Source organism: Triturus cristatus, chromosome 6 (genome assembly GCF_964204655.1).
Source record: "Triturus cristatus chromosome 6, aTriCri1.1, whole genome shotgun sequence".
Classification (NCBI taxonomy): Eukaryota; Metazoa; Chordata; class Amphibia; order Caudata; family Salamandridae; genus Triturus; species Triturus cristatus.
Window position 1 is genome coordinate 283,486,791 of NC_140589.1, and position 1,153,433 is coordinate 284,640,223.

Consider the following 1,153,433-nt stretch of genomic DNA (forward strand, 5'->3'; position numbering starts at 1 on the left):
CGCCAGCGGCTCTAGAACCAACGCAAACAACAAGGGTGATAATGGGCAGCCCTGCCTTGTACCTTTCCCCAGGGTGAATTCTGTCGATATGTGACCATTAGCGACTACGTGCTCCACCGGATCCGTATTGAGTAAACGTATCCATGAGGAGAACTTCGACCCGAACCCCAAATGTTGAAGAACCGCGAAGAGGAAGGCCCACTCCACCGAATCAAATGCCATCCGCGCATCCAAGGATAGGACCGCAGCGTCTTCCTGAATAGTGTGTTTCCGACCTATTACGCTCTGGAGGCGTCTAAGATTCAGGGCTGTGTTCCTACCAGGCATAAAGCCAGATTGGTCCGGGTGTATCAATGTACGGAGATGGGGAGTAAGTCTGAGTGCCAGTGTTTTAGCTAAGATTTTCCCTTCGGCATTGATTAAGGAGATAGGGCGATAGGACTTGCAGTCCTCTGCCGATTTCCCAGGCTTATGGATGGCTACAATGGTTGCTAGCTGCTGGTTTCTAGGGAGTGTCTCTATTTCGCGACTGGCTTTGAACATTTGTAGCAAATATGGGGCTATCTTGTCCGCCATGTGTTTATATAATTCCATCGGGATTCCATTAGGACCCGTGGCTTTTTGAGTTCATCGATTGTAATGTCTGCTTCTAGAGTTTCGGCATCTTGAGGCGTGAGCCGAGTCATATGAATATCATGAAGGAATGTGAGCGCTTCTCGTACAGTGGTGTTATTTGTGGAAGTGCATACTTGCTCATAGTGTCGTGACAGTGTGTCAACTATGTGTTGCGGGTCGGACGTGAGTGCACCGTCTTCAGTTCTAATCTGCACTATCAATCTACGCGCCCGTTCTTTCTTTTCGAGCCAGGCCAGGAGTTTACCTGCTTTGTCTCCTGACTCATAGATCCGATGTTGGACCGCCTGCAAACGAGAGTGAGCGGCAGCCTCGAGGTGTTCTTTATAATCTTGTGTTTTAACGCGTAGGGCATGCATTGTCTCATCCGTGGGGGAGGCTGCATGTTGGGATTCTAGGTGTTGTACCTCCTGCTCCAAGGTCTCTATTTCTTTCTGTTGTTCCCGTTTGTGTCCCTCTATCAGAGAAATAGCGTGGCCTCTTAAAACTGGTTTGTAAGCTTCCCACAGCGTTAGAGAAGAGGAGACTGATGCTTCTTTTTCTAGTAAGTATTGTGTGGTGATCGTAGTTAAGGATTTCATGATCTTTGAGTTCAGGAGGAACCCTGGATAGATGGGGTATATGCGTCTCTGGGTAGCGCAGTGTGTACGAAGCTCTGTCTTCACCGGGGAGTAGTCAGAGATCCCTCTGGGTAAGTGTGTGGTCATTCCCATCTTTCCTATATCGTCCATGGCTACAAGTATGTAATCTATGCGGGAGAGGCTATTGTGCATTCCCGAATGAAATGCATACTGTCTCCCCCTCGGGTTTTGAAGCCTCCATGTGTCCAATAAACCATGTGTCTCCAAGAAATCAGCCAGTGGGGAACTGGTGCGATGTTGCGGTCGGCTAGGTGTGCGGTCCAGTGCGTCATTCACAGTCATATTAAAGTCCCCTCCTATTACTAAGTCACCGTCAGGTAGGGTGAGGAGGAATTTGCCCAAATCTTGAAAGGCGGGGGAGTGCAAAGCCGGGGGGATATAAACAGATACTACGTTATACATTCGACCCTCCCATTGAAACGATAAGGCCGCGAATCGACCTTGGTCATCCTTAAAGGTGCGATGAACAATGAGGGGGAATTTTTTTCGCACTAAAATCCCTACTCCTCGGGAGCCCGTGGTAAATTCCGAATGGGCCATTAATTGGAACCCCCACCGGTCAAGGGCTTTGCATGTGGAGCCCATCAGATGTGTCTCCTGGAGCAATACCACCGCCGGGGAACTACGTTTTAAATATTGGAGCACCAACCCTCCTTTTATCTTATCTCCTAGACCATTACCATTCCAGGAGATGATCGATAATGTTGGCGTTCTGGTGTGGTGTGGCAGTGGATCAGTTGATGCCATTGAGGACATCAGGTCACGTGACATGCCCAACATCAAAGGATACGAGGAACCCATTACTACAGTGACTGTACATTGTTATTTGCAGATCAGGAACTAATAAAACATCAACAGTCAAAACTTCCCCATGCAGTACTTCACCCCAATCTGGTCGGACTATCTTTATACATAGAATATGACAGTTTACGTCTATATAGGGGGTTGTTGCGGGACTAGTCCCTGTAAGGTCCTGTAAACTCCCTACCCACCCCTCCCCCCAACCCCAAACAATGCTCCCCCCCTCCCTGCCTAGTAGGTTTAGAACTACCCACCACCCCAACAGCAGAGTGCTTACAAACCCCAAGATCAAACCCATTAACTGTGAGGTCACGTGGTGCTAGCGCCCAGAAGTCTCCTCTTCCTGGACCCACGGCAGTCTCAAGGTACATTGAGGGATAGAATAGTTCTGAAAGTTCTATTGTTCAGTGGCATCTTGTCAGCGCTACTTTAGGCAGGCATGGAGAGTCCCTATGTGGTCTTTCCAACTGGAATTCCCAATCCCTATCTCCACCCGTCCCACATAATAGCAATAAGAAGATGGTTACCGACCAGCGCAGTCATGTAGTCCTTCATTTTCCGGCACTTGCAGTGTCGCTGCCAGAACTGGCAGAACGGGTGCCTCTGGGTCGTGATGGTGAGCGATGCCCACCCCTGCGCCTGCGTGAGGAATCTTTATGGTGATATTCAGCGGTCCGACGTTTCAACTCCTCCCTGCTGCGCTGCGATGTGAGTGGACCCTGCTCCAGCCATCGTTGTGCCTCCTCAGGCGCCGTGAAAAACCATGACTTCTCTCCGTCGATGACCTTCAGCTTGGCAGGGAAGAACATCATGTACTTAATGCCCTTGTCTCGGAGAGCCCGTTTGATGCCTTTGAAAGAGCGTCTTTCTCGTTGCACCTTCAAGGTGAAGTCCGGAAAGAATCGGATCGTTGCATTGTCATACTTAAGGTCTCCAGCTACTCTCGCGGCGTGCAGGATCGCATCTTGGTCACGAAAGTTCAGGATGCGCGCTATGATGGTACGCGGTGGCGCCCCAGGCTTTGGCTTCGGGACCGGGGCTCTGTGTGCTCTTTCAATGGAGAATTATTGGGAGAGTCTTTTGGGCTTTAGATGATTTAGGATTAGGTATTCGAGGAAGAGGTCCACACTGGGTCCCTCCGTCCCTTCCGGCACTCCCACTACCCGTATGTTGTTGCGAAGGGCCCTTCCTTCCTGATCGTCCAGGCGAAGCGCCATCTCTTTATGGTGGTGAATTAATTGTTGGACCTTTTCTTCCAATTTACGTGTCACAGTCTGGAGCTCTTCGACATTCCCCTCCGTAGCTGTGACCCTATCGGAGGTCTTCCTCATGTCTGCTCTCACGAGATTCATCTCTATTGTGACCTTATCGATTTTTGTCTCCAGGTTAACGCCGACTCTCTGTATCGCTGCCATAATTGATGCAAGAGACGGTTCTCCATTTGTTCAATCCGCCGCCGCAGGCTGGCGAGGGATCGCATATTTGTCCATCTTGTTGAGTTGGACAGTCGCTGCAGCGCCTTTAGGTTTCGTCATAGTGCTCTGTAGCCGCACCCTAAGCGATATGACACCGTCAGGGAGAGTCCCAATATATTGAATCGTGGAAAGTGCGGTCTTGGAAGTAGGTGCGGGCAGTAGGTGTCGCTTAATGTCAGTCCGAGGCAGTCCAGGCCGCAGAGGCGGTCGCCCGCCGGTCCAGACTCCCCCGCAGCACCGACCGGCTACCACTGGGTCACGATTGATTCTAGTTCACACCCCCGCAGTCTCCCAATTTAGAAGCCGCTTTAGGGGCAAAGGGCCAGGATGACCCACAGGCTGTATGGTGGGGTCTCATTTGTGGCCTCGCACTGTGTTCAGCCCCGTCCCACCCGATCCTCATGCAGTGCCAGTGAAGGGAGGTGGGAAGTGCGAGGATACACGCCGGGAGTCTTCCTGCCGCACGTCTTCACCCTCCTGGGGGTTGCACTCCTCCTCACAAGCCCAGGCGCCAGCGGCCGCACTCCGATGGTGACTTCCCCAAGTGGCCACAGAGTTGCCCGTTGCCTTGCCCCCTTGCCGCTGCGATGTGCCACAAATGATGCCGCCAGTGAATGCTGCAGGCAGGCCTCAGGAGAGGGGAGCCGGGCATCAAGCTTCCAGTTAACAGGGGGGAAGGGAGGGGGGGGGGGGAAAAGGTCTCCCGCTGCCGCCCCAGGTCCCACCTTGAAGGAGGTCCGTGGTTGCTGCAGATAGACGGCGCTCCTAGGGGGGTCGTCAGTACCTGGCGCGCAGTCAAGAGAGGGAAGGCGCGCAGCCGCGGACCTCTCGCAGTCGTAGGTCCCGGCCCTGGGTTTCGCTGCGGGTCTCCGGATTACGAGACTCCGCCCTCCCATGAAGCGGCCGACCCGCCGCTTTCGATTTCAGCACCCCTCTGATAATGAAGCTGTAGCGGGAGGCAGGATCCCAAAAAGCGATCCCAGGCCCGCTCCATTTCCGCCGGTGCCGCCTGCGTGCTTATAATGCCCTCAAGATGCTGGATTTATGATCGGATTTTGCCGGTTATGCCGCAGGCCCCGACGGAGCTCCGGAGCTGCGCCGCCATTGCAGTCGGCTCCAAGCCACGCCCCCTGTTTTTAGTTCTTGGCATCTTTGGTTCTTTGATTTGAAACATAAATTAGTTTAAAAACATAAATTAGTGTATGTGACTGGTAGAAAGAGTGAGTGATACAAAAGGGATCCCTTCTTGTTTTTATCCTCTCCAATACAGCCACTTGCATTGCTTGCTTCTGCCAGAGCTCCCAACACTCAGCTCCAGAAGGTATGAGAAGCTGGATAGTTCTGAAGTGGTCTCTAGAGATCGTCGTCACATGGGCCGGCCACGTGCATCCCAAATTTGTATTATCAGTCGTACACCATAAATAGATCAGCACTTTATTTACTATAATGCACAATAGGACATTCAGCTGCTCTTGAGACCAGACTGCAACTTACTCCTCCAGAATGTTCCCAACCAAATACACAACTCATCACACCCATGGACCCCGGCATCACTGCATCTGTTATACTAATGCAATGTATGGTTCTCCAAGTTCCTTATTATATGTGTCTTTCCTTCTCACCTTCCTATCCAACCCACTTTCCTCTCATCTCTTTCACCCATTTAATGCTCTTGTCACTATCCTCTTCCCCATTCAGCGTCTTCCCCTTCTGCTGTCTCTCACACATCTTCATATTCCTCTTTTAACATTATTTACTTCTTCCATTCTGTCACTTGTTCCTGCTTCTCCCTAGTCTTTATCCCCTTCTTTTCTTTCATTCCTTTCTCTTCTTTAATATTGTTTTATCTTCTAGTTCCTCTGTACCCCTCCATCTAAAAGTAAACACAGCCAAGCCCGTCAAGCACAGTCTACAAGAAAAAGGAACTAGAACAGGCAGCTCAGGCCTGTAGCCAGTAATATATATTTTGGGGGGTCAGGCCCCCAGTATTGATACAACATAAAGTAAGTGGGGTGTTTACATGAGGAAAATATTTGAGAAACTGCTACAATATACTGTGGTTCTAAACTACACAAGTAATTTTCTTTTCTCCTCAAGTAAAAGAAACAGAAATGAGACAATTACATGTCAATTTGAACGCTGTTATGGCAATGTGTGCTTCATATACTGGGACACTGTAAATATAAGCATTGAGGCAATATTTGGTACGTCGCGGGTAACTCTTCTACCTGAGGCTTGAGCCTGTGACATCAGGAACCATAGAGTAACAGGTAAAATAACATACAGCAACTTGTATGTAAGTCAATGTTACTCATTTTATTGGCCTAGAAATGTGGCAGACTGAGTAAAACCACTTTGATTTGAACCTGGCAAATGGATCAGTCTATATATCTGAGAAACAGACAGTGGCAGCTGGTGTTCTTTCTAAGTAGTGTTGCATAAATAACAGCCTTGAATCGAAATGACTAAGTGAGCCAGGCTTCTTTTGAGGGGGATGATGGTGCGGGAAGGGAGATTTAATTTTAAGAATGATATGGACAAATGATGCATTTAACAGCACAGTTTTTCATATTACCCTCCCCACTAGTTTTGAGGTTCCACTTCCCCAAGAAATCTTTGAGACACCTGTAGCAAAATAGTATTTTTTCAGAAAAATCTCCCTAAATTGCTTTTTGCCTTGTGGGCAGTTAATAAAACGTCTTACTATGAAATACCAAATGCCTTTTTTCCATTTTTCAATATGTATGCATCATCTATCCTCATCAAGGGTCAAATTCACAAAGGTACATTTGGTCATACTCTTAAGTTTACTGTCAAAGGATTCCTGGCAAGTGTAAGCTTATTTATGGGGTAGCCTTAGACTGCATTTGAAATAATATCCTATCAAGTTTTATGAATATAGATCATAAAATGCCTCCAGACAAGCCTTGAAATTACATTCAAAGCAATATATACCGTCTGTTAGTAAGGAACCAAAATGAACACTAAGCCTTCCAAACTGTGCATGAAGTATCTCTTCAATATCAGTTAGAGTGTTATGGTGGGTCAAAAGGATGGACTTGATTGTGGCCCCCAACAACCACCAGTGGCTAAGATTAACTCAAGCATCCATCACCTTGTAGTTTGTGCAGTTGGTGCTCTAAGGGCAAGCAGTATGCTCAGTTGTTCATTTGCTCACTGTGCCACAGAATTCAAATTGCTCCCAGAAGAGGCCCAAATAGGGAAAAACTGGTCTGTTGTTGCTTGTCTTCTCTCTGGAGGGGGGCATTGCCTGGCAGTTCGGGGTCGACTTTTCCCATGAGGAGCAGGGAGATTATTGATTTGCATATGGTGAGCCTCTGTCTAGAGTGGTTTAAACAACGATAGAATACGACGTGTGATCCCAAGTGATTTCCATTGGCTAAGATCAATTGCATCATTCTATCCATCACCTTGTTGTTTGGTATTTCCGCTGACAACAGAAGAGGAAAGAGATCACATGAGGAATTTGTCTAGGCAAGAAGTGGTGCATGCACCTCTTATTACTCTTGCACCTCTGCTGAGGTTTTCTTTTCTCCATGATGTTATATTCCTAGGTTAGGCCCATGTAGCGCAGCAGCTTATTTCTAACATTGTCCTATTTTTCAGCATTGCCCTTTTGCACATAGTTGCATACACAACAATATTGGATTAGTTTCCCCATAACTAAACTTGTTGTCACATCTAGCTTTCCACAACATTATCACAATGCCCTGAACATCACGTACAAAGTCTCTTCTCCCACTATGTACACGTCATCTCTATCATCAGCCACAGGGCGGCAGGGCTATCTACATATCCATAACATCACTAATATATACGCACATCACAAGGCTGCTTTCTATTATAAAAGATGTTCATTCAAAAAAAGGGGGAGGTAGAGGTCAGGACTCAGCCTCCTATGCGTACTGTAGTAACCATAGAGAGTCCATCCGTTTGATTGTACAATCTTTCTACTTGTTATGTTCAATAGAAAACAGAAAGGTTTCTTAAAATAACCCTCATCCACCAGGGGTTCCCCTTAGTGGTATTCATCATAGGGTTCTTCCCGTCCCGCTGTGGAATGGAGAGTGCTATGACTGACGAATATGTGGGAGCACTCTGATCATATAGTTGAAGTATGGAGAGGTATAAGAGTGGGAGTGCCTTATCTAGTGAGAAAAAAGGATTAAAAATATCTGGCTAACTGTGTTGGAAGGCATCATCTCCTCCGACTATAGGCAAATGGAAGGCCGAACTAGATAAGTGTATGGGAGCTGAAATTTCTGTCTTTGAGGTTCGGGGCTGCCCCCGGAAACACCGTAAGATATGGACACGATGGGCGACATATCGTGGAATTGACTGCCCCCGTGCCTGAGGAGGACACATAAGGGATACCCTTTGCTCCCTGCCCGGCATCACCCCAAACTATGTTGTTTGCTTGTATTACCATCTTATAGGGAGGAATATTGGGAATCTGTTGAATCATGTGCTGTATCTTGGGATTTGACCACTGTCTGCATATTGTATTTATTTTTGGTTTACCTGCATGTTTGGCAGGGCCTGTTTATTCTCATGGAAATGGTTATTGCTGCATATACTGTCCAAATGATCATATGTGCCACTGTGGGGCTGCTGCCCGATATACTGCAAAATGACCAAATAAAATTTGTTGTTAAAAAAAAAAAAATACCTGGCTAAGTAGGGAAAATTATTTGTTCTTACCTCTAGCTCGTATGGTTAAAAATGAGGAATGAATGAAAAACGTACAAATATGTGCATGTATTTCATAGGTGTACAACTTTCAAGCCCAAGGCTTTTCGTCAGGACCACGTGATGATTCCTTTTGCCAGTCCTATTGTGAATCGACTCTGATGCGAGTGTTCTTTAGTTTTGTCAAAGAATAAAAAATATATATACAATACCAAATTGGTAATGTTTCCTTTAGATATGTAGTAAGTCAAACTCTGGCCTCATGAGCTCAGATGGCGGAAGGGACACTTTTAGTCAAACTTCCTTCAAAGCTACTCCCTTGCCTATGGAGACAGCCTGCCTGCAGCTCAGATGAAGCATTAGAGTCGATTCACAATAGGACTGGCAAAAGGGATCATCACTTGGTCCCGACGAAATGCCTTGTGGTACAGCGTATGTAGGTTTATGAAATACATGCACATAATCGCATGTTTTTCATTCTTTCCTGCATTTTTAACCATACCAGCTAGAGGTAAGAATAAATAATTTTCCCTATGAGCCAGGAATGTGTAATCCTTTTTTCTTACTAGATAAGACCCTCCCACTCCTATATCTCCCAATTCCTCAACAAGAACTCGGTAACAACAGCCTGCCATCAACTCTGTTTGACCTCACGCGGAAAAGCAGGGAGAAGACTGAATAAGAAACAGCACACACGAGGATTTTAAGTGTGTGCTCAGAATAGCACCAGTGCAGTGTTCTGGGAGTAAGCTACAGTAAAAGATTCTCTAACAAGTGTTTTAAGAATTATACGCAAGATTAAGTGATTTGTCCAGAATCGAAGGATGGTGGGCTGACGCCGAGACTCAAAGCTTGTTCCTTGGTGCCAAAGTCTCCAGTTTTGGCTGTAACGCCACATCCTGGGTAGAGGGAGGGCTGGCAGGATGAAAGCCACTTTAAAGCTCACCTAGTTATAGGCTCGAGGTTCCAACAGGTCCTCGAGTTAACCCAGAATCAGGCTTGAGCTCGCATTGGCTCGCACAGTTCTATGGACAGGCAACTCAAAGTTTTTTTCTAACAGAACCCAAAACTAGCCACGTTTTTACGGGAGGTGGTGTGGCTTAGGGGCTATCGCTGCTGAAAATGTAACATAGGGGATCACATTTGAATACCAATTTACGTTGACCATCGTTTGAATATCAGCAAATCTCCCTGTGCAGAAACAAAACGCGTTAACACTGTCTGTGTTTCTTAGCAAAAGCTCTTATGTTCTTGGGCATGGTTTGCGCTATGTAAAAGTGCCAAAAGTAAAATCTGAATACTGCTTGTCACTCAAGCCTTAATCCCACCTGCCAATAAAAAAATAAGCATTAATTTTTGATGTCATTAAAAATACCTATCTAGTGGCTGAATTGCAGTGTGAAATGGAAAAATCTGGATCAATCCCAGTTTGACCAAACTGTGTGCTCCTAGACAAATACCGAAACTAATTTTTTGGTCTCATATAGACGGCGCATGCACTGTCTCGAAGAGACGTGTTGTGTTCAATCAGTGGGCTCACAGCCATGAGTAGGCTATCCATTTGCTCACTCCTTTGTCATTCTAATAGCCTTTGTCCTCATTTGCCCACGGCATGCATGCGTCATGCCTCTTCTTGTGTTTAGCCCTCTCCCAGAGCATTGGCCAAGTATTTGTGTCTATCTGCAACTCTTGCTTTCGCACCTACATTTTTCTTCACGTTTGAGAACTCCACTCGCTCCATTCCCTGTCGACCTTCTCCCCTCCCACTCGCCCCACCGCAACCCCAGCAAGATCGCCCTGACATCCAAATGCCGCTTTATTTATTTCACTGGTGTGTTTATGGGCCATATGCATCAACACATTTTCCCATAGACACAGAATGGGCAAAACCCTTTGATGCATCTGGCCCTATGTTTTTTAGTTTAAGCACTCTAAAGTGGCCGCCATATGCTTAGGAATTTTATAATACTTTTAGCCATTGTTGATCCATCTATAATAATAATCTAGTCAACATATAGAGTACACATGACCCCGACTCACCTCTTAATTCACTAACATCATTCTCGCCAGGGCAGGGACTCACTTTTATTAAATACTTCCCAAACAATCCGATGTAGCAAGTTGAAAGGCTTCCGCGTAATAGAGAAATGCACTTTTTGGGATTTTTAAAGACACCATATCATATTCTAACATGGTCTTTGTTGCTTGAATATTTGAGATGCAACATATTTTCAAGGCTCAGCTTGTGCACAGACTCAGCTACCCCTGTTAATGTGTTGTCTCACCCACCTCTATTCTAGGTCTGCAGCATGCCCCCTATACTGTTTATATGTCATGTCTACCCAGTGCCCCTTTCCTCTCCGTTTCCATCTCACGGACTAGGCAAAAGCTGCAGCCATTGCACAATTATTATTGGCTGTGACAGAAGTCTGCTTATGGCATGAATGAATGAATGAAAGAGATTTATAGAGTGCAACAAATGCCAAAAGGTGTCCAGGTGTAATAGCAAAATAGTGTCCGGAAGAAGAGAAATAAAAGAAGCTAGCTAGTGGCCGTTAAGAAGTGAGCAGCCAGGTCTTTAAAGCCATACGGAATAAGGTGTGGGATTGAAGGCTAGAAATTGATGGGGGAAGAGAGTGCCACAACGTGGGTGCCGCCACTGAAAAGGTTCTGCCTCCCCATCTTAATCTCTTGTATCTATGTGTCATTAGAAGATATTTTCCTGAAGACCGAAGCTGTCTGGAGGGTGGGGGGGAGGGGTATAGCAGTGAAATAGACCCCATAGTAGTTGAGGGCCTCTGTTGTTAAGGGCATTGTTGCCCAAGTAGACAGCCTTAAAAGTAATTCGCTTGGTAACAGGAAGCCAATGAAGTTTACGAATCCCTTAAGAGACAGACTGAAATTTAGGGACATAAAGAAATAGTCCAGCAGCTGCATTCTGGAGTAGCTGCAGTTTTGCAAGGACTATCTTGTCAATGTCCAGATAAAGAGTATTACAAAAATCAAGTCTGAACATAGCAAGCATTGTCTACAGTAGAGATTGCGTGTTTGCTGCAGAGTTTGTGAGTGGGGTGTGTATGGCCAGTCAGGACACCTTTCAAGCAGAAGACCGTACATGTGTGTTTTTAATGTGCTTGTTTGTCTACAGGTTGAAAATGTGTGCATGAGAAAAGGTAGAACTGTCTTTGCCTGTATAAGGCTTGTCTACAGTGGGTGAGCGCCTATCTTAGCATATGTTAGTGGCGATTCTTGCCTCTCCTCTCCGTTAAAAGATCTTTAGCTCATCAGCTCAAACGGTGCTCCTGTTGAAGTCATTCTGCTACACTTGTCACTCCCTAATCCGATGGTGCTTCAGGCTGGGATTAACAAACCTGATTGCAATGTCAACCATTGGTTTGTGTGTGCAACTGCAGTCTTCAGGCCGGTGGAAGTTACGGGGGAGGAGAAAAGATGCACACTTGGCAGCACTCCAGTAAGTGATATTGCAGACAAAACTGTGCCCTACTACAGCCAAAGTGGCCCAAGCCATTCTGTAAGCCCAAGGGAAACTGGATGTTCAACAGTTGCAGTTGGGATCCGGGGAACACTTGCCAAGAAAAACGCGATCATAGCACAGTACTGACCCAAATGTTGTCAGAAAGGTCTGAGTCCCTCTTTGATTTCTACCTGAACTCCGAGAACCGTGGTCAGATATGCCTGGAAATCCAAATGGATTATCAGTATGCCACTGATTCTCTTTCATTGCCCATCCCTTTATAAAATTGTTCTTTCCTACATTGTATCACCTGCATACCATCACCACCCCTCATTTTGACAAAGCTCAGGAATTCTTGGGATTTTCTTTTTCTTTTTTGTCTTGCGTCAATGCCAGATTAGTTTTTATGCATATGTAATTGCTAGAGTACCCATGGTGTGGAATTACAAGGACCGAAAAAGTCATGAGGACCAACCCACACTTCCTGTTAAAGGACATATCACATTTTCATATAAGTCAAACAGTCAAAATACTGAGTTTCTTTCAAGAACTAAAGACTCAGGATACTGCATACACTGGACGCCCGTAGTGCGATAATCTACCACCTAGAGAGAAGAAAACCAATTGGTAAAGGGAAACCGTCCTTTGCATCATTGGCAGACAGTAACACATGGAAATGTGTCACCAAGAACACCCTTGCAAGATGGACAGCTCAAACAATTCAAGTCTCATAAACAAGCTGGCATATAGCCAGTAACTAAACCAAGGGCGCGCTCGACAAGGAAGAATGGAGCTACATTAGCCTTACTGGCATATGTTTATTTGAACAACATATGTCTGGCAGCCACATGGCCTTCACTATATACGTTCACAAAACACTACTCAATCGACATCCAGATTAAAAAAAACAGGAAGCACAAGTGAGGCAAAGAGTACTGAAGCATTTATTTGAAACCTCAACCTCCTCTCCAACCCAGCCACCACAGTGGAGAAACTTACAAAACCGATACACTGCATATGAATCCAGAAAAGATTCACTGCAAAACTAAAAGGTTACTTACCAGTAGGAGCAGTTTTGCAGCTTGAAGAATTTTCTGAATTCACAGTCGACAACCCGCCTCCACAGGAAAATAGGCAAGACAAATTAAACAAAGGCATAAATGAGGCACAAATAAGAAGTAAACCTGTGTAACATGGAATGGACAGTCACCAGGAAAAAGAATCTGAAGATGGCAACGATGTGAAGAGGCATATGGGATGGGAGTCTGACGTCAGGAGAAGGCTAAACCAAGCCCCAAATGGTGAGGACAGTCTACACCCGCGGTATTCATATTACGCCCCGGCAGGCCTTCATTGGCAGCCCGCTGCACTTGCCTTGCCTTGCCGTGTCTAGTGAGGCCAGCACTAAACTCAGAAGATGACCGCAGGAGCATACGTAGTAATTAAGTATTAAATAGGTTTTCTCTACGTATGCCATCTTCTGTGTTTGCTACCCGCCTCTGTGACCTCACAGCACCCTCGGAAAGCTTCCCAAAAGGCCCTTTAAAAGTCAGCTGTAAGCGCTTTCACAGCTGACTTTTAAAGAGCCTTTTAGGAAGCTTCCTGTTTGGACAGAGAGAGATAGAGGCAGAAGAGGCAGAGGCAGAAGAGGCAGGGACAGATAGAGGCAGAGATGTATATAGAGACAGATTGGGACAAAGACAGACAGACAAATAGAGACAGATAGAGACAGAGACAGAGACAGAGACAGAGACAGAGACAGAGACAGAGAGAGAGAGAGAGAGAGAGAGAGAGAGAGAGAGAGAGAGAGAGAGAGAGAGAGAGAGAGAGAGAGAGAGAGAGAGAGAGAGAGAGAGAGAGAGAGAGAGAGATGGATAGAGGCCGACAGATAGAGGAGACAGATTGAAATAGAGACAGAAAGAGACAGACCGATAGAGACAGACAGAGACGGAGACAGATAGAGCGAGAGAGAGAAAGATAGAGATATATAGAGAGATATAAAGATAGAGATAGAGAGATAGATAGATGTGTGTATGCCGGGTCTGGTGGCTCATTGGACAAATGGGTCTGCTGCAGGGTCCTGTATTTAACCCCATGGTCACAGTTCTTTTTTTTTTTTTTTTTTTTTTGCACTAGCCCCGCACCCACTAACCCTGCCCCCACCGGTGAGGCCCTCAGCCAAAACCACACTGTAAATATGGCCCCCGAGAGAAAGTTTGTGAGTACACATGGTCTACACCCACAACAACAAAAAAGAGATACTACAATAGGAAAGTTCTGAACCCACCCACCGGACGGCGGATTAATGGACAGCATGTGAATCCAGAAAATTCTTCAAGCTGCAAAACTACTGGTAAGTAACCATTTTGTTGCCTGTGATCAAGGCTATAAGTTTAGTATTGTCTGGATAGGCTGTAAAGGCATTTGCATCAGATGAACCAGAGGGGTCCTCTAGGTGTGCAACAGTGTAGGTTTCAGGAAGGATCCCCAAGGGACCCCATAGTGGAGATGATAGGTCAGAGGTGTGAAAGGGTGTAAGGAAATGTCCTGCTTTTGGCCAGCTAGAACAGTTGGAAAGCATTTAAAAGCATTGTTACAGATCCCCAGATCAAAGGGTCGGTCTAGAAAAATACGGTGTTAAGACTCTATTGCAGAGGTCTTCAAACATTTTGATGACGAGATGCCCTTGTCAAAACTTTTTAAGCAGGACCCCCTCCAGACAAAAGAATCTAGAACCTGGTTTTGCTCATCATCGACAACTATAGACAACTATAAACGCCCTTAATTCCCACAGAAAATACTTCTTACAGTGGGGAAATAATATTTAACAGTGTTAAGAAAACCAAAAGTCAGTGAGCGTGAGGGCATGGTCAAAGGTGTAGCTAAAACAAAGGGCCTCATTTATGAGGAACTGGAGTAGGGCAGCACCGCAAGTCATGCTGTGCTGCGCTGCCCTACGCTAATGTGAAAGGGCAGGAATACACTGTATTTATGAAATACGGTGCATTCCTGTCCTTTACCCCTGCGTTGGTGCAAAAATTGGTGCTTAACACCAACTTAGGCAAGATTGTTTTTGTGCAGGAAGGGGCAACTTCCTTCACAAAAACAATCCCGAGAGGCGTTTTCCTTTTTCTATGTGAGATGCAGAATGCAGCTCACACGAAAAGAGGAAAAAATTAGGAGAAATAAAAACATTTGTCCTTGTTACACCTCCGCTGGGGTGGCGTAAGGTTTTGGCGCTGCCCCAGGTTTATGTGATTTTGTAAACCTGGGCAGCATCAAAAGCCATAGGTGTTGCGTGGGAACCCCACAAAACGCCCATAGAACGCCTCCTTGACATAGAATAGGGCAGGGCAGGGCAGTGGCTTGCGCTGCTTTGTCTTACTCAATCAAAAAAAGTGATGCTCTGTTATGAATAAGTCCCAAAATATTCTGTACGTTTTTTTTAGGTCTTTCACCATCTGGTTGCTACAAATAAAATAATAGGGGGCTTAACTTTAAAAATTTTTAAAGAAGTGGGAAATGCACTGTCGTACTTTATGAAACCTCTATTAGTTGATGCACTGCAGAGGTCTGTGAGTAACCAGAGAGCCACAGAATTAAATCTTGGGTTGTGCAGTGAATAGTGACTTGTGTATTTTTAGTGCTACAAGGTCACAGCTTTTGACAGAAAGAACTGTGAATATGTCAGTCATTATTTTATACTTGCATTACATACAGTATGATAGACTCCTACAAAATTTGCTAATAGTTTTATGAGAAAATGGTGCTTCCAAAATGTAGATTTTAGTAATACCTGAGCATATGTAATGCATTTTTTTTTTACATAACTGTCGCTTCCACTCCACTTTAGGGGTACTAAGGGCTGTGATGGAGCAAGGACTCGTATAAAAGAGACTTGTTCGTAAGCAATCCTCTCATATAAAACCCGTAACAACTTACTAATAATGTATTGTGTAAAATTAATATGCATTTTCATCACATATTTATAAAGGGGAAGCTTGCCTATGTGTTATACTAACCAATAACCCGAGTAAAATCCAAAATGGCTGCTAAAAGAGCAGGAAATCCTCCTGCGCATGCGCCAGCTGCCTCTACGTAAAATGATGCTTTAACGCTTTGGAGGGAAAACTTTGCTCATGCGCAAATGCAAATAATATGGCCGCTTGAAAACTCACATGCTAGGCATCTGCTGATGCTAGAAACTAAAACAAATTTTCACTAATTTCTAAAGTATTAAGATTATTTTTAAGTAAATGGGATTAGAGTAGTGATAGGTGGTATAAAGTGAAAACATTTATTTTTTAAACTATTCAATTTTCTCGACTTTTCTAATAGTTCTTAGAGGGACCGTGGCCTGTATCCCATGTGACCTGCCACGCACGCGCCGTATAGATGAAATCCAAGTCACCCTGCCATCCTTGGATGTCCTCCAGAGGAGAAGCGGCAACATACCCTGGGAACTGACTGCAAAAAGGAAAAGCACGTAACAAATTGTATTCTTTATATTGATAAAATTGTGGACATGGGTGGTAATAAGGATTTTGTGAATAAGTAATAAGGGGTGGGAATATTAAATAAAGAACTATAGAAGTTTTATGAACAGCTAGCATGGTGTGATGATCATATGCCTTTTGCCTGCCCAATCAGAAGTAGAGTTTCCCTAAAGTTGAAACATTAGTGGGTGGTACACGAGCAAAGTAAAGATATAATTGGGCTAGTTTAGTTAGTCAGAAAAGCAGAGATGCTGATGCTGTAGCTAAGCTCACCTTACAAGAAGATGCTGAGAGACTGAGATGTTGTCTGTGAGCTGATCGAATGCTGAAGGAGATTTGCTGACTTGGAATTTCGAGCTATTTAATTAGAAGATCGCTGAAGAATCAAGAAGGGAATTAGGCTATTAGAAGAAGATCGCGGAAGAATCGAGGAGGAAGATAGTGTCAGAGAGGGGTGCGACGCTGGCACCGCATCTAGAAGAGGTCATCTATCCTGTCACAAGTCCTGTCATGAAGCCTGTTCCAAGACCTGTCCTGAGGCCCTTTGTCTTCTGATCCTGGATTAGGAGACCCTCCCAGCTCCTTTGTTAAGGGGGTTGGTTTCCACACCATCCTAAGTAAATATAATTCTGTGTAGTGTGTCATTGTGCTGCTCTCTCTATCCTCTTTTTCTCAGAACACTGTTGTTGTAATGTTCTTTTATAAGGGTGACTTTTGATTAGTAATTGATTATCCTCCCAGAGAATACGGAGTTTGTACTGTATTCACTCACATGATTTTACTAGATCAAATTTAAAACTTTTGTTGAGTCTGTGGTTATTTAAATGAACAAAATAAGGGATATGAATTGCATATTAAATCATCAAACAAAATCTAACTAAAATGATCTATTGACCTCAGGAGAGAATTATGATCAGTGAAAATTTCAGTTGGGAAAATAGGTAAATTTATCTTAAAGCATTTTTTTTCTTAAACTTGACCAAGCCTAAGTGTGTGTGTGAGAATGAAAGTTTATGGGCCCAAATGAATGTATTGATTGAGTGATTATCAGAGGTTGGTATCTAACCGCACGCTCCATCAGCTGTGTAAATACAATTAAAAGCATGCACTTCACAGCTCAGTTGTTAACTCTTTGCACTGCCTCTCAGAAAAACTCAAATCTTTGTCATCACAAAGCTTAGAGTGATTTGATCAACGGTTACCAAGCACCTTTTACACTTGCAAATTAACTAATAGAGCACATTTGTATTTCATTCAGGCAAGCAGGCACTCCGGTACGAGCTTTTCACAGCACTGGAGACTCAATTAATGAAACTTCAGCTGAAGCATTTTAACTATCGAAATTAGCAGTCCTTGGACGGTTGCCTTTTTCCAGATCGAAAACAAACGTTTTGGATTCCAGGCACAAGTGAGGCTGGGGAATGCACCCCCCCCCCTTCCCAGAACTCCACGCCACCCCTGGGGATCGCGCCCTACATATTGAAGACCTCTGCTCTATTAAAGGCTGCATATGGGTATCTGAAATCAATGCAGCTGAGCCACCGTTATGCAGAATGGAATGTAGATGTTCGGTGACAGCCACTAAGTCTGTTTCAGTGCTACAGGAGGGTCTAAATCCGGAGTGAGAATAGTCCACCAAGTGTTTGGCTTTAAGGTAGTCTGACAACTTAGCGAATAACATTTGTTCTACGATCTTGGAGATAGCCGGAAGCAACAAAATTGGTCTACAGTTGAATAAGACCAAAGGGTCCGCAGATAGTTTTCTTGAGCAAAGGAACAAATAATACTAGCTCGATCCGAGCTAGTAGAAACTGTACCAGAAGCAAGAGATTGAACAGCTGGCCGAGAAAAGGACTGTGTGTCTTGACCTAGCTTTAAGATATGTGGTGTACAAGGGCCATTCACTGAACCTGAGGAACAAACAAAAAGGTTTGCCTAAATATCATCTAGGACAGCAGGCTCAAGTGCTCAAGACAGGGACTTGGCAAAGAGCTTGGAAGGGGAGGGGCGAAGAGGTAGTTACTATAATTACTCTAAAGGTAGTTGTTTTTTTCTGAAAAACTACTAAATTATCACAGTTACTGCAAATGACAGGCCTCCTGTTGAAGAAGAGGTTTTACAATAGAAAGTATTTATTTACCACAATGACTCGATGCTGTCAATTAAAGTGGTGCAGGCCTTTATATGTATCTATTTAGGAGCATGCCATGTCCACTTTAAAATTCATAGTAAACTTGCAAAACATCAGTCTGGGCTTTTCCAGGAAAAGGGTTGTCAGGTAGTTACAGATCAGAAAGCACAAAGACTTAACCATTGCAGGTAACTGGTCTAGTTCTTCATCAGAATCATATCAGACTAGATAGTTAAAATCGTAGATATTCAAGAATCTGTTCAGCATGATGATCTTGTGCACTTTTTGTAGTCTTGTTTACTTGATCCTCTTGTAGAAGGCTAGCTCAGTATATAGTGTCCACCTACGGTGAGGCACTGTGCACTGAGCCCAAGTAACCTTTAGTGATAGTGTTTAGGTCCCTGAAAACCACAGCTCTCAAGACGTAGATGTGGAGAGCAGCTAAGGCTTATCCAGTAGGGTGTAAAGCAATTGCTTGTACCACTTTGGTCGGTCAGTAACCTTTTTCCACACAAAGAAAGAACCACACCAGGTGAGTAGAAAAATACTTTATATTTATTATTACACACCAACTTGGTATACCTCCTACCTGGAAGGTATCAATTACACACGAGAAATACTTCGAAACGAGGTAAGTAGTGTAGAAAAACACATAGGGCCCCACTGGAGGGACAAAACCATATACTAAAATAGTGGAATGTGTAATAGGTACCAAAACAGTACCAGTACCCAAGGTTGGAGGACCGCAGGGTAAGCAAGGAACCACTCAAGGCGAGTAGCTAGGGGCACCCAGGTGCAAAGTGGTTACACCTGGTCAAACGTCGATAGGACAACACATGTAAGTCACGGTTTGGAGTTTTAGGACCCTTCCCAACGGACCCTGAAGGAACCACTTGGAGGAAGGAAGGTTAGAGAGTCACCCCACCTGTCGATATCCAGGAGAGACGGAAACCTGCACCAGGGAGCCCGGGTGCATAATGGTGAAGTGATGTTAGAAACCTCCATAGACGCCAATGGAGGGTCGTGGAAGTTCTGCAGCTACAGCGTCTCGTGGACCAGGATGAAGAATACAGACGAGAAGAACCTGAAAGCAGAGGGGACAGACTCCAAACCACCCAGAGGTAACCAAGAGGCACAGGAGGACGATATCAGCCCTGATTGAAGTTTCTTGCTGAGGTGCACTGAGAAGAAAACAGCAGATCTGAAGACCAGACGGCAATGTTATAGATGACCAGGAGCCTCTCACGAGCTGTCCCACGTCGGTTGAGGAGTGCAGGACGGTCTGGGCCGGCAGGACCACCAACAAGCCTTAGCAACTGAAAACAATGGTTTGCGGGTGAAAATGCAGGCCAGCAAGGTATGAGGGACTAACGCAGCAAGGGTGAGTCAGGACCAGCCAGAAGAAATCTGTGAAGCACCCCCGAGGACCCTCTGGCAGCAGACACAGGCGTCGCAAGGAAGCCGCAGCAGCAAACATGAGAAGAAGCCCTACGAGGCAAGAGATGCAGGCAGGACGCCGTGGTTGGTGCTGTGCAGTGCTAGAGGCAGGGGCTGCTTGGAGATTGAAGATCTTCCATGGAGACAGCCAACAAGCCTTGGCAACGACAAACACAGGGAGGCAGTCACCGTTGGCTAGAGAGGGACTAGAGTCTCCCAACTTGTAGGGAAGATTTGTCGGGCCTCTGGGGAACCAACAAACCACCACCTGTACTGCAGAGCCAGGGGATGTCCGTGGGACAACAGGAAACCGATTGTCGACATTTAGTTGCCTGCGGATGCAGGGAAGTGACTCCTTCACTTCAAGGGAGATTCCTTCAGGCTGAGTCCTTGGTGACTTAGTGGATGCATGTCCACAGAGATGTAGATCTTTGGAAAAGCACAGGGACAAAGATGCAACAGGATTCTTCCTACAGGGAACAGTCTTGTCATTGGTCCTGAATTGAAGAACAGCAGAGTTCCAGTGTCCACCAGCAGAAGAGTCTTTGAACAAGCTTCAGAAGCCAAGCAGTCTGCTCCAGAAGTTGTTGTCGGGACAAATCTAAGGGCATATGCTCAGGGGAGCACCTCTTCTGTGGCAACCCACCTATCAGAGGGGAGTCAGGGATGCTAATCAAGATGTCCTAGCCAGTCCGATGCTACCAAGGGCCAAGATTCAACATTGCAGAATCAAGTGGCCACCTGGAGGAGCTCTGGGGCACATCCCTTGGGAGGAGCTGGACAGTGGGTGGTTACTCCCCTGTCCTTTGTGTAGCTTTGTGCCAGAGCGGGAGCCAACAGCTCCTGAACTGGGTAAAACTGGTTTATGCATGGAGGGCACCAAATATGCCATTCAATGCAGTCCTGTGGCGCTCAGAAGCGCTACACAGGTAGGTATTGGGGGTCCTCTAAGGAGCCCGTCAGTACATGGTACCATGTAACTATCACTGGAATCAGTGTTGTTGCATGATTCCAACACGTTGGATACCAAACATGACCAGGTTCGGGCAGCCATTATGTAGCTAGACATCTTGACTTTCTAGTGTCCATTACGTACCTTACACAACCCAGAAAATTGAGTATGGTGTTTGTTGGGGTACCTCTGCTCAAGCAGGGGCTCCCACACACTTAGAACCATGCACCCTGTTCTTGGGTTGAAGGGCTTCCCTAAGGGGTGACTTACAGGTTTTAAGTGCAATGACCAGGATATAAGGGAAACCTTATATCTGAAGTGAAGGGTGCATGCACCCTGTCACGCAGACTGCAATGGCAGCTCTGCAGACACAGTTTGCATGGGTTCTTATGGGTGGCACAATACATGTTGCAGCCCATGGGATACCCCTGGTGTACCAATGCCCTGGGTACCTCAGTACCATATACCAGGGACTTACAATAGTACCCCAGTATGCTAATTGTGCAGTGAACGAAGAACTTACCAGTAAATTTAGAAGAGATCGCACAGTCACTGGGGTCCTGATCAGCTGAATCCCAATAAACAACTGTCAAAACACACTGACACCAGGTAAGAAGTGAGGGTATCTATGCCAGAAAGATCCTACTTTCCTACACCTCTCACTGAAGAATGCCTAATGACCATTAAGGTGAAGCTTTAAGCACACTGGTAAGGTCAGGTGTTAGTGACACAACAGTCAGCCCCTGCAGTGATCAAATAAATCAGATAACTTACTCAAATTCATCATGAATAAAATAAATACATTCAACAAAGGAACATCTACTCCAGATTGGCACCTCGCCTCAAAATCCCAACATACAAGAGAAAAAAAACATAGGTGGCACATCTTTCTCTGTTCAAGCAGTAATGGAATACATTACCCTCAAACATAAGATCCACAGATTAATATCTTATTTTCATAAGACTGCTCTAGAGTTGGCTCTATCCTACATACCCACCATACTCAAACACAAATGTACAGTATATCCCTGTGTATATTGATATTTAATTTTATTATATGTATGTATCTATATATATGTATTTCTTGATATAAATATGTACTTATGTATCTCTGTATTACTTTACTCCCACTGTAAAAAAAAAAACTTTGTCTCTGATGCACTCCCCTACATTTCACCTTATACCTCTCTCAATATATGCTCTACCTCCACTCTCTGACTCATACCATCTACTATGATCTCCAAAATAACCCTTTCTAGACTCTGCCCCTCAATTATAATCTATATTAATACACCACTAATCCTTTTTGGGTTCCGGAGAAGCGTGCTACTAGCCAAAAAACACTTTGGCGCCTCGTCTAGGGTAGTAAGCGCTATATAAATACAATTACAGTACTTCAGCAGGAAGAACAAGATGAAAGAGTGGACAAAGCAAGAGGCCAGAAAACAGAAATAGGAGCGGTACTAGGATAAAAACGCAAAGAGTAGAGTAAATAACCAAGATCAGCCAAAATGTTAAAGAAATAAGTCTGTAGGCAAGGGACCCAGAGCTGGGTAAAAGGCAGAAAAGAATTAACATTATTTCTAAATTGCAAAAAGTTTAATTGTATGTTGTGTGTTATAAATGTGATTAAGGTGCTACATGAATGTGACTTCAAGATTTATAGGTGTAATTTGTTGTTCAATAATTGAACCAACTTCAGAGCTACTGGTTTAGGTTTTACTCCCAGCCCCAAAACTGTAAATATATTTACTGGAGGGATCCACTTTTTTCCTACAAGTCACCGATTTCAGTTCTACTGAGATAGTTAAGAGGTTTCAATACAAAATACAGAGATTGTAATTTAAGGGTTCCTAGGTTCCAATGATCTTCCTGTATGTGTAGGTTAATGCACCTTCTGCATGGATCTGTGTTGCATTTGTATAATAAGCCCCAATCCTTATAATTTCCTAAATAAAAAATATACTGAAAAGTACTCCTAAATTGCACCAATTACGCTCTCAAGATGTCACAACTATCATAAAAGAGCTATGAACGGGTCTCTATTGGTTCAGCTAAGATTTTGGTAGTAAGAAGCGCAAGTGGATTATTCTAAAGGCCATGAAGATCCCCGTTTCATTCTGCCCTTTGGACGAGCAGTTTTTTAAAATAACTCCACACTCTTGTCCAGTATAGACCTACTGCTTCCTAAATGTATTGTAATTGCATTTGTATAGCGCTTACTACTCCTGACGAGGCGTCAAAGCGCTTTTTCGGCGAGTAGCACGCTACTCCAGGACCCATAGAGGATTAGAGTTAAATTAGTATAGTGAAACATGCAAGTAAATTTTAAGTGGTGAATAGGTTAGTCAGTTATTAGGATTCGGAAGGATAGAAGAGGAGAAAAGGTTTGTATTTATATAGCGCTTGTTACCCCTGATGGGTGTTGAAGCGCTTTTCTGGCGAGTAGCACACTACTCCGGAACCCATAAAGGGTTAGTGTTGAAAATTAATATAGCGAAATATGAAGTAATTTGAGTGGTGGATATGTTATTCAGTTATTTGGATAGAGATGGGTAGGTGGCAGGATAGAAGCCGGAAAGACGTTCGTATTTATATAGCGCTTGCTACCCCTGATGGGGTTTTGAAGTGCTTTTTTGGCGAGTAGCATGCTACTCTGGAACCCATAGGATTAGTGTTGAATTAGTATGGTCAAACATTAAATTAATTTGAGTGGTGGATATGTTAGTCAGTTATTTGGATTGAGAAGGGTTGGGGAGGGGTGGAAAAGGGAAAAAGGTTTGCATCTATATAGCGCTTGTAACCCTGATGGGGTGTTGAAAAGCGTTATTGGCGAGTAGCACGCTACTCCGGAACCCTTAAAGGATTAGTGGTGAATTAGTATAGTGGAATACGGAATTTGAGAAGTGAACAGATTAGCCTGTTATTTTGATTGAAAAGGATAGTGGAGGGATAGAAGAGCGAAGGATTTTTTATTTTTTTTTATTAATTTTTTTTTTTTTTTTTTTAAGGTCATAGCAGTAGATGGAGGCTTTTGGATGCGAGTAAAAAGGGGTTTTTGGAGGGGAAGATTCAGAGGGAAGAGTTTAGAAAGGTTTGTTTCCTGTCAGCAGAATAGAAGCATCCCCGGTACAGCAACCATGTAGACCAGTGTTTAAATTGCATGTGCTTATTTGAGCAGTTTTATATGGCGCGAACTTGCACCTGGGGTACTGGAGCGCTCTACATGAGCACCAGTGCCACGACACAATGTCATGTTGATGTTTTTTTAGGTATTGGACAGAGATCGGGGCTCGCACTGGTTCCCCTGTTCCAAAGACGGCAGTTCTGGCCGTAAAGCCAAGCCGAAAGGGAGCTGTTCAGTCAGTCATAGTTTCCCCTGGGGCGTTACGCAGAATGTGATCCATGTACGCCCGGGTGAGCAAGCAACAGAGCAAAGCGTGAGAAACGAAGCCCTGGCACCAGCACATAAGCATTATTTATACAATGTCAATAAGCGCCAAAGCTGCAACCTGTGTGACATTCACGTGACGGAGTGAGCCCCAGGAACGTATAAAGCGTCCAGACCCGACCCCAAAGGAGCCGCGAAAATGGATGTAACTATAGCTCGCTCCGATCTTTCTTGGCCCGCTTCGCTCCATGCTGCACCATTCTGATCCAAGAGGTAGCATCCAAATCTGGATACCCTGCCGTGAAAGACCCTGGTTGCCAACAACTGGCGCGCAACTAACTAACCTCACGTGTACCTGAACCACGCAGCTCGGCTTCGGCTAGCCGGCGCTACAAATAACGCGCGGAGCCACTCGCCGACAGCCGGAGTAAGAACTGCTGCGGACATGAGCGCATGCTAATAAGATCGCGGCCAATCAGCAGTTTCAAATCCTGTGCGGCGTATTGCGATTGGCTAAGGTGAGTGAAATGCTCAAATCCTAGGATAGTTCTCATATCGTCAGTACCGCCCCCTCCAAGAAGGTCTAGCAGAATATGATCAAACATGGGATTGGTTGTTAATCGACCCAGAAGTGGTAAAGTTATTGAACGAATGATATCCGTTGAATGATCAGCTGGGTTTACCGGTAATAGACTGAGTTTACAGATGATCTGTGTAAGTAGGTATATTTAGTTTTTACGTTGCGATTAGTGCCTATGCTAAGTGACAATTAAGTAAAAGTTTTCATTCTGTTATTACCCAGTTAGACGAGTTTAGAAGCCTGGACCTCAGCCCTAATTTTGCATAAAAACGCACTACAATTTAGCCAAGGAGTGTTACCGTCTACCTATCTTCTTTAGAGGGCGCTGCTGATTGCGTAGTTGTATTTTAAAGGTTGTTAGTAGCAGCAGCGTATTTCAATACGTTCAGTACAATTGTCTTGCTCAGTTTAGAAACCACAGTATTTCTCCAAGCAGTAAATAAAGCATTTTTTGTGTAACTGGTAAATGGTGTGATACAATCACTAAAGATTATGTTCAGAACTAGTATAACGGCGCACTGCATAGATTACCAAAAAACCATGGGTGTTTTGAGTGGTTAGCTTTAAAAGTGGAGGCGAGCAGGGCAGTCCAATTATTATCACTGACCTTCTGGGATTTAGCACAAAAGGACCCTGCGTGCCTCCCTAGATACAGTTATATTGTATATTAACACCACTGAAAATGGAATGAAACGTGTGTCCAGGTTACAGTATGTCAAAGGGTAATTCAGCTGACTGAGTACTGCTAGAAAGTTTAACTTCTGCATTGAATTTACTGCAAGTTCAGCCAAAGGAGGAAACCGCACATTCTTTCATTTCTATAGGGTTTTTATAGTTCTGTAACAAAATTGCTTACTCGAGTGGGAGAGACTCGTATGTGACTACTGTTTCAGGGCTATCATTAAGCCTGCATTGTAACCATAAGGAGGTGTCAAATTTGTGGCCCGAGTTATGTCATTGATGTGGCGTTAGGTTTATGAATATTGCACCTCAAGAATTTCTGTTTAATATTGCACCTCAAGTATTTCTGTTTTTTGAGGTTTGGTAACTGGTCTAACAACAGCTATTCTCAGCTGCATAAGAAGTCATAACTGTTGTTATGTTTGTTTTTCGTCTTTACATAGTTTTGCAATGCATTGGCCATCAGGGAAATGTTTAATGTTCAGTGGGTGAAATAAATATATTTATTAGTCAAGTTTTGGGCAGGTCTTCAAGCTGCAGAAGAGGGTTTTGACGGCTCCTGTGAACTCGGAGAAGGATGAGTTGTTAATAAATTACATTTATAAGGCATTCATCAAAACTCGACTGCAGCATGAAGGGTCTGAAATCAATAAGAGGTGGACACGGTTCGGATGCAATCTGTCAGTTTGTATTGTTAGGTATCTGTATCTGGTACGGAAACTCATGAAATAAACATTTGATACTAAACGGAGAAAAGTTTAGGGCAATAATTGTGTGTATATATTGCACTTACGTGGAGCTTGAAGCGCTTTTCGGCAAGTAGCACGCTACTCCGAGACCCACAAGTGTATTAGTGGTCGGTTAGTAGAGGGAAATATAAATTATTATTGGGAGTGGTAAACATGTGAGTCTGTTAGTTGGATGAATAGGATAAAGGATGGATAGAGGAGGGAAGAGTTTAGAAAGGATTATTTGGGAGTTAATTCATAGTAGTAAAAGGTTTGGGATGAGTCGGAGAGTGGAGGTAGGGAATATTTTGTTGTGTGGAGTGGGTAGAAAATATATAAATGGGTAGATACATAAGCGGTATAAATGCATAGATATTTTAACATGGTATTCAGATGGAAAATAATAAGTAAATATAAAATTGTACTAGATAAAGCCCCATATGGACATGCATGGATACATTTTTACAAACACAGGCTTTCAATTTTTGCTGTAAATTATGTTATTTGTTTTTTATTTTATTGATTATCATTTAAAAAAAAATAATTACATTTTCCTTCCCCACCAGGTATGTTTGGTTAGTTCCCCAAATATTTTTTGGTCTACTTCAATGGGGGAGTGATTCGTTATATACCTCTGACTGTGTGAAACAATATATCATGTCGCTGTGCCAAGCCTCTAAGGTCGAAACAAGGCCCCTGTCCCATCGCATCGCCACTCACCATTTTGCCAATAATAGCCCAATGGCAATCAACTTGCGATTCGCTTTGTCTACTTTCTTATTATAACCCAATCGGGCCATGAAGGGGTCCATCTCCAGTGTAGTGTCTGTTATGTTTCCTAATTCTAGTATGACCGCCCTCCAAAACGCAAACCCACTCAGGCAGTACCAGGCAACATGTATAGAACCAGCCTCCCATTCCAAACATCTGTCACATGCTGCTATGTCCTGTAACCCATATCTGTATAGTCTCTCCGGGGAATAATATACCTGGTTAATATATTTGAACTGGATAATTCTATGTCTCTCTCTCATTTTACGATATAGCCCTGATCATGGCTCAACAATACCTCCAGCACTCATCATCTATGACAGTGCCTAGTTCCCTCTGACATTCTTGTCTCGCCTTCATCATGGATGGTCTACGGACTCCTTGTGGAAAGGCGTAGAGTTTTGTGATTAGTTTAGTGCGTACCTTTTCCCTTATCATGGATGAGAGTGCTGGCAGGTTTGGGGGTTCTAGCATGTCTCCCAGGAGATCACGTAACATGTGCCTAACTCTAAAATGATGAAAGCGGGCCATAGTTGTCGGAGACTCCGACTCGCTCCTAAGTGTTTCCCAACTCTTCACAGCCCCATCTCTAAATAGGTCTCCCATTTTGGTGATCCCTAGTGACCTAAGGGCCCTCACAACTCTATTTTCTCTCCCAATTTTGAACCATAAGCACCAATCCACTAACGTACAGTGAATACAGTACTGAGCCAGCCTGTTTTTCCAATAGATTCCACAAAACGTATTTTCAACAAGGATGTGACCGTGTTCTCCACTAGGACTCGAGCCACTGGTTCTGTGTATAGTATTTCAACTAGCCGCTGAAAGACCTCACCTACTCATATACGGCGGAGTACTGGTGGCAGAAATGCCCATTCGACCCAGTCGAACGCTTTTTCGGCATCAAGGAAAACTACAGCGGCCCTCCCCTCTGGAACTGTTTGCTGTATTGCGCCAAAGAGGGTGCAGAGGTTAGAAGTAATGTTGTGCCCGGGACAAATCCAGATTGCTCTGGCCGTTTCACTCCTGGTAATAGAGGAGCTTGCCTATTCGCTAATATCTTAGTGTACAGTTTGGTATCCACGTTTAACAGGGAGAGGGGTCTGTAGGAGGAGCATTCACTGGGAATCTTGCCTGGCTTAATTAAGGTGATAATCATAGCCTCATGCTTGGAGGGAGGCATGACACCGGTTTGCACCATTTCCTCGAACAATGTGATCAAGCGCTGTAGGAGAAGATCCTGGTAAGCCTTGTAAAAGGCCACCGTAAGCCCATAGTTTCCCTGTACTTTACCGGCCTGCATGCTCATGATGGCTTCCTGTATTTCTGACGAGTGTAACGGTGCCATCAATTGTTTTCTGTGGTGAGCCATGTCATAGCTATATGCTCCAACTAGTCGATCATAGTTTCCTTATCTGGGACAATACGTTTGTGATATAGGTCCGCATAATATCTGCGAAACATATCTGCTATGCTATCTTCGTCATATAACTTTCGCCCCTCCTCGTCTAGAAGTGCCCCAATCCCCCCTGCTTCATGCTTGGGATGCATGAGAGCCGCCAGGGTTGCACCTGGTCATTCCCCCTCACATATAGCCTAGCTGTGGTATATTAGCACATGTGTACAACTTAACTGTTGGTGGTGTGATATTCTACCAAATTAGCCTTAAACTCACCCAGTACATTCCTGTGCGTTGGTGTCTCGATTCTAAGTCTGCCAACTCCTTCTCCAGGAGCGGGAGCCTACCTCTCGGAGATTTCAGCACTCCTAAGTGCTTGACGATTGTGACACCTCTGGTGTAAACTTTAAATGTTTCCCATACCGTAGCAAAGCTCTCCACTGACCCCACATTATCAGTAAAGAAGTCTTCTATGGACTGAGCTAACTCTGCTTTAAAAACCAGGGCTAATAGAGAGTAAGAGGGGGATCGCCATGTGAACGCGTCTGCCCTCCAGCCCTGAAGCTCCAAATCAAGCAGTATGGGCAATTGATCAGAGTAAGTGCGTGGTAGAGGTTTGCAGTGCAGGACCCGTGACGCTAAGCCCTTGAACAACAGCCAGTAGTCAATACCTGTGTATGTGTGTGTGTCATGCACAGCGGAGTAATGTGTGAATCCAGTACCTTGGGGCTTTTGATATCTCCATAGATCAACTAGATTGAGTAGGTCCCCAATGTCACAAAGTGCACATGTGGCTTCAGAGGGACGACGGGGGAGGCCCTTGGAACGATCAAATGCGGGATTCAGTACACAGTTGAAATATCCTCCCCAGATTTGTGGCAGATTGTCCTACTGTAAAAAGCGTGCGCTAAGTATATGATAAAACTGTGGGTCATCGTAATTCGGGCCTCACACCCCTACAAGCACTACTTCGAGTGGTCTTTGCGGCAGGGGGCCACCACATACCTGCCTCCTGGAGCAATGCAAACCTCCTATAACTGTATCTTGGATCGGCAGTCCCCCCATATCAGAACTCCACGGGCATGCAAGGTGAATCCTGCAGCACAGTAATGGCTTTGCAGGCACTGTGGTGTCAGTGTGCTGCTATTGTGTGCTAGGTGTGTCTCCTGGAGGATTTCCACTTGCACTGCATGCCTTTTGAGATATGCTACCACTTTATGAAATTTTCTCTGGTCATTAAGTCCTCTTACATTCCATGTAAGAAATCACATCTGTGTATTAGCCAGTTGTGTCCCTGCCTGGTATTTTGATCTTCAACCCTCAGCCGCTGCATAACCCAAACCACCAATAAGCATTCGGTGGCAAACACATGGGGGTGGATGTCACCCACTGTTATGTACTCTGAGTTTCTAACCGTATGTGTAGCAGCAATTATCACATTTTGTCTCATTTATCCCCCTACGATTTACATGCTGTGTGAGCGTTCTTTAATGTCTTAACAGAGGTAAGGAACCTGCCGTGACGTAGATCGGAAACGGTCTTGCCAGTAATGCGGGTGTAAAGTCCTTATGCTGCGTTGGCTCCCCTGCTCATCACAAAGATATTATGGAAAATGTTATCCACAGCAGATCTCACTCCATGACACACCAAACATTACCTCTCTCAGAAGTGATATCACAAGTTAGGCTCCCTCCACTCCTTGTCCTTTAATATTCCAACAACATAGTTAACTATCTACTGCTCTTCTGAGTCCTGAATAGCTTCTTCTTCGCTCGGGGTGTGTCGGTGGGATTTTTGCTGAGTTCCAGTGTTCTCTCTCTGTTTGAGGAAATGCGAGACCTGCCTGGGATCTGTGAAATAATATGCGTTCCCTTCTGCCATCACCCATAGCTTGGCAGGGTGTAACCTACTATATTCCAGCTGGAGCTCGCGTAGTTGTCTCTTGGCTGGCAGGAAGAGCCTTCGTGCTTCTTGGACTGGTTGGGTAAAATCTGGGTATAGAGATATCTTGAAACCCTTTTAGCATAGTGTTTTCAGTTCTATCGCTTTGAGCAATGCGGCATCACAGTCTCTGTAGTTTGAGTCACGCTATAATTGGACATGGGATTGCACCTGGAATTGGTCTTGGCGCCAGAGAGTGATGAACACGCTCCACAACAAATATCTCAGAGAAAGTGTCATTCCCCAGAAGTATGGTGAGGAGGTTCTCCACGTATTTTCCCAGGTTTTCTATGTTGGTGGATTCCGCCACTCCCGCTATTCAGATGTTGTTACTTCTTGAGCACGCTTTGAGGTCCTCCGTCTTCAGTTGTAGAATGTGAAGTAGCTTGTCCACATTTTTGGATTTTGCAGCTTCCTCATTTAGCACATGTGCCGTATCCAAGTCCCTTCTCTACTGGGCCCAGCCTCTGTGTGCTTATCCTGGCGCTCCGTCATCTGATCCATCCGAAACGTGAGCGCATCAATCTTACCATCTATTTTCGTTGGGCTTCACTGCATAGTGGTTAGTTTTTGTTTCAGTTCCATATCCGTTGATGGGTTTGCAGCTTCTGACCCCGATTCCGCCGAATTCGTATCAAGCTCTCTGCCTGGGGTCCTGCGGACCTCGAACTGCAGCTAGTCTGATTTGCCCATATTGGGTAACTGTAGTGGGGAAGCAGTTCAAAACAAATCAAAACTTTCTTTATTCGGCCTTCCGAAGACAGGTCATAAAAGATACAGATAAAAATACAATGGTAAGACATCTCATAAAAGTTCCATCATTATAAAATTCAGCAAAAACAAAAATGATCACAGGAATTTAATCACGGCTAAAGTGACAGTGCATGTAAGGTGTCTGGGCAAGGAGCATCAGTATAATTTTAACAATCGGTTAACAATAAAATCGGATATATAATAAATATGGGCTAAAAAAACACTCAGATCCCATCATCAACTCGACCTATTCATTTAAAACCCCGTTAAGATCAACCTAAATTCGTTCTATGGTGCATAATGTACTGTAAAAAATTGGAAACAATATAGACCAGCCCCGCCCCCTCCAATAACTGTAAAAAAAGGAAAGCTGGACGACAAGTGCGAAAACCCATGCGTTTTAGTAAAGGGATAAGTAGTTTTTTTCGTTGATCCATATAATATTTACAGAAGAGGGTGGTATGGATTGTGGACTGGGTAGAAATCCCGTCGCAGGGACAGGGAGGTAATGTTTTGGCCCAATTATTTCTCAACGGGAAAACGAATAAACGGTGGAAAAAATTCAGCCTAAACCTGACCAAAAGAAACAGTTCATAAGCAGTAATGCTATAAGTTAGGTAAGGCTGTATCCCAAAACCCGTCTGAACAGTCAAACTATGTCTAACTGATTGCTTCATGACCTCTGAGGTGAGTCGCAGGTCTTCGAGGTGGTTAAGACAGAGTTTATAAAAGACCTTCCTCGGTATGTCCTGAATCAAGGTGGGATCATAGTAATATTTTACTAGCCCTAGGTCGCTTAAAAAACTTTTAACATAAACTAACCACCTAGATCTGGGTGCGTTTTCCAGAGCTTTACAGTCTTGGATAATTGTTTGAGTAAAGACTGTTTTTTCCGACGACCAAATTCGGTGCCACATACGGAAGACCCAATTCCAGGTGGCAAGAAAAGTTTGCAGCAGTGCTTGGTAGTGCAAGAAGGTACCTCAAAAAAGAGTTCTCTACCCCCTGAATGGGATCCACGGCTACGTGGCCCCATAGACCCGCTCCATACAGAGCCACTGAAATACATTTGGCTTTGTAAATTTTAACCATTTCCACGGGAGCTTTTGTTCCTAGTTTCCTGGAAAAATTTACAAGGGCGGTGGTAGTTCTCATAAATTGAAGTTTCCTGACATCGACTGCCGGTTTCCAGCTTAGTTTTTGGTCAATCATGACACCTAAGTAAGGATATTTATCTGTGATCGCCAGTTTTTCGTTATTCTAATAAATAGCTCTAGTTTTATTTTTTTTGCCAACCCCAGCCTTCATAACGAAAGTTTTTCCAATGTTGACCTTGAGATCCAGATTGGTCATAATAGATACATACCTGCTTAAGCCCCTCTGTAGTTCGTTTGGGGTGCGGGCCAATATCACCGCGTCGTCTGCGTACAGAAGAGCCGGTATCAGACGGTTGCCTACCATAGGAAGGTCCTGGGCCCCCCTCAACATCTCCCTCTCCAGTCCGTTGGTGTAAAGGGTGAAGAGAAAGGGAGCCAGGACACAACCTTGCCTGAAGCCCCTCTCCACTCCGAACGACGCAGTGAGTTCTCCACTGGTCCCAAACCTCACCCTGGCGGTCGCATCAGCGTATAGTTCCCTCACAAAGGTAACTACACTCCGCTCCACCCCCAACTTTGGAGATCATTTCCGGCAACACAGAGAAGCTCTAGATCATTGTAGAGCGTAGCGCGCTCACTAGGAGCATTACTGCATATTTTAAAGTTCCCGTTTTGCTCTTTAATTTAAAATTGGTTTATCATTGTACCTTGATTTTATCTGTTATTTCACCGTCACCTGCCACATACTTGCATTTAAAAAACCTGAAAGCACCGCGTTTGGAGCGGGCCCCTTTCCCCATTTGCATTGTACTGCACTGCCAGAACGGCGGACATATTGGGTGAGGGCTGAGGATCGGTGCGGTCTAGTCGTCACAAGGACGCTAGACCGGTACTTAAGCCGGTCATGCTGACGCGCAGCGGGTACGCGCGGCCGGTTCGCCGGAGCATCGCTGGAGTCACGCCAGAGTCCAGCCCGTCTGCGCCCGTCCGCGCACGGACGGGCCCGGAGGCTCGGACATCTGGCTACAGGATTACCTACTCCTCAGAGGAGTTGCGCAGTCTGGATAAAGGTGAGAGGTGTCCGGACTGCGTAACCCTAATGACTATTAAGAATCATGCTATATCTCGCCCTCATAAGGTTACCCCCTCAGGCCGGCACTCTATATTGAGGATTGCTAGTTTAAATACTAGATCACTTCATTGTCATCATGTCGAAGTATATAACTTACTCCAGGACAATGACATTGATGTCCTGACCCTCTCAGAGACCTGGTTGGACGATAACTCGATGCCTGACATCATTGCCGCTCTCCCAGGGGGCTATGATGCCATATGGCAGAACCGACCGGGAGGTGCTCGGGGGGGAGGGGTAGCAATCCTCTTTATAAAGAGCCTATCCGTTGAGAGACTGTTATCTGAATCAGTGGACTTAGCTGACTTGCTTGGGGTAAAGATAACAACGAATAATGTCTGCTGGGTGGTTTTGTCAGTCTACCGCCCACCAAAATCTACCCCACTCTTTTATGAGCTCTTTGGACCTATTATGTCGGACCTGCGTACCCGATACACGAAAATCTTGGTGACAGGAGATTTTAATCTGCACTGGGATAACCCCCATTGGGACTTAGCCACTCGTCAATTGGATACCATAATGACTGCCCTGAGTTTTATACAACTTGTGGATGCTCCCACACATATTAAAGGCCATGTTCTTGACCTTGTGTGGACGACAGACACAAATGTCACTCTTAAAGATGTTACACAATGTATATGGTCTGACCACCATCTAGTGTCTTGCATGATACCTATCGATGGCCATATACATAACACATCGCTGGAAACCAGGAGAACCCGTAAATGGGCTGAGGTTGATTTAATAGCTCTTGTCTAAGGTGCTATCGCCAATGAATCAGTCCTCAGACCTGGAATGTAGCCTGGACCGAGAATACACAGATCTAACACAGAGCCTGGCTCAGGCTATTGACCAGATAGCGCCAGTAAAATCACAGTTGATAAGGGGACTTGGTAAGGGGGCCCCCTGGTTTACGCCATCATTAAGGGAGCATAAAAGAAAGCTCAGAGCCTTGGAAAGAGGTTGGAGGAAAACCAAGCAAGACACAGCTAGGAATCTCTATAAAGCCTCCCTCAATCTATATAAAAAGCTCATTGTCCTAGCTAAAGCGGAATATTATGAGTCCCGCCTGAGTAAGGCAGTCAATATCCAGAAAGAGACGTTTAAAATTCTGTCAGAGTTAAGTAAAAAACCTGAAAATTCTAAGTCCCTTATAAATTGTAACTCCTTTCAGGTGTACTTTTTAGAAAAAGTGAAGGCCATTATCACGGAAATAAAGAGTGGGTTGGCAAATGGAACTGCCATAACTTCGGCCCAGTATAATCCAGTTGATTGTACTATTACAGCATTTCCAGAGCTGGATGAGCTGAGTCTGGAGAAACTGATGGGAAAAATCAAATCTGGCTCTCCAGAAGATCCGTGCCCACCCAGCGTTTTTCGTGCAGCTCGTCCCTTATTGGAGAAATGTATTATTTCCCTCCTGAATAGATCTCTGGAAACAGGGTATCTACCGGTGGAATTCAAGGAGGCACGTGTAAGACCTCTACTGAAGAAAACCGGTGCAGATCCTGCAGTGTTAAAGAACTACAGGCCTATTTCCCAATTGCCTTTCCTCTCTAAAATACTGGAACAACATGTATTAAAATCCCTGTCCCTGTATCTGGAGTCTCACCATTTACTCCATGAGCGGCAGGCAGGTTTCCGAGCTCATCACAGCACCGAGTTGGTGATGCTCTCGGTGCTGGATGAATTAAGCGGCATGGCTGAGTGTAAGAAACCGAGCGCCCTGATTTTGTTAGATCTATCAGCGGCGTTCGATACGGTCAGTCATGCCTTACTCTTGGAGAGATTGAATGACTTTGGGATCAAAGGCCTGGCCTTTAAGTGGCTGCAATCCTTCCTCTCGGGAAGAACACAAAGGATACAACTGGGGGATCAAACATCTGAGGTGGGGACCTTGGAATGTGGGGTGCCACAGGGCTCAGCCCTGTCCCCACTGCTATTTAATCTCTACTTACAACCTCTGATTGCATCACTGGCCAGCAGGGGCTGTAGAGTCTTTAACTATGCGGACGATACACAGCTGCTGCTGAGTGTTGACAATTCAAGGACCGCGCAACTCAATGCTCAAACATCTTGAGGTACACTGTACAATGGATGACTGGAAATCTATTGAAGATTAATCCAGATAAGACCGAGGTATTGGTGATCTCATCCAATGCCTCACCTTGGAGTGACCTCTACTGGCCAGCGGAGTTGGGCCCTGCTCCAAAACCAAGTTTGAATGTAAAAAGTTTGGGGATCAAACTGGATTGTGACCTATCAATGTCCAGTCAAATTTCCTCTGTGGTGGGTAGGTGTACAAATATCATCCGACAGTTGCGGAAGCTAACCCCTGTCCTCTCCCAATCAATGATGCGCTCAATTGTAGCAGCAACCGTCATCTCAAGGATAGGCTACGGAAACGCTCTCTATCTGGGCCTACCTAAAACTCTCACTAACAGACTGCAGGTCGTGATGAATGATGCTGCACGACTAATTTTTAGACTCCCAAGGAGAACTAAGGCCTCTCCTTTGCTCCACAGTCTGCACTGGCTCCCCATCAAAGAGCGAGTGGAATTTAAGAACTTATGCACGGCTCATAAGGCAATTTACGGTCAGGCACCAGCTTACATCACAGATCGTTTGGAGGTGTATAGCCCAGTGAGAACACTTAGATCCTCAGATTCTCAGTTATTGGCTTGCCCCCGTTACAAACTTGTAACTAAGGGAGGAAGAGCCTTCTCTGTATTAGTTCCTCAGCTATGGAACACGCTGCCTGAGGTGCTGCGCAGGGAGGGGAACCTCCTGCGGTTTAGAAGGATACTAAAAACACTGCTGTTTAAAAGAACCCTGGGTGTAAATTAGACCAGGAAGTGCTTTTCATTCTGTGTTTGCCTAGTTTTAGTGTTGTTACAACCGATTTCCGAGCGCCTAGAGACCTGTAGGTGATTGGGCGCGATATAAATCTAATATAACAATAACAATAACTCTGACAAGATGGACCAGAGTTTAGAGTGGCTGACAGTCAAATGCGGCCGACAGGTCGACGTAGACCATGTAGAGAGCTCCAGCCTTAATATTTACGTATTTGTCAATCAGAAGTGATAGATTTAAGGCTTGGTCAATGGTCCCCAGACCCTCACGGAACCCATATTGTAAATCGGATAAGATGGTACTATCCTCCGCCCACTCCTGCAAACTGCTAAGAATTATCCGGCCCATCATTTTCCCCAAGGAGTCCAATAGGGAGATAGGGCGGTAGCAGGACACTGAGCTTCTGTCCCCTTTCTTAAAAATCGGGACCAGTATAGATTTTTTCCAGGATTCCGGAAGTCCCACGATGCACAATGCATTAAGGACCCTGGTCAAAAGAGGGATCCAAAGATCAGTATGAATTTTAAAGTCTATTAGGACCCCGTCGGGGCCCGGGGCCTTCCCTTTCTTACTTAAAGCCCGAGTGACCTGATCTAATGAAATGGTCAGGTCAATAGGAAATGGGGAAGACTGTTGATAGTGAAAGTCGTTATCAATATTGTTAGTTGATGATGGGTCATTCATAAAAATGTTTGAAAAATGCTCTACCCAGTCTTTTTCATCGATAGCGACCTCTATCTTGGGAAAGCCACCGTTATTAATCAAAAAAGGTGATTTTACCACTTTCCAGAATGCGGCACTCTGTTTATAAAGACAACTCTCATGCAATTGGTCCCAGAGTTGTTGTTTTAACTCCAGTTTTCTTTCTTTTATAGCAGAGTTATATGCCCTCCTCAGTTTGGAGATCTCGACGGGGACCCTGACTGGCTTGCGTAAAGCAGATTTTAATTTAGAATATGCTGCTGTGCACCTGTGGTTAAACCAGCCCTGTCTATTCCTTGAAGTATTATTCTTTTTTACCGTTAAAACTTTATTTATGGCCTGAATCACAGTGCCAAAATTGATGGTAACATCGACATCTGTAGTAGCCAAGTCTAGACATTTCAGGATGGGCGGGAATACATCGGTTACCACGGTATTAACAGTTTCCATGGGATCGACTAGAGCCCAGTTGAGAGAGTAGCCATTAAATCTGTTTAGTACGAAGTTATTTTGGTCCAACAAACTAGGGATATTAGGGTTGGGCCTATAGGAGAGATGAATAGTGATGCTCAGAGGATAATTATCACTCAATACAATCTGGTGTAAGTGGAAAGCACTGTCTCTTTTATTGCTCCATTTGAGATCAAAATGAAATCAATGGTGGAGTGAAAACCTCTCCCATGAAAGGTAGGGGCCAACACCATGTTTGGATTGACCAAATTATTGGTGATTCCTAGATCTAACTTGAACGTAATTTCATTTAAGGTGCTACCTAAACTCGTGTGGCTAAAATGAAGAATAGGATTATCTGTCTCGTCATTTAGGCCACATAAAAGTTGATTAGATTCACAACAAGGAGTCTGATTGAAATCACCGCCCCATATAATAGTTACCTCCCTAGCTGATTTCCTCATGATAGAAGATATTAAGGAGCAAATGGAAATAACTACTTCCACTGCTTCTGACTCGGGAAGATTATTATAATAATTTACCAGCAGGAAAGAATCCTTCGAGTTTATACAAAAGCTAAGTAGCTGAAAATTAGGGTCTAGTTTTATGACCCTCATCTCGTCCATCTTAATCAAGTTTGATATATAGGTAGTTAGATCTCCCTTGGCCCTACCAGACTTGGAGGGTTGGGCAGGTGAAAAATACGTTCTGTAGCCATCGAGATGGATCGCTGTTGTCAGCCATGTCTCCTGTAAACACAGAATATAAAAATTTGAAATAAAATTAATCCAAACATCATTCCCTAGTTTGGAGCGTTGTCCAGCTACGTTCCAAAATACGACAACTATTTTTGGCTTGGTAATCTCTCGGTTATGGCCAGTTGAAGTGTTTAATGAAGGGAGCGAGACTTCCAGCACTTCATCCGTCGGTTGAGGGACAGGGCTTTGTGCCAGTTATTGTGCGTTCATATTATGAACTATAGCGGGATTTAGACGAGGGGACAGAAGATCGCTATTCACTGGTACCCTGAATCCACACTGTTGAGGGACCCAATTATTTTCCCCACTAGGGAGTCAATCTACGTCCTCCAATCCTCGAAGGGATGAAAAACGGTTGGAAATAGGAATATTGAAATTGAAGCCCCGGGGGGCGTGGTCTGGCCACGCAGGAAGATGGCCGCCTGAAGAGTGAGCTCCGTCACGGGATGGACCCTTAACGGAAATTTCCTACCTCACATCGGCTTTGGAGTCTTCTTCTTGTGCCCTGCGACAGCCGGAAGGTGGTGGGCACGATTTGGGCGTGTTTTTCGACGATGTGACGGCGAAGTTTCCCTGGTGTTGACTGCCTCGATGACAGGGTTGTGTGGAGCTGCGTGTCCGGCGGGGCCTGTCTGACGTATCTACTCAGGCTGCCTCTTCTTCCTCCTCAAGCCGCGCCTCTGTTACGAAGAACGCCTGCCCCCATGAAGCCGCGCCTCTGTTGCTGCTGAAAAGCGCTTGCTTCCTCATGGGGCCGCGCCTTCGTTGCTGACGACGGGCGCCCGCCTCCTCATGAGGCCGCGCCTTCGCTGCTCCTGACGAGTATCTACCTCCTCATGAAGCCGCGCCTTTCTCAACTTGCCTGCTGTAATGTTTCTTTTCAGGAATGTCGCCTGACAGGAGTTAGGATTTTTGACGTGTCGACGCTCAGCTACTGGTAGGATTACTTCCTTCTATAATCCTGTTGTGGCACTTATGTCACTCACCTCATCCAGTCAATGAGCGTATTATCAGGTCAGCAATTAATTTGCGATTCATCACGCTAAACTGTTCTTCCAAGCTGAACTTCTTTGCTACAGTTACAGTTTCGCGCCTTTCTGACTTTTGGTTACAGCCGACGCTTCATGGCTTCCTTTAGCGCAGTCTGTATGTCTCGCACAAGAGTGCTTTTTTCCAATGCCATTATAGTGCCCATGTCAACTCCTTTAGTTAGGCTGTGCTTTTTCTGCTTTGACTATGATTACTTTACATTCTACAGCCTTGTTCATCTTGCTGTGCATGTAGCTGTGCTTATTATTATTACCATAAACGCGCATATGATGTTTCATTTTATCTTACCTCTATTTACATGCCTTTGAATATAGCGGCAGTTGTTATCATATTTACAAGTGTAAGTAGTGGGGGTCATTAAGCAATGATGTACTTTTACATTTTACTGTTTAGAAATGCGTTATAAGCTCCTTTTAGCTTATTAATGTCATACATATACAGTTACTAAGTGTTTCTTTTGCATGTCTTGGTATTTTTCTGCAACTACATATAAGCATTCCTCAACAGCAAGACGGCTTTACGTACTTTCAAAGTTTTTATCAAACATTCTCCTCAAATGTCTGCATCTAAGCAAGGAAACAAGGCTTCTAAACCACTTCTTTTTGCAGAAGCCCTCAAGCAGTCCACCAATATGCCAACAAAAGGCAATGCCTCCTCTCCTTCCGCTTCACCTCAGGCTTCGGTCTCTAATGGTGGGCAGGCGTCGGCGGCAGCTTTGCAACGTATCCTGCACGAAATTTCCGAGGTTAGTCGTCGATTAGATGACATGCACCTTACAATTACATCACTAGCCGAGGAGACTAAATCAATTAAGACAGAAATTACCAACTTTCATACGCAGTTTGAATCCCTTGATTCTAGAGTTCTGGCAGTGGAGAATCGATTGGAATCTCTTCCAAATCAAGACCGGGACCTTTTACTCTTCCATAGTAAACTCATTGATTTGGAAGACAGAAGTAGGAGAGACAACATCCGTTTTTTTGGCTTTCCAGAGCGCATTGAAGGGCAGAGTTCCAGTGCGTTTCTGTGTCGTATACTCCCAAAGTTAACTGGTATTTCTTTCAATCCACCTCTGGAGATACAACGGGCTCATAGAATTGGTCCTCCACGTGATGATCCTGCCGCACGCCCACGACCGATTATTGCCTGTCTTCTTCGTCATGAACAAACAAGACAAATATTATCTGCGGCTCGGCTTCAAGGCTCCTTTTCTTTTGAAGGTCATCGCATTTTTATGGCAGCTGATTTCTCCAAGGAAACTAATGAGCGGCGGAAAGCCTTTCTCTCCATGCGACCTCAACTACGTCAATTAGGTATCAAATATGGCCTATTTGACCCAGCACGCTTTCGCGTTACCAAAGATGGAGTTTCTAAGGACTTTTTTGACCCCGAGCATCTTCAGCAATTCCTGGACCGTCTTCATCCTCAAGAAATGGAGGTTCTCACAACACCCTCACAGCAAGTTCAGCCCCATTCATCCTCTAAGTCTTCCACTACATTGTCAGATCGCAACAGGCGCCCTCCTAGCAGCCCCCGACCTCGGGGTAGGGATCTTGAACGTCTTCATCGCTCACAAGAAGATAGGAAATCTGCAATACAATCGGTTTCGGTTGCTACGTTTTCACAAGATCTGCAGAGAGACAAGTCACGTTCTCCTCTTAAAACTCCTTCGGATGCGGACTGAATAATTCTCTCACTCATGGAAGTTGTTGTCCCTAATACTATTGGCAGTTAACTATAGACTCTCTTTTCTTGAGAGTCTTATTTTTATTGTTAATTATTTACCACATTTTTCACATGTTTTGCTGTTCTTATATTATCAGCTTGTCCTTTTTTACCTCTTTCTTCCTAGCTTTCTACCTTATTTCTTTTCTCCTTCAGTCTGCTTACTGTTATTTCTCTGCCTAATAATATCACTCTTTCTTCTTCTTATATTCATTGCTTTTCCTGTTACAATTTATTGCTTAAATATTTCTTAATAATTTTGCATTTACTTGGGCACCTTGGCGTCTAATGGTTTAATTACAGTTTTATTATTCTACTTGCACGATTGCATGTTGGTCTATGTTTATCTATACACGCATTGTATGCTTTATGATATTAGGTTACTTTACATTTAATTATTACTAGACTCCCCCCTCGAAGCAATACTGCTTCTTAATCTCTATTTTGCTCTTTCTACCTTTTTATCGTACCTAGGTTCTTTTTCACAATGCTTTTCTGGGCTTTCCTTCTATATCATTACTACTCTCCTAATCTTTTCTCTTTTCTGTGGGGTCTTTTCCCCGTGGCGGTGCTCTAGTGCGCCCAGACCCGCGGGTAACAGTCTACGGTCTCTTGATCTCTTTTTGCTTTTACTCAATATTTTATAGTTTTCCTTATTATTGTATCACCTCTCTAAATTTCATCTTCCCTTTTTCTTCTTTCATTATTCTTCTTATCGCTTCTTTCATGTATTCCATTTAAATCAAAGTTTCGTTTCCATTCATTTTATTTTTGTTTCCCCTTCTTTTTGTCATTTCTTTTCTTTTTCCTTTGTTTGGTTCAGCACGTTGTTTTGTGCTTCATTCTCCTGTTTCTGATATTTGCGTTGTTCTAATATGGCAAAAACACACTCTCTTAATGCAATTACTTGGAATGTACATGGTCTCACCCATTACATAAAACGGAAGAAGGTTCTCTCCTACCTTCAGACTAAGCATGTAGATGTAGCCTTGCTTCAGGAGACACATTTGGATGCTCTAGAATCAGACAAACTTTGTAGAGACTGGGTGGGTAAGGTTATACATAGCAGCATTCAACAAGATGAATCCACGGACGCAGGTCCCCTTCGCAAGTGTGGAGTTGCAATTCTTCTTCGCAAGTCCCTTCCGGTCACTGTCTCTAAAACATGGTCAGATGTAAATGGCCGCTACGTTTTTGCTAAACTTAAAATTGGTGATTCTCACGTCTGTGTAGGGTCTGTATATGCCCCTACGGGTACCAAGAAAACATTCTTTCTTCAATTATCCCGCTTGTTGCTCGAAATTAATGCATCGCAATATTTGATTGGTGGAGACTGGAATGTGACGCAAGATTCTATTCTAGATAAAACTGGTCCATTAGATAGGGGCAATGCGTCAGATAGAGCTTTGCTAGGTGACATTATCTCAGATATCGGGTTGGTTGACCATTGGCGTATCAGTCACCCAACGGATAAGGAATATACTTTCTTTTCGTCGACTCATGGTACGTTTTCTCGTCTTGACTACTTCCTCATCTCACAGAACGCAGTTAAGTTGGTCACGGATTCCTGCATTCTGGAAGCGGCATTGTCTGACCACTCTCCGGTTCTCCTTTCCCTAGAACTGGGACTTTCTAGTCCTGGACGTAAGCCCTGGCGAATGAACATTCAGCGCCACAGAACTCCTGTTGGTAAATCCCAACTGCAGTCACACCTTCAAACTTATCTTTCTAATAATCAGGGATCCGTGACCTCCAGCAGGACTCTTTGGGCTGCAGCTAAGGCTACTTTAAGGGGACAATTAATGCGTGATGCAGCACTCGCTAATAAGCAAAATGCGAGGAAACAAGTGGAGCTCGAACATGACATACAAACCTATTCTCGCCTATATATCACTTCTCCGTCCTTACAAAATCGTAAACTGCTCGAACAAGCCCGAATGGCCTTAAACAGTCTTTTTACATCTAAGGCAGAATACGCCTTACAGAAAATGAAAGGTCGACACTACGAGCAAGGAGAAAAGGCGGGAAGGTTATTAGCCGCACAGTTGCGTCAAAGGGAGGCATCTATGGCCATCCCGGCCATCAGATCTGCGCAAGGACACTTGTGCACAAAACCTCAAGACATTGTCAATGAGTTCGCCTCCTTTTATGAATCCCTCTATACTTCTGATAATCGAGTGGATTCGGATAAGATGACGGCATTTCTTGCGAAGGTGCATCTCCCTTCTCTTTCAGCAGATGGTAAGGCCATCCTTGAGGGTGAAATAACTAGGGATGAGGTTTCCAGTGCGATTGCTGCCCTGCCCTATCACAAGGCCCCTGGTGAGGATGGGTTTCCTCCTGAATTCTATCGTTGGGCAGGTCTCAATATTATTGACACTCTACATGCCGCATTCCAGGAGGCGGATGCTGCATCTTCATTGGGTCCCCTTTCTAACAAAGCTATTATTGTCGTGCTACCAAAGCCAGGCAAAGATCCCCAGCTTTGCAGTAGTTATCGTCCCATTTCCCTGTTGAACTCTGATATTAAAATCCTGGCTAGTATCCTTGCGTCTCGTTTGCGTAAAGTCTTGCCTTCTTTGATACACCATTCCCAAGTAGGCTTTGTACCGGGACGCTCTTCCCGGAATCATTTGCGTTCTCTGGCCCATGCACTGTGGTCAGCTCAACATCTCACAGATGATGCGTTAGCCCTCTCACTTGACGCAGAAAAAGCGTTTGATCGCATCGAATGGAATTATCTTTTCATGGTCATGGAAAAATTTGGCTTAGGTACAAAATTTATTGATAAAGTACGTTTACTTTACAATCATCCTTCTGCTCAAGTGAATTGTGGTGGATTTCTATCTGATACCTTTACAATTAAGAGAGGGACACGCCAAGGCTGTCCACTATCCCCCCTTCTGTTTCTTTTGGCTATGGAACCTTTAGCTGCTACCATCCGTCAATCTGATGAAGTTTCTGGTATTCCCCTCCCTATTGGACATTCCAAAATATACCTGTACGCTGATGATATTTTACTCACTCTTACTCGTCTTCCTCGGTCGATCCCCTCTCTTCTTCAAATTATTAATGATTTCTCTTCCTTTTCAGGTTATAAGATTAATTGGGACAAAAGTGAGGCTTTACCTATTTCTAACGGTACCACAAAAGCAGCCATCTTTGGTTTTCCTTTTCATTGGCAGTCCTCACGCCTCAAATACTTGGGTGTCCTAGTTAATAAAGGGTTACAAGATATGGTTACAGATAATTTGTCTCCTCTTATCTCCCAAATGCGTCGGGATTTTGATAAATGGAAGGCTTTGGGTCTTTCTCTCTGGGGTAGGGCTCAGGCTGTTAAAATGGTTACTCTTCCGAGATTTATTTACATTATGGGCATGCTTCCCCTACAGATTCCCTTATCCTTACTCCGGTCAGTAGACGCCCAGATTAAAACCTTCATTTGGGGTACTGCTAAGCCGCGTATTGCCATAACCAAGTTGAAGGCTCATCAGTTATCAGGCGGCATTGGTCTTCCATCCATTGAACACTACTCTTTGGCGTTACATATTTCCCAACTCTCATATTTTTTACCTGGTATTAAAGACTTGCCACAATGGGTCCAAATAGAACGACATCTTCTATCCTCGGAATCGAATCTTACTCCTTTGTATGGTAGTGGCACTAGTCGTCTTGACCCGAAAAATCCGATACTATCTGCCATGCATAAATCCTGGCAGAGAAGTCATAGGTTGCTAGGTTCGAATCCAAGAATCCACATCAAGGCCCCCCTATGGAATAATTCGGGCATTCGTATCAATGGTCGTATGTTATCCTGGCCTGATTGGCGTGCTGCAGGTATCCTCTATCCGGATGAGCTTCTACATGATGGGGATTTTAAGCCATTCTCTCAGCTAAGGGTAGAATTTGATCTTCCCCTACATCATTCTTCTAAATACCTTCAGCTCCAGCAATGTCTGAAGACCCATATGGGGTCACCGCCATGGCTACTACAAGACTCCCCTATTTTATCCTATTTGCACGTCTGGGGGAAATTTAAAGGTGTTACCTCCGGTATATACAAAATTTTATCGTCCCATCTTTTCTCTAAATCTCTTTCACACGATCTTCAGCGTAAATGGCAAGCTCGCCTCTCAATTTCCTTTTCCGACACCGAATGGGATTTGATTCTAGAGAATTTGAACAAGGGAGCTCGTGAATCAAGGCTCAAATTTTGTCTTTTCAAAATACTACACGATTGGCATTGGTCTCCAGTCAAATTGCACAAAGCTGGTCTTCTTTCCCATTCTAACTGCTGGAGATGTACCAATTCAGGTTGCGATATTACTCATATCATTTGTGAATGCCCTAGTATCCAATCTTATTGGGCTTACATTGGTACTACTTTGAATTCCACTATGCCCCTAAAATTGCCACTTACACCAACTAACATTCTCCTGCATGACTTACGCCACTCCCCAAAGCTCTCGAAACCACAACTCCGTCTTTTTCATACCTCACTTGCTACTGCTAAAATATGTATCCTGCGTCATTGGAAATCATCTTTGCCTCCCTCTCAGGAAGATTGGTTGGTAGCGATGATTCAGACTGCCTCACATGAACGCACTATCTATAACCTTCAGGATCAAGTTGACACCTTTCTCCGAATTTGGTCTCCATTTCTTAAATCAAATACAGCTAGTTCCCCTGCTTCTACTTCTACCCAAACACATTAATCAGCTTTTACCCTCTCTTGTCCTTTGTTTATTTCTTTTCTTTTCTTTGCCTTCTGTATCCTCTGCTTTATTCGTTGTAGTGTTCTTCTGTCTTTATCTAATTACTTTCTCTTTGTTCTATCTATTTATATTTCCCGCATTTCCATCGTCTAAGCTTTTTCCCTTTTCCTCTCCTTATAGGTTATGTCTTTATAATGTATCATCCTATGCCTTGACATCATTATTACTTCAATTAGTATTTATCTATTTAAATGCATATTTATATCTTATTTATATCTTATTTATATCATATTTATTCATATGTATCTTTCAGCATTGTTTCTTTCAACATGGATCTATTTTCTCTTCATTTTCTGTTGTTTATGCTTTGATGTATTTGTTTTATAAAAATTCAATAAAAAATTTCAACACACAAAAAAAAAGAAATGCTCTCAAATACTAACAATGAAAAAAAAAAAAAAAAAAAAAAAAATTGAAGCCCCCAAGTTGGCGCCGAGGATAGCTTCTGGGCTGTGTTGTGTTCCTAAATAGTGTCTGGGGTAGAAATAAATCCGGTCATAAATTCTGATGACACTCTGTTCTTGCCCTTGAAACCAATTTATTATGTGCCTTGTGGCCCTGCGATCTCTAAAATTAACAATAATCACATCCTCTTGAATTTCCTTCGGCCGGGATCCAACACAGCCGAGTCTGCGTACGTTTAAGATTTCACCATCAATGTTAGGGGGTAAGGGTCTGTTCTGTCCCCAACCAATGTACAACCTTATTCTTAAGGTCGTAGTATCCCTCTTTTTTCCCTGTTTCTAGTGTTGGGACTCCTGCCAAGACCACAACATATGGGGCCGCCTCCGGGGGCAGATCTATGTGTTGCCTGTTTGCGCCGTCAGACTTTCCTGGCACAATGGCAGCAAATTCATTGCGTTTTTGGAAATCAGGCCCATGGGTTTGGGGGTTGGCATTTGTCTGCCCACATTCTGGCTCAGTGTCGTCCTTCTGTTGGGGAAATTAATTTTTTGAACTCAATAGGGGCAATAGGGTTTTATCGACCTCTGATTTAGACTGTCTATCTTCTATCAATAAAGATGGTTTTACTTGAATAGGGCAATTTAAGTGTGTCGCTCTATTAAACAATAGCTCTTTTATTTGATCGATGTTACTTGAGATCAACTTCTCCAGTGACCCAAGTTGTTTAGACATTCCCTTCATTCTTTCGAAAAGTGGAAGTAAAAGTGATCTAACAAGTATCTCCAGACGTCCCGTTAACTCATTAATTAATGGGTCAAAATAATGAAGGTCCAGATGAGTTTCAGGGCCCTGTGATTTTGGAACAACTGGAGAAACAAGAATCTCTGTATTTTTCGCTGGATTACTCTTGTTGTTACGAAGTGTGTAGTTTTTATTATGTTTCTTCCCTCCCCTCTTCCTTTTTTTTGGTGGAGGGCCTGCGGTGGTAGATCCCCTCCCCTTCTTTACCTGGGCAGTTACAGCAACGTCCCTAGGTGTCTGTGACTCTGGAGATATAAAGTCAGAGGAAGTATCAGAAGATAAATTCGGAACAAGCGCTGTTAAGGGAGTATGGGATTTTGGCAGGAGATTGCACTCTCGCATAGGTAGAGAAATTCTGACATCACTCAGAGAATTATTCACTAAACAGGACAATGGTGGTGCTGGCCCTTGTAATAAAATTATCCAGTGTTCCTCGCACTGACCCTCCTAATAGTGAAGTTCTACTTTTAGGAGTACGGGACGACATATTTAAGATTGAGTGTTTAGGCAGCACTAGGTAGCGTAAATAACATGCAGATATAACAGTCGCGGGAATATTAGGAGCATTAAGGAACACAACAGTCACAGATAGGTCTTACGTGAATCGTCCCGATTGGCAAACCAAAGAGTAGGGGCCCAGCCCTGCCTCCTCCTGCCCCGGACGGCCACAGACGGCCCGCCCTTTGCCCGGGCTTAGCCCGGCGTTGCCCGCGCGCTGTCCCGCGACGCGGGTGGACTGCTATGATTGATTTAAAGCGCCTCCAGGCGCGTAGGCTGCGTGGTCTAGTTCCGCCCTCTAGCACTGGGGAGCCTGGGAGGTGAAGTCCCTCCGCTCTGCAGCCGCGGTGTACTGGCGGTGCGGCGGCGGGAGGGAACGAAGAGAACTGCAGCCAGGGCGGGCACGGGATAAAGCTCGTAAGTACAAGGTCCAGAAATGCAGGCTGGCGTTGTTCCCCGCTCCACCGGAGGACTGCTATGATTTACAGCGCCTCCAGGCGCGTAGGCTACGTGGTCTAGTTCCGCCCTCTAGCGCTGGGGAGCCTGGGAGGTGAAGTCTCTCCGCTCTGCGGCCGCGGTGTTCTGGCAGTGCGGCGGCGGGAGGGAACGAAGAGAACTGCAGCCAGGGCGGGCACGGGATAAAGCTCGTAAGTACAAGGTCCAGAAATGCAGGCTGGCTGGGAAGCAGTTTGTTTGACTTAGTGCACACCTTTGTGTATCACCCCTCTGGCCCAGTCTCCCCTTGCTCCACGAATCCTGCGTGAGGGGAAGCAGCACAGTGACCCTTTGTGTATTTCATGGCCCCCTGAATACACTTACACCATATGGGGTGGAGTCATCAAAATCTGTCACGCGGAGATACAGGCGGTGAAGCCAGGGTCCATCCAGTAATCCTTCATGTGCCCCAGTGTCTATGGGGTCGCAGAGCCCTCTAGCTCAACTGCAGGCTGGAGGGGACCATTAGGCAATTTGTGTCCGAGCGACCTCCGGGCACACGCAGGCCTCCCCACCTCAGTTCTTGTGCCACAGTGATCAGTGCTCCCTCTAGTCGCATGCACACGACTATCCGCTCAGAGGGACACCAGGGGTTGACCAATGTGCCCTCAATCTGTTTGGCCACCCTCGGATATTTTGCACGCTGGCATCTCCTCACCACAGGCGGCAGTGCACGTCCCAGTGCCCAAATGCGGTCCAGTGAAGTTCTGCTGTTACGGCCCTCTCTTCAGGACTACGTTCCATCTGTTCTGGTTGCCATAGTCAGTACAGCTTCCACCCTCGAGGGCTGCCACCGCCCCGTAGCACAGTCTGCGGATGCGACCGAGACTGCACCCCCCCACACCCTCCCCCCTGCCCGGCTTCCACGAGATGCACTCATTGAACAAAGGGGAGGGCTGGTGCAGCAGCCGCTCTCTGCTGAATCCTGGGACCTTCTCCGACGGCCCGCCGAATGGCCTCCACAATCACCGTCTCTTGTTAGTGTGGTTGTTGAGCACTGCATTCGCTGCTGCCGGCACACGGGCCTCACCCCTGTCGGATCTTGCGTGGCTTTCTACCTAGATCGAAGCCGTTTTTTGGGGCATCTGACAGGTATACCTCTTCAGTAGGGGATGGCAGGCAGTCGGTGTGCTTTAGGCATCCCCCTTCTTTTTTTTTTTTTTTTTTTTTTTTTTTTTGTTTTTTAGCACGATGATTCTGGATTATAGGCTGGGTCGTCAGAGGCTCGGTTTTCCACGGTTGTCTTGGAGCCAGGCAAGCTCCGCCACTACATTTTGAATTTGTTTTATTCTTTTCATAGTTGATAGAATTGATCCATGGTAGATACCATTGGCGCAATCAAGTTTAGACAGTACAAGAGAGATAGTAGTTTGGACCTTCTGTGTAAATCCTAGGTGGAGGAAGATGCATTACAGAGTTCTCATAGTAATGAAGCTTGATATTGCTACCTTATCCTCTTGGGTATTCAATAATAACTTGGAATCCATGGTAATTTCAAGGTTTCTTACTTCCATGGCTACTTTAGGAGGTGGTCCCAGATCGTCATGCCAGGAGAAGCGTGGGTCTTAATTTTTCCGATCGCCACAAAAGAGTGTTTCAGTTTTGGACTCATTCATTTTGAGATAGCTTCATGTCATCCACTGATCAACTGCTCGGATGCGACTGAAGATTTTTGAGTTACCAATGCCTTTGGGGCTTTCCAGTTAAAGAACTATTTGTGTGTCATCCGTGTAGTTACTGCAGGTGAGCTGAAATCCATTGATCTTTGCCAGTAATTGTATTTGCATTTATATAGCGCTTACTACCCCGGGCGAGGCTTTGAAGCGATTTTCCAGTGAGTAGCACCTTCATGTAGATGTTGAAAAGCATGGGTGAGATGACGGATCCTTGAAGGACCTATGTTTTTTGATATAGGGTTTGATGAGAAAGGAGGAGTATAGATGACATTTGTTCTGTTTTGGAAGTAGGATGTGTTCCAGTCGAGAGCAGTCCTCGCTATGCAGGCTTCTCAGAGTCTTTGAATTAGTGGCATGATCAACTGTGTCAAAGGCAGCTCAAAACTCCAAGAGAAGTAGTGCAGTGACCCTGTTGTGGTCTACTGTGTTTTTAAGGTCCTCCTGGATGGAGATGAGAGCAGATTCTGTGCCTCTCCCTGGACGGAATCCTGTTTAGAAGTCGAAAAGTATGGTGTTACCTTCAATAAATTGAGACAACTGGGTAAATGCTGCCCTTTCTATTAGTTTACAGAGGGATGGTCTGTTTGCAATAGGTCTGTTGTTGTTTGGGTCTTGAGGGTACAGGTTTGTATTAGTTAATAATGGACGTATGTATGTCTTTTTTTAAGCCTTCGTCAAAATCGATTGTTGATTGTTCTGACTGAGGTGGCAGCAGAGGTTGTTAAAAGGATGTTCTTGCGGATTTATGGCAGACAAGAGTTAGAGGGGCAGCTGACTGGCCGGCTTGTTTTGAAAAGATCCATAAAATCAGTTTTTGTTAGTTGTTTGAAGAATGCAGGGGCTGGATTAAACTACCCTTGAGGGGGATTGTTGGAAAAGGGTTGTTGGTGGTGGTTTTCATTTGGTTTAAATAGGAAGCCATGGTGGTCCCTTTTTTTTTCTTCTTTTTTTTGGGGTTGTGTAATGATTTGACAGTTTGTCAGTACATTTTAGGGAAATCAGATGATTTTCATTTGTTCGGTGAGAATTTCATAAACGAACTTCGGAAACCTAAAGTTATGTGCAGGCAAAGTTTGTCTTGAGTGCTGTTTGTTTTGAGCCAGATGTGTTTGTTGCAGCTTTGCAATTTGTTGTTTTATCTTTTTAGATTTCTCCTGCACAACACGTGCTGTGGTTGCGAAATTTCTTGTAGAGAAAAAAAATCTTAAAACAGGGTTTGAGACCCTTAATTACTGTTACTCACAATTGGATGGTTCAGACGTCACTCTAATTTCCTTGCTTTTGATTGGTCAGGGCTTCCCAGCTTCACTTTGGTTTCCTAGCGCGTCCTGTGTTTCTTCAGTCCGTGGTTCATTGACCAAGTGTGGCTTCTAGCATCCTTCCACTGGTCCCGCCCTCCTGGACATACCTTTAAAAAAAAAAAAAAAAGGATGATCTGGCACTCCATAAAAGTGCATCTGTTTGTAGACCTTTTGCCGTGAGACCCAGTGCACCGGCTCTCATTCAGAGCGCACTCCATGTAATGCTGTACCGACTCATAAAGGAGCTTGCTCTTCTTGATTGTGGGGGTGGCACCTCTGAGGAGACGGCTCTCTTCTTGTTGCGGTGCGGGCCTTCATCTCAACAAAGCCCTTGTCTCGCTGCACTGCCTTGTCCCGTCCCAATGTGTGGAGAGAAGAATTCTCATTAGCTGTTCCTGTTCCTTGTTCTTTACAATAATGCAAAGAAAAAAATACTTTTAGAGAATGTTTCAAAGAGCTTTAATTGTGTTTTTGAGTGCAAGCAACTCCGAGTGCCATGCTGTGAGAGAAACACCTGGAGAGTTGTAGCAATAGGAACTGTTTTTTAAGTACCCAGCCCCCCGCACATTAGCTCACCTTTCTAGCCAGCCATGTATCAATCCCTGACAAAGACTTTCTTTCTTTCTTAGACAGACTTGCACTCCGTCGAGCACATGTGAACAAAAGTTCACTGTTGTATACACAGTGTGTGTTAAGTGTCTTTAATTTCCTGGTGAGCCCCATCCCGGGCAGCGTGCCTAGGGTCGTTGCTCCTACATGCAATACTACCTTTAAGCCTGAGGCCTTCCCCACACTGTAGCCACCTAGCCCCTACTATGGTCTATGGCACACTGCAATTCCAGTGAACCTTGGGGCTTACAGCAAAACAGCCAGCTAGATAGGGGTATGTAGCAGATCCGGGAACGTGGGCCCAGCAGCACACAGCTTTTAAACCATACCTTGGGGCCTGCACTTAAGTGTAGCATGTCGCCCCTACCTTCTAGCCCCGAGACTTGCATTAGATGGTGTTGCTATCTAGCCCTATAATGTTTAGCACTACCTCTGAACTTTTGAGCCACTGGCAAATGGCAGTGCCAGTCTAGGGTGGACTATGCCTCTGCCTTGCCATTGAACTGCCATGTTATAATAACTGCTCCAAGAGGCTCGGTTTCTGAACAAAGAAACATCGAGTCTTTGGCGCAGACACTTGCTCTATCCATCTTACTTTTTCAGCAGATCCTGCGTGGGTACTGTAGCCAGCCTGCCCTCCATCGCAGTCGTTCTGAACTTTTGATTTACCCCATTCCAGAGCGACCTCAAGTAACCACTAAGCGCTATTTGACTTTAAGCACTACTTTTCGATTTAATCTTCAGAAATTCAAAACTCCAGTTGTACATATTGGATCTTTGTTTTGGTTTTGTTTTATCCATAAAATTATTCTCTATTTTCCTCAACTTGTGTTAACTATTTTTGTGTTTGTAGGATTTGGTTCTAAAGTATTAGGGGAAGTGTATATTGAAGAGGAACGAGGGTGGTGATGGTGGTAATGCGTGTTGTAGGAGAGTGCATGTGGTTTGTGAGAAGAGATGAACAGGGCTTATGAATGTATGTAGTGGCTTTTTCTAGCATGACTAGGTAGTGTTTGGGGTAGAAAGTAAGGAATGTTTGTTTTTGGTAAAAAGAGCAGGGTATGTTGGAGGATGATATAAGAGAGGGTGGAGTGAAGAGTTGCTGGTGCTGGAATGGGGTCTGTTAGGAGTAAGGTGAGGGTAGAGCTGTTTATATGAAAAATGAGTGTGCTTCAGGGGATTAAGGTTATGTATAATTTTTTGTTGTTGTTGTGATGGTGATGTGTGTATGTTCATGGTATAGGGCAGAGTAGTCGTTTGTGTGAGAGTAAAGGGGCCATTTTGTGGCTGTAGGTTTAGGAGGGTACCTAAGTTTGTTTTGTGGTGTTTGAGAGATTGAATTGTGGAATGAGTGTTTTATTGTCAATGAGTAGTGTGCATTTGCTAAGAATATTTTTGTATGTGTAATGATTTTTTTTTTTGAAAATTCTTTTTATTGGCATTTAGTTATATAAACTTACGTTTATCACGTTTCACATAAATGGCTGCAACATGTACGTAGCGGGATAGACCATTATTGAGTGCAAGATTACATTTACATCGTGGTTGGTGTGAGTGTGGTCTGCTGTATAGCAGGTCTGTGCCAGTGAAAGAAAAACTAGGGGGGAGAACTGAACTGGGGAGTGCCATGGGGTGCTTAGTGTTGGAGTGAGGCGTATACTATGATTCCGTTATTGCCTACTCCATCATGCAGCAACTATTCACCTAGAAAGGAGTATGTATGCGGGCTGATATGGATTGCTGTGGAGCGTTCCCACTGGGGGGAGCCAGACCCGATGCATCCGAGGGGATCGCGGAGGGTTGTGGAGGGGGGTCTCCTATCTCGGGAGCCTGTGCGGTGCGAGTTGGTGTGGTGCTGGGGGCATGTAAGTCAATGACTGGGGCCTCTGGAGTTTGGGACTGCCTAAATTGGTGCAGCAGGAGCGCCCATTCTAGGGAAATTGGGACCTTACGTATACCTTTGGCTTCCTCCTCCCTGATTGCGTCTTCCTCGGCCGCCGCCCATTTGAGAACCGCCCCCACCCATGCCGCGATCGGGGGACCTGATGGGGCCTGCCAGTGCATGGCTATACAGAGTTTGGCCAGTAGGTGTGCTAGGAAAACAAAGCGCATTGGTATTTTGTGTCGTTTCCTCCCTCCCAGAATACCGAGTGCACAGCCCTCCCAAGTAGTTAGATGGGGCAGTCCGGTGAGATCCCTGAGCGTCGTGTGGATAAATGACCAGTAGGTCTGAATGCCTGGGCAGGTCCAGAACATGTGTGAGAAGGCTGAGTCTCCTGCCTGACAGCGAGGGCAAAGGAAGGTCGTGTCGGGGGAAAAAACGTTGAAGGTGCGCAGGCGTTAGGTATGCCCTATGTAGGATATGAAATTGTATATTCTCGAACCGAGCGTTCCTGGAAACTTTTTTGGGGAACTCTTATCGCTCTGCCCCACTCGTTATCATGAAACGATCGTCCTGCTTCCTCCTCCCAGAGCACCCGGAGAGATCCCAGCAGTGGGGGTGCCAATTCCCTGATTGATTTGTATAGCCATGTGGTGAGATGGCGACCCGATCCCATTCGCAAGATTGAATGTAGAACAGGGTGAGTGGGAGGTTCCCCTAGTGCGAGATCGGAGTATGGTCGGTAGCAGCCAAGGAGTTGTCGGTGAATCAGGAACTGCCCGGGGGGTAAGTCATATTCGCCCAGAAGCTGTCGGTATGGCCAGTGCTGTCCCCCTTCAAACACTGCCTCCGCCTTGGTAATGTCTCTAGACGTCCATTCCTGAAGCATGGCAGGAGTAAAGAACCCCCTATGTCTGGGCCAGCCGACTAGTGGCAGTAATGGTGTGTATGGGGGGCGCTCTGTCGCCATGCGGTGTATACGAAAATTGGCTGACCGGGTTCGCACGGAGGAAGGAGGATCTCTGCTGTTGAACTGCTCGGGCATAATCTGGGAAGATCATAATTTGGTTGTTTTCCACCCGTAGTGGTGCTGCCGCCCTCGCTGCCCGAAGCACCGCGTCCCGATCCCAAAAGTGCAAGAACTTAGCCAGGAGCGGCCGGGGCGTCGCACCGGGTGGGGGTCTCTGGGCCGGTACTCTGTGAGCCCGCTCTATAGAGAAAAAGGCTGTGCGATCTGTGGACGGAGTGAAAGATTTCAGCCAGGTGTCCATATAGTCTATAGGATTTCCTTTCTCGATGCCCTCCGGTAGTCCCAGCACTCGGATGTTGTAGCGTCTTGAGCGCCCTTCCAGATCGTTTGCGCGTTCCTCCACCGCGGTTAGACGGTTGAGGACTCCCTGGAGTGTCGCCTGATGATCTTTCATCATTGGTTGTATTTCTTCCAACGCCCGCTCCTCCGTGCGAACCCGGTCAGCCAATTTTCGGTGGTCATCCCGGAGAAGGTTGACATCTGTCGCCAGGGTGCCGAGGCGCTCCTCCATAGAAAGACGGGATAATTCGATGGCGGCCAGGACCTTATCCAGCTTATCCGATATTGCTGTGTCCGTGAGGGACGCTGTACCGGGGGTCCAAGACGAGGCCTTCGGCATGTTCTCCGGGGCTGTCTCCGGGACCGTGTTGTGTTGCGCATGTCGTGATTTCCCCATCTTGACTTCACGTGCGGCGCACGGGCCGGCGCCGTCAGTCAGATCTCAGGAGCCCACGGTGGCGCCAGGGGTCCGCGGAGGGTGCGGCGGTAGAGGGCGACGAAAGATCGGCGCTGGAGGGCAGCAACCCGGGCCGGTATTCTGGGTCTCCTTCCGCAGGCAGGGCACAGAGTCCCCGATGTCAGGCCCCAGGGGCCATCCGCGCGACGCCTCCGGTGTCCGAGCCCCCGCTCCAAGCTCCCGTCTGTCTCTGAAGCCGTGGGCGGGAACTCACTTGCAGCGCCCGCGAAGTCCGAGGCCGCACCCCACCGGGTGTAAATGTGATCTTCTCTGCGGCCGTCTAGGTCAGGTCTCCGCCAGAGGCACCCGACAGAGGCGAGACCCCTCCAGCCCCCTGGGGTGCAGACGACAAGTCCCGGTTGTATGTGGCGGGGAAGTGCTGGTGTGCGCCCTCTGTGCCTGGTGTCTGGGGCGTCTCTTTCAGGGTGTGGGGCGCACTGTCACCCAGCACCAGTGCAACCCTTCCCTCTGACACTCCTCGGCCACTGCGGCCTCCCAGATGCACCCAGGGGCCCTCTGGCAGTTAACTGCGGGCATACAACAAGCGGGGCAGGCTTGAGCGCTTCAACCCCCCTCCGGGGCGCCGTCGAGAAGGTCGTTTCTGTGCTTGCCCCAAGTGTAAAGGCTTCACCAGTGGTGTAGAAAGTGGCCCGATGTCTGTTCGGCGGCCATTTTAAAGTCAGGCAGGCCCCACGAGGGAAGGTCGATATACCCCTGGGGCACGTTGGTCTTGCCGGGTCCCAGCGCTCCTTCATGGCCCCTCTGGGAGTAGACGTACCTTGGGCAATCGTCAGTGGCGTCTAGATCCCACTCCGGCGTGAGGTAGGCACTCTGCGCGCAAAATGGCGGGTCCGATCACGGCGGCGATGTCCCCCCTCCTCGCGGCGTCCCGCTGCAATGGCCCCTGGTCCGCCTTCAGCCGCTTCGAATCTGGCAGCGATGTAGGGACAGCGCAGTGTATCGCTGTCCCCAGCGTCTCTCCCCGCGCCTTCCCCGTCTCATTCACGGGGGTTGCGGCGCCATCTTGGGTCCCGGGCTGCGACGGCGTCTATCCCTCCCGGGTATCTCTGCATTTCTGTGGTTCAGGACGTTGTCGGGCTGCTTGCTGCATCTCACCACCTCATAGGTGCTTTCCGGTGCCCTTCGAGCCACCGAGCACCCGCTGCAACGCTCCGTAGCTTGGCAAAGAAGCGCCCGGTCGCGGAGCCTCAGCGATGCACGGCCGCCATCGTGGCTTGCTTAGCCTCGCCCCCATTTTTGTATATGTAATGATGATGTGGATGGGTTATGGTGGTGGCTGGTAAATGGAGAAAAGATGTCAACCTGACAAATTCCCAGGATCAATTTGTAGCTCCAAATGTCCACTTCTCAATAGCCTCAATTCTGATTGCTATAACATCTTCAGGTGATTATTTGAGGGAAGGGAAGGAAGGGAACAGCAGGGGGGGGGGGGGGAGACCTGCAAGAGAAAAACACTATTTCTAGTTATACAACAAATACTGTATCATTGTACTATACGCTGTACCTTAAAAGTAAAATTCAAATCCAGCCTTTAGGGTTTGCAGGAGGGGAGGTATTATGGGCTTTCCCAGATTCTATGATTCTTTTCTGTACTAATACAATATTAGGGGAATGATGTTATTATCTTATCTATCACTATTGATGAGTGGCAAACACCAGAAGCGATTATAATGGATACCCTCCAGACCTTCCATAGAATATGACACACCTAACGTCATAGGGGAAGAGTATACCAGGAACTCTAATGTAGGAACCCTGTTAAAACGGCTTAGTATAAATGAATTGTCCACTCCAACTGATACCAGCTTATTTGACTAGCGCATTAAAGTCTTAAACTGGGTCAATCCACTTGTCAGTAATGCTTAGCCTTCTCCATATATGCATGTCTAACTCATTTCAGCTCTTCGTCGTCCGTAGTGCATATTCATGATCAAAGCACGCTGAACACAAAGTCAAACATAAATGTGAATCCGTAGTTCTTCAGGAAACTGTGTATACCACACAGTTCAGCCAGTTCCTCTGGGAATTCAGAGGCAGTACAGACTGCCTGAGGACATCTTTAATGCAAGTGAACTCCCACTCCCTGAAGCACGAGTCTGTCAATAAAACTGGACTCACCAATGGAAGAGAAATCAGCTCCACGATGAATATGCACAATTAATGAAGGCGTCTCATAAAGTAAGGGAAGGACACCCTACGAATAACACACTTGTATCCTAAACAAAATTGTGGTGAAAAACGATAGCGGTGCTAGTGGACCGATACCACAACGGCCGTGTGACATGCAGGACTCTAACTTCAGTAAGCTGATATGAACAAGAATAATCAGCAGCGTGCAGTTGGACGGAAGCACTTTTCAATTGTCCGGCTCCGCCCCTCTGTGCCGTGATATTTTCATTAGTGCATGCAGGCGCGTGCGCAGATTCATGGGGGTTGTGGTCTATGCAGGATTTACAATGCCCTCGTTCTATTCATAAAGCACTGCTCTTCCATTCAGGTCTCACTCAGTGCCCCCATAGTTTTAACTACTCAGCCAAGTAATGAAACAATATTTGTTGGTTTGCAGGACTGGCTTTCCCATCCTGTCTTACATGCCTCATTGTTTCTGTATATTCCTTACTCATGGCTCCTGAATGCATGGTTTGTGTCTTCCTGACAGTGTTTACTGTTCATTCATGCGTTACCATTTTGCCAGATGTGTCAAAAGGGCAGCATTTCTGTCCCTAAGCCCAACTCCCTTGTTCTCTGCACCCTCTCCTTCGTTAGCTGAGACACTTAGAGTGTTTATAAACTGAGAAAAATCCTAACTTTAAGACTTTCGGTGTTCACAGAAGGCATATAGGAGTCCTTAAGTTAGGACTCCTAACTTCTGTGAATACCGAAATGGTAGTAAGTTTAGGATTTTGTCTTAAGTTAGTTCTGTGAATCGGGCCCTCCATGTAAAGATAAGAAAAAACCTGACCTACATAAGATAACCTAAGGAACACTTTGAGGTGCCCAAAGCAAACTTCTTTGAAGGTCATGTCACTGTTGCATCACACGTTCTGATAATTTTGAAGGCAATAGATACGTTGACATGACGTTCTGAAGTAGCCCACAAAATACAGGGTAACTTGAAAAGCTTAAACATTAAAGAGAGTGGGAAAGAATAGATCAGCATTGCTCATAATAGTATGGCGTTCTCCCAAAAATGGTAAAAAATTCTCTTGGATATGGTGTGTTCTGGAGTACCTTACTTTGAGGTGTGTCAAATTCACATGACCCCTCCCTCACCAGGAAATGCCATGAGTATTCTTTATGCTTTTGATTTTGTTAACTATTTGCAGGAAATGGAGAAAAAGCATTGGCAAAGCTAATAGTTCTGGATTTATGTACTAACACAGGCTTGCAGAAGTATGCGTCTGTGTGTGTGTTATGTGTTCGCATCAATGAGCTGACGGAGGGAGAGGAAAGAAGATTTAAAATGGTCTCCCAATCATTGTAATATGTTCACTCTGTTGAAGGCAGAAAGATACACCCAAAGAATAAATAGCATTGGGGAGAAAGAAATACTCTTTGACTAAGCCAAGATGTGATTGACAATGTCTCAAGTAAATGGTTGAATGAGGCTGGTTTAGGAAACAAAACAGCAGTTGAAAGTGATGATGCAAAGCCCACAGTATGTATTTTGGAAACGGTAGGTGTTTTAAACCGCTGCACTGTCAAACCAATATCCACAAAGTCTCCATGAACAAGAGCTAATACTAGGTATATAGAGCTTGTTGTGCAGGTCTTCAGTAATGAACCTCAGCTGCTACCTTTCTGTGTGTTTCCTGGCTCTATTTCTGGACTTTTGTTTTCTGTTACCTTGATAACCCTGATTTTGTATTTTTTTTAAATTGCTCTTTCTTCTCTTCTTAAGATTTAGGATCAATGAAAAGAAAAGATTCCAGCCCTGTGGTAGGAGTGGGGCAGCAAAAGCGACCTCGACAAGGCGCTCTAGATTCTGATGATGGTGCTGAAGAAGATGCTAGGCAGTCTCAAAACTATTTTGATGCCAGCCTTAATCACTCGCACTCGGTATGTTTTTTTCCCTTTTTAATTTGTATAATGTCATACAGAATCGAGCAAAGTAGTCCATAATCTTCACGTTCTTTATGACTACAAAGGGGTTTTAACTGTAATCTGAGCCATACAAGAGAGACATTGATGAAATTGGCGAATTCTGTTCAAATTCTCATTTGTTGACGTGATTAATTGGACTGTTTATGTTGCAGTCTCAAGGATGCAGTGTATTGCGATCTGTTTTTGGACTCGCACATGCAACCTAATTGTGCTTTGTAGGGTTCTGATTCATGGGTGAGGGTTGTGCCGGTACTGTTGGATCCTTTGCAGGCATTGTTCCTCATCAACCGCATCTGGATTTAGGCACGCCTGCATCAACTTCTCACTTTTACATCTATGTGTATACATTCTGAAGGAATAGCATTCTGGTGAATTTTGAAGCTTTAATTATGACGAGTGCTGATATATATATATATTTTTTTTTCTGCTTCTGTTTGTGTATCTAGTTTTCCTGGTAGAAATTCGTATTCCCTGTCCCATGAATAGCATATCAACTGAATAAATGTAGCATAAAAAAGAACAATTGACAAGACTAGTTGCCCTGTATTACATTTTATTATCTATCTGGGATTGGTTTAAGTTTTGAGTGATAAAATATATGCCAGCATCATAAATAAAGATTTTATTACACTTTCTTAATCCAATACGGATTTAATACCTCGGTTTAATTCCTGTTCTTCTCTCTTAATGCTTCATAACATAGTCTAGTTTTGTCCTATTCAGAGGAGGAGGATCTTCAGAGATGTGTGTAGTGTGAATGTGTCATTTTCTTCTTGTGGTGACTTTATCATACCATAGAGGCAAATATAGTGGTAAAGCTTTATATTTATCAGCATTAAGGTCCTAGATTGTCTAATGGACTTCTGCTACCTCCTGCTTTAGGAAGATTGCCTGTATTCTCTATCCAATCACGAATCTGAATATGGAAGTATACATGGGTCTAAAGCTGAAAATATCTGGGTTTGTGGCAGAGTGAAGGTCTGACATAAAAGGTGAAATTCCCTTTGTGTTAGCATAATAAAGGATTCAGAAGGTGCTACAGCAGCACCGGCCACTAGCCTGGATTCTTTGCTAATAAGGCCCAGTTGCAATGTTATGCTTAAACTTGTTTTTTATTTCTTTAGAGTACTGGTGAAGTTGGGATCATTGAAAGTATCTCACTCAAAAACTTCATGTGCCACTCCATGCTGGGACCATTCCAGTTCGGACCAAATGTCAACTTTGTGGTTGGAAATAATGGAAGTAGGTTCTTGCTTTGTGTTTGTTTCATTCCTATCAGTATAACATTGCATCTAAAGCATGAATGCTGTATATATCCTATTTGAAAAAGGAGTCTTTCAAGAATTCAATGGGTTGCAGGTTTTTTTCCACTTTAGTTATATCACTAATTTATTAGGTATATAAAGGGTAATATGATTGGTAATATGATTGTAAAACATGGTTTGGTGATGTGAATTATTCCCTGGTAGTAATAACATCCAGAGCTTTCAGTTTGCATCAAAGGATTGTCACTGGTATTAAGGTACACTGAAAATGTTTGCCTATGTGTGGGACCTAGGTACATTTTATAAGCGAAACCTGTACATTATATATCCAATTAAACCCATAAGAGGCTAATGGTAGACTGAAAAAAAATTAATGCTTCATTCTAAAATCAAATAAGCGGAGAGGGAAAACTGCACTGGCCTTTTAAGATAACCAGGTTGGCTTTCAGTCCTAGCGAACATGGTTTTGGAAGTTGAAAGTCATAAAAGTTTTCTCCTTCATAAATTATGGTTGCTCATCTCTTGATTTTGAGTTTACCCCCACTATTTTTATGAAACTCCATTTGTGCATTGGTATGCTTTCCTCTTCCATAGTTATGACCATTTTGTTTTTCCAACCAATCTCAATAACTATTTCCCCACAAAATATTTGGCCAGTACCAAATCCCACTATACATAATTCAGTGCCAAATTTGCTGGGGCTTGAATTAAGATTGTAAATGAACCAAGTGTACAATATGTGGCAAGCAAGTTTGGCTGGCATTAAGAATGAAATTCAAGTCACTTTTGTAGGAAGACATTCTTACCTTGTAAAAAAATATGGCAGTTAGCGTCTTGGAATCTATTTTTGCTAAATGTTTATTCTGCCTGTTTTAGACGAACATGTATTTGCCTATTTATTAGAAGCTGGCATTTAGGATCTCACTGGTTAGATGAGTTACAGGGTTTTATATTCTGTTCTCCTCCAAAGCCTCTGTAATGTTTGACACATTACAATATGGATCTCCTTTGAGGAAATATGTTATTGACTTGATGAAACCAGTGATTGAAAGATTTAATGGATTAGCCACAAAGAAATTGGTTCCTCGACTGGTGAAATGTTTCAAGACCTAAAGCAAGAAAACTATTCTGTCTGCATTGTCTTCAGTTACACAAATCAGTCCTCCCTTCTTTATGGATGTCTGTAGGAAAGTGTCCCTTTTTGCATGGTTATCCCCTGCTTTTTGCCTTACAGTTGAGGCATTTTGACTTAATATGCCCTGGGTCTCTGCCAATCAGGTTCCCATGGCCTGTGTTCTTTCCCAAAACTGTACCCCTGTACCCACAATTGTCCCATCTCTGGCCACAGGTCAGCCCTTTGTTACAGATACCATGGATACCAAGTGCACTGTGACCTGAGAAGACCTCTAAGGGTTGCAGCACAAATTGTGCCACCCTTACAGACCCTGCACCTTAACACCCCCACACTGCATTTGCAGACTTCGTGTTTTGGTGCAAAGAAAAGTGAAGACTCAACATGGCACACATCCCAGTGTGCCATGCCTGCAACCCACTGCTTAGGTAAGTCGCCCCTCTAGTAGGGTGCCCTAGACCACAGGCAAGGGTACAGTTGCATGAGCCCTGTACCCCTACAGCGTCAGAGTCCATTCTTAGACATTGTAAGTGCAGTAAGGCCATAAAGAGTGCATGATCTGGGAGTTGGTCATTAAGAACTCCACAGCTCCATAATGGCTTTACTGAAAACTGGGCAGTGTGGTAGCACACTTCTCAGCACATTAAACCCACACTGATACAAGTGTGGGATTTACTGTAAAATCACTCAGAGGGCATAAGAGGCCCCCTGAAAAACAACCAGTCTTGGTGTGGTTCCTGAATGGCGACCCTCCATTTGCTGTCACCAGACATGTTTCTGGGCCCATGGGTAGAGGACCTCTGCTCTCTAGATCCAGAAACAAAGCCCATCCTGGGCAGAGGAGTCATACCTCCTCCCTCAGGATGGGCTGGGTCCATGAAGGGGAAGCTTCAAAGGCCTTCCGCCTTTGGTAGCTGACTCTGCATTTGCTTCCCCCAGCAACTGGCTCCCACTGGTTCTGACCTCCAGTTTGGGCGGGATGATCTGTGGGAAAACCAAGATAGGAGGAGAGGTGTGCCCAGCATTGCCATCCCCACCACTCAGGTGGGGGAGGAGAGGTGAAGCACACATTTCAGTCATCTTGAAGATGAGGAGACGCTGTCAGCCAGAAAGAGGCTCATGCTTCCCTCCCACTGGAGGGTGGCATACTAGGGGGATGTACTCACCCCAAGGATGTGACCTATTGGTCCTGACCTGCAAACTCCTGTAACGCACCTAAATTTAGTATTTAGGGGCGACCGTGAACCTTGCCTCCTCAGAATAGAGAAAAAGAAAGAAGAAGGACCGACGAGCTGTGCTGAAGAAGGAAGAGGAGGACAGCCCTACCTGCCTCTCCCGACTTCGACCTGCACCCAGTGAAAACCCGGCATGTCGAGCAGCCATCCAGAACCCGGAGGACCTGCCCTGCTTTTACCAGAACAACTGTTTCCTGTGAGCTCTGGATTTACACAGCAAAAGACTCCAACACAGAACCTGGATCTAGGCGGCTCTGCGGTTCTGCACTACTCTGCACTGGATGCCAACGGCCCGAGTTTGAGTGGCCCAACACCCCGAGAAAGTCTCCCTAGTGATACTGACCTAGGATCTGGTGATCCTTGACCTATCTCGAGCTTCCAACTGACTCCTGCAACCTCAACCAGAAGGGGACCGGAGCTGGCTAGAAGATCTGAGGCCTAAAGACATCCCTGCACCCGACGTCCCACGGTCTTGGGTGGTCCAACTGACGGTGTCCAGGCATCCCCCAAGAACCCATCTTACCCCTCCTGCCAGTGGTCGTCCTCGGGGAAACCTCCTTGCCAGAGCCTGCAGCTTTTCTTTCGAGACAGAGATCTCCATTGAAACCAACAAGACTCCCGATGTCTTCTTGGCACCCTGCATCCAGCCACCTTTGTGTCGCTGGTGGTGCAGCTCTAATGCAAATAGTTGGCCCCTGTAGTTCTGATCCTAACCCCAGAAGCTTTGCTTCCACAACCGAGTGGCCTGCTCGTAAGCAGCCCTTGACCAAAGGCCCCCTTTAACAATTGGCTAACATTGGGCCCCTGCACTCTGCACCTGGCCGCCCTAGTGGCACTGGTGGTGCAATTTGAGCGCCTCTGTGAACCTTGGGAAACCTTGGTTCTAACCCCAAACAACTATTCTTGCAGGTAGGTTACTTACCTGCAAACCAATAACATTATTTTCTCCCATAGGAAACCACATTATGAGTTTCTCCTCCTAAGATGTGCTGTGTTGAACTGACTTTTTGTATGAAAGCCAAAGTAACTTTCTTTGAACGAAAAACTTGTACTTACCTGTGTTTTGTAAGACCCACGGTGTGATATCTAGGCATATCACACAAGTAGTTAAAGTACCTAAAAAGTAAAGCAAAAGTAATCAAAAGTAATTCGGAACTGTTTTAAAAGCAAATTCAAACCTGTAATGATTCCAATTTCAACCACAATTGGTTTGGGTCAAATTTAAGTAGCCGGTCCACAACAGCTACAAAGCAGAAGTCGGGTACGCAAAGCCATTTGCTTGCTCAATCATGCATAAAATCACATCTCTGATGAGAGAGCAGCCAGAAATACAACCGTCCGGCCACCAATTCTTCTGTTTTAAACAGAGATGCCTGGGACTTGGGGAGGGCTCCAAGTTAAGGACTTACCCGTAACAAACATGGGTTTAATACCTTAAGGAACAATAAGGTCACTTGTTCTGAGCATCATCGAAAATGAAGGCATTCCATCTCCACTCGTTGGCTTATGTCAGCTGCATATCATTCGAACTCTTAGTATTTCATCATAAGCAGGACCATGCTAATGCCCTGTATTACAACTGTCTGTGGTGTGTGCAGTCAAAATACAGGGACTTAGCACAGTCCTGCTTATGATGAAATACTAAGATTTCTAATGATATGCAGCTGACATAAGCCAACGAGTGGAGTTGGAATGCCTACATTTTCACTGATTGCGGTACTTACTACATTGTGACTAATACTTTGGTGAAATTCGGTATTTGGAGATATTCTGACCGCATAGGTTTAAGTAGACTGGCTACTCGGGACGATATTCTTCTTTGGCCATACTACACATTTAGTTTGTTACTCTTTTTCGCACTGAGACATCCTTTTTTGAAGCCTTGAAAAAGTCACATCGGTGACGAAACACGTTCCGGCTGTCGTTTTTCATTACTGAACACTGCTGCCTCAATTGGACTGGAAAATCTGATTCTTTTCAACAACATTGAAACGAATGTACTATGCCCTTATTTGATACTATTGCCAATTCTACTATGCCATATGGAATTGGGTTGGTGCCTATAACACATTGCATCCAAATTGCCCCAATTATGTTCTGGCATTTCATGGGGTCAAAAGAGGAACCTGCATTTAACAAAGCAATAATACAGGATTGTTTAAGCCTTGATCACGTGCACAAAATAGCCTGGCTTATCCATGCTCGAAAGCAGCTTGAACTAATGGGAAGAGCAGACTGTATTTTAAATCCGCAACTTATTGCAGCTATCTCAAAAACTCAGTTAAAACAGAACTCTCTAACTTAAGGGATCAAAGGGACTGTATGGAGTGGGGCAAGAAGAAAGTGGTGGAATATTTACCTCTTGTCACCACTGAAAGAGTAGAACCGTACATTTTTGTTTCCTTACAGTTAATATGAAAGGTTTTATCTTGAACAATTTAAATTCGGTATCGCACATTTTTGGGTTTCTTACCCAAGCAAAGTATATTCTTGCTCCTTGTCCATGTGATAAAAAATGCAGCATATTCAGAGCTGATTTTCTTTCTTTTGTCAGTTATATCCTAAACCATGTAAAGATTCTATTATCCCATTATTGAGGGTACTGAACATTAGAAAATGTAGGCTGGCACTTTACTATCTCCAGCTCCTTAAAAATTAATATATATGTGAAATTATATATACATTTATCGTACTGCTGTGAAAACAAGGAATATTGTAAGTAAATGATTATACTGTATGGCAATTTGAATATGGAATACTGGAGGGAAATTATGATAATATTGCATGGCATCTCTTGATGAAGCCCTTTTTAATCTTTAATATATGCAAGTTATAATTGCCAAATGAAAATTTGAGTGAAGGGCATTTAGATTGTTAGACTGGTACGTACTGGTACCCAAATTCTTCTTTTTATATTCCTATTGAGTTTTGGTATTTATATATTTTGTACTGATCGGCTCAAGCTGTACAAAAAAAGCAATTTACATGAATTTGCTTTCTGTATATTTTAACTGAGACCTATGTATATGTGAGGATGTTATTAAGATTGGATTTTGGTATTCATAATGGAAATTACTATTCATTATTGTACTTGGTTTTAGAAATAAAATATAAGTATAAATAGAAGTATACCTTCTTCAGTTCTTGCTTTTTGTGGCTCTTCAGTCCTTCTTTTGGGTCGGCAGGATCTGATTTCCTGGTGCCAGGGGCTCCCCTAAATACTGAATGTAGAGGCATTAGGGTAGTAGTCAATGAGCTACCTACCCTTGGGGTCACTATGCCGCCTATATGACTACTTCCCGTGGGAAGTTGGTATAAACCTGTCCCGGAGTTCCTAAGTTTGCCATTACCAAGATAGCAGACTCTGAAATGTTGTCTTCACCTCAGGTAGCCCACCTTAGGGGTGGAACTAGTCTGAAGGTGAACACGCCTATCTGACTACTCATTTTGCCACCTTGTCCAGGTGCCAAATAGGCCCTGGCCATGGGGGGCGGCATCCTCTTCAGTGAGGGAAGTCAGATGCACATACCAAAGACGGTGGGGTCTTTGAAGCTCTCTGCCTTGACATGCTAATTTGTAGGTCATCCTGTTGGAGGAGGTGTAACCACCCTCTACCTGAGCAAGCTTTGTTCCTGACCTCCTTAGAGCAAAGTTCCTAACCCTTGGGGGTCAGATATTTGTCTGGGGTGGCAGGCTGGCAAAGACCAGTCCATGAACACACTCGTAATTGGTAGGTTTTCAAGGGGGGACCTATAAGGAGCCTTCTGAGTGCATGTATTAGTAAATCCAACACTAGAATCAGTGTTGGATACCAAACATCTCTGGTTTCAGTGAAGCCATCATGTAGCTTGGGAACTTGTTTTCACCAGTGTCCAGCACATGCACTTAAAACGGCTTCCCTGATCACTTGTACTGTCAGTAGTAGAACTGTCCAGCACAGGGTCATATCTGCTCATTCAGATATGTCTACACATCAAGTATAGTGCACCCTGCTTTAGGGCTGTTTGGGGTGACTTACCTATACTTCATGTGCATGGCCCACAGGGATATATGCCATGTCATGTTGTTCCCTTTTGTCTCCACCAAGACACACAGCCTGCAGTGACAGTCTGTATGTGTTTGGTGACTTAACAGGGAGTGCTAAGTTATTGCCAGTTGGGGAAACGGTTGTCCAATTTGGGAAAGATCTGGCACTGGAGGCCTGGTTAGCAGGAACCCAGTGCATTTCCAGTCAAAATCACATCAAATACCAGGCTAAAAGTGGGGGTGACCGTGTCATAAAGAGAAGCTTTCAGTTGCTTCACTGTATGCTGCTGGCCGCCTTGGTTGTAGGCGACTAGCTGTGTATGTCATCGAACTACTATGGCTTTAATAAACCAAATTGATCCATAAAAAGGTTTCCACTGCTACCACAACCAGTCCTGACTCTCCCTTTCATGGCAGTAGCTGAATGGTGTGGTTTAGCCTCCAGGTGGGCTTTTGTCCATTTTATTTTCCTATAACACCCATATTATGTCATTTATTGTTTACAGTGGCCTCTATTGTAGAATACAGCACAAGTGTATGACTTATTCAGGTAAAAGCCGTTCAGGACTATTGATATCTATTTTGCTTGTGTGCATATTGCCTTAACAATATATTCTTCTATGATGGGAACTGTTTACACAACTTGCACTTTGCATACAAAACACAGAACTAGTCTTAGTGGCCTCTTTGCTGGGCTCCCACATGAACCCGTTGCTTCATATTGGTTGCCATACACTCTTGCCCAGCAGCAGGTTTCCACGCACTATGACACTGATGTTTCAGATCTTTTAGACCATAAAAACGTACAAATATTTACACTATTTTATTTAAATGCTCTTTTTGCAGGCGGTAAGAGTGCGGTTTTGACAGCCTTGATTGTTGGCCTTGGTGGGAAGGCTACAACAACTAACAGAGGTTCCTCCTTGAAAGGATTTGTGAAAGATGGCCAGACGTAAGTGTAATGTCTTGATTTATTCATGTATGGTAGTTGGTAGGGACGTCTGTTATAAGAACAGTACAACAAACATATTTGCTTCCTTTTCTGGGAACTGATTACCTTTTATTCAATGCTTTCCTGGAGAGGTTATTCAAATCTATTAGGCAGAGTATTTCGAGAATGTAAACAATGGCACTTTATTTACATGTTTGCGTGAAATTCTAAGATTTCACTGGCCTTAGAGAACAAAGCATTACACTAGGCTCCCTACACTAGTTGAAGTTAGTTTAAGTCATTGCGAAAGTAAGTACAGAGTGACTCTAGAGCATTCGGGTTGGCTGCTGCGTGTGATTATGAATTGCATGTTTTAACAATGTTTATTTAGGAGTTTTGATGGCATTGTCATCGCCTCGACACTTCAGAATGTTTTGTTGTCCAAGAGCAAATCCATCCAAAATGCTCCAATCTGATGCGAGATGTAACATGCCGGTGGTGCCCTACTTCAACTCACAGTTGATAGTCTGACCATCTACTATCACATTCCCTCCCCTGTCTTTTCACTTTCATTTTGTTACTCTCTCTAATCCTGCAACGTTAGTACTTTTATTTTATTGTCGTCCAAAGTTTGTTACTGCTGGAGGACCATGAGAAAGTTATTTTGTTATCCCTTTTACTGCAACACTAATTCTGCTTCTTCACTTTAGACTTATCAGAGTCATCTGCTTTTAATCATCACCATTTAAAAAAATATATATATATTTTTATTGAAAGTTTTGAATAACGCATACGAATCACAGTGGAGCTTACACAGCAAGCAGGAAGTTCTACAGCGTAGTTAGTTATACGTCACAGTGTGAAGGTCCAGTGCTAAAGAGTGCTACATATCAAGGATATACAGTTGCAGTAGAGGGACCACGGGGAGGGCCTAACATGCTGTTTCACTCGTGACAGTAACATGTGGCAGTAGCTACCCATTTCTGAAGTCCAGAGGCACACTTCACCCAATTTGTGCTCAAACCCATGCAAACTCTAGGGACCTGTCTCTCAAACCCATTTGGTCACTCATGCTTAGACCCCAGACTCAAGATCCCATCCGGTGCCTCAGCATCTGGGGATGCAACCCCTGAGAGTAGTCCATCTTCTAAAATTCACCGTTCTACGTCCACCATAGGGCAAGCCAACAATAGTACATCCCCAGCAGGTAGTATCAACACTTTTCGTATTTCCCTGACCACCTCCTTCCTAATCTCCTCTCTCCCTCATTCCGACCACTTTATTAATTCCAGGCCAAACTGTAAATATTGGGGCCACTGGCTGATTTCCAGCTCATCGTCCATTGTCTGCAGGCTAGAATCAATAGTAGGTCCGAAATCTATTTGTCATCTTCTGAGCCGCGCTACGCTTGTGTAGACGCAGAAAACCTATCTGGGTGGTGAGCTCCATCTCTAGCCGTAGCCCTATGGACAATCCGGAGAACACTGGTCCAGTATGGGATTAATATGTGGCAGGACCATACTATATGCAAAAAAATCCAAGTCATCCACCCCGCACTGACAACAGTTTGACTCTACATCCGTAAATATGGCATGTACTCGCCAGGAGGTAATATATGCCTGGTACATGTAATAGCGCTGAATACGTTTGAAACAAGTGTTCCTAGGCACAATGTAGTAAAAAGTGTCCCGGGGAGGTCATATGTCACTCAGAGGTCCAAGAAGGGACATACCTAGCTCCCCACTAATACATGACCCAATAAAGTGGCCCCTGCTTTTATCCATCTATAAAACCCTGTCCATCCCCCTGGTCTCAGCGCTGGGCAGCCGTTACCGGGAGTTTGCATGTATATGGTATAGTGCTTGTGTTCTCTGCAGTGCCCTAACTCAAACTTTGCGTGTTGTTCTGATCAATACATTTGTACCTCGCTTTAAAGAAGCGGTTGTCAGCTTCATCAGGATGGCAGACAGCACTTCTTTGGAAGGCGAGCCCCTCTCACTAGGGCCCACTCCATCCCATATCGCTGACTTCCAGCGGGCCACCCATTGCAGCTGAGTAATTAGCTCACAATCAGGAGCAGTTAGGCCACCCTCCCTCACTGGCAGGTGCAGTTTCTGGAAAGCCACGTGAGTGCCCCAATACCCAGTTCCCCAAAAAATCTCTGCAGAAGTTACTGGGGAAGAACCGTGAACCGATAAAGCAGCTGTTGCAATACCACCATTTTAGAAACCACTACCGGGCCTCTCAACGAGAGCGCTGTAGCATAGTTCAGAAGTTCACTGAGCGTCGTCGTGTGGTGAAAGCACAGCAAAAATTCCCTTCATATAGGAAATCAGCGGAGCAGTAAATATTGATTCCCAAGTATCGGATGATGGTTGATTCCTAGCATAGCGGTGAGGCAGCCAAGAGAGGTCTACACCTCTCGTCATCACCGCGGACGGGAAAGACACAGGGTTTTTCCCAGTTCACCTCAAGAACAGAGTGGCAGCCAACATCTGTCAGGGTGGTCACCGCTCCCCAAAACATTAGCGTCCTCCCCCTTCATTTATAGGAGCATGTCCTCTGCATACGAGGAGAGAAATAAACAATCGGAAAAAAGTTGTAAACCCTGATGGCACATCCCCCACAAGACAATGCAGGCAAAAGGTTCCATGGTCAGGGCAAACAGTAGCTGGTACAAAGAGCATCCCTAACTGGTGCCCCGTTCTATCTCGCACGCCGCTGAAAGCACCGAGCTGGTGCAATCCCTGGCCAACGGGCTAGTGTAATGGTGCTTCGCCCATTTAATGAAAGGCTCCCCTAATCCCATGCCAAACATGGTGGCATATAAACAATTCCAACGAAGTGAGTCAAATGTTTTCCAGATATCTACAGACATGACCAGAGCAGTCCGTGGTAACTGCTCTTGCTGGTTTAAAGCCAATAACAATTGACAAATGTTAGGCACAGTACTTTGTGTGGAAGTGAAACCGGTTTGGTCAGAGTGAAACAACTAACATATGTGTGGCAGAAGGCGAGTTGCCAGGAATTTGCTTAAAATATTGTTATCCGTGTTGAGCATCGAGAGGGGACGATACGAATCAAGAAGCAGGTCTTTATCCTTTCTAGGAAGGGTTACAATAGAGTCCTTGCGTAGGGAGGAAGGAAGCAGTCCCCACCTCAGTAAAGAGGGTTACAAGTGTACGGACCAGCCCCGTAGCATACATAGCATAAAACTCTATGGGGAGGACATCTTATCCAGGGACCTTTCCCCTGACGTCTCTTTAATTGTACCTGCACTTCTTATTCAGTGTTATCTGCACCCAGTTGCTCTGGTATTGTGGAGTCGAGGGATACCAGTGAGGAATCCAGAACATAGACTAATATATCCGTCTCCCCACACCCACTGGATGCAGAATACAAGTCTCGATAATGGAGGGGGAACTCTGCGTTAATCTCCTGAGCAAAGGCCTCTCGCCCCAAAGGATCCCACACTTGGAGAATGGTGTGTCCCCGATCTTTACTCTGCAGGAGCCACACGGGCATTGTACTGACTTATCCCTCTCTGCGTTAACCCAGGTCGCATAGGCGTGGTAGTAGAATAGCAGCAAACGTTCAACTAAGATGAGTATTTTCTCCTATTCTTCTTCCAGCAATCGCTTGCCTCCTCCCCCGGAGGTTCCCTCTTATTTGCAGGGATGGCCACTTAATACTGCCTACAGTCTCTTAATATCGGAATGCAACTGAGTGCGTACTCCCATCTTATTAGAAAGGCAATAGCCCCACACAACAGCTTTCATAACTTTCATTCCACCCCAATTAACAAGGCAGAGTGTGCATTATTTCACCAGTATTGTGTAACTTGTTCCCCTAATGACACCCGAAAAGCCTGGTCCTCAAGCATTATAGGATTTAGGTGCAAAGTAGGGCCAATTGGTCTACAGGCAGACCATCAGAAAGAGCACAACTCTGGGAGTGTTTGGGTTATGTTTTTGCCAGGTACTCTACACTAAGCACCTTGCTATATGCTGCTTTGCAACTATAGATCCTGTCAAGCCGAACCTCTAGCGGTAGGAATGCACCTGGAATTCTGGTTCCGCACTCTCCAACAATCCATCAGGGCCCACTGCTCGGCCCATGCACAGGCAGCCGCCACTAATCTGCTCGTGGGTGCGGAACTCCGGGGTGGGAGCGATCTATCTAATTGTCTGCCGGTCCCCCCTCTCTTCTTTGTTTTATAGTGATCTATCCAATCCCAGATCCACTGTGCAATTAAAATCTCCCCCACTATCTTTATATATGGTATCCTCAAGAGGAGGAGCGTTGTCAGATTGGTTTGAAAAGCAGGCGGGTCCACATTGGGTGCGTAAATGTTCTGAAGGGTGACATCTCTACTGTCCAGACAGGCCATCACGAATGCAAATTGACCATCTGGGTCAGTAACTGCCCTGTGTAACTAAAAAGGCTCCCAGGTCTAATACAGATAAGGGAACCTCATGAGAAAGCGGAGTAAGTAGTGGCATACAGCTGTCCCCTCTAGCGCCTGAAGAGGGCTCGATCCTTGAGTTCTGTTAAGTGGGTCTCCTGTAGGAACACCGTGTGTAGCCCCCTACACCACATATACAACAACACATAACGTTTAGAAGAGGTGGAAATGCCCAGCACTTTCCATATAAGCAACTTAATCTGGTCCACCTTCAGGAGCCATTCAAAAAAGAACCCAGGAGGACCCTCCCCCATCACTCCCTCTGGTCGTCCTGGGTCACCTCCTCCACTCTCTGCTGAAAACATCCACCACCATGCACCCTGTGCAAAACAATGCAAAATTACAAACAACATGACTAAACCACCCCCACCCCCGACCCCCCAAGGACTGCGATAGAGCGCCATCCTGTCCAAACACCAAAACACACAAGGCCCGTCATGGATCCAACTAAAGTCCAAAGGGGACCAACCAGTTCCATAACAGCGAGACATGAGTAGAGGAATGGAGTTGCCAGCCAGTAGAGTAAAATGGAAAGGATAAAAGAAATGCTGTTCAGCACAGTGCGACTTACCCCATCAGGGCTCGAAAAATCCACTCGCCTGCTCACATTTGCGAGTCCGATTCAGTAAGGACGAGCTATTTTTAGGTTCTACTCTCCCTTTCTGGCGAGTAGGAAGACAAACAGACACTTGACCTCTGCCAAGATAGCAAGATTTAAAGGCATCTTTATTGCTCACAAAGTGAATGAGTAATAAAAATGCTTTTAAATCTTGTTAACTTGTCACATTTGCTCAGCTGTCGGAGTCAGAGGTCAAGTGCATTTCAATTAGGTCGAGTGGATGTTTCACGTTACTAGACCTGCAGGTCTAGTGCAATTTTTATGATTTCTCGAGCCCTGCCCATAACCTCTCCCCCCCACCCCCCCGACCACCTACCCCCAGTCCATACAAATCAAAAAAGGAGAAATTTACTGAATAACCGAGTTGGCAGCCACCACAGGACAAACCATATAATTAACACCATAGTGATAGCTCCAAATAGCCCAGCATCCTAAACAGTTGTCATCCGTGCCTGGGGTAACCCCCAGAAAAGTTTTCTCCAGCCCTTGCACCATGGAGTCCTTGAATTGGAAGCTGCGTTAGAGTGGGTCTGGAATGTGCTCAGCTGAGAGGCCCCTCTAGCTCCCAGAGACACTGCCATCTTATTCGCCTTCGTTTGGTCCATTGCCACCTGGGACTTGGTGGCCTAGACACTCTTCCGCGCTGGGGTCCACAACATCGTGGGCGCAGGGTCCACTGCCGCTGTGATGGTTCTGGTCTGACAGTGCCCTTGTCACATAATTCGAGTTGATACCACCATGTCGCTAGCTCTGTGAAAAAGTGCGCCTGAACATCTGAGCCAGGAACAACAAGGAATAAAGTAAAACCAAGTCCAGCAGTTTCTTATTTACTGTGAGGGAGAACATTCTCTGGGCCTGGACCTGGATGGTGAAGTCTGGGTATAAGGATACGTTGACATTATCCACTGCAACGTGGCCATGTGCTCGGACCTGCTGAAACAAGTGATCTCTGTCTTGGAAATGTAGGAGGTGGTCAATTACCGGGCAAGATGGGGGGCCCAGGTGCGAGGTAACTGCGACGGTACTGGATAAGCTTGTGCTAAAAAACGGATTCTGGACAGTCCTTCCGGGTGACACAACCTCCTACTACCAGACACAACCTCCTACTACCAGTCTTCAGAAAATGCCAGCAAAGAGTCACCCTTGATACCTCACGATACAATGATTTTGTCCGGCAGGCCCAATCTTCCTGGTCAAGTCGAGCAGCCAGGTGCTTCATTTGTGCCTCTAGTATAGTAACACAATGGTCATTGGGCTGAAAAGCCAGTGCTAAGGACTGCACTGTGCCCTCCAAAGCAGTGACCCTCTCAGCTATCTTCTGAACGTCTTCACGGATTAGGCCCAAATCTGTCGCCGTGGAGTTCATCATGCTCTCCAACCTCTCCCCAGATGCATCAATCACAGATCGAAGTTTCTCGCTTTTATTATCAATGTAAGACATGTCGCTGCCACTGAATCCCTGCTTGATCGCCTCCTGGAGAAGCTCGTGGAAGCATCTTCATTAGTCCGCTGGGTGCGCCCCATGTTAGCCCCAAGAACAGTCACAAGAGCGCTGGCACTTAGCATGAAAGGAGGGTCTGGACAGGCAGCATCCTCTTCCCAACCCCCCACAGCAGGGATCCAATGTGGGGAACCCCCCCCTAAAGTTATCCAGTAGCAGTCCGGCAGCACAGAGTCGGGGCTCTAGGATGTAAGAGGGCAAGAACCGGTCGGCGACCACCAGGCCTCAATACTGTAATGTACTGTAGATGTCAGTAATGTGTCAAGGAATGGCACACAAGACCCACTAGTACACAGGGAAAGGGGCGAAGGTGCCACGTGTCCAAGCAGGAGAGCCTTTAACCACCAAAGAAGATGGCGACAGTTCAGGTTCTGAGGGTGGGGGCGGAGAGGTCTCTCACTGCTCCGAGGACATCTAAGCAGCCCCCTCCAATCCAGCGCAAGAATCAGGGCTGGCAGTTGATTAGATCCTTTGCAACTAATGAGGGGTTCTGGGGGACGAAGACTCAATCCTGGCCAGGTCATAGAGCATCTCTATAGTCGGAGGGCTGTTTGAAGCCGTTGCAGCCCTTGCTTGTTTAGAAGTTGCTCCAGCACAAGCGGTTGGGCGAAGCAAGGAGGCGGTTACTGTCAGCAACGTGATGCCACCATCTAAAGGTGTCGCCTGCCCTATTCCACCTCAGAGTTCCAGCTACTGCAAGTCCTCCCAGGGGCACCTACGGGAAGCACCAGTAAGGGAGACGTTTCATAGCGGCTCCTCGACTGTAGTGTGTACACACATAAATTAGAGCCTGTTTGTGAGTTATTAAATGTTAGCTTTGTTCCACGACTCCCCTGAGCCGGTTGACCTCCCTGCTCAGCTCCAACTCCACTTCTTCCTTAAAATACAACATTGCCATTGTTCTGCATTCTACATTCCTTTACAGAACACTGACTCCACTTGCATTAATACATGAGCCAGTCTTGTAATGGTTAAAACAGAACGTATGTCCTCACTAAAATATTACCAAGACATAAATATAAATAAAAACTATCAAACAACTGTACAAAATACTATACCTACAAACTTTTTATAAAATATACAGATGCTTAACCTAAACACACAAAATCTTTGTACTTCTTTGGAAATTTAATTTCTCGTTTTTCTGCCACCATCTTGCTCAGACGAACCTTAATTTTCTCTTATACCACTCTCGAGGTTTTTGCTCACAATCTCTCCAGCATCCTTTCCTTCCCAACCATTGTCTTCACACATATCACTTACTTTTACCGACATGCTCTTATTCCATCTTGAGCCATCCTACAATTCTACATAACTCCTCCCTACTCTCTTGACCACCTTGGGTTCTGAAAATACCTATCTTACTTTTCTTATGCATCCTGGCAATTTAATTCTGACCTTTTGACCACACACCACATCATGCTCCTGAGCTCTGGTCCTCTCATCAAAATACTTTATATAAAAGATTTGCTTTTCACTAACCTTCTTCTGCAATGCCTTCTCATCAACCTCAATACCTCTTGCCTTGTAACCAAAAGCAACAGCCAGTTTCGTTTCCTCTTTCTCAGAAGTTCAAACGGAGATAAACCTGTGATAAATTTTTATACTAGTTCTGTATGCCCATAACATTTTGTTTACATGATTGATAACATTTATCTCATTTGCCACTGCCAATTGAATGCTTTCACAATTCTATTGACCCTTTCAACAAGGCCATTGGCCCTGGGATTGTATACTGCTGGTTTGCAATGACAAATGTTCCTGTGAGACAAATAAGTTTCCACATACAGGGAACAGAATTGTAGACCATTGTCCAATGTCATTTCTTCTGCATAACCCTCTCTAATGAATAATTTCTCTGTGAATTGAATTACATTTTTGCTTGTCACTTCCCTCATGAATTCAGTCTCAAACAACTTCAAATAATAGCCTGCCATGACTACCACAAACCTGTTGCAATGTCCCATAATGTCAAAAGGACCCATTATATCTATGGCAACCCCTTCAACCAGGGACCAGCAGGATAACTAACCGGTTGAAGCGGTTGTGTGTTAGTTTTCACAATGTTGTCACTCTTTCCACATAGAGTACATTCTTTAACTACTTTCTCTACATCCTTGTCCATCCCTGGCCACCAGAACAATTTTCTCAACCCACTCATTGTCTTGTCCCTTCCCAGATGACCCTGGTGGCCACCGTCTACAACTCTTTTCCTCAGTGCCATGGGAGGAATGAGTTTGTCACGTCTCCTGACACCCCATTCATCCACATTCAATTCATCTTTAACTTGTGCATACCCTTTCATGTCCATACCATCAGAAAAGCCTTCCTTAACAGACTTGGCTAGCATTGCCAATTCTTTATATTCCTTAACCTCATCCAACCATTCTTTCATTTTAATCAATTCTTCATCAAAACATTCTAGATATGCAACCCAGCCATATATTTGCAAGTTGTCCCCAGAAAAATTGCCTGCCTCCGCCACAACTTTGTTCCTAGATCGAGCATCAGCTAAAACATTTTTTGATCCTGGAACAAATTGCTTCACAAAATTAAATTCTTCCAGAGTGGCCAACCATCTTGCGATTCTAGGTGACCATATGCCTGGACCCTTTGTTTAAAAAACATTGATCAATGGCTTATGATCTGTTTTGATCACAAAAGGTATGCCCCATAAATAAGTTCTAAAGTGTCTGCCAGCCCAAAAAACAGCTAATGCTTCTCTTTCGATCACTAAGTAGCGTTGTTCCATTTCAGATAATGTGCATGAAGCATAAGCTATTCCAATCTCCTCACCTTCCTGAATTTATGTAAGAACTGCTCCTAACCCATATATACTGGCATCAGTGGAAAGCAGAGTCTTGCAGGACATATCAAAACTACCTAAATGAGGTGCGTTTGCTATTTCCAACTTGATGTTGTCAAATTCCTTACGACAACCTTCACACCACTCAAATTTGGAAGATTTCCTGAGTTAATTCCTCTTTGACTTAGTCTTGTTCGAAAAAATTTCTATACAGTTGGCGTAAAATTCAATTACACCTAAAGAAGACTTCACATTATCCTTTTTGCTAGGTACCATACTATTAACAATACTATCTACCAGTTTATCACAAGGTCTTACCCCATTGACATCAATAGTGTGTCCTAAATAAATCACACTGTTGACCTTAATTTTGCATTTTTCTGCTTTCACTGCGAGACAATTGATTTGCAATTTTTCCAAAACATTCTTCAATTTATCGCAATGAAAGAATCGGGGGTATTGGGGCCCAGCAGTTGCCCTTAGTTCTCCTTCGGTTGAATCTTGTTCCTGTTGCTCTAGACAATGGGAAACCCCTTACCCATTGATTTATAAACAGGTGAGAGAATTTTCTGAGCATCAGCTAAAAATATTAAGTATGAGGAATTAATTCCGATGTGTAAAATCTTCTCTTTATATATCGGACTTCCAAGCCTTGGTTTGTGTTTTTCACAAGTCTTGTTAATACATGCATGTGAACATAGAACAGCCATTTTGCAAAACAGATCAGGTAATACGTGTTTCACCCTTGGCCCGTAAGCCGGGGCATTTTCAAGGCTGAAATATTCCGGAAATATACATTCTTTAAATTTTTTTTAAATAGACAGACCGGTTACACAGTATCATTATCAGACCCACCACAAATGATCACATTTGCCCAAGTGAATGTGAACATAGATATCAAATTTTTCGAATCATCAGAAGCCAAAGAGATCCAAAACTATAATTTCACAAGTTTACAATACCATAAAAAAATCATAAACATAGAGAGAATAATAAACACACCCAATTCCATAAGGGTAATGTAATTGCACCCGGTGACATATGTTCATTAAAACAATATGCTTTTTGCAGGCCGGGCTTAATTTAATTCTGACGCCCTCGTCCTATTGTTTGTGGATGCCTCCTAAAATACTTAGCATTTCACCCTCTGATCATGTATTACTATTATCTTAATTTGTGGTTTTTCTTGGTCTCCTTCCCAGCTTATTATTGGAGCCCGAATAAATTGTTGTCTCATGTAGTGCATGTATTTAATGATCATTATCCTTTCTTTTATAATCAATGTTGTAACTGTATCAGCTATGTTGTTGTCTACTCTTGGTCGTTTTACTACTCAAACACTTAAATCTGGCTGCTGGGCTTCTTCAGTGGCCTTTCCTTACTGTTGGCTTTTGTCAGCGAGGGTCATCTGTTGTGGCTCAAGCAATAATCTTTCTCTCTATAACCTTGTCTAGCTGAATAGTTTTGTGGAACTCATAGTTTTATGGAACTCATAATGTAAAGCAACCTGTAATCCTCAACTGTTTTCTTCTCTAAATCGTTGTTGCTCTTCCAGGTTATTTTTCCTTTTCTTCCTTCATTGCTTCTGACTTTGCTTGACAGGCTATTTCTAAAACTGACAGAATTCGCATTGCATTACATCACCACCTTTGTGTTACTTTTCTAATCCTCCTACACTATTTGACTCAATCTGGTCTCCTAGGCTGATGTTTAATATGTTACTTTTCTCAAGTCTACATTCTCCCCTTTTCCTCCTCTAGTCGTTCTTGGTTACTTCGATCTATTTTCGTTTGATTCCTATCTTCGTGTTCTGTTTAATTCCTCACTTTTGTCGTTTTGCAAACTTCTGATGAATTTGTTAATGTTCTTTCATTCTTTGAGCAACCTTATTTCCCTTCTTCCATACCGATCTAAAATCTACACTTCTAAAAAAGCTTAATGGATTCTCAACTTCCTTGTTTTTCTATAAAGACACCATCTTTGTTTTTTTCCTCGTGTGCAATCCTGTTTCTGCTTCGGTTTACATCTTTTTGCAGTTGACTTGGTGGAGTATCCTACTGTTCTGTACATTGTTTTCTTCAGTGACTTTCCCGCGTTCTGCCTGAGACTAGTTTTAGGTTTAAATCTTTTTTTATTTATTATTCGTAACACACTTGCCCATATGGCTGTCGACTACATGAGGAGCAGCCACTACATGTGAGTTGCCATGAACTCAGAGCGTGCGATCTGTGCATATAGTGGCATAGTAAATTAACAACAAACAACCGTCACAAACCCAACCCCCCTCCCTGATAGAAAAAAGAAACAAAAAAAAGGAGAAAGGACGAAAGAATACCCCCACCCCCCATCCACTATGGCTTAGTTATTGCTGTATTGTTGTGCAGCAGCGTCCTTCAGGCCGGGCCTGCCCGGAAGTTGCACCCTGGCGGGCCGGCCGAAGGAGGTGGAGGTATCTAGGGCATGTTAGCTCTTGGAACTCTTGGGCTAGAAGTGTCAGGAATGGTTGCCCGAGGTCACTAAATGTCGAACCCTTCCCTGCCAAGGTGAGCGAGATTTTCTCCATCCGTTGGAGCCACCCAGTGAGTGTGGGGATGCGTGTAGACCTCCAGTGTATGAGTATGTTTTGAGTGGCCGTGCCCAGTGCAATCGCTATCTGCCGACCTCTCCTAGGCTTCAGGGGGATATGTAAGTGGGTTCGGGATGCCTAGGAGAATACTGGCTGAAGAGGGGTGAAACCCTGAAACCGGTCCTAGGATGCTTGTTTCCAGTCCAGGGAGGACCTGGCTTAGCAGTTCGGGCTGGACTGTACCCATGAGGCACAGGGTCCAGACTGATTTGCATATGGCTGGGATCTAACTGGAACGGCATGGTGAGCAAAAAAACAATGGATTTAGGTCCAGATCTCAGTACTGGGGTGAATGTATGACATTGTTCTGCATTCTGTTCATCAGCTGTTGTTTTTGCAGGACAACATAGGCAGGGAATCTAGGAAGTTCTGTGTCCAGGTGTTTGTCAGTCTCGTCCAATACTTGAGACCAATAGTCTTGTAAGTACTCGCAGTCCCAGAGGAGATGGACTAAAGTTCCCAGCTTCCTGCATCCCCTCAACAATCCGGGTTATGTGTCGGATCGGCCCGGTGAAGGCGTACTGGAGTATAATACCAATATTACACCAGTTTGGTTAGGGTTTCAAGTGAGACCTGTGCGCCTTAAAGCATGGTCCCTCCCACTCTTGAGTGCTGAGATCTCGGCCGAGTTCCTTCTCCCAACGTGCACGATTCCAGCGTGATATGCATGCGTGTATCGTGAGAAGCATTTTGTATGGATCGGAGATGAATTTCTTGTTGGAGGGTCGAGTGATAAGCCATCTCTCGTAGGGGGTAAGGCGTCGTTGCACGTGAGGCTTTACATTCGGATGCTGTGCCCAGTGTCGCACCTGCAGGTAATGTAGCCTTTCGGATTCCGGGAGGCCGGAATCCGCTCGCAGTTGCGTGAAGGAGAGGAAGCCATCTGCATCAAATAATTGACCCAAGGCATGGACTCCTGCAGATCTCCACAGGGGGAAGGATATCTGATCCACCCCAGGGCTAAAGTCTATATTGTGGAGGAGTGGCGTGAGAGGGGAAGGGAAGGTCGTCCAGTCATGTTTCCTGCATGTTTGATCCCATGTGGCTAAGATAGGACGTGTGACATGTGAGAGTTGGGAGTTGTCTGCGGCTTCCTAAGGAAGGGGATCTTCATGAGAGAAGTGGCAGCCATGGCACGATCCTGGAAGAGCCAATGCTTCTCTGATTCAGTGTGGCTCCACTCAACAAGATACCGAAGTTGTGCCGCTTTGTAATCGAGCGTAATATCCGGGACCCCTAGGCCTCCATCATCAGCGGGCAAAGTGCAAACAACTCTCGTCAGTCTCGGTTTACGACCCTCTGAATTGAGAGAGTTCCGATTGTACACGACTCAGCCAGGCATTGGGAGGTTGCAGAGGGAGTTTCTGGAATAAATAAAGAATTTTGGGGAGTATCGTCATTAAAATGGCTGCGATACATCCTAGCCAGGAGATGGTGTAATGTTTCCTGCACTGTAAATCTGAGTGGATTTGGGCATGCAATTTGGCGTAATTGACCGTTGTTACGGCCTGCAGCGTAGGGGCTAAATGGATTACCAGGTACGGGACCGACTCGTCAAACCATTGTATATGGTGGCGGCTCTGGAGAGATGCAGGTGTCTGAGGCGAGAGTGAGAGGTTCAAGGCAGTGGATTTCGTTATATTAACTTTAAACCAAGAGGCCCCTGCGAAAGAGTCTAATTCCCCCAGGAAGGCGCCAAGAGCGGTCGCCGGGTCTGATAAAGTGACAAGGACATAGTCTGCGTACAAACGTATGGTGTGTATGTCGCTCCCAAAGCGGATGCCTGTAATTTGTGCGTGGTCTCGGGCCCTCTGTGCCATCGGTTCCATGTAGAGAGCAAAGAGCAGGGGCGACGGAGGGCACCCCTGCCGGGTGCCCCTATTGATAGGGAAGGGGGTGGAGGTGTGCCTATTGACCCTTACCGAAGCTGTAGGAGAGCAGTAGCAGTTGAGGATATGCGTCCTCATCTTTATGCCTAGGCCTATGCGAATCAATACTTGTTGAAGATATGGCCAGTGTACACGGTCGAATGCCTTTTCGGCATCAATAGTGAGGAGCATATACTCCCCCCCCCCCCCCCCCCCCCCCCCCCCCCTGGATACGTGACGCCTTCTCTATGAGGTGCAGCACACTCTTAGTGTTGTTGCTGGTCTGCCGCTGGGGAACTTGGTCCAGGTCTATCTGCTCTGACATATAGGGTGACAATTGAGCAGCCAGGATCCCCGTGTGCAGCTTCAGGTCGATATTTAGTAAGGAAATAGGCCTATATGCCCCACTGCTAGTCTTGTCCTTCCCGGGTTTAGGGATGACTACGATTGCAGCTTCCAGCATGGACGAGGGGATCACTCCTGATGTTGCAAAGGAGTTAAAAAGCCTGGTCAGTACAGGGGCCAGTGTAGAGCAGAACTGCTTATAAAAAGCTGCAGTGTAGCCATCGGGACCAGGGGATTTGGCTGCTATGACTTCCTCTGGATGTATCTCCCTCTCTGTGTTCGGCCTGTGCAGGGGTCAATGTAGGGAGACGAGCCTGCGCCAAGTATGCATCAATGTCCTCTGGCGCCAAATGTTACTCATCATATAGGTCAGCGTAAAAAATGTGTTGGAAAGTATCGGCGATGGCCGCGTCTTCCATAAGCAAAGACCCGTGGCGGTCCTTGATCTCCCACACACCCTGGCGCTGTTTGACCTCTCTAAGTTTGTGTGCTAGCAGTCTCCCGCATTTGTCCTCTCCCACATAAAAGGAGTGACGCAGTCGTAACACTGCGTATTCCACCTTGTCACTGTCGATGGCGGCCAGGTGTGCCCGCTCCGCGGTCAGTTGGCGCCATATTTGGCGGGCCCCAGTGTGTTGGTGCATGTGTTCCAATTTGCGCACTTTTTGAGTAAGTTCCTCTCTCTTGCGCTTGTGCACCGCGTTGACTGCGGATGAGATGGCTATTATTTCGCCCCTGACGACCGCTTTTAGGGCCTCCTACTGCGTGGACATCTGTGTGTCTGGGTTGTCGTTATGAGCTAAGTAGTCGTCAAGTGTGCGTTGCATTTGGCCAACTACGTCCTCGCGCTGCAGAAGAGGGTCCAGCAGGCGCCAGCACTTGGGGGGTGGTTGAGACGGGGGCAAGGTCAGGGTAGCCATTACTGGTGCATGATCTGACAGTGCTGCTGTGGCAATGTCTACCGCTGTCATGGTGTCGCAGAGCGCTCTAGAACCTAATAAATAGTCCAGTCTGGCATAGGTTTTGTGAGTGTGAGAATAATAAGAGTATTCCCTAAGTCGAGGATGTCTGTGACTCCATAAGTCCACTAGGCCCAGATCTTCAAACCTGCCTAACCCTGTGCAAGAGAGAGCGCCCACCTGACCTGTGCTCTGCGCTGACCTATCCAGGTCGTTGTCAAAGACTAAGTTGAGGTCGCCCCCCCAATAAAAGCTTACGTATGGGCGTGGCCGTGGCTTCACTCAGGGTGCCCTGCAAAAAGCGTTCTTGACCTTCATTGGGTGCGAATATAGACCCTATGACTAGCGTGTCATCGCCTGCTGCGAATTGATAAGTGAGTAGTCTGCCCTTGGTTTCGGCCTCCTTCTGTAACACTTTCCCTCTAAAAGACCGGGAAACCAGAATCGCTACCCCTGCTGTCTTGGGAAGTCCGGAGGAGAAGAGTTGAGTGGGGAAAGCGCAGGACCTAAGCCGGTGTTTGTCTTTGGGGAGTATGTGAGTCTCTTGCAAGAGGCAAATGTCAGCGCTGGTACTTTCTAAGAGGATAGGATTACCCGATGTTTAATTGGATTATTAAGCCCCCTCTCATTTAGCGTGAGGACTTTAAGAGTGTTAGGCGACATCTAAAACTCCGGGCCGGGCCAGGGACGCGCCAAGCGGCGGGAAGAGCTAAACATTGTGGACATCATCCATGGACGTCTGTGGCATTTATTGTGGGGACACAAGCCGCGGGTGGTCGTGAGCTGGGATCCCAGAGAAGAAGGGAAACCGAGAGAGAAAAATAGGACTCGCAAAAGCACGGGCCAGCAGGTGCCTAGGGGGATCTGTGATTGAACCTGCCGCTCGCTTCTGAAGGCAGGGAGGAACTGAGTGTAGCGATCAAAGGGCCTCCAAGCAGAACGCGCAGTGTGATCATGCTGGCATTGCAAAGCCCAGGAGGCTGTGGACAGGGAACCCCAAGTAAGAAGAAAGAAAAGAGAAAGAGAAAAGTACCTCGAAAATGTGGCACACCGGGTGCCTAAACAGGTCTGACGTCCGAAATGCAGTCCGTCTTCCGTGGAAGATCAGGGGTTAGTGTTCACAGGGGTAATAATGTGGCTGGGGGAGACTCTCAACCTCCCCCGCCGACAGCCTAGAATGTAGCCTGCAAGGCAGCAAACAAGTGGCCCAAGTGCCGCTCGCGAGGCCTGCGATTTGGCAAGTACTCAGGGCAGGGCATCCAGCGTGGCCCATCGCTCCTTCCTGATGACCTCAGGGTCCAGCCGATTAGGATGTGGCGTCGCCTCCATCTCGGCTGAGACTCTCCGTTTCAGCGATCCGGGGTGTCGCTACCGTCGCTGTCGTCCGGGATGTCTATGCCCAACAGCCGGCTTGCCTCCGACACAGAGCGCAATTGGTAAAGCTTGCCGTCGTGGCGGAAGATGAGGCGAAATGGGTGACCCCAGGAATAAGTAATGTTGCACTGGCGGAGGGTTGAGGTAATGGGCCGGAATGTCTTGCGTTTCTGAAGCGTAAGTGCGGGGAGATCCTGATAAAGAACGGGGTTCTGGTCCCGAAACGAGATTGGGTGCAAAGCTCTGGCTTTACGGAGGATCTCCTCCTTAGTGCGAAAGTCTTGGACACAGGCTAGGATGTCTGATGGGGAGCAGAGTCCAGAGGGTTGCCCAGAATGTGGTTGAAGAGTTTTTACATACGTGAGAATGTCGCTAGCCTCTGCACCGGATTTGATCCCTCAAATTCGAATGTTATGGCGCCGAGAGCGAATCTCGAGGTCTTCAAGGTGCGACTGCAGATCTACCTGTTGGTCATGGATGCGGAGGACCTCTTGTTGTGGGGAAGCCACTTCTGAGTCTCTATTGTCACTCTTGCCCTCCAATGCTGTGACGCGCTCCCCAATGCTGTCCACATCCTTGCGGACGTCCTGTATTTCCGTGGTGAGATCCCGCTTGAGGGTGTGGAGGTAATCGCGAAGGGCGGAGAAGCGAGACTCCAGGAAAGCCCGGGTCACTGGTTCTTCCGTGGCTGTCGCCATCTGGGAGGAGGCAGCATCCACTGGTAGTGAGGAATTGGCCACCTGTTCGCCCTGGGCGCGGGCGAAGAGCTCCTTAAGGGATCTGTCTTTTTTTCCCCGGGTGGTTGACATACTCCTGCCTTGCGGGGTTGTGGTCCCCTCCGGGGTCCCGTCCCTTTGACGTCGATCTGGAAGATCTCTTGGTGTGCAACCACCCGGATGGTCCGCAGGGTGCCTCAATGTCCGCACACCAGAGCCCCACTGGGCTGATCGGGTGGTAGCTCATTTTGTGGACTCAATGACCCCGAATCCCAGTGTAGGGTCCAAACGTCCTAAAGATGGCAGTCGCTCCTCACCTCGTGATCCGGTGCGGAGCAGGCCAGGCCCCCTGGTGCCTGTGGAGGGTATGCTCGGAACCTCCTTGCGGCCCTCAAACCACCGCGACCCAAAGCCGTAGTGTCCGTCCTAGGGGAGATAGTGTGTCCCCAGCCCAGGTGCAGCTCCAGCGGGAGTATCGCGCAGCGTCGCAGGCGAGGCTGGTGTGCGTTCTGGCCCCCCACCAGGTCCAGGTCTGCAAATTACACCCTGCATGTCGTTCCAAGTGTACTGGGGCCCCTGGAGTCTCTTGCTGTGGAACTTCCAAGTCGGGACCCGGGCCGAGCGGGGTGCCCCTCGGCGTTCCACAAACCGCACCCAGATCTAGCCGGGCCGCCTCTGTGGCTCACCGGGCCCCACCCTCAGCATCCGCCTCTAACGGCGGCAGCGCTCGGTCACCAGGCCCCAACCACCAGCAATTCAAAATGAGGCGCTTCCTACCAGACACCGGCCTCAGCTGCAGGATAGGCGTCCTCTGGGGCCGCTGGCAAGGTGTCACGCCAGTATGGCCCGATGGGGGGGTTCCGTGTTCTCCACCTTTAGGAGCGTCTTGTGCCCTCCACTCCGGCTGTGCTGACCAAGGGGGCTATGCGGGGAGTCTCCTCGGGGCCCCGTGGGGCCGTCGCAGGGGCGGTGCAATGCTTGCCTCCTCTGGCCTGTCCGCTCCGCCGTCCGCGCAGCTGGCGCTTCTTTTGCTCTCGCGGTAAGATGGTCGACCCGTCCGCACTGGGCCGCTCCTCCGATGCGACTCCGACGGGGTCTCTCCCGCAACGTGCCACTGTACACTGCGAGGGGGGGGAACAGGCAGTCCGTCACAGCCAGCCCCCTCTCTCCGCTATCGTAGAAGTCATCTCCACTGGGCGGCGCGGTGTCCACAGCGCCCAGACCCGCGGATCTCCGCTCCGGTCACTGCGATTAGAGGCGGCCGCACCACTCCCAGGCTTCCAATCGTGCGCAAAAGCACCCTCGTGGGGGATCCCAAGGCACGGCGGGTCACTCTGCGACAGGACCTGCACTGCTCCGCTCGTTTAACAGCGTTTGGCGGCCCTGGCCCGGTGCTTTAGCGGGCGGCCAGCCATAGAGACAGGAGAGCACGTCATATCTCGCCGCCATCTTGGCCACGCCCTGAGACTAGTTTTAGTTCTATTTTTGTAACCACGGTTTCTGTATTTCAAAACATTTCCATTCTGCACCTTACCCAATTCACTGTAGCCCTGTATTTCATCCTCTGTTCTTCCCACTTCATTCTTTTAAACTGGTATTATATATATTGTTTTTGCTTTGAGGCCCATTTTTTAGGGTGAGCCAAAAAAACTGTATGTGCTGTCTTTTGTGAGGCATGTTGTGGCTCACCAAGAACATAGAGGAGCTTGGAGCCCACCCATTGCTTGACATTGGTTGACTTTCCTTGTCCCTCTCATTTGTCTGCTTTTTACTTGTGTCCTAGCTTGTCAGTCCTGTGTTTGTTCCTCTCATGGAGCACCGCCTCTTCACAATTTCTTTGATTATTTGGCATCACTTCTTCCACTGCTTTCTTTTCAAGCACTACTTTTTAGGTCTCGCGCCTAGCGTTGCAGTGCATAGCACTGCTAGCGCAGCGAGAGACCTCTTGTAGTGGGTTTGAAAACAGCCCTAGGAATTACACTCGCTCGTGCGTGTGCTTTTCCTTTTGGGCCACGGTATTGGCCTTTGCGTGCGTCTTTTTATCCAAGACAGCACGCAATTGGCCAAAGGAGGGTGCATTGCTCCGCCCATGGCCTATTGGCGTCTGTTACGCGCACCGCTGCCATGTGGTTTCAATTATCGTGCCCAGACACAGGCGCGATAATTGAAACCACATGGCAGCGGTGTGGCGCGTGCGCACCTCTCGTTTTAATTAGTAAAAACGTTCCTTCGATCATTGTACACAATTGTAAATGGGGGCACTACAGGAAACGGCGGCAGTCGTAGATTTTCGTGTAATTGTATGCAGATTTGTAAAAATTGTACCCACGAGAACTCGTAAACCTGCAGATGTAGTTTTACGAATTGTTTTGTGAATTTACCCTCAGTTTTTGGTGATTAGCATGTCCCACGATTGCTTCGTTTCACAGGATGTCACTCGAGGGAATCTGTGACGTGATTGGCGTGTGGGCCACGGGACTCCACATCGAATCCTATCTTTTCGCTGCTTTCTTCGTTTTTAAAATACCGCAATGTTGTGGTGCCTGGCGCCACGACTCCCCAGATCATACACAATTACCCTCTTTAATTGCGTCACCGCTGAGTCATGTCCAAAACGCCGAGGCTTGGAGAGGCGTGACGGGATGACATGGGAGCGCGTGCCGCCAAGTGCGCCTCCTCCTGCCGTTATCCTGGGAAATAACGTTGCGTGCTTGAGTGTGCCCGTCATTTGTTTATCAGGGGCGAGCACGGTGATGTGCACCAGCACCGCACCGTTGAACCCTGTTCCTAGTAAACACAACAAGTAAGAACCTGAAGGGATTACCCGGGCAGTGCCAGTGCAGGCCTTGCTGTCTGGAAATGATTTAGCATTTTCAGTTCCAACTTGGCAGTAAGTGACTAGAAACCCTCTCTTTTGGGTAGAAAGATTAAATGCTTCATTGTGCGTAGTGTGACCGACAGGTGTCGGCTCTAGTTTGATTTGTGAGGGTCTTCCATGGATGGGCGAGGTTAGGTATAAATGGGCAGCTGAGGACTTGTGCTGGTGGACAAGGTGAGGAGTTGACTCTTGTGTTCAGTGTGAGAAATTTGCATGTGTACGCAGTTGGAGTTGCTCGTGATGGTATGTAGTGTGCATTGGAGCTGCCCCTCTTGTTCTAGAAGCTGATACTGATGAGTAACGTAAGGCGCTATACGCGGATGAAAGCCCTGGAAGCAGGCACATGTACGAAGTATGAGGGGCTGGTACTGTGGGCATCATGCCCCTGGCACTGGTTGGCATTTCAGCGCCTTGTAATGATGGGCAGTGAGCAGTTTTCACTGTTTTGGATACTTCAGCCCGAGGCTTTCTATCCAGCCCCTGTCACGAGCTCGAGGTTCACACCCTATATTCTCCCAAGCGCCGAGAAGCAATTAAACTCGCATTATGTTCTCTACAAAAAGCCCGGTGCACTCATCTGTCCCATCACGCCCTGGAAACCTCTCTCATCTTTATTTATCCAGAACTTTCACGCCTCAGTCAACCCGTAGTAGGAAATTTCCATTTTGATGCAGGGGACCTTACCGTTTACATTTCGACACATATTTTAGCACCAATAAAAAGGGAAACTAACCTTGGAAGCTAAAAAAAAAAAAAAAAATATGCAGAGTACCGACTGAAGTATCGCTGGGGAAAAAAATTGGCATTTTAATTGTGTATAATACAAACATTGGAGCAAAATCGCAACCCTGAACCAGATGTTTCTACTTACTCAGGTTGTATTGTGTTCTGTTCCATGTTATGTTCTATGTTGCTGTCCACAAGTGAAATTGTTACGTAAAGTACTAGGGTTAGTATTTCTAGACAGTAGTTTCAATGTAATAATTTTTGTGACCACGCGGTTCTTGTTAGAGCAGAAGTCTAGTATACGTTGTCAGAATAGATAGCAGCATTTGGGGTATTTTAGGCAAAGTGACATTTTTTCACTCAAGTCTTCGGTCAGTGAGTCATTTATGCACAGTGTGAGTCAATGTAGTGAGTGAGGATGACACTGTCCGGGAGGGTTTTGTTAGACGAGTGGACCCGCAGGAAGCGTTTGTTAAAATGTGGCTAAACGTTGCCCTTTAGAGTGCAATTTACAGCCTAAAAATACAGACCTTTTACAGCTAGAAGCATAATTTAACAAGCATTGGCATAGCCAATAGGTCTCGCCTTTGGGACCTTATAAGTATTTAGTTATGCAGCACAATATCCTTGGTCCCAAAGGCGAGACCTTTTGGCTATGCAAGTGCTTGTTGATTTTTTTTTAAGCTCTCTAATGTAGTGCATGTGTTTTCAAACTGTCTCCCTCATGAACCTCAATTCCACGTACCACGTATACTTCATCTTGCTCTCTTTTGTCTGACTGCTTCTCTCTCCCCCCCCTTTCTTTTGCTCTTGCCTTTGATTCCCCCATTGCTTCCCCCACCCGTGTGCCCTCTGTGCGCTTTTCCCCAAACTCCTTGTTGCTTTCTCTCTCAGACCCCCACACTCCCAAGTTGTGTTTGCGCCTCTTCCATGTTGCTACGGATTAACAACTATTGATTTAGTGACTGGTACTTTGTTTTTAGTTCCGCAGATGTTTCCATTACCTTACGAAATCGAGGAGCAGATGCATTTAAACCTGACGTGTATGGGGAGTCTATAATTATACAGCAACATATTACTGTGGAGGGGAATCGTAGTTATAAACTGAAAAGTAAAGCAGGTGAGAAGTCCTTCTTTTTTCATTAACTAATTTATTATTGAATAGTAACGTTTTGGTATCGGAAAGCATGTACAAGGGCATGCAAATTGTGTCCATTAAAGTACCCTGCACGTTTTACTCAATTTCTATCATAGACTTGAACAAATGTGAGTTTGTTTTGTACCATTATAGTTTCCGGATATTTTTTTCTTTTTTAATGACGTAGAAAGGTATTTTTTTTTTAGCACACTGTTCCGTACATTGAGGATATCGGATCCTATGAAATCAACACATAATAATAATCTTATGAAATCAACACACAATAATAATAAGTGGCTAAGCCGATAGTCCTGGCCTTTGACAAAGCTGCAGTACCTCAGGTCCTTACTAGATGTTCCTCTATAGTAAAAAGCAACTGCTTAAAGACTTTAACAAGGCTCCAGTGTCCCAAGACTTTATATGATGTCACAGTCAAGTCCGATCCAACTGCATGAAGTCTTCTCAAAACTGCAGTTCCTGAAATAGTTTGCTAGTCTGTATCAGTTTAGAATCAATTGTTTGAAATGTTGTTTAGAGTTGAGGGGGTGTGGCATCAACATAAAAACGTGCATATACATTTTCTCTTGCTACTCTAATAATTTGTGCTTTTTTTTATACAATAAATTATTATTCCAAAGTGGTTCATGATGATGAGCCAGTCTTGGAACTTTAAATAAATATCTTGGTTACTGTGGACGTCCTGTGCTTACAACCTAGTGTACATAGGTACTAGCAGTCTCTGGTAGATTCAAGTGTTTTCATTTTTTTCTTAAACAGTTGTTTGACATATTTGCCACCAAAGAACAGTTTCTGATACTAAAGTCAGCCTTGGCTGAACTGAGCTGATCCTCAGCTGTGTTAGGAAGCAGAAAAATGTAAATGTCTGTTGAGTATACCAATATGTAAAGACATCTCTCAAAAGGTCTTTTTATTGTTATGTATTTTTACTCAAAATGTTATCTTGAAACTGGCGAGGTATTTACAAACCTGTAGCATTGCATGTTGTTACTAGATGTCCCTTTCAAGTCCGATGCAAAGACTGAAAGTCCTTTCATAAAAGTGCAGAACTTTAAGTGGTTCCTCCTCATGAGTTAAATACAATTGAAGTCTTCACAAAGTTGCAGTACTGTATGTTGTTGCTATATGTTGCTGTTGAGTTAGATGCAAAAGCTTCACATGACCTTCACAAACCTTGACCTGCGGCCTTTGCTATTGTAGGAAGAAGCAAATACGAAGAAGTAATAGCTATGTACTGTTCCATCACTGGGACTTGGGACTTCCCTGAGAATTCCAAGATCAGAAATCCTTGACTAAAGCCTCTACAGTTTTGTGTTGTTTTCTAGCGTAAAATTGAATTTCTCCCATTTGTGTCATATCTTTTGCACTACATGCACAGCTAACTGACCTTTTAGATAAGCAGAAGGGCCGTTTATAGTACAAACTATTAAGATTCCTGCTGTCTTAGATGAGCCTGGAAATTAAATCAAAAAGTACCCAGTCCCTACTTTCTGCTCAAGTTTAGGGCTCATTAGTGGGTCACTTTCTAAGCTATTGGAGTCTCAAATTAGTCTTTATGTAGGAGTATTTTTAAAGATTAAAGACTTAGAAATGAGCTAGATCTATTTGCAGGAATTTGAATCCCTGATCTCCCGCATTGGTAAAGATTAGGCAGATGTCTCCAGATCCCCTTCTCTCTTAAGAAGTTCCTGGATGTCATAAGTATATGTTTAGAAATGAAGACCGCGGGATCGGATGGTTGTGCAGAAGGCTTCCATTCAATTCTAGGGTACACCCCGCACAGGTTTGTGAAACTATTACATGTTTTCTGCCCGATGCCCCTATTTAGGAGTTCTGCTCATACCTTACAAAACACTTCATCAATACGGAATGCAAAGACTGTGCTTAGGCGTTTATGTAACACTACACCAATCGCATGGAGGTCAATAAAGTAAGGATACTACCTGCTACTATTTTATGGTTATTTTGTATACGTAGTGCTTGCTCAATAACTTGGTGGTGCATGCTCCTGAGAGGAGCGATGGTTTTACACACCACTAGGTGCGGCGTTACACTGATTTTGCCTCTGTGGTTAATTTAGACAAAATGTCAGCAAGCGATCTGTGGTCTAATGACCATCTTTGAAAGCAGATTCTTTTGTGCTTAGTCTTTTTGTCACCGTTGTACAAGATTGTAACCAGGGCCACTGTAATGATACAGTGCTACGGCCACGTTTCTTTCCATCTAGCTATGTATTTGCCATATCATCTGCAGATTTCCCCCCAAAAAACCTTCTAGTTTAGATGAATCAAAAATTACAAAAAATGTGGCGACTTGGGTTCTCATTTGGTGGAAGGCCCTTTGCCAAGGTTAACTAGTCATTTTTCGATTTGCTTTTTCTGTATTTAGTTGTTAAACTGGTAGTAATGGGGTGAAATCTTTGCTCAGACAGTATAAGCATTTGTACATAATTTGCCTTTTCTTGCTGCGTAATTTAGGCAACGCTGCCGCATAAGCTGGTGCTACCCTGCCATATAATACTAGTGTCCCTGACTGTAAGCGACCCAATGTTATAATAGCAGAATCTTTTCAAGCAGAAATAACTTGTTAGGCAAATGTAGCAACGCATTTCATAGCTAGCCTCTGGCTCCATCATTTGTGGCACTTGGATTAGACCTGTTTGTAGTCTTGGCCTGAACATCAAGTGGGGAACTACCCAAAAGTGGCAGAGAAGTACCGGTCTCTTCTGCTCCGGAGTTATGAGGACTATTCAGTAGACTGCATGTTTAGAGTGCAGCAGGCAAGAGGGACGGTAACATTGAATCTTGGCCTCCAGATATGTAGGTGCACAACCTTCAGTCATATGAATAAGAGCAGAATGTTGAAGGTCTGCGCTTTGTCTCTGTATAGTAGCTATTGTGTGTCACCAGCTGCAGCCTGCAGTACACTGGCTTCACAGCTCCCATAGAGGGCAGTCTGCAGGGGGGCTATAGAGTTGCAGCTGATTTCCTTTGCTAGCTTGTTCTTGTCCCTTCCCATGCGTTCCAAATTGCATGGGCAAAATGCCATCCCACATGGTGACTGACAGTTGAGGAAGTGAATGGCCATCTTTAGAGACCAGTGATTAACATGTGAATGAAGTTGTGAGACAAAGCACTGGCTAAATTGGGATGATCCACTTGTCCTCTTTGTGTTCATTTTCTTATTTATTTGAGCCGTAGCGGATAGAAGAAGCTGTCTTGGAGCAAGGTCTAAAAATAGAGCTAAGGCATATGGAATTATGAAGCACTTGTTAATGTTAGTGAGGAAAAAAAGGATTAGGACGTGAATTTTCCCAATCAAGTGAATAATGACAGTGAATGCACATACTGTTGTCTGTGACATCAAAATGCAAAGTTATTGTCACAGGTATCTGGGTTTTTTCTGTTAACGTGTTTTGCTTTCTTGTTTTTACTGTAGGGAGTATCATATCTTCCAAAAAAGAAGAACTTATTGCAGTGCTTGATCATTTCAACATTCAGGTGAACATGACTTATGTTTCCTCAGATATATTTCAAAAGAAGCGTACATCTGGAAATCGTAAAACCTGTTTTGTTTACCCAGCGTACATGGCTGTGCATTTGTGACCCAACGGAAATGTAGGAGTATGCAAACTAAGAGGAATATAATAAATACCTGTGAATAGTTGATGATCCTGGTTAGGCAATGTTATGTATAGCTGTGCTGCAACAGGCAAGCATGCCTTAAGGGTTTTTTGTCCCTTCTCATTAAAACATGATGTAATATCTATACTTTTTTAAATTTTTTTATTTACTCTAGCTATCTGTATTCTTCTTACTCTCCTATATATTTTGAGCTAATTTCTTTCTTATTCCTTATGTCTTGTGTCCTGTATCACCTCCCTACTGGTGTGTGTTTTGATATGTAGATGTGCATAATCGTTGAAGTTACATGGTTACTTATTTTTGTTCTATGTAATGATGCTCTGCGTTATTGTGTTTTACTGTAAAGCCCTCTAATACTATTTGGTGTTGAGTGTGCTCTGTAAGAATTTGTAAACAAATATTTTGACTCATCTTCACCTTGCTGTTTCAGTGCCCCTGTAATGTGCTAATGTCACAACAAAATCGTAGTTATCAATGTAGTGTAAAATTGTCCCGTCTTAACTCTTCCTCTTCATGTCCACATTGTCACAATTGTAAGCGTTTTGTAGTAATGGGGAGTATTGGCCCTTATCAGATAGCTTCCTACCTGTTGAGCATAAGTGTTATGCATATAGCTCTGATGGCAAGATTATTTTTTGTAGCACTGTACTCCTAATTAAGACAACCGATACTAAGAAATTTACTATATTCATAAGATTCCTAAGTACCTTCTCAGAAGGTTACAAGAATGCAATAGTAAACAAAGATAAATCATTATTTTTCTTTAACTAGACAAAAAAATGCAAAATTGTGAGTACATATACCTTCTAAACCTCCCTCCAAAAATTAAATATTCCATACTTCCTGAAGTTTTGTAACCGGAGGAAAGCATTTGACTTCTAACATTTGCTCGAGTTCCCATACTGCCTTACTACTCTATTCTGGTACTTCCTGGGTTATTTCCTGCTTGTAGGGATCGAGGGGAACACAACTGACTTAACAATTAACCATACATTTATTTGTCCAGAGATTGTTACCCGCACAAGGAGCCTGCAAAACTTTAAATCTTAAATTTTTAGAGAATTCGGGGTTTTGAAATTTGTAAGCGAAACCCACAATCTATATTTAAGACTTTGTTGAACAATAACTGGACAAAATGTACTACCATCTTGAAGAACAACTCCTCCTTGGAAAGAATAGAGCAAACGCTGTAGGATAATAAAATCCCTTCTCCGGTAAAGTCCATCCTCCCCTATTCTAGTGAGGCACTTAGTTTCCTTCTCGCTGCTTTAGCCGATTTTCCTTCCCTTACAAAATGTGAGATTATAGATTTCTTTTAGTTAAAAAAATGGTTGTTTCAGAAGGTGGGAAGACACTCAAGAGACTAAACCAAAGATACTGCAAAAGGGTAACCATTTTGCTGAGACAAATCTTGTCAACTAGCAAAAGAAAACTGGTGTAACTTTTTTGATACACAAGAAAAATACATTAAAAATGACTAATGCCTGCTTCTGAAGCCATTCTTATTGCTTTAGGGGTGTGAAATAGTCTGAATTGACACACTTGTGGGAGTGTGATGGTTTATAGTTGTGTTGGTACGGTTCTTGGCGGCTCTGGCTGGGGCAGTGAGGTAGTGCAGGCTGCAGTGGCCTTCTGTAAAGGGCCCTAGTACATATTTGTTTTAACAAATTAAGCACTGCCATAGACTCTCCATTGTATTGTAGCATTTATATAGCACTTACTGTGGGGCCCTGAAGCGCTTGCCTACATCGGTAGCACGCTACACCTTGTAGGGCCTGTAGTTAGATAACCGCACCTCGTTGGTCATCATGCATGAAATGGAAACAATTTCCTCATTGGATCAAAACAATGACAACAGCGGGTTGTCTTTGTTTTGATCCAATGAGGGAAGTGTTTCTGTGTCATGCTTTATGACCAAGAGTGCAGTTATCATGTAATGGGACTCAGCGTGTAGCAGATGATGAAGTGTGAGACAGACGTGCAGATTTTTGTTTTTCGGAATGCTGGTAGCTTTGAACAGCTCGGTAGGTCTTATTATATATTCTGCTTAGCTGGTTACTGTCCTGGGTTGTCCAGTCTGAGATTTTGTATATAGTTTTGTTCTTGAACTGGCATGGTTGGCAGGAGAGAGATGCTGGGATGGGTAGATTGTCTTTGTGAGATGTAAAAAGCAACCAGAGTGTATGGATATTTGGGACCTGCAGTGGGGGACTTTATTAAAGTCCTACGAATTGTCCAGTAATGTGTGACAGATTGGCTCTACAGAACTCCTTGCAGAAGTGTCCGATGTGAATTTAGGAAGTTAAAGTAAAGTAAAAGCTGTGTATTATGGTCTTAGTCTTATGTCAGGCCATAACTGTTAAATATGCAAGTACATAAATGGACATGACATAGGTCAACCCTTTTTAGCTTACTTGTATGTCAAAAGCAGTTTGTTGGTTGAGTTGTGTGGTGGTCAATAAACCCACAAGTAATATGAAGCAAGATCTTTATTGGAGCATCCATGCATGATGAGCAAAGCAGAGCAACTGAACTAGAACACTCCTTAGGATTTAGAATGTGCATTGAGGATAAACACAGAGGCACCAATAACATTAAGTGATAAACATCGAGTTAGACTGATGAATATACACACTAATTATAAAGGAACACTTGACAATCTACATTCTAGTCTAACAATCTATGTAAAAACTACTACAAGTTGTTTCCAATTCATGGGCTGTAAGCTGAAGATTGCCCTGGAGGATGCTTTTCTGAGCTCTGTTCTCTGTGTGTATGTGCTGTAGTTATCTAAAAGAGTGATGTTTCAACTAAATTCTAAAGTGTTTATGCTCCTTTGTGCTTCTAATGTTGGCAGTTAGGGAATTCCAGAGCTTGGCGGCATTGTACAGAGAAAGCAGTGCCTCCTACGGATTTCTTCTGGTAGGGTGGTTTAAGTAGTGCAAGCATGGAGCGCAGTGTTCTGTTTGGTTTGTATTGCTTGAATTTACCTCGTAGGTATAGCGACCCTTTTCCTTGGGAGGCTGTGTGGACAATGCAGAGTTGTAGGAAGCTGGCTCTTTAAACAGTGGACCCAAAAGAGATCACATCTATGTACAGGCTTCTACATAACTTCCTTCTTTATATAAAACCAAAAAAAACCACAAATTCATTTTAATTGTCTAAATAATACAGTACAAAATTCTCAAATCTTTTAGGTAAAACTCTATTCCTTTTTTTTAACTACTCCACTGGGTACAGGATGGGACAGATCTAAAGAATATCCAGGTATCCCAACATTTTTATACCTTTATGGTATCACTTGCAAATTCAGGTTTATTGCTACTTTATCAATCTGTGTGAGCTGAAACCTTCACTTTAGCCAATCTGGATAGACTCCACAAAACCCATTACTTGTACATGTCTTTGCTAGTTTCATTATCCTAAAAACTTCAGAATATTTGGAGCACCCCTTTTTCACATAAACCGGTAATTTAACTTCTAGATTGTCACCCACACTCCTGGGTTTTAGTCTATAAACTTTCACATTTGTTACATTTTCCCCTTTGATTTCAGAATTATCATTTACCATTTTATAGACTCTTTTCAGATCTGCCATTTCGTCATTCGCACATAACCAGCTAGGATTCAGTTCTTATCTCGGTCTCCGTCATTTAAGCAAAACAAAAGGTGGAAATTTCGTGGTACAATGCAGCGTACAATGATATGACCAAATTAGTTTTGCTGTATGTTTCTTGACATCAGTGCATGTTTTGAAAGCCAACTGAAGGCCTTCTACAAGGGTTTTATCAAACCTTTTAACTAAACTGTTCATGTTTGGTGAGTATAATGCTGTTAAATATTGAATATTAGCACTCTTCAGAAAAGAGGTAAATGCACTTGAAGTAAACTGTGTGCCATTGTCCGATACAATATAATCCGGAAATCCTTCTCTTCTGAACAAGTCCTGTAAGAATTCAGTGATCATGTCTGAATTTACTTGAGAAACCCATTTCACATCAACCCACTTAGAAAAGTAATCTATTACCACCAGGATGCAGACCATTCCACTTGAGATACTTTCATATGGACCTTTCACATCAATAACATCATTGCCCATATGCGGCCTCCAAAATTGATCTCCCATTTTCTTTATGGTACTGGTTTGACCAAAGTGCCCCAGATGAGCAGTTTAAATCAATTTCTTTCTAATGCTAATATAAATGGTTCACCCTTTAAAATCAAATCATTGGCAAGAGTTAACTCATGTCTGACTTTCCAGTACTCACAAAGCTCTTTAGACACATGTTTCTCCAACGACCAACCTTTGACAATATATTCTTTCAAAATCTTCAGAATTTCAACTTCAGAAATAGGCATTCATCCACTCTTCCTTAAGTTCCACTTGCCCCATAGAAAGTACATCAACTTCAACAGTTGCAATTGCACAATCATCCCAAGGTAACAAGTCACACCTAGATAGCACATTACCAGACAGTGTTGACAATCAATCTGCATGCACATTTTGTACTCCAGGTATATACACCACTATAAAATCATACTCAATCAAATGTGCAATTAATCTTACTAGTCTAGACGATGCCTTTCCTGCTCCATTTTTGTACAACAACAATAGCAAAGGTTTGTGATATGTCCTCAGTTCAAAAGGTTTACCCCACAAGTAGGTTCTTGAAGTTCTCTACCACCCATGCACATCCTAGAGCTTCCTTTTCTACAGTCTAATATCTAGATTCTGTTAACGTGAGTGTCCTAGAAGCACAGGCAATGGTACTTTAATCTCCTCCTTTGATTTGATTCAAAATGACACTGGCATCAACTGTAGTTATATTGGCAGCAGATTGTGAAAATGCAGATAGTGGCTTGCATCCAATAATGGCTTCCTTGACTAATTTGACTGCCAAGGTATATTGATTGTTCCACTGAAACTTAACTCCTTTTTCAATAACAACCTTACTGGAATTACAATTACAGTAAAATTACACACAAACCTGGGATAATACAGAAACAGCCCCAAAAATGATTTAAGCTCATCCTTGTTTTGAGGTTTACCATGTTTCTAATAGTCAAGAAGATTTTTTTTATTTTTTTTTAGAAATGCCTGTACCACTGATTTGATGCCCTAAATACACATTTGCACTTATCATCCTTCCTTTCCGGCAGAACCCAGAGCGTCCGCCTCCCACCTTTCCGCACCAAGACCACCGAGATCATCTGTGGCGTCCCACAGGGATCCTCCCTCAGCCCAACGCTGTTCAATATCTACATGGCTCCTCTCGCCCACGTCGCACGACAACACAACCTCAACATCATCTCCTACGCCGACGACACCCAGCTGATCATATCCCTCACCAAAGACCCCCACTCCGCCAAAGCTAACCTCCACAGAAGAATGAAGGCCGTAGCCGACTGGATGAAGGACAGCAGATTGAAGCTGAACTCCGACAAAACGAAGGTCCTCATTCTCGGACCCACCCCATCAGCCTGGGACAACTCTTGGTGGCCCACATCGCTAGGCACAGCCCCGGAACCCACGGACCACGCACGCAACCTGGGGGTCATCCTCGACTCCACTCTCTCCATGACCAGGCAAGTCAACGCCGTCTCTGCGTCCTGCTTCAACACCCTCCGGATGCTCCACAGGATCTTCAAATGGATCCCCCTCGACACGAGAAAAACCGTTACCCAGGCCCTCATCACCAACAGACTCGACTACGGGAACGCCCTCTACTCAGAAACTACAAACAAGCTCCTGAGATGACTTCAACACATCCAGAACGCCTGGGCCCGACTCATCCTCGACGTCCCCCGCCGCAGCCACATCACACCCCATCTGAGAGGCCTGCACTGGCTCCCCGTCAACAAAAGGATCACCTTCAAACTCCTCATCCACGCACACAAAGCACTGCACAACACCGGATCCTCCTACCTCAACGACCGACTCAGCTTCCACGCCCCCACCCGAAGCCTCCGATCAGCCAACCTCGCCCTCGCCACAGTCTCCCGCATCCGGAAAGCCACCGCCGGCGGCAGATCCTTCTCCTACCTCGCCGCCAGGACCTGGAACACACTCCCCACCATCCTACGACAGACCCAGGACCTGCTGGCCTTCAGAAGGCTCCTCAAGACCTGGCACTTCGACCATTAGAACCCCCCTCCCCAGCGCCTTTACACCCTTTCTGGTGTGTAGTGCGCTTTACAAATTTAATGATTGATTGATTAAGGTGAATTGTCATTCCACTTTCTTCCAAAACAGATAGAACTTTGCTCACTGTCTCACAATGTTTGACAGCATATTCAGAGTATATCAACATTTCTTCCTGGAACACTACCACCCCATCAGGGTTCCCAAAAAGACAATTCATCAGTTTCTCAAACACTGGCGGATGACAACCCGAATGGCATTCTGTCATATTCAAACGTACCTTCAGGTTTTGTGAATGTTGTGATGTTGAAGGAAAGTGGCTTTCCCAAAACTGTACATTTCTTCCCCCAATTGGTACCTCTCTGGCCCCATGGAAGTTTAAAAGGTACTATGGGCACTGTTAACAGGGAAGGCCTCTAAGGGTTGCAGCACATAGTGTCTCACCCTTATAGGTCCTGTACCTTAACACACACACACTGCCATTGCAGGCTGCTTGTTCTGGTGCAGAGAAAAGTGAAGAGCTGACATAGCACACATACCTGTGTGCCATACCTGCACTTCACTGCCTATGGTATAGGTAAGACACCCCTTTCGCTGGGTGCACTAAACACTGGTGAGGGTACAGTTGCATGAGCACTGTACCCCTACAGTGTTTAAGTCCATTCTTAGACATTGTAAGCGCAGTAAAGCCATAAAGAGAATCTGGTCTGGGAGTTTGTTATTACAAACTCCACAGTACCATAATGGCTCTACTGAGTTCTGGGAAGTTTGGTAGCAAACTTCTAAGCATAATAAACCCAAACTGATGCCACTGTGGGATTTATTATGCAATGTACTCAGAGGGCTTCTCAGAGAGAGCCTCTGGTGGGTTCCCTGACTGGTAGACACCAGTCTGCCACCACGAGACACGTTTCTGGGGTGCTGGAGTGGGAGCCTTCGCTCCCCTAGACCCAGAAACCGTCTTTCCTGGGTGGAGGTGTTCACTCCTGCTCCAGGTTAGAAAGAGCTATCTGTGGCAGGGGAGCTTCAAAGGCCTTGGCACCTTTGTAGCACAACTCCCAGCCTCTCCTGCTATCAGGAGCAGGCCCCCTTTCTGTCTCACCTCCTTTTAGGTGGGAGGACAGGCAGGTAAAATTAGAGCTGCCCAGAAGGTGTGCCCACCTCTGCCAACCCCACCCCTCAGGTGGGCAGGCTAAGTGAAGACCACTCTTCAGTGCCCGCCATCTTGCAGATGGCAGGCACTCTCCAATCAGGATAAAGGATTGTTTCCACTCCCCCACGTGGGGTGAGCACACCAAGGGTTTAGTCACCCTAAGGTCAGTAGCCCACTGGTTACTACCTCGAGACCCCTAAAACGCCCCCAAAATTTAGCATGTAGGGGGCAGCCTTAAACCCAGAAGACAAATTCCCACAACCTACGAAGAAGGACAAAAGAAGACACACAGCAGAGGAGACTGCAGAGACGAACTGACTTGGCCCCAGCCCTACCGGCCCGTCTTCATTTTCCAGAAAATATACGCCAGAAGTCACCATGTCCCGCAGCTAGCGACCTCCAGATCCCCTCGGAGGACTAACTGCCTTCAACAAAGACTGGATCTCCTGTGAACAGCAGCTCTATTCAAAAGAATCTCTAAAGAAAGACTCTGAGCCAGCTGAAGACAAAGAAACCTTGCTGCCTACAATCACCACTGCATCCGTCGCCTACGGCCCAAGGGACCCACTGGTCCCAGCGAGGTCTACCAGTACTCCAGAGTCTTGAGTCCACCGTGGGTTGACCCCTGCAGGACTCCGCGACGTTGCCTGCACAGAGACCCCTCCAACCGTGAGTGGCCCAGTAAAGTGAAATCCAACATCAGCTGCCGTGCGCCATGGAGAAGAGGATCTGAGATGCAACTACATCCGAAAGCCCTCCAACTTACCTGCCCAACTGTTGGTTCCTCCCAGAAGATTTCCTGGACCGAGCGTGCAGCTAAAATCCAAAACCGGCTTCTCCCTTTGAAAACAGGGCCCGACCCTAAATCGGCACTCTGCACCCAGCTCCCTGTTTGCCGCTGGGGTGCACCTTGTTTGGTAACTCGGATCCCCCTTTGCCCTGAGCTTAACCCTAGGAGCTTTGCTTCCTCAACCCTGTGGCTTGCCCGAGAGCAGCCCCACGCTGACTGCCTCCTAGCTAAAATTTGGGCTATTCACCCGGCCGCCCTAGTGCTGCTGAGGATGCTTTTTGAGTGTATCCTTGACCCTGGGGGAACCCTTGTTCTAACTCCAGAAACTCAACCCCAAAGACCGATTGTTTACCTGCAAACCCATAACCTAATTCTCAATATGATTGCATTGACTGCACACTTAGAAAAAGTTCTAAGTGTGGAGTTGAGTTTGTATGGAAACCTAAGCAGCTGTGTTTTAATGTGAAACTGTCTTACTTACCTTCGTCTAGGAAATGTCCCAGTGTGATTCCTAGCCATATCACACTGAGTAGAGAAGGTACTCTAAAAAGTACTTTAAAGAGTAATCTGAAAAGTAATCACAAAGTAATTACAATACCTACTGTCTTTAGAAGTTTTTTATAAACCTGTAACAAAGTCATTTTCATCCAGCTTGCTTGTTTTGAACAACCTGTAATGAAAGTACCATTTTACTTACCTGTACCAAGTCCTGCTTGGTACTAAAAATAAAATGCAACTAAAGAAATATATTTTTGATGCAAACAATTGGTCTGAGTTCAGTCTTGAGTGTGTGACATCATTTCTTGCCTGTGTGTACAATAAATGCTTACTACCCTCTGATAAAGCCTTCCTCTCGCCCACACTATCACAAATAGAGTTGGGTATTATCTACATTTACCTCTGTAAGCCTTTGGGGATCCACTGGACTCTGTGCACACTATATCTTACTTTGGTAAAGTATATAAAGAGCCAGCTTCCTACAGATGTGTCTAGAATGTTCTGTCAGTTCGATCTGATGGTACGCTGCCTTCAAATCAATAGTAGTAAAGTATTTAGCACCATCCAATTTCGCAAGCATTTCTTGAACCTTGGGTAAACGGTGACACTCTACCTCAATTTGTTCATTGAAAGATCTCAATTCTGAGTTCCCCATTCTTTTCCAAACTAAAACTATAGGAGAAATCTATTTAGACATCCCCACGACTCAATCACACCTTCTTCACACAATTTTTTGATAATTTCAGATAATTCACGTCTCACCGACAATAGAACATGTCTCAATTTGTGTTTAGGTAGTATGCCATTTTTCTTCAGTTGAATTGTATTGGAAAACCCTTTCACTTTCCCTAGCTCTTTTCTTAATCACACTCTTGTGTTCATTAACCTCTTCAATGCCCATGATGAGCTGGTCTCGTCATGGGCCGCGGTTGCGCTGTGCCCATGACGAGACCAGCTCGTCATAAACCCCGCCCGCTAATGCAACGGCCGGCACAGGGCGGGGAAAGGGGCGGGCACTGAAGGGGTTAAGAATACATTCCAAGTCTTTATCCCCTTCTTTACCACATTGCACCAATAACCAATGATTAATGTGTTTAATAGATAAAAGATACCGAAGCAATAAAATACCCTGACATGTTGATTTCTTCCCTTAAAAACCATACACTTGTACATCATTCAGTTACAAAATTCCGGTTTCCCAAATGTTTTGTTTAAAAAACGAGTCCGAAATAATTATACGGTGATCCAGAATCTGCCATAACCTCTACATATTTTCCAACAATATTGATTGTAAATGACTGTGGTGCATATGGTTCATTGTCAACATCATTAGTTGCGACAGTGTTACATACTACTTAAGCACCCACATTTGCACCCATGTGTCCTTGAATTTTCCCTGTTCTTTCACACACAGCACCATATTTTCAAAAACATTGTCATCCTCCACAATTGTGTCCACACTATTTTCTAGTATAGTACCCACACTATATCAAATGATCCACTTGTTTGCATTTAAAGCATTCTTAACCTCTAGCTGGACAATGTTTAAATTGATAAGTATGTGATTTAGACCCCCGACTTGTACACACAGGCGTGTTAGTTGTTACATTAGGTACATTCTACCTAAACGTTTTCCCTTTTGGCAAAAATAACTTTTTAACCGTCAATGCAGCCACTCCCCCAGGCATACATTTCACATTAATAGAAATAAAAGAGGTAATGGACCTTTCTACACTTTTTGCAGTTTTTATAACTTCATGCAATGTAGGATTACGGTGTTGCAAAAGCTGTTCCTGATCAATTTATCGCTGATATAGGTTTCTACTTGTGCTCCAAACCTGAAATCACCAGCAAGTGTTCTTAAACTAAATACATACGAATCAACCGACTCATCAATTAAATGATGTCGCGTGTAAAAATGAAATCTTTCCAAAACAATGTGTAGTTCTTCTACAAATCTTTTTTTCAAATCTATCTAGTGCTACCGTAATTCCCTGCCTCCATTCCCTGTGGAGTTGGTAAAAGGGGATAGGTGCTTAAAAATATCTTCTGCATTTGTGCCTATCAAATTTAATAGTAAAACTTTTTTCCTCTGGGCATCAAATGCATTATCATTAATCAGACCCTCCAGGATTTCGCAATTTGCAAAAACAAATCACGAAATCGGCACTTTTGTAAAATGGACGCGCTTTTACCAAAAGTGCCTGCGAAATATGTGCCCGCAGCATCCCCATACTGTTTTTAATGCACTTTGACCGCTCTGTCGATCACTTCCTAACACCTCACATAAGGTTAGATGAATGTGCCCCCAGGCCTGCCATAGTAACGTCTCTGGAGTGCCACAGCGAGCGCTTTACAGGTAGATGTGCCACTCTGCAAAGTGCCCCCACACTGATGGAACCAATTAAGCTGCCCACCATGTCTTTGGGTCCTTGGACAGCCCAGGCAAAACACCCGATGTCCAAGGGGGCCTTAGCAGGGTTTCTGAGGAAAACAACCAAACGACTCCTGTTCATGGCCCAAAGAATCTGCCCAGTCAAGCAAGCAAACCAACCTGTGTCTTTGGGATCCTGGACAGACCTTTTTCTCATGCCCTATATTTGATCCCTTCTCCTCATCTGGCCCCCCCTTTTTCTGCATCCTCTGATCAGACACCAACTGTAAAGGGGCCAGTAATCCTTTCCCAATGGCTGTGCGCCCCCTCCCCTCAGTCCCCAACCCCTCAGCCGTCCCCTCACCCAGCCCCATCCTCCACCCTCCTGGTAAAGAAGATGGCGGGGTTTCTAATGGAGCCGGAATATGGGAGTGAGCACCTGTTGCAGCTCCGTAGTCCCACAAAGTCCCACACAGCACTTCATTTCTGACCTGTAGCCAGCCTCATAGAAAGAGAGAACCAGAAAGAGAGAACCGGAGACCGAGAGAGAAGGGAGACAGAGAAACAGAACGAGAGAGACACACAGAGGGAGACGGAGGGACACAGAGACAAAGAGGGACAGAAAAAGAACAAGAGGGGAAGATATAGAGACACAGTGAGAGAGACAGACAGAGAAACATTGAGAGAGACAGATATAGAGAGGAAGAGAGAGAGAGGGGGACAGAGAGAGAAACACAGATAAGAGAGGGAGAGGGAGCCAGAGAGTCAAAGAGAGGGACAGAGAAAGAGCAAGTGGGGGAGATGAAGACAGAGAGAGCATGACCGAGAGAGAAAGGTGGGGGAGAGAGAGAGAGAGAGTGAGAGAGAGAGAGAGAGAGTGAGAGAGAGAGAGAGAGTGAGAGAGAGAGAGTGAGAGAGAGAGAGTGAGAGAGAGAGAGAGAGACAAGAAAGTGAGAGAGAGAGAGACAAGAAAGTGAGAGAGAGAGAGAGACAAGAAAGTGAGAGAGAGAGAGAGAGAGAGACAAGAAAGTGAGAGAGAGAGAGAGACAAGAAAGTGAGAGAGTGAGAGAGAGAGAGAGACAAGAAAGTGAGAGAGAGAGAGAGAGACAAGAAAGTGAGAGAGAGAGAGAGAGAGAGACAAGAAAGTGAGAGAGAGACAAGAAAGTGAGAGAGAGAGAGACAAAGTGAGAGAGAGAGAGAGACAAGAAAGTGAGAGAGAGAGAGAGAGACAAGAAAGTGAGAGAGAGAGAGAGACAAGAAAGTGAGAGAGAGAGAGAGACAAGAAAGTGAGAGAGAGAGAGAGAGAGAGAGAGAGAGAGAGAGAGAGAGAGAGAGAGAGAGAGACAAGAAAGTGAGAGATAGAGAGAGAGCTGCCAGCGGCCTCAGTGCCAAAAGTAAAATAGGAGTACAATCACTGTTTCAAAGCGTTGTGCCTGCAAATCTTTTAAAACATGTTTTTGGGAAGAGGTTTGCTCCCAAACTGTACATGGAGCCCTAGCTACAGCATAGATCAGTCATATTTGCATGCAAAGAAGAGCCTGCCAAAGAAACAGTTTCTTCACCGTCTCCCAAAAGAACAGCAGGCTTCTTCCTTTGCTTTAATCAGGAAGTAGGCGTTTAAATGGTATAAAACATAAAATATACTAAAACTGTTTCCGTTGATTTAAGGCTCAAAGGGAAAGATTACAAGTAAAGTGCCAAAATAAGGTGGAAAAATTTCCATTTTTGTGCCGCAAAATTCTATGTTTGTGCCACACAATTTGCAAATCTATGCCGCAATATCCTGGGGGCTCTGATTAATACCTAATAATTTTTAAAATGACAATCAAGTGTCCCACTTCATTCTAGGTTAATTTGTCCCTTTAAAAAATAGTAATTATGGTATCAGCCAAAGACCAGGAGTACGCGAAAGAAGAAAAAACTGCTAATAAAATAGCGTTAAAATGTAAAATGCAAGTGTTGTAAAGTAATGTCCTCCACACCATAGGTAAATAAGAAGAGTACTTTATTGGAAGCACAGAGAAGCGTTGGCAATCCCCCACACAGATCAGCTTACAGTGGTGTAACGCTCCAGAACACAGTTATGTCACTAAGCATAGCAACATTAGAATGGTACAATAACTCCATACTTAAAGTAACAGGACACATGTCCTGTGACATACCAACTTAAGATTACAACACCTCCTCCTTCCTTTACATAAAAAAAACATGAAGATTAAGATATATACTAAGTAAAAATAAGATCAAAAATAATATAAACACCAAACCTTATCAACATTGTGAATTACTACTCAATCTTTGAATCCTAACACAGATTTACGAATCCCCACATAAATATTCTTGTAAATATCTTGGAGGACATCTTGACCTTTCAGGCCTAATTCTATTGGTGATGTTATCACTACAGTCACTGGGTGTTGTGTCAATACCCCTTCCGCTAGCTTCCCCATCACTCATAAGAAAATGAGGATTAAATCCACCTTCCACACCACTACTACTGATCTCATCTGGTGATTTGCATTTCTTATAAAGCGCCACCCTTCTCAAATTCCAATTTTCACCATTATAAAGGGTAATATGCCTATTATGAACAAATTTCACTTTATATGGTCCACGGAATTTAGTAAATCCAGCACTAATGCGTCCAGGTTTAACCATCACCCAGTCATTAGGTTCTATGTTCATTCTTTGTGTAAGATCTTTGCCTACCCCATCATTGTTACAACTAAGGTTGGCTAAACCCAAACATTCCTTCATCCATGCAGGAATCAACTTGGTACTGGCAGTACGCCCTCTCATGACCACAAATTGAATTTTCCCTGAAGCTGTATTTTCTGTCGTACGGTAAGCCCATACTAAATCATCAACCATTTTTTCTACATCCCTTCTACTTGCTAAAGCCAATTGGATCACTCCTTTTATCATACGATTTGCCCTCTCAACAATACCATTTCCCCGTGGGTTGTATAGAGATGTCCTAGTGTGCACAATCCCACAAGATTCCAAAAATGAAGTCATTTCAGTTGAAATTAGTTGAGTACCATTATCAGTGACTAATTTAACGGGGTAGCCTTCCTCCCTAAAAGTTTGAGATAACACCTTAATAGTACTTTTAGTAGTAATTTCCTTAACAAACCTCATGACTAGCCACTTCGACGTGACATCTACCATGACTATCCCAAACTTTAAATTGCAGTTCATACTAGAAAATGCACCAATAAAATCCAAACAAACAGTGTGCCATGGTAACTCAGGATCTGCAATTTTGCCTAAGTCTAACTGGTTACCCACTTTCAATCTTTTTTCACTCTCAAAACACTCTGCACACGACTCGACCCAATCCGAAATTTCCTTATCCATAACAGGCCACCAAAAGTGCCCCCTTAGCCTCTTCTTTGTAAGAGACTGACCCATGTGGCCCTCATGGGCAAGTTTAAATAAAGCAAATCTCATGTCCAACGGGGGAATAATTTTGTCTTCCTTCATTATGATATTACCCTCACTATCAAGGATAGACAAATCCTCAAGAACTTTTAGAAAAGGTCTTACCGCAATAGGAAGAGTGCTCTCCCTCCTACCCCCTTTCACTATTAAATCTCTCACCATTCTTAAACTTTCATTTTTGGCCATGCTAACACTCCATTGTTTCTTATCGATAGCACCATTGGTCCATTCCACCATTTCAACCATAGTAGCTACTGCACCTTCACATTGGAAGGATTCAACGTTTGACTTATCCACTTCATCCCAAGGTAAAGGTAACCTTGACAAGCCATCAGCTTGGCAATTCCTCCATCCAGCAATGTACTCAGTTCTGTATAAGTACTCTTGTAAACGAGCAGATAATCTGGCTAACCTTGCAGATCCTTTATTTGCACCTCCAGGAGACAAAATCTTAATGAGTGGTTTGTGGTCCGTCTCCAATGTAAACTGAAAACCCCACAAATACATCCTAAAGTACTCAGCTCCCCATGCTGCAGCTAAAGCTTCCTTTTCTATTACAGAATAGTTCCTTTCAGAGCTACTAAGAGACCTTGAAGCAAAAGCAACCGTTTTTTCCCAGAATCATGAACCTGCGCCAAAACTGCACCAATCCCCACCGCACTAGCATCCACTGTTAAGATCGACCTCAATTTGGTATCAAACGGAGTCAGAATCTTAGCATCGCAAATTTCTTTTTTGATCCTCTCAAAAGCTTGTTGTTGGTCATTAGATCACACAAACTTATGACTTTTCCTAAGAAGTATTTTAATTACTTCTGTTGTTCCTGCGAAATTATGCACAAATTTTGCATAGTATTCTATAAGACCTAGGAAAGATCTGAGTTGGTCTTTATCTGAAGGGGCGGGAGCTTTCTTTATTGCCTCCAACAAATCTCTCTTTGGTTTAATCCCACTAGCCGATAATGTATATCCTAAATATTCTACTTCTTCCACTGCAAATTTACATTTGTCTTTTTTTAATGTCAAACCTGCATTGTCCATTTTATTTAAAACTTCCTTCAACACTAAGTTATGGTGTTCTTTTGTATCCCCAAACACTAGCACATCATCCTGGAAGTAGACCACATTTTTTGTACCTTTTTAATACTGATCCCATCATTCTCTGGAACACTCCCGCAGCGGATGCCAAACCAAACGGCATTCTAGGAAACTGGAATATCCCTTCAGTCGTTATGAATGCCGTTAACGGTTTGGACTCCTCATGCAATTTGATTTGATGATATGCGCTGCGTTTATCCAATTTAAAAAAAATACCTCCCTCCTTTTAGAGACAAGATTAATTCGTTTATATTGGGAAGTGGGAAATTATCCACCACAATATTCTGATTAAGGGTGCGCAAGTCCACACAGAACCTGTAACTGCCATCAGGTTTGCTCGTGATCACGACCGGTGAAACCCACCTAGATGTCTCAATTTGTTCTATGATACCCTGCTCAACCATTTCATCAAGCATACGTTTAACTTCTTGTCTGGCAATAATAGGAACTTTTCTCACCCTGTGTTGAATGGGAATTGCATCTGGTTTGAGTAGTATCTTATGAACATACCCTTTAAGTTCTCCAATCCCTTCAGAAAAAAGATTTGTCATACTTTCCACAATTGTTCCTGTAGTGATTTCATCCACAACCATTACTTGTTGTTTCGCCCTGGGGTTTAAGATGATATGCAGGTCATATTGGTGTGCCCAGCCCAGAATTGGTGGGCCGCTACATGCTACATACACTTTGCCTTTCACACACCTTCCCTGAAAAACTATGTCAGTGAACATGTACCCCACAATGTCTATCTTTTCCCCTTGATACCCTCCTGGATTTATATCTTTTGGAAGTAATCTCACTTCTGGCCAATTTTTCTCAAAGACAACTTGAGGAATAATTGTCCAGAATGACCCAGAGTCTACCATTAGTTCAGTGTCCTTTACATTTATTTGAAATATAGCTTTAGGTCTCAACCTTCTCCCAGATGCCATTGTGGAACCATCCTCCTCAACACATAATATCTTATTCAGACCTTTTTCTACACAAGTTGTCACAACGTTATCCCCACTATTTTGTACAACAGCTATCTTGGGTCTACTGTTAGTTTTACACATTTTGTAAAAATGGCCTTTACGTCCACATTTTTTACACACCTTGTCAAGTGCATAGCACCTCTTGTAATCAGCCGTGTGGTATGTGCTTCCACACCTAGTGCACATTTTCTCCTGCACCTTATTATATTCTGAATTCCCTTCAGGATTGTTACCAATCTTTTTAAAGGATATTACCTTCTTCCCACTGGTCTCATTATTCTTGTTACTGCTTATCGCAGCCACATCCTCTTGTACTACATTCGTTGTACCTGTTGTACTCTCTTTTTTTTCCATTTCTTTCATACATGTCTCCGACTGTTCAACCACCTTAGCTATGTCAATGGCATTTCCTAATGTTGGATTCTTCGCCGCCCACAATCGCTCTTGCATTTTTTTGTTGCGACATTGCACAATGAGCTGATCCCTAATCATCTCTTCCCTCATCGCACCAAATTGGCACTTAAGGGATAGTTCATGTAGTCGTGTAACAAACTGATCAATAGTTTCATCGCATCTTTGTGGTTGAGTATAAAACTTATGCCTACACATTACAATATTTATTTCCTTTGCATACTGTTTTCATAGTCTTTCTTTCGCCTCATTATAACATTTGTTAATACTCTACCATAATTGTCTGTTCTAACAGGTAGAAATCTAAAGGCATGCTATCCCTCTTTTCCCAAGGTGCTCAATAATAACGCTTTTTTCCTTTCAGCATTGAAATCCTTACTATCTAGTGCTACAATATAATTTTCAAAAATCTCAATCCATTCATCCCATTCTATAGGGGGGGTCACCCGGTTGCTGTAAGAACAAAGGTGGTGGTATCGCAGTGCTCCCTTCCATGGTCTCAGATTATGGCACGTTGTAAATAGTTTCGTACAGTGGCTTGTTAGAGTATGGTACTGTAATAAACACTATAGAATGATTTCTTAAAATGCAAATAACCTAGATAACCATATATACACTCCTAAGATTCCAGAATTGTACTTGATCACACCCACAATATCTATATATATATGCGTGTATCCTACCAGATTAGTCCAACTAATTAATTTGCTACTGTCCATACACTTGAAATATGCTTTGTACCTGTGAAAACAAACGTTATTGTTATATGTCCTTTTCTCCTCTTTTTATTTTTTTTTAAGTGTATGACCCAACCTGCATGTATTGTCCCGTTCGTCGATAAATGCGAGTGTCACCGAGGAATATTCCCTTCTTTTTTTTTTTTTCGTTAGCGCCGATGATATACTCGTATCCGGTCCTCGTTTTCCAGTTATGGCTGCCAGAACGTCTAAGCGCTTGGAGAATACGCGCGTCAAACTCCGTTCCCTTGGTAACCCACGTACACAAATACGACGGAGAGTACGTGCAGACGCTTGCAGAATGCGTGTTTGCGCGATGACTCAGATCCTTTGACGCGGCACAATCAACGCAGATGCAAAGACGTCATACCATATCGCACATTTCACAGTCTCTTCACCTTCCAGACGGCGTCGTTCAAACGCTTCGCGCGCACTCCCACCGAAGGAGAAGTTTCATCAGCTGAATTCTTGCATGGCTGTCAGTTTGTATATTGGCAGCACAGAGAAGGTCAAATGTGATGATTAGCTTTTCGTTGGATATGTGGGCGATAAAAAGAGCAAAGCCGTCCAAAAGGTATATCATGCCATTGCTAAAAACGAACCACTTTATGGAATCCAAGCTCATTCCACCAGAGTGAAGGAAACCACCTTAGCGCTGGCCAGGGGAGTGTCCATAGCACAGATTTGTTGTGAGAAACACTATTGTTTGGACTCAAAATTGAGAATAGGTGGATATTTTGCTCATTCCTTGCAACGGGATTTCCTCACCTCACCACTCCTTCCTTCCCACCACCTGGAAGGGAGTACTGCTGTGATATCTATTCATGAGGTTAGGAATTGGCAAGTAGAAGTATCCATTCGAAGAAAATGTTACTTACCTTTGGTAGCAAACTTTCCGGTGCATGCGCTATCTGGAAATTCCTTTCTGATACCCTTCCATCACCCCATTTTGAAGGATAGTCACATGCACCTGATGATTAGTATGGTTCCAATTTACTTCTGTTGCACTGTCTAATCTCTGTCCATGTAAGCTGACCTAATTTCTTCCTCTAAGGACTTGGAACAAAAATGGAAGAGGAACTGATGTCCAGGTGCAGTAGTGGTGCTGTATGGCTTCAGTGACATGACATCCATGCTGCACCTGAGATTGAGCCAAACCCAACTACTGGCGCAGGTGAACCATTGCAAAATGTCCAGAGCTGGCCTGGAGCCGTGAGGAAATGCAACTGGTGAGGGTAGATAGAATATCCACCAAAAAGATTTTTTCTGAAGATGAGTAACTTTTCTTTCTTCAACTGCACTTGATGTCTGCACATCTGCTAAGCCGCGATAAACTGTGGATACTGTCCTGCCCACCTCAAGTCACTTCTAGGAATGGTGCCTCTCTTTGGCACCTTCTTAATGAAGAGCTCTTGTTGACCTGGTCAGCACTACCTTAACTGCTGTCTTCCTTACAGAGGTGTCCCTCACAGTGGAGGCCCGAGGAAAGGCAGATCGACCACTCTCAAATGTAGTTTTCTCAGGAGCTCTGTCTCCACACCCCTGGATAGCAGTCTTTGTGTCTTTGCAATGCCTGGGAGCCACAAGCAAACGCACAGTGGCACACATCAGAACACTTAACATTTTTTCATAGTGTTCATTTTTTTCAGGAAGGCTATGGGATTTATAATTTTGTTTTTTACGTGTCCTTTAGAACTTTCTATTGTGCTTTCAATAAATGTACCAATCAAAATAAATGTATATGATGAAAACAAAATGGTTAACCTTCTGTGGTATTGCCAATTACCATCTCTAATCTAGGAAATATTTCTATGTATGCTTATGTAGTCGACATTAATTTGAGCACTGCTAGCCTCGCCTTTTGTCAGCTGCTTGGAGTCCTGTGGATTTCGAGACTGTTTAATGGAACAGTCAGTGGCAAAACAGAAGTAGAAGGATCTGCTTTCACAGTGTAATAAACTGATGATTACCTTTCATGTGTGTCTGGAGTGTTATCTGGTATTGTTTTTGTTCTGGTCTGGCTAGAAGACACTTATTCTTTGGTGTGACTTGGTGTGGATGACACCTCAGAAGCCAACTAATTTAGACCAAGATTATTTTTACAGTCCCTGTGTCTTCTACTAGACTTGGAGGTAGCCAGACTTTTTGTCATGTAGTATTTGGGTTTTTGTCTACGGTTTGCGGTAGATTACAGCACCTCTTCCTCTGGCCGATGGCAACTCAAATTAGCAGTCTTAGAAAAGGTATCCTATCTGTGTCATTATGTTTGGTAGATTGAACTCCTTTTATATGATTTCAGTTTCACTCTTTCACTCTGAAGACTTGCGAGGGCTTACAACGTATGCTATATGAAACACTGAATCTGCGCTCCTCTTTTCACAAAGTAATATGTTTCATAATCTTTTATGTGCTTTAAACCACGTGGCTGGTTGCATATGTAAGTGCAACATAGTTTTACATAATTTACCATTTTTTTGATGATAATTTTTTTTTCTCATATAATTTGTGCTTTAATGCTTTTAAGCTCTCCTTGTGTAAACTTTGACTTAAAAATCTTTAATTTATTCAGGTGGATAATCCGGTGTCAGTTCTAACACAAGAGATGAGTAAACACTTCCTGCAATCAAAAAATGAAGGTGATAAATACAAGGTAGGATGAAGTTTAATTAACAGAGATATGGAATTGTTTTTCAAGTATGCATCGTAAAGGAAAATAAGATGAAGGCCAGATGAAAACAAAAACGTTGACTGTTCACAGGTTTAGCATTTTACTAGAGGTCTATTGTGCATAGAAAAGATGCCAACTCTAATCCCCCTGGCACTAAATATGCCATCAATAGTTATTCTTTTGCAACATCCATTTCTTATTTCCTAAATTTTCACTACTCTAGATCCTATTCAGAGTGCCTTTACTTGAGATTCTCTTCATTCTTTCTAATACAAAACTTTATCCAAGATGTACCTTCCCAATAGGTTTCTCTATTTTGTTTATGGAGCTATGCAGGGGAAATCTAATGTTAAGATCATAAAAATGCCCGCAATGGTGTTTTGGCCAGTCCTTCTCATGGTGATACTTTCTTCTATACAGAAACCAAATTGTTGGATATTAACAAATACCAATATAATATATGTTTAACACTCACACAGAATATATCCATATCACCCAGCCCTTCTGGCTTTAGTTTGCCTGCCTCTGTTCATGCTTTTACATGCTTGTTTCAGTATTCCAAGAGAAAGAATGCAGGAACACAAGGTTTTCGGAGGAACCAGAGTTTCATAAATAAAGGCTGGAGGCCCTGCGTCTTGCCAGCTCGAAGAGTTTTCCGAGAGTTTGGGAAAGAGGGAGGGATGCCAGGAGATTCCATCCACAATAGACACACAATTGATGGACGGAATGCAGAACAAATCAAAACATTCACTCCAGTCAAGAGATGTGGGTTAAATCCATCATGCTTTTGCTCACCATGCCACCCCAGTTTAGACCTGGCCATATGCAAACCAGTCTTGACCCTGTGCCTCTTGGGAACAGTCCAGACCGAACTGCCAAGCCAGGTCCTCCCTGATCCGGAAACAAGCATCCTAGGACCGGTTTCGGGGTTTCACCCCTCTTCAGCCAGGACAGCTTGATTCCAGTGGCACAGTGAGCCCAGGACCCACGTCTGAGCATACCTGGCGCACTTAGGGCGAGAAAGCAAAAGACATACAATTGATGGACGTAATGCAGAACATATCAAAATATTCACCCCCAGTCAAGAGATCTGGGTTAAATCCATCATTCTTTTGCTCACCATGCCAACCCAGTTTAGACCTGTGTTAGAAGGTGGTTCTGACGCTATGGGCCACCCGGATTTTTCGCTTTTTGAGCACCTCATTGTTGAGCTTTTACTGTGGGGGAGCCTCATAAGCTGAGACTCACCCACAGTGAACTTAGGATGGAAGAGACATTCCAGGGAAAGTCAGTGTGTTTTACTGTGTTTTCACTGCCTTATTCCCCTATGGGAATGTGGAGCCAGGGGCTAGATTAACTTCAATTAGGCCTACAGATTCCAGACACGCACTTTAGTCCAATGTAGCAAATGTGAAAATAAGTATTCTGCAGAGTCCAAAGTCATATTTGTACTGCTTTTGGGTCATCCAGAACTGTCATATTTCTCTGAGCCAGCCATGACCAGACCCAGGCTGAGGGCTGACCTCAGCTGGATGGATTGATAACCTTTCTTCCACAAGCTAGGGCCTCCTCTCCACGAAGAGAAGATGGGTGGGGCTGCAGGCCAATCCATCAACTGCTGTCGCTGGGTGCCAGGCACCAGGCTGCACCAAGGAGGGAAGGAGTTGGGTTTCAGAGGCCATGTGGCCAGAGGCACTGGACGACGCCATTTTGAACAAACCCAGAGGCTGGACAAGAAGGAGGGAGCAGGGGCAGGAAAGTGATGTGTCGCTGTTTGATAGGACCAACAGGGAGTTCCTGCCAGCCCCCTACTCAACTTTTAAAAAGTGCTTGCACAGGAAGAGAAGCTCTCTCTGGGGTGTGGTCAGCGGAGGCTGAAGGTGCTGGAGCCTGGCGCAATGGGCAGTTGGAAGGAGAGACCCCCTGACTCCCCCAGGACCCCAAACAGCACCAGAAGAAGAGTCCAGGACCGGTGCGCAGGAGCAGTGGCCTCTGCGCAGGGAGAAGTGAGGCCCCGAAGGAGAGCCGGGCGAAAGGTTGGCGCAGGGAGCCAGTGAAGACCGTTCCCTGCAGAAGGCACCCTCTTGGAGACACGGAGGGCGAAGGAGAGTGCTCTCAGTGGCTGGGGGGCGCCACCAGGAGCAAGAGGACGTGAAAATGGAGGAGATCGGATCCCTGGGGGCTGAGATATGCCCCCCAGAAGGTACACGACCTTTGACCTTTGATGGGACCGACGACGAAGCACGTGGGGCTCCGCTGCCAGTCTGGAAACTGCCCCCGGGGTGGGTCAGGTCCCGGGGGCTGCCCCCCAAGGAAGGAAAGTCCCCGCCGAAAAAGGAGGCGGCGGAGTGCCGTCGCGCCCCCCGTGAAGGTGGCCCTAGGCAGGGGGCCAGGAGCCCACCCTGGCCCCCACCGATGCTGAGTGAGGGGGAGCGCCGTCGCGCCCCCCATCCCCCCCTGAAGATGTTCGGGGGCCCGAGGGTGGAGAAGGCACTCCCCCCCCCCGCAGAACCGCTCCATGGAGGATGCGGCGTGTCTGCCCGCTGGAGCGGGCAGACGAGAAGAGTCGTGCCGGCTCCCGCGGCAGCACGCGAGGGTGCTGGTCGGGCAGGGAGCCGGCGGGGGCAGCCGGGGGTGGGCTCCCCAGGCTGCTCCCCATCTCGGAGGCATGTGGGGGTCCCGGGTGGGACCGGGACCCCGAACATGAAGGCGCGAGGGGCCTGGGTGGGACAGGCCCCCAGAAACAAGGAGTGGCCGGGGGTGGGCTCCCCGAGCCGCCTATCGGCATCTGGGGGTCCGGGCCCCCCACCGAAGGAAGAAGATGCGGCAAAGCCGCCGGCAGCGCTCATCTATTATGCGAAGGAAGGAGCTTGAAGCGCCCCATAATGCCTTGCAAGGCATGGGGAGAACCTCGTTTTTGGCGCTTGGTGGCCCCCAGAGGAGGGGGTCACCCTCATGGGTGAAAGGAAGTGCATGGGGGCTGCAGGAGCACCGCAGCCACCCCCAGCAGAAAGGAGAACAGTCCCCTCATAAGTTTCCCGGGGCATCTGAAATAATAACCCCTCCAGGGCTCAGTCAGCAGTTAACACCTTCTAGGCTGGAACTTATGTTCTACAGCTGAGGGTGTACTACAAAGTGCATCATGGAGTGAAGGGCTGAGTTGGGGGATGTCCGGAGAAGGGCATCCCCTGGAGGTGAAGTGGTGTAACTGCACTGAAATGTATTTACTAATAGTTATTTCTTTCAGAGGGACTGAAGTTCATTTGTTTAATGTGATGTGCTGGCGTAAGGTGATGTCATAAGCCAAGTGGGGTTATGTTGTCAGACAGTCCTGCTAGGGTGTCTGGCTGTGTATGCGTAATCCTGTGATTTCATCTGTGATGCCTTTAGGGGCTGTAATTGTAATGCATTCCAATGATCAACCAAGGTGATGAGTACTGTCACTCTAAAGTGTGCGTAAACATGGATTCTTGCTGATGCGCTTAGGTGAAGACCCCAGACTGCTAGCCCTTAAGATATAGAGGTGCATACTTTATGGTCAGTAGGAGATGCTCAGTCAGGGTCATGTGTCACCAAGGCAGGTTTACCCCTTTTTAATGCTTGTTGAGGTAATGGGGTGGGTCGCCACTGGGATGGTGCCAGTGCGCAGGGCCCTCGCTCCAGGTGATGTTCAACTAACCGCATTGGGGCAAATTGGATGTACATACATGTGAGTGGTGGTACTAGACCCCACCCTCCCTGCGGGGGGGGGGTGGAGATGTTATGCAATGTCACAAAGTAATTCCAACAGCTTATGTATATTTGTAAATTGGTGCATAGTATTGAGTAGTGTGTGTGTTTAATAAATGTACTCTTACTTTTATAAAGCAAAGTACAGACTGGACAATCCATTATTGAGTGTTATTTTTGTGCATCTGCAAATGGCGATTACTAGCCCACACCACCTCCCTTGAGTAAGCCTCAGACTGCTCTGCAACGCTACCCTCTGAGAGTCAGGTGCTACAATTGGGTGTTTGGTTCCCAGTGAAGGACAAATGTAGTCATGTTATTTGTGCAGGCCTCATAGATGCTGCCTCGTTTTCCAACAACCTGGCTATATGCAAACCAGTCGGCAGAACAGAAAAGAGAGAGGGAGAGGTTCACAGAGCAGTCTGCAATGTTCCTCCCTTCCCGCAGCACTGGGGTGACCTTTCTTCTGGCTAGAGAGCAGGGCGATTCTCGATCAGGCCGTCTGATGATAACCCTCTTTGCTGCGTCTGTGAGCTATTCTTTGGTTCACAATTGCAGCTGGAACTGGACTATGCAAGTGGGACGGAGGGAAGGGGAGTGAGTGGGCTGCAAGACCTTCCAGACCCTGCCCTAGAATCTGAGCAGTAGAGACAACTCACCCCTGAATGCAGTTTCATCATCCTTAGCCCCAGGGGTTAGAGTGGAAACCTCCGAGGCTGCATCCACATGTGTGATTATTACATAAAGACATACACTGCAACAGGCAGTCTGCACAGTGCCACACACCAACTAAGAGAGCATGATTTCTTAAAAGAAGGATGCTTTTCAAATGTTTTAAACCTGCAGTCCAAACATTAACTAGTTAGGCTTGTGCTGGCGAACTGCACTGTATTTTAATTGCATTTGTATAGCACTTTACTAGCCATGACGAGGCACAGTTTCTCGATTATTCGAAGACCTGATTAAATAAATCTGTTTTAGAACGTTCATGAAAGAGCAGCTCATAAATGCCCATTGACAAGTGTGGTGCGTACGGCCTTCCTTTCTCTCATGAAGGGTTAACAATAAATTTCAAAGGTAAGAAGACTAAAAGAAAACAAACACTCGAATTGTACGTAGCAAAGAGCAACAACACGACAAATCAATCCAAAACAATTATTGAAGAAGGAAAACAAAATGAGTTTAAATTGTAAATACCAGAAGTTTGATTGGAGCATATATTAAACTTGGTACAGTAATGTCGGCAAAGTGCAGTGCGCAACTCGGGATGCCACATATCACTATATACATTAAATACTGGATTTTCTTTTAACAGTTCTCTCCATTCTAGTAACTGCAGTCTTTACTTTGTTTGACACAATTCGACAAACACTGTGTAACAACTGTTTGCAAAAAAAAAAAAAAATGTCTGGATCCATGTTTTGCAGTGACCATGGATAGCTTTGCCAATCAAACAATGAAGGAATTAACAGAATGACAAAGTTGGACACGTGTGCAGATACCAGAAAGGCCAGTGATGGAATGAGCATGACAGTGCATTGCCTTGTTACAGACAAGGCTTTACTGCAAAGAACAAAAGGTTCGGATGGGCTTGGAAAGTGAGGTCTGCCATCTCCCAGAAGTGATTTTTATAATAAGAGTCCAATGATTGAATGGGCCTGGACAGTAATCCACCTTCTTTTCCAGTACTGAGTGAACATGCTGCCTGAATCTTCCCAGCATCAATTCAATATTAATTTGTCTATACAACTGTCCATTGATCCTTCTATCTGTCCATCAAATCGTACTGGTAATGTGTGCATACCTGTGCGCTGCCAGGCTTTGTAGTGTGTGTGATTTTTATGTGGGTAGGTATGTGTGTCGTTTGCTTGTGTGAGCCTCTAAGTGTTGTCTATATCCACCAATACCTTTGTACCTGTTGGTCTGTATGCTGCGGTTGCAGTACGTTTGTGGATGGTGTAAATATATTTAGTGGTGTCTGCATCAGTATTTGTATAGTGTTGGGTTTTGTTTGCATGGGTGTGGCTAACTGTGTTGCTTATGTCATTGTACATCTATTAGTGTGTCAGTTTAAACATGAATGTTCTGTGTCTCTGGTGTAAGCAGTTAGCACCATACAAAATCAAACCTGTTAGCTTAGCTGATGCTGGCTTAATTAGAAGTTTCAGTTACAGCGGTACCTCAATATTGATACCCTCTTGAGAGGGAGATGGAGTCCCTCCTTTTGTAGGCACCCGGGTTTTAAGTGGGCCGGGTCCAGCCGGTGCTGAGAACCGGTAGCTCTTAAAAGCAGATGCTGAGACGGGTCCCTATCAGGCTCTCCATTTTTGCCCTCACCCTCAGATTGGAAAAGAAAATCTTAACTCTGCAGCAGTGCCACTGTTCAAAGTCTGTGGCGTAATTTCAAAGAGACTCGTTTTAGTTATTTCACAGTCTCATCATTTCAGAACTGAAGCGTTTTCAATATTATATACAACAAAGCCATAGTCGTTGCTTATTTATTTTATGCAACTAACAAACATTGACAAAGCCAATAACCCTGGCTTGCTGTAGCTGTAATGTTACTTGTTGTATTATATATCTGGATGCAATGACAGAAGCCGAACAGCACCAGTGGGGCGGCACTTTATGCTAAGCACAGATTGTTAGCTTATGTGTTTTTAAGTCGCACCCTGAAGTACACCGACCACACCCCTTTGGGCACATCCAACCCCCCCCCCACCCCCCTGTTTTCTCATCCCACTTAAAGACCAGGTAGGCACCTCTTGTTTATCTTGGCTAGAAGAGGCAGCTGCATGTCTTACATGTAGTAAGAGGGAAGGTTATGGCTTGGCAAGTGGGTACGCTTGGAAAGTGGGTACACTTGCCAGGTTGATATGGTAATAAAAACTGAGCGTAGACATTGAAGTGGCAGGTCTGAGACACATTTGAAAAGCGACTTGTGTGGGTGGAACAACCAGTGCTGGAAGACCAGTAGTAGCATTTGATTTACCAGCCCTGGGCACTCACAATGCACTATACTAGGGACCTACTAGGATATCAAATATGCCAATCATGGAAAACCAATTCTAACGCAATTTTACAGTAGGCGTGTTGGGTTTCCCTTCCATTCTCTGGACGTCTGGAATCCCTGTACGTCAAGAGAATGGAAGGAACATTGTGGAGGGGGGTTCTGAGTCAGTTGCAAGGTGTTTATTTGAGTGTTGGATCGCTTATGCTATGTCCTGTTTGTTGGACCTAGAGACCTACGGTAGCTTGGCTCAGGTGGAAAGGCCTCGTTCCAGAGTATCATGTCGTGCTTGCATCACACTCACCTCAGCACTCCAGCGTACCATCACTAAAAACGACGCTACACCAAGGATTTAGAAAAGTTAGAAAAGCTTTATCTTCCCTTTTATCATGTTTCTCTTTTCTTTCCAATGAAACCCATCAGTCTTTATCTAAATCACATTGGGGTCAAAACATTTCATTGTGACTAGATTGGCAGTACATAAATACCTTAGACCTGGTATGAAATCAAGCGCGCAACCTGGTGATTCTGGGGAGCGTCAAACACAGGATAACATATTCAATAGCACTTTTAAAACTTAGCATTGAACTTAGCTCTACACATAGCAATTTCATAGCGCTTTAAAATAGGTCATTGAACATAGCTCTACACATAGCAATTTCATAGCGCTTTAAAATAGGTCATTGAACATAGCTCTACACATAGCAATTTCCTAGCGCTGTAAAATGGGTCATTTCAACAGAGCGTCGCACATAGCCATTTACTAGCGCTTTCACTCGAGCATTTTACCATAGCGCTTCAAATATGGCCCTCAAGCATAGTGCTGTACCCAGGGAATCAATAGCGCTTCAGATCTGGCAGTTCAACATAGAGCACTAAACCTTCTAGTTCACCGCAGTGCTAAACATACTATCCCTGGTGTACCAACTTTGCAGTTCCTTGAGGCGCCCACCGGTAATCCCTCCAGCGCCTTTCTTGGGGGGGGGGGGGGGGGTGTTAACCCGGGTCCCCTCTCCTCGGATCCCGCCGGGCCAGAGACACAGTTAATTAATTCTAATGCGGCCACTGGTCGGTGCGGTGCTGCTCCCGGGCGTTAGGGGGCCCTGCAGGGGGCAAGGGACATGGGTCGGCTTATTCCCTTGACGGTCAGTGGGGGCCCACCCAGCTCACGTAGAACTTCCCCGGGGGAGGGGCGAGTCCAGGGCCTCTCTCCGGCCTTCCGCCCGCCTCCCCCAGGGGTTACCTGGTTCTTCGACCCACGCGGGTCACTGCAGACGGCTCCGGCACTCCGGCTGTGGAAGCGCGCACTCCTGATCCCCTCCCGGCGATGTCCGGGTCGAGGGGGATGGCGCGGGGCTCCCGGACGGGCCAGACGTGGCCGGAAAGCTCCGCAGGGGCTTCTTGTCGGCTTTAGGGGCCCGCGCCTGCAACCGCCAATCACAGCGCGGTCTGCGGGGGCACGGCCCAAAGAACGAATGGCACAGCGGCGGGGCGGCGTTTGGCAGTCCGCCCCCGTCAGGTGACCCGAGTTGCTGGCTTCAGGCCTACGCGGACTTCCTTGAACTCCGGCGGCCCTCTCCTCACGGAGGGCCGCGTCGCTGAGGCTGCGACGGCAGCGGCGGGGCCCCGGTCTTTCCCGCGGGCCCCAAGGATGGCAGGGAACAGGCGACACGGCCCAAGGCTACGGCGGTGAGTTATTCTTTGGGGCAGCCCTGACGGGGGTGGCTCAAATTAAGGGGTGGCCTGCAGTTCGGGGGTGGCGATGTGCTCGGCGCCTAGCGCCCCCTTTTTCCTCACAACGACTTTCCTGGGTTTGTGGCGATGATCACGTTTTACTCAGTCAAGGGAAGTTGACAGTCACTAGATCTGGGTTATTCCAGGGCTCCGGGCAACAGCAGGGATCCTGGCTAGGCGGGGAGCATAAAAGGTTGACGTGATCCCAGGGTCAGAGGCTGAAAGCAGGGCTAGGTCACGAGGTAGGGGGTAGTGTCAACAGAGGGGGGAAGAAAAAAGCAGGCCCTAAGAACAGTCAGTTCCCCCCCTCCCCCTCCAGAGCGCACTTACCTCCCCACTCAGATGCCTTACTCCTGACTACCTCACTTCACACAAAATGGCCGCCGCACCTCACCTCTATATATAGCCTGGGCCCCAACTGTCTAGAGTGGCCTAGAAGGTTCTGGAACTCCTCATGCCAGCCTATGGCCCAGGCTCTGAGGTGACAGTTTAGGCCACCATTTTGTGGAGGAGCTCTCTCTCTCCCTCCATTTTAGGGAAGCACCTTGTGCCACACCATCAATTAGTGATAATAGTGATAATGGGGCGCCCAGAACCTCTAAGTCAACACCAAAAAAAACTAGTGGACAGAAAAATTAGAGGGTAAAGGAAGAAAAATGAGGAGGGGACAGCCAAAGGGCTGGCAGGTCTAACACGCGTCCCCCCGTCCCCCCCCCCCCCAGCTGAAAGTGGGGAGAGCTACCCAATCCCTTGGGAGTTCTCTTCACTAAGGCGGAAATACCTGGAGAGACCGTCAGCATTGGCGTGGTCCACTCCTGGGCGATGTTCCACCCTAAAGTCCATTCCCTGTAGGGAGATGGACCACCTCAACAACTTAGGATTCTCGCCCCTCATTTGCATCAGCCACCTGAGGGGCCGGTGGTCGGTCTGAACCAGGAAGTGCGAGCCAAACAGGTATGGCCGCAACTTCTTCAGAGCCCACACCAACGCAAAAGCCTCCCGCTCGATCGCACTCCACCTCTGTTCCCGGGGGAGTAGTCTCCTGGATAGGAAAACCACAGGTTGGTCCAGACCCTCTTCATTGAGCTGTGACAGCACTGCCCCGATGCCATGCTCCGACGCATCCGTTTGGACGATGAACTCTTTGGAGAAGTCAGGTGCCCTGAGGACAGGCGCCGCACACATTGCTTGTTTTAAGGTGTCAAAGGCTCGTTGACACACCTCGGTCCAGATTACCCGTCGAGGGTGCTTCTTTGATGTAAGCTCAGTCAAGGGAGCCACGATAGTACCATACCCCTTGACGAAGCGTCGGTAGTAACCGGTGAGGCCCAGAAAGGCCCGGACCTCCGTCTGAGTCTTGGGGGGTTCCCAGGCCATGATGGTTTCAATCTTGGCCTGGAGGGGTTGCACCTTGCCCCGACCCACCAAGTGACCGAGGTACACTACCGACCCCTGCCCGATCTGGCACTTGCTGGCCTTGATCGTCAGACCCGCCTGCTGCAGGGCCTGAAGGACAGCCTGAAGGTGACACAAATGGTCCTCCCAGCTGCTGCTGAAGACGGCGATGTCATCCAGGTAAGCAGCCGTGAAAGCCTCCATCCCGGAGAGGACCTGGTTCACCAGCCGCTGAAAAGTGGCAGGGGCGTTCTTGAGCCCAAAGGGCATCACGCAGAACTGGTAGTGACCCTCAGGTGTGGAGAAGGCCGACCTTTCCTTTGCTCCATCTGTCAGGGAGATCTGCCAATACCCGGATGTAAGGTCAAAGGTACTTTAGATATTGGGCAGCTCCCAACCGGTCAATGAGCTCATCCGCCCTCGGGATAGGATGAGCATCGGTCTTCGTCACAGAGTTCAGTCCCCTGTAATCTACACAAAACCTGAGTTCTGGGGTGGTGCCCGGCGGGGCAGCTTTAGGTACCAGTACCACCGGACTGGACCAGGGACTGCTTGAAGGTTCAATTACTCCCAGCTCCAGCATCTTAGTGACTTCACCATGGATGCTAGCCTTCACCTTATCCGACAAGCGGTAGGACTTGGACTTCACAGATGGACTGTCCCCTGTGTTCACATCATGGGTACACAGATGAGTCCTTCCCGGGATAAGTGAGAACAGTGAAGCGTACTGCTCCAGAACCTGGCGGCAGTCTCTCCGCTGTTCGGGAGTTAGAGATGGTGAGAGGATCACTCCCTCTACCGACCCATCCTTCTCTTGGGACGCGAAAAGATCAGGGAGAGGTTCACTTTCCTCTTCCTCTGACCCATCATTCACCATCATCAAAGTGACCTCTGATCTCTCTTGGTGGGGCTTGAGGCGGTTGACATGGAGCACCCGATGGGGCTGCCTGGGGGTCTTAAGATCCACCACATAGGTGACCTTGCCCTTCTTCTCCATCACCTCAAAGGGGCCTGACCAGCGATCCTGGAGGGCGCTAAGCTCTCCAGGCTCCATGACCCACACCTTCTGGCCAGGCTCCAGCTCCACCGGGTGGCATTTTGGTCATACCACTCCTTTATGACCGTCTGGCTGGCTTCTAGGTTTTCGGAAGCTTGCTTCCACAACCTAGCCATTTGGCTACGAAAGGCCAGCATGTAGCTCACCACATCCGGGGGAAGTTTTCTGGGAGTCTTTTCCCATCCATCCTTCACCAGGCTGAGGGGTCCACGAACAGGGTGCCCATACAACAGCTCGAAGGGGCTGAAGCTCACTCCCTTCTGTGGTACCTCCCTGTAGGAGAACAGCAAACAAGGCAGGAGGACGTCCCATTTCCTCCGCAGGCTCTCGGGCAGACTCCTGATCATGCCCTTCAAGGTTTTATTAAACCTCTCCACCAGACCATTGGTCTGAGGGTGATAAGGTGTGGAGAACCGGTAGGTGACTCCACACTCCTTCCACATAGCCCGCAAGTATGCCGACATGAACTTGGCACCTCTGTCAGACACAACTTCCTTGGGGAACCCCATCCGGGTGAAAATCCCCATCGGGGCCCGTGCCACCGCAGGTGCGGTAATGGTCCTCAGAGGAATAGCCTCTGGGTACCGGGTGGCATGATCCACCAGAACCAGGATAAACCTGTGACCGGCAGAAGTTGGTGGATCCAATGGCCCAACAATGTCGATGCCCACCCTTTCAAAGGGGGTGCCAATGACAGGCAGTGGTTCCAGGGGAGCCTTCAGCTTCACCCCTGTTTTCCCACTAGCTTGGCAGGTGACACATGTCCTACAAAAAGTGTCGGACATAATCCTCATCTGAGGCCAGTAGAAGTGAGGGACAAGCCGAGCAAAAGTCTTGTCCTGTCCCAAGTGTCCTGCCACGGGTATCTCGTGAGCCAATTCCAAAAAGAAGGCTCGGTAACGCTGGGGAACCACCAAGGCCCGGGATGATCCATGCACCGGAGCCTTGGGTTCGCTATAAAGGAGACCATCTTCACAATATATGTGGAAGTTCCCTGAGATGTTACCCTGGCGCCGTAAGCCCTCAAGGGTGGGGCACTCCTTCTGGGCCCGACAAAACTCCTCCCTGGTAGGTCCACCCTCCACCTGCCATTCTGCAGGGGTAGGTAAGCCCTCCAGGGAAGTCACATCCCCCTCTGTGGACTCCGGGACCACCTCAGTTTCCCCATCCATCTTACGAGGTGCAGATGCCGGGGCAGGCTTCCCCTGTCCCCGTTTACCCTTTTTGGCAGCTGGTTGGGCCTTTGTCCCAGGCTTCAACCTCTGTGAACTCCCCCTCCGGGCAGTCACGGACCGCTTGTTGGCACAAGTCCACTCGGGCGATCCCAACATCTCCATATGAGCCTTGAACTCGACCTCCTTCCAGGCCGTATGTTCAAGGTAATTTCCCAACAGACAGTCGACCGGCATGGCAGGGCTTACCGCAACTCGAAGAGGACCCGCAACCCCTCCCCACTCAAAGGGAATCTGAGCCACCGGATAGTGACCCTCTCGGTTGTCAGCCATCACAACCGGATGGACTACGTTGGGAACCACCTGCTCTGGGGACACCAGCTGACTCCTTACCATAGTCATGCTGGCTCCTGTGTCCCTCAGAGCCTCCACCCTCTGGGCATTGATGGTGACCCATTGCCTGTACTTGGTAGTATTCGAGGGCACATGGGTCTTAAGAACCATCTCGCAGTCTCCCAGGGACACTAATGTTAGCCCTGCCCACTCACCTCCCTTATCTAAGGGCAACTCCTCCCCGAGCACTGCACTCGCCATCCCAGGGGTCTTTCCTCCAGTGGGAGGGTGTGGTCTCTTGGGACACTTGGTATCCCCCTTGTAGTGCCCAATCTCGCCACACTCATAGCAACGGACAACCCTAGGCTGCTGACCACTGTCAGGATAAGGGGGTTTGTGGGGGCCAACCTTAGGAGGGAATCCTGATCCCTTTCCCTGCGAACTCTTTTGGGGGCCTTTAGGGAACTCCTTCTTTTTGTCTCCCCCATCTTTCTTCTGGGGAGCGCCCTGTCCAGTCCTTTGGGAATCCCCCCCCAGTTCCTTTTGAAGACACCCGGGTACTAGCCCAGATGTCCGCCTCCTCCGCAAGCTTCCTAGGATTAGTGAGCTTGCTGTCCACCAGGTTCTGACGCAGCTCCGGAAAACTTTTCTCGAGGAGGTGCTCCCTCAAAAACAGGTTATACAACCCCTCTTAGTCTTTCACCTCACTGCCCTGCACCCAGTCCTCCAAAGCCTTTTTGGCGTAGTCCAGGAAGTCCACCCAATTCTGTGTGGCCAACTTTTGGCTACCCCGGAATCTCTGCCTGTACTTCTCAGGGGTCAGCCCAAACTTCCTAATCAAGGCGACCCTCATGGTGGGGTAATTGGTCTGCTCCTGTTGTTCTAGGGCTAAAAGGGCATCCCTCCCCACCGGAGGCATGTACCTGTACAGACTACCTCCCCACTGAGCTTCCGGGATCCCATGGGCTCGCAAGGAGAACTCATAGGCAGCCAACCACTTGGCGATGTCGTCCCCAACACCGTAGCTGGCAACTACGTCCTTTGGTAAGTGGGGTCTAGGCTCCCTGGGAACTTCTTTCTGTACGCTGCCACCAACAGGACTACTGGGGGTCCCTAACTGAAGGGCCTTGAGATCCAATTCTTTTAAATGGAGCTCATGAAGGAACCTCCGCTCTTCCCTCTCCTTCTCCAAGCGGGCTAATTCCATCCTGAATTGCCTCTCCTCCCTCCTGTCGGCTAAGTCAGCCGGAGACAGGCTTCCCCCTAAAGCGCTACTACCGGCGCTTGAAGGCGCCCTGGGTCCTGCAACCATGTTGCTGCTCTCAGGGGGAAGAAGTGACTCTGCCCCTTCCGTGGTGTCCGGTCCCGGTCCCTCCTCCTCCCGACCCCGCTAGGGTGGGCCATCACCCAGGCTCTCAAGCTAGTCTGGAGCTCCTCTCTCTTTGCTCCCCGCTTGAAAAATACCCCCCTCTCCTGGCAGAATTCCTTTAGCTGGGTTACAGTGTACTCTTCTAGACTATCCAGCTCAAACTCCATCCTGCCTGGTGGGGCCCTAAACAATGCGGAAAAGAACTCTCAAGGTAAGAAGAACCTTCTTTCAAAAGAAAGCCACACCACAGGACATGGATAATTTCAGAAAATCCAATCAGGGAGACAACCGGGAGAAAACTCCAATAAAAACAAAAATCAGGTGTAGGGTGCGTGGCGCACACTGAATTGCTGATGAGTGGACGCAAGCACAAGCTCAGAATCCCACCGCTGAACACCAACTTGTTGGACCTAGAGACCTACGGTAGCTTGGCTCAGGTGGAAAGGCCTCGTTCCAGAGTATCATGTCGTGCTTGCATCACACTCACCTCAGCACTCCAGCGTACCATCACTAAAAACGATGCTACACCAAGGATTTAGAAAAGTTAGAAAAGCTTTATCTTCCCTTTTATCATGTTTCTCTTTTCTTTCCAATGAAACCCATCAGTCTTTATCTAAATCACATAGGGGTCAAAACATTTCATTGTGACTAGATTGGCAGTACATAAATACCTTAGACCTGGTATGAAATCAAGCGCGCCACCTGGTGATTCTGGGGAGCGTCAAACACAGGATAACATATTCAATAGCACTTTTAAAACTTAGCATTGAACTTAGCTCTACACATAGCAATTTCATAGCGCTTTAAAATAGGTCATTGAACATAGCTCTACACATAGCAATTTCATAGCGCTTTAAAATGGGTCATTGAACATAGCTTTACACATAGCAATTTCATAGCGCTTTAAAATAGGTCATTGAACATAGCTCTACACATAGCAATTTCCTAGCGCTTTAAAATGGGTCATTTCAACAGAGCGTCGCACATAGCCATTTACTAGCACTTCCACTCGAGCATTTTACCATAGCGCTTCAAATATGGACCTCAAGCATGGTGCTGTACCCAGGGAATCAATAGCGCTTCAGATCTGGCAGTTCAACTTAGAGCACGAAACCTTCTCGTTCACGCAGTGCTAAACATACTATCCCTGGTGTACCAACTTTGCAGTTCCTTGAGGCGCCCACCGGTAATCCCTTCAGCGCTTTTCTGGGGGGGGGGGGGGTTGTTAACCCGGGACCCTTCTCCTCGGATCCCGCCGGGCCAGAGACACAGTTAATTAATTCTTATGCGGCCGCTGGTCGGTGCGGTGCCGCTCCCAGGCGTTAGGGGGCCCTGCAGGGGGCAAGGGACATGGGTCGGCTTATTCCCTTGACGGGGTCAGTGGGGGCCCACCCGGCTCATGGAGAACTTCCCCGGGGGAGGGGCGAGTCCAGGGCCTCTCACCGGCCTTCCGCCCGCCTCCCCCAGGGGTTACCTGGTTCTTCAACCCACGCAGGTCACTGCAGACGGCTCAGGCACTCCGTCTGTGAAAGCGCGCACTCCTGATCCCCTCCCGGCGATGTCCGGGTCGAGGGGGATGGCGCGGGGCTCCCGGATGGGCCAGACGTGGCCGGGGAGCTCCGCAGGGACTTCTTGTCGGCTTTAGGGGCCCGCGCCCGCAACCACCAATTACCGTCTGCGGGGGCGCGGCCCAAAGAACGAATGGCACAGCCGCGGGGGCGGCGTTTGGCAGTCCGCCCCCATCAGGTGACCCGAGTTGCTGGCTTCAGGCCTACGCGGCCTTCCTTGAACTCCGGCGGCCCTCTCTTCACGGAGGGCCGCGTCGCTGAGGCTGCGACGGCAGCGGCGGGGCCCCGGCCTTCCCCGCGGGCCCCAAGGATGGCAGGGAACAGGCGACACGGCCCAGGGCTACGGCGGTGAGTTATTCTTTGGGGCAGCCCTGACGGGGGTGGCTCAAATTAAGGGGTGGCCTGCAGTTCGGGGGTGGCGATGTGCTCGGCGCCTAACGCCCCCTTTTTCCTCACAACGACTTTCCTGGGTCTGTGGCGATGATCACGTTTTATTCAGTCAAGGGAAGTTGACAGTCGCTAGATCTGGGTTATTCCAGGGCTCCGGGCAACAGCAGGGATCCTGGCTAGGCGGGGAGCATAAAAGGTTGACGTGATCCCAGGGTCAGAGGCTGAAAGCAGGGCTAGGTCACGAGGTAGAGGGTAGTGTCAACCGAGGGGGGAAGAAAAAAGCAGGCCCTAAGAACAGTCAGTCCCCCCCCCTCCAGCGCACCTACCTCCCCACTCAGGTGCCTTACTCCTGACTAACTCACTTCACACAAAATGGCCGCCGCACCTCACCTCTATATATAGCCTGGGCCCCAACTGTCTAGAGTGGCCCAGAAGGTTCTGGAACTCCTCATGCCAGCCTATGGCCCAGGCTCTGAGGTGACAGTTTAGGCCACCATTTTGTGGAGGAGCTCTCTCTCTCCCTCCATTTTAGGGAAGCACCTTGCGCCACACCATCAATTAGTGATAATGGGGCGCCCAGAACCTCTAAGTCAACACCAAAAAAAACTAGTGGACAGAAAAATTAGAGGGTAAAGGAAGAAAAATGAGGAGGGGACAGCCAAAGGGCTGGCAGGTCTAACACTGTTGACTACTGAAAAAATTCATCTTGTCGTTATCTTACCGGTTTCCTGACTTCCTTTTACTGGCAACGGGCTGCCAGACAACAGGACCTCGCATCTGCCGACGATTCCTCTGTCTACGCTTTGTCCAGTATGTGCTGGGAGCTTCTGACTTTGTTTCAGCCGATTTTGGACTGCATTCCTGCTTGTCGATAAGGCGCATAGGTGGTGCGGCACTCCCAGGATCGCTCTTTTTGTGCCATTCTGCCTGAATCTATTTTGCCTTCCAACCATCATTGCTGCTGGCGCGAGCGGTCCTCTCCTCGCTGCTGTGCGCGAGCACTCCTCTCCTCACACGAGCGTTCTTTCTCCATTCTCCTCAATGCGGTTCACGGTAATCTGCACACCACGTTACGACGCTTACGCTTGACGTCCCGACGTTTATGACCGTGGCCATCTTTAAATCAGGCATTTCTCCATAGCCTGCAACATTTTCTTCAGTCAGGCATACATTCTTCAGTGTCGATCTCAGTGATCTGCACACCTTTTCAAAATTAATCATTTTCAGGCATTATTCCTTGCCCGCAACAATTTAACAATAATTTGGCCACACTTGCAGTGCCAATTTCGATGATCTGCACCATTTCTCTTTTTAGGCATTACAAGTGCTGATCTCGTTGATCCGCACACCAGTCGTTGTAATTCCTCGATCCACACCATTTCTTTAATTAAGCATTACAAGTGCTGATCTCGGTGATCCGCACATCAGTCATTATTATTCCTTCCTTTTATCTAAATATTTTATATCAAACTATAAAAGTGCACAAAATTTTACGATTTTGCAAGACATCATTTTAATTATTTTTCAATGTTAGAATCTATTTCTCCACCAGCACCTTTTATACCCAATCCGGCTTCTCCAGAAATTGACTGGGAAAAATGGAAAGAAGGGTTTGAAGCATATCTTGAAGCTCTTGATGGAGAATCTTTTACTTGTAAAAAGAAATATGCTTTTTTAAGACCTTGTTTAGACACTGAAGTCTGCAATATATTAAAACACATTCCTAAGGAGACTGTCATCGTTGGGAATGGGGAGTGTCTCAACATAGTGGATGAATATGCTATTGCCATCAGAGCATTGAATAATCGTTTCAAAGCTTGCAAACACATTACTTTGGAAAGACATAAGTTCTATAAGAGGGTTCAATTACAAGGTGAATCTGCTTCATCATACATTGGTGCTTTGTGCATTCTTGCTGCTTCTTGTGGATACCTAGCTTTCGAAGAGGATATTATCAAAGACCAGTTCGTTGAAAAAACCAACAACAAAAAGGCTCAAGAAGCACTTCTATCCAAATCTGACTTGACTTTACAAAAGGCTTTAGAAATCGCAACAAGGATTGAAAACACTTCTTCGTACATGAAACAAATGTCTTTATCCGACAGCAATAACCAAAAGGTTTGTGCAGTTAAATCAAAATATAAGAAGTCTAAGGATCTAAAAATTAAACCAGATAAAAAAAGTACCAACACTACGTCAAGCAAAACACTGATGTGTTACAGATGTGGTAGTACTACTCACCTTGCTAATGATATATTGTGCCCTGCCATTGATAAAATATGTGTCAAATGCTCCAAGAAAGGACATTTTGCTGCTGTTTGCTGCTGTTTGTCAATCTAAAATGAACACACCATTCAAGAAAGTACACAGTGTTAATCTTTAGCAGAAGAAAATTGTTCATCTTGCGAAGAAGAAGAAATTCTCACTATTGTGGACATGGACTGTTCCAATGGTATTTGGGGTGTTCCCAAGGTCTGAAGAGACCTCTGTGTACTTTTACAGTGAATGGCGTAAATGTACAAATGTTGGCAGATTCTGTATCTCCATTCACTTTAATACGTGAATCACTCTGGAAAAAGTATTTTCCAGAGCAAACTCTCAATTTGTCTTGTGTATATCCCATTGGTTATGGTGGAAAAATGATTGATGTAATTGGCGAATTTAACGCTGATTTTGTATTTCGGTATAGTAAGTCCAAAGGCGTTGTATATGTGGCAAAGGACGAAGCATATCTCCTCGGGTGGGGAGACCAAGGTAATCTTGGTATCATACTTGATCCAAATATGCACAACAGGTAATGTTGAAGAAAGACTTCTTTTAGGTTCAAAATGTTCAACCAAGTTATTGGGAAGTGTTATATACAGAGGTGTTTACAAAAGACTTGGGTCTTTTCAAAGGTTTCAAACACATGATTAAATTATCTAGTGATGCTCAACCTGTGTCACACAAGGCAAGAAAGGTGCCTCTAGCTCTACAATCTGACTTAAAGAAAGAATTAAGTGCATTGTGTTCATGTGATGTAATCAAATCGATTGAATTCTCTGATTGGATGTCTCTTGTGGTTCTGGCTAAAACTGCCAATGGCAATCTGCGCATGTGTGTGGATTTACGTGATCTAAATAAGAATATATGGATTGATCAGCATCCCCTGCCTAACATCACGCAGATGACATCTACTCTCAAAGGTGCCAAGTTCTTCAGCTTATTAGATATGTCATCTGCATATCAGATCGAATTACATGCTGAATCAAGACACCTTACTGCTTTCATCACTCCGGAGGGCCTTTTCCATTTCAAGCACATGCCTTTTGGTCTGGCCTCTGCGTCTGCAGTCTTTCAGAGTGGTTGAAAGTATGTTTAAAGGCATGCCCGGAGTCGTGGCCTTTCAAGATGATATATTGGTGAAGACCAGAATCCGCATAATAACAGATTGTGCCAAGTCTTATCTTTGTTAAAATTCAAGGGTGTCACCCTTGGCATTGACAAATGTAAACTTAATTGCGCTACTGTGAACTACTTAGGGTACAAGTTATCTGGTGTGCAACCCAAGCACAGCCTGGTTAAGGCTATTGAAGATTTCAGAATTTATTCCCGTTTTATTCCTAATTGTACGTCCAAAACTTTCAACATTAAATCTCTCCTCAAGAAAAATGTTTGTTTCTCTTGGAGTGATGCATGCACTAAGGAATTGAATTTAATCAAGTATGAAGTAGCTCATGCTATTCCCCTTAAAGCATTTGATCCTTGTGACAACACTATAATTATGACTGATGCCAGCCAAAAAAGGTTTAGGTGCAGTTCTTTTGCAGAATAGAGATGGCAAAGATGAAGTGATTGCATTTGCTTCGAGGAGTTTGCATGGAGCTGAACCTTCTTATTCTGTAATTGAGCGTGAAACTCTTGCTTGTTGGTGGGGCATCACTCATTTCAGGCATTATTTGTATGGATCAAATTTCGTGGTACGGATCAACCATAAACCACTTATTGATCTGTTCACTACTAAAGGGGAAGGGAAAGCAACCCCTAGAATTGCAAGATGGCAGTTCTGACATATGGAACACAACTTTAACATTGAATATTTACCAGAGAAAAAGAATGTACTTGCTGATTATCTATCTAGGTTACCGTCTGACAACAACATGTTGGTTGAAACCAAGGATGCTCATGATGATCTAGAATTGGGGTGTTTGTCTTAAGTCACTTTTCAGCAGAGAGGGTGTTCCGGAGGAGCTGCTCACTGATAATGGCCCCCAATTAGTTTCAATTCAATTTGAAGAATTCCTACGTTCTGTTGGTTTTAAACATGTTAAAACCTCACTTTATCATCCAAGAAGGAATGGCCTTGTGGAGCGTTTTAACAGGGTCATTAAACAGAATGTACAATTGGCTAAAGCTAGCGGATTGAATTGCAAAGCAGAAATTGAAAAACTCCTATGGGCTGTTCGCACTACTCCCAATTCTGACACTAATGTGTCTCCATTTGTTTTGTTGAGAGGTTGCATACCTTCCTCTAAACTTTTGAGAAGGTGGATGGGCGATAAAGAGTTTGTTGTGTCCAAGGACAAGATTAATGATATTAGCAGAAAACGTGTTGTTGCACAAAATAAATATGATCAGACACAGTCCAGTCCTGTTCCTAAGCAATTGAATGTTTGTGTGGGGTACATGGTGAGGGTGAATTGTTCTAGGATTTTACCCAAGGGGGAATCCACATTTTCTGTGCTTAAGGTGGTAAAGGTTAATAAAAGCACTGTCAAATTGAATGATGGTAGATGGTGGAACAAAGGGAAGATTGCTGTGTCCAAAACGAGTTTGTGTGTTCAATCTTACAGAAATTTTAACATTGACACTAATTCCCCTTTTCGTTCTCCGTCTTCCAAGACCGTTAAATTACCTTTTAAGTTTCATGATTACATTTTACAATAACTCTTATGATTTATCTACAATGAGATCGTCAAGCTATCTTCCAAGTTTCATGATCATATTTTGTAATAACTTTTATGATTTATCTTCAATGTTAATTTTGTCTTCACTCTGTGTACCTGATTGCTATTTGTTTTTATTTACATTTTCATTGTTAAGGGGAAGGATGTGTTGGGTTACCCTTCCATTCTCTGGACATCTGGAATCCCTGTACGTCAAGAGAATGGAAGGAACATTGTGGAGCGGGGGTTCTGAGTCAGTTGCAAGGTGTTTAAGCGTCGGATCGCTTATGCTATGTCCTGTTGACTACTGAATAAATTAATCTTGAAGTTATCTTACCGGTTTCCTGACTTCCTTACAAGGAGCACTTGAGGTTTAGCACTGAATAGCAGTGAAAAATGCTCGGAGACACTAATCCAGGAAAACAAAGTCCAGCATACCATCAAAACAGGAGGTCAGAAAGCAAACAGACAGGGGAAACAAGCTAAAAGATGCCAGGTCTAACAATGGAGCAGCTGGTGGATGATGTTGCAAGGCATTTTCTTCCTCAACTAGTCCACATTAAGTGAAATTTACTTTATAATGTAAGGAAAATAAGATTTTCAAGAAATACACCCAAATAATCAAGAGTTACTAACTTTTAGTACTGTTAAGTACGCCTGCACTCATACATTTTATTATCTGCCCTACTTGCATCTAATAAAAACAGTAAAAATATCACACAGCAAATTACCTTTCACACATTTTTCTGAAGCACATTGTTTGCTTATTTTTTTTTATTTTTTTATTTATTTTTTTGAAACCGTTTATTACATGTTAAAAAAGGGTTACAAGTATGGGCCTACAACCATCCGGCCGGCCGCTAGAGTGGGAGAAGCACATGACATATCTACAGTAAGAGTCTCTTGGCGGTGCAGATCGGTAAATCAGGAGATATCAATAGCGCAGGCCACACAACTCCAAGCCCACAATACGGTTTCCTTTTTTCAAAACAGCACAACACAAAAAACCACACCCGCAAGGCAACCCGCCATCCAAAGTGACAGCACGTGCTCCTTAAGTGGGGGATCCCAACCAGCAGCCAAACTCGGAAGAGGGGGAATGGGAATAGATCAGGGACAGGGGAACCACACGGCCGTAACGGGGGGAGGGGGTCGGCTAGGGGGACGGAGCTGGTGAGGCAGCCGGTAGCAGTGGCGGCTCACAAATACCCCCGCGATAGGCGTTCCAGGGGCCCCAGATTTTCACCCACGCCCCAGGCTTACCCCTCGCCACATACACTACCTTTTCACGAAACATACACCAATCCATATGTTCTTTCCAGGCCAACACCGCTGGGGGCCACTGGGATCCCCACAATTGAGCAATGTCGCGCTTAGCTATCATGTATCCCAGAGTCACCCACCGCGTCTGCGGGACCGAATAGTCATTTGGTTCCCACACATTCAGCAAGCATCTCCTCGCTTCAGGCAACAGCGCAACACGCGTCACCACACGCAGGACCTCATGCACACCACGCCAGAATCGCTCCACCTGTGGGCATTCCCACAGAATATGCATGAAAGTTGCTAAGGCACCACAGCCACGCTTACACAATCCGTCACCAACAAAGCCCATACGTAGAAGCCTTGGCCCCGTCACGTAAACCCGGTGGAGGATCTTAAGCTGGACGAAGCGAAGGCGAGCCGGGATGGCCACCTCCTTCGGAGAGGCCACCGCGGAGATCCAGTCCTCGTCGTCTAGTTCCAGCCCGTCGGCAACCCAGGCCTCGCGGAGACTAGTCAGCAGGCACGATCTGTCGTTGATCAGTTTTTTATATATAAGGGAGATCGTGCTGTCTGGGACATGGCCATCCAGCACTCTGTCCTCCAGGGGGGAAGACTCCGGAATGGACGCGACATCAGAAAAGACAGAGCCCAGCGCGTGGCGGACTTGTAAGTACCGAAAGTACTCACTGCCTTGCAGCTGAAATTCCGTCCGCAGCGTCTCAAAAGTTTTGAAGCCACCCCTTGTCCAGAGGTCTCCCACTGTGCTGATTCCGATCGTGTCCCACTTCTCGAAGCCCTTCGATGTCCACAGGGAGCCCAACCTCTCAGACGCATATAGCGGTGTCGCCCGGGTCAAACGGTCCTTCCACCCCATCGCTGCATTAGCCGCGTGCCAGACACGCACCATGACACGCGTCGGTCCCGTCAGACGGGAGTCGGGCGCGCCAGAGTAGAGCGCTCGATTGTAGTCGCCACCGGGCAGGAGCATCTTGTCCATTTCAAATGCCGGGTTCAGGGCGGGCCCGTAAAGGCCATGATTAATCGCAGCGAGCTGGGAGGCCCAGTAATACCGTTTAATGTCCGGGAGGGCAACCCCCCCATCGTACCACGGGAGCGTCAGTTTAGCCAGAGCAATACGCGGCCTCCCGTCCCAGAACAGGCGCCGCTGCAGGCTCTCCACCTCACGGAAGTAGCGCGCCGGAACCAAGTCCATAGTGTTCTGAAGCGCATACAGAAAGCGCGGCAAGGACATCATCTTAAACAAGGCCGCTCGGCCAAGCGGCGAAAGCGGAAGACGCCGCCAGCGCGCAACGTCCTCCCGCAAGCGCTGGAGGGGGGGTAGCAAATTCCGCTCGTAGCGGGCCTCCGGGTCTAGGGTAATATATATACCCAGGTACCGGAACCCCTGGGAGGCAATCTGGATCGGGCAGTCCCGTGGTAGGGCCGGAGCCTCCCCGGAGAGCACATACACGCAGGATTTCGCCCAATTGATGACAAGGCCTGAGTTACGACCGAAGGAGCGCAAAACATCAACCAGGACAATCAGCGAGTTACGCGGGGAGGCGAGATACAAGAGGATATCATCGGCGTAGAGGGACACGCGGTCCTCATGCTCGGGGGTCCAGCGGAGACCACGGATAGAGGGGTGCCACCGCAGCCACTCCGCCAAGGGCTCCAAGGCCAATGCAAACAGGAGCGGCGACAAGGGGCAACCCTGGCGCGTGCCCCGCCCCAGCGCGAAGGGGGCCTAAACTCGCCCATTCACCACCACCTGCGCCAATGGGCCCGAATACAACAATTTGACCCAGCTAATGAATCCCGGTCCAAATCCAAATTTCGCCAGCATCGCCCAGATGTATGGCCATTCAAGCGTGTCAAACGCCATGGTGGCGTCTAAGGACGCCAAGATGGCCGGCTCCCGCACAAACGGGACACGCGCGAGCACCCCATGCAAGCGTCGCAGATTAAGAGCCGTGTTGCGATGGGGTATAAAGCCAGATTGGTCTTGGTGGACCAAATCGCCCACCACGCCAACCAGCCGGTTGGCCAGTACCTTGGCGAGGATTTTGGGCTCCGCGTTCAAGAGCGAGATAGGCCTATAGGATGTAACCCGCTCACGGGGTCTCCCCTCCTTGTGGATCACCACGATTGTGGCCAGACGCTGGTCCGGCGGGAGGGAACCCTGCGAGTGGGCCGCCAGGAACATGGCGCGCAGGTGGGGCGCCAGTACATCCGGTCGCAGCTTATAAAGCTCGATGGGGATACCATTGGGGCCCATGGCCTTGCCGGATGCGACCGAGCGAATAGCCAGGGCAATTTCGTCCGAGGTGGGAGGAGCGTCCAGCAAATCCCTGTCCTCCACCGTAAGGGAGGGCAGCGCGATGTCCCGAAGCAGGGCATGAGAATCTTCCTCCGAGCAGGGAGAAACCGGGGAATACACCTCGCAGAAGTAATCCGCGAAGCAGGAGACAATGGCTTCCGGCTCGGTGACAGGCGCACCATCCATCCCCTCAATCAAAGGCACCACACGACTCGCTCTCTCCCTCTTGTCCAACCACGCAATCAATTTACCAGCCTTATCACCCACATCATACAGTCGCCCCTGTTGCTCTCTACTGAGGCCCCTGGCCGCCTCCGTGACGAGGGCCCAATAGGCCGCCTGCTTGAGGTGCAAAACATGCAACTTGGCGTCTGTTACCCCGCTCCCCAGGTCCCCCTCTAGTTCCGCAATTTCGGCCTCCACCCGGGTTACCTCCTCCCGCTCGCGCCTCCGGGCATGGGAGATAAAGGAGAGGGCCTCCCCTCTGAGAACTACCTTAAAAGCCTCCCACAGGGAGATGGCCGAAGGGACAGACCCCACATTCTCATCAAAGTATCTCTGTAAGGATTTGATCAAGTCGGCACGAATAGTGGGGTCACGCAAGTACCAAGCATTGATTGGAGCCACCCTGCCCTCCCCCCTAGGGAAGACATCGAAATGTAACAGTACTGGGGAGTGATCTGAAATGCCCCGCGCCAGATGGCACACCTCTCCCACCCTCCCAGCAGAGGCCGCCGGGACAAGGATATAATCAAGCCGCGAGAGGCTACCATGGGCACCCGAGTGGAAGGTGTATTGCCGCAGCGCGGGATGCTTTAGTCGCCAGCAATCCACCAGGCCCAGAGTATCTAAAAGGCCGGACAGCCAGGCCTGTGCCCGGGGGAGGTCCCTAGGGGGATGGCGATCCATAGACCCAGAAACTACCGCATTAAAGTCCCCCCCAACCACCAGCAGGCCACCCGGGAGGTCCAGGAGGAGGCGCCCCAAGTCCGCAAATGTAGTAGATTGTAACCCAGGCGGGACGTACACTGATATAAAAACAAACACTCTACCCTCCATTCTACCCACCAGAACAGTGTAGCGTCCCCTCTCATCATGGCGCACCTCATCAATCTCCAGCGGGAGCGAGTTCTTAATCATGATACCCACCCCCCGCGAGCCCGAGGTGAAGCCCGAATGGGCCACCAAACGATAGCCTCGCCGATTCATGGCATGAAAGGAGTTACCTATAAGGTGTGTCTCCTGCAGGAAGACAACATCTGGTGAGATACGTTTCAGGTACTGCAGGACCACACCACGCTTAATCCTGTCCCCCAGGCCGTTAACATTCCATGACAACACAGTCAAATCCCTACCCCCCATCATACGTAGAAGCAATCAGTCGTCCCCCACAGAGCATCTCGAGAGCAACAATACAGTAAAGGGCTTGCCTTGCGGTGCAAACAAACAACACACCCCCCCACCCCCCCATCCCAACAGAACTCCCCCCTCCCTGCACCCCTGCATGAGCCCGAACAGCCCCCCCAAAGTGCAGTGTGCCTGTCGCCCCATAGATGAAAAAACTAACTAGTCCCCCAGAGGAGGAGGGAAGCCCCCAACAGACCCCACACGACCTCCATCGGAGGGGAACATAAACGATCAGTAAATGGTAAAGGAATGTTGTCCCGAGCAAGGCCTATTCTTCACCCCTCAGTTCTGATCCGGCGGGCCCTCCCCGCCAACCGCACCCCCCCCACCCCCTCGGCCCCGATCTCCAGGCAGAGTGTCCAACCAGTCCCCAGCCGCCTCGGGTCGGTCAAAAAAGTGCATGCGCCCATCCACCTCCACCCTCAGCTTAGCTGGAAAAAGCATTGAGTACTTAAGGTTCAGGTCCCGTAGGCGACGTTTAACTCCGAGAAAACTCAATCTCTGTTTTTGGACCGCCGGAGTAAAGTCTGGGTAGAAATGCACATCCATGTTATCAAGCTTGACCGGTCCCTGTTGCCTGGAGGTCTGCAGGATAGCGCCTCTGTCCCGAAAATTAAAAAACCGGGCAATGAGAGGCCGCGGCGGGGCACCGGCCTTAGGTCTGCCCCCAGGGACCCGGTGAGCACGTTCCACCGCAAAAAGCTTACTCAGCCCCCGGGGCTGGAGATGTGTAAGGATCAATTCTTCCACAAAAAGATCTGCCGCCTCCGCCTCTCGTCCCTCCGGCACTCCCACAATACGAACGTTATTCCTCCGGGCCCGACCCTCGGAATCCTCCAGTCGCCGGTCCATCAGGGCGCTCGCCTGGCCAAGCCGGCGCACCTCCTTTTGGAGGGCCACCACGTCCGTCGTGAGGCTCGTTGTGGTGTGGGCCAGGGAATCGACCCGGTCGTTGGTTTTGGACAAGTCAGCCCTCACAAGGCTAACATCCACCAGGACCGAGTCTATCTTTTGCGCTAGGGTGTCGAAGCGCTGGTCCACCGAGGCCTTCATCTCTGCGATGGCGCCCATGACGTCCCGGAGAGTCAGATCCACCGGTTGAGCAGATGCCTCCGTCGGGCCCGCCGGGGATGTGCGCGATGTCTCCGGAGATCCCTTCTGGAGGGTGTAGCGGTCCATACTGTTGGATTGAGGCGCCGGGCCGCGGCGGGTCGTCTTCACCTTCGCCCGGTCGCCATCTTGTTTGGTGGACATGCCTGCTCTCCCACCGTCGTGCCAATCTCCTCGAAAGGGCCGATAAACCAGTTCACGGGTTCCGGGGGGGGGGGGAGGGCAACCACTGGGCCGCAGGACGACTCACGGCCGGCGGGTCAGCCGGGCACCTGGACAAGGCCACACCACCACACCCCGCTCCGCAACCCTACCTCGCTTGAGGGCAAGGAGAGCGCAAAAGCGAAAGTGAAAGCACGGGAGACGCGAGTCGCCCAGCCCTGCCCGCCGCTGTTGTTCGCTTTGTCCCCGGGTCGCCCCACTACTCCAATCCGGGGGGCCAGCGCGGAGAAGGCCGCAACCTTCAATCGGTGCTCCCACCGGTGTCCGGGGTCCGATTCGAAAAGGAAAAACGGATGGCGCCTCAGCTCGGGTTCACCGATGCAGTCCCCTCAACAAGGACAGGATATAGCCAGGATTAATTCAGGAGGTCGTGGTGGTCCTCGGGAGCCTCGCACCTACGCGGCCATCTTGGTTGCGCGCTAGGCTCCTCCCCCCATTGTTTGCTTATTTGAATGTTACAGGCAACTCATGTAGTAGCTAAATAGTTTTCACTGTTCAGTAATCCGCCAAAAGGCTCAGCATTCCTGATGCAAATGCAACCAAAATAGTGGACAGAAATCTTTTGTTAATCCCGCTTGAAGTAATGAGAGAGTAATTTTTAAATCATCCTGAAGTCATCAGGAACAATCTCCGCCTAAGAAGTAATCTTAAACTAATTTTCAAATCATCCTCAGCCATCTGAAAGATTCTTATCTTGTGAAGTAATCAAATGGTAATTTTCAAGTCATCCTGAAATCATCAGGCTCAAGTTATTAAACTTTGCAGATGACTTCAAGAACTTGATAACTGATGATGTGAAAGTGACTTCTGCAGTAGTTGGTGATCATCCGATGACTCTGGGATAGCTTCTAAAGTAACCCTGTTTGACCTGGGCCGCATGTCCCCACAGGGCTGTTTTATCCCTCTTAACAGGTCTGTCAAAACACGTGCAACTTTTATTTACAATGTGTCTGGACTGTCTGGTCCAAAGTAAAAAATAAACTTTCTGTGAGGATAAGAATCCTAAAAACTAATAATCAAAGGAAGAGGCGCTGCACCCTGAGCCCACTTAAAAATCGAGCTGAATCTAAGATGGCCGCTGGTATTGGAACTATGGAGCAGCAGGTTAGCGCTCTAGCGTTCCACAGCAATCACGATGATCCAGGTGTTGGATCGTTGCCGCGGCGCACTTGACCGCGATTCTGAGGAGAAGAGGTTGCCTTGTAATACGTCGCGAAGTTTAGTCAGAGAGAATACTAACTTCGTCGCATTACACTGAGGTTTCGAGTATCGTACGGAACTGAGGAGAGAAACGACGAAGTAAGACTGTTCTAAGTTTTATGTTGAGGCAGTTGCAGCGCTATTTCATGTAGCGTTTGTATTACCAGTCATTCAATATTTCAAAGAAGTAAGTCTGCAAGGACTAGCGATTTTTGTGTCGCGCATTCACGCGGCAAGCACGGAAACAGTGCAGTAGATATTTTTTAGCGCGCTTTAGTTAATGTAAAAAATAAGTAATTTTCAGTTGGCTACGAACAGCTTCTGACAACTCAGTGCAGAAGTAAGAGCAGGTTGTACAGAAGATAAACTACATATCCAGATATCACGAGAGACTTCTTTTTGGTGAAGAGTTACATACAAATGAAAACAGGAAAAGAGGAAGAATTGACAGTAGCGAATAATAAGGAAATTACAACACTTGAAGGCAGAATAGAGGTGTGAAATAGAAGATACTTACCATCCCAGAATCCAGTTGTGGCGCTCTTCAGAGACTAGTGGGTGAGGAGTCTGTAAGAGATAAAAGAATAATCAGAAGTAGATTAGAAGAAGAAAAGTAAATTAATACATTTAATTATTTAGTTGCAGCACTACGGAAGAAATCACACAAACAAGACTAGTGAATAGAAGAGAAGCATTGGTCACTTTAGACAGGGTAGGTACACAGGAAAGGAATTCCCAATAACGTAGTACAAGAGGGTATTAGACATAGGAAAATAACTAATGTCAAAAAATTGTCTTTTATTTTTTAGTTTAATTTCACCTGTCCAGCCCACAAGAAGATAGGAAGAAGATAGAAGGGCGTCAACACAGACGAAAGAAGAAGACGTAAAGTGACTGTCTCTTCTCTGTCCCATCCCCTTTGCCCCCCTGGATTTCCTTGGCGTATTCGCTTATTTAAAAGAGAGCGTGGCGCTGGGAGAGCTAGGAGAGGCATTGGGAACTTGCGACATTCTGCTCCCGTGTGTGAGGGACGAGCTCTTGACCTTGACACAATGTTAGACTTTGCGTTTTCGATGTGTGCATTTCTTACGTTTCTTTACTTTGTGTTCTGAAATGTATTTGTAAGTAAATCCAAAAACACTGTAAACAAGTTAGAAAAACTAAAATTCAAATAAGTGTCTTTCAGTTTGCTTACCAGGAATCTTTGCCTTCCTAAATGTACTTGTTTTCACAACAACCATAACAGTTTGTCCTCAGGTAGTGATGTACAGTCGTAATTTTGGTGCAGGTGACCCCCCTGCCTATGTCCCTATGCCACTGCACCTGATGCACTATTGATATCTAAGCCCAGGGAGGGCTGTCCATTTGCTTTGATGCACTACTGCCAGCAAAGCATATTCTGAATGGAGACAGCAGCCAGTGACTGCTGTTCACAATGCATGACCCTTCACACCCAAGCTGGCCCTTTCCAAGGCAGCGCTAAAACACCCATGGGTAATTGAGTGCTATATAAAATATATTAACATAACTATTCCATCCAACTACTCGCCTATCTGGCCATTTAACCACATATTCATGCAACCTACAATCTCATCCATCTACCTGTGCCCTCAGCTACTCAATTATCCATCTACTTACACATTCATCCACCCATTTGGTTTGTCACTCATCTAAACACCTAGCCATTCATCCATCCACCTAGCAAAGCACTTATCTGCTTTGTCACTCATCTTTCCACCTATCAATCCATTCATCAATACACTTGATCATCACTCCATGTGTTGATCAACCTATTCATCCATACACCTAGCCATATACTCACCCATCCACCTACGCATCCAACCATTTACACATCCAACACCTTACATTGGCCACTCATGTCCAGTTTTGTTTACTAGTCAGTTCCGTTTGCCACGTGTCATAGGTTCCCATAATATCTACGTTGCTGACACAATTTCATGTCTGCTACCTGGAAACGTCTTCACAGTTGCCTTACCCAATACTTCTCTTTTTGACGTATGACATTTTGATTGCCACATTTCAGGAATTAATCAAAAGATTTAGAAATGGCAGGCTGTAGAGTCACTTGCACAGTCTGTGACACACGACTCTCAAAAATGCGAGACCTATTGCATTGCAAATGCCTGTTTTATGTAGCAGACATATTTTGGTGTCTCAATGTTTTATTTCTCTTGCCGTATTCAGTTTCATATCCTTCTCTAAAAACGAGAAATAGACGCTAAAATGAGTGTGAAGATGTTGCTAGGAGTATAGTTTGGGAGTATGTCTACTAACATATTTTTAATGCTGTAGTTCAGTACAATTCAGATATGATCAAACATCTATATTCAGCTGAGTGGAGCAGACTCTTCTCAAGCATGCTTCCCAGCAAGGGTGCATTGGCAGCAATAATCACTCTTCTAGTTCCACTGTACTGATAAAAACATAGTTTTGAAAAATATTTTTGTATGGAATTTTGATTACAATGCTTTGCACTTAATGACTAATCGGTGGAAAGTTTTTTTCATAAATTGCTGTAGATTGTCGGAATATAAAGTAATTTGCAGTGACCCCTATGCTTATGCAATTGTTTAAGGATTATTCCACTAGCGTAGTATATTGAGCACCTCCATAATATAGAATGAGAATTATTCTGGAGTTGTTAGATAATGTTGGGTGTTCTGGTCTCCCCCAAGTATTTTTAACAAGTGCAAAAACCACAATCAAGTGTAACTGGAGCAGGTTTCGCTTGGGGAACAAGCGAGTGCCGCAAGGGATAAGAGTTTATCTATTGCCTGCTAAAATAGGTGAGTTGCACTTCTGACCTTTGAACAGAGGTCTTCTCTCAACTCTTACACCAGGGCAGGAAGCGATAACATGCTGTCCACTCATAGTTAAAATTAATATGGCAAAAACGTGGCCTGTAAGATTGTTGTACTAGTTAATGTGTCAATAGGCAAGACATGACTTGTCAGTTGCCTTCATTAGAATTCATATGGGTTTTTTAGTGTTACAAATTGTGTTCTGTCATACCTACAGTGAAAAACGTCAAATAGGTGAGTTTGAGAGGGTGGGAAACACCAAAAAGACAGTTTTCTGCAAGTGTGGCCCTTTCAGAGACCATTTTAATTAAAAAAAACAAAAAAAAACAAAAACAAAAGGGTGGTGTGAACCACATATGTTGATATACCAGAGCTACAAGGAAGATTGGCCTCGGAGACCCTCAACCACACATTCACAGTATGCATATTATCTCCACTCATTTGGCATGGTGTATAGTGTCATGGTTTGGTCTGTTACATAGGTGTTCCGTTCTCCAAGTGACCCACCATCCTCCACGAGGAGGGAGACTGTCTCGATGTTGACAGTAGTGCGAGGTTAAAATGATCTCCTATACTGTACAGAAATGTTTATTGAACCTAGTGGTCAGGTCAACATGTTTCAGCCGAGAATTGCCCCTATGGGTCTTTTGGCCTTTGTCCGGACTGAGGGAGTGGAGTGCCTAAAGTTTTTGAGCTCTCCACACACATTATAGGTAAGTATATTCCCTCTACACGGCGGTGAAGGAGGCACGAATTACGGTGGCGGATAGCGGCCCTAGAAAGCAAGAGTGCATGTGGGCGGCTGTCCTCACTCCCCCTGCCATTTCGAGTTTATAAACTTAATGAACTCTGTTCCTCTCAAAAGGCGAGAGACCTCACTTGAGGCGTTTCTTCCTCTTATTTCCCAAATTGGGAGGAGTAAGGTTTTACAACTGGGAACTACAGTGGTGAGAAGTCCTGAGGAAAGCCGGGTTATTATTTAGTGCTGGCTGAAACATGTCGACATTTATGCAAAGTGGGGGGGGTTGGAATCTTATTATAAGCTCTCCAAACCCATCACCCACGTTTCTTGTTCCTTTTAACTCCATACTGGGCACCTAATATTAAAATTGGATCAAGGTTTTCCCAGTATTGGTTTTTTATCACTGTTTGTCACTGGTTCTGCACTTTCAACTCACTGTTGGTTCCACATTATTTTGTATGTTGTATTTGTCTTTTCCCCCTCCCTTATTGCTCCACCTCCATGCGTTTGGCTGGCGCGGAGGTGTAGTAACAACCCTATGATGAAGCATGACACAGCTTGCTGTGTGTGAGGGCAGTTTTACAAATTTGGTGTATCTCCCACACACTTATTTGTCTCCACACAATCTGTTTTTATCCCTCTTCTTTGTGTGATTTTCAAGTATATTCCCACACCACGTTCTGCTCCTCACTAGTCGTTGTTATAAGCGCAGAATTTGACCCATAACTTTAAAAGGAGTTCAGATTACCCCATGGGATGCAACAGGAATAAGAAAGAATGCTTTAGCCTTGCTTGAAGCGGTCTAACGCAGAAGTGCTCGGTGTCCCTCTCCTTGGGACTATTGCCATCAGGAAGCTGAATTAAACTCTGCTTCATTCTCCCTCCAATCTTCTCTGAGATACAGTTAGAGACCCTTCTTATGTAGCTACTCCTTCTCCGCACAGTTCGGCGCTCAGTAGCTGGCTGGTGGTATCAATTTCCCAGTGTGCAGGACACGATTTTTGCCTTATGCACATTTGACATCACTGAAGCCTCTGTGAACGCATATAAGAGCCAGCTGATTCCTGCCACCTTTTTAGAACTTGGCCAAACCTTCACTGCTACTGAACGTCAGTTTGTCAGGCATACTTCACACCACATGCTCCCACCCAATACCCTGGCTCCCTTGCCCTTATACCCATTTAAATTAGCTGAGCTAACTCCATCATCATAGAGGATAACCTTTTCAAAGTACCTAAAATCTGTTGTAATATTTTGCTGTGTGGACCTAAAGTTATCATTGCTTACTGTTTAGTGGATTGGAATACCCTCCTATACGGTTAACTGAGTTCCAATGCCTGGGGATATGAGATTCCTGCCCGTGTTGTTGTAAACAAAAAAGAGAATTCAACCTAGGCATCACTATCCTATGGAAGTCCTGTTTTATTTAAAATTCAGATGCTGACACAAAGCTAATACCAGGGAACGGTGAAAAGAAGTAAGATTAAATCAATAGTTCATATGGGTCATTGCTGTAGCTGTGTACCTTTAAGTTGTTGGGTTTTTATTGTCCCAAAAGTTCTCCGCATATGGATATAATTGAGAATAGAGATGGTGGTGTTAACTGAAGTGGGATCATCAAGTACCTGTATGTAGGACAGTGCCCCCCTTTAGACATGGTCACCTCCACTTTTTACCTGGTATTCGATGCAGTTTTGACTGGAAGTGCTATCCAGGTCCTCCGTGCCAGATCTCTTTCCCAAAACTGTTCATTTGTTCCCCCCAATTGCCAATACTTTTGGCACCTCTGAAATTCCCTAGTAAACGGTACCTCGGGCACCTAGGACATGGGTACCAAAGAGGGTCTCCTGAGGGCTGCAGCATGTTTTGTGCCACCCTTTAGAGACTCCTCACCTAACTCATGAAGACTGCCATTGCAGGCTGTGTGTCTTAGTGCATCCAAATGTCAAAATAAAACATGGAACGCAGCCCTGTGTGCCATGCCTGCAGACACTGCATAAAGTATATGTATGTCACCCCTAAAGCAGGCCTTACAGCAATAAGGCAGGGTACACTATACTGATTGTGTGAACATATCTGCATGAGCATATATGCCTCTGTGCTAGCCAGTTCAATAACTGGCAGGACAAGTGACCAGGGATGCCATTTGAAGTAACTGTGCTGGACACTGGTGAAAACTGATTTCCTAGCTACATGATGGCTTCACTGAAACCAAAGATGTTTGTTATCAAACCGCTTGTATTAATAAGCCAACTCTGATTCCATTGATGGATTTATTAATACACGCACCTGGCCGCCCCAGTGGCGCCCAAGGTGTCCTGTTGATGCTGCATTGGACTTTGCCCCATGCTCACCTTAAGTCCCAGAGACTGGCCTCGTAAGTCGCTGTAAGGAACTTGCATGCAGTATTTTTTTTTCCTCCATCGGATAACATTGCCGCCTCTGAAAATTGCACTGTGTCGACTCTTGACTGCAAAGTTTTCTATCTCAAAACGTACGTACCTGATCGTATTGATTCTGGTGCATAAATAGATATAAAGATATGTTATTTTTATAAATTGGTGTAGATCTCCTTTTTGAGTCGTGTGTACCATCTATTGACTGTGTGTGTATTGCAGATGTTTAACATTCCTCTGTGGTAAGGATGCTTGATTACACTGCCTCCTAAGAGAGCACCTTGGGATTGCTAGAGCAAACCCCTGTCCAATTATAAGGGATACCTGGATTCTTTGCACAATATGTCTTTTTTGGTATACTATATGAAGTCCGCTTTCTACCCTATAAAAATCATTATATTTGTGGGTCGTTTTAATTTGTTCAGTTTCACAGACATCTGCCATCAACCTTTTGAATGCCTTGCTGAGTCTCACTAAGATTTTTCTTTCTTTGGTTCTAGTTTTTCATGAAAGCGACTCAGCTTGAACAGATGAAAGAGGACTATTCTTACATCATGGATACTAAAGCAAGAACGCATGATCAAATAGAACAAGGAGTGGAGGTGTGTAAGAAACTCGGAAACCAGTTGATTTCTAATTGGTCACTTTAATACTTTCTTCTTTACCATTCATATACCAACTAGATTGGTAGTAGTGGTGACTCTGCTAAATCTCTCAATTATATTATATTTGCCAAAACCCAGTATCTATTTCCTGGTTGTCATTGCTCTTAGAATGGATGTTTCTACTTGGATGCTTGCAAGGAGGAAAATGGCAATTTGATCAGCTTAAACACATTCAGAAGCGGAATTTGTAATATTCTCCCCTCAGCTTCAAGCAATCTTAAAAGGGGAAACATATTTCATTTTTCCTGTATGTCTTACCTTACGCTGGAAACTTTAGACTGGTTCTAAGATCTTCATAGCTGATATAGTAACCTCAATACCACTTTCCGTATGCCCCAGGGTACTGTGGGGAAGGCAGTCACCTTGCTCCAAGGCACTCTCTTCCAGCACAATCACAGTTCAGGTTATTTATGATTGTATCATATATGTTGAACACAATTGTAGAAACTTATGCGCAACAAACTTAATTAACCTTTTAATACTCGCTACTCCGCAAATCAAAACTACAATAGCTTTGGCAACTTTCAGGTCCTACCAATCTTTAGTGTTGGTTAATTGGAAATGCTTTTGACCAAGTTCTCTAGAAGACTTTCGTTGTACAGAATAATCTTATATAATTCCTGATGTGCATTCCTGTTTATGTGGTGATAGGCTGTCTTGCTTCCTGTGATATTGGAGTTGCTCTCGGAATCTGACTTGCGTCCTATCAATTTGTAGGTTTGTATTTACTTTTTTAGTATGATTGACAGGCAACTAAAGTGTTATAAAGTAAACTAAGTAGGTAGTTTTTGAGGACTGGCTCTGCTATTGTTCATAGCATTGGCTGTTAGGATCTCTGAATAAAATGACGCAACCAGGTGTTTTGTGGCAAAGAATTGTGTCTCTGCAAGTTAACAAAGGTTTTCCTCACCTCACGAGCGTCTCTTATTCCTATGAATGAGTAGCACAGCCATGGACAACAAAGCCAAGCATTGGAAAAAGAAACTAGAATGTTCCTTTTGGGGAAGTCCATGTAGGACAGGCCAGTTTTTGTGGGTAAATGGACCATAATGAAACTGGGTAGAAACTTGAAAATAGTAGCCAGAAAAGTGGGTGAGGTGACGGCAAATTATTGAAAAGCAAAAAATGACCCAGGGCTCTTAGACAGAACGCTAAAATAGGCTGCAAGGAAACTGAAAGCTTGTGATATAATAAGAGATGAACACATAATAGGAATTCAGAAATATGAAACAAATCAAGCATGGGCTATGTATATTAAATTAGAATAACCTGAACACTCTGGAGGTCTTTTTATGTGGGGAGGGGTAAAGCCTTTTGGAATTATGGTTTGTTGGTTTGCTCGGTTGGGCAGATTCTCCATTCACTGTGCAAATTTAGCTGCTAGTCAGACCGCTTCTTCTACCCCTTAGTATTGCTGACCGAGATAAAAGGCTGCTTCAGGAAATGTGTGTTTAAGGTTAACACTGTCAGCACAACATTTCTGTCAAGAAATTCTTAGTTTAGCTTCCACAGTAATTAAGTTAAATCAGAAAATATTTTATCATTCAAATACTGCCAAAACAACATCAGTTGGATCAGTCACTGCACAGTAATAGTGTTTCATAGCGTCGTTGCATTCCATATGGCTTCTTCATTCTGCATGGATAGTCAAGGAAAATGAATGAACACTTCCCACAAGTGGTCACTGGAGGATTCTTCCCTCTCCAGTCACACAGTATGACTTCCAGATCTAGGATGCCCCCTTTCTTCAGTCAAGCGAAAGGGTTTTATTAAGAGTCAGTCACCTTGTACATGCAGGCATAGCTCACAGCTTACAGCGTTTCATTGGAAGTGTTTCTGGCTTGTGTCTCCATGTCATAGATAGACTTTTCTGGGCCTTCAAAGTCTGCCTGTGCCAATATATGGTACCTCTCTTCTCAGTTGCCAGTTCAGATCTTGGTGTTGATACCAAAGTCATTGCCTTCAACTGGAAAATTGACAGTGAGTGTAGGTTGGCTTTGTCAGTCGCTTTCCAGTTCCAGCAAAGAATCTTCATCACACCTAATTCCTGATGATTTACAATTTGTCACTTCGTCCGAGGAAGTTCCAGGAAATTGACTAACTCTGATCCCTTTATAGAATAAAAAACATGGGGTGTGGGGCAGTCTTGTTCACCAAGCATGTTTAGTAAAGGGCTGGGGCGTGGGGCAGTCTCGTTCACCAAGCATGTTTGGTAAAGGACTTCCCTTTGTGGTCAGACGTGCAACTGTGTTGTGTCTCTTGGGAGCCTCACAAGTTTGGGCTTAGTGGGTTTTGTTTTGCTGGCTAACAGACACACAACTGCCTAATCTTTTATCTTTGTGTCATGGCTCCTGATTTCCTAGGTTGCAATGCGATACACATTGCTCCCTTGTCTTATCCGGCTGGCTAATGGCAGGCATTTCAGTTCATGCAAAAGGAGTTCTGCTTAGGGTCTTCTTGAGCTTCCTCCTGCAAAGAACAGGCAGCCTCTGCGTCTTCAGCTGACAAATGCTGTACCTTTACATGCACCCATATAATAAGTTGTAGAACTTCTCTTTAGGTTTTAAAGTTACCACATGCACAGAGAAACCAATTAGTGGTTTCTCAATGTGCAGAGTAAAAATACCTCCTTTTTACAGCTAATTAATTTAAAAAAGAAAAGTGTTTTCTCAATACCGAGACCATCATTTGGGAGTATTTTTCTGGGCTACTTAATGAGGTGTAGGCACAGTTGCAACAAGCCCTTGACACCAACAGGGTACTAGAGCTTTGTTACCCAGAGTGAATAAAGATGGAATTAGTAGATCTTAAAAACATGGCTGTAAACCGTAGTCTTGCCCGCATTGGCTCTTTCACTGATTAAAATATTTAAATATCCTCTGTATTCAGAATGGAAAGCAATTGCTTTTGCCCTTCATGACTGGCAAATATATTGCTTGCACTGGAAGCACATACTGAAACGATGCAATATTGACAAACTGTTTCTAGAAAATAGCTGAGGAACGAATTAAGAAGGTTGTTTAATTAGCTGAATGAGAGGCAGTACACTGGTGATAGGTCTTCAAGTTTGTGACAGTTAAATATGGAATGTAAAGTCCTCTAAATGGAAGCTTGACTTTAATCTATCAATAAAGGGATGAAACGTTATGACCTGACCCACAGACCTGTGTCCTCACCGTTGTTGAGACCTTCTCCCAGAGCTACTGTTTTGTCAACAAAGCTCCTGTCCATGGCATGCTCATCAGTGCATCTAGCCAGTATTTTGTCCACAACAGTCCATGTAGGGAACATCCTTGTTGAATTGCTAGTCTACTTTTGTTAAGAAGACTCCAAACTCAGAACATATCTCTTGCTCCTTGTCTTATTATGCACGATGCTAAAGATGTCAGGTGTATTCTGAAGAGTCCATTTATACACAGCAATCTGTTTATTCAATACCTTTCAAAGTAGAAGTACTACTATTAGGTTGTTAGGAGGAGCATTTTTCCAGATGTCAAGAGAAACTTTCACAAGCTCCCACCGTTGTAATGGAATACATTCCAGTACATACACTTCTTGTCCTCAATACAAATAGTGAAAGATTTCAATAAGATATCTTGTACCATTATTAATTGTCCTGGCACTGCTTTTCATTGTGTTCTTTTCATTGTAAAATTAAATATCAGCTTGGATTATGAAATTGATCCTGGTTATTTGTGTAATATTTTGACCGTTCACTGTCTTCCCCACATATACATTTTAATTTGAACATACAAGTGTACTCTTTAATTTACTTAATTGGTGCTACAATGAGAAACACATTTTTTAATGTTGATTCTCAAATTAGTTGCTCTTTATTTACTTACGTTGGTGAATCAGTGTTGTCTACCCCTGTAAGCCTATTTGAAGTCTAATAGATTAGCAATATCTTATCTGGAGGTTTTATATATAGATCAGTAATTCATTTAAACACATACATGCACTACAAGTGAAACTATTCAAAGCTTGTTGACCATTTACATGTTTACTGGGCAGAACAAATGAGTTGTGAAGCTTTTGAAAGATTAAGGTTATTTTAAATGCAATAATGTTTGAGTGTTTCTAAAATATAACATGATGTTTTCTAATCTAGAGGCTACAAGAACTTAGGAAGCATTGTCTAGAGAAAGAAGAACGCTTCAAAAGTATAGCATCTTTGGGAGAAATGAAGACCAAACTTGAAGAACTGAAACATAAAATGGCTTGGGCTGTGGTAATGTTTGGTTTATTTGTTTGATTTCTTCATTTACAGTTGATCAGAAAAAGGTAATGGAAGATTTTTCCCTTAGTGTTCCTTCTTTCAAACCTATTAATAGTTCCATCAAAGTTCCTTTTTGGATTCCATCTATACTTTATCCCACTCTTCAAGTAACTAACTGAAATGCAGTTCAGGATACCAGATACAGATTACTACTAAAATATGCAGTTTTAGAGTAATAAGGCATATTCACAGACCTAACAGTAGCAATTCTTTGCCTCCCTTCTCCCCCCACATAACGCTTACAGGGAGAAAGTAAACGTTTACAGCAACAGCGTCACATTCTCAATATAGTCACTTAAGGTAAATTTACACAAACTCAAACTAAATTGAACCCTTTATCATAGTTGTGTTTAAGCTGAGAATCAGGCTTAGATCTGGCCCTTCTGCACATATTTTGGTTACATTTTCAGTGTAGACAGTTGTGGTAAATTTTCATACACTCAATCTAAATCGAACTCTTTTACATAGCTGTGTTTAGGCTGAAAATCATGCTTACATCTGGCCCTTCTTGACATATATTGGTTAACGCATCGCTGGACTAATCTATGCATTGTAAGACAAATCAATGTTCTAAACAGACATTTGGTTGTAGGTGAATATGCAGCATTGTTTACTGTTGCTTTTATACCCTCGCTTCTCTTTGAATTTGGTCATTGCACACGGAAAGCCTCACATCCCTCTATTCACTCTCCACATTTTCCGGCTTTTCACTGCTGCTATCCCCCCCCCAGCACATTATTTCATTTTTTGTCCATATTTTTAAGTCTGTGTTTTCTTAATATAATGTGGCTTGTTATATTCCCACTTCTCATGGTTCTTCTTTGTTTTGTTAAGACTCTTACAATGTTGATGATTGGATTATTTGAGCTAGTTGGCTAATATCACATTGGTTTGTGAGTTTTCAAGATTTTTATCGTTTGCTTTACACTTTTCAGACATTTAACCCTTCTGTGTACTGATTTCTGTTCTTTTTCACAAATACTTCAGAGGAACGTGCTTAGTCTTAGTGATATGTTAAAATTATTTATTAACTTAGAACATGTTCATTACTTTCAGGCTTGTGGCCAAGGCCTGAAAACAGAAAGACTTAGGAAGAAAGGCAGAGAACCCTATAACTTGGGTCTTGGGGACAGGGTAAATTACAGATTGCGGTCGCGTGAGTTATAGTTGCCAGCACTAACTATAACGGGGCAATTTCACTGGTTTTTTATCAGTAAAATTTCCGCTAACTATAACATGTGTGAAACCTATGGTTTTTTCAGTGAATTTGCAAGGTTTTTTAAATGCTAATTCCTAACTATAACGTGTGTGAAACCTATGGTTTTTTCAGTGAATTTGTACGGTTTTTTAAATGCTAAGTTACTTTACGCCATTCGAGGCGTGCGCGCCCACTTAACGCAGTTCGTTCCGTGCACGGTTTTTATCAACTTTAATAAGCCCTGTACATTTGGTGGCCTTCGGCCACCAAAAGCACAGGGGGTGGGGTCAATGTGGATAGTGTTTTTTTTATTTCGATTTTATAATTTCATGTTGCCAAAATTTAGTTTTTTTTACATATTAATAAGCCCTGTACATTTGGTGGCCTACGGCCACCAAAAGCACAGGGGGTGGGGTAAGTGTGGATAGTGTTTTTTTTTTTTTTTTTTTTTACCGTACGGTAAGCGTACTCGGCGAAATTGCCGAAAAAAAAATAAAACCGTTTTTGCTATTGGGGGATGTTTGGGGACTCCCTCAACATGACTATGTGGGAGGGAGTTGTCAAAACAGCCCCGTAACATGTTTTTGGCCATCTTGTTTGATAAACAACACTCAGTGCGAGAGACAAAATGGCGGCCGCCGCTTCCTGGTTTCGGCCGATTCGAATGTTTACTAAGATCTAAGAGCCAATCAGAATCGCGCTCGCGCACGCCACCGTACGCTTACGGTAAGCGTACGGTAAGCGTACCGTAAGCGGGCTCAGATATATATATTGATTTAAAGGCTATTTTCTCAGAATCTACTGAACAGATTTACACCAAACCTACAAAAGGCACTTCCTTGACCTAGGGACTACCTCTCTGCCAAATTTCTAGTAATTCTGTTCAGCCGTTCGGGCTGTAGCTCGTTCTAAAGGTCCTATGGAAAAATGCATGGGAAAAACGCGTTTTGGGACCCCCCTTTTATCTCAGCCCCCGCTTGACGAATCCCCCCGAGACTTTCAGGGTAGGAGCGGAGCGTAGCGCCCCACCTATTTTGAGAAATTCGCGAGGATTCATCGACCGGCGCCAAAGTTATTCAAAATAGAATGTTGAGGTTTTCCTATGGAAAAGGGGTCCTAACTAACTACCTACTGGCGACCGCCAGTAGGCTATATATATATATATATATATATATATATATATATATATATATATATATATATTTTATTTTTTTTCACTTAAAAAACCATAGGTTTCACACATGTTATAGTTAGCTGGACATTTCCCTCGTAAAAAAACCAATGAAATTCCCCCGTTATAGTTAGTAAAGGGAACTATAACTCGCGCGACCGCAATCCTCTGCTGATGACGTCAGATATTACATCACTGATGACATATGTGTCTTTCTGAAAAAAAAATATTTGTAATATATGTATAGCTAAAGATTAATGGAAGACGACATGGGTAAATAAGTGTCTAAATACAGTGATGTAATATCTGACGTCATCAGCAGAGGATTGCGGTCGCGGGAGTTATAGTTCCCTTTACTAACTATAACGGGGGAATTTCATTGGTTTTTTATGAGGGAAATGTCCAGCTAACTATAACATGTGTGAAACCTATGGTTTTTTAAGTGAATTTGCAAGGTTTTTTAAATGCTAATTCCTAACTATAACGTGTGTGAAACCTATGGTTTTTTCAGTGAATTTGTACGGTTTTTTAAATGCTAAGTTATGTAATTATTATTTAATTATTTTTTTTTTTTTTTAAGGTTCTTCACAGTGCACGCTCTGTGGGCGCGCGGTGCGCTTTGCGGACCGCGCGCCCACGTTACGCCGTTCGCGTAATTTTCACGTTTCTACCGTGAGCGCACGGTAAGCGCACTCCGCGATTTTTCGTAAAAATATTAAAAACATTTATGGCCCTTGGGGGTCCTTTGGGGACCCCCTGACAATGGCTAGGGGGTCAGGAACTGTCCACCCGCCCCCTTTTCATGTTCTCCACCTTTATTTTTCACCTCCCTCGGACTGCGAGAGACAAAATGGCGGCCGACACTTCCTGGTTTCGACTGATTCGAATGTTTACTAAGATCTAACAACCAATCAGAATTGCGCTCGTGCACGGCAGGGTGCGCTTACCGTACGCGCACGGTGCGCGCCTATAGATATATATATATATGCTTTTAAATGCTATTTTCTCAGAAAATACTGAACAGATTTACACCAGACCTGCAAAAGGCACATCCCTGACCTGAGGACTACCTCTCTGCCAAATTTCAAGGTTTTCTGTTCAGCCGTTCGGGCTGTAGCGCGGACTAAAGGTCCTATGGGAAAATGCATGGGGAAAACGCGTTTTGGGACCCCCCCCTTTTTCTCAGCCCCCGCTTGACGAATCCCCCCGAGACTTTCAGGGAAGGAGCGGAGCGGAGCGCCCCACCTATTTTGAAAATTTCGCGAGGATTCGTCAATCGACGCAAAAGTTATTCCAAATAGAATGTTGCGGATTTCCTATGGAAACACGGTCCTAACTATAACTATCTACTGGCGACCGCCAGTAGATAATATATATATATATATATATAGATATATATATATATATCAGCTACAAGGTATAGACAATAATACCAGCACTTACGGGAGCAGTGTGTGTGTTTGTGTGTGTGTGTGTGTGTGTTTCTCTGTCTGTCTGTCTTCCTGTCTGTCTTTCTTCCTGTCTGTCTGTCTGTCTTTCTTCCTGTCTGTCTGTCTTCCTGTCTGTCTGTCTTCCTGTCTGTCTTCCTGTCTGTCTGTCTGTCTGTCTTCCTGTCTGTCTTCCTGTCTGTCTTCCTGTCTGTCTTCCTGTCTGTCTTCCTGTCTGTCTTCCTGTCTGTCTTCCTGTCTGTCTTCCTGTCTGTCTTCCTGTCTGTCTTCCTGTCTGTCTTCCTGTCTGTCTTTCTTCCTGTCTGCCTGTCTGTCTTTCTTCCTGTCTGTCTGTCTTTCTGTCTTTCTGTCTGTCTGTCTTTCTGTCTTTCTGTCTGTCTTCCTGTCTGTCTGTCTTCCTGTCTGTCTGTCTTTCTTCCTGTCTGTCTGTCTTTCTTCCTGTCTGTCTGTCTTTCTTCCTGTCTGTCTGTCTTTCTTCCTGTCTTTCTTTCTTCCTGTCTTTCTTCCTGTCTTTCTTCTACTCGGAAGAAATCCAGGAGATCCCAGATAATATCCAGCGGCACACCAAAGGACCAGCACAATAAAGACATTTTATTGTGTTACACAAACAGAACAACGCGTTTCGGCGAAGCCTTTATGAAGTTGACGACCTGTGCCCAACTTTCCATAGAAATACAGGTCCGTGTTCATAGAAAGTGAAGAAACATTGCACACATTAAGATGATACAAAATAATCATACATTGAAAACCTATAATAGCAATAATTGCCTCGTGAAGGGATTCAATCACATTTCACCTTGGGGAAATATATTAATTCATTGCTTATGAATTTAGAAAAAATATATATGTATATAAATGTCGTAAAATTTGTCAATACGTAATTCAAGCCGACAAAAACATTAATTTCCTTTTCCTTCTTTTTACCGTGATTCAATTCATTAAGGAAATCATTTTATTTATAATAAATTAAGGGAAAATTGCCCTAATACGATAAAAATAATTATAGTAAAATGATAATTCTATTGTAGGTAATGTACCACAACCTATTCGTCAATGCTTGTAACAATTAAGTGCAAGTGCCAAATTATTGCATGATAACATATTACGTATATAAGACAATATATCCGACTTTGTAATATTTCATACTTGCTACCCATATAGGCTAGAAACATTATTATTGGAGCCTTACTTTTCTTAGCTCTCTATTTTTGAATGTAGAATGGCTATAATCATTTTAATTATTCACTTTTTTTTTTTTTAAATAACATTTTATTGAAGTCAAAAGCACAACAAAGCAGCAGTCATGACACTTAATAGGCACCTGTACAAGCGGAATACAGTGTATGGGCATTGGTTACAACAGGCAGTGTATCAATAGCAATCAATTATTCACTTTTTTATGGGATAGAAGGAGTGGGTTGACATCTCCCATATAGGAATAATTCTGTCAGTATATAGACCAATTATTTATTAAATAAATTAGATTTCTTCCACAAGGCTAGGCCTAGCTTAGTGGATTATATCCTCCTAGAATTGGGTTCTGGTGACACCCACATCTACTCCTATCAAATACATTTTTTCGTTATTAGTATATTTGTTCACATATTTGCTATATTCACTATGTGTATTTATTATTAATTTTGTATATTTCTTCTTATTCACCATATCATTAACAGTCATTGACTTATGCCCACGAATATATTCAGTTAGAAAGTACATTGCCAAACTAATGATGCATATCAATACATTTGAATAGGTTTTTGCTAATGAATTACAAAGAGGCTGGAAAAGCAGTAATTGTGAAGTTGAAATAAGTTTTTGTTTAACCTGGGAAATTGCTCAGTATGAAATGTTACAAAGTCTGATATATTGTCTTATATACGTAATATGTTATCATGCAATAATTTGGCACTTGCACTTAATAGTTACAAGCATTGACGATTAGGTTGTGGTACATTACCTACAATAGAATTATCATTTTAGTATAATTATTTTTATCGTATTAGGGCAATTTTCCCTGAATTGATAATAAATAAAATGATTTCCTTAATGAATTGAATCAAGGTAAAAAGAAGGAAAGGGAAATGAATGTTTTTGTTGGCTTGAATTACGTATTAACACATTTTACGACATGTATATACATATATATTTTTCTAAATTCATAAGCAATGAATTAATATATTTCCCCAAGATGAAATGTGATTGAATCCCTTCACGAGGCAATTATTGCTATTATAGGTTTTCAATGTACGATTATTTTGTATTATCTTAACATGTGCAATGTTTCTTCACTTTCTATGAACACTGACCTGTATTTCTATGGAAAGTTGGGCACAGGTCGTCAACTTGATAAAGGCTTTGCCGAAACGTGTTGTTCTGTTTGTGTAACACAATAACATGTCTTTATTGTGCTGGTCCTTTGGTGTGCCGCTGGGTATTATCTGAGATCTTCTGGATTTCATGTGAGTAGAAAACGTGATTAGCGGAGCTGCAACTGCTGCTGGCACCGGCGTTGAGAGGAGGTAGAGCGGGGAACGAACACACACACACACACGCGCATGCATGCATACATGCATACATACCACTCCTCTCCCCTCCCCTCCGGTTTCACTCGTGCAAAACGGGTGAAATTCAGCTGTTATAGTTAGTGAGCTAACTATAACTCGTGCCCCTGCAATGCACTGCTTATGACCTCACATATTGCATCACTCATGACATGGTCCGTGACTGAGTATTTTTAAAAGGGTTGTTATGAGTGTTAAATATATATAAAAAGGTGTATTGGTGAATCAGTGGGTGTAGAAATGCCTGTATGGATCATTATGTGGGTGCATGACTGGCTGTATAAGTGACTGATTAGGTGTCTCAGTGAATGTATGGGTGAGTAACTGGTTGTGTGAATCTGTTTCAGTCTGTCAGTTGATGTCTAAGTGGCTGTATGGGTGTGTGAGTGGATTCCTGAGTGGCTGTATGGGTAACTGATTGGTTGTCTAAGTACTTGTATGGGTGTCTGTGTGGGTGGGTGAGGAGGTGTGTGACTGCCTATGGATGAGTAGGTGAGTCAGTGGCTGTGTGGGTGGGTGTGTGTATGGCTGTGTGGGTAGGTGAGTGAGTCGATGTGTTATTGGTATATGGGTGAGTAACTGGATATGTGAAAGGCAGTATAGGTGAGTGATGGGATAAATTAGTGACTGTGGGTGAGTGAGTGCAATGGAGAGTGGCTGTATGGGCGAGTGTGTGCTTGTATCAGTAACTGTATAGGTGAGTGAGTATGTGTTAGTATCTGTATGAGTAGAAACGTGGATGTGTGTGTAACTGGGTGAGTAAGTAGCTGTGTGATTGACTGGGTGAGTAAGTGGCTGTGTGATTGACTGGGTGAGTGCGTAGGTGTGGGAGTAGCTCTATGGGTGACTGACTGAGTGGCTGTACGGGTGTATGAGTGGATATGTCAGTGGCTGTATGGGTGAGTGAGTGGCTGTGTAAGTACTGTTATGGGAGTGTAAATGGGTTTGCGAATGGTGGTGTGGAAGTTGGAATGGGTGTATGAAAGGTTATAAAGGGGTGTGAGTCGGTGCGTCAGATTCTGTGGATTATGTCATCAGTGATGTCCCTGACCATGCCATGAGTGATGTAATATGTTAGGTCATAATCGGGGCATTGCGGGGGCATGAGTTATAGTTAGCTCACTAACTATAACTGCTACATTTCACTGGTTTTGTACGAGTGAAACCTGAGCTGAACTATAACGTCCCTGTAACCTTTGTTTTTTTCAGTGAATTTCTATGTTTTTTTTAAGTAGTAGTCGCGTTTGCAGAGTGGTGGAGAAAAGTGGCGGTGCCTCAGACAAGCTCTCAGGAATCCTGCTGTGTAGGACTTAAAGAAGGTACCAGGAGGGCTTCTTGACCCCCAAGGTCCCTCTGGAGTAAAGTACAATTAATCCCTCAACTAGTATTGCGCTAGGAGCCACGTTTTCAGAGAGGTGGAGAAAGGAAAGCGTGGCCTCTGAAGGCCTCTTAGCCATCCTCTGTGTGGGACTTATTGGAGGTAACATGAGGGATATTTGGCGTCCAAGGATGCCCTTGGGTCCAACTACCCCTCCTGCTACCTCTAGTAAGTCTCACACAGCAGGATTGCTGAGAGGTTTTCGATGGCCATGCCCATTTCTCCACCACTATGCAAACGCACCTCCTGCAGCACTACTAGTTGGGGGATGAAGTCCCTGCTGGCTCTCCGCCTCCTGCAGAAGCCGGCATTGTTTTTACACTTGGGGAGCTGCTAACATGCAGCTCCCTGTGTGTAAAAGCAATTCTATGTCAGGACCGGAGGCGAGGATTATGCTTTTCTCTCTTCGCTTTTATTAACTAGCAGCCTTTCATAAAAAACATCTTTAAACTTCTTTTCTAAAAGAAAGCATTTAAAGTAAAAGTTTCATGAATCCTTGGAAGAAGATTCCCACCTCAACCAATAGTAGCACATCTGTAGTTCACAGGAGCAACCAATCCGGAGCCCCGATTGCCTGTTATAGTCCTTCGTTGACCGTGATCTTCCTCTTTCTTTGCTACTCGCAGCCTGCAGTTATGTCGAGTTTTTTCCTTCTTTCTGCTGTTAGGTGTATTGTGAATGCCATCGAACTGTTTTGATTGCTTATTGCTACGGATGCCTATGTGTTTTCCTTTTCTCGCAGCAAGCGTTGCTAGAAACGTCTCGGGACGCAGGGGCGTCTTTACGCTTCCTCGCGGCCATCAATTAAAGTGCCGTGGTGCTGTCCGCCTGCCACCAGATAGCACTTTGACTCTGGCAGCTTCACTATCAGGCACGTGTTTCCAGTCGGTTACGAAACTGACAAATTCCAGTGCTCATCGGGTGCTGTGCCTGCCGGAGCCCTGAGTGAGTGAGTGAGAGACACAGAGAGAGAGAGACACAGAGAGAGAGAGACCCCCTTCCAAGAGTCCAGACCCGGCCAGTTTCAGTTTTCTGCGACAGAAGAAGTGTTGATGGACACAGAGGTTCAAGCTCTGTTAAACAAACGAGCTATCCAACCAACTTTAATCCATCTCCACGCATTTGTCAAATATTTTTCATGTGGACAAGGCAGATGGGGTCAATGTCCAGTACTAAATTTGCAGGAATTCAACGAGTGGCTGTTATACAGGCACTTCAAGATGGAGGGTATTTCCCTCCTAAGGGATGTCCTGCGACCATCTGATTGGATGGATCGTCTCGACCTTAATGACGTGTATTGGGTGGTCCCCATTTTGCAACCACACCAGTGTTTCCTTCAGTTCCTTTGGCATCAGCAGGCGTTCGAATTTTCAAGTCTGCCTTTTCGACTGTCCTCCTCTCCTTGGTGCTTCTCCACTGTTCTTAAACCAAGGGTGGAGCACCTTCGAGCGGTCGGCATCCGGCTCATCGTCTACTTAGACAACATGCTCTTCATGGCCCAATGTCCCCAGCAACTGTTGATCCAACTGCAAGCAGCCATAGACCTCATAGAGGGTTTAGGATTTGTAATAAACCAGGAGAAATCCCCTCTGACTCAATCTCAGACCGTGACATTTTTGGGGTTCACGATCAACTCTTTGACTGACACGCTCAGCCTGCCATCACAAAAGTTTGCCAAGATTCAACACTAATTATGACACACTTTAGCAAAGCCTCAGACTTCCCTGCACCATATTGCCCGCCTAGTCGGGCTGCTGTCTTCCTCCATTCAGGCCTTTATGGTGGGGAAGCCGATCTGGCCCATTGCAGTATCAGGCCTTGCAACGTCTGAAAGCATCGCACCTGCGCCAGCTTCTTACGTATTCTCAGAATGTCAACCTTACGGACAAGGTGCGAATCAAAATTTCATGGTGACTCTCTCACATGGAGTCCTGGAATGGGAGGGCAATCTTTTGATCTGCACCGGACCTCATCGTAGAGTCAGACGCCAGCAGATCCAGATGGGGGTGCACGTTGGGGCGAGTTTTCAATGGGGGTGGGGGGGTCATGGTCTCCCCAGAAATAGAAAATGCACATCAGCTGTTTGAAGCTCCTGGCAGTATCATTTGCAGTCCGTTGTTGGATGAGCCCATTCATGTGTATTGCTCAAGATCAACAATGTGTTGGAAATAGGATACATCAACCATCTTGGGGGCACACGGTCCAGAGTACTTTCGGACCTAGCGACCAGTTTTTGATAATATTGCCTAGACAATTAGGTCTCGGTCACAGCGGATTACCTACCGAGCCAGGACTACCAGGTGGTGTATTGGCACTCCCGTTACTTGCGAGACCCCAGCCTCTGGAAACTAGATTCTTTGCTCACTTACAGACCATGTGGGGTCCATTTCCTGTGGATCTGTTTGCATCCCGGCTGGACCACCAGTTCCCCGGTTTTTCAGCAGGAGGCTGGATCCTGTGGCAGCCGCGATGGATGCCTTCTTACAGGATTGGGTGGTTTTGAAGGGATATGCCCCCCCCCCGTTTCCCCCTGCCCCTTTCGCCATGATCGCTAGAGCATTGACCCAGATCCGACGCCAGCAGGCGGAAGTGGTCCTGGTCACTCTGATTTGGAGGTCTTGTGTGGTTTCCGGTTTTACTGGAACTTTACTGGATTTTCCAATACAGCTCCCCCAGTTCTCTCACATCCTTCTCAATCCAGATCGGCTTCCCCACCAGTTAGTACTGAAGGGCTCTCTTCCCTTGATGGCATGGCGGATTACAGGGGACAATGGTTGATTCCAGGGATTTCAAGCCAAGTTGAAGAGCTCCTCTATAAGGCATGGGCAGACAGCATGGTCAAGCGGTACAAATCAGCTTGGACCCGCTGGGCATGTTGGTGTCTGCAAAGGGGTTTGGATCCTGTGGTCGTGGATGTCATTCACCTTTAGAATTTTTTAGCGGAGTTGGCCACTGAAGGGTTGGCGTATAGATCTATCAACACCTTTAGGTCCGCCATTTCTGTGAGTCACTGTACGGTAGACGGCGCGCCGGTGGGGGGGAACACCCTCTTGTTTGTCGACTCCACAGGGGAATTAGACTGTCTATCCCTCCTGCCCCGAGATACTCTGCGCTTTTGGATGACTACCAGGTTCTGAATCTTTTCCTTATTTTGGCAAATGAACAGGTTCCTATCTCAAAAGGAGCTTTCTACTAAAATGGCAAAGCTGTTGTGCTTATTCTCTTGCAGATGACTATCAGATGTCCGAGCCCTGAATATAAAGGGTATGGTCTTTTTCCCCCTCAGGGGTGTCATTCACAGTTTGCAGGAGGACGAAATGCAATACAAGGACTATCCTGTATGTGTGGTTCAATGTCTAAAGGCGTACGAGGATGCTGGACTGTTCCCATGAGGCACAGGGTCAGACTGATTTGCATATGGCCATGTCTGAACTGGGGTGTCGGAGTGAGCTAAAGAATGATGATGGATTAAACCCAGATCAGTTGACTGGGGGTGAGTGCTTGCAATGTTTAACACTCCGTCCATCATCCTCTTTGGTTTTGCTAAAGGCGTACGAGCACAGGTGAGAGACAACTCTATATTGCTCAGAGGAAACCGCATGCAGAAGTGTCCTCTCCCACCATTGCACGATGGGCTATGCAGGAAACAGGTATCGACCTAGCCGCCTTCGGGCCACATTCCACCTGAGTAGCCATGGTTTCTAAGGTATTCTCGCTTGAAGAGAAACTAGAGGAAATTATAAATGCTGCAGATTGGTCCTCAAATTCTACTTCACGAGATTTTACTTCAAGATGGTGCTGGATATGGCTCATTTGGTGGTGAGCAGGCTTTGAACCAACACAATCCTTGCCCCGGTCCTGACATAGAATGAAAATTGTTCCTAACTATCATGTAGGAAAGTTTCAATTCTATTAAGGACACAGAATCGAGGATTATCCCAACCGGCGAGAAGGCGTTCTCTTGTTTTGAATCCCTCCCTAGAGCATAGGCACATGTGTATGCTCTAAGTCTGGATTGTTGATGTTTACAAGCGGATCTTTAAGAATTATGTCTGTACATGCAGTATAGATCCAACCCTAACTCCGATCTTTGATCATAGGGGCAGACGGCACGAAGTTGGCTCAGTGAGAGATAGATGAAGGCCTTACTCGTGTGACAAAAGAGGAAGATCACGGTCAAAGAAGGACTATAACAGGCAATCGGGGCTCCTGATTGGTTGCTCGTTGGACTACATATGTGTTCCTATTGGATGTGGTTAGAGACTTCCTCCAAGGACTCATGGAACTTTTAGTTTAAGCGCTTTCTTTTAGAAAAGAAGTTTAAAGATGATTACTTCGCTCTTTTTTCAAAAAGAAACTAAAGTAGATGTTTTTTATTAAAGGCTGCTTGTTAATAAAAGCGAAGAGAGAAAAGCATAATCCTCGCCTCCGTGTCCTTAATAAAATTAAATCTTTCCTACACGATACAACAGTTTTTATTCTGCACTATTTCTAATAAGTGAGAGCATTTCCTGTAAAGAATTGATACACCTGTTTCCTGGAGGAGCTCCTTTGCTTATGAACGGTTTGCTTTGGTCCCTACTATATAGCTTTTGCAACTGTTTCCTATCCGACGTGAGTGCGAAGGCTTCACTAGTCATTATTACAAAGGTAGCACAACATCCTCCTTTTCTGGTTGGTATGATGTTTCTTGCAATAATTTAAGATTTACAGATCACAGCATATTTGAGTGACAAATATTCAACTCTCTCACCTTTCCTGATGGTTATTTAGATCTACATAATGAATACTATTTCAATCAACCCCCTCTACCGATTTTATGGCATTGCATGTTGCCCCTAGTGCTCCAGCATCCTCTAACTTCATAGTAGGGTAGCATAAGGGCATGCACATAACATTTTGCCATTCACCTGTGCTTCAAATCTGAGCAGTTCTTATAATGGTGTAAGTTTCAGTGTTTCGTAAAACTGTGTTTGCAAGGAAAAACATTTTCTGTCTACTCCAGGGCTCAGAAAAACAACTCCCCCGCTCACATTTGTTAGCCATATTTAAGTAGGACGAGCTATTTTTAGGTCTTACCCGCCCTTTCTGGCGAGTAGGAAGACAAACTGACCTCTGACCTTTGTCTCTGAAAGCTGTGCAAATGTGAAACGATAACAAGATTTAAAGGCACCTTTATTCACAAAGGGAATGAGCAATAAAAATGCCTTTAAATCTTGTTAACTTGTCACATTTGCTCGTCTTTTCAATCCAGAGGTCAAGTGCTTTACAGTTGGGTCGAGTAGATTTTCAAGTTACTAGACCTGCAGATCTAATAACAATTTTATGATTTTTTGAGCCCTGCACTCTGCTAGTTTTTTAAAATTCTTGAAAACTGCATGAATAAATTGTTAGTTATAGTGTTTTGGTGTCATTCCTTGCTTAGGTCAATGAAATTGAAAAGAATATCAAACCTGTTGCAGACTACATTAATGTTGAAGAAGGGCGCACTGTTAAATACAACCAGAAAATAGAAGAATGGCAGGTATGGTTGTAATTCTATTTATAATGACAATTGTGAAAAACCCAGATTCTACTCTGTGAAAACAGGTTTTTCATTCTTCTCCCTCCTCTCCTATTGCTCTTGTCTCCTTTCAACTCTGCTTCACTCTTTCACCTCTGTTTCCTTCTCCCTCTTTTCTCCTCCATCCCCCAGTTTGCAGTCCTTTCACTCCTTTCTCCATCCTAGGCTGGCCCTTTACTGCTTCCATTATTTCCTCTCTTCCCTCTCTTTTCTTTGCCCGACCCCCAGCCGAGAGGAATTGGTGTCCTCACTATGTTATCCGTACATGATCACTTGTTCTGTAATTGCCTGTGCAACATTCCTTTCATGGTATAGCATACATCGCCTAACAAAATTTGTTCTGTGTATATCGTCTTAGCAATATATGACTAACTCAGATGTTTTCTCACAGAGACGTTTGTACACTGATTGCCCACATCCATAACAAGAATTTCTGATCGATACTTCTAACTGCAGATTCCTCACCTCCACGGATTCCAGACTGAAGCCTGAAACTTTTCTTTAGCAGTGCTCCTTGGCTCCGCTAGGTGGCACCTTTTGGCTCTGCATTGTTTCAATACCCCCCGAAAGTACCAGAGCGAAGCTGCATATTAGCTCCACCCCTGCTTGCTGACTTCAACCTTTTCACTCCTGGTGCAGATCTGGAGTTCCTCTCCAAATTTTAACAGTCTTCAGACAGCTTCTAAATCGAATTCCAGTACGCTAGGGAATGATGTCCCCACCTAAAACTATATGTTATCCAGTATTGGGGTATCTTTCATAGATTCACATGCTTGAATCATTCCCCGTCGTTGAAGTGAGAGACCCACAGTAATATAAATAAAGCAGTGGTAGAAAACCTCCATAGACTATAATGGTGATGACCATGCATTTAATAGCCTATCTACCTCCTTTTCTAAAAAGGACCAAAGTTGAGGTAGAACCAATCAGTAACCTGCACCCTCTAAAACATTCCCAAGAGAGGCTGAATCCCTCAGATTTTCACCGCACATCGTGTGTGAAGGGAGTCTCCCTGAGCTCTGCTCAGTTCTTTCATATTTCTCACAGATAAGTTGTATTTCCTTCTGGATATTTATAATGTCTGACAGGAAAGGACGATTTTGCCGTTGTAAGTCCTGTGGGAAGAAGAGAGTTCATGTTGATCCGCACAAGGATTGCATCTATTGCCTCTATCGTCATCATGAGGCAAAACAGTGCAAAATCTGCTGCACTTTCTCATCCAAAACTCTGAGCGATAGAGAAGGCAGACTTCTATTGTAGCTGAAGAAGACGCAGAGAACATCTTCTGATGAGGAGAACAACACTTCATCTAAATCTCATAAGAGACCCAGGACGTCTGAGGGTAAGTCTGAGGAGGTCAAGAAACGCCCTAAAACCTCCTGTCAGACCAAAAAAGCTCATAAAAAGGAGAAAGATTCCAAAGTTTCCTCAGAGCTAGTCATTCTGGAACCTCTAAGACTAACTGGAGTCTGCCACCTCTTCAGGGCCTCCTAGGCATAAATATAGTCACAGATCTCTCTTGGTGTCAGTGTCACCATCGACGCCTGCAACTTCAATGACAACTACTCTCCTGTCGTCGTGACAGTTGACGGCGCGAACTTCATCAATGGCGGTCCTCAACGCCCCAATATTGTCTACTCTTTCATTGCCTTCGACGAAGACCTCCATGCCACTGTTGATGTCTGCAGCGACAACGAGGTCTGTACCACTTCCGCAGAAAAGCACCCCGCCATCGACCGCATCCGCATCGACGACGACATTGTCAACTAAGGTTTTACCGTCAATGAGAAAATCATCTTTGCTGATGGATCTGTTGACGCCAGTTCCGTCGACGAGGTCAACGACGTTGTCGTCGCAGTGAGTCCTGTATTTCAGTTGTGATGGTTCTGAGGCTTCTTCGGCTCCTAACCAGATCACAAATGCAAATCCCACAGTGAAGCCTCCTGATTCAGTGCAATTCACATTGGGGCCGACTGTCTAATACATTTCTGATCTCCTGGGTGATGGTCCCAGACCTTTTGATTTGGCAGATGTATGCCAACATGACTTGTGAAAATGAGATTGGGTGCTATTTGGGAGAGGTGAAGATCAGAGGACTCTGGTTCAATCAGATTGTCATCTCAACATCAGCCTGTTGGAGGTTCGTGCCATCCAGCTAGCTCTGAAAGCGTTCCTGCCACCCATCCGGGGGATACTTGTGTAGGTCTTCTCAGACAACACAGCCTACCCAGGGTACTGCAGCATAGGCCGAGTAGTGTTCTGGATCCTGTGCCAGGAAGCACCGCACCTCTGAATGTGACTAGATCAGCAGAAGATTTTCCTGGTGACCAGCCGCATAGCAGGATTTCTGAACACCGGTGTATACGAACTCCGCTAGCGTTGTTAGGCAGACCATGAATGGCATCTTCATCCCGAATTGGCACAAAGCATCTTCGAACAGTGGGGCATGCTCTTGCTCTGTTCATCACTGCCATGAATGCACAGTGCTAAAATTATTGCATACTGGAGTCCCTCGAGGGATGTCACTGGGAAAAAGTTTCTGCCCGTCCTGGGACATGGTTTCCACCATTGCCTTCCCTGCCTAGAGTTCTGGGGGAATTCTTGACAGGCCATGCCAGTTGTCTTGATAGCCCCTGACTGGGCTACGAGGGTATAGTATTTAGAGATTTCAGGTCTGAGTACTTGCCGTCCTATCTGGCTACCCTTTCAGGAGGACTTCCTATATCGGGAACAAGAAGGGATCCTGCTCCCAAGTATAATCGCCCTACACCTACCAAAATGCAGCTGGACATCCTTCAATAAAATGTATGTATTTTGGATGTGGGGAGAAATTTGTGGCTTGGTGTGAGACCCATTATTTCAGATGTTGTTTTCTTTTTGACACTGTCTCAACACAGCCTTGCAGTTGACTATATGCTAGCCCTTTTGGCCTTTTTATGTTGATCAGATTAGCGATCTCTTGCAAATCACCTGTTAAACATTTCCTGAGGGGGTCTAAGTCGCAATGTTCTTCCAGAACCCTTCATGCTGCAGTGGAACCTCAGTTTAGCCCTCACATTTCCTATGTGCACGCCATTTGAACTGATGCATTATTGCTTCTAATGGCTTCAAAGGATCAAAACAATCTTTCTCATCGCTATCACTTCTATGCACCTGTTAGTGAAGTGCAGCCTTTTTTTCTCCTAGAATCTCTCAAAAGAGGAGAGGCTTCATCCAAAAAGAACCTTGAGCTTTTACATTGATCACACAACAGAACACTGTGTGAACGACCAGCTCTTCTTGGATTTCTCTAGTACCAAAAATGATAAAGCCATGTAAAAGGTTGGTTTTCTTTTTGCAATGGCCAACAAAGAACCCCTTGAAGGCCTGTGGGCCCTTTCTGCCATTATTCAGATTCAGTCTGTTATCTGGAGGTATTCTAAATGTGAGGCATCTGTAGTTAGACAAGAGTATCCACCAGAAAGAGTGTTATCAAAGGTAAGTACCTTCTTCAGGTGCCCTGAACATTCTGGCAGGCACAACAATAATTTCAACAATGTGAGCCGTACAACAAGGTGACCTTTTGAGGTATTTAAAGATCTACAGCCAGACCGTCTCAAGATAGATCGAGGATCATCTGTGTTCAAATAGTGACTCCTTTCTTTTCCCCAGCCCTCTATTCCACAACATCCATCAAGGGATAAGTTAGGTTTTTTTCAACACTAATAGCTGAAAATAACTTCTGGTGAGTAAGTACTCTCAACAGTCGGTGAATTACTGCTTCAAGTGTGAACAGCTGCATCTTTCTCCATCCACCCAAAAAAGATAGACCCAATTGGGGCTATCCTCCTCTACGTTCGGCGGAGGTAGGTGCCTTTAATTGCCAAAAGCAATTTAGAAGAATTTCCAGTCTCGGAACTAGAGAGATAAAAATACTATGTCTATTCCTAAGAAGGATGATTTGCTGAGTCTGATCCTGGGCAGGCCCATACAGTTTGAGTTGACAATATAGGAGGGCAATTTGAATAAATAATATTAGATTTAAAGGATTATTCAAAACCCGGTCATGGGTGTTTGCTCCATTGCTCCCAAGATAAAATTATGGAAGCTAAATCCAAACCCAAGGAAATCTTTCACTTGGTAAAAAAATGCACTAGATTAAACACAGCCATACCCCTGCCAAAAACGCAAGATCAGTGCAACGAGCTAGCGGAATTCTTCCATAATAAAGTTTCCCAGATTTATTCTTCTTTTCCGACAGTAGCTTCAAATTCTGGAGGAGCTGAGCAAACACTCTCGAGACACTCCACTCTCCCAGACCAACCAACTCTTGAACATTTCCCACCTCTAGACCTCGACACCTTGAATAAACTGGCTTGGCAAGTCAAATCTGGCTCTCCACTTGACCCAGCTCCACCGGAGATCATGTTGCGGGCAAGTCAAACCACTCTGCCCGTAATCTTGGATCTATTAAATTCCTCCATCTCATCTTGCATAGTGCCCACTGTATGGAAAAGAGCCATGGTACGGGCACTGTTAAAAAAACCGAATCTTGACCCAGAAGATCACGCCAGTTATCGCCCAATCTCATTGCTCCCTTGGGCAAGTAAGATCTTGGAAAAACACATAAATACCCAGCTAATTCAGTTTCTTGAGAACAACCTGCTATTAGACACGACCCAGACAGGCTTTAGACCCAAGCATGGAACTGAAACAGCGCTGTTGGCAGTCACCGAAGAGTCACGGAGGATACTGGATCAAGGAGGATCAGTGGCAGTGATCCTCCTTGACCTAAGTGCAGCCTTCGACACGGTCAGTTACACCACCTTACTGAACCGTCTCCTCAACATCGGGGTAACAGGCAATGCACTGAGGTGGCTTGATTCTTTCCTGACTAACAGATCTTTCCAGATCTTTGACGGGGACACAGTGTCAGTCAGCAAATCACTGAGTTGCGGGGTTCCGCAGGGCTCCTCCTTGAGCCCTGCGTTGTTCAACATATACATGAGACCACTGGCTGGGGTCGTCGAACCGCACGGTATTAAGATCATATCATACGCAGACGATACCCAGCTAGTGGTTTCATTGACGCAGGAGGGCAACAGGCAAACCCCGCAAGGCCTGATGAAATGTCTAGAGGAGGTTAAAGGGTGGATGACAGCTTCCTCCTTAAAGCTCAACGGGGATAAAACTGAGCTTATGCTCCTGGGCCCAGTGTCGCCAGTGCCATTTATCTCCTTATGGCCTTCCTGCCTGGGCACTCCCCCTACCCCCAAAGAAAGTGTAAAGAGCCTGGGAATTTGGTTGGACAAAAGTCTTACATTTACCCCCCAGGCCACTAAGCTATCTGCCACATGCTTCGGCCTGCTCAGAACACTCAGGAAAGTTTTGCCCCTTTTACCAATGGAGGCCAAACAGGTGGCAGTACAAGGCCTGATACAGTCCCGGCTGGATTTTAATAACGCTCTCTACGTGGGAGCCCCTGAGATGACCCTACGGAAGCTACAGGTGGTGCAGAACTGCGCAGCCCGTACCCTGCTTAAGATCCCACGTACGCAGTCAGCCAGACCTGGACTAAAAAGTCTACACTGGCTGCCGGTGAAGCAGAGAGTGGCTTTTAAGGCATTGTGTATTTCACATCGAGCCTTCTGGAAAACAGGTCCAGCAATAAATGACAACCTAGTCACCCGCTACCACCCAAGCAGAAATCTTCGCTCCACGGAGGCTTTCTTGGCCGTGGTGCCGAAAGTTAAGAGAGCTAGAACTGGAGGCAGGATGTTCACCCTGAACGCCTCTAAACTGTGGAACTCACTTCCTCTACAACTCCGGTCCAACCCTAACTTGCTCTCCTTTCGCAAACAACTGAAGACCCTTCTGTTTGCCAGGTCCAACGAGTCCTAAACTTCTGCTGCACCTCCCAGCCCTGTCTACATGCCTAGCGCTTGGACGCCCGTGGGGCAGCAATCGCGCTATACAAATCGATATACAATACAATATACAATACAAAGGGGTAGGAGTAAGGATGGCCGACCCAGTCAAAGGGCCATGCCTTCACCACAAGGGATGGGGAGGGGAATATCTTATTTCAGCCCCCACCTGGGAGGTAGATTAAGGCGTTTGGGGGAGGTGGAGAAGCCCACTAGATAAGTGACTGCTGTTTTTTAAAGAAATGTTTGTGGGTAGCCCACCCTGGCAATGGGCCGCGCGCCCACCACAAAGTGGGTAATATGTTGTTTCTGTTCTAGTTTACCCTGGAGGTGCCGGAAAACCCACTAGACAACAGGGGTTTCAAAATGGCACCAACAAAAAAAAAAAAAGGATGGGACAGCCCACCCTGCCATTGACCCATACCGTCACCTTGGAATCCTTACGTCTTTAGCTACATTTTGGCTATATTTTTCTCGGTGCCAACCAGGGGAAATGCACAAACTCTTGGTATCTATAGAATTCCTAGGATGTTGGGGGCGGGGGGGAAAGGGGGTGGGAGGGTGAGTCGTACATTTGGTGTGGATTCCTTATTTGGAAAAAAGTTATGAAGGTATAAACATGAAGTACCCCAAATATCAAAAAGGGGCTCAGTATTGGGAGAAGAAAAGCAACAGCAGCGAAGGCGTTAATATTCAATTTGTGTACACCAAATAAGTTGGTTTTCCTTAGTAATGTTATTAATTATCAGATACTTATTCTTAAATGTACTATTCCATTTAAGTTAACCTCATTCTAATCTGGACTTTTAATCAATGTACTTTTATTTAGTGCAAAGTAAATGAAGCAGAAGACAAATTCAGGACTATTCAGAGCCAGTTGGAGAAGATAAGTGAAGAAGCTCAAGAACTGAAACCACTTTTAATTTCGACGAAAGCAGATGTTCAAACAAGGAAGAAGGCATTCAATGAAGCAGAGGTGAGTTAACACTTTGCTGGATTTTTAAGCTCCTCAGATGGTAGGACTCTTAGGTACGGCTGCTTTGCAATTTAAGATACTTCTTATTCCTCCAATTGGAAAAGAACAGCAGACTAAGGATGTGCATCCTAGCAGCATTCTAGATTTACAGCGTTAAAGTAATGGTTAGTGGGTCAATCATATATTACCTTCGTAATCAGCACCAGTCCACTCGATTTGAGTTATCGGCTCTCCTATGCAGTCTAGGACTGTTGCATAGCAATTAACACCATCGCTCGTGTGCTGTTTTTGCTAGTTTGTGCTGTAGATACACATGCTTTGCATACTCCTGCCATCTAGTGTCTGGTCCGGATGTTTGCAAGTTGTTTTTCTTCGAAGAAGTCTTTCCTAGTCATGAGGTTAGGTGGCTCCTCCGTTCGGTGATAGTGCGCATGGTCATCAACTCCATTGTTAGATTGTTTTTTTCCTCCTTCGGGTTCGGACGTGTATTGCTGCACTCCGGTTTGAAACCGTTCTTCGGGTTCCCCTCAATGCGCAATCCTCTCTACCCTCGAGGGTATTGTTTCATATACATTTCCCACTTTTCCGCGTATCGTTTTGGTCAATGGAATCTTCTTTTCGATCGGAAACTGTGTTGAATCAGCTCTCCATCGATGGAACGGACACCGTTTAAATTATGCTCTCAGTGCCACGCAAAGTATCCGCTCACTGACTCACACAAAGTGTGTAACTTGTGCTTGTCTCCGGAGCACAAGGAAGAATACTGCAACGCTTGCAGATCTTTTCGATCGAAGAAAACTCTTCGCAGTCGTCAGGCTCGACATCAGGAGATGCAGCGTCAGAGCATCGAAGACACGCCGGACATCTTTGGTGAAGACTCCGGCAAGAAGATGTTGGTGCATCAGTGGCAGAGGAGGAAGAAGTCTTCTCCGTGCAGAAGACCTGTGCCCCTCCAAATCACCCACATAAATACACAAGGCTTAGGCACCACCTCTGCCTTCTGGCCAAGGTCAGCACCGAGACGATGTGTCCGACGCCACGCCTCCAGGCCCAACTCCCAAGTCAAGCCTTCCAGCTCGGTACTTAGTCAGCAAAAATCCTCGTCAGAACCGAAGCCCTTCGGTTCCAAACAGAAATCCGTCTTGGAACTGAAACCCTCCACGCCGAAAGTGAAACAGCCTTCGGAGCTGAATTCTTCCGTACTGAAAAGCCAGCCCACACCAGTGCTGAAACCGAAAGATGTCCCTTTGGATCTAAATTTAGACATTGTTCCGCTTAAAATGGCAAACAAGACTGTATATTAACCCAGAAACAGATCATATTCATACTAAACTACCTCAGAGACACAAGCTTCCTGAAGAGGACACTCATTTAAGGATTCCTTTAAAAAAGAAGTCTGTTGCTTCTAGTCCTTTTCATCCACCACCACCATCCCCTCAACCACCCCCCACTCCACCTTCAAATCCTCTGCAAATCACACCTCCGGATTCTCCACAATCTCACCATGATGCCGATGATATTGATAATGTGGGTACATATTTACCAGTAGATCCATGGTCTGATTAAACAATTGATCCCCCAGCAACTAATGACCCAGACCTTTACCCTGCCAAGCCATCTCCTCCAGATGACAATGTATCCTTTCAAGAACTCATTACCAGGGCTGCACAAAATATCATGGGGTGGCACTGCACAAAGAATCATTAGAGAAGGATTTTTTGTTCTACACTTTAGGATCCACACATAGGTCATCACAAACACTTCCTGTGCTTAAGGGCATGATGAGGCGCGCTGATTAAATTTATAAAGACCCCGTGCATGCACACATCTTGACTCCTACAGTTGACAAGAAGTATAAGGCCTCCCCAACAGATCCAGTATTTATCAAGGGCTAGTTGCCACTAAATTAGCTTATAGTGTTGTATGCTCGTTAGCGGGCTAATTCCCAAACATCAGGGGAATCTCCTCCACCAGATAAAGAGTCCAAGTTAATAGTCACTTCTGGCAAGTGCGTAGCTGCTCAACATGCCAATCACTGGCGCATTGCAAATATGCAGGGCCTTTTAGCCAGGTATGACAGGGCTCACTGGGATGAAATGAAGAAATTGCTTCAATATCTCCTAGATGAGCATAAAGCAAAAGCCAAGATTTGGTAAATTAGGGAAAGCTTATTTCCAATTCTTCCATAAGGTGTGCTCCAAATGCTGCTGATACTGCAGCCAGAGAGCTCAACACTAGCATTTTCCTTAGGAGACATGCTTTGGAAAGGATCTCCGGGTTTAAGCCTGAGGTCCAACAGTTCATTCTAAACACAGCATTTGATAAGAAACATCTGTTCGAGGCATATGAGCTGCAGATTACACACTGTGCATAGATCGCCATCTGGTGTTGGGCCCGGATGTTTGCAGTTGTTTTTCCTCTTGGAAAGTCTTTGGAAGTCACGAGGTATGTGACTCCTCCTTTGGATCATACTGCGCATGGACTTCGGCTCCATCCTCAGATTGTTTTTTTCTGACTGCTTCCCATACCTCGCTTTCGGGCCCGGTTAAGAAGCCCATCAAGCTCGAGCCAGCCTGTCGTTGGTGCCGAGAAACACTCCTCCGCACCGGCGCCGAAAAAGATGGCCTCCTCCTCCTCCTCCGCGCCGAGCTCCACACCGAAGCACTCGGCTCCGAAGACAAGCACTAGCTCCTCGGTACCGACACCATCCCCGGAGCCGAGCCAAAAATCCAAAGCCCTCGACACCCACACCTCGAAGCCGAAAGTCATCTCGGAGCCGAGGAAACAAACAGTCATTTCTAAGCCACACAGTTCAAAACAACGAACCGATGCCGACTCCAAGACTAAAAAACCTACCGCTCCAACACCTTCGGCGCCGACGGATCGGCCCCTCACAGAGGAACTATTTCGGCCCGATCCACTACAAAAAACACTTGTCAAAGACCCTAAAACTGGACATGTGATGCTCAGCATCAAAATGAGACCGCTGGACAAGCCTGTCTCAGCTCCACCTCCAAAGAGAAGAGACTTTGCTACCTCCTCCTTGCGAATACCTTCACCCCCCTCCTCCACCTCCTCCTCCGCCCCTCCTCCTCATCATTCCCCCACACCCTCTCCGGATGAGGATGATGAAGATGTCTACGATGACACAGGGGACGAACCCCACTCCTACAGGCTCCCCAGACCCATGGGATGACTACAACATTCCAGACTTCCTTAACGTCCCTCAAGACGACCTTTACCCTTCAACACCGTCCCCTCCCCCCCCTCCCCGGAAGACACAATGGGGTTTATCCAACTACTCCATAGGGCTGCACATTATCACGGAGTTGATCTCCATACAGACCCCGTGGAGGAGGACGTCCTCCTAGACACCTTTGACACTACACACAGGGCCACTTCCATTCTGCCCATGCTTAAAGGGGTTATCAAGCACGTGCCGGAGGTCTTTAAAGACCCGGTCAGACCCCACCTACATCAGAGTGCCCGCACCACTAGACTCCCTAGTAGTCTCCACTGCAAGGAAGCGTGCAAACTCCCAGGCATCATGCGACGCACCACCACCTGATAAGGAGTCCAAACTCCTAGATGCCACTGGCAAGCGTACTGCATCCCAGGCTGCCAACATTTGGCGCGTTGCAAACACACAAGCGCTTTTGGCCAGATATGACAGGGCACATTGTGATGAACTGGAAGCCATAATGCAACACCTCCCTGACAAATATAAGAATAGAGCCAACGAGCTAATCCGGGAGGGTAAAACCATTACCAACACCTCCATTCGCTGAGCCCTCGATGTAGCTGACACCACCTCTAGGGCAATTAACACCAGCGTCCTCCTCCGTAGGCATGCCTGGCTACGAATTTCAGGTTTCAAACCCGAGGTGCAGGCTTCCATCTTGAACCACCCCTTTGACCAGGATTATCCGTTTGGCCCAAACGTTGACGTTGCCCTGGAAAAAATGAAAAAAGACACAGATACGGCGAAGTCTATGGGAGCCTTACAGTCGCACCCTCCCAGGCGCTCCTTTCGCCGCTCTTCCTTTCGAAGCACCTCCAGAGGCTACTCCTCCGACAGCGCTTCCACTTCCTATAAAGCCCCTACCCAATCCACCTTCACTAGGGGTTACCAGAGAGGCGGCTACAGGGGTAACAACAATTAAGGCAGAGGCAAAACTAACACCTCCCGCTCTGCCTCCACCCCTGCCCAATGACTCTTTCCCCCCCCCCCCCCCCCCCCCCACTTCCCCCAGACCATCCCACTCCGGTCGGGGCAGACTCCAAAATTTCCTTCCTGTCTGGACTACTATCACCTCAGACAAATGGGTAACACAAATAATTTGGTCAAGCTACTGCCTCAAACTAACGTCTACCCCCCCAAACAATCCACCCAAACAACGCCCAATGTCACAGGAACATTTGTCACTTCTAAAGCAGGAGGTACTCTCCCTCCTACAAAAGAGGGCGATAGAACTAGTTCCTGCCCACCAACAAAATAAGGGAATTTACTCCCTATATTTTCTCATACCAAAAAAAGACGACACTATAAGGCCCATCCTGGACCTCAGACCCCTAAACCACTATATACACTCAGACCATTTCCACATGGTCACACTCCAGCAGGCACTTCCCCCTGCTCTCCCAGAACGACTTCCTTGCCAACCTAGACCTCAAGGACTCCTATTTCCACATTCCTGTTCACAAGCCTCACAGGAAGTTTCTCAGATTTGTAGTGGACGGTCAACACTATCAGTTCAAAGTGCTCCCATTCGGAGTCACCACAGCACCACGGGTGTTTACCAAGTGCCTAGCAGTAGTGGCAGCACACTTGCGAAGACAACACATCCACGTCTTCCCATACCTAGACGACTGGCTCATAAAAGCCAACTCATACGACCAGTGTGTACAACACACTCACGCCACTATCCAACTACTTCACCAACTAGGCTTCACAGTAAACCATTCAAAGTCCCATCTACAACCGTCCCACGTAAAGCAATACCTCGATGCCACCATAGACACCTCAAAAGCACTAGCCTATCCCAGTCCTGCCAGGATAGCAAACATTCAGGATCTACGCGCCAAATTTCACATAGAATACTCTCTTCCAGCTCGAGTGTTCATGCAACTTCTAGGAATGATGGCCTCTTGCATATTCATAGTACCTCACGCAAGACTCTAGATGCGTCCTCTCCAAGAGTGCTTAGCGCACCAATGGAACCAGGCGCAGGGTCAACTGACAGATCTGGTGTTGGTAGACGGTCGTGCCCATCACTCTCTGCAGCGGTGGACCACCAAAAACCTTTCCAAAGGGCGACCGTTCCTGGACCCGGTTCCTCAGATAGTACTGACCGCGGACGCATCGCTCTCCGGCTGGGGAGCTCACCTCCTACATCACACCATGCAGGGCAGGTGGACACCTCAACAAAAGTTACTCCACATCAACCATCTGGAGTTAATAGCCATATTTTTAGCCCTAAAATCTTTTCAAACACAGATTTCAGGCAAGGCAGTCCTAGTCCGCACAGACAACATGACAGCCATGTACTATATACAAAAACAAGGCGGCACACACTCTCCACAGATCTCTCAGCTAGCACAGAGCATATGGAGATGGGCCATACCACTGAAAATCTTTCTCCTAGCCCAACATGTCCCAGGAGTCCAAAACACTATGGCAGATCTGCTCAGGAGACAAACGCAACAACTCCACGAGTGGGAACTCCACCCACAAGTTCTTCACCCGTACTTTCAAATGTGGGGGCATCCACAGATAGACCTCTTCGCCACCCATGAAAACGCCAAATGCCCAAGCTTCGCCGCCAGATATCCACACCCATTGTCCAAAGGCAATGCGATATATGGATGAACTGGTCAGGCAGATTTGCATACGCTTTTCCGCCTCTCCCACTCATTCCATTAGTGGTGCGCAAACTACAACAACACTCCCTCACACTAATCCTAGTAGCTCCAACTTGGGCCAGACAACCGTGGTACACCACACTGCTGGAACTACCTGTAGTACCGCACCAAATGTTACACCTCTCTCCACACCTCTTAACCCAGAACCATGGAGAGATCAGGCACCCGGACCCAGCTCAGCTCAACCTTGCTATCTGGCTCCTGAAATCCTAGAATTTGGTTATCTAAATCTTCCCCCTGACTGCATGAACGTCATTAAAGAAGCTAGGCGACCCACCACTAGAGCGTGCAACGCAGCCAAGTGGAAACGTTTTGTTGTCTATTGTCACAACAATACCATCAATCCCCTAGATGTGTCCATTCAATACATCATAGGCTATTTACTACACCTACAAAGATGCAATCTAGCCTATATGTCCATTAGACTGCACCTTGCAGCCATAGCAGCTTATCTACAAAACGGGCAACATCTATCACTTTTTAGAGTATCTGCCATTAAATCCTTCATGGAAGGCCTCAAAAGAATAATTCCCCCCAGAGTGCGACCCTCACCTGTCTGGAACCTCAATATCGTTCTCACAAGACTAATGGAGCCTCTCTTTGAACCTCCACACAAATGTGAACTTTAATTCGTAACATGGAAAACTGCTTTTCTTGTAGCCATTACTTCCCTCAGAAGGGTCAGTGAGCTACAAGCACTCACCATTCAAGAACCCTTTCTGCAAATGCACCATAACAAGGTTGTTCTCCGCACTAATCCAAAATTCCTCCCTAAAGTCATTTCTCCCTTTCACCTAAACCAATCTGTGGAACTGCCCGTATTCTTCTCACAGCCACAGACCATTGCAGAAAGAGCTCTACACACACTAGATGTCAAACAAGCCTTACTCTACTACATTGAGAGGACACAACCCTTTCGTAAGACCAAACAACTGTTCGTGTCTGTCTCACCACCACACAAAGGAAACCCCATCTCCAAATCTGGGATAGCTAGGTGGATTGTTAAATGCATACAGATTTGCTACCACAAAGCAAAACGCACGCTCACTGTTCCCTCCTAAAGCCCACTCTGCACGTAAAATAGGGACTGTCATGGCATTCTTAGGGAACATCCCCTTAGATGATATCTGCAAAGCAGCTACATGGTCTACACCGCACACTTTCACTAAACACTATTGTGTAGATGTGCAAACTAAACAACAAGCTAGTGTTGGCCAGGCGGGCCTAAAAACACTGTTTCAAACAACTGCAACAGATACTGGTGGTCGCCGCTAGGAGCGAGTACTGCTATGTAATCTATGCACAGTGTGTAATCTGCAGCTCATATGCCTTGAACGGAATATGCTACTTACCAGTATGCATCTGTTCTTGACATGTAGAGCTGCAGATCTACACACGCCCACCCACCTCCCCGGCTACCTTTATCTGTTCCAGTTTATCTTATTTAGATACAGCACACATGGGCATCTTCACTGCTTATTACTACGCTCCATCATTTCCCTGCTGGCGAAAAACAATCTTGAGGATGGAGCCGAAGCCCATGCGCAGTATGATCCAAAGACTTTCCAAGAGGAAAAACAACTGCAAACATCCGGGCCCAACACCAGATGGCGATCTATGCACAGTGTGTAGATCTGCAGCTCTACATGCCAAGAACAGATGCATACCGGTAAGAAACCTATTCCTTTTGGTCCTCATGTCGGCAGGCATTAGAAAAAATGGAAAAGGACACTGAAGTGGCAAAATCCACGAGAGCACTCCAGTTTCCTTTAAACAGAGGCTCCCTTTGTCGTTCCTTTTACCGACCAGGGTACTAAACCACATCCTCAGATCAGAATACCTCCACCTACAAAGGTAATAACCAGTCCTCTCCCTCAAGAGGCTTTTTACGAGGAGGTTATAGAGGGAACAACTCTAAAGGTAGGGTGAAGGTCACACAATTCATAACTCCCCTTCCCCTAATAAGCAGGGACTTACCCACGCTTCACCCCGACTATACAACACCTGTCGGGGGAAGACTTCTACATTTTCTCCCCATTTGGCAATTTATAACAGACAAATGGGTGATTGGAATTATCCAACATGGTTATTGCCTGGAACTTACTAGCAATCCTCCAAACATACCACCTCGCTCTCACAAATTGCCTCCAGAACACCTGCAATTGCTCCAACAGGAAGTACAAACTCTTTTACTTAAGGGAGCTATAGATCCAGTTCCAGTACAGTACCAAGGTTCAGGGGTTTACTCTCTGTATTTTCTGATTTCCAGCAAGGATGGTTCCCGAAGACCTATTCTGGATCTCAGAGAGATAAACCAATATATACTGTCAAAACACTTTCACATGGTGACCCTTCAACAGGTACTTCCGCTTTTTCAGAAGGCAGATTTTATGCCTACTCTAGACTTAAAAGACGCATATTTTCATGTTCCAATTTACCCAGCTCATCGCAAATACCTCAGATTTGTGATAGCAGGCAATATTTACCAATTCAAAGTACTTCCCTTTGGAGTGACTACAGCGCCCAAAGTATTTACCAAATGTCTGGCAGTAGTCGCGGCTCATCTCAGTAGACGGCATATTCATGTCTTTCCCCTATCCAGACAACTGGCTCATCAAAGCGAGCACTTACCAAAACTGTCAACGACGTACTCAAATGACAATAGACCTACTTCATCAACTGGGCTTTAAGGTAAATGCACAAAAATCTCACCTGCATCCTTCGCTGATGCAATCTTATGCAGGAGCCACTCTAGACCGTCAAAGCGCTAGCTTCTCCCAATATAGCCAGAATTCACAACATTCGGTCTGATACTACAGTTTCAGTCCAACTAAGTCTTACCAGCCAGAGTGTTCATGCAAATGCTGGGAATGATGGCGTCTTGCCCCGCAATTAAACCCTATGCAATACTTCTCATGCGTCCCCTACAAGAGTGCTCGGCACGGCAGTGGAATCAGTCTCAGGGTCAATTAACCGATCTAATGTTGGTAGACGGCTATACCCATTGCTCTCTGCAGTGGTGGAACCCACAAAATGTATCAAAAGAAAGGCCTTTCATCGACCGAATTCCACAGATACTGCTCACAGCAGACTCATCTCTTACAGGTTGGAGTGCCCGTCTCCAAGATTACACAAAACAAGGCGTGTGGCGCAACAAGCACAGGAGTCTCCACATAAACTATCTAGATCTTCTAGCAGTTTTTCTAGCGCTCAAAGCTATTCAAACTCACCTAATAGACAAAACTGTCCTAGTCTGAACAGACAACATGACCGCAATGTATTATGTGCAAAAGCAGGGAGGGACGTACTCTCAAGCAATGAAAATCCTAGGGTCTATACAATTACCGGAAGTACCAGTAAGCGAAAGAGCAGAAAAACTAAAAGAAACAAAACAACACAACCTCCAAGTTGTAACCTAAACCGGGGCGGTGATGGTCAACCTGTTTGGTAAGAATTGGCAGACAGAGTGCGTCTAAGGGCAAATCCCTTTTAGGACGTAATCCGTCACTCACCAATGGTGACATGCTTCATCATAGGGACTCTCCTCCCAAAGGAAAATCCTAGTTCCTTTGGGGGCTAAAACCCCCTCACTGTGAGGGAGGAGCTCAGGGATGTTTTGTTTAAAGTGTCAGAGGATCGACTAAATCCACATATGATGAGCCAAGATGTATGAGTGAGGATGCAGCGCAAACAATATAGGAAAATTGGTGAATATGTGAAAACAAGTGATGGTTAAAACTGGCTAGGAGGCATCAAAAATATGCTTTAATCAGGAAATGCCCACTGTCAGGATTAAAAAAGCAGTGAATACACCTACGGTATGGATTTAAACCGCTATGGTGTACATTTAGATGGTCAACATGTTTCAGCCCTAGAAGACCCAAACTGGATCAGGCTTTCGTCAGGACCTTACAAAACAAGCTACTGCAAAAAGTGAAGTGAAAGAAACTGAAAAGGATATGGGGCCAGAACACTGTCAATGGCCTCTCATAACACCTGCTGATACCTGTAATAGAAAGTAGATGACATGCATCAGGTATATGCACAATCGTGTCAGCAATGTGAAAACGCACTGAAAATAATCTGTACAACCAATCTTGATAAAAAAGAAATAAACACCTTACCCGCCAAAGTAGGGTACAGGACCTCACCTCAACCTGGCTACCTCTCAGGAAGGCAGCACCGCTCTACAAAGAATATAATTAAAATTTGTAGAGTGCAAATACAGGTAGGTAAACACTCAAAAGAAATTAAACCTGATCGTACAGTGGTAAAAGTAACCACCTGTATCAATCATGTAAGCTGTGCTTGGAGCTGTTAACAAAGGGAGGGGGGTTCACACACAAAAATATCAGTAGTAAATGACCGTTACAGTGGGTCTGATACGACAATACAAGCAGCAAAAGGCTATTACACAAATAGCCATTTTCCCTCTGTAAAAAATGCACGCTCTCCATAACAACTATATTCATAATAATGGAGAGGAACATAATACAATATTAGTTTTGACTAAAATGGAACTAACCATCGTGTCATCTCATGGTTTATGAAAAAAGGAAGGTGGGACCATATCACTAATGCCTAGCGATAGAACATAGTCTAGTTCCCAAAGATTCCCCAAACCAAGGCGATTATACTGTCGACCTGAAGTGAACGCTACGAGTGGACCAAAGATTACCACCGCGCTCACCTATCCGTCGGTACCACTGGACCCAGAGAGCTTGCTGCCAGAGGTACGTATGCTCCGAAAACCCCGCTCTTAAGTACTCTCTCGATGAGTCAGTAATCCGTGTCCGGTGGTGCTAGAATCGCACATGCTCAATAATTTTAAGCGCTAGTGCGCAAGCGCGAAACTAGAAATACTACACTTAGCGCGTGCGCCGCTTTGGAATGCCCACGAACGCTATCATAGAGGTGCTATGCTGCATTGCAAGTAAGAAAACTGTTCGTCTAACTAGGTAGTTATGACACAGTGTCTCTGCAGTCATAAAGAGAGCACACGTGAAACTACGAAGAACAACCAAGGATTTGGATAGAAATAAACTAATAGAACAGTGGTGTCATATACTATATATTAAAACACTCCCATGCACTCGCTCAGTGATACAGACATAAATGCGAGGAGCGAAAGTCATCAACTAAAGCAAAACCTCCAAAGTAGCAGACAACAAGTCCACTCAACACAATTATTGTACATATATTACTAGAGCCTACCATCTGAAGGGCGCATACTCATATAAGCCCAACACAGTGGCTCTATGATGAACAAACTTGTATCCTACTCAAAAACACACTTTTTTCAAAAAAGGTTTACATGAAGATACAAAGATAGGTAAACCCATGCCGATAGCGTATGTGAATAATGATAACTACTGGAAAGTATCATGTGTTAAGGTATCAACAGCGGGCAAGATGAAAAAAACCTTTGTTATGTATCCCAATTGCTGATAGATGGTATATGAACAAGATTCAGTACAGGGTTAGAACTACTCATAAGGAGACCCAAGGAATATCATCATTGAGGCCAGACTGGTGGGTGTCTAATTTATAAACCCAACGTTGTTCCTTCTTGAATAGAAAAGCGGAAATGTCTGTCATATGTGTGGGAATATATGGGTGTTCTAACACAGTCCATTTAAGGTCTTGAGGAGTGTGGCATGCTGTAACAAAATGTTGGTAGAAACTTTCTTGCTCTTATGTTCCAGGATACGTGTCTTCACTCTCCGTGTCGTCATCCCAACATATCGGAGTGAACAGGGACATGTAATCAGATAGATTAAATTAGTGCTATTGCAGTTTGTATGATCAGTCAGAATCCATGGTCTTGATGTACCAATATCAATCTCAGTGGTATGTGCAGTATGTGCACACGCCGCACAACTACCACAAGGGAAATGACCACGTACAGCTGGTAGACTCCACAGTGTATCCTGATGGTGCATGGCGGTCTCACGCGGACGAGTGTGTATAAGTCTATCTCTGATGTTGATGCTTCGTTTGAAGGCAAAGAGGGGACGTGGTAGGGGTGTAGTACCAATATTTAGTATCTTCCAGTTTTTCAAAATGCATTTCTTGATCTGATTAGAAAAACTACAAAAGGTGTTGACACAAGTTAGTCTGTTAATCGCCTCCTTGGGGCTGCTAGGTTCCAGCAATGCTGCTCTGTTGTTATTTGCCGCACGTTTTAGAGATTGTTTAACCAATTTCTTGGGATAATGTCTGGTGACAAGCTGATTCGACAGTACTTTGGCATGTTCACGGTATTTGTCCATCGTCGAACAGTTCCTCCTAATGCGTAAAAATTGCCCGAAGGGCAAATTTTGACGCAAAGCTTTAGGATGGAAACTGTCGAATAACAAAAGTGAGTTTCTCGCCATGGGTTTCTTATACAGTTTGGTGCCCAAACCTCCATCAACTGAAAAAATCAAGACATCCAGGAAGGGCAAGCCTACTTTGCTAAACTCACAAGTAAACCTCAGGTAGGTATTGCGGGTATTCAACCAACTCTGGAAATCGTTGATGGAAGACATTGACCCTGTCCATATGACAAAGACATCGTCAATATACCGTCTCCAACAACGTATGTGGTGTCTGTAAGGATTGAGAGTGCCCAGAATATGTTCTTGTTCAAAGCTGTGAACATAGAGATTCGCTAGACTTGGGGCGAACACACTGCCCATAGAAGTACCGGACACTTGTAAAAACATCTGCTCCTCAAACCTGAAGAAATTTTCTTTCATGGCAATCCGGGCACAGTTCATGATGAAGGATACTGGAGTGATGGAATCAGGAACCCTCTCCAAAAGCAGGGACTCAATCTTAGATAGGGTCTCATCTTGGGGAATACAAGTGTACAAAGTATTTTTATGCACTACCCAAAGTGCATAAGGCCCAGAGACCCCCTCCGGGACGTCCTATCATCTCCGGTTTGGGGTCTTTACTTGAACCTTTGTCCACTTTTGTGGAGCATTTTTTACATCCTCTTGTCTTGGATATGCCGACTTATCTGAAAGACACTAAAGATATTCTGAATTTGATCGAAACTGTTGATTTCAATGTTGATAGCGAATTCCTGGTCTCTTTTGATGTGGAATCGCTGTACACTTGTACAGCACGTATCCTGGAACATAAGAGTACTGTCCGTTGCAAGAAAGTTTCTACCAAACTAACTCAACATTTTGTTACAGCATGCCACACTCCTCAAGACCTTAAATGGACTGTGTTAGAACACCCATTCATTCCCACACATATGACAGACATTTCCGCTTTTCTATTCAAGAAGGAACAACGGTGGGTTTATAAATTAGACACCCACCAGTCTGGCCTCAATTTATTTATTTATTTATTTATACTCTTGTATAGCGCTGGAAGTCAACCCCCCAAGGGGTATCTCTGCGCTTATGCTTAACCAAGGAGCCAAGATTTTAAATTGAACAGAGAAATGAAAGGGGGAGAAACCTAACAGGCGACAAATAGAAACGTTTTCAGGGACTTCTTGAAGGATTGAAAATTGATTAATATTTTTGAGAGCAGGGGGCAGTGAGTTCCAAAGGATGGGGCCTTTGTAGGACAGGGCTCGCCCTCCCTGCCTAACTTTTTTTATCCTAGGAACCTGGAGTTGTTGCTGACTGCTGGAGCGCAGGGTTCGACTGGGTTTGTAAGGTTTAAATATTTCTTTTAAATATTTAGGTCCATTGCCAAACAGACATCTGTGAATAGTGCAACAGATTTTAAATTTTACACGCTGTCTAATTGGCAACCAGTGGAGTTTTGTCAAGAGGGGGAGTGATGCAGACCTTGGCTGGGCGTTGAGAGCTAGTCTCGCAGCGGTGTTCTGGACCACCTGTAGTCTCTGTAGTTGTTCCTCGTTTGCCGAGACCAACAGGCCATTACAGTAGTCCAGTTTACTTATAACCAAGGCCTGGATGAGAGTCTTCCTATAAGGGTCTGATAGAAATGGGAAGACTCGTCGTAGCAATCCAATGACCTGGAAACAGGAGCCTGCTACTTGATTTGTGTGCTCTTTAAACAGAAGTGATTTGTCTAAGCGCACACCGAGATTTTTGACCATCTGTTTGGGACTTGGGGTTGGTCCTAAATCCGAGGGCTACCAATCCGGGGACCACAAAAGTGTGGCCTCCCCAAACAGCATTACCTCAGTCTTGCCTACATTACACTGGAGGCGATTAGTGGCCATCCAGTAAGAAATTGCCCTCATTCCGTCCGCAAAAGATTTTTGTATTGCGGGCGTCAGGGTTTTAAAGGGGAAAAAAAGCTGGGTGTCGTCAGCGTACGACACCGGGGTGAACCCATGAGATCTTACAATATCCGCCAAGGGGGCCACATACACGTTGGAGTGTAGGGCTTAGGCATGAGCCCTGTGGCACTCCCTTAGTGAGCTCCCTTGAGATAGAATGGTGGGAGCCCAATCTTACCTCTTGTTGGCGATCCGAAAGAAAGCTTTCTAGCCAAGAAAGAGCCACACCTTTATTCCCCTCTCCCTCAGACGATCGAGAAGTATCTTATGAGACACAGTGTCGAAGGCAGCGGAAAGGTCTAACCGCACTAGAATCATTGAGTTTCCTCCATCCAGTGACATCTTGATGTTGTCAGTCACTGAGAGGAGGGCAGATTCTGTGCTGTGATTGGGCCTAAATCCAGATTGAGAGAAGTCTAGGCCCTCCGCTGCCTCGATGTACTTGGACAAGTGAGTGTTTACGTGTCTCTCGGTCATCTTGCTGAGAAGGGGTAGGAGGGAAATGGGTCAGAGATTGGAAAGGTCGGTCCATGGAATTGTAGCGTTCTTTCGGATTGGGTTTACCACTGCTTTTTTCTATTCTGTGGGCACAGATCCTTCCCTAAGAGAATGGTTGATCAGTGTTTGAATATGGGGCCTAAGCAGATTTAGCAGGGAGGCAGTTATTTTTGCTGATAAAAAATCATCTGGAGATCCAGATTTTATATGGCTCATAAGGGAGGTGAGATCTGAGTCGTTGACTGCTGGGAATGTTAGAAGTGTGGTTTTACTCCGTGTGGGTAGGATGGAAGGGAGGAAAGAGTTATAACTATTTTGTTTGGAGACCAATAAAATTTTGTCGTAAATCAGATTGATTTTATTTTCAAAGAACAAGGAGATTTCATCGCATAATTGTTGGGAAAAGTCATCATGGGGGAGTTTGAAGATGGCGGATAAAGAGAAGAAAAAGAAAGAGAGTATCCTAGATCTCTCTAAATACATCGACAAAACTATTCGTGTGAAATTTCAAGGTGGAAGGGAAGCAAGCGGGGTCTTGAAAGGCTTTGACCCTCTGCTTAACCTGGTACTCGATGGCACCATAGAGTATATGAGAGATCCAGATGACCAATACAAATTAACAGAAGACACGCGGCAGCTGGGTCTGGTTGTGTGTCGAGGGACATCTGTGGTTCTGATCTGCCCACAGGACGGCATGGAGGCCATTCCCAACCCCTTTATCCAGCAGCAGGATGGATAGTATTTTCTTTTCATGTGTTCTAGCGACTCATCCGGGACCCATTTGATAAAATAGCCAGAATGGACCGTCTAAAGATTCCATGAGCAAAAAATGTCTTTTGGAATGTTTCAACACAGATAGGATTTTCTTTGGTGAAAAATTGGGAAGGCCATTCTTTTAGGTTTTTTTTTTTAGGGGGTTGCGTTAGCAGAAGAATGCAATTTTCGTATTGCGATTGTTTCTTTGTACAATAAATAGTCTACTTTTGTTGTAGTCATCAGGGCTTTTGCATGCGGTTGGTTTTACAAACTCCTGAAGAATTTTAAATAATTCCTTAGATCGATTTCCTGCTTCTGCGAGTTGTTGAGAGAGGCTATTCCTCCGAGCAATTTTGATGTTTTTGTAATATTTAGTCTGGGCCTCATGATGTGCTTTCTTGTTTTCTTCGGTTCGTGTTTTTCTCCACTTCTTTTCCAACCTCCTACATTTTTGTTTTTCTGTCCTAAGCTCCTCGGTATACCATGTTTCCTGTTTGGTGGCGGGGTATTGGTTGTGTAGTTTTAGAGGTGCTATTTTATCAATTGCTTCTTTAAGGGAATTGTTGAATTTGGTTAAGACGGTCTCTATACTGTCTGTCTCTGTGGGAATGGGCTGCTTCCATTCCTTTTGCAATTCCTCTACGGTGACTTTATGCCACTGTCGACGCCAGACAGGTGGTAGGGAGTATTTATTGGAGAGCTTATCCACCTTAGATATTGAGAATTCCACAATGAGGTGGTCGGACCAAATTATTTGAACCGGGGAAAGACATTGTACCTTGAGGAAATTGGTGAATACCAGATCGAGAAGGTGACCACCTATATTGGTGGGCTCGTGATTTTGCAAAGTCAGACCGAGAGAGGATAATTCAGAAACCAGGGAGATTGTTTCAGGGAGTGCGGGATTATCAACGTGGACATTAAAATCGCCAAGAAGAAGGAACTCTTCTTTTGCTTTAAAATGTGGGGCCAAGAGTTCCAATAATGCAAGGGAGAAACCTGTAAAGGGCCCCGGAGGACAATAGACTAAGGCTCCTTTCCAGAATCTGTTTGTGGCATATTGCATTTTAAAAATTATTATCTCAAAAGAGAGGGCTGTGCTTCTGTTCTAGTGTTGTGATCTTCAGATGTTCTTTATGCATGATGGCTAAGCCACCACCTGTTTTCTCTGGGCGGTCAAAATGGACAAACTTATAACCAAGAGGAACCCCCACAGCATTGGCAGGGACCGTATGAGGTTTCAACCAGGTTTCCGTTAGGAAGCAAAGATCAGGTTGAGTAGTATGTATTGGGTCCCATACCTCAAGTTGATGTCTAGGTAGGGAGCGAACATTTAGGAGAAGACACTTTGTCCGCTTTGTCCCTTTAGGTGGAGTTTGTTCCCATTTATCTAACATCTCAGTGCTGGGTTTTGTCGAAGAGGCTTGGTATTTGCAATATATGCAAGAGAAAGGACCCTCAGGGCATGGCCGGGAGTCTCTGGAGCAGTCTGTGAGAGGGGTTGGTCTGAGGTGTAACAGAGTTTGCGTCGAATACCTGATGTGGGGGGCCCTTGCAGAAGTGATAGGCGTGGGTGTCGGGCCCATGGCCCCTGGTCCCGTCCTGTCTCAGACGGGCAGGACTCTGGTACGACTGGTCCGCAGTACACGTCCTCTGCGCGGAGTCATAGCCGTTCTTTTTAAAGCGCTGCTAGAGCGCGTCACGCGCCTGGCCCACACCCAATATGGCCGCCAAAAACCGGGAACCCAGCCCTCGGCGTCGATACTCGGCCGAGGGCGGTCCGGAGGCAGGGGAGGGGGGAAGGAACACAAAGCGCTTAGAAGCGCTATGGAAGTCTCTAAATCTCTCACGCCTAGTAGTCAAGCGATGAGAGTCACACAAAGTTAAAAATTCAAAGAGAATGCTAAAATGCACAAAGTGAAGGAAAGAGACCTCCCGGCTTCCGCCTCAGGAGGGGAAAGGTTGCTTCTGTTGGTAATCACTGGAGCAGGCACACTATTTCCTTTTTAAAGCGCTGCTAGAGCGCGTCACCCGCCTGGCCCACACCCAATATGGCCGCCAAAAACCGGGAACCCAGCCCTCGGCGTCGATACTCGGCCGAGGGCGGTCCGGAGGCAGGGGAGGGGGGAAGGAACACAAAGCGCTTAGGAGCGCTATGGAAGTCTCTAAATCTCTCACGCCTAGTAGTCAAGCGATAAGAGTCACACAAAGTTAAAAATTCAAAGAGAATGCTAAAATGCACAAAGTGAAGGAAAGAGACCTCCCGGCTTCCGCCTCAGGAGGGGAAAGGTTGCTTCTGTTGGTAATCACTGGAGCAGGCACACTATTTCCTTTTTAAAGCGCTGCTAGAGCGCGTCACCCGCCTGGCCCACACCCAATATGGCCGCCAAAAACCGGGAACCCAGCCCTCGGCGTCGATACTCGGCCGAGGGCGGTCCGGAGGCAGGGGAGGGGGTAAGGAACACAAAGCGCTTAGGAGCGCTATGGAAGTCTCTAAATCTCTCACGCCTAGTAGTCAAGCGATGAGAGTCACACAAAGTTAAAAATTCAAAGAGAATGCTAAAATGCACAAAGTGAAGGAAAGAGACCTCCCGGCTTCCGCCTCAGGAGGGGAAAGGTTGCTTCTGTTGGTAATCACTGGAGCAGGCACACTATTTCCTTTTTAAAGCGCTGCTAGAGCGTGTCACCCGCCTGGCCCACACCCAATACGGCCGCCAAAAACCGGGAACCCAGCCCTCGGCGTCGATACTCGGCCGAGGGCGGTCCGGAGGCAGGGGAGGGGGGAAGGAACACAAAGCGCTTAGGAGCGCTATGAAAGTCTCTAAATCTCTCACGCCTAGTAGTCAAGCGATGAGAGTCACACAAAGTTAAAAATTCAAAGAGAATGCTAAAACGCACAAAGTGAAGGAAAGAGACCTCCCGGCTTCCGCCTCAGGAGGGGAAAGGTTGCTTCTGTTGGTAATGATGATATTCCTTGGGTCTCCTTATGAGTAGTTCTAACCCTGTACTGAATCTTGTTCATATACCATCTATCAGCAATTGGGATACATAACATAAAGGTTTTTTTCATCTTGCCCGCTGTTGATACCTTAACACATGATACTTTCCAGTAGTTATCATTATTCACATACGCTATCGGCATGGGTTTACCTATCTTTGTATCTTCATGTAAACCTTTTTTGAAAAAAGTGTGTTTTTGAGTAGGATACAAGTTTGTTCATCATAGAGCCACTGTGTTGGGCTTATATGAGTATGCGCCCTTCAGATGGTAGGCTCTAGTAATATATGTACAATAATTGTGTTGAGTGGACTTGTTGTCTGCTACTGTGGAGGTTTTGCTTTAGTTGATGACTTTCGCTCCTCGCATTTATGTCTGTATCACTGAGCGAGTGCATGGGAGCGTTTTAATATATAGTATATGACACCACTGTTCTATTAGTTTATTTCTATCCAAATCCTTGGTTGTTCTTCGTAGTTTCACGTGTGCTCTCTTTATGACTGCAGAGACACTGTGTCATAACTACCTAGTTAGACGAACAGTTTTCTTACTTGCAATGCAGCATAGCACCTCTATGATAGCGTTCGTGGGCATTCAGTATTTCTAGTTTCGCGCTTGCGCACTAGCGCTTAAAATTATTGAGCATGCGCGATTCTAGCACCACCGGACACGGATTATTGACTCATCGAGAGAGTACTTAAGAGCGGGGTTTTCGGAGCATACGTACCTCCGGCAGCAGGCTCTCTGGGTCCAGTGGTACCGACGGATAGGTGAGCGCGGTGGTAGTCTTTGGTCCACTCGTAGCGTTCACTTCAGGTCGACAGTATAATCGTCTTTGTTTGGGGAATCTTTGGGAACTAGACTATGTTCTATCGCTAGGCATTAGTGATATGGTCCCACCTTCCTTTTTTCCTTTTTTCAAAAACCATGAGATGACACGATGGTTAGTTCCATTTTAGTCAAAACTAATATTGTATTATGTTCCTCTCCATTATTATGAATATAGTTGTTATGGAGAGCGTGCATTTTTTACAGAGGGAAAATGGCTATTTGTGTAATAGCCTTTTGCTGCTTGTATTGTCGTATCAGACCCACTGTAACGGTCATTTACTACTGATATTTGTGTGTGTGAACCCCTCTCCCTTTGTTAACAGCTCCAAGCACAGCTTACATTATTGATACAGGTGGTTACTTTTACCACTGTACGATCAGGTTTAATTTCATTTGAGTGTTTACCTACCTGTATTTGCACTCTAGAAATTTTAAATATATTCTTTGTAGAGCGGTGCTGCCTTCCTGAGCGGTTGCCAGGTTGAGGTGAGGTCCTGTACCCTACTTTGGCGGGGTAAGGTGTTTATTTCTTTTTTATCAAGATTGGTTGTACAGATTATTTTCAGTGCGTTTTCACATTGCTGACACGATTGTGCGTATACCTGATGCATGTCATCTACTTTCTATTACAGGTATCAGCAGGTGTTATGAGAGGCCATTGACAGTGTTCTGGCCCCATATCCTTTTCAGTTTCTTTCACTTCACTTTTTGCAGTAGCTTGTTTTGTAAGGTCCTGACGGAAGCCTGATCCAGTTTGGGTCTTCTAGGGCTGAAACATGTTGACCATCTAAATTTACACCATAGCGGTTTAAATCCATACCGTAGGTGTATACACTGCTTTTTTAATCCTGACAGTGGGCATTTCCTGATTAAAGCATATTTTTGATGCCTCCTAGCCAGTTTTAACCATCACTTGTTTTCACATATTCACCAATTTTCCTATATTGTTTGCGCTGCGTCCTCACTCATACATCTTGGCTCATCATATGTGGATTTAGTCGATCCTCTGACACTTTAAACAAAACATCCCTGAGCTCCTCCCTCACAGTGAGGGGGTTGTAGCCCCCAAAGGAACTAGGATTTTCCTTTGGGAGGAGAGTCCCTATGATGAAGCATGTCACCATTGGTGAGTGAGGGATTATGTCCTAAAAGGGATTTGCCCTTAGACGCACTCTGTCTGCCAATTCTTACCAAACAGGTTGACCATCACCGCACCGGTTTAGGTTACAACTCGGAGGTGGTGTTGTTTTGTTTCTTTTCGTTTTTCTGCTCTTTCGCTTACTGGTACTTCCGGTAATTGTATAGACCCTAGGATTTTCATTGTTTGATAATACTAGTTGTTTGGTGATATAATCCTTAGTGGTCTTTAAACTCATGCCCTTGGACTCTCCCTTTGAACTGAGTTGTTTGTTAGGGACGTACTCTCTCCAACTGTCACAACTTGCTCAGACCATTTGGAGATGGGCAATCCATCACACAATTTATCTTCTGGCAGAGCACCTCCCAGGAGTAAACCATCAGATTGCCGACCTTCTCAGCAGAAGGAGACCGCAAATTCACAAGTGGGAACTTCATCCCCAAGTTCTCCTTCCATACTTTCAACAATGGGGATTCCCACAAATAGACTTGTTCGCCACAGCCGACAACGCAAAATGCCCAAGCTTCTGCTCCAGGTTCCCACATCCGCTTTCAAAGGGCAATGCCCTGTGGATGAACTGGTCAGGGATATTTGCCTACCCTTTTCCACCTCTCCCACTCATTCCATGTCTGGTTTGGAAGCTCAAGCAAACATCCCTCACACTAATTCTAGTAGCTACCACATGGGCCTGTCAACCATGGTACACCACCCTGTTAGAGCTGTCACTAGTTCAACATCAAAGGCTGCACCTCCCCTCCAGGCTCCTCACAAAGAACCATGGAGAAATCAGGCATCCAAATCCCAAAGACATGACCTTGGCGATCAGGCTCCTGATGTCATACAGTTTGGTTATTTAAATCTACCAACAGACTGTATGAATATTCTAAAAGAAGCAAGAAAGCCTACCACTGGAGCTTGCCATGCAGCAAAGTGGAAAAGATGTGTTGTCTACTGCAATACCAACAAAATCAATCCTCTAGATGCATCTGTACAAAACATTATCTGTTAAAAATTACACTTAGAGCAAACTGGACTAGCTTATACATCTATTCGTTTGCACCTCGCAGCGGTAGCTGCATATTTGCAGAACAGACAACATTTGTCACTCATCAGAGTTCCATTAATCAAAGCTTTGATGGAAGGCTTGAGACAAGTAATACCACCAACCTTGTCTTTACAAGGCTCATGGGTCCACCTTTTGAACCATTGCACAAGTGCCCTTTGCAGTTTCTCTCATGGAAATTAGTTTTCCTCATCGCAATCACATCATTAAGGAGAGTTGGTGAGCTACAGGCATTAACCTTGGAAGAACCCTTCTGTTCGAGGCATATGAGCTGCAGATCACACACTGAGGATAAGATCGCCATCTGGTGTTGGGCTCGGATGATTGCAGGTTGTTGTTGTCTTCGGAGAAGTCTTTGGTCACGAGGTTGGTGACTCCTCCCCTGGACAACAGTGCGCATGGGCATCCACTCCATCGGCAGATTGTTTTTTTTCCGCCATTGGGTTCGGATGAACTTTTTTCCGCTCCAGCAGAAAAACTTCCAGCAATCAATTTAACTCTTTAATCTTCATTTCATCGACGTCGACATCAACTCGGACCGGTTCCGGAAGCGGCTGATGGACAGGACACCCTTCAAAAAATGCCCCCAGTGTGGAGCGAAGTTCCCCCACAGTGACCACCACGAGGTTTGCAACCTCTGCCTGTCGCCGGAACACAACGAGTCCACCTGTCCAGCTTGTTCCGCTTTCCGTTCGAAGAAGACCCTCCGGGACCGAAGAGCTCGACGCCATATTATGGCCAAACCAGCTCCAGAACCGGAGGACATCTTTGCTCAAGATGTTCCCGAAGACGACACCGAAGATCTCGAGATCGTGTCCGAAGCCGACGATTCCGATGACCTCATCACTCCAGGGCAGCGTGTGAGTACCACCCCCCCTGCCCCATCCAAAAAAGCATTGGTCAAGACTCCGCCAGTTGGGCCCAGTCGCGACCGGAAATCCTCTTCAGAAGCCCCGCCCTCGGGTCCGGCTCCGAAGACAACTAAGCCTGTGGGTGGCTCGGGCTCGAGCAAACCTCACCTAATTGTGCCTTTAACACCCTCGGCACCCAAACACCCATTGTCGGCACCGAAACAGGCTCCAAGACCGAAATCTCCTTCGGCACAGAAACGTTCCTCGGCACCGAAGTCTCCACCGGCACCGAAACGTTCTTCAACATCGATGCCTGAAAGTCCATCGGCACCGAAACCTCAGTCGGCACCGAAACCTCAGTCGGCACCGAAACCTCAGTCGGCACCGAAACCTCAGTCGGCACCGAAAAATCAGTCGGCACCGAAAAATCAGTCGGCACCGAAAAATCAGTCGGCACCGAAAAATCAGTCGGCACCGAAAAATCAGTCGGCACCGAAAAATCAGTCGGCACCGAAAAATCAGTCGGCACCGAAAAATCAGTCGGCACCGAAAAATCAGTCGGCACCGAAAAATCAGTCGGCACCGAAAAATCAGTCGACACCGAAAAAATCATCGGAGCCGAAAACTGCGTCCCCGCCGAAACAAGCTCATAAAGACCCGAAGCGGACGTCACAGACACCACCTTCGGAGCCAGATGATCTTTTTCGACCAGATCCTACTCAGAAGCGGATCTATATCAATCCTAAAACGGGACATGTGACTGCCATCCCATATAAAAAGCGGAAGCTGGACACTACACCTCCCCCAGCTCCCATACGGAAAAAGGACTGTGCTACTTCACCACTTCGTCCTTCCTCTCCTGTTTTACCTCCTAACCCGTCCCCCCCTCCTCCTCCTGATTCTCCTTTACCTTTACCTTTACCTTTACCATCTCCCTATCATTCACCTCCTCCACAGGATGATAATGATGACTTAGGGGGAGGGGCGGACCCTGATTTATTTGATGATCCTGTTGACCCAAACGACCCTTTTACGTTCCCAGACCCAGCACCCATGGATGACTGGTCTTATCCTATACCTGACATGCCTGACCCCACTACCTACCCTTCCAAGCCCTCCCCTCCTGATGACCACCTAGGGTACGGCCAACTTATAAATAGGGCAGCAACATTCCACGGCGTTACTATGCACACAGACGCCATTGAAGAGGACTTCCTCCTTGATACCTTTGAGCAGTCACAAAAGACTGTTCACATACTGCCCATGATCAAAGGGGTCATAAAGCATGCTACTGAAGTCTTTAAGGACCCTGTTCGAGCTAGGGTTCTCAACCCACGCATCGAAAAAAAGTACCGACCAGCCCCGCAAGACCCTGCATACATTAAGGCCCAGCTCCCTTTAGACTCCCTAGTCGTATCAAATGCCAGGAAGCGCGCTAACTCACAGACAACTGGAGAAACGCCTCCCCCAGACAAGGAGTCTAAGCTTTTAGAAGCCTCGGGCAAACGGGTCGCCGCGCAGGCGGCTAACCATTGGCGTATTGCGAATACCCAGGCCCTGTTAGCCAGGTATGATAGAGCGCATTATGACCAACTTGAGGACCTTATGCAACATCTGCCTGAACCTTTTAAGTCCCAGGCCTCCGACCTCATCCAAGAAGGCAAATTAATATCTAATGCCTCCATTAAATGCGCCTTAGATGCAGCAGACACTGCTTCTAGAGCGGTCAATACTGGCGTCTTACTCAGACGACATGCCTGGCTCCGTATTTCCGGTTTTAAACCGGAGGTTCAAACCGCAATTCTAGCTCAACCTTTCAACCAAGAGCAGCTATTTGGCCCTGCAGTGGATACTGCATTAGAAAAAATGAAAAAGGATAATGAAACTGCCAAGTCTATGGGAGCACTGCAGTCTCATCAAAACCGGGGTTCCTTTCGTCGCTCCTTTTATAGAGGAGGCTCCAAAAACACATCAACTGAGACCACGTCCACCTTTAAAAATTCTGGACAAACATCCCCTAACAGAGGTTACTTCCGGGGAGGTTATAGGGGAAACAATAACAAAGGTCGAGGACGGGGCAACAACAACAACACCCGCACCTCACCAGCCACCAAACAGTGACTTGCCACCACTCCCCCCAGACCATTCCACTCCGGTCGGGGGGCGACTCCAACAATTCCTGCCTGTCTGGACTTCCATCACCACAGACAGGTGGGTAAGACAAATTATCCAGTCTGGCTACTGCCTCGAACTCATACAATCCCCCCCAAACATACCGCCCAAACAACGTCCAATGTCCTCGCATCATCTCTCTCTCCTCAAACAAGAAGTTCAATCCCTGTTACAAAAACATGCGATAGAACCAGTCCCCCTTCAACATCAGGGAAAAGGGGTATATTCTCTATACTTCCTCATTCCCAAAAAGGACAAAACACTAAGGCCCATACTGGATCTCAGACTACTAAACCAGTATATACATTCGGATCATTTTCACATGACCACTCTCCAACAAGTCCTCCCACTTTTACAACAGGGAGACTTCCTCGCCACATTGGACCTCAAGGACGCATACTTTCACATCCCTATGCATCCCGCTCACAGAAAATATCTACGATTTGTGGTAGATGGGCAACACTATCAATTTACAGTTCTCCCCTTCGGAGTAACAACAGCACCCAGAGTGTTCACCAAGTGCCTAGCAGTCGTGGCAGCGCATCTCAGAAGACAACAGATCCATGTCTTCCCCTATCTGGACGATTGGCTCATAAAAGCCAATACATACCAAAAATGCGTTCTCCACACTCATCGCACGATTCAAACTCTCCACGATTTGGGATTCACTATCAACTACCCCAAATCCCACCTACAACCTTCCCACTTACATCAGTATCTAGGAGCAACCATAGATACATCCAAAGCCATTGCCTATCCCAGCACAGCCAGGATAGCCAGTATACAAAATCTCATCTCTCAATTTCAAACTCATCCATCTCTTCCAGCAAGAGTGTTCATGCAGCTCCTAGGCATGATGGCGTCGTGCATCTCCATAGTCCCACACGCACGACTTCAAATGCGTCCCTTACAAGAATGCTTAGCACAACAGTGGAACCAAGCTCACGGACAACTTACCGATCTGGTGTTGGTGGACAGTCGCTCACTTCGATCACTGAAATGGTGGAACACCATCAACCTGTCCAAAGGGAGACCGTTCTTAGAGCCTCTTCCACAAGTTGTGCTAACTACAGACGCATCTCTCACGGGGTGGGGAGCCCACCTCCTTCACCATACCACTCAGGGCAGATGGACCAGTCAACAAAAACTGCTCCACATCAACCACCTGGAACTCTTAGCAGTGTTCCTAGCACTAAAATCCTTTCAAATTCACCTAAAGAACAAAACTGTCCTCATACGCACAGACAACATGACGACAATGTATTATATACAGAAACAGGGAGGGACACACTCTCTCCAACTGTCCCAACTGGCACAGCAAATCTGGAGATGGGCAATTCCCCAAAACATCTACCTGTTAGCAGAACATCTCCCAGGGATCCACAATCAAGTGGCGACCTCCTAAGTCGCCACACACAACAGATCCACGAATGGGAACTACACCCCAAGGTTCTACTCCCCTTCTTCCAAAAGTGGGGACAACCAGACATAGACCTGTTCGCCACTCCCGAAAACACAAAATGCCCAACCCTCGCCGCCAGGTTTCCACACCCACAGTCGAAGGGCAATGCCCTATGGATGAACTGGTCAGGCAGATTTGCGTACGCCTTTCCGCCTCTCCCACTAGTTCCATTTGTGGTACGCAAACTGAAACAACAGTCACTAACACTAATACTAGTGGCTCCCACTTGGGCACGTCAACCGTGGTTCACCACACTTCTGGAACTATCTTTAGTTCCACATCAAAAGCTACGCCTCTCCCCGGATCTGTTAACCCAGAACCATGGAGAAATCAGACACCCAGATCCTCAAACACTGAACCTAGCGATCTGGCTCCTGAGGTCTTAGAGTTCGGTTACCTCAATCTCCCTCCAGACTGTATGAATATCATAAAAGAAGCCAGACGCCCTACTACTAGAGCGTGTTATGCCGCTAAATGGAAACGATTTGCCATCTACTGCGCTAATAATGACATACATCCATTGGATGCTTCCATCCAAAACATCATTTGCTATCTACTACACTTGCAAAGATGCAATCTAGCGTATTCCTCTATACGATTACACCTAGCAGCCTTGGCAGCCTACTTGCAAAATAGGCAACACCTGTCCCTTTTTAAGGTACCAGCCATCAAAGCGTTTATGGAAGGTCTCAAAAGGATTCTTCCCCCAAGATTGCCACCTGCCCCAGTGTGGAATCTCAATGTGGTTCTAACAAGACTCATGGGCCCCCCATTTGAACCTATGCACAAATGTGAATTGCAATTCCTAACATGGAAGGTAGCCTTCCTTATCGCAATCACTTCCCTGCGCAGAGTAAGTGAAATACAAGCCCTTACACTTGAAGAACCTTTCTTACAACTACACCGTAACAAAGTGGTTCTTAGGACAAACCCTAAATTTCTTCCAAAAGTGATTTCCCCTTTCCACCTTAACCAATCAGTAGAACTACCGGTCTTTTTCCCAAATCCAGACTCGGTAGCTGAAAGGGCCCTACATACCCTAGATGTTAAAAGAGCATTGCTTTATTACATCGACAGAACAAAACCTTTTCGAAAGACAAAACAACTCTTTGTTGCTTTCGCGCCACCACACAAAGGCAACCCGATCTCCAAATCAGGAATAGCCAGGTGGATAGTTAAATGCATCCAAATATGCTACCTCAAGGCTAAACGTACACTCACAGTTCCCCCTAGGGCGCACTCCACGCGTAAAATAGGGGCTTCTATGGCCTTCTTAGGCAATATTCCCTTAGAAGACATTTGCAAGGCAGCCACATGGTCTACCACGCACACCTTCACTAAACACTATTGTGTTGACGTGCAGGCCAAACAACAGGCCTCCGTGGGCCAGGCTGTCCTAAAAACTTTATTTCAAACTGCTGCAACGGATACAGGCGACCACCGCTAAGGGGAGCACTGCTGTATAATCTATCCTCAGTGTGTGATCTGCAGCTCATATGCCTCGAACGGAATATGCTACTTACCAGTATGCATCTGTTCTTGGCATGTAGAGCTGCAGAGTCACACACGCCCGCCCGCCTCCCCGGGACCTGTATCTGTTCCAGCATCCGTCTTACTTAGACATTACACATGGACATCCTTTCTTTCTTTTCTCTATACTCCATCTTTTCCCATCATGGCGAAAAACAATCTGCCGATGGAGTGGATGCCCATGCGCACTGTTGTCCAGGGGAGGAGTCACCAACCTCGTGACCAAAGACTTCTCCGAAGACAACAACAACCTGCAATCATCCGAGCCCAACACCAGATGGCGATCTTATCCTCAGTGTGTGACTCTGCAGCTCTACATGCCAAGAACAGATGCATACTGGTAAGTAGCATATTCCTTCAGCTACACAAAGACAGGGTAGTTCTCCGCACCAACCCAAAATTCCTCCCCAAAGTGGTTTCTCCTTTTCATATAAACCAATCGGTTGAGTTTGTGTTAACCTGATTCTTTAGCAGAACGCGCTCTTCACATGCTTGACGTTAAAAGAGCTTTATTGTACTACATAGATAGGACAAAAGACTTTCACATAACAATTGTTTGTTGCATTTGCTCCACCTCACAAAGGCAATCCCAATTCTTAAACTGGTATTGCAAGATGGATTGTTCAATGGGTTCAAACATGCTTCGCTAAAGCTAAAAGAACTTCATCATACTCCCTACAGCGCATTCCACTCGCAAAATAGGGTTTTCTTTGGCTTTTTCAGGTAACATTCCTCTAGCTGACATATGTAAATCAGCTACATGGTCTACACCACACACATTTACCAAACACTATTGTGTAGATGTTTTAGCACGTCAACAAGCTAATGTAGGCCAAGCAATACTTAAAACACTATTTCAAACAACTACAACATATACAGGTTAGCCATTGCTTTGTAGTCTATGCAAAGCATGTGTATCTACAGCACACATGCCTCGAATGGATAATGTTATGTTCGAGGCATATGAGCTGCAGATCGCACACTTAGAATAGTAGATCGCCATCTGGTGTTGGGCTCGGATGCTTGCAGGTTGTTGATCTCTTCGGAAGAAGTCTTTGGTCACGAGATGGGTGACTCCTCCCTTGGACTACAGTGCGCATGGGCATCCACTCCATCCTCAGATTGTTTTTCTCCGCCATTGGGTTCGGATGTAACTTTTCCAACTCCGGTTGAAAATCTCAAATACAAGCTTTTCGAAGCGAAAAACCTTCTACAACTACATCGAAGCACGTTCACTCGACATCGAATTCATCGGCTCGATTCCGGACGTCGACGCGGGCTGCTGGGCCTATCCACGCCGTGAGGCCTACGGCTCATGGAAAGGACGCCGTTTAAAAAATGCCCCCAGTGTGGAGCAAAATTTCCGCACAGTGACCATCACAAAGTCTGCAACCTGTGCCTATCACCGGAACACGACGAAGCCAGCTGTCCAGCCTGCGCAGCATTTCCATCCAAAAAGACCATTCGGGATCGAAGAGCTCGACGCCATATCATGGCACACAGACCAGCCCCGGAACCAGTAAACATCTTCGATGAGGGTCCCGATGGAACTTCAAATCATCTCAGAAGCAGACTACTCAGACGACCCCATTACTCCGGAGCAACACGTGAGTACCACTGCCCCTGCCCAAACCCCTCCAAAACCAAAGGCATTGGTCAAGACTTCGCCAGCTGGCCTCAGTCGAGACCGAAAACATCCTTCAGAAGCCCCGCCTCCGGGCTCGGCTCCGAAGAAACATAAGCCTTCCGGTGGCTCGGGCCTGAGTAAGCCGCATGCCATTGTACCCCCGGCACCTTCGGCACCGAAGACAAAAGACCTCTTGGCACCGAAATCGGATCCGACATCTTCGGCATCGAAAACATCGAGGCCCATAGATAAACCGGCAGCGAAAGTTCCCAAGCCGAAAGACTCAACTTCGGCACCAAAACCTTCATCGGCACAGAAACCACCGGCTAAGGACTATAACACACCTCCTAAAGCCAAAGACTCCACCGATCAACCAAAACCTCGATCGGAACTGAAAAAATCGGCGCCAAAATCTGTTCCTGAAGCACAAGAACTTTTCCATCCAGATCCAACACAAACAAGCATTTACAATGCAATGGTCTCGGCATTGGTAAAGTTAGAGCTATTGGCATTGCTCATGACATTATTTTTGTGTATGTTTTTGTTTTTAAAACATGTAGAGAAACTGCATTGTTGTTTACAATGTCAATAGCTTAATCAGTGTGTGTGTAGGTGGCTCTGTGTGTGGGTGCAAATGCAATAGGTCTCGCATTTGAGAGTGATTAAGCTATTGACATTGTAAATAACAATGCCATTTCTTTAACCCTTTCGCTGCGGCGGGAATTCCGCCGCAGCGCTGGGGGGTGCGGGGGGGCAGCGCGATGGCGCTGTGCTCATGACGGAGCCGCTCCGTCATGAGCCACGGTTGCGCTGTGCTCATGACGGAACGGTTCCGTCATGACTCCGCCCATTTGCGTTGTCCCCCCGCACAGGCGGGGAAACAGCGCCGCATAGGCGGAGCGGCCGCCAACGGCCGTGACATGACGGAACCGTTCCGTCATGAGCACAGCTCAACCGTGGCTCATGACGGAGCGGCTCCGTCATGAGCGGGGAAGGGGTTAAATGTTTTAAAAACAAAAACATAAACAAAAATAATGTCATGAGCAATGCCAATTTTTCAGCGATTTCTAAGCACTGGACAGAACATGTCACTATTACCAAACGCTACAGAGTATATCCAGCTCTGAAAGAAGGAAGGTTGTCAGCCCTGCCGAGAATTAGACGTGTGCACTGCAGATGAAGTCGGTATCAGCAGCGCGTGTTTCTCGCTCGGCCACCCTGTGAATCTTGGCTGCAGTCCGACATGGTGAAGGGATAAATACCCATCCCTCCATCTTCCCACTAGTCTAGCGTCCTCCCTAGTCTGTACTTAGCACACACAACGCTCCGCAGGTTGGATTGTCCTGTATGGCGGGAGCGCCCACGCAGGCACACGCTGAAGGACCTTTACATAGACGAACGGTATTGGTTAATGCGCCCTCAGTGGCCTGCATTCTGAACTGTCGAGGTCTGGGTTGCTCAAAGGGCTGAAGAACGCATTCTCCAGGCTAGCAGCTGCTTCTTTCCGGCAGAAGTGTTTTTTTAAAATTTTATTTGGACCGGAAAGTCATAACGTTTTGTGAAGTGGGCGTTCCTAGATGCGACTTGAGCGTGCTTTTGCGTTGTGTTCTAAAGTCGTCCATAAAAATGCATAGTAAATGGTACAGAGCACGCACCCGTGGCTGCTTCTCTGAAACTGTATTATCCCCGCTCAGTTAAAGAGGGGCAGACACTGTGCTAAGCTTGGAGAAAGCATTTGTGTTATTTTGACATTCCGTCCTTTTTATGGCGCTGATTTGTCAGCGGTCGATGCAAAGGTAGGCCGGTGTTGACTCTGTGTGAAGGATGTTTGCCTGCGGGGCTGGAGGTGGAGACTGAGCGGGCGCTGGGGGCTGAAGCCCCTTGCAAGGCCTGGTGCTGTGGAATAAGGCACTGTCTCACTGCGCGCCGCCGTCTCTTGTGCTGCGCAAGTGTGTTACAATTGGGTGCAGTCTCGTGTCCCCCTCCGCCCCGTTTGCCATGTGCATGGCTTGTTGCCGTTGGCAACTATCTGTGCAGCTTCTGATAAGGGGCCGCCTGCTTGCAGGGGGTATGTAATGAAAGGTTCGTGCGCCGTGGGAGTGTTCATTGGGGGGGTGGGAAGCAATCCCGTCACTACACTTTAATAAATAGTTCTCATCTCTTTTGGGGAGCGGTGGAGGGGCGCCGGAGGGGCCGGTTTCCACAGCTTTAAAGGAAGATATCCATGTATTAAACACTTCCAGGTTGTTGCCTTTTGCACTGGTTCACCCCCTCCCTTTTCTCTTGTTCTGCCCCCCTGGTTGATTGGTCGTCGCTTTGGCAATCTTCGATGCAGGGACTGGGGCGGTTTACCCGCCCTGGCATGGCTGCTGGATATGGAGGGTAGAGTACTCAATCCCACGTTGCTCTATTGCAGTGGAAGGCCTGCTGGAAGCCGAATTGCATACTGCCCTGTACGTCATCGATGAAAGTTACTGGGCCTACACAGCGCCTATCCTGGACGATATTAGCCATATTAAACTATGACTGATGTATTGCACGAGTGGGGCGCCATTGAAGTCTTGTCTCTACGCTACCTGCCTGGCTGGCCCGTGAAAACTGTGATATACTGCTAGCCATGAGTTTCCTGTCCTGTATGCTGGAGGAGGTCGAGACCTGAGATATGTATGATAAGGGGACGGGGACCCGCGAGGGTGCGGTGGGTCCAGTCCAGTTCATTCCGGCCTATGGCACAATAATTTAACTGTCTCAGCAGGGTTGCCGGGCGGGAGACCTACTGAGGGCTCGACGCCGCTAAGGCGGGAAACTCTGCGGGTAACTGTCTCTATGGGGACTGGTTTATAGGTTCTAGGTAATGTTATTTGTGTTCCCCTATGTGCCTTTGCTCCTGACAATGAGTAGTCACCCGCTGCCGGCCTTTATGGTTGTAGGCGAATAAGCGGTGTATGGACTTTTGCACGACCTTTAAAATCAATAAAAGTTGGTTATAAAAAAAAAAACACTTCCAGGTGTCTGCCTTAAGCCAGGCCGCCCTCTTAGTGACAGTGTCGCACCCTGCCGCCAGGTCTCGGTGCGGGACCGACGGCAAGCCAGTGATGGGTATACCAAGACCAGAGACCCAGGAGCCTTTGATGTAAGGCGAGCTTCCTTGCATCACGCCCTCTCTTATCAATTGGCCCTCACTCACCGTTGGACTTAACGTGATGGGAACATACTTGAACTAGAATTATGAAAACTGTCACACGGTGTTCAGATATAGAAAGTATCTAAGTTAACCCCATGGTCTGCCATGTATTTTCTCTGTTGTGCGACGTATTAATAGAAGAAACCCACTTATGTAAAGCGCTCTGATACCTCCGGGTCAGCCAGCGCTATATAAAACTCAATAAACAAACACTTTCGTGATTTCAATACAAATCGGACTCGATGTAAACAAAAAACATGCAATACATGCTAGGAGCATTATTCTAACAAGGCAGAGCAAAAGGCACACCACCGCCTTTCTCCGAGGCAGAGCAGAAATGCCTCGGAGAAACGCAGCGTCCTTTTCGGATTCGGGGGCGTGTTTTGCTGTTATCTCCTCCAGCCATTGGCTGGAGGAGATAATTAGACTTTCTGCAAAAAACACGCCCCCCGATCCGAAAAGGACGGGGCCTGATCGGAGTGACGGGACCTCTTCTTCAATGGCTGGCCAGCATTGAAGAGGCCAGCCAATGGAGAACAGGGGAGAAGAGGGGCGGGTTCAAGCCCCTCTTCTCCAAAACATTAAATCTCTCGACTTCCGGTTCTGCCTTCGGCAGACCGGATGGTCCCGAGACCTAAAAAGGATCTATATTAATCCAAAGACTGGACATGTCACTGCAGTGCCATGTAAGAAACAGAAACTGGACACAACACCTGCCCCAGTTCCTATAAAAAAGAAGGACTCAGCAACATCACCTATTCCTCCTTCCTCTCCCATACGACCTTCTACCCCACCCCCTCTGCCATCTCCATCACATACAACACCTCCACAGGATGGTGATGATGACCTATGGGGAGGGGGTGATCCTTATAATACTAATGATCCGTTCACGGATCCAGATACCGCACCATTGGATGATTGGGCATACCCTCTACCAGATATGCCTGACCCTACACCATATCCCTCCAAACCATCACCTCCAGATGACCACCTGGGGTTTGGACAACTAGTAAACAGAGCAGCACTTTACCATGGCGTCACCATGCACTCTGATGCACCCGAGGAAGACTTCCTCTTAGACACTTTTGAACAGTCTCAGAAGTCTGTACAAATTTTACCTATGCTTAAAGGGGTGATAAAACACGCCACAGAAGTATTTAAAGACCCCGTCCGTGCCAGGGTGCTTAACCCAAGAATTGAGAAAAAATATAGTCCTGCCCCAGAAGATCCTTGTTACATCAAAGGACAGCTCCCTCTGGATTCTTTGGTCGTTTCCAACGCAAGGAAACGTGCCAACTCCCAAACGACTGGAGATACACCACCCCCTGACAAAGAATCCAAACTATTAGAAGCCTCGGGCAAACGAGTAGCAGCACAAGCTGCTAATCATTGGCGTATTGCCAACACCCGAGCCCTATTAGCACGCTACGATAGGGCTCACTACGATCAGTTGGAGAATCTGCTACAACACCTGCCAGACCAATACAAGACCCAGGCAAATGACCTTATACAAGAGGGAAAACTTATCTCAAATGCGTCAATTAAATGTGCACTTGACGCCGCAGACACCGCCTCTCGAGCAATAAACACAAGTGTACTCCTTAGACGCCATGCCTGGCTACGCATTTCAGGCTTTAAGCCAGAAGTACAAAGTACCATACTTAGCCAACCTTTTAACCAAGAACAGCTGTTTGGGCCAGCAGTTGACACTGCACTTGAAAAAATGAAAAATGACACAGAGACTGCTAAGTCCATGAGAGCATTGCAGTCTCCACAACCACGTGACTCCTTTCGACGCTCCTTCTACAGAGGAGCCTCCAAGAATATTGGAGCAGACACCTTCGATAACGTTCAAAACCTCTACACAAACATCCCCCAGTAGAGGATATTTTAGAGGAGGATATAGAGGAAACAACAACAAGGGATGAGGTCGAGGTATACCAACACTCATACCTCCCCGCCACAAAACAGTGACTTTCCTCCACTCCCCCCAGACCATTCCACTCCAGTCGGGGGAAGACTCAAACAGTTCCTACCTGTCTGGAACTCCATCACAACAGACAAGTGGGTAAGACAAATTATCCAGTATGGTTACTGCCTGGAAGTGACCACTACCCCTCCACACATACCACCCAAGCAGCGTTCCATGTCACCAGACCATCTTACACTCCTCAAACAAGAAGTTCTCTCATTGCTTCAAAACCACGCAATCGAACCAGTTGCCTTACAACATCAGGGTACAGGGGTATACTCACTGTACTTCCTAATCCCCAAAAAGGACGAGACTCTAAGACCAATACTCGACCTCAGACTCCTAAATCTGTACATAAACTCAGATCATTTCCATATGATCACTCTTCAACAAGTGCTCCCACAAGGCGATTTCCTTGACACACTAGATCTCAAGGACGCTTATTTCCACATTCTCATACATCCTGCTCACAGGAAGTACCTAAGGATTGTGGTGGACGGACAACACTATCAGTTTACAGTCCTTCCATTCGGGGTAACAACTGCGCCCAGAGTATTCACCAAATGTCTAGCAGTAGTAGCTGCGCATCTTAGAAGACAATAAATTCATGTGTTCCCGTATCTAGACGACTGGCTAATAAAAGCCAACTCATTCAACAAATGCGTTCTACACACTCACAGAACTATTCAAATCCTACACAACTTGGGATTCACAATAAACTATCCCAAATCTCATCTCCATCCCTCCCACATACATCAATATCTGGGAGCCACCATAAATACCTCCAACGCCCTAGCATATCCCAGCCCAGCCAGGATAGCCAATATACAAGCTCTCATTGCAAAATTTCAAACCCAACACTCTCTTCCAGCAAGAGTGTTCATGCAACTCATAGGCATGATGGCGTCATGCATCTTCATTGTGCCTTATGTAAGACTTCAAATGCGTCCTTTGCGAGAGTGTCTAGCACGTCAGTGGAATCAGGCTCACGGACAACTAACAGATCTGGTGTTGGTGGACAGCCGCTCACATCGCTCTCTAAAATGGTGGAACACAATAAACCTGTCCAAAGGGCGGCCGTTCCTCGATCCTCTTCCACAAATAGTGCTAACAACGGACGCATCACTCACGGGATGGGGAGCCCATCTCCTAGGGCACACCACTCGGGGCAAATGGACCACTCAACAGAAAGTGCTCCATATCAATTACCTGGAACTACTGACAGTATTCCTAGCACTAAAATCATTCCAAATACATCTCCAGAACAAAACTGTCCTCATCCGGACGGACAACATGACAGCCATGTATTATATACAAAAACAAGGAGGCACACATTCTCTCCAGCTAGCACAGAACATTTGGAGATGGGCCATTCCCCAGAACATATACCTGCTTGCAGAACATCTTCCAGGGGTTCACAATCAGATTGACGACCTGATAAGTCGACAGACTCAACAGATCCACGAATGGAAATTACATCCACAAGTCCTACTCCCCTTTTTCCAAAAATGGGGCCATCCAGACATAGATCTGTTTGCCACACACGAAAACGCAAAATGCCTAACCTTCGCCGCCAGGTTTCCCCACCCACAGTCGAAGGGCAATGCGATATGGATTAACTGGTCAGGCAGATTTGCGTACGCTTTTCCGCCTCTCCCACTCATTCCATTCGTGGTACGCAAGCTCAGGCAACAGTCTCTCAAACTGATCCTAGTAGCCCCCACATGGGCACGCCAGCCCTGGTTCACAACACTGCTGGAACTCTCTCTAGTTCCACACCAAAAACTGCATTTCTCCCCGTCCTTAACCCAGAACCATGGAGAAATAAGACACCCAAATCCAGGTCAACTGAATCTAGCGATCTGGCTCCTGAAGTCCTAGAGTTCGGTTACCTCAACCTACCACCAGACTGCATGAATATTATAAAAGAGGCCAGACGACCTACCACTAGAGCCTGCTACGCTGCAAAATGGAAAAGATTTGCCATTTACTGTACTAACAATGATATACGCCCACTGGATGCATCCATACAGAACATCATTTGCTACTTATTACACCTGCAAAGTGTAATTTAGCGTACTCATCCATACGTCTCCACCTAGCAACATTAGCAGCCTACTTGCAAAATCGACAACACTTGTCACTATTTAGAGTACCTGCGATCAAAGCCTTCATGGAAGGCCTTAAGAGGATTATTTCTCCCAGATTACCACCCTCTCCAGGGTGTAATCTAAACATTGTTCTTACAAGGCTCATGGGACCCCCATTTGAACCTCTGCATAAATGCGAACTACAGTTCCTCACATGGAAAGTGGCTTTCCTTATTGCTATCACATCCCTTAGACGGGTAAGTGAGATCCAGGCTTTAACCATACAAGAACCATTCCTACAATTACACCGCAACAAAGTGGTTCTTAGAACAAACCCGAAATTCCTGCCAAAAGTCATATCTCTGTTCCATCTTAACTAATCAGTAGAGCTACCAGTGTTCTTCCCAAATCCGGACTCGGTAGCTGAAAGAGCTCTTCATATCTTAGACGTTAAAAGAGCCCTACTTTACTACATGGACAGGACCAAATCATTCCGCAAAACCAAACAATTGTTTGTTGCTTTCTCTCCACCACATAAAGGCAACCACATTTCCAAATCCGGGATAGCCAGGTGGATAGTTAAATGTATCCATATGCTACCAGACGGGTAAACGCACACTAACAGTTCCCCCTAGAGCGCATTACACACGCAAAATAGGGGCTTCCATGGCATTCTTAGGAAACATTCCCTTAGAAGATATTTGTAAGGCAGTCACATGGTCTACAACACACACCTTCACTAAACATTACTGTGTTGACGTGCAAGCAAAACAACAAGCTTCTGTAGGTCAGGCTGTCCTTAAAACTTTATTCCAAACTGCTGCAACTGATACAGGTGACCACTGCTAGGGGAGACACTGCTATATAGTCTATCCTAAGTGTGTGATCTGCAGCTCATATGCCTCGAACGGAATATGCTACTTACCAGTATGCATCTGTTCTTGGCATGTAGAGCTGCAGAGCCACACACGCCCACCCACCTCCCCGGGACCTGTATCTGTTCCAGCATCGTCTTACTTAGACATTACACATGGACATCTCTCTCTTTTTACAAACTCTCATTTCCCATCATGGCAAAAAACAATCTGAGGATGGAGTGGATGCCCATGCGCACTGTAGTCCAAGGGAGGAGTCACCTATCTCGTGACCAAAGACTTCTTCCGAAGACAACAACAACCTGCAAGCATCCGAGCCCAACACCAGATGGCGATCTAATATCCTAAGTGTGTGGCTCTGCAGCTCTACATGCCAAGAACAGATGCATACTGGTAAGTAGCATATTCCTTACCCAGTCAGCATCTGTTCTTGGCATGCAGAAGCTGTAGATTCACATGCACCCACCTGTCTCCCCGGGTACCTGTAGTTGTTGCAGTTCTTCATTGTACATTCATATACTTGAATATCTCTATACTACACTTAGTTACTCCATTCTCACCCTCATGCGGGAAAACATTCTAACAATGGAGTCAATGACCATTCGCACGATCACCGAAAGGAGGAGTCACCTTACCTCGTGACTAGGAAAGACTTATTCGAAGAAAAACAACTTGCAAACTTCCGAACCTGACACTAGATGGTAGAAGTATGCAAAGCATGTGAATCTACAGCTCTGCATGCAAAGAACAGATGCTTACTGGGTAAGTAACATTATCCTTCCCTGCCCCCACACCTGTGCTGCCAGAAAGATTTCACAGTGACATTTTATCTTTTGCTTGTAAAAGGATTAATTGCTTTTAAGTAGCATGCCAAAGGTCATAAATGTATTTAATGGTACTTTTTAAATCGCAATTTGTTTTTATTTATTATGGTCCCTCACTCGTGAAAGACATTATTGGATAGTCAAAACAGGGGGAAATTAATGCACATTATTTGTGTATATTCCTAAATAAAGCAACAGAATGATGATTTTACTAATCTATTCTGCCAAAAATAGAACCACGCTAGGAGCTGAACTATGGGAACACCATCTATGCCAGGATCACAAAGCAATTCACTAGAAGTCTACAGACCATGCAGAACCCAGCAGCCAGACTCATCCTCAACCTCCCACACAGAACTCATTACACCACACCTCAGGGAATTTCACTGGCTTCCAATACACAAAAGCGCTCAATTCAACTCCTCGCACACACATTCACAGCATTCCACAACCCAGACCCACCTACCTGAACAGTCACATCTCCTTCAACCAACCATCCTGACAGCCTCGCTCTGCTGACTCCTACTCGCAACCATCCCACGCATACACAGAACCAAATCAGGAGGATGAGCGTTCTCTTACACCGCTTCTAAAGCGTGGAACGATCTCCCTCTCCACATTAGAGCTTCCTCCTCCTTTCTTCAATTCCTCAAGAAGCTGATGACCTGCCTTTTCAGTTAACGAACCTATCATGGGTAGGGCTAGGCGCACACACCTACTTGGTGCCAGGATACCCTTGCAGAGGATAGTGCACTTTACAAGTTAACAGACAGACACACACTCACTGTACGCTTTGAATCTGAAAGAAACACGTTAGTTAGATTCCTCACCTTAGAATATCCCCAGGCGTCAGACTGGATCCGGAAGATTTTTCGTCAGCAATACCCCTTGCGCGTCGCTAGGCGTCGTCTGCGGCTCCGCGTCCGTCGTCGGCGTCGTGCGCCGGGATGACGTCGTCGGAGTACTTAGACGCCGCCCTCGCGCGCTGACGTCAGTTCTTCTTTTTTCCGCGCCAGTAAGCGCAGATCCGGGAGAGCTACCCCTTTAGTCAATTTTTGACTAACTTTTTGATCCTGTCTATCGACACCGGTGCCGGTAGGATGCCTGGGTTTAAAGCCTGTACGGACTGTAGCCGATTGATGTCGGTTACGGACCATCACCGCCGGTGCCTGTACTGTTTGGGCCTCGACCACGACGCGGAGTCGTGCTCGGACTGTAAGGCCCTGACCTCGAAGGCTAGACGGGAGCGGTCCCGTAAGCTCCTCGAGATTCGCCACTCGGCTCCGCGCGCCTCTCGATCCCGGTCCAGGAGGAGGTCCAAGGATCGGTCGCGGAGCCGCAGCCGACGTCACCATCGGTCGTCGGGATCAAAGTCTTCGGGTAAGTCGAAGCATTCCAACAAGTCCAAGAGGCGACATCGCTCTTCGGACTCCCCTCGCCGGTCGCGCGACTCGGTCGAGGGTCAGGGTGGTTCCACCCCCGCGGCTCTGTCGGAGCCGCAGGCGCCGCGTCCGTCCCCATACCCTCCGGTCCCTGGGACTAACGCGACGCCGGCGGAAGTCAGTGCCTTCCTCTCGGCCATGAGGAACCTGGCTCCGCCGTCTGCGCCCGCTGGTGCGCCTTCGGGCCCCGCGGACCCGACTGGGCTGCCTTGCCAGCCGGCGGCTCCGGCCCCGGCGCCGTTGACGGCTCCGGCCTCGACGCCGCAAGCGCCCGAGGGACCCGTTCTCGAGTCCCCGTCGACGCCGGTCGACCTCGTCACGCCTCCTCCACCGGCGTCGACTCTGGTTCCACCCCCGACGCCGACCCCGCTCGACGTCGTGCTCCAGTTCAGTCCCGCTCCGGGCCCGGCGCCGGTCCGGCGTCGATGGACGCCGAGATCGGCGCCGCTAGAGACACATTTTGTCTACCGCCCGGCTCCGTTAACTTCTCCTCTACACCAGGAGTCGGATGATGGGGACTACTGGGAGGGATCCGAGGATCCTATGGCCCATCAGGCCCAACTGTCCCAGGACTGGGCAGATGAACTGGGGGAGGCCAGTGGTCTGGATACCTCGCCAGACACTGGATTCATCTCTCCTCCGACTGTGGCTTCGGAGGAGGGTGCTGCTTTCTCCGTGGTGCTGCGCAAGGCGGCCGCAGCCCTTGGGCTCGAGCTACCTGCCGTGGCTGTGAGGACGAACGTCCTCACTGAGGTGCTTCAGTCTGCAGCAAGCTCCACTGAGCCTCTGCTGCCGTTCAATGAGGCCCTCACTGACGTTCTACAGGGCACCTGGTCCAAGCCCTCCACAGTTCCTCCTGTGGACAGGAGCGTTGCCAGGCGCCACCGCCCTGCTCCGGGCGACCCCAGTTTTCTGTCCCAACACCCTACCCCTGAGAGCCTGGTTATCCAGGCCTCCACCTCCCAATCCTCTTTCCCGACCGCCCCGCCGGACCGGGATTCCAAGAGACTGGAGCAGTTTGGCAAGAAACTGTTCTCTTCCCTTAGTTTGGGCCTGCGGTCTTTGAACACCGCTTGTCTCTTGGACCGTTATTCCCACTCTCTGTGGGATGCGGTGGAGGACGCGCTGCCCCTGTGTCCGGAGGAGGTCCAGACACGACTTACCCAGGCTCTGGCCGATGGGAGGGATGCAGCGCGACATGCTATACGTTGTGGGCTTGACACCACGGACTCGCTGGGTAGGGCCATTTCCACCACTGTGGCGCTTCGACGTCACGCCTGGCTGCGGTCCACGTCGTTTTCCGGCGATGTCCAGAGCACTCTCATGGACATGCCGTTTGATGGCACTCGCCTGTTTGGCGAGAAGGCGGACAGTGCGCTGAACCGCTTTAAGGACTCCCGGGCTACGGCCAAGTCCTTGGGCCTCTCGGCCCCGCGGTCGCAATCTTCCGCTTTTCGCCCCTTTCGTGGCCAAGGAAGGGGTGCCTCCTCACGTGCGCCTAGCCACCAGCCGCAGAACCAACCTGCGCGCGGTCGCGGACGTGGTTTCCGCCGAGGCGGATCTGGAGGACGACTAGGTCAGCCCACATCCACCCCGGCAGCATCCGCCTCAAAGCCTTCCTAGTCCGAGCTTTCAGGCCCATTCCACGCCAGTGGGCGGCAGAGTTTGCCATCACCTGCTCCACTGGCGGTCCATCACATCGGACAGGTGGGTGCTGCAAATCGTCCGAAGGGGCTACTCCCTCCCCTTCGAGACGACCCCTCCAGCCATGCCACCGCAGCACCACCGTATCTCGGGGGATCATTTGCATCTTCTCCACGAGGAGGTTTCCGCCCTCTTGGCCAAGGGGGCCGTCGAGCGCGTTCCGAGCCCAGAAGTAGGTCGTGGTTGTTATTCCCACTACTTTCTGGTTCCCAAGAAGGGCAAGGGGGGCCTACGCCCTATCTTGGACCTTCGGAACGTCAATGCCTTCCTCCGGAAGGAACGGTTCAAGATGTTGACTTTGGCTCAGGTTCTAGCTGCCCTAGACCCCGGAGACTGGATGGTAGCGTTGGACTTGCAGGACGCTTATTTCCACATCCCCGTCCTGCCGGCCCACCGGCGTTACCTGCGGTTCACGGTGGGCCAAGAGCACTTTCAGTTTACCGTGCTCCCCTTCGGCCTCACCAGTGCCCCTCGGGTGTTCACGAAAGTGATGGCGGTGGTCGCAGCTCATCTGCGCAGATCAGGGGTTCCAGTCTTCCCCCTATCTCGACGACTGGTTGTTGAAGGCGGGCTCGCCCCAGGCAGTCGTCTCCCACCTCCAGACTGTGGTAAATAATTTAATTACCGGGACTTAATTTGATACAGAAACATAATAGAAATAGCTCAGTAAATAAGAGGCAGAATCCGTGGTATTAGAGGTTCGGAATGGGCTTTATTCCAATGGACGATTTCGAAATCGTGGCCTCCAAGTTCCATCACCACGGAGGTTCAGGAAGTGAAGTACATACATTATTGATAATTAATCACTTTTATACAATAGGCATTACAGTGAGGCAAATGCAAGAGGCGTAACAATTGATAGCAAAGATAACATTTCACATGCGTAGCTGAAGGAGGCGTAATTGGGAGTAACAAGGAAACGTCATTGGTTGTGATGTCACATATGGGTGGACCTATGAAATAATTTCGCAATGTCAGCAGAAATACTTGGCAGAAATGCGCGCACAGCAGCATGACGTATGATTGACGTGCAACTAGGGGGTGAAGGGGACTTGACATTTAGCTCTTCATGTGGCGACAGATGTCTGGAGGGTCAAGTCAACCTAATCCCAAATCATATCTAACATCCTATGTTTAAAGAACTATGTTATCCAAAAGAGAGGTCTCTTAGAGTAGAATCTTATTCTATACTGACTATACTGACTGTTAGTGCGTGTACAAGCGTCTAAGTGTCTACACTAGATGCGAGGGCAGGAATCTTCCATAGTAACAGGGCTATGAATTACTTGCATAAAGACAGAGAAGCCGGGCCTTTGCTCGGTAGCTGGAAGAATGTTTACTTAAACTACTAGACAGGAATGCATTGGGCAGGGAGCGGAGCAGATAATTTCGAAGGTGAAATACAGTTTTTGGCAGGCAACAGGCTGATGTCAGGCTTCGTGAGCCGCGCAGGGAATGAGACAAAGTTCATGGTCACAGATGCAGGCTCAGACTGGAGCTTCAGAGGCAGAAAGCAAGAAAAGCTTGATGACAGAATCAGGGCCTACTTGCCTGGACTGTAAAAATGGCATAAGTGAACCATATAAAGCCGGTGGCCTTTCGTACTTAGGAATGGAATATCCGGCCCATTCATGGCGGATCTGAAAGAGGACATGTTAACGGTGGACGCACATGTATTTGCGTCTTCATAACTGGAACTGGAGGGAACATACATGTACTTGTAGCATGCACATAGAACCGTTGGGGTCCAAGATAGGGGACATAACTGACCAGAAAAATCCATATTTCCACATTCCCTCCTTGTCCCCTACTTGCCCGTCAAGAGATATCAATCTTCATCAATCCATTGATCTGTTCATATAGCATCATTTGTTCTTCTTTTTTCTTCTGGGATCTTGAACGAAAATCTTGATGTGGAATACACGAAGTGGCACACAGACCACAAATCGCTGGTCCACATTGCAGGCATAAGCAGCAACTGAATAGTATAAGAAGGCCAATACCTAGGAATGATAGAACTCTCCATCCCCAGGCTGATAACACGCTCCAAAACCACCCGGACCAAGTCCAAGTGCCTGGATTCTGGTGTATCTGGCTCACAATCTTATGAAGGCGAGTTATAGCTTTATATACAGATGGCGAATTTTCTGGTATGAATACGCAGCAGCTTGATCCGATGACCCTACAAGCTCCGCCCCTATCGGCCAGGATGACGTCAAGGACAAGACGATTTTGAAGCACAACAATCCGCATAGCAGACTGTTCTTCTGTTAAATTGCCTAAGGCGGAAATAGTTTCGTTCACTACTGCTTCAAGGGTTCTAGTTAATCTACGTATCAACTTACTATTAGTAACGGTACCTATATAGGGAAAGAGACCTTTATTGAAATCTGTGTATTTTTCCCATGCTGTTTCAGTGTAATCGACTATTGGGAGATCTCTCCTTTCTCTATTGTGTACTAAATGAGTATTTCTGTGATAATCAGGAGGAGCTAGAAAAACAGGTGGCAAAAGGAATCCAATGTAGCAGGTACCATCCCAATCTAGAGGCAAACGTACATATGCCGTCTGACCACATATGAAATAGGAATGGCGGGAAGCTCTAAATGTAGACTTGCCCTGATCACTAAATTCTATCACAGTGGTGCATCTACTATGGCCCATATGTATGGAACCATTCTTTCTTACACATAATTCACCTTTTACTGGAAATACTGACATGGCGGATAAAATTGGAGTAGCTTCGGATTCGACATTTAGGATCATAAGATTAAGCGTAAAATTACCTAATCCATATACTTCATTTTCTAGATCAGTTCCTGTCCTTTTGGGACGACCCTCCTTGTCGGGGTAGCAGACTTTGAGTAAAACTAAGTTCAGATTTCCCCATACCCAATTGTCTTGATAAACTGCAGAATTTGAATCTAGGGAATTAATTAAACTAAACCATGCTCCACAGGAGCCGTTGTGTGTGAACGGGTATGGAAAGAGAGGTAGAATTCCTTTATAATTCTGATAGGGAGGGAGTCGGCCACATATCCAACAATTTGTAGCATTGTTAACCTGATGGGAATGATGTAACATACTAATAAACGTATTATTGCGCAGCGCAAATCTATAAGACAACTCATGCGGAGGTAATTCACTAAAAGAATGTTCAGCAGTAACATTATAAACATGTCTAGGAATGGGATAATATATGTGCAACAATATACTTGCAGTAATTATTAAAAGACTTAAGAAAAACAAGATTAATAACGTCACTGTGCAATGACTACGCAGTGATTTACAGTATGCATGTCGTTTCAACATTTTTCGGGTGTTTTCTCTATTCAGATCTAAGGGATACATGTCAGGGACAAATTCAACCGCTTCACCTTGAAGAGGACTTAAACAATCAAATTTCCCGACTGGTTAGATCTGAGTTTTAGTTTATATTGTTCGTGACTGCTTGATTCAACAAAAGGAAGTTTTGAGTCAATGGGTGAAGACACACGAGGTGTGGCATTTATATCAGATGGTAGTCCATGAAATTTCTTGATATGACTTGAATGTATCCAGCCTTTTCTGCCCTCGATCTTCACGGCTGTCCTTGTCGTGAGCAGGACCAATTGCGGCGACTTCCACCTAGGATCCAGCTGAGTCTTTCGATCAAAGTTCCTCACTAAAACGAGATCCCCTGGAATTACGTCATGGGGTTTCACCTCAGTGTTGTCAGGAAAGGCTGCAGCTACCTGTGAACGACAAGATTGTAGTGCAGACATCAAGGAAGCCAAGTAATCCGTCAGCATATTACAGTCAACATCAGTTATTTTACGTGGTATAGGCGTCCCCCACATATTTGGTGGTCTACCAAAGATCACTTCATAAGGGGATAGCCCTGTTCGAGAGTGTGCTACCATTCTCATGTAAAAGAGTGCAACTGGTAAAGCTACTACCCAGTCAACACCTTTCTCTCTACATATTTTGGACAATCTGATTTTCAGGGTCTGATTATGTCTTTCCACGAGACCTGCTGCCTCGGGGTGTCGGACACAGTGGAATTTCCACTGATAACCTAACAAAAGTGAAACGTGTTTCATTAGTTCGGATGAGAACGGCTGGCCGTTATCTGAGTAGACAGCACGTGGTAAACCGTATCGTGGGAAGAATTCTCGAACTAACTGTTTGGCAGTAGTCGGGGCAGTGTAATCTGAAACCGGGTATGCCTCTGTCCAACGGGACAGAGCACAGACAACTACGAGAACATATTTGAATCCTCGACATCGTTCCATCTGGATATAATCCATCTGGAGGATTTCAAAAGGGTGATCAGGAGGCTGAAATCCACCCTGTTCTACGGGAATGCTTTTTCCTGGGTTGAACTGGCAACAGATCATACAGGTACGAACTTTTTGTTTAGCTGCTGCTCGTAAATGTTTGTTGACCCAAATGTGTTGAATGCTGTCTAGCATAGCTTTTTCTCCTAGATGTGCTGGACTATGTGTAGTGTTAATAGTGACTTGGACCATTGAATCAGGAAGGAACCACACAGATTTTTCTTTTGTCATCCATCCTTGATCCGTTTGGATCCCTCCTAATTCAGTCCATTTCTTTATTTCGTCTGGAGTAGCATGTGTCTGTATGTCAATTACGTCAAGAGCGGGATCCTTAACCGTCATACAATGTGTTGGCGTCGGGACTATTGTCTTTGTCGTGTCGGATGTTTGAGTTTGAGCAGTCTGTTTAGCTGTTCTGTCAGCTAGATCATTGCCTTGAGAAATGATATCAGTAACTTTCGTATGAGCTTTACATTTCATAATTGATATTGCAGTGGGTAGATGTATTGCATCTAATAAGGCATGAATGAGGGGTCCGTGCTGAATGTGGGCACCGTGAGAAGTTAAATAACCTCTCTCTCGCCACAGCACGCCGAAGTCATGTACAACTCCGAATGCATAACGTGAATCAGTGTATATGTTGACTCTTTTATTTGTGGCTTGAATACAGGCTTGTGTCAGAGCGACGAGCTCTGCGGCTTGAGCGGACAAGGTATTTATGCAGTTTGTTTCAATGATTTCAGTATCTGTTGTGACTGCGTAAGCGGCCACTAATTCTCCTGTACTTGTTCTCATACATGAACCATCTACATACAACGTCAGGTCTGGGTCTGACAATGGAACATCTGTCAAGTCTTGTCTGGGTTTCGTCGTGATTGTAATAACGTCAATACAGTCATGAGCTAGTGGGTCTGTTCCAATTACGGGTAAAAGTGTGGCAGGATTCAATGTGTTACAACGTCTGATTTCTATATGTGGCTGGAACAATGTTAATTCATACCCTGTAAGTCGCGCTATAGTTAAGTGTTGTGTTTGCGTTCGATTCACGAGAACCTCTACTGCATGTGGTACTTGTACTGTCAATGGATGTCCTAACACTATGGCATCGCTTTGTCTGATTGCTAAAGCTGTCGCTGCCACTGATTTCAGGCATGCAGGCAAAGCCTGAGCTACGGGATCTAATGTACTAGAAAAATAAGCACACGGTTTGTGTGATCCTGCTTGTTCCTGTGTGAGTACTGACAAGGCAGTACCTTCGCGTTCTGTAACAAAGAGTGTAAAATGTTTGCTGTAACATGGTGTTGCTAGGACAGGTGCTTGACATAAAGCTTTCTTTAAACTTTCAAAAGCTTGTGTATGTTCCTGAGTCCAAGGGAGAACAGTCGATGTGGCTGCCTCCTGTGTTGTCAATTGAATGAGTGGTTTTGCTAGAAATGCATACTGAGGGATCCACTGCCTACAATATGAAGTGAGGCCTATAAAAGCCCGCACCTCCTTTTGTGTCTTGGGTATTGGCATGTTAGCTATTAACTGAATGCGGTCGGGTGTAAGCTGCCTTCCCTCCTTGGACAGCGAGTGTCCAAGATAAACAACTCGCTGGACACAGAATTGCAGCTTAGAAGGGGACACCTTGTGCCCTTTTTCGGCTAGAAATTGTAAAACTGTCAGTGATGCTTTCTCACATTCAGGTTCGCTTCTAGCGGTGATCAGCAGATCATCGACATATTGAAGCAGGGCAGTGTTTACTGGCATGTGGATACTGTCGAGTTCTCCTTTCAGTGCTTGGCTATAGATGCTGGGGCTTTCTATAAATCCTTGAGGTGCGCGTGAGAATTTAAAGCTACGTCCATTTAAACTAAATCCGAACAAGTATTGGCTTTCCGGATCTATAGGGACGCTGAAAAAGGCATTCTTGAGATCAATTACAGTAAAGAATGTTGCTTCAGAATCAATAGCTGTCAGTAATGACGAGATATCTGGGACCACAGGGAATTGTGGCACAATGCATTTGTTAAATTCGCGCAGATCAATAACCAATCGATATACTGGCGGGGCCTTTGGATCTGTTCGTTTAAGAATCGGAATTATCGGGGAGTTACATACATTGGAGTCTGTTTCCACAACCACTCCTTGGGCAATGAGCTCGTCAATGATTTGTAGCAAAGCCACTACAGCATCTGGTGGTAACTTGTATTGTCGCATTCGTGGTAGTACCACTCCTGCCTTTAGTGTAACTCGATATGGTGTAATATTCATGCAACCAACATCAGTAGGGCCTTGTGCCCATAGATGTGTAGGTAAAGTCTGCAGTCGGGGATCCATGTCTCTAGACACATAGTGACCTTTGAAATCACGTAAAAACAATCTTACTCCTTCCGGAGAACAACATATTATAGCTCCTAGAGCTTTCAGTGTTTTTATACCTAACAAGTTTTCTGGACATGATTTAGTAAGCAATAAATCTGTAGTTCTGGTCAAGGGTCCTATCGTAAGTGGAAGAGGCTGTGATACTTCATTCACAATAGGTTTTCCTGAAAAACCAAGGGAAATATTCTGTGAGCCTGAGAGGGGTGCCCCTGGAACTTCACTACGTTTTATAGTTGTTCGACTTGCCCCTGTATCGAGTAAAAATTTTCTATCTTGGCCTAATAATTCACTATGTACATAAGGTCCTTCTTGGTCTACTGGAACCTCGATAAGGGGTAAGTCAACTTCCCTCTCTAGGCTTGTTCATGCGTATCGTTGATAATCAGGATAATCATACTGTGCGGTCTGGTACAGCTGTCGTGTCGTAGTTTGTGTGGCAGCAACCGGCAGCGCTGGTGCAGCTGGCACAAACTGTATAGACTGTTGCGGAGCTGGCATGGACTGTGCATGCTGCGGGGCTCCCTGTTCATTCTGATCCTGTCTAGGTAGCCGTGGTCTTTCTTTTGTAATACCTGTGGCGATATTACGCTTCAGGACTGGGCAATCGTGTATATAATGACCTGGTTGTTTACAATAGTTGCATGTCCCTTTTACAGGTCCTGCTGAATCACCGGAATGTGTCGTACCCTTTTTATGTCCTTCAGCTGGAACTGTCTGGGAGACTAGCATTTTCATTTTCGTGTCTTTCATGCGTCTTTGTTCATGTTCTTGTTCCTCTCTAATTCTATTGTAATGATACTGTAACATTTGTAACATTTGTGATGGGGTGTTACCTTGCCAGGTACTCTCGAATTTTAATACTCTATTCTTCACTTGGGGTAAGGAATTTTCAACTAATTTTGTCACAAACAGATGTGGGTATGACTCGCTACTTGCTTTTATACCACTATTTATACCAAAACATTTTTCGAATCGGGCATAGAAATCACTAGTGTCTTCATCTTGCTTTTGTTTACAGGCTGAAATTGCACCCCAGTCTTCCTTTTTCGTGGTTAATAAACGTGGCAGTACCTGTACTAGTAAACCTGGTAGTGCTTTAGTTTTGTCCCCAAGTCCCGAACCTGGACCTCGGGCCTTTTCTTCATTTTCTAATGCTGTCCAGTCTATCTTTTGGTCTCCCACCTCCCACTCTTTTTCCTTGAGTTTTTCATAAATGCCAGCAGGCATTAATACCTTTAATATTGTCATAATGTCGGGATAGGTATACTCTCCCATGAGTAACATGTCTTTAATTTCTCGGTGGAAACCCGCTGGGTCTTTGTCATGACTGGGTACCACTTTCTTCATTTCTAACAATTCTATTTTCGATATGGGCGTATATACAAATACACGTCTAAACTGATTGTCCTCGCCCTTTATTGGGTGTACTTCTCGTAAGGGATTCTGTCTGTCCATGTAATACATCGGTCTTTCCTTGATGGGCAGTGAGACATGTTCTGGACATACAAAAAGAATGTACTGCTTTCTTGATTCTAGTATTTCTTTAATTAGCTTAGTACCTGAACCTCTCCACCTATTCGTGAGTAATTCAGTCAATATATCAGGTAAGGGACCAGGATCTGAATGTTGGCTTTTATATAGTATAAGAAGTTGTTGAATCATATAAATCCCAGCTAAACGCTGTTCATCTGGGGTGAGATTCAAAAATGTGTGTGCTACTGTATCATCATCATACTTTCCGGGACTGTCAATCCAATGAACGGCTGACCTGGCTAATTCTTGTTCATCCATAGAATCGAGAAAATGATAACCCCTTCGTTCTCGGAGTAATTTGTCAGCGGCTTGAAACGAATGCTCGGGGGACCTTATATTTATTATAGGTGTTTGGAAATTCCTGTTATTATCTGGACATATCGGACGTATCGGGTCAGAAAAACATCTAGTACTATTACAAGATCTTCCTCTACCTACATAGGCTATGGTTTCTGACTGTCCTGTGGGCAGTCCTGATCCTTCCTCCTCCTCGTTTTGTTCAAACTGGTCTACCGCTAATCTCTCTTCGTGTAGGCGTTCTATTTCTTTACGGATCTTTCTGCACATGGCTATTATACATTTTTGCTTATCATGTCTCCCTTCTGATATATTCTGGCTCCATCTAGTAAGAATTTGCATTACTTCCGGGTCTACCCCCGGTCGGTCTTGATTTCTGATCACACAATTTATGAGGAAACGTAACAGTTCCCCCTGTATCTCCACTTTCTGGTATTCCATAGCTCTGTTAATACATTCAGAATCTCGCCCTGTTTGGACAAAATGATATATATTATCTAGATGCATAGTCATTCCTGGTAACTTCCCTAAATACACCGCGGCTCGTCTGATACGTAATGATGCCATGATCATTTCGTCCTCTTTGCCGGGCACAGGGTCATATCTACAATCTACAAGAAGTTCCTTAAGCGTGCGGGCATTTATGAGTTTGGGGGTACGTGGATGTGCTGATTCCTGAAAGGTAAGTTTATTTACTCTGGGTGGCGTAGAAAAAATATTGGTAGCACCTCCGGTAGCCCCGTCTGGGGTATCGGGCGTGAACGGATTCGTAGAACGTGATACAGCAACTATAGGTGTGGGCACAGCTGTGGAAGCAGCTGTAGGAACAGACGTGGAAACAGATGTGCTTGCCGGAACTTGTGTCAGGATTTGATGCTGTAAGGGTACAGATACAGGGTCTTGGCGTTGAACCTCCCCGGCCGACGGTCTATGTGGGGCGGGGTTAGCATACTCGGGAGCTGCGTCATCTAAATATGAGGAAAGAAAAACATCTTCTGCTGTTCTAGGATGCCCCTTAGGATGTACTTTTATTGGAAATAATGGGGGTGGCAAGTCTTTTGGCATCTCTGGAGTAGCCTTAGATAATCCCTCGGCCAGAAGGGGATACATACCCTTTATAAGGGCATTTCTTTGTCTGTCTACTTGTTCTGATTTAACTCGTGTACCTTCTTCAATTAATAGATTTTCTCGGACTTTATTTGAATTCTCTTTACTCTTCTCTTCCTGTCTACGTGCTTTTTCTGTACGTCTATACGATTCTTTACGCCATAATTCAATGGCGTCTTTCTGTGATTGTCTAGCTTTCTTTTTCCATAATTCTTCCTCTACTTTCACGATGCATTCTGCATCCCAGGTTCCAGCTGCGGGCCACCTCTGACTTTCTGGTAATTCCTTAGTGTAGTCTACCCATAGATCAAGAAATAATATGGCGTCTAGGCCATGTTTATGATACATGAAGTACCCTGGAGTGTCCCTAGGAGGAATGGGAACAGCTTCTTCGAGTACCCCTTTTCTAGTTGTGATCTGTCTTAATTTCGAAAAGAGCGGCATATTGAGAACTGATGTGGCACTTGATTTTGAACAAACTTAATACAATAAAACACGAAAATGAACAGTCATTCATACCACAATATGCAGAACGTATTAAAAACATTTAACATTTAACATTTAACTGAGCAACGATGATGATGACGATCTAAGGAAACTTAATCACTAAACATAATACTCGGCCTTAACTGGATTATTCTGAATTTATATACTTGATATACTAGATATACTGCTAAACAGTACAGATACACTGCTAAAACAGTGCAGACCGGATTTGTGTACCCAAACCCGTCTGGACCGGCACAACTTATGTGCACGCCAGAACGCCTCCCCAGTAATGGTACTCACCGGGTAGCTCGGAACGGAAGGCCTCGGAACGGAACTGAACTGAACTGGACCGGACTGGACTCGACTCGACAACTTCGGACACTTCTGAGCTTCGGAAACCTGGTGGGCCTCTTTATACCTCGGATCTTGCTCTCTCAGCTAGGCTCTGGTCGGGATACTTCGCACTTCTCACCGCCTCGTCTGGGTGTTGATCGCAGCCTCAGTCGCCCCCGCTTGACCGGAGGGAGATACAGAGAATCCTGCTGGTACGCGTTGTTGTCCGTCCAGCTGTGGCAGGAGACCGGGCCTGCAACGCACCGCCGGCGCGTGAGATGAGAAAGTGTCCCTGTTCGGGCGCCATTCATGTGGTAAATAATTTAATTACCGGGACTTAATTTGATACAGAAACATAATAGAAATAGCTCAGTAAATAAGAGGCAGAATCCGTGGTATTAGAGGTTCGGAATGGGCTTTATTCCAATGGACGATTTCGAAATCGTGGCCTCCAAGTTCCATCACCACGGAGGTTCAGGGAGTGAAGTACATACATTATTGATAATTAATCACTTTTATACAATAGGCATTACAGTGAGGCAAATGCAAGAGGCGTAACAATTGATAGCAAAGATAACATTTCACATGCGTAGCTGAAGGAGGCGTAATTGGGAGTAACAAGGAAACGTCATTGGTTGTGATGTCACATATGGGTGGACCTATGAAATAATTTCGCAATGTCAGCAGAAATACTTGGCAGAAATGCGCGCACAGCAGCATGACGTATGATTGACGTGCAACTAGGGGGTGAAGGGGACTTGACATTTAGCTCTTCATGTGGCGACAGATGTCTGGAGGGTCAAGTCAACCTAATCCCAAATCATATCTAACATCCTATGTTTAAAGAACTATGTTATCCAAAAGAGAGGTCTCTTAGAGTAGAATCTTATTCTATACTGACTATACTGACTGTTAGTGCGTGTACAAGCGTCTAAGTGTCTACACTAGATGCGAGGGCAGGAATCTTCCATAGTAACAGGGCTATGAATTACTTGCATAAAGACAGAGAAGCCGGGCCTTTGCTCGGTAGCTGGAAGAATGTTTACTTAAACTACTAGACAGGAATGCATTGGGCAGGGAGCGGAGCAGATAATTTCGAAGGTGAAATACAGTTTTTGGCAGGCAACAGGCTGATGTCAGGCTTCGTGAGCCGCGCAGGGAATGAGACAAAGTTCATGGTCACAGATGCAGGCTCAGACTGGAGCTTCAGAGGCAGAAAGCAAGAAAAGCTTGATGACAGAATCAGGGCCTACTTGCCTGGACTGTAAAAATGGCATAAGTGAACCATATAAAGCCGGTGGCCTTTCGTACTTAGGAATGGAATATCCGGCCCATTCATGGCGGATCTGAAAGAGGACATGTTAACGGTGGACGCACATGTATTTGCGTCTTCATAACTGGAACTGGAGGGAACATACATGTACTTGTAACATGCACATAGAACCGTTGGGGTCCAAGATAGGGGACATAACTGACCAGAAAAATCCATATTTCCACAAGACTACGGCGGATCTCCTGCATTTGCTGGGGTTTTCCATCAACGTGCCGAAGTCGCACCTGAGTCCCTCTCAGAAGCTCCTTTTCATCGGAGCGATTCTCGATTCGGCGCAGTTCCGGGTCTATCCACCGGAACAGCGGGTCCGGGATATACAGGCCCTGATTCCCATCTTTCGGCCTCTATCCTGGGTTTCGGTCAGGCTAGTGTTGCGGCTTCTGGGGCTGATGGCCTCCTGCATCCTACTAGTGCATCACGCCAGGCGGCGCATGCGGGCTCTGCAGTGGGACCTGAAGTTTCAGTGGGCCCAGCATCACGGCAACCTGTCCGACCATGTCTTGATCTCGGAGGGCACTGCACAGCAGTTGCAGTGGTGGCTCACAGACCGCGATTGGGTCATGGGCAGGAGCCTCTCCCTTCCCCAACCGGAGCATGTCGTAGTGACGGATGCGTCCCTCCTGGGATGGGGGGGCCATATGGGAGAGGCGGAGATCAGAGGCCTCTGGTCTCCGGCGGAGTCTCGTCTCCACATCAACCTGTTGGAGTTGAGAGCGATCCGACTTGCACTGAAAGCCTTCCTTCCCTCTGTCAGGGGCAGTGTCGTGCAGGTGTTCACGGACAACACCACCGCCATGTGGTATTGCAACAAACAGGGCGGGGTGGGGTCGTGGGCCCTTTGTCAGGAGGCTCTGCGCCTTTGGACGTGGCTGGAACACCAGGGCATCACCCTAGTGGTTCAACATCTGGCGGGCTCTCTGAACGCCAGAGCGGACGAACTCAGCCGCCGGTGCATGATGGATCACGAATGGCGTCTGAACTCCGAAGTGGCGCAAGGTCTCTTTCAGCAGTGGGGAGAGCCTTGGTTAGATCTATTCGCCACCGAAGAGAACGTGCAATGTCAGCAGTTCTGTGCGTTGGAATTTCCAAGGCGGCACTCGCTCGGCGACGCTTTTCGTCACGAGTGGAGTTGCGGTCTGTTGTACGCCTTTCCGCCTATACCACTTCTGCCCAGAGTGCTGAAGAAGATCAGGCGCGACCGGGCCCAAGTCATCTTGGTGGCTCCGGATTGGGCACGAAGATACTGGTATCCCGAGCTACTCAGTATGTTGACCGATCCCCCGATACGTCTGCCCCTTCGGGAGGATCTTCTGTCGCAGCAGCAGGGGACGGTCCTCCACCCGAACCTGTCCAGCCTCCACCTCCATGCGTGGAGATTGAGCGGCGGCAGTTGATGCCATTTGACTTGCCTCCTGAAGTCTGTGATATCATTCTGGCAGCCAGGCGTCCCTCCACAAAGACGGTATACGCCTGCCGGTGGAACAAATTTGTGGCATGGTGCACAGCAAAGGCTGTGGATCCCCTTTCCGCCCCTCTTTCTGAGGTTCTCCTCTTCCTTCTTTCTCTGGCCCGGCAGGGCTCTGCCCTGGGCACCCTGAAAGGTTATCTTGCTGCCATCTCTGCCTTCTTGCGGCTTCCTGATCAGCCTTCTCTTTTCAAGTCCCCTGTGGTTACACGCTTTCTAAAAGGCATTACTCACACGTTCCCTCCTGTCCCTTTTGTAATGCCTCAGTGGGACTTGAATCTGGTCTTGACATTCCTGATGTGCGCTCCCTTCGAGCCTCTTCACAATTGTCCTCTTCGTCTTCTGACTCTTAAGACTGCTTTTCTGGTAGCCATCACCTCGGCTAGACGGGTGAGTGAGCTCCAGGCTTTGTCTTCAAAGCCTCCTTTTCTGTCTGTTCATCCGGACAAGGTTGTCCTTCGGCCTCGTCCCTCCTTTCTTCCGAAAGTAGTGACTCCATTTCATCTTGGGCAGTCTGTCACCTTGCCCACCTTCTTTCCGCCTCCGCATCCTTCCAAAGAGGAAGAGAGGCTCCACCGTCTGGACCCAAAACGTGCGCTCTCCTTTTATTTGGACCGCACAAAGCAGTTCCGGGTGGACGACCAACTTTTCGTTGGATACGTGGGTGCTAAGAAGGGGAAAGCTGTGCACAAACGGACCATCTCTCGGTGGGTCGTTTTGTGCATCAAAATTTGTTACTCTTTGGCAAAAAAGGACCCTCCTGTTGGGCTGCGCGCCCATTCTACTCGGGCCACAGCGGCTACTACTGCCTTGGGACGGGGAGTCCCTTTGCAGGACATCTGTCAGGCGGCGACGTGGGCTTCGCTACACACGTTTGCCAGGCATTATTGCCTTGACAGCCAAGTCCGGAGGGATGGCTTCTTTGGCCGTTCTGTCCTCCAGGACTTTCTGGTGTGATCTTGGTTCGCAGACCCACCACCGGGGATGGTATTGCTTGGGTATCTATTCTAAGGTGAGGAATCTAACTAACGTGTTTCTTTCAGATGAACAAGTTACTTACCTTCGGTAACGATGTATCTGTAAGAAACATTAGTTAGTTAGATTCCTCACCGACCCACCCATCCTCCCCGTTCTGCGAACTGACATCTAGGGTTAAGGTTATCCTTTTCAGGCCCCTAGATTTTATTTTTGGCACCAGTGTCGGTCTTTGCATGGCTCTGCGTTCCTGGCGCGGAAGGCTATGTACAAGAACTGACGTCAGCGCGCGAGGGCGGCGTCTAAGTACTCCGACGACGTCATCCCGGCGCACGACGCCGACGACGGACGCGGAGCCGCAGACGACGCCTAGCGACGCGCAAGGGGTATTGCTGACGAAAAATCTTCCGGATCCAGTCTGACGCCTGGGGATATTCTAAGGTGAGGAATCTAACTAACTAATGTTTCTTACAGATACATCGTTACCGAAGGCAAGTAACTTGTTCTTCAGGTGTGCCTAATAAAATGTTTACTTGAAAGTAATACAAAAACCGTCGCGCAGTTGCAACACATTAAATTAGTATCTTTTCTCCATAATGGCAATTGCTTTATAAAAATAAATGTCAATGATGCAGGTGAATTTGACCTAGTATAATATATTTAGTTCATCTTCTAGAATGCAGTGGACTAGTACAATTCCTTACTTAATCTACTGAGAAACAAGAGTGCTCTTTAAATGCTTTGAGATGCTTTATCTCTAGAAAAATCTAAATGTAATCTGGACAGAAATCTGATACTTGTGAAACTTTCCCCCAGACTAATTTCCTTTAACTCTTCATTGTGAATGTCAAACTCAATTGACAAATCCAACACGGGAAACGGTTTTCGTAGCAAATCATTGTTTTGCCTAATCACATACATCCTCTCTTTCTATGTTATTGACACTCCTTTCTAATACTTTTCAACAGTTTTTGTCTGCACTGTTTTTATGCTCTCTGACATGGCATACTTCTGTGCTTCCTCTTCCTAGATAGATTGTGGCAAGCATAAAAGGGAGAGAACACACAAATTATGAACTGAAAACATATTGTTATAGTGGTTAATCGTTTAGGAATTACCAATTTGTTGTTGTTGTTTTTTTTCCTCCGTTTCTACCGAGCTTGGAGTTTGATCCCTAAAATTGTCAAGAGTTTTGTCACAGATTTTCACAATTGTATTTATTCCCTTTTGAGATTCATCAGTCTGATGTCGTCAGACTGGAATGCTGTGAGTAAATGGGGTTCTCTTGCCACACTTTTTGTGTGGCTTTTGATGCAACTGTGTAAAGTTCTGGGTCCGTGCTGTTCAGGTTCCCAGTACCAGTGTTCTTTCCCTACAACTGATCCACAATTGTCCCATCGGGCCCCCTGTAAGTTCCTAGTAAAAGGTACATGGGTACCTATGGCATTGGGACTGAAGAGGCTCCCATAGGAACCCCTCTGCTAGGCCAATGCGACTGCTACTGCAGCATGCATGGCCTGGTACAGACAAACCAAAGTCGACATGGCACACTTCCTGGGTACCATGCCAGCCAGCACTGCCTGAAGGTATAGGTAAGTCACCCCTCTAGCAGGCCTTACAGCCCTAATGCACTGTGCACTATACCACAGGTGAGGGCCTATCTGCATGAGTAGTTATGCCCGTACAATACTGAAGTCAATTCTTAAATATTGAAGCAATACAGAGTACATGGGCTGGAGACTCGTCAACTTGAGGTCCCCAATACCATGATGGCTTCACTGAAACCAGGAGTGTTTGGTACCAACAACTCCTTGTAATAAATCCACACTGATTCCAGTGTGAGATTTATTAAACCACGTACTCCGAGGTGGCTCCTGAAAATCTACAGACCCTGGTGTGGTCACTGACTGGCTTTAGGCAGCATGCCACACACAGACAGGTTTCTGGACCCTTGGGTGGAGAGCCTATGGTTCGAGGCATGTGGGCTGCTGAATTCATATCTGTGCATAGATCGCCGCCTAGTGTTGGGTCCGGATGATTGCACATTGTTGTCCTGGAAGAGTCTTCGAAGTATCACGAGATAGGTGGCTCCTCCCCTGGACTACAGTGCGCATGGGCATCCCCTCCATCCCTAGATTGTTTTTTTCCGCCATTGGGTTCGGATGTCCTAATCTTAGCTCTTTAATTTTTTAGGCCTTTACATTCGTCGGTATTGTTTTCGTTCTGCGCCAAGTATATTTGTCGAGGGCGTTCTCGAGTACATCATCGAGGATGGAACCAAAGACATCGAATAGCCCCTTTAAGCGTTGCCCTCTTTGCAACGCTAAGTATGCTCGCTTCGACGTGCACCCGGTGTGCAACAAGTGCCTCTCTCCAAACCACGACGAAGCCACCTGTATGGCGTGTTCCAGGTTTCGATCGAAGAAGACCCTTCGCATTCGTCGAGCAGCTCGGCTTGAGGCGCAGAAAGCGACGCCGAACCCGGACAACATCTTCGGGACGGAAGATGAGGAGGTCGTGGACCTTGAAGTTCGGGGGGAGCTCTCGGATCCGGATTCGGAGCGAGAATCCGACTATGATGCCGAAGACGAGCGTATGCTAGACGAACATGAAGATGGTGTCGTCGAAGAGGTAGGAGACGACGAGGAGGCCCTTGGGGCCGATGAAGATGGCTCAGAAGATGAGCTAGGCCCACATGTCGGTACAGGACCTAACGGGACACTCGATAAGGCTCCGGTCGAGGGATCGCCACAAGGCCTTACCCAAGATCATTCCTCTCGTTCTACAGCCCCGCATAAAGGCCCGGCTACGAACTACCCTAAAGAGCCGTCGGTATCGAAAGCGCCATCATTCGATCTAAAGAAATCGAAACTGAAGGCACAAGCACCTACCTCGAAACCGAAAGTGAAAGAGTCTCTCATCGGCAACAAGGCCTTGAAGCCCTCGGAGCCGAACAAACAAAAGAAGGCCGTCGACGCACGGAGACTTCATGGGGACGTCGAGCCGAAGGAAGCGCCAACAACCAAGGTCAAGGTTGGCGACCCGAAAAAATCGGCGCCGAAGATCGTCGACACAAAACTTCAGAGCGCCTCGCGACGAACAACCCATCCCGGTCCTCGTGTCGAGGACACGGCGTCTGGTTCGGGGTTCGAGGCCACATCCAAAAGGGTATCGACGGAACGTGTCGAGTCGACAACACCGTCTCCCTTCCTCAAGAAGAAGGTGTCGGAGTCGTTACTCCGCATCCACGACACGACTTCCACGCAAGGCGCAAAAGCACCCCCGCAGCCGAAGACGGTCAGCACAGTTCACATCGCGTCGACGCACATAAAATTCAGGCTTCCACCGGCAATACGACCGAAGATGTTCGACGCGAAGAAGGGTCTCGAGCCGCAAAAAGGGGTCGACCCGAAGAAACCTGTCGAAGGACAGAGAGCTGTCGAAGTACCTCAGGAAGATGAGGAGCCAAGACAGTTTATCGACGCAGAGACTGGTAGACTGTCTATATACAAAAGAAAAATACTGCCAGAGAAATCAATGGAGCCATACAAAATTCCATTGAAGAAGAAGAGGACAACGTCACCAGTTCTAGTGGAACATGTTCACTATTATGACCAGGAGCCTCAGTCATTCTCACCCACTCAATTTGATGAGGATGCAGGGGATGCTGGTGATGTTGAGGACACTTATCCTGTGGACACTGACCCTGATGATCAAAACCAACCTTGGGTGGACGATATTGGTACAGGGGACCCACATACTGCTCCAGACACGCAGGCATATGTGGTAAAATCATCTTCTACTGAGGATACTGCTGCTTTCAATGCCTTGATTGAGAGAGCAGCTAAAAATCATGATGTACAGCTCCACACTGATCCTATTGAGGATGATTTTCTGATGGATACCTTCTCTACCTCAGAAAGATCTGTTAAGACTCTGCCCATGCTGAAGGGGGTCCTAAAACCGGCTAATGACATTTTTAAAGAGACCGCGAGGGCGAGAGTACTAAACCCTAGGATTGACAAAAAATATCGGCCAGCTCCTGTGGAACCTACCTACATAAGAGGCCAGTTGCCTTTGGACTCATTGGTGGTGTTGAATGCTCGGAAGAGAGCCAATTCACAGACAACGGGTGATGCTCCTCCCCCTGAGAAGGAGTCTAAGGTCTTGGAAACTTCAGGGAAAAGAGTTGCTGCACAGGCAGCTAACATCTGTAGAATTGCCAACACTCGGGCACTTCTGGCTCGATACGACAGGGCACATTATGATACCCTAGAGACACTACTACAGCACCTCCCAGATCAGTTTAAGGAAGGAGCAGAGTCGCTTATTACAGAAGGGAAGCTCATAAGCAACGCTTCCATTAAGTGCGCTCTTGACGTAGCAGACACTGCAGCTAGGGCTATTAACACCAGCGTCATGTTAAGAAGGCATGCTTGGTTGAGAATCTCAGGATTCAAACCAGAGATACAAACTACAATACTCAATCAACCTGTCAACCCTGACTCCCTATTTGCCCACGAAGTTGACACCACCCTAGAAAAGATCAAAAAAGATATAGAGACTGCAAAGTCTATGGGGGCTCTGCAATCACAGCAGTTTAGGAGTGGGTCCTTTCGTCGCTCTACCAACAGAGGACCATCTAGAGGCCAGAACTCCCAACAGTCGCATTACAATAAACAAGGTACACAGACCACCTATAATAAGAATAACAGAGGTGGATACCGTGGAAACAACGTCAAGGGCAGAGGCAGAGGAAACAACAGCTCCAGGTCCTCTGCCACCAACAAACAGTGACGCCTTGTCACTGCCCCCCGACCACGTAACACCTGTCGGGGGGAGTCTCCAAGAGTACCTGCCGGTCTGGAAGTCCATCACTACAGACAGGTGGGTGAGAGACATTGTCCAGTACGGTTATTGTCGGAGCTCACATCCACTCCACCAAACATACCACCAAGACACCGTCCTATGTCCGCAGAGCACTTGCACTTATTACACCAGGAAGTTCTCAGTATGCTCCAAAAAGGAGCCATAGAACTCGTGCCCGCAGAGGAACAGGGATCAGGAGTGTACTCCCTGTATTTTCTGATCCCCAAGAAGGACAGATCTCTCAGACCCATACTGGACCTCAGACCTCTAAACCGTTACATTCTTTCAGAGCATTTTCACATGCTCACCTTGCAACAGGTGCTGCCGTTACTTAAGCAGGGAGACTTTCTCGCAACACTAGATCTCAAAGATGCGTATTTCCATATACCCATGCACCCATCACACAGAAAATATCTCAGGTTCACTGTTCTCAATCAACATTACCAGTTCAAAGTCCTCCCTTTCGGATTAACAACGGCACCCAGAGTGTTCACCAAGTGCCTGGCAACAGTGGCGGCGCACTTAAGGAGACAGCACATACATGCCTATCCTTATCTGGACGACTGGCTTATCCAGGGAAAGTCGGCCCAGCAGTGTGCCAACCACATAACCCACACCATTCACCTTCTTCACAGCCTTGGGTTCTCCCTGAATTATCCAAAGTCCCACCTTCAACCCACCCACGTACAGTAGTACCTAGGCGCGACCATAGACACTCTGGCAGCCAAGGCACAACCCAATTCAGTGAGGATCAACAGCATGCAGTTGCTCATAAAGTTCAAACCTCAACACTCACTACCGGCACGAGTGTTTATGCAGTTGATAGGCATGATGGCCTCCTGCATCTTCATAGTCCCGCACGCGAGGTTACATATGCGCCCGCTTCAGGAGTGCTTGGCACGTCAGTGGAATCAGGCTCACGGACAATTGAAGGACCTAGTGTTGGTGAGCGGTCGGGCATACAACTCTCTGCATTGGTGGAATCCACAAAACCTTTGCAAGGGCCGACCGTTCCGAGAACCTGTCCCACAAATCATACTGACGGCGGACGCGTCTCTCCAGGGATGGGGAGCTCATGTACTCAATTACACAGTGCAGGGACTATGGACCACACAGCAAAGGAGGATGCACATCAACCTTCTGGAACTCATGGCAATCTTCCTGGCAATGAAGGCGTTCAAAGTACACTTGTGCAACAAAGTCGTGTTGATCCGGACGGACAACATGACCGCCATGTACTACATACAAAAGCAGGGAGGGACACACTCCCCACAGTTGTCTCATCTGGCTCAGAGCATGTGGAAGTGGGCCATTCAGAGGAACATCTTCCTCATGGCGGAACACCTCCCGGGCAAAGACAACCATAATGGCGGATCTGCTCAGCAGACACAGCCACCAAATACACGAGTGGGAGATACATCCGTCAGTACTCCAACCGTACTTCCAATGGTGGGGTCATCCAGAGATAGACCTATTCGCCACAAGGGAAAACACAAAATGCCAAAACTTTGCCGCCAGGTTCCCACATCCACAGTCGCAGGGCAATGTGATATGGATGAACTGGTCAGGCAGATTTGCGTACGCTTTTCCCCCAGCACCATTAATACCGCTGGTGGCACGCAAGCTGAGGCAACACTCCATGACGCTCATCCTGGTTGCTCCAACGTGGGCACGCCAACCATGGTACACCACGTTTCTGGAACTCTCCGTAGTACCACATCAACGACTACGGCTAACACCCACGCTTTTAACGCAGAGCCATGGCGAGATTCAGCACCCAGATCCGCAACAGCTGAACCTGGCGATCTGGCTCCTGAAATCTTAGAATTTGGCTAACTCAACTTGCCTCCAGAATGTATGAATATCATCAAGGAGGCACGGAGACCCACTACTAGAGCCTGCTACGAGGCTAAGTGGAAAAGATTTGTCATTTATTGTAAAAATAATGACATCAATCCGCTGGATGCATCAACGCAAAACATTATCTGTTATCTATTACACTTATACCGATGCAATCTAGCATACAATTCCATCCGTATACATTTAACCGCCCTGGCAGCTTACCTTCAGAACAGGCAGCACCTCTCACTGTTCAAAGTGCCTGCCATCAAAGCTTTCTTGGAGGGACTCAAACGTGTAATTCCTCCGAGACACCCTCCTTCACCAGTCTGGAACCTAAATGTGGTCCTCACCAGACTGATGGGACCACCCTTTGAACCTCTACACTCTTGTGAAATTCAATTTCTAACATGGAAAGTAGCTTTCCTAGTTGCCATTACTTCCCTAAGACGAGTTAGTGAACTTCAGGCACTAACCATTCAAGAGCCATTTATACAGGTTCATGCCAACAGGGTCGTACTACGCACCAACCCTACTTTCATGCCCAAGGTTATCTCGCAGTTCCATATGAACCAATCCATAGAACTACCGGTGTTTTATCCTAATCCTGAAAATGTAGCAGAGAGAATGCTCCACACACTTGATATCAAAAGAGCTCTCCTATACTATATTGACAGAACATAACATTTCAGGAAAACAAAACAACTGTTTGTTGCCTTTTCTCCACAGCACAAAGGCAACCCCATTTCCAAAGCAGGAATAGCTAGGTGGATCGTTAAGTGTATACAGATTTGCTATGAAAAAGCTAAGCGCACACTAACAATTCCTCCAAGAGCCCACTCCACACGGAAGTTAGGGGCCTCCATGGCTTTCCTGGGAAATATTCCTTTAGAGGAGATATGTAGAGCAGCCACATGGTCCACTATACATACATTTACCAAGCACTACTGTGTAGATGTACACTCAAGACAGCAGGCAGCTGTAGGACAGGCTGTTCTCAAAACTCTTTTTCAGACTGCTGCAGCTGGCACGGGAAGCCGCCGCTAAATGGAGGGACTACTATATAATCTATGCACAGATATGAATTCAGCAGCCCACATGCCTCGAACCGAATATGCTACTTACCAGTATGCATCTGTTCTTGGCATGTAGGGCTGCTGACATTCATATCGTCCACCCTCCTCCCCGGCGCCTGTAGCAGCTGCGGCATTCAGTAATTACTAGTTAGCATGGTCATCATTCACTGTATTACACTCCATCTATGCCACAATGGCGAAAAACAATCTAGGGATGGAGGGGATGCCCATGCGCACTGTAGTCCAGGGGAGGAGCCACCTATCTCGTGATACTTCGAAGACTCTTCCAGGACAACAATGTGCAATCATCCGGACCCAACACTAGGCGGCGATCTATGCACAGATATGTATGTCAGCAGCCCTACATGCCAAGAACAGATGCATACTGGTAAGTAGCATATTCGCTCTCTGGGATTAGAAACAATGCACCTCCTGGACGGAGATGTCTTACCTCCTCCCCCAGGATGGGCCCAGTGCTTAAAGGGGAAGCTTCAAAGGCCTGCCGCCTTTGTATTGAGAACCCCCAGCCTCTGCTGCTACCAGCAGATGTCAGACCCCGGTTTACCCCCCACTTAGGCTACGAAAACCGGCGGGAAAACTTAGACTAGGAGGTGTGCCCATGGTTGCCAACTGGACTCCTCAGGTGGAGGAGGCAAAGTTAAGCACACTTTTTAGTCCGATCCATCTTGTAGATGAGGACACTCTTCCAGTCGGGGCTAGGACTATGCCCCCTCCCACTGGAGGGTGGCATACTAGAGGGTGTAAGTGCCCATTGGCCCTACATATTAATCCCTTAAAACGTCCCCTAGATCTAGTATTTAGGAGGCTCTCTCAGAACTCGAAGTTCGTTATCGGTGACCTAAGAAGGACGAAGAAGACTCTGTGCAGCTAAGCACGAAGATGACTACTGACTTGGCCCCAGCCCTACCGGCCTGTCTCCAGCTTCTAAGGCCCTGCGAGAAGACAATTCCTGTCCTGCAGCCAGCGACTTCCAGAAACCTGAGAAAGACTGCGTGAACTTTGACAAAGACCAGAATTCCCGAGAACATCGGTTCTGTCCCCAAGAAACCAACACAAAGGACTCCGGTGCACTGTGGATCTGTGAGTCCTGCCCACTCTCCACCCAACTCCTCCGGCCCATGTCCAGGTGGACCACCGACCCAGGACAGGTTCCCTAGCGATCCTGACATCAAGTCTAGCATTGGCTAACCCCTCCTGGACTCTACGACTACACCTGCAGCCTGAATCGAGAGGTCACCTCTGACCGCTACCGGCTCTGGTAAAAAGAATCTGTCTCCTAAAGGCACCCCTGCATCCGAAGCCTATGGGCCTTGGTGAGCTTAATCAACTGTGCCCATACGACCCCCTATATCTTTAATTGCCTGTGCTGCCGTTGCTCTTCCCCCTGCAACTTCCGGTGGGATGCCTGCAGCATGTTTGTCCGAAGCAAGTTCTGCATTGAAAAGCATTGGGTGCCTGATGCTGAATCTGCACACTTCTCCTAGCCGCCCCTGTGCCTGTGGTGGTGTATGTTTTGTGCTGCTTTGTGCCACTCCCAGTGCTTGATCTGAACCCCAAAGCCTGGCCTCTGCAACCGATCTACATACCTGCAAACAGAGTGACTTTGAGCACTCTCGGTCTTCATTGAAACGCATTGGGCCGAACTCTGATTTTAACCTCTGCACCCGGCCGCCCCTGTGCCGCTGGTGGTGCAGTCTGGTACTCACCTGACCCTTGTCCCTTGCTTGCCTTTGGTCCCGAAGGCTGGAACTGTAAGTTGGGTACTTTCCTATTTAACCGCATTATTGTTTTCCTCCACAAGATAACATTAAACTCTCTGAAAATTGTACGACTTTTGAAACTGAAAAGTATTTTAATTTAAAAACGTACTTACATTATAGTGAAGAACACAAGCAAAGCTTATTTTTATAAAATTGGTATGGATCCCCTTTTTGAGTCGTGTGTCAGTTATTGGTCGTGTGTGCAATAAATGCCTTACACTCTTCTGCGCTAGGCCTAAGGCTGATTGACCACACTACCGCTAATAGAGCGTCTTTGGTTTGCATTGAGTCCTGTACAGTTCTGGGGGAATCTCTGGACTCTGTGCAAGGTATAACCACCTAGTGGTATACGATATACAGAGCCAGCTTCCTTCACATGCTCGTTTTGTGGGTTTTTCCCCCTCAAAAAATGCGGTAGAGACCTTCGAGACTGCTAAGATTTAGGAAAAAGTATACGTTTTAACTCTCCTCATCACAGCTTTTGTGATATGTCAATATGTGTTTTTCAGTCAGATTTACACTTTGCGTCAGTGATGGGACTTGTTTTGGTCACAGCTAATTGATTTTTCATTAGCATTTTGTTTTCAGCTCTCTGAACCTCCTTTAATTTGCTCTGCAGGTACACTTTATTTCACTGTTTACTTCTTCACTCTATTATTCACCATTCACTTTCTTCTTAGGTATTATATAACCGGCACCGCTCTGAGCTGAAACGATTAGAAAGAGACGATGATCAACTTCGCAGACGAATTGAGGAACTGAGAAAAAGGTAACTGTTGTCTATTATGCTGTTTTATAGCGAGGAGTAGAATGCAGGGGTATAGAACATTATTAAAAACGCAATTACATTTTTGTTTTATACATTGTTAATTGAAGAGGCCAACTGAACTCACACTCTGAGTGAGGTGAGCAATGTTTGTTGTGGTACCAACAGCGTATTGAATTTGAGATACCTATGTTTAATGATCATAAACTCAGCAGTCATATAGAATGACAGACATTTAAACTGTAACGTCTGCTTTGAGGCAGTTTGGGGCTGGGCTGTTGCCGCGGAAATAATTCCACAAGTTTTATGCACATGGGGATGAGAGGTAGTTAAATGGCTGAGTTGCCCCTTTGGGACCATTCCAGCTTGCTTTTATTTCTTACATTCGCACTTGGCCACATTGTTTTGTCATTGACATGTTCATCTCCCTGTGTCTTAGTCGCTGTATGAAACAGGCTTTATATTGGTCTGAAGCACTATATAAATTTCTAGAAATCAACGTACTGATTTCCAGTGGCAGTCAATTAATTCAATTTTGGCAGTCTATTTAACAGGCGTGGTGGTCCCAGCTTTTTTTAAAGATAAAAAAAACATATATACTCTAGTGCTAAGATCATGGAGATCACTTTCTCTGAACTACTTCTGCAGTACCAACGATATGGCTCCCATACCCTGGTACCAAGAGACTGGAAAATCTTTGGGGCTCCCCTGTGGGGCTAAACTGCTACAGATGACCACATTGTGGAGGTAAGGGATTAGCAGAAAACGTAGTTCACCACCCCCCAATAGCTAGATGATGCCTTGTCACTTCCAGTGCTCTGGCATCACCAGTCAGAAAATCCCTATGGCATCTTGCTCTTTCGGTCCTGGTTTTCACAGCAGAATGAAGGAGTAAATGAATGATTGAGTAAATAAGATACTTGTATAGCTCACTGCTACTCCTTGGAGTGTTCTGGCACAAAACAAACAATGTCAAAAACTGGAGATCCCTACAGGGGAAGTGTAAGCCTAAACTTTTGTGGCAACATTTAAAAAACATATATAGATTGGTTTAGTTTGAGATTAAAACAGCAGTTATATTCAATATATTTCCTAAAGTATCATTCACAAAATATCTTATCTACTGTTCAACAAACAAATTGAGACTAGGGTGCTACACATAGTGTTGTACCGCAAGTGAAATAGGTGAGTATAAAAGTGCGCAAGTGCTATAAAGAAATCAAATATATACAGGTGACTAATGAGGATAAATGGATAACGTACAACACTTGGTGATGCGGCCCCGCGCGTCGTCCTATCCACCGTTTCCCGGTGTTGGGGCGTCGAGAGTCTAAATGGAGACATACGCGGCGGCTTTGCAGGCCTCACTGGCGTCTCCTTCCCCTCCTGGGGCATCGGCGGATCCCTCGCTCTGCGCAGGGCCCTCTGCGGCGCCGCCAGTGGCTCCGGCACTGACTGGTTCAGGTCCAGGCTTGGAGGATGTGGTACTGTCGGGGTGCGGCTCCTCTGGGGCACCTCCTTCAGGCCACGGCGTCTCTGCCTCGCCGCAAACTCCCGCGGGAGTCCCTGTGGTGTCGCGGGAGGTCGCCGGAGCTCGGGTCGCCTCCCCGAGCTCCTCTCGGTCCTTTGACAGGGTGGTCCTGTCTAAGGTTGAGGTGTTGCCGCTACGGCGTCAGCAGCAGCTGCACCATGCAGAGCCACGGAGGTCGGTGGACCCTCCTCGTCCCGCTCCAAGTCGAGGCTGAGGGGAGACCCCTCATCCCTCTCCGGGCTCCTCTTCCCCCTCCACACAGGTGGCTGCCTCGTCGGAGGGCGAGTCGGAAGTTGAATTGTCCCTGGCACCGCCGCATGGGGTGCCGAGCGATTTTCGCCTCATTCTGGGCCGCAGCTGTCGGAGGGCTTCGTGCCACTCCCCAGGCCCGTCTCGATCCCCCGCGCAGGTGGCTGCCTCGGCGGGGGCGGGTCGGCGCTGCCCCGGAACCTGTGCGGCTCCAGCTCTACTCCGGTCTCCACTCCGGTCCCCGGTGCGGGGTGACTTGGATGTCCCTTTGTATGGCAACGCTGGCTGGTGCTGACGTCCTACCTCAGGCAGCGGATTATACGGCTCCGTGCAGGGGTCGTACCGTGGATTCATCTTCGGACGATCCTTCTTCTCCGGAGGCATGCATATTGGTCTCGTCCTCCCTGGAGACTGGTCTCCGTGTGGTGTCTTTCACTGGCGTCGAAGGGCGGCTCCCTGCCCTTCCTGGGGCAGAGGTGTTCGTCGGAAGAGCGGCAGGTCCCTCATTCTTCGGCTTCTTCTGGCTTCCAGGTCTGGCCCTTGCCCTCCCCGCTTGGCCACGGGGACGGCCGCCTTAGTTTGCAGCCGTTGCCCACGGAGGGGCTGATTTCACCGCGGGGCCCTACGGAGGCGGGTGTGACCTTCGCTCACGCGGTGTCCACGGCTGTGGGCATCCTGCGCATGGGTGATCCAGTGGTTCACTTTCCGGCGGATCATCTATTGGAGGTCCTCCACCAGGGCCCTGGTGGAAGGGAAACCTTACTTCTCTTTGAAGGTTCGCTCCTTTCTTCCCTGACTGGGGCTTGAAAGCGTCCTGCCTAAGGGGACCCGGTGCCTCAGCATCTTCTGCACCGTCACCTCCCGGCGTGTCTTTGCCTTCACCCCTCAGCCGCCAGCCCCCTTTTGCGGACTGCTTTTCCCTCCCTGCCGCCGCTGTTGACTCCGCCGTCCTTAGAGGCCTGCTGGCTAGACTCTTGGGGACGCAACATGTTCGCCTCGACCAGCGCGGCCCTGCGGGACCTTAACACCTTGTGTGTGCTGGTTAGGGCCTCCTCCTGTTTGTGGGACTCGGCGGAGTCTCTGGGATCTGCAGTGTCCCTGGAGTCTGGCCTGGTGGACTTGCGGCATCATGCGTTGGATGGCCGGGAGCCTGTGGCTTTTATTCTCCGCTCCGCTCTGGACATCTCGGAGGTGCTGGGCCGGGCCTTGGCTTCCTCTGTCTCTCTCCGTCGCCATGCTTGGCTTCGGGGCGGAGTATTCCCTGAGAATATTCGGGGGCGTCTCATCGACCTTCCGTTTGATAGCAGCCTGTTCTTCCATGCCCCGGCCGACACCGCCATCCAAAGGCTCTTGGCAGGGCTCCGTCCTCCTCCTCTGCCTTATCCTCCTCCTCCGTCTCCTCCTCAGTGACTTCTGAGTTGGGTTGATCCTGGGCCTTCTTAGGCTGGCTGTTCTGACTGTGCAGTGTGTTTTCTTGCCGTTTACGTCCTTCCTTGGGACTTTGGCATTGTTGGCTGTTGGACGTCCCTTGTGTTGATTGTGTATGGTTCTGCAAGAGTTGTTGCGCAGACTTGGCCCTGAGATTGGGCCTTCTGCTTTGCTTGGGCTGCTTGTCAAGCCTTCAGCGGTGGTGTTTTTTTCCCCGTAGCTCTTTTGTTTTTTCCTCTGCTGCGGAAGTTCTTCCAAAGAGTGTTCCCATGTCTTGGGACTTAACGTACCCTATGTGGTGTAGTGGTAACTGTCATATGGCTTGCGCTCTGCTAGCGGGTTCTGGTCGCCTTCAGGTCCCTGGTCTCCATGGCGTTTAGGTAGGTTGATTTTGCTTCCTGAGGTCGTGTGTGCGGCCACTCGTAGTGGTGGCCTGGGCATCTCCTCCTCTCCCTGCTCCTCTCCTGAGGTCTGGGATGATCCGTCTCCCTTGCCGGGCGTCGCTGTTACATTTTCAATACACTCTTTGCTTTAACTTGTTATTATTTAGTCCTTGTTCTAATTCCGTTAGAACACTGTTTAGAACGTTAGGCTTGCAAGTACTCAGTTGCGCTGTTGTGCTCTGCAGGACGGATATCACTGTTGCTGTGCTGCGATGTATCTACATTAAATTATTTCATCCTTATTTGTTATAATGAATTCTTACAATGGCGACGAGTGGAGGAAAACTACTCACAACAATGAGTAGCAGCACAGATGAGAAATTTTCCTGAACCCTACTATAATCGATTGAAGAATTGGAGTTATTTACTGTTTTAAAAAAAAGAAGAAAAGGTGTGTATGTGGATGCTGACAATACGGCAGTGCCTTCACAACAAGGAAAATTAGAAATCGGAATTTCTCAGGCGAGTGTCTAATTGAATTTTACGGATTTGATTTAAAAAGGAACCAATTTCGAAGTATTGTGTAATCCTTTATACAGGAATAAGACGAGATGTGGTCTTACAGAAGGAACGCATAATGGATTTGTCATTTGATAAAAGTACTGTTGATGTTTTGATACCGGATAAACTGTCTGAATATTAAAGGTAAACATAAGCGCTTACCGTTATACGCGCGCAAACTTCTTTGAAAGTCAGCTGCACCCGATAAATTGCCGCGAGTCAATCTCCATGAGGACAACGTTCGTGTGCCTCCGAACGGAGCTATTCAAGCGCACGGATTTCTGGGTTAACAAAACGGAATTCTGGGATGCACAATGCTTTGTGGGAAGGAATGAGATAAGCACGTAACAACGTGTGGCCATTTTGTTATCCTTGGATACAGTCGTAGCAACCAAAACGCTAGCTGTAAAGGAAACAACCGGTGCAGTTGGAAAACATAATACTATCTTCTGAAGGAGGTTGGAACAAGTAAGTTTATTATTATATTTTTCTATTCGATTGATCCTTATATTGGAGTTTAAAAAAAAAAAAAAAAAGGGAAGGAAAAGTCTCACACATTACATTGGTCACAAAGAAGATACTGTTGTTTGTTTTTGAGCATAGCTATAGAAAATGTGTATAATAAATAAACAAGGTAGTCTTTGAAGTATGGAAAATAGTGTTACCTCCACACACTAAGTTCAGAATTGTTTTTCTTGGTATCAAAACTCAATGTAATTATTACAAAGTAAGTGAAAATAGGATTATTATTTTTTTTAAGCAAAAAAATGCAGTTTGATCCTCCTGCAAAATTTTGACAAAGTAAGGGAGAACCACCATTACCATGGGCAAGATGGAAGGAGGAATTTTTAAACTATATGAAGGCAATAGACAGAGAAAGGATGGGGGCAGAAAGAAAAATAAGCATATTACTGCATTGTCTGGGATTAGAAGGACAGAAGGGTTTTTGGGGCATTGCCGGAGATTACCATTGCGGAGAATGCAGAAGCCACTAACGTGTACAAAGAAGCATTAATGAGAATGGAGAAAAGATTTAAACCTACGAGTAATATAGCACTGAATAGATTTAAATTCTACACAAGGAAACAAGAAGAAGGTGAATCGTTTGATGACTTTCTAACAGCATTACGCTCCCTAAGTTTACATTGTAATTTTGGAAACATTTCAGATGAAATGATAAGGGATCAAATAGTAGTTCATGTTAGATGTAAAAAAACACAGGAACAACTATGGGTGATGGGTGACCCCAAGCTATCAGAAGCCATTTCAACAGCGAAAGCTTTTGAACAAACTGAAAAATGTATGCATACAGTTAAGAACATTAATAATAAAAATGATAAAGCAGAAGAGGTATGCACAATAAAACGTCAAGATGATGAAAAAAATGATTCACAAGGTGTAAGTCAAGTTTTCTCTCGTAATTCAATGTTCAAGGAAACATTTTTTTTTATGGGTAATGAAAAAAAATTGGCTTGCTACAGATGTGGATGTCCAGCAATAAAAAGAGAGTGCAATAACTGCGGTAGAATTTGACATTTTGCAAGTATGTATAGAGATCAAAGGAAAAATGCTACACAATTTCGCCCAAGAATTTCATGCATGCTAGAAGGTTCAGACAAAGAGGTGTGTTCACGAAGAAGGGGAGCTCTCGTGGACAACTCTGGATTTGTGGTGTCTGTGATGGATACCATAGGAAAGGTTGGAGTATCCGATAACGCACAATTTGCTAATCAACCGATGTGCATTGTTCAAGTGGCTAATGTGGATCTTAGTCTCATGGCGGACTGTGGTTCACCATGGACTATTATTTAAAAAAAATATTTTGAAGAAAAACTTAGCGGAAAATTTGACATTAATAAAATTTCACCTTCTGATATAAATCCGTTAAGCTATGATGGCTCACGTATTGACATGGTGGGTTATTTTGAAACGTTATTGTACTGTAAAAAGATGTGCAAACTTATATCTATATGTCGCAGTAAAAGGAATTAATGTTCTGGGTTGGAGGGACCAATGGAAACTTGGTATAATGTTGAATCCTAGACTTAAAGATCCTGTTGCATTAGATGAGTCGGCCTATATTAATCACAGTTCAGTTACAGGTACTGAAGACCTGGAGAATGTGTTGAAAGACTCCTTCAAGGATGTCTTTTCTGACTCTTAGGGAAAACTTAAAGACTACGCTGATCAGATCAAACTCACAAATAATGTTACACCAATAAGACAGAAAATCAGACCAGTACCAATCAATATAAGGGAAGAACTCAAGGAAATGTTAACAGATCTGGTGGAGGAAGGTATCATCGAGCCTATTGAGTCAGCTGGATGGGTTTCACCCATAGTTGTGGTCCGAAAACCTGATAAAAAATTGAGGCTATGTGTGGATTTCAGAGCATTAAATGCCGGCATAATTGTAGACTGTCACCCATTGCCAAACATAAATGAGGTTGTTTCTATGTTGGAAGGCGCAAAAGTTTTTTCAACATTGGATTTAAGATCGGCATACCATCAGGTTCCTTTGACAGAGGATTCAAAAATGTTAACAGCGTTTATAACTCCACAGGGCCTGTATCAATACACTAGAATGCCCTTTGGTTTAGCCTCTGCGGCTTCTGTTTTTCAAAGAATTATGTTCAATATTTTTAGAGACCTGGATAATTTTGTAAAATGCTTCCAGGACGATATTCTGATTTTTTTCAGCAAATGATCAGGATCACCTCAAACATTTGTCTGAAGTATGTGGTAGGTTAAGAGAAAATGGATTGACACTGAAAGCTCATTATAAATGCAAAATGTTTAAAAAGAGTGTAGAATATTTGGGCCATACTCTGACTGGTGATGGCGTTGTACCTAAAAAATCTAACGTGGAAGGTATTTTAAATGCCCCAGCTCCAAAAAACAAAGAGCAATTACTATCCTTTGCGGGCATGTGTGAATATTATTCTAAATTTGTGACCAATTGTTCAGCAAAAATGGAGCCATTGAGAAAATTGTTAAGGCAGAATGCGGTATTTGAATGGTCAGAACTGCAACAACGTGCATTTTACGATATCAAACAGGATATTGTAATTGCACCCACCTTAAGACCGTTTTGTATGAAGAAACACTGCATTATCACTGTAGATGCCAGCCTGTATGGTATAGGGGGAGTGATATCGCAAAAAAGTGGTAATGAAGAGTGGAATGTCTGTTTTGCGTCAAGAACTCTAAATGAGACTGAAAGGCGCTATGCAGTTATAGAAAAAGAGTTACTTGCGTGCGTTTGGGCAATAGAACATTATAGAAATTACATTTGGGGTACCAGTTTCACGCTGAGGACTGATCATAAACACTTAGTTAATATACTTTCACCTGGTGGGGGCTGGAATTCGACCGCAAGAATTGCTAGGTTAACTTCTAGGTTACAGGAATATTGTTTTGTTACAGAATTTGTACCAGGAAAAAAAAATGTTACGGCGGACTTTGTCACGTCATCCATGTGTATCACATGAGAAGGAGGACAATTTAGATATTGTCACCACCATTCAGGATGTCGTTGTTGGAGCTTTTTCAGATATTTCAGAGGAGACATGGAAAGACAGTGAAAAAACTGATTTGTTATGGCAAACTGTCAAAAGGTTTATGGTTGAAGGCTGGCCTAAAAAAAATAATGTTTCTGAAGAACTTATGCCAATTTTTAAGGTTTCAGAAGAGTTAAAGTTGGATGGCGACTTTATTTACAAGGAGGGGAAGTGTACCACCTTTTGGGGTGCGATAGACTATCCTCAAATTGGCTCATAGTTCTCATCCAGGCATGTCTGCAATGAAACGTTTGATAAGAAGTTACTTTTGGTGGCCAGGAATGGATCGGATGGTAGATCATGTAGTTGGGGAATGTGAGAATTGTTGTTCTAGTGATAAGATACTTACGGTTGTTGTACCTCCACTTAAGAATATGGATTGGCCAGAGGAACCTTGGAAGAAATTGGTATTTGATATATCTGGTCCGTTTTTAAACCTACCTTTGGATTCACGCTATGCCTTTGTATTAGTGGATTATCATTCAAAATGGCCAGAGGTCAAGTTGGTTCAGATGGCTACCACTAATAAAGTTTTGGATTTCTTTAAAGAAGTTTTTGCTAGAGAAGGTTGTCCTTCAGAAATTGTTACAGATAATGGGATTCAACTTATTTCTAACGATATGGAAGAATACCTCAAATGTCATGGTATAAAACACATCACCACATCCTTATATTCACCACTCGAGAATGGTCAGGTGGAACGCTTTAATCGTGTTTTGAAGAGCTACATTTCTGAAGTGACTAAGGAGAAAGAGGATTGGAAAAATGTATTAAGGGAAAGATTGTGAATGTATTGAATCACACCACATTCTACCCCAGAGGTTAGTCCATTTCGTCTGCTTAAGGGCAGAGATCCAGCTACTGATATTTGTCATTGGTGGCTTCAAGAAAAATGTAAAAAATAACATAAGGACCGACCATAATAAAATGGATATCAATTCAAAAGTTAAATATAAACAAAAGAAGAACAAATTGTGGTATGACGAGGTGGAACACTGAACAACATAGTTTTAGGGTAGGAGAATGGGTGAGAATTAAAAAACCACGTTTGTTGGGTAAGTGCATGAGTACATTTTCTAGACCCATTAAGATCACTAAAGTCTTTAGAAATTCTCTTATAACACAAGATGGTAAGTTGTGGAACATCAGACGAGTTTCTAAGTGTCCTGAAAATTATAGAGCCAAGATCACATTACCATACACCAACTATGATGATTTGAATGAAGATTTGTTAGTTCCAACCACGTCCCATGATGTTCAAATTAATGGTCATGATTCCACATATGTTTGTAATGATTCTGTTGCCAATAGGGTCAAGGACTCTGCACGTTCAAGATTTGTACCTGCAAAATTCTCAGATTGTTACTTAGATTAGTCGTTACGTTTATTTGTTTAGTTATCTTTATTTAGTTCTTCTTTGTCTTCATTTTATATAAGGGAGATATGTTAAATTTTCAATACACTCCTTGCTTTAACTTGTCATTATTTAGTCCTTGTTCTAATTCCATTAGAACACTGTTTAGAATGTTAGGCTTGCAAGTACTCAGTTGCGCTGTTGTGCTCTGCAGGACAGATCTCACTGTTGCTGTGCTGCGATGTATCTACATTAAATTATGTAATCCTTATTTGCTATAATGAATTCTTACAGTCACCTACTCTGCCTTCCTGGGGCTTCGGGCTGTTCTTCTTGCTTCTGGCTTTGACTGCCGGCGCTGTTCTGGCTGGCAGGCTGCTCTCCATCTGGAGTGGGTTCGCCTTCTTTCCCTAGTTTCCTTGGGTCCTCTAGTCTTTTTCTTCTGCTTTTTCTTCTGCTTTTTCTTCTGCTTTTCCTGTCTTGGCATTGGGCGGAAGCTATGTTGCCTTGTGGGGGAGTGGGGTGCTTCGGCCTCTCAGTCCTTGCCCTTGGTTCCTCTGCTGTGAGTGTACGAGCCTCTGCAGCCTTCTTTCCCTCCTACATCCCCTTTGGGTCGGTGGGGTCCTGCTTGTTGGCGAGGTTCTACCTGGTCCACAGATCTGGTCCCCTGTGGGGACCTCTGCTCTGCATTGACTGGTGGGGTCCTTTCGCAGACCCTCCTTCCCAGGGGGTATTGCTTTGGTATCTATTCTACGTCAAGGAATCTGTGGCTAGTAGTCTCTATCAGATGTACGAGTTACTTGCCTTCGGTAACAATGTATCTGGTAGAGACGATTCTAGCTGCAGATTCCTTCAAGGCCCGCCCTTCCTCCCCTATTCTGCGAGGACCCTTAGGTTGGTCTTCGGTACTCGCCTCCCGGTGGGGGGCTGTGTCTCCTGTGAGTGCATTCCTTGTTCTTGACGGGTGGCTCTGTCTGGGGGCGGTTCATTCCTCCTTTGGTCCTTGGAGGATGGGGTTCCTGTGCCCTGCTGCTCTGGCTACTCCAGGTTTTGGGGGGATTGCGGCACGCCTGATTGTCAACGCCCCTCCAAGGACTGCTTCCCGCCCCTTGCTTTACAAGCTTCATTGGCTCCCTATGCGGGAGCGAGTGAAGTTCACGGTTTGCTGTATTGTACTCAAGGCCTTGGTCAACTCTGGCCCTACTTACCTTGTGGACAAATTCATTCTTTATAAGCCACGGAGGTCTCTCCGTTCTGAATCTAAATTCCTACTTGAGGTACCTAGAATTAAAAGGGGCCGATTGGAGGGGCAAGTCCCTTTCTTATCTGGGCCCCCGCCACTGGAATTCTCTTTCTTTACAGCTGAGGCAGTGTACGGACCATCTCAAGACCTTTCTCTTCTGTTTCTTGTCTATAATGGACTGCCTGCCACAAACCGCCCGTCCCAGCGCAGAGATACCCCTTCAGGGGTCGATTCTGGCGCTCTACGCCAATAAAATAAATAAATTGCTTTATATCCCTGTTCTCCCTCCCCTCACTCCCTTCCTTCCATTCCTATCCTCTGATTAAGAGTCATCTGGCCTTGTCTTGCCCTTGTCCCTTGTGGGTGGTTGCCCTCTAGGTTGCAGTGGCTTGGAGGTTTGTTGTCCCTGTCTGTCTTGGGACTGGTCCCATTCCTTGCTCAGGATGAGAGGGGTGGGCTTCCTCCATGTGCCATGACTTCACGCCTGTTCTTGCCTCCGGGGCACAGGGATGGGAGGTTGTCTGTGCGGGCAGGGTGACTGCTGGTGGTGTTGTTGGTCACCGTTTCTTTCCCATTTTTCTGGACTTCGCACACTGTTTCCATGCTCCCACAGTTTTTTATCTGGTGGTTACGCGTTGTGGTGCAGAAAAGTTCTCCGAAGAAAACTGACATGGGCGCGCCGGGGCGGGTCTTATGTGACCTCGCTGACGTCACGTGCGCGGACAATGCCGGGGCGGAGTCGCGTGATGTCGCCCTGCTCCGGGCGTGCAGGGATTCTGTGGCAAAAAGTTTCCGGATCCAGTCTCATGCCTGGGGATAATTCTACGTGAAGGAATCTGCGGCTAGAATTGTCTCTACCAGATACATCGTTACCGAAGGTAAGTAACTCGTACTTCGAGGCTACAGTAGGGGTTTCCAGTACTGCTAACATCCGACCCCACCACCAGCTCAGCAGGTCTCCCAGCCCTTTTGTTGCCGTGGCTTGCAGAGGCAGAGTCCAGGGCATCCAGGGCAATGGGCAACTCAGGCCCCTGACCCACCAACAGCTGAAGCCGCAAAACCTATTCACTGTGTCCTTTGCTGCATGCAGCAACCCAATTTGGGGCAGGATCTGTCTTTTCCTCCAAGGGTGGCAAGCCTTTACGTTAGACACGTTGGTCCTCCAAATTCTTTCAGGGCTACCTCTTCCTATTTCTTTCCTCCTGGCACACTTTCCATTACCATCAAGGGCAGCTGTCTAGTACCATCTGTCCCTCTTGCAGCTGGAAGTCCTGGGCCTGATGTCCAAAGGAGCCATAGAGAGGGTTCTGGTATCAGATGTACGAGCTGGTTGTAACTCCTACTGCTTTCTGGTGCCGAAGGAGGACAGAGGCCTTCATCTTGTTATAGAGCTCTACACTTTCAACGCCTTTCTCCGGAAGGACAAATTCAAAATACTCATGCTTCCTCAGACCCTGCTTCTCCTACTCCCAGGAAACTGGGTGGTGTCATTGGACCTGCAGGACGCTTATTTTCACAGACGTTACCTGCAGATCATAGTAAGCCAGAGCATTTTCAGTTTACAGTGCTCCCTTTTGGCCTCACCAATGCCCACAGGGGGTGCTCGAAAAAGTAATGGTGGTGTTCGCAGCACACATTTGGAGTTTTAGGGTTACTCGTGTTCCACTGGCTCGATGACTGGTTATTAAAGGTGGATTTGCCCCAGGCAGTCAGCAACACCTCCAGACGATGGCCTAACATTGTTGAGATTCAATATCAAAGTGTTGAAGTCAAACAGGACTCCTTCACAGCGCTCCCATTCATCTGAGACATTCTGGATATGGTATGGTCCCATGCCTTTCCGGGGAGCCAAATGCCCAGGATATTTGGGCTGCGATCCAAATGTTTAAGCCTCTGTCCTCGATCTTAGTGTGGATGACTCTGAGGCTTGTGGGATTGCAAGATGCCAGATGGCATATGTGGGCTCAGCAATGGTACCTAAAGTCCCAGTGGACTTGACACAAGGGGAGTGTGCTGGATTGTATCTGGATTTCTAAGGACATTGCAAAAGAGCTGCAGTGGTGGATGCTGTACTGCAATTGGGTCAGTGACAGACTCCTCTCCATGCCCTACCTGCATTTGACAGCAGTGATGGATGCATCGCTTCTGGGCTGGGGAGGTCATCAGGGAGAGAGGGAGATCTGAGGCCTCTGGTGTGTGTCTGGCTGAAGCTCAGCTCTACATCCGTTTGCTGCCACTGAGGGCGATTCGATTGGTGTTAAAGGCCTTCCTAACCACCATCAGAGGAAACCTAGTGCAGGTGCTCATGTACAACTCTACCACCATGTGGGACTGAAATAAGCAAGGTGGGGTCTTGGGTCTAGTGTCAGGAGACTGTACGCCACTGGAAGCGGCTGAACATCAAAATGATTTTTCTTGTGGGTGAGCCACCTTGCGGGATCTCTAAATGCTAAGGCAGGTAAATACAGCCTCTGTTGCTCAGCGTACCACAACTCTGTTACACCGGGAGGTGCCTTAAGGTAAATTCCATTATTGGGGAAAACCCTGACTCAGTCTTTTTACCACTGCCAAGAACGCACAATTTCTGCTTTTTTGCATGTTGGAGTTCTCAAAGAGGCGCTCTTTTGAAGACTCCTTCCACATGGAGTGGAGCTCAGGACTCCTGTATGCCTTTCTGTCACTGCAGCTCCTACCCCAAGATTTGAAGAAAATGAGGAACAACTGGGCCCAAGTCATTCGAATAGCACCAAATTGGGCCAGGAGCGTGTGCTATCTGGAACTCCTGGGTATAAGCATCTGTGTACACCAGCCATTGAGTCAGATTGGTGGTTTGGTACCGCACCTGCCAGATGGACACACTGCCTTTAATTTGTGTAACTTTTTGTTTGTTTTGTCCCTGGACCAAGAAAGACTTGCTTTATGCACTGTTAAAGGCTACATGTTGACGTTTTTGCTGGTGCTATATCAGTCTTCATTGTTTAAATTAGTCAGTGATGAGATCTGAAAGGTTTGCAAGATTTGTTTCAAAAGAGCCCTTTGGAATGCCAAAATAGGAATTTACTTTGATTTTTACTTTTTTATGTTGACTCCTTTTGAGCTGTTATCCAGTTTTCCATTATTTCTCCTGATCCTCAAATCGGTCTTCTTTATTGTCATAATGTCAGCTTGATATGTGAGCAAGTTTCAGGTTCTCTGTTTAACCTCCTCATAACACGTGTTTCTCGGATAAGCTAGTGCTGAGACCCGAGCTTCTTTGCAAAGGAAAATGGTAACACCGTTTCATGTCATACAGGACATCACCCTTCCAGCACTGTTTTCTCCTCCTCATCCATCAAAAGAGTAAGAGAGAGACTATTGTATGGGCCCCAAGAGAGCACTAATTTTTTACATTGATCACACTAAGAATATCAAGTAGACAATCAGCTCTTTCTGGGGTTTGCTGGTTCAAAGATGGACGAGGTAGTACAATAATCTCTCAATGGATTGTGCTCTGTATGAAGATGTCCTACGCATTGTCTGAGAAGCAGCCTTCGAAAGAACTACTCATTTTACCAGGGACCAATCTATTATCACTGCGTTGGCACGCTGAGTGCCTTTTCTGGAGATTTGTCAGGCAGCTCTGCTGGCGTCTCTACATATGCTTACAACCCACTACTGCTTCGACAATCTGGTCTGTCTAGATGGGCATTTTGCTTGCTTGTAGGAATCTTTGGCATGAGCCTGTTCATCTCCACACACTGCACCTGCAAATCGATCTCCTGATTGATGCTGTAAGAGTGTAGTGCGCACACCTGAAAGGCTGATCTGCGAGGACCCTTCAGACCCCTCTAGAACAAACCCTGCATATAAACATCCTGGATCTCCCGGCAGTCAGAGTGGCCATGAAAGTATTCCTACTACAATTCTTGCACTAAAGAGTGCTGGTAAGAATTAACAATATGACCGCACTTTATTATATGGGAGTTTTGATAGAGATTTCGAACGACAGATTCTCTCTTTTTGACTATTTCCCAAGGTATCAGACTAGATCCAGATAAATCTCAACTAGTACCACTGTGCGATGACCGACTCAATGTTGCTCATTTTCGGCACGCTACCAGCTCCCTCTGGTGCATCTACAGGCCTCCCGGACCTTAGACACCTCCCAACTGGGCTGCTGCAGGCAGGTTCCCCCTCGGAGCCAGTTGGGCTCACTGGGTCTGACAGGTGGCACCATGCAGCTACATTTCGATGTCGCTGTGCTCCGGAAATAACACTCTTGCCCTATTAAGGCACCACCCACATACTCCAGACACTGGGCTGGCTTCTCCTCATGACCCTGCTACAGAGGAAAGTCACTCATTCATGATAGTGGTGTAAAGTGCAGCAGACGTGCTTCACATACAGCTTCCTACTCAGGAGTTCAAAACTAAGGTATTGACCAAAGTACTGCAGAATGGCCATACTAGTTCTGACACCCTTTTTCCCTTTATTGAGGCACAGTACAATACCTTTTCGGGAGCTTGGTCTAAGCCTTGTTCAGGAGCCCCGGCTAACAGTTAGGTCGACATACGTCGCCATTCAACCCCAGGTGACCAGTCTTTCTCACCCAGAACCCGACAGCTGAGAGTCTTGTGTATCACGGCCTCAGCCGGTATGGTGAACCCAAAATTGTTCCCTTCCACGCCAACTGACAAGGAATCGAATAGGTTTGAAACCTTTGAAAAACAAGTTTTTTTTCTCTCCATCAGCCTAGTGTTCAGTGAATGACAGCTGTCTATTTGGCAGCTATACCCATGCCCTTTGGGACTTAGTGGCCAAGTTCGGGCTATTGTCCCTGAGGAGGGCCATGCAATTCTTGTCCAGGCCGTCATGATGCAGCAAAATTCACGATTCATTCTGGATTGGACACTATTTTATCCCTTGGTATAGCCATTGGCACCAATGTGGCCCATAGCAGATCTGCTTCGGTGCAGTTCAATGGCTTTTCAGGCATTGTTCAAGCTAGCATGATGGACATGCAATTCAGCCAGTCCAGACTTTTTGAAGATAGACCAGACTGCTCTCAACCGGTTTAAGCAGAGCGGAGCCACAACGTACTCCCTTCCCCTGTCTGCCCCCTTTCTTCAAACACATCAACAGTTTTGCCCCATCCTTGGCTTCAATAGGGACTTTCAGAACTGTCAACAAATGCAGTCAGTGCTGTAATCCCCTCAGTACTTTGGCAGCTACAGTACCCAATACCCACCGACAACAGGGACAATGGGAACAGCATGCTGTCCAGTCTTCCACTCCCACAGGCTGATACAGCCTCCAGACCTTTTTAGTGCGTGTCCTCTTTGGCACCCATCCACCCTGTTGGAGGCGTGATCTGGCGGCTTTTTCTGTCAGGTAATAACTTCAGATAAGTGGGTCCTGCAATTGTTCATTGGGGTTACACTTTACCGTTCTTTCACACTCTGCCGCACCATCCACTATCCTCAGAATGGCTAGCAGGAGTTAATATGTTCCCTTTGCAGCAGGAAGTGTAGGCTCCTTTGGCCAAAGGAGCCATATGGAAGGTGTCAATGCTACTTCATAGTGCCGATAGAAGATGGAAGGATCCGTCCCATTTTAGACCTTTGGCCTCTAAGTGCCTTCCTGTTGAAGAATAAATTCAAGATGGTCACCCTGACCCTGGAGACTGGATGGTACTGTTAATTTGCAGGACGCTTATTTTCACATCCCCATCTTGCAGGCCCACATGTGCTATTTTCCGTTCAAGGCGGGGCAGTAGCAGTTCCAGTACGCTGTGCTACCCTTGGGCCTCACCAGTGCCCCTTGGTTGTTTGAGAAAATGTTGCCAGTTGTCGGAACACATATTTGGAATTTAGGGGTGCCAGTTTTCCCCTACCTGGACAACTAGCTGCAGAAAGCGGACTCACCCCAGGCAGTCACCACCCACCTCGTGACTACGGTGAACCTTAGAACACTGTTTGGGTTCACTGTAAACTTGCCAAAGTCACACCTGACTCTTTTGCAGATGCTCCTGTTCATCTGAGAAATTCTGGACTGGGAGCAGTTTATTGCCTATCCTCGGTGTCTCACTCTGTTTTGGATTTCAATGAGGATGACTGAGGCTGCTGGGACTGATGACCTCCGGATGGTCAATCATGCCTGATGGCATATATGGACTTTGCAAGTCCCAGTGCCCACAACACAAGGGTGATCTCTCCGATCAGGTCCAGATTTTAGAGGAGACTGCAAAAGACCTGCAGTTGGGTCAGCTGCAGACTCCTCTCTTTTCCATACCCAAAGCTGACAGAGATGACTGATGGATCTCTCTTGAGTTGGGGTGGCCACCTAGGGGAGGTGGAGATCAGTGAGGTATTTGGTCTCTAGCGGAAGCTCAACTCAACATCAGTCTGCTGGTGCTCAGAGCCATTTGTTTGGCGTTAAAAGCCTTCCTTTCATCCATTCGTCAAAGGAAGGCTGGTGCAGGTGCTTATGGACAACATCACCATGTGATATTGCAGCAAGAAGGGCTGGGTGGAGTTGCGTCTCTGTGCATGGTGTATTATGCCCCAATGGGACTTAAATGTGGTTCTTACATTCCTCATATGTGATCCTTTCAAACCTCTGCTTAGATGTCCTCTCCAGCTAATTACCCCCAAGACAGTCTTTCTTTGTCGCTATTGGCACAGCGGGTGAGCGCTACAAACCCTCTGTCAACCAACCATACATCACTATTTACCCAAAAAGAAGGTTCTACGAACCCCAGCCTCCTTTCTTCCAAAGGTAGTGACTCCATTTAATCTAGGACAAACAACTTTCCAGTCTTCTTTGTTCCAGGACAGTTCAGAAAGCAACTGATGTCAACGCATAGATAGGGCCCCGCATGTTCCTTCCAAAGCCGAGCAACATCAGCATGGAACTGCAAAGCACCACTTGTCTGCATATAGGGGTACTGCTTGAGAATTGCCTAGATGTAATCTGTCGCCTGGGGAAATCTTCCAAAGGTGAGGAATCTACTGTTGAAGTGCACCATTTTCCTCCAGATTTTCTTGGTGGGGGGGTGGGAGAACCCCCCCAAACCCACTAGTAGTGGTCAGGCTCGCTCACTACACTCGCTATGCACCGTATAGCGGCTGGTCTGAAAAAAATTGCCAGGGCTGCTTTGGGATTCCAGTCTGGCCCAGCACGCCTCCTGTAACAACTGGCACAAATTCTATACTGGAGGCACTGTTCAGCTCCAGATTCTAAATTAGTTATTGGTCTGAATTCCTCACGTGTACTCCTAACAGGCAGTATGCAAAATCTGGGTAGCTCAGGAGGTAGTTTGAGGTCCCTGAGATGTGCCCTTATGTGGTCATGTTTCAGAATCAAAATTGTGTATCATTCTTGTCGTTTATCAATATAATGTGTATACTTAGTTGACAAATTGAAAATATGTAAGATTTCAAATGTGTTAGTTGAAAGACTAGCAGTCTATTATATAAACCGGTTAGCCTAATTGGGTTTCACCCTTGTAATTTGTGTTTATTTATTTAGTATTATTGTTTTATAATTATCATTTTGAATGTTTCCTCTTAGCCTTGATCAGACCTCGGAACCAGAAAAGATGGAAAGACTAAGAAAGATTTCTCAGTTGAAAGAGCAGCAAAAGATCTTGCTAGATCAAGAAGTCACAACTGTGGAGCAGATGAACCAGTTTCAACAGGCTATATACAAATACAGAGAGGAACACAGCAGACTCAAGTAAACATTTGTTACTTTTTTTTTTAACAAATTATTATACGTGAAATATAAGCAGAGCGATGTGGTATGTGTAAGGCATAGATACGCGCACCTTTTTCTGAACAGGTTTTGCAGATTTCAACATTTAAATGGACTTGAATACTTTTAAACTGAAGAAATGTAGTCTAGCATTGTTTTCAGGTAAACATTCAAAATCACCCTGGCATATGATACCCATTTTTCTCAATTTTTTGATTACCTTTCTCTGTGGTGCCACCACCCTTTCATTTGTTTCATTCATATTCATTGCCTGGTAGCGTATGTTGTAATATCTGTAAAATGTTTGATCATTTGAAATTCTGCTTGTAGCATTTCATAGAAATTCATTATATTTACCAAAATGTTGTTTTTATTTAGCTATCCCAGCATTGTCTCTTTATTGAAATCTTTCTAGTTTGGCTCCATTTTTATGTCTGGTTATAGAAAACTGTAGCTGTTTTGGCAACTTCTGTGATATACACTCAGACACCCACCCCCTTCTACACATATACAGTAGGGGTTTTTGGTCAGCCTTTTCAGCCATTGCCTTATTTGCAGAATTTAGTACTGTGGATCAGGAAAGTAGTCCTTCAGCAAGAGCGTGTTAATGTTATTAGTTTTGTTGTTTATAGTCTTTTCCCATCTTCTTCGCCAGTATTGGATCTTTCATATAGTCACTTGCTTGATTCATTCCCCTTCATCAAAGTGGGAGTCCCACTATATAACTACAAGCAGTGCATAGCCAGGAAGGGGTATAATAATAATAATAATCCTAATTTGTAAAGCGCGAACAATCACACGTAACGGTCTCTAGGCGCTGGGGGCTGTCGGGAAGATTAAGCAAGCTATTGTCCAGAGTCACATGGTGCTGGGCTAATCTTCCTCCGGCACCGGGGATCGAACCGTGATCCCCAGATTCCGAAGTCAGTCGCCCTGGCCGCGGCGCCACACCTCTTGCCTTCAGTATCTTATCTATATCTTTAAAAGATTAACCAAACTCCAGCCGTTCCTGTAGAACACTCCCCTCTGAGGGTTCCTTCCCTCAGATTTTCTACCATGTTGTGTGATGCGTGTTTCCTTGATCTCTACTCTGTTTATCTAAATGTAACTCCTTCAGAGAGTGCCTTTTGGTAATATATGCTCTCTGTCTTCAAAACTAACCTCTATTGAAGAGATCTGACTATTCAGGGTGTCAGTTTTATTTTAAAAACGGGACTATTTAGATCTTGTGGAACATGTGGTAAGAAGAGGCTCCATTCAGAAGATCCTCACAAGGAATGCATTTACTGCCTTTACTCATCCCATAAGGCAAAGGAATGAACAGTTTGTCATACCTTTTTTTTCTAAAACCCAGAAAGATAGGCGGGGGGGGTCTACTACTGTGGCTTCAGAAGTTTAAAGCCAACGACACCCTAGTTTCTGGTGAAGAAAGCGAGTAGTCTTCAAAATCAGGTAAAAAGCCACATAAAAGAGAGAAGTCAGAAGGTCAGCTACATCATGAACCACCTAAAAAGGCTTTAAAAAGACCCATCATATGTCACCAAGAGAGCATTGCTCATCTACTGAGCACTCTCACAAACATAAAAAAGGATGTTTCCTTAGGGAAGTCAAATTCTGAGCCTGCAATACCTTCTTACAAATTGGCTTTATAATTCAAGGAGCCTTCCATTGACGACATTGTCAACAGTTACTTCTACAAGAACCTCAACTACAGCTACGAAACATCCGACTGCAAGTTTGACGATGACACCACCAACTAAGAAAGTTGTTGACTACCACTGTTGATGATGGGAACAATAACACAGTTGCTGGTGAAACCGCTGATTACGTCAGCATTGCCATCGTCAATGCGAAATAAAATACATTCAGAAACAGTACCAAGTATTTCCCCTAGTAAGGTGTCACCGCTTCCATTGTCATTTACTGGATGAAAATGATTCAGATGAGGATGACCGCCCTTATGAGCTGCTTATAGCCCTTCTGAACTAAATGTAAAATATCAGGAAGAGGTGGAAGGTGAGGAATTTTTGAGGACTAATACAATTCTTGTTGAGCAGAACAATATGCTGATAGACCTATTCAGTATATGGACCCATCCCAACCCTATATTCATCAAAAACATCAAGAAGAGATGATGCATGTGTCAAGGGCTTTAAATCATGACTTAAAGCTCATGTTGGATGACTGTTATAAGAGTTTTCTAGGACCTACAAAGTCTGCATCACCTAGACAACTACTGAGGTCTCTGCAATCTCCTTGTGCCCAACCGCCTATGCCTCATAACTTACCAATGGAGCATACACCCAAGAGAACACCAGGGTCAAGCATAGACATCCCACTAGCGGATTTTATGTGCTGTGATGAGGTAAGAGGAGAAGGTGAGTTACTGGACGATTAGGATCTACCTAATGAATGGAATGACTGTATAATTACAGTTATACTGCCACCTGCTCCACAACCTGTGGATTTTTCTACTGACGACTTTGTAGGATTTCACAATCTAATGGAAAGAGCAGCAAACAGATTTGAATTGCCAATGCCTACAAAACATTCAGATTGTTTTTGTATGACTTCAAAGAGCCTTCTGGGAAATCAGTAAGGGCAAGCCCTATTGTAGTTTTCATTTTGGTGGAAAGCGTTAATATCATGAAGAAGCCAGAAACCGCCTTTACTGCCTTTCCCAGACTAGATAAGAAGTATAAAGCACCATAAATTCATGTTTTTGATTGGAGACCTAAAAAAGATTCAGTGGTAAAACAAGCAGCTTGAAGGATCCCTCCACACCTATCCCCCACGTACCCTCAGAGAAACGTTAGGCATTTATAGACCGTGATTTTCCACTTTGTTAGCGACTACGGGTAGGGCAGCCAATTTCTTAGCGATCCTTGGTCGCTATGCCAGACATATGTGGGGAGACATTGCTCAATACTTTAATCATCTACTGGAGGATGCAAAGACTGAAGCAAAAAAGATCTTCCAAGAGGGTGAAATAACTTAATCCGAGATGATGGATGGACATCAATTCTACAGGTCTCCGTCAGTTGGCAGGAGCGGTTGTGCTTTACAGACAGGAGTGGTTGAAAGTCACTTTTAACAGACCTAAAGTCCGAAGTAAGATCCTGGACGTGCTATTTGATGGAGAAGCATTATTTGGCAAACATTTCAGCAATATTAGCCCTTTCAACAGCAATTACTGATCACAGTATCCTTAACAAAAATATAGGCAACCACCACACCAGCCCATACTAAAAAAGCATCTAGTATGGAACAAGGTTGACAAGAAAGGGACACTGGTCGAAGACAGTGACAAATTGGATGTGCTGGTTACTTATTCCCCAATGGCACTCGTAGGTTGAATATGCAGTTATTTAAAACAGTGGAGATTAACAATAACAGACAGTTGGGTTTTGGTTCTAATTGCGTCTGTTTGGAATTCAATCAAAAACTGCCTCATACATCTGCATGGAAAACATCCCTACCTCCTCTCCAACTCCATCAATTATATTAACCATGCTCAGCTAGGGAGCCATAGGGAAAGTACTCCACAGCCAGAAGGGAAGTTTTTTATTTATTTTTTATCTGTGTTCATTCCTAATAAAGAAACAAAATGTGGGAACCAAGGCCAATTTTGGATCTGAAAAGTTAAACAAATACTGTTAGACCTTGCATCTTTTGGTGTGATTTCCCCTGTCTTTTTGCCTTCTGTCCTCCTGTTTCGACTGTGCTGAACTTCTTTTTTGCTAGTTTTAAGGTTCTGTGCACTTTTCACTGCTGACCAGTGCTAAAGTGCATGTGCTCTGTGTCTAAAATGTAATGGCATTTGGTTTCTCCATGATTGGCATATTTGATTTACTGCTAGTACAATGCAGTACATGTGCCCAGGGCCTGTAAATTAAATGCTACTGGTGGGCCTGCAGCACTGGTTGTGCCACTCACATGAGAAGCCCTTCAAACCAGTCTCAGACCAGCCACCTGCCGATCCTGTGTGTGCTGTTTTAAACTGCCATTTCAAACTGGCAAGTTCACCTACTTGCCAGTTCCAAACCTTCCCTTTTAGTACATGTTAGTTACCCCTAAGGTAGGCCCCAGGTAGCCCCATGGGCAGGGTGCAATGTATTTGAAAGGTAGGATATATGCTTTTGAGTTTTACATGTCCCGGTTGTGGAAAAATGCTAAATTCATTTTTCATTACAGCAAGGCCTATCTCTCCCATAGATTAGTATTGGAGCTGCCTTGTAACACTTTACAAGTGTAACTTCCAATTGGGAGAAGATAGAAACCTGGAGTTGGTGTCTCTTGACTTAAAATTTAAATGCACATCTTTTAGTGAAGTTAGTTTATAATTGTAGGTATGAAAATGTCACTTTTAGAAAGTTGGCATTTTCTTACTTTAACTACTCTGTGCCTCTGTGTGTCCTTAGAATAAATATCTGGGTCAGGGTGACAGCTGGGCTTTGTGCATTCTCTCTAGACAGTCGCACACAAAGGGAGCTGAGATGTGTCCTGCATAGCCTGATGGCCCATCACCAGGCTGATGGGTCTTCCTGAGCTATAGTCAGAGGGAGGAGCTGACACTTGCACCTGAATAGGTCTGTGCCTGTCCCCAGACAAAGAACTGCATACCCCCTTGTAGTTTGTCTGGAGACAGGGCCAGGGGGTGCAGGGTCTTGTGCACTAAAACACCTTTCTCTGAAGTCTCTCTTCTTCAAAAGCAAAAATTGGTATAAATACTGGTCCTCAGACACCATATACTCAGAACACTTCTGGACTGAGGACATTCTGCCTGGAAAAAGAGCTGCAGGAGTGTCTGCCACTTTGCTGCTTGCTTTGCTGGCCTGCTGCTTCTTTCCTGGGTTTTAGAGGACTGAACTTTACTCTCTGCATCCTGCATCTGTAAAGGTTCTCCAAGGGCTTGTTTGGGCTTGCCTCCTGTTTGTGAAGTCTCAGGGATTTTAAAGACTTCACCTGCATCTTGCTACCAGCACCTGGGCTCCTCTGCTGTGAGTCCTGCTCTGCCAAGTGGTACCAAATTCAGTCCTGGGCCCTTGGATGTGAGTGTTTTGTGTTGCAACCCAAGAAACCGACTCATCAACTCTAAAGTGTCATTCGAAACCGGTGCGCATCGTTGCCGCCTGCACCGAAGCCGTGGACACAGCTCGCCGAGTGCGCAATGCAACGACCTTGACTTACAACGCAGTTGCAACTTCGCTGACGCAGCGCCTCCGAATCACCGCTGCTACGTCAGTCTCGGACACTGCGTCATCCACGTCTGTGGTGCACCATCCTGACTCCGACGCATTCCCGACCCAGTGTGGCGTCTAACAGACGCATCGCCTACAGCCCAGTTGTTCGGCATTGACACCTCTTCAGCGACACACAGCCCTCATGACATCGACGCATCAACGACTTTGCCTGACTGTGGAACCGATGCATGGCCTACGGCAGCAACGCCTCACCACTGGATTTCAACGCATCGTAGCCACGCAGCGATGCATCTAAGGTACTGTCAGCATATCCGCGTGACTCCTGTATCTAGCTGGCGGTCTGCCACCGCACCCTAGTACGGCGCCTCAGCAACATCGGAATCCAGGACAAGGCGCTGGACTGGATCATCTCCTTCCTCGACGGAAGAACACAGAGAGTCCGCCTACCACCGTACAAGTCAGAGGCCTCCGAAGTCACCTGCGGCGTCCCTCAAGGATCATCTCTGAGCCCCACCCTCTTCAACGTCTACATGAGCCCCCTCGCGGCCATCGTACGCAAACACAACCTCAGCATAATCTCCTACGCCGACGACACCCAACTGATCCTCTCCCTGACCAACGACCCCGCCGCCGCCAGATCCAACCTGCACGAAGGGATGAAAGAGGTAGCCGAGTGGATGACGACCAGCCGCCTGAAACTGAACTCGGACAAGACGGAGGTCCTCATCCTGGGCTCCTCACCCTCCGCCTGGGACGACTCCTGGTGGCCTCCCGCCCTGGGCACCGCACCCAAACCGACAGACCATGCACGCAACCTGGGCTTCCTCCTGGACTCCTCCCTCTCCATGACCAGGCAAGTCAACAACGTCTCCTCGGCGTGCTTCAACATCCTACGCATGCTACGGAAGATCTTCTGGTGGATCCCCACCGAGACCAGGAAGACCGTCACCCAGGCCCTCGTCACCAGCCGACTGGACTACGGCAACGCCCTCTACGCCGGTACCACCGCCAAGCTCCAGAAGAGACTCCAGCGGATCCAGAACGCCTCAGCCAGACTCATCCTCGACATCCCACGAACCAGCCACATCTCCGGACATCTGAGAGACCTTCACTGGCTCCCCGTCAACAAAAGAATCACCTTCCGCCTCCTCACCCACGCACACAAAGCCCTACACGACCAAGGCCCGAGCTACCTCAACAGCCGAGTCAACTTCCACGCTCCCAAACGCCACCTCCGATCAGCCAACCACGCCCTCGCCGCCGTCCCCCGCATCCGAAGAGCGACTACAGGAGGAAGGTCCTTCTCCTACCTGGCCGCCAAGACCTGGAACTCCCTCCCGACCGACCTGCGCCTGACCCAAGACCACCTCTCCTTCAGGAAGAAGCTGAAGACCTGGCTGTTCGAGCAGTAGCGGCACCCCCCCCCCCCCCCCCCCCCTCCCCCCCCCTCCCCAGCGCCTTGGGACCCTACGGGTATGTAGCGCGCTTTACAAGTGTCACTGATTGATTGATTGATCGCGGTCGGACTGAACTTTTGGATTTGTCCTGGTCAAGCGCGACCAGATAGCCTCAGTTGGAGCTATTGACTTCTAAGCACAGCATTTTTATTTCCTCTTGCAAAATTCATATCTTGACTTGTGTAGGTTGGAGTTTTGTTGTTTTGGTCGTGTTTTACTCAGATAAACATTGGCTATTCGTCTAAACGTGTGTGGATTACTTTTGTGGAGTTTTTTCACTGTGTTGCAGTGTTTGTGCACAAATACTTTACACATTGCCTCTTTAGATTAGCTTGACTGCTCTGTGTCAAAATATTAGAGGTTGAGCATAGGTAAACTTTCAGTGTGTACTACACTTACCCTGACTAGGATTATGGTTCCTGCTTGAACAGGGTGCATAACTCTTCCAACCAGAAATCCAATTTCTAACAAATACATAAGAAAGCAAATATTTTATATGGTTCCTCTTCAAGAAATCCTCTGACTTCTTAGACACTGAGACTATCTGTCGTCATTAGATCTCTAGAATGCCTACTTTCGTATCACAAAGCAACGCAAATTCTTAAGGGTAGAGGAGGCTGGCACTTACTATCAATTCACATTTTTCCCTTTTGGCCCCCCATTTTTTACTAAACGCACATTTTTGAAGCTGCCCATTTAAGGCAAGAAGGTCATCAGGTATTCCTGTATGACTAGTTGATAAAGACACCTTGGCAGGCAGCAGTGAAGGGACCCAGTGCCTTTCTGAGTCTATTCAACAAACCAAACTGGTTCTTATTATCAATCCACAAATGTCGGCAATCCGACCATCAAGGACTATAACATTCTTAAGGGCTATTTAGGCACCATACAGGATACGGAATATTTAACACTCGAAAGAAGAAGCAGGCTTAGACTTCTAGCACAAAAGTTATTGATAAGAAAGTTAGTTTCAGTTTGCCTGTTCTGATGGCGACATATAGTTGCAGATTTCTCACTTTTTGAATATTCCTTTGTTATCAGACTGGATCCGCCATGTTTAACTGGTAGCTATTCTAATTCAAACATATGGAAAGATCCAATAGTGGAGAAGAAAATAAGTTACTTATCTGTAACTGTAGTTCTCCGGTATTAACATCTTTCATAGATTTACATGCAACCAACCCTCCTTCTTTGAGAGCTCACCTTGTCTTCTATGGTGCTGTAGATTCACACTAGTGCTTGAAAATCTGAGGGAAGGAAGCCTCTAGGTGGAGTGTTCTACAGGGTTCTGAAACCAGATTGACTAGAGTTTCGTTCTTTTTGAATGATCTAGATGAGATTCTGAAGTGAATGTTTTCAAGTCCTTCTATGCTATGTGTAACACTGTGCTGCTTTCTAGTTCTTCTGTGGAAACCCACTTTGACAACTAGTAAGGATTCAAACATGTGAATCTATGAAGCATGCCAATACTGGAGAACTACAGTTAAAGGTACGCAACGTATTCTATTATGGCACTCTACTTTCATCTCATCCCATCTCATCTCCTCACTCCCTCCTGATGTTTCTGTAGTTGGTGCTTCATGCTATGTAGAGGGTAGGCTAGGGTGAAATTGAGTTATCATTGTTCTAATAGAATCATGATGGTAGCAGTTAGTTTCTATCACAGGAACCCTCTGGCTCCCTAACAACTGCATCATTAATGTTAGCTGCTTTGAATATTAGCGTACGGCTCACTGGTGATTTTCTTTCACTGAAATGTAGATCTTTGACGTTAGGACCGAGTTCTGTCTTTTGATCTTTCACTGCCTACTATATTTGTGAGGGGTGCGCTGCTGTCAATAGTGTGTAATCTTCTGCAGATGTAAATAAACCAAGAAGCTGAAGCTTGAGAGGCAAGTGGAAAGCGTTTTCCTTGTCATAATCCGCCATGCCAAGTAATGATATTCAAAAGTACTTTCACAGGACAAATACAGCTTTGGTACTTTATCGACAATGCAACATGAATTACAAATGGACTAAAGTTTATTTTTTCCGTGAACACTGATAATATCTCTGAAGCTGGGATGATTACTCCTTTTAGATCTCCATTTTAGTTAAATATGCATGCATATCAGAACAAAACATATTTGTGCATTTCATCTAATTAACATTTATCCTGCACAGATCACACTTTATAAGATCATCAGTATAATGACACACTGTCCTTGTTAATATCAAGGTTTAAACAATAAGATGTCCAGTCCTACATCCTTAGGCATGGTCTGTCTGTATATAGTCAACCGTATTACAGATCGCCTAGTTTTATGTGAGGAATGAAGAATTTCCTAGCATTCGTAACAGAAAGTTTGAATTGTATTCAATAGCTATTTTGAAGATATAAACAAAACACTTCCCATAACCCTAAAAAAGAAAAAGTCCATTATCCATTCAGGAGACAGGATATCCCGCATATGCTTCCGTCCGCCTTCATTTGTCCTCTTTCTTCCTTCGACCAAAACCAACAATCAAAAACTGTTTGGATGACTCCAGTCCTGCAGGAATTAATGGATCAAATTCAATCACCAGGATCTCATAGGTGAACCACTAGGCGATAGAATCATCAATAATACAAAACATTAGAAGAGACAGACTGTTGCCTCTACTAAGAACTTTTTTCAATTTTTTTTATTTTTTTAAATTGATTTTCATAGTATAACAACCATAAAATACATCACTGTTAGCATATGGTTACAAAATACAGAACTTTTTTTTTTTGATTTGGATACATCGGAGCAGAGTTTGACAGTGATTGCAGAACACAGTTTATGGCAATAGCATACATTACATAGAGTATCATCACGTGGATCGTTCTTAGTCCTCTTTTCTAGTCATCATATACTCGGCGAATAGAGTCCAAATGTCACGTGGCCTAGATGCATTTGGCAGTTCTTCAGCTTAACATGTAAGTTGACAGTATCAGACCACAGGAGGTAGCCCATAAACCACAGTGAGACTGGGGCGGTACATTATATCTAACAACAATGTCTCAATGTGGGATTCATTGGAAGGACAAGTTATTTCAAAGCGAACCGTATCATAGAGTACTTCTTAGAGGAATGAATCCATACAGGGAAGACACAGGGAGACCAAGGATGAAGGGAAAAATATATTTTAAGAATGGACATATTACGTCATATGTACATATCATATCAGTAAGAAGCACTGCGTGACAATTAGTGGCAATGTAACCAACAGAATACTGTGCACAAGTGCTCGTGGAGTTTGTGACGGCGCAAGTGACACATAAAGTGGTATGTACAGCGGTGAAGAAGGCGCAACAGAAAAAACAATGGTACATTAAATATGCCGGAGTTAGGGCATTTACACAATTAATGTTGGATCTTTCAAGGAACAGTAGAGCAAATGCCCATGGTAAAAAGGCGCCACAAGTAACGCTGTTGAAGTCGACGGCGTTTCGGCCTGTAATACTCTAGGCCATCATCAGGACTGGTTACACATACTTGGGGCAGTGTTGCAAGAAACTGGGGGACAATATCATCCAGCGGGGCACTGCCTCGAGAGAATTGAGGAGGTCCGTGAAAGCTTGATGGAGGGCGGGAGACACAGTCAATAGGAATGATTTGAAGGGCGAGTGAATCACCGGACGGATTGTCCCCCAGTTTCTTGCAACACTGCTTGTTCAGGCAAAGTCAGCCCAGCAATGTGCCAGCCACATGTCCCGCACCATTCACCTTCTTCACAGTCTGGGATTCTCACTAAAATTACCCAAAATCACATCTCCAACCCGCACACGTCCAACAGTACCTAGGTGCGACCATAGACACACTGGCAGCCACAGCTCAGTTCAAACCCCAACGCTCCCTTCCTGCGCGAGTGTTCATGCAGTTGATAGGCATGATGGCCTCCTGCATTTTCATAGTCCCGCACGCGAGACTACATATGCGCCCGCTTCAGGAGTGCTTGGCACGTCAACGGAATCAGGCTCACGGGCAATTAAAAGACCTAGTGTTGGTGAGCGGTCGGGCATACAACTCTCTGCATTGGTGGAATCCACAAAACCTTTGCAAGGGCTGACCGTTCCACGAGCCTGTTCCACAAATAATACTGACAGCGGACGCGTCTCTCCAGGGATGGGGAGCTCATGTACTCAATTACACAGTGCAGGGACTATGGACAATACAACAAAAGAAGATGCACATCAACGTTCTGGAACTGATGGCAATCTTCCTAGCCATGAAGGCATTCAAAGTACACTTGTGCAACAAAGTCGTGTTGCTCCGGACGGACAACATGACTGCCATGTACTACATACAGAAGCAGGGAGGAACGCACTCTCCACAGTTGTCTCATCTGGTTCAGAGCATGTGGAAGTGGGCCATTCAGAGGAACATATTCCTCATGGCGGAACACCTCCCAGGCAAGGACAACCAGATGGCGGATCTGCTCAGCAGACACAGCCACCAGATGCACGAGTGGGAGCTACACCCGTCAGTACTCCAACCGTACTTCCAACAGTGGGGTCATCCAGAGATAGACCTATTCGCCACAAGCGAAAACGCAAAATGCCAAAACTTTGCCGCCAGGTTCCCACATCCACAGTCGCAGGGCAATGCGATATGGATGAACTGGTCCGGCAGATTTGCGTACGCTTTTCCCCCAGCGCTGTTGATACCGCTGGTGGCACGCAAACTGCGACAACACTCACTGACACTCATCCTGGTCGCTCCAACATGGGCACGCCAGCCATGGTACACCACCTTTCTGGAACTTTCCGTGGTGCCGCATCAAAGGCTGCGGATCAAACCCGCGCATTTGACGCAGAGCCATGGACAAATTCAGCACCCAGATCCGCAACAGCTGAACCTGGCGATCTGGCTCCTGAAGTCCTAGAGTTTGGCTACCTAAACCTGCCACCTGACTGTATGGAGATCATTAAGGAAGCTAGGAGACCCACTACCAGAGCTTGCTATGCAGCCAAATGGAAGAGGTTTGTCATTTATTGCAATAACAATGACATTAACCCGCTAGATGCATCCATTCAAAACATAATCTGTTACCTCTTACACCTATACCGATGCAATCTGGCATACACCTCAATACGTATCCATTTAACCGCAATAGCAGCCTATCTCCAAAACAGGCAGCACCTCTCTTTATTCAGAGTGCCTGCCATCAAAGCCTTCTTGGAGGGACTTAAACGAGTAATTCCCCCAAGACACCCACCAGCACCAGTGTGGAACCTCAACTTGGTCCTCACCCGACTGATGGGTCCACCCTTCGAACCTCTCCACTCGTGAGATTCAATTCCTCACCTGGAAAGTGGCTTTTCTAGTAGCAATCACTTCGTTGAGAAGAGTTAGTGAACTCCAGGCACTAACCATTCAAGAGCCATTCATACAGGTTCACGCAAACAGGGTCGTACTACGTACCAACCCCAAATTCATGCCTAAAGTAATATCGCAGTTCCACATGAATCAAACGATTGAACTGCCTGTTTTCTTTCAGAATCCACAAAATGTCGCTGAAAGAATGCTCCATACACTAGACGTCAAAAGAGCCCTCATATACTATATAAACAGAACCAAAAGCTTTAGGAAGACAAAACAACTTTTCGTTGCCTTTTCCCCACAACACAAAGGCAACGCCATCTCCAAAGCAGGTATAGCCAGATGGATCGTTAAATGTATTCAAATTTGCTATCAAAAGGCTAAACGCACATTAACGATTCCCCCACGAGCCCACTCAACACGTAAGTTAGGGGCCTCCATGGCTTTCCTGGGAAACATTCCTTTACATGATATATGTAGAGCAGCCACATGGTCCACTATACATACATTTACCAAACACTATTGTGTAGATGTACACACAAAACAGCAGGCAGCTGTAGGACAGGCTGTTCTCAAAACTCTTTTTCAGACCGCTGCAGCTGGCACTGGTAGCCGCCGCTAATGGGAGGTACTGCTATGTATTCTATGCACAGATATGAATTCAGCAGCCCACATGCCTCGAACTGAATATGCTACTTACCAGTATACATCTGTTCTTGGCATGTAGGGCTGCTGACATTCATATCGCCCACCCTCCTCCCCGGCGCCTGTAGCAGCTGCAGCTCTCAGAATTACTGTATAGCATGGTCATCACTTTCTGTATCTACTCCATCGCTGCCACAATGGCGAAAAACAATCTGAGGATGGATAGGATGCCCATGCGCACTGTGGTCCAGGGGAGGAGTCACCTATCTCAGGATACTTCGAAGACTCTTCCAGGACAACAACGTGCAAACATCCGGACCCAACACTAGGCGGCGATCTATGCACAGATATGAATGTCAGCAGCCCTACATGCCAAGAACAGATGCATACTGGTAAGTAGCATATTCAAAACTTAACTGGGTCCGTTCCCCATTGTAGCGGATATCCCAATTCAACTTGTGTTGTGCAGTCTGTCAAGGATAGCACAACTGATTTACTCCAATTTATTCTGAGGCCTGAGTGCCATTCAAAGCTAATATATTCTCGAATTAGCCGCTCTGGGTATACCGCAGATTCACGCACATATAGCACCATGTCATCGGCGTACATGGGTACTGCCAGGAGTCTCTGGTGGAAACGCAGCACCGCCTGTGCATGTTGCAGCCGTAGCTCGCAGGCCAATGGCTCCAATACCACCGCAAATAATAAAGGCGATAGGGGGCAGCCTTACCCCGTCTGATTCGGAACGTGTCAGACGTCTGGCCATTGACTTGGACACGTGCTACGGGGTCTGTATATAACAGCTTGATCTATTTTGTGTAGATTTAGGGCACCCCCATGCGGTGCAACACTGCAAACATCTATCTCCAGGAGATAGTCAAATGCCTTAGCGGCGTCAAGGAGGACCGCCGGCGGCGGCAAAGTTGGTTCGAGGAGATGTAACACTGCAAATTATGTGCAGTAGACCAAGTCGGGATAAACCCTGACTGATCAGGGAGCACCATGTCGGTTTGCCAGGACCTTTGCTAATATCTTTACATCCATATTCATTAGGGTAAGGGGTCTATATGATTAACAACTATCCGGTGCTTTCCCCGGTTTCAATAGAGCTAAAATCAGCGCTTCACAGAGTGTGTCCGGAAAGCCTTTGTTGCTTATATGCCTAGTCATACATCTCATGAAGGTAAGGTAGCAGTATATAAATGTATTCTTTATAAAATTCCGCCGGCAGTCCATCTGTGTCTATAATTGAAATTGTGGCGGTGTATACGTGGGTACTAACATGTGAAGCAAAACCGGGGAGTGATCTGACAACGTGCGAGGCAAATGCGTATTTGTGGTGATCCAGGAGTTAACATCACCCGTGGTCAGCCAGTAATCAAGGCGTGACCACGACTGATGTACATATGAGTGACATGTACCTTCCAGCACTGCAGGATGTTGCAACCTCCAAGCATCCAATAAATATAGATCTTTCATGCCATCTTTAACAGCTTGGACTGCCTTCTTTACTGTGTGCTCTGCAGCAGTGTGTCGGTCAAGTGCAGGGTCCAATACAACATTAAAATCGCCTGCACAAATAATTGCAGCTGGCGGTAATCTTTGTACTTTATCCCATAACATTTCATAAAATCCAGGGTCATCTATGTTAGGCCCATAGACACTGACAATAGTTAAGTGTACCGCATAATTTCCCCAGCACCACTATATAGTGGCCATGCTCATCCTCCTCTACATGCAAACTTTCACACAAAATATTTTTCTGATTAAGTTCATAACCCCCCTTGCATATAAAGAGTAGGAGGACATCAAACGCACCCCAGCTCATCTATTGCCCACCGCTTTCGCTTTATGTTTAGTAAGGTGAGTCTCCTGCAATAGTGCAACCTGAACATTATGACGGTCTAAGTAGGCTAGTACTTGTCTCGTTTTTTTGGGGTTATTAAGACCTCGGACATTCTATGTTACCCAGGTTATCTTGCCATCTGTCTGCCATGCTCAATGGCACACTCACCACCACATCTGCATCCGTAATGCTTCTAATTGTCTGCAGTACCCTTTGTATTCCGAGTGTTATACTGATGTATCCAGAACAGTCCCCAACAAGTCCCCCCTCCCACTTCAGTATCCCAATTATGCTAAGGATCCCCAAAGAATTTTTTTTAAAAACTAACCGTCCACCCCTCTGTAAGCAGCTAGTCTGCCCACAGTGCATACCCTGATCCATGAACTATGTGGGGTGTACCCTCTTGGAAGTCACCAGTTGCCCACTGACTTCCCTCGATGTAGTAAGGGGGGGACGGGGCATTTCTAATGTATTCTCCCAGCCTGCTTGGTTACCATATGTCTAAAAACAGTACCGACATGTATCCTGCACAACAACATTTCGAACAAAAGGGCAGAACAGTTAACAGCAACTCCCAGTAGTCTTGGGCGGAGGCTCAGTACCCCATCAAGGTGCTTAGCATGTACAGTTTAGCCGCAAAATCAGCTGTGACATTTGTAAATCAACCATGCGATCAGGACATAGCCTTCTAAGGAGTATGTAGGTGGCTCGAGGGCCCGGCGGGTGTAGGTTAATAGTGGACGCACACAATATAGGGTTTTAAACAAATTTATTTTATTGTAGGGATGTTTCTTGTATGAATTATGCTTTAGAAGTCCCAGAGACCTGATGGGATTTGGCACAAGTAACAAAAAGAAGCAGACTAAGTCAAATGAAACACAGTGGCTAAACAATGACTCTGGATCCTCTTCTCCCTTCTCAGGACCGTCCTTAATGCTTGCGTTCAGGTTTTTCTGTCGCTCTTGTGTCCTCCCATGTGCTCCAGAAAGAAGGGAAAAGGGAAGAATTAAAATGCTGGGATTAGCTCAGTCTCCTGCTCTGGGTTTATTGTGGTACCACCACCAAACGTGGTGTAGGGCAAAAGGGAACGGTTTGGTAGGGGGTGCAGGTACTGTGAAGGGAATGGCGAGAGAAAACAACGGGTGTTCTATCTCCCCGTGCCACCCCACCACCCCCACTAGAACGACCCCTTTAGTGCTACTTGCCTTGGGCCACGACCTGGGAGTAGGGCCGTGGTGATGGGACCCGGGGCGTCCTCTCCCTTCTCTGGGCCGCCGGGCTTATACGCGTTGTATGTTATCCCAGGGGTGTTCGGATCTCTGTCGCCTCCTCCGCTGGGCTGCTCTCTTTCGTCACGCTCTCCTCTTCTCGGTTCCTCCTCTTCTTCTTCTCCGTGGTTTCTCGCTCTCATGCCGCCGTCAACCCCCTTCCTTGTGTAAATCTCCGCCTTTTATTTTCGTCCACCCGTGCTGACGTCCTGACGTCGCGTCCCAGCGCCACTAGACCGCTGTGTTCCTCCAGGGTTTTTCCGGCTTCCAAGTCCGTCTTGTCCCACTTCCGGTCTGGTGTGCCTTCGACCTCCTCACAGAGTACCTTTACTATGTTTAACACAGTCATCAGACTCACCTCTTAGGATGCAAGTGCTGTAGTACCTATGTATTCTTGTAAGTAGGCCCATCTTCTCCACATCCTTTTCCATGACGAGCCGTGTTTTTTAGTCTCCTAAAGTATATACAGCCCAACACCCCAGCGGAGCAATACCCCAATCTCCTCACAACATAAACTGTGCTTTTGTTAATTTACCAAGTGTCCGACCTGTAGCAGCTTAAGAAGACAGGGCCACAATCGCATTTACCTGCTTAAGGTTAAGTAAATCTAAACGACAATACCAGTCTGAACAGATGGACAAATTAATGTGTCAGTCTTCATTATCTGCGTCGTCACCAGCTACTCTAGAAGATTCTCGTCGCTCCAGCTGCCGCACAAATTGCTAAGCGTCTCTAGGGGATGTGAAGATTTTGAATTTGCTCCCGTGCTGTATCTTCAGACGCGCTGGGTACAACATTGCGTATTGCATCTTCAGCGCCTGCAGTTTTTTCTTCACTTGTTGAAATTCACGTCACACCTGCTGTACCGCCGTCGTGAAATCCGGAAACGGCGCAACCTCCACCCCCTGGTACGTGGTTGTGCCTTTTTCTCTCGCCAGGCGAAGTGCAACATCCCTGTCCCGATAGTTAAGGAGCCTGGCAATGATAGGACGCGGCAGTGCTCCTGGGATGGGTTTAGGCGCAAGAGAGCGATGTGCTCTTTCTACTACCAGCATGTTCGAAAAATGTTCCGCTCCCAGCTTGGTTTTTAGCATCTCCTCCACGTACAGCTCCATTTTACCTGTATTTGTGGTCTCTGGCACACCTGTAATGCGGAGGTTATTGCGCCGTGACCGGGCCTCCAGGTCCTCGCTCTTAGCTTGGATGACCAATAGTATTTTTTCCATCTGGCCAAAGGAGTCTGTGATGTTCTCCACCTTGTCCTCCATGTTGGAGATGCGTTGCTCCGCCTCTGTTATCCGCATGCCATGCTTGTATATCTTAGCCGTCATATTATCCATGCGCAGATTTAAGTTATCGATTTTGCTGTCGATTGTTTGGAGACTCTGTTGCATAGCAAAACCAAAGGGGATGATGGACGGAGTGTTGAACATTGCAAGCACTCACCCCCAGTCAACTGATCTGGGTTTAATCCATCATCATTCTTTAGCTCACTCCGCCACCCCAGTTCAGACATGGCCATATGCAAATCAGTCTGACCCTGTGCCTCATGGGAACAGTCCAGCCCAGGGGTACTCACAAACTTTCTCTCGGGGGCCAAATTTACAGTGTGGTTTCTGGCTGAGGGCCGCACCGGTGGGGGCGGGGCCAGTGGGGGAGGGGGGAGGGCTAGAACAGAAAAAAAAATCTATGACCATAAGGTTGAACACAGGCCCCTGCAGCGGACGCCTTTGTCCACTGAGCCACCAGACCAGGCATTCACACATATCTATCTATCTATCTATCTATCTATCTATCTATCTATCTATCTATCTATCTATCTATCTATCTATCTATCTATCTATCTATCTATCTATCTATCTATCTATCTATCTATCTATCTATCTATCTATCTATCTATCTATCTATCTATCTATCTATCTATCTATCTCCCTCCCTCTGTCTCTCCCTCCCTCCCTCTGTCTCTCCCTCCCTCCCTCTGTCTCTCCCTCCCTCCCTCTGTCTCTCCCTCCCTCCCTCTGTCTCTCCCTCCCTCCCTCTGTCTCTCCCTCCCTCCCTCTGTCTCTCCCTCCCTCCCTCTGTCTCTCCCTCCCTCCCTCTGTCTCTCCCTCCCTCCCCCTCTGTGTCTCCCTCCCTCCCCCTCTGTGTCTCCCTCCCTCCCCCTCTGTGTCTCCCTCCCTCCCCCTCTGTGTCTCCCTCCCTCCCCCTCTGTGTCTCCCTCCCTCCCCCTCTGTGTCTCCCTCCCTCCCCCTCTGTGTCTCCCTCCCTCCCCCTCTGTGTCTCCCTCCCCCTCTGTGTCTCCCTCCCTCTCTGTCTCCCGCATAGAGAAAGCCCAGTCTATGATGTTGAGGGCTTTGACTAGAATCCTCTTTTTGAGTGGTAGCAAGAGAAGTGTTATATAGGAATAACCCGCACTCCAATTTAAAGCAAAGACTCCATATTAGGAGTCGCAAGCTGTAGGTATTTTGCATTGAGCATAATGTGAACCAATAGAAATGCACCAAACTGCTTTTTAAAATAATATGTTGAGTTTCAAAGTTGAACTTAAAGATGGTGACTACATAAGTGCGCTAATTCAGTTAAAGGTAAGGACGGCACCGGTGCATTTGGGGTCTACTGAGAGGGTACATTTAACCCGTTACCACACGTATGGATTAAATACATCTTAAGGACATGTTGACTATGCATGCTCCAATACAAGGAGGATGAATATCTCTGTAGTCAATCTACATATGAATTAAGTGGGAGCATTCCATATTTGACATATTCAAGCCCTGACAAAGTTCAAGTGAGATACTTTGACTGAAAAACACGTTGGCTGGATGTTTCATGTATTGGGATTTCATAAAAGGATTTCATGTTGAACATGAAAAAAGAGCCAAAATAAAAGGGAATATTCATCATAAACTGCTTTGATCATTCATTTGGATAAGGGCCTCTCGGTGCACCATTCCATTTCAAGTATAATGGTAAGGCCTTGCAATTTTCTTTCCAGCGACCCACAGTGGATGCCAGGTGTGTGGCACCCTAGGCGAATGCACAGTGGTCGAATCAAACAGATCTTCCCATTTTTTAAGTGTTCGAGATCCGTGCAGCACTCTACTTTTGGATATCAGAGTCGCTTCAGCTCGATTGTTTGCTTTCAGTGTTAGACCTGCCCAATATATGATAAATGTTGTAGAATATGTCCTAGTGTATTGGAAACTACTTTCTCATGGACTATATATATATATTTATTGGAAAAAGGGTTTCGCCAGACGCCTGCTCCACAGCTGTAAATCTCCTATTTACTCATAGAAAACCTTGGCAAGTTGAAGCAGGGCTAATACAGATTGGTATACAACGGTTTTCTTCAGCCATTTTGCAGTTATCTTATTAGATGGCCACAAAATGGTCTGTTTGCAATTCGGGGGGGGGTACACAATCAGAGCTATGCAAGGAATGTGTTATTGTTTAATTCAGAACCCTGTTGCTCGTCTGAATAGGTTCTCTCTAGACGCGTGGCAAGCCTTCAGCGCAAGAGCCCGGCGCGATGAGAGGGGAGGCGGGGCGGGGCACAGAGTGGAGAGAGCGCACACAGCCGCCGCACCCAAGTACTTCACGGGTCTTTTAAAGACCATTCACTTGGTAATGAGGCTTTGTTGTATTTCACCTCTTCTTAGTGCCCCTGCATCTCCACTCAATCAGAGTGGAGATGCAGGGGCGCTAAGAAGAGGTGAAGTACAACAAAGCCTTGTAAAAGAATCGCCCGGCCCCCATAGCTCGCAAACGGCGATAACCAAAAAACACAAAGGCATATGATCTCGGCAAGGTCCGCGGGCCGCCAAGGAAGGCTTGCCGGGCCGCTGGCGGCCCGCGGGCCGTACTATGAGTACCCCTGGTCCAGCCCGAACTGCCAAGCCATGTCTTCCCTGGACCGGAAACAAGCATCCTGGGACCGGTTTCTGGCTAATCAGCCGCCATCAGCCAGGCTAGCTTGAAACCAGTGGCAAAGTGAGCAAGGGACCCACTCTGGTGCATAGCCAGCATCATGCGCTCCAATTTGGTACTGCTGCGAGCTTCCAGGTCAGTCTCGGTGTCTGAAGCAGCCGGCATCTACAACTTCTTTAGTCTTTTGGATTCAAAGAAGAGCTTGGTCTGTTGCTGTTTTTCTGTTTTGCCCAACTTCAAACACTAGGGCGTAGCCGATCACAATGCACACCACTATTCCTGGGTGTCAGAAGGGGGGGGGGTGCCCCAACGGTGATCACGCTATCTCCGCAAAGGTTTGGGGTCAAAGATTAGATTGCCGTCTTGCCTGGAACAACGTGCGCACTGTGCGGTAGAGCAGCACTGTCCCACCACTTCGTAGTTTCACAACCTGCCCAGGTGTACTCTGCGCCTCTAGTAGCCACACCCCACTGCGTCTGGAGGCCAGGATCTGCCGCCTTTCGTCAACTGTTCACTGTTTGTTCGCATCTTGATTGTCAACGTGCTCTTCTCGTGTGTATTTTATTCAGATGGCCCATGCAAATCCAGCGTCCCCCACCTTTCGCATCCAGCACCTGTACCAGCTGCAATTTCCAAAGATGTAGTTGCCCCCAGCAGGGCTCGCAGATGCCTGGGCACTCTCTTTCAGCTGCAAGCTGCCCAATTCACCTAGTGTTTGTGGGTTTCGCGCCAATATCACCGTCGCGTAGGCCTGCCAGTGTGATGTCGCAGTTGCAAAATGGCGGTCGCAGTAACTTTGCCGACTTTTCAAATATTAACTCGCAGCTGTCCAGGCTAATGTGCATTGCGTAGTACCCAATTTTGGTATATCCAATGGCGGCGAAATACCCCCAATAGCCGTCCCGCCGTTCAATATTGAAACACGCTGCTGGTATTTTTCACTGGCGGCGGCCTGCAACACCCTTCCACCTCCGATGTGTCTCCTCACCTGGGCGACAGGGACGGGCATCCATCTGAGGGCATTCTTTCACACACGCTGCATCTTAAGTTGGGAATCGGAGCGCGCACGGGGACAAAACCAGTACACCGCTTCACCACCAGTCCACACGCGTCCGGCATAACTGCATCTCCGCCAGGCTTCACAGCAGCCGGTCTCCAACGCTGCTGCAGCGTTCACCGCCGATGTATTTCAGCGATTCCCCCGTAGCGTTATGGTAGCGTGTCTGGGTCAACCTGTCCCAACACCCGGTATAGACGTCCAATTGCTGTTTCAATACCTCCGGCCGTCTCACTGGTATTCAGCATTTCGTGATGGCCGCCATGTTGCCGACAGGTCGATCAGCCTTGATAATTGGGCTTTGTCCAGCAGCAATCGCACCGTCACTCACAGTTTCATGTGCGGTAAGCGCAGAGGTTATAGAATCGCCGTCTATCGTGCTTGGATGGCTGGGAGAAGTGCAGGATTTTAAGCGTATATTGGCCCCGACCAGCAGAGCTGCACTAACGTACAGCCATCTTGCTTCGGGCTCACTAGCGCCCCCCTCCTCTACTAGGAACTTATCCTCATAACAAGCATTTAGCATAGTAGAAAAACATAATAATCTTATAGAGACATCTAGCTGCAGATTCCTTAACTTTTGAAATCTCCCCAGGCGTCAGACAGGATCCGAAAATGTTTCTGCAGTCCCTTTGCGCTCTGGGGGATGGGGCCCTAAGACTCGTTATGAAGTAGACTACAGTTGGGACGTCAGTGGAGTCATACAAATCTCCTCTGGTGCGTTTATGTCAGTTTCTTCTTTTCCGCACTGCAACGCGGATCCGGAGAAGCGGTTCCTCAGGCTGTTTTTTCTGACCTACTTCGACAGTTTTTGTCGGTTGGAACAGTGTGCTTTTTTTTTTCCTTTTCCCCCTCATGTCGTCCGGCCTTCTCTTGTGCTTCTTGTACAAGACAAAAGCTCCCACAGCTGCGTGGCCTAGTCAGCAGTCACCAACCAAGGCTCCCCTGCATAAAATTGGGCCTAACTCACTCTGCACCCGGCAGCACCAGTGCCGCTGAGGGTGTAACAACTGTACCAACCTGACCCTGGGAGACCCCTGAGTCTTTGCCCAGAACCTTAACTCTGCCAGTCGAGTACTTACCCAAAAGCCGATAACTCACTTTTCTCCAGTATTTGGGGTGTCTTTCATAGATTCACATGCCTGAATCATTCCCCGTCGTCGGAGTGGGAGTCCCACGGTACATAGAAAAGCAATATAATTGTTAGTGGTAAGTACTGTTGTGAGTACTTTTCAGGGTCAGTGCTGGGCACCAAGATCCAGCACTGGGATCTCTCCTAATAGCAGGCGAGTATTTCCGTTTTCGTTACTCGGTTGATTTTAGGTGAATATCTTAAGTTTTAGAAACTCCACATTTAGAAGAAATTTCAGAAGAAACCAGTCAATGTTACTCTATGGAAGAAGAACAATAGTTACTTACCTGTAATCTGTGGTTCTCCAGTATTGGTGTCTTTCATAGATTCACATGCCTGAATCATTCCCCGTCGTCGGAGTGGGAGTCCCACGGTACATAGAAAAGCAATAATTATGCATATAACAACCAAAAAACCCTGGTAACCTGAACCAGGAAGTAAAGTAGCCTAAGCTACAAGGAAAAAAACTTCCACAGCTATGACTATCACAGTCATTATATCCAGTCCAAACTGCAGCCAATCAGGCGACAGCACCCACCAGAATGTTCTCCTCAGAGGCTCAGGCTCTCAGATTTTCTCGCACAGGAGTGAAGCAATACATAATAGCCTAAAAAGCCTCTGAGGGGAGGTGGGCGGGTTGCATGTGAATCTATAAAAGACACCAATACTGGAGAACCACAGATTACAGGTAAGTAACTATTGTTCTTCTCCAGTATTTGGGGTGTCTTTCATAGATTCACATGCCTGAATCAGAGTAGATAGCAGTACATAACCTTATGCTCATAAGACGCCACTTTGTATCATAGACCATGTACATTATGAAACAGTATAACCATAGAGAAATACATGTGTGCTTCAACATATGCAGATTTTCTACCGCACGTCATGTGAAGGGAGTCTCCCTGAGCTCTGCTCAGTATTTCAAGTTTTTTCTGCTGTTTCTTCAACTTCTAGGATGTCAACTACAAAAAGATCCCTCTTCAGACCTTATGAGTCCTGCGGGAAGCTTCGGCTTTTTTCTGAAGACCCTCACAAGAAATGTATTTATTGCCTCTATCCTGATCATGAGGTGAAGGAGTGTAAGATATGCCGGACTTTCCCTCAGAAAACCCTCAGGGATAGAGAAGGACGCCTTCTTCTCTGGCTGCAGAGGCTCAAGGATAAAGACGCTCCTTTGTCAGAGATAGAAAGTGCCTCCTCTATCTCTTCCAGGAAAAGGGTGGCTGAAGAAGAGTTTTCTTCTACTGGGGCGAAGGTGTTGAGGAGAGCCCAGTCTGTTAAGGGCCCGGGTCAGTCTTCGTCTTTATCTAGGAAGACGTCTCCACCTTCAGGAACCAAGCCCTCTACGCCCCCGAGGAAATCAGGAAACACTCTACCAGCTAAAAGTTTTCCTGACAGGAATTTACCTCAGGTGAGGTTGCCGCCGTCTATGGCGCCGTCGACGGCAGTGGCGTCGACAGTTGTTATCGTCGACGCGGTTTCAACGTCGACTATCACATTCTCGTCGCCAAGACCTGCAATGATAATGACATCAGCTTCGTCTCCGTCGACGCTGGTCTCGGTGAGTGTTAAACCCATCTCGTTGACGAAGGAGGTGTCATCGCTCGTCTCCGCTCCGTGGACAGTAAGAACCAAGAAAGTCACTCCGTCTACGAGGACTTATCGTCGGCGACTGCTCCGTCGATGAAGATTGTGGTACCGTCGACAGTTGCCCCGTCGACGAAGACTGGCTCGTCGACGAAGATTCATGCGTCGGCGAAGATGGACTCGTCGCCGCCCTCGTCGACGAAAGCATCTTCGGCGCCCTCGTCTACGAAGACGCCCTCGTCGGCGAAGATTGCCTCGTCGTCGCCCTCGTCGACGAAGATTGCCTCGTCGACGGCTACCGTCTCGTCGACGAAAACAGCCTTGTCGTCGAAAATGGCTTCTACGTCAGGAATACCACCGTCGTCGGTTCCATCGACGCGATTGTCACCACCTCCTTTGTCTACCTGCATGGATATGCAGGTATGGACTGCGACTCCGTCGTCTGCCGTATCTGATCAAAGGGCAATGGCGACTACACTTCTTCAGCGCCGAGGATCGTCTTTGGGAGCTATTTCGCCTCTAAAGTTGCTGGCGCAACTTTTACAATCGGAGGAGGATGAGGATGACGACTCCGGAGAGGATGAGAGGTTTCGGACTGCAAGGAGTCCATCGGAACTTCTCATCAAATATCAAGATGATGATGATGACCAGGACGAAGATCCCAATACGGAACCACAGCCGACACCACCTGCACCGGTGCCGTCTGGTCAAATGCCATTAGAACTGCTTGATAATCTGCAGTATATGTTGCAGGATTATTATAGGCGTTTCCCTCCTTCGGAAACGGCGGAATCTCTTCCGTCGACACCTATGCCAAGAGTGCAGTTGTCGTCGTCTTTTCAGTCTCCAAGACCACCTTCTCCGTTGCCATCTCGTCAATCGCAGGTTACTGACGATGAAAGGGAGGAAGGAGAGGTAGATGATCAATCTATTATGTCGGAGTGGGATAATTATCAGGTGCAAACTCCTTCTCCAAGTGCTCCGGCTCCGGTGGACATCGGGAATTTCCATTCACTTATGGAGAGAGCGACCAAGAGATTCCTGATCCCCATGGAAACAAAGGAGGATGACTGCTTCCTGTATGAATTTAAAGACCAACAAAGGAAGCAGGTTCGGGCAATCCCAATCATTGACTTCATTTGGAAGGAGGGATTAAGACTAATGGCTACTCCAAACTCTCTTCCAGCAGTGTTACCACGGCTGGACAAGAAATATAAAGCCCCAAGTAACTCGCCAGCATGCCTTATTGGTCAACCTAAGGCAGACTCTGTTATAGCTCAAGCGGCTCAGAGACGGGCTAGAAATCCATCAACGCCCATATCAGCTCCACCTGATAGAGATGGTAGAAGATTGGACGCAATAGGAAAGAAGGTTTCCACGATGGCAGCAACCACAGTTCGGGCTGCAAACTCCCTGGCTATTTTAGGGAGATACGACCGCCAGATGTGGTCCGACATCTCTCCTTTCCTCGATATGTTACCGGAGCCTTCAAAATCCGAGGCCTTAAAGATCTTGCAGGAAGGGGAGTATGCATCAGCGGAGATCATTGATGCAGCAGTGGATGTGGCATCAACTGGGTTCAGGCAGTTGGCGGGAGCTGCAGTGCTAAGGAGGCAGGGTTGGCTAAAGTCAACATCTTTTCGCCAGGAGGTGCAGTCTAAGATCATAGACATGCCATTTGATGGTGAGTCCTTATTCGGTTCACATGTGGATGAAGCACTACAGGCGATTAAGAAGGATACGGAGACGGCGAGGTCCCTGGGTAGTTTGCAATTCCGGAAGTCTTCCTTCCGTGGGGCCAGAGGACGTGGATACTTCTATAACAGGGGAGGTTATAATCGGCAGCGTTCCTTTCAAACCTCCCAAACTGGCCAAAGATCTCAGAATTATCGCCAGCAATATTACGGACAGCGAAGTCAACCATATTCGCAGTCTCGAAGGAAACAATCCTTTCGTGGACGAAAGTCCAGTAAGAAGCAATGAGTTCTGCCACCTGCCACCATCTCTACCGTTACCACGTACAAAAATTGGAGGTCAAATATCCCACTTCTATTCAAATTGGTCCAAGATTACCACAGACAAGTGGGTGTTAGATATAATATCCAGAGGCCATGCTCTGGAATTCACAAAGATTCCGCCAAATTTTCCTCCCAAAGGTCCACCCCCTGCTCACCTCAAGGAGCTTTTTTCCCAGATAAATATAATGATTCAAAAAGGATCAATCGAAAAAGTCCCTTTCCTGCAGAAAGGAACGGGCTTTTATTCAAGATTTTTCCTCATCCGGAAAAAATCAGGAGAGTGGCGTCCAATTCTCGACCTTCGCGCTCTCAACAAATTTTTAAAGAAAATGTCTTTCCGGATATTAACGCTCCAAGAAATTCTACGGTTGCTTTCGATGGTGGACTACATGGCCACCCTCGACCTACAGGACGCTTATTTTCATGTACCAATCCTACCCAGGCACAGAAAATTTCTACGGTTCAGAGTGGCTGGCAGGGATTTTCAATTCAGAGTCCTCCCATTTGGACTCCGTTCTGCACCCAGAGTCTTCACAAAGGTCATAGCGCCAGTGACTGCGCATCTCCGTCTGCAGGGAGTTCAAATATTTCCGTACCTGGACGACTGCCTTATCAAGGCGAGTTCCGCCAAGGTAGCATCCGAACATGTTCAAAAATGCCTCGTACTCTTTCAGTCCCTGGTTCTTTCCACAAATCTAGAGAAATCACATCTAACTCCTTCGCAAAGAAGAACGTTCCTAGGAGCGACATTGGATACGAATCTGTCCAAGGCCTTTGTGTCAAAAGAAAGGCAAATCAAGATATGCAACCTTGCGCGCTCACTACTATCAAAGAGTGCGTTTCAGTCCGAGTGTGCAAATCCTTCCTAGGGATGATTTCTTCTTGCATTCATCTCATTCCCAACTGCCGATACAGAATGAGACCGTTGCAAGAGGAGCTCAATCTGCAATGGCTTCAGATCACAGGATCATTCGAGGATATCATTCACATCACCTCACGAATGCGGGACGCCTTTCAGTGGTGGGGTCAGAGGAACCACTTGAAAGAGGGCTGTCCATTTCTGGTCGAAATGCCGGATTTCACAATCACCACAGATGCATCCCTCGAGGGTTGGGGAGCGCACCTTCAAGGAATGACAATCAATGGCAGGTGGACTCTAGAACAAAGAAAGTGGCATATCAACCTGCTAGAGCTGCGAGCCATATTCTTGGCTTTAAAGTCCTTCCAAGCCATCCTCAGAGGAGCATGCATACTAGTAAGAACAGACAATACAACAAGTATGCATTACTTGAACGAACAAGGCGGGACGAGGTCAGCTCTCCTATCTCAGCAAGCACAAGAGATTTGGGATTGGGCGATTCGCCACAAGATCAACCTCAAAGCCATTCACGTCCTAGGAATCACGAATGTTCTGGCGGATTCCCTCAGCAGAACCACAACGTCGAATCACGAATGGGAGCTACACCAACCATTCCTAGACTGAGTATTTCACGAATGGGGGCATCCCGATCTAGACCTCTTTGCAACCAGTCAGAACTGCAAATGCCCATTCTTTGCAAGTTGGGTTCCCCACAAAGACTCGCTGGGAAATGCCTTTTCGATGAATTGGTCGCAAATATATGTCTACGCTTTTCCACCGATCCCGTTGGTTCCACGAGTTCTGCGCAAGATCAAACAACAGCCTTGCCGCATGATTTTAATTGCTCCCAAGTGGCCCCGCCAATACTGGTTTACAGAACTTCTCCTCCTCTCGGAGGCCGAGCCCATACAGTTTCGACCAATTCCACATCTTCTGACCCTTCAGAACGGCCAAATTTGTCATCCGGACCCAGCATTGCTGAGATTAGCGGCATAGCTCCTCAACAACTTGAATTTGCACACCTAGATATCCCTCCAGACTGTCAAGAGGTTTTGGCCAATGCTCGAGCACCCGCAACTGTTAAAACTTACAAACTAAAGTGGAAGAGGTTTTGCATGTGGTGTCAATCTGTTAATCTCCATCCTATCCACGCAAGACCAGAACAAATTCTGCCTGTCTTTCTACAGTTGGCGAGGTCCGGTCTTTCCCATTCTACTCTGAAGGTGTTCTTGGCTGCAATTTCAAGGTTTCGGCAGGATGGTATTAACTCTCTCTATTCCAATAGAGTCATCCAACAATTTTTAAAGGGTTATTTAGGATGTTCCCGACTATTCGGCGTCCACCTCCTTCTTGGCACCTTAATATAGTACTTTCACAACTAATGCGGCATCCTTTCAAGCCCATTCACAAGGTGGATCTAAAGTTCCTTTCTTGGAAGGTTGCCTTATTATTGGCTCTAACTTCAACCAGAAGGGTTAGTGACCTCCAAGCGTTCACTTTTCATCCACCCTTTCTGCAATTCACATCTGAGTCTGTGGTGCTGCGCACTAATCCAAAGTTTATGCCAAAGGTTCCGACGGATTTCCATCTTAATGAACCCATAGTTTTGAAAACCTTCTTCCCAAATCTGCTAACAGCTGCAGAAAGGGCCTTGCACTCCCTAGACATCAAAAGGTGTCTAAAGTTTTACTTACAGCGGACAGCATTACTGCGCAAATCGGACCAGCTCTTAGTAGCATATGGTAAACCGCGCCAAGGCCATTCAGTATCAAAGCCAACCATAGCTCTTTGGATCTCGGCTGCAATTTGTTTATGCCATGACCAAGCTGGAAGACCATTGCAAGCGACCCCAAGAGCACACTCTATGAGAGCAATCTCTTCATCTACAGCTCTTTTCGCCGGTGTGCCTCTTCATCAGATCTGTAAAGCGGCAACATGGTCCAGCTGCCATACGTTTGCCAGACACTACTGTTTGGAAGCTGCAAGTGATGCGGATGGATCAGTGGGACAAGCTGTTCTACGCAATCTTTTCAAATAAGGTGAGCCTCTGTTCTCCCTCCTCCACTATGCTTTTATAAGACACTTTTTTCCATACTATTTCTATCTTGAAATTGTTTTGCATATGTTGAAGCACACATGTATTTCTCTATGGTTATACTGTTTCATAATGTATATGGTCTATGATACAAAGTGGCGTCTTATGAGCATAAGGTTATGTACTGCTATCTACTCTGATTCAGGCATGTGAATCTATGAAAGACACCCCAAATACTGGAGAAGAACAATAGTTACTTACCTGTAATCTGTGGTTCTCCAGTATTAGTGTCTTTTATAGATTCACATGCAACCCGCCCACCTCCCCTCAGAGGCTTTTTAGGCTATTATGTATTGCTTCACTCCTGTGCGAGAAAATCTGAGAGCCTGAGCCTCTGAGGAGAACATTCTGGTGGGTGCTGTCGCCTGATTGGCTGCAGTTTGGACTGGATATAATGACTGTAATAGTCATAGCTGTGGAAGTTTTTTTCCTTGTAGCTTAGGCTACTTTACTTCCTGGTTCAGGTTACCAGGGTTTTTTGGTTGTTATATGCATAATTATTGCTTTTCTATGTACCGTGGGACTCCCACTCCGACGACGGGGAATGATTCAGGCATGTGAATCTATGAAAGACACTAATACTGGAGAACCACAGATTACAGGTAAGTAACTATTGTTCTTCTTCCATAGGGTAACATTGACTGGTTTCTTCTGAAATTTCTTTTAAGTGTGGAGTTTCTAAAACTTAAGATATTCACCTAAAATCAACCGAGTAACGAAAACGGAAATACTCACCTGCTATTAGGAGAGATCCCAGTGCTGGATCTTGGTGCCCAGCACTGACCCTGAACAGTACTCACAACAGTACTTACCACTAACCCAATTTTCTTCCATAGGAAATCATTGACTGTTTTTCTGTGAAATTTATTTTAAGTGTCGATTTTTGCAAACTACAAATATTCTTTAAAAATCGTACCAACTGTGACAACGTAATTACTTGCCTGTTTTAGATAGAGGTCCCAGTACTGAGCCTAGGAGCCCAGCCCTGGACTACAAAAGTAACGAGAACATACTTTACCCGTAACTTGAATTTTCTCCCATTAGGAACCATTGACTGTTTTCTATGAAATTTCTTCTAAGTGTCAACTTTTAAAATAGCAAAATATTGCCTAAAAATCAAAGCAGTAACTAAAACGAACTTGTTTCCAAGAACTGTCCCAGGACTGAATCCTGGATCCAGTCCTGGAGTTAGAAAAGTAATCCTGAAAGTAATCTATTGCAAATAACTTAAAACTCACATTGAGCTCAATGTATTATTGTGTTTGAAATTGTGTTGCCTATTGCAACAACCTGTAACTATTACCTACAAAAGTCAATTGCATATTGCAAAAGTATTTAACTAAAGCATCTCATTCTGAGAAGGTATTTTTTATGCCTATTGTATTGTTGGTTCTAAAATAAAACAACCATATATTGTTTTTATATAAACCATTGGCCTAGAGTTCAGTTCTAGAGTGTGTGAGACTATTTGCTGACTGAGTGTGTACAACAAATGCTTTACACTGTCCTCTGATACTGCCTTACTGCTCGACCAAGCTACCACTTTAGAGAGTAAGGTCATATCTAACTTTAACCTCTGCCAAACCTCTGGGGACTGTGGACTCTGTACACACTGTACCTATTTGGGAACAGTATGTTCGAGGCATGTGGGCTGCTGAATTCATATCTGTGCATAGATCGCCGCCTAGTGTTGGGTCCGGATGATTGCACATTGTTGTCCTGGAAGAGTCTTCGAAGTATCACGAGATAGGTGGCTCCTCCCCTGGACTACAGTGCGCATGGGCATCCTCTCCATCCTCAGATTGTTTTTTTCCGCCATTGGGGTCGGATGTGCTTATCTTAGCTCAAGTTAGGAAAACTTTATTTAAGGCCAAAAGCCTTTAGGTATCGTCGGTATTGTTTGCGTTCGGTATCGATACTTTATTATACTTGTTCTCGACTTATTCACCCTTCTCGGACCGAGTTTCGGTCCGAACATCGATCGACGTTCGAGGATGGAATCGAGGACCCCCTTCAAGAGATGTCCTCTATGTCATGCGAAATATCCACACATCGATGTCCATCCGGTGTGTAACAAATGTTTATCACCGGATCATGATGAGACCAGGTGTATGGCCTGCGCCCGGTTCCGGTCAAAGAAGACACTTCGGAATCGACGGGCGGCTAGATTGGAGGCCAAACAATCGGCGCCTAACCCGGTTAACATATTCAGCACAGAGGATGAAGAAGTCGAGAGCGTCGAAGAGATAGACTCGAGCCATGCTTCGGAGCATGAATCCCAATATGACGACGATGATGAGGTGATCTTCGAGGACGAAGACGTCGTCGAAGATGAGGCCCTTGGGGCCGAGGAAGATAGCTCAGGCGAGGAGCTAGGCCAATCCGTCGATGCGGAGGCCGAGGGAGATAGTCTTGATAAGGCTCAGGTCGAGGGATCGCCTGCGGGCCTTACCCAAGATCGGTCGGATCGTTCTACAGCCCCGCCTGAAGGCCCGGCTTCGAACATTTCAAAAGAGCCGGAAATATCAAAAAAGACTGGAGTCGATTCATTGAAATCGAAACCAAAACCAGCACCGGTCAAATCGAAACCGAAAGTGCAACTGGGTCAGGTCGGATCGAAGGTCTCGAAGCCCTCCAATCCGTCGACACAGACGAAGGACTTCGGAGCCGACCAAAGAAAGAAGGACTCCGGTACCGAGAAACCGAAAAAGGACTTCGGCACCGAGAAACAGAAGAAGGCCCTCGGTCCCGAGAAGACGCAACGGCCTATGGCACCGAAGGTTGGGGCACCAACGACCAAGGTCAAGGTGGTCGATCCCACTATGTCAACGCCGAAGAGTGCTGAGACTGCCAAAATATCGTATCAACGGGGCGTCTATCCCAAACTTCGGATCGACAACCCGAAGGCTGGAAGGAAACCGGAGACTGCGTCGAGGCCTGTCTCCAAAGAGCCTATCGGTTCCAAAGCACCATCTGCATTCACGTTGCAACAGGTGTCGCAGTCCCTAAAGCGCATCAGGGAACGGGCCACTCTCGAACCGGAAACGGGTCCCGAACCGCACAAGGTCGCCAAGGCTCACTCGGCGCCGGCACCGATCAAGTTTGGATTGCCACCACCAGGGGCACTGAAGATGTTCGAGCTTAGGAAGAGTATCGAACAACCAAGAACAGTGTCCACGGAAAGAAACGATGTCGAAGACTCACAGGACCAGTTTATCGACGCCGACACTGGTAGGCTGTTGTTCCGCAAGCGGAGAATTGTTCCAGAAAAGGCTTTGGACTCATACAAGATTCCACTGAAGAGGAAAATGGTGTCAGGTTCGACACCAGTGCTTGTAGAACCTTACCACACCTATGATCAGGAACCACCATACTTTTCTCCCACACACTCGGAGCCGGATGCAGGAGAGGGCTATATTTAGGATGATACCACTTATCCTGTGGATAATGACCCTGATGAACAACAGCAAGACCAAGATCAAGCATGGGGAGACCCTAATGACCCAGGAGACCCACAAAATGCTCCTGACACTCATCTTTATAATATCAAACCATCTTCCACCGAGGATACTGCTGCTTTTAACGCCCTCATTGAAAGGGCGGCTGCCAATCACGGAGTGGAACTTCATTCTGACTCTGTGGAGGAGGATTTCTTGGTGGACACGTTCTCAACATCAGAAAGAACGGTCAAGACTCTACCAATGTTAAAAGGGCTTATTAAACATGCTAAGGACATCTTTAAGGAGACAACCAGGGCACGGGTGTTAAACCCGAGAATAGAGAAGAAATACAAACCAGCCCCAGGAGACCCAATGTACATTAAGGGTCAATTGCCGTTGGACTCCATGGTAGTTTCTAATGCTCGCAAGAGAGCTAACTCGCAGACTACAGGTGATGCTCCTCCTTCAGACAAGGAGTCCAAAGTGCTAGAAACATCAGGCAAAAGGATAGCAGCACAAGCAGCAAACATCTGGCGCATTGCCAACACTCAGGCACTCCTGGCCCGATACGACAGGTCACACTACGATACACTAGAAACACTGCTAGAACACCTACCAGATGAATTCAAAGATGGAGCGGAGCTCCTCATCAGAGAGGGGCAACTCATTACAAATGCGTCCATCAAATGCGCACTAGATGCGGCTGACACTGCAGCAAGGGCAATCAACACTAGTGTGATGTTGAGGAGGCACGCATGGCTGAGAATATCAGGTTTCAAACCTGAGATTCAAAATAATATCCTGAATCAACCAGTCAACCCAGACTTTTTATTTGGCCCCGAGGTTGACGCTACTCTGGAAAAGATTAAAAAGGACGCTGAAACTGCGAAATCTATGGGGGCTCTACAGTCGCAGCAGTTTCGGAGTGGCTCCTTTCGTCGCCCCGGGAATAGAGGAGCAGCTAGAGGTCAGGGGTCCCAGCAGCAGTACAGTAAAGGAGGTACCCAGAGTACCTATAATAAAAACAATAGGGGTGGATATCGTGGATCCAGCACCAAAGGCAGAGGACGTGGACACAACACCAGGTCCTCCGCCAATAGCAAACAGTGACTTCTTGTCACTGCCCCCCGCCCACATAACACCGGTCGGGGGGGAGACTCCAACGGTTCCTGCCAGTCTGGAGATCCATCACCACAGACAGGTGTGTCAGAGAAATTGTCCAGTACGGTTATTGTCTGGAATTAACATCCAATCCACCCACCATACCACCGAGACACCGTCCTATGTCCGCAGAGCACTTGACATTATTGCAGCAAAAAGTCCTAAGTATGCTGCAGAAAGACGCTATAGAGCTCGTGCCTGTGGAACAGCGAGGGTCAGGGGTGTACTCTCTGTACTTCTTAATCCCAAAAAAGGACAGGTCTCTCCGACCTATACTGGACCTCAGACCTCTCAACCAATACATTCTGTCAGAGCATTTTCATATGCTCAACCTCCAGCAGGTTCTGCCGTTACTCAGTCAGGGAGACTTCCTAGCAACACTAGATTTGAAGGATGCGTATTTCCACATACCCATACACCCATCACACATAAAATATCTCAGGTTCACTCTTCAGAATCAGCATTATCAGTTCAAAGTACTCCCGTTCGGGGTAACAACGGCGCCCAGAGTCTTTACCAAGTGCCTCGCGACAGTGGCTGCACACTTAAGGAGACAGCACATTCACGTCTTCCCTTACCTGGACGACTGGCTTGTTCAGGCAAAGTCAGCCCAGCAGTGTGCCAGCCACATATCCCACACCATTCACCTTCTTCACAGTCTAGGTTTCTCACTAAATTATCTAAAGTCACATCTTCAACCCGCCCATGTACGGCAGTACCTGGGCGCGACCCTAGACACTCTGGCTGCCAAAGCTCAGCCAAATTTAGCGAGAATCAACAGCATGCAACTTCTGATAAAAAAGTTCAGACCTCAACACTCTCTTCCAGCCCGAGTGTTCATGCAGCTGATAGGCATGATGGCCTCCTGCATCTTCATAGTCCCGCACGCGAGACTACATATGCACCTGCTTCAGGAGTGCTTGGCACGTCAATGGAATCAGACTCAAGGACAGTTGAAAGACTTGGTGTTGGTGAGCGGTCGGGCATACAACTCTCTGCATTGGTGGAATCCACAAAACCTTTGCAAGGGCCGACCGTTCCAAGAGCCTGTTCCACAAATAATACTGACGGCGGACGCGTCTCTCCAGGGATGGGGAGCTCATGTACTCAATTACACAGTGCAGGGACTATGGACCACACAGCAAAGGAGGATGCACATCAACCTTCTGGAACTGATGGCAATCTTCCTGGCAATGAAGGCATTCAAAGTACACCTGTGCAACAAAGTCGTGCTGATCCGGACGGACAACATGACTGCCATGTACTACATACAGAAGCAGGGAGGATCACACTCTCCACAGTTGTCTCATCTGGCTCAGAGCATGTGGAGGTGGGCCATTCAGAGGAACATGTTCCTCATGGCAGAACACCTCCCGGGCAAGGACAACCAATTGGCGGATCTGCTCAGCAGACACAGCCACGAAATGCACGAGTGGGAGCTACATCCATCAGTACTCCAACCGTACTTCCAGCAGTGGGGTCATCCGGAGATAGACCTATTCGCCACAAGGGAAAACGCAAAATGCCAAAGCTTTGCCGCCAGGTTCCCGCATCCACAGTCGCAGGGCAATGCGATATGGATGAACTGGTCAGGCAGATTTGCGTACGCTTTTCCCCCAGCGCCATTAATACCGCTAGTGGCACGCAAACTAAGGCAACACTCAATGACACTCATCCTGGTTGCTCCAATGTGGGCACGCCAGCCATGGTACACCACGTTGCTAGAACTTTCCGTGGTGCCGCATCACAGACTGCGGCTAACACCCAAACTTTTAACACCGAACCATGGCGCAATTCAGCACCCAGATCCGCAACAGCTGAACCTGGCGATCTGGCTCCTGAAGTCTTAGAGTTTGGCTACCTGAACCTACCTCCAGAATGTATGAATATCATCAAGGAGGCCAGAAGACCCACGACCAGAGCTTGCTATGCAGCTAAATGGAAAAGATTTGTCATTTACTGTAAAAAAAATGACATTAATCCGCTGGATGCATCCATTCAGAACATCATCTGTTACCTGTTACACTTATACCGATGCAATCTGGCATACAGCTCCATCCGTATACATCTAACCGCAATAGCAGCCTATCTTTAGAACAGGCAGCACCTCTCTTTATTCAGAGTGCCTGCCATCAAAGCCTTCTTGGAGGGACTCAAAAGAGTGATTCCTCCAACACACCCACCGGCACCGGTGTGGAACCTGAATGTGGTCCTCACCAGATTGATGGGCCCACCTTTTGAACCTCTGCATTCATGTGAGATTCAATTCCTCACCTGGAAAGTAGCTTTCTTAGTGGCAATCACTTCGTTGAGAAGAGTTAGTGAACTCCAGGCACTAACCATTCAAGAGCCATTCATACAAGTTCACGCGAACAGGGTTGTGCTGCGTACCAACCCCACATTCATGCCTAAAGTGATATCGCAGTTCCACATGAATCAGACTATTGAACTGCCTGTTTTCTTTCCAAATCCAGAAAATGTCGCAGAGAGAATGCTCCATACACTAGATGTAAAGAGGGCCCTCATGCACTATATAGACAGGACAAAGGATTTTAGGAAAACAAAACAACTGTTCGTTGCCTTTTCTCCACAACACAAGGGCAGCGCCATTTCCAAAGCAGGGATAGCCAGATGGATCGTTAAATGTATTCAAATTTGCTATGAAAAAGCTAAGCGCACATTAACGATTCCTCCCAGAGCCCACTCAACACGAAAGTTAGGGGCGTCCATGGCTTTCCTAGGGAACATTCCTTTAGAGGAAATATGTAGAGCAGCCACATGGTCCACTATACATACATTTACTAAACACTACTGTGTAGATGTGCATTCAAAACAGCAGGCAGCTGTAGGACAGGCTGTTCACAAGACCCTTTTTCAGACTGCTGCAGCTGGCACGGGCAGCCGCCGCTAATGGAGGGACTGCTATATAATCTATGCACAGATATGAATTCAGCAGTCCACATGCCTCGAACCGAATATGCTACTTACCAGTATGCATCTGTTCTTGGCATGTAGGGCTGCTGACATTCATATCGCCCACCCTCCTCCCCGGCGCCTGTAGCGGCTGCGGCATTCAGTAATTACTAGTTAGCATGGTCATCATTCACTGTATTACACTCCATCTATGCCACAATGGCGAAAAACAATCTAGGGATGGAGGGGATGCCCATGCGCACTGTAGTCCAGGGGAGGAGCCACCTATCTTGTGATACTTCGAAGACTCTTCCAGGACAACAATGTGCAATCATCCGGACCCAACACTAGGCGGCGATCTATGCACAGATATGAATGTCAGCAGCCCTACATGCCAAGAACAGATGCATACTGGTAAGTAGCATATTCGATACAGAGCCACTTTCTCACATCATCTTAAAGACTTGATTCTGCACCACTATGCACCCGACACCCATTGCCCGAGTTCGAGTGACCCAACACCACGAGGAGATCTCCCCAGCGATCCTGACCTAGGATCTGGTGATCCCCAACCTACCTAGAGCTTCAAGCCGATGTCTGCAGCCTCAACCTGAAGGGTCCCGTGACCGGAGCTGGTAAGAAGATCTGACACCAATAGAGACCCCTGCACCCGACACCCCACTGCCTTGGGTGGCCCAACCGACCCTGTCCAGGCATCCGCCAAGAACCCAACTTACCTCTCCTGCCAGTGGTCGCCTTCAGAAAGCCTCCCTGCCCGAGCCTGCATCCTTTTCTTTGAACCGGAGCTCTCCATTGCAAATCACAATGGCCCCTTGTTTTCTTGGCACTCTGCATCCGTCCGCCTCCGTGCCACTGGTGGAGCAGCTCCTGTGCTGATTGTTGGTCCCTGCAGTGCTGAATTTAACCCCATGAATTTGCTCCCACACACCTGTGGCCTGCTCGTAAGCAGCCCCTGACCGATGTCCACCTCAGCTAACATTGGGCCCCCTGCACTCGGCCGCTCTAGTGCCACTGGTGGTGCAATTTGAATGCTTAACTGAACCTTGGTTCTACCCCCCAAAAGCTATTCTTGTAGGTCGTTTACTTACCTGCAAACCGATAACCCTCTTTTCCCCATAGGAACCATTGTTGTACTGTCTTCTTGTATGAAAACCTAAGTAACTTTCTTTAAACTAAAAAGTGTCTTACTTACCTTTGTATTGTAGGATCCATGGTGTTATCTATGCATACCACCCCAAGTAGTCAATGTAATCAAGAGTCATTTCTTTGTATTTTAAACCGTTTTAAAAGCAAATACAAACCTGTAACAATTGCAATTCCATTCCCAACTGTATTTCCTTGTAAAGTGTTGCATCTGAAAGTATATTTTACTTACCTGTGCCAAGTTCTGCTTGGTTCTAGAAATAAAACATAAGTATACTTTTTTTTATATACTTACCTAATTGGTCTGGATTCAGGCTCTGAGTGTGTGCCTTCAGTATTGATTGAGTGAATACAATAAATGCTTAACACACCCCTCTGATAAGCCTAACTGCTCGACCTCACTACCACAAAGAGAGCTGTTAGTGTTTATCTAATTTAGCCTTGGCTATACCTCTGGGGATCCCCTGGACTCTGTGCACACCATACTTTACTTTGGTATAATATATACAGAGCCAGCTTCCTACATGTGGATTTCCGCAAGTAGACCTCTTCGCCACTCATGAAAATTTTAAATGCCAAACTTCACCTCCAGGTTCCCACAGTCCACGAGCAATGCTCTAGCGATGAACTGCTCAGGGATATTTGCAACAAAGGTCGCTCATCTTTAACCTAATGGTTACCACATGGGGCAGACAACCCTTTTCTCTTGTAGGGGATTTCTATTTACAGTTATAAGCACTAACTAGTCCCACCCACGTGTAGGGACTCCAGAGCACTTTTTCACAATATATCTTCTTAAGTGTAGACATTCACCTTTCTTCAGGAAGGACTGCAGAGTCACTCAAAGAAAAATATTATGCAGCATACAGGACTAGGGTACAATGGCCCAATTCTTCATCTTGTACGTACTTAAAAAAGGGGCCTGGACAATTTTATATGTGTATAATTTCATGATGTTTTAATATAACAGCCTAAATCTCTTTCACAAACCCTTTTTTGCTAGAGCATAGAGATGAAGGACAGAGTATTTCCATAGGCTGTCATTATATGAGTTAAAAATAGAGGCTGTGCCTTTAAGAACCCTGGTACCACTAGTATCCCATCATGCTGAGCAGGTGGCAGTTGCGTCAGTCCTTTTTTCCAGCTCTTGCTGACAGTATCCTGGAGCTTTGAGCTCTGCTAATTTTGGAGTTTTTTCCTCAAAATTTCTAAATAAAACTAGTGACCACTATTTCGTTCAACGGTTTTTGTTTCTCCCTGGTTTTGTCTGTTATTTTCTGACAGAAAATCTAGTTTTCTCTCTTTCACAAGTGCCCAGCCTGTGTGAGAAAAAAGGCTAAAACAGACACCCGTGAGGTGTGAATTATTTGCCTACCAGACAGTCATGTTCCTGAATCTTGCCATCACTGCATAAACTTTTCAAAGCGCACCCTAAGGGACAGAGCAAAGATTCGTCTCCATGCTAACGAAGAGTGCAGAAGACAGCAGACGCAGTCTGAAGGTGGGACCTCAGAGAGAGGAGAGGGTCAGTCCTCTACCAGGGCTCTATGTCTGATAAGGCGTGGCAGGAAGAAAACAACAGAAAAACTCCCATCAGTTCCGGGCGACAATGAGGAGAGGTAAGGCCTTGCCTATTCGCCACCTGTCCATGGTTCAGCACAGAGAAAGCACCACAGATTATCGTTGAGGAAAGGAATATCGATGTCGATAACAGCGCCATCGATCCACAGGGCTCGTTTGACGTTTAGGAGCCCATTGACTACAAGGCCATCAAGACTGTCGCTGTCGAGATCCAGATTGACATAGAGGCACCGTTGAAGATAGACATTGAGGCTCTGTCGAAGATCAACCTCGAGGCACACTCCGACGTCGAGACGCTGTGGTCGATCACCATCACAAGCAGGTGAAGTTCGGTCAACATCGAGAACTCTTTCAATGTAATCTAGGGTACAGGACAGGAGGCATGAAAGAAGAGAAGACGTATCTACTCCTCCCCAGATTTTGGAGTGCTCTAAAACTATTCCCCTTCTTCAGGGGTCCAACCATGTTCTCCTGACACCTGCCTCAGTTAAGCCAGCTCCATCCAGGCTTAGAAAGAAATATCACTCTCCGGAGCAATATCCTGTTTTCCTCAGAGGAGATCGAACACCAGATGCAGTGATTGTAGTAGCAGCAAAGAAGCAACATGCCACTACTCCCACTTCTACAGTGCCTCCCGATAAGGAGCCTCGGAAGTTAGACTCAGTGGGTCATAAAAAGTGCAGTACAGCAGCAACCACCATTAAAGCAGCCAGTGCCACTGCTCTTCAAGGCAGACACGACCGGGCACTGTGGGAATCCATGAACCAGTTTGCGGAACTTCACCTAGAGATAAGAGGGAAGAATTCATGGAAATCCTAAATGAAGGATCTGAAAGAGACACGTTAGTGATAGATTCCTTACCTTAGAATATCCCCAGGCGTCAGACTGGATCCGGAAAGCTTTCGTCAGCAGTACCCCTGCGCGTTGATAGGCGTTGTCGTACGGCTTCGCGTGCGTCTCTGGCGGCATATTCGCCGAGATGACGTCACTGGAGCTACTGAGACGCGCGGACGTCAGTTCTTTCTTTTTCCGCACCAGCAAGCGCAGATCTGTAGAGAGAGGTACCCAGTCACTTGTTGACTAAGTATTTGTTTTTATAAATTGTAAGTAAACTTACCCCTGGTGCATAAGGATGCCCGGTTTCAAACTTTGCAAGGCCTGTCCGCGCACGATGTCGCTGACGGACCCGCACTATGAGTGTCTCTTCTGCCTGGGGTGTGACCACGACACCGAGTCGTGTCCCCACTACCGGGCCTTGGCCCCGAAAACGTTGCGGGAGTGGTCCCGAAAGTGGCTGGAGGCCCGGGAGTTGGCCCCACGTCGTTCCCGGTCCCGTTGGAGGTCGAGGGGCCGGTGGCAGAACAAGCACCATCATTCAAAGTCTTCGTACTCGGAGTCAGGTAAGGCGAAGCACAAGAAGTCGAAGCAGCATCGCCGCTCTTCATCCTCCCCTCGCTGGTCGCGGCTGAGGGGGCAGGTGGCACCGCCCCTGCGGCTCCAACGGAGCCTGAGCAGTTACTGTTGGCTTACCCACCTTTCCTGGGTCCATCGGTGACTCCGGACGAATTGCAAGAGTTTGTGTCTGTAATGGGACGATTTTTCGGCCCGTGCGGCCCCCACTGTTCCGCGTTCCTCGCCGTTGCCGGCCCCGATGTAGTCGACGCCCAGAGGCCTCCATGGCTCCGGCTCCCCATTCTTGCCGGTGGACCCCGTACAGACCCTGCTCCCGATGGGGAACTTTTACCCGTTTATTCGCCCAAGTCCTCGTCCACTTGTGGAGTAAGGGGAGGACTGGGAGGGGTTTCAAGACCCTCTCGCAGCACAGTGCGAGTCTGTCTCCGACTGGGATGAGGAGGCGGAGACCGGTGGCCCGGATTACACTCCGGCGCCTGGTTCACCAACCCCTTCAGCTGCTATGGTGGAGAGTGGTACCTTTTCCACGGTGCTATGTAGGGCAGCCGAGGCTCTTGGCCTCGAGCTCCCTACTGTGGCTGTCAGGACCAACCCACTGACTGAAGTGCTTCGGCCAGCCTCTTGTTCTACAGAACTGCTGTTGCCGTTTAATGATGCACTTGCTGATGTGCTTCTGGGCACCTAGCCCCGGCCCAACACAGGGGCTCCTGTGGACAAGGGTGTAGGCTGACGCCATCGCCCGGCCCCGGGTGACCCTGCCTGCCTCACCCAACACCCTACACCTAACCTTGTGACGCCTGTGCTCGTTTCAGCTCTGCGGTAAAAGCGGAAGTGGAACTTTTTCGAGCCAGCGCGGTTAGCATTCTAGTTGCTCTTTACTGCTGCCCATATCTTTCGCGCTGACTGCACGGCCGCGCCGCTGGCGTGCCGAAGGTGCGCCCAAGGCAAGCCCGTCTGTGCCCGTCCGCGCTCGGTCCGGACTTAGGGCATGTCCCCCTTGTTCTACTGCTATAAGCTCAATCAGGTATTCTAGAGAGGCTCTCCTCCGATTAGAAACTAATAGAGGTAATATGTGCTGCCCTAGAATACATCCTGAGACACTTTTAAAAGGAGACTCTGCTCCTTGTGCAAGCTGCTCCGATAAATTCTCGTGTCTTTTCTCTGAAGGTGCGAACCGAAGTAAACCTAGGGTCAAAGACAAGAATGCCACTACACCTATTAAAGCATTGCCTCTTAATGCCAGGTCGCTTATTAAACATAGCGATGAATGTGCATTGTTAATCGAGCAGCATTGTATCAAAATGGCTTTTATCACGGAATCTTGGTCAGATGAAGCGTCTGGCCCTGACCTTATTAAAGCGCTGCCACCAGGATATTTATGTTACACGCAAGATAGACTGGGCAGGAAGGGGGAGGACTGGCAATAATCTATCACAATTCCTTAAAACCCTCATTCTGTCCAGTACTAAACCAGACATGTGAAGCTCTGGCAGTGAACGTTCGTATTTCTCCCCATGACACCTTCCATGCTATTCTTCTATATCGTCCTCCCGGAGCAAGAGGTGCGTTTTTAGATTCAGCAGGCTCGCTCCTTGAAGAAGGACTATGCGCAAACTCTTTTACCATTTTAGGAGACTTTTATTTTTATCTGGAGGATGATCAGGATGTAGATAATGCCAAGCTTCAGGAAATTTTTGGTGGGGGGGACCTCACTCAACTAGTCTCAGTCCCCACACACAAGGCCGGCCACACCCTGGGTGGTATTTTTTCCAATAATCCTTACATTAAGATCATGGTACTACCTATTCCTTGGTCGGACCATGCAGCCGTATTTTTCGAGATTTCTACTACCGGGCCCCCTAAGCCAATAAATGAATTTTTACCTAAAGTTAACATCAGGGCTTGGAAAAATATTAATAGTGAGAATTTCGAAAACCACTTGAAGTCCACTTTGAAGGTCTGGCCTCTATCGGCTGATAAGGCCGCTGTGGTGTACACAGAATGGCTAGCTTCGGCTTGCAATAATGCGGTTCCAATTAAAGTCTGTACCCCTAGGAGAACAACACCTTCTGCTCCTTGGTACAATGAGAGTCTTAAACACAAAAAAATTGAATGTAAACGCTTAGAACGTTTGTGGAGGAAAGACTACACTCCATTCTCCAAAAAAGTGTATAGAGACTGCCTCCACAGTTACAAAAAACTGCTTACGGAAGCTAAAAAGTTGTTCTATGGGGAAAAGATCAGTAATGCAAAATCCTCCATAAAAGAATTATTTAGTACAGTCTTAAAACTTACAACTCCGATTCTGGCTAAATCCAACGGTGACCCGGAATTCTGCGAACTCCTTGCCTCTGCCTTTCAAGAAAAAGTGGGCTCAATCTTTTCTTCATTTAGCAACTCACAGGCAGAAGATTCAATAAAGGATACCTGGGATTGTCCAACAGACACAAAGATATTGCCTTTGTTGAACTATTTTGAGAATATGAGTGTCCAAGATACTATTAAACATTTGCAGGTAATTAAATCCGGCTCTCCTTTAGATCCCTGTCCCACACAAATAGCCAAACTTGTATCCAACACCATTGGAGCTGCTCTCACCCCTGTTTTTAATAGTATATTTAAGTGCGCCTTGTTTCCTAATATCTGGAAAAAAGCCTCAATCCTCCCCCTTCTCAAGAAGGCCAATCTGGATCCTAAAGTGCCGAATAATTATAGGCCCATTTCTCAACTCCCACTACCAGCCAAGCTTATTGAAAGAGAAATGAACAGCCAGCTGAGTGCTTTCATTAAAAATAATGAACTCCTTGATTCTACTCAGTTTGGATTCCGTACTGAACATAGTACGGAGCTTGCGCTGATTAAGTCTACGGAAGAAATTAGAGAAACATTAGATCATGGCGGCTCGGCAATTCTGATCATGCTGGACCTTTCTGCGGCCTTTGACACGGTGCACCATGAAGTGCTGTTGGACCGCTTAAGTAGGAAAGGGGTCACTGGCAAGGCACTTGCCCTTTAAAAATCCTTTCTTTCAGATAGAAATCAAACTGTAGACATTGGCACTGATTGTTCTAAGCCTTTTTCCCTGCCCTGTGGGGTTCCCCAGGGCTCGGCGCTTAGTCCCACGCTATTCAATATATACGTCTCTCCTCTGGCAGCTCTTATTCGCTCCTTCGGTTTCCAACTGACTTCTTATGCTGACGACACCCAAATAGTGTTGTCCATCCAAAAAGGCAAAGAGGCTGAGGCCGGTCGGGATTGTTATAATTGTATGCAATCCATTGCCGGTTGGATGACAGCAAACTGTCTAAAGCTCAATGCTGGGAAAACTGAGGTGATTATTTTTGGTAAACCCTCAAATCTTTGGTCATCTAGTTGGTGGCCTCAATCCTTGAGCTTACTTCCAGTTCCTACTGAGAAGGCAAAAAATCTGGGAGTTATGATAGACTCCAGACTGTCTTTTGCTGATCAAATAAGTAAGGTGGTATCATCCTGCTTTTTTATACTCAGGATTATGAGGAAAATTAAGCGCCTCCTTTTGGATGATAGCCTTAGAACAGTAGTAACGGCTCTTGTTATGTCCCGCCTAGACTACTGTAATGCCTTATATATCAATATTCAAAAAAGGCAGCTCAATCGATTACAGACGGTACAAAATGCTGCTGCCAGAATTCTTCTGGGCATTCCTAAGTTTGTATCCATAAGGAAGGGACTCCGGGACCTTCATTGGTTACCTATGAGACAGCAGATTGAATTCAAGGCCCTCTGCCTTGTTTTTAAAACCCTGGAGGGATGCGGGCCGGCATTTATGAGTAAACACCTTCATTGGCCCTCCGTTCAACCACAGCAAGGCTGGTACAAGTTCAACGAGTTAAAACAGCCAGTTGGGGGGGCAGAAGTTTTTTCTGCTGTGCTGCTAAGCTTTGGAACCGCCTCCCTTCGCAGCTTAGAGAAGCGTCTGACCTCCTGGAGTTCAGAAGGGGCCTCAAAACCTGGCTTTTCTCCTAAACAGTTCCCTTTTTGTTCATGCTTTCATCCTCTCAACCAGTAGGCAATGCAGCGCCAGGACACCCAACGGTAACAGTGCGCTTTACAAGTCTTATTAACATAACCTAACAGAGTTTGGTGGTTCAAGCTTCAACGTCCCCGAGTGAGTTTCTCTCTGCTTCACCAGACAAGGAATCCAAAAAGTTGGAGTAGTTTGGCAAGACGATTTATTCTTCCGCAAGTTCTGGACTGCGGTCTGTGAACACTGCCTGTCTCTTGGGCCGCTATTCCCATTCTGTATGGGATGCGGTTGAACAAGTGCTACCTTAGTGTCCGGAGGGGGCCCGGGCAGTTCTCTCCCAAGCTCTTATGGAGGGATGAGACACGGCCAAATTCACTATACGTTGTGGTCTTGATACCGCAGATTTGCTGGGTAGGGCGATTTCCACAACGGTGGCGCTCTGTCGTCATGCCTGGTTGAGGATGGTTTTTCGGCAGATGTCCAGAATACTTTGATGGACATGCCCTTCGATGGCACTCGCCTCTTTGGTGATCAGGCGGATTTCACATTGGAGCGTTTCAAGGACTCTCGGGCCACGGCCAAGTCCTTAGGCAATTCGACTACACGTACTCCTTCCGCTTCTAACTTTCATTCCTTTTGACGCTCTGGAAAGGCCGTACAAACACGTTCATTTCAGAACAAGCCTGTGCAGCAGCAGTCCCAGCGCAGCCGCAGACGTGGGGCTCGCAGAGGTGGGTCACGGGGCCAGCGTGCGGGTCAGTCCACCAACACCCCTGCTGCCAGTGCCTCCACACCTTCCTAGTCCGGTGTTTCAGGCCCACCAGGTGCCAGTGGGGGCCAGGATTCGTCATCACCTCCTCCACTGGCACACCATTACATCAGAGAGGTGGGTTTTGGAGATTGTTCGTCAGGGCTACCCCCTCCCCTTCGAGTCTACCCCTCCCAGCAATGCCACCGCAGTTCCACCGCATGTCGGGGGATCATTTGGCACTTCTCCAGCAGGAAGTTACGGCCCTTTTGGCCAAGGGGGCCATTGAGCGCGTTCCGACGCCAGAAGTAGGTCGTGGTTGTTACTCCCACTACTACTTGGTTCCTAAGAAGGACAAGGGTCTATGTCCCATCTTAGACCTTCGGAGCGTAAATCGTTTCCTCCGGAAGGAGAAGTTCAAAACGCTCACTCTGGCTCAGGTCTTGTCTGCTCTCGACCCACAAGACTGGATGGTGGCACTGGACCTGCAGGACGCTTATTTTCATATTCCCTTCCTGCCGGCCCATCGGCGTTACCTGCGATTCACGGTGGGCCAGGAACATTTTCAGTTCACCGTGCTCCCCTTTGGCCTTACCAGCGCCCCTCGGGTGTTCACAAAAGTGATGGCGGTGGTCGCAGCTCATCTGTGCAGATCCGGGGTTTCAGTCTTCCTCTATCTCGACGACTGGTTGTTAAAAGCGGGCTCGCTCCACACAGTTGTCTCCCTTCTCCAGACTACGGCCGACCTCCTGCATTTGCTGGGGTTCTCTATCAACGTGCTAAAGTCGCACCTGATTCCCTCCCAGAAGCTCCTCTTCATCGGAGCGGTTCTGGACACGGCGCAGTTTCGGGTTTATCGTCCCGAACAGCGAATCCAGGACATTCGGGCTATGGTTCCGATCTTTCAGCCCTTGTCCTGAGTTTCGGTCAAGACGACTTTGAGGCTGCTGGGACTCATGGCCTCCTGCATCCTGCTGACCAACCATGCCAGGTGGCACATGCGGGCTCTGCAGTGGGACCTGAAGTTCCAGTGGGCGCAGCATCAGGGGAACCTGTCCGACTACGTCCAGATCTCGGAGGGCACTGCACAACAATTGCAGTGGTGGCTCACGAATCAGCATTGGGTCAGCGGCAGATCCCTCTCCCGTCCCCAACCGGAGCACACAGTGGTGACGGATGCGTCCCTCCTGGGATGTGGCGGCCACATGGGAGAGGTGGAGATCAGAGGCCTCTGGTCTCCGGCGGAGTCCCGGCTCCATATAAACTTTCTGGAGCTTCGGGTGATCCTTCTTGCACTAAAGGCATTCCTTCCCTCTGTCAGGGGGAAGGTGGTGCGGGTGGTGACGGACAACACCACCGCCATGTGGTATTGCAACAAACAGGGCAGGGTGGGGTCGTGGACCCTATGTCAGGCATCTCCTTGACGGTTCAACACCTGGCGGGTTCTTTGAATGCCAGGGCGGACGAACCTGGCCGCCAGTGTCTGATGGGTCACGAATGGCGGCGTCGCTCGGAGGTGGTGCAAAGTCTCTTTTAACAGTGGGGAGAGACTTGGTTAGATCTATTCGCCACAGAAGACAACGTGCAATGTCTGCAGTTCTGCGCGCTGGAATTGCCAAGGCGCCACTCGCTCGGCGACGCTTTTTGTCGCGAGTGGAGCTGCATTCTATTGTATGCCTTTCTGCCTATACCTCTTTTACCTAGAGTACTGAAGAAAATCAGGCACGACCGGGCCCAAGTCATCCTTGTGTCTCTGGACTGGGCTCGAAGAGTTTGGTATCCCGAGCAACTCAGTATGAGCCTGGATCCCCCGATCTGACTGCCTCTGCGGGAGGATCTTCTGTCGCAGCAGCAGGGGACGGTTCTCCACCCGAACCTGTCTAGCCTCCACTTACATGCGTGGAGATTGAGCGGCGACCGCTGATTCCATTTGACTTGCCTCCCGAAGTCTGTGATGTCATTCTGGTATCATCAGCATTAATCCTCGAAGGGAAAAAGGGTCTAAGGGAAAAGTTTAATGACCAAAACAACAGTTCAAATCCCCTATCCTAACATATGAAAAACAATAATGAACTGGTGGTCGTGCAAAATGAGGAAATGAATATGAAGAACAGATAAAATATAGAAAGTTGATATAATCAACTATTCTAAGTGTGGTTAATACAGATGGAACATTGAACTCTAGATGCGGATTCCCATCAACTGCCAAAGGAGGCCAGTGTCATCACTTGGTAATCCTTCCTTCTTGTCACTACTCCTCCAGGCCAAGAGGCAGATGTAGTAGGCAAGATCAGAGCAGAGTACAAGTTCAAGAGAGAAATCGACCAAGAGTGGCCATATGTATTCCTGTTGAAGGGTACTGTGTGTAGTAAGTGCAGTGCAAGTGGAAACTTTAAAAAGGGAGTTGGACAGGGAAAACTATGTTTATTAAATATCTCTGTTCCAATCCTATTAAAAAGACATGTAGCGGCAACTTTTAGCAAATAGGTTGCGTCATATAGGGGTCGACTAGTTTCAGCCAGAAGGGAATGTGTTCCCGGCTTTCTTCAGGACCAATACATAATTGCTACTGCAAGTGACAAAGAAAAAAACAAGAAAAAGTGACAAGTTGTCCAACAATACAACCTGGTACCTATCGACCTCACGGCAAGTAGGGTGTATTTCACTCCTTACTTGTGTGAGCGTCAGACCTCACCTCACCCGGTAACAACTCAGGTAATTGAGACCCCGCCCTCTCCGTCGGTGCCTCGGTCCTTCCTGTGTTTGTGGGAGGTGTCATTCTGGTAGCCAGGCGTCCCTCCACTAAATCGGTATACGCCTGCAGGTGTAACAAATTTGTGGCATGGTGCACAGCCAAGACTATGGACACCCTTTCTGAGGTAGTTTTGTTCCTTCTTTCTCTGGCCCGGCAGGGCTCTGCTCTGGGCACTAACAAGGGCTACCTTTCGGCCATTTCAGCCTTTGTGAGGCTTCCAGATCAGCCTTCTCTTTTCAAGTCCCCTGTTGTACAGAGATGCTTAAAAGGCATTACGCATATGTTCCCTCCTGTTCCTTTCATAATGCCTCAGTGGGACTTGAATCTTGTTTTGACTTATCTCATGTGCGCTCCCTTTGAGCCGCTTCACAATTGTCCTTTACGTCTTTTGACTTTGAAAACTGCCTTCCTGGTGGCTATCACCTCTGCCAGGAGAGGGAGGGAGTGAGTGAGCGTCAGGCTCTTTCTTGTAAGCCTCTTTTTCTGTCGGTTCATCCGGACAAGGTTGTGCTTCGTACTCCTCCTTCCTTCTTGCCAAAGGTTGTCACTGCCTTACACATCGGGCAGACTATCACCTTGCCTACTTTCTTTCCGTCTCCCACCCTTCCAGCGAGGAAGAGAGGCTCCACCGTCTGGACCCAAAACGTGCGCTCTCCTTTTACCTGAATCGCATAGAAGCATTCCGGGTGGATGACCAGCTCTTTGTTGGCTACGCAGGCGCCAAGAAATGCTGGGCTGTTCACAAGAGGACTATCTCCCACTGGGGTCATCCTGTATATCAAGGCCTGTTATTCTAAGGCTAAAAAGGAACCTCCGGTGGGGCTGCGTGCCCATTCTACCAGGGCAACAGCTGCTTCTACTGCATTGGAACGTGGTGTCCCCCTGCAGGACATCTGTCAGGCTGCCACGTGGGCTTCGCTGCACACTTTTACAAAGCATTCTTGCCTTGACAGACCGGTCCGGAGAGACGGCTTCTTTGGCCGCTCTGTTCTCCGTGACTTTCTGGTGTAATCTTGTTCGCAGACCCTCCACCGGGGTTGGTATTGCTGGGGTATCTATTCTAAGGTAAGGAATCTATCACTAATGTGTTTCTTTCAGATGCACAAGTTACTACTTGTGTAACGATGTATCTGTAAGAGACATTAGTTAGTGATAGATTCCTTACCGCCCCTACCCATCCTCCCCGTTCTGCGAACTGATTTCTAGGGTTAAAGTCATCCTTTCGGGTCCTAGTTTCTATGCACCAGTGGTCAGTATCTTACATGGCTCTGCATTCCTGTCGCGGAAAGTTGTGTACAGAATTGACGTGTTGCCTCGTCTAAGTAGCTCCAGTGACGTCATCTCGGCGAATACGTCGTCAGGGACGCACACGGCGCCGTACGACGACGCCTATCGATGCGCAGGGGTACTGCTGACGAAAGCTTTCTGGATCCAGTCTGACGTCTGGGGATATTCTAAGGTAAGGAATCTAACACTAACTATTGTCTCTTACAGATATATTGTTACACAAGTAGTAACTTGTGCATTAATGGTATCTAATCAATTTATTAGAGCTACAGCAGACTCGTCCATATTAGTGGCTCATGAGTCCTGCCACGGCGTTGCGCTTAAAAGGCACTCTTGGCTCTGTCTTTCATCCCTCAAACCAGATTCGCAGCAGAGGATATTAAATCTTCCATTATCTGGCACCACTCTATTTGGAAGCCAAAACAACAATGAGATGGCACATATGAAGGAGGAAATAGACACTCTAAAGGCAGTCTGTTTAGAGAGACCCAGGGAGAAAATCTTTCCGACCCTACCAATGCTGTTTCTATTCCCAGAAGCTTAAACCCCACACTGGTAACAGGGGCGCAAGCAAAGCGGTTCAAAACAGCCCAACGTCACTGTCAATCATACAAAATAAAGCAGCCTAGAGGGAGATCTACCCAGCATCCTGCTCAGGGCAAGCAACCATCCAGGTCAAAACCCTGAATCAATACCCCCCCCCCCCCTCCCCCCCTCTGCTGTTACCCACTCCGGCAGAGTGGCAAACCATAACACAAGACGCCTGGGTTCTGAATATTGTTCGCAATGGATATTGTCTGATGTTCACCAGTCTTCCACCGTCCATACCTCCGAAACCATCCAGTTTCCAACTCCCACTTTTGCGATCGGAGGTCAACATCCTCTAACAAAAGCAGTCAGCAAAACGTGTCCCTCACCGACAATGAGGTACAGGCATTTATTCCAGGTACTTTCTCATCAAGAAGAAAGACGAGAACTAATTCAGACCCATTCTCCACCTCAAAACAACGCCAAGTGGGTTCGGTGAGAAAAGTTCCGGATAATGGTATTAAACCAAAGGTATCCCCAAGTACATCAGGGGTATTTGCTCTGTTCGATTGACCTTCAAGACACATACGTTCCTATACCAATTGTCAAAAAGCATTGAAAGTTCTTGGGGTTCGTAGTGGGGCAGAACCATTATCGGTACCATGTGCTTCCATTTGGTTTGAAGTCCGCACCCAGGACATTCTCCAAGTGTATGGCAGTAGTTGCTGCCCATTTCAGGACACACAAAATGTTTGTCTACCCATACCTAAATGATTGGCTAATCAAGGCGTCCATGTCTCAGGACGCTCATCTTCATTACAATTGGACGTGCAATCTCCTATAAAGGTTAGGCCTTCAGGACAACAACAACAAGTCGACCTCTGTCCCAGTACAAAACTTAAATTATCTGAGAGTTTCCATCAACACAACACGGGCAAAAGTGTGTCCTTCAGAGGAGAGATGCTAATCGATTCTTCGGAAGCGTCATGCTCTCATGAAAGCCTCTCATCCAATGGTGAGAACCGTATCCTTCCTCCTCGGCTCGATGGCCTCCTGCATCTTTCTCACATCGAATGCCCGTCTCCACATGCGATCTCTACAGAAATATCTCAAAGACCAATGACCAACTGATAGGCAATTGGGAAGACAGGATTCAACTATCCCTTCATGCGAAGCTGTCCCTGAAATAGTGGTGCTCTCCAACCAACCTACTTCGAGGTACACCATTTAATCCGGAGATCCCTCCTCGAACCATAGTCATGGATGCCTCACTAGTGGGATGGGGAGCACACATGGATCACCTCCAAATCCAGAGCAAGTGGTCATGGAGAGAATCTCTCCTCCAGCTGCGTGCAGTCCATCTGGCGCCGAAGGTGTTTCATCTGTTGTTCACATCCCACTCCCTGCTTGTTCAGACGGAAAATACAACAACCATGTACTACCTCAACAACCATGGAGGGGCGAGGTCCAGGCCCTTGTCACATGAGGCCCAGACAATATGGAAATTGATTTAAGACAGGGACGTCACGATCACGGCAACTCACCTTCCAGGTGTCCAAAATGCTCAAGCAGACTCCCTCAGCAGACTCCTGCAAGAAAACCACGAATGGGTCTTAAACGACGACGTCCAAAACATCTTTCAACGGTGGGGAACTCTGGCCTTCGACTTGTTTGCCACCGCAGAAAACAAAAAATGCAGAAGGTTTGCCTTGAGGTACTTCCAGCCAGGGACACTGGGGAATTCCCTATGGATCAGTTGGTCCGGCAAATTTCTCTATGCTTTTCTGCCGATTCCCCTGTTCCCAACAGTCCTCATCAAGTTGTCCCAATTGAGAGCCCAGATGTTCCTCATAGCTCCAGAGCGGCCCCATCAATTGTGGTTCACGGACCTTCTTCACCAGTCCGTCCATCCATATCTCAAGCTGCCATGAGGACCAGACTTGCTAACGAAGTTCGGAGGCCAGATGGTACACCCCAATCTCTGCTCTTTGCATTTGGCAGCATGGCTCCTGAGATAGTGCAGTACGGACACTTGAATCTGCAGCAAAACTGTATGGACATCCTGAAAGAGGCTAAGTGACATTGAACATGTCCCTTATATGCCTTCAAATGGAAGAGGGTTTGCATGTGGTGTTCCTCTAAGAACATCGACCATATGTCTTGCCAGGAAGATGTCATTCTTCCCTACTTACTCCATTTGGCAAAATCTGGCTTGCAATTCTCTTCTGTTAAGGTTCACCTGGCAACTCCTACTGCCTACAGAAAATGTCATTAACAAACCTCTTTTTTTCAAAATCCCCGTAACCAAGGATTTTCTAGAAAGGTTAAAGAAGGTTTACCCTCCCATCAAGCGTCCTCCTTTGCCCTGCGAGCTTAACATAGTACTTTCATGTCTTATGCAGGACCCCTTTAAAGCTATCCACAAAGTCTCCCTTCAACACCTTTCTTGAAAGACCGCTTTCCTTGTAGCAATAACATCGGCTCACAGGGTTAGCAAGATCCAAGCACTTTGTTCTCACGAACCATACACAGTGTTCCACTCTAGCTAAGTGGTCATTAGAAATCACCCGAAATTGCTCCCCAAAGTTATTTCGGACTTTCATATTAATCAAACCATCATCTTATCAACATTATTTCAGAATCCCTCTACTCCAGCTGAAAGATCTCATCATTCCCAGGATGTGAAGAGAGGTTTGAAATTCTATTTCGATAAGACAAGGGACATCTGAAGATCGAACCAATTGTTTATCAACTATGGTCCAGTCTGTGTGTGTTTAGCCACTTCCAAGCAATCCATCTCCCAATGGATAGTTTCTTGCATCCTTTAGTACTACCAAAAAGCTAACCAGTTACTGTCAGCTCAACCTAAAGCACATTCCACTAGAGGTTAAGTGGCTACTGCTGCTTTATTGAGGAATATCCCTATTCCAGATATTTGCAAATCGGCTACGTGGAGATCTGTCCATACATTTACCAAACATTATTGCCTAGACTCTGATGCTAGAGCAGATGCTCAAGTAGGACAGGCCTCCCTCAGAAATCTATTTGCTTAAATGGTTACCTAAGTTCATTTTCTGTCTTCTCCAACACTGTTAGTAACAATGGGCTTGCTACTCTATTCAGTGCTTATGACTATAAATGGAAATCCCCTACAATAGAAAAATAGTTTCTTACCTGTAACTTGAATTCTCTCGTAGGGGAATTTCCATTTTAGTCATAAGCAATCCTCCCTCCTCACCGGTGGAGTGGATGGAGGTAACCATGAGAGCTAAATATCATCACGCATCACCTCAAAAAGAACTGAAGCAACAGCCACCTGCTCAGCATGATGGGATACTGGTGGTCCCAGGCTTCTTAAAAGCGCAGCCTCTATTATTAACTCCTATAATGAGAGCCTATGGGGCTACTCAGTCCTGCTTTCCTTTCTCTCTATGCTCTATCAAAAAAGGGTTTGTGTATGAGATTTATGCTGTTATATTAAAACGTCCCGAAATTATACCCATATAACTCTCCTGGCCACTTTTTTAAGAACAAGATAAAAAATTGGGCCATTGTAGCTTAGTTCTATAGGTTGCATAATATTTTTCCTTCTTCAGAGACTCTGCAAGTCTTCCTGAAGAAAGGCAAACACCTTCACTTAAGAAGATATATTGTGAAAAAGTGCTCCGGGTCCCAGCACATGGGTGGGACTATTCAGTTCTTATGACTATAATGGAAATTCCCCTATGAGATAACTGGAGTTACAGGTAAGAAACTATTCCTTTTTAACCCTCCTGGAAGTATCTGTCACTACTCACAAGAGGTTTCCCAGCAGGCTGAACCTTCACATGCAGGAACACTGGAGGATCAGATACCTGAACCCCAGGCAACTCAGTCTAGCACTTTGGCACCTGAGGTCTTAGAATTTGATTAATTAAGTCTCCGATAGGAGTATTTAGACATTCTCAAGGAAGCTCACAGACCCACTGCTAGAGCTTGTTGTGCTGTAAAATTGAAACTTTTTGTTCACTACTGCACTACTAAGAACCTTGACAACCTTACTCCAGGGGTTCAAGACATTTGGTGGTGTTTATTCCTCTACGAAAAATCAGGGTTAGCATATGCTCTCATGTGTCTACACCTTGCTGCTATTCCCACATATATGCAAAATAGGGAACATTCATCTCTTTTCAGAATTCCAGTTATTAAGGACTTCTTGAAAGTCTTCAAAAGGGTCCCACATGACTGTCTTTTGAACCTTAATATAGTACTCGCAAGACTCTAGGAAACTCAATTTAAGCTGTTACATTCCTGCCCCTTGCAATTCCTCTCCTGAAAAGTAGCTTTCCTTTAGCTATTTGTGGGAAAGTGGGATATTAGTTGAAGCGGGCAATAGTCCACTACAAGTAATAATATCACTATCCTTGTAAGGTCTAATAAATGTTTCAGTAATTGAAACCTAAGCTAAACTGTTGATAGCTATGGCACAGAGCAGACAGGCTTACAGTAAGGAGAATGTAATACATTTAGATTTAAAAAGTTGAAGGCCCATCAAATTAAAAATCCAACTATAATTTATACAAATAGAGAATAATTAAATGAATAAAATGACACCAAAAGGAGAAAAATCCAATGAGGGGAAACCACAGATATGAATTTTTAAACTGCTGAAAAGAAAATGGCTCCAAAAAGCGATGTGCCAACCGTGGTCATCTTGTGCTTGACTGGTACCTACAGTCGGATACAGAAACCAAGTTTAACCATCTGACTTGGAAGTCAAAAATCCTCAGTGGGGCAATAGGCATTAGGCTGTGAACCAGAGGGGCTCCATGAGGCCGGGTAGGCATATAACGAGGTCCAGAAGAAGCCAACTTTACCAATGAATTGGGATTGTAATCAATATTTTAAAAAGTCCAAGAATTGACTTTTTTGCTGTTTCATAGGCAGATACAACTTTATTTAATTGACCCTGCAAACCTTCTCCAAGTGCATTGCATTAGTTGCAGCCTATCTAAGGAGGAAGCCCACATTTATCGTTGCCTTGACAAAAAAGTGGTCTCTCAGCCAAAAGTAGCACTGGGCACCATCATCACAGCCAAGCTGCTTTCCTAGCTGGGTCTTCAAATCACCATGGACAAATCCATACTGAAGCCAGTGCAGTGTCTTACGTTTCTATGGGCGAAGATGTACACTGTTGGGCCTGGCCCTTTCTATGGGGTCACCCCAGAATTTTACTTTCATCTCCATTCCTTATTTGAATTCATTTTTGTTTACATTTTTTTCCCTGCCTGCAAACCAGTAGCAAAGTTCTTGTACTTGCTCCCTAAAACATGGTAAAATTGGTCTATAGCCGATTGGTACGTTTAATTTACTTGTCAGTCCCATGTATATGGTACTACATGTCCCAGGCCCTGTAAATTGAATGCTACTAGTGGGCTGCAGCACTCGTTGTGCCACCCATTGATTATCCTTTTAAAACAGGTTTCCTGCCTGCCACGTCGAATGGCATTTTAAAACTGCCCTACAGGCTGCAAAGTAAAGCTTTTGCCAGAACTAGATCATCATTTTTAGTACTTGTTAGTCACCCCTGAGGTAGGCCTTAATGTCTCAAAGGGTAGGGTGCACGGTATTTAGAAATTAGAATGTGTGTGGTTAACTTTTTCAACGTCTGGCAGTAAAGGAAAAACACTAAAGTTGTTTTTAACTATTGTAATGCTGTATTTCCCATAAGCCAACTCTGGGTTACCTTATTACACTTTATTAGTGTAATTTAAAATCCTCTTAAGGGTAAAGCCAGGTTTTAAGCTACAATTTTAAAATTGCCACTTTTAAACAGTTTGCTCTTTCTTGCCCAATCCAGCTGTGTCTTTCAGCCAGTGTCCTGGTTCACATGACTTTGAATAGCTCTGGTGTGTGAATTTGTGTATTGCTTCCAGACATGTGAACAAAGAATGCCCATGTGTGAGGGCAGTGGGTTTTCCTAACAGGATGGCTGGGGAGAAGTTGTCTCCTGCCATAATTATGCTTCAAAGGGCTCTGTCTGTAGCACACAGAAAGGGACCTCACCAGGCCTGCCATACCCTTTGTAACTCTAGACAATTTGGAGCCAAACCCAGGGGTAGGGGAAGATCTACGCAGAACCAGGTTTAGGGTAGGTGAGCGAATTTCCCCACACCAAAGCTGACACCAGGTATAAAAATTGAACCTTCAGAACCACTCCTCGACTTGTGTTAGATTCAGAAGGACTGCCCTGCTGACTGAGGAAGAGAAATTACCCCACTGACTGAAGAAGGATTGGACCTATTTACCTTGATTCCAGGCTACCCAGAGTTACTCTAAGGGATAGTTGTCTGACTTCCTTTGTGAGTTACATGGATGCAAGAATCCACATTGCAAATGTCCAGCTGACCAGCACCAACTTGTCATGGCTGAGCTCTGCTCCTAGCCTCTGCTGCCGTGAGTCCTAATCCCAAAGAGGTGACCACCCCTAAGGTCGTGGGCTAGCATCAGTGTAAACTCCTCCTGAAGGAAAGATGAAAATGCTGAACTTTTTGTGCTCCATACAACAACAAAGTGAATTTTTCATGCTGAGAATCAATTGCCTGCAACGACCGCTAACACGAAGCTCCAACGGGACCTGCTGTTCACTCTAGACAGAGACTGACCGCTGCGACCGGCTATGCAAGACCTGCACTTCATGCCGTTAGGACCTGTCCATGATGATCATCCAATGTTAAGGTCCAGCGACAACCAGCTCTTCACGCTACAGCATCGACTGCTAATTGCACCAAAAGTCTCCTCCTCACGGCTCCCTTAGACACAAACTGAACTTTTCATGCTGGATTTGAGAAGTGAACTCTTCAGAGGAACTAACCTGGTTTCTTTATTCGTCTCGCGCTTCATTGTGATCAGTCTGCACTTGTGACTTTCCCCCAGTCTAGTGCGACCAGATTTTTGCGAGTGCCTCTTTCTGCTTCGTGGTTCTATTTGTAACAAAATTGTTTTTTAAAATACCATCTCTGGTTCTACTGATTGTCATAGGTTTATTTTTGTGTCATTTTATTTATTACAAATCACTCTTTATTTCTAAGTTGGTTTGGTACTTTTCTTTTCTTGTGTTTTCATTTTGTTGCTGTTTGTGTGCTGCATAATTGCTTTACGCTTTGCCTGACTGCTTTTGTGCCAAGCTACCAGAGGGTTACGTTCAGATTAATTTAGTGACTTTGTGCTTCACCCTGACAAGGATTGTGATTGTTGCGTGAGCAGGGCATACACCCCTCTCAACCAATAACCCAATTTCTTACAGGCATGTTAAACTAAAAGGTACATCTTTAGAAGGAGGACGTATTATCCATTCAGAAAGAATGCTTGGAAATGAAGCATGCCAACAATCCAACTGCTAGCAAAGTCACCTCGCATTTAGGATGCATGGTATCCTGCACATGTTTAGTATCAAATGTAAGGCTATTCATAAGACCTCAGCCATAGTACCTCGAAAACTGGAAAAATACTCTCTGGTCACAGCGGCTGAACCAAACTCACTGACATGGTGGTGCAAAATTCAAAATCTATTACTTGAAGTTCCATTCTATGCATCTCTATCAAGGTGGGGAGCCCACATGAAAGATCTGAATAGAGAAAGGGAGATGACTTGTATCAGTCTCCTAGCAATGAAAGAGGTGCACTTGGCACTCAAAGTCCCTCTCTGTCCTCAGAGGACCGAAGGATTCCAATAAACAGTGCCACCTCCACGCACTGTACCAACAAACAGGGAGGATCAAGACCATTATCTCTGCAAGCACAACCTTGTCCAGAAGAATATCTCTAGCAGTGAAACGAATGCCAGGGATTCAGAACCGAGAAGCGGATTTTCTCCGCTGACGACATGAGGAAAGCCACAAATGCGTTCTGCATGGTGAACCCATAGAAGACCTTTTTTATGAAAGGTGTACTCACTCCTTAGACCGATCACCATGGCAAAGAACAATTTTACACAGAAACTTCACTTCTAGGGTACCAGAACTGAACTCCGTGTGGAATGCCCCTCTGATCAAGTGGTCAGTGCCATTTTTCAATGCCTTTCCTCAAATCCTATTCCTTTCATCAGTAACTGAAACTATTGAGGTTAAGGACAAAATGATCCTAATTGCACCAGATTGACTGAGACAGTGGTGGTACTTGGACCTTCCACAACTGTCTCTTGCAGCACAGAGAGTTGCCATGCAGACCAAAATATTTGACGAGACATCTGGGCCTAATCCAGACCCCTAGCCTTCAGCCATTGAATTTGGCTGCATGGCTCCTGAGATCAGATAATACAGCCATTTGAGTCTACCTCGTATCGAGATACTAATCGAGGAAAACGCCTGTCCGCAGATCCGGTTATGGATTAAAATCGTAACTGTTCTGCATTTGGTGTCAGAGCGGAGGTGAAGACCCCATTTATGTCAGGATGATGTAATACATTATTGCATCTAGCCAAATCAAAATTACAGTTTTCATCAATAAATGCTCATGTGTCTTCAATAACGGTTTATGGAAAAATTCTGCAGCATTTGTTCTTCTTTAGGATCCCAGTGATTGAAGTCTTTCTGGAAGGTCTAAAGAAGAGTTTTCCACCAGACAAAACCCAAGGACGTTAACAAAACAATTATTTGTGATCTTCCGGCACAGTAGCAAGGTTTGCATTGTTCCAAACAATGTATTGCCAGATGGATAGCATCAAAAGAAATGCTGCAACCACATGCTACATGGAAATCTGTACATACCTCCACTAGACACTATTGTCTGGAGAATAGATATTCAAATAGAAGTTAAAAGTGGACAAGAAATGCTTAGAAATCTTTTTAAGTAAAGTCCTTTTCTATACCGTGGATTTCTAAGGAATGTATCTCCTCTTACTGGCTTACATTTGCATTTAATGCTAATGGATAGCTTGCTACTCTATTCAGACTTTTAGGACTATCAGTGAAGATCCGACAATGCAGAAGAAACAGTAATGTACCTGCAGTCCTGATTCTGCATCATAGGAATATTCATTGAAGTCATAAACGACTTATCCGCCTCTCTGGCTAATTACGTTGGGCTAGTAAAGTTTATCTATATACCCTTTACTCTTGTCCGTTATAAAAAAAACCTAAAAAAACAAGATGTGGGAGTCCATTGCCAGTACAATGTATTGTAGGAAGGGGAGACTCTTTTTTTAGGTCTCGGCTGCGAAGGCTGCGCTTGCGCAGTCTAGCTCCGAGATTTAATGACTTGGAGAAGAGGGGCTTGAACCCGCCCCTCTTCTCCCCTGTTCTCCATTGGCTGGCCTCTTGAATGCTGGCCAGCCATTGGAGAAGAGGTCAGTCATTCCGATCAGGCCCCGTCTTTTTCGGATCGGGGGGCGTGTTTTTTGCAAGAAGTCTCATTCTCTCCTCCAGCCAATGGCTGGAGGAGAGAAAAGACAAACACGCCCCGAATCCGAAAATGCCGCTGCCTTTCTCCGAGGCATTTCTGCTCTGCCTCGGAGAAAGGCGGAGGTGTGCCTTTTGCTCTGCCTTGTTATATTTAACCCGGCAAAATGTTAAACACATGGTTCTCTTAGAAGAAGGAAAAACATTGCAACGCTCTCTATTTTTAACCACATGTGTTAAACAGTTTAATTTACTGGACGCGCTGCATTCTGGCGAGTTTTTGTTGCTGCTAATGTCACTTCGGAACACAGTGTAAACGTCTATATCACATGCGCGGAAGAACAGCCAAACAAGCCGTAACTAGATTAATGGAAAACACCGACGCATTGATTTAATCCAATTTTAAAATGGGAAAAATCACGCCGACGCGGTGTGGGAAACATCTGCTTTTTACATGGACAGTCTGGGTGAACTCTTTTAACACTGATGTTTTTATGTACACCATTTCTGGAAGAGGTGCCAAATTCGAAAATAATTGATTTAAATGAATAGCAGGCGTTCATTGTGGGGGTTCCAACTGCACGGATGGGTTAGCAATTCATTCGTGCCTTGCAAAGTCCTGGCGCCACCACACACCCACCCCCCACTCTTCGACACTTTCCTTGATCCGCTCCCCGCTCCAGCAGGCACCTCCCCCACCCCGGCTCCCACCCGTTCAGCCGTTTCTGATCCAATTCACAACGCTCTCGCAGAGATGTTTAATCTTATTTAAACGCAGCCACGTTTTTCGAAGCGTAGAAATTTAAAATGAAGGGCTGCGATCCCGGGCGCGCGCAATTAAAGTTAACATTTCGCAGAGCGTGGTAAAGGAGCGAGTCAGACTGAGGGGGGAGGGGGGTTAGAGAAGGCCAAGTGTAAAATAAACATTATAATCTGCAAGGAGAAATGTTTGTTTTCTGGGACAATATGGGTTGCGAGAGGCAGAGCTGAGAGCCAGGCATGCGCTTGGAAGCATCAGAAATCCGCACGCACTTTGACCTGCAGGGAAAGCCCTGCCAGGCTGGTGCGCCTACATGACACCCTGTTTTCATATAGCGCTTCATAGACGAGTGGATAATTACTACAGACGTGGTAAATCCTGTTCTCGCACATGCCGGAGCTATGACTTTCCTCTCTCTTTTCGCACCCGTTACATACTCGCTGCTTCCATAAATGTTTCATCCACTTAACATGTTGTTGCAGATAGAGTCACCGACATTCTGTTACATTTCGGGGCAAAACTCGTAACGGGCGTTAGTCCTGGCATCCAATAAATCGAAAAAAACTTGATATTGTAATTTATGGATACAGTTATTAATGTCTCAAACACCGGACCACTCGTAGCGAGGACATTCGTGATTTAAATAGAAGAGGTTTCTATTTTCCAGTATCATGAGCCTCAATTTACAGGACATCGGGATGAAGAAAAGTTGAGTTGGCATTTTTGAGGCGTAAAATCACAAGTTACGCTCACTGAAGATGTCAGCAGCGAGCGTTTAACTCGCATCGCCCTCTTGCAGACTGTAAGCACTGGTGCGGAGCTTGACAAGGCCTGGCCAGCCACATATCTGGGCCTCGGCGTCCAGCAAGAGCAGAGTCCCTACTCGGAGGGGCCCCTCTGACGCCTGGCACGCCAGCCCTTTACCCAGGCAGGAGCCTGTCCGCACCCTGCCCATGCCAGAGCTCCCAGCGCGGCTCCAAAAACAGCAGCAGCCCGGCCAACAAGCATTTACAATGCAACGGTCTCGGCATTGTTAAAGTTAGAGCTATTGGCATTGCTCATGACAATGCCGTTTCTTTAAATGTTTTAAAAACAAAAACATAAACAAAAATAATGTCATGAGCAATGCCAATAGCTCTAACTTTACCAATGCCGAGACCATTGCATTGTAAATGCTTGTTTTTTTTTTCTTCAATCTTAATGTAAACTTATAAGGCCGAATTTTTGCCTTTGTGTACACAATCCTTTTAGGGATTTGCATGTAAGAGTCTGCAGTTCAACTGTAACTAACTAACTGTAACTGAAACATGTTAACTCAGATAGACTTCCATTGTATACAATTATACATTAACTTGTGGAGAGAGACAATTTGCAGTGTTATTTCCTTAAAAGAAAATATCAATCGAATGGTACTCCATGGTCTGTGCGCACAGCGAGGAATTATTCAAGCATTTGACTATCAAGGAAGAGACTCTGATGTAGAACTAAGACTACAGGTACATAACTTTTTCTTGTTTAAAGTAAGTAGGAGTTTTTTTAAATAAAAGAATATGGCAGTATTCTTGAAAGAACGGTCCACCTCTAATTTATTTGCTGTCTTTGTGAACCACATAAGCCCCTTCATCATGCACAGTCCTAAAATATTTTGACTACTTTCAATAGACCATCTTCAATACCTCTGGTAGTGTATAAAGCCACTCAGGCTTTCTACTTTTGGGCATAGAATTCTGAAATAAATTGCCTCTAAAGCTCCCAATGACTGTTTACATTTTAATATTGAAAAGCTTTCAAATTGGCTTTACTTTTTTCAGGAGAGAAGAACATGATGTTAGAGCAACTTTGGACAAGCAGAAAAGGCAGCTCAAAGGCCTGAAGGAAAGCAAAACGGATAGACTAAAACGATTTGGCGAACACATGCCAGCCCTGCTTGCAGCAATTGATGAGGAATACAGACATGGACGGTTCACCAAAAAACCTGTTGGACCCCTAGGTTAGTTGTTCAAGATTCAACTGAATAAGAAGGAATTTGTGTTTACAGTGCAAATCTGCAAAGTTTCAGCAAACATATAGTCTGACAGCTGCTATCAAGTCTTTTAACTTTTATTACTTTGTGGGTCTCAGACTGGAGCTACAGACTTCATTAACAATAATTGTGGCACTCTAATGTCTTATACTCCTGACTGCGTACGCATTGGTTAGCCTTACCTTTTTAAATGCTTCCATAATGTGTCTGTGTACTAAAAACATAAAAAACAACATAAATAATGTGCTGCCATACCTGCAGCAACACCCTAGAACCCGCAAGGTTGCTTTCTGTGCTACCTTGTTGCCTCTGTCCCTTCTGTCATACAATCTTTTTTCAGTAGATTTTAATTAATTTTGAGTTTTCATGTTCATGAACGTGATAAATAAAATTGATTAGATTATCTCAGCACAAAGAGTTTTACGCAAGGAACACCACAATAATGTTTGCATGATTCCACACTTTTAACACTTTTTAGACCATCCCCTTCTTTCACATACAAGCAATTCAGCAGCCATGCTTCAATTCACAATATATTTCCAGTAGTGACCCGCCAGCAATGTAGCTTTCCGCCACATCTTTACAATTTTACCACTAATCTCATATTGCAGAACAGCTTAACATAGCTAAAATGTTTTACCAGACGTTCACAATTGCTTCCACATGCATGAATGAAGTATGCACTTTTCTACTTTCGTACAGTGCTAAGGTGTTCCCCTCTTGGCATAATGCATGTCTGTCAGCCCCAAGAGAGTGTTCCTGCTTCACCGAGAAGGCCTCTTCATTCACTAGAGTCAAATGTGAAGCCCAGTGGTATTTGCTCAGCTCTGGCAGTGCAATGCCTCCATTTTAGATATTGAGAGAGTGCCAACTGCGAAATTCTGAGAGGTCCATTGACCCACAATAACAGACTCATTGTCATTTCATCCTGGAAGTTAGATTCTCTAATCGTCACTACACACTGCCAAAGTGGCCCCTATTGGCCCTGGTTTCTGCCCCCCCCTCACCTCCCCCTATCCTCGTTTCTGTGATATGTATGGAGTCTTAACCTCAACTCCATGTTATTAAACTGAACATAATGTAGATGACAGCAAGTCCTACCTGTTCTATGAAGCTCCTCTCCCCTTGTGGTCTTGTCATAAAATACTTTGTAATAAACGCTTCCACCTACTTTCTTTTTAATCTTTTAGTGGCCTATATAGTCATTGCGAAAACTGTTCTTCAGAGGAGTGACCAAACACAAACTAGACACAAATGTTCTGCCGTTAACGTTTGCCAATTATAAAAAAAAGAAGAATGCGAATAGACGGCTGTAAAAAACATGTCCTGTTTAGCATAAATACCAGTGCTTATACTGCTCCTCCACCCCCCTAAATAAAACAGACACATTGTCATAACTGTACTGTTGAAAAAGTCCTCTGGTACCCAGTAGTTGCAGAAACTAGGGAAGCAAAGTCAGAGTAAGAAAGCCATTTTTCTCCAGTGATTTTACATTTATATGCCTCGCCACACCCAAACTGTAAGTGTGGAAACTCTTGTACTTCCAAGTATTGAAATCCCTCCGTTCTCGTGGAAGATGAAGGCCATTTCGATCTGATCCCAGTGTGAAGCACAGCAGTTGTTTGTGAAAGAGGCCCTTACAGGCAATGGGTATCTCATCTGAGGTTGATCTAGAGAGTCCCATGGGGCTTCCCTCGGAGGAATTTACGTTATTTATGGCTGTTCTGCTGCAGGCAGCAGAGGTCCAAGCCTAATGACTTCACAGAAATCCTGCAGCTGGGCTCCTATACAACTGTGGCATTGTTCCCCTTTAGCAGGGCGTTGATGGACCCCATCTTGGTTGCATGAGGCAAACCAGGTTCTGCTTCAGTAAAATGTATGCAAGAGCCTGGAGGTCTACAAATTAATAGACCTGAAAAGGTGGTCATAGGGGACAAGTATACGGTGAAGGAGAGGTTTTCGCAGTCCGGGATGGGCAGGGCATTGTATGTGCACCTAAATGTGTCTTTTAAGATAATAGCAATGAACCCTTCCCGCTTGTGCTCTTTGTCCTTCCTACATATAAAATATCCTGGGGGAAGTGCTTGAATGACATCAGGCATGAACTATCATATAACTATGTTTCAGTTAAAAACAAGACATCAACTTGTTCTTCTACAATCACTGAGAATAATTTGTGCTTGTGACAGGCAAGGGGTCTACAGTTAATAAGTGCAAAGTTCTACTTTTATAACTGGACCTTTTATCTCTTACTTCTTCAGGTCTAGAAAGTGATCTACATGCAGGGCGACACTCAGCTTCATTGTCTGGCCATACTGGTGGACACAGGGTTTGTACAGTTTTGGGCCTAAGTGCATATAAGGATTGGACAGAGTTACTTACTGTATTTAAGGATTGTCTGGCAGATTCCCTGGTCCCGTTCAGGTGCGGACAAGCACAGACAGGCCAGCGGCACGTCCGCTGTGCATCCACCATTTAAGGCTGTGCTATTGACCACGAGAGTGCTAACCCCCTTAGCAAATCTATGTGCAAAGGTTACTAACCTGCAGCTCTATGGCCCTGCAGCCGATCACTGGTTCAGATTCCCTTAACAGTTCCCTCTGCCCGGTTCAAATCTTCGCCTCAACTTCTGAATTCCCACTGACTAAAAACAGCAATATAAAATGTAATATTCTAAAGGTAAAAAGTGTGCAAAATGTAAGGTATTAAAGCGCGAGCACAGAGCAATGCTTCACTCACCAGTGCGCCCACCTCACATCTGCCATTTAAAGCTGTGCTATTGACCACCAAAGTGCTTAACCCCCTTAGCAACTCTATGGTCAAAGGTAACTAACATGCAGCTCTGTGGCCCTGCAGCGGATCACCTGTTCGGATTCTCTTAACAATTCGCTCTGCCCGGTTCAAATCTTTCCCTCCCAGCTTCTGAATTCCTAAAGAATAAAAACAGCAATATAAAATTTAAAATTCTAAAGGTAAAAAGTGTGCACAATGCAAGGTATTAAAGCGCGAGCACAGAGCAATGCTTCGCTCACTGCTCACACTAGGATTAGGACTTCCAGATACATCGGAATTTATATATCATATTTTGACCTGTCAATACACGAGTAATAGGAAAGATCTGTGCTTTATGGTGGCAAGCTGACATTTCCATTTCAGGGCACTGCTTTAGGATTGGCCTAAAATTCTGCCAAATGTATTTTCCAATTGTATGGATTTTGTAGCAGCCTGTATGCATTGAAGAGGGTGCACAGTATACCCTTGCCTGGAGGGTTAGCTAATCAGAGCAGCACTTGAGAAGGTTTCTGAAATGCTCAGATTGACTGTCAGCATATTTTCATAGCGGAATCTGGCAGTTGGTATCAAAAAGTCAGTACATCATCACTCTATAGATATTGTGTTTCGGTGAGCCAAAGATTCAGATTCAGAAGAAGGAAGAGTATTTCTGTCTCTGGTCAGGCAACAATTTGATTTGTGAAGCCTCTCATTTACCTGCGAAAACGCACATGACAGAAAGATCAAGGTTCTGTTGTGGATCGTGTCTTATTGTTTTCTCCTGTTACCACGGTCTTACCTTTGTTGAGAGCAATCCAGTAGCAGCTTAACTTGCAATGCCGACAGGTACACTAAGATTGGGAGGGCATTATTTTGGTAACACGTAAGATGAAGGAAGCATTCCAGTGATGGAGAAAGAAAGAGAACATTTTCAAAGGACGAAGTTTATTGTCAAACATCCCTCCGTTTCCTTTTTAACGGGCTTCTTGCTTTTTGTATAGGAGAGCACATTTGTAAAACCTGCACATCATTGGTCTGCGAACCAAAATTGAGCTCGGAGCAGCCAGGCTTGCTCTACAAGCCTTTCTACCAAAGGTTTCGCAAGTGAGATACAAGCAGACAGTATACTCGGAATTTATTAGACCCTCAAACTTGAAGGAACCAATGGCCTGTTTTAGATCTAGGCGGACGTGTTACTCTGTCACAACGATGATAAATATCCTGTCTGCTGAAATATGAATCCCATAGGATATAATGGGGTTTATATTTTAGCGGACCGGACATCCGTCGCCGTTGTAGTGGAGTAGCTCGTCCTCCAAGATCTAAATCAGGCCCCAAGTCTTTTTTGCATTCGCAGAAAGTTTGGCTGTGGAAAACTGGACTTAACGTAGATCTCCCAGCAGAACATATTCCCAGAAAACAAAATGAATGATCAGACTCCCTCAGCATGCAGAATTCAGACAACCAACAGTGGGACATAGATGACATGCCATTGGAGTTTTAATTATGTAGAACAGGGAACACCTCTGGATGCCAAATGTCTGTTGGTCACAAGCCGGTTGCCCTGTCCAACATCCAAGGAGACGCTCTCTCAACAATCTGGGGAGGACAGCCTCTTCATACATTCCCACTGAATGCATGACTGTATAGTTTTATTCAGCATCAAAATGCCATAAAACAACATGAAAAAACAACACAAATATAAGACATCATAAATACATTAAAACAAGTACCAAAGTTACAATATAAATCCAAGTGTTGCTGTTTAAATCTCAAATACATCACCCTTATTAAAAACCTGCCCACACAAAAAAAGATTTGCAGATGAAAAACCATTTGTAAATGCAAAAAGGCAGCTCTACAATAACTGAAGTTTCATTTCAGCAACTGTGGCTTCAGGTGTGTAGACCCTGAGAACATACATGGATCAGAAAAGAATATTAAGAGCACTGTGGTCTGTTCAGAGGGATTGTCCACACAGATAAATTAAACAAAATTGGAAAAAGCGACTTTCCTCGTATTGGAACATAAATAGTGCAACACTCCAAGAAAGAAAATAAATTCATTTCATAGACATTTGGAACAAAAGTGAGGTAAAGCTGAATCTGTACACAATTACCGGTTAGCCAATAAGGTCAAACCTATGATTTTTATAATGATTTGTTTTTAGTTTCAATAATGGCATTTGATTAAGAATGTGTTTCTTGATGCTGAATTTATCAGCCTTTTTAATACTGCAAGGACAGTCACACATCTGAATGCCCGGTTTCAGAACAGTTTTAACATACTTGAGCCAAGAAAATGTATGAATAGCCTTTGAACTTAAACAATCATGAATGATTTCTTGTGAAATCTTAGCTGCCTTGCTTGCTTGATTGTTGCAGTCCAAAAAACAAGAGGACCTAATAGTCCCCTAATACCTCAAATACCAGCCCTTTAGGAGACCACAGAAATACATTTAGCAGCATATATGATTTTAGTACATCACAAGAGCTCAATAACATTGTATTGAGCTAAATTCTAAACCCAAATATCTGACAGACTGCATCCTTCTGATATGTGTTAATGTAGCCCATTTTTGGACTTAAGCAAAAACATCCCTAACTAAGAGAAACAGAGAACCTTAGTTAGGACATGGTGCTTAACAAAAGAAAATCCATATTTCCTAGAATTAGACCCCAGAGTCAAACACATGATATAAAAAGATTAATCATAAGATCAATCCTGTCTATGAATTTCTTTAGATAATTGCCCATTCTGGCCATCAGAATGGTATTGTCCACATACAGTAGAATAGAGATCGATCTGAGAGTAAGTCACTGCACATCTTGTTCCATCATCCATTAGCTCGATCTACAGTCCATTGGTTTAGAGCAGGGGATATCCAACCTTTGCTGAAACAAGAGTTACTTATGCTTAATGAAAATCATCACACACTCCTGTTTTGGCCTTCGTTTGACCCTTAGGACCTTATTTTGGCCTTCGTTTGACCCTTTGGACCTTGTCAGATACATAAATAAGACTTATGAATGCAGATCTTACAAGCTACCTAAGCATGTTTGCACAACAACAACTGTAAATTTAAACACTGCTCCTCAAGGCCTAAACCTGGGTGAAACCCATAGTGACCATTAACCCCTTCACTGCTTGGCCTTCCAACCCCCCCCCCCCCTCCCCCGGTGCTAAGCCTTTTTTGGGCTATTTGGGGTAGTGCGCGCTTAGGACCTTTTGACCGCCTAATTTGCGTCCTTTTCTTCCAACATCATAGGGATTGTAAAGGTACCCAGGGTTTGTGGATTTCCCTGGAGGGGTCCCAGAAAGTAGCCAAAATACAGCAACATTTTGTTTTTTTGGGAGAAAAATTGGAAATACGGGCTGCAAATGAAAGCGTCTGGGTTTTTCTCTGCAAATGGTATGAACAAAGGGTTTGTGGGGCCGAAATCACCATTTTCCCAGCCTTTAGGGAATGACAGGCTTTTGTCAGAAAACCAACATTTTTTACAGTTTTGGCATTTTTCTGGGACATAGCCTATTTTTGCTATTTTTTGTGCTTTCAACCTCCTTCCAGTAAATGGTAGAAATTTGCGCGAAAGCAATAATAGATCCTGGAAAGCTATACATTTTAGAAAAGTAGACAACATTCTGAATTCAGCAGGGGGTCATTTGTGTAGACCCATCAAGGTTTCTTTATAGAAACTAACAGTTAAATATAGGAAAAATTGAAAATTAGTTGAAAAAACAGCCTTTTGTGTCAACGTTGTAACCTGTAACTTCTTCTAATTATGACAGCTCTTTGAAAGCAATATACCGTTACATCCGCTGGACCTTCCTGGTTGTGGGGATATATAGGACTTGTAGGTTCACCAAGAACCCGACGAACCCAGAGTCAAAAACTAAGCAGCAATTTGCAATGGTTTTTTATTATGTTTGGGTATATAGCAATTATTGTGGGAAAATGTATACATGGAAAAATCGGTATGAAAGACACCTATGTATTTCTGAAATGGGAACAAATTATAGAGTTTAGAAACAGTACATATTTGCACATTTTCGAAATTGGAAATACTCATACTAGCATGAGAATTATCGGTCATTTTTCAAAATTACTTCTTTTTTTACACAATGTCTTTCATTTGGAAGGCAGGAATGCATCAAAAATCAATAGGTAATAACAGTTACTTTAGAAATCTGAATTACTCTAAGTCTCCCGATAAAAATGGTACCTCACTTGTGTGGGTAGGCATGGTGCCCACGACAGGAAATGGCTCAAAACCCAGCGTGAACACACCACATTTTCACAATGAAAATGTACCCTTTTTTGCGAAGTATCTAGCTGTAGTTTTTTAACACTAGCTCTGCCGGCACCTAGGGAAACCTAGTAAACCTATACATTTTTGAAAACTAGACACCCAGGGGAATCCAGGATGGGGTGACTTGACTGCCTCCCACCAGGTTCTGTTACCCAGAATCCCTTGCAAACCTAAAAAATTGTCAAAGAAACCACATTTTCCCCACATTTCTGTGGTGGAAAATTCTGGAATCTGCATGGATCCACAAATGTCCACCCACCCTGCGTTCCCCAAAGTCTTACGAGAACAATGGTACCTCACTTGTGTGGGTTGGCCTAGTGCCCGCGACAGGAAACTGCGCAAAATGCAATGTGGTCACACCTCAATTTCGCAGTGAAAAATGACCCTTTTTTGGCAAAGTGCCTAGCTGTAGTTTGTGAACCCTAGCTCTGCCGGCACCTAGGGATACCTACCAAACCCACACATTTCTGAAAACTATACACCCAGGGGCTTCCAGAGAGGTATGGCTTGCATGGATCCCCCAACGTTTTCTTACCCAGAATCCCCTGCAACCCTCGATTTTAGCTGAAAAAATCACCTTTGTCACACATTTTTGTGTGGGAAAGTTGTGGCATCACCGGGCTCACACAAATTTCCCACCACCCAGCGTTCCCCAACGTCTCCCGATAAAAATGGTGCCTCACTTGTGTTGGAGGCCCAAGTACCAGCGAAAGGCAAGGGCCCAAAACGTAGTGAGGCGACATCAAAATTGCCTATCTCAAAACCACCTGGTTTTGCAAGGGGGGCACCTGGGTTTTTGGCCCTGTGCTCGGTGGCCATCTAGGGAAACCTACCAAACCCACACATTTCTGAAAACTAGACACCCGGGGGCTTCCAGGGAGGTATGGCTTGCGTGGATCCCCCAACGTTTCCTTACCCAGAATCCCCTGCAAACTTCAATTTTAGCTGACAAAATCACTTTTTTCACACATTTTTGTGTGGGAAAGCTGTGGCATCACCGAGCTCACATAAATTTCCCACCACCCAGCTTTCCCCCAGGTCTCCCGATAAAAATGGTGCCTCACTTGTGTGGGAGGCCCAAGTACTCGCGACAGGAAAGGGCCCAAAACGTAGTGAGGCGACCTCAAAATTGCCTTTCTCAAAACAACCTGGTTTTGCAAGGGGGGGTCAAAAAAGTGAGGGGGGGGGCAGAAAAACATTCCTAACAAAATGGCCTCTCTAGGAAGCGACCCTTGCCCAAGGGGTCGCTTCCATAAAAAACATTTGCCCCCAAAGTAGTCCCTGGTGCCTAGTGGCGTTTTCTGCACCCTGAGGAAATATGAATTTTGTGATCAGTTATGTCCCCTATCGTAGACCCCAACGGCTCCATGTGCATGCTATAAGTACATGTATGTTCCCTCCTATTCCACTTTTGAAGACGCAAATATATGTGTGTCCACCGTCAACATGTCCTCTTTCAGATCCGCCATGAATGGGTCAGATATTCCTTTCCTAAGTATGAAAGGCCACCGACTTTATATGGTTCACTTTCCACATTTTACAGATTCAGGCGAGTAGGCCCGAATTCTGTCATCAAGCCTTTTCCTGCCTTCTGCCTCTGAAAGCTCCAGTCTGAGCCCGCATCTGTGACCATGAACTTTGTCTTACTCCCTGCGCGGCTAACGGTGCCTGATCCAGCCTGTCGCCTGCCAAAAACTGTATTTCACCTTCGAGATTATCTCCTCCGCTCCCCATCCGATGCATTCCTGTCTAGTAGTTTAGGTAAACACTCCTCCAGCTACCGTGCAAAGGGGCCAGGCCTCGCTGTCCTCATGCAAGTAATTCATAGCCCCGTTACCATGGAATATTCCTACCCCCTCGCATCTAGTGTAGACACTTAGACGCTTGTACACGCACTAACAGTCAGTATAGTCAGTATAGAATAAGATTCTATCGTAAGAGACCTCTCTTTTTGGATAACACAGTTCTTTAAACATAGGATATTAGATATGATTTGGAATTAGGTTGACATAACCCCAGACTTCTGTCTCCACATGTAGAGCTAAATGTCAAGTCCCCTTCACCCTCTAGTTGCACGTCAATCACACGTCATGCGGCTGCGTGCGCATCTTTGCCAAACATTTCTGCTGACATTGCAGGATTCTTTTATGGATCCACCCACTTATGACATCATGTTTAGTGACGTTTCTTGAATTACGCCCTCTATTAGCTACGTATGCACCTTTTATCAGCTGTTACGCCTCTTGCATCTGTTTCACTGTAATGTATTTTCTATAAAACTGCCTATCTGTCAATAATATATGCTCCCTTCCTTCCTGAACTTTCGTGGTGATGGAACAGAAGGCCCACAATTCGAATTGTCTTCCTTTGTATAGGAATAAAGCATTTTTAAACCCTCTAATACCACGGATTCTGCCTCTTATATTTACTGAGTTATTCTTGATAGATTTTACCGCATAAAAAATAGTACCGGTAACGAAATATTTACCACAACCCCCTGGGGGCAAAACGGCCAAAGAAACGGGCCGATTTGTCCCCAGGGGGAGCAGAAAAACATTCCTTCAAATTTGTCCCCTCTAGGAAGCGACCCTTGCCCAAGGGGTCGCTTGCAAAAAAAAGACATGCCCCCAAATTAATCACTGGTGCCTAGTGGCATTTTCTGCCACCCCTGGGGGCAAAACGGCTGAAAAAACTGGCTGATTTGCCCACGGGGAGCAGAAAAACATTATAATACACTTGCCCCCTTTAGTAAGCAACCCTTGCTCAAGGGGTCGCTTCCATAAACAAATAATGGCCCCCAAAGTAATCCCTGGTGCCCGCTCCTTTTTAATGTCTATTTGACCCCATTGGCGGAAATTATTGCAAATACTGGGATCAAAATCATATCCTATGCAGATGATACCCAGCTTTAGTTTACTTTTCGGGATGCTCACACCGCCACTTTCGATCCATTAAAAGAATGTTTGAAAAATATTGCGAGCTGGATGGATCAGAATTTTTAAAACTCAATGCTGACAAGACTGAGATCTTGGGTTTTAATCAATCCTGTCCCCTCTCTTCGAGCCTGTGGTGGCCGGATGAATTGGGCTCTGCTCCCCTTCCCAAGGACTCAATTAAGAACCTAGGTGTTAGAGGGGACAAGCATATGTCCTTGTCTACACAGGTTCAAACGATGCCGGCCGCTTGTTTCAGGAAAATTAAAATCATTAAAAAATGTATCAATTATCTACTCGTAAAACGGTGGTTCATGCTCTGATAACTTCCCATTTGGATTACGCCAGTGGGCTGTACCTGGGGCTCTCAATTGGCCTGATGCGTAGACTGCAGACAGTTCAAAATGCGGCAGCTCGGCTGATTTGCGTGGCTCCTCTACGTCATCATATCACCCCATTTCTGCGACAACTTCATTGGTTACCCATTGCCAAACGTATCGAATTCAAGGCTTTGACCTTAGCCTACCGAGCCAGTATAGGTAAAGGCCCATTCTATTTAAGAAAGAGACTTCGTCCCTATCATCAAACCAGATCTCTCCGTTCAAATAATAAGCATCTGCTTGTCATCCCTCGTTTCGTAAAATCTAGAATGGGAGGCAAATACTTTGAGGTGGGAGCTACTCAATATTTGAATAATTTACTGCTTGAGCTTCGCCTGATACAGTCTGATTTGGAGTTCCGCAGGTCCTTAAAAACGTGGTTGTTTAGTCGCTCCGTCTAGATCTTCGCCTTTTTGATTTGCCCTTGTCTACCTCAGCGCCGGGACACCCCTTTTGGGGTAGCTGTGCGCTTAACAAAATTCATTTATTATTATTATTATTGGGCCAGATGCATCAAAGGGTTTTGCCCATTCTGAGTCTATGGGAAAATGTGTTCATGCATATGGCCCATTATTATTATTATAGTGCCGTTTTCTGCCCCTCCCCCCCCCCCGGGGGCAAAACTGCCAACAAAATGTGACGATTTGCCCCCGGGGTTGGCAGAAAAACAAACTAATAATTATTGCCCTTTAGGAAGCGACCCTTGCCCAAGGGGTCGCTTCCATTACACAAAAAAAAATCTCTCGTGCTAGTGGGGGCATTTTTGCTGCACGATCGCGACGCTGTGCGCGATCGTGAAGCAGAAATGCCCTGCAAAGAGACATCCGGGGAGAGTAAAATCTCTTTCCTCTCCCCCGATGCCTCAATGCATACCCTAAACCCCCCCCAGAAATGAGGAAACTTACCTTGTTCCTTGACACTCAGGAAGCAAATGGCTTCCCTAGCGTCTGGGACTTCCTGATGACGTCAGCGTGCGCTGTGCGTGCTGACGTCATGGGATTCCCATGGGGGGGGGGGGGGGTCGGGGTGGCAGCGGAAACTCTTCCGCTGTCATCCCCCTTTGTGGGGGTGAAATTGGACACCCGTGGGGGGAGCGCCAGCACTTCCCCCGTGGGTAGGTCCCATGACGAGCTGGACTCGTCATGAGCACATGTCCACTGTGTGCCATGACGAGTCCAGCTCGTCATGAGCAGGGAAAGGGTTAACATTGATTTCATTAGTTTTTCCCCAATCCCTAGTCATGAGTGTCATCCTAACAACTTTAAGCTGTTAAGTCAATCAAGCAAATGGGGTGAGGTCTCTTGGCATCACTCCTTTGGCCAAAAAAACAAGAAAATAACCTGCCCAAGTATGGTTTACAGGGTCCTTAGTAGGATCCGCTATTAGCGCAAAGCAATCTGGGACAGACAGTTGCAATTAATAAGACATTTAGTTTTTTTGTTTTTTTATAGTAAGAAAGATGTGTAGTACATCATACAGTACATTTTCTAGTGTTTGCTCATCAAATTCAGATAAATAAGACATACAGATAATATGTGACATTTAAATTGTCAAAGCAAATAGTCAACATACAAGATCCCATACACTCAGACAGACTGCCTATAATTCAGTCATACTCATATACATACAATTCACACATACAGAATTAAAATCATTCAACGACAACATCAAGGACAGTCATATGCCACAAGATGATAAGGTGGATAGAACATTCAGGAATTAGTCAGATGCCATAATTCCAGCTGTCCAATACGATGAAACACCAACGCGCGTTTCGGTGTCCAGCCCCAGCCGGGGCCACACTTTCATCAGGGCAAAGAGGGTCTGACAAGTACTGGGATCAACAGACAAGCCTAGACAATAGAAGTCCTAAAATTATCTGTATGTAAGTGTCGCCCCAAGCCAGCATCAGGCTTACCGCCCCCTGTGGGATCTTGCCTGGCTCCCTAAACACACTATGCCACGAAGCACCTATATTGCCACCCCCACCAAGATTGTCCTAGAGATATGGGACAAGGTAGTGACCAAAAGGGGACTCGCCACCTTCCCCTCTCCAAACACCCCAATTGCCTACAACATTGACTTCATGCCTGCTCTTGAGGCACATTTATTGTTCAGCTGGGGTGAGAGTGAATGCCGCACCTTGTGCGACTTGTTTGAGGTCGAGTCAATTAAGATATTTGATCACTGCAAAACAGAATTCCAGATTCCTGAAACAGCTGTTTGCAATGCTGTGAACTATGTCATTGGGCGCTTCACCTCTCCAACATTCAGGGAACGATTTGGCAATACACTCCCTTTGAGGCACTGGTCAGAGCTTATGATGGCACTAGGGGACTGCGATTGCACACTTATCAGGTACATCAACTCTCAGAGCAAGTCAGGATCTACCCATACCAATTGCAATGGCAGGATGACACTGCCAAGGGCATCTCTCAGAAGCAATGGGAATAACTCTGGAGGGACATCCCTAAAGCTTATAGAAACCTAGCACAGAGCGAGACAGCATACAAGCTGATGACTCAGTGATGCTAAACACTGACCTGCCTTCGAGCAGTTTACCCTACCACCTCTGACCTCTGTTGGCAGTGCGGCACGTCGACCGGGGACTTCTTCCACATATGGTGGTCATGCCCCCCTATAGCAACATATGTGAAGGAAGTCCTTGGGCATATCAAAGACATTATAGGCTTTCCACTCCTGGCTTCCTACAACACAGCTGTCCTAGGCATACGCCCGTATAGTTGGAGACAATGACTCCCACTGATTGGTGCCTCATAAGCCATAGGCTAGGCAGTCGCCAAGCAGCTCATAGCACTTCACTGGAAGTAGCCCTATGGCTTAGTGGTTCACACGGCTGTGGCATGTAATGGCCATGAAGCTCCTATCCCACAAGAGAGCACACACTGACATTAAATCTGCCTGTATTTGGCAACCATGGATGGACTGTTTCACTTGCCTGGAACACTCCTGCTTTTTACCTCCCAGGTTCAGAGCGCTTCAACTCTTTACTTCGATACGCATTTGCAAAGTAATCTAGGCCTCGTAGTGGCGACCCTTTAGACCCCCCCCGCACCCAGTATCCCCCCTTCCTCTTACTCTGTCCCCAGTCCCTTCCTCTTTATACAGCATCAGGACACCCCTGCACTCTGGTGGTCTCGTAGTGTCCTTCTCCGACCTTTATTATTTTGTTTACTTGTAACTTTTGTTCCATTGCCAGAGGACACTTGAATACTAGTAATTGTGCTCGATGCATCCTCTTGTTCAATATGCTGTGCCTGGGCGGTACTGGCCGCTCTGTTTACAGTATCCTACTAACTTCTACTGTTGTGTAACTGCAGTCATGGTGATGTGGATGATGCTTTCTTACACTGCTAGTGTCCTATGTTACACAATGTTTTGAACTGAGAAAACTTTCAATGAAAACATTTCTAGCAAAAAAAACCACCCATCTATCTGAGCTAATGTGGGACTCTAGTTTGAAATCTCCGGTGAAATATTGTCCATTTATCACTCTCCAAAATGCTGCTGAAGCACCTAAGCTAGACGCAGAACATACATACCATGGTGAAATCCTTGGTTTTTTTCTTGGTTTTTTTTTCCGTACATAATTTATGGCACTATTTAACATTTGTTTTTAATTGTGATGTTTATATGTATACTTTTATGGTTTGAATCAAAATCGAAATAAAGTCTCTCTATCTATCTACATACCATGTTTTTTCTTTTAAAACAACATTCCTAGTGCTTACCACTGATTTATAATGAACCTGGGCATAATTTAGATCTCCAGGTGATTAACCGAAAACTGCTCTCAATTTTTGACTTGTCCTCATACAATTTGTGTCTAAGCACTTCTACTCTGCCCTAGGAACATGTTAAAAAGGGGAGACCATAGAGCATTATTAGTAGTACTTACCACGGTCTTGGGTTACCCTGACACTAGAATATGCTGAAGGGTCCTGCAAATAAATCACAACATGTGGGATTGCCTGAAGATTGCCTTATACCAAAAGGAATCTGAACATACATGTTTCCAACACAACTGCATACCCTTATCAGTTAGAACTACGATTTGTGACTGTGATTCATTTAAAATGTTTGAGAGCCTGACAAACCTAAAGTCTGAAGACATGCGCATTACGAGCTCTATTAATACTATGCACTACTTCAAATTTACAAATAATTTCCTGCACCAGATTAGAGGCAAATATACAATCTATTGTGCTATTGTAATCTTGTTGGTGAACAAGAGGAAAAACAAAAACTTCATCCAAGTTCTGAAGGTTCTATGTAACTAGAATGTAAAGAAATTTTGACAACGGACGATCTAATCATTTAATTATAGTAGGAACGGACTTCTCAATATGATTGAGCTGTTCAGAGCTAGGTTGTCTGCTCATGATCCCGTCATATTTAATAATAAAACCCTCAACAAACAGAATATTCATTGGTGACACTATCCCTTGCCTGATTCTTTAGGAAACAAAGGTTTACAAGATTTGAGTAATTCAAAGCACAGTTATCATCATAAAGAATAAAAAGTATGAGGGGAGCATCTTTAAAAAAAATATATATATATTTGGATATTAGGCTCACCTGAGTTAACTAGAATAAAATGACAACTTATCAAGTGGATTGCTTTGTCCTGAGTAATAGTTGTAGGCTTATGAGAGAACGCATTGTAACTGATGTTCAGTTCAATTTATGATGGTTATCAAAAACTAATCTGAATTGCACTAATTTGTCGACCAAGAAAGCCATATGCAGATGCCCAATAGCTATTGTTTGTTTGCTTCTACAGTTCTTTCTCCAAATAGATTTACAAATCAAAGGGATCACACAGTCAATCTGTTCAATACCAGTGTGTAAATCATACCTGTGTCTGTATACATCTGCAACAGTTGTGACTAGGTGAATGTTGGTAATGTTCTAAGTAAAAGAATCATTATAAGAGTGTGCAACACAGTTTAAGAACCACTGGTCTTGAACTAGTTAGGCAGCTGCCAGTGTACAATCTGTTGCCACACTCCACTGGTTCTTTTCTCTAAGTGTTGGGCTCTGCCATATGGTAACTTTGCTGCCATCGTATATCCATTCACCCTGGATTTCACTACATCGAATAGTGATGTGCCCATAGCCAGGGCCTTGGTTCAGCGACACCTCTCCCTAGTCCCAGCTGGATGTCCGCGTTCAGAAGGACAGTGATGACCGTCTCCTCCTCATTGTTTCACCTCCATAAAGTGATGGTTCCACACCTTTGGCTTGTCGAGCCAGGTCATAATGCTTCAGCAGCTGAAGCGTAGGAGCAGGGCGGTCATCCTATTAGCTGCAACGCTCCCCCTGGCAATATTTTTGATTTAACAACTTTCTCTATAAATGTTACTTTACCAGTACTTGTGCCTAATTTGTATAGTTAATCGACCCTCTGAAATGGCCAACAGAAGCAATATTTTCTAAGCAATGTTTACTAGCTTAGGCAAACATTTTATTGCAAGTCTTTGTTTACATTTTGTAGGAGCGTGCATCCGACTGAAGGACCCACAGCTCGCTCTTGCTGTTGAATGTTGTTTAAAGAATCTTTTGCAATCCTTTTGTTGCGATAATCACCGAGATGAGAGGATGCTCCAGGTGCTGATGTCAAAATTCTACCAGCAGGGATCAAGACCACAGATTATTGTCAATGAGTTTCGAAAAGAAGTCTACAACACAGAAATCAGGTTGGCCTTCAGTGTCCTGCTGAAGTATTCATTTAACTGAAGGGGGTGTGGCTCATATAACTACTTAGAGTGATACGAGAATGAGCACTAAATTCTCATTCTTTCATCTGGTGGGAAGGTCTAGATTAAATGTACTACAAGAGGTAAAGCATGAGGTTTTGCGAGAGACTGAATCATAAATGCTGTTACATTTTTGTCAGTAAACGTTTTCATTGGCTTATACAGCATTATGTATCTTTCCCAGTTTGTTTTTGGATGCTAGAAACTAGTACGTGGCTTCAAACTGTTATTTCTGCATTTTATTTTTATCTGAATATATCACAGTTGCATGCACATGTTTATATGTTAGCACGCTACCATTAACCCTGGTGCATTTCCATCTACTACAGTTTCACTGGCAAGGCAGTCCTCTGTAGAAAAAAACATTGTTGAGCATAATAAAGTATAAGGAAACTTATCTTTCTTATTTATTAGGATACTTATTTGTGCTTCCCTTTTCGCTGTGAGCTTGCTCAAGCCTATGCCAACAATGTAGGTTTTAAGTTATGCATCGCCTTTTCAGGAGACGATTCTCAGCATCTAATCATCTAATCCTAATGGGCCTGTGCTTCATGCCTTTGGAAAAAGCCATCAGTTCACTATAGTCTGTACTGCGCTTGAAATGGACAACAATCCATCCCTATGTGTTGTCTGTTGTAAAGTGTTTGGTATTCTTGCGGTTTCATGGCACTGAAAACTTAATATCCAATTCGATTGAGGTTCAATAGCTCCGGTACAAAAAAATCTTAAAGTGCTTTACCCTGTGTTCCTTCATTATGGGTAAAAGCTGGCAGATGTTTTTGGAAACGGAATGAAACTGTTTTACCACCTTTCCTATGGCATTTGTGATGTGGTTCACCCGGCTTTCCTCATCCCCTATAATGAACAGACCTAATAAGCAGAGAACTGGTAAAGTTTCACATTAATCAAACCTGGAACCTTGCCATCAACTCTTTACTGCGAATATCCAGGCCAGTCTTCTCCCTGCTATGCAGATTAGAGGAGCCTATGGGGTGCAATATGCAGCCTTATCCAATGCAGAATCCTACTATCACTCTTGATTGGTTTGATCCCATCTCCTGGGAAGGATCTCTTTCAGCGATCCACAGCCTTAAGTCCAGATCTTTGTTCGACCCTGCTGACTTTAGGGGCAGACATCATTAATCCGGTGGCCAATACAATGTTTCTCTGTCATCAGCTATAGTTCCTCCCACCTGGAAGCAGTCAAAAATCCTGCCGCTGTTCAAGAAACCCCAGTCTGACGCTGGTGAAGCATCCAATTTCAGACCTATTTCTTTGCTTCCAGCCCTCTCAAAAGTTGTAGAGAAGCACGTTAACCATCAGCTCTCACAGTTCCTGGAAAGGAAGAATTTATTACATCCAGGCCAATCTGGCTTTCCCCCCAGTTTCAGTACAGAGACTACGCTATTGGAAGTAGAAGATTATATCATGGGTGCCTTAGATGTCTGAGGTAGAACAGTGCTGATTATGTTAGATCTCTCTGCAGCCTTCAACACATACCACACTCTTGGTGCAACTTTATGCTATTGGAATTAAGGGGTCTGCATGGGACTGGTTGGCCTCTTTCCTCGAGGGAAGGGGTCAAGAGGTCTGGTGTCCTCTTTAGGTCTCGCAGACCTAGCGCTGGAGCGGACATGTGGTCTTCACTCTGCGAGGGCTTCTTGGAATCAATACGGTTTCGGAAGGGGACTTGAAGCCCCACCCCTTCTTCCCATTGGCTTGTGTCATAGCTTAGGCTAAACGCTGGCTTTCTATTGTGAAGGAGGATTTTTAGTCTCTCCTTGTTACCGCCCTGTCCACTTTTGGGTCTGCCCACCCGGACTGGATCTTTCACATGCGGCATTACACTGTCTCCTTTAAGTAGTCAGTACGCACTATTTTGGTTGCATACCGCTTTCACTCGAACTTGATCCGAAGGTCATGTCGTGTTCGTTTTTCCCCTCTCTTGCTCTCGGTCAGTACCTCATAAGGAAACATAATTATCGGTCTCCAAAAACGAGCATCCTTCTCAAATTAAGTACTGAATGTAGGTAAACGTCAACTTTTTTTTTTGTGGCAAAGGTATCATTTTGGCAAAGTGGAGTAGATAATTCAGGCACCACTGTGCTTTTTTGTCGCTAGAGGGCGCGCGCCGACCTCGGTGAAAAGGCACACCAGTCCCGCTCTTTGTTCAGAGAACAAACAATGCGTTCTACTGGACCTAGAGGTAGGTAGGTAGGTAGGTAGAGGTGTGTGTGTGTGTGTGTCCGTGTCCGTGCGTGTGTGTCCGTCATTTGGTTTTTCTTTTTATACAGCGCAAACTTTATTTATTTATGCACTTTTAGTAAGAAGAGAATTGCAATAGTCCAACCTGGAAAGAACCAGCGAATGGACCGAGGTTTTTAGGTCTTGCTCCGGGAAGAAGCGTTGAATCCCCCAAAGAAGGCGAAGTTGGTATAGAACATTCTTTGCAATGGAATTGATGTGGGAGAGAAGATTGAGCCTTTTGTTGAGTACGACACCAAGGGATTTTGCGCTGTCAACAACAATAGGTTTACTGTTAAGTAGATTCAGCTGATCCATTCAAGATTGAACAGGAGGAGGAGATAGTGAGGTAGAGAGGAGGAAGAATTCGGTTTTGGAGGGATTTATAATGAGTTGATGAGTTAACATCCAGTAGTGGATAGAGTGGAGAGTAGAGTTGAAAAATCGAGATATCGTGAGTGGAGGACACCTTGAGGTAGATTTGGGTGTCATCCGCGTAGAGATGGTAGAGGATCCCAGATTTACTAAGGAGATTTCCCAATGGTTCCAGATAGAGATTGAACAAAGTGAGTGCAAGGATAGATCCTTGAGGGACGCCTTGACCTACCGCCAATGGAGATGAGAGACTGTTTGCTATTTTGATCATTTGCGATCTGTCTGAGAGAAACCATTTAAGCACTGTGCCTTCCAAACCCATTCTCTTTTGAAGAGTGTTAAGGAGAGTGTTGGGATTGACAGTTGCAAAAACTGCAGAAAGGTCTAGAAGAATCAAGACAAGATTCCCCTGAATTGAGTATGCAAACTCGACTCAAAGGAGCGCATTACACGAGCCCCGGTAACATTACAAAAAGACGAATTCGTTTTTGGTAGGCACTTGGAGAGCAAGTGATGTACCCGACTCGAACCTGGTTCCCCAGCTCCTAAGTCGGATGCTCTGGCCGTTCCGCCACAGGCTGCACGAAAGCCTTGTTTTTGCCTCCATGAAAGGACCAAGGCCTCTCTGGCCCGCCCATCCTCTCTGCAGCTGCCTGGACTTTTTGTTTCATTTCGTTATGTTCCTTGTTGTTCTGAAAGCGAAGCTTGGCGATGAGCCTGGACAGATAACGAGCGAACGTGTGGGCGTGGAAAGAGCTCAGCGGGGTTCGTTATCACAAGGGGTGTGTTCGAGTGTGTGGGCGGGTCTCTCTGTGCCCTACTCGCCAGGAGGGTGGGGTGAGCAGCTGTTCGCTCAGAGGGCCCAGTAGCAAAGCCCCGGGCAGACCCCATGCAGCGCCTAGCCCGGGGCTTACCGCACATGCTGCTGACGCCGAGCGGCCTCTTACTGGGGATGAGTGAGGTGGCTATGTGGCCAGGGGTCGGTGGCGTGCATCACAGGGGTATATATCGCTACCCCCACAGTGGGGAAGGTAGGGTTGGGGCGAGTTTGAACGAAGGACTGTGGTTATTATTAAGGTGCGAGGGTCTGGTGGCCTTGCATTCCCGGGGCATCTTTGATCTTTTTCTCACTTAGGTAGTAGGTGTGGCGTAATGCTACGTCACTTTTTTGCTGTTTAAATGGCGCGAACTGGACGACTGTTTTGGATCGCTTTACATGTGCACCATGTCAAGAATTCCTGTCATGCGAGGGGAGGAAAACGGTAACCAGCGAAAACGGACTACATCTCCCAGGATGCTTAGCGGTTGAGAGGTTATGTAAACAGGAGAGCTGTTACATAACTCAAGGAAAACACGCCCTTATGTAAACAGGAGAGCTGTTACATAACTCAAGGAAAACACGCCCTTATGTAAACAGGAGAGCTGTTACATAACTCAAGGAAAACACGCCCTTATGTAAACAGGAGAGCTGTTACATAACTCAAGGAAAACACGCCCTATAAATGGAGGAACCGGGAGGTACAACGCTGTCGGATATTGTGTTTACACCGACGTACCTGCTTAGTGAAGAGCAGTGTTCCGGAGTGGTGCTCCAGTAAGGCAAGAACGGAGGTAGGTCGAGTCGTTACTCCCTGGGCCGTGTCTTGCCCCATCGTCACCTGTGAAGGACCCGGAAGCTCTACCGGATAACCATTGAGCTTCGCTTTTTGACTCGCCTGAGTCAAAGCGCAGTGGCGCTTTTGCTGGTTGGAGTCGTAACTCCCAGCCCGACCAGAGATACAGGGACTGCCAGCTGTAACGCACACCAGGAGGTGTTTGCCGCGTTACAGACTCGGAAGTCCACGGGATCGATCGAGCGGCTGCTCTCGGTTCAGTCTTCTTTGCTTGTGATTGGGGTATCGGTGACGCATCACCAGGAGGTGACTCCGCGTCCCGGTGCAGTCTGAGGAAGAGGTTGAGCGGCTGCTCCCTTCAGGTAGAGACCCCGGCTGGGTGTTTCCCTGACTCCTCGATTCTCCCCAACACTCTTCGTGCCCCTCACAGCCTACCGATTGGCATTGTCGGCCATTTCATTTCTTCCCTCTGTTGGCATACGCCGGGATCGGCGTATATGCAGAGGACGGTTAGGACCATCCGTGCTGTGGGCTGGTAACGTACTTAGCCTGGAGGATTCCAGTGACTATAACCTTTGTTTATTCCTTGTATTATTTTTGCCTTCATTAAAATAACTAAACCTTCACAAGTGGTTGCGTTCTCATTATCGTGTCTGTTAAACGATCCTGAGACGTTCATTGCGTTACACACCAGTTGCACTCCATACATTGGGCCTTATTCACAACCCTCCTGTGCCGCCGGTGCGACACTTTTAACAAGGTGAAAGTGACGTACCAGAGGCTCAAGGGCTTGTAATTAAGCTCCATTGGTTGTAGGTCCGGGGAGATCAAGCGATCTGCCCAGAATCACAGGATGTAGAGCTGATGCCCAGACTCGAAACCTGTTCCCCAGCATCAAGGGGACACTCTTGCCCATCAGTGTGACTTCGAGCAGGACTGGGTGGACGACTTGGAGGATGCCGGCGACCTCGACGTCTCCTCTGACCCGGGGTTTGCCTCTCCCCCGCCTACCATGGAGGAGGGCGCCTCCTACACAATGTTGCTCCGTCGGGCGGCTGAGGTCCTCAACCTTGATCTCCCTACGGTGGCCCTCAAAACTAATCTCCCCACTGAAGTGCTCCAGACGGCGTCCACTTCGTCGGAGCCCCTGCTCCCATTTAACAACGCCCTCACTGATGTCTTGTTGGGCACTTGGTCGCGGCCAGCCACAGGGGCCCCTGTGGATAAGAATTTCGTCAGGCGTCACCGCCCGGCGCCTGGTGACCCTACTTTTCTGACCACTCATCCTACGCCTGAGAGCCTGGTCATCCAAGCCTCGACGTCAGAGTGCCTTTCCCACGGCTTCGCCGGATAAGGACTCTAAGAAGCTGGAGCAGTTCGCAGTTCGGTAAGAGGTTGTTCTCTTCGGCCAGCGCGGGGCTGCGGTCGGTGAACACCGCCTGCCTATTGGGCCGCTATTCCCACGCGGTGTGGGATACAGTTGCACAGGTGTTGCCTCCGTGTCCTGAAGAGACCCAAGCTGTGCTGTCCCAAGCTGTTGCCGAGGGTAAGGATGCGGCTAAGTTCGCCATTCGGTGTGGTTTGGACACCGCAGACTCACTGGGCGACTGTGGCGCTTCGTCGCCACGCCTGGTTGAGATCTACCGGGTTCTCGCCAGATGTCCAAAGCTCACTCATGGACATGCCCTTTGATGGCACTCGCCTGTTTGGCAATAAGGCCGACAGTGCAGTGGAGCGTTTTAAGGACTCGCCGGCCACGGCCAAGTCCTTAGGTCTTTCCGCAAAAAGCCCGGCCACTCCTGGGTTTCGTTCTATTCGTGGCCACAGCAGAAGTGCACAGGCACGTTCCTTCAAGCAAGCCTGTGCAGAACCAGTCTCAGCGCGGCCGCGACTTCCGCAGGGGTGGGTCTGGGAATCAGCGTGGGGGTCAGTCCACCTCCGCTGCTTCTATCTCCAAACCTTCCTTATCCCTACGCCGGTGGGTGGCAGGGTCCACCACCACCTCCCCAACTGGCACGCTATCACATCGGACACGTGGGTGTAGCAGATCATCCGCAAGGGTTACTCCCTTCCCTTTCAGTCCACCCCTTCAGCCATGCCACCTCGGTACCACCGCATGTCGGGGGAACACTTGGCAACCCTCCAGCAGGAGGTTACGACCCTCTTGGCCAAGGGGGCCGTCGAGTGCGTTCCTGGGCCGGAAGTAGGGAGTGGGTGTTGTTCCCATTACTTTCTGGTCCCCAAGAAGGACAAAGGGGGCCTGCGTCCCATCTTGGACCTCCGGAACGTCAATCGGAAGGAGAAGTTCAAAATGCTGACTCTGGCTCAGGTCTTGGCTGCCCTCGACCCTGGAGACTGGATGGTAGCGTTGGACTTGCAGGACGCATATTTTCACATCCCCGTCCTGCCGGCCCACCGGCGTTAACTACAGTTCAGGGTAGGCCTGGAGCATTTTCAGTTTGTCGTCCTCCCCTTCGGCCTTACCAGCGCCCCTCGGGTGTTCCCGAAAGTGATGGCGCTGGTCGCAGCTCATCTACACAGTTCAGGGGTGTCAGTCTTACCCTACCTCGACGACTGGTTGTAGAAGGCGGGCTCGCCCCAGGCAGTTGTCTCCGACCTTCAGACTACGGCCGACCTCCTGCATTTGCTGGGGTTCTCCATCAACGTCCCGAAGTCTCACCTGATTCCCTCTCAGAAGCTCCCCTTCATCAGAGCGGTTCTGGATTCTACACGGTTTCTGGTTTATCCTCCCGAGCAGCGAGTCTGGGATATTCAGGCTATGATTTCGATCTTTCAGCCTCTATCCGGGGATTGTCAGGATGACCCTCCGGCTCCTGGGCCTGATGGCCTCCTGCTCGTGCAACCTGCCAGATGGCATATGCGGGCTCTGCAGTGGGACCTGAAGTTCCAGTGGGCACAGTACCAGGGCAGCCTGTCCGATCATGTCCAGATCTCAGAGGGCACTGCACGACAATTGCAGTGGTGGCTTACGAATCGCGATTGGGTCAATGGCAGATCCCTCTCCCTTCCCCAACCGGAGCACACAGTGGTGATGGATGTGTCCCTCCTGGGATGGGGTGGCCACTTGGGAGAGGCAGAGATCAGAGGCCTCTGGTCTCAGGCAGAGTCCCGGCTCCATTTCAATCTTTTGGAGCTTCGGGCGATTCGACTTGCACTGAAAGCATTCCTTCCCTCTGTCCGGGGAAGTGTAGGTCAGGTGTTCACGGACAACACCACCGCCATGTGGTATTGCAACAAGCAGGGCGGGGTGGGGTCATGGACCCTATGTCAGGAGGCTCTGCGCCTCTGGATGTGACTGGAACGTCAAGGCATTACCTTGGTGGTTCAACACCTGGCAGGTTCTCTGAACGCCAGGGCGGACGAATTCAGCCGCCGATGCTTGATGGATCACGAATGGCGTCTGCACTCGGACGTGGCGCAAGGTCTCTTTCTGCAGAGGGGAGAGCCTTGGTTAGATCGATTTGCCACCGAAGAGAACGCGCAATGTCATCAGTTCTGCGCGTTGGAATTTCCAAGGCGGCACTCGCTCGGCGACGCTTTTCGTCACGAGTGGAGTTGCGGTCTGTTGTACGCCTTTCTGCTTATACCACTTCTGCCCAGGGTGCTGAAGAAGATTCGGCGCAACCGGGCCCAAGTCATCCTTGTGGCTCTGGATTGGGCACAAAAATACTGGTATCCCGAGCTACTCAGCATGGTGATCGATCCCCCGATCCGTCTGCCGCTTCGGGAGGATCTTCTGTCGCAGCAGCAGGGGACGGTCCACCCGAACCTGTCCCGCCTTCACCTCCATGCGTGGAGATTGAGCGGCGACAGTTGACAGCTTCGATCTTCCTCCCGAAGTCTGTGATGTCATTCTGGCAGCCAGGCGTCCGTCCACTAAGACTGTATACGCCTGCCGGTGGAACAAGTTTGTGGCATGGTGCACAGCAAAGTCTGTGGATCCCCTTTCTGCCCCTCTTTCGGAGGTCCTTCTGTACCTCAGATTCAGATTTTAATGTCTTTATTTCGATAATAAAATCATAAAAGACAGCAGAATTTACACAAACAGTTTGGGCCATGCTTTACAAACGCCATATACTGTCCAGATTACAAATATTTATACACATGATAAAAGCTATAAATTGAAAATAATCCTTGTTAAACATCCCATTTATATTTAGACGATCCGTTTATGTATGCTTTTTAAAAACATAAAATCAATAAATAAAACCATCTTAAAATACTATACAATATCCATCTTTGGATAGGATGTTTTAAGTACGAATCGTATAAGCAATCATTTCTAACTATTTATGGGCTCTAATGATCCAAACCCAGCCAAGGAATTTTGCTGTGCTCACCACAAACAACTCTGAGGTATTGGTCTTCAATGCCCGAATGGCCTCCGCGGACCTACTACAAGTAAGGCGTTGAAACAGAGGTTTTATCCATTTTCTGCGAGGGTCGTGGTACATGGGGCAGGCAAATAAAAGGTGACCCTCTGTCTCCTTATGACCAGGACACCATTGACAGAATTCAGTTACTCCAGTACCCCAATTTTTAGTGAATGTATTCAAGGGCAAAGAACCCACCCGAAACTGATGGTAGAGTTTCTTATCTAGCGGCCTGGTAATGATATCCCAGTAGTTCTCACGGGAGGGATCCAGCTTGTTAGCCAGGAACCTACCTGTTAGACTTGTGGAACCAGAAGCAGACACTAAGGTTTGTCGAACCGAGGCCCAGTACAATGCTTTAAATTCTTGTTTGGAGGGAAACACATTGGTTCCAGGAGACAACCACAGCTGTTCCAAACCCATTTCAACCAAGATGGTTCTAACCGTGCGTAGCCATGGGATTCTCCCGGATCCCTCTATGGACCTAACTTCGACAAGTTCATTAGCAAATAAGGCAAGGTCAGAAGAAGACCAAATCCGTCTCCAAAAGGCAACCAATCTGAACCTCGCCATCTCATTAATTGGATTACAACCTAAGTCCAAACACAGGGGTATAGATGGAGTTGATTGCGGAAGCCCCACTAGATTCCGCAAGAACTTACACTGTGCTTTAAACAGACTAGAAAGATCCATATACGCCCAAAGATCCGCTCCATATAAAATAGCAGCGTTAATCTTTGCGTCATAAATTTTTTGCGCTGGGTGCACACGTTTAGTGATGGATCTCTTTTGTTCCCTAAGGAGACAGCCAGTTAAGCGGGCCAATTTAAGCTGCTGTTCGACTACCTGCTCCTTCCATCGCAGGCGAAAGTCTAGTGTAACCCCTAGGTAGGACATATGATCTACTTGTTCCAAATTAACCCCACCCATCCTTACCGAGCTCCGAACCGAGATGTTCTTAGTAAAAACCATAAACTTAGTTTTGCCCACGTTTACCTTCAAATCATTGATGACACAAAACTCCTCAAAGCGGTTCAGAGCCCGCTGTAAACCGCTTCTGGTCTTAGAGAGGAGCAGAGTGTCGTCAGCGAAGATAAGCATGGGGAACTTCTTCCCAGCCAGGGAGGGAGCGTCAGTTGGGAAGGTCTTGAAAAAGTTTACTACCTGGTCAATAAATAACAGGAAGAGTGTGGGCGCCAGGACACAACCCTGACGAACCCCGCATGTTACTGGGAAGCTGTTCGTCACTTGTCCTTGACCGCCCCACCGAACCCTAGCAAAATTGTCCTCATGCAGTTTAACAATTAAATCCAGAAGTTCCAAGGGCAAACCCAAGTCTCTCAAGACGCACCACAATTTAGCCCTCGGGACCATGTCAAAAGCCGCCTTTAGATCAATAAAAGCGGCGAAAATTTTCCCCCCGCCTAACAGCACCACCTTCCAGTAAATCAGACAAAATCTAAACACCTGGTCGATGGTGCTGATACCGGTTCTAAAGCCTGCTTGCATGGGAGACAAAATGCACTCGGAGACCATCCAACCCTGAACTCTACCTAAAATCATTCGTGCAATGACCTTTTGGAGGGAGTCAATAAGGCTGATCGGGCGATAATTGCCCGGGTTGGACCGATCCCCTTTTTTGTGGATTGGAAGGATCTCAGCCCCCTTCCAGCTCTTTGGGATTCTGGCTCCTTGGGCAATTGCATTAGCTAACCTGGTAATATACGGTACCCAAAGTTCTGGGTTGGATTTAAACAAATCGACAGGGATTAGGCCCATCCCTGGAGCCTTCCCCCGCTCAGTCAAACCCAGAGCTAATTCTGTTTCTTGCTCTGTGAAGAACAGGACCCCACCGTGATCAAACAGTATGTGCTCATAACTTAGCATAGTGGAGGATACCGAGATCTCAGACCTAAATTGGGCAGCATAGAAATCCACCCAAGTTCCGGGGGAGACATGGTTTGTAGGCGTTCGCGAATCTGGGTCCCTGCCCCACTTTACCAGTTCCCAGAATTTAGTCTGGTTATTGGATGTCGATGCATCCAGAAAATCGGACCAATGCCTATCTTCCCACTCTCTTTTAGCATCCCACTGGGTTTTTTTATACTGTACCCTAGCTAACTTGACATCACTCATAATCCGAGACTTGACCGCCTTAACTAATTGGCTATAGGCCTCCCTACATTTCCCGTTGTACCATTTCTGACGGGAACCAAGTTTTTTTGACGGGCCTGCCAAGTATGGACTGGATAAGAGAAATTTAAGCTGTTCAAAACAACATTCGTGGGTCTCGGTTACATGATCGGGGCCAACCCCCTCTGACACAGTGGGCATGAGTTCGTTCACCGTGTAGGTGACCAATTTTTTAATACTTTCAAGGAGGGTGGCATCACCCACTAACCTAGACCATTTCAGCCTTCTTCTGTCATTGGTCAAGGTGAGATCTCCTGTCCTAAGAGTATCTGGATTCCTCAATCTATCAGAGCCCAGAAACCTTAAACTAAGCGACAGGGGGTTGTGGTCGCTTTCTGGGCGGGATACCACTTCCATGTCGATCATATATTGCCAGAGTTCCAACTTTAGCAAAATATAATCTATACGGCTTTTCCTTAAACCATTATCATAGGTGTTGCAGGCACATTGATCTGATAAGGAGCGGCCATTAACTGCCCTTAAGCCCCTGTTCAAACATAGGGCCATCCAATTCAAAGCTGCCTCAGTCCCTTTGGCGATTTTATCAATTGATAGGTCCGGAATGTTCCAGACTGCATCCTCTGAGGACCCCCAACTGTCCCCAACTGCCTGGAGCGGCTCAAAGGTGCAGTTCAAGTCGCCCGCTAGGACAAAGAGATTATCACTTCCTAAACTATCAAGATACCTATCCACTACATCGACAATACCAGGGCAGCGGCCACCAGGTAGGCCTCGTGCATAGATGTTAATAATAATCAGATCCCGATGGGCAGCTTTGCTCAACTTGATACCCAGGAGGTCTTGATGTTCCAGAGAAATTTCAGATAAATGGACTCCCAAGGATTGCTTCACCCAGATCAATAGGCCCCCTGAAGCGCGCCCTTTGCTACCACTGATTGCAGGTTTTGAAAAATTAATGAACCCAACCCTATGTATTGGGACCGTAGCCCAAGTTTCCTGGAGTAATATAATATCAAAGGTATCTATAAATTCCAACCACTCCTCTGAGTGTAGCCGGCCCTTGATCCCAGCCACGTTCCAGGAAGCTACCTTTAAAATATCGTGTGGGGTTGTTACATTACTTTTATATGATTGAATCATTGGCACAGTGGGGGCAGGGATCTCCACTACCTTGACAGGTTCAGCCCGTAACTCTAATCTAAGAGTCATACAAGCACCATCCACCCCCACAATTTCCTCTAAAATATCCTCTGTAGTTGCTTCAACCGACCCCCCCATAAGATTTAACAATGGACCCTCCTCAACAACATGCCCCATAGAAAATTCCACCCTTCCGGGCACAGGTATTACATTCCTGTGACTCTCCACAGTGCTGTACTCCTTGCTTGGTAAATGTAGTCAATCGACAGCCTCAAGGTCAGAAAGGGGGCCGTAACGATTGAAAAGTTGAAGATGTTGGGAGTGATAAGGAGTTCTCACAATCGAACGCCTCCTGTCTAATAATCTCTTGGGATGGGGGCCTGGTGTGAGTTTAGAATTTCTTTCGGGATAAAAATAAGCAAGGTCCAGTGTTTGTACATCCCCCATTCTTGCAAACCTTGCTTCCCTTCGAATGGACTCTACCACCCAGGGATCCTTAAACGATACCAAAATGCAGTCACCCTCTAAATCTTTAGTCCCAAAACCCACCCAATCAACTCTCCTCACTAATAGGATTTCGGTTAAAGTAGATGGCGGGAGAGGGCGGTTTTTATTCAGCCAGAATACTACTTTATTACGTAGGTCCCTGTCTGTCTCTTTAACACCCTCCTTGACGGGTGCTGCCCCAGTTAACACAATGGTATATTCTGTACCTACTATCCTTGGCCCAGTAGGGCTCTGCTCTGGGCCTCTATCAAAGGTTATCTTTCGGCCAGCTCCGTCTTTCTAAGGCTTCCAGTACAGCCTTCACTCTTTAAGTCCCTGGTTGTTAACTGTTTCCTGAAAGGCATTACACACACATTTCCTCCCGTGCCTTTCATAATGTCTCAATGGGACTTAAATGTTGTCTTGACCTTATCTGATGTGCGCTCCTTTTGAGCCCCTTCATAACTGTCCTTTGTCTTCTCACTCTAAAGACGTCTTTCCTGGTAGCTATCACTTCTGCCAGAAGAGTGAGTGAGCTCCAGGCTCTTTCTTCTAAACCTCCTTTCCTTTCTGTTCATCCGGACAAGGTGGTTTTAAGGACCCGTCCTTCTTTCTTGCCAAAGGTTGTCACGCCTTCCACATCGGGCAGACTATCACTTGGCCCACTTTCTTTCCGCCTCCGCATCCTTCGAAAGAGGAAGAGAGGCTCCACCGTCTGGACCCAGAACGTGCACTCTCGTTCTATCTGAAGCACACACAGTTCCGGGTGGATGACCAACGCTTTGTTGGTTACGTGGGCGCCAAGAAAGGTCGGGCCATGCACAAACTAACCATCTCTCGGTGGGTCGTTCTGTGCATCAAAGCGTGTTACTTGTTGGCTAAGAAGGAGCCTCCTGTGGGGCTGCGTGCCCATTCTACCAGGGCAATGGCAGCCACTACTGCCTTGGGACGCGGCGTTCTCTTGCAGGATATTTGTCAGGCAGCTATGTGGGCCTCGCTGCAAATGCTTACCAAGCATTACTGCCTTGACAGTCAAGTCCAGAGAGACTGCTTCTTTGGCTGTTCTGTTCTCTGTGACTTTCTGGTGTAATCTATCTGCAGACCCACCACCGGGGTTGGTATTGCTGGGTTATCTATTCTTAGGTAAGGAATCTATTACTAACGTGTCTCTTTCAGATGCACAAGTTAGTACTTGTGTAACGATATATCTGTAAGGGACATTAGTTAGTGACTGATTCCTTAACGCTCCACCCATCCTCCCCATTCTACGAACTGATTTCTTGGGTTAAGGTCATCCCCTTCAGGGCCCTAGTTTCTTGGCACCAGTGGTCAGTTTCTTACATGGCTCTGCATTCCTGGCGCGGAAAGTCGTGTACAGAACGGACGCGGAACCGCACGACGCCACCATCTGACGCGCAGGGGTACTGCTAGCAAAACTTTCCGGATCCAGTCTGACGCCTGGGGATATTTTAAGGTAAGGAATCTATCACTAACTAATGTCTCTTACAGATATATCGTTACAGAAGTAGTAACTTGTGCATCGTTTTAGTATAGTTAGTTCAGTTAGTCAAATGAAGACAGCTCTCGGAATGCCGTCATCAATTACACTAGAGACCATTACATGGGCAGAAAGGGATAGTCTCTATTACAACCATTGGCACACAAGAAGAGGGTATACTGCTTCATTGCCATGGGGCAAGAGCAGTGCTTTAAATGGGCAAGCACTGAGATCTGCACTTCTTTAATTTGAAGGAATGTATCTTCAACGTCCTTTCGCCTTTTCAATACTTTATATGGGAGAGTACCGGCACATCTCAGTTTGAAGCAGGGTTCTGATAGTGTGAGTACCCCCACTTCTATATTCTTATTTAAAGCACTAGGAGAGAGCTGCTTGATGTACAGCGACATCACCGAGAAAGGGCATTTTTTTGCTCCACTTTAGAATGCTACACCTCGGGAGGCTGAAGGCGGGATGTTCCTCTTTTCGTGGGCAGATGGGGACTTTCCTGACTGATGTAATTTTACCGCAAGGTCTGTAGTGACAAAACACGTGTCACCAGGGGAAATGGCAGTAGCTTCGGAACTAAGGGTAGGCGAGGTGTGCTTTGCATTGTGACAAGGGTAGGGATTTAATTTCCCTTTTAGCATGCTCTCAGCAGCAAAGCAGACTGGTAAAAAAAATGAAATTTATTTTTTATTTGTATTTATTTATGCATTTTCCTACAGCGGGAACATTACACTAGTTCTTCTTCATTCAACTGTTAAGATGCTAAGCAGTGCTTTAAAAGGGTCAGTACTGTTTGGTACTGAGTACCGGCACTTTTTTTATTTTGAGGACAGTACCTGCACTTACCAGAAGCAAGTAGGTACTCTGGGACCGAGTACTCTGATACAGAGTACCTTTACTTCTATTTTTCCAGTTCAGTCACTGATGTGAAGTGTATGTATTTTATTGGGGAAATGGGATTATATTATTTCTGTTACATACAATCTCCCTTTGATATTGCCTCGTAGTGCTAGTTTGCTCAGATACATGAAAAAGTGCCTTTCTTCCAGTTAACCTATGCACACCTCCTGGTATGGCAGAGAGACACTGTGGCATACAAGCATACATGTACGTGTTGAGGTAAAAAATGTGTTTAGTAGTATTTTAAGCTTGCATTGGACATATCTGCTATACTCCTAGGTCAGAGTGTGCATGTGTCCCTTTGCTGAATTTTCTATAACTTGGCAGGCTTCCTTCCTTCCATTCTGCTCTGCATGTAGTTGCCAATGCTTCATTTTCTGTGCGCAAGTATCTGTTTTCTTATGTAACCAGTTATAGTTTCTATTAATTAATAATAAACAACTAGTATTCTTATCAGGATGAGGCTCTATATTTCAGTGCATTCATTGTGCTGGAGTTCTTATTTATAGCAGAGTTCAGAATACATCATTGTAATGATTGTATCTAAGCTTTTTTTCTTACTTTAGCTTCTAAGGAAGCATCTTGGAAATCTCTCTGGCAAATTTACCTCCAAGTATCCACCCAGTTTCTCAAAATGTTCCTGTTAACACATAGGTTAAAGACATTGTCATTTACAATGCCAATAGCTCTAACTAAAACAATTGCGAGACCTATTGCATTTTTAATGCTTGTTTGTTTAGGTTGCGTGATTTGCAAGTGGGAGTGCCTCAGGGCTCGACTTTGAGTCCTACACTATTTAGTATTAATCTCACCGCACTTGCTGTTTTGGCAGAGGCCCTGGGAGCAAAAATAATTTCTTATGCTGATGATACCTACCCAGCTACTGTTTTCCTGGTGCAGGGAAGAAAGTATTCCCTGACAAAAAAATAGCACCTGTCTGACAGCAGTTTTCCAATGGCTGACACTTCACCTGCTCAAATGTAATGCCAAAAAGACGGAACTACTCTTCTTTGGTGTAAAGGTACATGAGCCTTGGCAGTCTTTCTGGCCTGTGGACGCTCTACCTCCACTACGCCAGAGTAGCTTGGCGAAGAATCTAGGCATTAAGTTTGATGGCGGGCTTTCGTTTTTGCCTCTGGTTAATGCAGTGCTGGGAAGTGTTTTGGCCTGTTGCGTATGCTAATAATGTTTTTGCATTTTCTCTTTCTCAGCTCAGAAACTGGTAGTACAGGCCTTAATTACATTGAGGCTTGACTATGGTAATGCTCTGCATCTCAGCCTGCCTGACTATTTGACTAGCAAACTGCAGGTGGTTCAAAACGCTGCAGCTCGTACTGTTTCAGGCCTACCATTGGGAACACCTGTATCCCCACATCTAAGGGCGTTGCACTGGCTCCCTATTTGGAAAAGGATCCTTTTTAGGTCTTGCCTGAGCCAGGCGCATGCGCTGCTCTGCGAGGCTTCTAGTAAGGACTTTCAACTCCGAGCACACGCTCGTGTGTGTGCTTTTTTTTGTTGCTCACACGCTATTGGCCTTTGCGTGCGTCTTTCTAAGAAAGACAGCACGCAATTGGCTAAAGTGGGGTGTTCGGGAGCGAGCAGCAGCGCGCCCGGTGCCAGCTGCATACCTCGCATTCCTTGCAGTGCGCGCGCACCGCGCTTGTTATAAAATGGACGACCTTAATTGCAAAGCACCCCCTCTCTGGGTTTCTTCTGGTTTCACTGCACCACTCTCATCACACATGTCGGTGAGGTCGTTAGTGAGACACGCAATGTAGCTGAAAAACCATTATAGCACTCCAAACAGCATTACCATTTAGTAAACAGTCAATGTCATTATATAAATTGGGTTTGCTGGTTATTTGTGGAGGGCACAGCTCTGGAATTCTCCGGCAGCGCGGCAGCCGCAGGCAACTCTCGCAGAGCACACAAGTACACCCAGCACTTCAGAAAGATGCATTACATAATAAACGACGTGGCAGAAACAGAATATTTAATGAGATTTAATGGGGAGAATGGTGCATAGCTTTCCATTGTTAAAGACGCGGACTTGCTGAACCGACCTGTGCAATTCAAGCCACGCCAAGCTTGACGGCCTGGTGCAGCTGCAAGCGCGCTTGAGTTAGCGTGTGCGCCGGGCTCGCGCCTGGTCCTGCCTGCGGGCGATGATGAAAGATGGCGCCTGCTTCCTTCAGTAAAGGGAGAATCACGCGTGCATGTATTGGTGGGACTGGCACTTATATAAGCTTTTTATTGAAGCTTCTAAGCACTTTTACACTCTTAACAGGGAACCTAAAAATTCTTCACAGGAAACCCCTAAATTATAAATGTAAAGAATAGCCATAACAACCAAGAGGCGGTGAGCATTATATTTTATTAATTTGCTTTACATATATTAGCTTTTTGTTGAACACTAACTTGTTCATTAGCATAAAAGCGCTTTAACAATTTAAAAACTACTAAACACAAGGGGGCGGTCTAATCAGATTAATGGTACTGTGTAAGGTTTTAAATCTATTTGTAAAGATCTTTTACAATGATATGCAAAGCAAATGCTGTTACCAAGTGCTCTACACACAGAGGTCAAACACAGGTGAGTTCAGATGTATGCAAAGCATACCTTTAATGTAATCTTATAGTATATTTATAGTTGTTTCAGACCTGCCAACTAAAAAAATGTCACTGTGTGAGAGATGGGCATGGCCTTGTAGGGAGACGGAGCTACGCACCAAGAACTGCCTTAGTGGCACTTCTACCTCCTCCCACCACTGCCTTAACTTACAGCCCCAAACAAACAAAAGCTTGCCAAGGCTGCCGCTGTGTCCTGGGGTGTCTTTAAAACCCATAATGGACCATGGCTGTTCAAAGATAGAAACCTATTGTGTGCAGCCGTTTCCAGCTCACCTTCCTTGTCGCGGTGAATATCTGAACTTCACCAGGTGAGTTTGTAAAGGCGGACAATATCATGTGCCATCTGCTGCTGCTATGCTAGTTGGCAGGTCTCATGTCTCTATAGAGCAATCTTCACCTCTGGGGAATTTGGTCATGGTCAAGATAAAACAAGCATTGGCATAGCCAATAGGTCTCCCCTTTGGGACCTTAGAAGTGTTTAGCCATGCAACAGTTGATGTTGTTGCACCAAGGATATTATGCTGGATAACTAAACACTTATAAGGTTACAAAGGCGAGACCTATTGGCTATGCCAATGCTTGTTAAGACCTTGTTTTTGGTACATAGGGCCCTTCAACACGCTGGTGCGGGGCACCTCCGAGCTATGATCTGTTTCTATGCTGCATCCAGGTGCCTTCGCTCAGCTAACCTTTTGCTGGCCAACATCCCAAGGATTCGACGGTCTAGAACCGGTAGCAGTTCCTTCCCATTCTTAGGACTGTCAGCATGGAACAAACTCCCTTTGGAGTACGGAAAATTTTATCCACCTCCCAGTTTCGGAATAAATTGAAGACATGGCTTCTTAATCAGGCTTAATGGTTAGGTCCCTCTACCAGTCAACTTGCGAGGTGCATAGCCCCAGGACACTCCCTGGAGTAACAGAGCATTTTACAAAGTCTCTTTACATTACATTACATGCTTCAAGAAGGCAAATCTTGTTTTCTGATGGCCTATTGCAGAGTGATTTAAGGCATTTTGAATGTTACAATTGTTTTAACAAGTATTATGCTAGCCCAAGATAAATTGCTGCTATCCATTCTTGTTCCAACCATGGATCTTGTTGGCATAATATAAACTAATTATAAGGAAGGAATGGCTACATAGATAGTTATTTAGACGTAGACGTACTTCCTGAGGGACACCACTTGATAAGCAGGCTTCACAATATTGTGCCTGCTTGATGTGCACATCTGAATGGTCAGGGGTGCAGGTGAGCTTGCCTTGGGTACCCTCAATACATTGTGCCACCCCTGTGGAGGAGGAAAGACACAACAATAAAGGAGGAAAAACTAACCACATGTAAACATGCATTTTTAGTCCAACTCTAGCTCTGCATCTGGAAATAAAGTTGGAAAAATTAAGCCAAACCTGACGAAATATAAATCATAATAACAAAACAATTAAAATAGTGTGAAATGCTAGGCTCCCACCAGTCTTCGTGTCAGCCATGTTAAAGATTTATTTACAATTATATCAAATCTATATTATTGGGAGACTGGTACATCCCTTCCGAAGAATATGTAAGGTCTTGTTTCTGAGAGCCATTGAATAATTTGCAGCCTGTTGGAGAGCAGATGTATGCAAAAGGGGGACCTGGGAATGGGTTCAATCTTACTCCGCAGGCTTTTGTAGATGTATGAATTAAATAAGTTCAATATTGTTACAGATAGTTTATATGGGCTTGAAAAAAAAATTATTTGTGTAAAGCTTGCCTCAACCTTTGTGTATGATTACAACTTTTAGGCATCCAATTTCCTTTTAAGAACCAGTTTTTACAGTAGATACTGGACAACATTAAATTACAATTGGTACAAACTACATCAGGACTTGTATGAGAAGGCGCTTTGTCTGTTGTTTAATCTGTGTATCCTCTACTGGGTCTCAGACAGATACAATGATATTTTACCAGTAAAAATGTATGCACTGCTGTCTCTCCAAACGTCTATTAATTAGTATTCTAATGTAGGGCGCTTCTGTTGCAGATATTACTGCTATTACAGTTTTGTTCACATATAGCCATGTATCTATGATGCACATTTATATATTCTTGTTTGCTTCGCTTTTCAACTTCTTGGTTTATAGACTATTCATTTTTGGTTTAAAATAATATATTTAGGACAGCCTAATGAAATCACAGCTTTGAATAATTGTTTGTTTAAATCTAACCATATTTTTCTTTTCTGTACGTAGAGCGGCATTTCACCGAGAATTCCCAACTGTGCTTACAGCTCTCGAAATAGATGACCCAGTGGTGGCAAATTCTTTAATTGACATGCGAGGGATTGAGTCAATCTTGTTAATCAAAGTAAGATATAGCTTTGTATTTTGTTATATTAAAAGAAAAGATGCACATTAAACACCTGATTAAATATTTCTATTTTAATGTTCGGAAACCAGTGTTATTGGTGTTTCAGTTTAGTTTGGTCAGTGGGAAGCTTTATCTTTCTAGTTCTACACATGGCCTGAAATCAACAATTGAATTTTTCTGTTTTTAAATATGCAGACCAGCTCATAAAATCTCCTCCTGTGTAACTAAAAGCATCTTCAGGTTTGGATGAGATTTAACTCATTGAGTGCAGAGTGAGCGTAGAGAAGTCTACCACATCAGACTTATGTAAACCTGCCTAATCAGAAACAGTTCCAGGAAAACGTGGAGCCCACCCTCTTTTTTGAGGGACCTTTTTAATTTCTGCCTTAGTCTTTTTACATGAATTGTTTTCATAATTCATAGGAGGTGTTGTGCACGTATAACTAGGTTACCAAGCCTCTATGGGCCTTTCCACCCTGAATGAATGTTGAACCGATTATAATGCACAGATGAACTATCTTTGAATCCTTGGGCACAGTAAGCTGACGGTTCTGAATGCCTATGCAGCAGTACTCCACGGGAATGCTTAAGCTAGCTCTACTTAACCAATGTAAGTTAATGATGGATTAACACTGAATGCCAGAGTAATGATGTCCTGTGTCTTAAGGTGCAACAAATGCAGCAAAGAGAAAAAGATGATGTCAAAGACCATGACTGTTGCATCTGGTGTTTGGGAGTTTGCAGCCTAATTGTAATGCTTTACTTGGAGGGACCGACAAATTTGTGAAACTAACAGTGGATCAAGCCAGTTTGTCTCCTGAGAACCGGTGTGCGTTTGAGAGTAAGAAATGGGATTGTTCTTCCACTCAATAGACTGAGGTTCCTGCTGGAATCCTTTGGTTCGTGTGGAATAAAGAAGTAGAAGAAAATGACGTAGATCTCTAGAAACTGATCCTAGTTTACTAGAGTTTAGCATTCATTGGCAAAAAAAGAGAACAAAAGGTTGGTTTGAGAGTCATTTGATAAATGTCTTTAAAAGAAGGATGTTCTTCGGTACAAGAAGGCAGTTCGCTTTGGTGCAAAACAATTGGGGCTCTGTAAGTGAAGCATCCATCTATTTTCATTCATTTGGTCCATTGTGCCTGTTCAAGAGCATGACTCTAGGTTTACACCACCATATACTATAAGCACTGACGAACTTCTGAACAACTTACCCAAGCCTCCATCTTCTGTGTTAATAGTGATATACATTGCCAAGTTGTTTAATAAGCCTTACTGTATAATTACTTAAACTCTTTACAATCATCAAAAGAAAACCTTGCAGAAATTAACATTGTATAGTATAAAACGTTTCCTGGATAGATTTCATAAGAAAAATGGCAAATTTAGTAGTAAAAAGTCCACAGGGGCAGTAAACGTGCCTTATCTGGTGTATTTTAAATTAAATATGCTTTAGTTGTAAAAGTAAAGTGCTCTATATTAAACAAGCATTTACAATGCAATAGGTCTCGCATTTGCGAGAGGTTAAGCTGTTGGCATTGTAAATGGCAGTGCCTTTTATTTATCAGTTTTACAAAACAACATATAAATAAAAGACTTTGTCATTTACAAATGCCAATAGCGCAAACGTTCTCAAATGCGAGACCTATTGCATTGTAAATGCTTGTTTTTGTGCAGCAGCACCTGCGGTCTCCATTGGTCAGTGAGGGTCACTGTGGATGGGGTATGCTGAAAGGCTAGACTTATCCTCCCGCTGGAACCAGTCCTATGTGTGCCCGGCCATGGGGGCTGTCCAGGGTGAAATGATGACTGCTGGAAACACACCAAACGGTTCAAAGAGAGCGTGGCGTGGGGGGGAGGAGGGAGGAGGGCGTGGGACATGCGGCCAATTACTGGCTTGTAATTGGGGTTAGGGCAGTGCACATAATGCTGCTTATCTTTGTAATTGGAATTAGGGCAGTGCACATACTGCTGCTTATCTTTGTAATTGGAGTTAGGGCAGTGCACATACTGCTGGTTATCTTTCTAAGTGCTGCATACATGTGGTAGTTGGGAGGTGCAGACTGTTCAGTCCGATTGCACATTTTACACCAGGATGCTTTAAAGTCTTGGATCTAATATGATAATGCCCAGCAGCGGGAGAAGAGTGTGCGGTGTTTGCATGCATTAATCTGCTAAAGGTTGTTTATTTGCTGCTGTACATGGACTGTTTGTTTCAGAGTGTTGTGAATTTGACCGGGATTTTTGGTTGAAGACAGCTGTATGTTTGCTGGGAGACCCCAGTACCACTGCAGTCGCCACATTGATAGTTCTTATGTTTCCACCGAGGGTGAAATATGCAGGGCAGGTGCTGCTCTCGCATGGCCGTCTGATCACCCCACATGACCTGAGTGCGGTGTGCCCATGTGTCCGATGTCCACTTTTTCTAGGTATGGTTGGCTCAGGCAGGCAAGGTTTGTAGGCTGCTTATGTGGCGTCAACCTAGCTCCAATCCAAGCATGCGCACAGTAATGGGGTACACAATAAGGGATGGCGTGTACTGGAACCAGGTATTGAAAGCAGGGAGGGATGACGGGTAGGACACAGCACAAGAAGTGTGAAATCGAGAGCAGTGTACAGGGGGCGCAGAAGGCGGGGTCTGTTGCCCAGTGTCATCATAGAAAGGAGGTGAGACTTGAAAAGATGGGCCGATGGCGCGTGCCCTGCAGGTATTCCTGCTTGGGGAATGAACTGTGTACAAGATGTTGGTGTGGCAGATTGGGTCTTCACTGGGTTGTTTCCAGGCACACTGTGAGCATTTCATTGTCTCTGATCCCCCCGAAATCTTGAGGAGGGCGTGGTTTATAGCCTTCCGTCTGAAGATGCTGAGTGAGTGCTGGCATCTTTAGAGGAGAGGGCTTTGCCCCCTCTTTAATGGTGCCACACGCTCTGCTGAAAATACTGCAGGGCTGAGGTACAGACCTTTAAAGAGAGACTGGTCCATACAGAAGTGCGGTCTGATCAGACACACTGTGCTCAAGGGTCACACAAGCCCTCTACCTCTCCTAGTCTCCTGTTTATTTTTGTAAAGTTCTATTTTGTAACATTTCTCTCATGTAACATAACTGGATCTATTGTACAGCGCTACGACACCTTCGGGTAAAGTCCGCGCTATGTAAAAATGCATTAAATACATTTTAAAAAATAGTAAACCGGATTAATCAACAAGAAAAGAAAGAGAAAGGATGAAAGAGAAGTGAAGTGGAGTAAAAAAATTAAAGGAAGAATGGAGCGTGGAATAAGTAATAAATGAAGAGGTGATGGAGGATGTGAGGAATGACGGAAGGAGGTGAAGACGTAATGAGAGTAGGGGCCTGGAATGAGGGAAGCCGAGAAGAAAAGAGGGTGCATATATGGAGGGAAATTTTGTTCTCCAGTATTGGGGTGTCTTTCATAGATTCACATGCTTGAATATTCCCCGTCGTCGGAGTGGGAGTCCCACGGTAAATAATATAGCTATATATATATATATATATATATATATATATATATATATATATATATATATATATATATATATATAAGTAATCATATAAAACAGAGATATAAGTAAGTGATAAACATCAAGAATGTCTCTATATGAAATCTCTATAGAGATACATGGAAAGAGAAAAAAGACATTCACAGTCTATCTCTGTCATTATGTTAGTCCAAACTACGGCCAATCAGGCGTCCGCTCCTCTCTAGAACCTTCTCCTCAGAGCTCCTCACCTCAGATTTTCTACCGCACGTCGTGTGAAAGGGAGTCTCCCTGAGCTCTGCTCAGTTTTGTTCTATTCAACATGTCTTCAAGTAAGAAATCTTTGTTTAGACCTTGTTCTTCTTGTGGAAAGCTACGTTTATTCTCAGAAGATCTACACAGTAAGTGTATTTACTGTCTTTACCCAGACCATGAAGTGGCTAAATGTAAGTTCTGTAGAACTTTTTCTACAAAAACTTTGAAGGACAGGGAAGGCCGTCTCTTGTTGTGGCTACAGAGACTTAAGGATAAAGATGAAGTGGTTTCTGAGGTAGAAAGCCTTACTTCTGGCCGTTCCCACACAGCCTCTAAGCGCAGTAGCATACAAGAATTATCTTCTCCTTTTCTGAAAAAGAAGAAAATGTCTTTGACTATGACATCTGCCACTTCTTCTGCCTTGTCTACTGCTTTGTCGCCCACGAGACATAGTTCTCAGGCTGCTGAGGCTTCCACTTCCCTGTTTTCAGAGAAAAAACTGGCTTCGTCGTCGACGAAGCTTCCGACGACGAGATCTGCAATTTCCTACTCGTCGACGGTGACACTCACGATGACGACAGCATCTACATCTTCGTCGACGGTTCCGTCGACGTTGTCGGCGTCGACGATGTTAATCAGTACCATCAAGACTGTATCCTCTATTGTACCTATTGCATCGTCGTCGACGAAGAAGAAGGAAAAAATCTTGTCGACGAGTACGTCGTGGAGAGACCCGTCGACGAAGAAGGTGCCGTCGACGAAGGTTCCGTCGACGAGGGTTCCGTCGACGAGGGTTCCGTCGACGAGGGTTCCGTCGACGATGGTCCCGTCGACGATGGTCCCGTCGACGCTAATTCCATCAGCTATGGTTACGTCGACGATAGTCCCGTCGACGATGGTTCCTGTCACAAGTCCATCTACAAGGATGTCCGCAGTACCTTCTATATCTCCGGTACCGTCGACGGCAATCTCTTCAGTGCAAATAAAAATTAAGAGGACGACTGCTACTCAGAGGTCCTTAACAGATCAGATTTCATCCACGTCCACAGCACCTACTTCGTCGTTTGCCGCTGCTCCTTTGGTTCCATTGCCACCAAGTTCTCGACCTGATATGTCGGGTGAAGTTATATTGTTGGAGGATTCACATCTTCCTTCTCCATTATTTGCCACGGATTCTGATCAGGATTCAGAAGAAGGTTTACCTGAATCGTTTGGGACGGCCCGCAGTCCCTCAGATTTAATTATAAACTGCCAAGACGATAGTAGTGAGGATGAGAAACAATGTTATCAGCAAGAAGTTCCTACAGAAAGACAAACTGCGACGCTACCACTATCCCTCATAACAAATCTTCAACTCATGTTGGACGATTATAATAGACGTTTTCCGTTATCACTGCAAGAAGCTGTGGTCCCGCCTCTTCCAGTGGTGCCAACAACTATATCGGAACGGGTACCAGCCCCAATTCCATCTGTGGTAACACCTTCACTACCGCTGCAACATTCCTCCACTCGGGCAGTACCTTCTCAGGTCACTGAACAAGAGGAAGAAATTCCTCAAGACAGGGAGGATGGTGAAATTCTCGATTATGGTGGTGATGATGATGATGACGATGATGGTATGACGGAGTGGGATGATTATCATGCTCAAACACCATCTCCCTCGGCAGTGATACCGGGTGACTCACCACCGGTGGATATCGCCAGTTTTCACCAGTTAATGGATAGGGCAGCGCAGAGATTCAAATTGACTACGGAGCATAAGGAGGAGGATTGTTTCCTTTACGATTTCAAAAACCAGCCGTTTAAACAAACACATACAATCCCTATAATCGAATTTATTTGGGAGGAAGGCAAGAAGATTATGAAGACCCCAAATAGTCTTCCGGCACAGGTACCCAGATTGGAAAAAAAGTACAAATCGCCTTCGGGAGGGCCAGCGTGTCTTACTGGCCAAGCAAAGGCAGATTCTGTGGTGACACAGGCCGCGCAACGTCGGGCTAGAAACCCTGCGTCAACGATCACGGCACCACCTGATCGTGATGGACGTCGTTTGGACGCCATAGGGCGGAAATTTTCTTCAATGGCTTCCACCACTGTAAGAGCGGCTAATGCTCTGGCCATTTTAGGCCGCTACGACCGTCAGGTATGGGCGGATATTTCAGCGTTAGTTGACCAACTGCCGGAACCATCGAAGAGTGAGGCCCTAAAGCTACTCCAGGAGGGTGAGAGTACATCTGCGGAGATGATAGACTGTGCAGTTGATATCGCCTGTATGGGATTCCGTCAGCCTGCTGGGGCAGCAGTATTGCGCAGGCAAGGTTGGTTGCGCTCAACATCCTTTCGTCAGGAAGTACAGGCAAAAATATTGGACATGGCATATGATGGAGAGGCTTTGTTTGGAGATCATGTGGATGAAGCTCTCCAATCGATAAAGAAGGATACGGAAACTGCCCGCTCTCTGGGCACGTTACAATTTCGGAAACAGTCCTTTTGGGGTGCACGCGGACGCGGCACCTGTTCTAATTTTCGACGAGGAAACAACCAGTATAGATCATATAGCCAAGGTTCCAACCGTTATTCCTATAACCAACAACAAACCTCTCGACAACAGTCTTCCAAGACTTACAGAGGAAAATCCTCTTATAGGGGTTCTACCCCTAAGAGACAATGACTTGTATCAGTCCCAAAAAAATTGGAGGTCGAATTTCTCTGTACTCTTCTCAATGGTCCTCCATAACAAAGGACCGTTGGGTTTTGGACATTGTAGAAAGAGGTCACACTCTAGAGTGCACCGAATTCCCTCCACCCACACCGCCTACCGGACCACCACCAGCTTATATCAAGGAACTGTTACATCAAGTTCAACTTCTAATAGACAAAGGAGCTATAGAGGTAGTTCCAAGATCTCAAAAAGGGAAAAGGATTTTATTCCCGATTTTTTTCTTATCACCAAGAAAAACGGGGAATGGAGGCCCATTCTAGATCTGAGGGCTCTCAACAGATTTCTCAAGAAACAATCCTTTCGCATGTTGACGCTTGTAGAGATCTTGCGCTTACTCTCACAAGGAGATTTCATGGCAACAATCGATCTCCAAGATGCATATTTTCATATCCCCATACTACGACAACATCGGAAATTCCTTCGTTTTCGAGTGGGTCGGAAGGATTTCCAGTTCAGAGTACTACCATTCGGCTTACGCTCGGCCCCACGTGTGTTTACAAAGGTGCTAGCCCCTGTCGTAGCGTTCCTACGTCTCCAGGGTGTGCAGATCTTCCCATATCTGGACGACTGTCTCCTAAAATCACAATCAGAGGTTCAACTTCGACAGCACACACGTCTTTGCAAGGAGGTGTTTCGCGCCTTAGGGCTCAGCATAAATACCGCGAAGTCTCATCTACAGCCTTCTCATTTCAGGGATTTTCTAGGAGCAACTTTGGAGACAGTGCCAGCCAGGGCACTTCCCTCCCAAGACCGTCTTCAAAGGATTCTCCGTCTGGTAACCCTTATCAGATCAAAAAGATCCGTTTCTGTACGACTGTTGAAGTCATTTCTGGGGATGGCGTCGTCATGCATTGCATTGATCCCTCATTGCAGGTTACGGACACGCCCCATCCAAGAAGAACTGGATGTTCAATGGCGTCAGGTTACGGGTTCTTTCAACGATCTCGTAACCGTCACAGATCGGATGAAGTCGGCACTGAAATGGTGGACACAACCGTTAAACCTAATGAAGGGCATTTCATTTCTGTCAATCATACCAGACATGACAATAACAACAGACGCATCTCTAGAAGGATGGGGTGCTCATTGGGAGGATCTATCAATCAAGGGAAAATGGACAATATGCCAAAAAGCCTGGCACATCAACAGGTTAGAGCTCATGGCTATATTTCTGGCTCTCAAATCCTTTCTTCCTTTAATCCAAGGACAATCAGTCCTCATACAGACAGACAACACAACCTGCATGCACTACGTCAACAAGCAGGGTGGAACAAATTCCCCGAAACTGTCTCGTCTAGCCCAGTCGATCTGGGATTGGTCTCTCAACCATCACATCATGATTGCAGCAGTTCATCTACCAGGGGTATCCAATATCCTAGCAGATTCCCTGAGCAGGTCCTCCTCGTCGACCCACGAATGGGAGTTACATCAGCCGACGCTGGAGATGATATTTCGACGATGGGGACGTCCACAGCTGAATCTCTTTGCCACACCAGAGAACCGCAAATGCCGACACTATGCAAGCTGGCATCCCCACCAAGGATCACGGGGCAATGCCTTTTTGATGAACTGGTGCAATCTGTTTGCCTACGCTTTTCCTCCAATCCCACTCATACCTCGGGTCCTGTGGAAGATGCGGAGGCAACCTTGCCATCTACTTCTAGTAGCTCCCCGGTGGCCTCGGCAAGCATGGTTCTCAGAGTTACTCCTAATGTCTCAATGCAAACCAATCCTTCTACATACTCGTACAGATCTTCTGACAATGAGCAAGGGGAACATTTGTCATCCGAACCCCTCCTCACTAAGCTTATCAGCTTGGAACCTGAGCACTGTGAATTTGCCCATTTAGACATCCCACAGGACTGTGGAGACATCTTGGCTCAGGCGAGGGCTCCTTCTACGGTAAAGACGTACAAATTAAAGTGGAAAAGATTTTGCCACTGGTGTGCAGCCTATGGAGTTCATCCACTTCACTCCACGCCACAACAATTGCTACCTTTCTTTTTGCATTTAGCTAACTCCGGATTGTCTCATGCAACCTTGAGGGTTTTTCTGGCGGCAATCTCCCGTTTCCGTCAAGATGGTTCAACGTCCCTTTGTTCTTCAAGGATTATCCAACAATTCTTCAAAGGGTTATTTCGTAAATTTCCTCCTGTTAGACGCCCACCTCCATTGTGACATCGGAACATCGTATTGGCACAACTGATGAGGCCACCATTTGAACCTATTCACAAGGTCGAGTTGAAGTTTCTAACTTGGAAGGTGGCTCTTCTTCTGGCACTAACGTCTTCACGTCGTGTCAGTGACATTCATGCATTTACCATAAATCCGCCTTTCCTACAGTTCAAACCAGATTCTGTAGTGTTGCGTACAAATCCAACTTTTTTGCCTAAAGTACCTTCAGACTTTCATATTAACGAACCAGTGATTTTGAAAACCTTCTTTGCTAATCCTCAAACTCCTGCGGAGCAGAGATTACATTCCCTGGATGTGAAACGATGTTTAAAGTTCTACATCAGCAGAACAGCTTCTTTACGGAAAACTGATCAACTCTTCATAGCTTATGGGCGCTATCACAAGGGACGTCCAGTGACAAAACCAACTATTGCACGTTGGGTTTCAGCAGCCATCGTCTTCTGCCATCAAAAGGCAAACAAGCCATTGCAGTCACCAGTAAGGGCTCACTCCACTAGAGCGATGCCTTCTTCAACCGCATTATTTGCTGGAGTGCCTTTACATCAGATCTGCAGAGCAGCTACGTGGTCAAGTAGACATACGTTTACAAGGTATTACTGCTTGGCAACTTTAAACGAGGAGGATGCTGCAGTTGGGCAGGCAGTGCTTCGCAATCTTTTTAAATAAGGTGAGCCTCTTCCTTCCCTCCTCCATATTGTTTTCCATTTACTGTTGAGATAATGGTTCATTTACACTTATATAGATATTCAGTGATATCATATATATAAGGATAGTGATTGGCATTAAAACTGTATAGTGCTGTTATAACTATGGAAACAATAATGATTGTTAATGCTGGCTATTCTATATTCAAGCATGTGAATCTATGAAAGACACCCCAATACTGGAGAAGAACAATTGTTACTTACCTGTAAACAGGTGGTTCTCCAGTATTGGTGTCTTTCATAGATTCACATGCGACCCTCCCTCCTCCCTTCAGAGGCTCTCTTCTCCTCATACACTCTAAAGTCACTTTGGTGCAACGAAAATCTGAGGTGAGGAGCTCTGAGGAGAAGGTTCTAGAGAGGAGCTGACGCCTGATTGGCCGTAGTTTGGACTAACATAATGACAGAGATAGACTGCGAATGTCTTTTTTCTCTTTCCATGTATCTCTATGGAGATTTCATATAGAGACATTCTTGATGTTTATCACTTACTTATATCTCTGTTTTATATGATTACTTATGTATATATATATATATATATTATGACTGTATATATTGCTATATTATTTACCGTGGGACTCTCACTCCGACTACGGGGAATAATCAAGCATGTGAATCTATGAAAGACACCAATACTGGAGAACCACCTGTTTACAGGTAAGTAACAATTGTTCATTTATGGAAAGAAACGTGACGAAAATAAAAGCTGATTAATTAAAAAATAAAGAAGGAATGCAGTGGTGGGAGTAAGCAAGGCAATCTTTATCCTGCAGTTAGGAAACCGAGCTGTGAGGAGGAGCACTTGCAGACAGCTCTACAAAAAAACAATCTCTCGGCATGCGTTGGCTGGGGCGGGGGAGCGCATTCCAGGCGGGGGTGCGGACCCTTTGAAGTATGATGCCGAGGCTGTGGCTACACGTGCACGCGCCAGTGGGCTGAAGCGCTTCCCCAAACGGATTGCATGGCGGCACGATGCACGCGATTGTGCGCGTGCTCGCCATGCAATCCACTTTTGGGAGCACTTTGAAATGCCCCTCTTACTAGAGTCTCGCATAGCGATTGCTTAAACGCAATAGCTAGGCGAGACCTAAAAAGGAAAAGAAATCGCCACTAAAATGTCATGCACGGATGCAAAGAGGGTTATAACAAGCAAGTACAGCGTTAGTGAACTACTATTTAAAAGAAATAGCGTCTTAACCAAGTAGCAAATAGCCAGTGGACATTTCTAGCATGTGCTGAGGTCGGATTTTAAGGCTACTATGTAAAATGCCGCATGCTGGTGCCTAAGCCCTAAATAAGTACACCTGGTGATCAAAACTCGAAGTGCCCTGTTGTCTAAATCCTATTAGGCAGTGCTAGAACAGTGGTATAAAGTGCCAGTTGCTAGTGCGATTACATAGTAAGCATGCTTGGCAATCAGCTAGCAAAATGCCCTGTTATCTAATCTTGGTCAAGATATTCTAGGAATCATGGCAAGCAATTACAGCGTTATTGGACTTACTATTAAAAGAAATAGCATCTTAATCAAGCAGAATAAAAGCCAGTGGGTATTTCTAGCATGTTCTGGGCGCAAGAGGTCCGATTCTAAGGCTGTTTTATAAAGTGCCATGTTCAGGAGCTGATGCCCCCAATGAGTGTACTCGGCAAACAGAATGTGAAGTGCCCTGTTATCCAGTCCGGCAATGCTAGAACAGCTGCTATAAAGTGGCACGTGCTAGTGCAATACAAAGAAAGCGTGCTTGGCAATCAGCTGGCGAAATGGCCTGTTATCTAATCTTAGTCAAGATATTCTTGGCACTGCTGTCCCCAGTTCATGGTCCATGTTCTCATGTGACAGTCCCAATTGGTCGGCTGGCATCTCGTAGGAGCCTTCCAGCTTCCGAGATGAATTTGCCAATTGGTGCTAGTTCCTTTGGTACAACTGCAGTGAAGATTTATTTATTATTTATTTTTTATTTGTTTTTGACTGTACAATCATGGTGGCATACACAGCTGCACGCCTACAACCCTGAGGCCGGCTGCTTTGGCACTGATAATCACTACGCATCTCAGCTTATCCCACAACTGCAGTGAAGATTTATGTCAACGCTTCTTTGCATGTTCTTATCCCATTTTGCAGGAAAATTGGCTTCAGGTAAATTCGTCTCTGGGGTCGCAACAGCATACATTGTGCACAGCAGATTAAGAGAGAAATTGGCACAGCCAATACTGGCCATGCCTTGGTGCGGGTTTTTTCCAGCTGGACCTATATTCCAATCTAGGCGTTGTTAATAGCCTGATCAATAGTATGTTTTTTTTGGGGCGCTTGTCTACCCAAGGCTGCCTTCAGACATGCTTGACAAGAGTTGGCTTCATGTAATGTGTCAAGACCCGCTGCTCCTGGAATATTTCGGATTTGTTTTATGTTGTGATCTCTTGAAGCCTGCTTGCCTTGCTCATTTAAAGTTCTCTTTAAATGATCGATTGTTGTATTTGAATCTGTTGTATCGATCGGGACCAGGTTTAGAGTGCCTCTAACGCTACCGAGAAACTTTGACCAGCTGCTTTTTTTTGTCTAGAAATATGATTTTAAGAGCGCCTCGCAACTACTCCGAATTCGCCCTGGTAACTCGGTGATGGAACTGAATTACGTCCTTTTTAGATTCAATGTCCATATTCACCAGGTCAAACTCCAGGCAAATCAGTGTGCTCCAGGTGTTTTTAGGGATGTTAAATATTTTCCTGTATGCTGCTATATAGCAGCACCGTAATGACTCCGTGAAAGGCAAGATGGCTATCGCTTATTGCAGCTGGCAGTTTCGCTCTTATGGCTCTTCAGATGGCCTCTGCTGAGTGGCTTTGTAAGTTATGGTATAGTCTGGATAGAGCATAAGTAATTTTAGCTGTTTTTACTGTCACTTCGACTGTATGATGGTAAGTTTCATCGGACTTAGTTTGGGTGGGAATATATTCGCTTTCAGCAATTCCCCTCCTAGGTCAGCTGTGTATCAATTGAACAAAGTGGGGGCGATGATGCAGCCCTGCTTGAGCCCTAGATTGGTGTAAATGTTTTCCGTTGCAGGGGTTTGCTTTATTTTAGTTCAAACCCAGGTGTTGGTGTACAGCGCTGTAAGTGCCGCCAGGAGTTGCCTGGGCATGCCCCACTCCGCCTTTGTTTTCCAGAGGATATTTCAGTTAATTCCATTGAGCGCTGCACTGTGGTCTATGAAGCAGGCATATAATGGTCTTATTTGGTGGCAGCAAGGCATATATGCGTTTCCGTTCCTCCTCTGTTTGCTTTTGTTTTGGTTTTCAGCTTATTATTTTGTGTTGTCTGCTGGTCTCTTTCCTCTTGCTCTCTGTATGCGTATTTTTCACTCTAACACATAGCAGTTCTGCATGATGGCACTTCCGTTTGCTCGCCATAAACTCTTGGTTCTTGTGAGGTGGGAGCAATCTCCGTCTTGTGGGCATAATTTGCTGATTGCTCAGCTTTTGTATTGTTAGTGCTTCATGGAGATTTTTTACCATTTGCTCCCAATGTTTCTCAACCAGATATGCTTTGCCTCCCATAGTCGGGAAGAAGTAGTCTAATTTCCAACATGAGTACTTGACCATGCAGGCTGGACCCCATTTGACTCTCTTTGTGGGCCGTCATTATTGGAAAGTTAATGGCCAGCCAGCTTGTGGGTCCTATATGTCCTCGCACTCTCGTTAACCACTATTGATAGGGGATGGAGGTCGCTTTCTGTTGACAGTGGCATCGAGGGGTTTTGGCAGTGGTGCTGGGAAACTAGAGCAGGTTGGCTATGCTTCCCTCTTATGGTGCCAAGGAGCTCATATACAAACTAAATTGCCATTTGATGATACAAAGGCATTTAAAACTTACAATAAAGAGTACTGTGCAATACTGTATATCTGCTGTCTAATGATGGCTCAGGATGTTAAAACAGTGGTAACGGATAGATAAGAAACAAAGCTTACTAACTATAGATGAAAAAAATTGACATACTTTCAACCTGTCTTGACCATATGGTTGAATGTGTAGACAAACAGGTTACCAGAATTGGCATGACTGAGCTGAGAAAGAGAGTCATATATTCATAATGACTATACTGCACGGAGTGAGAAGATGCAGGCAATGGAACAATTTCTAAAAATAGTTCAAGCGAAGAATGAAGATTGAAAGGCACTGTCAAAGTGTAACAGTATATGCATGGTAGGCATTCCTGGAACAACAAATAAGGGAAAGATGGTAACAATAGATGTAAAAGTCCTCACTGATCTATTTGAAAGAGCACATTTGTTTAATATGTTTTGTGTCGAGAGGGCATAGAGGTCTCTTATGCTGAGATCACATTAATTCAGCCTATAATAGCCCTTCTATTAAACTATTGAGCTTCGAAATATGATATTGAAGTTGGTCAGGGAAAATCATAAACATAGCATATGAAGGGCCCAAGATCACTGTGTTCCCGGACTTTACAATAGCACTTCAAGAATAACGAAGAGGGTATGCTACACTCAAGGAAAAGCTGCAACAAGTAAGACCCCATGCTATACTTGGCAAGGCTGAAAATAATGATGCAAGGGAAGACACATATGTTGGATTTGACCTAGGCAGACACATTTCTGAAGAAAAGAGAGAATTGACTCTCACTGAGGAGCCTGGAAGGAACAGAACCATAAACATCACAGCTAGTGATAAAGACTAGCTGTACTTGATAATAAATCAATGGTGACTATGATGATCTGACTTATAATTATTAGCTACATTTGTATAGCGCAACCCTTTCCCAAAGGTTTCCTGGTGCTGTACAACTTTACCGCTGCCTCGGGTAAAACAAAACTGACTGAAAGATGCCTTTAGGAGACAATACCATAAAGAGTATGTAGCCAAGTTTTAAACCGTTAACTAAAAGTTAGACGATTATCAGCAGAGCATAATAACACAGGAAGAGAGTTCCGCAACTGTACAGCTTGCACAGAAAAGACCCTACCTCTGATACGAGCCCTCCTGGTTTTAGGCACTATTAGAAGTTTAGTGCCAGACCAATGCAGTATACGGGAAGGCTTGTAATGTTTAAATCTATGCAGGAAAAGCAGCCCATTGGATGCGCAGCTTTATAAACTATGCACAAAGCCTTGAACTTAAACCTGTTTAGAGATAGGCAACCAGTGCAATCTGTCAAGGGCTGCTGATAACGATACATGACAGAGGAAGGATAATGCTAACTTATAATGCTAACTTATCAGTAGCTGTCTAAATGCGGCTCAGCCGCTTAACAAGATCATCAGGTGCACCTAAAAACAGAATTGCAATAATCCAGTTGACTCAAAATAGGTGACTGGATTGCCTGCGGACGGTGTTGATCCGGTAGAAAAGGTAACATTTTTCGAAGTGTCCTGAATAAGGAGAACCTGGAAGAACCTGGAAGAAGAGAGCTTGTTAATCTGGGTAAAAAGAGAAAGATCGGCACCATATAAATCCCCAGATTGGGCACGGCCATGGAGGTAACAGGTTTCTAATTACTGGGTAGCAGCCAGAGATCTATCAGTAAAATGTGGGGAGGTTGACCTGTTAAACCACAAATAATTTTCATCTTTTCCCCCTTCAATTTAAGTGAGTGAGTTCAGTTCCACCCAACAAGAAATGTCCCTTAAGCAGTTGCAGAAGGCTTGTAAGTCCGAGGACAACATTGATCCGTGTAGTTCATGAAATTAATTCTATGACTGAATAGTTCTGCCAGGGCTTTCTGGAGGATGTTAAATAATGTAGGGCTAAAGGAAGAACCTTGAGGAACAGCCTGCCCTACTTTCTTTAACTTGAGATTGAGGGCAGGAGAAGGACTGCGTTCACTAGGAGTTTGTGATAAGACCTTCACCTGTCAAGGGCAACACCCTGGATGACACTCTCCCATAGCCTTGAAATAGGAATGTTATGATTTACTGTGTTAAAGGCAGCAGAAAGGTCAAGCAGTATTAAAGCTATAAAATGGCCATTATCTGAAATGAATCGAAGATAGTTTTGTACACTTACCAAGGCAGATTCCATGCTATGGGCCAGCAAGTTAGACATAAAGCTTAGTAATTCAGATGAATATGTTGAAAGGTCATAATGTATTGTATTAGCTGACACCAAAGCCTGGTGCCACCAGGAATTGGTGGTGGTTGAACTAAAATGATTCATGTTCTGATTGCAAAACTAAGATATACGTTGTAAACACAAGAAGACTTCGCACCATGGCCAGTCAAAGTCAAAAGGAAGGTCTCATTCCCGCTCCTAAGGCCATTCCTGCCGCAATTGGTCATTGCCATTGAAAAAGAAACACAAATAATCCAAGCCGGAAACGTCCCTTTTCAACCACTCTCGAATTCCAGGGAGGGTGCAAGTGTCTCAGCATAACTCCAGGTTTTGCTCCTGATCTCCATCATTGCCTATTTGGGTTCAGCACTGACTCAGGTGCCTGCTCCAGCTCCGTGCAATTCCCTGCTCCGCTGCCGTTCACATTGACACTGAATGAGGATACGCTACCGCTTGTGTTATCTGACTTCAAACTGAATTCACCACAACCTCCACTGCAGTCGCACCAGTTACCGAGCGGTACTTGTTGCCAACCCCTCTGATTCTGATAACTTATTCTTACCACAAGCTAGAGCCCAGACTTTACATAGTATGTTTGACTCAAATTCTGAAAACGACAACTATGATGATAACAATTGTATTGCCCAGTATGAAGAGAACAACTGGTATGAAGAGCTTCACGATACCAGCGGGCTTGACACTTTGACTAGTACATGCCTTGTGTCTGTCTCCCCTGGGCCCTGCTACAGAGGAGCACCTCTTTTGCTGTAGTGACACAAAGGGCAGCTGAATTATTAGATTTAGAAGTAATAACGAATATATGATGTTCCTCGTGTGTCTTCCCTTTGAGCGATGTGCAGCTGCTCATTGCGTCTTCTGACCTTAAAGGCTGTCCTCCTCATTCTGATTACTTCAGCTCGTCGTGTGTGTTAACTCCCGGCTCTATCAGTGCCACTGCCCATGCCTTCTTTTTTCTAGGCAAATTGGTGTTGAAAGCACGGGTGGCCTTTTTGGCGAGAGTCATTACTCCTTTTCATGTTTGGCAGCTGAACACTGTCCCAGTATTCTTTGTCCCGTCTCGCTCTGCGAAACAGTAGGAGAGGCTCTATCCTTTCAACCCAGAAAGAGCTATAAGCTTTTGCTTCTATTGCACCAATCTCCATCAGTGGGAAATCATTATCCTGTGATTTCTGTGATGGGAAGAAAGGAAAGGTTGTGCATAACGAGGGCCTTCGGGCCTACCCAAGCTCCGGTCCTGGCTGATGGAAAGGACTCCATTTAAAAAGTGTCCTCGATGTGGGTCCAAATTTCCCCACACCGATCTCCATGAGCTATGCAACCTCTGCCCTGAACATGAGGCTCAAGACTGTCCGGCGTGCAAATCCTTCCGGTCCAAGAAAACCATTTGAGACCGAAGGGCGAGAAGAACCATGGCACACTCGTCGACAGCGATCCCAGATGACCTCTTCGGAGAAGGCGTAGACGCTCCAGAAGAACAGCGCACAGAGGAGGGCCTAGTCAGCACCTCCGTGGCCGAGGATTCAGATGTCTTGGACATCACCCCGGCACAGAGGGTCGTGAGTACCAACATCCACCCCCACCCCACACCCTCGACGGTATCGAAAAAGTCTTCGGTCACGCCTTCGCCCTCGGGCCAAGGCACGACCAAGGACATTGCTTCCCACACCGCGCCTTCGGGCCTGGTAAAGAAGCCTATCAAGCCTTCCGGCTGCTCAGGCTCGAGCCAGCCTACCGTCGGTGCCGAGAAACACTCCTCCGCACCGACGCCGAAAAAGAAAATGGCCTCCTCCTCGGCACCGAGCTCCACACCGAAACACTCGGCGCCAAAAACAAACACCAGCTCCTCGGTACCGACACCGTCCCTGGAGCCAACCAAAAAACACAAAGCCATCGACACCCACACCTCGAAGCCGAAAGTCATCTCGGAGCCGAGTAAACAACCAGCCATTCCGAAGCCGCACAGTTCAAGACAACAAACTGATGCAGACTCCAAGACAAAAAAACCTACGGCCCGACGCCATCGGCGCCGACGGAGCGGACACTCACTGAAGAACTATTTACGCCTGATCCATTACAAAAAACACTGGTCAAGGACCCTAAGACTGGACATTTGATGCTCAGCATAAAAAACAAAACGCTGGACAAGCCTGCCCCAGCTCCACCTCCAAAGAGGAAAGACTTTGCTACCTCCCCTTTGAGAATACCTTCACCCCTTCCTCCACCGGCTCCTCCACCTCCACCTCCTCCTCCCCACCTCATCATTCCTCCACACCCTCTCCAGATGATGATGATGATGAGGTCTATGATAACACAGGGAACGAGCCTCATGACCAACCTACAGGGGACCCCACTCCTACAGGCTCCACAGCCCCATGGGACGACTATAACATTCCAGACATCCCTAATGTCCCGCAGGATGATCGCTACCCTTCAAGACCATCCCCACCAGAAGACTCAATAGGGTTTAACCAACTACTCCAGAGGGCTGCACACTACCACGGTGTGGAACTCCATACTGACCCCGTGGAGGAGGACTTCCTCCCTAGATACCTTCGACACAACACACAGGGCCACTTCCATCCTCAAAGGCGTTATCAAGCACGCGCCGGAGGTCTTTAAAGACCTGGTCAGAGCCAGGGTCATCAACCCTCTCATCGACAAAAAATATAAGGCCGCCCCTACAGACCCCACCTGCATCAGAGGGCCAGCACCCCTAGATTCCCTAGTAGTGTCCACTGCAAGCAAACGTGCAAACTCGTAGGCATCAGGCGAGGCACCACCACCTGATGAGGAGTCCAAACTCTTGGACGCATCGGGCAAGCGCACTGCATCCCAGGCTGCCAACATATGGCGCATCGTAAACACACAAGCGCTTTTGGCAAGATATGACAGGGCACATTATGATGAATTAGAAGCCATAATGCAACACCTCCCTGATAAATATAAAAATAGAGCCAATGAGCTAATCCAGGAGGGTAAAACCATCACCAACACCTCCATTCGCTGTGCCCTCGATGCAGCTGACACCACCTCTAGGGCAATTAACACCAGCGTCCTCCTCCGTCGGCATGCCTGGCGGTGGATTTCAGGTTTCAAACCAAAGGTGCAAGCTTCCATCCTGAACCACCCCTTTGACCAGGAACATCTGTTCGGCCCAAAAGTTGACGAGGCCCTAGAAAAAATGAAGAAAGATACAGATACGGCGAAGTCTATGGGAGCCTTACAATCACACCCTCCCAGGCGCTCCTTTTGCCGCTCTTCCAGAGGCTACTCCTCTGACACCGCTTCTACTTCCTATAAAGCCCCTACCCAATCCACCTTTACAAGGGGTTGCCAAAGAGGCGGCTACAGGGGCAACAATAATAAAGGCAGAGGCAAGACAAACACCTCCCGCTCTGCCTCCACCCCTGCCCAATGACTTCCCTCCACTCCCCCTAGACCATCCCACTCCGGTCGGGGGCAGACTCCACAATTTCCTTCCTGTCTGGACTACCATCACCTCAGACAAATGGGTAACGCAAATAATTCGGTCAGGCTACTGCCTCGAACTAACATCTACCCCCAAACATTCCACCCAAACACCACCCAATGTCACAGGAACATTTAGCACTACTAAAGCAAGAGGTAATCTCACTCTTACAAAAGAGTGCGATAGAACTAGTTCCTACCAACCAACAAAATATGGGAGTTTTCTCCCTATATTTTCTCATACCAAAAAGGGACGAAACTCTAAGGCTCATCCTAGACCTCAGACCCCTAAATCACTATATACACTCAGACCATTTCCACATGGTCACACTCCAGCAGGTACTTCCACTGCTCTCCCAAAACGACTTCCTGGCCACCTTAGACCTCAAGGACGCCTATTTCCACATTCCTGTTCACAACGCTCACAGGAAGTTTCTCAGATTTGTAGTGGACAGTCAACACTATCAATTCAAGGTGCTCCCCTTCGGAGTCACCACAGCACCACGGGTGTTTACCAAGTGCCTAGCGGTAGTGGCAGCACACCTGTGAAGGCAACACATTCATGTCTTCCCATACCTAGACGACTGTCTCATAAAAGCCAACTCATACAACCAGTGTGTACAACACACTCACGCCACTATCCAACTACTTCACGACCTGGGCTTCACAATGAATCACATGAAGTTGCATCTGCAACCATCCCACGTCAAGCAGTACCTCGGTGCCACCATAGACACCGCAAAAGCGCTAGCCTACCCCTGTCCTGCAAGGATAGCAAGCATTTAGGCTCTCCGTGCCAAATTTCAACCAGAACACACTCTTCCAGCTCGAGTGTTCATGCAACTTATAGGAATGATGGCCTCTTGCATATTCATAGTACCTCACTCAAGACTCCAGATGCGTCCTCTCCAAGAGTGCTTAGCGCGCCAATGGAACCAGGCCCAGGGTCAATTGACAGATCTGGTGTTGGTAAACGGTCGTGCCCATCGCTCTCTGCAGTGGTGGACCACCACAAACCTTTCCAAAAGGCGACCGTTGCTGGAGCCGGTTTCTCAGATAGTACTGACAGCGGACGCATCGCTCTCCGGCTGGGGAGCTCTCCTACTACATTACATCATGCATGGCAGGTGGACACCTCAACAAAAGTTACTCCACATCAACCATCTGGAGTTACTAGCCATATTCTTAGCCCTAAAGGCTTTTCAAACGCATGTCTCAGGCAAGGCCGTCTTAGTCCGCACCGACAACATGACAGCCATGTACTATATACAAAAACAAGGTGGCACACACACTCTCCGCAGCTCTCTCAGCTAGCACAGAGCATATGGAGATGGGCCATACCCACAAAAAAAATTCTCCTAGGCCAACATGTCCCAGGAGTCCAAAACACTATGGCAGATCTGCTGAGCAGATAAACACAACAAATCCACGAGTGGGAACTCCATCCACAAGTTCTTCACCCGTACTTTCAAATGTGGGGGCATCCACAGATGGACCTCTTCGCCACCCACGAAAACGGCAAATGCCCAAGCTTCGCCGCCAGATATCCACACCCATTGTCCAAAGGCAATGCGATATGGATGAACTGGTCAGGCAGATTTGCGTACGCTTTTCCGCCTCTCCCACTCATTCCATTAGTGGTGCGCAAACTACAACAACACTCCCTCACTCTCATCCTAGTAGCTCCAACTTGGGCCAGACAACCGTGGTACACCACACTGATGGAACTATCTGTAGTACCGCACCAAAAGTTACACCTCTCTCCACGCCTCTTAACCCAGAACCATGGAGAAATCCTAGAATTCGGTTATCTAAATCTCTCCTGACTGTATGAACGTCATTAGAGAAGCTAGGCGACCTACCACTAGAGCTTGCTACGCAGCCAAATGGAAACGTTTTGTGGTCTATTGTCACAACAATAACTTCAATACCCTAGATGTGTCCATTCAGCACATCATAGGCTATTTACTACACCTACAGAGATGCAATCTAGCCTACACCTCTATTAAACTGCACCTTGCAGCCATAGCAGCTTATCTACAAAACTGACAACATCTATCACTCTTTAGAGTACCTGCCATAAAAGCCTTCATGGAAGGCCTCAAAAGAATAATTCCCCCCCAGAGTGCCACCCTCACCTGTGTGGAACCTAAACATCGTTCTCATAAGACTAAGGGGGCCTCCCTTTGAACCTCTACACAAATGTGAACTTCAATTCCTAACATGGAAAACTGTTTTTCTTGTAACCATCACTTCCCTCAGAAGGATCAGTGAGATACAAGCACTCACCATTCAAGAACCTTTTCTGCAAATGCACCATAACAAGGTTGTTCTCCGTACTAATCCAAAATTCCTCCCAAAGGTCATTTCTCCTTTTCACCTAAACCAATCTGTACAACGGCCCTATTCTTCTCGCAACCACAGACTGTTGCAGAAAGAGCTCTCCACACATTAGATGTCAAACGAGCCTTACTCTACTACATCGAGAGAACACAACCCTTTCGTAAGACCAAACAACTGTTCATTTCCTTCTCACCACCACATAAAGGCAACCTCATCTCCAACTCTGGGATAGCTAGGTGGATTGTCAAATGCATTCAGATTTGCTAGCACAAAGCAAAACAAACGCTATCTGTTCCCCCTAAAGACCACTCTACATGTAAGATGGGGGCTTCTATGGCATTCTTAGGGAACATTCCCTTAGATGATATATGCAAAGCAGCTACATGGTCAACACCGCACACTTTCACTAAACACTATTGTGTAGATGTGCAAACTAAGCAACAAGCTAGTGTGGGCCAGGCTGTACTCAAAACATTGTTTCAAACCACTGCAACAGATACAGGTGGTCGCCGCTAGGGATGGGTACTGCTATAAAATCTATGCAGTGTGTGTAATCTGCAGCTCATTAGCCTCGAACGGCAAATGCTACTTACCAGTATGCATCTGTTCTTGGCATGTAGAGCTGCAGATCTACACACGCCCACCTGCCTCCCCCGGCTACGTTTATCTGTTCCAGTTTATCTTATTTAGATACAACACACATGGGCATCTTCACTGTTTATTACTACGCTTCATCATTTCCCTGCTGGCGAAAAACAATCTGAGGATGGAGCCGAAGCCCATGTGCAATACGATCCATAGGAGTCACATACCTTATGACTTCCAAAGACTTTCCAAGAGGAAAAACCACTGCAAACATCCGGGCCCAACACCAGATGGCGATCTATGCACAGTGTGTAGATCTGCAGCTCTACATGCCAAGAACAGATGCATACTGGTAAGTAGCATTTTCCTTCCAGAAGGTCTGAGGGCCTATTCCAAGAGGGCCAAGGCTGCCACCACTGCATTGGCATGCAGCATTTCCAAGAGGGCCAAGGCTGCCACCACTGCATTGGCATGCAGCATTTCTGTCCTTGACATCTGTCAGGCTGTGACATGGGTATCACTGCACACTTATGCAAAGCACTGTTAACTTGATAGCCAGGTTCAATGGGTCCTTCTGAAATATGCATCAGAACAGGGTGAGTGTCCTGGGAAGGGGTCGGAGGGGTGAGGGGGAGAGGAGCAGAGGCAGCGGAAAGAAGGGGGTAAGAGGATAAAGGGATGAGGGAGGGGGAGGGGGAGCCACAGCTTTGGGAGGGGGTTCAGAAGGTCCTGGAAGGGCACAAGAAGAGGCAGGGAAAATGGGGGGGGAACATAAGAGTGGGAGGGTAAGGTCATGGAGGAGAGAGGAGGCAGGAGGTCTGGTGGAGGTAGAAGATCGTCAGAGTGCGGGTGTCGGGGATAGGGTGATTCAGGGCCTCCCAAGGTTATGCCAAGTCGCCTGTGGGGTCCGCGAGTATGCTGACCTAGGTACTCGAGTGGGATGCGGGAGGGGCGTAGTAGTGGTGTCTCCGATTTCAGGGATCTACCTGCAGTAAAGGGGCCAATGTCTGCATGAAAACCTCTGCCTAGTCCTGCAAGTTGTAAATACCACTCTCATGCGTCACTGTCTGGATCATTGCCGCTGTCCAGCCTTTCTGAGAAGGACGCACGTGTAATTGCCATTGGTAGAGGATACATGCCGGGGCTAGGGCCATGTGGAGGAGGTGGCGCTGCCTATGGGAAATGTCTGGAGAATCCCCGATGGCATGGAGATGAATTACGAGAGTGAGAGGGAGTCGCAGTAGTTGGGACTCCTTCAAGGTGTCCCCGGCGTACTACCAAAAGGGTCGGACCGAGGGGCAGAGGATGTGAGTGAGATCGCAGTGGGTGTCCCCACATCTCCACCAATTCATATGGGGAAGAAGTCCTGTGCCATTTGTCGAGCGTTTTCAAGAGGCAGAATTTTACATGGGCTTCCCCTGAGCCCCTGTCCAGGGCCTTCAGCTTGTCAGCTCAAGCCTCTCCTTAAGGGCTCTCTGCAGACGGGCCTGACATTTGGTGCCGCATCTGCCTAGAAGAGGTTGGGAAGAGAGGTGGCTCGTGAGTGTCCTGTAGTGTCCCGACATCAATCCCTTGTGACGGCCCCATGTTGTCAGGTAGGTTACCACTCGTAAAGATTATAGGGACCATGGTCATGGACCTAAGCAACGTCTCAGGTAGTCTTGCAATTGCAAGTGGCGCCAGGCTTGCTATGGATGGAGACCAAACTCCTCTCTGACGGTCGAAAGACTTCAGGTCTCCGTTGAGCAATATTTGGTCCAGGGAGTGCATGCCCGTCTCAAACCAGTGGATCCAGCGTAGGGCCTGGCCGTCGATTCGTAAGCTGTTGTTCTCTCACAATGGTGCCTTATATAAGCGCCGAACCACCCCGAGTAGGCGATGAGTGTGTTGCCAGGCCTTTTGCATGGCCTACAGTACGGGATGCATAGGACGTGGTTGGAGGGTGTGGCCTCCCGTAAAGAAGGTTGAGTCTCTTGTCTCTAGAGAGAAGCAATCGTTCTGTGTGGGCCCACTGCGGTGGTTCTGGGGTACCGGGAAGCAAGTATGCTAATTTCGAGAGATGGAGAGCTAGGGCGTAATGCTCCACTGATGGGTGGTCCAGGCTCCACATAAGCATCGCACCATGAGTTTGGACGCAGCCAAGTGGGCCTGCGAAGAGCCCCACACTAAAGTCCGGATTTGGGAATCGATGTGGTGTAAAGTGGTTAGAGGCACCGTTATAGGGAGCATACCTAACGTGTAATTGAAGCGCGGTAACGTGACCATCCTCGCTGCCTGCACTCTGCCCCACATAGAGAACCCCAGGAGGGACCACTTCTCGTAGTCCATTTTCATCTGGGCTAACAGGGGGTCCAAGTTGTCCTTTCCCCTATTCATTAGTATCCCCAGATATTTGAGACACAAGGACTTCCAACAGGAATGGTATTCGTGGATTGCTGTTTTCGCTGTACCGATTGAGAGTGGAAGGGCCTCGCTCTTTTCCCAATTTACTTTGTAGCTAGATAGGGCTGCAAAGCCATCAATAGCTTCAAATAGAGACAGTAGGGAGCGGTAGAGGTCAGTGAGGGTGAGCAGGACATCATCTGTGTAAAGGTAGATTTTGGATAGTCTGCCTGCGAGGGGGACTCCTGTGATGCATGGTGAATGGATGGCTGGTGGAGGCCAGAGGTTGCATGGCCAATAGAAACAGGAGGTGGGAGAGCGGGCAAACATGATGAGGGCCCCCCTGGATCTGGAAGGGGTCTGAAAGGAACCCCCCACAGTTGACCTGGGCCGTAGGACATTCCTACAGGAGCCGTACTTTGGCGATAAACTGGTCTCTCATGTTAAACCTCTTCATGGTGGCAAAGAGGTATCCCCATTCTGTGTGGTCAAACGCTTTTTCGGCATCCAGGGAGAGGGATACCATGTCGACCGGTAAGCCCGTGGCCGCCCAAAAGGGTGTGGGCCAGGGTGCGGAAATGGCTATTAGAGGATTGGCCCGAGTAAAATTTTAATATCACCATTCACAGCAAGCTGGGTCTGTAGCTGATGCACAATAAAGGATCCCTTCCAGGTTTAGGGAGGACTGCGGTCACCGCCTTGTTGGAAAGAAGCCCCAGGGATGCCATCCGCTCTGCCTCCTGGAAGGCAATATGTAGGGAGTCGATGACCTTCTCTCCTGATTATTTATAGAACGCCACAGGAAAGCCATCCTCTCCCGGGGCTTTGTGATAGGGCAGTTTGGAGAAGGCAAACACTATATCATCTTTGCTGATCTGCCCCTCTAGTAACTCCCTACCCTTTTCTGACAGGCGGGGGAGGACCACACTCTCCAAGAAGGTAGCCACCCGTTCCGTGCTAGCCGGGCACCTCTGGGGTGTACAGTGACATATAGATGGATGCAAACTTGTTGACTGTGTCCTGTGGATCGGTGAGAACCTCCCTGCTCGCCGAGTGTATGGCGGGGATTGCCATGACGGCCTCTTGCTGCAGAAGTTAGGCTGCCAGTAGGTGACCCTCTTTCTCACCCTGCTCTTAGTGTTGGCCCTTCAGTCGTTGCTAGGCATATTCCTCTTTGAAGGTGAAGAGCCCATTGAGGGCCATGTGGGCCTGTTCCAAGCGACAGCAGTTGGGTATTTTGGGTTGAGAGATGTAGAGACAGGTGAGGGAGCCTATGTGCCCTTCCAGTTCGGTCCGACGGAAAGTTGCTTGTTTGTTGTTGGACCAAGCAGAATCTCTCATAGCCTCTTATAGTTGCCTTTGCGGCTGTCCACAGGACCCTGTGGGAGTCAATCGAATTTTTGTTGTCCAACATGTATTCGGAAATGTGGGCTTTCAATTGGGTCTGAGGGGTGCAATATCATTGCACGTCCAGGCACCAAGGTTGGCGGCCTGGGGAGGCCAGGCCCATGTCGAGGGATAGTAGGACCGGAGAGTGGTCCGACAGCACCGCTTCCAGTATTTTTGAGATTCTCCAACAAGGGCTTCCATTTTATGGGAGCTGAGAAACAATCCAGTCTAGGTTGTGTGCTGTGAACCAGTGAGAGGAAGGTGTATTCTTTGTCTGACCGGTGGCTGAGACGCCAGTGTTCCACCAGGCCGTGGTCCGAGGCCACATCTGCCAGCAGGGTACTGTCCGCATCATTGCCTTCGTCTAGAGGGCCTGTGTTGTCCAATACAATGTCCTGGGTAAGGTTCCAATCCCCTCCTATGACAAATTGTGATGCCCCGATCTCCACTAGCAGGTAGTTCAGTTGGAGAAAGTGAAGGCTTTTTGCCCCTCTCTGAGCATACACCGATCCTACACAGAGGGACCTGTCTCCCAGCCGCAATTTGGCAAATGTCTATCTACTGCCCGGGTCAGACCGCGTTTTCATAACCGTAACTGGCAGTGATTTCCTGATTTGGATTACCACTTTGCATTTCCTGGGCATCCCTCCCTCGACAGGTGGTGGCACTGAAGCACTGCTTGCTGTGTATTACCCTGTCCACCCAATCGCGGCGCAGCTTGTCAGATTCTAGGCTATCCAGGTACGTTTCCTGTAAGAGAGCCACATCTGTGCTCTTTGACTGGAGGTAAGAGAGCACCTTTTCCCGTTTGATATAGTGTGTGAGGCCATTAACATTCCAAGCTGGACTCGAAAGGGATTGGCGGTGCATGAGCATGGGCCACCATGAGCTCTCAAGGGGTGCGCAGTGGTGCAGAGCAGTGGTGGGGGGCAGGTGGTGAGATACGGACGGTGGGAAGAAGGGGGGACGGAGCAGGGAGGTGTTCTGGGATGCGAAGATGTGTATGAGCAGCGGGACGAAGCAGTCAGTGAGGAGGTTGGAGGTGGTGGGGGTGAAGGTAGAACAGGTAAGAGGATGGGGAGGTGGAGGTGGAGAGAGCAACAGGTGGGTAAAGGAGGAGAAAGTGATGGCAGAAGGGGTAGGGTGCCTTGTGAGTGGGCGGGCAGAGTGGAAGGTGGGGGAGGTAAGGAGGGCGGGCAGTGTTCCGGACACGCAGGAAAGGTGCTCCCGGGAGTGCACCAGCTGATGCGGAGTGACCGCTGAGCACAAAGGAGGTGTGCTGTAGGGGTGGAGTGGGAAGAGTCAGGCGAGCTGCTTCAAGCGAGGTGCCGCACGGGGGACACTGAGCTGTATGCCGCGGGTCTAAGCTTGTGGAGACGGAGGTGCGCTTTGAGTGGGAAACTGATCATAAGTAGTTTGATTTTTCATAAAAAAGAAATCTGACAGATCCTCACAAAGGGTAGCTGATGGGGTAAGTTTATTTTGTAAGGCACTGGGGCTAAGAAAGTCATTTTCAATTTATAAAAGTTCATGTGGTTTATTCCAGGCAGAGGCAATTTTGTCGGAAATAAACTCCTTTGGGACCCTGCAAGACAATCTGTGAAACTTCATCAGGGCACTCTTATACGTAGTTTTTGTCTGTCATATCATTTCCTCCATTTACACTCCAGGCGTTTTCACTGAGACCTTTCCTCTTTTAAAGCAGCCGAAAACCATGCAGCCGATGGTCTTGATCTCCTTGAGGTGGATGTTTTTATAGGGGCAATGAAAACTAGCGCTTCAAATAGCCAACAGTTCACATTTTCTTTATGGGTTTCTCTGAGGGGAAAAAGCTAAATCTGTACTGAAGAGGACCACCTCCAGATGGATTGTTTTATCCATCAAGGTCTGTTATAAGCTAGCTAAGAAACAGCCTCCAGAAGGTCTACAGGTTTATTGCACCAGAGCAAAGGCTGGTACCATTGCTCTAGCGCATGGCGTGCCTGTCTGGAATATCTGCTAGGTGGCTATGTGGGCCTCTGTTTACAAGTTCACAAAGCACTGCTGCATGGATAGCCGAGTTCACCGGGAAGGGCACTTTGCCCATTCTGTCCTACAAGATTTTCTGCTCAGTTATTCCGCAGATCTACCACCTGAGGAGGTACTTCTTTGGTATCTATCACAGGGTGAGCAATCTGCAATTAAAAGTATCCTCAGTAGACAAAGTTTCATACCTTTGGTAATGCTCTTTCTGGTGAATCCTCTATCAAACTTTCTATGGATTGGACTCATTGGTTCATTTTAATAAGATTTTAATTTAGAGATCAGCACACTAGCACAATCCGATATCTAAGGGATTTGCGTTTGACACCATGAACATAGATCAGAAAGAAACAAACAATAGCACACTGGACTTGGTGGTTCTGTAGGGGTTATACAAATCTTCTAGATTCATTTTGGTGCCTGGAGGTGGTCAAAATGTGAATTTGCTGTTAGAGCATCCTCCAGAATGAGCATTGCAGAAGGTAACTGTTTCCTATTATGGTGGCAAGAAGTCTGTCTGCCACTGTAGCCTGATTGTACATTTAAACTGTGACTGTACCAGCATCTTTTTATATTCTTTATAAAATTCCAAAGCGGGCTATCCTCTCCTGATCTTTTTCCTGTGTTTAAAATGGACTACAATGGCAACTGGGTTTGCCCCAGATATAGACAATCAATTTATAGCAGTCTTTGAGGAGAGGACTATCTACGACGTCAATAATCCCTTACATCAGGCAGGTGGTTAGATATATTGGCAATGTCTTCCTCGAATGGCGAGGTACCATTGAACGACTAACCAAATTCCATCAATGATTGAATTCTCAAAGTAATGATCTGCATTTCATACTCTAGTATCACAATCAGTTGGTAATGGCAGTCTATAAATAGCCTATATAGTAAATAAACAGAGTGAAACATGCTCCTCATGTACAGTAGTATTAATCCATGTATGTGGAGGGATAACATTCTATGTGGACAAATTTTACGCAGTCTTCTGGAAAATCTCTTGCAATTCCCTTTAATAAATGGATTTCATCAACATAATGACAGCTTCCAAACTGGTCAACAGAGTCTTACTATTGTGTGGGCTACTAGGATTATGCAGTGTGTGTGGGTGGGGGAGGGTAATTTATGTGCCAAGGTTTATCTAAATTTTGTGGAAATCTGCAAATTATGCAACAAATGTCAAACTCTAAATTTTCTCGCCATTGCATCTTTAAGAGATTCACATACTTGAATTATTCCTCTACGTCTGGCTGGGAACCCCGGGTCATCCATTTTGACATAGCAATATGCTCCCCCTGTTAAATTAACCTTAAAAACCCATAAACTACATGTAGTTTGTCCATCTAATTTAATGCGCCAATGTCTACCAATCAGATGATGATACCCAGAGCTCTAGTTCCTCCAAGAGGCATAACAGCTCAGGGTTTCCTAGATTCTCAAAGCAGTTGGAATAAATCTACATATTTCATAGATTTGTGAGTCGCCGCAGTGGAATGCATCTCTTGGTGTGGTGAAACTAATTTCTTTGCATGCCTTTCATGTATATCTTCCCTTTTGATTATGGTAAACAACATTGGCATACCTACTTTAATGTACATGGCAGCCATTTTAGAAGATTGGGCAAAGACATATATAGTATTGTGGCACTGGAAGAGTTTTAGCTGTTGCCTGTTGAAGAATGTCAAATGTTTTCCAAAGTGGTCACACAAAAGTGAAAGTACAGCGGACAATCAGCAGTTGGAGTGGAAGTTTAAGAAACTATTTGGACACAAGTTTCCAAAAACTGATGTGTGGTGACCCACACAATCCATGCAGACCTACCAGCGCCTTTTGCGAATCAGTGACAGTCACACCTCCGTTCATATAAAGGTATTACTGGAATTTTCTGGCAAACGGTGAAAGGCACACCTAAAAGTTGAAGTAGCTTAGTCTAATGGCACAATGTGGGGCACGCAGCGCTAATATTTTTCTTTTTTGTACAGAACAATAAAACACACTCAAGAGTTTTGTGGTTCTGCATTGGCTTCGTTCCACCCCAGAAGTGATGGAACAGAGCCGCATAGAAGCGCCATGCCTGCATGCTGATGTCTATTTGTGATTGACTTTTTTCACACCCTCTGATGCGGAGCACAAAGAGATGCCTGTACCAGTCTGCAGATATCTAATTTGGGACCTTTTTAGATGTTATAAAGAGACCACTCTGCAGAGGTGGGAGTGCAGAATGGAATCTGTAGAGTATTCACTGGAGGCAACATTACTGAAGGTAAACAACGTATTCTTCTGGTAGCTACTTCAATCAGCAGATTTCTTTATATTTAGAATAAATACCAAAGCAGTACCTTCCAATATTCCAGCAAATATTACAGGACCCAACAGGCGAAAGGCCTTTCCTGGCTGACCTGGCTGTCAAGGCAGTAGTGCTTTTGTGAACTTGTGCACCGAACCCTGTGTTGTGCTTTAACAGATGTCAAGGACATTCACTCCACATGCTAACACAGTGGTGAGCAGCCTAAGCCCTGGTGGAATAGGCTTTTTACCTTCTGGAGGCTACTTTTTGGCCTAAGGCAGCAGACTATCCACCTCAACATAGTTGTTTTCTGTCCAGTCTTTCCTTTCTTTGCCCCTGAGAACCCCAGTAATAGCTGATCGGCCACCTGGTGGTCCTTAGTACGATCAGTGTAAAACCATAAAGCTCTATTGAGGTCAAACTAATAGAGCCTCTCCTCCTTTTTCTAGGAGTGAGGCAGGGCAAAGAACATTGGGAGAGTTGAGTATTGCCCAATGTGGAAAGGAGTCACAACTTTTGGCAGGATGACCGCCTGAATCCTTAAAACCAGTTTATCCAGAAAAAAGGTTGTGTAGGGTGGTACAGTCGATGGAGCCTGGAAGTTACTCAGGCAACAAGCTGAAGTATATTAAGTATAGTTCTTTAAGGTCTGAAGACTCAGTGAGCAGCTGTGCATCGGATCCAAGATCGTAGACATGAGAAACATCAAAACCAAGTTTAGGTCCTACTGTGTAATGAGAAATGGCTTAGAAGTGAACGTGTGTCACACCTTAAGAATATATTAGGTGATTAAAACAAGAATGGTTAGTCCGGCTAATACAAAATAGCCAAAAAGGCTGACAAATAACCTTTAATAGTGCTCACTCAAAGACCCTGGTGGGCCAAGGACAAAACAAACAATAAAACATCTGAAAGTTTGACTTGTAAGGGGTCTATCTTGTGGACTCTACACCAAGCCACAAATGTGTCCCATCTTTGCAGATGGACCAATTGATGACCTCCATAACTTCAGGAGGTAGAACGCAGACAGCTGCTGTCACTCGGTCTCCACGCATGAAGATGTAGTGTGCTCAGTTTCGGGTGCAGACCGCTGGCCTGCTGTTGTGACACAAGATTCTGCTGAAGTGAAAGCCTGGTCGAAGGACAGATGCTCATGGCAGATATTCCGGGTACCACACACTCCTAGCTCAATCTGGAGCCACTAGGATGACTTGGGCTTGGTCGTTCCTGATCTTCTTCAGAACTCGGAGCGGAGGGGTAGAGGCTGGAAGGCGTACAGGAGTTCTGTGTTCCACTCCAGATGCAATGTATTTTCTAGCAAGAGTTTTTGAGAGAACACCATTGCACAAAGTTTTGACAATGTGTGCTCTCTATAAAGGTGAAAAGATCTAGCCAGGGTTCCCCCCACTGTCGTTAGATGCCCTGTGCCACCTCGAGAGATGGAGCGAATTTGTGATCCACCAGGTGCTGCCAGCTGAGCTTGTCCCGGCGTTCAAAGATCCTGCCAGGTTGATCACAATCAAGAAGATTCTGTGACGCTTCAGCCAGCACCTGAGGTGCCGAACTTCTTGGCTCAGGAACCCCTCAGCCCTGCTTATTGAAGTACCTCATGACAGTATTGTTGTCCATGAGAACCTGTGCAAGCCTTCCCATGATGGACAGCAGGAAGGCCTAGATGAATGGCCTGCAACTCCAACAAATTGATATGGAGCTGGGTTTCCAACAGAAATCAGACTCCTTTCATCTCCACACCCCCCAGGTGACCCCCCCAACACAGAAGTGATGCGTTGGTCCATCACCGTCAGCTCTCGGTGGGGAAGGGAGATTGGTCTGCTATTAGTCCAATTGCAGTCAAGCTGCCACTACTGCAGATCTCATGCAGTCTCCTTGAATATCTGGATGGCATCTTAAGGTTTCCTTGCTGTTGGGCCTACAAAGACTTCCGATTCCCCTGCAGAATCCACATATTCCACCTGGCGTAGTCGACAAAAAGAATACCAGAGGCTAACGGTCCAAGAAGGCTCAGAATTTCTCTCGCCGAGATGCAGGACCAAGGTTGAATCCTCAGGATCAAAGCTAAAATGTCCAGGATTCGTTCAGATGGACAAAAGGCCGTGAACTACACCATGTCCAAAACATCTCTTGTAAAAGGAAGCTTCTGCGAAGGAGTCAGATAAAACTTCAGCTCCTTGATCAAGATCCCCAATGATGTCTGGAGGTTCGCCGTCATGTGGATAGGGTCACTAACTAACTAACTGACTGTAGTGAGTGTGTCTTCAACAGACAGTCATGTTAGGGTAAAACAACAGGTTAGCAGTGTGTTCCACTGATGGTGAGCTAAAGTGTCTTGGAGGCTGTTACAGCAGGGTAAGAGGGCTGGGAGGACTTATGCCCATGGTAATTTGCACGTAATCTGCCAGATCTGTATCCCTAGCCACGAAAGGACTTGGTGTCCGCAGTGAGAAGCCTCAGAATTTCTTGGACATGTAAGGAAAATGTTTGTCAGGGACCAAAAGACCCAGAGAACGGGTAGTTGCCCTACTCTACTTAAAGCGTTCTAAGGCAGAATCTGCTTTTTTGCTGAATAGGCATGACCCATTGAAAGGCATATCCATAAGGAAGGCCAGTATGTCTCCTGAGAAACCTGTGGCACACATGGAAATGGAGCACTACACTGCTACCAACCGCTTGCTCTAGATAATCAGCAGAATTGACACGAGTTTGAATCACAGATTTGGCTGCACCATGGCCATCTGGGATTTTCTGAGCCAAAGAGGTCCTATATATTTCCAAACTTCTGGAAAGGTCTCAGTGGCAATTTCCCAGAGGGTGTGCAAATACCCGCCTAATAAACAGCATTGACTGACCTCAGTGCAAGACTAGCTGAGGAAAACATTTGTTTTCCGAACATCTCTGTCCTCTTCGACTCCCTGCCCTGGAGGGTCATAGGGAATGAAATAGGGTTCACCGTGCATGTAGTTTCCTGGGCTACCAGCCTCTCTGCAGTAGGATGCTGTGTAAGGAAATCATGGTCACCCGGAACCAGTCTATGGTGTCTGGTTTATATCAAGTGCCACTAAGATTTCAGTGAGGGCTTCATTAAACTGAAAAAAAGGCTCTGATGAGCCTGGCCAAAGGTTGCATAAAAACTTTTCTGAGCACATTTCGTCTTGAATTCAGCGGAAGGCCATTGTAGGTCCAGGACATGAGCCTCATCAGATACCAACACCAAAAGAGACCCTTTCATGTCAATTGAACCTTGTATTAAGGGGAAGTATCAAGACCACTGACCCCACCCGGTTCTTGAATATTTTGAAATAAGTTGAGCAGCCTTATTTTGAACAAATAAGATTGCATTACCACTGTGCACAATGGAATGTATAATTAAAAATCTGAGTAGAGAATGGTGGTTCTCATTTAGAAACATCAGCAGATTCTTTAGTCATTTTAGATGCCAAAAATAGGCTTTGTCTACTTTTGCTACTTGATAGTTCAGAGAGAGATTTGAATCGATAGTTGTCTCCAAAGTTCTCACTGAATTTGCTTGGATAGGGCATACCCCCATCTCAGAAGCCCAATGAAGCATACTGGAATTGTGAGAGCTGTTCTGGACTAGCAGTTCTGCTTTAGTTGGATTTAGCTTTCAAAAAAGTTGGTTGACATCCAATATCTTGTGTACCTTAAAACATTTGTAGCACCCTGATCGGAAGGGGGGAGTCTCACCTAAGGCTTTTCTCAGTCCAAATACACACTGTGTATCATTTGTGTACTGTAGAAATTAGCTGCCACATGATGAAGGGTTAGTGACAGTGGGTTAATACTAGATATTAAATAACCATGGCGAGAGAATTGAGCCTTGTGGCATGCCGTATGTAAAGATTGTTGGCGTGGCATAAAATTATGGAATTTTTACAGCTTGTGCTCTTTCATTAAGAAAAGATTGGATCCATTTCAGGACAGTGCCGCAGATACCTATTGTCTTTAATCTGGAAATTGGTGTATAGTGTCGAAGGTGGCAGATAGATTGAGAAAGGCAAAGGCCGCAACTTTTTCTGAGATTACCAGGGACAGACATCACTATCACTACACTACATCCAAGTTTCATACCTGCCTTATGGTGATCCAACAGTTTGTTCTCAAGAACTTTTCCAAACACCCCAAGAGTAAGGTCGGTCAATATTTGCTCAGAAGTTTAGGATTTCAATTGGGCTTTTTAAGTCAGTCGTTCTCACAACAGCTTGTTTCCAAGCAGAGGGAACTTTTCTGTTTATCAGGTTGCAACTAAATATAAGGGAGTATGAGAAGGATAGCCTTGAGTATTTTTGCTGGGGCGCCATCATCGGAGTCAGAAGTGGATGATGGAAAAATGTGAGATTGGATAGTATCTTCTGTGAATTTGTAAGGGAGGATGGTGCAGCATGTAGTCTGAGTGCTCGAGTGGTTAAGGAGACAGGTCATCTTCAATATTTTGTGCTGCAATGATTCTCTGTTGGGAGTTTTTTATAGGTTTCCTATACTTTTTGTGGTATGCTGACCTGTTTGGTATGTGATGTTTGTCTGTTTGACAGTTCTTCACCCCCCACAAATGAAGTGTGGTATCAAACCACCCCATTCATTTGTATTGGTTCGTTCCTGTTGTTAGAATGCTACGTTATAAATTGTACTAGGGATTCCAAGAGCGGCAGTTGATGATGGCCTGTTGATGGGGTGCTGAAATAAAAATATCTTCAGCTTATCTGAGCAACCTTTGTGTGTTTAATAGAGGATATTTCAACTATTACACAGTAGGTTTTATTCATGGACTTTGACTCTTGATGCCATCAAGTTTTTTTGACTCTTGATGCCCTCAGGTTTCTGGAAAATTCCAGAGATAAATTCACACTTCCAGTCTTTATGTGCTATTGTTCAGTATTGTAATCAAGTTGTTTTGATGACATCCTAACCTATGAGGTCAAAGGTAGAGTGGTCTGTATATGTCATCAGAACCCTGAACCCCAAGAAGAGATAGGCACATGTACCTATTATGACCATGTTATATACAGGGCCATAGGCATTATGCGATTCTGCTGCTGTGGCGTTTTTTTTGGAATAATTATAGATTTGTAGCATTTGCCACATAATCCATCAATTATTGCATAATCTTCAGATTGTAGCAAAAACAAATTGTTTCTATTCCAAATGATTCAAAAGGTACTAAAGTGCAGCAACACTTGTTGATCCGCAATGAAATGCCCTTTGTAATGCTTAACTGGTTACCTTTCTGTTACTTACTTCTATATTTGAGTGTTCAACGGGTACTAATGAGGTGCACCCAAGGCCCAGACAATGTTCCCAAGTGTGAAAATTGCAAAATAATTAATTAATACTATAACAAAATGTGCTGCATTATGCCGCATAATATGCCTTTCTTGCCACATAAATTTCTCAACCCTGCTGCATAATCTGGCCCTCCCCTGCTGTATGTTTTGAGCGGCCCTGGTTATATTTAATACTTATTTTGCAGTAGTCCTCTTGAAAGACCATTTTTTTGAATGCCACTAACATGGGCATGGATTAGAATTAGAGTATTTGTGGTTTTTTTCCTTTCATGAATAAATTGTGTATAAAACAATTTTGGAGGCTGGTGTATTTATGAACTTCTGTAGTTGTAGCATTTGCCACATAATTGTGGATTTACCAAGTGCTACATCATTTCTATAATTTGTAATTTCACATAAAATGTAGTTTCTAGCTAAAATGTATAAAAATACTGCTAAATAAAGTGACACAAAATTTGCATTTTTTGCAGAATTATTTCGACTATATTGCTGCATTATTTGATCCCCCAAGCCGCATAGTCTTTAGAGCCCCATCAATGATAAACTCTGTAAAATGGTTTAGAGGCTCTCATTATGATGCTGCAATCCATATTTGAGATGCACGATGAAATATTTTCTATACTTCACGGCTCACTGTGAAATCCAGGTCTTTATACCACAATATTATACAAAGCTCTCAAACATGCTACACATATGTCTGTATGATATATATATATATATATATATATATATATATATTAATTAGAAGCAAAAGCGTTTCCCCGTTTCGGGAGCCCCAAGCCCTTCAGGGTGGCCTCACCATGTGAGCACGGAGCAGCCCACGAATCCACACTGGAAGAACAGAGACGTGAGGCCCAATACCTGGAACAACTTTATTTCAAAAGTTTTACAGCAGCGCTTATTTCCTTCTGGTCCAACGTTTCGGCGGGATGCCTTGCTCACGGACAGGAATGTAAGCGCCCAGGTGCGCTTGGTCGTAATTTATTAGCTGCATCACGTGACTGCGGTCATCAGTACTCTCGGTCCCACAATGCACTGTGAAGTAAGTTTGGCAATTTGAAATGGCAGTCCATAAATGTTTGAAACCCCACTGGCGAAATTTTAATCTTCACAGACACTAATGTTGTTTTAGGACTCGTTTTTTGGCAGGCAGGTGAGAAAATGTCCATATTGCAGCAATCTTCACTTGTAACTATGAAAGACTGTTGTTACCAGGCACGATCACGACGAGGGAGAGCTAATTCAGCAAAAAGGACCGGCGCGTGGAAGGGTTTCTGATGGGATTACCTCCCTGTCCGTGAGCAAGGCATCCCGCCGAAACGTTGGACCAGAAGGAAATAAGCGCTGCTGTAAAACTTTTGAAATAAAGTTGTTCCAGGTATATATATATATATATATATATATATATATATATATATATATATATCAAAAGACACTCCGCTGTTGCTTGGCACTTCACTATGTAGAAGAAAGGAGCACGGACCACATCTCAGTGCGTTCAATCTAATTTATTTTCGTGAGGTAAGTCAGCCATAATGCGTTTCAACTCCGTAGAGCCTTGATCACATGATATGCTTAGAAGTCACATGACTGTTTAAATACCATTTTTTTAGTTTTCTATTCTTTTTTCCACCGTGAATATTAAAGTGACAGTGCTCAAAAATAGTTGTATTGCTTGATTGCTCATATGTAGAGTATGATACTTGTCGGTATACATACCATTACATTAATTCCACCTTCAACTTCATTTCATTCACAACATTAAAGGTGTAGGGGAATTTGGCATATGTTCATCTCCATATAATTGTGCAAAGTAGTGCAAATGGTAGGTTCATTTATATAAATACATAAATAAAGTGTGTATATATATATATATATTTTGAAGAAAGGTTACCCCTGGGGTGGAGGGACACTCCAAAATGACAGTTGAGTTCGTATTGAAGCATTTATTGAATGATAAACACAAATACAGAGGGTGCAGATTTTATAATTTTAGAAATATGCACTATTATGGTTGTTTATAACAATCATGGATGTTCTAAGTATTAAGAACAATATGCTTGAGTACTAACCACAATATATGTATTTATAGGTGGTAAACAGAATTTGATAGTATTTTGTTCATGTCTATTATTTACAAATGAAGCACTAGCACTTTAAAAATGGCTCTCACAGAGGAGGAGCTTAGCGCGCATCCAAGATGTTCGCGTGAGCACAGGGCTCCCCGGACCCTCGCCACTCCTCGCAATTTATCCTGATGATAGCCTGATTTCTTGGACGGACTTTCGAAGGTGAACCTAGACTGAGTCCATAACTCTTTGCAGAATTTAAATCGGACTTGGGTGACCAAAATTACAGCACTTTGAACTTTTGAGGGCCACCTTGAGGCCGTGCCGGGGACTTGATGATCTGTGGAGCCGGGACGTAGTTGAACAACAACGGCATTAGGACCTCATCAGCGGCCGTATCCCCACTTTCGGTTTCATTTTCGGTTTCTGGCATGGTCTGATTGAGGGTCTGCTTCGCTCGGCCGGGGACCAATCCAGCCTCCTTCTGGTGTCATCGCTACCTCCTCATTACAGCGTACTGGGTCAAGTCGCAACTCTCTCCGGACCCCACGAGCCAGCTTCTTGGCCAGTCAGCGCCCGACCTGCCGGCGGCCAATTTCACTAGGTCTTGCGGGCCCCTCCGGGGTGCATCTTCCACCATGACTGGCAGGGGTGAACCCGAGAAGCAGAAGACCAAGACGTCTCTTCGTGGGGGACAGTTCCAGAAAAATGTTATGGACCGCTATACTCAAGCCAAAGGATCCCCCGGGCTCTCCAGTAGCACCCCGGAGGACGCCAGAGAAGACCCATCTGCCCCTGTTGACTTGTCCCTGCAGGACATTATGGGCGCCATCACCGGCATGAAGGAGACCATCGGCCAGCAGTATGAGGCCCTGGCTCGTAAAATTGACACGGTCGCCATCGATGTCACTCTAATCAGGGCCGACCTGTCTAAAACTAACGAGAAGGTGAAGTCGTTGGATTTGAAGACCTCCAGCCTCACGGCCGATGTGTCGGAATTTCGAACAGACCTTGGCGCTCTGAAATCGGCCAACGATTTGATGTCCCATCGGCTGGAGGATTTTGAGAACAGGGCAAGACGCAACAATATCCGCGTCATAGGTGTTCCGGAGAATCCCGAGACTCGTGCTGTTGACCTCCTGGTCGAAGATCTAATCCTCACCCATCTTGCCCCTAATGGACTCAGCAAGTTTTTCGCTGTGGAGCGTGCACATCGTGTCCTGGGCGGTAAGCCCAAGCCTGGCGCTCCCTCGAGGCCTTTCATCGCTAAACTTTTTCATTTCAGGGACCGTGATGCGATTTTGCAGGCTTCGAGGGTGCACGGCCCGGTGAAATTTGAAAACTCCTCTGTCAATTTTTTCCCGGACTTCACTCAACTTGTTCAGAGACAGCGGATGGACTTTCAGGGGGTTAAGCGACGTCTCCGGGACCTGGGCTTGAAGTATGCTATGCTTTTCCCTACCCGGCTTGGAGTGGAACATGAGGACCGGACCTTCTTTTTCGAACGACCGGACGCTGTGAGTGACTGGTTGGATTCCCTGCCTGGTCGGGGCGATCGAACGGGGCACCCTGGCGGTGCCGAGGGTGGTGAGCCTCCACAGAAGTGACCTATCGGTCCCTAACCTTGACAATCGGACATTGCTCAGTTGGGTTCTACCTCTTTTGTATATTTTGTCTTATAGTAGTTCGCGTCTGGGTGGCGGGTGGAGACGGGCCTCTCTCCTCCTCCGGGGTCTTTTTGTAGAATGGGATTGTTAGGGCGACAGGCACACTGCATTTTGGGGTGGTTTTATAGTCTGCAGGGGTGCAGGGAGGGGGGAGTTGTAACGGGCTTTGGTTGGGGTGTTTGTGTTCGTGTTTTCTTTTCTCAAGGCGGCATATTGGCTCTTTCTTTGCTTCAGGTGTCCTGCTCTCTGTGGAGAGACTCCTTCTACTTTTGTGGGGATGGGGGGTAGTGGGTTGCGGTTGATATCCTGGAACGTCAATGGATTGGGGGATCGTATCAAACGGGGTGTTGTACTGCAATATCTGCGTCGTTTGACTCCTGATGTTGTAATCCTGCAGGAGACGCATTTGGTCGGTAATGTGTGTCATGCTATGAATAGGTGGGGATACCGCTTGGTTGCGCACTCCGGGTTCACCACTGGTTCCAGAGGGGTTGGTATTCTTGTCCGGTCTTCCCTCCCACTAGAGATTGATAATGTCATCCTTGACGACAGAGGGCGTTATGCCGCCCTAACTGGTAGATGGGAGGGGGTAAGACCCTTTCCTTAGTCACGATATATGTTCCCCCAGGCCTCCAGACCTCCACTTTCTCTGATGTTGGTCGGATGTTGCTGGAACTCCCCGATAGTCTTCTCCTTATCGGTGGGGACCATAACTCTGTGCTATCCGGCGACCTGGATCGTCACCCCCCCCCCAGGGCCCTTCCTGTTTCCCAATCATGGCTTGGTGGATTTTTGGCCACCTTTGGTCTGGTGGATTGCTGGAGGTTAATGCACCCGATGCAATGTCAATACACCTTCCACTCCAGGGCTCATGGGAGTCTCTCCAGGCTTGATTACTTCTTCATGCCCGCGGCACAGTCCACTCACGTTGGGGAGGTTCGACACTTGGGCCGGGGCATTTCAGATCACTCCCCTGTGTGGCTGCTTTTCGACACGGGGACGCAAGCCGCGGGGCGGATCGCCCCTATTAACCCTTGGCATCTGCGCAACTCCAAGACTCGCGACGGCCTCATTAAGTCGCTCGACCACTACTTCCTGGAGAACGAGGGGTCTGTCTTGTCCTCAGTGTCCCTGTGGGAAGCCTTTAAAACTGTTATTCGTGGACAGGCCCTCTCTTTAATAGCTGAGACCAAAAGAAAGCTAGGAATGGGGAGGTCGTGAGGCTGGAGGCTGAAATACTGGAGTTGGAGGCTGAACTAGACTCAGGTGTCACCCAGGATAGGCTCCACGCCCTTAGCTTGAAACAGTTTGAATACAAATCCCTTGTTACTGATGCCGCCAAGACCCTGTACAGGGAACAGCAAGGTAGACTGTATGACGTAGGGGATAAGGCGGGTAAACTGATTGCGTGGCTTGACAAGAAGGAGAGAGTGAACCGTGTGGTCCCTGTGCTTCAGAATTCCGACGGTGTGCGTGTGACTGATCCTGGCGAGATTGTGGAGTGTTTTGCTGACTATTTTCGTTTGGTCTACTCCCCGGTGTCCGATAGAGATGAGGATGACTCTCGTTTCTTGTTGAGGGACATTGCGCTGCCTTGCCTGTCTGAAGTGGATCGAGAGTGTATGGATGCACCATTGTCAGCCGACGAGATTGCTACCGCGATTCGTTCCCTTCGTCCTGGTAAGGCTATGGGCCCCAATGGATTACTCATTGAATTGTACAAATTGCGCCCGGATAAAGTCGCACCGTTTCGCCGTGATATGTTTTTGGAGTTGCGTGAGCTTGGTTCCCTCCCTAGTGACCAGCGTCTGGCCACCATAGTTGTGATTCCTAAGGAGGGCAAGCCTCGTGATCGTTGTGCCTCATACAGGCCCATTTCCCTATTGAATGCTGAACCGAAGATTCTCGCCAAGGTCCTCGCTAATCGCTTACTCGCTGTTATCTGTGACCTGATTCATCCGGATCAATCTGGTTTCATTCCGACCGGAACACTGCTCTCAACCTGCGGCGTTTGCATGGCATTCTCGCCAGGGCGGAGTTTCTTTCCGAGTCGGCCATCTTGGCTTCCTTGGACGCCACGATGGCCTTTGATACGATAGAATGGCCATACCTCTGGGCCACACTGGCGAAGTTCGGTTACGGGGCGGGATTTATTAGTTGGGTGAGACTTTTATATACGGATCCGCTAGCTCAGGTTGTTGTCAATGGGAGGGTGTCCCAGCCCTTCGCTCTCGGGAGGGGCACTAGGCAGGGGTGTCCGTTGTCCCCCCTGCTCTTTGCTCTTGCTCTTGCTCTTGCTCTTGAACCGCTCGCAGCCTGGCTCTGATGGGAACCATCGATAAAGGGCATTCAGTGGGCCCCCGGCTTTGAGGACCGAGTCTCGTTGTACGCCGACTATATTCTTTTGTACCTCACCTCCCCGCGTGAATCCCTTAATGTCCTCTTTGACGTCCTCACTTCTTTCGGTAAAAACTCCGGGCTGATCATTAATTGGTCTAAATCTTGTGTGTATGTTATTTCCGGTGGCCTTCCCCCCTTGCCGAATAGGTTTCCCATTCAAATTTCGCAATCAAGTACTTGGGGGTCTACATATCGTTGGACCCGGCGGTCTGCCATGAGCATAATCTCCTTCCTCCTCTCCGGCGATTGAAGTTGGATGTGGCTCGGTGGCGTAGGTTGCCGCTGTCTCCACTCGGTCGAGCGGCACTTTTTAAAATGATGTCCCTGCCCCGATTTCTCTACGCACTCCAGAACTCCTTTGATATTATTCCGGCAGCCTACTTCCGGGAGGTGGAGGGTTTGCAGAGGAGACTTATTTGGGATGGTCGCGCTCGTATCGCTCTTGCAAAACTGACTCTCCCCTGGTATGACGGGGGGCATTGCGCTCCCGGACATCAGGAGGTACTATTGGGCCTCCCAGCTGTCCGCTATCAACCATGCTACGTATGCACCCGGACCAAATCCGGCTTTCGAGATGGATAAATATCAGTTGCCTGGTGGCAACTTCAACAGATCGCTCTATTCTCGGACGGCGGGGAGGAAACTAACGGGACCCACTAAGATTGCAGTACGTGTGTGGAAGGATGCCAATGTGGCCATGCGTTGGAATGATCGCCTGACACGAGCGACCCCCTTGTTCGCGTCGGACGGCTTGGGATGCCTCTGGACAACGAAAGGTTTGGAGAACTGGGATATGATTGGCATTAGCAGAGTGGGTGATCTCTGGGTGAAAGGTGTGGTCAAATCCTTTGCGGTGCTTCAGAGTGAGTATGAGTTGAGTGAGAGGGAGTTCTTCATATATGCACAGGTTCGCCACGCTTTGCTGTCGGTCTTCGAGGCCGATACCACGGTTCCCGCAGCTTCACCGCTCGAGGACCGTATACTTGATGGTCATCTGCCCGATAGTACGATTTCTTTGATTTATAAGAAATTAATCAACAATCGGGCGGACCTCCTTGTGCATCTTCGGGAGGCCTGGACCGGAGACGGGTTGGAGTTGGACGACGAGGACTGGCAGTCTGCACTGTCCTCCCCGAAAGAGGTCGCCATTCCTGCCCGTCTCGGTCTTGTCCAGCTTAAAATTCTTCATCGTGTTTATGTGACGGGTCCTCGTTTGGTTGTGATGGGTTTTTCTTTGGATTGGCTGTGTAAGCGCGGCTGTGGAATGAGCGCCACCTTCCTTCATATTCTTTGGGAGTGTTGCGAGGTTGCGGCCTATTGGCGCCGTGTGCATGTGGTAATGGAGTGTGTCACTGGGGTCGCTCTGTTGCCTGAGGCTCGTCGATGTTTGCTGAATGTATGGGAGCCGAATGATTACAACGTTGCCCAGGCCCGGTGGGCGGCACTTGGGAACATGATCGCAAAGAGGGATATTGCGCAGCTTTGGGTTACCCGACGGCCTCCCACCGTGTCAGTGTGGAAGGAGAACATGGATTGGTGCATGTTCAGAGAGAAGACGGTATATCTGGTCCGGGGCAAGCCCGGGGCGTGGGGTAGAATTTGGGGTCAGTGCAACGCCTACCGAGGTAACATTTGTATGCCCCCGTTTGTAGATATTTCTGACACTTCTCTGTCCCCCTGATCCTGAGGTTCCCGGAATACTGTACTCTTTATGCTGATCATTCTGACTTCCTCCGCTTACTGGAGGTACCTGGTGGGCTAGTTGGTCCCCAGGGACCCTCAGGATTGAAGAGGAATTAATTCCCCAAGTTAAAACGCGCCACAGGGCGTGTTTGCACACATATCATCTCAGGCCCCGCCCCCTACCTTCACCACTGTGCAAACGCGCCCCGTGGGGTGTTTTAAGTTGGGGAATTAAGTCCCCTTGAATCCTGAGGTCCCCTGGCGGCCAACTAGCCCACCAGGTACCTCCAGTATGCGCCAGGGAGCTGCGTTGCAGAGAGGTGTTTGGAGGCCACACCCCTTTTTACAACACTCTGCAACACAGCTCTGTGGCGCTTAGTGGAGGTACCTGGTGGGCTAGTTGGTACCCATACACCCTCAGGATTGAAGAGGAATGAATTCCCCAACTTAAAACCCGTCACAGGGCGTGTTTGCACAGTATCACCTCAGGCCCCGCCCCCTACCTTCACCACTGTGCAAACGCGCCCCATGGCGCGTTTTAAGTTGGGAGATTAAGTCCCCTTGAATCCTGAGGTCCCCTGGGGTCCAACTAGCCCACCAGGTACCTCCATTAAGCGCCACAGAGCTGCGTTGCAGAGAGGTGTAAAGAGGGGCGTGGCCTCAGAACACCTCTATGCAACACAGCCACCTGGTGCATACTGGAGGTTCCTGGTGGGCTAGTTGGCCCCCAGGGACCCTCAGTATTGAAGGGGAATTCGTTCCCCCTCTGCAAATGCGCCAGGGGGCCCGTTTGCAGAGTGATTAAATGAGGGGGCGTGGCCTCCTCCCCGATCCCGTTTAAAAAAAAAAAAAAATCTTTTTAAGAAGGGGGGAGCTGTGTAGCCCCTCTTCTTTTTCTTATTTTTTGGCCCTGGGGTCCCCATCCCCCAGGGCCTGCCCCTAATTTTTTATTTTATTTTATAACTGTGGAGGGGGGCCGCGTGGCCCCCCTCCCGAGGCCTTAATCTGCCCGGGGCATGGGCCTTTTAAAAAAAATATATATATATATTTTTAGGGAGGGGGGCTGCGTAGCCCCCCTCCTGTGGACACTAAAGGCCCCGGGGACCCCATCCCCCGGGGCAGTTTTCTTTTTTAGGTCTCGCTGAGCCCCAGCGCTTGCGCTGGCTCGGAGAGACATTTTGTAGTTGGGATTTTTAAAGTACTGCATGTGGCCTAAAGCTTGAGTGCACGCGAGCGTGCACGCGCGCAGCCGCCAATCACTGCTGCGCGCGCACCACTCGCGTGCTTGCCACACAGCGCGTCCCGTCCTAGCGATCGCGATCACTTTCGCTTTGATCGCGATCGCTATTACTGTCGCTTTCGCGGCCGTTACTTTCACAGCCGCGCGGCCAATACTTGTTGTACTATTGTCTTTCAGATGAACCTGGTTTTCCTTCGCTATGGCTGGCCACACGCCTAACAATAGTGTTGTGCCCCGTTTCCAGCCGGTAAAAATGATCCTCGGTGCCTCCTACCACGGAGGTTGCATTCTCACAGTCACCGCTATCTGCTCTCGGAGCAAGAAGTCGGCGCCACGCTCAATACCTCTCAAATCACCCATGGTCGGATACAACGTAAGCGCCCGTACGTGGCTTCACAGCGGCGTGCTGCACTCAGTAAAAGCCAACAATACACAAATGTCTGTAAGTAACTTGACGATGCCTGCGGAGGTGCCTCTCGGCAGCTTCCCGTAAGAACGAGTTTTTAAAACAGTTTCCACTAGACGGCGCTAGGTTCCCATATGTTACGAACAGGAAACCGCAGAACACAGAGGCGCAGTAATAAGCCCTGCGTCAATGACTCACTCGGGATGGGGTATGTTACAATAAACACAGGAACGGGTTAGCGCCCCGTTGTTCAGTTCCACTAATTATTTAACATTGTTTTCTTTTCGCCCCGTTGTCTCCGTGTCTTGGGCGATGAGTTTGCATGCGGTAGGCTAACAAGAATTACCCAGGAAGGAATGCTACCGGTATACATCACCAAATAGAGTTACACACATTTAACAGTTAAGTTACCACTTGGATATGTAGCATAGCAGTCACTGTGAATCCTCGCACGCAGCAGGTAAGAGGCTGGGTGGGAATGAAGGGCAGGATGTTCAGTAAAATACCTGCCCACACTGTACGCCATGGGGCCAACAACTGTAGCATTAGTGAAAAAAACATTTACAGAGGCCAATGCACCTTTGAAGATGTCAATTACACTGTTGGGAATATTTCACTTAAATAGTATATTTTTGTTTATTATAGCAGATTGTGCCATGACATAATGGAACAAGTTTACCAACATCCTTGATCCAGAAGAAAACATGTCAGACTTAACTGCTGTACCTCCCCATAGCAATTTGGTTCCAGTTACGCAAAATCTTAATAGTTCTCTGAAAGGCCCAGTTTATTAAACATGGAAATGTGAAATTGTTCCGACGTCAAATGTACTCATTCTCGCTCAAAAAGAGGAATGGATGGATCTTGGAAAAAAAGCTGGCAGGCTTAACACGGTTTTAAACAAAATGTATAACCTCATTGTTTTAATATACTTTGGGTTTGCCTGCAACAGGGCCTTGACAAAATTCTTAAGGAGGATCAAGTCTCCTGTTTTTATGTTGAAGGGTGATTTCATGAGCATGTGTAACTAAATTCTAATTTCAACTGACAGTTTGAGCTACCTCCGGAGAAACAATATGTTTTAACTATTTCACAAGCCTTACAGACACGGCGAACAAAGAAAACCTTCTCTTTTCAAGCTCCGGCAGAAAAAGCACACAGATGTCTGTTAACTGTAGTGACGAGCCGGCCTGGCCCAGCCTCTGAGGGGCCTGCACAACATACCACATCAAGGGAGATTTTGGTTGAAACGAGATACGAAATAACTCCTAAGGGAAGCATTCGTTTCACACCTTTCTCTAAAGGTGGGCCACACTTAATCTTCCACTCCCCGAGTCAGAGGAAGAAACAGACACAGGCATTCGTTGACAGAGTCATATCGCCATTTTCCAGGTCATCCTTCGTGAGCGGAAGTAGTATGCGTTATTCGCCGTGGTCACCTCAGGACTCTTAGACTAGTGACCCTCTCCATTTCAATCCTACTTATGAGTGGATCGGAGCACGTAAAACATAGTGAAACAATTTTAAATGTCCAAAATCAGACGTGGTCTCCGGCCGCACTTCAAGTACCGATGCGCTGGAGGTCTCAAGACGTGCCCGAATTAGAGAAACTGAAAACAAACGTTGTACCGCTGGTATTTAGCCCTGAACAAAATACATATGCTGATTCTCCAAATAAATGTTGGCTTCCTACAGTATAGTCGCTGCTCTGCACCTGGGCTTGCTGGGTAATTCGGGGTTCCCTGAAGGAAGCCCTAGTGGCCATGAAACATAAAATGGTATTCCTGACTCAAGAAAGTCCTGAGGAGATTTGTTATGGGGCTACGAATGAAGGAGCTAGATGCCTTCTATTTTGGCGCTATGTCTAACAGCAAAAATGGTCAGTCAGTAGATGGTACTTGATGTGCTTAATAATGGTGATCAAAAGGATCACTCCTGATTACAGAGAACCGACATTGGTATCTTTTAAAGAACTGAAGGAACTCCTGCTCAACCATTTGGCAAAGGAGCCCTGGACATTTTTGGAAGAATAACAATGAGATTCAAAGTTCAATATAAGAGAGTTAAGCATAAATGACAAGACATTCAAGCATTTGGGGAAAATAAAAATAAGAGGGAGTTTGCTGGTGCAAGTGGGTGGAGTAAGAGAGAAAAGGGGAAACAGAATTTAAAAGTTAAAAATCAAATTGACTTTGAGGTGCACAACTTCCATGATAAGTGCATTCTGCTCCTGCAGTTCGGAACAACTAATACCCAATAAAATGGCAAAACAGACCGTGCGATTTAATAACAAACTGATAAGTAGTCGACAAGCATTTCAGTTTTATGTCAGCATTTCATTTCATACTGCCATGCAGGTCTTCAAAAGGTAACCTCACTAATCGCCTGAATGTCTGAAGGGAGCATAAAAATAGTTTTAGTAGTTTAAAGTTCCCTAATTCTTGGGGGACCTTTTCCATCATTGCCTACTCGGATACAACGGTGGCAGGAACATTTTGCAAAGTGCGCTCATAGTTTTCCAGTGAATACTTGTCAACCCCATGACAAACAGCAGGCCAAATAAAATCAAAGTGGTTGTTTGTTACTTTTCTCACACACTTTCAAACCACAGAAAAGACATGACTTCACAGTAACACCTACTGACCACCCCTTCAGATATTCCACTATCCTCACCCAAAAGGGATTCAACTTTAGTAATAATCAGGTAATATGAACAAATTCAAGTCCTCTACTTCCAAACCCCTACTAGGGCAACCTGCCTCACTACGAAGCTCAACTCTACTGACAATTATTACAATTGTTTATATCCTGTGCCAAACTTCCTAGTGAACTTCACTATTGTCACAACCCCCTAGCACCCAGCCCCTCTGTGTGCCTTCTCCCTCACTAGCCATCACTTCACTCCCAGAGCAGTGTGCGAGCTCGCCCATGCGCTACAGACTCCACTGGGAGGGCACCCTGCCAGATATAGCGCCTACTGCTGCAGGTTACTCGTGCTGAAAGTCCTCATAAACATCTTGCTTAGTGTTTGTACACAATGGGGAGATGGCACACAAAAAACGATGTCTGAATTAATAGGCTTTAAAGTGAATTATTTGTATCTGATTTTGTGATTTGGGCACAGAGAGAGGTTTTGGTTCTGCTTCGCTGCCCGGACAGGATAACATTTTGTTGTGAGGGGGTAGTAGTGTTGCCTAAATGGTGCTGTTTTTGTTCATGCAGTTATTCTGGCTGTACACTCTTGACGCTTCCTAAATCAATAAATGTCCTGTTGCTCCCACACTGACCTAGAATCTGCTTCTCATACAGTCTTTACCGTAGGCTTAACAAAGGCAGACCAATAGGCTTTGTCAATGATTGCTTTAAGCTCTGGTTCGCCAACCTTATCTTTGTCTCTGACCTGCATCCGGTCTGAGCCCTAAATCAATAAAGTGCCCTCAAGTTGACTCCGCAACAGAAATGCCACAAAATTGGGGATGCGGGCTACATTACAACCCTTCCCTGGCTCCATAACCTTCATAATAATGGAAGGGCCGGACACATTGGAGAAAATTACACTTGATGCCAAAGACCTTGTCTCCTAAAGTTGAATTAAGCATACCGCTCAGCCTGTCCATTCAAACACTGATAGCGCCTATATATACAGATTGTAACCAAATGCTGTAGAAGTGCTTTCTCCATGGGAATTTTTTTTTACCAGCACAGAAAATAAGCATTTGCAATGCAATTGGTCTCGCATTTACAAGAGTTTGAACTATTGGCTTTGTAAATGACAATGCCTTTTATTTACGTGTTTTGAAACCCTGCAAGCGGTGCGTAAACACGCACTGTGTACTTATAGTCCTTGCTTACGAGAAGCAAGGCTGGCAGTAAAAGAGTCGTAGTTACTGCCAGCTTTCCTACGACTAAGTACAAAGTGTGTGTTAACGCACCTTTTGCAGGTTTTTAAAACCGATAAATAAAAGGCATTGTCATTTACAATGCCAATACTTCAAACTCTTGCAAATGCGAGACCTATTGCAATGCAAATGCTTGTTTTTTTTAGGAGGGGGGCCGCGTGGCCCCCCTCCCGGGCCACTACTGGCCCCGGGTACCCCATCCCCCGGGGCCTGGCCATCTCGTTGGGAACCGTGGGGGGTCCCAATCCCCCCACGGTTCCATCCGGCTCCCCGCTTCCTGCGGGGGCCAGCATTGCTTTTCCACATGGGGAGCAGCTAACATGCTGCTCCCCATGTGGAAAAGCAATCGTCTTTGCTTCATTGAAGCGAGAGCAGGTTTCCCTGCTCTCGCTTCAATGAAGCAAAGCAGTTTGCAATGACAGGGCGGGAGCCGCGAGGCTCCCGCCCTGTCATTGCAAACAGCAGTGTCCCGGGGGTGGGCATCCCGGGACACTGCAGGAGCCGGCCCTGGGGGGTGGCGGTCCCCAGGGCCATCATTGGCTCCAGGGCGGGGCCGCGTGGCCCCCATCCCACTTAATTGAAAGCCCCGGGGGGTGGTGGTCCCCCGGGGCTTGGGGGTCCGTAAGGGACCCCCTATTTTAAATATTTAGTGCCCCGGGGAGGTGGCGGTTCCTGGGGCATGTGGGGGGGCTCGAGCCCCCCCCACAGGTTTTTTTTTTTTTTTTTTAAACAAACAAGCCCCGGGTGGCGGTCCCCGGGGCTGCGGGCGTCCATGAGCCCCCAGCATACATTAACTTAAAGCCCCGGGGGTGGCGGTCCCCGGGGCTTGGGGGGGGCCTTTGAGCCCCCCCACCCATTTATAATGAAGCCCTGGGGGTGGCGGTCCCCGGGGCAGTGTGGGGGGGATTGGGACCCCCCGCACTTTTTAAAAAAAATTATGCCCCCGGGATTTTACCCCCGGGGGCAAAATGGAATATTCAGCACGGGAGTCCGCGCAGAATTTTTTAAAAATTTTCGGCCGAAATTCGTGCTGGGTTGCGAATCTCGCAGATTTAAAAAAAAAAAAAAAAAAAAATCTTTTTTTGGCCCTGAGCAGGCCTAGGGGGTCAGGGTGTTTCTACCCTGCCCCCTTGTCGCGTTTTTCGCGTTTGTTTTTTAGGTTGGCTGCCAACACTTACTGATCTGGAGTGTTGACAGCCAATTAGAATACAACTCGTGCACGGCAAGGTGCGCGTTGGGTGAGGGGAGGGTGCGCGGATCCTCCGAGGCCATAGATATTACTATCTTTTTACGTCTAATTTTCTCAGGAACTACTGAACGGATTTATACCATCTAAGCAAAAGGCACGAGTCTGAACTGAGGACTACCTCTTTGCCAAATTTGGTGTAATTCCGTTCAGCAGTTCGGGCTGTAGTTGCGTCAACAGGTCATATGGGAAAATGCATGGGAAAAACGCGTTTTGGGACCCCCTTTTTTCTCGGCCCCCGCTTGACGAATCATCATGAAATTTTCAGGATAAGAGCGGACCGGAGCTGGCCACAAGTTTAGAGAATTTTGTGAAGATTCGTCAATCGGCGCCAACGTTATTCCAAATAGAATGTTGCGGATTTCCTATGGAAAATAGGTCCTAACTATATCTACCTACTGGCGACCGCCAGTAGGTAATATATAATATACAACAATGCATATATAGATAAGACATGTTTCATAAAAATACAAATTCTAGTATTTATAAAATCTTTAAAAAGAGACGAGAAAGAATGTTAAAAACAATCATGGTGTTAATACCTAATTGATCCCATTATCTCAATATATGACTCTTAGTTATCACACAACTTAGACCGGTGATGTCTGTACCACAAGGATCATATAAATTAATGTAAAATCCCTGTTTGGACATGAAACCTACTTAGCCAAATTATCTTTTTCAATCTACAATTATATATCTAGACCACCTATTGGGCAGCTAAACAAGCATTTTTGTGCAATTTTGTGCAATATGTGTGCAAATCACCATAACCTTTATTGACAAAAGCCTTTGTCAATGCTTATGAGTATCTAAAAAAATAGGATATCACTTGTTGCTCGTGCCAACTTCTATGTGATGTGAGGTTCTTTTTGGCTGCTCAGTAATCATTTATAGCTCAGATATGCTGCTAGTTTTGTGTCAAAAAGGAAAATTCTTTTTGTAATTAAATACTAGATTGGCTATCGTGAAAAGGTAATGGAAAGAGCGAGGACAGACAGAGGTGGTTATGAGGGTCAGACATCGCAGTTTGATTGGCATTTTACAGATATGTATGCAGATCTTCTGTGATGTTCAGGCGTTAGGATTTTTTTAATCTAATTCTAAAATGTAACGGGTTTCTAGTTGTCTTATTTTTTCTCTGTTACCGTCACGTCTGCTAAATGGAAATGGAAATGACATGGGAACGGAGCCGGAACTGCGTCACTCGACGCCGATTCCGACGCCAATGGGCCCTTTCTACCCCTATTTCCAGCCTCCTTATTTTCAGCCTGTACATCAGCCTGAGGAGGAAGGGGAGGACTGGGAGGGGTCTGAGGACCCTCTCACAGCTCAGTGTGAGTATGACCCAGACTTGGTAGAGGATCTGGGGGATGCCAGCGGTTTTGACACCTTTCCTGACCTTGGCATGCTCACTCCTACCGTGGCCACGGAGGAGGATGCAAGTTATGCAGTGGTGTTGCGTAGGGCGGCGGAGGCCCTCAACCTCCAACTCCCTTCCGTGACCGTCAGGACTAACCTCCTGACAGAAGTGCTTCAGCTGGCGGCTACCTCTGCGGAGCCACTGCTGCCTTTCAATGAGGCACTTTCTGACATTCTTTTGGGCACCTGGTCCAGGCCCAACACAGGGGCTCCTGTGGATAGGAACGTGGCCGGACGCAATCGCCCGGCCCCGGGCGACCCCATTTTCCTCTCTCAACACCCCACCCCTGAGAGCTTGGTTGTCCAAGCCTCATTGTCCCAGAGCGCATTCCCTACCGCACCCACGGATAGGGAATCCAAGAGACTGGAACAATTTGTGAAGAAGATTTATTCTTCCGCCAGTTCAGGGCTGCATTCTGTGAACACCGCATGTCTCTTGGGCCAAATCTCCCACTCTGTGTGGGATACGGTGGCGCAAGTGCTGCCTCAGTGTCCGGAGGAGGCGCGGACAGTGCCCTCAAAGGCTATTGCTGAGGGGAGAGATGTAGCCAAGTTCACAATATGATGTGGCCTTGACACCGCTGACTCGCTGGGCAGAGTGATTTCCACGATGGTGGCGCTCTGCCGCTATGCCTGCGCACTACTGGCTTCTTGGGGGATGTCCAGAACACCCTGATGGACATGCCTTTTGATGGCATTCGCCTTTTTGGCAACAAGGCAGATGCGTTGGAGCGTTTTAAGGACTCACGGGCTACGGCCAAGTCCTTGGGACTGTCGGCCACTCGTCCTCCTCCGCCTTCTGCTTTTTGCTCCTTTCGTGGCCACGGAATGGGCGCCCCAGCACGTTCGCTCCAGAGCCACAGGCCGCAGCAGCAACAGAACCGCGGAGGGGGTTCAGGGGGCCAGCGGGCAGGTCATTTCACTTCCACCCCGGCCACTATTGCCCCAAAACCTTCCTAGTCCGGTCTTTCAGGCCCATCAAATGTCAGTGGGCGGCAGGATTCGCCATCACCTCCCCCACTGGCGCACCATCACTTCGGCCAGGTGGGTTTTAGACATGGTCCGGAGGGGCTACTCCCTCCCCTTCGAGACCACCCCTTCAGCCATGCCACCCCAGTACCACCGCATGTCGGGGGATCACTTGACCCTTCTTTAACAGGAAGTCGTGGCCCTCTTGGCCAAGGGGCCCATCGAGCGCGCTCCTGCGCCAGAAGTAGGACGTGGTTGTTATTCCCACTACTTTCTGGTGCCCAAGAAGAACAAGGGCCTGCATCCTATCTTGGACCTCAGGGATGTCAATCGCTTCCTCCAGAAGGAGAAGTTCATAATGCTAACCCTGGCTCAGGTCTTGTCTGCTCTTGACCCTGGAGACTGGATGGTAGTGTTGGACTTTCAGAACGCATATTTTCGCGTTACCTGCGGTTCACGGTATGCCACAAGCATTTTCAGTTTACTGTGCTCCCCTTTGGACTTACCAGCGCCCCTCAGGTGTTCACGGAAGGGATGGCGGTGGTCGCACCTCATCTGTGCAGATCAGGGGTTCCAGTCTTCCCCTATCTCGACGACTGGTTGTTGAAGGCAAGCTCGCCCGAGGCAGTCGTTTCCCACCTCCAGACTACGCCGACCTCCTGCATTTGCTGGGGTTCTTCATCAATGTGCCGAAGTTGCACCAGATTCCCTCTCAGAAGCTCCTCTTCTGGACACAACGCAGTTTCGGGCCATTCCTCCCGAACGGCGAGTCCAGGATATTCAGGCTATGATTCCGATCTTTTGGCCTCTGTCAGGATGACCCTGAGGCTGCTGGGCCTCATGGCCTCCTGCATCCTGCTGGTCACTCATGCCAGATGGCTTATGCGGGCTCTGCAGTGGGACCTGAAGTTCCAGTGGGCGCAGCATTAGGGGAACCTGTCCAGTTACATCCAGATCTCAGAGGGCACTGCACAGCAGTTGCAGTGGTGGCTCATGAACTGACTCTGGGTCCAGGGCAGATCCCTCTCCCTTCCCCAACCGGAGCACACAGCGGTGACGGACGCGTCCCTCCTGGGATGGGGGGGGCCACATGGGAGAGGCAAAGATCAAAGGCCTCTAGTCTTTGGCGGAGTCCAAGTTCCATATCAACCTTCTGGAGCTTCGGGCGATCCGACTTGCACTTAAGGCATTCCTTCCCTCTGTCAAAGGGAAAGTGGTGCAGGTGTTCACAGACAACACCACCACCATGTGATACTGCAACAAACAGGGCAGGGTGGGGTCGTGGCCCCTATGTCAGGAGGCTCTGCGCCTCTGGACATGGCTGGAACAGCAGGGCATTTCCCTTGTGGTTCAACACCTGGCAGGTTCACTGAACGCCAGGGCGGACAAACTCAGCTGCAGTTGCATGATGGATCACGAATGGCGTCTTCACTCTGACGTGGCGCAACGTCTCTTTCAGCAGCAGGGAGAGCCTTGGTTAGATCTATTCGCCACCGAAGAGAACGCGCAATGTCAGCAGTTCTGCGCGTTTAAATTTCCAAGGCGGCACTCGCTAGGCGACGCTTTTCGTCGCAAGTGGAGTTGCGGTCTGTTGTACGCCTTTCCACCTATACCACTTCTACCCAGAGTGCTGAAGAAGATCAGGCGCGACCTGGCCCAAGTCATTCTTGTGGCTCTGGACTGGGCTCGAAGAGTATGTTATCCCAAGCTACTCAGTATGACCATCGATCCCCCGATCCGACTGCCTCTTCGGGAGGATCTTCTGTCGCAGCAGCAGGGAACGGTCCTCCACCCGAACCTGTCCAGCCTCCACCTCCTTGCGTGGAGATTGAGTGGCGCAAGTTGATTCCCTTTGATTTACCGCCTGCAGTCTGTTGTGTTATTCTGGCAGCCAGGCGTCCCTCCACTAAGTTGGTATATGACTGCAGGTGGAACAAATTTGTGGCATGGTGCACAGCAAAGGCTGTGGATCCCCTTTCTGCCCCTCTTTCAGAAGTTCTTTTGTTTCTTCTTTCTTTGGCCCAACAGGGCTCTGCTCTGGGCACTATCAAGGGCTACCTTTCTGCTATTTCGGCCTTTCTCAGGCTCCCTGATCAGCCCTCTCTTACAAGTCCCATGTTGTAAATAGATTTCTCAAAGGCATTACTCATCTTTTCCTTCCTATTCCTTTCATAATGCCACAGTGGGACTTTAATCTAGTTCTTACATATCTAATGTGTTCTCCCTTTGAGCCTCTGCACAATTGTCCTCTTCGTCTGCTGACCTTGAAGACTGCTTTCCTGGTTGCCATCCCCTCTGCCAGGATAGTGAGTCAGCTCCAGGCTCTTTCTTGTAAACCTCCTTTTCTAACTGTCCATCCGGACAAGGTTGTGCTCAGGACACGTCCATCCTTTCTGCCAAAGGTTGTCACTGCCTTTCACATCGGGCAGACCATTATTTGCTCACCTTCTTTCCGCCTCTGCATCCTTCTAGAGAGGAAGAGAGGCTCCACTGTCTGGACCCAAAACGTGCACTCTCGTTTTACTTGAACCACGCACAAAAGTTTCGGGTGGATGACCAGTCCTTTGTTGGCTACGTTGGCACCAGAAAAGGTCGGGCTGTACACAAGCGGACTATCTCCCGATGGGTCGTCTTGTGTATTAATGCCTGTTATTCTCTGGCTAAAAAGGAAGCTCCGTTGGGGTTGCACGCCCATTCCACCAGGGCGACTGCAGCCACTACAGCATTGGGACGTGGTGTCCCCCTGCAAGACATGTGTCAGGCAGCTACGTGGGCCTCGCTGCACACTTTTACAAAGCATTACTGCTTGGACAGCCAAGTCCAGAGAGACGGCTTCTTTGGCCGTTCCATTCTCCGAGACTTCCTGGTGTGATCTTGGTTCGCAGTCCCACTACCACCGGGGTTGGTATTGCTGGGGTATCTATTCTAAGGTAAGGAATCTATCACTATGTGTTTCTTTCAGATGGACAAGTTACTTACCTTCAGTAACAATATATCTGTAAGAAACATTAGTAGTGATTGATTCATTACCGCCCCACCCATCCTCCCCGTTCTGCGAACTGATTTCTAGGGTTAAGGTCATCCCTTTCAGGGCCCTAGTTTCAAGGCACCAGTGGTCAGTATCTTGCATGGTTCTGGTGCGGAAAGTCGTGTACAGAACTGATGTGAGCCGCGAGGGCGGCGTCTAAGTAGCTGCCGTGACGTCATTTCGACTACCACGATGCCAACGACAGACGTGGAGCTGCACGACGCCACGTTCCGACATGCAGGGGTACTGCTGACAAACTTTCCTCATCCAGTCTGACATCTGGGGGTAATTCTAAGGTAAGGAATCTATCACTACTAATGTTTCTTACAGATATATCGTTACTGAAGGTAAGTAACTTGTTGTTTTCCCTGAAAAATGGAAAAAGACCTCAATTTTTCCACTATTTAAAAAAAAGCCAATGTGGCTAAAGCAGACCCAGGCAACTATCGTCCCATTGCCCGCCTGCCGCTACCGGCAAAAATTCTTGAAAAATACGTTAACCAAGAATTTACTTCTTTTTTCCTTAACAACGACATTCTGGATCCATCTCAATATGGTTTCCGAAGTGGACATAGCACCGAGCTCGCACTGATCACAGCGTCTGAAGAAATCAGGCGCTCTGTAGATAAGGGAGGCAAGGTGGCACTGATTCTGCTGGATCTTTCAGCAGCGTTCGATACGGTGGACCATGCCCTCCTACTACATCGCATTCAAGAAATAGGCATTGCTTGTGCCGCCTTATTGTTCAATTCTTTCCTCTCGGACCGGGAACAATTTGCGGAGATGGACGGTTTCAGCTCTCGGAGCTTCAATCTTCCGTGCAGGGTTCCACAGGGGTCGTCTTTAAGCCCAACTCTTTTTCATCTTTACGTAGTCCCCTTGGCCAGGCTTATCAAATCCTATGGATTTGCTATGGTGTCTTACGCTGATTACACCCAGATTATAGTATCCATCTCTGATGACTCTCGAAACACAATCAATAACTTTCACGCCTGTACGGGACATGCGAGTAGATGGATGTCAGAGAACTGTCTTAAGCTGAACTCAAATAAGATGAAGGTTCTCCTTTTTGGCAGAGAAGTCTCTCCCTGGTCTTCCGACTGGTGGCCTACGGACCTAGGCCCTCACCAGTCGCCAAGGCAAAAAACCTAACTGTCATCTTTGACACCTCCCTGTCCTTTTTTCACCATGTGAATGCAATTACCTCAGCTGCGTGCTACTCTCTGAAGGTCCTGAGGAACATCTTCTCATTTATACCACTGGACCTGCAGAAAACAGTGGTTTCAACCTTAGTCGTATCAAGGCTGGACTATTGTAACGGCCTTTTGATTGGAATTAATAAAGCCCTCCTAGTTAAACTGCAGGTTATACAGAACTCTGCCGCTCGCCTGCTTTTCAGATTGCCGAAATACTCTTCTGCAAAGGCGGCCCTTAATACCCTACCCTGGCTTCCAGTGGAAAAACGGATCAACTTTAATGTACTTTGCATTGCCTTTAGGGCATTGCACAACCAGGGCCCTGCATATCTGATTGACCACTTTCGCCGGTATACACCAACCAGAATGCTGTGGTCCTCCTCACTTAAGTTGGTGGAGGTACCCAAAGTAAGACTGTCTAACTGGGGTGGTAAAAGCTTTTTAAATATCACTACCAGACTGTGGAATCAGATGCCATTCACATTTAAAGAGTCCCAAGAAATCAGTTAAAAAAAAGGATAAAAACAAGAAAAGGGGTCAGAGTAGAAACCCCCTTATCCCCTAGGCCTGTTCAGGTGGTCCCACAAGGACCCCCCGGGCCAAAAAAAGCATTTTCTTTTTTTAAATTGGCCAAATTCACGCTACGTGCGCGATTCCGGTTGATGAAATTTTTAAAAAATCAAGCGCAGACTCCCGCGCTTCATTTGTTTTAAGCCCCCGGGTGGGCCAGGTTCCGGGGTAATTCATAATTATGGTGTGGGGATCCGTGGGGGCCCCACAACTCAGGGGACCGCCACCTACCTGGGGCTTTCAATATAATGTGCTGGGGGGCACGCAGCCCTGGGGACGCCACCTCCCCGGGGCTTTTTGGGAATAATGCGTGGGGGGCTCCTGCTCCCCCACGCTGCCCTGGGGACTACCACCTCCCTGGGGCATTTAATATTTTAGGGTGGGGGCTCGCGCCCCCCAATCCCTGGGGACCACCACTTCCCTGGGGATATATGCTTTGAATGCGGGGGGGGCACGCTCCCCCCGTTCAGCCCCGGGAAGTGACACCTCCACAGGGCTACAATTAAAAACTCTGGGTGGCTCGAGCCCCTCCACACTGCCCCCAGGACCACCACCTCCCCGGGGCACTTATTATCAAAATACCAGGGTCTGTTGCGAACCCCCGCCCCAGGGACCACCACCTCCCGGGGCTGTGCAAATGTAGGGAGGGGGACCGCGCGGCCCCCCTCCTGGAGCCCTAGATGGGCCTGGGGTGCGCCCCCCCCCCCCCGTGGCCAGCTCCTTCAATGTCCTGGGGTGCCCACCCCGGGACATGCCATTTGCAATGACAGGCTTCCGCCCTGTCATTGCAAACTTCTGCTTCTCTTCGTGGAAGCGAGAGCAAAAAACCTGCTCACGCTTCCACGAAGCAAAGCAGTATTGCTTCTGGATAAGGGGAGCTGCATGTTAGCAGCTCCCCTTGTCTAAAAGCAATGCCGGCTCCCGCATGAGGTGGGGAGCTGGCTGGGACCGTTGGGGCATTGGGGCTACCCCTACGGTAACCAACGTAGGGCCAGGCCCTGAGGCATGTGGTCCCCAGGGCCATAATTTGCCTCCGGAGTGGGGTCACGCGCCCCCCCTCCCCCAAATGATAAAATACAAAGCTGGCCTGGCCCCGGGGGATGGGATTCCTGGGGCCATAATTGGCCTCAGGAGGGGCGCCAGGTGCCCCCCTTCAAAATAAAAATAAACTAACCAATTCAAAAATGAAGCCTGGCCAGTACCGGGGGGATGGGGTCCCCGGGGCCATAATTGGCCTCAGGAGGGGCGCCATGTGCCCCCCTTCAAAATTAAAATAAAAAATCAAGGCTACCCGGGGGATGGGGTCCCCGAGGCAATAATTGGCCTCCGGAGGGGGGCCACGCGGTCCCCCTCTAAAATAGAAAATAAAAAGGAAAGGCTGAGAAGGAGGGCCACATGGCCCCCCTTCCTAAAATAAAAAAAAATAATGGAAGCCCCGCAACTGGCGGAAGCCCCTCTCCCCTTCCACTACTAAACTGCAAACGCGACTCCTGGCGTGTTCTATGTTGGGGGATGAAGACCCCTACCCTACTGATGGTCTTTAGGTGCCAACAAGCCCATCTCTTACCTCCAGTAAGCCCCACACAGTGGGATTGCTGAGAGGTTGTCCGAGGCCACGCCCCTTTTTATACCACTCTGCAAACGCGCCTCTTGGCGCACTGCTGGTGAGGTGATGAGGTCCTCCTGTGTCCTGAGGACCTCAGGACTAAAGTGGACTTTGTCCACCGAGCAGGAGTGCGCCAGGAGGCGTGTTTTCAGAGTGGTGTAAAAAGGGGCGTGGCTTGGAGCACTCTCTGCAATCCTGCTGTGTGGGGCTTACTACAGATAACAGGAGGGCTAGTTGACCCCCAGGGACCCTCAGGAGGCAAGGGGACTTCATCCTCCAACCAAGAGCGCATCAGGAGGCCCGTTTGCAGAGTGGTGCAGAAAGGAGGCGTGGACTGTGTTCACCTCTCAGCAATCGCACTATATAGGGCTTACCGGAGATATCAGGTAGACTAGTTGGCCCATATGGACCCCCAGCAGCAAAGGGGACTTCACCCCCCATCCAAGTGTGCGCCGGGGAACGCTTTTGCAGACTGGTGGGCAAAGGGGGCATGGCCTGCTTTGGGAACTTACCAATGCTGCTGTGTGGGACTTACTGGAGGTAATAGTTGGCCAACTACCCCTCCTGTTAACTCCAGTAAGTCCCACCCAGTGGTATTGATAAGACGTCTTCGGAGGCCACGCACCCCTTTCTCCACTTCTATTCAAACGCGCCTCTTGGTACACTATGGGTTGGGGGATGAAGTCCACTTTGCTCCTGAGGGACTTTGGGGGCCAAAAATCCCTCCTGGTACCTCTTGTAAGTCCTACTTAGGAGAATTCCTGAGCGCTGGTTGGAGGGAGTTGGGATTAAGTGTTATGTAGAGTAATTGTGTGGTATGATAGTCTGTGTTGTGGAGTGGTAACCTCCGGTTTAGTCTTCCTCTTTTCCATAGAAGCTAAACTATAAACTCAATGAGACAAAAAAAGAAGGAACCACTGAGGAGCACTTCTGGACCTAGCCAGAGGTATGAGCAGTGCTACTGGAATTATGCATCTGTTTGGCTGCACAGACTTTTGCACAATTATACATTTTCCCTGTTTTCCACATAATCCATCATCTGCGGCTTAGTATGCAGATTTTAACCAAAAAAAACTTGTTTCTAGCTCAAACGGTTCAAACGTTACCAAAAATGCAGCGACAAATGTTACGGCAAGGTGGAAGGCCCTTTGCAAACCTAGAATGGTCACCTGTACTTATTGCTAAATGTGGATATTAAATTGTTACTAATGGTGTGCAAACTACTCTTGCTTCTTTCTGCTCATCTCTTCCACTTTCTGTACCTCTCTTGCCTCTTTCTGCACCTCTCCTGCCTGTTTCTGCACTTTTCTTGCCTCTTTCTGAACCTCTGTTGCTTCTTTCTGCATCTGTTGCTTCTTTCTGCATTCCTTTTGCCTCTTGTAATGAAACGTCTCAGATCTCCCCTGGACCAAGTTATGTACCGTCACTTTCCCAGGGAGAGAATATCAGTTCCAAACTTATGGAATATAACATATACACAGCACTTCCTAAGGTGGGCAAACTTTCAACACTCCCCCAAAGGCAAGGCAAGAAAACAATATCACATGAGTCTCCTCTACACTAAGGTAAACGCACACAACACTTCGCTTGAGCGTGATATACTTTGCACATCACTTGCCAGGAGTAGAACAACTTCCTATAACACAATTACCTACTAGAAGGGAATTCACCCATCCTTCTACAACAGAATACTTGGCCAAGAAGAGTCCACACCTCCTGCTACAAGGAAAAGACGAATTCAAACATATGGAATACATACATTTATTAACACAATACTTCAATCACGGGCAGGCCGAATATATATTGATCATGGCAGACTCTCACATATCAAATAACCGATTGAAATACACAATCAAAGCAAATATATATGTAGAAATATATATGTATGGATATAAGAATCAGAAAATAAAAAGGAAAGAATTCAGAAAAGAATCAAGAGACAGTTAGTAGCAGAGACACCTCACCTAGTGCTCCATCATTTCACCCCACTTCGCTCAAGGGGAGTCCATTGCTTGAACCGGGCGAAAGCTCAGAGGTGACACCAGCCCCTACTCTTCCGTGACAACACGTCTGCTCCACGGCGTGAACTTCCACCAGGCCAGTGTAGGCTCCCCTTTTTAATACAAATTCAAACACAACGAAGCTTCTAGCAAGCCTCGCCCCCTCGTTCTCATGGACCCGTACCAGCCTGCTCCAAGGCCACTACATCGGTTGATCAGGCCTTTGCTATGGCTCCGAGACAGACCATGTACATTCCTCTGATAAGAACCAGTTCTCTCTAGTCAGTAAAGTGTGAAAAACAGGAGAAGAGCAAAACATGCCCTCCCCACCTCTGTAGCTTCGTGCAGGCACAGAAAATAGCTTCAGTCATGAAAATGGAGTTAGTTAAGCCATGCACACAAAGGCCCAAAGCAAGATGGAATCAGAAAAGCAAGGATGACATGAAACCATGTCAAAGGCAATAGTCAGCACTGCCATAAAGCAAGGTAAAGTCAGAAATCAGAATGACATTAGACCAATAGGTCAAAGTCCTAATTCACCTAACCCAAATAACATTATACACTTAATCCCTCAGTATCCAACATTGAGCACATGTGTGCACCATCACCCACAACACTGCACCTCGACATCCCACACCTCCTATTCTTGGCAAGACTATTTTACTAAAAGACAGCAAGATTACAGGACAGAAGAGAAGCAGGCATATGCAAACCCATCCTACATTAAGGCTAGGGTAACAACACACTTAAAATCAGTTAAAATGGTGGTGGTTGAGGGTCATCATAGGGTGTCAGACCACAAAAGTGGCGCATTCATTACATTGCACCCCATGACCCTCGATCATCACCATTCACATATGTCAAAAACAAAACCTCATAAGCACTGCATGTCTCAATTAAAGGCAAAACCATTTAAAACTACATTTCTAAATTGAAAGACACAACTACTAAAAAGCACATGTTGAAACAGCAACTCATGTGTTGAAGTCGCTACACAAATATATAATTCAAAACAAATCATGACTAAAAAGCAACTATGATCGAAATACTACATTGCAAAACTGAAAAACTCATCAAAAGTATATAATAATCACTTTAGAGCAAATAAAGACTGCATTCCCTAAATACATGTAAAAGCAATAACTCAGGTGCATCTAGAAATAGCTCATAGATATCTGGATATATGTTGAATGGATACACATAATAAATGAATCAAGCTTTTGAATGCTCCTAATGCCTCTAATGGTTAAACTGGAAACTCTACTGCCAAACTTATATTGTAGCAACAGCAACAGGTTTTTTCTCTTCAGTCTCTAACTCAGAAAATATCTACTCTAATTGCAGCAAAGCGTCTGTTGGTCTCCATCCCTAAAAACAAAAACAGTCCTTCTGTGTGAAAAAACACACAGCCTTCTCCCATCGCATCTGAACTTCACGTTGATAAAACAGTTCACAGTTCTGGCAAAGCACATCCTGTAGTGCCCTAAAACACAGCCTTCTCCCCTCGCATCTGAACTTCACGTTGATAAAACAGTTCACAGTTCTGGCAAAGCACGTCCTGTAGTTCCCCTCGTTTTTTTTTTTTTTTCGTCACTTGTACACAAGCAGTTCCCCTGTGTGAAAGACACACAGCCTTGTAAAATTTAAGTAAAAATCAAGAATGGTGAGACTCCCAAGAGGTAGGAAATATAGTTGAGTTTATTCCAGTAAAGTGATCCCATCCATCCAGCAGAAGATGTCAGGTGCAACTGACAGGCTGCTGCAGAAGCATCACCACACCAGGTTCTATCACCATGGTATCCCTTTAAATATCAGCAGCATCTCTGTTATAATAAGTACATCTATGAATTAATAAACTTTAATTAACTTCAGGATATTACACACCTTCCTCCTATATATATAAAACTAAACAAAGAAATACAATAAAACAAAATACACCAAAACATATTGCATGAGATAATCCTTAAACCTCAAGGGCAACTTGGAAATTCTCTTGTTTCTGGTATCACCTTCAATTCCACAGTCCACCTTGGGATTAGGTTGAGAAACCACTGACAAGAATTTATCTTTATTGTCATTCAATTTACTATTCTTTATAATCACTACCCTGTTGAGATTCCAAATATGCGAATCCTCAGTTTTGATAGCATTTGTCAATACTTTGATTACCCTGTGAGGTTTTTAAACAAATTGGAAGTTTTCCTACCCTCAGGAGCTCTGATCATCACTAAGTCACCCACTTTGACGGAAGTGACCTTCACAGCTTTTCTCTGGTCATAATTTGTTTTGCGTCCCTTTTATTTTTTCATTTTCTTTGAGCCTCCAATCACTAACAGAACCATTCACGCCTCTTTGAGATTCTGTATCATTAATCCAGAAAGGAGCAACTAAAGTATTAGCACATCTTCCTTTAAGTAACTCAAAAGGAGTGCGACCAGTAATAGCATGGGGTGTTACTCTGTAAATTTCAACCTTCCTGATGACTTCCTTTTTCCAATCTAAATTATTTTATGTAGCTAAATCAATGATCTCCTTTAAAACACGGTTGAAGCGTTCCACCATTCCATTGCTCTCTGGATGATAAAGAGCGCACCTCTTATGTTTAATGGAACACTTCAGAAAGAACTCCTCCATTTCACTGGAGACCAATTGCGAACCATTATCAGTCAATATAGCACCAGGAAGCCCTTCTCTCCCAAAGACCTCCTTAAGGAACTCTATCACATGCATGGTGTCAATGCACTTAGTGATTTTCACTTCTGGCCACCTGGAAAGTAGATCAACCAACACAAAGACATAACTCTCACTACCATTACCGCGGATGGGTCCTAAAATATCAAAAGCTGACTCCTGCCATGGCTTCTTCGGCCTTTCCCTAATTATCATGGGTTGGACCCTAGGCTTCTGACACTTTTCACTCATAAAACAAGGTATGCAATCCCGCACAAGTCGTTCCACCTGCAAGTCCATTCCTGGCCACCAATATGTAAGCCTTAACCTCTCTTTAGTCGTAGACATGCCCAGATGCCCCTCATGTGCCATCTCAAGAAGCCCTTCACAAAGTGAAATTGGTGGAATTAATCTGGTTCCCCTAAAAATAAGGCCTCCACTCTCAGCTAATTCATCCCTTACTAGCCAATACTTTTCACAGTTTCCTTTGACTTTCTTGACCCATCCATTCTTGAGTAAAGAGGTTAACTCAAGAAATTCTTTATCTTTAGCACATTCTTCTCGCCATTTTTTAATGTAACCAAAGGCGAGATGTGCGGCGAATGCTCTACAGTTAGAGTTTACACAGTGACCTTCAAACCATAGAGTAAATGGTAAGAGGTAAATGTGAGTTTAGCTCTTATTTCATTTGACAGTCAAAAAGATAAAGAGTACTCACATAACGTTGAAAGATGCCAGACTTTGGTTATTCCACAATGAAATCAAGTGGATAGATCACAAAATGTAGTTTGATGTTGAGATCACAATCCTGTTGCGTGAGTGCATCCCATCCTCGTCGCCAGTGTAAAATTTAAGTAAAAATCAAGAATGGTGAGACTCCAAGAGGTAGGAAATATAGTTGAGTTTATTCCAGTAAAGTGATCCCATCCATCCAGCAGAAGATGCCAGGTGCAACTGACAGGCTGCTGCAGAAGCATCACCATACCAGGTTCTATCACCATGGTGTCCCTTTAAATATAAGCAGCATCTCTGTTATAAGAAGTACATCTGTGAATTAATAAACTTTAATTAACTTCAGGATATTACAAGCCTTCATGCATGTAAAGTCAATCTCACGTGAAGGAAACAATTCTAATCGCACCACTCTCTGCTGATCCCTCTTCGCTTGGAAAGAAGCAGTCCATCTGTGTAGGACACAGCTCTCCGGCATCTATCTTCATCTGTATCTCCTTGACGAAGGAGGATCCCATCCGGTCCGGACAGCCACAGGACATCAGCCTCCATCAGCCACAGGACATCAGCCGCCATCGTCTGGTCTGGCGATCACTCGAGGCTTGGTGGGGCGGGGGGGGGGGCAAGGGGGGGGAACCCACTCACACGGGGGAAGGGAGTCCCACTCACACGGGGGAAGGGAGTCCCACTCACACGGGGGGACTGGGCGAATCTGAAAAAGAAACAAGCATCACTCTTCTTGCAAAAAAACATTTTCAAAAGCACACTTTTTCCGTCTTGCATTTCTGAAAGTACAATATTTTCATTTTTGTCTACATAGCTCTCCTCTAGCTCTGGGGAATTATCAAAGAATTCTACCAACGCTTTAGCCTCTGCAGTCTTGGTAAAATCTCTCTTTTTCTTTACACAGCAAGAAGGGCTGGGACAGTCTCCTTCTCTCACTGCACCCCTCACAGGTGCTGCCCCCATTCACAAAATCTCTGCGGACACCAACTGGCCCCTTGCCAAACATAACAAGCAGACACTTCTCTGCTGCCTCCAGCTCTCACCTTATCTCCTCCAAGGCCGAAGTGCCCTGCACTCCTGCCAACTTTCATCTGCTCCTATCTGCTCTGCGACTCTCCTCATGGGGGCAAGGAAACCTTCGCTTTTGCAAGCCTCCCAAATATCTATCTCCAAGAAGCTGTCTCGGTCTACTGGGGCGAGGAGCTGGGATGACCCCTCCCGTAGGAATTCCTCCTCAGTCTTCACAGAAAGCTTGAACTCTTCTCAGCGTTGCTGGATGATCTCACTGCAAGCCTCACAAACATCCATCTCAAAGACGCAAGCACTTCACCATCACTAAAATACAGTTTGTGTATTTAATTTCTCCTCCTGCACCAGATTTCTACGTGCACCCACTCCCAGAACAACTCTTTACATGTCTGAGAGGAAAAACAGCTTTAACCTCTCCTGACCTCCAGCAAGACTTCACATTCTTTAATCTGAAAATGCTCCACCATTCTGTCTAACTAATTCAAGCGAATTCTTAACTGTCATTTGGCTACCACCTCATGAAAAAAAAAAAAAAAACTAAACTGCTCTTGACATTCAGGGGCTATTGGTATCAAAAAGAAAAAAGCATTGGCAATATCAAAAGTCACATACCAAGTCCCATGCTACTTCTGTAACAATATCTGGGACAGCATCAGTCAAAGAAGGTATATGTTTGTTCAGTTAATAATAATCAACTGTCATGCGCCAAGAATTATCACATTTGCTCACCAGCTACACAAAATCATTTTAAGCATTAGTGATTGGGGTCACCAAACCTACCTCTATCAAGTCCTGCGCAAACTGCTTTTCTGTCTATATAGGCCATTTAATAACCATTGCAATCTCCCATAGGCAAATCACATTTTCTCTAACTCTGTTCTGTCCAGTATCTTTTGGTGCACAAAAGCACAGAATCATCTGCATTTGTCCAGCATCTGAATTAAAAAGTGGCCTCTTCTTACCCTCCACTTCCCTGTAACTAAAAAGGGCACCTTGCTCTTGAATTAACTCACAAAATACATTTTCATATTTCTGAATTAAACACATATCAGAATTATTGTACACAATCTGCTGCTGTTCACATTCAAAATCATATTGTTGCATTTCTCTTTTGAAGCAAAATATATTGTTCACTGTCATGTCTGATTTATATCCGCAACCGGTGATCGTGAAGTCTAAAACACTGGTCTGTTTGCCTCCCTGCACATTCCTTTCTGGCTGAAAAAACTCCTCAGAAGAATTAATTAAAACCGTCAGTGTAACTTGTAGTCTGACTGCATTCTCTGTTACATTTATCACATCTGAATCATTCTGGCTGGTAAAAGTAAACCGCTTCAGAGCCTGGTACACGTTTAATTCTGTCTTCAAAGATATATTTTCAAACTGGGCATCAACTAGCTCTGTTTTCAACTCACTACGTTCTTTTTGTAAATGCTCACATTTTTTATGCATATTAACCAACACATTTAAAATAACACCGCTGTCTCTCTCTAAAATGTCATTAATCTCCTGCTGATTAACACCCTTCATCGCAACTCCGGAGTCTGTAACCTCGGAGGAGTCCCACGTTTCAGACTTATGCTCTGATATTTTACTTCCACTTTGCAACTGAAAATATTTTATATGCATTCCTTAACAAACACTTGAAAGGGATCCAGCCCTTTCTGCCTAACGTAGCAAGCTATTTATAAGCACTTTTTACAAAACACACCTAAACACACACACACCAATTCTAACTCAGCACAATTAGCTCACTTCACAAGCCAGCACATCATATGGGCTACCCCCATGCAAATCAATCAATTGATATCTAAGAGTCTGCTTTTAATTTCTAGAAAACTTATTTCTTCCCCTTTTCAATCAACGTTCACATCCTGCAACAGACTATGCCAAAATGTAATGAAAGGTCTCAGATCTCCCCTGGGCCAAGGTATGTACCGTCACTTTCCCAGGGAGAGAATATCCGTTCCAAACTTATGGAATATAACATATCCACAGCACTTCCTAAGGTGGGCAAACTTTCAACACTTCCCCAAAGGCAAGGTAAGAAAACAATATCACATGAGTCTCCTCTACACTAAGGTAAACGCACACAACACTTCTCTAGAGCGAGATATACTTTGCACATCACTTGCCGGGAGTAGAACAACTTCCTACAACACAATTACCTACTAGAAGGGAATTCACCCATCCTTCTACAACAGAATACTTGGCCAAGAAGAGTCCACACCTCCTGCTACAAGGAAAAGACGAATTCAAACATATGGAATACATACATTTATTAACACAATACTTCAATCACGGGCAGGCCGAATATATATTGATCATGACAGACTCTCACATATCAAATAACCGATTGAAATACACAATCAAAGCAAATATATATGTTGAAATATATATGTATGGATATAAGAATCAGAAAATAAGGAAAGGAAAGAATCAGTAAAGAATCAAGAGACAGTTAGTAGACACCTCACCTACTGCTCCATCATTTCACCCCACTTCGTTCAAGGAAAGTCCATTGCTTGAACCGGGCGAAAGCTCAGCGGTGACACCAGCCCCTACTCTTCCGTGACAACACGTCTGCTCCACGGCGTGAACTTCCACCAGGCCAGTGTAGGCTCCCCTTTTTAATACAAATTCAAACACAGCGAAGCTTCTAGCAAGCCTCGCCCCATCGTTCTCATGAGAGCACGTACCAGCCTGCTCCAAGGCCTCTGCATCGGTTGATCAGGCCTTTGCTATGGCTCCGAGACAGACCATGTACATTCCTCTTAGAACCAGCTCTCTCTAGTCAGTAAAGTGTGAAAAACAGAAGAAGAGCAAAACCTGCCCTCCCCACCTCTGTAGCTTCGTGCAGGCGCAGAAAATAGCTGCAGTCATGAAATGGAGTTAGTTAAGCCATGCACACAAAGGCCCAAAGCAAGATGGAATCAGAAAAGCAAGGATGACATGAAACCATGTCAAAGGCAATAGTCAGCACTGCCATAAAGCAAGGTAAAGTCAAAAATCAGAATGACATTAGACCACGTCAAAGCCAATAGGTCAAAGTCCTAATTCACCTAACCCAAATAACATTATACACTTAATCCCTCATTATCCAACATTGAGCACATGTGTGCACCATCACCCACAACACTGCACCTCGACATCCCACACCTCCTATTCTTGGCAAGACTATTCTACTAAAAGACAGCAAGATTACAGGACGGAAGAGAAGCAGGCATATGCAAACCCATCCTACATTAAGGCTAGGGTAACATAACACACTTAAAATCATTTAAAATGGTGGTGGTTGAGAGTCATTATAGGGTGTCAGACCACAAAAGTGGCTCATTCACTACACCTCTTTCCGCACATTTATTCCCTCTTTGTGCAACTCTTGCCTCTTTTTACATCTCTCTTGCCTCTTTCTGCACATCTGTTTCTTCTTTCGGCACTTCTCTTGCCTCTTTCTGCACCCCTCTTGCCTCTTTCTGCACTTCTGTTGGTTCTTTTACACTGCTCTTGCTTCCTTCTGCACCCCTCTTGCAAATTTCTGCACCCTCTTGCCTTTTTCTGCACCCCTCTTCCCTTTTTCTGCACCCCTCTTCCCTTTTTCTGCACCTCTTTTGCCTGTTTCAGCAACTTTCTTGCCTCTTTCTGTAGTTCTCTTGCCTCCTTCTGCAACTCTGTTGCTTTTTTCTGCACCTCTCTTACTTCTTTCTGCACCTCTCTTGCTTCTTTCTGCACCCTTGTTCCTTTTTCGCATCCCCCTTGCCTCTTTCTTCAGTACTGCTGCCTCTTTCTGCACTTCTCTTTCGTCTTTCTACACCTCTGTTGCTTCTTTCAGCAATTCTCTTGCTTGTTTCTGCACCCCTCTTGCCTCTTTATGTACCCCTCTTGCCTCTTTCTGCACCCCTCTTTCTGTACCTTTCCTGCCTGTTGCATCTCTCTTGCCTCTTTCTATACCTCTGTTGCTTCTTTCTGCACTTCTCTTGTCTCTTTCTGCACCTGACTTGCTTCTTTCTGCACTTCTCTTGCCTCTTTTTGGACCCCTCTTGCCTCTTTCCGCTTCTCTGTTAGTTCTTTCTGTACTGCTCTTGCTTCTATCTTCTACTCTTGCATATTTCTGCACCCCTTTTGCCTCTTTCTGCTCCTCTGTTGCTTCTTTCTGCACTCCTCTTGCCTCTTTATGCTCCTCTGTTGCTTCTTTCTGCACTTCTCTTCTTTCTACACACCTCTTGCTTATTTCTGCACCTCTTGCCTCTTTTTGCACCTCTGTTGGTTCTTTCTGCGCTGCTCTTGCTTCTTTCTGCACCTCTTATTTCTTTCTGAACTTCTGTTGGTTCTTTCTACACCTCTCTTGCTTCTTTCGGTACCCCACTTGCCCCTTTCTGCACCCCTCTAGCCTCTTTTTGTATCTCTTTGGCTTGTTTCTACACTTCATTTGCCTCTTTCTGCACCCCTCTTTCATCCTTCTGCACCGCTATTGTTTCTTGCACTGCTCTTGCTTCTTTCTGCACCTCTCTTGCAAATGTTTGCACCCCTCTCCTCTCTTTCTCCACCGCTGTTCCGTCTTTCTGCACCTCTTCTGCTTATTTATGAACTTCTCTTGCTTCTTTCTACACCTCTGTTGCTTCTTTATGCACTTCTCTTGCCTCTTTCTGCACCCCTCTCCCTGCACCTCTGTTGCTTCTTTCTGCACTCTTGCCTCTTTCTGCACCCCTCTTGCCTCTTTCTGCACCCCTCTTCCCTCTTTCTGCACCTCTTGCTTCTTTCTACACCTTTCTTGCCTCTTTCTGCACCCTTCTTCCCTCTTTCTGAACCTCTCTTGCTTTTTTCTGCACCTCTCGTCTCTTTCTGCACACACCGGGCTACTTATAAAATGACCTTAGGCTCAGCAATGCACGCAAGTGCAGAAAAGGGCTGCTGGCCTCTAAACTGCCATGCTCTATTATATGCTAGGGACTTAGAGGTAGTTTTAATCCCCCTACCCCATTATGTACTAGGTTCTTACAGGGGAGGTCATGCCAATCACAGGTGTACCCCAACCCATAGTGTACCCTAGTGTATGTAGGTATTTTCAATGTATTCTAAGTGTCTTTCAGCATAGCACTGGCTCAGGGCCTGGTTTGGCAGAGCCCAGGGTCAGTCAGAGTCAGTTACCACCAGTACCAGTCAGCAAAAAGGTGGGGGGTGCCCAGGGCACACAATGACTTTGCATCAAGGCCTCTTCCTGCACCTCTGTTGGTTCTTTCTTCATATCTCTTGCTTCTTTCTGTGCCTTTCTTCCTCTTTCTGCACATTTCCTACCTATGTAGGCATAGTAAGAAATTAGCATTTTAAAAAAACCTTAGAAATTCACTGAAAAAACATAGGTTTCAGGGACCTTATGGTTGGGAATTAGCATTTAAAAAAACCTTAGAAATTCACTGAAAAAACCATAGGATTCAGGGACGTTATAGTTAGAAATTAGCATTTGAAAAACCTTTGAAATTCTCTGAAAAAAACATAGGGTTTAGGGATGTTATAATGAGAAATTAGCATTTAAAAACCTTTGAAATCTACTGAACAAATCATAGGTTTCAGGGACATTATAGTTAGTTGGACATTTAAATCCTGTTACTCATGCCTTTTTATCAAAGAAGCAATTGAGGGCTGTGAATGTGTACGTTTCAGCATTACCGTCAGCACCCATCTGACCTTATCAGGGCTGTTAGTTTATCGCCCTCCGGGGCCTGCCATGAAATTTTAAACTGCCCTACTGGAGTCCATTTGCATGCTTGCCATGGGCACAGCTAATTTGAGCATTCTAGGTGATCTTAATTTGCACTTTGACCTTGTGCAAGACACTGAAATCTGTGGCTTGCTTGCGGACCTGGTCACGTGGCAATTACATCAATTGGTCCCTGGTCCTACTCACTTAGCTGGCCATCTGTTAGACCCTATTTTCTCAAACATTCCGTCTGCAGCGGTGGAGACCCCTAAACCCATTGTTTAGGTCTGACCACTCGTTGGTACCAATGTCCTTCCCTGCCGTTGAGCCCCTTGATAAGGCTACTCAACGGCCCATTTTTAGACGCCCTTGGCGGAAACTAAAGCTGGAGGACTTCCACGCGTTACTCGCTAGAAATCCCCCGGAACCTCACAACGATGCGGATAGGGGCTATAGATCATTTTGCAATTGGATTATCCAAGAGTTGGATTCACTCATTCCAGCTAAATGGTCTAAAGGCCGCACTTCGGATGCCAGCCCATGGTATAATGACTCGCTGACTGCTCTGCTCTGCGGAAAGCGTGTAAGAAATTGGAGCGCGCACGGAGAAAGGATTACGACCCAACGAAAAAAAAAACTGCTATTTGGCCGCGATCAAACACTATCATAGAACCATTTGTATCGTTCAAACGGCTTACTATGCCAACGAAATAAAGCTTAGCCCAAATCCAGCCAAATGCATTTTTAAGATCCTTAAAGACCTTAGGGTAAGGCAAAATTCTGTCTCAGCGATTACAACTGAGCAGCAGTGTGAGGACCTGGCTACTTTCTTTGTTGACAAAGTATGCACCGTCTATCAGTCCTTCCCACAAGGGTCTCTGTCTCCTCGTGGATCTCCGCCACTGCACTCTCTGATAGGTATCCCCAGTATTTCTCAGGAAGAGTTTACCCTGCTGAGTAGAAAAGTTAAATCGGGCTCTCCGGCCGATCCTTTAAAATCTGTCCAGTTTAGGGACTCTCTCTTTTCCTGGCCCCTTTGTGCCAGATAGTTAACACTTCCTTTTCTACAGTAGTGGTCCCTGTGCCGTGGAAACAGGCAAGGGTATCCTCTATACTTAAAAAACCTTCGCTTGACCCGGCAAAACTGGAAAATTTTCGACCAATATCTCTCTTCCCTTGGGTGGCTAAGATTGCAGAGGCGCATGTCAACAACATACTAACAAGATTCCTGAGCACCAATAACATCTTGGATCCATCTCAAAATGGTTTCCGCCCTGGTGACAGCACAGAGACTGCTCTCCTGGCTGTGACAGAACATCTAAGGACCATTCTCGATTCCGGTCATACGGCGGCACTAATCTTGTTGGATCTGAGTGCCGCTTTTGATACGGTTTCGCATGGGATTCTGTTGCAGCGTTTGGAGGACGCTGATGTGGTGGGCCTGGCACTGGAATGGTTCAGATCGTTTCTGACCGAAAGATCCTTCCGAGTGTCGGCCCCCCCGTTTCTCTCTCAGGTCCCACCCATCGACCAGGGGGTGCCTCAGGGCTCTGCATTGAACCCCATACTGTTTAACTTGTATTTTCAGCCTCTTGCTACGGTGGCCGGGCACATGGGCCTCACCATGGTCTCGTATGCTGACGATACGCAGCTGGTGGTGGCCCTCTCAGGTGGTTCCACACTAGCTGTTTCTAGGTTTAAGAGTGGCCTGGCTGCCGTTGCAGAGTGGATGACTATAAATTGCCTCCAGCTGAGCGCTAATAAAACAGAGGTCCTGTTGGTGGGGAAAAACACAAGCCTGTGGAGTGAGCAATGTTGGCCGAACGCTCTTGGGAATACCCCCAACCCCAAATCGGTGGTTAAGAACTTGGGGGTTTGGATTGATTCCACCCTTAGTTTTTAAGACCACACTTAAAAAGTTGCCGGCACTTGCTTTGGCCTCCTTCGGGGTCTTAAGACCCTTTTGAAGTTCTTTGATCCACCTAGGCGTCAGCTGATTGTTCAATCTGCTATTCTATCTAGATTAGATTACGCTAGTTCTCTCCTGTTGGGGGCTAATCAGGCTGAGGTTATGCGGTTGCAGCGTGTTCAGAATGCTGCTGCTAGAGCCTTGTTGTTGGGACTTCCGCGTTTCTGTCCCTCTGCTAGTGCCATCCGGAGGCTTCATTGGCTACCAATGGCTAAGCGAATTCAATTTAAGACGCTTTGTCTATCTTTTTAGATCTTGAAGTGTGCCTCGCCCAGTCTGTTAACTAATTTGTTCACCCCATATGTTCCTACTCGCCAGCTGCGCTCCTCGGGGCAGCATCTGGTTAGAGTTCCCCGTGTGAAGCGCCTTCGGGCCGGGGGTCGTTCCTTTTGCTGCTTGGCAGCCAAGTTATGGAATTCTCTGCCTCTCCAGATCCGCAGAATGGAATGTCTGTTGGACTTCAGGAAAGCTATCAAAACTTTTCTTTTTCCCTCTTCCTAGTCTCTCTTCATCCTTTTATCTGCTCTTTTCGCTCCTGGTTCATAGTTAGTGCGTTTTTCTGATGCTGGCAGCGCCGGGACGCCTCTTTGCTGAGGCAGCTGTGCGCTATATAAATTCAAATAACATAACATTTCACTTGTACAAAACCATGGAAATTCGGCTGTTATAGTTAGTTGAGCTAACAATAACTCGCGCCCCCGCAGCGCACTGCTAACTAGAACGTCCCTTAAACCTGTGGTTTTTTCAGTGAATTTAGTTTCCATAGGAAATCTCAAAATTCTATTTTGAATAACTTTGGCGCCGGTTGACGAATCCTCGCGAAATTTTCAAAACAAATGGGGCGCTCCGTTCAGCTCCTACCCTGAAAGTCTCGGGGTGATTCGTCAAGCGGAGCCCGAGAAAAAGGGGGGGTCCCAAAACGCGTTTTCCCCATGCATTTTTCCATAGGACCTTTAGTCGCAGCTACAGCCCGAACGGCTGAACAGAATTACGTGAAATTTGGCAGAGAGGTAGCCATAAGGTCAAGGAAGTGCCTTTTGCAGGTCTGGTGTAAATCTGTTCAGTATTTCCTGAGAAAATAGCATTTAAAAGCATATCAATATCTATACGCGCGCACCGTGCGCGCACCCTGCCGTGCTCGAGCGCAATTCTGATTGGTTGTTAGATGTCGGTAAACATTCGAATTGATCGAAACCAGGAAGTGTCGGCCGCCATTTTGTCTCTCGCAGTCTGAGGGGGTGAAAAAAAAAGGTGGAGAACGTGAAAAGGGGGCAGAGTGGACAGTTCCTGACCCCCTAGCCTTGGTCAGGGGGTCACAGAAGGACCCCGAAGGGAGAAAAATACAATATATATTTTTTTTTTAAATTGCGAGGTGCGTACTGCGAATCGTGGGTGCTTGGTGCGCGCACGGTGAAAAACCTGGAAAAAAAAAATAGTTAATAAATACATAACTTAGCACTTAAAAAACCGTACAAATTCACTGAAAAAACCATAGGTTTCACACGTTATAGTTACGAATTAGCATTTAAAAAACCTTGCAAATTCACTTAAAAAACCATAGGTTTCACACATGTTATAGTTGGATGGACATTTCACTCGTAAAAAACCAATGAAATTCCCCAGTTATAGTTAGTGCAGGCAACTATAACTCACACGATCGCAATCCTCTGCTGATGACGTCAGATATTACATCACTGATGACATATGTGTCTTTATGAAAAATAAATATTTGTAATATATGTATTCTAATTGGTGGATTCATGTCAGTCAACATTCGAATCGGTCAAAATCAGCAAGTCTTGACCGCCATTTTGTGTGTGACAGTGAAAAAGAAAGGTGGATAACATGAAAGGGGGGCAGGGTACAGAGTTCCTGACCCCCTAGCTTTTGTCAGGGGGTCCCTGAAGGACCATGAAGGGTGAAAAAAACATTATTTTTTTTTAAATCGTGGGGTGCGCGCACGGTGTGCGCACGGTACGCGCACCGTTGCGAGGTGCGCGTACGGCGGAATCATAAAAAAAATAGAATTAAAAATCAAATTTAAGTGTTTAGATGTTAGGTGGCTCTAAAAAGAGCCGTTGTGTTAATTGAGGGACAGAGGAAAAAAAAGACATGGCAAAAATTATAGGGTGCCGCACGTGTGCTGCTGTATCTTGCTCTCTATTAGCGGAATGCTGGTGTCCGCATAAGAGAGAAGAGCATTGCACGCATTGCACCGTATATGCACCGTATATGCACCCTCTTAAACAGAGGGTGTATATCCAGAGGAACCGAAGAAGGTGAAGCTGCCGCCGCAGATGAAGTGCTCGGCTGAGCTGCCGATGATGTGCTCAGCTGAGCTACTGCGGATGTGCTCGGCTGAGCTCCTGGAGGGTTTTCTCTAGCAGCTCGAGCATAAGCCACAGGATGTACATCTCTAACGTGCCTGATCATAGTGAAGATACGAAAAGAGTATTTCTTTTTAGGATCTCCTCTTGATAAGACACGATCACAAAGAGTGCAGGTGACTTTTGGAGCATTCACCTTCTTCTGCCCCTGTGGAAATGTAAAAAATTGCATATAAAAGAGTCTTTCTGTTTCCTCTGTCTCTGTCTCACAAGGGTCTACTGCTCACTCCCAGAAGATGACTGCTGCTCTGCCATTCTCAAGTACTGGAGTACTGGAAAAGCTGCTCAGCTCCTTCTCCCAGAGAATCAGAAGTAATAATGAGGGGAGTGGGTGTGGTGTTGGAAGTTTCTGGAACTGAAACTACTATAAACCAATGAAAAGTGTTGTTTCTAAATCACATGACTTGCCGATGCGCGCACTGTGCGCGCACGGAGCACGCACGCATGCGCGTACAGAGCTCGCGCGCAGGCGCGTACGGGGCACACGCGCGTAAGGAGCACGCACGTACGGAGCACGCACGACGTACGCATGCTCACGTGGAGCACGTACGCATGCGTGCACGGAGTACGTACGCATGCGTGCACCGTGCGCGCACAGACAAAAACCCTCAAAAAAAATACAGATTTTTTTTTAAAGTGTTTATAAGTTTATAGAAGATATTAACTATGCTGTTCAACTCTATCCAAATTAAAAAAAAAACAAAAAAACTGAGGCATTCCATATTACAGGATAAAGTTAATCTATAACTATATATATAGGTAGCTTATTGTAAAATAAATATTTACAAAATATAAAAATACATTCATAAATTAGCATTTAAAAAACCTTGCATATTCACTAAAAAAACCATAGGTTTCACACACGTTATAGTTAGGAATTAGCATTTAAAAAACCTTGCAAATTCACTGAAAAAACCATAGGTTTCACACGTTATAGTTAGCTGTACATTTCACTCGTAAAAAACCAATGAAATTCCCCCGTTATAGTTAATTCAGCTAACTATAACTCACGCGCCCGCAATCCACTGCTGATGACGTCACATATTACATCACTCATGACATGGTCAGTGACATCACTCATGACATCACTGATGACATCTCAAATGACATCACTGATATCACTGATGACGTCATCCATGTGATAAATTACCACATCTTCTCACACCCTAATATAACCTTTGATACACCGACTCAAAAGTTGAGAGTTCCCTTCTCAAAACCATACATACTGCAATACCAATAACTACATAGCCACTTATTAACTCTTAGGTCTACATACACCTCCACTCATTCACCTGTACAGTCACTCATACTTACAGTCACAGCATACAAAACTATCATATGCATTTATACACCTATATAGACACTCACACACTACCAATCATCCATATAGGTACTCTCACACCTACTCAGTCATGCAAATAATCGCACTCCCATTTACTCGCCTTTGTGGTTATACACACTCAAGTTCACTTACTCATAAAAATAGTATCACATTCTTACGCTCTTATAGAATCATTGATGCAAGCACACACTCATCCATACAGTCACTCTCACAATGACACACTATCACATCTACCCACTTATATACTCTTACACGCATATATACTGCCTTTCACATATGTAGTAAGTTACAAATGTACCACTGACATATACATTCTATCCCTAACACACCCATACATACACTCACTCAACCATACAGTCCATCACAGATGCACTCTTAAAACCATGCACCCATAGAATCACCCACTCACACATCTATGCATAGAGTCACACACACCCTACTCACACAAACACTCAGGAACCCATACAGGTACTGAGACAAGCAATCAATAACTCATATAGACACTCATATAGCTATTCACAAAACCATGCAGCCACTTATACACCAACATACAGACATATACAGACATTTACACACTTTAGTCACTAGTCTGCAGAAAGATACATTTAATGACTCACTTATAGAGTCAGTTACGCACCACAGAAAATCATCCATTTACACACTTGTACACCCACTCATTCTTCACCAGGCCTTTCCCTATATATATTAAACATATTAAAATTGTTCAGAAACACATACTCAATGGATGACGTCATCAGTGATGTCATCAGTGATGTCATGAGTGATGTCACTGACCATGTCATGAGTGATGTAATATGTGTCGGTCGCCAGTAGGGAGTTATAGTTAGGACCTATTATCCATAGGAAATACGCCACATTCTATTTGGAATAATTTGGCGCCGGTTGACTAATCTTCGCAAAATTTTCAAAACTGGTGGGGCGCTCCGGTCCTATCCTGAAAGTCTCGGGGTGATTCGTCAAGCGGGGGCTGAGAAAAAAGGGGGGTCCTAAAACGTGTTTTCCCGATGCAATTTTCCATAGGAACAGTTAATCGCAGTTGCAGCCCGAACTGCTGAACGGAATTACACGAAATTTGGCAAAGAGGCCTCCCTTGGTTCACACTCGTACCTTTTGGTTAAATGGTGTCAATCTGTTCAGTAGATGCTGAGAAAATCAAAAGTAAAATCATAGATATATCTGGGCGGAGCCTAACCACACATCTCATCGTGAGATCTGATTGGCTGTCAGCACTTCATCCAAGAAGTGTTGGCAGCCATCTTGGGACAAATATACATGATAGCACCTCATTAAAAAGCATTGCAGTTAATAGAAGGTTTTAAGACTTTAGTTACATTATAAATCATTTGTTGATGGTACCATACTCATTTTAGGAATTGTGGTGTGTTCTGAGGTGATTTTACCATGTGAAAAAGCCTTCTGCTGGAATATCATGAATCATGTTTGAGAGAAAACTATTTTCTCATGCTTTTCCCACAGAGGTTTGGAAGGTGATCTATAAGCTACACTGAGAGCATATTTTCTGTAAATTCACATTGTTTCTCAGTCATGTGAGAATGAAGTCTGACATTCTCAGTAAAACATGTACATCCAACAAGGGCAGAGACTGTCAGTTGATTCCTTTGTGTTCTACTGCAGCTTCCCAGAGTGTTCTAAAGAACAACTAGAGCGCTAACAGTTCTACTTATGACAAACGTATGGCACACCTGAAGCCATCTTGATTGGAATAAAGTGGTAACTCTTAAAACATTTAATTTAAAAAGGAACAACATGAGGGGGTTCATTTTGCTATAGAAATTATGATTAGTGCTGCAGAAAGAAAAAGTAGGGCACATTTTTAGTGACTTCTCAAATCCTCTTCTATTTCATTAAAAAATTCTGACGTGCAGACTGAAACATACACTTTCAATACAGGAGACTGTAGTAAATGAGGAAATTAGGAAACTTCATAACAAGTAAGTCTCCCAAGATGCCCACCAGAGACAAAAGAGCCCAAATGTAGCAAAAATATCACCCAGCTGTAGCCCAAGTATAGTCCAAAGACAGAATGTCCCAGAGTGTTCTAAAGAACAACTAGAGCGCTAACAGTCTTACTTATGACAAAAGTATGGCACACCTGAAGCCATCTTGATTGGAATAAAGTGGTAACACTTAAAACATTTAATTTGCAAAAGAACAAAATGAAGGAGTTCATTTTGCCATAGAAATTATGATTAGTGCTGCTTTGTGTTTACGAAAGAAAAAGTAGGGCACATTTTAAGTGACTTCTCAAATCCTCTTCTATTTCATTCAAAAATTCTGACATGCAGCCTGAAACATGCACTTTCAATACCAGCAGCAGTTTGTCCTGGTGAGCAGTAGCTTTACTACAGTGATCTAATGAGCAACTAGAGTGCTAACATTCAGAATTTATGGCTAATGTGTGGCATATCTGAATGCCTTATTGATGGAACCAAAGTAAACAAGCATTGAAAATGCAATTGGTCTCGCCCTCATTTAAGTTAAAGCAATTCTGTTTGTAATTAGGTGGCTTTTTAGCTTTGCTTTTATTAGTGTTTTTCAAACTTGCGTGTACATAACATGCATATGTATGCATATATGTATATGTATGCATGCATTTATATTTGTATTTATATAGATATGCAGATTATATATATGTTTATGTATGTATATATATATATATATATATATATATATATATATATATATATATACAAATGCATATATATATGTGCATATGTGTGCGTGTAGAGAGAGGTAGAGAGTAGAGGATGAGTAGTAGAGAGTGAGTAGTAGAGTGAGTATTAGAGAGTGGGTAGTAGAGAGTGAGTAGTAGAGAGTGAGTAGCAGAGAGAGAGTGAGTAGTAGAGAGTAGTGGAGAGTGAGTAGTGTAGAGTAGTGGAGAGTGAGTATTAGAGAGCAGTAGATAGCGAGTAGTAGAGAGTGAGTGTCAGAGAGTTGTCAGAGAGTTGTCAGAGAGTGTCAATCAGTCAGAGTGTGAGTCAGTCAGAGTGTGAGTCAGTCAGAGTGTGAGTCAGTCAGAGTGTGAGTCAGTCAGAGTGTGAGTCAGTCAGAGTGTGAGTCAGTCAGAGTGTGAGTCAGTCAGAGTGTGAGTCAGTCAGAGTGTGAGTCAGTCAGAGTGTGAGTCAGTCAGAGTGTGAGTCAGTCAGAGTGTGAGTCAGTCAGAGTGTGAGTGTCAGTCAGTCAGAGTGTGAGTCAGTCAGAGTGTGAGTCAGTCAGAGTGTGAGTCAGTCAGAGTGTGAGTCAGTCAGAGTGTGAGTCAGTCAGTCAGAGTGTGTCAGTCAGTCAGAGTGTGTCAGTCAGTCAGAGTGTGTCAGTCAGTCAGAGTGTGTCAGTCAGTCAGAGTGTGTCAGTCAGTCAGAGTGTGTCAGTCAGTCAGAGTGTCAGTCAGTCAGTCAGAGTGTCAATCAGTCGGTGTCAGTCAGTGTCAATCAGTCGGTGTCAGTCAGTGTCAATCAGTCGGTGTCAGTCAGTGTCAATCAGTCGGTGTCAGTCGGTGTCAGTCAGTCGGTGTCAGTCGGTGTCAGTCAGTCGGTGTCAGTCGGTGTCAGTCAGTCGGTGTCAGTCAGTGTCAGTCAGTCGGTGTCAGTCAGTGTCAGTCAGTGTCAATCAGTCGGTGTCAGCTAGTGTCAATCAGTCGGTGTCAGCTAGTGTCAATCAGTCGGTGTCAGCTAGAGCAGCTCTGCTGACCTGGTTCTCTGGCTCTAAAGCAGCTCTGATGACCTGGTTCTCTGGCTCTAAAGCAGCTCTGCTGACCTGGTTTCTCTGGCTCTACAGCAGCTCTGCTGACCTAGTTCTTAGGCTACAGAGCAACTCTGCTGACCTGGTTCTCTGGCTCTAAAGCAGCTCTGCTGACCTGGTTCTCTGGCTCTAGAGCAGTTCTGCCGACCTGGTTCTCTGCCTCTAGAGCAGCTCTGCCGACCTGGTTCTATGGCTCTAAAGCACGTCTGCCGACCTGGTTCTCTGGCTCTAAAGCAGTTCTGCTGACCTGGTTCTCTCCCTCTAAAACAGCTCTGCTGACCTGGTTTCTCTGGCTCTAGAGCAGCTCTGCTGACCTGGTTCTCGGCCTCTAGAGCAGCTCTGCTGACCTGGGTCTCTGGCTCTAGATCAGCTCTGCTGACCTGGTTCACTGGTTCTAGAGCAGCTCTGCTGACCTGCTTCTTAGGCTCTAGAGCAGCTCTGCTGAACTAGTTCTCTGGCTCTACAACGACTATGCTGACCTGGTTTCTCTGGCTCTACAGCAGCTCTGCTGACCTGGTTCTCTGCCCTCACGATGCAGGCACCCGACTTCGCGAAAATATATTTAAAAATAATATAAGTTTATTATAAGTACAAATATATTATTTTTATGAATATCTTAGATAATCTCTTGCCCTAATATGTATATTAAAGACACATACATATCATTTTGGAACATACATTTTTTTTGCGGGAGTCGCGCACCCAGCGCGCCCCAGCATGTATATGACGTCACGCGGGACCCCCCACCGCGCAAGCATCTCTTACAGTAATGCGCATGTGTCGCGAATGCGTGGGAGCAGGAGTCGCAGACTGGTCGCATACCAATCGCGCACATCTCGTAATATTAAATGTATATGATGTAACTGAAAAACACGCAGCCGTCTCACACCGTACACGGATCCTTCACAACTTTATTAAAATGGCGGCTAGAATCCGCGCACACACTGTGATGTACGCTTTGAGTGCGCGACTCCGAAAAAAAATTGGAAAATAAATTTTTTTTAAAGAAAATATAAATATATTAAAATAAAAAATGAAAACAAAAAAAAATCAATATTTCAGTTTGAATGTTTTTTTAAATTGTTGTTGTTGCAATTTTCAGAAAATTTTTATTTAATGAATAAAATATTTATAAATAAACAGTTAAACTGTAGAAAATCAGTACAAAAAAATAGGTATAACTACTATCGCACTTAAAAATTAGCATTTAAAAAACCTTTGAGATTCACTGAAAAAAACCATAGGTTTCAGAGATGTTATAGTTAGAAATTAGCATTTAAGAAAGCTTTGAAATTCACAGAAAAAACCATAGGTTTCAGAGAGGTTATAGTTAGAAATTAGCATTTAAAAAACCTTAGAAATTCACTGAAAAAAACGTAGGTTTCAAGGGTGTTATAGTTAGCTGGCCATTTCACTCGTACAAAACCATAGAAATTCCTCCGTTATAGTTAGTTCTGCTAACTATAACTCGCGCGCCCGCAATGCACTGCTGCTGATGTCACATATTGCATCATTCATGACATGGTCAGTGACATCACTGATGACATCTCAAATGACATCATTGATGACATCACTGATGACATCATCCACGTGACAATCTGATACACCTCATCTTACACTAGTATAACCGTTCATCACTCACTGTAAAATACCATATTTGAAACCATTGACACACCAATACCAGTTACTACATACCCACTCGCTGATTCCTAAGTCTACACACACAACTCCCCATTCAACAACAGAATCATTTATACATGCAGTCACTAATTAATAGAACACTATCAAATGCACTTATACACATATATAGACATTGACACATCAGCAGCCATCTTAGTCGGTTATGCAGTCATCCTACTCACTCATGAAAAAAATGTATCGCACTTAAATTTACTCACTTACACAATTATCCAACAACACCTCATTTATTCAAACACATAGTAACTCATAGTTAATATGTCAAAAAATCACCATTACAATTATACACTCATTCATATAGTTACTCTCACAATCACTGACTCTTACACATACTTATTTATATACACCAACTCTCACATACAATGCCTTTTTATTTTTTTACTTTGTTGAAGATGTACTACTAAAACATATATTCGCTCACCAACACACAAATAAATACACTGTCAACCAAACAACTGTTTCCACATGCACTCTTAAACCTATACACCTAGTCAATCAACCATTCACACATCTATGCATAGAGTTACACACACCCCATCCAACCACACACAAACTCAGTGTCCCATACAAATACTCACCCAACTAATCAATAACTAATATACACACTCATGTAGTTAGTGACCAACTGATGCAGCATGTTATACAACAACAGAGACAGTGATGCACACATTCACATAGTTTAGTTACTAATCCATGTATTAAGTGAGACCCTTTTAATTACTCACTTAAGCAGACAGTCAGACAGCTACAAAATCATCCATCCAGACAGTAATATATCCACTCAATCTTCAATACAGATTGGTATATATATAATACATATTTAAATTTCAAACTAAATCACATTCACTGAATGATGTCATCAGTGATGTTATTTGAGATGGCATCAGTGATGTCACTGACCATGTCATGAATGATGCAATATGTGACATCATCAGCAGTGCATTGCGGGTGTGCGAGTTATAGTTAGCAGAACTAACTGTAACGGAGGAATTTATATGGTTTTGTACGAGTGAAATGGCCAGTTAACTATAACACCCCTGAAACCTATGTTTTTTTCTGTGAATTTCTAAGGTTTTTTAAATGCTAATTTCTAACTATAACGTCTCTGAAACCTATGTTTTTTCAGTGACTATATATATATATATATATATATATATATAATATATATATGTGTGTGTGTGTTCTCCCTCTTGATAACACAGCTCACTCCATAGAACAGTTAGAGCAGAGCAGGACAGCATTTATTACAGCAAGAGACAGTGCCCATCTGACAAACTGTCATTTTCGCTCTGCTTGAATATATTTGATTTCTGTCTATTTTAAAATTGAGACTTCAGTTTGTTTGATACAAAATTGTCTTTTAATCTTTTAATTCTTTGTATGCTATTTATTTTAGCCCCTAAGTTTACTGCTGCTTGTTTTTATAGAGTTAAACGCAGCGTGTAGCAGGTTCCGTTTCTTGATGCTGACTACAATCATAATACACAGTAGCATTTGTCAAGTAATGGAGGAATTGTGATGCCTTGCTTTCTTGTCTCGCCAGAGTAATGCGGCTGCCCGTGAAGTAATGCAGAAGGGGAATCCGCCGAAAAACTGCAGGGAAGCATTTACTGGGGAAGGTGATCAGGTGTTTGCAAACCGATATTATTCTTCTGACAACAACAGAATAAGGTTTCTAGGTGGAGATGTAGAGGTGGAAATAAGGTTAGTGAAGTTTCTATTCATGCTATTATACTTTTATTTTAGATAGATAAATTTTACTTGCCGGGTCGTTTTCTTATTGAGAAATGTCCAAGTATTTCATTGCAACTGTTATGTAGTTTAAACGCTATTGTTCTGTTGCAAGTACTGACTTGGATGTGGAGCTTTTTATTGGTGACTGCCTTGCACGGTTTTCTATCCCACTGAACTAAGAAATCAACTAAAGTGCGAATGTTTTTACTGTTAAACATTGCATTATAGATGCCGAGTTAACCATTTATCATGAAGTACTGAGTTAAGTCCCACCTTAGAGCACTTACAAACCCTTTTTAATTAATTTGAGCATTCCCTGACACAGTAGTACAATGAACCTTGATTGGCAAAGCCAAAGAGTCTCACTTTTGGACGGCCAGCCCAGAGCTATTGGCTTTTTGCCCATGCTGTTCAGCACTGTAAAAAAAAAAAGCGCAATGAAACATAAGAATGCAAGAGTCCTCATGTATGTACGTGTGTGCCTCATGACACAAGCTTGCATGCATCACCACGCGCGCACAAGTACCGCATGAAGCAGCCATTTTTATAGTTTTTTTTATTTACTGTTCTTATGTAAATATATTATTTAAAACAATGAAAAAGGTGCCTTTTGAAAAAGAGGTGGCCTGGCAGCAAATTAAAGTTGTGCGCCCTTCCAAAAATGTTTAGAAAAAAAAAACATTCTAATAAAAAAAAATAAAAGTGAAGATTGTTAATGGAATGGGTGGGGAAATAATGGAGAAGTTTGTGGCGCAGTCAATCTAGGTTCGAGGAACCTGGGAGTGGGATTGGTGGCTTAAAAACAGATTAGCTAGAGCCACAGGTGGGAAAGAGGGTATTTGAGGGTGGAAATAGCACATAGTGAAGAGTCGAATAATATACTCACTAATATACTCATATGAAGTGGTGATGTCACAGGAGGGAACAGTGTGATGACCTCTTATGAAGAACCTAAGCGCAGTGTTGCCACATGAGGAAACCCAGTGATGATGTCATATGAATAACCAAAATGCAGTGATGGCAGAGAAAGTAAATGACAGTGGTGACGTCACATGATCGATCAGACAAGCGTCTGGTCACATAAGCTAACTGCCAACAAAGAAGAAAAATAACACATAAATTCAATTAATCAACGATTTGTTGAGTGCTGCATATCACCTGTGAGGGTATCCAGGTGCTGTGGGGCTGAGGTGGATGCAGTCCAGAGGTGGAGAGGGAGGCCAGTCCAGGTTTAGTTGGGCAGGTTGGAGAAAGTGCGGCTGCCTCTTCTGCTTTTGTGGAAGCGGGCGTGTGGGTGAGAGAAAGGGAGGCGAAGCGTAGTTGTCTGTCAGGTTGGTGGAAGTTCAGTCTGTGGTTGAGGTAGTCTGGTCCTTTGTTGTGCAGGGCCTTGTATGCGTGGGTCAGCAGTTTGAACTGGCACCTTTTTTGGACGGGGAACCAGTGGAGTATTATTATTATTATTAGTGGAGCACTTTGAGTTGGGGGGGTGATGTGGGCTCTTCTTGGGTAGTCGAGCATGATCCTAGCTGCAGCTTTTTGGATGGTTTGCAGTCTGCTCAGTAGTTGTGAGGTGATCCCCACATAGAAGAAGTTTCCGTACTCCAGGAGGCTGGTGATGAGGGCTCTGGTGACTGTGCGTCTGGCTTTGATGGGAAGCCATTTGAACATTTTTCGGAGGATGAGGAAGCAGCCTGTGGAGGCAGGGTTTATCTGCTTCTTCATGGTGAGCTTGTCATAGAGTATGATGCTGTGGTTTCTGACATGGTTTATGGGAGTGGGTGAGTTGCCCAGTTCCACTGGCCACCAGGACTCATCCATTCGGGAGGCGTTGCTCCTGAAGATTTTTTTGTTTTGTTGGTGTAGAGTTTGAGGCATTTGTTTTGCATCCAGCTGGCTATGCTGTTTATGCACCTGTGGGAATTGGTTTTGGTGTTAGTTTGGGGATAGGGAGAGGATGAGCGGAGTGTCGTCAGCGTATGGTATGATGTTCAACCCATAGGATTTGACCAGCGTGGCCAGAGGAGTCATGCATGTATTGGACATGGTTGGACTCAGTGAGGACCCTTGGGGAATGCTGCAGATGATGTTCTTTGGGCCTGAGGTGTAAGGTGGGAGGTCGACGCTCTGGGTCCTTCCGGTGAGAAAGGAAGCAATCAATTTAAGGACAGTTCCTTGGATCCCTATCTGTTGGAGTCCGTGTAGGAGGGTATAGTGTGACAGTGTCTTAGGCTGCGGAGACGTCGAGGAGGATCAGGGCTGCAGTCTCTCCTTGCTCTAGGAGAGAAATCTCTATACTGGGGGGGCGGGGATGTTGGACATTTTTCCTCATTCTGTCAAATTGTTCTATTTGCATTTCTCGACCTAGGTGGGATGGGTATGCCCATGTGCTCTCCATGCGACTAGTGTCAACCTAGCCTGGCTGATGAGGGGCGATACCCCAAAGCCGGTCCCAGAATGCTTGTTTCTGGTCCAGGGAGGACCTGACCAGGTAGTTCGGGCTAAGACTGTTTCAGACATGCTAACATTTTAAGGCAGGGAAGTGGGAGATTGTAAAATAGAAATTGGGAGAATGTAATTTCCCCATTGACTTCTATTGCAGAAAATGCAATTTCAGGCGGGAGACAGCTAAAATAAAGCAATTCTTTGCTTGAAAAATCGGGATTTTCCCGCCTGAATCGGGTCTATTGGCATGTCTGCTGTTTCATGGGGAGTAGGGTCAAAACTGATTTGCATATGGCTAGATTCAAACTGGAATGACATGGTGAGCAATAAAACGATGGCTTTAGGCCCAGATCTCTGTACTGGTGGTGAATGTTTGACATTGTCAACCTTCTGTCCATCTATTGCTCTTTTTGCAACTTACTAAAAGTACCATTTTCAGAATAGTAACTTAAAATCTGTCTTTACCATTAAAGAGGTTTTTAAATTGCAATTCAAATGAGTGAAGAAATATTTCACGATCTGTTCCTAAACTGAAGTTCTCACTTATTAAGTGTAATAGATAACCCAGTGTTAGTTAATGGGCGAGATAGCCTTTCTACAGTGATCAAGGATGTTAGGAGTTTTTCCACTTTCAGGACATGTAAAACTAGAGTACTATTTTTTAAATACAGAAAGGGGATGGCAGCATTCTGCCTCACATCCCAGCACAGTTCGCCCCTTTGCATTATGGTGACTGCAGTTCACAATTGGCTCTTACTTTAATATTTGTAGTAGTATTTCACCAAAGTTGGCGCAGGTAGTGCTGTTCATCTTTAGACACATGCTACTGGATTTTATCCTTAATCAGTAGAGATCAAAAACAAATTTTATTAGGGGTTGCTAAGAATGCTGCCATAGTCGGCTCGAGTCTTCGCATCTCTCACAGGTGCATCTCCAAAAGCTTGTCAGCTCACTGGCTCAAGGAAGCCTTTTTAAACAGAAGGGAGATGGGTGCACACAGCCTCACATCCCAGCACAGTTCACCCTTTGCATTATGGTGAATGCAGTTCACAATTAGCACTTACTTGAATATTAGTAGTAGTAGTATTATTTCACCAAAGTTGGGGCAGGTAGTGTTGATCATCTTTAAAGACTTGTTTCAGGATTTTATTCTTCTACAGTAGAGAACATAAACAAATTTTATCTGGGTTAATTACACTATTGACTCACAATATCCAATATTTGTCCAAATGAATCAATTGATTGAATCCACCAGTCTGGGTCAAACTCTCTACAGCAGCTCCGGAGTACTGTCGCCACGCCACAGTATCCACACCTCCTCCTTGTGAGGGTTCGCGCCTGCTGCCTGATTCCTGCCTGCCTCTGCGCAGCTTCAGCCTTCAGCTCCAGCCTTCGCCTGGTATCCCCATTTTTGCTTATTTTCACTGCCCCGCTCTTTCACTCTTTGTCCTCTTGAATTTATTTCTACCGGTTTTTCCCACTGCTGCTGCCCCTGCGGTCCCTCCCCCTCGGACAGACTTGCTTCTTCTTCCCAGCCTCTCGTCCCACCCCCTCCCCTATTTAATGGCGGCACCTGCGCAGTCGTGCAGAGGACGCTCGCAGCAGGCTCGCCGCTGGCACGCCGAAGGCCCGCCAAATGCAAGCCCGTCTGCGACCCGAACACGGCCAGCGCCAGGAGCCCTGGATCTACAACCTCCCACCGCTACAATTCCGCCGCCCTCCTCGCACTCAACACCGGAAGGAAAAACTACTGCCAGAGATCGGCGCCTAACACCACCCACGGCCAGTTCTCCTGCCTACGCTGCAGACAATCCTTCACCATCAACAACACCCCCGCCGAACCCATGCCGGAAGCCCGTACCATCAAAGCCCTGACGTACATTCTCCTCAACATGCGCTCCTTACATAGACACATCATAGAGATCTGTAACCTGCTTGACACCCTCTCGCTGGACGTCACCTTCTTCACGGACACCTGGACCAACGCCACTTCCGCCCCCAACATCGCCACCGCCATCCCCGAAGGATACAAGATCCAGACAAAAGACAGCCTTCGCCGCCCAGGAGGAGGACTCGCCATCTCTCAAAAAGGCTCTGTGAGAAGTTGGCCTGGTATATGATGTTCACTAGTTAAAGTGACCACCTTGTACCATGCCAAGCAACCCTTATGGTGTGGTTGTAAGTCAACCTTTTCGGACTAGCTGCCCTAGTGGTAGCGTAGGCTAAGCAGTCTTTGAGGCTAAACTCGTTAAAGCGTGTTAAGCAGGCTGTTTTACCACATGTAACCCCCCTTTATACCAATGAAAGGACACCACACAGATATATATTCTATATATGTATTTATTACTCAAAGTATCCCCTAGACTCTTTATGAGCACAGGAGCACAAATCGTTAAACAAGAAAGTACAATATACAGAAGTTGCACTTTATATGGATAGGCCCTGGTGGCCGATCAAACCATATTCTAAAATAGTGGTATAAGTACCACGAACAGGAAGGGGAAAAGGCCTAGGGCCTCTAGAATCGCTGGGCCTACAAGGAGCTAACTTCAGTTAGTGACCAGGAGGTCCACGGGTCGCGTGTGCAGTGAGGAAAGTTACACGCGGGCTCCCATAGGTTTTCAATTGGTGCGTAAAAGTTCAAAAGTTACTGCAAAAAGGGTCTTCTGGGTGAGCTACGAACTTAAGACTTAAAACACAGACACTAGAGATGTTTCTCTACACTTGGGCACCGGAGTGCCAGCTTTACCTCACCCACAGGAAGCGGGTGCATAGGTCTCGAAGTGCGTCGGGTTTCGTCTATCTGTTCAATGGAGCCTGGTGACAAAGATGCTGCAGGCGGCCGGTCCAGAAGAGATGCGGTGGATCCAAGGGTGGATCGGAGTTGTAGAAGACCTGTAAGCAGAGGGGACAGTGTTCACAGTCACTAGCCAGTGACCAGCGTGGCACCAGGTAGGTACCAGGCGATGTCGGGTGCAAACGGGTGATGAGGTGTAGCTTGTCTCCTCAGCCACGTGGTCCCTGAAGGTCGACGACGTCCAGGAGTCGGTTCACGAGCTGTCCCACGCAGGCTCTCACTGTCGGCTGTGTCGGCGACTCGAAAGAAGCAAACAAGCCTTGGCAAAGGCAGGAGTCGTGGAAAATGAAGAAAGCTGATTGTTCTGACCAGCAAGGTCAGAGGGGCTGCTCCTTTGGAGGGCAGCAGGGGCCAGTCTGGAGCAACCAGACCAGCGTCGTAGTTTTCAAAGTTCGTCGCCAAAATGGTCACTAGCCAACGGGCCAGGGACCGGGCAGGCGCGTCGAGTTGCAAAGTGCAGAGGGGCCCCACGCAGATCGTGGAGATGCTGGAGGGCTCACCTTTGGTGCAGATGCTGCTCGGATGTTGGGCTTCTCAGGACCCAAAGCACAACTTGGAGGGAGCCTCTGTTGTCGCGCTTGCAGCTTGTCGTGGGTCTTTCAAGATGGCTGGCTCCACGTGTCTCGGTGCCTCCACGGGTTCCTTCTTTTCAGGGACTGTGGATCGGGTGGTGAGAGGTCTGGAGGTCCAGGTCTTGTCGGGCTCTGGGCTCGGGCTCCGGCAGGAGGCGGCGGCAAAGCAGACGTCGAGTAGCTGGTTGGTGCTTGCGTTAGCAAGATGGTCACTCCCTGACCATAGGGGAGATTTCCTTCTGTCCTCTGTGCAGCAGAGCGTCGAAGTTCCCGTCTTCTTCTTTGTAGTAAGTTGATTCCAGGATGTCTGAAGTCTTAGGACACAGCTCCTACCTTTAAGCGGATTCTAGGGGCCGGACTACCTGCTAGGTCCCTCCCTAAGGGTGGGACCAGGAAGGGGGGTGGTTACACCCCCAATCCTTTGTCCAGCTCGTCCCAGGTCCGGGGCTGGCGTGCCCCAGGACCGGTTTGAACTGGCATATGCACCGAGGCTCCTTGTGAGCCTCAGGCATGTCTGATTCCATTCAAGCCCTACCTGACCAATACACAAAATCCTGTCTGGGGTGGTGCACGCACCTCCCCTGGCAGGAAACCCTTTGTCCACGTCTCCCAGGCTGGAAGGACTCCCAGCAGCAGGAGGGCAGACTTGTGTCGGTGGTGGCAGCATCCATTTTGTGGAGCTGAGGCTATGTCTGATTTTACCCGGGTTTCAGGATCTGTACATGTCGTGTCCCTCTAGAAGGGTGGAATGCTAACCCCGTCGCCAGAATTGGCGAGGGGTTAGTATTCCAATTCGTATGACACCTTACTCGACATGTTTTGATAAATCCAAACCAAAGATAGCATTTAACCGCGAGGTTCATAATGCACTTAAGAGTATATGGTATGGCGATATCTGGAAACGGTAGAAGGAAGTTGTTCCGACCACTGCAGACAGGCTCAGCTCATGCCAGAGCACCATCTCACATGGAACCAAGCACTCTGCCTTCAGGATTGTTAAGGCCTGCCATAGGAGTGACTTATAGGTTAACATGTGTCCCATTGAAGGCTAGGTATAGGTATACTACACCTAAGTAAGAGGTGGTTACACCAACTTACCCCAGCTGAGTGTTCAGCCAGTTGTGTCAAATTGTTAGGCCAGGCCACGGGTGGCACAATACATGCTTCAGCCCCTGGTAGGCCTTAGATACACCAATGCCCTGGGTACCTAGTGTACACTGGTACAGGGGCTCACAGGGTGATCCAATTCCAATTGGTTATGCACCTAGGGTACATAGTGTCAATTTAGTAGAGAGAACAGCAGGCTGGGGGTCTGATTAGCAGGCCCACAGCCTCAGTATGTCAAAAACCAGTGAAGCAAAAAGCAAAAATTTGGGGTGACCATAGGATAGCAGACCCTACTCTCCTACAGGCTCCCTCCGACTCTCCACCTCCAGCACGAACGACCCCCTCTCCACTGAGCACCTCCACTTCCCGATCCAGACCAGCCCCAGAATAACGCTGCGCGGGACCCTAGCCTACAGACCCCCGGGGTCTCATGCCTCCACCATTGCCGACCTCGTCGCACTCCACGGACTACATCCTCATCGGAGACCTGATCTTCCACCTTGACAACCTCAATGACCCTGACTCCATAACCCTCCTGGAAACCTTGCCAACCTTGGACTAAAGCAGCTCGTCACCACCCCCACCCACAGAGTCGGTCACACCCTCGACCTCATCTTCGCAGGAGGGACAAACATCCACTTCAGCCCCAACACACAGCCCCTCTGGACCGACCACCACTGTGTACACTTCACCTTCAACACCACCACGGCACCCAAGTCCACCTCCCACCCGCCACGAAGGAACTGCAGCAAGGTCACAGAGGAACACCTCAACGCCACCCTCCTCCTCGACCCTCCGCCACGAACGATGCCAACACTACAGCCAAAGAACTACACTGCTGGATCACCAGCTGCGCAGACATGCTCGCACCCCTCCGCCACCCCATCAGACAACGCCCCCTCCGAAGGCCGCATGGTTCACCACCGACCTCCAAGAAGCCAGGTGCTCCTTCAGACGCCTCTAGAAACTCTGGAGGAACAGGAAAACCACAGAAGACCATAACACCTACAGGAACGCCATGACTGAATACCAGCAGCGCATAAGAGACACCAAGAGGACTTTTTATCAAGAACAGAATCAACACCAACGCCAGCAACGTAAAATAACTCTTCAACGTTGTACAGCAATTCACCAAACTCCCAGTGAAGTGACCGAAGTCACACCATTCCAGGACCTCTGCAACAAGCTCAGTTCCTACTTCCACCTGAAAATCTAGGCCCTCTACGATAACTTCAGCAGACAGACTCCAGACATCTCCTTCCTCTCCACCACTGACAAACAGCCCACCATCACCACCTGGAATCCAGCTACCACTGAAGACCCCTCCATGACCATGAAGAATACCCACTCAGGAGTCCCCTTGCACCCCTGCCCACCGCACATCTACCACAGAGCCACCGCTGCCATAGCACCCAAACTATGTAGTACTATTAACGCCTCCTTCAAATCCAGCATCTTCCCCGACGACTGGAAACGGGCAGAGGTCAAGCCCCTCCTCGAGAAACCCTCGGCCGACCCGACGGACTTGAAAAACTACCGGCCCATCTCTCTCCTTCCCTTCGCAGACAAAGTCAGTGAGTGATTTGTAAATGCCCAGCTGACCACCTTCATCGAAGAGAACGCCATCCTCGACCCCTCCCAGGCCAGATTCCGCATCAACCACAGCACCGAGACCGCCCTCCTCGCCACCACCGTGCTGCTCGACCAGGGCCACACTGCGGCCCTCATCCTACTAGACCTCTCTGCAGGCTTCGTCACGTCTCCCACCGCACTCTCTCCGCCAGTCCCCATAACGCTGGCATATGGGGAACCACCCTCGACTGGATCTGCTCCTTCCTCAACAGCAGAACCCAAAGGATCAGACTCCCTCCCTTCCTCTCCCAACCCACAGAGATCAACTGCGGAGTACCCCCTAGGATCCTCGCTCAGCCCCACGCTCTTCAACATCTACATGGCCTCCCTCGCCGCCATCGTTGGACAGCATGAGCTCAGCATAGTTTCCTAATTCGACAACACCCTACTCATCCTCTCCCTCACGAAGAACCCTGAAGACACCAGACTCAGCTTCTAGGACGGAATGAAAGACGTCGCAGCCTGGATGAACAACAGTTATTATTATTATTATTATTAGTCCGATTTGTAACGCGCATGGCTGCCCCAGCAACGGGACGTCCCAGCTCAACTCTGAGAAGACAGAGGTCCTCGTCCTTGGATCCTCCTCATCCGCCTGGTACAACACCTGGTGGCCTTCCGCCCTCGGAAACCCACCCACTCCATCAGACCACACCAGAAACCTCAGCATCATTCTAGACTCCGCCCTCACCATGACTCGCCAGATCAACGCCGTCGCCTACACCTGCTTCAACTCCCTCTGCATCCTCCGCAAGACCTTCAAGTGGATCTCACCCTAATGCAGAAAGACTGTCACCCACGCACTTATAACCAGCAGACTGGACTACGGTAACGCCCTCTATGCCGGAATCAACAAAACCCTGCTACACAAGCTCCAAACCATGCAGAACACCGCAGCCAGTCTCGTCCTCGGAACCCCTCGACACGAGCACATGACCCAGCACCTTCGAGACCTCCACTGGCTTCCCATCGAGAAGAGAGTAACCTTCAAGCTACTCACCCACGCCTACAAATCCCTCCACAACATCGGACCCAAATACCTTAACGAAAGAGTCTCCTTCCACGTACTTAAAAGGAACCTCCGCTCCGCCGACCTCGCCCTAGCAGAGACCTCGCGCATCCGCAAGACCAGAGCAGGCGGACAAGCCTTCTCCTACGTCGCAGCAAAGACCTGGAGCAAGCTCCAAGTCGAAATCGGACGCTCCCCCACTCTGCACACTTTCAGGAAAAGCCTCAAGTCCTGGCTCTTCGACTGATCCGGATTCCACCCCCCCTCCCCCTCACCAGCGCCTTGAGACCCTCACGGGTGAGTAGCGTGCTTTACAAACCCCTGATTGATTGAGCAGTGATGTCACGTAATGCACAAACTCCTTTTTCTTTATTGATGATTGTTTAAAATCATCTCGTCATGTCCGGTCGTAGCCAATGCGTTTCGTCCTTATGGACTTCTTCAGGGCTACAAAACACACATAAAGTACACCAACTTTAAAATTACATACAAATTAGCAAGCACCCATAAGAAATTTAAATTACAAAAATCACCTTCGAATCAGTCAACCCATCAAATTTGCACGAGATAAGGTGGCCCCAATTCACCTCTCTAAACACAAACCATAAGAGTTGCCATTACAAATTAACATATCGCATTTTCTCCCTGTGCAAAAATCAGTTTCAAGTTTCTTGTTTTATATAACCACTACCTGCATTTATACATGTGTATTAACGTAGTTCAGTTGCTTATTATATCCACAATACAACAAGGGACAAATTATGCAGCATACCTTTATATGATCATTTTGCATCAGAAGAATGGAATACTCCATATGATTACACTACCACTGGCGTCACATTGTCCAATTTTCAAGGCTACCCAGTTCCCGGTTTCAAAAGATAACGTGTTTCTTTTTATCGTAAAGAAATATCGTAACCATCACTATACTGTTCTTTATATCACAGAACAATCTTAATTGTACCCAATTGCTATATCCTTAATAGCTGGATATGCTTCGTAAATACCTTTATTGATGACTATGTAAAATGACATTAAAACCCTTGAATTCAATTGCTTCTCTTATGTTTTGATCCGTTATTTAAATCTTCTGTGGTAAATATCCTTTTTACCTTGACTGAATTTCATACGGAATCTAAAATAAAGTAAAATAGCTCAGAATAACAAGAGGCAGAATCCGTGGTATAAGAGATTTTCTGAATGGGCTTTATTCCAAAATGGCCGACTCGAGTGGCGGCCTTCAGGTTCCGTCACCACGAGGGTTCAGGAAGTGAAGTACAACACTTTATTGACAAGAAGTAACTTTTATAGCTCATACATTACAATGAAATGAATGCAAAAGGCGTAACAATTGATAAGAGAGATGACATAGTGGTACGTAATCGAAACTAGGCGTAATAAGGAGCAGAAAGAAACATGATTGGCTCTGATTATCATGCATAGGTGGATCTATAAGATAATACTTAACATAGATGCGCGCGCAACAGCATGACGTGTGATTGACGTGCAACTAGGGGGTGAAGGGGACTTGACATTTAGCTCTACATGTGGAGACGAGAAGTCTGGGGGGTCAAGTCAACCTAATCCCAAATCATATCTAACATCCTATGTTTAGAGAACTATGTTATCCACAAGAAAAGACTCTCGGACAGAATCTATTCTATACTGACTGTGTGTGCGTGTACAAGCGTCTAAGTGTCTATATGAGATGCGAGGGGCAGAAAACTTTCCATGGCAACAGGGCTATGAATTACTTGCAGGAGGACGGAAAGGCCGAGTCCTTTGCTTGTGAGCTTAGAGGAAATGTTTACCTAAATCACCGAACAGGAATGCATCGGCTGAAGAGCAAAGTAGATAATTCGAAGGTGAAATACAGCTTCTTGGCAGGCAGGCAAAACTGGCCGAGGCAGGCACCGTTAGCTGCACAGGGAGTAGGACAAAGTTCATGGATACAGATGCGAGCTCAAGCTGAAGCTGTCAGAGACAGAGAGCAGGGAAGGCTTTAAGGACAGGATCGGGCCTACTTGCCTGAACTGTAAAAATGGAGTAACTTAGCCATATAAAGTCGGTGGCCTTTCATACTTCGGAATCGAATATCCAGCCCATTGATGGCGGATCTGACAGAGAACATGTTGACGGTGGACGCACATATGTTTGCGTTTTGGAAACTGGAACTGGAGGGAACATACATGTACTTGTGACATGCACATAGAACCGTTGGGGTCCAAGATAGGGGACATAACTGATCAGGAAAATCCACACTTCCACATTCCCTCCTTGTCCCCTACTTGCCCTTCAAGAGATATCAATCTTCATCATTCCATCGATTTGCTCATGGAGCATCATTTCTTCTTCCTTCTTCTTCCGGCATTTTGAACGAGAACCTTGATATGGAATGCATGATGTGGCACACAGACCACAAATCGCTGGTCCACATTGCAGGCATAAACAACAACTGAAGAGCATAAGAAGGCCAATACCTAGGAAGGATAGAACTCTCCATCCCCAGGCTGATATCACACTCCAAAACCACCCGGACCACGTCCAAGTGCCTGGATTTTCGTGTATCTGGCTCACAATCTTATGAAGGCGTGTTATAGCTTTATATACAGATGGCGAATTTTCTGGTATGAATATGCAGCAGCTGGATCCGATGACCCTGCAAGCTCCGCCCCTATCGGCCAGGATGACGTCAAGGACAAGACGATTCTGGAGAACAACAATTCTCATTACTGATTGTTCCTCTGTCAGATTGCCTAGGGCAGCTATAGTCTCGTTTACTACAGCTTCGAGAGTCTTGGTTAGTTTACGTATCAGCTTACTATTTGATATTGTACCTATATAGGGAAAGATACCTTTATTGAAATCTACATACTTGTCCCATGCCGTCTCAGTATAATCGACAACTGGGAGATCTCTTCGCTCTCTATTGTGTACTAAATGAACATTCCGATAATAATCAGGTGGAGCTAGGAAAACAGGTGGCAGAAGGAATGCTATGTAACAGGTACCATCCCAATCTAGAGGCAGACGCATATATGCCGTCTGACCACATATAAAGTAAGAATGGCGAGAAGCTCTAAATGAAGATTTACCTTGATCACTATATTCTACTGTAGTAACGCATTGGCTATGGCCCATATGTATGGAACCAACTTTTCTTACACATAATTCACCCTTAACTGAAAATACTGACATAGTGGGCAGAATTAGTTCAACTTCGGATTTGACATTCAGAATCATAAGATTAGGTGTAAAATTACCTAATTTATACACTTCATTTTCTAGATCAGTTCCTGTTCTACTGGGGCGACCCTCCTTATTAGGATGACAGACTTTGAATAAAACTAGATTCAGATTTCCCCATATCCAATGTTGTTGATAAACTGCTGTGTCTGGGTCTATGGAATTTAGTAAACTAAACCATGCTCCACAGGAGCCATTGTGTGTGAACGGATGTGGAAAGAAAGGCAGAACTCCTTTGTTATTCTGATAGGGAGGGAGTCGGCCACACACCCAACAATTGGTGGCATTACTAGTCTGATGGGAATGATGTAACATACTAATGAAAGTGTTATTGCGCAGCGCAAGTCTATAAGATAATTCATGTGGCGGTAGGTCACTAAAAGAATGTTCAGCAGCAACATTATAAACATGTCTAGAAATAGGATGATATATGTGCAAAATCACACTCGTAATAATTATTAAAACACTCAATAAAAACAAAATTAATAATGTCCTCATACAGTAGCTACGCAGTGATTTACAATACGCCTGTCGTTTCAACATTTCTCGGGTATTTTCTCTACTCAGGTCCAAGGGATACATGTCGGAGACAATTCAACCGCTTCACCTTGGAGAGGACTTAAACAATCAAATTGCTCGACTGTTTGGGCCGAAGCTTTAATTTATAGCACTGAGAGTCATTCTGTTCAACAAAAGGAAGTTTTGAATCAGTCTGTGAGGGAGTGCAGGGCACAGTGTCTATATCCGAGGATAGTCCATGAAATTTCTTAATGTGGCTGGAATGTATCCAGCCCTTGCGGCCCTCAACTTTCACGGCTGTTCTTGTGGTCAGCAGGACTAGCTTCGGTGCTTTCCACCTGGGCTCCAACTGGGTCTTCCGATCAAAATTTCTCACAAACACCAGATCCCCCGGAGCAACGTCATGGGGTTTCACCTCAGTGTTGTCAGGAAAAGCTGCAGTTACCTGTGAACGACAAGATTGTAGTGCAGACATCAAGGAAGCCAAGTAATCTGTCAGCATATTACAATTAACATCAGTTATTTTACGTGGTATAGGCGTCCCCCACATATTTGGTGGTCTTCCGAAGATCACCTCATACGGGGATAGCCCTGTTCGAGAGTGTGCTACCATTCTTATGTAAAATAGTGCAACTGGTAATGCTACTATCCAGTCAACACCTTTCTCCTTACATATTTTAGACAATCTGATTTTCAAAATTTGATTATGTCGTTCCACGAGACCTGCTGCCTCGGGGTGTCGGACACAGTGGAATTTCCACTGATATCCCAACAAAAGTGAGACATGTTTCATTAATTCGGATGAGAAAGGCTGGCCGTTATCTGAATATACAACACGTGGTAAACCGTACCGCGGGAAGAATTCTCGAACTAACTGTTTGGCAGTAGTCGGGGCCGTGTAATCTGATACTGGGTACGCCTCAGTCCATCGGGAGAGAGCGCAGACAACTACCAGAACATATTTGAATCCTCGACATCGTTCCATCTGGATATAATCCATTTGGAGCACTTCAAAAGGATGATCAGGAGTCTTGAATCCACCCTGTTCTACGGGAACACTTTTTCCTGGGTTGAACTGACAACATATCATACAGGTACGGACTTTTTGTTTAGCTGCTGCTCGTAAATGTTTGTTGAACCAAATGTGTTGAATGCTATCTAGCATAGCTTTCTCTCCTAAATGCGCTGGGCTGTGAATTGTAGCTATAATGGCCTGGACCATAGAGTCAGGAAGAAACCATACAGATTTCTCCTTCGTCATCCATCCCTGATCTGTCTGGATCCCTCCTAGTTCAGTCCATTTCTTTAATTCCTCTGCAGTAGCATGTGTCTGTATGTCAATTACGTCAAGTGCGGGATCCTTAATTGTCATACACTGTGTTGGTGTCTGAACTATTGGCTTTGTCATGTCTAATGTGCGATTCTGAGCAGTCTGTTTAGCTGTTCTGTCAGCTAAATCATTGCCTTGAGAAATGATATCAGTAACCTTCGTGTGTGCTTTACATTTCATAATCGATATGGCAGTTGGTAGATGTATTGCGTCTAACAAGGCATGAATGAGGGTTCCGTGCTGAATGTGGGCACCATGGGAGGTTAAATAACCTCTCTCTCGCCACAGCACGCCGAAGTCGTGTACAACTCCGAATGCATAACGTGAGTCAGTGTATACATTAACTTTCTTATTTGTGGCTTGAATACAGGCTTGTGTTAGAGCAATAAGTTCTGCTGCTTGGGCTGACAAAGTATCTATACAATTTGTCTCAATAACTTCAGTGTCTGTTGTGACTGCATACGCGGCCACTAAGTCTCCTGTACTTGCTCTCATGCACGATCCATCTACATACAACGTCAGGTCTGGATCTAACAATGGAACGTCTGTCAAGTCTTGTCTAGGTTTCGTCTTTATTTCAATAATTTCAACACAATCATGAGCTAGTGGGTCTGTTCCAATTACAGGTAATAGTGTAGCAGGATTCAATGTATTACACTGTCGGATCTCTATGTGTGGCTGAAACAATGTCAGTTCATAACCGGTAAGTCTTGCTATGGTCAAGTGTTGTGTTTGTGTTCGGTTCACAAGAACTTCTACTGCATGTGGTACTTGTACTGTCAATGGATGTCCTAACACTATGGCATCGCTTTGTCTGATTGCTAAAGCTGTTGCTGCCACTGATTTCAGGCATGCGGGCAAAGCCTGAGCTACGGGATCTAATGTACTGGAAAAATAAGCACATGGCTTGCGTGATCCTGCTTGTTCCTGTGTGAGTACTGACAAAGCAGTACCTTCGCGTTCTGTGACAAAGAGTGTAAAATGTTTGCTATAACATGGTGTTGCTAAAACAGGTGCTTGACATAAAACTTCCTTTAAGCTTTCAAAAGCTTGTGTATGTTCCTGAGTCCAAGGGAGAACAGTCGATGTGGCTGCCTCCTGTGTGGTTAACTGAATGAGTGGTTTTGCTAGAAATGCGTACTGAGGGATCCACTGCCTACAATATGAAGTGAGGCCTATGAAAGCCCGCACCTCCTTTTGTGTCTGGGGTATTGACATGTTAGCAATTAACTGGATGCGATCTGGTGTAAGCTGCCTTCCCTCCTTGGACAGCGAGTGACCAAGATAAATAACTCGCTGGGCACAGAATTGCAGCTTAGAGGGAGACACTTTGTGCCCCTTGTCGGCTAGAAAATGTAAAACTGTCAGAGAAGCCTTTTCACATTCAGGTTCGCTTCTCGCGGTGATCAGCAGATCATCGACATATTGAAGCAGTGCAGTATTGACTGGCATGTGGATACTGTCAAGTTCTCGTTTCAGTGCTTGGCTGTAGATGCTGGGGCTTTCTGTGAATCCTTGGGGAGCGCGTGAGAATTTAAAGCTGCGCCCATTTAAACTGAATCCGAACAAATATTGGCTTTCCGGATCTATTGGGACGCTAAAAAAGGCATTCTTGAGATCAATTACAGTAAAGAATGTTGCTTCGGAATCAATTGCTGTCAATAATGATGATATATCGGGGACCACAGGAAATTGTGGCACAATGCACTTGTTTAGTTCCCGCAAATCAATAACCAATCGGTATACTGGCGGAGCAGTAGGGTCAGTTCGTTTAAGAATCGGAATTATCGGTGAATTACATACATTGGAGTCTGTTTCTACAACTACTCCTTGGGCAATTAACTCATCAAGGATTTTCAGCAAAGCCACTACAGCATCTTGCGGTAACTTGTATTGTCGCATTCGTGGTAATACCACTCCTGCCTTGAGTGTAACTCGGTATGGTGTGATGTTCATGCAACCAACATCAGTAGGGCCTTGTGCCCATAGATGTGCTGGTAAAGTCTGTAGTCGGGGATCCATGTCTCTAGACACATAGTGACCTTTAAAATCACGTAAAAACAACCTTATTCCTCCCGGAGAACAACATATTATGGCTCCTAGGGCTTTCAGAGTTTTAATTCCTAACAAATTTTCTGGGCATGATTTAGTAAGCAATAAATCTGTAGTTCGTGTCAAAGGTCCTATCGTAAGTGGAAGAGGCTGTGATACTTCGTTAACAATAGGTTTTCCTGAAAAACCAAGGGAAACATTTTGAGAGCCTGAGAGGGGTGCCCCTGGAACTTCACTACGTTTTATAGTTGTACGACTTGCCCCTGTATCGAGTAAGAATTTTCTATCTTGACCTAATAATTCACTATGTACATAAGGTCCTTCTTGATCTACAGGAATCTCGATAAGCGGTAAGTCAACTTCCCTCTCTAGGCTGGTTCATGCGTAACGCTGATACTCAGGATATTCATACTGTGCAGTCTGATACATTTGTCGTGTGGTGGTTTGTGTGGCAGTAACAGGCAACGGTGGTGCAGCTGGCACAAACTGTATTGGCTGTTGTGCGGCTGGCATGGCCTGGGAATGTGGCATAGCTCCTTGTTCATTCTGATCTTGTCTGAGTGGCCGTGATCTTTCTTGTGTTTTACCTATGGCGATATTGTGTTTTAAAACTGGACAATCGTGTACGTAATGACCTGGCTTTTTGCAATAATTGCATGTCCCTTTTACCGGTCCTGCTGAATCGGACTGTGTCATACCCTTTTTATGTCCTTCAGCCGGTACTGTCTGAGACACTAGCATTTTCATTTTTGTATCTTTCATACGTCTTTGTTCGTGTTCTTGTTCATCTCTAATTCTATTGTGATGATACTGTAACATTTGTAGCATTTGTGACGGAGTGTTACTTTGCCAGGTACTCTCGAATTTCAATATTCTATTCTTTACTGGAGGTAATGCATTTTCTACTAATTTTGTCACAAATAAATGTGGATACGACTCACTACTTGTTTTTATACCACTATTTATTCCAAAACATTTTTCAAATCGGGCATAATAGTCGCTTGTGTCTTCATCATGCTTTTGTTTACAGGCCGTGATTGCACCCCAATCTTCCTTTTTCGTAGTTAACAAACGTGGCAGTACTTGTACTAGTAAACCTGGTAATGCTTTGACTTTATCCCCGAGCCCTGAACCTGCAGCTCGGGCCTTTTCTTCCGTTTCTAATGCTGTCCAATCTATCTTTTGGTCTCCCACTTCCCACTCTTTTTCTTTCAGTTTTTCATAAATACCAGCAGGTAAGAGCACCTTTAATATCGTCATAATATCAGGATAGGTATACTCTCCCATCAGCAACATGTCCTTAATTTCTCGGTGGAAACCCGCTGGGTCTTTGTCATGACTTGGTACTATTTTCTTCATTTCTAACAATTCAATTTTTGATATGGGTGTGTATACAAATACACGGTGAAACTCATTGTCTTCGCCTTTTATTGGGTGCACTTCTCGTAAGGGATTTTGTCTATCCATATAATACGGCGTTCTTTCTCTGCGGGGCAGCGGGAAAGAATCCGGATTTACAAAAAGGACATACTGTTTACGTGACACTAATATTTCTTTAATCAACTTGTTACTAGAACCTCTCCATCTGTTCGTGAGTAGTTCCGTTAATATATCAGGTAAAGGACCAGGGTCAGCATGTTGGCTTTTATATAATATAAGGAGTTGCTGAATCATATAGATTCCAGCTAAGCGTTGTTCATCTGCACTAAGGTTAAAAAACGTGTGTGCTACGGTCTCATCACCGTATTTTTCAGGACTGTCAATCCAGTGAACGGCTGATCTGGCCAATTCTTGCTCATCCATGGAATCGAGGAGGTGGTAACCCCTTCGTTCTCGTAGTAGTTTATCTGCGGCTTGGAACAGATGTTCAGGAGACTTTAAATTTATTACAGGCGTCGGATACGTTCTGCTATTATTTGGACATACAGAGTGTATGGGATCAGAAAAGCATCTAGTATTATCACAGGATCTTCCTCTGCCTACGTATGCTATGGTTTCTGACTGTCTTGCGGAATTCCCTGATTCGGAGACTTCATCTTGCTCGAACTCGTCTGTTTCCAATCTTTCTTCGTGAATGCGTTCTATTTCTCTACGGATTTTTCGGCACATGGCTATTATACAGTTTTTCTTATCGTGTCTCCCTTCTGATATATTCTGGCTCCATCTTGTAAGAATAAGCATTGTATTCGGGTCTACCCCCGGACGGTCTTGATTTCTGATCACGCAGTTTATGAGGAAACGTAACAGTTCCCCCTGTATCTCTACTTTCTGGAATTCCATAGCTCTGTTAATACATTCTGGGTCTCGCCCTGTTTGGACAAAATGATATATGTTATCTAGATGCGTAGTCATTCCTGGTAACCTCGCTAAATACTCTGCAGCTCGTCTGATACGTAATGATGCCAGGACCATTTCGTCCTCTTTACCGACCACCGGGTCATATCTACAATCTATAAGGAGTTCCTTAAGCGTACGTTCACTTACGAATTTGGGTGTACGTGAATGCGCTGATTCTTGAAAAATAAGTTTATTTATTCTAGGTGGCGTAAAAGTATTGCTTGCACCTCCCGTGGCCCCTTCAGGGGCGTCGGGTGTGAATGGATTCGTCGAACGTGACACAGCAACTATAGGTGTCGATACCACTGTAGAATCGACTGCGGGGACAGATGCGGAAACAGACGTGCTTGCCGGAGCTCGCGTCGGGACTTGCTGTTGCACGGGGACAGATACCTGATCCTGACGTTGAACCCCTCCGCCAGACGGTCTATGTGGTGTGGGGTTAGCATACTCGGGAGCTGCGTCATCTAGATATGAGGAAAGAAAAACATCTTCTGCGGTTCTGGGATGCCCTTTTGGATGTACCTTAATTGGAAATAATGGGGGTGGCAAGTCTTTTGGCATCTCTGGAACAGCCTTAGGTAGTCCTTCGGCTAGGAGGGGATACATACCACTCATAAGAGCGTTTCTTTGTCTATCTACTTGTTCTGATTTTACTCGGATACCTTCCTCAATTAATATATTTTCTTGAACTTCCTTTGAACTCTCTTTACTCCTCTCTTCCTGTCTACGTGCTTTTTCTGTACGTCTATGAGATTCTTTACGCCATAACTCAACAGCGTCTTTCTGTGACTGTCTGACTTTTCTTTTCCATAACTCTTCTTCCACTTTCATGATGCACTCTGCATCCCAGGTTCCCGCTGCGGGCCACCTTTGACTTTCCGGCAATCCCTTGGTATAATCTACCCATAGATCAAGAAACAATATGGCATCTAAGCCATGCTTGTGATACATAAAATGCCCTGGGGTGTCCCTAGGAGGAATAGGAACTGCTTCTTCGAGCACCCCTTTTCTGGTAGTAATCTGTCTTAACTTCGAGAAGAGCGGCATCTCGACAACTGATCTGATACTTACTCTTGAATTCACTTAATACGGAAAACACAATAATGAACGGTGAACAATGAACAATCATTCATACCACAATATGCAAGACATTTGAACACTTTAAACATTTAAACATTAAACATTTTAAAAAATGACCGACGATGATGACAGTCTGCATGACTAATCACCAAGCTGAATTCTTGACAATAACTGAATACTTCGGAATACTTGATATACTGCTAAACAGTACATATACACTGCTAAACAGTGCAGACCGGATTTGTGTACCCAAATCCGTCTTGACCGGCACAACCTATGTGCTGTCAACACGCCTCCCCGGCGATGGTACTCACCGAGTAGCTCCTTGAAACGGAAGGCCTCAGAGAATGAACGGGACTCGATGACTGCGGACAGCGGACCCTCTGGACATCGGGATTTCGAAAACCTGGTGGGCCTCTGTATACCTCGGATCTTGCTCTCTCAGCTAGGCTCTGGTCGGGATACTTCGCACTTCTCACCGCCTCGTCTGGGTTGATCGCAGCCTCAGTCGCCCCCGCTTGACCGGAGGGAGCTTACAGGAAATCCTGCTGGTACGCGTTTATGGTCCGTCCAGCTGTGGCAGGAGACCGGGCCTGCAACGCACCGCCGGCGCGTGAGATGAGAAAGTGTCCCTGTTCGGGCGCCATTATGTGGTAAATATCCTTTTTACCTTGACTGAATTTCATACGGAATCTAAAATAAAGTAAAATAGCTCAGAATAACAAGAGGCAGAATCCGTGGTATAAGAGATTTTCTGAATGGGCTTTATTCCAAAATGGCCGACTCGAGTGGCGGCCTTCAGGTTCCGTCACCACGAGGGTTCAGGAAGTGAAGTACAACACTTTATTGACAAGAAGTAACTTTTATAGCTCATACATTACAATGAAATGAATGCAAAAGGCGTAACAATTGATAAGAGAGATGACATAGTGGTACGTAATCGAAACTAGGCGTAATAAGGAGCAGAAAGAAACATGATTGGCTCTGATTATCATGCATAGGTGGATCTATAAGATAATACTTAACATAGATGCGCGCGCAACAGCATGACGTGTGATTGACGTGCAACTAGGGGGTGAAGGGGACTTGACATTTAGCTCTACATGTGGAGACGAGAAGTCTGGGGGGTCAAGTCAACCTAATCCCAAATCATATCTAACATCCTATGTTTAGAGAACTATGTTATCCACAAGAAAAGACTCTCGGACAGAATCTATTCTATACTGACTGTGTGTGCGTGTACAAGCGTCTAAGTGTCTATATGAGATGCGAGGGGCAGAAAACTTTCCATGGCAACAGGGCTATGAATTACTTGCAGGAGGACGGAAAGGCCGAGTCCTTTGCTTGTGAGCTTAGAGGAAATGTTTACCTAAATCACCGAACAGGAATGCATCGGCTGAAGAGCAAAGTAGATAATTCGAAGGTGAAATACAGCTTCTTGGCAGGCAGGCAAAACTGGCCGAGGCAGGCACCGTTAGCTGCACAGGGAGTAGGACAAAGTTCATGGATACAGATGCGAGCTCAAGCTGAAGCTGTCAGAGACAGAGAGCAGGGAAGGCTTTAAGGACAGGATCGGGCCTACTTGCCTGAACTGTAAAAATGGAGTAACTTAGCCATATAAAGTCGGTGGCCTTTCATACTTCGGAATCGAATATCCAGCCCATTGATGGCGGATCTGACAGAGAACATGTTGACGGTGGACGCACATATGTTTGCGTTTTGGAAACTGGAACTGGAGGGAACATACATGTACTTGTGACATGCACATAGAACCGTTGGGGTCCAAGATAGGGGACATAACTGATCAGGAAAATCCACACTTCCACACTTCCTCAGTTTCGATATCACATTAGGCAGTCCTCCCAATTCTATACGGTAAAACAAACCATTTAAGCCCAATTGTCCACTCTACATCTATATACAACAAAGGAACCATCTAGTTTGCACTTTATAAATTAAGCCCCTGACAGATTCTAAATTCCACTCTGCAATTTGTTGACAATTTTACTTGTCCATTTTATTTGCACCCGCTGCACCTCCAGAACCCGGCCTGAAGCTGGGATGTTACGCCGGCTATCTGTAATACTCAGTTTCGCATACAGAGCCCCCTTCCATATCCTGTTGCTCTGTTACATCCATGCAAGTGCAAAGAATAAAACGTAACTTTTCAGGTGCATCGATTTCCTTAGTAATCATGAGCAACGTACTAAAGCAGATATTAGTTCCATTTGTGTGCATAGATAGAATAAAACAAAACATTTCCCACATACTCCATTCATCAGTTACCACGTTATGTGGCTGACTTGACCCAGAGGTAAATCTTCCCCTGGCACACAAGACTAAATGGCTTCACGCCCACAAGAAAGAATATTTATATCAATTCAAGCAGCTGTTGTACACAAAGATGTATCAGAAACTATGTCTTACATGCTACTAAATTCCATCAGCATGTATTATCGAGAATTAGGGGTTGCTGAGAACGCTGCCACAGTCCTCTCAGGTCTCAGTACCTCTCACACGTGCATTTCCAAAAACTCTTCAGCTCACTGGCTAAAGGGAGCCTTTTTTAAACAGAAGGGGGATGGGAGCACACTGTCTGCCTCCTGCACTGTGGATAATGAAACCTTAGAGTGCCCTGTGGTGAATGCCTTTTGGACATGCTGCTTAAAGTCCCAAACACAACTGAAATGCACAAAAAAGGATCAGCAGCATATGAAAAGTCTTCGCTCAGCCCTAAAAATAAAAAAATAAAAAGCCATGCATTTGTGAGCAGGAGAGTAGTTTTTTCGAGCATTGTTTGTTGTTGATTGTTTTATTTGTTGCAGGCCTTGGTTACTCCTCTTGAACAAGCTCTATTTGTATGGTTTTAATTCACCTTTTATTTTGACACTGGGGTGCTCCTGCTGTTCCTTTTCAGTCATTTTCCTCGTTCCATAGATGAACATTGACACTCCAGGGGAGAGAGGTGGGGATGTTAGACCTGGACTCCATACACACAGAAAAGAGTAGGGGAGAGCATGAAATACAGGTACACCGAAAGAGTGCTGAACTAGAAAGAATTTTTTTTTCCCTGAACAGAAGCTGTGGAAGAATACAAATCATTTAATCAAAAAGATAGTTAAGAGGTTGCACTCCAGAGGAAGAAAACAAACAAAACAAGTAATGGAAGCTGTGAATAAGAAGCAAGCAAAAGGGAGCCAACCAATGGTTAACAATGGGCAGGCTCTAACATTTCAGGCCGCTTTTAGCTAGCCTGAAAATCTCATGCTGTTTAATCAATTACTATTACAGTTTGATCAATTACACTTTTTGGATAAGTGAAACAATTAATAGTTTGCAGGTTGCATTGCACTTTTTGATGTGTGGAAAACAGAATAATATTTCAATGTACCATGAAATCTCTCTCTTGGCAAATAATGCTGTAATTGCAACAAAGACCCAACAAGAACAATATAACTTGATGTCAAGGGGTTAATGGAAACCCATTTATTTCAGTTGATTATATCTAATGAAGGAGCACAACTCACATCAACAGAATTCATGACACAAAACACATCATAATTGTAGGAAATGGGTTCTTGCTATATAATTTCCCTAGATTTTTCATTTTCTGACTACCCAGTTTTGGATTTGCACTGTGAGTGAGCCTCACCAACTGAGTCTCGCTCGCAGTAAATTCTGGAAAATGGACTGTGCTTGCTAACCTCCAGTGTCCGCCTTTTACGATAATGCTAAGGCTGTTGTTGTGCAGCTTGGGTGGGAGGCTGTTGGCTGGTTACACATAAATATGTGAGCAAGCTCTTGTGCACACTTGGGCAGGCAGAGCATATGAGACTACCATCTAACTCAGCCTGGTATCGGCGCTCAGGTAGCCTGAAACATAGGAGACCACAGGGATTGGTTCTGAGCTGGTAAAAGCAGCCTTCTATGTGAGTGGCCGTACATAGTGTACTGATGTAGTGATTACTAAGAAGATGTGTGCTCCCTGCATTATTCGTTAAGGTTCAAATCTGTGCCACCGCACGGTTTCACCATAATTGGGCCTAGAAATACTGTTCAGGTATCAATTTTAGAGTAAACCTTTGGCTTTGCTGTGGAGGGATCAGGGAGTTGTCAATTAAGGGCTGAGGCTCCCAGGGAAGGTCTTTCCATAGGCCACTTCAAATCATAATTTTTAAATGTCCGTAATGCTATGAGGGGGGTTTGGGGCTGGGGTGGAGTGGAGTGATGAGGTGGTGCCATTTGATTGGCAGAGGTGTCCATTTTCCAGAACTTTCTACCCCAGCTTAAAAACCCCAGCACAGGGGTGAGACACTTGACAACTCACTGTACCTCTGAGCGCCGCTGAACTCTCCTCAGCTGGAAGGGCAAGGCATCTGATACCATTGCGTGGATGGACTTAAGGATTCCTATCTTTTTTATTTCTTGTTTGTTGATTTTTTAATTCGGTTTATGACTTATAAATGCCTCTCAACACACACGAAATGACACTACACAAAAAATAATCTGTTTCAAACCATGCACAATCAAATTTCTTCAAATTCTCGGAAAATGCACTGCAATTGTAGTTCAAAACTGCATAGTCCTATCTCGTTTCGGACCAAATTGCCAGTCTTATTTCTTTCCCCAACAGCATTAGCCCATGTGATCTGAGCTGTAGTGTGGTCTGGGCCTAATGTGACTAAAGTGTTCCCACCAAGCTCCCCAAAACATGGCATACGTTCGGGGACAGCCCATTGCCTTATAGAATAATTCCTTTGCAAGTGCGCAATAATCCATTTGTCTCAGCTGCTCGGCAAAAGGGGAGCATCTTCTGACTCCCAGTGAGGGTCTGTTAGACTTGGCCCTTTCTGCATGGCCATTCCCAGAGTTGTTGTCTTCCTCCCCCTATTTTTGCTGAATTTGTTTCTGTTAGCATTATGACTGTGGACTTTACCACTGCTAACCAGTGCTAAAATGCATGTGCTCTCTCCTTAAAACATGGTAGATTTGGCTTATACTCAATTGGCATATTTAATGTACTTGTAAGACTCTAGTAAATTGGCAATACACGTGCCTAGGGCTATAAATTAAATGCTACTATTGGGCTCTCCGCACTGATTGTGCCACCTAAGTAATTAGCACTTTTAAACATGTCTTGGGTCTGCTATTTCATCCTGTGTGTGCAGTTTTAAACTGCCAATTCTAAATCTACCCTTTTAATGCATACAAGTCAACCCTAGGGTAGGCCTGGACAGTCCAGCACTACTGCAAGGCTTACCTCTCCCATACAATAACATTGGAGTTACCTAATTACATTTAATTGGCGGTAATATCTAAATAGGAGCAGGCAACCAGTTCATGTTTGGTGTCTTTGGAATTGCAATGAAAAATCCTCTCATGGTGAAGTCAGATTTTCAATTACAATTTAGAAAATTATAATTTTAGAAATGTGGCATTTTCCTGCTTTAGCAATTTATTGCGTGGAGCCTGTCTCTGGGTCTAATGACTGGGTGTAGCTGACAGTTAAGCTTTGAGTATTCCTCATAGACAGCCACATGCAATAGAGCTTAGGTGTGCCTGGATGGGCTATCACTGGCAGGATGAGAGGGCAGAGCTGGGCACAGCCTCACTTGCACTTAAATAGTCTGTGTCCTGTCTCCATAAATAGGGCTGCATACCCTCTGTAGTTAGTCTGGAGCCAGGACAGGGGAGGAGGCAGGATGTCTGGAGACTTCAGAGGGAAACCTTTAGAAGCTTTTCCAACCTTCTAGAGGAAGGGCACTAGATAATCTGCTGGACTGCTGCCCTGCTGTGCTGACCTACTGCCCTGTTTGTCTGGGCGAGAAGGGCTTGACCTGCATCTGTTGAATCCAGGACCGCAGAGTGACTCCAAGGTACTAGATGGCTGGCCTTCTGACTTGAGCCTCAGGGACAGAAGTCTCCAACAACCTCAACCCCAGCACCTGGACTCTGCCATCTGTGAGGCTACCCTGCTAAGTTGTGCCACCCCAGACCTGGACCCTTGCAAGTGGGCCCAAGTGCTTGCCAGCCTCTGTGGACCCAGCTGAAAGGACATACCTCCTCTGCTGTGCGGCACAACACTAAGCATAATTGACGTATCGCTGCTGCTGCATTGGTCTTTTCCGTCCTAAAGACCTGCATCTCATCTTAGCTCACTGCATCATCTCCTCGACTGTGTAACGCATCCTTGATGCCGTAATTCACATCGTAAACCCTCGTCAACGGTGATGGCGGACCTTGCACTGCAGCCATGCCACATCTCAGAACCGACGCATATCTACGGCTGCTCAACACATCTTCGATGCAGATGCTTGCAATATTCCTCAAACCAGGATTTGAGGTACAGCGGGCCTAAGTGCGTCCCTGTAGCCGACCGGCACTCCATCGCTGTCTGCCTAAACTTGTGACTTTGTCCTGGTCAAGCTTGACCAAATATTCACAGTTGGTGCTGGGGGCTTTTTTCACAAAAATCTTTAAACTTGCATATCTCAGGTTCTACTTTTTGGGCTTTTGTCATTTTTGTCTTGTTTTATTTATTAACAATCACTCTATTTTTAGGTCGAGCCTCTGCAAGACCTGTTGTAATCTCCTCTGTTAGCTTTTGAAACACCCACCAATTGCCACTTGTTGCTATCTGTGGCATTCAGAAATGCTGGCCTGTTAATGGTGTTTGCCTGGATTGGTCCCTCTTCTGTATGTGTCCCCACCCCATGGTGATTTCACTAATGGTTTCTTTTGGTCAACCAACCTTCTTCACATCACTGATGGCCGCTCCTCCCCTCTGATCAGACTCCATTTTCTCCCTTCAGCTCCATAGTACAGAACGAGCTGGAACAGTCTGAGAGTTGTTTGTATTCCTTTCTAGCTATGTGATGCCCACTCCCCACGGTCTGCTTCACTCCCCTTTGCCCGCACTCCCCGACGCATAGCAGCTTCACAGCACTCTCCAATAGTACCTAACAGAGAGCACTGAAGCATTTCAAGTTACCTTATGTTTCCAATTAAAAAAGGAAAGACTACCTGCCTACTCGCCCTTTATTCCGACACCAGTCCTATAATACCAACATGCCCTAGGAATGGGCGACTGTGGCGGGCTATGCGTCTCAAAACAATAGGGCAAGCACTGGCAACTGGAACAATCGGCGACCATGTTCGGAAAGAGAAACTTTTGACTTCTCGCTAGGTCAGGCTACTGTTGCGGCAGCCTTCAAAACTATCTTTATCTTTGGGGTTTCAGAGCGGAGCAGCTGGTTACAAGTTAGGCTCTGAGTCCTGCAATTAGGATTAGAAAAACATGTTTTTGTAGGACAGGTACGTGTAAAATAGAAGTTAAACGTAAACTTTAAAGAAATCAGGAAATGGAGGGACGCACAAACGTCTGCACCCACTAAGAAAACAATTACGAGGATAAAACACATTGCCTGTTTCACATCTCAGTGCTCGTGTCAGTGTTACATTGTCTCTAAAGAAGAGCACTCGCACCTACGATAACATCAAACATCACTCGCCGTGCGCCTTTATTTATTTACATCGCCCATATGCTTGTCTTGGGCTTTTTTACACTTATTTTAATGGAGGTAGGACTTGTTTAACTGGGGGGCAGGCTTTACTTTGGAGGCACGGAACTGTGTGCTCAGACACGGCATGGAGCTTGATTCCAGGCGCAGAAGCATGGTATGGGGGCTGAGTGCAGCACCAATGGCTGCAGAGCAAGGAAATACTTAAACCATTGCTAATGTAATTGTTTAAGTGATTTCACCTGTTAAACATTTAAATACGTGTCTCCTGTTTAACTCATTTATGTGTTTCGCCTCTTGTCGTCCTCTTCAGTTTGCACACACGTGTTGGTCTTGCAGCAAGGAACCCGTAGGTGACTGCATGTGTGTCTGTACTCTACCACTGCAGAAACTTCTACACGCGGCTTCCCTGAGACGCCTAACCTCATTTTAATATGCATGCCAGCGCCGAGCCCAGAGTAATGACTCTGTCACTTATATACGGGACATTTTGAACAATCCAGGGTGATTAACCGATGCAAGCCCCCTGCCACGGATGGTTTTCGATTTAAATTCTACTGCAGATTGTGTGGCAACCGCTTACCCGGCGTTATACAGGGGGTGGGGTGGGAGAGGCTGCTAACTTGTTATTTTGTATCTGAAAGAGACATGATAGTGATAGATTCCTTATCTTAGAATATCCCCAGGCGTCAAACGTTTCCTGCAGCAGCACCTCTGCACGCCGGGGGGCGGCGCCGTCCGGCTCCACCGTGACGTTCCCCGGACATGACGTAAGTAGAGCCCCATATGCCCCTCCTGGCACGCTGACGTCCGTTTTCTTCTTTTCCGCATTCAAGCGTGGATCCTGGATAACCAGCAGTTCCTTGGCCTGGGTTTTAGGTCTCGCCTGGCGAAAGCCGCGCATGCGCTGCTCTCGCCATGGAGAGGACCTTTTGGAATCAATTATCCCAAACGCATGCATGCACGCGTCTGCATGGACAAAGATGGCTGCTCTCGCCATCTGTCCAATGCAGACAGCATGCGCGTGTCCGTACGGACTGTGGACAGTCCGACACCATCTTGTCTAAATAGCGCGTTCACCATGCTGCCGCGCTCAACCCCCTTGCACGTTCTCCATGCTGCTGCGCTCACTCCCCCCCCCCCCCCCACCTTCCCCTCCACCCACTCCCACCACGACGATCTTCGCCTTCCCCAACAGGTAAGTTTCATTAGTGTGTTCAGTGTGCTTTTAATGTAAATATTATTCATGTGTTTCTGTTAGTCGCGTGGTGTCACGCGACTCATAGTCTTGTTGATCTAAGGCATTCCCTGCATTCTCGAGCGTTGCTGCTGACTGTCAAGGTTTCCTTAGTAACGCCACTCCTGGTGTCAACAAGCCTTAATTTTGGCGTCTCCACAGGAATCTTCGGCCTCAAGACTTCACATTATGGTTGGAGGATATAATTTTTCCTTACTTTGTCTGTGGTTTGTGTGGCAGTTTGGTCTCGATCGCCGGCACTTTTAAACTTTGTTTGAAGCCCCCGCACACCGCGCAGCACCAACTGTCACATCATCACTTATCCTAACAAAAGAAAAACAAGCTCTTCAAGCTTAGAAACTTGTTTCGACGGTCACCATGGTAACCACGTTAGAAGCATGTACTGCGGCCATTTTTTTAAGACACAAGTGCTCACATTTTCTCATTCTCAGTTTCACAACACAGGCAATCTCTTCACCGTCTCATCTCATTATCCACGGTTATTTACAAGCAGCGATAGGCACGCTTTGAAGTAGCTTTGCCTATTTTGCTTTTCACAGCGATAGGCACGCTTTGTCTTCCATTTAATCAGCCTCAATCTTCAGCAGCGATAGGCCCCCTTTGCAATTTGCCTTGTCTATTGCGATAGGCATGCTCCTTTTACAAATTATACATAGCCTTTTTCTGGTCACATTTTTCAGCGATAGGCACGCTAAGAACACGTTGCATCTTAATTATCAGCAATTGACATGCTTTATTACATTTATTTTTCTTTGCAAAATTTCATTGTCATACAACGGTTCATTAGAAGATGGCCTCTTCTCAACAATTTCAGACACCACTTCCTTTTTTACAAAATCCCGGAAAACCAGCTCTAAAATGGCATCATTGGTTGAAAGGTTTCGAAAATTATCTTGTTGCGATTGACGCTGTTAAGTATTCTCGTACCCGTAAAATTGCTATCTTGTATGGTTGTTTAGGGTTGGCAGCTCAACAAGTATTCGAAAATCTTCCTGTGATTCCAAATCCCACTGGTTCAGGTGACATTTGGGATGTATATCAAGAAGCCCTTGCACGCCTTAATAAACAGTTTTCTTTTTAAACGGAAGCACAATTTAGAAGAAAGAGTTGAAGACTATATTGCTCAACTTAGAATTTTAGCTTCTACATGTGAGTACGGCGCAAGTACAGATATGTGCATAAGAGATCAATTTATTTTTTTTAGGCTTTGGCCTTCAGGGGCCCAGGCTTACTCTTTGTCGGTAGTGTGAGGTAGAACGTCTATGTGAACATAGACATGTGACTACGCGAATGTATCGCTTAAAATAAATGGACTGTCCATGCATTGTTACTCTTTTAGAAAAAGATATAAGGCTTTTCTTATCATTAGTAAATATGCCATGTAAGTTTAATATGTTCTTTGGGATCAGCACTTATACTTGCCTGCATATCTGCAGATTGTGCACTCTGTTTACATACTAAACCAGTGATTACTTAACATGGGGCTAGGCACACCTAATAGCCTAGGCTGCGCTTTCTTGTAAGAGTACAAGCGAGTGGACAGTTTCCTATTTTACAGTCACTCTATAGGCCATGAAGTAGGAAGGACAGTGGATGCCACAAACAAGCACTGTGCTGATCTCAGCGGCCATGTTCCTGGCGCCCAGAGGAAAGCGCTATGGCCACCAGGTACAGGTGCAAGGCGCTTCTCTCGGTCACCTGAAGAACGTAGTCTGTGACACTTCAGTGCCCAGAAACATACATCTTTTACTCTTATGCGAGGCAGTCTACCCCTTTGTACCTTGAACAGCAGCAGAGTTTATTCTCAGCAACAGGATCTTATAAGCAATTACGCGAGGAACGTAATCCAGAATATTGCACTATTTCTTATGGCAAAATACACCCTTGCATCCAAAATGGACCCAAGGATGCATTTTACACTAAGAAAATAGTGTTAAATGCAATAGCCAGCAGCCACTTGTACTCCCTTAGTTTGTTGTTTGTGTCCTCCGGCAGTAGGATTTTTGCCCCAAATTACTCTTAGCTATGTGAATGCGTGTGGTTGTGGAATTTTGCGCCAGTAGAGTATCGCAAAATTGCCAAAATTACTATGATTACTCCAGCATAATTAAAATTTCACCCAGGCCTACTACAGATCTTACTTCTGGTCTCTCCTTCCTCTACTCTGATGTGCAGAGCTGCAGGAGTAAAAAGGAATGTTGGATAAGCTGGAGAGGTCTGTTTTACCTAGTCCGCATCTAGTGGTTCAACCAAATTAATAGCTTGCATCAAACTTTTGTGAGGAACATATAAGATAAAAGTGTATTTCTTATTTAGTTGGCCATCGCTCCACGGTAACCACTTGGAGATGAAACTCCTGACTTTCCTTGGTGGATTCACTCCACAAACCAGGACATATTGTGAATAGGCAGGGAGCCCACTCATCCCATTGGGGAGTGTCCATGCTGTCAGGCCTCAGCCTTTGCCCACGTGGCAAGGTCATATGAAACCTACTGGATCTGGCTCCGTTTCAATCATGTGCCAAAAAAGGCCCTTCCTCTGAGAGATAATTCAAAGCCAGACACCGCACTGTGCTTTACAAAGAATACAAGTGGGTGGGACAGTCTTCAGTGCAGTGCATGGAGAGATGGAAGATAGCAGATTCTAATAAAAGGAATGCAGACAGATTTGCTGAGCATCGACCCTTACTGGGAGAAATGGGAGGCATCTGTCCTTTCTGGGTATACCTGCAGTTGAGCTCATTTACACCCCAGCGTCTTCATTTTCCTAGCTTTTTCCAGTGTAATTCCTGTGACTTTTCATCTCAAACGGCGAGCCACAAATCCTCTTCAAGTCCACAGAGTCTTTCTTATTTCACTGTATCTTCCTAACTTCTAATTTTTAGGTCTCGCCTGAGCTAGCGCATGTGCTCCTCTGGCAAGACTTTTAGTAAGTGGGCTATAAAAAGCTGACCACACACTTTTTGTGTGGCCTAGAGCGTGCGGTTACGCGCACTGGCACCATCTGGCTTTCCTCTCTCATGGCTCATTCACTCTCGTCGGGCACCCTTACAGCGCGTGATTGCGCTCGCGATCACTTTCACTTTCGCTGCTTAATAAGCCCTTAACCCCACATCGCTTTCACGGCCGCGCAGCCGCGTCACTTTCACGGCTGCGCGGCCAATGCTTGTTAAAATTAGTTCTGAACCGAACATTTACCGCTAATACAAGTCGCAGTAATACTGTAAAGATGTCAATCCAAGGTAAATACAAACTTCATTTCTAGCTGGAACTTTGTATCAGTTGAGAAATGTATACACATCTTCAGAAAGATAAAATTACTTAAACGTTGTTAAGTGACGTGTTCTCACGGATGTTGCCAGAGCATGGAATGTTTTTCCTGCCCCTAATATGGTCGGCGCTTTGGACTGCACCACTCACTTGTGTTGCTGCCAAAATGTAGCAATACGTAGCAAGAGCGTAGCTTTTGCAAACGAAGCCCCCTAGACACACTTAATGTTTTCGTAGAGGATACGTTGTGAACAAGCGTTGACTTGCCAGGCAGAGGTGTTTTTTAATCTACATCTACTCTCCCGGTGTCTGCTCAGTCACCAAATCGCTATTATTGCGTTTTTGTCTCCGGGTTTAAATGTGAACTATTCGTTAGGCAAGCCGCTGTCCAAGTTTCTGGGGTTTTTTTGTTCGGAAAACTACTCATTCCTAGAAACCGCAGCGGACCTTGCACCACTTCCAAAGACCTGCGTGTGAAGTTACATGTACTCTGAGTGTGGTGCACGGCACGTTCAACTGTGTCCTACTTTTTTGTACAACCCAGCGTGTCACCCGTTTGTTTTCTGCTGTGCGGTTTCTGCGTCAAACATGCACAGTGACGCACTTGAATTACTGTTTAGTAACCCTCAGGAAATCTTGGAGAGATGCCGACCTCTTACGGGAATGTTTGCAGGGGATGTTAGAAGACTACTGAAGTGCTAATCGCACATGCTGGGTAAACTAATATTATTGCACGTTGAGACTGGAGGCTTTGCCAGCCACAGGTATCCGTCCCCCCGGTTAGTATTCCTCTCCTTATTTAACTGTCCTATTTAAGGTTCCCCTCTAAGCTGTGTTGGGATGCGATCTCTAGGCAAGCCGGAAGGTTAAAGCGTGTTTACAGACATGGCACCAAGTGTAGGGCAAAAAATTACACCTAACTGTCCTGCCCAGCGCTTAGAAATACACTGCATTGTAGATAAAATAAGTGTGAGTTACCTCATCTGAAAGAAACACGTTAGTTAGATTCCTCACCTTAGAATATCCCCAGGCGTCAGACTGGATCCGGAAGATTTTTCGTCAGCAATACCCCTTGCGCGTCGCTAGGCGTCGTCTGCGGCTCCGCGTCCGTCGTCGGCGTCGTGCGCCGGGATGACGTCGTCGGAGTACTTAGACGCCGCCCTCGCGCGCTGACGTCAGTTCTTCTTTTTTCCGCGCCAGTAAGCGCAGATCCGGGAGAGCTACCCCTTTTAGTCTTTTTTGGCTAAATCTTTTTTGATCATTTTTGATCCTTGTCTGTCGACATCTGGTGCCGGTAGGATGCCTGGGTTCAAGGCTTGTGAGGATTGTCATCGACTGATGTCGGTGACCGATCACCACCGCCGGTGCCTCTACTGCTTAGGCCTCGACCACGACGCGGAGTCGTGCAACGACTGTCAGGCCTTGACTTCGAAGGCTAGGCGGGAGCGGTCCCGCAAGCTTCTCGAGCTTCGCCACTCGGCTCCGCGTCGTGCGCGATCCCGGTCCAGGAGGAGGTCCAAGGATCGCTCGCGGAGCCCTAGCCGACGCCATCGCTCGTCCGGCTCCAAGTCGTCGGGTAAGTCCAAACGCTCCAAGAAGTCCAAGAGGCGACATCGCTCTTCGGACTCCCCTCGCCGGTCGCGCGACTCGGCCGAGGGTCAGGGTGGTTCCACCCCCGCGGCTCCGGCGGAGCCGCAGGTGCCGCGTCCGCCCCCATACCTTCCGGTCCCTGGGGCTGACGCGGCGCCGGCGGAGATCAGTGCCTTCCTCTCGGCCATGAGGAGCCTGGCCCCGCCGTCGACGCCCGCTGGCGCGCCTTCGGGCCCCGCGGACTCGACTGGGCGACCTCTCGTGCCGGCGGCTCCGGCCCCGGCGCCGTCGACGACTCCGGTCTCGACGCCGCAGGTCCCCGCGGGGCCCTTGCCTGGGCCCCAGTCGACGCCGGTTGACCTAGTCACTCCTCCACCGGCGCCGACGCCTGAACCACCGACGCCATCACCGGCGCCGCCGACGGCGACGCCTGTGACGCCGACACCCCGGTTTAGCCCTCATCCGGACCCGACGCCGGCACGGCGTCCGCCGACGCCGCATCCGACGCCGCTTGAGTCCTACCATCTCTACAGTCCGGTTCCGATCATTCCTCCTGTTTATCAGGAATCGGAAGAAGGGGGCGACTGGGAGGGGTTCGAGGACCCTCTGGCTGTTCAGTCACAGCTTTCTCAGGACTGGGCAGATGAACTGGGGGAGGCCAGTGGGCTGGACACCTCGCCAGACACTGGATTCACTTCTCCTCCGACCGTGGCTTCGGAGGAGGGTGCGGCATTTTCTGTGGTGCTGCGCAAGGCGGCTGAGGCCCTTGGGCTCGAGTTGCCTGCCGTGGCTGTGAGGACTAACATCCTCACTGAGGTGCTTCAAACCTCAGCAAGCTCCACTGAGCCTCTGCTGCCGTTCAACGAGGCCCTCACTGACGTTCTGCAGGGCACCTGGTCCAAGCCCTCCACAGTTCCTCCTGTGGACAGGAACGTTGCCAGGCGCCACCGCCCTGCTCCGGGCGACCCCAGTTTCCTGTCCCAACACCCCACCCCCGAGAGTCTGGTTATCCAGGCCTCTACTTCCCAATCCTCCTTCCCGACCGCTCCGCCGGATCGGGATTCCAAGAGACTCGAGCAGTTCGGCAAGAAACTGTTTTCGTCCCTTAGTTTGGGCCTGCGGTCCTTAAATACCGCCTGTCTCTTGGACCGTTATTCCCATTCCCTGTGGGATACGGTGGAGGACGTGCTGCCCCTGTGTCCGGAGGAGGTCCGGACGCGTCTTACCCAGGCTTTGGCCGATGGGAGGGATGCAGCACGGCACGCCATACGATGTGGGCTTGACACCACGGACTCGCTGGGTCGGGCGATTTCCACCACGGTGGCGCTCCGCCGCCACGCCTGGATGCGGTCCACGTCATTTTCCGGGGATGTCCAGACAACCCTCATGGACATGCCCTTTGATGGCACTCGCCTGTTTGGTGAGAAGGCGGACAGTGCGCTGAACCGCTTTAAGGACTCCCGGGCTACGGCCAAGTCCTTGGGCCTCGCGGCTCCGCGGGCGCACACCTCCGCTTTTCGTTCCTTTCGTGGCCAAGGAAGGGGCGCCTCCTCACGTCCGCAAAGCCACCAGCCGCAGAACCAACCTGCGCGCGGTCGCGGACGTGGCTTCCGCCGTGGCGGAAATGGAGGCCGACGTGGTCAGCCCACATCCACCCCGGCAGCATCCGCCTCAAAGCCTTCCTAGTCCGAGCTTTCAGGCCCATACCACGCCAGTGGGCGGCAGAGTTCGCCATCACCTGCTCCACTGGCGGTCCATAACATCGGACAGGTGGGTGCTGCAAATCGTCCGAAGGGGCTACTCCCTCCCCTTCGAGAGGACCCCTCCAGCCATGCCACCGCAGCACCACCGTATCTCGGGGGATCATTTGGATCTTCTCCGCGAGGAAGATTCGGCTCTCTTGGCCAAGGGGGCCGTCGAGCGCGTTCCGAGTCCAGAAGTAGGTCGTGGTTGTTATTCCCACTACTTTCTGGTTCCCAAGAAGGGCAAGGGGGGCCTACGCCCTATCTTGGACCTCCGGAACGTCAATGCCTTCCTCCGAAAGGAAAGGTTCAAGATGCTAACGTTGGCTCAGGTTTTAGCTGCCCTAGACCCTGGAGACTGGATGGTAGCGTTGGACTTGCAGGACGCTTATTTCCACATCCCCGTCCTGCCGGCCCACCGGCGTTACCTGCGGTTCACGGTGGGCCAAGAGCACTTTCAGTTTACCGTGCTCCCCTTCGGCCTCACCAGTGCCCCTCGGGTGTTCACGAAAGTGATGGCGGTGGTCGCAGCTCATCTGCGCAGATCAGGGGTTCCAGTCTTCCCCTATCTCGACGACTGGTTGTTGAAGGCGGGCTCGCCCCAGGCAGTCGTCTCCCACCTCCAGACTACGGCGGATCTCCTGCATTTGCTGGGGTTTTCCATCAACGTGCCGAAGTCACACCTGAGTCCCTCTCAGGAGCTTCTCTTCATCGGAGCGGTTCTCGATTCGGCGCGATTCCGGGTCCATCCACCGGAACAGCGGGTCCGGGATATACGGGCCCTGATTCCCATCTTTCGGCCTCTATCCCGGGTTTCGGTCAGGCTAGTGTTGCGGCTTCTGGGGCTGATGGCCTCCTGCATCCTACTAGTGCATCACGCCAGGCGGCGCATGCGGGCTCTGCAGTGGGACCTGAAGTTTCAGTGGGCCCAGCATCACGGCAACCTGTCCGACCATGTCTTGATCTCGGAGGGCACTGCACAGCAGTTGCAGTGGTGGCTCACGGACCGCGATTGGGTCAAGGGCAAGAGCCTCTCCCTTCCCCAACCGGAGCATGTCGTAGTGACGGATGCGTCCCTCCTGGGATGGGGTGGCCATATGGGAGAGGCGGAGATCAGAGGCCTCTGGTCTCCGGCGGAGTCTCGTCTCCACATCAACCTGTTGGAGTTGAGAGCGATCCGGCTTGCACTGAAAGCCTTCCTTCCCTCTGTCAGGGGAAGTGTCGTGCAGGTGTTCACGGACAACACCACCGCCATGTGGTACTGCAACAAACAGGGCGGGGTGGGGTCGTGGACCCTTTGTCAGGAGGCTCTGCGCCGCTGGACATGGCTGGAACACCAGGGCGTCACCCTGGTGGTTCAACATCTGGCGGGCTCTCTGAACGCCAGAGCAGACGAACTCAGCCGCCGGTGCATGATGGATCACGAATGGCGTCTGAACTCCGAAGTGGCGCAAGGCCTCTTTCAGCAGTGGGGAGAGCCTTGGTTAGATCTATTCGCCACCGAAGAGAACGCGCAATGTCAGCAGTTCTGCGCGTTGGAATTTCCAAGGCGGCACTCGCTCGGCGACGCTTTTCGTCGCGAGTGGAGTTGCGGTCTGTTGTACGCCTTTCCGCCTATACCACTTCTGCCCAGAGTGCTGAAGAAGATCAGGCACGACCGGGCCCAAGTCATCTTGGTGGCTCCGGATTGGGCACGAAGATACTGGTATCCCGAGCTACTCAGTCTGTTGACCGATCCCCCGATACGTCTGCCCCTTCGGGAGGATCTTCTGTCGCAGCAGCAGGGGACGGTCCTCCACCCGAACCTGTCCAGCCTCCACCTCCATGCGTGGAGATTGAGCGGCGGCGGTTGATGCCATTTGACTTGCCTCCTGAAGTCTGTGATATCATTCTGGCAGCCAGGCGTCCCTCCACAAAGTCGGTATACGCCTGCCGGTGGAACAAATTTGTGGCATGGTGCACAGCAAAGGCTGTGGATCCCCTTTCCGCCCCTCTTTCTGAGGTTCTCCTCTTCCTTCTTTCTCTGGCCCGGCAGGGTTCTGCCCTGGGCACCCTGAAAGGTTATCTTGCTGCCATCTCCGCCTTCTTGCGGCTTCCTGATCAGCCTTCTCTTTTCAAGTCCCCTGTGGTTACACGCTTTCTCAAAGGCATTACACACACATTCCCTCCTGTCCCTTTTGTAATGCCTCAGTGGGACTTGAATCTGGTATTGACATTCCTGATGTGCGCTCCCTTCGAGCCTCTTCACAATTGCCCTCTTCGTCTTCTAACTCTAAAGACTGCTTTTCTGGTAGCCATCACCTCGGCTAGACGGGTGAGTGAGCTCCAGGCTTTATCTTCAAAGCCTCCTTTTCTATCTGTTCATCCGGACAAGGTTGTCCTTCGGCCTCGTCCCTCCTTTCTTCCTAAAGTGGTGACTCCATTTCACCTTGGGCAGTCTGTCACCTTGCCCACCTTCTTTCCGCCTCCGCATCCTTCCAAAGAGGAAGAGAGGCTCCACCGTCTGGACCCAAAACGTGCGCTCTCCTTTTATCTGGACCGCACAAAACAGTTCCGGGTGGACGACCAGCTTTTTGTTGGGTACGTGGGCGCTAAGAAGGGGAAAGCTGTGCACAAACGAACCATCTCTCGGTGGGTCGTTTTGTGTATAAAAATTTGCTATTCCTTGGCTAAAAAGGACCCTCCTGTTGGGCTGCGCGCCCATTCTACTCGGGCCACGGCGGCTACTACTGCCTTGGGACGGGGAGTCCCTTTGCAGGACATCTGTCAGGCGGCGACGTGGGCTTCGCTACACACGTTTGCCAGGCATTATTGCCTTGACAGCCAAGTCCGGAGGGATGGCTTCTTTGGCCGTTCTGTCCTCCAGGACTTTCTGGTGTGATCTTGGTTCGCAGACCCACCACCGGGGATGGTATTGCTTGGGTATCTATTCTAAGGTGAGGAATCTAACTAACGTGTTTCTTTCAGATGAACAAGTTACTTACCTTCGGTAACGATGTATCTGTAAGAAACATTAGTTAGTTAGATTCCTCACCGACCCACCCATCCTCCCCGTTCTGCGAACTGACATCTAGGGTTAAGGTTATCCTTTTCAGGCCCCTAGATTTTATTTTTGGCACCAGTGTCGGTCTTTGCATGGCTCTGCGTTCCTGGCGCGGAAGGCTATGTACAAGAACTGACGTCAGCGCGCGAGGGCGGCATCTAAGTACTCCGACGACGTCATCCCGGCGCACGACGCCGACGACGGACGCGGAGCCGCAGACGACGCCTAGCGACGCGCAAGGGGTATTGCTGACGAAAAATCTTCCGGATCCAGTCTGACGCCTGGGGATATTCTAAGGTGAGGAATCTAACTAACTAATGTTTCTTACAGATACATCGTTACCGAAGGTAAGTAACTTGTTCTTTAGTCTCCGTTGCTAGTGAGCGCATTGCCCACCATCTTCCAGAGGCTTCCTTTCATGTCGGAATATCCCAGGGTGCAGTAAATAGTTCCCAGCGCTGCCTTTGTGTAGTGTTGTTTCATCGCAAACAGGTGATGTGAATAACTCGCACCACCTTCTCTCCTTATTACCGCAGTGATTCGCCTTTTGCATTCTTCCAGAATAGCTTGTGCACCTCTGTGTCGCGGCTGGTATGAAGGTGGTACATTCAGCTCAAAATCAGAGCTCACACTGCAGTCTCTTGTAGGGAGCGATGGAATGACGTAATGACGGTGTTTAATATTATTTCACGAGGCTGCACTAGTCCCCTCGTGCACCTCTGTGTGGCAGCTGGTGTGAAGGTGGTACATTGAGCTCAGAATCAGAGCTCGCACTGCTGTCTCTTATAGGGAGCAATGGAATGACTTAGTGACGGTGTTCACTATTATTGCACAAGGCTGCACTAGTCCCCTCGTGCACCTCTGTGTGGCGGCTGGTGTGAAGGTGGTACATTCAGATCAGAATCCGAGCTCACACTGCAGTCTCTTGTAGGTAGCGATGGATTTCTTCTCTAAAAACCCCAGACTCAAAACAGCTCTCCGGCATCCCTCCCACTCCCCATCCACTGCCTCTCGCTCCTTTCTACCTCCTGTCTCTGCGCCTCTCCTGTTATTTCTTAACCTTCGCTTCCTCCCTCATTTCTTCTCCGCCCTCCACTCTCTCTATGCGTTTGCCTTCATCTGCCTCTGGTGATGAGTGAGTCCTGTTATTCGTTCTCTCCCACTCACCGGCGTCGCCCTCTCTTCCTTGGACTCTCCCTTTACACCCTCGCCTCCACCTCCCTGTGTTATTATCATGTCCACCTACACAGTGTGGGGGGGAGGGCTTTCTCATCCTCTCCAGCCTTTGCTCGCTACCTCGCTTCACTCTGTCCTTTCACCCATCAATGCCTCCTCTCTCCCCCCACTTCTCTTTTCTCCGAGTCCACCCGCTCCTCTCTCACCCCTTCCTTTTCTTTTCACACTCCGCTATTCATTCTCCCCTCACCCTCTCTCTCCGACCCCTCCCATCTTCTTTCAAGCCTCCCCTCGATTCTCTTCCCGTTTCAGCCCTCCCCATTCATTTCTCCACATAAGCCGCCCTCTTTCCCCCTCTCACCTTCTCATTGGCTCCTGTCGCTCACCCACTTCTGCCCTGCCCCCACCACCCATTGAATGACACACATGGGGTACACTCCCATCACCTCCCCCTCTTAGGTTTGCCTCCCACTCCGACATCACCACCGAAAGCTAAGCGCACCCACTCCCCCAAACTTACATGGTCCCGTACATGGCATAGCCAATAGGTCTCTCCTTTGGGACCTTATAAGTATTTAGTTATGCATCACAATATCCTTGGTGCTACAACATCAACTGTTGCATGGGTAAACACTTATAGGGTCCCAAAGGCGAGACCTAATGTTTGTTAGGGCTTCTCGACAACGTATGTGTCGGGGGGGTGGGTGGGAGGTGGGTAACGGGGAACAGTGTGCAATGCCTTCCGGCTTTAAGGCTTGTGAAGCCTGTGCACGTCAGATGTCTGGCACTGACCTGCACCTCATATGTATGCGGTGCCTCGGTGTGCACCACAACTCCAAGGACTGTGACGCATGTCAACGGATGAAGCCAAAGTCCTTGAGGGAGCGGCGCATGAAGTTGCTGGCCGCCGGTCCAGCTCCCTCCCGTCGCCGCTCTTCTAGGGATCGGGCTTGTTCCTGAGGTCGCTCCTGCGACCGCCGTGTGCAACCAGGTAAGCGTAAGCACAGGCGTCGCTTACGGAGATCTTCTTCCACCCGTGCCGCTACCGGCCATTCCTCTTGTGATGAGCCGGTTAGAGGCATTCAGTTTCCTCCGTTTCCACCCTTTCCGGGTGTTGGGGCAACACGTGCCCAAATGGAGCCCTATTCTAAGGCACTCCAGTCTTGTTTTCAGTCGCCCCCTCTCCCTGGTGCGTCTTTGGGCCCCACAGAGGTAGCAGGCACTGTGGCCGGGTCATCGTCGGCGGACGTTTCCCGGGACGGCTGTGTGTGCCGATTCTGGAGCAGACGCGACACCGACAAGCCAGGACCCAGAGTACGGCCCTCCCAGTCGTTCAGCGCATAGCCCTGTAGGGCTCCCTGTGCCGGCGTCGGAGATGGCGACGCCAGCCTCTGCGCGGCCCTCTGCACCAGCGACGCTGACCTCGGTGCCGGATACTGCCACAGGCTCGGCGCCGGCAACTTGTACTCTCTCCAGGGAGGTTGTGGGCGTCCTGGCGACTGCACTATGACGCCGATTGACGTCGGTTCTGACCGATAAAAAACAGGGGAATGATTCTGTTAAGGAGTACAGAGGTGGGAATCCTAATACTATATTCAAAACATGATACCTCTGACACCATTGATACCAATCAACTTTTCTACCAGTTGGATTTTTTATTTATCCCCGAGTTGCAGTTAAATACACATCAAGCGTTAATACTGACGGAGATGGGGCAGACCTCTATGGGACAGTTATACCCTCATAAGACATTCATCAACTGAACAGACCCTTCATTGTGTGCCCATCAGATCCCCCTACAATTTTTTGCATACTTACGATTACGTACGGCGGTTAGAGCTTTGTACACTACATTTCATCGAGAAGACCGTCAACAAGCAGATGGCCGCCTTCCTCGAGACAAACGGATCCCTCGACCCCTCACAGTCCGGCTTCCGAGCCAATCACAGCACCGAGACCGCCCTCATCGCCGCCACCGATGACATCCGAGCCCTGATGGACAATGGAGAAACAGCGGCCCTCATCCTCCTAGACCTCTCTGCGGCATTCGACACGGTCTGCCACCGCACCCTAGTACGGCGCCTCAGCAACATCGGAATCCAGGACAAGGCGCTGGACTGGATCATCTCCTTCCTCGACGGAAGAACACAGAGAGTCCGCCTACCACCGTACAAGTCAGAGGCCTCCGAAGTCACCTGCGGCGTCCCTCAAGGATCATCTCTGAGCCCCACCCTCTTCAACGTCTACATGAGCCCCCTCGCGGCCATCGTACGCAAACACAACCTCAGCATAATCTCCTACGCCGACGACACCCAACTGATCCTCTCCCTGACCAACGACCCCGCCGCCGCCAGATCCAACCTGCACGAAGGGATGAAAGAGGTAGCCGAGTGGATGACGACCAGCCGCCTGAAACTGAACTCGGACAAGACGGAGGTCCTCATCCTGGGCTCCTCACCCTCCGCCTGGGACGACTCCTGGTGGCCTCCCGCCCTGGGCACCGCACCCAAACCGACAGACCATGCACGCAACCTGGGCTTCCTCCTGGACTCCTCCCTCTCCATGACCAGGCAAGTCAACAACGTCTCCTCGGCGTGCTTCAACATCCTACGCATGCTACGGAAGATCTTCTGGTGGATCCCCACCGAGACCAGGAAGACCGTCACCCAGGCCCTCGTCACCAGCCGACTGGACTACGGCAACGCCCTCTACGCCGGTACCACCGCCAAGCTCCAGAAGAGACTCCAGCGGATCCAGAACGCCTCAGCCAGACTCATCCTCGACATCCCACGAACCAGCCACATCTCCGGACATCTGAGAGACCTTCACTGGCTCCCCGTCAACAAAAGAATCACCTTCCGCCTCCTCACCCACGCACACAAAGCCCTACACGACCAAGGCCCGAGCTACCTCAACAGCCGAGTCAACTTCCACGCTCCCAAACGCCACCTCCGTTCAGCCAACCACGCCCTCGCCGCCGTCCCCCGCATCCGAAGAGCGACTACAGGAGGAAGGTCCTTCTCCTACCTGGCCGCCAAGACCTGGAACTCCCTCCCTACCGACCTGCGCCTGACCCAAGACCACCTCTCCTTCAGGAAGAAGCTGAAGACCTGGCTGTTCGAGCAGTAGCGGCACCCCCCCCTCCCTCCCCCCCCCCCCCCCAGCGCCTTGAGACCCTACGGGTATGTAGCGCGCTTTACAAGTGTCACTGATTGATTGATTGATTTCCGGAAGAACCTACACAATTGAATACATTACAAATACTCCCAACTGGAAAAACCTGGTGACACGCTTATATAACGCAGCCCAAAAGGAACAGGCTGAGAAATCTACCGCAGCGTTGGGTAGATGGGAAAGGACACTAGGAGACATAACTGATGAACTGGATTTGCGTTATTGTTACACACAACTTACACTCCTCACGTCAAATTGCAACTTGCGTGTCATTCATTTTAAATTCCTCCACCAACTATATTATACACCGGCCAAACTACACAGGCTGGGCCTACGTGAGTCCGATATCTGCCTGAGGTGTGGTGCACCAGGCGCGGACTTCTTACATACCTCATGGTCATGCTCACAACTGCAGACCTATTGGTAGGAAGTCACTGCCACACTATCCGTAATGCTGTCAGAACAGATCCCTAATACCCCCTTGGTATGCATATTGGGCGCTAGGAAACTTAAACATGCTAGACGCAGGAAATTTTTGGCGGTGGCATTGCTGCTTGCAAAAAGGCAGATTGCGATGAAGTGGGGAAGTAAAAGGCCCCCCAGATTTAAGGACTGGGTTACAGACATGACCTATTGTAAGACGACTCTAGAGGCTTATGCAGAGGATATTCCGCAGGCATTGCGGTCCAGAGATTCCTGGGAGCCACTGGTTCAATATTTTCAGGCAGCTCCGGAACCTGAAGCATGATCGGAATCAAGGAGAGACTGACACTTGTGACGTTACGCTTGGGTTACCACACAGGGAACAGATACTACGGAATGCAGGGAATTGGTGGATACTGGGGAGAACAGGGTCATATGTAAGTTGGTATAACATCTGCTGATGCACATACAAAAAATAACTGATATGTATGTGGTGTGAGTTGTGTCCCCGCGTGTTCTGTACTACTGAAAAGTGAAGATTGATAACATTGTGTGATTTGTGCCTACTGTCTGGATACAAAAAAATAAATAAAAATAAAAAATACACATCAAGCGTATTTTTTGTTTTCACCAAGACATGTTGCCCCTGTGCAGGACTTGCTAGAAAAATGGCTTATTACTTAGAACGGTGTATAAAGTATGTACAACTCCTTTCTTAAAAAGTGGTACGGGGACTCCTCTCGTTAAGGTCCTCACAGTACACTAATGTTTTGTAGGCCAATGGGAGGTCGCCTCAAAGTTTTGAACCCAGATTAGAGCCATGCAAGGCTCTAAGTTGTCAAAAGTTCTGGGTGTGAATTTATCCTGGGTTCTTTAGGCTTGCCTCTCAAGATAATATAACCAACGCGTTTCGACCTTCTGCGTGGTGCTTCTTATACCAGAGGTATTCATCAGGGTGGGTATTTTGACAAGGAGGACTGGTGGTACCAAACCTGGTCTTTAGATGGCGTGAAACATCTTGGCTCTACGATGGAAAATGTTCTTTGGACTGAAATTGCTGGCATGTGGCTTCAATCGCGGCCTCTGGGAGAGTCACCCCATTCAAAAACTTCCGCTCGTCCCCAGACTGGGTTCGAGCGGGGCGCGGCAGAGCAGAGTACTTCCCTCGGGCGCTGCCAGTATCTCAGTGAGATACTGGCAGCGCGAGTAAGATAGAGATTTATTGCCTGTCCTATGCTGCCCTGACATACGAGCATCCAAGGGAAGTACGCGTTGCTTATATTAACTTGAGCGGTGAGCCTAAAGAATACCGGATAAATTCACATCCAGAACTTTTGACAACTTAGAGCCCATCTTGCACGGCTCTAATCTGGGTTCAAAACTTTTAGGCGACCTCCCATTGGCCTACAACACATTAGTGTACTGTGAGGACCTTAACGAGAGAAGTCCCCGTACCACTATTTAAGAAAGGAGTAGGACTATTCTTTTCCTGTAAAATTGCACTGTTTTATGTTTGTAAATTGTACAGTTACTTGTTTTGTGTAAATTGTAAAGTCATTTTTCTTGATATATGTACAGATGTAAGTCTCATGTAATTATGGTTTATATGTTTTGAGTATTGATTTTTTTTCTTGTACATACTTTATACACCGTTCTAAGTAATACGCCATTTTTCTAGCAAGTCCTGCACAGGGACAACATGTCTTGGTGAAAACAAAAAATACGTTTGATGTGTATCTAATTGCAACCCAGGGATAAATAAAAAATCCAACTGGTAGAAAAGTAGATTGGTATCAATGGTGTCAGAGGTATCATGTTTTGAGTATAGATCGAAGTCGGTTCCAGCATCGAGCCGGCTTCACTTGGTGGATGATCCCCCCCCCCCTCCCCGACTCCTCGGTCGACTGTAGAACTCCCCCGCGGCGTCCGTTAACGCCGCTGCTCTCATCTACGCCTCCTCCTGTGGCTCCTGAGGACTCCTGTGGCTCCTGAGGATTCTCTGGACTCCCCTGATCAAGGGGCCAGGGTGCAAGTTACTTGTGTAGCCTGGCCTTACGGGCAGTCTCCGCCTTCGCCCCTCCTCATGTCCAGTGGTAGACTTAGCCTTCAACCGTCTCCTGCTGACCATTTTTTATCACCTATTCGAATGGCAACTGAGTCTAGTGCTGCCTTCGCGCGAGCTATTCATGGGGCGGCTGCTGTCCTTTGCCTACAGCCCCCTATGGTGCCTCTACTTTCTGATCCATTATTGGATCTGCTCCATTTTGAGCCTGTTGAAGTGGAACCTTAGCTGCCCTTTGGGGATTCGCTATTTGACACCCTGCGTGGCACTAGGTCCAGACCCTCTTCGGGTGACCCGGTTGATCGGGCTCTTGACCGTAGGCACTGCTCGGCACCAGGTGATCCTCGTTGTCGGTCTCTTCACTCGCCTGCTCAAGGCCTAGTTGTTCAGGCAGCTTTTGATTTGCAGTCTTCACACTCTTTACCTTTGTTACCTCCCACAAGAGAGTCTAGGTGGCTGGATGATTGTGGCCGCAGGCTTTTTGCCTCCGCTAGCGCAGGCCTCCGGGCTTTAAATACAGCCTGTGTGTTTGCGTGTGCATCTGCCGCTCTTTGGAAACAGTTGCTCACCTTCTTCCCTCTATTCCAGAAGGGTCACGTACGGAATTGCTCCGCATTCTTCTGCATAGAAGATGCATGGCACAATTTTCCCTTCGGTCTTCCCTGGATGCAACTGACTGTATGGGATGGGTCCTAGTTCGCGCTGTGGCTTTACGTCGCCATGCTTGGCTGTGCGACAGTCGCTTCCCTGATCATATCCGGGATGCCCTCAGGGATCTTCCGTTCAATGTAGTGGATCTTTTTGGCCGCCATGCAGATTCGGCAGTTTCCTGTATTTTGTCAGGCCTGCGATAACTTTGGTTGCCGTGTTCTTTGCGTTATTTTCCGGGACACGCCCTGATGCACAGGTTGGGTTTAGGGGCTGGTTACTGTTCATGGCTGGTTAGCCATTTCTCAGTTTGTTCGGCGCAGACGGTTAGCTGCTTCCTTTCTTTTCAATCCTCTGACTGTGTTCTTAGCCCAAGAGGCCACCCATACTGGTTTGCCTTACCCTATGTGGGGTATTTGATGGCATTCGGTTCTCCCGTTGTCTTGGTACGCTCCTATGGAGTCTCTGAGCAGAGGTCCTGCTCGAAGTCCCTTGTCTCTGCCTACAGGATTCCTCGTATAACTGCCCTTATTGCATGTTGGCTTGATCTGTCTGTATGGCATCGGGATCTGGCGTGGGTCCCGTGCCGTGTACTGTCTATCTCGCACGTCTGGTGCACTGCCAGGTTGTGGCGGTTCTTTTGCAAACGGCACCCGGTTTGCCGCTATGCGGCCAGTTTCTAATTGACGCTATGCGGCCTGCTTATTGTTGTTACTTCTTGGTGCACCTGCACCTTCTGGGCCTCCAAGCTACTGAGTTAGCAGAGGTTGTCTGTCATACGTGGGGCTGCTTATCCTATAGCAGTATTCTTAATCCCTTCTTTTGGTGGCCGCTTATCCTATAGCAGTGTCTTTAATCCCTGCTTCTTCCGCATGGGGATTTCCAAGCTTTGCTTGGGGTTCTTGCTGTACACTCTCCGAGGGGTGTCTTTTCCATGGTTCTTCGCTCCTTCAATTTGGGGACCTTTACCTCTGGCCTCACTTTTGCCAGAGTTGTGCCTCGTTTTTCTCCCACTCTGTCTTGCGGGGGACTCTTTTTGGGTCATGTTTTCATTGTTTCAACTTTTTCCCTCCTCCTCTGGCTCCCCTCGGCGCTCTTACCCGACGGGTTCGTGCAGGCTCTTTCCTTCATGCAGTGTCCGTAGGTCCTGCCCCGGTCTACCTATTCCGCCAGTTCCTATAGTGTCCAACTGCCTGGTGCCCTTTTTAGGCTGCTGTCTTCTTGCAGTTTGGTGCCTCTGGGCTGCTCTGCTACCCTACACGAAGTCCTTTCATCCTTCGTATGGCTCCTGTGTCCACACAACCTTGTTGGGTTCCTTCCTGTCTTCGCTCTGGTCTGTAACGCCCCACTGCTTGTAATCTGCCTTCACATATTATGGCACCATCGCCTGGTCCTGGTGTGTCTTCTAATTTCCGTGCTACTGGCATCCTGTGCCAGAAATTGGCATTTTTCCACTTATGTCGCTCCTGTCTTACTGGTGCCGATCTCCTTTTCGCTGTTGTGCTCTTTAGGCTGGTATGCGAGGTCTCTGTCCTACCGGCTGCCGTCTCTCACGACTTGGCCGCCATCTGCATCTACAAAACTTGCCATATCTTGGGAATGGTTTCTTCTCCATGCTGGCGCTTTCTGGGTAAGAGGCAACCTATTGCCTCTGCTGTCCCACGTGCAGTTGCGGGTACAAGTTCCTCAGTGTTCTTTCACACAGTTTTCTTGGACGTCCTGTACTTGTTTAGGCTTTTGTCGCCACTTCAGATCCTGGAGCTCTTTCCCACTCTGGGTGGGTTCATCTCCCTCTTTCAAGTCTTTCCCTTTCACTTAGCCTCAACCCACTTTCCATAACCGGGTTCTTTCCTGCTGTTCGTGACATCCTCTATTGTCTTTGCCTCCCACTGCTTCCGCTCCCTTTAGAGCGTCATGCTCTGGTGGTTACCTGCGCTCTGTCGTCCTTATGGTGTTAAGTCACCTTATGGATCGCTAAGTCGTAGACCCACCTCCTCTGTGGGTATGGCTTTGGTATCTATTCTAAGTTAAGGAATCTGCGGCTAGACATCTCTATCAGATTGAACGAGTTACTTACCTTTGGTAACGATGTATCTGGTAGAGACATTGTCTAGCCGCAGATTCCTTAACGCCCACTCGTCTTCCCCGCTCTGCAAGGACCTTTTCAGGTTGGGGCCTTCTATACTCGCCTCCCTTGAGGTGACTTGCCCTTTTAAACAGTTTCACACTCTCTTCACTCTAACACAGACTGCTTCATTCTGTTTCACAAATCCACTCCGCCCCTCCTCAGGAGTAAGCGGTGTGTTCATGCATCATGTGTTCTTCCAAACCATCAGCCTGCATTTTACGGTGTGGCGTCCGTTTCCGGATTTTTTCCACCTTCCCTCTCTCCCCTTCACCATTGCCTCGGGGTCTTTCGCACCCCTGCGCCATTTTACTTCAGATCTGTGGTTCTGTACATTTCTGGGGTTTTTAAATTTGAATTGGGACGTCTCTTTCTGGTGATGTCTTATGGTGGGCTTTCTTTACTCCTCAGTTCCACACGTGTTTAACTTCATGTTTTTCCATTCTGGATGCAGCATTCTAATATCTGCCAGGCCGTTTTCCACATCCTTGTCTTCCTTTTTACATTGATTGCACGTTCACTTTTGCAGGGGGCTTTTCGGAGCTCTGCTCTGTCTCTCCTGTCAATTTCTTCAATTTTTTCATCATATTGCACATTGTTCCCACATTCTCACAGTTTTTTGGTACTGGCTCCGCGTTATAACGCGGAAAAGTTTCTCCAACGAAAACTGACGTCAGCGCGCCGGGAGGGGCATATATGGCTCCACTGACGTAATGTCCGGGGACAACGTCAGGGCGGAGCCGGACGGCGCCACCCCCCAGCGTAAAGAGGTGCTGCTGCAGGAAATGTTTTCCGGATCCAGTCTGATGCCTGGGGATATTCTAAGTTAAGGAATCTGCAGCTAGACAATGTCTCTAGCAGATGCTTTGACTTACCTGTCCCCGATTCTGACGAACGGTGGTGTCGGCCCCGCGACATGTCCCTCGAGCGCCGCGGGACCGCTTGCCGGGCCTCCAACAACTTTCGGGAACGCTCCCGCAAAGCCTTCGGCGCCATGGCCCGACAATCTGGGCACGTCTCGGGGTGATGGGCGTGCCCCAAGCAGAAGAGACACACTTCATGCGGGTCTGCCACCGACATGTTCCGACGACAGTCCCTACAGGACGTAAATACGGGCATCACTACTGCACCAGAAGTCGAGTACTCAACAAAGCAAGAGAAACAAGTCTCAGAAATAAAGTTAAAGAACGAGTTACTTACCTTCGGTAACGATGTGCCATAAGAAGTAAAAAAAAGCGATGTCTTCGTCTACCCCTCACCGGTCGTGGGATGTGGTGGAGGGGGTGGGTGGTCACTCCCCCACGGCTCTGGTGGAGCCTCCGTTGTTGCCTGCGACCTACCCACCTTTCCCAGGTCCGTACGCGACTCTGGAAGAAATACAGGTATTCCTGTCGGCCATGGGCCGTTTATTTGCCCGATCTGGCCCCTCCGGCACGCCTGCGGGCCCCCGTGGACCCGTTGGGTGGTTCTGCTCCCGTGCCGCCACTTTTCGCCCCGGCTATGCGGGCAAGATACCCTGCGGCACTGGGCCCGACGCCAGACACAATGCCGTTGCCTACGGGGCCGGACTACGTAGAGCCTGCATTGGTCTATTATCCTCTGATTCCTATTCCTGGTGGGAAGTTTATTCCCTTTCCCCAGGCCCCTCGTCCTTACCAGCCTCTTAAACTGCTGGTGGACGAAGGGGAGTACTGGGGGGGTCTGAGGACACTCTTGCAGCTCAATGTGAGGATGAACCGGAGTGGGAGGGTGATATGGAAGGTCCAGGCGATCTGAATTTCTCTCCGCACCCTGGTACACTGTCCCCTTCTTCCGCAGCTACGGAGGAGGTTGGGAATTTTTCTGTGGTGAGGGGTAGGGCAGCTGAGGCTCTTAACCTTGAGCTCCCTTCCATGCCTATTAGGACTAATCTCCTGACTGAAGTGATGCAGCCGGCGACCTCCTCGGTGGAGCCGCTGCTGCCCTTTAATCACGTGCTTACAGACATTCTGTTAAGCACCTGGACCAAGCCTAACACAGGGGTTCCTGTGGATAGGAGTGTGGCACGACGCCATCACCCGACCCCAGTTTTCTCACGCAACACCCAATGCCTGAGAGTCTGGTTGTCCAGGCCTCTGCCTTTCCGAGCGCATTCCCTTCCGCACCTCCGGACAAAGAATCTTAAAAACGTGAGCAGTTTGGGAAAAAGATTTTCACCTCTGCCAGTTCTGGGTTGTGAGCGGTGAATACTACATACCTGTTGGGCCACTATTGCTGGTGCTGCCTCAGTGTCCAGTGGAAGCTCGAGTGGTGCTCTCCCAATCCATTACCGAGGGGAGAGATACTGCAAAATTCACTATCAGTTGTGGCCTTGATACAGCCGACACCCTCGGCAGAGCAATTTCCACAACAGTGCCGCTACGCTGTTACGCCTGGCTCAGGACAACTGTCTTCTCCGGGGATGTCCAGAACACTTTGTTGGACATGCCCTTTGATGGCACGTGCCTCTTTGGTGACAAAGCGGATAGCACTTTGGAACGCTTTAAAGACTCCCGGGCTACAGCCCAGTCCTTGGGTCTGGCAATCATGCGCGCTCCCTTGGGGTCTGCCTTTCGCTTCTTTCGAGATCAGGGACGAGGTGCCCAAACACGTTCCTTTCAGAGCCGCCGGCCTGCGCAGCCACAGTCTCAGCGCAGCCGGGGTCGGGGGACCCGTCGAAGTGGGGCACGGTGCCAGCGGACGGGTCAGTCTACCACCGCCCCTACTACCACTGTCTCAAAACCTTCCTAGTCCGGTGTTTCAGGCCCACCAAACACCAGTGGGCGGCAAGATTCGCCTTCACCTCCCCCACTGGCGCACCATTACTTCGGACTGGTGGGTTCTGCAGATAGTCCGAAGGGGCTACTCCCTCCCTTTCGAGACTACCCCTCCAGCCATGCCGCCTCAGTACCACCGCATGTCGGGGATCACTTGGCGCTTCTCCAGGAGGAAGTTGCGGCCCTCTTGGCCAAGGGGGCCATCGAACACGTTCCGACGCCAGAAGTAGGTCGTGGTTGTTACTCCCACTACTTCCTGGTTCCAAAGAAGGACAAGGGCCTGCGTCCTATCTTGGACCTCAGGAACGTCAATCGCTTCCTCCGGAAGGAGAAGTTCCAAGATGCAAACACTTGCTCAGGTCTTGTCTGCCCTAGACCCGCAAGACTGGATGGTAGCGTTGGACTTGCAGGATGCTTATTTTCATATCCCCATCCTGCCGGCCCACCGTCGTTACCTGCGGTTCACGGTAGGCCACGAGCACAGTTCATCGTGCTCCCTTTCGGCCTTACCAGCTCCCCTCGGGTGTTCACGAAAGTGATGGCGGTGGTCGTAGCTCATCTGCGCAGATCTGGGGTCTCAGTCTTCCCCTATCTGTACGACTGGCTGTTGAAGGCGGGCTCGCCCCAGGCAGTCGTCTCCCACCTCCAGACTACGGCCGACCTCCTGCATTCGCTGGGGTTCTCCATCAACGTGCCAAAGTCGCATCTAATTCCCTCTCAGAAGCCCCTCTTCATCGGAACGGTTCTGGACACGGTGCAATTTCGGGTTTATCCTCCCGAACGGCGAGTCCGGGACATTCGGGCTATGATTCAGATCTTTCAGCCCTGGTCCTATATTTCGCTCAAGAAGACCCTGAGACTGCTGGGCCTCATGGCCTCCTGCATCCTGCTGATCAGCCATGCCAGAAGACATATGCGGGCTCTGCAGTGGTACCTAAAGTTCCAGTGGACGCAGCATCAGGGAAACCTGTCTGACTACGTCCAGATCTCAGAGGGCACTGCACAAGGCTTGCAGTGGTGGCTCACGGACCAGCGTTTGGTTCAGTGGCAGATCCCTCTCCCTTCCTCAACCGGAGCACACAGTGGTGACGGACACGTCCCTCCTGGGATGGGGCGGCCACATGGGAGAGGCGGAGATCAGAGGCCTCTGGTCTCCGGCAGAGTCAAAGCTCCATATCAGTCTTTTGGAGCTCAGGGCGATCCTACTTGCACTGAAAGCATTCCTTCCCTCTGTCAAGGAGAGGGTACTGCAGGTGTTCACAGACAACACCACTGCCATGTGGTATTGCAACAAACATGGCGGGGTGGGGTCGTGGACCCTATGTCAAGAGGCTCTGTGCCTCTGGACATGGCTGGAACGTCAAGGCATTTCCTTGATGGTTCAACACCTGGCAGGTTCTTTGAACGCCAGGGCGGACAAACTCAGCCACCGGTGCCTGATGGATAACGAACGGCGTCTTCACTCGGAAGTGGCACAAGGTCTCTTTCAGCAGTGGGGAGAACCTTGGTTAGATCTATTCGCCACTGAAGAGAACGCGCAATGTCAGCAGTGCTGCGCGTTGGAGTTTCCAAGGCGGCACTCGCTCTGTCTGTTGTACGCCTTTCCGCCTATACCACTTCTACCCAGAGTGCTGAAGAAGATCAGATGCGACCGGGCCCAAGTCATTCTTGTGGCACTGGACTGGGCTCGAAGAGTTTGGTAACCCGAACTACTCAGTATGAGCGTGGATCCCCCGATCTGACTGCCTCTTCGGTAAGATCTGGTGCAGCAACAGGGGACGGTCCTCCACCCAAACCTGTCCAGCCTCCACCTCCTTGCGTGAAGATAGAGCGGCGACAGTTGATTCCATTTGACTTGCCTCCTGAGGTCTGTCATGTGATTCTGGCAGCCATGCGTCCCTCAACTAAATCTGTGTACATCTGTCGGTGGAACAAGTTTGTGGCATGGTGCACAGCGAAGGCATTAGATCCCTTTTCTGCCCCTCTTTCTGAGGTCCTATTGTTCCTTCTCTCTTTGGCCCAGCAGGGCTCTGCTCTGGGCACTATCAAGGGCTACCTTTCTGCTCTTTCAGCCTTTCTCAGGCTGCCTGATCAGCCCTCTCTTTTCAAGTCCCCTATTGTCAATAGATTTCTCAAAGGCATTACTCCCCTTTTCCCTCCTATTCCTTTTGTGATTCCTCAGTGGGACTTGAACCGGGTTCTCACATACTTAATATGCGTTCCCTTTGAGCCTCTTCATAACTGTCCTTTGCGGTTATTAACTTTGAAAACTGTCTTCCTGGTGGCCATCACCTCCGCTAGGCGTGTGAGTGAGCTCCAGGCTCTTTCATGTAAACCTCCTTTCCTGGCGATTCATCCGGACAAGGTTGTGCTTCGACCACGTCCCTCCTTTCTGCCAAAAGTAGTCACTGCCTTTCATCTCCGGTAAACTGTCACTCTGTCCACTTTCTTTCCGCCTCCGCACCCTTCAAGAGAGGAAGAGAGGCTCCACCGTCTGGACCCAAAACGTGCTCTTTCATTCTATCTCAACCGCACACAACAGTTCCGCGTGGATGACCAGCTCTTTGTTGGCTACGTGGGCGCCAAGAAAGGCCGAGCTGTGCACAATCGGACTATCTCCCAATGGGTTGTCTTGTGCATTAAAGCCTGTTACTCTGTGGCTAAAAAGGAACCTTCGGTAGGGATGCGCGCCCATTCTACCAGGGCCACAGCAGCTATTACAGCATTGGGATGCGGTGTCCCCCTGCAAGAAATCTGTCAGGCAGCCATGTGGGCCTCGCTGCATACTTTTACTAAGCACTATTGCCTTGACAGTCAAGTCCGGAGAGACGGCTTCTTTGGCTGGTCGGTTCTCCGTGACTTTCTGGTGTGATTTCACTTAACAGACCCTCCACCGGGGTTGGAATTGCTTGGGTATGTATTCTAAGGTAAGGAATCTATCACTAACGTGTCTCTTTCAGATGCACAAGTTACTTACTTGTATAACGATATATCTGTAAGAGACATTAGTTAGTGATAGATTCCTTACCGCCCGTCCATCCTCCCCGTTCTGCGAACTGTTCTCGAGGGTTCAGGGCCCTAGTTCTATTGCACCAGTAGTCGGTCTCTGGCATGGCTCTGCGTTCCTGGCGTGGAAAGTCGTTTACAGAACTGACATCAGCGCACGTGGGCGCGTCTAAGTAGCTCTGATGATGTCATCTTGGCGAATATGACGCCAGCGATGTACGCGGAGCCGCACGACGACACCTAGCGACGCACAGGGGTACTGCTGACGAAAACCTTTCCGGATCCAGTCTTACGCCTGGGGATATTCTAAGGTAAGGAATCTATCACTAACTAATGTCTCTTACAGATATATCGTTACACAAGTAAGTAACTTGTGCGTTGCAGGCGGAGTTACAGGGCGATCCAGAGGCTGAAGGTTACATAGGGGTACCCTCTTCAGGAGCACAACAAGGGAGCAAAGGCCATATATCCCCAGATGGTCCTCGCGTTGGACCCTGGAGGAACGACGGTGCCCGTTAGTCCTACGGGTGGTTATAAACCTGAGCAACTGGGGGCTGCCTGGATACGCTCAGATGGGTGGACTGGTGGTCCACAGGTGGGAAGGGGTATACACCCTCCCCCAGAATTGGTAAGCACCGATTGGTTAGTGCCACGGTGCAATTTGACTCATCAGGTGGGCAGGTAGCAGAGGGACCTATTTCGGTATGCAAAAAAACCTGCAGCAATTTTCTCCACGAAAAAGGGGTCTTGTGTGTTTATTTCATCAGGAGGTTGCTCTATATGTGATGGGGAGTGTGTTGCAGATATTGGCACTCTGCATGTGGTGAAGGACTCTACTCCTTATCCACACACTCGAGCCTGCTCTGTGGTTGAAAGCAGGTTTTGCTTCAACTGCTTGAGGCCCTGTTAGCCATGCTTATCAGCGTGCCATGCGCCTACAGTATTGCAAGTATTTCTGTGGCGCTCTTCTCCCCTTATGGGGCGCTGTAAGATCTGGTTCTGTGAATATTCTGAATGACCTGGCTGGCTGCCCCTCAGCTCCTTGGCCATTGACTTCTCTTGCAGCTGCCTCAGCCAGCACCACTCATTTCAGACGGCTCAGTGCTCACATCAAGAGGCAACATGTTTCACGAAAGGAAATCTGCATACTGTGTTCTTTTACAATTATTGAGAGGGATAAAAGATCAATTGCATTGCAGCATCTGTATAGCGCTTCCTACAGCAATGCACTCCACTTAATTTGTATCTGGTTCCTGGGCTCCCTTTTGGGGTGTACATTTGCAAAGATGTTGTTGGCATATGCCCATTGGATGTTTTGGTTTGTACAAGTGCACAAATGTAGATTAGCATTGTGTGTAAATATTTCCAGGAGTTCTATGCATCAATCTTGATTTCTTTGCTTAATTTCTCCTTCTGTAATCTCTCAATTGTCTGTGTTTTCTACTATGCCAGTCGATTGAGTTCTGATTCAGGTGAAAGGTACATTACCACCCCGTGTACGTTTCTGTCTTACCTCACCCTGTCTGTCCCAGCTTTTCAGTACCATTTCTTTCACTTAATTGCCTCAACTGTACCTTATCTTTTTCTTTCTCCTGCTGCCCATTCTCTCCTCACCACACCTTCTATCCTGGCACTGATGTCTTCATCTGTCAGACCTCTGACCAAGACTCTACTTTCAAATGCCAAGTCTCTTTCCAAACCCTCATTCAGTCCATCCATGCCATGCTGGCAAGGGCTCACTCAGATCTGCAGCTACTCGTTCTTTACATGTATTTCCTGTTGCTAGGTAACAACTAGCTTCGGTTCCACAATGTAGTAAAGTGAATGATGAAAAATTGTCTATAATACTGTTAATGTTTATCGCATGCCAAGTCCAACGAAGATGAACTAGTTTAATTTTGTTTTTGTTTTAAGTGGCCTGGTACAGTCCTTTAGAAAATGAATAACAGATTGGACCCTATTGTGAATTTACAGTGGGCTTAGAGCCCATCCATTGCTTGCCATTGTTTATCTTTATGGTCACTCTCATTAACTTGTGTTTATTCATTGCGTACTCTGGGTTTCCCATCCTCTTATGTGTTTGTCCCTCCTCTGGCGCCTAGCCTCTTTACTTGTGTTGTTGCATTGCTCACTTTTTCATAATTACACTTCGCTTTTTTTAACCACTCCATAAGAGTGCATGTATTTTCCAGCTATCTCCATCATGTATTTCTTTCCTCTTGTTCTGTAACAGCCTGGACTGCATCAGTTTCAGCTTCATAACACTTATAATGTGCAAAAATGGGGAGAGGCAATTTTGGGTCATAAAAATTGTGTTTTTATGAAGTGTTATAGCATGTTATCTATTTACAGCTCCAATAGCTCAAAGTTTCACAAATGCGAGACCGATTGCATTGCAAATGCTTGTTCAAATTGTGTCTGGTGTTTTTCACTTTATTACTGTTTGATGTGTTGCAAAAATACTTTACACATCGCCTCTAAATTAAGCCTAACTGCTCTGTGCCAAGCTACCAGAGGGTTTGCACAGATTGATTTAGGGATGACTTGTGCCTCTCCCTGACGAGGATTGTGGTTGCTGGTTGACAAGGGCTCACACCACAGTCAACTAGCAAGCCCATTTCTTACACAGAGGGTCTCTTTTAATTACAGTGCTTCCAGTACCCACCAACACCTAGCTCTTCCATGCCAGGAATACTGTTAGTATTACCAGTTGTGGGTCCTTGTTTAATGGAAAACTGATCACTGTACCCACCGTCTTTAAGATATGTGACCAATACCCCATAATAATTGGGCATAGCCAAACTACATGGATCAGGGAACCCCGATCTGTTTTACATCGCAGGCAAGTGGAATCTGAGATCCTCCCCATTTCCCACAGTCTACTGGGTGTAAAGTAGACCCTGTGGAAACACTTAAATGGAATGAGGTGTAACCGGGCCAGAATACCAGTTGCCTAGCAGCAAATTTTGCCTCCACCTATTCTTCATCATCTATTCCCCCCCCCCAGATCTCGTTCCCATCGTTCTATCAATACTCTGTAGGGGTCTTGTACATTTATCACCAATGCTTCAACATTCCAGAAACCCTCCTTGTCCTTTCTTTCCCATTGTTGGCATGGATTCAAGCAGGCTTTATTCTCCGATGGAATCCAGCCTGTTGCTTTCTTTTCTAAATTCCTCTTCCTTTTGCTAGTAAGATATTAATATATGATCAGATATCACCCAATTTAGATACCTCTATTCTATCATGCTCAGAAATCGCTTAAATGGGAAACCTCCGTTAGCAATAAGCCCTGCCATAGCATGGTCTCCTTTAATTTTTTTGTCCCAGCCCAACCATTTCAGTGCATGCACTGGCACTCCAAAGGTTCTGCAGTTATCAGCGGTATTATTTGGGGAGCCCCTAACACATAGAATATCGACCATAGCCTGCATTTGTCCAAAGATACAATCTCCCTTCTGAATACCGGGTCCTTTTCTATCCCCCAATATCCAGTCGATGGCCATTCTCAATCGAAGGGAAGCATCTTGGAAGCCCAATAATACAATTTTAAATCCAGGGGCCCTGGCCCACCATCAAACAATTATTGTATACATTTCTGTTGCACAACTCTTAAGAGAGGTCCATTCATATATATACTGCTACTCCGAGCAGACTGCATGGTAGTAAACCAGCTTTGGGGGATTCTATACTGAGAAATTTGTAAATTATATAGCAATTGAAGCAGAGCTATCATTTTAAACATCTTCTTATTTAATGGGAGTTTAATCCAGATGGTCATATGTGTAAGAAAGTGCCCCTTTTTGACATGGTCAACCCCACATTTTGCCTGGTAATTGATGCAATTTGACCGTAGTGCCCTGGGTTCCTGCTAACCAGTGCCAGATCTCTTTCCCTAAAACTGTACAATTGTTCCCCAATTGGAAATACCTTTAGCACCCCTGTTAAGTCCCTAGTAGATACCCCTGGTACCTAGGGCATGGGTATTAAAGAGGGTCCCTAAGGGCTCCAGCATGTCTAGTGCCACCCTAAAAGACCCCTCACCACACTCACCCAAACTGCCATTGCAGGCTGCGTGACTTGGTGCAGACAAAAGTGAATACACAACATGGCACAACTCTTGTGTGCCATGCCTGCAGACACTGCAGGCAATATATGTAAGTCACCCCTACAGCAGACCTTACAGCGTTAAGGCAGGGTGCATTACATTACCTGTGTGGACATATCTGCATGAGCAGGTATGCCCCTGTGATGTCTTAAGTGGATTCCTAGACATTGCAAGTGAACAGGGAATCTATCTTAAGTATATGTACTGGGCACTGATGATCACGAGTTCCCCAGCCACATGATGGCTTCACTGAAACCAGAGGTTTGATATCAAACATCTCGTATTATTAAACCCACACTGATTCCAGTGATGGATCTATTAATACATGCACCCAGAGGGTACCTTCGAGGTACCACCTAAAACCTACTAGCCAACTAGTGTGCTGGCTGACTGGTACAGTCCAGCCTGCCAACACAGACACATTTCTGACCCTGGTGGCTGTAACAGGTAGGTCAGCATGTCCTGGGGTTCATCAAAACACCGGGAGGGAATGGGTAGCAAGCGGGAGGTCCCTGCTGCTTTCTTCGTTTCCTTTGGTTTCTGGAACCGGTGACATCAATTGGTCCACAAATGGTCAATATTAGAAGGAGCGGATTTCCCAAAGAGCATAAGCTCAGTTTTGGATCCATTAAGCTTCAAGAAGGAGCTGCTTATCAAATAGCCAATCGGGATGGTACTGCCACCTACGGGCACGTAAAACAATTCATACTTGACCGCCTTGGGGTCGATGACGAAGCACACCACCTTCGCTTTAGGCAAGAGAGGGGAGTAACTGGGGATACTCCAAAGACTCTTCTATAAAATCAAGGATGCCGCAGACCGGTGGCTTAAGCCTCTGGACTCTACTCGTGAGGAAATTACGGAGAAGATTTATCTAGAGCAATATCTGGAGGCACTCCCATATGGGACACACAGGTGCACTCCTGACACAGGAGCATGCGGTGGAAATGGCCAGCTCCTACGTTAGGGCCCAGAATAGAGGGACTCTCAAAGACCCTGAGAAGAACCCAAGGTTCGTCCAAGCGGGAAAAAACTAAAAGAAAACCGCCAAAACCTTTTATGGGCCGCTAAAACCACGCTTAGGACGTTCAGAGGCTGTTCCTTCTGCTGGTCCTCAATGTTTTGAGTGTGGTTAGTGGAGCCACATCACCAAGTTTTGTAGGAAGCGAAAAGAAAAAGCGGAAGAAGAACCTATGGACGTAAGCTACTTAACTCAGTCCATCCTGTACGCACAGGAAACCGGTCCAGTATATTACGTGAGTGTGATTTTGAATAATCGTCCCATAACCACCCTCTTAGACTCTGGTTGCAAGCACTCGGTAATACAACACAAACTTGTGCCTCCCTCCTCTTTCCTGCCTGGGAAATACGTTTGCATTAGATGTGTGCACGGGGACATTAAGGACTACCCCCTAGCTCCAGCTAGCTCCAGAGCCAACAGGGTCTAGATGTTACTGCTGATGTCGGGGTCTTTCCCCACCTCCCTGAACTGTTAATCATGGGTATAGACAATCCCTGGTTTCCTGATTTAATGTATGGAACACTGAAACACAGTTCAGGCTTTTCCCCTCCCCAGAACAGTCTCCTGACGTCTGAACCCTGGGCTATAGACACCCATTTTAGGACAGCCCAGCTTAAAGTCAGCAGTCTCAGCAATGCCTGGCAAAGCGCCAAGGATTCCCTTCTGCTCCCACAAACGGTGTAACCTTTGCTTTGTAGAGAGTAAGGGGCTTCTGTATTGGATGGGCAAAGAAGGCGTAGAACCCCAACTGCTGGTCCCCACGGCTTTCAGGGACCAGGTTCTATTTTTTGCTCATGCGCACCTCCTTGCAGGGCATTGTGGAGTTGAAAAAACGTCACAGTCCATACTCCTTAGTTTCTTCTGGCCAGGTGTCCACGCACAAGTGAAAAGGTATCGTCAGGAAAGCACAATGTCAGAAGAGGAACCCCTATATCCCACCAAAAGCCCCTTTGAACCCTCTCCCTATAATAGCCACACCTTTTGACAGAGTGGGGATGGACCTTATAGGACCCCTCCCCAAGTCCAGCAGGGGTTATCAATATGTAATCATGATAGTTGATTATTCAACGAGTTATCCCGAAGCCTTGCCTTTACACTCTAACACCACCACTATAGATTTCTAGAGGTGTTCTCCAGCATGGGGTTTCCACGGCACATAATCACAGATCAGGGAACCCCCTTCGTTTCAAGACTTATGAAACAGGCCTGCAAACAACTGACTATCAGACACAGAAAGACATCTGTCTACCATCCCTAGACCAATGATCTGGTGGAAAGGTATAACAGCAATCTCAAACTAACCCTTAAAAAACTCCTTACAGGAGATGGGAAGAACTGGGATCAGCTTCTGCCCTTGGCCCTTTTTGTTCTCAGAAGCCAGGTCCAAAGTAGCTTAGGGGTGTCCCCTTTTGAGTTGCTGTTTGGAAGGAGGCCTCGAACCCTCCTTGAAATTACTAAGGAGAGCTGGGAAAAAGACAGTGCTCAAGAAGCCCATACCTTGCTCGAGTACGCCAACCAGGTCAAAGCCCGCCTCCACAAATTAAGAACCCTCACCCACGACTCTCTGGAGAAAGCCCAGGAAAAACAAAAACAGGGATATGATGAGAGCAAACGGTAAGAGAACTGAAGATAGGGGACTGGGCCTTAATACTGCTTCCTTCGTCCACCCACAAATTAAAGAAAGAGTTGCAAGGCCCTTTTCCAGTGATACATAAAATAGGTAAACCCACTTACTTATTACAACTCACATCAACCAAAACACAGATGTATCATATTAATCTTCTTAAGAAGTGGCTAGGGCTCCCACCACGAAAAGCGCATATGGTCTTCACTGTGGATACCGTGTCTTCCACCTTCGAGTCCACCATAATCAATGACGAATTGGCCCAAGACCACACCGATGGTATTCGTGCCTTGCTCAAATCCTTTCAGGATTTGTTTTCCGACCAACCCGGAAGAACCCACCCAGCAATGCACTCCATCCCTACTCAAGAGGGTGTCACCATAAAACAACGACCATACCGAGTCCCCGAGGCACGACGTCAAGGCCGTTCAGAAAGAGGTAAAACAGATGCTGGAGTCTGGGATAATAGTCTCCTCTCACAGTAATTGGTGCTCACCGACCGTCCTCGTACCGAAACCGGACGGCAGCATCCGGTTCTGTATTGACTTCAGAGCGGTGAACCTCATTTCCAAACAGGATGGCTATCCCCTTCCCAGGGTAGCCGAACTGATAGAACGGCTTGGTGAGGCTTGGTACATCTCTGCCATCGACCTCACCAAGGGCTATTGGCTGATCCCCCTGGACCCCAAGGACCAGGAGTAAACGGCTTTTTCCACTCCCGTTGGTCTATTTCACTTTACCGTCCTGCCCTTTGGTTTACATGGGGCACCAGCCAGTTTTCCGAGACTGATGGACACCCTCCTGGCACAGCATTTGGACTATTCATCGGCCTACTTAGATGACATAGTGGTATATAGCAAGACCTGGGACGAACACCTGAGACACCTAGAGGCCATATTCACAGAGTTCCAATCTGCGCACCTGCATATTAATGCAAAGAAGTCACGTTTTGCCTTCCAGAAGGTTAAATACCTTGGGTATTTGCTTGGGAAGGGCTTAATTGAACCACAAAAAAAAAAGATAAAAGCCATCCAGGAGACGATTTTCCCTATGACCAAACGTGACCTCTGGGCCTTTTTGGGTTTCGTGGGCTATTGCAGGCGTTTCATTCCCCAGTTTGCAGACAAAGCGGCTCCTCTAACTGACCTTTTAAGAAAGTCCACCACCTCCTCACAGTTACGCTCCCCTACAACCCGTGAGCAGGAGGCCTTCCAAACTCTCAAGACAGCCCGGACCACTTCACCAATATTGCAAACACCAGATTTCCGTAAATCATTCATCCTTCAAACAGCTGCCTCTGGGGTGGGTATAGGAGCTGTTTTGTCCCAACATGATAGCGAGGGCCTGGAAAGACCTGTCCTGTATATCAGCTGGAAACTCTTCCCCAGAGAACGGGCCTATCCCACCCTAGAGAAAGAGTGTCTGGCAGTGAAGTGGGGGATAGAAAAGTTGAGGTACTATCTTGACGGCAGGCCCTTTGTTTTATACACCGGCCATGCCCTGCTGACTTGGCTACAGAGGAACAAAGGATGTAACGACCAGGTACTTCAGTGGTTTTTATCCCTGCAACCCTTCCAATTTGAGGTCCGACACCGCAAGGGCACCGAACAAGGTAATGCCGACTTCCTGTCCGATTCCCTATTTCCCCCGATCGGGAAAATCCTGGGGGAAGGGTGTGTCGGGAGGAGCCTGGGGAGCAGCATACAGAACCCCTTGTTCATACCGATATCCTGATAACGCAGGTACGGGACGAGCTCGGTCCCTTTAATAAGCCAGGAAGCCGGCAGGAGGAGGAGTTAGGAGGCATGGCGTCAGCCCTGTGGACCATATCCAGCAGCACTGGCGGATTGAAGGAGGAGGAGCAACCGAGAGACCCGCAGAAGAGCTGAGAGATGTGGCGGGAAAGGAGAAAACTCTGGATCAGCAGCCGGCTGTGAACCGCCTGCCCAGCCGTACACCGGAGGACACCGCAACATCCCGTGAACCAAGAGAAAGCGTCAACAGAGTTTGACACTGCGCTACGACTCGCCACTCTCCAGGAGGAGGGTGGCTGGAACAGGTACGTCAGCGTGTCCTGGGATTCGTTAAAACACCGGGAGGAAACGGGTAGCAAGCGGGAGGTCCCCGCTGCTTTCTTTGCTTCCTTTGGTTTCCACCTGTGTAGCAGGAACGGTGTTTCCCCTCACACTCTGTCTCAACGCCGCCCCCCCCCCCCTCCCCACCTCCCCAGTTTGGTTCTCAATACAGCAGTCCACTGATCTTTGGTTTCTTTTGTTTTGGGTCTTCCTCGTCTTCCGGAGCCAACCTGGAGCCCAGCCTGGAGCTTTGAAACTGGAACCGCCCTCCTTACTGTTCTGGAACCGGTGACATCAAGAAGGATATTCTTTAACCGGACCTTGTCCTTGCGTTGTGTTCTCTTTTAATATTTTTTGAACGGTTCATTGGCAATAAAGCCTCCCATCATATACTTCCTGAGTGCGTGTGCTTCATTGAGGGACAATTCCCCCCCCCAACCCCCAACTCCCCCCCAGTAAGGCATGACCGTGTAAAAAGGAACTGTTAACATTGCTAAATCTGTAAAAAGTCTATTCCGAAAAAGTACTTACCTATTTAAGAAGTTCTTGGTTTAAAAATATATAGAAAAGTACCTGTTATTTTTCTAAATTGGTGTGGATCTCCTTTTTGAGTGGGTGCCAAATTTATTGACTGTGTGAAACAAATGTCTAAAACTCACCTTGGGATTGCTAGAGCAAGCCCCTGTCCACTCATAAGGGATACCTGGACTCTTTACACAGCATACCTAGTTTTGGTATACTATATAAAGAGGTAGCTTCCTGCAATATGGATTTTTACTGTTTTGGGCCATGGGACCTCATTTAAGTTCCAACACTCCAGCTGAGCTCTTGTTATAGTCAGACTCAAATACCAGACGTTCTCCAGCTTAACCTTGATGTTAGGAACATTTGCCATGTCTGTATCCATTCCCCCAACTAGCAGAACCACCGACTGTTTGCACCAGTTTACCCTGAGGCCCCAGCATGAATTTTTTAAATGTGAACAAGTCTAGGGAAAATGAGATCTGGTATTTGTATGAGCAAGAGTATACCATCCACGTATAGGAAACTCCGATCTTCAAGCCCTCCATCCCATACGAGTACCCACACTCTTGCATTTCTACTTATCCTTACCACCAGGGATTCTATTGTCATTGAAGAAAGAATGACAAATGACATCCCTGACAGGTGCCCCTTTCCAACCTGAAAGTTCTGGGCATCATGCTGTTGTGGCCCAAGGAGAACAGTTCTTTAATGCGAATTAAGAAGTAAGGCCTAGTTCTCCAGTACTTGGTAAAGGAATGGCTGCTTCACCGAGTTGAAGGCCTTCTCAAAATCTACTAAAACAAAGGCTGTTGGCTCGTCCATTCTGCTAATTGTGCCACTATTACCTGTAACTGATGAATGCAATGCCTAGATCCTGAGTGGAACAAAAATATGTTTTGGTCCTTTTGTGTCAAAGAGCTTTCCACTTTCATCAGCTAGTTCACAAGTGCTTTTGCCACAATTTTCACCTCCACCTCAATTAAAGCGATCAGCCTGAGTGATACACTTCTGTGGGCGGTTTGTAAGGCTTGTAGAGAACCTTTATAGTGGTGCCACATAGAGCCCTCGCCAGCTCCTTAGTAAGATTCCCCTGAACATAGCTAATAAGTGTGGGATCAAGCGGGAGGCATTGGTTTTTACAAATTGTAATGGGAAGCCATTGGGCCCTGGCACTTCCCCCTGGGCCTTCCATGTATGGCCTCCATCAACTCCTCGTCCAAGAAAAGACGATTAAGCTCTGCTCTGTTGGAGTCCAGTAACATTGGAATGATTAAATCATTGGCAATTAGATGTTAATGTTCTAATCACCCTGGCGGTCTAGATTCATGGAGCAACTCATAATAACTTGCAAACGTTCTGCTATCTCCTGTGATCTGTGCACAAGTTGGCTGTCTGAATCATAGACCTTGGAGACAAACCTAGACTCTAGTTGCTTATTGGCAAGCCAGTAAATCAATTTCCCTCTGTTCTCTTCCTGTTTGTAAATCCTGTGCCGCTTAACTCTCCAGGCAGCCCTTAGAGCATCCATCAAACTTTGTTTCAGGGTTGTTCTGGCTATATCCAGCCTACGCCCAATTTCCTCAGTTGGAAAATGTAAGTATTGCTGTTCTATGTGGGCAATTTTCTGCTCCAAATCGACTGTGCACCTATCTCTATCTTTCTTCCTACCTGAAAGATGTGGGATACTTCTACCTTGTATTATTGACTTCAGTGCCTCCCACAAGACAATGGATAAAATATTGAGAGTTGAATTCAACTACCGGCATTCATCAATCTCAGTTCTCATAAAATCCCCAAACTTATCATCAAGTATCCACCAAGAGTGGAGGCTCAATGGCCACCTATCACCACTTGTGGCCTCCCCAATGCGAGCTCCACAGGGGTAGTGGTCTGAAAGCGCTTGTAGTAGTTTTTGAACTCCAGTGACCACCCTCCAATTTCCGGGCCGAGGCAAAGAAGTAATCCAGACTCAAATTAGATCTGTGGGCTTAAGAATGATAAGTGAAATCTTTTACCTCCGAGTGCCTCACTCTCCAAGCGTCACTAAGGCCCAGTTCGAAGGATGTTAAAGTCAACCACCCACCGTTAATTTACCTTCATGGGCAGCCAAAAGGAACTGAGTAAGACCCGTCAGGGTTGTGTCTAACAAAGAGGGAGGCACATATACACTCATGATAGTCCAAACTTGTTTTTCTATCAACCCAGTGATTCAGATGTATCTGCCTTAGGTGGTGGTCGACACCCTTGATACGGTCAACAGGAATGATCAGTAGAGAATGATTGCCATCCCCTCTACCCTCTTGCAAGTCCCGCATGATAAACCCTGCTGTAAATCCTAGAGAAATTTACAGTTAGTACCCATTAGATATGTTTTCTGATGAGAGAGCTTACGCAGCCAGCTTCTTGACTTCCCTTTTTTAAATTTGTAGATCAGATTGCTAGCAATCCAAGAGATTATTTTAAAAATCTGATTCTTTGCTACCATGCATCATGGTTGGTAGAAATGTCCTGTTCTTTTACCTGTTGACGTGACCTGCCAATGTTGTACATATCTTGCAACAAACTCCCAATCCCCCCAAAAAATCTTCCCACACCACCCTTCCGCACTTGAAGTTTGTCACCCATAGAGCAAAATTAACCAAGAAAGAAACAAAAATAACACTGCAGCTAATGCTAGGGGAGATCGTTCGTCTCCGTGCCAAAGCCTGAATTATTGTATAAGTATCCTGCACATTTCCATCAACTAAGCATAATGTGACGGCCCCAAAGTATTTAATATCGGGCCCTTCCCTCCCTGTCAGGGGCTAGATTGGTTTAAGTCTTGTGAGATAGGTGTTTATCTTCTGCACTGGTATCATCTGTGGAAACGTGTCTGCCCCGATCCACCTTCGCCTTCCGCACAACTTTTCTTAGTCTGTGTCTGGACTGAAGGATTTTGACTCCAACTGGCACCCAGGGGCTGGGAGTGTTTCTCTAGGGCTAGTGGTGCTGACCCTCTTTTACCCTCTGAGGCATAGTAGAGGGATGAACCTGCTTTAGGAGGTCCTTAAGAATTCCCTGGATCTTTTGTGGACTTCTCCTGCAGCTGGGTGACCCCCCACACCCAATCACGAGGTTGGCCACTGACTCCACTGCTGACCCACAGATGCCCTGCAAGATAGCCAAAGGCATGGGGCTTGAGGAGCGCAGCAGGCATGTTACTCTGCTGACAGGCTGCGGAAGGCACGTGTCAGGTGGCTAGACAAAAGAAACATTCAGCGACAGGAGCATTAAAACCACCTCCAAGAAGGAAAGGAAAGTTTAGAGGCCAGGGAGCCTGCCTAAGGTTGCCCTAGGTCTCCCAGGACTTGTATTAATGCTCCGGGCGTCACTTTTCATGTATTAAAGCACTCTTGGAACTTGTGGTTTTGCATAGAGGCTCTGGAGTGTACAGATCCCTGTTGTTTGGTCCTGAAGCTGGAGTGGCAGCAAGGTAAAGAGAGAACAAGCATTGGCAAAGCCAATCGATCTGGTGTTGGCCACCAGCCTTTTGGTTTTTGCAAAACTATATTGTTGGAGAAGCTGCCAGGCCCTCCTAAGTGAAAACAAAACATTGGCTAAATGTTTTGTTGACCTCAAAAAACACCCATTACCATGGTAGTCCCTGGCACTGAAGAAAACAATCTTGTATGAGGATGTGCTCCTTGTGATAGGGCCTTGTGCCTTAACTCACAGTGAAGTCAGCCAGTGGCTGAAGTGGGCTGACCTATTGTCCTGTAATGCATGCTGGTATAGGTGAAAGACAAATGTGAATGACACAACAGACTAATGGATAAAGTCTGGCTGGAACCCCATATAAGTAACTATGTTAGACACAATATTAGTAAAATCAAAAGGTCTTGGCTAACACCAGACCATTAAAAAAAAAAGTCAATCTGTCTGGTATTGGCTGCCAGCCTCTTGCCTTTGCTAATGCATTTTTGTAATGATTTTGTACATCTTTGGTAGAAGCATATAGTGCGACTTGCAAGGACAGATAGATGAAGAGACTTGCAAAGACAGATAGAAAGGCTTGCACAGATAGATTAACAGATAGAGTTGCATGGATAGGTTAATAGAGTTGCAAAGGTAGCTAGAGAAGGTAGCCTAGATAGAAAGCTAGATAGAGTTGCCTAGCTAGCTAGACAGAGGTTCAACTACAGATAGACACAGACAGACAGAGTTGCTGGTAGATAGGCATGCAGATAGGTCGACAGATTGGTTTGCATAGATAGATAGGCAAAGAAATAGATAACAGGTGGGTAGTTAGACAGGTAGATAGAAAAAAGGTAGACAAGGTTGCATAGATTGATAGGCAAAGAGATAGATGCACAGAAGAGTAGAGAGATAGATGGATAGACATGTAGATGAACAGATAGACCGGTAGATAGATGGATAAGTAGATAGATAGTTAGACAGATAGGTATGGTTGCCAAGATAGATAGGTATGTAGCACAGGTAACTGGACTACACAGCTTTAGTTAGTTATATAATAGTTAAATGTCTATATAAGAACACAATACAAGAGCACTGAAAGTCAACTAGAAAGCCAGACAACCTGGACATAGAAACTGAATTGGTTTACAAGCATATCTGTAGGCCTCAATTAAAATACATAACAGCATGACATACAGGAGTGCAGTTATACATGTACCTTACGAATACTGTGAATTATGGTTATGGCTTGCTTGGGAGCCACTTCCCCTCCTGGTGTCGCCAAAGGTATTTCCAATTGTCTGTTTAAAAATATCTGTAAATTAATGCATAGTATTTAGTAGTGTGTGTAGGTAATAAAGTACTTATCCTTTTTTTTTCTTTTTTTTAAGCACTCAATTGCGCAGTGATTCATTGAGTGTTGTTGCTGCATACCCTCGAGCTGGGGGTTACTACCCACACCACCTCCCCTGAGTAGGCCTTGGACTGCTCTGCCTCGCTGCCCTGAAAAAGTCAAGTGCTACAATGAGATAGTTGGTTCCCAGTGATGAAAAAGTTATGGACCTGTTACTTGTGAAGGACTCCTCCTTTGCAACTAAGAGCCCAATTTCTCACAATAGCTATATACTGTCCTCTCCAGCCTGCATTACATTTAACTGCACTTTTCAAAACGGGGAATTCTTGGAAACCTCTACCTCAGCTAATTTATAGACCCTTTCAAATGCATATGTCCACATTTACAAATGTCAGTTGTGATACATATGTGTAGATAATACTTTAATGTTTTAATTTGAATATTGTGGAGTTTGAATCCAGTTTAACATTACTTTTATGTATGTTTTTGTGCAGCCATTTGGAAAATGAAGTTGAAAACAAAATGGCCCAATTATCAACTTTTCAGCAGCGTTTACACTCCATTGAACATGATACACGTCAGAATGAAAATCTCCTAAACAAACATAATGAGACACAAAAACAAATTCAGGTATTAAACGCCTATTTCTGAACCATCATGTATTAATAACAGAACTGTTTCTTAGAGGTTTTGAATATGTGCATTATATTAATATTGTGTCAAATGGTATCCAGATTCTGTTGGAAAATATTGATTTAAATTTCCTAAAGTTAAACTATTGGATTTGCTACTCCTTAGTGGTTTCATTTTTTGTAGAAAGAGACATTGTCCTGTCAGAGAATGTCTAGAATTATAGTTCTCCAATATTGGATCTTTTATATATTTACATGCTTGAATCATTCCCCGTCGTCAGGCTGGGAATCCCTGGTAAATTAAAATAGCAGTGTACAGTGTAAAAATATACAATATCTAGTATATATAACATGCAAAAAGGCCATAGGCCTGAAAAAACACAGTATGTTTAGTAGTACATCCACCTCATTTGGAGGAACCCAAAGCCGCTCACATTTCTACGGGGGCAACTCATCTAGAGTAGCCAACAACTCCTAGAGCATCGCTGCCCAGGCCCGTAAGTCATCTGCCAGTTTATTATCTCTGCTCGTCTTGCGGATGTGGCTGTCCTTAGGATTTGCCCTCTCAGCCATATCTTTCAACCAGTCAGTGATTTTCTGTGCAATCGGTGACAGCCACCCCATAGCAACTCTACGTTTTGCCAATTCCAGCCCCAGGATAAGACATTTACTACTTAACTTCTTCATTTTCCTAATGGGGATATGTCCCAACACACAAGGACACACTTCCCTGGGGATTGTCCACCCCGAGGCCGTGCCCGGTAACGCAGGAACTGTCTGCCAGTATTCATCTATGTTCAGACACCCCCAAATCATATGCAATAAATCCGCTTCCTGTCCTTTGCATCGGTGGCACCTAGAGGAGCACAGCGGGTATATAGCATATAACCTACTGGGGGAAAGGTAAACCTGATGTATCACGTTGTATTGAAGCAGTTTAAACCGCATGTTGGTGGGTGTGGATTGCACACCCTCATGTATTCCCTCCCAACCTTTCGTCAAAAGGGGCGCCTTCAGAATCTCTTGCCATTGTGCTTTACTGAAAGCTTGGCTAGAGAAGCATCCTCCCTCAATGCCCCGTAGATGTGGGAGATCTGCCATCTACCTCCTGCCATAGCTAACAAAGTTTCCACAATGAGAGTGGTCTGTGGGATCTCAGGAAAAGACGGCCAAATTTACCGTGCGGTAGCTGCTATTTTAGCAAATTGAAGGAATTATCCAGTTCCGTGTTGGAACATATTTGTGGGTTCTGCAAGGGTGATAAACCTGTCAATTGGGTATAAATCTCTCAGAATATGACAACCACCAGTCTGCTTATATATGGCACAAAGGGAGCCCTCTTCAGCACTATTTTGACTGTTTACCTCCATGTCCCACACACCTGCTTGACCACATTAGGTAGGGTTGCCAGGGCCCTCACCCTGGTCATCGATAACTCCGGAAGTGGCATTTCAGACGCCTACTTTGTGAGGAGTCCTCCTCATGATGCAGGAAGGAGATGTTTTGACCTCCCTGGAGCTTTGAGATGCTTACTTCCACATATCCATTCATCGAAAACATAGAAAGTACCTCCGATTTTCAGTAGAGGGTCCGCACTATCAGTTCAAGGCACTCCCCTTTGAACTCAAACGAGCCACGAGAATATTCATCAAATGCTTCTCTCCAGCTGCTGCTTTTCTCAGGAGAGGTGGTTATTAGGTGTTTCCATATCTGGACAACTGGTTAGTCATAGCGCCATCGAAAAAAAAAGCAACAGCTTCCATGAATGCTTGCATCAATCTCATCCAGAGATTAGGGTCTCACTTTGAACAGGGAAAAGTTATTGTTTGAACTCCAAACAAAGATCCAATTTCTGGGAGCAATACTTTACACTCATTTCCATCTGAAAAAAGAGTGAGAAAGTTACAGACAATGCCAAGGACTATTGCTGGAAAACAATATATTACAGTAAGGCAGTGCAAGTACATGTTTGTCCCTATAGCATGATGTGTAGGCCTCATTCCATTTTGCAGACTTCATATGAGATCTGTTTGTCAAAAGCTGGATTTTCAATGTAAACAGGCACAAGGCTCATGGGAAGAAATTGTCTGTATCACAAGGCACTTAAAACCAGCTCTAATGTGGTGGAGGATTCCAGCAAACCTAAACGCAGTTCTTTCTTTCCTGTCCATGACACAGGTTATTGTTCACTAAAGATGCATCCATGGATGAATGGGGAGATAGCCTGCAAGAGCTTTCAACCAGAGGTCTTTTGCAAGATGCAGAAAGAAAGCTGCACCTCAATGTGTTGGAACTCCATGCCAAAAGACTAGGTTTACAAGTATTCCTTCCCAAATCAGAACAGACAACACAACATCCATGTTCTAAATAATTGAGCAAGGAGGAACAATGTCATGTATTCCTTGAGAAGAAATACAGCTGCTGTGGAACTGGGCCATTTCTCATAGGATAGACATTGTTGTGGAACATCTGGCAGAACGATCAGACGGATGCGCTCAGCCAGAAAATGACAGATTTTCACGAGTGGGAATTAGAACAGAATTAGAACAGAAACAGGTGGATTACATCTTCAATCAGTGGGGCCACCCAACAATCAATCTGTTAGCCACTCTGAATAACAACAAATGCCCATGCTGCGCAAGCAGGTTTTGGTATCCAGGGATGATGGACAATGCTCTTTTGATCAGTTGGCCCCAGATATTTGCCTACGCTGTTGAAGAAAGAGGAGATAGACCATCGCAATCTGATCCTCGTTGCGGTGGTGTGGCTTCGCCACTACTGGTACAGCGAGCTGCTGTAGTTGGCAGTGCGTGCAGCTATTCCTTTGAAGGTGAATCCTGGGATATTTTGTCCAGACATCAAGGAGAGATCTTTCACCACAATTACGGCATGGTACCCGACTATCTAGATCTTCCACAGGAGTATAAACAGGTTCTAATGCAGGCTCCTGCTTCTGCTACCAATAAGACTTACAATGCTAAGTGGAAACATTTCTGTGTGTGATGCAGGAATAATGGTCATTATTGACTAATAAAGCCTTCTCAGATCCTTGCATATTTGTTAAGTTCGGCCAAAAGTGGTCTCAAATATTCTTCAGGCAGGCTGCAATCATGGAAGACAGCACTACTCTTGACTCTGACATCCTCTAGGAGGGTGGGCGAGATTCAGGAACTCACCATCAGAGAACCCTTTCTCCTGCTCACTAGGGTGAAAGTGATAATAGGAACCAACTCCAAATAAATTTCTGACTTTCATTTGAAAGAGCCTGTAATTCTTACATCTTTCTTTCCCAATCTATCCTTACCAGCAGAAAGATCATTACATTTGTTAGATTTGTGTAGATGTCTCAACTTCGATATAGACAAGGACACATTAGACCAGTTATTTGTATAATTTGCTCAACCACAAAAAAGGTCACGCCCAAACAGGGGATAGCTCGTTGGCTCCAAACCTGTATTGGTTTGTGTCATGCCAAAGTCAAGCTTCCTCTTCAGAGAAGAGCGAGGGCTCATTCCATCAGGGGCATGGCTTCAATTGCATCACTCATTGATGGGGTGCCTTTGAAGGACATCTGCCGTGCAGCCACCTGGAGTAGCAGGCATACGTTCATGAAGCATTATTGCCTAGACCTGGATGCAGAAGCGGATACAGCAGTGGGATAGGCAGTCCTTAAAAAACTCTTTAACTAAAGGTGAGCCTACTTCCCGCTTGGTTGTAATTCATTATATGTAGTGCTTGCTATTTTAATTCAAGCATACAAATATATAATAGATCCAATGTTGGAGAAAAATTAGTTACTTACCTTTAACTCCAGTTCTCTAACATTGGCATCTTTTATATATATATATATTCACATGCGACCCTCCCTCCTTCCAGTCAGAGGTTCATTGAAGTTTATTCTCAGACTTGTGCTTTGAAATCTGAGCTATGATAGCCTCTAGGAGAAATAGGATTTCTTAAGTTTTGGGTTCTTTTGCATGAAGGTAGATGTGTTACTAAACATACTGTGCCGTTTTAGGTCTATGGCCTTTTTGCATTATATACTATATGGTGTACATTTTTACACTGTATACTGCTTTTTTAACCCCTTCGGTGCATCGAACGGCCGGGAGCGGCTGACGCACCAGTGCTCATGTGTGTTGGACGGCTCCCCGCCGTCTGCCCGCATGGCACTGTAAATCCCTCCGGTGCAGGTACCAGAGGGATTTCCTCCCCCCCCCCCCCCCGCCCCCCCCAACAGCCTCGGGACCCGGGGACGGGCTTCCCTAGCTCCCAAGATTGTAAGGGAAGAATCTCCCCCTTCTAATGCTCCCTAGTGGATCCCTGCTGGTGATCGCCCCAGGAGGATGATCGCAAGCGCGGATCTACTACTAGACACCAGTGAGGGGGGTGGGGGAGCAGTCCCTTAGGCAAGGCTCTTGGCTCCCCCCCGAAAATAGTTTGGGGAAAATCAGTCTTTCTGTCCCTCAGAGGGGGTGCAGAAAGCCCACTCGATGCCAAGGATTATTTTTTATATTGTAGTTAGGGGTGGGAACTGGCCGAGATGGGCATCATAATGCCTGCACCCCGGCAGAATTCCCTAGTCTTTCTGCCACCGAGAGCCAGATGGGGGCAGTAGCCCCCAAACTGTCAACCTCCCCCCACCCTCCCCCTGCCCCCTCCCCCCCCACCGTGGGGCAGAAAGCCCACTATATGACAGGGATTATTTTTTATATTGTATTTAGGAGTGGGGGCTGCTTGAGATGCCAATGCCCCAATCCCCCTTGCAAAATTCTAGTCTTTCTGCCCCCCCGGAGGCAGATGGGGGGAGGGGGGGGTCAGAAAGCACACTAGGCAGACTTTTACTTGAGAGACTGGGTGGAATGCTGTGTGGTAGTACATCTGTGCCGTCACGGTGATCCTGTAAAGAAATTAGTGGAAAATGTGTTTTTTTCTTGCTAAATTTGATGTTTGCAGGGGATTCTGGGTAGCAAAACATTGGGGTATCAGATGGCCCTCCCCCCTTCCAAAACCAGGTGTTTTGAGATAGGTAATTTTGATGTCGCCACAATACATTTGGGCCCTTCCCCGTCACGGTTACTTGGCCACCCACACACGTGAGGTACCATTTTTATCGGGACACTATGGGGAATGCGGGGTAGGTGGAAGTTTGTGGATCCACGCAGATTCCAGAACTTTCCATCACAGAAATGTGAGGAAGCTGTGTATGGTTTAACAAAGTTTGAGGTTTGCAAGGGATTCTTGGAAACAGGAACTGGTGAGAGCCACACAAGTCACCCCATCCTGGATTCCCCTGGGTCTGAGTGACATCAAATGGACAAGAGCAAAGCTCTAGTTTTGTGATGCCACTCAGAACTTGATGATGATAAATCATCGCTGTTATTCATTTTTACCCATACATAATTTTATTTCCGATGTATACTTCTAACCACAGTTCCTCACTTTTTTAATATTCCCACGTGACAGACTGGATCCTGAGAATTTTTCAACAACACTCTTGCGTGCCGATGGATGGTGCCATGTGGCTTCACAGTGCCTCTATTCTGCCTCAGAAGTAAAGGAGTGGAACTCCTTAGAAGCACCAACCCTACGTGCTGGTGTTGGTTCCTTTCTTTCTATGCAAAGTAGATCTGGAGCTTTGCCACCTACTTTTTCAGTCTTCCAATGACCTCAAAATCATTACAACAATTGTGTGGTAGGGAAAATGTTGCCACCAAAGAAAACAGGATTTAGACCATGCCAGGACTGCTGGAAGGTGGTGTTGGTCACAGACCTACACAGAGTGTGTTTGTGGTGCTTGGGCTTCTGTCATGACTTAAAGTTATGTGATAAGTGTGCCCTTACGTATTGATCCAGGAAAAAGAGGTGTCTCAACATCACTGAACGCAAGAAGATGTTCCTTTCTAAACACCATGGCCGGACTGGCACCAGGCGTTATCCCGGTAGGCTGGAAGGGTGGGGGTTGGTATTTGAATGGTGGGCGCCGTTTTTGTTACTGGGGGCTAGTTTTGCAGCAGTGCTGTGATATTGACCCCCCTGTAGCAAAAGAAGCAACGGTGCCTCTTACTAGCACCACCACCAACCCCCAACTGAGTTGCCAGGACTGGTTTGTGTTCCCAGTCCGGCCCTGCGAAACACAAATCCTTCTCTGTATCCAAGTTGCAGGGCTGCTGGCGGTATGGGTTGCAAGGCCGTTCGCACAAAAAGTTGAGATCCAGATCGAACGGTCACGAATTCCAAGTTTTAGAAATACCGTAAGAAACCGAAGCAGAACTCTGCCCCATCCTGCCACTTGAAGTCTGGCAAGGCGATCTTACACCTCTGGTGTCACCTGAATCTGACCCAATCCCAGGCTTGCCCTGAATTCCTTGGGCTGTTGTCCAAACCTCAGCAAAAAGCAGCTTTCAAAGAAGTCACGCTGCAGATTTTTCATGTTTTTTGGGTCCATGCAGCCTCCTCATTCCGAACTCCAGATGGCAAATGTGGGTCCGGCAGTGGGACCTCAGAACCCCGTGGGCCCAACATCAGGTCCGCCTCAGCGACTCATTCAGATTTTGGGGGAGACCGATCAGGATCTGCTATTGTGGGTGATGAGTGTCAACCTTTCCAGAGAGAAGTGGAGATCAGAGGCCAAATAAATCTTCTTGCACTTCTGGCAATCCATTTGGGTCAAAAGACCTCCATCCAATCTATCAAGCGGAGGCTGGTGCAGGTAGACATGGACAGCACAACCACCATGTACTACTGCAGCAAGTAGGGCTGAGGGGGGTCATGAATTCTAAATCAGGAGGCCCTACCTCTCTTGAGGAGGGTGGACCAGCAGAACATGTTTCTGGTTAGCACCAACTTGCAGGGTCCCTGAATACCGGAACAAATGAGCTGAGCTGACGTAGGCTGGTGGACGATGAGTGGTGTCTCCATCTGAATAAGGTGAAGGCATCTTCCGCCAGTTGGATACATCCTGGTTAGATCTATTTGCCACAGGTGAACATTTAGTGTCAAGCATTTGCACATTGGAAGTTTCTTCCAGGTCATTCACTAGGAGACTAATTTCTTCTGAAATGAAATACAGAGCTCTTGATGGTGTTTCCACGAATACCTCTCCTTTTGAGTTCTGAGGAAATTCAGAATCGACTGGGCCTTTGACTTCGTAATCGCCCTAGGTTGGCCTGGGAGATTTTGGTATCCAGAGTGCCTGTGAATTTACCCACCGACCTGGATTTTCGAGCATCTGCAACCTACACCTCCATCTGTAAAGATCAAGCGTGGCAGTTGGATGCACGTGACTGGTGACCGAGGTGGTTATGTAAAGCTTGTAGCCAGATGCCCTTCAGCAAGGTGCCTCTCTGCTGGGTGCTAGGAGAAACCTGTTGCCTGGTTTGGTGCTCGGATTACCAACCATTCGTAGGTCAAACTTGCAGATGCGTTAATCTTACACTTTCTATTCACAACTGTCAATAATCAGACGGTATACTGCCAGGTGGAGGAAAGGAGCTCATTTGGAGAACCAAGCACTCGAGTGATAAAAGAGCCAATGATGACACTATTCACATAACTAACAGAGCAGATAATCAAGATATACTGCACAATATGTTTAATGTGAATGAGGGTCTTCACAACACGAGAACCCAAGACCCTGGTAACAACAGGACATGTGATTCATTCTCCTTTGATTTTTGATCATATCCAACGGAAGCCGAATTAATCTCTGCTTCTCCCTCCCTCCTTTGATTAAATGTCTATGTCATGCTAGTAGCTAGATGCCCTTCAGCGAAGTGCATCTATGCTGGGCACTAGGAGAAACCTGTTGCTTGGTTTGGTGCTCGGAATACCAACGCTTCGTAGGCCAACTTGCAGACGCGTTAATCTTTGTTCGTTCATTGGCCCAGCAAGGCTTTGCATTGGGGAAGGTGAAAGGTAGTTTATCTGCACTTTTGGCATTTTTTTTATTCGTTTAACCAACCCTTTCTTTTTAAATGACCAGGTTTGATGCATTTTATTAAAGATTTGACCTGTATGTTTTCCCCCAAAGCTGTTCTTCATGCCACAACGAGACTTAAATCTCGTCTTAACATTTCTCATGTGCATGCTGTTTGAGCTGATGCGCTTCAAATTCAGGACTGTCTTCCTGATTGCTATCATCTCAGTATGCTTTGAGTGAGCTGCAGGTGCTTGTGGTACAACCGCCCTACACCATCTTTTTCCCAGACAAATTGGTGCGGAGGACTTTCCTGGCCTTTTTGCTCCAGATCACTCATCCAAGTACGAAGTAAAGAGGTGGCTCCATCAGCTTTACCCTAAAAGGCCACTATACACTGCACAAATGACCATCGTGGAACAACCAGCTCTTCCATGTTTTTTTTGTTTGTTTGTTTTTTAACAAATAAATGAAAACCAGTGTAGAACTGTACCCTGTCAAGATGGATAATCCTGTGCAGGATAATCTGTTATGCACTGCCCAAGAGACAATCCCCCAAAAGGCCTGCAGCTCATTCCACCAGAGCCACATTTAGCTGGTTTAAAGCATCTACTAGGTTCACAAAGCACTACTGCTTTGTAAGTTCAATGGCAAGGCCACTTCAACGGCTCAATCACTCCCCAGACCCTCTCCACCTTTATAATGTTCTAAAAGTGAGGAATCTGTGGTGAAAAGTATCCATCAGAGCAGCAAGTTACTTACTTTCTGTAACACTCTTTCTGGTGGATGCTCTATCTAATCCTAGATCCTCACTGCTTTACATTCAAAGCAATGAACTCCTCAACATCATAATAAGGTCCCAGTTTAGATTTGACACACTGACCTGCAATTTGTGCTCGGCATCATAGTGTACAAAAGAAGAAATATTTCGAAACTGATGTCCGTGCGCAGAAGTGGCACTAATATGAGACTCTACTCAGGCGCTTCTGTGGCAGTATGGAGTCACCAGACTGTGACATGGCAGCACCTGTCTGTGCGCAGGACCACTGCTGAAAGATTCTACGGATCTAGTCTTGCATCTGGGGTCAGTCTAAAGGTGAGGAAGCTGCAATTTGATGCATTATCTTCCAGAAAGGGCATTTCTGAAGGTAATGTAACTTGGTGATAGAGACTTCTAGCCGCAGATTCCTTACCTTAGAATTATCTGCAAGCGTCAAACTGGAAACAGACATTTTTGATGTGCAGTACCACTGTGTGCCCGCAGGTGGTGTCGTTAGGCTTTGGCGTAAAACCGTATTCGGTACCTATATAGACGTTTGTTCTTTTAGCGCCAGTCAGCGCAGATCTGGAGAGAGCTTCCCCCGTTCACTGTTTGACTGTTTTTTTGGCAAAATTTTTTGAGACTTGTCTCCTAATCTAGTAAGGATGTCAATTAGGAAGACTGGATTCACGCCCTGCGGCACCTGTCACCACATTCACACCTCGTCTGTCTCTGGTGCCCTGAGCGTGACCATGACGCCAAGATCTGCGTCGATTGTCGTGCCGTGCATGCCAAGGCCTTGAGGGAGCTCCTTTCTACTTGATGTGCAACCCTGCGTCAGTCTCGGTCTAGGGAGAGAGTCCCTGGATCAGTCGCGGAGCCATCGATCTTCGTAAGAGTCGTCCAGCTCCGGTAAGTTCCACAAAAAAACAGAAGAGCAAGAAGTCAAAGAGGTATTTGACTTCACCCTGTCCGTCGAAGTCTTCCGACGAGGGAGCGTTGTCACTCTGGGACTGGCTCCACCGTTAAGCCTGTGCCTGGTCCGTCTCCACGCCTCCCCGCATTTCCAGGAGCCAAAACGACCCCCGCCCAACTCTGTATGTATATGCATCTCATATTTGGGCAGCACGTTCCTGCTGGGCTGCCTCTGGGCCCTGGGTGTTCGGGAAGGGCCCCTACTGGTTCACTGCCAGCGGGTCCTTCTTTGGAGCAAGTTGGGCTCTTTGGATCCACAGTTGGATCTGGACTGGTGCCGGTCGTCTCTCTTCATCCTTCCCCGACACCGATCCCACTGGCAGCGCCGTCCCAATTCAAAACCCCCGAATCAGAGCTGGAGGAGCATTGTCCGACACGGACTCCTGCGCCGACTGGAGCAATTCCCTCCAGACTGGAGCCTTATTCCTATGGGCTGGAACTTGGGGAAGATTGGGAGGGGCCACTGGATCCTGAAGAATACCAGTCCTTAGACCTGCATTTGGACTGGTGTGAGGAATAGGCGAATGCCAGTGGACTGAAAATTTCCCCAGATACTGGCTTAGTCTCTCCTCCTACCGTGGCTAGGGAGGAGGGTTCCACATTTACTAGGGTGGTGAGGAGGGTGCCTAAAGTCCTGGACCTTCATCAGCCCTCCATGGCAGTCAAAGCTAAGGTCTTGACGGAGACACTTGAACCAGGAGTCACCCCTTCTGAGCCGCCTCTCCAATTTAATGGAGTCCTCACAGACGTCCTGCTCGAGGCCTAGTTCAAGCCCTGCACAAGGGCTCCTGTGGCCAGGACTATTGCCTGCTGCCATCGCTCCTTCCCTGTTGACCCTTCTTTCCTCACCCAACACTGTACCCTGGAGAGCTTGGTTCACATTGTGCTGTGCTGACAGAAAGGGACTCCCACCAGCCATGTATTGGGAAAAAAATGTTATACAATTGCCAACTTAAAAAATGTAGTTGTCAATCCATGAGCTTGAAAATCATAAGACATTTCTTAATAAAGCCAATGAAATTAATAGAAATAAGTTGTGATTCGGTAACTGATCTTTCAACACAAGTTCAACCCCAAAAAATGACCATCTTGAATGCAGATTCTACACTTACTGACCATATAATATTACTACTCATGATAAAGTCGCATCTTTGTAAAGATGTACTATGTAACCAAGAAACAAAGAATACTCAGACATAATAATTTGCTGTGGGAATATATTTAAGAAATGTTGTGGTTCCTAAATGTTTTGACTGGCCCCAATTTAGTGTTTTGTTTGCTGTTGAAATGAATGGTATTGCACTCCATAGCAGAGTACGCCATCCTTGGACAAAACTGCTGCTAATCATGCCCTTGCAAATCTGTTTTGCTTTTTGTTTCTAGGGGAAATTGTGGGGACACATGCATACTTCATATCTGCATCCCCTTCCACAGGCACAGCACATGGTGCGCCAAGTGTGTGTTAAACCACATTATGTTGCTGACAGTAGAAGGTAGATTATGGTTTTTCATGGACCCACAGAAATGAAAGGGTGACCACTTTCAGAATGCCTCACTGGTGGTGTCTATTTCTAAGCACAGGTTTTGCTGAGACGTCCCAGTCTGCCCTTCTCAGAGGTTGAATTAATTTGGGTGGAAGCTTGGCATAGGATGGGGAGAACCACAACAAGCAGGTTGAAGTGGAGGGTACGTGGGAGGAGCAGAGGAACCAGAGGGATGTAGAAGCAGACCAGGAGAAGGAGGACCAGAAAGACATGGAGAATGGGACCAGCAAAATGGCTAAGACCATCGGAACCAGCTCCAACAGGAGAATGACAAGCAGGAGGAGGAGGAAGACCTGGAGAAAAGCCCGAGCGTCAGTGTGTTTTTTAGGTCGAGCCTAGCATCAGCGCACATGCGCTGCTTGCTCTGCGAGGCATGCAGTAGTTGAGTATGCTATGTAAGCCTCGCCCACTCTCCGCCCATACTTTTCATTGGCTGGTGTGATTTTCCGTGTTAAATGCTGTCTTTTCATTCATTATGAGGCCTGTTAGTCCCTCCTTTTCTGATGGATAAATCTGCCAGTGGATTCCTCACCTTGTGAATATCCCCTGCGCCAGCAACATTCGGAAACTTTTGTAGCAGTCCACGCCGATGAGGTCGAAGACGACGTCACCGAGACACGGCTCCGCACGCGACTCCGCTGACGTCACTGGCTCCATAAGAAGACCTCGTCGGCGTGATGACGTCAGTTCCCTTTTTTCCACGCCGACAACGCCAACGGATTTCGGGAATCGTTACTAGTAGCTTTACTTGTTACTTTGTGTATTTTCTGGATTTATCTGTCTTTCTTCGGGAAGATGTCGACAAGGAAGTCGGGTTTCAAGCCCTGTCGTGAATGTGGCAAGCACATGTCTATTACCGACCCACACGAAGATTGTGTTTGGTGTCTTTCATCCGACCACGATGTGGATGGTTGTTCCAGCTGCCGCAAGATGAGCTCGAAGGCTCTTAAAGAAAGAGAGGCGAAGCTCTTCATCGCTCGGATGAAGAAGAAGGAAAAAAGAGGAAGAAGGAAGTCTGGATCCGGGTCGAGGTCGAGGTCGGCGTCCAAATCGACTTCGGGGCATGCTTCGAGAAGTAAGAAGCATAAGAAGAAGAGGAGGCATTCTTCACATCATCACTCCGATAAAGGTTCGGCTCCGAAGTCGAAGTCGCCTACTCGACGTCAGAGAGAGTCAGTGTCTCCTTCTCCAGTCCCGACTTCACCTCCAGCTCCTTCTTCTCCGGTGACTTCGCCGGCTCCGGCTACATCTCCGGTGCCGGTGTCATCCCCGACGCCGGTTCCATCTCCGGCTCCAGCTTATTCTCCGGCTCCGTCTCCGGCCCCGGTTGAGGATCTTCAAGCTCCGGGTGAGACTGTGACGCCGCTTATTCCACTGTCGGCACCGGCAGGCCCGAGTCTGGTGATGCCTGACCAGTATCCTGCATTCCCTGGTCCAGGTCAGGACCCGACGCATTATCTAAATGCCATGTACGGGGTGTTTTCAAGGGCCATGTATACCTCTGGTGCACCTGTTGGTCCGATGGCTTTTAATTTGGGAGTGCCGCAGGTCTACCCTCAAGCTCCATTCATGCCATTCTTTCCGGCGACGCCGTCTTGGCAGCTACCGGCGCCGAGAACATCGACGCCGCTTCCCTCTTCACCGGCGCCGACTCGACTTCGTTCGACGCCAGCTGCTCCTGCGGATCCGCGTTCGACGCCGGCGCCGTCGGATTTGAACACGGTGCCGCCGACGCCGCTGGTACGGATTCGTTCCAGAAGGGAAGCACAGAGAGTGGTGGATGAGAGAAGATTTCTTTTGGAAGAGGCTGAAGAGGGAGAGTTAGTTGAATCCGATGAGGTGTTTGAAGAGCTAAAGGAGGCAAGTGGGCAGGATTTGTCTCCAGAGTGGGAAATCACTCCACCATCAGATGAGCCCTCTAAAGATGCAGCGCCGTATCATGCGGTCATCAGAAAAGCTGCGGAGTTGTTGGACCTTCAGTTACCAACCACGGAGTTCAGGTCTAACATTCTTACTGAGGTACTGCATTCGCCTACTGCAGTCTCGGAGCCTTTGTTACCCTTTAATGAGGCCATTATGGACCCTGTGCTAGAGGTATGGCGCAAGCCTTTTTCAGCTCCTGCGGTCTCCAGGGCAGTCGCAAGGAGATATAGAGTGGCTCCAGGGGATCCTGAATTTTTTACTTCGCACCCATCGCCTGAGAGCTTGGTAGTTCAGGCGGCTTGTTCGGGAAGATCAAAGGGGGCCTTTCCTCAGGTTCCAGGAGACAGAGAGGCCAAAAAGGTAGACCAATCGGCCAAAAAGGTCTTTTCATCAGCCAGTATGGCTCTTAAGTCGACAAACGCGACGTGTTTGTTGGGGCGCTATATCCACGCGCTCATGGACTCAGCGAAGAAGTTGGCACCAAAGCTGTCGGAGGAGGATAGGGCCGGCTTCAATGAAGTTCTGACTGATGCCCAGGCGGCTGCACGCCAAGTCATTCAAAGTGGACTGGACACAGCAGACTCAGTTGCCAGAGTCATGGGGTCTTCTGTCGCCACCAGGAGGGGTGCATGGCTAAAGTCCTCTGAATTCTTTTCGGATGTGCAGTCGACTTTATTGGACTTGCCTTTTGATGGGTCTGGTTTGTTTGGTAAGAAGGCGGATGCTGCTCTCAAACGCTTCAAGGAGAGTAAGGCTACGGCTAGGTCGCTGGGTCTTCAATCCCAGCCGAGAGGATCTTTCAAAAGATATAGGGGCTTTGGAAGGGCGACTTTTCGCTCTTACAGACCGACCCAGCAACAGCAGCAGCAACAACAGCAAGGTTCGTTGTCGAAGGGATACAGAGGAAGAATCAGGGGTTGCTCCCGTGGCCGTCAACTCTCCTCCTCCTCTTCCTCAGCCCCTCCCACCACCGCAAAGCAGCCCTAGATTCAACATTCCGGATCATGTTGGTCCTGTGGGGGGCCGGCTTACCCATTTTCTGCAAGATTGGGAACCTGTAACTACAGATCTCTGGGTTCTGGATCTTGTAGAAAATGGGTACGCCCTTCCCTTTCGGGAGTTCCCTCCGAATTACCCTCCTTGTCAAGGGGCTTGCTCGGAGGACCACCGTCTTCTCCTTCAGGAGGAAGTCCTGAAGTTGTTTCAAAAAGGTGCGATAGAGGTGGTTCCGGAGCAGGAGAGGGGTCAGGGATGCTACTCCCGGTATTTTCTGATTCCGAAAAAGGACGGCAGATTGCGTCCGATACTGGACCTCAGAATCCTGAACTTTTACTTGAAACAGGAGAAGTTCAAGATGCTCACCCTTGCGCAGGTTCTTCAGGCGCTGAATCAGGAGGACTGGGTGGTGTCGCTCGACTTGCAGGATACGTATTTTCACATCCCCATCCTGAAGTCGCACAGGAAGTATCTCCGGTTTACGGTAGGGTCGCAACATTATCAGTTTGCGGTCCTCCCGTTGGGTCTTACTTCGGCACCTCGAGTCTTCACGAAGGTGATGGCAGTGGTGGCAGCTCATCTCAGAAGGTCGGGGGTCTCGGTTTTCCCTTATTTAGACGACTGGCTGATCAAGGCGGAGTCGTCGGAGAAGGTGCTGCGTCATCTGCAGGATACAACTCGGCTGTTGTACAAATTGGGTTTTTCGATCAACGTGCCCAAATCTCACCTGGTGCCCTCAGCGCAACCTGTTCATAGGTGCGGTACTGGACACTACTGTTTGTCGAGCATTCCCACCTCTTCAAAGGATTCTCGACATACAGGAAATGATTCCTTTGTTTTATAGCGGAGCGGTCGTTCCAGTTCTGAAGGTCCTTCGCTTGCTCGGTCTGTTCGCCTCCTGCATCCTGTTGGTCAACCATGCATGCTGGCACATGAGGGCGCTCCAGTGGTGCCTCCGCAAGCAGTGGTATCAGCACAAAGGGGATCTCAGGGAGTCTGTGAGGATCTCCAGAGAAGCCGCAGCGGATCTATATTGGTGGGGCGTGGAGGGCAATCTGTCCCAAGGAAAGTCCTTCCATCTACCTCCATCGGTGGCCACGGTGATAACGGATGCATCCACTTTAGGGTGGGGTGCTCATCTGGGGGATCTGGAGATCAAGGGTCTTTGGTCTCCAGAGGAAAGGTTGCTTCACATCAACCTTCTGGAGTTACGGGCGATATGTTTGGCGCTCAAGGCCTTCCTCCCTTCCCTTCGCGGTCAGTCTGTTCAAGTCATGACGGACAACACGACCGCGATGTGGTATATAAACAAACAGGGAGGAGTCGGGTCTCTTTGTCTCTGCAGAGAGGCCCTGCGTCTATGGTCCTGGGCTCAGGACCATCAGATTTGTCTGATGGCAAATCATCTGGCCGGGGTTCTGAACGTGCGTGCGGACAGTCTCAGTCGGCAGTTCTCCGCCGACCACGAGTGGAGGCTTCATCCGGAGGTGGTTCGTCACGTCTTCCGGATGTGGTGAACTCCTCGGGTGGACCTGTTCGCCACTCACGAGAATGCTCACTGCCCGTCATTCTGCAGTCTCCAGTATCCGATGCAGGGAGCGTTGGTGGACGCGTTTCAGTTGAGTTGGGGCTCACGACTCCTTTACGCGTTTCCTCCCATACCCTTGATTCCTCGTGTTCTGAGGAAGATTCGCCAAGACCGGGCCCAAGTTATTTTGGTCACCCCAGATTGGCCAAGAAGAGTGTGGTACACAGATCTTCTCCACCTCTCCTCGTGCCCTCCGCTCCGTCTCCCTCTGAGGGCAGATCTCCTCTCGCAGTCGGAGGGGCAGGTTCTACACCCCCACCTCCAGAGCTTACACCTTCATGCCTGGAGATTGAACGGGGCAACCTGAATTCTTTCTCTCTCCCAGCAGATATGGTGGATGTTATTTTATCGGCCAGGCGACACTCCACCAAATCTATATACTCATATAGGTGGTCTAAATTTGTGCTTTGGTGCAGAGAGAGGTCCATTGATCCCTTGAAGGCTCGTTTGTCTAACATTCTACAGTTTGCCCTTTCACTTGCTCAGCAAGGCTTTGCTGTGGCTACTGTGAAAGGATACCTATCGGCTTTGTCGGCTTTTCTTTGTTTGCCGGATCAGCCGTTATTATTCATGTCACCTATTGTTCTTCGTTTTATAAAGGGCCTTACAAACAAGTTTCCTCCAACTCCATTTATTATGCCTCAATGGGACTTAAACCTTGTATTAACTTATCTTATGGGTTCTCCCTTCGAGCCCTTACACAAATGTCCCTTGAGGCTGTTGTCCTTTAAGACGGTATTCCTTATTGCAATCACCTCGGCAAGGAGGGTAAGTGAGCTTCAAGCTCTTAGTTCAAAACCCCCATTCTTGACTGTGCATGCTGAACGAATGGTACTCGGGACCAGGGCTGCGTTTTGCCTAAGGTGGTAACTCCTTTCCATATGGGGCAATCCATTACCCTCCCTACCTTTTATCCTCCCCCTCACCCTTCCAAGGAGGAGGAGAGACTTCACCGCTTGGACCCTAAGAGGGCGGTGAGCTTTTACCTGGACAGAACAAAGGACATCAGCTCTTCGTGGGCTTTGCTGGCTGCAGGAAAGGTCGAGCGGTGCTCAAGCGCACCCTTTCCAGGTGGATTGTCTTGTGCATCAAGATTTGCTACTCCCTGGCTGGTAAGGAACCTCCGGAGGGTTTGAGGGCTCATTCCACTAGTGCAAAGTCTTCCACGTCTGCTTTGTCTAGGGGTGTTCCTGTGGAGGACATTTGTAGGGCGGCAACTTGGGCCTCCCTCCACACCTTCGCAAAACATTATTGCTTAGACACCGAGGTGAGGAGGGACGGACATTTTGCGCGATCCGTCCTTCAGGACTTTCTGGTGTAGAAGGGTGGACACCCTCCTCCGGGAGTGGGGACTGCTGTGGAATCTATTCACAAGGTGAGGAATCCACTGGCAGATGTATCCATCAGAAGAACAAGTTACTTACCTTCGGTAACGCTTTTTCTGGTGGATACAGTATCTGCCTGTGGATTCCTCACTGACCCACCCGCCTCCCCGTTGTCCATCCTTCTATACCTGTAATTCTATGCCTGTAATTCTATTGATGGTGTTTCAAATGTGTTTATTACTGTCAAAGGCATTACGTTATTTCTTGTGCTTTGTTATTTATTGTCCACACTGTGTGTGTTGATCTGCATATTGTGTACTGTGTATACTGTGTATATATATTGCTGTCAGTCCGTCCGTGTGCCTCGAAGGCACGGAAAAAAGGGGCGGAACTAACGTCATCACGCCGACGACGAGGTCTTCTTATGGAGCCGGTGACGTCAGCGGAGTCGCGTGCGGAGCCGTGTCTCTGTGACGTCGTGTTCGACCTCATCGGCATGGACTGCTACAAAAGTTTCCGAATGTTGCTGGCGCAGGGGATATTCACAAGGTCAGGAATCCACAGGCAGCTACTGTATCCACCAGAAAAAGCGTTACCGAAGGTAAGTAACTTGTTCGTTACCGTCCTGTCTCCATTTGGTACCGCCCATGAGGACTCCATTTTTTACTGTGTCCTAACTCGGGAGCTTTTATTACCAGCTCCGAGAACTATTTACTTCATTAAGGGACACAGCACCCACAGGGTGCCAGCTTCGGTAATGGTGGCCACTTCCTAACCTAATTTGCATTTCTTTTTCTGCTTTTGTTTTTTTGAATTTCAAACTTTAATACAGAGCGCCGCGCCCACTTCAGGGACACTGTGCTCAGTTTATTATTATTATTTCTTTAATTTCATACCGAGTGTAGCGCCCGCTTCAGGGACACCGCACTCGTTTTTTTTTTTTAAAGTAATACCAAGCGCAGCAAACACAAGGAGATGATGGACGGAGTACTGAAACTTTTCAGACACTCGCCCCCAGTCACACATCTGGGTTGAATACATCATCATTCTTTAGCTCACTTCGCCACCTCAGTTCAGTCCCAGCTACATTCAAATCAGTCTTGGCCCTGTGCCTCATGGGAACAGTCCAGCCCGAACTGCCAAGCCAGGTCTTCCCTGAACCGGAAACAAGCATCCTGGGACCAGTTTCTGGGTAACACCCTTCATCAGCCAGATCCTAGGATGCTTGTTTCGAGTCCAGAGAGGGCCTGGCCTGGCAGTTCAGGCTGGACTGTTCCCTTTGGGTGCAGGGTCAAGACTGATTTGCATATGGCTGGGTCCAACCTGGAATGGCATGGTGAGCAAAAAAAAGATAGACTTAGGCCCAGATCTCTGTACTGGGATGAATGTTTGACATTGTGGAGAATTCTGTCCATCAATTGTTGTTTTGCATACCAAGCGCAGCGCCCGTTTCAGGGACACCGCGCTCGGTTTATTTTAAAATGATGTTCCTGCTTTGCAACACACTCAAATTGGATGCAGTGTTTAGTGATTGACAGCTACTCAAAAGCAATTGCATGAAAGTGCTCAATTTGTCTCTGGGACCCCTGCAGCATGATGAGACAAGGGTTTACATGCAATCAAACTGGTTTACTACTGCTGCACGCTCTTGCTATATAAACAGCTCATTCCCAAAAGGCTGACAACTGTCATACAGGGATGGAGTCTATCTGCACTTAAAGTGGAAGAAAAAAAAAAAAACATGCCCGGGGTAAATCCAACAGATCCGTTCAATTTAACATTGCCTGCGTCATACTCAAGGAACAGGGGACTTCAAACAGCATCCATTTTCTATCCTTGCCCAGTGAAATGTGGCCACATAAATATGGGGCCATGGCGGGGGTGCGGGCTCCCCTGGCCGCTGTGCTGATTGTGCTGGGCTGCTTGGCGCCTTGTGTGGGCCGCTCCCTGGAGTGGTACACGCGCTGGGGAACACTGCATACACGGACTCGGTCGGTAACCTGACGGTGCTAGGGAGCACAGAGAGCTGCTGCTATGGGGACAGCGCACCCAAGGAGAGCGTGCAAGGCCTGGTGGGGATCATGAGGACCACGCTGGCCCCCGAAGCACACACCGATGCCCTGGAGGGCTGTGCTGCAGACACGGAGTACTATGTGCCAGGGTCGCCGCCTGGCCTCATCCCCCAGGCGAAGGAGAGGAGGGCCTCGCTGGGTCGTGGATTGCGCTGGTGGCCCGAGGGGGCTGCACTTTTAAGGTAAAAGGTCTTCAACGCCACTTGCAGGCACGCCGCCACTGTGGTCATTTACAACGAGCCCAAGGGGGGTAACGCCACCATGTCTCACATAGGTAAGAGTCTTCCGTTGCCCCATCATACACATATAACACCCACACGCAACCCCTTGCCAAACCCATAACCCACATCGCTAAGCGCCGTGTGTAAGAGGCTCACTACTGTCACACTAGGAGTGCTGACTTTTCCCCTCCCCTTTCTACAGACCACCTTCACAGCCCCAGGTACCACCCTATTCTTCATCTAGAACAGGCTCCCAACCAACATAAAATTAGGGACCTGGCAAACTAATCTGGTTCAATAATCTGCCTCCATACCGCCTCCACACACAGACCCCCTGATACCACCATGTTGTATCTCTCTGCATGAGGTTTCCTTTTAAACACAGAGATCTGATACAGACATCAAGCCACTGATTCCTTAACTTAGAATATCCCTAGGGGTCAGACTGGATCTAGAAAACTTTTTTCCCAGCAGTACCTCTGCACGTCAGGGTGCGGAGTCGCTCGGCTCCTTCCTGATGGCGTCCACGGAAGTGACGTCAATGGAGCCATGTAAGACTATCCCAATCCCATCCCCCCCCACCCCCCTAGGCGTGCTTTTCCGCGTCCCAATGCGGATCCGGAGATTAGCGGTTCCTCTGGCCTGTTTTGGTACAGGCCTTCACAACGCCTTTCGCATCTGGAACAGTGTGTCGATGCCTGCGGGTTTCAAATCGTGTGCGTCCTGTTTGCAGCAGCTGTCGGTGACGGATCCACACGAGATCTGTATGTGGTGCTTGGGAGAGCACCACGACTCCGCTTAATGTGACGCCTATCGGCAGCTGAAACCGAAGTCCCTGCGGGAATATTGGATAAAACTGTTGTCTGCCTGGGTGTCCCGGTCAGCGTCCAAGCGGCACAAGCTTCCGTCTCCGGCAGAAGGATCCAAACGGCGCAGTTCTTCCTCCCACGGTGAGGTCTCTGCTCGGGGCAGGTCACGGAGTCGTTCCCGTGGACGTCGTTTGCCTGCCTCAGGTAAGCACCGGAAGAAGTCATGGAGGTCGTCGACCTCGCACAAGCGTGACATCGGGGCCCGCCGCTCCCGGTCTTCACCGCACGCGAGCCCTCAGTAGTCGACACCCACCTATCCATCGTTTCCTGGTGCTGGGGCGATTCAGACCCAAATGGAGGACTATTCCGGGGCTCTGAAGGCCTTCTTTGGGTCACCCCCTCTCCCTGGCGTGCCTTCGGGCCCGACAGTGGGGGTAGGGACTTAGGTCGGGGGTCGCCCTTCGTGCCGACCGAGTGCCTTGACTCTGATTCAGGGGTCTCTGCGACGTCAGCACAAGGCTCAGATGGGCGGCCCATTCTGGTGTCTAGTCCTCTTGACGCGTCATCACATAGTCCTGTGGGACTCCCAACGTCGTCACTGGTTGGGGCTGCAGCTCGTAGTTTTAGTCGACTTAGTTCCTCCCCGCAGGCTCCTGTCTCGGTGGAGGTCGAGTCGACGCCAGGCGGACGACTCCTCTACAGAGGTCGTTGTCGCTGATCCGAAGTCTGTCAACGCCGGTTCCGTCTCCATCTGTTCCTTTGGTGGAGGACGTGACCCCAGTGGATTCACCACCCATGGGGTTTTTTCCATGCTCTACGAAGCAGGAGTCCATGGGGCACTGGCCGGCTCATTTTTCTGCAGGGCTGTTGCCATTGAGTGGACGGATTAGCTGGCAACCGTCCCCAAAGGATGATTTTCTGTCCCCCTCTCGGGTGGCCATGGAGGCTAGCATTGTCTTTGCGAGGGCAGTTACTAGGGCTACACATATCTTAAGAATGCAGCAGCCCTCTATCTCCCTGCCTTCGGATCCTTTGCTCGATCTCCTTCACCAGGGCACGGTGGATGTGGAGCCTCTGCTGCCTTTTGGCAGGTCATTGTATGATGTTCTTCTGGGGACTTGGGTCAGACCCTCATCGGGGGACCCTGTGTCTCGTGCTGTTGCGCATCCCCACCGGCCGGCTCCAGATGACCCTGTCTGTTTGTCCCTTCATCCTAGGGCTCAAGGACTGGTAGTCCAGGCTGCGCTTCCTTCCTCTCCTCTGCCGTTGCTTCCCCCCACTCGGGAGTCTGGGTGGTTGGAGTCATGTGGTTGCAATGTTTTTGCTTCCACCAGCTCCAGTCTTCAGTCCCTCAACACGACCTGCGTGTTTGGTCGGGCTACTTTGGCCCTTTGGGACTCTCTCGAACTACTCTTTCCCTCTTTGTTGGAGGGCCCACGTGCTGACCTGCTCCAACTTGTTTGGGATGGCCGTGACATGGCGCAGTTCTCTATCCGATCGGCAATGGACACCACTGACTCCGTGGGTCGAGCTATGGTCAGCTCCGTCACCCTGCGTGGCTATGCGATGGCAGTTTCCCCAAGAATGTTCTGGAGCGACTCAGGGATTTGCCCTCTGATGGGTCCCTCTTGTTTGATGAGCATGCCAATTCGGCAGTCCGGCGTCTCCTTTCTGGATTTCTGTGACTGCCTGGTTTTTAGTCCGCTATGGTGGATTTGTGTTTTTGTGTGACCGTGTTGTCACTTTGTTTTACTGATTTACGTCTCTGGGTTCCAGGGGTTTCTCCCCAGACAGACTGTATGGCTGTTCGGCCAGGTTTTTCTTTTACTGCAGCTGGGTCGGCTGTTTATATGTTTCTTTTTGACCTCTGCCTATGAGCTAGTCTCAAGAGGTGAGCCTTATTATTACACAGACGGACTGTGCAGCTTTTTCGCAGTCTTCTCCTTTTCTTGTTGCAGCTGGTCAGCTGTTTCTGCTTTTCTTTTACGTACTCCGTCTAAGAGCTTGGCTCCAGAGGTGTCCCTTGCTTTTTTAGGGATGTGCCATACCCTATGTGGGGTACTTGTTGGCTATAGTGTAGCTGCTCTTCCTGACACGGGATGTTTCAATGGCTCCTGCGGAGTCTTCTTCGGCTGCTTCCCTTTTGTCAACGCTCTTCCTGCTGTTGTAGGACATCTACTCTAGTGAGACCCGCAGGGTTGGTGCGGTTCTCTCCTGGGGGTTTTGTGTTGTAGTCTACGGTTGTTCCGTAGCTCTTTTCTGTCCCTGTGGCGAGACTCTGTGTGTACACTCAGGCTATGTTCGCTGTCGCAGGGTGCCAGCGGTGTCTCTCCGCCCCTGTCTTGGCTGCGTTGTACATTCACTTGTTAGTGTGGGGACGTGCTTCAGTCTTCTCTCCTGGGTCAGGTCCTGTGGGGTTTTTGCATCTGGGCGGTGGGGTTTCCACCAGCTATGTCTCTGATGCGTGTTACCTTCAATCTGTTTCTTGGGCACTTCCCTGGCAGGGACTTCAGTCCCTTTGCTTCTTATGCGCAGGAGTTCAGGTCCTTCTGCTCCTGGCCTCTTAAGATGTTTTATGATTCACGCCAGTGGTTCAGGGTGGTCACTCTTTTTCCACAGCTCTGTGTTCCGCTCCAGGTATTTCACTGGTTGTGAGTTACCGATCATAACTAAAGGCACTGTTGCTTTCTTTTGTGTCTGTTATGGTACAAGTATTCTTCTTCAGGATACTCGTTGTCATTATACAGTGTCTGTATGGGACTGTATCTACTCTTTTCTGACATACCTCTGTCTGTGTATTTCTCACTCCTTCCTTATTCGTGTGGTGGTCAGTGTCTCCACCTGTCTCGCGGGGGGCCACGATTCCGTCCCCGTCAGGGGGGGGATGTTATCGCTTTCGGTGTTTTTGACTCTGTTGTGTCCTGCTATGCTTCACACCGGTGCCGTTGGTACCTATTGTGTGACTTCCCTTTCTCTAGGGCGTGCTCTTCGAGTTTCCCCTTGTGTTTTCATTTTCCCTTCATTTGAGATATATGTATATATGTATAAAAATAATATGTCTATATGTATAAATATAATATGTATATATGTATAAATATAATATGTATGTATATATGTATACATATATTATATGTATGTCCACTCGACAGGCTCCCACCATTGAAGATGCCGCACATAGCGTGTTAAAAAGTTTTTTATTGGCAAGGCAGCATTTCACAACAGCTCCGCAGACACAGCTCAAGTCTGCCAACATTCCCCAACGCGTTTCGGGCATCCTCGCCCTTGATCATTACAGGTGCAGTCATGGTGTTCTTTTGTATACCGCCCCATGGGCGTGGCTGCACAGTGCATCATGGTAAATTGAGTCTTTTGTAAATTAAAAGCCATAGTGGATACCGCTGTTAGCACTCCTTCAATTATTTAAGGTCCCAATGGGTTACTGCATACCTCACAGAAAGGTTTGTCCTGCTGTAATTCAACCCTTACCAACAAACACGACATTCCATATGCGCCGTTATTGTAACAGCGCCGGACCTGCTCATCCGCAAGGGGGTATCTTCGCGACCTGGGAAGGCAGCTATATATCCACTCGACAGGCTCACCATAGGGAGGTCGAGGGATCGCTGGCGCAGCCAACACCATCGTTCATCGGAATCGGCGACCGGTAAGTCCAAGCACCATAAAAGGTCGAAGGAGCGGCGGCTTACCCGCATTTTTGGGGAACGTACGTGCCTCCGGAAGAAGTATAGTTACTTCTTTCAGCATTATGAGCCGTTGCTGTTCCATGGGTTCCCTTCTGAGCGCCTTTGGGCCCCGCGGACCCCTTGGGTGGTTCTGTCCCTGTGCCGCCGCCTTTGGCTGCGGTTACGCCGCAAGATACCCTGTGGCGTCGTTGGCTCCAGCCTCGTCGCCATTGGCTCAGACCTCGGCACTGCCGTTGGCTCAGACCTCGGCACTGCCGTTGGCTCAGACCTCGGCACTGCCGTTGGCTCAGGCCTCTGCGCTGCCGTTGGCTCAGGCCTCTGCGCTGCCGTTGGCTCAGGCCTCGGCGCTGCCGTTTGCTCAGGCCTCGGCGCCGTCGTTGGCTCCGGCCTCGGCGCCGCCGTTGGCTCCGGCCTCGGCACAGCCTAAGGTTCCGGCCTCGGCGCAGCCGAAGGTTCCGGCCTCGGCACAGCCGAAGGTTCCGGCCTCGGCGCAGCCGAATGTTCCGGCCTCGGCGCAGCCGTTGGCTCCGGCCTCGGCGCAGCCGTTGGCTCCGGCCACGGCGCAGCCGTTGGCTGCGGCCATGGCGCAGCCGTTGGCTCCGGCCTCGGCGCAGTGGTTGGCTCCGGCCTCGGCGCAGCCGATGGTTCTGGCCTCGGCGCAGCCGAAGGTTCTGGCCTCGGCGCAGCCGATAGTTCCGGCCTCGGCGCCGCCGTTGGCTCCTGCCTCGGTGCCGCCGTTGGCTCCGGCCTCGGTGCCGCCGTTGGCTCTGGCCTCGGTGCCGCCGTTGGCTCTGGCCTCAGAGGCGCCGTTGGCTTTGGCCTCGGCTCAGCCATTGGCTCCGGCTGCGCCACTGCCGTTGGCCTCGGCGCGGCAGTTGGCTCCGGCCTCGGCGCTGCCTTCGGATCCGGCACCGGCTCCGGCCTCGGCGCCGCCTTCTGATCCAGCATCGGCGCTGTCTTCTGATCCGGCATCGGCGCTGTCTTCTGATCCGGCATCGGCGCCACCTTAGGATCTGGCATCGACTTTATATCGGGCCTGCCTCCAATCCCTATTCCTGATCAAAGGGGGGTACTTGGAGGGGTCTGAGGACCTTCTCACAGCTCGCTGTGGGTATGATCTAAACTAGATTGACAATATGGAGAATCCCAGCAAGCTGGAATTCTCTCCACACCCTGATACACTGTTCCCCCTCCTCCGTAGCTCCGGAGTTGGTGGGTACATAATGTGATATGGCGTAGGGGAGGCTCCTAACCTCAAAATCTCTACAGTGCCTATCAGGGCAATCTCCTCACTGCAGTGCTTCTGCAGTGGCCTCCTCTACAGAACCGCTGCTACCCTTCAATAAGGCACTTTAAACGTAACACAGGGGCGCCTGTGCATGCAAGGCATCCCCACTTTCATCGCACAGCACCTGCCACCAGAGTGTCTGGTTGTCCAGGGCTCTGCTTTTCCAAGGGCCTTTTGGACCCTCTATTCCAACTCTGTGCGGGACGCGGTGGCGCAGGTGCTGCCACAGTGTCTAGCTGAGGCTTGGAAGGTGCTCTCCCACGCAATTGCCGAGGGCAAAGATGCAGCGGGATTCCCCGCATCCTCCATACGCGGAGCAATTTGTATAACGGCAGGGTGGGTCCCAGGGGTAGCGGGCAGATCAGTCCACCGCCACCCCTACCACCGCTGCCTCAAGACCTTCCTAGTCAGCTGTTTCAGTCCACTATTTCAGGCCCACCACATGCCAGTGGGCAGCAGGATTTGCGTCACCTCCCCCACTGGCGCCCAATCACTTTGCACTGGTGGGTTCGGCAAACAGTCTGAAGAGGCTACTCCTCCCCTTCAGGACTACTCCTCCTGCTATGCCACGTCAGTACCACCGCTATCAGGGGATCACTTGCCGCTTTGCAAACAGGAAGTTGCGGCACCCTTGGCCTAGGGGGCCATTGAGCGTGTTTTACACCTTTGGAACGTCGATCGTTTCCTAGACTCAAAAAGCGGAGGGTTGTGTTCCACTTGCAGGATGCCTACGTTGCCGGCGGTTCACGGTTGGCCACTAGCCTTTTCAGTTAACCGGGATCCCCTTTGGGCCTTACCAGCGCCCCTCGGGTGTTCACTAAAGTGATGGCGGTGGTCGCAGCTCGTCTGCGCAGATCAGGGGTTTGTCTTCCCCTATCTCGACGACTGGTTGTTGAAGGCGGGCTCGCCCCAGGCAGTCGTCTCCCACCTCTAGACTACGGCCGACCTCCTGCATTTGCTGGGGTTCTCCGCAATCGCATCTGGTTCCCTCTCAGAAGCTGAAACAAAAGTCCTGTGCACACGTTGGATGAGTATTAATAATGTCTATGACAAAACATAGTATTGCTCAAGCATGAATGGAGATAGGATCAAGGTGCAAAGAACAAAGAACAAAAAGCGTTTCTTTTGGGTGAAGTATATTTGAACCTTCATCAGAAGGGAAACATCAAAAGAAGAGACCAGCCGACACGTGTTTCGTCAATCGGGTAGTTACCCGTGACTCTTCAGGACTGGGGATAACAAAATGATATTATATAGTACAAAGAAATTATTGGCAAAAGAATTGATAATACAGGAAGTGTAATGGCGCAGAAAAAACACCTCCATGCGAGTGGAAACCCTATGGTAGAAGGGAAAAGAACATAATAAAAAAACAACATCAATGCAAACAAGTAACTTCCACGCAAATCAGATGATAAAACCTGTGGTGCTGTGAGGGGTCAGGCTCAGAATAGAGTACGCGAGATCAAAAAGTATATATAGTAATATTCAAACATTACATAAGGCGGGTATATACTAATAACTTAGTTAAATCATAAGCAGTAGTTCACAGGTTGGAGTCCATGACAGCGACAATGGTGCGGTGACGTTTGAGTGCGTGCAAAAGGTTTAACAAACGAGCAGTAAATAAATAGTCCTAACCAAAATCCAGCAAAATAAGCTACTGGTGAATTAAAAAGCAAACAGTAATCACAAAACTGCTGAAAAGAAATAAATAGTCTCGACATTCGCGCTGTAGCGGTTTGAGAAAAATGATCAGAAAAAAGATTATCTACATAAGCGAAAATCATTGATTGGGTGGCTTAGAGGCAACCACAGTAAAGGTGTTATACAATGTTCATAATTAGGTCGTTATTTTACAGATTGGTGCAACAAGTGAAGAATGAAGAGAAAAAGAAAGAAAAGCATAGAAAGAGGCGATCCGGTTGCAGAGAAAGGAATGCGCAGAAGAACAAACTTCATAGGGTCAGGCAACAAGATAAAAGAAACTGTAAATACCTGAAATGTACGTAAACGCAAACAATCTGGGGAAAGAGAGGAGAATAAATGAAGAGGACTAGTAATGTGTGCTTGTAAGGAAATAGAGAGAGGGTGGGAGAGTACACTCACCGTGGGACCGGTGATAATTCCAACCCGGCCAGATCGGGTCACAACTGCAATGGGAGAAAGCCAGTAGTGGCAGCAAGGGTACGTGAAAAATGAAGGGAGGACCAACCCGTCACTTCCCTGGATGGCAGCAAACAATAGTGAACGGGCGGGTACAGCCGTCACTCGAGAATCTAATATGAATGGGAGAGGAACAAATGGGGTAAGTGAGTGCAGCAAAATCTATCTTTTAGTCAAAACTAAACTACGGAGCCTCTTAGCAGTGCTTACCTGCATGATCAGGGCGATAAGGAGACGTAACTCTGTCCGGTTGCGGAGGGAGTACGAATAAGCGAGGACTTTTAAAAGAAGCAACGGGGGCGGGAAAGAGGTGAAAATAAACTAGTGCGCTGACCGGAAAGTGGACCGGAAGTGAGTGAAATAAATAGACTGGAGCGCTCATAAAGAAAAAGTCCAGATAAAAGGAAGTGAGAAAAACAGCGCGAATCTTGGGAATAAGAAATATTATTATACCAGGCTATTGGAGAAAGAAGAAAGGAGGATAGTTATTGAGATAAATGGATAGAGAAGAATATATTTGGTGAAGGCGAATTTTTAGATAAAGGAAAAGAAGGCAAAACAATTAATTTCTGAGTCAAGTGAATATAGAGGAGAAAACATATATGTTGGGCGGCCAGTAACAAGTTAGATATATACAAAGTTCTCATAGAGGTCGATGATTAAGAGTAAATTCAGGACACGAGGGACCGTCGAGAATACAAACAAATCACCTGCTAGTTACAGAGAATGAATGCACAAATTGATCGGTGCAGTGACTTTTTTTTGGTTGGTGGGGTGGGGGTTGAGCATGCAAATAGGGCGCATATATTTGAATATAACAATGTGGAGCATCACAATTATGAGTCTGGAAACGAAAAGAAAACATCTGCAAATCGTTCTATCGGTGGAAAGGAGAGATATACACATGGTTTAGTATGGTGACTACTGGGTTGCATGTAGAAAATATACTAAACATAACATCAAAAGGTGTGAATAGAAAGGATGACAGATGTAGATTGGAAGAACCACTAGGATTACGACCCTAGAAAGTACTGGAGCTCGTGATCAGAGTTTTGGCCGTGTTTGACGGAATGAAGGCGCATAATCAAGGTGGCCTCTTGGCGTCTCAATTTGAGTTCCCGATTGCCTCCTCTTATGCTGGCTTCTGTAACATCAATTCCAAAAAATTGGTATCTGTTGTGTGGGCCAAGATGCCATGTGTAAAGCCATAGGAGAACATGCATCCTGCTGGTGGATTGCTCTAGCATGTTCACTTATGCGTTCTTTTAAGGGTCTGATGGTGCTACCTACATATCGACTTTTGCAGGTGCATTCCAAGATGTAGACAAATTTAGTGTTACAAGTAATGTTGTGGTTGATGTTGTAGTTCCTTTTGTTGATACCCGAGAAGTTTCTGGTCCCATGGCATGCCCATTTGAAAACTCCGCAGCAACCGCATTTGAAAAAACCTTTGGTGTGGGGAGTCAGCCATGTGGTAGGCCCAATTTAGGTTTAATGGGAGGTGTATAATGATATAACGTTCAGAGTGGCCATAATCATGCCTGGTTGCCATTGTAGGTCCGCCAGGACACTCAAGATGTGTTTAGTGTCCTGTGAGAATGAAGGAAGATTTTTGACCATGGAGTTAAAATAAAAGGCAACGTATTGGGAAAGTCTCTCAGTGGGTCCCCCAATGCCAGACACGATGGGTCTGCCAGGAGGGAAAGTGGTTTGTTTGTGAATCTTAGGGTGGGTATATAGCCATGGAAAGGTAGGTTTGGATACCTTCATGTAAAGTGCTTCATCCTCGTTAATTAGACCCAGAGATTGCCAGTTTCTAAGATGTTTTTTAATGAGGATGGCGAGGGGTCCCATAGGGTTGTGGTGGATGAGTTTGTAGCATGTGTTGTCCTGGAATTGTGTCAATATTTCATTGTGGTAGTCAGATCTGTTCATGACCACCACGTTTCCACCCTTATCAGCCTCCCTGATGATAATGTCAGGGTCAGAACTCAGGGAGTTGAGGGCTAACCGTTCATTTCTAGAGAGGTTATCCCAATGTTTGTGTTTTTTAGTGATCAGTTTGTTTTCATGCTTATCAATGTCCTCTAAGACTAGGTTGTAGAAGGTATCTACAGGATTGCCACCCGGTAGGGTAGGTGTCCATTTGGACTTGACTTTGAGACCACTAGTGATGGTTTGGTTAGTGTCAACATCCAGATCATGAAGCTCCTCTTCATCGGAGCGGTTCAGGACGCTGCACAGTTTTGGGTCTATCCTCCCAAACAGCGAGTCCGGGACTTTCGGGCTATAATTCCGATCTTTCAACCTTTGTCCTGGGTTTCGGTCAGGAAGACACTGAGGCTGCAGGGCCTCATGGCCTTCTGCATCCTGCTGATCAATCATGTCAGATGGCATATGCGGGCTCTGCAGTGGGACCCGAAGTTCCAGTGGGCACAGCATCAGGGACACCTGTTCGACTATGTCCAGATCTCGGAGGGCACTGCGCTAGACTTGCAGTGGTGGTTCACTGGCCAGCGTTGGTTCAGCGGCAGCTCCCTCTCCCTTCCTCAACCGGAGCACACAGTGGTGACGGACGCGTCCCTCCTGGAATGGGGCGGCCACATGGGAGAGGCAGAGATTAGTGGTCTCTGGTCTGAAGCGGAGTCCAAGCTCCATATCAATCTTTTGGAGCTCAGGGCGATCCTACTTGCACTGAAAGCACTCCTTCCCTCTGTCAAGGGGGAGAGTAGTGCAGGTGTTCACGGACAACACCACCGCCATGTGGTACGCCAACAAGCAGGGCGGGGTTGGGTCGTGGACAGGGCCGGACTGGCTACCGGGCATTCCTTAAAAAACAATGCAAAACAAATGTTTAAATAAGTACACTTTAAAGCTATTTGTTTTGCATTGTTTATATAGAACCGCCGGCAGCTCCCGAGCGAGAAAATCAACCCCTCCGCAGTGAACCTGGACTCCACCCTGCCACCCCAGCGAAAAACGCCCGGTAGCCAGTCCGGTCCTGGTCATGGACCCTCGATCAGGAGGTTCTGCACTTCTGGACATCTCCCGGTGGTTCAACACTTAGCTGGCATCTTCACTCGGAGGTGGTGCAAGGTCTCTTTGAACTGTGGTAAATAAAATTCCTTTACCTGGACTTAATTTGATACAGAAACATAATAAAATAGCTCAGTAAAATGAGAGGCAGAATCCGTGGTATTAGAGGTTCGGAATGGGCTTTATTCCAGTGATCGATTATAATCGGTTGCTCCAAGTTCCATCACCACGGGGGTTCAGGAAGTGAAGTACATACATTATTGACAAGAAGTAACTTTTATAGTACATACATTACAATGAAGCGAATGCAGTAGGCGTAACAATTGATAAGGAAAATGACGATTTATCTGCGTAACCAAAAATGGGTGTAATAAGGAGTAAAAAGGAACGTAATTGGTTATGATGTCACATATAGGTGGATCCATAAGATAATACTTGGCATAGATGCGCGCGCAGCAGCATGACGTGTAATTGACGTGTAACTAGGGGGTGAAGGGGACTTGACATTTAGCTCTACATGTGGAGACAAGAAGTCTGGGGGGTCAAGTCAACCTAATCCCAAATCATATCTAACATCCTATGTTTAAAGAACTATGTTATCCACGAAAGAAGGACTCTCGGACAGAATCTATTCTATACTGACTGTGCGTGCGTGTACAAGCGTCTAAGTGTCTACACTAAATGCGAGGGGGTAGAAATATTCCATGGTAACAGGACTATGAATTACTTGCATAAGGGCAGAGAAGCCGGGCCTTTTGCTTGGTAACTGGAAGAATGTTTACTTAAACTACTAGGCAGGGATGCATCGGCTGAGGGGGAAGCAGATAATTCGAAGGTGAAATACAGTTCTTGGCAGAGAATAGGCTGATGTCAGGCTTCGTGAGCCGCGCAGAGCATGAGACAAAGTTCATGGTCACAGATGCAGGCTCAGACTGGAGCTTTCAGAGGCAGAAGGCAAGAAGAGTTTGATGACAGAATCAGGGCCTACTTGCCTGGACTGTAAAATGGCATAAGTGAACCATATAAAGCCGGTGGCCTTTCGTACTTAGGAATGGAATATCCGGCCTATTCATGGCGGATCTGACAGAGGACATGTTAACGGTGGACGCACATGTATTTGCGTCTCCATAACTGGAACTGGAGGGAACATACATGTACTTGTAACATGCACATCGAACCGTTGGGGTCCAAGATAGGGGACATAACCGACCAGAAAAATCCATATTTCCACATTCCCTCCTTGTCCCCTACTTGCCCGTCAAGAGATATCAATCTTCATCAATCCATTGATCTGTTCATATAGCATCATTTGTTCTTCTTTCTTCTTCCGTGACGAATGAGATCTTGGTGGTGGAATACACGATGTGGCACACAGGCCACAGATCGCTGGTCCACATTGTAGACATAGACAGCAACTGAATAGTATGAGAAGGCCAATACCTAGGAAAGATAGGACCTTCCATCCAAAGGTAGATAATACACTCCAAAACCAACCGGACCAAGTCCAAGTGCCTGGGTTCTGGTGTATCTGGCTTACAATCTTATGAAGGCGAGTTATAGCTTTATATACAGATGGCGAATTTTCTGGTATGAATACGCAGCAGCTTGATCCGATGACCCTACAAGCTCCGCCCCTATCAGCCAGGATGACGTCAAGGACAAGACGATTTTGAAGCACAACAATCCGCATAGCAGACTGCTCTTCTGTTAAATTGCCTAAGGCGGAAATAGTTTCATTCACTACTGCTTCAAGGGTTCTAGTTAATCTACGTATCAGCTTACTATTAGTAACAGTACCTATATAGGGAAAGATGCCTTTATTGAAATCTGTGTATTTTTCCCATGCTGTTTCAGTGTAATCGACAATTGGGAGATCTCTCCGCTCTCTGTTGTGTACTAAATGAACATTTCTATAATAATCAGGAGGAGCTAGGAAAACAGGTGGCAAAAGGAATGCAATGTAGCAGGTACCATCCCAATCTAGAGGTAGACGCATATATGCAGTCTGACCACATATAAAGTAGGAGTGGCGATAAGCTCTAAATGAAGATTTGCCTTGATCACTGAATTCTACTATAGTAGTGCATTTACTATGGCCCATATGTATGGAACCAACCTTTCTTACACACAATTCACCCTTCGCTGGGAATACTGACATGGTGGGTAAGACTAGTTCAACTTCGGATACGACATTTAGAATCATGAGATTAGGTGTAAAATTACCTAATCCATATACTTCATTTTCTAGATCAGTTCCTGTTCTTTTGGGGCGACCCTCCTTGTCAGGGTAGCAGACCTTGAGTAAAACTAGGTTCAGGTTTCCCCATACCCAATGATCTTGGTAAACTGCTGTGTCTGAGTCTATGGAATTGATTAAACTAAACCATGCTCCACAGGAGCCATTATGTGTAAATGGGTGTGGAAAGAATGGCAGGACTCCTTCATAATTCTGATAGGGAGGGAGCCGACCACACACCCAACAATTGGTGGCATTACTAGTCTGATGGGAATGATGTAACATACTAATGAAAGTGTTATTGCGCAGCGCAAGTCTATAAGACAATTCATGCGGCGGTAGGTCACTAAAAGAATGTTCTGCGGTAACATTGTAAACGTTTCTGGCAATAGGGTAATATATGTGCAACAATATACTTGCAGTAATTATTAAAAGACTTAAGGAAAACAAGATTATTAATGTCACTATGCAATGGCTACGCAGTGATTTACAATACGCCTGTCGTTTCAACATTTTCCGCGACTGTCCATGATTCAGGTCTAGAGGATACATGTCAGAGACAAATTCAACCGCTTCACCTTGGAGAGGACTTAAACAATCAAATTGTCTGACGTTCTAGGCCTCAATTTTACTTTATAGAGTTCGGTTTTAGTCTTTTCAACCAAAGGAAGTTTTGAATCAGTCTGTGAGGGAGTGCAGGGCACAATGTCTATATCCGAGGATAGTCCATGAAATTTCTTGATATGACTTGAATGAATCCAGCCCTTGCGGCCCTCGATCTTCACGGCTGTCCTTGTAGTGAGCAGAACCAACTTGGGTGTCTTCCACCTGGGCTCCAGCTGAGTCTTTCGGTCGAAATTTCTCACAAATACGAGATCACCCGGAACTACGTCATGGGGTTTCACCTCAGTGTTGTCGGGAAAGGCTGCAGCTACCTGTGAACGACAAGATTGTAGTGCAGACATCAAGGAAGCCAAGTAATCTGTCAGCATATTACAGTCAACATCAGTTATTTTGCGTGGTATAGGCGTCCCCCACATATTTGGTGGTCTGCCAAAGATCACCTCATACGGGGATAGCCCTGTTCGAGAGTGTGCTACCATTCTCATGTAAAAGAGTGCAACTGGTAACGCTACTATCCAGTCGACACCTTTCTCTCTGCATATTTTGGACAATCTGATTTTCAGTATCTGATTATGTCTTTCTACGAGACCTGCTGCCTCGGGGTGTCGGACACAGTGGAATTTCCACTGATATCCTAACAGAAGTGAAACATGTTTCATTAATTCGGATGAGAACGGCTGGCCGTTATCTGAGTAGACAACACGTGGTAAACCGTATCGTGGGAAGAATTCTCGAACCAACTGTTTGGCAGTAGTCGGGGCAGTGTAATCTGAAACCGGGTATGCCTCCGTCCAACGGGACAGAGCGCAGACAACTACGAGAACATATTTGAATCCTCGACATCGTTCCATCTGGATATAATCCATCTGGAGCACTTCAAAAGGGTGATCAGGAGGATGAAATCCACCCTGTTCTACGGGAACGCTTTTTCCTGGGTTGAACTGGCAACAGATCATACAGGTACGGACTTTTTGTTTGGCTGCTGCTCGTAAATGTTTATTGAACCAAATGTGTTGAATGCTGTCTAGCATAGCCTTTTCTCCTAGATGTGCTGGACTATGTATAGTGTTAATTATAACTTGGACCATTGAATCAGGAAGGAACCATACAGACTTTTCCTTCATCATCCATCCTTGGTCCGTTTGGATCCCTCCTAATTCAGTCCATTTCTTTATTTCGTCTGGTGTAGCATGTGTCTGTATGTCAATTACGTCAAGAGTAGGATCTTTAACTGTCATACACTGTGTCGGTGTCGGGACTATTGTCTTTATCATGTCGGGGGTTTGAGTTTGAGCAGTCTGTTTAGCTGTTCTGTCGGCTAGATCATTGCCTTGGGAAATGATATCAGTAACCTTCGTATGAGCCTTACATTTCATAATTGATATTGCAGTGGGTCGATGTATTGCATCTAATAAGGCATGAATGAGGGGTCCGTGCTGAATGTGGGCACCGTGGGAAGTTAAATAACCTCTCTCTCGCCACAGCACGCCGAAGTCATGTACAACTCCGAATGCATAATCAGTGTATATGTTGACTTTTTTATTCGTGGCTTGAATACAGGCTTGTGTCAGAGCGATGAGCTCTGCGGCTTGAGCTGACAAAGTATTTATACGATTAGTTTCAATGACTTCAGTATCTGTTTGACTGCGTAAGCGGCCACTAACTCTCCTGTACTTGTTCTCATACATGAACCATCTACATACAATGTCAGGTCTGGATCTGACAATGGGACATCGGTTAAGTCTTGTCTGGGTTTTGTCGTTATAGTAATAACTTCAATACATTCATGAGCTAGTGGGTCTGTTCCGGTTACTGGCAAAAGTGTGGCAGGATTCAATGTGTTACAGCGTCTGATTTCTATATGTGGCTGAAACAATGTAAGTTCGTACCCTGTAAGTCGCGCTATAGTCAAGTGTTGTGTTTGCGTTCTATTTACAAGAACCTCTACTGCGTGTGGTACTTGAACTGTCAATGGATGTCCTAACACTATGGCATCGCTTTGTCTGATTGCTAAAGCTGTCGCTGCTACTGATTTTAGGCATGCAGGCAAAGCCTGAGCTACGGGATCTAATGTACTAGAAAAATAAGCACATGGTTTGTGTGCTCCTGCTTGTTCCTGTGTGAGTACTGACAAGGCAGTACCTTCGCGTTCTGTAACAAAGAGTGTAAACTGTTTTCTGTAACATGGCGTTGCTAAAACAGGTGCTTGACATAAAGCTTTCTTTAGGCTTTCAAAAGCTTGTGTATGTTCCTGAGTCCAAGGGAGAACAGTCGATGTGGCTGCCTCCTGTGTGGTTAACTGAATGAGTGGTTTTGCTAGAAATGCGTACTGAGGGATCCACTGCCTACAATATGAAGTGAGGCCTATGAAAGCCCGCACCTCCTTTTGCGTCTTGGGTATTGGCATGTTAGCTATTAACTGAATGCGGTCGGGTGTAAGCTGCCTTCCCTCCTTGGACAGCGAGTGTCCAAGATAAATAACTCGCTGGACACAGAATTGCAGCTTAGAAGGGGACACCTTGTGCCCCTTTTCGGCTAGAAATTGTAAAACTGTCAGTGATGCTTTTTCACATTCCGGTTCGCTTCTCGCGGTGATCAGCAGATCATCGACATATTGAAGCAGAGCAGTGTTAACTGGCATGTGGATACTATCTAGTTCTCGTTTCAGTGCTTGGCTATAGATGCTGGGGCTTTCTGTAAATCCTTGAGGTGCGCGTGTGAATTTAAAGCTACGTCCATTTAAACTAAATCCGAACAAATATTGGCTTTCCGGATCTATTGGGACGCTGAAAAAGGCATTCTTGAGATCAATTACAGTAAAGAATGTTGCTTCGGAATCAATAGCTGTCAGTAATGACGAGATATCTGGGACCACAGGGAATTGTGGCACAATGCATTTGTTTAACTCGCGCAGATCAATAACCAATCGATAGACTGGCGGGGCCTTTGGATCTGTTCGTTTAAGAATCGGAATTATCGGTGAATTACATACATTGGAGTCGGTTTCCACAACCACTCCTTGGGTAATAAGTTCGTCAATGATTTGTAGTAAAGCCACTACAGCATCTGGTGGTAACTTGTATTGTCGCATTCGTGGTAGCACCACTCCTGCCTTTAATGTGACTCGATATGGTGTAATATTCATGCAACCAACATCAGTAGGGCCTTGTGCCCATAGATGTGTAGGTAAAGTCTGCAGTCGGGGATCCATGTCTCTAGACACATAGTGACCTTTAAAATCACGTAAAAACAACCTTACTCCTTCCGGAGAACAACATATTATGGCTCCTAGAGCTTTCAGTGTTTTTATTCCTAACAGATTTTCTGGACATGATTTAGTAAGCAATAAATCTGTAGTTCGGGTCAGAGGTCCTATCGTAAGTGGAAGAGGCTGTGATACTTCATTAACAATAGGTTTTCCTGAAAAACCAAGGGAAATATTCTGTGAGCCTGAGAGGGGTGCCCCTGGAACTTCACTACGTTTTATAGTTGTTCGACTTGCCCCTGTATCGAGTAAAAATTTTCTATCTTGGCCTAATAATTCACTATGTACATAAGGTCCTTCTTGATCTACAGGTATTTCAATAAGGGGTAAGTCAACTTCCCTCTCTAGGCTAGTTCATGCGTATCTCTGATACTCAGGATATTCATACTGTGCGGTCTGATACATTTGTCGTGTTGTTGTCTGTGTGGCAGCAACAGGCAACGGTGGTGCAGCTGGCACAAACTGTATTGGCTGTTGTGCGGCTGGCATGGCCTGTGCATGCTGCGGAGCTCCTTGTTCATTCTGCTCTTGTCTAAATGGCCGTGATCTTTCTTGTGTTTTACCTATGCTGATATTATGTTTCAAAACTGGACAATCGTGTACGTAATGACCTGGCTTTTTACAATAATTGCATGTCCCTTTTACAGGTCCTGCTGAATCACCGGAATGTGTCATACCCTTTTTATGTCCTTCAGCTGGAACTGTCTGGGAAACTAGCATTTTCATTTTCGTGTCTTTCATGCGTCTGTGTTCATGTTCTTGTTCCTCTCTAATTCTATTGTGATGGTACTGTAACATTTGTAACATTTGTGATGGAGTGTTACCTTGCCAGGTACTCTCGAATTTTAATACTCTATTCTTTACTGGGGGCAGGGCATTTTCTACTAATTTTGTTACAAACAGATGTGGGTATGATTCGCTACTTGCTTTTATGCCACTATTTATACCAAAACATTTTTCAAATCGGGCATAGTAATCACTAGTGTCTTCATCTTGCTTCTGTTTACAGGCTGAAATTGTACCCCAATCTTCCTTTTTCGTAGTTAATAAACGTGGCAGTACCTGTACTAATAAACCTGGTAGTGCTTTAGTTTTATCCCCAAGTCCTGCTCCTGCAGTTCGGGCCTTTTCTTCCGCTTCTAACACTGACCATTCTATCTTTTGGTCTCCTACCTCCCACTCTTTTTCCTTGAGTTTCTCATAAATACCAGCAGGCATCAATACCTTTAATATTGTCATAATGTCGGGATAGGTATACTCTCCCATGAGTAACATGTCTTTAATTTCTCGGTGAAAACCCGCTGGATCTTTGTCATGACTGGGTACCACTTTCTTCATTTGTAACAATTCTATTTTTGATATGGGCGTATATACAAATACGCGCTTAAACTCGTTGTCCTCGCCCTTTATTGGGTGCACTTCTCGTAAGGGATTCTGTCTATCCATGTAATACGTGGTTCTTTCCTTGACGGGTAATGAGACACGGTCTGAACATACAAAAAGAATATACTGCTTTCTTGATTCTAGAATTTCTTTAATTAATTTAGTACCTGAACCTCTCCATTTATTCATAAGCAATTCAGTCAATATGTCAGGTAAGGGACCAGGGTCCGAATGCTGACTCCGATATAGTATAATGAGTTGTTGAATCATATAAATCCCAGCTAACCTCTGTTCATCTGGGGTGAGATTCAAAAATGTGCGTGCTACTGTATCATCACTATATTTTCCGGGACTGTCCACCCAATGGACAGCTGCCCTGGCTAAATCTTGTTCATCCATAGAATCGAGAAAATGATAACCCCTTCGTTCTCGGAGTAGTTTGTCGGCGGTTTGGAACGAATGCTCGTTAGACCTTATATTAATTATAGGTATTTGGAAATTCCTGTTATTATCTGGACATATCGGACGTATCGAGTCAGTAAGACATCTATTACTATTACAAGATCTTCCTCTACCTACATAGGCTATGGTGTCCGACTGTCTCGCGGGCAGTCCTGACCCTTCTTCCTCGCTTTGTTCGAACTCGTCTACCTCTAATCTTTCTTCGTGTAGGCGTTCTATTTCTTTACGGATCTTTCGGCACATGGCTATTATACAATTTTTCTTATCATGTCTACCTTCTGATATATTCTGGCTCCATCTGGTAAGAATTTGCATTGCTTCCGGGTTTACCCCCGGTCGGTCTTGATTTCTGATCACACAATTTATGAGGAAACGTAACAGTTCCCCCTGTATCTCTACTTTCTGGTATTCCATAGCTCTGTTAATACATTCTGGATCTCGCCCTGTTTGGACAAAATGATATATTTTATCTAGATGCGCAGTCATTCCTGGTAACTTCCCTAAATACACTGCGGCTCGTCTGATACGCAATGATGCCAGGGTCATTTCGTCCTCTTTACCGGGCACAGGGTCATATCTGCAATCTATAAGAAGTTCCTTCAGCGTACGGGCACTTATGAGTTTGGGTGTACGTGAATGTGCTGACTCTTGAAAAGTAAGTTTATTCATTCTGGGTGGCGTAGAAAAAATGTTACTAGCACCTCCCGTAGCCCCATCTGGGGTGTCGGGTGTGAAAGGATTCGTTGAACGTGACACAGCAACTATAGGTGTGGACACAGCTATAGAAGTAGCTGTAGGAACAGATGCAGAAACAGATGTGCTTGCCGGAACTTGTGACACGATCTGTTGCTGTAGGGATACGGGCACTGGATCTTGGCGTTGAACCTCCCTGATAGGCGGTCTATGTGGGGCAGAATTAGCATACTCTGGAGCTGCGTCATCTAAATATGAAGAAAGAAAAACATCTTCTGCGGTTCTAGGATGCCCCTTAGGATGTACCTTTATTGGGAATAATGGGGGCGGCAAGTCTTTCGGTTTTTCTGGAGTAGCTTTAGGTAATCCTTCGGCCAGAAGGGGATACATACCATTCATAAGGGCATTTCTTTGTCTGTCTACTTGTTCTGATTTCACTCGGATACCTTCCTCAATTGATAGATTTTCTTGAACTTTATTGGAATTCTCTTTACTCCTCTCTTCCTGTCTACGTGCTTTTTCTGTACGTCTATGAGATTCTTTACGCCATAATTCAACGGCATCTTTCTGTGACTGTCTGACTTTCCTTTTCCATAACTCTTCTTCGACTTTCATGATGCACTCTGCATCCCAGGTTCCCGCCGTGGGCCACCTCTGACTTTCTGGTAATTCCTTGGTGTAGTCTACCCATAAATCAAGAAATAATATAGCGTCTAAGCCATGTTTATGATACATAAAGTGCCCTGGAGTGTCCCTAGGAGGAATAGGAACGGCTTCTTCGAGTACCCCTTTTCTTGTAGTGATCTGTCTTAGTTTCGAAAAGAGCGGCATATTGAGAGCTGATCTGATACTTAATCTTGAACACACTTAGTACAAAAGCACAATAATGAACAACCATTCATACCACAATATGCAGGACGTTTAACACATTAAACATTAAACATTTCTTTTTTTTTTTTAACCTTTAAAATAACCGACAATGATGATCGTCTGCATAACTAATCACCAAGCATAATTCTTTGACAATAACTAGATACTTCGGAATACTTGATATACTGCTAAACAGTACAGATACACTGCTAAAACAGTGCAGACCGGATTTGTGTACCCAAACCCGTCTTGACCGGCACAACCTATGTGCACGTCAGAAATGCCTCCCCAGTAATGGTACTCACCGGGTAGCTTCGGAAACGGAAGGCCTCGGTAACTTGAACTTGAACCGGACTGTACTCGACTCGACTCGTCGGAAACTGGGCTTGACTTCGAACTGGTGGGTCTCTGTATACCTCGGATCTTGCTCTCTCAGCTAGGCTCTGGTCGGGATACTTCGCACTTCTCACCGCCTCGTCTGGGTGTTGATCGCAGCCTCAGTCGCCCCCGCTTGACCGGAGGGAGCTACAGGAAATCCTGCTGGTACGCGTTATTGTCCGTCCAGCTGTGGCAGGAGACCGGGCCTGCAACTCACCGCCGGCGCGTGAGATGAGAAAGTGTCCCTGTTCGGGCGCCATTCATGTGGTAAATAAAATTCCTTTACCTGGACTTAATTTGATACAGAAACATAATAAAATAGCTCAGTAAAATGAGAGGCAGAATCCGTGGTATTAGAGGTTCGGAATGGGCTTTATTCCAGTGATCGATTATAATCGGTTGCTCCAAGTTCCATCACCACGGGGGTTCAGGAAGTGAAGTACATACATTATTGACAAGAAGTAACTTTTATAGTACATACATTACAATGAAGCGAATGCAGTAGGCGTAACAATTGATAAGGAAAATGACGATTTATCTGCGTAACCAAAAATGGGTGTAATAAGGAGTAAAAAGGAACGTAATTGGTTATGATGTCACATATAGGTGGATCCATAAGATAATACTTGGCATAGATGCGCGCGCAGCAGCATGACGTGTAATTGACGTGTAACTAGGGGGTGAAGGGGACTTGACATTTAGCTCTACATGTGGAGACAAGAAGTCTGGGGGGTCAAGTCAACCTAATCCCAAATCATATCTAACATCCTATGTTTAAAGAACTATGTTATCCACGAAAGAAGGACTCTCGGACAGAATCTATTCTATACTGACTGTGCGTGCGTGTACAAGCGTCTAAGTGTCTACACTAAATGCGAGGGGGTAGAAATATTCCATGGTAACAGGACTATGAATTACTTGCATAAGGGCAGAGAAGCCGGGCCTTTTGCTTGGTAACTGGAAGAATGTTTACTTAAACTACTAGGCAGGGATGCATCGGCTGAGGGGGAAGCAGATAATTCGAAGGTGAAATACAGTTCTTGGCAGAGAATAGGCTGATGTCAGGCTTCGTGAGCCGCGCAGAGCATGAGACAAAGTTCATGGTCACAGATGCAGGCTCAGACTGGAGCTTTCAGAGGCAGAAGGCAAGAAGAGTTTGATGACAGAATCAGGGCCTACTTGCCTGGACTGTAAAATGGCATAAGTGAACCATATAAAGCCGGTGGCCTTTCGTACTTAGGAATGGAATATCCGGCCTATTCATGGCGGATCTGACAGAGGACATGTTAACGGTGGACGCACATGTATTTGCGTCTCCATAACTGGAACTGGAGGGAACATACATGTACTTGTAACATGCACATCGAACCGTTGGGGTCCAAGATAGGGGACATAACCGACCAGAAAAATCCATATTTCCACAGAACAGTGGGGAGGACCTTGGTTAGATCTATTCGCCGCCGAAGAGACCGCACAATGTTTCGTCGCGTGTGGAGTTGCGGTCTTTTGTACGCCTTTCCGCCTATACACCTTCTACCCAGAGTGCTGCTGAATATCAGACGCGTCTGGGCCCGAGTCATTCTTGTGGCACCACCCTGGGCTCCAGGAGTTTCATATACCGAGCTACTCAGAATGAGCATAGATCCCCTGATACGGCTGCCTCTTCGGGAGGATCTTCTGTCGCAGCAGTAGGGGACGGTTGTCCACCCGAACCTGTCCAGCCTCCACCTCCTTGCTTGGAGCTTGTGTGGCGACAGTTGCTTCCATTTGACTTGTCTCTGGAAGTCTGTGATGTGCTTCTGGCAGCCAGGCGTCCCTCAACTAAGACGGTATACGTCTGCAGGTTGAACACATTTGTTGCATGGTGCACAGCGAAAGCTGTGAATCCCCTTTCTGCCCCTATTTTTGAGGTCCTATTGTTCCTTCTCTTTTTGGCCCAGCAGGGTTCTGCTCTGGGCACTATACAGGGCTACCTTTCTGCTCTTTCAGCCTTTCTCTGGCTGCCTGATCAACCCTCCTATTCCTTTTGTGATTCCTCAGTGGGGAACCTGGGTCTCACGTACTTAATGTGCGCTCCCTTTGAGCCTCTTCATAACTGTCCTTTACGGTTATTAACTTGCAACGCTGTCTTCTTGGTGGCTATCACCTCCGCTGGGCGTGGGAGTGAGCTCCGGGCACTTTCATGTAAGCCTTATTTCCTGGCGGTTCATCCGGACAAGGTTGTGCTTTGGCCACGTCCCTCCTTTCTACCAGCAGTAGTCCCTGCCTTTCATCTGGGGCAAACTGTCACTCTGCCCACTTTCCTGCCTCCGCACCCTTCCAGAAAGGAAGAGAGGCTCCACCATCTAGACTCTAAATGTGCGCTTTCATTCTACCTCCACCGCACACATCCGTTCCAGGTGGATGACCAGCTCTTTGTTGGCTACGTGGGTGCCATGAAAGGCCGGGCTGTGCACAAAAGGACTATCTCCCGCTGGGTTGCCTTGTGTATTCCAGCCTATTTGACTTCGGCTACAAAGGAGCCTCCGGTAGGGTTGCGCGCCCATCCGGTGTCCCACTGCAAAACATCTGTCAGGCTGCCACTTGGACCTCGCTGCACATGTTCACTAAGCACTATTGCCTTGACAGTCAAGTCCGGAGAGACAGCTTCTTTGGCTGTTCGGTTCTCCGTGACTTTCTGGTGTAATCTCACTTTGCAGACCCACCACCGGGGTTGGTATTGCTTGGGTATGTATTCTAAGGTAAGGAATCTATCACTAACGTGTCTCTTTCAGAAGCACAAGTTACTTACTTGTGTAACGATATATCTGTAAGAGACATTAGTTAGTGATAGATTCCTTACCGCCCGCCCATCCTCCCCGTTCTACAAACTGTTCTCTAGGGTTCAGGTCAACCCTTTCAGGGCCCTAGTTTCTATTGCACCAGTATTCGGTCTCTGGCATGGCTCTGCTCTCCAGGCGCGGTAAAGTTGTGTACAGAACTGACGTCAGCACGCGTTGGCACGTCTAAGTAGCTCCGACGTCATCTCGGCGGCTCAGTGGTATCAACGTACGCGGAGCCATACGACAACACCTACTGACGCGCAGGGGTGCTGCTGACGAAAACTTTCCGGATCCAGTCCGACGCCTGGGGAAATTCTAAGGTAAGGAATCTATCACTAACTAATGTCTCTTACAGATATATCGTTACACAAGTAAGTAACTTGTGCATATATATGTATATGTGTGTATATATTATCTACTGGCGGTCGCCAGTAGATAGTTATAGTTAGGACCGTGTTTCCATAGGAAATCCGCAACATTCTATTTTGAATAACTTTGGCGCCGATTGACGAATCCTCGCGAAATTTTCAAAATAGGTGGGGCGCTCCGCTCCGCTCCTTCCCTGAAAGTCTCGGGGGGATTCGTCAAGCGGGGGCTGAGAAAAAGGGGGGGTCCCAAAACGCGTTTTCCCCATGCATTTTTCCATAGGACCTTTAGTCCAAGCTGCAGCCCGAACGGCTGAACAGAATTACTTGAAATTTGGCAGAGTCCTCAGGTCAGAGATGTGCCTTTTGCAGGTCTGGTGTAAATCTGTTCAGTATTTCCTGAGAAAATAGCATTTAAATCAATATATATATCTATAGGCGCGCTCCGAGCGCGTACCGTAAGCTTACCGTACGCGCACGCTGCCGTGCGCCTGCGCGATTCTGATTGGTTGTTAGATCTTAGTAAACATTCGAATCGGTCAAAACCAGGAAGTGTCGGCCGCCATTTTGTCTCTCGCAGTCTGAGGGGGTGAAAAACAAAGGTGGATAACGTGAAAAGGGGGCAGGCTGGACAGTTCCTGACCCCCTAGCCTTGGTCAGGGGGTCCCAGAAGGGTCCGTACGCGCACGGTAGAAACGGAAAAATTCCGCGAACTACGTAAAGTGGGCGCGCGGTGCGCAAAGCGCACCGCGCGCCCACCGCGCGCGCACGGTGAAAAAACTTTAAAAAAATAAATAAATACATAAATTAGCATTTAAAAAACCGTACAAATTCACTGAAAAAACCATAGGTTTCACACACGTTGTAGTTAGGAATTAGCATTTAAAAAAACCTTGCAAATTCACTTAAAAAACCATAGGTTTCACACATGTTATAGTTAGCTGGGCATTTCACTCGTGAAAAACCAATGAAATTCCCCCGTTATAGTTAGGTCAGATAACTATAACTCGCGCGCCCGCAATCCAGTGCTCATGACGTCACATATTACATCACTCATGACATGGTCAGTGGCATTACTCATGACATCACCGATGACATCATCCTTGTGACAGTGGCGGTCGCGCGAGTTATAGTTATCTGACCTAACTATAACGGGGGAATTTCATTGGTTTTTCACGATTGAAATGCCCAGCTAACTATAACATGTGTGAAACCTCTGGTTTTTTAAGTGAAAATATATATATATATATATTCAACCACTCCCGACTCTTGCTGCAGAAATCGGACTCCGACACAAGGGTAAGCTTCACCATCCAGCTCTTAGTTTATTTCATCCGCTTAATATATATATGTATGTGTGTATATGTATGTGTATATATGTGTATATATGTATATATGTATGTGTCTTTGTCTCGGGTATATATATCATGATTTATCCACACAGTGAGAGAATGTGCATGTTAGGTTTTCCTAGCTCTAGTATCGGGGAGTTTCGCCCCGGTCTCCTCTCTCTCTCTCTCTGTCTCTGTCTCTGTCTCTGTCTCTGTCTCTGTCTCTGTCTCTCTCTCTCTCTCTCTCTCACTCACACACACACACATTCTGTGTGTCCCCGGCCTGCCAGTTCCCCTTCGCCGTTTGTACCTCTGGATACGGTTGGTAGGTTGACTACCTGGTGATGCGCCAGCCTCGCTTTGCAGCCTCATGCGTGCTGTTGGTAACCCCATTCCTTGGGCTTTTGTTTAGCTGTAGTGTAATTCTCACAGTACACTCTTGTCTCCTTGTGTGTATCCTATCTTCCACATTTCTGTCTCTCCTGGTGGTCTTGACTAGAGTCACTCTGGCCTGATGGTTAAGGTTTAGACTCTTAGTCTGAAGATTATGTGTTCAATATATCCCTGCATGGTGATATCTGTCCCCTCGCATTTCTCTTTTTGGCATCCTCTGTGGTGTATGTTGAGTGAGTATGCTTTACCGATGGAATACTATCTTGTCCCTTTTCTGGGATTCTGTCTCTGGTGGCTCAGTTACCGTCTTTTTGCTGTAGTTTCTGAATTTTCTTCCATTCTGCACTTCTGTTTCTTTTTCTGTGTCTCTTTTTGTCCCTGTCTGGACGAAGGAGTTCTTGTATCGTCCTCTGACGGATTGTGGTGCCTTTGCCTCCCCTTGTTCATGCTCCCTTACAGGGCTTCATAGGTCTGGTGTCAGCCACGCTGGAACTGCTGTTCCCACCGTGCTTAGTCACTGTTATTAACGAATACATTATTTTGGAACTTGGTGGGTTTCAGTCGCAGACCCTCCTCCAATGGGGTATGGCTATGGTATCCATTCTAAGTGAAGGAATCTGCGGCTAGATGTCTCTATTAGATGAACGAGTTACTTATCTTCAGTAACGATGTATCTGGTAGAGACGCAGTCTAGCCGCAGATTCCTTAACACCCACTTCCTCTTGCTCTCTTCTCTAGTTTGCACACACACCAACTCAGGGATACCTAGCATGGCTGCATGGGTCTTTAGCTCAACCTCAGCCCAGGCTGAGGTTTCCGGGTCATTTCCTAGCAAACATGCAGCTGGTGACTTTTGAGAGACCACTACCTGTTTCAGGCCAGTAACCCCCCCCCCCACCCCCTCCCACACAGGCTAATGTCACCATAGCCATTGGATGATTAGTGGTAACACTGTCAGCATTGGTGACTCAGTAGGTTTTCCCAATCAAGTCTTGCTCAGGGGAAACCAGTGTGTCTTTCACCATAGTAACACTGGCACCTGTATCCATCAGAGCTTCTATCCTAGTTCCATTAACCCAGGGGTATTGTAAATACTTCAAGTTGGGTGGCCACACAGCTGCAGTGGCAAACTCAATTTCCCCTTCTGAAACTAGAACTGCATCAGTGTGCATCCTGATTTGCTCTGGGCACACTGCTGATCCCATCTGTAGACTTGCCACCCCAGGTGTAGCTGTACTGGTTGCCTTAGGGGCTTTGTTGTGGGGGCAAGATTTATCTACAGTTTAGTGTCCCAACTTCTTACAGATGTTACACCAGGCCTTTGTGGGATCAAAGTTCTTCCCCCTATAAGGTTGAGGCGCATAGGGAGCAGTTTGGGACCCACCCTCATGAACAGGTTTTTGGGGCCCTTTGAAGACTCAGACTTTTTATCTTGGGGATTCTTACCACCTTTCCCCTGGGGCGGTTTTGTAACCACCTTCTTCTGTTCACCCCCAGTGGCTGTCCTTGTCACCCTAGTCTTGACCCAGTGGTCTGCCTTCTTTCCCAATTCTTGGGGAGAAATTAGACCTATGTCTACCAAATGCTGATGCAACTTTTCATTTGTGCAATTACTTCGTATATGTTCCTTCATAAAAAAAATTGTAAAGTCCAGAAAAATCATGCACATTATGTCCAGTTAACCAACCATCCAGTGTCTTTACTGAGTAGTCTACAAAATCAATCCAGGACTGGGTCTGGGTTTTGTGAGCCCCCCTGAATTTAATTCTATACTCCTCAGTGGTGAGCCCAAATCCCTCAATCAGAGTCTTCTTCATGAGGTCATAGGACCCTGCATCTGGCCCAGAGTTACCAGAGAACAGTTCCCACAGGAGTGTCCCCCAGAGATGTTTCTTTACTCTTCTCATTTCACAAGCCCTCTCAAAGGCTGTGAACCACTTGGTGATGTCATCACCTTCCTCAAATTTAGAGACCATCCCTTTGGGGATTTTAGGATCAGAAGCTTCCTCCCAATCCTTAGTTTTAGTATTGCTGCCACCATTCATGGGTGCTAAACCCATCTCCTTTCTTTCTTTCTTTCTTTCTTTCTTTCTTTCTTTCTTTCTTTCTTTCTTTCTTTCTTTCTTTCTTTCTTTCTTTCTTTCTTTCTTTCTTTCTTTCTTTCTTTCTTTCTTTCTTTCTTTCTTTCTTTCTTTCTTTCTTTCTCTAGAGCCAAGAGCCTGGACTCCAGATCTAATCTTTTGGCCAGCTTTGCTAAAAAGCTGTCCTCTTCACTGGGGAGTTCCCAGGTGTGTTCTCTGAGACCTGGTCCATCTATGTGGTCTCTAGGTCCCCAGAGGTTTATTGTTGGAGTTAAGGGTATGGGGGCCCTTTCCTCCCTAGGGATGACTGGAGGGGGGTCATTATCCCCCTCATCCTCTTCCCTCTCCTCATCTGTCTGGTCATCACCATGTTCAGATGGGTGGTCCTTTGCATACTCATCCAGGAACTGCTGGAGCCCTTGTTTGGTTGGATGCAGGCCCATTGGTATACATTTTAGTTTGCATAGGGACCTTAATTCCTTGAAAGACCAGTGTAAGTAAGATGTGAGGTCGAGCTCCTCCACCAGGTCCTGCATGGTATTATCTTCACTAATAGCTGGGTTTCTTTTAGACATTCTAACCTGACAGTTATAACCCTCTACCCTTGACTACAGTGACTTTTATTTCTCTAAAATTCTAAGGGTACTTAAGCAAGGCCCTGACAAGACTTTTAGTATTTTGGAACGTCCAATTTAGGTAATCAGAATTCTAAAGGCAATTTTAAGAGCTCTGTCGTGTGATCAGATGGTAACCAAGTGGTCCAACAAATGCTGGTTTGCATCCCACCGCTGATCCACCAATGTAAGAAAGTGGCTCTGTATATACTGCACCGAAGTAAGGTTCAGTGTGCACAGAGTCCTCAGTCCCCAGAGGTTTGGCAGAGGCTAAAGTTAGATATAACCTTACTGTCTAAAGTGGTAGCTTGGTCGAGCAGTAAGGCAGTATCAGAGGACAGTGTCAAGCATTTGTTGTACACACTCAGTCAGCAAATGGTCTCACACACTCAAGAACTGAACTCTAAGCCAATGGTTTGTATATAAAAATATATTGTTGTTTTATTTTAGAACCACAAGTAGGTATCAAAATATACTTTCTCAGAATGAGATGCTTTAGTTAAATACCTTCAATAGGCAATAGACTTTTGAATGCAATAGTTACAGTTGTTGCAATAGGCAACACAATTCAAACACAATTATAACATTGAGCTCAATGGGGATTTTTAAGTAAATGCAATATTAGTTACTTTGCGTATGATTTTCTTACTCAGGGCTGGATCCTGGATTCAGCCCTGGTGCATTTCCTGTAACCAGTTGAAAGAAATCGTTTTTGTTACACAGGCGATTTTTAAGGAATATTTGTAAGTTTCAATAATCGACAGAAGAATTTCTGTCAAAAACCAGGCAATGTTATCCTATAGAGGAAAATCAAGTTATCGGTAAGTACGGTTGTAATTACTTTTCAGGGTCAGTGCTGGGCACCAAGATCCAGCACTGGGATCTCTCTTGATAACAGGTGAGCAATTTCGTTTTCGTTGATCGGTTGATTTTTAGTGAATATTTTAAAGTTTCAAAACTCGACACTTAGAAGAATTTCCAAGTGAAACCAGTCAATGTTACCCTAAGGAGAAAAAGTGAGTTATCGGCTTTCAGGTAAGTACTCGACTGGCAGAGTTAAGGTTCTGGGCATAGACTCAGGGGTCTCCCAGGGCCAGGTAGGCACAGTTGTTACACCCTCAGAGGCACAGGGGCAGCCGGGTGCAGAGAGAGTTAGGCCCAATGTCAGCCTATGGCAGGAAGTGGGCCTTTGGTTGGTGGCTGCTAGCAGGCAGGCCACGCGGCTGTGGGAACTGGGCTCCTGGTCACTTACTCAGGGCAAGTGGGGAAGTAGATTAGGATAGATGTTGCACTCCCAGGGGCACTCGGGCGGCTGGGTGCTTTTGAGCCATCGGGCGCTCAATGGATTTCAATGGAGGAGCTACAAGACGAACAAAGGCTGCAAGCTTCAGGTGCGACCACCACTTCGAGAGGTAAGTTGGGAAGCTGTAGGTTAGGTAGGCACCCAGGTGCTGGGCACAGGGGGCCGCAGGGCGCCGGGTGCAGGGGTGTCTTTTCACGTCGGGAAATCTTACCCTCTGCTGGTCGTGGCTGGAGGGGTCCCTGGTTCTGAGGCTGCAGGCGTCGTCATGAGCGTCGAGGGGGGTCCATGGGTGCTGGATTCTTGGTCACAGTCGCCGGGGGGACGTCCTCAGGGTCTTTGTCCACTCAGGCACAGGCTGGGCTTGGCGGGTGCAGTGTGTGCAGGAGTCGCGGTTCCTGGCTGGCACCAGGGGTTTGTTATTTGCTTTGAGCAGAACCACTGCTCGTGGGAGTCCCAGTCTTTGTAGATGAGCAAGGCAGTCCGGTCCTCCGGGGTTTTTGAGGTTGCTGACCACTGGAGACGCCGGGTTTTAGCAGGAGCAGGTTCGAGGGTCGACAGGCCTGTAGGGCTGGGGCCAAGTCAGTTGGTGTCGTCCTCTTGTTAGCAGCTGCAAGGCGGGTCTTCTTTCTTCTTGTTCTTCTTTCTTGTTTCGGATTCGGGATCTGAGGAAGGAAGGTTCAGGGTGCCCCTAAATACTAACTTTAGGGGCGTTACAGGTAGGTAGAGGTCAGGGACCAATGGGTCCCTTCCCTGGGGTGGGTACACCCCCTATCCTGCCACTTTCCAGTGGGAGGGGGGCAGGAGCCTAGTCCTGATTGGGTAGGGCTCCCCATCCTCAAGATGGCGAAAGCCCGGATTTGTGCTTCACCTCGCCTCCCCCACCCTGAGGGGTGGTGTTGGCAGAGGCTGGCACTCCCCCTTTCCTCACTTCGGTTTTCCCACCGATCTTCCCGCCAGAGTGGGGGTCAGAACCGGTAGAGGCCAGTTGCTGAGTACAGCAAGTGGCCTGGAGAAGCTCACAAAGGTGGCATGCCTTTGAAGCTTCCCCGCCCATCCTGGGGGAGGTGACCTAGCACCTCGCCTAGGACGTGCATTGTTGCAGACCCATGAGAGCAGATGGATCTCTACCCAGGGGTCCAGCAACATGTCTGCTGAGTGGCAGCCTAGGCAGCCTCTCAGTCAGGACGCTGGTTGTTGGTTAGCTTCAGGGGGCATCTCTAAGATGCCCTCTGTCGTGCATTTTACATTAAATCCCACACTGGCATCAGTGTGGGTTTAATGTGCTGAGAAGTTTGATATCAAACTTTTCAGTCTTAAGTGCAGCCATCATGGTGCTGTGGAGTTCGTGATGAGGACCTCCCAGCACCATATACTATTAATGGCAGCACTGCACTTACAGTGCCCAGGAATAGACCTGGGTACTCTAGGGGTACAGGGCTCATGCACCTGTACCCACACCACTGGCATAGGGCACCCAGCTAGAGGGGTGACTGAGGTATGCCAGGGCAGTGTGTATTGTGGGCATGGAACACAGGGATGTGTGCCATGTCGACTCTCTGTTTTGTTCTGCACCATGACACTCTGTCTGCAAAGGCAGTGTGTGTGTGTGTGTCAGGGTACAGGGCCTCTAAGGGTGGCACAATAAGTGCTGCAGCCCTTAGGGGACTTCTCTGGTCACAGGGCCCCGGGTACCTAGGGTACCATTTACCAGGGGCTGACATGTGGCCAGAGATGCCAATTGGGTTTAGGCTTCATGCAGTTTTAGGGAAGGAACACAGTCCCTGGGTACCTGATTGGCAGGAGCCCAGGGCACACTCATTCAAAGTACATCAGCAATTCAGCAAAAAGTGGGGGCATAGCATGCAAGAAAGATGGCACTTTCTCACACCCTCCACCCATTGTCGTTTTGGGGTGGCTGGGTTCTGTGCTTTCAGTGATGCTCCTCCTGGGTTCCTCCAGCGTGGAGTTTCTCACTTTTTCTACCCTCCCTCCACCCTAGTCTGTTTCGGCCCATTTCTTTGGGGGGCTCCTTGTATATGCTACAGTCGTTGGGGTTGAGATTCTGTTTGATTATACTACAGTTCATAGGTCACTGTAGGGGGTGTGGTTAACGTTCTGTGTGGTTGTCCACTTCTGGTCACTTGCAGTGAGTCATGTTGTTCCAATCTTGCGGTCCTTTACAATTCCATCCTGTGGTTAGTCTGTTTTTCATACAGCTCCATCCTGTGGTTCTAAACTTTCCTTCGTCATGCCATTTGTTTCCACTGCCGTTGCCCTTGGGGGAGGGGGGGCACGGCTCTTTGCTTAAATGGGACTTTTGATGGGGCGAGTGCTCCGCCCACTTCAGTCCCTACATGTTTTGAGTACTCTTTCAACATGGTGTTGTTTATCTTTCTATGATTTTTTTATCACTGTTATTTTCAAACGTTTTGCTCTTTTTTGACACACTGTTCTTATACTCTCGCAGTTTTTGTTGTGACTCCGCGTTGTGGCACGGAAAAGTTTCACTGTAGAAAACCGACGTCAGCACGCCGGGGGGAGGGTGGGGGGGTCTTATATGACTCCATTGACGTCACTTCCGTGGACGACGTCAGGATGAAGCTCAGCTACGCCGCCCCCGGCGTGCAGAGGTACTGCTGGGGAAAATGTTTTCCGGATCCAATCTAACGCCTGGGGATATTCTAAGTTACGGAATCTGCGGCTAGACTGTGTCTCTACCAGATACATCGTTACCGAAGGCAAGTAACTTGTTCATCCCCTCAATAAGCAGCCCTCCCCCAGAGTTCCTTCCCCACAGCTTCCTACTGACCCCCTTCTTCAACACACCATCTCCTTAGAGAAGCCACCCCGCATTACTGATATTGGTCTCCGCACTAGAGTAGGCGCGCACACAACCTTTCACACCAAGCTACCCAAAATGACCCACACAATATGCAGGCCATCTCCCCCAACTACCGTCCCGGTCAACACTGCTTATTGCTTTTAAGGAAAAGGCTCCAATACCTTCTCAGGGCCTCTGTGTTTTAATTTCCTACTGCTGACACACTCGTGTTGTTACCAATCTAATACCAGAAGGCATTTAGGACTCAAAAATCAATGTGTCAGTGGAAATAAAAAAGGTGTTAATAATAGTGTTTTTTTTTTATATACTTCATCTTGGGGGAAGGAGGGTTTATAAACCGCTAGTAACATTTGAGACATATTGAAAGCAGGAACATGTAATGCCAAGACTGTTCGATAGGGTTTGCATGGTACAGGAGAGAATTCTGATGTTGCTGAAACACTGTCATTTCATTTTTAGGTCGAGCCTAGCGGCAGTGCGCATGCGCTGCTCGCTCTATGAGACATGCAGTAATTGAGTATGCTGTGCAAGCCTCGCCCACTCTCCACCCATACTTTTTTATTGGCTGGTGTGATTATCCTTGGTTAATGCTGGCTTCCGATTTATTATGAGGATTGTTAGTCCCTCCTTGTTACTGCCATGTCTCCATTTGGTACCGCTCATGAGGACTCGATCTTTTACTGTGTCCTAACTAGGGAGCTTTCATTACCAGTTCAGAGAACTATTTACTTAATTAAGGGACACAGCACGCACGGGGTGCCAGCTTCGGTAATGGCAGCTGCTTCCTAACCTAATTTGCATTTTGTTTTGTGTTTTTTTTATTTTAATTTCAAACTTTAATACAGAGCGTGGCGCCCGCTCCAGGGACACGGCGCTCAGTTGCTTATTATTTTTTCAAATGTAATACCGAGCGCGGCGCCCGTTTCAGGGACACCGAGCTCGGTTTATTTTAAAATGATGTTCCTGCTTTGCAACACACTCAAATTGGATGGAGTTTTTAGTTATTGACAGCATTGACGTCAGCCGGCTGCTCGGTGACCAGCGTGTCTGTGATACCGGCAGCCTCTGCCAGGCTTCCAGTTAGGTCTATTCGCAGTAGTACACGTGTGCAGCTAATTGGCGCCTTCTCTCTCTCCTTCATCAACAATGACAAGAGGATGGCCAGGGGGCTCGTGGTCCCTCTCATGCCTCGACGGCGTAGCTCTGAAGCCGGAGCTCTACGCGGTATTTCTGTAATCGGCCTTGCAGTGCTTTTTCTCTGAGAAGCAAGCCGCTCCTTAAAAGGGATGGCGCGTTTGTGGGTCAGCGGGTCCCCCAGTACTGTAGCGTGGGAGCGCGGCTGGCGATGCGAGGTGACCAGGTTGATTTTATTTTGCCCGTGCTGCCAATCTAACCCCTTCAGAGGCATCAGAAATGTTAATAAAATGTATATAAAAAATTGTGTATGTTTATATCACGGTTCTTAAATATTTTATGTGGGTCCTTTTAGCCCATTTTCTTTCCTCCATAAAAAAACTATTATAATTTGATGGCGCAATTATTATTGCATGAAGCTACCTAAAAGCAATCTCATCAAAGTGACGGGATAAGGGTTTACATGCGATCAAACAGGTTCACTGCTGCCGTGTGCTCTTGCTATTTAAACAGCTCATTCTCAAAAGAGAGATGAGGAGCAGACAACTGTCATAGAGGGATTGAGTCTGTCTGCACTTAAAGTGGAAAATAAAAAAAAACATGCCCGTGGTGAATCCAACAGATCCGTTCAATTTAACATTGTGTGAGTCATACTCAAGGAACAGGGGACTTCAAAAAGCATCAATTTGCTATCCTTGCCCAGTGAAATGTGACTGCATAAATATGGGATCAAGCAGTGTTGAAAGATTAAAGAAACTGCTCCCTGATTAAAAGGTTAACATTATAAGTACAGGGATAACCGTAAAATTGTATGCAATTTCTTTAGTTTCGCCTACATTTCATTTGTATGTAGTTTATTGAATTGCGGCATATGCATTATTAATATGCATTATTAAAAAAATGTCATGCCTGATTTGTTTGAGATGTTTTTAGTGGTTTGCAGGTATGTGTGTCCCTTTTTGCTCCATCCAAAATGCAGAACAAATGTCATTTTCACACAAACCTCGCAATATCGGAAGTAAAAACCACATCAACAGTGTAAACAAGCATTTGCAGTGCAATAGGTCTCGCATTTACACGAGTTTGAGCTATTGGCATTGTAAATGGCAATGCCTTTTATTTATATTTTAAAAACCAAAAGATAAATAAAAGGCATTGTCATTTACAATGCCAATAGCTCAAACTCGTGTAAATGCGAGACCTATTGCATTGCAAATGTTAGGTTTGGGAATGCTTCATATACACTTTACGATCAGAATTTTCATAAAAACGACCAAATGTGGGCCATGTACCCTACAATCTAAGGATTTGTGATTTTCTAATGTCTAGTTTTGGAAATGTAGCACGTTATAGCTCATTTGAATGACATCAGTATTTTTGCAGTTAGTTAGAAGGAATGTGTTTTTATAAGGAGCCTAAGTTAAACAAAAATTGTAAATATAAACGAAAAACTCAAGATAGGATTAGCGTTAGAAATAGCTACTTGTTATCATGCAGTTTGACAACTCCTAAACAATAATGTGAATTCATGTTATTTAACCATATGTTTGATGCAAACTCTTCAAAGGGTGTGAAAGTCTTTTAGGGAAGGCAGGCACAAAATTACGTTTTCTTTGCTTTCTTACCTTAATTTACTGTTTGTTTACTCCTTTCAGATGAAAATTAGAAAAATACGTGCTGCTATCACAGACTTAGAAAATGTTGAAGAACACCATTCCGTGGATATCTCTACATTGGTAGGTTCTTATTTTGTAGTATATCTTGATGTACGTTGGTGTAGTGAACATTAGAAGTTGTAAACAGATGTTTCAGTATATTTTTTTTATTTTGGCACACTGCTTTCTCAACATTTTGGTTGTTTACATTTTTTTCTTTTACCTAAGGTTCGTAATTTTAGAATGTGGTGCTGCTTTTATATTTTATTTCAGGCTCTTTAAAGTTTCACATTTGAATTTGTCGTGTAGCATGAAACCTAGATTTAAATATTTTGGGTATTATTGTTTTATATAGTATATGTTAACGTTTTTTCTTTGTACCACAAATCACAATTACATTTGCTTGTAAACCAGGGCGCACAACTGAGGTGCCTTGAATAACAGTTATTTTTTACACAAATTTTGCACAAAGAGGAAGCTAGTGGAGGCCAGCTCCTCCAGTCTGAAAATTCCTTTTTACTTCCAGCCCCCAGGAGCTAGGACCCAATTCTTCTTCTATTCGCCCTCCAAAAAAAAGAAACCTATAGAAATATTCAAGACAAAAAAGACACAAATTACCAAAAACGTGCATTACATGATTATATAAATCACACTTGATTCAGAAAGTAGTCTGATGATAGGCTGTTGAATGCAGGCTCTCCCGAGGCAGTTGTCAATCACTTCCAGACTACAGCGAACCTAATGTCATCTTTGGGGTTCACTATCAAAGTGGCAAAGCCAAATCTGACTCCTTACCATACGCTCCCCTTCATTGGAGCCACTTGGGATATGGTTCTGTTTTGTGCCTTTCCCGATCTTTCAACCTCGGTCCTGGATTTCAGTGAAGTTGAGTCTGAGGTTGTTTGGACTGATGTTGTTCTGTACCCTGCTGGTCGAGTACGCCAGGTGACCAGGTGACATGTAGGCTCTGCAGTGGGATCTAAAGTCCTACTGGGCCAAATGTCTAGGGGACTTCTCTGACCACGTTCAGATATCAGAGGAGACTGCAAAAGATCTGCAGTGGTGGTTGCTGGACGGCAATAGGTCAGCGGCGGCCCCTCCCCCTTCTCCACCTATAGCAGACAGTGGTGGCCGATGCATCACTTCTGGGTTGGGGCAGCCATCTGGGAGAGGTAGAGATCAGAGGCCTCTGGTCTCTGGTGGAGTCCCAGCTCCACATCAATATCCTATAGCTGAGATGGCACAAGGAAGTTTCTGTGATTTGGGCGAACCTTGGCTCAGGCTATTTGCCACCGCCAAGAACGCCTAATGTCAGCAGTTCTGTGCATTGCAGTTTCCGAGCCATCTCTTGCTAGGAGACACATTCTGCTTCTGGTGGAATTTGGGACTCCTGCATGCCTTTTTGCCGACAACTTCCTGCATGCCATTCCTGCTCCGAGTTCTCAAGAAGATCCGGACTGACTGGACCAAAGTCATCCTCGTTGCTCTGGAATGAGCATGGAGAGTGTGGTATGGGCTTGAGCACATGTCCTCTGATCAGTCTGTACCTCTGGGAGGACCTGCTGTTGCAGCAACAGTTCAAACTTCTGAACCTTGGAACTTTGCAATCTCACCTTTATGCTTGGAGATAGAGCTGTGACAGCTGAATACCTTTGACTTTGCTCTGCAGGTGGTTGATAAAATCTTGGCAGCAAGTCGTCCTTCGTCTAAAAGTGTATACACCTGTCCTTGGGACACATATGTGCTTTGGTGCGGCACAAGCCAGATTGACCTCCTCCAGGCCAAGTTGTCTGATGTTATCTTGTTTGTTCTGTCTGTTGTCCAGCAAGACTTTGCTTTGGGCACAGTTAAGGGTTATCTTTCGGCCTTCTTACCGTTGCCATATCAGCACTTGTTGTTTGTCACTGATTGTAATGCGATTTATGAAAGGGCTGCAACGCATGTTCCCCCACTTCTTCCTCTTTAATTTCTCAATGGGACCTTATCTGGTCTGAATGATTTCCGTTTGAGCCGCTTCACAGGTCTCCTGTACAGCTCCTTACTATTACTACTGTGAGTGAGCTTCAGGCTCTTTGTGTTATTCTACCGACCCCTACCTTCGTCCCAGACAAATTGGTTCAGCGGGCCCAGGTATTTATTTATTTTTTTATTTGAAAAGTTTTATATAGCGCTAGCTAGACCCGAAGGTATCAGAGCGCTTTACATGAGGAAGAATATAGTTTCAAAACATAGTTACAAAGTTACATCAGTTGCTGGAGCATAGTTACATGAGTTACAAAAACATAGCATAAACATAGGAGAGAGAGGGTAGGAAATACAACGGGGAGACTAGGAAAAACAGTGTCCGACGTCCGGCTGGGTAGGCTGTATAGGACAGCTCCACCGGTCATCGGCCAAAGGTTGCTCGGGCACCGCTGTACATACAGAAGGTTCTAGATTCCGCCTAGGGGGGCATCGTCAAAATGTTCTGTCGTGAGCGCCAGACACGGTGTGCGGTGCTGGGTTCTGAGCTGCAGTATGATCACTCCCAATCCTCTGCTGTGTGTGACTCCTTTGTCGCTGTGGTCTCTCTCAGAGGGGTCTCTGAAACTCCAGAGCACAGATGCTGGATGCCTCCCCAACAAGGGGAGAAGGGGAGAGCTTTGGTGAAGGGCCCACTCATGGCGGCCATCTTAGGGACAGTCGGGCTGGTAGAGAAAGACCCTCACTGCAGTAGGGGGAATTGAGAGTTGAGTCGCTGGTACAGAAGCTTGGGAGACTGCTGCCCCAATGCAGCAAATGTTGAAGGTAGCAGGTAGAGACCAGTACATTAACATGTGTTGGGAACCATTTTGATCGTAGCTTTTTCAAAAGCAGTTACACTCGCGGACTAAAATGGGTGAGAGAGGAGATTAAAGTGGGTCAAGGGGCCACAGAGTGAAGAGAGCGCTGTCAAACTTTGGGGTCCGCAATAACACGGGAAACAAATATTGCGTTGAGAAGAAGGTAGATACGGATCGAGGGAAATTCTATCCATCCTGCCAAAATCTCCCATCCTTCCCGCTCTGTGTGTGTACTCTATCAATTAATAAGATCCCAAGTCTAGGATCACCAATTTGCTTTTGTGCCCCTGTATCTAGGGGAGTGGACAATCTTGTAAGCAACTGACGTCAGCACACAGAAGTGGCATCTATATACTCCCCACATGTAATTTCCGGAGCGGAACGGCATCTGTGCTGAGCCGCATGGGGGCTGCAGAGGTACTGCTGAAAAATTTCTGGATCCAGTCTGACACCTGGGAAATATTTTTTTTAAATAGGAATCTGCTGCTATATGGAGTATTTACCTGAAAGAGCTTTATCAAAGGTAAGTAACTTGTTCGTCAAAGCAGAGCACCTCAAAAACCTTAACAGCACAAAAAAATAAAAATTGTGCAACTTACTTTGATGGACACAGAAGATCCTAGCGCATGATTAGTGCCTACGGGGTTCTGTTCTCCGCTAGTTATACCCACTCTACTGTCAACCCTTCATATTCAATACACTGCCTTTTGTCCAACTAATCTGGCACAACCACAGCTTATGTTGCACACTTTTCTCACAGCTTCTCACATCTGGATCAGAAACTAGACAACTGAACTTTCCTCTGTCTTTGCCTATATGTCATGGTAACACAGTGTCACCCACCATGACCAAACTCTTCTTCACCCCTTTTCTTGTTCTACGGATTGTCTGCTTCTTGTTTGGAAAATGACCTAATATATTTCACTATTGAAAATGGTCAGATGAACATTCTTCTGGACATGCTCCTCTCCTCAATTAGGCAATGATACTGCCTTCCTGCCCCCTTACAAACACTGTCCTTTCATCCTGAAGCTCACTCGCACTTTGTGCTGAGGTGATGGAGCGGGATATCTGATGGGGTGGGATATCCCATGTTCCAACAGAAATACGTGAAGAACTCCAACCAGTTAAATCTAGTATATAGTTGCTCATCATATACAAGTATTTAGTGTTTTTGTCATATTGTTGCTCAGTGGAGACATATGTATAATTCCAGCTTCTCCTAAAATAAATAGGATCCACTTGCTAGATACAGGAAAAGCTTCTTCAAATATATCACGTTTACCACTAACCTCCTATTTTGGGTCCCTACAAAACATGCATTACACCACTTTGAGTAATAGTCAAGTAAGACAATAACACATCTTTTGTCAGATGACTGTATTTGGTACCAGCCAAGGAAGTAGACAGCCACTTTACCTCCGCTCTAAGTGTTGCAGTGGATAGTGCTTCCTTGCAAGTGTTTATCACTTCCATTACAGGTCACACACCTCTAATCCAGCGTCATCACATCCCTATCCCTATCCATAGCCATAGCTGGTGGACAAAAATCAACAAATATGTCTGCACCGCTTTGGGGGAAGACTAACTTCTTGCCCCTCAAAATGAAAGGTCCGTCAAAAGATAGCTTTTCAACAAACTTGACATTGCATTCCTTGGGCCAGCCTTAAGTTGCATAATTACTCAAACAAAGGAACCAATAGTCCAGACACAGATCACATTTCCTTTCAGTAGCGCACATTATTCCAGCACAGCCCTCATGCACTATTGCAATCAGGCTATCAACATGGTGCTTGTCCCTACAACCATACTATAATTTTCTCACATTATTCTTCAGGAGGTTTTCATACTTTTTGCCTTTACAATACTGCCTCCTGGTATGTACTTCATGTAGTAAATATATTTTGTTCCCAGTGTGGCTATCTGTTCTAAAGACCTGCTGAATCTTCACCTCTAAGAATACATATCAAATGTTTGACCTGCGCGTTTCTTAAAAGGCCTATCCCCACCCAAAATATTTGCAGCAGTCTCCCACTCTGAAAAACTTCAGAGGCCTTTCCCCAACCAAAAATCTTGAACCTTTATCACCTGCACGTGACATTCTATAGCGTGCACCTATCTAAAAGGGAGCGGAGCACTGTTCAGGATTAAAGACTAGCATTAAAACAGCGAGTGATAGGAGAGAGAGTCCTAATACACACCAGTATTTTAGCCTATCATGGCTTGGCCGAGTGGTTTATGGTGAGAAAGAAACACGGTTCAGTGTGCGACAATCTTATGAGCGCCTCAATACTGATGTAGCGTTTACTTTCTGCTCAAAATAACTGCAATAAATGAGAATTATTGGCAACAGGATATTTCTTTTCAAAGCATGTGTGTCCTAAGCTGATACACATTCTGTACTCATAATAGTTTTTTCAAACACTTGTTTTTTGTGACAATGCCTTGTATACATTTTGGATAAACAGACACTCTCCTCCTTTGTTGGTTTCGTGCCGGGACACTCATGAGTATCCATGCGCGCTATAAATCAAAATAATATAACATAAACTCTGTAAAACCTCGTAGGTGCTCTCCATCAACAATGCCTCATAATTGCGGATTGTTAAATCTTTCTTTTTCTTGTAAGTTTAAGACTTTGTCCAGGGCGCGATTTGGCTCTTCTTCACTTAACATAACATGGATTCTGAATCATAGTTGAATGAACATTCCAAGGTAAACGAGATGAGGATACCAGGATTTTTATTTTAAGCTTAAGTTTAATATAGTATTAAAGAGTAGTAAATGATAAAAATAAATGATTACTCAGATTCTTAATGGTATTGAGACTAGTGTATCATAACTGCTTTGGAAATAGTAATATTGTGTGATAAAACAGCATTGAAATTTCAAGGCGGAGAAAAGAGGGGAGGGAGGAATTCAATCAGTGCAATATACAAAGCTATACAGAAAATATACAATATGTAATAACTGTAGACATATCGTAAACAATTAAACAGTATGTAATATAAGATGCTCTATAAGGAAAGAACAGAGACAGTAATTTTATGGCGGTTTTCGTACTTCAGAAGTAATTAGACCTTGATAGAAGATTAGTAACTGAAATCCACAATACATCTCTCTTTATAACAAAGGACATTGGGCAAACAAAATTAGTGCCCAGTCTGTGATTGAAATATACATCGTACCACCACGACTGAAAGGTGACATCATGAGCATGTTTCTAATTGGATGCTTTTAGGTGGAAAGCTACAATTATTAATAAGTCAATCAATTGTTGGGTTGGGCTAATGTACACCATTCTGGGGCAATACTAACCAGAAAAATATTAGAGACTAAAGGAGTTTATTGACTTTAAAAATCTTGGTAATTTGACACCATACCAGTGTCCAGAATCGATTAATAGGAGGTCTTTCAAATAGCATGTGTTTCACATCTGCATTAGCTTCCATATTGGTCCAACAGGATAAATCAGTATCCTTTGAAAAACAATTCAAATTTTCAGGAGTAATTAATAAATAGTGACAAATGAAGTAAAGAGTCTGTAAAGAATTTGGGGCCCTAGTGGATTTGTGAATTTCAGACCAAACATTTTCCCACTAACTAATAGGCCAACATTTCGATAAATCCAATTCCCATGCTAGTTCATTCTTGGATTTGGGTCTGTCTGTCGCGGAGGAAAGGAGTTTATAAAAAGAGTAGGCCTTAGGATTAGTAGATAATAATGAAAGTAATTTAGTGGAGGTGGGACTATGATTAGTTGGCTGCAACAACGTAGACATGTTAAAGATAAGTAGAGAAGGTCATATTGTTTCAGAGACGAAGAAGGTGTAAGGAGAATTTATCTTGAAGTTGAGAAAAGGATAGGATCTTGTCATTTTCAAAGAGTTGAGATACTAAATGCCTGCCTTTGTCTCTTCACGTTTTCCATAATAAAGGACGATTGTTAATTTGGATGTTACGATTATGCCAAAGAGACTGTTCTGGAAAATTAATAGCAGAGACAGGAGCAGAGGGAAAGAGAGGAGATAAAATATGATATGATAAGTGGAGCAATAGTATGTAATTGGGAGACTTTTGTTTTAAATGATAATAATTCTGTGAAATCAAATGGCCCGGAAGCGGGAATTGTTGAAGTGAAGACTGGGCACTGTGTCCATGAAGTCCTGTGTACGAAGAAGCTCCCCAAGCTCCCCGCTCGGACCAGAGCTCCGCGCGTTAGTGCTATCTTGCAAGGCGCCGAAACTACACTTGGATAAGACGATTTTGAGATGCCCTTTCAGGGGTTGATGCCTCCACCTTCTACATGTTCTTTCTAATCCCTCAGCATTTGATGGTTCTGCAAAACGTGCAAGAATGTATTGCACCAGTGATTCATATCACCCCCAGTTGAACGAGGAGTATTAGGTTTGTCGATCTGTTAAAACTCTGTATTCAGTGCCCTCTTGCCCTCCCACCCAGTATAGATCTTCTGTAGCTGAAAGAGCTAAATCAGAGCTGCACCACTTTGCAAAAATTTTCAAATTCATATGAATGGTGTTTTTTTTTCCAAAGCCACGGAGCAGTTGGACATAGATCAAGTTTTCTTTTTTCTTTATTCATTCTTTTTTTACAAGACAAACAGCCAACGCGTTTCGTCCTTAGACACAGGACTTCTTCAGGGCAAATGTTGAATATATTTAGAACCTTAAGGACTTAATGGTAACCTTGGGCATAAATATAGTTCGGCAGAGGTGATAGTCTCACCCATATGTCGGACTCATTTGTTTGAGCAGGTAGATAATCCAATTGGAAAAAGAGGATAAAAGGTTAAATATCCATCCGTATTCTTGGTGTGTCCTGGAGATGTGCAGCAGAATTCGGAGCACATGTGGTATGATAGCCACAATAGTGTATTATAACTTTATAGTCGGTGCTCCCTAAGACATATCCAAAGCTTGGAAAGGTACTTAATGTGAGAGAGTATCGTGCCGCGTGGTAGATGGCGTTCTCCTGCCGCCCTTGGTCTCTCTCACATTAAGTACCTTTCCAAGCTTTGGATATGTCTTAGGGAGCACCGACTATAAAGTTATAATAATAAGAAACTGATATAAGCATATCAGGTTGGCACCTATATAGGCACTGTGACGTCACTCCTGACTCAGATGATGCAGAAACCAAGCCGATCGACACCACCTTCTGGCGCTCAGAGGTATTGATCAAGAATTTACCTATCCAATCTGATGCTTGGGGGGTTATTCTAAGGTGAGGAATCTGCGGTTAGGTAGAGTCTCTTCCATATAAAGCGTTATTGAAGGTACGTAACTTGTTCTTTTAGTCTGTATGCTGTTTTGTTAAATTTGTACTGGTGGGGAGGAGGTTAAATTGTTGGTGTTTTATCAATCAATCAATCAATCAAACATTTGTAAAGCGCATTACATACCCGCAAGGGTCTCAAGGTGCTGGGGGGGGGGCTGCTACTGATCGAACAGCTAGGTTGAGTGTTCTCCTGAAGGTCAGCAGGTCTTGGGTCTGTCGTAGGCTCAGTGGTAGGGTGTTCCATGTTTTGGCGGCGAGGTGGGAGAAGGATCTCCCGCCGGTGGAAGTTCTTCGAATGTGCAGAACGGTGGCTAGTGAGAGGTCGGCGGAGCGTAGCTAGTGGTTGGGGATGTAGAAGGAGAGACGACTGTTGAGGTAGGCAGGGACTGTCTTGTGGAGTGCCTTGTGTGCGTGGATGAGGAGCTTGAAGGATATCCTCTTGTTGACGGGGAGCCAGTGCAGGTTTCTCAGGTGGGGGGTGATGTGGCCGTGTCATGGTATGTCGAGGATCAGTCTCGCCGGGGCGTTTTGGATGCGTTGTAGTTGTTTGATGAGCTTGGCCGGGGCTCCCGCGTAGAGGGCGTTTCCGTAGTCGAGTCTGCTGCTGACGAGGGCCTGGGTGACTGTCCTGTATCTGTTGGGATCCATTTTTAGATTTTGCAGAGCATGCGGAGGGTGTTGAAGCAGGAGGAGGAGACGGCGTTGACTTGCTTGGTAATTGAGAGCGTTGAGTCTAGGATGATTCCCAGGTTGCGTGCGTGGTCTGTGGGTGTCGGGGCTGTCCCCAGTGCCGCCGGCCACCAGGAGTCGTTCCAGGCTGAAGGGTTGGAGCCGAGGATGAGGACCCTCCGTCTTGTCCGAGTTCAGCTTCAGGCAGCTGGCCCTCATCCAGTCGGCGACGGCCTTCATTCCTTCGTGGAGGTTGGCTCTGGCGGTGATGGGGTCCTTGGTGAGGGATAGGATCAGCTGAGTGTCGTCGGCGTAGGAGATTATGTTGAGGTCGTACTGTCATGGAGATGTGCAACAGAATTCGGAGCACATGTGGTATGATAGCCACAATAGTGTATTATAACTTTATAGTCGGTGCTCCCTAAGACATATCCAAAGCTTGGAAAGGTACTTAATGTGAGAGAGTATCGCGCCGCGTGGTAGTGGGCGTTCTCCTGCCGCCCTTGGTCTCTCTCGCATTAAGTACCTTTCCAAGCTTTGGATATGTTTAAGGGAGCACCGACTATAAAGTTATAATAATAAGAAACTGATATCAGCGTATCAGGTTGGCACCGATATAGGCAATGTGACGTCACTCCTGACTCAGATGATGCAACAACCAAGCCGATCGACACCACCTTCTGGCGCTCAGAGGTATTATTCAAGAATTTCCCTATCCAGTCTGATGCTTGGGGGTTATTCTAAAGTGCGGAATCTGCGGTTAGGTAGAGTCTCTTCCATATAAAGCGTGACTGAAGGTACGTAACTTGTTCTTTTAGTCTGTATGCTGTTCTGTTAAATTTGTACTGGTGGGGAGGAGGTTAAATTGTTGGTGTTTTATGAGCGGACATTCCCGGTTCTGCACTTAGTTTTGGAGAGTCTATCAGGGCTTCCACTGCTGCCATTTTTCCTGATTCAAACTAGAGGCACATTTTTAGAAGACCGTAGTCTAGTTTGCTAGGGGCTTGTCACATGCCCAACTTACATACCCATATAATGAAGGGCGTTGCACAAACACTGTACTGAAGTAAGAACAGAGATTTTGACTTCTGCACGGAATACATAGCTGGTAACTGTGGTATATGGTCCAGTATTACCATTTAGAGGTCTGGTAACATTATGAATCACAAGACTGAATGCCGACTGGTCTATAAATGTCACCAGATTCCTAAGATGTCAATATACAAACATGGTACGCATGTTAGGATTGTGCATTTTCTTTAATTTCATATCAATTTTGGGGTAGATATCTGGAGAAGTTTTATTTTTCTCAAACTTGGTGATTGTAATACCGGACTATACTTTTTTGCTATCTGTATTAAAAAATATATAGTTATTTAAGAATGTAGATTATTTGAAAAAAACACCTCATATAGTCTCTTAGTGTGAACAGCATGAAAAGAAAATTGAGGGTCAGTTCAAAAATATGACTGGAATACATAGAATAAGAGGCACACGTCTTTTTACATGAAATTCACAAGTGATGCTTTTCTCCCGCATGAAACATATTTTCACCCAAATTATTTTACTATAGCATTTATAAGCGAATGCTTTAATAAAGTGATCTTCCTTTCCATTGCATGACCAAATAATTATTTGCTTGTGAATAACATTTGCAGTAACATCTGATGAATTTGTAAACTGTTATTTTATCATGAAACTTATTATTTTATATACTATGGGATCGTTTTTCTATCCATGTGTGAGAAATAGCTGAATTAATACTGTCATATAACGCGCTGCATAATTTCAATTTTCATGCTACATTACCCCTGTTGCAATATTTGGTCCTATGCTGATGCATAATTCTAGTGGCTCTAGCTATAGTATAATCGGGATCCACAGAATGGCATCTCAGTGTGCAGTCATCAAGCTTGGTGTCTCACTGTGCAGTCATCAAGCTTTGGCGCTAATATTGAATTAACTAGCCTATCCAACGCAATGACTTTGATTTCTCAAATTTTAAATGTCGACAGGAGGAAGAAGCACAAGATAACAAGAACAAGATGGAATTTGTTAGGGCTGAAATGGAGCGGGCAAATGAAAAAATGCAGGGCTTGAAACGAGCTCTAGCAGAGTCTGAGCAAAAGTACGAAGACATTAAAGGTAAAATCAACTTAGTAAACGAAGAAGCGGATCCAGTGAAGGTAAGCAACATATCGCTTTGTCAAATTAATGCGGAGTGGTTAGTCTTAAGCAGTGTGTATAAGCAATTTGTTTGTCTTCTCCTTGTCACATTATTGAACATTGTACTTAGAACGTATGTGCTGCCTGCACTGGCAAGGAATTTACAAAGCCACCATCAGTTTTCCTGCAGTATCCTTAGACCTGTCCAAGACCCTTCTAAAAATAATTTTTCGAGTAAATATTCAAAAGAAAAGAACCCTTCTTTGAGTTTAACGATTTGCTCATTATTACTTCCGGATTTTGGAGAGAAATCTGCAATCTCATGACTTTACTGTTATAGAAACGGTCAGTTTTTAAATGGACCCCCCCAAGGACATTTGAAGAAACGTGTAAATATGGTAAGTAACCAGACAAACGTTTTCATCTATCATTTTTAATTAATTGGAATTTTAAAACTGTGGGTAGCTACGCGATTAATTGTTTTTTATTCCAATAATACACATTTGGGCGCACAAATATCAGTACGGTTAGTACCAGCAAGGAACGCATTAATAGTCTGCCATCAATGACATAGTAAGATTGTACCTCATTCTCTAAAAAAAAAAAAAAAAAAAAAAATAGCCAAAAGTAATTTTGCAATTGTGCTCTACATGCCATGTGTAGCTTATTGATTTTAATTGTAGCTCTGGGCACTGCAGATAAAAAATAAAATTGTATTTCTGGCGAATGTGGCTGAATGAGATGGGGAAGCATGTTGCCCTCTGAGTTTGAAGGTCACTGGCACCCAGCCGTGGCTCTTCTTGTTGAGGATATGCTGCAGCTGTGCATTGATTTGCATGTGGTGGCTTCCCATGTGGTTGCCTGTACCCACGTCAGACAATTGCACTTGCCCAATAGAAGGGACTGGGTGCCTTTGGGTCTGTGCACATTAGAGTAATTCTGTGTTCACTTGTACTAAGCTCCATAAAGTGCACTCGCCCACGCAGACCTGCTGTTCACACTTAACTCTGCTGAGCTGCAAACAGTGGTTGTGTAGAAAGCTCGGTCACTGTCTGACCTCTGGTAGGAGCAGCCCAACCCCACATGCAGTGGTGTTGTGTGCACCCGCACACCCACTCACCCCAACTGGACTACAGGCAGCAACCTGCTCCTCCTTGATCTGGGTTGCAGTGGCTCCCCCATCTCCCAGCAGATGCTGAGCTCTAGTCGGCAAATACGCTTCACTGTTGCTCATGCTGTTGAGGCAACAGCTGAGAGTAAAGAAGGCACCTTTGGGCATTATAAGAAGTGTATGGCATGGTACCGTTTGGTGTTGGCAGCAGGAACGGTCAGGTTTTAAAGTGGTCACAAAAAAAGAAACTGCTACAGCAATAAAGCGATCAACGGGTTTCTTCATTTAAGCGCAGCTACTGGTAATCCCTCAGGATCATGTTCCAAGTCATCATTGTTTGCCCACTGTGCCCTTCTAGACAGTCTTTTTTGCCCACTGTGCCCTACTAGACCGAATAATCATATGCAAATCAGTCTTGGTCCTTATCCAACAGTAAAAATCCAGCCCAAACTGCCATGCCAGATCCACTCTACAAGGCAACACAAGACCTGCTTCGGCCCACTTAGGATTCATCTGCGATGTATAGCTGGAGTCCTAGCAGCTAGCAAGGGACTCGTGTCTGTGCATACCCATTGTACTATGAACATTTACTGTAACAAGAGTACGATGAAAGGAACGCTTGAATTGATGTCCGCCATTTCCAATAGTCAGGAGGTGGGGATTTAGAGGGAACTGAGTATGTGAAAGTCGGACACTAAAGGGGGAGCAGTTGGGGTAAAGATGCCAGTTGATGAGAATAAACAGACCACCGTAGGGATCAGTCGAAGACAGAGGGCTTTTATAGAAAGGAGGGTCTGTTAATGAAAGTAATCGGAAAGAAGGTCATATTCCAGGGAAGGGTGTAAGTGATTAGGGCTATTCTCTTAGTCACAATTGTGTTAATTGTCACAATGTCATCACTGGTAATTTTATCCACCACCCACGTTCAGGTAAAACCATCAACCTCAGATACACCGGCACTTGTGACAGTACTAATGTCATTTACACCATCAAATGCCCCTGTGGCCTATTGTATGTCGGTAAAACCTCGCGCAAAGTGAAAGTCAGGATCTCTGAATATAAAAGTTCAATTCGCACTAAAAGCCTCAAATCTCATTTAGCCACACATTGGTTAGAACACCATCACACCATTGCACAATTGAGATACACCATTCTTGAAATCATGCCTTGTAAAACGCAAGTCAACATTGAGAGGCTATTAGCGCAGAGAGAAGTTTGGTGGACCAAGTTCTTGCAAACTTTGTTACCCCATGGGCTCAATGACAAATTAGAATGGCAATGTTTTTTGTAACGCCAAAGTCCGCCAGTTCGTCACATCCCTCCTCCATTCCCTTCAGATTGTACGTCCGTTTCAGTCTGAGCAATTCAACAATTTCTTTCTTTTGATCAGTCACGTCTTTTTCTTTTTATCAGTCACGTCACTTTCACCATTATACATTTCCCTCGTTTTCACGTCTGCTGTTGCCTCACGCGTTTTTTTGATTCTTGTCCGCTTTCCTCACACTGCTCACGTTCGTAGATTTCTACAGATTTCCATTGTCCTTTCCATCATCTCTTCCAATTATACATTTTGAGTCTCCTTCCAGTGCGTTTCTTTTCACCAGTTTGACCTTTTGTCTATTTTCGTTGTTACAGCCTGTCCTGTTTCTTTACTTTCGCATAGGTCCCTCTGTCACTAGTAGCAGTATCCTGCTGTTTTCACTTTTCATAACAATGTCCCTCACGTTCCGTCCTTAATCGATTTCCACTGTCCTCCACATTTTTCTCCAGTCTCCCTCCAGGCGTATTCCTGTTTTTCTACCAGCCTGACCTTGCTCCCACACAGTCTGTCTCCGATTTTCTTCCCTTCATAAATGTTTTAATGCCATCAGTATCACCACATTGTTTTCATTTATGCTTTTCTTTTGGCTACATTTGATTACAAGCTTTTTTCACGTTTTATTACTTTCTTACAAACTTCTGAGCACAGCGTTCATTTGGGTTCCATGGGTAAAATGGTGTTGCACTTTTACACAGTTCTCTCTGTTTTATATTTGTTTTCAATTCCTTCACCAGCTTTTCTCACTACATTGTGAGTACAACCCTGGGTTCGTGTGCAAGTTGGTGCTTCCTTTTTACGTAGTCCTCTTTCGTTCTCCATGTTCACTTAGGGGGATCACGTTATTCCGTGCGTGTCGCTTTTATTCACCAGCATACACGTTAGTGGTTGCTTTTCCCCGTTCTGGCTCGCAGTAGTCACAGTTACCCTGTCTTCCTTAAACGCCTCGTTGGTAAGTCTCTCCCTGTTTCTTCAACTATTTTCGTCCGTTTTTTTCTCAAACACGCTGGCAACTGTTTGTGTTTTTTCTTTTTTTCTCCGCTCCAGCGTCTTCCACGCTTGAAGTACGTGGGTTACTTCTGTTCAGGTACTTTTACCGTTTCTCCTCAGCATGCAGCCTTTGGCAAACACGTCCATTTTATTTCATTTCTCCCGCATTTCTTTACACATTTTTGTTACTTTTTTTAGAGTAGTGGCATCTTCGCCACGCTGGTTCACAGTGTCCTACAATTTCCTGACCAGCAACCTTTGGACATTTTTCTCAGTAAGTCCTTTTCAATACTCTCCATTTCATTTTCTGTAGCCTCCTTGCCTCCCCTTTCTGGGTGTCAACCGTGCGCTTTCTGTGTTCTAGAGTTTTAACTTTGAAGCTTCTTATTTACCTGACTGACACTGCGGACTTCATGTTTAAAGGAAGTGTTTCCTTCGTCTCTTCATTTGCAGTAAGAGTCTATTGAGTTTTTTGGGAGTCATTTTTCTGTGTTTTTCAGAATTTATGCATGCTTGACCATTATTATCGCACGTTAGATATCTTTCACGCGTATTTTTACACAACACCCTCTTTGTCATTGTTGTCACTTTTTGCACTGATGTAACCACTTATGCACTTTCTATCAGTTTGTGTGTGCTCGTTTTTTACACATACGCTTAATGTGTGTTTCCATTCCTTTTCATTTCTATGCACTGTGCATGTTGAATTGTCTTGGTTTGATACAGACCAGCTGTTCCTCTCTGTTGTCCCACCCACGATGCATCTTGTACCGGTGTTTGCAATTTTGACCAAGATATTTTCACATTGTTATTTGTCACAATGAAATTTCTTTTTTCCACAGCTGCCCCTGAAGAAGGGATGTTCTTCATCCCGAAATGCATTGGGCACTCCTTCATGAATTGACGTCTAACTTTATTGCTACTTGTGTAGTTTTCATAATTGAATGTATTCCTATTTTCAATGTTATTTTAACATTGATGCAATGTGCAATTCTTTTGTTCTTTTTGACCGGATTATAAAAATTGTTTGTTTCAAAAACCTTCGGTTTATTGTCTAATAGATTTTTGCTCTTTTGAGTTAATGCTTATGCTGTTCCTTTTCATTATGAGATTATGAATTTGACATATCAGTTCTCTTTAGATTTTCAGCTGTGCACTCAGTACACTGGTGACAGTTCACCAGCATTTCACATGTCATTTTGCGAGTCGGGCTTCCTCGTCTGAGTTGCACGCTTCATGCCTCTAATTGTATAAATTGTTATCTGTTTATCACACAGTTGGTGTGCGCTAACTTACATAAACACGTTCATTATTCTCTAAAGCTCCCAGCTTTTTTTCCTTGATATTTGTTAAACAGGGTTCTAGCTTCTTAGTGGTCACATTCTCTCTTCCTCATCTCTTGCTGTCTCCCTCTCTCTGGTTGACTCTCGGTCGCCCTCTCTTCTGCTTGCTCTTGTTCTCCCTCTTTCTCTCTCTATCCCTCTGCTTCTCTCTGCATCCCCTCTCTCTTCCTTTCTTCATCCACGCTGTAAGATATTGGGTTATTAGTTTGGCGGGGGCGAGTCCCACTCAATGAAAACAGTCCTTGCCAGGGTGAATCACAAAAAGCAACTAAATAAACCTGTGCTTAACTTAAATGCAATGTGTTTAGTATTTGTGTGAGGCTGGCTTAGTATATGGCAGTATGTATTAGTGGTTGGTTCTGTCGAGCAAGGTAGAATTTCTTTAATACCTATATTTGTCCTGATAACTAGGAAAAACCAATCAATGATATATAGTTTCTATTATATACCATACAGACACAAAAACACAGACTGACTCAGTGAACTAAAAAAAAGTGAACTATATATTATTAGTCGTATATCGTATAAAACACAATATATATATGTATGTATATATATATATGTATATATATATATGTTCCACATTGCTTCAGCAATTGAGGCCGCACACCACTGCAGGTTAAAGAACATCTTTATTTCAAAGAAACAGGCAGCTTCTGATCCCGTCTTGGAAACCCTCAGCCTGACGCGTTTCAGAGTCTCTAACTCTTTCTTCAGAGGCCATCAGTGCATTTGTGAGTTTACTTGCAACACTGCAAAGAGTTCTGCATTTTTTTGTTGTCCTCTGCTGCGGAGGTTTCCTCCTAAGAGGTTCCCATGTCTTGGGATATGACATGCCCTATGTGGGGCAGGGTTGGCTGTTATATAGCCCTGGTATGTGCTGTGGAGTTGTGGTCGCCTGCGGGCTTCTGTTCTTCGTGGCGTTCTGGTATGTTGCGGATGCAACCCTCTTCTTCGCCTTTTTGCTTTGCGTGTTTCGCTCTGTGGTGTCCCTGGCGTCTGACGGAGCTTTCCAGTGCCGCCCTCTTGTTCTTTCTGCACCGTTGTGCCTTCTTGGGGCTTTAGTGGGTCTGTCATCCTGCCTTCCCCGCTGCTGCCAGTGGGCCTTGCACTCGGTTCTACCTCCTCTCCCTGTGTGGGGGGGTGGTCCCTGACTTCTGGACTCTCTTGCGGGTGCAGTTTGCCCCTGCGGGGCGTTGGCCAATTCTTCCTGGGTGACCTTGAGTTGCCCTTTTCGGCTTCCGCCTGCGTCTGGCTGCCGACGCCGTCCTGTCTGGGATTGCCTTTGCTCTGCCTCTTCTCTAGGTTGCTGTTCTCCTTTGGTGCTCCTTTCCTTTCCTTGCTTTGGCCTGGGGCGGAGGTTTTGTTGCCTCACATGGGCGTGGGGTGATTGGCCTCTTTGCGCCTTGCCCTGTTTCCTCTGCTGAGTGAGGACACACCATCTTCTTCTTCTCTTCTTTTCCCGCACCCCCTTGGGGTTGGTGGCCTCCTGCTGGCGGGGGTTTCCCTTTGCCTGGGGGTCGGGGCTTCTTGTCCTGTTTTCGGACTCTGCCTCCGTGCGTCCTTCTGTTGTGCTCAGGTGGGTGGGGTCCTCTCGCAGACCCTCCTTCCCCTTGGGTATGGCTATGGTATCTATTCTACGTCAAGGAATCTGCGGCTAGTAGTCTCTATCAGATGTACGAGTTACTTACCTTCGGTAACGATGTCTCTGGTAGAGACGATTCTAGCCGCAGATTCCTTCACGGCCCGCCCTTCCTCCCCGTTCTACGAGGGCTTGTTATTTGGTCTTTTGCACTCGCTTCCCTGTAGGTGGCTGTGTCGTCTATGAGTACATTCTTTCCCTCTTTCTGTCAGGCTGTCCCTTTTCCTCCCCATTGTCACATGAGAGTATAGCTTTGTCGGTACTTCTGGCTCTTTGCGCTCCTGGAGGTTGGGGTCTTTTGGCTGTGCCTCTGCCCTTGTTTCTGATGGTGGTTGTCACACTCTGTGATGGGGATGTCTTGGAGTTTTGTCGTTCCCTGTGTGGCCCCGACTGATTCCCCTTCCTTGTCTTTGGTTGGGGTTGTAATCCTGTTGCATGTTATCGTTACATTTTTACATATGTCCCTTGTCTCCAGGGGGGGCTGTCTCTGTACTGGCAGGGTTGCTGCTCTGTTCTTTATTCTTTCCCTGCCTTTGGATACGGCAGTGCCGAGCACTGCTCTTTATGGTGTTGTCCCTCACCATTCCTTTTTCTGCTCTGTCACACACTCTTCCTATACTCTCACAGTTTTGTCTGCTGGCTCCGCGTTGTGGCGCGGAAAAGTTCTCCAAAGAAAACTAACGTAGGCGCGCCGGGATGGGACTTGTGACCTCGCTGACATCACGTGCGCGGACGACGCCTGGGCGGAGTCGCGTGATGCCGTCCCCCTGGCGCGCAGGGATGCTGGGCAAAAAGGTTTTCCGGGTCCAGTCTCACGCCTGGCGATAATTCTACGTGAAGGAATCTGCGGCTAGAATCGTCTCTACTAGATACATCGTTACCGAAGGTAAGTAACTCGTACATATAGCAAAGGTCTGCTAGCGAATGCATAGTATACCAGTTTAGTCATACTCGCCGGATAGGGGTTCTATAACTGGTGGGGTACAGATGCCTCCCCTGAATGTATTCCATTTACCCCACATCCTATTCCATTTTTTGGGGCACTCCCTGTGAATATATGTGGCTTTTTGGCCGCCATGGCCATGTCCTTGCACCATTCCCCCAGTGTTGGGGCAGTTTGTGCTCCCCAAAGTCTAGCAATTTTTTGTTTCGCCGTTACCATACCTAGTGTGGCCCAGGCTTGGGTCATGTGGTTCAGGTCCGTTGCCTCCCAGATATTGAGGAGGCAGCGTTTAGGGTCCGGTGGTACAGGCGCTCCACTAACCTGGGTGATTGTGCTCATAACTGATGCCCAGTATGGTTTAATTGCCGGGCAGTCCCATAGTGTGTGGTAGTAGGTGCCAATGTTGCCGCATTGTCGTAGGCCGAGTTGGTCGTTGACCTTTCCTATCTTTTATAATGTCACTCTCATGAAGCAAGTCCTATAAAGCATTTACAATAGTATCTGAAAGAAACACGTTAGTTAGATTCCTCACCTTAGAATATCCCCAGGCGTCAGACTGGATCTGGAAGATTTTTCGTCAGCAATACCCCTTGCGCGTCGCTAGGCGTTGTCTGCGGCTCCGCGTCCGTCGTCGGCGTCGTGCGCCGGAATGACGTCGTCGGAGTACTTAGACGCCGCCCTCGCGCGCTGACGTCAGTTCTTCTTTTTTCCGCGCCAGTAAGCGCAGATCCGGGAGAGCTACCCCTTTAGTCAATTTTTGACTAACTTTTTGATCCTTTTTGATCGAGTCTCGACACCGGTGCCGGTAGGATGCCTGGGTTTAAAGCCTGTACTGACTGTAGCCGATTGATGTCGGTTACGGACCATCACCGCCGGTGCCTTTACTGCTTGGGCCTCGATCACGACGCGGAGTCGTGTTCGGACTGCAAGGCCCTGACCTCGAAGGCTAGACGGGAGCGGTCCCGTAAGCTTCTCGAGATTCGCCACTCGGCTCCGCGCGCCTCTCGATCCCGGTCCAGGAGGAGGTCCAAGGATCGGTCACGGAGCCGCAGCCGACGTCACCATCGGTCGTCGGGATCCAAGTCTTCGGGTAAGTCGAAGCATTCCAAGAAGTCCAAGAGGCGACATCGCTCTTCGGACTCCCCTCGCCGGTCGCGCGACTCGGTCGAGGGTCAGGGTGGTTCCACCCCCGCGGCTCCGGCGGAGCCGCAGGCGCCGCGTCCGTCCCCATACCCTCCGGTCCCTGGGACTAACGCGACGCCGGCGGAAGTCAGTGCCTTCCTCTCGGCCATGAGGAACCTGGCTCCGCCGTCGGCGCCCGCTGGCACGCCTTCGGGCCCCGCGGACCCGACTGGGCTGCCTTGCCTGCCGGCGGCTCCGGCCCCGGCGCCGTTGACGGCTCCGGCCTCGACGCCGCAAGCGCCCGAGGGACCCGTTCTCGAGTCCCCGTCGACGCCGGTCAACCTTGTCACTCCTCCTCCACTGGCGTCGACTCCGGTTCCACCCCCGACGCCGACGCCGACTCCGCTCGACGTCGTGCCCCAGTTCAGTCCCGCTCCGGGCCCGGCCGAGATCGACGCCGCTAGAGACACATTTTGTCTACCGCCCGGCTCCGTTACTTTCTCCTCTACACCAGGAGTCGGATGATGGGGACTACTGGGAGGGATCCGAGGATCCTATGGACGCTCAGGCCCAACTGTCCCAGGACTGGGCAGATGAACTGGGGGAGGCCAGTGGTCTGGATACCTCGCCAGACACTGGATTCATCTCTCCTCCGACTGTGGCTTCGGAGGAGGGTGCTGCTTTCTCCGTGGTGCTGCGCAAGGCGGCCGCAGCCCTTGGGCTCGAGCTGCCTGCCGTGGCTGTGAGGACGAACGTCCTCACTGAGGTGCTTCAGTCTGCAGCAAGCTCCACTGAGCCTCTGCTACCATTCAATGAGGCCCTCACTGACGTTCTACAGGGCACCTGGTCCAAGCCCTCCACAGTTCCTCCTGTGGACAGGAACGTTGCCAGGCGCCACCGCCCTGCTCCGGGCGACCCCAGTTTTCTGTCCCAACACCCTACCCCTGAGAGCCTGGTTATCCAGGCCTCCACCTCCCAATCCTCTTTCCCGACCGCCCCGCCGGACCGGGATTCCAAGAGACTGGAGCAGTTTGGCAAGAAACTGTTCTCTTCCCTTAGTTTGGGCCTGCGGTCTTTGAACACCGCTTGTCTCTTGGACCGTTATTCCCACTCTCTGTGGGATGCGGTGGAGGACGCGCTGCCCCTGTGTCCGGAGGAGGTCCAGACACGACTTACCCAGGCTCTGGCCGATGGGAGGGATGCCGCGCGACATGCTATACGTTGTGGGCTTGACACCACGGACTCGCTGGGTAGGGCCATTTCCACCACAGTGGCGCTTCGACGTCACGCCTGGCTGCGGTCCACGTCATTTTCCGGCGATGTCCAGAGCACTCTCATGGACATGCCGTTTGATGGCACTCGCCTGTTTGGCGAGAAGGCGGACAGTGCGCTGAACCGCTTTAAGGACTCCCGGGCTACGGCCAAGTCCTTGGGCCTCTTGGCCCCGCGGTCGCAATCTTCCGCTTTTCGCCCCTTTCGTGGCCAAGGAAGGGGTGCCTCCTCACGTGCGCCTAGCCACCAGCCGCAGAACCAACCTGCGCGCGGTCGCGGACGTGGTTTCCGCCGAGGCGGATCTGGAGGACGACGAGGTCAGCCCACATCCACCCCGCCAGCATCCGCCTCAAAGCCTTCCTAGTCCGAGCTTTCAGGCCCATTCCACGCCAGTGGGCGGCAGAGTTCGCCATCACCTGCTCCACTGGCGGTCCATCACATCGGACAGGTGGGTGCTGCAAATCGTCCGACGGGGCTACTCCCTCCCCTTCGAGACGACCCCTCCAGCCATGCCACCGCAGCACCACCGTATCTCAGGGGATCATTTGCATCTTCTCCACGAGGAAGTTTCCGCCCTCTTGGCCAAGGGGGCCGTCGAGCGCGTTCCGAGTCCAGAAGTAGGTCGTGGTTGTTATTCCCACTACTTTCTGGTTCCCAAGAAGGGCAAAGGGGGCCTACGCCCTATCTTGGACCTTCGGAACGTCAATGCCTTCCTCCGGAAGGAAAGGTTCAAGATGTTGACTTTGGCTCAGGTTCTAGCTGCCCTAGACCCCGGAGACTGGATGGTAGCGTTGGACTTGCAGGACGCATATTTCCACATCCCCGTCCTGCCGGCCCACCGGCGTTACCTGCGGTTCACGGTGGGCCAAGAGCACTTTCAGTTTACCGTGCTCCCCTTCGGCCTCACCAGTGCCCCTCGGGTGTTCACGAAAGTTTTGGCGGTGGTCGCAGCTCATCTGCGCAGATCAGGGGTTCCAGTCTTCCCCTATCTCGACGACTGGTTGTTGAAGGCGGGCTCGCCCCAGGCAGTCGTCTCTCACCTCCAGACTACGGCGGATCTCCTGCATTTGCTGGGGTTTTCCATCAACGTGCCGAAGTCACACCTGAGTCCCTCTCAGAAGCTCCTCTTCATCGGAGCGGTTCTCGATTCGGCGCAGTTCCGGGTCTATCCACCGGAACAGCGGGTCCGGGATATACAGGCCCTGATTCCCATCTTTCGGCCTCTATCCTGGGTTTCGGTCAGGCTAGTGTTGCGGCTTCTGGGGCTGATGGCCTCCTGCATCCTACTAGTGCATCACGCCAGGCGGCGCATGCGGGCTCTGCAGTGGGACCTGAAGTTTCAGTTGGCCCAGCATCACGGCAACCTGTCCGACCATGTCTTGATCTCGGAGGGCACTGCACAGCAGTTGCAGTGGTGGCTCACGGACCGCGATTGGGTCATGGGCAGAAGCCTCTCCCTTCCCCAACCGGAGCATGTCGTAGTGACGGATGCGTCCCTCCTGGGATGGGGTGGCCATATGGGAGAGGCGGAGATCAGAGGCCTCTGGTCTCCGGCGGAGTCTCGTCTCCACATCAACCTGTTGGAGTTGAGAGCGATCCGGCTTGCACTGAAAGCCTTCCTTCCCTCTGTCAGGGGCAGTGTCGTGCAGGTGTTCACGGACAACACCACCGCTATGTGGTATTGCAACAAACAGGGCGGGGTGGGGTCGTGGACCCTTTGTCAGGAGGCTCTGCGCCTCTGGACGTGGCTGGAACACCAGGGCGTCACCCTAGTGGTTCAACATCTGGCGGGCTCTCTGAACGCCAGAGCGGACGAACTCAGCCGCCGGTGCATGATGGATCCCGAATGGCGTCTGAACTCCGAAGTGGCGCAAGGTCTCTTTCAGCAGTGGGGAGAGCCTTGGTTAGATCTATTCGCCACCGAAGAGAACGCGCAATGTCAGCAGTTCTGCGTGTTGGAATTTCCAAGGCGGCACTCGCTCGGCGACGCTTTTCGTCACGAGTGGAGTTGCGGTCTGTTATACGCCTTTCCGCCTATACCACTTCTGCCCAGAGTGCTGAAGAAGATCAGGCACGACCGGGCCCAAGTCATCTTGGTGGCTCCGGATTGGACACGAAGATACTGGTATCCCGAGCTACTCAGTATGTTGACCGATCCCCCGATACGTCTGCCCCTTCGGGAGGATCTTCTGTCGCAGCAGCAGGGGACGGTCCTCCACCCGAACCTGTCCAGCCTCCACCTCCATGCGTGGAGATTGAGCGGCGGCAGTTGATGCCATTTGACTTGCCTCCTGAAGTCTGTGATATCATTCTGGCAGCCAAGCGTCCCTCCACAAAGACGGTATACGCCTGCCGGTGGAACAAATTTGTGGCATGGTGCACAGCAAAGGCTGTGGATCCCCTTTCCGGCCCTCTTTCTGATGTTCTCCTCTTTCTTCTTTCTCTGGCCCGGCAGGGCTCTGCCCTGGGCACCCTGAAAGGTTATCTTGCTGCCATCTCTGCCTTCTTGCGGCTTCCTGATCAGCCTTCTCTTTTCAAGTCCCCTGTGGTTACACGCTTTCTAAAAGGCATTACTCACACGTTCCCTCCTGTCCCTTTTGTAATGCCTCAGTGGGACTTGAATCTGGTCTTGACATTCCTGATGTGCGCTCCCTTCGAGCCTCTCCACAATTGTCCTCTTCGTCTTCTGACTCTTAAGACTGCTTTTCTGGTAGCCATCACCTCGGCTAGACGGGTGAGTGAGCTCCAGGCTTTATCTTCAAAGCCTCCTTTTCTGTCTGTTCATCCGGACAAGGTTGTCCTTCGGCCTCGTCCCTCCTTTCTTCCGAAAGTAGTGACTCCATTTCATCTTGGGCAGTCTGTCACCTTGCCCACCTTCTTTCCGCCTCCGCATCCTTCCAAAGAGGAAGAGAGGCTCCACCGTCTGGACCCAAAACGTGCGCTCTCCTTTTATTTGGACCGCACAAAGCAGTTCCGGGTGGACGACCAACTTTTCGTTGGATACGTGGGTGCTAAGAAGGGGAAAGCTGTGCACAAACGGACCATCTCTCGGTGGGTCGTTTTGTGCATCAAAATTTGTTACTCTTTGGCAAAAAAGGACCCTCCTGTTGGGCTGCGCGCCCATTCTACTCGGGCCACAGCGGCTACTACTGCTTTGGGACGGGGAGTCCCTTTGCAGGACATCTGTCAGGCGGCGACGTGGGCTTCGCTACACACGTTTGCCAGGCATTATTGCCTTGACAGCCAAGTCCGGAGTGATGGCTTCTTTGGCCGTTCTGTCCTCCAGGACTTTCTGGTGTGATCTTGGTTCGCAGACCCACCACCGGGGATGGTATTGCTTGGGTATCTATTCTAAGGTGAGGAATCTAACTAACGTGTTTCTTTCAGATGAACAAGTTACTTACCTTCGGTAACGATGTATCTGTAAGAAACATTAGTTAGTTAGATTCCTCACCGACCCACCCATCCTCCCCGTTCTGCGAACTGACATCTAGGGTTAAGGTTATCCTTTTCAGGCCCCTAGATTTTATTTTTGGCACCAGTGTCGGTCTTTGCATGGCTCTGCGTTCCTGGCGCGGAAGGCTATGTACAAGAACTGACGTCAGCGCGCGAGGGAGGCGTCTAAGTACTCCGACGACGTCATTCCGGCGCACGACGCCGACGACGGATGCGGAGCCGCAGACGACGCCTAGCGACGCGCAAGGGGTATTGCTGACGAAAAATCTTCCGGATCCAGTCTGACGCCTGGGGATATTCTAAGGTGAGGAATCTAACTAACTAATGTTTCTTACAGATACATCGTTACCGAAGGTAAGTAACTTGTTCATTAGGCGCATCCGGGAGGATACCGCTACCTCACTGGGGGACTCAAGCGCTTCTTGTCAGTCAGTGTCGTCCAGGTCGCCCACATTAGCTTGCCAATTTTCCTGTACTGTTTGTGTAGGGTCCGGTTGATTATTAACAATTTTGCGGTACGTTAGGGATATGGCTTTATTTATGAATTCCACGAGGAGCCTGTCCTCCAGTGGGGAGGCCTCCGGAAGAGCAGTGTCAGGCGGAATGACTGCTTCCAGCGCGTGCTTATCCTGCAGATAATGGAACGTTTCTTTGGGCTCCATCTCGTATTGGTCTTGTAATTGGGCAAAGGTAATGACTTTCCCAGTTTTCCAGAGGTCTCCCACCCGTGAAATTTGTATTGCGTCCCACTTTTTAAAGCCCTTGCTCTTACCCAGTTTGCCGGTTTCCCACAGTGGGGTCTGTTGTGTTAATTTATCTTTCCAGCCTAGGTGTCTCAGTACTGCGTACCACAATTGGACGGTATTTGCGGTTGGTCCCATGAGGTCAGATTTCCGCTTGGCATTATAGAGACTGCGATTTATACCTCTTTGTGCCAAGGGCATGTCTATCTAGCCGATAAGCAGGGTCGGTTTGAAGCGAATGGAGCCATTGGTTGATGACAGCTAATTGAGAGGCCCAATAATAGGTCTGGACTTTTGGGAGAGCAATACCACCGTCGTACCAGCATTTAACCAGTTTAGCCGTGGCTATCCTAGTGGGCTTGCCGTCCCAAAGGAGAGTGTTCACCTCTGAGTCTATTGCTCTAAAATATGACGCGGGAACCAGGAAGGGAGTGTTGTGGAGGGCATAGAGAAATCTGGGGAGCGCCATCATTTTAAAGAGGGCTTCCCTTCCCAGCAGGGTGAGGGGCAGTGACTGCCAGTGCTTGACATCTCAGCATAGTCTTTGCATGGGTCCCATCAGATTTTTGTTCATGAAGTCGTCCGGGTCTGGTGTGACGTGAATCCCCAGATACTTGAAACTGTTTGTTACTATAGTGACCTCACAGCCTTTAGGGAGCGCTGGAGGTGTGGGGGGCGCTAAGGATATAGAGTACCGATTTACCCCAATTGATGATGTAGCCAGAGTATTTGCCGTATACTTTGCATATGTTTAGGAGTCAATGCAGAGAACGTTTCGGGGATGCCATGTATAATAGGATATCGTCTGCATATAGGGATATGTGGTCTTCCAATCCCTCTGTCCACCGAAGCCCACGGATAATTGGGTCTTTTCTTATCCAGCCTACTAACGGCTCTAGTATGAAGGCAAAGAGAAGCGGTGAGAGGGGGCAACCTTGCCTTGTTTCACGGCTCATGTGAAATTCATTGGAGGTGTGTCCGTTAGCTACTACATGTGCCAGCGTTTTGGTGTTCCACAGTCGGACCCAGGAGCAGAATTTTGTCCCAAACCCCAGATGTTGAAGGACTGCAAAGAGGAATGGCCATTCAACTGAGTCAGAGGCCATGCGTGCGTCAAGCGACAATATCACGTCTTCCTATTGGATAGTGTGCTTGTGGCACAGGACATTATGTGGGCGTCTGAGATTTAGCGCTGTATTTCTTCCTGGCATGAATCGGGATTGGTCCGGATGTAACAGCTTTGATAGATGGGGCTTAGTCTATAAGCTAGTGTTTTGGCCAGTATCTTGGCCTCCGCGAGATGGAGTGGTAGGAGGCACCGTCTTTGCCGGTTTACCAGGTTTGTAGATGGCTACTATGGTCGCTATTCGCTGGTCCTTGGGGAGTTCTCCACTTCCAGACTGGCCTCGTACATTTTCAATAGGTGGGGGGCAAGTGTGGTGGCTGCTCGCTTGTAGAGTTAAATGGGGATGCCATTGGGGCCTAGGGCTTTACCCGACTGTATATTTCGGACGGCTAGTGTTAATTTGTCTACTGTTAAGTCAGCTTCCAGTAGTTGGGCCTCATCCTGTGTAAGTGTTGGTAATTGTATACCTCCAAGGAATGCTGTTGCATCCTGCAACTCTGTTGTGGTCGCCGGGGAATAAACTAGTTTGTAGTAAAGCCCCAGTGTGTGCACTATTTCTTGCGGGTCTGTTGTAGTGTCCTCATTGTCTAGTCTGAGTTCCTTCACCCATCTGTCCGCTCGTGTGCGTTTGTCTAACCAGGCCAGTAGCTTACCAGCCTTGTCCCGACCTCGTATACTCTGTGGCGGGTGGCTGTAAGCCTGGTTTTGGCATCTTCCCATCAATCCTCTTTGTATTCTTGTTGCCTGACGCGCAGGTTATGTGTGTTTATCTCCCTCCGGTCTTGGGAATGTATTGTCTCTAGTTATCCCACCTCTTGCTCTAGGGCTGCTACTATATTCCCTTTCTCTCTTTTATGACCTGTAATCAGGGATATGGCCGGTCATCGAAGAACGGGTTTATATGCTTCCCATAGAGTCAGTGGGGAGGATACCGAGGGTTCATTTTCAGTAAAGTAGTGTTTCATAGTAGCAAGTAATCCTTTCCAGATCTTGGGGCACTACAAATAGCCAGGATATATCGGGAATATGCGTCGATGGGTCGGGGAATATATAGTATATTGAGTGAAAACAGGGGAGTGATCTGAGATACCCCTAGGTAAGTGGGTTACCTCCCAGAGATTTCCCACACCATCTGCTGAGATGAGCATGTAATCGATTCTAGAGAGATTGTTGTGTGTGCCGGAGTGGTATGTGTATTGACGCGCCTGTGTGGATTTGAAACGCCAAGCATCTACCAGGCCTAGTGTGTCCAGAAAGTCTTAAAGGATAGGATGTGCACGGTGTTGCTTTCTATGGGGCGTTCGGTCCAGAGTGTCATCGAGAATAGTGTTCAAATCGCCTCCTCTTAACAACTCTCCCTCCGGGAGCGCCAGTAGGAATTTGCCCAACGCCAGGAAGGTCAGTGAATGGAGTGAGGGGGGAATATACACCGTGACCAGATTAAGTGTGCCTCCCTCCCGTTGGCACGAGATGGCTGCAAAGCGACCCTGGTCGTCCGTGTAGGTGTGTTTTATGATCGGTGGAAATTGTTTTTTGATTAGAATCCCAACGCCTCGGGACCCAGATGTGAACTCGAAATGGACTGCTAACTGGAACCCCCACCTGTCTTAACGCTTTACATGTCGATCCTATCAAGTGGGTTTCCTGTATCATGGCTACTGCTGGTGCTTTACGTTTGAGATATTGAAGTACAAGCCCTCTTTTTAGCTTGTCCCTCAGTCCATTTACATTCCACGAGATGATAGGTAATTGTGGATTATGCGTAGGGAGCCTCAGGCGGGTAGGAATACTACGGGTATCCTTTGTGGATAATTGTGTCATGGGAGCGGAGTTTGTGGGGAGTCCCTATCGGATAGTGAAGCAGAGGCAACGCTCAGAAACTTGCAAGTCGTGTCAGAAACTAAACGAAATCCAAATAAACTAAGAAAATAAGAACAAACAAACCCTGTTAATTGACCCTCCCTGCATGATGGACTTGAAACTACCCGCCTCCTAAACAATGCAGAGTGCCTAATTCCCATTTCCCGTTACCTTTGTGGGGGAGAACGGCTCCAGTAGCCCTCCCAGTGTAGTATGGGTTAACCACTCCCTATGTACAACGCTAAGTTAGCATAACCTCGTCGGCTGTTAGAAAGCCAGCTTGCCGCTTCTGCTACTTTTGCACGCGACACTGTTGTTACATGTTATTCATTCGAGAACTGCTGACTCGACTTTGCTTCATATGAGAACCGTCTGTTGTTTAACATCCTTAACAGTGAGCAGTGACCTTGGTCTGTACACCGTGTAAAGAACGAGTATGGGTCACTAGACGGTGCAGGTTGTTGTGTTCAGGTTGATCGTACCACTTCTTAGCCATAACATACATACAGCTGCCAATACCTGGAAGACGAGTCCTTTAACCCCTTCGGTGCTCATGACGGAATGGTTCCGTCATGACCCACGGTTGAGCTGTGCTCATGACGGAACCATTCCGTCATGAGCACACCCGCGCAAGATTCCGTCAGCACAGCGGCGGAATCTGCGCAGCATCGAAGGGGTTAATATTGCAAAGCAGCATGTTTTATGTTACATTCTAAACGAAGAGCTGTTGCAGGAGAGAGCCTAGCTGATCCTGTGATGTGATTCCACTAAGCTGATCTATAAGGTATGGGGTCCCCCATGCAAGCCTAAGAGACCTTCTATTAGTCTAATAATAACTTATTAGTTGCTAGAGAAAGGAGGGTGGTCGCTTTCCACTGTCATTATTATTATGATTGCTCCTTTCATTTTCTATGGTATTGTAACAATGCTGATGGTGCTGATCCTAACCATTTGTCTGCTTGTGTTAGCCAAAGTACTGCATCTTAGGACGCGAGGTTTATAAAAGAAACTCTTTAAACTTTACCGTGTCTTTGTTATTCTGTTGTGGACTGATATATAGCTACCAACGGGTATTTCGGATTCCCACCACTCCTGAGAGTAACTAAGTCGCTTGCTCTTGGTTGTCCATACATTGGAACCGCCGAGCTAAATCTCGGATAACAAATGTGACACTAAGCTAGTCGGATAGGGGTTCTTGGTTCTGAGGGGAGTTTCTGGTACACCACAATTCTCTGAGGTCCTGGTTTCCTGCGCATAGTTCTGTGCATAAGCAGAATCCCTGCAACATGGCGCACCTAACGTTTGGTCTTTTGATCTGAAACGCCTTAGTAGTGCTTTTATTAGTCCACAACGCCCTCACTCTAGTTTCCGGACAACGGGAGTGACGGCTTAACCTACCTAGGTTTCGACTAAAGGTTCTTTCAAGCTTGATAATTAAAAAGGTTTTCTTTTTCTGAACCCCAGTGCTACTGTAGAGCTTGTTGTTGTTCTTCTGTGTGTGCCGATGGCGGTCAACGTTGCCGCGCATAGTCGGGTTCCCCTGACCGCACATTTACGGGTCTATGGGGTTCCTGATGACGGGCTGACTGTTATTTTTGTGGTTGGGGCTGATGCGGCGTTCCCATATGAGTTGTTTTACTCGTGGGTGATGTTTGAGGCAGTGGATGCAAACGACAATTTGTTCCTCGAATATACTCGCACAGCGATGCCAGCAGCCTATGCCCCTTATCGGACACTTGAAATTCCTCTCACTGCCTGGCAGCATACTATTTGGTTTAATGGCGCCCTTCCCCATGTGGTAGTACCGGCGAGAATGGGCCCGTTGTCTATTGCAGGGGCCACATGGCCGGTGCTGGCCGGTTATACACCCCATCCCCGCTACATGACTGTGGCGGTGGCGGAGTTACGAGTGCTACACACTGCCCTGATTACGGTCCATAGGGCGTTAGTGCAGTACGTGTCTCGCAACGTACAGGTGGGGGCACCTGCAGTTGAGGGCCACACGACTGACCATCACCCGGTGGTCATCAGTCCTGTTATGGTTAATGCGGTTGTCGGCAAGCGCCCCCAAAATAGGGATGAATTTCCTTACTGGGTTGCTTAAAAATTTGATCAATTAGAAGCCGTGTTTCCACATATTTCTCCTGTGGATAAACACAGGATACTCACTATTACTTTGCCGAAGGACCTGGTCCCGGATATTGTCGACTGTGACAATTGGGGCAAGGTCTTTGCTGCGACCTATGCGAAGTGCTATGGCACTCCGTCTATGTCTGTACTGCCCTCGGTCATCAAGAAGGTCCAAGACAATCATGGTGCAGAGGCAGCAATTGAGTTGGGAATGAGGCTTGTCGACAGCTTCGATGTGGTTTGTTCCATGGTTATGGGCAACCTCAAAGGAGATGCCATGCAATTCCAAGTGTGCAATATGTTGGCACTTGTGGATCCGGGCGACAGGCCAAAGGAATTCGCTAAAATTATAGCGAAAGCCTACAGAATGGTGGGTCGTAGCGCCTTGGGTGTGAAACCCGCCGTGATCATTCCTACTGTGGTGCAGCAGCCTAAAGTGAGTTCGTCTACCAAAGACGAGAAGCCCAACTTTCCAAAACAAAGTTGGCGAGCCAAAAAACAAGGGAAGCAGCAAGAGAAACGGAGGTCTCGTTCTGCGTCGCCGGTGCAGATACAAAGTGAACGCACTTATGATTTGCGCGATCGTTCTAATATTAAGTCACCTGATAGATTTCAGGTTCCTGAACGACGCTCTCCTCGTTCTTCACAGGAAACATCGGCTTTTCAATCCGGTGGCGGAGATCGTGGGAAAGGAAGGGGTGCTCAAGGTCGTGAGCAGCCCCGTCAGACTGACGGTAAAGGCAAGCAGGACGAATCTGCACGTCAAAGACCCCCGTTTCAGAAGAAAAAAGTTGCTGCTCTGACTGCGAGATATGCCTCAGATGGTACGGACACAGCTTCTGAACCAGACATGGGCACTAACGCTGCTAGACAGCGCGGCAGAAGTTACAGTAGTGCGACAAGCGCTGCGTCCATTTCTGGCGGCGACAGCAACTGATACATTTGTAAGTATTGAAACTGCTGATACTCGCGTAGCTCCCCCTGAACGGATGTTTGAAATTGTCCTTTTAATTGAGGGTGACATACAACGTAAAATTAAAGTGGTGTTTTGGGATAATCTTACCTCCACCTATGATATCCTTTTGACGGAGGCAGATTGGCCCCCGGCTTTCGTTTTAGAGGCTCCTAGAGGGGAGGTAGTGATCCTCCCGTCCTTTGGGCACACAGTGCCACTGGAACATTCTAACATGTTAGCCGGGTAGTGGGCGCAGGTGCTCGCACCTGCGTTGTACTGTACTCAGGTGGGCTGGGACAAATTTTCTCCCAATCATACGATTCCGTTGCGGTCGGAACCCCAGCCACAGCCCCAATACCCCATGCGTCGCGAGGATCGGTCTCACGTCGCGTCCATCCTTGAAGGATTGGAATATCAGGGAGTAATTGAAACATGTGTGTCACCCATGAATAATCCTTTAATCTGAAAGAAACACGTTAGTTAGATTCCTCACCTTAGTTCTTCTTTTTTCCGCGCCAGTAAGCGCAGATCCGGGAGAGCTACCCCTTTTAGTCTTTTTTGACTAAATCTTTTTGATCATTTTTGATCCTTGTCTGTCGACATCTGGTGCCGGTAGGATGCCTGGGTTCAAGGCTTGTGAGGATTGTCATAGACTGATGTCGGTGACCGATCACCACCGCCGGTGCCTCTACTGCTTAGGCCTCGACCACGACGCGGAGTCGTGCAACGACTGTCAGGCCTTGACTTCGAAGGCTAGGCGGGAGCGGTCCCGCAAGCTTCTCGAGCTTCGCCACTCGGCTCCGCGTCGTGCGCGATCCCGGTCCAGGAGGAGGTCCAAGGATCGCTCGCGGAGCCCTAGCCGACGCCACCATCGATCGTCGGGCTCCAAGTCGTCGGGTAAGTCCAAACACTCAAAGAAGTCCAAGAGGCGACATCGCTCTTCGGACTCCCCTCGCCGGTCGCGCGACTCGGCCGAGGGTCCAAGTGGTTCCACCCCCGCGGCTCCGGCGGAGCCGCAGGTGCCGCGTCCGCCCCCATACCTTCCGGTCCCTGGGGCTGACGCGGCGCCGGCGGAGATCAGTGCCTTCCTCTCGGCCATGAGGAGCCTGGCCCCGCCGTCGACGCCCGCTGGCGCGCCTTCGGGCCCCGCGGGCTCGACTGGGCGACCTCGCGTGCCGGCGGCTCCGGCCCCGGCGCCGTCGACGACTCCGGTCTCGACGCCGCAGGTCCCCGCGGGGCCCATGCCTGGGCCCCAGTCGACGCCGGTTGACCTTGTCACTCCTCCACCGGCGCCGACGCCTGAACCACCGACGCCGTCACCGGCGCCGCCGACGCCGACGCCTGTGACGCCGACGCCCCAGTTTAGCCCTCATCCGGACCCGACGCCGGCACGGCGTCCGCCGACGCCGCATCCGACGCCGCTAGAGACCTACCATCTCTACAGTCCGGTTCCGATCATTCCTCCTGTTTATCAGGAATCGGAAGAAGGGGGCGACTGGGAGGGGTTCGAGGACCCTCTGGCTGTTCAGTCACAGCTTTCTCAGGACTGGGCAGATGAACTGGGGGAGGCCAGCGGGCTGGACACCTCGCCAGACGCTGGATTCACTTCTCCTCCGACCGTGGCTTCGGAGGAGGGTGCAGCATTTTCTGTGGTGCTGCGCAAGGCGGCTGAGGCCCTTGGGCTCGAGTTGCCTGCCGTGGCTGTGAGGACCAACATCCTCACTGAGGTGCTTCAAACCTCAGCAAGCTCCACTGAGCCTCTGCTGCCGTTTAACGAGGCCCTCACTGACGTTCTGCAGGGCACCTGGTCCAAGCCCTCCACAGTTCCTCCTGTGGATAGGAACGTTGCCAGGCGCCACCGCCCTGCTCCGGGCGACCCCAGCTTCCTGTCCCAACACCCCACCCCCGAGAGTCTGGTTATCCAGGCCTCTACTTCCCAATCCTCCTTCCCGACCGCTCCGCCGGACCGGGATTCCAAGAGACTCGAGCAGTTTGGCAAGAAACTGTTCTCGTCCCTTAGTTTGGGCCTGCGGTCTTTAAATACCGCCTGTCTCTTGGACCGTTATTCCCATTCCCTGTGGGATACGGTGGAGGACGTGCTGCCCCAGTGTCCGGAGGAGGTCCGGACGCGTCTTACCCAGGCTCTGGCCGATGGGAGGGATGCAGCACGGCACGCCATAAGATGTGGGCTTGACACCACGGACTCGCTAGGTCGGGCGATTTCCACCACGGTGGCGCTCCGCCGCCATGCCTGGATGCGGTCCACGTCATTTTCCGGGGATGTCCAGAACACCCTCATGGACATGCCCTTTGATGGCACTCGCCTGTTTGGTGAGAAGGCGGACAGTGCGCTGAACCGCTTTAAGGACTCCCGGGCTACGGCCAAGTCCTTGGGCCTCTCGGCTCCGCGGGCGCACACCTCCGCTTTTCGCCCCTTTCGTGGCCAAGGAAGGGGCGCCTCCTCACGTTCGCAAAGCCACCAGCCGCAGAACCAACCTGCGCGCGGTCGTGGACGTGGCTTCCGCCGTGGCGGAAATGGAGGCCGACGTGGTCAGCCCACATCCACCCCGGCAGCATCCGCCTCAAAGCCTTCCTAGTCCGAGCTTTCAGGCCCATACCACGCCAGTGGGCGGCAGAGTTCGCCATCACCTGCTCCACTGGCGGTCCATAACATCGGACAGGTGGGTGCTGCAAATCGTCCGAAGGGGCTACTCCCTCCCCTTCGAGACGACCCCTCCAGCCATGCCACCGCAGCACCACCGTATCTCGGGGGATCATTTGGATCTTCTCCGCGAGGAAGTTTCGGCTCTCTTGGCCAAGGGGGCCGTCGAGCGCGTTCCGAGTCCAGAAGTAGGTCGTGGTTGTTATTCCCACTACTTTCTGGTTCCCAAGAAGGGCAAGGGGGGCCTGCGCCCTATCTTGGACCTCCGGAACGTCAATGCCTTCCTCCGAAAGGAAAGGTTCAAGATGCTAACGTTGGCTCAGGTTTTAGCTGCCCTAGACCCTGGAGACTGGATGGTAGCGTTGGACTTGCAGGACGCATATTTCCATATCCCCGTCCTGCCGGCCCACCGGCGTTACCTGCGGTTCACGGTGGGCCAAGAGCACTTTCAGTTTACCATGCTCCCCTTCGGCCTCACCAGTGCCCCTCGGGTGTTCACGAAAGTGATGGCGGTGGTCGCAGCTCATCTGCGCAGATCAGGGGTCCCAGTCTTCCCCTATCTCGACGACTGGTTGTTGAAGGCGGGCTCGCCCCAGGCAGTCGTCTCCCACCTCCAGACTACGGCGGATCTCCTGCATTTGCTGGGGTTTTCCATCAACGTGCCGAAGTCGCACTTGAGTCCCTCTCAGAAGCTCCTCTTCATCGGAGCGGTTCTCGATTCGGCGCAGTTCCGGGTCCATCCACCGGAACAGCGGGTCCGGGATATACAGGCCCTGATTCCCATCTTTCGGCCTCTATCCCGGGTTTCGGTCAGGTTAGTGTTGCGGCTTCTGGGGCTGATGGCCTCCTGCATCCTACTAGTGCATCACGCCAGGCGGCGCATGCGGGCTCTGCAGTGGGACCTGAAGTTTCAGTGGGCCCAGCATCACGGCAACCTGTCCGACCATGTCTTGATCTCGGAGGGTACTGCACAGCAGTTGCAGTGGTGGCTCACGGACCGCGAGTGGGTCAAGGGCAAGAGCCTCTCCCTTCCCCAACCGGAGCATGTCGTAGTGACGGATGCGTCCCTCTTGGGATGGGGTGGCCATATGGGAGAGGCGGAGATCAGAGGCCTCTGGTCTCCGGCGGAGTCTCGCCTCCACATCAACCTGTTGGAGTTGAGAGCGATCCGGCTTGCACTGAAAGCCTTCCTTCCCTCTGTCAGGGGAAGTGTCGTGCAGGTGTTCACGGACAACACCACCGCCATGTGGTACTGCAACAAACAGGGCGGGGTGGGGTCGTGGACCCTTTGTCAGGAGGCTCTGCGCCTCTGGACATGGCTGGAACACCAGGGCGTCACCCTGGTGGTTCAACATCTGGCGGGCTCTCTGAACGCCAGAGCAGACGAACTCAGCCGCCGGTGCATGATGGATCACGAATGGCGTCTGAACTCCGAAGTGGTGCAAGGCCTCTTTCAGCAGTGGGGAGAGCCTTGGTTAGATCTATTCGCCACCGAAGAGAACGCGCAATGTCAGCAGTTCTGCGCGTTGGAATTTCCAAGGCGGCACTCGCTCGGCGACGCTTTTCGTCACGAGTGGAGTTGCGGTCTGTTGTACGCCTTTCCGCCTATACCACTTCTGCCCAGAGTGCTGAAGAAGATCAGGCACGACCGGGCCCAAGTCATCTTGGTGGCTCCGGATTGGGCACGAAGATACTGGTATCCCGAGCTACTCAGTCTGTTGACCGATCCCCCGATACGTCTGCCCCTTCGGGAGGATCTTCTGTCGCAGCAGCAGGGGACGGTCCTCCACCCGAACCTGTCCAGCCTCCACCTCCATGCGTGGAGATTGAGCGGCGGCAGTTGATGCCATTTGACTTGCCTCCTGAAGTCTGTGATATCATTCTGGCAGCCAGGCGTCCCTCCACAAAGTCGGTATACGCCTGCCGGTGGAACAAATTTGTGGCATGGTGCACAGCAAAGGCTGTGGATCCCCTTTCCGCCCCTCTTTCTGAGGTTCTCCTCTTCCTTCTTTCTCTGGCCCGGCAGGGCTCTGCCCTGGGCACCCTGAAAGGTTATCTTGCTGCCATCTCCGCCTTCTTGCGGCTTCCTGATCAGCCTTCTCTTTTCAAGTCCCCTGTGGTTACACGCTTTCTCAAAGGCATTACACACACGTTCCCTCCTGTCCCTTTTGTAATGCCTCAGTGGGACTTGAATCTGGTTTTGACATTCCTGATGTGCGCTCCCTTTGAGCCTCTTCACAATTGCCCTCTTCGTCTTCTCACTCTAAAGACTGCTTTTCTGGTAGCCATCACCTCGGCTAGACGGGTGAGTGAGCTCCAGGCTTTATCTTCACAGCCTCCTTTTCTATCTGTTCATCCGGACAAGGTTGTCCTTCGGCCTCGTCCTTCCTTTCTTCCTAAAGTGGTGACTCCATTTCACCTTGGGCAGTCTGTCACCTTGCCCACCTTCTTTCCGCCTCCGCATCCTTCCAAAGAGGAAGAGAGGCTCCACCGTCTGGACCCAAAACGTGCGCTCTCCTTCTATCTGGACCGCACAAAACAGTTCCGGGTGGACGACCAGCTTTTTGTTGGGTACGTGGGCGCTAAGAAGGGGAAAGCTGTGCACAAACGAACCATCTCTCGGTGGGTCGTTTTGTGTATCAAAATCTGCTATTCCTTGGCTAAAAAGGACCCTCCTGTTGGGCTGCGCGCCCATTCTACTCGGGCCACAGCGGCTACTACTGCCTTGGGACGGGGAGTCCCTTTGCAGGACATCTGTCAGGCGGCGACGTGGGCTTCGCTACACACGTTTGCCAGGCATTATTGCCTTGACAGCCAAGTCCGGAGGGATGGCTTCTTTGGCCGTTCTGTCCTCCAGGACTTTCTGGTGTGATCTTGGTTCGCAGACCCACCACCGGGGATGGTATTGCTTGGGTATCTATTCTAAGGTGAGGAATCTAACTAACGTGTTTCTTTCAGATGAACAAGTTACTAACCTTCGGTAACGATGTATCTGTAAGAAACATTAGTTAGTTAGATTCCTCACCGACCCTCCCATCCTCCCCGTTCTGCGAACTGACATCTAGGGTTAAGGTTGTCCTTTCAGGCCCCTAGATTTTATTTTTGGCACCAGTGTCGGTCTTTGCATGGCTCTGCGTTCCTGGCGCGGAAGGCTATGTACAAGAACTGACGTCAGCGCGCGAGGGCGGCGTCTAAGTACTCCGACGACGTCATCCCGGCGCACGACGCCGACGACGGACGCGGAGCCGCAGACGACGCCTAGCGACGCGCAAGGGGTATTGCTGACGAAAAATCTTCCGGATCCAGTCTGACGCCTGGGGATATTCTAAGGTGAGGAATCTAACTAACTAATGTTTCTTACAGATACATCGTTACCGAAGGTTAGTAACTTGTTCTTCACTGTGACGAAGCCTGACGGATCGTACTGCCTAGTTTTGGATTACCGGCACTTAAATTCGCACTGCCGGACATGTGCGGTACAAAATACTCATAGATCTGAAAGAAACACGTTAGTTAGATTCCTCACCTTAGAATATCCCCAGGCGTCAGACTGGATCCGGAAGATTTTTCGTCAGCAATACCCCTTGCGCGTCGCTAGGCGTCGTCTGCGGCTCCGCGTCCGTCGTCGGCGTCGTGCGCCGGGATGACGTCGTCGGAGTACTTAGACGCCGCCCTCGCGCGCTGACGTCAGTTCTTCTTTTTTCCGCGCCAGTAAGCGCAGATCCGGGAGAGCTACCCCTTTTAGTCTTTTTTGACTAAATCTTTTTGATCATTTTTGATCCTTGTCTGTCGACATCTGGTGCCGGTAGGATGCCTGGGTTCAAGGCTTGTGAGGATTGTCATCGACTGATGTCGGTGACCGATCACCACCGCCGGTGCCTCTACTGCTTAGGCCTCGACCACGACGCGGAGTCGTGCAACGACTGTCAGGCCTTGACTTCGAAGGCTAGGCGGGAGCGGTCCCGCAAGCTTCTCGAGCTTCGCCACTCGGCTCCGCGTCGTGCGCGATCCCGGTCCAGGAGGAGGTCCAAGGATCGCTCGCGGAGCCCTAGCCGACGCCACCATCGATCGTCGGGCTCCAAGTCGTCGGGTAAGTCCAAACACTCAAAGAAGTCCAAGAGGCGACATCGCTCTTCGGACTCCCCTCGCCGGTCGCGCGACTCGGCCGAGGGTCCAAGTGGTTCCACCCCCGCGGCTCCGGCGGAGCCGCAGGTGCCGCGTCCGCCCCCATACCTTCCGGTCCCTGGGGCTGACGCGGCGCCGGCGGAGATCAGTGCCTTCCTCTCGGCCATGAGGAGCCTGGCCCCGCCGTCGACGCCCGCTGGCGCGCCTTCGGGCCCCGCGGGCTCGACTGGGCGACCTCGCGTGCCGGCGGCTCCGGCCCCGGCGCCGTCGACGACTCCGGTCTCGACGCCGCAGGTCCCCGCGGGGCCCATGCCTGGGCCCCAGTCGACGCCGGTTGACCTTGTCACTCCTCCACCGGCGCCGACGCCTGAACCACCGACGCCGTCACCGGCGCCGCCGACGCCGACGCCTGTGACGCCGACGCCCCAGTTTAGCCCTCATCCGGACCCGACGCCGGCACGGCGTCCGCCGACGCCGCATCCGACGCCGCTAGAGACCTACCATCTCTACAGTCCGGTTCCGATCATTCCTCCTGTTTATCAGGAATCGGAAGAAGGGGGCGACTGGGAGGGGTTCGAGGACCCTCTGGCTGTTCAGTCACAGCTTTCTCAGGACTGGGCAGATGAACTGGGGGAGGCCAGCGGGCTGGACACCTCGCCAGACGCTGGATTCACTTCTCCTCCGACCGTGGCTTCGGAGGAGGGTGCAGCATTTTCTGTGGTGCTGCGCAAGGCGGCTGAGGCCCTTGGGCTCGAGTTGCCTGCCGTGGCTGTGAGGACCAACATCCTCACTGAGGTGCTTCAAACCTCAGCAAGCTCCACTGAGCCTCTGCTGCCGTTTAACGAGGCCCTCACTGACGTTCTGCAGGGCACCTGGTCCAAGCCCTCCACAGTTCCTCCTGTGGATAGGAACGTTGCCAGGCGCCACCGCCCTGCTCCGGGCGACCCCAGCTTCCTGTCCCAACACCCCACCCCCGAGAGTCTGGTTATCCAGGCCTCTACTTCCCAATCCTCCTTCCCGACCGCTCCGCCGGACCGGGATTCCAAGAGACTCGAGCAGTTTGGCAAGAAACTGTTCTCGTCCCTTAGTTTGGGCCTGCGGTCTTTAAATACCGCCTGTCTCTTGGACCGTTATTCCCATTCCCTGTGGGATACGGTGGAGGACGTGCTGCCCCAGTGTCCGGAGGAGGTCCGGACGCGTCTTACCCAGGCTCTGGCCGATGGGAGGGATGCAGCACGGCACGCCATAAGATGTGGGCTTGACACCACGGACTCGCTAGGTCGGGCGATTTCCACCACGGTGGCGCTCCGCCGCCATGCCTGGATGCGGTCCACGTCATTTTCCGGGGATGTCCAGAACACCCTCATGGACATGCCCTTTGATGGCACTCGCCTGTTTGGTGAGAAGGCGGACAGTGCGCTGAACCGCTTTAAGGACTCCCGGGCTACGGCCAAGTCCTTGGGCCTCTCGGCTCCGCGGGCGCACACCTCCGCTTTTCGCCCCTTTCGTGGCCAAGGAAGGGGCGCCTCCTCACGTTCGCAAAGCCACCAGCCGCAGAACCAACCTGCGCGCGGTCGTGGACGTGGCTTCCGCCGTGGCGGAAATGGAGGCCGACGTGGTCAGCCCACATCCACCCCGGCAGCATCCGCCTCAAAGCCTTCCTAGTCCGAGCTTTCAGGCCCATACCACGCCAGTGGGCGGCAGAGTTCGCCATCACCTGCTCCACTGGCGGTCCATAACATCGGACAGGTGGGTGCTGCAAATCGTCCGAAGGGGCTACTCCCTCCCCTTCGAGACGACCCCTCCAGCCATGCCACCGCAGCACCACCGTATCTCGGGGGATCATTTGGATCTTCTCCGCGAGGAAGTTTCGGCTCTCTTGGCCAAGGGGGCCGTCGAGCGCGTTCCGAGTCCAGAAGTAGGTCGTGGTTGTTATTCCCACTACTTTCTGGTTCCCAAGAAGGGCAAGGGGGGCCTGCGCCCTATCTTGGACCTCCGGAACGTCAATGCCTTCCTCCGAAAGGAAAGGTTCAAGATGCTAACGTTGGCTCAGGTTTTAGCTGCCCTAGACCCTGGAGACTGGATGGTAGCGTTGGACTTGCAGGACGCATATTTCCATATCCCCGTCCTGCCGGCCCACCGGCGTTACCTGCGGTTCACGGTGGGCCAAGAGCACTTTCAGTTTACCGTGCTCCCCTTCGGCCTCACCAGTGCCCCTCGGGTGTTCACGAAAGTGATGGCGGTGGTCGCAGCTCATCTGCGCAGATCAGGGGTCCCAGTCTTCCCCTATCTCGACGACTGGTTGTTGAAGGCGGGCTCGCCCCAGGCAGTCGTCTCCCACCTCCAGACTACGGCGGATCTCCTGCATTTGCTGGGGTTTTCCATCAACGTGCCGAAGTCGCACTTGAGTCCCTCTCAGAAGCTCCTCTTCATCGGAGCGGTTCTCGATTCGGCGCAGTTCCGGGTCCATCCACCGGAACAGCGGGTCCGGGATATACAGGCCCTGATTCCCATCTTTCGGCCTCTATCCCGGGTTTCGGTCAGGTTAGTGTTGCGGCTTCTGGGGCTGATGGCCTCCTGCATCCTACTAGTGCATCACGCCAGGCGGCGCATGCGGGCTCTGCAGTGGGACCTGAAGTTTCAGTGGGCCCAGCATCACGGCAACCTGTCCGACCATGTCTTGATCTCGGAGGGTACTGCACAGCAGTTGCAGTGGTGGCTCACGGACCGCGAGTGGGTCAAGGGCAAGAGCCTCTCCCTTCCCCAACCGGAGCATGTCGTAGTGACGGATGCGTCCCTCTTGGGATGGGGTGGCCATATGGGAGAGGCGGAGATCAGAGGCCTCTGGTCTCCGGCGGAGTCTCGCCTCCACATCAACCTGTTGGAGTTGAGAGCGATCCGGCTTGCACTGAAAGCCTTCCTTCCCTCTGTCAGGGGAAGTGTCGTGCAGGTGTTCACGGACAACACCACCGCCATGTGGTACTGCAACAAACAGGGCGGGGTGGGGTCGTGGACCCTTTGTCAGGAGGCTCTGCGCCTCTGGACATGGCTGGAACACCAGGGCGTCACCCTGGTGGTTCAACATCTGGCGGGCTCTCTGAACGCCAGAGCAGACGAACTCAGCCGCCGGTGCATGATGGATCACGAATGGCGTCTGAACTCCGAAGTGGTGCAAGGCCTCTTTCAGCAGTGGGGAGAGCCTTGGTTAGATCTATTCGCCACCGAAGAGAACGCGCAATGTCAGCAGTTCTGCGCGTTGGAATTTCCAAGGCGGCACTCGCTCGGCGACGCTTTTCGTCACGAGTGGAGTTGCGGTCTGTTGTACGCCTTTCCGCCTATACCACTTCTGCCCAGAGTGCTGAAGAAGATCAGGCACGACCGGGCCCAAGTCATCTTGGTGGCTCCGGATTGGGCACGAAGATACTGGTATCCCGAGCTACTCAGTCTGTTGACCGATCCCCCGATACGTCTGCCCCTTCGGGAGGATCTTCTGTCGCAGCAGCAGGGGACGGTCCTCCACCCGAACCTGTCCAGCCTCCACCTCCATGCGTGGAGATTGAGCGGCGGCAGTTGATGCCATTTGACTTGCCTCCTGAAGTCTGTGATATCATTCTGGCAGCCAGGCGTCCCTCCACAAAGTCGGTATACGCCTGCCGGTGGAACAAATTTGTGGCATGGTGCACAGCAAAGGCTGTGGATCCCCTTTCCGCCCCTCTTTCTGAGGTTCTCCTCTTCCTTCTTTCTCTGGCCCGGCAGGGCTCTGCCCTGGGCACCCTGAAAGGTTATCTTGCTGCCATCTCCGCCTTCTTGCGGCTTCCTGATCAGCCTTCTCTTTTCAAGTCCCCTGTGGTTACACGCTTTCTCAAAGGCATTACACACACGTTCCCTCCTGTCCCTTTTGTAATGCCTCAGTGGGACTTGAATCTGGTTTTGACATTCCTGATGTGCGCTCCCTTTGAGCCTCTTCACAATTGCCCTCTTCGTCTTCTCACTCTAAAGACTGCTTTTCTGGTAGCCATCACCTCGGCTAGACGGGTGAGTGAGCTCCAGGCTTTATCTTCACAGCCTCCTTTTCTATCTGTTCATCCGGACAAGGTTGTCCTTCGGCCTCGTCCCTCCTTTCTTCCTAAAGTGGTGACTCCATTTCACCTTGGGCAGTCTGTCACCTTGCCCACCTTCTTTCCGCCTCCGCATCCTTCCAAAGAGGAAGAGAGGCTCCACCGTCTGGACCCAAAACGTGCGCTCTCCTTCTATCTGGACCGCACAAAACAGTTCCGGGTGGACGACCAGCTTTTTGTTGGGTACGTGGGCGCTAAGAAGGGGAAAGCTGTGCACAAACGAACCATCTCTCGGTGGGTCGTTTTGTGTATCAAAATCTGCTATTCCTTGGCTAAAAAGGACCCTCCTGTTGGGCTGCGCGCCCATTCTACTCGGGCCACAGCGGCTACTACTGCCTTGGGACGGGGAGTCCCTTTGCAGGACATCTGTCAGGCGGCGACGTGGGCTTCGCTACACACGTTTGCCAGGCATTATTGCCTTGACAGCCAAGTCCGGAGGGATGGCTTCTTTGGCCGTTCTGTCCTCCAGGACTTTCTGGTGTGATCTTGGTTCGCAGACCCACCACCGGGGATGGTATTGCTTGGGTATCTATTCTAAGGTGAGGAATCTAACTAACGTGTTTCTTTCAGATGAACAAGTTACTAACCTTCGGTAACGATGTATCTGTAAGAAACATTAGTTAGTTAGATTCCTCACCGACCCTCCCATCCTCCCCGTTCTGCGAACTGACATCTAGGGTTAAGGTTGTCCTTTCAGGCCCCTAGATTTTATTTTTGGCACCAGTGTCGGTCTTTGCATGGCTCTGCGTTCCTGGCGCGGAAGGCTATGTACAAGAACTGACGTCAGCGCGCGAGGGCGGCGTCTAAGTACTCCGACGACGTCATCCCGGCGCACGACGCCGACGACGGACGCGGAGCCGCAGACGACGCCTAGCGACGCGCAAGGGGTATTGCTGACGAAAAATCTTCCGGATCCAGTCTGACGCCTGGGGATATTCTAAGGTGAGGAATCTAACTAACTAATGTTTCTTACAGATACATCGTTACCGAAGGTTAGTAACTTGTTCTTCACTGTGACGAAGCCTGACGGATCGTACTGCCTAGTTTTGGATTACCGGCACTTAAATTCGCACTGCCGGACATGTGCGGTACAAAATACTCATAGATCTGAAAGAAACACGTTAGTTAGATTCCTCACCTTAGAATATCCCCAGGCGTCAGACTGGATCCGGAAGATTTTTCGTCAGCAATACCCCTTGCGCGTCGCTAGGCGTCGTCTGCGGCTCCGCGTCCGTCGTCGGCGTCGTGCGCCGGGATGACGTCGTCGGAGTACTTAGACGCCGCCCTCGCGCGCTGACGTCAGTTCTTCTTTTTTCCGCGCCAGTAAGCGCAGATCCGGGAGAGCTACCCCTTTTAGTCTTTTTTGACTAAATCTTTTTGATCATTTTTGATCCTTGTCTGTCGACATCTGGTGCCGGTAGGATGCCTGGGTTCAAGGCTTGTGAGGATTGTCATCGACTGATGTCGGTGACCGATCACCACCGCCGGTGCCTCTACTGCTTAGGCCTCGACCACGACGCGGAGTCGTGCAACGACTGTCAGGCCTTGACTTCGAAGGCTAGGCGGGAGCGGTCCCGCAAGCTTCTCGAGCTTCGCCACTCGGCTCCGCGTCGTGCGCGATCCCGGTCCAGGAGGAGGTCCAAGGATCGCTCGCGGAGCCCTAGCCGACGCCACCATCGATCGTCGGGCTCCAAGTCGTCGGGTAAGTCCAAACACTCAAAGAAGTCCAAGAGGCGACATCGCTCTTCGGACTCCCCTCGCCGGTTGCGCGACTCGGCCGAGGGTCCAAGTGGTTCCACCCCCGCGGCTCCGGCGGAGCCGCAGGTGCCGCGTCCGCCCCCATACCTTCCGGTCCCTGGGGCTGACGCGGCGCCGGCGGAGATCAGTGCCTTCCTCTCGGCCATGAGGAGCCTGGCCCCGCCGTCGACGCCCGCTGGCGCGCCTTCGGGCCCCGCGGGCTCGACTGGGCGACCTCGCGTGCCGGCGGCTCCGGCCCCGGCGCCGTCGACGACTCCGGTCTCGACGCCGCAGGTCCCCGCGGGGCCCATGCCTGGGCCCCAGTCGACGCCGGTTGACCTTGTCACTCCTCCACCGGCGCCGACGCCTGAACCACCGACGCCGTCACCGGCGCCGCCGACGCCGACGCCTGTGACGCCGACGCCCCAGTTTAGCCCTCATCCGGACCCGACGCCGGCACGGCGTCCGCCGACGCCGCATCCGACGCCGCTAGAGACCTACCATCTCTACAGTCCGGTTCCGATCATTCCTCCTGTTTATCAGGAATCGGAAGAAGGGGGCGACTGGGAGGGGTTCGAGGACCCTCTGGCTGTTCAGTCACAGCTTTCTCAGGACTGGGCAGATGAACTGGGGGAGGCCAGCGGGCTGGACACCTCGCCAGACGCTGGATTCACTTCTCCTCCGACCGTGGCTTCGGAGGAGGGTGCAGCATTTTCTGTGGTGCTGCGCAAGGCGGCTGAGGCCCTTGGGCTCGAGTTGCCTGCCGTGGCTGTGAGGACCAACATCCTCACTGAGGTGCTTCAAACCTCAGCAAGCTCCACTGAGCCTCTGCTGCCGTTTAACGAGGCCCTCACTGACGTTCTGCAGGGCACCTGGTCCAAGCCCTCCACAGTTCCTCCTGTGGATAGGAACGTTGCCAGGCGCCACCGCCCTGCTCCGGGCGACCCCAGCTTCCTGTCCCAACACCCCACCCCCGAGAGTCTGGTTATCCAGGCCTCTACTTCCCAATCCTCCTTCCCGACCGCTCCGCCGGACCGGGATTCCAAGAGACTCGAGCAGTTTGGCAAGAAACTGTTCTCGTCCCTTAGTTTGGGCCTGCGGTCTTTAAATACCGCCTGTCTCTTGGACCGTTATTCCCATTCCCTGTGGGATACGGTGGAGGACGTGCTGCCCCAGTGTCCGGAGGAGGTCCGGACGCGTCTTACCCAGGCTCTGGCCGATGGGAGGGATGCAGCACGGCACGCCATAAGATGTGGGCTTGACACCACGGACTCGCTAGGTCGGGCGATTTCCACCACGGTGGCGCTCCGCCGCCATGCCTGGATGCGGTCCACGTCATTTTCCGGGGATGTCCAGAACACCCTCATGGACATGCCCTTTGATGGCACTCGCCTGTTTGGTGAGAAGGCGGACAGTGCGCTGAACCGCTTTAAGGACTCCCGGGCTACGGCCAAGTCCTTGGGCCTCTCGGCTCCGCGGGCGCACACTTCCGCTTTTCGCCCCTTTCGTGGCCAAGGAAGGGGCGCCTCCTCACGTTCGCAAAGCCACCAGCCGCAGAACCAACCTGCGCGCGGTCGTGGACGTGGCTTCCGCCGTGGCGGAAATGGAGGCCGACGTGGTCAGCCCACATCCACCCCGGCAGCATCCGCCTCAAAGCCTTCCTAGTCCGAGCTTTCAGGCCCATACCACGCCAGTGGGCGGCAGAGTTCGCCATCACCTGCTCCACTGGCGGTCCATAACATCGGACAGGTGGGTGCTGCAAATCGTCCGAAGGGGCTACTCCCTCCCCTTCGAGACGACCCCTCCAGCCATGCCACCGCAGCACCACCGTATCTCGGGGGATCATTTGGATCTTCTCCGCGAGGAAGTTTCGGCTCTCTTGGCCAAGGGGGCCGTCGAGCGCGTTCCGAGTCCAGAAGTAGGTCGTGGTTGTTATTCCCACTACTTTCTGGTTCCCAAGAAGGGCAAGGGGGGCCTGCGCCCTATCTTGGACCTCCGGAACGTCAATGCCTTCCTCCGAAAGGAAAGGTTCAAGATGCTAACGTTGGCTCAGGTTTTAGCTGCCCTAGACCCTGGAGACTGGATGGTAGCGTTGGACTTGCAGGACGCATATTTCCATATCCCCGTCCTGCCGGCCCACCGGCGTTACCTGCGGTTCACGGTGGGCCAAGAGCACTTTCAGTTTACCGTGCTCCCCTTCGGCCTCACCAGTGCCCCTCGGGTGTTCACGAAAGTGATGGCGGTGGTCGCAGCTCATCTGCGCAGATCAGGGGTCCCAGTCTTCCCCTATCTCGACGACTGGTTGTTGAAGGCGGGCTCGCCCCAGGCAGTCGTCTCCCACCTCCAGACTACGGCGGATCTCCTGCATTTGCTGGGGTTTTCCATCAACGTGCCGAAGTCGCACTTGAGTCCCTCTCAGAAGCTCCTCTTCATCGGAGCGGTTCTCGATTCGGCGCAGTTCCGGGTCCATCCACCGGAACAGCGGGTCCGGGATATACAGGCCCTGATTCCCATCTTTCGGCCTCTATCCCGGGTTTCGGTCAGGTTAGTGTTGCGGCTTCTGGGGCTGATGGCCTCCTGCATCCTACTAGTGCATCACGCCAGGCGGCGCATGCGGGCTCTGCAGTGGGACCTGAAGTTTCAGTGGGCCCAGCATCACGGCAACCTGTCCGACCATGTCTTGATCTCGGAGGGTACTGCACAGCAGTTGCAGTGGTGGCTCACGGACCGCGAGTGGGTCAAGGGCAAGAGCCTCTCCCTTCCCCAACCGGAGCATGTCGTAGTGACGGATGCGTCCCTCTTGGGATGGGGTGGCCATATGGGAGAGGCGGAGATCAGAGGCCTCTGGTCTCCGGCGGAGTCTCGCCTCCACATCAACCTGTTGGAGTTGAGAGCGATCCGGCTTGCACTGAAAGCCTTCCTTCCCTCTGTCAGGGGAAGTGTCGTGCAGGTGTTCACGGACAACACCACCGCCATGTGGTACTGCAACAAACAGGGCGGGGTGGGGTCGTGGACCCTTTGTCAGGAGGCTCTGCGCCTCTGGACATGGCTGGAACACCAGGGCGTCACCCTGGTGGTTCAACATCTGGCGGGCTCTCTGAACGCCAGAGCAGACGAACTCAGCCGCCGGTGCATGATGGATCACGAATGGCGTCTGAACTCCGAAGTGGTGCAAGGCCTCTTTCAGCAGTGGGGAGAGCCTTGGTTAGATCTATTCGCCACCGAAGAGAACGCGCAATGTCAGCAGTTCTGCGCGTTGGAATTTCCAAGGCGGCACTCGCTCGGCGACGCTTTTCGTCACGAGTGGAGTTGCGGTCTGTTGTACGCCTTTCCGCCTATACCACTTCTGCCCAGAGTGCTGAAGAAGATCAGGCACGACCGGGCCCAAGTCATCTTGGTGGCTCCGGATTGGGCACGAAGATACTGGTATCCCGAGCTACTCAGTCTGTTGACCGATCCCCCGATACGTCTGCCCCTTCGGGAGGATCTTCTGTCGCAGCAGCAGGGGACGGTCCTCCACCCGAACCTGTCCAGCCTCCACCTCCATGCGTGGAGATTGAGCGGCGGCAGTTGATGCCATTTGACTTGCCTCCTGAAGTCTGTGATATCATTCTGGCAGCCAGGCGTCCCTCCACAAAGTCGGTATACGCCTGCCGGTGGAACAAATTTGTGGCATGGTGCACAGCAAAGGCTGTGGATCCCCTTTCCGCCCCTCTTTCTGAGGTTCTCCTCTTCCTTCTTTCTCTGGCCCGGCAGGGCTCTGCCCTGGGCACCCTGAAAGGTTATCTTGCTGCCATCTCCGCCTTCTTGCGGCTTCCTGATCAGCCTTCTCTTTTCAAGTCCCCTGTGGTTACACGCTTTCTCAAAGGCATTACACACACGTTCCCTCCTGTCCCTTTTGTAATGCCTCAGTGGGACTTGAATCTGGTTTTGACATTCCTGATGTGCGCTCCCTTTGAGCCTCTTCACAATTGCCCTCTTCGTCTTCTCACTCTAAAGACTGCTTTTCTGGTAGCCATCACCTCGGCTAGACGGGTGAGTGAGCTCCAGGCTTTATCTTCACAGCCTCCTTTTCTATCTGTTCATCCGGACAAGGTTGTCCTTCGGCCTCGTCCCTCCTTTCTTCCTAAAGTGGTGACTCCATTTCACCTTGGGCAGTCTGTCACCTTGCCCACCTTCTTTCCGCCTCCGCATCCTTCCAAAGAGGAAGAGAGGCTCCACCGTCTGGACCCAAAACGTGCGCTCTCCTTCTATCTGGACCGCACAAAACAGTTCCGGGTGGACGACCAGCTTTTTGTTGGGTACGTGGGCGCTAAGAAGGGGAAAGCTGTGCACAAACGAACCATCTCTCGGTGGGTCGTTTTGTGTATCAAAATCTGCTATTCCTTGGCTAAAAAGGACCCTCCTGTTGGGCTGCGCGCCCATTCTACTCGGGCCACAGCGGCTACTACTGCCTTGGGACGGGGAGTCCCTTTGCAGGACATCTGTCAGGCGGCGACGTGGGCTTCGCTACACACGTTTGCCAGGCATTATTGCCTTGACAGCCAAGTCCGGAGGGATGGCTTCTTTGGCCGTTCTGTCCTCCAGGACTTTCTGGTGTGATCTTGGTTCGCAGACCCACCACCGGGGATGGTATTGCTTGGGTATCTATTCTAAGGTGAGGAATCTAACTAACGTGTTTCTTTCAGATGAACAAGTTACTAACCTTCGGTAACGATGTATCTGTAAGAAACATTAGTTAGTTAGATTCCTCACCGACCCTCCCATCCTCCCCGTTCTGCGAACTGACATCTAGGGTTAAGGTTGTCCTTTCAGGCCCCTAGATTTTATTTTTGGCACCAGTGTCGGTCTTTGCATGGCTCTGCGTTCCTGGCGCGGAAGGCTATGTACAAGAACTGACGTCAGCGCGCGAGGGCGGCGTCTAAGTACTCCGACGACGTCATCCCGGCGCACGACGCCGACGACGGACGCGGAGCCGCAGACGACGCCTAGCGACGCGCAAGGGGTATTGCTGACGAAAAATCTTCCGGATCCAGTCTGACGCCTGGGGATATTCTAAGGTGAGGAATCTAACTAACTAATGTTTCTTACAGATACATCGTTACCGAAGGTTAGTAACTTGTTCTTCACTGTGACGAAGCCTGACGGATCGTACTGCCTAGTTTTGGATTACCGGCACTTAAATTCGCACTGCCGGACATGTGCGGTACAAAATACTCATAGATCTGAAAGAAACACGTTAGTTAGATTCCTCACCTTAGAATATCCCCAGGCGTCAGACTGGATCCGGAAGATTTTTCGTCAGCAATACCCCTTGCGCGTCGCTAGGCGTCGTCTGCGGCTCCGCGTCCGTCGTCGGCGTCGTGCGCCGGGATGACGTCGTCGGAGTACTTAGACGCCGCCCTCGCGCGCTGACGTCAGTTCTTCTTTTTTCCGCGCCAGTAAGCGCAGATCCGGGAGAGCTACCCCTTTTAGTCTTTTTTGACTAAATCTTTTTGATCATTTTTGATCCTTGTCTGTCGACATCTGGTGCCGGTAGGATGCCTGGGTTCAAGGCTTGTGAGGATTGTCATCGACTGATGTCGGTGACCGATCACCACCGCCGGTGCCTCTACTGCTTAGGCCTCGACCACGACGCGGAGTCGTGCAACGACTGTCAGGCCTTGACTTCGAAGGCTAGGCGGGAGCGGTCCCGCAAGCTTCTCGAGCTTCGCCACTCGGCTCCGCGTCGTGCGCGATCCCGGTCCAGGAGGAGGTCCAAGGATCGCTCGCGGAGCCCTAGCCGACGCCACCATCGATCGTCGGGCTCCAAGTCGTCGGGTAAGTCCAAACACTCAAAGAAGTCCAAGAGGCGACATCGCTCTTCGGACTCCCCTCGCCGGTCGCGCGACTCGGCCGAGGGTCCAAGTGGTTCCACCCCCGCGGCTCCGGCGGAGCCGCAGGTGCCGCGTCCGCCCCCATACCTTCCGGTCCCTGGGGCTGACGCGGCGCCGGCGGAGATCAGTGCCTTCCTCTCGGCCATGAGGAGCCTGGCCCCGCCGTCGACGCCCGCTGGCGCGCCTTCGGGCCCCGCGGGCTCGACTGGGCGACCTCGCGTGCCGGCGGCTCCGGCCCCGGCGCCGTCGACGACTCCGGTCTCGACGCCGCAGGTCCCCGCGGGGCCCATGCCTGGGCCCCAGTCGACGCCGGTTGACCTTGTCACTCCTCCACCGGCGCCGACGCCTGAACCACCGACGCCGTCACCGGCGCCGCCGACGCCGACGCCTGTGACGCCGACGCCCCAGTTTAGCCCTCATCCGGACCCGACGCCGGCACGGCGTCCGCCGACGCCGCATCCGACGCCGCTAGAGACCTACCATCTCTACAGTCCGGTTCCGATCATTCCTCCTGTTTATCAGGAATCGGAAGAAGGGGGCGACTGGGAGGGGTTCGAGGACCCTCTGGCTGTTCAGTCACAGCTTTCTCAGGACTGGGCAGATGAACTGGGGGAGGCCAGCGGGCTGGACACCTCGCCAGACGCTGGATTCACTTCTCCTCCGACCGTGGCTTCGGAGGAGGGTGCAGCATTTTCTGTGGTGCTGCGCAAGGCGGCTGAGGCCCTTGGGCTCGAGTTGCCTGCCGTGGCTGTGAGGACCAACATCCTCACTGAGGTGCTTCAAACCTCAGCAAGCTCCACTGAGCCTCTGCTGCCGTTTAACGAGGCCCTCACTGACGTTCTGCAGGGCACCTGGTCCAAGCCCTCCACAGTTCCTCCTGTGGATAGGAACGTTGCCAGGCGCCACCGCCCTGCTCCGGGCGACCCCAGCTTCCTGTCCCAACACCCCACCCCCGAGAGTCTGGTTATCCAGGCCTCTACTTCCCAATCCTCCTTCCCGACCGCTCCGCCGGACCGGGATTCCAAGAGACTCGAGCAGTTTGGCAAGAAACTGTTCTCGTCCCTTAGTTTGGGCCTGCGGTCTTTAAATACCGCCTGTCTCTTGGACCGTTATTCCCATTCCCTGTGGGATACGGTGGAGGACGTGCTGCCCCAGTGTCCGGAGGAGGTCCGGACGCGTCTTACCCAGGCTCTGGCCGATGGGAGGGATGCAGCACGGCACGCCATAAGATGTGGGCTTGACACCACGGACTCGCTAGGTCGGGCGATTTCCACCACGGTGGCGCTCCGCCGCCATGCCTGGATGCGGTCCACGTCATTTTCCGGGGATGTCCAGAACACCCTCATGGACATGCCCTTTGATGGCACTCGCCTGTTTGGTGAGAAGGCGGACAGTGCGCTGAACCGCTTTAAGGACTCCCGGGCTACGGCCAAGTCCTTGGGCCTCTCGGCTCCGCGGGCGCACACCTTCGCTTTTCGCCCCTTTCGTGGCCAAGGAAGGGGCGCCTCCTCACGTTCGCAAAGCCACCAGCCGCAGAACCAACCTGCGCGCGGTCGTGGACGTGGCTTCCGCCGTGGCGGAAATGGAGGCCGACGTGGTCAGCCCACATCCACCCCGGCAGCATCCGCCTCAAAGCCTTCCTAGTCCGAGCTTTCAGGCCCATACCACGCCAGTGGGCGGCAGAGTTCGCCATCACCTGCTCCACTGGCGGTCCATAACATCGGACAGGTGGGTGCTGCAAATCGTCCGAAGGGGCTACTCCCTCCCCTTCGAGACGACCCCTCCAGCCATGCCACCGCAGCACCACCGTATCTCGGGGGATCATTTGGATCTTCTCCGCGAGGAAGTTTCGGCTCTCTTGGCCAAGGGGGCCGTCGAGCGCGTTCCGAGTCCAGAAGTAGGTCGTGGTTGTTATTCCCACTACTTTCTGGTTCCCAAGAAGGGCAAGGGGGGCCTGCGCCCTATCTTGGACCTCCGGAACGTCAATGCCTTCCTCCGAAAGGAAAGGTTCAAGATGCTAACGTTGGCTCAGGTTTTAGCTGCCCTAGACCCTGGAGACTGGATGGTAGCGTTGGACTTGCAGGACGCATATTTCCATATCCCCGTCCTGCCGGCCCACCGGCGTTACCTGCGGTTCACGGTGGGCCAAGAGCACTTTCAGTTTACCGTGCTCCCCTTCGGCCTCACCAGTGCCCCTCGGGTGTTCACGAAAGTGATGGCGGTGGTCGCAGCTCATCTGCGCAGATCAGGGGTCCCAGTCTTCCCCTATCTCGACGACTGGTTGTTGAAGGCGTGCTCGCCCCAGGCAGTCGTCTCCCACCTCCAGACTACGGCGGATCTCCTGCATTTGCTGGGGTTTTCCATCAACGTGCCGAAGTCGCACTTGAGTCCCTCTCAGAAGCTCCTCTTCATCGGAGCGGTTCTCGATTCGGCGCAGTTCCGGGTCCATCCACCGGAACAGCGGGTCCGGGATATACAGGCCCTGATTCCCATCTTTCGGCCTCTATCCCGGGTTTCGGTCAGGTTAGTGTTGCGGCTTCTGGGGCTGATGGCCTCCTGCATCCTACTAGTGCATCACGCCAGGCGGCGCATGCGGGCTCTGCAGTGGGACCTGAAGTTTCAGTGGGCCCAGCATCACGGCAACCTGTCCGACCATGTCTTGATCTCGGAGGGTACTGCACAGCAGTTGCAGTGGTGGCTCACGGACCGCGAGTGGGTCAAGGGCAAGAGCCTCTCCCTTCCCCAACCGGAGCATGTCGTAGTGACGGATGCGTCCCTCTTGGGATGGGGTGGCCATATGGGAGAGGCGGAGATCAGAGGCCTCTGGTCTCCGGCGGAGTCTCGCCTCCACATCAACCTGTTGGAGTTGAGAGCGATCCGGCTTGCACTGAAAGCCTTCCTTCCCTCTGTCAGGGGAAGTGTCGTGCAGGTGTTCACGGACAACACCACCGCCATGTGGTACTGCAACAAACAGGGCGGGGTGGGGTCGTGGACCCTTTGTCAGGAGGCTCTGCGCCTCTGGACATGGCTGGAACACCAGGGCGTCACCCTGGTGGTTCAACATCTGGCGGGCTCTCTGAACGCCAGAGCAGACGAACTCAGCCGCCGGTGCATGATGGATCACGAATGGCGTCTGAACTCCGAAGTGGTGCAAGGCCTCTTTCAGCAGTGGGGAGAGCCTTGGTTAGATCTATTCGCCACCGAAGAGAACGCGCAATGTCAGCAGTTCTGCGCGTTGGAATTTCCAAGGCGGCACTCGCTCGGCGACGCTTTTCGTCACGAGTGGAGTTGCGGTCTGTTGTACGCCTTTCCGCCTATACCACTTCTGCCCAGAGTGCTGAAGAAGATCAGGCACGACCGGGCCCAAGTCATCTTGGTGGCTCCGGATTGGGCACGAAGATACTGGTATCCCGAGCTACTCAGTCTGTTGACCGATCCCCCGATACGTCTGCCCCTTCGGGAGGATCTTCTGTCGCAGCAGCAGGGGACGGTCCTCCACCCGAACCTGTCCAGCCTCCACCTCCATGCGTGGAGATTGAGCGGCGGCAGTTGATGCCATTTGACTTGCCTCCTGAAGTCTGTGATATCATTCTGGCAGCCAGGCGTCCCTCCACAAAGTCGGTATACGCCTGCCGGTGGAACAAATTTGTGGCATGGTGCACAGCAAAGGCTGTGGATCCCCTTTCCGCCCCTCTTTCTGAGGTTCTCCTCTTCCTTCTTTCTCTGGCCCGGCAGGGCTCTGCCCTGGGCACCCTGAAAGGTTATCTTGCTGCCATCTCCGCCTTCTTGCGGCTTCCTGATCAGCCTTCTCTTTTCAAGTCCCCTGTGGTTACACGCTTTCTCAAAGGCATTACACACACGTTCCCTCCTGTCCCTTTTGTAATGCCTCAGTGGGACTTGAATCTGGTTTTGACATTCCTGATGTGCGCTCCCTTTGAGCCTCTTCACAATTGCCCTCTTCGTCTTCTCACTCTAAAGACTGCTTTTCTGGTAGCCATCACCTCGGCTAGACGGGTGAGTGAGCTCCAGGCTTTATCTTCACAGCCTCCTTTTCTATCTGTTCATCCGGACAAGGTTGTCCTTCGGCCTCGTCCCTCCTTTCTTCCTAAAGTGGTGACTCCATTTCACCTTGGGCAGTCTGTCACCTTGCCCACCTTCTTTCCGCCTCCGCATCCTTCCAAAGAGGAAGAGAGGCTCCACCGTCTGGACCCAAAACGTGCGCTCTCCTTCTATCTGGACCGCACAAAACAGTTCCGGGTGGACGACCAGCTTTTTGTTGGGTACGTGGGCGCTAAGAAGGGGAAAGCTGTGCACAAACGAACCATCTCTCGGTGGGTCGTTTTGTGTATCAAAATCTGCTATTCCTTGGCTAAAAAGGACCCTCCTGTTGGGCTGCGCGCCCATTCTACTCGGGCCACAGCGGCTACTACTGCCTTGGGACGGGGAGTCCCTTTGCAGGACATCTGTCAGGCGGCGACGTGGGCTTCGCTACACACGTTTGCCAGGCATTATTGCCTTGACAGCCAAGTCCGGAGGGATGGCTTCTTTGGCCGTTCTGTCCTCCAGGACTTTCTGGTGTGATCTTGGTTCGCAGACCCACCACCGGGGATGGTATTGCTTGGGTATCTATTCTAAGGTGAGGAATCTAACTAACGTGTTTCTTTCAGATGAACAAGTTACTAACCTTCGGTAACGATGTATCTGTAAGAAACATTAGTTAGTTAGATTCCTCACCGACCCTCCCATCCTCCCCGTTCTGCGAACTGACATCTAGGGTTAAGGTTGTCCTTTCAGGCCCCTAGATTTTATTTTTGGCACCAGTGTCGGTCTTTGCATGGCTCTGCGTTCCTGGCGCGGAAGGCTATGTACAAGAACTGACGTCAGCGCGCGAGGGCGGCGTCTAAGTACTCCGACGACGTCATCCCGGCGCACGACGCCGACGACGGACGCGGAGCCGCAGACGACGCCTAGCGACGCGCAAGGGGTATTGCTGACGAAAAATCTTCCGGATCCAGTCTGACGCCTGGGGATATTCTAAGGTGAGGAATCTAACTAACTAATGTTTCTTACAGATACATCGTTACCGAAGGTTAGTAACTTGTTCTTCACTGTGACGAAGCCTGACGGATCGTACTGCCTAGTTTTGGATTACCGGCACTTAAATTCGCACTGCCGGACATGTGCGGTACAAAATACTCATAGATCTGAAAGAAACACGTTAGTTAGATTCCTCACCTTAGAATATCCCCAGGCGTCAGACTGGATCCGGAAGATTTTTCGTCAGCAATACCCCTTGCGCGTCGCTAGGCGTCGTCTGCGGCTCCGCGTCCGTCGTCGGCGTCGTGCGCCGGGATGACGTCGTCGGAGTACTTAGACGCCGCCCTCGCGCGCTGACGTCAGTTCTTCTTTTTTCCGCGCCAGTAAGCGCAGATCCGGGAGAGCTACCCCTTTTAGTCTTTTTTGACTAAATCTTTTTGATCATTTTTGATCCTTGTCTGTCGACATCTGGTGCCGGTAGGATGCCTGGGTTCAAGGCTTGTGAGGATTGTCATCGACTGATGTCGGTGACCGATCACCACCGCCGGTGCCTCTACTGCTTAGGCCTCGACCACGACGCGGAGTCGTGCAACGACTGTCAGGCCTTGACTTCGAAGGCTAGACGGGAGCGGTCCCGCAAGCTTCTCGAGCTTCGCCACTCGGCTCCGCGTCGTGCGCGATCCCGGTCCAGGAGGAGGTCCAAGGATCGCTCGCGGAGCCCTAGCCGACGCCACCATCGATCGTCGGGCTCCAAGTCGTCGGGTAAGTCCAAACACTCAAAGAAGTCCAAGAGGCGACATCGCTCTTCGGACTCCCCTCGCCGGTCGCGCGACTCGGCCGAGGGTCCAAGTGGTTCCACCCCCGCGGCTCCGGCGGAGCCGCAGGTGCCGCGTCCGCCCCCATACCTTCCGGTCCCTGGGGCTGACGCGGCGCCGGCGGAGATCAGTGCCTTCCTCTCGGCCATGAGGAGCCTGGCCCCGCCGTCGACGCCCGCTGGCGCGCCTTCGGGCCCCGCGGGCTCGACTGGGCGACCTCGCGTGCCGGCGGCTCCGGCCCCGGCGCCGTCGACGACTCCGGTCTCGACGCCGCAGGTCCCCGCGGGGCCCATGCCTGGGCCCCAGTCGACGCCGGTTGACCTTGTCACTCCTCCACCGGCGCCGACGCCTGAACCACCGACGCCGTCACCGGCGCCGCCGACGCCGACGCCTGTGACGCCGACGCCCCAGTTTAGCCCTCATCCGGACCCGACGCCGGCACGGCGTCCGCCGACGCCGCATCCGACGCCGCTAGAGACCTACCATCTCTACAGTCCGGTTCCGATCATTCCTCCTGTTTATCAGGAATCGGAAGAAGGGGGCGACTGGGAGGGGTTCGAGGACCCTCTGGCTGTTCAGTCACAGCTTTCTCAGGACTGGGCAGATGAACTGGGGGAGGCCAGCGGGCTGGACACCTCGCCAGACGCTGGATTCACTTCTCCTCCGACCGTGGCTTCGGAGGAGGGTGCAGCATTTTCTGTGGTGCTGCGCAAGGCGGCTGAGGCCCTTGGGCTCGAGTTGCCTGCCGTGGCTGTGAGGACCAACATCCTCACTGAGGTGCTTCAAACCTCAGCAAGCTCCACTGAGCCTCTGCTGCCGTTTAACGAGGCCCTCACTGACGTTCTGCAGGGCACCTGGTCCAAGCCCTCCACAGTTCCTCCTGTGGATAGGAACGTTGCCAGGCGCCACCGCCCTGCTCCGGGCGACCCCAGCTTCCTGTCCCAACACCCCACCCCCGAGAGTCTGGTTATCCAGGCCTCTACTTCCCAATCCTCCTTCCCGACCGCTCCGCCGGACCGGGATTCCAAGAGACTCGAGCAGTTTGGCAAGAAACTGTTCTCGTCCCTTAGTTTGGGCCTGCGGTCTTTAAATACCGCCTGTCTCTTGGACCGTTATTCCCATTCCCTGTGGGATACGGTGGAGGACGTGCTGCCCCAGTGTCCGGAGGAGGTCCGGACGCGTCTTACCCAGGCTCTGGCCGATGGGAGGGATGCAGCACGGCACGCCATAAGATGTGGGCTTGACACCACGGACTCGCTAGGTCGGGCGATTTCCACCACGGTGGCGCTCCGCCGCCATGCCTGGATGCGGTCCACGTCATTTTCCGGGGATGTCCAGAACACCCTCATGGACATGCCCTTTGATGGCACTCGCCTGTTTGGTGAGAAGGCGGACAGTGCGCTGAACCGCTTTAAGGACTCCCGGGCTACGGCCAAGTCCTTGGGCCTCTCGGCTCCGCGGGCGCACACCTCCGCTTTTCGCCCCTTTCGTGGCCAAGGAAGGGGCGCCTCCTCACGTTCGCAAAGCCACCAGCCGCAGAACCAACCTGCGCGCGGTCGTGGACGTGGCTTCCGCCGTGGCGGAAATGGAGGCCGACGTGGTCAGCCCACATCCACCCCGGCAGCATCCGCCTCAAAGCCTTCCTAGTCCGAGCTTTCAGGCCCATACCACGCCAGTGGGCGGCAGAGTTCGCCATCACCTGCTCCACTGGCGGTCCATAACATCGGACAGGTGGGTGCTGCAAATCGTCCGAAGGGGCTACTCCCTCCCCTTCGAGACGACCCCTCCAGCCATGCCACCGCAGCACCACCGTATCTCGGGGGATCATTTGGATCTTCTCCGCGAGGAAGTTTCGGCTCTCTTGGCCAAGGGGGCCGTCGAGCGCGTTCCGAGTCCAGAAGTAGGTCGTGGTTGTTATTCCCACTACTTTCTGGTTCCCAAGAAGGGCAAGGGGGGCCTGCGCCCTATCTTGGACCTCCGGAACGTCAATGCCTTCCTCCGAAAGGAAAGGTTCAAGATGCTAACGTTGGCTCAGGTTTTAGCTGCCCTAGACCCTGGAGACTGGATGGTAGCGTTGGACTTGCAGGACGCATATTTCCATATCCCCGTCCTGCCGGCCCACCGGCGTTACCTGCGGTTCACGGTGGGCCAAGAGCACTTTCAGTTTACCGTGCTCCCCTTCGGCCTCACCAGTGCCCCTCGGGTGTTCACGAAAGTGATGGCGGTGGTCGCAGCTCATCTGCGCAGATCAGGGGTCCCAGTCTTCCCCTATCTCGACGACTGGTTGTTGAAGGCGGGCTCGCCCCAGGCAGTCGTCTCCCACCTCCAGACTACGGCGGATCTCCTGCATTTGCTGGGGTTTTCCATCAACGTGCCGAAGTCGCACTTGAGTCCCTCTCAGAAGCTCCTCTTCATCGGAGCGGTTCTCGATTCGGCGCAGTTCCGGGTCCATCCACCGGAACAGCGGGTCCGGGATATACAGGCCCTGATTCCCATCTTTCGGCCTCTATCCCGGGTTTCGGTCAGGTTAGTGTTGCGGCTTCTGGGGCTGATGGCCTCCTGCATCCTACTAGTGCATCACGCCAGGCGGCGCATGCGGGCTCTGCAGTGGGACCTGAAGTTTCAGTGGGCCCAGCATCACGGCAACCTGTCCGACCATGTCTTGATCTCGGAGGGTACTGCACAGCAGTTGCAGTGGTGGCTCACGGACCGCGAGTGGGTCAAGGGCAAGAGCCTCTCCCTTCCCCAACCGGAGCATGTCGTAGTGACGGATGCGTCCCTCTTGGGATGGGGTGGCCATATGGGAGAGGCGGAGATCAGAGGCCTCTGGTCTCCGGCGGAGTCTCGCCTCCACATCAACCTGTTGGAGTTGAGAGCGATCCGGCTTGCACTGAAAGCCTTCCTTCCCTCTGTCAGGGGAAGTGTCGTGCAGGTGTTCACGGACAACACCACCGCCATGTGGTACTGCAACAAACAGGGCGGGGTGGGGTCGTGGACCCTTTGTCAGGAGGCTCTGCGCCTCTGGACATGGCTGGAACACCAGGGCGTCACCCTGGTGGTTCAACATCTGGCGGGCTCTCTGAACGCCAGAGCAGACGAACTCAGCCGCCGGTGCATGATGGATCACGAATGGCGTCTGAACTCCGAAGTGGTGCAAGGCCTCTTTCAGCAGTGGGGAGAGCCTTGGTTAGATCTATTCGCCACCGAAGAGAACGCGCAATGTCAGCAGTTCTGCGCGTTGGAATTTCCAAGGCGGCACTCGCTCGGCGACGCTTTTCGTCACGAGTGGAGTTGCGGTCTGTTGTACGCCTTTCCGCCTATACCACTTCTGCCCAGAGTGCTGAAGAAGATCAGGCACGACCGGGCCCAAGTCATCTTGGTGGCTCCGGATTGGGCACGAAGATACTGGTATCCCGAGCTACTCAGTCTGTTGACCGATCCCCCGATACGTCTGCCCCTTCGGGAGGATCTTCTGTCGCAGCAGCAGGGGACGGTCCTCCACCCGAACCTGTCCAGCCTCCACCTCCATGCGTGGAGATTGAGCGGCGGCAGTTGATGCCATTTGACTTGCCTCCTGAAGTCTGTGATATCATTCTGGCAGCCAGGCGTCCCTCCACAAAGTCGGTATACGCCTGCCGGTGGAACAAATTTGTGGCATGGTGCACAGCAAAGGCTGTGGATCCCCTTTCCGCCCCTCTTTCTGAGGTTCTCCTCTTCCTTCTTTCTCTGGCCCGGCAGGGCTCTGCCCTGGGCACCCTGAAAGGTTATCTTGCTGCCATCTCCGCCTTCTTGCGGCTTCCTGATCAGCCTTCTCTTTTCAAGTCCCCTGTGGTTACACGCTTTCTCAAAGGCATTACACACACGTTCCCTCCTGTCCCTTTTGTAATGCCTCAGTGGGACTTGAATCTGGTTTTGACATTCCTGATGTGCGCTCCCTTTGAGCCTCTTCACAATTGCCCTCTTCGTCTTCTCACTCTAAAGACTGCTTTTCTGGTAGCCATCACCTCGGCTAGACGGGTGAGTGAGCTCCAGGCTTTATCTTCACAGCCTCCTTTTCTATCTGTTCATCCGGACAAGGTTGTCCTTCGGCCTCGTCCCTCCTTTCTTCCTAAAGTGGTGACTCCATTTCACCTTGGGCAGTCTGTCACCTTGCCCACCTTCTTTCCGCCTCCGCATCCTTCCAAAGAGGAAGAGAGGCTCCACCGTCTGGACCCAAAACGTGCGCTCTCCTTCTATCTGGACCGCACAAAACAGTTCCGGGTGGACGACCAGCTTTTTGTTGGGTACGTGGGCGCTAAGAAGGGGAAAGCTGTGCACAAACGAACCATCTCTCGGTGGGTCGTTTTGTGTATCAAAATCTGCTATTCCTTGGCTAAAAAGGACCCTCCTGTTGGGCTGCGCGCCCATTCTACTCGGGCCACATGCAGCTACTACTGCCTTGGGACGGGGAGTCCCTTTGCAGGACATCTGTCAGGCGGCGACGTGGGCTTCGCTACACACGTTTGCCAGGCATTATTGCCTTGACAGCCAAGTCCGGAGGGATGGCTTCTTTGGCCGTTCTGTCCTCCAGGACTTTCTGGTGTGATCTTGGTTCGCAGACCCACCACCGGGGATGGTATTGCTTGGGTATCTATTCTAAGGTGAGGAATCTAACTAACGTGTTTCTTTCAGATGAACAAGTTACTAACCTTCGGTAACGATGTATCTGTAAGAAACATTAGTTAGTTAGATTCCTCACCGACCCTCCCATCCTCCCCGTTCTGCGAACTGACATCTAGGGTTAAGGTTGTCCTTTCAGGCCCCTAGATTTTATTTTTGGCACCAGTGTCGGTCTTTGCATGGCTCTGCGTTCCTGGCGCGGAAGGCTATGTACAAGAACTGACGTCAGCGCGCGAGGGCGGCGTCTAAGTACTCCGACGACGTCATCCCGGCGCACGACGCCGACGACGGACGCGGAGCCGCAGACGACGCCTAGCGACGCGCAAGGGGTATTGCTGACGAAAAATCTTCCGGATCCAGTCTGACGCCTGGGGATATTCTAAGGTGAGGAATCTAACTAACTAATGTTTCTTACAGATACATCGTTACCGAAGGTTAGTAACTTGTTCTTCACTGTGACGAAGCCTGACGGATCGTACTGCCTAGTTTTGGATTACCGGCACTTAAATTCGCACTGCCGGACATGTGCGGTACAAAATACTCATAGATCTGAAAGAAACACGTTAGTTAGATTCCTCACCTTAGAATATCCCCAGGCGTCAGACTGGATCCGGAAGATTTTTCGTCAGCAATACCCCTTGCGCGTCGCTAGGCGTCGTCTGCGGCTCCGCGTCCGTCGTCGGCGTCGTGCGCCGGGATGACGTCGTCGGAGTACTTAGACGCCGCCCTCGCGCGCTGACGTCAGTTCTTCTTTTTTCCGCGCCAGTAAGCGCAGATCCGGGAGAGCTACCCCTTTTAGTCTTTTTTGACTAAATCTTTTTGATCATTTTTGATCCTTGTCTGTCGACATCTGGTGCCGGTAGGATGCCTGGGTTCAAGGCTTGTGAGGATTGTCATCGACTGATGTCGGTGACCGATCACCACCGCCGGTGCCTCTACTGCTTAGGCCTCGACCACGACGCGGAGTCGTGCAACGACTGTCAGGCCTTGACTTCGAAGGCTAGGCGGGAGCGGTCCCGCAAGCTTCTCGAGCTTCGCCACTTGGCTCCGCGTCGTGCGCGATCCCGGTCCAGGAGGAGGTCCAAGGATCGCTCGCGGAGCCCTAGCCGACGCCACCATCGATCGTCGGGCTCCAAGTCGTCGGGTAAGTCCAAACACTCAAAGAAGTCCAAGAGGCGACATCGCTCTTCGGACTCCCCTCGCCGGTCGCGCGACTCGGCCGAGGGTCCAAGTGGTTCCACCCCCGCGGCTCCGGCGGAGCCGCAGGTGCCGCGTCCGCCCCCATACCTTCCGGTCCCTGGGGCTGACGCGGCGCCGGCGGAGATCAGTGCCTTCCTCTCGGCCATGAGGAGCCTGGCCCCGCCGTCGACGCCCGCTGGCGCGCCTTCGGGCCCCGCGGGCTCGACTGGGCGACCTCGCGTGCCGGCGGCTCCGGCCCCGGCGCCGTCGACGACTCCGGTCTCGACGCCGCAGGTCCCCGCGGGGCCCATGCCTGGGCCCCAGTCGACGCCGGTTGACCTTGTCACTCCTCCACCGGCGCCGACGCCTGAACCACCGACGCCGTCACCGGCGCCGCCGACGCCGACGCCTGTGACGCCGACGCCCCAGTTTAGCCCTCATCCGGACCCGACGCCGGCACGGCGTCCGCCGACGCCGCATCCGACGCCGCTAGAGACCTACCATCTCTACAGTCCGGTTCCGATCATTCCTCCTGTTTATCAGGAATCGGAAGAAGGGGGCGACTGGGAGGGGTTCGAGGACCCTCTGGCTGTTCAGTCACAGCTTTCTCAGGACTGGGCAGATGAACTGGGGGAGGCCAGCGGGCTGGACACCTCGCCAGACGCTGGATTCACTTCTCCTCCGACCGTGGCTTCGGAGGAGGGTGCAGCATTTTCTGTGGTGCTGCGCAAGGCGGCTGAGGCCCTTGGGCTCGAGTTGCCTGCCGTGGCTGTGAGGACCAACATCCTCACTGAGGTGCTTCAAACCTCAGCAAGCTCCACTGAGCCTCTGCTGCCGTTTAACGAGGCCCTCACTGACGTTCTGCAGGGCACCTGGTCCAAGCCCTCCACAGTTCCTCCTGTGGATAGGAACGTTGCCAGGCGCCACCGCCCTGCTCCGGGCGACCCCAGCTTCCTGTCCCAACACCCCACCCCCGAGAGTCTGGTTATCCAGGCCTCTACTTCCCAATCCTCCTTCCCGACCGCTCCGCCGGACCGGGATTCCAAGAGACTCGAGCAGTTTGGCAAGAAACTGTTCTCGTCCCTTAGTTTGGGCCTGCGGTCTTTAAATACCGCCTGTCTCTTGGACCGTTATTCCCATTCCCTGTGGGATACGGTGGAGGACGTGCTGCCCCAGTGTCCGGAGGAGGTCCGGACGCGTCTTACCCAGGCTCTGGCCGATGGGAGGGATGCAGCACGGCACGCCATAAGATGTGGGCTTGACACCACGGACTCGCTAGGTCGGGCGATTTCCACCACGGTGGCGCTCCGCCGCCATGCCTGGATGCGGTCCACGTCATTTTCCGGGGATGTCCAGAACACCCTCATGGACATGCCCTTTGATGGCACTCGCCTGTTTGGTGAGAAGGCGGACAGTGCGCTGAACCGCTTTAAGGACTCCCGGGCTACGGCCAAGTCCTTGGGCCTCTCGGCTCCGCGGGCGCACACCTCCGCTTTTCGCCCCTTTCGTGGCCAAGGAAGGGGCGCCTCCTCACGTTCGCAAAGCCACCAGCCGCAGAACCAACCTGCGCGCGGTCGTGGACGTGGCTTCCGCCGTGGCGGAAATGGAGGCCGACGTGGTCAGCCCACATCCACCCCGGCAGCATCCGCCTCAAAGCCTTCCTAGTCCGAGCTTTCAGGCCCATACCACGCCAGTGGGCGGCAGAGTTCGCCATCACCTGCTCCACTGGCGGTCCATAACATCGGACAGGTGGGTGCTGCAAATCGTCCGAAGGGGCTACTCCCTCCCCTTCGAGACGACCCCTCCAGCCATGCCACCGCAGCACCACCGTATCTCGGGGGATCATTTGGATCTTCTCCGCGAGGAAGTTTCGGCTCTCTTGGCCAAGGGGGCCGTCGAGCGCGTTCCGAGTCCAGAAGTAGGTCGTGGTTGTTATTCCCACTACTTTCTGGTTCCCAAGAAGGGCAAGGGGGGCCTGCGCCCTATCTTGGACCTCCGGAACGTCAATGCCTTCCTCCGAAAGGAAAGGTTCAAGATGCTAACGTTGGCTCAGGTTTTAGCTGCCCTAGACCCTGGAGACTGGATGGTAGCGTTGGACTTGCAGGACGCATATTTCCATATCCCCGTCCTGCCGGCCCACCGGCGTTACCTGCGGTTCACGGTGGGCCAAGAGCACTTTCAGTTTACCGTGCTCCCCTTCGGCCTCACCAGTGCCCCTCGGGTGTTCACGAAAGTGATGGCGGTGGTCGCAGCTCATCTGCGCAGATCAGGGGTCCCAGTCTTCCCCTATCTCGACGACTGGTTGTTGAAGGCGGGCTCGCCCCAGGCAGTCGTCTCCCACCTCCAGACTACGGCGGATCTCCTGCATTTGCTGGGGTTTTCCATCAACGTGCCGAAGTCGCACTTGAGTCCCTCTCAGAAGCTCCTCTTCATCGGAGCGGTTCTCGATTCGGCGCAGTTCCGGGTCCATCCACCGGAACAGCGGGTCCGGGATATACAGGCCCTGATTCCCATCTTTCGGCCTCTATCCCGGGTTTCGGTCAGGTTAGTGTTGCGGCTTCTGGGGCTGATGGCCTCCTGCATCCTACTAGTGCATCACGCCAGGCGGCGCATGCGGGCTCTGCAGTGGGACCTGAAGTTTCAGTGGGCCCAGCATCACGGCAACCTGTCCGACCATGTCTTGATCTCGGAGGGTACTGCACAGCAGTTGCAGTGGTGGCTCACGGACCGCGAGTGGGTCAAGGGCAAGAGCCTCTCCCTTCCCCAACCGGAGCATGTCGTAGTGACGGATGCGTCCCTCTTGGGATGGGGTGGCCATATGGGAGAGGCGGAGATCAGAGGCCTCTGGTCTCCGGCGGAGTCTCGCCTCCACATCAACCTGTTGGAGTTGAGAGCGATCCGGCTTGCACTGAAAGCCTTCCTTCCCTCTGTCAGGGGAAGTGTCGTGCAGGTGTTCACGGACAACACCACCGCCATGTGGTACTGCAACAAACAGGGCGGGGTGGGGTCGTGGACCCTTTGTCAGGAGGCTCTGCGCCTCTGGACATGGCTGGAACACCAGGGCGTCACCCTGGTGGTTCAACATCTGGCGGGCTCTCTGAACGCCAGAGCAGACGAACTCAGCCGCCGGTGCATGATGGATCACGAATGGCGTCTGAACTCCGAAGTGGTGCAAGGCCTCTTTCAGCAGTGGGGAGAGCCTTGGTTAGATCTATTCGCCACCGAAGAGAACGCGCAATGTCAGCAGTTCTGCGCGTTGGAATTTCCAAGGCGGCACTCGCTCGGCGACGCTTTTCGTCACGAGTGGAGTTGCGGTCTGTTGTACGCCTTTCCGCCTATACCACTTCTGCCCAGAGTGCTGAAGAAGATCAGGCACGACCGGGCCCAAGTCATCTTGGTGGCTCCGGATTGGGCACGAAGATACTGGTATCCCGAGCTACTCAGTCTGTTGACCGATCCCCCGATACGTCTGCCCCTTCGGGAGGATCTTCTGTCGCAGCAGCAGGGGACGGTCCTCCACCCGAACCTGTCCAGCCTCCACCTCCATGCGTGGAGATTGAGCGGCGGCAGTTGATGCCATTTGACTTGCCTCCTGAAGTCTGTGATATCATTCTGGCAGCCAGGCGTCCCTCCACAAAGTCGGTATACACCTGCCGGTGGAACAAATTTGTGGCATGGTGCACAGCAAAGGCTGTGGATCCCCTTTCCGCCCCTCTTTCTGAGGTTCTCCTCTTCCTTCTTTCTCTGGCCCGGCAGGGCTCTGCCCTGGGCACCCTGAAAGGTTATCTTGCTGCCATCTCCGCCTTCTTGCGGCTTCCTGATCAGCCTTCTCTTTTCAAGTCCCCTGTGGTTACACGCTTTCTCAAAGGCATTACACACACGTTCCCTCCTGTCCCTTTTGTAATGCCTCAGTGGGACTTGAATCTGGTTTTGACATTCCTGATGTGCGCTCCCTTTGAGCCTCTTCACAATTGCCCTCTTCGTCTTCTCACTCTAAAGACTGCTTTTCTGGTAGCCATCACCTCGGCTAGACGGGTGAGTGAGCTCCAGGCTTTATCTTCACAGCCTCCTTTTCTATCTGTTCATCCGGACAAGGTTGTCCTTCGGCCTCGTCCCTCCTTTCTTCCTAAAGTGGTGACTCCATTTCACCTTGGGCAGTCTGTCACCTTGCCCACCTTCTTTCCGCCTCCGCATCCTTCCAAAGAGGAAGAGAGGCTCCACCGTCTGGACCCAAAACGTGCGCTCTCCTTCTATCTGGACCGCACAAAACAGTTCCGGGTGGACGACCAGCTTTTTGTTGGGTACGTGGGCGCTAAGAAGGGGAAAGCTGTGCACAAACGAACCATCTCTCGGTGGGTCGTTTTGTGTATCAAAATCTGCTATTCCTTGGCTAAAAAGGACCCTCCTGTTGGGCTGCGCGCCCATTCTACTCGGGCCACAGCGGCTACTACTGCCTTGGGACGGGGAGTCCCTTTGCAGGACATCTGTCAGGCGGCGACGTGGGCTTCGCTACACACGTTTGCCAGGCATTATTGCCTTGACAGCCAAGTCCGGAGGGATGGCTTCTTTGGCCGTTCTGTCCTCCAGGACTTTCTGGTGTGATCTTGGTTCGCAGACCCACCACCGGGGATGGTATTGCTTGGGTATCTATTCTAAGGTGAGGAATCTAACTAACGTGTTTCTTTCAGATGAACAAGTTACTAACCTTCGGTAACGATGTATCTGTAAGAAACATTAGTTAGTTAGATTCCTCACCGACCCTCCCATCCTCCCCGTTCTGCGAACTGACATCTAGGGTTAAGGTTGTCCTTTCAGGCCCCTAGATTTTATTTTTGGCACCAGTGTCGGTCTTTGCATGGCTCTGCGTTCCTGGCGCGGAAGGCTATGTACAAGAACTGACGTCAGCGCGCGAGGGCGGCGTCTAAGTACTCCGACGACGTCATCCCGGCGCACGACGCCGACGACGGACGCGGAGCCGCAGACGACGCCTAGCGACGCGCAAGGGGTATTGCTGACGAAAAATCTTCCGGATCCAGTCTGACGCCTGGGGATATTCTAAGGTGAGGAATCTAACTAACTAATGTTTCTTACAGATACATCGTTACCGAAGGTTAGTAACTTGTTCTTCGGCTCTCGTCGACAGTCTAGTGAGAAAACGGTTTAAAACCACACTTGACATCTCCAATGGCTTTTACAGCCATAATCTGTCCCCTCACAGCTATGAGTGGACGGCGTTTACCTCGGGTGGCAAACAAAAGAAGTTCAAAAGGCTCCCGATGGGCTATAAAAATAGCCCCGGGGTCTTTGCTGCTCGTGTGGTCTCTCTCTTGGAGATGATAGACCCGGAAGCATATTCGTATGTAGATGACATCTACCTAACGGACGACGAGTTGCTTCCACACCTTGCTCGCGTGGATAACATAATAACTGTTTGCTGACTTCGGTTACAAGTTCAACTTTGCGAAGTCCCACATTGCCGAGTTCACAGTGTTGTTCTTGGGGTACGAACTCAATCATGAGGGTCGAGGCTTGGCTCCGCAGTTCCTTGAGAAATGCGCACGCCTTAGTACTCCTACGACACTGAAGAAATTACAATCTTTGCTGGGTTTTCTGAATTTCGGTCGTACCTACATTCCTGATTATGCCCAGCGTATCAAGTCGCTTTATGCCTTGGTACAACCTACTTTTACCAAATCTTGCTGGCTGCCTGAGCATTCGGCTGCATTGCAATCTTTGCAGTCTGATCTTCTTGCTTCCAAATTCTTACAAACTCGAGATAACCACACTAACCTGGTCATTAGAATCGTACCGGGTGCGGTGGGTTTCACATACTTGACGTTCAATGAGGGCGACACCGTCCCCATTGCATACAAATCTCATCTGTACATTTCGGCTGAGCTGCGCTTCTCCGCTGTCGAAAAAGTACTGACAGCAGTTCAGATGGCGATCCTGAAAGAGCAAGCGCTATCACAGGGGAAGTACATGCTGGTGGTAACACCGTACCCTGCCCTTGAGGCGGTCACTAAAGCCAGTGCACCAAATTCTAAGGCTTTGCATCCAAGGTGGATACAATGGGCAATCTCCTTGACCTCGCCTGACGTCACATATATCTTTGACGCAGCGTTACAGACACAGGAGTTCTTGGAGTATGAATTTGTTCATCCGGCTCCTCTGACTTTGCGCCCGCTCGAGGAGTACCATTGTGTCATTTACACTGATGGGTCTGAGCAACCCGCAACTGGATCAAAGCACGCCTATTCAGCGGCCTGCGCAATTGTGGTGGGTACTTTCGTGAACGGTGAGTTCCAGTCTGATGTCGTGCATACGCAGTCATTGGGTGATCGTACCGCGCAGTTAGCAGAACTGAAAGCTCTGGTGCTTGCACTAGAGTTTGCTGATCCTCGAGTCACCACTCTTATAGTGAGTGACTCGTACTATTGTGTTCAATCATACAACGAGAATCTACACTTTTGGAGTCACAATGACTTTAGTGATTCGAAAGGTAGCACAGTAAAGCACAAAACGCTTTGGGTTCGAGTGGCAGAACTTAAAGAAGGTCTGCCCCTCGTGAATGTAATTCACACTCTTGGTCACCAACGAGTTGGCTGACGAGGCAGCAAAAACCGCAGTGGCGACATATTTAGTAGCAGCAGTTACAAGATCCAAACTAGGATTGATGATGACATCTTGGCAGCTATTGCTGCGTCCGAGACAGGGACGGGCTTTCCGAAAGGATTCCCTTCCCGCTACCATTATCGTTTAAGTCCTGATAACTTCCCGTTAGTGAGGATTAACGACGTTGGTGACAGATTGAATTCCAACGCGGACTGCAGACCATCTCTCATTACAGCTGCCCACGAAGGCGTTTCGGCGACTGTATCTCTTTTGCAGCAACGTTACTGGTGGTACGGTTTGTACAAACAAGCGCGAGCTTAGGTCCTTTTATGTGACATTTGTCAACAGATTAAACCTTCTTCTGTCGCGCGTCCACCACAAACGCAGCTGTATATATCTAATCAACCACTTGCGTGTGTTGATTTAGATCACTGCGGTCCTTTTTCCTCTGATACTGCGTACAAGTACATCTTGGTTGCAATGGATTCGTGCACACGTTTTCTGTGGGTGTGGCCGCAAAGGAGTACTGATGCCCGGACGGTCATCAAGGATTTGCGTGTCTTTATTGGGAGTTTTGCATGTGGTACCCTTCATTCTGACCAGGGCCCTGCGTTTGCCTCTAGGGCTTACAAAGAAGCCATGAGAAGTTTGGGTGTCCAAGTCAAATTTTCGTCTCCATACCGGCCTGAGGGCAATAGTGTTGTGGAGCGAATGAACCGTGACCTAAAGCAATCTTTGACAGCAAGGGTTTTAGGTACAGGCCGAAGCTGGCTAACCCACTTGTATGACGTGCAACGTGCACTTAATAATCTCCCTAGAAGGTCTCTGGGTGGGCGGACCCCGTACATGATGCTCTTTGGAGTACGAATGTTTGTTCCGGACCTTGAAGGGCTAGACATGGCGGCGGCTGCCGCGCCTTTTGACCTAGATGATCACTGTGCTGTATTGCAGAATCTTCAAGAAGCCAGAGACACTCTAGCAAAGGAACATGTATCCTCTACATGCGAAGCTGAGCTCCAGATTCCGGTAGTCGGCTGGCTACCTCGAGTTGGTGACCTGGTCCGTGAGAAGGTGCAGAACAAGGAGGAGTTTGGCCCCTCTTATCATGCACCGGTCCCAGTGCTTGGAGTCCAGGGTACACGTACAGTTATTTTACCACCACTTCCTGGTCGCAAGGATAACAGGTACATCTCGATTGACAATGTCAAGCTACAGCGGGTGGCCGATTCTCCATAGTATGACACCTTCAGTTTCTTGCCCTTCCATTCTGCGAAATTCTGTTGTGATGCCGCCCTCAAACATCATGCCTGAGGTTGCCGTTGAGATGCATGCAGTTACTGCTCCTTCTATGCTGCCTACTGCTGGTGGTTTGCCTGATGATCCTGAGTATGCTTATCCTGCAGGTGTCCCGTTGCCTCTGTTACATTTGACAGCGATTAACCAGTCACATTCTTCCTTTGACACTGAATCAATGACTTACACTGCCCCTTCCAAAATTTCTGTATTTTTTGCCTTGTTCAAGAGACATTTTTTGGTGGCACCATGGACTTACATCTGGCTGGTGCTAATATGTATTTTTTTGTTCATGACAATTGGCTTTGTGGTAGTGTTTTTTAAACTTATCAATGGACACTACCTGACTGAAAGATCTACGATTGGATTAATTGATGGACCTTTGGCCCCCCATTCCTCATCACACATTATGAAAAGGGACCAGACTTTTGTGAACATAACTGCCTGGCCTGTGCGTGATGGGATCGCTTGGGATACTGTTAAATTTCAAATTCGTGGACCTACCGAAGTGATTAATGTGCCTAATGTATTTCGTGTTTCTATGGGTGATGTAGTTAAACAGAATATCCAATCTGATGATTGGGATGTACAAGCAATAGAAGCACTATTTTCTGATTTAAAATATTATGCTGCATTTGATGCTGAAGATTTGTATTTAAATTCTGCTAATTATGGTGAACTATTTTGTTATCAGCCTTATGGCACGCATTTCCTACACAGAGCAAATACCTTTTGTAATTTTGTTAATTACACACAATGGGAACACTGTCCGGCCCCTTATCATGGCAGTTCTGCCACATTAGTGAACAAGTTCACTTATTTTTCGGATTTTAGTGTGTCTAAACCGACCTCCTTTTATTTTAAAGTGGCGGCTGAGTCCGCCTCTAAGGTTAGGTTGACACATACCAAATTATTATATTCCAAGTCCTTTATGGACGAATTGGCTATCGGAGGCTATGAGCTATGGAAAGCTACTATCGATCTTAAATCGGTTTGGGGAACTAAACCATGGCAGGTTCGGGGAACAGAAGCTTTGCATCGCGCCTGTCTTATCCCAAACCATATCTTGTTTTTGAATTCATCTATTTTTCAGACAACCTGTTTTGGTTTGGCAACGTCTAAAAAATTGAATTCCCCCACGATCCCTGATCTGGGTGCTTATCCCGGCTGGGGTAATTACACCGATCTTTCCCTTTGTAGGTTGCAGTCCCTCATTTCCAACACCACCTTTAATGTTTCAGCGTTTAATCCTAAGGGGTGGTTGGTATGGCAAACTGGTTCAGATTCCTGTCAACGTCGATTTTTAGCCTTGGCACCTGGGTACACTCAAGTCAGGGTAGATCCTCGTTTTGAATCATCACACACTGTAACTACCTACTCTGTGGGTAAGTTATGCCAGTCGTGGCTGCAACATTCCACATTAACATCTGTTAAACTTCATTTGTCACGTTTAAACGACAAAATTGATCTGAATGATTTTATTAAATGTCCTGCAATGGGCAGGTCCAAAAGATGGGTATATGCTATTTACAACAAAGTTTGGAAAATGTCGCAAATTGAGGCTGCGTCCAGATTACGTGCTATTGACCAGGCCAATATGGAAAAAGTTTTGGCTGTGATTGATAATAGTATAAATACCTTGTCTTCTAGAATTTATACTTTAGATAATATCGTTTCATCTGTCGTAGACATTGTGCAGGATGATTTGTTTGTATTGTATCATGGCCAGAATCAGTTGCGTTCTGTTATGCAGTTTGCATGGACTTTGCAAACGTTAAAGGCAGGGAAGGTCCCATGGGATTACATGAATGTTTCCTCTTTGTTCCTCCCTTTTAATTTAACTGCGAAACAACAGTTTGTCTATGAAAGATGCAACTTATTCATTACTGCACATTGAGAAATTAGAACCATTGCCTTTCTCTATTGCGGAGCTAAATTCAGCCGTGTGGCTTATCCACGGCGTGATCACTTTACCTTTTTCGCTTTTTAAGTTTAGTTCGTGCATGAAACATTATGCTCTTGGCAGATATGAACAACTTGGTAGTGCGTTCCTGCACGAAGTTTGGTCGCTCCCTTTTACATATAGATGCATGCGGGAGGGCACAGAGGTTTATCTGAAGTGTGAGGAATGCACTTCTGCTCCTGATCATTCTGTGGTGTGTAGACACATACAATTACATGGTGCTTGCAATGTACACGCTCCTAATTTGGCTTGCGTCCTGAAAGGTGTACCGGTGCCAGTTATAACCCCATCATTTACACTGCTTGCTAACTGTAGTTATTTGCTTTTAAATAATGAACACTGCTGCGGGATGCAAAAGGGCATACCATACATAGTCACTGTTTCACAGCGTGGTGTTTGCTGTAATAATGTCCTTTTCCCGCCCCCGCATGGCTGGCTCGATGTTTCTTTTTTAAGTTCAAAAGAATTTTATTAGGTAATGAAAAAATGAGAATGCAGTACAAAGTATCCGCTGGGAAGGGGAGAGAGGCAAAAGGGGGAAGGGAGGGGGAGGAATAAGAGTGCGAAATACAAAATGTAAGAGAGAGTGTACAACCAAACAGTAATCATGAACAATTGAAAGAAAGTGAAATAAAAATTACATTAATCATAACCTAGACATCTAAGTGCAAAAAAGTGAAAAACAAGCAATATGTTAGAAAATTATGGACAGAGGAAGGGCATCATGGGGGTTTAGGAACTTCTTGTTGGTCAGGTGATGGACGAGAAAAACGAGCAACACAATTATCTAAGTATAACGTAATGGGGAGCCAGAGCTCCGCACGCTTAGCTGCTACTTGAATAGGAAAAACAAAGGCATTGTCAAGTCTATGATTATAACAAACATTGTACCACCACGCTTTGAAGGAAATATTAGACGTATTTTTCCAATTAACAGTAATCTGTTGAAAAGCAATGGCCAGTAATAAATCAATAATGCGAACATACATATCTACATTATCCCAACTAGGAGATAAACTGCCCAAAAAAAGATGAGTGAGAGAAAAAGGGATAAAGGTATGGAAGATAACATTAATTTGAGCCCACACCTGTAACCAGAAAGCATGCACATGTTTACAAAGGAAAAGCATGTGGAACAAGTTAGCATTAGGAGAGTCACATGACCAACACTTATCTGAGGTATTGGGAAATCGTTTGTGAAGCGTAGCAGGAGTGTGAAGTAGTCTGTTATAAATAAAAAATAAGGATTGTGTCAAGGAAGCCGCTCTAGAAGTTTTACGTAATTTTATCCAAATTTTGTCCCATAGGGATATCGGCCAAGCTATTTCAAGATCGGTTTCCCACTGAGATTCAACCTTGGATTTGGGTCTAAGCAGGTCATGAGCGTGAAGGTGTTTATAAAGAAGAGACGCAGTAGGAGTGGTACGCAGGAGAGAGTGAAGACGAGAGATAGGGGTGTGCGAAACAAGGGAGGGAGAAGAGACCGAGAGTCGCTCATGAACCGCCAGAACCGCAGTCTTGAGTAGGAGATATTTGGGGAAACAAGATAGAGGTAAGTCGAAGGAAGAAAGGAGATCAGGAAAAGAGAGGAAAGTGGAACCAGAAAAGAGCTGCGAGATCCAAATCAATCCTCGAATCCTCCAAGATCTCCAATAAAAGGGCTTAAGGCCAATTAAGAGATGTTTATTATGCCAGATAGTAGAAGAAAGGAAGTCAGCGACGGTGAGAGGGGGACCAGGGGCAGCAGATAATAAGAGCTTGAGAGTATGTTTGTGGATAGAAGTAGGAAGCAAAGAGGGTTTACGAGAAAAAGCCAAATACTCTGCAAAAGAAAACGGAGAAAGAAGAGCGCGCTCAACCTTAATCCATAGAGGGCAAGGGGAAGTGGAATCTTGAAGCCAAAGAGAAGCTTGACGTAATAGAAAGGCCCTTTGGTACGCAGGGAAATCAGGAAAATTAACCCCACCCTCAGAGGCAGGACGTATAAGTCTGGCAAGAGACATCCTAGGTTTTTTGGAGTTCCACAGAAATGAAGATAGCGTTGAGTTGATTTTTGTAAAGAATTTCGTGGGGATAGGTACAGGAATATTGGAAAGTGTATAAAGAACAATAGGGGAAATCATCATTTTAATAGTGTCGTGACGACCCCACCAGGAGAGGTATAAAGGATGCCACCTTGTAGTGAGATCAGCAATCTTTTGCGCACATTTGGACATGCATAAAGAGACAGTAGCTGGAATGGAGGAGGTAACATATAAACCCAGGTATTTAATATGGGAGGGACACCAAGTTAACTGGGAGTCATGAAAGTCTTGTTTGAAAGTGAACTTGGTCAGGGGAAGGATCTCGCATTTGTCATGGTTAAGTTTATATCCAGAGATAGAGGAGTAATTACGGACTTCATTCAGAAAGGAAGGAACAGATTCTGCAGGATTGGAAAGAAAAAGTAAAATGTCATCTGCATAAGCAGCAAGTTTGATGTGAGAATCTGCAATCTGGAAGCCGTGAATGGCAGGATTCTGACGCAACCTAGATAAAAAAGGCTCTAGAGCAAGGTTGAAGAGAAAGGGAGACAGAGGGCAACCCTGGCGAACACCACGACCTAAATCGAGTTGACCGTTTGCAAAGACTGCAGCTCTAGGGTGTGAATATAACAGGGAAACTAAAGAGATAAATCTAGGGCCGAAACCGAACCAAGTGAGGGCATGGAAGAGATAGCGCCATTCAACCCGATCAAACGCCTTTTCAGCGTCAAGGGCGATTGCTGCAAGCGAGTATTGACAACGGGAGGATTTCGACAGGATGTTAAATAAAAGTCTAGTATTATCCGTGATATGCCGACCCTTGACAAATCCAGATTGTTCTTCACCGAGAAGGTCGGGGAGAAGATGATCCAATCGGATCGCCAATGCCTTAGCGAAGAGTTTATAGTCAATATTGACTAAGGATATGGGCCTGTAATTTTTGCTGTGTTTGACATCTTTCCCAGGTTTAGGTATCAAACAGATATGGGCATCGGAAAACGTCCCTGAGGAGGCACCATGAGCAATAAAAATGCGAAGAAGGGAGTGCAGTCGAGGAATCAACAATTTAGAAAAATGAATATAAAATTCGACGGTGAAACCGTCAGGACCGGGAGCTTTGTTGGGTTTAAGGTGTTGTAATGCAGTGAGTAATTCCTTTTGTGTGACGTCGGACTCTAAAGAGGAAAGATCAGGGGGGAAATTAGATGGTGTGTGGATGGTGGAGAAGTAATGTGCAAGGGAGCTGGGAGAGGATTGAGTTTCAGATGTGTACAGAGTTTCATAAAAACGTGAAAATTCAGCAAGAATATCAACATCCGTACGCTTCAAGGCACCTTCGGAGTCATACACAGATTCAATATTTAACTTATTATGCTTAATTTTTAAATAATTAGCTAAAAGCTTTCCTGCTTTGTTCCTACCCCCATAAAACTTAGCAGTAGATTTCAGCAAGTACAGGGAGGCATCCTCCGTGAACTTCTCATTAAATTTCATTTTTGCAGCAACAAGGGCAGTCAAGCTATCAGCAGAGTGAGAGGTGAAATATGCATGTTCCAATTTCTTAATGTCAGAAAGGAGATTTGTGGTGAACCTTCGTGCAGTCTTGCGTTTGTCTGCAACGTAACTGATAATAAAGTCACGTGCAGCTGCTTTAAAAGCGTCCCAAATAATATGATCAGGGAGAGTGGCATCATCATTAATCTGAAAAAATTCATCAAAAAATGAGGTGAAAGTAATCGTAAACTTGGGATCGGCAAGAAGGGAATTGTTAAACCGCCATCTTCTGGGGCCGGTAGGTTTAGGGAATACATCAACACTTGTGAGAACGGGAGCATGATCAGAAAATAAAATGGGGCCTATCTCAGAATGTAAAAGTGATTGGGCAAGATTATGGGAGACAAAGATATAATCGAGTCGTGATTGGGAGTGATGACAGGGAGAGTAAAAAGTGTACTCCCGTAGTTTTGGATTGCACAGGCGCCAAGAGTCTATTAACTTATGCTGCGAAATGGCATGACTGAACAACTTATGAGGTCTGTTAGGAATGTGCGGAGCCTTGGACAACCTGTCAACAAAGGGATCTAGTGGTTGATTAAAATCCCCCGCCAGAACAAAATTGTGATCCATAAATTTGGTTATGAGTGGAGAAAAAACAGCCCAAAAAGAAGGTTCACCCGTGGTTGGGCCGTAGACATTGAGCAAAGAAATTGGAACACCTCTTAGCAATAACTTGGCAAAAGCCCACCGACCAGAAGTATCTGATTCATGGGTAAGAACCTGAAAGGGGAGAGACTTGCGACACAAAATTGCTACTCCATTTCGTTTGCCATCACCCTGAGAGTAAAAAAGTTCACCCACCCAACCACGTTTAAGCTTAACAGATTCAACATCAGTTAAATGCGTTTCCTGGAGAAATGCAATATCAACATTCAATTTAGCTAAGTGTGACAAAATCCGTTGACGCTTGATCGGAGAATTGATACCCTTCACATTCCATGACAATAAATTCAATGACATAACGATAATTTAGCCAAAAAAAGTATGAAAAACAAGATTAAAGAAAGAAAGATTCATGAAAAGGAGTAAGGATAAAAAGAGGAAGATCAATGGAGAAGTGCTAAAGTAAAAGAAAAGGAATAAGTAAGTAAGAACAAGAGCAGTAGTAGGGAAATGAGAATGGAGGGCAGTAGTATTGAAAGTGAAATAGAGAGTTAAAAAAGAAGAAAAGGTTGAAAAACAAATGCATCGAGAAAAACAGGAAATGTGACTCTTACAGAGGCAAAAAATTCCGACTAGAGGTGAGAAGAGAAAATATAGACAAGTAAACAGAGAAAAGAACAAGAAGAAGGGAGAAGGGGAGGAAACGAAGGAAGGAGCAGCGGATGAACAGGGGAGACAAATAAGGAAATAGAGAAGGAACATACCTACAAAGGAAGGGTGCGAGATAGGGTGGAGGAGGGAAGGAGCCAGTTGGATGAGGCGACACACCCAGGAGCAACGAGGCAAGGACCGGGAGACATCATCAGAACACGAAAACAAAATTACCTGTAGGACAAATGGAGAAGAAAGGAATAAGGCGAATTAGGAAAATGCAATAAGACCATAAGAAACATCGAAAGCAACGGACAAACCATTAAGCATATACAGTGAGGACTAGCATAGTGAACATCCGGAGAGTAGGAAAACTCAGATGTAATCACAGCAAGGAAATCAAAAAAAACCAAAAGATCAGTAGTCAACCAGGAGCAGAGGAGGATGGACCGGAGGCATCCATAGCAGATGATCTGTGCGCATTGATGAAGCTTTGCAAGCGCACTGGATCCTCGTAAGTGGTGGTACGATTGTTATAAGTCACTTTGAAGAGACATGGGTGGTAGAGGCCATATCGCGCTCCCATCGCCCGTAGATCATTTCGGAATCCTAGGAAAGCCTTGCGGCGGTTGGCAGTAGCCTTGGCATAATCCTGGGCGAAAAACAGGGACGAACCAGACCAAGTGAGATGTGGAAGGGACTTGGCCGCTGTCAAAACCATCAGGAGATCTGTGTATTCCAGGAAGTAAAGGATGACCCCTCTAGGTTTTTGTGAGGGGGAAGCAGAGGAGGGCGGCCGACCCAGTCGATGGGCACGTTGGATGTTGAGGGGTTTGTCCTGTGGCAAATGCAGGATCTTGGGAAGGAACGTCTTGAAGAAAGCGATTGGGTCAGACCCCTCCGTCCCTTCGACTAGGCCGTAAATACGAAGGTTATTGCGCCTGTTTCTGTTTTCCAACTGCTCCACATGTTGCTGTACGTCCAAAACTTGGGATTTCAAGTTTGAGACAACAGAGGATGTCTTTTGGAATGACTGAACAGAATTTTCGATTGAAGTAAGTCTTGTTTCCATTTGTGACCAGTTGTCTGTAAGGACTTGAAGCTTGAGGTTAGTCTCTTCCATAAAAGGACATAGGGATCTTATTTCTTCTAACAATAATTCCATGGATACTGGCCCCGGATGCTTTGGAGGTGAGAGAGAATTAGACTTGAGCCGTTTCGTATTGGATTTAGAGGTGTCCTGCGTAGATCTGGAAGGATCCATTGGTGTGTCCGAAGCAGATGAGGTAAAAGAGTCCTCCAATTGCGAGAAGGCAGAAAAAACCTTGGAATTCTTCACAATGCGTGGTTTGGTCGAGCGGGGCAAATGCGACATTGGCTTGAGTCTGCCCATGCAACAATCCGTGAGATTAGTAGCCCAGCCAAGTGCAAAGGATCAAAGTGTGGAGAACACCAGACGTGGCACAGCAGACGAATAAGGGTGACTAAGCACAATGTGAGGGAGCAAATCCAACTCCAGACAACTTGAGTGGTGTTATCACCAGGGCGCTATAGAGAGGAGTATATTCTGGTCAATGCTGTCTCGAAGTGGTAGTATACAAGGACCAAACAACTAGTGGAGTTGACCATAAACGACAAAAGACACTGTATGGTTACTTGTACATAGGGTCCATGCGCAGTACCACATAACCTCCTTCTGAGCAGCAATCCTGGTCTAACTTCTGTGAATCCTCCTGAAGGGTTCTGGAGCGACCAAGTAAAACCTTATATGAGTGATTCTTAGCTGCAGAGTGCGATGGGGCTACTTCCTTGAGTTGATGAAAAGACACCAGAGTGTAACTCCCCGCGCGCTCCTAGTGTCAAAAATAAAGACTGGAAGGAGAAAGTGTGTGGTGAAAACAAGCGCGGGTCACAGTCATTTGCAAAATAGCCACCTAAGTAAGATGCACCACAATGTTGTAGATATGACGCGGTCACAGCAGGCAATATCAAAAAGTGTTATAACTGTAATTCAAGTAGAGGGTCCGCAAGGAAACGACTCACTCGAAAATAGTATATAGCACCTGCTGTGTGTCAAAATGTGCAAGCGCCAGTATTTAGTGCCACAACGTCGATAAAGTTGAAAAGTGAAAGTCCTGCACCAACAATTAAATAACAGCGCGACATCAGTAATGTAACGCGCGTCATTCAGGGAGTCTAAAATGGCGGCTGTCACCGTGGAAAAAAAGCCTGTCAGAACTTACAGGCGGCATTTGTAGCGTCGCGGAAAGAAGTGAGGATATCCATCGATGCCACCGAAGTCAGGACAGATTCCGACGCATTCTCAGCTGTGTTCTTCCGTGCTTCGAAAGCTGGAACCGGCTGGTCTCTCGGTGCTGCCTCGGAGCCTCAGTCGGACGCCGCCATCATCCGCGGGCGCCAAGCCACGCCCCCCTGGCTCGATGTTTCTATCTGGCCTTCGATTCCAACGTTGAGCGCAGAGTTCAACCAGATGAGCAGAATAAGGGCTCTTTTGTCTCAAAGGGAGGTCGCTTTGACTTCATCCCGTGAAACCTTTCTTCTTCACGTGGCAAACACCTGCACGGAGGTGCAGGCCCTTTTGAATACTGACCTCCCCTTCCATTTTGGAACATTGATACAGACTATCTTTAATGCCTCGTCTACGACCGGCATAGTTCATTTTTTTAAACTTGTGGGCTCCGGCCTCGTGACCTCCTTTCAAACTATTTTTGGTGTGATTCCCGCATTTTTTCATTATATTTTTTCCAGCGTCTTCGGAGGTCTTCCTTTGCTTTTTTTAAATTTTTTTTATTTTTATTAATGTTCCACAAGCCATACAATTACAGTTGTCAAACCAACATAAAAGCCACAAATAGTTACACATAACTTTCATATATGACAGAGCTAATCATAAATATTTACTCATCAAAATAATCTTTTAGCGGGCGCCAAATAATAAGGCCAAATCGTCTCTTGCGTGGTTTTTTCAGCATATACATACTGGTTTCAAGGTTATACAGATTAAATAGCTTAGAGCGCCACATATCAAAACTCGGTGCTTGTGGTTGCAACCATGCTGTAGCTATTGACAAATGTATCACAGCTGCTATAATAAAAAGAAAAAAAAGAAACTCAAAAAGAGGATGCCCTTGGGTGGTTTCCTCCCCAATACCCAGTAAAATTAAATTTGATGACAATGAAACAGATTTACCAAGTACATAACCCAAAAAGTTTAAAATTTGATTAAAAAAAGGCGTTAAGGAAGGACAAGTATAAAACACATGTACTATATCAGCTTTGCATGCTTTACAGCGAAAGCATTCACCCGAATTTGAATATAGGGAAGAGCTGCCCCATTTCATCATCACCGCAGGTGTGCGGTATAAATTAAAAATAGTTTTGTATAATTGAGTTTTTAGTGACGCAGAGTAGAGAACCATGTGGGCCATTTTGATAGATTCTTGAATGTTAATAGATGTAGATAACAGCCGACAAGACCATTTCTCATTAGTTTTATCAATATCATCTATGCGCTGTGCAATAAGCTCCTTATAAATAATACCGATAGGTGATTGCGATCTAATAACATCAATAATACGGATTGAAGACAGCGACGCGGTATGCTTGTGAAGAAAATCGCGGATCTGTAAATATTTAAAGAATTGGTTGTTAGATAAATCAAATTGCTGTCTAAGTGTATCAAAAGAAAGAAAAACACCCGCGGCAGAAACAAAATCACCCAAGCATGTGATACCTTTAGAATGCCAGCATCGTACCACTGAATCGCAAAAAATAGAAGGTAATAGATAAGGTGCCCTAAGTGGAGTATATATCATAAATTTGGGTATATTGCAGATTTTCCTAACAGATTTCCATACATTGAAAGCAGAGATAATGGTCTTAAACCGGGTGCGCTTGTAATAGCTACCATCAATATTGGAGATCAAACATTTCTTTGCTATCGAGCCAAGCGTAATTTGATAGATTGAAGGTGTTTCGGCCACATTAGACATTTCCTCTCCAGGCAAGAGAATACGCATCCTTAAAAGTAAACATGAAATCTGATAGAGAGCAAAATCCGGAACTCCCCATCCACCACGGGCAGGTGGCAGCGTCATAAAACGTGAAGCTCTGCGAATTCTTCCTGGAGCCCAAAGATATTTCTCACAGACCGATTGTAATTGGCGAATCTGGTATCCAGGAATCAAAAGGGGAACAGCACGAAAAAAGTACAGTACTCTAGGTAATATAATCATTTTGAGAAGATTAGCTCTGCCAACCAGGGCTAGGTGAAGACTCTGCCACGACTCCAGTGCATGTTTGGTTTTATCCAATATATAGATCCAATTAACACTAACCAAATCCTCCAACTTAGGCCTGATCTTGATACCCAAGTATACTACTTCTTCCACAATCCTGCTAACAAAAGCTAGCGTTTGGTCCGTACACAAGCATTGTGTCTTGCTTTATTGAGTTTATACCCAGAGTATCTGCCAAAACATTCCGCTAGTTGTTCTATAGAGGGTAAAGCAGTAGCTAAATCAGACGTAATGACAGCTATATCATCCGCGTAAGCGAGAACGCTGTACTTCGTGCCTTGAGCTATAAAGGGGGGGATTTGTGAGTTAAAATCGAGCATTCTAATGAAAGGATTAATATAAAAAGCAAAAAGAATAGGGGAACAAGGACAGCCTTGCCGGGTCCCTCTACTGATCTGAACCTCCTCCGATTTAAGACCCATAGCACATATCCTTGCAGTAGGGGACCGATAAAAAAATCTGAAGAGCCCGAAGAAAACCTGGGTTAAACCCTAAACGTACCATAACCTCCCATAAAAAACTCCATGACACGCGGTCAAAGGCCTTCTCGGCGTCGAGCAGGACAAGACCCAGAGATCTGGAGTCAACCTGCGCGACGTCGAGAAGTGCAATGACCCTATTAATGTGATCAACCGTCCCCCGTCCTGGCACAAAGCCGTGCTGCTGTGGTGATACCAAACCTGCAACGAGCGGAGTCATACGATTTGCTAACAGTTTAGCATATAATTTACCATCGCAGTTAACCAACGATATCGGGCGATATGACCCTGGTTGATCTGGAGGTTTCCCCTTCTAGTTTTGCACTGCAAAGTAAATTGGGGGAAAAAAGATATTGCATCGATTTCTGTCACAAAACAGCACAAAATGTTATTAAATATACCCCTAAGTAAGGCAAAGCAGTGCTTCGTACTGCTTTACATTAATTTAAAGTAACTAACAAAAAAAAACATTTTATGCCGGTTTATGTCACTTTTGTGATGCAAATACAGCACATAATGTTGGTTAATCTGTCCCCTTGTGCCTATCCTGTAATGGACATTGCCCCCCCCCCCCCCCCCCCCTTTCTGACTTAATCCGGCAGCTCATAATTGGCTCCTTCACTACCCTAGTTAGGGAAAATCATATGTGGTGTCCCCCAAGGGTCTGTTCTAGGTATCTGCACTCGTGTGTCCACAGCAGAAATTGGAGTTTAAAACGTGACACTCAGAAACAGCTCTAGCATAGAAACAGGCTCACCAGTTGCCTGAGGCACATCTGATTATGCATGCGTGACATGCCCCAGTGCCTCCCCGGGACCGTCACGCGATGCTGGTGACTGGAAGTACACACGAGGAGAGGCTGCCATTTACCTGGCCACAAGAATAGGGAGTGGCAGCAACACCCACGCGGAAGGTAAAAATGGCGGCGTCTGGATGGACGTGTATGTCATGAAGCCAATCTATGCAGTAATACAAACCACCAGCCGCCCACTTGTGGTGCACAGAAGATACACCCACTTCTGCATACAGATCACTGAGCGGACACAACAAGGGCACTGATGCATCCCAGTCTTACTGTTGCAATATAGACTACGTCAACACCAAAACAAACCAACACAAACACTCCTAAGAATCAAAACCATCCTACCAGCCTGCCGGATCTAAAAACAGACAGCAGCACCACCCCAGCCCTCAGTAACATGTGCTCGCTTTCGGAGGAGCAAAGTGTCAAGTTTATACAGAAAGTAGAATCTGTGAGTAAGCGAGTGAACTGCCTCCACACTACACACCAGGCTGAATACCCAGGTCCGGCAATGCCAGGCTAGGCCTTTATGGACTGGTCGGTAAGAACAGGGTTCTCCTGTCTGTAGAACGCTCAGGTGTTTTTTTGCACTTTAAAAAAGGCTTATTTACAAGCCCCTTGCGCCGCCTGTACGTCACTTTACCCCATGTTAAAAGTGACACACCAGCGGTGCAAGGGGCTTGTAAATAAGCCGCGATATGTATCACAGTGGCCTCGGAACAGCAGGGGGCATCAATGGCAAACTCCCTAGGCATGAGCAGAATTAGGCATACTGCCCCGCGACAGTACCACAGAACAAGCATTGGCAAGGGTCATCAGGAATCGGAGGGGGAGGGACCGCTGCAAAGCAGGAAGGGTTGGGACGGATAGGGTCGTGGAAGCAGTGCTCTTGTGCAAGGGACAGGGGAGGGGGTGCGGCTTAACAACCAGAGCTGCCAACTTTGAAGCTGGGAAACTGGGTTTGAGTCTGGTGGGAGGCTCTGACGTCCCATGATTCTGGGCAAATCACTTAATCTCCCGGTGCCTAAAATGAATGTGTCTGTGTGTAACACAACTGGATCTCATGTAAAGCACTCTGATACCTTCGGGTCGAGTTCGCTCATTGTAGAACTGTTAGAAGAAAAAAACACTGTGGGGGTGAGGAGGGCATTGCACCGGCCAGGGGGCATTGCACCGTGTGCAGCGCCAAGCGCATCACGGCTCAGGCGTGAAGGTGTGATCCGTGATCTGTATACAGCGCCCATAGCTGTAGTGTTGAGACTGCTTATGTGTGACATTTCCATGTTTTGTGTGTGTCTGTATGCGACAGTCACGTTTTACGAGTGACACTTTAGCACGAGTAGGTGCAAGTAGTTATGCCTATGTAATGAGATACATTTCTGAAATGATTGTGTAAAATGAACAGAACAAGAATAGCTTCACACACGTTTGCTGTGTGCTCATATCCATATGCATATAAAAACCTGCTTCCAGCGCCGCAGCATTATTTAAAAGAACAGCCAGACGTGATGCTGTAACGGGATCTAATAAAAGCCCGGTATATTCTAACTTCAGGTAGATCTGATTGATGAATTACTCATTGAAACTACATCCAGCCAAAACCCACGGAGATCGCTGCTAGCACTTCGCCTCTTCTCCGCCTCAGACAGAGGACCTCTCGCTGGCTGGCACACTGTCATGCGAGAGCACCTGGAGCAACTTGAAGGCAGAAAAGCGATATAAAAGTGGCGCGACATGGCATTTCAGTGCAGTGATGCGGAGATCTGCACTAAAATGCATTTTTCTAAAATATGATACGTGGCACTTGGCAGTGCTAAGTGCAGAGTGCAGTGAAAGTGTGATCATGATCAGTAATCCGCCACAGCACCAAGTGCAGTGAAAGTCTGATCATGTGATCTGCATACAGCGTCGTGTGCGGTGAAAGTATAATGATGTAGTTAATTATCCCTGTAAAGCGCGAGCGGACCGTGTGTTGTACAGTCAAAGTATGATGATTGGTGTGCTCAGTTATCCGGGCTGTCTTTGAAGCTGTGTCTGGCTGGAGGTTCAAGCATCCAGTGATTCGGGGGAAAAAAATCACATTATCTACATAATGTCCATCTGTAACGCAACTGGTACTCTTGTAATGCGCTCTGATATCTTGGGATCGAGTTCCCGCTATGTAAAACAAGCAAAAAACAAGCCCGGCGGAGCGTGGCGCGCGCGCGCGCTTGGGGGCGGGGGAGTGCATTCCAGGCGGGGAGCGGACCCTTTGAAGTGCTCCCAAAAGGCGGATTGCATGGCGGCAGGATGCGCGTGATTGTGCGCGTGCTAGCAATGCAATCCGCTTTTTGGGAGCACTTTTCAAACCCGCTTTCTATAGTCTCGCTTTGCGATCGCTCACGCGATAGCAAGGTCGAGACCTAAAAACGTGCATTTGCGTTTCAAATGTCCAGTCCCACAATTCCAAAGCCCATACATGACAGTAACCCGATTCAAGGCCCCATTCTCCCTTAGCTCAGAATTCTCTGAGATCGAATTGAAACAATCTATGAGAACAAAGTGCATGGTTCTAAGGTGCCTACGTCTGCCATTAGCTGACATTAGAACTGGATGGAAATGGCAAAATCCCAGGTCACTGCAGTGCTGTAGAGGGTGGGGCTATTGTCTGGAATCCCTGCACATGTCAGTTGGACATGGCCGTATCTATTGGAGCTCTCTCGAAGATGTTGCTTTCTGCCACTTGGGCTCCGCACTATTGATGATTCCATCCCAGCATGTGTACTCGGCACCGACACACCATAAAATATACCGGTGTCTTGCAGTAAATGAATTCGATAAATGTGTCCGTGAACTACATGCTGTCGATTGTCTGGAACAGTGAATGATGCACTCTAGGAAATCTGTACATTTGCTTTTAAGACTCCCATGTTGTACAGCGCTTTATAAAGCAATTATAGGCTCTCTGAAAACGCAGGATTGCTGTGTACATGCTCCATTGGTCTGTTCCCTTCGATGACGATCTGTTGTGTCCTGGGCCCTAAGCCCACATGCTGGGTGAAAGAACCACACAGACACAGCAGTGCGACACTGGAACTGGCCACGAGCACGTGCACCCGGGCCCTTCTATTAGCAGGCTCACGTCACTCGTGACACCGGTGAGGGATGCATGTGGGGTGCAAGTGTGCCCACTCCCATTGGGGAGTGGCTATAAACGCTATGCCTGTCGAGACACTAGAACGTGTCTCGCAGGACACAACAACGATCCAATCAACGGAGAGCTTTTCCTGTTAAGTATTTTACTTTTTAAGATTGTCCTTTTAAGACTGCTTAGCTGTTGCAAGCAGCGCGGGTACAGCAGAAGAACAACCTGCTTACTTTTTACTTTCAATCACTTTGCTCTGTAATAGAACTCTTCTGATAACTTTTTACGGGTTATCTACAGAAACACTTCACCTTAGGCAGTTTTTTTTATTCCAGTGAAGTCTTTCTTTCCTATGGGTTATACTTTTATGCAGTAAACATGGCACCCATGAGATGTTTTGTACTGCTGCTTATTGTCTGACAGAGTAGCACGTTTTCACTTTTTGTTTTAGAAACTTTTTGATGACCCTTCATTGTTTAGCATCTAATAAAGCAATTCATCGCTCTTGAGCATGTATATTGTCATTCAGATGCAACTCTACGTATACTCTACGTTGTCGTGACCTATTGTGTACTCTAACCTGGCAAATTTGTGTTCTAGAGAGAGTATTGATAATGTGAACGACGTGTCGTAGCCCAGAATGCGTTTGGAAATGTTTTTTTATTAATCTAACAAAGTTCGATGATAATAACAAATGCAACTGTGAGCTATGAAAAAATATTAAGTTTGGAAGCTTTCTCCAAATTGTTGTTTCTTAGGGAATATTGCCATCATGTGGTTAAAGGTGGAAGTTTTCAGAAGCAGTGAAATATAGAGAATGAAGGTTAAAACAAGTAACATCTGCCAATTTGGACAAGGAGTAATTCGCGTGATTTACTGTAGCCTAAATTACTCAAAATACAAACCCGCCTATTGCTGCTGTCTATTTGTTTTGGGTGCAAAATGAGCCCTTGCGTCATTTTTAGGTCTCGCCTGAGCCAGCGCTTTAGCGCTGCTCTGGCGAGAGCTATAGAAAGCGGGATTTGGAAGTGCAAACGAGTGCATTTCAGGCCGCCAACTACAGTGCATGTGCGCCGGGCGCGCGCACCATTTGGCAGCCTGCTGATCACTTTCGCGGCCGCTTTGATGTTCAGTGAGCCTTGCGGCCACTGAGAACATCAAAGCGGCCGCGAAAGTGCTCACCATATGCCAGCCTTCCCTGTTTGCTCGATCCTTATTCAATTCATGGTTTCCTCCCTAGAATTCTTTCTTTCCTACCTCATTGTCGTCATCTCTCCCATTGCAGCCCCCCCACCTCTTCTTACCTCAGCCTACCACGCCCATACGCACTTCTCTGCATTACCCCAATTATGTTTATTTTCTACTTCTATCTTCCCTCTGTCCTTTCTAAATTTCTTCCCTTCTCTTCTCCCATCTCTTCCTCCTTTTCTCACTCCCTATCTCTTTCTTTCGCATCTTTTTATTTTGCTCAACCCTCGCTCGTTGCCTCTATTTACCTGTCTCTCTGCATCTTCTTACATACATCCGTCTCCTTCTCTCCGTCTCTTTCGCTCTCTACCCTCTTCAAGTATTTACCTCTCTCAATTTCCTTTGCTTTCACCTCACCCTTGCTTAGTCACTTCGATATTTCTTTATGTCTCCGTCCTTCTCCAGACACCCCCCCACACACACACTCTCCGAGCGCTCTCTCTTAACTCTCTATCGCTCGCCCTCCCCTTTCTCCCTCTCTGGTTCGCCTTTATGTCTCCGTCTCAGCACCCTCTCCCCGGGTCGTTTCCCTCTCGCTCTCTCTTACACTCTCTCTCTCTCTTGTTCGCCCTCCCCTTTCTCTCTCTTTCTGTCTCCCCCTTTCTCCACCGCCCCCGCCTCCCATTTCCCCATCCCAGTATATGTTGCAGTGAGGGTGTGGTGGGATCTGATTGGCTTGTAGGGTGCCTTTGGGCAGCCCCACTTTTCTCCCATGCTAGTTGTTCAGCTTCTGCCACTTGTTGTCGTACCTAAGTGTGATTGCGCAGCGGCCCTTTAGCTGTACCCGATACAAAGAGCCACTGCACCCCAGGCACTCTCCGGCAACCCTCTCGCTGTACCCCGATACAAAGAGCCCCTGCACCCCAGGCACTCTCCGGCAACCCTCTCGCTGTACCCCGATACAAAGAGCCCCTGCCCCCGGCAACCCCTCTCTTTGTACCCCGGTACAAAGGGCCCCTCTACCCTGAGCGCTGTCCAGGGCAGCCGCCTGGCTGTACCCAGGTAACAAGCATTGGCATAGCCAGTAGGTCTCGCTTTTGGGACTTTATAAGTATTTAGTTATGCAACTGTTGCATGGCTAAACACTTATAAGGTCCTAAAAGCGAGACCTATTGGCTATGCCAATGCTTGTTTGTTGGAGCAGCTGCTCGGGTTATGTTATATCTATCAATTCTTTGTACATTTTTACCACAGATTGTGCTTTTGCTGTAAATATATACTGCGCATGGCGCGTAATTGCTCAAAGTGGTATAATGGCATAATTTCAGGCGTTCGTGTAACACAAAATTACGCAAATTATGCCGACATAATTCAAGTTTCGCTCAGGCCTACTCAATAGGTCAGCTGTTTGCTATCAAGAAAGATTCAGTAACAAACAGCAAAGGGCATGTTCAGATGTATCCTAGTTGTGAACTCAGGCATGAGAAAACCATCCCTTAAATGAGCCACTCTTCCTGGACTGCATTAAACATTTCTATTTGGAATGTGCTATAATTTCTGTTACATTACTGTGCTTTGAGCAGGGAGCGTTTTAAAGAGGAACAGACTTTCCAAAGTCACTAAAGTTATAATTATATATGAAATCATATATGAAGCCTTCCAGTATGCCCTCAAAGCATGACAGTACGCCCCCCCCCTGCTGAAGTTGTCTTCCCTGGGCCCTTACTATAACTCCAGTTATTATCTTTCACCCGAAAATCATCAAGGAAGCAGTCTCCACCTAACTACCAGAGTGAATCAACAAGAATCACCCCCTACAGGTCTACCAATATGGCTTCAAACTATACTGCAGCTGTAAGTCTGCTGCTCTTCAAGTCACCTGTGCCCTCAGCTGGGCTGGCCTTTGTTGAGCTAGCTCCCCAGGCGAAACCAAATTTGCCACCCTCCCTTTTCTTCCTCCCGTCCTTTTCGAAGCAGTGTGTATAAAAGGATTTTCTATTATAATATAAAATAGTACTGCTGCTGCAATAATCTCTTTCTTCCTGACACCATTGTACCGATTATACCAGTATGACGAAAACAATAACTTTCTTTGGCCTTCAGTGCCCTTGACCTTATCTCCCAGCCTCCTCTTCGCTCCTGCTGTGTGGTCTGAATGGGTGGCCCTTTTGTGTTCACAGGTCAGGTCACACTGATTATCTCAGAGCAGTGACTGACTTGTGAGCACATTTCCCCCTCCTCCCTTCACCTGAAAAACCTACTTGAGTTAGCACTGCCAGTCTGTTTTCCTTGTATCACTCATGAGTGCAGGGAGGTGCCTGGCTCCCATCCGTTTTAATCGTTTGTTGATTTGCTTTCCACATGTTTGTTTTCAGTTCTTATTTTAACTAATTTTATTTCGACAGTGTCTTCTCTCAAAAGAGGCAGTTCTCGTGACAGGCGTATGGTTGCTAGGCCCCGGTTAGTGTTTGAGTTGGCCTGCCCTGTTGTTTTGCCATTGAGCGTGGGTTGGATACATACAGGGACCAGCCTTGGCGCGCACGCACATACCAAGGGCATGTAAGGGCTTGAACGAGATGCGAGGAGCAGAGGAGGCGATGCAGTCTGGGATACTTCTCCAGATACCGGCATGCTTTCTCCCACTACCATGGCTACGAAGGAGGAACCTACTTACGCAATGGTGGTGTGGTGGGTAGCTGAGGTCCTCGACCTTCAGTTGCCCTCGGTGGCAGTCGAGACCAACATCTTGACGAAGGTGCAGCAACCAGGAGTCTCCTCCTCTGAACCCTTACTCCCGTTCAACGAAGTCCTCACCATCGTCCTTCTGGGGACCTGGTCCAAACCCAGCACAGGGACTTCTGTGAATAGGAAAATGCCCGCTGACTCTGCCCCACTCCAGGGGATCCAGAGTTCTTCACCCAACAGCCTACACTGGAGAGCTTGGTGGGCCAAGCCTTGACTACCCATGGCGCGTTTCCTGGCGGTCCCATGGACAGAAAATGCAAGAGGCTGGACAGTTTGTGAAAGAAAATGTTTTCTTACGCCAACCTTGCATTGCAGTCAGTGAACACAGCATGCTTATTGAGCTGCTACTTCCACATGCTGTGGGAAACGGTTGTGTAAGTGCTGCCACAGGTCCCAGAGGAGGACCGGGACATTCTCTCCCAGGCAGTTACAGATGATAAAGACGTAGTGAAGTTCACTGTACACTGTGGCTTGGACACAGCCAACTTGCTGGGCAGAGTTGTTTCATGGACGGTAGCCCTCAGACGCCACACCTGACTGAGAACATCTGGCTTTTCTGGGTATGTACAGGCTTTACTCATGGGCATGCCTATCAATCAATCATATGGATTTGTAGAGTGCGTCTGCATCACCCTTGAGAGTCTTGAGGCGCTGGGAGAACAAGCTGCCTGTTCTCCTATTGGTTGGACATCCAAGTCTTGAGGTCCTTCCTGAACTGCTGGAGTGATGGTGAGTCTCTGAGGTACAGGCGAAGTTTGTGCCAGGACTTAGCTGCCAGGAGGGAGAAGGAGCGGCCTCTGCTGTTCGACCGAAGGATGCAACATGTGGCTGCTAGGAAGAGGGATTCAGAGTGGTGTTTCCTGGTAGATTGGTGGATGTTCATCTAAGTGTTGAGGTACTCCGGTCCTTCGTTGTGTAGTGCCTTGTAAGCGTGGGTGAGCAGCTTGATCTGGCATCTCTTCGTGACTGGTAGCCAGTGGAGTTTCCTGAAGTGTGGGGTGATGTGAGTCCGTCTGGGGAGGTCAAGGATGAGTGTGACTGCAGTGTTCTGGATAGTCTGGAGTTTTGTCATGAGTTGGAAAGTTGTTCCACCATAGAGGGAGTTGCCGTAGTCTAGTCTGTTGGTGACGAGAGCTTGTGTGACTGTTCGCCTGGTGTTGGGTGGGAAACATCTGAAGATCTTCCTGAGCATTCGGACGGTGAGAAAGCAAGAGGAGGAGATGGCGCTGACCTGCTTCTTCATGGAAAGCTGGCTGTGGAGGATGATGCCAAGGTTGCGGGTGGGTTTGGGGGTTTGCACCCATCTCTTCCGAGACCAGACTGGCAGGAAAACTGGAGCGCTTTAAGGACTCACTGGCTAAGGTCAAGTCCTTGGGACTCTTGACTGCCCCACGTCCCCAGTCTGCCTTTCTCTCCTTTCATAACCATGGAAGTGGTTTTTAATCATGCCAACCCTATTCAAGCCATCCAGTCACGCAAGCTTCCCAGTCTGTGTGTGGACGCGGGTGTGGTTCCTATCGACCTCATGGGTGGGGTAGCCAGCAGTCGGGTCTCAACCGCTGCAACCTCCAAACCTTACCAATCTTGTCGCTTTAGATCCTGGGCGTCCAGTTGGTGGCAAGATCCACATTCACCTCTGTAGGAAAGTAGGATCTACTTTTATGGTTACCCCCACTTTTTGCCTGGTGCTATGCTGTTTCTGACTAGGCTGACTGGGATCCTGCTAAGCAGGACCCCAGTCTCTGTGCTTTCTCCCCTAATTTGCAATGGTAAGTACTTGGGTACATCCCTGCACCTTCATCGCTTTCCACGTTGTTTGCAATTGCCAAGGCTTGTTGGTGCTCCCGAAGGACTCCGGTCCAGGGAAGGTTTGGCTAGGCATTTCGGGCTGGACTGTTCCCATGAGGCACAGGGTCAAGACTGATTTGCATATAGCTGTGTCTGAACTGGGGTGGCGAAGTGAGCTAAAGAACGATGATGGATTCAACCCGGATCTGTGACAGGGGGTGACTGTCTGAAAAGTTTCAGCGCACCGTCCATCATCTCCTTGTGTTTGCTTTGTTCGCCCTAAGTTGGCAGGGTATGCCAGAAATGGGTCCATTGCTCACTTTGCCACTGGATTCAAGCTAGCCTGGCTGATGAAGGCTGTTAGCCCGAAACCAGTCCCAGGATGCTTGTTTCTGGTCTAGGTAGGGCATGGATTGGCAGTTCGGGCTGGACTGTTCCCATGAGGCACAGGGTCCAGACTTATTTGCATATAACTGTGTCTGAACTGGGGTGGCGAAGTGAGCTAAAGAATGATGATGGATTCAACCCAGATCTGTGATTGGGGGGGGGGGGGGGGGGGGGAGTGTCTGAAAAGTTTCAGCGCTTTTGCTCGCTTACATAAGAGTGCATCATATACCAAGCCAGCTTCTCACAACCTCCATCACTGGCAGCCCATGACATCGGGCAGGTGGGTTCTGCTGATCTCCCTCCCCTTCGAGACTACCTATTCCTCCATGCAAAAACAACAGTTTTTAAAAAAAACATTTTATTGCATTTCTTATTTTCATTTGCATCACTACAATGTGCACAGCTTGCATCATTTATACATCCAATCCTGTATACATGAGCCCTTTGCAGCTCCCCACTACAATCCAGATATATATAACATCTTAATGCGGCTGTTGCATTGTCTAGTAATTAAACTAAAGGACGGTGAACATTCGTGACAATTATATTTCCGCAATATTATTACTAACTTCCCGAAACTCCCCTATGCAAAAACAACAGTTGATGGACAGAATGCAGAACAATGTCATGCATTCACCCCAGTACAAAGATCTGGGCCTAAATCCATCGTTTTTTTGCTCACCATGCCGTTCCAGTTTGAGCCCAGCCATATGCAAATCAGTCTTAACCCTGTGCCTCATGGGAACAGTCCAGCCCGCACTGCCAAGCCAGGACCTCCCTGTACTGGAAACAAGCATCCTAGGACCGGTTTCGGGGTTTCACCCCTCTTCAGCCAGGATAGCTTGATTCCAGTGGCATGGAGAGCAAGGGACCCACGTCTGGGCATACCCTTACCACTCGGGGGGACAAATGCAAAAACAACAGTTGATGGACAGAATGCAGAACAATGTCATACATTCTCCCCAGTACAGAGATCTGGTCCTAAATCCATCGTTTTTTTGCTCACCATGCCATTCCAGTGTGAACCCAGCCATATGCAAATCAGTCCTGACCCTGTGCCTCATGGGTACCATCCAGCCCGAACTGCCAAGCCAGGTCCTCCTTGGACTGGAAACAAGCATCCTAGGACCGGTTTTGGGGTTTCACCCCTCTTCAGCCAGGATAGCTTGATTCCAGTGGCATTGATTTGCTCATACGCTCCGTCCATCATCCCCTTTGGTATCGCTTTGTTCGCCCTAAGTTGGCAGGGTATGCCCAGACATGGGTCCCTTGCTCACTTTGCCACTGGATTCAAGATAGCCTGGCTGATGGGGGTTATGAACCCGAAACCGGTCCCAGGATGCTTGTTTCCGGTCCAGGGCAGACATGGCTTGACAGTTCAGGCTGGACTATTCCCATGAGGCACGGGGTCAGACTGATTTGCATATGGCCATGTCTGAACTGGGGTGGTGGAGTGAGCTAAAGAATGATGATGGATTAAACTATTCAAGGAAGAAGGGGACCCCTGAGGAGGATTAATAGGCAGATGGCGCAGGGTAAAATTAAGAAACAAGCTATAGAAAAACAGACACCTGCCTATAACATATAAATGGGCCTAGCTGGGCTACAAAGGATATGAAAATAAAGCCAAGGCTGACACTAAGGCCAAATCAAGACATAGCTACAAGAGAGAACTAAATTACAAAATTAGATTCATTTTATTGTGATAATTCAGATATTAAATCACTTTATATCAAGATTCACATAAAGGCTAAATAGATACAAAACATATATATGGGTCCCATATAAAGCAATAAGAACAATCAATCACATAAACATTCATTCAAAATTCAAACACACCATCCTAATTCACATTCACTCATCAGATACAGTACATAAACATACACAGTACTTAAAAGCAAGATATCAAACAGAAAATCAACAAACAGGGAAGATAAAATATCGTAGAGTCTTGTGTTTCCTCCCAGGGGTTGATGGAGGTACAGTCCAAACAAACACGAGGAAATCAACGCCAACACGCGTTTCGGTGTCAAGCCCAAGGGGGCTACACCTTCATCAGGGCAATAGATGAGTAGGTAATGTGGGACCACCAAATACACCTAATGGAAGTAAAGTGTAGAAGAACCACAACTTAGTCAACATGTACTTTGTACAACCTTTAGAATAATATTTACAGCTATATATAGGAACCTGTAAGAGATTATTTGATAAGGTCAAGATATCTTTCAGGAATAACGCCTATGTCAGCCATGGCAAAGTTCAAAATTACTTTTTTAAAGGAAGAGATAACTATTAATGAAGTTTCAAAAGGAAGGAGGAGAGTGCACCAAAAAACACCAAAAAGGTCTTAAATAGATACTCAGACCAAGATCTCAATAGATAAAGAATAAAAACAACTTACCCGTGACACATATATAGTATACAGAGAGAAATAAAAGAAAAGCCAACCAAGGGATATAGATACCTTGAAGGTATATAAATGTCCATTTATGACTTTCAGCAGCACATTTCTAGGCCGTGTTCGGCTCAATAAACAAAATATCTGGAAAAGGGGAAAAAAATGATAAGCTGGGCATGCCCTAAAAAGGGGGCAGGGAAAAAGGATCTATAGATATATTAGGTTACTCTTACCCAAGCGGTTCGAGAACAAACTCCAACTAGTAGGGATCTACTTAGAGGCGACGCAGAGAGGAGAAATTCCTCAAGATTTTAGTGTAGCAATCGAACACATAAGTGAATTCCTTGGCTGATCGCAGATTTCTATATAGAAAGATAAAGGACAAAAAAGAGTACACAAATATGATAGAAGGAGAATAGAAGAATTATATAACTACAAACAAAGGGTGCTTGAAATTAATATATACGGAGAGACAAGGGGGACGGCACACACAGCAGATTATTCAAAATAGGGTAAGCCTGCTACTGCCGGGGTTACAAATAGACAGTGCATGGTCACTCATTGTTTAAATCAGAGTGACCTCCCAGGCTATTTACAAACGGAATGCGTACATGTATGAATAAACCAAAGTCTAGACCAATGTAAAGGGTACAGGTTCTAGAGGTGGCGTTTAAGGAAAAATGTCAGATAAATACCACAACAAGCCGAGGGAAATCATCAAGAAACTTACCCAGGATGATGGAAACACGCATCAACAAGAGATATATTTCAACGATGGATAGCACGCAAAGGGTACCGTTCACCAATCTAAACGGACCAGTCGAGTGCAAAGTATTTAAGTGATTTCACGGAAAAATGCGCGTACAACGTACAAGTAAGGGCAGGACGTAAAGGTCATCAACAAAGGACAACCGCCCAGGCTTCACTACATAGCGGAATGGCGGCCATGTTGGAACAGGAGAGAAACAGTACAGGAAATAGAAGGGCCAATAAGTTGCAGGGTGACCAACAATAGATAATATGACACAACAATCCTGTTTCATAATCTTAAACAAACAGATAAAATCTAGAGATTTTAAATGGTTTCACAAGAAAATGTACGTAAACGCACACTTAAGACCAGAAAATAAAAATAATCAAAAAAGGAGCAACTGCCTAAAATTCAAGCTGAATAGCGGTAGAGCGGCCATGTTGGAACAGGAAAAGGTCAATACACGGAAATAAAAAACAGAAAAGGCCAATGGATTTCAGAGGCCAGAATAACAATAATCTACTAAAGAAATCAACCCAAAGGTTACCAGAGACTAGCTAAATAGAGAAAAACCGAGAACGAGAATTTAAAACCAGGCCGCCTAAGAAGAAGATTAGGTTATTTAGGTTATCGCATTTTCCCAGGGGCACACTTCATTGAGGCCTCTGGCAACAGAGTTCAAAAAATAAATCCAGAAAACCTCTCTTTTTCTTCCAACAGTCGTCGGATCCTGTCCAATGGGTGCTTTCATTATCTCAAGAATGGACCACTTCAAATCGAATTCCGTATGGCTACATTCCACCCAGTGATTAACCAGGGGGGGGCAGAAAGTTTTTTAGTTCGAATATTGGATTTGTGTTCTCCAATCCTGGTTCTGCATTCTCTGCCTGATTCGCCTATGTAACTCAGATTACACGGGCAGAGAATGACATAAATGATATTAGAAGTACGGCAGTTGGTCATTTCGTGCAGTGAAATGGTACGTTTATTGATGTTAATAGTATGACCCACGATGGCATTGGGGCAGGCATGACAGGTGCCGCAACGATGATTACCCAAAATGGGTAGGAGGCCTGTGATGGAGTTTTGATGCAAAGGGGAATTGTTGGCAATTTTTCCTTTGACTAGATAGTTTTAAAGGTTTTTATTTCTCCTGAATGCAAATACAGGTTTGGAGAGTTTTTCATTTCCATCATCAATATTCAGCAAATACCATAGTGAGTTTATGGTTTGTCTGATTTTATGGTTGATGTTAGAGTGTTTAGTCACACATACCAATCGATCCAGCTGTTTTTCCTCTTTAGGTTGGAACATAGAATCTCGGTTATAATACCTGGTCCTTTTTAGGGAACTTTTGATTGAAAATTTATATGTTATAGGCAGGTATCTGTTTTTCTATAGCTTGATGATGGATTAAACCCAGATCAGTTGACTGGGGGTGAGTGTTTGATTTGCTCATACGCTCCGTCCATCATCCTCTTTGGTTTCGCTTTGTTCGCCCTAAATTGGCAGTGTATGCCCTGACGTGGGTCCCTTGCTCACTTTACCACTGGATTCAAGATAGCCTGGCTGATGGGGGTTATGAACCCGAAACCGGTCCCAGGATGCTTGTTTCCGGTCCAGGGAAGACATGGCTTGGCAGTTCGGGCTGGACTGTTCCCATGAGGCACAGGGTCAGACTGATTTGCATATGGCCATGTCTGAACTGGGGTGGTGGAGTGAGCTAAAGAATGATGATGGATTAAACCCAGATCAGTTGACTGGGGGTGAGTGTTTGATTTGCTCATATGCTCCGTCCATCATCCCCTTTGGTATAGTACCTATTCCTCCATGCCTCCAACTTATGACCAGCTGACTGAAGATCATTTGTTCCTGCTCCGCGAGGAAGTCATGGCTATCTTGGCTAAGGGAGCCATAAAGAGAGTTCCAGTGTCGTAGGTAGCCTGCCGTTGCTATTCCTGCTACTTTGTAATCCCTAAGAAGAACAAGGGTCTTCGGCCTAACCTAGATCTCCGAACCCTTAACTACTTCCTCAAGAAGGAGTTCAAGATGCTCACATTGGGTCAGGTCTTGTCTGCCCTCGACCTAGGAGATTGGATAGTAGTTGGACATGCAGGAGGTCTATTTTCACATCCACGTCCTGCTTGCCCATCGGCGATACCTGCGGTTTACGGTGGGCCACAACCATTTTCAGTTCACAGTGCTCCCTTTTGGCCTTACCATTGCCGATCTGGTGTTCACCAAGGTGATAGCGGTGGTTGCACCTTATCTGTGCATGTTAGGGGTGCCAGGCTTCCCGTATCTCGATGACTGCTTAAGGCGGACTAGCCCCAAGCTGTCGTCTCCCACCTCCAGGCTCCGATAAACTTCCTGCTTTCACTGGGGTTCATTATCAACATGCCGAAGTCACACTTGACTCCCTCTCTGATGCTCCCTTTCATCGGAGCTGTTCTGGACACAGTGCAGTTTCGGGCTTATCGTCCAGAGTCCATGATATTCAGTCTATGATACCGATGTTTCAGCCTCTATTGTGGGTTTCAGTGAGACTGAGCCTGCTGGACCTCATGGCCTCCTACTGGTGACGCATGCCAGATGTCATATGCAGGCTCTGCAATAGGACCTGAAGTTCCTGTGGGCGCAGCCCCCCGGGGAGGGGTGGGATCTCGCCGACATGGTCCAGATCTCAGAGGGAACTGCTAAGGACTTGCAGTGGTGGCTAATAAACTACGATTGGGTCAGAGGCAGACCCCTCTCACTTCCCAAACCAGAGCTCACAGTACTTACAAATACGTCACTCCTGGGATGGGGCAGCCATCTCGAAGAGGTGGAGATCAGAGGACTCTGGTCTCCGGCAGAATCCAGACTCCATATCAACATGCTTGGGCTCCATGCGATCCAACTGGCATTGAAAGCCTTTCTACCCTCACTCAAGGGAAGGCTAGTGCAGGTGTTCATGGACTTCTTTCCGTCCATACCACTCCTGCCCAGAGTTCTCAAGAAGATCAGCAACAAGCAGACCGAAGTCTTCCTTGTGGCTCCAGACTGGGCACGGAGAGTCTGGTATCTTGAGCGTCTGAACATGTGTTGATCCTCCGATCAGGCTGCCCCTTTGAGAGGGTCTTCTGTCGCAGGAGAGGGTCCTCCACCCGAACCTGTCAACTCTTCGCCTTCTTGTGTGGAGATTGAGCGGCGGCAGTTCATAGCTTTCAACCTTCCTCCCGAAGTCTGCAATGTTATTCTGGCAGCCAGGCATCTCCAACAATTTATATGATATCGTACAGAAAAGTCAATTGACCCACTTTCTGCCTCCCTTTCTGATATTTTGCTTTTTATTCATACTCTGGCTCAGCAGGGCTCTTCTTTGGCCACTCTGAAGGGTTATCTTTCTGCTCTGTCTGCCTTCCTGTGACTTCCTGACCAACCCTCTTTATTTAAGTCCCCTATTGTAAATAGATTTTTGAAGGGTCATATACATATGCCCCCCCATCTCCTTGTACCTCAAGAGGGACCCTAATTTGGTCCTCACATTCTTTGTGTGCTCCTTTCCAGCCTCTTCACAATTAATCACCTCCGGCTGCTCACCATCAAAACAGCCTTTCTTGTGGCAGTTGCATCGGCCCTCCAAGCCTCCATTCTTATCAGTTTATCAGGACAAACTGGTGCTTCGCACTAAGGCCTCTTTCCTACCGAAAGTGGTGACACCATTTCATGTGGGCCAATCTGTTACCTTGCCCACTTTCTACACTCCTCCACATCCCTCTAAGGAAGAGGAGCAACTCCACCATCTGGACCGAAAAAGAGTGTTGTCGTTCTACCTTGACCACACACAAGTGTTCTGGGTGAACGACCAACTCCTTGTGGGGCATGTTGGTGTGCAGAAAGGTCAGGCGGCGCAGAAATGGACCATCTCTTGATGGGTTCTTCCTTGCATCAAGATCTGCTACACATTGGCAAAGAAGCAGCCCCCTGAAGGCTTAAGGGCTTGTTCCACCAGAGCAAAAGCTGTGACCACTGTGTTGGCACGTGGAGTCTCGGTTCTGGACATCTGCTAGGCAGCAACGTGGGTTTCCCTGCACTCGTTCACCAAGCAGTACTGCCTGGACAGTCAGGTCCACAGGAATACGCATTACACCCATTCGGTACTGCAGGACTTCCTAGTTGAAATTTATCCGCAGACCCATCACTGGGGATGGTATTGCTTGGGTATCTATTCAAAGGTAAGGATTCTGCAGCTAGAAGTCTCGATCAGTTATTTACCTTCGGTAACGTCTTATCTGGTAAAAACAATATCTAGCCACAGATACTTTACTGACCCACCCATCCTCCCTGTTCTGCGGGCAGATGTCTAGGGTCCAGGATGATGCCTTACAGGGTCCTAATTTGGACATACCAGTGTCAGGGCACTTCATGACTCTGCACTTCTGGCGTGGAAAGTCGTGAAAAGTAACTGAATTCAGCGAGCCAAGGTGGCGCCTATATAGCTGACGCAGACGTCACTTTAAGCACGGCCTACGATGCCAGGTGTAGCCGACTAACCCCACCTACCAGCACACAGGGGTACTGCTCACGAAAAATCTTCTGTCTGGGGAAATTCAAAGGTAAGGAATCTGTGGCTTAGATATTGTCTCTACCAGATGAGGCGTTACCGAAAGGAATGAACTTGTTCTTACATTTAAGGGCACACTTGAAGTTGCCTTTTGCAATATAACAAACGTTTAGTTTACCATTTTAACACTGTAACCACACCTACAGTGTTACAGGAAGGCCTGGAAGCCAATTTTCCATGTTTCAATCCCACATGTGGGTGTGAAAAAGTCTACCTGAATCCCACATTGGCTATTTTATTTAAATGCGATTTGAACTTTCCTTGCACAATTTTACAGTGGACTTGCACAAAATTCACATATGCCAGTTCAAGTATCCCAATAAGTTGCCATGCCTTATGGGACAAGCATGTGTAGTTGCAAGTGGGTTTGCGGTATCTCATAGCCCCAGTGTCAAAATGACAGCAATCTAGGTTCTTTAAAAAAATTATTGAAGAGGACGTGTGCAAAAGGCTGGTTCCTACTGCAGACTTTAGATTTCTAGTTGGAAATTAAAGAACAAACGAATTTGCAAAGTATTCCTGTGAGTGCCCATGTAAAGCTTTGCGGACACAACAAATGGTTTTTGAGGTTCAAACTTTGATATTTTTCACTAGAGGTATCTCCGTGCTTGCTGGTTGTTGTAGGGTTTCAGACCGGAAATGATAAGTTCGGGAGTACTGTGTAGAAACGTAGCAGTGATCCTGGTTTGATATCTCCACAAAAAAGACTCGTGCAGTCGTATGTCACCTTTGGCTACTCCTGACATTTTAGCCGGCTACACTGTGAATTCCTGTAATAGGAATAATCATAACGCAAGTCTCAGAAGGCTGTCGACTAAAAAAGTGACTGGCTGAAACCCTCAACATAAGAGATGGTGCCACTTGTAAGCGCCTCAATATGTGTCACAAAGTTAATTTAGGTCATGGGTTTAACTTCAGCAGCCATGTCTAATCCTTAATTATTCTGAGATTAGTCAATGAGTGCCATTTACTTCATCAGTTATAATTGTGCTGTATTGTGCTATGAATTAAAAAAAATCTCCAATAGCCAACACTATACAAAGAACCAAGCTGATATTAAAATAGTGCTCTGCATTATTGTTAAAGGTAACGACGTTTAATGTTGGGCTCTTATTCTTATACTCCATACTCAATCAAATTTGTATTTGTGTGCATATGTATGTGTAAATGAAACAATGGCAGTCTCCACTGTGTATTTATAATTCAGGCGCGTTTTGAATTCGAAAGGCATTTTTGATTTGCCTATCAATTTTTACTCCAGGGACAGATCTGCACTAAATTTGCAGTTGCTTAACGTATACAGATAAGATGTGGCATATCAATTTTCATGCACATCCGAACAATGGACCACAAGTTACCAGGATTAAAAAAGGTGCTTCCCATTTGAGTTTCCATAGGAAATTTTGCTCATGCCTACAACCAAAACCGCTGAATTAATTTACACGAAACCTAAACATGAAAATGGAACTTTACTCGGAAAGAATTCCTGTGTTGGTTTGGAGGTAAATCCAGTCCGTATTTTCTGAGCTGTAAGCGTTTTAAAATGGTTTGGTGGGCTTTATAGGGTTAGCATTTATGTTTATCTCTGGTGTTTGTTTTTGACCAATGTGATTTGCTGGAGAAGGACACTGTAGGTTTCTTTTTCAGTTACCTTTTAAATTGCAAATTTATTCCGAGCCGCAACAATGTTTGCACTGTGCAAAAAAAAAAAATCCACAGCAATGGAGGGCACCATGAAAGGTGGCACCGACTCCAGGGTGATTGCTGGGGATGAACTCAGAGGTATGGAATACTCCAGTATCTCACAAGGAATACATTGCTTGAGGTGGTAAATGTTTTAAAAAATCCTAAAAAAAAACACAACAAATCTTAAAGTTAAGTTATGGTTATCTTTGGTTATAGCACCTAATGCAGTATTAAAAGAAAACTCTGAAATGTACAGTACTGGTATAGTTCCGAATTAAAAACCGAAAACAACTCAAATATGCAATTAATGGTTCTGTACACTCACCAACTGAAGGTTTTTCCGCCTCCAGCATGTTTGGTCCATATGCAAGTGCATGTGTTCCTGTTTGCTTCTGCAAGCCGGAGTTTCAGTTGATTGTATGACTTCTGTGTTTATTGGTCTCCTATATCTTCCTTTTTTGGTCTCGCATACAGAGCGCGCATGCGCTGCATAGGGGGGACCTCTTGGAATCGATCCGCTTTTGTCCCCAAAAACGTGCACGCGTTGCATTGCTTTCAATGGCAACGCGTGCATGTTTGGCGATTCCCTTGCGGGAGCGAGCTTTGGTGCCATGTGTTAGCAATTATTGCTACTGGTGCTGCTCGCTCCCGCAAGGGAAACGCTTTCACTTTTGCCGCCACTTTTTTTTTACTTTCAGCGTGAGGCGCGCGTCGTTGTTTTTCTTCGGGTTTGTTTTTCAGCACCAATACGCCTATGGTACTTTTTGAGCTTAACCATGTCAGACCAACGGCGGCAAACCCGGATAACAAATGTTTGTATAGATAAAAAGCTTATAAAAAAATAAATAAAAAATAAATAAAATAAAAAATAAATTAAAAATAAGCAGTGAAATAAAAATGAAATTGCTGAGTAAAGACCCATATTAGAGCATTGCAAAAGCGACCGGGCTCTAATAGTATAGCAGTACTGAAGCCACTAGCTCCTTTCTAAAGTTATACTGACTTCCAGCTGACCCACCGACAGCAACACTAAACTCTGTCTAGTCAGCGCTTTGGAATGGCAAGGCTATGGCACAAACGCTATACGCGCGTTCAGGGCAACCCCTGAAAACTGTCAGTTCTACACTCGCACAGTACTAGGAGAAATCATCACGTAAGCCCTTGATTCATGCTCTGAGGCGCTTCTAAAGCACCAATATTAGCGGTGAAACATTGTAGCAACATCAGAATTTGAGTCCATAAACCAGCCACATCTTCAATTCGTTCTTACCCTGTTCTGTTCTATGATCAAATCCTTTCTAGATTGACAAGAGCATTTTCTTCCATTTTCCTTTCAGATTTACAAGCTTGAACTGTGGATCGTGAACAGGTGTTTAATATTTTGACAGTGACTGGAGCATATATGCATTTTCCCTCTTTAATTACAGCTGTTTTCGTTAGCTGTATATGATTAAAATAGGCATGCAGAAGGAGTACGCGAACAATCGACGTACTCTTTTTTTCGAAATTGAATGAGAGTTGTCGTGTATGGCCCGAATGTTTTAACAATACTGGTTACCGTGTTGTCTTAGCTGCGCGAATGATTGCAGTGTGTGCAAGATGTCTAGTAATATACCGTGATACTACTAATCACCTGTATTATACGTATTTAACATGCTCACTGACGATCGCCCCACTGTACACCGAGACACCGTACTATTAGAGATGCACAGATTGTGTGGCATAGCTCCGTAGACCGGCTCTCCTAATGCCATCAGTTGAGTTCTTGCTACTGCGTGCCCGCTGGGATCCAATGTTTGCCCCTGTTCGGAGATACAGGAGGCGCCAAGAGAGAGCACTCCAGCCGCGACCTGTTCTACACTGGCTGACTGTATCGCATTAACATATGCACAGCTCCTAGATGTGAAGTTGGGCTCGAGGGGGAGGGGGGACATGCCTTGCTGTACGTGGGCTCTGCAGCCAAGGTTTAAATCCATGCGGCCCGCTCTCCCAGAGCCGGAGTAGACGCGCAAGCTTCTAGGAAGCTCTTGTGGCGCTGCTGTAGCTGGGTGTCGCGCGCTGCTGCCGCCGCCGAAGCCTCAGACGAACCCAGTCCAGAAAGAAGCTGCAAACTAACCCGTTCCTTAGACCGACGGCGTGCGGCTGTTAAATAAAATGTGTCCTTAAAGGGGCACTGGCACCAGTCCTTAGTGTGGATTCTGCCTGAAACTTTTCATTACATAGTGAGTTGTTATACTGTCACCTTAAAAGATTTATGTGGCAATTGTTTTGACACAAAGCTTTCGTTGAATATAGTTTATTTAAGGTGTCTTGCACACACGCATGCGCACTTCGTTATTCCCACGCAGCGAAACTGAAAACCTGGTTTACAGCTGGCAGAGAAAGTGATCAAGAAAAGCTACGAGCTCTCAAAACTGCTCGGCTCTAATACGGCTGTCGCGTATCAAACACGTCTAACAAATACTTGTTTTTTGGGTCGTGGCAACCCAGTGCTGTAAAAAGGGATCCCGTGAATTGATCTTCAAGGTGAGATACAGAAAGGGAGGCGGAACCTGAATATATATATATATATATATATATATATCTGCCTGCCTGCCCGCCCCCAAAAAAATTGGCAAAAAGGGATCATGTGATTGTAACTTGGTGCAGGTTCATTTAATTCGCACAAACCTATTGCATTTTCAGACACCAGCTGCAGCGGCATGTAGGGTTGCCTTGCAGGTTGCATTGGATAGTAGTGGTAACTTAACTCTGGGATCTGTGTGCAGATTGGTTTCACCCATTATAAAATGGTTTTAACGGACCTGCTTTAAAGCACAGTGTGTAAAAGGCAAATTACAGACATGTGCTTTATGTAAGTAGTTTCGTGACATGCTTCTGTTGCAAAAAAATCTGTGTATTACCTGCTGGTTATAAATGACTATTTTTGTAATTCAGGTTAGTGATTTTATGAAGCTGCATCAAGGAGCCGTATGTGCACTGTAAGGCACATTGGGCCCTTCCAGGTGTTTTATCAAACTTTCTTTTTATTCTAAGGTTGCCAAAAAGTATTCATAGGATAGTAATAAACACTTACTAGAAGTGCTATATAATTTGACATTAAGTACTAGTGAAGGCACATACATCAACCATTTTTACAGTGCATCCATATATCTCACATATAGAGCTTGGAAAAGTCTAATTCCGCCCTATAAATGTAAAAAAAAAAAAATCTTCAGCACATGTGGAATGAGACAGTGTTTTTTTTTTCTTTTTCGTTTTCCAATGGCAATGACATCAGGGTAATGGGTTCTCGCTAGCTCACAGCCAGGATGACCAGGCCTGCAGTTCTTGTGACTTGAATAATAATCTTCTCAAACTAACTTTTATGCGCTTGACCCAAGGCGTCACAAATTTCTTGAACCTAGGCAATTATTTTATTTCACCAAGTTGCCTTTTTCACATACGAGAACACCTTCAAATATGTGAGTTCAGCATGTCTGCTGTACAAAAACTTGTTTGATTTGATAAACTAAACTTCTGCTCCATGTATATTAAAAATCTAGTCCACATGTAATGCACACATGACCACAGACTTGATTGAAATGGTCACAAACGTTTCCACTTATAGATAAAGTTGCAAAGCTTACAAACTATAATGTGTCAGCAAGTATTTATTAATTGCACATGACCAAGTAAAGCATTGATTTGTTTTAACCCTATTAAAATCCTTGTTTTCATCTCACTCCAGAAGTACAAAAGGGCTTTCCTAACTACTGAAATGTTTTGAAATATTTGTACAGTTTGTTTACAAGTAGTTTAAATATTTGTTAAGCACAATTATCAGGCAATTTGTAAGAATTAAGAAGGTGACGGTTGACCTCTCTTGGAATACACAGCAAATGTGTCAAGATAAAACAAAGATATAAAGACCTCTTTAATGCTCATTCACTCTCTGCATTAACAGAACATCTGGTCTTTGCCAGCGCCAGATCTCAGGCCCTACAAATTGCTTGCCCTGATAAAATCCAACTTGTCTTAGCCAGTGGATGAGTAGATTTCTTGAGGTCTGATGGTACTCTAACAACGAGTGCTGCTGGTGGCCCTCTAAATGAGGAACCGGTTTGTTCCAGCTGGATCTGAAAATAAGAGACTTCCTCACCCCCTGCAGTTTGCTGCTCTGAAAGCAAACAAAGTGCGGGCGCTGCTGAATATGTCCTGATGTTGGCGAATTACATCAAGACAGGGCGCATTTCATTTGACCCAGTCTGGATCCTGGATCCGGTTCAGTAATAGCTGCCAGATGCAGCTGGGATCCCCTCTTCAGAGCACTGGTGTAATCTATGAGGAGGGTTTTTTTGTGGAAGGGTTGTACGTGTGTATTTCTCTCTGTTGATGCAATCGTTTTCACCTTGCCTACGTTCTTTGAACCAAAAAAAATCTATTTTCGTAGCTGTCATGCAAGCTTCCAGGCTTCCCAAGTCCATGACTGATGATCACATCCAGTTTTTTGTTTTCCTTTGTAATCTGAGATTGTATTATATTCCTGGTATTCTATATAAAAAAAAAGAAATCTGGGCAGCAATACCCAACAAGCATTGGCATAGCCAATAGGTCTCGCCTTTGGGACCTTATAAGTGTTTAGTTATCTAGCACAATATCCTTGGTGCATGGCTAAACACTTATAAGGTCCCAAAGGCGAGACCTATTGGCTATGCCAATGCTTGTTTCCTCTGCATGTGTAATTTGCGATGGGCATCGCACAGCCATAGGAGCCGGATTTTTGGGAATCCACAGGATAAGATTTTTGTTTTGTTATTAATTTATTTAGAGTACTTCACTAGCACAGACATAGCCACGAGGGCAGCAGAGCACCTTGCATGCAACAAAGTGCCCCAGGAACGTTAAAAAATAAAATTAAAAAAACTTGAGGAGTTGGGGAAAGTGAGCTGAAGAATGTTAACCGTGGAGAGAAGTCTAAAAAAAGTGTGTTTTAAAATTGTTTCGGAATGCAGGGAGGTCATAATTTACTAACACAAAAAGATAGGTTTTCTTTCAGGGGAAAGAAACCACCATGAAGGGAGGGGAGACCTTCTCAGCAGTTAGGCAAGATTTGGATATGTTCTCCCAGAACGTGAACTTCAAACCAATAAAGTACCCGTCTGCCAATGCAAAAGAAACCCACAGAACCGAAATAGCGTTGTTGGGTGTCTTGAGATTCAGGGGAGGAAAAAGCTTTTCTTTTTATATACAACTTGTCTCAAGACCACAAATTATGTCGAGTTGCCAGTGTGCAAGGAGTCATATCTGCCTGTAATACAAAAGGGTTCAAACCGTGTAGAGACTTTTGCAAACAGATATCCGTGACAGACCATCATGAAGTGTGTCTTTTGCACCTGGGGTCGGAACATGACTCCAGATCTTGTGATGACTTCTCCCAGATGAACCCAAAGGTCATACTGGACCACAAGCACAAGAAGGCTTTACAATGCAACCGGTCAAAGTCGAAAGGCAGATCATCTTCGCGGTCAAACTCTTCGGGTAAGTCCAAAAAAAGCATAGGAAGTCAAAGTGGGCCTCTACCCCTTACCATCACTCTCAGACCCCAGAGAGGGTACAAGAGTACAAGAGCGTAAGCGTGGCTCCCTGTCTCGCTCCCGATCTCCATCAGACTTGATTCAGAGTTTAGTCCAAGAGCACCCCAAGATTCCGGGTTTGTCGGCGATGTTGCAGCAAATAGATGCCTTCATAGAGGCCATGTTGTGCATATTTAGCACTTTACTGGCTCCCTCTAGCACACCTTCGGGCACCAAAGATTCGCAAGGTTCTCCTGTTAGACTTCCACTGGCGAGTCCTCCCTCTGCTCGGTGTGCATATCTTGAACCTGTATGAGCTTCAGTACCGTCTTCAGTACAGACTTCAGTTCTGGAGTCCCCCCCCCCAGCACATTTCCATTCACCGCTGATGCTGAAGGAGTATTTATAGCCATTGTGCTATTCGACTCGAAGCAGAATACACCTTGACCGAGGCCACACCCATTCCTTACTGGTGCACAAGCAATTCCTTCAAATCTAATACTTTGTGTTTACCGTACCTACCGTACCTGACTTGGACAATGACAGTTTTGATGAAGGGATGATTATAACCCACAATATGATGAGGATAACTGGGGTGAAATGTTGCAAGATGCCAGTAGTCTGGATACTTCTCCACATACCAGACTTATATTATCACCTAGTCCTACTACCGAGAAAAGTGCCTCTTTCGCAGTCGTTATGTGGATGACAGAAGAAATCTTAGACCTACAGCTCCTCACTGTGAAAGTCAAGACTAATGTCATAACTGAGGTACTTAAGCTCGGTGAGCCCTCAACAGAGCCTCTACTGCCATTACAGACACCCTTTTGGGCATTTAGTTTAAGCCATGTTCAGGTCCACCATTTATCAGGCAGGTCACTTGTAGCCATTGTCCTGCCACAGGTATCTCCGTGTTTGTTAAACAACATCCAACACCAGAGGTTGCGGTGGCACTGTCATTCATCAACAAAGTAAAACCTTGTTGCCTTTCCAACTACTGCACCTGATTGTGAGTCAATATGGATAGAGACATTTGGCAAATGGATTTCTACTCTGTGAGCCATGCTCTGAGGTAAGTAAATGTCAGCTGTCTTTTCGGTCGCAACTCTCATGGCCCTTGGGTGGCACAAGTTTTACTAGATGTTCAGATGATCTTGAGGCATCCTATACTCGAGCTTTCCAGGATGTGTGCTGTGCAGCGAAATTAGTGATATATTCTGGCTTGCACACGACCGATTGCTTGGGTAGAGCAATAGGCAACAGTGTGGCACTTCATCGTCAAGCCTGGATGAGGTCTACTGGGCTCTCTGGGGATGTTCAAGCATGCGTGATGGACATGCCATTTGACGATTCTTGCCTTTTTGGTAAAAAACAGACTTAAACAGTTTAAGAAGAGTAGGGGCACAGCAAGTTTTTTTTGGTCTTTCTGCTCCCAGCAGACAATTTCACCAACAATTTTGCATTTTCAATTCACAGTGCTCCCTTTGGGTGTTCATGAACGTGATGGTGGTTACAGCACACCTATCGAGGTTGGGGTTCCAGCCTTTTCCTACCTCAATGACTGACTACTGATGGAGAGCTACCCGAGGCAGTCATGAACCACTTCCAAACAATGATGAACCTCCTAACATCATTAGAGTTCACTATCAATGTGCCAAAGTCCCATATTACTTCTTCTCAGAAGCTCCTGTTCATCGGAGCTATTGCAGATGTGGTACTGTTTCGTGCTTTTCTCCCGGAGCAGAGAGTCCATGACATTCAGGCTAGGATTCTGATGTTTTGGCCTCTTGCATCCTGCTGGCCAACCATTGCAGGTGGCCCATGAGGGCTATGCAGTGACACAGCTTCAGGGGAATCTTTTGTATTGTATCCAGATTTCGGAGGAAACAGAAAAACATCTGCTGTTGTGTCTACTGGACTGTGATTGGGTCAGTGGCAAACCCCTTTCCTTGCCCAACCGAAAGCTGATAGTGGTCATGGACGCATCACTAATTGACTGGGGAGATCATCTGGGAAAGGTGGTGATACAGGGCCTATGGTCTCGGCAGGGACTCAACTCCACATCAGTTTGTTGGAGTTGAGGGGGATTCGCATGGTGTTGTAAGCCTTCCTGACCACCATCAGAGGAGGGCTGGTGCAGTTGCTCACGGACAACACTGCCACGTGGCAACAAAGAGGGCAAGTAGCTTTACTTGTTACAGGACGCCCTGACCTCTTGAAATAGTTGGACCTCCAACAAATTTCTCAAGTGGTAAACTACTTGGCGGGATCTCTAAACACCAGGGTGGACAAACTCAGCCGCCAACGTTTAGCAGAGATTAAATGGCAGTTGCATCTGGAGGTGGCACAGACTGTCTTAAAGCAATGAAAATTACCCTGGTTCGATCTTTTCACCACTGCAGAGTAAGCGCAATGTCAGCAGTTTTGCGCGTGGTAATTTCCAAGGCAGCTCTCTTATGGAGACTCCTTTCATCTGCCTGCCTTCCCACCACTGCCTCTCCTGCTCCGAGTTCTGAATTAGATCAGAATTGATCGCTCTTGAGCCATCTTAGTGGTACTGGATTGGGCCACTATTGTGTGGTACCTGGAACTGTAAGGCATGAGCATTTGCCTTCCAATCTAGCTGCCTCTTTGGAGGATCTTCTGTCACAGAGGCAGGTAGGCTACCGCCCTCAAGTTTGCACAATTTGCTTCTCCATTCTTGAAGTTTGAATGGTGGCAGTTGACCTCTTTCTACCCTGCTCCTTGGGTTGTTCATATTTTCTTGGCAGCGATGCATAATTTTGTGGATTGATGCGGCACCTGACAATTTGACCAATTACAAGCAACATTGTCTGAAGTTTTATTGTTTTGTCCTTGGCTCAGCAAGGACTTGCTCGGGGTATAATTAAGGGTTATTTATCCACTCTTTCAGCTTTTTTTGTGGTTGCCGCATTAGCCCTCATTATTTAAATCACCTGTTGTGAGGAGATTTTGGAAAGGTTTGCAACATTCTGCCATGTTTCTGCTGAAATATGTTGTGATGCCTCAGTGGAACTGAAATTTAGTAGTTACTTTTTTTGTTATACACTCCTTTTCCCCACTGCCCAGTCTTCCCTTGATCATTCTTACACTAAAGACAGTATTTTTCATCACCATAAACATGGCTGGACGTGTAAGCAAGATGCAGGCTTCTTCTCTCATCCCTTCTCGTTCAAGGTTTGTTCCGGATATGTTGGTTTAGTGGACACAAGCAGTCTTTCTACCAGAAGTGGTCACTCAATTTTATGTCATGCAGACTATCACTCGTATAACATTCTGTGCTCTACCTTATTTCCTGAATGAGGAAATAAGACTTCATAGTTCGGACTGTAAGAGGGCACTAAGCTTTTATATTGATCGCACCAAAAACCATTGGATGGACCATCCACTTTGTAGGTGTTTCCAGTTGAAAGAAGGGCAAGGCAGAGCAATAACGGATTGTCTCCCAATGGATTATTCTTTGCATAAAGATCTTCTATGCATTGGCCTAGAAGAATTATCATTTGCGACGCATTTTAAACCTTTAACTTTTAACTTGAATCTTTAAAAACTGCATTAAGTATATTATATTGGGCACTGAAAGCTTACCTGTTCACCTCGGACACCCTTTTGCACCGCATACTCTCTGGTCCACCATGGGTTTTCCCGATTGTTGTGGAGGGAGGAGCGGCTTCAGTAACTTCCGGGCTAGAGGTGAGGTGAGGGGAGGCTGGGTGTCGCTAGTTACCGGTCACCTGATTAGGAGTATAAATCACTATGGCACACACTTCGCACAGCGGACGCACCCAGCGGGCGCGCCAAAGGCAAGCCCGTCTGCACCCGTCCCAGCCCGGCCGGGACCAGGGGCCACAACCCCTACCTCTCTTCCTAAAAACATTAAGACTTCTACTCGGAAATCACTACTAGACCTTTGCCCCAGGCCTAAAGTGAAATGTAGACTCCTAACCCCAGATAATAAAGCCTCTAAATGTCTTTCATGTTGCTTCAACTTTGCTACTCAACCACGGAGGGCACATAGTGATATTACTGTTCGCCCCTTCAAAGCCAATCCACGGCGGCCTTCTTCTGAGAAATCTAAAACGACTCTCTCAGAAGAATTCACCTTTTTCAGCCTAAACTGCAGATCCCTCCCCAAACATAAGGAAGATATACATGACCTGTTAATAAACACAGAGCCCGATGCCGTTTTCCTAACTGAAACATGGCTAAATGAGAGCTCAGGACCGGATATGGCAATTGCCCTACCTCCCAATTACACAATCCTTAGGAAAGACCGTATCAATTAAACCGGAGGAGGAATTGCACTTATTTTTAAAAGCACTTAGACATGTAAATGGGAGGATTTATCCTACATAGGTTGCGAAGCCAGCTCATTTAAACTGTCGCTCACTTCCCAATTTAGTTTCTCTGGGATCTTAATTTATCGACCTCCGGGTCCTGCGGGACCTTGGGCATCGTTACTCCCAGAGTTCATTTCTTCCCTGCTAATGGAAGCTACGAACTTCACCATTTTAGGAGATTTAAATATCCATTTTAATAACCCCATGTGCACTATCAGCTCCACCCTGACTGCTGATTTAGCAGCCATGAATGTATTACTTCACAATTCTGGGCCCACTCACCAGGCAAGACATTTACTCGACCCCATTTTTTCTAATTTATCTAACATCACATGCCAGACAGCCCTCCCTATCACTTGGTCAGATCACTTCCTGGTCGACTTTAGGGTAAAACTGGAAATGCAGGGCAAAAACTCCTCTTCCTTTCCTTCCAAAGCGGGTTTCGGAAATTGGAAAAAGTTAGATTTTGATCAATTCAATCGATATCTTCTAAACAATATCCCTGCTTCCCCCCCCCCCCCCAACAAAGATTGTGGAGGCGGAAAATATTCCTACATGGTTAATGGCCTCAGTTGATGCATGTCTACCAATGTCCAACAAAAAGATGAGCAATCATCGCCCACCTGCCCCATGGTTCTCTGACAAATTAAAAATAGTTAAAACCACATGTAAAGCTCTCGAAAGACGTTGGAGAAAGGACTATGCACCAGAGTCAAAACTCACATGTAAACGGGCAAAAAAGAATTACCATGATCTATGTAAAACTGCGCGTGCGGAGCATGCTAATCACACCATCACTCTAGCTAACAACAATCCTAAAGCCCTATTTAAAGTTGTAAAGGAGTTGTCAGGAGCATCCTGCCAACCCACGCCTCCTGAACTTAATACATCACAATGCGAAAACCTAGCGGAGTATTTCGTTGAAAAAATTGAAAAAAATCGATACAGAATTTAATAATTTGCTTACAAATCTAGAACCGCTTGTAACGCCCATTGAACCCTCATTTAGCAGTACCTTTTCTCCTATGACACAGTCCAGCTGGACAGATGGCAGCCCTTAGATATTGCATCCTTTAATCGCATTCTTGCCGGTCTTAGATCTGGCTCCCCCAAAGACCCACTTCCCATCCCCATTCTTCAAAAATTAGAACTCCCGTTACTTAATGTTATCATGGAACTGCTTAATTAATCACTACGAGAAGCAATAGTACCAGCGGCGTGGAAACACGCCATGGTACTACCCCTACTGAAAAAAGTGAATGCGGATTCAGCGGAACCGTCTAATTTCTGCCCCATTTCCCTACTCCCAGCCTTCTCTAACATTCTGGAGAAACATGTCAACCAGCAGTTGTCTCAGTTTGCTGACTCACAAAAATCCTCCATCCTTCACAATCAGGCGTTAGAGCCGGCTTCTCCACAGAAACCACACTCCTGGGCGTCACAGAAACCCTACACAAGCGCCTGGATATGGGAGAAATGATGGCACTCATACTGCTGGACTTGAGTGCCTCTTTCGACACTGTATCCCATATTTCCCTCTTACAAACTTTATATTCCTGAGGCATTGTCGGAACGGCACTCAAATGGCTGTCCAGTTTTCTGTCGGATAGGACTTTCCAGGTCTTTTCTCCTTCTGCTAGCTCTAAGGTCCATGACTCCCCGTATGGAGTACCGCAGGGATCCATACTTAGCCCGCTGCTCTTCAACATGTATGTTAGCCCTCTGGCCACAATTGCTGAGGAAGCTGGGTTGAGCATCTTCTCATATGCAGATGATACCCAGCTTATCTTCTCCTTGTCCACTAAGGAGACCTCTAATGTGTCATCGCTCCATATAGGTCTACAAAAGATAGCTGGATGGATGCTCGCCAATCGATTAAAACTTAACGGCGGGAAAACTGAGGTTCTTATCCTCGGCAGAAACAAAGACCTTTGGGGTCCCCAACATTGTCCGCCTCATATGGATGACCTCCCTAAACCATCCCAATCAGTGCGTAATCTTGGTATAGTCATTGACGACCAACTCTCTATGAAGCAACAAGCAGTCAAGGTCGCTTCGTTCTGCTTCACCATATTAAGATGGCTGAAAAAAATACTGTGGATGTTGCCAAAGCCCACACAAAGAACTGTCATACAGGCCTTAATTGTATCCAGATTGTATTATGGCAATGTACTTTACTTAGGTGCCATCAAGGAAGTGATCCGTAAGCTGCAAGTCGTCCAAAATTCTGCTGCTAGGTTATTGTGCCAATTACCCAGATTTGCATCCATCTCAGGCACCCTGCGCGAACTCCACTGGCTCAGGGTGGAAAATCGTACAAAATTTAAATCCCTTTGCTATATGCATAGGATAAAATCTGGGACGGCGCCACAGTACCTTAAGTCCCTAGTTCACCCTTACCTTCCTACGCACCTTCTTCGATCATCGTCCCAGGCTAAGTTCCGAGTCCCCCGGATCAAACACGTACGCATGGGCGGTAAATCCTTTGCCTGCCTAGCTCCCGCACTGTGGAACTCTCCCCTCACAACTCCGGCATGAAACGATCTTCCACAAATTCCGTAAAGATCTGAAAACTTGGCTATTCAATCAATAGAGCAGCTTCACCTCCTGCGTGCGTCCGTTGGCGCCGGGAAACCTCCGGGTAGCTCTGTGCTCTATAAATTCAAATTAATAATAATAAGTTGCCTCCCCTTAAGACTTTCTGGCTTATTCCACTAGAGCCAAAGCTGCTACCACTGCATCACAACGTGGAGTTCCTGTCTTGGACTTGTTCAGATTGCTATGTGAGCGTCGGTGCACATGTTCAATCAATAAATCAACGACCACTTACATAGCGCACAGCTACCTCATTCGAGGTGTCCCGGCGCTGAAATAGAACCGGACTAGAAAGACTGAGAAGCTCCAACTACTACACGACCTGCCTAAAGAGCCACGTTTTTAAAGCCTTTCTAAAATCCTGTTCCTTATCTAACATATGCAGGTTGCCGGGCAAGACATTCCAAAGTTAGGCAGTTCTTACTGTGAAGGACCTGCCTCATTGTTGCATTTTTCCAAAACAAGGGATATTGAGGAGACGCTGCTGATAGATCTCAAGGTCTGCTCCTGATGATATTGGCTAAGCCTTGACCTGAGATAGCCTGGGCCTTTGTCATGGAAGGCTCGAAAAGCAAGGGTTAGTGTCTTAAACTCAATCCTCCTGGCCACAGGGAGCCAATGAAGCTCTCTCAAGCAAGGAGAAATGTGTTGGCGGAAAGGGACTTTACGGATTAGCCTAGCAGCCGCATTCTGCACTGACTGAAGCCTGTGGGTTAAATAGCCAGGCAACCGTAGGTTGGCATAATCTAGCTGGGAGGTAACCAATGCATGGACCGTGATCCTGTGGCACTCTTCTCTCAGGAAATGTAGAACTTTCCTGATAGTTCTCATTTTCCCAAAACAGGCCACGGAAATATGCCGGACTTGTTCCGTGAGTGTGAGGTCCTTCTCCCACCACACTCCAAGATTTTTAAATGAGTCATTCGGTGTGAGCGGTGGGTCCAGCTCCCCAGGCCACCAAAAGTACGACGGAGGAGGAGATACTTGATTGAAAAACAAGACCTCAGTTTTGTCTGCATTAAGCTTCAAGCAATTTTCGTTCATCCATCCGGCAATGTCCTTCAGGCATTCCTTAAATTTATAGAAGGCTGAAGAGGAATGTTCTTTAATTGAAAACACCAGCTGAGTGTCATCTGCATTAGACACTACCTTCACCCCTCACATGGAAATGAGAGCCGCCAGCGGGGCAAGGTAGATATTAAACAACCACCAGCTTAAGGCAGAGTCCTCGGGCACTCCGCATGTAAGTTGTTTGACTGGCGATGAGAAAGGGCACAGGAAAACCTGTTGACCACAGTCTTCAAGGAAAGACCTGATCCACTCAAGAGCCAATCCCTGTATGGCATAATATTTTAATCACCAGATAGAATGATATACCGTCTCGAAGGCCGCTGAATGGTCCAGCAGCACAAGCATTGCAGCAGAGCTGACATCCACTGACATTCTCACCGAATCGGCTACTTCTACCAATGCTGTCTCTTTGCTATAACCCGACCGGAAGCCGGACTGGGAGTCGTGAATGAGTCCATTGGCAGCTAGTTGATACTGAGCCAGTTTCTCTAGAATTTGAACTGGTGCAGATAAAAGGGAAATCGGTCTAAAGTTGCTAAGTACTTTGGGGGTCAGCATTGAGTTTCTTTAGCAGTGATAACAGATAGGCCTGTTTCCATGAGGCTGGAAAATTCCTGTCTTCAAAGACGCATTCCAGATTTGGTTAAGAATGGGATTAAGCTGGGAGGCCAAAGATCTGAATGATCAAGCATGACGGGGATCTCCCTGGGAACCCGATGTACATTTTCATGAGATCGACTAGTGTTTCCTCTACTGTTGCAGGGAGAAATTCTGAGAACACATGCGGACCATTATGAGGGACTTTATGGTCCTTGATTCTTAGGGACTCTGCCACTGGCGTGAATGAAGAATACAATTTACGTATTTTATCCTAAATAAATTCTGACAAATTAGAGCACAGGGCTTGGGAGGGGTGGAAATTCTGATCCAACGCTATAGGTTTAGTAAAAGATTTATCGATCCTAAACATTTCTTTAAAATAATTTTCGGCACCCTCAGTACATCTGGCAAGATGTTCCTCCTTCTACATCTTAGAAGTTTGTGGAATTTCTTAAGAGTCTCTTTATAGGCGCTTTTCACAAAGTACTACTTCTTTGACCGTTGGATCTGTTGAGACTGGCATTTTTGCTGCTCGTTCCTACCGGACATTTTGATCTTAGCCAGTTCACAGACCCTCAACCTTGGGAGGTACTGCTATGGTATCTATTCACAAGAAGAGGAATCTGATGTTAGAGGTGGAAGAACAAGTTACTGACCTTTCGTAGCAATCTTTCTGGTGGACACTTTATCTAACTGCAGATTCCTCACCAACCCTCTAGTCTATCTGTTTTTCATCTAAAAATGTCCACCCTAAAATTTGACTCCAGTTCTTGCCAATCTACTGATGGGCTCTGTATCTGAGTGCATGGCAGCCTAAGAGAGCAACTGACATCCACGCAGATTGGTGATGCCACCTGCCGGCACCCAGGAGTAGTGTTCCAAACTTTCCAGATCTTGGCTGACACCCAAGGATATATGCGCAAGGTGAGGAGTCTGTGGTTAGAGTATCCACCAGGAAGATCATTACTGAAGGTAATTAAGTTGTTCTTTTACAAGGTGATGAAGTTGAACGGTAGCGGTTGCTCTGGTATTCTGGAGATGAATTTTCACAGATTTGTACTGAAAGAAATCAAGTAGACCTGTACACATTGATTACGTTTCAGGGCATCAGGATAAGATGTTCTTGTTATATTTATTATGAAATATAAATAATGATGCTGTGATTCATATCCTTTAGCAGTCTTTTTCTGATCAGGTAGATCTGAAAAGAGATGTTAGTTGACAAACAAGGCAGAGCCTCCATTGCAGGTGTCCATATTTATGAAAAACCTACTGTCATCCCTTCGTGATTTGTTTGTGAGTCAGTATTTTCTTTCATGTTTATGATTGTTTTAAAATCACAAGCTGATGTTTATTCTTTTTACCACATAGGATGAACTTGATAAAGTAGACCGGGAAGTTGATAACTGTAAACGCCATAAAAAGCATTATGAAGAAAAGCAGAAGGAACATTTGGACGGTATAAAGAAGCGGAAGGAAGAACTTGCCATAAAGGAAAAACAGTTGCAGGTATTTCATGACTAATACAGTTACTGGCTTTTTCGAGATATGGTTGCTTTTGTGCCTTTTTTAACTTTTAAACTGCAGCTAAATGTCACATAAAACACTATTAAAATCATTGTATTTGTGTTTAACAAATAAAATATCCATGTTTTTCAAGAAAAGCACACAAACTCCTATGTTTAATATAATTTAAGGAAGGAAGAAACAATGAGAATTATTTGCAACCAAATGGTAATTGTACTTGACCTCTATAAGCATATCAAATAATTGCATTGTGTCAGAATACACTTACCTATTTGAAGAAACAGTAATCCTGGAAACAAGAGTGTTGAGTTTGGCGCTAGAAATGTAATGTTTAACTGATAAAGATTGTACCACTTTGAAATTAGAAAGTAACATCCATGGTTGGTTCACTTGACCACCATTTCATCTGTCTAGTATTCAGGCCACTTATTGACTTTCAGGCCTTATGATGTGCTGTTTGGTAGACATCTTAAACACTTTCGGGAAGGTTCAGTTAATAGCTGTAGAAATTAGAATGAGCCATGATGCACTGTGGTTTGTATACATACTCTATGCTAGTCGATGTGTTAGTTCAGTCCGTCCATGTATTCAGTCACTCACATGCCCACTAGCTGCTTTGGATATTACATTTGTTGCAGCTTATCCCAGTTTATAGTTGACACATCTTTGTTTACTAGTTATCAACTTCTAGAACATGCAGTGTATGCCAAGCAACATTGCTGTTCAGAACCTACAGGTGTTTTTCCTGTTGGCATTGGACTTAGTAAAAGTAAATAAACCTTTTATTTTATTAAAAGGTCCTATGGAAAGGTTGTTAAACACTCTCAGGTAAACCACCTCATTAACTTTAGTACCGCATTAGTGATATTCGTGTTGCTAAAAACTGTTTCTGATGGATAATTCTAACAGCTGATTCCTCACCTTAGAACACTCTGCACATGCCAGACTGGATTCAGAAAGCTTCCACTTACAATGCTCCCATGTGCCACTAGGTAGCACTATGTGGCTCCGCCTTGACTCCTTACCACCCGGGAGTGATTGATTGAAGACGCATATAAGCACCACCCCTGCTTTCTGATGTCAGTTCATCTCTTTCTGTGCCATCTGATGTAGATCCGGAGTTCAGCTCCCAATTGCATTGGCCTTCCAACAATTCCTAAAACAGGAAAAATTCCAGTATGTTATGGAATGATGTGTTCTTCAAGTTTCAAATCATGCTGTGACTTTAGAACACCGATGTTGGTCATGGACCAGCATGGGGTGTGTATCTGGTGTTTAGGCGAGTAGCAAAACTCGAAGGCAATCTGAGACCGAGAAACAAACACGTATGTTGCCAAACACAAGAAGTAGGTAGTTCTTCTGCTCTGAGTTAAGGGTCCAGATGCGCTAAAACTTCTGAGGTCACTCCTGCAAGTGGTCAACTTTGCGGTTGAAAACTTCTGGTAAGTTCAAATAATAAACACAAGTAAATGAAGCGGGACTCAACCCCATCCCACCACTCTCTATCTAAAGAGATGGTGCATCAACATCACTACATCGGTCAGTTACCCTCGAGATCCCTTCTTCAGTTGGTCTCGGTGTGAATTTCTTGGGCTATTGTTGACACCACATGCGGATAGAAACCTTAAAGTAGACCATGTTGCAGGTATTTGGCACACATCTGGCCCAAGGTTCTGCAGGGAACTTCAGTCAAATTATCATTGGTGGATCTGTCCTCTGTACTGTCTGACTCCCTTGAATCCATTCCGGGCTCCATTCTGGTTCCAGAGCAGACTTCCAGCCTGGCTCCACGAGCTGCATCGGTCCCTTCTGTGCCGACAACGTACCGAAAATGCTGGTGCAGTGGGAGGATCTAGTGCTGTATCCTATGTCTGACCCTGAACCAACTTCAGCATGATCCCAACAGATGGGATGCTATGTAATTGCTAAAGCACAACGGGTCCCCTTATAGCCTGATTCTAATCCTATACCCCTACTAAAGCGGACGTTCCATCAGAGACTCACTTATTTTTTTAGCTCCGATTCTAACCATAGCTTGCCAGCACCCAGAACATGATGATGGTATGGATGAGAATGATTTAGCCCCTAATTATGATGATAATTTTTACATCGACTTACAAAAGGCCAGGAAGCTTGATACTTTCCCTGATACATGGTTGAACTCGCCAGTTGGACCTCCAATAGAAGAGAGTGCATAATTTACAGAGTTAATTAGCAAAGCAGCTGAAGTCTTGGACCTAAAACTGCCATATATTGAGGTTAAGACAAATGTCCTTATTGCAATCTTACATCTTATTGGCCCATTTATTTTACTTCTAAGTCCACAGTAAAGTAGCGCCACATGTACCCAGGGCTTGTAAATTAAATGCTACTATTGGGCCTGCAGCATTCATTGTCCCACCCACTCAAGTAGCCTTTTTTAAACATGTCTCAGTCCTACCACTGCAGCCACAAGTGCAGTAAGGAACTACCCTTTCTATCTGGCAAAATGAACCTTTTATCAAGCCTAAACATTTATTTTTGATACATACAAGTCACCCTTGAGGTAGACCCTAAAGGCTCATAGGGCAGGGTGCATTGTATTCAGAACGTAGAATGTGTGGGTTTAAGTTTTACATGTCCTGGTAATCAAAAGCACCCAAAGTCGTTTTTTACAATTGCAAGCTTGTTTCAACAAGTCGCTCTCACATCAGCTCCTGAGACCTTCGAATTGCAGGTGGCGAGGACATCACGTGAAATTCAGTCACTGTTGAACACGAATCTCCCACTGCCTTTTGGAGAATTCATTTACCAAACATTTAATGCATCTGATACCGTGAGGGCCTGTCCCATTTATTTTAAACTTGTGGGATCCGGCCTTGTCTCTTTATTTCCGACTATTTTTGGAGTAATCCCAGCATTTATTCATTCTATTTTTTTTCAAGTGCCTTCGTAGGGGTTCCCTTTCTACTGGTTTGCGGAGTACTTGTACTTCTTTTACAACTCCGTAATGGCTGCCCGACCTGTGGTTCTGCCCAGTCGAGACCAATTGCGGCTGTACCGTGAATAGATGCAGCAACATTTTGGTTTAATGCCATTGTCAGCTCTTAGCATCGGCTATAGGCTTACCTTCTGCTACGCCTACTTCAATTGCGTGCAACCGGTGTTCTACTGCCTCGGTGCCCCTTTGAATGGGCCCTGCATATCTGCCTCTCCAATACATCACACGCTGCCCTGGATTATGAACTGTGGATGGATTTGTTGATGGCCCATGACCAGGACTGTTTTGTGGTTGGACCCTTTGTGTATGATCCTACACGTGGACCAACAGCAGACTTGAGTACCTGTGCTTGTGCACAGCGCCTCTTGCATCAAAGTTTCATCGAAGTTAACGCTGGTCGCCCTGAAATGCTCCTGTCTGCTTCTGGTTATGTGGAGCATGTCTGCTTGTTCGACTTGCTTAATTGGATGGCATACCTCTTTACAATGGAGCAAATGGCATTCCACTGTGCACGTAATGTTTTTGATTCCGAGGAGCCTCAGTAGATGAACTCTAGGAAACATTGTAAAGGCCTTTTATACTGTATATAAATATGTACGTTTTTTTAAATTTTATTTTTTTTCCTCGAATTGGCCTTTAAACAACCCGCTTCGGCTCTGCTTACCTTTGAGTTTAGTTTACCTAAGAGCTACTGACCTGGCCAAGGGACGGTTATCACATTGCCCCTGGGGACATTGCTGTCTTCACTAAGTTAGCATGAGCTCTGCAGCCACTACGCGGCTTTGCGCACGTTACTACTTGGCCTTATTTTTGCAAAGACTTTGTTCGTACTTTTCACATAAGAATTGTCTGCTTTGTGAATTCTCTGCCAGTTCCTGGGATTTAGTCCGAACATTGTAAGCAAGGTCGATGAACAATGCCCCTAGTTATTCTGTTCTGGTCAGGCCATAGCAACTAGACAAAACATACCAATGCAGCTGTTGTTTGGAAATCGTACGTTGGTCTTATTGGGATACACTTGGAGAGGGACTTTTCCAGGGAGAAGGGCGAGACAGCATCTGTGATGTAGATCTGCTCTCTGTAGGCTAAGGTATGGGGTCTGCTGACAAAGCCCAGAGATCTTCTAATATATACTAATACTGCCTATTAGCAAGGGGAAGGAGGTTGGGCTCTATTGTCTTTTCGTGATCACTCCATGATATATGGACTAGCTACTATGCTGACGGTATTTGTACTATGCATTTTTCAGCTTGTTGTGGCACGTTTACTGCATGTTGGGGCACGTAAATTAAAATAAATATTTTAAACAGTTTAGTTTCTCTGTCAGACCTTATTGTGGTTAAGTACAAGAGTGCAAGCGAAAGGGTGTGTCTTGTTACCGCGATTCCTGAGAGATCTAGGAGTGTTCTGTATAATCATTTGTTTCTCTGAGTGAGTAGCAGAGCAAGTGAGACACTATAGCTAGTTAGTCCTGGGCTCATGGGTACTAAGGTGGTAGGATGACTCAGTCCCTATGCACTAAGGTCCCATAATCCTACCCATAGTTCTGTTTTAGGGCATAATCCCTGCAACACTGGACCTTAAAAGAGCATGGTCATTCTACCTTGATCGCACAAAACCGTTCTGGGTGGATGACCAACTCTTCATGGGGCCAAGAAATGGAAGGCCATGCAGCAACGTGGGTCTTGCTGCTCACGTTCACCAAACACTGCTGCCTGGACAATCCGGTCCATTGGACAGGCACTTTGCCCAATCTGTCCTGCAGTACTTTTTGGTATGAATGTTTTTTTTGCAGACCTACCTCCTGGGAGGTATTGGTTGATTATCTATTCTAAGGTAAGGAATGTTTGGTAACTCCTTATGTGGTAGCCGCATATTCCTTACCGACCCACCCATCCTCCCTACTCTGCTACCGAATTTCTAGGGACAGATCTTTCCTCTTTTAGGACCCTAGTTTTCTACACGAGTGGTCAGTGTTCTTTGTGACTCTGTGCCCCTGGCGTGGAAAGTTGCGAAAAATTAATATCAGCACACTGGGGTGGAGCATATATAGGCACAGTGCACGTCACTTCTGGCGCTGCCCACTGTGCAGAGCCGAATGATGCCACCTACTGACACAATAGGGGTACAGCTAAAAAAAAAATATCTGGATCCAGTCTGACGCCTCGGGATACTTCTAAGGAAGCTGTGGCTAGATTGTCTCTCTATCAGATAAGGCATTACCGAAAGTAAGTAATTTTGTCTTTGTTTTTTGTTTTTTGTTTTTAGGAAAAGATTGCACAAGCCATGCAAATCTACCCCGAACAGCTGGACGTCCACCGAACTGCAAAGAGCCTTGACACGGAAATTAATCGCCTAAGGGACAAGATCAATTCAGAGCGGGATCGACATGGAAATAGAGAAGAAATTATAAGGTACTTTTGTAGGTCTTTTTGTAGCAAGTTTAACTGTAGGAAAATAAGTTTTCTACCGGGAAATATGTAGCATGTGCGGATTCTTCTTGGGTTTTAGATGGCTGTTTAATGTATGATACATAGACATTTATGAAATACACTTGCAAATTGGAATTGAAAATGGTTATTTAATTTTTAAATAGCAGAATACCATTATTGTCATGCACAGACTGATCTGTGAGGGAGATTTAAAACATTGAGCATTCACTAAAGCCTAATTCCATACCTGGCATCAAATCATCAAATAGATTTTGCCTCGTGTAGGAGAGCAGGACAACTGCATTTTTTTAATGCTTTATTTATTGATTTTTGAGTGAGGAACATACCATCAGTGACCTTGTGTAGAGTAGTTAATAGAAAAAAGGTGCATATATAAACAACACAATACTGGTTTGATTTAGTACAGCGATTCATATCATAAAACCAAGAAGGGCATATCTCAGTTAGAGGTACAACTGAACGGCAGGAAAATGAGGGTTACAGTATCAATAAGCAGTGCAAAGGGGTCTTCATGTGGGGAAAGTAATAGGTGTAGTGAAATGGGAGGGAGGCGACCCTAGGGATTGACTATGACGTCCTGCAGCCAAAAGATAGCTACGGAGAGCCTGCCAAAGTTCTTCGGGCATGAGATGGGGGGGTTGGAGTGTGGCATACATTCACTGATGGTGTCACAAAAGACCAGGCTGTCGAGCCGAGCCTTGGTGGTGGTAGAGTGTCTAGTGCCCCAATGTAGAGCGATTTCACGTTTTTGCCAACAGTAGTGCAATGGTGGGAAAATGCCGCACGGTCATAGGAATGTCTTGCCCATATCCCAGCAGTGCTACCAAAGGATCAGGGGTGAGAACAACATCTGTCATATATGGCCTGGCAATAGGAGGCAATGTGGGTGCATTTCCAGGAAAAATGGTCGAAGTCAGCCACCAGGCTGTGGCACCTAGGACAGGCAGAGGATTTTGGGGGGGTCGAGGCGTGCCAAGAAGCTGGGTGTGACGTACATTCTGTGCAGAAATGTGTAGTACAGAAGTTTGTGATGATTATTGGGTGAGACAAGATGCGTTTGTGCCCAGCAAGCCAACCACACTTTGTCAGTGAGTGAGTGCTCGAAATCAGCCTCCCTGGAGCGGCAGAGCAACTCATCACATGAGGCAAGGAGGGCAGCGCAGGTGTGATAAACTTTGGAAATCAATCGTCGCCCACCATCGTCGGCAATCAAGGAGGTCAAAGGAGAGAAGTTAGTGTGGGCTAGAGGATAGATCGGTATGATGGTTCGAAGTGCAATCTGATGCGCCTCATAATAAAACGGTCCATCTGAGTTGCCGCGGGGAGTCGGTCCTCACCAGTTATGTTTATCATGTGACCTGCAGGCAACAGGTTGCCAAAGGTGTGAAGTGCATGTTGTGTGAGAGTGCGCTGTATTAGTAATTCACCAGAAATTGGCAGCCAGGGGTTGGACTCTAATTGTAACAATGGCAAATAGAGGAGGGTACCTCCAAGAAGTCGTAAGAGCTTCTTCCATACCCAGTTTGTAGTGGAGAGTGGTTGAATGTCCATGAGGTCTAGTGGGAAATCAGAGGTGAGGAGGGAGGCCAGAGGGTTTGGGGCAGCCAGGTTGATGTCCGGCTTCGTGTACGATATACAGGCATCAAGATGAAACCAGTGGTGGATGTATTGGCATTGTGCCGCCAAATAGTAGAATTGCAAGTGGGGAATGCCAACCCCCTCGCCCCCACGCTAATACTAATGTTGCCTAACTAATACGAGGGAGCCGACCAGCCCAGATGAGTTTCAAAAGAAGACTTCGCAGTGTGGCAAAGAACGAGTTGGCACCGGGATGGGTATATTAAGAAATAAATACAAAAAGCGGGGAAGAATGACCATCTTTATTTTAGTAGTGCTGCTGGGCATGGCAAGAGGGAGTATTTGAGAGGTTCATTTATCTATGATATGATTGTCCGGGTGAAGCATGACTCCCAAATATCGTATGGGTCCTGGACACCAGGTTAAGGGGAACTCAATGTGTAAGGGGGTAGTGGAGTCAGTGAGAGGAAACAAGTCAGATTTGGACCAATTAATATCAAAGCGGGTAATTTCGCTGGGAATAGACAGGAGCTTATCAGATAGATGACATACAAATAGCTGAATGTCATCGGCATATAAGAAGAGAAGAAAATTCCAGATTTAAATTGCAGCTCACAGTACATGTTTTTTTCCTGAAGATGTCGGGTCAAGGGGTCCATTGTAATGATGAAAAAGGCGGGGCACAGTAGACAGCTCTGTCTAGTACCTCTTGTTACTGCAAAAGGAGCTGTTAGGGACCTGTTGGCTCTAACCTGGGCCATCGGCTGGGAGCATAGTAACATGATCAAAAAGATAAAATTACATGGCATGCCCAGTGTACATATCGTGCTGCAGCATCAAATGATGGACGGAATGCTGAATGAATCAAACATTCACCCCCAGTCAACAGATCTGGGTTAAATCCATTGTTTTTTTGCTCACTACACCACACCAGTTTGGACCCTGCCATACGCAAATCAGTCTTGACCCTGTTACTCATTAGAACAGTCCAGCCCGAACTGCCAAGCCAGGTCCTCTCTGGAATGGAAACAAGCCTCCTGGGACCGGTACGTTGCGTACATAGCGTAGCATGCAAAAAAGGCCATTCCAGTGAATCGAAGGCCATTTTGGCATCAAGTAAAGCTGTGGCCGCAGGGACGTCAGGGGGAATTCGATTGAGGACTGAAAAACGTGCGTTGATTCAGGGAAAGGTGGGGGACAAATCCCGATAGAACAGCTGAAATAATCTGCTCCATAAGGAGGGAAAGTCGATTCGAGAGGACAGGTTTATACTTAAAAACCCACATACTTTAAGAACAGGAAGAAGATATCGCTGTTTAATAGATTCATAAAATTTTACAAGAAAACCCTATATGAAATAATGTCTGAGGGGAGATTTTGTCACACGGGCAAATTAAAGTAGATGCTCAATCAAACTGACCTAGTGGGAAGCAAAGCTACTAATCGTGCCCAGGTGATATCTGGTCAGAAGCAAATTTTTCCCAACATTTTATGATGATGGCATGATCTTGCATGGTAGTTTCCTCCATCTCCTCACCCTCCATGTTAGCATTGGAGAACATCATACATAGGTTTTCTGCCCCTAAGGCATCCACCTTGACAATTAGTTGAGCGGACTGATAACAGTCTGCTCAGCAAATGGCTTTAGTTAAGTTCTCAATATACTGCAGCTAAGGAATTTTACACCCATGGTCACATGCTAAACAACAGCAGTGACTGCGAGATTGAAGCTACCATGCTGATTTCCACATAAGGAAATCCAAAGGAGCAACTGGCCCGTTTGGTTTGGCCATCTAGATAAGTCCTCATGGATGAAGTTAATTGGGGGCTTGATTGAGGTAGACCTAGCAATCATTTGCAGAAACGATTGCTGTCACTTGTAGCAGTTGCACTAACCCTATACGGCAGCTCCATAGGTCAGGGCGGCAGATATTTGTTTATAAATTTCAAGGATTGATAAAAATATTTTTCTCCAAATTTTCCTTGTCATATCAAAAAGGGCCTGATAGAGTGGGTAAATCGAAGGGATCTGTTTGAAAAACAGGGGTTCCATGGACTGTTGGAGTGAAAGGTAAATCTCAAATAGGGGAAATTATTAATCTTCACGATCTTTTTTCCTATAAAAGAAATAGCTCTAGTATTAGAAGTTTGCGGGGGACTGGTCCTAGAAAATTGCCAGGACTGCTTTGGGTACCAAGTCGGGCCCTGCCGCAGCAGTGCTTCATTCAACTTCCACTCCTTGAATCACATTTGCAGTGGCCTCGCCACCGTCCCAATATGATCTGCCACTAATTTAGAGGCATTTTTGTGGTCTCGGGCACCGGTAGGCAAGAGAATGCCTCAGGATAATGCAGGTGGGCTGGGAGCTACAATTTCACACACAGGGTTGGCCATCTTGCCGCCCACGCCCCAACCATCCTGCAGGACCTTTTGATCTGAATTTACTTTACAAAACATCTACCCGGGGAGGTACTGTTTGATGTTGTTTCTAAGTTTAGGAATCTGTGGTTGGAAATATCGATCAGAAGAACACGTTACTTACCATCAGTAACACACTCAACTGGTGAATACTCTATCCACCCGCACATTCCTCACTGCCCTTATACCTCCCCATTCTACAGAGTGGCCTCCATTTACCATCTAAAAAGATCCCAAGTTGGAGATCAGCACACTGTCACCTACAATTGTTGGGGTGAACTGATGGAGGACATGTAAAGGGAAATCAAGAAATTTAGATCAGCACACAAGGGTGGTGCTTCTAGGCGACTCTACTTCATCCCTGCCCGGCAGTACTGAGCTAGCAGGAACCACGAGGCATCACCTAGCGGCATGTAGGAGCACTGCTAATATAAGTTTCTTGGTCCTGTCTAGTGCCTCAGGAATAGTCCAACATTGAGCAATCTGTGGTTAGATAGAGTACCTACCAGAAAAAGCATCACTGAAAGTAAGTAACTTATTGAACTGGTAAGATGGGTTGACTCATTTTAGCCACTGAGCTATATATATATATATATATATAGTTATACATGTAATATTTAGATATTAAAACCACCTCTGACATCATGTTTATAGAAGAACGTGTTAGACTCAATGCATTCTGTAACACAATAGTGCCAGTTATGAGCGTTTATGATGAGTTGTCAGTACACATCTCCATTTTGTATACGTGAGGAGACCCTATGGTGTAGAGTGATGTATTTATCAATAAACTGTTGACCTTGATGGGACCTTCATTGAGCAGTCTTTAGGTAGAAAACAGTGACACTGTTTTTGCAGCATCATCCTCTTGGAATAAATGATGCATTCCTTTTTCTTGTGATAAATTTTGTCCTGTGTGGATTGAAATCTGTTGAATGAGAGCTATAATTACCTTTGCAAATAATCTCACTGCAGCTTTGAAGTTTACCCCTGACAGTAGCTGCATTAAATCAAAGCTAACAATGCTTCCTTTTCTTCGGCATTCTTGGAGGTGGAAGAGTACGATATATGAATTGGCGTGAAAACTGCTAGTTGTAAATGTTTGCTACAGCTTTGCAATTAAACCAGAATATCTTCTACTGCATATTTCATTTTAAGTACTGTACCATTTTCAGCTTTCCTCCATAGCACGACACAGGATGTGGGCAGATGATGATCCACACCTGATACCATCCACAAATGCCAGCCATGCTCTATAATTTATTGATACTTTTCGCAATAACGTAGCCATCTCCTACCGTGTTCTATTATATAAAGGCTGCTGAGGCTCCCTCAAGTGCTTTGCCATTTTTTGATGTTTGGGCCACTTCACTCTTAAGCCCTAGTATGTTTTTACCAAAACGTATCCAGGCCAAATTTGTATCTTTTTCTGCCTACATGTTGGGGATTCTAAAGATATTCAGGTTTCAGGGACGGCTGGCAGGTAGATATATTGGTGGGGCAGGCAAATGGGTGGTGGGTGGGTGCGTGCATGCAGGCTATGAATAGAAAAAAAGAAAGTCACTTACCTTGATTGCTGCATGTCCGACGTCCTCCTTGCTCCTGTCCCTCATCTCCGAGTGCTCCAGCCATTATCCAATCCTGGCTCTACTCTCATGCTGGTGACCAGCGAGAGAGAAGCGCCAGGAATGAGGGAGAGTGGGCTGGCTGGATGCTCCTTCAGGCCCTGGATGCCTGTGATTGGTCTCTACCCAGCTGTCCAAGACAGCTGGGTAGAGAGCTGCAAAGTGGGCATGTCAGGCTTGATGTCATAAGACAGCTTGCAAATTGACATGTACTTTGGAGTGTCCAGCTAGCTCCGCCAATCAGCAGCAGAGAAGGACATGTACCCATTTCTCCCGGCTGAGGGCAGGCTGGAAGCTGCGGTGCGTCGCATAAAAAATAAAATGGCAATTAAATAATTAAATTGCCCTTTTATTTTCAACGTTTAGTGCGGCTGCAGCAGGCAGAGGGGCAACGCTCCCCCGCCCTGATGCAGAAACTGCTGCTGCCAGGTTTTGAGGATTCTCCTGCGGGAACTGAGAGAATAGTCAAAATGTAGCAAAATATGGGGCTTTTATGAGCAAGGGGAAGAGAGCTGTTCAAGAAAGCATTTTATTTTTCCTAAAATGAAAACAAAGGGTTTACTATTCACTGATCACCATCTTTCGAGCGTTCACAAACAAAGTTTAAAAAAAAATGTTTTCTTACCACAATTGTGACATTTTTGTAAGTGGTATACAAGTTTTCCTATTTTCAGTTGTTTCTACATACTTGCAGTTTGTGGCGGAAACAGATGTGAAACCGTGGGGGGATCCTGGAAAGCAATGCATTACTGAAATTGTTTGTTCAAAAACACGCAGTAACCAGAGCTGCTGCTCACAATTATATTTTTCTGTGTAATGGCAATGCTTCAAATCATATTGTAAAATCTAATGAATGAAAAATGGGGTATGAAGGACACACACATGCATTTTTTTTAATGTGTCCTATAAATCAACTTTAGGAATAGTGGTTAACTCTGAATTTGCGATTACCTACACTATCATGTGATTTAAAGAATGTGTTCTTTCTTGCACACTGGATCCCAATTGGAAGGCAAAAATGGAAAGAAATTCAGATGATAAAACACTTTTTCTACTATACTGATCCCACACTTCTAGTGTACCCCACTTGTATGGTTGGGCCTATCAGCAACAACAGGAAAATCCCCAAAACGCAACACTGAGACAACAAGTTTTCGCCATGAAAATTTACCGTTTTGTCTATGTGGATGGTTACAGTATTTGGGTCCAGGCTTAGCTTCTACCCAGGAAAACCTATTGAATCCAAATATTTCTGAATACAACACACCCTGGGGTGTCTAGTGCAGTGGGACTTTTGTGGCTCCCACTATATTTTATACCCGGAATTCCTTGCAAACTTTGGTTAAATCACGTATTTTTCTCACATTTCTGTGAGGGAAAGTTCCAGAATCTGTGCGATGCACAAAATATCTACCATCCAGCGTTCTTACTCTTTTCTCAAAAAAAACAATACCTCACTTGTGTGACGCGGCCAATCGCGTGCCACAGCAGCCAGTCAAAACCTGAACCATGTGAAGTCAATGGGGTTTCAATGAGGTCTTTAAATCGTTACAGTTTTGGACCATTTTAATGGTGTGCACTAGGTCCACCTACACAGGGGAGGCAGTGTTTCATTCTGAAGTAGGTTGGAAATGCAAGGTGAAAAGACTTTGGCGCTCTCTGGAGGTCCCTGACCTTTCTGACTCAATAATATTGGAAAACGAGCCTTTTTTACACATACTTTGACATTTGCAGGGCATTCAGGGTAAGAAAATGTACTTAAACACCATCCTAGATTACCCTTGGTCTTTAAGCTTCAGAAATACCGAGGGTTGGATGGTTCCCTGGTTCCCGGCATGCCCAGAACGTGTATAGTATATCCATTCACTACGGCTAGTGAGAGAAAGTTGAGATTTACCCCCTTTCTGCCAGTCCATATTTAAAAACTTGGCAACCAAAGGAATTCAAATATCCTCACCTGCCATGAGAATAAGGATGCTCTAGGATTCAGGAGAGCAGTACAACTGTTGGGGGCTTTAGGGTTGGGGTGTGGCCCAAATATGCCCCCCCCCCCTAAATCTTTCAGTAAAGTAAAAGATATGTGGGTGTAGTTGGCTTTCGGCATGTAGAGGTGGTGGTTGCACCCAGTGCCTGGACTGGTCCCCCTCCATCATTATATGTTTTTATTAAAAAATAATAATATTCCTCACTATCTAATTGGCTTTCTTCCTTCCCCACCGGGAGTGTGTGTGTAGGGCGGGAGGAGATCAGAAAAACTGCTGGGGCAGTTATAACGTGGGGCTACAGGCCATGCCATGATGGGCAGCCTTCATTAGTATTCCCTGGAGTCTAGTGGGCTCTCTGCCCTGCCAGGAAAACATATTGGGAGTATCCTCCCCCCTCCTCCCAGTGTGTCTTTCAAGGGTGGTGTTCATAAAGACTGCTAGGGAAGTTATGGTGTGAGGGTCATTCTGCCTCCCTAGGAGATAAATCCACCAACCCCTACTCTGTACCTCATGGGTGACGGACAGAAAGACTGCTGGGTGGCCCCTCTGGTGGGAAACTTGAATTTTCTCTCCAGCACCCTCAGGTGGGGGGGGCACTTGCTTACGCCTTGGGTTCTTCCCACCTCCCTGGCTTCCGGACACCCTCTCCCACAACCCAAAAACAAATCATTGGCTGCTGCAGGTGGCCCTCTATTAAGTGATCACACTCCTGCTGTATTCTACTAGGAAGAGATACTGCTGGAAATGGGAAATTGGCCTCTTTTAGGGTGGTAAATCCCCTGCACTGACTGGCGGAGAGTTATGGCCCCCTGCACCGCTAACGGTGAGAGCTGTCGGTGGCTGATGCAGTTAACTTATTTCATTTGCAGTACTGACATCTGTGTGCTGTGCTTGCTGATTGTCACAATTACCATTCTGAGTTTATTTATTTTTTTTATTAAAGAAAATCCTACTGATGCCTGTTTCTCAGGCAGGTTTGTGGACAAACCATACATGTCCACCACACTGGGAGGTTAGTGTGATGGATATGAATCTTTCATCCACTACATTTAAGCGATTTACGAAGGCATTGGTTGAAGCTGTTGTCAATTTTCCTTTCCAGACATCTAGCCTACTAAACTGTTTGGCTATCTGAAGGTAAGAATTTAATAATTCACTGAGCTAATTCTACAGCTACAATATTCCAGCTTCTGAATCATAGCTACAATATTCCCAGCCCGGTTCTAGTAGCGATTAAGCAGACTCGCCCTCTGTGTTTCAAGGTAAAAAAAATCAATTACGGCTTTACACCCAAGATTTCACATATGAAATTGCTGTATAACAGCAGAGACATTATTCAAACAATGTAGATACATATTAAAGTTATCATTTTAATGGTGTCATCGGCTATTTAATACCATGTTTAACCATGTGTTTCTATCCCTGTGTTCGTTCTGATATGATTTTGCCACAGGCAGTACCACGAAGCAAAAGAAACATATCAGGACGTGGAAAGCAAAGTAAAAAATCTTAAGAGGTTCATAAAACTTTTGGATGAAATAATGTTCCAGAGATACAAAACATACCAACAGTTCCGAAGGTATGTAATGCGTGGCACTGTGAAATGGCCAACATTTATTGCTGTTTTTGGAATGGATCAAAGGTTGTGTTTTGCAATTGAGAATAGTTGTCCCTTATTTATTACTTCCCTTTACGCATACCGCTCTAAATCTCCATAGTCACCATTCACCATAAGTTGCCATGGTGGCAACTGCTCTTCGGGAGAGTGCTATCCTTGTCTCTATTTCTCAATGATTGATTGAAAAAGTTAAGTCCTTCTGAATTCACTCCCCTTTGATATCATTAAATAAAGTGACATGGATGCTATAGACTGGTTATGGAGCTATGATAGTCAATAGGAACAGATATATTGACTTGGATTAAGAAAGAAAGACACTGGGCCTTACAATCTTACACACACTTAGACAAATAGATACTAAACAACAAACTAAGACATGGAGACACAGACCCACTCTTGATTTCAGGCACAAGTCTCACTGATCACACTCACACTGGTTTGGTGAAATGCTGCAAACTCTACTTTTCCATCATTGGCTCTTTCATGTATTCACATGCTTGAATCACTCCTCGTCATCCATCTGGGATTCCCCAGTAATCTTAAATAGCAGTAAACAATTATTAATGGCCATGGGCTTCAACAACTGCGTTTTTTTTAGTAGCAAATCCGCCTTATTTGAAGCAACCCAAACTTCAGTTAATGAGATGGAAGTGCTAGCTCTCCTACTCCCCCTAGAGGCCACCATACTTCAGATGTATACTGCACATCATGTTTGAGAGAGTTCCTGTGAAGAGCTGTGCTCTAACCTTCCATTGACCTTATTCTGACACTTTCTGATCTTCACTGGAGCTTAGCCTGCTCCATCTTCAGCTTTCAGTAAACTGTTAGTTCTTGGTGTACATGTCTGGGAATTTCCCATTTTTCTGGACAGGGATACCTGCAGGTAACAATACACAGTACAACTCAACCACAGTTATTTATTTAGGTAGGTTATTTTTTGAAACACCATAAAGTGCTAAACAGTGGTGCATCTGAATGACAAACATAACATTCTCAGAGCAGCTAAATTGCCTCCTAAAATGCTAAGCAATACAACTCTTAAACAGTTTCTAGGAAAAGAAAGATGCTAATCTGTAGAACATATGGGTGTGAGTCTTAGGATTCTAATGGGAGCTGTATGTAATTCATAAAGTGTTGAGCGGTAGAGGAACTAACAGATGGGTTTGCAATTCCACGGCGTGCTATTTTTTTAAAATATAGTGTGAGAAGTTGGCCTGATATATGATGTCACTAATTCTAGTGTACACCTTGTATCAGTCCAAACAACCCTTATGGTGATTGGTTGTAAAGTAAACCTTATAGACCAGCTATCCTAGTGGTAGCATGGACAAGAGCAGTCTTAGGCTAAACTCTAAATGGCATGTGAAGCCAGCTGTTATACCATATGTAATCCCTTGAATACCAAATGAAAGGACACCACAACAGATATATATATATAAAAATAGAATGTATTTATTCTCGTCAAACCCTCAGCAGTCTTTATGAGATTCGAGGTAAGTACAACACAGTCTTATTTAAGCATACATTAAGTCACACAGGTAAGTAACACAGTTAGGCCCTAGGGGCCACGCAAACCATATACTAAGTAAGTGGTATAAGGACCACTGTCACGAACACAGGATAGGCCTAGGGAATCGCTGGGGCTACACTATACTACCAACAGTTAGGAAGTGGGAGGCCCACGGGATTCAGGTGCAGAGTGGAAACACTCACGCGTAATGCGTAAAAGTCGATAGAATCACTAGCAGTTAGAATTAAGCAGTTTTAGGACACTTCTGGAATAGCTAGAAAGTCGAGACTCGGAAACTAGACCCTAGGATAGTCAATACCTTTGTGAGCACCGAAGTACCCAAGTTACCTAGCCCACGGGCTGCGGGAGCATAGGTGTGAACTTGCGTCGGGTTTCGTCGTGGACTTCTATGGATGCCTGAAGGAAAGTTGCTGACAGGCAGTCAGTGAAGAGTGTCCGGTGGATCCCAAGGTGGGCATCGAGAAGGAAGGAACCTGCAAGCAGAAGGGACAGAGTCTAGGTCACCAGCCAGGAGCCGGGAAGGAACCAGGAAGGAACCAGGCGATGTCGTGAAGATGCAGGTGAAGAGGTGAAGCTTGTCGCAGCAGCCACGGGTACCGGGAGACGTCGAGGACGACCAGGACCAGGAGGTGAGCTGTCCCACGAAGGCTCTTCCTGTCGGCGGCGTCGAAGTCGAGTCAGGACCCAACAAGCCTTGGCAAGCGGAACCCACGCAGGATGGAGGACTTGCTTCTGGTGCAGACCAGGAAGGTCTGGGGTGCTTCTCTTTCACAGAGGAGCGGGTGCCAGTCTGGAGGAGCCGGACCAGCAAGTGGAAAACAAAGGTTCGTTGTCGCAGAGGCTACTAGCCAACGGGCCAGCAACCGGACAACACGTCGAGCAACACAGGTGCAGAAGGGCCCCACGCAGAACACGTGAAGTGTGGGGAGCTGATCTTCTTTGCAGATGGTGCTCGGGAGTGGGGCTTCTCAATTCCCCAAGCACAGCCTCGAGGAAGCCTCAGAAGTCGCGCTAGTCAGTTACTAGCCACTTTTCCCAAGTCGCCGGTCCCACGTCTCCTCCACGGGTCTCAGCTTCGCTGGAGATTTGGATCTGGTTCAGAGGTGTCTGGAAGTCTCGGTGCTGGTCAGTCTCTGCAGTCGTCCCTCGTAGGATTCAGTCGCAAAGCAAGCAGCGGTCGCTGGATGGTGCCTGGTTGCCCAGGGTGGTCACTCCTTGGCCACAAGGGAGATTTCTTCAGTCTTCTTCCTGAGGTCGAAGGTCCAGAGTTTCTGTTCAAGTTGCAGATTCAGGTTAATCTAATTTAGCAGGGCCCAACTAGCTACTAATATACTGGGCTAGTGGGCTGGGCTACCTGCAAAGTCCCTCCTATGGGTGGGACCAGGAAGGGGAGTGGCTACACCCCCTTTCCTTTGTCCAGTTTCGCGCCAGAGCTGGGGCTGGAGTGCCCCAGCACCGGTTTGAACTGGACTATGCATGGGACACCTTGTGTGCCCCAGGCAGTGTCTCGTTTCATTCAACCCTCCCTGCCCCAATGCACTAAATCCTGTCTAGGGTGGTGCTCGCACCTCCTGAGGCAGGAAACCTATTGTCCAAGCCTCCCTCGCTGGAAGGACTCCCAGCAGCAGGAGGTCAGACTTGTGTCTGTGGCAGCAGCATCCATTTTGTGATGCTGGGGCTCTGGTTAACTTTAACCGGGTAAGTAGGTTTCAACATGTCTTCTCCCTCTAGAAGGGAGGGATAATATCATCATTGCCAGTAATGGTATGGGGGTATTATTCCAAAGTGTTAGACACCTTACACGATATGTTTCGATAAAGCCAAACCATAGTTACCATAACCGTTTAAGATTATAAGGCACTTTAAGAGTATATGGTAGGCTATATCATAGAACAGCTATAAGGACATGGTTCCGAAAGCTGCAGACAGGCTCAGCTCATGCTAGAGCACCATCTCACATGTTACCAAGCACTCTGCCTCCAGGATTGTTAAGGCCTGCCATAGGAGTGGCTGATAGGTACACATGTGTCTATATACGGTAGGTATAGGAATACTACACCTAAGCAAGGGGTGATTACACGACCTTGCCCCAGCTGACTGATCAGCCAGTTGTGTCATAATGGAAGGCCAGGCCAGGGGTGGCATAATACATGCTGCAGCCCCTGGTAGGCCTAGGGTACACCTATGCCCTGGGTACCTAAGGTACACTGTGCAGGGGCCAATAAGGTGATCCTATCCAATTGGGTTATGCACCTAAAGTACATAGTATTAGTTTAGAGAGAGAACAGCTGGGCTGTGGGTCTGGTTAGCAGGCCCACAGCCACATCTAAGTCGAAAACCAGTGAAGCAAAAGCAAAAAGTGGGGGTGAACATAGAAAGCAGACCCTACTCTCCTACATATAGAACGCTGAACAATAAGTTATGTTCATCGGATTTATACAGCGCATGGCTCCCCTAGCTGTGTTTCCCAGCGCTATGCTAACAAAACAGATCCGGATACACATTAGGAGGATGGTTCCTATTGCAAGACATTTAGAATAACCATGTTTTCAACCTCTTCTGGAAAGTCAGAAGGGAGCACCATGCTCATGGGGAGTGAATTCCATAGCATTGGGCCTAAAAAAAAATAGACGGCTCCGCCTCCTTGCTGGGATCTCCTGATTCTGGGAACCAAAGCAAGGTCAAGATGACTTGACTGCAAGGATCGACTAGGTGCAGTGCATGAAATGGAAAAATAGAAGTGCAGGTACTCTGTACCAGAGTACCTGCTTGTTTCTGAGAAGTTCCGGTACTGTCCAATTAAAAGTATTAGATCTCTCTTGGCTGGTACTCTTCCTCTCACAATAAACAAGTGCTGGTATTCTGAACCGGACAGTACCGGCCCAATTAAAGCACTGACTAGGTGTATAAGATGATACCAGAGTCCTAAGATAGGTAAGGCCAGAATTAAATCGACATTTACGAACATAACACAGTGCTTTGAATTGGACACAGTGCTCAATTCGGAGCCAGAAAAGTACCCGGAGTAGCTGAGCAGAGGAAGAGTACTTTGGGGTATGGAGTAAAAGTCTAGCCACCAGATTTTGCACAATCCGCAGCTGTCTGAGTAAGCTCATAGTGCATCTGAGTGACAATATTAAGATTCTTTAAAGAGCTATGTTACGTCATTGAGTGCAAAGCAGCAAAACTCTACATTGATTCTAACAACATTAAAAGCTGCTAAGGAGTGGATCCAGTGAACAGTAGTCTTGAGAATGCCAAGAGTCTTGTATTGAATTTGTAAAATGCGAAACCGTTCCAGATAACCTGCAGCATGCAATAGACCATCGCCTTTATCTTATTCCTTAACCACAAGGGCTATATATTTTGCTAGTCTGCAGACCAGTAGTGTGTCATCGCCCAGTAAGCATACAGCAGTGGCGTCCTTGATAGTGCAGAGCCACAGACGTATGAAGCGGGCCTTCAGAAGTTTTGAGTTCTGTACAAAGTTTCAATGAATGTCGATATATACAAGTGACATGCATCAAGGATTCTGAACAATAGCCACACCCTCTACAGCAATTACATAACCTGGAATTTACGATTTCCATCTAGTCTGATATCAGAGAAGGCAGACGTAAAAATCGAAGTCTGATGTATTTTGCTCTAATGGCTGGTTTCAAGTTCGCTCTCATATAGTTCTGATTTAAAGCGGAGTTGCCTGTCGGTAGTAGCAGATTTTCGCTGGACAAATTAGGGAATTCCTCAATCCTCTTGGTAAAGGGGAGCTTAATCGCTGCCTTTCAGGTTATGGTACTAAAAACGCTAAACTCCGTATTGTTGTTCCATGTCCTGATCAACTTCAACATGTTAAGAATTCTGTTCAGATTCAAAATACGGGTAGGCATGTTTATTTTCATCTGATCGCAAAGCTCTTTACAAATCAAATATTTTAACCAGTCTTCCTTTGAATTTTTAAGTCTTAAATAGTATTTAATATACTGGAGATCAGCTACCCCTCACCCAAGATTTACCAGACCAAATTCAAGTCTAAATTGGTATGTGGGATGCTGTTTTGGTTGACCAAAAACAAAACGGACAACAATCAAAAAGTTTATTTCAAGATCGTTGTACAATTTTGCCCCCTAAATGGGGGAACCGTTGGTAATTGCTGGAAGACATTTTGATTGAGAATAGATGTACCAGTTGGGCCTTTTAAATTGAAGTGCAGTTGCATAAGTTGCAAATAGCCGGAACGGAATCAAGTGGCCTGCAGTTGAGAGCTTTGTCCCAGTTTGCTCTTCCACCACACACCTAGTTATTTGCTTGGATCTGTTTGTGCAATCCATTCGCCTCTGATTCGCCATGGGTAGTTGTAGTTGGTTTTACCAAAGTGCATCATCTTTGTCTTTTTTTACATTTAGTTTTAAGTTGTTGTCATTATTGTAGGCAGGCAAAGTTGTGGCCGTTGCAGTCCAATAGAGGGTTTGATCAAATGGTATGGTATCATCTGCGTACTGGAGAGCAGGAATGTGAGTTACCAATAATAGTCTGTGAAGAACGTTCTTGACTTTATGGTTGATGTTAGATCAGCTGTATGCAGGTTAAAAAATAGGGCCAGCACGCAGCCCTGCTTAAGGCTGCTGTTCGAAAATATTTTCCTATTTACTGAGATGCCATTCCCCTTCTTCATCCTAGCCCAGGTGTCCATGTGCAGTAGAGAAATAGCGGCTAATAGGGTTTCTGGCATACATCAGGCAATTAGTATCCCCAAGTGTCTCTTTTTACCCTATCAAAAGCTGTACTGATGTTTAAGTATCTGATAGACTTCTAGCCACAGATTCCTTACCTTAGAATATTCCCCAGGTGTCAGACTGGATACCAAAGTTTTCGAGCACTGCCCCTGCACGCCGGTAGGTGGCGTCGTTCAGCTCAACAATGTCCGCGCCGGAAATGATGAGGTCCCTACCTATATAGGTGCCACCCCGGCGTGCTGACGTCAGCTTTTCCTTTCCACACCAGATAGCGCTGATCATTTTTCTGTGAAGCCTGCAATTGGCAAACCACTATGCAGAGATTTTAAGATACACAAGATTTGTGAAAAGTAATATATAGTTTTTTTATATACATAGTGCTGTCATAATGTTAAATCCCCATGCTGTCCGAGGCTTGAAAGGCTGTTTGTTTTCTCACTTTCATTTACTTTGTGGATTGTGAAAATACCATCAAAACATGATATCATTATTATGGAAACAATTTATAAAAGTTTCAGAGCTCTCATTATTCTCTGACATCGTTTAGAGAGTAGTTCAATTGAAGGAATGAACTATACTTAGTTATTGGCTCTCAGCTTGCATCTTTGTGGTCTGTTTGACCAGAAATACATTGGCAGCAAATAAATTGCCCAAACTAGATCCAGGTACCCTGTTTGCTGGCACTGTATTTGTATCACAAAATTGGGATTATTAGTGAAAAAGCACAGATTGTTGATTCACCTGGCCAAATACACAATCAAACTGGGGAAAAGAGAACTATTGTGCCTCTCTGGGAAAAAGAAGCAGTAAGATGGACTGCAATAATATTTCCATAACCTGTAAGGTGAAGGAGCCACACTGTGTAGAGCATTCCATAGTTAAAGGGTTGTTTCTTGCCTTTGTTCATAATTAAACGAGAATAGATGCTGCTTCACTCAAAATGCAACAGAAGACATACATAAAGTTGAAGTGCTTTACTGGAAAATACTCTGCTTCTACCTGTCCTTCATCTTACACCCGCCATTCCATTCTAAATAAATGGTGCAAAATTTAAGTTAAAGAAAACATTTAAAGGCAGTAATTATTCCTTGCCTTTCTTTTTCTTGAAAATGTACCGTTGTATGTATATTTGTAAATGTTTTCTATACTCTGCCTCTCTCTCTCTCAAACTGACATTCATTTTGTTTTGCATATAACTTTTCTTCTTTACTTGAAAGGTGTCTCACTTTTAGATGCAAGATCTACTTTGACTCATTATTGTCTCAACGGGCTTACTCTGGAAAAATTAATTTCGACCACAAGAATGAGACTCTTTCAATAACGGTAAGTCATATTGGCTTTTCAAATTATTTTTTAATTAAAGTTATTTCCATGGAGCATTCTGCTTGTATTTTAGTACAATTGTTTTTCATACTTCAACACTGATGCTGCATGAAATATGGGCTTCCGTTTGAACATTTTTCAACATTTCCCATTATCTGCTCGCAACAGATCCTGTTCTCCAAATTTGCTAACAAACATGCAGCCAGTAATTGTAATTCGAGCTTTTTACAAATTCAAAATAGTTTAAAAAGCAATTCCTTCCTTTCAGTAAGTTTGTTTTATCTGGTTAGATCGAGGCCGTCGCGAGATTGATGGGCCCATCCCTTCTTGTTGTTCCCTTAGGTTTTTTGCTTTAACATAAATAGTTTGAAGACAGACAAGTTCTTGAGTCCTTCAGTATAGTTCTGAAGGCTTGATATTGTTTAAGTATTTGTGTATGCGGTCATTCCTCCTAGATTTTACAGCACCTGTAATCCAGAAATTCTGGAGAAGTGAATACAACATACAGTGACATATTAGCAGTTTTCATCAATCGCTTGAGCATTTACGTACTGTGAAACATTGTTTCACTAAACTTCTTATAAAAAGGTATGGTCCATTTCCCATTTTTTAACTAGCACCTTTAAGTTCTCACTGACCTTTAGAGTAATTCTTCAGCATGTTTTGTGTCCCTGGTTATGGCATTGAATCAAATGACCGTCAGTGACCAGTCCGCAAATCCCATGGATTTTACCTGATTAAAGGAACCTCTCACAGCAGTTCACAAAGTGCTTTCTAAAGAGAATCCTTCTAACATAAACTTCACTAGAGGGATGGGACTTTGATGCGAATGTTCATCAAAACATCCTTAGAACGAAAGAACAAAAGGTAGGACATGAAACCAGTGGTCGCCTGTGAAGTTTGAAAGACATGCAGTGTAAATTCTGGATGGTTTTGAAGTAGGGAAGGTACTAAATAAACACATTTAATCAGAGACATTGGCTTGTCATGATCATTACATTATTCGTAACCATGACATGGTCAGTTACCTCATTGTATGGCAGTCATTGCTGTCGTGTGGCTGATACCCCAATATGCTGCTCTTTATAGCACCCTTTACCCAGTCAGTGTCCAACTTGTAACATCAATACTCCTCATATGCCTATTAATGTCTATTATGCGCTCCTCGAATTCCCTTTGTCTAGGCAGTGCACCTTATGTAACCCGGTGGCCCATATGTTAATATACAGCCATACGGTACTTTTCCTCTCCTACAGAAGCCTAGTTGTTCCCAGGTACATAAACAAGTGAAACATTATTATTCATCATGAACTCTATGCTTTGACCTTGGCAGCCTCTTAGTGGTCCCTAAACCAAATGCAACAAGCATTGGCATAGCCAATAGGTCTCGCCTTTGGGACCTTATAAGTGTTTAGCCAGGCAGCACATTATCCTGGGTGTTGTGCAAGCCAGGAATTGAAGAGCTATACAAATGCTACACACTGGTTCATGTAGTCTGAAGTTTAGAAATATATGCTCGCGTTAGTGAACAGTTATGGACACATTCTAAGGCACTTTAAAGCACAAAGACAAGTGCCTTGATGCAAGTCAACAGAGCTATAACATTCTGTATGCGGCCATCGTGAAGCTGTCTCCTTAATAAATGTTATAAAAACAGAGCATGCACCACTATCCCCCCTCTCCATGCTATTTTATGACAATGAGGTGTCCTTTGAAATAAATAAACATGTTTTAGGAAAATATCCGTCATACTCCTTGCAGTATCGTAACTAAAGAATAATCTTGGCCGGCCAAAGTAATATCTTTCATTACCATGAGAAAAAACACAATGAAAATATAATTATGAATATATTCCCCTGTCTTCAGTGCACTTGAAAGCTATTGATATTTCAAGGCTGTGTGGTCATACAGGAGCAAACATCAGCATTATAGAACATACAGCGCATTCTAAGGAGGTCAGATGAACAGGCAACTGTTTAAATACCCAGACTCCACACAATCCTTTTCAAATAAACCCACTGAACTGCACCCGAGTTTCTGCTTTGGCATAGCTTGAAATCACTTGCCGTTATAAAAGTGTTTCTGTGCCTTCTTCCTCTGAACAGAGCAGGGGAATGTTTGCATTCCTTTTAGGTAAGACTGGTTGGGACACCGGTTTGATTAATGAGGCAATAAAAGTCCTTTGTAAAGGAGCTATTAAAAGTCTCCTGTAGACAGAAGCAGATGTGGCTGCAGACGGAAGCTAGCCAACATACTTAAAGTACTAAAAAAGGTGTCGTTTTGCAAGTCAAAATATGGCAATTAATTTTTTAAGTTAGATTTTTTCTTTCTTCATTCGTACCGGAAGACAAACATTGAAACGAGAGAAGATCGCTACCTCAGCAGGGAGGCGGATGTCTGTACTGGAGTCCAGCATGGTATGCATTCCAGATTATTGATTTCGTGAAAAATATATATATAATAGATAACAGTTCCTGTAAGCATTTTATCAGGGATGGATGAATGCCTAAATCAGCTCGCCGTGTTGCAACTCCTTGTAAATCAAAACAATCTCCCCAGCTGATTCATAACTATAGTGTATTATTTATTTCATGGTAAATTTATATCACATGAAATACACATCACCAAACCAGAGCCACGAGGCAGCGTAAATGTCAAACACGCTTTGCAAACATGGTCCAATAATTTAAAACCCCAAATATCTACAAGATCTTTCTTCCCTGTCCATAGCCACGGCGTGTCATTGACCAGGTGGACCCCAATGGGTGAACAGCCCAGAACTATACAGAAAGAACACCCGCACTTCGATGGCTCTACGAGACCAAACCAGTGGCAGAAATATGCTTACCTAAATATGCCTGAAGACAAATATAATACATGACTGAAAAACGCACCAATTTCTTATCTAGCACAATGCTTATTCCCTACTACGGGTTAAACAACACAAAAAATTCTAGAACATTGCTATCGGGAACAATATTTTATTTACTGCAAATTACAAAATATCCACATTCCTGCAGTTCAGGCAATAACATCAGCTGCAGGCGTTACATTCAAAATCACACGCAAATAAATGAAGTGGCACACATTTTTCAAATAAAAGGGAAATGGCTGTGATAGTCAAGCCTCTCGGAGTTGCTCTGTCTAAAGAAACAAGCATTGGCCGCGCGGCCGTGAAAGTAACGGCCGCGCGGCCGTGAAAGCGAAAGTAATACGATCGCGATCAAAGCGAAAGTGATCGCGATCGCTAGGACGGGACGGCATGCGAGTGATGCGCGCGCATCAGTGATTGCCGGCTGCGCGCGTGCACGCTCGCGTGCACTCAAGCTTTAGGCCACAGGCAGCACTTGAAAATTCCCAGATACAAAATGTCTCTCCGAGCCAGCGCAAGCGCTGGGGCTCAGCGAGACCTAAAAACAGAAGGGAAAGTGCTTCTCGGTCACAGGCCTACACCTCTGGAATGACCACCCCATACCCTCTGAGCTTTAACAAAATAACGAATAGAAGCTAGTCTATTCTGACTATTGGTTAGACTGGGATAGGAGATTTGGCTTATGAAGTTATAAATGGAACAGCTATGACCACATCTACCTAAATGCAAAGGGAACCCGTCAAGATCAATGTCGTCAAGATCACTTGTAAGGAAAATGTAATAGGACACCCTTCTACAGTTGCAATATGGAAAGCCGCAAGCACTCTAACCTAGTTCTCATTTAATGGGAGTGTAAGATTGTGGGAAAGTGTCCCTTTTTGACATGGGCATCCCCATATTGGTTACTATCCTTCACTCCCCTTAACACTCCTAAATTCAGTGTTTAGATGGCCCCTGACAGCAGGAACTAAGATTCGACTGACTCCAAAAGAAGAAGGACCAAGAAGAGTTGGAGAAGCAAGAACTATGGACCAGAACCAGACTTGGCATGAAACTCTTCCCGCTGTCTCAATAATTGCGAGAACACAACTCACCCTGTAGCTGTGCAGTCTCCAAAACCCTTGGAGAGCTGCCAGCACTTCATAGATCATGCCAGCATCTTCCTTGGAGTAGAGGGCCTACACCCCTGCATCCTGCAGGCGCCGATCACAAGCTCCGGTCGAACTGCTGACCACTGGACTCCGATGCAGCAGCCACTCAGGAGGAGGGGTTCCGTGCTCCCTAAGGTCAACCCCATCTCACCAGCCAGTAACGGGATGCCCTCCAACACCAAAACCTGGGGTACCGGACCCCTTGCAGCAGCCAAGACTTATTGTTGGTCCAGTCCGGACACCAACCCTACAGTGACCGACCAGCTGATGAGGGACGTTGGCACCGCAGAAGCCAGCCCTGAGAGTGGCCCAGTTATCCTGTTGTGTCCTCATGTCCTGGTCTTCACCTGAAGCAAGTGCATCTGACTGCCGTGACGTGCCGGACAAAAGACCACTGAACCTGAGCCCCACAGACTGAGGTCAGCATGACCAATGGTGTCTTTAGCACCCGGAGACCCCTCCCCAAGACCCAAGCTCACCTGTGAGTTCCACCGGAGTCCCTGCCTGCAGCCTCTTTCTGCAAGTCCTCCGAAACGGAGTGCCTTGGACCGCCGCCACCTGCTGGACCAAAGATCACTGCACACGAGCCCTTCAGCCCGAGTCCAGACCAATGGCATCCCGGCTCCAGAGTAGAGACCCTAAAGAACTGAGCCCCCCTTTGGGTTCAACCGCTCAATTACAAGAATTTTATGAGGCTATGCACTTCATATTTGGGCGGCCTGTTCTCTACAGCGCGCCATTGAGCCCCACTAATTCAGGAAGCCCCCAACTAGATTCCCGCCAGCAACTCCGGTCCCCAGAAAGCCACAGATGTATCTGGTCAGTTCCGTTCTTGCCTTCCCTGGCGCTGGAGCCCACTGTCTTTGCCTTCCCTATTTATATTCTCGACTCTGAGCCAGAGGGGCATCATCCGACTCCGGCACCAACTGGAGCCATGTCTTCCAGGCTGAAGCCTGAGCCCTGTTCTTATTGGCTAGGACTCTAGGATGAATGGGAGGGATTGCTGGACCCTGAAGAATACCAGTCATATGATACCAACATGGACTGGTATGAGGATTTGGAGGATGCCAGCTGACTTGATACTTCTCCAGATACTGGCATGCTTACTCCCCCTACCATGGCTACAGAGAAGGGAGCTTCATTCGCAATGGCGGTCAGGAGGGCGGCCTAGGTCATTGACCTTATCATGCCCTCGTGGCAGCCAACACCAAAGTCTTGAAAGAAGTGCTCTAGCTGGAGTGCCCCCTCAGAACCGCTTCTCCCATTTAATGATGCACTTACTTATATCCTGCTTGGGACCTGATCCACACCCAAGAAAGGGGCTCAAGGGGCTCCTGTGACCAGGACAATAGTTGACCGCACTGCCCCGCTCCAGGGGACTCCAAATTCCTAACAGACCACCCTACCCCGAAGAGCTTTGTGGGACAAGCCTCCACTTCCCACATAAATCCTGGCACATGCCCCACTGCACCACCGGATTGGGAATCTTAAGAAGCTGGACAATTTAGGCAAGAAAATGTTTTCTTTCACAAGCCTCGCATTGCCGCCTGTGAATACCGCATCCCTTTTGGGCCACTATTCCCATGCTCTGTGGGATACAGTTGCACAGGTGCTGCTAACGGTTCTGGAGGAGGCCCATGCTGTGCTTTCCCAGGTGTAGAAAAGTGCCTCTTTTTGCATGGTTACCCCCCACTTTTTGCCTGACATTTGACGCACTTTGACTCGATGTGCCCTGGGTTCCTGCCAATTAGGTCCCTAGGGCCTGTGTTCTTTCCCAAAACTGTACCTTTGTACGCACAATTGGCACATCTCTGTCCACAGGTAAGTCCTTTGTAAAAGGTACCGTGGGTACCAAAGGCACTGTGACCAGGGAGGGCCTCTAAGGGCTGCAGCACCTATTGTGCCACCCTTAGAAACCCTGCACCTTAACACCCACACACTGCCATTGCAAGCTGTGTATTTTGGTGCAGAGAAAAATAATGCGTCGACATGGCCCCACCCTGTGTGCCATGCCTGCAATCCACTGCCTATGGCCTAGGTAAGTCACCCCTCTTGCAGGGTGCACTAGACCACAGGTGAGGGTGTAGTTGCAGGAGCACTGTACCCCTACTGTGTCTAAGCCCATTCTTAGATATTGTAATAGCAGTAAAGCCACAAAGAGTACGTGGTCTGGGAGTCGGTCAGTGCGAGCTCCAAAGCTCCATAATGGGTTTACTGACACCTGGGAAGTTTGGTAGCAAACTTCTCGGCACTTTAAACCTATACTGATGGCAGTGTGGGTTTTAATGTAAAATGCACTCAGAGGGCATCTTAGAGATGCCTCCTGGAAAACGACCAGCCATGGTGTGGTTCCTGAATGGCTACCCACCATTTGCCACCACCAGACAGGTTTCTGGACCCCTGGGTAGTGGGCCTCCTGTTTCTGGGTCCAGAAACAAAGTCCATCCTGGGCAGAGGTGCCATGCCTCCTCCGACAGGATGGGCTGGGTCCACGAAGGAAAGGCTTCAGAGGCCTGCCGCCTTGGTGAACTGACCCTGCCATTTGCTGCCCTAGCAACTGGCTCCCACTGGGTCTGACCCCCACTCAGGGCGGGAGAATTGGCAGGAAAATCAAGTGAGGAAGAGAGTTGTGCTCACCTTTGCCAACCCCACCCCTCAGGAGGGCGGCATAATAGGGGGGTGTACTCATACTAAGGAAGGGACATTTTGGTCCCGACCCCGCACACCCCTGTAAACGCCCCTAAATTTAATATTTAGAGGTAACACTGAACATTGCCTCCTCCGATTCGAGAACGAAAGAAGAAGGATGGAAGAGCTGTGCTGACCCAGGAGAAAGAGGACACCAACTGCTTTATCCCCAGCCCTACCGGCCTATCCTGACTCCGACCTGCTCACAGCAAAACCCCGGCATGTCCAGCAGCCCTCCAGAACCCAGAGGACATGCCCTGCCTTCATCTCAAAGACTCTGTCTCCTGTGAGCTCCGGATTTGCTCAACCAAAGACTCCAACATTGACCCCGGATCCAGGTGGCTCCACGCTTCTGCACCCCACGCCCACGGCCTGAGCTCGAGTGGCCCAACACCACAAGGAGGTCTCTCCAGTGAACCTGACCTGGGAGCTGGTGAGCCCTTATTTACCTCGAGCTCCAGACTGACACCTGCAGCCTCAACCTCAAGGGTCCCCCAGACCGCGACCAAAGCTGGTGAGAAGATCCGATGCCTAAAGAACACCCCTGCACCTGACACCCCACGACCTTGGGTGCCCCAACTGATGGTGTCAAGGCATCCCCCAAGAACCCAGCTTACCTCTTCTGCCAGTGGTGGTCTTAAGAAAACCTCCTTGCCCGAGCCTGCAGCGTTTTCTTAAAACCGGAGATCTCCATTGCAAATCCCAGGCGTCCTGACGTCTCCTTGGCACTCTGCATCCGGCTGCCTTTGTGCCACTGGTGGTGCAGTTCCTTTGCTAATTGTTGGCCCCTGCAGTGCTGACCCTAACCCCAGGAGCTTTGCTCCCACATCAGAGTACCCTGCTCGTAAGCAGCCCCCAACCGACGACCCCCTAGCCCCATTAGTTAACATTGGGACTCTGTACCCGGCCGCCCCAGTGCTGCTGGTGGTGAGATTTGAGTGCCTAACTGGACCTTGGGAAACCTTTGTTCTAAATCCCAAAAGCAACCCTTGCAGGTCATTTACTTACCTGCAAACCGTTAAATTGTTTTCTACCATAGTAACCAATGTTATGATTGCTCCCTCCAAAAATGTTCTGAGTTGAACTGACTTTTTGTATGAAAACCCAAGTAAATTTCTTTGAACTAAAAACTGTTGTGCTTACCTGTGTTTTGTAAGACCAACGGTGTGATATCTAGGCATATCATCCAGAAAAGTAAAGGTAACCGAAAAGTAATTAAAAGTACTCTAAAGTAATTTCTACGTATTCTAAACTGTTTTAAAAGCAGATACAAACCTGTAACGATTTCAGTTTCAACCAAAATTACATTTCTTTGTAAAGTTTTGCATTTGAAAGCATATCCTACTTACCTGTGCAAAGTCCTGCTTGGTTCTCGAAATAAAACATAAGTACACCTTTTATATACTTACTTAATTGGTCTGGATTCTGTCCTTGAGTGTGTGCCATCAGTCTTGATTGAGTGAATACAATAAATGCTTAACACACCCTCCTGATAGGCCTAACTACTCGACCACGCTACCACAAATAGAGCTGTTAGTGTTTGTCTAATTTAGCCTCTGTTATACCTCTGGTGATCCGCTGGGTTCTGTGCACACTATACTTTACTTTGTTATAGTATATACAGAGCCAGCTTCCTACACCAGGCGACTGTCAACAGGATGGATGCTACTAAGTTCACCATTGGATATGGACTTGACACCACCGACTCACTATGCAAAGTGGTTTCGTTGACGGTGGCCCTTCAATGCCATGCCTTCTGGAATGATGCTTGGTGGCCAGATGTCGCTGGACAATGTCCATCTCCAATAAGAAAGGTAAAGAGCCTGGGAGTCATGTTAGATGATTAACTAGCTTTCACGATCCAGGTCAATCTCACTACATCCCGTTCATCCTGATTGTTCTACAGAAAATCGTAGCCTTGATATCATCTTACTACTGTAATGCCCTCTACCTGGGAGAAAAAGAGGGGATTTTACAGAAGCTACAGTCACTTCAAAATGCAGCAGCACGCTTACTGCCTAAAGTTGCTAAGTTCAGTCCAGTTTCAAAGGCTATTCGAGATCTGCACTGGCTGCCAGTTCAGGAGAGGGATAAATTCAAGTCTTTGTGCATTGCCCACAAGACCCACTACATGCTCACTTTAACAAATTCATCAGATATAACATTAGATCATCCTTGGCTTCCCTTCTGGACATCCACAGGGTACGGACTGTAAAATGGGGGGGTGGGGGGAGTGTAAAATGGGAGGGGGGGGGAGAAGGTTTTTTCATCTCGCCTGTAAATTTCGGAACATGTTACCTTTTACTTAGAAACCAAACCAATAGGCAGACGTTCAGAAAATCCCTAAAAACATGGCTATTCCTACCCAGGTTCTAAGCCAGCACCTGCCCTCACTGTACGATCATACTGGCAACTTCAGCGTTAAGACACCCAGCCATTCATGTGCTTTATAAAACTCTTCATGCTTCCACTCATGCCTGGTTGAGGACTACTGACTTTTTTGGGGATGTCCAAACATCACGTATGGACATGCCCTTTGATGGCTGCCGTCTTTTTGGAAACAAGGCAGATTAAGCACTGGAGCGCTTTATGGACAGCAAGGCTACGGGCAGTTCTTGGGCCTTTCCATGGCCCCTCGATACCCCCAATCAGCGTTTCATGGCCACAGAAGGGGATCCAGCCCCCATGGTGCGCAAGCTTCACAGCCTGGCTGGGAACACAATATCTACCGGCACGTGGGTCGGGGAGCCAGTGGTCAGGTCAGTCCACTACCCACACCACCCAGCAACCGCAGCCTCAAACCTTTCCGAGTCTGCCCTCTAACGATCATTAGCACCCAGTGGGCAGCAGAATTTGCCAGCACCTGTCCCACTGGCGGCCCATAGCATCAGACAGGTGGGTTTTGCAGATCGTCCGGAGGGGCTTTGTGACTAGACCTCCCCCATGCCACCAACTTGCAACAGGCTGATGGAGGATCACCTATCTCGTCTCTGCCAGGAAGAGTTGGCTCCCTTGGCAAATGGAGCCATAGAGAGGGTGGCAATGCCAGAAGTAGGTTGTGGTTGTTATTCCCTCTACTTTCTGGTGCCCAAGAAGGAGAGAGGCCTTTGTCCTATCTTAGACATGCACTCTGTCAATTTCTTTCTCAAGAAGGAGAAGTTTGAAATACACAAGCTCAAGTTCTGTCTGCCCTCAACCAGGGAGACTGGATGATAGCATTTCACTTGCAGGACTCATACTTTTCATATTCCTGTTCTTCCTGCCCGTGCGATTCACGTTGGGCCACAGCATTTTCAGTTCGCCGTGCTTCCCTGTGAGCTCACCAGCACCCCACGGTGTTCACAAAGGTGATGGCTGTGGTTGCAGCTCATCTGCAGAGATCAGGGGTGAAAGTCTTCCCCTATCTTGATGACTGGATGTTGAAGGCTTGCTCGCCCCAGGCTGTCGTCTCCCACCTCCAGGGCGGACTACTTGCATTCGCTGGGGTACTCTATCAACATGCCGAAGTTACACCTCGCTCCCTATCAGATGCTCCCTTTCATCTGAGCCGTTCTCGACACAGGGTAGTTCCGGGCCTGTCCTCCTGAATGGCGAGACCGGGATATTCAGGCTATTACACCGATGTTTCAGCCTCTATCCTGGATTTCGTTGAGACTGACTCTGAGGCTACTGGGCCTCATGGCCTCCTGCGTCCTGCATGTAACACATGCCCGCTGGCATCTGTGGGCTCTGCAGTGGGACCTGAAGTTCCAGTGGGCACAGCATCTGGGAAATCTCTCCAACATGGTCCAGATCTCGGCGGGAAATGCACATGTTCTGCAATGGTGGTTAACAAACTGTTATTGGGCCTGCGGCAGACCCCTCTCCCTTCCCCAACCAGATATGACAGTATTAACGGATGCTTCACTCCTTGGATGGGGCGGCTATCTGACCGAGGTGGAGATCAGAGGCCTCTGGTCTCTGTTGAAATCCGGACTCCACATCAACCTGTTGGATCTCCAGGTGATCCAGCTGACATTGAAAGCCTTTTTGCCCCCCTCCTGGTCAAGGGAAGAATTCAGGGGTTCACGGACAATACCACTGCTATGTGGTACTGCAGCAAACAGGGCAGGGTGAGATCGTGGACCCTTTGTCATGAGGCCTAGCGTCTCAGGACATGGCTGGAATCTTTGGGCATTTCGCTGGTTTGACATCTGGTGGGCTTTCTGAACGCCAGAGCCACCAAACTCAGTTGAAGATGCCTTGCGGATCACAAATGGTGGCTCCATTCGGAGGTGGTGCAAGGTCTCTGTCAGCAGTGGGGAGATCCTTAGTTAGATCTGTTTGCCACTGTCAATAGTGCCCAATGTCAACAAGTCTGCGCGCTGGAGTTTCCTTGGTGGCTCTAGCCACTCAGACTTGAGTGGAGCTCAGGCCTCCCAAATGCTTTTCTGCCTATACCACTCCTGACCAGAGTTCTAAAGAAGATCAGGAAAAACCGGGCCCAAGTTGTTCATGTGGCTCCGGACTGGGCATGGAGAGCCTGGTATCCCGAGCTTTTGAGAATGGAAATTGGTCCTTTGATCAGGCTGCGCCTTCGTGAGGATCTTCTGTCGCTGCAGCAAGGTAGAGTTTTCCACTCAAACCTGTCAACGCTCCACCTTCTTCGTGGAGATTGAGCAGAGACAGTTGACCACTGTCAACCTTCTGCCTGAAGTCTGTGACTGTATCTTGGCAGCCAGGCGTCCCTTCACAAAGAGGGTATATGCCTGCCATTGGGGGAAATTTGTGGCATGGTGTACAGAAAGACAGATTGATCCCTTTCCTGCTCCTCTTTCTCAGTTTCTCCTTTTCATTCTTTCTCTTGCCCAGCCAGGCTCTTATTTGGGCACTCTTAAAGGCTATCTGTCTGCTTACTCAGCTTTTCTGAAGTTTCCTGACCAGCCATACCTTCAAATCCCCTATTGTATATAGGTGTCTTAAAGGTTTGCAGCATTTGTTCCCACATTCTCCTTTTATCATGCTGCGTTGGGACCTCAATCTTGTCCTCACTTTCCTTATGTGCTTTCCCTTCAAGCCCCTGCACAATTGTCCACTAAGGCTCCTTACCATCACAACAGCTTTTTTATGGCTATAACATCTGCCCAGAGGGTTAGTGAGCTTCAGGCACTGCCGTCCAAGCCTCTTTACCTGAACATCTACTCAGACAAACGGGTGCATCGTACGAGAGCTTCCTTTCTATCGAAAGTGGTCACTCCCTGTCATGTAGGCCAGTCCATCACTCTGACTACTGTTTACTCTCTTCTTCATCCCTTTATGGAAGGGGAGTGACTTTACAGTCCGGACCCAAAAAGAGCATTGTTGTTCTACCTTGACCGCAAACCAGAGTTCCGGGGGTACGACCAACTCTTCATGGGGTATGTTGGAGCGAAGAAAGTACGGGCCGTACAGAAGAGCCCCATCTCACAATGGATTGCGCTGTGTATCAAAATCTGCCACGCATTGGCTTAGAAGCATCCCCCTGAGAGGTTACGTGCTCATTCCACCAGAGCAAAAGCTGCAACCGCTGCATTAACACGCAGAGTTCTGGTCCTGGACATCTGCCAGGCAGCAACGTGGGCCTCCTTGCACATGTTTACTAAACCCTACTGCCTGAACGTTGTGGTTTGTAGGGTTGGGCATTTTGCCTGTTTGGTCCTGCAGGACTTACTGGTGTGAAATCCATCTACAGACTCGCCTCCAGGGAGGTATTGCTTGGGTATCTATTCTGAGGTAAGGAATCTGCGGCTAGAAGTCTCTATCATATGAGCAAGTTACTTACCTCCGATAAAGTCTTATCTGGAAGAGGCTCCATCTAGTCGCAGATTTCTTACTGACCCACCCATCCTCCCTGCTCTGTGAACAAATTTCTAGGAAGTGTTTCTCCTCTTTAATGGCCGTAGTGTTCCATACCAGTGGTCCATGTGCTTTGTGACTCTGTGCTTCTGGCGAGGAAAGTCGCGAAAAGTAACTGACAGCCCATTGTGGTGGCGCCGATATAGGCACTGCGCACATCACTACAGTACCGGTGTGGACGAGGCCACCTACCGGTTCGCGGAGAGGTAATGCTCATGAAAACATTTCCGGCTCCAGTCTGACGCATGTGGAGAATTCTATGGTAAGGAGTCCGCAGCTAGATAGGGTTGCTACCAGATAAGGGGTTACCAAAGGTAACTTGTTCGCTTTGGCATGCGGGGTGCCTGTCCTGGACATATGTGAGGCAGCTATGAGGAAATTGGTACACATGTTCACAAATCACTACAGCCTTGACAGCCAGTCCCGTCAAGAAGGTTTTTTCGCCTGCTGGATCCTGCAGGACTTTGTAGTCTGAGCCAGTTCATAGAACCACCTTCCTTGGAGGTACTTCTGTGGTATGTATTCACAAGTTTGCTTACCTTTGGTAACCCTCTTTTTTTCGTAGATACTCTAACCACATATTCCTCACTGCCCTGCTGCCTCCCTCTTCTTTGGAATGAACTCTTTTCCATCTAAAAAGGTCCTAATTTAGAGATCTGCACACTGGCATAATTGATTACTTTTCTGCTCCATGTCAGATGATTTCGACAATATCCAGAAAGAACTTGACATCAGCACGCTAGGGTACCTATTTGGCTCTGGTTGTCTCCTCGGTGGCAGAGGGAAGTCGGCATGGAGCCTCAGGACGCCACCTATCAGCACGCAGGTGCTATGCTGAAAAACATCCAGTCTGGGGATATCTGCAGGTGAGGAATCTTTGCTTCGAAGGAGTATCCACCAGAAAGAGCATTTCCAAAGAACTTGATTATTTGAGCCATTCCACAGAGTCACCTCCTTTGAGGGGTTCTGCTTTGGTATTTGTTTTCAGAAGAACGAGATACTTACCTTTGTTAACTCCCTAAGTATAGAGTCCACAACTTCCCGTTCTGTGGAATGGCCTAGTTTCAATCTTAAAAGGTCCAAAATTAGAGATCTGCACACTGGCACAGATAATTGGTTTTTGGGCTCTGCTTCTGGGGGCGCAGACTGTGTCAAGAAAAAACTGATGTCAGTGTGCTCGGGTGATTCATATATGTGGCTCAGACGTCACTTCCGGTGTGAAACGAGGTTGGCATGGTGCTGCATGATACCACCTACAGGGCTATCCTGAAAAATCTGGTGCATGGCACTGTTCTAAAGGTGGGGAATGTATGGCTAGACGCAGTATCTCCCAGAAAGAGGGCTATCGATAATAAGTAACTTGTTTTTTGGTGTCCGCTCCTTAAGCAGTTCCTTGCTTTAGGTCAGCCCCTTTAAGCAGTTGTTTGTTGAAGGTTTCCTTTGCATTTGGTATTGACCCAGAGCCATTAGGAATATGGACTGGCATTGGATGATGTAAAGCTTTTTGCGGATGTCTACTTTTTATCGTAGTGATTGGCAAAAGAGTTCCTTTCCTGAATGTAAGCTGATGGGAGAGCTGCTCGTAGGATAATTCAGAGTAGTGGGCACTGGATACAGGTGTCCAGCCAATGCTGGAATCGTCCCATTGCACTATTAAGGAGCTATAAGGTAGCATGCTGGTAATGGTTGCAGACCGATGTTGAATGTGGCACCGGTCATGGAATGGTATTACCATGATAGCGCTACCAAATTGAGGAATACTGGTGAATGTGGTGGCTATTTTAGTTTGCTCCATGTCTGCCTGTAGAAATTTGATGCTGGTGTCTGATACTGGTGGTCTTAATATTGTCTCTCCTGTCCTACAAGCTCTGTCTGTAGTCCTTCTTCCCCGCCATTCCTCCTCTTCCCCGTGCTCTGTTACTTTCTCGCTTGTGTGTTTCTCCTGGTGCCCCTGTGTTGCTCTCCCTCATGTGCTGCTATTTCCCCTCACCTCTCGCCCTCCCCGTTGCTTCCACTCCTCTGTTGTCCCCAGCCCAGTGGTTTTTTTAATATTTTATTTTGTATAATTTTTTTTTGAGGGGTGGTGGGAGTCTTGGGATCAGGTATTAAATTGCTGTAGACCTTTCCGCCATAAAAAAAAAGCTGTTTGGTCTACTTCCATTAAATATTTTTGTGTTTACCAATCCATCACAGATTTACATTGACCCAAATGAATACTCCTTGGATTCCCTCTTTGTGCCTTCTCAGTGTTCTAGTTCCTCTTTAGGATTCCGCTGATGTCCCTCACTTGTGCCTTGTAGTAAAGTACCTCTTTTGGACATGGTTAACTCCCACTTTTTGCCTGGAAAATTATGTAATTTCGACTGGAAGTGCACAGGATCCCTTTCAACCAGGTCCCCTATGCCAGAAATGTTTGCCCTAAACTGTACCTTTTCTTTCCAACTGGCCCAACTTCAGTACCCCTCGTAAGTCCCTTGTAAATGATACCCCTGCTACCTAGGGCATTGACACTGAAAAGGGACCCCAAGGATAACAGCATGAATTGTCGATCCCAGTTTAACAAGGTCCAGCGATCCCAGTCCCGGATAGAATTGCTGAATATAGGTGTACTTAGGTTTGGAGGAGGTGCACTCGAGACACTGGACCTCTCCAGCCTCAAAATTCTAACTGTAAAATGTTTTGTTGAGTGTATACCCCTCCTTATTTTATTTTGTATGAATGAACAAGGACTAATCTCAATTCCTTTTTCAGAAAGGTTGTTTTTTTATTTTATATTCTTTTTTGGATGTTCTTAGTATGGTACACAGAAGTTACATCCTTATTTTTCAGAATACTCTTGAAATTACATTGCTTAAACTGCACCAGCTGACAGTGTTTTACCCTCAGTGGTCAGTTGGACCGGGGCTTTCTCAAGGCTGAAAAATATGTTAATTCGGCAGTATCAGTCAATGTTATATGCAAGGTTAGGTGTAACCAAACACCCTGTGTGGAGTGTGAAAATTGCGTGCTTTAAAAAATCCAGGTTGGTGTTAGTGCACTTAAACTGTGAACTTCTGTGGCAAGAGAGAAAGAGAAGAAGATAATAGGAAAGAGTCCAACTAAATAATCAAGAATACTGTACCGAAAAATCTACCTTATTATTATATAGGGCAGATACTAATTGAAGTAAAGATGGAGCGCTTTGTGTGTTGGAAAGGTTAGCAAGGATTTAATGTTAAACTAATTTAAAACCGTATTTGTGGTGCTGGCCAGAGATCAGTGGATGTACAATGTGTTAATTCAAATGATTTAGCAATCTATTCATGCAGACAGTTTAGTATATATTCATATATCTAAAAGAAACACGTTAGTTAGATTCCTCACCTTAGAATATCCCCAGGCGTCAGACTGGATCCGGAAGATTTTTGTAGCAATACCCCTTGCGCGTCGCTAGGCGTCGTCTGCGGCTCCGTGTCCGTCGTTGGCCTCGCGCACCGGAATGACGTCGTCGGAGTACTTAGACGCCGCCCTTGCGCGCTGACGTCAGTTCTTCTTTTTTCCGCGCCAGTAAGCGCCGATCCGGGAGAGCTACCCCTTTAGTCAATTTTTGACTAACTTTTTCGACTCTTTTTGGTCACTTCTCGACTCTGGTGCCGGTAGGATGCCTGGTTTCAAGGCCTGCGACGACTGTCACCGACTGATGTCGGTGACTGATCATCACCGCCGGTGCCTGTACTGCTTGGGCCTCGACCACGACGCGGAGTCGTGCTCCGACTGTATGGCCCTGACCTCGAAAGCTAGGCGGGAGCGGTCCCGCAAGCTTCTCGAGCTTCGCCACTCGGCTCCGCGCCCCTCTCGATCCCGGTCCAGGAGGAGGTCCAAGGATCGGTCGAGGAGCCGCACTCGACATCGTCGCTCGTCTGGCTCGAAGTCTTTGGGTAAGTCGAAGCGCTCTAAGAAGTCCAAGAGGCGACACCGCTCTTCGGACTCCCCTCGCCGGTCACGCGACTCGGCCGAGGGTCCGGGTGGTTCCACCCCTGCGGCTCCGCTGGAGCCGCAGGCGCCGCGCAAATCCCCATACCCGCCGGTCCCTGGGATTGACGCGACGCTGACAGAGGTCAGTGCCTTCCTCTCGGCCATGAGGAGCCTGGCCCCGCCGTCGACGCCCGCTGGAGCGGCTTCGGGCCCCGCGGACTCGACTGGGCGACCTCGCGTGCCGGCGGCCCCGGCGCCGTTGGAGGCTCCGGCCCCGACGCCGCAGGTCCCCGAGGGGCCCGAGCCTGGGCCCCCATCGACGCCGGTCGACCTCTTCACGCCTCCTCCGCCGGGGCCGACACCGGTACCACCCCCGACGCAGACTCCGGTCGACGTCGATTCCCGGTTCAGCCCCTGTCCGGTTCCGACGCCGATGCGGCGCCGCCCGACGCCGCATCCGACGCCGCTAGAGACACATATTGTCTATCGACCGGCTCCGATCATTCCTCCTGTTTACCAGGAATCGGATGACGGGGGCGACTGGGAGGGGTCTGAGGACCCTATGGCCCTTCAAGGGCAGCTTTCTCAGGACTGGGCAGATGAACTGGGGGAGGCCAGTGGATTGGATACCTCACCGGACACTGGATTCATCTCTCCTCCGACTGTGGCTTCGGAGGAGGGTGCAGCTTTTTCTGTGGTGCTGCGCAAGGCGGCCGCGGCCCTTGGGCTTGAGCTGCCTGCCGTGGCTGTGCGGACTAACATCCTCACTGAGGTGCTTCAGTCTGCCGCATGCTCCACTGAGCCTCTGCTGCAATTCAATGAGGCCCTCATTGACGTTCTGCAGGGCACCTGGTCCAAGCCCTCCACAGTCCCTCCTGTGGATAGGAACGTTGCCAGGCGCCACCGCCCTGCTCCGGGCGACCCCAGTTTTCTGTCCCAACACCCTACCCCCGAGAGTCTGGTTATCCAGGCCTCTACCTCCCAATCCTACTTCCCGTCCGCTCCTCCGGACCGGGATTCCCTCTCAGAAGCTCCTCTTCATCGGAGCGGTTCTCGATTCGGCGCAGTTCCGGGTCCATCCACCGGAACAGCGGGTCCAGGATATACAGGCCCTGATTCCCATCTTTCGGCCTCTATCCTGGGTTTCGGTCAGGCTAGTGTTGCGGCTTCTGGGGCTGATGGCCTCCTGCATCCTACTAGTGCATCACGCCAGGCGGCGCATGCGGGCTCTGCAGTGGGACCTGAAGTTTCAGTGGGCCCAGCATCACGGCAACCTGTCCGACCATGTCTTGATCTCGGAGGGCACTGCACAGCAGTTGCAGTGGTGGCTCACGGACCGCGATTGGTTCACGGGCAAGAGCCTCTCCCTTCCCCAACCGGAGCATGTCGTAGTGACGGATGCGTCCCTCCTGGGATGGGGTGGCCATATGGGAGAGGCGGAGATCAGAGGCCTCTGGTCTCCAGCGGAGTCTCGCCTCCACATCAACTTATTGGAGCTGAGAGCGATCCGACTTGCACTGAAAGCCTTCCTTCCCTCTGTCCGAGGAAGTGTCGTGCAGGTGTTCACGGACTACACCGCCGCCATGTGGTATTGCAACAAACAGGGCGGGGTGGGGTCGTGGACCCTTTGTCAGGAGGCTCTGCACCTCTGGACATGGCTGGAACACCACGGCATCACGCTGGTGGTTCAACATCTGGCGGGCTCTCTGAACGCCAGAGCAGACGAACTCAGCCGCCGGTGCATGATGGATCACGAATGGCGTCTGAACTCCGAGGTGGCGCAAGGTCTCTTTCAGCAGTGGGGAGAGCCTTGGTTAGATCTATTCGCCACCGCCGAGAACGCGCAATGTCAGCAGTTCTGCGCGTTGGAATTTCCAAGGCGGCACTCGCTAGGCGACGCTTTTCGTCGCGAGTGGAGTTGCGGTCTGTTGTACGCCTTTCCGCCTATACCACTTCTGCCCAGAGTGCTGAAGAAGATCAGGCGCGACCGGGCCCAAGTCATCTTGTTGGCTCCGGATTGGGCACGAAGGTACTGGTATCCCGAGCTACTCAGTATGTTGACCGATCCTCCGATACGTCTGCCCCTTCGGGAGGATCTTCTGTCGCAGCAGCAGGGTCCTACACCCGAACCTGTCCAGCCTCCACCTCCATGCGTGGAGATTGAGCGGCGGCAGTTGATGCCATTTGACTTGCCTCCTGAAGTCTGTGATATCATTCTGGCAGCCATGCGTCCCTCCACAAAGACGGTATACGCCTGCCGGTGGAACAAATTTGTGGCATGGTGCACAGCAAAGGCTGTGGATCCCCTTTCCGCCCCTCTTTCTGAGGTTCTCCTCTTTCTTCTTTCTTTGGCCCGGCAGGGCTCTGCCCTGGGCACCTTGAAAGGTTATCTTGCTGCCATCTCTGCCTTCTTACGGCTTCCTGATCAGCCCTCTCTTTTCAAGTCCCCTGTAGTGTCACGCTTTCTTAAAGGCATTACTCACACGTTCCCTCCTGTCCCTTTCGTAATGCCTCAGTGGGACTTGAATCTTGTCTTAACATTTCTGATGTGTGCTCCCTTTGAGCCTCTTCACAATTGTCCTCTTCGTCTTCTCACTCTTAAGACTGCTTTCCTGGTAGCCATCACCTCGGCTAGACGGGTGAGTGAGCTCCAGGCTCTGTCGTCCAAGCCTCCTTTTCTCTCTGTTCATCCGGACAAGGTTGTCCTTCGGCCTCGTCCTTCCTTTCTACCGAAAGTGGTGACCCCCTTTCATCTTGGGCAATCTGTCACCTTGCCCACCTTCTTTCCACCTCCTCATCCTTCCAAAGAGGAAGAGCGGCTCCACCGTCTGGACCCAAAACGTGCGCTCTCCTTTTATTTGGACCGCACGAAACAGTTCCGGGTGGACGACCAGCTTTTCGTTGGCTACGTTGGTGCTAAGAAGGGAAAAGCTGTGCACAAACGGACCATCTCCCGGTGGGTCGTTTTGTGTATAAAAATCTGTTATTCCTTGGCAAAAAAGGACCCTCCTGTTGGGCTGCGAGCCCATTCTACTCGGGCCACGGCGGCTACTACTGCTTTGGGACGGGGAGTCCCTTTGCAGGACATCTGTCAGGCGGCGACGTGGGCTTCGCTGCACACGTTTGCCAGGCACTATTGCCTAGACAGCCAAGTCCGGAGGGATGGCTTCTTTGGCCGTTCTGTCCTCCAGGACTTTCTGGTGTGATCTTGGTTCGCAGACCCACCACCGGGGTTGGTATTGCTTGGGTATCTATTCTAAGGTGAGGAATCTAACTAACGTGTTTCTTTCAGATGAACAAGTTACTTACCTTCGGTAACGATGTATCTGTAAGAAACATTAGTTGGTTAGATTCCTCACCGACCCACCCATCCTCCCCGTTCTGCGAACCGACATCTAGGGTTAAGGCTATCTTTTTCAGGGCCCTAGTTTTTTTGGCACCAGTGTCGGTCTCTTGCATGGCTCTGCGTTCCTGACGCGGAAAGCTATGTACAAGAACTGACGTCAGCGCGCGAGGGCGGCGTCTAAGTACTCCGACGACGTCATTCCGGCGCACGACGCCAACGACGAATGCGGAGCCGCAGACAACGCCTAGCGACGCGCAAGGGGTATTGCTACAAAAATCTTCCGGATCCAGTCTGACGCCTGGGTATATTCTAAGGTGAGGAATCTAACTAACTAATGCTTCTTACAGATACATCGTTACCGAAGGTAAGTAACTTGTTCGTTAGTAAATTATTCATTCTGCATGCATAGTGGTTTGATAGTTTCATATAATTATGCACCATGGTTGCAAGTTGAATCTTAACGTGACTAATGTGCTAGTAGAGCTTGGTTGAAAGCTGCAGAGTTCAACAGTAAGACTGTACCTTCTTCAATCGTTAATACATCTCAGTTAAGCAGCATGAATTGTATCACCCTAGGGTACCCTTACAAAGGCCATGCATCCTGCTGTTGCGGACTGCGTGCATTGGTCCAGCAAAAAAACAGTCGACATGCATGTCATGCCCACAGCCACTGCATGGGATATAGGTTAAACACCTCTACAGCAGGCCTTATACTCATAAGGCAGGGTGTATTATATCTCCTCTGAGGACATATCTGCATGAGCAGATTCGCCCCTGCAATATCCATAATGACTATTGGATATTGTAAATGAACAGGGAAGCCATAGAGAGTGCATGTCATTACGAGTTCCCCAGCTCCATAATGGCTTCACTGTGTTATGAGACATTTGGTACTAAACATATCGTCTTAATAAACCTGCACTGATTCCAGTGTCAGATTTATTACACACAGAGGGCCTCTTAGAGGGGTCCCCTGAAATCTGCCAACTCTTAGTGTGGTCACCAACTGGTCTAAGCCAGCCTGTCACCACCAGACAAAGTTCTGACCTCATGGGGTGATTGCCAGCGCACTAGAGGTCGAGAACAAAGTCTGTCCTGGGCGGAGGTGTTCACACCTTGCCTCCTGGTCATAAAGAGCTAGTGATGTGGCTGGAAGCTTCAAACGCCTTGCTGCCTTTGAAACTTGACCCCAGCCTCTTCTGATAAAAGGAGCAGACCCCCCTCTTCTGTCCTCATCCCCTTTTGGCGAGAAGATAGGCGAGAGTGTAGGAGGTGTGCCCCCCTCTGCCAACTCCACCCCTCAGGTGCTGGAGGCGAGGTCAAGTAAGATGGTGGGACTTCTCCCATCAGCACTAGGGCTATGTCCCCCTCCCTCAGGAGAGGGGCATAGTAGAGGGAGTAGACACCCCAGGTAAGGGGCCCATTGGCCACTGCCTGTCACTCCCTTGTAAACGCCCCTAAATTTAGCATTTAGGTGGCATCCCCAGACCTGAACAGTATTATCCATGGACACAAGAAGAAGACAAACAACGAATCACTATTTGAGCGAGAATTGCTGACACGTGGTGGACTTTTGAGGGTAAACTCCTGCTTGCTGCCTCAGAACTCGACAGTCGCCATTCTCCAGCTCGTCTCGTCCCTGTGTGGCCTCCACAAACCCCAGAGGGTCATCAGCACTTCGCAAATTGCCAAGGAACTCCCTTGAGATAGAGGAGCTATCTCCCTTCAGCTGCAGGTCTCAAAAACAGTGAAGTCCAATCCAGCCCCTCATCCCGACCGACGTCTCAAAGTACCACTGAAATGTACACCTGCTCTGGAGGGTCAACTCAGCTTCTGCCCCAAGCCTTGAGGCCCCAGGACCCACCGGAGCTGAAAGGCATGAATCCATGGGGTACCGGACTCCTTACTGCAAAAACCTACAAAAACTAGTCCAGGCGAACTCCAACTCTACAGCGAACAAGCACCCGACAAGGGACGTCAGGACTCTGGAGACCCACCTCCGCAGTGGCCCAGCAGCCCCAGAATCGTTGCTCCAAGGTGCCAGCTTCTGACCACGAGGTGTCTCTTTCCGCGCCATTTCCCAGCTGCACATCTTCACTCCGCCCAGCTGGGGCATCTTTGAACCAGCTGTGCTCCCCTGGCACCAGAGCCCTTGTGACCTCTACTTTCCCTTGAGAGCCCTCGAGCTTGCCTGCAAGTCCCTCTTTGCTTTGCTTTTACAGGTGGCCCCCATCCTTCGTAGCACCAGCTACTAAATCCCTTTGTTCCTTTCTCCCAGTGAAATCCGGGAAGCTCCCTAAAACTTGCCCTTGGCCCACAGCCTTCCGATTTCCAAAAGGGTAACCATAACAGTAACTGTTTTTGTATTGTGCAGAATTGCGCACAACTGTAGATATTGCATCTACTCTTATTTTCTCATATTGCAAAAAGTATTTACCTTGTACCTGAAGTTCTTGGTCTAAATATTTCTATAAAAAGAAGTACTATTTTTCCAATTCTATCAACTTTATTTCTTGAGTGTGTGTATCATTAATTGCCTTGGTGTGTACAACAAATGCGTATCACTACCCTCTGATAAGCCTAACTACTCGCTCACACTACCACAAATTAGAGTGTTAGTATTATCTACTTTTGTCTCCGTGAACCAATAAGGGTCTCTTCGACCAATCTGTTGTGGTGTAGTATGCAGAGAGGTGGGTTTCCTACATGCCTTTTGAGAGTGTCGTTTGTGCACTCTTTAGTTGGTCTCTCTTGTGCCAGTCTATACATGTCATTTTTGCTCCTAGTGTGTCAGTCCCGTCAGTATTTCTTATTTTTACACATTACATTCTTAACACCATAGTTTGGGGTAAAAAGTAGCTAGCCAATCAATCAATCATAGCATTTATAAAGCGCACTACACACCCCTGAGGGTCTCAAGGCGCTAGGGGGGGGGACGCTGCTACTGTTCGAAGAGCCAGGTCTTGAGGAGTCTCCTGAAGGTTAGGAGGTCTTCGGTCTGCCGCAGGCGGATGGGGAGGGGGTTCCATGTCTTGGCGGCGAGGTGGGAGAAAGATCTGCCACCGCCGGTCACTCTTTGGATGCGGGGGACGAGGGCGCGGTCTGCGGAGCGGAGCTGGCGGTTGGGGGTGTAGAGGCTGAGTCGGCTTTTGAGGTACACTGGTCCGGTATCGTGGAGTGCCTTGTGTGCATGGGTGAGGAGCTTGAAGGTTATCCTCTTCTTGATGGGGAGCCAGTGCAGGTCTCTCAGGTGGGGTGTGATATGGTTGCGGCGAGGGATGTCGAGGATCAGGCGTGCAGTGGCATTCTGGATGCTGTGGTAAATATTTCTCCTTTACCGGGACTGAATTTGATACAGGAACATAGTAAAATAGCTCAATGAAATGAGAGGCAGAATCCGTGATATTAGAGTTTCAGAATGGGCTTTATTCCAATAAGCGATTATAATCGGATGCTTCAAGTTCCATCACCACGGGAGTTCAGGAAGTGAAGTACATACTTTATTGACAAGCAGTAACTTTTATAATACATACATCATAATGAAGTGAATACAGTAGGCGTAACTATTGATAAGGACATTGACGTTTGGTTTGCGTAACCGAAAATGGGTGTAATAATGAGTAAAAAGGAACATGATTGGCTATGATGTAATACATAGGTGGATCTATAAGATAATACTTGGCATTGATGCGCGCGCAGCAGTCTGACGTGTAATTGACGTGTAACTAGGGGGTGACGGGGACTTGACATTTAGCTCTACGTGTGGAGACAAGAAGTCTGGGGGGTCAAGTCAACCTAATCCCAAATCATATCTGACATCCTATGTTTAAAGAACTATGTTATCCACAAAAGAGGGACTCTCGGACAGAATCTATTCTATACTGACTGTGCGTGCGTGTACAAGCGTCTAGGTGTCTACACTGAATGCGAGGGGGTAGGAATATTCCATGGTAACAGGGCTATGAATTACTTGCATGAGGACAGAGAAGATGGGCCTTTTTGCTTGGTAACTGGAAGAATGTTTACTTAAGCTACTAGGCAGGAATGCATCGGCTGAGGGGGAAGCAGATAATTCGAAGGTGAAATACAGTTCTTGGCAGAGAATAGGCTGATGTCAGGCTTCGTGAGCCGCGCAGAGAATGAGACAAAGTTCATGGTCACAGATGCAGGCTTGAACTGGAGCTTTCAGAGGCAGAAGGCAAGAGGAGTTCGATGACAGAATCAGGGCCTACTTGCCTGGACTGTAAAATGGCATAAGTGAACCATATAAAGCCGGTGGCCTTTCATATTTAGGAATGGAATATCCAGCCCATTTATGGCGGATCTGACAGAGGACATGTTGACGGTGGACGCACATGTGTTTGCGTCATCATTACTGGAACTGGAGGGAGCATACATGTACTTGCGACATGCACATAGAACCGTTGGGGTCCAAGATAGGGGACATAACTGACCAGAAAAATCCATATTTCCACATTCCCTCCTTGTCCCCTTCTTGCCCTTCAAGAGATATCAATCTTCATCAATCCATTGATCTGTTCATATAGCATCATTTGTTCTTCTTTCTTCTTCCGGGATCTTGAATGAAAATCTTGATGTGGAATGCACGATGTGGCACATAGACCACAAATTGCTGGTCCACATTGCAGACATAGACAGCAACTGAATAGTATGAGAAGGCCAATACCTAGGAAGGATAAAACTCTCCATCCCCAGGCTGATACCGCATTCCAAAACCAACTGGACCAAGTCCAAGTGCCTGGGTTCTGGTGTATCTGGCTTACTATCTTATGAAGGCGAGTGATGGCTTTATATACGGATGGCGAATTTTCTGGTATGAATACGCAGCAGCTTGATCCGATGACCCTACAAGCTCCGCCTCTATCAGCCAGGATGACGTCAAGGACAAGACGATTTTGAAGCACAACAATCCGCATAGCAGACTGCTCTTCTGTTAAATTGCCTAAGGCGGAAATAGTTTCATTCACTACTGCTTCAAGGGTTCTAGTTAATCTACGTATTAGCTTACTATTAGTAACAGTACCTATATAGGGAAAGATGCCTTTATTAAAATCTACATACTTGTCCCATGCCGTCTCAGTGTAATCGACAATGGGGAGATCTCTCCGTTCTCTGTTGTGTACTAAATGAATATTTCTGTAATAATCAGGAGGAGCTAGGAAAACAGGTGGCAAAAGGAATGCAATGTAGTAGGTACCATCCCAATCTAGAGGTAGACGCATATATGCAGTCTGACCACATATAAAGTAGGAGTGGCGAGAAGCTCTGAATGAAGATTTGCCTTGATCACTGAATTCTACTGTAGTAGTGCATTTACTATGGCCCATATGTATAGAACCAACCTTTCTTACACACAATTCACCTTTTGCTGGGAATACTGACATGGTGGGTAAGACTAGTTCAACTTCGGATACGACATTTAGAATCATGAGATTAGGTGTAAAATTACCTAATCCATATACTTCATTTTCTAGATCAGTTCCTGTTCTTTTGGGGCGACCCTCCTTGTCAGGGTAGCAGACTTTGAGTAAAACTAGGTTCAGGTTTCCCCATACCCAATGATCTTGGTAAACTGCTGTGTCTGAGTCTATGGAATTAATTAAACTAAACCATGCTCCACAGGAGCCATTATGTGTAAATGGATGTGGAAAGAAAGGCAGGACTCCTTCATAATTCTGATAGGGAGGGAGTCGGCCACACACCCAACAATTGGTGGCGTTACTAGTCTGATGGGAATGATGTAACATACTAATGAAAGTGTTATTGCGCAGCGCAAGTCTGTAAGACAATTCATGCGGAGGTAAGTCACTAAAAGAATGTTCAGCAGCAACATTATAAACATGTCTAGAAATAGGGTAATATATGTGCAACAACATACTTGTAATAATTATTAAAAGACTCAATAAAAACAAAATTAATAATGTCACTATGCAGTGGCTACGCAGTGATTTACAATACGCCTGTCGTTTCAACATTTTTCCGGTATTTCCTCTACTTAGGTCCAGGGGATACATGTCAGAGACAATTCAACCGCTTCACCTTGGAGAGGACTTAAACAATCAAATTGCTCGACTTGGTGGACCTAAGCTTTAGTTTGTAATTTTCAGATTTGTTAGGTTCAACAAAAGGGAGTTTTGTATCAGTCTGGGAGGGAGTGCAGGGCACAATGTCTATATCCGAAGGTAGTCCATGAAATTTTTTTATGTGGCTTGAATGAATCCAGCCCTTGCGGCCCTCGATCTTCACGGCTGTTCTTGTGGTCAACAGGACCAACTTGGGTGCTTTCCACCTGGGCTCCAGTTGAGTCTTTCTGTCGAAATTTCTCACAAAGACAAGATTACCCGGAACAACGTCATGGGGTTTCACCTCAGTGTTGTCGGGAAAGGCTGCAGCTACCTGTGAACGAGAAGATTGTAGTGCAGACATCAAGGAAGCCAAGTAATCTGTCAGCATATTACAGTCAATATCAGTTATTTTGCGTGGTATGGGCGTCCCCCACATATTCGGTGGTCTACCGAAGATCACCTCATACGGGGATAGCCCTGTTCTAGAGTGTGCTACCATTCTCATGTAAAAGAGTGCAACTGGTAATGCTACTATCCAGTCGACCCCTTTCTCTCTGCATATTTTGGACAGTCTGATTTTCAGTATCTGGTTATGTCTTTCTACGAGACCTGCTGCCTCGGGATGTCGGACACAGTGGAATTTCCACTGATAACCTAACAGAAGTGAAACGTGTTTCATTAATTCGGATGAGAACGGCTGGCCGTTATCTGAGTAGACAACACGTGGTAAACCGTATCGTGGGAAGAATTCTCGAACCAACTGTTTGGCAGTAGTCGGGGCAGTGTAATCTGAAACCGGGTACGCCTCTGTCCAACGGGACAGAGCGCAGACAACTACGAGAACATATTTGAATCCTCGACATCGTTCCATCTGGATATAATCCATCTGTAGGACTTCAAAAGGGTGATCAGGAGGCTGAAATCCACCCTGTTCTACGGGAACACTTTTTCCTGGGTTGAACTGGCAACAGATCATACAGGTACGGACCTTTTGTTTGGCTGCTGCTCGTAAATGTTTATTGAACCAAATGTGTTGAATGCTGTCTAGCATAGCTTTTTCTCCTAGATGTGCTGGACTATGTATAGTGTTAATTATAACTTGGACCATTGAATCAGGAAGGAACCATACAGACCTTTCCTTCATCATCCATCCTTGGTCCGTTTGGATCCCTCCTAATTCAGTCCATTTCTTTATTTCGTCTGGTGTAGCATGTGTCTGTATGTCAATTACGTCAAGAGTAGGATCTTTAACTGTCATACAATGTGTCGGTGTCGGGACTATTGTCTTTGTCATATCGGGGGTTTGAGTTTGAGCAGTCAGTTTAGCTGTTCTGTCGGCTAGATCATTGCCTTGGGAAATGGTATCAGTAACCTTTGTATGGGCCTTACATTTCATAATTGATATTGCAGTGGGTAGATGTATTGCATCTAATAATGCATGAATGAGGGGTCCGTGCTGAATGTGGGCACCGTGGGAAGTTAAATAACCTCTCTCTCGCCACAGCACGCCGAAGTCATGTACAACTCCGAATGCATAACGTGAATCAGTGTATATGTTGACTTTTTTATTCGTGGCTTGAATACAGGCTTGTGTCAGAGCGATGAGCTCTGCGGCTTGAGCTGACAAAGTATTTATACGATTAGTTTCAATGACTTCAGTATCTGTTGTGACTGCATAAGCGGCTACTAACTCTCCTGTACTTGTTCTCATGCATGAACCATCGACATAAAATGTCAGGTCTGGATCTGACAATGGAACATCGGTCAAGTCTTGTCTGGGTTTTGTCGTTACAGTAATAACTTCAATACAGTCATGGGCTAGTGGGTCTGTTCCGATTACTGGCAAAAGTGTGGCAGGATTCAATGTGTTACAGCGTCTTATTTCTATATGTGGCTGAAACAATGTAAGTTCATACCCTGTAAGTCGTGCTACGGTCAAGTGTTGTGTTTGTGTTCTATTTACAAGGACCTCTACTGCGTGTGGTACTTGAACTGTCAATGGATGTCCTAACACTATGGCATCGCTTTGTCTGATTGCTAAGGCTGTTGCTGCCACTGATTTCAGACATGCAGGCAAAGCCTGAGCTACGGGATCTAATGTACTAGAAAAATAAGCACATGGTTTGTGTGCTCCTGCTTGTTCCTGTGTGAGTACTGACAAAGCAGTACCTTCGCGTTCTGTAACAAAGAGTGTAAACTGTTTTCTGTAACATGGTGTTGCTAAAACTGGTGCTTGACATAAAGCTTTCTTTAGGTTTTCAAAAGCTTGTGTGTGTTCCTGAGTCCAAGGGAGAACAGTCGATGTGGCTGCCTCCTGGGTTGTCAACTGAATGAGTGGTTTTGCTAGGAATGCATATTGCGGGATCCACTGTCTACAATATGAAGTGAGGCCTATGAAAGCCCGCACCTCTTTTTGTGTCTTGGGTATTGGCATGTTAGCTATTAACTGAATGCGGTCGGGTATAAGCTGCCTTCCCTCCTTGTCCAGCGAGTGTCCAAGATAAACAACTCGCTGGACACAGAATTGCAGCTTAGAAGGGGACACCTTGTGCCCCTTTTCGGCTAGAAATTGTAAAACTGTCAGTGATGCTTTCTCGCATTCGGGTTCACTTCTTGCGGTGATCAGCAGATCATCGACGTATTGAAACAGAGCCGTGTTAACTGGCATGTGGATACTGTCAAGTTCTCGTTTCAATGCTTGGCTATAGATGCTGGGGCTTTCTGTAAATCCTTGAGGTGCGCGTGAGAATTTAAAGCTACGTCCATTTAAACTAAATCCGAACAAATATTGGCTTTCCGGATCTATTGGGACACTGAAAAAGGCATTCTTGAGATCGATTACAGTGAAGAATGTCGCTTCGGAATCAATAGCTGTCAGTAATGACGAGATATCTGGGACCACAGGGAATTGTGGCACAATGCATTTGTTTAACTCGCGCAGATCAATAACCAATCGATATACTGGCGGGGCCTTCGGATCTGTTCGTTTAAGAATCGGTATTATCGGTGAATTACATATATTGGAGTCTGTTTCCACAACTACTCCTTGGGCAATGAGCTCGTCAATGATTTGTAGTAAAGCCACTACAGCATCTGGTGGTAACTTGTATTGTCGCATTCGTGGTAGCACCACTCCTGCCTTTAGTGTGACTCGATATGGTGTAATATTCATGCAACCAACATCAGTAGGGCCTTGTGCCCATAGATGTGTAGGTAAAGTCTGCAGTCGGGGATCCATGTCTCTAGATACATAGTGACCTTTAAAATCACGTAGAAACAATCTTACTCCTTCCAGAGAACAACATATTATGGCTCCTAGAGCTTTTAACGTTTTTATTCCTAATAAATTTTCTGGACATGATTTAGTAAGCAGTAAATCTGTAGTTCGGGTCAGAGGTCCTATCGTAAGTGGAAGAGGCTGTGACACTTCATTAACAATAGGTTTGCCTGAAAAACCAAGGGAAATATTCTGTGAGCCTGAGAGGGGTGCCCCTGGAACTTCACTACGTTTTATAGTTGTTCGACTTGCCCCTGTATCGAGTAAAAATTTTCTATCTTGACCTAATAATTTACTATGTACATAAGGTCCTTCTTGATCTACAGGAATCTCGATAAGGGGTAAGTCAACTTCCCTCTCTAGGCTAGTTCATGCGTAACGCTGATACTCGGGATATTCATACTGTGCGGTCTGATACATTTGTCGTGTTGTTGTTTGTGTGGCAGCAACAGGCAATGGGGGTGCAGCTGGCACAAACTGTATTGGCTGTTGTGCGGCTGGCATTGCCTGGACATGCTGTATAGCTCCTTGTTCATTCTGGTCTTGTCTGAGTGGCCGTGATCTTTCTTGTGTTTTACCTATGGCGATATTATGTTTTAAAACTGGACAATCGTGTACGTAATGGCCTGGCTTTTTACAATAATTGCATGTCCCTTTTACAGGTCCTGCTGAATCGGAATGTGTCATACCCTTTTTATGTCCTTCAGCTGGAACTGTCTGGGAAACTAGCATTTTCATTTTTGTGTCTTTCATGCGTCTGTGTTCATGTTCTTGTTCCTCTTTAATTCTATTGTGGTGGTACTGTAACATTTGTAACATTTGTGTTGGAGTGTTACCTTGCCAGGTACTTTCGAATTTTAATACTCTATTCTTTACTGGAGGCAGGGCATTTTCTACTAATTTTGTTACAAACAGATGTGGGTATGATTCGCTACTTGCTTTTATGCCACTATTTATACCAAAACATTTTTCAAAACGGGCATAGTAATCACTAGTGTCTTCATCTTGCTTCTGTTTACAGGCTGAAATTGTACCCCAATCTTCCTTTTTCGTAGTTAATAAACGTGGCAGTACCTGTACTAGTAGTCCTGGTAATGCCTTAGTTTTGTCCCCAAGCCCCGAACCTGGACCTCGGGCCCTTTCTTCTGCTTCTAATGCTGACCATTCTATCTTTTGATCACCTACCTCCCACTCTTTTTCTTTGAGTTTCTCATAAATGCCAGCAGGCATCAACACCTTTAATATTGTCATAATGTCGGGGTAGGTATACTCTCCCATGAGTAACATGTCTTTAATTTCTCGGTGAAACCCCGCTGGGTCCTTGTCATGACTGGGTACTACTTTCTTCATTTCTAATAATTCTATTTTCGATATAGGCGTATATACAAATACGCGTTTAAACTCATTGTCCTCACCCTTTATTGGGTGCACTTCTCGTAAGGGATTCTGTCTATCTATGTGATACGTAGTTCTTTCCTTGACGGACAATGGAACATGTTCTGAACATACGAAAAGAATATACTGCTTTCTTGATTCTAGAATTTCTTTAATTAATTCAGTACCTGGACCTCTCCATTTATTCATAAGTAATTCAGTCAGTATGTCAGGCAAGGGACCAGGGTCCGAATGCTGACTCCGATATAGTATAATGAGTTGTTGGATCATATAAATCCCAGCTAACCTTTGTTCATCTGGGGTAAGATTCAAAAATGTGCGTACTACTGTCTCATCACTATATTTTCCGGGACTGTCCACCCAATGAACAGCTGCCCTGGCTAAATCTTGTTCATCCATAGAATCGAGGAAATGATAACCCCTTCGTTCTCGGAGTAGTTTGTCGGCGGTTTGGAACGAATGCTCGTTAGACCTTATATTAATTATAGGTATTTGAAAATTCCTGTTATTATCTGGACATGTCGGATGTATTGAGTCAGTATGATATCTAGTCTGATTCCTATTACAAGATCTTCCTCTACCTACATAGGCTATGGTGTCTGACTGTCCTGTGGGCAGTCCTGGCCCTTCTTCCTCGTTTTGTTCGAACTCGTCTGTCTCTAATCTCTCTTCGTGTAGGCGTTCTATTTCTTTACGGATCTTTCGGCACATGGCTATTATACAATTTTGTTTATCATGTCTCCCTTCTGATATATTCTGGCTCCATCTTGTAAGAATTCTCATGGCTTCCGGGTCTACCCCCGGTCGGTCTTGATTTCTGATCACACAGTTTATGAGGAAACGTAACAGTTCCCCCTGTATCTCTACTTTCTGGTATTCCATAGCTCTGTAAATACATTCTGGATCTCGCCCTGTTTGGACAAAATGATATATATTATCTAGATGCGCAGTCATTCCTGGTAACTTCGCTAAATACACTGCGGCTCGTCTGATACGCAATGATGCTAGGGTCATTTCGTCCTCTTTTCCAGGCACCGGGTCATATCTACAATCTATAAGAAGTTCCTTAAGCGCACGGGCACTAAGGAGTTTGGGTGTACGTGAATGCGCTGACTCTTGAAAAGTAAGCTTATTTATTCTGGGTGGCGTAGAAAAGACATTGGTAGCTCCTCCCGCGGCTCCATCTGGGGCGTCGGGTGTAAAAGGATTCGTTGAACGTGACACAGCAACTACAGGTGTGGACACAGCCATAGAAGTAGCTGTAGGAGCGGATACAGAAACAGATGTGCTTGCCGGAACTTGTGACTCGATTTGTTGCTGTAGGGATACGGGTACTGGATCTTGGCGTTGAACCTCCCTGGTATGCGGTCTATGTGGGGCGGAATTGGCATACTCGGGAGCTGCGTCATCTAAATATGAGGAAAGAAAAACATCTTCTGCGGTTCTAGGATGCCCCTTAGGATGTACCTTTATGGGGAACAATGGGGTTGGCAAGTCTTTTGGCGTTTCCGGAGTAGCCTTAGGTAATCCTTCGGCCAGAAGGGGATATATACCATTCATAAGGGCATTTCTTTGTCTGTCTACTTGTTCTGATTTCACTCGGATACCTTCCTCAATTAATAGATTCTCTCGAACTTTATTGGAATTCTCTTTACTCTTCTCTTCCTGTCTACGTGCTTTTTCTGTTCGTCTATGTGATTCTTTACGCCATAATTCAACGGCGTCTTTCTGTGACTGTCTGACTTTCCTTTTCCATAACTCTTCCTCGACTTTCATGATGCACTCTGCATCCCAGGTCCCTGCTGTGGGCCACCTCTGACTTTCTGGTAATCCCTTGGTATAGTCTACCCATAAATCAAGAAATAATATAGCGTCTAATCCATGTTTGTGATACATAAAGTGCCCTGGGGTGTCCCTAGGAGGAATAGGGACGGCTTCTTCGAGAACCCCTTTTCTGGTAGTGATCTGTCTTAATTTCGAAAAGAACGGCATATTGAGAACTGACCTTATACTTGATTTTGACCTGATACTTGAATTTGAACAGACTTAATACAATAAACACGATAATGAACAGTCATTCATACCACGATATACTTTAAACACTTCAAACATTAAACATTAAACCTTTAACTGAAACAACAATGATGATCGTCTGCATAACTAATCACCAAGCTTAATTCTCGACAATAACTAGATAATAACTAGACACTTCGGAATACTTCGGAATACTTGATATACTGCTAAACAGTACAGATACACTGCTAAAACAGTGCAGACCGGATTTGTGTACCCAAACCCGTCTTGACCGGCACAACCTATGTGCACGTCAGAAATGCCTCCCCAGTAATGGTACTCACCGGGTAGCTTCGGAAACGGAAGGCCTCAGTAACTTGAACTTGACTCGGATTTGGACTGGACTCGACTCGACTCGTCGGACACTGGGCTTGACGTCGGACTGGTGGGTCTCTGTATACCTCGGATCTTGCTCTCTCAGCTAGGCTCTGGTCGGGATACTTCGCACTTCTCACCGCCTCGTCTGGGTGTTGATTGCAGTCTCAGTCGCCCCCGCTTGACCGGAGGGAGATACAGGAAATCCTGCTGGTACGCGTTATTGTCCGTCCAGCTGTGGCAGGAGACCGGGCCTGCAACGCACCGCCGGCGCGTGAGATGAGAAAGTGTCCCTGTTCGGGCGCCATCATGTGGTAAATATTTCTCCTTTACCGGGACTGAATTTGATACAGGAACATAGTAAAATAGCTCAATGAAATGAGAGGCAGAATCCGTGATATTAGAGTTTCAGAATGGGCTTTATTCCAATAAGCGATTATAATCGGATGCTTCAAGTTCCATCACCACGGGAGTTCAGGAAGTGAAGTACATACTTTATTGACAAGCAGTAACTTTTATAATACATACATCATAATGAAGTGAATACAGTAGGCGTAACTATTGATAAGGACATTGACGTTTGGTTTGCGTAACCGAAAATGGGTGTAATAATGAGTAAAAAGGAACATGATTGGCTATGATGTAATACATAGGTGGATCTATAAGATAATACTTGGCATTGATGCGCGCGCAGCAGTCTGACGTGTAATTGACGTGTAACTAGGGGGTGACGGGGACTTGACATTTAGCTCTACGTGTGGAGACAAGAAGTCTGGGGGGTCAAGTCAACCTAATCCCAAATCATATCTGACATCCTATGTTTAAAGAACTATGTTATCCACAAAAGAGGGACTCTCGGACTGAATCTATTCTATACTGACTGTGCGTGCGTGTACAAGCATCTGAAAGAAACACGTTAGTTAGATTCCTCACCTTAGAATATCCCCAGGCGTCAGACTGGATCCGGAAGATTTTTCGTCAGCAATACCCCTTGCGCGTCGCTAGGCGTCGTCTGCGGCTCCGCGTCCGTCGTCGGCGTCGTGCGCCGGGATGACGTCGTCGGAGTACTTAGACGCCGCCCTCGCGCGCTGACGTCAGTTCTTCTTTTTTCCGCGCCAGTAAGCGCAGATCCGGGAGAGCTACCCCTTTTAGTCTTTTTTGACTAAATCTTTTTGATCATTTTTGATCCCTGTCTGTCGACATCTGGTGCCGGTAGGATGCCTGGGTTCAAGGCTTGTGAAGACTGTCATCGACTGATGTCGGTGACCGATCACCACCGCCGGTGCCTCTATTGCTTAGGCCTCGACCACGACGCGGAGTCGTGCAACGACTGTCAGGCCCTGACTTCGAAGGCTAGGCGGGAGCGGTCCCGCAAGCTTCTCGAGCTTCGCCACTCGGCTCCGCGTCGTGCGCGATCCCGGTCCAGGAGGAGGTCCAAGGATCGCTCGCGGAGCCCTAGCCGACGCCACCATCGATCGTCTGGCTCCAAGTCGTCGGGTAAGTCCAAACACTCAAAGAAGTCCAAGAGGCGACATCGCTCTTCGGACTCCCCTCGCCGGTCGCGCGACTCGGCCGAGGGTCCAAGTGGTTCCACCCCCGCGGCTCCGGCGGAGCCGCAGGTGCCGCGTCCGCCCCCATACCTTCCGGTCCCTGGGGCTGACGCGGCGCCGGCGGAGATCAGTGCCTTCCTCTCGGCCATGAGGAGCCTGGCCCCGCCGTCGACGCCCGCTGGCGCGCCTTCGGGCCCCGCGGGCTCGACTGGGCGACCTCGCGTGCCGGCGGCTCCGGCCCCGGCGCCGTCGACGACTCCGGTCTCGACGCCGCAGGTCCCCGCGGGGCCCATGCCTGGGCCCCAGTCGACGCCGGTTGACCTTGTCACTCCTCCACCGGCGCCGACGCCTGAACCACCGACGCCGTCACCGGCGCCGCCGACGCCGACGCCTGTGACGCCGACGCCCCAGTTTAGCCCTCATCCGGACCCGACGCCGGCACGGCGTCCGCCGACGCCGCATCCGACGCCGCTAGAGACCTACCATCTCTACAGTCCGGTTCCGATCATTCCTCCTGTTTATCAGGAATCGGAAGAAGGGGGCGACTGGGAGGGGTTCGAGGACCCTCTGGCTGTTCAGTCACAGCTTTCTCAGGACTGGGCAGATGAGCTGGGGGAGGCCAGCGGGCTGGACACCTCGCCAGACGCTGGATTCACTTCTCCTCCGACCGTGGCTTCGGAGGAGGGTGCAGCATTTTCTGTGGTGCTGCGCAAGGCGGCTGAGGCCCTTGGGCTCGAGTTGCCTGCCGTGGCTGTGAGGACCAACATCCTCACTGAGGTGCTTCAAACCTCAGCAAGCTCCACTGAGCCTCTGCTGCCGTTTAACGAGGCCCTCACTGACGTTCTGCAGGGCACCTGGTCCAAGCCCTCCACAGTTCCTCCTGTGGATAGGAACGTTGCCAGGCGCCACCGCCCTGCTCCGGGCGACCCCAGCTTCCTGTCCCAACACCCCACCCCCGAGAGTCTGGTTATCCAGGCCTCTACTTCCCAATCCTCCTTCCCGACCGCTCCGCCGGACCGGGATTCCAAGAGACTCGAGCAGTTTGGCAAGAAACTGTTCTCGTCCCTTAGTTTGGGCCTGCGGTCTTTAAATACCGCCTGTCTCTTGGACCGTTATTCCCATTCTCTGTGGGATACGGTGGAGGACGTGCTGCCCCTGTGTCCGGAGGAGGTCCGGACGCGTCTTTCCCAGGCTCTGGCCGATGGGAGGGATGCAGCACGGCACGCCATAAGATGTGGGCTTGACACCACGGACTCGCTAGGTCGGGCGATTTCCGCCACGGTGGCGCTCCGCCGCCACGCCTGGATGCGGTCCACGTCCTTTTCCGGGGATGTCCAGAACACCCTCATGGACATGCCCTTTGATGGCACTCGCCTGTTTGGTGAGAAGGCGGACAGTGCGCTGAACCGCTTTAAGGACTCCCGGGCTACGGCCAAGTCCTTGGGCCTCTCGGCTCCGCGGGCGCACACCTCCGCTTTTCGCCCCTTTCGTGGCCAAGGAAGGGGCGCCTCCTCACGTCCGCAGAGCCACCAGCCGCAGAACCAACCTGCGCGCGGTCGCGGACGTGGCTTCCGCCGTGGCGGAAATGGAGGCCGACGTGGTCAGCCCACATCCACCCCGGCAGCATCCGCCTCAAAGCCTTCCTAGTCCGAGCTTTCAGGCCCATACCACGCCAGTGGGCGGCAGAGTTCGCCATCACCTGCTCCACTGGCGGTCCATCACATCGGACAGGTGGGTGCTGCAAATCGTCCGAAGGGGCTACTCCCTCCCCTTCGAGACGACCCCTCCAGCCATGCCACCACAACACCACCGTATCTCGGGGGATCATTTGGATCTTCTCCGCGAGGAAGTTTCGGCTCTCCTGGCCAAGGGGGCCGTCGAGCGCGTTCCGAGTCCAGAAGTAGGTCGTGGTTGTTATTCCCACTACTTTCTGGTTCCCAAGAAGGGCAAGGGGGGCCTGCGCCCTATCTTGGACCTCCGGAACGTCAATGCCTTCCTCCGAAAGGAAAGGTTCAAGATGCTAACGTTGGCTCAGGTTTTAGCTGCCCTAGACCCTGGAGACTGGATGGTAGCGTTGGACTTGCAGGACGCATATTTCCATATCCCCGTCCTGCCGGCCCACCGGCGTTACCTGCGGTTCACGGTGGGCCGAGAGCACTTTCAGTTTACCGTGCTCCCCTTCGGCCTCACCAGTGCCCCTCGGGTGTTCACGAAAGTGATGGCGGTGGTCGCAGCTCATCTGCGCAGATCAGGGGTCCCAGTCTTCCCCTATCTCGACGACTGGTTGTTGAAGGCGGGCTCGCCCCAGGCAGTCGTCTCCCACCTCCAGACTACGGCGGATCTCCTGCATTTGCTGGGGTTTTCCATCAACGTGCCGAAGTCACACTTGAGTCCCTCTCAGAAGCTCCTCTTCATCGGAGCGGTTCTCGATTCGGCGCAGTTCCGGGTCCATCCACCGGAACAGCGGGTCCGGGATATACAGGCCCTGATTCCCATCTTTCGGCCTCTATCCCGGGTTTCGGTCAGGCTAGTGTTGCGGCTTCTGGGGCTGATGGCCTCCTGCATCCTACTAGTGCATCACGCCAGGCGGAGCATGCGGGCTCTGCAGTGGGACCTGAAGTTTCAGTGGGCCCAGCATCACGGCAACCTGTCCGACCATGTCTTGATCTCGGAGGGCACTGCACAGCAGCTGCAGTGGTGGCTCACGGACCGCGAGTGGGTCAGGGGCAAGAGCCTCTCCCTTCCCCAACCGGAGCATGTCGTAGTGACGGATGCGTCCCTCTTGGGTTGGGGTGGCCATATGGGAGAGGCGGAGATCAGAGGCCTCTGGTCTCCGGCGGAGTCTCGTCTCCACATCAACCTGTTGGAGTTGAGAGCGATCCGGCTTGCACTGAAAGCCTTCCTTCCCTCTGTCAGGGGAAGTGTCGTGCAGGTGTTCACGGACAACACCACCGCCATGTGGTACTGCAACAAACAGGGCGGGGTGGGGTCGTGGACCCTTTATCTGAAAGAAACACGTTAGTTAGATTCCTCACCTTAGAATATCCCCAGGCGTCAGACTGGATCCGGAAGATTTTTCGTCAGCAATACCCCTTGCGCGTCGCTAGGCGTCGTCTGCGGCTCCGCGTCCGTCGTCGGCGTCGTGCGCCGGGATGACGTCGTCGGAGTACTTAGACGCCGCCCTCGCGCGCTGACGTCAGTTCTTCTTTTTTCCGCGCCAGTAAGCGCAGATCCGGGAGAGCTACCCCTTTTAGTCTTTTTTGACTAACTCTTTTTGATCATTTTTGATCCCTGTCTGTCGACATCTGGTGCCGGTAGGATGCCTCGGTTTAAGGCTTGTGAAGACTGTCATCGGCTGATGTCGGTGACCGATCACCACCGCCGGTGCCTCTATTGCTTAGGCCTCGACCACGACGCGGAGTCGTGCAACGACTGCCAGGCCCTGACTTCGAAGGCTAGGCGGGAGCGGTCCCGCAAGCTTCTCGAGCTTCGCCACTCGGCTCCGCGTCGTGCGCGATCCCGGTCCAGGAGGAGGTCCAAGGATCGCTCGCGGAGCCCTAGCCGACGCCACCATCGATCGTCGGGCTCCAAGTCGTCGGGTAAGTCCAAGCACTCAAAGAAGTCCAAGAGGCGACATCGCTCTTCGGACTCCCCTCGCCGGTCGCGCGACTCGGCCGAGGGTCCAAGTGGTTCCACCCCCGCGGCTCCGGCGGAGCCGCAGGTGCCGCGTCCGCCCCCATACCTTCCGGTCCCTGGGGCTGACGCGGCGCCGGCGGAGATCAGCGCCTTCCTCTCGGCCATGAGGAGCCTGGCCCCGCCGTCGACGCCCGCTGGCGCGCCTTCGGGCCCCGCGGGCTCGACTGGGCGACCTCGCGTGCCGGCGGCTCCGGCCCCGGCGCCGTCGACGACTCCGGTCTCGACGCCGCAGGTCCCCGCGGGGCCCATGCCTGGGCCCCAGTCGACGCCGGTTGACCTTGTCACTCCTCCACCGGCGCCGACGCCTGAACCACCGACGCCGTCACCGGCGCCGCCGACGCCGACGCCTGTGACGCCGACGCCCCAGTTTAGCCCTCATCCGGACCCGACGCCGGCACGGCGTCCGCTGACGCCGCATCCGACGCCGCTAGAGACCTACCATCTCTACAGTCCGGTTCCGATCATTCCTCCTGTTTATCAGGAATCGGAAGAAGGGGGCGACTGGGAGGGGTTCGAGGACCCTCTGGCTGTTCAGTCACAGCTTTCTCAGGACTGGGCAGATGAACTGGGGGAGGCCAGCGGGCTGGACACCTCGCCAGACGCTGGATTCACTTCTCCTCCGACCGTGGCTTCGGAGGAGGGTGCAGCATTTTCTGTGGTGCTGCGCAAGGCGGCTGAGGCCCTTGGGCTCGAGTTGCCTGCCGTGGCTGTGAGGACCAACATCCTCACTGAGGTGCTTCAAACCTCAGCAAGCTCCACTGAGCCTCTGCTGCCGTTTAACGAGGCCCTCACTGACGTTCTGCAGGGCACCTGGTCCAAGCCCTCCACAGTTCCTCTTGTGGATAGGAACGTTGCCAGGCGCCACCGCCCTGCTCCGGGCGACCCCAGCTTCCTGTCCCAACACCCCACCCCCGAGAGTCTGGTTATCCAGGCCTCTACTTCCCAATCCTCCTTCCCGACCGCTCCGCCGGACCGGGATTCCAAGAGACTCGAGCAGTTTGGCAAGAAACTGTTCTCGTCCCTTAGTTTGGGCCTGCGGTCCTTAAATACCGCCTGTCTCTTGGACCGTTATTCCCATTCCCTGTGGGATACGGTGGAGGACGTGCTGCCCCTGTGTCCGGAGGAGGTCCGGCCACGTCTTTCCCAGGCTCTGGCCGATGGGAGGGATGCAGCACGGCACGCCATAAGATGTGGGCTTGACACCACGGACTCGCTAGGTCGGGCGATTTCCACCACGGTGGCGCTCCGCCGCCACGCCTGGATGCGGTCCACGTCATTTTCCGGGGATGTCCAGAACACCCTCATGGACATGCCCTTTGATGGCACTCGCCTGTTTGGTGAGAAGGCGGACAGTGCGCTGAACCGCTTTAAGGACTCCCGGGCTACGGCCAAGTCCTTGGGCCTCTCGGCTCCGCGGGCGCACACCTCCGCTTTTCGCCCCTTTCGTGGCCAAGGAAGGGGCGCCTCCTCACGTTCGCAAAGCCACCAGCCGCAGAACCAACCTGCGCGCGGTCGCGGACGTGGCTTCCGCCGTGGCGGAAATGGAGGCCGACGTGGTCAGCCCACATCCACCCCGGCAGCATCCGCCTCAAAGCCTTCCTAGTCCGAGCTTTCAGGCCCATACCACGCCAGTGGGCGGCAGAGTTCGCCATCACCTGCTCCGCTGGCGGTCCATAACATCGGACAGGTGGGTGCTGCAAATCGTCCGAAGGGGCTACTCCCTCCCCTTCGAGACGACCCCTCCAGCCATGCCACCACAGCACCACCGTATCTCGGGGGATCATTTGGATCTTCTCCGCGAGGAAGTTTCGGCTCTCTTGGCCAAGGGGGCCGTCGAGCGCGTTCCGAGTCCAGAAGTAGGTCGTGGTTGTTATTCCCACTACTTTCTGGTTCCCAAGAAGGGCAAGGGGGGCCTGCGCCCTATCTTGGACCTCCGGAACGTCAATGCCTTCCTCCGAAAGGAAAGGTTCAAGATGCTAACGTTGGCTCAGGTTTTAGCTGCCCTAGACCCTGGAGACTGGATGGTAGCGTTGGACTTGCAGGACGCATATTTCCATATCCCCGTCCTGCCGGCCCACCGGCGTTACCTGCGGTTCACGGTGGGCCAAGAGCACTTTCAGTTTACCGTGCTCCCCTTCGGCCTCACCAGTGCCCCTCGGGTGTTCACGAAAGTGATGGCGGTGGTCGCAGCTCATCTGCGCAGATCAGGGGTCCCAGTCTTCCCCTATCTCGACGACTGGTTGTTGAAGGCGGGCTCGCCCCAGGCAGTCGTCTCCCACCTCCAGACTACGGCGGATCTCCTGCATTTGCTGGGGTTTTCCATCAACGTGCCGAAGTCACACTTGAGTCCCTCTCAGAAGCTCCTCTTCATCGGAGCGGTTCTCGATTCGGCGCAGTTCCGGGTCCATCCACCGGAACAGCGGGTCCGGGATATACAGGCCCTGATTCCCATCTTTCGGCCTCTATCCCGGGTTTCGGTCAGGCTAGTGTTGCGGCTTCTGGGGCTGATGGCCTCCTGCATCCTACTAGTGCATCACGCCAGGCGGCGCATGCGGGCTCTGCAGTGGGACCTGAAGTTTCAGTGGGCCCAGCATCACGGCAACCTGTCCGACCATGTCTTGATCTCGGAGGGCACTGCACAGCAGTTGCAGTGGTGGCTCACGGACCGCGAGTGGGTCAAGGGCAAGAGCCTCTCCCTTCCCCAACCGGAGCATGTCGTAGTGACGGATGCGTCCCTCCTGGGTTGGGGTGGCCATATGGGAGAGGCGGAGATCAGAGGCCTCTGGTCTCCGGCGGAGTCTCGTCTCCACATCAACCTGTTGGAGTTGAGAGCGATCCGGCTTGCACTGAAAGCCTTCCTTCCCTCTGTCAGGGGAAGTGTCGTGCAGGTGTTCACGGACAACACCACCGCCATGTGGTACTGCAACAAACAGGGCGGGGTGGGGTCGTGGACCCTTTGTCAGGAGGCTCTGCGCCTCTGGACATGGCTGGAACACCAGGGCGTCACCCTGGTGGTTCAACATCTGGCGGGCTCTCTGAACGCCAGAGCAGACGAACTCAGCCGCCGGTGCATGATGGATCACGAATGGCGTCTGAACTCCGAAGTGGTGCAAGGCCTCTTTCAGCAGTGGGGAGAGCCTTGGTTAGATCTATTCGCCACCGAAGAGAACGCGCAATGTCAGCAGTTCTGCGCGTTGGAATTTCCAAGGCGGCACTCGCTCGGCGACGCTTTTCGTCACGAGTGGAGTTGCGGTCTGTTGTACGCCTTTCCGCCTATACCACTTCTGCCCAGAGTGCTGAAGAAGATCAGGCGCGACCGGGCCCAAGTCATCTTGGTGGCTCCGGATTGGGCACGAAGATACTGGTATCCCGAGCTACTCAGTCTGTTGACCGATCCCCCGATACGTCTGCCCCTTCGGGAGGATCTTCTGTCGCAGCAGCAGGGGACGGTCCTCCACCCGAACCTGTCCAGCCTCCACCTCCATGCGTGGAGATTGAGCGGCGGCAGTTGATGCCATTTGACTTGCCTCCTGAAGTCTGTGATATCATTCTGGCAGCCAGGCGTCCCTCCACAAAGTCGGTATACGCCTGCCGGTGGAACAAATTTGTGGCATGGTGCACAGCAAAGGCTGTGGATCCCCTTTCCGCCCCTCTTTCTGAGGTTCTCCTCTTCCTTCTTTCTCTGGCCCGGCAGGGCTCTGCCCTGGGCACCCTGAAAGGTTATCTTGCTGCCATCTCCGCCTTCTTGCGGCTTCCTGATCAGCCTTCTCTTTTCAAGTCCCCTGTGGTTACACGCTTTCTCAAAGGCATTACACACACGTTCCCTCCTGTCCCTTTTGTAATGCCTCAGTGGGACTTGAATCTGGTTTTGACATTCCTGATGTGCGCTCCCTTCGAGCCTCTTCACAATTGCCCTCTTCGTCTTCTAACTCTAAAGACTGCTTTTCTGGTAGCCATCACCTCGGCTAGACGGGTGAGTGAGCTCCAGGCTTTATCTTCAAAGCCTCCTTTTCTATCTGTTCATCCGGACAAGGTTGTCCTTCGGCCTCGTCCCTCTTTTCTTCCTAAAGTGGTGACTCCGTTTCACCTTGGGCAGTCTGTCACCTTGCCCACCTTCTTTCCGCCTCCGCATCCTTCCAAAGAGGAAGAGAGGCTCCACCGTCTGGACCCAAAACGTGCGCTCTCCTTCTATCTGGACCGCACAAAACAGTTCCGGGTGGACGACCAGCTTTTTGTTGGGTACGTGGGCGCTAAGAAGGGGAAAGCTGTGCACAAACGAACCATCTCTCGGTGGGTCGTTTTGTGTATCAAAATCTGCTATTCCTTGGCTAAAAAGGACCCTCCTGTTGGGCTGCGCGCCCATTCTACTCGGGCCACGGCGGCTACTACTGCCTTGGGACGGGGAGTCCCTTTGCAGGACATCTGTCAGGCGGCGACGTGGGCTTCTCTACACACGTTTGCCAGGCATTATTGCCTTGACAGCCAAGTCCGGAGGGATGGCTTCTTTGGCCGTTCTGTCCTCCAGGACTTTCTGGTGTGATCTTGGTTCGCAGACCCACCACCGGGGATGGTATTGCTTGGGTATCTATTCTAAGGTGAGGAATCTAACTAACGTGTTTCTTTCAGATGAACAAGTTACTAACCTTCGGTAACGATGTATCTGTAAGAAACATTAGTTAGTTAGATTCCTCACCGACCCTCCCATCCTCCCCGTTCTGCGAACTGACATCTAGGGTTAAGGTTGTCCTTTCAGGCCCCTAGATTTTATTTTTGGCACCAGTGTCGGTCTTTGCATGGCTCTGCGTTCCTGGCGCGGAAGGCTATGTACAAGAACTGACGTCAGCGCGCGAGGGCGGCGTCTAAGTACTCCGACGACGTCATCCCGGCGCACGACGCCGACGACGGACGCGGAGCCGCAGACGACGCCTAGCGACGCGCAAGGGGTATTGCTGACGAAAAATCTTCCGGATCCAGTCTGACGCCTGGGGATATTCTAAGGTGAGGAATCTAACTAACTAATGTTTCTTACAGATACATCGTTACCGAAGGTTAGTAACTTGTTCGTCAGGAGGCTCTGCGCCTCTGGACATGGCTGGAACACCAGGGCGTCACCCTGGTGGTTCAACATCTGGCGGGCTCTCTGAACGCCAGAGCAGACGAACTCAGCCGCCGGTGCATGATGGATCACGAATGGCGTCTGAACTCCGAAGTGGTGCAAGGCCTCTTTCAGCAGTGGGGAGAGCCTTGGTTAGATCTATTCGCCACCGAAGAGAACGCGCAATGTCAGCAGTTCTGCGCGTTGGAATTTCCAAGGCGGCACTCGCTCGGCGACGCTTTTCGTCACGAGTGGAGTTGCGGTCTGTTGTACGCCTTTCCGCCTATACCACTTCTGCCCAGAGTGCTGAAGAAGATCAGGCGCGACCGGGCCCAAGTCATCTTGGTGGCTCCGGATTGGGCACGAAGATACTGGTATCCCGAGCTACTCAGTCTGTTGACCGATCCCCCGATACGTCTGCCCCTTCGGGAGGATCTTCTGTCGCAGCAGCAGGGGACGGTCCTCCACCCGAACCTGTCCAGCCTCCACCTCCATGCGTGGAGATTGAGCGGCGGCAGTTGATGCCATTTGACTTGCCTCCTGAAGTCTGTGATATCATTCTGGCAGCCAGGCGTCCCTCCACGAAGTCGGTATACGCCTGCCGGTGGAACAAATTTGTGGCATGGTGCACAGCAAAGGCTGTGGATCCCCTTTCCGCCCCTCTTTCTGAGGTTCTCCTCTTCCTTCTTTCTCTGGCCCGGCAGGGCTCTGCCCTGGGCACCCTGAAGGGTTATCTTGCTGCCATCTCCGCCTTCTTGCGGCTTCCTGATCAGCCTTCTCTTTTCAAGTCCCCTGTGGTTACACGCTTTCTCAAAGGCATTACACACACGTTCCCTCCTGTCCCTTTTGTAATGCCTCAGTGGGACTTGAATCTGGTATTGACCTTCCTGATGTGCGCTCCCTTCGAGCCTCTTCACAATTGCCCTCTTCGTCTTCTAACTCTAAAGACTGCTTTTCTGGTAGCCATCACCTCGGCTAGACGGGTGAGTGAGCTCCAGGCTTTATCTTCAAAGCCTCCTTTCCTATCTGTTCATCCGGACAAGGTTGTCTTTCGGCCTCGTCCCTCCTTTCTTCCTAAAGTGGTGACTCCTTTTCACCTTGGGCAGTCTGTCACCTTGCCCACCTTCTTTCCGCCTCCGCATCCTTCCAAAGAGGAAGAGAGGCTCCACCGTCTGGACCCAAAACGTGCGCTCTCCTTTTATCTGGACCGCACAAAACAGTTCCGGGTGGACGACCAACTTTTCGTTGGATACGTGGGTGCTAAGAAGGGGAAAGCTGTGCACAAACGGACCATCTCTCGGTGGGTCGTTTTGTGCATCAAAATTTGTTACTCCTTGGCAAAAAAGGACCCTCCTGTTGGGCTGCGCGCCCATTCTACTCGGGCCACGGCGGCTACTACTGCTTTGGGACGAGGTGTCCCTTTGCAGGACATCTGTCAGGCGGCAACGTGGGCTTCGCTACACACGTTTGCCAGGCATTATTGCCTTGACAGCCAAGTCCGGAGGGATGGCTTCTTTGGCCGTTCTGTCCTCCAGGACTTTCTGGTGTGATCTTGGTTCGCAGACCCACCACCGGGGATGGTATTGCTTGGGTATCTATTCTAAGGTGAGGAATCTAACTAACGTGTTTCTTTCAGATGAACAAGTTACTAACCTTCGGTAACGATGTATCTGTAAGAAACATTAGTTAGTTAGATTCCTCACCGACCCTCCCATCCTCCCCGTTCTGCGAACTGACATCTAGGGTTAAGGTTGTCCTTTCAGGCCCCTAGATTTTATTTTTGGCACCAGTGTCGGTCTTTGCATGGCTCTGCGTTCCTGGCGCGGAAGGCTATGTACAAGAACTGACGTCAGCGCGCGAGGGCGGCGTCTAAGTACTCCGACGACGTCATCCCGGCGCACGACGCCGACGACGGACGCGGAGCCGCAGACGACGCCTAGCGACGCGCAAGGGGTATTGCTGACGAAAAATCTTCCGGATCCAGTCTGACGCCTGGGGATATTCTAAGGTGAGGAATCTAACTAACTAATGTTTCTTACAGATACATCGTTACCGAAGGTTAGTAACTTGTTCGTCTAGGTGTCTACACTGAATGCGAGGGGGTAGGAATATTCCATGGTAACAGGGCTATGAATTACTTGCATGAGGACAGAGAAGATGGGCCTTTTTGCTTGGTAACTGGAAGAATGTTTACTTAAGCTACTAGGCAGGAATGCATCGGCTGAGGGGGAAGCAGATAATTCGAAGGTGAAATACAGTTCTTGGCAGAGAATAGGCTGATGTCAGGCTTCGTGAGCCGCGCAGAGAATGAGACAAAGTTCATGGTCACAGATGCAGGCTTGAACTGGAGCTTTCAGAGGCAGAAGGCAAGAGGAGTTCGATGACAGAATCAGGGCCTACTTGCCTGGACTGTAAAATGGCATAAGTGAACCATATAAAGCCGGTGGCCTTTCATATTTAGGAATGGAATATCCAGCCCATTTATGGCGGATCTGACAGAGGACATGTTGACGGTGGACGCACATGTGTTTGCGTCATCATTACTGGAACTGGAGGGAGCATACATGTACTTGCGACATGCACATAGAACCGTTGGGGTCCAAGATAGGGGACATAACTGACCAGAAAAATCCATATTTCCACAATGCGTTGCAGCTGTTTCTGGAGTTTGGCCGGGGCTCATGCGTAGAGTGCGTTGCCGTAGTCCAGTCTACTGCTGACGAGGGCCTGGGTGACCTTTCTTCTAGTTTCGGTGGGGATCCATTTGAAGATCCTGCGGAGGGTGTTGAAGCAGGAGGAGGAGACTGCGTTGACCTGCTTTGTCATGGAGAGGGTGGAGTCGAGGATGACCCCTAGGTTGCGTGCGTGGTCGGTGGGTGTAGGGGGTGCTCCTAGTGCCATCGGCCAACAGGAGTCGTCCCATGCCGAGGGGGGGATCCGAAGATGAGGACTTCTGTCTTGTCCGAGTTCAGCTTCAGTCGGCTGTTTCTCATCCAATCGGCGACAGCCTTCATTCCTTCGTAGAGGTTCGTTTTCGCGGTGTGGGGGTCTTTGGTGAGGGAGAGGATCAGCTGGGTGTCGTCGTCGTAGGAGATGATGTTGAGGTCGTGCCGTTGTGCAACGTGGGCGAACGGTGCCATGTAGATATTGAACAACGTTGGGCTTAGGGATGAGCCTTGGGGTTCGCCGCAGAGGATCTCGGTGGCTTCGAAGCGGAAGGGCGGGAGGCGGACGCTCTGAGTTCTGCCGAAGAGGAAGGAGGTGGTCCAGTCAAGCCTAAGGACGCTTGTCTGTTATTTGCATTTGAGGACTAGTTGAGGGATGTGATGTGTTAACAGGTAGCTTTGCCTCAGTGCACAGATTATTTAGAAGCCCTTGAAATTGTTTCCTTTGTTCTAGTCAGAATAGAAGTAACTGCAAGTAAAACGACATACCGCATTTTAACAGTCGTTTGGAATCTGTGATGCATGCAAAGCACTCACTTCAAAACCTGCTTACTTTTGCAGGCTGTGCAATTCTAGATCGCGGCCCCTTTTTTAATGATTTCTTTATTATAGCCTCAGGGGAGAGACTACATGATTGCATGGGGGCAGTAGGAGATTGGATGTCTCAAAACTGCCTTAAACTTAATGCAAGTAAAACTGAGGTAATGTTATTTGGCAATAATGCCAATATGTGGACTCCTAGTTGGTGGCCAGAGGCCATGGGCACTCTCCCAGTCCCCTCCCAGAAAGTAAAAAATCTGGGGGTAGTGTTGGATGATTGCCTCTCCATGCAAGCTCAGGTGAATGCGGTTGTCTCTACCACCTCTTACATTCTCAGGAGCTTGAGGAAAGTGCTCCCGCTCCTGCCTGCGGATTGTAAATTTACAGTGGTTACAGCTCTGATTATGTCTCGTCTGGACTACTGCAATGGTCTTTATTTGAACATGCAGGAGGGTAATCTTTATAAACTCCAGATGCTTCAGAACTCAGCAGCCAGGTTGCTTACGGGCACATCGAGATCTACCCCGATTTCCGGCGTAATAAGAAAATTCCACTGGCTGCCTGTAAAAAAGCTAATCTTTTTCAAGGCCTTGTGTTTAGTTTTCCGCGCTTTGCAGAACACAGGCTCTCTCTGTATGAGACAACGATTTCGCTGGTACATTCCGGCAAGAACTCTGCGCTCCTTGGGAGCAAAACTCATCATCCTCCCTAGTATAAGGAAAGCCAAATGGGGTGGGAGAAGTTTTGTTGCGGGTGCAGCTAGGGCCTGGAATGAACTGCCTTTTGTCTTGAGGAACTCAAAGGATCTTCTTTCCTTTAGGAAAGCGCTCAAAACTTGGTTGTTTTGATTCTCCTGTTGCTGAGTGTTGGGAGAGCTACAGCAAGCGCCGGGACACCCTAGGGTAGCTGCGCGCTATACAAGTTCGACTAACATAACATAACATATATTTCTTTTTTTCATTATTGAATCTTTGTGAAGAGAGACTTAACCCCTACTGCTTTGCAAGAAGATCATCCAAATAAAGGGGCAGTGAAACATCTGAATTGATAGAAATATAAATGTGTAATTGAGACTGGACCACTTCCGATTTCTAACCGTCTTTGTTTCAGAATCTATTATATATATTACACACATTCTACCCAGCTGTACTTTAAAATAAGGCGGTTGAAAAACATTAATTTTCATTCAATTAATAGCAGAAGAATTGAGTATGCGTTATGTTTGTTAGACCAACCTCGATTTCTCCCCTACCCACAATGTGATGGACAGTTTGGGTCTAGTGATTGCACGATGTGTTTTACTTTAGTCGGTTTCAGGGTATGCTGATAAGGAGATTGACATGTTTTTGTCAATCCAGCTTTGTTGGTGCCTCCCGGGTGAAATACTTATTAATGTTTAAAAAAACGTTCCACCCGAACAAGTGGTGCAGTAACAATCATGTGAGTGCTCGTGGACTTTAACTAGCTGAACCATTCATGTTATGTACTTGCCCATAGCCCATAAAACAGCTCGACTTAACACTGTAATGACAAGTTCAAGACCGCTTGGCCACATATGTCTTTATTTCAAAGTTTGCTTCTTAGAATGAAAACACAGGCAGTTTCCAACTAAAATTCATTAAGACCTCAAGGTTCGTCTTCAGTAGTATAAAAAGCTTTTTAGTACAATGCCACCACGATGGTCTGGTTTTGTCTCCTGTAATGAGCATAAAAGGTGCCTAGACTGGACAGTTTGTTTCTTGTACACTGGGTCCTGCAAGGCCTCTTAGGTCATGGTGCATGTGGTATGCAGCTGGACCTGGAACTGTTGCTCCTCATTTTTAGGTTTCGTCTAAACAGCGCTTGCGCTGTTGTTGTGAAACCTATTGTATTTAATATATTGTATTAGGGACTTACATCCTGTCTTCCTTTCTTATTGGTCCATGTGCTTGTCACTTTACTTTTCCTGCTCTCCATTGTTTGTAGGCATCCTATTTCCTGTTGTTCCATGTGTCTTTCTCTTCTCAGTCTCCTGTGGTCCAAATACTCATTCTCATCTGCCGCCTGTCGCTTTGATGGGTGGAACTACTTTAATTTGCTTACTGCACACAGCGTTCATTGTTTTTGCTTAAGGGTGCACAGTGTTTACAGTTTACATTATATTGTCTTTCCCTGGCAGCACGAATTTAGTGCCTGCTTAACACCATTTATCTCGTTAGTACGCACATTTTTTTTACATTATTGCCTCTGGCACCTTGTTCGTTCATTTTTTCCTCCAACGCCTTGGAACTAATTCTCTAACGTCCCGCATGTCTGAGACGCTTCTGTTAAGGCATTTTTTACTTTTGACCCTCACTCCATGGAGTGCATGTGTTTGTTTAACATGAACTCGACTGAATGTAATCTCTACTGGAGGAAACTGAGAGCCTTACTATGCATTGCCAATTGTATTTCAGATGGACAGGGACTGAAGCTGTTCGCGGATATTCCCTACTTTAATCATGCACGCGCCCCGTGCACCCGCTATTTAAACTTCCCCGGGAGCTTCGTGTAATGGGTTGTCGTAGGGTGGATGTCGAGTGGCCCCGGCGATGTATATTTGGTATCCCCTTGGCACCGGCTCTCTGGCAGTGTGCCTGGTACTGCCCTAAAAACCCTGCACCTTCCATGTTGTACACTTTTACTACTGTTTCCTTGCAACATAGAAGTAAAGTATGGTGATCATTCATAGCTGCACAGCGTACCCTGTTGAAAAATACTCTGACTGGTCACTGATTTCCCATTTTGCCTCCAATCGCTGTCAAATACTTTTCAGACAAACTATGGGCAAGATATTGATTGTCGATCTGGTATGATTTGTTGGAAAATTGTATTTTTGCAGCGTGATCTTTCTGGATTCACTATGTTGTGCATTATTCCGCCATCTAGTGGTTGGGTCCGGAATTGTAGTCTTTCTACTCTCCTTTTTTAGGTCTCGGCTAGCGAAGGCTGCGCTTGCGCAGTCTCGCTCGCGAGATATAATGACTTGGAGAAGAGGGGCTTGAACCCGCCCCTCTTCTCCATTGGCTGGCCTCTTGAATGCTGGCCAGCCATTGGAGAAGAGGTTCGTCACTCCGAACAGGCCCCGTCCTTTTCGGATTCGGGGCGTGTTTTTTGCAACTTTTCTAATGATCTCCTCCAGCCAATGGCAAGAGGAGAGAAAAGCAAAACACGCCCCCGAATCCGGAAACGCCGCTGCCTTTCTCCGAGGCATTTCTGCTTCGCCTCGGAGAAAGGCAGACGTCTCTCTCGTATTTTACCCTCAAAATCGGTTGTTTTCCAACTTGTTGCGTTTGGCAGTCAGCAGGGAGTGATGAGGTACCACTCCGCGCACTCTCGTCCGTTAAGTTGACACGTTCGGACATGCTTGGTTGCCGGTATTTTGTCTTGGGAAATGCTGTTTTTGTATAGTAAAACTTTGACAGTTGCATTGCCATTTGGTGCTGTTAAATGCCGTCGCATGCGAACTTGTGCACGATTTCTATTGTGCAGGGTCCGAAGTTTTCTGCATCAAGCTCCAACCAGGTGACATTGGGTGGGTTGCTAGGTGTTGTATTCGAGGATGGTGCGTTGAGCGAGTGAGGTTTGCTGATTTGGTTAACTTAACACGCTCTTTGCTGAATTGTTTACTGCCTGATACCGACACCTAAAAGACTTCGCGTACAGTATCTTGTGACCCCACTTGCCTGTGTTACTACTTCCTAATCCTATGCCGATATCTTGTGACTCGACAACGAACGAATCGGCCTGAAAGTAGACGTGTGCTGCCCTCGCTGTTCATATCTCACCCATCCTCTGCTTTCCAGGTATTTGGGGGGGGGGGGGGTTAGATGCTCAGGCTGCACCTCTTTTCCGACTGCAGATGTCCTAAGAATATTGCAAAGTACTGACTGCTGACAAAGTACAGTGGCTAGGCTTTTATTCAACGTGTAAAAAAAAAAAAATGCACACGGTGGACACGTTTCAAGGATCACAGCTAGAGTCGAGGCGCTTGCAGGTTACGTATTTTTTAAGCGAGAGCTCCGAATGTTCAATTTACAAATTTGTGTGTAAAAGCTGCTGTTATTTCCCGTTTCACATCATACTTTTGCTGTCCTTGGGCATTTTGCTTTTCACCTGCATTGCTGTTGCACGCAAGCCACGCCTGGAGAATGGAATGTAAACAAACCAACCCATTAGTATGTAAAAATGGAACTCTTTAAATGCTGTGTGTGTAGTGCATGTCATCAGCATTGAGCTCGTCTTGTGTTTCCTATGCATTGCGGCAGCTTTTGAGTGATACTCGCTTACTGTGAGACGTGCCAAACCACTCTCGTGTCTTTAGAAGCGGTGGAAGCATTAAGAGCTTGGGCCCTGCGTGCAGCTACTTGAATTCCAGCCAGGGAGGGTGAAAGAATACCTTCAGTGTAGGTGGTGACAAGATGACGTATTTGAGCAAAGCTAATCTTAATAGACAGCTCTAAATATCGAAACCTTCGTCTTGCTCAAAGTAACTTTGCTTTGAAATGTATCTTAGATAGTGGACTACTGTTTGAACTACTTTGGATTTTAGGCATCCACCTACGGCTTTAGGGAGTGCCGATAGGCCGCAGGTGGACTGTGATCACTTTAGGCTGCAGTGAGCATGAGCGGTGCATCAGCGCCTGCTTGTTAGCAGGATAGAATAGATAAGGCGGGTAATGGGCTGGTATCACAGTTGTAGCTGAGGGCTGCTTTTTTGTCCAGCGTGGTGGCCTATTTGGGCGGTGTCAGTGCTGTATTGTTGTTGCCATCAGCCCAGTGGGGGCCGGAGTGGCCTCTCCAGAGGCTGATGGACCTCTATTACCCTTTTTACCAATTCCCAGTCTCTCGCTGGGCCGGCCCTTTAATGTATGCAGATTGAGCACTGCTCAGGGGCACAGATCAAACAACAGTAAAACAGAGCGGTTCCGTTCATAATGTGAAATATGCCACACGCACGAGCTGTAATCTCGGAAGCTGCACAATAGGAGTGTCGAGAAGGCACAGCTTTTTCTCACGTCACCTGTCCTGCCCCCCCCCCCCCCCAATGGTCCCACCCCAGGCTCAGAACGAAGGCCCCTTTCAGAAAGCCCCTTCTTTACTTTAGTTTGACTTTTTCCCTGTTGGGATGGGTTCCTTGTCCTAACCCAGTTGTACAGACGCTCAACGTCACTTAGGTCCCGCACTGAAGTTTAGGAAATGCTCCTTCATAGAGCTCCTCCCTCCCAAGTTCAAGGAGCCCTCTCCAGGCAGTCCTGCATGCAGAGTGCCCCCACCCTAAGCCAGAGTTCTACCGGGCACACCCGCTGATCACAGTTTAGTACAACATAAACAAAAATAATGTCATGAGCAATGCCAATAGCTCTAACTTTAACAATGCCGAGACCGTTGCATTGTAAATGCTTGTTTTACGTGGTCCAGGTGGCCATTCCACCATTTGGTGTCCTTCGTGACGACGACTCACTTCCTCCGGAAGCGCCCACCTTTGGTTGCCATCTTTCGATTCTTTTTTCCGCCGTTGGGGTCTAGATCGTCACCGAAGAGTTCCAGAGGTTTTGGAGAGAGACTACAGGTCAGGTAACCGGGACGATGAAGAAGAAGGATTACACCCGAAAATTCGACGTTCAATGGAAAATGCGCACACAGGGGGCTCCTTGAGCGGGGATGGACAAGACACCAATCAAATTCTGCGACAATTGCCCTCCACAAATAAGTGCAGAAGGACCAGCATTCAGTCTGCAACCTCTGTCTGCCGCTCAACCATAACAGCGAGGATTGCAACGCCTGCTTGGCGTTCACACCGAAGACCCTCAGAGTAAGAGAAAGGCAGAGAAGGGCAAAGTACACCATGCAGGGGCAGGGGCCGCCTCATTCGCTCCGAGACTAGGGCCTCTCCAGTGGAGAAGAGGACAAAATCGCCGAAGGACCGGAGGACTGCAGAGTTGTCGAGGTCGAAAAGAAGACGTCGAAGGAGTTAAGATTCGCCGACCCCCAGACACTCGACCGACACTCGTAAGAGTGAAGCCAAATCCTTGAAGGGAGCATTGCCGTCAAAACACTCGGCAAAAGCACCCAAGGACAAGCAGCCCCGCGGATCCTTTAAAAAAGACTCCCAGATGGCGAAAACCCCAGACAAATCAAGGTTGTCGAAGGCTGGCCTCGAAAAGGACCCCTCGACGCTGAGAAAAGATGGGTTAACAGCGACTTTGACGACTTCGAAGCGAAGTGCCCGATCTCTTGACGCCGAACAAGTGGCCGAGATGGAAAGAAAGAAAAGGAGGCTGGAGGCCAAAATTGCGAGCATCCCGCAACGAAAGTAGGACTTCGATGAAAGGATGAGCCAGTACACCATCCCACCGAAGCCTAAGGGGGTGACGAGGACCCTGAGCCGCCGAAAAAGCCGGAACCAGTCGAGGACCAGGAGGAAGAGATCCTGTATTACTTCGAGGCGAAGGTGAGGAGGATCAGCAAACTTACCAGGACTCGCCGCCCTCGGAGGCCCAAGACTTTGAGTGGCAGGATCTCGACGCCGAAATACCGGAAGAAGAAGTAGACTCATATCCTTTGAGGCCTTCACCGCCGGACGAAATAGGGATCTATAATATGGTTGTAAAAAAGGCTGCAGAGTCATATGGAGTGAAGTTGGAGGAGGAGAAGCCCAAGGCTTGTTTTCTCCTGGAGACTCTACTACCTTCACAAACAAGAAGCCAGTTCCTGCCCATGCTCCCAAGTGTGCTGGACCAGGGCAGGGAGGCCTTCAGGGAGCCAGCTGTATGTAAATCAGTGACCCCGAGGACCGAAAAAATGTACAAACATTCTTCCAAGGACCCTGCAAACATTCAGGTATCAGTACCAGCTGATTCAATAATAACAGCTAGGAAAAGGGCCAATGTACCCACGAATGCCGGACCACCTCCAGACAAGGAGAGTAGGAGAATGGACGTCATGGGGAGGAAAGTGCAACGGAGTGCGGCGATTCAATGGTTCATCGCCAACTCGAACACCCTAATCAACAGGCATGCATACCAGCACTGGGAGGAGGTGGGGCAACTCCTGAAGATCTACCAGAACAGTACCAGCAAAGGGCAGGCCACTTGGTAGAGGAAGGGAAAAACATGGCTAACACACTTTGAAGTAGGCCCTGGATGCAGTGGAGATATCCAGCAGGCAGATGATGATTGGGGTGACAGAGAAAAGGCACGCCTGGCTAAGGATTTCAGGCTTCAGGCCTGAAGTACAGAACAACATCCTTAACACACCCTTGAATAGAGAACAGCTTTTTGGGACTCCAGTTGACGACAAGCTAACTCAGCTCAAAAAGGACGAGACAGCAAGGTCCATGGGAGCACTGCAGTTCAGAGGGATGAGAAGGGGTACACCCTCAAGAAGACCAGCAGGTAGTACACCCTCAAGAAGACCAGCAGGTAGGGGAAACAACCAACCTGGTACATTGCACCAAGCCTTCCAACAAGGTTATCAAGGAAGCAGCCAGGCCCAGCAGTAGCAGGGACAACAGCAGCAAAACTGGCAGTACCAGCCACGAGGCCAATCCTTTCAAGGGCTCTCAAACGGACGAGGACAGGCACGGAGAGGATGGCAACAATCCACCTCCAAGTGACTTCGCCGTAAGACAAACACCCACCCAGACGACACCTCGAAGGGGGCATCAAAACAGAAGACAAAACCAAAAACTGATTCTACAAGACAAACAGTTCCTCGGACATATAACACCAGTAGGAGGCAGGATAAAGGATTTTTCCCGGAATGGAGGAAGGTCACAACGGACAAATGTATACTAAACCTCATACAATACAGCTACTGTATAGAGCTAGAAAAACAACCTCCAAACAACAAGGTGCACTCGGCAAAGGAACTTTCACTCTTGCTACTAGAGGCACAGGAACTGCTCAACAAGAAGGCAATAGAGATAGTGCCGTACAAGGAAAGAAGCAAGGGTGTTTACTCCAACAAAGATTCAAAATGACATCTCTGCAAGAAGTAATACCCCAGATACAGGAGGGGGATTACATGGCAACTATAGACTTAAAAGACGCGTACCTACACCCATCAACAAAAAACACAAACCCCTACTAAGGTTTGTGATCAACAAGACTCACTACCAGTTCACAGTGCTTGCATTCAGACTCAAATCCGCACCAAGGGTGTTTACAAAATGCCTAGCAGCGGTAGCAGCGCACCTAAGGAGGCAAGGAATAGATGTTTACCCCTACCTCGATGACTGACTCATAAAGGCAAGCTCTTACAGCCAATGCAAACAACACATCCAGCAAGTCATACAAACGCTAATCCAACTGGGTTTTTCAATCCATTGGGGAAAGTCTTCAATAGAACCGGAACAGGTGAAGATATTCTTAGGGGCAGAGATCAACACCACACATGGTCGCAGCAGGATGCGGTCAAACACATCAACTACCTAGAGCTAAAGACAGTGTTCCTAGCCTGAAAAGCATTTCAGAAGGAGCTGTACGGAAACAAGGTGTTGATCCAAGCAGACAACACAACCACCATGTTCTACATCAACAAACAAGGAGGGACACAATCAGTGGCACTATCAGGGCTAGCACAGGAAATATGGACATAGGCTATTCCACTAAGAAAAGACCTACTAGCAATACATCTCCCAGGGAGGGACAATGTGAAAGCAGACAGACTCAGCAGGCAGACGTCAGCATCCCACGAATGGGAGCTCAACCAACAGGAAATAGAGAAACTATTCCGGAAATGGCATACACCGCAAATAGACCTATTTGCAACACACCAAAATGCAAAATGCCAACACTTCGCATCCAGACAACAAGGCCATCGGTTCCAAGTGAATGCGCTATGGATAAGTTGGTCAAAGACATTTGCCTGCGCTTTTCCCCCCCATACCACTGATACACAGGGTACTCAACAAATACAGGATCAGCAACATGACGCTAATACTAATAGCTCCTCAGTGGGCCAGACAGTCCTGGTTCTCACAAATAGTAGAGATGGCGCAAGCGCCAGCACACAGGTTCCCCAAAAGATGGGACCTGTTAACAGTGCAGAATGGAATGGTGCTACACCCAGAGCCAGAGAGCCTCAGCCTAGCAGCATGGCTCCTGAAGACTTAGAATTTTCACACCTAAAACTACCAGCAAGCACAATGGCGGTGCTCAGGGAGGCAAGGAGACCTACCACAAGAAAGTGCTACGTAGCAAAGTGGAAAAGATTCTCAAATGGTGCATTAGAGAGAAACCACAAAGGAAAATGACAAAGGAATCAACAGTACTAAAATACTTAACGCATCTGCTACAAAATAAACTAAGCTACACATCCCTAAGGGTGCACTTAGCGGCTGTAGTGGCTTACAGTAAAGAGATCTCTAGAAGAGGCAAAGAGAATCGCACCTCCAAACAGAATGCCAGCACCAGCATGGAACCTCAACCTAGTGCTAACTCAATTGATGAAGGCACCATTTGAGCCTATTCACAAAGCTACACTGCACATGCTCAAGCTAAAGACAGCCTTCTTAGTAGCTATCACATCTCTACGAAGAGTGAGTGAATTGCAAGCGCTAACACTTCAAGAGCCCTTTCTACTAATACACAATGATAGGATTCCACATCAATCAGACAATTCAAATACCAAGTTTTTTTCCAAAAACCAACCACAAGCACTGAAATGGCGATCTGAAAGAAACACGTTAGTTAGATTCCTCACCTTAGAATATCCCCAGGCATCAGGCTGGATCCGTAAAGATTTTTGTAGCAATACCCCTTGCGCGTCGCTAGGCGTCGTCTGCGGCTCTGCGTCCGTCGTCTGCGTCGAGCGCCGGAATGACATCGTCGGAGTACTTAGACGCCGCCCTCGCGCGCTGACATCTGTTCTTCTTTTTTCCGCGCCAGTAAGCGCCGATCTGGGAAGAGCTTACCCCTAGTCATTTTTTGACTAACATTTTTGACTTCTTTTGGTCTATCGACTCGACTCTGGTGCCGGTAGGATGCCTGGTTTCAAAGCCTGTGACGCCTGTCATCACCTGATGTGGGTGCCTTTATTGCCTTGGGGCCGACCATGACGCGGAGTCGTGCCTCGATTGCCAGGCCTTGACGTCGAAAGCTAGGCGGGAGTGGTCCCGTAAGCTTCTCGAGCTTCGGCACTCGGCTATGCGCCGCTCTCGGTCCCGGTCCAGGAGGAGGTCCAAGGACAGATCGCGGAGCCACAGCCATCGTCATCGCTCGTCGGGGTCTTCGGGTAAGTCGAAGCACTCCAAGAAGTCCGGCGGAGGGTCAGGGTGGTCCCACCCCCGCGGCTCCGTCGGAGCCGCAGGAGACGCGTCCGTCCCCATGCCCGCCGGTCTCTGGGACTGACGCGACTCCGGCGGAGGTCAGTGCCTTCCTCTCGGCCATGAGGGGCCTGGCTCCGCCGTAGACGCCTGTAGGCGTGCCTTCGGGCCCCGCAGGTTCGACTGGGCGACCTCGCGTGCCGGCGGCTCCGGCCCCGGCGCCGTCGACGGCTCCGGCCCCGACGCCACAGGTCCCCGAGGGATCCAGGCCTGGATCTCGGTCGGCGCCGGTCGACCTCACGACGCCTCCTCCGCCGGCGCCGACACCGGTTGCACCCCCGACGCCGTCCCCGGAGAACGTCGTTCCCCAGTTTAGCCCCGGACCCTATGGCCGCTCAGGCCCAACTTTCTCAGGACTGGGCAGAGGAATTGGGGGATGCCAGCGGTCTGGATACCTCCCCGGACGCTGGTTTCATCTCTCCTCCGACTGTGGACTCGGAGGAGGGTGCAGCCTTTTCAGTGGTGCTGTGCAAGGCAGCCGAAGCTCTAGGGCTGGAGTTGCCTGCTGTGGCCGTGAGGACTAACGTCCTCACAGAGGTCCTTCAACCGACAGAAAGCTCCACTGAGCCTCTGCTGCAGTTTAATGAGGCCCTCATAGACGTTCTGCAGGGCACTTGGTCCAAGCCCTCCACAGTCCCTCCTGTGGACCGGAACGTTGCCCGGCGCCACCGCCCTGCTCCGGGTGACCCCAGTTTCCTCTCCCAACACCCCACCCCCGAGAGTCTGGTTATCCAGGCCTCAACCTCCCAATCCTCCTTCCCGTCCGCTCCTCCGGATCGGGAATCCAAGAGGTTGGAACAGTTTGGCAAGAAACTGTTCTCGTCCCTGAGTTTGGGGCTGCGGTCTTTAAATACCGCTTGCCTTTTGGACCGTTATTCCCACTCTCTGTGGGATACGGTGGAGGACGTGCTGCCCTTGTGCCCGGTGGAGGCCCGGACACGACTCACTCAAGCACTTGCTGACGGTCGAGATGCAGCACGGCACACCATACGGTGTGGACTTGACACCACGGACTCTCTGGGTTGGGCGATTTCCACCACGGTGGCGCTTCGGCGTCACGCCTGGCTGAGGTCCACGTCATTTTCGGGGGATGTCCAGAGTTCCCTCATGGACATGCCCTTTGATGGCACTCGCCTTTGTGGAGAGAAGGCAGACAGTGCGCTGGCTCAGTTCAAGGACTCCCGGGCCACGGCCAAGTCCTTGGGTCTTTCGGCCCGCGGCCGCAAACTTCCGCCTTTCGTTCCTTTCGTGGCCAAGGAAGAGGCGCCTCCTCACGTCCTCCCAGCCACCGGCCGCAGACCAACCTGCACGCGGTCGCGGACGTGGATTCCGCCGAGGCGGTACTGGAGGTCAACGTGCCGGTCAGTCCACATCCATCCCGGCAGCATCCGCCTCAAAGCCCTCCTAGTCCGAGCTTTCAGGCCCATTCAACGCCAGTGGGGCAGCAGAGTTCGCCATCACCTGCTCCACTGGCGCTCCATCACGTCGGACAGGTGGGTGCTGCAAATCGTCCGAAGGGGCTACTCCCTCCCTGTTGGACCCGGCCTCGTAGAATGGCCCTCCGTGCCCCCGCACCACCGAAACCTGGTACCTACAGCCCAAGCCCCCGGCCCAGCCGAACCTCCCCACCAGGACACACGCACCGACCCGGACATCCCCGTCCCTGGCCTCTCCCCTTTCGGCCACCCCGGGCCCGCGTGCCCACTTCATGCACCAAGATGGCCGCCCGGCCCCAGCGCGACCCGGGCATAGAGGCGCCACTCCGGCTGGAGGACATCACGCTTCCAGGGGATGAGAGAGGGAGGAGCAGTTTCTATCGCACCTCTGAACTCCCCCGGGACGATGGGTTTCGATCGGCCCTCCGGCCTCCCTGAGGGCTGGCTCCACGCCTGCTGGGTGTCTGGGACTCCTCCCGACCCGGCCCTGAAAGGATCAAAAGACTATAGCAGGAAATCCCGACAAGCGACCCCCAGGTGACAAGACCCCTGCCTGCACAGACTCCGGACATCAAAGAGGGGTCGAACTATAACAAGGGGTGCTCTGGGGCTGTCCGGCAGATTCGACGCTGAACAACGAGAGCCTGCTGACGTGGTCGCGGCTCCTGGAACTGGAACTCACCTGAGCCCTGCTGAGTGACTCGCGGCTCCCTGAAGATCGTAAGACCTCCGAACTTGTACCTGAGCCCTGCTGAGTGACTCGCGGCTCCCTGAAGATCGTAAGACCTCCGAACTTGTACCTGAGCCCTGCTGAGTGACTCGCGGCTCCCTGAAGATCGTAAGTCCTCCGAACTTGTACCTGAGCCCTGCTGAGTGACTCGCGGCTCCCCCAGACTCTCACGGTCCCGCCGGACCCCAACTCCGACCACGTATCCCCCAGCTCGAGGATTGTGAGCTGTGCGCCGGGTACGTCCCTGCTTTGAACCGTTACCAGAGACAGTCCCGCTACCCCCTACCTTTCCGAGACTCTTGAGCCCGTGCTCACCTTGTACATATTTGCAGTGATACCTGTTTGATAAAGCTTGTTCTGAGAATACCCAGTGTGGTCCCTCTGTGTCGTGTGGTGCCAGAAGTACGATCCTAGTTGCGAGAGTCCTCCCCCTGGGGGATCTCCCGCCAGTGCCCGGCTACGATACTTCGAGGGTGGGTCTCAGGGTAGTCAGGACCCCTTTCCGGGCTCCTCTGAGGTCGCCGTCTAACATTGGTGGCAAGCGACGGGATTCGGGCCCATCACCTAGAGATCGTACAGTAAACGACGGACGCATGACCAACAAAGATGGCAGAAGGAAGCGCCACGAGCTCCGCAGAAACCAACGCCAACAGAGTGTTCCAGGTGGAGCATCTGGAAGAATACACACACAAAGAGCTAAAACAATTTTGCAAAGAACTTAAAATCGCTACCACTGGCCTCAACACTAAGGAAGACTTGCAGAAAGCACTGAAAACTTGGGTGGAGACCGGGGCCTCCCGCCCGGAAGGCACGGGGGAGCGCCCCGACGAAGCCGAACCCCCCCAAAGTGAAAGCAGTAGCAATCAGGTGCGAGGCATCGTACCAGACGGGGGCCTATCCCCGGAAGAGCTCGCGGACAGAGAGAGAAGCCGCAGTCATGAACTCGAGTTAGCCAAACTCAAAATCGAGGGCGAATTGAAGTTAGCGGAGAAGAAGCTAGCAGTAGAGCAAATGCGTGTACAAGGCGAACTGGAAGAAAAGAAGCTCCAACGGGAGCACGAAGGAAGAAAGCTCCAACTGGAGCACGAACCGAGCTTAAAGGAACTCGAGCTCAAGGCCCGAAATGAGGACGGGAGGCCCTCGGGGAACCGAGAGACGGCCCCCCCAGCGGAACAGAAGGTCCACATCCCCAAGGATGTGGTCAAAGAATATTATAAAAACGATGACATTCAGCAATGGTTTCGGGCCTACGAGGTCGCCATGACCTCCCATCGGATTCCACAGAAGGACTGGGGGGCGGGGTTGTGGGGACGGTTTCTGAGCGAAGGAAGGGACACCCTGCTCGACCTACCCCTCTCCCTGCAGACCTCCTACAGCCACATGAAAGAGGCTCTCCTCACAAGATACGGCCTCACCCCAGAAATGTACCGCCAACGGTTCCGGGACTGCAGGAAGATCCCGGGCACCACCTGGGTGGAGTATGTAAACTTTTTTAGTCGGGCCTTCGATGGGTGGGTCAAGGGCAGCAAAGTCACCACCCTTGCCGAACTCACTGACCTCATGTTATGGGAACATCTGGCTGCGAACTGCTTCGTAGAGCTACGTCAACATCTGCTGGATAGCAAGCTCACAGATCCCCGGAAGCTGGCCGTGGAGGCCGACCGCTGGACCAACACCCGGGTCTCCCGGGGCATGGTAGGAGAGTACCCCCGAACCAGTCAGGGACCACCCCGCCAGAGAGGGGGAGGGAACCAGGGAGGGCCGAGGGAGTCCCAGCCTAGCCCCCCGAAGACACCACCTCCACCTTTCCCGGCGCCCCCCCCACCAGTAACAGGGCCCCCTGGGAGACGGGGACACCGGGTGACCGTCACATGTTTCCGCTGCCAGAAACCCGGGCACTACGCCAATGACCCAGAGTGCCCCATGGCCACCCAAGTCGCCCCTGCAAGACAGATAGCCAACGTAGCCCTAGGGGAGGAGGTTGAGGAAGCCGAGGAGTGGGAACCAGCCGCGATGGCCCTAGTATCCCTGGGAGATAGGGAAATGATCCCTGGTAGCCTCCTACCGTCCAACACACAGAAATATGGGCAGCTCGTCAAGATCAATGGCCACCAGGTAGAGGCCCTGCGGGACACCGGGGCCAGTATCACCGGTGTCCTCAGGCACCTAGTTCCCGAGGAGAAGATCCTCCCCAATGTCTTTTGCCCCGTAATATCTGCAGACAATAGGGAAAGTATGTGTCAGGTGGCCCTGGTGCCATTTGAGTGGGGAGGGGTGATAGGTAAACTCAAGGTGGCCGTAAGAACCTCCCAGCCGGTCGACTGCCTCTTAGGGAACGACCTGGAGAGTTCTCCCTGGAAGCACGTAGAGCGCAAGGCCCACCTAGGAATGATGGGACTCCCCGAGTGGGTGTGTGCCACCACCCGATCTATGACAGCCCGACTCACTCCCCGGAGAGAAATCGAGAGCACCCCGGTCGAAGTAGCCAGCACCGTCCCCGCCGAGGGTCCTCCCGTTCCCCCATCGGAAGGGTCCGTCGCCAGCGACGAACCCGCACCATCCGATCCCGCCCCGGTCCCCGAGTTGGGGGATCTACCCGAGTTGGCCCATTGGCGCCACGAGGGCGGGCCCACCCGAGAAGAATTTTGCCGGGAGCAAGCCACCTGTCCTTCCCTGGTCGGGCTGCGGCGCCAGGCCGAGGGCCAAGCCGCAGGTGACCAGACCGGAACGCACCGAATCTATTGGGAGAATAACGTCCTGTATAGTGAGCAGAAATCAGTGGAGCTGGGATCCGGACGGGTACTGGTGGTACCTCTCCGCTTCCGGGATTTCCTCCTGGGCTTAGCCCACGATGTCCCCCTCGCCGGTCACCTGGGTCAGGACAAGACCTACAGCCGTCTCGTGACCCATTTTTATTGGCCTAAGATGAAAGCAGCGGTAGAGGCCCACTGCAAGTCCTGCCCCACGTGCCAAGCCAGTGGGAAGAGTGGGGGGAAGCGCAAGGCTCCCCTCCAACCCTTCCCGGTCGTCAGTACCCCCTTCGAACGAGTCTGGATCGACATCGTGGGGCCACTGGACCCCCCCACCTCCCAAGGTCACCGTTTCATCTTGGTCCTAGTGGACCACGCCACCCGCTACCCAGAGGCTATTCCCCTACGCACCATTACGGCCCCCGTGGTGGGCCGGGCCCTGATGGGGATCTTCTCCAGGGTGGGTTTCCCCCGCGAGGTCGTGAGCGATCGCGGCACTAATTTTATATCCAGGTATATGACGTCCCTGTGGCAACAATGTGGGGTGTCCTATAAGTTCACCACCCCGTACCATCCCCAAGGGAACGGCCTAGTAGAGAGGTTTAATAGGACTTTGAAAGGGATGATCGCTGGCCTAGAAGAGCCCCTCCGGCGTAAGTGGGACGTCCTGCTCCCCTGCCTCTTGTTCGCTTACCGGGAGGTCCCCCAGAAGTCCTTAGGGTTCAGCCCGTTTGAATTACTCTATGGGCACCCCGTCCGAGGTCCCCTCAGTTTAGTTAAGGAAGGGTGGGAGGCAGCACCCCAGACCACCCCCCGAGATGTGTTCCAATATGTCCTGGCCCTCCGGAACCAGACCAGGAGGTTCCGAGAACTGGCCGAGGCCAACCTGGAGGCGAGTCAAGAAGAAATGAAGCGCTGGTACGACCAGAATGCTACTCTGGTCGAGTTCCAGCCGGGCCAGCAGGTGTGGGTCATGACCCCCGTGAAGCCTGGCGCTCTCCAGGACCGATGGACTGGGCCCTACAAAGTGGTCGAGAAGAAGAGCCAAGTCACCTACTTGGTGGACGTCCAGTCGCCTCGGGATCCCCTCCGGGTCCTGCACGTGAACCGCCTCAAGCCTCACTTCCAGCGGACAGAACTGAGCCTCCTGCTGGCCACCGATGACGGGGCCGAAGATGAGTCGGATCCCCTCCCGGACCTCCTGTGTATCAAGGAGCAGGATGGCTCCGTGGAAGGAGTGAACCTCTCCCCAGCCCTCACTGCCCAGCAACAAGCGGACTGCCGCCAGCTCCTAAGACAATTTTCTGACCTCTTCTCCCTGACCCCCCGGGTCACCAACTGGTGTGTTCATGATGTGGACACCGGGGACAGCCCGCCGGTGAGACACCGAGCCTACCGGGTTCCTGACCGGGTCCGGTCCTGCATTCAAGCGGAAGTCTCGAAGATGTTGACCCTGGGGGTGATCGAGCCCTCTGACAGTCCCTGGGCCAGCCCCGTGGTCCTGGTCCCGAAGGCAGCGGCCCCCGGTGTCGCCCCCGAGCTCCGATTCTGCGTGGACTACCGGGGGCTCAATGACGTTACCCGAGCCGATGCCCACCCCATTCCACGAGCCGACGAACTCATTGACCGACTAGGGGCAGCCCGGTTCCTCAGCACATTCGACCTCACCTGCGGATACTGGCAGATTGCGCTCACCGAAGGGGCCAAAGAGCGGTCCGCTTTCTCCACCCCCGATGGGCACTACCGCTTCCGCGTAATGCCCTTCGGGATGAAAAATGCCCCGGCCACGTTCCAGCGACTGGTGAATAGAGTCCTGGCCGGGCTAGAACAGTTCAGCGCGGCATACCTGGACGACATCGCTGTCTTCAGTTCAGAGTGGAGTGAGCACCTCCAGCACCTCCGAAGGGTGCTAATCGCCCTGCGCCAGGCAGGCCTCACAGTAAAAGCCAGCAAGTGCCAGATCGGGCAAGGATCCGTGGTCTACTTGGGGCACCAGGTCGGGAGTGGCCAGGTCGCCCCGCTACAGCCAAAGATCGACGCCATCCTGGCCTGGGAACCACCCATCACCCAGACGGAGGTCCGAGCCTTTCTGGGACTCACGGGCTACTACCGAAGATTCATTCGGGGGTATGGCAGCCTTGTCGGCCCTCTCACAGAACTCACGTCTAAAAAACAGCCAAAGAAAGTGCAGTGGACGGCTGCCTGCCAGGAAGCTTTCGATGCCCTAAAAAGGGCCATGTGTACGGCCCCCGTCCTCCAGGCTCCCGACTACGCCAAGGAGTTCATAGTCCAAACCGATGCCTCCGAGCATGGCATTGGGGCCGTCCTGTCCCAAGTAAATGACCAAGGCCTAGACCAGCCCGTCGCCTTCCTCAGTCGGCGGCTGTTGCCCCGAGAACAAAGATGGAGCACCATAGAGCGCGAAGCCTTTGCCGTGGTCTGGGCACTCAAAAAGCTACGACCCTACCTGTTTGGCACCCATTTCAGAGTCCAAACTGACCATCGGCCCTTACGTTGGCTCATGCAGATGCGAGGAGAAAACCCCAAGCTACTGCGGTGGTCAATCTCCCTCCAGGGGATGAATTTCACCGTGGAACACCGCCCTGGTACGGACCACGCCAATGCTGACGGCCTCTCCCGGTTCTTCCGCCTCAGCGAAGAGAACCCCCCAAGCTGATGGGCAGTTCTCTCCGGCTTTCAGCTGGGGGGGACGCGTGTTGGACCCGGCCTCGTAGAATGGCCCTCCGTGCCCCCGCACCACCGAAACCTGGTACCTACAGCCCAAGCCCCCGGCCCAGCCGAACCTCCCCACCAGGACACACGCACCGACCCGGACATCCCCGTCCCTGGCCTCTCCCCTTTCGGCCACCCCGGGCCCGCGTGCCCACTTCATGCACCAAGATGGCCGCCCGGCCCCAGCGCGACCCGGGCATAGAGGCGCCACTCCGGCTGGAGGACATCACGCTTCCAGGGGATGAGAGAGGGAGGAGCAGTTTCTATCGCACCTCTGAACTCCCCCGGGACGATGGGTTTCGATCGGCCCTCCGGCCTCCCTGAGGGCTGGCTCCACGCCTGCTGGGTGTCTGGGACTCCTCCCGACCCGGCCCTGAAAGGATCAAAAGACTATAGCAGGAAATCCCGACAAGCGACCCCCAGGTGACAAGACCCCTGCCTGCACAGACTCCGGACATCAAAGAGGGGTCGAACTATAACAAGGGGTGCTCTGGGGCTGTCCGGCAGATTCGACGCTGGAACAACGAGAGCCTGCTGACGTGGTCGCGGCTCCTGGAACTGGAACTCACCTGAGCCCTGCTGAGTGACTCGCGGCTCCCTGAAGATCGTAAGACCTCCGAACTTGTACCTGAGCCCTGCTGAGTGACTCGCGGCTCCCTGAAGATCGTAAGACCTCCGAACTTGTACCTGAGCCCTGCTGAGTGACTCGCGGCTCCCTGAAGATCGTAAGACCTCCGAACTTGTACCTGAGCCCTGCTGAGTGACTCGCGGCTCCCCCAGACTCTCACGGTCCCGCCGGACCCCAACTCCGACCACGTATCCCCCAGCTCGAGGATTGTGAGCTGTGCGCCGGGTACGTCCCTGCTTTGAACCGTTACCAGAGACAGTCCCGCTACCCCCTACCTTTCCGAGACTCTTGAGCCCGTGCTCACCTTGTACATATTTGCAGTGATACCTGTTTGATAAAGCTTGTTCTGAGAATACCCAGTGTGGTCCCTCTGTGTCGTGTGGTGCCAGAAGTACGATCCTAGTTGCGAGAGTCCTCCCCCTGGGGGATCTCCCGCCAGTGCCCGGCTACGATACTTCGAGGGTGGGTCTCAGGGTAGTCAGGACCCCTTTCCGGGCTCCTCTGAGGTCGCCGTCTAACACTCCCCTTCGAGACGACCCCTCCAGCCATGCCACCGCTGAACCACCGTATGTCGGGGGATCATTTGCATCTTCTACGAGAGGAAGTTTCGGCCCTCTTGGCCAAAGAGGCCGTTGAGCGCGTTCCTGGTCCAGAAGTAGGTTGTGGTTGTTATTCCCACTACTTTCTGGTTCCCAAGAAGGGCAAAGGGGGCCTACGCCCGATCTTGGACCTCAGGAGCGTGAACTCCTTCCTCCGGAAGGACCGGTTCAAGATGCTCACTTTAGCTCAGGTTCTGGCTGCCCTAGACCGTGGAGACTGGATGGTAGCGTTGGACTTGCAGGACGCTTATTTCCACATCCCCGTCCTGCCGGCCCACCGGCGTTACCTGCGGTTCACGGTGGGTCAGGAGCACTTTCAGTTCACCGTGCTCCCCTTCGGCCTCACCAGTGCCCCTCGGGTGTTCACGAAAGTGATGGCGGTGGTCGCAGCTCATCTGCGCCGATCAGGGGTTCCAGTCTTCTCCTATCTCGACGACTGGCTGTTGAAGGCGGGTTCGCCCCAGCAAGTCTTCTCCCACCTCAAGACTACGGCCGACCTCCTGCACTCGCTGGGGTTCTCCATCAATGTGCCGAAGTCGCACCTGAGTCCCTCCCAGAAGCTCCTTTTCATAGGGGCGGTTCTCGATTCGGCGCAGTTCCGGGTCTATCCGCCGAAACAGCGGGTCCGGGACATTCAGGCCCTGATTTCCATCTTCCGGCCTCTGTCCTGGGTTTCGGTCAGGTTGGTGCTGCGGCTTCTGGGGCTGATGGCCTCCTGCATCCTGTTGGTACCTCACGCCAGGTGGCGGATGCGGGCTCTGCAATGGGACCTGAAGTTTCAGTCGGCCCAGCATCGAGGCAACCTGTCCGACCATGTCTTGATCTCGGAGGGCACTGCGAACCAGCTGCAGTGGTGGCTCACGAATCGCGATTGGGTCAGCGGCAGATCCCTCTCCCTACCCCAACCGGAGCATGTCGTCGTGACGGATGCGTCCCTCCTGGGATGGGGGGGGCCATATGGGAGAGCCGGAGATCAGAGGACTCTGGTCTCCGGCGGAGACTCGGCTCCATATCAACCTATTGGAGCTGAGGGCGATCCGACTTGCTCTAAAAGCCTTCCTTCCCTCTGTCCGGGGAAGTGTCGTGCAGGTGTTCATGGACAACACCACCGCCATGTGGTATTGCAACAAACGGCGGGGTGGGGTCGTGGACCCTTTGTCAGGAGGCTCTGCGCCTCTGGACATGGCTGGAACATCAGGGCATCACCCTGGTGGTTCAACATCTGGCGGGCTCTCTGAACGCCAGAGCAGACGAACTCAGCCGCCGGTGCATGATGGATCACGAATGGCTTCTGGACTCGGACGTGGCGCAAGGTCTCTTTCTGCAGTGGGGAGAGCCTTGGTTAGATCTATTCGCCACCGACGAGAACGCGCAATGTCAGCAGTTCTGCGTGTTGGAATTTCCAAGGCAGCACTCGCTCGGAGACGCTTTTCGTCGCGAGTGGAGTTGCGGTCTGTTGTACGCCTTTCCGCCTATACCACTTCTGGCCAGAGTGCTGAAGAAGATCAGGCGCGACCGGGCCCAAGTCATCTTAGTGGCTCCGGATTGGGCACGAAGGTACTGGTATCCCGAGCTACTCAGTATGTCCATCGATCCCCCGATACGACTGCCTCTTCAGGAGGACCTTCTGTCGCAGCAACAGGGGACGGTCCTCCACCTGAACCTGTGCAGCCTCCACCTCCATGCGTGGAGATTGAGCGGTGGCAGTTGATGCCATTTGACTTGCCTCCTGAAGTCTGTGATGTCATTCTGGCAGCCAGGCGTCCCTCCACAAAGACGGTATACGCCTGCCGGTGGAACAAATTTGTGGCATGGTGCACAGCAAAGGCTGTGGATCCCCTTTCTGCCCCTCTTTCTGAGGTTCTCCTCTTTCTTCTTTCTTTGGCCCAGCAGGGCTCTGCTCTGGGCACCTTGAAGGGTTATCTTGCTGCAATCTCTGCTTTCTTACGGCTTCCTGATCAGCCTTCTCTTTTCAAGTCCCCTGTTGTTTCACGTTTTCTCAAGGGCATTACTCCTATGTTCCCTCCTGTCCCATTCGTAATGCCTCAGTGGGACTTGAACCTTGTTCTCACTTTTCTGATGTGCGCTCCCTTTGAGCCCCTTAACAACTGTCCCATTCGTCTACTGACTCTGAAAACTGCCTTCCTGGTGGCTATCATCTCCGCTAGGCGGGTGAGTGAGCTCCAGGCTCTGTCAGCTAAGCCTCCCTTCATTTCGGTTCATCCGGATAAGGTTGTCCTCCGGACACGTCCTTCTTTTCTTCCTAAAGTCGTGACTCCCTTTCACATCGGGCAATCTGTCACACTGCCCACCTTCTTTCCGCCTCCGCATTCTTCAAAAGATGAAGAGAGGCTCCACCGTCTGGACCCAAAACGTGCGCTGTCCTTTTATTTGGACCGCACAAAACAGTTCCGGGTGGACGACCAACTTTTTGTTTGATATGTAGGTGCTAAGAAGGGTAAAGCTGTGCACAAGCAGACCATCTCGCGATGGGTCGTGTTGTGTATTAAACTCTGCTATTCCTTGGCGAAAAAGGTCCCTCCTGTTGGGCTGAGAGCCCATTCCACCCGGGCCACAGCGGCGACAACTGCCCTGGGACGGGGAGTCCCCTTGCAGGACATCTGTCAGGTGGCGACGTGGGCTTCACTGCACACGTTCGCCAAGCACTATTGCCTGGACAGCCAAGTCCGGAGAGATGGCCGCTTTGGCCGTTCTGTTCTCCAGGACTTTCTGGTGTGTTATTGGTTCGCAGACCCACCTCCGGGGTTGGTATTGCTGGGGTATCTATTCTAAGGTGAGGAATCTAACTAACGTGTTTCTTTCAGATGAACAAGTTACTTACCTTCAGTAACGATGTATCTGTAAGAAACATTGTGAGAAGTTGGCCCGATGTATGATGTCACTAGTTCTTGTGTACACCTTATATCAGTCCAAACAACCCTTATGGTGATTGGTTGTAAAGTCAACCTTATAGACCAGCTATCCTAGTGGTAGCATGGACAAGAGCAGTCTTAGGCTAAACTCTGAATGGCATGTGAAGTCAGCTGTGATACCATATATAATCCCTTGAATACCAAATGAAAGGACACCACAACAGATATATATATAAAATAAAGTGTATTTATTCTAGACAAACCCTCAGCACTCTTTATGAGATTAGAGGTAAGTACAACACAGTCTTATTTAAGCATACATTAAGTCACACAGGTAAGTAATACAGTTAGGCCCTAGGGGCCACGCAAACCATATACTAAAGAAGTGGTATAAGGACCACTGTCACGGAAATAGGATAGGCCTAGGCCTAGGGAATCGCTGGGGCTACACTACACTAGCAACAGTTAGGAAGTGGGAGTCCCACGGGATTCAGGTGCAGAGTGGAAACACTCAAGCGTAATGCGTAAAAGTCGATAGAATTACTAGCAGTTAGAAATTACCAGTTTAAGGACACTTCTGAAGCAGCTAGAGAGTCGAGACTCGGAAACTAGACCCTAGGATAGTCACTACCCTTGTGAGCACCGAAGTACCCAAGTTACCTAGCCCACAGGCTGCGGGTGCATAGGTGTGAACTTGCGTCGGGTTTCGTCGTGGACTTCTATGGATGCCTGAAGGAAAGTTGCTGACAGGCAGTCAGTGAAGAGTGTCCGGTGGATCCCAAGGCTGGGATCAAGAAGAGAGGAGACCTGCAAGCAGAAGGGACAGAGTCAAGGTCACTAGCCAGTGACCACGTGGAACCAGGAAGGAACCAGGCGATGTCGTGAAGATTGCAGGTGAAGGTGAAGCTTGTCGCTGCAGCCATGGGGACCAGGAGACGTCGAGGACGACCAGGACCAGGAGGCGAGCTGTCCCACGAAGGCTCTTGCTGTCGGCGGTGTCGAAGTTGAACTAGGACTCACCAAGCCTTGGCAAGCGGAACCCACGAAGAACGGAGGACTTGCTTCTGGTGCAGACCAGGAAGGTCTGGGGTGCTTCTCTTTTGCAAGGAAGCGGGAGCCAGTCTGGAGGAGCCAAACCAGCAGTGAAGATTTCAGGGTGCGTCGTCACAAAGGCCACTAGCCAACGGGCAAGCAACCGGACAGACGCGGCAAGCAGGAAAATGCAGAAGGGCCCCACGCAGGACTCGTGGAGTGTGGGGGGCTGATCTTCGGTGCAGATGGTGCTTGGGGTTGGGGCTTCTCAATCCCCGGTGCACAACTTAGAGGGTGCCTCAGAAGTTGCGCTGGAAGATACTAGCCACTTTTCCCAGGTAGCCGGTCCCACGTCTCTCGTCGCCTCCACGGATCTCAGCTCGGCTGTGGATGTGGATCAGGGTCGGAGAAGTCTGGAAGTCAAGGCTCTGGTCAGGCTCTGCAGTCGGTCCCTCGTAGAACTTCAGCAAAGCAAAGGGTAGTCTCTTGATGGTGCCTGTTTGCACAGGGTAGCCACTCCTTGGCCACAAGGGAGATTCTTCAGTCTTCTTCTTTCGTCGAATGTCGAAGGTCCAGAGTATCTGTTCAAGTTGCAGGTTCAGGATAATCTAATCTCCTGGGGCCCAGCTACCACTCTTATACTAATCTGGGGGGCTGGGTTGCCTACTAGGTCACGCCTTATGGGTGGGACCTGGGAGAGGGGTGGTTACACCCCCTTCCCTTTGTCCAGTTTCGCGCCAGGACTGGGGCTGGAGTGCCCCAGCACCGGTTTGAACTGGACTATGCACGGGACACCTTGTGTGCCCCAGGCATGTCTCATTCTTTTCATCCCTCCCTGCCCCAATACACTAAGGCCTGTCTGGGGTGGTGCTCGCACCTCCCAAGGCAGGAAACCTATTGTCCAAGCCTCCCTTGCCGGGATCACTCCCAGCAGCAGGAGGTCAGACTCGTGTCTGTGGCAGCAGCATCCATTTTGTGATGCTGGGGCTCTGGTTAACTTTAACCGGGTAAGTAGGTTACAACATGTCTTCTCCCTCTAGAAGGGAGGGATAATATCCTCATCCCCAGAAATGGGATGGGGGTATTATTCCAAAGTGTTAGACACCTTACACGACATGTTTTGATAAAGCCAAACCATAGTTACCATAACCGTTTAAGATTATAAGGCACTTTAAGAGTATATGGTAGGCTATATCATAGAACAGCTATAAGGACATGGTTCCGAAAGCTGCAGACAGGCTCAGCTCATGCTAGAGCACCATCTCACATATTACCAAGCACTCTGCCTCCAGGATTGTTAAGGCCTGCCATAGGAGTGGCTGATAGGTACACATGTGTCTATATGTAAGTTAGGTATAGGAATACTACACCTAAGCAAGGAGTGATTACACGACCTTGCCCCAGCTGAGTGATCAGCCAGTTGTGTCATAATGGAAGGCCAGGCCAGGGGTGGCATAATACATGCTGCAGCCCCTGGTAGGCCTAGGGTACACCTATGCCCTGGGTACCTAAGGTACACTGTACAGGGGCCAATAAGGTGATCCTATCCAAATGGGTTATGCACCTAAAGTACATAGTATCAATTTAGAGAGAGAACAGCAGGGCTGTGGGTCTGATTAGCAGGCCCACAGCCACATCTAATTCGAAAACCAGTAAAGCAAAAGCAAAAAGTGGGGGTGAACATAGAAAGCAGACCCTACTCTCCTACAAACATTAGTTAGTTAGATTCCTCACCGACCCACCCAGCCTCCCCGTTCTGCGAACCGACATCTAGGGTTAAGGTTCTCCCTTTCAGGGCCCTAGATTTTTTTGGCACCAGTGTCGGTCTCTTGCATGGCTCAGCGTCCCTGGCATGGAAAGCTATGTACAAGAACTGACGTCAGCACGCGAGGGCGGCGTCTAAGTACTCCGACGTCATTCCGGCGCACGACGCCGACGACGGACGCGGAGCCGCAGACGACGCCTAGCGACGCGCAAGGGGTATTGCTACAAAAATCTTTCCGGATCCAGCCTGACGCCTTGGGGATATTCTAAGGTGAGGAATCTAACTAACTAATGTTTCTTACAGATACATCGTTACCGAAGGTAAGTAACTTGTTCTTACACACACTGGACGCCAGGAGGGCAGTAATGCACTATCTAGAAAGGACAAAGGAGTGCAGAAAGACAAAGCAGTTCTTTGTACCTTTTGCCAGCAGTTTTTTGGGATGACCAGTTACCAAAAATACCATTGCACGGTGGATTGCACATACCATACAACTCTGCCACAAACAAGCAGGGCAACAGTTACAAGGAGCAGCTCATGCTCACTCAACAAGGAAGAAAGGAGCAACAATTGCGTTTCTAGCGAACACACCTATTTAAGACATTTGCCAAGCCGCAACATGGTCTTCAGTGCACACGTTCACTAAGCACTATTGTGTAGATATTCAAATGTACAAGGAAGCACAAGTGGGACAGAAGGTCTTACAACACATATTTAGTAACCAGAGCTCATCTTCCACCCAGCCACCACAAAAATAACAAACCGCTACAAAGTCTATGCACAGCATAGTGAATCCAGAAATATTCATGTTGCAAAATGTATAGTTTCTTACCTGTCAGTGTAGATTTGCAGCTTGAAGACTTTCTGGATTCACTAGCAAACCCACCCTCCTCCGCCAGAAAGATGAGACAGGAGGAAGAGGATTAAAACAGGAGAAAGATTTTAAAAATTGAAAGAAGAGAAAGAGTAACCCAAGACAAGAAATAAGAATCCAAAGATGGCGACCAACGGTGGGAGCTTCCGGAGGAAGCGCGTCAACGTCATGAAGGACACCAAATGGTGGTATGTCGACGCCCACTTGGGCCACGAGAAAAGATAAGAAAGACTACTATTCCGGACACAACCACTAGATGGGGGAATAATGCACAGCATAGTGAATCCAGAAAGACTCGCGCTGCAAAACTACAATTTTCCAACAATACATACCAGATCGACAATCAATATCTTGCACGTAGTTTGTCTGAAAAGTATTTGGCAGCGATTGGAGACAAAATGGGAAATCAGTGACCAGTCAGAGTATTTTTCAACAGGGTACGCTGTGCAGCTATGAATGATCACCATTCTTTATTTCTATGTTGCAAGGAAACAGTAGTAAAAGTGGAATACATGGAAGGTGCAGGGTTTTTAGGGCAGTACCAGGCAATGACACTGCCAGAATCCAGAAAGTCTTCAAGCTGCAAAACTACACTGACAGGTAAGAAACTATACGTTATACAGTTGGAATAGATGAAAGTAGGAGAACAACCGAGGAATATGTAAAGTGCTTTTTCGCATTGTTTGCAGCTATATGTGTACTGCTGCCGCTTCGTGCAGCTCACCAGGAATTGGACAGCCCACCCTGTAAACATTTCCCATTAAAATACTAGTTGCAGCTTTGTGAGAAGACTGCGAACATCAGGGCTCATTCCTCTGGATGGACAGTGGTCCAATGAAAGGAGTCCAGTTGTTTCCAGGTAGACAGTGTCTCGTTTCCAATGCCTTGCCCACCACCCCCCTTCAGGAGCTGTCACACAAATACATTTCTCCTGATGGCTGAAGGCTAGTATTACCATTGGCCCCCCGAAGATGCTGCCCCTTCAGGTTTATTAGGCCTGTCCCTGATCACGGAGGTGACGTCCTCGAGTTCCCTGAGCCACCCACCAGCTCATGGGTTTACAGACTTTGTTATTGCGCTCTCTGCTGCAACACCATTGCCTTACCGCCATGAGGTTTGCGTTGCATCAGCAAATAAAAGATTCTATTGTAGTGCACTCTGTAGGCGTTGGGGCTATTGCGCGTCAGCTCATTGCCTGCCCTCCAGCCATAACCCCGGCGTGCCTGAGCGCAGAGATTTGCATGCCCTTCTTCTCAGAGCCCCCTCTTCCCAGCGAGAGCTGCTCTCATGGAAGTGACCTCTGACTAACAACTAATCGAAAGTTTCTGCCAAAGGAGAAAGTGAAATGTGCCAGTTTCATAGGCTACGGAGAGAGAGTCTGATTAATTACAGATGGAGTAAACAAAGCGACCATTAAGCCTCACAACTTCATTGCTCGGTTGCAGAACAATTAAACTTATAATATAGCCATGTGGGCTTTGCGCTCAGTGTAAACTGCAAGTGAAAGGATAAAATCCCAAAAGGACAATACAATCACCTCTTGTTGCTTTTATTGATAACACTTAATATTAACATTCTATTGACACTCATGCTATCCACTTCAAGGAGATGAAAGGTCAAGTTTTCCTGTAAGGTTTCAACCTTTAGCGTGCAGGTTCACACAAATCTCTGCATTTAGCACATTCATTTACAAAGCACATTTCCGACATGCAAAACAATAATAGGAAGTATAAGGTAAATCTAATGGCCATTTACATAGTGCACTTCTAAAAGTAAAGAAGCAATAAACCAAGAGATGGTATTGGCTGTTAAGATATTTGAAATATCTTTCAAACCATTACTATCCAACTCTGTTTTTAATAGTTAAGTATGTATTTTAACTTTTAACTACCAATGATTTTTTTCTAAAACGTCTACATAACTTTCATATACTTTTACCAGGGAGGGAGTGCTTAGCCCAGTGACCCGTACACTTTTTTTCATTCTGGATTTCGAACTTATAGAACAGTTTGTGATTGGGTCTGCTGCTATTGAAACAATTATTCGAAACGCTGGAAATTAACATTCTGATGCAAGACGTAAATTGTTCGAAAAAATAGTGGAATTTGCTTCTGTTCTCTTAGAGGTGAGAAATCTCAACCACCCCTACTGACTACCGATTAGATGGTACTGTCCAACTATTTTGTGCACCTTCCACTATAAACAGTGGACCTAGAGATCCTGCTAAGTAGCGATCCGATATTCTATAAGCCACCTCAAGTTTGTCAGCTGATGCATCACCCGGATAGGTCGTTGCGTTTATCTGCTGCTTTTGGTGTATGGGTTACCGATAAGAACCATAAAGACACAACAGTACCTCAACTCCTATCCACCTTTCTTCAGTCATGAGAGAGACCTTGTCCCCATCGGATCTCAATAAACGTCAGACGCTGAAGCTGCCATGTTTGTGACACCTGCTACGTCTGATGAAAAAAGGTTCCTTACATAGCTCAGGAGAGTGAGTACCCCTGCCCTGAGTTTCCCATGTAGTTGCTAGTTAATCTTGCATCTCTTTTACCTTAGTGAGAGACCTGTAAGCTTGAGGGTGGTCTTCCCCAACAGCGGCCAGTGCAGGTAAGCATGGTTGGGCAAGTGGAATGTCGACAGACGACAGAATAGGATTTAGTTATTCATTTAATTTTCCCTATTCCGTCATCTGTCGATATCCCCGTCCCTCCCACACAGCGCTTACCTGCACCGTCTGCTGCTGATCTTCCCCCAAACTTTTTTCCTCTCCTCCACCATTTTGCTAAACCTATTTGTGTTGGCTTTAAAACACTGTGCACTTTACCACTGCTAACCAGTGCTAAAGTGTTTGTGCTTCCTCCCCTAAAACATGGTTACATTGACAAATACCTAGTTGCCATAATTAATGTACTTACAAGTCCCTTGTAGAGTGTTATGCCATATACCCAAGGCCTGTAAATTAAATGCTTCCAGTGGGCCTGCAGCACCTTTTGTGGCACCCACTTAAGTTGCACTATTAAACAGGTCCCAGGCCTGCAACTGCAGATTCAATGCAGCGTTAAACTGCAATGTTGACTTGGCATTTAATCCACTTGCCAAGCCTTAAACTCCCCTTTTTATTAGGTTTCGCCTGCACAGCGGTTACGCTGTGCTTGCAAAATCTATTGTATTCAATATAGTGTACTTCCTACAAATCTATAAAGGATCTGCACGTATAGAATACATAAATTAAAGGAGTGGTGTTCAGAGTTATTCCAGCCACTCCCAAAGGATGTTAGTCTGTATACCAGCAAGCTCATAGTGCCACTATGAGCCCCTCTTACCAAGGAGCGAATAGCTTCTGGCAACTATCGAACATTACAACCCTGATCCCTCGGGGATCGGGAAAACAGTACAGTACTTTTCGTTCAGTCTCCCATGCTCACTTTGTCTCAGAGAATTTACATAGAATTAACGATGGGGACGTTTTCAATCAGCATTTATTGAACCAGCGTCATCCTAGTGTAAAATACATGTGCTGTAACAGCCATAAGACAGAAACAGATATATACAGTTATTAGCATCAACAGAGTTAAGAAAATGTAGAATTCTACTATAATGCTAAAACAATAAATATATGGAGGCATATGAATATATGACAGTAATAATGTGTACTCCTACTATGCCAACCCTAACGTTATGTTATGTTATGTTAAAATAAACTTATATAGCGCACAGCTACTCTAAAAGAGTGTCCCGGCGCTTTCCACAGGCGGCTCCGTGTGTAATAACATAACAAGAAAAAACTAATACAGAAAAGAAAAAAAAGAACCCCGCAAAGAAAACAGTTAAACATTAAAAAGCCAAGTCTTCAGGCTCTTCCTGAATTGAAGCAGATTAGAGGTACTGCGTAGCGCCAGTGGCAGAGAGTTCCACAACTGGGGTGCCTTAAAGCTGAAGGAATGGCCCCCAGTCCGCGCCTTCCGCACACGTGGCACCACGGCAGTAAAAAGAGATTCGGACCGCAGTGAGCGGGCAGGACGATAGAAGGCCAATCTACGCCGTAGATACCCAGCCCCTGAGCCAAACAGGGCTTTATGCATCAACGTAAGGGATTTGAACATAATCCGCTTACGGATAGGCAGCCAATGAAGCTTCTGCAGCAACCCAGAGGCTCGTGACCGCCTATGCAGGCCAAAGATGGCACGGGCAGCAGAGTTTTGTGCCACCTGAAGGCGTTGGACCAGGTAGTCCGGGAGGCCAAGAAAGAGGGCATTGGCATAGTCGAGCCGGGACCCGATAAGCGCCTGCACTGTAATCCGCCTGTGCTCCGCAGAAAGCAGTGGAAGAAACTTGCGGAGCATCTTCAGAATACCAAAGCAGGTTCCGGCCAGACCCAGGATGTGCGCTCTCAGTGATAACTTATTATCAAGTTTGACGCCAAGATTTTTAGCAACCGCAGATGATTGTACAGGAGGGCTCATTTCAGATGGCCACCATTGCCGCCACTCAGGGTCGGTGACACAGCCGAAGAATAGGACCTCCGACTTACTGGAGTTGGCCTTCAGGTTGTTATGCTGGAACCAGTCGAATACCCTGCCCAAACAACCCCGGATACTCTCTCCATCAAATGGTTGATCTTTACCACAAGTGAAGAGGAGTTGCGTGTCGTCGGCGTAGGACACGATCTGGGCCCCGTAAGCCTCCACCGCCGCCGCCAGGGGGGACATAAAGATGTTAAACAGTGATGGGCTCAACACAGAGCCCTGTGGAACCCCAACCCCCAGAGGCGGCATCTCGGCGGAGCTCTGGGAGACCCAGATCGTCTGGCGGCGGCCTTCCAGGAAAGACGTAAACCATTTGAGCACCGTCCCCCTAATGCCGATGTCGTGGAGCCTGGCGAGGAGCGCCGCGTGGGGGACGGTATCAAAGGCCGCCGACAGGTCCAACATGACTAACATGGCCTTGCCACCAACATCCAAGGTCTCCCTGATGATCTCGGAGACCTCCAACAATGCCGTTTCCGTGCTGAAGTTGGGACGGAAGCCGGATTGGGAAGGATGGAGCAGATGGTTGGTCTCAAGAAAGCTCGACAAGACTCCATGAACATGTTTCTCGGTAATCTTGGCCAGAGCCGGGAGAAGTGAAATTGGCCTATAATTGGCCAAAACCTCGGCATCAAGGCCTGGCTTTTTCAAAAGGGGGATCACCATCGCCCTCTTCTAGGTGGTAGGCACCCTTCCCTCCCTCAAGGAGGCATTGAGGATGGGGTTAACCAGGGGATTCACCACCGCCGCCATCCCGGCCAAAAATTTGGCAGGGCATGGGTCAAGTGGCGAGCCAGATTTAAGGCTGGTAAGCAGCGCCCGCGACGCCTCGCAAGTGACTGCTGGAAAATCTGTCAACACTGCGGTAGGCATGGGCGGTAGCTCACGTTCCGCTCCGGGGCCACATCCACCATCCTCAGCGCTCTCCGAGAAGGAGGCCTGAATTGCCTTGATCTTATTAGTGAAAAAGCTAGCGAGATTACACGCCCACGCCTCCGATGGCACTGGTGGGGCTGAGTAGGAACTGGGGGTCATGAACTCCTTCACCACCGTGAAGATCTCCTTGCAGGAGTTCGCCGCCACCTCAATCCTCTTAGCAAGGTATTCTTTTTTGGCATCTAAGATGTCCCGATGATAGGCCTTAATAGCCGCCCTGTAGGCGAGTTTGTCCACCTCGTTGTACTGAAGGCGCCAGGCCCGCTCAGCAACCTTGCATTGGCTGCGGGCCACCCGCAGCGCCTCAGTGAACCACGGCGCAGATTGCCGTACAGCCGTGGACCGAGGGGCTGCCAGTGGGGCAAGATCGTCCAGCCTTTCAGTCAGCCACGACTGCAGAGCCTCCGTGTCTCTTTCCAGATCACCCGAGAGATAACAGGGATGTTCCGCGAGCGCCTGCTCTAACATATCAGGTGTCACTCTATGGAGCGCTCTCGAGGCCGATCTAGGTAGCATGGGGGCGATGTTATCCGGCCGCCCATTCTCACACACAGAGAACCTGATCAGCCTATGATCCGTCCAGAGCACAGGCAGAGTCTCTACATCGGCGAGCGGAACTGATGAAAACACTTGATCGAGGGTATGCCCTCTCTCATGCGTAGGACCTGACACGCATGGTAATAGGCCCAGAGGAGATGTGATGTCCAACAGTTTGATAGTGTCCGGGTCGCCTATGACATCTAGATGGAAGTTGAAATCGCCCGCCACTACACAGTGCTGTGTAGTAAGCGCCAGTTCGGAAATCGCTATCTGCAAATCCTCCAAGAAGGAGCCCATCGGGCCTGGTGACCTATAGACCAACAGCCCCTTAAATGCTTGGACCGAGGACAGTCTGAGTGTAAAAGCAATAGACTCCGACCCCCCAATAGAATTGAGAGGGAGAACAGAGCAGGAAACGTTCTTCCTCACCACCACAGCTACACCACCGCCCCTGCCTTTCTCTCTATCCTGCCGAAAGATGTTATAGGCTGGGGGGATAGCGGAAAAGATATCCGGATTCGACGCTTCTCCCAGCCAAGTTTCGGTTAGGAGAAGACACAGGGGGTTTTCCCTCACGAGGAGATCATATAGGTGAAAGGCATGACATCCCAGCGACCTCGTATTCAGGAGCAGACATAGGTGCCTAACACGAGCCTCTACGGGCCTGCAGACATTGACCAATGTCCACGTGGGCGTCCAGCCACAGGCTGGACAGCGGCGCTTACCCTTAAAGCGCCCCGGAAAGACCGAGCGACAGGAGCAAGAATGGGTCTGCATGGCGCGCAGCACCGATGAAGTATAGGTGATCATCTTCCCCCTCGACGGGCCGAGCCGCAGTCCACCGTCGCCCCGGCGCCTCCGGGACGCTGACGGGCGCAGACGGGCAGGACTCCGGCATGACTCAGGCCAAGCGAAGGCGCCTACCTGCGCGTCACGCTGCGCGTGAAGGAGCGACTTTAAGTAGACTCTCCAGTGAGCCCTTGGCGCGCGAGTCCGCTTAAAGATGGCGGCCGCCGCCGAATCCCAATCCCCAAACCAAGATGGCGCCCGCAGTGGATGCCCAGGACCCGGACCCACCAAAGTGGTGGTGCTTTTAGGCACAGAGGTGCACTTTTGAAATGCAGTGAGGGGAGGGGGCGCAGGCTGGAGACAACCAAATCTAAAAACAAGGGTAAGTAGAACAAAAGCAGTAATACAAATAAAAAACGCTGGGGAGTTAAAAACGCACAGCGCTAGTCCAGCGCGCTCGCAGCCATGTGGCAGATGTATAGGACCACCTCCAAAACAAAGACCGCCTTAAGTAGACTCTCCAGTGAGCCCTTGGCGCGCGAGTCCGCTTAAAGATGGCGGCCGCCGCCGAATCCCAATCCCCAAACCAAGATGGCGCCCGCAGTGGATGCCCAGGACCCGGACCCACCAAAGTGGTGGTGCTTTTAGGCACAGAGGTGCACTTTTGAAATGCAGTGAGGGGAGGGGGCGCAGGCTGGAGACAACCAAATCTAAAAACAAGGGTAAGTAGAACAAAAGCAGTAATACAAATAAAAAACGCTGGGGAGTTAAAAACGCACAGCGCTAGTCCAGCGCGCTCACAGCCATGTGGCAGATGTATAGCTAACTTCATGTACCTAAGTGTACCTAGCATGTATGTAGGTGTATAGCCATGAATCCCCTTTGTATACAGCCAACTCCATTACCTGATTGGGAGAGGGAAGGACTCCGCCTTGGTCTTGAGAAGGTCCCCTTGCAAGGGATGTCAGACCACTGCATTCACGTCTGCGTGCAGGAACCTCAGCGTCTCACGTCAGCGTGGAAGTCTTTTTTGTCTCTAGTTTGCCCAGTGAAGATGTTGTGCTTATTTGCCATAAAGGTACCTTCAGGGGCTCTACCTAGAAGTGTACTAAGAGCATATTGAGCAAGGATGACGATAGAGGTGACCCTTATACAGAGTTATTATGCAGAAGATGGTAATCCTGCTGTGATACTGAGAATCCTCATGCATAATACATAATGGTAGTTTTCGGAGAAAACCCCACTACAGTCATGTAGCCTAACTAGGTAAAAGGTCAGCGTCAGCCCCGTTATGTAGAACAATGGTAGGGCAGATGTAGGTAAACGGTCGTGTAACTACCTAGGCCTATATTGGGGTACATTGGAGTTTCTAACAGGGGCTTACCTTCCCCCCCCTTGCTTTTCATTGGTTCCTGTGCTTGCCACTTACTTTGCCTCAGTTTCTATTGGCTGTAGCATACTATTTCCTGTTTCTCTTGTCTGTTTCTCCTAGTGTCCCGAGGCCCATGTACTATTTTCATCTGCTGCTTGTGTTCAACTTCTTTGCGTGTGAGAACCGCAAACCCTAACAAAGGTATCGGAGTGCTTACAGACTGACGCTTTCACAGGCACAGAGTGTGTTTTTCCGTCTGCTCTTCTCCCTCGCATTCCTTCAGCTTAATTACTTTCAACCAGGGCCCCTTCCCCAAATTTGTTGCTTTCACCAGCTGTTAGAACTGGGGGTCTCTTGTTGGCAGAGGTAGGTACCTTTGACCAAATAGAGACCCTTGCTTCTAGTCAGGGTAAGGGGGATACACACTTTAGATAACCCCTGCTCACCCCCTTGGTAGCTTGGCACGAGCAGACAGGATTATCCCAAAGGCAATGTGTAAAGTATATGTACCAACACTCACAGTAACACAGTGAAAACACCACAAATGGACACCACACCAGTTTAGAAAAATAAAACCTCTTTATCTAAACTAAACAAGACCAAAACGATAAAAATCCAACATACAGTTACTTAGTAGATTGTCTTTAAAAAGGTTGTTGCAAAATAAACTTGTAGATGGTAAATGCAACACTTTACTCTCAAAGTACCTGGGATGCATAAAGCTAAACAAACAAAAGGGTCGCAGTGAAGGTAATACGTCGATTCTTGCTGCACTCCGATTACGTTGCGACAAGATGGCGCCTCGATGGGTTGCGACGATCCGGTGCGATGCGATAAAATGGCGACTTTGATGCGATGCGATAACGTGGTGGCGGTGCGTGCATGCCCGACAGCTGTGTGGCGAAATCAGTGCTTTCCTGAGCCGCGACAGGCCCTGCGACACGCTTCTCCGATGATGTGGCGGCAGCGCGCGTCCTTAGCGCTGTGACAGACCCTGCGACAGATTTCTCCGGTGATGCGACGAACAGCTGCGACACGCTTCCTCGGCGATGCAACGGCCCTGCGACATGCTTCTCCGGTGATGCGACAGCACCCTCTGTGGCAGCGGCACGCTTCTCTAGTGATGCAACGGCTAACAGCGGCAGGCTTCCTTGGTAATGGGGCTGCGGCGGCGACGCGCTTCTCCCTTGTTGCGTCGCGCTTCCAGCTCCCACCAGCAAAAAGGCCTCACACACAGTTACAGGCCCTCCTGGCAGGGTAGAACTCCCAGCATGGAAGTTCAAAGAAGCTGGGGCTGAAGTCCTTTTGTTCCTGGAACTTCAAAAACAGGAGGCCAGCTCTTCTCAGGCCCTTGCAGACATTTTTTCAGATGGACCCAGCACACAGCAAAGTCCTTCTTCAAGCAGGGGGACACAGCACACAGCAAAGTCCCTTGGTCCTCTTCTCAACAGAAACAGCAAACTGCGGGCCAACCCCAGACACACAGCAAGAGCACTACTTCTCCTCAGTCTCTTCAGCTGATCTTCTTTGGCGACAGGTTCCTCTTGATCACAAAGTAGTCTGCCTTACAGGGGTTTCAGATCTCATATTTATACTCCAATTGTCTTGGTTCTCTGTGTGGTTGGGTCCTGGACCCAGTCCAAACCAGTTCTGTGTGCACTGTGTCAGTGCACAACTTCTTCCTTTGTCAGTGTGGGCCAGGGTCTTCAGATGCACCACAGGGGGTGGAGCCAGCATTGTGGAAGGCAGTCACTGCCCTATTCAGGCCCAGGTGCTACTCCTTCCACCACTCCAAATGCAGATCGGCCTATTCAGCCTAGTGCTGACTCACCCAGACTCCTGGAGCCACCCCAGCCCCTGTCACTCTTAAACTAGACAGTCAATCCACAAACAGGCAGAGGCACGCAGAAAGGTTGAACAAGAAAATGGCCACTTTATAAAAGTGCTATTTTCAACCACAGAATTTAAAAACCATCCTTCCTAAAAGATGTGTTATTAAACTCTGAGTTCAGGGATACCAGACTCCAAGTTTCTATCTCACTCCTATGGGAAGATATGCTGTTAATATGTTACACGCTTTGGCAGTTCGAGCTGGACTGTTCCCATGAGGCACAGGGTCAAGACTGATTTGCATATGGCTGGGTTCAAACTGGAATGGCATGGTGAGCAAAAAAACGATGGATTTAGACCCAGATCTCTGTACTGGGGTGAATGTATGACCTTGTTCTGCATTCTGTCCATCAATTGTTGTTTTTGCATGTGTTAATATGTTACACAGCATTCCCCATTCTATTCTATGGGCAAGATAGCTTTTCAATTGTGAAAAACGAAATTGGCAGTATTTCACTATCAGGACATGTTACACACACTAGTACATGTCCTACCTTTCACATACACTGCGCCCTGCCCGGAGGGGTACCTTGGGCCTACTATAGGGGTGTCCTATGTGTAAGAAAAGGGAAGGGTAAGGCCTGGCAAGTGGGTACACTGGCCAGGTCAACATGGCAGTTAACAAACTGCGCACAGGCACTCCAGTGGCTGGCCTGAGGCATCTTTCCAGCGCTACTCATGTGGGTGGCACAACCAGTGCTGCAAGCCCACTAGTAGCATTTGAGTTACCAGCCCTGGCACACTCAGTGCAATTTACCAGGGACCTACTGGTATAACTAATATGCCAATCATGGATAACCAATCACAATAACAATTTTCACAGAGAGCATACGCACTTTAGCACTGATCAGTAGTGGCAAAGTACCCAGAGTCCTAAAGCCAACAACCACAGGTCAGGAAAAAATAGGAGGAAGAAGCAAAAAAGTTTGGGGGTAACCCTGCAAAAAGGGCCATATCCAACACCAGCCCTCGCGCTCGCCGTGCATTGCATGTTTTACCCTTCATGTCGGTCCAGTGACATTAAAACATGCGGTATACGAGCAGGTCAGGGCAGATCTGTGGGCGCTGTGGTCAGTCTTGCACAACACACCCATCTCCAGGTTTTTAGGTCGAGCCTATAGCAGCAGCGCACATGCGCTGCTCGCTCTGTGAGGCATGCAGGAATGGAGTATGGAGTGGAAGCTCCGCCCACTCTCTGCCCATGTTTTTAATTGGCTTGTGTCATTGTCTTTCGTAAATGCTGCCTTCTGATTGATTATGAGGCTTGTTAGTCCCTCCTTATTATGGCCATGTTGTCATTTGTAGCCTCCCATGGTTACTGGCCCCTTTACTTCGAGTGTTACACGGTATGGTACATGGTATTTAGACTGTGAGCACTACTTTGTGCCTTCTCGCCCCCTTCTCCCCCCTCCTCCACTCCCGTTGTTTGTGCCCCCCCCCCCATTGTCCGTGATGCAATGCAATAGGTCTCGCGTAAATGCGAGTACTATTGCATTGCAAATACTTGGTTTTATTATACTTGTCATTATACGTATTCTGTTACCACCAGCGGTGTCCAGCAGCATGTCTACTCCTTTCTCGCCAGTGGTAGAATAACCCAGTTATAAAAATGCTCAAGTAACAATAGAACAGCCGTCCGACCCCAGCATCTAACCTGTATGTTGGAGTAAATGTGGCTTAGGGTATTAAGTGTACCCTGCTATACCAACAGCATCCACCAAAGAAACAGCAGCTGTGCTCACTTCGGTCCAGTCATTCATTATGCTATGCTCACGGAAGGGCTCGTATTTCTATACTTCACCCAGGGCACGAGTACGGGGTACACGTGGGTACACGGCGTCCACTCACTCTTTTCACAGGGTGGACTCTGTTCCCCCTGCTAAGAAGTTGGCCCCCACAGAAATATCTTGAACTTGTCCCAGTGTAATTTTGAAACACCGGGACACGTTCATCAGCTCCTAAACATTGTCTGCTTTCGATTCCCAGCAGCAACGTGAAGGCGGGGAGTGGGCTTTTTTCCCCACCTCCAGCTGGGCAACGATAAAGACAGAAGTTAAGGGGCCATCAGGCCTCCTTTAGATAGAATGAGGGACTGGAGGCATCCTGGAACCTCACAAATGCAAATACACCAGGGAGAAAACAAAAGCACACGGCTTGTTCTCTCTACACAGGTACTTAAGAGATTCATGCTTTTTACTTGTATATAAGTACATGCACTGTAATAATGTCAGATGGGTTGCTCTGTCTCAGTATTTAAGCAAATAACAGTTTAAATAACACTGTTTTATTTCTTTTATAGCACTACTCTTCCCAATGCAGTGTTAGAGCACTTTACATAACATACATGTTGGACTTGGTGCTTTTTGGCAGGTTCACCCCTAACCTTTTTGCATTTTCTCTGACCTGTTATTGGTGGTTTTAGGCCTCTGGGCATTTTAGCACTGTGGTCCAGTGCGAAGTGCGTGCGCTCTCTGTGTTACATTTGTAAGATTGGCCGCCCTCTCATAGGAATGCATGGGGGATAAGTGTGTCCATGGTAATTCCTGGTATGAGAGGAGTGCAGGGTCGAGTTGAGTATGTATGAACTCATGAGGATAAATGGTGTGCGCAGATTTATGGTGACTGATGGGAAAATGCTACTTTTAGAAGTTGGCATTTCTGTGTGCTATGGGTCTGCCTGCCTGATGCGAATTGCATGTCTGGCTTGTGATTGACAGGAGCTGAGAGGTGTGGGTGGCTCCAAGAGGGGCAGGGTGAGTCAGCGCTGAGCTGAATGGGACACCTGGGGGAAGAGTGGTGGGAGGGGTAATCCCCTGACTCTGTATAGGATGATACTTCCCTAGTGAATGCTGGCTCCGCCCCCTGTGATGTGTCTGATGGCGAGCCCCCACCTGACAAGGGGGAAGAGGGACTTGGCAAGCCAAGTGCTCCAAATCCCCCCTAAACCAGTTCTGACTGGTATCCCCAAGCCCTGTGCTGTGACACAAAGGGAAATGCTAGTATAAATATAGGGGCTGTGACCCCATGATGTTGTTCTGAACCTAGTCCTAAACCTGTGGGGCGTGCTGCTGCTGGGGCCCAGGAGGACCTGACAGGAGGACTGGCTCCCTGGGCCCAGCTAGGCCCCTGGGTCCTTTTACTTCATTTTGTATCCTTTAGGACTTTGCGCTGCATCATGCGCCCTGTGAGCGCTTTTATTTTAAATTATTCTGAAAGGGGAGCGCTGTGCTTTAATTTCCCCTTAAGAGAGGGACGCTGGAGCGTCACCGAACTGGGCAGCGCGTTGCTGCTGAGGGAATCGTCTACAGACCACCCGGACCCCGACCACAGTTCAGCGACTCCATCGCCAACTTCGTCAGCACATACGCCCTCGCCTCCACGGACTACATCCTCCTCGGGGACCTGAACTTCCACCTCGAGAACAACAACGACTCCAACTCTTCCACCATGATCGACAACCTCGCCAACCTCGGACTCGGACAACTTGTCACAACACCCACCGACGCCACCGGCCACACGCTTGACCCCATCTTCTCCGCAAGCCCCCACGTCTCCTTCAACCCCACCACCGACCTCCACTGGATCGACCACCGTTGCATCCACTTCACCTTCCGGAAACCCATCACGCACCACCACACCCAACAGTTGCCTTGCCGCTGCTAGAGCAAAGTCACCGAAGACCAGCTATCCACGACCCTTGCCCGGATCCCACCCGCAGACCCAACCGACGCCCGCAACCTCAGACAGTGGATCGACGACTGCGCCAACACCCTAGCCCCACTCAAGAAACCCTCCAACAGCCACACCAGCAAGAAAGCCAGATGGTTCACTGAAGACCTCCAGGCCTCCAAGCAAACCTGCTGAAAACTAGAGAAGAACTGGCTCTGTGAACGAACACCGGAAAGCTACGCAGCCCACAAGAACGCCACCCGCAGACACCACCTCATCAGATCCGCCAAAAGGGCCTCCTTCATCAAAGACTGCCTAGACAACAACGCACACAACAGCAAAGAGCTCTTCAACATTGTGAAGGAATTCTCCAACCCCAGCTCCAACACCAACGACATCCCACCTTCGCAAGACCTGTGCGACTCGCTGACCACATTCTTCCTCCGCAAGATCGCAGACATCCACGACAGCTTCAACGACACGACCACCCCAGCAACCACTGAGACCTCCGCCCCCACGACCACCATCCGCACCAACCTCCTGCTCTCCTGGGCCAACATCAACGACGACGACACCACCAAGATCATGAACACCGTCCACTCCCGATCCCCGTCAGACCCATGCCCACACCACATCTTCAACAAAGCCAGCACCACCATCGCACCCCATCTCCGGAAAGCCATCAACATCTCCTTCGAGACAGCAAAGTTCCCGGAGAGCTGGAAGCACGCCGAGATCAACGCCTTACTCAAGAAACCCAAGGCAGACCCCAAGGACCTCAAGAACTTCCGACCCATCTCCCTGCTCCCGTTCCCGGCGAAGGTCATCGAGAAGGCCGTCAACAAACAACTGACCAGCTACCTCGAGGAGAACGGCATCCTGGACACGTCCCAGTCCGGATTCCGCAGCAACCACAGCACTGAAACTGCCCTCATCGCCACCACTGATGACATCAGGACCCTGGTAGACAATGGAGAAACCGCGGCCCTAATCCTCCTGGACCTGTCAGTCGCCTTCGACACGGTCTGCCACCGCACACTACGAACACGCCTCCACGACGCCGGAATCCAAGAGAAGGCCCTGGACTGGACCACCTCCTTCCTCTCCGGCAGAACACGGAGCGTCCGTCTCTCCTCCCCCCCCCCCCCCCCCTCCGCTCCGAAGCCACCGAGATCATCTGCGGCGTACCCCAGGGCTCATCCCAACGCTGTTCAACATCTACATGGCACCGCTCGCCCACGTCGCCCGACTGCACGACCTCAACATCATCTCCTACACCGATGACACCCAGCTGATCCTCTCCCTCACCAAGGACCCCCACACCTCCAAAACCAACCTCCACGAAGGAATGAAGGCCGTCGCTGACTGGATGAGGAACAGCCGACTGAAGCTAAACTCGGACAAGACGGAGGTCCTCATCCTCAGATCCACCCCCTCTGCCTGGGACGACACCTGGTGGCCGACCGCACTGGGAACAGCTCCAACACCCACCAACCTCACACGCAACCCAGGGGTCATCCTCGACTCCACACTCCCCATGACAAAGCAGATCAACGCCCTCTCTTCCTCCTGCTTCAACACCCTCTGCATGCTCCGCAGGATCTGCAAGTGGATCCCCACCGCAACAAGAAGAACGGTCACCCAGGCCCTCAGCAGCAGACTAGACTACGGAAACGCCCTCTACGCAGGAGCCTTGGCCAAACTCCTGAAACGGCTCCAACGCATCCAGCACGCCTCCGCACGCCTGGTCCTCGACTTCCCTTGCCGCAGCCACATCACACCCCACCTGAGAGACCTGCACTGGCTCCCCGTCAACAAGAGGATAACCTTCAAGCTCCTCAACCACGCAAACAAGGCACTCCACAACACCGGACCAGTGTACCTCAACAGCAGACTCAGCTTTACACCCCCACCTGCCAGCTCCGCTCCGCCGACCTCGCCACTGTCCCCCGCATCCGAAGAGTGACCGCCGGCAGCAGATCATTCTCCCACCTCGCCCCCAAGACATGGAACACCCTCCCCATCTGCCTACGGCAGACCCAAGACCTACTGACCTTCAGAAAACTCCAAGACCTGGCTTTTCGAACAGTAGCAGCTTCCCCACCCCTTAGCGCCTTGAGACCCTTACGGGTAAGTAGTGCTCTTTACAAATGCTATGATTGATTGATTGATTGAATCCCCATCGAAGGGATTACCCCGTGATGCCTACAGCCGCGGGTGCCCACCCTGCGTTTTTCCTTACTTTTGCGGGTGCCCACCCCGCTTTGATGCCGCATTTTTCTTTTATTTATTTTGCTGTGCCCATCCCGCGTTATAGTGCCTTTTTGACAGGTGCCCTCCCTGCCAATGCTTTTAAATTAAAGAGGGAGCCCACCCCGCGTTTCACCACCACAGCCCGATCCGAGTGGAAATGCACCGGCCGGAGGCTGCCAATCGCAGCGCGGCCGGAGAGGAAGTCAGGCAGCGTGGTGCCTGACTTGGGGCAGGACTTCCGCATTAGCGTGGGAAGCCCCGACCCAGCGTCCACGGAGAGTCCTGCTTTTGCTCCGGTGTCAGGAGGGAGTGCCTCCGGTTGCCTAGGGAAGTCCCGGGTCCCAGGAGGGTGCCCGGGCGAAAAGCACACGGCTTCAGCGCGAGGGAGACAGAGCTGGTGAGTAACAGCTCTTCGTGTTACTGCCTGTTGGAGGCACAGATGCTGAGCAGCCCCGTCTGGTAGCCGGCCGCTCGAACGAGTGGGCCATTTTCAGTATACGGTGGTTGAGGGTGTGTCGGGGCACATTGTCGGTGCCCGCCCCGGTGCCAGTGCATATGTGATTTTCTTTTCCATCTGCCCCAACAGATAGCGGGCAGCTGCAACGTTTTTGGCCCCTTTTCCCATGATACTGAGTACCAGTGGGGACCCCAAGGGCCCAGTGAGAGCCCAGGCCCTCATTTGATATGCACAGCTGCCCAGCAAGTAGTGGGCACCTGCAACGTTTATGCCACAGTTCTTTGGGGGCATATTCTGAGAGAGGAGTGAGATGCACTCCTTTGCCCTAACGCAATGGCACACTTTGGCTTTTCGCTGCATAGGCAGCAGCCCTGACATTCTGGACACAGGGCGTTTCAGCTCCTTTGAGAAGACCAGTTGGCCAGGGGGGTCAGTGACTTATGTGCTATTAGGAAATGTCATACTCTACTATGATTTATGCCTCTAAATGCGTTTGGGGATGAGATTATGTACGTAATGTGTTTATGCCAGTGAGATTATTTCCTACTGTGAGTATACCCCTAATGTGAGTGATGCTTAGGAGGTTGGGGTCTAATATGTTCGACTGATGAGGTTGGCGTGCGTGTTTGGCGCCTAATGTGATACTGTGCATAATGTGGTTTATGTTACAGGCTGATGCTGAGTACAGGGGTTACCAGTGATTACTGGTTGTACGTTTGTGATATGCCTTACTTTTAATAAATTCGCTTTGTGATGGTTGTGACAGTGGTCCAGTGGGCCCTGCCAGGTGTAAATAATCCCTTGTAGATATGACCTAGTGCCAGGTGGCACAATGTATATTATGTGTTTACTATTCTAATGTGTTAAGAGAATACAAAGGCTATTTTTGATATAACCTTGTGTGGAGTTCCTTTTGTGGTGTGCCTGGTATGTTGTTGCTGTGTGCAAACGCTTTACACATTGCCTCCGGGATAAGCCTGACTGCTCGTGCCAAGATACCAAGGGGGTGAGCAGGGGTTATCTTTGGCGTGTAACTCCCTTGCCCTGACTAGAGTGGTGGTCTCTGCCTGGCTTTGGCGCAAGCCTTAGCCAACCAGAAATCCCATTTCTAACAATACACTTTATCTATTCCAAATAAATCATGTAAGTGTTGAAATTAATGTACAAGATGTGCTACATGAGACAGTCCGGGTTACAAGGTGCAGGAGTCAAATACACTTCGTAGCTCACTGTGGTCTACTAGAAGGATTACAATGTATTAACTGCAAGTAACAAAAGGATCTCTGTGTTCAAAAAACATATTTTATTGCATTTTCAGTTGGCATATGTTATAACATACACTTATCAGATCATCACTTCCAGTGATGCCACGTGGAATGTCACGCTTCGTGACGTCATGTGCTTTGATAGCACGAGTCATGATGTCAGTCACTTGCATACTGCCTGACATGGTCAGGCCCTCCCACTTCTATTTTTTTGGACTTGTGCCCTGACTTCACCTGTAACTTGGAGTTAAAAACAAACACTCCCAAATATTAAAAACAAACACTCCCAAATATTGGAGAATACGGTGATTTACCATTCTAACTCTTGTCCTCGAACATCCGAGGAAGTGTTGGAGAGTCATCGGCATAAAAGTAATAAATTGCTCTCACCAAAACCCGAGAGGCGTGACCAAGGGTGCGTAAACTAGAGTGCGACACTAGGACTCGGCTCCGCCCTACTCACCGTCTGCCCTGGTCATTGTGACTGGAAGAGAGAGCCTTTGCCTAGGTGTCACCTAAGAGCAGCAACACTCAAAGCACGTCCAGGAGCCCAGGTGATTTTTAATGTTCATCGACCAATCCCTCCCATGATGCACAGCAGCGTATGGGAAACAAAGGAAGTAAATCACATACACTAAGACCTTGCTAATGACTCAGTCACCAACTGATGCAGTGAAACAATAACAGGTTTCAAGCCATGCTTCTTGATTCGTTCTGCCATGAGAGGGCAAACGTGAGGGTCAGCTTCACGTAGCTTCATAGACATAATGGCGAAATATGTTTGCTGTAATCAGGACGGAGAGATGAGTAGAAATAGCAACAGCCCTCCTGCATGCTGCAGCTTTTTATGTTGGGGGTCGAGGGGGCGGGCAAGCAGAACAATACATGACGTCATTTTTTTATGATAGGTGGGAAATTTGTATTGAGCCATATATATCTGTTCTTAATTCTAATCTACCCTCTTAAGTATGGGTACCTCCATTCAGCTTTTTGTTATAAACCAGCGCTTTAAATGGAAATATAGAGGGGCAGGTACTCACTGTTTAGAGTACCTGTTTGCTCCTGTGGAATGCCGCTTCTCTCCCATTAAAGGTACCGCAGCAGTGCTGAGAAGTGTATGTACTCTCCCTTTCAAATTAAGAAAGTGCAAGTACTGAGTACCGGACAGTACCTGCCCATTTAAAGCACTGTTACAAATTGCTTAAATATTTACTTCTCGTTTTCTTCCTAGCATGATAGTAGATAAAATAAGTCCTGCCTTACAATTCAATAAATAGCTGCTATTACCATATTCAATTGTATCTCTATTTGACCTTGCTCCCACAGACCTGGATTCTTACCCCACTGTTGGCAATCAAAAGAAAACTTTGTTAACGGTTCGGTAAATTAGTAAAGCAGTGTTTGTTCTATCCTGTAAAATGTCTTATGCATTCACGGCATTAGTAAGACTGATTTTTTTCTGCCAGATCTGCACATTTGCGTTAAGTGAAGCGAAAAAAATAAAGTGAAATGTAAAATGCAATTATTTGCCATCAATAAAGTGAGCTAGACCGGTGGATTTAAAGGACCCTCTCCAACCAACCCAGATCCAAGTGAATGACATCAGCCAGAAACTGGGTGCCCTGCCCTCTGCGTACTACTTGTGCCCTGGGATATCTACCCAAAAAGCACCGACATTACCTGGGGGTAAATCCAGGATGGCCTTTCAGGGAAAGCGTTCATGCATGAAGCTTGAATCAACAGCTCCTAAAAGTGCCAAGGGGTTGAATGCGTGTGCACTGGGAGCCTATCACCACACTAGTCACTAGTCACAAAGGGCAAAACCGCATTGAACACCAGAAAAATCTCCTTCAGCTCACAAACGTTTTAGTCAAGGGTCCTTCTATTTTATATTGGAAAAGTAACAACAAGAAATGCAATAAGCAATACAGTAATGGCATTTCATTCAAATATTATTTACAAAAAATATGTGAAAACCCACTAGTGTTGTCACACCACCGAAATCTAAAGACCCTAAACAGATTCCTTAAGTGGCCACAGCATTCCCCTCCACCACTCGCTCCCTTTCAGTGTGCGTGAGTGAGGCAGCAAGAGGCTCGGACATCCAGGAGACAAAAATATTTATTAACAAGCATGTGCAATGCAATAGGCCTCGCATTTGCGAGAGTTTACGCTGTTGGCATTGTAAATGACAATGCCTTTTATTCATCTGTTGGTTTTCAAAACACATAAATAAATGGCCTTGTCATTTGCAATGCCAACAGCGTAAAGTCTCGCAAATGCGAGACCTATTGCATTGCGCATGCGTGTCAGTTATATTGCGCCCTCTTCAACCCTGTACACGTGCAACACGTCTGGTTTCATGAAGTCACTCTCTATACGTGTTTGTCGTTCCGTTCGATGGAGTTAGATATAGAATACATCGAGAGTGATACAGCAGTTTTTTGAGGCGGGAAACACCTTACTTTTAACCAGCAGCAAGGCGCGGTGCACTGCACCTGACAGCCGCAAGGCGAGCGTGGAACCGTGGCGGCAATCCGTGGCCTCGTGTGTTGCAGTGAACGCAGTGTTGTCCTCAACACACACACTAAAGACAACGATTCCAATGCTGAGGAAAATCAATATTAACAATAGTTGATGAAATATCGCAGAGTAACCAAGAACATACACTGAACACTGCTGTGTGCCCTCTCCATGCCTGGTCACGTCTTCCGTGCCACACCGTTGTGTGCGTGTGTGAGTGCATACACATCATGGCAAGGTGCACAAGCCGGACTGTGCTGCACAATCCTGTATATAGAAGAAACACACCGCATAATGTGCCCATTATTAACTGTGCTGAACAGCGCATTCATGCTTTGTGCGAGCATATTCACGTTGTGCCTACCCTTATTCTATGCTCGTGTATGTTAGAGTAATGTGTTATCAGTTGTATATCGTGCCGATTCGTTCCCTGCCCTCCATAGGACGAGGCATTAGATTGGCAGGCGCCTCGCCGGTACCACCAGGTGTCATGGCGGTGTAAGGGATGTCCTCAGCAGAGCCCCCTTTGGCCCGCGTGGGGGAGGGGCAGCATCTTGCAGCAGTTCTAGCCGCAGAGACGCTCGTAACACTGTGCTGCTCACTTACAGTCCTGAATAATAGTTTTGTTGGTAGACTGGGAGCCCCTGTGACTGGTGGTTGTCATTAGCACATATGCTAATTAGCTCTACTGCAGCACGGTAATTAAAGCCGCTGCTTGATTGCGTGCCCTTGAAATGAGTTATTTCAGTTCGGAGTCTCGGCGAGGCGGAGGCAGTGCGCACCGGCACGTGGCCTCATCGGAGGCAGTGCTGCCCGCAGTCGTGTCCAAGGGTACAGGTCCTAAACATGCATTGGCAAAGCCAATAGGTCTCGCTTTTTCGAAAGTTAAAGCTATTGGCGTTGTAAATGACAATGTCTTTCACCCATGTGTTATGGAGTGGATGTATGTGGTATGGTGTGGAATTATGCGGGTTGGATTGGAATTGTTAGTGTGGAATTGCATGGTGAGGAACTGTGTGGTGTGGAGTGGATTTGTGCAGTTGAATTATGTGGCATGGTGCGCAGTAGAATTATGCGGATAGTAAATATGTGGTATTGAGTGTAGTGGAATGATGAATCGTGGGATTGTGCCTCATGGAGTGGAATTATGTGGAATGGTATTTTGTGTTGTGGAGTAGTATGTAGTGGAGCGTAATTATGTGGCTGCTAAATTGTGTGGCATGTTGTGGAATTTTGTGGTGTGGTGTGTTGTGTAATTGTGTTGAATTATATGGTTTGGTGTCAAATCATGTAGTGTAGAATGGAAATGTGTGGAGTTTGAATTTTGTGGTGTAGAACTGTGGCGATGAGTGGAATTATGCTGATTGGAATTATGTGGCATGGTGTGGAATTTATTTATATGGTTTGTTGCTATGTGACAACAGAGTGCCTTTATGTGGTGTGTATTTTTGAGGTATTGAAAAAACATGAATGTGATCACGTGTAAATGTAACTGGTTCTCTTATAGGTATTAACAAATGCCACCTTCGTGAAGCCCCTGAAGGAGGGCAGTGTCAGAGTCAGTAGTGTCATCCGTGCATACACTAAGCTGAGTGAGAGTCTTGTTGAATGCTGCCTTCTATGGGAAAGGGGAGTATTAATGACCCCTTAATGCAGACCGCAGTAATGGGTTCTCGGTATTATAATTTAATAGGAGGTAACATTGGGGCTGAGACACTATAAGCTTTCAGAACTGTCCACAGGTCCGCGTAGCGGTGTCATATGCCTTCTCCAGGTTGGAAATATTGTGAAAAGAGCAATCTTGTCTGTTTGCAAGTTCCAGGACGCTAATTCCACCCACACTTGATGGGCTACTGACGCCTGAACCTGGGAAGTGTGAGAGAAGTGTGTTTGTAGTCGAGGCAGTCCAGTCTTATTACCCAAGGTAACCAGATGGTACAGAGTTCCAGTCTTGGAGTTCCTTTTAGAAATCTTTTTTTTAGCTGTTAATTCATTGCAAGTGAACCAGCGGAACAAAGGCTAAAACTCGCAGGATACGCCAATTAAACGTAAATCCCAGGCCTAGCAAACGGTGTCCCTGACATGACCACATGAAGCCATCTGGCAACTTTATTCGCACCTGCCGCTCGACAAATGTCGGGCTTAACAATGCTCGCAAGGTCCTTCCGCCCCTGCCCAAGCACCCATTGATATGCTTACCATTCTGGGAACTGCAGTGCTATTTATTCCATTAGAACATCAGGACTACAAGTCCTACAGTGCCCAAAATCAGCCGTTGTTCGGCTACTCCTGCCCGGACTTGGAATACGTGGGAGTTCTGTGACTGCCCTGTGTTATATATATATATATATATACAAAATGACACTTTGCATTCTAAGACTTGAAATTTCCCTTTTCCTAATGTTATTTTTGTTTTTAAAAGTACTGCCATAAAAAGTGTGGCTGACTAAAAAAACAAGCATTTGCAATGCAATAGGTCTTGCATTCACACGAGTTTGAGCTATTGGCATTGTAAATGACAATGCCTTTTATTTATGTTTTGGGTTTTAAAACATAAATTAAAAGGCATTGTCGTTTACAATGCTAATAGCTTAAACTCTCGCAAATGCGAGAACTAGAGCATTGCAATAAAGGGCCTTCTTGACCGCTTGTTAGAGTGTAAATATCAGAGAAAGAGACCGGCCTACGACATCTTCAAAGTAGTGATAAATAGTGCAGTGAAAAAGATGTTGTAAATTACACAGACACAAAGTGTGAAGTGAGAGCTACATATAATCTGAGCTATAAACACTAACAAAGCGCTCCAACACCTTTCGCTCTCTGATTACACTGTCATGGATAAGGAGGAAGACTGGGAAGGGGGCTATTTCCCACCCTCTCTGTGATTCGAGTGTGCAGTGTAGCATTGTGTAATGTCATTGCAATCTTTGGCCTAATAAAAAACACTCCAGCTGTAGAATGGCCCTGGCTTCACCTCCTGGTGCAGGGTTGTGCTTTATGGCAGGTATGAAGGGAGGGAGGAAGGAATGGTCTCGGCTGCAGTTACGGCCTCATACAGTGCCCCTGCTATTACTAGTGAGCCAGAGGCGCTGAGGTGGTGGTAATAGTATTGGTAGTGGTGGTATTGGTGTCGGTGGTGGCAGTATTGGTATTGGTGGTGGCGGTATTGGTATTGCTATTGGTGGTTGTTGGACTTTGCCCTTTTTGCAGGGTCATCCTTAAACTTTTTGCCTTTCTCCTAGCCTTTTTTCTGACATGGTGTTGATGGTTTTAGGACTCTGGGCACTTTAGCACTGCTGTCCAGTGTAAAGTGCGTATGCTCTCTGTGTTAAATATGGTAATAAATATTGGTCTACACCTGTTTGGCTTATTTACTTTACCTGTCAGTCCCTTGTAAAGTGGTATCTCATATACCCAGGGCTGGTAAATTAAATGCTACTGGTGGGCTTGCAGCGCTGATTGCGCAACCCACCAAAGTAGCATTTCAAACCTGTCTCAGGCCTCTGCCTTTTCAGAGCCTGTGCGCGCAGTGTTACTGCCGATGTGGCGTGGCACCTAAAGTGTGTGTCATGTCTGTGACCCCCCTTTTACTACCTGTCAGTCACCCCTAAGGTAGGCCCAAGCTAGCCCTCTGGGCAGGGTGCATTGTAGGTAAAAGGTAGGACATGTACATTAAGTGTTGGACATGTCCTGGTAGTGACAAGCAGCCATTTTGGTTTCTCACTACTGTGAGGCTGCCCTCCCATAGGAATGCATTGGGGATTCCCTGATAAGTGTTTCAGTGGTAATTCCTGATATGAGAGGAGCAGCGTGGTCAAGTTTGGTATATTTGGAATAGAGATAATAAATGCTACGCAATGGTGTGCGCAGATTTATTATGACTATTTTAGAAATGCCACTTTTAGAAGTTGGCATTTCTGTGTGCTATGTGTCTGCCTGCCTGATGTAGATTGCATGTCTGTCTTTTGAGTGACAGGGGCTGGTGAGGTGTGTGTGGCTCCAGGAGGGGCAGGGTGAGTCAGCGCTGGGCTGAATAGGGCATCTGCATTTGGAGTAGTGGGAGGAGTAGTCTCCTGACCCTGAATAGGGCTGTGCCTGCCTGTGTGAATGCTGGCTCTGCCGTCCTGTGGTGTGTCTGATGACGAGCCCCCACCTGACAAAGGGGAAGAGGAGCCTTGTCACAAAGTGCTCCAAAACCCCCCAGAACCAGTTTAGGCTAGTTCCCCCAAGCCCAGTGCCAGGGCAGACAAAGCAAATATGTGATATAAATATAGGGGCTGAGACCCTATGAAAATGTTGTGCTTTTGGGCTTCCAGAGGACTGATGCTGCTGCTGGGCTCCAGGAGGAACAGCCACGAGGGACTGCCTCCCTACTGGAGGGCCCTGTGTGCTGGCCTGCCTGGGCCCAGCCTTTGCCCCCCTGGACTTTGGACTTTAGTGCCTCATGAGCGCTATCCTTTGACTGCCAAAGGAAAGAGAGGAGCGGGTGTGCTCTGCAGCGCTCGGCTGCCAGAGCGTCCGGAGGGAATCCCAGCGTGGGGATTCCCCTGCACAGCGTGAGGAGCAGGTGCCCACCCCACTTTTGGCTGTTTATTGAGCGGAAGGCCACCCTGCAATTGCAGCCGCATCGGAGACTATATTCTTGGCGGGAGCCCACCCCGCATTGTGATGTGCCCTTAATAGTGGGAGCCCACCCTGCTTGGGCTGTTTATTGAGCAGGAGCCCACCCCGCAATTGCAGCCGCATCTGAGACGATATTCTTGGCGGGAGCCCACCCCGTACTAAGAAGCCGCAGAGAACAGGTGCCACTGGGCCGCTGCCAGCGCAACCTGGAAGTCAGGCACAACTGCCTGGTTGTGGGAAGAGCTAAGCGGCCGGCCAATTTCAGCGCGACCGAAGAAGAAGCCGGTGTCCGACTGAGCGGGGCTCCCGTGAGCTGGGGAGAGCCACGCGGTGACGGACAAGAAGAGCCGAGTGCAGGGCCCCCGTGTGCCGGTGGAGGCCCGTGCCGTGGACTGGCGTGCCAGAGGAAGAGGCGGAGGGGACGTCGTCACAGAGACTAAGCTCTGTGTCTCGTACTGCCGTGCCCTGCCAGGAGTCCACCAGAGAGCCCGGTGAGTCGGGCTCACACTGTGTATTGCCGATGCTCCCCGAGGCACATTGCCGGTACCTGGAGCATTGTTGGTGCACCGCGAGAGCACCAGGAGTCGTCCCCGGGGGAGCTCCCAAGGCAGAGGGGTGCCGGAGCTAATTTGCACAGCTGCCGTGCAGGACAGAGGGCAGCTGCAACGTTGGGGGCCATTTGTGTTGTAGAGTCCCAGTGGGGACCCCGGAGGCACAGTTAGTGCCAGTTTTCCTTTGGGGGCATTTTGTTTCTTGAAGTAAAGGAGTGAGATACACTCCTCTGCCCCAGCTCCTTGCGCACTTTGCTTCTCTGCATTTGCAGCTACGCCCTGACACTTGGGACATGGGGCATTTGAGCCCCATAGGAAGGCCGATTGGCCTGGGGGTCATTTCAGGGTTTTATGCACCAGGATTAGTGCATAAGGTATTTTATGAGTAATGTGATTTGTGCATACTGTGTTTTAGGCCCAATGTGATGCCTCACGATTATGCTTATGATTTTAAGGCCTAATCTAAAGTGATTTTATGCATAATGTATTTATGCCCATGATACCTATGCTAATGTGTTTATGTTGCTAATGCTAAAGTCATTATTATACCAGTAGTTTCTGGTTGTGGTTTACATGTGTTATTAGTACTTTCTAAAGGTTGTGACAGTGGCCCAATTGGCCCTGTCATGTGTATATAATCCCCTGGAAATATTGCCTAGTGCCAGTTGGCACAGTATATATGTGTGATGATAATTCTAATGTGTTTTGGATAATACAAAGGCTATTTTTTGTATATAACCTTGTGCGGAGTTCTTTTTGTGGTGTGCCTAGTTTGTTTCTGCTGTGTGTGTGTGTTAAGCAAATGCTTTACACATTGCCTCTGGGATAAGCCTGACTGCTCGTGCCAAGCTACCAAGGGAATGAGCAGGGGTTATCTTCGGTGTGTAACTCCCTTGCCCTGACTAGAGTGGGGGTTTCTGTATGGCTTAGGCGCATGCCCTAGCCAACCAGAAATCCCATTTCTAACAGTGGTGGTATTGGTATTGCTATTGGTATTGGTGGTGGTGGTACTGGTATCGGTGGTACTGGTATCGGTGGTACTGGTATCGGTGGTACTGGTATCGGTGGTGGTACTGGTATTGGTGGTGGTGGTACTGGTATTGGTGGTGGTGGTACTGGTATTGGTGGTGGTGATACTGGTATTGGTGATGGTGATACTGGTATTGGTGATGGTGATACTGGTATTAGTGGTGGTGGTATTGGTGGTGGTACTCGTATTGGTGGTGGTGCTACTGGTATTGGTGGTGGTGGTATTGGTGGTGGTGGTATTGGTGATGGTAGTGGGTAAAATCTTGACCTCCAAATATCATCCAAGATGCCAGACGCATGTGACAGATCTCTGCATGCATTGGGTGCATGTCCTAATTGGTACTGAGTGGTTTAGTTTAGGTAGATCGGTTGTAGGTTTCTGATTGTATAATAAGCCAGTCTAATGACAGTTCCTGTCTTTTCAGATAATAGCCCAAAAGCATTGTTACAGATATATGAAAGTAAATGGATTTTCTGAATTGTCAGCAGACCTATACGTTGCTGCATCTTTATAGTCTGATGCTGCTATTTTTGAAAGAAGACACATAGTTACAAAAACGTGATGTCTATAGTAACTGGCGTGTGAATGGGTCGTATTAAGAAACCAAATCAATTTGGAATATAAAAATGACAGTCGTAAAGCTTACTACAAGATGGCGTCAATGTGTAAATTTAAAGTAAGAAGTGTGCATACGAAACTTATGTTTATGTGACTAAAAATTGATTTGATGTTGCATCTGTGATATCTATGGCGAAAACCAATATGATTAAAATACATGTCCTCTCGTATACAATGTGAATCAATACGTATAAATAGAAATCTAATTGTAAAAACAGACAAACATTTTTATGGGCGGTCAGTTACATAAATTATTTTGCAAGTTTGAGATGAGAATTGTGTTCCAACCTGATGAATTCTGCCACTTTAACAAATGTCATAAGTCGAAAAGAAAACTGTTGTAAGGACATGAGTCCAGGCCTCAGTTTTACAAGCTTTTTATTTCAGTAAGCGCAATAGATAAATACAACGGGAATATACTATCAAACCCCAAGCATAAGCATATCCTAAAATTCCCAAAGCAACTCGACATCCCATGACCCAGTTCATCAAATAATCAATACACCTCTACACCTAGACAGACACACACTCATTCAGACAAGCACAGTCACATTCACACACTAGTACACAGATTCCCCCTAACCACCCCACCCAGCTCCTCGCTGTTACCTGCATACTGCTGCCTTCTTGGCAGTGAGGCTGCAACAGAATGCAATGGATTTGATGAGCTGAATGTCAGACTTTTAATAAAGGAAATAGTACACGCCCTGTGTAACAACCAAGTGAAGGGGCCAGTAGCCATGAGAGGATACAAATGATGACATGGCTATACTAAGGAGGGACTAACAAGCCTCATAATGAATCAGAAGACAACATTTACAAAGGACAAACACACAAGCAAATGAAAAATAAGGGCAGGGGAGTGGGCAAAGCTTCTCTCCGCACTGAACTACCACAGCTCTTCGCAGAGCAGCGCCTGTGCGCTGGCTCACGCTCAACCCTAAAAAGGGCAGTTCAGGCACAGAGACGCATGATGGCTCCACCTCGAGAGTGATGCATGGTTTGTGGCAATAATTTAACAGACATCTTTTTTATTTTTTTTTAAACGGTAAGTAGCCACAAAATCTGATTTGTTTATCGCACCTTTAATTGTGACGTGAAATGAAGAGCAAGTGAAATCTATTCTTCCAATTCCAGTCTGGAAGGTGGTGCGAGCTTTTAACAAGAATCAGTTTGAAGCAGCCATCCTTGAACCCGGTCTGTGGAAGCAGCGAGGCCCAGTCACTAACTGCATGTATTTAAAAAGGGCTACGCTGAGGACAGGCAGCATCTATAAGTTATTATTATTCTAATTAGGGTTTAATTTCTTTGACCAGTTAATGAGGCCCGTAAACGCTATTCACTGCATTCTCTCCTTTATTGGCTTATTGAAGCGACCCTCGCAGCCCCCTCCTGATTCTTAGTTTCCCTCTCACAATTATGAAACATGGTGTAAAGCACAGCCGGTCATCAACTGAACTGTGTGTAACGCTGACCAGTCCTCAGGATCGGTTTGATGAGAGGTCCACCTCTTGATCTAACCAAGCCTACAAGCCGTGATGGCACAGGTCATCGGAAGGATCTAGTGGGGGATGGAAAGGAAGGGAACAGCAGGGAGGGAGATCTGAAATTAGAAGAAATAGAACATACAATGGTAAACATCGCCTTTCAGAAACACATATTAAACGAAAGCCAGGCCTCTAGGCCAAGCCCGGTACGGAATCCCCTGTACCTGTAAAGAAAAGAATCATCCATGTAGTGATTGCGATAGAAACAATAGTGGAGGGGGTGACTTCTGTGAGGGCGAACTTGTTTTGGGTAATTCTGCAGGAACGAGAGAAATAACAATCAATCATGCATGCACGATCCCCCCTCTCGTTATACTCAGGCACTGAATTCTGGCCCAGCACCTACCCTTCTCTAGACTCCACCGTTCATCACAGGGATAGAGCGTAGACTTCTACCACTCATGCCAACCCCTGTTAAAGATAGAGCCAGAGATATTACCATTAAACAATACTGTGACTCTGTTACGTCACATACACAGCAAGCCTCATGCATTCAGTCACTTAGCTCATCCCCTCGATTGCTACTTTTCTTTGTAGCTTCACCGTCTGTGATCCTGACAACCGTGGCAGTGTTTGTACCCCGTGTAATGACTCTTACACGGACTATGATAAGACCAGAGCAACTTAAAAGAACTCGGTACAGGTGAGACGCCCCTAGGACGTATAGAGGCAATGCACCCCCGCCGGCCGACAATGCAGGCCGATCAAATCCAGAGTGCGATTAGAAATGTACACCAAGGAACGCCAGCCTCCGCACGAGCAGCCGCTCACCAACGGAGGTTGGCACAAGGACAAGATGTGGTGCAGCACCCTTACCAGACCAGGAGTACGAGAACTGGAACTGCAGCGGACGACAGTACCTCGGAGCTGTGAATTTCCGACAGCGTCCCGGGACTCGACTTCCTGCTTTAAGCGTCTTCTCGCGACGTCGAGCGTGACGCGCTAGGCATTCTGGGTTGTGTAGTTCCTGGCCGCGCGGCGGACGGCCGGTGACGTTTTCTTCGTTCCTTCTTACGTGCGCTCGCCGAGATGTGGCCTTGACACTGCGATGGTCATGTAGCCTCTATAAAATAGCCTTTGGACAGAAGCCCCTCCCACTGCAGAGAAACCCCCCGTTCAGGTCCAAAAGACGGCAAGAACAGCTAGTATGTATGGCCCAGGAAACCTAGTTAAGAAGATGTAAATATTTAAACACTAAATGCAGCAGTAAGCGCCTGACGTGCAAAGTCATAAACAAGCAAGGACAGCGGCAACGTAGACGGTCTCGTGGACGAGGCTGGGCTTTAGGTCTGGTTGGTAGTGGGAGGGAGAAACAGACACGAGGGTGACGGTGCGAGATTAGGCTGGGACGGGGTGGGTGGGGGATTCATGCCGGGCGCTCAGGTTAAAGTGAAAGCGGACACTGAAAGCGTAGCCCGTGTTAAAGTGAAAGTGGGTGCACGTGTGATTGGAAGCAGGCGCCCGGTTTATTAAAAGCGGACGCCGGGGTTATTGAAAGCGGGCGCCCATGTTAAGGGGAAAGCGGGCGCCCATGTTGTAAATTAAAAAACCCATCAGATAAGATAAAGCGTGGCTGTGCTGTTTAAAAAACACAAGCGGTTCCATCTGAAGCAGCGCATGTTCTGCCTGCAGTAAGAGAAACTCAATAAAGAAAATAGTGCCTACAGACTAATTAACATGTACAGTGTAACAGCCGAAGTAAAAGGGCCAGTCACCATGGGAGGTTCAAAATGAAGACAAGGCGGTACTAAGGAGGGACTAACACGCCTATTTACGAATCAGAAGCCAGCATTTACGAAGGACAATGACACAAGCCAATGACAAATATGGGTGGAGAGTGGGCTGGGCTTCAAGTGCATACTCCAAAACAGCATGCCTCGCAGAGCAGCGGGGGGGGGGGGGGGAGACTAACCAATTTAGACAGTATGCTATTGACATTGTGGCACGTGACGTCACAGCACATAACGTCATTACTAATGACATTGCAGGAAGTGACCTCACAAGAAGTGATATCACACATATGTTTAGCAGGTTTAGCATGAGTACATTTAAGCGCATTACGAGGTTTAACAAATTAGATTTTGTGTCGGGCTGTGCTAAAAAAGTGGAGCAACCCCAACGCAAAATCTGGGCCTCAACTAATGCATTTATTTATTTTTAAACCCTGCCCCAAACAAATTGGCTATCATGAGAAACATGGTAGTAGATCTGTTCTGCTTATTTGGTTGCAAAGTCTGCATTTTAAAATATCTTATGGTGTTAAGGCACCTCCTGCGGAGATCTTTGTGTGCCCAGTAAATTTCTGGGAATAATAATAATGGTAAGTTAACTCTGGAGGTGAATGCATTTGCTGGACAGATCTGTGTTTTGTTTAATCCCACTTTTAAATCAAATTGGCATGGAGGGTTAATATGTCACCTGCATGCATCTGGCAGATTTTTATTTTATGTAGCTAGGTAAGTGGGTTACTGCTTTTAACAGAGAGATCATTTTGTTACTTGCAGTTCATAAATTGTATTCCTTCTAATATAGCAGAGTGAACTATAAAGAACATGTGACCTTTACACCTTGTAACCCTCACTGTCTTATATATGTGCGTTGATTTACACACTTATATCATTTATTGTCAATGTGTAATGTTTAAGTGTGATGTAAAGGTCTCAAACACCCTGTGTTGGGGTGAGTAGCGCTAGAAAAGAAATTAAATAGTGGTATTTTAATTCTTATTTGTCTTGAATACTGGGAGAGATCAACACATCTGACATTCTTACACTTCATGCATATCTCCTGTATATACAAGATTAGTATGCCTCTCTTAAGTACCTGTAAAGTGATAAGCTGTGTGCCTTTGCTTCTACATTGCATTTGAATAAAAGTCGGAGGTACCAGACCATGCCCAACCAGGATACAGGAATAAAAGGATGCTTAATGGTCCCTTAAGTTTGGCCTTTATCTGTGGCCCAGCTGGAGGTGAAAATAACAAAGCTCCCTTGCCACCTTGCACATTGCTGCTGGGAATGGAAAGCAGACAACGTGCAGGTCTGCTGAATGTGTCTCGGTGTCTGGAAAATACATCCGTGGGGCCTAACTTCTGGGCAGGGCGGAAGGCGTCTGCCCTGTGAAAATTATGGGTAGACACAGTCTACCCGCGTGTACCCAGACTTGTACCCTTGTCTGAATGTCGAGCACTGAACAGGAGCTTCCCACACATAACACAACACGCCCCCGCACTAAGAGAAGGTTTGCTTGTGCTGTCCATGCAGCGAAGTAATTAACAACCATCTTGCTTTGTTTAATTGCAGGTCCAGCCTGGCGAGGGAAACAAGGCCGCTCTGAACGACATGAGATCCTTATCAGGAGGTGAACGCTCCTTCTCAACGGTGTGTTTTGTCCTTTCCCTGTGGTCAATCGCCGAGTCTCCCTTCAGATGTCTGGATGAATTCGATGTATACATGGTAACAAGCCTTTCAAAGAATTCTATTCAATTTACCTTTTTAGCCGTAGTAATATTTGGATCTATCAGTAGTTCCTTCTCTGCTCCTTGTTGACTTTTTGCCTTTCAAGTTGTTTGTACTACTTTATCTGAGAACAGCCTGACGATAACATGCTCTCTTCCATTCCCCGTGGCTACACATATGCAGAGTTTAAAATTTATGAAATGCACTCCAAGAGTCCATCAATAAACCCCATTCATATCCTTTACATTGTTGTGCAACCATATAAAGAATATATATAGGATAAAGTACCCTCTGTTGTCCAATACAAGGATATTTCAAGTCGCAGAGTTCCCTGACCACATAGAGGACCGAGGCGGAAGGCTGAGTTCCTTTACAAGGTCTCGAAACCCCGAGGTGACTTGCAATATTTGTTTAAAGTGCGGTAGAGGGTATCTTTTTCATTATTATCAGGGCCACAGCACTTATGAGGTAGGAGCGGACCAAGTTATGCCTCAGAGTTGACTAAATTATGCAGCCAGAAAAGGCAAGTTATGGGGCACAATACAGCACATTTTGTGATAGCATCACTTCATTATTTTGTCACTTTTTACTCAAAGTAACACTGTCTGGGCAAAGATTTCACGTCAGTAGTACCAATTTAACAACCAAATACAGCAATATGCAGTTACCTTTTGCGAAGGGCCTGCCACTGCACAGGAGCACATGATGCAATGTTTTTAGTAATGTTTGATCTGTTAGATCTAGAAGCAGGTTTTTTTTGTAAAATCTGCAGACTATGGATTATGTGGCAAATCCATAATTATGCTGCAACCGCGGCAGCTGCAGAATCACATAATTCCAGTGGCCCAGCGTAGAATGCATGGTCACACAATAACCATTCTCACAAACCACTTAAATCCTTCTTGTCTTGCTCTTTAATATGAAAGAGATGGGATGGTTCCAGACCTGAAGTACAACCTGTATTGCAAAATTAAACACACCAAAAGTAGTTGGTAATTTGTTGCAAAAAGATATTTGTATCGGTTTAATATAGCTGATAGCAATATCTAGCTGCAAATTCCTTACTTTTGAATTTCCCAGGCGTCAGGCTGGATCTGGAAGACTTCCTTGATCAATACCCTTGCGCGCCTTTAGGTGGCATCGGTCAGCTCCGAGGGATGGCGTCATCTTCGCTGGAAGGGACGCCTGCATCACCTATATAGGCGCCACCTCGGTGCGCTGACGTCAGTTCTTTTCTTTCCACGCTAACTAGCGCAGATCTGTGAAGAGAGCTACCGTCTGTCACTTTTTGACAGGCTTTTTTAGATGTTTTATTGACGATTATTGGTGTGTATGTTTTTCCAACATGCCAAAAAAGACTTCTGGATTCAAACCATGCGGCGCCTGCCATTGCACCATATCGGTGACTGATCTGCACTTGAATTGTCTCTGGAGCCTGACCACGATTCTAAGTCGTGCTCCGACTGCCGGACAATGGCTCCGAAAGCTTTGAGGGAGCTGTCACTAAAGCTGCTTGCAGCCTGGCGCTTGGGGCACCACGCAGTTCACTCTGGAGGGCTCGTTCTCGGTCCCGGTCAAGAGAAAGGTCCAGGCACTGCCCCGGGAGTCCTAAATCCTTGTCCTCCCTCTCAAAGTTGTCCGATCGGTTAGGTAAGAGGCAATAGAAGCACAAGAAGTTAAAGCGTGCTTCAACTACTTCCCGCCTGTCAGCTAATGTGATGGAGGAGTCTCAATGCTCTAGGCCTCATTCGGTGGAACCTGTGCCTGGGTTGGCTTCCCTGCCTTTACAGGAGCGGGAGCGACACCCGCCCAGCTTAAAGAATTTTATGACACCATGTGCCTCATATTTAGGCAACCTGACCTTCCTAGTGCACCTTTGGAGGCTCAGAGGGGGCTCCATTGGGTTCTGCGCGGGCAGCTCCGGCGCCTCCCCAATGGCTTGGAGGTGGATCCGGACCGGCACCGGTCATGCCACTGCAACCTTGCCTGGTGCCAACCCCCGCGGCGAGAGTCCTGACGCCAGCCTCATTCTTATCCCCAATAACCCAAAGCCGATTTCAGCGTCTGCAGTAACCTTGGGTCCGAGTTCGGTTCCTCAGCCTTTTGAAGGGCTAGGAATGGAGTAGATTTGGAGGAATTGCTGGACCCTCTACAAGACCAGCCTGAACACTTAATGGACTGGTATGAGGAATTGAGTGAGGCCAGTGGACTGGATGCCTCTCCAGATGCTGGCCTGCTTCCCCCCCCCCTACCTATAGAGGAAGGAGCTTCATATGCTATGGTGGTGAGAAGGGCAGCTGAGGTCCTGGACCTTAAGCTCCCTTCGTGGTAGTCAAGATGAACATCTTGACAGGTCCTGCAGCCGGGTGTCTCCTCCTCTGAACCCCTCCTGCCATTCAGCGAGAACTTGAGGGCTTGGGTATCTATTCAAAGGTAAGCAATCTGTGGCTAGGTGTCTCTATCAGATGAAATAGCTACTTACCTTTGGTAACACCTTATCTGGTAGAGACATGATCTAGCCGCAGATTCCTTACCGACCCACCCATCCTCCCCGCACCTCGGACTGGTTTCTTGGGTAAGGACGGATTCCTTTCAGGGCCCTAGTTTTCAAACACACCAATGTCATTACACTTCATGGCTCCACACGTCTGACATGGAAAGTCGTGAAAAATTAATAGGTGGCGCCTATACAGGTGACGCAGGCGTCACTTCCAGCGCAGACACCGCCACATGGAGCCAAGCGATGCCACCTACCATTGCGCAGGAGTATTGCTCGAAGGAAAATCGTCCAGATCCAGTCTTATGCCTAGGAAATTAAAAGGTAAGGAATCTGCGGCTAGATCAAGTCTCTACCATATAAGGCGTTAGTGAAGGTAAGTAACTTGTTCATCTGAAAGAGACAGTTAGTTATAGATTCCTTACCTAAGAATTACCCCCAGGCGTCAGACTGGATGTGGAGAATTTTTTCTTAGCAGTACCCCTGCGCGTCGGTAGGTGGTATTTGTCGACTCTGCGTCCGTCGTTGGCGTCGTGGTCGCTGCGATGCCATCGCAGTGTTTACTTAGACGCCGCCCCCGGGCGCTGACATCAGTTCTTTCTTTTTCTGCACCAGCCTTGCGCAAATCCAGAGAGAGCTACACCTAGTCACTTTTTGACTAACTTTTTTCAACGTTTTGTAAACATCTTTTTGAGTTTGCGTGCGATGTCCCAACGCCGGACTGGGTTCAAGCCTTGCTGCTCCTGTCACAAGCTGATCTCTGTGACGGATCCGCACCTCGTGTGCCTTTGGTGTCTGGAATGCGACCCCGACCCAAAGTCGTGCTCCGACTGCCGGGCCATGAATCCTAAGTCTTTGTGGGAGCGGTCCCGAAAGCTATTGGAGGCCCAGCGGTCGGTTCTGCGTTGATCCTGGTCTTGTTCGAGAGGAAGGTCTCTGTGAGAAGTTGGCCTGGTATATGATGTTCACTAGTTAAAGTGACCACCTTGTACCATGCCAAGCAACCCTTATGGTGTGGTTGTAAGTCAACCTTTTCGGACTAGCTGCCCTAGTGGTAGCGTAGGCTAAGCAGTCTTTGAGGCTAAACTCGTGAAGCGTATTAAGCAGGCTGTTTTACCAAATGTAACCCCCTTTTATACCAATGAAAGGACACCACACAGATATATATTCAAAATATATATGTATTTATTTCTCAAAGTAACCCCTAGTCTCTTTATGAGCACAGGAGCACAAATCGTCAAACAAGATTACAGTAGAATACACAGAAGTTGCACTTTATATGGGTAGGCCCTGGTGGCCGCTCAAACCATATACTAAAATAGTGGTATAAGTACCACGAACAGAAAAGGGAAAAGGCCTAGGGCCTCTAGAATCGCTGGGCCTACAAGGAGCTAACTTCAGTTAGTGACCAGGAGGTCCACGGGTTGCGTGTGCAAAGCAAATAGTCACACGCGTGCTCCCATAGGTTTTCAATGGGTGCGTAAAAAGTACAAAGTTACTGCAAAAAGGATCTTCCGGATGGACTATGAACTTAAGATTCGAAACATAGACACTAGAGTTGATACTCTACACTTGGGCACCGGAGTGCCAGCTTTACCTCACCCACAGGAAGCGGGTGCGTAGGTGTCGAAGTGCGTCGGGTTTCTTCTATCTGTTCAATGGAGCCTGTGGACAAAGATGCTGCAGGCGATCGGTCCGGAAGAGATGCGGTGGATCCCAGAGTGGATCGGAGTTGTAGAAGACCTGTAAGCAGAGGGGACAGTGTTCACAGTCACTAGCCAGTGACCAGCGTGGCACCAGGTGGGTACCAGGCGATGTCGGGTGCAAACAGGAAGAAAGGTGTAGCTTGTGTCTGCAGCCACGTGGTCCCTGAAGGTCGACGACGTCCAGGAGTCGGTTCACGAGCTGTCCCACGCAGGCTCTCGCTGTCGGCGGTGTCGGCGACTTGGTCGAAGCAAACAAGCCTTGCCAAAAGCAATTGTTGTGGAAAGCGAAATAAGCTGATGGTTCTGACCAGCAAGGTCAGAGGGACTGCTCCTTTGGAGGGGAGCAAGGGCCAGTCTGGAGCAACCAGACCAGTGGTGTGTTTCTTGAAGTTCGTCGCCAAGATAGCCACTAGCCAGCGGGCCAGCAACCGGTTAGGCGCGTCGAGTGGCAAAATGCAGAAGGGCCCCACGCAGATCATGGAGATGCTGGAGGGCTCACCTTTGGTGCAGATGCTGCTCGGGTGTTGGGCTTCTCAGATCCCAAAGCACAACTTGGAGGGAGCCTCGGTTGTTGCGCTTGCAGCTTGTCGTGGTCTTTTCAAGATGGCTGGCTCCACGTGTCTCGGTGCCTCCACGGGTCTCCTCTTCTCAGGGACTGTGGATCGGGCGGTGAGAGGTCTGGAGGTCCAGGTCTTGTCAGTCTCTGGGCTCGGGCTCCGGCGGGAGGCGGCGGCAAAGCAGACGTTGATTCGCTGGATGGTGCTTGCGTTAGCAAGGTGGTCACTCCCTGACCACAGGGGAGATTGGCTTCAGTCCTCTGTGCGGCAGAGCGTCGAAGTTCCCGTCTTCTTCTTAGTTTCAAGTTGATTCCAGGATGTCTGAAGTCTTAGGACACAGCTCCTACCTTTAAGCGGATTCTAGGGGCCGGACTACCTGCTAGGTCCCTCCCTAAGGGTGGGACCAGGAAGGGGGGTGGTTACACCCCCAATCCTTTGTCCAGTTCGCCCCAGGCCCGGGACTGGTGTGCCCCAGGACCGGATTGAACTGGCATATGCACCGAGGCTCCTTGTGAGCCTCAGGCATGTCTGGTTTCTTTCAAGCCCTACCTGACCAATACACAAAATCCTGTCTGGGGTGGTGCACGCACCTCCCCTGGCAGGAAACCCTTTGTCCACACCTCCCAAGCTGTAAGGACTCCCAGCAGCAGGAGGGCAGACTTGTGTCTGTGGTGGCAGCATCCATTTTGTGGAGCTGAGGCTATGTCTGATTTTACCCGGGTTTCAGGTACTGTACATGTCGTGTCCCTCTAGAAGGGTGGAATGCTAACCCCGTCGCCAGAATTGGCGAGGGGTTAGTATTCCAATTCGTATGACACCTTACTCGACATGTTTTGATAAAGCCAAACCAAAGTTAGCATTTAACCGGGAGGTTCATAATGCACTTAAGAGTATATGGTATGACGATATCTGGAAACAGTAGAAGGAAGATGTTCCGACCACTGCAGACAGGCTCAGCTCATGCCAGAGCACCATCTCACATGGAACCAAGCACTCTGCCTTCAGGATTGTTAAGGCCTGCCATAGGAGTGACTTATAGGTTAACATGTGTCCCATTTAAGGTTAGGTATAGGTATACTACACCTAAGTAAGAGGTGGTTACACCATCTTACCCCAGCTGAGTGATCAACCAGTTGTGTCAAATTTGTTAGGCCAAGCCTGGGGTGGCATAATACATGCTTCAGCCCCTGGCAGGCCTTAGATACACCAATGCCCTGGGTACCTAGTGTACACTGGTACAGGGGCTCACAGGGTGATCCACTTCCAATTGGTTATGCACCTAGGGTGCATAGTGTAAATTTAGTAGAGAGAACAGCAGGCTGGGGGTCTGATTGGCAGGCCCACAGCCTCAATATGTCAAAAACCAGTGAAGCAAAAAGCCAAAATTTGGAGTGACCATAGGATAGCAGACCCTACTCTCCTACAGTCTTGAGACCGCTCGTGAAGCCACCACACCTCATCGCACTCCAAGTCTTCGAGGTCCTCGGGTAAGTCGAAGAAGAAGAAGGCGAAGAAGCACCAGAGCACTTCTCCTTCTCTCCGTTGGTCAGCTGACATAACGTGGGACCAGAAGCGTCATTGCTCCAAGGTGCCGTCTCCAGTGCCTGATTCAGGGACGACTTTGCGCCTCCCCCTGTTTCCGGGAGCCAGAGCATCCCCTGCCCAACTTCGTACATTTTACGAAGCCTCGATCGCATCTTTTGGTGGCCCGACTCCACCAGCGCACCTTACTGGCCCCGCAGAGCTGGTCGGAGGTCCTGGGTCTTCAATGCCGGCGGCTTCGGTGCCGGAGAGCCCCTGTGGGTCCAGACATGGATCCGGATCGATGCCAGTTGATCTCACTCAACCTTCCCTGGTGGCGATCCTGATGATGACACCCCGGCGCCGACCAAGCCCCCGGTCGGCGCCATCAGCTTCACCCCTGAGATGGAGCCGGACCGACATCGGATCCGATGCTGGAGGGTACTTTTGTTCCCCTGTTCATCCCTGGTGTTCCCTCTCGCCCAGATGGTGGTGATGAGGACTGGGAGGGGTCGCGGGACCTTTTAGCAGACTAGCTTGTAGAGCCGGACTGGAGAGAGGGACTTGGGTGACGCCAGTGGTCCAGACACTTCTTCAGAGCTTGGAATGCTTTCTTCCCCCTCTGTGGCTACGGAGGAGGGAACATCCTATGCTGTAGTGGTGCGAAGGGCAATGAGGCCTTGGGCCTAGAGCTCCCTTCGGTGGCAGTCAGGACTAACCGCCTGATAGAGGTGCTTCAGCCTGCAGCAACCTCCTCTGAACCCCTTCTGCCCTGCAACGAAGCCCTCACTGACGTCCTTCTGGGCACCTGGTCCAAGCCCAGCACAGGGGCTCCTGTGGAAAGGAGGATTTCCCGCCACCACCGCCCGGGCGACCTAGTTTTCCTCACCAACACCTTCCCCCTGAGATCTTAGTGGTCCAAGCCTCTTCTTCCAAGGGTGCATTCCCTTCTGCTTCCCCAGACAGCGAATCCAAGAAGCTGGATCATCTTGGGAAGTGCATGTTGTCTTCCTCCAGCTTGGCACTGCGGTTCGTGAATACCACGTGTCTTTTGGGCCGATACTCCTATACCATCCGGGATATGGTCACGCAGGTGCTGCCTCAGTGCCCGGAGAAGGCCTGGGCCGTTCTCTCCAAGGCAGTGGCAGATGGGAGAGACGCAGCAAAATACACGATCTGATGTGGACTGGATACCACTGACTCACACGGCAGAACGATTGCCTTAGGCGCTGTGCCTTGTTGAGGACGTCTGGCTTTTCGGGGATGTCCAGGCTGGACATGACCTTCGATGGCCGTCGCCATCGACAAGCAGACTTGTCGCTGGAGCGGTTTTAAGGATTCTTAGGCTACGGCCAGGTCCTTGGGCCTGGCTGCGTCTTCCGCCCACTCCAGTCTGTTTTCCGCCCCTTTCGTGGCTACGAAAGGGGTGCCCAGTCACGTCTGGCCCAGTCTAGCCACCGAGTCATACAAGCTGCCCAGCCTCTGCATGGCCACAGACGTGGGATCCAGCAACCTCGTGGGTCTGGGAGCCAGCGGGTGGACCAGTCCACCCTCTCCCCCCCCACCCCACCCCCCCACCCCACCCCCCTTGCAGCAGCCTCCAAGTCTGACCTTTCAGGGCCATCAACAGCCAGTGGGCGGCAGGATTCGCCATCACCTCCCCCTCTTCCAATCCATCACGTCGAACAGGTGGGTTTTGCAAATAGTCAGAAGGGGCTACTCTCTCCCCTTCGATACTGCCCCTCCCTCCATGCCACCGTCTTTCGATTGCATGTCGGAGGATCATTTGACGCTTCTCCGCCAGGAAGTCTTAGCTCTCTGTGCCAGAAGTAGGTGGTGGTTGCTACTCCCGCTACTTTCTGGTGCCCAAGAAGGACCAAGGCCTGCGTCCTATTCTAGACCTTAGGGCCCTCAACTGCTTCCTCCGGAAGGAGAAATTCAAAATGCTCACATTGGCTCAGGTCCTGTCTGCCCTGGAGACTGGATGGTGGTGTTGGGCTTCTAGGACGCCTATTTCCATATTCCCGTCCTGCCAGCCCTCAGACGTTGCCTGCTTTTCACAGTAGGCCACGAGCATTTTCAGTTTACTGTGCTCCGCTTTGGCTTTACCAGTGCCAGTCGGGTGTTCACAAAAGTGATGGCAGCTCATCTGCACAGATTAGGGGTTCCAGTCTTCCCCTTTCTCGATGACTGACTGTTGAAGGCGGCCCCAGGTTATCGTCTCCCACCTCCACACTACTGCGGACCTCCTGCACTTGCTGGGGTTCACTATAAATGTGTCGAAGTTGCACTTGACTCCCTCTCAGAGGCTCCCTTTCATAGGGGCTGTTCTGGACACAGTGTAGTTTCGGGCCAATCCTCCTGAGCAGCAAGTCTGGGATTTTCAGGCTATGATACTGATGTTTCAGCCTCTATCCCAGATTTTGGTGAGAATGACCCTGAGGATGCTAAGCCTCATGGCCTCCTCCATGCTGGTGGTGAATCATGCCAGGTGCATATGCAGTCTTTGCAGTGGGACCTGAAGTTCCTGTGGGCGCAGCATCAGGGAAATCTGTCAGACTATGGTCAGATCTCGTCGGGAACTGCACAACAGCTGTAGTGGTGGTTAGCGAACCAAGATTGGGTCAGAGGCATATCCCTCTCCCTTCCCCAACCAGTCTAACAGTGTCTCTTCTAGGGTGGGGTGGCCATCTGGGAGAGGCGGAGATCAGAGGAGTCTGGTCTCCTGTGGAGTCCGGACTCCATTTCATGCTGTTGGAATGCTTGGCGATCCGCCTGGCACTGAAAACATTCTTTGCCTCCCTCAAGAGGAAAGTGGTGCAGGTGTTCACGGACAACACCACCGCCATGTGCTACTGCAACAAACAGGGTGGGGTGGGGTCGTAGACCCTATGTCAAGAGGCTCTTCGCCTTTGGTTATGGTTGGAACATTAGGGCGTGACCCTGGTGGTTCAACACCTGGCAGGTTCTCTGAATGCTGGGGCGGACGAACTCAGCCGTCGGTGCCTGGTATATCACGAATGGCGTCTTCACTCGGAGGTGGTGCAAGGTCTCTTTCAGCGGTGGGGAGAGCCTCGATTAGATCTGTTCATCTGAAAGAAACATGTTAGTTAGATTCCTTACCTTAGAATATCCACAGGCGTCAGGCTGGATCCGGAAAGATTTTTCGTCAGCAGTACCCCTGCGCGTCGGTAGGTGTCGTCTGTGGCTCCGCGTCCGTCGCCGTAATCGCCGGGATGACGTCGTCCGAGGACTTAGACGCCGCCCTCGCGCGCTGACGTCAGTTCTTCTTCTTTCTGATCTGGGAAGAGCGTACCCTTAGTAATTTTTTGACTAACTTTTTGGACATTCTGTCTATCTTTTTCGAGTCGACTTCGACTCCTGGTGCCGGTAGGGATGCCCGGGTTCAAGCCGTGTGACATCTGTCACCGACTGATGTCGGTTACCGACCCCCACCATCGGTGTCTCTACTGTCTTGGGGCCGACCACGATGACAAGTCGTGCCCCGACTGCCGGGCCTTGATGCCGAAGGCTAGGTGGGAGCGGTCCCGCAAGCTCCTCGAGATCCGGCAGTCGGCTCCGCGCCGCTCGAGGTCCCGGTCGAGGGACTGGTCGCGGAGCCGCAGTCTTCACCGCTCGTCGGGATCCAAGTCCTCGCACTCAGGTAAGTCGAGGCATGGCAAAAAGAAGTCGAAGAAGTGACATCGCTCTTCTGACTCCCCTCGCGCGACTCGGCTGAGGGTTCGGGTGGCATCACCCGTGCTGCTCCGCCAGAGCCGCAGGAGTCGCATCCGGCCCCACACCCTCCGGTCCCTGGGCTTCATGCGACTCCGGGCGAGATTCGAGACTTCCTCGTGGCCATGAGGACTCTCTTCCCGCCGTCGAGGCCTGCTGGCGCGTCGCCGGGCCCCGCAGGTCCGACTGGGGGCCCTAGCCAGCCGACGGCTCCGGCCCCGGCGCCGTCGTCGGCTTCGGTCCAGACGCCGCATGCCCCTGTGGGATCCAGGCCTGGATCCCAGTTGACGCCAGTTGACCTCACGACTCTTCTGCTGGTGTCGACCCCCATGGTGTCGCTCCCGGCGCCGTCCTCGGACAACACCGTCCCTGGTTTCAGTCCGGGTCCGTTGTCGGTCCGGCGTCGATGGGTGAGCCTTTCGCCTATAACCCGGCTCCGTCATTTCTGCCTGTTTACCAGGACACGGATGAAGGGGAGGACTGGGAGGGGTCTGAGGACCCTCTGGCATGGCAGTGCCAGTTAAGTCAGGACTGGGCAGATGAGCTGGGGACGTCAGTGGTCTAGACACTTCGCCTGACACTGGTTTCATCTCTCCTCCTTCCGTGGCTACGGAGGAGGGTGCTACTTATGCTGTGGTGCTGCGCAGGGCGGCCCAGGCCTTGCGCCTGGCGCTCCCTGCAGCAGCCGTGAGGACTAACCTCTTCACTGAGGTGCTTCAACCGCCAGTAAGCTCTTCGGAGCCTCTGCTGCAGTTTAATGAGGCCCTCACCGACGTTCTGATGGGCACTTGGTCCAAGCCCTCCACAGTCTCTCCTGTGGATCGGAACGTGGCCCGGTGCCACCGCCCAACTCCAGGCGGCCCCAGCTTTCTGTCCGTACACCCCACCCCTGAGAGTCTGGTTATCCAGGCCTCCACGTCCCAAACCGCCTTCCCGTCCGCACCTCCGGACCGGGAATCCAAAAGGATGAAACAGTTTGGCAAGAAACTGTTTTCCTCCCTCAGTCTTGGGTTGCGGTCCATTAATACCGCGTGCCTTTTGGACCGTTACACCCACTCTCTGTGGGATACGGTGGCAGACGTGCTGCCCCAGTGTCCAGAGGAGGCCAGGACACGGCTCGCCCAGGCTCTTGCTGAGGGGCGTGATGCAGCACGGTATTCCATTAGATGTGGACTTGATACCACAGACTCGCTGGGTAGTGCGATTGCAACGACGGTGGCGATTCGTCGTCACGCCTGGCTGAGGTCCACGAACTTTTCAGGGGATGTCCAGAGCACTCTCATGGACATGCCCTTTGATGGCCGTCGCCTTTTTGGCGACAAAGCAGATAGCGTGCTGGAGCGCTTCAAGGACTCCAGGGCTACGGCCAAGTCCTGGGGCCTGTCGGCCCAGCGCCATCAAATTTCTGCTTTTCGCCCCTTTCGTGGCCAAGGAAGCGGCACCCCCGCACGTTCGTCCAGCCACAGGCCGCAGAACCAGCCTCAACGCGGTCGCGGATGTGGATTCCGCCATGGCGAAGCAGGGGGACAGAGAGCCGGTAAGTCCACAGCCGCTCCCGCAGCATCTGCCTCAAAGCCTTCCTAGTCCGAGCTTTCAGGCCCATTCCACACCAGTGGGAGGCAGAGTTCGCCATCACCTGCTCCACTGGCGCACCATCACTTCGGACAGGTGGGTGCTGCAAATCATGCGAAGGGGCTGCTCCCTCCCCTTCGAGGCGACCCCTCCAGCCATGTCACCGCAGTACCACCGCATGTCGGGGGATCACTTGCAACTTCTGCAGGAGGAAGTTACGGCCCTCTAGGCCAAGGGGGCCGTCGAGCGCGTTCCTGGCCCAGAAGTAGGACGGGGTTGTTACTCCCACTACTTTCTGGTTCCCAAGAAGGGCAAAGGGGTCTACGCCCTATCTTGGACCTCAGCAGCGTCAACGCCTTCCACCGGAAGGAGAATTTCAAGATGCTGACTTTAGCTCAGGTTCTAGCTGCCCTAGACCCTGGAGACTGGATGGTAGCGTTGGACTTGCAGGACGCTTATTTCCACATCCCCGTACTGCCGGCGTTACCTGCGGTTCACGGTAGGCCACGAGCACTTTGTTTACCGTGCTCCCCTTCGGCCTCACCACTGCCCCTCGGGTGTTCACGAAAGCGATGGCGGTGGTAGCAGCTCATCTGCGCAGATTAGGGGTTCCAGTCTTCCCCTATCTCGACGACTGGTTGTGAAAGGGGGCTTGCCCCGAACAGTCGTCTCCCACCTCCAGACTACGGCCGACCTCCTGCATTCGCTGGGGTTCTCCATCAAGTCACATCTGAGTCCCTCCCAGAAGCTCCTCTTCATCGGAGCGGTTCTGGACTCGGCGCAGTTTCGGGTCTATCCTCCCGAACAGCGGGTTTGGGATATTCAGGCTCTGATTCCGATCTTTCAGCCTTTATCCCGAGTTTCGGTCAGGATGGCCCTACGGCTGCTGGGTCTAATGGCCTCCTGCATCCTGCTGGTACATCACGCCAGGTGGCGGATGCGGGCTATACAGTGGGACCTGAAGTTCCAGTGGGCTCCACATCCGGGCAACCTGTCCGACCACGTCCTGATCTCGTAGGGCACTGCAAGACAGTAGCAATGGTGGCTCACGGACCGCGATTGGGTCAGTGGCAGATCCCTCTCCCTACCCCAACCGGAGCACGTAGTGGTGACGGATGCGTCCCTCCTGGGATGGGGGGCCACATGGGAGAGGTGGAGATCAGAGGCCTCTGGTCTCCGGCGGAGTCCCGGCTCCATATCAACCTATTGGAGCTGCAGGCGATCCGGCTTGCACTGAAGGCATTCCTTCCCTCTGTCGGGGGAAGTGTAGTGCAGGTGTTCACGGACAACACCACCGCCATGTGGTATTGCAACAAATGGCGGGGTGGGGTCGTGGACCCTTTGTCAGGAGGCTCTGCGCCTCTGGACATGGCTGGAACATCAGGGCATCACCCTGGTGGTTCAACACCTGGCGGGCTCTCTGAACGCCAGGGCGGACGAACTCAGCCGCCAGTGCATCATGGATCACGAGTGGCGTCTGAACTCTGACGTGGCGCAAGGTCTCTTTTGGCAGTGGGAAGAGCCTTGGTTAGATCTATTCGCCACCGAAGAGAACGCGCAATGTCATCAGTTCTGCGGGTTGGAATTTCCAAGGTGGCACTCGCTCGGAGACGCTTTTCGTCGCGAGTGGAGTTGCGGTCTGTTATACGCTACTCAGTCTGTCAATCAATCCCCTGATTCGACTTCCTCTTCAGGAGGACCTTCTGTCGCAGCAGCAGGGGACGGTCCTCCACCCGAACCTGTCCAGCCTCCACCTCCATGCGTGGAGATTGAGCGTTGGCAGTTGATGCCATTTGACTTGCCTCCTGAAGTCTGTGATGCCATTCTGGCAGCCAGGCGTCCCTCCACTAAAACGGTATACGCCTGCAGGTGGAACAAATTTGTGGCATGGTGCACAGCAAAGGGTGTGGATCCCCTTTCCGCCCCTCTTTCTGAGGTTCTCCTCTTTCTTCTTTCCCTGCCCAGCAGGGCTCTGCTCTGGGCACCATCAAGGGATATCTTTCAGCTGTTTCAGCCTTCTTGCGGCTTCCTGATCAGCCTTCTCTTTTCAAGTCCCCTGTTGTTAAGATTCTTGAAAGGCATTACTCACATGTTCCCTCCTGTTCCCTTTGTAATGCCTCAGTGGGACTTTAATCTGTGTTAACTTATCTGATGTGCGCTCCCTTTGAGCCACTTCATAACTGTCCTCTTCATCTTCTGACTCTCAAGACTGCTTTCCTGGTTGCCATCACCTCTGCCAGAAGAGTGAGTGAGCTCCAGGCTCTTTCTTCTAAACCTCCTTTCCTCTCTGTCCATCCGGACAAGGTTGTTCTGAGGACTCACCCTTCTTTTCTTCCTAAGGTGGTTTACTGCCTTTCACATCGGGCAGTCCATTACCTTACCCACCTTCTTTCCGCATCCCTCGAAAGAGGAAGAGAGGCTGCACCGTCTGGACCCCAAACGTGCAATCTCCTTTTATCTGGATCGCACAAAACAGTTCCGGGTGGACGACCAACTCTTCGTTGGCTACGTGGGCGCTAAGAAGGAGTGGGCAGTGCACAAGCGAACCATCTCTCAGTGGGTCGTTTTGTGCATTAGGTCTGTTATTCCTTGGCTAAGAAGGATCCTCCTGTGGGGCTGAGGGCCCATTCCACTCGGGCCACAGCAGCTACTACTGCCTTGGGACGGGGAGTCCCTCTGAAGGACATTTGTCAGGCAGCTACGTGGGCCTCGCTGCACAAGTTTGCCAAGCATTACTGCCTGGACAGACAAGTCCGGCTTCTTTGGCCGTTCCGTTCTCCAGGACTTCCTGGTGTGATCTTGGTTCGCAGACCCACCACCGGGGTTGGTATTGCTGGGGTATCTATTCTAAGGTAAGGAATCTAACTAACGTGTTTCTTTCAGATGCACAAGTTACTTACCTTCGGTAACGATATATCTGTAAGAAACATTAGTTAGATTCCTTACTGTCCAGCCTCCACCTCCTTGTGAGGAGATTGAGCAGCGACAGTTGACCGCTTTTGACCTTCCGCCTGAAGTCTGTTACGTCATCTTGGCAGCCAGGCATCCTTCCACTAAAATAGTATACGTCTGCCAATGGAATAAGTTTGTGACCCTTGACCCTCGGGTAGGTCGCTTCTCCACCGCTGCAGCTCCGCCTGTCCTGACCGCTGTGTCTGCCTGCTCCTCCCTCCAGATCGGCGCTATTCTCCCGCCTGCGCGAACGCCGCCTGGACTGCCTGTGCCCTTGTTTTCTGTGCCCCGTGTGCCTGCCTGCCCCCCTTCTCTTTTGTACCCCGAGTGAGTGAGTGTTTTCTTTGGCGTCTGCCTCTCCTAGGATCGCCGCAATCCTCGTCGGGCTCCTCAGCCCCGTCTTTCCCGCCGCTGCCTCCCGTGCGGCCCTGCCCCCCTGCACCCATTGGCTCCTTCCCTCCCGCCTCCCAGCTGACCCCTCCTACCGTCTTATGGCGACCGCTCTGCGGTCGCGCAGCAGGTGCGCCGCTGGCGCGCCAATGGCAAGCCTGTCTGCGCCCGTCTGTGCCTGGACTGCGCCCAGCGCCAGGACCCCTGGCCCTCGACGCCACCAGCCCACACGACGGACCTACGTTGCCGCCACCCTCCACGCACTCAACGCTGGTCGGAACCTCACCTGCTGCCAGGCCACCCCGAGACGCACCCACGGACCCTTCGCCTGCCAAGCCTGCAAATTCACCAGCCTCCGAACCTGCACCGCACCCGCCAGGCCAGACACCAGCAACAATCACCTCAAGTGCATCCTGCTCAACACCCGCTCCATCCACAGGCACGCCATCGAGCTCTGGGACCTCCTCGACACAACATCTCCAGACGTCGCCTTCCTCACAGAAACCTGGATGAACGCCTCCTCAGCCCCCGACATAGCCATAGCCATCCCGGATGGATACAAGATCACCCGGAGGGACCGCGTCAACCAAACCGGAGGAGGCATCGCCATCGTTCACAGAGACACCATCCGGATCACGACCAACTCCGACGACACCCTCACCGGCACCGAGCACCTCCACTTCCAAATACACACCGACCCCAAAACCACCCTCAGAGGCACTCTCATCTACAGACCCCCGGGACCGCGCACACAATTCAGCGAAGCCATCGCAGACTTAGTCAGCCCACACGCCCTAACCTCCCCAGACTACATCCTCCTAGGAGACCTCAACTTCCACCTGGAGAACAACATTGACAGCAACACCGCTGCCCTGCTGGACAACCTCGCCGACCTCGGACTCAAGAAACTGGTGAACACCCCCACCCACTACGCCAGACACGCGCTTGACCCCATCTTCTCCTCCAGCAAGCACTTCTCCTTTAGCCATTCAACCGGACTACACTGGACAGACCACAGCTGCATCCACTTCAACTACAGGAAAACCACGACCCACCACCACCCGCATCAGGCACCCCGCAGAAACTGGAGCAAGATCACCACCAACCAGCTCACCACCTCCCTCAGCCAGAACCCTCCCACCAACACGACGGACCCCAACGAAGCAGCCCGCAACCTCACACAGTGGTTAACCAACTGCGCCGATGACCTCGCACCACTGAAGAACCCTCCCAGCAGACTCAGCAGCAAGAAAACCTCGTGGTTCACCCACGACCTCAAAAGTTCCAAGAAAACCAGCCCTCAAGAACGCCACCCGCGAACACCACCAGCTGATCCGCACCACCAAGAGGATAACATTCAAAGAACGACTGGACAACAACACCCACCACAGCAAGGAACTCTTCAGAATCGTCAAAGAACTCGCCGATCCCAGCGCCTGCAACGACGACATCACACCCTTGCAAGACCTCTGTGACTCACTCGCCTCGTTCTTTCACCGCAAAATCACCGACATACACAACAGCTTTGGCGCACAATCCACGCACCCCACCGCCGAACCTGCACCCCCCACCACCATCCTCTGCACCTGGACCCCGGTCAACACTGAAGACACCACCCGCACGATGAACACCATCCACTCCGGATCCCCTACCGACCCCTGGCCACACCACATCTTCAACAAAGCCGACTCCATCATCGCACCCCAACTCCGGGACATCATCAACAGCTCCTTCGCATCTGCCACCGTCCCGGAGAGCTGGAAACATGCCGAGCTCAGCGCCCTCCTGAAGATACCCAGCGCGGACCCCACCGACCTCAAGAACTTCCTCGCCGGAAGAACCCAGAGAGTCCGCCTCCCCCATTCCGATCCGCGGCCACCGAAGTAGTCTGCGGTGTCCCGCAAGGATCCTCGCTCAGCCCCATCCTCTTCAACATCTACATGAGCCCCCTCGCAGCCATCGCACGCCAACACAACCTAAACATAATTTCCTACGCCGACGACACCCAGCTGATCCTCTCCCTCACCAACGACCCTGCCACCGCCAGAGCCAACCTCCAGGAAGGAATGAAAGACGTCGCGGAATGGATGAAGCTCAGCCGTCTGAAACTGAACTCAGACAAGACGGAAGTCCTCATCCTGGGACCATCCCCTTCTGCCTGGGACGACTCCTGGTGGCCCCCTGCCCTGGGCACCGCCCCCAAGCCAACGGACCATGCACGCAACCTGGGCTTCACCCTGGACTCCTCCCTCATGATGACCAAGCAAGTCAACGCTGTCTCGTCATCCTGTTTCAACACTCTGCGCATGCTCCGAAAGATCTTCTGGTGGATCCCCATCGAAACCAGGAAGACGGTCGCCCAGGCCCTCGTCACCAGCCGACTGGACTACGGGAACACCCTCTATGCGGGAACCACAGCCAAACTCCAGAAAAGACTCCAGCGCATCCAGATTGCTTCTGCACGACTCATCCTTGACATCCCCCGCCACAGCCACTTCTCCGCCCATCTGAAAGAACTGCACTGGCTCCCCGTCAGCAAGAGGATCACGTTCAGACTCCTCACCCACGCACACAAAGCTCTCCACGACATGGGCCCCAAAAACAGCCGCCTTACATTCTACACACCCACCCGCCAGCTCCGTTCCGCCAGCCTCGCCCTCGCCACCGTCCCACGCGTCCGCAAAGCCACCGCCGGAGGAAGATCCTTCTCCTACCTGGCGGCCAAGACATGGAACTCCCTCCCCACCCACCTACGGCTGACCCAGGACCATCTCTCCTTCAGGAAACAACTCAAAACCTGGCTGTTCGAGCAATAGCGGCTCCCCCCACCCCCCAGCGCCTTGAGACCCTAACGGGTGAGTAGTGCGCTTTACAAATCTGTTGATTGATTGATTGCATGGTGCACAGCAAAGACTGTGGATCTCCTTTCTGCCCCTCTTTCCAAGGTTCTCTTGTTCATCCTTTCCTTGGCCCTGCGGGAATCTCCTCTAGGCACTCTTTAAGGCTATCTTGCAGCTATCTCTGTTTTCCTACGGCTACCAGATCAGCCGCCTTTACTCAAGTCCCCTATTGTAAATAGATTCTTTAAGGACATTGTTCATCTCTTTCCTCCATCTCCTTTCATACTGCCCCATTGGGACTTGAATCTTGTTTTTAACTTATCTTATGTGCGCTCCCTTCGAGCCTCTTCACAACTGTCCTCTCAGGCTTCTTACTTTGAAGACTGCTTGACCTGATGCCATCACCTCTTCTCGCAGGGTGAGTGAGCTTCAGGCTCTATTCTCTTTGCCCCCTTTCTTCTCTGTGCGTCCGGACAAAGTGGTGCTTAGGACAAGACCCTCAAGTGGTTACACCATTTCACATAGGACAAACAATCACTTTGCCCTCCTTTTTCCCACCTCTGCACCTTTCCAAGGAGGAGGAGAGACTCCACCGTTTGGACCCAAAACGTGCGTTGTCCTTATATCTTGATCACACAAAAGATTTCCGGGTGGATGATCAACTCTTCGTTGGCTATGTGGGTGCCAAGAAAGGTCGGGCTGTCCAAAAGCATACCATTTCCAAAGGATTGTCCTGTGTATTAAAATCTGTTACGCTTTAGCGAAAAGGGATCCTCCAGTGGGGCTAAGTGCTCATTTCACTAGAACCACGGCAGCTACTACCGCATTGGCACTTGGAGACCTACTCCTTGACATCTGCCAGGCAGCAACATGGGCATCTCTGCACATGTTCATGAGACATTACTGCCTGGACAGCCAAGTCCCTTGGGACAGTTATTTTGCCCGTTCGGTCCTCCAGGACTTTCTGGTGTGAACTTAGTTTGCAGACCCTTCTCCGGGGTTGGTATTGCTATGGTATCTATTCTAAGGTAAGGAATCTATAACTGTCTCTTTCAGATAAACAAGTTAATTACCTTCGGTAACAATGTATCTGTAAGAGACATAAGTTAGTTACAGATTCCTTACCGCCCCACTCGTCCTCCCCGCTCTGCGAACTGACTTCTAGGGATAGGGACACCCTTACAGGGCCCTAGTTATGACGCACCGGTGGTCAGTGACTTTCATGGCTCTGCTCTTCTGGTGTGGACAGTTGTCTCAAACTGATGTCAGCGCGCAGGGTTGGGTTTAAGTAGACACCGCAACATCATCCCGGCGAACTTAATGCCGACGACGGATAGGGAGTCGACCAAAACCACCTACCGACGCGCAGGGGTACTGCTAAGAAAAAGTCTCCAGATCAGTCTGAGGCCTTGGGGTAATTCTAAGGTAAGGAATCTATAACTCACCCATGCCTCCTACAGATACTTCATTACCAAAGGTAAGTAACTTGTTCAACAGGGATGACCCCCACAACCTCGCATTGTTACAGCGGGCCACAACCATGCCTACATTACAGAACAGTTGTGGGTATCTTGTTCCATTCTCTTCCCCCAAGACTCACAAAATACACAATTTCTTTCCCGGTTCTAGCTGTACCAATGAGACCCTGTCAAACATCCCATTACTTTTCCTCAATACTTGGTTATTCCTGGGCAGTCCCCGATAGTATGCAAGAACTTACCTCAGACCACACCCTCTGAGGTAGTCTTTAGATGCGGTTTGACCTATTTTTGCAAGTTGTTCCCTTGTCAGTGTGACTGCTCTCCTCTGCGCAGCTCCACCACTAGGTGCTGCCCTGAGAGAACTGTGATCTCCGTTCTGCTGCTGCAGGTTTGAGGCCCTCCTCAACCTGCAGGCTCCTGCCTGTGCCTCATTCCTGGTGGTCCAGTGGGAGAGCACTCTGCTCTTCTGCTGTTCCGCCTCTTGGCTTTTTTTCTGTGCCCTCTTTTTCTCGTTTTGCTTTCTTTTCTCGTTTTGCTATCTTTTCTTGTCTTGCTATCTTTTCTTGTCTTGCTATCTTTTCTTCTTTTTCTCTCTTCTCTCTTTTGCTCTATTTTTCTTCCTTTTTGCTATTTTATCTCTGCTTGGTCTCTCCTTTACATTTTCTCGCGTTCCCCGCCGCTGCTTCCCCATGGCCCCTTCCAGCAGGTCCTTCCCGCTCCTACCTCCCAGCTGACCGCCCTCCCCCGACCCCTGCTTAATAGCAGCCACTGCGCGGCAAGAAGAGCTAGGCCATTGACCTGGTCAGTGTGACTGCTCTCACCCCACACAGCTCCTCCACTAAGTGCTGCACTGAGTGACCTGTGCTCTCCGTTCTGCTGCTGCAGGTTCGAAGCCCTCCTCCACCTGCAGGCTCCTGCCTCCACCTCATTCCTGGTGGTCCAGTGGGAGAGCACTCTGCTCTTCCGCTGCTCCGCTTCTCTTTGCTTTTTTTCTGTGCTTTCTTTTTGTCTTTTTGCTCTCTTTTCTCGTTTTACTCTTTTCTCGCTTTGCTCTTTTTTTCGTCTTGCTCTTTTCTTATTTTGCTCTCTTTTCTCCTTTTGCTCTACTCTCTCTTTTGCTCTTTTTCTTCCCTTTGCTCTCTTTTCTCTGTTTGCTCTCTGCCGCTGCTGCCTCACAGCCCCTCCCCCTCCAGCGTGTCCTTCCAACTCCCGCCTCCCAGCTGACCTCCTTCCCCCCGACCCCTACTTAATGGCAGCCGCTGGCACTCCAAAGGGAATCCCATCTGCGCTTTTCAGCGACTCGACCGCAACTAGCACCAGGGACCCTGGTCCCCCGACACCCCCCCAGTATGACACCAGCACCCTCCGCGCTCTCAACCCCGGCCTCAGCAACAACTGCCAGCTTTCGACGCCAAGCGACACCCAAGGCCCGATCTGCCGACACTGCTGCCGAACCTTCACCCACCCCCGGACCCCAGCAGCAGCCCCCGGCCTACCGGACGCGACCGCACACAAACCACTGAACTGCATCCTCCTCAACGTGCGCTCCCTGCACAGGGACTCAATAGAAATCTGAGACCTCCTCAACACCCAGACGCCCGACGTCGCCTTCCTCACAGAAACCTGGACGAATGCCAACTCCACACCAGACATCGCAACTGCCATTCCCGACGGATGCAAGATCCTGAGAAAAAGGCCGCCCCATCCGCCCAGGAGGCGGTATCGCCATCGTCCATAAAAGCTCCCTCCACATGACAACCACTGACCCAGACGATGCCACGACCCCAATGGAACATCTCCACTTCCAGATTCAGACCAACCCCAAATCGACTCTTCGCAGAACCCTCATCTGCAGGCCGCCTGTCCCCACGCTCCTTTCACCGACACCATCGCCTACCTCATCGCACCCCAAGCCCTCGCCTCCACAGACTATATACTACTCAGAGACCTAAACTTCCACCTGGACAGCCATGATGACCCCAACTCCACCGCCAACCTGACCAACATAGGGCTAAAGCAACTTGTCACCGCCCCCATGCACACAGCGAGACACTCACTCAACCCTGTCTTTGCAAGAGAAAACAGTGTTTCCTACAGCCACTCTACAGAACTTCTTTGGACAGACCACCACTGCATCCATTTCTCCTTCAGAAAACCCTCCGTACACATGCACGCGCTCCACCTCCCCCGCAGAAGCTGGAACAAAGTCACCGAAGAACAGCTCACCTCCGCCCTCAGCAGTACTCCACCTCCTAAGACGCCAACACTGCGGCAAGCAACCGCCACCACTGGATCACTAACTGCACGGACACACTCGCTCCCTTCAAGAAAGTTACAGGACATCACAACAAGAAAGTAAGCTGGTTCTCCCCTGCACTCCAAAAATCCAAGGGCTCCTGCCGATGACTCAAAGTCATGGAGGAACAGCAAAACCCCAGAGGCACGCACCGCCTACAGAACAGCCACCACAGCACACCACCAACTCCTCAAACCCACGAAGAATTTCCTCCTAGACGGAATCCTCACCAATGCCCACAACTCCAAAGAACTCTGTTCCATCATCCAGGAATTTGCCAAACCCAGCAGTGAAACAACAGAGGTCCCACCCTCCTAAGACCTCTGCAACAGACTTAGCACCTTTTTTCACCTCAAGATTAAGACGCTCTGACAATTTCGACTACCTAGACCTCTGCACCGCTCCCTGCCCCACCACCAGCAACGCTACGAAACAGACCCTAATCACTTGGACCCACTCACGACAGAAGACACCTTAAAGACCCTGAAGAGCATCTACTCCGAAGCACCCTCAGGCCTCATCTCACTGCTTCCTTTCACAGCCAAGGTCATTCAAAAGGCTGTCAACAACCAGCTAGCAAACTTCATGGAAGCCATCTATGTCCTGGACATTTTACAATCTGGATTCCGCCGCAACCACAGCACTGAGACCACTATACTCGCTGCCACCGACGACATCCGCACCCTCCTCGACCAGGGCCAAATGGCAGTCCTCATCCTCCTGGACCTCTCAGCTGCCTTCGACACCGTCTCCTACTGCACACTAGCCCACCAGACTCCACGTCGCTGGTATCCGAGGAAAGGCCCTCGACTGGACACGCTCATTTCTCACAGGCAGAACTCGGCGAGTTAGACTCCTGTCCTACCTTTCAGAACTGACAGAGACCAGATGTGGAGTACCCCAGGGATCCTCCTTCAGACCCACCATCTTCAGCACCTACATGGCCCCACTTGCAACCATAGTCAGAAACCCCGTTCTCCCAATAGCCTCCTATACCGACGGTACCCAGCTCATCCTCTCCCTCACCAAGGAGCTCAACATCACTAGGCAAAACTTCCAAGAAGGGATGAAAGCCGTCACCACCTGGATGAAGCGCTGCCTGAAACTCAACTTTGAGAAAACAGAAGTCCTCATCCTGGGCTCCACCCCCTCAGCATGGGATGACACCTGGTGACCTTCCGCCCTCGGAAATCCCCCTACCCAGACAGACCATGCACAAAACCTCGGCATCATCCTGGACTCATCACTCACTATAAACCCCCAGATCAACTCCATATCCTCGGCCTGCTTCAACACCCTCTGCATACTCCGAAAAACATTCAGATGGATCCTCTCCGAATCCAGAAAAACGGTCATGCATGCCCTAGCAAACGAGACTACGGCAACGCCCTCTACACCGGAATTAACAAAAAACTCCTTCCGAAGCTCCAGACCGTCCAGAACGCCGCAGCTAGACTGATCCTAGACATCCCCGTCACTTCCACATCACCCAACACCTCTGCGATCTCCACTGGCTCTCCATCGAAAGAAGAATAACCTTCAAGCTCCTCACGCACGCATTCAAGTCCCTCCACAACATCGGTCCAGCATAGCTAAACAACTGCCTCTCGTTCCACGCACACAAGAGAAACCTCCAATCAGCCGACCTCTGTCTGGCCACCATCCCATGCATCTACGAGACCAGAGCGGGTGGAAAGTCCTTCTCCTACCTCGCAGCCAAGACCTGGAACAGCCTCCCCTACCACCTCTGTCAAAGCCCTACACTGCTCCAGTTCAGGAAGGATCTCAAGATCTGGCTCTTCAGATGACCCCGGCAACCAACGAGCCCCCCATCCCCATTCAGACTCCAACGAGTGAGTAGCTGCTCTTTACAAACCCCAGATTGATTGATTGATTGATTGTATAAAAGACACTGTGCAACATTTTAAGCTGTATTAGTCTAACCATAGTCCTAATTGCCACTTCTCTCGGTACATGCAGTGCTTCCTTTAATTCCTCATCTGTAAGGTCCTCCATGTCTCGCTGCAAGCTTTCTCATAGACCCCTTAAATTATCTGGAAGATTGTTGATTATTTTACTGTATATAAGGGAACTTGCTTTTTTCATGGAAGAACTTCCATAAGTATGCTGTCCTCTGAGGGATTGGCATTCTCCACTTTCGCATCTTTGGGGACATTAAACCCTAACACATTTATTTATTTATTTATTTATTTATTTATTTAGCGCCTGAATCGACCCCTGAAGGGGTATCGCTGGGCTTCAGACGGGCAACGGGAAAAGCTAAGCTTCTACAACATAATCAAAGACAGAAAAGCACAGAGACCGAAAAGAATAGTCTTAAGCTGCTTAAGTGGTCAGAGCATTGCCTCAGATGCAGAGGGAGCTTATTCCAATAGAGAGGGCCCAGATGGGAGAGAGCCTTCCCACCCAGCCTAGCTTTCCTAACTCGGGGGACCATTAGAAGAGACTTAGATCCAGAACGAAGGGACCTAGAAGGCAGGTATGGTGTAAATTTCTCGGAAAGCTAGGCGGGGCCGAGATTGAAGAGAGCCTTATGAATGGTGCAGCAAACTTTGAACTTAACCCATTCGCATATTGGGAGCCAGTGAAGCAGACAAAGAAGAGGGCGGGAGGCGCGGTGTTCTGGACTACCTGCAGTCTGCTGAGCGAGGACTCATTAGCAGAGACCAGAAAGCCATTGCAGTAGTCCAGACGGTTTAATATGAGTGCCTGAGTCAGGGTCTTCCAAGTTGAATCGGGAAGCAAGGGAAAGACTCGGCGTAGTAAGCCCAGCGTATGGAAACGGGAGCCAGCTGTTTGAGCAGCGTGCTCCTTCAGAGTAAGAGCCTGGTCCAGGCGAATGCCCAAGTTCTTAACAAGGGTCTTTGGAGCAAGGGGAGCACCAAGGTCCACCGGCCACCATTCGGGGTCCATAATAGGGTGGGCATCTCCAAAGAGCAAGATCTCGGTCTTCCCAACATTACATTGGAGGAAGTTACTCCTCATCCAATTTGAGATAACTCTCATACCAGAGGAGAAGGCAGACTGTACCGATGGAGTAAATTTAGCAAAAAAGATAAAGCAGCTGTTTATCATTGGCGTAAGAAATGGGGATAAACCCACAAGTCCTAAGAAGGTTGGCCAAGGGAGCAACATAGATATTAAACAAAGTGGGGCTCCAACAGGAACCCTGGGGCACTCCCTTGGTCAGCTCCATAGACGCCGAACGATACGGGCCAAGATTGACGGTCTGAGAGCGAGAAGATAGAAAACTCATCATCCACACATATCTGGTGTGAGACCATGTTGAACGCAGCAGAAAGGTCCAACAGAACCCGAATCGTAGATTGACCCCTGTCTAGGGTCATCCTGATGTTATCTGTGACCACTAGCAGGGCTGATTCTGTGCTGTATTTGGGCCTAAAGCCTGATTGGGAAGGATCTAAGCTACCAGTGAGTTCAACATGGTTGGATAGATGTTTGTTAATGTGCTTCTCCAATAGTGTGCTCAGGATGGGGAGAAGCGAGATGGGGCAGAGTGGAGAAATCCGTCAAAGGAGCCTTGGTGTTCTTACGGATAGGCATAACCTGTGCTGCTTTCCATTCTGAAGGAACATGACCCTCTCTCAAAGAGAGATTGAGAAAACACTCAATGGAAGGAGACATTTGACAGGCCAGAGAGATGACAACTTTGACCGGGATAGTATCTAGGGGGGAACCAGATTTTACAGCGCAAAGCAATGTTTCTACATCTGCCAAGGTCACAGGGGGAAGCTCTCTCGCAACTGGGAGGTTGCCTGTTCTGCCTAATTAAATGCTATGGTGACCGAGGGCTGGCTCCCTGATGGGACAATTTTATCATAGATAAGCTCTATTTTCTGTGAGAAATATTGTGCGATGTCATTACAAAGGGTTTGCGAGGGGACCTCTGGATTATGGCAGGCCTTAGGGTTAATGAATTCCTGAGTTGTAGGTAGCGAAAGCCTCTGGCATTTCGTTTTATTCCTTGAGCAATTGGAAACCCTTCAGCCTGCATCCCCCTCAAAAGGTCCCCTAGCTTACCAATTTATAATAGGTGCCAGCTTCCAAAACGCTTAGACTTTTAGGTCTCAGACAATTTCTGGGAATCCAAAAGTGGGATTTCCCATGTCAGTACAACTTCTTTTTCATATTACTTCCAGCCTGATCTATGGTCCTTACCCTAAATGGCAGTCTGGTATCCTCTAGGTCCCATCCAGCGTCTATCATGCCTGATTGGTGGCTCCCCCTGTTGGGCAAACATCCAGTCATTCACTACCACTAACTTAGCAGCCCAGTAATGTTTCCCCACATCAAGGTGAGCTACGCCACCATCATATACCCCCCTGCGTTAAATTAGATAAAGTATTTCTTGGTGTAACATCATTACATAGCAGTTGTCTGATTTCCATCTCCACAGCTTGAAAAAAACCTCTTTGGAATATATATATACGGAGTATTCTGCAAGACATAAATAAACTTAGGAAGTACAATCAGTTTGAATATAGTCACATGGCCTAACCTCGAGAGCCGCAAAGTCTTCAAACAACCTGCATCATCTCTGAACTTCCCAAGGTTTTTGTACAAGTTGTTTTTAACAAATAACTGTGGATCTCTTGTGATTGTATATACCCAAGTACCAAAAACCCTTGTGACGAACCTAAAGATTTCCAGTTATACAAGCTCTGGCAGTCCAGCTGGCTAAGCAATATATCACCGACTTGGCCCAACTAATTTTAAAACCACTGTATCTCTCAAAGATTTGTACCATCTGCATCAGTCTGTCGATGGAAAACTCATGGTCTGCAACATGCAGCAGAACATCTTCGTAGAGTGATATTCTGTCTGCTCACTCTGAGACTCATCCTAAACCCTCAGCCACAACAAAACTGTTCCATCACGAAAATAATGGGGAGAGAAGGCATCTACCTGGTACCTCTATGGAGGGGAAATGGCCAGGAGAACTCGTTATATACTCTTACACCAGCAGTTGGATTGTAATAGAGGAGTTTGACCCATCCAGTATATTCATTGCCAAGTTCAGTATTTGGAGCACCTAGGACATATATTGCCACTACAAGGAATCAAATACATTCGACACATCCAAAGACATCACAGCTGGTGATTCCTCTAGAAGTTCTGAACTTGCCATGCAGCTGCTACATATTTAACCTAGTACTGCAACCCAGAACAAAAACAGACTGATCAGGGTAGAGCAGCCTTCGAATAACCCTTGTCAATCTAACTGCTTGAATCTTGGCCAGTGTTCCAGTTTCAGAGCTGAGGATAGATATGGGCCTGTAGGAATAACAAAGCCCAGAAGATTTGCCCTTTTTATAGATAACCACAATCTTTCCCATTATGAGACCTGTCCTCATTGCTAAGGCACAACAGTTTTATGTGTGTCAGGAATTCAGTGACATCTCCCCTTGTGCTGGCACTCTCTGAAGCATATGAGATCTAGTAGAATGCAGCAAATCCCTCCACTTCATTATTATTGCTCGCTACTCTTTCTCCGTTATGCCTTTGGATCTCTTTTATAAACGTTCACTCTTTTATTTACCAACCAGGCCAGCAGGTTATTCGCCTTATTGTCCACTTCATCTCAACTTGTCTGTGTCACTAGGTACTGGCTACGGACCGCATTAGTCATTAGGTCTTGGTACTCCCTACCCTTCCTGTCCGCTCCCAAGAATGAATAACTGAGGTCCATCTGTCCTTTTACAGAAGGAAGTACAAGCCTTTTGGGTCAAAGGGGCTAGCGAGAGAGTGTCTGCGCCAGAAGTGGGATTTGATTATTATTCCGCTACTTTCTGGTGCAAAAGGAGGACAGAGGCCTTTCTCCTATTTTAGACCTACACCTAATGAACGTCTTTGTGTAGAAGGACAAATTCAAGATGATCATGCCTTCGCTTGCCCTCGACCCTGGTGACTGAACGGTGGCAGTGGATCTGTAGAACACCTATTTTCATATGCACTAACTGTGGTTGATGGTGAACTCAAGTATTCTCAGTTTGTTGTGGTCCCCTTTGGTCTCAACAGTTCCCCTGGGGTGCTCACGAAAGTGATTGCGGTGGTAGCAGCAGACCTTTGGAGGTCAGCAGTTCCAGTCTTCCCTTACCTCAGCGACTGGCTGTTGAAGGCGGGCTCCCCCTAGGTTTTCGTCAACCACCTCTAGATTATAGCGAACCTCCTGTGATCTTTGAGGTTCACTATCAACATTCCAAAATCACACCTGAATCCTAAGACACTCCTTTCCATTGGAACCATTCTGGATACGGTTGAGTTTCATGTCTTTTCCCTCATAAAGGAGGGTCCAGGACATTCGGGCTCTGATCCCAATCTTTCAACCTCTGTCCAGAAATTACTAAGGTTGACTCTGAGGCTGCTGAGATTGCTGCCATCCTTCATCCTGCTGGTCAAGCATGCAAGGTGGCATATACAGGCTCTGCAGTGGTGTCTGAAGTCTCAGCGTGCCTGACCTCAAGGGAACCTCTCCGATCATGTCCAGATTTCATAGGAGAATGCAAAATATCTGCAGTAATGGTTGCTGAACCGTCGTTTGGTCAATGGCAGGCTCCTCTCTCTACCTCACTCATAACTGGCATTGGTGCCTGATGCTTAATTTCTGGGTTGGGATGGTCACCTGGGAGAGGTGGAGATCAGAGGACTCTGGAGGAATCTTCGCTCCAATGCTATCTTTTGGAGTTCAGGGCCATCCCCTGGGCGTTAAAAGCCTTCCTTTTATCAAAGTGAGGCTTTTATAGGTGCTCATAGACAACACCTCCACCATATGATATTGCAACAGGCATTGCAGGGTGGGGACATGAACACTGTGTCAGAAAGCATTCTGCTGGACCATCAAGAAATTTTCCCGGTGGTAAACCACCTGGTAGGATCTTTGAATGATCGGGTGTACTAACTCGATCGTCAACCCATATGGGATCACTAGTGGCAGCTGAACCTGGAGTTAGTGAAGGTCTCTTTCGTGCATGGGGAGAACCTTTGTCCTATCTATTCACTCCTGCTGAGAATATGCAGTGTCAGCAGTTCTACACGTTGGAGTTTCCAAGGCGTCACTCGCTAGGAGACACTTTCTGCCTAGGGTGGGACTCCGGACTCCTGTATGCCTTCCTGCCAGTACCTCTTCTGGTCTGAATTCAGGAGAAGATCGGGACTGCCCTGGCGCAAGTAATCTTAGTGGCGCCGGATACCATGGAGCATGGTATCCAGAATTCCTGGGTATGAGCATCAGTCCCCTGATGAGACTGCCACTCCAGGAGGATCTGCTGTTGCAACAACAGGGTAGGGTTTTGTACCTGTGCCTTCGCACAGTCCACCTTCATGCACTCCCTTTAAGCCACTTCACTGCTGTCCTTTGCGGCTTCTTACTCTCAAGACAGTGTCACCATAACATCGGTGTTGCGTATATCTGAGTGAGCTTTAGGCTCTGTGTCCATCCACCGTCGAACCCCTTTTTCCCCTACAAACTGGTTCTGCGAACGTGTGCATTATTCTTGAAAAAACTTGTGAAGCCATTCCACGTTGGTCAAAATATCACCTTGCCAGCGTTCTTTCCTCTGCCTCACTTTACGGAGCAGGAGAGACTTCATCGCTTGGACCCTCAAAGAGCACTGAGCTTTTTTATCGATCATACCAGAGAACACCAAATGGACAGTCAACTCTTTGTGGCGTTCGCTGGAGCGAAAAAGGCAAGATTGTGAAGAAAAGGACCAACACCCGCTGGATCATGCTGTGCATTAAGGCCTGCTATGCATTGACCAAAAGCAGCCTCTGGAAGGGCTGCATGCACATTCCACATGGTTTGGAGTACCTGAAAGAGACACGTTAGTGATAGTTTCCTTACCTTAGAATATCCCCAGGCATCAGACTGGATCCGGAAAGTTTTTGTAGCAGAACCCCTGCGCGTCAGTAGGTGGCGTCATGCGGCTCCGCGTCCGTCACTGGCGTCGTAAGCGCTGAAATTACGTCACGGAGATTACTTAGGCACCACCCATGCGCGCTGACGTCAGTTCTTTCTTTTTCCGCGCCAGCAAGCGCAGATCCGAATAGAGCACGTACCTTAGTCACTTTTTGACTACTCCTTGGAGACTTTTTGCCTCCCCTTTTTTCTCCTGGTGCACGTAGGGATGCCTGCATTTAAGTCCTATAGGGCCTGCCGTCGCAATATGTCGGTGGTGGACCCCCATGATGTTTGCCTCTACTGCCTGGCGACCGACCACGACTGCCGAGCCATGGCCCCGAAGGCCTTGAGGGAGCGGCGCCGGAAACTGCTGGAGGTCCGGCACTCGGCCCAACTCCGGTCCAGGGACAGTTCCCGGACCTGCTCGCGGGGCCACAGTCATCGCTCCTCGGGCTCCAAGTCTTCGCCCTCGGCTTCCGGTAAGCGACGACATAAAAAGAAGTCAAAGAAGCGTGTTCGTTCTCCGACGTCCCCCCATCGGTCCTCGGATGCGGACGAGGGGGACAGGGGTTCTGCCCCAGCGGCTCCCTTGAGGCCTGGGAGTCCCGCGGCCTACCCGCCTTACCCGGGTCCGTCGGTGACTCCTGAACAGATGCAAGAGTTTCTTGCCACCATGGACCGCCTTTTTTAGGCCTCGGGCTCCCGCCGGCATGCCTTCGGGCCGCGCGATCCCGTGTCCAGATCCTGTTGGCCGTCGGCGGATCCAGCTTCGGCGCCACAGGATCCTACGCTGTCGACTCCATCCCCGGCGCCATGAGGTCCGGCGCTGCTGGCTCCGGCCCCAGCGCCGCCCTCGGCGCCGCAGTGGGTACCGTTCGTTCCGCCCTTGCCCCGGTTCCAGGACCATTTCGTTCCTGCCTGGGAACCGCATTGGGACACGGCACCGTTCACGGCGCCGTTTCTGACGCCATTTGGCCCTTCTCCGGCTCTGCCGTCGCGGCCGGTTCCTCCTGCTACGGAGGTGCAGGATGACTGGGAGGGGTCCGAGGACCCTTTTGCCCATCAGTGTGACTCCGAGCATGACTGGGTGGATGATCTGGAGGACGCCGGCAGCCTCGATGTCTCCTCTGACCCGGGGTTTGCCTCTCCCCCCGCCTACGATGGAGGAGGGCGCTTCCTACACGATGGTGCTCCGTCGGGCTGCTGAGGTCCTCAACCTCTGTCTTCCTACGGTGGCCCTCAAAACTAACCTCCTCACTGAGGTGCTCCAGACGGCGTCTACTTCGTCGGAGCTGCTGCTTCCCTTCAATGATGCCCTCACCAAGGTCTTATTGGGCACTTGGTCGCGACCGGCCACGGGGGCCCCGGGGGATGTCGCCAGGCGTCACCGGCCCGGCGCCTGGTGACCCCGCTTTTCTGATCACTCATCCTACGCTTGAGAGTCTGGTCATCCAGGTCTCGATGTCGCAGAGTGCCTTTCCCGCGGCTCCGCCAGATAAGGACTCTAAAAAGCTGGAACAGTTCGGTAAGCGGTTGTTCTCTTCAGCCAGCTTAGGGCTGCGGTCGGTGAACACCGCCTGCTTATTGAGCCGCTATTTCCACGCGGAGTGGGATACCGTTGCTCAGGTGTTGCCTCAGTGTCCTGAGGAGGTCCAGGCCGTACTTTCCCAGGCGGTTGCTGAGTGTCAGGATGCAGTTAAGTTCGCCATTTGGTGTGGTTTGGACACCGCTGACTCGTTGGGCAGGGCGATTTCTACGACTGGCGCTACGTTGCCGCACCTGGTTGCGCTCTACTGGGTTCTCGCCCGTTCATGTCCAGAGCTCGCTCATGGACATGCCCTTTGATGGCACTCGCCTGTTTGGCGATAAGGCCGACAGTGCACTGGAATGTTTTAAAGACTCGCGGGCCAGGGCCAAGTCCTTGGGTCTTTCTGCGAAGAGCCCGGCCACTCCTGGTTTTCGTTCCTTTCGTGGCCACGGCAGAGGCACCCAGGCACGTTCCTTCAGCAAGCCTGTGCAGAACCAGCCTCAGCGCGGCCATGGACGTGGCTTCCGCAGGGGTGGGTCTGGAAATCAGCGCGGGGGTCAGTCCACCTCCGCCCCGCTGCTTCTACCTCCAAACCTTCCTAATCCAAGCTTTGTGGAGCACCCCACGCCAGTGGGTGGCAGGATCCGCCACCACCTCACCCACTGGCGTGATATGACATTGAGCAAGTGGGTGTTGCAGATCATCCTCAGGGGTTACTCCCTTCCCTTTCAGTCCTCCCCTCCAGCCATGCCACCTCGGTGCTAGCGCATGTCGGGGGATCACTTGGTACTTCTCCAGCAGGAAGTCACGGCGCTCTTGGCCAAGGGGGCCATCAAGTGCATTCCTTGGCTGGAAGTAGGGAGTGGTGGTTATTCCCACTACTTTCTGGTACCCAAGAAGGACAAGGCGGGCCTGCGCCCCATCTTGAACCTCCGGAACGTCAATCGCTTCCTCCGGAAGGAGAAATTCAAAATGCTGACTCAGGTCCTGGCTCCCCTCGACCCTAGAGACTGGATGGTAGCGTTGGACTTGAGGGCGCATATTTTCACATCCTCGGCCTACCGGCGTTACCTGCGGTTCACAGTAGGCCAGGAGCATTTTCAGTTTGCTGTGCTCCCCTTTGGCCTTACCAGCGCCCCTCGGGTGTTCACGAAGGTGATGGTGGTGGTCGCAGCTCACCAGCGCAGGTCGGGTGTGTCAGTCTTCCCTTGCCTCGACGATTGGTTGGCGAAGGCGGGCTCGCCCCAGGCAGTCGGCACCCACCTTCAGACTACAGCCGACCTCCTACATTTGCTGGGGTTCTCCATCAACGGGCCGAAGTCGCACCGGAGTCCTTCATCGGAGCGGTTCTGGATTCGACGCTGTTTCGGGTTTATCCTCCCGAGAATCGAGTCCGGGATATTCAGGCTATGATTCTGATCTTTCAGCCTCTGTCCCGGGTTTCAGTCAGGATGACCCTCCGGCTTCTGGGCCTGATGGCCTCCTGAATCCTGCTGGTGGCACATGCCAGATGGCATATGCGGGCTCTGCAGTGGGACCTGAAGTTCCAGTGGGTGCAGCATCAGGGCAGCCTGTCCGATCATGTCCAGATCTCAGAGGGCGCTGCACGACAATTGCAGTGGTGGCTCACGAATCGCGATTGGATCAATGGCAGATCCCTCTCCCTTCTCCAACCGGAGCACACAGTGATGACGGATTTGTCCCTTCTGGAAAGGGGAGGCCACTTGGGAGAGGCAGAGATCAGAGGCCTCTGGTCTCCGGCGGAGTCCCGGCTCCATTTCAACCTTTTGGAGCTTCTGGCGATCCGACATGCACTGACGGCATTCCTTCCCTCTGTCTGGGGAAGTGTGGTGCAGGTGTTCACGGACAGCACCACCACCATGTGGTATTGCAACAAACAGGGCGGGGTGGGATCCTGGACCCTATGTCAGGAGGTCCTGCGCCTCTGGACATGGCTGGAACATCAAGGCATTTCCCTGGTGGCTCAACACCTGGCAGGTTCTCTGAATGCCAGGGTGGACGAACTCAACCGCCGGTGCTTGATGGATCACGAATGGCGTCTGCACTCGGACGTGGCGCAAGGTCTTTTTCTGCAGTGGGGACAGCCTTGGTTAGATCTATCCGCCACTGAAGAGAACGCGCGATGTCATCAGTTCTGTGCATTGGAATTTCCAAGGCGGCACTTGTTCGGCGACGCTTTTCGTCGCGAGTGGAGTTGCGGTCTATTGTACGCCTTTCCGCCTATACCACTTCTTCCCAGAGTGCTGAAGAAGATTCGGCACGACCGGGCCCAAGTCATCCTTGTGACTCCAGATTGGGCACGAAGATACTGGTATCCCGAGCTATTCAGCATGGCGATTGATCACCCGATCCATCTGCCTCTTTTGTAGGATCTTCTGTCGCAGCAGCAGGGTATGGTACTCCACCCGAACCTGCCCAGCCTTCACCTCCATCCGTGGAGATTGAGCGGTGACAGTTGACAGCTTTCGATCTTCCTCCCGAAGTTTGTGATGTCTTTCTGGCGGCCAGGCGTCTCTCCACTAAAACGGTATACGCCTGCAGGTGGAACAAGTTTCAGGCATGGTGCACAGCTAAGACTGTGGATCCCCTTTCTGCCCCTCTTTCCGAAGTCCTCTGTTCCTTCTTTCTTTGGCCTGGCAGGGCTCTGCTCTGGACACTATCAAAGGGTATCTTTCGGCTATCTCCGCCTTTTTATGGCTTCCAGATCAGCCTTCTCTTTTTAAGTCCCCGGTTGTTAACTGTTTCCTGAAAGGCATTATGCAAATGTTTCCTCCCGTGTCGTTCATAATGCCTCAGTAGGACTTAAACCTTGTCTTGACATATCTGATGTGCGCTCCCTTAGAGCCCCTTCATACCTGTCCTTTGCGTCTTCTCACTCTCAAGACGGCTTTCCTGGTAGCTATCACCTCTGCCAGAAGAGTAAGTGAGCTCCAGGCTCTTTATTCCAGACCTCCTTTCCTTTCTGTTCATCTGGACAAGGTGGTTTTAAGGATCCGTCCTTCTTTCTTGCCAAAGGTTGTCACGCCCTTCCACATTGGGCAGACCATCACTTTGCCCACCTTCTTTCCGCATCCTTCAAGGGAGGAGGAGAGACTCCACCATCTGGACCCAAAACGGGCACTTGCATTCTATCTGAAGCGTACACAGCAGTTCCGGGTGGATGACCAGCTTTTTGTTCACTACGTGGGTGCCAAAAAAGGTCAGGCTGTGCACAAACGGACCATCTTGCGGTGGGTCGTTCTGTGCATCAAAGCATGTTAGTCCTTGGCTAAGAAGGAGCCTCCTGTGGGGCTGTGTGCCCATTCGACCACTGCAACTACTACTGCCTTGGGACGCTGCGTTTCCTTGCAGGACATTTGTCAGGCAGCTGCGTGGGCCTCGCTGCACATGTTTACCAAGCATTACTCCTTGACAGTCCAGTCCGGAGAGATGGCTTCTTTGGCCGTTCTGTTCTCCGTGACTTCCTGGTGTAATCTTGTTCGCAGACCCAGCACCGGGGTTGGTATTGCTGGGGTATCTATTCTAGGGTAAGGAATCTATCACTAACGTGTCTCTTTCAGATACACAAGTTACTACTTGTGTAACGAGAGACATTAGTTAGTGATAGTTTCCTTACCGCCCCACCCATCCTCCCTGTTCTGCGAACTGATTTCTAGGGTTAAGGTCATCCCCTTTTCAGGACCCTAGTTTCATGGCACCAGTGGTCAGTTTCTTGCATGGCTCTGCGTTCCTGGCTCGGAAAGTCGTGTACAGAACTGACGTCAGCGCGCATGGGTGGCGCTTAAGTAATCTCCGTGACGTCATCTCGGCGCTTACGACACCAGTGACTGATGCGGAGCCGCATGATGCCACCTACTGACGCGCAGGGGTACTGCTAGAAAAACTTTCCGGATCCAGTCTGACGCCTGGGGATATTCTAAGGTAAGGAATCTATCACTAACTAATGTCTCTTACAGATATATCGTTACACAAGTAGTAACTTGTGCTTCTGTCCTGGACATCTGGCTGGCAGCTACATGAGCATCACTCCATATGTTCACAAAGCACCTCTGTGTGGCCTGCCAGGTTCGCCTGATGGGTCCTACTGGACTTTTTGGTTTGAGTCCACCCACAGACCTACCTTCAAATAGGTACTAGTTTGACATCTATTCAAAAGGTGAGGAATCTGTGGTTAGAAGTCTATCAGAAAAACAAGTTATTTACTTCCAGTAATGCTCTTTCTGATGGATACTGTAATTGCAGATTCCTCATCGATCCTTCTATCATCCCCCTGTTGTGCATTGGGCTCTACCCATTAATAAGATCCCAAGTCTAGCAATCTGCACACTGCTCAAAGTCACTTTCCTGTTGTGGCTTTGCATCTGAGGCCATGGTCATCCTCGAAAGCCACTAACGTCAGCACACTGGAGTGGTGCCTATCTAGGCTTTGCAATTCATTTCCAGAGTGGAACGACCTCAGTGTGGTGCCACATGGGGCCATCTACCTGCTGTTGAAAAAGTTTCCGAACCCAGTCTTACTGAAACCTGCGGAATATTTAATTGTGTTTCTCTACCAAAAAGAGCTTTACAGAAGATAAGTACCTTGTTTTTCTGAAATAATAAAAAGATCTGCATTTATCAGTCCTGCATTTATCAGTCATTTATCTATTCGATGCAAAGGTTGGCCATGCCCGAACAAAGACATATTGTTACTTGTATACAAAGTATTGTGCTTAGAACATGTCTTGGGGTTATGAGTCTGAAAACTATATGGCAACGAATCTGCAAGAACATGCATCATGAACTGATAAACCGTCCAAGGATTTGAAGCATCTAAGGGACGATCTACAGTGAATATATTACCAAAGGTTCCCACATCTCTCTGAGAAGGTCTCCAAAATATGAACCTATGATAGGTATATGAGAAATGCCGCAAGCTTCTCGAGGGCCTGGTTTTAATCAACAAGTGACGAAGTACATAAAATAATGAGGCACACGTCTTTAGTTAAAGGTCCCTATAGTAAATCGAGGATTTGTTAGAAAAGAGTGGAGTGACTATGCTTTGACACTCAACATGATGGAATTTCAGTAGGAAATGGAATCGTAGCGGTGGTCTTCTGTGTTCTCAAAAGTGTTAGCGATACCTTATTAGAAAATTTTGAATGCTGAGCGCTCCATTGAAGACTGTGCAGTGCTCTGGGCTTCTAATGGCTGGTAGAAGTCAGAGCAGCAACATTCCAATGTTTGTTCACAGCTGTTGCTGTGAACAAAGCCCTCATGGAGCCCTAGGGGATTTCAGCTTCGTTGGGCTCCATGAAGCCTTTGTTTTACAAATTAGAACATTTTGCTCTCTATTGGCAGGATGTTATAATAGCCACAGAGCCCTCTGTAGCGGGCTCTACCGGCCATTTAAGGAACGCTCCCTTGTTAAAGGCCAGAGCCGAAGGAGTGGGCCTTTAATGAACGGTAGAATAAGGCTATAGTCGGTCACAGCTTGGAGGTGAGTGGCAATTCTGTGAAAATGAAAAACTGACATATCAGAAAGAATAAATCAATACGTCAGTCTTTCGTCCCAAGGGCTTTCAAGAGGTTGTCAGACACTTACCCAGATAACTAACACAAAGCGCCAACGAAAATGAAGTTGCATTGCTGTTTTTATGGGCTCACTTAATACTTTCTAGATTGAAGTCTAAGCAAACGTGGCAGACACTGTGATGTCAATGGGACAGTGATGATAAACTATAAAGACAGTTTGAAAACCTCTCAAAGTGTGTTTTCCATTTACGATGGTGGCACGCTCAGTGATTTCAAATGAAACTACGCAATGTTATGTAGCAGTGAAACCTGATACAGAATATTATGACCCGCAAATGATAATATGCTGTTTTGTTGATGCATTAATTTCGTTGTGCAGTGCATCTTCTTTAAAGGCTTATAATTTTTGTTGTGACTTTATAAATCTTCAGTGTTAATGTCTTCTTTTTGAATGACTATGTTGTCAGGAATTCTATTTCAGTTGGTTTGTGTTTTTCCTTCAAAAAGTGTTCAACTAAAAGAGAATTCTAGAATTGGGAACAGATGAGGGATTGATGTTACAATATCAGACGTCTTAGTACTGTAGTTGCTTTTCTATTGTACAACAGACTGCATGACAGTCTTGAAACAATTTATCAAATTGCTGGATCTGCAATTCATGTTTTTGTTAGGTCTCACCTGAGCCAGCGCATGCAGTGCTCTCGCGAGACATTTAGTGAGTGGGCTTTAAAAAGCCAACCACAGCTTTTTGGGTGGCATAGAGCGTGCGGTTATGCGCACAGTGACGAGCAGAGGTGCCATCTGGCTTTCCTCTATCGTCATGGTGTGCGCACATCGCACACCACTCGCCAGACGTAATGCTGCAGCTGCTTTCACTTTCGCGCGCTAGAAGGGACGGCAACAGCTCGAGATCTTGATCAGTTTCACTTTCACGGCCGCGTCACTTCCACGGCCGCGCAGCCAATGCTTGTTTTTTAAATGTTGCTCTTCACAAATTGCTGGAAATCCACTGATGGTTTCAGCGAAACCTTAATTATTGAACCAAATCATTCCAGCGCTTTCAGCCTTCCCTCAAATGTTGACAATCTTTTTGTCCGCCTCTGTAATCATCTCACACAAAACCTCTACTTTCATCCCAGCTGCCTGCACGGCCTGTACGCTTTCCTCTGCAGTAGTGGTAAAGTCGTTGGGGAATGCGTTTATGATTTTTCACAAAACTTTCTCTTCTGTTGTCCTGAGTTTCCTCTGATGGTGCCTCTTTGCGTGGGCTTTGACACAGTAGTGCTTGGAGTTTTAAAGAAAATAATTGTTGCCCCATATTTTCTCTTAACTCTACACACTGCTGTAGCCCCGTGCTCCCCAGTTCCAACGACTCTTGAGATATGAGCGATCCAATCTGGGACTAAAATACGATCACAGCGGGCGGGGCCTTCTCACGCAGGTTGGCCCTCTCCATTTCGTGGACCCAAGAAAGTCTCTCTTGCTGATTGCGGTGCTGCGTTGACCACCCTGCACGTAGCGCAGGCACTTTTATTCCCAGGAGAAACTCCTGCATAGTCAGTGCTCACCTCTTGTGCAGCGATGTAACCGATACCCTTAGTCCCCAGCCACTCATCTTTTCTTCCTGCATCTCTGGTTCCACTGTGGGCATCACAGTAGTGAGAGCTGCGTCCCTCCAGTCACATTCAAACTGTGGCAGCCTTAACCTCATTAGGACCCTTTGCTTCCGGAGAATGACTCTTGTGGCCACACCACCACTGTCAATGCCATTATTTTCACTGTCAGATTACCGGAGTGCACTTTAGATGTTTCACCCTATATCACAGGTTGCAATACTACCTCAGATGCCCTCTCAACCGCTCCCAGCACTGAGCCAGGCCACGGTATGAGCCTATTGCCTGTAGCTGCCACAGAGCATGGCCTTCTTCAGGCCTGACTGGTTCTGTTCACCCGGGCCTCAAGTTTTCAGCCACATTTATTTATTTTTAGGTCTCGCCTACGCAGCGCGCATGCGCTGCATAGGAAAAGAGACCTTTAGCCATCGGCACAGCTTTGCGGGCAAAAATGTGCACGCGTTGCATTGCAACGCATGCACGTCTGGCGATTCCCTTGCGGGAGCAAGCTGTGCCATGTGTTAGCAATTATCACGCTCGCTCCCGCAAGGGAAACGCTGCCTGCTCTCGGCCGCAATTCCCCCTCCCCCCCCCCACCCCCTACTTGCGCGAGGCGTGCTTGCTTGTCGCTCACTTGGCTTCAGTCCAAACACGAGAGGTGCGCACAGCAGAAGTGCGATCCCAGGCAAGTTGGAGATAGCTTTGAAGTGGGTAATTTGAAACTAAAGCTATCCCTCCCTCTCCGGAACTTGGCACCCCTCTCCCAGCTGTTGTGTGGAAAAATCCATTCTTATCAGTCAGAGGCACGAACGGAACATACGTACCATTATTAATGCGTACCATCCCCATGGTAACCAGGTTTCCGGAGAAACTAGGACAGTGGGTCTGTTCATTAAAAGAGTGAAGGGGGAAAAAGATTGCAACCGTGAAGCTTTTTGACTTGAGCGTCGGTAGCAGCTTTGACTGGAGCGTCGGTAGCAGCTTCGTCGGTTTTCGTCCACCATAATAATAAACGGGCCATAAATTGCAGGTTTTTCTCCAGCAACTTCTACCTTGCGTCACTCCCCAAATCCTCCTCTTTCCCGGATTCCCCACGATTAGCCCACCGGTGCACCACTTAGTTCGGAGCCTGAGGTCGCAGCTGGATTCGCACAGTCGCACACAATTGGAACACCAGAAGGATGCAATCTCGCATCCTGCCAGGGCAAACGGCATTGGAAGACCCGGTGCCGTCAATTAAGCCCTCTTTCACCCCCCAAGTCCAAATTTCCGTTCCAGGAGCGATGCGCAAGGACCACAAGCTGGCAGTTCTGCCTCGCCACAGCCAGCTGCCTTATGGCTACATCAAACCATTTATGGCATTCCTAGCTAGGGAAGCGAGGGGGAGGGGTCCCCAGGGACCGCAGAAGTCACAACAAATTTAATTCATTACTATGCACTTGGAAAAAACTTAATTATTGTGACAAGCTGAGCCATCATCTGACATTTTATCCCTCTGGTGTGACTGTGAGGGACTGGCTTTTATTATAGCAGACGATCTTTCCTGACTGTGCTACTGTACAAAACTGCTCAACTCAAATACCCTCGGTATAGAGGTGGGAGAGACTTTCTACTGGGTCCGCGCGCCCTCCCCGCTGTAGTTTTAATTAATGCGCAGACGAGCTAATAATAGCTAACAGCGTGGAACTTTCATGTGAGGCTGATGCACAGATTGTCAGCGCACTTTTAATATTGAAGAGCTGGCAAAAATGTGATGTGTGTTGGGCAAACAGAGATGTCACTGCCTGGACTGGGTCTCAGCTTAGTAAGATAGGGCACACAGTGGGAATTCCACTCCAGCTCGCCTCACTAGTTTTCACGCACACTGGCATATTTTAGTAAAACAAGCTCTATGAAGCCATTTCTCTAAGGAGGCCTGAAAACGCCAAATCATGTAACTGAGTGGCCCAAAACATGGAAAGGGGATTAGAGGCATGCTGAACGTGTAATTAGCCAACATAACTATGGCAGTGTAGAAAATGCAGATTTTCTTAATGAATAATATTTAACACCTTTACTCATGTGTCAGGCACACACCACTCCTGCACTTTTGACAAATGCACATAGTGGGTCCTACCCCCAGAAAGTAGCTAGGGGCCTGTATTTAGCCACCATCCAAAGGGCCCAATGTTGTAACCGAAATGACGCAAAGAGTGGGTGCAAATTTTGCACTGACATTTTGTGGCCTGTTGGTAATTTTTTGATGCTGGTTGCGTCTGAAAATGTCTAGCGGCAGGCAGTTGAAAAATAACCTATCTAATGAATATTAATTAAGCAGATCGCTATTTGCTATACCCTACGATGTGGCCTGTTGGTAATTTTTTGATGCTGGTTGCGTCTGAAAATGTCTAGCGGCAGGCAGTTGAAAAATAACCTATCTAATGAATATTAATTAAGCAGATCGCTATTTGCTATACCCTACGATTGGCTACAAAGGCGTTGATGATGGCCTGTAACGAACATCAGACCCTGTGTTTGTATTTCTAAAAGGCGAACATTTTTTAAAGCAGCCCTTGTGCTTAAAGGTTTTTTTTTTTAAGTGCTATGACGTGGCCAGCCTTGACCGCATCACAGAGCTTTGCAAAAAACTTTATACCATGCCGCATCTCATGCTGCTATGTGACATGCCTACAGCAACATTGACAAAACCAGTAGATTTTTCAGAGATGAATCCTATTAGCTTTGCCAATGCTTGTTTCCTTTATTGGGTCTAGCAGGTTTCCTATGTGGTTGGCTTTGGAGCTAAAAGGAGCTTGCAGAAATCATCATGTGTTCTTGCTATTACCTTACTCAGACCTGCCAACTAAAAAAAAAAATCACCTTGTGGGGAGAAGGCAGGCCTTGGAGGGGACTGGGCCACCCCACCTAATCCCCTTCTCCATAAACAAGCATTGGCATAGCCAATAGGTCTCGCCTTTTTGACCTTGTAAGTCTTTAGCCATGCAACAGTTGATGTTGTTGCACCAAGGACACTGTGCTGCATAGCTAAATACTTCTAAAGGTCCCAAAAGCGAGACCTATTGGCTATGCCAATGCTTGTTTATTTTAGTCATTTATCTGGTGCGACGAATCATCCCAGAGGGGATCTCTCGGCACCTGAGAAGAAAACACCCTAATAGCAGTGTTAACCAGTTAAAATAGCCAAGTCTTGAACAATTTCTTAAATTGGGAGAAATTGGAACAGGCGCAAATCTCGTCAGGGAGGATGTTCCAATGGCTAGGGGCCAGATGAGAAAAGGCACGCACACCCGTTTTAGCCTTCCTAATTCTCCGCACGGAAAGCAGATTGCAGTTACTGGATCTCAGCTGTCGTACAGGTTGATAACTCTTAATTGTCTTCATCAGGTAGGCCGGCCCGGTCCCCTGGAGAGACTTAAAAACCAAACATAGCAGCTTGAAGATGGCTCGCTTTCTGATGGAGAGCCAGTGAAGTTGGCGCAGGAGAGGTAAAGAGGGGGTCCGTGATGGTTTGTTGAGGGCAAGGCGAGCTGCCGTATTTTAAACCACTGGTAGTTTAGATACCAAGTCCTCCCTAAGTCCAACTAGCAGAGAGTTGTCATAATCCAGTCGGCTGATTAAGAGCGACTGGATAAGAGTCTTTCTGGCACTAAGCGGGATCCATGGAAAAATCTTTCTGAGCATCCGCATGGTTCCAAAACAGGTACCTGACATGGTCTTCACCTGTTCTTCCTTGGATAGTTTGTTGTCAATTTTGATGACCGGGTTCTTGGCCCCTCCTCTAGGGGAGGGCGCTTCTCCTAGTTCTAGTAGGCACCAGTTAGAGGTCCACAACTCATCCGCTTTACCAAACAGCTGTATCTCTGTTTTGGAGGAGTTAAGTTGAAGGAAATTCTTCTTCATCCAGCTTGCTATACTAGTCATGCAGTTTATAAACTTTAGTTTGGTTATTGCAGGGTTGCCCTCAATGGGGACTATCACCTGCGTGTCGTCTGCATAAGATATGGTCTCAAACCCACAACTCCTAGTGATTGAGGCTAAGGGGGCCACATAAATATTAAATAAGGTTGGGCTCAGGATAGAGCCTTGTGGGACCCCCTTATCCACCAGAGTGGTTTGTGATACAAAAGAGTCCAACTGGACACATTGTGTTTTGTCAGACAGATAATTCTGAATCCATTTAAAGGCCATGCCTCTGACACCAATCTCTCGAATCCTATCCAGAAGGATGCGATGAGAGATGGTGTCAAAGGCAGCCGACAGATCTAGCAGCGCTAACATGGCAGGGATATCCTTGTCAAGGGACATCCTTAAGGTGTCAGTGACCTCCAACAGTTTGGCCTCCGTACTATACGAAGCACGGAAACCCGACTGGGATATATCCAGTATGTTGTTCTGTTCCAGATACCTATAAAGGTACTGAGTAACTAATGTGTAGTGATTGACCTTTGCACGCGTGGGTTCGTATCCCATCCTCGTCGTCAATCAAATGTAGTGATGAAGGTCCACGCAGGAAGGATGTAATTCAAGAAGACTTGAGGAGGAGCCTAGCGCGCATCCAAGATGGTCGCGTGAGCACAGGGCTCCCCGGACCCTCTCTGCTCCTCGGAATTTATCCTGAGAATATCCTGACGTGGCTTATGGAATCTGGGAGATAAAGACCAGCTGAGCGTATATCTCTTTTCAAAACTCAAATCGGACCTGGGAATCCTGAGTTGTCATCGTCGGAACTTTTGGGACCCACCCGACGGAGGTGACCGGGGTGAAGGTGACCCGAGGGACCGGGCTGCAATTGAACAACAGCGGCTTCAGCGCGGTGCCAGCTGCCGATCCACCACTTTCGGTTTCGGTTTTGCACTTCAGGAGACCGGCAGGGAGGTGCGCTCGGGGTGGAGAGGTGCTTCCTGGGCCTCTGCATGAGGTTTTCTTTCATCTGCCACTAGAGCGCCTATCGCCTCGGACCCCCTATACCGACATTTTGTGGTCTTCTTGCTGGTGCCTTACACCTCTTGATTGGAGGTCCCCTCGGGTGACCGTGTTCACATGGGGGGCAAAGGGGGTCCCGAGGGCCGCAAGACCAAGGCTTCCCTCCGCGGGGGGGCAGTCCAGAGCAATAACATGGACCGCTACACCCAGGGCAGGGGGCCCTCTGGCGCTGCTGGCCTCCCCTCGGATACTGCGGAAGGAGGCGCGACCGCCACTACGGAACTATCCTTGCAGGACATTATGGGCGCCATTGATGGCATCAGGGAAACCATCGCGACGCAATATGAGGCCCTGGCCCGTAAGATTGACACTGTCGCGATCGATGTCACCCTGATCCGGGCCGACCTCTCCAAAACTAACGAGAAGGTCCAGGCTCTCGACGCACGGACCTCCACCCTCGGTGCGGAGGTGTCGGATCTGCGGGCCGCGCTTGGAGACATCAGGGTGGTTAACGACCATATGGCCCGGCGGCTTGAGGACTTCGAGGGACGGGCCCGACGCAACAACATCCGCGTCATAGGTGTACCGGAGTCCTCTGACGGCCGCCCGGTTGACCTCGTGGTCGAGGAACTTATCCTGAAACAGTTGTCCTCGGCTGGCCTAAGTAAGTTCTTTGCCGTGGAGCGGGCCCATCGAGTTCCGGGCGGTCGGCCACGGCCGGGGGCCCCCCCCCCCGAGGCCTATCGTGGCCAAACTGTTCTACTACAGGGACCGCGACGCTATTCTGCAGGCCTCACGGACCCACGGCCCGGTTCGTCATGAGAACTCGACCATCAATTTTTACCCGGACTTCACGCAACTGGTCCAGAAACAACGGATGGGATTCCAAGGGGTGAAGCGTCGTCTCCGTGAGCTGGGCCTAAAGTATTCGATGCTCTACCCTGCAAAACTCCGAGTGGAACATGGGGATCGGACAGCCTTTTTTGACTCTCCTGTGGCTGCAAGTGACTGGCTGGACTCTCTGCCGGACGGAGGTGGCCGTCCCGGACCCTCTGCGGGCACCGCAGGTGATGGGTCCCCTTTAGAATGACTTTTGGTCCTTGATTTTGCCTTTTTGCACTGTACAGTCGGGTCTTATTTCATTTGCATATTGTGTTTTACCAGGACCAGTGAGGGGGGCGGGCGGGGACGGGTCCCTTACCTCCTCTGGGTTCTTTTCGTAGAATGGGGTTAGTGGGGCGACAGGCACACTGCAAGTTGGGGGGGGGTTTTGGCCCGCAGGGGTGCAGGGTGGGGGGAGTTGGTCCTGGGGTGGGGTTGGGGGGAGGAGGGTTTGTTTTGCTGTGTGTTTTTTGTTTACAGGGCGAGGTACTGATTTTTGTCCACATTTGGGAACTGTGCTGCAGGCTGGGGGACCCTTGATCTATTGGGGGGGATGGGGGGGGACGGGTTGAGGCTTATGTCATGGAACGTCAATGGGTTGGGGGACCGTATCAAGCGGGGTGTAGTACTGCAATATTTGCGTCGTTTGACTCCTGATGTGGTGTTTCTCCAGGAGACGCATCTGGTTGGCAATGTTTGTCATGCAATGAACAGGGGGGGATACCGCCTCGTGGCCCATTCTGGTTTCACAACTGGTTCCAGGGGGGTGGGCATTCTGCTGCGAACCTCACTTCCGGTGGAGATCACTAAGATAGTCTCGGATGACAGAGGGCGCTATGTGTGTTTGATTGGGAGGTGGGAGGGGCAGCCCCTTGCCCTGGTTTCAGTTTACGTCCCCCCGGGCCTCCAGAACTCCACCTTCACTGACTTGGGTCGAATGCTGCTTGACCTTCCGGACAGCCTCCTGCTCATGGGCGGGGACTTTAATTCTGTGGTTTCGGGTGAACTGGATCGTCACCCACCAAGGACCCTCCCCGCTGCCCAGGCATGGCTGGGTGGGATGCTGGAGACCTTCGGCCTGGTGGATAGTTGGAGATTAATGCATCCGACCCAATGTCAATTCACCTTTCACTCGGGGGCGCATGGGAGTCTCTCTAGGTTAGACTACTTCCTTATGCCCGCGGCGCAGACTGGTCGGATTCGAGAGGTCAGGCACCTGGCGCGGGGTATCTCCGACCATTCTCCGCTGTGGCTTGTTTTTGACACCGGGCCGCGGTCTGCAGGGCGGATCGCTCCCATTAACCCATGGTACCTGCGAGACCCTACGACTCGTGACAGCCTGGTTAAGGCTATGGACCAATACTTCCTGGATAACGAGGGGTCGGTGTCTTCTGCAATGTCCCTGTGGGAAGCCTTTAAAACCGTGATCCGCGGACACGCCATTTCCCAGATAGTGGTGGCTAAGAGGGTCAAGAGTGAGGCAGTGGTGAGGCTGGAGACTGACATCTTGGGGCTGGAGTCGGCCTTGGAGGCGAATGTTACTCCGGACGGGCTCCATGCCCTCAGCCTGAAACAGTTTGAATATAGGTCCCTGGTCACTGACGCGGCCAAAACTATGTATAGGGAGCAGCAGGGTCGACTGTACGATGCCGGGGACAAGGCGGGAAAGTTGATCGCGTGGCTGGACAGGAAGGAGAGAGTGAATCGTGTGGTCCCGGAGTTGCGTGCTGCGGATGGTGTGTGTGTGACGGAGCCTGACGAGATTGTGGAATGTTTTGCCGACCACCTCCGGGCTGTGTACTCCCCAGTGACTGACAGGGATGAGGACGAGACTCGCCTTCTACTGAGGGATATCGCCTTGCCCTGCCTGTCCGTTGAGGACCGTGAGCGGCTGGACGCCCCCTTGTCGGTGGATGAAATAGCGACTGCGATCCGCTCCCTTCGCTCGGGCAAGGCTATGGGTCCCAACGGTCTGCCCATTGAGCTATATAAATTGCGCCCTGACAAGCTTGCGCCCTTCCTCAGTCGCATGTTCCGTGAGTCTCTGGCGGCGGGTTCCCTCCCGGCCGATCAGCGTTTGGCCACGATAGTCGTTATCCCCAAGGAGGACAAGCCGCGAGATCGCTGTACTTCTTACCGGCCTATTTCACTGCTAAATGCGGAGCCTAAGATCCTGGCGAAAGTCCTTGCCAATCGTCTGTTGAGCGTCGTGTGCGATCTGATTCATCCGGACCAATGCGGATTCATCCCGCATCGTAACACCGCTCTTAACTTGTGGCGTCTTCATGGCGCCCTTGCCAGGGCGGAGCTCCTCTCCGAACCGGCCGTGCTGGTTTCTTTGGATGCCACGATGGCTTTTGACACCATCGAGTGGCCATTCCTCTGGGCTGTCTTGGCTAAATTTGGCTTTGGGGAAGGATTTATTGGCTGGGTGAAGCTTCTGTACACGGGACCCATGGCTCAGGTGGTGGTGAACGGGCGGGTCTCTCGGTCCTTTGCCCTCGGCAGGGGCACGAGGCAGGGATGCCCGTTGTCCCCTTTGCTCTTCGCTCTCGCCCTGGAGCCACTCGCGGCTTGGCTCCGCTGGGAGCCCTCGCTTCGAGGGATCCGGTGGGCCCCGGGCTTTGAAGATCGGGTTTCGCTGTATGCGGACGATATTCTCCTATATCTCACCTCACCGCGGCAGTCGCTCAACGTCCTCTTTGACGTTCTGACTTCCTTTGGGAATAATTCGGGTCTCACGATCAATTGGTCTAAATCCTGCGTCTATCCGATCTCCGGTGGTCCTCCACTCCTACCGCCTCGGCTTCCGATCCAGGTATCACTGAGCGGCTTTAAGTACCTGGGGATATACGTTTCGCTGGACCCGGTGGCTCGCTATGAGCTGAATCTCCTGCGTCCGCTTCGGCGATTGCGAGAGGATACGGCCCGGTGGTGCAGGCTGCCCCTGTCCCCGCTGGGTCGGGCCGCGCTGTTCAAAATGATGTCCCTTCCCAGGTTCCTCTATGCACTCCAGAATTCCTTCGACGTCATCCCAGTGGCCTACTTTCGGGAGGTAGAGAGCCTGCAGAGGAGACTGGTGTGGGACGGGCGGGCGCGTATTGCTCTTGCTAAGCTTACTCTCCCCTGGTATGACGGGGGCATCGCGCTTCCCGACATTCGCAGGTATTATTGGGCCGCGCAGCTTTCGGCCATCAACCATGCCACGTATGCGCCTGGCCTGAACCCGGCGTATGAGATGGACAAGTTCCTGCTTCCCGGCGGGGACTATAACAGGGCGCTGTACTCCCGCTCGGCTGGCCGGACCCTTACGGGTCCTACTAAGATTGCTGTGCGGACCTGGAGGGCCGCCACTGCGGCCACGGGCTGGGGTGAGCGACTGACATGTGCTACTCCTTTGTTTGCCTCCGATCGCCTGGGGAGCCTCTGGACTACGAAGGGGTTTGACCAATGGGACACGATTGGTATCAGCAAAGTGGGAGACCTGTGGCATAAGGGCGCGGTTAAGACTTTCGCGGCTCTTCAGGCCGAATATGAGCTTACGGACAGGGAGTTCTTCCGCTATGCCCAGGTTCGACACGCCCTGCTCTCGGTCTTTGGAGAGGGGACCACGATCCCGGTTTCCTCGCCCCTCGAGGACCGCATACTTGACGGACATGTCCCGGACAGCACTATTTCTTTAATTTATAAGAAACTGATTAATCATCGGGCTGACCTCTTGGTGCGCCTTCGGGAGGCTTGGACGGGGGATGGGGTGGAATTGGACGACGAGGACTGGCAGTCTGCACTGTCGTCCCCCAAAGAGGTCGCCATTCCAGCCCGTCTCCGGTTGGTACAGCTTAAGATTCTTCACCGGGTGTATGTGACGGGTCCTCGCTTGGTCTCGATGGGATATTCCGACGATGGGCTCTGTAAGCGGGGTTGTGGGCTCAGTGCCACCTTTCTCCATATCCTGTGGGAGTGCCGCGAGGTGGCGGACTACTGGCGCCGGGTACATACGGTTATGGGACAGGTCACTGGGGTTGTGCTGCTGCCGGAGGTGCGTCGCTGTGTCCTGAATGTGTGGGAGCCCAATGATTATAGCGCGGCTCAGACTCGGTGGGCGGCCCTGGGGAACATGATTGCCAAGAGAGATATAGCGCAGCTTTGGGGTGCCCAGCGGCCGCCCACCGTGTCAGTATGGAAGGAGAATATGGACTGGTGTATGTTCAGGGAGAAGACTGTGTATGTTGCCCGTGGTAAGCCGGGGGCATGGGGCAGAATCTGGGGGCAATGGAATGCATATCGCGGGGGTATCTGTACGCCCCCCCTGGTGGACACCGATATCGCCATGTCCCCCTGACCCTTGACGGTTCCGGGCACCTTTTGGAATGACTACATATGGACGTTCAGTTCCCTTGGCCCCCCCCCCCCGTCCCCAGCCTCCCGGTACTCCTTCCTTTCGTGTGCTGCTTAATGGTCTGACCTGGAGTTCCCCGGAGGAAGCCTGACCTGCGCCGTTTGTCTTTATGCCTCGCCTTTTGTTTTTCTTTTAGTTTTCTGTGTTTGTTGGATCTAAGTCTCCTGTGCCTCTAGAACTATCCGGACTCACTACGGGGCCGACCCCCGGGAACCGACTGCAGCTTTGATAAATGTATATTTCATTCTGTACTTAGCGGCCGGCCCTGGTGGTTGTAGGCCCGTGCTTGTAATCGAATTATTGTTCAATAAAAACTTTAAAAAAAAAAAAAAAAAAAAGAAGACTTTATTGTAGATAACATCATGTAGATAAGATCTTTCAAGAAGCCCCACCAGGAGCAGCCTGTCTGCTGCTCAGCCCATTCTCAACTGTCGCTTCACAGCACACCAGCTCCCAACATTCTAAGCAGCACTCAGCACAAACACACTGGCTGAGCAGGAAGTGTACATTGGATAACATTAACAAATGCTGGGATATAAATATCTCCAGGATAGGAGGAGTAAACTGCATAACCAAACAGATGCAGGATACTACATAATGTCTCCATGATTTTTGAGCAACAAGGAAGAAGAGAAATTGGTCTAAAATTCTGTAGGTTAATGGGATCTGCTAGTGCCTTTTTAAGCAAAGGTTTAAGGCGTGCGCTTTTCCATTTACGCGGAACAGTAGCTGTAGCTAGTGAGATATTACAAACTTTGGCCAGCACATCAGCTAGGACTGGCGTGAGCTCAGACATAAGAGCAGGCGGCACCGGGTCTAGTGGGGAACCGGATTTCACCTGAGTTAATAAAGAGCTTACTTGTTCACCAGAGACAATAGGGAAGAGTTCTAGGCTCGAAGGGCAGCAGTTTTCCTGAAATGGGGCTATACCATGGACTCCCTCTTCTAGCCCAAAGGCGCGATAAATCACGTTGATTTTATTAATAAAGTGGCTTGCTAGGTCCTCACATAATTCCTGGGTAGGTGGTGGGAGTGGATTGTTGGACCTTGGGTTAGTTAACTCCTTTAGAATGGTAAAGAGCTTCCGAGAGGAGTTCCTAGCCTCCAAAATGCGGGAACCTAGGTAGGATCGCCTAGCTAAGTTACAACTGTTTAGGTAGGCTCTATGAGCCACTCGATTAAGTGATTCATCTTGCTCCGAATTGGATTTCCTCCATTTTCTTTCTTTAACCCTGCATGCTGTCTTTTCTTTCTTGAGACTGAATACCAGGGGGCAGGAGCTGCCCTCTCCTGGATTTTTACCCTCTGAAATGGTCTGCGGAGGTCCTTACGAATATGCGGCGGGTCGGGCACTTTCGTGGGCACCCAAGAGAAGCTTAGCGCCAAGTGGTCGGTCCAGCCTAGCCTTTGGGGAGGTTCGGCTACTAAATCAGAAATGTTGGTAAAGATATCACATCACCAATACAACAATATTGCCTAAAAGAAGCACTGAGCTACTTCTCTTTGTGCCACGTTGGCAACATCTACAGTAAATCTTTTTAAACTTCTTGATGGGATTGAATAATGGGTTCTGCTTCAGATCTGCTAAGAATTGCAGCCTAGTCACCCTTGTGAAGTACGACCTTCTGTGCACTGTAGCTGAAGGCACAACCAGACAACTATGAAAAAACTTGTGTTTCACTGCCTCTACTTCTTGAAGCCGTCTGTCAAACTTACAATGCACAGCTGAACGCCATGCGCAGTGGGGACGTTTGCTGTAGGTTGCCCAATGGGGTTGGGTGTATGATCCAGTTTGAATGTGATAAAAAAAATATTGAAATTTGTTGAAGTTGTTATAGTTAGGTGTTAAAAAGTGACATAACATGTTTAAAAAACAATACAAACACTGAAATTCACAGCTTATAGTTTACCTAGCTATCTTTAACATGCAACCCGCAATGCACTGCTTATTACCTCACAAGTTATATCACTCATGTCATGTTACAATTTTTTTTTAAAAAGGGACGAGAATGTGGGTTGAGCGTTTGTGCAGGGATAGATGTAGAGCGTGGTCGAAGGGCAGTGCATGATGTGGGCACAAGTTATAGTTAGCTCAGTACTCTAAAACTTCATGAAATTCAGTGGTTGTTTTTTTCTTTCTTTTACATTATCTCATGTCAGCTCCTAACTATGATGTCACAGTATCTTTGGATTCCTTACCTTAGAATATTTCCCAGGTGCCAAGCTGTACTCCTGCTCGCCGGTAGGTGGTGGTGTTCGGCTCTGTGTCGTCCGTGCCGGAAATGACGTGCACAGTATCTATATAGACGCTACCCAGGTTCACAGGTTCACAGATGTTACTTCTTTATTTTCCGCGCCAGATATTACTGAGCCAGTCTGAGCTACCCCATAGTTACTTTTTGACTGGCTCTTTTGACTTTTTCTTGTGGTGTCAGGTATTGTCACCCAAGAAATAGGATGGTTTTAATCCATAGGGAGCCTAACGCAAGGAAATGGCGTGCTTGTAGTGCTTGGAGTGGGACCACAGCTCCAAGACATGCACGGATTGCCGTGCCATTCAACCAGAGGTGCTGAGGGAGCAGTCCCTCAAGCTCCTCCCCACCGGACATCGGTTGACGCTTGAGGTCTAGATCGCACGGATGGTCCTGGGACTGTTTGTGGAGCCCAACTCGACAGTCATCGTCGGCATGAACTGAACCCCAGTCTGCACCGTACTTCCCTGATTTTCCCAGAGCGACTCCCGCCATGTGCCTCATATTTGGGCGGCCCGACCCCTCTGGGGTGCCTTTGGTCCGCATGATTGTAGGAGGGGCCCCTACTGGTTCCACGCCAGGGGGTTTGCCGGCAGTAGGGCCCTCGGGGATCCCATGCTGGCGCGGAGTCGCCGGCATGACCTTCATCAGCGCCCGCTCCAGTGCTGATGCCCCTGGCAACCCTAGGCGACGCCATTGCCATCCTCATCTGTAGGAAAGTGCCTCTTGTAGACATGGTTAACCCCACATTTTTTTTTTTTTTTTTTTTTTTTTGAAAACCTTTATTGACATTTCAATAAGAACAAGTATGGGCCTACAACCCCCCGGGGCCGGCCGCTAAGCAATCAGGTCAAAAACGGGCAAGTATAAACACAGGCAGCACTTCGGGGAGCAGAATCGTAATGCTAATACTGTGGACAGCATAAGTAGGGCACCAGGAGAAAAAGGTTTTCATTTTATAATGAAACAAGGTAGAAGGATCAGGTGACAAACAATTTTCAAACAGCGAGTACAAGTATGCAGAGTAATAGACGTTAGCGATTTACAGCAATCTATTAGGTCAATGGCGCAAACACAAGAACATCAGGATGGGGAAGAATAGCATAGACAGTTGCGCCCGCAGTCCCCCGCCGAACTCCCCGAGAACACCCCAGAAGTTGTGGAACACAGGAAACGGCAACAAGTCATAGCAAAGGAGGTGTATCACGCTGATCCCAGAAAAAGAAAAACAAAAAGAATCAGAGAAGAAAAAGGAGGCCATGGAAAAAGAGATGAAAGAGTACAGAATCCCCTCCCCCAACCCCCACCCCGCACCTCTGCAGATGAGTATGGCCCCCCCCCAGCAGTGTGCCTGTCGCCCTGGAACCAGACCCGAAATATAGGAGAATAGGGAAAAAGAAGTAGGAAAAGAACCCCCCCGGACGGGGGGTAGAGAGAGTATTAATAAACTGGAGGAGGGCCTTAAAAACATACCCCCGGCTTCTCCCTCCCGCACGGTAAGTTTCCCCCAGCATGAACAATGAACAGCACAAAGTCAATCGTCTCAAAACAAGATGGGGAGCATTAGGCACCTATTATGCTAGTAGTCATGCCAGAAGAGCACGCAACCCCTGAGCCCGCCCGTCCACTAGATGACCACCCCTGAAGGATCAGCCTTATCCCTGACCACTCCTTGGAATTCTGCCCATGTCAACCCCTCGACCCAGCACCATATCCAATGTTCCACGGTAGAGGAGTGTCCAAAAACGACCGAGAAGCGACGCACACAGGTGGGGTGGAAGTCTCTGAGCATCAACACAGTCCGCCGCGTGGAGAAACAGGCTTCCCAGTGCTGCCCTAGGATGTGCACTGCACTCAAGGTCCAGGAAGGCAGAAGCAGCCAAAGCAGACAATAGTTGCTGGAGTTGTCTCTGGGTCGCAGGAGGGCACGTACGGGACGAGGCCACCACATCCCACTCAGGTCCAACGCCTCCGGGACAGATCAGGCCCTCAGCAGGACGAACACACTGTAGTATACTGGCCGGAGCGTACAGCTGTGCACTAACCTCAGGGGTGGCCGCCACCGTGTCCTCCTGTGCGCAGTGTGAGTAGTCCCTGTATGCGTGCGGACAGGCGGGCCGCCACTGCCCCAACTCTGACGCAACACCGTCGAGCTTACTCCCCAAGACCCCGAAACCATGAACCAAGGAAGAGTGAAGAGCACCAAGAGCCTCGAGGAGGTCGCCGTACCCCAGCACAGCTCTCTGCGATCGCGCCGCCACACTCCCAAAAGTCGCACCCTCACAGGCCCGCTGCGACCCAGCGGACAGGATGGTAGGCTTCATCGCAACAAGATGGCCGCCAAGTATGCCCGACCCTCACCGGGGCCGGGACCCTGGGACAAGCGTCGCGATGTCCACGTCGCGGGTGACCGGGTTCCGGGGGCAGGCAAAAAAAAAAAAAAAAAAAAAAAAAACTATCCGTTGCGTGGTTACGGGCAACAGTCGTCCCCACCACGGACCAGCTCCCGTAGATCCGGGGGCGGCCCGCAATGATCAGGGCAGGATACGGACGGCGGCCGGGCAGCTCACCATCAAGGCAGGGGCAGTCACCGGAGGATCTAAGAATTGCACCCCCGGACATGCACTCGGTCCGCTACGCTTGGCAGTAGAAGTGACCACGCCGAAATGTAGGCCGAGTTTGGCACCGCTCCGGTGGGCCGACTCCACCCAGTCACAACCGGCCGCTGTTGTTGCACTGCCACCCGGCCACGACGTCCACTCGAGGTCCCGGCTCCAGGGCCGCACAGGCCGCAAAGTTCCGATGCAGTTTTCTCCGGCGATACCGCAGCTAGAAACCTCGGAGTCACACAGTCGGGAGCCCCTCTCCTTCAGAGACACGACCACGCAGCACAGGTTGAGGATCTCAGGCAGGATATCCGTGCGGGATGCGGAGGTTCACGGAGCCGGGAGTCTACGCTGCCGTCCCGGTCGCCATCTTGGCTCCTCCCCAACCCCACATTTTTGCCTGGAAAATGATGTAGATTCGACTGGAAGTGCACAGGGTCCCTGCCAACCAGGTCCCTTGTGCCAGAGCTCTTTCCCTAAACTATACCTTTTGTTCCCCAATTGGCACAACTTCAGTGCCCCTTGTAAGTACCTAGTAAAGGGTACCCATGTTACCTAGGGCATTTGCATTGAAGAGGGACCCCATGGGTAGTAGTACAAATTGTGCCACCCTAGGGTGCCCTCACCAAGGCCATGTACACTGCAATTGCAGACTTTGCGTGCTTTGGTGCAGACAAAAACGAAGAGTCGACATGGCACACATCCCTGTGAGCCATGCCCCAAGCCACTTGCATGGGATTTAGGTAAGAGAACCCTATAGCAGGCCTTATAGACCTAAGGCAGGGTGCACTGTGTCTCTTGAGAGGACATATCTGCATGAGCAGGTGTGCCCCTGCAATATCCATGTCGATTCTTGGATATTGTAAGTGAACAGGGAAGCCATAGAGACTACATGGACTTCACACTCGTCATTACGAGTTCCCCTGCTCCATAATGGCTTCACTGTACTTTGGGATGTTTGGTACCAAACATCTTGGCTTAATAAACCTGCATTGATTCTAGTGTCAGATTTATTAAAAATTGCACACAGAGGACCCTTTAGAGGGGTCCCTGAAACCTACTGACCCATAGTGTGGTCACCGTCTAAGCCAGCCTGTCACCACCAGACCTAGTTCTGACCTCATGGGGTATGTGCCCGCGCGGCCAGAGGTCCAGAACAATGCCTGTCCTGGGCAGAGGTGTTCACATTTCACCCCAGTTAGGAAAAGCCATCTGTGGCGGGAAGCTTTAAAGGCCCTGCCTCCTTTAAAATGCGACTCCTGATAAGAGGAGCAGACCCCCGCCCCCCCCCTCCCTCTCTCCTGTCCTCACATCTTTTGGCTGGAAGATAGGTGGGAAAACCAAGTTAGAATTGTAGTTGTGCCCCCCTCTGCCAGCTCCCACACCTCGGGTATTGGGGGGGATGTGAAACACATTTTTCAGTACCCACCATCTTGAAGATGGTGGGACTTCTCCTGTCAGGGCTAGGGCTATGTCCCCCTCCCCCAGGAGGTCAGCATACTCGATTGTGTAGACACCCCAGGCCAGGGGCCTATTGGCCACTACCAGTGACTCCTTTGTAAAAGCCCCTAAATGTAGTATTTAGGGGGCATCCCCAGACCCTGAACTTATATTCCACCGACACAAGAAGATGTCCGAAGAAACGCTGTAGGACTGAAAACTGCAGAACTTGTGATGGACTTTGGATGCAAACTCCTGCCTGCCGCCATAGTCACCATACTCCAGCTCGTCTCGTCGCTGTGTGGCCTCCACAAAACCTGGAGGGTCCTCAGCACTTCACAAATTGCCAAAGAACTCCCTCGAGATAGAGGTACTATCTCCCTGCAGCTTCAGGCACCAAAAAAACAGCAAAGTTGGGTCTAGTGTCATCCAGCTGCCCAGCCCGACCAACGGCGACTAAGTGCCATTCGAAGGTACGTCTTTGGAGCATCAGTTCAGCCTCTGCAACAAGTCTTGCGGCCCCAGGACCCACCGGAACTACAATGTGCCAATACCCGGGGTATCGGACCCCCTGCTGCAAAAACCTACAAAACAAAGTCCAGGCAGACTCCAACTTTAGAGTGAACCAGGACCCAACGAGGGACTTCAGGACTTAGGAGACCCACCTCAGCAGTGGCCCCGTAGCTCAAGAATAGTCGCTTGAAGGTGCCAGCCCCTGACTGCGAGGTTCATTTTTGCGTGCCTTTGCCTAGCTGCCCATCTTCACCGCACCCAGCCTGCACGGCCGGGGAATCTTCATACCAGCTGTATTCCTGAGGCCCCTGAGCCCTTGCGATCTCTATTCTCTCGTCAGAGCCCTCGGACTTGACTGCAAGTCCCCCTTTGCTTTGCTTTTACTGGTGGCACTCTAGCTTTGTAGGGCACCAGCTGTAAAGTTCCTATTTTCCAAGAAACCCGGAAAGCTCCTGAGAACTTGGCTTTGGCACTCTGGACCTTGGCCCTGAACCTTCCGATTCACAAAAGGGTAACCCCACAATAACTGTACTGCATTGCTTTTTCCAATTGCCTTTTTCCTCCATAGGAAATGTAATGTGCGTTATTGCGCACAACTGTGAGTATTGCATTTTACTGTGATTTATGGTATTGCAAAAAGTATTTACCTTGTATTCGAAGTTCTTGGTCTAAATATTTATATATAAACTTCTATTTTTCTAATTTGGTCTCGACTTCATCGTTGATTGTGTGTATCATTAATTGCCTCTGTGAGTACAACAAATGCTTATCACTACCCTCTGATAAGCCTAACTGCTGGCCCACAATACCACAAAATAAAGCGTTAGTATTATCTACTTTGGCCTCTGTAAACTAATAAGGGTCTCGTCGACCTTTCTGCACAGTGTACCCCATTGCGGTATACTATATAGAGAGGTGGATATCCTACAATGAGTGTTTAGAGGGAGAGTTTCATTTCCACGAACATCCAGATGCAACTAAATCCAGATCTGTCTAGACTTTTGCTGAAAAGTACTCCTAGGTCTGTGATGAACAGGATAATATCAGGAACCAATGATGCAAGTTTCCGGTAGAGATCTGTGCCCGACTAGATCACACTCCCTCCCTCCCTCCAAATGCTAGAAAACAAATGCACAAGGTTTCCTGAGACAAGTGCTCCTCTGGTACCTCCACAACTGACTCCTGCTCCTCAACTCACTGCACCTCCTCATTCTCCTCGTCTAGTCCATTCTTTAAGGAGTCCAAGTTTACAATCGATGAAGGTTGTTCCACCCAGAACAGTAGCTCCTCTTGCGATCCAGGGGACATTTTCTGACCGAGACGAACCAGGAGAAGGTGAGCTAACTTTGGATCAACCTACTAATGCCCGAGTGGAAAGGGATGATTGTGACACCACTCTTAGCCCCGCTAACTCCTCTGGCCTCTAGTTCCCTTCCGGATAATATTGGAGTGTTGCATGCCCTGTTGGAGAGAGATTCCAAGAGGTTCGATCTACCCATTCTCATTAAGCAGGCATACTGCTTTCTTTACAATTTTAAGAACACACACAATTCAATAAAATCAATACCCATAATCGACCACATCGGGTCAGAGGCCCTGAAGGTAATGAAGAATCCAGTAACAGTGGCTGCTGTTGTACCATGTCTAGATAACAAGTATAAGGCCCCAGATGATTCTTCGGCTTGCCTGATTGGGCTCCCATGTCCTGATTAAGGGGTCCTGCAGGATGCCAAGAGGCGTTCAAGAAACCCTTCCAACACCTTGTTTAACGTCACCTAACAAAGAGGGTAGATGTCATGATAATGTGGGCAAGGGATTCTCTTCGATGGCTGCTACCACTGTTAGATCATCAAACTCATCGTACTCTCAAGCCATGCTAAACAGACTTACGTGTGGTCCGACCTAGGAGTCTATCTAGAGTTTCTACCAGAGGATAAGAGGAACAAAGCTAAGGCGATCATACAAGGAGAAAGAACATCTGCTGAAATCATTGACACTTTCATGGATGTTCAATCACTGAGACAAAGGGGCCCCTGGAGGCGAATAATAGACAGGTCGGACAGGGGAACAAGAACTAATAACAATCGAAGAACCCAACCTGTCTAGCAATAATATAGAGAGTGCCCGTCAGGGTCACAGCAAAATAGGTACTTCGCTGAGCTAGCAACAACAAATTCCCCCAAACAAAGTAGATGCGATTTTTTTTTTATATGTATGGCAAAATAGATATATTTTTTTATTTTATTATTTTTGATATTAACAACATTTTGTCTAAGTTTGCAAGATAATAACATAAGACATGATTTTATTAATTCAAAACAAAACAGATAAATAAGGTCCCACATTCATATACTCAAAAAACACTCACATCCACAAATACACACATACTCATACACTCTAACCACTCAAGAGCAATTCATCTTGGGGAATGTCGTCCAAGATCCAAGGAGATTGAGGTTTTTATACAAGGGATTAATATTAACAAAAACAACTATTGTGCGTCCTCTCAGTTGAAGGTTGTGGAAATATCTGGAGGCCCGAGGTTATCCAGCACCAACATGCGTTTCGGTGTCTAACCCAATGCGGGTCACACCTTCATCAGGGCGACCAGATCAAAAAGTGGGACACACGAAAAGAACCACCTTAATGCGGGGCATCCAGGTATATAGCCTTGGATAGGGAAGGTTAGGTTGAGACCAGCTCAACCCAATGGATCCATATGGAAATAGCAATAGGATGGACGAATGGACTCCTTAGGCCCCAATGTTAGGCAGGTTAAAAGATATACTGCAATTAAGGTCCAGTTTCCAAGAGTCGGAGCGTTCACAGGCGCAAATTCAATCAGTCAGTTCTCATCTCGTCTTAGAATGGTGAGCGCTGTAACGAACATCCTCCAATGGCAGGCGGGGCAGAGAGCTCCAGAGAGCTAACCTTTCATGGATGTTGCCTTCAGCTGCTTTCGCAAACTTGCAGCAGCGGCCATCTTGAGGAGACAAAGCATCATCCTTTCAAGCTAAGGTGTAGGCTAAAATATTAGACATGCTGTACGATTGAGAAGTCCTCTTCCGCTGACACATAGATGACGCTTTCCTGTCCATCAAGTCCGATACAGAGATGGCAAGCCCTGAAGGCTTTACAACAGCTGCAACTGTAAAACTTTTGCTATTCTAGGGGAAGGAGGCTGTTATATTATGGAGCACTATTCAACCTACAGATGCCAGTCTTACTTCTAACCCCAGTCAGGTTGCCACCAGCAGTACACCCAGCAACAATACTCCACCTGCAGCCTACAGAAGGCAGCCTCCATGGAAGAAAGCCACAGTGCAGCAGAGAGAATATGATTCATCTAGACGTGAGCGACAAACCTCCTCCCAAGGGGGTCACCTCAGCATCTTTGTCTGTTACAATTGGAGATTTGTTCACTTCTCCAGAAAGCAACTGTACAGGAGGTCCTGTTATGTTCAACAGGGCCAATGCACAAAGGCTTCCATATAACGAGTTCATGTTTAAACTTGACATCTTTTTAAATAGTGACTTTTTACATACTTCATATCACATAACATACCCAGAAAGTGTTCTGCATGCAAGCACATTTCTTCCTAAGCATTTTATCACAACACTGTACATTCTGTTCAAGGCTAAAGTACACTGAGTACGCTGCCCTTGTATTTTGTTGTTCGTTTGGAGACTGCTCTGAATTGGAAAGACAAAACAATAACACTAGCAAAGGATCTCGGACACCGTGCAAACTGAACGCATTTTTATTATATAAACTGCTTCTGATCTTAGCTCGCCAGAGGAGCACTTCCATGGATTATTCTGGATGTTCTCCCGGGACTGATTGACAGCCCTGCTGACTTCCATTACTATCCTGCAAAGGACGGCTAGCCTGTTAAACACCAGACTAGCTTCCTCATACATCATACTGCGGTAAATGGGGAATTAGGCTGCTCCAAGAAATCTGTTGGAACGCAATTCTTATTATGCTCTCTTACTGGTTTAGATAGTGTTCTGTAGGGTTATCATTATGATATATATTCATATAATAATTGCAATAATTGCTAAGGTTGAATTATTAATTTTCACCATTCTTGTAATGCTGATAACAATGCTTTGTTTCCTTCGATTATTAATTGCAGCTCATGTTTTTTACACAAGAGGTTGCTTTAATAAATGTTTGAAATGCCAACTTGTGTAGTTCTTGTGTCTCCCTTTAGGCATGCTTGAGGTAACAACGAAAGGTTAGATGTGTTCTCACAAATTCCTTGGGAGGATTAGAGTGGTCATGTTCTGAGGTTGCAGCCACCATACGGTACTCTATCAGGTTTAGGGGTCCAGATGGAGCACTGTGAGCCAGCCAGGAAGTGGGCCAACATAGTCTGATTATATGAGTGGACTCAGTCCCCATATTTTGACCCAATGTTGTCCAAACAGACGGTCTTAATTATTTAGTAGCAACCGTGCGACAATCCCCTTCTTCCTGGTCAAGAAAAAAATCCATCAATTGTAAAGACTGAAAATATTTAAGGTTCATGATGGCCGGATGCTATTACGATTTCAAAGATCTACCCTTTGGTGTCAGATCAGCGCCATGAATATTCAACCCAACAGAAACATTACTTTTCTAGGGTTGATTTTGAATCCAACCTTATGCAAGTCCTTCCCTATGAAAGAAAGGACACTGAAGCTAACAAACTTAGCTACGTCCCTCTTGAAAAGAAAGCCTGCTTCAGCTCAGGTCTTCAAATAATTTTTAGGGAAGTTGTCTTCTTGTATGATGCCTATCAGTGTTCTAGAGCTAAGGGCCGTTGCCCTAGGACTTCAAGTCTTTCTTCCAAGAATAAAAGGTTCATCTGTGCATGTTCACACAGACAACAAAAACTTGATGTACTACCTAAACAAGCAAAGAGGGACAAGGTCACCCCTATTGTCCATGGAAACTCAACTGATCTGGAAAATGAATTCTTAAACACCAAATTACACTAAATGCGGAACATGTACCTGAAATAAACAGTCAATGGACAGAGACTCTCAGCAGAACATTGAATGAGTGCCACAAATGGGAATTGGATGAACGTCAGCTCGCATATATTTAATGAACATGGGGAAGTCCGTTCAATTCAGTAATCCTTATTCAATCACTTAAAAGCAATCCTAAAAGATACAAATACATATATAAAACACCATAAATATCATTAAAAATCAAATACAAAAACTACCTTGAAATTATGAGAAATGTAAATAACAATTCATACACACATTGTCAGTCAAATAAAAAAAATAGATAAAAAAATCATAACATTATGTGAGGTAGCGCAGACCTTAAAAAGGAAACCTATTTGCTCATTTAGAGATGCCGATTTAAACATTGTTCAGTTATTCAAAGCCCTTTCCTATACACATATTGAACCTGGGACAGGGTATTCTTGTCTGAGGTCCAAGGCAACAGCCTATCCAGAACAATTGTGCCAATGATCATTATAGTGGGATCAAGTAGGGAAATGGGATGGTAACTTTTCGACTCCTGTCCATTCCTCTTTTTGAATACAGGTACAATTATAGATCTACGCAGAATTTATAATATTAGCAAGTTGGGGGGCCCAAAACTCAGGAGCTTCCTTATATAGGTCCATCGGGACCTGGTCTTGGGCCCTTTTTGGAGGGCCTATTGAGTATAACTTCTAACACTTCCTCTTTGGAGAATGAGATGTCTAAGAGAAAAACAAGGGAATCGCCATTTATTTTCAAAGGCCTGGGCACAGTAATCAGGACAATACATTTTGACAAAGTGACGTGTCAACTCCTCAGGGCCAATGTGCACGCACAGTGAGCATTCTCAGACAATACATGGGGAAGTCCAAACCTAGACTTATTAGCAACATATCTTTAACACATATGTTGCCTCAACGCCAGCAGTTATCCGTAGGAAGGATTGTGAGGAAATGCCTTCCAGATACCCTGGACAGGAATCTTCTCTTATTCATTTCCCCCTCTTCCACTAATTCCGGATTACTGGACAAAATTTTAAGAGAACCATGTTGCATTATCCTCATAGCCTCATCGTGGGCAAGAAAATATTGATACACAGAATTTCTACGGAACAACAGTATATTCCACCAAGAACGGTGCTTGGACTTCTACCAGTGAACAAAGGCCAACTTGTTTATCCAACCCCAAGACCTCTCATTTTTTCAGCCTGGCTCCTGAATACTATGATTCCCATCTCTTACATGTTTCAGAGGGTTGCAGTAAGATCTTAGTAAGCGCCAGAGCTGAATCCACTAGCGCAACTTAGAAAGCTAAATTGACTCTGTTTTGTATATGGGGCTCTCAGAATAACATTCACTCTTTTTCATTATCGCCTGAACAAATCTTGCCATATTTATTACACCTGGCATGTTCAGGCCTTGCTCATTTTTCTGTTAAAGTCCACCCGGCTGTTATATCATGCTGTATGAGATCATCAAATCAACTGTCTCTCTGTCTTGCAGACTGATTCAAGAATTCCTCAAGGGCCTATCCAGGGCTTAGCCACCAGTTAAAAAGCCACCAGTTTCTTGATAATTAAATACGGTCCTATCTCAACTAATAACAAGCATTTACAATGCAATGGTCTCGGCATTGGTAAAGTTAGAGCTATTGGCATTGCTCATGACATTATTTTTGTTTATGTTTTTGTTTTTAAAACATTTAAAGAAACGGCATTGTCATGAGCAATGCCAATAGCTCTAACTTTAACAATGCCGAGACCGTTGCATTGTAAATGCTTGTTACTATTTTTAAGCACAACACTTCTCGCCCGATTAACAGAACATTTATGGCACATCTGTAAAACAAGGGCGCTCACTTATTGCTGATATTACTTTTATGTTTACTACTCCAAAATGCACGAAAACCAGCAGTGAGCGACTACTTTGAAAATATTTCTCCCAGAACTCGCTTCTTCACCCACTCTCACCCGGTGAGCACTGCATCTTCAATGCAACATTTGCCCAAAGTGCTGCTTGCTTCAGGGCGCTTCCATGATATGAAGCCCTTGCTAAATTGTGCAGCCGTGCAGCAAATCCTACTTTGCAGCAGATATTTCAGAAGAGATGTTAAAAGACCTTTATTGCTAACAGTAAAATACACCAGCACGCAACCAAACTACGTGAATGGGCAGCACAAAGCGGGGCCCAATCTTAAAAGGATTGCCGTTCCGTAAACCCAATCGGTTATCAGTAGGGTTGAACAGGGCGGGGTGAGTAGGGGATAAGATTGGACTCGCCCAATGGGGTGGCTAAAAGGGTTGATCCTGCCTTAGCGCAAGGCGTCAAGAGTAGGAAATGTAGGCGGGTCAATGCCACTTTTTCCCCTCCTTTCGTCCTCCTCTGCGGCCGGGAGAAGATGGAATTGGACAACATAGATAGAGAAGAGGGACACCCTTATAAGCTGCCGAGGAACCGATACCGGCTCTACGCAAGCGCGGCAGCCATTTCAGATCGGAATATTTTTTTCAAATTAAACTACTGCATCGTGTTATGGTATTTACAAAAATAACGAGGCGTTTTTGGAATTTCACATAGCAACATCTAACTCGTTACATAATCAAATACCTACATTTTGAAACTCATTTCAAATGCACGTGCAGACGTGATTTCTATCCATACTGATCTCGAAGTCCTGCCACGGGCAACCTCCCCGGAGGACACCAGAGCAGCAGCCAACACGGGAGCCAAGAGCAGGGGGATATATATATGTATGTATGTATGCTATACACACATATATGTATGCATTACACACATATATGTATGCATTACACACATATATGTATAGTGCAATTTTCTTTTCCTGTCTTCCCTAAAGCAAACTCCTATCTACCACTAAAACTACTGCATTTATCCTGTATCCATTCATCCCCAGAGCAGCGATCACCGATATAAACCTCTATATTCGATTGTTATAAAGCCGAACAAACTGAGCAAAAACTCTTAAAAAAATAAGGCTCCGTGAGCGGCGATGAGCAGCGCGCGACGAGGCACGCACGGACACGGGGTTAAAGGCAAAAGCACGGGCAATTAGTAATCACACAACCTAAGCACTTTTAACCTAACCAGACGGAGTGTTGTGGCTTTGAAAAGTTTCAGGGGGCGCCTCATCCCTTCATTCCCAAATTTTAAAAGTAGAAAGTGCGTTGTATAAAATATACAGACGCACGTCCAGTTTGCGCTTGGCGGAGCCCGTAAAGGCCTTCACTAGGTCTCACAAGAAATGTAATATGAGGTAAAATAATTTTAAAATCAGTAAGCGCCCCCTGACCCCCCTCCTAAAATGGCATTCGCTTCAGTTAGAGAATACAGCATATGAAAAATGTCCCAGTTTTTATTTGAACACTTTGGAGCAGTCTGTACTTAAGTGACTGTTAATTGAATCATTGGCGTCTGATCACAGACACTACACAGCCACATTTGTCAAATATAAACAGACACGTTTGTCAAATGTCTTGCAATGTTTGCCTTTATGACAAAAATCACCACTCCATTGCTGCTTTTCATTCAGTATCTACACAGTGCCGTGGAAACACCGACCGCTCGGGGGGTAAAGGGTATTTTGTTGTCATGCTGAAAAAGGAGGTAAAGCAGAGAGAGCCAGGCCGTCAGCAGCAAAGCACCCTGCTCACAGAGAACACACGTCTTTATTCATCTCGGGTGAGGCGCGGCTTTTACGCCACACTGGGGTCTTGGCTCCAGTGTATTTTTGCAACCCTGTTTACTACATTGTTCTGTTACATGTCGGGAAGTCTGGCCGTGGGAGGAAACTGCTTCAGCAGAATTAAGGACGCTGACTACCTGAACCGCAAATGGTGCATCACTGCTTCTGCTTAAGCAACGGAGTATTCAGGCTGCGGCGCTGTGAGTGGCAGGGCGTGGGGCAGAGCGTGGGTAAATGCGTGGCAGGGCCTGGGTCAATGCGTGGCAGGGTCAGAGGTCAGACCTCTGGCTTCATCCCAAACCCATTGGATGCAAGGTGGGAAGCCGGGTGCCTTTGAGTGTCTTCTCACTGAACCCAGACAGTGTGTGCTGCCCTCGCCCCTCCCCCCACCCCCCACCACCACACTACGGAGCGCCCCGAATAGTGGAAAGTGACTCCCACACACCACAACCACCACCCCTCAACCCCAGCTTCACCCACCAGCACCCCAAGCCTCACACAGTCTGCAGAGCACCCAGAAGCAACACTCGCACTGCAAATATGAATGCTCAGAAGTGAGTCGACTTTTTGCTAACATCGCAGTCTCGAGGTAGAGCAATTTAGCAGACTGGGTCCGGGCTCAGCTTCCTTGCATGCACGCACATATGCCCAGACCTGAAGTGCCGCGCACAATCTGAGCACTACCCGGCACTCGCAGGTAAGGAAATGCAGAGGCAACTACACGCACCTTATATGCTTCCCACAGAAAGAGTGTCCGCGCGCAGTGAAGCACCAGAAAGGCGAAATAAGGAAAAATGGAAAATTATAAAAGCAGACATACCAAAAACATATTTTCCTTGCTCCGCGTCCAGGTGGACACCAGAGCAGCAGCCAACACGGGAGCCAAGAGCAGGGGGAGAGGACGCCATGAACACCGCCGCCTTTCTCCGAGGCGAAGCAGAAATGCCTCGGAGAAAGGCAGCGGCGATTTCGGATTTGGGGGCGTGTTCTCCTCTTGCCATTGGCTGGAGGAGATAATTAGACTTCTTGAAAAAAACACGCCCCCGAATCCGAAAAGGACGGGGCCTGTTCGGAGTGACGCACCTCTTCTCCAATGGCTGGCCAGCATTCAAGAGGCCAGCCAATGGAGGACAGGGGAGAAGAGGGGCGGGTTCAAGCCCCTCTTCTCCAAGTCATTAAATCTCGGATCGAGACTGCGCAAGCGCAGCCTTCGAGCGAGACCTAAAAAATCAGTTCAAATCTATTCATAAAGTGGACCTCAAACACCTGTCTTGAAAATAGGTTTTATTATTAACCTAAATTTCGGCTAAGAGGATTAGTGTAATCCAAGCCTTAAAAGTTAGGGAATCATATAGGCAATACAGGGGTGGCAGTCATAATGAGACTGAACCCTCGCTTTATCCCCACCCAAACATCCATCAAACTTTCATCTGAATGAACCGGTACACAAATGTTTGATAGTCTATGGCCCTCCCACATAGGGACATGCACTGTTGAGGTACACTATAGCACGATTGCTTGCTGCAGCTATTATGTTTTGCCACCAGAAAGCTGGATATTCTCTGGACGGAATAGTTTAAGCACACTCCACAAGATGCGTATCTAGTTCTACTGCTCTGTTTGCTGGAATATGTTTACCGGACATCTGTAGCGCAGCTACGTGGAGTATCATGCATACATTTACCTGGCATTCCTGCCTGGATTCCTCAGTGAAAGATCATGCAGCAGTGGGTCAAGCAGTCCTTCAGCATCTATTTGAAGGAGGTGCGATCTTCTTTTTGTTTTTGTCCTTATCCCTTAAATATCAGCTTTCCACCTCCCCTATAGAGATTTTGTTAAGTTGATAATTAATTGCTATTCAGATTTAAGCATGTGAATCTATGAAACATTCAGTAGTGGAAAAAAACAAGTTACTTATCTGTACACTATAGTTCACCAATATTGATATCTTTCGTCGGTTCACATGGGACCCACTCTCCTTGCCGATAAGAGCTCATTACTTGTAAATACCTCATCTATATTACCTTTACATTTGTGCTGAGAAATCTGAGGTATGGCTGTGCTTGATGGAAAGAGTGCTTCCTGAGCTGATTCCTGATTGGCTGAAGGTTCGTTTTGAAAATTATGTGAATTGATAGAAAATGTCACTTATTAAAGCTTGTTAAACAATGCTGTCCTTAATACTGCTTGTTATAATTACTTTGGGAATTCCACTACGCTAACAAGGAAGATTCAAGCATGTGAATCTATGAAAGATATCAATACTGGAGAACTACAGTGTACAGGTGAGTAACTTGTTTTATGCTCTACTCCCTTCAGTGTGTGTCTCCCACCCCAGCCCTCAGAAAAGACAACAATATACATCTCCTGTGTGGGGGATCCAGTCCTCACCTCTCCAGCCCCTATGCTTACAAAATGGAACTTGAAATGTTATGTACCATCCACAGGCACACCTGCAACACAGAACGAACACACCAGTAGCACAATCTGTTTGGCTGTACATGTAGACAAGGGTTATCTAAGAACACAGTCACAGAACTTTACAGAAGTGTGCCAGTATGCCACACTCCAGTGATACAGGTAAAAAGGCCTGTTCTCATTACAGAGTCTACTGAACACAAAAACGGATATGCTGTCACCATCACACTCCTGTAACTTAATGCCAGGTAAGGATAGTAGCCCTCTACCTTTATGAGGGTAACAATTGATGGTCTAAGCAGACTGCAATTAATCCAACACAAGAGGAGCCCTGATCAAACAAGTACGCAGGCAGAAGAAACAGGGTAAAATAAGCATAAGCAAAAAGACTACTTGAAGGGTTCAGTTGGCGGAGTATCTCACCATACTTCAAGGATGCTTATAAAGGCATCTTGGAGTCATGGTATATATGTATGTATTTTGTGTAATAAAGTTAATCAGACATATAGAAATTCATCAATGCCATCATCCAAACTTTTATCAAAACTATAGATTGTTTATTGTGGTTGTTACCATATGAATATACATATATCTGTACATAGCGCAACAAAGACATTCCAAAGGGCCATAAATAAGGAAATGGTGTACCATTCATTTAGGCACCCTAGAACTACCCCCACTGATACTCGAATTCATCACCCATGCAACCCACACCACATTCATTCAACAGACAACCCTTACACTTATCAAAAACCCACAGACCAACAAGACAACAATAGTACAAAGTCAATAACCACAGAACACAATAGTGTAAAGCATATATAGAAAAGAGAGAAATATTTAAATATTCAATTATTTTGCATACAAATATGTAATAAATTGTTTCTTAAAAATCATTACTTGAAATCTCATACATTAAATGTCCTAACAATCAAGTCCTGTCTAAAAATGAGCCAACGCGCATTTTGGTGGAGACCCACAATCTTGGTCAGACCTTCTTCAGGGCACTGACAAAATCAATAATAGGGTGACAAGGGGTACATCCTGTAAGATATCTGGCTCCTGGCGTACCGCTCCGAATTAAAGTGGAGCTCCCCTGTAAGTTTATAGATGTAGATGGGGCTATACCCAAAGAGCTATGTCCGCTGCTCCAGCAGTTATCCTTTATGAGAGGAAGAGCGAACAATCCAGGGCGATGGCACAAAGAATGAGGCAGGAGCGGCTCAAAGTGGCCACTAATCTCGCGGTGCAGATACACACAAGGGCTGAGTCTGTCTCGATACCTCAGAGGCAGCAATTAAGTCAAACAACATCTCCCGGGTTTTTAAACGGAAGCAATCATAGTCTTCTGAACTATGGACCATGGCGTCTACCACAATTGGTTTCTCCCCTCAGAACGCATTACCGTGAAACAGGCCTAGGTCATGGCCCACACGCACGATCCGAGTTCGCCATTGACCAGAAATAAGTACTGGGTATCCAGATAGCAAAGCAGCTGGTGCACTCAAGGCAGGGGTGCTCATCCATCACCATGTAGGGGAATTTTTAGTTCCAACACTTATATTTGGGACATTTGAGTTTTTATAATTTGAGATCCAATTGTAAAGTTGATTGCAACGTGTGCAGATTTCTGGAAGCTTATATTTAACTAAATCAAATTCATGAAGAGTTCTGGAGACACTGCGGAAGTGTTTATTCCTTCATACTGTCCCTTTCATTTTGTGAACGGTACAAACATTTAATCAACTATATTGATTGCGCTTTCGGTTACTTCTGATACTGTATAATTTGTGGCAGTGGATATACAATATGATATGTCCTGATTTTCCAAGCTCTGCTGTCTAAAGCCTGATATTGTGACTTCTATGTCTTTTAGTTTCTCTACATTTGCCTTTCTAAGTACACTAGCATCGTAATATTTAAAGAAGCAGGATTGGAAAATGGATGCAAGTGGAATGTTGAAGTAAAGAAGATGCTATATGCTAATTAAAAATAAATAAACTACGTGAAGTAGCAATTCCCAGTCTTTTAAACTGCATCTTAATAGTCATGGCTCACAGTTTTTCAACGTTTTATGGCAGAGGATAAACCCCCAACACCCCTGATGAGGGTTAGGCTGCTTGAAATTGCACTTTATCACAAATGCCCTTTGAGGATCTACGGCAAGAGGTAGAAATGAAGCTACTTGATGGGCAAAACTCCCCAAACTTCCAAGATTATTTGTTACTCTCTCGCTGTGTGTAACTCATAGAAGGCATTTGCACTTCACTGCTTTCAGACTTTTACAGCCACCACTAATGACTGCTGCCCTTAAACTCATTTCACTTCCATGTTGGATATTCAGAAGTCACAACTGTCCGTGGCACCCCTCAAGGATGATTTCGCCCCTCTGATTAAATAAAACCGGCCTCCTTCGCTGGACGCAAGACAACGCCGCCAGGTGGCCACTTGAGTCCATAGCCCGCTGCACATTAAAGGCTCTGTGCAACTACTTCTAGATGCGTGTTTTTTGCACCCTGTGCCGACTGTACCCAGCTGAAAGCCGTGTTTACCATGTAATTGGGGATTAAGAGTAGAGCGTGTCCATAAGGGTGTGGACAGTGGGTTTTAACTTTGGCTGGGGACCCAAACTATCATACAAAGCTAATTTACTTGAAGCAACTTTCTTAAAGGGAAGTTACTGTTCTAAATTCAATGATGAAAATAACGTTACTCAGAGCAATGGAAGTTCTCTAAGCAGCGTCATCTAAAGGGAGGGTTATGATTGTGATCCTAAGGCTAAAACAAAGCTTAAACACACTGCTGGGGTGCTTCACTTTAAGCCCTGCTGTAATGTAAGTATTTTAATTGATTCATGTATCCACCTGGTGTGGCAATGCACTGCACCATGTTTCCAGCAGGGAGACTGAAATGAAAGTACTATGAATAGAAACATTTATTTTTTTAAGTTGCACAGTAGCGTTATCATTTTGATATCGGCCAGTTTGGGAAAGGATTATTCGTTTATTACTGCACATCCATTGCATATTTGGAATATGTTTTTATTGTTGGGGGATGAAGAAAATGTGTGCATTTAATTTTTAAATACTTTTATACCTCAGGATATGGTTAACAGGAGAATTTCAATGGACATGATGCTCAAGATGGCTGATTCGCAACGATTCCGGCAATTTATTTTGCTCACTCCACAAAGTATGAGGTAAAACCCTTTTTCCCATAGGGCATGTTTAGCTGCAATAGTCCATGCCAGTAATTTACCAGAAAGTCAATTCAATTAGCCTTTATTTTTACCTATTTATGTAAACCAGAAATATTTGCTGACAATTGTGAGCCCTTTATTGTTCTTGTATATTAACATAGATTATATACATTGTATGTATGTGGACTTACTTATTAACAAAACAGTGGATCGTTGCTTAGTATTAGGTCATTTATACTATCAACAAAATGTGGACTTTGGGATGTGGGAGGATGGGTTACAAGAGTTGGATGTCCAGTTGGTAAGGGTGGTGTGGGATAAGGGAGGGTGGTGGTTAGGTCTATAATTTGGTTGTAAAGGGAGTCAGGGTATCTATTGAGTGACTAAGTATCTGGGAGTTTACAGTGCGACAAAGCTTTCAGATGTGTTTTGAAGTTTAGGTGGGGTGGTCCTTGGCAGAGTTGAAGTAAAATGACATTTAGTAAAAGACCTGAACATCTTTGAGTTTGTGATTTGCTCTTTTTTTCAATGCTTCACCGGATGATTTCAGTATTCCAGCTTATATGGCTTACACTCAACTTAACACCCACATGGTCACCTGGTCTGTGTTGGAAACTTTGAGAGCTGGGGGTCTGAACTGTGAACACTCACTCATTTTAAGCGTTATTTGGTCGTCTTCAAAACCTTTTAAAGTGCTGAAACTTCTTATGCAACTTCAACAGACAAAAATTATTCATAAGCTACCTTTTATCTACCTTATTGTCAGGCATTTTTTCGTTTTTCATTGTATCGCTATGCTTGAAGACTTCCTTTCCACTTATACTACAATACTTGGGGTCTTACTCTTAGACCAAAATATTTTAGCGTAAAAAGATACTAAATACACCTCAGGCAATTAGAGGAACTCACTCTTCACATTAGTTGGGACTCAGAAGTGTAGAGCCTCAGAATCATCTTCCCCGCTCTGTCATCAGAGCAGCGTTCTAATTTGTGAGTTAGGAAAAAAGTTCTTGTGTTACATGGCACTTGGGGAAATAAGATATCAACTGCTTTTCAGTTCACAAATCACTGATATTCGAACTATATTAACACATAATCCTCTTCGAGGTAAACCTTATATGCTATTTAGCTGAAAGGGAGCGCAGAGTAATAAATGTGCCTCAAGATAGAAATTATAATCGTTCTTGATCGTTGTCATCTTAAGTTCTTGTAGCTCCTGCGATATAGAATCCTGATTGATTGATGAGGTTTAGCAACAAAGTTTTATACGGGTTGCTTTTGAACATTAAAAATGGTGACAAAGAATTGCCTTATGGGACCCCGCAGCGGATAGCAAGAGAAGTGGAATATGTTGCATCCTGACTGTACTTTAACTTGCAAATGAGGAAAGCTAAGGGGAAACACATGCATTCCCAATACCTGTTTTAGATGGTCATTCAATAAATCATGGTCAACTATGTGAAAAGCACCCAAGGAAAGGCAGTAATTCAAGATACCCAATCTTTCCCACAAATATGCAGTCTCCATTATATTGTCAACTACTTCCATGGGGGCTGTTTTTGTGCCATACTGAGAACGGAAACCAGACTGCAGTTGGTCTAAAAGAGAGGCCAGATTGAGATGAGATTGAGTAATTTGCAATCCAGGAACCTACCGCAAGTTGTTTAGGCCTCGGAGTCAAAGATGACAATTTAAAGCAATGGGTTTGCGACCCAATGTTTTGTGTAAAACAGCATTTGGGTATGATGACACAAACAAAAAGAGAGACAATGTTGGGGAAACCGGTGGCAGAGCAGGCATCAAATCTGATGCTGTTGCATTCTTGGAACATGGAGAAAAAATTGATGTCAGACTCAACTGAGAAACTAACTCAGACACAGAAACAGCGGCAGAGGAGGGCTTTAGCAGTGGTCTTTTCTTACACCCCCGTGCCAATCCACCCACGCCTGCCTCCCTCCCTCCCCAAGATTTTGGATTTTAGACTGTAAGAAAGCTTCTGTAACCTTGCAGAGATCTACAGTGACTGATGTAATGCCGTGTGGGCAAGGGGGGTTCTAAAAGTAACTAAGCTCCCTCCTGGTACGTCTACTGTATTCAAAGTATGGCACAGTATGAGCATAGAGAGATGAGATGGGATAACAGACTAACAGCAGCTCAACACTACATACTGGCATGGGACCGCTGCTACATAGTTCTCCACATCCAGTTAGGCACCTTTGAAGATTTTCTAAAGTGAGGAATCTGTGGTTATATAGCGTATCCACCAGAAAGAGCTTTAACGAAGGTGCGTCACTCGTTTATCTACACCAAACATCTGATAGAGACTTCTAGCCATGATTCCTTACATTAGAATTATCCCCAGGCGTCGGACAGGATCCAGAAACTTTTTCGTGAGCAGTACCCTTGTGCACCGGTAGCTCGAAGATTTTTGAGACATTGTCTCCTGGTGTGGGGTGGATGTCCACGAGGAATTCTGGATTCGCCTGAGGAAACCCTGAAGCGCTTATCATTGGTAAAAGTTGGTGACAGACCCACACCTCATTTGCCTCTGGTGCCTCGAGCACGACCCTGATGCCAAAACCCGCGTCGATTGTCGTGCCATGCACACCAAGGACCTGAGAGAGTGGTCTATCAAGCTTCTTGACCCGCAACACTATGACGGTCTCGATCCAGGTGGAGAGGAAGGTACCAGGATCGGTTGCGGAGCCACTCCAAGAGCTTTTCGTTGCACTCTAAATCATTTGGGTAAGTCCCACAAGTGCAGGAAGTCAAATAGGTCTCTGACTTCGCCTCATCCATCAAAGTCTTCCAATGAGACGAGCGAGTGTAAGCATTCAAGGCCTGGCTCCCCATGGTGGAGCCTGTCCCTTGGCCGTCTCTCTATGCCTCCCCAAATTTCTGGGAGCCGGAGCTAGCCCTGCCCAACTTCGGGAATTTTATGAGGCTGTGCACCTCATCTTTGGGAGGCCTGTCCACGCTGGAGCACCTTTAGGTCCCGTGGGTTTGGGAGGGATCCCTACTGGTATTCTGCTGGTGAGTACACCCCTGGCGCCAGTCACGCCTCTTGGATCCATTTTCGGAACGAGGGCGGTCAAGCCATCTTGACCTTCCCCGGCATCGACCCCACTGCTGACCTCTCTGGCGCTGTCAGCGCCACCCATTTCCCATCCCTGACACTTAGACGGATGGACGTTGACCTACTGCAGCGCCAACTAGAGACAATCTATCCAGGCCGAAGCCTGTGTCCTATTTTTATGGGCTAGGTCTGGGAGGGGCTACTTTACCATCATAAATACCAGCCCCTAGAGGTCACTGAGGACACCTGGTGTGAGGATTTCGGTGGACTGGACACCTTCCCAGATACTGGATTGGTCTCTCCTCCCACTGTGGCTACTCTTTCGCAGTGGTGGTGCAAAGGGCGGCTGAGTACGTGGACCTTAAGCTGCCCTCAGTAGTAGTCAAGACAAACGTCTTAACGGAAGTTGCCATCACAGAACCATTACTCTCATTTAATGAAGCCCTAAAAAACGTCCTACTTGTGGCCCGAGCCAAGCCCTGCATATGAAGTCCTGTGAATAGGATAATTCCCCTCTGCAATCACCCCGCCCCAGGGAACTTCAACTTCCAGACCCCACTCTGGAGAGCTTGGTGGTCCAAGACTCCACCTCCAAAGTAAATCCTGATGCATTCCCTACCACTCCACCAGACATGGAATCCAAGAGGCTAGATACCTTGGGAAAGATATTTTCTTCTGCCAACCCCGCGCTGCGGTCTGTGAACACCGCAAGCCTATTGGGCAGATACTCCCATTCGCTTTAAGACTCGATTGCGCAGGTGCTGCTTATGGTCTCGGAGGAGGCCTGAGCCACATAATCCCAAGCTATTGCTGACAGGAGAGCTGCAGCCAAGTTCGCCATACACTGTGGGCTGGACACAACCAGCTCACTTGGCAGAGTGGTTTCATCGTTGGTGGCCCTTCGGTGCCACGCCTGGTTGAGAACCACTGACTTTTCGGGGGATGTCTAGGCCTTGCTCATGGACATGCACTTTTATGGCTCCCGTCTCTTCAGAGACAAGGCAGACTCAGCATAAGAGTGCTTCAAGGGTAGCACAGCCACAGCCAGGTCCTTGGGCCTTTCCATGGCCCCTCACCTCACCCAGTCCGCCTTCATTCCTTTCTTGGCCATGGAAGGGGCTTTCAGCTGCATCTCTATTCACCCAGCCACCACAGCGCGCATGTTTACTTCCCAACTCCTGCGTGGCCGAGGACGTGGTACCCACAGACCTCGTGGGTCAGGTAGCCAGAGGTCAGACCAGACCACCTTCCTCCCCTGGCAGTCGCATCGTCCAAGTCTCTTTAGTTTGCCCTCTGACCATCATGGTATCCAGTGGGTGGCAAGGTATGCCTTCACCTGCACTGCGGAAGGTCGAAATAATCTGACCGCTGGATTCTCCAGATTGTCCGAAGGGGCTGCTTCCTCCCCTTTGTAACTACCGCACCAACCATGCCACCCACTTGCAACAGAGGACCACATCTCATTACTCCACCAGGAAGTGGCAGCTCTCTTGGCCAACAGAACCATAGAGATGGTGCTGGCCTCAGAAGTACGTTTGTAGTTGCAATTCCTGCTACTTTCTGGTGCCCAATAAGCACCAAGGCCTTTGTCCTACCCTAGACCTGCCCCTTCCTGAAAAAGGAGAAATTAAAAATGCTCACGCTCCCTCAAGTCCTGTCTGCCCTGAACCCAGGAGAATGGATGGTGGTCTTGGACGAGTACTTCCACATCCCCGTCCTGCCTGCCCACAGGCGTTACCTGCGGTTCACGGTAGGCAACGAGCACTTACGCTCACCGTGTTTCCCCTTAGCCTTACCAGCACACAATCGAGTGTTAACCAATGTAATGGCGATGGTTACAGCTCTTCTGCTGAGATCAGGGATGCAAGTCTTCCCCTAGCTCAACGACCTGCTGTTGAAGGCGGGCTCTCCCCAGGCGATAATCTCCCACCTGCAGACTACCTTGGACATTCTGCACTTACTGGGGTTCACTATCAACGTGCAGAAGTCTCACCTGAACTTTCTTCTCAGATGCTCCCTTTCATCAGAGCTGTTGTGGACACAGTGCATTTTCGGGCTTATCCTCCCAAAACGGCAAGTCCAGGGTATTCAGGTAATGATTCCAATGCTTTATCCTTCATCCTGGATTTCGGTGATATGACTCTAAGGCTGCTTGGTCTCTTGGCTTCCTGCATCCTGCTTGTAACACATGCCAGCTGGCATATGGGGGCTCTGCAGTGAGACCTGATGTTTCAGTGGGCGCAGCATCGGAGGACACGATTCCGATCTCGAAGGGCACTGCAAAAGCTCTGCAATTGAGACAGCAGCAAACCCCTCTCCTTTCCCCAACCAGATCTGACAGTGGTGACAAATGTGTCACTCCTGGATTGGGTCAGCCATATGGGAGAGGTGGAAATTGGAGGCCTATGTCAAAATCTGGGCTCTATATCAGCCTGTTGGAGCTCCAAATGATCCGACTGGAATTGAAAGCCTTTCAACCTTCAACCAAGGGAAGGCTAGTGCAGTTGTTCACAGACAACACCACCACCATGTGGTACTGCAACAAACCGGGTGGATGGGGTTGTGGATCCCTTGTTAAGAGCCCCAATGTTTCTCAACATGGCTGGAACGTCAGGACATTCCCCTGGTAGTTCAACACCTGGCGAGCTCTCTGAATGCCAGGGCGGAAAAACTCAGCTGAAGATACCTGCCAGATCAAGAATGACATTTTCACCTGGAGGGTATGCAAGGTCTCTTTCAGCTGTGGGGAGAGCCTTGATTAGATCTGTTCACCGCTGAGAACGCACAATGTGAGCACTTCTGTGTGCTGGGGTTTCCAAAGCAACTCATGTTTGGAGATGCTTTTCATCTCGAGTGGAGCTCCAGCCTCTTGTACACATTTCTGCCCATACCACTCCTGCACAGAGTTCTCAAGAAGATCAGGAATGACCAGGCCCACGTCACCCTTGTTGCTTCGGACCGGGATCTGAGAGTTTGGTATCCGGAGCTGGTCAGCATGGCCATCAGTCCTCCAATCAGACTAGACTTTCTGGAGAAACTTCTGTCGCAGCAGCAGGGGAGGGTTCTACACCCAAACTGCCTTCATTTGTGGAGATTGAGCGGGGACGGTTGACAGATTTCGACCTTCCACCGAAGTCTGTAATGTTATCTTGGCAGCTCAGCGTCCCTCAACCAAGATGATATACACCAGCCATTAGAGTAAGTTTTGACATGGTGTACTGCCTAGCAGGTAGACCCTTTATCTGCACCCCTTTCCCAAGTTCTTTTGTTTATCCTTACACTTGCCCAGCAAGGCTCAGCTTTGGGCACGTTGAAGGGTTATTTATCTGCCATCTGCGCCCTCTTGTGGCTGCCAGATCAGCCTTCCCGCTTCAAGTCTCCCATTGTTTATTTAAGAGGTTTTCTATAGCGCTGGCCTGATCCTAGGGTATCGGAGCGCTTTACAGCAAGTACATAGCAGATAATATCCAGATACAAAATAGAAGAGCGACATATTAACAGAAGAACGCAAAATATAAGAGCAACACATTGTAGTGCAGGACAGTTTTGCCTTCAGGATTATTCGGAGTCTTAGAGCTGGAGCAGAGCTCGATGTCCGCTAGCTGCCTCGAGCTATCCACTCCCTAGGGAGCGGTTTAGGAACAAGGTTGTGAGTTGGCTTTTGAATTCTACAAAGGAGGGAATGGTTCTGATGTGGGGGGGAATGGAGTTCCAGATTTTAGGAGCGCTTCCGGAGAAGGATCGATCCGCAGTTTTTTTTCTTTTAGTTTTTGGTGGGATGAGTAGGAGGGAGTTTAAACTTCTCCGATTCCTGGTCTGACCGCCTTTTTTGAGTTTTTTTGCCAGGTATTCGGGTTTGCCGGTGTGAAGGGCTTTATGGGTGAGGCAGGCTGTTCTGAAGCTAATCCGCATTTCGACTGGAAGCCACTTAAGTTCCCTGAGTGCAGGAGAGATATGCTCGAATTTCTTGATACCGGTGATCATTCTGGCAGCCGCATGCAGCGTTGTTTTGATGGGAGCCAGATGCAATTTAGGAATTCCTGAGAGGACTGCGTTCCCATTGTCCAGTCTTGACAGTACCAGAGATTGGGTGGCCTGTTTGAGATCACAGGGCGGAATGAATGGTTTTATTTTGTTCAGTAGACTGAGGTTAAGGAAAGCACTTTTGGCCAAATTCTTAATGTGTCTCGTCATGTTCAGTTTTGGGTCTAGAGTGATGCCTAGAGATTTGACAGAGTCTGCAAGAGTGAGATTCCCGTTGAGCGCATCGATGGCCTTTAACCATTCAGCAATTTGGGGGTTATCTTCCTTATTCGAGATGAGGAGTGTCTCAGTCTTATCAGGATTTAGTTTAAGGTGGTTGCATGTCAGCTAGTGTTGGACATCTCTCAGTACATCATTGAGTTTTTGAATGTCTTTGAGAGAGGTAGTTTCCACATAGATCTGAGTATCATCAGCGTAGAGATGGAAACGGATGTTGGCTTTCCTGAGTAGTTTGGAGAGAGGTTCCATGTAGATGTTAACCCTTTCACCGCGGCGGGAATTCCGCCGCGGTGCTGGGGGGTGCGGGGGGGCAGCGCGGTGGCGCTGTGCTCATGACGGAGCCGCTCCGTCATGAGCCACGGTTGGGCTGTGCTCATGACGGAACGGTTCCGTCATGACTCCGCCCATTTGCGTTGTCCCCCCGCACAGGCGGGGAAACAGCGCCGCGCAGGCGGAGCGGCCGCCAACGGGCGTGTCATGACGGAACCGTTCCGTCATGAGCACACGGCAACCGTGGCTCATGACGGAACGGTTCCGTCATGAGCAGGGAAGGGGTTAAAGAGTTGCGGTGATAGCACTGAGCCTTGAGGGACTCCCTTGTTGACTTGTTTGAGGTCGGAAGTGAAGTTTTTAATTTTTATTTTTTGTGAGCGATTGTGTAGAAAGGAGGAGAACCATTTGAGGACTACCTTGCCAAGTCCAGCTCTTTCTTGGAGAGCCCTTATGAGTAGTTTGTGATCTACCGTTTCAAATGCTGCCGAGAGGTCAAGGAAAATGAGGAGGCAGCATTGGTCAGAGTCTAGTGATCCGTGGATATCGTCGATGATGTTGAGGATCGCGGTTTCTGTGCTACAGCCTTTTCTGAAGCCAGACTGGTGGAGGTCCAAGAGGTTGATGTTGTCCAGGTGCTGGGTTAGTTGATGTAGTACGCATCTTTCTAGGTTTTTTGAGAGAAGGGGGAGGTTCGACACAGGTCTAAAGTTTTCCGATCCGTAACTTCTAGGCCGGGTTTTTTCAACAGGGGTGTGACTTGACCCATTTTAAGGCAGTTTGGAACGACTCCGTTTTTCAGGGAGCTATTTATGATCGTGCTCCAGAGCGGAGCTAAGGCGTGCTTCAGTTTTTTGGTCAGTAGGGGAGGAATGGGGTCTAGGACATGAGCTGAGTGTTTGGTGGTGGAGATCAGCGTGGCTATCTCAGTTTCTTGAATGGGGCGGAAGCTTAGCCAGGAATTGGAAGAGAGGTACCAGGAGAAAGATCAAGCGACCCAGCCACGATGCTCTTCGTGGGGTGCGTGTTGTTGACGTCCAGTGAGAGTTCGATTTTAGTGATCTTATCATTGAAGAAGTTGGCGAAGTTATCGCATAGTTCTTTGGATGCCTATATAGAGGAGGACACGGGCTTGGAGGTTTGTTGTCTGATGATACTATAGAGCTCCTTGGATCTGTTTTTAGCACTGTCCAGCGCCGAACGGAAAAAGCTGGATTTCTTGTTTTTGATGTCATTGTTGTACTTCCTACGGGCTGATTTGAGTTGATCGCGGAGGAGGGATGTAGGGTTATTTCTCCACTTTATTTCTTTGGCTCTTAGTTTTCTCCTTTCAGAGTTGAGGTCGGAGTTGAACCAAGATCTGATGGAGTGGCTCGGCTCTTTTTCAGCTTTAGGGGAGCTAGTTGGTCTAGCATGGACCCTAGTTTTGCTTTGTAACACTCAGTGAGTTCATTTGTGGAGAGGTGGTCGTTGGTGTCGGGGAGAAGTGAGCTTATCCGTTCTTCAAGGACTCCCACAGGAACCTGAGAGAAGTTTCTCAACCATTTGGGGGGGTCTTGCATAGGCGTTTGAAAGAGTTAGTTGGTTGATATGGAATAAGTTAATGTGGTGGTCTGACCAGTCGACGGGGAGTATGTGATTGATAGTGATTGTGTTTCTTTGAGCGATGATGGCATCCAAGGTGGCTCCTTTTTAGTGTGTCTCCTCTGTGCAGTACTGTATTAAATTGTTGTCACAGAGGAGACTGGACAGCGATTGGATTAGCGGGTTGTTAGTCTCATTCCACCGCAGGTTAAGGTCGCCAAGAATTAGATTATTGTCATCTCCAAGTGCACCGTTAGCTATCAGGTCAGATAAGTGATCCCCAAATGCGGAGGTGTTACCTGGAGGATGATAGAGAAGGTGGCAGAGTAAAGTTCCATTATCCTTGGTCTTAATGTTGGTTGAGAGACATTCAAATGAGTTGTAATTGTATGTATCTATTTCCGTGATGACTATGTTGTCTTTATGGATGATAGCTACCCCTCCCCCTCGCTGGTCTTTTCTGTCTTTGTTGATGATGGAAAAACCTGGGGGTACAAGCATGGTGAGGATAGCTCATTTAGCCAGGTCTCCGTAATGAACGCAATGTCAACTTCATGCGAGAGGATGGCCTCTGCTAGTTCAGTTGCATGCAAAGAAGCCGACCTGCAGTTGATGAGAAAGCAGTTAGTGAAAAGCTCTTTGTTGCTGGGGATCTTTTCTTTAGGCGCCCTAGATAGTGTGGTGAGGATGGGCGGTCTCGTGGTTTTGTGGAGGGAAGGTCTTTTCGGAGACCCGTGATCATTTGGATTTAGAGGAGTCAAAGGGGGGTGTGTCATATGAGGAGGGTCCCTTAAGGTTTGAAACACTTAATTCCTCCAGCTCCCTTTATTATGCCTCAATGGGACCTTAACCTGATCCTTACCTTTCTAATGTGTGCTCCCTTTGAGCCACTTCATACCAGCCCTCTTAGGCTTCTCACCATAAAGACGGCCTTTCAGGTGACGATTACACCTGGCTGGAGGGTCAGTGAACTACAGGAGTTGTCATCTCAGCTCCATATGTCTCCTCCTTCCCTGACAAACTGGTCCTTTGGACCTGAGCTTACTTCTTGCCAAAGGTAGTTACTCTTTTCTATGTAGGCCAGCCCATCACCTTGCCTACTTTTAATCTTCGTCTTGTCACTAAGGAAGAGGAGAGACTCCACCGGTTGGACACAAAAAGAACAGTGTTTTACCTTGACCGCACAAGACCATTCCAGGTGAATGATCAACTGTTGTAAAACAAGGCATTATGTGTGAGGCCTGCACAAACAATAGGTCTACATTTGTCCTTCACTGGTAACCAAACACCCCATTGTAGCACTTGACTCTCAGAGGGTAGCTTTGCAGAGCAGTCTAAGGCTTACTCAAGGGAGGTGGTGTGGTCTAGTAATCACCATTTACAGGTACGCACAAATAACACTCAGTAATTGATTGTTCAGTCCAGTCTGTACTTTGCTTTATAAAAAGGAAGAGTACATGTATTACACAAACACTACTCAATTTATAAATATACATAAGCTGTTGGAAATACTTCTTGGCATTGCATAACCTTCCCACCCCCACTGCTGAGGGCGGGGGGTCTAGTACCACCACTCACATGTATGCACATAATCTTACCCCCAAATGCAGTGGGTTGACCATAACCTGAAGCGAGGGCCCTCCCCACTGGCACCATCCAAGTGGCGGCCGACTCCATTATCTCAACAAGCATTTATAATTTGAACTCCTGCCATAGTGACACATAACCCTGACTGAGCATCTCATACTGACCATGCAGTATACACCCTTAAATCACAGTGGCTGACAGTTGGGTTGTTCAACTAACGCAGTAGCAAGAATACATTTCTAGTCCCCATTAGGAACAACATCATGTAAATGCACCACTTGTGCAATTGCACCTCTTTACCGCTAGGAGATGTCTCTCCAAAGACATCCCAAGTTCAGCCTCTCACTCCTTGGTGCAGTCCTAAACACCTGCACCGAACTGCAGAATAAAAGTTCCAGCCAAAGGTAAGCTTTAAATCCTGGCTCAGCCCTTGAGGGGTTGTTTCCTTGCCCCTTAACCCGTTCGGTGCGCGCGGAATTTGTGCCGCGGTTAACGGGTTAAAGTCCCCAGAGACTTGGGGAGAGGGACTTTCTTAGTTTGTGCTGTGGGATTCTGCATTGCTCCTGAAGCTCCTCCTGCACCTTTTGCCACGAAATGGTGGTGACCCAGTCCTCCTGAGGCCACCCACGCAAAGAAAAGCGCTCTTCCTAGCAGGCCTAGCCGGGCCTGCAAGGCATTATGGGGCGCTGCTTCCAGTGCGTGCATATTGTAGCAGCTGCTCTCCTGCTGCTCCGGGGAGAACTGCGCTGCCTCGTTGGCAGACCCTCACAGCGTCTCCACTTCATTGGGGGCCTGGTCCCACCCGGGCACCCCACATCCAGGTGAGCTTAGAGGACAGCTCAGGGAGTCCACCTCCGGCTGCTCTTGCTGGCTACCCAACTGGTCAGCACCCTTGCGTGCTGCTGTGGGAGTCTGCTCTTCATTCTGGTCTGCCTGTTCCTGCAGATGGACATGGATGCCGCCGCCGGTCGGACGGGGCCTCGGGAAGTGCGGCGGCACTCCCTTCTCCTCCTTCTTGCTGCGGGGGAGTGCGGCGGCACTCCCCCCTCCTCTCTGCTCAAACCGAAGCCCAGAGTTGGGGATGCCGGGCACCAGGAAATTCGGCTTCCTTTTTCGGCAAGGCCCGGAGTTGGAGGTCCAAGGCCCCAGGAAATTCTTCACCCGGCATCCCACTTCACGGGTGCTCGATGGCGCTCCCCGTCTTCTGCGGGTCCCAGGGTTGGGGGCCCCAGGCCCCTGGCAATACTTCACGAGGGCACCCCCGACTTCGGTCTTCGTCGGGGCCAGGGTAGGCTCCAGCAACTCCCTGGGGGCAATTTCACGGGGAGCGCGACAGTGCTCCCCGACTTTGCTTCTCGGGGGCCCAGGATGGAGACCAAACACAATAAGGAGCTATAGGGGCAGAGAACAGGTCACCCCCCACTCAGATACTGGTACACTGGTGCTGAGTTAACATCTGACACCGATGCGGTCACGATTGACGATGGGAAGTGACTGTGAAAGTCAGTGAAAGAGTGATTGCATACACACTCACAAGTGCTTGAGGGTACAGGTATGCCCATGGTGGGCAATATCCCGGAATATTAAAATAGACAAGTTTTGGTGCAGGGTGGAGTGATTGACCCACGCCCTGAAGAAATTGCAGTGAGTTTTTCCTTTGGCAATGAAACATGTCGGCTTTTAATGAGCAGACACACAGCATTGAACAAATATTGATAGCCAGTGTGATCTAGCTCGGTTTTAGATTGGGACTTGTGGAGCTACATTTTGACTCCTCGGTTCTAATTGTAGGGTTGATCTTGCCGCACCAGCCGGTGCACAGGCAACATTTGCTAACACACCCTAGCACTTTGTCTTTATGGTTTTCTTTTAATTTTCCTTCACACTTTTGCTTTGGATTGGTGGTAGCTGATGATGAGAACCTGAGGTAGCAGGCGAGTACCTTCCTGCTTACCCCCATGGTGTTACTACCGTGAGGCACCACCTATCCTTTCTCACATTTTTTGACATTATTTTGCATGTTGGCTTTTTTAGCCATAGTTCACTACACGAAGGGAACTTGGGAGCCACGGGTTACCACCAACATAACAGACAGATTTTAATGCTTTTATATTTTGTGATCCAATCCCTACTAGTACAGATGGTATATACATAACCTCTGGTTTAACAGTTAGTCCAAATGTATGACAACAAGTTAACTAGGGATTTGAGTATTATAATCACCCTGTGCCCAGGATGGAGAGCCTGGGCCCCATAGGCACCTTTTCGGGGGCGTGACGGGACTCCCCGGCATCTACTTCTTCTGGAGGTAGACCCGGGACCTGACCCACCCCAGGGGCACATCCAAGATCGGTGGCGGAGCACCACGCGCTTTGTCGTCGGTCTGCTCAGAGGTCAAAGGTCACCTACCTTCTAGGGAGCCTATCTCGGCCCCCGTGTAGCCGTGTGGCCTCTTCTCGCTCCCGGTGGCAAGCCCTAGCCGTCTGTAGCACCTTTCACCGCCCATTTGGCCTCCAAGCGGGTGACTCTGCACGGAGCTGTCTTCACTGGCTCCCTGCGCCTGCCTTTCACCTGACTCTCCCTTTGGGCCTCTCTTCTCCTTGTGTAGAGGTCCAGGCTTCTCCTCACTGGCCCTGGACTCCCTCAAAGGCGCAGTCCAGAGTCCTGGGACAGTCAGGGGGTTCTTCCATCCAATTGCCCACGACGCCAGGTTCCAGCACCAGTCTTCCTCAGCAAGACTACACCCCAGAGAGAGCTCCTCTTCCTATGTAAAACCTTTTAAGAGAAATTGGAGGCGGCTGGCAGGAAGGCACTAATGCCCTATCCTGCAGCGACACATCACCTCTCTGCCCCTGCTCCCTCCTTCCTGCACAAGCCTCTGGGATACTTCAAGATGCCAGCGTCCAGGCGTCTCATGCCACATTGTCTCTGGAAAGCCCTCTTCCTCCTTGCTGACTTCAAGGCCCAGGCCTTGCGCCTGGCACCAGGTGACAGCTGCTGATAGATAACCTGCAGCTTCACCCCATCCCTCCCTCCTGAGAGAAGACCTTTGCCCTTGGGGATGCTTGCAGAGAAGGGCTAGGCCTCAAATGCTACAGCTTGGGAAGGAAGGCAATTAATCCATTCTGGCAGGGTCACACCCGGCCAGGCTCTGGTGAGGAGCTGAGTCAGAGGAATTTGACATTTCTGGATAACCCATAAGCAGTACAGATATGGCTTTGGACTCCGCAGAATACTTTTTTACACAACTTACTGGTGTGTGTCTGGAATTTGTAGGCCCTAGGGAACTGAAACTACCCCGTGTGGTCTCCGTCTCCATAGGAGACTTTGAGTGTTCCAACAGTGAAACAGTAAAGCACACTGACTTTCCCTTGCGTGTATCTCCCCACACTATATCACCATGTCACCATGTCACCACACATCTCTGCAAAATTACTGCCACACCATTCTGTCTGTACCTGCCCCTGGGCTGCGCACAACTGGAATCTCCCCCGCTCTGCCCTTACACGGGTGCTCACACGTGCACACATGTAACTAGTCCGGTGACCCTTACCCTGGCTGCAGCCCAGCAGCCTTCTTCCTCAAGGTGGACACCGGTGAAATCCACCGGCAGTCTATTTCATCATGAGTTCACTGTGGGTGTGTCCCAGCTTATGGGGCTCTCTCACAGTAAAAGTTAAAAAATTAAGTGTTCAAAAAGCGAAAAATCCGGGCGGCTTGGATGGCTAGATTTACATTCTCACATCAACTCTTTGTGGGATATGGTGGAGTCAAAAGGGAAGGCCATGCAGTGGCGAACCATCTCCCGATGGATTGTGCTCTGCGTTAAGATCTGCTGTGCATTGGCAAAGAAGCAGCCCCTTTGGGGTTTGCTTACTCATTCCATCAAATCAAAGGCTGCGACCACAGCGTTAGCACGTGGAGTTCCGGTCCTGGACGTTTGCCATGCAGCAATATGGACCTCGCTGCATATGTTCACCTCACCAAGCACTATTGCCTGGACAATCAGGACAGGTATTTTGCCTGTTTGGTCCTGCAGGACTTCCCAGTATGAATCCAGTTCGCAGATCCACCTCCAGAGAGGTGTTGCTTGGGTATCTATTCTAAGGTAAAGAATCTGCGGCTAGAAGTTTCCATCGGATGAACAAGTTACTTACTAACTTTCGGTAATTCATTCCCTGGTAGAGAGACTAGCAGATTTTCCAGGAGCCTGGGCGACCTCCGCCCAATTGAAAGAGATTTATAAGGCCATGCACCTCATCTGTGGGCGGTCTGTTCCCTTAGGTGTGTTTATGGGTTCCGCAGGTTCTTGAGGGGGCCCTCCTGGATCCACACCAGAGGCTCTGGTGACAGTTAGGCCACAAGGATCCACAGATGAATCAGGATCAGCGCCGGTCACACCACCTCGATATTCCTCAACGCAGATCCCAAGGCTGGTGCTCCCGGGCCACCGGCTGCCCCATCCAAATCCTCATCCCCCGCTCCAACACAGAGCCAGAATGACGTCGTTCAAAGCAGACTTGAGCCATGCCTTGCAGGCCGAAGCCTGAATCCTATTCTTATGGGCTAGGACTTGGGGAGGAATGGAAGGTGCTCCTGGACACTGGGGAATACCAGCCTTTTGAGGAACAAATAGACTGTTGTGAGGATCTGGTTGAAGCTAGTGGACTGGATACTTCTCCAGATACTGGCATGCTTTCTCCCCTACCGTGACTATGGAGAAGGGAGCATCCTTTGCAATGGTGGTGCGGAGGGCAGCTGAGGACCTGGACCTTATCTTTACCCTCCCAGCCACCGCGGCGCTCAAGCTGTCCAGCCACTGTTTGGCCATGGTTGCGGTTCTCATGGGCCCATGTGTCTGGTGACAGGCTGTTGGGTCAGTCCACCAAACTCCCAGCAGCCGCAACCTCCTAACCCTCCTAGTCTTCCCGTTTGCCATCATGAGCACCTAGTGGACAGCAGGATTTGCCATCACCTGTCCCGCTGGCAGTCCATAACATTGTAAAGGTGGGGTTTGCAGATTGTCCGGAGGGGCTGTGAGAAGTTGGCCTGATGTATGATGTCACTAGTTCTTGTGTACACCTTATATCAGTCCAAACAACCCTTATGGTGATTGGTTGTAAAGTCAACCTTATAGACCAGCTATCCTAGTGGTAGCATGGACAAGAGCAGTCTTAGGCTAAACTCTGAATGGCATGTGAAGCCAGCTGTGATACCATATATAATCCCTTGAATACCAAATGAAAGGACACCACAACAGATATATATATAAAATAAAGTGTATTTATTCTAGTCAAACCCTCAGCACTCTTTATGAGATTAGAGGTAAGTACAACACAGTCTTATTTAAGCATACATTAAGTCACACAGGTAAGTAATACAGTTAGGCCCTAGGGGCCACGCAAACCATATACTAAAGAAGTGGTAAAAGGACCACTGTCACGGAAATAGGATAGGCCTAGGCCTAGGGAATCGCTGGGGCTACACTACACTAGCAACAGTTAGGAAGTGGGAGGCCCACGGGATTCAGGTGCAGAGTGGAAACACTCACGCGTAATGCGTATAGTCGATAGAAATAGTACAGTTTAGAAATAAACAGTTTAAGGACACTTCTGAAGCAGCTAGAGAGTCGAGACTCGGAAACTAGACCCTAGGATAGTCACTACCCTTGTGAGCACCGAAGTACCCAAGTTACCTAGCCCACGGGCTGCGGGTGCATAGGTGTGAACTTGCGTCGGGTTTCGTCGTGGGCTTCTATGGATGCCTGAAGGAAAGTTGCTGACAGGCAGTCAGTGAAGAGTGTCCGGTGGATCCCAAGGCTGGGATCAAGAAGAGAGGAGACCTGCAAGCAGAAGGGACAGAGTCAAGGTCACTAGCCAGTGACCACGTGGAACCAGGAAGGAACCAGGCGATGTCGTGAAGATTGCAGGTGAAGGTGAAGCTTGTCGCTGCAGCCACGAGGACCAGGGAACGTCGAGGACGACCAGGACCAGGAGGCGAGCTGTCCCACGAAGGCTCTTGCTGTCGGCGGCGTCGAAGTTGGACTAGGACTCACCAAGCCTTGGCAAGCGGAACCCACGAAGAACGGAGGACTTGCTTCTGGTGCAGACCAGGAAGGTCTGGGGTGCTTCTCTTTTGTAAAGAAGCGGGAGCCAGTCTGGAGGAGCCAAACCAGCGGTGAAGATTTCAGGATGCGTCGTCACAAAGGCCACTAGCCAACGGGCAAGCAACTGGACAGACGCGGCAAGCAGGAAAATGCAGAAGGGCCCCACGCAGGACTCGTGGAGTGTGGGGGGCTGATCTTCGGTGCAGATGGTGCTTGGGGTTGGGGCTTCTCAATCCCCAGTGCACAACTTCGAGGGTGCCTCAGAAGCTGCGCTGGAAGATACTCGCCTCTTTGCCCAGGTAGGCGGTCCCACGTCTCTCGTCGCCTCCACGGATCTCAGCTCGGCTGTGGATGTGGATCACGGTCGGAGAAGTCTGGAAGTCAAGGCTCTGGTCGGGCACTGCAGTCGGTCCCTCGTAGAACTTTAGCAAAGCAAAGGGTAGTCTCTTGATAGTGCCTGTTTGCACAGGGTAGCCACTCCTTGGCCACAAGAGAGATTCTTCAGTCTTCTTCTTTCGTCGAATGTCGAAGGTCCAGAGTTTCTGTTCAAGTTGCAGGTGCAGGATAATCAAATCTCCTGGGGCCCAGCTACCACGCTTATCCAAATCTGGGGGGCTGGGTTACCTGCTAGGTCACGCCTTATGGGTGGGACCTGGGAGGGGGGTGGTTACACCCCCTTCCCTTTGTCCAGTTTCGCGCCAGGACTGGGGCTGGAGTGCCCCAGCACCGGTTTGAACTGGACTATGCACGGGACACCTTGTGTGCCCCAGGCATGTCTCATTCTTTTCATCCCTCCCTGCCCCAATACACTAAGGCCTGTCTGGGGTGGTGCTCGCACCTCCCAAGGCAGGAAACCTATTGTCCAAGCCTCCCTTGCCGGGATCACTCCCAGCAGCAGGAGGTCAGACTCGTGTCTGTGGCAGCAGCATCCATTTTGTGATGCTGGGGCTCTGGTTAACTTTAACCGGGTAAGTAGGTTACAACATGTCTTCTCCCTCTAGAAGGGAGGGATAATATCCTCATCCCCAGAAATGGGATGGGGGTATTATTCCAAAGTGTTAGACACCTTACACGACATGTTTTGATAAAGCCAAACCATAGTTACCATAACCGTTTAAGATTATAAGGCACTTTAAGAGTATATGGTAGGCTATATCATAGAACAGCTATAAGGACATGGTTCCGAAAGCTGCAGACAGGCTCAGCTCATGCTAGAGCACCATCTCACATGTTACCAAGCACTCTGCCTCCAGGATTGTTAAGGCCTGCCATAGGAGTGGCTGATAGGTACACATGTGTCTATATGTAAGTTAGGTATAGGAATACTACACCTAAGCAAGGAGTGATTACACAACCTTGCCCCAGCTGAGTGATCAGCCAGTTGTGTCATAATGGAAGGCCAGGCCAGGGGTGGAATAATACATGCTGCAGCCCCTGGTAGGCCTAGGGTACACCTATGCCCTGGGTACCTAAGGTACACTGTACAGGGGCCAATAAGGTGATCCTATCCAAATGGGTTATGCACCTAAAGTACATAGTATCAATTTAGAGAGAGAACAGCAGGGCTGTGGGTCTGATCAGCAGGCCCACAGCCACATCTAAGTCGAAAACCAGTAAAGCAAAAGCAAAAAGTGGGGGTGAACATAGAAAGCAGACCCTACTCTCCTACAGGGGCTACTCCCTCCCCTTCAAGAGTACCCCTACATCCATTCCACCTACTTAAGACAGGCTGACGGTGGACCACCTATCTCTTCTCCTCCAAGAAGTGACGGCCAGAGGAGCCATAAAGAGAGCGCCAATGCCAGAAGTAGGTTGTGGTTGCTATTCATGCTACTTTCTGGTGCCCAATAAGGATGGAGGCCTTTGTCCTATCCTCAGCCTGCTCTCACATTTTCTTCCTCAAAAAGGAGAAATTCAAGATGTTCACTGTTGTTCAGATCCTGCCTGCCCTGGACCCAGGAGACTGGATGGTGGCATTGGACTTGCAGGACGCATGCTTCCACAATCCCGTCCTGCCTGCCCACAGGCATTACCTACGGTTTGCGGTGGGCCACAAGCATTTTCAGTTCACTGTGCTCTCTTTTGGCCTCACCAATGCCCCTCGGGTATTCAACAAGGCGATGGCACTGATTGCAGCTCACCTGCAGAAATCGGGGGCGCCAGCCTTTCCCCTATGTCAACGACTGGCTGTTGAAGGCAGGCTCCCCCATGCTGTCGTCTCCCACCTCCAGACTACGACGGACCTCCTGTATTCGCGGGGGGTTCACTATCAATGTGCGGAAGTCACACCTGACTCTCTCCTGCAGATTCTCCCTTTCATCTGAGCTCTTCTGGACATTGTGCAGTTTTGGGCCTATCCTCCCGAACGGCGAGTCCAGGATATTCAGGCAATGATTCTGATGTTTCAGCCCTTATGCGGATTTTCAGTGAGAGGGACTATTAGGCTGCTGGGCCTCATGGCCTCCTGCTTGTAACACATGCCCGTTGGCATATGTAGGCTCTTCAGTGGGAAGTTCCTGTGGGCGCAGCATCAGGGAAATCCCTCCAACATGGTCAAGGTTTCAGATGGAACTGTGATAGTTCTGCAGTGGTGGTTAACGAACTGTGATTGGGTCAGCTTCAGACCCCTCTGCCTTTCCCAACCAGATCTCACAGTAGTGACAGATGCGTCACTCCTGGGATTAGGCGGCCATCTCGGAGAGGTGGAGATCAGAGGACCTCGGTGGAATCTGAACTCTACATCAACTTGTTGTGGTTCCGAGCGATCCGATGGGCATTAAAAACCTAGTGCAGGTGTTCAGAGACACCACCACCGCTATGTGGTACTGCAACGAGCAGGGTGGGGTCATGGACGCTTTGTCAAGAGGCCCTGCGTCTCTGGACATGGCTAGAATAGCAGGACATATCCCCGGTGGTCCAACGTCTTAGGGGTTCGCTGAACGCCAGAGCTGACGAACTCAGCCCAAGAAGCCTAGCGGATCACGTATGTCGTCTCCATCTAGAGGTGGTGCAAGGTCACTTTCAGCAGCGGGTGAGCCTTGGTTTGCCACTGACGAGAATGTGCAATGTCAGCAGTTATGCTTGCTAGAGTTTCCAAGGCGGATCTCACTCTGAGACGCTTTTAGTCTCAAGTGGAGCTCAGGCCTCCTGTACACCTTTCCGCCCATTCCATCCCTGTCTAGAGTTCTCAAGAAGATCAGTTCATCCTTGTGGCTCTGGACTTGGCACAGAGAGTCTGGTATCCCTAGCTGTTGAGCATGGCCGTCGGTCCTCCAATTAGGCTGCCCCTTCGGAAGGATCTTTTGTCGCAGCAGCCGGGAAGGGTTCTCCACCCGAACCTGTCAGCACCTAACTTCCTTGCGTGGAGGTTGAGCGGCAACAGTTGACAGCTTTCGAATTTCCGCCTGAAGTCTGTAACATTATCTTGGAGGACAGGCGTCCCGCTACTAAGACTGTTCACGCCTGCCTTTGGAAACATTTTTGGCATGGTGTGCAGAAAGACACATTAATCCCCTTTGTGCCTCCCTTTCTCAGGTTCTCCTGTTCGTTCTACCTCTTGCCCAGCAGGACTCTGCTCTGGACACTTAAGGTATACCTTTCTGCAATCTCTGCTTTTCCTTAGTTGCTTGACCAACCTTCCCTTTTCCAATCCCCTATTTTACTCAGGTTTTTGAAAGGTCTTCAACATAAGTTTCCTCCCACTCCTTTAGTTTTACCTCAGTGAGACCATAATCTGGTCCTGACATTCTTGATGTGTGCTCAGTTTGAGCCCCTGCATAAACGTCCTCTCAGGCTCCTTACCATCAAGACTGCCTTCCTGGTGCCAATAACATCTGCCTAGAGTGTCATTGAGCTTCAGGCCTTGTGATCCAAGCCTCCTTATCTTAACATCTACCCAGACAAACTGGTGCTTTGCACGAGAGCTTCCTTTCTTCTGAAAGTGGGCACTCAATTTCATGTAGGACAAACCATCACTCTGCTTACTTTTTATGCTCAGTCTCATCTTTCCAAAGAAGAGGAGTGACTTAACTGTCTAGACCCAAAAAGAACGTTGTCATTCTACCTTGACTGCACAAAAGAGTTCTGGATGGACTGCCAGGTCTTCGTGGGGTATATTGGAGCGAGGAAAGAGTGGGCAGTGCAGAAGAGGACCATCTCACTATGGATCATACTCTGCATCAAAATCTGCTACGCATTGGCTAAGAAGCAACCACCTGAGGGTTTGCGTGCTCATTCCACCAGAGTTAAAGCTGCAACCACTGCGTTAGCGAGTTTCGGTCCTGGACATCTGCCAGGCAGCAACGTGGGCTTCCCTGCACACGTTTACCAAACACTACTGTCTGGGCAGTCAGGTCGGTATGATGGACACTTGCCCGTTCGGTTCTGCAGGACGTCCTCAAGTGAAATTGTTCCGCAGACCCACCTTCGGGAAGGTATTGCTTCGGTATCTATTCTAAGGTTAGGAATCTGCAGCTAGAAGTTTCTATCAGATGAGCAAGTTGGTGAAGGGTCTATCTAGCTGCAGATTCCTTACCAACCCACCCATCCTCCCTGCTCTGCAAACAGATTTCTAGGGTCAAGGCTTTCCCCTTTCAGGGCCCTAGTTTACCACACCAGTGGTCAGTGTACATTGTGGCTCAGTGCTTTTGGCATGGAAAGTTGTGAAAAGTAACTGATGTCCTTTGTAGGCACCGCAATAGTCACTTCAGACGCCAACACCGCCACATGGAGCCGAACGACACCACCTACCAGTGCGCAGGGGTGCTGCTCATGGAAAATTGATGACTATCTGTTGAAGGCATGCTCGCCCTAGACAGTCGACAACCACCTCCAGATTACGGCAAATCTCCAGTCATCTTTGGGGTTCACTATCAACATGCTGAAGTCATTCCTGCCTCCTTCTCAAACATGCCCCTTTATCAGAGCTGTTTGGTTTTTCCCTAGGAATGATGAGAGTCCAGGACCTTCAGGCTATGAGCCGGATCTTTCAGCCCTGACCTGGATTTTAATGAGGTCTACTTTGCTGGGACTTATGGCCTCCTGCATCCTACTGGTCTAGCACGCCAGGCATGATATGCAAGCTATGCAGTGGGATCTCAAGTCTCAGTGGTCCCAATACCTAGGGTCTCAAACCACTTTCAGATTTCGGAGGAGACTGCAAACTGTCTGCAATGGTGGTTACATGTCCACATATGCGTTATCGGCAGACCCCTCTCCCATCCCCATACAGAGCTCACAATGTTGACTGATGCATCGTTTCTGGGTTGGGATGGCAATCTAGGAGGGGTGGAGATTAGAGGCTTCTGGTCTCTGGTGGATTCCTGGCTCCATATCAGCCTTCTGGAGCTTAGGCTCTTGGAGTTGAAAGCCTTCATTCCATCTATCAAGGGGATGCTGGTAGAGCTGGTCACGGGCAACACCACCGCCATGTGGCACTGCAACAAGCAGAGCTGAGTGAGGCCACGTACCATCTTAGACCCTGTGCTAGGATACCGTGCACCTCTGGAAATGGCTAGACCACCAAGAAATGTTACTGGTGGTGAACCACCTGGCAGGATCTTTGAATTCCAGGACACACATGCTCAGCTGTCAAAGCTGTAGAAACCGGTCCTAGGATGCTTGTTTCTGGTCCAGGGAGGACCTGGCTTGGCAGTTCGGGCTGGACTGTTCCCATGAGGCACAGGGTCAAGATAGATTTGCATATGGCCAGGTCTAAACTGGGGTGGCAAAGTGAGTAAAAGAATGATGGATTTAACCCAGATATCTTGACTGGGGGTGAATGTTTTGATTTGTTCTGCATTCCGTCCATCAATTGTGTCTTTAGCTGTCAACGCCTAGCAGGTTATGAGTGGCAGTTACACACAGACTTGGTGCAAAGTCTCTTCTGCGAATGGGGAAACTCTTTGCTCGATCTGTTTGCCACCGCCGAGGACACGCAATGCCAGCAGTTCTGTGCTTTGGAGTTTCCAAGACATTGCTCGCTAGGAAACACGTTCCGCCTAGGGTGAAATTTAGGACTCCTGTATGCCTTCCCACCAATACTTCTTTTGCCCCAAATTGTGAAGACCACCAGGACTGCCCAAGTCATCCTAGTGGCCCTGGATTGGGCACGGGGTGTATGGTATCTAGAAATCGCATGTGCATCTGTCCTCTGATCAAGCTGCCCATCCTGGAGGATCTGCTGCTGAAGCAACGGGACAGGGTAGCATCCAGGTCTTTGCTATCTCCCCCTTCATGTTTGGAGATTGATTAAGCGCCAACAGCTGAACACCTTCGAACTTCCTCTGGAGGTGTTTTATGTCATCTTGGAAGCACGGTGTCCATCTACAAAAACTGCATACACCTTTTATTGGGACAGATTTGTGGTTGTGCAGTACACGGCAGATAGACCCTGTCCAGGCAAAGTTACCCGACCTTCTATTATTGGTTCTGAACTTGGGCTGGCAAGGGTTGATAAATAGTACCCTTTTGCTTTTTTGAGGTTGCCGAATCAACCTTCATTGTTTAAGCCCCAGTTGTTTGACAAAAAATTTACATTTGTTACCTCTCTCAGTTTTTTGTCACACAACAGGAGGCCTTAACTTAGTCCTTATGCTTTTGACGTGAACTTCTTTTGAGCCGCTTCACAGCTGCTCCTTGTAGCTTCTCACCCTCAACAGTGTTCTTCGTCGCCATAATATTGGCGCGACATGAGTGAGCCTAAAGCTGTCTGTGTGAACTGGCCATACAAGCTGGATTTGCAGACATGGGCAGTTTTTTGCCTAACGTTGTGACTCCATTCCAAGTCGGTTAGAACATAGCCTTGCTGGCATTCTACACTGTCTCACCCCTCTAAGGAGGAGGCAGACTCCATCACTTTGACCCTGAGATAACACTGATGTTTTACATAGAGCATACCAGAGAGCACCGGATCGACCATCGGCTCTTTGTGAAGTGCACTGGAGTAAAAAAGACAGGGCTGTCCAGTAGAGACCCATCTCCTGCTGGATGATGCTCTTTATTGAGATCAGCCATGCTCTGGCTAAAAATCAGCCCTAAAAAGGACTGTGCTTATTCAACCAGGTCCAAAGCTGCTACCACTGCATTGGCACACACAGTCCTTTTCCTGGACATTTGCCAGGCGGCTATGTAGGCGTCCCTCCATATGTTCATGAAGCACTAGTATCTGAACAGTCTGGTTCACCAAGAGGGGCATTTTGCCTGCTCATTCCTGCACTACTTTCTGATTTGAGTTCATCCACAGACCCACCTCCAAATAGGTACTCGATTGATATTGTTTCAAATGGTGAGGAATCTGTGGCTAGAAGTCTAACAGAAGAACAAGTTACCTTTAATAACGCTCTTTCTGCCACTGACTCTGATTAGCAAAAAGTCCTCACTGAGCCTCCCATCCTCCCCATTCTGTGGTTGGCCACTATCTATTAATACGATCCTGAGTCTAGGAATCTGCACACTGATCAAACCAGGTTGCTTTCGAGGCTGTGCTACTGTGGCGCCGACACTCTCGAAAGCAACTGACAGCCCACAGGTGTGGAGTCTATTAGGCTCCACATATCATTTCTGGAGCAGAATCGTGTTAGGGTGGAGGCACACAGCACCACCTACGGGTGTGCAGAATTACTGCTGAAACGTTTCCAGATCAAGTCTGATGCATGGGGAATATTCGGAAGGTGAAGAATCTGTGGCTACATTGAGTCTCTACTAGAAAGAGTGTTACCAAAGTTAAGTGCTTTGTTCATCTGAACTTACTAACTGCAGGTGGACATGGATACCTCACTAGAAGATGAAATCACTTACCCTCTCATCTTTTCTCAGATGATGTCTATTTTTTCACCTCAGCAGTAAGGAAAGCAGAAGGTTTGGAATGGAACTTGCGCCCTTTGCAGAAACAAAATCTTAACATTTTGATTAAAATATAGCTACCATCGTTTATAGTTTCAGGGCATTTGCTCCCCTTCGGAGAGGCTCTCCTGAAATCTGCCCTTGCTATATGGGAGAATCCTTTTCATATCTAGCAGTGCACAGACACATTTCCAGACTGTGTACACCTGTAACAGATGACCCACAAATCCTTGTCATCTCACCCTTTGCAGGAAAGCTTCTTCCTTGAAAATGAACCCAAATGCCTTTCTTTCGGGTCCTTCAGGTAGAGTTGAAAACTAGACTGTGATTTATGAAGTATTTGCCTCCGGCCTGTTCACCCTCTGATTGACGCCTGACTTTAATGCTTTTAGTGCTCTCACGCTACCATTTCAGGCAGGTGAGACCTGGTCCATTGACCTATTTAGTGTCCTTCATGCTGTCTCTCCACAAACTGCTCAATCACCAACCATGCCTTGTTTCCTGCTAAGACCACTTTCATTCTAAAATTATGAAGTGCCTTACATGAATAGCAGTGCATCAGATTGGCACTGTTACGTTACCAATACTGCCTCCCTGAATTGTGCATAGAAACACACTTAAAATTCATAGTGAAAATGGTAGTGCTTTACACCATAAAAAAAGCACAATACAATTGCCAACCCTGGTCATACTTGTATATTAAACATCACTAATAGCCCATTATTTCTAAGCAAATCAAAATAAAATAAACTGGACCAGGTTTGACAATTAATGTTTCTGCTGTTATAAGCACACAGTGGCTTGCTTGTCAGATATACATAAAGCCATAATTCATAGTACCTCTATTTGAATGACTAGTGTCTGCAGATTCTAGAAATTGAGCTTCATGAAAGTAAGCTAAAATCCTTTGTGCTAATCCCCAGTGCCAAGGGGAGTTTTAATAATAGATGAACATACTGTCATGGAAAAAGAACAAAGGTATATCACAGATTCTGGAAAATCCATTCTATAATTTGTACTGGTAGGCTTTTTTTGTCAGGCTGTCATCTTAATTTTCTCTAGAAGCACATTTCAAATTCTCCATCTGTTGAGGTACCCATTTGTGCAAGCCTAAACTTTCCAAGCCAGCAGACATGAATGCCATAGGTGAGCTTGGCCAGCAGTGCTTTGTCCTGCTAGTGTTGGTTAGGAAAAATAATCATAATATTGTGTGTGCGTGTGTGTATGTGTGTGTGTACGCAGGTTTGCCAACTTTGAATCTTGTAACTGATGTTACCATTAACTCACTGCTACTCAATGGTAATTATTATTCCATATTTAAAAGTATTTACATTGTATTACTTGCTTTTCTACAAGCTAAATTTTAAGAATCCTGTGTTACCATTTCCAAATTGTCTTGCCCCATCTGTGTAATTTATAGTAAAGATGTCAAAAGTGCCCTTGTGAGGTGATGGAATATTTTAACAGTAACGTACTTCTTCAATTGAATAGCTATGTGCATGCCTTTTGACACGTGACCATAAGATCTTGCTGCCAGTCTCGAAAGACCTCTGGACTCTCTGCCTCAAGCAATTCATAATGGTTAGGTCATGGCCAAATGCATGATTCGTGGTGACCTGGATACTGCTAATTGTCTGGGAACGGTTGTTGGCACCAGTGTTGTCCTCTGCTGTCCTGCGTGGATGTGTTCCAGTGAATTATTTGGAGATGTACATGGCTCTTTGATGGCTCAAGTCTCTTCGGTGAAAAAGCTGATTCGGCCTTGGAGCCTAGTAAGGACAATAGTCACTTCACGTTCCATGGGTGTTTTGATCCCTTGCCTATCATTTACCAGATCAGCTCTGGAAATTCAGAGGCTACCATGGGGAGTTGGTTTATAGAATCGGACTGTCGCCCCAATCACTAAAAAACTCACGCCAATCCTTGTGAGGCTGAGGACCTAGGTCTGGCAACTAACAGGCACATCCTCTCTGTCTTCTTCCACTGTGGCAACAACCACTAAGCCACCTTAGTTTTCCTTTAGCGGCACACACCCGTTTGCCCTTAGCGGCACACACCCATCTTGTGGGGGAGCAGGATTTGGCATTTACTGCCATAGTGGTGATCCATGATGGCCAACAACTGAGTCATACATAACCATCAAATCCCCTATTTTCTTTTACTGAAAAATAACAGAGGCCTCCAGTCTTCAATCTCTGAATGCCTTCTTGGGGAATTACCAATTAAAAATGCTCATGCTAGGATAGGTCTAAGCTGCTCTGGACCTGGGGGATTGGATGGTGTCCAAGGACCTGTAAGGTGCGTATTTTGGTATGCCCTTATTGGAGTCCCACAGACCTTACCCATAATTCAGAGTCTGCCTGGAGCATTTTCAGTTTGCAGTGCTCCACTTCGGCCTCACGAGCACCCCTTGAAGGTTCACAAAAGTGACGACGGTTGTCGTGGCACAGCTTTGGAGGTTTAGGACACCAGTTTTACCCTTCTTTGATGACTGGATGTTGAAGGCGAGTTTGCTGTAGTTAGGTGTAGACCCCCTCCAATCAACGGTGAACCTCCTGACAGTTAGGGTTCACTATCAATGAGCAGAAGTTTCACCTGACTCCTTTGCACAGGCTACTATTAATTGGAATTATCCTGGATACATTGCAGTTCTGATAGACACTTCCAATTGCAGATTCCTCCCCTTTTGAATATTCCCCAGGCGTCAGACTGGATCCGGAAACTTTTCAGAACCTTTGTTCAGCCCAACACCTAAAACTGCTCCACTCCAGAAATGATATGCAGAGCCTATATAGGTGCCACTCCGGCACCTTTCCTTCCAGTCCACAAGACGCAGAACCGGAGCTACCTCCTGGCCCCTGAAACCATTTTACCTCACAAAGTTTACAGTGTGCATGGAAAATGACACCTCCCAAAAAGACAGGGATCCTGATCATGTTTGCCTGGGGTCAAATCACAACTCCAAGCCTGCAAGAACTGTGAGTTGATGAACCCGAAGGCAATACTGGACCGTGAGGTGAAACTCTACATCGGCAAGCACCGCAAGACTTCTTACTCTGGTCAGTCCCAGTCCAAGGATCGATCTGGGCCCCGATCCTGGTCCAGGAGTTGCCAGACTCAATCCAGAGGTCAACCGTCGTCTGGTCCAAACTTTGGGGTAAGTCGAAGAAAAAGCATAAGGAATCCAAGCAGGACTCTGGCCCTTCCTGTGACTCTCATACTGCTCAGAAGGCACAAGGGTGCCTCTAAATCTTGCTCCTGAAGTCAATCCACACCTAAGCCCATTGCTCCACTTGTCTCAGCACAACCTGAGTTCCCAGGTCCGTCTGCAACACTGAGGCAGATCCAAGAGTTCCACGACACTATGCTCTGATGCTTTTGATCCCTTTCAACTCCCTCTGATGCGATGACACACCCCGAAGAGCCAAGAGGCCTTGATCAGGAATACTGCTTGGCGGGCTACCCTCAGCACCAGTTAGACAGTCCAAAAGCATCACTGTGCCTCTCCCAACTCTGGCACGTCTCCACGATCCACATAGGTTCCCAGATCATCGACGTAGATGTAGACATCACTGACACCAGAGGACAAAGCACCCACTGTGATTTTAGACTCTGAGTCAGCTCTATTGTGACATCGAACCAAGCCGCAATCGATTTTTGTAGACCCACAATCTTCTTCACTTGACACGTTTAGCATTCCACCTCCGCAAGGCAGAACTTACACGCTACATTCATTGTTGAAAACAGATTGTGACAATGACTATGATGTCAGGGATCAAATTGAGGCCAACTGCTATGACGATCTTCAAGATGCCAGTGGTCTTCACACTTCTCCTGATTCTGGCCATGTCTTGCTCCAGGTCCTGACACTGAAGAATGTGCATTGCGGTGGTCATGCAGAGGGATGGCTATGTTCTCCACCTCCAGCTCCCCACCTTAGATTTCAAAATCAATGTCCTGACCAAAGTACTCCAGCCAAGGCAAACCACTACTGAGCCCCTACTACATTTTAATGAGGTACTCACTATTACCCTCTCAGGAGCCTGTGCCAATCCTTGCTCTAGCCTCCCAGTCAATCACCATATTGCAAGGCACCACCAACTGGCCCATGGAGATCCCACCCTCTTGTCTCAGCACTCCTCTCATGAGAGCTTAGTGGTGCAGGTTTCCATCAGTCAGATGAAACCAAATACCATTCCAACTACTCCCTAGATAGGGAGCCCAAGAGAGTGGAGACCTTTGGGAAGAGGGTATTTTCTTCCTCTCATTTAGCCCTCAGGTGAGTTAATGCCAGTTGCCTGCTGGGCCGCTATTTCTATGCTCTCTGGGATACAGTTGCCCAAGTCCTCCCGGGTGTACTAGAAGACCTTCGCCTTGACATGACATAAGCCATATAGGACGGCCAAGATGCTGAAAAGTTCACAATTCGTTGTGGCCTGGACACTATGGATGCCATTGGACAAGCCATTGGCACTAGTATCACCAGTTGTCAAGCCTGGCTGCAGTCGACAGGTTTTTCTGGTGATGTCCAGTCGACCCTTATAGACATGGCTGTTGATGAAAATTGCCTTTTTCGGGAGAAGGCAAATTCTGCTGTGGCGCTCTTTAAGGAGAGCAGGGATATAGTATACTCCCTGGGCTTGTCTGGCCCATTTCGCCAGCCACATCAACTTTACTGTTCCTTTCACAGTTTAGGAAGAAGTACCCTCTACTGAAAGCCACATCATCCTCAGCAAGGTGCCCAACAGTTTCTAGCCTCTCAGTGTGTCGACAAGCCCACCCACCCTTCCACTCCGCTCAGCAGGCCCTTTTTGGGGCACAGCCACACTGTTGGAGGCAGGATCCTGGTGGGTCCTGTAGATTGACCGGAAGGGGTGCCCCTTACCGTTCGTTGTCATTCTGCTGCAACTACCACCTTCCACAGAATGACTAATAGAGGACATCTGTTGGTCTTACGGCAGGAAGTGCAAGCCCTTTTGGCCAAAGCTATTGAGAGGGTGTCTGTGCTAGAAATGGGTCATGGTGGTTGTACCCACTACTTTTCTGTTGTGAAAGGATGTAGACATTTATCCTAATTTATGATTAAATCGTATTTATTGGGAGGAAGTCAAGCCAAAAGTACACAGCTTACTGCCTACATCCAATGGCCGGCAGAGCTAGTCATCAGCAGCCAGACACAGCGATCATGCCACAACCCGGAGGCCAGCTGCGTGATAATGCAGTAGAAAAAATTTGCCACTTCCTAATTTTCGAGCAAGGAGCAAAGAGAACCAAAACAAATAGTAACAAAAGAGAAACAGTACTTAAACAGAATCCCCCCCCCCCCCCCCCCCCAGCGTCACCACCCACCCCCACCCACCACCGCACCAGTTATTGATCTCTATCTATGCTCTGTACCTCTAGACCTAGGGCGTGCTAACCCACCACAGTCACTGCGCCGCTTTCAGAGCAGTAGTTGCCTTCTCCAGAGGGAGAAGTTTAAGGATCTGGAGATACTTAGGACAGGTAACATCCCTCATATCTTTGGACTACAGTTGTATGAAAGGTTCCCATAGCTTGGCATACTCCCCCCTTGCCCTCCACCACAAGCGACATGCGTTCCATGGCTAAAAGGGACCAGAGGCGATGCACCCAGGAGAGCACCTCAGGCATTACAGTCGTGCCCCAGTGCACCAAGATAACATGTCTGGCTGCAAGCAGTGCTAACGTTATTTGCCTACCACGTAGGGATCTTCACGGAAAAGCCTTAGGGTGCGAAAGGCCAAGGAGGGTGTACTCGGGGGAACGAGGCAAATGATTACCAAAAGCTTCGTCAATATTGTCTCAGCCCAGTAACGCTGGGGCTTTGGGCAATGCCATAGCAGATGAGTAGCGTGCCAGACATCCCACAACCTCTCCAGCAAAGGTCCGTTTTACTTTTGTCCCAACCGTGGATTCGTGCAGGAGTGTAGTACCAATAGGAAAACACTTTAAAAGCAGACTCGGCCCCGGCAGTGTTATGTGCAGTGTGATGTGTTCTGTAAAGTATATGTTCCCATTCCTTAGGGGTTAGCGGCCGGCCTAGTTCAGTTTCCCAGCGAACCTGCCCCTTTGTGCACTTTCAACGGGGCGCGCGGTGAGCATGGTATTTAATTCAGATATGAGACGACGATCATCGTTTTTGCGAGCAGCCATTGTTCAAATTTGGTGAGAGGCCTGGACATGTGTGCGTAATTGGAGGGTGCTGTGATCCAGTGATATAATTGGCGGTAGGGATAAGCATCAGACGCTAAGAGGCCATAGTCCCGCTTAAGCTGAGCAAACGGAACTAGCCCTTCCGTATCAAAGAGGGACCCTACTCTCTTAAATCCTTCCTCGCGCCAGCGCTGGAACACTACCGAGTCCTGACCCGGCGGAAAGTCCGGATTATCTATAATGGGAGTCATAGGCGAAGGAAAGGAGGTCCACCCGTTTTTAAGGGCCACCTTATCCCATACTTTAAATGTCGGAGAGGTAAACGGGGAGGAGTAGAGCCTCCAGGCCCTGTGCCTACGGGGTAACCACAACTCCCTCCAGAGATTGATTCCCGCTACATCCTGGTCCATGAAGTTCCAGTGCTTGCTGGAGAGCGGTCTATTACATTCTACTAGATGCCGGAGGCAGGCTGCCTGGTAGTAGCAACTGATCAGAGGCAAGCCCTCCCCTCACCACCCCCCCCGGCTTTCGGACGCGCCATCTGAGTGATTGAGAGACGCGGCTGTTTCCCCTCCATACAAATCTATTGCTAAGTGTCTGTAAGTGCTTAATTGCCTGAGGTGGGGGAGCCATGGGGAGCATTTGGAAAATGTTCAGGATGCGTGGGAGAATTGTCATTTTCACCGCTGCGATTCGGCCAAACCAAGCTAAGCGCAACCGCGACCAGGCGTCCAGCGCCTTAGTTGTCGTTCTAATAACGTTGAGTAATTAAGCGTAACCGACCGGGCGATGGACAGGGCAAGTCTAATGTCGCTCTGGGACCACTGGAATGGAAATTGCTGTCTCAAGGTATCGGTCAAGTCTGGGGGAAGCGAGAGGTTTAGAATATTAGATTTACTCACATTAACCATGAACCCTGACGCAGCACCAAACGCATTTAGTTCATCAAGCAGGGCGGGCAGGGATGAGAGCGGCTGCATAAGGGAGAAAATCAAGTCGTCCACGTAGAGACTTATTTTATGCACATCAGCACCAAATCTCAGGCCTTCAATGCGCTCATCCGCCTGTACGTGCTGGGCTAGAGGCTCCATAAAGAGCATGAATAAAAGCGGGGATAGGGGGCACCCCTGTCGCGTCCCACGAGTGATGGGAAAGGATTTTGATCTGCTACCGTTAACCCTCACAAAGGCCGTAGGCGCACTGTAAATGCAGCAAATCCACTTACAAAAGCTCTCCCCAAACTCATAGCGCTGCAGTGCTTGAAAAATAAGCCCACCCTACCCTATCAAACGCCTTCTCGGCGTCGATAGACAGTAAGAAGGCCTGCCTACCCGACCGTTGTATGCTATCGACAAGGTGGAAAAGTCGCTTCGTGTTGTCTCACCACTGCCGAGTGGGTATAAAACCCGATTGATCAGGATCAATGATATCGGCCATGAGCGGGTTCAATCGCGCCTCCAAAATACCTGCGAATATTTTTGCATCAACATTAAGGAGAGAAATAGGTCGGTAGGAAACACACACTCTGGGATCCTTTCCAGGTTTCAGGATTACAGAGATCGCCGCCTCAGACATGGAGGGCGTCACCTCTCCAGCTTCTTAAAAGGAGTTAAAACAGTTTGGTTAAAAAGGGAGCCAGCTCCCTGCAGAAGGCCTTGTAGAAGGAGGCCGAAAACCCATCGGGGCCCGGCGACTTAGCCAATTTCTATCTTGAGATTTCCATAATCACCTCCTCTATACGGATAGTGGAATCAAGCTCCTCTGCCATGGCCTTAGGAAGAGGGGAGAGCTCGCTCGCATCAAGATAATTACTTGGTGCCTGTGCCGGCGGGTCTTGCCCCGTGTAGAGAGTGCTGTAAACCGTGCGAAATGCTTCGACAATATGCGCATCCGCGCACTGCTCCTTCCCAGTTTGGTCTCTAATCGACTGGATCAAAGTCATTTGTGTCTTAGTGCGCAACCTATGGGCCAAGAGTTTACTGCACTTATCACTGCTAAGGTAGAATTTGTGACAGAGGGGGAGAAGGGCGTATTCGGCCCTATCGAGGTCAAGATGCTTCAGCAGGCGCCTACGATTCTCCAACTCCCTCCATACCCTTGGAGCCCCCGTACGCTTATGGATCGACTCGAGTTCCCCCACGTCTTTCTCGAGTTCGCTGCGCTTCTCCTTACGGAGTTTGTTGTACACTGCTGAGATAGCAATGGTTCCTCCCCTAGTTACTAATTTCAGGGCTTCCCATACCGCCGACAATGTCGTGGAACCCACATCCATCATTTATCTCTAGATAGTCTTTTATTGTCCGCCTGATGCGCTGTACCGTGTCCTCCGAGTGTAAGAACGTCTCTCGTAGGCGCCACCCAGGGGGAATCGCCCGTGAGCGCTGCGCGGGGAGGCAAACTGTAATAAGGGCGTGATCCGAGAGGGAGCGAGGCTCTATCGTAGCCGTGCGTAGGTGAGGTAGCAGGGATGCAGAGGCCAGGAAGTGGTCAAGCCTACCGTATGTTTTAGAGGCCACCGAATAATAAGTGTAATCCCGTTCCGCCGGGTGCTGCGCACGCCAAACATCATGTAGCCCATTGTCCCCTAACCAGTCCCTGCCCATGGATGTGAATGGTCCTGTGTGATGTGTTCGATGGCCTGACCGATCTAACTCTGTGTTCATTACCAGATTAAGGTCACTTCCAACCAAAATCTCCACATCCGGAGCCGAGAGAACCTCTGTGAGTGCTGTGCGGATTAAGGGTTTCCTGTTACGTATTTGGAGCATATAGTGACGCTACAGTAAGGGGCGTGTCTCCCCACAGCACTCTAATCGCCAATAGGCGCCCCTTTATTTCTGCCACAGTTGCTATAACCTTCCCTGGAAAGTGTGCCCCCATCAGGATGGCTGCGCCATTCTTTTTAGACTGGCCTGCTAACCAAAATTGTGTGGGCAGCGTCTAGTACGCATACGGGGGGTATCTTTGGAAAGGAGGTGCGTCTCTTGAAGGAGACAGATATCTCCTTCAGCATTCTCAAGTAGGGATAGCACTGCCGCTCTCTTCACCGGGTTGTTGAGGCCCCGCACATTAAGGCTAACCACCTTAAGGTACCTTCCCATCCGAACAGTGTAGTGAAAGGCTAAGTAGTGTGCAGACCCGCCTCTGACTAGGTCTGCATCGGGAGACGTGACCCCACTCTATTCTAGAAAGATAAGCTCTAAGTGTCAACTGGTGCGTTAGTCCCCAACAGAAAACCCCATCAAATTCAACCCCTAAAGAAAAAACCCTATTCAGAACAAATACAACAAGAACATGACCAAAGTTCGTCACATGAAAGGAAAGAATCCAAGGAGGCCAGGCTCGAGCAGCCGTCCGGCCCATTGCAGGCCAAGGTCGTGCCTACCCGCCTGTAGAGAGGATGTCAAGAGTCTTTTCAGGACCTCCCTCCCAGCCCCCTCCGGCTCCCCTCTAAGTGTCCATCTCCTTGCACTCCATTGAAGGCTTCAAGGGAAGGCCGAACGCTCCGACAATTGTGAAAGAGAAGAGATCACTGCCTCCCTTTCCTTATCCACTGTGGCCTGATCAGGTTTTCGGACAGAAGTGGCCTTTCCAATGCGTTGCCATCTTGACGGGCGGTTGGCGCCCCGGTCCCCAGGCCTTTTTGCCTGCTCCGTCGTGTGCTCAGCAGTTAGACCAAGGACCTCCAATGCCTCCGTCAGCGTGCGGATCTGGTACAACTTCCCTCGTAGCTTGAAAATAATTCGAAAGGGGTGACCCCACGAGTAAGGAATGCCTTGATCACGCAGGTGTGTGGTGACCACCTTAAATTCACGTCTCTTGAGGAGAGTGGAGGCCGCTAAGTCCTGAAAGATGGCCGGTGCCTGACCCCTGAACTGTATCGGATGAGCCTCTCTCGCCTTCCGTATGATGAGCTCTTTTAATTGGAAATCGTGGACACACACGAGAATGTCAGGTGGCGGGGCTTTGTTTCCACGGGGGAGGCCCGCTCTGTATGCTCGATCCATTCGGATGTCGACTGCCTCGTCCTCACCCAGAATCTGTTAAAACAGCTCCCCAACGTAGGCCCGGAGATCATCCCCCTCTTCACGCCATGGCATGCCTCTGATCTGAACATTATTCCGCCGAGAGCGGTTCTCTAAGTCTTCGGCATGCGCCTGAAGATCAATATGCTGTTCCTGGAGGCACAACATGTCTTGCTGTAGCTGGTGGACTTCTTCTTCCCGGCTAACGTCGTGTTCTTCAAGCGTGGCTACTCGCTCTCCAATTTCATCCACATCTCGTCGGACCTCACGGAGGTCCGCCGCGAGTTAGCCCTTAAGGTCCTGAAGGTCCTCCTTGATGGCAGTAAAAAGCTCTAACATAAAAGCTTTGGTGGCCGGGGCCTCATCGCCTTCCGCCTCGCCGGCGAGCTTCTCACCGGCCAATGGCGTCGATCCGGACTTCTTCTGGAGGAGCTCCTTCAGCATTCTATCTTTTTTGACACGTGTTGAGACCATGGTGCACAAGCTCAACTCTTGGAGCCCATTGTGGTCGTGGTGCACAGCTAACACCTCACGCCGTCCGCTCTCGTCTCCTCGGGGCCGAGCCTCCACCACCTCCCACCCGTGGCTCACAAATTCTGCAGGGGCAGACACTCAGCACCGGGAGATCCCCATGTCCCAAGAAGGCACTTGCTTGTCCACCGATTATCCGGCCCTTGGTGGGACGGGAAGGGAGCTGTCCCCGATGTCACTCCCATTGCAGGCACACCCCAACACCTCGCTCTCGCCGCCCCAAAGGGACCACAGGGCCTGTCTAGTGCTATCTTGCTCCTCTCTCTGTGGATGGTAGCGCAGTCTCTGGCTCCCTTGGCACTCTCGGGATCTCCTCCCCACTTAGACCCTTCATGCGCCACATGGCTGACTCACCGATCCCCAGGCGTGACTCCCACCTAGGCCCACACGGTCCTCCAGGGCATTGCGTTGCATGGCACACAAGACGGCAGGCCTGTCTGTGGTCGCGGGTAAAACGCTGTTCCAGCGGCAAGTGGGCACACCTCCTCGTGGCCAGGCCCTGGACGTCGCCTCCACCGCAGCGCTCAGCAGGGCCAATCAAGCATGAGCAGAAGCGCAGGCAGGGTGAAGGCCGCACTCACCGGTAAGTTGCTTGGTGACGCGAAGGCCTCCCGGAGCTCCAACGCTAGCTCGAGCGTCGGCCCCCGTGCCCTGTGGGGCGGACTATCGGGGCCACCGTCTTGTCAGGCCTCTTGTGGAGTGAGCCTCAAGCTCCCAGCGTAGCAATCCCGGGTCTGCCCGCCTGACCACGTAACCGGAGTAGGCAAAATGCACCCTCCACCGGTCGATTTTAATGCGCTAACAGTGCTCCAAGTGCAGCATTAAACACCAGCCAGCCAGAGGACAACACCGGGGGCGCCCTCCGATGTAGAGAGAAGCGCCCCGACTCCCGCAGCCGCCGTCGCCCGTGCGTAGTCCCAGGCAGGCTAGAGGCGGCAGCAAAATGGCGAGCGGGCCAGCGGGAGGGCAGCCCAGGCTCAGGATTCGCCGACAGGCAGTCCGGGTAGCACTGCCAGCCTAGCAGGCGCCTCACTGCACCTCCGCTCAGCAACAGCTGCTACTCAAATGTTGCCGCGGCCGCCATCTTGTCCGCGAGAGCTCCGCTGGGGTCCCAGCAGGAATCCGACATGGAAGGCCACCACCACCGTCAGAGGCTCTCAAAGTGGTGTCGGAGGAGGCACAAGCTAATTCCGGTCAGTGATCCGCGATCAGGTGGATTGGGCTCCTACAAGCGGAGAGTCGGTTGGGCCAGAGGGACGAGAATCCACGTCCTACCGTGCTGCCATCTTGGCCACTCCCCCCTTTATCCTAATTTAGACCTGTACCCTCTAACTGCCTTCTTCCAGAAGGATACATTTAAAATCTTCACCCTGACCCAGGTTGTCTGCCCCTCATCCCTGTAGGCTGGATGGTGGCTTTGGACCTGCCGGATACCTATTTCCCTATACCCGACCTGCAGGCCCATTGGGTCCTCAAATTGGTCCTCACATATTTGATGTGAATTCTCTTTGAGCGGCCTGACAGCTGCTCCCTGAGGCTTCTCACTTTTAAGACCGTGTTCCTCTTCGCCATAATATTTGTGCGGGGAGTAAGTGAGACCCCGGAAAATATGTAAAAATGATATATGAAAACATATATATACAGCTAGTAGATAGTTATAGTTAGGACCGTGTTTCCATAGGAAATCCGCAACATTCTATTTGGAATAACTTTGGCGCCGGTCGACGAATCCTCGTGAAATTTTCAAAACTAATGGGGCGCTACGCTCCGCTCCTACCCTGAAAGTCTCGGGGGGATTCGTCAAGCGGGGGCTGAGAAAAAAGGGGGGTCCCAAAACGCGTTTTCCCCATGCATTTTCCCATAGGACCTTTAGTCCGAGCTACAGCCCGAACGGCTGAACAGAATTACTTGAAATTTGGCAGAGAGGTAGTCCTCAGGTCAAGGATGTGCCTTTTGTAGGTCTGGTGTAAATCTGTTCAGTAGGTCCTGAGAAAATAGCATTTAAATCAATATATATATCTGTAAGCGCGCTCTGTGCGCTTACCGTAAGCTTACCGTACGCGTACGGTGCCGTGCGCGAGCTCAATTCTGATTGGTGGTTACATGACTGTAAACATTCGAATCGGTCGAAATCAGGAAGTGTCGGCCGCCATTTTCTGTCTCTCGCACTGAGAAACAAAGGTGGGGAACGTGAAAAGGGGGCAACGAAGAGAGTTGCAGACCCCCTAGTGTTTGTCAGGGGGTCCAAGAAGGACCCAAAAGTACGAAAAATACATTTAATAATTTAAAAAAAAAATCGCGGAGTGCGCGTACGGTAAGCTTACCGTACGCGCACAGCAAAAAAAAATAAAAAAAAAAATAAAGAAGTAACAATCACATTTATTAAATAAATTAAAGGACCCACAAGGGAGAAAAAAACAAATGTTACTGGTTAAAAAAATGCGAGGCGCGCACGGCATGGACAAGCGCACCGAGCGCGCACACCCTGCGCGCACGGTGCGCGCATAGTGAAAAACCAGAAAAAAAAATAAAAATAAATACATAACTTAGCATTTAAAAAACCGTACAAATTCACTGAAAAAACCATAGGTTTCACACACGTTATAGTTAGGAATTATCATTTACAAAACCTTGCAAATTCACTTAAAAAACCATAGGTTTCACACGTTATAGTTAGCTGTACATTTCACTCGTAAAAAACCAATGAAATTCCACGTTATAGTTAGATCAGGTAACTATAACTTGCGCGACCGCAATCCACAATGTGTAATTTCAGATGTCAACATTGATGTCATGAGTGATGTCACTGACCATGTCATGAGTGATGTAATATGTGACGTCATCAGCAGTTTATTGTGGGCGCGCAAGTTATAGTTACCTGATCTAACTATAACGTGGAATTTCATTGGTTTTTTACGAGTGAAATGTACAGCTAACTATAACATGTGTGAAACCTATGGTTTTTTAAGTGAATATATATATACACATATACATTTTTTCTTTTTTAAACCATCAATGCAGCCTTCCAAACACCGCAGGCTAAGAAATGCTGTAAAATCTTGTCTTTGCACATATACAAACAAATCAGGAAGACCAAAAGACAATTGAACTGCTTTTTAATGAAAAGTAGTCCTGCAAAGAGAAAGGCAGGCATTGTTAGCCCATAGGCTGCATTGTAGTTCAATAGCATAGCAACTGAAAGCAAATGTAGAGAATCACAAAACTGGCACAGTGCCTTTAAGGCAGCCATGACCCCTAGCTTCCCTTCATGCATCAGGGGTGACAATTAGGTCAGTTGTTCTTTCCCGCCCCTTCAGTCAGGACCCTGGTTAATGAGCTCCACAGATTTTTGACTTTTTTCACTCTTTTTCTCACTTAAAACCATTTACTTCGACATTTAACACCTGTTGGAGTATTCCTTTACTATTTATCAGGCAGATTGGCATTTTTTCTCTCAGAAATGCCCTCTCTGTTTGATCCTTGCCTTTCCTGTGGCAAAAAGAAGGCCAAAACAGACTCTCATTATGTCTATATTCTTTGCCTTCCAGATTCTCATGTTCCTGAGACTTGCCAACACTGCCAGTCTTTATCTGAAAGAGACACGTTAGTGATAGATTCCTCACCTTAGAATATCCCCAGGCGTCAGACTGGATCCGGAATGTTTTTGTCAGCAGTACCCCTGCGCGTTGGAAGGTGGTGTTGTGCGGCTCCGCGTCCGTCACTGGCGTTGTATGCGCCAAGATGACGTCACGAAGACTACTTAGGCGCCACCCATGCACCCTGACGTCAGTTCTTTCTTTTTCCGCACCAGCAAACGCTGATCCGGTTAGAGCACGTACCCTAGTCACTTTTTGACTAACTATTGAGACTTTTTCTCTTTCAATTTTGAGTCTTTGACTCCTGGTGCCACGTAGAGATGCCTGAGTTTAAATCCCGCGGGGCCTGTCGCAGTACGATGTCGGTGGCCGACCCCCATGGCGTCTGTCTCTACTGTCTGGAGCGCGACCATGACTCCCGATCATGTTCCGACCGTCTGGCCATGGCTCCGAAGGCCTTACGGGAGCGGTCCCGTAAGCTGCTGGAGGCCCGGCAGTTGTCTCTGTGCCGTTCGAGGTCCAGGTGTCGATTGAGGGACCGGCCGCGGAGCCATCATCAACGCTCCTTGGCGTCGAAGTCTTCCCTCTCGGAATCGGGTAAGAGACGTCGTAAGAAGAAGTCGAAGAAGCGTTTTCGCTCTCCGACGTCCCCCCGTCGGTCTCCGGACGCGGACGAGGGTGCCAGGGGGTACCTCCCCCGTGGCTCCTTTGGAGCCCGAGTCCCGCGGCCTACCCAACTTATCCGGGTCCGTCATGGACCGCCTTTTTCAGGCCTAGGGCTCCCGCCGGTGCGCCTTCGGGCCCAGCGGTCCCAGCCGTGGGTCCTCCCTTGCCGCCGGCTCCATTGCCGGCGCCGCCGGCCCTGGTGCCGCAAGGTCCTCTGCCGGCGGTTCCAGCCCGGCACCGCAAAGTCCTCCACCGGCAGCTTTGGCGATGCCATTCCCGGCGCCGCAGTGGTTTCCGTTCGTTCCACCACCGCCCTTGCTCGGTTTCCCGGACAACTTTGTCCCTAGTTGGGACTCTAATTGGGACACGGAGCCAGACTGGCGCCGTTCCCAGCGCTGTTAGACCCTTTTTATTCCCCTGTCCCTTCCCCGCCGCCGCAGCCAGTTCCACGGGCAATGGAGGATGGGGGCGACTGGGAGGGGTCAGAGGACCCTCTTGCACGGTAGTGCGAGTCCGAACAGGAATGGACAGAAGAGTTGGAGGATGCAGGTGGCCTTGACCTCTCCTCTGAACCTGGTTTTCTTTCTCCTCCTGCTGTGGCTATGGAGAACGGGCGCCACATACACTATGGTGCTCCGTAGAGTGGCTTAGGCCCTTGACATGCCTACGGTGAACCTCAAAACTAATCTCCTCACTGAAGTACTTTAGCCAGCGGCAAGCCCCCTGGAGCCGCTGCTGCCATTCAATGAGGTGTTAACTGATGTATTGATGGGCACCTGGTCTAGACCAGCAACAGGGGTTCCCGTGGATAAAAACATAGCCAGGCGTCATTGCCCGGCCCCGGGGGACCCTGCTTTTTTGACAAACCACCCAACTCCGGAGAGCCTGGTCATCCAGGCCTCCACTTCCCACAGCGCATTCCCAACCGCCCCACCGGATAAGGATTCCAAGAAGCTGGAACAGTTCGGCAAGAAACTGTTTTCTTCTGCCAGCTTGGGGCTGCAGTCTGTGAACACCGCATGCCTCTACGGTTGCGCAGGTGCTGCCTCAGTGTCCGGAGGAGGTCCGGGCAGTGCTTTCCCAAGCTGTTGCTGAGGGGAAAGATGCAGCAAAGTTCACCATCCGGTGTGGACTGGACACCGCGGACTCACTGGCTAGGGCGATTTCCACAACAGTGGCCCTCCATCGCCACGCCAGGTTGAGGTCCACTGGGTTTTCAAGGGATGTTCAGAGTTCTCTTCTGGACATGCCCTTTGATGGTACTCACCTGTTTGGTGATAAGGCAGATAGTGCGCTGGAGCGTTTTAAGGACTCCCGGGCTATGGCCAAGTCCTTGGGTCTCTCCACCACGCACCCAGCCACATCTGCTTTTCTTTCCTTTCGTGGCCACGGAAGGGGCGCCCGACACGTTCGTTCAGCCAGAAGCCTGCGCAGAACCAACCGGTGGGTGGCAGGATTCGTCATCACCTCCCCCACTGGCGTTCCGTTACCTTGGACAGGTGGGTTTTGCGAATCGTCTGAAGGGGCTACTCCCTCCCCTTCGGGTCTGCCCCTCCAGCCATGCCACCTCAGTTCCACCGCATGTCGTGGGACCATTTTGCGCTTCTCCTGCAGGAAGTCACGGCCCTCTTGGCCAAGGGGGCCATCGAGTGCGTTCCTGGGCCAGAAGTAGGATGTGGTTGTTATTCCCACTACTTTCTGGTCCCCAAGAAGGAGAAAGGGGCCCTGCGCCCCATCTTGGACCTCAGGAACATCATCCGCTTTCTCCGGAAGGAGAAGTTCAAGATGTTGACTCTGGCTCCGGTCTTGGCTGCCCTCAACCCTGGAGACTGGATGGCAGCCTTGGACTTGCAGGACGCATATTTTCATATCCCTGTCCTGCCGGCCCACTGGCGTTACCTGCGGTTCACGGTAGGCCAAGAGCATTTTCAGTTTGCCGTGCTCCCCTTCGGCCTTACCAGTGCCCCTCGGGTGTTCATGAAAGTGATGGCGGTGGTCGCAGCTCATCTGCGCAGATCAGGGGTTCCAGTCTTCTCCTATCTCGATGACTGGTTGTTGAAGGTGGGCTCGCCCCAGGCAGTCGTCTCCCACCTACAGACTACGGCCAACCTATTGCATTTGCTGGGGTTTTCCATCAATGTGCGGAAGTCACACCTGAGCCCCTCTCAGAAGCTCCTCTTCATCAGAGCGGTTCTAGATTCGACACAGTTTCGGGTTTATCCTCCCGTGCAGCGAGTCCGGGATATTCAGGCTATGATTCCGACCTTTCTGCCTCTATCCAGGGTTTCGGTCAGGATGACCCTCCGGCTCCTGGGCCTAATGGCCTCCTGCATCCTGCTAGTGCAACATGCCAGATGGCATCTGCGGGCTCTGCAGTGGGACCTGAAGTTCCAGTGGGCACAGCATCAGGGCAACCTGTCCAATCACGTCCAGATCTCGGAGGGCACTGCACGACAATTGCAGTGGTGGCTCACGAATCGTGATTGGGTCAAGGGCAGATCCCTCTCCCTTCCCCAACCGGAGCATACAGTGGTGACGGATGCGTCCCTCCTGGGATGGGGCGGCCACTTGGGAGAGGCGGAGATCAGAGGCCTCTGGTCTCCGGCGGAGTCCCGGCTCCATATCAACCTTTTGGGGCTTCAGGCGATCCGGCTTGCACTGAAAGCATTCCTTCTCTCTGTCCGGGGAAGTGTAGTCCAGGTGTTCACGGACAACACCACCGCCATGTGGTACTGCAACAAACAGAGCGGGGTGGGGTCGTGGGCCCTATGTCAAGAGGCTGTTCGCCTCTGAACATGGCTGGAACATCAAGGCATTACTTTGGTGGTTCAACACCGGGCAGGTTCTCTGAACGCCCGGGCAGACGTACTCCGCCGCCGGTGCATGATGGATCACGAATGGCGTCTGAACTCGGACCTGGCGCAAGGTCTCTTTCTGCAGTGGGGAGACCCTTGGTTAGATCTATTTGCTTCAAAGAGAACGTGCAATGTCATCAGTTCTGCGCGTTGGAATTTCCAAGGCGGCACTCGCTCAGCGACGCTTTTCGTCGCGAGTGGAGCTGCGGTCTGTTGTATGCCTTTCTGCCTATGCCACTTCTGCCCAGAGTGCTGAAGATGTTTTGGCGCGATCGGACCCAAGTCATCCTTGTGGCTACTGGTATCCCGAGCTACTCAGCATGGCGATCACTTCTCCCAATCCGACTGCCTCTTCGGGAGGATCTTCTGTCGCAGCAGCAGCGGACGGTCCTCCACCTGAACCTGTCCAGCTTCCACCTCCATGCGTGGAGATTGATCAGCGACAGATGACAGCTTTCGACCTTCCTTCCGAAGTCTGTGATGTCATTCTGGCAGCCAGGCATCCCTCCACTAAAATGATATATGCCTACAGGTGGAACATATTTGGGGCATGGTGCACAGCAAAGTCTGTGGACCTCCTTTCTGCCCCTCTTTCCGAGGTCCTTCTGTTCCTTCTCTCTTTGGCCCAGCAGGGCTCTGCTCTGGGCACTATCAAAGGTTATCTTTTGGCCATCTCTGCCTTTCTACGGCTTCCAGATCAGCCTTCTCTTAAGTCCCCAGTTGTTAATCCCTTCCTCAAAGGCATTACCCACAGGTTTCCTCCTGTGCCTTTCATAATGCCTCAATGGGACTTAAATCTTGTCTTGACATATCTGATGTGTGCTCCCTTTGAGCCCCTTCATAACTGTCCCTTACGTCTTCTCACTCTCAAGACGGCTTTCCTGGTAGCTCTCACCTCTGCCAGAAGAGTGAGTGAGCTCCAGGCTCTTTCTTCTAAACCTTCTTTTCTTTCTGTTCATCCGGACAAGGTGGTTTTAAGGACTCGTCCTTCTTTCTTGCCAAAGGTTGACACGCCCTTCCACATCGGGCAGACGGTCACTTTGCCCACCTTCTTTCCGCATCCTTCAAAAAAGGAAGAGAGGTTCCACCGTCTGGACCCAAAACGTGCGCTCAACCGTTCGGGGTGGATGACCAGCTTTTTGTTGGCTACGTGGGCGCCAAAAGAGGTCAGGCCGCGCACAAACGAACCATCTCTCGGTGGGTCGTTCTGTGCATCAAAGCATGTTACTCGTTGGCTAAGAAGGAGCCTCCTGTGGGGCTGCGTGCCCATTCTACCAGGGCAACGGCAGTCACTACTGCCTTGGGACGCGGCAGTCCCTTGCAGGACATTTGTTAGGCAGCTATGTGGGCCTCACTGCATACGTTTACCAAGCATTATTGCCTTGACAGTCAAGTCTGGAGAAACTGCTTCTTTGGCTGTTCTGTCCTCCGTGACTTTCTGGTGTAATCTTGTTCGCAGACCCACCACCGGGTTTGGTATTGCTGGGGTATCTATTCTAAGGTAAGGACTCTTTCTCTAACGTGTCTCTTTCTGATGCACAAGTTACTACTTGTGTAACGATATATCTGTAAGAGGCATTATTTAGTGATAGATTCCTTACCGCCCCACCCATCCTCCCCGTTCGGCGAACTGATTTCTAGGGTTAAGGTCATCCCTTTCAGGGCCCTAGTTTCATGGCACCAGTGGTCAGTTTCTTGCATGGCTCTGCGATCCTGGCGCGGAAAGTCATGTACAGAACTGATGTCAGCGCGCATAGGTGGCGCCTAAGTAATCTCCTTGATGTCATCTCGACGAATACGACGCCAGCGACGGACGAGAAGCCGCACGACGCCACCTCCCGATGAGCAGGGGTACTGCTGACGCAAACTTTCCGGATCCAGTCTGACGCCTGGGGATATTCTAAGGTAAGGAATCTAGCACTAACTAATGTCTCTTACAGATATATTGTTACACAAGTAGTAACTTCTGCATCAAGACACACTCTCAAGGACAGAGAGAGGATTCGCCTTTATGGCCTCTCTGAAAAAGGTGAAGCGTCTACCTCTAAAGGCAGGTCTCCTGTGAGACAGAAGAAGAGGCCCAGATCATCTTCCATCTGTTCTTCATGGGCGTCGGGCTCGGCATCAAAAATTCCTCCACCGACGAAGAAAACGTCGGCGACCATCCCATCGACAGCGGGCTCACTGTCGAAAGCATATCGGTCGTCGTCGAAGACTTCCAAACTCTGAGGTACATCATCAGCGTTGAATCCTCCGCCACCGTCAACCCAGCGAAGGTCGGCATCCAGTAGTTGTTCTCCGTTGGTGTGGGATCGCCCAACGTCGAGACCTCGCTCTCCGTCGTGGTCGTCGCATAGCCCTCCATTGCCGTCAACCAGGCAGCGGTCAACGTCAAGGCCTAGGTCATTAACGACATCAAAAAAGGGTTTGACGTCGAAGCCGACTCCTCCGTTGTAGCCCTCAAGACTGCGCGCAGTGTCGAGGCATATATCTTCTGTGATGTCGAGAAGGGATTCGACGACGAGTCGGACTCCTCTGTTGCAGCCCTTGAGATGCTCAACGTCGAGACGAAGATCGATGATGTCGAGAGGTTCGACGTCGAGGAGGATTTCACCATCACCTTCTCCTCGTACAACGTCGAGGATTGGTACTCCGTTGGGTACTCCTTTTCCGACGTCGATACACAAGTCTCCGTCAATAGGGCATCGGTCGACGTCGAAGCAGAAGGAATAAATATGGCCGACGTCGAGGCCAAGGTCTCCTTCAATGGACTTGCAGGTGTTAGTGGCGCATAGCCGCTTGAAGTCGAGACACTCACTATTATCGACGTTGTCACATCATTTGACCTCAAGGAGACACCATTCCACGTCAGAAGACCTCTTGGAGCCTTCAGTGTCTGCTGCAGGATCTCCACAAGTCATCTCGGCGTCGAGAAGCTCATCTACTCTGATTTCAGAACGACAGGTACATAAATACACCCCGCAGATCTACGCAACGAGGAGAGAACCACAGTTCTCCCTCTGTTCATCTCTCTCCCAGGTGGCTTCTCCCAGTTCAGCACTGGCAGAAAGAGCCTTCAGCACAGGTGCAGCAGCCTTTGGACTATTCAAGTCCTCTGCATAGATCTCCCCTGGCTCAGTTGGTACAAGCAGTTGACCGATCACCCACCACACCTTCCAGAGTTCGCCATAGGGACAAGTCTCCATCACGTGAATCCGCTTCTCATGGTCATCATAGGAGACGAAGATCACCTTCTTGGTCGTCCTCCTCAACCCACACCTCCAAAAGGGATTATTCTCCCGTTCTTTCGGACAGTCCACCCTCCAGAGTGTCACCTGTTGACGACATCAACACCTTCCATGATGTCCTGTGAAGAGGAGCACAAAAGTTAAACATAGAGATGTCTGCTCCTCAGACATCTACAACTGTTATATTTGAGACTCTGCATCAGAGGTCTGTGTCAAGGCCTTTGCTGCCATTGGTCCCTGGTCTTTTACAACCAGTCATGGACATTTTTCTTAACCCAGCAACAGTAAAAATGGCTCCGGCAAGGATCTTAAAGAAATATAGACCAGCAGAACAAGATGCCCTGTTTGGCCGTTATGATCGAGCGTTGTGGGACTCCCTAGAACGATTCAAAGAAAAACTACCCAAAGAGGACCACCAAGAATTTGGTGAGATTCTCCAGGAGGGAGCCCTCATTGCTAATCAAATGATCAGTGCGGCAGCTGATGGGGCTCTACCTGCTCACTCATATGCGCAAGAAGATTCTCCTGGTTGAGACTTACAGCCTTAAAACCGAAGCCCAACAGCGCACCCTGAACCTTACATTTTCTAGAAATTCCCTTTTCGGTTCTCACACTGATGAAGAGATGGCCAGGATGAAGTCTGAACTGGACACTATTAAAGCTGTGGGTTTGGAGAAAAAGGAGTTCAGACGTCGGTACAGGCCTTTTGATTGTAGGGTGTTCCATCAGAGGGTTCAAGCCCCTTAATGGTCCCAAAGGCAGTACCACCAGTCCAAGTCTCACTATCAGGGACGTCGGCCTTCCAGAGGTAGAGGAGCGCCCCGACAGTCCTCTGCAACTGCCAAGAACACCGGCAAGCAAGGAACATTCACTTCCTCTGACACCGTTGCCCACTCCAGTGGGAGGAAGTATCGCCGGACATGTAAAAGAGTGGCGCAATATAACAAACGATCAGTGGGTGCTGAATATACTACAGAATGGTTATGCACTATGTTTTTGTGCTCCTCCAAAGTGCATTCCCCCAGTAAAGTCAAGAGTTCACCAACTGCCGTTGTTGCGTTGGGAGGTATCCACTCTCATACAGAAATTGGCCAAAAAAGAAGTTCCGCCATCACAACAAGGAAAAGGGGTATACTCCAGATACTTTTAGTTCAAAAGAAGGATCAAAAAGAGTTAGAGGTCTATTCTGGTTCTTTGTTCCCTCAACAAAGTCATCCAAAAAGAAAAGTTTTGTATGCTGGCACTCCATCAAATATATCCACATCTTCAGAAAGGGGATTGGATGTGCTCGATAGACCTCCAGGATGCTTACTTCCATGTTCCGAATGCACTACGACACCGGATGTTTCTGCGCTTCATGGTAGGCTCCAAACATTATCTGTTTTGAGTCCTGCCGTTCGGCCTTAAATATGCACCTCGAGTATTCACAAAATGCATGGCAGTGGTAGCCGCTGCTTTACGTCGTCATGGTCTGTTTGCCTATCCATATCTCGACGACTGGCTTCTAAAGGGCTCATCTCCTCAAACAGTGAAAAAACACTATCAGATCTGCTTGAACTTACTATAACGCTTGGGCCTTCATGTAAACATGGAGAAATTAATCCATCAGCCCACTTAAATAATTCACTACCTTAGGGCTACTCTGGACTCCAGTGCAGGAAACGTGTTTCCTTCGGAGGAGAGACTGTTATCAATCAAACAAAAGTGCAGTCTCCTTCTTCAAGTGCATCAGCTATCAGTTCGGCAAGTTGCATCACTCACTGGATCGATGGCATCTTGAATTTTCTCGTCCCCAACTGCAGACTGATAATGAGACCTCTGCCGCAGGACTTGAAAGACAGATGGGATCAGACGTTGGCACGATGGGAAGACCGGATTCTTCTTTCCCGGTCCGCTGAAGCATCCAATCCCAGGTGGACTCCTCGAAAAGATTTCCTGGTTGGAGTCCCTTTCCAACAACCTCCCCCAGCGCAATCCTTGGATCACAAACGCCTCACATCAGGGTTGGGGAGCACACATCTGCAGACTCAAGGCAGGTGGTCGAGAAAAGAACAAACATATCATATAAACATGCTGGAACTACGGGCAGTACATCTAGCCCTCAAGGCGTTCTACCCATCGATACATTCCAAGTCAATGTTAGTACAAACGGACAACACGACCACCATGTACTACCTAAACAAGCAGGGGGGAACTCCCTCTCGCCCGCTGTCCCTAGAGGCTCAAGCGATCTGGCATTGGCTTCTGGCAAGGCAGCTCTCAATCACAGCGGTCCATCTGCCAGGGGAACAGAATTCACAGGCAGACTCTCTTAAGTCGTCACTTCTAGGATCAACAACACTGGGTATTAAACGACGAAGTGGTGGCGGACATTTTTCAACAATGAGGTCATCCAACCGTCGATCTCTTTGCGGACAAGTTAAACAAAAAATGCCATGCCTTCGCGTCAAGGTTTTCACGACCAGGATCGATAGGGAATGCGACTGGTCAGGAACCTTTGTTTATGCTTTTCCACCTCATCCTCTCATCCCAAAGGTAGTAGCCAAACTCACACTCTCCAGGATGAGAATGATTCTGATAGCACCAGAGTGGCCACAGCCATGGTGGTACCCGGACCTGCTACATCGCACGGTGTGTCCACACAGGAGGCTTCCGTGCGGACCGGACCTTCGGTCCAAAATGAACGGGAGGATCCATCATCCCAAACTTCCCTCGCTGAACTCACAGCATGGCTCCTGAGGTCCTCCAGTACGGCTACCTAAATCTCCCTCAGGACTGTATGAACATTTTGAGGGAGACCAAAAGACCTTCCACAAGACATTCCTATTCTTTTAAATGGAAACGTTTTTATTTGTGGTGTATACGTAATGGTTTCCAGCCTACCAGGGGGCAAGAGGAGGTGATTTTACCTTTTCGCCTGCATTTGACCAAATCAGGTCTAAAGTATACATCCATTAAGGTACACTTGGCTTCCATTACGGCTTACAGAAGGTCTCCAAATCAATCTTCTGTCTTCCAGCTCCAGGTAGTTAAGGATTTCCTTCAGGGTTTAAAGAAAGTTTTCCCCCCTGTCCGGCCTCCTTCCCCTCCTTGGGAGTTGAACCTGGTTCTTTCCAAACTGATGGGTCCCCCTTATGAACCTATTCACAAAGCGACCCTTCAGCACCTTACATGGAACACCGCTTTTTTGGTGGTGATTACATCAGCTCGTAGAGTAAGCGAGAATCAAGCGCTCTGTTCCAAAGAACCGTACATGGTTTTTCATCGCAACAGAGTGGTTTTAAGGATCCACCCCTCCTTCCTTCCGAAGGTAGTGTTGGATTTTATCTCAACCAAACGATCGCTCTACCTTCTTTTTTTCCAATCCATCTACGCCAGCAGAAAGGTCTCTCCATTCCCTCGACCTTAAGAGAGTTCTGAAATTCTACTAAGATAATTCCAAGTCCATTAAAAAGTCTGATCAATTATTTCAAAACTATGGTGCCATTGGAACAGGTTTCCCAGCCTCCAAGCGTTCCATTTCCAGATGGATAGTGTCTTGCATCAAGCTGGCCTATCAATTGGCAAATAAACCTCTTCTGCCTTCTCCCAGAATACATTTCATTAGGGGAAAAGCAGCTACAGTGGCGTTTTTACACAATGTACCGATGGCTGAGATCTGCAAGGCGGCCACTTGGAAATCGGTACATACTTTCACAAGACACTATTGTCTCGATTCTGATTCCAGAGCAGATACTCAAGTAGGCCAAGCCTCCTTGAGTAATTTATTACAGTGCTAAAGTTATTTGAATTGGATTCTCTGATGTTACTGTTTCTTATGGTACTCATTTGCCCGCAGGAAGAGGGGATGGGCTTGCTAATCGATTCTAGTGTTTGACTATTGATGAGGATCCCCCAGAAGAGAAGGATGCGTTACCTACCTTTAATCCTAGTTCTCTTCCAGGGGTATCCTCATCAAAATCATAAGCAACCCACCCACCTCCCCAGGCAAATGATCCAAAATTGTCATCTCTTTGTACCCTGACCTCCGAGTCTCCGCAAAGAACAACTGACCTAACTGTCACCCCTAAGGCATGATGGGAAGCTAGGGGTCATGGGTGCCTTAAAGGCTCGGTGCCAGTTTTGTGATTCTCTACATTTGCTTTCAGTTTCTATGCTATTGAAGTTACAATGCAGCCTATGGGCTAACAATACCTGCCTTTCTCTTTGCAGGACTACTTTTCTGTTGTTCATTAAAAGCAGTTCAAGTGTCTTTTGGTCTTCCTGGTTTGTTTGTATATGTGCAAAGACAAGATTTTACAGCATTGCTTAGCTTGTTGTGTCTCGAAGGCTGCATTGATAGTTCAAAAAAAAAAAGAAAAAAACCCTCATTTCCAGAATTTCTTTAATCATTTGTTTAATCTGGCACTCTCACATTCCCATATGTCCTTTCCAACCATATTGACAAGACCCATGGCAACCAGAACAAGAGGCCCTCATGCCAACTTTCAACGCTCGTTAGAGCGATTTCCCCTCTTAGATGTGGAATCACTGGACCTAATCATTTCTAGGGTTACATCAGGTTCCCCTTCTGATCCTGCCCCGCCGCAATCTCTTACCCTAGTCATCAACTCCATTCGCCCAGTAATCCTTGGTATTTTGAATTCTTCCATTACCACTGGTACGGTACCCTCCACATGGAAATGTGCAATGGTTAGGGCCCTACTGAAGAAGCCTAACCTAGACCAGTCTAATCTGGCCAACTATCGTCCAATCTCCCTTCTTCCCTGGCTGAGCAAGCTGATTGAGAAACACATTAACTCCACACTTGTGGATTATATGGAATCCAATAATCTGCTACATGACTCTCAAACAGGCTTTCATCCCCAGCTTGGGACAGAGATTGCTTTATTAGCAGTAACAGAGGAGGCTAGGAGGTTACTGGACCAGGGAGGCACAGCGGCAATCATCCTTCTGGACCTCAGTGCCGCTTTTGATACCGTCAACCATAACATTCTGTCTCATCGTCTTAAAAACGTGGGACTGACAGGCACGGCACTAACCTGGTTTCAGTCCTTCCTCAGTGATCGCTTCTTCCAAATCTTCGAAGGAGAAGTGGCTTCCACCCGGTAGCCTCTGAGTTGTGGGGTTCCTCAGGGCTCCGCTCTGAGCCCTACGCTATTCAATATCTACCTGAGTCCCCTGGCGGAGATTGTCCATCCATTCGGCCTTAAGATCATCACCTATGCAGATGACACTCAGCTAGTAGTGGCATTAAACAATCCTGAGGGGTCGTATTGCACCCTAGGTCCCTGCCTAGAGGCGGTAGCCGAGTGGATGGAACTCTCGTGCCTTAAGCTCAACGGGGACAAAACCGAGATTATGTTCCTGGGCAACCCTCATTTTTCCATTCCCTCTATCTTTACTCCTTCATGGCCAGTTTGTCTTGGCCCGGCCCCAGTTTCTAAGGCACAGATCAAGAGTCTTGGCGTGTGGCTGGACAGTTACCTCAACTTTAACCATCAGGCCACTAAGCTATCAGCCACTTGTCACAGCCTGATGAGAATGCTACGGAAAATCACCCCCCTCTTGCCCTTTCAGGCAAGAAGGATAATGGTACAGGCCCTTATACTTTCCCGCCTTGATTACTGGAATGCTCTATATCTGGGAGCTCCCCAATTCACTATTCACAAATTGCAAACAATTCAGAATTGTGCTGCCCGTCAACTCCTCTAGGTGCCCCGATGGCAATCTGCCAAGCCAGCTCTCAGGAACCTCCATTGGCTCCCAATCTCAGCCAGGATACAGTTCAAAGCTATGTGTCTGGCCCATAGAGCCATATGGAAAACTGGACCGGTCATTACTCATTCCCTTGTCACTCCTTATCAACCCTCTAGAAATCTTCGTTCCAGCTCCTCTTTTCTGGCCACTCCAAAGCTAATACGAAGATCAAGATGGGGTGGACGCTCCTTCTCGTTTAATGCCCCCAAAACTCTGGAACACGCTTCCTGATACCTTACAGAAGGAAAAAAAACTGCTGGCCTTCCGTAAACTCCTAAAAACTCACCTTTTCAAGATATCGCTCTACTCGACCTTGCTGACCTGACTCGTCCGTCCTACAACGCTGGGAGGCCTCACGGTAGGCATGCGCTATATAAATTTAATTTAATTCATTCATTCATTCCATATGGTTATCGTAGGGGACTTTAACCTCTGGGCTAATGGAAACAATGGGTCAGCACTTACCAATCTTGTGCAATCTTGTGAGAATTTGAACTTAAGACAGCTGGTATTGGTTCCTACCCACCAAGGTGGTCACATTTTAGATCTCATTTTGGCAAAGAAAATACAGCCAAAGTTGAGGCCATTTCGCCTCTGTGCTGGACGGATCATTTCCTTGTTACTTTCACAGTGGGTATCCCCATTAAAAACCCAGACATCGCCACCACACATATCTATCACCAAGGCAGGGAGTGAAACAAAATGCATGATATTACCAAACATCTTTATTCACTGATACTAATGTGTTTGACGAAAATAAGCCTGTGGAAACTAACTTACCAGGAATTTTGTAAACAGATCACTAAGACGCTTGATCTGTTTATTCCCATAAAAAACCTACAAACTAAGCGTAAGCCATCTGACACCTGGTTTAACGAGAATTTAAAAGTTCTTAAAAAGAACTGTAATCTGGCAGAAAGGAAATGGAGGAAAGGCTATGATACTGCTGATAAAGAAGCGTTGAAGGTCACTTTGAATAACTATAAAAATGAAATCTCCAAAGCAAAGGCAGAGTTTTTTGCTAATTCTATCTTAGAGGCCCCTAACAAAACCCGCAGTGTCTTTAAAATAGTCGAAGAACTATCCAAACTTGACTGCTTGGAAAATAAAACTGTCGCAAATCAAGAACTTTGCAACAGCTTAGCTATTTTTTTAGGAGTAAATTTCTAAGATAATAACTTGGTTGTTAGTAAGTCAGGATCATTCTTGTGATTCGGTCTCTGAGACGCTCAGCCATTAGCCTGTCAGATAGATGAAGGGGCTCGCGAGTATAGACCTATAACTCTAAGCCAGTTTACCTTACCCACGGAAGAAGAGTTCCACAAACTTGCTATGAGCACCAAATCTGGATCCCCGATGGACCCTCTCCCCCACAAGGTCTGAAAGGAGTACGGCCGACACCTAGTACCACAGCTCCATCGGATCTGTGGTCAATCCTTGAGCAGCGGGACAGTCCCTCCCTGCTGCAAACAGGCTTTAGTGACATCACTGATGAAGAAACCCACCCTTGACCCTCAGTGCCCAAACAATTATCGCCCTATCTCCCTTACCCTGTAAAAATTCTCAAACACCTGGTCAGCAGAACTCTACCTTTTTGAAAACTAATTTGAGATTTGAAGACGAGCAATTTGGCTTTCGACCAGGCCATGGAACAGGCAGCACTTTCCGTTCTGTGAATTGGACTCACCAAGTCTAGCAATCGGCACACTGGTCACAATTAGGTAGCTTTTGGCGCTCTTCGTTTGGGGGCGCGAACAGCAACTGACAGTGTGGGGGAGTGGCACTTATATAGGCCCTGCATGTCATTTCCAGAGTCTAATGGAGTCAGTGCGGTGCCGCACAGTGCTATCTACCGGCATGAGTAGGTACTGCAGAAATGTTTCGGGATCCAGTCTGACACCTGGAGCATGTTCAAAAGGTGAGAAATCTGCAGGTAGGTAAAGTCTGCACCAGAAAGAGCGTTTCTGAAAGTAAGTAACTTGATCTTCAAGGCTTTCGCTCCATGGCAGCGTGTCTAGGAAATTCGAGCTATGATTCTGATGTTTCAGCCTAGGTCTTAATCTGAGGCTTCTTAATTAGCCTCCTACATCATCTTCCTGGTTGACTGCCCCAAGTGGCATATGCAAGCTTGGCGATGGAATCTGAAATCTACTGGACCCATCACAGAGGAAATGTATTAAATGCCATCCAGATTCCAGACGAGACAGCTCACAATCTGCAGTTGTGGCTGCTCAAACACATTTGATCCAGCTGCAAGCTGCAAGCTCCATGCCCCTTACCCACACAGATCTGACGATCATGACCAGTGCGTTGCTACTGAGATGAGGAGGTCATCTGGCAGAGGCAGAGTTTAGAGGTCTATGGTCTCGATGAAAGCCCAGTTCTGTCAGTCTGTTGGAGTTGTGGACCATTTGTGTCACAAAAAGTAATCCTGCCGTTTATCAAGGGGAGACTCGTGCAGGGTCTCACAGACAACACAACCACCATTTCAAATTGCAGAAGACCTGGTGAAGTGGGGTCCTAGGTCCTTTTCGAGGAGGTTGTGTGCCCCTGGAATTGGTTGGAGCGTTGGGGCATTTCGCTGACCGCAAACCACATGGAAGGATCCTTGCAAGAGGGTACAAGCTAAGCATGCAGTGTATGGCAGACCATGAAAGGCATCTAAAACCCAAGGTGGCACATGGTACCTTCCAGCAGTGGGGAGAATCCTTGCTAGATAGTGTTATTACAGTTGAGAATGTGCAATGTCAAACGTATTGAGTGTTTGGAGTTCCTACAAGAATACTCGCTAGGAGATGCAGTCTGGATGAAATGAAGTACAAGATTACTCTATACCTTCCTGCCTCTGCCCCAAGTACTGAAAAAGATCAGGAATGACCAGGCCCAAGTCATCCTGGTGGCTCTGGATTGGGTCAGGAGGGTATTACCTGGAACATCCGAAAAAGACTACTAGTTATAGATTCCTTACCTTAGAATTATCCCCAGGCGTCAGACTGGATCCGGAGAATTTGTTTCGCAGCAGTACCCCTGGGCGTTGGTAGGTGGCGTCGGTCGACTCCGCGTTCCGCGTCTTGATTGCCCGGATGACGTTGCGGTATCTACTTAGACGCCGCCCCTGCGCTCTGACGTCAGTTCTTTCTTTTTTTTCCCGCGATAGCCAGTGCAGATCCACTGAGAGTGGTACCCTTAGTCACTTTTTGACAAACTCTGTTTTGACGACATCTTTTTGAGTCGTTCGACTCCTGGTGCACGGAGGGATGTCCCATTGACAAACCGGATTCAAACCTTGTGACTCCTGTCACAAGTTGATGTCGGTCACGGACCCGCACCTCGTGTGCCTTTGATGTCTGGAGCGCGAACACAACCAGAAGTCGTGCTCCGACTGTCGGGCCATGAACCCAAAGTCTTTGCGGGAGCGGTCCCGAAAGCTTCTGGAGGCCTAGCAGTCAGCTCTGCACTGCTCGAGGTCCCAGTCAAGAGGGAGGTCACGGGACCGGTCGCAGAGTCACCACCACCACTCCTCTTTGAACTCTTCGTGCAAGTCGAAGCAAAAAAAGGAGAAGCACGGTCGCTCTTCGCCTTCTCCCCGTCTGTCGGCGGACGCAACGCGGGATGCGGAAGGTCGTCGTCCTTTGGCTCTGCCCGCGGAGCCTGTTGGGTCGGCTCCGAGCTTTCCTCCCTTTCCGGGACCTGGAGCCAACCCTAGCCCAACTTTGTACGTTCTACGAAGCCCTCCATTCCATTTTTGAGCAGCCCGACTCAGCCGGCGCACCTTTGGCCACCACGGACTCGGCTGGGGGTTCTAGGCCTTCGACGCCGGCGGCTCCTGCCCCGGCACCACAGGTCCCCCAAGGATCAAGGCCTGGATCCGGATCGGTGCTGGTCGATCTCACAACACCTCCTCCGTTGCTGCTTCCACTGATAACGCCTCTGCCACCTCTGATGCCGTTTGTGTCCCCAGCCGACGTCAACCCCAGTCCACCCCTCGACATGGACACGGAGCCGGACCGGCATCGACCGGTACCGGCGCCTTACCGGTACTTTTGTATCCCTGTTCTATCCTGGCGTTCCCCATCGCCCTGAGTGGCAGCCAGAAGAGGGTGAGAAGGACTGGGAGGGGTCTGTTGACCCTCTGGCAGATCAACTGGATGAGCCGGACTGCAGAGAGGAACTGGGTGAGGCCAGTGGTCTGGATACATCCCCAGACCTTGGCTTGCTTTCTCCCCCTACTGTGGCTACAGAGGAGGGGGCTTCCTACGCTGTGGTGTTGCGTTGGGCGGCGAGGCCTTGGGCCTTGAGCTTCCTACTGTGGTGGTCAGGACCAACATCCTGACTGAGGTGCTCCAACCGGCAGCACCCTCTTCAGAACCCCTGCTGCCGTTCAATGAGGCCTTCACTGACATCCTTCTGGGCACTTGCCCCAAGCCCAGCATAGGGGCTCCTGTGGATAGGATGATTGCCCGACGCCACCGCCCGGCTCTGGGTGACCCCACTTTCCTTTCCCAACACCCTACCCCTGAGAGCTTGGTCACCAGACCTCGACGTCCAAAGGCGCTTTCCCTACTGCGTCCCAAATACGGAATCCAAGAAGCTGGATCATTTTGGGAAGATGCTGTCTTCTGCCAGCTTAGGACTGCGGTCAGTGAACACTGCATATATTTTGGGCCGTTGCACCCACTCCGTGTGGGACACGGTTGCGCAGGTGCTGCCACAGTGCCCGGACCGTACTCTCCAGTGCGGTTGCGGAAGGAAGAGACGCAGCAAGGTTCGCCATACGATGTGGGCTGGACACCGCCAACTCGCTAGGCAGGATGATTTAAATGTCCGTAGCCCTGCAACGCTACGCCTGACTGAGGTCCACTGGCTTCTCGGGTAATGTCCAATCAACACATTTGGACATGCTCTTTGATGGCCGTCGCTTGTTTGGCGACAAAGCAGGCAACGCGCTTGAGCGTTTTAAGGATTCTAAGGCTACGGCCAGATCCTTGGGCCTCACTACCACCTCTCGCCCCACGCTGTCTGGTTTTCGCACCATTCGTGGCTATGGAAGGGTTGCCCCACTACGTTCCACCCAGAGCCACAGGCCTGTGCAAGCTGACCAGCATCTGCGCGGCCAGGGAGATGGAACCCAGCACCATGGGGCTGGGGGCTAGCAAGCGGGCCAGTACACCAGTGCCCCCTCTGCAGCAGCCTCCATACCTTCCTAGTCCGACATTTCAGGGCCACCAGTTGCCAGTGGGCGGCAGGATCCGCCACCTCCCCCACTGGCCAAACATCACGTCGGACAGGTGGGTTTTGCAGATAGTCCGAAGGGGCTACTCCCTCCCCTTCGAGACTACCACTCCATCCATGCCACCAACACTCCATCACTTGTCCCTTCTCCGCCAGGAAGTTACAGCTCTTTTGGCCAAGGGAGCCATCAAGCACGTTCCTGTACCAGAAGTAGGTCGTGGTTGCTACTCCCACTACTTCCTAGTACCCAGGAAGGTCAAAGGCCTGCGTCCTATCTTAGATCTCCAGGACGTCAACCGCTTCCTCCGGAAGGATTAGTTCAAAATGTTGATATTGGCTCAGGTTCTGTGTGCTTCTGACCCTGGAGACTGGATGGTAGCGTTGGACTTAGAGGACGCCTATGTCCACATCTCCGTCCTGCCGGCCCACAGGCGTTACCTACGGTTCACGGTAGGCCACAAGCATTTTCAGTTCTTCATGCTCCCCTTTGGCCTTACCAGCCCCCCTTGGGTGTTCACAAAAATGATGGCGGTGGTCGCAGCTCATCTGCGCAGATCAGGGGTTCCACTCTTCCCCTATCTTGACGACTGGCTGTTGAAGGTGGGTTCACCCCAGGCTGTCTTCTCCCAACTTCAGACTACAGCGGACCTTCTGCATTTGCTGGCGTTCACTATCGACGTGCCGAAGTCACACCTGATTCCATGTCAGAAGCTCCTTTTCATCGGAGCGGTTCTGGATACAGCGCAGTTTTGGGCTGAGCGGTGAGTCCGGGATATTCGGGTTATGATCCCGATGTTTCAGCCTCGATCCCGGGTTTCGGTGAGAATAACCTTGAGGCTGCTGGGCCTCATGGCCTCCTGCATCCTGCTGGTGGATCATACTAGGTGGCATATGCGGGCTCTGCAGTGGGACCTGAAGTTCCAGTGTGCACAGCATCAGGGGAATCTTTCAGATTGCGTCTAGATCTCGGAGGGCACTGCACACCTTTTGCAGTGGTGGATAACAAACCAGGATTGGGTCAACGGCAGATCCTTCTCCCTTCCCCAACCAGACTTCACTGTGGTGACAGATGCGTCACTTCTGGGATGGTACAAAAGGGGGTGGTGATGGACGGAGCGTCAGAACCAATCAAACACTCACACCCAGTCAACAGATCTGGGTTTGATCGATCACCGTTCTTTAGCCCACTCTGCCACCCCAATTCAGACATGGCCATATGCAAATCAGTCTGACCCGTGCCTCATGGGAACAGTCCAGCCCGTACTGCCAAGCCATGCCTTCCCTGGACCGGAAACAAGCTTCCTAGGACCGGTTTCTGGCATTTCAGCCGTCTTCAGCCAGGCTTGCTTGAACCCAGTGGCAAAGTGAGCAAGGGACTCACGTCTGAGCATACCCTGCCAACTTATGGCGAACAAAGCGGTACAAAAGGGGGTGGTGATGGACGGAGCGTCAGAACCAATCAAACACTCACACCCAGTCAACAGATCTGGGTTTGATCCATCACCGTTCTTTAGCCCACTCTGCCACCCCAGTTCAGACATGGCCATATGCAAATCAGTCTGACCCGTGCCTCATGGGAACAGTCCAGCCCGAACTGCCAAGCCATGCCTTCCCTGGACCGGAAACAAGCTTCCTAGGACCGGTTTCTGGCATTTCAGCCGTCTTCAGCCAGGCTTGCTTGAACCCAGTGGCAAAGTGAGCAAGGGACTCACGTCTGAGCATACCCTGCCAACTTACGGCGAACAAAGCGGTACAAAAGGGGGTGGTGATGGACGGAGCGTCAGAACCAATCAAACACTCACACCCAGTCAACAGATCTGGGTTTGATCCATCACTGTTCTTTAGCCCACTCTGCCACCCCAGTTCAGACATGGCCATATGCAAATCAGTCTGACCCGTGCCTCATGGGAACAGTCCAGCCCGAACTGCCAAGCCATGCCTTCCCTGGACCGGAAACAAGCTTCCTAGCACCGGTTTCTGGCATTTCAGCCGTCTTCAGCCAGGCTTGCTTGAACCCAGTGGCAAAGTGAGCAAGGGACTCACGTCTGAGCATACCCTGCCAACTTATGGCGAACAAAGCGGTACAAAAGGGGGTGGTGATGGACGGAGCGTCAGAACCAATCAAACACTCACACCCAGTCAACAGATCTGGGTTTGATCCATCACCGTTCTTTAGCCCACTCTGCCACCCCAGTTCAGACATGGCCATATGCAAATCAGTCTGACCCGTGCCAGATCTCTTGACTGGGGGAGAATGTATGCATTGTCAGCATTCCGTCCATCATTTGTTTGTTGTAACGCTTTTCGCCCTAAGTGGGATGGGTATTCCCAGACGTGGGACCCGTGCTCACTACGCCACTGGAGTCAAGCTATCCTGGCTGATGACGGCTGATAGCCAGAAACCGGTCCTAGGATGCTTGATTCCGGTCCAGGGAAGACATGGCTTGGCAGTTCGGGCTGGACTGTTCCCATGAGGCACAGGGTCAAGACTGATTTGCATAAGGCCATGTCTAAACTGGGGTGGTGTAGTGGGCAAAAGAACGATGGATTTAACCCAGATCTCTTGACTGGGGGAGAATGTATGCATTGTCAGCATTCCGTCCATCATTTGTTTGTTGTAACGCTTTTCGCCCTAAGTGGGATGGGTATTCCCAGACGTGGGACCCGTGCTCACTACGCCACTGGAGTCAAGCTATCCTGGCTGATGACGGCTGATAGCCAGAAACCGGTCCTAGGATGCTTGATTCCGGTCCAGGGAAGACATGGCTTGGCAGTTCGGGCTGGACTGTTCCCATGAGGCACAGGGTCAAGACTGATTTGCATAAGGCCATGTCTAAACTGGGGTGGTGTAGTGGGCAAAAGAACGATGGATTTAACCCAGATCTCTTGACTGGGGGAGAATGTATGCATTGTCAGCATTCCGTCCATCATTTGTTTGTTGTAACGCTTTTCGCCCTAAGTGGGATGGGTATTCCCAGACGTGGGACCCGTGCTCACTACGCCACTGGAGTCAAGCTATCCTGGCTGATGACGGCTGATAGCCAGAAACCGGTCCTAGGATGCTTGATTCCGGTCCAGGGAAGACATGGCTTGGCAGTTCGGGCTGGGGGAGAATGTATGCATTGTCAGCATTCCGTCCATCATTTGTTTGTTGTAACTTCTGGGATGGGGCGGCCCCATGGGAGAGGCATAGATCAGAAGGCTCTGGTATCCGGCGGAGTCCGGGCTCCACATCAACCTTCTGGAGCTCCGGGCGATCCGTCTTGCACTGAATGCATTCCTTCCTTCTGTCAAGGGAAGAGTGGTACAGGTGTTCACAGACAACACCACCGCCATGTGGTACTGCAACAAACAGGGCGGGGTGGGGTTGGGGACAATATGTCAGGAGGCTGTTAGTCTTTGTACATGGCTGGAACATCAGGGCATGTCCCTGGTGGTTCAACACCTGGCATGTTCCCTGAATGCCAGGGCAGACGAGCTCAGCCGCAGGTGCATGATGGATCACGGATGGCGTCTTCACTCGGAGGTGGTGCAAGGTCTCTTTCAGCAGTGGCGAGAGCCTAGGTGAGATCGGTCCGCCACCGAAGAGAGCCCGCAATGTCAGCAGTTCTGCCCATTGGAATTTCCAAGGCGGCACTCGCTCGGCGACGCTTTTTGTCCCGAGTGGAGTTGCGGTCTTCTATACGCCTTTCCGCCTATACCACTTCTGCCCAGAGTGCTGAGGAAGATCAAGCGCGACTGGGCTCAAGTCATTCTTGTGGCCCCGGACTGGGCACGAAGAGTCTGGTATCCCAAGCTCTTGAACATGGCAATCGATCCTCCGATCAGACTGCCTCTTCGGGAGGATCTTCTGTCACAGCTACAGGGGACGGTCCTCCACCCGAACCTGTCCAGCCTCCACCTCCTTGCGTGGAGATTGAGCGGCGACAGTTGACAGCTTTCGACCTTCCTCCCGAAGTCCGTAATGACATCTTGGCAGCCAGGCGTCCCTCCACTAAAACGGTATATGCCTGTAGATGGAACACATTTGTGGTATGGTGCACAGCAAAGGCTGTGGATCCCCTTCTGCCCCTCTTTCAGAGGCTCTCTTCTTCATTCTTTCTTTATGCCAGCGGGGCTTTGCTCTGGGCGCCCTTAAAGGCTATCTTTCGGCCATTTCGGCCTTCCTGATCAGCCTTCTCTTTTTAAGTCCCCTATTGTAAATAGATTTCTAAAGGGCTTTACTCGTCTCTTTCCTCCAATTCCTTTCTTAATGCCTCAGTGGGACTTGGATTTGGTCTTAACTTACCTTATGTGTGCTCCTTTCGAGCCACTACATAATTGTCCTCTCAGACTCTTAACTCTAAAGTCTGCTTTTCGGGTTGCAGGGTGAGTGAGCTTCAGGCTCTTTCTTCTAAACCTCCTTTCCTTGCTGTTCATCGGGACAAGGTTGTACTTAGAACTAGACCTTTCTTTTCTTCCCATAGTGGTTACCTCTTTCCACATAGGACAGACCTACACGTTGCCCACCTTCTTTCTGCCCCCGCATCCCTCCAAGGAGGAGGAGAGACTCCACCTTCTGGATCCAAAACATACGTTATCCATTTAATTGGATCACACAAAACAATTCCGGGTCGACGATCAACTCTTTGTTGGCCATGTGGGCACCAAGAAAGGTCGACCCGTGCAAAAACGGACCATCTCTAAATAGGTCGTGCTTTGCATTAAGATCTTTTATTCTTGGCGAAAAAGGAGCCTCCAGTAGGACTGCGCACCCATTTCACCAGGGAGACGGCCACTACCTCTTTGGGACGTGGAGTCCCCCTTAGTGACCTCTGCCAGGCGGCTACATGGGCATCTTTTGCACACGTTCACTAAACATTATTGCCTGGATACTCAAGTCCGGAGAGATGGCTTCTTTGGCTGTTCTGTTTTCCAGGACTTTCTGGTGTGAACTTGGTTCGCAGACCCACCTCCGGGTTGGTATTGCTGGGGTATCTATTCCAAGGTAAGGAATCTATAACTAATAGTCTTTTTACGGAGTTTTATGAAGCGCAAACTTGATCGGGTATCAGAGCGCTCTACATAGCAGCAGTTGCATTACATAAGGACACATTCATCATTTTGTTAGGCACAGGAGTTTAAGTGATTTGCCCAGAATCACAAGATGTTCAGTGTTATTGCCAAGACTCGAACACGGTTCCCCAGATTCGAAGTTGACCGCCCAAGCAGTTAGGCCAACTCCTCTCCCGATGAACAAGTTACTTACTCCTCTTTCAGATGAACAAATTACTTACCTTGGGTAACAATATATCTGTAAGAGACATATATTATAGATTACCGCCCCACCCATCCTCCCCGTTCTGCGAACTGACTTCTAGAGTTAGATACTCCCTTTCAGGGCCCTAGTTTTATGCACCAGTGGTCAGTGTCTTGCATGGCTCTGCACTTCTGGCGTGGAATTTCGTGTAAAAAACTGACTTAAGCGCGCAGGGGCAGCGACTAAGTAGAGATCACGACGTCATTCCGATGCCGAAGACGAATGCGGAGTCGACCGGCGCACCTACTGACGCACAGGGGTACTGCTACGAAAAGATTTCTCTGGATCCAGTCTGATGCCTGGGGGTAATTCCAAAGTAATGAATCTATAACTAATATATGTCTCTTACAGATCTATTGTTAATGTAGGTTAGTAACTTGTTCTTCGGGGCATAAGTATCTGTCCCCGATTATGCTACCACTTTGAGAGGACCTTTTGTCACAGCAAGAGGGCACGATACTTCAACCAAGCCTATACAATTTACACATCCATGCATGGAGATTGAGTGGCTGCAGGTGACTGCGTTATGTCTGCCGTCTGTAGTGGTGCATGTCATCCTCACCTCTAGGCACCTTCCTTGAAGTTAATTTATGCCAGGCGCTGGAACAGATTTGTGTCCTGGTGTTATGTACTAAACTGACCCATTACAAGCCAAGCTGTTGGATGTTCTATTGATAGTTTTGTCTTTGGCCCCACAAGGCCTTGCAGGGGGCAGTATAACATGTTATTTATTGGTTCTTTAGGCCTTTGTACATTAGCCGAACCAACCGTCCATGCTTAACTCATGTGTTGTGATGAGATTTATTATAGGTTTAAGACACGTTTTCTCCCAAACCATTTGTGATGCCACAGTGAGACCTTAATTTGGTTTTAATGTTTCTCATGTTGACACCATTCGAGTCTATGCATAGCTGCTCACTGCATCTCTGGACTTTGAAGACTATCTTTCTCATAGTGATTCGTTCAGCTCTTTGCATGAGTGAGCTTCAGGCACTGTTGGTGCACCAACCTTTTCCCAGACAAACTGATGCTAAGGAATTGGGCGGCTGTTCGACCTGTCAGCTTTAGGTTGCTCTTCCCCCAAATAACTTGCCTTTACTCCTCCTGTTTTTCTGGATTTGTTTTTTGTTGGCCACAGGACTCTGCACACTTTACCACTGCTAACCATTTCCCATAAACATGGTCAAATTGGCTTACACTCAATTGGCATATTTAATGTACTTGTAAGTCCTTAGTAAAGTGGTATTTCAAGTGCCCAGGGCCTGTAAATTAAATGCTACTAGTGAGCCTGCAGTACTGATTGTACCACCCACCTAACTAACTGTTCACACCTGTCCCAAGCCTACAATTGGAGCCTGTGTATGCCATTTAAAATTCCATTTGCACCTGGCAAAATAAACCATTTTGCCAGGCCTAAACCTCCCTTTTAATACATATGTCACCCCTAGGGTAGGCCCTAGGGCAGGGTGCAATGTATGTAAAAAGTAAAACATGTGCTTTTAGGTTTCACATGTCCTGGTGGTGAAAAACTCTCAAATTCGTTGTGTACTACTTTAAGGCCTACCTCTCCCATAGGATTTCATTGGGTTACCTTATTACATTTAATAATTGATACATTTTAATTGGGAGCCGGTAGGAAAGACATGTTTGGTATCTGAGGAATGGTAATTTAAATCCCAATTTTATGATAGTCAGACTTTAGGTAACAATTCTGGAAATGCCATTTTTAGAAAGTTGGCATTCTCTTGCCCTAACGATTTTGTGCCGGCAGTCTATTCCTGGGTAACATTACTAGGTGCAGTTGGCCTTTTTGTATTCCACCCAGAGAGTATCACAGAGGAGGGCCTGGGTTTGGCAGGTATTAGCAGAATGAGCCATCTCTGACTTGATATGGGGGCAGAGTTGTCACCTACCACACTTGAACTTCAAAGGCACTGGCTCAGCTTACATATAAAGGATTTCACTAGGTATAAATATTTGACCCTCAGACTCAACTCTTTAGATCACTCTTGGACCGTGGAAGACTCTGGAGACGTACTCCTCTGCTGCAAGAAGGACTGCCCAGCTGCTCTGCTGCAAGAGGGACTTCTCTGCTGCTGTACTGCCGGAGGATGAAGGACTGAATCTGCAACTTAAACCCAGGGCCATTGAGAGTCTCCAAGGGCGTGTTAGATGGCCTCCTGTTCTGAGGCATAGGGGCCATTACAGTTTCCTCTGCTCCGGCGCATCTCAACACAGAACCTTGCATTGCACCTCCAGGTCGGCAGCATCGCAGCACCAACCCAGCACAAAGCATCTCTACGTCGAAAACCATCCCAGCCTGACGCCAGACAGCACATCGCAGCTTCTGATCAGCATCTTCGCAAGCACCGACCTAGTGTGCTGGATCCCGAAACAGGTCCAGTTCACAGCCTCTTGGTTCAGCACCGGTGCATCTCTCTACTCAAGTCCTCACAGCTCCCTTCGACGGCTCCTTGATGCCCATGTCGTGTAGGTCGAGCACAGGCTTCACATCCCGACGCACCAGCACACAAGGTAGTTTTCACAGTGGACTGAACGAAGTCCTGTTTCCAACCTGTGCTCCATCACGGTCAGCTTGAATTGCGACTTAGAACTGGTCTCCTGCGACCAGATAACTGGAGTTGGCACTTCTAAGTGCTGCTTTTCTTCAAAACCTTTAAAATTGCATATCTCCGGTTCTACTTATTGGATTTTTCTTCTTTTGGTGTGAAATAATTGATTACATTTTAACCTGAGTTGCTGTGGGATTTTTCTTGTGCTGTGTTATCACTTAATTACTGTTTGTGAGTGGCATAAATACTTTAGACAATGCCTCTAAGTTAAGTTTGTGTGCCAGGCTTCCAGACAGTTTAGCACAGGTTAATAGAATCACTTTTTGTGGCTCACCCGGACAAGGATTTTTGCTTTTGCTTCAGTAGGGTCCCCTCTTCCCCCCCCTACTCCTCTTTCCCCCCCATAACCAACAACCCACTTTCTCACAAAAGCCTTCTTAGCTAAAGTCATGACTCCCTTTCGTGTTGGGCAATCGATGCCCCTAGCAGCATTATTTGCCCCACTACCTCCCCACTCGAAAGAGGAGAGGCTCCATCGGCTGTACCCTCAAAAGGGCTTTAAACTTTTACATTGATCATACCAAGTGTTGCTTAAGTTAGAAATCCTTATAAAAAAACAAGAGACATTTGGCAAAACAGGAACAGTTTGTTTAATTAAATGTTATAGCCGGGAGAACAGATACAGGCACGAGGTCTGAGGACTGTCCATATTTACAATTAGTGTTTGTCCTTCTTTTATACAAAACACGAAAGGTCATAAAAGTTTCCGGCATACTATATATGGTGAGGAATGTCGGTGCTGCCTTTGGAGTCATAAATTAATGGTCAAATGGTTACTACAGGTGGGTCGCGACCTTGCGAGGACACAGTGTGGTGAATGGATAGATTGTCCAGATGTCCGACACGGGGAGCGTATGATCACTGTATGTGCTAGACCCTGATTAGCTATGTGTTCCTAACTTGGGGCATCTGACTTTATGGTGTTTTTAGGAGCGCGCTTTGGGATTGACCAACTAAATAAAGAACAACTCCTCTTAGACCTATATTGCTTTTACCCAGACATGTATCTACGCATGGGTTGATCACTACTTATACCACATATATAATTTGCACAATTAAATACATCAGTACATAGTCTTTTTGTTTTTTATAAAAATGTTCTTTTTATTTTATTTATTAATTTCCAATTAATGTTATTGTATAACTGTTATAAATCAGTCTCCATTATTTTATAAAACAGTACAAATCATATAATATTCAAACAAGCACATTTTTTGTAGAAAAAGTTTTTTATATCTAATATATACAAATAGCAACACCCTACTCATGAACGCAATCAATTCTCAGACACATTCGCAACTCTAACTCACTCTCAATCACACAACACACATATACTCAATGGGTTCAAGGAGCATCTAGATGTAAAGACATCTCCAATGTTTGGGTTAAATGACAACAACCTAAACAGGTCAGGGCGCACGTGGTCTACGCGCGTTTTGGTGGAATAAGCACAACTATGGACCACCTTCATCAGGACCTCGCCCAACTAGGGTAGAGTGTCATCGAAATTGTCAAAAGTAGGGGTACTGTTTAGATTTGAATGAAATATATGTATTCCAACTTTTAATGCGACGAATAAAGCACACTGATTCTTTTTCGTCTAGAACAAATGAGAATTCTAATAGCACAAAATAATTGATTACACTTCCGTGGCGCTAGTTCAGAGGAAGGACAATTTTCTGTGCATCAATACGAAAAATATTTATATCAGATGTAGATCAAAGTTTCACGCACGTAGATGCTAGACCATTTACAGAATTTTGTAGATTGCAGATAGTAATATGGATTGTTGTGTGCCCTCCGGGCCGCAGCCTCTCTTTTTAGCACCTCTCTCGGCAAACGTATCTCTCATGGATCTGACAGCGTCCCGTGCTGCATATAGCAGCACGGGACGCTGTCAGATCCATGAGCGCCACGGAAGTGTAATCAATTATTTCGTGCTATTAGAATTCTCATCTGTTCTTGACGAAAAAGAATCAGTGTGCTTTATTCGTCGCATTAAAAGTTGGAATACATATATTTCATTCAAATCTAAACAATACCCCTACTTTTTACAATTTCGATGACACTCTACCCTAGTTGGGCGAGGTCCTGATGAAGGTGGTCCATAGTTGTGCTTATTCCACCGAAACGCGCGTAGACCACGTGCGCCCTGACCTGTTTAGGTTGTTGTCATTTAACCCAAACATTGGAGATGTCTTTACATCTAGATGCTCCTTGAACCCATTGAGTATATGTGTGTTGTGTGATTGAGAGTGAGTTAGAGTTGCGAATGTGTCTGAGAATTGATTGCGTTCATGAGTAGGGTGTTGCTATTTGTATATATTCGATATAAAAGACTTTTTCTACAAAAAATGTACTTGTTTGAATATGATATGATTTGTACTGTTTTATAAAATAATGGAGACTGATTTATAACAGTTATACAATAACATTAATTGGAAATTAACAAATAAAATAAAACGCATCAACCCATGTGTAGATACTTTTCTGGGTAAAAGCAATATAGGTCTAAGAGGAGTTGTTCTTTATTTAGTTGTTTAGTTTTCCCCTCTTACTCCTAGACCTCATACGCCTTTAGAGGGGGTCCCTTTATTTACAAGTATCTTTGGGATTGATCAAGAGTTTCCTGCCCAAGTGTTTGTCTGCCAGCTAGGCACCCTCTCACCTGTGACCTTTTAATCAATAATCCTGTGCCTATGTCCCTGGGCCTGCTTGACTACATATTTATAAGTTGAGGTTGATGTGGAGTTCAAAACGGGCGATTCTCTTAATAAGTATGAGATTTCATTTTATCGATGAATTCATCAATTTCCATATTAACACAAGGATTACTGTTTTGGCAATCATCTTTTTGTGTGATTCTCTGAGGTGAAGAAAGGGAAGATTGTGTAGCAGAATATCTTGTGTATAGTCCTCTGCATTAAGATCTGCTACCACTGTGTTGGGACCCAGAGTGCCCGTCATTGACATCTGCCATATTGTGATGTTAGGCATCAGGGCACATATTCACAAAGCACTACTGCCTTGATGGCCTGGTCCAGCTTAAAGGCTATTTTGCTCTGCATGAATTTTTGGTTTGAGCCCACCTCCACCTGGGGAGGTACTTCTTGCTATCTAGTCTATAGGTGAGAATCTCTGGTTAGCAGCTTCCAGTAGTAGAACATTTTCTTCCTATCATTAATGCTCTTTGTGGGGGATACTCTATCAAACCGCATTTTCCCCACTCCACTCCCACCACCCCTTTCTGAGGAGTAGCCTCTTTGTAAGATAAATTGTTCACGGATGTGTGTGAGGGAAACAAAGTGGCAGCAGCATGCAGGGTTTGCACTTACATGCAGCTCTGCTGCATCACTTCTGGGCGGTGTGGAGCCTCACAGCCCCACCTACCAGTTAGCTGAAGCAGTGCTGGAAAAGGTTTATAGATTCATTATGATACCTGAGGATAATTCTAAGGTGAGTAATCTGCAGTTAAATAGAATATCCATCAGAAAGAGCATTGCTGAAGGTGAGTTGGTCTTCTCTCTTCATAGTTTTTCTCAGTCCCCTTTTAATGCATTTTCAATTTGAGCTGGGGTTGATCACAGATGTACTGGTCTATTGTGTGGCATATCTTACTCAGGCTAAATGTTGCTGCATGATCTGTATTGTATGATTGCTTTCTCCTAATCCAGCTGTCATGATTTTATTAAAATGTACAGAGGAGTTCAGTTGCACGTTAGATTGACAGCAATTCACTGGTGATAAATGTATTATTTAAACGTGTTTTTTCATTTTGTCCAGCTCTTTGCCTACGAGTAGCCTTATCCGAATTCTTCGAATGCAAGACCCTGACAGGGGACAATCAAGATTACAGTTTCCTTCTAGAAATCAAGAGGAAGAGAATGAAAATTAACGAGTCTTATTAAGTGAAGAGCTTAATCACAGACTTGTTATCAAAACTGTAACCCAGTTCCTATGGGTTGATGGCGGGGTTAAATTATTCACTTTGTTAATATTGTTGCAAGAAGCGATATTTGGAGGGATGTGAAAAAGAAACTGTATATTCCCTTGTAGAAAGTATTTAGTTCGTTTTTGGATTTTTTTATTTTATACATGAACATATAATTCTTAATGCACATTTTAGAAAAAAAATGACAGCCCATGTTGGTATTGATTATATTTATAATGGGGCAACATGTTCAATATTCAAAGTTTCCATAATCAGAATATTTTTGAAGAACCTAGACTGCCTAATTCACATATTTTTCTATTATGAAAACAAAGCAATAAACATTTCTATTGACTCTGTGTTTTGACACTTTATTTTACTTATTGTATTTAGATATTTTATAAAGCATGAAACTAGATAAAAGGGCAGGTGAGCTCCTAAAAAGACTTTATTGTGGTTGAACCGTATCAAATTCGGTACTTGGAAGAGAATAATATTGTGTACAAATGTTGTCTAGTTGATACTCGACCTCAGAAACCATAATATATTGAGGGATGATAGCAGCACGTAGTGGGACAGTCCTGGACAGCGCAGTCTTAAGTACCAGCCATATTTATACATTGCGTTGTGAGATAATGGCATTGGCTGGAATTGCATGTTTCTCCATTCTCAGGGATGAAAGGTAAACATCTAAGCTACTACACCACGTTGGAATGAGGCTTATGTCTGTGTGGGTTTTCTGTAATGGTAGGGAATTTAACCTTTAATTGCTCTGTTTTCCCACAATGAACTAGTATATTCATGTCTGCCTTGTGTGAAATATTTATTAATGTTAGACACTTTTTCAATTTCTATTCTATTCTCATGGATACTTCTAACCTCAGATTATCCACCTTCAAAAAATCTCATAGGCACCAGACTGGATCGGGACGCTATTTCAGCAGTGTTCCTTTGAGCTAGTGGGTGGCTTGCTGCTTTGTGTGGCTTCACGCAGGCTCCAACCCACCCTGGAAGTGACTGAGCGGAACCACTTGTAAGCACCACCCCTACTCATTGATATAAGTTTCTTTCTTTGCACTTTTCAGAAGCAGGTCTAGAGCTGTGCTCCCAACTTTGTCAGTCCTCAAACGAATTTGAAATTCTCAAAAGATAGTGTGCTAGGAAATTGTTGCTATCGAAAACGAGATGCTTAAAGCTGCTGTGTCAAGACTGCAGCAAACCGATGCCGGCCATGGCTCACCATAAGTGTCTTTTGACCACAACTCTAGTTGGTTGACCAATGCGCCCTAATGCACCCGAAGGCGATCCAAGACTGGGAGGCGAAGCTGTATATCGCTGAGCATAAGGAGTCGGGTACACCGCACAGTTCCAGTTCCCCGTCCAAATCTCAGGCCTGGTCCCAGTTATGAGGCTGTTCCTACGACCTTTCTACTTCCCTTTAATGATCTTCACGTAAAGGAAATTCTTAGTTTAAACACAAGCACAAGAAAGTACAGCAGGACTTTATTCCATCCCCCAATTTTGTTTCCAAGGAGAAGGCTTCGCAAGGGTGTCAAAATCTAAGCAGTAATCCTTCGAGGTCTCCGGCTATGGAACCAATACATCAATGGGTCCTGACACACCTGAAGTTCCCAAGGCCATTGTAAACCCTGCATTAAATCAAGGCTTTCAAGTAGGCCATGCTCCAAATTCTTAGTGCACTTCCAGCTCCCTATGACACACGTTCAGGCCCAACAAAGCTGCCGGGACTGCAGTCAGGCTACTGCCACCAGGGTTTTCTCACCAAGTACTCTACCCCACAAAGTTTAATTGTGCATGCTGTGACCAGTAAAGGTAATCCTAACTCATTTTCAAGCAACCCCTGGGTATAGCGGATTGATACTTACGGCACATAGATGTTTTCTTCTGCCAGCTTGCACTGATGTCCATAAATTCAGTCTGCCTCTGCAGCTGATATATGCATGCCTTATGGAACATGACCAGCGGGATCTTGCCGAGTAGGATGCAGTGAGCATATGTTATCCGAATAGACCTAGATACCACAGCCTGCATTTGCAGAGCTGATGGCACAAGTGTTGTGTTTTTAGTGCACTTCTGCATGAGATTGGCCAGGTTTTCTGGCATTGTGCAAGCATCACTGATTGACATATCCTTTGATGGGTCTAGACTCTTTGGAGTGAATGTAGACTCAGTGTTGGAAAGATTTAAAGACAGATGAGCCACAACAGGCTCCTTGGGGGTACTGACTCCTGCAAAACAATTCCTCCAGTACTTCTGCAAATTTGGGGGATATACCAGGGAGTTAGCCTTTAGACAACTGTATTCCCAGCCAGTGATGCAGCAGACCGCTCACCTCTTTAGGACCACAGACGTAGTTGGCAGACATCACACTGGACAACAGGGGTACCAATCTTCCAACTCAATTCTGTACTGGACCTTCAGCCTGTAAATGCTATCTCGCTTAAGGTCAAATTAAAAAGGCTCCAGTTGGTTCAGATTCTATCTGCCTTGGACCTAGGAGACTACACCTGTCTGTTGTCTTGCAGGGTGCACTTTTTCATATACCAGACCTGCAATCCCCCATGTATTAACTGCGGTTTAGGGTGGGCCAGGAACACTTTCAATTTGCAGTGCTCCCCTTCAGCCTCACCTCGGCCTCTCAAGTGTTTTCGAATGTGATGGTGCTGGTCAATGCCCATCGTCAGAGGTCAGGAGTTGCAGTACACTCTACTTTGACAACTGGCAGCTGAAGGTGAGCTCACTGCAGTCAGCCATAGACCACTTCCAGACAACAGCAGAACCTCTAACATGATTGGGTTTCACTGTAAATGAGACGAAGTCCCCCCCCCCCCCCATGACCCCTCACAGAGATTTACATTCTTTGAGGCAATCCTGGAAATAGTGAGGTTCAATGCCATTCCTCCACCGCAGCATGCCTGAGTCTTTCTGACTACGATCCCAATATTTCGGGATCAGTCCTGGTTTTCGTTGAGAATAGCTCTGAGGCTTCTTTGTCTCTTGGCCTCTCCCATTCTCCACGTCAGCAATTTCAGGTGACACATTCAGGCCCTGGAATGGATCATGGAATCTCAGTGAGCCCCCCAGCATCAAGACTGCCTCTCTGACTCCATCCAGTTCTTGAAGGAGACTGCTTAATATCTGCAGTGATGGGTGATCTATCTTAAGTTGTCATGCAGCAAACCGCTTTCCCATCCTCACTCAGAGCTCAAAGTGGTGACAGATGCATCACTACTGGTTTAGGGGGGTCATCTAGTGGAGGAGGAGATCAGGGGCCCTGAGCCTTACGTAACAAGGAACATCAGGTGAACGATCAGCTCTTTGATGTGTTCTTTCGGACAAAGAAAGGTAAGGCAGTGCAGAAAGAACTCTGTCATGTTGACAAATCCTCTGCATTAGCCATGCAGAGTGCCTGTTCTGGACATATTCCAGCCTGCAATGTGGTCGTCAGTGCACATGTTCATGAGTTCTGTTCTCCAGGACTTTCAGGTGTGAACTTGGTACGCAGACCCACCACAGGGGTTGGTATTGCTGGGGTATCTATTCTAAGGTAAGGAATCTATAACTAACTGTTTCTTTCAGATGAAGAAGTTACTTACCTTCGGTAACGATGTATCTGTAAGAAACATAGGTTAGTTATAGATTCCTTACCGCCCACCCATCCTCCCCGTTCTGTGGACTGATTTCTAGGGTTAAGGACATCCCTTCAGGGCCTTAGTTTTGTGCACCAGTGGTTAGTGTCTTGCATGGCTCTGCGTTTCTGACGCGGAAAGTCGTGTACAGAACTGACGTCATCGCGCAAGGGTGGCGTCTAAGTAGCAACTGCGACGTCATCCCGGCGACCACGACGCCAACGACGAATGCGTAACCGACCGACGCCACAGTCCGAAGCGCAGAGGTTCTGCTGATGGAAAAACTTTCCGGATCCAGTCTGACGCCTGGGGGTAATTCTAAGGTAAGGAATGTATAACTAACCTATGTTTATCCAGTATTAGGGTATCTTTCATAGATTCACATGCCTGAATCAATGAAAGATACCAATACTGGATAACCTCAGTTACAGGTAAGTAACGCGTTCCTTCTTACAGATATATCGTTACCGAAGGTAAGTAACTTGTTCTTTAAGGGGGAAAGCAGAGCGACTGTGGTCCTGATTAGCAGGATCCCAGTCAAACTAGTCAAAAACAGCTTAGCACCTGGCAAAAAGTGGGGGTAACCATAAAAGCAGATCCTACTTCCCGACATACATCTTCCAACTGTAAAGGTGATGACCAATGTTCCGACAGGTACTTCAGTCTGGTAAAGCCCCTACAGGACCTCAATTGCGATTTAATGAAGCTCTCACAATTACACATTTGGGCACTTGGGCGAAACCATATTCAGGTTCACCTGTTAATAGGAGGTCCCTAGACTCCATTGTGCAGCACCTGGCAACCCATCCTTTCTTGCACATCATCTTATGTCAGAGTTTCCAACAAGTAAAATCAATCCCAACGCTTTCATACCACCCCATCTGATCATGAGTCAAATAGGATCGAAACTTTTGGCAAGCATATGCTTTCCTCTATGAGCAACACCAGCTGAATTGTAGGCCCCTATTCTCATGCCCATGGGACGTGGTGGCCCAGGTTTTACTTGAAGTTCCGGATTAACTGCAGGCATCCCTCAGCCAAGCTATTCAAGATATCTACAATGCAGCCAAATCCGTGATTCACTCAGGCTTGAACACAATCGTTTGCATAGGTCAGGCGATGGGTACAAGGGTGACACTTCAGCGCCGTGCCTGGATGAGGTCCACGAGTTTCTGCAGGTATGTCCAAGCATCCCTGATGGACATGCCATTTTATGGTTCTTAACTCTTTGACAACAAGGCAGATTCAGCCCTAGAACGGTTTAAAGAAAGCAGGGCCACAGCACACTCCTTGTGTCTTTTTTCCGCACCTGACAGTTCCTCCAGCAATTTCGCCCGCTCTGTGGCTATGCTTGGGCTTTCAGATTTGCCAACACCATGCCCCCTTTACCAGCCCAGAAGACCTTTCAGCTCTTTCATGGCCAAGGCTACAGTTATGAAAGATCACATCCAGGACTGCAGGGACAACGTGCAGTCTCTCTTGCATCAGCGGCTGCAAAACTGCTTTAGCGTGCCCTTTCCAGCACACAGCTACCCTGTTGAAGGTAGGATCAGATATGGCGTCCAAAGGTGGCAAGCCATCACTTCAGACAAGAGGGACCTTTAGATTGTACATTAGGGATACACACCCCATTTCTTTCTGCCTGACCCACCTTCCACCGCTGTTAGGGTGACTGGCGAAGGACCACTTGTCGGTGTAGCAGCAGGAAGTGTATGCTCTTTTGTCCATAGAGAGGGTTCCTGCCCCAGAAATGGGAACTGGATGTCATTCCCACTACTTGCTTGTATTGAAGAATGATGAAGGATTTTCTCCTGTTTTAGATCTCCACCCTCTCATCCCCTTGCTGCGACAGGACAAAGTCAAGATGCTCATGCTAGCCCAGGTCCTATATGCCCTAAACCTTGGGAACTGGATAGTGTCATTGGACCTGCAAGATTCTTATTTCTATATCCCCTGTCCTGTGGTCCACACGCGCTACTTGTGGCTCATGGTGGACGAGGAGCATTTTCAGTTTGCAACTCTCTCTTTTGGCCTCACCATTGCCACTCGGGTGTTCAAAAAAGATGGCTGTGGTTGCAGCGCATCTTTGGAGGATGGGGTAACAGTCTTCGCCTATCTCAATAACTGGCTGCTGAAGGTGGGCTTGCATCTTGAGTTGTCATCTCCTCCAGATGACGGCAACCTCCTAACATCGTTGGGGTTCACTGGCAATATGCCAAAGTCACACCGGACCCCTTCGCAGGCGCTCACATTCATCAGAGCTATTCAAGATATGATACTGTTTCGTACCTTTTTCCCGGAGTGGAGAGTTCAAAACATTCTGGTGTGATCCCAATGTTTTAGCCATTGCCCTGGAACTCAGTGCAGATGACTGAGGCTGCTGGGATTCCAGCTATAGCCCAAAGGAATCCTTAGTATGCGCAGGCTCTAGGACACACAAACGCATCCCACACATGTTTAGGAAATCTAAAACACAAAGCCAGAAGGTTGAACAACTTATGCCAGCTAACACAGAAACAGCACCCTCAAGCCTGCCCGATCCAGAAATTACCTGCAGCAACAGGTTTACACCCCTCCAAAGCATGGTTGACGACTCTATAATCATGGAGGAGTGGGAAGGTGTGGGGGGAGACTTCACTGCCCAAGGGGCAACCTTCTTCCAATCTAGATGTCTAAAAAGATCATTAATGACCTAAAAGCGGAAATTAACACACTCCGGTCCACAATAAGAGACCTCACAGGGCAGGTGAACCAGCTGCTAGCAAGAGGCGGGGGCTAGCATGCAAATGAAGGCATTGCCCCAATGGAATAACAATCTACCTGATGGGCATAAATTTCCCACGCCCGCAGGGTCTCGCCCTACCCCACTAGAGCCGATCATGCAAGTGTTCAGAGAAGCTTTGCTGAAGTGGCTACTTGCAGGAAATCATTGGTAAAACATGATGAGCAATTGAAAACAGACATGGGCTCTTCAGAATACATGGAAGATCCCTTGTCATGGAATCTACAACTAGAAACATTCCAAGGCAGCAATCAATGGTTCGGGAGGGCCTAGCCCCCCCGTAACGTCAATATGATTAACGTCCTCAAAATTGCCCTGCATCAGGGGTACAAAGGGGAGGATTCTCTCAGGAACAAAAGAATTAATTGGATCTGCCATGTGAGAGGCTCTAGTTCCGTGATTAGGGAAGCTATACTGAGGGCCAGAAGATGCGTCCTTCCCAATAGCCCCACAGACTGTATTGAACTGCGCTTGGTCGAGGGGAGGCTGGTTCACAATCTAATAGTTCTGGATGGTAGGTCTTGCCCCCTGCAACGTCTAACATCCAATTCAAGTGCCAATTGGTACAAAGGCCATTAACATCTATTCTTTACCCCCCTGCCACCCACCTAAGCCAAGACACCATACTAACCGGGTACAATTGACTCCAGAGCTGAGCCATTCCACCAGATATAGAGCCTCATCTAGCCCCGCTATCTACAGGCCTGAGTATTCCTCTGAATTATAGGCTGTCAGAAAAGGATATCGCCAAGGCTGGCATCACTCAAGCGGATCTGGCAAAAAGGGAGCCAGCAGGAAATAGAGGCGAGTCTCTTATAGGGGAACCATCCATCAATTTTCCTAATTTTTGTGCCCCAAAAGGAGTCCCTACAGGCAGGCACTACCCTTCCACCTCTATCCTCGCTTGAAGACACATCCAAGCTTTTGATGGTTTCATGGAATGTGGCAGGGGGTGAGGAGGAAAAAGTCTCTCCCGCACTGGAATACATTTATTGAAACTTTTGATATTTGCATTCTCCAGGAAACTTGGAGCGTAACACCAGTACATATGCCGGGCTATGTACCATACTATTGTCCTGCAGTCTCTAAGAAAAAAAACAGGGCGTCCTGCTGGGGGACTACTGATATGGGTCAGGATAGCAATTTGTTGCAAAATTCTCCAGCTCCCCTCAGATAGTCTTGACATCCTAGGTATACAACTTTAGGACCAATCAGGCTTTATCCTAGACATTTACAATGTTTACGCTAGAGGAACTGGTGGCGTAGGAGATCAGCTACCTTACAAGAACTTGAAGAGCTCCCGGACGAAAGGGATCCTTCGCACCCCTTGATGCTAGCGGGCAACTTCAATGTGACTTTCGAGCGGTTGGATAGGGAGGATGGCTGTAATGTGACGGAGGACAAAGAACTGTGGTCAGTCCCCCACCTTGACCTACCCCCAATCAAAAAATGGTTGCAAGTGGCGTTGCAATTAAATGCCTTATCACTAGAGTTTGGGCTTAGGGCCACAAATGGAAGGACCAAATAACACAAAAAGTTGAAAGTTATGGTCGACTGCGATGGAGAGTGGTTCAGATACACAAGGTGGATTGAGCCCAGTCCTCAGTTGCCTTCGGATTTAAAAGATAATTTGCAGAAAAATGTCTAAGAAGGTAAAGTTCAGCAGTGCAAGGCAGCCAGCGGTTTCTGAGGAGGAGGAGGCAGCATTGTCAGTGAGTCGTTAGACAAGTTGCGGTGAAGATTTTGGCATTCAGACTTAGGGCCTGATTACCAGTTTGGCGGTGTGGCAACAGGCCGCCACACCACCCCCTGCTGCCACACCACCAAACCCGTACTGAGACTGCCCCCCGGATTCTGACTGGAGTCCAGGTCGGGTGGTCCTGCTTTGGCTGTCCCATGGCGGTGCCGTGCTAAGGCTCATATGTGAGCATTAGCAAGGCTTCGCCTTGGGACCTCCAAAGTGCATTCCTATACGCATGGACTGTAAAGTCCATACTGTGCAGGACCTGGAGATGCATGCAGACAGAGGGACGCAACATGTTCCCCCATGCATGCATCCCCTTAGTTTCATCACCGCCACACTTTTCAATGCGGAGTCCCCACCATGAAAACTGTGGTGGCGAGGAAACTCGTAATATGCATGCCGGTGCCGCAGTGGCACTGCCAGAATATTGCTGTCCTCAGACCGCTGCAAGACTGCCAGGTAGCAGCAGTCCCATGGCGTTTGATCGCCCAGTTCTGAAAATGGCGGTCGGACAGTGGGTTTGGTGGTCCATCGGGCAGCCAGAGTCATAATTAGACCCTTAATCTCTTTTATGGAAGTTGAAAATGTCCAGAAGGACGAGGCTCGAGGCTGTAGCTGACAAGGGCTCCACGAGGCCGGATATCCCTTGTGCAAGAAGCCTCTGAACAAGATTGGCTGCTGCAGAGAAGAACGTAGCTGGAGCTGCCGTAAAGTCAGGTCAGCCAGTGATGCACCCTGGGCGGATCAGCACTTTTTGGCCAAAATGTTTGTGAGTCCGAAGTTTTGGATTTGGGCTATCTGGGCACGTTTAGCACCACTTCTAAGGGTCCAGCACTAGAGGGGCGCCATGTGGAGGATTAAAACTCCCTCAGGCTGGGTCCAGGTGTGGGTTCAAGACGGTTAGAGCCTTTTCTGTCCCTGAGGCTCTGATGAGGAGGCCAGCCAACTAGTCCTTGAATTCACTTCAGAAGTCCTGGGTTAAAGCAGTAAAGCAGGCCTCAGGCAGCAGGCAAGTTCTGCGAGAGCACCGGGCAGGCGTCAGGCAGCAGAACAGTTGTCTTGGTGCAACAGGGCAGTTCTCGAAAGTACACAGCAGGCCAAGGCAGCAGAGCAGTCCCTAAGAGTCCTCTACAGCTACTGAAGAGAACTGAAGAGTGGGTATGAGGGTCCTGTTTTAATACCTGGTGCCAGCTTTGAAGTGGAAGAAACCTCTAGAGTGTTTTCCACACAGATGGTGTTAGAATTTCCTGCCTCCCAGCCCAGCCTCCACTGGATCTGGGGGGTCACAAAAGGCTAGTGTGAAGTTTTATGTGTGTGTGTGTGTACACTACAAAGCTGAGGCTTTGAAGTGTAGGGGTGGCTGTGCACAGCTCCACCTCCCCCTCCCTCCCCATCCCATCCCACCAGGATGGCCCATTCTGCCAATACCCAGTCCCCATATTGTGTGGCTGTCTGGAAGGAATACACAAAGGCCAAGTGCCAACTACACCTAGTCATGTGATGCAGGAAACAAGCTGAAGGTGCCAATTGTTAGGACAAGAAAATGCCATGTTTCTAGTGGCATTTTTGGAATTGTGACTTAAAGTCCAACTACTCAATTAAAGAGGATTTTAAAGTACAATTCCTTAGACACCAAACACAACATTTATATCTGTTCCCAAACAAAAGTTATCCCATATTAAATAAAATTAAGTAACTCAATTTTATCCTATGTGAGCTGTGGGCCTCACAGTAGTGAAAACTAATTTGTGAGTTCTTCACTACTTGGATATGTAAAACTTAAAAGTACATGTTCAACCTTTTAAATACTATGCAGCCTGCCCTATGGGCTGTTTAGGGCCTACCTTAGGGAAGACTTGTATGTATTAGTGATAGAGTTTTAGAACTGGCAAGGAGTTTAATTTGCCAGGGCTAGTTGGCAGTTTAAAACTGCACACAGGCTGCAATGGCAGGCCTGAGACATGGTTTAAGGGGCCACTTAAGAGGGTGGTACAGTAAGTGCTACAAGTCCAATGGTGACATTACATTTACCAGCCCTGAGTATATGGTATACCAATTTACAAGGGACTTATCAGTAAATTGAATATTCCAAACAGGTGTAAGCCATTTTTTCCATATTTTAGCATGTGAGCACAAGCAACATAGCACTGGTTAGCAGTGGTAAAATGCACAGACAATAACAGCGAACTCTGTAAAACAGGAGGGAAGGAAGCAAAAGGTTTGAGTGAAGACCACCATAAGGATGACTGTCAAAGAGCCACCTTTTACATTCTTTGACTGTATTAATAATATATTGGAGAAAGTACCACCATAGTAGATTATAAGGCTATTCCAAGTCACTGAGGAGTTCCATGACTATTTAGAAGAATGAGTGCATAGGCTGAGTTCCTTCAAAAGGTCATGGAACTCCAAAGTGACTTCCAATATCAAGTTTCAAGTTTATTAAAGATTTAGAGCTTACAATGAGATCTACAGTTTTCAAAATTACATTCATTAATACAAATTTAAAAAGGAGCTGAGGGGGCGCTAGGTGGCGCACATCCAAGATGGCCGCACACCTGTGAGGCTCAGGACGCTTGGTGCATTTATTCAACATTTACCCTCAATTCTACTATGGCGATATAAATTTCACTACCACCTCCTAGGTCCTGACTAACTCCGCTGCCTCTGGGCCAAGAATTGGGCCTCTCGAGGCATTCCTGCTCCGGCGGTGAGGCAGTGTTGCATGCGGGGGCCGAGGTGGGCGTACATGCTGGAGCCATGACTCGGCTGCTGTGCTCAATTGAGATCCACGGTCCCACTGCCTCCGCTCCACTCCTTACCTCGCTTTCTGACCTCCACTCTGCACAGGCTGCAGCTCCCACCTGCTGTGGAAGATTGGATCCTGCCGGATTGACGGACCGCTGAGAACTGTGGTAGGCTGCAGCGCGATATTATCGCTGGCTTTTAAATCACCTGGGAAGCCTTATATTGCGCCTTGGATCTCCCCTGCTTGTTCCCCGTTGTGCTGATTGCGGACCTAGGTGCTGACGGGAGGACTATTAAGTGCACGACTGCTCCCGATTACAACTTGTGGCTGCGAGGCGCGTCCCTGCTGCACGGGCCTGGTGGGGGGCCTGCCGTGCGACTGCCGGCTCATGCGGCGCTTCCACTAACCTGCAGGCCTTAGCGTGATGGACCTGTGTGGCGGCCTCCATCGCACCACGCACATATACTGAATTACTACTCTGTACGTGGAGCTGGCTTCTTGAACACGGCGGGCGCGTCCCTGGGCCCCCTACGGCAGCGGCTTTGCACCGTGCTATAGGCCTAACCACATAGTGAATTGATGTTGACATGCTATCATCCACGTCCCTACTGCAACGTTAAATGAACATACTCCTGGCCCTTTTTGGAGTGTTTTATCACTGAATACAGAAAGAAATCTCTGACTCTTGCTCTCTCCACCGTGATGCTGCGTTCACAGGGCCCTCTTACTTACATAGCATTTACAGCCTGAATAGCCTTCCCTGGTGACACTCCTTCAAGAAGAACTCTGCGTTGGGGGGAGACCTTGCATGATCGGGAGATAGCCCTCCATAGTGTTTGCGGTCCCCTCCACTTCATCTGGGCACCACCGACTATCATTAATTTCTTCAAGGTACACCCGAGCTGTCGCAGATTTACGCAGACTCGCACGCTCAAGGCCTGAACCTCCCTGCCGCTACTTGGGTGCCTGCTTCTCTCCATGAAGGAGCTGCCTACATGACGGGTGACGGCGATGGGGAAGCCCGACGGCCGTCAGCCACGCTTAACTTTTGAATCTAAAAAAACTGCGACAAGGTCAACCTCTGCAGATGCTGAATCCGCAACTATGGACCACGCCCAATCCGCCTCACAATCCTCTGAAGATGATGTTAAAACGTTGCTTATAGCTGTGCAACATAGCCTGTCGGTTCTATCGGGAAAGATGGATACTATGAACAATAGGCTCGACTTTATGGTGCAGAAAGTCGATAAACACGATGGGCAATTGAAGGAGGCCGAAAAACGCATATCTGACAATGAAGATGTTACAAATCGAATGCAGACACAAGTGGCCCATATGGATAAGCTCCTGAAAGTTATTGCGGCTAAGAATGAGGACATCGAAGCCAGAAGCCGGCATAACAACATTCGTATCCTAGGTATTCCGGAGAGCACGAATACGGGACGAATGAAAGACTACGTTGAGCGCCTCCTGAAGAGCTCCCGTGGGGTAGACTCCTTCTCGCCGCATTTGGTGGTTGAACGCGTGCACCATTTTTTGGGCCCACGGCCCCCTCCAGGAGAAGCTCCAAGACCCATCATTGCGCGTCTTCTCAACTACCGGGACCGCGATGTGGCACTGCAGAAGGCCCGTGAACTGAAGTCACTGCAATTTGAGGGCAACACATACACCATTTACCCGGTCTTTACATTAGCAGTTCAGGAGGCTCGCCAGAAGTTCCTCAATGTAAAGCAAAGGCTTCGGATGGCTCAGATCGAGTATGCTGTCTTATACCCCGCGCGACTCCGAATCGCGCATAATGGGAAGCACGTCTTCTGTACGAATCCACAACAGGTAGATGACTTCTTGAAAAACAACTTAAGATGCTCCCCACGCCGTAACAGTGGTTCTAGATCGCCTTCTCCTCTATGTGGCTGACTGAGCGCATGATGTCCACCTGATATGCGCCGTGTCTGCTTACATCGCCTCATGCTCACTGTATGCTAGGACATTGTTAATGGCTACATTGTCCCCGGTTGAGAAAGACTGCGGACAACTGTATCTTTTACTATGTTGTTCCCACTGTACAGACACATAAACAGATAGGTGCCCTTAGTATTTTTCTTTACCTTTTGGGACCCAGATTATATATTTGTATTATTTGCCACAAGCTAAGTAGACGTAAATGACACTGCCAAGCACCCTTCCCCCCCCGTGCCACTCTCACCCGCTATGGGTTTACACCCAAGGACTGCGCTGCAGATAGAGTCAGGCCCGGAAAGGGAATAACGCCCCCTGGCGCCCCCCTATGGGAGCTCCCCTTTGCTACTGGTTTTTTATTTTATTTTCTCATGTTTTTCATTGCTATGTACTATCATCCTTTTACTGGCCTCGGTTGGTTGTATCGACTCAAATGTCTTTGTTTCACTTTTCGGGTGGGCTGTGCTATGCCGGCACGATTGGGGTGTCGATGTGGGAGGGGGTGGTAAGGTTTGTCCTGTGTCCCAGCGGGGACTGTTTGTTGCAATGTTTTGTTCAAGGGGGGAGGAGTTGGGGTGGGGATACTCTTCAATATTCTGAAACATATTGGACAGTCACAGCTAGACAGAGCCATCATTATGTGCATGGATACACTCATGTGCGATATCTGCAGCCTCAGCGTGTATCATTGCCAACACTACAGAGATGACACAAACTGATCTTCCTAGTCTTAAACTGCTCACATGGAATATCAGAGAACTTTGTGATCCTCGCAAACGCTGTCAGGTGTTAGCTTACTTAGACAGGCATCACATCCAAATAACCGTGCTTCAGGAAACACATATGGCCCCTGGACATCCTCCCTTTTTTCGGCACAAAATGGGCCTCAACATGTGTCTATTCGTCTTATTCCACCTACTCACACGGCACACTTATACTAATAAAGAAAAATACGCCAATCATAGTGGGAGGCACATATAGTGATGCTAATGGCCGAAGCTGTATACTTTGGGGGTACACTGGCTACGCAGTCAGTCACTATTGTTTGCAGTTACGGTCCCAACACAGATGATCCCGGTTACTTCACCGCCCTCTGGGGTCAAATATTAAAAAAGGGTTCCACACATGTCATATGGGGCAGGGATTTCAATACTGCTCTTTGCCCATCCCTGGACCGCTCTAACTCCCTCCCCCACCATTACACTAACACTCGAGAGACCTTGTCTGGCCTGCTTGAAGAACATGGCCTTGTTAATGCGTGGAGGTATGTCCATCCTACAACTAGAGAAGGCACTTTTTACATGGCGGGTCACTCCAACTGGTCTAGACTGGACTACTGGATATGCTCCAGTGGGGTGACACCCTGGATTCTTAATATCCCCCATCTAGGCCGTAGCATTCAGATCAGGTGTACCTTGAACTAGTGCCCCCTAACTCCATTGTCACTCCATGCTGCTGGAGACTCATACCCGAGGCACTATTAGATACTGTGTTTCAGGAGGAACTGCGGGAAGAGATCACCGCCTTCTTTGATAGTAACAGGGGTACTGTTGAAGAGATGGGTATTGTTGGACTTGGCCCTTTTGGCAGGTTCACCCCTAAACTTTTTGCCTTTCCTGTGACCTGGTATTGGTGGTCCGGTGTAAAGTGCGTGCACTCTGAGTGCGTGTGGTGAGATTGGCCTGCCCTCCCATAGGAATGCATGGGGAATATGTGTGTCCATGGTAATTCCTGATGTGAGAGGAGTGCAGGGTCAAGTTTAGTATGTGCAAACTCGTAAGAATACATGCTGCACAATGATTTGTGCGGATTTATTATAACTACAGGAGAAGTGCCACTTCTAGAAGTTGGCCTTTCTGTGTGCTGTGTGTCTGCCTGCTTGATGTGGAGTGCATGTCTGGCTTGTGATTGACAGGTGCTGAATGGTGTGGGGAATTCCAGGAACCAGGGTGAGTCAGCCCAGTGGTGAATAGGGAGATCAGCAGCTAGATGGGAGGGAGGAGTTGCAACAGGGACCTGAATAGGGCTGTGCCTTCCCTCCACAATGCTGGCTCCGGCCCCTGTGGTGTGTCTGATGTCCCTAGCCTGTCCTGTGAATAGGGAGAGGGTCTGAGCAAAACAAAGTGCTCCAGAACCAGGAACCAGTTGCATCTGGTTTTCCCCTTGCCCTGCACCTTGGTGACAAAGGAAATCTGTGTATAAAAAGGGGATGTGACCCCATGAAAAATGTTCTCTGTTGCTCCTGACTTGAGGGGGGCCTGCTGCTGCCGGGCTCCAGGAGGAACCGCCACAAGGACTGCCTCCCTGCTGGAGGGCCCTGTGTCCTGGCCTGCCTGAGCCCAGCCTTGTGCCCCCCCACATGAAATTTGCCTTTTAGCTGGGATGGCGCGTTGCGCTTCTATTTGCTGGAAAAAGCGCTCCATTTCTTGCCTTGACCTTTTCTCATCCCAGGAGCACGTGGGCTCCACAGCGCTGAGCTACCTCATCTACAGAGGGAATCCCAACATAGGGATTCCCCCACCATTGCTATTCATCAAGCAGTTGCCCACCCTGCATCTGTGCGCTGAACAATGCGTTTTTGCCGCATTTCTGCTTAAGCCACAAGCGGGTGCCCACCCCGCGTTATGGCTGCCCCATTTTAATTAAGTCCTACAAGCGGGTGCCCACCCCGCGTTTATGCGCTTTTAGCGGGAGCCTACCACGCTACTGAATTTATTTTATAGAGAGCGGGAGCCCAACCCGTTTTCATATCCTTTTTAATCAAGAGGGAGCCTACCCCTCAATCGCAGCCCAAATGGAGAAGAACCCGCGGCCTGCCTGGTTGTGGGCGGGGCATTGCGGATGGAAGCGGAAGAGCCGTCCTGCAGGAAGTGCCGCGTTCAAAGACCCCGGCGGGAGCCCACCCCGCACGGGGACGTGCTGCAGCAGAGGTCTGGAGCTTGGCAGGCTCCACGTCCAATAGCAGCCCAGAAGACGAAATCCAGGCGGGAGCCTACCCCGCCTGCCTGTGGCCTGGACACGCGGGAGGAAACAGTGCGATGCACGCAGGGCTCCGTGTGGTGAGAGAGCCCTGCATGTTGAGGAGACCGGCAGCGCTGAAGACGCCAGCGAGAGTAGACCGGCAGCGCGGAAGACGCCAGCGAGAGGAGACCTCGAGGGAGTCCCAGGTGAGTGGGACTTACCCCCCATGGCCGGTCCCTGTTCTTCTTGAGCGGTACCGCAGGGCAGCGGACCGCTCCAACGTTGGGGGGATTTGTTTTCCAGAGTCCCCCGAGTGGGGCTCCCAGGCACAGTTGTGCCCGTTTTCCCTGTGGCTTCCCAGCGGCGCTGCAGTGGCGGGCCGCTGCAACGTGGGGACCAAGTATTTTAGGAGTTCCAGAGAGGGACCAGACGGCCGTGGAGGACCAGTGCCATTTTCACCAGCTGCCCCACCTGGCAGAGGGCAGCTGCAACGTTGCGCAAACTAGTGACGGAGTCCTAGAGAGGGGCTCAGGAGGCACGCTGGTGCCAGGGCTCATTTTCACAGCTGCCCAGCAATTAGTGGGCAGCTACCACGTTTAGGCTTGAGTAATTACGCCTTGTGCTTTTGCTGCATTGCCAGCCCGCCCTGACATTCAGGACCTTGGGCATTTGGAGCCCTGAGAGAGGCCAGTTGGACTGGGGACAGTTGGGTGATGTTAGCCACTGTGTTTATGCGTAAAGTGAGGCCTAATGTGATGTCTACTGCGCAATGCCTGCATGCCCTGATTTATGCCTCTAAGGATGTTTATGGTTATGAGATTAGGGTGTAATATGGTGATGCTAATGGTTTTTAGGCCCAATGTGTTTTATGCCTAATGTCATGCCAGGATATGTTAGGATGGTGTCTAATGCTTAGGTCATTATTTACCAGAAGGTACTGGTTGTGCCTTGCATTTACTTACCTGCATTCCTGGTGGTTCTGACTGTGGCCCGATTGGCCCGGTCCTCTATATAACCCCCTGTAAAAATTGCCCAGTGCCAGTTGGCACAGTGTATACTATGTGATTAGGTTTCTAATGTATTTATGACAATACAAAGGCTATTTTTATATATAACCTTGTGTGGAGTTCCTTTTGTGGTGTACCTAGGGTGTTGTTGCTGTGTGCGTGTGCAAACGCTTTACACATTGCCTCCGGGATATCCCTGACTGCTCGTGCCAAGCTACCAAGGGGGTGAGCAGGGGTTATCTTTGGCTTGTAACTTCCTTGCCCTGACTAGAGTGGTGGTTTCTGCCTGGCTTTGGCGCACGCCTTAGCCAGCCAGAAATCCAATTTCTAACAGGTATACTTTGGGAGGCTTTTAAAGTCACAGTCTGTATATCAAAAAGTTTTGGTGTGTGCAAGACATCAGGAATAGACTGTGACGCCTTGAGCTCGAGATAAAGGTGCTGGAAGCGAATATGTGGGAGGCTAACTCTGGCTCCAAAAAGGCTACCCTCCGTGAAAAACTTAGACTATAGTGACACTTCGGCTAGAGAGGTGAAGTTTAGAGGATGGTAATTCACCTCCCGCAGATATGGGGAGGGAGAGAGGCCGGGACGGGCACTTGCGGACGCCATCAAGAAACCTAGATTCTCTAATTATGTACTGGACGTAGTGGATGGGGATGGAAAAAGACACGGACAGTCTTGATATCCTTAATGTCTTTGTTAAATACTATAAAGTCATCTATAGCTCACAGTGCTCATCTTCCCCAGATTTTGCTCCCTATCTCTAGGACTTAACTCTTGGTTGGCTTTGGGATTCTCAGCGCGAATTCCTAGCGGCGCCCTTTGAAGATGACGAGCTACGTGAAACTATAATGCACATAGCGTCCAGGAAGGCTCCAGGCTCAGATGGCCTTCCCGTGGATTTTTATAAAACATATATTGACCAGTTACGCCCCGTGCTGAAAGAGGTTTTTATAGAGGCCCAAGAGATGCAGATTTTACCCACAACAATGATAGAGGCATTGATTATGTCATTGCTGAAACCGGGCAAATCCACAGATCAGTGTGAATCTTATAGGCCGCTATCTCTTATAAATACTGACACCAAAATTCTGGCCAAACTACTGGCAAACCGTCTGTCTTTTGATGGACAAGCTGGTGCTTCCAGACCAGTCTGGGTTCATCCCAGGAAGAGCCACATCCCATAATCTTAGAACATTGTTCTCCATTCTGCAGGCAATCGACCTCCGGCTGTAGGTAGTAGCGGTATTCCATGATGCTTCTAATGCCTTTGATTCTGTGGAGTGGGACTATCTTTTTCTCATTTTGCAGAATATGGGCCTTCCGAAAGGATTCATTTCGTGGATTCGACTACTGTACACTGCACCCACAGCGAAAGTCTTGATCAACGGTCATACATACGCCTCGTTTTCCTTATCCCACGGCACCCGTCAGGGATGTCTGCTTTCTCCCCTCCTCTTTGCCTTAGTTATGGAACCCCTTGCCGCTCGACTTCGGCAACACTACAATCATATAGGCCTCGGGTGTCTACTACGCCCGATACTCATCTCATTATATGCGGACGATGTCACTCTCTATATCAAAGACCCATCTCATAATCTTACTCCCCTACTGCGGGAATTTGTCAAATTTGGAGGCCTATCGGGTATTCATATCAACTGGTCCAAATCAGATATTCCCCCTGACTGACTCTGTTACTCCCTTCGACATGGACTACCAACTTAAATGGTGTGATACTGAGGTCAAATATTTAGGTATCCGCATCACAGCGGACCGGGAGGAGTTAATGAGAACAAATTATGGGTGTACAATGGAGCACACCACAAGCTGCATTACTCGGTGGATTGCCTTACTACTGACTATGGCGGGACGGGTGTCCCTTATAAAAATGGTGATCCTTCCTAAACTTCTATACCTTTTCCTTAATATTCCTTATGATCTCGGGCGTAATTTTTTTCGCATCATTGCGATCTGAGCTTATTCGCCTGGCCTGGGGCGGCAAGCAGCCGCGTATACAATGGGACACATTACAGAGGCCCTACTCCCAAGGGGGTTTTGACATACCTAACTTTGAATTGTATTATCTTAGCGCCCAAGTACACTTTGCACATTTTTGGTTCCATCAACCCCGATACACCCCCCAATTGGCCACTGAGCATTGGCTAGCTGACCCCATCCCACTTGAGGGCATTCACCTGGCTAACACCTCTCTGTGGACACGTTGGCCTTCCTCAGTCGACTGTACAATTATGGCATGGTCCCGTATCCGTGATCATATGCTTGTGCCACGCTTATATTCTCATCTTCTACCACTCACTTCTCATCCAGATATCTCGTTGTTGCAAGAGGGCCTCTTCAGAAAGATGGCACCTGAGAGGAAACTTAATTGTTGGGGAGACCTGTATATCAATGGGAAGTTCCGTACGTTCCAACAACTAAGTCCTGATCCACCTCCGGCCATTATGTACACATTTATTTATGCCCGTCTTCGTCACGGTATCCAGGCGAGCACCCCTACATACTCTGCTGAGCCTGCGACACTGGTCCCCTAACACCATATTTTGCAGACACCCTCTACTTCACACCTAGTGTCTGCACTTTACCACATACTATATAATGAGGCCGAATATCCTTCATGTGCGGCGCACACTAAATGGGCGTTGGAACTAGAACAGGACATCACTGACAAACAATGGCTGTTTTGCTGTAAACAGATGGAACATATCTCCTGAAACAGCGGGCTTCGAATTATTCATTACAGGTTTTTGCATCACAGCTATCATACACCGGTTCAACTTCACAAATTTGGGTTACAAGACACTACTAGGTGTGATAGGTGCAACAGGGAAAATGCAGATTTTTTTGCACCTAGCTTGGGATTACCCAGACATACACGCTTATTGGAGCCATGTCCTTACTGCCCTTGATGCTATGACTGCGCTGCCCGTCCCACGATCTCCACTTGTGGCCCTACTGGGGTATACCAAGCAAATCTCAGCCCAACATCATAAATGTGTCTCTTTCAGCCTCGCTATTGCCAAGCGGCGAACAGCTTGTAGATGGGGAAGGGGTAGAGCGCCCAAATTTAAAGACTGGTTGTCGGATATGATATTTTGGCAGGATCAACTCTGTACCTATGCTGAAATGCTCCCACGAGCTTCCCGCCCACATGATATTTGGGGCCCGCTACAGACATATTTATTGGAACACTCTGACAATGATGCGCATTTGTTTTATTGCTTATTCCTGCTTCCCAAGTTTCATATTTGTATGTATGTGCTACCCCTTCTTCAGATGGCCAACATATGGAATCACTTTGGCTTCCTGCAATGGACTTGTGCTGGTTGTTCTGCAATTATTACAGTCTCTGTCGCTGCATTGTGAATGTATTGGCTAAAACATTATCATGTTGCTGCCTTATTTTGTATAATGGTCACTCTTTTGTAATTGTAATATCATCCATGTAGCTGCCCTAGATCTTTGATTGATGGCCTCTGTATATCGTACCTTTATATGCGATATTTGATTTTCTCTTCCCTAGCTATAGGATCCTTGTGCTTGCTGTAATGTATTGTATGTTCTTTATGAAAAACGAATAAATACATGGTTAAAAAAAAAAATTTAGAAAGGAGCTAAAAAATGTCAACATTTTTCTGCACATCAATTCATTAAATGACTAGTTTATCATCTCCATTGCAGCACTTGCAATACCATTATTTTTAACAAATGGATCTGAAAGAGACACGTTAGTGATAGATTCCTTACCTTAGAATATCCCCAGGCGTCAGACTGGATCCGGAAAGTTTTCGTCAGCAGTACCCCTATGCGTCGTTGTGCGGCTCCGCGTACGTCGCTGGCGTCGTAGTCGTCGAGATTACGTCGTTGGAGCTACTTAGACGCGCCCACGCACGCTGACATCAGTTCTTTCTTTTTCCGTACCAGCAAGCGCAGATCCGAGAGAGAGCGGTACTCCTACTCAACATTTTGACTTTGTTTCTGAGACTTGTTTTGTCAAGTTCAATCCTGTAGAGACAGCTGTCGAAACATGTCGGCGGTGGACCCGACAACTTGTGTCTCTTCCGCTTGAGGCACGCCTGCCCCGAGACGTGCCCCGATTGATGGGCCATGGGGCCAAAGGCTTTCGGGAGCGTTCCAAAAGTTGTTGGAGGCCCGGCACTCGGTTCCGCGCCACTCAAGGTCCCGCTCCCATGGGAGTATGAGGGATCGCTCGCGCAGCCGACATCATCGTTCGTGGAATCAGGGACAGGTAAGTGCACGCACCATAAAAAGTCGAAGCGGCGTCGCTCTTCGTTTACCCCTCACCGGTCGCGGGACTCGGTGGAGGGGGCGGGTGGTTGCTTCCCAGCGGCTCCTTTGTGCCTCCGTTGTGGCCTGCGGCCTACCCGCCTTTTCCTGACCCATACGCGACTCCGGAACAAACTACAGGTATTCCTGTCAGCCATCGGCCATTTATTTGCCTCATTGGGTCCCTCCAGAGCGCCTTTGGGTCCCGTGGACCCCTTGGGTGGCTCTGCCCCCATGCCGCTTCCTTTGGCCCCGGTTATGCCGGTAAGATGCCCTAAGGCGTTGTTGGCTCCGGCCTCGGCACGGCCATTGGCTCCGACCTCGGCGCTGCTGTTGGCTCCGGCCTCGGCGCTGCTGTTGGCTCCGGCCTCGGCACGGCCATTGGCTCCGGCCTCGGCGCTGCTGTTGGCTCCGGCCTCGGCGCTGCTGTTGGCTCCGACCTCGGTGCTTCTGTTGGGTCCGGCCTCGGTGCTGCTGTCAGCTCCGGCCTCGGCGCTGCTGTCAGCTCCGGCCTCGGCGCCGCCGTTGCCTCTGGCTTCGGCGGCCCCGGCCTTGGCGCCGCCGTTGCCTCCGGCCTCGGCACCGCCGTTGGCTCTGGCCCTCAGTGCCGGCCTCAGCCAGACACGGCGTCATTGCCTCCAGGGCCGGACTATATCTTTTTTTTTTTTCTTTTTTTTTTTTAAATCTCTTTGAGTTTCAATCGGAGACACAGGAACAAGACATCACAGATGTTGCCACACAAGGCACCTGAAGCAATCAAGACAGAGCAATAGTGAGAGAACAGAGCATGACCAATGAGAAATGTAAATTCCCTTTCAGACCAAAAACCAACTGAAATTTGGGCTTCATACATACAGTGATCACAAAGAAAAACAAACATCATTCAGTTTAGGGGCCATCTTCCTCAGTAGTGGTGTAAGTCTGCAGATATTGTCTAAGTGGCTCCCAGATATCATTAGCTCTAGATGTAGCCGGCAGCTCCTCTGCATAAAGTGCAAGCGTTTCTTTACAGTAAATTAAGTCTGCAATCCAATTTTTGAGCTGAGGACCCGGCTGCCCCTCCCAAGACATGGCAACACGCCGTTTGGCCAGCAACAGGGCAATACGCACAAACCTGCCCATCACACCTTTCACGTGTGGTACATAGCAAAGCAAACAAGTGACTGGTGTACATTGCAACTTAGCCCCTGTCATCTTGTGTATGTGACTAAGAATCTCTTTCCAGTATGTAAACACCACAGTACATGTTCATGCAAGGTGACAGAAATCTGCGTCTCCGTGTCCACATCTTTTACACCGCGCGGAGTCACGAAGCCCCATCTTACACAATTTACGGCGAGTATAGTACACTTGATGAAGAAATTTTATATGAATAATTCGTAAGTTACCGTTAGGTAGAAGTCTCCCAGTCAAGGCGCATATTTGTTTCCAGTCCTTTACCGTTAGTGGGATTTCCAACACAGCATTCCAATGCTCTAGGCTACGATCCTCCCCCCTCTGCACCTCCTCCTGAAGAGATGTATAAAGCTTAGTGATTAATTTCTTCTTTGTGGGAGCATCTAGTAGCTGCTGTAGAGAAAGGAGAGTCTGCGGCTCTGCCGGAAACATCGGGTAGTGACATTTCAAAGCCCGCCTGAGACGATATATAGTGTATGTAAATAGTGGCGTTGGATTGGTGATGAAGTCCAACCCAGTGTCCAATGTGCACGAGCCCCGTGAATACAGATCTCGCATATGTGTTATTCCCACATCTTTTAACGCCCTGATTGGACCTGTTTCCCGCATAACTAACAGCGCTGCATGCCCTGCCAGCGACAACGCTGGTGCATATAGAGGAAGCTTTCCCGCTATCCGGCCCATTGTCTGCCACGCACCCACCGTCACATCAATTGTATTAATCTCTTGTTGCGGTGTGCCCCTGTGGACATGAGTAAGTATCCCCGACAGTGGTATAGGGTATGCATCCCCGTCCTCCACTGCTAAATGCGGGGTGAACTCGTGTGGCCTGAACCAATAGTAGGCATATTGAGCCTGTGCACAGAGGTAATAAAGAAATAGATCGGGTGCCCTAAATCCGCCCCTGGCATACGGAAGCGTCAATGTGGTCCAACTAATTCTCGCCTGCTTCCCACCCCATGGCAGCCTTAAAAGTTGTGTTTTAACTTTGGCAAAGAAATGACTGGTTAGTCTGATAGGAATGTTACAGAATAAATACAAGAAGCGAGGCAAAACCACCATTTTAACCACCGCAACCCGATCCGCCAAAGATAGAGGGAGATGTAACCACCTTTCCACCTGTTCCTCCAACTGATGTAGAGCTCTACCGTAATTCTCTTTTATGACTATCTCTGGATCCCGATGCACCCAGACACCCAAGTATTTGATAGGTTCGGTCGTCCAAATCAGTGGAAATTCTAAGGGGGGACACACGTGTGCATAACGTTAATGGGAGTATCACTGATTTTTCCAAGTTAATAGTTAGTCCAGAAAAGAGACCAAATCTGATGCACTCTCGCAGCACTGGGGAGAGGTAGGTCTGTGGTTCCCGTATAAAAAGGACCATATCGTCCGCGTACATAGAAATCCCAACCGGCCTCTGATTAAAATTGAGTGCTGTCTGTCTATGTCGCTGACGGAGGATGCAAGCGAGCGGTTCGAGCATAAGAGCAAATAATAGAGGCGACAGCAGGCACCCCTGTCTAGTGCCTCTGTCTACCCTAAGAGGAGCCAAAGTGAGGCCACCCACTCTAGCCGATGTGTCAGTATATAAGAGTTGCAACCAGCGTAAAAAGACATTGGGAAGGCCCATTCTCTTGAGAATATAGGACATGTATCCCCATTCGATGGAGTCGAAGGCCTTTGCGGCATCAAGCATGACCGCCGCGGCTTGGAGATCGGGATTTAAAATATGATACATGGCAAATATTGTATGGAGGTTATTGGAGGTGAAACGTCCCGGCACGAAACCAGATTGATCCTGTAACACCATGATCGGGAGCAATGGTTGCAGTCTAGTGGCCAGTATTTTAGCATCAAGGTTTATTAATGATAAGGGGCGATATGATTCGCATAGTGTCGGATCTTTATCCTTTTTTAAAAGAGTGATAATAAGCGCCTGCCTGAGTGATGGCGGCAGTATCCCTGAGTCATGAGCTTCCGCATATACCTCCAGAAAGTACGGGGAGATAATATCCACATATTGTTTATAAAATTCGGAAGTGAGCCCATCCGGGCCAGGGGCCTTGCCATTGGGAAGTAATGTAATGGCTTCCTTAATATCAGACTCCCCGATAGGTTGGCCAAGATATTCCCGATGGCTGTCCGCAAGCCACACACAAGCAACCTCCTCTAAATATTCAGACAGAGCAGCTTCATCGCATGTGCCACAAGAGGCATAAAGCTCACCGTAAAACATTCTAAATTGTTCCACAATGTCCCTAGTGCTCTTCCCCATTTCGGTCTACTATTTTATGAATATGATGGTGGTGATCACGAAATCGCAGCGTCTCCGCAAGCGTTTTACCGGGGCGTCCGGCCTCACCATAAGCCCTAGCCACATGTCGCTTCGATCTGTACCTTATCTCTGTGTCTGCCAGCGCATCATATTCTTTCAGTAAAGTGTGGAGCCTATCAAGAGTAGCAGTAGCCGGGTTGGTGCTATATTGCGCTTCAAGGGCACTGAGCTGTGTTTCAAGCTTTGCCAGCTGACCCCTGAGATCCTTCAAGATTCCCGAAGTGGTGCTTATACAAACCCCACGAATTGTGACTTTGAATGCCTCCCACAAAATTGCTGGACTGTCCACAGTCCCCTCGTTTAACTCAAAATATTGCTTGATCGCACGTCTAATTGTGTCTTCATAAATGGGATCTAGTAATGCCTCTGCTCTAAATCTCCAAGTTTAAGGGAAGTGTGTGTTGGTCGGTATTTGGACTTCAAGCAGTATAGGGTTATGATCAGAGAGCGTACGAGGTAGATTATACACCTCAGTTACCCATCCATTAGCGTCCTCATTCAATAACCAATAGTCCAATCTGGACCAGCTGTGATGTGCCGGCGTTACATGTGTACCCGTTCTAACTGTTGTATTGCGTAGCCGTCAGACATCGACCAAGCCCATTTCTGCCATAGCATCCCGCACACACTGCGCAATTTTGATCGTGCGTGCTCCGTGGGGGTTGGATTTATCCAGGGACAGATCAAGGTGTGTATTAAAATCTCCTCCCCATAATATCGCAGCATCTGGCCACGTTCGAAGCACCCCCAGTAACTGCACATAAGTATATGGCTCATCCACCACTGGGCCATATACATTGATGAGTGTAACCAGTGTATTACCCAACCTGCCCTGCATTAGTGCCCAACGACCTTCACTGTCAGTTTGTGTCCGTGTTGGAGTAAATGGTAAGCCTTTTTTTTTATCAAAATAGGAACACCCCTGGCGTATGTTGAAAATGAAGAAGCAGCCCTGTGCCCAGCCCACCTGCGTGCAATACTGTTCTCTCTCTGCTTGGACAAATGCGTTTCTTGTAATAGGGCAATATGAATCTTGTGTCTATCTAAATACGCCAATACTTGCCTGACTTTCTTAGGGGTATTGAGCCCTCGAAAATTCCATGTGGTACAGTTGTATCTCTCACCCATTACTGCAGGTACATTGCGTGAGTCTTCATACAAGTACTGTTAACTGAAAACACCATAAAAGCCAATAATGATCTGTGTCTGTCTCCATTACGTGCAAAAGAACGACCACCCCAACTGATACAACAACCCTCTCCCACCCCCCACCCACTTTGGCAATCCCAATTCGCCAAAGACAGTCCCTACAATAACCTCCCCACCCAACAATAAAACGTCGGACTCCTGTTACATGACAGGGTATACCCATAGAGGGGGAACGCAGTGTCTCGCATCACACTCCCCCTGTTAGAGGCAGCGGGCCGCCCCCGGCTGTACAGCCATTGCTAGAACTCCCCCCCCGTACCCGGAACCGACATATAGCCTTCACCTCTATGCCAACAGCCAGAGCAGTCCGATATTCTCTCCTCAGCAACATTGATTCTAGTTATCAGTATACTCTTCTGCCCCACAGTGCATACCATTCAGAGGTGAGATCGGCAGCAGCACTTCCCAGCGCGAGCCCATCAAAAGGAAATCCCTCAGCAGTGGCAATCTACCTTGGACAACCCTCATATGGACATACATCCCACCAGCGCCACCCCGAGCAACTTATCCAGTGTGTGCAACTCAGGCCCAACCAATGTAACAATTAGCAAACAGGCAGTCGATTTCCCCACCTGTATCTGCAAACAAAAAACAGGTGCAACAACATAGCACTAATATACAGTATTACTAGTCAATGTCTGAAGTGTGGTCGGGTCCTTTGTTCTTACGCCTCAGGGTTTTCGCATAGTCCATAGCCAGTTTCGGATTATTGAAGATTTTCACCATATTATCCACACCAATACGCAGGCGCGCGGGGTACAGCATGGCATAAGGCACCTGTTCCTGTAGCAACACTTTCTTTACACCTTGGAACTCTTTTCTTGCAGCTTGAACCGAGGCTGTAAAATCCGGATAGAACGAAATTCTTTAAAAATCTATCACGATCTATGCAAATCTACGCGAGCTGCATATACCTGTAACACTATCAACACTGCTACTAATCGTCCAAAGACACTTTTTAGCTTAGTGAAAAACCTAGCTGGCGCTCAGACCTTAGCAAAGCCCTTGCCTCTTGACAAGCAATCATGTGATGATCTTGCAAACTTTTTCTCGGACAAAATAGAGCTTATCCACTCGGAAATAGCAAACTCCTCCCTGACTTGCGTGAGGTCCCCTTCAATTCCGGCTGTCACCTCTCAGGAACATTCTAGTGCCCCCTCTAAATTGATTTTTTGGCCTCTTTTGGAACTGGAATCTTTTATTCCTATTCTTGGTACTATTAAATCTGGTTCTCCAAATGACCCTTTACCTATTTCTATTATGAAACAACTGGATCCCGTCCATCTCCTGGTTATTATGGAAATTCTCAATTCTTCCTTGAAGTCATCTATTGTTCAGCCGGTCTGGAAGCATTCTATGGTAGTCCATTTGTTAAAAAAGCCTGCTGCTGATCCCAAAGTTCTGTCTAATCTTCGACCCATTTCTCTCATTTCTATCTTTTCTAAGTTCTTGGAAAGACATATCCACACTCACCTCGCCAAGTTCGTGGATACAAATAAACTTCTCCACTCCTCACAGTCTGGCTTTCGTGCTGGTTTCTCGACTGAGACCACACTTTTAGGTGTCACAGAAAGACTGCGCTACCTATTGGATTCTGGTGATACAGTCGCGCTCATATTATTAGATCTGAGCGAGGCTTTCGACACCATCTCTCACCCCATCCTGATTAACACTCTAAAATCTTTTGGCATTTGTGGTTCTGCTTTGGACTGGCTATCTTCCTTCCTTACCGACCGCACCTTTCAAGTCTTTTCTGCGTCGGACAGTTCCAACGTCTTTCCTTCACCTTTTGGAGTTCTTCAGGGCTCCATTTTGAGCCCTTTGCTCTTCAATTTGTATGTCAGGCCTCTTGCGGACATTGCTGTTAACGCAGGACTGTCTCTCTTTACTTACGCCGATGACTCCCAAATTATTTTTTCGCTTTCCAAATCAGATTCCTCTTCTTCCTTCTCTGTTCTCCAGTTGGGCCTACGCCAAATTGCTGTTTGGATGAACAACAATTATCTAAAGCTAAACGCAAACAAAACGGAGGTCCTTATTCTGGGTAAGCAGAAGGATCTTTGGGGCGCATGTCACTGGTCGAACGAGTTGGGTACTCTTCCTCGTCCTGTCGACCATGTCCGTAACCTGGGTTTCTACATTGATGACTCCTTGAAAATGCACCATCAAGTTATCAAAGTTGCAGGCACCTGTTTTACCATCTTGAAATGGTTACGTAAAATTATTTGGATGCTGCCCAAAGACACCCAAAAAACCGTAGTCCATGCTCTTATTACGTCACGGCTGGACTACGGAAACGTTCTGTTTTTGGGTGCAAATAAGGCAGTATCCCGTAGGCTGCAACTTGTGCAAAACTCTGCTGCCCGACTCCTATGTGGGGTTCCTAGATGGTCCTCTATCTCCCATCATCTCTGTGACCTACACTGGCTTCGAATTGACAAGCGGATTGAGTTCAAAGCTCTGACCTTTATGTACAAAATCAAATGGGGCCTAGCACCGGACTATTTACAGACCCATGTCTGTCCGTATGTTCCAACTCGTCATCTTCGCTCCGCCTCACTTGAAAAATTCCATGTTCCCAGGTTCAGACTTTCTAGAATGGGAGGTATATCCTTTTCCTTCTTGGGTCCCTCTCTCTGGAACTCAATTCCTCTTGCCTTACGTAGGGAGCCTTCGTACCCCCACTTTCGTTGTTCACTGAAGACTTGGCTTTTTAATCAATAATTTCTTCCCTTTTCAGTTTCGCGTCTAGGCACCGGGAAACCCTTGTTGGGTAGCTGTCGCGCCATATAAATTAAATAAATAAATAAACGAGAGTTCACTGCCTTGGAACTGAACCTTCCCCTTCTGGCGGGCCACACGCAATACAGTGTCTCTATCTCGAAATTTCAGAAGACGTGCAATACTGGGCCGGGGCGGCACGCCCGGAGGCGGACGCACCGCCAGAGATCTATGAGCACGCTCCACCACCAGCATATTGGACAGAGTATCCGGCCCACACATATCCCGAAATAGAGCTTCGACGTATTCCTCTAGCCGGCCTACATTTGTGGACTCCGGCAGCCCCAGTATGCGAACATACTCGTTCTTTTCTTTAATAATCACCAGTATCTTTTCGATGTCCGACGTCTTGGTGGTCACTTGCCATAAGCCATCTTCGGTGTCTGAAATTCTTTGTTCGGCTTCAACCTGACGAACCCCCTGTTTATCCAATTTAGCTGAGATAGTGTTCATGCGACCGTTAAGCGCCTCAATCTTACCGTCTATGGACTGCAGGCTGGATTGAATCGCCGCCAAGGTCTTCTCTAATGCGGAGGGGGCCTGCTCCGGCGTGTCCAATTCCGAGTCCGACGCCGCAGTCTGCGTTGATTTGCCAGATTTACGCGAATCACAGTGTAGTCGAGGCTGATTTTTATCTGGCTTCCCCATTGTGATAGATGCAGTGGCCCGCCAATTCAGAGGATCCCCCAGGGAAGGACAAAAATTCAGATCCAGCTGATGTACAGTGCAACCAAGCACACGTCACTGCAGCAGGGCGTTAGAGCGCCAAATCCCAATGCCAGTCCGCGTGGAAGCGCAGGCGCGGGGCGGTGTTGAAAGGGCACACTTAAACAGTCACTTCTGACAATGGCTCACACACCGTTGGACCCAGCAATTCCTCACCACCTGCCCACTGCAGGAACACTGTACCCAAAAAGGAGGATCACTCACCGCCGGTCAAAAAGCTCGCAGTCTCTCTCCACATGGCCGCAGATGAGCCCAACACAACCAAGCAGCGGCATCCAGGGCTGTTACTGTGCACCGTATCCTTAGCGACAAGTCCGGGGCAAGCAGAGTCATGATGGGACCATTCAGCAGGAGCAGACAGCAGCTAGTATCCAGCAGGCAGTGGCAGCTGCACCAGGCCACACCACGAGGCCTCAAGTACTCCTCACCCCAACTAGCCAACACCGAGGTGTACTGCAGGAGCAGAGAAGGGAGCGAGACAGTCAAGTGCCCCGGGGGATTGCCGGGCCGCTCCTCCACCGCATAGCACCGCCAAATCAGTCACCAGAGTGCTCTCCTGCAGCGTTCGCCCCTCAGCGCGCGGCACCGGATAATCAAGGGCGTGTTCCACGGCACCTTAGGATCGTAGGAGGGCTCAGCTCACCGTCAACGTCGTGCCCGTCACTAGGTCGCCACCATCTTCCATGCGGCCACAGCACACGTCGCAGTTCGGGACGGAGGGGCAGCGTCGTCCAGCAGATATCGAGGTATGGGACCGCGTTAGGGTCAGATCTGCAGGTCCACAGCTCCTGGCACTCGGGGGGCCACAGCAAGGCAGGATATTCACAGGATAGTAACGGTGGCCGGCAGAGCTGCACTACGGTGCTGCCATCTTGCCGCGCACCAGGCCATGCCCCCCTAGGGCCGGACTACATCTTCTGCCTTGTCCTGCCTCCAATTCCTATTCCAAGGGGGGAAAAATATTCCCTTTCCCCGAGCCACTCGTCCTTCTCGGCCTCTCAAACGGCCAGTGACCGAAGGGGAGTACTAGGAGGTTTCTGACGACCTTCTCGAAGCTCGGTGTCAGGATGCACTAAACTAGATTGAAAATATGGAAAATCCCAGCAAGCTGGAATTATCTCCACACACTGATACACTGTCCCCTTCTTCCGTAGCTACGGAGGTGGTTGGTTAATTCTGTGGTGTGGCGTAAGGGAGGCTCCTAACCTTGAATTCTCTACAGTGCCTATCGGGGCAATTCTCCTGACTGCAGTGCTTCAGCAGCGGCCTCCTCCTGTGGATACAAGGCAACCCCAGTTTCATCACACAACATCTAACGCCACAATATCCAGTTGTCCAGGACTCTGCCTCTCCAATGGCCTTTTGACCCTCTATTCACACTCTGTGTCTGACACGGTGGCGCAGGTGCTGCCTCAGTGTCTGGCGGAGGCTTGGAAGGTGCTCTCCCACGCAATTGCCGAGGGCAAAAATGCAGCAGGAGTCACCATCCATTGTGGTCTTGCCTCCTCCATGGGCAGGGCAATTTGCATAACAGCAGTGCAGCCGCGAACAGGGGACCCGCAGAGGTGGGTCCCAGGGCTAGTGGCCTTATCAGTCCACCGCCACTGCTGCCTCTCCTAGTCTGCTGTTTCAGTCCAGTGTTCAGGCCCACCAGTGGGCGGCAGGATTCGCCATCACCTCCCCCACTTCGAACAGGTGGGTTCTTCAAATAGTCTGAAGGGGCTACTCCCTCCCCTTCGAGACTACTCCGCCTGCCATGCCACCTCAGTACCACCGTATGTTGGGGTATCACTTGACGCTTCTCCAGCCATAATTGCGGCCCACTTTGCTAAGGGGGCCTGTGAGAAGTCGTCCAAGCATATGCTGTCCACTAGTTATAGTAGGCACCTTGCACCAGTCCAAACAACCCTTATTGATGATAGGTTTAAAGACAACCTTTATTGAAAGCTATCCTAGTGGTAGCTATGGAGAGCAGCCTTCAGGCTAAGTCTTGAAGGAGAATAAAGCACCAGATTATAACCTCTTGAATCACTAAATGAAAGGAGAACCACACAAGGTATATATATATAAAATATATGTATTTATTTCTAAACACTCTCTACTAACCTCTTTATGAAGGTAGAGAGCAAGGCACACAATAATACAGTTCTAAAACGACAGTAAATAGCACAATATAAAACGGGTCCTAGGGACGGACCAAACCATATATTAAGAAAGTGGTATAAGAACCACGACTTCACTAGACACAGTGCCTAGAGTACGTAGAATCGCTGGGACCCCAAGGAACCACCCAAGGTAGTGACACAGGAGACCCACGGGGGACGCGTGCAGTGTGAGAACACAGGCGCGAGCCCCATACTATTCTATGGGAAAGTCGCAGTTGGAATTTTAGAAGTTAAGGACACTTAGGAGAGGACTTTGACTTTAGACTTAGGGGGTTCTAGGGCCAACACTCACTGGAGTACTCGAGTTACCTCACCCAGGGAAGCCAGGTGCATAGGTGTCAAACGGTGTCGGGAATCTTTGTTGATTTCAATGGCAAAGTGCTGCTGCCGGGAAGGAGAGAAGTGTCCGGTGTGATCTAAGCCTGGATCAAAGATCAGAAGAACCTGAAAGCAGAGGGGACAGAGTCTGGGTCACTTGCCAGTGACCAGGGGCACGATAGACGAATGCCCACCGATCTCGGGTGTATCAGGTGCGAAGAGGTGAAGCTTGACTCTGCAGTCACGAGGACCAGGAGGCGTCGATGATGACCAGGAGCTGGATTCGAGCTGTCCCATGAAGGATGTTGAGTGCTGCGTTGTCGGTGCCCGGATTGGACCCAACAAGCCTTGGCAACAGCAACCCACGCAGGAACAGAAAAGATGCTTCGGTGCGGACCAGCAAGGTCCTGGGGACTCCCCAAGCAATGGAGAGTCAGGGCACGTCTGAAGCAACCAGATAAGCCCAATTAGAAGTAAAGTTGCCTTCACAGGGACCCACCAGTCGACGGACTAGGGATCGCGAAGGAACCTCGAGAGAAAACACAAAGGGCCAGCTCACGGAACACTCGTGGAGTGTAAGTGGGCAATCTTCGGTGCAAATGCTGGTTGGGGCTTCAAGTAACTCAAAGCTCAGCTGCAGGAGTCGCTGGAAAGCTGATGCTTCTGCAAATGGTCGTGGAGTCCAGGGGTTCGGGTTGCACGGTCTTCCACGAGGGATATAGGCCTCAGAATTGCTGAGTGCTCAGATCGACCTCAGAGACCACGGAAACCCACCTCCTGTGTTGCTAAATTCTTCGGAGTCCAGCGGGAGCTTCGAAGATGCAAACTGGACAGATGTGTCTTTGATGCCTGCCAAGCAGGGGAGTAACTCCTTTACTCCAAAGGAGATTCTTCAGTCATCTAGTTCAGTGTAGAGCGTCGAAGTTCCAGGATTCACTATCAGAGTTTCGTCCAGGTGTAATCTAAAGTCCTGTAGTCAGGGGTTCATTCTTTATACCCAAGGAAGGGGTTGGACATACTCTGGGGACCCACCTATGGGAGGGGCAGGAAAGAGGGGTGGCTACACCCGTTTCCTTTGTCCAGTTTCGCGCCAGAGCAGGGGCTGGTAGCCCCTGCAACCGGTTTGAGGTGGACTTTGCACAGGGACACCAAATGTGCCCCCAGTGCTGAACTTCAAAGCACTCTTGGAGTGCACCCACCCAGCCCCAATACACTAAAGCCTGTTTGGGAGGTGGTGACCTCTCCCTGTGACAGGAAACCTATTGTCCAGGCCTCCCCTGCCGGAGTTTCGTGCAGCAGCAGGAGGGCAGACTCGTGTCTGTGGCTGGCAGCATTAATTTTGTGATGCCAGGGCTCTGGTACCGGGTATACCGGTGCTGGCATGTCTCTCCCTCTAGAAGGGTGGGATCATACTCCCACACCAGTTACTGGTGTGGGGTTATGATCCCAATGTGTTTGACACCAAACATGACATGTTTCAGTGCAGCCATCCCAAAGTTAGCATTAACCGTTTGGTTATAATGCACTTAAGAGTATATGGTTTGGCTGCATCACAAACAACCCCGGAATAAAGGTTCCAAAGGCTGCAGAGGGGCTCTGCTCATGCATGGGCACCCTATCACATAAAACCCAGCAACCTGCTTTCAGGATTAGTAAGGCCTGCCATAGGGATGACTGATAGGTTTATATGTGCAGTGATATGGAGAGATATAGTGAACCTATATCTCAGTAACGGGTGCATGCACCACCTTCACCTTACCCAGGCTGCAGTAGCAGTCCTGTGGTGTCATTCTGGAAGGCTTCCCAGGGGTGGCATAATACATGCTGCAGCCCCTGGTAGGCCTCTGGGGTACCTATGCCCTGGGTACATAGTATACCATATACTAGGGACTTATAAGGGTACCCTAGAATCCAATCTGGAGTGTACCTAAAGTACTGGTCATCAATTTAAGGGGAAAGCAGACAGGCTGGGGTCCTGAATAGCAGGATCCCAGCCAAACTAAGTCAAAAACCAGCAAAACACCAGGAAAAAAGTAGGGGGCAACCATGCAGTCAGTCCACCTTCCTACAGGACCGTCGAGCACGTTCCAACATCAGAAGTAGGTTGTGGTTGTTCCGACCACTACTTCTTGATTTCAAGGCAAGACAAGGGCCTGCGTCCTATCTAAGACCTCCGGAACGTCATCGCTTCCTCCGGAACATGCTCACGCTTGCTCAGGTCTTGTCCGCCCTAGACCCGCATGTCTGATGATAGCGTTGGACTTACAGGATGCTTATTCTCATATCCCCATCCTGCCCGCCCACGGACGTTGCCTACGGTTCACGGTAGGCCACGAACACTTTCGGCTCACTGTGCTCCCTTTCAGGCTACCCAGCACCCCTCGGGTGTCCACAAAAGTAATGGCGGTGGACGCAGCTCATCTGCGCACATCAGGGGTTTCAGTCTTCCCCTATCTCGACGACTGGCTGTTAAAGGTGGGCTCGCCCCAGGCAGTAGTCTCCCACCTCCAGACTACTGCCGACCTCCAGCATTTGCTGGGGTTCTCCATCAACGTGCCCATGTCGCATCTGATTCCCTCTCAGAAGCTCCTCTTCATCGGAGCGGTTCTGGACATGGTGCACTTTCAGGTTTATCCTCCCGAACAGCGAGTTCGGAACATTCGGGCTATGAGTCAGATCTTTCAGCCCTTGTCCTGGGTTTCGGTCAGGAAGTCCCTGAGGCTGCTGGGCCTCATGACATACTGCATCCTGCTCATCAATCCTGCCAGATGGCATATACGGGCTCTGCAGTGGGACCTTTAGTTCCACTGGACGCAGCATCAAGGAATCCTGTCCAATACGTTCAGATCACAGAGGGCACTGCACAATACTTGCAGTGGTGGCTCACTGACCACCGTTGGGTCAGCGGCAGATGCCTCTTCCTTCCCCAACCGCAGCATACTGTGGTGACGGATGCGTCCCTCCTGGGATAGGGTGGCCACAGGGGACAGGCGGAGATCAGGGGCCTCTAGTCTCTGGCGGAGTCCAGGCTCCATATCAATCTTTTGGAGCTCAGGTGGTCCTCCTTGCACTGGCAGCATTCCTTCCCTCTGTCAAGGTACAGTAGTGCAGGTGTTCACAGACAACATCACCACCATGTAGTACTGCAACAAACCTGGCGGTGTGGGATCATGGAGCCTTTGTCAGAGGCTCTGCACCTCTGGACATGGCTGGAGTGCCAGGGCATTCTCCTGGTGGTTCAACACTTGGTAAGTGTCTCTTTCAGATGTACAAGTTACTTACTTGTGTAACGCTATATCTGTAAGAGACATAAGTCAGTGATAGATTCCGTACCGCCCGCCCATCCTCCTCGTTCTGTGAATTGTTCTCTAGGGTTAAGTTCCTCCCTTTCAGGGCCCTAGTTTTAATGCACCAGTAGTCTGTCTCTGGCATGGCTCTCCGTTCCTGGCGCGGAAAGTGGTGTACAGAACTGACATCAGCGCACGTGGGTGCGTCTAAGTAGCTCCGATGACGTCATCTCGGCGACTATGATGCCAGCGACGTACGCGGAGCCACACGACGATGCCTCCCGATGCGCAGGGGTACTGCTGACAAGTAAGTAACTTGTGCTTTTTAAAATCTCTGTTGATAAATTTTCAAACCAGGCCAGGCAAATATGACATGTTCGATAGACTGTACATCATTATAACACAGGGTGCATGTTCCCTCCTCCCAGATTACAGTCTTCCATACATCCATCACAGTTTCTTAACGGAAAACAATTCAGTCTAAATTGCATTATACATCTTCTCACTTTGGGTTCCAGATTCCAAGTCATATTAATTTGAGGAACTGCTGCCCTACATGATTGGATTATGTTTTTAAATTAACATTTTGTTCTACAAACCTCTGTCTTTTTCTATGGACCATTTTTTCATAGTTTGTTTCAAGTAATCTTTAAGATACACAACTTGTATCCTGAATATCTGAGTTAGTTAAAGAAAAGAGCTGGAGTGCATTTAAACTATTAGTTCAAAATGATCCAGTCCCTATGGTATATGCAAAACATTCCGAAGCCATAATACTCCTTAAGAACTTTTCTTTAGCATGTTTTAAACAATGGTAACACCGTCATATAGCAGCCAGCCCTCTTACAAAAGTGCTCTCCAGTCCAAAATTCCAACCGTGGGGCTTCTATGGAGACCATTGATTTTAAGGTGCAGACAGTACCTTCTACCTTATGCATAAAAAGGCATTGATAATAGGTATTTTCTCGCTAGCATATAAAAGTGATGGGGCAATCTTCAGTTTACATACTGTTGAAAGGTGATTAAAATGCCTATGCCCTGATGCTCCATAAAGTGTCTTTACTGCATTTCTACGTGCCAGCACCTTATTTGATACATGTACAATATGCTCAGTGTCACTCAAGTTTGCCGACATTATTCTGCCAAGATAAGTGTAGGAATTTACCACTTCTAAAATGGAATTATTAAGTCAGCAATTATACTTTATATTCATCCGACTTGCAAAATCCATTTGGTGTATGGCAGAGGCTATTTTATTCCCTATTTTTCATGGTCATACCATCGCCCTTCCCAAAAAATGCTTTAATCCTTAGTCTCTTTCTCTTTCATGTTCATTGCAGGCAACAAAAATAAAAAGCAGATTCTGTACTGAGAAATTAAACACGCCTAAAATCAGTTGGGAATGCTTACAGTTTAGGAAATGCTGTGGCTCAGAATATGTAGAAACATGCCAAGATTCTATTTTTCGGTCAATACCCTTAAAAGCAATCATCCGGTACACAAAGGGCCTTTTCCAATTGAATATGATTTTATTCAATATTTCAAGTATTTATCCACATCTGTTGGAGTAACCCAACACTCGTATTGTATCGTATTCACTATTAAAGTCAAGGCATTGAAAATGTAATCCTGTCACAAAAGTTACCCTAGTTGTTAAGGGTTATATCACCAGCCTTTAAGGGTACATATTCCCCCTTTCAGTCTCTGGCCCCTCGTCCAACAGTTCAGCTAGACCCAAATGTCACATGTGGTCTTTCTCTCAGAGTGGGCAGGGAATTCCTTCACCTGAAACAGAGGTGTCCCAGGTAAGGATTGGTGCTGTTCCCATTCTGCATCCTCACTATCCATTCTCCACACTTGTCTGAAACACTGCGGTTCACCAGGTAAGGATTGGTACTCTTCCTATTCTGCATCCTCACCCGACTGATTCCTCCCTGGAGTTTATAGGAATTGGGGTCCTGTAGAAATCACGTTCTCGTAGACGCTGTTGTTTTTGACAAGTAGCTTTTTGAAAGCTGAAGAGAAACAGGATACAGGTCCAAAGGGCCCAGGAGATGAGCACCAACTGATTCCCCAGGTTCCTTTTGATTACAGCAAAGCATTCTACATTCTAACACAGTCCATGAAACATGGACTTTCATTACACATAACAAAACATCTGCACTGTGATAAATATGCTGAACACCACGTATCTCCCACTTTCTTTAATAATACATTTAAAAAAGAAAGAAAATAAAAACTTATAACTCATCCAAATGCTCTAAAATTAACATTCAATCAATTAAAAACAACTAGTCATACAAATTTCTTGGTAATTTTCTTACTCTTGTGCTTTTCCATAGCCGCAGGGTGTCCTGATTTTCCAGTGGCCTTGTATTGTTAACATACCTTTTTCCTCTGATTTATTTTAGCATGGCATGCCATGTTCCACCATTGGCCGTTACTGGCTTTCACCGCTTGACCCTGACTTCCATTAAAGTAGTTGGTTCTCTGAATTTCGATGTTCCTTTTTGTAATAACAACTACTCTTTGACTGTAACAACCTCCCCTACAGCAAAATGAATAATATGTCCCTTCCTCTGCAATTGTATTGTTTTACATTTTCTTTTATTGAATTATTCACTGGTACTTTTTGCTTAGTATGATTCATTTAAAACATCAATTTCATTATTAAATATTTCAGATTTCCAAAATGGATTTAATGTTGAAATAACTTTCCTGTCCCTCATCAACTCAAAAGGGACACTGCTAGTAACAGAATGTGAAGTAGCTCTGTAAGCCCACACTACATCCTGATGGCTTTTTCACAATCAACCTTTGCTTTTATAGCACTCTGTATGCCTTCCACAAGCACTCTATTGAGCCTTTCAATTTTACCATTGGCCTGAGGGTGATGCAGCGGTGTACGTACATTTTTCACACCAGTTTTGTTTAAAAACTCTACCATGGCATCCAAAATGAATTGTACTCAATTATCCGTTAGAAGTTCTTTAGGAACACCTTCTCTGCAAAATACATCTTGAAGAAAACCAATATTAGATTTCGTATTGATACCTCTTACTTCAAGCAACCTAGAAAGCTGGTCAATCAACACAACAAAATATTTCATGTTTGGCAAAACATGGAATGGACCGAAGAAATCCACTGCAACTCTTTGCCACACCTTATCGGGACTGGTCACAGGTTTTGAAATAAGTGTCATAGTTGTCAAATGTTTGTCGCAGAAGGAGCATAGCACACAATCTCTTATTAACATATCCACTTCTCTGTCCATGCTGGGGCACCAAAAATCATTTCTAACCCTGCGTTTCGTCGCAGAAATCCACAAATGACCAGAATGAGCCGTCTCTAATATTCTCTGTTTCAAACACCTGGGAGGAATCACCAACACCCGTTTTCTAAAGAAATTTCATTGGACACCTTCCAAAATGGTTGCAACTCCACGTCTAAAGATTTTCCTTTAGGTCAGCCTGACATCACCAAATTCACTACCTGCTTAAGTACTGCATCAGCTTTCACAGCACCATGCCATTCTTCCATCTTTGGACAAATTATCAGATCTTCAACACTGGCAATAATGCATTCCTATATTTCCTCTTGTTCTCTATAGTCTAACTCACTTTTTTCAATTGCAATTTAGATAGAAAATCCTGTTTCCCATTATTCCCTCTGCAATATGGGCAACTGAAAAAATTAATTTCAACAATTTTGTAGATAATCTTGCTATTCTGGCTGTAGCTTTTTATTGATCTTATTTTCAGATATGTCAACCAGAGGTTTGTGGTCCATTCTAAGCCTGTTAGACCTGGCATCCTTGGCGTGGTTTCCCCTGACTTTTTGCCTCTACCTCCTGTATTTTTTACACTGTGCTGGAATTAGTTTTTGCTGGTTTAGATGCTTTGGGCACTTTGCCACTGCTGATCAGTGCCAAAGTGCAAGTGCTCCCTGGTTACATTATTGTGATTGGTTATCCATGATGGGCATATTTGTTTTACCAGTAGGTCCCTAGTAAAGTGCACTGAGTGTGCCAGGGCTGGTGATTCAAATGCTACTAGTGGGCCTGCAGCACTGATTGTGCCACCCACATGAGTAGCCCTAAAATGGTGTCTCAGGTCTGCCACTGCAGTGCCTGTGCGCAGTTTAATTGCAATGTTGTCCTGGCCAGTGTACACACTTGCCAGGCCTGACCCTTCCCTTTTCTTACACATTGGACACCCCTATGGTAGGCCCAAGGTACCCCCCTCGGCAGGGTGCAGTAGATGTGAAAGGTAGGACATGTACTAGTGTGGGTAATATGTCCTGATAGTGAATTACTGCCAATTTCGTTTTTCACTATTGAAAGGCTATCTGGCCCATATGATAGAATGGGGAATGCTGTGTAATATGTTTACCTGCATATCTTCCCATAGCAGCAAGATAGAAAGTTGGAATCTGGTGCCTACGGCAAGCCTGTCTGCACCTGTCCCTCACCTGACCGCGACCAGCGCCAGAAACCCTGAATCTACAACCGTCCACCACTACGACTCCGCCGCCCTCCTCGCACTTCACCCCTGAAAACTCAGAGATTGCCAAGAGGCCTCGTCTAACACGACCCACGGCCAGGTCTCCTGCCTCCACTGCCATCAGACCCTCACCACCACCCTGACCTGCAAAACTATCAACGTCAGCACAGGCGATACCCTAAGATACATCCTCCTCAACGTGCGCTCCATACACAAACATGCCACTGAATTCTGCAACCTACTCGACTCTGTCTCCCCCGACATCGCCTTCCTCACGGAGACCTGGACCAACGCCTCCTCCGCCCTGACATCAACACCGCCATCCCGGACGGATATAAGTTCCAAAGGAATGACCACCCCAACCACCCAGGATGAGGCCTTGCCATCTCCCACAAGAGCACCATCCGCCTCATCACCTCCAGCGAAACCTTCCCCTCCGCTGAACACCTGCACTTCCAGATCCAGCCGAGCCCCAACGCTACACTCCGAGGAACCCTCTTCTACAGAACCCCTGGCCCCCGGACACCCTTCACCACCACCATCACTGACTTCATAGCACCCCACGCCATGCATCAACAAACTACTTCCTCGCCCTCGACAACCCCAACGACCCTAACTCCACCATCCTTCGTGACAACCTCTCTAACATTGGTCTCAAACAACTCGTCACCACACCATCATAGAGCAGGACACACCCTCGACCCCATCTTCACCGCAGGAAACAGCGTTCACTTCAGCCACACAACGCAACCGCCATGGACCGACCACCACTGAGTACATTTCGCTGTCAACAAACCTAAGGCACCCAAATCAGTCCCCCGCCCACCACGAAGAAACTGGAGCAAAGTTACCGACGAGCAACTCAACTCCACCCTCACCCGAGACAACCACACCTGGATATCCGGCGCAAAATTCGCAGCCAGAGAACTCCACACTTGGATCTCCAACTGCGCAGACGAGCTGGCACCGCTGTGCAATCCCGACAAACAACGCCCCAGAAAAGCCGCCTGGTTCACCGCCAATCGCCAAGAAACCAGACACACCTACAGATGCCTGAAGAAGAACTGGAGAAACACCAAAATAACCAAAAACTCATCCACCTACAAGGACACTATGACGGACTACCACAACAAAATCAGAACCACCAAGAGGAACTTCCTCCAACACAAAATCCTCGCCAACTCCAAAGAATTCTTCAGTGTCATTCAGGAATTCACCATCCCACGCACCGAAGCCACAGACATCACCCCGTCCCAAGACCTCTGTGACAAGCTTGAGACCTACTTCCACCTCAAGATCAAAATTCTCTACGACAACTTCATTGACCATCCACCCCCCACCCCCCAAAGACACCAGCCAGCCCACCATCTCCAGCTGGACACCGATCACGACCGAAGACAGCACCTCGACCATGAAAAGCATCCACTCCTGGGCCCCCACCAACCCCTGCCCTCCTCACATCTACCACAGAGCCGCCACCGCCGCCGCCATTGCACCCAAACTGCAACGCACCATCAACACCACCTTCAAAACAGGCACCTTCCCCGACGACTGGAAGCGCGCAGAAGTCAGGCCCCTGCTCAAGAAGCCCACAGCTGACCCCACCAACCTCAAGAACTACCAGCCTATCTCGCTCCTCCCCTTCGCAGCCAAAGTTGCAGAGAAAACAGTTAACAGGGAGCTAACTCGATTCATCGAAGAGAACGCCATCCTCGACCCGTCCCAATCCGGATTCCGAAGCAACCACAGCACCGAGACCACCCTACTCGCCGCCACAGACGACATCCGCACACTCCTGGACCAAGGCCACTCCGCAGCCCTCATCCTACTCGACCTGTCAGCGGCCTTCGACACCGTCTCTCACCGCACACTAGTAGCCAGACTACACAACGCTGGCATACAAGGAACAGCCCTGGACTGGATCCGATCATTCCTCACCGGAAGAAGCCAAAGGATCAGACTGCCACCCTTCCTTTCTGACCCCACGAAAACTACCTGCAGAGTCCTGCAGGGGTCATCACTGAGCCCGACCCTCTTCAACATCTACATGGCTCCCCTTGCAGCCATCGTCCAACAACACGGTCTCAACATCGTTTCCTACACCACACTCATCCTCTCCCTCACCCGAGACCCCACCACCGCCAAACTCAACTTCCAGAAAGGAATGCAGGACGTCGCAATCTGGATGACCAAAAGCTGCCTGAAGCTCAACGATGAGAATACAGAAGTCCTTGTCCTTGGAACCACCCCTTCAGCATCGGACAACACCTGGTGGCCGACCGCCCTCGGAAGCCCACCTACCCCCTCAGACCACGCCAAAAACCTCAACATCATACTCGACTCATCACTCCGCAGGAACCGACAGATCAATGCCGTCACCTCCAGGTGCTTCAACACCCTCATCATCCTTTGCAAGACCTTCAAATGGATTCCCCCAGACTCAAGGAAGACAGTCACCCACGCACTCATCACCAGCAGACTGGACTACGGAAACGCTCTCTACGCCGGCATCAACAAGTCCCTATTCTGCAAACTCCAGTCTATACAGAACACCACAGCCAGACTCGTCCTCGGCACCGCGGGGCACGAACACATCAGCCAACACCTTCGCAAACTCCTCTGGCTCCCTGTGGAGAAAAGCGTCATCTTCAAAATCCTCTCCCACGCCTACAAATGCCTACACAACAACGGACCCCAATACCTCAACGACAGAATCAACTTCCACATACCCAAAAGAAACCTCCAATCTGCCAACCTCGCACTGGCCAAAACCCCGTGCATCCTCAGGGCCAGAACAGGTGGAAGATCCTTCTCGCACATTGCAGCCAAGACCTGGAACGAGCTACCGGAAGAGATCAGACGCGCCCCCTCCCTGAACACCTTCAGGAAGAATCTCAAGACCTGGCTCTTCAGCTAAACAGATCTGCGCCCCCCTCAGCCCCTTGAGACCCTACGGATGAGTAGCGCGCTTACAGTTCCCCTGATTGATTGATTGATTGATTGATGGACTAATGGACTAATGGACTTTCCACCATTGCTCTTGTGGTGTGCCTGTTTTTCTGGCACAATGTTTGATATCTGCATCCCTCGCTGGTAAAACATACTTCACTTTGTGGCCCCTCCATTTCTCTGCTCTGCATGCGGTCTTGTGATTTCTCCTCTTTACTTTGCCAAAATACCTCTATCTGTCCACCTTACCATTCACTGCAACCTACGTTTTCCACTAGGTACTTGCTGGTGGGTTGGCTCAATATTCTATTGATATATACCAATGTTCACCTCCTTACAGACCTATAGCATGGAAAAAGTACATATGCTGCATAAATATCTCCTTTCTGCTAATCACTTTTTCTTGTTAGAGAAATACATCCAAAGAAGGAAAAGACAATTACTGTTTAACTTGTGGCTGTAATTAAGTTCTAGGATATGCCATTCACCTTGGATGCATGCTCTGGCATTGTGAACTTAAAACATAATATAATATCGTATCATAGTTGAGCAGCTACTTCATTTCTTTATTACTGCTGACTAGTGTCAATATGCAAATTAGTCTCTCATTTGCTTACCCAATGCACACCAAATACATGCACCTGGAGCGGTGTAGTCCCTGTACAAACTTTGGTGCTTCCCAACAGAACCAGTCTCTAGTTTATTAATTCTTGCACATTGAAATAGATCTGGGACATTCTAAATAAGAAAGACAGACATGGGCTAAAGTTTAAAAGTCTACTCAAAGAATATGATCAGAAATACATAAGCTGGGTCATCAGTCAGTATAATGGTACATAAATCATTAGTACAAAGAACTCAGTAAAGTTCTGCAGAAAATCCAGTATAGATTCGCCTTCTAAAGTGAGAAAAAGTGAGCATCCTACAACAGTGAAAAATAAGATCCTTTTATAGGGCTTTAGACAAAGGATCTCATATAGTCACTACATAAGTACATGGTTCCCAGGATATGCACCAATGGGGAACAGTCAAGAAGAAACATTCTACTACAAAATATATTCAAAGATCCTCTCATAATACTATTACATTAGATGCAGATATTCTCAGTCTATTCAGGTAACACAAGTTGGAACACAGTCTGTAATGCAGCCTGAGACAGCTGGGCTGTCCTTGATCAGGTACATCGCGTTCAGTGCGACTGGGAACGCCTCAGTATGTCAGTGTAAAGCCCCCATTCTTTATGACAGCAAAGAAAACAATGGCCACGGTGGTCAGGTGGTGCATCACGATGTCACTTTCAAAATGGAAGAAGAAACAGAATTTGCTTATGTTACCATATGCTTGATTTCTAGTACATTAAACAATACAATTCAAAACGGATTCCACACTAGAGCCATCTCAAGTTACCTGTAATAAGGAAATTAGAGACAGACTTTTATGAATGAATTGAAGCCTCCCATGCTTTAGCAAGAAGCCGGAGATAATACAGACTAACCTCCATGGGCCTGAATCACAAAGTCGTTTTACACATGTATAAATAACTGGATATTTTCGAGTGAAAATTCACATTTGCAATTCACTGAAGATGAATTTGATATTGTAAAATCGATTTACTCATGCATGATTTTACCATATTGTGGTGCACAATTATGCTAAAAAATCATCTTCTAGGGGGAATGGAATTGGCATTTCAGGGAGAAGATACCCTGGAACCAATGAAAAATTTACTCCTGTAAAGGGCAAGAGTCAATTATTTCTAGGATGGTAATGGGATGGCAGCACCTCAGAAATAGTGGGGGGTATAAAGGAAGCTGTTTCTCCATGGGAAAAATGTTTTTCTGTGCAGATGCAGTCATCTGGTGGCATGCGGAAATGAATGCACAGCACTGTTAAGCAAGAGTTAGCACAGGCTCTTGCGCTAAATAAATTGGATTACTGTGATCTTCTTTATGTAGGTCTTCCCTGCTACCTAGCACGCATCTTACAGATTATCCAAAATGTGGGAGCACAGCTTCCTCTATACATTCTCAAACATTCTTGAACCTCATTGAGTATCAGAACCTTTCATTGGCTTCCCATTCATTACAGATGTAGTTTCAGGGCTATTTACTTTTGTCACAAGGCTGACCACTCCACCACATATAGGACCTACATCTTTTCTTCATTTTCAAAATATTCCCCTTCTAAAGCTATACGCTCTTTTCTGAAAGAAACAGTTAGTTATATATTCCTTACCTTAGAATTACCCCCAGGCGTCAGACTGGATCCGGAAAGTTTTTCGTCAGCAGTACACCTGCGTGTCGGAAGGTGACGTCGGTCAACTCCGGGTTCGTCGTCGTGGTCGCCGGGATGACGTTGCAGTAGCTACTTAGACTCCGACCTCGCGTGCTGACATCAGTTCTTTCTTCTTCTGCGCCAGTAAGTGCAGATCTGGAGGAAGTGGTACCCCAAGTCACTTTTTGATAGAGATTTTTGCAAATTTTGTTGACTTCGTTTTTGAGTCTTCAACCGACTCCTGGTGCACGAGGGAGGCCCAGTTTCAAGGCATGCGGTTCCTGTACCCGCCTGATGTCGGTGACGGATCTGCACCTCGATTGCCCCTTCTGCCTGGAGTGTGACCATGACCCCAAGTCGTGCTATGACTGTCGAACCATGGCCCGAAGTTTTTGCGGGTGCTGTCAGCCCGGCAGCCAGCTACGCGCCGCGCAAGGTCCCGGTCGCGTGAGAGGTCGAGGAACCGATAGCGGAGTCATTATCACTCATCTTCAAAGTCTTCGCACTGGGGGTCAGGTAAGTCGAAGCACAAGAAGAAGTCGAAAAAGCATCGTCGCTCTTAGACTTTCCCTCATCCGTTGGCCGATGCGACAAAGGTTGTGGGTGGTGCCACTCCCGCGGCTCCACGTGCAGAGCCTTCAGGGTCTACTACAGCCTTCCCTCCCTTTCTGGGACTGGGAACGACCCCTGCCTAGCTTCGTCAATTGTACGAAGTGATGCACGCCATCTTTGGGCAGCCCGACTCCGCCGGCGCGCCTTTGGGCCCCGTGGACTCGGCTGGGTGTCCTAGGCCTTCGACGCTGGTTGCTTCGGCCTCGGCACTGCAGAGCCCCCTTGGATCTAGGCCTGGATCCAAGTCGGCACAGGTCGACCTCGTTACACCTCCACCAGCACCACATCCGCAGCTGACGCCAGCTGGACCCGGCTTCCATCTCGAAGTGGACACGCAGCCGGACTGGTGTTGACCGACGGCGGGTCTGGCGCCGATGGGTACTTTTGTCCCTGTGTTCCACCCTGGCCATTTTCAGCTAGATTGGCAGCCAGAAGAGGGTGAGGAAGACTGGGAGGGGTCTGGTGACCCTTTGACCGACTAGTTTGATTACAATCCGGACTGGAGAGATGAACTGGGGGATGCCAGTTGTGGGATACCTCCCCAGACCTAGGCATGTGGTCTCCTCCTATCGTGGCTTTGGAGGAGGGAGCGTCATACGCAGTAGTGTTGCGTAGGGCGGCCGAGGCTCTCCACCTCGTGCATCCTACGGTGGCAGTCAGGACTCACCTCCTGACAGAGGTGCTTCAGCCAGAAGCGAGCTCTTCGGAACCCCTGCTCCCGTTTAATGAAGCCCTCACGGACATCCTCTTGGGCACTTGGTCTAGGCCCAACACAGGGGCTTCTGTGGACAGGATGATTGCCCGACGCCACAGCCCGGCCCCGGGCGACCCCAATTTCCTCTCCCAACATCCCACCCCTGAGAGCTTGGTGATTCAAGCCTCCACCTCTAAAGGCGCCTTCCCTGCTGCACCACCGGAAAGGGAATTCAAAAAGCAGGACCACCTTGAGAAGAAGATGTTTCTTCTGCCAGCTTGGGACTGCGATCGGTAAACACGTGTCTCTGTTGGGCCGTTGCACCCACTCAGTGTGGGATACGGTGGCGCAGGTGCCCGGAGGAGGCCTGGGCCATATTCTCCCATGCAGTTGCCCAGGGGAGAGATGCAGCAAAGTTTACCATCCACTGTGGGCTGGATACCGCCGACGCACTTGGCAGGACGATTTCAACGTCCGTTGTCCTTCGACGCTACACCTGGTTGCATTTGACTGGTTTTTCCAGGGATGGCCAATCCACCCTTATGGACATGCCCTTTGATGGCCATCGCCTTTTCGGCGACAAGGCAGACAACGTTCTGGAGCGCTTTAAGGACTCTCGGGCTACGGCCAGGTCCTTGGGTCTCTCCACCACCCGCCCTGCGCAGTCTGCCTTTCGCTCCTTTCTTGGCTACGGAAGAGTGCCCCGCTATGTCCCGCCCAGAGCCACAGGCCGGCGCAAGCTGTTCAGCCCCAGCGTGGCCGGGGATGTGGGAACCACCAGCGTGGTTCTGGGGGCCAGCGGGCAGGCCAGTCCACTATAGCCTCCTCTGCAGCAGCCTCCAAACCTTCCTAGTCTGACCTTTCAGGGCCACCAAACGCAAAGTGGGCGGCAGGATACGTCATCACCTCCCCCACTGGTGCACCATCACGTTGGACAGGTGGGTTTTGCAAATAGTCCGAAGGGGCTACTCCCTCCCCTTTGAGACTACCCATCCCTCCATGCCACCTCAGTACCATTGCATGTCGGGGGATCACCTGGCCCTTCAACAGGACGTTTCTGCACTCTTGGCCAAGGGTGCCATCAAGTGCGTTCCTGCCCCAGAAGTAGGTCGTGGTTGCTATTCCCACTACTTTCTGGTACCCAAGAAGGACAAAGGCCTGCGTCCTATATTGGATCTCAGGAACATCAGCCGCTTCCTCCGGAAGGAGAAGTTCAAGATGTTGACGCTCGCTCAGGTCTGGTCTGCCCTTGACCCTGAAGAATGGATGGAAGCATTGGACTTGCAGGACGTGTACTTTCACATCCCTGTCCTGCCTGCCAACCGGAGTTACCTGCGGTTCACGGTAGGCCACGAGCACTTTCAGTTTACCGTACTCCCCTTTGGCCTTACCAGCGCCCCTCGGGTGTTCACGAAAAGTGATGGCGGTGGTCGCAGCTCATCTGCACAGATCAGGGGTTCCAGTCTTCCCCTATCTCGACGACTGGCTGTTGAAGGCGGGCTCGCCCCAGGCTGTCGTTTCCCACCTCCAGACTATGGCCGACCTCCTGCATTTGCTGGGGGTTCTTCATCAACATGCCGAAGTCACACCTGACTCCCTCTCTGAAGCTCCTCTTCATCTGAGCGGTACTGGACACAACGCAGTTTCGGGTTTATCTTCCCGAACAGTGAGTCCGGGATTTTCGGGCTATGATTTTGATCTTTCAGCCCCTATCTCAGGTTTCGGTCAGGATGACCTTGAGGCTGCTGGGCCTCATGGCCTCCTGCATCCTGCTGGTCGATCACGCCAGGTGGCATATGCGGGCTCTGCTGTGGGACCTGAAGTTCCAGTGGGCGCAGCATCGGGGGAATCTGTCCGATTGCATCCAGATCTCGGAGGGCACTGCACGACAATTGCAGTGGTGGCTCATGAACCAGGATTGGGTCAACGGCAGATCCCTTTCCCTTCCCCAACCAGAATACTCAGTGGTGAAAGACGCATCCCTTCTGGGATGGGGCGCCACATGGGAGAGGCGGAGATCAGAGACCTCTGGTCTCCGACGGAGTCCGAGCTCCACATCAACTGTCTTGCACTCAAAGCACTCCTTCCCTCTGTCCGGGGAACAGTAGTGCAGGTGTTCACAGACAACACCACCGCCATGTGGTACTGCAGCAAACAAGGCGGGTGGGGTCGTGAACCCTATGTCAAGAGGCCCTCCGCCTCTGGACATGGCTGGAACATCAGGGCATATCTCTGGTGGTTCAACACCTGGCAGGTTCACTGAATGCCAGGGCGGACGAACTCAGCTGCAGGTGCATGATGGATCAAGAATGGCATCTTCACTCGGAGGTGGTGCAAGGTCTCTTTCAGCAGTGCGGAGAGCCTTGGTTAGATCTATTTGCCACCTAAGAGAACGCGTGATGTCAGCAATTCTGTGCGTTGGAATTTCCAAGGCGTCACTCGGTAGGCGACGCTTTTCGTCACAAGTGGAGTTGCGGTCTTCTATACGCCTTTCCGTCTATACCACTTCTGCCCACAGTGCTGAAGATGATCAAGCGCGACCGAGCCCAAGTCATTCTTGTGGTTCCGGATTGGGCAAGAATAGTCTGGTATCCCAAGCTGCTCAACATGGCCATCGATCCTCTGATCCGACTGCCTCTTCGGGAGGATCCTCTGTCGCAGCAGCAGGAGACGGTCCTCCACCCGAACCTGTCCAGCCTCCACCCCCTTGCGTGGAGATTGAGCGGCTGCAGTTGATGTCATTTGACCTTCCTACCAAAGTCTGTGATGTAATCTTGGCAGCCAGGCATCCCTCCACTAAGACGGTATACACCTGCAGATGGAATAAATTTGTGGCATGGTGCACAGCAAAGGCTGTGGATCCCCTTTCTGCCCATCTTTCTGAGTTTCTTCTGTTCCTTCTTTCTTTGGCCCAGCAGGGCTCTCCTGTGGGCACTCTTAAGGGCTACCTTTCGGCCATTTCAGCCTTTCTCCTACCTGATCAGCCTTCTCTTTTCAAGTCCCCTGTTGTAAATAGATTTCTTGAGGGCATTACTCCTCTTTTTCCTCCTTTTCCCTTCGTAATGCCCCATTGGGACTTGAACTTGGTTCTGACATATCCTATGTGTGCACCCTTTGAGCCACTGCAAAACTGTCCTCTCAGACTCCTCACTTTGAAAACTGCCTTTCTGGTGGCCATTACTTCTGCACGCAGGGGGAGTGAGCTACACGCTCCTTCTACCAAGTCTCCCTTTCTGGCTGTCCATCCGGACATGGTCGTCCTTAGAACTAGACCTTCTTTTCTTCCCAAGGTGGTTACTTCTTTCCATATTGGCCAAACCATCATGTTGCCCACCTTCTTACGGCCTCCGTATCCTTCAAAAGAGGAAGAGAGGCTCCACCGTCTGGATCCAAAACGTGTTCTTAGTTTCTTTTTGGATCGCACCAAACAATTCTGGGTGGACGACCAGCTCTTTGTTGGTTACATGGAAGAGGTGTGGCGCAGCGGCCAGGATGCCTGACTCCGGACCACAGGCTTCATGGTTTGATCACCGCCAGCATGTCAGCCCAGCACCATGTGACTCTGGGCAATAGCTCGCTTAATCTTCCCGAGGGCCCCCAGCGCCGGGAAACCACGTCGGAGGTAGCTGTGCGCTTTACAAATTCAAGGTTATTATTATTATGGGTGCTAAGAAAGGTCGGCGGACCATCTCCAGGTGGGTCATTCTGTGCATTAAAGCCTGCTATTCTTTGGCTAAGAAGGAGCCTCCAGTGGGGCTGCGCGCCCATTCCACAAAGGCGACGGCAGCTACTACTGCTTTGGGACGAGGAGTCCCCCTAAATGACATCTGTCAGGCAGCTACGTGGGCATCGCTGCACACATTTACAAAACACTACTGCCTGGACAGCCAAGTCAGGAGATACGGCTTCTTTGGCTGTTCTGTTCTCCAGGACTTTCTGGTGTGAACTTGGTTCGCAGATCCACCTCCAGGGTTGGTATTGCTGGGGTATCTATTCTAAGGTAAGGAATATATAACTTCAGATGAACAAGTTACTTACCTTCGGTATCGATATATCTGTAAGAAACATAGGTTAGTTAGAGATTCCTTACCACCCCATCCATCCTCCCTGTTCGGTGAACTGACTTCTAGGGTTAAGGACATCCTTTCAGGGCGCTAGTTTTGTGCACCAGTGGTCAGTGTCTTGCATGGCTCTGCGCTTCTGGTGTGGAAAGTTGTGTACAGAACTGACGTCAGCGTGCGAGGGCGCCGTCTAAGTAGCTACCGCGATGGCATCCCCTCGACCACGATGCCGATGACGAATGCAGAGTCGACCGATGCCACCTTCTGACGCGCAGGGGTACTGCTGACGAAAAACTTTCCAGATCTAGTCTGACGCCTGGGGGTAATTCTAAGGTAAGGAATCTATAACTAACCTGTTGGAAGCCGGAGTCCCAGTCCTGCATTACTGTCACCCAGTGCGTTAACCGGGGCTCCCCACTCAACGTTAGGCAAAGTAAGGACACTGTTTGAGATAGCCCTGCTCACCCCCTTAGTAACTTGGCACGAGCAGCCAGGCCAATCATCAAGGCACAAGTGTTCAGTATGTGCAACCACGCCCACAGCAACCCCCTGGTGACACCACAAATGGACACCACACGTGTTTGATAGAAACGAGTATAAAATGTATACAAAAAGATATACAATCAGACCACACGATGCATAAGCCAACATAGAATAAAGGGTGATATTCGTTCCGGCTGGCTGGTAGGTTGAAATCCCAACCACAGCTTTCAAAATGCTATGCTGGTCGCAATGCTTGAATCGCACACGTTGCAATAGACAAACAATAGTGTACTGCGTAACAATATAATCCTGTGCTGGGCAAAGGACGCACACAACGCTGATGGGACTTCACCACGACTCCGAGTGCACGCTTACCAGGCACTCCTCCTTGCGGTCTCAGTTGGCACCAAGACCCGCTCACCGCGCTGCAGAGACTCACTTTCTTCCTGTGCAAACAATGATCAGCCGATCACCTCCAAAGTCCCAGGTTGCACCCGAGCACGCATTCTGCTTCACTGAGACTTACTCCAACTCCGGTGCACCAATATCCAGGCACTCCTCACCAACGCCTTCAGCCGCACCTCGATATGCTCACCGTGTCCGAGCCTCACTTCTCCTCCGGAGCACTCGATCACAGGCGTTCTTAACCAACGCCTCCTATGCACCCCGACACGCACCCTGCGCATCCGAGGCTCACTCCACTTCCGATGCACACGTTGGTCAGGTGCTCCTCACCAACACCTCCTGTGCACCACGACACGCACCCTGCGCGTCCGAGACTCACTCCACCTCTGATGCACACGCCGACCATACACTCCTCACCAGCGCCTGCGGTGCACCGCGACACGCACCCTGCATATCAGAGTCTCACTTTGGCTTCGGTGCACACGTTGACCAGGCGCTCTTCCGAACGCCTCCAGTGCACCACGACACGCACCACGTGCATCTGAGTCTCACTTCTCTTCCGTGCATCCAAGATCACAGGGCACAACTTCCGAGGGTCTCAAGCTGCCACAACACGCGCCCACCGTGTCGCTTGTAACTTCTCTGGAAACTTTTATGTTCCTGTGTTTCCAAACAGGGAGCCAGCTCACATCGGACCCTTGGGGTTACAAGACACAGCACAAAGCACAGTCTTCGTCAAGCAGGAGGACCCAGCGCCTCCAAGCACTGTCCCAACAGCCTCTTCCTTAGTTAGAGCAGCAAACTGCAGACCAGCCCCTGATCACAAAGCAAGGATTGGTCTTTCCCCAGCAGTCTCTTCAGTTACTCCTTCTTTAGCAGAGGTTCCAAGCCTTTTCAGTCTCAATACATTTCTGTTTCATTCCCACATTCAGGGGTTTTAGATCTCATAGTTATACTCCTCAATGTCTTTGAAGTTGGTTGTACTCAGGGGTCCCTGACCCCTGCCTAAATCACTTCTTGGTGTCTCCCTCCCAGTGTCACCTTTCTCCCTTTGATACTGGGGGTCTGGATCCTTAATCACTCATCAGGAGATGGATCAATTGGTTTATAGCACCAGCCCAGGCCTTTTCACCTCCTGGGTTTCTCCTCCCCTACTCTCCAGATGCAGGGCAGCCTGGTGCCATCTCAACCCCTGCCTGGGTCAAGACCTCCCCAGCTACTCGCACCTCTCAGCTCCAGACAGTCAATCCACATTCAGTAGAGACACACAGAAATGTTTAAAGCACAAAACTCAGCCACTTTCTAAAAGAGTGGTTTCTGAACACACAGTGACAAAACCACCTTCCAAGAAAGATGTGTTATGACACTGTGAGTTCATACATACTAAACTTCACCTCTCCATTATAAACTACAGGAAACTAGGCTAACAAAATACAATACCCAGCCTCCCCCATTCTGTCCTAGGGGCAGAATGGCCTTTCACCAGTGAAAACTAAATGGCTTTTTTTCACTGTCAAGACATAGCACACACCTCAGTATATGTCCTGCTTTTTCCCTACACTGCACCCTGCCCAGGGGTTACCTTAGACCCACTGTGTACGCAAAAGGGAAAATAAGGTCTGACAAGTGGTTACACTTGTCAGGACAACATGCTAACTTAGCACTCTGCGCGCAGGCCCTCCACTGAAGGCCTGAGTTCCGTTCACTGTGCGCCTTTGCATTACTAGCCCTTGCACACACAGTGCACATCACTAGGGACTTTACTACTAAAGCGAACATACCAATCATGGCCAACGAATTAACATTGTACTTTACATAGGGAACACTTGTCTTTTGACACTGATCAGCAGTGGCAAAGTACCCAAAGCATCTGAATTGGCAACTCTATGTCAGGAAAACGGTCTAGGGGGAAAGCAAAAAGTTTAGGGAACTTTAGCCAAAAAGGCTAAGTCCTACATAACCTATGTTTCTTACAGATGTATTGTTACCGAAGGTAAGTAACTTGTTCGTTAGGCTTTCCTTGTTAAAGATCAGAGATTTTGCAGGATTCTGATCAGTAAGTGAGCTTTCTCAGTAATCATGACAAAGACCTGAAATGCTCTTCCTTTTGCCTTCGGCTCTGAACTTCATTTTGTCAAATTTCATAAAATGCTAAAAACATATTTGTGTCAATAACCACTGTGTTCCAGAAACTTTCATCTTTAACAGTCTTAGCCCAGGGCACATTTGGCAGTGCTCAATTTGAGCTGGTGGTTTCCGGTGCTGAGCACCAGCACTTAATTGGTTTCCGGTGCTGGGGAGGACACTTAATTGTCAACACCGCACTTATGTCAGTCTGCCACATGGTGGCACTGCTCATCTAATTTAGAGATGAACAGAACAACCAGCCCTATCTTTAGCTTTGGGGACCTGGAATCATCTGAACTGCCTCACTTGCAGGCGAGAGAGATGGTTTGTAGTTGTTTTGGCAGCGATGCCCGAGGCAGTGGATGGTGCAAGCTGCAGTAGCCTCATCAGGGCCCTGGCACTTATTATTTTACAAATTAAGCACTGAGTGGGTAATAGCATGCCCTACAAACTAAATAATATAACATAACATATGGGAATTGACAAACTCATTCTAGGAGCACTCCTAGACATATGTGCTTTGTAAGAAGTTGGCCTGGTATATGCTGGTCACTAGTTAAAGTGGCCACCTTGCACCAGTACAATTCAACTCCTATGGTAGATAGGTTTAAGACAACCTTTTAAAGAAAGCTATCCTAGTGGTAGCTGTGGAGCAGCTAAGTCTCAGAGGAATGTAAAGCAGCTTGTTTTACCTTGTACTCTCTTGAATCACTAATGAAAGGACACCACACAGGTATATATATAAAATATATATGTATTTATTACTAGACACACTCTACTAATCTCTTTATGAGATTAGAAGTCAAGGACATATGCACAAATCAAAGTTTCACAACAAATTAAGCACTTGTATGGCTGGGGCCCTAGGGGCGTTCCAGACCATGTACTAAAAAAGAGGTATAAGAATATAGACTTGAGAAGGCCTAAGGTCTTCGAAAGCGCTGGGGCCTCACTAATCCACCCAAGGCATGTAAGTAAAGGACCCACGGGAGAAACATGCAGTGTGAGAACACAGCCGCGGATCCCAATAGACTTCAATGGAGCAAGTCGCGGTTGGAATTTTAAAGTTTTAGGATACTTCGGGAGAGTCTACAAGCAAGTCACTTACAGGGTAAGTAGTTCTAGAGCCAACACACACAGGAGCAACGGAGTACTCGAATTACCTCACCCAGGGAAGCCGGGTGCATAGGTGTCTTTTGGTGTCGGGTCGCGGCGTCGTTTTCAATGGGAGCCAAAGAAGACTTGCTGCTTGTGAAGACCGAAGAAGTGTCCGGTGGAATCCAAGGCTGGATTCGGAAGAAGGAAGACCTGAAAGCAGAGGAGACAGTGTTCAAAGTCACTTGCTAGTGACCCGGGGCCAGGAAGATGGATGGCCACAGTAGTCGGATGATTTCAGGTCAACATGGGTGTCTTGACTCTTCAGCCACGAGGTCCAGGAGGCGTCGACGACAACCAGGAGCTGGATTTAGAGTGTGCCACGAAGTCTGCAGCTTACTGAGGTGTTGGCAACCGGATTGGAGCCAACAAGCCTTGGCAACAGCAAGTCTCATGGAAAGTGAAGAAAGTCAGCGGTGCAGACCAGCAGGGTCTGAGGGACTCACCCAGTGAGGGTAAGTCAGGGCAGGCCTGGAGCAACCAGGGGAGCCCTTTGGTTTGGTAGAAAAGTCTTCAGGAGACCCACAAGCCAACCGGCAAGGGATCGCGAAGACGCCTCGGGAGGATTCACTCACCAGGAGCCCACGGTCACTCGGGACGAGGTAGGCCTCTGATCTTCGGAGAAAATCCTGCTGGAGGCTTGGACCACATGTGGTCCCAATGCACAAGTTCGTAGAACGTCGTGAAGGGGTTGCACTTGACAATAGTGCACGGTACCCGGGTATTGCTGTCTCTCGTCACTCATGGGGTCCACTCGCCTCAGCTTCACTTGGGACTCACAATGGCCGTCGAGAAGTTAGGAAATCCCCTTTTGGGGCTGCAGGGACTTGGGTCTCCAGCGGGAGCGGGAAAGTTTGCGACCGTTGATGCAAAGTTTTGGTGCCTGCCAAGCAGGGGAGTCACTCCTTGACTCCAAGGGAGATTCTTCAGTCTTCCAAAGGTAGTGGAACGTCGAAGGTCCAGGATTCTTCTTCAGAACGTCATCCAGGGATTTCTAGTTTGCAATAGCAAGGGTTCCCTAACTTATACTACAAGGAAGGGAGGGACTAGCTCTATGACCACTCCTATGGGAGGGTCAGGGGAGTTGGTGGCTGCACCCACTTTCCTTTGTCCAGTTTTACGCCAGAGCAGGGGCTGGTAGCCCCTGAACCGGTTTGAGCTGGCATATGCAAAGAGGAGCCTACTGCTCCCCCAGTGCAGGACTTCAAAGCACTCTAGGAGTGCACCCACCCAGCCCCAATACACTAAATCCTGTCTGGAAGGTGGCTACACCTCCCTGTGACAGGATGCCTATTGTTGGGCCTCCTCCACTGCGAGTTTCGGTCAGCAGCAGGAGGGCAGCCCAGTGTCTGTGCTGGTGGCATCCATTTTGTGATGCCAGGGCTCTTTCAGGAATCTACTGTGTTTCCACAGTGGGTACATGTCTATCCCTCTAGAAGGGTGGGATCATACTCCCACACCAGTTACTGATGTGGGGGTATGATTCTAAAGCGTTTGACACCAAACACGACATGTTTTGATGCAGCCATCCCAAAGTTAGCATTTACCGCTAGGTTAGAATGCACTTAAGAGTATATGGTTTAACCGCATCCACAAACCGCTACAGAGAATGGACTCTGATAGCTGCAGAGGGGCCCTGCTCAGGCAGGGGCACCCGCTCACATTGAAACCAAGCACCCTGCCCTCAGGATTGATAGGGCCTGCCTTAGGGGTGACTGATAGGTTTATATATGTGTGTGTAAGGTGAGATATAGGGAACCTATACCTCAGTGAGGAGTGCTAACACTACCTCACCCAGGCTGCACTAGCAGGCCTGTGGTGTCAGAGTTAGTCTGCTTCCCAGGAATGGCATAATACATGCTTGAGCCCCTGGTAGGCCTATGAAGTGCCTATGCCCTTGGTACCTAAGGTACCATATACTAGGGGCTCATAAGGTACCACAGTATCCAATCACTAGTACATCTAATATGCACTCCAAGTTGTTTAGAGAGAACAGAGAGACTGGGGCCCTGATTAGCAGGGACCCAGCCAGACTATAGCCAGAAACCAGTGTTTACATCAGAAAAAAGTGGGGGCAAAATAAGTGCAGATCCTATTCTCCTACACAACACCCCCCCCAAAACGCAGGGACACTAAACTAACCTTGACCAGTTGAGTCTTCGTGTTCTAAGTGGAAATACCTTGAGAGTCCATCTGCATTGGCATGTTGGGTCCCAGGTCTATGTTCCACTGTATAGTCCATCCCCTGTAGGGAAATGGACCACCTTAAAAGTTTTGGGTTTTCACCTTTCATCTGTTTAAGCCATAGGATGGGGTTGTGGTCAGTCTGAACTATGAAGTGAGTGCCAAACAAGTATGGCCTCAGCTTCTTCAGGGCCCACACCACAGCAAAGGCCTCCCTCTCTATAGCTGACCAACGTTTCGTCAGCCTTCTGCTTATAAAAGCTACTGGCTGGTCTTGACCTTCATCAATCAGTTGAGACAGTACAGCTCCCACACCCAGCTCAGAAGCATCTGTTTGGACAATTCACTTTTTGGTGTAGTCTGGACTCTGTAAGATGGGGGCAGTGCACATGGCCTGCTTTAGGTCTTCAAATGCCTTCTGACAGCTAGCTGTCCACTGAACCTTTTTTGGCATTTTCTTTGAGGTAAGATCATTTAAGGGGGTCACTATAGATCCATAGCCCTTAACAAACCTCCTATAATTCCCAGTCAGGCCTAAAAAGGCTCTCACCTGTGTCTGGGTGGTTGGAGCAACCCATTCCATGATGGTTTGGATTTTGCTCTGTAAAGGCTGAACCTGGCCTCCACCTACAAGGTGGCCCAGGTACCCAACCTGACTCTGCCCTATCTGGCCCTTAGTGGCCTTGATAGTGAGGCCTGCTTTTTGCAGAGCCTCCAAAACATTTCTGAGGTGGACCAGGTGATCCTGCCAGGCGGAACTAAAGACAGCAATATCATCTAGATAAGCTGAGCAATAAGTTTCCATTCCTGTCAGAACTTTGTTCACCAACCTCTGAAAAGTGGCAGGTGCATTTTTCAAACCAAAGGGCATCACCACAAAATGGTAGTGCCCACCAGGGGTTGAAAATGCAGTTTTGGCCTTGGCATCCTCAGCTAACCTGATCTGCCAGTAGCCAGCTGTTAGGTCAAATGTACTCAGATACTTGGCTGAGGCCAAAGTATCAATCTGTTCATCTGCCCTGGGAATTGGATAGGCATCAGTCCTGGTGACTGCATTGAGGCCTCTGTAGTCTGCACAACACCTCATTTCTTTTTTACCACCCTGGGTATGAGGTTTGGATACAATGACTACTGGATTAGCCCAAGGGCTATCTGAAGTCTCAATCACACCTAGTTCCAACATTTTCTGGACTTCAGTCCTGATACAGTCCCTGACATGGTCAGGTTGCCTGTAGATTTTACTCTTGACAGGCAGACTGTCTCCAGTGTCCACCTCATGGGTGCACCAGGAAGTCTGACTAGGGGTCAGGCTAAACATATGTCTAAACTGTTGCAGAACTTGTCTGCATTCAGTTTACTGATGGTCAGTGAGGCTGCTTGCCAAAGCAACACCATCTACTGACCCATCATCAGGGTTCTGTGAGAGCAGATCAGGGAGAGGGTCACTCTCCTCCTCCTCAGTTGCCATGAGCAAGCCCATGTCAGCCCTGTCAGCATATGGTTTCAATCTGTTGACATGGAGCACCCTAAGGGGGCTCCTGGGAGTTCCAAGATTCACCAGGTAGGTGACTTCTCCCTTTTGCTCAACAATTGTATGGGGGCCACTCCATTTGTCTTGGAGAGCTGCTGGGGCCACAGGCTCCAACACGCACACTTTCTGTCCTGACTGGTACACAGTCAGCACAGCCTTTTGGTCATGCCAAGTTTTTTGTAGTTCTTGGCTGACCTCCAGGTTTTTAGTTGCCTTCTTCATGTATTCGGCCATCCTGGAGCGGAGACCAAGTACATAGTCCATCACATCCTATTTGGGAGGTTTGAGAGGTAACTCCCAGCCCTCCTTCACCAAACATAATGGACCTCTTACAGAAGTTCAAAAGGGCTGTAGCCAACCCCCTTCTGTGGGACCTCTCTGTATGCAAACAGAAAGCAGGGAAGTAAAATGTCCCATTTTTGCCTAAGCTTTCCTGGGAGGCCTTTAATCATTCCCTTTAGGGTTTTGTTGAAGCGTTCAACTAACCCATTGCATTGTGGTTGATAGGGAATAGTGAATTTATAAGTTACACCACACTCCTTCCACATTGCTTTTAGATATCCTGACATGAAGTTGGTACCTCTGTCAGATATAACCTCCATTGGGAAACCCACTCTGGAGAAAACTCCAATGAGGGCTCTTGCTACCACAGGGGCTATGGTGGTCCTCAGGGGAACTGCTTCTGGGTACCTGGTGGCATGATCCACTACCACCAGGATAAACCTGTGCCCAGATGCTGTTGGAGGGTCAAGGGGACCAACAATTTCAATCCCTACCCTTTCAAAGGGTACCCCCACCATAGGGAGTCCCTCATCCCAATACACTTTATGGGACCCACTAGCACTCCCCGCAGACTCAGCAGCAGCCTGCTGTCTGAGGGGTTCAAGAGAGGGGCAGGACTGTTGCTCCTTACTCAGATCTTCCCTGGAAGGTCCCCCTGCCCTCAAGAACTCAACCTGATCAGGCTCAAGTCCCTCTGGGGCAGTTCCTTCTTCAGGATCTGCTTCTCCTCCCTCAGGAGGGGAATCTGTGATCTGAGGCAGAGGGGAAGGCACTGCCTTAACCCTACTGCTCCTCCTCTTGGGTAGCATCTGGTCCATAGTTTCAGGATCCAGAGCTGGTTCAGCTTTATTCATTTTGGCCTGTGACCTGGTCACAGCAAATACCTCTGCAGGTATGCCCAACATCTCAGCATGAGTCCATAACTCTACTTCAGACCAGGCTGAAGTCTCTAGATCATTTCCCAATAGACATTCGACAGGGAGGTCTGCACTGACTACTACTTTCTTGAGGCCAGTTACCCCTCCCCAGGAGAAATTCACAACTGCCAGACTATGGTTGGTCCTGACATTGCTTGCATTGGTAACCTGGTACATTTCACCCAGGATGATCTGCCCAGGGTCCACCAGATCCTCTGCCACCATGGTGACACTAGCACCTGTGCCCTGAATGCCAAAGCCTGTTTGCCATTTATTACAGGCTGCTGTTTGTATTTGCCCAGATTACTGGGGCTCACTAGGAAAGACATATCAATGTCTCCATCACAAATCAGCAATGCCTGAGTGGGTACTAGGCCAGAGTCCACTTCAGAACCCAGGGTCAACCCTACTGCACCCTTATTCTGATTACTACCGCCACCAGTTGCTGAACTAGGGGGAACAGTTGCCTTAGGGGCAGGAGTGGTGGTGGTTTGGTCTTTGGACTTGGTACAATCAGAAGTCCAGTGCCCTTTCTGTTTACAGAATTTGCACAAGGGCTTCTTTTGGCCTTTCCCTTTGTTGGATTGTGAATCCCCACCAGATGCAGATTTTTGGGGCCCTTGTGAAGACTTCTGGTCTTTTAACTTATCCCCACCTTTTTCAGAGCCCTTAGAATCCTGCTTCTTAGTGTCACCCCCTTGGTTCTGGGTTTTCTGCCTCACCCTGGTTCTGACACATTTGTCTGCCTTCTTTCCCAATTCTTGAGGAGAGGTCAGATCAGAGTCCACCAGGTACTGATCCAACAACTGGTTCTGGCAATTATTAAGGATCTGTTCTCTCATCATAAGATTATACAATCCCTTAAAATCAGTAACTCTACTACCAACCAGCCAACCCTCCAGAGCCTTGGTTGCACAATCTACAAAGTCAGTCCAGTCGTGAGTCTGTGCTTTCTGGGTATCTCTGAACTTCAGCCTGTACTGTTCAGTGGTTAAGCCAAACCCATCTATCAGTGCACTCTTCAGGACTTCATAATCATCGGCAGCCTCTTCTCTAACAGTGAGGAGCTTGTCTCTACCTTTATCTGAAAAGGAGAGCCACAAGATTGCTGCCTGCTGTTTCTGGGGGACCTGTTATACTCTACAGGCCCTCTCCATAGCAGTTATCCATTTGTGGATATCATCCCCACTCTGGTAGGGAGGAACAACCTTGGACAGGTTCCTATGTTCTGGAATGTAATCTCTGACTCTAGGGACACTGTTGCTGCCATCAGGGGGTTCTAACCCCTCTCTTCTAGAAGGTCTCTGGAGCTCAAAGGCTTCTTTGTCTAATTCCAACTGCTTGGCCTTGAGGGCAACTCTTGCCTCCTCATACTGTAGCAGTTTGTACATTCTTTCAGGGGAGGTCTCTCTTCTATTAAAGTATGAGTTCCTCTGCTGGACAGATTCTCTGCCAGAGTGATAGGATTGGTCAGATTCCCTTGAAGGGGACCTAGGCCTCTCTTCCACTCTGTCAGCTCTCTAAGGGAGAGTTCCTCTGTCCTTTTCAGATCCCTGTGGATCTGGCCCTTCAACCACAGAGTCCAGGTCATCTTGATTTTCATCATCTGACCCAGAGACTATAGCTGACCCTCCCCCTGATTCAGACCCCATAGCTCCTAGAGCTAATCTAAGATCATCTGCTGTCAGCAGATCTATCAGGTGTAGTGTGGAGGGACTCTGTCCTATCCTCAGGTGCCTTGCAGCACACATGCGTGTAGAAGCACAGAAACGCTGAGTCTAGCTGATCGCTCCTTCTGATCTTGTAATTTGCCTCCGTTTCTATTGTATGTGGACAACTCTTTTAAAGCATTTTAATACTTGTTTTAAGTAAATCTGAATTTTATCACCTTCTGAACCGGATTTAAATTGTGTGTCACTTCGTGTAACTTGTTTATATTCACTTGCACGTCTCGCTGAGTTTTATTTTGCCTTACCTGAAATTGTTTGTTGCCCCTCCCCGGTCCACCACGGGTGCAGTCCCGATTGATGTGGAGGGAGATAAAGGCAACTTCCGGTGTGTAGGGGTTGGCGCTCTAGCCTTTGTGCCATCTTCCCCTTAAACCGGATGCTCTGGCGAACGCGCAGCGGACGCGTGTAGAAGCACAGAAACGCTGAGTCTAGCTGATCGCTCCTTCTGATCTCGTAATTTGCCTCCGTTTCTATTGTATGTGGACAACTCTTTTAAAGCATTTTAATACTGGTTTTAAGTAAATCTTTATTTTATCACCTTCTGAACCGGATTTAAATTGTGTGTCACTTCGTGTAACTTGTTTATATTCATTTGCACGTCGCGCTGAGTTTTATTTTGCCTTACCTGAAATTGTTTGTTGCCCCTCCCCGGTCCACCACGGGTGCAGTCCCGATTGATGTGGAGGGAGATAAAGGCAACTTCCGGTGTGTAGGGGTTGGCGCTCTAGCCTTCGCGCCTTCTTCCCCTTAAACCGGATGCTCTGGCGAACGCGCAGCGGACGCGTGTAGAAGCACAGAAACGCTGAGTCTAGCTGATCGCTCCTTCTGATCTTGTAATTTGCCTCCGTTTCTATTGTATGTGGACAACTCTTTTAAAGCATTTTAATACTTGTTTTAAGTAAATCTGAATTTTATCACCTTCTGAACCGGATTTAAATTGTGTGTCACTTCGTGTAACTTGTTTATATTCACTTGCACGTCGCGCTGAGTTTTATTTTGCCTTACCTGAAATTGTTTGTTGCCCCTCCCCGGTCCACCACGGGTGCAGTCCCGATTGATGTGGAGGGAGATAAAGGCAACTTCCGGTGTGTAGGGGTTGGCGCTCTAGCCTTCGCGCCTTCTTCCCCTTAAACCGGATGCTCTGGCAAACGCGCGCAGCGGGCGCGCCGAAGGCAAGCCCGTCTGCGCCCGTCCGCGCCAGCCGGGCCCAGGGGCCTCGAATTCTGGTGGAGTTAGCACAAAATCCATTTTCTATAGTCCTCATGTACTCCATGCTCTGCGTACTCAAAATTTAGATATGTGCATGCACTCTTTGACTGCATTAAGTGACGAAATCCAACACACTCAGTGTTCTCACTGTGATTTCTCTTTTGCACCTAACTGTATAGTGCATGAATGTTCGGACTCCCCCGCTGAGATAACTATGTTCTTGCTGAACTGTAGATCTGTCCCTAAACATACTACTGAGCTTGCCATCTTACTGGAAGACCTAAAGCCTGATGCCCTTTTCCTTACGGAGACATGGCTACACACTGAGTCTGACCCCTCCCTTGTTCAAACCATTCCTCCAGACTATTCTATACGTAGGACCGACCGGAAATCTGGCAGAGGAGGAGGTATAGCTATAATTTTTAAAAACATTTTTGAATGTCACAGCACCGAAAGCCCCTTGGCCGATTGTGAGAGCATGTCTTTCGCGCTCAAGATATCCTCGACAAGTACTTTCTCGGGCATTCTGGCATATCGTCCTCCGGGCAATGCAAATAATTTTATTAAGGCATTGCCTACTGTAATAGCTGATTGCGCTATAAGGCCCGCAAACTTTACTTTCTTAATCTTCATATAGATGATCCCACTAACAAAATGGCACTGGAGATGACTGAGAGCCTAGCAGCTCTCCAGTTTAAAGAAAAGGTGGGAAAACCGACACACTCTAAGGGTCATCTCTTGGATCCGGTTTTTAGTAACTGTGATAAGCTCACTACAGGACTCCCACTCCCTCTGCCATGGACTGACCACTTCCTGGTTCCCATAATATGGGAAATTACCAGCTTTGAGACACCTGCCAATAGTAACATAGTATGTAACGTAACTGGCCTAGACTTTCAGTCGATCAGTGGAAATCAATCCTGGAAGCCAATAGACCGCCCCGGGAGGATTATTGCACCGTAGGGAAAGCTAACGAGGAGTTTCACTCCTGGATTCAGGTTTCACTGGACATGATTCTTCCAAAAAAACCTGTCCCTGTGTCGCACAGGCTGAAAACTGCTCCTTGGTACACTGATGACCTACGGACACTTAAACGACATAGTAGAAGGCTTGAAAGGAAATGGAGGCTAGACTATTCTGTTCTTAGTAAAACAGAATACAGGGCATCCATTAAACATTATAAAGCTGCTATTAAAATCACACAAGCCACTTTTTATGAACGCAAAATTATGTGTACCGCCAACTCCCCCAAAGAAATTTTTTAAATTGCTAGGACTCTTACTCACCTCCCCCAGAAACCCCCCAGATTAGGTGACCCTACAGCACATTGTAACATGCTAGCAGACTTTTTTTTCTAAAAAAATTCAAACTATCTATCAGGCCTTTTCACCCTCTCATACCACAAGTCTTACAACCAGATTAGGGGAATACATGGAAAAACCCTCCCCTCATTTAGAACACTTCCCCCCTCTTGATCTTTCTCTCTTAATGACCATTATGGCTCATATAAAATCTGGTTCCCCCATCGATCCCGCTCCTCCTCAAGCACTTACCCTGGTATCTGATACTATTGGCCCGACAATGCTGAACCTGCTTAACTCTTCCCTATCCACGGGGACAGTTCCATCAGCATGGAAAGGAGCTATGGTAAAAGCTTTATTGAAAAAAACCAACTTGGACCGAGATATTCTGGCCAACTACCGCCCCATCTCTTTACTACCGTGGATTAGTAAGATACTGGAAAGGCATGTGAATAACATCTTGGTGTCCTTTTTAGAGGACAATGGAATACTTCACCCCTCTCAGACTGGGTTTCGCCCGCAAATGGGCACCGAGACGGCCCTATTAGCAGTAACTGAGAAATCAAGAAGGATTTTAGACTTAGGGGGTAATGCTGCCATTATCCTACTTGACCTCAGTGCTGCTTTTGATACGGTTAACCACTCCACACTATGCACCAGACTCATGGACGTGGGTGTGTCCGGTATGGCACTTCAGTGGCTGAGATCTTTCCTCAATGGCCGTTCTTTTAGGGTTTTTGAAGGAGATAACGTATCCAATCAGTATCCCCTCCACTATGGAGTTCCCCAGGGCTCTGCTCTGAGCCCCACCCTATTCAACATATACCTGAAACCTTTGGCAGAAATTGTCCATCCATATGGCATAAAAATTGTCACATATGCTGATGATACCCAGCTTGTGGTGGCTCTTAACCATCTGGAAGGATCATCTAACACCCTAGCTTGCTGTTTACAAGAAGTTGCCAAGTGGATGGACCAATCATGCCTTAAGTTGAATGGGGATAAAACGGAGCTCATGTTGCTGGGCAATGCCCCTGTTTTTAATGCAACATCTTTATGGCCTGTCTGCTTAGGCCCTGCTCCCATGCCCAAAGAGCAAATTAAGAGCCTTGGCATCTGGATTGATCAATCACTCTCATTCAGTTACCAGGCAACTAAACTGTCGTCCATTTGTTTTGGACTCCGGAGGATGCTTCATAAGGTCCTTCCCCTTCTGCCCTTCCATGCCAGAAGAATCATGGTTCAAGCACTGATACTTTCCCGCTTGGACTATGGTAATGCACTTTATCTGGGAGCACCTCAGTATACCATAAATAGACTGCAGGTAATACAGAACTGCGCGGCTCGCAGACTTCTCCAGATTCCGCGGTGGAAATCAGCAAAACAAGCCATTGAAAGCCTGCACTGGTTACCGATCAAACAAAGGATCCAGTTTAAGGCTATGTGTCTTTCTCACAAGGCCTTCTGGAGGAAGGGTCCGGTCATTCTTCAATCACTCATCACTCCCTATCACCCAAACAGAGATCTTCGGTCGTCCGATTCCTTTCTTGCACTCAAACCTAGGATAAGAAAGACCAGATGCGGTGGTCGCTCCTTCTCCTATAATGGTGCTGTGGGATGGAATGCCCTCCCTCTTCAACTACGCAAAGAACCCAACCTCTTATCCTTTCGTAGGCTCTTAAAAACTTGGTTGTTCTAGCTTTCCTTTGCTTCTGTGACTCCGCTTTGTGTCCGCAGCGCTGGGAGGCCTACGGGTAGCCATCGCGCTCTACAAATCTCATTTTCATTTCATTTCATTTCACATGGCTTTCAAGTTAAAGAAGGTCATGTCCTTATACTGAGGTTGGGTGGACCCACTGGCTCCAGCCCTTAAGGACATTCTAGTGTTGTGCAGTGTTGTACTACCTACACTAGTTTGTGTCCTACTGATCCTAGCTTGGGCTGTAGCAAGGGTGTGCTATCCCTTCACACACAGCTCTAAGTTCAGTAGAACGTATTGATACTAAGCTTGACTTTATATGTACCTTGAGTACCTTTAGTGGTTTTCAGTTAGTAATTCAAATAGAGATTTTCTGGTAAAACAATGGCAAGCTGTAATCCCACACGCTGCCCACCAATGTGAGAAGTTGGCCTGGTATATGCTGGTCACTAGTTAAAGTGGCCACCTTGCACCAGCACAATTCGACTCTTATGGTAGATAGGTTTAAGACAACCTTTTAACCCCTTAGGTGTGGGTTTATTTCTTGTGCTGTGCGGGAGAAATAAACGGTGGGCAGGATTACGACGGCTCCCGGCCGTCGTGCGCACACGCCCACCGTGATGCATGACGGCCGGGAGCCGTCGTGCGCATACAAGGGGTTAAAGAAAGCTATCCTAGTGGTAGCTGTGGAGAGCAGCCTTCAGGCTAAGTCTCAGAGGAATGTAAAGCAGCTTGTTTTACCTTATAATCTCTTGAATCACTAAATAAAAGGACACCACACAGGTATATATATAAAATATATATGTATTTATTACTAGACAAACTCTACTAATCTCTTTATGGGATTAGAAATCAAGGACATATGCCCAAATGAAAGTTTCACAACAAATTAAGCACTTATGTGGCTGGGGCCCTAGGGGCGTACCAGACCATATACTAAAAAAGAGGTATAAGAATATCGACTTGAGAAGGCCTAAGGGCTTCAGAAGCGCTGGGGCCTCACTAATTCACCCAAGGCAGGTAAGTAAAGGACCCACGGGAGACGCATGCATTGTGAGAACACAGCCGCGGATCCCAATAGACTTCAATGGAGCAAGTCGCGGTTGGAATTTTAAAGTTTTAGGATACTTCGGGAGAGTCTACAAGAAAGTCACTTACAGGGTAAGTAGTTCTAGAGCCAACACACACAGGAGCACCGGAGTACTCGAGTTACCTCACCCATGGAAGCTGGGTGCATAGGTGTCTTTTGGTGTCGGGTCGCGGCGTCGTTTTCAATGGGAGCCAAAGAAGACTTGCTGCTTGTGAAGACAGAAGAAGTGTCCGGTGGAATCCAAGGCTGGATTCAGAAGAAGGAAGACCTGAAAGCAGAGGAGACAGTGTTCAAAGTCACTTGCCAGTGACCCGGGGACAGGAAGATGGATGCCCACAGTAGTCGGGTGATTTCAGGTGATCACGGGTGTCTTGACTCTTCAGCCATGAGGTCCAGGAGGCATCGTCGACAACCAGGAGCTGGATTCGGAGTGTGCCACGAAGTCTGCAGCCTACTGAGGTGTTGGCAACCGGATTGGAGCCAACAAGCCTTGGCAACAGCAAGTCCCGTGGAAAGTGAAGAAAGTCAGCGGTGAAGACCAGCAAGGTCTGAGGGATTCACCCAGCAAGGGTAAGTCAGTGCAGGCCTGGAGCAACCAGGGAAGCCCTTTGGTTCTGTAGAAAAGTCTTCAGGGGACCCACAAGCCAACCGGTAAGGGATCGCAAAGACACCTCAGGAGGAGTCACTCACCAGGAGCCCACGGTCACTCAGGACAAGGTAGGCCTCTGATCTTCGGAGGAAATCCTGCTGGAGGCTTGGACCACACTTGGTCCAATGCACAAGTTCGTAGAACGTCGTGAAGGGGTTTCACTTGACAATAGTGCACGGTACCCGGGTATTGCTGTTCCTCGTCATTCGTGGGGTCCACGCACCTCAGCTTCGCTGGGGACTCACAATGGTTGTCGAGAAGTCAGGAAATCCACTTCCAGGGCTGCAGGGACTTCGGACTCTGGCAGGAGCTGGAAAGTCTGCGACTGTTGATGCAAAGTTTTGGTGGCTGCCAAGCAGGGGAGTCACTCCGTGACTCCAAGGGAGATTCTTCAGTCTTCCAAAGGTAGTGGAACGTTGAAGGACCAGGATTCTTCTTCAGAGCGTCGTCCAGGGAGATCTAGTTTGCAATGGCAAGGGTTCCCTAACTTATACTATAAGGAAGGGGAGGACTAGCTCTATGACGACTCCTATGGGAGGGTCAGGGGAGTGGGTGGCTACACCCACTTCCCTTTGTCCAGTTTCACGCCAGAGCAGGGAATGGTAGCCCCTAAACCGGTTTGAGCTGGCATATGCACAGAGGAGCCTACTGCTCCCCCAGTGCAGGACTTCAAAGCACTCTAGGAGTGCACCCACCCAGCACCAATACACTAAATCATGTCTGGAAGGTGGTTACACCTCCCTGTGAGAGGATGCCTATTGTTGGGCCTCCTCCACTGCGAGTTTCGGTCAGCAGCAGGAGGGCAGCCCAGTGTGTGTTCTTGTGGCATCCATTTTGTGATGAAAGACAGTGGGTGAGCAGTTCCTCAAGGGGGGGAGAGAGAAAGAGGGGAAAGAACAGGTCTCTTATTGATTGCCCTCACACACCTAGCAAGGTGTCATGCTTCATCATTGGGCTGTGCTCCTCGTCGGGCCGGCGCTGCAATGCCCGACGGGCTCCCGCAAAGGGGCTCTTTGTTGGACATCTTTTAAGAGACAGCCGTTTAGGTGCGTGGGGGTAAGTGAACAGTGTAGTGAGTGAGTGTGCTAGTGGTCTAAAATAGGTCTGGTGCTGCCACAGGGAATTGCATTTATTCAGTTGGTGTGCCAACCTAATTAAAATATGTGAGCCCTGTCTGGATAGTTAATGATCCACAGGGACTAATGTATGAGTGTGGTCGACATGTTTCTTGCCTACTGCCCCTAACGGATCGCTCGGCAACTCTTCAGGACCGTGGTTGTGGGAGATAGTGCTCAGAAATAACTCTACTACAATGCCAGGGAGAATAAAATTAGTACATCACCAGCAAAGTTCTATGCGGTCCCAGGGAGGTGGAGGGACCTGCAAGTAAGAGACCCCTAGTTGTGGGGTCGTGGTTAGACGGGTTTGCCGAAAGAGCGAATTGTTGCTCACCATGCGGGGGGTGTGCAGCCAGCGATGCTCCTACCCTGGATCTGGCTCCCGTGAGCCAACGAGGAGCACAGCCCAATGACGAAGCATGACACCTTGCTAGGTGTGTGAGGGCAATCAATAAGAGACCTATTCTTTCCCCTCTTTCTTTCTCCCCCCATGAGGAACTGCTCACCCACTGTCTTTTGCATATCTTTGGAGCATTGTGCAGGACCTCGTTAAAAAGCTCTCGGTTCCTCCCATTTTTTTTACATCCATTTTGTGATGCCAGGGCTCTTTCAGGAATCTACCGTGTTTCCACAGTGGGTACATTTCTATCCCTCTAGAAGGGTGGGATCATACTCCCACACCAGTTACTGGTGTGGGGGTATGATTCTAAAGTGTTTGACACCAAACACAACATGTTTTGATGCAGCCATCCCAAAGTTAGCATTTACCGCTAGGTTATAATGCACTTAAGAGTATATGGTTTAACCGCATCCACAACAGCTACAGAGAATGGACTCTGATAGCTGCAGAGGGGCCCTGCTCAGGCAGGGGCACCCGCTCACATGGCAACCAAGCACCCTGCCCTCAGGATTGATAGGGCCTGCCTTAGGGGTGACTGATAGGTTTATATGTGTGTGTAAGGTGAGATATAGGGAACCTACACCTCAGTGAGGAGTGCTAACACTACCTCACCCAGGCTGGAGTAGCAGGCCTGTGGTGTTAGATTTAGTCTGCTTCCCAGGGGTGGAATAGTACATGTTTCAGCCCCTGGTAGGCCTGTGAAGTACCTATGCCCTTGGTACCTAAGGTACCATATACTAGGGGCTCATAAGGTACCACAGTATCCAATCACTAGTGCATCTAATATGCACTCAAAGTTGTTTAGAGAGAATAGAGGGACGGGGGCCCTGATTAGCAGGGACCCAGCCAGACTATAGCCAGAAACCAGTGTTAACATCCGTAAAAAATTGGGGGCAACATAAGTGCAGATCCTACTCTCCTACATGCTTGTTGCAGGTTTCCTAGAGTGGCCTTGGAAACGCTTATGAATTTAAAAAAATGTATATATCTGCACCCCTGTGAGGGAGCACATCTGTGGATGAAGAGTTCCAAATTTTTTGATTCTTAGTCTCTGAACATTTTCCAGGAATTTGAGATGCATCTACATTGGTGTGCTTCCTAAAAAAAGCAGCAGTCTCCTTACTACCTTTCAATGCGCGTACATTTTTCGAGGTGCGATTCACAAAACCATGCATGGTTGATAAACCAATGCTTTTAGCTTTTAAAGGCTCCTTTTATGCCTGATAGCTTTCCACAAAAGGATACTCATTTCAATACTGTGTAATTGTGTGCCGATACTGCCAGGGACGTTAGGGGGAGGTTTGTGGTGATACACCCGCCCCCCGAACAAATGCATTTTGCAGTAGATAGTTGGGTGCAAGTGCTTTCAGTCGCTTATGGTGAAGCGTCTGCTGGATTTCACCTGAGATACATGCCCACGCTGACAAAAGCACACCCACACACACTCTCTTGTCTGTTTTGAAAGTCTTAAAAAATGGTGATTATTTTGAAAAATGTTGGGTTTTAGTGTCCCTAACAATCCCACTAACCTCTCTTCCACTGCCCCATAAGCCCCCCTCATGTCCTGCTTCTCATATATTCTGATTTAACAAGATATACCAAGGTGATTGTTGGGGAATCTGAAGCTCACCTCCTGAGGACTGCAAGAGTTAAACAGGAATATATTCCTTGCAGAGTGTGAGGTTCCAGGCAGGGTTTCCCTTTGGCGTTTCTGAATGCCCAAAAACTTGTGGTTTTCTTGACATTCACAAATTCCTCTCCGACCCCTTAAAACCTAGAGACATTCAAAGATTTACTCTAGGAGTGGACTGGACTGGATAACTCCGCTTCCAAGGAAGGAAGGGGCCCGGAACACTCGCCGATTTCATGGGTGTGTAGGGGGATTAATTTCTCCAGGGGGAAGCAGGATTTCCCTATGGACACTACAGGTGCTTTTGACCGTCCAGCTGCGTTTAATGACAGCAACTTGTTGCAAAGAAGTGAATCTAATCCAGTATAACCCTTTCAGTTCTTTATTTACGCCACCACAACTTCCAGTCAGCTGAGTGGCACACGGTGGCAGTTGGAATTCTTCAGGTGAAAGGGCATTGCGTCATCAGAGGAAGGACGCAACCACTGGGAAAGGGAGAGGGGGGGGGGCAGGGTGGAGAAACCACTAAAGATACTTTGGATATAACACAAATGTCACATGACACTCGACACAGCGCGCCTGGAAAGCTGTGACTGGGGCAGTTCTCCTGGAGCGCTATTGCCAATGTATGTGCATTGCACAAAGTTGTGTATTTACATCCGTGCTTAGAGTGGTTCTACAGGGAGCATACACTTGCGACGTTCCTTGGGAATCATGCGGTGAAGTTGTGACGTTCAGCGACTGTTGCTGTAGCAATAAAATGCTGCAAGTCTGAAGCGTTTTAATAAAGTGTGGGCGCTGATAAGAGGATGCTTTAGATACATTACTTTTCCAGCAGGGTTTAGTGATTGCTTTTAATGATGGCTTTAAAAATGGATGAGTTTTATAAAATACCCGTATGTATTTCGCCAGCAGTAAACTGTTGAAAACAGGACTGTACACACAGCTGCTGACACCAGCCGCAAGTTAATGATGTTTAGTCATTCACAGAGTATCAACCTTTACGTGTGTCCTTGAACTGTTACTTTGTTAGGAAGCAATGTTTAAATGCGCCCCATTCCTGGGCAGTTAATGTGCCGGTCAGTGTGTTAATGCGCTTTATCCAGATAGGAGCTATTCCCACATTCAAGACTGTGTAATAAGATGCAGGGATGCTGCCTAGGAGACAGCACTGCAGGGGAGGGTTGGGGGTGTGGGGAGTAGTTGGCGGAAATTTGGGGAGGGAGGGAGTTCCTTGTGCGAATGTGTGACAAGATTTGTTCCTAGAATTAATTTTCCTGAGAAGCCGATCGTACAGAAATGGTATACAGAACAAACAGGGCTCGAGTCGGGGTACCACGCGGGTGGACGGCGTCCCCCCACTTATTTTACCAGGTTTTTCCGGGTGGACGCCGTCCCCCCTGCCCAAAAGCTGGACAGCATTGTGTGAGCAGAGAGCCCGGGTGGGAGGGAAGGTTCCCGTAAATTACCAAAGATATGCTAATATTTGTAATTGGAGACTTTAAGAGGCACCGGTGGTGTGTGCAGGCTGGAGTGATTGGGAGGCGGAGCGAGCAGGCGTTGGCGGTTAACGCTTGGAATGTGTGTCCTTCTGTATCTTGTGCACTTTTGAGCACTTCGTTGTGCAACTGGGGCACCCCCTGGGGGGAGTGGGGGGGAGGGGGGGGTTGCAAAGGACATCGAGGAACAGACCAGGGGTAGCAGTGCTGTGAAATGCCCCGTCATCTAAAGGCATATGAATACTCATGAGATTCCTGTTGTGACGTCACTTCCGGTAACAGCGTCCCCCCACTTTTCATGAGATTCCTGTTGTGACGTCACTTCCGGTGACAGCGTCCCCCCACTTCTTTTTTTAGGACTTGTGCCCTGAGAACAAACGAATGTAATATAAGGCAGCAGTGCATGCAAATGAATATATGAATGTGATGTTGGACTGGTGAGAACAATGCTACGTACAAAAGGCAATGAAATATGTGGGGAAAAAAACAGATGCAGGGATGCTGCTGGCGGATCTTACCTCTCTGATGCTGCTACTTCAGCAAATATGTTGAGCGTCATAGATTTTTTTTTTTTTAAACATAATTTATTGGCATTTTTATTTCTTTTCACATATCCGTATACATCCATTTAAACATCATTAGCACATCACTTTTGAGCTTCATAGATGTAACGGTTCAGGAATGATCTATATTGCCACGATGTTGGTATGTACTATTTTTGACTAACTTCATTTTCAATTTCTTCTGCTATTTACGCATAAATATGCGCATGGAACATTCTGCTTCCATGGCTCTACTTATAAATGAAAAATGCAGAAATTTTGTATTTTGGTTAGCACGAAGCCTTCCAATCTAATGGCAGTGCAGAATGACAAAATGAGGTTTTAAACAAGCATAGACAAAGCCACTATGGCTGGTGTTGGATGATGACCTCATAACTTGGCCATGCTTACTTTATTTGTAAATAATGTTTGTGTGAAGGCACACATTGTATGAAAACAGGCGCTATCTAAAAGCCAAAATATTGATATTGTTTTATGTAAAAGCACACATTGCACCAGCAGTCTGTGGCACGGCAGAGGACGACTTGTGCACGTGGGCACATTGTGCAAGAGCAGAATGTCATAACTCATCCAGGCTTGCCAATGGCTGAACTGTAGTACATCGCTGCCCCATGCTTTGGGCTCTGCTGGGCAGAAGCGAATTATGAATGACACTGCGGCAGACCAATAGGTGAAGAGGGCTGACTATTTATTAAAAACAAAAAGTCTTGGTTAACGCCAGACATAAAAAGATCAAGCTATGCTCTCGTTTGTAAACTGGCTCTGTAGTCATTCCAACTTGTGTCCTACCATTAAATCGACACCATTACTTGGAGTGAGCCAATAAATAGTGTAAAAGTAACTAAATATTTAAATTGTTATAGAATGGGTATAATTACCATCTTTCTTTATTTCAAATAAAGCCATTTAACCTAATTAATATAATTAAAATAGTTAACTTTTGCTAGGTTAGGGTTGGAATTAAGGTACCTTATTTTACTGTAATGTAATTAATATAAATATATAATATTTATTAGGGTTTCGGTTGTGGTTCACTGTTTTTCTATTTAAATCGAAGTGAAAATGTTAAATGTCAATATAACTAGAAGTGTTTTAAGTTTAAACGCTTTATTTCAAATAAAGGTAGTACAGAGAACAAGAAACCAATGATACAACTTATTTCATTATAAGAGAAAAAATATATCAAATGAGGGGTTTATGTGCAGAAGAAAAGAAAGCTATTTTACATTTTTAAGGGCATAAGGGAGAGGAAAGAAAGGGTTGAAAAGAGGGAAGGAAGGAAGGTAAACATTCTAAAACTAATAAATTAAGAAATTGCATCTTACATTGGAATAAGAAAGATAAAAACTAATCAAGCTAATATATATAGTAATCAAAAAGAACAGTAAAATGTAATGAATGAGGAAAATAAACGTTCAAGGAAGTTTGAAATTTTCAGCATTTAAACGAGCGTTTTCAGTTAATACTAAATGATCTAAGTAAGTGGTAAGGGGTATTAAGCAAAGGTTTACAAGAGGAGGCAAAAGCGATATCAAGTCGATGCATATGACGGAGGCTATTCCACCAGTGTTGAATGGAGAGTTTTGTTAGTGTTTTCCAATTTAGAGTGATGTGTTGGAAAGCCAAAGCGAGCAGGAGGTCAAAAAGACCCTTTTTATCAGGGAGAAGGTCTATGGAATCAGAGAGACTTCCAGAGAAAAGTAGGGGGATAGAATAGGGAATAGAAATATTAAATAGACGAGACACATAGGACCAAACTTTCTCCCAAAAAGAGGAGACTGAAGGGCAGAGGAAAAGAAGGTGAAGAAGACCGGTATTAGGGGAACCACAGGTCCAACAGTTTGTAGTAGTAGAGTGAGAGAATTTTGCAATAGAGGTGGGTATAGAAAGAACATAGATTGAGTAAGAGAAGCGGAACGAGAGATTTTTAGAGAACGGGACCAAAGTTTGTCCCAAAAGGTAATAGACCATTCACATCCCAGGTCAGATTCCCATGCGAGTTCCAACTTGGTTTTCATACGCTCTGGATTAGGAGCTGAGAAATATTTATAAATAGGAGATGCTTTAGGTACTAAGAGAAGAAGTTTAAGAAGAGAATGAGAGGCAGGGGGAAGAGATGAGGATGGAAGAGAATAGAAAATATCAAGAATGACCGTCATTAGAACACTAAATTTCTGTAGGAAGGAGCAGGGACATTGAAAAGCGGTCTGAAACTGGGGAAATAAACACGGAGTTAGACCATCAAAAAGGTCTTTGACCCAGGTTATACCTCTTGATCTCCAAGAGTTCCAAAAAATAGTTCTACCATTGATAGTAATGAGGGAGTTATGCCAAATAGGGGAATCTAAAAAGGATTCTTTAGAGATAGGATTGGGATGTAGCAAAGGTTTCAGTAAATGTAAATGTGTTTGTACTTATATAGCGCACAGCTACCCCGGACCGGGGTCTCCCGGCGCTGTATTCATACCGCTGGGGAACCCTTCCTGGCTTTTTCCCTGTGAAATGTCCACTCCTGGGCATCCCAGGGTGAAGCCAGGCATCCCCAGCGCTGTGGGGCCGTTGTGAAGATTAAGCAAGCTATTGCCCAGAGTTACAGCGTGGGACCCATGATTAGAATAGGCACTGAGGCGAGAATATCCGGTCCGCGGAATTTATAGCCCGAGACCCTGCCGCGACGGGAATCGAACCCTGGTCCCGGACCAGTGCTCTGCATCGAGGTCTGCCGCTCTAACCATTGAGCCACACTTCTCCTTCAGTAGAGAACAAGTGTGTTTAAACAAGGGGAGAGGAGTAAGAGGCGTTTTGGCAGAAAAGGCCAGGATTTCCTTTAAAGAGAACGGTAATGATAAGGCTCGCTCAATGGAGAGCCACAAGAGAGTAAAAGGGGAGAAGTCAGAAAGGAGCCATTTGGAGGCTTGTCGAAGACAAAAAGATTTATGATATAAGCAAAAATTAGGGAAATTTACACCACCATTATATTTGATCCTACGAAGAGAAGAAAGGGAGATCCTTGATTTATTTTGCCAAAGAAATTTAGATAGACAGGAATCGATTTGTTTAAAATAGCAGGCAGGAATGTGAACAGGGAGCATGGAAAGAGTATAAATCAAAATAGGAGTAATCATCTTCTTGATTGAATCCAACCGACCCCACCATGAAAGAAAGAGAGGATTCCAAGAAGAAAGTAATTTGTCAATCCGATACAGGATCGCAGACATAGTTAATTTAATAGAAGAGGCAATAGAATTGGAGAACCATATACCTAAGTATTTGATTTTGGAACTATTCCATGCAAACCCAGTGGAAGAAAAGGAATGAGGAAGACAAAATTTAGTGAGGGGAAGAATTTCTGTTTTGTCAGAATTCATTCTATAACCAGAAACAAGGGAAAAAGAAGCAAATTCTTGTAACAAGGGAGGAATGTGTTTGTCAGGATCGGAAATAAAGAGTAGGATGTCATCTGCGTAAGCAGAGAGTTTTAAATGTTGCTCACCATACGAAAAACCAGAGATGGAAGCATTGTTGCGGATTAAGGAAAGGAAAGGTTCAAGAGCAAGAACAAAAAGAAGAGGGGATAGAGGACATCCCTGACGGACCCCACGTTGGAGGTGAAAATAAGACGAGATACGACCGTTAACTAATACTGAAGCTCTGGGGGCTGAGTATAACAAAGATATAAGAGAAATAAATTTGGGACCAAAGCCATGCCATTTCAAGGATGCAAATAAAAATGGCCAATCCACTCTATCAAATGCTTTTTCAGCGTCAACAGATATGGCCGCTATAGATGTGGAGAGAGAGGGGACTTTGTTTAAAACATTAAGAAAAAGACGAGAATTGTCAGAGGTCAACCTGTTTTTGACAAAACCACATTGCTCTTTACCAACTAAATGAGGTAAAAGAGGATCTAAATGTAAAGCAAGTGTCTTGGCAAAAAGTTTGTAATCAACATTAACTAGAGAAATCGGTCTATAATTTTTGCAAAACATAGGATCACGTCCTTCTTTATGAATAAGGCAAATTGTGGCTTCTTGAAAAGTACCTTCTGTTTTACCAGAGAGAAAAAAGGAATGAAAAAGGTTTAAAAGCTTAGGAAGGAGTAAGTTAGAAAAATGTAGGTGAAATTCAACTGAAAAGCCATCAGGGCCAGATGTTTTCCCTTTCTTTAGAACAGACAACGCAGAGGAGAGTTCATTAAGGGTGAGGTCAACCTCAAGACCAGAAAGATTAAGATGAGACTTGGATAAGGATGGTAATTTATCAAGATAAGATTGAATGAGAGAACTAGAGGGAGGGGACTCCGGGGTGTACAAATCTTCATAGAACAGTTTAAATTCATTAAGGATGTCTTGATCCTTATGAAGAAGAGTGCCATCCGCAGAATAAACAGAGTCAATCAATGTACGATCTTTACGGGATTTAAGGTAATTTGCTAGAAGTTTTCCAACTTTATTACGACCACCATAATAGCGAGCGCTACTACGGAGAAGTATGGTAGACGCATTGTCAGTCAAAGTTTTGTTGAATGCCAATTTAGCGCGAATCAGGGCTGGAAGAACTGCGTTATCCGATGAGGTATAAAATGTATGCTCTAAAGCTTTGATGTGGGCCAGGGTAGATTTATGTTGCTGGAGAAAACGTTTCTTCTTTCTTGAGACAAAGTCTATAATGAAACCTCTTGCAGTAGCTTTAAAGGAGTCCCAAATTATGTAAGGGGTGGAAGTAGAAACGTTATTAATGTCAAAAAATTCATTAGCAAAGGTGGTGAAAGAAGAGGAGAAAAGAGGGTCAAGAAGAAGAGAGTTGTTGAAACGCCAACGGAAGGACCTGGGATGTGGTGGAAGTAGATCAAGGTCAGTTATGATTGGGGAATGGTCAGAAATAACGATAGGTTCAATAGAAGAGGATAATAAGTTTTGAGATAAAGATTGAGAAAGAAAGATATAGTCTAAACGAGAGAGAGAATTGTGAGGGGGAGAGAAGAAAGAGAAGTCAAGGGAATCAGGGTGAGTGAGCCTCCAAGAGTCAACAAGATGTGTTTGGGAGATAGTATCTAAAAATTGTTTGAGATCTATGGGGTGCAAAGCGTGTTTGTGATTGGCGATCAAGAAAGGGGTCAACAACTTGGTTACAGCCACCTCCTAAAATGAAATTTTCATCTCTAAATTGAATACATTTTTGTGTGATCACAGGCCAAAAGGAGCAATCAGGATGAGTGGGACCATAAACATTAAAAACAGTCAAAGAGATATTATTAATTAACAGCTTAGCTAACAGCCATCTACCTTCTGTATCATTTTCTTGCGATATAATTTTACAATTTAGTTTCTTATGACATAGAATTATTACACAATTTTTCTTATTAGAAGTGGGAGAGACTAAAACTGATCCTACCCAGCTTCTCTTCAATTTCAAAGCCTCAGTGTCTGTTAGATGGGTCTCTTGCAGAAAAACCAGGTCGGGGTTATAAGAGGCAAGATGTGATAGAATTCTCTGTCTCTTAATAGGGTTAATGAAACCTTTCACATTCCAAGAAATAACTCTGAATGTAAAACCATCAAAAATACATAAAAAACAACAATAGAAACAAAACATACAATATTAACAGAGATGCAATAAATACTGTAATCAAACTTACAATCCAAATACAAGTACACCATTAGAGAAAAGGAGGGAAAGGGAAGGAGAAAGGAAGAAGGGAAAGAAGGACCAAAAAAGGGTAGGAGTGAAAAAAGAGACAATAAGAGAAGACAGTACATGACAACCACCAATGCAGTAAAGGAATGTAGATTGAGAAAAATAGAGAGGATGACGACTGTGATACGTACCTTTTAGGGGAAGACAAAAGAAGACGTGCAGGGAGTGGCGACACGAGGAAGACGGCACAACTAACCGGGGAGGTAGCTTCACAGCGGGGAACATATTCGATAAACAGGAAACAAAGAGAAATGTGTTAGAGGATATGAACTTTTTAAAAAAAAGTACCTATAGCAAATAGAAGAATATAAAAGAAGTACGGAAAACAATATAAGACAAACATAGTGCTACGATACAATTATTAATAATAACCTGAAAAGATAAAAAAACAATAAGTAAAACCAAGCAAGAGTGAATTCAAAATAGAGGAGAAAAAAGTCAAGGTCTGGAGGTTGAAGACGAGAGAGGGCCAGAGACATCCATCGACGATGTGGAATGCGACTGGATGAATTTTCTCAGCTCTGCCGGATCGTCAAAAGTGGAGGTTTTATTTTGGTAAGTAACCTTGAATAAACATGGGTGAAAAAGTCCATAACGAGCTCCAAGTGTGCGTAAGGGAGGTCGAAGATCCAAAAATTATTTCCGCCGTTTAGCAGTCGCAGAGGAAACATCCGGAGATAAAAATAACTTAGCACCTGACCAGATAAGCTGTTTTTGTGTTTAGCTGCATTTAAAACCAGTAGCAAGTCTGTAAATTTCAAAAACAGAAAAATAACACCTCATGGCTTGGAAGGAGCAGCTGAAGAAGACAAACGAGGACCCAACCTGTGTGCTCTCTGTATATTCAGATTTGTAGATGCAGGTAGATCCAGAAGTTTTATGAGAAAATTGTTGAAGAAGGGAACTGGATCATCACCTTCTAAATTTTCTGAAAGACCATATAAGCGTAGATTGTTGCGCCTATTTCTGTTTTCCAAGTCCTCTGCTGATTTCTTTAGCCAAAGGACCTCCTTCTCAAGGACAATTAATTTTGTAGAAACAGTTTGAAGTTCATCAACTTGCTGTTCCACTGTGGAAATACGAGAGTCCATAGAAGCCCACTTAGTGTCCATAGCCTGTAAGTGTGAATTAGTCTGCTCGATAAAGGGGCACAAAGCGCGAATTTCCTCAAAGATAGTGTCAAGAGAGATCGGAGAAGCAGGCTTTGGTGGAGAAGGAGGGTCCTGTTTAAGGCGTTTATTAGCGGCAGATGAAATTTGCGTTTTATTTGATGCTGGTGACGAAGTTGACTTTGAAGAATTGGATTGCGCCATAGTGATAGTTTTCCTAAAGACAGGAGCAGAGGGAAAAGATACTGACACTGGAGACTGACGTGTGGATCTCTTCTGTGTAAGTAATAGTTTCTTCCTCCTGCCCATAGGGTAGAGAAGGAAAAACTACGTGCGAGAAAAAAAAATAACACCAGTGAAGAAGTAGAATGACTCACAGTGCGTGAGGTAAGCTTCACAAGTGGATACACAAACAGTTAAAAGATACAGCTGTATTGTTATTAAAGTTAAAAATATGACTGGTCAGGCATAGAATGGCAGAAAAAATAAGAAATATCAAAAATCAGGAAAGCAGCATAGTAATTGAGGTGTAATGCCAGGAAATCCTCACAGGGAAAAACAAAATGGCGGCCGCAGAGGAGATAGAACAATAAAGAGAGGTTTTACCTCAAAATACAAAGAAGTTACCCATTTCAGGCATATGAGGGTGATCAGGAGCAGTTCCAATGCCTAAAACTCTCAGTTTCGATCTGTAGAGACAGTTTTTTGCCGCAAATTTTACCGCAACATTTCCGCCGCGACACGGAGCTCCGGAGCTAGGCGGCCATCTTGTTTGGCGCCGCGAGCGCACCCCCAATAACTAGAAGTTTTGCCATGTTTGGTTCCATCATTACATATACGTTTGTGAAAGTTGACAAGTTTGACTCTATATTACAGAAACCTGGGTCTATTATACTATATTGTGCAAAATGTGACCCCCAGGAATTAGTTAATGACACTGCTATTATTAGTCGACCTGTACTGATCCAATTGTACACAAGTATTGATTTGTAGAAGCAGTCTACTTGCACAATCAATATAAAACATTTATTATGATAGCTCCTATTTAGATAACAACAAAAATGCTCAGTACTTGTGACGAATGCACAGTGCTAAGGTGGAAACCTAGTATAAAATAATCACCGCATTCTAAAAATAATTTTATAAAATATTCTCGTTGGTTCAAATATAAATGCCAATGATGTTTCAGTCCTGTGGCAAATCAATGAGGCATCATCAGGACAGTTTCAAGATCAAGAATATATGTTTCCATAAAGGGTCTAAAGGTCTCCGGCAAGGATAACTGAGTGTTTCCAATTGGTCAAATTCTGAAGGAAAAAAAAATAAAACAAAAGAATCAAGAATAATCCCTAACTATGATTGTGAGTTATCCAGGCAATCACAATAACGAATAATGTAGGATCCTGGCAGCACAAACATCACTTCCTGGTTGTCTGAGAGAAGCGTTCGAGCACAGAACAGCCACTCTATATTCTTAAGATTGAAATTGTCTCCTTCTGACCCATTGATTTGCCACAGTGCCAAAATGTCATAGACATTTAGGGACATATCACCAAGCGGCAGCGTTAATTATCGCTGGCCGCGTGTAGCGTGCAAAATCTTAACGCCGTCTATCTCTGGATTCTATCGCCCGGTTAGCGCACTATCAGCAACGCGCATCGCCGAGGCGATAGAAATCCCAGCAATAGCGGCGATAAGCGGCAATATCACAGGATTACCTGCGATAAAAAACAGCGTTAGAGAAAACATTGCTGATTGGGAGATGTGGACTTAGCCTTGTTTATCATGGGAGGTGGATTGTTATGCTAAGTCGGAAAATTAGCATGCGTAAGAAACTGGCGATATAGCCGGTTAGCGCTAGTTTTAATGTCGCTAGGCCGGTTAGCGATTCCCTTGATGATAGGGAGAACCTTTGTTAGTGATTATTTTCGCTATATTTCACACGGGAACGCTTACCTCGCATCTCATTAGCGAGGCGAGGCAAGGCGAAAAGATAATGGGCGCTAAAGTATGGATTCACGCGTTAGCGTGTCCATGCTGATAGGGCGTTAAAATTATCGCCGCTTTTCGCCCGAAAATGTACGCAAAAGCGTCGATAATTTTAACGCCGGCCCTTGATGACATGCCCCTTATATTTTAACCGTGGAGAATAGTGCATAAAAACAGTTTTAGAATGTTGTGATCACCCTATACTGTCTGCTCTTTGCTCAAACGTATATTCTAATATACACTTGTTTTACGTAGCACTGGACATTCATTAGCAGCACGGATCACTTTTTGCTGTCTGCATAGGAACTATTTGAACAGATATTATGTATTGATTAGAGAAGCAGACTGCTTCTCAAATTGATTCGTATGTGCATTCGGATCAATAGAGCTTACTAATATAAAAAAATATGAATAACTTAATCATAGAAGAACGATTATTATTTAGAAAGCACCACATAACCATATGAAGTACATCGCGCGCTATAAATCAAACACTAAAACCGTGAAATAAAACGAAAGTACACTATTCGTATACAGTGATTAATTGGGACTAGGAGTCCCTACTTTGATAATTTAATGAATATTGTTATAACTAAGTCTTTAGTATATGCTTCTCTTTGGTAAGAAATACAGGTGCCTTTTTTCGTTGCATTGCATTTAATTGCAATGTATATAATATTAATTGTGATGTCTTTAATATTAACATCACAGTTCATATGTGTCATGTCCACTGCTTGTATGCGGAGGGCACTTCCACGTGCAACAGAAATCAAAGGTATATAGAACTGATGTCCCATAGGTATGACGATCAACACTCCAACACCTGCCGCCCTGAACATGCTCTCATATCGTGTTTACAAAGGAGGGTCGGTTAAGAGCTGTTCAATACAATGCATCTTCCCACCAGAGCCTGCTTGTAATTCTGTCCGGGACAGAATGGAGCAAACGTTTCTTCAGAAGTAACTTCACGCCATTCTCACCTCTGAAGCAGATTCGCTGCAAGCTGGGGGCAGTCTGGGCTGGTTTTGTTTTAAAAATGCTAGATTCAAACAAGTGCTATTGTTTACAGCCCTTGAACACATTGGGGTCAGGTGTTATGGAAATGTAATATACCGCATGAGGCTTTTTTAACAAAACTGTAATTAAAATATGTATAACGCTGCTGCACACAGCTAGAAAACTACGGACATCCACGTGCCTGGGTATAGTTTATATAAATACATTTGGCAAAATTACTAACTTCAATATTAGTTTTTCTAAAAACAAAAAATAAAGGTACATAAATATGACTAAACTGAGAGCTAAATTAAGAAAGCTAAATACAAGTGGAAACGTAATATTATTCGCTATAACATCGGGAGTTTATTTTGTGGTAAAGAAAAACCTTCAGAGGTGCAAATTAGTAATTAATTTTAACAACTTTGTCAAGTAAATGTGATCGTTTGCAGCAAAATGCGTCAATGTTAATTATTCTAGTCATATTTCATGGTTGAAATGTATTTGCATTCATTCCTTCTATGACTTTGGAATCAGCCGATTTTCCCGTGTGATAAAGTTAATCCCATTAAAGAATGCGGCCTTGATATGTCATGAAAGTATTTTCAAAGGGGGGCTGGAAGACAATGTAAGGGGGCAGAGAAATCACAGATTTGTCTTTCAAACATAACGTCTCTAAGATAGAAAATGTTCTTAAGCGTGTGGGTTTATTGTGACAGTGTGAACGTGATTACACTGTACAGAGCCTTACAGATGTTTAGAATTCTCCGTTTACAAGAATGTGCAGATGAATTCATGTCAGCTGGTGTGGACGGGCTCACGAGTCCGTGACAGCTTGTGTTCTGTGTTCTGCTCTGGTTTCCCTGAACTCTGCATGGTTTCCCTTCAGAAAGACTTGTCCTGCTGACAGGAAGTGCATGGATGTGTGAAAAGTCCACCTGCAGCTAAATGTTCCCATAACTATCCTTGCGCTTTAGCATTTGTTTTCAGAAGATTTTGCCTAAAGGTGACACTTAAAATCTTCAGGAAAAACACGCATTCTTAATGTGATGCTGAGCATTTTTAAACAAGTGCTATTTGTTAAATAACAAATGCAATGAAAGACCACAACTCTGTTCGCCGATCTCAGCAGATGAAGGGAAGGGGCTCATTCGGCGCGTGCGCAAACTGCTTTGGGTGTGAGTGACCGTGCAGGGACATATTCCAAAGCTTCTTGGAATGTGTGGGTACACGCACACCTGGACACCTTTATTTCTTGTACATTATGGCCTAGCATGCATCTGCTGCAAGAGAAGGTATCCATTAAAATATTATAATGAAAGTAAGTAGAGTACAAGAATGTCTGCTCTCTGCTTTGCAGACCTGTATTCTGCGCTCATGTGCTACGTGAGCGCGCAGTAGCGATTTATATTCCCACCTCTAATCCAAGGGTGGAAATGTATTTATTTATTTTCAGTCTTAAATGGCAAAAATCACACAAGGGTATTAGGGCGCTATGCATATAGTTTTGTATGGGGAGGAGATTTGGTTGAGCTGCTGACTTTGGAACTAGACAGGTTCGAGTCTGTGCCTCGACTCAACATCCTGTGGTTGGCGCAAATCACTTTCTCTCCCGTGCCTTTAAAATAATGTGTAATGTAATGTGGTTCTCATGTAAGGTGCTCTAATTCCCTTGGATCAAGTTCATGCTACATAAAACTGCCAAAAAAATCCATTGTATGCGAGCAGTTTACAATAGGACAGTTTCAGTTACTTATAAAATAAGTTGCAGATTGCACAGTTAAAACATGAGGGAGCAGGCGGCACTGATCTACATACAAGTGCTGATTAACATTAGTTCATTTGACCGTGGCCAGCAAGATGGCCGATGACACATACTAATCACCGGCTCCCAGACCCATTGTCGGTAACATGACCGATAACCAGTGCTTTAAATGGGCCGGTACCCACCGGTACTGAGTACCGGCACTTACGATTTTTTTTGCTGTCAGTAGCGGCACTTTTCTGTAGCCAGGAAAAGTACTGGTACCCTGATCCACGGCACGGCAGGTGCAAGGTTAGGTTTCTCTTCCAGTGCAGGGCAGATGTGGCTCTGCTTCCGAGGAGCTTGTAATGAACTGAGCCACGAAGTAGCCTTTTGCAGAGTTGCAGTGCCCATTTGAATGTACCCAAACTGCAGGGATTTGAAAGGGTTTGTGTCAGGCTGTGATTAACAGGACAGGATCTCTAGACAGACCCTGCACTGTCAATCAGGTGACATAAACACATTTATAGTGTTCTTTATTATGTGTTGCAACTAGTACAAAAGTAATTATGTATGGTCATAGTTTGTCCTTAGCCCCGCCCCTAGCCCACCCACTTGCCACACCTCTATTTTATTGAGTACCTGCACTTATTTTTCCCCATCTAAAGCACTGCCGATAACACATACTGCTGACACAGAAGCAGAGAATTGCAACAACACCTTCTGCTGGTGATGCTCTGGGCCTGAGAGTTGTGTGGTCTGGAGAAGACGTTGCTAGGCCTTATCTAGGTGGCTGGTCCATGAGCAGCATACACCCATATGGGTAGGAATGAGAGCCCGACCCAGCTGGTGCAGTTCGGCCATGCAGATGAAAGATCTGACAGCCCCTGTGAGGAGGCTGAGGGAGGTAACCACTCCCGGGGAAGCGCTAGGGGACGGGACCTATTTGAGATTGTTGAGGTCCTCCCTCCTGGCAGGAACTGTGTAAGGAGAAGGAAGCATAGAGAGATGACTGGGGGGCCCTGCCCCTCTAATCCAGGATCCCGGGAGCAGGCCCCTACAGAGAGACTGAGGACACAAGCGCGGGGGACCTAGACGATCCGAGGATGGTGCAATCTTGACTGAGCCAGCATGAGTGCGCTGATACCTAAACGCACAGCCCCTGTGGGTGTGCAGAAGGTGTACTGAGAAGCAGAAGACCGGTGGAGCAACCCGGGCCCAGCAGCTTGCTGAGAACCATGGGAAAAGACAGGCAGCTCAGAAGCACTCAACAGTCTAAAATGGATTAATATACTGCCCCCCAACCTGAACAGGGGGGAGCCCTTATCTGTAACAAATGGCAGGGACAAAGGGGAGAATCACCTGACTCCTCGGGGCCCAAATTCTTGCAGCAATTTAACACTCCACATTCTCATGTGAAAACAAAATTGACACTATAGCTCTTGATGTTAACCTCCTGCAGTCAGACCTGCACAAGGTGCTGGGGAAATGCAGACTATGGAATAGAATGTACTAGCCCTGCAAGAAAAACCGAAAAGCCTCAGGGCCACAATCTCGGCACTGTCAGAGATCACTAGACAACTGGAAGATCAGGCCGAGGACGTGGAAGGCAGGTCAAGGTGCAGAAATCTGAGATTGGTGGGGTTTCCCAAGGGTGTAGAGGATACCACCTCTGAGAAGTTTCTGGAGAACTGGATCATGAAGACCATTGCCCCAAAAGACCGGTCAGCTGCCTTCGTCATAGAGAGATCCCACAGAGTGCTGGCCGTGCGCCCGCCGCCTGGGTCACCTCTGAGGGTGATGATTGCAAAGATCCTCAACTACTGGGACGCTATCCGTCAAGTGGTCCAGAAGACGGGGACCTCAGATCTGAAAATCACATCATCCAAATCTTCCCAGATTACACCCAGAAGGTGCAGCGCCTCTGGCAATCATTCATAACAGTTAACCAGCATTTGAGAACCTGGGACTGTACTATAGGTTACTGTTCTATCTGTCCAATCCATGGGGGGCATGCCTACTTCTTCAATACGCTTGAGGATATGTAGCACTGGGTGGAGGAGGACTTGTGGGGCCCACACCTTGCCCGGCACGGATGATTCACCCTTGACATGGACACCGAGGAGGTGCAGGACCAGATCGTGGGGGCAGCGGATTCGAACGACCCACAGAGACACTCAGGTTGCTGAGCGAATCATTGTAAAGCAAGATGGGGCACTAGACATCAAACATCAGACTACGGAATGGGAGGAGGCCAGGGCCCTAGTTATGGTGGGGACAACAGGGGGCTCGATCCTCCCCCCCCCCCCCAAGCAGGAGATGGATGTCTGACAGTGCCTAATAGAGGCACCTCTTGAACACCTACAAACAGTAGCGCCAAGAAGTACTTGGGCAATCTAGGGGACCAGTCGGACACTCTGCTGGTTGGAAACATGTGGGGCACTGGGGGCAAGGGGGCTAACGCAGCCAGGAGCTCTGTGGCTTCTACTTGCTACATGGACAGTGGCACAGATGCTGAAAGAGGCATGGACAATGACCAGAAGCCCCTTTTCTATTTGCTACAAAGCTGGTTCTTGTACTAGTTTCAGACTCCACTTTCTTCGCTGTAGCCCTTCTTTGGTACTAATTGACTTGAGTGCCTCTTTTTCCTATTGTTACATGGTTTTCAGTTTTCCAAACACACAGCACATTGCAGGCCTGACGGGGTTGGGGGTTAGTTACAGTGGCTTCTGGGGTGGCTTCAGACTTCGCTGTTCCAAGCCCTCCAGCTGCAGGGGGCTGAACTGAGCATCCACCCCTTACATAGGACATAATGGTTTAAAAAAGGGCACATGCACCGCAGCATTTGTTCAGGGGGAAGTTAGGCAGTGTGGGGGGGGGGGTTTGAGACCATAGCTACATGCTTGGGGAGACAAAGTTGGGAGGCACAAGTGTTTACCCGGGTGATGGCGGGTGGCATGGGGAGTTTGGTTGATTAACAGCAGCACAACATAACGGGAGACTATTGGTGGTGACCAGTGGTAGGCGAAATGCAGGTGAAACCCAAGGGGGCACCCTGTCCCCACCGACACTGAAGGGGAATGGATGATTAAGGTATAATGTAACATGGCAAATACACTGAGAATGGTCACGTGGAAAGTACGGGACCTCAACACAACTGTAAAGAGATACTGAATACATACTTCCTTTGCCGCCAAAACCTGCGCATTGCCTTCTGACAGGAGACACATCTGTTAGATGGGTAAGCCCAAAAACTGGGGGAAAACTGGCAAGGTCAAATGTACGCCTCTACCTTTTCAAGTTATACGAGGGGGCTGGCCATGTGGATAGCCCCAGGCTCCCCGAGTAAGATGACTTATTGCAAGGCTGATGTAGAGAGAAGATATGTCCTACTCCAGGGGACACTGGATGGTAGCAAAATCTGTATGCTGAACATGTATGCCCCCAATAAAGATGATAGAGAGTTTTACGATAAGATTAGAACCCTGTTACCACCCTTTGTAGGTACACTATGGGCATGAGACTTCAATTGCATCCTAGATGGACAGAAGGATAGACACCCCACCCCATGTCACACGGAGGTAAATGACACATACAGCAGACTTGACAGGTTCCTTGTGATGAAGGAGATGGTGCAAGATGTGGGAGAGACGCAATACCTGGTAAGACTTCTCTCAGACCACTCTACACTATTGCTGGAGTGGGGAGGGAGCATGCCGTGACCCACAATCACTCTTTGGAGACTTCGAACTGATGTGCTTCGAGACAAAGCGTTTCAGGAAAGCTTAGGGAAGATGATCATTGGGTACTGTGAGGCAAACTTGAACTCAGCTGACACATGCAGAACAGAATGGGATGCCCTCAAGGTGGTGAAATGGGACAGAGTGCAAAATCTGTTGAACCAGACGCTACTAAAATTGGACTTGAAGAGGGGGAAAAAATGACTGGGGGCTCTGCAGCATGGCGCCCCAGCACAGGAAGAGGGGACACCCAAATTCAGGAGGTCAAACAGGTAATAAAAGCCACATGGGACAGGCTAGACAGATTTATATGTAAAGACTTTAGTCAGAAATTACATCGACAGGGAGACAAGCCAGGAAAATTGCTGGTCTGGCTACTTAAAAGGGAACATTCCCAACATACAATCATACACCTCAATGCACCTAACGGCACAACAGCATGTACACAGGTGAGCATAAACCAAGACTCCATAAATATCTGACAAGCACATACCAGGAGCCCACACCCGCCACCCCTACTAGAATAGTAGACTTTCCCAATCAAGTGGTAATGCTCAGACTAATGGGTGAACACTTTGCACAGCATAGAGCGGACCTCTGAGGAGAGGAACAGGTGGAGGCTGTAAGGGCTATGCCCAGGTGCAAAGCCCCAGGGCCAGACGGCCTATCAGTAGAGTGGTATCTGCAATACTGGGCACAATTGATTCAAAGCTCCTGATGACGTCCCAGGAAGTCAATCGCATCTGTATTTTACCTGGATCCATGTGGGAGGCCTTGTTTGTAATGGTCCCTGAAGACTGATCAATATCCTACGGATCCGGGGTCTTACCAACCCCTGTCCATGATGAAGTGGACACGGAAATCCTTTCAAAAGCCCTGCCTGCCACCCTACGCAGTGCAGTCACGCACTTGGTCCATGAAGACCAATGTGTGTTTATCCCAGGTAGAGGTACACATGAATCTCCGACAATTATCCCATATAATGCATATGATCAGAGGAGACCGGATGGAAAGGGCACTAGTGACATTTGACATCGAAAAATCGCTTGACTCCCTGAACTAGGAGTACCTATGGGAGGTCCACCGCAGGATGGGCTTCGGAGCACTGGCCAGGGTGGTGCACTGGGCATATTGTGTCTGAAACAATGCCGATAGCACGAGGCACCAGACAAGGCTGCCCGCTGTCTCCACTTCTTTTCGGGCTAGCGATGGAGCCATTAGCTATCACCTCAGGACCCAAATGGCCAGATGGGGTATCCAGGTAGGCCACAGAAACCACATTGTCTCAATGTTTGCGGACTATACCCTCATGTACCTCAGACAGCCATATACTTCGGTGCCCATTCTCTTGCAGGCAATGGAAACATACAGAGCTGCCTCTGAGTGAACAAACAGTTGTCTACCCACTGGTGGGTCTGGTGGGCAGAAGCCGAGTAAAGCTTCTGGACGTTGGTATGCCCTGGGAAGTGCTTGCCTTCCGATATTTCAGTCTCCAGGTGGCCAACACCCCCGAACAGCAGTATGAACATAACATGGGTAGGGTGATACTTGGTCTCCAGAACTCAGTCATATTTTGGAACACCCTGGCGCTATCTGTCATGGGTAGGGTTGTGCTGAGTAAAATGGTGCTCCTCCCAAGAGGTGTTTATATCCTACAAAACACTTTCTGCACCACACACCGCACTGCTTTTGCTGACCTAAACAGCCTCTTAACCTCGCTTCTATGGGCAAGAAAGAGGAGCAGGAACAAACTGGCAGTTCTGAAACTGGACATGGACAAAGGAGTACTGGGAGTCACTGTCTTATTGTTTTACCATATAGCTCGTCGTATCCAAAATGCAACCTTATGGTGGGAAGAGGGTCCGAACTGGGAGAAAAGGTTACTAAGTATATGAAGTAAAGACAGACGCCAGGGGTAAGATACAACAGTATAGTACTTGAGGAGGCCGAATTCCCGAGATACCTGATACTGGGATTGCGAGCCCCAAAAGACTGTCCCCACTTCGTGAGGCAAGTGGTAGAGGCATGGGAACTGGCAACAAATAAAGCTTTACACCACCTCCCATAGGCCCACCTATGGGCATCAGGGGGCCCTCACTATCATGGGGCCCTGTTATGTAAAGGGTGCACTTTCCCTGTTTGCCCCCGGCGCAACTTAAAACTGGTGGGCCGGGCGCAAACAGGGAAAGTGAGCCCTATTACATGGTATGTGCTGCCCCACGGCAGATGCGAAATTGCACCGCCCTGGAGGCAGAGCCTTCAGGTGAAAAACTGAGCGACTGCTTTGAAGCTGCTCCTTGTTTCACTGAGCAGGCGGCACCCCGCCTGCACTTTGAAGGGGGATTAGAGATCCCCTTACAGATGGGTGCAGTGAGTGACTGCACCCACCTGCAAGGGGATGTCTGGGGGTCCAAGGGACCCCCTTTCACCCCTCAAGAGGGCTACAATTAGGGGGCGCACTGACAGTGCACCACCTTTTAGGGGGCGCACTGTCAGTGTGCCGCCTGACAGCTTCTTTGCCTCTGTGCCCATATCTATAATACGGCGCAGGCACAGAGACAAAGGGATTCCATCATTTTAATGGGGCCACATCCTCATTCAAATAAAGGAACACCCTCTTAAGATAGCGCTGGCGATTTATTTGTGCCAGCGCTATCGGTATTACAGAAGGGGCAGCACAAGCCTCTGCGGCCTTTTCTGTAATACCAAAGTGCCCCAGGGGCATGCAAAGAAGGTGCAAACACCCATTGTGCCCCAGGGGCACTTCCATAATACAGCCCCTGGAGGTTGGGCCTGCTGCAGCAGCTACACACCATTATGGACGTAAGGCAGTGGACGGAAGGGCGATGCCTGCTATTGGGAGACTTGTATCGGGGGTAATATTCATTTCCTTTGAGGAAGCGAGGAAACAATTTGAACTAGGCCCAGGCCAATTTTTGCAATATACACAAACATATCCGAGTGGTCCGGAAGCTCGAACCTGACTTTCCTGCAGAACTTTTATTATCACAAACATTACAGCTACTGCTGGACATTGGGTCCAGTAGGAGCATGATATCACGCCTCTACACAGCTCTAAAATACGATCGCCCAGCGGCCTGACAGGCACCGATGGGATGGTGACCTAGAGGATGCACTGACAGGGAATGGAGCAAAGCCTGTGCAAAGGTGAAAGAGGTGGCAAGCAGCACCAGACACAATTCCACTACTTACATCGAACATATTTCACACCTCTGTGACTCCACAAGCTATTTCCTGCGCATCACAGGGGTGTCCAAGATGGAATGCCACTCCAGCGACTTTCATACACATGACATGGGACTGCCCTACTCTGGCTAATTACTGGTCAGTGATGATGGAGACGCTTGGGGAGACCGCAGGGGTAAAAACTGAACTTACTCCCAGACATTGCCTACTCGGATTGCTCCCACCTCCAAAAGCCAACAGGGGAATCTGCTCTCACCTTGAAGTACTAGGTCTCCTCCTGGCAACTAGACACATTACAATACATTGGTCTGCACCCACTCGCCCGCAAACACGAAAATGATGCTTAAATATGCAGTAATGGGCGATAGCAGAGAAGCAGAGGCTACGCATGTTAAGAACGAATACTAATGAGGAGCTGGACCTAGATAGATGGGTAGAAATGGCCAAAGAATCGGCCACCCTCACAGGCGACACTGGCCACAACCCACCAGGGATTACTGGGCTCCATGGCGACCCCCCTTAGGACTTACATGCAGTACACTGCTCCAAGGCGGAGGAGGGAAGTGGTGAGGAAACTTGGGAGACATGAGCAGCAGGGTACCAGAGACCCCAGGGGACCCCTTGCAAATATGCAGCTCTAGCAGGGGAAAGCCTAGCTAAACCTCTGGCCCCCACAGTCACCCTTTTGAATAGGGTGAAGACGCCCAAAGGACCCCTGGGCAGCCTAAATGCACAGCCAACGATCACCTCCATAGTCTCACTTCACTACACACGAGTTGCCCACTATGCGGCGCTGAAAGTCCATTTTTTCTGCTTTCTTTGTTTTACTCTGTTTGAAGCCATGTGATTTGCTGACCTATGTCAAACACTCAATGAAGTGAATTAAAAGCATTAGTTAAGAAAGGAAAATATTTATTTCATAGATTAAACAATAGTGTCTCTGTATTATTCTCTGCATGTATATTGTGTTTTTGGTAAAAGAAATCAAGTGGGCTATTCATCCAATATGGAGTCACTGATCTTGTGATATATTGAGTGAGAGTGAAGGGAGCAGTCTAGACTTGGAAAAAGATGGCGTCTCCCTATAAGTGAATCCCTAATCCCAGTATATTTAAGCATTGGAGAAATGACATGACCAAACCACACCGTTCTATCCACGTTGCTTATGGGAACCAACGCATTAACAGATCGGAAGGCTCGTTCAGATTATTTGTTACGCACAGAGGGCCGTGCCAGGGTGTGAAAGCAGCTTCTTATGGATAAATCTAACTGCAGTTTTCTCACCTTGTGATTCCTCACATTATAAATATTCCCAAGGTGTCAGGGTGAATCTGGAACCTTTCAGTGCAGTTCTCCTTTGCTCCGTGCCAATGTCGTTCCACTCCAGATGGGATGAGTTGAGCCACATATATATGCCACACATGCACGGTGATGTCAGTTCCTTTTTAGGTCTCGCCTAGGCAGCGCTTGCGCTGTCTCTTTGAGGCATGCTGTATTAAAGTATGGACTTGACGCTCCACCCATTTTCCGCCCATCTTTTCAATTTGCCCGTGTTACTGTCCTTTCTAAATAGTTGGTTTTGATTCGTGGACAGGCCTGGAAGTCCATCCTTAGTACCCCTTTTTCTCCTTTTATAACTTCCCATGAGGACTGGCCCTCTTACGTGTGTTGTTACTTGGTAAGTTTCATTAGCAGTCTGTGAGCACTATTTTACTAATGACTTTGACAAGCTTTCCTGCTTCACCTTGCACACGTAGCAAGACACTCCAACATCTTTATCAATGGTGGCCGCAACTCTATTGCTTCAATATTATATATGGTTAGTAAGCTGCATGGCACAGGCGGCATGCTGCGCTGCTTACGAAAAGCTTACAATATTGAAAGAATAGAGGTTAGCGAGCCGCTCCAAACTCTATTTTTTCATCATTGTATGTTTTTTGTAAGCAGCACAGCACGCCGCCTGTGCCCCTCTGGTTACTAGAACCATATGATATTGAAAAAATAGAGCCATCAGTCTCGCATTACTAAAAGGTTGAGCTATTGGCATTGCAAATAATATTGCAACGCCAATAGCTCAAACTTTCAGTAATGTGAGACCTATTGCACTGCAAATGCTTGTTTTCTGTGCCTGGAGACTCGTATCCAGAGTATCTCATTTGTGTTTAGATCAGCTTATATTCAAAATATTATCCAGTGGTGCAATGGTAAATGTAACCCCATCAGACAACAGTGTTTAAGTAGTGCTGTGACTGTTGCAAACCGATATCTGTGACGGACCCTGATGAGATCTGTTTTTCGTACCTGGGGTTGGAGGACGACTCCAGGGCCTCCAGCGACTGCGCCCAGATGAATCCCAAGGCCACACGAGACTGTGAGGCCAATTTAAAAAAAAATTATTTTTAAGTTTTGAAAACCTTTATTAAAGGCAACAAGTATCACCCATAGCTTGATGCCTACATCCCTGAAAGGGCCGGCACAGTAATGTGAGAGGCTCTGTACTATTAGGAACGGGAAAGGAGTACACAACCAGCCGCCTACAACCACATCGGACCGGCCACGTCAATCGGAGATGGGAGCATTAAAGGCTATAGAATTAGCTGTAAACAGATGTAATTAAACAACAACTTATTAGAAATAACATTTCCACTATCACATTGCATGAAGTGTGAGCACGCCTGTATGGTTTGATGCATTCCGACTACTGGCGTGTTATTGTATGGTGGCCCATTGTCTCCCTTGTGCAGCGTGTTCCATGCAAGGTGGGAATTTCCCTTGCATCAGTTCACTTCACTGTGTTGGGGCATTGTGGGGGTGGGGTTGTAGAGGCTCACCTCCTGTATGAAGCGAGAGCGAGCGCCGCCAACATGTACGAATCCTGACGAGCAACCGAGCGCGCGCTTCTTGGTCTGCTCCACTATCCGCTGTGCTGGTCATGTTCAGGAGCAGTACAATTGGCCCGCCCTGACATATATTGTCATGTTCAGGAGCAGTACAATTGGCCCGCCCTGACATATATTGTCATGTTCAGGAGCAGTACAATTGGCCCGCCCTGACATATATTGTCATGTTCAGGAGCAGTACAATTGGCCCGCCCTGACATATATTGTGGGTATTTATTTATATTTTTTTATATTCACGTACACACTCACGTGCATTTCACTACTTTTTGCACTTCTTTGGTCCTGATGAAGCGCCAACGACTCTAGCAGCGACAGAGGCGCGAAACATGTTGACCGTTTTAATGACACCGAGGCACAATGTGTCCTTGGGGACCATACTCAAAATGAGAGTTTTTTATTGTTGACAGGAGGGTGACTAAACCAACATAACCCCCAGTCATTTTTTAAATTCACATTGCACACACTTTAGCTACCCTCTTTAGAACCCACACCCCACACACCCTCATACACCATCCAGCATGCCTCAAAAAGATCTCCGAGAAAGTGACCCTTCGGGGGCCCGTTGGGAATTGCAGCGCCGGCCCGACGAGGAGCATAGCCCGATGATGAAGCATGACACCCTTCGGGGTGTGTGAGGGCAACAAGAGGCAACATATGTGCTTTCCCCCTTGTGGTGGGTCTGCTCAACCCAGGACTCCCCCTCTTTTCTTTTTGTCTTTTTTATAAGACATATGGGTCAACCTCTGGACCCTATCCTTGGAACAGTGTCCAACCTTTGTTGTGGTGGGGTTGTAGAGTCAGTGGTGGTAGTGTGCTCCAGTAAATATATTTGTAATGGAGCCCATATGTCCCGTGGTCGGGAGGAAGTGGGCAGGAGTTCAGCGTAAGTATGCAACTGTTCTTGGCAGTAGATAAGGTCTTGGAGCCAGTCCTTAAATTTTAGTGCCAACCCTCTTCCCCATCAGCAAGCAACCCTTCTTTTAGCGAGGAGGAGTGCGAGAGAGGTGTATCTTCGGATTTTGGCAGCCAGAGGTTCAGTGTAACCTAATAATGTGGTCAGGGGGTCTTCGGGAATATGCAGTCCGGTCATGCGATCCAATGCCGCAAGTACCTCCGACCAGAAGCGGTGGACGGATGGACAGTCCCAAGCCATGTGCTTAAAGTGAGCGCCTTCCCTCCTGCAGCGATCACATTTGTCATTATCGCGAAGTGGTAAGGGATGTACCCGCGCTTGCGTGTAGTAGAGACGGTGGTCATATTTATAATGAATGATTCGGAATTTACCATTAGGGGAGATCTCTCCCGTCTGTCTGCAGCAAAAGGACCATTGCTCGTCAGATAGGGGATTTCCCAACTCCTCTTCCCATCCACCCCTGGCCAGGGGGGGTCATACTCCCTATCTTTCTGTACTGTCCGATATAGTAATGAGATCGCGTGTGTGGGAGCAGTTTGCTGTAGAAGAGCGTGTAGAGGAGACATGATGGGGGGGTTCCTGTGGAAGGCAGGGAGTAAGGGCTTTTACGTCTTGACGCAACCTTACATAATAGAAGCGCTCTAGAGGGGTGGGGTTTGTGGACCCAAAAAACTCTTCGCTTGTGCGGAATTTGCCCCCAGCGTAAAGTTGTCCTCTGGTTTGTATGGACATTTTGCGAAGCACCCGCCTTCTTGTGTGACTGGGATGTCCTGTCTACCGGACAGGAGTAGAAGGGGTGAGTAGAATAAAGCGCATTGCGTGAGTTTCGCTATATCTTGCCATGCACTGGTGGTGCATTGTACAGTGGTGGAGGCAAGGTGCCTCGGAACCGCGGGAGTGCTCAGGTAGGCAGAGCATGGGGTCGGGGTCATATACCCGTCCTCTATCGTCAGATGAAGCATGTAAGGGGGGGTTTATCCAATACAAAGCAAAATGGGCTTGGGCACAACTAAAGTATGTCTCCAAGTCCGGTATTTCAAATCCCCCTTCGTAAGAGTGCTCCAACGCAACCTGGCTTGTTTTCCCCCCCAAGTGAGTCTTAATAGATGACAAGAAATGTTGGCTGGGGGCATAGGGGATATTGACGAACAGATATAATAGTTTGGGCAATATTACCATTTTTAAAGAGCAGCTCTGCCAGCCATAGATAAGGGCAAGGCTATCCACTTTGTAATTTTTTCCATTATTGAATCCAGCGTACGCCCATAATGGCCCTCATTAGTTCCTCACGCTTTTGAGAAATGACTATACCGAGGTAAATAAGTGTGTTGTCGCACCATTTGAGGGGATAGTCTGGTTCAAATCTCGGGGTGGAGTTAGTTAAGGGATATATTTGGGATTTTCCCCAATTGATATTGATCCCAGACAGTCTCCCAAACAGGATAAATAGTCTGAGAATGGGGTTCAAACTTTCTTCCGGGTCTCGCAAATACAGGGTGAGGTCATCAGCGTATAATTAAATCAATATTTGTCTTTCTGGGTAGACGATTGCGTGATCGCGAAAGTGTTGGCGGATCTTGGCGACGAGAGGTTCAATAGCTAGGGCGAAGAGGAGGGGAGAAAGGGGGCATCCCTGCCTGGTGCCTCGGGCTACTGTGAAAGCGGGGGACCGTGCGCCATTGATAAGCACTGTAGCTTGCAAGTCCGTGTATAGGAGATTTATCCAGGCTAAGAATGGGAAAGGAAAGCCCATGCGGCGTAATACGAAGGCTAAATAATCCCATTCAAGGGAATCAAACACCTTGGTAGCGGCAAGAAATATGGCGGCCGCACTCGTGTTGGGGTTGATATCATATAGGATTGCAAAGAGGGTCCGCAGATTATGGGACGTGCCCCTAGTCGGCACAAACCCCGACTGGTCAGGGAGGACTAAGAAGGGCATAAGGGGGCTAATGCGATTCGCTATGAGTTAGCAAGGATCTTGGTGTCAACATTTATAAGGGATAAAGGTCTATAGGAGTCGACTTGTGTAGTCGGCTTCCCCGGCTTTGGAAGGGAAATAATCAGCGCTTCGCGCATGGTTTGAGGCAGAATGCCCATCTCACAAGCCTCTTCAAAAACATGACGCAATATCGGGATGAGCAGATGCCGAAACGTCTTATAAAGTTCGGCCTGTGGTACTGTAAAAATCGGAACCGTGTAGGTGGCATGGTCACACCATGCCAAGTTTGGTATCAGCGAACCGCACATGAGCAACACGGTATGTAAGAGTGTTTTCGTCATGTTTCACTGATGAACTCACTGTGTATATGATACTACATATTGTATCCATGGGTTCCATTTTACAGTAGTAGCCATTTTGTGGTTGCCCTCACATAGGCTGCGCACTAAGGCCATGCCTAGGTTTAAAGGACACGTACACCCTCTGTGACTTCTCTCTGACCTGTGCAAGCCGACTCCGCTGCCCGAGGACAATCCTGTCCGGCCGGTTCCTTTCTCGTGGCCTAACGTGATTAGCATCAGGGCTTGACCCATCATAAAGCCCCTATTCGCACACGATCCCTGACTAAGCTGTTGTCACACCTGACCCTGTTTCCTACTTTATGGCTTGTTTTACGAGCAGGACGTGCCCGTTTTATTGGGGTCTGCTGTTATCTGATGAGGGTTCTGAGCCTTGCCGGGTGCAATAACTGCATGCTTAATGAACTGAAATGTGGGATTGTCATTATGGCTCTGCTGTTCCTTTGAAACTAAAATATGTGAATGACCATTTGTAAAACAGGGGCGGTGTTGCCCCCAAAGCGCAATTTTGTGTATATAAGTAAAGACTGGTTTTTCGTTCGGGAGCAGTCTCCTGAGAACATACATCGTGTTGTACTTCTCGGATTTCTGTGATTGGTCTGCAGCCAATAAAGCCGTTCTTTGAATTCACCTAGAAGACTCTGTGTTTCTGTGGATCTGAAACAGGAAGAATCCGAAGTCTTAGGGTGTGTTCTCCTGCACCGCTGGGTTCTAAAAACCCGGTACTTCAGTTGGCGCCCAACTCGGGGCGATTTCAGTGGTGCCGGTCCAAGCCAGAGGTTCGTGAGGACCTTCGTGTGGGAATTCTGGAGGAAGGCCGCCACTTCATCGACCCCTGCATGTCGACGTGGTCCGAAAGTCTTTTCTGCGAGGTTCTCCGCGTCCCGACGGCTACGAAGGACTGCTGCCCTGATTAATCGCCCTGTTTTGGACCCTTGACGATTTGGTAGAGCGAAACAATTGAGAGAGTCTTCTGGTGAAGTCATCGATACCTCAGTTAAGTATAAGTGGAGCGTCTCCCAGTCTGTTTGGTATCCTTCGGGATTTTGGTATCCTTCGGGATCGCTTTAATTTGGGTCTTGCAAGTGCCAAAGCCAGAGGACTCGTGTATTCACGAGACTATCATATTCGATAATCCTTTGAAGTTTGAAACTAGACTAGTGAGCAAAGATGCCTGGTTCTAGTATATTTGAAAATGTGTCTTGTTTTGGTTGTAAAAGGGACTCCCGATTGAAGGATTCGTGTCCGGTTCCTCCAATTGGAACTCCAACTTATGAGCTTTATGTGAAACATGGCGTGGGCCCCATTACGTATAATGAAGTATGGGTCCGATACACCAGAAAGGATGGTGTTTTAAAATGGCCCCAAAATGGTAGTTTTGACACAGAGATCCTAGATAATTTAGAAGTTAAATTGTTCAAGAAGAAAGCCCGGCCGGCGATGTTTGATTCCTTCCGCCTATGGCGAAAGGAAGCCAAACAAAAAGAAATTAAATTAGCAAAGAAACATAAAAGAGAGAGAGGTATGTCGATCATGTAAGCAGCTTTGCAGTTCAAGGATAATGAAGAGGACCGAATGGATGAGCAGTTGCATAGGCAACGCAAACTAGTCATTGATAAATGTTACCCAGTTTTGCCACCCCTTCAACAAGATGAGTCAAAAGAGAAAGAGAAAGATTCTCTAATGTCCCATTTACTAAGTTCGCCACCCCCTTATGCGCAAAATGCTACAGCGCCTCCACAGCCCGTCAATGTGCAGCCTCCAGCTAATGCGCAGCAAGCTTTCCCGCAGCCGCCAGCTCCTCCTCAGCCGGCTCCTGTCCTGGTAGCACAGCCTTCCCAAGGGCCGCCGATTTTGCAACCTACCACTTCTGCGCCCCTTTCCGACTTTCCCTAGCACATCAGCTGCCTCTCTTGGTGCCCTACCTGCTGCTACCCCTGTATCTGTATCTGCACCCGTTTTCCTTTCCTCTGTTTCTCCCTCGGTTCTTACCTCGACCTCTCCTTCTGCACGACAGCGAATAGCTAGTGCAGTCACTAGTCTTATATCACCCCTCTTTGGGTCGTCTACTACGACCCCTGGTCCTCAGCGTAAGCAGTTACGTAGTCAAATACCTGGTTCTAGAGAGAAAGAAGAACTGGACCGCATGGCACGTAGATGGATTGTTTATCCTTCTAGATATGATGTAGAATCTGTTGTTAATGTTTTTCATCAGTGGGAAGCGCCACAACAGCGGTATGTTTTTGAGAAAATGTGTGAAATTCTATGCGAGGAATTGGAAGATAATGATGTAGACTCCAGTCCGCAGGAGTTTTGTCAAGTGCGATTTGAATTTGGAAAAGGTACGATTGTGGGTTCTGATGTTGGGAAGGCAGTTGCGACACTGCTGTCTTTCAGGAATGGGGATCGTCAGCAATCGTTGTTTGGACAGGAATTCCCTGAAGGGAAACAAGCAAAAGCGCGACAATATCCGATGCGTGAGGTTCCTCCAGTTTGGAGACCTGGTGATGCGAATGCTAATCCACCTGTTTTGGCACATTTTCAGCGTGTTTGGGTACATGTTCCCTGGAAACGATCTGAAGTTTTAGCCCTTAAGCAGACATTGCCTGACCCCCGTAAGAATCCTGCAGGATATTATTAGGAGTTATCGCAGACTGCAGAATCATGTGTCATGAACCTGGCAGACATAGATATGCTGTTCGGGAATGTTGTTCCACAGCCTTTGTGGGGATTGATTCGCAATGCAGATCATGCTGCAGAGCTAGGTGACACATGGGCTAATATCGTTAATGCGGAAAATAGACAGGTTGGTGGTGCCAAGCCTGATCCCTTGGTAGCAGAACTCCCTGGTAGAATAATTAATTACATGAAAACTTTAATGCCCGCAATACGTGTAAATTGGGATAAATTATCCGCGTGCAAACAGAAGAAAGATGAAACAGTGTCCGATTTCTTCACTAGGTTTGAAGAAACATTTATCGACCACAGTGGTCAGGACATGAGTACAGAAGGTGGCCAACGGTTATTTGTTGATAAATTTGTGCATAATTTGCTTCCAGAGTTGTGTAAGAAATTAAAAGATTCGGAGAGTTCTTGGGCCGTTTCCTCTTCAGCACAAATACTGGCTACTGCACAGTATTATGAAAATAGGGATAAAGATGAGAAGGATAGAACAGACAAGAAAACGAAAGAGTTGAAAACGAAGGTTCTTTTACAACAGGCTTATCCGCCACGTGCAGGTCAGAATAATTATAGGCAAACCCAGGGTATCTATCAGCAACCCCAACAGTATCAGAATAATCAGCAAATGTATGGGTATTATCAACCACATGTCCCTATCGGTCCCAATCAATGTTCGTATTGCAAGGAGGAGGGTCACTTTAAAAATAATTGTCTCAGATTGTTGCAACGCACAAATAATGCTTATGGCGCAAGAGGTAGAGGTGGCCAGCAAGCCCCAAGAGGTAGAGGGCGTGGGAATGTTCCCCAGAACGCGCGTCCTCTTCCGCCTCAAAATACGATGAATAGTTTTGATCAGCAAGCCAATGCGACCGGCAAGACAGCGCAGTACTATAATAATGACTACTATGCAGAAGGTGATGATACGGAAGGGAATGATTACTAGGACAGCCGTAGACAGAGAGAGGGAGTTGTTTCAGTGCCAGTGGACCAGAGCGGGCCGTATGTTAAGGTGACTACAGCGGGTATAACAGAGCTCTTTCTGCTGGACACTGGGGCTGCAAAAAGTTCTATTATGCGCTCCAAAGTCCCTGGCGCGCCTTTGTCTGGCGAAGTGAATGTTTCCGTAGGTTTTTCTGGCGCCCCGGTTAGGAACCCGATCTCAAGTCTTATGGCCCTTTCTGTTGGACCTTGTGAGCTGAAAGCACCCCTCATCCTAACGACAGGATGTAATGAAAACTTGTTAGGATTGGACCTGCTGAAGAGATTACATGCGACATTATATTGTTCTCCCTCAGGAGTACAACTTACGCTGGGTAAGGAAGTGATTTCTCCCATGTATTTGTCAAAGACTGAACTACCAGCTGAATTATCGTCTCTTCCTGATGCCCTTTGGGCCACTGGCCCTAATGATGTGGGCCTTTTGGAAATACCGCCTTATGTTGTCACTTTAATAGCAAATGTTAAATTGCCCCGCATTCCCCAGTACAAGATCTCTAAGGAAGGTGAAAAAGCGTTGTTAACAATTATCTATGTTTTAATTGAGAAGGATGTCATTGAAGAGACAAGAGGCAACGTTTGTAATAGTCCGGTTCTGCCTGTTTTGAAACGTACTGACCCTTCGCAGCCACCTGTTTACAGATTTGTGATCGATCTTAGAGAGGTCAATAAAGTTGTTGTGCCACAGTTTCCAGTGGTCCCTGATATAACCGCCTTGTTGACCATGATCCCAGCTTCCGCTGCTTGGTTCTCAGTAATCGATTTAAAGAATGCTTTCTTTAGTATTCCGATTGCAGAGGAGAGCAGAGATATTTTTGGCTTTTGTTTAGGAGGCCGAAGCTTCAGTTTTAAACGTGTTCCACAGGGCTACTGTGAAAGCCCATCAATATACAGTCAGGCGTTAAAAGCACAGCTTGATGCCCTTGTTTTACCTAAAGGTGCTACCCTTATCCAGTATGTTGATGATTTACTAATCGCCGCAGATACTGAGGAAATTTGTAAACGAGCTACATCATCATTGTTGCGTCATTTGTCTACCTTCCATCACAAAGTGTCTCTCTCTAAGCTGCAATATTGTCGACAAGAGGTGACCTATTTAGGTCATCTCTTCTCGATGGAGGGAAGGAAGCTGACCCCAGAAAGAATCCAAGCCATTGCACAATTAAGCGTGCCAAAGACAAAGAGAGAAGTGCGTGCTTTCCTGGGCATCACTTCATATTGTAGGCACTGGATCCCGAGTTTTTCTTTATTGGCAAAACCATTGTTAGCATTAACATATAAGGATATACCAAATCCTGTCCCATGGTCTGAAGAGTGTCAGGAAAGTTTTGTGGAATTACGAGAGGCATTATGTTCAGCTCCTGTGTTGGGTACCCCCGACTATAGTAAGCCTTTTACCCTGTATGTTTATGAAAGGGACGGTTGTGCATTATCAGTACTGACACAGCCTTTTGGAGACAGAACGCGCCCATGTGCGTATTTTTCATCGACTTTGGACCCTGTAGCGAGGGCATTGCCAAGTTGTTTAAGAGCTACAGCGGCAGCAGCTGCGTCTATTCGACAGTCTGCTGGACTAGTGATGAATAACACATTGATTGTAATGGTCCCTCATGCAGTGGACACATTGTTAAATAGGACCAAGACACAGCATTTAACTAATGCTCGATTGTCAAGTTACGAGTTGACGCTGCTAGCGAGTCATGTGCACATAAAGAGGTGCAATACGTTGAATCCAGCCACATTATTGCCAATCGCAGCAGACACAGATGAGGTTGAACAGCATGATTGTCTGTTCAGAACAGAAGAAGAAACAAAAGGGAGAGTGGATCTTAAAGATACTCCCCTGGTTGAATGTGATGGTACCTTGTGGGTGGATGGTTCGTGCTTCCAGCTTCCGAATGGTGATACGACTGCTGCGTATGCTGTCACGACTCTGCACACGATTGTTGAAACTGCACGCATACCACATAATTCGGCTCAAGCAGCAGAATTAATTGGACTTACAAGAGCATGCGTGTTGTCGAAAGGAATGAAAGTGAATATATATACTGACAGTCAGTACGCTTTTGGTGTGGCCCATAGTTTTGGGCGTTTGTGGAAAGAACGTGGGTTCCTGACTTCGCATGGAGCTAAGATTCAGAATGGTCAGTTAGTAAATGATCTCCTTGAGTCGCTGACCTTGCCATTACAAGTTGCGATTGTGAAATGCAGCGCACACAAGAAGGTTACCGATGATGTTGGGCGTGGTAATGCATTTGCTGACGAGACCGCGAAAGAAACAGCAAAAGATGTGACAACCCGAATGTATGTTGCAGGCCCCGCAAGATGGGTTGGTGATGTTGGAATGTGTGAAGACACGATAGAGAGTGTGAAGTCTCTTCAAGCTGAAGCCACAGAGAAAGAATTAAGTATGTGGAAAGAGAGTAAGGGAAAATTAGATGAAAACGGTTGTTGGATTGATTTGTCAGAACACCGGCGTTGGTTGTTACCTGATGCGTATGTGCTTCCAGTGGTTACGATGGCGCATGGAATGGCGCATATCAGTGTGAAAGGGATTTGTAAGTTGTTGGCTCCAGTATGGCAGAATTCTGGAATCCCTAAATGTGCTGAGAATGTGGTCAAAAATTGCATGGTATGTCTGAAATACAATCCTGGTAGGGGAACCCCGACTCCACCTGGTCATTTTGCGCCTCCATCATATCCTTTTGAAGTTCTACAACTAGACTTCATCCACATGGAAAGATGCAACAATTTGAAATATGTACTGGTTGTTGTTTGTGCCTTTTCAAAATGGATAGAAGCATATCCCCTAAAAGACAATACTGCCTTATCCACAGCTAAAGCCCTAGTTAAAGAATTTTTTCCTAAGTTCGGAATGCCAAGGATGGTATGGAGTGATAACGGGAGTGAATTTGTAGGCCGAGTGATGAAGAATGTGTGTGAGGGACTAGGCATTAAGCAAAAGTTTCACGCTGCAAATCACCCCCAATCAGCTGGATTAGTAGAGTGCTACAATGGCACCTTGAAGCTTAAGTTGGCCAAAATTCAGGCGAGCTCCGGTCTTAAATGGCCTGACGCTCTGCCCTTAGCACTCCTGTCAACAAGAATGACTGTACATTCGCGAGTGGGACTTAGTCCATATGAGATAGTGTTTGGCCGTCCGGCCAATGTGTGGGGAGTGCCAAGGCTGACAAAGTACAGTGAAATCGAATATCCAGTACTGCTTGATTACTTGTATGAATTGACGGCTAAATTGCGTGTCTTACACCAACAGGTTCACGATACTCTGCCCCAGGCCTCTGAAGCTCCAGGACACCCTATTAATCCTGGAACGTGGGTCCTAGTTAAAAACTTTCAACGTGCAAAGAATGATGAGCCCCGTTGGATCGGCCCCTATCTAGTACTGCTGTCGACAAGATCAGCAGTTCGAGTGAAAGGGAGAAAGAATTGGATTCACGGCATACACTGTAAGAGGATCCCTTTACCCCTACCATATGACCGGTGGGCCCAGGAGGGGATCGCTGACTCCGAGGCTGAGACTGTGCCTCGTTTTGTGCCTTTTAGCGATGCACGTGTAAAGGGGACAAATACAGAACGAGAAAGTGACGACATTCTGCAGGAAGCTATATCGCCATCAATTCGATTGGATACCACAGAGCCTGAACTCTTGTTTCAAGACCAGACAGTGCCTGGCAGAAATAGGTATAATTTGAGGCCAAGAACTATGGACAAATAAAATTTATTTTTCTTTGATATTTTCAAAAGTACAGCTCTCTCATCTGAGGAACTTTTTTGACTTTTTGTTTTTCGAACCACCATCCGGGTTCAGCTGCAGGGTCGCGGTGCCAAGACTTTGGGGTACAAGCCGGAGACGTTAGGTCAACGGTTCTGGTTGGTCTAGGGCGTTCCCTGAACTGACAGGTGTACTCCTTAGCAGAAGATACTCATCCGCCGCGAGCAGCACGATTAGAGGATGGAGTTTTTCAGGATGAAGAAGCCCACCGAGGAAACTAATTTCAAGAGCAGAATATGTAAAATAATGAATATCAGATGCTTTGTAGTATTATGTCTGTTTGTACTCTTTAGCATAATGATGTTTTCTGTAGGTTGCGTATTATTGTCTTTCCAAGTGTCATTTTCACCCACTGTACAGCCCAGACCTCTTCCTACTCTTTCCCAACACTCTTTCCACCCTCTGCCAGAACACGAACAAGCTAGACGTGCTGAATTTGTAAACAATTTGTTCATTCAGCTCCTGCACCAGCACCAACTAGTTATGAACACAACGAACTGCTGGGTGTGTGGTTTGATGCCGCACACCATTAATAAGGGCATCCCATATCTAGTACTGCCATTCAGCTATAATGGTTCATCATGGGCATTCCAGACCATGTTTCTTTTTGCGCTTGAAACCTACTCCCAGCGACCACCGCGCTCCATTAGACCTAACTCGAATAATAAAGCCTTGATGAAAGGAGTTGCAGATATGAGTAGAGATATCGATGCATATACATCTATTCCCAAGGATGAGTTGCGAGCTTATGTAGGTTGGAACGCGACTGGGTATAGCATCAGTTTGGGTGAAAAACAGCGCAAAAGTTCATCTCTGATTTGGGTCGTACCCCACATAGGTCGGTTCTGTCTACAAGGTAATGGTCAAAATCCAAGAGCTCAACTAGGGAAAAGTAACTGTACTGAGACATACACTTTTCCATCACAGTTTTCCCCTGCGTTTTTGGCTGCCAAGGGTACATACTTTGTCTGCAATGATCGAGCATATACATTGTTGCCCCCTGATTTCTCGGGCACATGCTATGTTGCGAATTTGCTACCGCCAACATTTACTGCCGCCTCTGATTATCACAAGACAAGAGTTGTGAGAGGCGTCGTTAGTAAGGAAGATACTGCCGGTCAGGAAGCGGGAGACTTTTTCCTGGGTTTCCTGCCGTTTTGGGGACCAATGATCAATAGTCGGAACCTGAGACAACTGACCCGTGTAGTTGAATCCACTGTTAATGTAACGGCCGGTGCCCTTGGTAACTTGACAGCTGAGCTTCAAGCGGATCGCCTGATGACGTTGCAGAACCGTATGGTTCTAGACGTCATACTTGCAGACCGTGGTGGGGTATGCAAGGTCATCCAATCGAGCTGTTGTATTTTCATACCAGATAACGCTCCGACAGTCTACCAGGCCATTTCCAAACTGCATAAGATTTCCGAATCCATTCACGTAGATAAAGGAGATTGGTCACTGATGGGGTGGTTCTGGGGACTGATATCAGCTTGGGGATGGAAGATCCTAATAGTCATTGGAATGATTTTAGCCATCCTTTTTCTGTTCTGTTTATGTGTACAGTGTGCCCCTGTAATATGTAGCCTCTGTGTTACATCATGTGTAAGGAAACCTATATCGAAGGACGAGCTAAGCAATAGGATGATGTTACAGCAACATCTCCATGACTTTATGAATGTAGACTTGGACTCAGATTAGTATAGTTCTTGCCTATGTAAGGGCAAAAGGAGGGTCTGTGGTACTGTAAAAATCGCAACCGTGTAGGTGGCATGGTCCCACCATGCCAAGTTTGGTCTCAGCGAACCGCACATGAGCAACACGGTATGTAAGAGTGTTTTCGTCATGTTTCACTGATGAACTCACTGTGTATACGATACTACATATTGTATCCATGGGTTCCATTTTACAGTAGTAGCCATTTTGTGATTTCCCTCACATAGGCTGCGCACTAAGGCCATGCCTAGGTTTAAAGGACACGTACACCCTCTGTGACTTCTCTCTGACCTGTGCAAGCCGACTCCGCTGCCCGAGGACAATCCTGTCCGGCCGGTTCCTTTCTCGTGGCCTAACGTGATTAGCATCAGGGCTCGACCCATCATAAAGCCCCTGTTCGCACACGATCCCTGACTAAGCTGTTGTCACACCTGACCCTGTTTCCTACTTTATGGCTTGTTTTACGAGCAGGACGTGCCCATTTTATTGGGGTCTGCTGTTATCTGATGAGGGTTCTGAGCCTTGCCGGGTGCAATAACTGCATGCTTAATGAACTGAAATGTGGGATTGTCATTATGGCTCTGCTGTTCCTTTGAAACTAAAATATGTGAATGACCATTTGTAAAACAGGGGCGGTGTTGCCCCCAAAGCGCAATTTTGTGTATATAAGTAAAGACTGTTTTTTGGTTCGGGAGCAGTCTCCTGAGAACATACATCGTGTTGTACTTCTCGGATTTCTGTGATTGGTCTGCAGCCAATAAAGCCGTTCTTTGAATTCACCTAGAAGACTCTGTGTTTCTGTGGGTCTGAAACAGGAAGAATCCGAAGTCTTAGGGTGTGTTCTCCTGCACCGCTGGGTTCTAAAAACCCGGTACTTCAGTTGGCGCCCAACTCGGGGCGATTTCAGTGGTGCCGGTCCAAGCCAGAGGTTCGTGAGGACCTTCGTGTGGGAATTCTGGAGGAAGGCCGCCACTTCATCGACCCCTGCATGTCGACGTGGTCCGAAAGTCTTTTCTGCGAGGTTCTCCGCGTCCCGACGGCTACGAAGGACTGCTGCCCTGATTAATCGCCCTGTTTTGGACCCTTGACGATTTGGTAGAGCGAAACAATTGAGAGAGTCTTCTGGTGAAGTCATCGATACCTCAGTTAAGTATAAGTGGAGCGTCTCCCAGTCTGTTTGGTATCCTTCGGGATTTTGGTATCCTTCGGGATCGCTTTAATTTGGGTCTTGCAAGTGCCAAAGCCAGAGGACTCGTGTATTCACGAGACTATCGTATTCGATAATCCTTTGAAGTTTGAAACTAGACTAGTGAGCAAAGATGCCTGGTTCTAGTATATTTGAAAATTTGTCTTGTTTTGGTTGTAAAAGGGACTCCCGATTGAAGGATTCGTGTCCGGTTCCTCCAATTGGAACTCCAACTTATGAGCTTTATGTGAAACATGGCGTGGGCCCCATTACGTATAATGAACTATGGGTCCGATACACCAGAAAGGATGGTGTTTTAAAATGGCCCCAAAATGGTAGTTTTGACACAGAGATCCTAGATAATTTAGAAGTTAAATTGTTCAAGAAGAAAGCCCGGCCGGCGATGTTTGATTCCTTCTGCCTATGGCGAAAGGAAGCCAAACAAAAAGAAATTAAATTAGCAAAGAAACATAAAAGAGAGAGAGGTATGTCGATCATGTAAGCAGTTTTGCAGTTCAAGGATAATGAAGAGGACCGAATGGATGAGCAGTTGCATAGGCAACGCAAACTAGTCATTGATAAATGTTACCCAGTTTTGCCACCCCTTCAACAAGATGAGTCAAAAGAGAAAGAGAAAGATTATCTAATGTCCCATTTACTAATTTCGCCACCCCCTTATGCGCAAAATGCTCCAGCGCCTCCACAGCCCGTCAATGTGCAGCCTCCAGCTAATGCGCAGCAAGCTTTCCCGCAGCCGCCAGCTCCTCCTCAGCCGGCTCCTGTCCTGGTAGCACAGCCTTCCCAAGGGCCGCCGATTTTGCAACCTACCACTTCTGCGCCCCTTTCCGACTTTCCCTAGCACATCAGCTGCCTCTCTTGGTGCCCTACCTGCTGCTACCCCTGTATCTGTATCTGCACCCATTTTCCTTCCCTCTGTTTCTCCCTCGGTTCTTACCTCGACCTCTCCTTCTGCACGACAGCGAATAGCTAGTGCAGTCACTAGTCTTATATCACCCCTCTTTGGGTCGTCTACTACGACCCCTGGTCCTCAGCGTAAGCAGTTACGTAGTCAAATACCTGGTTCTAGAGAGAAAGAAGAACTGGACCGCATGGCACGTAGATGGATTGTTTATCCTTCTAGATATGATGTAGAATCTGTTGTTAATGTTTTTCATCAGTGGGAAGCGCCACAACAGCGGTATGTTTTTGAGAAAATGTGTGAAATTCTATGCGAGGAATTGGAAGATAATGATGTAGACTCCAGTCCGCAGAAGTTGTGTCAAGTGCGATTTGAATTTGGAAAAGGTACGATTGTGGGTTCTGATGTTGGGAAGGCAGTTGCGACACTGCTGTCTTTCAGGAATGGGGATCGTCAGCAATCGTTGTTTGGACAGGAATTCCCTGAAGGGAAACAAGCAAAAGCGCGACAATATCCGATGCGTGAGGTTCCTCCAGTTTGGAGACCTGGTGATGCGAATGCTAATCCACCTGTTTTGGCACATTTTCAGCGTGTTTGGGTACATGTTCCCTGGAAACGATCTGAAGTTTTAGCCCTTAAGCAGACATTGCCTGACCCCCGTAAGAATCCTGCAGGATATTATTAGGAGTTATCGCAGACTGCAGAATCATGTGTCATGAACCTGGCAGACATAGGTATGCTGTTCGGGAATGTTGTTCCACAGCCTTTGTGGGGATTGATTCGCAATGCAGATCATGCGGCAGAGCTAGGTGACACATGGGCTAATATCGTTAATGCGGAAAATAGACAGGTTGGTGGTGCCAAGCCTGATCCCTTGGTAGCAGAACTCCCTGGTAGAATAATTAATTACATGAAAACTTTAATGCCCGCAATACGTGTAAATTGGGATAAATTATCCGCGTGCAAACAGAAGAAAGATGAAACAGTGTCTGATTTCTTCACTAGGTTTGAAGAAACATTTATCGACCACAGTGGTCAGGACATGAGTACAGAAGGTGGCCAACGGTTATTTGTTGATAAATTTGTGCATAATTTGCTTCCAGAGTTGTGTAAGAAATTAAAAGATTCGGAGAGTTCTTGGGCCGTTTCCTCTTCAGCACAAATACTGGCTACTGCACAGTATTATGAAAATAGGGATAAAGATGAGAAGGATAGAACAGACAAGAAAACGAAAGAGTTGAAAACGAAGGTTCTTTTACAACAGGCTTATCCGCCACGTGCAGGTCAGAATAATTATAGGCAAACCCAGGGTATCTATCAGCAACCCCAACAGTATCAGAATAATCAGCAAATGTATGGGTATTATCAACCACATGTCCCTATCGGTCCCAATCAATGTTCGTATTGCAAGGAGGAGGGTCACTTTAAAAATAATTGTCTCAGATTGTTGCAACGCACAAATAATGCTTATGGCGCAAGAGGTAGAGGTGGCCAGCAAGCCCCAAGAGGTAGAGGGCGTGGGAATGTTCCCCAGAACGCGCGTCCTCTTCCGCCTCAAAATACGATGAATAGTTTTGATCAGCAAGCCAATGCGACCGGCAAGACAGCGCAGTACTATAATAATGACTACTATGCAGAAGGTGATGATACGGAAGGGAATGATTACTAGGACAGCCGTAGACAGAGAGAGGGAGTTGTTTCAGTGCCAGTGGACCAGAGCGGGCCGTATGTTAAGGTGACTACAGCGGGTATAACAGAGCCCTTTCTGCTGGACACTGGGGCTGCAAAAAGTTCTATTATGCGCTCCAAAGTCCCTGGCGCGCCTTTGTCTGGCGAAGTGAATGTTTCCGTAGGTTTTTCTGGCGCCCCGGTTAGGAACCCAATCTCAAGTCCTATGGCCCTTTCTGTTGGACCTTGTGAGCTGAAAGCACCCCTCATCCTAACGACAGGATGTAATGAAAACTTGTTAGGATTGGACCTGCTGAAGAGATTACATGCGACATTATATTGTTCTCCCTCAGGAGTACAACTTACGCTGGGTAAGGAAGTGATTTCTCCCATGTATTTGTCAAAGACTGAACTACCAGCTGAATTATCATCTCTTCCTGATGCCCTTTGGGCCACTGGCCCTAATGATGTGGGCCTTTTGGAAATACCGCCTTATGTTGTCACTTTAATAGCAAATGTTAAATTGCCCCGCATTCCCCAGTACAAGATCTCTAAGGAAGGTGAAAAAGCGTTGTTAACAATTATCTATGTTTTAATTGAGAAGGATGTCATTGAAGAGACAAGAGGCAACGTTTGTAATAGTCCGGTTCTGCCTGTTTTGAAACGTACTGACCCTTCGCAGCCACCTGTTTACAGATTTGTGATCGATCTTAGAGAGGTCAATAAAGTTGTTGTGCCACAGTTTCCAGTGGTCCCTGATATAACCGCCTTGTTGACCATGATCCCAGCTTCCGCTGCTTGGTTCTCAGTAATCGATTTAAAGAATGCTTTCCTTAGTATTCCGATTGCAGAGGAGAGCAGAGATATTTTTGGCTTTTGTTTAGGAGGCCGAAGCTTCAGTTTTAAAAGTGTTCCACAGGGCTACTGTGAAAGCCCATCAATATACAGTCAGGCGTTAAAAGCACAGCTTGATGCCCTTGTTTTACCTAAAGGTGCTACCCTTATCCACTATGTTGACGATTTACTAATCGCCGCAGATACTGAGGAAATTTGTAAACGAGCTACATCATCATTGTTGCGTCATTTGTCTACCTTCCATCACAAAGTGTCTCTCTCTAAGCTGCAATATTGTCGACAAGAGGTGACCTATTTAGGTCATCTCTTCTCGATGGAGGGAAGGAAGCTGACCCCAGAAAGAATCCAAGCCATTGCACAATTAAGCGTGCCAAAGACAAAGAGAGAAGTGCGTGCTTTCCTGGGCATCACTTCATATTGTAGGCACTGGATCCCGAGTTTTTCTTTATTGGCAAAACCATTGTTAGCATTAACATATAAGGATATACCAAATCCTGTCCCATGGTCTGAAGAGTGTCAGGAAAGTTTTGTGGAATTACGAGAGGCATTATGTTCAGCTCCTGTGTTGGGTACCCCCGACTATAGTAAGCCTTTTACCCTGTATGTTTATGAAAGGGACGGTTGTGCATTATCAGTACTGACACAGCCTTTTGGAGACAGACCGCGCCCATGTGCGTATTTTTCATCGACTTTGGACCCTGTAGCGAGGGCATTGCCAAGTTGTTTAAGAGCTACAGCGGCAGCAGCTGCGTCTATTCGACAGTCTGCTGGACTAGTGATGAATAACACATTGATTGTAATGGTCCCTCATGCAGTGGACACATTGTTAAATAGGACCAAGACACAGCATTTAACTAATGCTCGATTGTCAAGTTACGAGTTGACGCTGCTAGCGAGTCATGTGCACATAAAGAGGTGCAATACGTTGAATCCAGCCACATTATTGCCAATCGCAGCAGACACAGATGAGGTTGAACAGCATGATTGTCTGTTCAGAACAGAAGAAGAAACAAAAGGGAGAGTGGATCTTAAAGATACTCCCCTGGTTGAATGTGATGGTACCTTGTGGGTGGATGGTTCGTGCTTCCAGCTTCCGAATGGTGATACGACTGCTGCGTATGCTGTCACGACTCTGCACACGATTGTTGAAACTGCACGCATACCACATAATTCGGCTCAAGCAGCAGAATTAATTGCACTTACAAGAGCATGCGTGTTGTCGAAAGGAATGAAAGTGAATATATATACTGACAGTCAGTACGCTTTTGGTGTGGCCCATAGTTTTGGGCGTTTGTGGAAAGAACGTGGGTTCCTGACTTCGCATGGAGCTAAGATTCAGAATGGTCAGTTAGTAAATGATCTCCTTGAGTTGCTGACCTTGCCATTACAAGTTGCGATTGTGAAATGCAGCGCACACAAGAAGGTTACCGATGATGTTGGGTGTGGTAATGCATTTGCTGACGAGACCGCGAAAGAAACAGCAAAAGATGTGACAACCCGAATGTATGTTGCAGGCCCCGCAAGATGGGTTGGTGATGTTGGAATGTGTGAAGACACGATAGAGAGTGTGAAGTCTCTTCAAGCTGAAGCCACAGAGAAAGAATTAAGTATGTGGAAAGAGAGTAAGGGAAAATTAGATGAAAACGGTTGTTGGATTGATTTGTCAGAACACCGGCGTTGGTTGTTACCTGATGCGTATGTGCTTCCAGTGGTTACGATGGCGCATGGAATGGCGCATATCAGTGTGAAAGGGATTTGTAAGTTGTTGGCTCCAGTATGGCAGAATGCTGGAATCCCTAAATGTGCTGAGAATGTGGTCAAAAATTGCATGGTATGTCTGAAATACAATCCTGGTAGGGGAACCCCGACTCCACCTGGTCATTTTGCGCCTCCATCATATCCTTTTGAAGTTCTACAACTAGACTTCATCCACATGGAAAGATGCAACAATTTGAAATATGTACTGGTTGTTGTTTGTGCCTTTTCAAAATGGATAGAAGCATATCCCCTAAAAGACAATACTGCCTTATCCACAGCTAAAGCCCTAGTTAAAGAATTTTTTCCTAAGTTCGGAATGCCAAGGATGGTATGGAGTGATAACGGGAGTGAATTTGTAGGCCGAGTGATGAAGAATGTGTGTGAGGGACTAGGCATTAAGCAAAAGTTTCACGCTGCAAATCACCCCCAATCAGCTGGATTAGTAGAGTGCTACAATGGCACCTTGAAGCTTAAGTTGGCCAAAATTCAGGCGAGCTCCGGTCTTAAATGGCCTGACGCTCTGCCCTTAGCACTCCTGTCAACAAGAATGACTGCACATTCGCGAGTGGGACTTAGTCCATATGAGATAGTGTTTGGCCGTCCGGCCAATGTGTGGGGAGTGCCAAGGCTGACAAAGTTCAGTGAAATCGAATATCCAGTACTGCTTGATAACTTGGATGAATTGACGGCTAAATTGCGTGTCTTACACCAACAGGTTCACGATACTCTGCCCCAGGCCTCTGAAGCTCCAGGACACCCTATTAATCCTGGAACGTGGGTCCTAGTTAAAAACTTTCAACGTGCAAAGAATGATGAGCCCCGTTGGATCGGCCCCTATCTAGTACTGCTGTCGACAAGATCAGCAGTTCGAGTGAAAGGGAAAAAGAATTGGATTCACGGCATACACTGTAAGAGGATCCCTTTACCCCTACCATATGACCGGTGGGCCCAGGAGGGGATCGCTGACTCCGAGGCTGAGACTGTGCCTCGTTTTGTGCCTTTTAGCGATGCACGTGTAAAGGGGACAAATACAGAACGAGAAAGTGACGACATTCTGCAGGAAGCTATATCGCCATCAATTCGATTGGATACCACAGAGCCTGAACTCTTGTTTCAAGACCAGACAGTGCCTGGCAGAAATAGGTATAATTTGAGGCCAAGAACTATGGACAAATAAAATTTATTTTTCTTTGATATTTTCAAAAGTACAGCTCTCTCATCTGAGGAACTTTTTTGACTTTTTGTTTTTCGAACCACCATCCGGGTTCAGCTGCAGGGTCGCGGTGCCAAGACTTTGGGGTACAAGCCGGAGACGTTAGGTCAACGGTTCTGGTTGGTCTAGGGCGTTCCCTGAACTGACAGGTGTACTCCTTAGCAGAAGATACTCATCCGCCGCGAGCAGCACGATTAGAGGATGGTGTTTTTCAGGATGAAGAAGCCCACCGAGGAAACTAATTTCAAGAGCAGAATATGTAAAATAATGAATAGCAGATGCTTTGTAGTATTATGTCTGTTTGTACTCTTTAGCATAATGATGTTTTCTGTAGGTTGCGTATTATTGTCTTTCCAAGTGTCATTTTCACCCACTGTACAGCCCAGACCTCTTCCTACTCTTTCCCAACACTCTTTCCACCCTCTGCCAGAACACGAACAAGCTAGACGTGCTGAATTTGTAAACAATTTGTTCATTCAGCTCCTGCACCAGCACCAACTAGTTATGAACACAACGAACTGCTGGGTGTGTGGTTTGATGCCGCACACCATTAATAAGGGCATCCCATATCTAGTACTGCCATTCAGCTATAATGGTTCATCATGGGCATTTCAGACCATGTTTCTTTTTGCGCTTGAAACCTACTCCCAGCGACCACCGCGCTCCATTAGACCTAACTCGAATAATAAAGCCTTGATGAAAGGAGTTGCAGATATGAGTAGAGATATCGATGCATATACATCTATTCCCAACGATGAGTTGCGAGCTTATGTAGGTTGGAACGCGACTGGGTATAGCATCAGTTTGGGTGAAAAACAGCGCAAAAGTTCATCTCTGATTTGGGTCGTACCCCACATAGGTCGGTTCTGTCTACAAGGTAATGGTCAGAATCCAAGAGCTCAACTAGGGAAAAGTAACTGTACTGAGACATACACTTTTCCATCACAGTTTTCCCCTGCGTTTTTGGCTGCCAAGGGTACATACTTTGTCTGCAATGATCGAGCATATACATTGTTGCCCCCTGATTTCTCGGGCACATGCTATGTTGCGAATTTGCTACCGCCAACATTTACTGCCGCCTCTGATTATCACAAGACAAGAGTTGTGAGAGGCGTCGTTAGTAAGGAAGATACTGCCGGTCAGGAAGCGGGAGACTTTTTCCTGGGTTTCCTGCCATTTTGGGGACCAATGGTCAATAGTCGGAACCTGAGACAACTGACCCGTGTAGTTGAATCCACTGTTAATGTAACGGCCGGTGCCCTTGGTAACTTGACAGCTGAGCTTCAAGCGGATCGCCTGATGACGTTGCAGAACCGTATGGTTCTAGACGTCATACTTGCAGACCGTGGTGGGGTATGCAAGGTCATCCAATCGAGCTGTTGTATTTTCATACCAGATAATGCTCCGACAGTCTACCAGGCCATTTCCAAACTGCATAAGATTTCCGAATCCATTCACGTAGATAAAGGAGATTGGTCACTGATGGGGTGGTTCTGGGGACTGATATCAGCTTGGGGATGGAAGATCCTAATAGTCATTGGAATGATTTTAGCCATCCTTTTTCTGTTCTGTTTATGTGTACAGTGTGCCCCTGTAATATGTAGCCTCTGTGTTACATCATGTGTAAGGAAACCTATATCGAAGGACGAGCTAAGCAATAGGATGATGTTACAGCAACATCTCCATGACTTTATGAATGTAGACTTGGACTCAGATTAGTATAGTTCTTGCCTATGTAAGGGCAAAAGGAGGGTCTGTGGTACTGTAAAAATCGGAACCGTGTAGGTGGCATGGTCCCACCATGCCAAGTTTGGTCTAAGCGAACCGCACATGAGCAACACGGTATGTAAGAGTGTTTTCGTCATGTTTCACTGATGAACTCACTGTGTATACGATACTACATATTGTATCCATGGGTTCCATTTTACAGTAGTAGCCATTTTGTGATTGCCCTCACATAGGCTGCGCACTAAGGCCATGCCTAGGTTTAAAGGACACGTACACCCTCTGTGACTTCTCTCTGACCTGTGCAAGCCGACTCCGCTCCCCGAGGACAATCCTGTCCGGCCGGTTCCTTTCTTGTGGCCTAACGTGATTAGCATCAGGGCTCGACCCATCATAAAGCCCCTGTTCGCACACGATCCCTGACTAAGCTGTTTTCACACCTGACCCTGTTTCCTACTTTATGGCTTGTTTTACGAGCAGGACGTGCCCGTTTTATTGGGGTCTGCTGTTATCTGATGAGGGTTCTGAGCCTTGCCGGGTGCAATAACTGCATGCTTAATGAACTGAAATGTGGGATTGTCATTATGGCTCTGCTGTTCCTTTGAAACTAAAATATGTGAATGACCATTTGTAAAACAGGGGCGGTGTTGCCCCCAAAGCGCAATTTTGTGTATATAAGTAAAGACTGTTTTTTGGTTCGGGAGCAGTCTCCTGAGAAGATACATTGTGTTGTACTTCTCGGATATCTGTGATTGGTCTGCAGCCAATACAGCCGTTCTTTGAATTCACCTAGAAGACTCTGTGTTTCTGTGGGTCTGAAACTGGAAGAATCCGAAGTCTTAGGGTGTGTTCCACTGCACCGCTGGGTTCTAAAAACCCGGTACTTCAGGCCGGGAGGCCATTTGGTCCCGGGGCCTTACCAGATTGTAGTTGCATGATAGCGGAGATAATCTCCTCATCTTCGTGGTGCGCGAGCAAGAATTCTCTCTGTCCGTCTCCTAGCCAGGCGATGGCGGTGTCCTCAAAAAATGGGGTAAAGTCTACTGACTGTCACCTATGCGTTTTGTATAGGTTTTTGTAGAATCGTCTAAAAATACCCACTATATCTGAGGTATTTCTGAATGTTTGGCCATCTTCGTCCTCTATTTCTAGAATAGTATTGGCAAATCGTGGGGAGCGGATCACTTAGGCCAGTGCTTTTCCCGGCCTCTCTCCCTCTCCATAACAACATGCCTGATGGTATTTCCCTCTGAATGTACACTCTCTTTCAGCCGTTTCTTGGTAATCAGTGAGTAAGTCCCGTAGATGTGCATGTAGTTCAGGGGTAGGTGAGGTTTGGATGGAGAGTTCGGCTTGTTTGATATCTTGCTCTAGCTTCCGAAGCGTGGTGCGGATATCTTTTAAGACCCCCCCACTTTTGGCGATGCAGATGCCTCCTATGGTAACCTTAAAGGCATCCCCTATCGTAGAATATTGTGGAAGAGAGTTTTCGTTTTGGGCAAAGAATTCTGATATCTCCTGCTCGAGTTCGTCTTTAAAAATGGGGTCTAGTAGCATTTGTGGGTTGAGACGCCAGGAGATGAAGGGCGGTTCTTCATGAGGTGGTGTAAGAGTGAGAAATACGGGAGAATGATCTGAGTATGTGCAGGGAAGATGAGACGCATGCGACACCCAAGTAGCCTATCCTTTGTCTATTAGCCAGCTATTTATGCGCGACCAAGAGGAGTAGGCAGCGGAGTAGCAGGAGCCTTCGCGAGTTAGCAGGTGTAGGGTTCTCCAAGCATCTACAAGGTCATGCTCTTCTACAATATTTTTGAGGGCATATTGTGCTTTGGAGTAGTGGTGAGCCTGTGGGTGCGACCTATCCAAAGCCGGGTTTAAAGTAACATTAAAGTCACCCCCCCATTGCAAATGCGTAGATCCTATGTCTAGTATTTTGCCCCAGAGGATCCGGAAGAATTCCGGGTCATCCATATTGGGCCCATAGTAAGAGACAAGTGTGATGGATTGTGCAGAGAGCCTACCCCATAGGATACTGTACCGGCCCTGCAGATCTCCATAAGATCCAATATGAGTGTAAGGGAGCGTGCGCTTCACTAGAATGAGAGTCCCTCGGCATAGGAAGAGTAGGATACGAAGCACCTGCTGGTTGCCCAGCGGGCTGCGAACGTGGGGGATGCGGCGGGAGCAAGATGCGTTTCCTGGAGCATGGCATAGTGAATGTTGTGACGGTCTAAGTAGGATAGGATGTGGCGACGTTTACGGGGATCCCCCAACCCTCTTATGTTCCATGTCAAGAAATTATATTGAGGGGAGCTGGGTCGTGACTCCATTGCGAGTGTGCAAAATAATGCGGATGGAAAGCTCGTGGTATGCAGTCAGAATAATCAGCGGCAGCATACGTATGCAATATGGTGTAGTAAAAAGTGGCATAAAAAGCATTCCCCCTCCCCCCACGGCATCATCCCAAACTCGCCGTGGTTCTCCCCTCCCACAGCAGCAGCACAAACCCGCCGTGACTTGCCCTCCCCCTCCCTGTAAATTCCCCATGTCACCTTCCCAAAGGGGGATGGCAGAACCAACATTTGAACCATTACAAAAGACGTCAGTATAAGGTTCACCTGAGCGGGTGGCAGCTAGAGGGCGGCCATTCACCCCTCGATCCTACAAGGGTACTCAGGGGGTAACAGTGGTGCTTTGTTCCCAGTTAATTTCCGAGGATATCCACCAGTAACGCAAAGTGAGTCTGATTTCAATCATTGATGCATGACACATGACGTAGTATAGAAGAAGTTGTGAAAGGGTTTTATCAGCAAGTTGCAGTTTCTATATGGGTGGAGGTTGTCTCTATAGTGCAGGATACCGTTGTCATTCCACGTCAGACATTTCGCATTCACCCTGAGAGCGCCGGGCGGGAGACGAACGGTTCTTCGGTGTCTTCGGGAAAGTCTTAAAAAAATCGTATACATGCTGAGGGCTCGTGAAAAAATGTTGTTTCCCCTGGTGAGTGATCTTAAGACGAGCAGGAAAGAGCATTGCGTACTCGATATTCATTTGTTGTAGTTTTTCTTCTCAGGAAGACATTTTCTGCGCCCTTCTTGAACAGCCTGGGTGAAATCTGGGTAGATCGACACCTCAATGCCATCAAATAGTACCTTCTTATGTTCCCTGGCAAGTCGAAGGGCCGTATCTCGATCTCTGTATTTAAGAACCTTTGCAATAATAGGGCGGGGTGGAGCTGCAGGCACTAGACGGGGGGCTAGCGACCGGTGCGCCTTCTTGACAATGAACACCTGGGAGAATGCTTCCCTGCCAAATGCTGCCACCAGCATACGTTCTACAAAGTCCTCCATTTTACCTGTCGCAGTGGATTCTGGAACCCCTAAAATTCTTAAGTTGTTGTGCCGAGAGCGCGATTCTAAATCTTCGTTCTTAGCAGCGATTACTTTCAGAGCTTTTTCCATATCCAGCGTTCTGATGTCCGTGGTAGCAGAAGTGTCGTCAAGATACGTTGCTCTGCTTCTTTTAACCTCTCATTGTGTTGGTCGCTTTTGTGCGCTAGATGATCAATGCGCGCATTCATGGTGTCCATTTTGGTTTCTAAGGAAGTTAAGCTAGATTGTATAGCGAGGTGGAGGACCTTCAAGTCATCCGTGGATGTGGGTTGTTCAGACGACGTGGATTGCTCCTCCTCTAGTTCCGCCTGGGATCTTGAGGATTTCTGAGCCTCGAAGTTAAGCTTGGGTTGTTTAGCATCAGTGCGGCCCATGGCGAGTGGAGAGTTGCGCAGGGGGGGTTTGAAGGTGCGATGTTGGCACAGCGTAGATACGTGAGTAAATCCACAAGGTGTGATCCACTGACACAATAAACCACGCTCTAGAGTAGTCACAGCCTGCAGGCACACTGAACAAAGGGTAGTCAACGGGGCTAGCGGAGTGTCGGTGCAATGAAGTATGAGGCTCCGACCTGAGGTCCAGGTAAGTATCTGATGTGATGGTGTCTAACCCTAGTTTTGTTAGCCTCCCAGGGAATCAGCAGTATCTCTAGGCGATTATTACCTCACTTTTCTGCAGTTGAATTTGCAAAGTCTAAAAATGCTGTCTCAGTATTAGTGGTGATGGAGCGGATTGAAGTCCCCAGGCCTGCCCCCACTCACATCGGATGTGTGGCAGAGGCAGCAGGAGAGCGTGTCCCACGATGACAGGTCAACATGCTCACTCCACTTGAATAAGACCCCAGTGGTGACTTCCAGTGCCAAGGGGGAGTAACGGGAGAATATGCAGGCGGTATTGGCAGGCCACGATCCCACTGACACCTGCGCACACCATTCTCAAGTCGCCTAGCCTGCAGCGGATCAGGTAGCGTGGGGCTAGGGGGCACCACGACAGTCTCCAACGCAGTCGGCCCCGTCAGAAGCTCCGGACAGCCACAGTGCCCGTGCCCAGGGGCCGTCCCGGAACTCCGCAGTCACCTCCACAAGCAGCGCAAGGGCCGCGGCCCGGACAGCCCGGCAGACCCCACACCACCAACGGTCAGACCTGGTGAGTGGTGGTGATTAAGAGAGCATACCATCCATCCTCATATCCCGGGAGCAATCGCAGTTGCTACATCCGCCATTTTGTGGTAGCCAGGCGCAATGCAAACGGGCTCAGTCTGTGTGGTTTCCTGCCGTTCTTGTATTAAATAGGCATCACAATGCGTACTCGGAGGTTAGTGTCAGTGCTTCATATCGATGGTATGCATTCGGGAAGAAAGAAGATTTCTATTGGATTTCGCCCCGAGCGGCAGGAGCCACACAGAGGTGTGGCCATCTTGCTTGGCGCCCTCTAGCGCCCCGACTGTGAGGCCAAATTCTATGTCACCAACACAAGGACACTCCACGCCGCAACAAGAGAGTAACAAGCATTTGCAATGCAATAGGTCTCGCAGTTGCGAGATTTTGAGCTATTGGCATTGTAAGTGACCTTGGCTTTTATTTATGTGTTTATAAAATCTGCAGTAATAAAAGGCTTTGCCATTTACAGTACCAATAGGTCAAAGTTTCTAAAATGCGAGACCTATTGCACTGCAAATGCTTGTTGTTTACAGGCACCCCATGCTGCGCTTTCACAATAATAGAGGCCATGCTGCCCCTTTTTTCAAACGAGTCATATCTAACGAAAGGTCTGCAGACACTATTTAATAAGTGTGATATAGGGTGCTTTTACCAAAAGAAGCATTTGTTTGCCAAGTTGATAAAAAAATGTTTTTTTTCCGTAAAAGCGCCCCGTGAAAGAGTGCATGGCGCGCTGAATGTTGTAGGAAAGCATATAGTGCGTGCAGTAGGAGAAAAGCATTAAAGAAAATAGGGCCATATGTAGGAAGCCAAATTGCGATCGCAAATGCTGACATTCGCCGAATTTCGGCGTTTGCGATCGCAATTTTGGCAGGGTGCTATGTAGCACACAAAAACCCACACGCAAAATAAGGAATCGCAAAATTTGCGATTCCTTATTTTGCTAATGCATTTAAGGAATCCCAAATTGCGATTCCTTAAATGCAATCGGGGAAGCACCCAAGTTGTGCAATTTTTGCTTAAGGAATCGCATATTACCACCAACCTCAGGTTGGTGGTAATTTGCGATTTCCTTGAAAAATGCACTTTTTTGCATTTTTCAATGTGCCATGTGGCGCACATACATGCCCTTAGCGCATGTATGTGCGCCACATGTGCACACATGTTTATTTCAGGGGTGCAAAAGGGTGTCCTATTGACACCCTTGCAACCTTGAAATTGCATTCTCAATTTGCGATTCTCTAATTGAGAATCGCAAATTGAGAATGTCTGCCTATTCATTCCTATGGGCCTTCTAGCCCACAGGAATGAATGGCAAGGTATTCCTTATTTGCGATTCTCTATTTGGGATTCGCAAATAAGGAATAGGTGGGAATCGCAAAATATTTTGCTAATCCTACCTACATTCCGTTTTGCAATTTTCTAATTGCGATTCCCTAAAAATTGCAATTAGAGAATCGCAAAACACGTTTTACCTACATATGGCCCATAAGTGTTTACAGACTAATTAAGACGTACCGAAGTAAAAGGGCCAGTCCTCATGGGAGGTTACAAAAGACAAGGTGGTACTAAGGAGGGACTAACAAACTTATTACTGAATCAGAAATAGCATTTACGAACGACAACAACACAAGCCAATGACAAATATGGGCAGAGATCAGCATGATATAGTGATTTTCTTTCTTTTATTTTGGTCAGCAAATTATCATTTTAAATACATTCAAAATATTTTTGGAGATAAGCGAGTAAACAAGCCATGAAATAAGCTTCGATAGCACATAAACCACAGATAAGAACATCTCTGAACCTCTCTCAGCACAAAGAATTGAGATGGGGTGAAACCTTGCCATGTAGGGTCTACTCTCTACCTCTGCTAATTTAAAAGTAAGGATAGCTAGAAAGGCCATGCCCTTTGAACACTGGGCTCTGGAAAGAACATGCAGGAAACAAGCTGTTGGTGGCTTCACATTTGAGCCTCCTAAATCCTCCTTGTAAGTTTTATTTGGGAGGCCGAGTGGGGACTACAGCTCGCTGAAATAATAAACTCTTTCATTAAGGTGGAATCTACGAACTATTGCTGTATCGTTCATGAATATAAACCAGAGAACACATCCACATGGCCATCTCATGCAGAAGGCTCAGCTTGGGTTTACTGGAATCATGGCTAGCTGGCTTGTCTGCCAGGACCCTCCCCCTCACCCTTCTGTCATATCATGAGCTCAGAGGAGAACCTTTGTCTTCCTGTGACTCGGCTCATTTGAGTCAGGTAATTGGCAGGCACTTTAAACACTTCCCTCAGTATACTTGATTGATTCAAACGTCTGGACTCGAAGATCCTTTTGCAAGTAAATGATCGGTACACATATTATTTCGCAAGGAGTTTACAAATCACCAATTTTAATGGTAAAACAATGATCATGGGAGAACAGTGCAAGAATTTAATTGCGGGTGGAAAAATCCATCTCTGTTAGGTGACTTGACGATGTGGATATTATGGGGGTGGTTGACAAATCCAAAAAGCCAGACGAAGGGAATGGATGGGGGAGGGAGTGGGAACAATGGAGGAAGCGTTTGCAGTTTGTTTCATTAACCCAGCACCCGCTTCGGTCGGCGTATGTGCAGGGGGGGGAGGGGGGAGCATATTTACTACATATAATGGCCTTAAATAGTCAAATATTTTTTTTGAAAAATGTAAATGTATTCAATATAAATAAAAGAAATCTGATATGACCGCAAAACTCTTCCATGTGTGGATTTACTTTGTTTAATCTAGTTCCGACCTGCGCCTTGGGGAGGTTTACGGCTCCTTGCTCTTTCTCCTCCCCTCGTTCATGGCTGGTCTCCGAGCCTGAAAGTAGTTAAGGCCAGAGGCAGCGCCGTATGTGCTGCAGAGGCACAGCGGGCAGAGTAACGGAGAGTGAAATTTGGCCCAATATGGAAAGTAAACAAAAATGAATACAAACAAACCTTGTTCAAATCATGATGTGCGGTGTTGGAGTTTACCGCGCTTCATGCTTTGGACAGCCCGGTGCTAACAATGTTTGTTTATTTTAGTACAGTTTTTCTAAAATAAACAAGCATTACTAGCACCCTGCTGTCCAAAACATGAAGCGCAGTGTCAGAGAAACGGGTGCCGAAGGAGCGACGCGGACTACTGCTGCAGGGGCGGTGTGCGCTGTGAGGGAGGCACAGTGCTTCAACAAACTAGGGAAAAATAAAGTACCATGAAGAGCGATGTCGGAGACGCGGGTGCATATATGAAGTGAGGAAAAGTGTGCAATTCTGGGTAAAAAATGCTTTACCTACACGATGGCCCCTCGCATCGCATGCCACTTCTTCTCAGCTTTGGAAGCGGTGAAATATAAGACGTGACCCCTGGTTATAAACAAGCAGCATGCGGTGCCCGCACCTCGCTCACACCGGCACTTGCGAACGGCGGTGGAAAATAAACAAGGAAGTAGTCCCTACACGAATAGATAATGCCGAGCAGTGGAACGAAACTGTAGTTGGTCGGTGCTGCTTCCTGCTAAAGGGAAGCAAAAAGGAAGTGCCGCATGGGATCGTAAGCCAATGACAAGCCCGCTAACAAAATAAATGCCCGAGTTAACGAATGGCAAGGGGCAGGAGAAACTACCGGCAATAGGCGGAGTTTCACCCAATATAAAGAATTACTTAATGCCTCGTAGAGGCAGCGCATGCGCTGCCCTTTGCGAGACCTAAAAAGGAAGGACCTATTCCCACTCCCGAAGTTGTCCCCATGGCAGATCAACGCCATGGTCAAAGTTTTCTGCTAAGTCAAATAAAAAGGACAAAAACAATTGGAAGTGGGAAATTCTGACAATGATAACTATGTTAATGGCGATGACAATGTTCTTCAATATGACGAGAAAAACTAGTATGAAGTACTTCCGGATGCGTGGGGACTGGACACTTCACCTGATCCTGACCTCGTGTCTCCCCCAAGTCCTGCCTCAGAGGAAAGCACCTCTTTTGCTGTGGTTATGGGAATAGTGGCAGAAGGTTTGGAATTACATTTACCATCCATGGAAGTAAAAACTAATGTACTAACGGAAGTCTTGCAACCTGGTCAAGCTCCCACGGAGCGAGAGGTGTGGCATAGCGGTCAGAGCGGATGATTCCGAAGTGCTGGGCTCACGGTTTGATCCCCTGTGCCACCTGCAGCTGCGACTGGGCAATAGCTCACCTAATCTCTCCGACGGCCCCCAGTGCCTTGAAACCTTAAGGAGTGATATGGACGACCTTTACAAATATGGATTATGAATTATTATTACAGAAGCACTATTACCATTTAATGAGGCCCTTATAAACACTCTTTTAGGACTTGGTCCAAGTCTTTCTTCAGGCCCACCTGTTAACTGACAGGTTACTTGCTCCCATCACCTTACATCTGTTGACCCAGCCTTTCTTACACAGCACCCGACGCCAGAGAGTCTGGTGGTAGAGGGGTCCACAAGCAGTCACTTCCAATGCCTTCCCTACCAATCCACCTGATCGACAGTTAAAACGAATAGAAACATTTGCAGGGGGGGGGCTCCTCTATTAGGGCGGAGGAACATTGCCCCACTGCTTTCTCGCAGTGCGAGAAGCAGAAACAATTTTTTTTATTTTAAATACCATTTTATGTTTCTGCTTCTCGCACTACGAGAAAGCAGAAGGGTATGCCTGGTTGGGGGCGGGCAGGTCGGGTAGGAGTGGCTTGCCCAGTGCTGTGGGCCCTGACTGTTTGGTTGGCCCTGTGGGGCTGACCAAACCAGTCATGCGCCCTCTGCCTTTTCTTTATGTAGGCTGCATGCATCCTAAATAGAGAAAATGGCCTCCCCATAGACACCCGGCTGGGCGCTGTCCCCACCAATCACAATGCTGCCATTGCACACAGCAATTCGATCAGCAATGTCACCCTCTCTCTGTGACTATGGTAGAGGCTTTCCATTTCGCCTCATCTAGCCCAGCAGGCGTTTCAGACCTTTTGTGGCAGAGGCCACAGTTCTCCATGGAGGCAAATAGGACTGTAGGGACAATGTGTAGGTCACTCTCCCACCCACCATGCAGCTGCAGCTACAAAACCACTTTAGTGTGTCCTTCCCGGCACACACCCACTCAGTCAGAGGCAGGGTCTGATATTTTCTCCAAGGGTGGCAGATCATCTCAATAAGCAGGTAAGTCTTCCAAATTGTCCTTGGGGGCCATTCCCTTCTATTCCTTTCAAAGCTCCTGCACCTTCCACCACCTTCAGGGTGGCTGATGGAGGAACCTTTGCCTGTCTTATGCCAGGAAGTGCAGGCCCTTTTGACCAAAGGGGCCATAAAGAGGGTTCAGGCCTCAGAAGAAGGAACTAGGTGTTGTTCTTGCTACTTCTTTGTGACGAAGAATGACAGAGGCCATCGTCCTATTTTAGATCTTTGCCCCTCTCAATACCTTGCTGTGGAAGGACACATTCAAGATGCTCACCCTAGCCCAGGTCCTGTCTGCTCTAGACCCTGGAGACTGGATGGTGGCGATGGAACTGCAAGACGTTTGCTTTCATATCCCTATGCTGCAGGCCCAATGGTGCTACCTGGGCTTCAGTATGAGGGAAAGGAGCCTTTTCAGTTTACTGGGAGCCTTTAGCTTCACCAATGCCCGTTTGGTGTTCACAGAAATGGCGGCAGTGGTCGCAGCACACCTTTGGAGGTCGAGGGTACCAGTCTTCCCTACATTGATAACTGGATGCTGAAGCCATGCTTGCCCCAGGCAGTCATCACCCACCTTCAGACAATGGGGAACGTCCTAATATCATTGAGGTTCACTATTAATGTGCTAAAGTCAAATCTGACTCCTTTGCAGAGGCTCCTGTTCATCTGAGCTGTTCTGGATACGGTATGGTTTCGTGCCTTTTCCCCAGAGAAGAGATTCCAAGACATTCAGGCTATGCTTCCGATGTTTCAGCCTTGGTCCTGGATCTCAGTATGGATGACTCCGAGACTGTGCTGGCTCTGCAATAGGACCTCATTTCCCAGTGGGCACTACATCAGGGAAATCTGTTGGACTGTATAGAGATTTTGAAGGAGACTGCAAAAGATCTACAATGGTGCTTAATGGACCGTAACTGGGTCAGTGGAAGGCCCCTCTCCTTACCCTACCAAGAGCTGACAGTGGTCACGGATACATCACTGCTGGGTTGGGGAGGCCATCTTTAAGTGGTGGCATGGTGAGCAAAAGAATGATGGATTTAACCCAGATCTTTTGACTGGGGGTGAATGTTTTGATTTTTTCTGCATTCCGTCCATCAATTGTGTGTCTTTTGCTTTCTCGCCCTAAGTGTGCCAGGAATGCCCAGACATGTGTCCTTGGCTCGCTGTGCCACTGGAATCAACCTATCCTGGCTGAAGAGGGGTGAAACCCCGAAACTGGTCCTAGGAAGCTTGTTTCCGGTCCAGGGAGGGCCTGGCTTGGCAGTTCGGGCTGGACTGTTCCCATGAGGCACAGTGCCAAGACTAAACTGGGGTGGCATGGTGAGCAAAAGAATGACGGATTTAACCAAGATCTTTTGACTGGGGGTAAATATTTTGATTTGTTCTGCATTCCGTCCATCAATGGTGTGTCTTTTGCTATCTCTTAGAGATGGGCATCAGAGGCCTGTGGTCTCCGGCAGAGACTTGGCTTCACATCAATTTGTTTAGTTGAGATTGATTCACTTGGATTTGAAGGCCTTCCTTCCCACCATAGAAGGAAGGCTGGTGCAGGTGCTCATGGACACCAATACCACCATGTGGTACTGCAGCCTGCAGGGCAGGGTGGGGTCTGGGCCCTGTTGTTGAGAGGCACTATCCTTCTGGAAGTAACTGGACTGACAAGAGATTTATCTAGTGTTAAACCACCTGGTGGGATATTTAAGTGCCAGGGCAGACACATTCAGCCACAGTTGCCTAGCATATCATGAAAGGCAGCTGCACCCAGAGATAGCACATGGTGAATTCTAGCAATAGGGAGAACCTTGGCACAAACCTTTCGCACAGCCGTGAATGTGCAATGTCAGCAATTTTGCACAAGAGAATTTCAAAAGCAGATCTCAGAGACCCCTTCCATCTAGGGAGGAGCTCAGGACTCCTGTATGCCTTTCCGCCACTGCCTCTCTTTTTCCACAAATTCTGAAGAAAATCAGGAATGACTGGGCCCAAGCCATCCTAGAGGCACCCGATTGGGCCAGCAGAGTGTGGTACCCCGAGCTGCTTTGGGAGAATCTTATAGCAGCAGGGCAGTGTGTTGCACTTGGGTCTGCACAATTTGCATCTCCATGCTTGGAGACTGAGCAGCAACAGGTGACCCCCTTTGACTGGCCTCCTGAGGTCGTTGATCTCAACTTGGCAGCGAGGCATCTCTTCACTGAACCAGTGTACAAACGTTGTTGGAAAAAATGTGTGGATTGGTGCAGCACCTGAAAAATTGACCCATTACAGGCAAAGTTATCTGAAGTTTTATTGATTTTTATATCCCTAGTCCAACAAGGACTTGCTTTGGGCACTGTTAAGGGCTACTTATGAACTTTTTGTTCATTTTTTGCAGTTACCGGATCATCCTTTGTTCTTCAAATCTCCTGTTATGTTAAGATTTTTTTTAAAGCTTTGCTACATTTATTTCCACCAAAACTCTTTGTGATGCCTCAGTGGGACTTAGTCCTCACTTTCATGCTGTGCACACATTTTGAGCAACTGCACAGTTGTCTCTTGAGACTTCTGAGCTTGAAGACAATCTTTCTCATCTGATACTCTTTCTGTTAATCCACCGTAAACCACCTTCTTCCCACATACGTTGGTTTTGAGGACCCAAGCTTCATTTCTACTGAAAGTGGTTACACCTTTTCATGTTAGGTATATCCTTTTTCAATTTGGGGCATATTTATAAGAGCATTGCACTACTGGAACAGCACTTTTTTTGCGACGCTCTGGTGGCGCTGTGCCCTGCTGCATATGTACAAGGCAGCGCTTAGCCACTTTGCATGGCTTAACGCTGCCTTGTAAATATGGTCCTCCTCCAAGCAGTATTCTGCAGCAAAGAGACGTGCAATGGGTGTTGTGGGCGTTCCCCCGCAACACCCATTGCTTTTTGACACTGCTCCATCTTTACAAGGATCTGTAAATCTGAGGCAGCGCCAAAAACTTACCCCCTCCCTCCCCAGTGGAGGCGTAAGAGTGGTGTAGGAAGGAGAAATACTTTTATTTCTCTTTGTTTTTTGCTCTCTCCATGTGTGCTGCAGCACACATGGAAGGAGCCAAACACCATTGAGGATTGTTTTTTGTGCAGGAAGGTGTTCCTTTCTGCACAACAACAATCATCCCTCCAATGCAGGCCCACATGCACAATGGTGGAAGGGTGCCTACGCTGGTGCAAGGCTGCTTTATTTTCACCGGTGCGAGTACAGGAAAGCGCCATATTGTTGTAAATACAGCGCATTCCTGCCCTAGAAAAAGACGCAGCTCGGTGCAGCAAAATTGCTTGCAGTACAGTGCTACGCTATTTTCTTGTAAATATGCCCCGTAGTGTGTCCATACAATGATTTGCATATCCGACTTATTTTTCAGAATTAGCTACAGAAGCATATGCAGAGCAGTGTTCAATCGCACGCTTAAAAAATAAGTACTGCATTCCAAAAAAGAGTAAGAAAAGACTTCACCAAATGTGCTTAATATGCTTCAGAGGCAGATGTGCTGCGGTTCCACGAGATTGTAATGTGTATTTTTTTAATATAATCTTGTGAAATAAAGGGATTCTGACAAGCATTATTGACTCCCCTTGTCTTTGATCTGTTGTCTGCTGTGCTAAAATTAGTAAAAACTGGTGTGCTGAGATAATCTGGTCTGGATGTAACAGAGGAGGAGCACAGCTTGTTTACAACAGCAGCAGCGTTTAATCCTTTGAATGATATGCAGTCTGGCAGGGAAGGTTTACAGTGCACACTTTGTTACATTCGTCAAACGCATGCTTCCTTTGCAGCATTATTTTGGGGCAAAAGGTTTAACGAAATTGTAAATGTTTATACTTTATCATCCCTCATGCCAGGGTCAGTCAGCGGTGACCTCCCGCACACTTTTTTATGTATAGGCATTTTTTTTGCAAATCCTTAATGCGGGGATTGTGCGGGCATTACCAGGGCGCATGACCCTGCTCGTCTCTGTATTCCAGCTAGGAGAAGAAGATGGTGGGATACCCACCCTTGAGTGAATACAGCCTCGTTCACTGACATCCAACACATGAAAATACCCATCCCAATTTTCCCTGCACCCGCGTGAAAACGAGGAAACGCAAAAATCATCTTCAATGTACATCAAAGGGGCCACGTAGTGTAAAGTAAAAACCTTGTCCTGTCACCCAGTAATGACATCAGCAATCCCCCAAAGAAGGGTTCTGGAATATCTCTTTGATGACGTGTGGTTGGGAGGTTTCAAGTGTGTGTATTTGCACGGTTAATTAAAACCTTTGCAACATTAAAACCATATTATGAAATTCTATTTGTCTATAACCATTTCCACAGTACAAAGAATCCAAAATATGTGGTTGAGTAGTAAAACCTATTGTGACATCATTCGCAAGTAGCCTTTTTAACCACCAACCTTCATATATCTCACCAGTCTTAAAACACAGCAGATCTCAAACAGAACAATGGGACGCCCTCACCTAAAAGTAGCGAGAGCTAACCAAATAAACCTCGAAAGGCCCAGTTGTCATTCAAAGAACGTACCCACACATACGAAATGGAGTTGGTTTTTTGCAACAATATAGACAATAGTCACTCTAGCTATGTTGTCCTCGTAAAAACAAACATAGCAGGGACAAATTAGGATACTGAGGGATATTTATGAGTGGGTTGTGTCACGCTTGCACCACGCGAAGTGGTGCATGCGCGATGCAATCCCAAATTGGGCTTTATAAGCCACGCAAGACCACCTTGCGTGGCCCTGAGTGGCTTCATAAATCCAAAGTAATGCAACGCAGCGCAGCGCAAATCGCTACTTTGCATTACTCTGCCCTGGGAAGCTGTTCCGTGGGCATTATGTGGGTGTTCCCATGCAACTCCCATGGATTTTGTCGCACTCCCACATTTATCATTGCTGGTAGACCTGGGAATGTGTCAAATTGCTACGCCTTCCTAGGTGAGGCGGAAAGAGGAGAAATACTTTATTTTGCCTTGTTACTTCCTCTTTCTGTGTGCGTTGCATTCTGCAGCACACATAGAAAGAAGAAAATGCCTCAGGGGATTGTTTATGTGGAAGAAGGTTCCCCTTCCTGCACAAAAACAATCCTCGTTATAATGCAGGCACCCTTGCACCTTGCATTGGCTCTAGGCAGCCAAAACGGCGCCAGCGCAGGAACAAAGGCAAGAATGCGCTGTATTCTTTTAAATGTGGTTCATTCCTGCCCTTCCCCTGTGATGCAACTCAGCGCAGCACAGCTAGGTGACCTGCTGCATGACTTTGCCATAAATATGGATCTTTTAGTGTAAGATGTCTCCTGCCATCTTAATATGTCCGACGGCCTCACTTATGTGCTGCTTGTCCTCTTCTAGAACACTACCAAGTGATGATAACCATTCACTGCTGTTGATCCCACAGGATCAGTCTGTTAAAACTGTGTTTAGGTAAATCCAACAATTTAACTCACATGAACCTGTTGCAGCGGAAGCCTAATACACTTACGAACATAATTTCAACACTCCTACTGGGCCCATACGGGTAGTATTTTACTCATGTTCAATACATCACCTCAAAATCAATGGTCCTCCAATTGTCCTTTCTCTGTCGTAGTGAGGGTTGAAGAAGCTGGATGTAACTGTCTGCTACCCAATGAGCACCATTAATTGGTAGCTGACACAAGATATAATCAGGTTTAAGTAAATTACTTTCAAGACCATGCTATAGAAATAAAGTATTGCATTTGGTAGACCAAACCTCTTTTAGACGTTTAGTCTAACAAGAATCAGGCAAACCAAAAGCTCTGCTGTGGCTACACAGAAAAAGAGCAAAAGAACCTGATGATGTGAAAATAATCCATGACTATAAATTTAGAAATTAGCACAGTTTCTGTAAATAACATTAGACACAATAAGACTAAGACAACCTTAGAGAATGTGGTTATTGTATTAAAGATCCAAAATCAATGCAAATAAGTAACATTTTAAGAAGTTTAGTCATAAATCGAACTATTTGAAATACAAAATCACACTTCTACTTAAAGTAATCTGTCCCTAAATGAAATAATCCATCAAAGGATGTTTTTTTTATCAGCACTACAATCTCTACCACCAACCAGGCAAGAAGTTGGTTTTCGAAGATTCTCTAAGCATGGGCAAAGAAATCAAGTGAAAGCCCACTAGGGGCAAAGTCCATGGGCAAGGGTAAATGGAGCATAAATCAGGAATGTTCAAGTCTGGTACCTCACCAAACAAACTGCTCCAAATCATCCGGCAGGCAAATTCATCAGCAAGGGCAAAAGGCAAACCATAACAAATATAGTTCGGTGGACAGGTTATGGGCAAAGAAATATGTCAAAGTGCAACCTGAGTTTAGACGTAAGATCTCTTCAAAAGGTGCAGAAAGGGCAGCAAAATGCCAATGCAATGCGAATGCAATACTCATCCTGTGTATCGTGGTTAAATAGTTCATATTATTCATCATGAGATCAATGGTCGATTCACAATGGTCTGATCGTCATGTGATCGTCCTTCCATCTTTCCAAGTTCAAATTAATACTCCAGCATAATTTCCCACATAAGTGATGAGAAAAGAATGTCCTTCCATTCTCAAAGGTTAGTACACAAAGAGCTTGTTTACCTTGGTACTTTTTATGGATATAGGGGAAATGTCAACTTCCCACCATTCATACACAAAGGGGTAAAGAGAGGTCTTTGTTATCATAAGCAATGGTGCATGAACCAAGAACAAACAAAGCAACATTTGAGAAAAGTATCAAAGTGTATTGCACAAGGCTATGGAATAATGCAGCCTAAGGAGAAAAAGACATCTCAACGTTTTTAAATTCAACATTTCATCTTTTAGTATTACAAACTCCTAATTAAGTTTAAGCATAATGAAATAAATCACACATCTCATATATGAGCATTTTGTAGTGTTGTTAGTAATTTTTACATAGAAATGTTCAGCTTCAAGTATGGCCTACTGCCATTAGGAAAGTAGCAACATGTAAATTAATTCTAAAAGTCATTAAAATAAAATGTTCTTGAATGCAAATGACCTTTATACTGTTAAGCACTGATACTGAAAGTTTCAGACAACTACTATGTTTAATTTAGGAATTGCACCAAAGTTGAGTTTGTTAGAACACTCTGCAAGGAAGTCAAATAGGAATGCTAAGTTATCATCAACTTTCATAACATTTATTGATAATAATATAAGGTAATTGGTTACTTAAACATCTTAAATTCAATTATTGATTATTTTTGCTCTTTCTACCCAGTCGAGCATGTTTTTACGGTGATGGCTCATCAATTTTACTAAGATTCGGTGTCGTTTTTCTAAACGTGTGCAAAGTGCACATTTATTCTCATAGTCACAATTCGGTAGGTGAGTCGTGTAAAAGCAAGATCAGCTTATATGCTTCCTCAAACCTCACACAGTATTTAAAATAGGCATTGGCAAACCTCAGACTTGGCAAACAGGTGCAATGGTCACATTTTCTATGTTTTGTGTTGCAGGGATATGACACAAAAACAAAAAACGAAACACACAGCTGCATAGACATGGTAGATATATGCTCACAATCTACATTAAAAAAAAATGCATACAATTTTATTAGAACATATGCGTGCTCCCTTGTGCGCATGTGTAGTAATAGTAGGTATTTTTAGTTTCAGTGCACATCATAGAAAAATATGATTCCGACTGTTGACTCTGAATTACTATACCATATATTGCTAAAAAATACAAAACAATGCTATGGAATGGAATGGAAACACCATTGGGAAAGTAAAGGATTGACCCATCAATCCTGGGACAGAGGTGCACTTCTTTTCAAGCAGAAGTGCATGTGTGATCAGGAAAAAATGCCATCATTCACAGTGTAAGAGGGCCATTGCTGAAAAGGGAGGCTTTGGCAGGTGGAAGTAAAATGTGAATGACAGTCGAACAGACAAATAGATGTAGAGTGCTGACTTAAAGTCCTTGTGTGCATGGATCTTTGTATGTATTTTCATCTTTGATTTTTTTTATTTTATTACATGAGGCTGACAACAGAGCTAAAGGAGCTGTCTCTCGGTCAAACTTAAAACCGGTATAAAAATATCTCAGATCATAACATCAATGTGTTTCTGTGCGCAATTAAACCCGATTAGCCAGTTGCATTCATCATGACAAACACCCTGTGAATAACATCAATCTACTGAAGTCTGAGAGACACACCTGAGACAGACCACCCTTCCACCCAGGCCAGCTGGACTTCTACTGCTTCAAGGTTTTGTCACCTTTTGGGTGATATTTGATGTCTGCCTATCTCCTGACATTGTATAACAAATCTGAAAGAGACAATTAGTTATAGATTCCTTACCTGTAGAATTACCACCAGACTGGATCCAGAGAATTTTTTCGTCAGCAGTACTCCTGCACGTCGAAAGGTGGCGTTTGTCGACTCCGTGTATGTCGTTGGCGTCGTGGTCACCGTAATGATGTTGCGGTATCTGCTTAGATGCCGCCCTCGCGCGCTGACGCCAGTTCTTTCTTTTTACGCGCCAGCCAGTGCAGATCCAGAGAGAGGGGTACCTCCAGTCACTTTTTGACTGAATTTTTTGTGACTTTTGTCAACACTGTTTTTGAGTCTATCGACTCCTGGTGCGCGAAGGGATGGCCAGTTGTCCTCGGCCCGGCTTCAAGGCTTGCGACACCTGTCGCAAGCTGATGTCGGTTACGGACCCGCACCACATATGCCTGTGGTGCCTGGAGCGCGACCATGATCCCAAGTCGTGCTCCGACTGCTGGACCATGAATCCAAAGTCTTTACGGGAGCGGTCCCGAAAGCTTCTCGAGGCCAGGCAGTCCACTATGCGCCGCTCGAGGTCCCGGTCGTGTGGGAGGTTGAGGGACCGGTTGCGGAGTCACCACCACTCGTCGTCGAAGTCTTCGCACTCCTTAGGTAAGTCGAAGCACAAGAAGAAGTCGAAGAAGCATCTTCACTCTTCAACTTCTCCCCGTCCGTCGGCCGACGCAACGAGGGATGCGGACGGTGCCCGTCCCGCGACTATGCGTGCAGAGCCTGAAGGCCATCTTTGGCCAGCCCGACTCCGCCGGTGTGCCTTCGGACCCCGCAGCCTCGGGGGCCCTGGGCCATTCAATGCCGGTGACTCCAGCCCCGGCAACGCAGGGTTCCCTTGTATCAAGGCCTGGATCCGGATCGTCGCCGGCCGACCTTTTAACACCTCCCCGGTGCCAATTCCACCAGCACCACATCCGCACCCGATGCAGTTGTGTCCCCAGCCGGCATCGACCCCGGCCTCCACCCTGACTTGGACACGGAGCCGAACCGACATCGACCGACACCGGATCCGGCGCAGAGTGGTACTTTTGTACCTCTGTTCTACCCTGGTGCTTCCTACAGGCCAGATTGGCAACCAGAGGAGGGTGAGGTGGACTGGGAGGGGTCTGTAGACCCTTTAGCTGACCAGTTGGATGAACCAGACTGGAGAGAGGAGTTGGGGAAAGCCAGTGGTCTGGATACCTCCCCAGACCTTGGCATGCTGTCTCTTTCTACCGTGGCTATGGACGAGGGTGCTTCATACGCAGTGGTGTTGCTACCTACGGTGGCGGTCAGGACGAATCTCCTGACGGAGGTGCTTCAATCGGCAGCGGCCTCTTCGGAGCCCCTGCTGCCTTTCAATGAAGCCCTTATTGACAACCTTTTGGGCTCCTGGTCCAAGCCCAACACATGGGCTCCTGTGTATAGGATGATTGCCCGACGCCACCGTCCAACTCTGGGCAACCCCTCTTTCCTCTCCCAACACCACACCCCTGAGAGCTTGGTGGTCCAAGCCTCTACGTCCAAAGGCGCATTCCCTAATGCACCACCTGATAGGGAATCCAAAAAGCTGGACCATCTTCGGAAGAAGATGTTTTCTTCCTCCAGCTTGGGACTGCGGTCGGTAAACACTGCATGTCTGTTGGGCTGATACACCCACTCTGTGTGGGATACAGTAGTGCAGGTGCTACCAGAGTGCCCAGAGGAGGCCCGGGCCGTGCTCTCCCGTGCAGTCACCGAGGGGAGAGATGCAGCCAAATTTACCATCAGATGTGGACTGGACACCACCGACTCGCTAGGCAGGACGATTATAACGTCGGTAGCCCTTCGACGCTATGCCTGGCTGACGTCGACTGGTTTTTCCAGGGATGTCCAGGCTACCTTGGTGGACATGCCTTTTGACGGCTGTCGCCTGTTCGGCAAGAAAGCGGAGAACGTGCTGGAGCGCTTCAAGGACTCCCGGGCCACGGCCAAGTCCTTGGGCCTCTCTACCACCCACCCTGTGCAGTCTGCTTTTCGCACCTTTCCTGGCTACAGAAGGGGTACCCCGCCATGTTCCACCCAGAGCCACAGGCCGGTGTAAGCTGTGCAGCCCCAGCGCGGCTGGGGACGTGGGCCAGCGAACGGGCCAATCCACCAGCGCCCCCTCTGCAGCAGCCTCCAAACCCTCCTAGTCCGACCTTTCAGGGCCACCAATTGCCAGTGGGCGGGAGGATTTGCCATCACCTCCCCCACTAGCGCACCATCACGTCAGACAGGTGGGTTTTGCAGATAGTCTGAAGGTACTACTCCCTCCCCTTCGAGACTGCCCCTCCATTAAATGCCACCTCAGCACCATTGCATGTTTGGGGATCATCTGGCCCTTCTCCAACTGGAAGTTATGGCTCTCTTGGCCAAGAGAGCCATTGAGCGAGTTCCTGCCCCAGAAGTAGGTCGTGGTTGCTATTCCCACTACTTTCTGGTGCCCAAGAAGCTTGGATCTCAGGAACGTCAACCGTTTCCTCCGGAAGTAGAAGTTCAAAATGTTGACACTAGCTCAGGTTGTGTCTGCCCTCGACCCTGAAATCTGTATGGTAGCATTGGACTTGCAGGATGCTTACTTTCACATCCCCGTCCTGCTGTCCCACCGGCGTTACCTGCGGTTCACGGTAGGCCACGAGCACTTTCAGTTTACCGTGCTCCCCTTCGCCCTTACCAGCACCCCTCAGGTGTTCACAAAAGTGATGGTGCTGGTCGCAGCTCATCTGCGCAGATCAGGGGTTCCAGTCTTCCCCTATCTCGACGACTGGCTGTTGAAGGCGGGCTCTACCCAGTCAGTCGTCTCCCACCTACAGACTACGGCGGACCTCCTGCACTCGCTGGGGTTCACTTTCAACGTGCCAAATTCACAACTGATTCCCTCTCAGAGGCTCCTTTTTATCGGAGCGGTTCTGGACACGACGCAGTTTCGGGCTTATCCTCCCGAGCAGTGAGTCCGGGCTATTCAGGCTATGATTCCGATCTTTCAGCCTCTATCCCGGGGTTTGTCCAGAATGACCCTGAGGCTGTAGGCCTCATGGCCTCCTGCATCCTGCTAGTAGATCATTCGAGGTGGCATATGCGGGCTCTGCAGTGAGACCTGAAGTTCCAGTGGGCACAGCCTCAGGGGAATCTGTCCGAATGCGTTCAGATCTCGGAGGGCACTTCACGACAATTGCAGTGGTGGCTAACGAACCAGGATTGGGTCAACGGCAGATCCCTTTCCGTTCCCCAACCAGAGTTCACAATGGTGACGGATGCATCACTTCTGGGGTGGGGCGGCCACATGGGAGAGGCAGAGATCAGAGGGCTCTGATCTCCGGCGGAGTCCTGGCTCCACATCAACCTTCTGGAGCTTTGGGCGATCCGTCTTGTACTGAAAGCATTCGTTCATGGGCAACACCACCACCATGTGGTACTGCAACAAACAGGGCGGGGTAGGGTCGTGGACCTATGTCAAGATGCTCTCTGTCTCTGGACATGGCTGGAACATCAGGGCATATCCCTGGTGGTTCAACACCTGGCAGGTTCTCTGAATGCTATGGCGAACAAATTCAGCCGCAGGTGAATGATGGATCACGAATGGCGTCTTCACTCTGAGGTGGTGCAAGGTCTCTTTCAGCAGTTGGGAGAGCCTTGGTTAGATCTATTCGCCACCGAAGAGAATGCGCAATGTCAGCAATTCTGCAAGTTGAAATTTCCAGGCAGCACTCGCTAGAGTCTTCTATACGCCTTTCCGCCTATATCACTTCTGCCCAGAGTGCTGAAGAAGATCAAGGCGACCGGGCCCAAGACATTCTTGTGGCACCGAATTGGGCACGAAGAGTCTGGTATCCCGAGCTGTTACACATGGCCATCGATCCTCCGAAAAGACTGCCTCTTCAGGAGGATCTTCTGTCACAGCAGCAGGGGACGGTCCTCCACCCGAACCTGTCCAGCCTCCACCTCCTTGCGTGGGGATTAAGCAGCGACAGTTGACAGCTTTCGACCTTCCTCCCGAAGTCTGTGATTTCATCTTGGCAGCCAGGCGTCCCTCCACTAAGACGGTATAAGCCTGCAGATGGAACGCATTTGTAGTATGGTGCACAGCAATGGCTGTGGATCCCCTTTCTGCCCCTCTTTCTGAGGCTCTGTTGATTCCTCCTTTCTATGGCCCAGCAGGGCTCTGCTCTTGGCACTCTAAAGGGCTACCTCCCAGCCATTTCGCCTTTCTTAGGCTTCCTGATCACCCTTCTCTTTTCAAGTCACCTGTTGTAAATCGCTTCCTTAAGGGCATTACTCATCTTTTTCCTCCTATTCCATTCATAATGCCTCAGTGGGACTAGTTCTAACTTATCTTATGTGCACACAATTTGAGCCGCTACATAACTGTCCTCTCAGACTTTTTACTTTAAAGACGGCCTCTTTGGTTGCCATCACCTCTGCTCGCAGGGTGAGTGAGCTCCAAGCTCTTTCTTCAAAACCTCCCTTTCTGGCTGTTCATCCGGACAAGGTTCTCCTTAGAACTCGACCTTCTTTTCTTTCCAAAGTGGTTACTTCTTTCCACATTGGTCAAACCATCACTTTGCCCACCTTCTTTATGCCTCCGCATCCTTCTAAGGAGGAAGAGAGGCTCCACCGTCTGGATCCAAAACATGTGCTTTCTTTTTATTTGGATCACACAAAGCAATTCCGGGTGGATGACCAGCTCTTTGTTGGCTACGTGGTCGCCAAAAAAGGTTGGGCTGTGCACAAATGGACTATCTCTTGGTGGGCCATTTTGTGCATGAAAGCTTGCTATTCTTTGGCAAAGAAGGAGCCTCCAGTGGGTCTGCACGTATCTCTGCACACGTTCACAAAACATTACTGCCTGGACAGCTAAGTCCGGAGAGACAGCTTTTTTGGCTGTTCTGTTCTCCAGGACTTTCTGGTGTGACGCACCTCCAGGGGTTGGTATTGCTGGGGTATCTATTCTACAAGTAAGGAATCTAAAACGAATTGTCTCTTTCAGATGAACAAGTTACTTACCTTCGATAACAATATATCTGTAAGAGACATAGATTAGTTATAGATTCCTTACCGCCCCACCCATTTAAGTAGATACCACAACGTCATTCCGGTGACCACGACGTCAACGACGAACGCGGAGTCGACTGACGCCACCTTTTGACACGCACGGGTACTGCTGATGAAAAAATTATCCGGCTCAAGTCTGACGCCTGGTGGTAATTCTACAGGTAAGGAATCTACAACTAATCTATGTCTCTTACGGATATATTGTTAACGAAGGTAAGTAACTTGTTCTTGAGGATGATTGTCTGCTTCTCCAACTGCTCCCTCATATACTTACCCACCTCCAAAGCGCTCTGAGGTTACCTCATGCTAGTTAGTAGCACTTCACATAAAAACCTAAAAAAAAAAAGTGAATTTAGGTGAGACAGGCCTGTATCCACCAAATATAACACCCTTAGTCAATACCATCTGTATTGCGAGTTGCTGACCTGAAGCATATGGCATACTTTTACTTGCGTACCCCATGGCACCGGCATATACTGTTGGCTTGCTCTTCAGAATGTCTGAGTTTTGACTACCCTTAAAAGGGTGATACAAATTAAAGGTCCTAGAGTTGGTGGACATGAGCCAGCTTTATGACATAAAACTGGTGTACTACCTTTACATCATTGCCTTTACTTCACAGTATACATACCATGCTTTTTTTTAACACTGTGGTAAGAGTTACATCGGAATTCATTATATACATATACATTTCTTTTTTTAAATATTACATTTAAATACAGATGTGAAAACATAAATATATTTTTAAAGTAGTCTAAATTTGGTTTGAACATATATCATAAATAAAGCAGAATTTTATTATTGTATAAATATATTTTCTAAAAATATATAACTCCAGGAGGTTATTATGTATGTATACATTTTTGTATGTCATATAATAAACATTACACATTTTAGATAAAAATATAAAAATGTGTATTATTTATTTTCAAGTAATGATTTTTATGTTTTTTCCAACATGTACATTTTGTTATTAGTTAATTTTTTCTTTTTTTTCACTCACAGATTTTCTTTAATTTTAATTCTTTTAAAAAAGAAGATTTTCTTTGATTTCAATGGAACTTATCGTTTTTTTTACTGCCATTTTTTTCTTACGCAGACTTCTACATCTCTTTCTTCAGTCAGTGGAGAGTCGCAGTCGAGACAAGACTTGTGCCGCTCCTGAGGTCACTTTGAGACTTGATTGTTGAACTTTTAGCAGTATTTTGAGGTATGTTTATTGCATGTAAGGGTGGGTGAGGGGTAGTTAAAGGGCTAAAATAAAGGATTTGAGGTTGCTTTGTATTTTTGTTCTTTTTTATTTTACAGGTTATCGGACTTAGGGCCAATGGGGCACTTGGTGGATGGGACTTCATTGACTTATAATAGAAAAAGGTGGAAGGGGTGTTTGGTGTTCCCCTTGGCAAATGCACCATTCTATCTGTAATTTTCAGTTTTACTGGAGCTTTATATATATTTTTGTGTGTGTTTTCTGGTTGTGGATGGTTTTGAACTTCGATCAAATAGGATGGAGTTGAGGTGCTTGGATATTATAGGAAGTGAATGTTGAGGGAAGTTGGGGTTCTCCCTCCAAAAACACACCACCCACCTTTGTTTGTCAGTTTTCCTGGGGTGTTTTTTCAATTTTATTTGTGTTTTTGATTTTGGAGGCTTTTGAATTTGGATTTTGGAGCTGGGTGGATTCGAGGTGCTTAGTTAAAAGGAAATGAGGTAATCATGGGGGTTGTCGGCATGGAAAAGTCCCTTCCATGGTGACGGACGTGAACACCTCCCCTGCATGCCCCAGCTGCAAAGATAACTGAATCCGGACAGCTGATATTTGTTGTCATGGGCAAACACGGATCATGCATGTGCAGCATGACATAGGCCTGTCTTACCGATTGTGACGTTGGACCAGGAGGAGCACCCAAAGCATTACCCTTATGCTGGTGAAAGGCTACTGCCTTTACCTGGAGTTAAGTAGCACAAGCACGGTGATGGCAGCATATTGTGTATAATCAGTTTGAATAACAGGACTTTTTACCTGTGACACTAGAGTAAGACCTACAGGCCCACTGATGTAAAGTTCCGCTGTTGTGTGCTTAACTCACCCTTAACCTACATTAAGTTAGTATGTAGTGTTGCACAGCACACATGTGGTTGCACGCATTTACTGGGTGTATGTGTGCCTGTGGATGGTACAATCCGTGAAAGGCTCTGGGTGCCACTTTGGGAGACCCACGGCTGACTGGACCGGCATGAAGAGGTAGAGGATTCCCAGATAGGTTTGTGAATTTCTGCATTCCTGAGAGCTGGGTGGGACGCACACTGGAGGAAGGAAGAGCCAGGCTCTTCAGTACATTTAAAAGGGTGCCTTTTGATTTGGCGAGAGATCACAGGGAACGGGCCTGGGCACATCCTGGAGAGGAGATGGGGCTGATAAGAGAATCATAAAAGGGAGTGCTGCGGCCATTGTATAACCCTTTATGATGCTCATATCACTGTGGCTGACATTCATGTGTAAACCTCTAGTCTCTCCCATAGCCTGTGTTGTGGGTTTATCAGATTTGGCGGTGCTTCTGCTTTGACAGACTGCTCTCTGGAGGAAGGGAAAAGCCAAGAGTGAGCACTTCAAAAGGAAGCAGACCCCCCAACACAAACTTCAAAGTTGCACACAGAAAATCACATTTTGTGTTTAGAAATGGACAATAAGCAGGGGAGAGCAAGGCCTCTAAAACTGTCAAGTGGCTTGTCAGGCTCTATGTCAAGAAAGAGAAGCAAGACTTCTAGCTGTTACTAGGACTGGGGACTAAGGTCTGCCAGTCTCCCAGCTGGGTGAAGGAACATCACCCAACGAAATCTATAACCAGCTTCCCTGGAGCCTTGTGCTCCATTGTCTGCCTGCTTGCCAAGCCCAGTGTGCCTTGTGAGGAAGAAGAGAGCGTTTGAAGGGAGCGAGGTCCAGTGGGGAACCGTGGATCATGGATCCACGTTGCGATGTGTGATGCACTGTTTGGACTATCGCCCATGTGCAGACTGAAGTCTAATGCCACGTGCCAGTGGGCGGCCACCGTGAAGCTAGACATTTCTGTACCAATCGGGCTGTCGCATGTATGCAGGGAAAAGTCAGCTAAGCCGTATGCCAGAGGGGGCCACTGTGAAGATTGAATTACTGCTGTGCGAATCGGGCTGTCACCTGTGTGTGGATTCAAGTAAGCAACCCTGTATGCCAGAGAGGGCCACCGTGAGAATTGCATTACTACCGTGCCAATCAGGCGGTCGCCTGTGTGCCGAGTATAGTCAGTGACACCGTATGCCAGACGGGGTTACCGTGAAGAACAGGGATCATTGCCTGGTTTTGCAAACGTACAGAGAAAAGGACACTGTGGTAACCTGTGTGTGCCCGAGCCCCGATTTAAGTATAGGAAACCGGAGAGGTCACCCCTCTACCTGTGAGAAGGATCAGAGCAACTTACACTGTCATCAGAGGAAATGCTGTGGAAGACCAGCCGTTGCAAAGTCAAGAAAGCACTACTGGAGTCCCCGGGAGTGTTCCACAAACTGGTGTCATGGAGTTCTGCAGAAGGAAGTAAGACTGATCGCAGGGCTGAAGGGCCCAGAGGAACTTGTTCTGCCTGATGGCACTTTAGGCACTGGAACACTTTTGACTTTGGAAGACTGAGCTCGACTCCTGAGATTCAGACTACTAGTGGGGCCCAACCTGAATGTCGCCTATCGTAAATGGGGAATAACCACTACCATTAGTGAGAGGGAAGTGAGACTTAGGCACTTGCCTATCGATCACTAAAGTACCTCAGGGGACTGTGTGTATTATTTGTGTATGCCGTATTCTACTGTGTTCGTATATAAATACTCCTTTTTTCATTAAACCATGTATTTGACAGGACAATCATTAATTGCTGCTATTGAACGTATTTTGAGTTCTGAGCTTGTGTTCACTTCCCTGAATCTGTGTTCTCCCCCAAGAAGCCTTGGATTGCTCGACCAGCATTACCACTGAGAGTCAAGTGCTGAAGGGGTGCTTGGCCCAGTTGCTGAATACCCATAATAAGTCAGGCCCCGGAACAACAAGAGTAAAAGGCTGCAACCCCCGTGGTTGGGCCCAGTAGATCTTGCTTGCACCATGGCCTTCTGAAAGGGGTACTGACAGGGGTCTCTCCTGACAAGTACACCCTACTACATGTATTTCTTGCTTTTCCAGGAGTGGTTCTTCAGTTTTCTGTTTTCAGGTTTTGGATGGTTTGGACCCCTCACTGAGGAAATGGGTAGAGGCGAGGCACTTTTTTTTCAAAAGATTGCTCTGTCAGGCTCTTCTTCAACAAAAACATTTTACTATCTTTCATTTTTGGTGTTCCTGCAGCAGTTCTTTCATTTTTTTTATGTGTTTTCAGGTTTTGGATGGTATGGACAATGGAGAAAGGAGCTGGATGGAGTCTAGGAGCATGGATTTTATTTGGGTGGGGGGGTCTTTGGGTGTTTGGGATGGGTTGTGGGTTTATTTGTAATTTAAATTGGTAATTTAATGACAAGTGTGCAGAGCATTATTTGTGAATGACTTGAAATTAGTTTGTGGTAGACTTTCCCCAAAAATGTGTTGAATTGTTGCACTTTTGAAAGTAACTGCATTAACTTCTTTGTTTTGTTATACCTTTTTTTCGGTTGTGGACCAAAAGAAAAAGCTTGAGCCTGTCTCTTTTCTTGGAAACCTTGCCCTTTTTTTGAAGTTTCCATAAAAGGAATTGGAAGATCGGAGGGGAGTTTCCAATTGCACATGCAAATGAGTTATGCCAACCCTCTGTAATTGTTCTTCTTTTATTCCCTCTAAGCAGTGTAAGTAAAAGTTGCAACATTAATTTTTGTAAAGTGGAAGTCTCCTGTGACCCGACTTGCTTAGATGGCCAATCCAATTGTCTTCAATATAACTTAGTAAAAGGTTCTGATGAATTCACATAACTAATTAGGCTTTCTTGTGCACATAAACATGTAGATATCGTAAAAAATGATGTTCATTTCCTGTTTTTTTAATGTTGTTTTAGTGTAACATGAATAACGTTGATGGAATAAACGCAACACAATTTAAATAGTGAGATCATATAGGTGTACATTGGAAGGACCAACAGCAGTGGACGGTTAGTATACAAGGTAGAGTTCTGAAAGTGGAAAGGTAGCATGCCAGTATGGCCTGTTAATACTAGCAGAAATTCCATCTAACCAGTTTCAAATGGTTTCTACTGGATTCTGTTGTATTTTGAGTTTTGGGCATTTCAGTAAATATTCACTGCAGAAACGTTGACGGCTTAAATAATAATGGCAACTCAAAACAATAGACAGTAAGGGGCAGATTTACAAGCGTGACAAGTACGTCACTTTTTGTGACGTACTGGTGGCGCATGTTACTGCTCCATATTTACACGGACAGGAAAAGCCACCTTGCATGGTTTTTCCTGTCCTTGTAAATATGGCCCCTTTACACACAGCACTTTGCATGAAAGGGGCGTTCCATGGGTGCTGCTGTGGGTGTTCCAAGCAACACGCCTGGAACAAGACACATTTCCAGATTTACGAGAAATCGTAAATCTGGAAATGCGTCTGAATGCTACACCACCCTAGGGGCGTACCGAGGCGCAACGAGGAGAAATGTTTTAATTTCTCCTCGTTTGTTCCTCTTTCAATGCGTGCTGCATTCTACAGCACGCATTGAAAGAGAAAAATGACTCTAGTGATTGTTTTTGTGCAGGAAGGTGCCCCTTCCTGCACAAAACCAATCTCCCCATGACACAGGCATCCTTGTACCATGATGCAAGGGTGCCTGCACTGGCACATGGCAGCAGTTTGTGCGCCAGCGCAGGGGAGAGCACAGGAATGCTACATATTATTGTAAATATGTCGCATTCCTGTGCTTTGAAAGTGCGGCAGTGTGGCGCAGCGAAAGGGCTTGCGTTGCTCCGCTGCGGCACTTACTTGTAAATCTGCCCCTTAATCAACAATACGCAGTTACAAGATACACCTGTAATCTTTTCATGGATGCAGATTTGCTAACTTTTGCAATATCTCAGACATTAGAACAGGTCCGTAAAAAGTTTCAATTTGCTTGCTGTGATCAAACGCTACAACATCCCAAGACATAATGCTCTACTGCTAACACCAACAAGTGCAGCCTGGTACCATGACATAAGATCCATTTGAGGACTTTTTACGGACAGCTTTAGTTGGATGCAAGACCTTAAGTCACCAACACAAACAACCCGACACATCCCTCTTCCATCATTGCTTGTTTGATGTATCTAAGATGTTATATTAGCACATATGAGTACTGTGTGCTTACACTTTTGCTGTGGTGATTGGAAATGTAGTCACTCCAGCATTGCATAAAAGTCAGCAATTGAACAACTTGTCATTTCACGCTCTAGTCTCAGAAGGTTTAAAACAAACGGTGGCATTGAGAATAGAAACCATGCTTCCTATGCCTTTTGCCATGACCACTTGCTTGTTTGAGATACTTAATTTGTGAAGAAAAAAATGACAATTTAAAGTAAGGGCATAGCACCAGTGTGTGATCCGACACTAGGGCATTAGAGGTATGTAACTGACCCTTGCAGTACTGTTCAAGACACCAGACATACCATGTTCCATGTGTGAGGAGCTGAATGAGTGCAACAATCTTACAGGTCTTTTTGAGACCTTTGGAGCATTCCCACACTTGAAGTCCAAGGCAAGCCTTGTTGGAAAGATGTCTGCTAGGTAAAGCAGTACAAGAATTAGTGAGCCAGAGGGGGGTGTTAAACGGTGGCAAAAGATCTTCGAAAGTAAATGTCAACCCAGAATTGCAGTTTGTTACCAAGTCAGACTTCCACCATGTGAATATGAGAGAGGTCTAACCCAGGGAACAAATGGGGCAAAAGAGATAATTTTATGAACATTATTTGCATACAAATTTACTAACAAAACATATATTCTGAATGGGCAGGCATGACTGGGAACTGGAGATATAATATTCCAATACAGTTGTGCCAAGCTTGGATGTTGTTCCCCCAGCGTATTGGTGGACCACCCATTCTGCGAAAATGTTTAGAATATGGTGTATTTATCAGCAAAGTTTCCCTAAAAAGTCTTTAAAGTTAGAGGCAGTTCAGAAAAGGCAATTTACATTAACTTCAATTTTTTACATTAATTTTTCTCAAGTTCTGCATTTTACCTCCTTTCAATTTTCCCTTCTGCCTCTGCCAGTAGATTCCCAGTCATATGTTATGACTGAAAATATCCTAAAAAGGGGCAGGGTTGAAAAGTTTAAAAACATATTTCACAATCTCACGCTATAGAGAGTAGAGTAGGCTCAGACATCAGTGCTATTGCTCAGGTTACGCAGGCACATTGGTTTGGAGGGTAGAGATTTTGCACTAATCATACACACTCAGGTTTCAGACAGCGGTGGAGATTATCATTCAAATATTAACTTTTAAATTTAAATATTTGGCAACATTTTATCATGTTGTTCTCAGACATCCGCTTTTCAATTTATCAGAAGTCACACATTTTTCTAACAGATACAATTTTTAATTTTGTAAAAACAAATTCAACACCGCAAAAAGGTGAAAAAAAAATCGGAAAAAAACACAGGTTTGTCCTGATATACGTTAGCTTTTCATTTTAGTAAATGCATACTTGCAGCCTGCCCCTCAATGTGTCATTCACAACAAGTTTTCACTTACACTGTTGAACAAAATGATGAGATTCTGCCTTGCATGCCAACCTATCACCATCTTAAGCCATGGATGCAAGCAATGTGTCATGAATTAACACTATTATGTCAGGACAAGCCTAATATCAAGTTGAGAATATCATCATGTCATGGATGCCTGATTCTGACACCAGTGTCGATATATATTTAAGATTTCTGAAGGAAGTGTCAACGAGCATCTAAAAAAAGAATAATGAAACTGCAATCAATACGAAACGCAGGAGCCCGCCTAGTGCTGAATCTACCAAAAAGAACATCCAAAAGCCGTAGCCCGACTGCACTGGCTACCAGTCGAAAAGAGAATACTGTTCACGACAATGTGCCATTGCCACCGTATTCTGGCAAATAAAGATCCACGATACCTTCAAACAATGATAGCAGCCTACACACCCAGCAGAGACCTGAGATCTCAAGGTAAAGCGTTAGTAAGGATTCCTAGAATCAGAGAGGCTAGGATGGGCGGTCGTTCCTTCAGATTCCTGGCATCTAAACACTGGAATACACTGCCAGTTGAAATAAGAACAGAGCCCAGTGAAACAACCTTCCGGAGAAAGTTGAAGACATGGCTCTTTCTCACCAGTTAGTCAATATTTCTCCCAAGACCTCCTGTTACAGGCCTAGGGGCGGAGTGTCCGCTACTTTTCGGCTACTAGCGCGGGGACACACCGGCGGGTAACCATACGCTCTATAAATGTATAAATAAATAAAAATAAACGAGCAGCACATAAAATCTGTAAACCCCTTGAGACTGAACTTTTCACTGGAGTGAGTTCCTTCTGCAACGTCAGACGTTGGGCTTCGTCACTGTTGGTGATTTCAGGTCTTGCTTGGGTATTCATCAGCAAAGAGAGTCACTGGAAAAGTTCCCATGTTGCCACATTCAACCTTTTTGGTTTTTCTGGATGTTGAGGTTTGAGGATCAATGATGAAAAAGCTTTCTGGACCTGCTCTTAGAGGTTCACCTCTACGACCCAGTTAGATCTGATGGGGTTGGCATGGTAGTGCCATAAAAGATGTTACTAACACCCAGCCCTATATTACCCAATTAATTGACCTTGGAAGGATGAAGAGTTGAGTCGCGTCTGCTCTAATTCGAGACTGCGACCTGCAGGAGGCACTTAGACCTCAGCAGAAAGTTCTTAACGTACTCACTTGTCCGAGTATTACTCCCTGAATCAATGAATACCTAAATTCTTTACCCCCCATCCCCCCCCGCCTTTCATGCTTGTCCATGCACTAATCATATTATTCATTCTAGTCCCTTACCAGGGCTGCTCATCACTATATTCTTGTTCAACCTAGTTCTGCCTAATTCGACAAGTCTGAGTGCCCCTATTTAGTAAGTGCAGCAACCTATAACTTAAAGTGCGACGCATTACTGTCATTCAGGGAAACATCCGACGTGTGTGCAGCTCCATCCGCTGAGTTCCACTTACCCAGAGGAACCCTTGTCGGCTTAATCAAAGAATTAATTCAACCATACTTGCACATATCTAATTATACATGTTTTAATTAATCTGACGGGTTTGTGTAGCCATGCTAGTAATTACACTGCGTTCATGTTAGTAACGCCACTTTTTCAAAACTGTTTTATGTAAGCTGTGCATGAAACACGTTTATTTACTCACTATGTGGAAGCAGGGTGCTTTATTCAAATTATATTGAGACCTTTTTAAAAAAACAAAAAAACAAATCCGAAATCTGCCGGTGCACTAGCGGGTGCAGATTGTATAATGCTAGCCAGCCACAAGGGTTTTCAAGAGTCGTCCTGCAAACCTACAACTGCCGCAGACATGGCGGGATGTCTCAGATGCAGTGACATTGGTACCTAGTGGTTTGAGGCGATTCTGGACCCCATTTATTGCTGTATTTTGCTACCTACGTGAGGATTGGGAGGCCATTTCCCTTGGTTAAATGCGGCCCCACGAGCTCTTGCTGCGTCACCAAGGCTGCTCCTGGAAAACATTTGTGAATTCCTACTTGCATTTATGCAAAGTGCGTTCTGCAGGCGCTTCGTAATTAAGGTGACATTAAGCATGCGAAAATACCTTCGCAGAAATGCAATAGGGAAGCCACATGGAAAATATATTTCCTCTTGTAGAAACTTCTTTTACATCACCATCAATTTTGGGAATGTTTCGCATTCATTCCAACCATAAAAGGGGAATTACTCTTGTACATTTCTGGACATTTCCAGGGTGGGAATGGACCAGGAAAATGTTGAGCATACCCAAAGACAAGTTTGTTTGTGGGTGCACACAATGATGAGAGAAATACCCACTCCCTCTCGTGGGCAGTTGATTTACTCACACTGGGAGTGTGTGAACAAAATTTTTTGCAAGTATAAAACCAAAACCAACTTCTAAAAAAAAAATTGGTATTTGTGCCCGTAAGCCAAAGTCCCATGTGCAGCTTTGTGAATCAGGCTCAAAATATTTAAACTAATTGGTTCACAGCATGAATCTTTTAAATGTGCAATCTTTCAAATCTACTCCATTATATTCAAACTTTCCATTTCTGATGGATACTTCTAACTGCAGATGTATCATCTTTAAAATAATCTCATGCGCCAAACTGAATCAACAACAGTTGCTCCAGCATGGCGGTTTGTGGAGCAGGCGGAATCTGCAACGGCCTCGCGCTGCTCCGGGAATGACAGCGTACAGGCACCATCCTGCATGCAGATATCAGTCTCTTTCTATCCATGCCAATCAACGCAGATCTGGAGTTCAGCGCCCAACTTCGTTGGTTGTAGTGATGCCAAATTTCAACATCAGACGGTGTGCCTGGAAAAATGTCACCTTCCTTGCCCCCCAAACGACAGGTTTCAAACTGTGTTACACCCGTCAACATTTGTTTGTGGTAACTGGTTCAGGTCACAATTTGAAGTCATGTGACAAATTGACCCTGATCCCCCCGGAGGCAATGAGGGAACAGGAAATAAGAAGAGGTCGCGCTTGGGAAAGCGATCCTGCTCTTAATTGCAGGGCTGTTCCCTCACCAAGTCCTGATTTTGATTCACGACAAGGTTAGGTGAAGTTCAAGTCGTGCATAGGGCAAGAAGCAAATGCAGGATTTGCCCCGCTTTTGCAACTCCAGAATATGTGATAAGCCACACAGTTGGCATTCCAAGGGCACAACTCTTTAGGCATCTTCTGATTCTGAGCCCATTCTGGGACTAATGCAGCTGAATTCCCCTCACCGTTGTCAACCCCGCAGCAAGAAAAAAAAGCTGTGCTGAAGATCTTCAAGGTCAGTACTGGTTCTCCTTGGAGCGCCTTTGGGCCCCACAGAGCTGTGGAGGCCACCAGTCACACTTCTACCAGTGGGTCCTTCCTTTGCACTGAATGACCCTGCTGGGCCTCCTCCCGGTTTTTGCTTGCTCCATTAGATATATCAACCCTGTCTCCTGACCGCATGCTTATCCCTACTGCACCAGCACTGGGCCTGGCGGTGACAGGCTGGATCTGGTTTCGACACCAATCTCCGACCTGGTGCTGACGTCACGCCATGGTATACCATTGTGTCACTATGAAATCACCAAAGCGAATCCATCCACATTGGTGATCTGCAGCCTCTCCCTCAACGCAAATACTATAGGAGGTTAGAGGCCCTGTTCAGCACCAATTTAGACACAGTTCATGGGCTTCAAAACATACCACATTATGATGACGAGGAACCCAATAACTTGCTCCCCCTCGCTGTAATGATAATGGATTGTACATGGACCTACGAAAAGCAAGTAGGCTGGACATTCCTCCTGAGACTGAATTAGTATGTCCACCAGGTCCACCTACATAAGAAAATCCCTCCTTTGTGGTGGTTGTCTGCAGGGTAGCTGAAATATTTGATTTACAACTATCTACAGTTGAAATAAAAGCAAACTTGTTGACAGATATTTTACAGTCTGGACCATGTCAGAGCCATTGTTGCCTTTTAATGAGGCCCTAACAGATACTTTAATAGCTACTTGGGTGAAGCCATGCTTGGCTCTCCAGTCAGTCATCCAGTGGCTAGACAACATTGGCCAGCCCGTGGTGACCTGGCTTTTCTCCTGAACATCCAAACCTGGAGAGCTTAGTGGGCTAGGTGTCCATGAGCAAGGTCAACCTGAACCTGTTTACTTCAGTGCCACAAGATAGGGAATTAAAGTGCATTGACGCATCCGGCAAAATAATATTTTCCTCTACCAATTTTCCCTTTCGGTTGCTAAATAAGGTTGTCTACGGAGCCGTTATATGCATGCTCTTTGGGACATGGCAAGCGAGATCTTGCCTGCTGTCTCTGATGATTTATGGACAGCATTTGCCGAAACAATTCAAAATGGACAGGGCACTGCTAAATATGTGTTGACCCCAATCCTTGACATGATGAACTGTATAGGCCATGCCATGGGCACCAGTGTTTTGATCAGGCATCATACCTGGTACTGAGTTACTGGGTTTTTCAGTGAGATTCAGGCACCCTTAATGGATATGCCCATTGATTGATCCAGATTCTTAGGCAAAAGGTTGACTTCGTGCTAAAACATTTTAAAGGCTGCAAGGTTATAGCCCGTTCCCTAGACTTGATTTCATCGGCCACCAATTTTACCAATACCACAGAGTACTCAGAGTCTACTCGTGGGGTCTTACTTATTGGAATGACAACCGTCACAACCAGTGTAGCAGCCGGACTAGACTTTTCATCCCTCCAGAGGGCATGGGTATGGCCACTGCCTTAAACTGGAATTTAGTCTTAGACTCGGAAGTACACTAGATTTATAGTAATACACTCCCCACACACCCCCACCATTCGAGCTCAAGTTCATTGTAGCTAAAGACTTTCGTCATCTTGAAAATGCCCACAGTGGGTGTGGTTAATCCCGGGAATTTGTACCCCACTGCTTAGGGCATCCCCTGGGGTCATTCCCACCCACTAGATGATGCCAGGCATAAATGAGGCATCACTAGATATACACTTCAGAACACTTTCTAGATCTGTGAAAGAAAAGAAGACTGAGACTGCGGTCTGTGACCTGAGAAGAGCACTGAAGGCGCTGCCTGTGGTGAGGGCTTTCCAGAGTGTGTAGCCAGTAACGGCTCTACCTTCAGAAAACTTAACCTCCCCGTAGTCCAGCTGAGGCAAGGTATGCAGTGGCTGGTCAGATGGGGCATCTGCCAATTTCTTGTAGATGGCCCATTTTCACCCAATCTTAAATTATCCCTTTGAAGTACGTATTACTAAAGACACTTAGGCACCATATGCAGCAAATTAATCACCCAACCTCAAAGCTCTAAATAATGATCTCTCTAGATGGTTTCAGAGGCAGGTTTGAGATGGAAAAGAGGAATCTCTCAGCCAGACAGCAATAACTATTTCAGTCCCTCCAAATCTCCTTTTCGCCATGAGATGAAGTCTAATTTAACAATCATATTGATGTGTTTATTTAGTGAGGATGCAACATAAGAATCAGGGAAACCTCCCTTTATAATAATTAATTGAACAGGGAATTGTGGCAGACAGATACAGAGAAGCAAACCAGTTTTATTGTCTTTGCAAGTGGTTACTCTAAGGGGTGAGTCCAAATGGACCAAAACTGTTTTCATTCCCATCCTTTGAAAATATTTGTCCTCTCATCCAACCCTTAGCTGCTTAGTCTTTTCTCAGCAAACTTTGATGAGGGAAACTTAATATACATCCATAAACTTAGTATACAATAGAGACAGAGGAACGACAGCTGACTCATATCATACACTTTGGAAAATAAAGGATGGCAGGCAGCTCAAAAGGATAACATCACAAGACATTCAGGGACATATTTTTTCAAATTGTCATGTAACGCAGAGCAGCAATCAAAGTTGTTGCGCTTTGTGAGTGGAAGAGAGCATGAGAATACCATATCTACTGCTTTCTTCTTTAGCCCTGGTGCACAATCAGGCTGCCCAGAGCCATGAACACACATTTGCACCATAGTGCAAAGGCGTTTGTGTGAGTCTTACATAGGCTTTATACTGGAAGGGTACAAGTCCAGAACAAAATACTATGCCTAGATAAATATTCAAACTTTTCAAACTTTGGATGTCTGCTTTTTCTCCTTATTAAATCCTGATCCAAAGAGGTGTTATTTTTAAGTTCTAATTCCTGTCTACTTTTGTAGTAGGTAGGACTTTACATCAAAAGTCATGGGTCGTTGCAAGGTAATGCCCATGTACTACTCATGGAATGCTCGCCTACAAAGTAATGGAAAGCTTTGCTTTCTGGCATCTTTCCACCACAAAACAAGTTTTGTGCTGGAAAGTACATCCCAAATAAACATTTTGTGCCGGGTTAAGATAATTTTCGTGATGTAAACCCGTTGTAAAATGTTAGTTAGTCTGACCCTCGGTAGTGAGGCATTCCAAAGTGATAAGTACAAAGATCACACCCATAATCAGAACTCAGTGGAAACGTCAGATCCAAAAGGATCCAATAAGCTATTGAGATGATGTACTCTCCCTCATGCAGGAAACCAGTGGTTGGGATCCATAGATACTTTAGGTTGCCAGCTCATTGAAGGGATGGTTTTGAGGACAAGTGTTGTGGGGCTCTGACAGATGTGTAATCATGGGCACATTTTTAGCTGGGTTCCAAACTCTGACATATTGGACAGAACCTCAGAAAGAAAGGAGAGGAGTTGGCCTAACATCTAGGGTGCTCGACCTTGCACCTGGGGAACTGGGTTCGAGTCTCGGTAATGACGCTGAACATCCTGTGATTCTGGGCAAATCACTAAATCTCCCCATGCCTAACAAAGAATGAATGTGTGTCCTAATGTAACGTAACTGGTGCTATGTAAAGCGCTCTGATACCTGATTGGATTCGGGTCAAGTTAGCGCTATATAAAACTCTGCAAAAAGAAAAAAAAATGGATATGATCCTGGGTAGTATCTTTCCATATATAGTTTCCTCTTTGTATGCTCCTATAATCAGCCCTTGCACACAACTACCTCTTAAGAATACTTGTTTCAGCCATGAATAGATACATACCACAGTTAAGTGCCTTACTGAACACTCTCAAGTCATAAAACAACAGAGCAGCAATAGAAAAATATGATAAGTGAAATTTGATATCACTAACCACTCTTGTTTAATGAAAAATTAGCAGGCTAAGGTCATAGTATCTCACCCCTATTGCCCACTTCCACTAAATAATCAGGGTAAATTTAAAGGACTTATCCACCTGCTCCAATGGCTTCACCTCTCAAATATGAGGCGATCCAAGAACTGTAGAATCAAAAAACAACTAACCATCTGCTAACTCATGACAATTTGTAAGACTAAGGTGATAAACAGGCCCACTGGAATTATATTACAGGGGAGGTCCAAGTCAAATAGCAGGGTTTACTAAATTAAGCAGCAAGGAAAGACTATGTGGGATAATGAGGCACATTTTGTGTGCCTGGGCAACTGTTCCACCTTGTTAGTAACAGTTTAGCACTCAAAGACCGCAATAGGCCAGTGGTTCTTAACCTGAGGTCCAGGGACCCTTGGGGTCTGAGACCTCTTTGAAAATTAAATAATATTAACAGATTAATAAAGTGGATATAAATACAGAGTCAAAATGTGAAAATGAAAAGTTTAAAACGTTCTGTGAATGCGAAGGAATTTGAAATTGGAGGTTAAAAATTAAGTAGATCCTCAGATTGATTTGGGGGAGCAGTGAAAGTAGAATATAGTATCGACAATGAGTGGCATCAATTGAATTTGGGAAATCCCCTACCTTCCCATTAAAATAAATTTGTTGCTTTTTTACATTTGTTTATGAATATTTCATCATTTGCATGTTTGTTTGATGAATACTTGTTTGTGTGTTTTTAGTGTATTGTTTTACAGTTCAAATCATCAAAAATGCTTAGACCGGTATCCCCGGCTTCCGTTAATGACTCATTGGGCAAGTCTCCAGATTCCAATAGTTATTCGATGTGGCTCCCCGTGTTCTAGTAATTATGAATTGGGAGTCCACAGAAGTCAAAAGGTCGAGAACCAGTGCAATTGGCAACTGAAAGGTGACCATTCAACTGAGAGGCAACACGTGACTCTGTGTTTTTAGTAACATTTGATTTGTTTGGTAAAATATGCAAATTATATATCTGTTATAACCTATTGTTGTTGTGGTGCAGCTTCCTTATTAATATTCTGTCCCTTGCTGCTCAGCCATGAGTGATGTCACTTGGAATGTTGAGTGTGTGGGACTGGAGCAGATGGCAGCTGGAAGAGATGGGCTGAGCAGCAGGGAGGCTGCTCCTGGTGGGGCTTTACAGGAGATCTACATGGGCTTTAAATGAGCTTATATATGGACTTTGCAACTTGATGAATAAACCTACGACTTGTTCTAAGCGGCCTGTCTACGTGACATCCTTTATTATTACACTGGCGACGACTGGAAAGAACTTACGTGTGTGCTACTTCAACGGACTATGGTTTCTGATGCTTAAAGGATTTTCAAGAGAAAAGGAAGGAACTTCAAGAGAATTTAAAAGCGGGTTTTTGAGGAACCTGTGTGTTGCTGGAGGAAAATAGTACTGGAACTAAGGATGTGAGTAGAGTAATTGAATCTTATGAACTGGAAATGGAAAAAGGAACTTAAGAGAAATTTACAAGTGAAATTTACGAAGCTGACACTCAGGAGCCCCACCAGTGACCACTCCATCGGTCGCCCTATTGGTGAGTGTCAGTTCTTTTTCAAACTTTCTTGTTTTCTCCACGTTAAAGAGAACTTTAATTGGAAAACTGCTGCCATCCAGGTGGATGAATTGCTTTGCCCCAGCTATCTTTTCTGGGAGAGGAGATGGACCCTCTGTTTTGAAGTAAATACTTCAGTGGGGAATTGTTGCTCCACGCCTCTTCAGAGGAAGCAGTGATGTAACTGATACCCCGGTGAGGAGTTATACATGTGTGCTGTGTATGTGTGTCTTGGCGATCCTGGGAGAACGCGCTGTGGAGGAAAGCTACACTTGTGCTTCTGTGGAAAGCTATTGAAGGGGTATTTTACGCAATCTGTGTGCACTGTTGCTCGATTTCAGTTTTAGACGAGGTGGAAAACTTCTATTAGGGTCATCTTACCGGACTGGATTGCTGTGCTCTGTTTCCGCGCTGTGACGAGGCCGTTAGCTCAAGAAGTGTCCGTTGGTGCGAGAGATGTTTCCTCTTCGTTTTCATCAGGGGAGTGATGACGCAATGGAATCCTCTTCCTGTCTCAGCCGACAAGACCAAGTACGTAATGTGATGCGTGTGGTGCGCGCTGCATTGTTCTACTTTCCTCATCAACGAGATGACCTGCGAGACGTCAACTCACGCGTCAGCTCACGCGTACTTTTGGCATCCATTTTGGGTTGGGAGATTTTAAAGGGATCACTTACATTCTCGCTGCCTGTTCGTGGAAGAGCATGTTTCGTTTTCTTGCCAAATATCCTGATCTCCTCAAGTGAGCATTTTGGGTTGGTGACTTGACATTTCTTGGATAGAAAGAGTTGAGACATTTTAGTACAGAGTGTTGGAGGACAGTTTTTCAAGTTTTTTTTTCTTCACATCTTTATTCTTGGTGCGGGGGAGTGCACAGTGCACAATTGAGGAGCAGTTCTTAACACGGTCTGGGGTGAACTTGCTGTGCAGCAGTGAATCGGAGGGCGGCAGTTGCATGCAGCTCTTGGAAAATTTTCTTTTCATGTCAAGTTCTCGGGTGAGAATTCGCTCACCGGTGTTCGTTATATCTTTCCTTGCTTTTGTGTTCATTGTTTTTTTTTCTTCTCTCTTATAGTAGTGTCAATACTTATTTTATGCTCAAAATGTTTAACATACAATCTTATTATGGTGTTGTATCTGTATTTTATTCTTAGTCATGCTGTTGTTCTTGGTTGTGGATTGACATGTGCAACCCTGTAAGCAATGTGTTCTGCAACGCAGTTGTGTGTGTGCAAAGGTGCTGCTGTGGATGTAACATTCAATGTAAATGAATGTGTTCAGTTTTTGTGGGAGGTGTTTTCCCCTATAGGGTGACGTTGTTCCCCTATTACTGTGTTTAGTGTTATGGAGTATCATAGGGAGGTTTATTTTCCCTATTACAGAGTTTTTGGGAGGTGTTTTCCCCTATAGGGTGACGTTGTTCTCCTATTACTGCGATTAGAGTTATGGAGTATCATAGGGAGGTTTATTTTCCCTATTTCAGAGTCTTCGGGAGGTGTTTTCCCCTATAGGGTGACGTTGTTCCCCTATTACTGTGTTTAGTGTTATGGAGTATCATAGGGAGGTTCCCTAATACAGAGTTTTTGGGAGGTGTTTTTCCCCTATAGGGAGGTGTTTTTTCCCCCTATTACAGTATTTGGAATTTTGGAGTATCATAGGGAAAGTTTTTTTTTTTCCCTATTACAGTGTTCGCAGAGTCTTTGGGAGGTGTTTTTCCCCTATTACAGTATTTGGAATTTTGGAGTATCATAGGGAAAGTTTTTTTTTCCCTATTACAGTGTTCAAGGAGTCTTTGGGAGGTGTTTTCCCCTATAGGGAGGTGTTTTCCCCTATTGCAGTCTAAGGGAGGTGTTGTAGTTTCTATGGGAGGTGTATTCCTCTATAGGGTGGTGTGTTTACCCTTTTACTTTTAATTTGTTGGTAGTGTTTACCCATCTAACTAGTTTCCCTAGGGAGGGGGATGGGGTTCATTATTCTTTTGCTATAGTTATTTTCTTGCAAGTATTTTCTGATTTGATGTATATTTACTTGCATAATGTATTTTCTTATTGATTCCTGTTTATGTAACTGATGGTATTTTGGTGATATCTTGATTTGATGCATTTATATCTTTATGCTTAGTTTTCGTAAGGAAGGGAGATGTGTTATAACCTATTGTTGTTGTGGTGCATCTTCCTTATTAATATTCTGTCCCTTGCTGCTCAGCCATGAGTGATGTCACTTGGATTGTTGAGTGTGTGGGACTGGAGCAGATGGCAGCTGGAAGAGATGGGCTGAGCAGCAGGGAGGCTGCTCCTGGTGGGGCTCTACAAGAGATCTACATGGGCTTTAAATGAGCTTATATATGGACTTTGTAACTTGATGAATAAACCTACGACTTGTTCTAAGCGGCCTGTCTACGTGACATCCTTTATTATTACAATATCATATGATGGTTTATGTGGCAAATCCATAATAATGCAAAAAACATTGTGTGCAAAATTGCTTAATTCCAGTGGCTCTGGCAATAGGCAACAGTTATTATTAGCTCTGTTGATGTTTTCTATCTAATACTGGACCATCTGTTTTTTTTTACTGAATGTCTTTTGCACTATCATGTATATGAACAGCATTTCAAAGTGTACACGTTCCAATATGCTCACAATGGATGGTGTCAGTTCCTTCAAAGAAAGGGAAATACAGCAAACAGATGGGCTGTAAATTATAGGGGATGTCTCCATAGGATAGGTGAGTGTGCAGAGAGGAGAAAGGGTACTCCTAAGTGTGATTCATGGTGCCCTCACACACCCTTGCGAGTGTATAGCATCATCATCAGGCAAAATGCTCCTCGTGGGGGTGGTGCTGCAGTCCCTCACGGGCCCTGTTCAGGGACTCTCTGGCGGAGATCTTTTCAGGAGTTGCCGCATTTGTGTATGAGGGTATGTGGGTTGGGATGCGATAGTGAGTGCAAGATAAAATGACCCAGGAGGGCCTAAATAGTTTATTAAGAGGTCCCCTGGTTCAGAGTAAAAAAATCACGGGGATGGAGATGCACCTCAGTGCCACATTGAGAGGGGAAATTTAAACAAATAAAATCCCACTGCCCTCAACCCGTGTAGTGTGTATCTAAAGTGTTTTGAAAGGGGGCAACATGTTTCGCGCTGTGAGGTGGTCCCTAGTGGATCCTAGAGCGCTTCATCAGGACCATACAGAAAACTGAAACTAGGGAATCAAGGAAAGACACCCTATATTCCCGTATATAACCTATTCTTGGTTTCGCTTGATAAGTATTGTCTTGGGACACGTTCTTATACGTAAGTCCTGTCCAAAGCCTAGAAGGAGACATAATGAGGGGGGGGGAAACAAAACAAAGGAGAGAGGAAAGAGAAACATAGTAACATATCAAATATGTATGGTACTGTCTCAGAAAATGGATTCGCGAGCGCACAAATATGTGCCCAGGTGCCAAGTACACGTAAGATCTAATGGAGAAGACATGCACATTCCCCTCTGATCATGCGTCACAGTGCTGGTGCTACAGGTGGACACATGCAAGTGCTAGAGGGAGTGAGTGAGATCATGGCTAGTAACGGTGTCCTAGGCCACCTAGAAGTGATGGTAGCCTAGGGGTGTATGTAGACTCGAAAATCGGAGTGCATGTGGTGCATAGCTCAGGTAACGGGCCGTTTTGCCGAGTGACAGCACCTGAAAATAGCGTGTGCTATGACGCGCATAGATACTATTAACCAAAAGGAACAATGTCAAAAAGGCGCTAAAAAGTGCAGATTCACCTGTGGCTAAATGCTGCAATGGTAACTGCGCCTTCCCAAAGGGGGAATGTGGCGAGGGGTCCAGCTGGTATGCTAAAAGCGGTGAGGCGGTGCAACGAATACGTGTGTAATATGGTGGGAAGATACAAAAAAGGAAACCATGGTATATATTATGTTATACCATGCTTAAATACATCCATATTAAAATTCAAAATCCAAAGAAGTGCATGCCTACCCTCCCCGGAATGAAGATGGGCTCCATCAGCAGTACCGCGAAGTGAGGCTAAATATGAAAAGGGTAAAACAGAGTAAGAGGTGCCGCAAAACGGTGGTTATACCCTTAAAAATACTGCCAACGGCGGGATAAGTATACTTACTAGAAGTCCTTCCTCACGAAACGGGAAACCTACCCGTCCTTCAGTACCGCCGGTGACACTGCGGAAGAGGAGCCGGCGGGATAAGTTCCGCTGCTGGACGTGTCGCGGAGTGCGGGTGATGGCGTCATCCCGCTGCGTCAGGGGAAGATCGATTCACCCAGGAGGGAAGTCGGGCGGCCATCTTGCAATGGGGAAAGGGAGCACGGGGTACTGTCAAATTAGTTAATGACAAGTAGGAATACATACAAAGGGGGGAAGGTATGGTACCGTATGGAAGGTAACAAGTAATGGAGCTACGGGTGGGTAGACCGCCAGGCCCTAACAACATCAGGCGATGTAAATGCGAGATGTCAGCATAAAAACTATGTAGCTGTTCGTGGTGGATAGCGGAGAAACCCCCTGTGGCAGTTGAATTACCGTTTTTCTGAACCAAAGTGGGGGCGATCCCTAACCTCTGGGTAAAAATACTAGTAAGTATATGTATATGTATAAATAGGTGTGTCTCCTGGACATAAAAATAGGACAACTCCGATCATGTGGATTTGCTCGTGGTCCCAACAATATGTCTGGGGTAGCAGGGATAAAAGGTGCCGATAATGGACCTGTGGGTAACCAGGGAATGCTTAATAAAATACCATAAAACATCCCTCATACAGATATCTACTATCGTCCAGGTAGACAACCTATCTATTTGTCATAGAATCGATTGATAAGCTAAACAGGTAGTTTAGATGGATAATACTATACCATGTAATAGTTCCTTGTGTAGTGTGTGACATAGAGTCCTAGAAGACCCTTCATGGTGTAGATTCAGTGAGACAGATCGACCCAAGGTATCTCTTCGTTGAGTTCCCCTTTGTTACTTCTGAGTTTGAACACCCAACGTTGTTCCTGTCTAAATAATGTAGATGCTGTCCAATGAGGATTGGACTCAATGACGGTCCATCGCAAGCTTTCTGGGGGATGTTTTTTTTCCAAAAAATGGCTTTGCAATCTCGTTGCTGCTCGTCTGCATCGGATAGTGCTTTTATGTTCCCCAATACGGACCTTTACCGATCTAACTGTCATACCTATGTATTGGGAACCACAGGGACAGGTGATCAGATAAACGCAGTTTTTGGTATTACAATTAGTGTGACGTGTTTGCTGCCAGAGTTTGAGTAGTCCCAGGTCAAGTTCCTTAGTAATGCTTGTCTGAGGACATGCTGCACATGAACCACACGGATAATGGCCTACTACCGGTGGTAGATTCCATAGAGTAGGTTGTTTCCGGATGATGTTTTTCGGGCGTGTGTGTACCAACATATCCCTCAGATTCTGTGTTCTTTTGAAAGCAAAAAGAGGTCTGGGGCCTGGTTGGAAATCCCCCGTCTCGAGGATTTTCCAATGTTTTTTGATGATTTTCTGGATCCTGTTTGAGTTGGGAGTGTAGGATGTGACACAGGTTAGTGTGTCTGTAGTAGTTTTTTCTCTTGTTTCTAGTAGAGCTTCTCTGTGGTTGTTCCTAGCTCGTTTTCGGGCCTGCCTCACGATTCTTTGGGGATACTCTCTTTTTACCAGATTCTCAGTTAGAGTGTCTGCCTCTTTTTCAAATTCTGTGATGGTATTGCAGTTCCGTCAAAGGCGGAGGAACTGACCCACTGGTAAATTGTTTCTTAAGGACTTAGGATGGTGACTGTGAAACATGAGGAGGCTGTTCCTGTCAGTTGGCTTCTTGTAGTTCGTGGTCATAAGAGACCCATCTTTTAGAGATATCAAGAGATCTAGGAAGGGAATGGACTCAGATGACATAGTGCCTACAAATTTTAGAAATGTGTTTTTGGTGTTGATCCATGTGAAAAAGGAGCGGCATGTCTCTTCATACCCTTTCCAAAAGATGATGATATCGTCGATGTAACGTCGCCATAATAAGATATTGTTGGTATATGGGTTGGTATTTGATAAGATGTGTTCTTCTTCAAAATTGGCCATATAAAGACAGGCCAGACTCGGCGCAAAGGTACTCCCCATGCTGGTGCCCTGTACTTGGTGATAGAGCTTGTTCTCAAAAGCAAAGTAATTCTCTTTTAGTGCTATTGTTGCACAGTCACAGATGAAAGTGACAGGTGTCATAGAGGGCCATGGATTTACGTTACGGAGAGCCTGATCTAAAACTGCAAGGGTGGCATCTTGGGGAATGTTGGTGTATAGCGCCTCCACGTCTAAAGTGACCAATAGGGTTATGGACTCTGGTGCCCCAAATTGTTCAATGAGGTTCAACACTTCTGTTGTGTCTCTGAGGTACGTTGGGGTCTTAGTAACCAAGGGGCGCAGGAACACATCGCAGAATTTGCTAAGAGGTTCTAGTAAAGATTCGATGCCAGACATGATGGGCCTTCCAGGAGGAGGGATAATACCCTTGTTAATTTTAGGTAAACAGTAGAAGTACGGAGTACGAGGGTTTCTGTTCATAAGGAATGAAGCCTCATCCTTGGTGATCCACCCTTCTGCTTCTAATGCCAAATTCTGTATCATGGTTGAAAGACGTGCGGTAGGGTCTTCATCTATGGGTTCATAGTACCTGGTGTTAGATAGTTGTCGTAGGCATTCACCGTCATATGTATTCTTGTCCTGTAGGACAATGGCGCCACCTTTGTCCGCGGGTTTCAGAATGATGGTTTCATCCTCTGTCAAGTTTTTTAGAAGTAGTCTTTCTTCTTTGGAAAGATTGTTGAAGGGGCGACTAGTGGTGATGTTATCCACCTCTTTTAGGACGGCTTGTTCAAATGTCAGCACCTCATTCGGAGTCATCGCTGTGGTGGGGGTGAATCTAGATTTGTTCTTTAAACCTGAACCAACAGGCGGTGCCTCGGGTTTGTCTTGGAAGAATGCTTTCAGGCGGACTTTTCGGAAAAATTGGTGGAGTTCTTGATGTAAAATGAAGTCGTCTCCCTTTGGTGTTGGGGCAAATCCAAGACCTTTTTCCAAAAGTCTGTTCTCACCTTCAGTCATTGGTCTTGAGGATAGATTAACCACTAGGGTCTTGCTGTCTTGCTCCGTAGGACCATTTGTTCAGGGTCCTGCCAGTGGACGTTCTTGGTTCCTCCTCTTCTTTTGCCTCTTCCTCTGCCCCTCCCTCTGTTGAAAAAAGGGGGGTTCTGAAACGGTTGGTAGTTTGGTATAGGGTTTTGTCCCATTGTACCGTTCCATATAGGTTGGGGACCCATCCATGGTCCTTGGTACATCGTTGTCTGGAAGGGGTGGGTGGGAAAACCATGGAATAGAGGTGGTGGAGGTGGTTGGTGTCTGTACCCTCCTCTTGGTCCTTGTTGTCTGTTGTCATAGTTTGATTCACTGCCCGTGGAGTCTGATCTACCGGAATTGTGACTGCTTGCATCGTCTGAAGAGGTGTCAATATTGGGAAAGACATAGTCATCTTTTTGATATATGGATATATTTTTTCTTTGTCAAACCGTCTGACATCTTTTTGTAACTGATTGATCTTTTGTTTAGTGAGGTATTCTTTATGTTCATTCATTTCTAGATTTATTTCAGAGAGTTTCGATTTGAATGCTGTGATGGAAATCCCGGTCTTCAGTCTGTTCTCGGATAAATTAATCTGGATGAGTAAGTCATCCGATAGGCGCTTCGCGGGTACATTTCCAGGATATTCTTGACCATTCACGACGGAAAGTCAAATCTTCCAAGAATATCCTAGGGGCCAAGGTTATTAGAAGACCGTTGGGAGCGATGTTAGCTATAAGATATTCTGTCATAATGGTTCCGTGTAATGCTGTTTTTATCTGCAATTTTCTCAATGTTTGGAGCGACCTCCAGTCATTCTCACTACCAGAAGGTGTACTGCCTGCACGTTCCAATATGCTCCTTTATATATTGTTGTCAATAATGGGAAAATAACACCTATTTGTCTTCTAAGAACTATAGCTATCAGAGCGGCCAAGAAGAGGATAATATCAAATGAATCCTATTTCGTTTTACAAGTTAAGGCCTAGATTTAATAAGGACTTGTCTTGGATTTACTAAGGTATGAAAAGCCAGTTTGCACGGCCTTGCGTGGTTTAGTAATTACAAAGTAACACAACACAGCTTATTGCACTACTTTGTGTTACTTTGTGTCAATGAGGAGTTCCATAAATGGAGCATGGGCGTTCCCATGCTTCCACTCATGGATATTGACACTGTTGGACTTCTTTCGTCAGGGTCATCCGCAAACTTTTCGCGTTTGCCCTCCACTTTTTGGATGAATTTGTTTTTGCACTTTAACCAGTGTTGAAGTGCTTGTGCTCTCTCCTCAAAACATGACATGGCTAGGCTTATACCTGATTGGCATGTTACATTTAATTATAGGTCTCTGGTAAAGTGGCACTAAATGTGCCCAAGGCCTGTAAGTTAAATACTACTAGTGGACCGGCAGCACTGGTTTGCCACACACTTAAGTAGCACTCTAAACATGTTTCAGGCCTGCCATTGCAGAGCCTGTGTGTGCAGTTTAAACTGCCATTTTGACTTGGCATTTAAAACTCTTTGCCAAGCATTAAACTCCCCTTTTATTACACATAAGTCACCCTTAAGGTAGGCCCTAGGTAACCCATAGGGCAGGGTGCTATGAAGTAAAAGGCAGACCATGCACTTTTAAGTTTTGCATGTCCTGGTAGTGAAAACACATACATTCATTTTTCATTACTGTGAGGTCTAATCATGTCATAGGTTAACATTGGGAATTCCTTATTACACTTTTAAGCTGTAACTCCTGATTAGAAAGGAGTGCTCTGTCGTGTTTTATATCTTTGGAATGGCAATGATAAATCTTCTTTACTGGTAATGTTGGATTTAACATTACTATTTTAGAAATGCCACTTTTAGATAGTGGACATTTCTCTGCTCTTAAAGCTCTGTGTGCCTGCAGCCTGTTTCCAATACATGTCTGGGGTGGGTGACAGCTTGACTTTGTGCATTCCCTCTAGACAGCCACACACAAAGGAAGGTTAGGTGTGTCTGAGTGGCCATGTGCATCCTGATGGCTCATTCTGGGCAGCGTGGGAGGGAGGAGCTGACATATCTGAATAGGTAATGTCCTGTCCCCACACAAAGGGTTGATTATCCCCCCTGTAGTGAGTTTGGAGCCAGGGCTAGGAAGAAAGGACCTCTGTGCACTTCAAAGATCCTTCTTTGAAGACACCCCTACTTCAAAGGCACAACTGGGTAGAAGTAATGGGTCTCTGACCCCACAAATCAGGAACTTCTGGACCTGTAAAGAACCTCTGCCAGGAGAGCTGCTGTGCTGATACAAGGACTGTCACTCTCATGTACTGCTGCTTTGGGAGAACTGCTTTGCTGCTGTGCTGCTGTGCTGCCTGCTGCTCTCTGACCCTGCTACAGGAGAGCTGGACTCTACCTTGAACCCACAGTGATCTCCAAGGGCTTGTTGGCCTGCCTCCTGTTGCTTTAGACTCTGGGATATCAAAGTTGCGCCTCTTGCTCCTGTGCCTGGTCCATTGAAAGTGGACCCAGGTTCTTGCTCCATTGAAATTGGCGCATCTTCAGTCTGCCTGTGTAGCAGAACTGGCGCATCGGCCCTGGTGCCGTAGCAGAATCGGTGCATCACGGTCGGAAACAGCGCAACGCCTTAAAGAACAGACGCATTGGTCCAACGCATCGCTGCTGCTGCTGCTGCTGCAGTGTGGGAAGGTCGACGTATCCCCTCTAATGCGTGGCGAAAACCGGTGCATCCTCTATGGAAACAATGCCTCTCAGTTCAGCGAATCAGCTACAGAACGAATGCTTAACTGCCGCTTCGTGAAGAAAATAGATGCGGGATTGACATGGTACATCGTTCGGCTTCACCCCGCATCTCGCTGTTGCGACCAGGATCCAGGTGGGCCTGCATGGCTCCTGTATCCTGCCTGTACTCCATCACGGTTGACTAGAACTCTTGACATTTCCCCGGTCCAACGCGACCAGATAACCTCCATAGGTGCCTATTGCTTCTAAGCTCTATTTTTACTTTTATTCTTTAGAAATTCAAATCTTGACTTCTACCCATTAGATTCTTGTCATTTTGTCTTGTTTTATTTATATAATTCATATCTATTTTTCTAACCTGATGTGGAGTCTTTTTTGTGGGGTTTTCATTGTGTTACTGTGTGTTGTGTTGTACAAATTCTTTACATATTGCCTCCTAAATTAAGCCTGCCTGCTCTGTGCCAAGATACAAGAGGGCGAGCACAGGTTAATTTATGGTGTGTAACTGACTTGCCCTGAATAGGATTGTGGTCCCTTGTTGGTCAGGGTGCATATTTCTGCCAAGTAGAAACCCAATTTATAACAGAAGAGATAATCAGTTCATGTTTGGTGTCCTTGGAATCCTAATTTTAAATCTTACCTTGTGGTGAAGTCGGATTTTAAATTACAATTCTGAAAATGCCACTTTTAGAAAGTTGGCATTTTCTTGACTTAGCAATTTGATGCCTGCAACATATCTCTGGATCACATGACTGGCTGTGGGTGACAGCTAGGCACTGTGTATTCCTCCTAGACAGCCACACACAATGGGAGCTTAGGTGTGACTGGATAGGCCATCACTATCAGGGTGGGAGGGAGAAACTGGGCACAGCCCCACTTACACTTGAAAGGCTGTGTCCTGTCTCCACACAAAGGGCTGCAGGCCCCCTGTAGTTGGCCAGGAGCGAGGGCAGGGAAGGCAGGTCATCTGGGCACTTCAAAGGCATGCCTCTAGAAGCTTCTCCTGACTTCAAAGGCACAAATGTGCATGAAGGAAGGTCCTCCGAAACAAACTCTTCAGTACACTTCTGGACCTGTGGATATTCTGCCTGAATGAAGGTTTGTTATGCTGCTACAGGGCTGCTGGACTGCTGCTCTAAAGGAACTGCTGCCCTACTGTGCTGCCCTGCTGCCCTCTTGCCTGTGAAAGAAGAACTGGACCTGCAACTTCATCTTAGATCCAGGATCTCAGAGTGACTAGTCTGCTGCCCTCCTGATCTGAGCTCTCAAAAACATAAAAAACCCCATTACCAGCTTCTGGACCGAGCTGCAGGGAGTTCCTGACCCCCAAGTGGCGTCCCTCAGGTCCTGGGCTCTTGATGTGGCTCAGCAGGCTCTCATAACAAGCTTTTGGACTCTTCTTAACTGCAAATGGCCGGTTCGCACCAAGACTGTGCCTCTCCCACTGAAATTCAGCGTGAGCCGCCACCAGCCTGTCTCTTCGCACAGCAGCATCGATAGCCCACGGAGGACCACCAACATGAAGCTCCAGCACCTACTCAGGGTGTGTGGGCTGCCTGAATTGTTGCTGCCTGCACATCACCTATGTTAGTGTTAGGGACACTTGCACTGCTCCTGACTATGCTGTATCTGCTCAGTGTGTGTGATGGAAGCCAACACTGTTATTGCATGCACTGCACCTATGTTTGTGTTAGGGATGCATGCAGTGCTCCTGACTATGCTGTACCTGCGCAGTGATTGTGAAGGAAGCTTGGACTGCAGACAGTACTTTACGCACTGCTGGACACACGTTACATGTACTGTTTGGCAGGGGAAGTGATGCATGCACCACCTTTTTACATTATTTGTCCTCCTGAAGTTTAGAACTAGACAATATCCATTAACCTTTGGGTCTGAAAGCAGTAGTGGTAGTAACATTACATATTGTTACACTGCATTTAAATTGAATCAATCTCAATACATTAACTGCTATGGCACATATAACTCCAAGAGAATCCATATAAAAGGCATAGAATATCAAAAATAAGCAAACACGTCAACTCATTATAGGAACTATAACACATAATCAACTAAAATCTCAATAGTAAAATAAAATTAAGTTATGTGAAAAACTTCTGGTTTTAGGCTTAAACAATTATTATTATACCTTTGAAGCTTTTCTTAGAAAAGAAAGAAGTGAAAGGTAACATAACAAATCTTGTTTAATACTTACCTGTAGAGAAACATTATTCACTATAGCTTGTGATTACCCTTCCCATTTTCCAAGTTAGTAATTGTTAGCTGAAACGCAGCAATTAACACATCCAACAATTTACCCTTCATATAGGACACTGACCACTGGTCTAAAATATTGCCTTAAACTGTTGTCCTTACTTAGAGCATGGTGGGCTGTAATCCACTCTGCTAGGTCAGCAGAGGGATAAACCTGGCAGGGTATTGCCTGCCATACCTAGAGACCCTCACCTTGGAATGAGGAGATCTCTCTACCTTCAGCACAGCTGTAGCCATGGTGGGCCACCTGAAGAAAATAACACTTTACTGAGCAGGAGTTAAATCCAGTGCACCCATACAGCAAAGATTTTTGTTTTTCCAAAATAAAATGTTATGGGCTGATGCTCTGTGAGTTTTTGTCGAGCACAATGGTGTCATTGAACCTATCGGTTCTTTGGGATTTCATTGGTGGTCCAGAGTGGAAAACATGTATGATGAAACGTCCACCCTAAATAGGGCAGTGAGTCTGAGGTACTTTGATTGATGCCCCAATATTCATCCGTTGGATTAAAGTTCCAGCCAGCAGAAGTAGCATAGGCTTCTTCGGCGGAAACATTGAGGTGCTTCCAATTCTAAAAAGAGTGGGGGGATCTTGAGTTTGCTGGAGAGAATATCTGCCACATTTATGTTGATAGTATCATGTTAAGGATGTTTCTACATTTGTGTTTTTGAGTATAATTCACAACATGCAAAATTTTGTTTTATATTAATTTCTACATATATACACTGCTAATATACTGATTTCTTTAAAACATGTTTCCTATGACATTCAGAAGTCTGTTTTCCTAACTCTTGTTAACTAGGTGTCAATTAGAGTCTAGCAGCGATATTTTTCAAGATGGGTGCTTCCCCACGCACATTTACCTGTTTGTTATTTCTCCAGCACATAGTCAAGTAGAGACATATTTGCTTATTTCCATTGTCATTGTTTATGCTGTTCTCGATGAATCTTCTTTGTCTCAGCCATGAAACTGTATCTGTTTCTAAGGTTCTTCCACTACTTCACTGTAGCTTATTCATTCACAATAACTTGCAGTTTTCATGTATCCAGTTTGTAATACCATCACTGGATGACATTCACATACAGTGGGCGGAATCAATATTCATGTTGTGGGATAGTGCTTTGGTGCTAAGGCAACATGATGCTTTATAAAATTGTGGGGATTTTAGGGGTGGGCAGAACACTTTCCAGAGATATTTCCTATGCTGCTAGGGAGGTTGTCTGTTTCCCTATATATTTTGCTGCCCACTTGGGACTTAGAATAATTTTTGATTTTGTACTCGTCTGTAATGATCTACTTGCAGAGAGCCTTCATGGCATTGACTCTGTACCACATTTCTTTTACATTTCTACAAAAAAAAGCCACTCAATTTGTATTTGTGACTATTCTGATGTGTTGGGAGGTGCCTTACCCCAGGGACATATTGCCTCATAAAATTGAGGTTTAATGCCGTCTCCAATTCATCATATTGGTGACATTCTGACTGAGGTAAATTTTGGGCGTCTAGATTGCGGGGTCCCCACACCCAGAATCCCATCCACCAAACTCTAAAAGAGAAGCGGACAAAGGAGTCAAGGCTTTTAAAATATTAATAATTTTGCTGCATGTCTTTAGCCAGAAGTTAGGTACATAAGGGCAGTAAAATAACGTATGAGATAAAGACCCTTTCTCAGTAGAACATGTCCAATTAATTAGTATTGTGTTAAAAGTTCATTTTAAAAAGCAGCACAGGCATTAAAAATAATATATAATAATCAAATTATAATGCATGTTTAAAATTAGCTGACCTGGAATCAAAGTGAATCATTGACCAAATCTTACCATCCCGCAAGCTGTAATGTCTTAATTTAATTCATACAAAAGGGGGTGGTGATGGACGGAGCATCAGAACCAATCAAACACTCACACCCAGTCAACAGATCTGGGTTTGATCCATCACCGTTCTTTAGCCCACTCTGCCACCCCAGTTCAGACATGGCCATATGCAAATCAGTCTGACCCTGTGCCTCATGGGAACAGTCCAGCCCGAACTGCCAAGCCATGCCTTCCCTGGACCGGAAACAAGCTTCCTAGGACCGGTTTCTGGCATTTCAGCCGTCTTCAGCCAGGCTTGCTTGAATCCAGTGGCAAAGTGAGCAAGGGACTCACGTCTGAGCATACCCTGCCAACTCATGGCGAACAAAGTGGTACAAAAGGGGGTGGTGATGGACGGAGCATCAGAACCAATCAAACACTCACACCCAGTCAACAGATCTGGGTTTGATCCATCACCGTTCTTTAGCCCACTCTGCCACCCCAGTTCAGACATGGCCATATGCAAATCAGTCTGACCCTGTGCCTCATGGGAACAGTCCAGCCCGAACTGCCAAGCCATGCCTTCCCTGGACCGGAAACAAGCTTCCTAGGACCGGTTTCTGGCATTTCAGCCGTCTTCAGCCAGGCTTGCTTGAATCCAGTGGCAAAGTGAGCAAGGGACTCACGTCTGAGCATACCCTGCCAACTCATGGCGAACAAAGTGGTACAAAAGGGGGGTGGTGATGGACGGAGCATCAGAACCAATCAAACACTCACACCCAGTCAACAGATCTGGGTTTGATCCATCACCGTTCTTTAGCCCACTCTGCCACCCCAGTTCAGACATGGCCATATGCAAATCAGTCTGACCCTGTGCCTCATGGGAACAGTCCAGCCCGAACTGCCAAGCCATGCCTTCCCTGGACCGGAAACAAGCTTCCTAGGACCGGTTTCTGGCATTTCAGCCGTCTTCAGCCAGGCTTGCTTGAATCCAGTGGCAAAGTGAGCAAGGGACTCACGTCTGAGCATACCCTGCCAACTCATGGCGAACAAAGTGGTACAAAAGGGGGTGGTGATGGACGGAGCATCAGAACCATTCAAACACTCACACCCAGTCAACAGATCTGGGTTTGATCCATCACCGTTCTTTAGCCCACTCTGCCACCCCAGTTCAGACATGGCCATATGCAAATCAGTCTGACCCTGTGCCTCATGGGAACAGTCCAGCCCGAACTGCCAAGCCATGCCTTCCCTGGACCGGAAACAAGCTTCCTAGGACCGGTTTCTGGCATTTCAGCCGTCTTCAGCCAGGCTTGCTTGAATCCAGTGGCAAAGTGAGCAAGGGACTCACGTCTGAGCATACCCTGCCAACTCATGGCGAACAAAGTGGTACAAAAGGGGGTGGTGATGGACGGAGCATCAGAACCAATCAAACACTCACACCCAGTCAACAGATCTGGGTTTGATCCATCACCGTTCTTTAGCCCACTCTGCCACCCCAGTTCAGACATGGCCATATGCAAATCAGTCTGACCCTGTGCCTCATGGGAACAGTCCAGCCCGAACTGCCAAGCCATGCCTTCCCTGGACCGGAAACAAGCTTCCTAGGACCGGTTTCTGGCATTTCAGCCGTCTTCAGCCAGGCTTGCTTGAATCCAGTGGCAAAGTGAGCAAGGGACTCACGTCTGAGCATACCCTGCCAACTCATGGCGAACAAAGTGGTACAAAAGGGGGTGGTGATGGACGGAGCATCAGAACCAATCAAACACTCACACCCAGTCAACAGATCTGGGTTTGATCCATCACCGTTCTTTAGCCCACTCTGCCACCCCAGTTCAGACATGGCCATATGCAAATCAGTCTGACCCTGTGCCTCATGGGAACAGTCCAGCCCGAACTGCCAAGCCATGCCTTCCCTGGACCGGAAACAAGCTTCCTAGGACCGGTTTCTGGCATTTCAGCCGTCTTCAGCCAGGCTTGCTTGAATCCAGTGGCAAAGTGAGCAAGGGACTCACGTCTGAGCATACCCTGCCAACTCATGGCGAACAAAGTGGTACAAAAGGGGGTGGTGATGGACGGAGCATCAGAACCAATCAAACACTCACACCCAGTCAACAGATCTGGGTTTGATCCATCACCGTTCTTTAGCCCACTCTGCCACCCCAGTTCAGACATGGCCATATGCAAATCAGTCTGACCCTGTGCCTCATGGGAACAGTCCAGCCCGAACTGCCAAGCCATGCCTTCCCTGGACCGGAAACAAGCTTCCTAGGACCGGTTTCTGGCATTTCAGCCGTCTTCAGCCAGGCTTGCTTGAATCCAGTGGCAAAGTGAGCAAGGGACTCACGTCTGAGCATACCCTGCCAACTCATGGCGAACAAAGTGGTACAAAAGGGGGTGGTGATGGACGGAGCATCAGAACCAATCAAACACTCACACCCAGTCAACAGATCTGGGTTTGATCCATCACCGTTCTTTAGCCCACTCTGCCACCCCAGTTCAGACATGGCCATATGCAAATCAGTCTGACCCTGTGCCTCATGGGAACAGTCCAGCCCGAACTGCCAAGCCATGCCTTCCCTGGACCGGAAACAAGCTTCCTAGGACCGGTTTCTGGCATTTCAGCCGTCTTCAGCCAGGCTTGCTTGAATCCAGTGGCAAAGTGAGCAAGGGACTCACGTCTGAGCATACCCTGCCAACTCATGGCGAACAAAGTGGTACAAAAGGGGGTGGTGATGGACGGAGCATCAGAACCAATCAAACACTCACACCCAGTCAACAGATCTGGGTTTGATCCATCACCGTTCTTTAGCCCACTCTGCCACCCCAGTTCAGACATGGCCATATGCAAATCAGTCTGACCCTGTGCCTCATGGGAACAGTCCAGCCCGAACTGCCAAGCCATGCCTTCCCTGGACCGGAAACAAGCTTCCTAGGACCGGTTTCTGGCATTTCAGCCGTCTTCAGCCAGGCTTGCTTGAATCCAGTGGCAAAGTGAGCAAGGGACTCACGTCTGAGCATACCCTGCCAACTCATGGCGAACAAAGTGGTACAAAAGGGGGTGGTGATGGACGGAGCATCAGAACCAATCAAACACTCACACCCAGTCAACAGATCTGGGTTTGATCCATCACCGTTCTTTAGCCCACTCTGCCACCCCAGTTCAGACATGGCCATATGCAAATCAGTCTGACCCTGTGCCTCATGGGAACAGTCCAGCCCGAACTGCCAAGCCATGCCTTCCCTGGACCGGAAACAAGCTTCCTAGGACCGGTTTCTGGCATTTCAGCCGTCTTCAGCCAGGCTTGCTTGAATCCAGTGGCAAAGTGAGCAAGGGACTCACGTCTGAGCATACCCTGCCAACTCATGGCGAACAAAGTGGTACAAAAGGGGGTGGTGATGGACGGAGCATCAGAACCAATCAAACACTCACACCCAGTCAACAGATCTGGGTTTGATCCATCACCGTTCTTTAGCCCACTCTGCCACCCCAGTTCAGACATGGCCATATGCAAATCAGTCTGACCCTGTGCCTCATGGGAACAGTCCAGCCCGAACTGCCAAGCCATGCCTTCCCTGGACCGGAAACAAGCTTCCTAGGACCGGTTTCTGGCATTTCAGCCGTCTTCAGCCAGGCTTGCTTGAATCCAGTGGCAAAGTGAGCAAGGGACTCACGTCTGAGCATACCCTGCCAACTCATGGCGAACAAAGTGGTACAAAAGGGGGTGGTGATGGACGGAGCATCAGAACCAATCAAACACTCACACCCAGTCAACAGATCTGGGTTTGATCCATCACCGTTCTTTAGCCCACTCTGCCACCCCAGTTCAGACATGGCCATATGCAAATCAGTCTGACCCTGTGCCTCATGGGAACAGTCCAGCCCGAACTGCCAAGCCATGCCTTCCCTGGACCGGAAACAAGCTTCCTAGGACCGGTTTCTGGCATTTCAGCCGTCTTCAGCCAGGCTTGCTTGAATCCAGTGGCAAAGTGAGCAAGGGACTCACGTCTGAGCATACCCTGCCAACTCATGGCGAACAAAGTGGTACAAAAGGGGGTGGTGATGGACGGAGCATCAGAACCAATCAAACACTCACACCCAGTCAACAGATCTGGGTTTGATCCATCACCGTTCTTTAGCCCACTCTGCCACCCCAGTTCAGACATGGCCATATGCAAATCAGTCTGACCCTGTGCCTCATGGGAACAGTCCAGCCCGAACTGCCAAGCCATGCCTTCCCTGGACCGGAAACAAGCTTCCTAGGACCGGTTTCTGGCATTTCAGCCGTCTTCAGCCAGGCTTGCTTGAATCCAGTGGCAAAGTGAGCAAGGGACTCACGTCTGAGCATACCCTGCCAACTCATGGCGAACAAAGTGGTACAAAAGGGGGTGGTGATGGACGGAGCATCAGAACCAATCAAACACTCACACCCAGTCAACAGATCTGGGTTTGATCCATCACCGTTCTTTAGCCCACTCTGCCACCCCAGTTCAGACATGGCCATATGCAAATCAGTCTGACCCTGTGCCTCATGGGAACAGTCCAGCCCGAACTGCCAAGCCATGCCTTCCCTGGACCGGAAACAAGCTTCCTAGGACCGGTTTCTGGCATTTCAGCCGTCTTCAGCCAGGCTTGCTTGAATCCAGTGGCAAAGTGAGCAAGGGACTCACGTCTGAGCATACCCTGCCAACTCATGGCGAACAAAGTGGTACAAAAGGGGGTGGTGATGGACGGAGCATCAGAACCAATCAAACACTCACACCCAGTCAACAGATCTGGGTTTGATCCATCACCGTTCTTTAGCCCACTCTGCCACCCCAGTTCAGACATGGCCATATGCAAATCAGTCTGACCCTGTGCCTCATGGGAACAGTCCAGCCCGAACTGCCAAGCCATGCCTTCCCTGGACCGGAAACAAGCTTCCTAGGACCGGTTTCTGGCATTTCAGCCGTCTTCAGCCAGGCTTGCTTGAATCCAGTGGCAAAGTGAGCAAGGGACTCACGTCTGAGCATACCCTGCCAACTCATGGCGAACAAAGTGGTACAAAAGGGGGTGGTGATGGACGGAGCATCAGAACCAATCAAACACTCACACCCAGTCAACAGATCTGGGTTTGATCCATCACCGTTCTTTAGCCCACTCTGCCACCCCAGTTCAGACATGGCCATATGCAAATCAGTCTGACCCTGTGCCTCATGGGAACAGTCCAGCCCGAACTGCCAAGCCATGCCTTCCCTGGACCGGAAACAAGCTTTGTTCGCCAACTCATGGCGAACAAAGTGGTACAAAAGGGGGGGTGGCAGAGTGGGCTAAAGAACGGTGATGGATCAAACCCAGATCTGTTGACTGGGTGTGAGTGTTTGATTGGTTCTGATGCTCCGTCCATCACCACCCTTTTTGTACCGCTTTGTTCGCCATAAGTTGGCAGGGTATGCTCAGACGTGAGTCCCTTGCTCACTTTGCCACTGGATTCAAGCAAGCCTGGCTGAAGACGGCTGAAATGCCAGAAACCGGTCCTAGGAAGCTTGTTTCTGGTCCAGGGAAGACATGGCTTGGCAGTTCGGGCTGGACTGTTCCCATGAGGCACAGGGTCAGACTGATTTGCATATGGCCATGTCTGAACTGGGGTGGCAGAGTGGGCTAAAGAACGGTGATGGATCAAACCCAGATCTGTTGACTGGGTGTGAGTGTTTGATTGGTTCTGATGCTCCGTCCATCACCACCCTTTTTGTACCGCTTTGTTCGCCATAAGTTGGCAGGGTATGCTCAGACGTGAGTCCCTTGCTCACTTTGCCACTGGATTCAAGCAAGCCTGGCTGAAGACGGCTGAAATGCCAGAAACCGGTCCTAGGAAGCTTGTTTCTGGTCCAGGGAAGACATGGCTTGGCAGTTCGGGCTGGACTGTTCCCATGAGGCACAGGGTCAGACTGATTTGCATATGGCCATGTCTGAACTGGGGTGGCAGAGTGGGCTAAAGAACGGTGATGGATCAAACCCAGATCTGTTGACTGGGTGTGAGTGTTTGATTGGTTCTGATGCTCCGTCCATCACCACCCTTTTTGTACCGCTTTGTTCGCCATAAGTTGGCAGGGTATGCTCAGACGTGAGTCCCTTGCTCACTTTGCCACTGGATTCAAGCAAGCCTGGCTGAAGACGGCTGAAATGCCAGAAACCGGTCCTAGGAAGCTTGTTTCTGGTCCAGGGAAGACATGGCTTGGCAGTTCGGGCTGGACTGTTCCCATGAGGCACAGGGTCAGACTGATTTGCATATGGCCATGTCTGAACTGGGGTGGCAGAGTGGGCTAAAGAACGGTGATGGATCAAACCCAGATCTGTTGACTGGGTGTGAGTGTTTGATTGGTTCTGATGCTCCGTCCATCACCACCCTTTTTGTACCGCTTTGTTCGCCATAAGTTGGCAGGGTATGCTCAGACGTGAGTCCCTTGCTCACTTTGCCACTGGATTCAAGCAAGCCTGGCTGAAGACGGCTGAAATGCCAGAAACCGGTCCTAGGAAGCTTGTTTCTGGTCCAGGGAAGACATGGCTTGGCAGTTCGGGCTGGACTGTTCCCATGAGGCACAGGGTCAGACTGATTTGCATATGGCCATGTCTGAACTGGGGTGGCAGAGTGGGCTAAAGAACGGTGATGGATCAAACCCAGATCTGTTGACTGGGTGTGAGTGTTTGATTGGTTCTGATGCTCCGTCCATCACCACCCTTTTTGTACCGCTTAATTTAATTCATAACTGAACATTATCTGCGCCATCTTGCCTCTTCCCCAGCACCGCACGCAAAACACACAGTAGCCATTTTTAAGCACCATGGCCTCTCTCCCTGCTCATTGCCGATCACCAGCGCATCCCTCAGGCGCTGCGAACATCCCCCCGTGCGCTGGCCACCCCCGCTCTCTCATACAGGGGCCATAAAACCTCTCCTTCTGCGCGACCCTGCCATGGAACCATATCCCACGCCTGACCGACACCTTCTTTCATCCCATACATAGTCATACATCCCTTTGATAACCCCCTTCCTCTGCGCCCGATTGTTCTAACCGATCCCAGGCCATCACCTAGCCCTGCGGATGCAGTTTATTGCCCCTACTGTAAGGGAAACACCCCACATCAAAGGGATTACGGTAGATCAAGGCCCCCCACCCCCTGAGACCCGACCAGTCGCACACACCCCCGGGAATTGGCGGAATGTCCAGCTGTGTGATAGCCATCTCCTACTGTGGGTGGGGTGGGAACTTCTACTGTAGCTATGTGTGGGAGCGGATCTGAGCCGGGATTCTGAGGATGTTCTTTCATGTATCAAAGCGATATCAAGAATGTGTCATGTATGATAAACCTGTAAAAAAGCAATAAACCTGTGTATAAGAGGCCAGGCCTCAGCGATGTGGGCAGTGCACCTCGTGACGATACCTTGCTGTCTGATCTGATGTGTTCTACTCCGACGGAATAAAACTTTGTTTCCTGCCTTCCAGTCTCCGGCGCCTGCCTCTTTGTTGGTTAATTTTTGAATGGTATAAGAGGCGATTACCGCCGGGCAATACTTGAAAGGTTATCGACTGCAACTGCCGCTACCGTTTAACAATTGGCGTCCCAAGCGTGGGGCCCATCAGCGACACGTGGATCCAGTGGGAGAGGTCCCGACGACAGAGTGAACGACTGCAGCGATCGGGAGAGCTCCTGCCTGATAGAGTAATGCGCAGCAACAGTTCACGTTCACCACTAAACATTCTGGCTGAAGATGTCACTTTGAGGGAGTGAAAAAAGGAGACAATACAACTGATTTTTAAAAATGTTTAGGTAATGCAAGATCATTAAATGATAAACATAAAAATGTTGAAGACTACCACGACATAGCAAATTATAGTAGGGGAGTCACAATTCAATGTCTGTCTTGTCCTTTTTTGTTGAGTCTTTCTCAGTGCCCTGGAATTTCATGTCTTCATCCATATCTACATATTTTTGTAGGTCTTGCTTACAGAGAGTTCTAACTCTCTGGCAAGAGCTTTTATTTTCCACATTTAGCACTGCAGCGGTGACGCTCCCCCACCCTCATGCAGAAACCACCACTGTCTGTATGCCTTTACTTGGCCCTGTATTTGCCTGCTCCCTGCAGGAGCATAAAGCTGCTGGTGCTCTCAAGGTAAGCAGGCCACCGCCAGTGCTCTCTACGTTGAAGGGAGCAGCTTTGTTGTGTCTTCTTTATGTACACATCCCCCAAGAAAAACCCTGCAGCCCATTCTCTGCAGCAGTTTCTCCTTAGATCCCAGGGATGAGAGGATGAGAAGGGTTTTATGAAAAATGGAGTACGTACTGCGTGAGCCGAGCAAGTCAGATCCTTGAAATTATTTAATATTTAATATCCCAACAGTCCCAAGTGGTCCCTTGTGATAGTTATGAGAAGGTCATTAACTGTAGACACAAAAGAAGGATTATGGTGAATTCTCCATTCACAAGCATTTCTCGATCCAGGTATACAGCAGCCATCTTGAAAGGAAAAGCTTACTGAGGATTGTTAAGACAGGACTCGGAAGTGACGAAACAGAAGACTGATGGGAAGGTTAAAAATCCATACTTCTGGGTGCCTAAGAGCAAGTGAAATGGAGAAGCAACTGTACTGCCCTAAATTATATCTGACAGGTAGAAGGCAATTCTTTGAAAGACAAAATCCCTCACCCTCTGAGTGTTGGCATACTCCATCATAGTTTCATCCTCATTCATGCTGGCTCTGGGGATGTCCGTCTTGGGCTACAACCCTTAGGGGAGCTCTTATGGGTGTTCAAAAAGAAGGCCTATGATGTAAGGGTGTGATGGGGTAACCAGGAAGGTTGGTAGAGAGGATGTTATCTTTAACACCCCTGATACAGAGAATAAAACAGCTGTTAAAAGTGCTTCACGGTGGACAACAAATTCTTTATTCAAGTGCCCTTATAGTACAATTAAAAGTGAAAATGGGGTATAATTCAACCCCTAAGCATGATCACCATATTTCAGCCCCTGACCTGTCCTACTAAGAAGTGCTGTGGGCTTTCTTGAGGCCCAAAAAGATAGTTGTCTATGTGAAGTCTTGTGTAGGCTGAGTGATGTACAAGTTAAAAGTCCTCATGCTTGACCCAACAGATCCATAGGCACGTCTGTTGCCCCGCGTAGGTAACTTGGGACCAATTATCAAAGTTAATGGTATCGTTTTCTATTGCTCTGCAAAACATTTCAGTTGTAAAGAAGTGAGCGAGCACTGCACACACACAGGTGGACAAATGGAATAGTGTCTTGATCAAGCTTTTGAAACATGCATTTCACAGTGAGAGATTTTTGTAACACATCCCGCACATCAACATGTCTGTGTGGAAAAGGCATTCACTGGTGAAAGGGGCTTACTAAGCTTGAAAGAACTCGTGTCAGACATCAAGACACATGAACAACTTAATAACTTCTGTACTTATCATTACATTGTAGTTGAATTAACATCTTAGCCCCTGTATTACTGAATGTAGTACATTTCAATACCAGGCCTGAATAGTATGGAAGTTGATTTTGATTTACAAAAATGTGTACTAAACAATATGAACAAATCTGCTCTAAAACGAAAACAAAACACTGCACTGTAGAGAACTGTATTTTCCTGTACTTAATTAAACTCGGTAGGCGTTAGGCCTAACTTCCATTTTGAATTTGTCGCAGCCATATTTTCATTTCTCTTTCTGACACCGCACATAACTAAAATGTGCACTGATGCTTTGTAATGACATGTTGTACTCAAGAACCCTGGAAGGAAGCATTTCCGTACATTCAAGGCCCTTCCTGCTTAAGAGACTGTAGGCTTAATCATACTGTGAGACTTTCATTGTTTTGTGTAACTACATTTGTACTGCCACATCCAATGACAATAGTTTAGAATAGGACGAACTAATATTTATTTAGGGGATAGTTCTAGAATAGTGGCAATATGTGATGTTTTATAATTCTGTATTATGACTTGTTTAACTTTGCTCGCCCTTTGCTGATTGTACGTTTTCCATTGACTTCTATAGGGAATTTTCCTATAAAGGGCGGTACATTTTGGAGGTGAGCTCATCTGGTTTGTCCTGACTTGAGAGCCTAAACCTCGTCCGTTTGTCTCATGCTTTGGACTTTGATTGTTTTTGCCTTGACTTTATGTCATTCTCTTTGCTGATTTTAATTGAACCTTATGTTAATTCCCTATATTGAACTGCTGTGCATTTTAATTAGCTTTTTTTGTCTGCTATATTGCCTCCCAAATTAATTTAAAAAACCTTCATGGTTTATAATTCATTATTGACTCCAGAGGGCTTATTTTCCTGGAAATCCTAATTATTTCATCTTTGTATATATTTCATCAGTTTAGGAACACATTGCCTCAAATGTGCTTGAGTTTGTAACACCATCCCTATTTCAGGGTAGGCGCTTTAACTGATTATCTTAAAGATAGCATCAACAATAGTTATATTAAACACTTTCAGTAAAGCTAATATAATGTTGTGTTTATTAGGATGAACTCAGATTGGTTATATGTACCGCTAGGAAATCTATTTCACATATATATATTTCTGTCCTATTATTATGTTTTACTAAACTACTGGAATCTTATATTAGAGTAGTTCAAAATAAGTCAGGAAGTGTATTCCTCATATATATATTTTCTGTCACATTTTTATATTATAATTAACCAGGATATTACATCAGGTTATTTAGGAATGAGCAATAAGCAGCTTTCTCAATATCTGTTTAAACACAATGAAAGACCTAGGCCCTGCATTAACCCAACCCTGTGGCACTCATCCCATGCGCTTTCAGAGGTTGATGGATAGAATTATAGATGGGTAACAATGAATTATGGGGGTCTTTTTCGCCGAGTGGTTCTGAGTAACATCAATAAGACAACAAGAGCAAAGCCCCCAAAATCCTTGGCCTCTCCTTTCAATTACTACACAGGGGCAGAAGGGTAATGAGGAAGTATTCTACATGTAGCTTTAAGCTTCAGCTTGTGTTGCTGCCTGGTGTTCCATAATTGACACCATTTGATATAAACGCTGGAATCGTCGGTAGTTGTCCGGCAGAAGAGAAAAACAGGTATACAGCCTCGTCGGTGCTCTGGTGTTTCTGCCTTGGAATACAGTTACTTTGCACGAAGAACGTTTCGTCCTTCATTGCAGGAAGACATACATAACATGGCCTCTCCTCCTTGTCCCAAATGCACAAAAATACCTGACCTCCTGTGTTGGACTTGGCCCTTTTTGCAGAGTCATCCCTGAACTTTTTGCCTTCCTCCTATATTTTTTCTGACCTGTTGTTGGCTGTTTTATGACTCTAGGCACTTTACCACTGCTGATCAGTGCTAAAGTGCATATGCTCTCCCTTTTGTAAATTATTGTACGTATGAGTGATTCCATGCTTGGTTGGTTTGGTTTACCTCTCAGACCCTAGTACAGTGCACCAGGAGTGCCCAGACCTTGTAAATCCAAATGCTGCTGATTGGCTTGCAGCACTGATTGTGCCACCCACAGAAGCATCCTGTAAAAGTGTGTCTAAGGTCTTCCATTGCAGAGCCTGCGTGCAGTCTGGTACTGTCATGCTGACTGGGCAAGTGCACTCACTTGCCAGTCCCTAAACCTTCCCTTTTCTTCATATCAGACACCCCTATGGTAGGCCCAAGAGCAGGGTGCGTTGTAAGGATAAGGTAGGACATGCCCTGGTGTGTGTCGCATGTTCTAATAGTGAATTACAGCCATTTTCGTTTTTCACTATTGCAAGGTTACCTGTTCTCCATAGGCCAGAATGGGCAATTTGATTATTACATCTTATAATCCTAACTGACTTAGGGAACATGGTAGAAATTCGAATTTAGTATGCCTGAACTCAGAATGATAAAATACATCTTTTAGTGAAGTTAGTTTTAACATTCTGTGTTTGAAAATACCACTTTTAGAAAGTAGGTATGTTCTTGTCTAAGCATTCAAACCTGCCTCTGCTAGGTTGTGTATTCCTTGTCTGGAGTTTGAGCGACAGGGCTGGGGGATTCCAGGAGACAGGGTGAGTCCGCCCAGTGGTGAATAGAGAGATCTGCATCTAGATGGGAGGGAGGAGTTGCACCTGGGACCTGACTAGGACAGTGCCTGCCCCCCACAGTGCTAGCTCCACCCCCTGTGGTGCGTCTGATGTCTCTGCCCTGCACTGTGAAAGGAGAGAAGGAATCATGTCAACAAAGTGCTCCAGGGCTGTGCTTTCCCTCCACAATGCTGGCTCAACCTCCTGAGGGGCGTCTGATGTCTCTGCCCTGCACTCTGAAAGGAAAGAAGGAGTCAGGTAAACAAAATGCTCCAGGACTGACCAGAACCGGTTTGAACAAGGCAAAGGCCCCTCTGCCCTCAGAGGACAAATGATTTTGGGGTATAAGTATTGGGACCCTGATCCCAAGAATTTAGATCACTTTGGGAAACAAGAAGAAACTCTGCTGAGGAGAGGAACCAAGAAGAAACTGAGGAGAGACTATCCCTGAAACTGGGGGATTGGCCTGCAGGGGTTGCCTACTGCCAAAGAGAGGATAAAGGAACTTTGTGTGTACTTTTGCTCAACTTGTGAAGGATCTCCAAGGGCTTGGAAAAGAACTTGCCTCCTGCTGAAGTCTCAGGAACAACAGGAAGTGCCTGCTGCTGTTGTTGGGCCTTCTGAGGGACTGTGTGTTGCAAGGAGCTGGAAGCGCGACTCAAGAAGGAGAAGCGTGCCGCTGTCGGAGCTGTTGTCGTCGCATCTCGTAAAGTGTGTCGCTGCTGCAGCATCGCATCAAGCGGAAGCGTCTCGCATCATCCAGGAAGTGTCTCGCATCGAGGAAGAAGCGTGTCGCTATCGTAGTTGTCGCATTGCACCGCATCAAGAAAAGTGCCTCACATCTACGGAGAAGCGTGCCGCCGTCGAAGCTGCTGTTGTCGCATCGCGTAAAGGGGTGTCACCGCTGCAACATCGCATCGAGCGGAAGCGTCTCGCAATGTCGGAGAAGGGTGTCGCTTCCAAGGCCGCTGTTGTCGCATCGTGTAAAGTGTGTCGCTGCTGAAGCTGAAGCATCGAGTCGAGTCTTCTCGCAACATCGGAGAAGCATGCCACATCTGGAAGATCTTCACGTCTTTATTTCTTTGCACCAAAAACGTAATCGCATCAACATCGTTGCAACACTTTTGTTGCCCTGCGTGCCGCATCTAAAAGGTACATTGACTTAAAGTGTCGCATCAAGAGAACTAAGCAAAATTCTACCATCTAAATAACAGTATTGTGTATTTTTGTCGTTTAATGGTCTTGTGGTAAATCTATATAAAGAATACTTATTTTTGATATAAAACCTGTGTGGTGCCCATCTGTAGTGTTGTCACTTGGTTACTGTATGTGTTCACAAATGCTTTACACACTGCCTCTGAGATAAGCCTGTCTGCTCGTGCCAAGCTACCAAGGGTGTGAGCAGGGGTTATTTTAGGAGTGTACCCCCTTACCCTGACTAGAGGCGAGGGTCCCTATTTGTCATGAGTGCATACCTGTGCCAACTAGAGACCCCCAAGTCTAACATTGGTGGTCAGCGGTGAGGATTCTGGACTTGCATTTGTGACTCATGTACAGTGATTGGTGAACACTACTTAGTGAGTGCAGACCATAACGCAACCAATACTTGTCGGTAGATTTATTTTTGGGACTTTCTATTTTTGAGTACTTCCAAGCTTAATCATGATGGAGAGAGCAGAATCTATAGTCTCTGTTGATAATGAGCTGGAATGGGAAGAAGAGAAACTGGAAAGCTACAAAGTACAACAGCTGAAATTCTTCTGCAAAAAAATTAATGCTTCCACTACTGCATTTAAACATAAGGCAGAGTTCTACAAGGCGCTGAGGGCCTGGGTAGAAGCAATGAATGCCACTGATGATGATAATGCAGAGGAGCAGCTGGAAGTGGGTCCAAGAGGAAGGCGAACCCCTTCCCCTGCCGGTAGCAGTGTTTCTGGTAAAAGTCTGTCTCCAGAGGAGCTGGCAGATAGAAAAGAGTGTAGGATGCATGAGATGGTGCTGACCAAGCTCATGTTAAGTGGGCAGTTAGAATTGGAATTGCAAATTAGAAAGTTAGCCCTAGAGGAAAAGAAAATGGAAATGGCGCAGGAGTTGAGTATGAGGAAGGTTGACTTAGAGCTTGAGAGGCTTGAGGCCATGAGTGTCTCAGCCCAGCAACAAGAAATGTGTGTAGCTCAGAGATTGAGCTTTGCTGAGTGGGAGGAGGAATCCAGCTCAGATGGTGGCAGTAATATTGAAGTTTCTAGAGCTGAGAGAGTAGTGATGGTGGCAGCAATATTGAATTTTCTAGTGCTGAGAGAGTAGTACACACACCCAGAGATGTGGCGCCTGACTTGAAGGAGGGGGTTAATTTACACCAGGAGGTTCATAGATATGAGGTAGCTCCAGTGGTGCGCAGTGTTCTTGAGGCGAATTGGGAAACTGGCACAGGGGTTCATAGTCCTAGTGGTGGGAGCGATTCCCCCATCGTTGAGATCCTGGTGTGTGAGTGTGAAGACCGCCCAGAAGAGTATGGGTTGAGTGACAGAGACAGTCAGATACTGTCTTGCCAATCTCAGGAGAGGGGTGTGGAGTACGTGCGCAAGGCACTGAATGGTGAGGTAAAGGATAGTTTGGTAAACCCATGTAGGGGGCTGTGTAAACCAATTGTGGGAGAGCATATTGTAAGTCCCTGTTTTCCAGAGCTATGCCGGCACCTGTGGGAGAGTGAGTTCTCTGACCGTAGGGTGCTCATATTGGAGGCAGACCTTTTGGTGGAGTCCAGAGGGTCTGGAAAGGCATTGGGGAGTGATACCAAGATGAGTGGTTCAGGTATCTTCAAACCCAGTGTGGTGGATGTGGCTCAGAGTAGCCCAACTAGGTCCTGTAGTAGTGAGAGGGGTGTAGGGCCTCATGTCCTGTCTTTAAGGGGAAGGAGTGAGAATAGGTTATGTCCCGGTAGTGCCCAACCTCAGTCTCAGAGCCTGGATGGTTCTTTAAAGGAACACCAGGTGGGGAGCCTAGTCCGTCCTGAGGGGCTGCCCGTTGTGTGGGATCCCCTGGTGTCTGGTGAACGGGGAGTGTCTGTAAGCAGGCCTCCCTCAGTTCTGGTGTCTGGCAGTACCGCTCCAGTTGGGAGGGTGCAGAAGTCCAGATTGAGGGGTGAGAGGGGGAAAGAGTCCCCAGTGGAAGAATCAGTGGGTCAGGGGCCAGCCAGAAGGGCTGCGTCACCAGTGAATGACCATGGTGATGCCACTTCCGTCCTGGGGGATCTTCGCGCACTGTCAGATGGACAGGGGTCGGGAGATCTGCACCAGGCAGACTGTCACACGACACATGAGTTATGTGTCACCCTCCGGAGGGTCATGCGTGCTCCCCGGGAAGTCCTGGTGCGCCAGGCAAGCGTTCAACCGAATGGGTTGGTCCCAGGGTTGGGAAGCCAGGTTCAGGTGTTGTCTGACCTGGAGGGAGGGACATCTGTAATCAGTGTCCCTACCAGTCTGTCTTCTTGGTGTACCACTCCAGGTGGGAGGGTACAGCCATCTGGAAGGGGGTGCAGAGGGAGTGAGTCCTCGCCTCTGACCCCGGCTTAACTGAAGGGTTTAGACCCTAGGTTAGAGGGCCAGGTTCAGGGTGTCCCCCCTGACCTGGACACCCAGTTGCAGGATAGAACCCCTGAACTGGTGGGTGAATTGCGCAGGACACCTGCCACAGGTGCCCTGGCAATTCACAAATGCTTTACACACTGCCTCTGAGATAAGCCTGTCTGCTCGTGCCAAGCTACCAAGGGGGTGAGCAGGGGTTATTTTAGGAGTGTACCCCCTTACCCTGACTAGAGGCGAGGGTTCCTATTTGTCACAAGTGCATACCTGTGCCAACTAGAGACGCCCAAGTCTAACATCCTGTAACCCACCCCCATCACATTTTCTGCCTTCCCTTACTTCTATCCCTGAAGCTGCGCTCCCTGCTTTCCAGTGCTGCTTTGACAAGCTTTCAGAGATCCCTGGCAGAGCAGCCTGGATTTCATTTGACTCAGCAGCAGTGGGTAACAGCTTTTGTTAACAACTGTTGCTATGTCATGGCAGTGAATCTGGCATTCACATTAGTGGTTCCCAGTGAGAGCCATACATTACATGGTGAGTGGTTCTTCTCAATGGGATTTAATCTTGGGAGCTGTAGACTGCACACTGTTTTCTTTCCACTCACTAGCATAGTGCAGGGTGTTCTCCTGGCATGGACAACATCTTCCCTTCGTGTATGGACCCTGTGCAGTTTGCTCCCTTACTTCTTACCTTTCTCACGTGGTTATGGTAATGGTGCCAGTGTTGACTGTATTATAAAGCCTACTGACATTGATTACTGCCAACTGTGAGGAGGTTTGCCATGTGGAGTGCCTCTGTGAGTAGCAACCAAGACAAGTGAGGACAAATGGGCAGGACAAAGGGGAGCCAATGAGCAGATGTTTGGAAAGGTTGGCGGGGAGGCTCGAGTGAATTGGACTCCTTGAGTATGTTTCAGATGCCCAAAGTTTCTAGCCATATAGCTCACAGAATGGGAATAAGGAGAATAATGTGATGCCTAGAGAATATTTTGGCAAGCATCCCTCCAAACAGCGCCAGCGAACTGGACCTTCGGATTACCACTACATATTGTATTCAGGCCAGATCAAACCACTTCATGAGATCCTGTCTCGGAAGAGCGTATGTCTTCACACAGCAGCCTCATAACCAACAGACACTTATATATGCAAATACAGAAAGCTGATTTTGTGCATTCCCTATCAGCCATTGGCTACTGTGGTTCTGTGAACTTTAGGCACTGGCTTTAAGGGTTGTCCATCAGTGCTGTTATCAGCCCATGGCATTTTGCAAATATGAACTACCTAAAAAGGTAGTTTACACACCCTATGGCATTACATCCGTCTTTTGCCTGTTTTGTTTTCCTTTGTCATGTGAGCACCCTTGTGTTCTTTTTACATGCTTAGCCTCCCCCTGATCCATTGCCCCTTAGTGTTCTTACACCTATCCCAATTCCTCTCTCAGTTATATTTTATCCTTTCTTTATTTTATATTTCTTTTCAAGGGTCTGGCAGCTGCTTATGGCAATTGGGCTCTTTGCTCACTTTTTTGCACCCCAAAGCACATGATTTTTTTTATTTTTACTTTTCTAAATTGCCATCTGCCATGTTGGACCAGTAAAAGAAAAAAAAAAGCCAGAACAGTCACCAGTGTGTCAAGAAGCATGAGTCGCAAGCCAGAGGACACTCGATGGACATGCTGGAATTAAATAATTCCAACATGGCTGCCCTCTGCTTGCATGCATGCACATGCATTGTTTCGCACCAGTGGCTATTTTGGCTTTCTCTATTTTTCATGTCCAACGTGGCCAATTGTCATTTTGTAACAGTTAAAAAAAAATTGTAAAATCCAATGCTCCGGCATTCGCTTTGTAGTGGTGAGAGACATCTTTGCCAATGCTTGTTTTATTACTCTTTCAGCTTGAGTCTTCATGCATGAGATTTAATAAACATTTCTCCTTTCTATTTCTTTCACAGTTCTGGAATATTTATGTTGTTTGTTTGTTGAAAGCTAGGGTTTATTTGAATTACAGTTTTTAATTAAGGAGCAGCCATGCAAGAAATTGGTAATTCTTTTGCGTCTGTTGTTGTGAAGCCTTTCTCCGATGCTGCTAAATACTGTTTTTTAAATGCCTCTGTGGAGTACACCATAATGATACTACCGAGCATCGTCATAAATCAGGGAACAATTCCCTGCAAATCTTAATATAAATCGTTTTCTACGATTAACAGTTTCTGCTACTCATATTTTGAAAAATATTAAATAGTCATTTGAAAATCTGACTTACTCCAGTGTATTGATGTTATCATTGATGTGTGTTTTATTCTCTTTCGTTGCAGACAACGCGAGCATCGTTACGTTTTTTTTCTCCTCAGTGCCCCCAAAGGAGAGCCTCACTCATGCCTTCTGAACCGGAAGAGAACATGCAAACTGAAGACGCTGTGAATGAGCAAAGCAATTTCTACAGTGATGTGACGGTGGAGGGAAACTTTTCAAGTATTTTATAGAGGAGTGATTGAAGGGGAGACCCAGAGAAGCCTGGTCCTGTTTCAAGTGTGACAAATGGCACATTACACGCTGGCACTCACAGCTCTGTGACCTGGACGTCACAAGGTCAAATCCTGACATGGCTAAGTCATCCTTCCATACTATCTAGATCAGTTACTTCCACTTTGTTAATTGGGTGACAGTAATGTCTATTAATGACAGCGCTTATATGTAGCAAGCATGCAGTATGAAGCGCTATATAAAACACAGCTTTCTTATCAACATATCACCGGCTTTGGGCATATACAAATAAGGATGGCACCTCTGCACTGGGCAGTTTGGTTTCACCCAACAGGCTGACTGCACATCGGTTCCCACTTTCAGCAGGTCTGTGTCTAAGGAGACCGACAGCGCTAGCCTCTGCTCATCCACCGTATAAGTTGTTCTGGGTGGGGGTTCGACCAGGTCCAGGAGGCTATCCTGATGGTGACCCACGATCTCTTGATTCGGACTGTCTGGCCGTTTCTAAGGTATTCTTGTATAAATCAAACAGCGAGAGGCCTTATATGGGATGCCTGGGACCCTGGAGATAAACGTTTATACAGATCCGGTTGGAGATGGATTAGGTGGTGTTTGGTATGGGGTTTGCATCCCATGTCAATATCTGTAGTTGCCATAGCTAACATCCTGAGACCAGTGGGGTCGGCAAGATCTCTGTGCAAATGTCAGCAATATCAAATAATCACACTTTGATGGAAGAAGTTCTCACTGGTCAGGTTAGCCTTGTATATGGGTGATTTAGGAATTTAAGTGTCGGGACTAGGTACTAATGGCTGTTGGGTACCTCAGTGATTGGCTGGTCAGCAAGGGCCTGGATCTGATTAGGGCTGTCCCTATGACTGGTCATGCTGCTTTTACTGGTATATTCTGTCTGATCAGAAAAACAAAACTTCATTATCATCTATGTTTTATCCATGCCCCCAACAATATTAGACTGTGTGCAGTCGAATGTGTTAAGGAGTATAAAAACAGGATCCCAGATCCTGTGGCATTCTTTCTAACCTCTAATTTCTTTTTGATAACTTCAAAGTGACCTCATCCCCAACTCTCATGGAGTGGATTTGTCAGGTAATGACTGATAAGGAATCTGTCCCTATACTTTTATACAATCTGTGCACCCAAGCATCAGGTGCAGAAGATGATGGCCATCTGCCACAACATAATGAGGATCTTGAAATTGAAAGATTTCTCACAGAGATTAATCTGGTAATAATAATGGGTGTGGCGTCTTCCTCAGCTTGGGTACTCACCAATGGCTACGCAACAGACAGAGTTTAGTATTACATGTCTTTATTCTGCTGCATGTAACTGTGAAGTCAACATTCTAAAACAAGTTTCCGTCATAAAATATCGCAAGACACTACATCTCTCCCTCTGTCAATTTTTTTTATAGATCAGTAAATATGTATATATACACTGATTTATATATATACTGATTTATATATATAAATATATATGTATACATATATATGTGTGTGTGTGTGTGTGTGTGTATGTATATATATATATTACCTACTGGCGGTCGCCAGTAGGTAGTTATAGTTAGGACCCTGTTTCCATAGGAAATCCGCAACATTCTATTTGGAATAACTTTGGCGCCGGTCGATGAATCCTCGCAAATTTCTCAAAATAGGTGGGGCGCTATGCTCCGCTCCTACCCTGAAAGTCTCGGGGGGATTCGTCAAGCGGGGGCTGAGATAAAAGGGGGGTCCCAAAACGCGTTTTTCCCATGCATTTTTCCATAGGACCTTTAGACAGGGCTACAGCCCGAACGGCTGAACAGAATTACTAGAAATTTGGCAGAGAGGTAGTCCTCAGGTCAAGGAAGTGCCTTTTGTAGGTTTGGTGTAAATCTGTTCAGTAGATTCTGAGAAAATAGCCTTTAAATCAATATATATATCTGAGCCAGCTTACGGTACGCTTACCGTAAGCTTACCGTACGCGTACGGTGGCGTGCGCGAGCGCGATTCTGATTGGCTGTTAGATTTTAGTAAACATTCGAATCGGCCGAAACCAGGAAGCGGCGGCCGCCATTTTGTGTATTTCACTCCGGTAAAAAAGAGTGATATCTTGAAAAGGGGGCAAGGGAGAGAGTTACAGACCCCCTAACATTTGTAAGGGGGTAAAAGAAGGACAGAAAAGTACAAAGGAAACATTTATTGATTTTAAAAAAAATCACGGGGTACGCGTACGGTAAGCTTACGGTAAGCGTACAGTAAAAAAAAAAACCAAAAAAAAAATGAAATTCAGATTTAAGTGTTTAGATATTAGGGGGCTCTAAAAAGAGCCGTTGTGTTTATTAAGTGATTTTTTTGTGGTACCTACAAGTAAGTACCGATGCAGAGTCTAAGGTTCAAGAGGAAGACTCTGTTCCCTTCATCATTGAAGTGCACACCATCTCCTCTATAAATGTCTTGCATGTCGTAACGCAAGTTGTTGTGGTAAATGGAACCCATACCATAGTCACGGAGGAAAGCAGAAACAGATTTGTTGACGTGCTTTCTTGCTTTGTCAATCTGCGGACAGAAATGATTGGACCAGTTCCATTTTTGCCTTTGGCATATGTTAGAAAACACAAAGGCAGTTTTAGGGAAAAGTGAAAACAGTTGTGCAAAGGTGTCCTTCATAAGCATTTCCAGACCTACCCCAGTCAAAGTGCCTAGGTCATTGCCACCACAGTGCACTATTATGAGGTCAGGGTGTTGGATTTGCATGAAGGATTTCACCAATGGCATCAATTGGTGCCACTTTAACCCTCTCTGACCAATCCATTTAATGTCTACATTTGGCAAAGCAAGGTCTCTCACCATACCTGTTTTCTCTGCAAACTTTTCACTCCAGAAGACATAGCTGTGCCCTACAATCCACACTGTGAACATCTTCAAAGGAGAACTGGATGCACTCAGGAGGTGTCTTTCAGTAGAATGGCAATATGAAAAGAAAGACAGTTTGGAAATGGAGGCATACATATTTTTTTCAAAACAAAAAGAACTGATTGGCTGTTTCATACCATTCTAGAATAAAAACTAGGCTGTATGTGTAAATTAATAGAAGCATGTTTTGTATTGGTACAAAAAAATGTGTTACCAAAGAACAGTACTATGGATTTGCTGTTAGGTTTGAAAAGTCAAGCACTCTTGCTCTGTGGAATTGAAACATTGTGTGGCGAACTTCTGACCTAACTCCACACAGCAGTGTTCCATGAGCTGTTGCTATGGTAGCAGGCAGAAGTCAAGTTGGGGGAAGGGTACTAGGCAGAAGTCAAGTTGGGGGCAGGGTACTTTTGGAAAAGGGTTGGTTTTCAACCAATAGAAATGTGTGATTACATTTGAAAACAAGCATTTGCAATGCAATAGGTCTCGCATTTACAAGAGTTTAAGCCATTGGCATTGTAAATGACAATGTCTTTTATTTATGTTTTAAAAATCAAAACATAAATAAAAGGAATTGTCATTTACAATGCCAATAGCTCAAACTCGCGAAATGCGAGACCTATTGCATTGCAAATGCTTGTTTTTTTGTATCTTTTATATAGCGCGAACTCGACCCGAAGGTATTGGAGCGCTGTACATGAGCACCGTATTTACATTACATATTCAGGCACGGGGAGATTAAGTGATTTGCCCAGAATCACATGATGTGGATGCGGCCTCGAGGCTCGAACCCTGGTTTCCTGCACCAAAGTCGGCAGCGCAGCCGACGGACCACATCCCCTCCATTTAGTAAGGTAGCTCAGTAGATTGAGCACATGCTGCAAAGACGTGGTTGCAATATCAATGATTGTACTTTATTTGCACAATAACCGCCATTCTGGGATTTATAAGTCACATAACAGCTCCTTCAGCAATGTGGATCCAAAAAATAAGCAGTAAGAATGCAGCTGAAGGCAGGTTTGTGCAAAATGTTAAATTTACCCTTAAATATTGGAAATTTCAATACGGTGTGGAGTTTCTTAATAAAAACTGTAGTTGTAACACTGGCTCATGAACTAATAAATCCTACATTATTATTAACATTGGTTTTGTAGGCAGTAACAGAGCCTAAAAGTCTGTCGTAGTGTTCAAAATCACAGAAACCAAGGACTCAAGGAAACGAAGACAAGTTAATTATCTGGGAATAAGCCTCCCCGTTGTAAAGCCGTCTGCAGCATGTGTGAAATGCAAATCGGAAACAGCAGGATGCCCAAGTACCGAAACCAACTGTAGGTTGCATCTAGAAAGTAAAATAAGAATGTAAACACACTGTTTAATTTACTGTAGTTAGGCAGTGCAAGAAAGGATTTAAAGACCGCATCGTGAGTTCGCGCAAAAGCATTACAAACCGCTTTTCTGACGTGACGTTTATTGTTCAGTTTTTGCACACCGCATCGGTAGAACTCAAATTAAATCTAATTGTTTTAAAAATTGTATTTCCGGCAAAGTATTTCCATACCGCGTCGGTGTTTATCGCATAAGCATTTACAGAAAGAATTGCTAACATGAAGTTTGTTGTTCACAATTTCCACCCCGCCTCGGTGAACAGCCATATTTCTCTTGTGAAATTTGTCGTTCAGTATTTCCACACCGCAAGCAGGTCTCCATTTTCAGACGAGTAGTGATTATATAAGTAAAAGGTCTTTAGCAACCAGTTCCTCCGACACTGATGCAACACTAAACGGTTAGTATACCAATACAGGCTGATTGCTACAAATGTATCTACAAATAATTTCATAACTTAAGAATTGTTATAGTTTTAAATACTTGTTGGAACAGTATTGCGTGGCTTTAAATAGGATGTATAAGTGGAGATGCTCTCTTCACAATATCGAAGCACTGTTACTTTTACACTTTTCATGTAAAAGCACTGGCAAATCAAGACTAGGTTGTACTATACTCATAACATATGGTACCACCATTTCCCATCTGTTTGACAATACTGTTTCTATGCAGGCATTTAAACACCGCATATGGAGAACATAAATAAAAGCGATATAGCATTTTCACACCGCAGCAAGGAATCAAGTGTTTTCAAAGAAGCATTGTACCAAGCACCCATTTTCAGAACGCATCGGGGAGGGGGTAGGTGGGGTAGTGCTGAAGTTAATTGTTGTACATTTAAACACTGCATCAGGTGAAGATAAATAAAAGCGATATAGCATTTTCACACCGCAGCAAGGAATCGAGCGTTAGCGCAGAAGCATTGAAACGAAGCACCCATTTTCAGAACGCATCGGGGAGGGGGTAGGCGGGGTAGTGCTGAAGTTAATTGTTGTACATTTAAACACTGCATCAGGAGAAGATAAATAAAAGCGATATAGAATTTTCACACCGCAGCAAGGAATCGAGCGTTAGCGCAGAAGCATTGAAACGAAGCACCCATTTTCAGAACGCATCGGGGAGGGGGTAGGTGGGGTAGTGCTGAAGTTAATTGTTGTACATTTAAACACTGCATCAGGAGAAGATAAATAAAAGCGATATAGCATTTTCACACCGCAGCAAGGAATCGAGCGTTAGCGCAGAAGCATTGAAACGAAGCACCCATTTTCCGAACGCATTCGTGGGGATTGGAGGGGAGGGAGCGCTAAAGTTAATTGTTCTACATTTAAACACCGCATCAGGAGAGTAAGTGTCACAGCAAATAAAAAAAAGTGTGAGCACAACACACATACATTTGAAACAGCAATGCAGAAACAGCTACCAGTGGAATACACCGAAACAAAATGCATCAAAAAACGGTTAAACATAACAACAATGGGAGAACAAAAACACGTACAATTAACACTGTAATAAAAGACCTGGTAACAAGAGCAGACAACCCCAACAAGCAAGAAGGGGGTGGCAAATGGTGTGCACTTTGATGTCCTCAGTGGCCGCGCGGCTCACTGAGGACATCAAAGCAAGTGATCAGGCAGTGCTTTTCAGGCTGCCAAATGGTGCGCGCGCCCGGGGCACATGCACTGTATTTGGCGGCCTGAAAAGCCACTGTTTGCACTTCCAAAACTCGCTTACTATAAGTCTCGCCAGAGCAGCGCTTAAGCGCTGTCTCAGACGAGACCTAAAAAGGGGGAAGCACTGAGATTTGAAACTTACATGTATATGTGTGGAAAAATAGAGGGAAAGTTTGCCATTATCTGGTTCTGCTGAGAGGAGAGAGGTGTAGAGAACAGAGATCCTGGCTCTGATAATCTGCTGTTTGAGTGCCACATTTCTTTCACAACTAACTAATTTAAAAGGTGAGGTTAGAGTTTGAGAGGGGATGTATATGGTAAATTAAGAAATGAAAAATAGAAATGTAATTCTTTTTGTTGAAGTTGCGTTTATTATTTTCTGTTTTGGGAGAAATTTAAATGTGAGGAACATGTAAAATAATATGGACTATGTTTTCACGATAAATTAAGGTGTATTGGTATAAAAAATGAATAGTTTAAGGGTTTGAGGTTGGACTCAGTAATGCAAATACATTCAGCATCACTAAGGCTGGTTGCCCTTGGTGGAATGTAGGCAGTCACCCAGGTTACACATGTTGGGAAATATAGGCAGAGATTTATTGTGTACAACTCTGGTAATTTTATATTTGCATTAGTAGGAAAAAGGGGGAGCGATTTTTTGGTGCAGAAGCAGACTCTTAGCACACACCCAGCTCCTTTCCATGTATAATCATGCACAGTATTTACAAGCGAGTGGGTTTTGAGGTTTCAGTCTGTAATGCAAAGACATTCAGCATCACTAAGGCTGGTTGCCCTTGCTGGAGTGTAGGCAGTCACCCAGGATACACATGGTGGTGGTCTGAAAAAGCAGTCTGGACATGTGCATTTAAAAAAATCTGAAAAGTGGATTCATAATGTGTCAGTCTGTAAAAGTGATTATCACTTGCCAAAAAAAAGAGCAGTAAGTGTGCATTCAAATTGGCAAAGAAATTTCGTTTTGTGACTAATGTGAAAACATGACTCTGTGTGCAAATAGGAATTACAGGCAGAGATTTATTGCGTTTTGCTCTGGTGATTTCACAGTTGCATTAGTAGGAAAAAGCGGGAGCAATTCTTTGGTGCAGAAGCAGACTCTTAGCACACACCCAGCTCCTTTCCATGTATAATCATGCACAGTATTTACAAGCGAGTGGGTTTTGAGGTTTCAGTCTGTAATGCAAAGACATTCAGCATCACTAAGGCTGGTTGCCCTTGCTGGAGTGTAGGCAGTCACCCAGGATACACATGGTGGTGGTCTGAAAAAGCAGTCTGGACATGGGCTTTTTTAAAAATCTGAAAAGTGGATTCATAATGTGTCAGTCTGTAAAAGTGATTATCACTTGCCAAAAAAAAAGAGCAGTAAGTGTGCATTCAAATTGGCAAAGAAATTTCGTTTTGTGACTAATGTGAAAACATGACTCTGTGTGCAAATAGGAATTACAGGCAGAGATTTATTGCGTTTTGCTCTGGTGATTTCACAGTTGCATTAGTAGGAAAAAGGGGGAGCGATTTTTTGGTGCAGAAGCAGACTCTTAGCACACACCCAGCTCCTTTCCATGTATAATCATGCACAGTATTTACAAGCGAGTGGGTTTTGAGGTTTCAGTCTGTAATGCAAAGACATTCAGCATCACTAAGGCTGGTTGCCCTTGCTGGAGTGTAGGCAGTCACCCAGGATACACATGGTGGTGGTCTGAAAAAGCAGTCTGGACATGGGCTTTTTTAAAAATCTGAAAAGTGGATTCATAATGTGTCAGTCTGTAAAAGTGATTAACACTTGCCAAAAAAAAGAGCAGTAAGTGTGCATTCAAATTGGCAAAGAAATTTCGTTTTGTGACTAATGTGAAAACATGACTCTGTGTGCAAATAGGAATTACAGGCAGAGATTTATTGCGTTTTGCTCTGGTGATTTCACAGTTGCATTAGTAGGAAAAAGGGGGAGCGATTTTTTGGTGCAGAAGCAGACTCTTAGCACACACCCAGCTCCTTTCCATGTATAATCATGCACAGTATTTACAAGCGAGTGTGTTTTGAGGTTTCAGTCTGTAATGCAAAGACATTCAGCATCACTAAGGCTGGTTGCCCTTGCTGGAGTGTAGGCAGTCACCCAGGATACACATGGTGGTGGTCTGAAAAAGCAGTCTGGACATGTGCATTTAAAAAAATCTGAAAAGTGGATTCATAATGTGTCAGTCTGTAAAAGTGATTATCATTTGCCAAAAAAAAAGAGCAGTAAGTGTGCATTCAAATTGGCAAAGAAATTTCGTTTTGTGACTAATGTGAAAACATGACTCTGTGTGCAAATAGGAATTACAGGCAGAGACTTATTGCGTTTTGCTCTGGTGATTTCACAGTTGCATTAGTAGGAAAAAGGGGGAGCGATTTTTTGGTGCAGAAGCAGACTCTTAGCACACACCCAGCTCCTTTCCATGTATAATCATGCACAGTATTTACAAGCGAGTGGGTTTTGAGGTTTCAGTCTGTAATGCAAAGACATTCAGCATGACTAAGGCTGGTTGCCCTTGCTGGAGTGTAGGCAGTCACCCAGGATACACATGGTGGTGGTCTGAAAAAGCAGTCTGGACATGGGCTTTTTTAAAAATCTGAAAAGTGGATTCATAATGTGTCAGTCTGTAAAAGTGATTATCACTTGCCAAAAAAAAAGAGCAGTAAGTGTGCATTCAAATTGGCAAAGAAATTTCGTTTTGTGACTAATGTGAAAACATGACTCTGTGTGCAAATAGGAATTACAGGCAGAGATTTATTGCATTTTGCTCTGGTGATTTCACAGTTGCATTAGTAGGAAAAAGGGGGAGCGATTTTTTGGTGCAGAAGCAGACTCTTAGCACACACCCAGCTCCTTTCCATGTATAATCATGCACAGTATTTACAAGCGAGTGGGTTTTGAGGTTTCAGTCTGTAATGCAAAGACATTCAGCATCACTAAGGCTGGTTGCCCTTGCTGGAGTGTAGGCAGTCACCCAGGATACACATGGTGGTGGTCTGAAAAAGCAGTCTGGACATGGGCTTTTTAAAAAAATCTGAAAAGTGGATTCATAATGTGTCAGTCTGTAAAAGTGATTATCACTTGCCAAAAAAAAGAGCAGTAAGTGTGCATTCAAATTGGCAAAGAAATTTCGTTTTGTGACTAATGTGAAAACATGACTCTGTGTGCAAATAGGAATTACAGGCAGAGATTTATTGCGTTTTGCTCTGGTGATTTCACAGTTGCATTAGTAGGAAAAAGGGGGAGCGATTTTTTGGTGCAGAAGCAGACTCTTAGCACACACCCAGCTCCTTTCCATGTATAATCATGCACAGTATTTACAAGCGAGTGGGTTTTGAGGTTTCAGTCTGTAATGCAAAGACATTCAGCATCACTAAGGCTGGTTGCCCTTGCTGGAGTGTAGGCAGTCACCCAGGATACACATGGTGGTGGTCTGAAAAAGCAGTCTGGACATGTGCATTTAAAAAAATCTGAAAAGTGGATTCATAATGTGTCAGTCTGTAAAAGTGATTATCACTTGCCAAAAAAAAAGAGCAGTAAGTGTGCATTCAAATTGGCAAAGAAATTTCGTTTTGTGACTATTGTGAAAAGAAATGTAGTAATATATTTAAATAAAATAAAGGAATTTTTTTTTAGTTTTTTTCAGGTATTGCTGAAGAGCAGTGAACAAAATTTAAGATGCCTACAAAATCCAGAGTTCAAAAAACTCACAAAAAAAACCTATATTTGAAGACAACTGGAGGACCAAAGTTAGTAGAAGATGCTCATGTTGGGAAAAAGAAAAAATCTTCTGGTAAGCAGAAAAAACAATTTCTAAAAAATATATTCAAAAGAATGAAAAATGTACAAAATGTCTGTACTGGAAAGAATGTAATGAAAAGAAAAGGACAGGAAAAAATTGAGAATTTAGTTAATGCAAATATACCTTCTGCAACTGAAAAGATTTACATAAATAGAAAAACAGCGTTTAAAGAGATACGTAGAAAAATGTTTCAGAGAAGAGTTATGTCCAATTTGATAAAGGATGTGAAGAAATATAAGCAAAAGAGTAAGTTTTATAAAAGAAAAAAAGAAATTGAAGCCATTGCAGCAAAGGCATTAGAATTAAAAAGGAAACTATTCATTTTAATTTTGAATAGGATGCGTACATTAGACAAAATGGTTAATGTACTGAAATCACATAGCAAAAGGAAAAGAGTAGTGAACAGAACAAACTTTTGTAAAGTGTTTTTAGGAAAGTGGATGCATAGTTCAAGTAGTGAACCTTTTTTTAATGAAGAGAGCTATTTTCAAAGTAATAGTTTGCTGCATGCAGTTGACACCAGAGGTCGTGCTTATGAAGTAAAAAATGGTTGCATAATGGAGAAGGAGATAATGGTTCCAAGAGATGAGGTACAAGTGATGGCGGATGAGGCTATGGGGAGACGTCCTAAAGCCCCAGTGTACACTTGGAATTGTAGTAGTATTTGCACTGTGCGTCAGGAATCTATTGACAAATTTCGTGAGTTTCTAAGAGAATTTAGTAAAAAAAGTATAAAACAGAAGATTAAGGTGCTTCAAAGTCTAGATCCGTGCAGAGTGAGAGAGAATACTGGTTTGCAGGGTCATTCTCTGGCTTGTCTATCTAGGAAAGTGTGTAATAGTGTTTTCCATCATTTTAGGATGTTGGCTGTTCATCATACTGAAATGAGAAAGTTTGTGAGACGGTTGTATTTTGCTAAAAGTCCAGCAATAAAGTTAGATGAATTGAATAGGGCTCTGTTCCGTGGAACGGTATCAGATGTAGAGAAGGTTGTTGATGAAATTCAGTTTTGTTACTTTGGTCCTGAACAAAACAGTGCAGAGAAGGACACAGTAAATGAGGAAGAAGTGGAAGAGAATGTAGAACCCTCTGTAAGTAAGACATTTAATGATCACATAACAAAATTTGCAATAATCTCTAATGAAAGACCAAATATTACTTGTATTTGTTGCCGCAGAACTCATTATAGAAAACAAACCAGGTATGTTGATCTCTATAGAAAGAGTGAAAATGAAGATAATTATAAGTGGAAGGATTTTGCCACATATATATTTCTTGAAAATTGTTTTGAATTGGGTGAAGTACAGCGTATTTGTAAATACTGTTACAACAAGTTAGAGGAAAATAGAATGCCGACCAGAGCAGTACATAATAATTTAGAATTGGATGCTATTCCTGCTGAACTTTCTGAATTAAATACATATGAGTCTATACTCATTCAATGTGTTCATCCGTTCCAGACCATAGTACGTATGGAGCCCAAAACTGGTAAATTACCTACTTCTGATTTACTGAGAGGTTTAAAAGGTAGAGTGGTGTATTTGCCCTTGGATTTGAAAAAAAATATGGAAACTATTGATGCGGATACTTTGAAAACTGAACCATTAATTATTCTGGTTAATGGTGTACCTACAAAGAATAAGAAGATTTGGCAGGAGCTGGTAGATGTACGGAAAGTACAAAGAGCAAATTTGTATTTGAAAAAGAATAACAAATGGTATGAATCAATTTATATAGAAGAAGAAGAAGAAGAAGATTTACAAGAAGACACAGAAACACCAACTGGACAAATTGAAAAAGTGGACAAGTCAAAGGAAGAAGAAATTTATGAACATTTTAGCATACATCCTCTTCATTCAAAAGAAGTTATGGGAGACAATATTGATCTCTTTCAGATGAAGAAAGCAAAAGGAAGTCCCGTGAGTGTATGGGAGGAGAGCTTGGAAGCTCGATGTTTTCCCCAGCTGTTTCCTAAAGGAAAAGGAGGACGATACGATGAACGTCCGGAACAGATTCCAGCTTCTGAGTATCGGACTACAAGACTATATGCTGAAGATCCCAGATTTCGACAAAGTATTCCTTATTTGTTCCATCTTTTATTTGAAAGCGACTTGTCTGCACTGTCTTATGCAGTAAATCACATTTTAAAAAGTGGAGTACATTTACAAAATGTGTCTGCTAAGGATTTTATGGAGAAAGTGCAGCACCGAGATGATCATTTGGAAACACAACTGATCAATCTGATGGCTTGTCAGCGTGGGAGAAATGAATATTGGTACCGACGCCATGGTGAATTAAAATGCATGTTACGGAATTTAGGAACACCAACATGGTTCGTTACCCTAAGCTGTGCGGAGTACGCTTGGGATGATTTACTGGATTTTCTACGAGAGGCAAATTCAAACATTAAAAACATCGAATACAAGACAGCAGGAGAACTGTGCTCATTGGATCCGGTTAATGTTTGCAGATATTTCAATCATAGATTTGAGGCTATGATGTCCTTCATCTGCAATAAAAAAAAATCCACCTCTTGGAGAAGTAGTAGATTTCTTTTGGAGAAAAGAGTACCAGGCAAGAGGTGCTCCTCATATTCATATGCTGTTGTGGATCAAGGATGCCCCAAAGTTTGGAACAGATACTGATGAAGCAGTGTTATCTTACATTGAAGAATATGCAACATGTGCTATACCAAAAAGCACAGAAGAGAAAAAGTTAAAGGAGCAAGTTTTACGTTTCCAAAGTCATCGGTGTGGAAAATACTGTCGACGGAAATACAAGAGCAAAGATAAATACTACACTAAATGTCGATTTGGATTTCCTAGACCTGTTCTTTCAAATGGAAGAGTAAACAGTTTTATGTCAGCTGTGAGACATACTATCACAAGAAAATCACCTAAGAATACCTACAACCTTAAAAGAAAAGAAGAATCAAAAACTATAAATGACTACAACCCAGTCATTTTATCCATGTGGAACGCTAACATGGATATACAGTATGTAGCTGACAATTCCATTGCTGTTGCTCGATATGTAACATCTTACATTACAAAATCAGAAAAAACAGAATTGAAGGAAATGTGGGAAGAGATTTCTCACGAGAAGACTGTCAGTAAGAAGCTGTACAGTTTCAGTTTGAAGATGTTATCGCATCGAGAAATTGGATCCTACGAATGTTCAGATAGGTTATCTTCTGCAAGTCTCTACTCGAAGTCAAGAAGAATAATTTGGGCAAGTTTAGGCCTTGCAGCAATGAGAAATCGGGTACTAAAATCTGTTGGAGAAATTGAATATTTGGCCGAGAATGACCCAGAAAGTACAGATATTTTGAAATCAAACATGTTGGACACATATTATCCCAAGAGAAGTCAACATTTGGAGAACATGTGTCTCTATGAAGTGCTGCAGAACTACATTTATTCACGGAAAGCCGCAGAAGACATCAACAATGGAAAATATAAAGTCATTGGTGAGGAAGGATGTTTGGTGAAGCAAACAAAAGGAAGTTTGATAAATCACAGGAAGCTGAGTTGCGACACTACTGACAAGAAGGAATTTTACTACTTGGCTCTTTTACAGTTGTTTAAACCATGGCGTACAGAGGATGAACTACTGGGAGAATTTCAAAGCTATGAAGATTCTTTTAATGCTTGCAAAGACAGCATACAATGCAGTACATTCTCAAGTTATCTGCAAATGTTAAATGAAGAAATTGAACAGGAAACTACAATTGCAGCAGAAATAGCTAGAGACAGTTCTCAGGACAGCCAAAGTTCAGAAACACTCAGTCAAGATCCCCTAGGACAACCAATCGTTGAAAATGAAGCATCAATAGCCATAAATGAAGTGGAAACGGCTATGAATCAAGCTCAAGAAGAATTTATAGACTTACAAAATTTGGAAAGACAACTGAACGAAGAGCAGCAACAAATTTATGAAGAGATCAGAAACAAAATTGATCATGGATTTCTACATGAAAAAAAAGAGTGCTCATGCACATCATTTCATCCAATCAGGATGTATGTAAGCGGACAAGCTGGAACTGGAAAAAGTTTCCTAATTAAAGTCATCAGAAGCTACCTACAGCAAAAAACGGATTCTACTTTGTCTTGTGTGGTTACTGCTCCAACTGGGTTAGCAGCATATAACATAAAAGGAATCACTTTACATCGTTTGCTAATGTTACCAGTGGAGCATGAGAACAAAATACAATACAACAAGCTAACTGGAGAAGCATCCTTGGAAGTTTCAAGAGTCTTGAAGAAGATGCAAGTTCTCATTATTGATGAGGTGAGCATGGTTTCAAACTTAATGCTTGCCTTTGTGCATTTAAGAATGCAGCAAATTCTGAAGACAGACTATGACATGTTATTTGGTGGAAAACACGTCATAGTTTTTGGAGATCTTTTGCAACTTACTCCAGTTAAAGGACAACCAGTGTTTAATACTGTGACACATGAAGACACAAAGAAGTCATTGGGAAGCATCGGAAATACAAATATTTGGTCCTTCTTTGAGTACAAGGAACTTACTACTAATATGAGGCAAGCAAGCGATGAAGAATATGGAAGTATTCTGAAAGATATCAGAATTGGACTACTCACAGAAGTTGGCAAAAAAGCATTACAGAGTCGGCTGCTACATAATTTATTTCCAAAGGAAGAAATAGTTGCAGAGAAGATATACAAGAACATTGCAGAAAAGAAAAGTATCATCTGCTTAATGCCAACTCTACGTGAATGCTCAATATTCAATGAGGAGCTTTTGAAATTGGAAAAGGAAGAGATCAGGAAATTAGAAGCAGTGGACAAAATAGAGGATGGAAGAATTACTGTCACAGTAACAGGCACACTGAAAAATAAATTGGATTCACTAGAGAAGAACATTTCCAAAACAGCTGGATTAGAAAAAAATCTATATGTTTGCATGAACTGTAGAGTATTTTTAAGGAGAAATTTGGATGTTGAAAAAGGTTTAGTTAATGGAGCTATGGGAAGAGTTGTGGGTTTTATTAATTATCAGAAAAAAGATGGAATTGAATGTTTAAAAATAAAATTTGATCAGATAGAAGAAGTTAAAGACATTTGTCGTTGTTCAGTTCGTTTCATGCTTGTGAAAGACTTATATGTACGTAGGAAGCAGTTTCCGTTTTCGCTCGCATATGCTGTAACTATTCACAAGTCTCAAGGATTGACTGTAGATTGTGCATTTGTGAACATTGGTTCAACTGTGTTCAAAGAAGGTATGGCATATGTTGCTTTGTCACGAGTGAAAACATTATCAGGTTTATTCATGATAGACTTTGATGACTCAAAAGTTAGTGCTGATACAAATTGTGTAAAGGAGTATAATAGATTAAGAAGAAGCTATGCTCCTCATTTAGGTCAGTATCCTGTGTTGGAGAAACGTGTAATTTCTCGTAAAAGGAGAAATGAGAATATCTGTGATGAAGATGTACAGAGGAGGAAAAAAAAGAGGAGTGATGTAATTGCAAGCAAAAAGAGTAAGGAAAAAGAAGAACAGGTTGTAGGATGTCATTTTGAAAATAGCTCTGGTGTCAACTGCTACGCAAATGTAGTGCTGAATGTTGCATTTTATCTGGAAAGTTTGCAAGAGCAGATAATAGTAAAACAGGGAAAAAGATTCTGTTCAGAGCTGAGTCTCCTTTTTCAAAAGCTGAGTAATGATAAAACTCAAATAGAAAGTGCTACTGAAATTAGAAAACTTTTAGATGTATGTTCAGGACGAACACAGTTTTCTCAAAATGAACAGCAAGATGCACACGAATTTTTGATGTTTTTTCTTCAGGTACTGGAAGAAGAAGAAGTTGCAATTGATAATTTATTTGGTCTCTCTTATAAATGGGAACATAGTTGTGAAAACTGTTATAATATATGTGGCTCTAATGTTGATAATGAAAGGTTTATTTTTTTGACATTGCCAGAGACTAAAACAGTCACTTTTGCTAAATTAGTTAAAGATGCTAATCATAGCATGCAATGCGGTGAGTGTCAATCTGACATGTTTTCAACATTAATTTTAAAGGAATACGGACAGTATGTAATTTTAATGATGCAACGATGTAGAGCTGATGGTTCAAAATTGGATACTTTAATAAAGAAGTTTACAGGACAGCAATTATCAATTTCAGGAAAAACTTTTGTAACTGTTGCAATAATTTTCCATGAAGGACGTACTGTTACTTCTGGACATTACACAGTTTATCTTAAATGTGAAAAAGGCTGGACACTGTGTAATGATTCCCAATTGGTTTTTAAGCAACGTTTGCCTTTTGATTTAGCAAATTCCTATCTAATCTTCCTGAAACCTAAATTTTAGAGAGACTTGGCAAGATCTGGACAAAACAATTTTACCATTTGATTGGATTACCATTGGAATTTTCAAAAATAAAGATTTTTTAAATTATCATTTGGCCTAATGGAAAGATAACCAATTGTAATGTGGACTTTTTTAATTTTTAATGAAACTTTGGAAAACCAAAAATTTAGAGAAAATCGGTAACATCTGCACAATTTAAATTTTGGAATGTTATTGGAGTGCCATTGGAAATTTATTCAAAAAAGATTTTTTAAATTACTATTTGGCCATGTGGAAAGGTAACCAATTCTATTGTGGACTTAATATATTATTAATAAATCTTTCGGGAACCAATATGTTACAGAGAATCGGTGAGATCTGTACAAATAAAACTTTAGAATTTTATTGGATTACCATTGGAAATTTAATCAAAAAAGAAGTTTAAAATTACTATTTGGCCTAAAGGAAATGGAACCAGATGTAATGTGGAGTTATTTGAGATATAATATTGTGATTATACTTCTGAAACAAACATATCAGACGGTATTTTAAAGAAATAAGTATTGGTATTAGATGATATTTTTTTAGAATATTATGCATTTCTATAATGTTAAATTTAAGTAAAAAGAGATTCTGGGCTTTTTTAATACAATCTTTGAGATTGTTATTTTTTTTTGCCCGCTGTAAAATGATGAATGCAATTGCTTTCACAATTTATAGTGAAATGCAATATATTCTGAAAACAGCAAAAATAAGGCAAAAATATTTTTTGATAAATATGTAAATATGTGTACTGTATTATAAAATGTTTTAAAAATATTAATACTTTTTTCTTTTTTTTCAGATTGATATAGAAAATTTTCGAAAACTAGAACCATTTTTAAAGCAATTTTTTTTAAAAACAAATGAATAAATATTTTTTTGAGTGGGTATGGTAAGTCAATAATAATAATTGTAGTCTCTCAAGGACCTTGTAATGTGATAATTGATTTTTAGTGTTTTTAAAAAAAAAAATAATAATTACGCGCACCGTACGCGTACGGTAAAAAAAAAAAAAAAAAAGTTTTTAAAAACATATATAAAAAAAAGATGAAAGATAAGGTTGGCTCTTAAAAGAGCCGTTGTGTTCATGCAGGGACAGAGGAAAGAAAGAGTGGGAATATTAGTCTCTGCGACAAGTGTGCTGATCTATTTTGTTGTTCACTAGGGAAACACTGGTCTCCCTATGACAAATTAGATCATGACAAGAGGCGCATCGAATATCAACCCTCAGAAATCGAGGGTTAATTTCCTGAGGGTCAGCAAAAGGAGATGCTCCCCCCACAGATGAAGGGCTCACCTGACCTGCAGAAGAAGGACTCAGCCCTGCAGATGATGGTCCAGGCTAAGCTGCTGTGGATGTGCTTGGTTGACTTAATGAAGGGTTACCTCCAAAAAGTCGAGCATGTGTCCTTTTGTGTACATCCTTGAGGTGCCTCATCATGGTATGATTCCCAAAGGAATACTTCCTGTCAGGATTACCTCTTGAAAGTACACGCTGACACAGCTTGCAAGTCACTAAGGGTGCATTTACCTTTAGCTGGCCTTCAGGAAAAGTAAAATAATCCCATACATAAGAGGTCTTTTGTTTCCTCGCTCTCTGCCTCAAGGTAGTGCTGCTAGTGCTAGCCTCACTCTCAGAAGGGCTCTGCTGTTCTGCCATCGTATCACAAAGACAACCCAGCTCCTTCTCCTAAGGGATCACAAGCAGAAATGAGGGGAATGGGTGTGGTGTAGGAGAGTTCTAGAACTGAAAGTAGTTTCATCCAATCAAAAGTTGTGTTTCATGATCACATGACCTACCGTACGCTTACGGTACGCTTACGGTGCGCTTACGGCAAAAGTACGCATGCGCGTAAAAAAGACACGCGCTTGCGCGCATGCGCATAACAGTCACTACCCGACACTTCTGCGTAACGTGCGCGTGTAGCGTACACGCGTACGCGTCCCACGCGGAGTACGCGCGGCTACGCAAATTGCGTAACTATACGCAAACAGCGTAGAAAAATTACAGACGTTGCGTAAACCGTACGCTTACCGTAAGCTTACGGTACGCGTACCAAAAAAAAAAAAAATGTATTGCTAATAAATTTTACATGTTTATTTTATAAAATATATTAAGAAAAACATATTATAGAATTTTACAAATTTAACCATAGTCTTTAAAAAAGGATAGAAAATTAAAATAAAAATATGTAAAAAAAAAAAAAAGAAAGAAAAAAAAATTAGCATTTAAAAAACCTTGCAAATTCACTGAAAAAACCATGGGTTAAACACACGTTATAGTTAGGAATTAGCATTTAAAAAACCTTGCAAATTCACTGAAAAAACCATGGGTTTCACACACGTTATAGTTAGGAATTAGCATTTAAAAAACCTTAGAAATTCAATGAAAAAACCAAAGGTTTCACACATGTTATAGTTAGCTGGACATTTCACTCGTAAAAAACCAATGAAATTCCCCCGTTATAGTTAGTTTAGCTAACTATAACTCGCGCGCCCGCAATGTACTACTGATGACGTCACATATTACATCACTCATGACATGGTCAGTGACATCACTCATGACATCACTGATGACATCTCAAATGACATCACTGATGACATCATCCTTGTGACAGAGTGGTAGACCTCCTCTCACCCTAATATAACCTTTGATACACACATTTAAAAATAGATACTAAAATTATCAAAACAATGGACATACCAATAACAGTAACAACAACCTATTCAGTATTTCTAAGATCAACATACACATCCACTCATCCACCAACAGTCCTATACAGTCACTCATACATGTACTCACTCATCATATGTACTCATACACGTATACATCCTGTTACACAATGCCACTCATCCATAGAGGTACTCACACACATAGTCACTCATGCTAATAAAGAAACAAACATCAATTTACTTGCATATACAGTTATACACACACCAGCACACTTACTTTAACAGAAACTCACACATACTTAGTCTTTTTTACAATCACTTATAGAAACACATACTTATTCATACAGGAACTCTTTCAATCTCTCACTCTCACATATACTCACTTATATACACCAATAGTCACATATACTAGTTTCAAACATATGTAGTTACTCATAAAGACACTATTGAGACAGTCATTCACTCACTAACACATCCATGCATACAGTCATCCACCCATACTGTCCTGCACACATGCTGTCTTCAACACATACAAAGAGTGAGTCACTCATTCATGCACCTATGCACTACATAATACCCCCACCGAACCATACAGACACTCAGACACTCATAGTGATACTCAAAAAACCAACTAATAACCTCTATAGACACTCATGTAGCTACTCACCAACCCATGCAGCCACTTATACACAAAGTGAGAGACTGATACAGATATTTACATATTTAAACATTACTCAGTAAGCCATGTATTCAATAAGATACACTTAATCAGTCAGAAATACAATCAATTTTTCAAAAACAAATCATCCACTTAGACACTTATATACCCATTGATTCTTCCATCGACCTTGAGATATACATATATAAAACATATTTAATTTTCAGAAAAACACACATTCACTGGATGATGTCATCAGTGATGTCATTTGAGATGTCATCAGTGATGTCATGAGTGATGTCACTGACCATGTCATGAGTGATGTAATATGTGACGTCATCAGTAGTACATTGCGGGCGCGCGAGTTATAGTTAGCTGAACTAACTATAACGGGGGAATTTCATTGGTTTTTTACGAGTGAAATGTCCAGCTAACTATAACATGTGTGAAACCTTTGGTTTTTTCATTGAATTTCTAAGGTTTTTTAAATGCTAATTCCTAACTGTAACGTGTGTGAAACCCATGGTTTTTTCAGTGAATTTGCAAGGTTTTTTAAATGCTAATTCCTAACTATAACGTGTGTTTAACCCATGGTTTTTTCAGTGAATATATATATACATACATACATACACTCACACAATGACATGTCTTCCATCGACCTTCTTTGCGCTTCATTATTCTACCTGATCTGGGAACTGTAATCTTCACTGTCGAAGATTTTCGAAGTCGGTGAAGAAGTAACAACAGTCACTGATTTCAGGTTCAGTCTTTCTTTCACCAACTCGAACAGAAGGCCGATCTTGCCAAAAGTGAGAAGAGTCTCTGGCAACAGACTTTCTAGGATGCTGGGCAGACACCATATGTCCTTTAGCGGACACAATGTGGAAAGGTGCAGCATCATATGGAGCATCGGATTTCCTCCTCCGCATTTGTCTGGCGATCACTAGGTCTCCTGTCTTAAACTCAGTGCACTTTGCATGTCGCCCCTTGTCGGCCTAGGATTTCATCTTTTTCTTATTAACCAATTCCTTCATCAGAGTTATATTCTCACTTCCTTCTTTTTTGTAGGTTCATTGAGGTAACTTGGTTGTCATTGCTCTCCCAAACATCAAAGTCGCCGGACTTTCGACTGTGATCGAGTGAGGTGTTGACCAATAGACTCGTAGAGTGGAATTCAAAACTATTTTTAAACTGAGCCTCTCAAGAGTTGCACGCTATACTGCTTTCTTTAGCATATTCATAAAACGCTCAATGAGTCCGTTGGCTTGCGGCCACAAAAGTGTACTCTTCTGATGCTTTATGTTCGGATGCTCCAGGAACTCCTTGAATTCTCAATTGTTGAACGGGGGGCCATTGTCAGACTTCAAAATGGCTGGAACACCCCATGTTGCAAAGATACCGTCAAGTCTCTCAATGAGTCGCTACTGAGTTGTGGATGAGAGATCCTCTAATAACGGAAAATGTGAGTACGCATCCACAATTACTATCAGATGATATTGCGTGGACCAAAGAAATCGATGGCAATTCACTCCCATGCATGCTTAGGGAGTTCTGACATGGTAAGTGCCTGTTTAGTAATGTTGGTAGACAGGCAGCTACATAGATAACAGGCTTTGAGTTCCTTTTCAACCCTCACATCTAAAAATGGAAACCAAACTCGCTCTCGGAGAGCTCTCTTGGTGGCATCAATACCACAATATCCTTCATGAGCCACTTGAATTATTTTCTGTCTCAAATTCTCTGGAATTCGGATTCTCGACCCTTGCAGTACAACTCCTACCCGAGTTATGGACAGTTAATCTTTAACATTTTTGGACATTTGGAATTCACCATCAATGGTGTAAGGTCGAGCATGTTGGCTCCACGACTGATGTGCATTTATATCTTTCAACTTCAGCATGCCACTTTCATGGCTCATGGCCATGAGGATCGGGGCTAACAATGTGGCAGCTTGCGTGTTTGATTTTATAATGAAATTAATGTAGGCTTCAGTCATCATGGATGGAGTATTTTGACCTTGTATAGGCACTCTGGAGAAGTGGTCATCAGGGTTTTGATCCTTCCCTGGATGATGCATAATGGTATAATCATGCTCTTGTAATCATAGTCCCCACTGTTCAATGAGAGGAGGCACCTTGGCTTTTGGATTGCCATATATAGTCAATAAAGCTTGAGGATCAGTTACCAGCGTAAAAGGTTTTCCATTCGGGAATACATGGAAATATTCACAACCCATACCACAGCCATACATTCTTTCTCAAGTTGTGAGAAAGCACGTTCAGTCTGGGACAAGCTTCTACTGGCAAATGCCATAATATGCCTTCGAGCATGGGGTTGTCTGCTATGCCTAACCTGACTGGGCTATCGTCAACAACAACCTTTGCATGAAGCTTTGAATTGAAATGGCCATTTCAGTAGCAGTTTCAGTGACTTGCTTGATTGTCTTGAAACTTCTCTCACATTCTTGTGACCAGTTGAATTAAAACATTCTTCTTCGCTAACTCTCGTAAGGGAGCATTTATGGTAGCAAGGTCTTGTATGTATCTTGGAGAGTAACTGGCCATGCCAAGAAAATGAACTCATCATAGAAACATCTTGTGGGGGATCAGCATTTGACAGGGCTTGTACTTTGGTAGGATCAGGTGTTAGATCCCCATCTGAAAAGGTATGACCAAAGAATCCTACATTTGTTTTGAGGAACTCACACTTGTCTGCATTCAAAGTCAGGCTTGTATCAGTAAGTAAAAACATACTTGTGAGAGCTTTATCATGGTCCTTCTGTGTAGCTCTGAAAATCCATATGTCATCGCTATAATTGAATGCATTCACAACCGGCTATATGACACTTTGAATAACGTCTTGGAAAAGTTCTGCAGCCAATGATACACTAAAACTGAGCCTCTTATATCATAACAGACCAACATGGGTAGAAAAGGTTGTAATCTACCTACAATTTTCTTCGAGTTCCAACTGATGATATTCTTTATTTAAATCAAGAAGAGAGAAGACCTTTGCACCATTTAATTGAGTTATCATGTCAGCAATGTGTCGACCTGGATGTCGTTCTCGTTCAATTGCCTTGTTTGCTTGACGCATATCAAGGCATATGGGTACAACTCCTTTACTGTGCTTTTGGGGCACTACCACTATGGGAAAAACCCATGGCATCGGACCAGTTGAACGCTCAATAATGTCATGTTTAAGTAACGATTCAAGTTCTTTTTCAACAACTACTTGTAAATGAAAAGCAACTCGTCTATGTCTCTGAGCGACAGGAAGGACATTGTCATTAATATGCAATTTAACTTTCATAGTCTTAACCTTTCCCAAGCCATGAAACAAGGAAGGAAACTGACTTGCCATTTTGTGGTGAGCATTCATGTTGTAATTTACAGAAATCAGTCCTATATTAGCAGCAGTACTGAAACTGAGCAGACAGGCACTTGCTGCTGTATGTGGAAGCACATGAATGGGTGCATGCACCTTCATTTTCTTGTGTTTCAGTGTGGCTACAAATGAACCTTTACTTTTTATGGGCGTCGACGCAGCCCAAATGGTTTTTGATGGTGTAAGTTGAGGCAATGGAGGTAATTCATTGGATTTCACTTCAGGCATTATGTTTATGGATGCACCACTGTTGATTATGAAAGGTATCGAGCACTTATTTATTTTCAATGTAATTTTCGGACAATGCTTGTATGACTTTGGTGCTTTGGCATGTTGACTTTTCTTTGACTGATATTTTTCCTCACATGCAGGCAGTCCAACATGAGCATGTTTCTCCGAGGTAAACATTGACATGGTGCAACCATCTTCTTCACTTTCACTCGACATGGAGGCAGACAAACTGTTTGACAAGGATTTAGATGACAATCAGCCTCGTTCAGTGTTGATTTGCCTCAATTGATGTCACCGCTTGGCATTGTGGGGGTGCGTCGAATGTTGCCTTTGGAATATTCTGGTGGCCTTTTGTCTTAGTGCTGTGACGCACTTACTTTTTCCTTCGCTTTACAAATTGTCACAAAATGGTGCTATTTTCCACAGCATTTACATATCTGTCCAATGGCGGGAAATTTACCTTCATGTGGAAACGAAAATCCACATCTAATACATAACTTCTTTGAATGGGTAGACTTCACTTTAGTTCACTTCCTTCAGTCTTTTGCTTTGACTAACTTTTTACACTCATGACTGATTCACTCTGGGCACAACCAGCCTCCATGTCAGTAGCTTGTCTTTCCATCTAGAAAAAACACAGGGTTTACGCAAATTACCCTCCTGTACCTGGGTATCGAACACTATCATATGCAAAAGAGGTTGGCACGGAGGAATTGATATCTTATTTATTTTGTCATAGGACACAATCATTTATCCTAACATCAGTACAAAATCCTATAAAGAATATCTTCA

General features: G+C 47.5%; 2 protein-coding genes across 4 annotated transcripts; both read left to right on the forward strand.

The window, feature by feature from the left end:
• Positions 1–24,568: 24,568 nt before the first annotated feature.
• Positions 24,569–942,913, forward strand: SMC6 (structural maintenance of chromosomes 6). 3 transcript variants are annotated; one of them, XM_085610645.1, is made up of 27 exons: positions 24,569–24,660; positions 58,896–59,053; positions 60,223–60,340; positions 67,603–67,708; positions 89,554–89,690; positions 93,165–93,226; positions 113,560–113,640; positions 148,326–148,427; positions 152,602–152,721; positions 165,954–166,052; positions 172,827–172,973; positions 238,633–238,721; positions 256,579–256,743; positions 318,131–318,309; positions 334,256–334,457; positions 354,192–354,306; positions 437,829–437,989; positions 506,691–506,826; positions 561,605–561,685; positions 572,409–572,579; positions 677,311–677,448; positions 682,715–682,860; positions 691,959–692,084; positions 699,605–699,710; positions 804,233–804,385; positions 873,779–873,876; positions 942,407–942,913. In XM_085610645.1, exons 2-27 carry the CDS (start codon positions 58,907–58,909, stop codon positions 942,516–942,518), a joined length of 3,297 nt encoding a protein of 1,098 aa, XP_085466771.1. In that variant the 5' UTR covers positions 24,569–24,660; positions 58,896–58,906; the 3' UTR covers positions 942,519–942,913. The 3 variants fall into 3 exon arrangements, with proteins under 3 accessions (XP_085466771.1, XP_085466770.1, XP_085466769.1); XM_085610644.1 differs by lacking the exon at positions 24,569–24,660 and adding an exon at positions 24,718–24,856; XM_085610643.1 differs by lacking the exon at positions 24,569–24,660 and adding an exon at positions 24,720–24,860.
• On the forward strand, positions 188,066–188,577 carry LOC146816770 (U6 snRNA-associated Sm-like protein LSm7). The gene has a single exon (XM_085609171.1). It carries the CDS (start codon positions 188,078–188,080, stop codon positions 188,387–188,389), a length of 312 nt encoding a protein of 103 aa, XP_085465297.1. The 5' UTR covers positions 188,066–188,077; the 3' UTR covers positions 188,390–188,577.
• Positions 942,914–1,153,433: the final 210,520 nt, after the last annotated feature.

What these genes read in the sequence shown, in the direction of transcription:
- SMC6 (XM_085610643.1), top strand. An exon ending in ATGAAGGTGATAAATACAAG is followed by an intron (nt 113,641 to 148,325) that starts GTAGGATGAAGT and finishes CTTTGGTTCTAG; the next exon opens with TTTTTCATGAAAGCGACTCA. An exon ending in AGGCATTCAATGAAGCAGAG is followed by an intron (nt 172,974 to 238,632) that starts GTGAGTTAACAC and finishes CTTTCTTCTTAG; the next exon opens with GTATTATATAACCGGCACCG.
- LOC146816770 (XM_085609171.1), top strand. Translation starts at nt 188,078, where the DNA reads ATGGCGGATAAAGAGAAGAAAAAGAAAGAGAGTATCCTAGATCTCTCT.